Genomic DNA, 1,153,433 nt, shown 5'->3' with positions numbered 1-1,153,433 from the left:
GTTTTCATGCTACTGTACAATTAGTACTCAATTATGCATAGGTTGTGCTTTTACAAATTTTTTTCTTCTGTGAAATACAATACCTATATGCACAAAATAATAATATGGAGTTCAATGAAGCATCACAAAGGGAAGATCTATATAACTATAACCCAGGTCAATGGAGACTGTCAAGATAGGGGGATTATTCTGCAAGTCAACAGACATTGCCAGCACCTCAAAGCTTCCTACCCATCCACTTCTGAGCACTAACCCCAGTGTTCTAGAGATAACTACTATCCTGACCTATACAGCCATCACCACTCTGCCTGTTTTCAGATGACCACCTGAGATTGCATCCCCTAAACCCTAGGGTATAGCTTTGCCTCCTTTTTGAACTTTATATAAATGGAATTACACACCATGTGTTCTTTTGTGTCTGGCTTCCTTCACTTATCACTGTGCGATGCATCTATGATGAGTACGTAGATATAATTCATTCATTTTCATTGCTGTAAGGTATTCCATCATATGAAGTAACACAATTTATATATGCATTCTAGTGTGGATGGACATTTGAGCTGTTCACAGTTTGAGGCTGTGAAACACTGTAGGTGTTTGGAGCAATATATTTTTCAGCAAGTCAGAAATGTTGTACAACACTTCTCAAGGGCAAACCCTCAGTGTTGAGCTCTAATGAGGCTAGCACAAATGTGAGCATCATTACTAAGTATATAAGTAGACAGGCAGTCCTTGTACATAATTCTTGTCACAAACTTGCTAGCATTTCTGTTGAGTTATACCTGGACAAGGAATTTCTAAGTCATAGGGCGTGTGTGTCTTCAACCTCTCATCGTTTATGCCGTTGTATTAATATGTGTTTTCACCAGCATTAAATAAATGTTCCTGTTGCTCTTCATCCAGGTCTCAGCTCAGATTTTATCTCCTTTGAGCATCCATTCCTGGCCTTTCTAGTTAAAGTAGCTGTCTACTCCACACACCCCCATGCCACTTACTCTTTTGTCCATTACTCTAATCTATTTTCTTCCTGCCCCTTCCCACTATCTGAAATCATCTTATTTTTTCCGGCTCTCCTCCACTGGGAGGTAAGCTCCATGAAAGAGGGACTTTACCTTGCTAGTGTCTGGAACATAATGTTTGGAACATAATAGACTCTTGATAAATATTTGTTGAGTGAACAGTTGGGAACTTCTTGTATTTAGTAAATACGCACAGTAATGCCAGTAGAAAAGATTTTACAGAATATAAACTTCTCAATCCTTTTCTTTTTTTTTTGCGGTACGCGGGCCTCTCACTGTTGTGGCCTCTCCTGTTGCGGAGCACAGGCTCCGGACGCGCAGTCCCAGCGGCCATGGCTCACGCTCCAGCCGCTCCGCCGCATGTGGGATCTTCCCGGACCAGGGCACGAACCCGTGTCCCCTGCATCGGCAGGCGGACTCTCAACCACTGTGCCACCAGGGAAGCCCTCAATCCTTTTTGAATAAAAGTTTCACGCTCCATGTAATATGTTTAATAGCCAGTGTTCAGGAAAATAATTGTGCATTTAGATTTTCCCATAATATGACCATCGTGACATGTGTTGAATAATTTTTCTTTCCTCATGAACACAGTGGACACGAGTATTTCACATCCACTGTGAGAAAACAGATGCCTATAAATCAAGACTTCCTATTTTTTTGAAGTACAGTCCATAATAATCAATTGAGCCTGCTATAAATAATAATACATGGTTTCTCAAGGAACCTAGCATGTAATTGATTAAGAAGCTATAGGCCTGTGATTTTTTGATATCCATGGAATCATTCAACCAACTTTATTGTCTTGTTTTTAGCTAGCACTTGAAATAAAGGTTCATGAATCTTTAATGTGCATCCAGCCTCTATGGAATAGAGAAGTAGTAGTGTGTGATGTTTGGAATATGCTCAGCCCTATCTTTGCATTTCTACTGTAAAGCCATGGTGACAAATACCCAGGGAGGTAGCCAACCGTGAGCTTCTTCTGTGTCCAGAGCCATCCTCAAGTGAATCCAAATACTTGAGGCAGGCAATGATGTATTAGACTATATTTTCACAAATACAAAACACACACACACACACACACACACACACACACACACAATGGGCTATCCAAATCCCCAAATACTCAACTAATGCGGCTATGGATCAGAGAGGGATGTTTATGTTGTAAGTTCTTGACTGGTCCATTGTTTCTTTTTTTAAGGAAAGCTGACCTTGTGACCTAACTACTCTGGCTACAGTGAATTAGAACAAGGATGGGTACCAGATGCAAGGCTGGCATGGGACATGTGAAAGGCATGAGACCTCTGCTAACAGAGCCGCTATACCTGGGATAGTCACCAACTAAATAAATCAGGTTATCTCTATTGTAGAGTTTAAATGCAGGGCATGTGTAGCGTTCGAGGGAGATGGGGAAAACATGACAGACTATGTGATTTTAATTACATAACTTGGGAACTATAAATCACAGTTGTGTTTCCTCTATAATCCTGCAAATATTAAAATTATTCATGAGGATGGAAAATAAAAATGAATAAAAACTATGAGCATTATCTCATGCAGCCTAATCTCTGATTTAAGGCTTTGTGCAACTTTCTCCCGGACAATGACAAAAATATCAGTTGAGAGGAAAAGCAGAGCAGACAGAAATCGAGAGAAAAGGCAGGAAGCACAGGTAAGAGACAGTACAGGCTCTTAGGTAGTAGAAACCATAAGTAAGCACAAATCAGTAGGTAACAAGTAGGAGAAAAGAGAATACTAGCTGTAAGGGCTACAGAGGTTGTGACTGAGAATAAAAAAGCAGAGTCATAGTGGTGAAATATTAAGTAACAATACTGCTAAAGAGACAAAAACTATCATTAGAATCACAATGACTCACAAAAGTTCTTACCATTTCTGTAACGCCTAATCATGTGGCTGCAGTGTTTATTGGTCTTCCCTTCATTAAAAATTTCTTGTACTCAATAACCACCTGAGGTGGGAATTCAAAATCTACTACCACCAACCCCCAAAAGTTTCTGATCTAGCAGCCCGGGGGCATGACCTAGGAATCTTCATTTTATGTATCTGAGCCTGATATTTCAATAAATTGCCCCTTAAGAAACAATCTAAGATATCCTGAAGTTGTATATGTTCCTCGAAACTGGAAAGAAAAATCTACCTAAAATAGATCCCACGTGTGACTTTAATTTTGCAAAGATAACCCAGAGTTGGAGCATTTAAAACACATTGCTGTGTTAGTTTTGTGATTACTTTCACATTAAATCTTATTGCTAGAAATGTTACATTTCAAGTATTTCAAGTTAGGTCCCTCCCCATCTCAATCTCCATGGACAATATCGGACTTGTCTCCCTCTGTTCCCTCGAAGAACTCTGCTCCAGGCAAATTCACTGATTCCCAAACACAGATCAATATTTTTTATGTCTGAACCCACTCATATTCCCATCTACCCTATCTCCACTTAGGAGAATAGTGAGGAAGGAGCTGTAGGGTCGGCCTGTGTGGAATACGGGGTAAGGGGAGTGTTGGGTCCCACAAGACTGAGTTTGGGGGTTGGAATGGAAACTAGAACTTCCTGCTAGAGACAGACCAACAGGCCAACAACCAAGACAATAGTCAAGTCAATATCTACTGGTAAATACTGAGTTTGAAGACCGGAGAGAGTAAATCCAAAACCAGCGCAGAAGCTGGAGTCAGGAATCAAGGCAGAGTCTCAGAGCTAGATGGATAGAACGGGCAGAAATAGAGTCTAAGTACCGAGAAGTCTAGTCAGATGGCACAGGCACCACTGGGTGGTTGTGACTTAAATTTATGGGCTGATGAATACATGGTGAATGGATGATTCAGGCCAGAGTAATGACCCTTGTGTATTAAATCATCTCCTAACAACCTACTTAAAAGTCTCAGATCCTTGTAGGGCTAGATGTTTGCCAAGATAGTCTTTGCCCAGGTACTGGTACTGTTTGTGGGCAGAATTTCTTTATGCCATTTGACTTTTAGGTAACATCTGCGTGTGGATTGGTGTCTCAAAATCTTCTTCTGTAAAATGGGAATTATATTAGTACCTAATCTATAAATTAGTGAGGATTAGAAGAACTAATACAGGAAATTAGATCATGTATATGTGCCTGGCACTTAGCAAACACCTCAAAATTATTGATTACTGCTGCTGCCATTGTTGTTTAATTGTCATTGTTGCTATAATTAACTATTATCTATGTACAGTCAGTTATCTTGATATCTTCTTTATGCTAGATCTCTTGATACTGACTTCTTGCCAAGACTATGTCACATGTTATTGGCTGTTTCCCTCTAGATGCTATATTACAGACTGAACTCTCTCCCAGCAATTTCCATGTCTGATCCTGACGTTTGATCTACACTATGGTCTGAATGTTTGTGTCCCTCAAAATTCATATGTCGAAATCCTAAAGCCTAATGTGATGGTATTGGAGGTGGGGTCTTTGGGAGGTGATTAGGTCATGAGATGAATGAGATGAATACCCTTATACAAGAGGCCCAGGAGAGAGCTCCCTCACCCTTTCCAACATGTGAGGATATGATGAGAAGTCTGCAACCAGAAGAGGACCCTCACCTGACCATGCTGGCACCCCGATCTCAGAATTTTCAGCCTCGCAAACTGTAAGAAATAAATTTCAGTTGTTTATAAGCTACCCAGTATGTGGCATTTTGTTTTAACAGCACAACCTAAGACAACCCACTACCTACTACTTCCTGAGAGTGTTACCTGTCCTACCAGGTAATAGGCCATTCCTACTCAAGTCCCCAGATAATACAAATTCCTTCTCCCTTATGAGGCATTTTTGAAGCCCTAACTGAAATACGTCCTTCTTCGAAAAGCCTTACATAACCTAAAGGGTTCTCCCCACTCTCTGGAATGCCCGCTATATGTAGTCTGAATAATTAATCTGCCAATTAAGCACTTACTGCCTTGTGAAACCTTTTCAATGAGTCTCTCAAATTGTTATTTAAATCATGTATTATTATTTAATTTATCACACATCTGTCTTGTGTACCAAATAAGGTAGTACCCTCCTTAACGATAGCAACTATATCTTATTCATCTTTGTACGCCCTACAGCTAAGCACCATGCTTTGCACAGAGCTCAGTAAATATATGTGATTTGATTTGAAATGCTTAAATTAGAATACCATAAAAGACTACGCTGTTCCACACACTGAGGAAGACATTAAGATTTAAAGAGACCATTAAGGACTAATCCCATAACTGAGAAGAGAGTAAATTGCTTACTTTTAGGCAGATGTGCTAACTTTCTGGGTCACTAAGTTTCTATTTAAACAATTTACTAAAAGTAAGTTACTAAATGGATCCAGGTAGCTCAAAAAGGTTAATACCTGTTACTTCCTTCTAAGAAGTAAGCTATGCATCCCTTCTCTACTCTGAGCAACCTCAGCCAAGTCCATCTACTGATGATAAGATATTAAGAATTATATCTACACAAACTAACCATTTGGACTGAACTTACATAGCTGACCAGGGCAGTTGTATAAGCTGCCTGATCGCAGTGCACTGCTGCTACCCAGTTGCTACTGACTTGCCATGATACAATCATTCTTCCCTTCTTACCTTGTATTCTAAAAAGCTCATATGTAACATGGGAGAAAAGGAAAAAGAATCAAGTCAATTGATGCTGGAACTGCACTCAGGAGTAGGGATACAAAGAGATTTAAAACATGAAAATGTCATGCCTGCTTTGGGGAGCTGTCATCCTATTTGAGGGTGAAGAGTTGGGGAAGGATGTCGATAGGAAACACATAAGCAATTATGTACAACGTGGTGCATCCTATAAGAGTGATGCTTGCAGTGCATTCTGGGAAGAAGAGTGAGGAGTCCTGCCAGCTTTAGGGGAGAAGTGGGAGCAGCAGATATCTGAGCTCTCCCTTAAGGGGTTATTAGGAGGTCTCCAAGGGAGACAAGAGGAGAAAAAGCCTTCCAAACAGAGAGAGAGGTGCACAAACAAAGAAATGGTTTGATTAGGAAATGGTAAGAATCATGGAAATGCAGGATAGAAAAAGACCTTAGAAATACTTTAATCCAAGCTGGGAATTTTATAGACCAAAAAACAAAAACGAGGCCATAGGATGTTAGGTGATATGTAGTTATACAATTAAGAAGGCGGAAAAACTAATCTTGAACCTGCATCTGTCTGACCTATATTAACTCTAATGTTCAGTCTACCTCGATAAGCTGCATATTTCATGAAAGTTCAATGCAAAACCAAGGATTGGTAAGTGAACGCTAATCAATTGGACGGACGTTCCCCACCAGCTGTATTCATTCATTCACTTACTCATTCACTCAACAAATATTTATTGGCATCAACTAGGTGCCAGATCCTCTACTAGGAGATAGGAAGCTAGCACTGCCATAGCAACCAAGACAGACAAAAACCAGGATTTCTCAGAAGTAACAAATTCATGGAGGATTTCTACAAGAAAATGGACAGTTAGAATTGGGTTAAGGGTCATGGCAGGGGAAGTAGGGAGTGTTATGAAAGCACAATGCACTCAGGCTAAGACCAGCAGAGTTTGGGAATGAAGTGGCAAGGTGGTCCACAAAGAGGTAACAGCGTGCGTAAAGGCCCAAAGATGAACGAAGGTTCAAATATAAGAGAGTGCCGTGCACAGAAGGAGAACTAAACTATGCTGTACTTTAAAGGACATAGGAAGTATGGAAGCCTGACTGGCTTCCTTTCTCCCCGTGACACCCCTCAGCCAACGCCCATTTATCTTTCAAGTTGCAAATGACACACTACTGCCTCCCTTCCCTGACACCCTCAAACTCAGGTCCCTTTAGTGCCATGGGCTTCTCTTCATTGTAGACTTCAGTTGCTGGTTTATTATCTGGCTTTCTCACCCAACCGTAAGTTCCTTGAGGGCAGGTACCATGTCCCGGTTTACTGTAGCCACTCCCATGCCTTGTTCAATGTCTTGCACAAATATTTGTGGAGTTAATGCATGCACATTGTGATGGACAGGAAAATGCCCCCAAAGGTATCCTAGTCCTAATGACTGGAACTTGTAAATGTTACCTTATGGGGAAAAGGGGTTTTAGCAGATGTGACTAAGTAACAATCTGGAGGTAAAGAGATTTTTCTGGATTATCCAGGTGAGCCCTAACTGCAATCAGAAGTGTCTTTAGAGATGCAGAGGGGGATGTGACTACAGACAGAAAAGAAGAAAGCCATGTGACCACAGAGGTAGAGATTGGAGTGATGCAGCCACAAGCCAAGGAATACCAGATGCCACCAGAAGCTGGAAGAGGCAAGGAATGGATTTTCCCCTAGAGACTTTGGAGGGAGCACAGCCTTTCTGACTCCTTGATTTCGGCCAAGTGATAATGATTTTGGACTTCCAGTCTCCAAAACTGTGAGAGAATAAATTTCTGTTGTTTAAGCCACCAAGTTTGTGGTAATTTGTTAAAGCGGTCACATACACTAATACAAACACTGATATACATCTTTTCCCATAGGGATTGTTTTGATTTGGCTTCGGGCAATTAATTCCTTTGGACAGATTCCTAGAAATGGAATTATGGGTCAAAATATATGACCGTTTTTTCCCTCAATAAAGATTACTAAATTGATTTTAAAAAACAATTTATATAAACACCAATATAGTAGGAGAATGTCTATTCACCATACCCTCTCCATCACTATTTTCATCAATTCTGATGTATGCTATGTTGATATGCAGAAATAGCATTTCAATCTTGTTTTAATTTATATTTCTTTGGTTGCTAATGAAGTCAAATATTTTGCCATATTTGTTTATCATTTTTTTGCATATGTGAAGTTAGATTTTAGAGAGATTTGTATATATTCTTTCCTTAGTAAAGATACTAAACTTTTGTTTCTTAAAGGTGCTAAAAATATCTTACTCTATGGCTTGTCAGTTTATTTAGGTATTTGTTTTTTAAGGGGCTGTGCACTTTTAGCTACACGAATAAGACAAAGCTGTTGACCTTTTCCATGGTGCTTTCTTCTTTTGCTTCTAAGCTTACAAAATCCTCCCCTTTCTAGAAGCCCGATAAAAAGTAAATCCTGGGGCTTCCCTAGTGACGCAGTGGTTGAGAATCTGCCTGCTTGCTAATGCAGGGGACACGGGTTCGAGCCCAAGTCTGGGAAGATCCCACATGCCGCAGAGCAACTAGGCCCGTGAGCCACAACTACTGAGCCTGCGCATCTGGAGCCTGTGCTCTGCAACAAGAGAGGCCGCGATAGTGAGAGGCCCGTGCACCACGATGAAGAGTGGCCCCCGCTTGCCACAACTAGAGAAAGCCCTCGCACAGAAACGAAGACCCAACACAGCCTTAAATTAATTAATTAATTAATTAAGAAAAAAAAAGAGTAAATCCTATTTTCTTTTAGATTATCCATGAATTGACTTTATATTTAACCCTTCTGCCTGAAATTTACTTTTTTGTATGGTGCAGAGTGAGTAACTAAATTGACTGTTTTTCACAGTATAACAGTGCCAATTGTTGCATCATTTATTGACTAATCAGCTTGTTCTCCACTGCTTTGTTATGCCTCTTCTGTTACGTACTAAATTCTTATATATAATGGCATCTGTTTCTGGTCTGCCTATTGTGTTTCTCTGATCAGACCGTCTATCATTGCATCAGTATCATACAGTCTTAAACACTGCATTTTGAAATTTGTTTTCAAACATGATAGGTCTCATCCCTATCCATATTATTTCTGTTTTTGAAGTATTTCTCTGCATTTTTAATCTTTCAGTAACTTTTCAAAAAACATTCTAAAATAATTTTATATTCTTTTGAAACAAATTTACTCTCTAGTTTTCTCCACAACAAAAAATATAGTCACAAATCCATAATAATTGCTTAAACATACTAGCTGTTATTAATACCGCTAAACAACAACTTTCATAAAAACCCACTTTTTGTCTATCTGGTTTCCATGCTATGTAGAGTAGTTTTTCCTTTTGGCGCTTAAAAAACAACCAAGTCTACGAATTATAGCCAGTCTTCTCTTAGTGAACAAAATTATTGCTAGCATCCCTCACACACACACACGCACGCACGCACACACACACACACACACATACTTGCTAAGTGGTATCTGTTTTAAAGGACTTAAAATATATGATTAAGAGAGTGGTTCACCTCACAGTAGGCTGAACTGACCCAGAGTCTTTTACAGGACTCTTCTCAAGTTTCCAAAACTGCTGAGCTGTATTTGCCTCATAAGCCCTGAAACCACATGTGCACTTTAATAAAAATTAGGTTAATGGTGAAGTTTGTCTAGTGTGAGAAACCACTCACTTCTACATACTACTAAACATCTTGCAATAACTTTCAAACTCTAACTATGCAATATTGCTTATTAGAGATAGCTGATCTCCTGGACTTCTCCTTATCATCTCTTGCCATCCAGGAGCAAAGCTAATCCTTAGGGATCACCTATTTGTGCAGTTAAATGTTATTTCTTCTACATTTATTTTTGTCTCCTATGAGCTAAGTGCTGGAATACAAAAATTAATCAGCAAGAGAAGTAGACAAGTAAACAACTACAATGGAACTCTGAGATAAGAGCTCACTTCCTTTCAGTGGAGTCAGCAGAAGTTTTTTATCTTGAGAATAAGGCAGGGTGGAAACCACAGGGATCCCTCTCCTAACCGTATTTCGTTTTCTTTGAAATAACTACTGCCACTTCCTATAAGGACAATATAATAGGACGCAAAGTATGACAGTCGACTACAGATGAGATGATATTTAAGTTGGGCCTCAAAGAATAAGTAGGAGGTTTTTTGTTTTGTTTGTTTGTTTGTTTTTTTAATGTGGAAAAGCATGGGAGACATTTTGGGAAAATGGAACATGAGCATGAGAGAGAACATGGAATGTTCTGGGAAAAGAAACTACTCCAGGACAGCAAACATGTAAAATGTCAGTTATAAACACATATGGAGAAGATAAGATATATCATAGAGGATCAAGTCTTAAAAGATAAGTTGGAGATTGATTATGAAAATCCTTAAACGCATTTGGTCTCTATATTCTTGTCAATGAGAGTCATATTCAGCTCTAAAGTAAGAGAGTAAGACAAGTCATCAGCCCAGCCCTTCTAGCTTTCACTGCCCTCACGTCACTAAACTATCACCGTCAAGGCCACAAGCAGTTTCCATGTGGCAGATAAGTGTTTTTAAAAGTGTTAAAAAACATAATGCTGATGGACACATAGAAGGTTGATTAGAGAGGACTAAGACTTGTAGCAGCAGTACCATTTGGGAGACTGTTCCCACAATTAAAGCAAGAAATGCGGAAGGTCTGAAAGAAGGAATTGGCAATGGTTTACTGATTATAAAATTATTTACAAAAAGAGATAAATCTGTGATTTGGAAAGGAAGGAAGGGAGGGAGGGAGGGAGGAAGGAAGGAAAGCAGGAGGTAAGGAGAGCGAGAAAAGGAGCCAGAGGGAGGAAAGAAAGGAGAGACAGACTATAGGTAACCAGAAATGAAGGGTGTGATTGGGTTTGATTTTCAGGAAAACTTCACATAAAATTACATAAGGAGAGTAGCTTCTGCTTTTATAATTCTTAAAGACTATAACAGAAGAACTTCTGTAAGCAGACATTTGGGATTTGCCTTATGACACCAATGCTCACACAACTGAGAGAATTAAGGCTGATCATTAAGGCTGGCAATCAGGGTTTTTCAGCTCTTGTGGATTTAATAACACTTAATTTGCAAATGCTTGTGCCAGAAAGACTGCATCTTCACAAAAATCAAAAATCAAAAACATGAAATTATAGCGAATAAACAAGCACAAATATTTGATTAAATAGCTGAAGAAAAACAAAAACCTGAAGAAAACACTCCAATGATTCAGTATATCCAAATAAAACAATCAGGAAAATGCTGACTAGACTGCTTTGCAGGATGCTTTAAAGGATTCTTGGAAGAACTGTGGTTGTGCTTAATCTCACCTTCTCCCCCAAAGTCTCAAAGAAAGAAGCATCTTTCTTGGTTTGGGTTAACCTCTCTGCCTGGGTTCCTGAATCCATTTCCTCTCATCTCCAGTAACTTGCTGTGAAGGTATTTCCTCTTTCTCCTGTATTTCAACATCTTGTTCTCTCCATAGGTTCCTTTCAGAAGGCTAAACCAGCTCAAGTTTCCATTTGAAAATACTCACTCCTTGGCTTATTCACTCCACCAGTAATCTTTGTCCCTCCTCAGCAAGCTTCCCCAAAGAATAGTTTTTCTTCCTTTATTGATTCTTCAGTGAACTCTAGTCAAGATTTTGCCCTTCCTACTCTGCTGACTCTGCTCTGGCAGAGGTCATCTTTGACATCCTAACACACTGATGTCTTTTTATTGGAAACTTTGACCTCTGTGCATCACTTAACATCTTCCTGCATGGAACAACTCTTCCTTTGGGCAACTGGAAATAGCCTTCTTGAGTCCCACGCTACTAATCTTGCCACTCCCCTTCATTTATCTGCCATATCTCTTTCCTCTCTAGTCCTCTAATGGTGGTAATTGCCAGGGATGACTTCTCTATGGCTTTCCAATATTAACATCCTCCTATGTGATCTTATCAATTCCTGGAGCTACAAGAGCTTGACACCTACCTGCCAGTAACTCCCAAATCCAATGCCTCTATATCAGACCTCCCTCCTGTGGTCCAGAAATACCAATTTTACTGCCTAGATTACTCACAGACATCTCAAAATCATCTCAAAGCTATATTCTGTATTTGCTTTTCTTCTGAACTTTCCCCATTATTAGTGAATAGCTGACCTTCTATCAGGTCGTTCAAGCCAGGAATCTAGAAATTCGTTTCGATTCCTCCCTGTCCTTTATTCCAATCCACAGCCAAGTCCTGTTGATTCTACCTTTTCAAAATCATTTTTCCAATCTGTCTCCTTCTTTCCATCCTTGTGGCTACTGCCTTATTCAGTCCCTTAGAAACAGTTCTCTAAGTTTCTCCCCGCCTCCAGTCTAACGTCCCTTTTACCCCTCTACTGTGTTATGGTCAGAATGTTTTTTCTCAGACTGCAGTTCTCTAAGCCCTGCTTCTTTATACTTCTGTGTCTGCTCACCCGCATGCCTTGGCCTGGAGTGTCTTAGTCCTTGTTTACTCACAGAGCATTTACTCACTTTTCAGGCACATTTCAAGGATGACTTTTTCCGTGGAGATTTCTTTTCTATTTTTCTTTTTCTTTTTTTTTTGCAGTACACAGGCCTCTCACTGTTGTGGCCTCTCCCGTTGCAGAGCACAGGCTCCGGACGCGCAGGCTCAGCGGCCATGGCTCACGGGCCCAGCCGCTCTGCGGCACGTGGGATCTTCCCGGACCGGGGCACGAACCCGTATCCCCTGCATCGGCAGGCGGACTCTCAACCACTGCACCACCAGGGAAGCCCCTCACGGAGATTTCTTAACCCTCCCAAACCCGTAAAATTGATCACTCATCCCTAGGTCTCCATCGCATCCTTTGCCGACATCTGCCATACCACTCCAAATACTTCGTTGCACCGTAAAATAATTCTACAGGATGCTAAGTTCCTTGATGTCAGAACCTACTTTAGGTTCCTTGATGTCAGAACCAGAATGTATTCGTCCTTCTACTCCCAGCACAAACACACGGACAACAACATAAGCTTGCCGAATGAGTGAACAGCCCTTATAGTGTCAGGAGAATAAACCTCTCACCAAAGACAGTCCTTCTGGTCTAAAAATGGCAATAATGTAACACATTAAAAATACTCTACATCTACACACATACCTACCTCAAAATTTGGTTCTGCCTCTAAACTATAATACAAACCTAACTATAACAATAATGAAATATTAAATTCTCATTGAATAATGTTTTCCAAGGCAGATGGCAAGTGTGGATATTTAGGATTGCCTGGAGATTTGCTGTACAATCCCGTCAGGCCCTTCCAGTAACTGCAGCCCCTCTGCTGCTGCCCCACGTAGGAACACTGTGCCCTTGCCGACCTTCCAGAGCTTCCTCCGGCTACAGTTACACAACTGCAGGCCCTGAGCCGCCGAAGTGCTGCTGGCGGATAAAGTGCAGACAGCCAAGAGCAGGGGCAACATTATTTTACATGGGCACTCTGTGCTTTTCAAGGCATCCCTGGTCTGGAGTCAAGCTCACACCAGGATTCTACTGAAAAGGTTATCCAGCACTCATGACCTTGCCTTACTTAACTTTCTCTTCCTTCCTCAATCTAGTTTGACTACCTGAATCCAACCCATTTCTTGCTCTGACTTTTAGTGCATTCTCAGGGTTAATTCCAGGAGGACATGTACCACATTCTATAAGCAAAGGGAGAGAGCAGCTAAGTAAGAGAGAATTCATTGAAATTTGGCAAGAATATTAAAAAAAAAGAGAGCCAGAAATGTGGGTACCCAGTTGCAGAGATCAGAGACCAAGATTTACAAAGAGCTACTTGCAGTGGTGACCATTTTGCAATGTATAGAAATATCAAATCACAAGGCTGTGCACCAGGAACTAACATAGTGTGATAGGTCAATTATACTTCAACAAACAAACAAACTCATAGAAAAAGAGATCAGGATCATGGTTACCAGAGGCAGGGGCTGGGAAGAGGGGGAATTAGATGAAGGTGGTCAAAAGGTACAAACTTCCAGTCATAGGAGGAATCAGTACTAGGGATGTAATGTACAAATGATTAATATAATTAACACTTCTGTACGTTATATGTAAAAGTTACGAGAGTAAATCCTGAGTTCTCATCATAAGGAAAAGTTTTTTTTCTCTTTCTTTTATTTTGTATCTGTTTGAGATGATGGATGTTCACTAATCATATCGAGGTAATCATTTCATGATGCATGTAAGTCAAATCATTATACTGTACATCTTAAACGTACACAGTGCTGTATGTCAGTCACATCTCAATAAAACTGGAAGGAAAAAAAAACCAAGGAGCTACTTGCAGACACAGTCTAATCTCAGCTACAGTTCCTTGAAAAATCAAAGATAACATGATCCAAGGGGGAAATTCACTGGGAAGCGCTTCAGAAGTAGAAAAATGTAGAGTAGATCTATCAGAACCAGGCAGAACATTACAGGAACTGGCCTAACCCCCCAAGAACAGGCAGGTGTGGAGTCATTACAGGAGCCCCACTGCTGGACTCCCAAGCCTTTGCTCATGGGGCAAACACCCTGAAGCTGCAAGGGTGTTGGTGAAAATCAAAGCCAAGGTACATCAAACACCTTGCTTAGCATCCGGCACATATGATGTGGTTACTGTTCATACTGCTATTATTGTCTCACACTTGACGGCACAAGGTCATCAACCACTTTTTTCCCCGAGATTTACTTCAATTGGTTCAACATTTTGCCACCTGAAGAAGCGTTTCATACTCTTTAAACCCTAAAATTTCATCATTTTCACTTTCTTACAATTTTTTAAAGATGTTAATAGATTAGTCACTTTTTCCTAGGGAATTCCACTGTGAATCTTTCTCTGCGTAGAGAATTTTCTGGTATACTCAGCCTTTCTCCAATATATTTAAATAATGTCACTGTGATTTTAAAATATGGTCCTCATTCTTTGGTGACTCCATTTTGCTTTGTTTTGATGATAAGTTCCCAGACTCTCTCTGGATACACATTCTCAACCTCAATGGGCCTCTCTTCCTCCACTTTGAACTTTAACTTTGAACTTTAGAATTCCAACACTGATCCTCCTCACACTCTGAAGAGTTGGGATATATCTTGTTAGAGGCTTAGTAAAGTTTTTAAACATTATTTCTTAAATGGCTAAATATCCAGAATGGATCAATTCTAACACTTTTTCTACTAACATGCCAAAGAACTGTACCATGTTTGTTTCCTATAAACATACACCCAATATCACACACAAAATATATTTTATTAGCATATTTGATAAAACAAAGAGATGCATTTACAAGATGGATAATCTTACTAAAAATAATTGTCCTGTCATAAGTACGACATAAGGAACCAAATCAGCCTTTAGAATTTTGTTATACTGACACAAAGATGTACACACATTTCAAAGAAGCTTAGAAGAGATCAACAAGGGAAATTGTGTTCCGTTTTCTTATGTTTGTGTTTTGAACTTCACAAAATTGATTCTACTGACACACAGAAATGAAAAGATCAGCAATGTTAGCACACTCTGTGTCATATATATTGTCACTCAATAATACTCAATTATAAATTTAGCAACACAGAATCCTTCAGATGAGTAAGTGCATTAATATTTTACCAAACTGATAGTGCTTTTTAAAAAATTGTTTATAATATTTGGACATTCTGAAGATTGAAATCTGAACTCCTGTAAGAGTACACATTTCTTTGTTATTTTTGTTGTTGTTGTTGGTCTCAAATTTTGCTCTTGTTCAGTGTGACATGTGCATGAATGAGGGTAGAGTTTCTACCAGCCTGGACCACGGCTACTGGAAATAGCACATTACCCAAGTAACCAGGCCTCAAATCAAGCCTAAACAATAATTCTTTTATTGCTAAAACATACTGTTGATAGTAAATAGTTACGCTCACTCCTAAAAAGAAAAGAGCTAAGAAGAACTTGGAGTTCAGAAATGGACCCTTTTAGGTTCTTACAAACTTGCAGCTCTGGATTACAAACTTCATAGCATTATATTAATGAAGTCATGATGGCTTGCATGTCAAATGCTGAAAAAGCTGACCAAAATGTGTAGTCTATTGAACATGGAGAAAAGAGAACAAGAAAGATGTAGACTTAAAAGGTTATACTTCTTTCACAGATTAAAAAATATCTTTGCAATTGCTAGTGACATTTGTTTTCAAAGAGCAACCCAATTTCTGATTTCTACACGCTTGGTTGGACTGTCTTTTATTACTGTTTCTCAATGGTCCATAGTTATCCTTCAAGGTATGAAATGGTTCTTCAGTGCTCCTAATGGGTTTCCTCTGCATCCCTCACTTGCATTCACTTCCTTTAAGTTTTATATACAGTAAATACTTAGAGTTCTCACTACACAGGTCTCATATCTTTCAAGAGCCATTAAGAACTCTATTTTTTAAAAAATAATTTTTACTACTCTTGTTAAAACCATGAAACTTGAACCTACAAGACCCAATTTTGTCACTTACCAGCTTTGTAAACATGAACAAATCACTGCTCTCTCTGAATCTCAGTTTCTTCTTCTGTAAAATGTGAATCATAATGACATCTCCCTTACTTATGCAGCCTCCACCAGAAACTGGTTGTTTGATTTGGGTGCATTACCTAACCTCGCTGAGCTTCCATTTCCTCTTTTAAAAAAAATTAAGGGTAATAATATTACCTATCTCATAAAGCTGTTTAAGGATTAAATGAGATATTACATGCCAGATATATGAAATTGGTACACGGCAATTGTTTTTAAAAATGTCAGCTCTGATTATTGTTGAAAAGATAAAATGAATTAGTGTATGCAGCATGACAGAGTTGAAAGAGGAAGGGCTTCAGAGTTCAACAAACTTGGGTTCAAATCATGCTCTCCCATTTATTGGCTGTGACATCTTACATAAGTTACTCCACCACTCTAAGCCTTAGCTACCTTAATTGCAAGATTCAAAATTATAAATATTAACAGTAGTAGGCATAAAGGGCAGCATGGGTATCTAAGAAACAGTGGTTATTATGAGTATTATGAAAAACTAACTTGCAAAAAAAATCATTACTCAAATAGTACTTATAAGAGAATAGTATTCAGAGATACATGAAGAGCATATCTCAAGACTTAGCAGCAAGAGTAAGAAGAAAGCCTATTCTAAAGAAACAGGAAAAACAACAACAATGAAATGGAACAAATCTGTGACCATAACAAAATAAAGACTATGGCAGCAAAATTTACAAAATGAAGAGAAAAGTTCATTGGTCTCACAAGCACAATCTTCTGCTTGGTAGGTTTGCCAAATAGCAACTGGTAAGTTATATGTATATTTCTTTCTAAGAAAATCAGACTTAGTCAATGAGTGACCCTTACCGTAATCATAACAAACACATTTACTATCCAAAGCTAAAAAGGGAAGTATATATGTAGCATAATGTAATTCCAAAAAGTCAGGGTAGTAACGTCTTTTGGACTGGTCTGACATGCTAGGCTAGGGTAGGGGTTATATAGTGAGATATCCAGTCCTATTTGCTGTAGTAAAGTTGGTAGAAGTAGGATCTCACTTTAGCAATAACACATCTGTCTGTCCATGATGGAATTTATGGTGACATAGGAAAATTGTTCATAATCATTTCCATTGTTGTTATAATTAAACTCAAACACCCAGTATTCATTACCACATGACATTTTCCTAAAATTGTTTTTATATTTTAAAAACAGGAAGTAGGGAAAATACAAAAATATACATATTCAATGAAAAGAAGCATAGAGGATTCATTTGTTCTATTACATGTGATATACACCTTGTTTAATGTATATATGTAGTATAAGGAAAAATGAAGCAAACTGCTATAACTATTAGACAAATATATTCAACATAATGGCTAGAAGGTCAATGACCACATGCTCTAACAATTAAAGACCATGTTATACCTATCTGCTAGGCTACTTTTGTTCCTGATTCTAAACCCAGTCTTCATTCCTATATATCAGGACAATAAAACTCTCTAGTTAAGTAGCTAATTGACCCAGCATTAAGTGAAACTGAATATGGGGTGGGTGTCTTCCTCACTCCCCACTGTGGCTTCCACAACATTCTTCCTCTCTCTTTCATTTCATTTTCCTCTAACTTTGAGTCTCATTTCTTCAGACTATACCACTGTGATGGTTCCTTTGGTAAATATGGTTACTCAATGATGGTCAATTTGGTTAATTCAGACTATACCACTGTGATGTGTCAACTTGGCTAGGCTATGGTACCCAGAGATTTGCTCAACCAGTCTAGATGTTGCTGTGAAGGTATTTTTCAGATAAGATTAACATTTAAATCCGTAGATGTCAAGTAAAGCAGATTACCCTCCATAATGTGGGTGGGCTTCAACCAATAATTTGAAGGCCTTAAGAGAAATGATGAGGTTTCTCCAGGAAGAGGGAATTCTGCCTCTGGACTCCCTTTGGACTCAAGCTGCATTCCCACTCTTCCTGGGTGTCCAGGCTGCCCTGTGGATCTCAGACTTTCAGCCAGCCCCACAGTCACATGGGCACGAGACAATTCCTTAAAATATAATCTCTCCCCACCACCTTCTCTCTCTCTTCCTATTGGTAAAATTTCATAAATATTATCTGCTTCTCTGGAGAACTTGTGCCCAGCTTGGAGCACATGATTAAGTCACACTTAGTTTTGTTTGAAACCAACCAACCAATTCAGATACCTATTTGCATTTATCTCAATAATGCATTTCCTTCCTCAGTAGGTGGTCTCTCTCTCACTCTCCAGTCACAAGATAAGTTAGAAACTCCAACACATTGTGTTCTCCCCCATCTTCCCTCAGCTTCCCATTTCCCTGAGAACATGGAAGCAAATAGAAAAGAACTTTCTCAAGCTTCTACCACCAGAAACTATCCACCCAATAGTGTATGCTATTGTCCGTATATTCCTCCCTCCTCCCAGTGTACTCCTGCCTGAGATCAACCCATCCACTTATCCACTGAACCCATCCTCCTCACCCGCTCCAAAAATTCTCCCCCTCTCTCTTGCCTCATCATGTTCCCCCATCTCCTTTGGCTCAAGAGCGACAGCATAAACTACGCTGTCATTTCTCCCACTTTAAGAAATAAAAAGTTTTTTTAAAAAAACTCTTTAACGCTACATCCCCTTTCAGCTAAACATTTCAGTTCTTTGTTCTCCTTTACAACACAGCTCCTCAAAAGACTTGTCTGTACTTGGTGTCTCCAACGCCTTTCTTTCTATTCTTCTGTGATCACTCCCTTCTGGTTTTCACCACCACTCCACTGAATCTAATCCTTTCAAGGTCACTGAAGGCCTCCATGTTGCAAATCTAATGGTCAAGACTCAGTCCTCATTTTAATTGACTTACTAGAATCATTTGTCACAGTTAATTGTTCTCTCCAACTTGAAACACTTCCTCTTGGTTTCCAGGATACCGACGTTCTCCTGGGCTTCTTCAACTGGCTCCTCCTTTTCAGTTTTCTTTTGCTGATTCCTCTTCTTCTCCAAAATAAGAAGGCGCCAAGGACAAGGACCCCTCTTTTCCTTTCCGATCCTCACTTCCTTGGTGATGTCATTCAGTCTCCTGATCCACACATTTACAACTCCAGCCCTCTACACTCTGGCCTCGTATATACACATGGCTCATTCTCTCACTTCTTTTCATTTTAGCTGCCTATTCGGCAGGGCTTTTACTATATGAAATTGAACCTTCCCCTCTCCACCCTTCCTGGACTCTGACAATCCTTATCCCACCCTTCTTTCCTACTTTATTATTCTTCGTAACATTTATCATGATCTCATGTACCACATTTACTTGTTTTATTGTGTATCCTCGTCCACTAAAATCTACATTCTATAAGAACAGGGATCGAGTCCCCTGTGTCTATTGTTTTATGTCCAGACCCTAAAGTATTTGACCGATTATAAGTGCTCAGTATGTTTGCTGAATGAATGGTCTCGCCTAGTTTTGTTTCCCACTTTCCCCAAAATGGAGGAACAGAAATTCCTTGCTTAGTCTTCCTACAAATTAGGGTTTTCAAAATCTGTTGATAGACTTCTCTGATCCTGAACACTCTCCTGCCACCTCCACTACTTAGTGGCCTGCCATCTGGATTGCATCAGTTATGTATACCTTTTCTGCGTGAATGGGCTCTTCTGAACATTTTGTTAATGGTACTCATTTCTTTCCTGAGGTTGGAGAGTCACTGGCTTGTTCTGGGAACAACCAGGTGACCAGTGGGGCTGGCTGGAGCAGACTGAGCCAGGAAGACAATGGACGGAGATGAGGTCAAAGTGGTAACCAAGGGGCAGAGAGGGAAGATGCAGATCAAGAAGCAGGTTGTATAGCTTAAAGAACTTTAGCTTTTTCTTAGAGTGAGTTGGGAAGTCCTTGGACATTTTGGATGTAGGTGTAACATGATCTGACATGTTTTAAAAAATTCACTCTGGCTTCTGGTTGAAAATAAATCACTGTTCAAAGTCATTTAATTTTTCTGTACCTCATGCACAAAACCAGTAAGTTAGATCAGAGATCATTTTAGGTTGCATCAACTTTTTAAAATAATTAATTAATTAATTAACTTTTGGCTGCATTGGGTTTTCGTTGCTGCACGCGGGCTTTCTCTATTTGAGTCGAGCGGGAGCTACTCTTCTTTGCAGTGCACGGGTTTCTCACTGCAGATGCTTCTCTTGTTGTGGAGCACGGGCTCTAGGCACGGGGGCTTCAGTAGTTGTGGCTCGCGGACTCTAGAGAGCAAGCTCAGTAGTTGTGGCACACGGGTTTAGCTGCTCAATGGCATGTGGAATCTTCCTGGACCAGGGCTCGAACCCGTGTCCCCTGCCCTGGCAGGCAGATTCTTAACCACTGAGCCACCAGGGAAGTCCCTCAACTTTTAAGAAATCATAAAAATATGAGTGGAAAAGGATTTTTTTAATCCTTACTTGAATTAAACGTTTTGTGATCGACAACAAACAATAAATCAATTGCTTAACTTGACACTATTTTTAAATAAGTACTTGGCAACAGTTAATTCATGATGATCTAGGCTGCTCATCAAAGTGCCCTTCACATTCTCAGATTCTCCTATTTGCCAGGGCCTCACAGATATTTTCACATGTGCCCACTGAAACTTGGCTTGAAGAGCTCCTGAAAGGAAAAAATGGCAGAGATTCAGCAGATGCAAAATTTACTGTGACTCATATTTGGACGAAACTAATCAAGTCTTGGCATGAAAAACTGAAGTACAATGTTTTCAGATGTATTGTTTTCCTGATAACACTTTAAAAAATTCCAAATGCTACCTATCTAACCAGATCAAGCTACCTGAGATACTGAAGATTTTTCTGCATTTGATTCTCAGTGTGAGAATAAGCTATGTATATTAATTAGTCAGGGTTCTCCAGAGAAAAAAAACCAATAGGATGGATAGATAGGTAGATAGATAAATATTTTAAAGAATTGTCTCATATGATTATCGGGGGGTAGGGGGCTGATAAATCCAAAATGTGTAAAGTAGGCGGCCTGCAGGCTGGAAATTCAGGCAAGAGTTGATGTCGCAGTCCAAATTCCACAGGGTAGCAGGATGAAAACTCAGGCAGAATTTCTATGTTGCAGTCTTGAGGAGAATTCCTTCTTCAGGAAACCTCAGTCTTTGCTCTTAAGGCCTTTAACTGATTGGACAATGGCCACTCATATTAGGGAAGATAATCTGCTTTATGCAAAGTCTACTAATATAATTGTGCGTTACATACCGAAAATACCTTCACAGCAAAATCTGGGCTGGTGTTTGACCAAACAAACCCCAAATTTGGCACCATCACCCAACCAAGTTGACACGTAACATGAACCGTCATACCATGTTAACCTTCAGTTCAAAGACCCTTCTCATGGTAGGGTCTCAGTAAATGCTGACCTGAATAATATTCATTTTCAACAACACAGATTATCCCACTCATCTGAAATTTTGCAAGATATTCCAATTACTTTGTTCTTTACTTTTCTCTTTTTGCTGGAAACAAAAGCAAGAGCTACAATTCAAAGTTCTATTATTAGACTTATGTGTAAGAGTAATCAGTAGTATTAATGAGGAAGGAAAGGACACATTTTCTTCTACTTCTCCATCCCTATAATGACAATATAAGTTATATTTGAGAACTGCTCAAGTGAAATCTCTAGATTAGGTTCATTTACTAAATGTGAAAAGTTACCTGATAATGCAGAAAAGTGTTCTACATGACATTGGGTCTGCAATGTAAGAAGTGACTAAGTGTATTTTCATGGGACTTGAAGCCCTCTCTCCCTCACAGCTGGAACCACTGGATTTCCACAAAGTAGAGTTTCTTAGAAAAATCCTTTCTTAAGAGGAATTTAGGGAGTTGTATCCTAGCATCTTGGAGCACACCATTTGTCTATTTTGTTTCTATTAGGTCTCACCTTGTGCCCTGGTACTGAGAAACTCTCTTGCTCTAAAGCTGCAAATACACATCTTAAACATCCTGATAATTCAATGCTGATTATATATTTTAGCCTAATTGGCATCCCAGTTAGATATCTTTCTGGGATCGAAGCACTGTCTTGCTCTTGTGAAGCTTCTTTTCTTTCCAGGGATGGGACACCCGCCTCTGGACTGAAGATAAATAGCTAAGGTGCGAGTTACCTGCTCAGGATGCACTACCTCCTCAAATTTTTCAGTCCCAATGGCTGGCCTCCAGTACCAGCTATGTGCTATCCATCTATAGAAATGTTCTTTCTGCCTCAGCCCTTCCAGCTGAAGCTACTTTTCCAAGATACAACATTGTCTCTGTTGCTGTACCCTTCATATACCACGTCCTTCCCAGGAGATTGGGCTTCCTTTCCGGAAGCCAGTTCCTCTTTCCTCCCCCATCTCCACCCAAGTTTGTCGGTCTAGAGCTAGATCCTCATTATTCCCAGGTGGCCTGTCCTCTAGCAGAATTCACAGAGTATTATCACCCTTGTATAAATGAGCCTGGGTTTTCTCACCTGTAAAACTAGGAGATTATACTAGAGATGACCCTTTCAGCTCTGACAGTCTTATGATTCTATAAATGCCTCTTTGATTTTTTAAAAAATTTATTTATTTATTTGTTTTTATTTTTGGCTGTGTTGGGTCTTCGTTGCTGCACGCGGGCTTTCTCTAGCTGCAGCAAGCGGGGGTTACTCTTCGCTGCAGTGCACAGGCTTCTCATTGCGGTGTCTTCCCTTGTTGCAGAGCACAGGCTCTAGGTGCATGGGCTTCAGTAGTTGTGGCGCACGGGCTTAGTTGCTCCGTAGCATGTGGGATCTTCCTGGACCAGGGCTTGAACCCGTGTCCCCTGCATTGGCAGGTGGATCCTTAACCACTCCGCCACGAGGGAAGCCCCACTGCTTTGATTTAATGGTCGTTGACAGCACCTCAGAGAAAATAAAATCACACCAGGCTCTAAGTAGATTATTTCTATTCCTACATATCTATGTCTAGTTCTTTCTTTTTCACATGATCAATTTCTCACCATTTCTTTGGAGTAATGTTTCTATTTCTTAGAGAGTATTTTTCCTTAAATACTCTAGTTATTATCAGACCATTATGGGATGTGTTAAAGATCTTCCATCTGCGTTTCTTACAAAACATAACTTGAACTTAAATGGAAAGCACTGCTAACCTACTGCTTCCTGTCCCTCAGGAACTTGTTGGTAAGCTTTCTGGCTGGGACCCATATGTGCCTCTGGTACTGGGCCTTTGCTGGTGAGGAAATGTTTGGACTTGTCCACTTCCTCCTTTCTCTTTGTAAGAGAATATTTTTACACAGTGCATTTATTAGGAGCCTTGTTACCCAAGGCTTAAATATAAGTAGAGGATTAAAAGCTTTTAATTAATTGACATGAGATACAAACATATCCATGAAAGCATAACACATTTTAATGATATACTGAGCAAAAGTTAATATAGTTTTCCATTACCTATCAGAACAGGCAAATCCTCTTGTCACTTATCTTTACTTTTAGAAACGAAGTTCATAACAAAGTTTTCACTCACTGAGCTACTCTTTTTTTTTTTCTAATCAAAAAATTCAGCAAAGACACTTTCAGGAAACATGGTATCTATATCATATGCATAAACTGAATCTTAAAAAATGATTAATGGGGTTGTTTCCCTTTCCTAAACAACTGAATTAAATTAAAAGCATGATCAAGCTACTGGGCTGTACAGAAGTCAGTCATTAATATTGTTGTAAAAAAATCCAATAGGAAGCAGCTGATTCAGTGGACATGGAAATATGTCCTCTGTAGACTTGAACTTGTCTGTCCCAAACCACTTTTGAAGTTATTCCAATAGCTCCAAGCAAAATAGTGACAGAGTAATTGGCATTAAACAAGATGAAGGATACGTGTGCCTTGGCTATTATGTTAGCAACTAAGTACCTTGAAATACTATCAGCCAAAAATATAATTTCCAAAAAGAACATCACTGATATAATAAATGTTTGTGACCTTTCAATCTTCTAAAGGTTTAGTATGGTTCCAGGAGGAAAAATTAGGCATGCTTGCACTGCCGTATCTTCTACTTTATGCAGGGGTTGCTTCGCAGTAAGAGGTCACCTTAGAGGGGAATCAGGAAAACCTCACTGGCTCCAGATCTCTCCCTCATCCACTGACATTCCAGCCCAAAACATCCACCAAAGCTGTTTAACATTTTCCCCCTGTCCTCCTGGGAGAGATACCATATCTGGCTTCAAGACTTATTTGCTTAAAAAGTTCTTTCCTGGGCTTCCCTGGTGGCTCAGTGGTTGAGAGTCTGCCTGCCAATGCAGGGGACACGGGTTCAAGCCCTGGTCTGGGAAGATCCCACATGCCGCGGAGCAACTGGGCCCATGGGCCACAACTACTGAGCCTGCGCGTCTGGAGCTTGTGCTCCGCAAGAAGAGAGGCTGCGATAGTGAGAGGCCCGCGCACCGCGATGAAGAGTGGCCCCCGCTCGCCGCAACTCGAGAAAGCCCTTGCACAGAAACAAAGACCCAACACAGCAAAAATAAATTAATTAATTAATAAACTCCTACCCCCAACATCTTCTTAAAAAAAAAAAAAGTTCTTTTCTGAAAATCACTTTTGATGGAGGAAAGCTGAGGGTCAGAAAGCACGAACATGTCAGGAGTCTGAAGTCGGGAAAAGAGAATATAAACAAGGCTCAGGAGGGGAGAAGGGAAATGAAGAAAAGGAGTATTGGGTGGTGAAGACTAACTTTATAAACTTCAGTGTTTTGTGTCTAGGGTCCATGTGAACTCCGAAATTCTTAAGTTTAAATTCTAAGTGGATAATGATTGGATAGAACAGACTGAGGAAATAATGATACAATTCTTGAAGATACAGCAGCAGAATATATAGATCACCAACAATTCAGCTTTGATCCAAATTAAAGGTTAAACAGATGCCTGTAGAAATCTTTAGATAAGTACACTAGACTTTCTTGTAGCCAGTTATATTACTTCCTCTCCACATCCTGGCCCTTTGTTACTTGAGCTCTCCTCGGCACTGACAATTTTTACCTCTCCTTTCGATCTTTTACCTCTCCTTTCTTTGTAAAGTTCTCTGTGCTTGGTTTCTGTGACACCAGGCTTTTCTGCATTTCTTCCTACCCATTAGCCATTTCTTTTCATTCTCCTATTGCTGGTTCCTCTACCACCGCTACTCCATGAACTACTGATGCCTTTCATATTCTCTAAGGGAAAATTCATCCTCTCCAAAAGTAGTCTTATCAATACCAGTAGTTTTCTATCGTGAGCCCATTTTTCTCCTCTGGGATTATGTGGTATCGGACTTCTCTACCTGAATGTGCTCCTCGAAGTTACACACCTTTCCTCCCCACTTCACTCCCTTTCCCATATTCCAGATCATAAGGAAAGGTATTACCATCCAACTGCTCAACTGAAATCTGGGGGTCATGGATTCTTACCTTCTGATCAACTATCGATGGTGTTACCTACTCTCCATTCCTATTGCCACGAGGCACCCCTAAGTGCAGCCCATTCCTTGCTACTGCAAAATCTTCCTGACAGGACTTCAAATCCCTTCCCCTCCCATTCTAGGCTCCATCATAGATGGAACAGGACTCCACGCCTCACAATTCTTTCAAGGTTCCCATCTCCTGCAATCTTACAGAATAAATTCTACACACATTTATGCATGTCATTTATTATGTAATTTATGATTATATGTTTGTTTCCTCCCCACCTCAACACACACACATGACACACACTTTTTTTGTTTGTTTGTTTTTTTGCGGTACGCGGGCCTCTCACTGCTGTGAACTCTCCCGTTGTGGAGCACAGGCTCCGGACGCGCAGGCTCAGCAGCCATGGCTCATGGGCCCAGCCGCTCCGCGGCATGTGGGATCCTCCCGGACTGGGGCACGAACCTGTGTCTCCTGCACCGGCAGGCGGACTCTCAACTACTGCGCCACCAGGGAAGCCTGACACACACTACTTTTAAACCAGCAATACAAACTACTTTACGTTCCCAGAACACAACCTATTCTCCTTTCCTATTTCCACTTGATTTCTTTTGCCTGGAATGCTTTTCCATCACCCCTTGCCTGCCTCCTTTTTTATTGTCAATCTCCTACTTATGCTTTGTTTCTCAAATCAGATATTTTTCCTCTGTGAGGCCCTCTCTTATTCTCCCCTGTGGTTCTGGTGTGTCTTATGTGCATATACCTGTGCCATGGCAGTTGCCATGTTTGTTCACTGAGCAGCCCCAGCATCTGGAAAAATGACTGGCACATAGTAGGCACTCAATAAATATTTGCTGAATGAATGAATATTGCTTATACTTATTGGTATATCTGTTTCCCTACTAGATTATTAGCTCCCTTGTATCTGTAATAACTGGTCTGACAGAGTAAGACCTCCACCTTTAAGTGATTGAGTCAGGTTATGTGAATTTCTACACTTTACAATCTTTAGCATATTTCAAGTATTCAAAAACATAAAGTGAATTATTACTAAAATCCCAACAATATTCTAGTTAATTTATTTTATTTTGCTGAACAACCAACTTTAGCAAGTACATATAAATGGAGAGAAGACAATATTGATAATAGCAAATGATAAAAAATATAGATAATTTACTTTGGAATTTGGAAAGTACTCTTTGTACTTACATTATAATATGGGACTGACTGATGACCCAGAAATTCAAAATACATTAAACAAATCTCGAATTCATACTTCAATTCATACTGGCCACCTGGGTTTCCTTCTCTGCCCTCTGATCCTGACTTCATACTGGACACTGATTTCATCACCTCTTAGACTGATATTAAGGAACAGTTTAACTTCATAGACAATGGAACTGGAATTTCTCTGCACACCTGAAGCAAGGCATTAGTTCACAGCTCTCTGAAGAAGAACGTTTTAAAAAGTCTTCTTTTCTAAGGGTTTCTGCTAGGTTAGAGAACAAAGAACCTGTTTATTTTAATAGTCAATAAAATAAATAGTGCCCAACTTACAGATCATATAAGGCCAGCTGAGGCCATAAAAGTCCATTTAACCTATAGTATACTGGAAATATTAAACAGTGGCAATAAAATTATAGAAAACTGGCTTCAACACCAGAATATATTTTTTAACCTCCTCATTAAGGTTTTTTAAACCTCGTTAAGCAATATCTTGAGTCTCAGCACACAAGGTTATATGGGTCTCATCCTGCAAGTGAGGTTTATTGGCTCTTCCTAAAAGACCAAGAATTGATGGTTCACTCCATTTTTGCCTGAGCTCCAAAGCAAGCTGCCTTCTCTGCAGGCCACCTGGGCACTAATGACAGGACAAGCATGGGTCCTTTCTCCTCAACATGACACTGAACAACAGCTTTGCTTCTCCTTTTCACCCAGGGATCTATTTCATTTCTGAACTCCCTATACATTCACTCAACAAATGTTTCCTGAGCAGCTACTGGCAGACAGGCCCTCTTCGAGGTGCTGAAGATACAGTGAACACAACAGATAAATGACCCTGTCTCACTGGAGCTTTCTCTCATTTCCTTTATCCACCTCCCTCAGTGAAGATGGGAGAATCTGAATATGCTGGTTCTACTCTTCAGATTAGCAAATGTGCCAGTCCAGGGGCCATAGATGGGATTAGTAAATTCTCCCACCTTCAGAGGCTGTCCCAGGTCTCAATTCTGAGTTGAGGGGTACCCATTAAGTGGTTTGCCAGAACAGGTCTAAAACCTGTACTAGGGATCTCCTGAGGGAATAGGTCAATGGTTCTGATGAGGATGGATAACACTGAGAACAGACTTCCTGGAATACAGCATCGTCCCACATATCCTGGTCCCTGGAGTACTGAAGGTTATTACTGCTGGGAATCTGATGCAGAGAGAGAGCACAGTCAGCACAGCTGCTCTGGCACTGTGTCCTTTTTCTCATTCATGGGCCCGCTAAAGCAGCTGCCATATAACTTGGTCTCTACCTGCCAATTGCCATTAATTGCCCTTAAGTCATACATTTAAAGAGCTAAAGTATTTTATACAATTTTATATATGTGAGTATTTATAAATTGGGGTTTCCATCTCAGGAGTGTCTAGACTTAAGCAGAGCTAGTCATAATGTGGAAAAAAGGTGTGGTGACTAGAGTAAACTGCCCTGGTGACCAGAACCAACTGACATAATGTTCTGAAGTGTTTAACTTTTTTCTTCAGTCACTTAATTCATTTTATTGAGTATGAGAATAAAATTTTTATATTGAAATGCTTTTTGATACCATTTCTTTCACATCCCCTGCTGTGCAAGTGAAGCAGGAGACTACAGAAATCGAAAGGATTAGACTGTTCTTTTCCATCACAGCTGGTACATATTCAAAATGCAAACCTGCCTGGGTATTTCCAGGGAGAATATTCTTTTCATGATGACGCTGGAGTAATCTATTCTTTAGTAGAAATGACCTGTTTTCATGGCCTGATAACTGAGCAGTTTCATATGATTTGATGTATTCTTTGGGATCAGAAAAATCTGTCATAGATCTTCTCTGAAGATTAGGGCAATAAGCAACCTAAGATTCTCCGATCTTCAAAGGAAACTATACATAATGACTACAATGTCACTGAAAAAAAATTTTAGTACAAGCAGCAAAAAACCAGACTTATATTTCATCTGATGCTTGCTTCATGTTTTCCAAAACTCAAGGAAATAAAACTTTAAAGATTGACTTTTCTTTTTAAAAAGAAATCTAAAAGAGGCTTATGTCTAACTTAAACCAGAATCAGGGGAGTATCAGCTACTTCTAGGAAAAAGGAAGACAGAAAATTACTACTTACACTGCTTTTTAAATTGTATGAGATTAGAGAATAAGGACTCTTTTGCTTATGTTATTTATATGTTTAATAACAGTAGCTGCCATTTATTGAGCACCTACTAAGTGCCTGGCATTGTATTAAGTACTTTACACGAAACGTGGTAGAATGATTAAAAGTGCATGTTTGGAATCACACTGCCTGAGTTTAAATGCTGACTATTTACTATTTGTGTGTTTTTTTGGTTTTTTCTGTTTTTGTTTTTGTGTGTGTGTGTGTGTGGTACGAGGGCCTCTCACTGCCGTGGCCTCTTCTGTTGTGGAGCACAGGCTCCAGACGCACAGGCTCAGCAGCCATGTCTCACGGGCCCAGCGACTCTGCGGCATGTGGGATCTTCCCGGACCTGGGCACGAACCTGTGTCCCCTGCATTGGTAGGTGGACTCTCAACCACTGCGCCACCAGGGAAGCCCTATTTCTGTGTTCTTGAGAAACCTACTGAACCTCTCTCTGTCTGTTCAGTTTAAACATGGAGATAATAATTGTATCAACATCATAGGATTGTTTGAGAACTATAGGTGTAGCATACTGTAAGTACTCAATATATGTTAGCAATTATGATCTCATTTAAGGCATGCAGATAATTTAATGAGGCACCCATATTTTCCCATTTTTTGGTGGCAATATGAAGCACATAAGGTTAGGTTACTTGACCAGGGTTAACCACCTGGGTCAGGCTCAGCTCTGTTGAATTCTCAAGGCCTATACATTTAATAACTACAATATACTATATTGCCAAATAACACTGGGCACCTCAAATCCTTTTTGCACTTGGGCAGAGTACAAACAGTTAAGTTGTATATGTCTGAAATTAGCAATATAAGAGTCCTTGGGTTGCCATCACAGTTGCTAAATTCACTTCTGATGGACTCGTAAGGAATAAGATTCCATCCCACAAGCATTTCCAGTTCATAATCTCAATCAATCATTGGAAGAACTTAAAAAACACAGTTATGTACATTTTGAAACCTAGCAGTTAAACGACAAAACACTCAGTGTATCTCTTTATAAAAGCCAATGTCTGGGGCTTCCCTGGTGGCGCAGTGGTTGAGAGTCCGCCTGCCGATGCAGGGGACACGTGTTCGTGCCCCCGTCTGGGAAGATCCCACATGCCGCGGAGTGGCTAGGTCCGTGAGCCATGGCCGCTGAGCCTGCGCGTCCGGAGCCTGTGCTCCGCAACGGGAGAGGCCACAACAGTGAGAGGCCCGCGTACCGCAAAAAAAAAAAAAAAAAAAAAAAAAGCCAATGTCTGTAGTTAATTCCCCTTTCCCTCCTTTTTTCTTGGTAGGTGCAACTGATTCATATGGCTACAAGAGACAGATGTTGTTAGCCCTGTAAATTCATGCATGCTCTACCATCAGGTTTTGCAGTTAAGAGGTTGAGCCCATGAAGGTCGATCTGTGTGGACTGGGGATATTTAATTTATAGCCAGGATTATGTCTTTGATTACTTGGTACAATGCTGGGGTATGTTGTCAGAGCACAGAACATAATAAATAATAACCACAACAAATGTGCTAGGAAACTGGTATAGAAGTTGCCTAGATTGATGGATCTCATTTGCTACCCTCTATTATTCACCTCCAATGGAAATTACAATTTGCTTGTAAAGATCTCTCATTTATGTAACTTCAATCTTTAAAAAAAAATTTCTTTCCCTCTTAGTTATTTATATGTGTTTATCAAGCTTGTTTTTCTTTTTTAAAATAATATTCCTTTGAAGGGGAGTTAAAAGAGTCAGCTTTGCCTGGCAGCATGCCAAGTAGAAAAACCACTACCATCAATCTTCGTTCCAATAAAAGATGATGCTCAGTGGTAGACTTAAATTCCCAGTCTAACCTCACTGGGTGTGGACGAGGTTCTCAAAGGCTACTAAATGGAGCAGGGTCTACACCAGGAAGGAAGGAATTTTTATTGGTAACAAGAGTGAAAATTAAACCATCATATATGATGATAGCCAAATAGGGAGGAAAGAGAAGTGTAAAATCAAAACAAAAGGATTATTTAAGGGCACATCTCCATAAAGTGGAGGGGCGCGGGTGGCTCTTTTCAGAATATGTCAAGGGGAAAAGAAATAGCCCATGAACTTCTCCTCTCCCAAATGCACGTACCTGAGGAGTTTGAGAACCATTTGGAAAAGGATTAAGAAGCAACTCAAGTAGTTACCTCATTCAATTTTTCTTAAACCTTCTTTTCAAATGATTGACACAGCCCTTCAAGAATCTGCTGAAAATAACAAATCTTCTGCCTATAAAAATACGTGAGCACAAAATTTCATACAATTTCAGGATCCTTGAAACACATCGATAGATCCAGGGACCCCGAGATTAAGAACCACATGAGTCTCAGGAGAATGCTTTATGCTTTATAGGGTGTAGATCAGAACGTTGGCCGAGTTAAATCAGCACTCCAACTGCAATAGAACTGTTAAAAATACTGACCACTTTATGTAGTTTTATAAACTACTAAATGCTTTCTCATATATGAGTTATTTGATATATTAGCCTAATAGTAGACATCTAGGTACTCAGCTCAATAGATTAGGTAACAAAAAGGGTCTAATACTGAATACCTACTCTGTGCCCTGCTCCTTACCAATGTCTGATATTCTATTAGGATTAGATTTTGTATAAATAAAATGTTCCCTCGTGAAACATAAATACCCTTGGTTGGTGAACACTGAAGTGCTCAGCTTCTAATACCTTAGAATGAATATTTATCAGATTTTTTTCCAACAAGAAACAAAATACTTAGATTTTTGAAGGTGTTAAGATAGACACCTAGATGAACAGCTCTCAAAATTTTATCTGAGGACCCTGGGAAGGTGCATGACGTCCTCTCTTTGCCAGTTATCAATACATATATTTGTGAATCTGGATTTTCTTCATATACTTCAACCAACACAACATATTGTAACAGATTGGGTGCAGAAGCAGATATGAGAATCCAACTGTCTTCTATTAAGCCAGACATTAAGATTTACAAAGATGGAAACAATGCCACACATTTCACTAAATTTTTTTGTTTTAGAAAATAGAGATTATCTGTAATGCATTTTTTATTATAAGTAAATTTACACATATTTAAAAATTGTTTTAATTTCTAAATGATAATTATCAGTAGCTATGATTCACATAAACAAAAGCTCTTTGGAGTCCTCACCAAATTTTAAGTGTTTTTATTTATTTATTTTTTTTACATCTTTATTGGAGTATAACTGCTTTACGATGGTGTGTTAGTTTCTGCTTTATAACAAAGTCAATCAGTTATACATACACATATGTTCCCATATCTCTTCCCTCTTGTGTCTCCCTCCCACCCTCCTATCCCACCCCTCTAGGTGGTCACAAAGCACCGAGCTGATCTCCCTGTGCTATGCGGCTGCTTCCCACTAGCTATCTATTTTACGTTTGGTAGTGTATATATGTCCATGCCACTCTCTCGCTTTGTCACAGCTTACCCTTCCCCCTCCCCATATCCTCAAGTCCATTCTCTAGTAGGTCTGTGTCTTTATTGCTGTCTTACCCCTAGGTTCTTCATGACCTTTTTTTTTTCTTAAATTCCGCATATATGTGTTAGCATACGGTATTTGTCTTTCTCTTTCTGACTAAGTGTTTTTAAAGGGCCCCTGAGACCAAAAGGTGTGAGAACTCGATAAGTCTCAGAAGACAGGTCTGGGTGGATGAGCAAGTGCAAGGGTGAGAGGGGTGTGAATACAAGAGTCAAGGGACGGAGGACAGCAATGTTCCTCTTGTCTTTGGACTGGGGTTCCTTGACTGGTACTAAAAGTGGAGAGAGGAAGATGCCGTGCAGTCTCTCTTCATTTTGTTTGTGACCTGTTCTAAACACAGTGGTCATGGCAGCGCAATTTCTGGAAACAGATCTCAAGAATCAAGCAAGTAGAATCTCAAATCCTAAAATTAGGACAGACAACTGCTGATTGTTAAATGAAGTACATTGAAGCTCCTCCTTTTTCTCCAACGAGGGTACAAAACATTTTTGGAGCTCTCGATTTTGTTTGCTTGTTTTGCCAAATGATACAAGATTTGTTATTATTGGGTTTTGCATTGTTTGTTAATAATTTTTTCACCGTTTGTAATACCATTTCCTGGGGAAAAAAATCTAAAAGGGGACAAATTGGTAGCGGATAGAGGGAAAGACTGAATGTACCTTCAAAGAAATTCATCTTAAATTTTAATATTTACCTACTACGCACTAAGCATTGTGCTAGAGTACACTGCAGTAGAGAGGAAACAGCCTTGAATTTGGAATAAGAAAAATTGTTTCAAACCATTCATTTGTTACACTATTTTGGGTAATTTAACTTGTCTCCTTTTCTTATCTATAAAATATGGATAATAATATTTATCTCACAAGGTTGTTAGAGATTAAAAAGAGATAACCTATGTCAATTGGACAGCATAGTGCATTGTAGGTCTTCCTTGAATAGCCCGGAGAGTGCATGTAAAGGTCAATGATAATCTAGTAGGGGAGATGAGACGTGTCGACAAACACTTTACAAATACAAGGCGGAAGGTCTGACGTGCCAGTGTCACTACAACTGTATTTAGAAAGTGCTACGGAGAAGTAAGGGAAGGAGGAGTCACACTTCTTGGGATGGAGAAAGATGTTTAGAGAAATCACGGGTCTCTGAGTGAACCCCTCTCCCACTTCCCGACCCCCGAGGTGGCTCCAGCCGAACATCCCGGCCCAGCTCAACACCCCCGCGAGATGTCAGAGCCACCTCCACGCCAGACTGGAAGTGCTCCGCACTCCAACCTTGCCCGGCTCATCGCGGGCACCTTGAGCGTGGGCGTCCAGCCCCAGCTCCCCAGCAGGCATTCACCGCGACCAGCGGCCGGGGTCTCGGCTCTAACCTGAGCCCACCCACTCCGAGCTCCGCGCGGGCTAAGCGGAGGAAGGGAGGGAGGGGTAGGGGAGAGTAACTCCCAAGTTCCCAGCCTCCGAACACCCACTCTCCTCGCTCACGCAGCCACTCTCCGCCACCCAACACGTCCTCGTACAACCCGCAGGGGCAGCCCCGAGACCTCGGACTGCAGCGAAGCGCCGAAGCCGGCCCCCACTCCCCAGCCCGGGGGAACCCATCGACCCGCGTTTTCTAGCTCGCTCATCTATTGGCACTGCCTTGCTCCTCCGGCCTCAGTCACGGGGAAAGCGGCCCTGAGACTTAGAAAGTCCAGCGGAGCGTGGGGTGGGAACCGAGGCAGGCGGGCCAGGGGATTGCCGATCGCACGGATGGGCGCGGGTGCCGGCTAGCGCTGTCTGGCGGGTGGCGGCGCCGACTAGCCTATGCGGCGCGTGGCTGGAGCCGCGCGTCCGCCGCCCCCTCATCTCGTACCGGCGCTGGCTACCCCGGCTCCCGGGAGAGCCGTCCCGTGGAGGACTCTCGCGCCGCCCCGGGTGGGAGCCGGCGAGCTGCTGAGGGGGGTCCGGAGGGAGGCAGAAAGAGGGAGGGAGCGCGCGCGGGCAGCGGCGGAGGCGGTGGCGACGGCGGCCCCTCCCCCTCCCGCCGCCGCGGAGAGCGCAGGGAGCAGCCGGGGGCTCGGTGGCGGCGGCGTCTGGCCCCAGCTCCTCCTCTGCCTCCGCCTCCGCCTCCGCCTCCTCCATCTCCTTTTCGCTCGCTCCATCTGCCGTGGTTATGGCCCGTCGCTGGAGCACAAAAGAGTCTCCGCGGTGGAGGTCTGCGCTGGTCTTGCTTTTCTTCGCCGGGGTGTACGGTAAGTGTCCTGGTCCCCGCGCCCCGCTCACCGAACAAAGCTGGGGCGACCCCGGGCCCCGAGGCCTCCAGGACAGGGGGCTCCCCGAGGAACCGGCAGAGACCCCGGCCGCCGGCGGGACAAAGACCCGGCGAGGGATGGATGTAGCGGAGGGGGTGTCCACACACGAAGATGCTTTGGTCCATTCGTCTGTCTCCAGACCCTCGGGGTGTTGGCGGGTGTTAGGGCGTCCCGGACCCGGGGAGCCCCTTGGGAGCTAGAGGGTGGCGGACGAACTTCCCGACCTGGGCTGGAGGGCCACGGTGGCCGGCTGGTTCCTCGGGGACTCGTAGCCCCTTGACTAACACACACACACACAAAGATGTAGGGCTGTGGGAGAAAGAAAGGGAGGTCGCCCCCCGCCGCTGGCCGGGACCGTCCTGCCACCCCCGACCCTCCCGGGGCCAGGAAGTTCACTCCCCCGTGGAATTCACACCGCACCGATCCCTCACCTTCCCCACTCCCTGGCAAAGCAGCCCACTATTTTCTTCCCATCCCTGCACTTCGGGGGCTCTGCTGATCCCGGGCATGCAGGATCCTGCCCCTTGCTCTGGAGCAGCACGCGGGAGAAGGCCAGAAAATAGTTTCCAGCCCCACCTCAGTCTCTCCCTCTTAGGGCGTACATGTCTGCCCTGACTCCCAGTTCGTTTGGCATTTCATCCATCATTGTCCGCTAATGTTGTCACTGTTGCTTTATTCCAGTCTGTGGATTGCATTACATATATTCCTTTGAGGTTAAGAGAAGGCTGAGGCTATGAGTAAGGACCAAGCTTTACGTAGTACACAGGGGTCAGAACAAGAGCTAAATGTTATTAATTGGAAAGAACATTCATTGCTTGAGAGACTTGAGTTCTACTTCTGACTTGACTGTTTTTGGTCATCAGTTAAAAACATTGTATAGTTGTTTCAGAGAGCACAGTTAACCTTTACTTTTCGGAGTGGTGCTTTGATTTCTTCAGAAGAAAATAATTAGAAGTTATCATTCTTTGTTAAATTTTACTTCTGAAAAGTCTAAGTCATTTGCCACAAACACTTAATTCCACCAATGGTGGTGGAGATGGAGTTCAGTCAACATGTAATTTACAAGCAAGTATTATCTCTTTTGAAAGCATTTATCTATGGAATTGAATGTCACGGTAACTTTTAAAACCTGAGAAATTACACGAAATGAAGAATTTAATGAACTGAAATTGACATTTACGGCCAACCAAGAAATCGTAGTTTTTCTGTGTGGTTCAGAATGTATTGCTCCCTGACCTGATTAATATATTTTTATTTTTGTTTGGGAGGAGTTGGTCCACATTTGATGTGGTAATTGCCAGTGGTGTGCTTATTTGAACAGAAAACCCAGTGCATGACTTCTGATTGTTGCATCAAGTGGCTGTGATCCCTACTTGCTTGGTGACTTGTGGGTTTGGGTCTGCACCAGAGATCAATAAGCTATTATGTGTTTCTTCTAGCCTGAAGGTGGGTGTAGTTCTCCTCTAGTTTTGGTGTAATGGCCCAGGAGAGAGCCGAAAGCTAGAGGCATCTTTAATCTAGGGTGATTAAGAGTGTCCAGCTTTGTCCTCTGCTATAATCAGAATTGAGTCTTAGTGATGTCTGATCAGATTGGATAAATAGGTTCTTTTAGCTCTGCTTTCATTAAGAGCTATGTCATTAGTGTTTGAACTAAAATTCTTCTTGCCTCTAGGTATAAGAGGCTGTGAACCCGCGAATTTGTCTTGGTGCATCCTTTTGTACTTGTACACAAAATGACTTTCTGGTAGATGTTTATCAGATATTTATGTTTTGGGAATTTGTGTTTAGTGAGGAATTGTTAGTAGGCAAAGACTGAAGCTCCTTTTTCCAACAGTGTGGGGTCACATTATAAAACTAGCAAGTGATTATACTAAGGGTTGATATCTCAAGCCACACAGCAAGTTTCAAAGTATAAAGAAAAAGGAGGTAGTGAGCCAGGCGGGACACTAAACTGTGAGCAGAGATTAAAGGAACCCTTCACTCTGCATTTGGGGAAATTCTCTTTATTGCTGCACTTTTTGTCCTCTTCTGTCCTGTGTGGATTTATATTAGAGAAGAAGCAGCTATAATAACAGTGTGTGTGTGGCGGGGGGTGGGGGTGTGCTTTCATAACGATAGTGGGGTTGTTTTACTTGAATATGCAGTAGTTGTGATGAGGAGTGGATGCATCCTGAGAAGTACCCATCACCTGTTCTGAGCCTTTAGAACAAATATACACTGTAACTTATGAAACTGTCCCTTATACAGCAAAATGTGTGTTTTTTTCAAAGTGGCTTCAAAAATAATGAGAAACCTCTGTTAATGCAACTGAATATTCAGAGTAACCCTTAACTTAGACCCAGTGAAAAGAATGCAGGTTGATTGGCTGATATTTGGGCAATTCCAATACTAACTCTTCACAGAGTGACTCTTCCTTATCTGTTAAACTGTAATATTAAATGGCTCCAAGTTGTGCCTTGAATCTTTGAAACATTTCAAATACCTTAAAAGTAATCTTTTTATTTTGGTGCTTAGTTTCTTCACATGATCGTTTTAGTGGACTATGTGACTAATAAACGTGACTGTTTTAGTGGAATAGTATGACTGTTTTACTTCCAAGTTACTTTTCTGAATGCCAAAGCCTTATTTGAAACTCTAGATTATGATATGGAATACAGTTAATGTTTTCTAGGAGTAGTTGTTCAAAGACCAACAATTATCTTTCAGGAGCTGCTGTAGCTTAACTGCACCGAATGTTCCTGAGAGTTAGGAGAAGGTAAAGGTTGACCTCTGCCGTTGGAAGTTTGAAGGGGTAAGAACAGTTAGTGGGCGCAGCTGTGACCTTGCTGGGCATGTGTTAGTCCTGCTGTAAGAGGAGAAGGTGCTTCTTCATATCTCACATGGGGATATCTGGCTGTTAAAATGTGTGGAGGTTTTCCAAAATGTCTCCTAGTCAATAGAAGCTGTTAGTCTTGCTCACCTCCCAAGCCATAATTTGATAATTATGACAGTTCCATTGCTTTATCCTTTTCCACTCTCTTTGTCTCCCAAATCAGTGTTTTCTAATCTTTTTTAGAAGATTAAAATACCTAAAATGCATTTTATATTACTCCCAGTATACAGAACAAAACAAAATTCATGAAATAATACTTGCTGGTACTACCTGTGATGGATGTACTCTGATGTTTTCTAATCTGTTTCACCTCCCTTCTCTCCTGCTTCCTTTCTTCGTGTACTGGTTTGGACTCATTAAAGTAATTTTGGACCCACTTATAGAATACAGTTATTAGTTTGTAAAAGCACTGCCCTAGATGAAGCCTTAAAATGTAATTTTAAATGTTTGCTGTATTTGTATATCATTTTACAGTAGCCTTGAAGAGTTGTAGGTGGTAAAGTCTTAGGTTACTTGCTGCTAGAGCTTTTGGGAGCAGTAAGAACTCTCCCTGACATGTACTGACTGACTTATGACAAAAATGTATCTTTAAACTGGTTTTCAGCTTATTATAGTCAAAAGTTCTTTCTGTACACACTGCTGTTCTAGAGGTTGAGGGAGCATAGTGTATTCTTTTTACTCTTGCATCTTATGTCTAATGAGTGAGTCTTTCTCTGTGAATTTTATGGAACTTTCAGCAGGATTTTATAAACTTCCAGTTTAAGGATAGGCTAGAAGTTCCAATTTTAGAAAGGTTGTAGAAATAACCAGAACATGAGAGAAAAAAATCTAAACCAGATTCCAATTACTTCTAAAAAAGTCAGCCTTGATTACATAAAATATGTTGAATAAAACGGAATTAATTGCTTAATATAAACCCTTCCTTGGGTTTAGAATCCAAATTATATCCATATCGTAGGGAGAATATAAAGGTATGCAGCACATTCCACAAAATTCTAGGTGGTTACCAGGCAGAAAGTATTAAATGACCACTTTCAGAGGGGTACCTGTGTTCCAGGGAGAGTGTGGAGGAGATCTGAGTGATGTATGGTAAATGATTTAGAAGGTCCCTAGAAAGTAAAATCTCTGAAGAAAACATAAAAATGATGTCAGGCTGGAAAGTGAGCAGCAGTTTAAAAAAATGTTTGGGAAAAAAGGACTTAATTTTTGTGGTTAGAAAATTTAAAGCTTATCAAGAAATTAAGGCAACAATGAGAACTTTTTGTTTTTCTGATGTGAGGCATTTTTGTATTTGGAGGGGTTTTGTTTCTTTTTTTTACATCTTATCAATGAAATTACAGTTTAAAGAATGAAAGGTAAAAAGGAGGTAAATACCTTTAATATAAGTGAGATATATGTAGATTTAAGCAAATAGAAAATGTTTTATTTCAGAATTTAGGAATGAGTACTAATCCTGTTCCTGCTACAGGTCTTTATAGGTAAATGAAGGCTGTTCTAAACTTAGGAATTGAGGTTGAATTAATGATTTCTAATTTCTCAGCTTATCTTTCCCTCCTGTTTCTTGGTTTCTCTTCATTTTCTCCTCACTCCACCCCATCCTTTGTGGGAGGGGTGAGTAAGATGTATACTACTTATTCTCCATTTTCTAAGGTGTAGGATTGGATTAGATCCTACAAATACAAGTTACCAATTTGTCTGTTCAGATGCATGTCATTAGTCCTTTTAAGTAGATGCAACAGTAGATGTGTATATAGATAGATAGGTCTGTCTATCTGTCTGTCTGTCTATCTATCTCTAGTTTCAATATGAAATTAGCTTAGGGAATTCTCTAAACTGTAGAAGGAAGGGAAGGAAACTAACATTTACTCAATTAAGTTCAGATACTGTGGTTGGTCTTCATTCATAGTCTGTTAATATTCATTAGGTCTTATTTAGAAATCCTACAAGGTATTTATTCCTTTTTTTTTTTTTTTTTTTTGCGGTACGCGGGCCTCTCACTGTTGCGGCCTCTCCCGTTGCGGAGCACAGGCTCCGGACGCGCAGGCTCAGCGGCCATGGCTTACGGGCCCAGCCGCTCCGTGGCATGTGGGATCTTCCCGGACCGGGGCACGAACCCGTGTCCCGTGCATCGGCAGGCGGACTCTCAACCACTGCGCCACCAGGGAAGCCCTATTCCTTTTTTTATGGAAGAGAAAAATTGGAGCTCAGAGAACTTGTCACTTATCTAAGATCAAAGCACTAGGAAGTAGTACAGCCAGGACCGCAACCTAATCCTGTCTCTTCACTCTTTCATTCATTTAGCAAATACTTGTCGAGCGCTTGCTTACCTCTGGCACTATGTAAGGCACGACAGCCTGGCGGACGTGGTTTCTGCCCTCGTGGAGCTTCCAGTCTAGCGAATAACTTGTAGTAAGTGCTTTAACAAAAAACAAACAGGAGACAGCGATAGTGAATACCAGGCACAGAGTAGTTAGAGGAAGCCTTCCTTGTAGAGGAGAATGAAAGACCTGAAAGACAGCTAACCATGTCATGATTGGGATACGAGAACCTTGCACACGGGAGCAACATGTGAAAGACCCAGAATTAGGAGAAGGCTGATGTGGAAGAGCTGGTGTGTTGCAGGTAAACAAATAAAATCAGTAGCCGGAGCACAGTGGTCCTAAGAGTGACAAGGTGAGGCTGGAATCTTAGGCAGGGACTCAGGGCTTTGGAAACTCTTTGGTAAAGAGTTTGGGTTTAAGTGTAACTGTTGACACAGTTTAAATGCTGTAACGTGATCTTTGTTTTGAAACAGTCGCTTTTGCCCCTGTGTGGATTGTTGAGAAGTAGGCAAGAGCAGAGGTGGGATGATGGGTTTCGGCTGTAATGCAGGCAAGGGACCCTGAGGTGGCAGCAGCGGAGGTGGAGAGAAGAGTGTGGGTTGCCCCTTTGATAGGGAAGAAAGGGGTGCTTCCTCCCTCGGCCCAAGAGGTTAAGGAGGAAAATACTAGTTCAAGTGTACTTAGGTCTGTAGGTTTTGTAGTAGGATGATGGACATGAGATCATCGGGTGAGAGTGAAGAAAAGGGCTGAGAGGTTGCGGGTGATTTCTGTTTTCACAATTCAGTAAATCAGTTTACACTCTTAGGAAGTTACGTTTCTGTTTATTTTAATCTAGAAAAGAGAAGGTTAAGAACACTCAGTTCAAGAAGGGATATTGTGTGTGCATAGTTGTATAGCATATGACACTAAGCAGTGGGGATTTAAGTTACAAGGGGGGAGGCTTAAGAAGGGTTCTGTGGAGAACTCAGTTCTAAGGACTGTTCATTTTTGTGGATGAAATAAGTACAGAACAAAACTTTCTACAGTGTTTTAAGAGTATTTAAGGCAAAAAGGAAAGGGTGGAATAAAAGTTATATTTCAAGGACTTTTTGCCCAAGTTAAACGCTTTCTACTAAGTGATCAATTAAAGATTGCTCTGTATCTTAGAAGAGTCAAGAATGCATTGGCGGATTAGAGAACTTCAAACATTTTTGGAAAAATAAAGTGACCTTTTACCTTTCTTCCCTGGATTGAATAGTTTATTTACAGAATATATAACTTTAGAAGGTCCCCAAACTTCAAAATAAATGAAGCCAACTGAACAGTTTTCTAGTTCTCTCGAATACTTTATAACTCACTGCCCTGCCCTGCTAGTATCAGTTTGGTGAAGAAGTGAAATCATTTTACATTCATGTTTTTACCATTGAATGAGCGTAACTTCATACTTACCTTTAATTCACTTGAATTTTAGTCCTTAGAGATGGGATATGGTGTTAATCTTTTCATATCGAGGTTAAATGGAGCACAGTGGGATGTGTCGTAGTTGGAATTTACCGTTCAAACGTAATTATCTGACTTAATTTCATTGATTGTTAAAGTATCTTATAGGTTTTAATAAGTTGGAGAAGACATGAATCTTTTATCTGGCATATTCTGAAATAGAATTCAGTTTCTTGGAATTATTATTGCCTGTTCTAGTGATACTAAAACCTTTTACCAAGAGTTAGAATACAGAACTCCTTTACAAAAAGATGCTTTTCTTAAATCCTCAAAATAACTCTGAGGTAGATATTATTAGAAGAAACTGAAGCTTTGAGAGTAGTGATTTTGCCTAAGGTTTGCGTCTCTCTGCTGCTGTTCTCTTCATGTAAAGGCTCATTAGTTTTTAATCTATGTTATTGTAACAGCCCCAACTAGTCTTGACTCTAGTCTTATCCTGATTCAATCACATCACACAGAGGAGCAGCAGAGTGACTCTTCTAAAGTGAGGATATGATTATGTAACTTTCTTGCTTAAAACCAATAGTTCCCTATTCTTAAAATAGAAGCATCACTAGGCCCTTCACGATGTAGCTAGTTTTTCCCTTTCTTGTCTCTTGTCACTCCCTCCTCCATGCCCTTCCCCTCCACCGTGTTTGTGCCATACTGAACACGGTTCTCTTGTCTCCTGGCCTTTGCACACACTGTTCTCCCTGCCTGGTTTTACCTTCCTCCACCACTTTCTTCACTAGGCTAACTCCTGCCATCCTTCAGCTTTCCTTTACATATTACCTCCTTTGGGAAGTCTTTTCTGGTTCCTCAGAATTAGGTGCCTGTCTCCTAAGCATCTCAGACTGTTCTTAGTATGCACATTTGGTATTTTCCTGTTTTACCTTTCTATATTTCCCCCTGGAACATCACTGCCTAACAGATACATACTGTGAGCCTCAAATGTAAGTCATATACATAGTTTTAAATTTTGTAGTAGCCGCATTCAAAATTAAAAAAAAAACAGGTGAGGGCTTCCCTGGTGGCGCAGTGGTTGAGAGTCCGCCTGCCGATGCAGGGGACACGGGTTCGTGCCCCAGTCCGGGAGGATCCCACATGCCGCAGAGCGGCTGGGCCTGTGAGCCATGGCCGTTGAGCCTGTGCGTCTGGAGCCTGTGCGCCGCAACGGGAGAGGCCACAGCAGTGAGAGGCCCGCGTACTGAAAAAAAAAAAAAAAAGCAGGTGAGATTAATGTTAGTAATGTATTTAACCTGATATATCCAAAATATTATCATTTTGACATGTAACCAATACAAAATTATTAATGAAATATTCTGCATTATGTTTTTCATACTAAGTCTTCAAAATCCAGTGTAAATTTTTTTTTTTTTGGCTGCGTTGGGTCTTTGTTGCTGTACACGGGCTTTCTCTAGTTGCGGTGAGCGGGGGCTACTCTTCGTTGCGGTGCGCAGGCTTCTCACTGCGGTGGCTTCTTTTGTGGCAGAGCACGGGCTCTAGGCGCCCAGGCTTCAGGAATTGTGGCTGGCGGGCTCTGGAGCGCAGGCTCAGTAGTTGTGGCGCACGGGCTTAGCTGCTCTGCGGCATGTGGGATCTTCCCAGACCAGGGCTCGAACCCGTGTCCCCTGCATTGGCAGGTGGATTCCTAACCACTGCACCACTAGGGAAGCCCTCCAGTGTAAATTTTATTCTTACAGCTCATCTCAGATGCTTAATAGCCACTTTGAAAACAGTCAGTATCTATTAAGGCTGAATGTAAACATGCCCTGTGATCCAGCAGTTCTGCTCCTGGTATAAACTCAACAGAAGTGGGGACGTCACGTGCGTCAGAAGACACGTACAAGGATATTCATAGCATCCTTTCCTTGCTTGTTTTAATTCCAGATTAGAAAGAGCCCATATGTCCATCAGCAATAGAATAGATGAATAAATTATGGTATATGGTATATTCACATAAGGGAAAACTGTACAGCAGCAGTTCTCAAACTTTTGGGACGCAGGGCTCCACAGTTATTGAGGGATCCGAAGAATGTTTTTTGTATGACAGATATATATGTTTTTAAACATGGTAAATTAAAGTTGAGAGATTGTTAAAATATTTATTAACCCATTTAAAATGAGAAGAAACCAACCCCATTACGTGTGACCTTAAGTAGCATACGTTTTAAAAATATGTAAAATGACCACTAAAATTTCCAAAAAAAAAAGTTTAGTAAGAAGGATGGCGTTGCTATACATTTTTGCAAATCACTGTAATGTCTGGCTTAATAGAAGACAGCTGATTTCTCACATCTGCTTCTGCAGTCAGGCTGTTGTGACACGTTTTGCTTGAAGTATAGGAAAGAAATCTGGCTTCACATAGATAATTGTAAAGGGAGAAGAATTTTAGTAGCCCTTTCAGATAAATGTGAATATTCTTTGGTGCTACACCAGAACTTGACAAGTCGTTTTTTAAAGTTTAGTTGCAATGTGGAATCTGAAATCAAATCAGTGAGCTTTCTGTATTCTATTAAACTCTGAAAGGGTGTTGGGAATTCCCAAGAGTCCACTGACCATGTTTTGAGAACAAGGTGCTCTCATTACAAGGTAATGGAAAAGAACAAATTTTTAAAAAATAAGGAATAAACCCCAAAGTACCGCTGCAGGTAGGGTGGGTAGGTTTCACATATTGATCAAAAACTGTTAGGCACAGAATTATAGCTACCGTATGAATACAGTGTTAGAAGTTAGACTAATGTAGGAGAGCAGTTGCCTCTTGGGGTTGGGCGGGGGTGGGGATAGTGATTGAGATGGGTACCATGGAAGCTTCTGGGCTGCTGGTCAAATCTATATCTTGACCTAAGCGATGGTTTACACAGATATGGGTTTTGGGGGTGATAACTCATGGAACTATAAACTTGCAACTAGTACATTTTTATGTATGTATATTTCAAATAAAAGTTATTAAGTAATAACTTTTGAAAAAAAAGAATAATGTTGAATAATAGTATCCATAGAAGGTTTTCTGATAATGTAGATTCTCTCTAGTGTTTGCATTTAGTTTTTGTTCTTTTTTGCTTGATTTTTTGCCATTGTGTTTGATAATTAAAAACAATTTTAAAACTTTGTACTTTGGAAATTTCAAGCATATTCAAAAGTAGAGACACTAGTATAATTAACCTGATATACCCAACATCCAGCTTCAACAAGTGATCATTATATGGCCAGCCTTGTTTTATCCACTCCTCCACCCACTCCCTAAATGCAAATGATTTTGAAACAAATCCCAAGTACCTAATCTAATAATATTTCAGTATGTATCTCTAAGATGTGAAAGCTTCAGAAAACAAAAACAAAAAACAAACCTTAAGTCCAATACCACTATCACACTTAAAAAGTTAACAGTTCCTAATTATCATTACATGTCTAGCTGTATACACATTGCCCTGGTTGTCATATAAACATGAAGTTTTAGAAACTCTTTGGATCAGGATCCAGATAAGGTCCATACTCTGCAGTCCATATCTGTTAAGTCTTTAGTTTTAATGGTTCCCATCCCCTTTTTTTCAAAATTTTAAGTGTGATGTTTGCTATAGGTTTCTGATATTCTTAATGAAATTGGAGCTATTAATGAGTTCCTATATAAAATAAGTTTTTGAGAATAGATATTTAATTTTGACACAAAAGTGTTTTCATTTCCAAGATGATCGTAAGTTATTTATGAGGGCCAGAATTATGTGAGTGAATCATACCTAGCATCATGCCAGACAGTATTTGTTGAATAAATGAATTCATTTATCCACGAATGGAGTAAATTACATTCATGTGATTCCTTATGTTGAACTACTTTTGCATTTATGGGATAGACCACAACAAGTTGGTAACGAAATATTATCTTTTAATCTGCTGGAATACATTGACTAATTTTCTTAAGGCTTGTGTTTGTATCTATGAAATCAGTCTGTAGTTACTGCCAGCTTTCTAACTCCTTCCACCCCTTTTCTTTCTCTCTCCTGTGACCTGACTTCCTCTCTCATTTTCCCAGTTTTCATATCTGTTGATCTGTTCTTTTAGATACACTTATAATACATACACCTTTTTTTTTTTTTTTTTTTTGCGGTACGTGGGCCTCTCACTGTTGTGTCCTCTCTCATCGCGGAACATAGGCTCCGGACACGCAGGCTCAGCGGCCATGGCTCACGGGCCTAGCCGCTCCGTGGCATGTGGGATATTCCCGGACCGGGGCACAAACCCGTGTCCCCTGCATCGGCAGGCGGACTCTCAACCACTGCGCCACCAGGGAAGCCTTTTTTTTTTTTCCGAAGAACACGAGCCCTCTTTGTTATTTATTTATTTATTTATTTATTTATTTATTTATTTATTTATTTATTTATTTATTTATTTATTTATCTTAGTGGCAGCATGCAAACTCTTAGTTGAGGCATGCACGTGGGATCTAGTTCCCTGACCAGGGATCGAACCCGGGCCCCCTGCATTGGGAGCATGGAGTCCTATCCACTGCGCCATCAGGGAGGTCCCCATACACCTTTTAAAATTGATTTCAGTGGTCAAGAACAGTGTAAAAAAATTTACTGTTACAGTTGTGATTATTTTGCCTTTTCAGGTTAGGGGAAGGAGACCTGTATAGCTACAGTTACAATAAGAAAGCAAAAATGAACAGCCTTGTCCTGCTGACAGGAGAAATGTTTTCATTCCTAGTGAGGATAAACTTTGTTTCACTAGCAAGGTAATACAGATGAGCCTGTCAGAAGTAAATCCCTTCTTATGAATGGGCCTTATGACCAAAGAAGCAAATAAGATACCTTAGTGGAAATGGACTGGTTGTATGAGAAGTAGAATTCATGTTTGAAGGAGGCATCTGTGGAGTAAAATGGAGATGCTAAATGAAGACTGAGCTCAAGTCCAGGGGAAGGAGCACTGTGTTCTGCCAGATGGGTACTTCTAGTCTGTTGGGGATGATTATACTTTAAGACCACACTTATTTGCTCAAAAGGTAGCAGCCATAGCGTTAACCAAAATATGGCCCCAGTACTATGTAAGGTATGACCTTGTGTTTTCACTGACATGATTACTTGTACGTAAGACTATTCACGCTGGTAAGAGGGTAGGAGATGGAGGGGGAGCCTCCTATTTGTGCAGCTGGAGTGGAATCACTACACACAGTTTAGGTTCTGATGTCAGTGAGTAAGGCTTAAAGTATAGTTCTTTTAAAACTCTCAGAAATCATCTTCAAGTACAGTATACATGTTTTACAATATTCAGTGCTGAACAGCAAACTTTCATTAAGTACAAAACATCCAGTTTTCTCTCTAGCGTTGGTACGGAAGTTTTTTTGAGCACCAGATAAAATGGTTGTATTTAGGAGCCATATGAAAAATATGAGTGAACACAGATAAAATTGCATAAATTCAGTATGAATAGGATTCAGCTCCACATTACTTCTTCCACTGCATTACAATAAGGAACTGAGTGCTTGATTTGATTGAAGTATGTGGGTGTTACAGAGAATTCGAATTAGGATACATGATTTATCCCCGCTTTTTATTTATTTTGTGTATTTTTTAAAAAGTTATTCTTTTGTTCCCTGACCTAAGTAGGGGGCTCGCCACAACAAAATTTAAAATAATAGAAGTTACGGTTTTTTATAGGTTTTTTAGAACTCTACCCTGCAACTATAAGGGCATGGTACTTTTGGGGAATAACTTTATCTTTTCAATTTCTACCTCTTTAAGCCAATTTTGTTAAAAATACTAAGTCATATTTTCCTAGAATATTGTAATTTCATTTCTATTTCCACATTTGCTTTAAAGTTGTAAGTAATGTGCTCTCAAAAATATTTTCTACATGTGATTATATCACGTTTGTCATTCCTAATACCTGTCTGTCATTCTTTTCTTGAACACACTTATCACAGTTTTCTCTATTTTAGGTTTTCTTAAAGAATCAGCTCTTGGTTTTTTGGTCTACTGATTTTCTTGTTTTCTATTTTATTAATTTCTTCTTTGCACTTTTTTTTGGTTTATTTTGTTGTTTTTCTAGCTTTTAAGATGACTGTTAATTTTTTAATTTTTATTTTTAAAGATATACAGTAGAATTAATTCTTTTTCCTTTTGGTGTTCAGGTCTATGAATGTTAACACATTACAGATTTGTGTAGCTACCATACAAATCAGGATACATCACCCGAAAAAACTCCCTCCTGCTATCTTTTATAGTCCCATCCTCTCCCCACCCATAATCTCAGACAACCACCCATCTATTTTTCATTACTATAGTTCTGTCTTTTTCAAATAAATAGAAGTGTACAGTGTGTAACCTTTTGAGACTGGCTTCCCTTACTCAGCATAGTCTGCGATCATCCACACTGTTGCACAGGACAACAATTTATTATTGCTGATCAATATGCCATTTTGTATGGATGCACCACAGTCGGTCACTTCACCTGGTGAAGGACATTTGAGTTGTTAACACCTTTTGGCTATTTTATTAATTACCGGTGAACATTCCTATACAGGTTTTTGTGTAGATATGCTTTATTTCTCTAGGATAAATAATTAGGAGTAGGGTTGCTGGGTTATAAGTTATACATATATGCTTAACTTTATAAGAAACTGCCAAACCATTTTCCACAGTGGCTGTACCAGTTTGCATTCTCACTGGCAACGTGTGCAAGTTCCAGTGGCTCTGCATCCTTGCTAGCACTTAGTGTTGTCAGTATTTTCTGTTGTTGTCATTCTGTTAGGTAAATAGCAGTATCTCATCTGATGTGAATTTGCATTTTTTAAAATGACTAATGATGTTTAACATCTTTTCATATACTTTTTTTTTTGCCATCTTTGTATCCCCTTGGATGAAGTATTTAAGTCCATTGCCCATTTTTGGCTTGGTTGTTTATTTTTTAACTTTGAATTTTGAGAGTTTTTATATCTATATAGATATCAATACACACACACACACACACACACACACACAGCTGTATAGCTTGTCTTTTTATTCTCTTGACAGTGGCCTTGGCAAAACAGAAGTTTTTTAAATTGATAACATTCAATTTATCAATTTTTTATTTTATAAATTATATTTTTGGTATCAAAAAACCCACAACCCAATCAAAATATGGGCAGAGCACCTAAATAAACATTTCTCCAAAGAAGACATACAGGTGGCCAACAGGCACATGAAAAGATGCTCAGCATCACTAATTGTCAGAGAAATGCAAATCAAAACTACAATGAGGTATCTGTCACCTTACTCCACTCAGAATGGCCATCATCAAAAAGTCTACAAACAAATGCTGGAGAGGGTGTGAAGAAAAGGGAACCCTCCTGCACTGTTGGTGGGAATGTAAATTGGTGCAGCCACTGGAGGACAGCCTGGAGGTCCTTAAAAAACTAAAAACAGAGTTACCATATGATCCAGCAATCCTACTCCTGGACATATATCCAGAAAAGACAAAAACTCTAATTCGAAAAGATACATGCACCCCAGTATTCATAGCAGCACTATTTACAATAGACACGACATGGAAACAGCCTAAATGTCCATCAACAGATGAATGGATAAAGAAGATGTGGGGTGTGTGTGTGTGTATGTATTTATAATGGAGTATTACTCAGCCATAAAAAAGAATGAAATAATGCCTTTACAGCAACATGGAAGGACCTAGAGATTATCATACTAAGTGAAGCAAGTCAGGCAGAGAAAGACAAATATCATATGATATCACTTATATGTGGAACCTAAAAAAATGATACAAGTGAACTTATTTACAGAACATATATACACACAGACATAGAAAACAAAAAAGATGTTAAAATACTTCCCCAAATTAATTACATTAAAATTTGCATCCTCATTCTCAGCAATTATTTTGATTCCTTAAGTTTTATTCTCCCTCTCCCTTACCATTTTCTTTGTGCCATGACAGTTTTCTTGAAGTCTTTAATTAGATTGATATTTCTATTTTGCTGAAGTACATTCTTGTATATTATCCCCCCCTTAAGAAATACGTACTGGTTGTATATATTCTTAGGTGTGCACAGTTGAAATTGTTTCTTTATTTTGCCATCACACTTGAATAATGGTTTGGCTGGGTATAGAATTCCAGGTTCCAATATTTTCTGTTCAGAATTCTGTGTATGTTACTTTATCATCTTGTAACTTTAAGTTCCCATTTTGATTGTAATTCCTTTGTTCCTTTGGAAGCTTATCATAAATTTCTTTTTATCTTTGGAGTTTACCGTTTTCACCAGCGTGTGTTTAGTATGTATCTTCAGTCATTGTTACTGTTTGGTATTTGGTGGGCATTTTATCTGAACATATCTAGTTGTATGTTCTAAAGATATTTTTCTAAAATACATGTGCCTGTACATATATGTGTGTGAATATATGCACATAGGTATATATATATATATCATGTGTATGTGTGTATATGTATGTATACCTACGTATATGTGTTTTAAATGCCTTTTATCCCATGTTCTCTACTTTTAAAACTCCCGTTGAGTGAATGGTAGACATCCTGGCCGTATCTTTTTTCTCTCTTAGTTTTATATCCTTGTCTTTTTATTCTAGAATTTAAAGATTCTTCAATTTGGTCTTCTAAGTTGTAATTTTCTACAATATAATTGTCTATAATATAGAATTGTCTCATTCTTCAGCTTAATCTTATAAGTTATAATTGTTGTACATCTGTAAAATAGTTGCCTTTACAAATAATTTTTCCTTTTTATAATGACAATTTTTTTTCATTTAGCAGTGGAACTGGTTTGTGTCTTTGTCACCTCTCCCACAAATTCTCTTACTCTCTACCTGCCCTTTCCCTACTTGCTCCCCCGCTCATGAGAATATGGTAAGAACTGTACGTAGGTCCTTTCCTCAGAAACTAATCCACATATGCACAGTCACAGAAAATGTTGTACGTGATAATGTGTGATTACAGAACTCCTTAAAGCTCATTCATGAGCCCTCATAGTGCTGTTCTTGAACCAGCTGCATTGGTACTACCTAAGAAGCTTGTTAGAAATGCAGACTCTCAGACCCTGCCCCAGATACTGAATTAGACTCTCCATTTTAACAAGATCCCCAGGTGATGTATTTCATATTCAAGTTTGAGAAGGACTGCTGTGGGAGGTTAGAAACCTTTGTAGTTGTGGTGTATATGATCTATATTGATTGCTTTATTTTCTGTATCTGTGAGCTTGGAAATATATATACACACACGCATATATATATATATAGATTCCACATGTGAGAGATATCATATGGTATTTGTCTTTCTCTGTCTGACCTCTCTCACTTAGCATAATGCCCCCAGGTCCATCCATGTTGTCACAAAAGGCAAGATTTCATTTTTTATGGCTGAATAATATTCTATCATATATATGTAATATATATACCACAATTTCTTTATCCATTTATTCATTGATAGACATTTAGTTGTTTCCATATCTTGAATATTGTAAATGCTGCAGTGAACATGGGAGTGAGTGTATCTTTTAGTGTTAGTGTTTTCATTTTCTTCAGATAAATGCCCAGAAGTGGAATTGAATAGATCATCTGGTAGTTCTAATTTTAATTTTTTGAGGAACCTCCATACTGTTTTCCATAGTGGCTGCACCAATTTACATTCCCACCAGTAGCACACAAGGGTTCCCTTTCTCCACATTCTCACCAACACTTATTTCTAGTCTTTTTGATGAGAGCCATTCTGACAGGTTTGAGGTGATATCTCATTGTGGTTTTTAATTTGCATTTCCCTGATGATTAATGAGGTTGTCATGTACCTGTTGGCCATCTGTATGTCTTCTTTGAAAAAATGTCTATTCAGATGCTCTGCCCATTTTGTAATCTGAGTGTTTGGTTTGTTTTGCTATTGAGTTGTTTGAGTTTTTTGTATATTTTGGATATTGGCCCCTTATCAAATATATGATTTGCAAATATTTTCTCCCATTCAGTAGGCTGCCTTTTCATTCTATTGATGGTTTCCTTTGCTGTACAGAAACTTTTTAGTTTGATATAGTCCTGCTTCTTTATTTTTGCTTTTGTTGCTTTTGCTTTTGGTGCCAAATTCAAAAATTGTCACCAAGACCTGTGTCAGGGAGCTTACTGCCTGTGTTGTCTTTTAGGAGTTTTATGGTTTCAGGTCTTATGTTCAAGTCTTTAATTCATTTTGAGTTAATTTTCGTGTATGGTGTAAAGATAGCAGTCCATTTTCATTTTTTTGCTTGTGGCTATTCAGTTTTCCAAACACCATTTATTGAGGAGACTATCCTTTTCTCATTGTATATTCTTGGCTCCTTTGTTGTCAATTAATTGACTGTACATGTGTGGGTTTATTCCTGGCTATTTTGTTCCATTGATGTATGTGTCTGTTTTTATGCCAGTACCACACTGTTTTTTTTTTTTTTTTTTTTTTTTTTTTTTTTTTTTTGCGTTATGCGGGCCTCTCACTGTTGTGGCCTCTCCCCCTGCGGAGCGCAGGCTCCGGACGCACAGGCTCAGCGGCCATGGCCCACGGGCCCAGCCGCTCCGCGGCATGTGGGATCCTCCCAGACCGGGGCACGAACCCGCGTCCCCTGCATCGGCAGGCGGACTCTCAACCACTGCGCCACCAGGGAAGCCCTACCACACTGTTTTAATTACTATAGCTTTGTAGTATAGTTTGAAATCAAGGTGCATTATGCCTCCAGCTTTGTTGTTCTTTCTTGAGATTGCTTTATCGTTTGTTTGTTTGTTTTTAGGATATTATGTCTGGCATCAGAGGCACTTTAAAAAGAATCATGTCATCAGAGGCACTTTAAAAAGAAGTGTCATCAGAGGAACTTTAAAAAGAATCGTACCTTGATCACCCAAATTGTGCATAGCTAATTAAAATAGGAATATTTTGAAATAGTCACAAAACAATACAGTATTTGAATAGCAAACTATGCTATACAAAGTAGTAGGAGACAAGGAGGGATTGATTCATAAACTCATTTTTGTAACAATAGCAAACATACAGCAGTTACTATGTACTAGGCAGTGTTCTAATCACTGTGTGTTTGTGTATGTATATATACACACACACACTCATTTACTTCTCATAACAACCCTGTCAGCTTAGATACTATTATTATTTCCACTTTACATATAAGGAATCAGAGACACAGAGAGGCTAAGTATTTTAGCCAGGGTCACATAATTAGTAAGTGGAAGAGCTTGTATTTGAACCCACAAAGAATTGGTGCTCTTAACCATTATACCATGCTGCTTCGTAGTTTTACTCTGAGACTTCCCTAAACTCAATGCAGCTTATATGCAAACTGATTAATTCCTGATATATTTGCTTTTTTAAATTCATTACTAGAACTCATCTGCTTGTGATGCTGATAGATGAGCCACAGATACCAGATCATTAGTGTTTTCTGAATTAATTTTGGCTTGCTATTAATTGAGATTTCTAAATGGCAAGATGCTGGATTATTGGATTTTATGCTGTGTACTCTCAAGGTTTGTTGTGAGCATTTTAAATAACTTATGCAAATACTTTCTATATAAAATGTTAATTCTCTGTCTTCCTTAGTAGATGGACAAAAGATAATTTACAGAAATAGTAATTGGACAGCTAATAAAATTAGAAACAAAAATTAATTTCACAAAGAAATGCAAATAGATACCACATACTAATTTAGTAAATATGTAAAAGTCAAACTGTTCTGTTAAGTGTTCAAAATGTTCAATAAAGGCATACAGATCAAAATGTGGTTAGGGCGCAATGAAATAAGCGTTCATACTTGACTAGTAGAAATGGTATCTTTGGCTGATGGGTTTATTAGTATTACTTGACATATATCTTGGGCATTTTTCCATATCACTTTTTCTTCATGAGCTGTTTCCCTAATGGTGACCATTAGATGTTTACAGTTTTGTTCACATTTATAAATACTGTAATTGACATGCTTTTGTTAATTTTTATCTTAACTTTTAAATTATTTTCCTTATGGTTAAGTCATAAAAGTGGAGTTACTGGGTCAGGGATTGGAGTATTTTCAAAGCTCTCAATAAAAATAGTACCTGATTGTTATCGAGTGCTTACCGTATGCTAATCATTGCTTTTAATGCCATATATATGTAAATTCATTTAATCTTTATATTAAAACTGTGAGGTGGACCCTGTTTTAATTCCAGTTTACAGAAAACTCAACCATAGAGGAATTAAATAATTTCTTAAGGTCACACAGTTAGAGTTAGGGTTTGTTTTCCAGAAAGAGTATACTACTTTACTTCTGCCCATGAATTCAAGACTATATATATATATTTTTTAATTAATTAATTTATTTATTTATTTATTTATTTATTTGTGGCTGCTTTGGGTCTTCGTCACTGCACGCAGGCGTTCTCTAGTTGCGGCGAGCAGGGGCTACTCTTTGTTGCCGTGCTCTGGCTTCCCATTGCAGTGGCTTCTTTTGTTGTGGAGCGTGGGCTCGAGGTGCATGGGCTTCAGTAGTTGTGGCACGTGGGCTCAGTAGTTGTGGCTCACGGGCTCTAGAGCGCAGGCTCAGTAGTTGTGGAGCATGGACTTAGTTGCTCTGCGGCATGTGGGATCTTCCTGGACCAGGGCTCAATCCTGTGTCCCGTGCATTGGCAGGCGGATTCTTAACCACTGCGCCACCAGGAAAGTCCCAAGATTATATATTTTTTATACCCTCATCAGTGACATGTTGTAATAACAGCACAATAGCATTGAGCACAACTGGAACTCTGTCATCGTAAATACCATTCCTCATTGAAAGGATCCAAGGGTCATGGGTGAATGGCTGATTTCAGTCTGGGGCAGAAAATACCAAAAGATGAGCGTGGGACATTCTGTTGTATCAAAACGCAAGGAACTCTCAAAGACTAGTTAGTGGTTCATGCCAAAAGGACACAGGGACCAATATAAAGAGGCTCCCATTGGCCAAAGATGAGAGAACTTAAGTATCAGAAAGAGTAATAAAGATAGCTGGTTGAATATAGAAAACTCCTTGGTTCATAACAACAGACTTGTAATAAGGAACACACACACACACACATCACTTCAACAAGTTACCAGATAGCAGTGGTAACAAATAGGGCATTAACTCCTACTCTGAAAATAAACAATTATAAGGAAAGAATTAAGCATTTATCCTCCCTTTTTTCTGTATGAACTGTGTTTCAGGGTAAGTAAATAACATTTGTTGAGGGAAAGTTCTTTGCAGAAGTTTAGCTAATGAATGTATAAAGAATGGCAGGATTAGAAAATTATTTTTCCACCTGTAATGAGATAATTTATTCAGGCTATGATCATCAATAAGTGAAACTATTAGACAAATGGTTGTGTGGGAAGTTACAGTAGGGAGATCAGACTGCCCTATCTGGACCTATTGATTAATCTCAGACTTATAAAAAGTAGGGCAAGCAGATAGTGAGCCTGCAGGGATACACATAAAGCAAACAGCACCAGCTCTGAAGAAGAATTCCAGCCAAAAATGTTGAACCTGCATGAAATCAAGCTTCTGCAAGGAGCTGGCAAACTACGGCCTTTGAGCCAAATCCAGCCGACTGCATGTTTTTTGTTTTGTCTTTTTCATAATGTTTTGTTGAAACACAGCCACTCTGATGCATTTAAGTCTTTTTTAAAAATTTTATTTATTTAATTAATTTATTTTTGGCTGCGTTAGGTCTTCGTTGCTATGCACGGGCTTTCTCTAGTTGCAGTGAGCGAGGGCTACTCTTCTTTGCGGTGCCCAGGCTTCTCATTGCAGTGGCTTCTCTTGTTGCAGAGCACGAGCTCTAGGCTTGTGGACTAAAGTAGTTGTGGCATGCAGGCTCTAGAGCACAGGCTCAGTAGTTGTGGCGCACGGGCTTAGTTGCTCCGCGGCATGTGGGATCTTCCCAGACCAGGGCTCGAACCCGTGTCCCCTGCATTGGCAGGCGGATTCTTAACCACTGCGCCACCAGGGAAGCCCCTGCATTTAAGTCTTGTCTATGGCTCCTTTCACGCTACAGTGACAGAGCTGAGTAGTTGTGACAGAGACCATATGGCCCACAAAGCCTAAAATATTTATTATCTGGCCTTTTACAGAAAAAGTTTGCTGACCCTTGAGCTAGATGAACAAAGTTAAGTGACACCAAAAGGGAGTGACACCACAGAATATGGGCCTCTTACAGGACAACTGATCTGGTTTCTGTAACAAGTCAGTGGCATGGAAAATAAGGGAGTATCACTGTGGGTTAAGAGAGACTTAAATACACGCACCAAAGGAAATGTGGAGACGTTGGATCCTGCTTCAGATAAGCCGGTTGTAAAAAGTCATTTATGGGACAACCAGGGAAACCTGATTATGACCTGGCTATATTAAATGATATCAAGAATTACTATTAATTTTGTTAAAATAGGAGCATTGTAGTTGGTAAGAGAATGTTTATATTTTTAGAGATGCATATTGAAGTTTACAGAGGTGAAATGATATGTGGCATATACTTTAACATGCTTCACAAAAAGAAAAAAAGAAAGTAAGTAAATACCAAAAACAGGAGTCAAACTCAAGACTCTGATGTCAAGACTCATATACTTTCCACCATGTCATCATGCTGTCGTATACTGTCTATAATAGATTTTAGTATGGTCTTCTGGGTTGCTTTTAACAACTACTGACCTATCTTTTTAAACTTCCCTCATCTCTTGGAATCCTTGTCAATCTAAGTACAACTCTTGGTTTTCTTCTATTCCACTGCATCTAGACATCAGTAACAGAGGAGCATCTATTAAGGTTAGAGCTGCACCTTTTGGCCTTGGTAGCAGAAGATCTGGTATTCCGTACTTGACTGTAGTCTCAGTAACTGAGATTTAGTCCTATCGATTTAACTGCTGAGTCTCAACTTCCTGGGCCTTAATATAGGAATATCAATTACTCTTGGAATTGTTTTAAAATTAAAAGATACGTATTAGGAAGGTGTTTTGCAAATGATAAAATCATTATTCAAAATGTGACCCATTTATATTTTGGAAAGTACAGTGAAGGAATTAAATGCATGATCTGTGTAATAATACAGACCTAAGTTTGGATACTGTTTCTTAGACGTTTCACCTTGGGCAAGTAGTTTACTATTTCTAAAGTTTAGTTTTTTCATCTGTAAACTGGAGACAATACCTACCTCAAATATTTGTTCTGATGATGAAGTAAATTAAATTTTTGAAAGTTCATAGTATAGCAACAAATACACACTAGGTAAATAAATATTTTTCTCTTTTTTCACTTGAGGAAACATACCTATATAGCAAGGATAGGTACACTTACATTGAATAATTGTTTAAAGATATGTGAAAAGGATAATCCTCAACTTCATATATGATACTTCTATAGGAAAATGCTTAGTTGACAGGATAAACTGCAAGATACAGTTTTAAGATTCTGTGAAAGAATAGGTAGGTTATGAGATGAGCTTCAGTAGAGGTAGGTGAAAAGCTAGCTACTTGCTCAGAGAAAAAAAAGGGAATTCTTTAAATATATTTATTAGATTGATGGGCTATAAGCTATTAAGAACCCAGGAGTCATTGAAGATCAAAAATGGTAAAAGCATCTTGCCTTTGGCTTGGTGTCCTCTCTTGTCCACCAGCAAGTTGCTAAAGCTAATGCAGAGTAGAGTCCCTTACAGTATAAAGACTGAAGCTGCTCAAGAGCTTTGAGTAGTCATTTACCAATATTTTACATTTTGAAGGACAGTGATAAGAAATAGCTCTCTAAAGCCTGTTGTCCAAGTTGACAGTTGGATCCAAAGTCTCTCTTTCCCCTTGTGGCTTTTTAACTTCATTCACTAATGAAAGAATGCCTATCTTCCTCTTTATATTTCTTCATCCTTTTCCTTCTTCCCTCTTACCCTCTGAGCAAACTATACCATGAAAACCAAATGGCTAATTGTAAGGAGGATGTTCCATGCTTAATCTTAAAATCCGGTAATTTTGATTCTTTAACTCAACAGTTACTGAAGTTTCACTCTGTGTCAGAAACTGGGAGATGGTTGCTGGGGACTAGGAAGGCAGGGAGAAAGAGAGTGAAAAAGAAAGAAAAAGAGAAAAAAGGAAAGGAGGGGCAAGACTTTCTTTGCTCTTAGGACACTCAAAATTTGCTGTGGAAGATGGTCAGTTAAATTAATAACCCAAAACAGGACGATAAGGACTGTGGTAATGATATACTTATAGCTCAGTACCAGTGTGATGTCCTGTGGGACCATCAAGGAGGACTCCTAACTCATCCTGAGGTGGATGGAGGTCTGTTTCCTGAGCTGAGTTGAAGGAGTTCAGCGGGTAACTGGTGGCAGCGTGCTAGACTGTTCCAGGCAGAGACAACATCATGTTCAAAAACATCACAATTTCAGAAACTGTATATACTTTAGCTGTGTTGAAACCAGAATATACATGTATGAGGTAAAAGCAGACAAGGAGTATTAAATTTAGGGGCGAGGAGATACAGAAGAGCCAGATCATAGTGGGTCTCAGGGGCTCTTAATACATATAAGGAGTTGAACCAGTTACAGATTTATAAGCTGAAGATTCATATCAGATATACCTTTTACAAAGATCTCTAGTAGCGCTCTGAAGAATAGATCAGAGAGCTGCAAGACCAAAAGTACAAAGCTTGCAAGCTAATTCATTTATTCATTCATACATTCAGCAAATATTTATCAAATGTCTGCTGTGAACCAAACATTATTCTACACTTCTGTCCTCGTGGAACTTACGTTTAATGCAGTAAAACTGGAAGGAAATATCAGTGACATGAAGGAAGGAAATAGCAGGTTTGGAAGGAATCAAGAGAACTGACTATATAGTACAAAGGGGAAGATGGGGATGGTAAAGAATGACTTCCAGGTTTCTCTGTGGACCAGTGGGAGATTTTGGTGTCATTCACCCAGGTAAGGAATACCAGAGGAGGAGCAGATCGAGGGTAGATAAAAGGAGTTCCATCTCACACGTAGTGAGTTTGAGATAGCTAGGTAATGTTAAGGTAATACCGAATTCCTGTTCAGTAAGAAGTTAAAAGACAACTTTTCGGATGGAAATAATAATAGCAGCTCCTTCGTAGGGTGATTATGAAGATTAAATGTGCTGAAGCGTGGAAATTGCTTAGACCGTCATCTGGCACATATTCCAAACTCATTAGTTGCTGCTCTTGTTATTTTAAGAATAAGAGCTTTGAGCTAGACAAATTTGTCTAAATCCTGGCAATGCCACTTACCAGTTGTGTGGCTTTGAGCAAGTCTTTTAACTTTAACCTCTTTTGAGTAAATTTTTCTGCATGTAAAGTGGCGGTGGTATCTATTTTACAGTGATGCTGTAAAGGTCAGTAATAGTATATGAAAAGCACCAACCACAGTGACTGGCACAAGATAAGTGCCCAGTGAATGTTGGGGGAGGTGGGTGTCAAGTAAGAATCTGCACCTCAGGAGAAAGATTCTTATTATGGGTAAAAATTTGAGAGATATCAATGTGGAGGACTCGAGCCTTTCGAGTATATGCTGAAGAGTTTCTAGAAAGGGAGGGGATAATATGCCAGAAGATCTCTGAGTGGTTGGCAAGGGAGATAATTTACTAACTGTTGGTCAAGGAAGTGGTTTGGAGGCTCAAAGGACTAATGTAGTTTTTGAGGGAATTGGAGTTAGAGCTGAATAAGGCTGTATTAAAAGGTCATACTCCAGTAATAAATATCCAGACAAGATGAAACCATGAATTTATCGTGACACAGTTCCACATAGTTACATGATTTTCTCCTATATCAGGAAACTGGATTCAGAGTTGATGTTTTGGGGGACTGTGTTTGATAGGTAGGTCTTTGGTAATCTTTGCCCCATTAGTTTCAGAAATGCACTGGGGGTAAAAGTACAGGAACAAATGATAAGGAAGTAAGGAAGCTCCATTAGTGAGTGTAGATTCTTTCAAAGAGTTTTTGGCTGAGAAAGTAAAGACCAGGATCGGAAAGCAGAAACAGGGAGGTATACTGGCAAAAATGATTTTATTTCATGGATGAGAAAGGCCTTAATATGTCAAGAGAAAACAAAGGAACCAGAGAGAGGAAAGATCTTAAAGGGAAGGAAAGAGAGGGGCTAATGAGACTGCAGGATCCAAAGTGCTTTTAGACTTACAGTTTTTGGGTCCCATGATAGAGCCTCTGATAAACTTGAGAACAGTCTTCCCTACCAACAAAATACTTAACCATTCACAATGTCATGTTCTCTGGACATTACTAGAAGTAGAAACAAATCACTTATCTCATCCTTCATAAATAATAAAGGTAGGGAAAACACAACAGTGTGGACATTTAATTCAAGAAAAGAAAATGGGGTGAATGTCAAGAAAAACATAAGTCTACAAATGGTATTGACTATGATTTTAAGTTTAGTGATTTCTATCTTTTTTTTTTTTTTTTTTTTTGCGGTACATGGGCCTCTCACTGTTGTGGCCTCTCCCGTTGCGGAGCACAGGCTCCAGATGCGCAGGCTCAGCGGCCATGGCTAACGGCCCCAGCCGCTCCGTGGCATGTGGGATCTTCCCGGACCGGGGCACGAACCCATGTCCCCAGCATCGGCAGGCAGACTCTCAACCACTGCGCCACCAGGGAAGCCCTAGTGATTTCTTTTAAATGTTGTTAAAAGTATACTTTAAAAATTTCGATGTTTACTGGTTTTAAAATTATGCTTTCTTTATCATTTTACCTTTAAAAAGCTCTTTTCCTGCAGTCTAATACAAATACATTAAGAATCATTTATCTTTGTTATTATTGCAGAAGCAACACTGTTTCTATTTGTGTGCTTTGGTCTGTGCCTAAACGCCATGGTGTTATTAGTGACATCAGCAAGAATACGAAAGTTGCAGCCACAAATTGGTCTTCTCATCATTGGATCTCATGTATACGAACATTTTTTAAAGTGACTTGCTGCTATACAAGATGGCAATGAATGTTTTAGTATTTATATTAAGTGATAGTTCTTGTACCATTCTGTCAATAATATTAAGAAAAAAGATATCATCTGTAATCACTTTTAATTATAATTATAAAGAAAAACTTGAAACTGTAGCTATAGAATTTTATGTTGTGTTAATTTTTTTTCAGAAGGTAACATTTTAGTTCATAATATCAATCCACGTGAGCTAACTTACAAAAGTAATACATACTTTAATAAAGTCAAACACTATAGAAATGTATCAAGAATGAAAGCTAAGGGCTTCTCTGGTGGCGCAGTGGTTGAGAGTCCACCTGCCAATGCAGGGGACGCGGGTTCGTGCCCCGGTCCGGGAAGATCCCACATGCCGCGGAGCGGCTGGGCCCGTGAGCCATGGCCGCTGAGCCTGGGCGTCCGGAGCCTGTGCTCCGCAACGGGAGAGGCCGCAGCGGTGAGAGGCCCGCGTACCGCAAAAAAAAAAAAAAAAAAAAAGGAATGAAAGCTAATCATTTCTGTCTCCCCTTCTTCCTACCTTGGGGATGGGGTTAAGGGAGTAGGGTAAACATTTTTAGCAGGGTTTTTTTGTATCCTTTCATATAGTTTCCTACACATATAACTTGGACTCAAAAAGTACACCGCAGATCACAATTTCAAGTATTGACAAAGACCAGGAAAGTGACAGAAATAAGCTAAGAGGGCATTGGCTCAGTGCCAGAATGACCATAGAAGGTAATGGGGCTGTTGGGCACCTAAAAATATGCATACTTCTCCTAAAGGAAGCAAACTCAGTAGGCAGGGCAAATAGACAAGGAAAAAAGACATCTTAATTAGGAGGGAAGAAGTAAAACTGTCTCTGTTTATAAACATGACATACTTGTATATAAAAAATCCTAAGAAATTCATAAATACCTATGAGAGCTAATAAACAAATTCAGCAAGGTTGCAGAATACAAGAAAAAATGTATTCTTATATACTAGCAATGAACAACTGAAAATCAAGTTAAGAAAACAATTCCATTAACAATAGCTTCAAAAAGAATAAAATGAATAAATATAACAAACTGTGAAACTAATACTCAGAAACTACAAAATATTGTGAGAAAAAGTTAAAGAATACCTAATAAATGGAAAGACATTGCATCATATTTATATATCTGAAGAATTAATATTGTTAAGAATTAGTATTGTTTATACCCCCCAAGTTGATCTACAGATTCAGCACAATCCAAATCAGAATTTCAGCTGTTGGTGCAGAAATTGACAAGCTGATTTTAAAATTCATTTAGAGGGAATTCCCTGGCAGTCCAGTGGTTAGGACTCCGTGCTTTCACTGCTGAGGGCCTGGGTTCAGTTCCTGGTCAGGGAACTAAGATCCTGCAAGCCGTGTGGCATGGACAAAAAATAGATAAATAAAATAAAATAAAATTCGTTTAGAAATTTAAGTGATTCAGAATAGCCAAAATAATATCAAAAAAGAACAAAATTGGAGTACTCATACTTCCCAATTTCTGAAGCTACAATATCAATATCGGTACGATATTAAGCTCTAGTAATCAAGAGTGTGTGGTACTAGCATAAGGATACACATTATAGATCAATGGTATAGAATTGGAAGTCCAGAAATAATACATTTATGGTCAATTGATTTTCAGAAAAGTGTGAGGATAATTCAGTGGGAAAAATAACCTTTTCATCAAGTTGTGATGAGACAACTGGTTATCCACATGTTGAAGGAGTGAATTTGATCCTTATCTCACACTGTACACAGCAGTTAACTCAAAATGGCCAGAGACCAAATGTAAGTGCTAAAACTTAGAAGAAAACATAGAGGTAAATCTTTTTGACCTTGGATTAGGAAATGGATTCTTAGATATGACACCAGAGCATAAGCAACAAGAACAAAAATAGGTTAATTGGATTGTCTCAAAATCAAACAACACCTGTATCTCAAACACTTATTTCAACATCAGAAAACATCTTTACATCAAGAAAGTGAAAAATTAAACTACAGAATGGGAGAAAATATTTGTGAATCATATATCTGATAAGTTTTTACGATATGTAAAAACTCACAACTCAACAGCAACAAAAAGACAATTCAACCAATTAAGAAATAGGCAAAGGATTTGAATAGATATTTCTCCAAAGAATATACATAAGTTCCCAATAAACACACGAAAGGAACATCAACATCGTTACTTGTTAGGGAAATGTAAATAAAACCACAGTGAGATACTACTTCACACCCACTAGCTGTAATAAAAAGGTGGACAATAACATGTTGGTGAGGATATGGGGAAATTGGAACCCTTACACATGGCTGTTGGGAATGTAAAATTGTACAGCCATTTGGAAGACAGTTTGGCATTTGCTCAGAAAGATAAGCATAGCATTATTAAAAGACCCAGCAATTCCACTCTATGAGTATCCTCAAGAGAATTGAAAACATGTCCACACAAAAACCTGTATACACAGATATTCATAGCAGTGTTCACAAAAAAGTGGAAACAACCCAGATGTCTGTCAGCTGATGAATGGATAAACAAAAGGTGGTTTATCCATACAACGGAATACTATTTGGCCATGAAAAGGAGTGAAGTACTGATTCGTGGTACAACATGGATGAACCATGTAAACATTATGCAAGGTGAAAGAAGCCAGACACATAAGATCAGATATTGTATGATTCCATTTATATGAAATGTCCAGAATAGGAAAACCCCATAGAGACAGAAACTAGATTAGTTGTTGCTAGGGGCTGGAGGAGAACAAAAAGAGGAATAACTGCTAATAGGTACACTTTGTGGGGGCGGGTGATGAAAGCATTCAGGCACGAGATAGTGGCGATGGTTGCACAACTTTCTGAACATACTAAATAACTGGATTGCACACTTTAAAAGGTGCGTTTTATGTTGTGTGAAGTATATGTCAGTAAATCTCACTGGAAATATAGGAGTGTAATTCTGTTTTTTTTCTGGATTTCTGAACCCCTTCAAACCTTCATATTTACTCTTGTGAACCACCGAAGTCACAGGTAGGAACCATTGAACCCAAATAGTCTTTAGCGGAGCCCCTTTCTAGTTTTTTTTTTGTGGGTTCTTACATCAGTGATTCACGCTGTTTTAGAATAAAGAAAATTATTTCCATCTGCATGAACATTGTCACTGAGATACTCACCAGTGGGATTCATAACTGTCTTGCATGCGCTTTCAGGGATATGATTCATTCTCTGAATACTGGGAACTTGTGTTTGTTTAGTATTTGTACTTTGACTAATAGTTCATTGTCATCATGCCCTTATTTGAAGACATTTCCAATGTAAAATCTTACTAACATAATATAGGAAGCCTAAACATAAAAACATTGAACTCCCAAATGTCTTTTAAGAATGTGGTTTGAAAATTAGAATGTTTATTTCCATAAAAAGTAATGTTGTAAATGATCATTATTATTTTAATTGGCAGGTGGGTTCAGGCCAGTTCATAAAAGTCTATTAAATCCAAAATGAATACCTGCAATTAAAAAGCTGTAGAAGTAATACTTTTAGAATACCAGTAATTAAATAAAGTAGGAAAATAAACTCTGTCTCCAAGGGACTTCTTAACCTTTTTTTGCATGAAACGTCTCATTATAGGTATTTGTTAGACACTATGAAGCCTGTTTTCAGAAGAATGTACTGAATTTTTCGTATACTCTCAAGGCATTTGCAGACATCTTAGTTCAGCTATGACCTGGGAAAAGTGTGTATATTAGTCTGCTTGGACTGCCATAACAAACTACCACAGACTGGGTGGCTTAAACAACATAAATTTATTTTCTTGCAGTTCTGGAGGCTAGATAGAAGTCCAAGATCAAGGTGCTGTCAGGGTTGGTTTCTGATGAGGTTCCTCTTCCTGGCTTGCAGTGTCCTTCTCACTGTGTCCTCACATGGCCTATTCTCTGTGGGCAGATGGAGAGAGAGATATCTGATATCTCTTCTTAAGGAAACCAGTCTTATCAGATTAGGTCCTCACCCTTATGACTTCCTTTAATGTTAATTATCCCCTTGAAGGCCCTATCTCCAAGTATAGTCACATTGGGCATTTGGGCTTCAACATATTAATTTTGGGTGACACAATTCAGTCCCTTACAGTGTACTACTCTATACTTTATTTGACCAGGTAGATATAACTATATTATAATCACTTTAAAAAAATGAGATTGGGCACAATCAGAGCTTAAGGCCTATAGATTCTATGTAAGTTGATACAGCCACTACGGAGAACAGTATGGAGGTTCCTTAAAAAACTAAAAATAGAACTACCATACGACCCAGCAATCCCACTACTGGGCTTATACCCAGAGAAAACCATAATCAAAAAAAAAAAAAACATGTACCACAGTGTTCATTGCAGCATTATTTACAATAGCCAGGACATGGAAGCAACCTAAGTGTCCATCGACAGATGAATGGATAAAGAAGATGTGGCACATATATACAATGGAATATTACTCAGCCATGAAAAGAAACGAAAGTTATTTGTAGTGAGGTGTATGGACCTAGAGTCTGTCATACAGAGTGAAGTAAGTCAGAGAAAAACAAATACTGTATGCTAACACATATATATGGAATCTAATGGTTCTGATGAGCCTAGGGGCAGGACAGGAATAAAGATGCAGACATAGAGAATGGACTTGGGGACATGGGGAGGGTGAAGGGTAAGCTGGGACAAAGTGAGAGAGTAGCATTGACATATATACAACACCAAATGTAAAATAGATAGCTAGTGGGAAGCAGCTGCATAGCACAGGGAGATCAGCTTGGTGCTTTGTGTCCACCTAGAGGGGTGGGATAGGGAGGGTGGGAGGGAGACACAAGAGGGAGGGGATATGGGGATAGATGTATACATATAGCTGATTCACTTTGTTTTACAGCAGAAACTAACACACCATTGTAAAGCAATTATACTCCCATAAAGATATAAAAAAAACCCCTATAGATTCTAAAGTAATTTAGAAAAAAAATTAATATGCCTCCACAACATGAAAATCTGGAAAGTCCACGGATGTTATTAAGTTCTCAAAAATGATTTCTGGTTATTAAAATCACAAACCCAAAAAGGAATGAATGGCAAAAAAATCTAAGGAAATTAGTGGTTCCTCAATGACTTCAGACTAATTAAGAACATATCCCCAAGATAAAAAGGATATTTAACCAAGAATAAATTATAAGTATTACTAATATAGAGAAAATGCAAGATTGAGTTCAGCAAAAACACCAAGGACAACAAAATGGTCTTGTAGACATTTCTTTGTAAAATAAAGAATAACAGAAAGGTTTATAGGGCTGTTGCTTGGGCAAATGGTGTAACACTGGTGATGTTTATGTCCCCTCTGTCAAATATGCTCTTCAAACCGAAAGGGTAAGAGTAACTATATCTGAAAACCTTCTTGAAGGACATATGTGCAAAGATTATAGGAGTTCATTCAGGTATTCTAAATAACTTAAAGAGTTCTGACTTAGGTGCTAATACTTCCAAGGAATGAGAGAAGCAAAGAAAGATCAGATGACTGGAAACAGGAAATGCAATTTTGATTTTCCAGACTGGGGCAGGAGGGATGAGAATTCCGCAAACCAGCAATTAGTGATAATGGCTCTAGGGAAGATTATACAAAAGAGAAGAAGTGGTTTATGAATACCTAGGAAAGGAAATAAATGTACAAGCCATATGAATTTGGTTAGAGCAATGTTAGCAAACCTTATTTCCTTTACAGATTGATAGTAGAATTGTCAGAGGCAAATGCTTAGTAGCTTCTACAAGGGTCTAAGAAATTCTCATATACCCTTTGCACAATTTAGAAAAATTTGGTCTGCATACTAGAACAACATCTAATACAATAACCGTCCTAACCAGAAATGACTACTTTTTAAAATTCGTGTGGTCAGCATTTTGCATCCTTTAATGAATAACACACACACAAAAGGAATTTGAATGAAAAGGAATGAAGATCGTTTAAAGGACTTATGGGACAACATTAAGCAGACAGCTGTATGCATTATAATTAAATTATAAAAAGTTAAAGAGAGAATCTTAAAAGTGGCCAGAGAAAACTTGTTACATGCAAGGGAATCCCCATAAGACTATTAGCAGAAACTTTGTAGGCCAAAAGGGAGTTGAATGATACATTCAAAGTGCTGAAAGAAAAAAACTGCCAACCAAGAATAGTTTACCCAGCAAAATTGTCCTTCAGAATTGAAGGAGGGATAAAGAGTTTTCCAGACAAGCAAAAGCTGAAGGAGTTCACCACCATACTGCCTCACAAGAAATGTTAAAAGGACTTCAAGTTGAAATGAAAGGGTGCTAATTAGTAACAAGAAAACATAAAGTATAAATCTCACTGGAAAAAGTATATAGTTAAATTCAGAATACTCTAATGTGTTGGGGTGAGTAAATCACTTGTAAGTCTAGTATGAAGGTTAAAAGATAAAAGTATTAAAAGTAACTGTGACTACATTTGTTACAAATACTCAGGGTGAAAAGATATAAATTGTGACATCAAAAACATAAAATGGGGGGGGGCTTAAAAATGTAGAGCTTTAGTATGCATTCAACGTTAACAGCTTAAAATAGACTGTTATAAACATAAGATATTTAAGCCTCATGAGAACCACAAAGCAAAAATCTGTAGTAGATACACAAAAGAGAGAAAGAAATCTCATCAGACCACCACAGAAGATCATCAAATCACAAACGAAGAGAGCAATAGAAGAAAAAAGGAACAAAGGAATTATAAAAAAGCCAGAAAACAATGAACAAAATGGCAACAGTAAGTCCACTGTGGATTTCTTTCTATTCTTGTTGGTTAGGACTGCCTGTTGTCCTGTGTCTGAATTTTTTTTTTAACATGTTTTTTCCAACTTTTTCAGGCACAGGACAACAGGCAGTGTAAGACTGTGATCTCTGAGAAAACGGAAACAAATTAGAATGAGTTCTTTTATTGCACTAGCTTTCTACCTGGAGAAAGCTGGTCCATTACCCATTGTTCCACCATGACCATCAGCAGGAGTTCTGTGTTTGAGTTTTTAAAAATCTTTTTGTTGCTACTAAGAATTGTGTCTTCTGTGTCTTCTGACTGGCCATTGTTCGTATTTACAAAGGCTTTTGATTTTTTGTATGCTTATTTTATATCCTGCTACTTTACTAATTTTCATATTGTTTATAACTTTTTCTTTTGACCGTCTTGGGTTTTTTAAATAGATACACAATCATATCGTCTACAGATAGATGTAGTTTTACCTCTTCTTTTTCAATCCTTATGCCTATAATTGTGTTTTCTTATCTAATTGCCCTGGCTAATATCATGGTGGGCACTCCTATCTTCCATTCCCATTTTTGAGTAGAAAAGCCTCCCACTTGAGTAAGAAGCTTACTAATTTTAGTTTGGTTTTATATTGTTTGCTTCTGCTCCAGATGTTTTAAATTATTTTCTCAATAGATTATCAACTCTTTGGTGGCAGGGACTATGCCTCTTACTTACGTATCAACCTACCATTCATTCATGTGTTTGAGCAGATATGGAGTATCTTCTCTGCTAGTCCCTGGGTTACAAAACAAAACAAACCCAGCTATGTCCCAGCACCACATCACACTTCTCCACCCCACCTTCCCCCACCAAGATTAAGATCTGCTGGGGAATATAGACATTACACAGATAACAGAAGTGTGATAAATTTTCAAAAAGTGATAGTATTAGATATTCTAGGAACCTATAACAGGATGATGTAACCTAGGATGGGGGAATCAGGAGATGCCTTCCTAAAGAAAGAACATATTAAAGAAAGGTCCAAAGGCAGGAGAGACAGCTGACCCTTTTCTGAAAAAAATCTAATATTTCTGGAGAGGAAAATAGAGTGGGAAAGTGAATCACAAAAGATGAAGCTTTTGGAGTAGTTGGGAAGACTCGAAGGGTGGAGAGTTTGGTAAGCCTTATTAGGATTTTGGACTTTTTCTTTAAGTAAAGTAAAATAGGAACGATGTTGGGGGTGTATATATGTGTGTACATATTTTGATGTTCGACACCTGTTCTCATGGCACAGTGAAAACGAGATTGTAGGATGCTGAGCATATAAGTTACTTGTAACTGCTGCTCATGAACTTTTAAACCAGTGGTCTTCCCCCATAACAAATTGGAATAGCTGGTGGCAGGTGGGTTTTAACTCTGAAAGTTAAGTACTGTTTCTTTTACAAGCAAGAAGTATATTCATGTCTAAATTCTTTTTTTAAAAAAAGTAAGGAACACAAACTTATTAATGACTGTGAATTTGAATTTTTAATCCATCCAATTACTAGCTCTTTGAAAAACTTACTAAGTTGCTATAAGCTGGTTTCCTCACCTGTAAAGTGAACTGTTGTTTTAAGGATGAGCTGAGGAAAGCCTTGTGAGGCACTTAGGGTTTGGCTGGCACGTATCTATCACGTCTTAGCTGTATTTATCAGCTCTTCTTTAAGAACTTTAGTTCTTAAATAAAAAGAACAACAATAAACAGAAAGAAAGATACAAAGCAACAGGGACGCAGAGACCATAGATTTAGACATCCTGTTAATGATGATATTCTGATTATGCAGGTGAGCAAACTAAATCTTAGGAGAAATCATTCAGTTAAGGCTCATGACTGACTAAACAGTAGAGCTGAGGTTTGATTCCACAGAGTCTGGTTCCAGAGCTCAAACTCAATATCCTATGGCCTCTTTTCCTAAAACAGTACATATCTCTTTTAGAAGATTCTCTCTTGTATTGCAGTAAAAATCGACAAAACCATGTTTCAGCTTGGCAAGAAGAATAATAAATGGGGACAATTGCTTACCTTTGGTATTTGGTTAGTAGGACTAAAAAAGAGTTAAGTCGTAAAAAATTATTTCCTGATTTAGGTGATAATGAAACTTTTTCTTGTTTTCTAGGAGTTCCAGTTAATTAGCTGGTCTACTAACTAGTCAGCTGCTAATGCATAGTTATAGAAGTAATGTTTTATCAGACTGTATATTTTTCCAGTATATGGCACCTTTAAAGGGTGACTTCTATGAGAATGTCTAGCATGGCTGCAGTGTAGTTAAAGTCAGGAGATGGTGTGTGTACGTCCTCATATGTGTGGGGTTTCCTTCCCTCAGGAGTTGGGGGTGGGACATTAGGGAAAATATAATGAGCTTTATATCAACAAAGCAGTTTGGGGTGGTGCTCTCTGCTTATAACATAGAAATAATTGTATTTTGTAAGTGGCATTTTTGTAAAAATGGCAGAACACCTAAATTAAGTAGCCCACTTACTTCATGTGATACTTAGAATAAGAAATATCTAATAATGTAATCTCAAAGAAAGGAATAGTTATTTGATGTTATTAGAAATTATCATTGATTTTTTAACTTCTAAATCGGATTGTTTTTAAATTAGAGTAAATGTGTGGGAAATTAGCAATAGTATCATGTTTTATGTCTTAAAGTACTGTTATTTCAGTTTTTAAAATCGTTAATAATACTTCTGAAATTATAATATTTTATTTCACACAATATTTATCAGACCTCTTTATTTAGAATGACGGGGAATGAACTATAGTCTCTTCGCCTGTTTTTTTTGATAATATGAATAAATTTTTTAAAGAACTCTGTGCCTGTTGTAGCAAATTCGGTCAGTGCTGAAGTATACAAAGGAAGCCTTCCTCTCTGATTTCAGTTTGTATACACCGTTAGACTCTTCTGTGTGTGTGTGTGCAAATGCATGTACACACATATATCATATGCCTATGTAACATGTGCACAGTAACTATACAGACATCATTTAAAAGTTAAAGTTAGAGCATATGCTAATGTTACTCTGAAACATACTTAACTCAATGTGCATATCTTTCCAAGTGAGTACATATAGAATTACTTAATTCAGTTTTTTGAATATTTTATTGTAAGGCTGTTCTTAGTTTATTCATTTACATGCTGATGGAGATGTAGATTAAGTTCTATTTTTTTCTATTATAAAGAATTCTACTAAGCCCTATAAGATAGGTATTATCTGCTCTGTTTTTGAGATGAAAGTAAGACAAAGAGATTATGTAACTTGCCCTAAATTGCACAGCAAGTAAGAAGTGAAACTGGTGTTAGAATCCTAGCAATCTAGTCCAGAATCCAGTCTTAGATACTGCATTATGTTACTGTTTTCCTTCTGCCCATCTTTACTCTGTTTACTGAATTAGAATAAAAATTTAATGTATAAAATATATCTAATATTAAAACTCCTGAGGATAATTTAATATGCTGCCTTAAGGATATTGGAAACCTTAGGGTCACAAATTACACAGCTTTAATTTGGAGTTGTATCTACTATAGAAGTAGAAGGTTTAAGCCATTGGCTCTCAAATGTTAATGTGCATACAAATCACTGGGAGTGGGGGATGATCTTGTTAAAATGTAAATTCTGATTCAATAACCTGGGGTAAGGCCTGAGACTCTGCATTTCTAATAAGCTCCCGGTAATGCCAGTACTGCTGATATACTTGTAAGTAGCAAAGGTTTAGGCAACTTATACTGACCTTTGGCAAATCTTGTTAGTTGTTTTATTGAATCAGTTTCTTATACCATTTTGTTTAGGATACCAATTTTCACATTGGTACACATTAAAGAAATAATGTGGGAGCTTTCTAGTAGTTTCATTTCTATGTCTGTAACATTTAACATTGTTAGGAAAATTAAGTTGTGGCTTCTGTGGTACTAATGCACAGTGCTTAAATAAATAACTGTAATCAGATTTATTTGTGTAATAAATATAGCTTACACACCTTTGTCACCATTTCCACTGTATCATTTTTAATGGAGGGAAACATAACATTTCTTTTAATTTTGAAGGCTGTAGCTGTAGTTGAACTACGAAGGTTGTTTTATCACTATTATTTTATTCTTTAGTAATAGTAAAAATATATTTTACACAGTTACAAAAATGAATTCCTCTTCAGTGCTGTGTGTCAGGCACTATATCAAGTGCTTAATTGGCATGATTTCATTTAATCATCATGAACTCCCTCATTTATTCATCATTTGTTAGCTCTTTGAGCACCTGCTCTGTTCTAGGAACCGTGCATACAGTGATGTGGCAAGTTTACACAGATTCTGCTGTCCTAGAACTTAGCGCATTGGGGGATGCTCTACAGTAATCAAGCAACCATAGAAGTGTGATGGTTGTAAAAGATAAGTTGTTAATTATAATATTTGCTATTGTCTCTACTCTTTCAACCATCAGGAGAATTCTGCTTTTGCCATCTAAGTTTCTCCCACCTAGCTTCCTCCCCTGCCCCACTCCAGGGAGAATTCTTTCTCTGTCAGCTGGATTCCTGAACTGTTGTGTTGCCAAATTGACCTTATGCATAGAGAGAGAGAAAACTTCAGAAGTAAAGATGAGCAACTTGTAGAAAGAAAAGAAAGAACAGAGGTAGATGGAAATAATTTATAATAAAACTAAATTAAATTTTTAAAAAGAACAGCTGAGGGACACTTTACTGATTTAAAGGAGTAAATAATCTCTATTTTAAATGGGAGTCTTTTTAAAACCACTTTTATTTTACTAGGTAACACTTAGTAACTCATTTCAGTAAGTTACTTGAATGCTTCCATTTGCCCAGCTTTGTGGTAGGAAGTGTAGAAAATCAGGGGCTACCAAAATAGGATATAATCATGTCCCTACTCTAAAGACTGCTAGAGTTGTTGATGAGAAGATGTTGAAGGATTTAGAAGGTAATGCAAAACATAGGACATGGGACACACATGTGTGACCCCAGCAGTAAGCACATTCTGGTCTAATTAAGCATGCTTTTAGAGGAATGCTGTTTTTAAAAAGTATGTGATTGTCTCTTTTCTGGTAATAGTACTAAGTTATCTTTTGACTATTAACTTGATAGAAAATTCTTTCTGGTATTAATCAGATCTATATATTTGGCCTTTATATTACACTACATTGTTGTGATTTCCAAAACGTTTTGATTTCCCTACTACTATTATAATTTTGGGCTGCCTAGTACTGTTTTGAAGATTATTGTAAGAGACTTCAATTTCATTTCTGGATATTACAAGTAGCTCTATGCACCTGTTTTTCTATTAGAGGGAGAATCTGAAATTTTTTTTTAATTTTATCTTGGAAATTAGTTTATTCATTATGTTTAATTTTAGGAAATGGTGCTCTTGCAGAACATTCTGAAAATGTGCATATTTCAGGAGTGTCAACTGGTAAGTCATTTTTTGTAATGTTTAAATTTCATGCATGACTTCTGTGGTAAATATTGACAGCCACCTGGTATCTTATGAAGTGATATTTGGCTATAAAAATTATTACTGCTTTTTGCAGCATGTAATAAGGAATGAAGTAACTGGAATATGGAGAAATTCTCATAAGATAAAATTGATACTTGCATGCCCATGGATTGATTATATTTTCCCAAACGGACTGCATAATTATTTTTCCATACAAACACTGAGCCAAGAGAAAAAGTTAGCTCAAGTTGAATTAGTGTTTTCTTTACATACAAAGTTATATGAAATGAAATTTATTAAAATGTAATTTTGAATGCTATTCCTAGCATTAGAGCCTTAGAAATTAAGCATTTTGCTTGATTTTTTAGATTAAAAATACTACTATGCATAAAACTGTAGTACTTGAGCACAATTTATATGTTACTAAAAAGCAACCAAACAACATATTTGTGTGCATGAAATTCAGAAACTTGTTGAGGTAAATGCATTTTTTTCCACTCATCTAAGCTTTTGTAACTTGATAATTATTTAAGGGCCCATAACTATTAAAATGTTCATTCTTAAATATGTAAAATAAAAAACAAGGAACTACTGTATAGCATGGAGAAATATATTCAATATCTTGTAATAAACTGTAATGGAAAAGAATCTGAAAAAGAATATATATACATGTATATATATATACACACACACACACACACACACACACATAATTGAATCACTTTGCTGTGTACCTGAAACTAACAAAACATTTTAAATCAACTACATTTCAATAAAAAAAATTTTTTTTTCATTCTTGGGTGACTTCCACAACTTTGATACCATTTTTGCATTATCAACTACAATTACTAGGAGAGCAGAATCTTTAATTTTTTGCATATATGGAAATTGAGTTTCTTACTATTTTATTATTTCCCTATATTCTTGATAAGTTTTGTGTGATTAAAAAAATTGCACTTGGTATATTTATCAATTTATTGATTGATTTCTTCATGTCTTCTTGGAATTTTTTGGTTATTTTTTTCTCATGAAGGAAAACTGAATGTTTTTCTGTTTTGTTTTATGTCTCATTTTATATTCAGAAAGTGAATAGACTTAAGTACTCTAAGAGTTAGTCTGTGCTAGGCCAAGCAGATTGACAAGCCTGGTTTCCTGAAAATGAAAAGCAGGCGCTTTTGCAGCCTGCGTTAATTCTTTTACAGTGTGTTTCCCCATTTTCATATGCTTTCAAATGGCATACAGTTGTGTACATCAAGTTAAAAAAGGTTCGTTTAGAGTTGATCTTAATTTTCTCCCTTTTTCTACTTTGGATAGCTAATGAAAATTATGATTACTTTTCCAAGTTGTAATTATGAAGTAAGAAGTTGTGTAGAAACATTTAATTTAAACATCCGAATAGTTACTGTCTAATTCAGTGATTTTCAGATTTTTTGTTCTCAGGACCCCTTTTAAGCTTTTAACACTATCAGGGACTGCTCAGGCTGCCATAACAAAATACCAAAGTCTGAGTGGCTTAAATAATAGATATTTATTTTCTCACAGTTCTAGAGGCTAGAAGTCCAAGGTCAAGGCGCTGGTGGGATTGGTTTCTGGTCTGAAGACCTTTCTTCCTGACTCGCAGATGGTGCCTTCTCTCTGTGTCCTCACATGACCTTTCCTCTGTGTGTACTCAGAGAGAGAGGCCTGTGGTATCTCTTCCTCTTCTTATAAGGACCCCAGTCCTACAGGAGTAGGACCCCATCCTTATGAGTTACCTCCTTAAAGTCCCTAGCTTCCAAATACAGTCACATTGAGGGTTAGGCCTTCAACAAATGAGTGTGGGGAGGACACAATTCAGCCCCTAACAAGGACTTCAAAGAGTTTTTGTTTATGTAGGTTATAGCTACTGATAATTACTGTATTAGAAATTAAAACTGAGAAGTTGTTTAAAAACTTCTTAATTCATTTGCTAATGAAAGAGGTGTCTATTGCATGCTTACATCAATAACAATTTTATTAAAAATGTAAAAATTAAATACATCAATAAGAAGAATGGTATTGTTTTATAATTTTGCAAACCTTTTAAAGATTGGCTTAAAAGGAGATACCTGGATTCTCACATCTGTTTCTACGCTCAGACTTTTGTAACATATTGCTTTGTTTGACAATATGAAGACAATCCAGCCTCACACGGTTGTGTAATTTGAAAAGAGAGGAGTATTTCCATAGCCTTTTTCAGATAATTGTGAATATTCTTCTTTGATCCTATACCAAAGCTCAACAAGTGCTTGTTTCTTAAAGGTTAGTTGCAAGTAGGATCTGAAACCATATCAGTGAACATTTTGTTCTCTGTTTTGCAAAAATCCAGTGGCCTTTCTTGCCTTTTAAATGGGTTTTTTTTTCACCATGCATCATTTTGTAATATGAATTAGTTATTTGAAAATATTGGTTTGCTGAATTATGTGGATTTACAGGTTTATTTTCTCATAGTTCTGGAGGCTAGGAGTCCAAGATCAAGGTGTTAGCAGGGTTGGTTTCTTCTGAGGCACCTTTCTTTGGCTCATAGATGGCAGTCTTCTACCTGTTATCTTCACACGGTCTTCCCTCTGTGTGTGTCTGCGTCCTGATCTCTCCTTATTAGGACACCAGGCATATTGGATTAGGGCCCACCCATATGACCTCACTGTAATTTAGTTACCTCTTTAAAGATCCTGTCTCCAAATCCAGTCACATTCTGAGGTACTGGCAGTTAGGACTTTAACAGAGGAGTTTTGGGGTTGACACAGTTCTGCCCATAAAAAAATGAGTGTTTTAACTAAATGTATTTATGTGTCAATAAATTACTTAATTTCAGAGTTCATTGTTTATGCCTTATTGTTTTTCTGAAGGTTGGTCTTATAAAATCTTTCTTCTAGGGAAAGAGAAGAATAACATGAAGTCTATTCCAGTCGTACCATTAAAAATATAAATGAATGCTCTCTCAAAAGGTGCTTTTGGATATACAGATTCATTGCAATTTTTCTTTATTTAGTCAATATGGAACTGTAGAAGGTGTAATGCTTGATATAGTATAAGCCTTCTGAATTCCTTGCATCCCCAGTTGAAATGAGAGTCCTTTCAGTGCTGGTATAAATGGAAAATTAGCTTTTGGAAGAATCTCTAGACGTAGGACTTGCTTTCTCTTGAGACCAGCAAGCAACAGAAGTGGTGAGGTGACTCAGTGTTCTGTGGTGCTGCCTGCTTCTGCTCCGCACCTGCTCTTTTTGCCTCTGCTACTTTATTTGACAGTGCTCAGTGCCTTAGCTCATTCATTCTTTGCATTCTGGAAATTTTAATGACATTTTAGAAAGAATTTTAACTTACATGCAGTAGTATTTTCAGGTAATTTGTGGTCCAAATCAGGACACTTTGAAAGCAAAAGGGTATACTGTTTTTAATAATGCTGATACCACAGGCAAAACCAGAACTATCCTGGACAGTTTGGGAGGTAGAGCCACCCTATCTGTAGCGAATTAAATTCATTCAGCATGTATTAAACACCTGATGTGTACCTTGTGCCAAGAAGGGTGGGAGTTAGCAGTAAGTAAAATAGTACTGCCACAGGAACTTACCATTTAATGGAGAAAGTAGACATGTGAAAAATGCCCTTGTAATGTGGCCTTAATGTAGTAAATCCTATGGTAAATAATGACCACGTTAAGTTGGATCACGAATTTATTTAAAAGGCCTCGTTACAATGTCTGGTGTGTAGTAAATGACTCCGTATTTTTCTTACTTTATTTAATTGTGAGTAGTACTAAGTACTTAGTTTTGTTTATTCATATAATTTTTATGGGAATTAACAATTTTTGCTTGATAATATAGTTTGGGTTCTTACGCTTAGGGTAATTTGTTTCTATTTCTAACGTTCTAGTCATTTTCATCCTCCTCCTCAGATCTTTGCTTAGAGATATGTTTTTGTCCTTTTGCTGGTTCTTATGCTATAGGAATTGTCATAAGACAATGTAAATTATCAAGAAAGTATACATCTAGTGGTTGTATAATGGAAAAGAATGACTGGATAAAGTATTCTCTTTTACATATTTTTTTCTTTAGAACTTTTCATGGTTCGGAAATTTAAATCTGCTTTCATTTATAAAATAGAGAAAGGAGAAAAGACAAATGGTATTTTTGTAAATCTAATAGTATGTGAAAATCATTATGAAATTACATCATAGAAACTGCAAGTAATATAATTGTATATATGAGACAGTAGGAAGGCTATTTTAATGTTCTTTTTAAAAATGTAAATTAAATGACTCATGTTCTTTGTTAAATGTCTAAATTTGTAAAATAGCTAATGTATTGCTCATCTGCTACATAGAATGAAACTTTTTTAGATCAGATTGATTTATACAAATTGAACAAATATATTTGATTTTTAATATGTATCCACTTTAATTGAATTTTACTCTATAATCTATATTTATTTGAGTCAGAATAATTCTAGATATAATAACCTATAATGGAAAAGAATTTGAAAAAGAATAGATATATACATATATACACATGTATAACTGAATCACTTTGCTGGATACCTGAAACTAACACAACATTGTAAATCAACTATACTTCAATTTTTTAAAAAAAAGTAATTCTAGGGCTTCCCTGGTGGTGCGGTGGTTGAGAGTCCGCCTGCCGATGCAGGGGACACGGGTTTGTGCCCCGCTCTGGGAAGATCCCACATGCCGCGGAGTGGCTGGGCCCGTGAGCCATGGCCGCTGAGCCTGCGCGTCTGGAGCCTGTGCTCCGCAACGGGAGAGGCCACAACAGTGAGAGGCCCGCGTACCGCAAAAAAAAAAAAAAAAAAAAAAAAAGTGTAATTCTAGATATAATTTGATTATGTCCTCATTACTCTTGATTACTTCCAAATCAGTTTTTTACTTGTTTTCACAAATTCTGTTTATGCATTATACAAGTTTCATTAAATGCTTAGAAAAATTGGAAAAAGAGCAAAAAGATTACGAAAATCACCCATTAACCCTGCATTCTTAGTATAATTAATAATATTATAATTTACTTCATTTGTACTTTTTCTGTGCGTACCTTAAAGGTAAGTGTATATGCATTTGGATTGTAACTAATTTTATCTCCTGCCTTTTCTATTTAACATTTTATAGAATATATTTTTTACATAGTTATTTTAATGCCTGTATAAAATTTCCATCCTGTGGCTATATTGTAATGTTGTTAAACATATCAATGGATTCTTTTCCAATGGGTTCTCCCTAGTCTGTATCGTGTTGCAAGGAACATATTAATATACATTTAGCCCTTTTTTAATTTCTGAGATTATAGCCCTTTTTTAATTTCTGAGATTATTTCTTTAGCATAGATTTCTAGAATTGGAATTTCTGTATCAAACGTCATAAATAATGTAGTGACTCTAGAAACCTTTTGTCAGATTGCCTTCAAAAAGGATTGTATTGATCTACACAGCTATCTGCAAGGTATGAGAGCACTTACACTGCATATAATGCATGTTTTTCCGGTTTAACTGTTTTCTTACTATGTTTCTATTAAAGTCCCAACCTTTTATTTTCCCCAAACTGTTCAGAAATGTAACTGTTTATTTCTCCTCTTGATTCATGGCCTGGAGTTGTGACATTGCAAAGAATAAAAGAATAGGATTGGCTTTTATGGTTAGGCAAGAACTACTCTGAAATTTAAAAATGATTTTCTGGTGGCTAGTAGGAACAAATGTTGGGGCATGTGCTTTCTCGATTAGAAAGTTTTTATGTATGAAGTTTAACACGTTATTCCCAATTCACCAGTGATACAGCTGCTAAATGTTCGTACCTCATAACATCCGTAGCTAAAAGCTCTACCTGAGGTTAGCCTGATCTTGAGTCTACTTTACATTTGACTTCAAATCTTTTGTTAGGCAAGGCTGAAGTTTCTGGGTGTGGTGAAAGAGAGTTATCTGCTTGGGAAGTTTCTTTCTTAATCCTTGTTCATATTAACTGAATTAGCAGAGTATAGAAAATAGTAGTTGTTAGATGTTGTTCTTCCTATGTTCTGTCAGAATTTTTATTTCGTCAAAATCATCACCCTTTCTTGCTTTTGCGTTTTTTCATTTTATAGTTCCTATTCTAGTACTCAAAGGCCTAGCACACTGCTGGTCCTATAAGTCTTTTTAAACTAATAATTTAGTTGTGGCCTTTTAAGGTAGGAGATATTATTTTCTAAATTGCAGTAGTTTGCTTACAGATTGTTTAGCAACATTTTACAGAAGTGTGGAGCACTATAGTAAAATGGCTTTTGTTTTAACCACAGTTAAATAATAATACAGTAATTTGAACTTTCTATGGAAGAACATCTAGTCTGGTAATACTTTTATTATTCTAGAATTTTCAGATCTTCCAAACAAAAAGTCTGAAAGGAAATGAAGCTTAACCTATAATTATTTGATAGCAGTTTACAGCTTTTTTTTTTAATGTAGAAAAGTTGCATGAATTAAGCAGCAGGTGCCCCTTTGTACCTTTCCTGTTATTTTGTTATTTTCAGTTATTCAGTTAAATACCTGGACCTCTTGCTAAACTTATGAAAAAGAATTTCACCAATTCTTTTGTCCAATACAGTGTCTTTTATCCATGTTTCAAACGGAGAGAAAAAAGAAAGCTTATATATTTTAGGGTTTTTAGGATTTTAGAATATAAAAATAGAACTTAGTGTGAACCCAAGAAACTGTCCTTCAAATGAAGAAAGTGAGTGGAGAATACAAGACAGAGTACATTTTTTTAAAAAACCAACAACACATTAGTTTAGGAAAGTATTAACTTTTGAAGGCATTGCCTGCCTTCAGAGTTTATTTTTGAGACACTTCAGCTTTTGGAGTAGAGCATTCCCTGTAAGTTTTAGAAAAGAAAGTAATGGTAGTATTATATAGTACTATAGTATATAGTATTATATAGTACTGTAGTATATAGTATTAAAAAGTTTATATATTATAAATGTTTATTATATTATATATTATACTTTTATATGTAATATCATATGCTATGTAATTAAATATTGTTTATAACATTTTATTATACAATAATATATTTTATGTGAAGCATTTACATAGTCATAACATTTCATATGTTATCACATTTACTGAACAATGACATATTTATAGCAAGATTGTTATATCTTATAATTGTTTATTACTATAATAAACAATAAATAAACTCAACAGCAGAACATTAAATGTACCAGGACCATACACAGAACAGGTTGTAATGTGACAGAAGTGTGCGATGCTTAGATGGTAGAAGTGAAGTTTATCTGCTCAGGTGAGTGGGCCAGATCCATTGAAGGTAAAAAACAAGTTGCATTCAAACATTTGACATTTTCTTTTCCATTCTTTAACTTTGAGAATAAACCTTTTTTTACTTTGAGAATAATTCTTCAGTGTGAGATCATGTTAAATTTTTGTACTTTTGCTAAGGCATGGATTTAAAGATACTATGCATCTGTTGTGCAAAAGCCAGTCACTTAGCAGGTAGGCAAACTGACTTTTGGTTTTCAAGTTGACTAACAGACCAATCAATACAAGTTAGGGGGTGGTTTGATCTTAAGCTGCAGTGATAGAAATACAGTATCCAGAACAAAGTCCATCATAGTTCTGTACTCCTCCCTAACAGAGTCTGATATTAGTTTTGTTTCTGGGTATCACCCTTGACAGAAGACACCAAGACTGGAACACTCTCAGAAGAACATGTGAGTATACTAAAAACTATATCAAGGCTGATAGAAATGAATTAGAAAATTGTGAACTCCAAGGCCAATTTATCTTTGCTCATGTGCTGATTCTGCCTTACCTCTTCTATGTTTCCAGCAAGAATCACAGTAAACTTCAGAAATTAATAGTTTTTCCCATTCAGGAAATAGAAGTCGTAGTTTGCTTAGCATTTCATTCACCTGGAGTGCTTAAATTTAGAAAATGTAGTAACATATCAATCGTTTTTATGCTCTTCCAGGAAATAAATTGCCCTTTTATGTCCTTTTAAAAAAAGACAGGGCTTCCCTGGTGGCGCAGTGGTTGGGAGTCCGCCTGCCGATGCGGGGGACACGGGTTCGTGCCCCGGTCTGGGAGGATCCCACATGCCGCGGAGCGGTTGGGCCCGTGAGCCATGGCCGTTGGGCCTGCGCGTCCGGAGCCTGTGCTCCGCAGCGGGAGAGGCCACAACAGTGAGAGGCCCGCATACAGCAAAAAAAAAAAAAAAAAAAAAAAAAAAAAAGACAGAAAAGGTTGAATCTTCTGTATTCATTTTATCTTATGCTTTGGTAGCAAACTTCAAAATTACTCTTGCCCTTAGAAGTTTTAGGATAAAGCTAGATAGCTAGTTCCATTAAGAGTACTCTCCTGGGGCTTCCCTCGTGGCGCAGTGGTTGAGAGTCCGCCTGCCGATGCAGGGGACGCGGGTTCGTGCCCCGGTTCAGGAAGATCCCACATGCCGCGAAGCGGCTGGGCCCATGAGCCATGGCCACTGAGCCTGCGCGTCTGGAGCCTGTGCTCCGCAACGGGAGAGGCCACAACAGTGAGAGGCCCGCATACCGCAAAAAAAAAAAAAAAAAGAGTACTCTTCTGATCTTATTCATATTGTGCTGTGACGCTATTACAACTTAAAAAACTGTTTTTTCTATTTTTCCTTCTATCTTTTTCCATATTTTGTACCTACCTTGACTTTTTAAAATATATATTATTTTACTGCCATGTAGCCTCTGATTATTATTTGTTTGTTCTGGACATTAGTGAGCTTTAGGAAAGCAAGGAATTACCTGCCTTGAATAGAGTTGAGGACCAAGTGAATATTTTGGTCCTTAAAAAAACACTAAAAATAATAGGAATAAAGATATTGCAGTGTTCATTCTTAAGTATCTGTACTAATACAGAGGAATGAATATCCATTTAATATTCATTCTGGATATAGGATATCCTGCTTGCCATAGAAATGTATGATTTCTGGAAATAAGTCTGCAAGTAATGAAAGAGTATCCGGAGTGTGAGTGATAAATTAATATAAAGTTTTCTGCTTGCACTGATTTTTAACTTTATTTATTTATTTATTTTTAATTAAAAAAAAATTTTTAACCAGTTAAGTTTAATTTTATTTTTTTCTGCTTTATAACAAATTTAATCAGTTATACATATACATATGTTCCCATATCCCCTCCCTTTTGCGTCTCCCTCCCACCTTCACTATCCCACCCCTCCAGGCGGTTACAAAGCACCGAGCTGATCTCCCTGTGCTATGCGACTGCTTCCCACTAGCTATCTATTTTACGTTTGGTAGTGTATATATGTCCATGCCACTCTCTCACTTCGTCCCATCTTACCCTCCCCCCTCCCCATGCCCTCAAGTCCATTCTCTATGTCTGCATCTTTATTCCTGTCCTGCCCTTAGGTTCTTCAGAACCTTTTTTTTTTTTTTTAGATTCCATATATATGTGTTAGCATATAGTATTTGTTTTTCTCTTTCTGACTTATTTCACTATGTATGACAAATTCCATCCACCTCACTACAAATAACTCAATTTCGTTTCTTTTTATGGCTGTAATATTCCATTGTATATATGTGCCACATCTTCTTTATTCATTCATCTGTCGATGGACACTTAGGTTGCTTCCATGTCCTGGCTATTGTAACTAGAGCTTCAGTGAATATTGTGGTACATGACCCTTTTTGAACTATGGTTCTCTCAGGGTATATGCCCAGTAGTGGGATGGCTGGGTCGTATGGTAGTTCTATTTTTAGTTTTTTAAGGAACCTCCATACTGTTCTCCATAGTGGCTGTATCAATTTACATTCCCACCAACAGTGCAAGGGGGTTTCCTTTTCTCATGCTCTCCAGCATTTACTGTTTGTAGATTTTCTGATGATGGCCATTCTGACCGGTGTGAGGTGATACCTCATTGTAGTTTTGATTTGCATTTCTCTAATGATTACTGATGTTGAGCATCCTTTCATGTGTTTGTTGGCAATCTGTATATCTTCTTTGGAGAAATGTCTGTTTAGGTCTTCTACCCATTTTTGGATTGGGTTGTTTGTTTTTTTGATATTGAGCTGCATGAGCTGCTTGTATATTTTGGAGATTAATCTTTTGTCACTTGCTTCGTTTGCAAATATTTTCTCCCATTCTGAGTGTTGTCTTTTCGTTTCCCTGGTGGCGCAGCAGTTAAGAATCCGCCTGCCAATGCAGGGGACACGGGTTTGAGCCCTGGTCTGGAAAGATCCCACATGCTGTGGAGCAACTAAGCCTGGGTGCCACAGCTACTGAGGCTGTGCTCTAGAGACTGCAAGCCACAACTACTGAGCCCATGTGCCACAACTACTGAAGCCCGCGCACCTAGAACCCGTGCTCTGCAACAAAGAGAAGCCACTGCCATGAGAAGCCCAAACACCACAACGAAGAGTAAACCCCGCTCACCACAACTAGAGAAAGCCCAAGTGCAGCCAAAAATAAAAATAAATAAAATAAATAATTTAATTAAAAAATTCTGTTTATGCTTTCCTTTGCTGTGCAAAAGCTTTTAAGTTTCATTAGGTCCCATTTGTTTATTTTTGTTTTTATTTCCATTTCTATAGGAGGTGGGTCAAAAAGGATCTTGCTGTGATTTATGTCATAGAGTGTTCTCCGTATGTTTTCCTCTAAGAATTTTATAGTGTCTGGACTGACATTTAGGTCTTTAATCCATTTTGAGTTTATTTTTGTGTATGGTGTTAGGGAGTGTTCTAATTTCATTCTTTTACATGTAGCTGTCCAGTTTTCCCAGCACCACTTATTGAAGAGGCTGTCTTTTCTCCATTGTATATTCTTGCCTCCTTTATCAAAGATAAGGTGACCATATGTGCGTGGGTTTATCTCTAGGCTTTCTGTCCTGTTTCATTAATCTATATTTCTGTTTTTATGCCAGTACCATATTGTCTTGATTATTGTAGCTTTGTAGTAGTCTGAAGTCAGAGAGCCTGATTCCTCCAGCTCCATTTTTCTTCCTCAAGATTGCTTTGGCTATTCGGGATCTTTTGTGTTTCCATACAAAATATGAAATTTTTTGTTCTAGTTCTGTGAAGAATGCCATTGGTGGTTTGATAGGGATTGCATTGAATCTGTAGATTGTTTTTGGTAGTATAGTGATTTTCACAGTGTTGATTCTTCCAATCCAAGAACATGGATCTCTCCATCTGTTTGTATCATCTTTAATTTCTTTTATCAGTGTCTTTTAGCTTTCTGCATACAGGTCTTTTGTCTCCTTAGGTAGGTTTATACCTAGGTATTTTATTCTTTTTGTTACAGTGGTAAATGGGAGTGTTTCCTTAATTTCTCTTTCAGATTTTTCATCATTAGTGTATAGGAATGCAAGAGATTTCTGTGCATTAATTTTGTATCCTGCAACTTTACCAAATTCATTGATTAGCTCTAGTAATTTTCTGGTAGCATCTTTAGGATTCTCTATGTGTAGTATCATGTCATCTGCAAACAGTGACAGTTGTACTTCTTCTTTTCCCATTTGGATTCCTTTTATTTCTTTTTCTTTGCTGTGGCTAAAACTTCCAACACTATATTGAGTAATAGTGGTGAGAGTGGGCAACCTTGTCTTGTTCCTGGTCTTAGTGGAAATGGTTTCAGTTTTTCACCATTGGGAACGATGCTGGCTGTGGGTTTCTCATATATGGCCTTTATTATGTTGAGGTAAGTTCCCTCTGTGCCTACTTTCTGGAGGGTTTTTATCATAAATGGGTGTTGAATATTGTCTAAAGCTTTTTCTACATCTTTTGAGATGATCATATGGTTTTTCTCCTTCAATTTGTTAATATGGTCTATCACATTGATTGATTTGCATATATTGAAGAATCCTTGCATTCCTGGGATAAACCCCACTTGATCATTGTGTGTGATCCTTTTAATGTGTTGTTGAATTCTGTTTGCTAGTATTTTGTTGAGGATTTCTGCATCTATGTTCATCAGTGATATTGGCCTGTAGTTTTCTTTTTTTGTGGCATCTTTGTCTGGTTTTGGTATCAGGGTGATGATGGCCTCATAGAACGAGTTTAGGAGTGTTCCCCCCTCTGGTATATTTTGTAAGAGTTTGAGAAGGATGGGCGTTAGCTCTTCTCTAAATGTTTGATAGAACTGGCCTGTGAAGCCATCTGGTCCTGGGCTTTTGTTTGTTGGAAGAGTTTTAATCACAGTTTCAGTTTCAGTGCTTGTGATTGGTCTGTTTATATTTTCTGTTTCTTCCTGGTTCAGAACTGCTTTTGCTGTATCCCATAGTTTTTTGGGTCGTCGTGTTTTCATTGTCATTTGTTTCTAGTATTTTTTGATTTCCTCTTTGATTTCTTCAGTGATCTCTTGGTTATTTAGTAGTATATTGCTTAGCCTCCATGTGTTTGTATTTTTTACAGCGTTTTTCCTGTAATTGATATCTAATCTAATAACGTTGTGGTCAGAAAAGATACTTGATATGATTTCAGTTTTCTGAAATTTACCAAGGCTTGATTTGTGACCCAATATATGATCTATCCTGGAGAATGTTCCATGAGCGCTTGAGAAGAAAGTGTAATCTGCTGTTTTTGGATGGAATGTCCAATAAATATCAATTAAGTCCATCTTGTTTAATGTATCATTTAAAGCTTGTGATTCCTTATTTATTTTCATTTTGGATGATCTGTCCATTGGTGAAGGTGGGGTGTTAAAGTCCCCTACTATGATTGTGTTACTGTTGATTTCCCCTTTTATGGCTGTTAGCATTTGCCTTATGTATTGAGGTGCTCCTATGTTGGGTGCATAAATATTTACATTTGTTATATCTTCTTCTTGGATTGACCCCTTTATCGTTACATAGTGTCCTTCTTTGTCTCTTGTAATAGTCTTTATTTTAAAGTCTATTTTGTCTGATATGAGAATTGCTACTCCAGCATTCTTTTGATTTCCATTTGCATGGAATATCTTTTTCCATCCCCTCACTTTCAGTCCCTAGGTCTGAAGTGGGTCTCTTGTAGACAGCATATATATGGGTCTTATTTTTGTATCCATTCAGCCAGTCTGTGTCTTTTGGTGGGAGCATTTAATCCATTTACATTAAAGGTAGTTATCGATATGTATGTACCTATTACCATTTTCTTAATTGTTTTGGGTTTATTATTGTAAGTCTTTTCCTTCTCTTGTGTTTCCTGCCTAGAGAAGTTCCTTTAGCATTTGTTGTAGAGCTGGTTTGGTGGTGCCGAATTCTCTTAGCTTTTGCTTGTCTGTAAAGGTTTTAATTTCTCCATCAAATCTGAATGAGATCCTTGCTGGGTAGAGTAATCTTGGTTGTAAGTTTTTCCCTTTCATCACTTTAAGATATGTCCTGCCACTCCCTTCTGGCTTGCAGAGTTTCTGCTGAAAGATCAGCTGTTAACCTTATGGGGATTCCCTTGTATGTTAATTGTTGCTTTCCCTTGCTGCTTTTAATATTTTTTCTGTGTATTTAATTTTTGATAGTTTGATTAGTATGTGTCTTGGCGTGTTTCTCCTTGGGTTTATCCTGTATGGGCCTCTCTGTGTTTCCTGGAGTTGATTATTTCCTTTCCCATGTTAGGGAAGTTTTCAACTATAATCTCTTCACATATTTTCTCAGTCCCTTTTTTTTTCTCTTCTTCTTCTGGGACCCCTAGAATTCGAATGTTGGTGTGTTTAATGTTGTCCCAGAGGTCTCTGAGACTGTCCTCAATTCTTTTCATTCTTTTTTCTTTATTCTGCTCTGTGGTAGTTATTTCCACTATTTTATCTTCCAGGTCACTTATCTGTTCTTCTGCCTCAGCTTTTCTGCTATTGATTCCTTCTAGAGAATTTTAAATTTCATTTATTGTGTTGTTCATCATTGATTGTTTGCTCTTTAGTTCTTCTAGGTCCTTGTGAAACGTTTCTTGTATTTTCTCCATTCTGTTTCCAAGATTTTGGATCATCTTTACTATCATTACTCTGAGTTCTTTTTCAGCAGACTGCCTATTTCCTCTTCATTTGTTTGGTCTAGTTGGTTTTTACCTTGCTCCTTCATCTGCTGTGTATTTCTCTGACTTCTCATTTTGCTTAACTTACTGTGTTTGGGGTCTCCGTTTCACAGGCTGCAGGTTCATAATTCCTGTTGTTTTTAGTGTCTGCTCCCAGTGGGTAAGGTTGGTTCAGTGCATTGTGTAGGCTTCCTGGACGAGGGGACTGGTGCCTATGTTCTGGTGGATTAGGCTGGATCTTGTCTTTCTGGTGGGCAGGTCCACGTCTGGTGGTGTGTTTTTGGGTGTCTCTGACCTTATTATGATTTTAGGCATCCTCTCTGCTAAGGGTGGGGCTCTGTTCCTGTCTTGCTAGTTGTTTGGCATAGGGTCTCCAGCACTGTATCTTGCTGGTCGTTGAGTGGAGGTGGGTCTTAGCATTGAGATGGAGATCTCTGGGAGAGCTTTCGCCATTTGATATTATGTGGAGCCGGGAGATCTCTGGTGGACCAATGTCCAGCACTCAGCTCTCCCACCTCAGAGGCTCAGGCCTGACACCCGGCCGGAGCACCAAGCCCCTGTCAGCCACACAGCTCAGAAGAAAAGGGAGAAAAGAAAGAGAGAGGGAGGGAGGAAGGAAGGGAGAAAGAGAGAGAGAGAAAGAAAGTTATTAAAATATTAAAAAATTAGTAAAAATTAAAAAGTAATAAAAAAGAGAGAAAGAAGAGAGCAACGAAACCAAAAAGCAAATCCACCAGTGATAACAAGCACTAAAAACTATACTAAAAAAAAAAAAACGGACAGTCAGTAGTACCCTAGGACAAATGACAAAAGCAAAGCTGTACAGACAAAATCACACAAAGAAGTATACACATACACACTCACAAAAAGAGAAAAAGAACGAAAAAATATATATATATATAAAATTACAAGAAGAGAGCAACCAAATCAATAAACAAATCTACAAATGCTAATAAGCTCTAAATACTAAACTAAGATAAATGTAAAACAGAAACAAATTAGATGCAGAAAGGAAACCCCAAGTCTACAGTTGCTCCCAAAGTCCACCGCCTCAATTTTGGGACGATTTGTTGTCTATTCAGGTATTCCACAGATGCAGGGTACATCAAGTTGATTGTGGAGATTTAATCCGCTGCTCCTGAGGCTGCTGGGAGAGATTTCCCTTTCTCTTCTTTGTTCGCACAGCTCCTGGGGCTCAGCTTTGGATTTGGACCCGCCTCTGCGTGTAGGTCGCCTGAGGGCATCTGTTCTTCGCTCAGACAGGACGGGGTTAAAGGAGCAGCTGATTAGGGGGCTCTGGTTCACTCAGGCCCGGGGGGAGGAAGGGGTATGGAATGCGGGGCAGAGGCCGGTGTGATGGTGCAACAGGCTGAGTGCCATTAGTTCTTCCGGGGAAGTTGTTCCTGGATCACGGGACCTGGCAGTGGCGGACTGCACAGGCTCCAGGGAGGGGCGGTGTGGATAGTGACCTGTGCTCGCACACAGGCTTCTTGGTGGCGGCAGCAGCAGCCTTAGCGTCTCATGCCCGTCTCTGGGGTCCGCGCTGATAGCTGCGGCTTGCACCCGTCTCTGGAGCTCGTTTAGGCGGTGCTCTGAATCCCCTTTCCTCAAACACCCCAAAACAATGGTCTCTTGCCTCTTCAGCAGCTCCAGACTTTTCCCCAGACTCGCTCCCGGCCAGCCGTGGTGCACTAACCCCCTGCAGGCTGTGTTCACACAGCCAACCCCAGTCCTCTCCCTGGGATCCGACCGAAGCCCGAGCCTCAGCTCCCAGCCCCCGCCTGCCCCGGCAGGTTAGCAGACAAGCCTCTCGGGCTGGTGAGTGCCGGTCGGCACCGATCCTCTGTGCGGGAATCTCTCCGCTTTGCCCTCCGCACCCCTGTTGCTGCGCTCTCCTCCGCGGCTCCTAAGCTTTCCCCCTCTGCCACCCGCAGTCTCCACCCACGAAGGGGCTTCTAGTGTGTGGAAACCTTTCCTCCTTCATGGCTCCTTCCCACTGGTGCAGGTCCCGTCCCTATTCTTTTGTCTCTGTTTATTCTTTTTTCTTTTGTCCTACCCAGGTACGTGGGGAGTTTCTTGCCTTTTGGGAGGTCTGAGGTCTTCTGTCAGCATTCAGTAGGTGTTCTGTAGGAGTTGTTCCACATGTAGATGTAGTTTTGATGTGTTTGTGGGGAGGAAGGTGATCTCCGCGTCTTACTCCTCTGCCATCTTGAAGATGCCCCCTGATTCTTACCTTTTAAATGATAATTAAAAGCTTTCTCATCTTGGCCAGTAAATATTGCTATTAGAGTGCTACTACTTAGTTCCCTAAAAAGAAAAGTTCAGTTTGCTGACTTTTTGAAAAAATTGGAATGAAATTTGGAGTAATTCTCAGGGATAGTACCACGTCCAACCTCTGTCTCCTTCCGGCTCAGTCCATCCTTAGTATGTTGACTGTTCTGACATTTCCATTATGACAGCTCAGGTATTAAAGGAGTCAAAGAAATCAAGATGCTAAGTGTGAGCAACAAACCCAGTCAAGGGCTTCCCTGGTGGTGCAGTGGTTGAGAGTCCGCCTGCCGATGCAGGGGACACAGGCTCATGCCCCAGTCCGGGAAGATCCCACATGCCGCAGAGTGGCTGGGCCCGTGAGCCATGGCCGCTGAGCCTGCGCGTCCGGAGCCTGTGCTCCGCAACGGGAGAAGCCACAACAGTGAGAGGCCTGCGTACCGCAAAAAAAAAAAAAAAAAAAAAAAAAAAAAACCCAGTCAAGTTGCAAGAAGAGGATTTTCAAACTGAAGGAGTTTCTTCCTGGCCAGGACTTCTTTGGTTCCCTGTTGAGTAGCAGGGCTGAGCTGTGTCATACGGGGCACAGCCTGCCAAAGGACCACTCTTGTACTTCCACGTCATTCATCTTGCAGATTCTGATACTCACTTGGTACTTGCCCTGTGTTGTCAGTGACCCATGGCCTTCATACTAAGTATGCTTGCTTTGTAAACTGACCAATCTGTCCAGTATTAAGCATCTTTAAGAACACAACCACTTTTCATTAATCACCCAGGCTTCTCTACTTTCCTCTTCTCTGTTTCTCTTTCCTTTGAAATAGTTCCCTCAGCATTCACTGCATACCCTTATTGCTTCTATTCTGCCCCATTCCCTAATCAGCTAACCTATAGTTAATGTATATATGTATGTTTTATTATTAAAGAAAGTTCTAGAATCCTGTTTACTAAGTCATTTTTTTTAATTCCAAAGAGACTAAGAAGCAGTTTTCTCCTGCCTGCAGTCCCCATATAGATTTGTAGCAAATAGGAATCAGTCTTTAGAAGCTTTAAATCTAAGTATACCCTCTTTCTCTGTGTTATCATAGATCCTATACCTTTTCTCTCCACATTAATATAGGACCAAGACATTTTTTACCAAAACAGACCGTTTTTATCTTTATTGAAATTCTATTGAGGCAGCTTTCCATCCACTCCCTGATAATTATTCCAGGTGTCATAGGGAGCTCCCTTGTGGGCAGGAGGACTCAGAAATAGAGGACTCAGAAAGCCAGTTGGAAGATCGGGGCAGATGTATAGGAGATAAAGCAAGCCTTGATTTAAGAGGTGGTGAAGGCAGCCTCAGGTTCTGACTTTGAGATTTCTAGTTTTAGTTTCTGTGAGCTTTATTTCCTTGAGATTGCTTGTGGTATTCTTAAAGTAAGTGTCCTTTTTACTTGAATTAGGTGAAATGACCATTCCTGTTGCCAAATATGATGCCTAAGATAATAACAGTTCAGAATATAGAATAAAGAGAAGGATTTGAGAAACACACAGTTCTGATCATGTTGAATTTGAAGTTGCAATGTCCAGTGGGCCCTTGATTATGCAAAATCTCTGGGTTAAAGGTTTTTAAACTCATGAACTATAGATCATAGTGGAAATGTAGGAGTGAATGAGATCTTCCATAGAGAGTGAGAAGAGTAGAAGGCTTGGGCATGAACCATGAACACCAGTATATCAGGAGCTCTCTGAAGAAGAAGGATCTAGTGCTAGAGAACTAACACTGAATAATCTGAGTTAGAAGAACCAGAAGAGTGATGTCAGCAAAGTCAAGGTAGTACAGTATCAAGAGGAAAAAAATCACTGTCAGGTGCTCTGGAAAGATCAGGTACCATTGGGAGTGAGGGTACATTTGATTTGGTGGTGAGCTCAGTGATGGCCTTTGCTTGCTAACACAGTTCTTAAGGGGTAAAGGTAAGAATTGGAAGTGTGATCTCAGTGGGTCAAAGAGAAAATGCAAAGTGATGAAATGCGAAAAAAATGTATCAATGCATCCTGATAAGTATCAGAAATGTAGTGGAAATATATTATGATGATGAGGGGGGCCATAATTTAGGGCTGAAATAGACCTTAGAGATATCCAAACAGCAACTCCTTATTTTAACACATGAGGAAACCAAGTCTTAAAAAGGTTTAGTAGTTTATTCTGTGGCAAAGCTAATAGTGGCAGATAGAACAGATGGCATCTAGGTCTTCTGATTCCAAATCTGCCAGTATATATAGGCAAACTCTAAGCTCAAAAGGGAGGGAAATTTTTTTATGATTTTTAATGTTTATCACACTGAGCATTTGGATTTATTCTTTCTCATATATAAAAGGGAATAAGTTACGGTTCTGCTAGGGTATATGAATCTACATGCCCAATGTATTAATATTGTACGTATAAAAATGTTGATAAAAAGCCACTGGCTGGATCTAAAACAAAATGCCAAACTCAGTCATGTTGCAAAATTTAAGCAAAATATGTATTCATAACCCATTAAGAGAAAATAATTTTGTTTTTGATTGGGGAGACTCATTAATATTTTTAAATAATGTTATATAAGTACTAAGTGAATTAAAAATGTAAAATACTGAATCTTAAAATAACCACTCCTATTTACGAGTGGTATGTCTTATCCTTTGGCAATTGTGTGAAAATAAAGTATTCACAACAGTATTTTTGAGCATCCATACCAGATCATCATTTCTTTAGTCTTTGGTATAAGAGCACCACCTATGGGTTTCTCAGATGTTTGGGGAAAAAAAATTTAAGCAAAACCTAATAACATTATTTCTAGTTTTTCCCTATAATTAGTCTATCCATCTCCATTTATTTAAAGGTTAAGAGTTGTTTGCTTTGTCATAGATTATTCCCAGCCAGTTTTTGGATGTGTCTCACTGCTGTTAGATCAGCTAATAAGTATTTCAGTACTTATATGCCATTTACAGTGTTATACTTGTAAGTTAAACACAGTTTAACTCAAAATTGTATTATTCTCTTTAATGTAAATGAATCTTTTAATGAAAATGAACAGTTTTCTACATCCTGGGGGAGAGATGATAATAGTTTTTGCCAGTTTATTTGTATGTTTGTATCTTCATGAACTTAAGAATTTGTTCAGTATACTGCTACAAAATGCTTTGGCAAGAGGAGATAAAGAAAGAAAAAAGGTCTTATAAATGATTTAGGGCATCTTTTCATTAATTATTGTGATAATAACTCATTAGAACAAGGTTGGAGGCAAAACTCTGGCACTTCAGTGTTAATAAGCCCAAAATAGAATCACATTTGGATAAATTTAGTCTTTTTCTAAAGTATCAAATTACACTTTTTTGTAAGGGAAATTTTACTCTTAATGAAATTTAACCAAAAGAAAATTGGAAGCTTTGTGTGTGGGCAATAAGATGTGTGCTAGGCTCTTGATATATTATATCCTTGTGTTTTATGCCATGAATCTCTGTGTTTGAAAAGTGATTAAAATCAAGATCCCTTTGGTGGTATACCCTAATTCCAGACTAGACGCATTTTAGGCATGAACCTGCAGAGGTTTAAAACCTCCATTGCATGTTTTTTTCAGGGCATGGGTAATTCTATAGAAATAAGTATTGACTCTTTGAGCAATATAGCTTGCTTTTATTTTGATCATTATGGATACAAACTTTGTAAAATTACTTCCTAGCATAATTACCCTAAGTTGAGCAGACTATAACCTCTATTACACACACACACACACACACACACACAATGGTCGTTTTGGCAGCTGCTCTCCCCACTTCTAATTTGCTCCTTCTAATCCGCTCTCACTTTAAAAATAAGCTAATCCATTGTATCAGATAAGAGGTTCCAAGATTGTACATTTTCCTGAAGGTTTAAACATTCATTCCATTTTCTTGTAACCAGTGACTCTTTTATAAATTAAGGGAGAATAAATTGTCAGATTATCAGCTGAATTCTGGATTGGTAAAATGTGAACTGTGAGAGTTCAAGATAATGAAAGGAGAATAATACAGGGAAAGTGTTGGTAGTAGTTTGAATTTATTCTCTATTCTAAGATATTTAGATATCTAACCACATCATGCTACTTTAATCACTGACTATTTCAAACCTTTATTTTTAAAATAATTTAGGAATCATTTATGACCCTGTAATAAAGTTTCAAAGTATTCATGGAATGAATTAAAGAACTGCTTTGAAGTAATTTTGAAGTAATGTTTTGCTCTTTTTATCCAATCATCCACTAACTTCTTAACAACCCAGCATCTTACTGTTATGTTTATATGTGCTTTCCTTCAATTATTTTGTTCAGAAGACTATTTATCTGATTTTTTTTAATTTAAAGTGTCCAAAAAGTAGTTCAGTTGAACGTTAGCTGGTTTATAATAAAATAAATTTAAAAGTGAATTTTGAAAAAAGATAGATGGATCAACTGATCTCCCTGGCTAACGCTAGCAATCTTAACAATTTTAATGTTATTCAGAGATCCAATTTGAAAACTTCCACACCTCCCTAAGACGTATTTAATTAGAATAAGATACTTTGACTAAAAGGGAAGAAAATAAAATAATTTCATTAGAATAATAAAAGCTTTTTAAGGTCGGCAGTACTATATTTTATTGTATATGATTTGATGTCTGAAGTTTTTTTTTTTTAATAAATACTGATTTACTTAATGCTTTGTTTTAAAGTATAATAATTAGCTAAGATTGCTTTGACTATCTTCCAGCTTGTGGAGAAACTCCAGAACAAATTCAAGTACCAAGCGGTATAATCACGAGCCCAGGCTGGCCTTCTGAATATCCTGCTAAAATCAACTGTAGCTGGTTCATAAGGGCAAACCCAGGGGAAATTATTACTATAAGGTAATTCTGATACCTTCCTGAATTATTGTATGATATTTTATTACAAAGTATAAGTTCAGTTTCCAAGTATCATTGCTCAACATGCAGTAATATAAAAAAATGATTTTTCAGAAAATATAGTAAATTATATTTATCAGTACCATCTTGAGGGTAGGAATAGCAACCCGTTCTTCCTCTTTTATTAGGGCATGTGTTTTGAATATTTTCTAGTGGCGGTAATGAATTTGCACTGAGCCATCTGTATTCTTCTAGGCAATTTTTTAACAAAAGGTACACATTTGCAGAACAGCTTATTAGGATCAACAGTGTAATCTTTGGCCATGAGACAAATAAACAGGACTCCATAATCCACTTGGAGATCTAACCCATAATCTTGGTCTTGTTAGTAGAGTCCTCTACCTTAAGGAGTTAAAACATGATTGTAGGCTATGTCTGTGTATAAAACTTGAAATAAGCTGATGGTGGATAAATACTGTGTCTAGAAAAATCTCTTTCTTTCATAGCACTGAGACAATAGAACATTTGTTAAGAATACAAAACGAAAGATACTCCTAGGGGAAATAACCATAAATTTAAGATCTTAAGAATAAATATGATATAAATCAGGAAAATTAAGATTATTTTACAGACGTTTAAAATTGCAGAGAAAAACTGTGGGAGTAAGATGTTAAGGAGGAAACATTCAGTGGAACTAGATATTGCTTGCTTAAGGAAATTATATCAAAGCTATTAGGGGGCTTCCCTGGTGGTGCAGTGGTTGAGAGTCCACCTGCCGATGCTGGGGACACGGGTTCGTGCCCTGGTCCGGGAGGATCCCACATGCCGCGGAGCGGCTGGGCCCGTGAGCCATGGCCGCTGAGCCTGTGCGTCTGGAGCCTGTGCTCCGCAACGGGAGAGGCCACAACAGTGAGAGGCCCGCGTACCGCAAAAAAAAAAAAGCTATTAGGAAAAAAAAAATTTGCCTGAAGGGGAGAAAAAAAAATAGTGTACCTAAACAAACAACCATGACACAGTTAAGAATGCCACTCCTGTCACAGAGACAGCGCAAAGGCATCTTTGACATTCTTTCATTAATTACATTTTTATAGGTAAAGATCATGGAATTTTAGATTTGGAAGAGACCTTGCAGATCGTAGACATATATCCCTTAATTTTACGATTTTTTACAAATGAGATTGTAAATTTAGCCTATTTTTGAAGCTTTCCATGTTCCTTTTTTATATTAATTAACTAATGAGAAAACCAGTCTCTTGAGGAACACAATTGTAGTCTATCCCCTTTTTTCTGTGGCAGCCATAAAACAGGGACATATGGTATGTTTTCCTTTGGTTCTTCTCTGCCCCAGGCCACATCTTTTGGAACACTGGAGCTGAACTTCTGTGGAAGCTGTAACACTCCTCTGTGAGAAGTATGATCCCTTGCTTGATGGATTGGTAGGATGTATCATTAAGGTTATCCTTCTGCAGCAGTACCAGTGTTGGAATCTGAACAATATGCCTATTTTCTGTTACTTACAACATGACTAAGTACAAATGTGTTTACAAAGTAATATCTTACCATAGGGATTCCAAATATTTTTTAAACATAAAACTAAACTTTTTGGAGATTTTTTTTCTTGTAACCTAAAAATCAAACTTTAGGTCTTCCCTGGTGGCGCAGTGGTTGAGAGTCCGCCTGCCGATGCAGGGGACAAGGGTTTGTGCCCCGGTCCGGAAGGATCCCACATGCCGCGGAGCAGCTGGGCCCGTGAGCCATGGCCGCTGAGCCTGCGCGTCCAGAGCCTGTGCTCCACAGCAGGAGAGGCCACAACAGTGAGAGGCCCGCGTACCGCAAAAAAAAAAAAAAAAAAATCCAACCCCAAATTAAATTTGCAGCCTACCAGCTCAGTTATGTAAAACTTGGAAATTCTTGCCAGCACAAAGGAGGTGACATGGAGTACTGCCATCTGGTTCTGATCATGTGTTGGATCCCTGAGATTTCACAAAGCTACGCTAAAAACCAAGCAAAATAGTGAAATGCAGAACAATATTGGAGGTGAGCTCCACATCTAAGGGAAGATTTCCTAAATTCTGGATGGAGTTAACAAATTTGGATTTACACAGCCAGCCTCATAAAATCAGAAAGTAATTTTAGTAATCGTCCTAGTTCTTACTGAAACCATTAACATGGCAATACCAAACTTTAAAAAGATGACACACCCACATAATACACAAAGAAAGTCAAGTTTCACTTGTGAACATTGGTGTAATATCTTAAATATATTGTTCAAAAGAAATTTATACCATAATCAAATTCAGCTCATTTAGACACACAATTGAGTCAATATTAGGAAATATTAAATTAATTTACCATATTAACAAGTCAGAGAAAAGGTATATGATGATCTAGACTAGATAGATGTTTTAAAGCTTTTTGGTAAAAACAAAATCAGCATTCATTCCTGAGCTTAAAATAATTAAAATCTAGATAAAAGAAAGAAACTAAAATTACCGACTATAAACAAACAATATTTAGACCTCTCCTTATAAAACTGGTTAAAGATGGTGATATATAAACATTTTTATCCCTTCCCTTTAAATCTTCCCAAATCCACAAAGACCACCTTATCCACAGGAGATAGAGGATTGGATTCTTGTTCCCTGCTTGAAGCCAAGGAGTAGGGTCAGGATATTTTGCTCAAGAAAGGAGGCTGAAAAAAACTTCTACTAACCACTGCTTGAACTTTCATGGGACTGAGAGCTTAGAAAGGTAGGAGACATACCATAATAAATAGGAATTTAACTAAGTTCCCATTGACTCTGTGACGGGTCTATAATACTACTCTGAACCACCATCTTAGGACTGGTTTTGGGATGGAGACCTAAGTGGAGGTAGCTACAAAACAGATGCCGTGGAGGAACATAGGAGGAGATAAAATTTTAAAAACAAAACAAAAACAGCACCAAAAATCTTGCACAAAAGAAAAGGGTGCAAACCAAATTTCTAGAATGTTTGAAAAACTTTAATACTAACCAAAACAGCCAAGAAAATCAAGTTGGAACAGATTTACTACAGATGTTGTACACTTTAATATATTGGGGTTTTTTTCTTAACCTTTTTTATGCCACAAACACTTCGGTAGTTTGGTGAAACCTATAGATCCTTTCTCAGAATGTTTTTAAATTTATAAAACAAAACACATAGCATTACAAAGGGAACCAATTATTCCTGAAATATAGCTATCAGGTATTTTTACAAATTTATAATATGATAGTACATATATGCTTATTTATTAACGTATTAGTGAGCAAGCCATGCTTTTAACAATTACTATTTTCAAAGTGGTTTTGAGTGTAAATAGTTATTCTAGATCTCTATTAAAACTGAAATGTAAGATGAAATTATCTGTGATTTCTATTGGTGACAGTGTGAGAGGTACTATAAAAACTATTCATGGGACTTCCCTGGTGGTGCAGTGGTAAGAACCCGCCTGCCAATGCAGGGGACATGGGTTCGATCCCTGGTCCGGGAAGATCCCACGTACCGCGGAGCAACTAAGCCCGTGTGCCACAACTACTGAGCCTGCGCTCTAGAGCCTGAGAGCCACAACTACTGAGCCCGTGTGCCACAACTACTGAAGCCCGCGTGCCTAGAGCCCGTGCTCTGCAACGAGAAGCCACCGCAATAAGAAGCCCATGCACCACAACGAAGAGTAGCCCCCGCTCACCACAACTAGAGAAAGCCCACATGCAGCAACAAAGACCCAACGCAGCCAAAAATAAATAAATTTATTTAAAAAAAAAACTATTCATGGTTTGTTGTTTATATTCATAAGTGAAGGAAATGTTAAATTTCAGTTACAGATGGGTGAAAATAAAGTAAATTTTTCTACTGAATTTGAGAATTTGAGAGAATAGAAACACTGAATACTCTTACTTGGACTTTATTAGACCAAAGCAGAGGGAAAGAAACTTATAAAAAACCTTCAAAAACCTATTAATACAGAAGAATACAGGAAAGTAGGAAAATGAGAACCCCATTCCCCACCCCAAATAGAAAAGCTATTCGATCAAAAAAAACTCACGTAACCTTTAAAAGATAGACTATCCGATCAGGTTTATTGGTTGGTTGATTGATATGATTCCTCTCCAGTGGGCTTAATAAGAACATACCTAAAACGGCACCAACAGAAAGTCTAAAAAATGAGGATAGGTGGGCTTCCCTGGTGGCGTAGTGGTTGAGAGTCCACCTGCTGATGCAGGGGACGTGGGTTCGTGCCCCGGTCCGGGAGGATCCCACATGCCGCAGAGCGGCTGAGCCCATGAGCCATGGCCGCTGAGCCTGTGCATCTGGAGCCTGTGCTCCGCAACGGGAGAGGCCACAACGGTGAGAGGCCCGCGTACCGCAAAAAAAAAAAAAAAAAAAAAAAATGAGGATAGGAAAAGATAAGCTATGGAAGTACAGATCAGGAGAGAGCTAGTGCAGGAAGGTTAACATCAGTTGTAATTAACCTTAAGACACAAAGTATTAGTGACAAGTGGAATAATACACTAGGAAGATAAAATCCTGGTTCAACGTTGTGTACCTAATAACACAGCATAAAACACAAGCAAAGCAGACTGTGGGGGGAGTTACCAAGTTTGACCAGGTTTGACTAGTGCACAATTCAGTGGAAGTTTCTAAACATATATTTTAATCTGAATTTAATACATTAAACAGGAAAACAATTAGTAAAAATGGAGAAGATTTGATAAAACTAACAAGCTTGATTCAGTAGACGCATGTATTACATAGGTGTGTAATGTTTATACCTATTTCAGTGAATAGAGAATACACATTCCTTTCAAAGACATATGTGACGTTTATTTTTAAATTGATTATGTATTAAATAAAGGAATTCTGAATGTATTTCCAGACTTTACATCCTTCAGATTTTCTCTGATTATAATGCAGTTAAATTAGAAACCAACAATTTAAAAAACCACATATGTTCAGAAATGTATTCCTAAATAACTTCTGCATTAAAGATGGAAATCACAATGAAACTCAAAATATTTTTAAATAGCCATAATGAAAGTATTAGATATTATAACTGTTGGAATACATTGAAAGAGTACTTAGAAAATTTTACAGCTTTAATGCATTGATTTAAAAATTAGTAAGATGGAAAATAAATAAGCTCAGCATTTTCTCAAGAGTTTAGAAGAAAAACTACAGGACAAATCTTTAGTAGAAAAAATAAAGATCAGAAAATAATTAAATAGAAAAAATAACCAAAAGCTGGTTTTCTGAAAGAGTGAGGAAAATAGACAAAGACAGATCTCAAGGCAAGAGTGAAGAAAAAAGAGGAAAGGTACAAATAAAAATTAAAAAAAAAAAGTGTCTATAGTTATAAATACAATAATAGAGATTTTAGAAGTCGTAAAGGAATATCATGAATGGTTTATACTGATACTTTTATACAATTAGAAGAAATGAAGCATTTTCTACATGTGTGTTACCAAAATTGATTCAAGAAGAATTAGAAAACTAATGAATGCAATAGCTATTAAAGAAATTAAATCAACAGTCAAAATAAGATTCTACACCCAGATAGTTTAACAGGCAAGTTTTGCCAAATGAATAGAGAAGCAATGTCCTTAACCTGATAAAAGTTATCTGTTTAAGAAATTTAAAAATCAAACTTAATATTGAAGTTAATTTTAGCACTAAGGACCAAGACAAGGATACGTGCTTTCACTGCTTGTACTTGAACCTCAGTCAATACAACGTTCCAACAAATAGAGGTTAGTGGTATAAAAAAAATGAAAAGGAAGAGGTGAAACTTTCCTTATTTGCCAATACTACACTTACCTACATAGAAAATCCAAACAAATTTAAAGACCACAGATATGAAAATTTAACCAGTTGTATGAAAGTACTATGTAAAGCTTTGCAATGATACATTTTACTTTCAAGATAAAATGATAATTTCTAAGAAAATTTAAATTATCAAAACTGACTTAATGAGTTTAGGAAAAGCTGATTAAACCAAAAAGCATGAAGAAATTGAAAATCTCTACCCTAAATCATCTGTACTCTGAAGAGGCACAAGGCACAGGTTTGTAAACAGTGTCTTTGTTACATAAACTATTCTGAAGCATAAAAGAAAAACTGAAAACTACTTTCACTTGTAAATGTATTTTAAACATCCTAAATGAATATTAGCAAACCAAATCCCTAGTAGTGTATATGTGAAGAGGTATTTATTGATTATTTCTTTTGTTCTGGATCAGGTCCCTGATTTCATGAATCTTAGTTGATTAAAAGTTGGGAGTTCCCTGGTGGCCTAGTGGTTAGGATTCTGGGCTTTTACTGGCATGGCCCTGTTTCAGTCCCTGGTTGGGGAACTGTGATCCCACAAAGCCACAAGGTGCAGCAAAAAAAAAAAAAAAAAGTATATTAAAGGACACTTTGATTACTTCCATATTTTGGCTATTGTAAATAATGCTGCAATGAAATTTGGGGTGCATGTACCTTTTCTAATTAGTGTTTTTTTCTTCCAGTAAATACCTAGGAGTGGAATTGCTGGATCATATGGTAGTTCTATTTTTAATTTTTTGAGGAATCTCCGTACTGTTTTCCATAGTGGCTACACCAGTTTACGTCTCCACCAACAGTGCACAAAGGTTCCCTTTTCTCCACATCCTTGCCAACGTGGCTTTGACAATAACCATTCTGACAGATGTGAGGTGATATCTCATTGTGGTTTTGAGTTGTATTTCCCTGATGATTAGCAATGTTGAGCATCTTTTCATGTGCCTATTGGCATCTGTGTGTCTTCTTTGGAAAAATGTCTGTTCAGATCCTCTGTGCATATTTTAATTGGGATGTTTGTTTTTTTGATATTGAGTTGTATGAATTCTTTGTATATTTTGGATTATTAGCCCCTTATTGGACATATCATTTGCAAATATAGTCTCCCATTCAGCACAGCCACTATGGAAAACAGTATGCAAGTTCCTCAAAAAATTAAAAATAGAATTACCAGACAATCCAGCAGTTCCACTCTTCATATCCAAAGAATTTGAAAAGATATATGCATCCCAGTGTTCATAGCAGCATTACTTATAGTAGCCAAGACATGAAAGCAACCTAAGTATCCATCAACAGATAAGTGGGTAAAGAAGATGTGATATAATGGAATATTTCTCAGCTATAAAAAAGAGTGAAATTTTACCATTTGCAACAACATGGATGGACCTACAGGGTATTATGCTTAGTGAAATAAGTCAGACAGAGAAAGGCAAATACTGTATTTTTCAGTTTATATGGAATCTGAAAAATAAAACACATTAACGAATATAACAAAACAGAAACAGACTCACAGATACAGAGATCAAGGAGAGGGACAAGATAGGTGAGGGGTATTAAGAGGTACAGACTACTATGTATAAAATAAATAAGTTACAAGGATGTCATGTGCAGCACAGGGGAATATAGCCAATATGTAATAATAACTTTATATGGTGTATAAGCTGTAAAAATATCGAATCACTGTGTTGTACACCTGAAACTAATATAATAGTGTAAGTCAGCTATACTTCAAAAAAAAAAAAAAACTCCTCAGTAAAAGATACCATTAAGAAAAACTGACAGCACCAACTGTTGGAGAGAATGAGGGTTTGAGTGGTTCTACATATATCTTGCATAACATACATGCCCCAAATAGATACATGTTTATACTATATAAAGAGCTCTTAAATAAGAACAAATTGTAAGGTATGAAGGATATAACAAGGCGATTCACAGAATTAGAAATAGCTAATAAACATAGGAAAAAGTGTTTCAATTTCAGTAAATAAGGAAATGCAGACTAGAACAATGATCAATCTATTTTATCCACCTAACTGGCAACAAATCTTTAGAAATAAAATGTTTCATTTTGCCAGAGTTGTGAAGTATAAGGTGCTTTTTCATACACACTTGGTGGAATTGTGAGTTGGTATAAACATTTTTCTCAGTGTTGCTATCAAATTTAAAGTGGAATTGTGTCTTTTGACCTAGCAATTCTACTTCTAGAAAAATTTGTCCTAGAGAAATACTTACTCATGTGTGTGTGGAGAGAACATGTATAAGGATTCCAGCATTGTTCATAATAGTGAAAAACTGGAAGCAGTCAAATTGTCAGCCTTTGTTATAGTTACTCAGAATATTTAAAGAGGAAATATCCTGGTATAATAATCCTTGGATAATTAACTTTATTGTCACTTGGCTTAAGGCAGGAATCTCACTTTTCAGTGAGACATGTTAGTAGAAAATACTATTTTGTTTTTTCTTTTTTCATAGCAGTGGCTAATTTTGTATGTGGTTCTTATTTGACTTTTCTGCCCTTTATTCATGCCCATATTTTATGAACTACAAGATAACGTTTGGTTATAAACCATTTATGTAGAAAAGTATTCCCAAACTCAGGGACTTTTCACTGAGGAAGTTTTTTGTTTGTTCATTTTTAACTTTTTTACTTGGCTCAGGTTTGTGTGATTTGCTCTCCTGAAAATGTAAGCTGTAAACTCATTAAGCAAGCAGATGAACCAGTCTAATCTAGAGAAGGCAGACTTCCTCTGTGTCTTTCAGTTCATCGAATTATGGAGTAGTTCAAACAGAGAACAATTTAGGGTGCTAAGAATTAGAAGTGGTCCTTCCTAAACACACACAGGGAGAAGAAAAAGAAGAAAGGTGCCAACTGTCTCCTGTTTTTTAGCGTTATTTTGGAATTTCGTGTTACTTATGAAGAAGTATTGTTCTGGAATCTGGGAAAGAGATACAAATGTTAGGAACACAGAAGCAGTATTATTATTTGTTGATGATATAGTCGTGGGCCTAGAAGATCCAGGAGAATCAGTGAATATATGGAGGCTTATAATAAAGTCCTCAGTTACTTTGTATTATTAATGAAATTTTTTTCCAAAATTTCCTTTTCAGTAGGCTTTTCTGACTTTTTATTTGTAGTTTTCAGGATTTTGATATTCAAGGGTCCAGAAGATGCAGTTTGGACTGGTTGACGATAGAAACATACAAGAATATTGAAAGCTACAGAGCCTGTGGTTCTACAATCCCACCACCATATATTTCTTCACAAGACCACGTCTGGATCAGGTTCCATTCCGATGACAGTATCTCTAGGAAGGGTTTCAGACTGGCATACTTTTCAGGTGTGTTTTTAAATAAGAAGAAAAATATGGAACAGAATTCTATAGTATTTACTGCTCAGTCACTTCGGGACTCGCCTTCTAAACAATGTCCATTTAATTGTGACTCAGTCCTCAAGGCAGCTGAGATTGAGGAATTAGAGGCTAAAGGTTCAGGTACCGTAGATCCGGGTCTCCAAAAGGCATTTTGTATAATCCTAATAAAATGATTAATTTTACAAACTAAGGTCAGTTTTCTTTTTAAATATTTTGCATACGTTTATTTTAAAAGGAACTTTTTCCCCTCAAGTGTTTACCAGTATCCTGCAAGTTACTTCAGAATGTATTTTTGTGTGTGTGCATTACCCTCGTCTTTACACCTTCAAAGAAAAGACATAATCAATTTCCCCTTAGTAGTTTGTAGTATCAGAAGTCTTCTTTTGCTAATTATTAAACTTTATCCAAAAAGAGTGAGCAAATCATACAAATATGAAGAACTTAGAGCATTAGAGTTACATAAATTTTTGTTGAAAATCATTTTACATTTTCTGAGATTACATGATCTCCTTTAGCAACATATGCTGCCTTTTCTCTTTTTTATTAAAAGCACAGTCTTTGTAATATTTACTTAGGTTCTGAAGCACATTTTCTGTCACCTATTTGCCAGTAAATAAAAGTTGTTAATGGAGAGGTAGGCATTGGCCGTCATCATCAGTGTGGACTGTAGGAATCTAATGTTTGGTTTTCTTTCCCTACCTCATTATTGTTGTATATTTAAGATAGTCCACTAAGATAATCAGAATTCTATAAACATTTCCATTCTTTTCTCTCTTCTTCTCCCTACTGTTTTGTTGAGTAAATTTATACCTTTAGCTCAGATTCATAAAATATTTTGCAGTTGTATTAAAACAGTTATAAAATGGAAGTACCATGTTGTGGTTATATGAAATGTTAGAAATAGAATAAAGTTAACTTATGATAATCTTAGCAAAAATTTGAGTCTAAATAATGGGCTTGCAAAATATGCTATGATACACAGCAAAATATTGTGTGTATGTGTATATATATATATAATATATATAGACAACTCAAAAAGAATATTAAAACTGGATTTGAAAAGGTGATTATTATAGAGGAGTTTTTCTTCATTGCAAAATGTTTATACAATAGAGTATTTGAAATTCTTAGGCAATACATCCTACTGACTTACATATCTTACATCACTTTACTAAATGTTCTGCAGTAAAATAGCTTCTGTGAAAACAGGATTGGTCTTTTCTCTTTAGATCAGCTGTAGAGATCTTCATGGAACAAATCATAAGTGTTTAATAAGTTGTTGAGTAATCAGTAAGCCAATATTAATTTGCCATTAGAGTTTAACCTATTTTTTGATCAAGCCCAACTATCATTTGGGCTAATCAGCATTTATGATAAAAATGCCACTTGCTGTTATATACCCTTTAAAGAGTATGTTTTTTCCTCCTTATCTCTCCATCTCCCTCCTCCCAATGTCCTCCCAGGGAAATCTGAGGAACCAAACTGTGCTTGTGACCAGTTTCGTTGTGGTAATGGGAAGTGTATACCAGCAGCCTGGAAATGCAACAATATGGATGAATGTGGAGATAGTTCTGATGAAGAGATCTGTGCCAAAGAAGTGAATCCTCCAACATCTGCCTCTTTCCAACCCTGTGCTTACAACCAGTTCCAGTGTCTATCTCGGTTTACCAAAGTTTACACTTGCCTCCCCGAATCTTTAAAATGTGATGGGAACATTGACTGCCTTGACCTTGGAGATGAGATAGACTGTGATGTGCCAACTTGTGGGCAGTGGTTAAAATATTTTTATGGTACTTTTAATTCTCCCAATTATCCAGACTTTTATCCTCCCGGAAGCAATTGCACCTGGTTAATAGACACTGGTGATCATCGTAAAGTCATCTTACGCTTCACTGACTTTAAACTTGATGGTACTGGTTATGGTGATTATGTCAAAATATATGATGGCTTAGAGGAGAATCCACACAAGCTTTTGCGTGTGTTAACTGCTTTTGATTCTCATGCACCTCTCACTGTCGTGTCTTCTTCTGGACAGATAAGGGTACATTTCTGTGCCGATAAAGTCAACGCTGCCAGGGGATTTAATGCTACTTACCAAGTAGACGGCTTCTGTTTGCCATGGGAAATACCCTGCGGAGGGAACTGGGGGTGTTATACGGAGCAGCAGCGCTGTGATGGGTATTGGCATTGCCCAAACGGAAGGGATGAAATCAATTGTACCATGTGCCAAAAGGAAGAGTTCCCATGTTCCCGGAACGGCGTCTGTTACCCTCGTTCTGATCGCTGCAACTACCAGAATCATTGCCCAAATGGCTCCGATGAAAAAAACTGCTTTTTTTGCCAGCCAGGAAATTTTCATTGTAAAAACAATCGTTGTGTGTTTGAAAGCTGGGTGTGTGACTCTCAGGACGACTGTGGCGATGGCAGCGATGAGGAGAATTGCCCGGTAATCGTGCCTACCCGAGTCATAACTGCAGCCGTCATAGGGAGCCTTATCTGTGGCCTGTTACTGGTCATTGCCTTGGGATGTACTTGTAAGCTTTATTCTCTGAGAATGTTTGAACGAAGGTCAGTATCAAGACAAAACTATAGTGCTTATGCTCTCTACAGTAAAAGCATGGCCCAAATATTTACAACACATTTTTAATGAGATTAGCAATATATTTTTGTTATATTGTTGAGAAATAAATACTTCTTATGATTTATAAAATGACTATGAAAAGCCTATGACTCAAAAGCCTAATAAGAACATTAAAAAACACATAAACACTAAGAGTTATGAGGTGAGAAAAGCCACTCTGTATTTCAGGTTAATCTGTCTTACAGGAATTTTGCAAGCTGTAATTCTCGGTTGTTGCTCTTTAACCTCGGTTTTTATAAATATTCAACAATTCCAGATAATTTGAGAACCTTCTATGTTGAAAGCATTATATAGGTGAATAGAGAAATGAGTAGGAGTAATCTCATGGGCAGTTTACAGTTAGAAGGAAGGAAGTGGTGGGTAGAATTAGATGACAAAAAATATAAATGTTGTAAGAGCTATAAAATAAAGTGGTATAAAAGTCGAAGGGGGCTTCCCTGGTGGCGCAGTGGTTGAGAGTCCGCCTGCCGATGCAGGGGACACGGGTTCGTGACCCGGTCCGGGAAGATCCCACATGCCGCGGAGCGGCTGGGCCCGTGAGCCATGGCCGCTGAGCCTGTGCATCCGGAGCCTGTGCTCCGCAGTGGGAGAGGCCACAGCAGTGAGAGGCCCGCGTACCGCAAAAAAAAAAAAAAGTTGAAGGATCTCAGTTAAGTAAGCAGTGGTTCAGCGTTAAAGAGTGGCCTTCAGGGAGAGCTGTCTTTCGTGTGGTAGAGGAGAGACTGGACTTGGGAGAAGTTGATGGCAGAGAGGCCTTCTAGAAAGCTCCTGTGGAGACCATGACCGTCAGTCCCAGGAGAATTACAAATGATAGATACAACAAAGAAGTCACATAGCAGACAGCTAAGAATAGATGCACAGTATCACAATAACCAAGTGCATCTTATCTTTGGTTCAGTATAAATGGCCAGAAAATGTTTTACTACATTGCAACGTAGGAGTACAACGAAGACCAGAGGTCTTGAGTTTAAGAACAAGTTATTCCAGAAAGGGTTTTGGTGACTCATTTCACTCTTTTCCTTATCTGAAAAGTAAATGTGTTGGACTTGCTGAATAAAGTGTCTTCTAAGAATTTTCAAATACTTTCACCTGAAGTCTCAAGCCCCTATGTTCTTAGGGGTTTAAAGATCTAGTACTTTTATCTTTTACGGAGATTTCTAATTTATTAAAACTTAGTGATCCAGGCCCCTAGTGTAAAACCGCATGAGGCTAAACTGTCCGCTTCATCTTTGTGTTCTCAGTGTAGGGTAGTATAGATACTCATGAAATGTTGGCTAAGTAAGCTTTATACAAATGAACAAGTATATTAAAATTCAGATTGTTTTAATTGTTGATAATTTAAAAATTACTGTTTTGGCTTGCCTTTTTTTTTTTTTTTAACCCTTTTCATCCCCCTGTTTCTCTCAAAGATCATTTGAAACACAGTTGTCCAGAGTGGAAGCAGAATTGTTAAGAAGAGAAGCTCCTCCCTCTTATGGACAATTGATTGCTCAGGGTTTAATTCCACCAGTTGAAGATTTTCCTGTTTGTCCACCTAATCAGGTATGTTACAATTCATTATCTCTCTTTCCGTACCTCTTAAAATGAAATCTATGCTTGTATATAATGGTAAAGTATCCTTGACTGGGTCAGAATTTTTGCAGTCACATTAAGAATTAAATATATGGAGGATTTGAAATTATACAGTTGACCCCTGAACAACGAGGGGGCTAGGGACACCCACCCTCTGTGCAGGTGAAAATTCACATGTAACTTTGTAGTCGGACCTCTGTGTCTGGGGCTCTACATCCACAAATTTAACCAACCATGTATCATGTACTATAGTATTTGCTATTGAAAAAAATCCACGTATAAGTGGTCCCGTGCATTTCAAGCCCATGTTGTTCAAGGGTCAACTCTGATTGTTCCATTGTATTTTAACAAATTCAGAAGTATACTTTTCATTCTTTACTTCTGATTTGGTTAGGTGATTCTTAAGCATTTTACTGTTGAGGATAATTTAGTGTGTTAAAATTCAAAAGTAAAGTTTGACAACTTATTTTCTACTTGAACTATTTCAAAGATTTAAAAAGAAATACTAAAGTTGATATGCTTAGTAATAGATTAGTAACATGCTAGATTAAAATAAAAGTTGTTGAAATTAAGTTAACATTTCTACCTGACTTGAGAAAAAACTTCTTCACAGCTGGATTTTACAGTGCTTAAAAATTCATATCATTTTCTTTAAATAGTAACTCATTCTTTATTAATGTTTCTGAATTCTTTAAATTTTTGTGAGCAATTTTTTACTTCAGGTGTACAGTAAAGTGATCCAGTTATACGTATATATATATTCTTTTTCAGATTCTTTTCCATAATAGATTATTATAAGATACCGAATATAGTTCCCTGCAATTTCTTTTTTAATTTCTTTTTCAATGCTTACAATTGTGCCAGGGTTCTTAAGGCCATTAAGGTTTCTACATTTAAAATGTAAATTTATCCAGAAACATTTCTAAAAATTGTTCCCAGTATCAGAATTAAGAAAAATTGATGAACATTGTTTTCTCAGTAATTTAATTCTGTTCAAAATGAAAGACCATTTCCTTTTTTGGTAAATAGGTTTCCAATTACAGTCGGTCATCTTATTTGAGTCTTTTAGGAAATCTTTGTGAGAATTTGATGTAATTTGCTAAGTAAGTAATTAGAACTTCCACTGGTTGGAATTTTGTGTGCAACATAGGAAAAACCTACATTGTGGCTTTTATATATTGTTGTCCCTGCCATGGGGAAGGGTTCTTTTTAGGTAGGAATTCAGAGGATGGTTAATTCCATCCACCCACTTCACCATCTATCACTCCACCCCTATACCCTGAGGCTACCTTCAAGAGGTTGGTCAACTGTGAAGTTAGAGGGAGTACAGTCCACACAAGACAGCCCTTACTTCTAAAACCAATTTTAAGTACAGGGGCTCCCAAACCATCCTCAGGTTTGATAATTCACTAGAAGGACTGAGAACTCATTGAAAGCTGTTTACTTAATAGTATAATATGGTGTAACTATTATTGCTGGGAAAGGATCCAGATTAAATCAGCCAAAGGAAGAGACACATAGGACAGGGTTCAGGAGGGTACCAAACACGACCCTTCCAATTGTCTTTTCCCCATAAAGTCAGGACAGTGTCATTCTCTCGACACAGGTGTGTGACAATATGCACAAAACATTGCCAACTAGGGAAGCTCACCCAAACTCAGTGTCCAGGGTTTTTATTGGAGCTGCATCACATAGGCATGATTAATTGCACATGTGGCTGATCCCAGTCTCTAGCCTCTGCAGAGGTTGACTGATTCTGCTGACTCAACACTCCCACGCTACATCACATTGGTGTGGCTCAGAGCCTCCACCTAAAACGCAGTGCAACTCTCTGGCTGGCCCAAGTCTCCATGCAATGACACTCCTGTCAAAGATGACATTCCAAGGTCTGAGGTCTCATCCCAGAAGTAAAGGGCAAAGGTCAGACCTCACTTTGGGTAAGGTTTCAATTCTTTACTACCTACTACAGCGTTTTTGTAGGGTTATAATTTACCCTTGTGAGGGAATTCTGCTTCAACAAAGTTTTAAAGTAAAATATGTTTGCAAATGGGAAACTAGATTTTATTCAGTTAATGAGATTACACTCTTATGTTTGAAACTTTTGGTAATAAATTATCAAATTTCCTTATTTGTTTTTGAAAAGAACAATAGGACTTCCCTGGTGGCGCAGTGGTTGAGAGTCCGCCTGCCGATGCAGGGGACACGGGTTCTTGCCCCGATCCGGGAAGATCCCACATGCCACGGAGCGGCTGGGCCTGTGAGCCATGGCCGCTGAGCCTGCGCGTCCAGAGCCTGTGGTCCACAACGGGAGAGGCCACAACAGTGAGAGGCCCGCGTACTGCAAGAAAAAAAAAGAAAGAAAAAAAGAAAAAGAATCTTTTGATTACCAACTCATTCAAAATAGCAATCCTTTCTGAAGAATGCTTTTCTTCTGCTTCATAAATGGAAGAAGTATATAAAATGATTCCTAAAACAATCATGAGATCCCCTTGTAGAATCTAATGTTAAATTGGCAATCATTTAATTAAACAGACTTTGAAGCCAGTAGAGAGCTTCATCTCACTGACAGACTGTACTGTTAAAGACGGCTTTGAAGTGTGCTGAAGGCATTGTGGGTGGCAGCTGCATAAGAGGGGAGGATATCTGAAGAGCCTTGTATTCATTTCTGGATTTAGTGACAGTGCTCACACAAAGCCTTAGAACTAGAACGTGAATGCCAGATGAGGAGGACCAAATCTATGGAGCTCAAAGGGATGTGAGCCACTTTTTTTTTTTTTCAGTTAGTTTATAGTTACATTCCCAATTGGTGAAAAACCTTACTCATTCATATAGTAAATTTTATGTGCTGATATTCAGATTTCTTATTGACAATCTGTTATTTACTAAGGCTAGACTATGAAATATTCCTGTGATAGTAGCTTCTTAGCTTTCTGTGAATTATACTCCAGGGATTATGTTCAAAGGGTGTATATGGAAATCACAAATCTATATGGAAAACCTGAGGCTAGCTGTACGGTATCAGCTTGGATTTACTTCAATACCAGTCATAAACAGAGATGGAAAACATACGTTATCACATCTTCTTATTCTCTTCCCTTCTTTTTTTCTGTGGGGGGAAAGGCAAGAGCCATTCATTTGGCAGAGGGAAACTGTATCACCATTTGAAAGGGAGTATATCAATTCACCATTGTTTCTTGGAAATACTGTATTTTAAATACTAAATGCCAGATTGATGAAAGCTCTGTTTGTTCCAAGTTTGATTACTCCTTTTTATAACCACTAGATGGAGCTTAAAGACTGTTTTTGTAAATACTGTAGTGTTTTGTTTTGTTTAATTCCAATAGTCATTCCTAGAAAAAAGAAAATCTAGATGATTTTTCTTTCAGTTGGGCAATAAGGTCACCTCCCATATGCACTAATTAAAAATCACCAATTTTCAAAGAATAAGGTTATAATTTATGTTTAACATGAAGCTGTAGAAAATAAGACTTAACTCTTTAAGATTGAGAAGGAACCCAAATGTCTCAAATACCATTGAATAGTTCTATAAACAAATTAATTTCTTTGGCTTTTTGTTTCCTGTGCTGCATTACAAATACAGTAATTTCTTTGTTTATGACAATATAAATAAATCCTCAATATCCACTCATTCAACAAATCCTTGAGAACCAACTGTGAGATATAACTTTTACATGTTTTGGAAGGTTTCAACCTTGTAAATCAAGTCTAACTTGTTCTGTGTTAAAACAAAAAAACAAACAGCCTGGTTTTCACACTCCTTTAGGTCATTTAGAGAATTATTGTAGAGATTCTTCTATCTTCCTAGCTGAAGAAGTATCAAATTATTTTCCATCTTTGGTGCATTTCTAGGATTGGATTACTATGTGAAGTTTTGAAACAAAATTGCTGTTGTAATTGGCATTAAACATCATTTTAAAGTTCATATGTGAAATGAAGTATCAAGAAAATCTTAAACACAATGAACAGTGGTTCAAGTTATAGGTTAGATTCTGGAGTGAGGTGAGCCTGTATCCATGAGAGAATTTAATTCATCCTCCATAGACCGTGAAATGAGTAATAGAACTTTCATCCACAACACATGCTGAATAGAAGGGTGTTTTCCATCTTAATACCTTGTTGTTAGCTGTCTTAAGATCTTTTCTTTCTTTCTTTCTTTCTTTTATTATTATTATCTTTTTTTTGCAGGCTTCTGTTTTGGAAAACCTGAGGCTAGCTGTACGGTCTCAGCTCGGATTTACTTCAATCAGACTTCCTATGGCAGGCAGGTCCAGCAACATCTGGAATCGTATTTTTAATTTTGCAAGATCACGCCATTCAGGGTCATTGGCTCTGGTCTCAGCAGATGGGGATGAGGTTGCCCCTAGTCAGAGTACCAGCAGAGAACCTGAAAGAAATCATACTCACAGAAGTTTGTTTTCTGTGGAATCTGACGACACAGACACAGAAAATGAGAGAAGGGATACGGTAGGAGCATCTGGCGGGGTTGCAGCTCCTTTGCCTCAAAAAGTCCCTCCCACAACAGCTGTAGAAGCAACAGTGGGAGCAAGTGGAAGTTCCTCCACTCAGAATACCCGAGGTGGTCACACAGAGACCGGACGGGATGTGACAAGCGCGGAACCCCCAAGTGTGAGTCCGGCGCGTCACCAGCTCACAAGTGCGCTAAGTCGTATGACTCAGGGGCTACGTTGGGTACGTTTTACATTAGGGCGATCAAGCTCCGTAAGTCAGAACCAGAGCCCTTTGAGACAACTTGATAATGGGGTAAATGGAAGAGAAGAAGATGATGATGTCGAAATGCTAATTCCAGTTTCTGAAGGAGCTTCAGACTTTGATGTGAATGACTGCTCCAGACCTCTTCTTGATCTTGCCTCCGATCAAGGGCAGAGGTTCAGACAACCATATAGTGCAGCAAACCCTGGAGTAAGACCAAGTAATCGCGATGGCCCCTGTGAGCGCTGCGGTATTGTCCACACTGCCCAGATACCAGACTCTTGCTTAGAAGCAACGATGAAAAATGAAACGAGTGATGATGAAGCTTTGTTACTTTGTTAGGTACAAGAATCCCATCAGGGAGATTGGATACAAGTTGGAGCAATATCCATTCATTGTTTTGTAACTTTACAATTAAACTAGTTTTAATTTAAAAAGAGAAAAAATGCAGGGTGATTTCTTACTATCATATGTTAGCCTGCATGGTTAAATTAAACACCTGTAACTCTATAAACTTTAGAGTTTACTATTTTAGCAGCTAAAAATGCATTATGTATTCAGATTGTTCAATAATGTTCTTCCATTTGTTTCTAATTGTTTTCATCCCGGTACTGTAGTTCGCAGTAGAGATATGGCTGCTAAAACTCATTTGACTGTCAGTTTCTATCTATCCTATGTTAAAACGTTTCTTTGTTCAAAATAATACCTTCTTTTAATTGAACCCTTTATGCTTTTGCCAATACATCTTGTAACTTAATATACTAGATGTTAAGGTTGTTAATATAAAAAGAGAAAAAGTCCTTATTCTCACCTGTTTTTATTTGTATAACATCTGTCTAAACATTATTAGATTTCATAATAGGAGCTTGTCAAAGGGAAAAAAACTTTGTCTAAAATTTTTTCTCTTACGTTTAACATGCAATGATGTGAAATTTAGATAGATTAGATAAATTAATGGCAAAAACAAAACTCTTTTATAAATTTTCTAATGTTGACTTTAATACTCTAATATGGTACAAACCAAATGGTAAAAAGCCCAAGTCATTTCTTTTTTTATCTCTGTTTAAGGACAGAATTAAGCGGATGAAGATATTCTACTATGCATTAAATCTTGAACTTTATAAAATATGTACAAAGATTGTACAAGATAAGTTCCAACTGGTGATGTCTTTCCCTGATACAGGGTTATGCTTGTATTGGACCCTAGGGATTTGCACTAAAATCATATCAAGGTCTCAGATGAGTTTAGTGCAGAAGCACTATCACTTTAAATACTATTATTTGCTATCATAATGACTATATATTTCCATAGCTTACGGCGGGGAGCGTGAGGGGGCATTTTTATTACAACTTGAGGTTGCTTTGCTGGTTTCATATTTATTTGTTGTATTTAAAAACTGCATTATAGTAAGAAAGTGATTTTTTCAATATATTTTATTCACAAGGGGAGGATCATGCTACATGTTGAAAAGCAAATTAAGAAATCATTCAGATCACCTCCCTTTTTTAAGTAAAGTGAATTGCAAAACCCCGCATATTTTTTTATTGTCAATTCCCATTTATTTATTCTTTAGCTGTCTGTTTTAGTAGCTTAATGTGAGTATGAAAAATGTATTTGTGTGTGATTATTGCTATTTATTAAATTTTAAATACTTTGCTGAATGTCATTTTAAAGCATGTTTGAGGTCTTGTGTATTTGTCTTGTTATGCTGTCAGGAAGAACTGACTGAAATGTTTTAATATGTATCAAAAATTAAAATGACTTCTTTTTTTTTGTATTGCCTTGAGGTACTTTTTAAATCAAAGTTTCTCTTTATTTTTGTTCATTTGGTGCATATACAAATTCAGGCCATGAAGTATGCAGTGTGTCTAGAAGAAAAATTAAAGAGGGGATGTCTTCCTTAACTCCCTTATAGTAAAGTAGTAGCTTGCACCAGTTCTCAAGGGTAAAAAAATCCCTAAGGACCTGGACATTATTTTGCCTTTGAAAAACCTGCCTTTTAATTGATGTGTCTTATAAGAGTCAGTAACTCTATCAGTTCTCTTTTTATATTATTTTCAGATACATTTTAGACCCCTATACAATATTTTACTGGCAGAATTTGGGTTACCAAATTAACCTTGTTTAGCTCCTACTAATTATATACTATTATGTATAGGTTTTTTGTTTTTGTTTTCTGACATATATTTTAATTTCTTTGTTTAATTAACTAATACATCTTCTTGATTCAAACAGTAAAAAAATTAAGTCTCTCTCCTATCCCTGACAGCCATCTTCTAGTTCCCTTTCAAAGAAACAGGTACCAAGACCCAATTCTTGTATACCCTCCAGAAATACCATATAGATACATAAATGTATCTATATGTATAAATGCTATATGATGTAATACAAATTGTAACATACTATGCATTCTTTTTCTGTACTTTTTTTCAAGGGAAAAAGTGTATCTGCTACTGGTTGAATGTTAAAAGTACAGTTGGGTATTTCTGTTATTTGACTTTTCACATTTAAAAATTTGATCTATCCTGAATTTAAGGCTCCAGTTTTTCTTCCTAGGTAACTACCTAGTTCCTGCAAGGCTGTTTATTAAGTCTGTCCTTTCCTTGCTGTTGGAAATGGCCCTTTTATCACATTGCAGATTTTCATATTATGTGGATATATTTCTAGACTCTAATTCCATTCTCTTCAGTTGAGTTGCCTTTCTTTTTTTGTACCAGTCCTACACTGTTTTAATAACAGTAATTTTTAAATGTTCAAATATTCTTGCTTATTTTTCCATTTGAACTTTAGAATCAACCCTTTTTTTGTGTTCTACAAAACAAATCCATTGTACTTTTTTTTTTTTGGACAGTTTTACTTTTATAGGTCAACTTGGGGAAATTTGACATCATTATCATGTTAAAGCTTCTATCTAAACCATGGTGCCCTATCCAAAAATGGTTCCCAATTTGTTCAAGTCTTTTTTGTTGTTTCCTTCACAGATGCTTCGCATTTTACTTTACAGAGATCTTGTACATGTTTTTCAAGAGTTCTTAGAAATTTTATTATTTTTGTTACCATTATTAAGGAAGTCCTTTCTGTTTATAATTTAGTCTGATTTTAGTATATATGAAGGCTAATGACTTATTTATGTTAATTTTCTACCCAGCTACCAGACTCTCATGTTTGTAATGGTACTTCAGTTAATTCTTTTGTGTTTTCCAGTTATACAGTCGTGTCTTCCAATTTGCATACCTCTTTATGTCTTGATTGCATTGTCTAGTACTTCTAGAATAATGTTAAAATATATTGGCTATAATGAACTGGGTTGAGATATATACATTTAATCATGTTAAGGAGTATCCATTGATCCCTATTTTAAAATAAATTAGTCAAGAGTGCATGTTGAATTTTATCACATGCCTTTTCATTTTCTATGGAGATGATCATACGATTTTTCTCCTTTGACCTTTTAATATATTTTGTCACTTTGAACCATCCTTGCGTTCCTGAAATAAACTCTACTTGACCATATGTATTATTCTTTTAATATATTTCCAGATTATGTTTCATATTTTATTTAATATATTTGCATCTGTATTCATCAGTGCAGTTGTGTGTGTGTGTGTGTGTGTTCACGTGCACGCTATCTTTAAGAAGTTTTGTTATTAATTTTATGCTGGTAAATTGGAAATGTTTTTCCTTTTCCTGAGTTCTGGAACAGTTTGCACAGCATTGGAATTTTCTCTTCCTTAAAATTTCAGTGAAATTACCTGGTGTTGGTAGATGTTTGGCAATAGCTCTTTGACAGCTCTTTTAGTATCTGTTATGGTAATTGGTCTGTGTAGTTTTTATGTCTTAGCTAGGGTCATCAACCATCCATTTTGTCCATGTTTTCAAGTTCATTTGCCTAGAGGTGAGCAAAGTTACCCTCCTCTTTTCTGCATATGGCTCTTTCCCCCTTATTATGTATTATGCTTGCTCCCTTGTTTTCTTAATTAAGATAGCTAATGGTTGACCTATTTTGTTGTTGTTTTTGTTTGCTTGTTTCCCCCAAGTGGTATGCTTTGAACATCTCTTCTGTTATTTTTCTGTTTTCCAATTAATTGATTTCCTTAAATTTCCTACTTTTTGCTTTCCTTAGTCTATTCTGTTGTTTTTTTCTAACTCCTTGAGTTAGCATTCAGTATAATCATTTTTATTTTTTCTTAATTATTAATATGAGATTTAAGGTGTGGACTTGAGTACTGCTTAAGCTGAATCACTTAGGTGAACTAGTGTTGTCATTACTATTATATTCTAGGTGTTCTGAAGTTTCAGTTTTTATTTCCTCCTTAACCGACAAGTTGTATAAAAGAAGGCTTTTTCCCTTTTTCTTTGCTGTTTTTTTCCCCCCAGATAATGGCAGTTTGGTGTGGGTAGTGGTTTTGTTTTCTGATTATTTTATTAGTTGTTATGTTTTAGCATCAGGATCAGAGAATGTTATGTGTATTATATTTACTGTGGGGAGTTTATTGTCTTTTCTTAATTTTAAAATATTCCAGGATCACTTTAAAAAATCATATTCTCTGTTTACAGGGTATAGATTTTAATCGATATTACTCAGGTTTATCCTGTATCATTTAGATCTTCCCTCCCTCATTTAGATCTTCCCTTCCATCAAAGTACTTGATGAATGTTAACAAGTACTTTGTCTTGTCTTATCCGTCTGTCTGTCAGAGCTCCAGTGTTGGTATAAAGGAAGAGAGGGGGAACCAAGGGGCTGCGTCAGACGAGCTCTGGGGGCAACAGCCCTGCCTCAGCTCACGTCATTCACTAGGACTGAGAACATAAGCACGTGATGAGGGGAGTCTTCCAACAAGCTGTTGGGGGTTTGGCTGCTACTACTGCTTACCACCGGCATCCACCGTTAAGCTGGAAATAAATGCACACGACAGGTTAAAAGAATAAAGGAAGAACGAGCAGATTGAATTCACAAGGTGTTTATCGAGTCCCTACCACAGACCCAGTAATGCTGACAGCGGTGACCTGCCTGCTGCTCTCCATTCAAGCTGCTTGGCCATTCCCTCTCACCCTGCTGAATTCCAGGCAGAAGATGACAGCAACTTGCTAGGACTCATTTTATTCAAGTGGGCCCTTGTTTAAAAATTGATAGACATCTCTGCAGAAGCTTCTTATGAGCTAGTCTCCGAAGGACCAAAGTGTCACTTATGCCACATTCTGTTGTTCAAACGAATCACTAAGGCCAACCCAGATTCCACAGAAAGAGAAACTGACTCCACTCTCCATAGTAGATGTAGCAAAGAATTTGTGACTTCTGTAATCTACCCCAGGACAGTACCTGATACATAAGAAACACCAAGTTGCCAGAATTAATATTTTAAGCAGAAAAACAGTGCTACAGTCCCAGTAAGAAGCTCATTTGCTAAAAGGTTATCAAATTAGCTTCTCTGTCACGTCACGTCACGTACATTAATTGTGCATATCTTAGTTGATTAGAAATACAATAGTGTAACAATTTGCCTTTGCATATTTGAATGAGAAATCATAGCATTGATGCAAGTTTAGATAAGCATGTTTAGGCATTTGATGAATGTTAACAATTAGCAGTTATTTTTCAACTAAGTTTATTTCAACATGTTATCATAACCTGTAAATTTTTTTTTTTTTTCGGTACACGGGCCTCTCACTGTTGTGGCCTCTCCCATTGCAGAGCGCAGGCTCCGGATGCGCAGGCTCAGCGGCCATGGCTCACGGGCCTAGCCGCTCTGCGGCATGTGGAATCTTCCCAGACCGGGGCACGAACCCGTGTCCCCTGCATCGGCAGGCGGACTCTCAACCACTGCGCCACCAGGGAAGCCCACCTGTAAAATATTTTTAAATTTATTAGAGGCAACATCGTGGATAAAAACAATGGAGCCACATTGCCTGTCCTGCTTCTTCCTATCATGCAATCTTCAACAAGTCCCTTAATCACTTTGTACTTAAGTTCTTCATCTATAAATGGGGATAATAGGGCTGTTGGAAGATTAAATTAATGTATGTAAAGCTCTTGGAGCAGGGCCTGGCTCATTATTAAGGACTACATCTTTGCTATTATTGTCATTGTCTGAATGTTCAACAGAGAACATCTCTGAAGCTTGAATTAAATCAGATATTGTATGTGAAAAGTCCAAAATGATTCATGGTTTCCAAAGGTCGTGAAGATGTGCTTCCCAGGTGCTTCTGAATGCAGCCACTTCCCCTGGGATCATCATGGAAGTGAACAGGCAGCTCAAAGTCAAACGGGGAGCAAGAAAAGGGGGGGAAAAAACAGTAGCAGCCCACTTGTGATGAGTTGAAGGGAGCTCCAAGACCCAGGAAACAGGATCGTGCTGCCCTTGGGGCCTGAGGAAATTACCAACCACAGTGACTGAATCTGGAGAAAAGTCTTCACAGGTCTCCTAGAACCTAGTAATTTTTAGATCACTTAGTTCTTCCATTGTAGCAAATGTGCATCCTCAACATCCAGAGGGAGAGAAGCCTCATTTTAAGGGTTTGGAGAAAGGATAAAAGAAGCTTGATGTCTCTGAGCAACTGCACCAGCCTTGGCCTGGCTCCCTCAACTTCCCTGGTCCATGAAGCAAGGGTGGTAGGCTTCTTTGTCACCCACGGAGTAAGACATGCCTAACTCATGGGCAGGTTCTTAGGTTGGGAGTAAAAACGGTGGTTGGGAGGATTAAATGAGAGTTAATGAGGATTAGTGAGTTAAAATAATGACAGTTAAGGGCAGCATGAGTGCTCGGTAAACAATAAATGTGGCTACAGTTGATGATGGTCAGTTTATCAATGCACTGCTCACCCTTCTCTCTTCCAGCAGCAACTCTGTTTATGTCTTGGGCTTTCCTATAAGATTTCCTTTGAACAAAGGGTTTTGAGAGTTAATAAAATTTAGAAACCAGTGCTAGAACATGACAAGACTAAATTACCCTATGCTAATCGAGGGCACATATGGTTTACTGATCATGAAGTACCTTGAAAAGAATTTACGGAGTGATTTCAAGTAACGATACCGAGATGTCAATTGGAGTGGATTTTCCCACGTGCTGGAGGGAGGCTAAAGCCCAAAGAAGCTTAATATCCTCCAAAAAAAGGGATATGTAAGCTTTACTAAGGAGAAGTAATAGAGTGTGGTGGGAAAGCATGGACTTTGAAGTCAGACACATCACAGTTTGACTCCTGGCTTTGCTACTTTAGGAGTTTTATAACTGAATAAATCACTTGATCTCACTAAGCCTTGTTGTGTCATCTGAAAAATGGGCTAACGTCCAGGCTTAAGGGTTACTGCAAGGATTAAACTAAAGAAAGAAAGAAGAGGTTGAAATAAATTTTAATTGTGATTATTACAGACTCATTTTCAAATAAAAATGACCTTTTTTTCGAGCTCCCCACCACTGAGTGTTATGCATTTTGTATATTAGTAGAGCTTTCTTTAAGAGCATATTTCTTATAGTAATCATTGTCCTGTTTTCTTGATTACAGGGCAACTTATGGCTGTATCTCAATGAAAAGTAGATTCACTAAACAAAGGTAGAGTGGCATCTTGGCACAGACGTCTTTATTTTATTATAAAAAGGCCAAAATTGTGAACTTCCATAGAGCCCCAGACCAAGAAAGATGTGGCTACACACTATGGATTTCATAACATGTGTTGAGCGAGTATAAATAAAAGAAATACAGAGAAGTTATTTCTATTAAAAAAATTATAGTAACATAAACAATATTCAAAAACTTTCAATTTCACTACAGTATCTAATTTCACTTGAATATTTATATTTCTCTCATCTGCTGAGCTCTGATTTCAAGGAATATAGAAATTCCTTATCTACTTTGGCTTGGCTTTTTTTTTTTTTTTTTTTTGCGGTATGCAGGCCTCTCACTGTTGTGGCCTCTCCTGTTGCAGAGCACAGGCTCCGGACGCGCAGGCTCAGCGGCCATGGCTCACGGGCCCAGCCACTCCGCGGCATGTGGGATCTTCCCAGACCAGGGCACGAACGCGCATCCCCTGCGTCGGCAGGCGGACTCTCAACCACTGCTCCACCAGGGAAGCCCTCTAATTTGGCTTTTAGATTTAGTTTTTACTTTCCTTAAACATAGACTTTGTTATTGTGCATTGTGTGAATTTCAACTTCACTGGGTTCTTATTACTTTCCTTGGGTTGGAACTTACATTATTGCTGTTTTCCATGGAGATTTCACCATACAACATAATTTCCATTTCTCTAGCTCATGAGTTGCCATTAGAGATGTTAGCCAAGTGCACAAAGCAATTCTTTGTAACCTTTTCCTTGATTTGGAGTGAAAATAAGCATCCATGTTTTGAGTACTTCCTGAGAACCAACCACAGTACTAGATATATCCCACTGTGTTTACCCATTTATCAAATGATGTATGTTTGAGTTAGTTCTACTTTCTAACTATTAAGAATAATGCTACTACGAACATTCATGTACAAGTTTTTGGGTCTATACCTAGGAGTAGAATTTCTGGGTCATAGGGTAACTCTATTTAACTTTTGAGGCACTGCCAAACCACTTTCCACTGTAACTGCACCATTTCATTCCTACCAGCAATGTATGAGGGTTTCAATTTCTCCACATCCTTGCAATGTGAAAATATAATACAGCAAAGAGTCACGCTGCTTCCAATCCCAATGAGAAAGGCATTTCCTGAAGCTTCTGCTGATGTCTGAGAGGATAAGACCTACCCCACAGATTTGTTCTGAGGATTAGAAATGAAGTACATCAGGTACACAGTGAACTCTTCTTAACCGTCACCATGGTCTGTGATAGGTCTTTGAATACAAAAATAAATGCCATGCAGTTTTCATTTTCCAGAAGCTCATAGATTAGTGCCCTTAAGTACAGTTACACAACAGACGGGTAGTTGGTATTATCCTTGACCTTAAATCACATTTTCACTGTGCTTGCCTTGTCTAATACTAAATACCTCTCACAGCAAGCAGAACAGTAAGTTTCTCCCAAGACGTATTTGTTTAAGATGAACAAAAGTTTTAATAAAGAAGGAAGATATACAAATCTAGTCCCTTCCAGTTATATTAGAGAAATAAAGTGTAAAATGAGATGGCACAGACAGTGGCAGAGACAGAAAGTTTCTAATTCAGAGGGTGTGGGCCCGGGTGGGACAAGTGCAGGTAAAAGGGGCAGCACCTTGACTACTGTTTCTCTGTATCTTATGGTCTTCCTTTTACACTGATGCCTCCAACATCTGGGGCATCAGCCTCGACACTGTCCCGTCTACATAACTGTACACAGTGTCATGAGAGCTCCAGAACGGCACCTGCTGTCCCTGCTTCAGCCCCAACTGTGGTCACGCCCAGGACCTCCCAGGATTCCTGGAAAAATTGAGGTAAATCCTAGTAAGGTCCGCCTCTGAATCTTTTTAGCTTTAGACCTTGACAGCATCAACAGCAGGGCGTAGGAAGAGTTTTACTAAGTTGCAGAACTGAAGTTGAACTCTCCAGAAGATACCCTGCAACTTACTTTGTTTCCATGTCTCAAGTCAACAAAATAAAAAAGACTGAAAGTAGATCAGTGGTTGCCAGGGGCCAGGGCTGGGGGAAGAGGACTGACTGCAAAGGGGCACCTAGAAGCTTTTCGGAGTGATGGAAATATTTCCTATCTTGATTGTGGTGGTGGTTACATGACTGCATGTTTCTGTCAGAATTCATAGTACTGTACACTTGAAAAGATGGATTTTGCTCTATGTGCTTTACTTTTTTTTTTTTTAAAGAAGATGTTGGGGGTAGGAGTTTATTAGTTAATTTATTTATTTTTGCTGTGTTGCCATCAGGCATGGCTGGTTTCAGGAGCACCAATGGTGCCACGAGAACCCAGTCCCTCTCCATCTCTCCTTCCTGTTCTCTGTGTTGGCTCTGTTCACAGGACTATTCCCTTGTTGTCTTTTACTCCCTCCAGGATTCAAGTCCAGCAGGAAAGAGAAAGCTCTTCATCTGCTCAGCCGAACACAAGTTAGGATCCACTCTCACTGAGCACAGTTAGTCTTCTTGGGACCTGTGTCATCCCTGAACACATCACCGTGGCTGTGAGGACTTCCTGCTGTGACTGGCAGTGCTTAGATAAGCAGATCAGTCCCAGAGCCGGAGGTCCCATCAGTTCCACCGAGGCGAGTGTTCCGAGAATGCACGGGGAGGATTTCCTGCCACAGAAACTCCAGTGACTGTTGACAGAATGAGGATGAGACTAGACGATGGCACAGCACACGTGCACCACCCTCCCACCCTTCCCACGGCATTCGATCTTGGTGCTCTTGAAAGCCCGCTCTGCTGTCGTCCCTCACACAGGGCTCCCCGAGCTCCCTTCTCTCTCACTGCTCCTCCTCTGTCTACTCTTCATCCTTCTCCCCTGGGAGGAAGGGGGTGGCCCACAACTGTCCAACCCTATCCCCTCAGCTTAACCACGCGGAGGTCACACTCAACTTGCCACCACCTTCTCGGTGCCTTTATCCAGCCTGTTCCCCCACCCAGAACAGCATCCCTCTTCCCAGCCCTCATCTCTCCATGTCCATGTCCTCTGTGTCCTAGTTCAAATACTTCTTTGTGAATCTTCCATATCTAATTTCCTTCAAGGCAGAAATAAACTCCCCCTTTCCTCTAAACTCGTATTTTTAGCCTCTCTCGAAGGTAGAATTTTCTGGTTCATATATTGTTATCCATTGAAATATGTATGTGTGTCACTGTTGGCTCTTAGCTCCTTGAGGACAAGAATGTCATTTATCTTTGCTCCTCGCATAGTTAAGAATATTTAAAAGGAAACCCAGATCAAGTGGTTCTTCGGGGCGTGGGTATTTTCATTGTTGCTGGTGGTGTCTGTCTGTCTCCCTCCCTTCCTCTCTCTCTCTGCGTTTTGGTACAGACACACTCTTCATAAAGGGAAGAAATGAGGTGGATTTTTTCCCCAAAGTGCCTTTTCTTAGAAAGGAAAACAAACGTCCCTCGTCTTTAAAACTACCTCCAAGGGCTTCCCTGGAGGCACAGTGGTTGAGAGTCCGCCTGCCGATGCACGGGACACGGGTTCGTGCCCGGGTCTGGGAGGATCCCACATGCCGTGGAGCGGCTGGGCCCGCGAGCCATGGCCACTGAGCCTGCGCGTCCGGAGCCTGTGCTCCGCAACGGGAGAGGCCACAACAGTGAGAGGCCCGCGTGCCGCAAACAAAACAAAACAAAAAATACTACCTCCAAGATTCTTCCCTTCCAATGACTGGAAGGGAAAAATCTCGGTGTACATCCAGGGTCTGGAGGTACACCTGGATTCAGGGCGGCAGAACTTTCAGGTCTGAAGCCAGCTGACCTCCGGGTCCGCCCCAGCCTTTCGCGCAAGCCCAGACCCCGGCGGTGGAGCCGCTCCTCCCCCACCCCCTCGCAGCGGGTCCTTGTTAAACCCGGAGCCGGGCCCGGGCGTCCTCCCCGTGCTCCCGGAAGGAGGGCGGCCCGCAGCGCGTGCGCCCCTCGCCATGGCGGCGCCGTCGCGGCTCCTGATCCGCGGGGGGCGCGTGGTCAACGAAGACTCCTCGCAGGTGGCCGACGTGCTGGTGGAGGACGGCGTGGTGCGGGCGCTGGGGCGCGACCTGCTGCCGCCTGGGGACGCGCCGGCCGGGCTGCGGGTCCTAGACGCCGCCGGCAAGCTGGTCTTGCCCGGCGGCATCGACACGCACACGCACATGCAGTTCCCCTTCATGGGCTCGCGGTCCGTGGACGACTTCTACCAGGGCACCAAGGTACACGCCTCGCCGCATCCTGCACCCCGGGACGCCCGCCGAGCCCTCGGCCGCCTCTGAGGCTGCCCCCCCGGGGTCTGGCTGGGCCGGCTCGCGCCGCGCGGGGGGCTGAGGGGGCGGGAGCGAGCCGCGGAGACCCGAGCGGGGTCAAGGCGCCCACGCTGAGCTTCCTTCTTCTAGGTGGCCCTCCTCGGTGGCATCAGCCTGGCTTTGGCCAAGCCGGGCGCCCCCTACTCTCTTCGGAAAATTGGCAGGTTTCCGGCAGCCTATTCCCGCACCCTCGTTTCTCTGCACCCCTCCCCCCGAACCCCTCTTTTTCGCTGGGTGTTCTGTGGAAGTCCACAAGTCCTCCATAAAATCGATAGACTTTTTTTTTTTTTTTTTTTTTTTTGCGGTACGAAGGCCTCTCACTGCTGTGGCCTCTCCCGTTGCGGAGCACAGGCTCCGGACGCGCAGGCTCAGCGGCCATGGCTCACGGGCCTAGCCGCTCCGCGGCATGTGGGATCTTCCCGGACCGGGGCACGAACCCGTGTCCCCTGCATTGGCAGGCGGACTCTCAACCACTGCGCCACCAGGGAAGCCCCGATAGACTCTTTTAAGTCGACACTCCCAGCCGTTTGTCCCCATCATCCATCCCCAGCCCAAACCGAGTGAAAAATCCATTCACCTACAAGTTACTGCCGTCACTCAAACGTTGGCAGTGCGCTGAGGGTGATAGTGATGAGCCCACGCGTCCACAGTCTTTGCCTCCGCCCAGCACCGAAAAAGTGCGACGCGGACAAGGGTTTCCAAGAGAACTGTTGCAGAAATGGTCTCTCAGCGCTCGCACTTGACCTGTCCCCACCACTTCTCCGACGTGCTTGCCCCGGGGACATTAAACACAGACCCTGATTCTTGTCGTTTGAGCACCTGCATCTTTACTGATGGTGTAGGAGGATCAGATCACAGGTCCCCAGGTGAGGGAGGCTTGGGTTTCTCTAGACACAAAGGCCTAGAGGCTCAGTCTATGAAAAGAACCTTAAACGGATCTTCAGAGCTCCCGAAACCAAGATCAGGAGATGAACAGGGCAGCCTTACAGGGACATAAAGTTAAAACTGCCCGCAGCACTTTGGCTGGAGCCAAACCTACACCCTCCTTGAGGCTTGCGTTTGGGGATGTGGTGGGAGAAACGGCTCCTTGCAAAGTGAAAGTATCAATATCCTTAAGGTCTAAGCTGTCACTCACGGATGCGCGGGTTTTTCCTGGTGGGCCACGCCTTGGTGTGTGTGAAACAGATCGGGCTGTTTAGTGCAGATACAGGCTGCAAACACTTTCAGAGCAGTTTTGGGGATATATCCGTTACCCAACCAATTTCTAACAGTTTTACTCGCCCTACACCTCTCTCCCTCCACGTTCCCCAGTTCTCTAGGATAGACCAGAATGTTTCACAGAAAAAAGAACCATCTGACCCAGAGAGAGGGGTCCGGGGCAGGCTGCTGACGCCAGTATTTGCAAAGCGTCCTTCTAGTTACTAATTATCAACCGTTACCATCAGGACAATGGTCAAAGTCGTTTGTAGGAAGGATCGTTATCTGTTGTGAAGAGTATTCATTTTTCTCTCTTGCTAAAACGTGAAATTTGCTAAATTTCAATGAATTTATGTTGACATTTAAAATACGTTTTTTAGATATCCAAGCTATACACGATTATAGACAATTGGAAAAAAATAATAGGAAAGTAGAAAGAGGAAAAGTATTACCCATAATCTCCCAGTCAGTGACAACCAATGTTTTTTGGTGTATTGTCTTTATGGTTTTCATATGCTTTATTTTACATAATTGAGGCTGTATTGTGCATGTGTGTATGAATGTGTGTACCTGTATTATAAAAGTTTTGTAACCTGTTGTATTCAGTTATAGTACATGCACTTTCTGTTATCACAGACTCGTCATTCACTAAGTGCATTGCTGATGGCAGGGCATTCCATTGACACCCCCATTTGCCAAGTGGGGACCCGCTGCTATGGCTGACCATCAGTCACCAGGCCCACTAGCATTATTCCCCCTCATTATTTCCCCTTCTCTGATCAGGGTTCCAGATGAAGCAGCCAAGAAGAGGGGTTAGAATGTTGCCAGGGCAGGACATTCCTTCTCATTCTCAAGCTTATCTGTGCATGCCCCAAGACCCTGGGAGGTGGTTTTTAGTTTTCTATCTGTTCTTGGCCATTCTGGGATTCCAGTGTGGAGAGCTTTACGATTCCATACTTAGAAGGCACGTTTTTGTAGCATATTATGTATAGTCTGTTCTCACCATTTGAAAGAACTTACTCACCAGTTGATTCTCTAGGCGTTTCTGTACTTAAAGGTTGTCAAAACATTAAAGGAAAACATGTTTTTCATGAGCTTAGGGTCATAAGCAGAAAATGATATGGTCCGAGATAAGGTCAAAGATTTAGCAAAGACTAAATTCACGTGGAACATTAAACAGTACTCACAAAAGGGCAAAGTTGCAGAAGTCTACTGCAAAATTGGTTGGTTGAATCCCAGGACATCCCCATCCCACAAACAGATGAGGCTCCGTAAAATGGAACCAGCCAGGTAAATACAGATAAACATGAGCATTAAAGTATTGGCCTGAGTTCTGAAAGAAGGGCATTGTTGAGTTATTTTGTCCTCTTTTCTAGAGTCTTCACGATAATTCCCAAGGCAATGTTGATGGAGTTTCTGGTTTGGGGAAACAGGGGCAAAGAAGCCTTTTGTAAATGCTCCTCATATTATATACCAAACTTGAAAAACATCTTATGAATACTGTTAAGTAACATTTACCTTATCAAGTCTGTGCTATGTACTAGACACTGTGCTAAGCTGTGCATTGTCTTCCAACAATCCCAGGTGCCATTGTATACTCCTTGCAGTTGAAGAAACTGAAACTTAAGTCATTTGTCCAAGGTTGCACACCTGGTAAGTGGCAGAGTGGCTCTTCAAATTCAGGACTGCCTGCCATCCCTAGAGCTCTTACCTACTAGGTTCTCATCCTTTCTGAAATGATGATTGAAAAAAAGTCTAATGTTTAGATTCGTCAGAATGGCAGTAGGTAGATGAAAAAGCTGTAAATGTAAAGGTGTGTGTTACTGTGAGATGTCTTTTGTCAAAGACAGAGCAAAGTCATCTTTCAGAAATACACTAGCCCTTCTTTACCTTCCCGCCACTGGAGGCAGTTAAGGTTGTCAAAATAAATACACATCTCACGGTGTGGGTTTGTGAGACATTTATACATGCATTTATAGCCACATCATCCCTAAGGCTACAGAACTGGGTACCTTAAGTACAGAAAGCCATAAAGTAAGAACAATATATCATGCTTTCAGGAGATGGGCCCCAAAAGGTTAGACCAACAGCTGTGTGCTTCCTGCAAGCATAATGCTAATCATTTATAATATCTGACAAACAGAAGGGATACTATTTGTGGTGTTCTGTGTATTGATCACTAGATTGTGATGGACCCCAGTTTTAAAAATGAAATATAGGTCAACCAAAGGTTGCATATTTTGGAAATCTAATTCATGTCAGAGGTAGGTTTAAAGCTTATAATTGATTTACTTAATTACAGGTAAAAGCTTTCCATCTGATGTAAGTAATGGAAATAGTGTTCTGCCTTAAAGAAATCATATTTCATTTTGTTGGTCTAGACTAGATGTACAGTGGTCTTCCAGTAATTCAGTATCCATCGTGAAAGACAATGGGACTTTTTTATTCAAATGGGTATTGAAAGTTAGATAAACTTGAAGGAAATATGACTTTGCTTTTACTACATCCTGTGATAAGACAATGAATTAAAAGAACTTGGCCAGTCTTCAAATATATGTATTTGTATTCAGACATAGATACAGCTTGGAGTGGGTGGACTCACATTAAAAACCTGGCAGCATCAGTAGCTGGCAAAAGGATCTTTTTTTTTTTTAATTGAGAAAATGCAGAACACTTTTTTTGTAAAGGACAAAAAGTCCTCAAAATTATCAAGAGAGAAGATTATACTTTGCTCTGGAACATTTTGGTAAAATGCCATGGAGGTGATTACTTATAATAAGGCAGTGGAAGATATATGATTAAGCACATGTTTATGGTTGTATTTATAGAGCTTCCTCACCTGGTAGAAGAGCTGTGATTCAGAGAGCTTGGTTACAAACCGAATCCCTTTTTCCATTTCTTGCTGGAGCTCCAGGATGGTTTCAGAAGCTGTGCATGCTGACTGCATGACCTTGGTCAAGTCACTTCCTCTACTGGTGTTGTCAGCATTTCCATATCTGTAAAACAAGGCAATAGTTAGAACCTCTCGGATTAATTTTTTTTTAAGTAATGAAAAATACATATATTTATCATTCAGGAAAATGCTGGAGCATTATATTTGCTTATCATACATAGTTGAATGAAGACACTGCTTTTTTTTTAAAAAAAGGAAAATACAGAAGAGTATAAAGAAAAATAATATCTAAATCATCTATAATTTCAACATTTTGCTTTTAACATTTTCCTTTCAGATTTTTCTTTTTGGGGGCACATATAATCATTTTTCCTTCTACTAAATGGTGCATACACTTTGGAATCAGCCTTGTTCATTAAACCTTTTCCCCACGGCCTTCACTGTTGTCAGAGAACGTGATTTCTGTGGCCTGTTGACTTCTCTGAGGCTGAGTCCCAGATCTTTCTCTCTGGTCTAGTATCTCTTCTGCATCAAGCTTCCATTTCTGCCCATCTGACAATGAATGTCCCACAGGCGCCTCAAACTTCAAGTGCCCAAGTTTATCGTTCTCTTCAAGTGCTCAACCCATTTTTCATCCTCTGTTTCCCCAACTGTTAACAGATCCACTCTCATCTTGTTCGTGTTGGACATTTTGGTGGTTTCCAGCTTTTTTGGCTTGTGCATAACAATGTTGTGACGTAATTCATCACTCAGATTCCTGATGATTGACGTAGAAATCGCCCCTCAGGGTGAAATGCCTGGGCCAGTGAGTTTTAGATCCATCCTAAAGGAGTCTAACACATACATCCAGATTGCCCTTCCGTTTATGCCCCCCTCCCAGCAATACATCCTAATTCCCATCTCACTGCATCCTAGCTAATTATGGATATTGACTTTTTAAAAATCTATGCTAATTTAATAGGGAAAACATAGAATTTCTTAATTTTTTTAAACAAGTATTTCTTTAATTGCTTGTAAGGCTGAACTTTGAACATTCTTGTGTTAATAACTTCCATGTTCCAGCTGTAAGAGTGTATAATTCTGTGATTTCCTTCAGTGGCTATTTACTGATTACAAAGTTAATCTTTGCACTAATCAGAGGAAGAAAATAAAACCATCTCAAAGATTAATTTGAAGCCACTTGATATTAAATAGGGCTTTGGCCCTATTGAAGGTATTGTGTGTTAGGAATCCTTTCACTGAATTTTACAGAATCTGGGACTTGCCTTCTTTCAGTTTTCATACTTGAGTTTTGCATGCTTTTCACTTCCACTGCTTGTTTTCTCCCTCATTTATCTGGACTGCATGCCTTCAGTGTCTGACAGAGGTAGTCAGGATTCAAGGTTTCCTTGACGTTGCTGTCGGGAAAGAAAAATTTTTCCTCTAACCTCTTATGTTTAGTTTTTGGGGGCCCACAAATTAAACTGACAAAAGACAGATTCACAAGAGAAAAGATAGATTTTTAAAATTCATGTACATTCAGTGCAAGTTCACCGAAAAATGTGCTTCAAGGAGGCGGTTAGAATTTGGGGCTTCTGTATCACCTTAACAAGGGAAAGGGAGCGGAAGAAGGGCACTTATGGAAAAACAAATGACTTTTAGGAAAGACCAGTGGGTTCTTAGGGGAATAGCTGGAGATACGATAGTTCATGACGAGGTCTATTTAGGTGCAGTGCAGGTTTCTAGTCTCGGGGGTAAGAGTCATCTTCCTGGAAAGGCATTTATGACAATTCAGTTCTTTTGAAAAGCTCTGCTTTTAGGCAGGTAAGGGAGTTCAGGAAAAAAAATGCCTATTCTCAAATGCCTGCAGCTCAAAATGATTTTTATGCCACAGTGACACATTCTGGACCTTGTCACTGCCATCTAATATGGAATAACCTTAAGCTAAGGAATTTTCAAGTTGATAGTTATGTTCCATGAATTCAGTCGACAAATAGTTCTTGGAAACCCACTACGTGCCAGGCATTATGGTTGGGGTTATAGAGATGAAAACTGTGGTCTTTGCTCGCAATGGCAGACAGACTGGAGGTATATGGGGTTCTAATTTATCTTGGCTTTAATAATAAATTATGTACAGTGGACTTGTGGACTTGTAGACTTAACTTGGACAATTTGTGACTATTTTTTTTTTTTTTTTTTTTTCGGTAGGCGGGCCTCTCACTGTTGTGGCCTCTCCCCTTGCAGAGCACAGGCTCCGGATGCGCAGGCTCAGCAGCCATGGCTCACGGGCCCAGCCGCTCCGCGGCATGTGGGATCTTCCCAGACCGGGGCACGAACCCGCGTCCCCTGCATCGGCAGGCGGACTCTCAACCACTGCGCCACCAGGGAAGCCCTGTGACTATTTTTGAGTGAACAGGTTTTGACCTGGCGTTTTCCCTTGTGCTTGGTCACCATTCATAATTGCTGGCGTCGCTGGGCTGCCTTTCCAATAAGTGAGCCTCTGCCACTCCCCAGAGCCTTCTTTCTCCTCAACACCATCTTGTGCTTTTATTCAGATGTCACGTAACAGTTGAGGGAGGACACTGCAATTTTTCTGTTATGTTTCATTGCATCTAATAGAGGAATTTCCTGTTATAGTGATAGTCATGAGTTCCTGAGCCCTGAGGATCTGTTCACACGTAAAAGCTTAAAATAACACAAACCATAATCTTTTCTTAAAAACAGGAAATTATTGGAGGCACAGATACAGAAATAGACTATAATTCTGTTTTGTTAAAAGTCCTGGTTAACGCTGATTAGGTAATGGGCTTGGGACAAAACTGAGCATTCAGCTTTCAAGTGTGCTCAGAGTCTACATTCTACAGTAACGTTTTCATAGAAGGATTTCAGAAACCACACAGCCAGGGCTAGCAATATTTTCGAGAAACGAAATCTCACATGAATATGCAACTTGCACAGCTTTACCACTTTGCTGTTGGAAAAGTGAACCATCTTAATTCTTCCATCATAATTTCTGGGAGAAATTCATTGGTCTCTCTTCCTTTCTTCCTTAAACATTTAAAGAGTATTTATGTACCAGGCACTGTAACAGGCACAAGGCATATGGAGATGAAACTACATCAGCTAAATCAGCATCTCTGGGGGACAGGATAAAAGTTCCCTAGACCATGCCAGTGTGCAGCCAGGGTTAAGAGTCACTGGACTAGGTAGAGAGGGGACAGGGAGAGAAGAGTATGGGCGACTTGTCTCTCTGAGGTGGAAAGGAACTCAGATCGTGCAGGGCTTTATGGGCTGTGTAATAATTGTTTTCTTCATCCTGAGAGCAGAGGGAAGTCAATAACAGATTGGAAGTGGCCCAGACTAACTGGTCTAGTCTAGTCAGAAGATGAGGGTGGCACAGGGCAACGGAGGTGCAGATGCAGGAAGTATGGAGACTCATGGAGTATGTAGGGGAGGGGATAGGTTGCTGATGGATTGGATTTGGGGATGTAGGGAAGGGAACAGGTAGACGTCAAGGGTGCCTCTCGAGTCTGTGGTTTGCACAGTGGGATGGGTGATGGTGTGATTAATGTTTCACATTTGGGGAGGCAAGGAGTGTGGAGAGGCACTGTGGAGGACATCTTTACAAAGCTGGATATGCTTCTAGAGTTGGAACGTAAACTGGGATCATGAAGTTTGTTTTCATAAGTCTTAGTGACTATGAGAAATCTGAAAATTCAGCCACGTGTTTTTCTCCCTAAGGCTCAAATGTACTTTTGGATTTCTTTTTGTTTTATTTGGGTCGAGCTGGTCCTCTGATAAATTTTAGTGAAACAAAGTCACTTGTTCTAGGATGAGCTTAGAAATGAAAATTCAGTGACCCCATAAAAGGAAAGAAAATCCTTGGGATGCTTTCAATAATGATTTACAACCTAATACAGTCCTAAATAAAATCTCGTGTTCTGTCATATTATGACCCCATAAAAGGAAAGAAAATCCTTGGGATGCTTTCAGTAATGATTTACAACCTAATACAGTCCTAAATAGAATCTCGTGTTCTGTCATATTATGACCCCACTGTTGGGTAAGAGTTTATCCCAATTTATGTTCTATCACGTTTTCACCTAAGACAGCACACGCTCTTTTCCCCTCAAGAGAAGGTTTTAGACAAATTGGAAGGTTTTCAAGGGAGAACAGCCAAAGTAATTAGGAGCCGAAAGAACTGATTTATGAGCCAAGATTAGAAAAGGCAAACACATTTTGTTTGGCTAACTGACAAAGAAAGGAGAAGTCAATCAGCAATAAATACAAAGGAAACAATTAGGCTTTGTATAAAAACATGAAAGGAATTTCCACCCTTTACTGGTTCTCCTTCCCCTAAACTCTCTTCATTCTTCAAACGTTGATCCTGGTGAACATTTTGTGAAGTGAATCTAGAAGCATCTGATGTTAAAAGCAATTCAACGAATACTGAAAATATCCCAGGTGAGCTAGGAATGAGATGTTCTGATGAGTTGGTTTGCTGGATAAAGTTAATTATCCCATGGCTAACAAGTGTGTGGAGGCCAAGAAGCACTGATATGGGCCTTTCCTTGTAATAACTCTTTTAGGGGCGCATTATTTCCATGGCAGTTGTCGCAGTGATGAACATCACATGAGCTTAATAAAGTTGCGTCTCATTTGTGAATTTACAATTTATAATTTGATGGGACTTGTTTTGTTTTGGTATGGCTTTGGGTTTCTTAAATGCTTGATTCATTTTACCAACCTATGTCTTTCTCCAAGTAATGATTCACTGATGACTTGGGGCAACAGGCTGGAAGTCAGATCACACTAAATGGAAGGTCAGATAAGGGGGAGTGGCCTGCCTAGGGCTGAGGCCCAGAGTAGGCTAAATGTAAGACCTCCTGCTCAAAGCTGTATCCTCCTCCATGTTCCCAATGAGAATTTACCAGCTGTGAGAGCCTGGAGAGTCATTTGACCTCTCTGAGCCTCAGTATCCTCAACTGTAAAATAAGAAAAGCAGTTTCTACCTCTCAGGACTATAGCAAGGCTTCATTCAATGAGCTAATGTGTGTAAGATGCTTAACCCAGGACTGGGCATTTGAACAAGCTCTTATTCCAAGAGGCAGATACTTCCCGGGAGGGGCAGGTCTCCTTCACACCTCCTGGTGTCCCCTCTAATTGGGATTACAGAACTGCAGCTCTGGCACGTGGCTCCCTGGATCCAGTGGAAAGAAGGGAACATTTCAGATCTTGAAATAATAGTCAGGGATTTGAGATGACTTTGGGCAGCCCAGGGACCCTGGGTAACCAGAGAGAACCGAAGAGGCAGGAGGAAGAAAGAGGTTCAAAGGAGGCTGGGGCGCTGACAGTGCCCGGCCACTGTTTGCCAGGTCCCAGGGTAGTAGCCAGGATCCCTGCGGCAGGTGGATGGATAAAGCCCCAGGGGTTTGGAAAAAGACAGGTTCCGTTTTCAATCCATTGCCTAGGATTGGCCCAGGCTATCCTGTCCCAGGCACTATAGTTTTTCTAGATCTGGTCCCGTTTTGAGGGTGAGGAGAAGGAGGAAATTAGGGAGGAGAAACAGAACAAGAAGAAACCAAAGAAGACAAGTGGCTGCTCCTTTTCTGTTCATTAGGGAGATAGAGCATCTGTGATAAATCCTTATTTATGGGCTTTTAAATGATAGCCCCAGGAATTTCAATTTGCTGTAGTTTAAAAAAAAAAAAAAGTGTCCGTTTGACCATGACATCTTCAGCCTCATAAGAGGCCCATCAAAGTTGAGCTACTTAATTTATATGGCATATACATGCATACCTGGATTTGTATCACATATGTGTAAAATCCTTATTTTTTCTTCTTTTGAAAGTTAGGCTTTGTTATAGAAAATGTAGCAACTATTGAAAAGAAAATTTAACTAGAGGAAAATCAAAAGGATCTGTATTCGCTCCACCCAGAAACAGCCACTGGCTCAGACCTGCTTTGTTTTCTTGCTAAGGGCCGGTATGTTCTGGAGCATGTTGCCATGGCGTCTCTCTCTCTGGTTATTTCCGCTGACCTTGGCACCCCTCTGGCATCCCCTGCAAGGTGACTGCCACATCCTTCTCCTGCGTGTGAGTGCTCCTTTCAGCATCAGGGCTGCGCTTCTCTGTCTGCAAACACACGGAGTGGACGTGTGCCCGAGCACCTCACACTCAGGGTCCTCTGCACAGAATTCATGCTCCCTCCAAAGGCCAGACCGGCTGCCCTCCTCTGTCCCCTCGTCTGCCACCTCTCAGTCACTCCAGTCAGAATCAGCTCCTGGACTCCCGTCACCCCCGCAGCCAGCCACTGCCTTGCCTTCTTCTGGGAACCATTGCTTCACATATCCCAGTCATCTGCTTTTAAAGTACAGTTGGTTTACAGTAGTATGTTGGTTTCAGGTGTACAGCATAGTGAGTCAGTGTTTTTGCAGGTTATACTCCATTATAGGCTATTACAAGATAATGGGTATAATTCCCCATGCTGTACAGTGTATCCTTGTTGCTTATCTGTTCTATACATAGTTGTTTGTATCTCTTAATCCCATACTTGTTTTCTTTCTTTTTTTTTTTTTTTTTTGCGGTACGCGGGCCTCTCACTGTTGTGGCCTCTCCCGTTGCGGAGCACAGGCTCCGGACGCGCAGGCTCAGTGGCCATGGCTCACGGGCCCAGCCTCTCTGTGGCATGTGGCATCTTCCCGGACTGGGGCATGAACCCGTGTCCCCTGCATTGGCAGGCGGACTCTCAACCACTGCGCCACCAGGGAAGCCCTTAATCCCATACTTCTAATTTGTCCCTCCCCATCTTCCTTCTCTCCTTTGATAACCACAAGTGTGTGTTCTCTATCTGTGAGTCTGTTTCTCTTTTGCATGTACATTCTGCCCTTTACCACTTTTCTACTGATGCTTCCTCACGGACCCTTTTCTCAGAGTTTCCTTCCTGCTGTCAACTGTTACTGAAAGCACTGGCTCTGGAGCACAATGACCTGGGTCCAGTCTTGCCTTTGTTATTCTCTAGCTGTGAGATGTGGGGAGTTATTTCATGGTGCTATTCTCAGTTTCCTCAACTCTAAAAAGGGGTTAACAATACGACCTGCTGCAGAGCTCATGAGATGGTTAAAGCACTTAGAACATCAGAATAGTTCCTGGCACATAATAAGCACTCACTACAAGTTAGATACTATTATCCTTATTGGCAACTGCACATTTATGTCCTAATGCTAATTCACATCCCAGCTTCCTCTGATCTATTTCCTTCCTCTGAATTCCCAGGAGTCTTTTCCTCTTCTAGGGAGCTTAGCAATTTTAACTTCCCTTTAGCAATTCCTATAGCACACTTACTATGGAAGTGTACTTGCTACCTATTATTACCATCTGATTATTTTATTATAATTGTTTGTGCATGTTTCTGTCTCCCCCTCTAGACGGTCTGATTATTTGTGTGTGTCTGATTATTACTGTGTCACATGGTGCAGTGACCAGGTGAACCACTGGGGGGTCCAGTTTCTTCCATTTAGTCCCTTAGTCCTTGCTCTGTGCAAAGATCAAGAAATGGGCAGATCAAGAAATGGGCAATGTCAAAACACAAGAAACTGGTGATGTTGGTTGCTTCCTGGAAGTCAGAATTGGAGGGAAGACTTTTCATTGCATTGTGTGTAACAGCCCCCTCACTCCCTGTAATGGCTCACTTGGGTAGACATTTTTTTGGTAATAATTTTATTAAGATGTAATTGATATACAATACCAGTTAGCCATTTAGAGTGTACAGTTTAATGTTCTCTCGTATATTCACAGAGCTGTGCAGCCATCACCACAATCAATTTTGGAACATTTCTATCTCCCCAGAAAGAAGCCCATACCCTTTAGCTATCACCCCAACTTACCCCAAGCCCCCTGGCTCCAGGCAACCACTATTCTACTTACTGTCTCTATGGATTTATCTCTTCTGGACATTTCATATAAACGGAATCATATGATATGTGATCTTTTGTGACTGGATTCTTTCACTTAGCATCATGTTTTCAAGGTTCATCCAAGTTGTAGCAAGTCCATCAGAACCTCATTCCTTTTTATGGCCCAATAATACTCCATTGTATGAATATATCACATTTTGTTTATCCATTCATCAGTAGATGGGCATTTGGGTTGTTTCCACTTTTTGATTATTATGGATAATGCTGCTCTGAATATTTGTGTACAGGTTTTTGTGTGGACATGTTTTCATTTCTTTTGGGTATATACTTAGGAGTGGAATTGATGGGTCATTTGGTAACTCTATGAGGAACTGCCAAACTATTTTCCAAAGTGGTTGCATCATTTTATTTATATTTCTACCAGCACTGTATTTAGTTTCCCCACATCCTGCATGTGATAGACATTTAATATGGAAAGAATTGTTCTTTAAGCTTGATTTTCTAGTTCAGTAGACACTAAAAAAGTACTTTCTTCCAACACTTAAATTAACAGCACTTTCTATTAGAAAAATGCCCTTCAGCCTCAAGGGATATCTGTGAGAAGACATTTTAGAAGGAAGAAGGTGAGAAGGTTAATCTGCATTCAAATAAAAATATAGAGCCTAAGGAATTTTTTCTGGTATTGTCATTATACCAATAGGGATTTCTTAAGAAATGCAAGTATGTATTTTTTTGCCATGCATAAGGCAATTGTTATCTAAAGATAAAGTACAGGATCCTGTATAAATAGATTTTTGAGAGCAAAAAGATTTGGAGTGGGACCAAGTGACTTAAGGAAAAATAAAAACCCATTGAAGTAAGCAAGAACGAGGAGATAGAATGGAGCTAATGTAGCAGCTGGGACCTTGGGAGCACTCGGCATGGCTGGGGGGCTGTGAGTGAGGGGTAAGGTGACAGGGGTGCAGACCTGGGGGGAAAGCTGGCGGCACTCCCTTCTTTGTTGTAACATGACCATGTTTCTGGTAGTGAGATGAGTCAATGTATGAAAAGTGGGGAAATGCCTGATTCTAAAGCAGTGGTGCAAAGGCTCATCACTCATTGTGGGCTGAAGCTTATGAAGCACTTAACCATGAGTCAAACACGGTATTAAGCACTTTATATACGTCACCCCAATTTAATCCTCCCAACAACCCTATGGTTCAGGTACAATTATTGTCCTCACTTTACAGGTTAGGAATCAAAGGCACACAGAGGTTAAGAAATTGCTGTCTACACTCCCATGTTCATTGCAGGATTATTCACAATAGTCAAGATATAAGTAAATTAACGTGTCCATCTATGAATGAGTGGATGAAGGAAATATGGTGTATGTACACACTGGAATATTATCGAGAAAGAGGGACATCCTGCCATTTGTGACAAAGTGGATGGACCTTGAGGACATTGTGCTAAGTGAAATAAGTCAGACAGAGAAACACAAATATTATATGATCTCACTTATATGTGGAATCTAAAAAAGCAAAACTCAGAGAAACCAAGAGTAGAATGGTGGTTGCCAGGGGCTGGGGACGGGGCGCATGGGGGGAATGGGGAGCTGTTGATCAAAGGACACAGACTTCCAGTTATAAGATGAATACGTTCTGGGGATCAAATGTGCAGAATGTACAGAACAATACTGTACAAGGAAAGAAGGAAGGAACGATTTAAGGAAGGAAGGAGGGAGGGAAGGAAGCGGTTAAGGAATTGCTCCGAGTACCATACTGATAAGTGCTGAATCTGAGCTGTGCCCTGGAACCAATAAGCCTCTTTGGTCGGTGCCCTTAACCAGTGCACTAGTATATCCCTGCCTATGTTTTTTTTTTTCACCTCCATTTTCTGAACACAGCAGTTAAAAACACATTTAACCATCTTTTAATCTTAGTTTAAATAAAATCAAAGTCAGTAATTAGTCAAAGACGTGATTTAATAACTTAATAGTTTTTAATCCAGTTGTAATGTAACATAGTGTAATATGCCAGGGAAAATAGGAGCTTCGAGGCAGATCGTGCAAGGCCTTGTAGATCATGTTAAAAAGATTAAACGCTATTCCAGAGGCCGTGAGAAGCATTCAGTTTTAAGTCTTGGAGTCAAGGGGTCACATCTGTGCTTTGGAATTTCCCCCTAATTGCAAAAAGGGGTTTTCATTGGAGGAAGTAAGAGCAAAACTGGGGACATGAAGATCAAGCTGAGGGGTGACATTAGGACCAGAGCATTGGAGATGGATTAGAGGGGACAGTTGAGAATTAAGGAAAGATTAAGGAGTCACCAGTTGGTTGTGGGGAATGAAGGTGAGGTGGGAATCACGTGAGTCTCCCAGGAGTCTGTGTGCAACACAGTGTAGTTAGAGATACAATTCACCAAGATTGATTCTAATGAAGTGGATTGTACAATGATGTTTTCTTGAGAAGAAAAATGTTTGAATCTTCTCCGTTTTTCCATTTTGGTTTTACTTTACAGCCTTCACTGTTTTCTTTGGTCAAAGCCATTTTCATTTCATGAGACGTGTCATTCTTTTTGCAGAAGCAATTCCAGCTCTTTTAATACTTCAAACTTTAATTTATGGAACATCTATTCATGTCTCTCTAGATCTTTTAAACAGGCAGCATCTTTGTGCAATTTCCTGGACCCATCAAGTTTGCCCAAGTGCTTGCAAATGCATGTTGTTCAAGGAGATAAATGACTCAACTAGAAAGCTGATGGCTAACCTGTTGAAACTCTTTTGTGATTCCAGGCTGCCCTGGCAGGAGGCACCACCATGATCATTGATTTTGCTATTCCTCACAAAGGCCACTCCCTCATCGAGGCCTTCGAGACCTGGCGAAGCTGGGCTGATCCCAAAGTCTGCTGTGACTACAGCCTTCATGTGGCGGTGACATGGTGGAGTGAGCAGGTGAACCACTGGGGGGTCCAGTTTCTTCCATTTAGTCCTTTAGTCCTTGCTCTTTGCAAAGATCAAGGAACAGGCAATGTCAAAACATAAGAAACTGGTGATGTTGGTTGCTTCCTGGAAGTCAGAATTGGAGGGAAGACTTTTCACTGCATATTCTTTTGTACTGTTTGAATTTTGAATCTTGTGAGGTATTATCAATTTAGAAAACTAAAAAAAATTTTAAAGCGTAGGAAAGTGATAGGATAAATCCCTTATACTCATTCACAAAAGACTTTCCTAATATTTAATTCATGAATTGTAAATACTTTAAATGTAATTTTGAAAAGTACTGGACTTCTCAACTTAACAATACAGGACACTTTTAAGCAGTCTTTTCCCACAGATCAGAACTTTAGTTACAAATGTTTTTAATATCTGGGAAAAAATCAAGGAAGGGACGGACTGGGAATGTGTTCAAGGCCTTCTCCTCCCTGTGCACTAACCTGGCGCTCTGCTAACATCAACACCTGGTCAAAGCATTTCAAAGCAGAGCTTACACAACCTTCCGGATCTGCTAATTATTTAGGTCATGGCAGAAATGATCACATGATTCAGACAGAAAAGACAGTTTTGAGAGATGTTAAAATATGTTTATTTTTTTCCCCGTGAAAACGTGTATGTGTACCTTGGAAGAAACTTTTACTTGTGGTTTAAATCAGTAACATGTTTTTCCACATTGAACTTAATTCAGAACTCGTTTTGCCAGAAAGGGCTCACGGGATGACTTTATTTGAAGTTACCATGTAACTTATGTCCCTCCTTCCTCCCAAAATTTGGACTTTAGACACCAAGTTAATATAAAACAAGGAATCAGTCTTTAACAGATAGTTCAGCAAACGTAATAGCAAGGTTTATAGTCCAGAGAAGAAGTTAATTTTTCCCCAGAAACGCCATTCTAACTGAGGCATCTGATCTCTTTCGTGCTTTTAGGGTCTTCCTCCCTCCCTCCCTCCCTCCCTCCCTCCTTCCTCCCTCCCTCCCGTCCTTCCTCTCTGTCTCCCTTCCTTCTTTCCCTTCTCCCTTCCTCCTTTCCTCCCTCTCTCGTTTTATAAGATAGAGCAACGGTGAAGATGTTTGCCCTTACCAGTGTTTCTCACACTTTAATATGCAAATGATTACCTGCTGAATATTGTTAAAACACAGATTATGTGTAGTGAGTGTATTAGTCTGCTAGGGCTGCTGTAACAAAGAACTACAAACTGGGTGGCCGAAACAACAGAAGTGTATTGTCTCACAGTTCCGGAGGCTAAAAGTCTGAGATCAAGGCGTTGGCAGTGTTGGTTCCTTCTGAGCGCTGTGAGGAAGAATCTCTTTCATGCCTCTCACCAGCTTCTGGCGGTTTCCTGACAGTCTCTGGTATTCTCTGATTTGTAGGAGCATCACCCGAATTTCTGCCATCATCTTTACATGATGTTCTGTGTGTGTGTGTGTGTCTGTGTCTAAATTTCCCCTTTTAACAAGGACACCAGTCTTCTTGGATTATGGTCCACCCTGCTGACCTCATCTTCATTAATTGCATCTGCAATGCTCCTATTTCCAAATGTTGACCTGAAACAAATAGACTGTTGGGTATTTCTCCAGCAAAAATGGGTTTATTTGGGATCAGCAGAGAATTGCGGTTCAGGGTCTTCAAGCTTGGCGAGCCACGTGCAAGTCCCCGCGGGGCAAGGGAAGGAGCAGGCTTTCATCGAGGGGGAAAGGAAGCTGGGAGGGCTGTAGTAAACAACGAGTCCGTGACTTTTCATTGGCTAAGACCTTGCCAAGAAAGGAGTCTTTTTTTTTTCCCCCCTGTGGTGACATGCAGGTGTGAGAGCTCCCCCTTCTGGTCTCCCGACATACGCTTAATTGACGTTTCTATTTATTAATTTTTTACACAAGCGAGGTCACATTTGGTACTGGGGGTTAGGACTTCAACATATGAATCTGGGGGGGACACAGTCAACCCATTGCAGTAGGTCTGGGGCGGGGCCTGAGATTCTGCATTTCTAACAAGCTCCCAGGTGATGCTGATGGTGCGAGAACAATACAGTATAGTGAGACTTACCTGTGGATGAGGATGTGGATGACGAGGATGTGGATGACAGGGATGTGTAACGAGGTCACCTTCAGAAAGGCTCTTCTACTCAGGGAGGAATAGGTATTTCATCTGAGCAATGCGGATCATAACTCCCTTTGGGAACCCCATCGTGTGAATATTCCAACAATGTTTAAAGCATTTTTTTTCTGACTATAAAAATAATAGACTCATGGTAGAAAATATGAACTTATAAGGAAGCTTAAAAAAATGAGGCACACTATACCAAGTCCTGCCCTTGCTGTTGTCACTTAATGGATCTTGGAACCCATTCCATCATTTCAGTGATGACCATTCTCAACATTTTGGTGTTTGCCGTTCCTTTTCATGCATTTATTCATCCAACAAAAAGCTATTGAGGGGCCACTATGGACCAGGCACTATTCTAGGATATAGCAATGGACAGACTGTACAAAGGCCCTGCTCTTACGGGGTGGAAATTCTAGAGGAGGAGGAAGGCCATCAACAAGTAACTATATTATATGCCAGGTGATAAAGCGCCATGGAGGTAAGTAAGGGAAATTAGTAAAGGAATAAATAGTGATGGGAGTGAGTAACTTAACATGTGATATTGTCATTTTTAACACTTTGCTGATTCAGTAGGGAAAAATTGCATTGTTTTATTTTGTACTTAAAAAAAAATAAGTTTATTTATTTATTTATGGCTGCGTCGGGTCTTTGTTGCTGCACGCGGGCTTTCTCTACTTCTGGTGAGCGGGGGCTACTCTTCATTGCTCTGTGTGGGCTTCTCATTGCAGTGGCTTCTGTTGTGGAGCACGGACTCTAGGCATGTGGGCTTCGGTAGTTGTGGCTCGCAGGCTCAGTAGTTGTGGCTTGTGGGCTCTAGAGCACAAGCTCAGCAGTTGTGGCGCACGGGCTTAGTTGCTCCGTGGCATGTGGGATCTTCCCGGATCGAACCCATGTCCCCTGCATTGGCAGGCGGATTCCCAACCACTGTGCCACCAGGGAAGTCCCTATTTTATACTTTTTAGTCAGTAGGAAGGTTAACGTTTTCTCCATGTTTATTAGTCATTTGTATTTACTGTTTGAACTGTAACATTTTTTACCTAGAATGTTAGGGTTTTTCTTATCAAGTAGAAACAGCAATAACTCTTTTTAAATTTTTTATTAACTAAGAGCTATAATCCTATGCCTGTTTTATATTTTTATGTTTTGTCGTATATTTTTGTTTTATATTTTATATTATATATATATTTGTATGTGTGTGTGTGGTTTTTTTTTTTTTAGCATGTAGAAATTTAAGCAATTTTATTTGATCGTCCTCTGACTTTTCCTTTGAAGTTTTTAGTCTTTGTTGAGACTAGAATTGGACCTGCAAGGGCTATTACTAAGCTAGTTTTGATCTTAACTTGTCCCTTACCATTGGTGTGCTGTTACGATTTATAATAAGAAATGCATGTCTGCTCTTCATCCCCATTTCTGGCACACAGCTCCTAAAACCCTTGGAATTTCCTAAGTGATGAGAGCAACAAAGGTGCCTTTTATTATGTTAAAGAGGTGACTTTCAGACCCCACCTAAAGATGGGGGCTGATTGACCCAGGAGCCAACTGTATTATTAGAGGGTTGAAAATTTCAGTTCCACCCAGCTGACCTCCAGGGAGGGGAGAGGGGCAGGAGGCTGGATCAGTTGCCAATGGCCAATGCTTTAATCAATCATGCCTGTGTAATTGAGCCTCCACCACAACCTAAAAGGATAGGATTTGGAGAGCTTCCAGGATGGTGACCAAGTGGAGATTTGGGGAGAGTGGTGCTCTCAGAGAGGGCATTCAAGCCCCGTGCCCTTTCCCCATTCCTTGTCCTATGATGTACCTCTTCCATCCAGATGTTCATCTATATCCTTTATTGTATCCTTTTATCATAAGCTGGTGATCCAGTAAGTAAAATGCTTCTCTGAGTTCTGTGAACCACTTTAGCAAATTAATTGAACCCGAGGAGGGGGTTGTGGGAAGCTCTGATTTATAGCCAGTTGGTCAAAAGTGCAGGTGACAACCTGGACACCCCATAGCACTGAACCCTTAACTTGTGGAACCCAGTGCGGTCTACCTGGTGCAGGTAGATAGTGTGAAAATTGAGTTTAATTGTAGGATACCCCCCAGCTGGTGTCTGGAGAGCCACTTGGTGAGGGTGGGGAACCTCCCCACCTCCACACATTGGAATCGGTGATCAGAACCTTTTAGTTGGCAACCCAGAAGGCTCCTGAGGCTTCTGACAGGTCCAGAGTCACTCAACTCCCAGGAGCTGCCAGTGGCTCAGTCTGCATCTTCCACTACCTGCATCTCTGAACTCATCCTGTAGGTTCCAGATTTGACCCCAAACCCTTACTTCACATTAGCTCTGATTCCTTCTAGAGACACAATTGCTTCTGTTGCTGCCAGTGGCTTTGTTTTCATGTTCTAGAATAATTTCTTCTCATCAGGAGATAGATGCTGAGAATTTAATAAAGTATAACAATGAAGTATTTGGGGGAAGTGCTATTAACTCTTTCATGATTTAAAAGTATCGTAGGGACTTCCCTGGTGGTCCAATGGCTAAGACTCTGCACTCCCAATGCAGGGGGCCTGGGTTCGATCCCTGGTCAGGGAACTAGATCCCACATGCTGCAACTAAAGATCCTGCCTGCCGCAACTAAGACCCAGTGCAGCCTAAATAAATAAATAATTTTAAAAAATAAAAAAATAAAAGTATCGTAGCAACAGCAGTTCATCAGATGAAATGAGGTCTAACCTAGGGGAAAGATCAAGACCTTAATTACATTTTTCTGGAGTTCAACTGATGTCCTTATTTTACTTCATTTTCTTCTGAATGCAAGATTTTGGAGAATGCTGATATTATCTTTAAATTAAAGAGTGACATTCTGTTGTGGTTTTTGGGCCCTTTTAGGTTAAAGAAGAAATGAAAATCCTTACCCAAGATAAAGGTGTGAACTCCTTCAAGGTGTTTATGGCCTATAAAGATCTGTACATGCTGAGAGATGTGGAGCTGTACAAGGTCTTCTCTCAGTGCAAGGAAATTGGAGCAATTGCTCAAGTTCATGCAGAAAATGGAGACCTAATTGCAGAGGTAAGTAACTGCCTTCCAGAACTTCCACAGAAATGAAAATGGCCATAACTTAAGGTGAGGATGACTGGCCCCATGTAGGTTAATTCATTTAATGGATTGGAAGAAAGGAAATTCAGAAACTAATTTTATGTGGCTTGGAAACACTTGACTTGAATTACTTGCTGTCCGGCTCTGAGTTTTTTGCAGGTGGTATATGTATTGGAATGAGGAGTTCCCTTTTTCAAATCAGTTATTAGATCTCAGACAAGGTTTATTCTAAAAACACAAATATTTTTTTGTGTGTCCCCAGCATTTTTTTTTTTTTTTAAGTAGCTCAAGCTGCTGGTTCAAAATGCCAAAGTGTGGACATCAGTGAAATCTGATGACTAAAGCGGTGCATTAGGTAGCTGTTTAAAGCCCCATTCTTTTCAGAAACTGGGTATTAAAATCTGCTGTGGGGCTTCCCTGGTGGCGCAGTGGTTGAGAGTCCGCCTGCCGACGCAGGGGACACGGGTTCGTGCCCTGGTCCTGGAAGATCCCACATGCTGTGGAGTGGCTGGGCCCGTGAGCCATGGCCGCTGGGCCTGCGCGTCTGGAGCCTCTGCTCCACAATGGGAGAGGCCACAACAGTGAGAGGCCCGCGTACCGCAAAAAAAAAAAAAAAAAAAAAAAAAAAATTGTGCTGTGGAGGAATCTAGATGATATTTCTCATGTTAGTTCCATTATTAATGCCCGAAGGGTACACCATCTGCAAGATTTAAAGAGCTGTCTCTTACCCTTTATATTAGCTGATCTTTCTCTCTCCCTGGGCTCAGTTCCCATTAAAGTCAGTGAGATGGAGGCCCCGTGGCCAGGATGGGGGGGTGGCGGTGGGCAGGGGGGATGATAAGAGGAAAGCATGAGCTGTAAGCTCAAACACACCAGGTTTAAACTGGACTCTTCCGCGTCGTAGCTGTGTGACACCAGGCAAGTCATTTTGACACTCTGAGTCTCGACTTCTTGCCTTTTTTGTAAGGAAGGAATGACACTTTTGGAGAGAGGAAATATTGGTCTAATGTCACTCCGTGGATCGGGGGAGAAGGCAATGAAGAGAATGAATCAGTAAAACGTACAACTAACTACATAAATGAGTCGCTTCATCAAGGACATAATACTAGAATACTTTGTTTTATTATATTTTGTTCTGAACCAATAAAAAGTCTTAAATATGGACACTGCTTTTCAGATTGTGATTAGAACAGACCTCATATCTTTGTCACCTTTTCAATCAAAATAATTTGATTGTGAAATATGTATATGAAAAATTAACATATGCTTTGAGAGTAGTAGATTATTTTTACCCAAAACACACACTGTCTACGCACACATTCACACACACCTATACCTAATAGATCTAAAATAAAAGCCTGGCAGTGCATTCGTTTCACAACAAAATTATGGGAGTTGTCGTTAGTAAACCTTTCTCACCAGTGTGTATGTTCCTGCTGCCTTTTTTAGGGAGCAAAGAAGATGTTGGCTTTGGGGATAACGGGTCCCGAGGGCCATGAGCTGGGCCGCCCAGAAGCGGTGGAGGCAGAAGCCACGCTGAGAGCCATCACCATAGCCGGCGCTGTGAACTGCCCTCTGTGCGTCGTGCACGTGATGAGCAAGTCCGCAGCAAGGGTGATAGCAGATGCCAGGAGAGATGGTAAGTCCTGAACTGTAGCCTCGCTTACAACTAGTACTGTTAGCTAAAGAGTAAGGTAAAATAACGCCAACCCCTGCTTTTGCTTATCAGAAAGTTGCCCATGAATTTCCACAACTTTTCTTTCTTTTTTATTTTGAATTTTATTTTTTTATACAGCAGGTTCCTATTAGTTATCTGTTTTATACATATTGGTGTATATATGTCAATCCCAATCCCAACGTTTCTTCCTCCCTTTTTATTAGCATCCTTTCTGTGTTCTCGCAGTCTTACACGTCTGTCTGTTTCTGCCCTCTTCAGCCGCAAGCCCCGCCCCTCACACCACTAACTGCCAACTCTCCTTTACAGAAGCTTCCCTGGCTCTTAGGCACCTCCACTAGCCCTTCCAGTACCTGAATCAGGGTCAGGCAGGGCACACAGTAGGTGCTCCATAAATTTCTTTTGAATCGAATTGATTCGTCTTACAGCAACTTGTTGGCGCGATTGAAGCAATTATCCAAATAGTGTTTTTATGACAATTATTTTAAGATTTTTAAAGCAAATTTATGTTTAATCCAAACTGCTTAATTGCCTCACTTCTATAGTGTAATTTTATGTGTAAACAGTCATCTTAAAAGAAAGAGAAAATCTCCTATTTTTGATAAGAATTGAACATGGAAATAATTTTATTCATTGGCCAGTACTGGGAAAGGAAGAATGAAAAACAAATAAGGTGTGTTTTATTCAGTAGTTTAGACCCTCCTGGGATGTGGTAGTGGTTTCTATCTCTCACTTTTAGGAACCCGGGTAATCAGAAATAGTTGTGTAAATCATCCTGGCTTTTTGTTTTTTTAAACTGAAACTGGCTGCATTTTTACAGCGTGGATCTTAAAAACTATGAAAATAGATTTGGCATGTCTATAATTGACACTAAAAGAAATTTTTTCAAAATTGCTTCTTGTTGCTTGAGTTTCAATAAGGATTTTGTGCAAGCTAAATGCATTTTTAAATGTAATATATCAGTATCGTGTATTAAGAGTCACCTCAGTTTCACACAGGAGTTAATAAGGTCTTGCTACCAGCCATTTCTGGTTGCTGTTTTCCCCCACATATAGTATAATTTCAGTATAAAAGAGCACACCACTTCAAAAAGAATCTGTACTTCAATTTTAAGTTATAGCTTTAGGTGTTGCCACCAGATGGCGCTGTTGCTAGCTCTATGAAACTGGTTTTCTCTATTTGCTTTGCAAGAGGTGTACCGTGTCCCATAGCCTGTCAGTCAGGTCCGTAATGTCAGAATATGGTTTAACAAACAGCAAAATCAGCAGAAATGGTCAATCTTAACCCACCAGCAATCTGTGATTTTGCCAGTTCTGTCAGGAAAGAGTTTCTCGATTTGAGTATTTATTTGGCATTGGGATAGAATTCCATTAGCAGCGGAGTAAGTCTAAGGAAGGTTTTAGAATTTTAATCGTAGGCAGAAAACTATTAAAATTAAATATGAATATTTTAATTTTATTTTAAATTATTTTTAAATATAATTTTATATTTTAAATGTGGAAAAACATTTACCTGGCCCAAAAGTCAAAGTGATATATTAAAAGATATATTCTCAGAGATATCTTGCTTCCTTCCCTAGCTTCTTCATCACATACCCCATAAGTAATTATTTTTATTAATTTATTTCTGGCCTATCCTGTAGTATTTCTCTTTATGAAAAAGGAACATATGTATATTCTTATTTCTCTTTCTTTCCTACTTGAAAGGTAAAATCCATAGTGTTCTGTATCTTGTTTTTTCCTACTTGAAAATATGTCCTAAAGGTCAGCTCATATCAGGTATAGAGAGCTTCCTCATTCTTGTTTAGAGGTGCAGAGGCTGCCACTGTGTTTGTTCAACTAGTCTCTAATTATGGATATTTGGGTCGTTTCCAATCTTTAGCTGTTACAAATAAAACCACAGTGATGTCCTGTGCCTATGCTATTTCATATTTGTGAAATATGAAATTTTTCATAATTTCATAATTAGTCTCCTATTACTGCTGTAACAAATTACAGCAAACCTAGTGGCTTAAAGCAACACAAATTTATTACCTTATAGCTCTGGAGGTCGGAAGTCTGCAATCAGTCACACTGGGCTGAAACCAAGGTGTTAGCAGGGCTGTGTTCCTTCCGGAGGCTCTAGGGGGTATGCCCTTCCTTGCCTTCTCTAGCTTCTAGAGACCACCTACATTCCTTGCTTGCTGTCTCCCTTCCTCCATTTTCACAGCCAGCAATGGTGGGTGGAGAACATTGCATTATCCTGATCTCTCTTCTACTTTAAGGGTCCTTGGATGACATTGAACCCACCTAATTAATTCAGGATAATCTCCCTATCTCAAGATCCTTAATTTACTCACATCGGTGAAGTCCCTTCTGCCAAGTAGGGTTGACATACTCACAGGTTATGGGGATTAGGACCTGGACATCTTTGGGGCGCCATTATTCTGTCTCCCACAAAAGTGTAGCCTCAGGGTGGAGTCCTAGAAATGAGAACCTGGAAATGGTTCAAAGGGCAAGTGCATATCTACTTTTTGGACGTTGCTAAGTCCCTTTGCAAAGGGGTTGTAAACATGAAATACTTAAAACGTCAGCCCAAATGCTCTAGTTGAGTCAGATTTACTGTAATAACACTTGTGAAAATACTCTAACGTGCAATTGTCAGAGGCAGCAGAGGTCCAGAATAAATTAGCACGAGAGATTGTTCCATCGCTGGCATGTGACCTCTCACAGGTGGTCAAGCAGTGTCAATCCATTCACATGGTGACTGCATCAGCCAATCCAAGGGCAGATCCATGGGGAGTACAGAGTGATAAGAGCTGGTGGACACACTGAGCTTTTACAGAAGATTCCTCTACTCTGTATGCATTTATTATGTAACGTAATTTCTGAACATAAAAGAGCAAGATACATCGATTCATTGTTATCTTGTTTAAAGAAGAAAAAAATTCAGCCTTATAGATTTGTAATATGAACATCTGTAAATACCTTTGCCAGCTCATTCCATCATCTAGGGCCTTGCCACTCAGAGTGTGGTCCCTGGAACACAGTGCTGACATCCCGTGAGAGCTCGTTAGTGATGCAGCTCCTTAGACCCCATCCCAGATGCACTGAATCAGAATGTACCTTTATAACTAGAACCCCAGGTGATTCCTATGCGTATTGAATTTGAGACTCACTGCCCCAGGAGGCACAAAAGATACCCAATTAGTAATTGTCTCTATTGTAGTTGCCTAGCAATACAATGCTCTTATTACCTTGGATTTTATTGTTGAATTGCCAACTATATACCCTAAAGATGGTGATCTGAGGTGCGGGTTAATGATTATAACAACTAACTTTGTTGAGTGCCTAATATGTGCTTGGCACATATTTTAATATATCTTTTATCTCATTTCAAGTTTTATTATATAGTATCTCATCACTGCATTGTAATATACAATATTTTTTCAAATTGTCATAACAGTGCTTCAAGCTAAATTTTATCACTGTTTGGTAACTGATGAAATTGAGGCTTGGGAAAGTTTGGTAAATTAAGCCCAAGATCACTTTACTAGTGCGTGCTAAACCTGAAATTCAAGTCTATCCAACTCCAAAGCCCACATTTTTTATTACCCTCCACTCTGTTCCAGAAGAAATCAGTTTACAGAGTTGGGAAATGCAGATACCAAGTTTATATTTAATTGCTTTTGTTTATTGGCCTTACATTTTTAACAAATTTATTTAAAATATTGCCATCATTTTGTTATTTTTTTAATCATTGTTAAAAGAAGAAAACATTCCAGAAATGGAAATGGTCAAGAACGTATTAAGTGAAGAGTAAACATCTTCTATCTCTCTCAGCTCAGTCCTTGGAACTAGCAGTTTTTAACCATGTCTATTTTTTTGGTGGTTTCCTTCAAATTTCTAAACCATAAACTTGTAAGTAGTGACTTATAAATCTTTGACAGTATCACTTGACACTCTGAGTGATGAAAAAAGAACAGTCTAGCCTACATAAATCTTACCTCTCACCTGCTGAGTTTTGTTAGTAGTAAATGTTCACTTCTGGTAATATTACTTAAATTTATGTGTTTTGGCTATTTTTTGTGTGTGGTACCTCTTTATTCTCTACTAGGCTGAAAAGGAATTGAGAGGCCCAGAATCACCCTCTCTGCCCCCTCCTGACTTCTTTCAGCTGTATTATTGTCTTTACATGGACAGGAGTTACAGCATTTTCAGTTGGCTCTAGGACTAGAATCAGGTCTTCCAAGCTTTGTCTATAGGTTAGGTCTAAAATTTAGAACTGTTATAAAGTAAGACTGTGGAAATATTCTTGGTAGAAACAATTCAGGAGAAGAGAACCTCAGAGGAATTTATATGACTAACTTGAGAGTGAAAGCTAATGTCATTTAACTCTTGGAGAGGCCATCGCCAAGTGTCAAGGTGAAGTGGGTTTCCTTTCCTACACTCCCATAAGATTAACGGCATGCCTTATTTTAGTTTGCTACATATTTAGACCATAATTGTCCTGTCTTTTTTTTGGCTTGGAATTTTTCCAATTAGCTCTTTTTAATATAGGTTCAGAGAAGAAACATGTACACCTTCTTTACTATATCATGAAGATTTTCCAGCTTCTACCTCATACCTTCTATTGAATGGAATCAGCTTCTGTTGAAATGAATCAGCTCTTCTTGCAGAGATATTTTTTAGGAGAAGAATCTTTTGGCTTTCTGCTTTATTTTTATACTTTCCAAGCTGTAGAGATGCCATCCTTGGATTTCTTTTCACAAAATCCTGGTTGGATATACTGTTTCTTGGTTCCCATCTCTCCCCTTTTCTTGAATTACTGTGAAGATTCTCATGTGATTTTTTAAAAAAAATATTTATTTAGTTAGTTATTTCGCTGCATCGGGTCTTAGTTGCTGCGGCACATGGGCTCCAGGGTGCTCGGGCTTAGTTGCCCCGCAGCATGTGGGATCTTAGTTCCCTGTGTCCCCTGCGTTGGAAGGCAGATTCTCAAACACTGGACCACCAGGGAAGTCCCTCTCATGTGAGTTTTAATGGAAGAGTGTTAGAAGGTAAATTTTCTGATTCTTTGTCCTCAAGCTTGTTTGCAACTTGAACGGACATAGAATTCTAGGTTCAGAATTATTTCCTTGTGAATTATAAGGGTATCATTTGATTCTCTTCTGGCGTCTAGTGTTACTGATACATAGACAAATGCCAATAAAATTCATGTCCTTTTGTCACTTTTTTCACCATCTGGAAGATTTTTATATGTTCTCTTCATTTTAGACTTCCAGAAATTATATTAAGACTATGTTTAGCAGTAGGATTTTTAAAATTCACCTTCATGTTCAGATGTCTGTTTAACCTGAAGGCTGATCTTTGATTCTGAAAATTTTTCTTCTATTATTTCCTTCATATTAATTTTCTCTGTTCCTCTCTTGGAACTCCACTATAAGACCTCATGAACTAAGCCTCCATGTCACCGTTAAAAAACCCTGATTTTTGCTTTATATTTTAGGAAAAGATTTTGTTTACTTCTTCCTTCCTTCTAATAAACTTTCATTTTGGTAATCATATATTTATTTCCAAGAAAACACTTGTTCTCTGATAGCTCTTTTTTTTCCCTACAGTTACTTACTTTTTAATTTTTTTCCTTCAATGGATGAGATCTTTTTGACCTCATTAGAATACTAACAGAGATTTTTTTAAAAAATTCTGTTTTCTGGATTATCTTTGTTTCTTGCTGAGTCAATTTTTCATTTTTTTTAAACATCTTGGCCCTTTTGTTGTTGTTGTTGTTGTTGTTGTTGTTTTTGCGGTACGCGGGCCTCTCACTGTTGCGGCCTCTCCCGTTGCAGAGCACAGGCTCCGGACGCGCAGGCTCAGCGGCCATGGCTCACGGGCCCAGCCACTCCGCGGCATGTGGGATCCTCCCAGACCGGGGCACGAACCCGTGTCCCCTGCATCGGCAGGCGGACTCTCAACCACTGCGCCACCAGGGGAGCCCTTGGCCCTTCTTTTTATGTTGTTTGTTTTTTTCTTTAAGTGTCTGGTGATCTTGGGCTGTCTGTATTCATGACTGGACAGTTCAGATGATTAAGTAGGGAGCTGGTGTGGATTCCCTCTGCTGGTGAGTAGGCCCCACCCCCAAATGAGAGCACCAACAGTGAGACTATGAACTTTGTGAATGTAAATGGGGTGAGGTTACTGGTGAGCTTCGGTTTTCATGTGAGCTTCACTCTGTAGCATCAGCACCACCTTAGAAAGCTTTGTTCCCCAGGCAGAGGGCGGGATGAGGGCTAACTGCCCCAACTCATCCCCTTACCCACACCAGGAGGAATGTCTGTCATGACCCTTCTGCTCGTTTGAGTTCAAGCTGTAGCTGCCTCTACTTTCCTTAATAAGCATTGCCATCCCATCTGCTTTCTGTCTTCCTACAATCTGTCATAACCTCTGGTCGGCCATGGTTCCTCTTTTATTCTCAGCACAGTTTTGGATTTTGTTCATCTGTTGTACATCTTCACCAGGGTTTGATATGAACTGGGAAGCAAGAGACGGGAATGCATGTTCAGTCCATCAACTTTCTTTCAAAGCCTGCGGTTTTCCTACCATGATATTTCCTTTTAGCATTCAGCACCTGCAATAAAAAGTGAAAAGCAGGTTACAGGGAAAAGAAGAAAGCTTTCACATGCAAGCCATGGAAAGCTGAGTTGCCTTTGACCGTTTGCAAGGAATTTCAATTTCATGCTTATTTCAAGTCTCAGTTAATCTAACTTGAGTAACTAGGTTAGTTCCCATCTTTACTGTGAGAAGCCACTTTTGCAAAAATGAGGCAAGGGAATCAGCAGGCTGTCCCTAGAGTGTTATCCTTTTCTTCCAGAAGGAGAGTCCCCCCTCCCTTGCTCCATACCCCCAGTATAAAGTTGGACAAACCAGCTGAAATTTTATCTCATATAGAAGTTCCCACCTACCACTCTTAGACCTCTCTCACTCACTGTACTCTGGTCTTTGTCCAAATAGTATATGTGTCAGTATATGTCATTTGTTTCAGTGACAGAGGTACTTTTTACTTTGGTTTGAGTAGCTTTGGGTATCGATGTTCCTTTTCTGCCGTGTATTGACATATGGAATTATGTTCACCTCTCCTTCCCACCTCCCAGTAAAACTTGCATGCACATGGATTCATTGTTTTTCTGGTGCTTTGCTTAGAATGGTGGCGATTTCGCCCAGCAACTTACTTGATGCTCTCTTTGGTGTGTATCTGTTATAATAAATTTGTTTACCGATTAATGACTGAAATTTTCAATACTTTTTTTTTAGTTCCCCGTTTAACTTGTTTTAATTTACCTTAATAAAGCTAATTCTATTTTATATCCATATTCGTGTCTTTAGGGTATAAATATGACTCTCACTTGAACTTATTAATAAAATGTTTTCTTTATGCTTTTCGTAAAAAACCAAGTTATTGGACACCTGATATATGCTTGGCACTGTGCTTTTGGCATTGGATTTGCAAAAATGATTAAGATAACTTTGGTTCTCAGACACCAAAGTGAACTGGGCTACATGATGGTTGGGGGTTTTTTGTTTGCTTTGCTTTGGTTTTGGTTTTCCATGTTGTAGAAAGCTTTATTTTCCAGGCTTATTGCTGTAAAATATAACCTTCTCTTACAGGGAGGTTTAGATGTCCTATTTTCCATTTTATTTAAACTCTGCCCCCCGCCGGCCCCCAGCGTATTTCTGTTGTATTTGGGGACTAACAGGGAGAAAGGGCCACACAGAGGCCGCTCTCTGCCCATGTGGTCACACTACCCCCTGCTTGTTGGTGCTGAATAGAGAAAACCAAATCTCAACACAAGTACGATGAGCTGATGCTTGGTAACCAGTGCTTTTCCTAAGAAAGGGTTGATGTGTGCCGAGTTAAGGTGGATTTGAATCTCAGGCTTCCTTTTTTCTTCCTTGTACGTGAACATCCAAACATCCCTTGTCCTTTAAATTTAGAACGAGATGATTTACCTTATGTCCAACTGCAAAGCAGTTCAAGACTGCCCATTTTAAAAGATTAAAAAAAAAAACAAGAATTGTGTAACCATAAGGAAACTAACATTTGTAGAATGTATTTGTTTGCTGCTCTAACAAAGTACCACAGACTGAGTGGCTTAAAACAACAGAAATTAATTTTCTCACAGTCCTGGAGGCTAGAAGTTCAAGACCTAAGTGTTGGCAACATTGGTTTTCCTGTGGGCACTGACGGAAGGATGTGTGCGCTCCAGGCCTCTCTCCTTGGCTTGGAAGGGCTGTCTCCTCCCTGTGTCTTCACATTGTCTTCCCTCTGTGTGTGTGTGTGTCCAGATTTCCTCTCCTTATAAGGACACCAGCCATATTGAATGAGGGCTCACTTCTAATGACCTTATTTTAACCTAATTACCTCTTTTAAGGACCCCAGTCATATTGAATGAGGGCTCACTTCTAATGACCTCATTTTAACCTAATTACCTCTTTAAAGCGCCCTATCTCCAAATACAGTCACATTCTGAGATACTGGGGGTTAGGACTTTAACATGTGAATTTTGACAAGGGACACAATTCAGCTCATAACATGAAGTGACTCCAGGATCCCAGGAAGATGCTAGATATTTTCGTATATGTTAAGTTGTTTGATCCTCACAAAATTGCCACCCTAGAGGAACATTATGATCCCATTTCATAGATGGGGAAAACTGAGACCAAGAGCAATGACTCATCATGCACAAGGTCACCAACTAAAAGCAAAATCAGGATTTGAACCTAAATCTGTGTGATCTACTTTATTATGCTGCTTCTACATATTTTCCTTCTCAATTATTTTCTTTCTTTGTAAGTGTAATATTTTGAATCCAAACAAAGCCCAGGAAGGTTCTACCTTATCCTTCTAGCTGGAAGAAATTATTTTTATAAAAGCGTTTGGCCTTCTATTTGGCAGCCAGTGCCTCCACTCCTGGGCATCTATGCCAGCTTCTCTGCATCTTTCAACCTTTTCTAAAAGATCCCATGACTTGATTAAATGCTGCTCCCAAATTCAGACAAGATGTTAACATCTGCTCTATCACTTTCATCTAATAAACAATGGGCTGTCTGGTCAGGGATGGGGGGTAGTTTTGGTTGGTTTGACATGTTTCACTATTTGGAAATCGTAACAGTCTCTCAGAGAGCAGAACTCCTTTAACTGGGAGATTGCATCATAAGTGAAGATTCTTTTTTGGTTTTGAGCTAAAGGATGGAGAAAGAAGGAGAGAACACGTATGGGGAGACAGGATACAACATAATGTGAAACTTGCTGAGACAGTGGGAGGATATTAATGCTGGATATGTACTATCTGCCAAGAGTTGCTGAAATCATCTGGTCTCGAATGTAATCAGGAGAGTATCAGACTAGGACAGATCTAGGACTTTTCATTACTAACCTGTTAAATGTAGTAAAACCAAACCAGTAAGTGAAATTGGAAAATTGCTTAACTGCATCCACAGATCTTATGGTTGAGTTTTAAAAATACATGCTCTTTGCCAAGAAATGAAAAATGATACTTTTCCTACTGCATATGTATGGTATGTTATCAGTATACTAGGATTCTAATTCTGATGTACCACTCACCACCCCTGTGTCATAGACAAATTAGTCTTATTGAGTGTCAGTTTCTTTGTCTGTCAAACCAGTGTTCGGGTTGCCATGAAGGTCAAGTAAGATATATGATCTTCAAGCTGTATTTGCAAACTCTAGAGTGCTATACATACATTAGATATGTTTATTACTACTTTATTTCTGGCCCACATCTAACAGAACCCACCATTATGCTGAATTAATCTAGTTTGATTCTTCAATTTATGTATTATCCAGGCCCCTTGTTTTCTTTTTACAGCTTGCATCGCTGTTTAGTCCTGTGAAAAATGTCTTAGAACCATTGTGAAATACAGGGAAGAATAGTTAGGAATTTTTACTTTTTTATTTTTTCATTTTTTTAAGTACTTACAGATAATTAATGGGGAGACAGTTGAAAATAAGCCTGTTAACCAAGAGCTTGTTGTATATACCAAAGAAGTGGCACGTCATATTGTAAAGGTGCTAAGCCCTTCCAAGGAAATTACCTGTCATCTGGTTTCAAAACAGTCCTGGCAGACTCCTGGTAGATGCTGACACTTTTAATTTTTCCTGAGAGCTATTAAAATTGTAGAAATTTTGGAACTGTATCCCCATACCACCTTGATGGGCCAAATGCAATCAGAAGAAACAGAACATGGGATAAGACTCTTTCCTCTGTAATGAAATACCAGGAAAAATCCTGAGTTGGCAACTTGTAAAATGATTGCCGATCAAGAATCTGAGTTTTTCATTGTCCAAGCATCCGTAAGAAGTTCTCTTGGAATAGGAAGGTCTCTTTGTACCTGCAAATAAAATACCACGCCCATCCTGTTATCTCTCCAGTAAATAGTGCATTACCTCTTAGTTCATGTTAAAAGTGATTGCTTCTTTTTTTTTTTTTTCTGTGGTACGCGGGCCTCTCACCGCCGTGGCCTCTCCCGTTGTGGAGCACAGGCTCCGGACGCACAGGCTCAGCGGCCATGGCTCACGGGTCCAGGCGCTCCGCGGCATGTAGGATCCTCCCGGACCGGGGCACGAACCCGTGTCCCCTGCATCGGCAGGCGGACTCTCAACCACTGCACCACCAGGGAAGCCCGTGATTGCTTCTTGTTCGGTACACCAGAAGGAGATACTAATGGCATTTCCTATTTTCTGGGAATAGGACAGTAAGAAACGGGGTGGGATTCATCTAGTGTGTGTATATCGTGAAAGTGAAGGATATTAGCTGTGGCTAAGTTCTTGGAGGATAGCTTTTATTACCAATAGTTTGATGCTAGGTTACATAAGAGGCAAAGTTGGTTAGGCTTCAAGCAGCCTTGCTTTCAGGGATTTTCAAACCCCTAGGCTCACTGGAGGAAGATGGCTCATTTGGGGGAGAAATGATCTGTGAGGTAATAGGGTGCCACGTTCCAATTCAATATGACTCAGGCAGCTGGTGGCCATCCACTATCAGGACTGAGGAAATCAGTGCATTTCAGTTGTATATCAGGATTTTAACTAAAGTCTGTGGCATCTGGTTAACCAGAGTGAAGTAATTGAGATGCCAGCTTCTTTCTGTGCACTCTCCTTCATGACTGCTTGGATATGAGCAGGTTGATGCCAGAGAATCTATTATGCTGACAAATGCTAATCAGAGATAGGCTCCTGATTTTAAATTCAAATTCACTACAAGCTATTAACTTTTCTAACACTGTGTGCTTTTGATGGCCTCATTTGCATGATTTTATAAATATGCATTTCTGGCTACAATTTTATTATCTGAGTGTTATTTTATTTAACATAAGTTTTTAGAGGAGGTTTATACCTTAAGGGTGTGCAAAGATGATCAGTCTACTTGCAACAGAGATATAGTGTGGTTGGACTCCATATGACCATATGGTCATTGACATCAGGATAGTATAGTGTAGAGGTTAGGACCACTCAAGTCAAAATGCCTGGATTCAGACCCTACCTTCTCCACCCCGTCTATGCTGAGTGCATGTAATTTAACTGTACAAAAGTTACTTAATCCTATAAGCCTTAACCTCATCTTTTTTAAAAGTTTCATCTTTTATTTATTTATTTTATTGAAATATAGTTGATTTATAATGCTGTGTTAGTTTCAGGTGTACCGCAAAGTGTTTCAGTTATACATATATATACATATATATACTTTTTCAGATTCTTTTCCCTTATAGATTATTACAAAATATTAAATAGAGTTCCCTGTGCTCTACAGTAGGTCCTCGTTGTTTATCTGTTTTACATATAGTCGTGTGTATCTGTTAATCCCAAACTCCTAATTTATCCCTCCCTCCCTTCCCCTTTGGTAACCATAAGTTTGTTTTCTATGTCTGTGGGTTTATTTCTGTTTTGTAAAAAAGTTCATTTGTATCATTGTTTTTTAGATTCCACATATAAGTGATATCATATGATATTTCTCTTTCTCTGTCTGGCTTCACTTAGTATATGATAATCTCTAGGTCCATCCATGTTGCTGCAAATGGCATTATTCCATTCTTTTTTATGGCTGAGTAATATTCCATTGTATATATGTACCACATCCTCTTTATCCATTCACCTGTTGATGGACATTTAGGTTGCTTCCATGTCTTCCATTTAGGTTGCTATTGTAAATAGTGCTGCAGTGAGCATCAGGGTGCATGTATCTTTTTGAATTATAGTTTTCTCTAGATATATGCCCAGGACTCATACTTTAATGGAGATAATAATAGCTTTTCCCAGATAGGGTTTTTGAGAAGATTCCATTAGAATGGCACATATATCAGCCAGCTTTTGCTAGGTTATGCTCCAGTAACAAATTAACTGAAAATATCAATGGCTTACAATGGCAGAGATTTATTTCTTATTCGTACTCATATCCATCATCGGTTGGCTCTGCCTCTGCTCTGTAGTCTCTTCATTCTGAGACACACCTGAAGAAGCAGCTTCTACTGGTCTCATGACAGAGGGAGAACTCATTGTGGCTTTAACAGGTTCTGCTTGGAAGCAGCACACGTTACTTCTATTCATATATAATTGGCCAAAGGAAGCCATGAGGCCAAGCCTAATATCAGCGAGTGGGTACAATCGTCTACCACAACATGCAATGCACACTGACTGGAGCATAGTAAAGGCTCGGTAAACAGTAGATTTTACTTTTCAGTCCTGATCAGAGAGGTAAACTGTAGTTTAGGTAGGACAGAGAAGACTAATATTTATGTGTTTGTCAAATGCCTCTCTTAAGAGCAAATCGAGGTGCTGAACGCTTCCCTTTGAACTTCCCAGGGAAAGTGGTCTATGGAGAGCCCATCGCAGCAGGTCTCGGCACAGATGGCACTCACTACTGGAATAGAGAATGGCTCCATGCAGCCCATCACGTTATGGGGCCACCCCTACGACCGGACCCTTCAACGCCTGACTTCCTCATGAATCTGTTGGCTAAGTAATAGTTTAGTAGATGATTGTAAGGTGTTTTGCCAAAAGAAGATGTTTTGCTGGTCCCAAAACTTGAGTGTTTTGAGTGTAGGAGATCTTGTCCTACCATCTGGACCTTCCATTGACTTCCCAGTCTTCTGTTCTACTTGACCTCACAGGCCCTGGGGAATCCTTCATCTGGAGACCCCAAAGCATTGGCTTAATTGTGTTATGATGTGGTGTAAAATCTCTCCTGGCCACAGAGAAATCAGATCATTTTTACTGACATTTTCCTCTGCTCTGATTTTTTCGTTGTCTTTTCTATCTCTTGCTGCCTAGGACCAGGTCTCTTCAATATGCCCTATTTTTATCATACAGAATAGTCCTGAATATGTTTCTATGCTGATATAACCCAGGAACCAGATGTGCTTGTTGTATAGATAGAAGAGATGATGATCTAGGCCAGAGCCACTGGAGAGGTGAAAGGCAAAATCCTACCCTCTGAGCAGATTATCCCCATGAAAGGCCATCAGATGCTGTTTTGGGAGACATTTTGAACATTTTTTCTTGAGAAATACACCATTCATGGACATTCCCCATTCACGGACACTCAGATCCAAGTTAACAAAGAGCTTTTCACCACAGACTGTCCAAGAGTTCACTTGCCGTTTCCTTTCAGGCTCCTGCCTCCTTCAGCCTTCTACATCCCCGAGGTGACTCACAGGTCAAAGCACAATTCCTGTTGCTCGTGACCTCAACATCCTCAGCCAGTGCCCCACCTCTGCTCATCACAACATTGCCATGTGGCCAGGGGCTGCCTCTGTCCATGTGGATCACCCTGGTTCACCTTTGTGTGGTTCTGTACTCACAAGAAATTTTCACTTATGTTATTGCCAGTGACCCTGAATAATTGTCATCAAGTATATATAATTACCAATTTCTAGATGAGAAACTGAGCATTGGACAAACTCATAGTCATATAACCAGTAGGGGATGGAGCCTAGAACCCACTTTTTCTGACCCAAGCACGATCCTTCATCATGCTTCATGTAAGAGTATTATTCTCCAAAAGTGTTTCCTGGAATAGAGACAGGCATGGGTGAAATTCGTACTTGAAAAAGCTGCTCATTCTCCATTGCAGTTTTCTGACTATCAGTTGAGAATGGGGTCCAGAGACCAGGGAAGGTTATGGTCGCTTCCTCCTGACATATTCTGTCTACTCACCCCTATTGCTCTTGTGTGTTTCTCTTTTACAGTGGTGATCTAACCATAACAGGGTCTGACCACTGCACTTTCAACACCTGCCAGAAAGCTCTTGGGAAGGATGATTTTACTAAGATTCCCAATGGAGTGAATGGCGTTGAGGACCGGATGTCAGTATTATGGGAAAAAGGCGTGGTGAGTTTCACAGGATTCAGTCTGCTTTGCCTGATTTTTCAGCCAGAATCTGGCCCATTTTAGGACCAGAGTGTCAAAAGCCTTCATAGAGAAGTTTTTTGATTGTTTTCACTAGAGTGGAAACTGGGAATACAACCGTATCACCACCACCATGCCATCCCCCAAGATAATAATGAAAAACAATTTTCTTCTCTGCATGGTTTAGAGGATGCTTTGCACCGTGATGCAGACATTAGGGGATAAATTTAGATTGGGTACCTAGAGGATTATTCTTGAAATCTTTGAAATGTAATAGCACTTCTACTTGATTTCCATGTTTTTGAATCCTAGTTCCTCATGTGTCACTGATATAAATACTTGCAATGATTGAAAGGACATGAAGAATTTTTATTATGTTCATACCTCCTTTTCATATAAAAATGTAGATATCCCTTTTAAAGAACTTTTGGATATTATGTTTTAAAAACTGCTGTATGAGGTTACATAAATAATAATCCAAAATATAGAAAGATTTTTTCTTTAATTTCATGATTTAAAAATTTCTACCTGAGGATGAAGAAGAATCAAATGGCTAAATGTTCATATGTTAGCCTATCCAGCCAGCTGACAAGTGTAGTTGTAAAGATCAGCAGTGGAGACTTGCCTGGTAAGACCTGAGGTCCCCATTGTCATGCCATTCTCACCCATCTCTCAGAACCCCTCCCTTCAAAGGCACATTAATCACATCTCACACCTCAGAATCCCTTACACATACCCCTCACTTCTAGCTCTAATATTTTACCAGGTCTTGTCAATTTTTTTTTTTTTTTTCCGGTATGTGGGCCTCTCACTGTTGTGGCCTCTCCCGCTGTGGAGCACAGGCTCCGGACGTGCAGGCCCAGCGGCCATGGCTCACGAGCCCAGCCGCTCCGCGGCATGTGGGATCTTCCCGGACCGGGGCATGAACCCGTGTCCCCTGCATCGGCAGGTGGACTCTCAACCACTGCGCCACCAGGGAAGCCCCAGGTCTTGTCAATTTTATTTCCAAAATGCCTCCTTATTTCCACCATCATGTCCACCATTCTACTTTGAGGCCCATGTCTTGTTTAGACCATTGCAGTAGTCTCACAGCTGGTGCCCCTGCCTCCACTCTCTGGCTTGCTACAATCCATCCCATACTCTAAGACCAGAGTTGCCTTTCAAATACCAGGGTCTGTTCATGCTACTTTCATCTCTAAAATCCTTTAATTTTCAGCATTATTTATTGGATGATATTTGAACAGTTAATTTACATGCAAGGATCTTCAAAACATCTCTACAGCCCTATCTTCTACCAATTGTCCTCTCCACCCCCTGCTACCTCTACCCTAATTCTAAGCATCCCAGATGACTTTTCTTCTCTTTCTCTTTGCTTAGACTTTCTTGATAACAGCCCAACCTTTCACTTTGAACTTGCATGAATTAAAATGAGTACCTTCATTACAGCAGATTTTCATAATATATAAAGTATATAAATGGCTTTAAAGTGATCGGATACTTCTTCATAATATACAGGAGCCTATGTTATTTTCTGAAATATTCAGATGGTTTATTTAGGGGAAACTTACTTTCAGGACATGGTTCTTAATGTTCTTATGAGATGGGGACCCTTTGATAATTAAATAAACCTTAAGGAAGCTCTTGCCATGTAAACGTACATAGGGATAAATTCTCAACGTTTAAAAACAAATCATTTTAGAGGGATCACATCCCACTGGAGTTTGTCCATATTAAAATCTCTTATAGCAGACTGTCCATGACTGTTGGTTCATGGAAATTTCAGTAGCACAAAATTGAACCTCTTAGTTGATTTCTAAAAGCGTAGTCACCGGGCTTACCTGGTGGCGCGGTGGTTGAGAGTCCGCCTGCCGATGCAGGGGACATGGGTTCGTGCCCCGGTCCGGGAAGATCCCACATGCCGCGGAGCAGCTGGGCCCGTGAGCCATGGCCGCTGAGCCTGCGCGTCCAGAGCCTGTGCTCCGCAACGGGAGAGGCCACAACAGTGAGAGGCCCGTGTACCGTGGAAAAAAAAAAAAAAGCGTAGTCACCTGAATTATAGGTCTATCTTATTTTAACTCTATAATATTCCATATAATGTCTACATGATCATCTCATAAACCTTAGGCCCAGATTATAAATGTAGTAGGTGGTGGTAGGAAACTCTAAACAAGAATTGGAAATATTGTTACCAATATTTAGCTCTTGTCTGTGATTTTGGAAAGAATGGGAAAAATTAATGGGGCTGTTTTGTTAAGCTGATAGGCTTTGGAAAAATTATCTTCAGGCTTCCATATATAACCCCATTCATCCCCATCATTATCATTATGATTGTTTAAGATTTATCAGTATTCACAGGTGTGTTTGGCTTCACGATATAAGAAATTAGGTGCAATTTTATTTGGTTCTAAGAGATAAAATTCTTGTACTTTGATTGATGGGAGATTTTTAGTGTTTTATCATTTATCAGAAAAAGAAATGTATTTTCTTCCTTGAATTGTTTTACAGCACAATGGCAAAATGGATGAAAACTGGTTTGTGGCAGTTACCAGCACAAATGCAGCTAAACTCTTTAATCTGTATCCAAGAAAAGGAAGAATAGCTGTGGGCTCAGATGCTGACATAGTGATTTGGGACCCAAAAGCCACAAGGTAAGTCTAAGTTTTGTATTGGCTTCTCCATGGAGAAAAAGCACTAACTTGCAAAGAAATTTTCATTGGCCTTAATCAGCCATTTCTTATTAGGTGATTTATTTAGCCAGGCTCAGGTATTTTGAGCCTATGCACAAGATAAAGGTTTTGATGTACAAACATCCTTTTGTTTTCCTTGGCATAGAGAATGCAAAAGTTGTGTTGCTTCCCATTCCCTGGAAATGCATGTGTGTATAAAACCAGTATAAATTTCCCACTTCAGTGCTTGGCAAACGCCTGAGTTCATATGGAGGAAAAGTGCAGAGCCATGAAGAAAAGGAAAGGCTTAGTTTGAAAAGGGCTGCATTGAAAACTCGAAATAATTACAGCTTCCAGATAGAAAAATTCCAGCACAAAGGATGTCACTTTTAGCCAGATTTTCCAGCTGAGTTCATCTTGAGCCTGTCATTCCCAGCAGACTCCGGCTTTTTGTTTCCAATTTCCATAATTCTATGTGAGTATCGCAGGTTTGGCTGATTCCACCAATTCAGAAAAGTATTCAATAGTAGCTGAAGCGTTGTTAATTTCTCCTTATAGGATGTTGGCACAGACAACACCTGCATCCTGATTTCTGTTTTTCATAAACTCTGCAGCTGTAATGGAGAAAATCCCACATACTTTAACATGGCGTGTGTGTGTGCATGCACGCGTATGTGTGCAAACAGGGATACGATAAGACCTTCTACCTTTACTGAATAGGCATTTATTCAAAGTCTATTAAGGGTTATGTTGTAGTAAACAGACGTCTATGTAGGCATACCTTATTGCACTTCACAGATACCATGTTTTTAACTAACTCAGCGTTTGTGGCAAACCTGCTTGGAGCAAGTCTGTCAGCACCAGTTTTCCAATAGCATTTGCTCAGTTTGTGTCTCTGCATAATATTTTGGTAATTCTTGCAATACTTCAAGCTTTTTCATTATTAATACATTGGCTGTGGTGATCAGTGATCTTTGAAGTTTGGGGACAAACTGAGCCCCTGTAAGACAGTGAGCTTGTGTGTGTTCTCACTACTCCACCAAACGGCTGTTCCTCCGTCTCTCTCCCTCTTCTTGGGCCTCCCTGTTCTCTGAAACACAACAATATTGAAATTCGGCCAGTTAATAACCCTACAGTGGCCTCTAAGCGTTCAAGCAAAAGGAACAGTTTCATGTCTCTCACTTTAAATCAAAAGCTAGAAATGATTAAGGCAAGTTGAAAGCCGAGATAGGCTGAAAGCTAGGCCTCTTGCACCAAACAGTTAGCCAAGTTGTGAATGCAAAAGAAAAGTTATTGAAAGAAGTTAAAGGTGCTACTCCAGTGAACACACAAATGATGAGAAAGTGAAGCAGCCTTATTGCTGATAGGGAGAGAGTTGTAGTGGTCTGGATAGAGGATCCAACCAGCCACAGCATTCCCTTAAACCAAAGCCTAATCCAGAGCTTTAACTCTCTTCCATTCTGTGAAGGCTGAGAGAGGTGAGGAAACTGCAGAAGAAGAGTTTGAAGTTAGCAGAGGTTGGCTCATGAGGTTTCAGGAAAGAAGTCATCTCCGTAACATAAAAGCACAAGGTAACGCAGCAAGTGACCCAGAAGACCTAGCTAAGATCATTAATGAAGGTGGCTACACTGCACAACAGATTTTCAATGTAGGTGAAACAGCCTTATATCGGTAGAAGATGCCATCTAGGACTTCCACAGCTAAAGAGGAAAAGTCAATCAATGCCTGGCTTCAAAGCTTCAAAGGACAAGCTGACTCTCTTGTTACAGGCTAAAGCAGCTGGTGACTTTAAGTTGATGTCAATACTCATTTACCGTTCTGAAAATCCTAGGGCCCTTAAGAATTATGCTAAGTCTACTCTGACTGTGCTCTCTAAATGGAACAACAAAGCCTGGATGACAGCACATCCGAGGATATGGCTGAATATTTTAAGCCCCACTGCTGAGAGCAACTTCTCAGAAAAAAAGATTCCTTTTGAAATATGACTGCTCAGTGGCTATGCACTTGGTGACCCAAGAGCTCTGATGGAGATGCCAAGATTCATGTTGTTTTCATGCCCGCTGACCCAACACCCATTCTGCAGCTCATGAATCAGGAGTAATTGCAACTTTTAAGTGTTATTCTTTAAGAAATACATTTCATAAGGCTATAGCTGCCATAGATAGTGGTTCTTCTGAGAGATCGGGGCAAAGCCAATTAGAAATCTTCTGGAAAGGATTCACCATTCTAGATGCCATTAAGAACATTCGTGATTCATGGGAAGAGGTCAAAATATCAACATTCACAGGAGTTTGGAAGAAGTTGATTCCAGCCCTCATGGATGACTTTTGAGGAGTTCAAGACTTCAGTGGAGGAAGTAACTGCAGATGTGGTGGAAACAGTGAGAGAACTAGAAATAGAAGTGGGGCCTGAGGTTGTGAATGAACTGTTGCAATCTCATAATAAAACTTTCATGGATGAGAAGTTGCTTCTCATGTGTGAGCAAAGAAAGTAGTTTCTTGAGATGAAATCTACTCCTGATGAAGGTGCTGTGAAGGTGTTGAAATGACAACAAAGGATTTAGAATGTTCTGTAAACTTAGTTGCTAAAACAGAGGCAGAGTTTGAGAGGATTACCTCCGATTTTGAAAGAAGTTCTGCTGTAGGTAAAATGCTATCAAACAGTACTGCATGCTACAGAGAATTTTTTCATCAAAGGAAGAGTCAATCAATGCGGCAAGCTTTATTGTTGTCTTATTTTAAGAAATTGCCACTGCCACCTCAGTCTTCAGCAGTCACCACTCTGATCAGTCAGCAGCCATTAACATTCAGGCAAGACCCTCCACCAGCAAAAACATTAGGACTTGGCCGAAGGCTCAGATGATGGTTAGCATTTTTTAGCAATAAAATAATTTTTCATTAAGGTATGTGTATTGTTTCTTTAGACACAATGCTACTGCACACTTAACAGACACAATATAGTATAAACATAAGTTTTATATGCCCTGGGAAAACAAAAAATTCATGTGACTGGCTCTATTGTGATATTCAGTTTATTACAGTGCTCTGGAACCAAACCTGCACTGTCTCCGAGGTATGCCTGTGTTCTTCCATATTCATTATTCTATGGAGGCTCCTCTTAACCATCCCTCCTATCCCATTTCTCATATTCTGCAGTTTTCACACTGAAAAAGATGAAGAAGGATAGTGCAAAAAATTCTGACGGTGGCTTAGAGAAAATTCTTAAAGGGTTGCAGAAGCAAGATATAAGACAAAGAAATCCAAAGAGGGCTAGATCATTTCAACACATCCTCCCAAGTAAAGATAATATTTCTCCGTGTTTCAAAAGGACATTAAAACAAGAAAAGAAAAACAAAAAGGTCTCCAGTTTTTTAAAAGTCTCCGAGAGTCAGAGAAATAGAATCCTATGGTTCATCTGCCTCCAGCCAAACTAGATAAATATAAAATAACCTTAGTAATTTCTAAGGTTACAAAACGTTTTTGCATTTCTCATGAGATTCTAACAAAAACCTTCTGAAGTAGGCATAAAAATTATTAATATCTCATTTTACAGGTGAGAGAGTGGACGGACATTCAGAGACCTTAAATGACATGCCTGGGTTCTCCAGCTTGGCACTAATGAGCTGGGAACAGGATCTACACATCAGCCTCTTGGGCTGTGCTGGTTTTCTTTATGCTTAGCGCTTAGTTATACACAATAAGCAGACATCAATAGAGAAGACTCAGCACTAGTAATCACATGCCAATATGTATCATTTTCCTAAAAGACACATATAAAAATGTAAATATTTAATTTTCTGATATCATTACTGTTACAAAGTGAAGGACAGATATATAAGAAATACTAGAGAACCGATGAGCGAAAGTGATAGAAACTTAAAAGCACAGAGGCTTTTTTTTTTTTTTTTTTTTTTTTTTTTTTTTTTTTTTTTCTTTTTGCGGTACGCGGGCCTCTCACTGTTGTGGCCTCTCCCGTTGCGGAGCACAGGCTCCGGACGCGCAGGCTCAGCGGCCATGGCTCACGGGCCCAGCCGCTCCGCGGCACGTGGGATCCTCCCAGACCAGGGCACGAACCCGTATCCCCTGCATCGGCAGGCGGACTCTCAACCACTGCGCCACCAGGGAGGCCCCACAGAGGCTTTTTAGCTTGACCTTAAGTTAGTTATTCTTAGGCTAGAAATGAAGGAAATTAAGCAGGTAATATATAGATCTTAAAAAAGAGTAAGAACTAAACATCTGGATCATTAAGGGCTATTCTATAACAACTGACTAGGAAAAGGAGGACAAAGAATGTTATAGAAATCAGTAGCTAACACTGGTGAGAGAGCGGTCTAAATTTATATAGTCTGAAAACATGACTCAAAGAGACATGATCACAGCCTATAAATATCCTCCAAGCAACAATATATGTGGTAAGTAAAGGGAGTGAATTATTCACAACCTTGAGTTCAGGTCATTTTTCTTTGTCCAGTTATCTAAGGAAGACAGTGCTTTACACCTGAGCTGGTATTGTCCTCAGACTTTACAACAGCAGAGGAGACTAAGGCTGGTACCGCTGGAGATACCCAGGTGTAGGGTTAAAAAGAAGATCACGGGGAATGGCCTTCCCATGGCTCTCCACCTTGCTAGGAATTAGACTGGACAGCTTGAGTGTTTTCATTTCTCCCTCACATATAAAGGAATATTTGAACAAGGAATATTTGAACAAGGAGAAAGTGCATTTATCATAGTTCATACCCAAAGAGAGAATTTGACAGAAACTGAATGCTGATCCCTTATCCGGGTCGATCATAGCACCAGCCTGCTCTACTCTTGGCCTGCTTGTTAGGAGAAAGTTGCTCATCTGAGCTGGCTGTTCCTGACCGAAATTTATGCTGATGACCTCAAGGAGGATCTGTCTGGTGCGAGACAATATTTTAAGCCTTCGCTAACTGTCCGCACGTCACCCATAGCTTCCCCCTGTCTCCAGCTACTACCCCACCGCCGTGACGGTCTGCCTCTCCTCGCCTCGCAGGCTGCGTTCTCTGGAATGCCGCACGCCCACCGACCACGCTGCGTCACAGCCTTTATTCACTGTCTTTCTCCCTCGTTAACATTCTTGAAGTCTAATTCCATTTTTTAAAATAAACGTGTTGTTTCAGAATAGTTTTATATTTACAGAAAAGTTGCAGAGTTAGCACAGAGACTCCCAAATGCCCCACAGTGGGTTGCCGTTATGATTATCTTACATTACTCTGATACATTTGCCACAATGAATGAACCAGTTTTGATATGGTATTATTAACTAGAGTTCATACTTTGAGACTTTCTTAGTTTTCGCCTAATAGTCTTTTTCCATTCCAGGATCTCATCCAGGACACCACATGACATTTAGTCATCATGTTTCCTTAGGCTCCTTTGGTCTCTGAGAATTTTTCTGACTTTATTTTTATTGAAGTACAGTTGATGTACAATGTTGTGTTAATTTCTACTGTACAGCAAAGTGATTCAGTTATACACACACACACACACACACACACACACACACATATATATGTTCTTTTTTATATTCTTTTCCATTATGGTTTATCACGGGATACTGAATATAGTTTCCTGTGCTGCACAGTAGGACCTCGTTGTTTACCCGTTCTGTATATAACACTTGGCATCTGCTAATCCCAGCCTCCCACCCCATGCCTCCCTCTTGAAAACTATAAGTCTGTTCTGTATGTTTCTGACTTTATTTTTGATGACCTTGACAGTTTTGAGGAATTCTGGTTAGGTATTTTGCAGAATGTCTATTTCCTTTTTTTTTTTTTGGACGTTTCTCTCATTATTAGCCTGGGGTTATGGGTTTGGGGAGGAAGACCATAGAGGCAAAGTACTATTTTCATCACAGCCTTTCAAGGGTACCTACTATCAACGTGACTTCTCACTGTCGTTGACCTGGATCAGCTGTGTCTGTTTTCTCCACTGTACAATTAGTCGTTTCTTCCCCTTTCCATATTGTACTTTTTAGAAGGAAGTCACTATGCACAGCCCACACTTAAGGAGTGGGGAATTATGCTCTAGTTTTATGTTTTTATTGATTCTACAACCCCAGAGTCTGACCCAGTTCAGCACAGGCTAGAAACACAATAAATGTTGAAGGGGTGAGTGAGAAGGATAGGGGTTCCACACTGTATGGAAGATTGATGTGATTAAGACATGGCATAAGCTCTATTATATACTTGAAAGTTGCTAAGAGAGTAGATCCTAAATGTTCTAACCACAAAAAAGAAATGGTAATTATGTGACATGATGGAGGTGCTTTGGCAGTAATCATTTTGCAGTATGTAAGTGTGTATCAAATCAACATGTTAGGGACTTCCCTGGTGGTGCAGTGGTAAGAGTCCACCTGCCAATGCAGGGGACACGGGTTTGATCCCACATGCCGCGGAGCAGCTAAGCCCGTGCGCCACAACTACTGAAGCCTGCACGCCTAGAACCCGCAAGCCACAACTACTGAGCCTGCATGCTACAACTACTGAAGCCCGCACACCTAGAGCCCATGCTCCACAATGAGAGAAGCCACCGCAATGAGAAGCCTGCGCACCACAACCAAGAGTAGCCCCCACTCTCCGCAACTAGAGAAAAAGCCCGCGCACAGCAACGAAGATCCAACACAGCCATAAATAAATAAATAAATAAATATTTTAAAAAATCAACACATTAAGCCCACACAATGCTATATGTCAATTACAGTTCAATAAAGCTGAGGAAAAGTAAAGAAATGACATAAAGGAAAATTGGAAAGATTTTATTCAGCAACAATTACAGTGAGAGGAAAAGTAAGAAGAATTAGCATTTCCTCACTTTTTTTTTAGTTTTTTATCAATTAATTAATTTATTTTTGCTGTGTTGCATCTTCATTTCTATGCGAGGTCTTTCTCTAGTTGTGGCAAGCGGGGGCCACTCTTCATCGCGTTGCGCGGGCCTCTCACTATGGCGGCCTCTCTTGTTGTGGAGCACAGGCTCCAGACGCGCAGGCTCAGTAGTTGTGGCTCACGGGCCTAGTTGCTCCGCGGCATGTGGGATCTTCCCAGACCAGGGCTTGAACCCGTGTCCCCTGCATTAGCAGGCAGATTCTCAACCACTGCGCCACCAGGGAAGCCCTTCCTCACACTTTAACGTATTGCAAGTTATCAATAATTGTTGAAATGAATGAAGATGAATAAAGGAGAAAGGATTCTGTAAGGAAAGAAGAAAGAACTGCTTCACGGGTCTTCTTTTCCTTGTGTCCCCTTCATTTTTTTTTTTTTTTTTTTGCGGTACGCGGGCCTCTCACCGTCGTGGCCTCTCCCGCTGCGGAGCACAGGCTCCGGACACGCAGGCCCAGCGGCCATGGCCCACGGGCCCAGCCGCTCCACGGCACGCGGGATCCTCCCGGACCGAGGCACGAACCCGCATCCCCTGCATCGGCAGGCGGACTCCCAACCACTGCGCCACCAGGGAAGCCCCCTGTCCCCTTCATTTTTGAGGTTGGGGCACAATTAGCTTTTTAAGCAGCTCTTACAATAAATAAGAGAAGAAAATGAAGTTAACAGAGAGCTATCTTCCTGGTTCTTTCATTCAGTCAGCAAGGAGCATCACTGAGAGCCAGGCATGAGGGTCAAGGCTGTACAAGAGCCAGGCCCTGCCTTTGGGAAGCTGACAGTCTATGGAGAGGAGATAAGAGATAAAGTCAAAGAGTCTCAGCCTCAGGAGGAATGTGTTAAGGATATCACGTGGGAGGCAGAAACAAGGTGCCATGGAAGCCCAGGGAGGAAAGATCATTCTTGCGCTAGTGCAGTCATTGGCATAGGACCTAGGGTCACATCAGAGAGGAGAGGAAATGAGGCTTCTGATGCTGAGAGTCAAGGCTAAACATGGAGGTGAGGTAGACTGAGGCATTGGTAGCAGGGTCTGGGTGGAGGCAGTTTAGGCTGGGGATTACAAGCAGAAAGACCAGGTTCAGGCTGTGGAAAGGGACTGGAGGATGAAGAGGTCATGGGCTGCCTATCTCCAGCTTTAATCTTGTTCATTACAGACACAGGCTTTTTTTTTTTTTTTTTTTTTTTATGGTACGTGGGCCTCTCACTGTTGTGGCCTCTCCCATTGCGGAGCACAGGCTCCAGATGCGCAGGCTCAGCAGCCATGGCTCACGGGCCTAGCCCCTCCGCAGGATGTGGGATCCTCCCAGACCGGGGCACGAACCCTTGTCCCCTGCATCGGCAGGCGGACTCTCAACCACTGCGCCACCAGGGAAGACACAGGCAGTTTTAAAGAGAGCTCATCTAGTGAAGAAGCATCATTTAATCAAATGAACAAATAGATACATCTGTAGGGTTTTTTTTCTTGCAAGATACTCCTTTTGATTTTACCTATCTAATTTTAATATTAGCTAAAGGCTGGCGATGTGAAGGCTTTCTGTCTGATCACAACATTAGAGTTTGAACAGAATTTTCCTTCGAAATTTCCTGAAAGGTTTTTAGCAAAAGCAATTAATTGCCCTGCTGACTAGTTAGGATGTCAAATGACAGCAATGTGCATTTCACCCCAGAGCCTGAAGGGGGCGCCCACAGCCCACACTGAGCCAAAGGACCCAACCAGGCCATTCAAGCTTCTGGTTATGCAAGAAAAAGCCAGCCTCTGGAGGATGGATGCGTTTGCTAATGATATTTGGCTTCATGGAACATGGATGTTTTCCTTTTTTTTTTTTTATTCTCATTACTTATTAATGGCATGTAGAAGTATGCTTGCAACACAATCTGTAACCTTAAAAATGGACTGCATTAAAGTTGCTGAAGGAGATCAAGGGAAAGACAGGCAGTGCAGCCATGTTTCTTTTTCTTTTAAATTTATAAAAAGCTGATGATTCCAGGGTGAGGGATCTGACATGTGGTGCTGGATGCTGAGAGAGGACTGGGAGTGGGCATCTGTAGAGAAGGTTTGGACACCCTGTTGAAAGGTAACCTAAGACGTTACTAACCTGTAAAAAGTTCCTGCAAAAATCAACTGAAATAGCTCTTCTGTGTCATTGCACAATCAAAACAAACTGCATTTGGTGTATGTGGAGCATTCACCTTTTCTGGAAGTGAAAAGAGTCTGCTGTATTCAGTGTGATGGCCCATTGAGCCAGTGCCTATTGCTTGTGACAGAGGCATGTGCCCTAACACATCACTACTTGGGTCAGAGCTTGAAATTTAGGGACACATTGCCTATCTAAATGTTTGGCCCATTTCTGTAGGATATCTTGGAGCTTAGAGTCAGGAGGACGAAATCAGGATTATGATTTTCATGTAGTGTCAAGACAGAATCTTGTGGTATCATGTGGTAAATACAGAGACCAGTCAAATTGGCCAACTTGTTAAAAACCTTATTAGAGAAGATGGCATGTGAGTTACTTGCAAGCCTATAGCGTCAGCAATAACTCATGTTCTGGCAATTTAAGACTATCCTATGAGCTTCCGTTCTGTGTTCATTAAATAGCACTTAGTTACCATGGCAACTGTCCCTTTTCAGTATTTATGAGCGGTAGGGTATATCACAGAATCTCAAGCACACAAACACACAGCTAACACACTGTGTGCACTGGAACATTTAATGAAGACTTCTAGGCTGGACTGTATTTTGCAAAGCAGGCATATTTTGCTCACAGTTATTTTCGTTTATTATTTTTAACTCAATATGGCAGGCTTCGACCATGAATACACCATTCTTGAAGGCATTGTGCTGTCTTTCCTGCTTAATTTCCTTCCCTTTCTCATTGAAGATAGAGATAAATGAATTTTACTCTATTCAGAGAAGAGTAATGACTTGCAGCTTAATGAAAGTGCCCCTCTGAGTTCTAGAGAGGGTCTTGTGTGTGAAAAGGAGAAGAATGACTGTTTCATCCTTGGCTAGTGGGGAGTGTGGGACGTGGGGAAGAAGAAGAAATGGGGAGTAAGGTGCCCTTTGGTGAATAGTGATGACTGGGGCTGATTATTAACAGCTATGTTATCAGTGACTGTTTCACGGAAGCTACTAAGCATTTTCCCTTGAAGTTGCACATCGTGTATCATTTAACTAATTTGTACACTATCATCTTCCTTCTCAAAAGAAGCATTTGCACACACACATGCTAGCACACACACACACACACACAGGCACATAAACACAGCTACCGTGTCTCTGCTTGTAAATGTTGGTCAGCCTGAAAACTCTGCTTTTAATGCCTGTTTCTAAGACTGTTTATAACTCACTCCTCTCCCAGTCCCCAAACCCACACCGTCGCATCATGTGGGAGGAGGGGAGAGAGACCCAGGCCTTGTACCGTGTGCGTGGCTGGAAATGAAGACGATTTATGCCATGCTTTTTCACCGTGTTGTCTTGCAGACGTTCATGGGGGCAGCCTGGCGTCAGGTGAAGGTTGACCAAGGCTCTGCTTTTGCACAGCTATCTGAGGACCCGCCACAGAGTAGTTACCATAGATTTATAGAGTAATTTTGACAATTTTCTGGCAAATGATAGCAAAGTTTCTTGAGGAATAAATGACTTTTGCTAATCCACACAAGATCCAGCCCACCTTCTCAGCTGCTGGGGGCAGGAGCAGAACCAGAGTGTAAAGAGAAAGGCTTTGGGGTTCAATTCCTACTCTGTCTGCCACATACTAACTGGATGTGACCTTGGGAATGTTATTTAATTTTTCTGAATTTCAGTCTGTTTATTTGTAAAATAGGGATGATGATGATAATTGACGTTTATCTGATAACATTGTTGTGTTTAAGATAGTGTATGTAAAATACTTGATATAGGGCTTCCCTGGTGGCGCAGTGGTTGAGAGTCCGCCTGCCGATGCAGGGGACACGGGTTCGTGCCCCGGTCTGGGAGGATCCCACATGCCGTGGAGCGGCTTGGCCCATGAGCCATGGCTGTTGAGCCTGCGTGTCCGGAGACTGTGCTCCGCAACGGGAGAGGCCACAACAGTGAGAGGCCCACATACCGCAAAAAAAAATAAAAAATAAAAAAAATTTTTTAAAAAATAAAATAAAATACTTGATATAATAAATGAAATAAAAAACAAAATACCCGCAATGCGTAGTACATAATTAATGTTCAGTAGTGCCTGGCGTGCAGTAGGTGCTCAGTAGGTGGTCAGTAGGTGGTCAGTGGCAGCAGATGATCAATTGATCAAATAAGTGGGAGCTATTATTAACTATAATTGTGATTCAAAAGCAGTAATGACTTACTTCAGACCAAACAGGACTAAAATTATATTCCATGTAAAAGCTCCATCTCTTGTGTTTCTTACACACCTGCAACTTGCAGCAAGAATGACTAAAATTAAGGAGCTTAGTGGATTCTTTAGGCTAAGATAACGCGATTAAATCAGAACTCATGTGCCCCCAGAGCTGACCCCTTTGAAAAATTATTTGCAGTGAAACAGTTTCAACAAACCACCTAAGATCCATTTTGTGACCTTCAGAAGTCATTTGCTTTGGGCCTCCCTGGTGGCGCAGTGGTTGAGAGTCCGCCTGCCGATGCAGGGGATACGGGTTCGTGCCCCGGTCTGGGAGGATCCCATATGCCGCGGAGCGGCTGGGCCCGTGAGCCATGGCCGATGGGCCTGCGCATCCGGAGCCTGTGCTCCGCAACGGGAGAGGCCACAACAGTGAGAGGCCCGCATACCGCAAAAAGAAAAAAAAAAAAAAAAAAAAAAAAAGAAGTCATTTGCTTTAAAAAGAAGTTTTGGACTATGCATGAAAAAAGCTGGCTTGCTGATTACATACGGGTGAAATTTTAACCACTATTTATTCCAGGTTGTTTATTTAAACATGTTCTTATGCAGCTGAACCTTTCAAGTGAACTAGAAATGGTTTCCAAGGACTTCACTACTAATAGCTGCAATTTTCTTCAAATGATACAGGAAAAGTTGCTTAGGGACAGACCACAGTAACCCATATTCTATCACTGACGATTTGCCTTTGCCAGAGTAAGCATAGTTTATTTTAAGCATTAGGATTTGGGTAACAAATAAGCACCAAGGGGAGGTGGTTGTATGAAAGGCATAGGCTTTTCTAGCCTGCTATATTTTTCTTCCTACCTGACATATGTTGTACATTTTTCTGTCTTTGGCATTTGCCTGTCTTATTTACAGCTGTATCCCTAGGTACCAAAACAGTGCCAGGAATATATAGCAGCTCAATAATTATTTATTGAATGACTAAACCAGATATTAATTGTCTCGGGCCAGTGAACAAATGTGATTTTAAAATTTTGGTTGGGCTTTGTTTATCTGCTTCAGAAACACATTCAAGATCCAGGTTTTACATTTTTCCCTCTGAGTTGAAAAAAAAAAAGAATTCTTGGCACTTCTTCCTTCTCCTTCCCCAAAGCAGTACTTGACAAGGATACGTTCCAGAGTCAGTGGCCAGTAACATTGCCAGACCTGGCCTGGCCATGAATGTGGCTTAAGCCAGATTGGATCCTTTTGTGGGTTAAAGGACTCTGTGTTTTGGTCCCAGACTCATTTCTAATTCTGGCTAGTTATCTTAAAAACATGGGCCCTTGGTTATGGAGGGGTCAGAAGATGGAATGAAAATGGATGGAGGGAAATTTAGTATCAATACCTGAAAAGAATCCCAGTGTCCTTATATTCTTAAAGCACAGCAAAGAGCATGGCTTCCTACAAAGGCCTTTGGAGGAAGCATCAGTTACTAGGCATTGTCCTCTTTAGAAGAGGATCACAATTGGAAGTCTGTTGGAGGCAGTGAGTAATTTAGGGAAGCACAGTCTTTTCTAATAGCCGAACAAAGCTCAAAAAACAAAACAAAAACAAAAAACCTTAATGTAAGCTAATTTACCTTTTTTTTTTTTTTTTTAAGAACAGGGGTTCTTGGGACTTCCCTGGCAGTCTGGTGGTTAAGCGTCCTCACTCCCAATGCAGGGGGCAGGAGTTCAATCCTTCATCGGGGAACTAAGGTCCCGCATGCTGCACGGTGCGGCCAAAAAAAAAAAAAAGGAAAAGGGGGGTGGTACTCAAAGTGTGGTCCCAGGACCAGTAGCATCAGCATCAGCTGGGAATTGATTAGAAATGCGAATTCTCAGGCACATCCCGGAGCCTGCTGTTCCAGAAACTCTGAGGGCAGAGCCCAGCAACCTGCGTTTTCACCAGCCCCCCACGGGATTCTGTTCCTCACTCAGGTTTAAGAAGCACTGGTTCTCATAGTGTGAGAGAAGACTTTGGAACTCAAAGTCCAATTAACTCCCCAAACAGAGTTCTCTGTAGCCCTGCTTGATTAGTACTACTTTTAGGAAACGTACTACCTAACCAAACTGTTCAGTCCTTCCTGGGATGATTATAATTGTTAGGATGTTCTTACTTTGGTTGCATTAAAAATTTCCTCCTTCCAGCTGCTAATGTGTTTGGCCTCTGAAACTACGAGGAATGTATCTACATTCTCAGATAATAGGTCATTCATTCATTCAATCAAACATTTAAAGAAAGACACTGGCTCCAGTAAGTTATCCCATCACCAGATAAGCATCCTTGGGTCCCTCAGTGGATCCTTAGGTCCATGATTAGTAGAATCCCAATGTCCTGACCACACTTCTGCGCACCCTTCTCTTTTTTTTTTTTTTTTTTTTTTCACCCTTCTCTTGACACACACTTGTCCACATCCTACAAAGACGCAAGTCCCAGAACTGGATCCGATTCTGCTTGTAATACCACGAGAGCAGGAACATGTGAGGCTGATTGGTTTTATCACTAAATGCAGAACTTTGCATTTCCTTTATGACATTTTTTTCTGCGATGTACCTTATGAAATTGCCATTTGTAGGTTAAAAATGTGAAATGTGAGCAATTGCGTGGAGTTCTAATATCTTATCACATTTATTCAGTCAATAATATAAAAACTTATATCGGGCCTTCTCTGGTGTTTATGTTAAGATAACAGGATTATGCTAAATGGTTTTTGTCTGTTTGTTTGTTTCACACTTTTAAGTCCATTTGAGCAGATAGTAATTTACAGTGTCCGTAATTCTTCAAAGATGCAATATTTAATATAAACAAAAGTCACAAAGAATAATGCAGTTAACATTTGTGTATTAACCTTCCCAAGCCCATCTCCTCCCCTCCCCCCAGTAAATACCTTGGATCCTGGATTTGATGTTTATTACTCCCATGCATTTCTTCCTATTTGTATGATATATATATATATAGGTGCATTCCCAAGCACAATATATACACAATAAATACATTTTGTGTATTTTTGGCTTTATATGGATTGTATTGTACCATATATATTTTTGTGCAACTTTCTCAATATTATGTTTATTGGCACCTAACCATGTCGAAATGTGTGTAGGTGTTTCATTCCTTTCTACTGCTGTATCGTATTCTATTTTATGAATATAGGATGATTGATTATATATCTTCCTATGCTGGTGGACATTTAGGTTGTTTCCAGTCTTTCACTGTTTCAGACAGTGTGTACATCCTTGTATACATGTGTGAGAGTTTCTATAGGACATCTATCTAGTCCCTGATTTGTTTTACATCAAATGCTGTCAAATTTTTGCCAGTAGAAAGATATAAAATTGCTCAATTCTTTGTAAGTAAATGCAGAACTTTCTGTTCTGGAGTCGCGTTAAACCTATTGCCTAATTACCTCTTGTCCCACGTTCATTTATTCAGTTATTAAGAAGCATATATTGGACCCCTGCCATGTGTCAAAGACCACAGTAGGCAGCTGAAGACAAAAGTGAGGCATAATCTCACTCCTTACTTGGGTGGCAGGGGCAGGGTTAGTGGAGAGGTGGTGGCTTTTGCTTTTTGGCTGCAGTCATTATTTTGTGAGCTTCGAGTCTGACATTCCAGGGATTAGCTGTCACTAACAGAGTGGGATGGAATGTGGAGATGAGGTGTGGGTGGTAGGAAATGGGGTTAGACAACTTGGGCTTATGATCCCTTCCTGTCCCCTGAGGTGACACAGCAAATATCCACCTGTAGACCTGGCTTTGTACCTATTTTGTTATTCTAACTGCATCCCTAACCCCTGAAATACAGAGTATTAGCATCAAACAAAGACACATGAACACAGACATATAATGGTTTCCTATTCATCAGGGCCTCTGGTTACAGCCTCACATATTTTGCATAAACATACATGTTGGCCCTGATTTTCCCACTTTACCATGTATAAACTGAGATTAAGTTTATATGTACATATATACACATCTATATATGTGTATATATAGATAGGTTCATGCAGAGTGGTGAGCTGGGGGTGCTGAGCAGGGCACCCCTGAATCCAAGGTCAGAGCTTCCTCGCTGGGCTGCAGGGCAACAGACTGTGTGCTCTGTCCTTGGTGACAAGTGCGCACTCGGCATATAGGTCCCTGCAAATCTGCCAGTGCTCCTGGATCTCACTTCCCAGCACATCCTGCTGGCTGGGGGATTCTTTGGACACCAGAGGACAGTGGACATTTTCCACTTAAAAGATTTCCTGTGCCTGCAGAACACCTACTCGGTGCCCTCCCAGAAGAGCGGGCTGTGCACAGCAGAGAGCTGGGGAAGGAGAGTGAAGGTACATTAAGTTGATTTTGCAGCTGCAGCTGGAGTCGCGTTAAACCTATTGCCTAATTTCCTTTGTCTAACTTGATTTATTTTTGGCTGGAAGGGAAATGGATCAGCCTTGCTTTTTATGCCGAGATTATGTTGCCTGAAGGAAATTTTCCATCAGTTCCCTGTGCCTGCCTTCAGTCCTGTAATTGGGACTGGACAGCGACCTCCCCGGAGGCCTTCTGGAGGGGGTCACACAGGCTGCCCCTCTACACAGAGCTTGGCGTTTGTGCCAGGCCTTTCTGCAGGTTTCTCTGGCCATACTCTAACATAGACAGCTTCATTTTATTTATTTTTTTCTTTTCCGTGAAGCCCTTTTCTCCCTACCTTTTCTCTATCTCTTTTCCTATATTTGGAATGCTCTCTGTCTCTCCAAAATTTCTTAAAGGTGGTTCCTTTACATTTCTGATATAATATGTCCTTCCTGTCTCCCCTCCTCCCACCCCACTCCAATGTGATTCTGCCCTCCCTTTTTTTTTTTAATCACCAAGGAGGGACATGTTTATACTTTGCTCTTGGTTCTATTCTCCTACCCAGGCATTTAAGGAAAGCTAAGAGTCTGGAGGCAGAAAAAAGAAAAGGCAGTTTAGCCACACACAGAAAATAGGAGCATTTATCTGTGCAGAAGGGTTGCTGAGTTCCTCGCATGGTGGGGATGGGAGGAGAAAATATTAACCGGTTACCTACAAACACGTATTTATTGCGTGCTCACTCTGTATAAGAAATAGCGTTGCTAAGTGCTGTGAGGGACATAAATGTAAGATGTAACACCTGCTATCAAAGAGGCTGCATTCTGGTTGGACAGACAAGATATAAACATGGGAAAGGATAAGATAACTCTTGGAAGAGGAAAATTAGAAACGCTCAACACATCAGTTCAAGAAGTGGGGAGGGTCTCATGTGCTTGACTCCTACCAATGAGGGGTCCAAATAATTGTCCTGAGTTTTAGGTCATCAAGCCTTCACAGAAGACCGGGTTGGGCTTGGGAAAGGGCTTTGACCTAGCTGAATCCTTGGGGACGGTTCTGGATAAGTAGACAGGGGGCAGTAAAGCCCTCCAGATGGAGAAGTCAGGGATAAATGAGGGAAAATGGAAAAGATAATTCAGTGGGCAATCAAGAGACCCAGGAGGCTGGGCAGAGGGGTCAAGGTGGCAGGCAGCTGGAGACAAGATTAGTCCTGGCCAAACTGCCAAGGGCTTTGAATGGTAGTTTGAGTACACAAGATTTTCTCTTAGGCAGCAGGAGCTATTGAATGTCTTTGTGTGAGGATTTGAATTGATCTAAATCTGTACCTCCCTATTTTTACATGGCATAAGTAGAAAATAGTTATTTGTAGAGCACACGGCACTAAAGAGAAAGGGATTTGGAGACTGGGAGGAGAATATAGCAAAACCAACTTGTCCTGGTTTGCCTGGAACCTTCCCAGTTTTCCCATAGCACTGAAAGTCTCATGTCCAGACAAATCATCAACCTCAGCCTACACCAGGACTGCTTGTCACCTGGGAGAATACTTTTGGTCAAAGGTGACTAGCCTATGAGCTCTGCCCACACCTGGTCACTCTGGGATCTCAGAGTTTCAATCTTGCATCTGGGCTCATCAGTTGGGAAACCTTGATTAAATAGTATTTTAGGGTTATGAGTGGGCAGGATGGGTTGGAGTCTGGAAGAATGGTCAGGAGGCTATTGGTAGAGTCTGGCTTGAGGGGATAAGGCCTCAAACAAGATGATGGCAAGGGAAATGGGAAAAATTTGATTTAAGACATTTTTCCCCCCGGGAGGAAAAATTCTCCTGACAACCAGGAGAAAGATTGAAAATTGAATGAGGTAAAGGAGTCAGAAATGACTTCAAAACAACTGCAGTTTTGTTCATTTATGACCCAAGCATTTATTGAGTGCCAACTGGGTGCAAAATATCATACTCAAAGTTGAGTTTGAAATGTGTTCCCCTTATATAACTTAGGACCATATTGGACGGATTAAATTAAAAAAAAACTCTTCAAATAACTATAATATAAGGTAAAAGGTCAGGGTGTGTGGCACAGTAGTTAAGGGGCATGGGATTCAGAGCAGAAGTGGGTCACCAGACTCAAATCTCAAATACTAGCTGCATGACCTTGGACAAGTTACCTTTTCAATTCTCAGCTTCCTCTCAGACGCACAGTAATGTAGATATGCTAGTCATAGTGCCAAGCTCTGGGCCTTGTTGGAAGGAGATAATACCTTCAGCATGGTGCATGGCATATGGTAAAACTTTAAGCAACATTAATATTATCATTATCACATACAAAGTGGTAAGACACAGAGATTTACTACCTAGCAGGGAGGTGTCAAAGTAAACGACTTTTATAAAGTGAGGACCTATAGGAAAAAAAAAAAAAAGTTTACATGAATCAACAATAGTTCCAGAATTCCAGTTTGTTTTGTCAATCCTAGTTTCACTCCTGTTTATGCATATCCACTTCCTCACATTTAGTTTGTGATTGGCGTGTCAGTGGGGTGCAGTTGTACCTGCAGTTTAGGTAAAGTGCCCCTTAGATGTCACATTGCAAAGGGCCATTCATCAGTGTTGGATGTCTGACCCTGTGGGGCAGTGGTCTCCAGAGAAGGGTCTCTATATAATTTCTTTATTTTAGTTATAACTTGGATTACTTTTTACAGTTTAAAAAATTTTTTTTTCTTTTGCTATTTTAAATCCAAATTTTTGATTATTTCTATTGGATGAGTTACTAAGAGCAGAATTACTGTATCAAAGGGTATATGCATTTAGGGGTTCTCTGCATATGTGGTTACATCCTCATGGTTCCTCACCAACTCTGGGTACAATCTTTTTTTTTTTCCTTTGATTTTTGTTACTTTCACAGGTAAAAATTTTTACCTTTCAGCTACAAATTGCATATATTTGAGCACTAAGGAAGTTGAATATTTTTCCATGTTTATTAGTCATTGGGTTTTCTTCCTTATGAAGAAATATCTGTTCATGCCCTTTGTTCATTTTCATTTGGTAACGTGTTATTATTTGTCTCTTCATTTAAAGGGGTCTGTCTTATTTCTTGCAAACTCCCCAGGTTCTTTTGAGAAATAAATGCTATAGTTACATGAAAGTGTTTTGCATAAACTGTAAGGACCTATATGCATGTTATTATTATTGAAAAATTGACCTTGTTCGTATGTTAGAGTCATATTTATAACAAAGAGATCCTTGCAAATTCAGAAATAGGCTTGACTAGAGTGTGAGCTCCATTCCCCGTCGGGATTTTTGTCTGTTTTATTCACTGCTGCATCCCCAGTGCCTAGAACAATGTGTGGCATGGAGTAGTGATCAATAAATACATGTTAAATGAATGGAATATGAGATCAACACATAGATGGATACAGATTTTCTACAATGTTCCACCAAGTTGACTTCATTTCCTTTTCTTTTTTGCCTCAAGCTGGAAGCAAATAGAGTTGTGTATGGCTGGTAGGTCATAGCTGGAAGCAAATAGAGTTGTGTATGGCTGGTAGGTCACAGCTATGAAATAGTGTTCTTTTTTTTTTCTTTTTTTTTTTTTTTGCGGTACGCAGGCCTCTCACTGCTGCGGCCTCTCCCGTTGCAGAGCACAGGCTCCGGACACGCAGGCTCAGCGGCCATGGCTCACGGGCCTAGCCGCTCCGTGGCATGTGGGATCCTCCCGGACCGGGGCACGAACCCGTGTCCCCTGCATCGGCAGGCCGACTCTCAACCACTGCGCCACCAGGGAAGCCCCTGAAATAGTGTTCTTATCATTCTGCACTTAGGAAACTCATTTCTTTGAACCTAACTTTCTTTATGGTAACATTGTAAGCCTAATTAGTAATTCTACCTCATTTATTTAAGTGATAAACCAGAGACAAGGAGAGTTTAGTGACCCCAGCGTGGCTTTGAGCAGTGTGATAGAAGACCCAAGTTGTTCTATTTTTATATAAGAGCTTTTCTAATTCCTAAAGATATGACAAGCCTCCTAGTCTTTCCATGCCTCACTTGTGGTTTCTGGCAATTATGAGAATAAATTGTACACAAGGTCTAAAAGAAAACATGAGAGTATGCCTTAAAATTGATTCATTCTTTGGTTGCCTATTTTGCGGGAAAGGTTTTGCATACAGATTTATGCTAATGAGTTTAATCTCCTGTATAGACTTAAATTCAAATACCCACAGGTTCCTGGTACCAACTTCTTTTCTAGAGTTTCTCTGCTCTGTTTTTATCCCTAATTATCCTACCTCACATTATGTTTTCCTTTTAAGGTGCTTTAGTGTTTCTGGAAGAAGATGGGGTAAAATTTCATATAAATGTGCATTTTGCTCCAGACTTGTGTTCTGGATGGATCACTTACAGTGGAAGGCAATACATGGTGGTTAAGTGCTTTGTTTTTGAGGCACATAGACTCTTATTTATGACCTTAGGTGAGTTACTCAGCTTCCCTGAGCCTCAATTTCTTCATTTATAAAATAGGTATTTAAAAAACCCTGCTTCCATTGGATTGTAAGGATTAAATAAAATAATGTGTGAAAAGATGTTAGCATAGGGTTTGGCAAATAAGCAAGCAGGAAATAGAGGCTGCAACTGAATATTATTATTTATTATTGTCATGTTCATCATAGATGGTTTGGCCATGGCTCTTAGCCACTGAGGTGCTATTAGCAAATGTAAGAAAAGCAAGTGAAAATGTCAAAGCAAGAGACAAGGAGAGAGAGAGAGATGCCTGCAAGAAACAATCCCAGAAGCAACCCATCCAGGATATATCAGTCAGGGTTCAAACAGAGAAGTGGAACCACCTGGAGATACAGATATAGATACAGATACAGATGTATACACACATGCACCCATGCATATATACACGTGTGTGTGTGTGTAGATATATGTGCACATGTATATATATATAGATATACACATACATGTATGTATATATGATTTGACCTTTCACAACTGTAGGAGCTGGTTGATCAGTGTCTGAGAGGCTGCTGTCTTTGCATCTGATGCTGGAGCTTGAAGTCCAGCGGTTAGGCCATCGGGAGGGGAAGATGGAGGTCAAGTGGGAAGTGCAGAGACAAGGTGGAACCACAAGCGCAAGCTGGGCCCCACAGGGAGGACGGGGTGACACCAGTGCCTGCTCTTGTTGCCTCTGCCCTTGGGGGTGTGGCGTGGATGTCAAACTTTGGTCATGGGGCCAAACACACACTGGGCGCAGGGGTCAGAGCGGCTGATGGAGGATCCAGAGGAAGGAGAAGCAGGCTCAGTCCCGGTGGCTTCTCACACCAGATGAGCCCGCAGATAATCTGAGCTGCAAATTGGTCGCTGCTTCACTTCCACCCTCTGAGGCCTAGATGTCTTATCAATGTGGTTGTCTGTTTTAAGGTGAAGACACTGAGGGGTACAGAGAGGTTATTCATTTGCTTCAAATCACACAGCTGCAAAGGGCAGAGCTGGGCTTCACAGCAGGCCTGGTTGACTTGTGTCTAACCTCTTAAACACTGCAAAATTACAGCTGCCCAAAAAGGCAGGGAAGGAAGGCATACCTACCGCACAGAGGTTAACATGTGGTCTCTGGAGTTTGTAATCTGGCCTCTCCACTCCCTGACAGTGTAACCTGGGGCAAGTTACTGAACCTTGGCTTGCTTCCATTCGCTCATCTGTCAAATGGGCCTGATTATAATGCCCATGCCACAGGCTGTATGTAGAGCATTAATACATGTAGATTCTCTGCCACAGTGCCCAGGGCCGTAAGCACCCCATGAATGTTGGCAGTTACTACCCCAGTTTGCTCAAGTCAGCGGCTTTCTGCGTGTCTCTCTGCAGTGGCAGGTAGCTTGTTAGGCCTTCCTTGGGTGTCGCTCCCTTTCCGTGCTTCATTACGGATGAGCTGCCCTGAGGCTGGCTCAGTGGTGTAGCAAAGTCAGTTTCACTGGCTGCATTTCCGCATCAGCACCTTGGATTCTGAGCCTCATGCCCACTCAAGGCAGTCAGAGGTGATGTTGCAGTGACCCCGTTAACCCCGGCGCCTGCCTCTGTGACCCGCCAGTGCTTCCTCGAAGCAGCTGCCTTTTGGGTCCAGTCAAGTTTGAACTAGACAGCCGTATCGCTAATTGGGACTTTGGGGCTGTGCTAACTCTGGCAGAGCCTCCAAAATGCTCTGTTTTCCGAGGGTCGATGAAGCGCTTCAGTGCACCAGGATGGAAATAGATGATTAGGTGTCACCAGAGTTCTTGCCCCGATGGAAAGCAGATACTCACTGTTACAATTCCAAGTGTTCTAGTAACCTTCTTAATGAGTGAAGAATATAGTGCTTTCATCCTCGGAGCAGGGGGTGCTCACGGATGGTGGAGCGTGGCGAAGGAGGGTGGAACGGGGGTTCAGCCTGCCTGTGTTTATTTCCTCCCAACCGCGTACTTCCTGTGTAACTCGGACAATCTACTCACCCCTCTCAGCCTCCATTTCCTCCTCTGTTAAATGGAGGTAATGAGTTCTTGAGAGATTAGGTGAGGCAGTGCACATGGAAGAGCCTAGAATCTAGCTTAATGGACATTGACCACACCAGGAACTTGCTGGGCCCCTAATTGAAGTGACTTGGAAATAGAGTCATGTGATGTTCTGTTTGCCTTATCACTTTCTCGGGAATGCTGGAGGCCAGGGCTCTGTTCTTAGGGTTGCAGAGCCGGAACTTCTCTCTGACTTTTGAGGAGGTGCTGCAGCCTGTCCTGGTGGGTTTCACACAGTTCATTGGCCACCTGCGTCCACGGGTCTCTTTCCTGGCCACAGGTGTGTTCTTCACTAACACACCTCACTCCCAATTGTCACGAGGTTATTTTCCAGTGTCAAACTACATGTCATCTGCCAGCGTTTCTGCTTACTACCTCTTTTTATTTTCCTCAGCAGGGACGGAGGGAAAATAGGTCATCTTTTTCCTTTCAAAAAAAAAGAGTAAAGTTTAGAAGTGCCCCAGACATTTCTGTTATCCAGCGTTCTCTTTTCCATCCCTTTATTGAGAACCCTACTGACTTCCCTTTATATTCCAGTAAGTCTTCTTTCTTCCTAAAATATGGTATTAGAGTTGAATATAATCATAAATACCTGGCCAACTCTGGTCTGCAAGAAGGATATTGTGTGAATTTTACCCAGTGTATTCCTGTGTAGAAAACCCACATCTTTTTCTGCCCAAGTTGTGCCCCTAGATAGTCTGTCAAACAATGTAATCTTGCCAAGGGCAAGGCAGCCTCCCAGGAAGGGTGACAATGTAATTACAAGACCAAGTCCACACCCAACCCTGAAAGTTATTTCTACCTCTTACCAATATGTGAGGCCAACAGCCTCACCTTCCAAAAGCTAATAATCATACCTCACCTATAAGCACTTACCTGTTTAATATTCATAGGACATACATCCTAGTATCATGCTAGCTTTTGCTGATTCACATTCAGTTCCTCTTTTTTTTTTTTTTTTTTTGTGGTATGCGGGCCTCTCACTGCTGTGGCCTCTTCCGTTGCGGAGCACAGGCTCTGGATGCACAGGCTTAGTGGCCATGGCCCACGGGCCCAGCCGCTCTGCGGCATGTGGGATCCTCCCGGACCGAGGCACGAACCCACGTCCCCTGCATTGGCAGGCGGCCTCTCAACCACTGCGCCACCAGGGAAGCCCTCAGCTCCTCTTCCTTCAAGACACTAAATTATTTTTAATTCCCCACTTTCTGAAAACTAGTATATAGAACATGAAATATTTATGTTAAGTAGTAATGTCAAAATTTGCTAATAACTTATTTTTACATAAACAAATATGTATCTAAAATGCCTTCTATTTGCTCAGTGCTGTGCAGGGCACAGGGGGTGAAAGATGTGGGACCTACTTCCAAGGTCAACTTTCTAGAATCTAAATCCAGTTTATCTAACCATGGTCTGAACCACCATCCATGACCTGGATGACATAACTCCAAGGACAAAATAGTCGGCTTGCCTGATCAGTTTATTTCTTTAAGTCAATGTTTGGGCAGCATTATTGTGAACCTGTATTGTTTTGTCGTCCATGTAGCACCAATAGAGTTCCAAGTTACTGTCCAATTTAGATTTAATAATGTGACTGAAGCAATTCCCATTTTCTCTTCTGTGGGAGATGGTGCAGAAGTCTGCATAGAGGATGGAAGATTGATGGGTGCAGTGAGCAGCAACTTTGCTTAGTAATGAGAATGTACTTGAAGTAGCACCGATTAGCACTTCCAGAGATGTGGTTGCTTTGCTCCCCGTTTATATAACTTGTCACGTCCAAGAAATTGACAGAAGAACTAGTCTGAAATAGACACTTGGAACACACGTCAAAAAAATATTTTCCATCATGATCACATGGAGAGTGACCAATTTCAGTTTAAGGAATTTTTAATACAATCCTAAATCCCTTGCCACTAAACAGAAAACAGACTAAGAAACACTGGGAAGTAAGGAACGAGCTGCTTCCCATTTGTTTTCTGGTGGATAAAGAATGTTTTCACTGACTGCATGCTTTCCAAGTAGCTTCTCATAGAGCTTTCAAGGGGCAACACTGTCTAGTGGTTAAGAGCCCAACCTCTTATCTCACCTGAGCTGCATGAACTTACTAGCTGTGTAACATGGGGTGAGTTATTCACCTTTTTGTGTCTCATCATCCTTGTCTATTGCATGGTGCTATTGGGAAGCTTTAAATGGTTACTATTCCTTCATGGTGAATATACAAGATGTCATATAACACATGTAGAGAGATGAGAGAGATGAGGTATATTTTTAAAGAAACCACTAATAGACCTGATATGATTCTTTCAAACTTTTTTTTTGGTTCTCATGGCAACCTGGTAAGGATCCATCCATGCCATGGACAAAGTGGCTGAGTTGGAGGAAATATAACAAAATACCTAAACAAGTCATTTCTCTGGGGTCAGGAAGACCCACATTGTTTTAAGAAATTCTCTTCCTTTCCCCAGTGTTCCCTTTGAATGCACACGGGCAGTCTCCCGCAGGCTTTTTTGCTTCAGTGATTTTCTCATCTATAGGAGCGCGCAGCTCTTTGATAGGAAGCTATTTGCAAAGGGACAGAGTGTTTTTCTGCGGCTGTGATGTGAGTGGTATCCGAGTTATTGACAAAGTTGAAAAATAGCTTAATGTTACCTTCAAGGCTTCTGCTTTCCTGTCGGCTTGAGCCTTGGAGATGTGTATAATTGGGACTCAGTAAGACAACATTGACACCCCTCTGCAGAGAGATGTGCCCGTTTGATACAGGCTCAAAGCGAGCTTGACAAAGAGCAGCATTTCCCTTGGGGCAGGGTGACCACGGAGAATCTGCTAATGAAGAGTTAATGGCCCAGGAACTCCAGCTTCACTTATCAGATGGGAAGGCTTTAATCATTCCTATCCTTCCTGTCACCACCAGGACAGGCCAACAGCCTAGCCATCCAGTCAGTAATTAGAGAGAAGGTATTTCTCTACTCTCCTGAGCTGACTGTCATATTGTTAAATTTGAAAAATATTTGATGATGAATCTCACAGCTCTTTGGTTTTACTTATGAGTGGAATCAGAGCACCGCCCCACATTCGCATCTGTTCTGTGGACAGATTTGGAGGAAAATAGTTTCTGGTTTCTTTTTGAGTCACAGACCTTTTGAACTGTGCCTCAGAGACATCCATGGGCTCTTCATTACAGGAATTACTCTCCAAAGGACAAGGTCTTTATCAGTCAGGGTCTTTGGTTGCAAACCATAGCAAGTAACTTACACGCAGATGAGCAAAAACACACTCTGTGGGAAGGCCATGGGGTGCTCACAGACCAAAGGAATAGTCAGTGCTCCAGGCTTTGAAAGAACAGAGTCCAAGGCAGCCCTGGACAGCCTGCAGCAGGAATTGCTCTGTGTTCAGGGATGCACCCTCCAATCACTTAAAAAAAAATTTTTTTTTGTCATTCTACCAAAGATTCAAATTCCTGGGAAACAATGCAGTTCCCCCTCTCTTGGCAAGGGAAGAATACGGCACCATGCCTAACCATCTTGCCAGATATCTCCAATGGGGGAGAGATGTTTCTTAAAGAAAAACTGGGAGAGTGCCGAAACCAGAGGAAGGAAGAGTGTATGCCAAGGGATGGAACTACAGTGCTTGCTACACTGCATTTCTCAGACTAGGATCACGTGTGTGGCTGAAATGTACTGCAAAGCTCCATGTCACTTGCTCCAATTTATCTCACAGTGTTGCTGAACCTTAGGACGATAACATGTTAGCCCATTGACTGAATCCCTTTTAGTTAGAGCCCAGACGTGTGTTCCTGCTTTCTTCTAAGATGGTTGAAAGAAAAAGATGGATCAGGCAGGGCTCTTAGCTGCAACCAAGAGAAATCTACGCTAGGTGGTTAAACAAAAGAGGAATGTATTAAAAGAACTGGGTGGCTCAGAGAATCTCCAGGAGGCCCAGAAGACCAGGCTGAGAGGCTGTGTAGCCAGGACCAATGCCCCAGGCCTACCATAGGACAGTGGAGAGCCCCAGTGCTGCCCCTGGGCTCAGTTGCCAGGGATGGCTTCACTGAGGCAGGGCTTGGACCCTAGTGCTAAACCCCTGTCACAGCTGGCCTGAAAAATGGATGGATTGATCCATCTCTACCTTCACCAACATGGGTCCTGCGGCACCTGCTTCCTGAGTCACCAGCTTGCCATGCGAAGTATGGTGCTGGGGCACCAATTTGGAGGAGGCCAGGTCACATGACTGGGCCCCAGCTGCAAAGGGGCCTGGGAAGGCATGTTCTGGCTTCTGCCTTAGAACAGAAGGCCTCTGCCTTGGAGGAAGCATGTTCAAAGGAACAAGTATCCTTAGAAAGGCAATTGTGTGACTTTGAACTTGTGTTCATTCCACTAATGGACCACGTCTCCCATACCGCACTAGTAATGAATAGATTTTAAATACATTTTGTAATAATTTTATAAACGTTATGATGATATTGCATTCTATTTTTTGTTGAAAACAAATATTGAAAATGTACCACAATTTTTTTAATCTTCTCATGACAGGGTTACAGATATACCAGTATGCTCAAAAAGTGGCAGTGATTCCAACCTCTCAGAGGTTCCTTCAATATCAAGCTGTATGAACCTTGGGCAAACTCTTACACAGCTGTATTTCAGCACTACCATCTAGGACATGGTGTAATAGCACTTAGCTGCGGACTTAATTGTGTTGATAATATTGGTATTGCTAAGTATTTTTAGGTATCAGTAAACAAATGTTTCATCTAACTGGATAAGATACAACTAAAAATGATAATTATAACAATGTTCCTTTATTTATTTATTTATTTATTTATTTATTACTAATGAGCTTGTACAGTTCACCAGAAATGCTAAGTACACAACAGAACTTTAGGATTGGTTGTTTACATTCCATGGAAGTCAGTGTTCTATTATTTCTAAAACACTAATTATCAAGAGATCATTACAATTGATTCAGATAATGCTACAACACAGAGGAAAATGCAAGGTTTTGCCGTGGGTTGTCAGGGTCAGCTTCTAGGAACCAGAAGCTCGTCCTTCCCTTCCCTTCCCTTTCATTTTTGTTTCATTTCCTTTCTTTTCTTTTCTATTTTCTTCTTTTCTTTTCCAGCGTTATTGAGATATGATTGACATGGGACCAGGATATGATTGACATGGGACCAGGATATTTGAGCAGAGTCTTGGGGCAGGGAGAGGGCAGATCTGAGCAGTGAGAAGGGCCCCCAGGGAAAAGGAAGACCCAGAAGTGTGGAAGTTCCTAAAGAACGAGAGACTTGCAGCTCTGGCTGGAAGGAAAACGTTGGGTGAGGAATGACACCCTGTCACACACCTTCCAATGTGAAAATGGAAGCACATTCTTTTTGCTGCTGGTGATAATGTCGAGAATCTACATTTTGTGTTAATTTGACCTCATTGACATAATGCCTTATTATAGAGAATCACTTAGATGTTGCCTAATTGCCTTCCTTCTCTTGCTAACCCCAACGCTGAGAGTGTCAAAAAAATGACCTTTGTTTTGGCTGCGGCAGAGAAATCTGATTTGATATTTTGTTGTCACAGATCTTTTGCTTTCGTATTTATTTGTTTTTTCCTAGGCCACACAAGCACTTTAATTTGTATATTTCCTTTTGCATTTGTCCACATGCATATGTATTTTCTCACGCTTTCTGTAACTTTTTTCCATTTAAATTATATAATTATCATTTTCTTTGCTTCCCCAGTGTATTCTTATTTCTAGTCTTTCACAGGAGCCCACTATTCCATTGAGTAATCATTGGAAAATTGTTATGTTTCAGTTTTTCAATAGTTTAGATATCGTAATGGCAATTTTTGTGTATAGAACTTATTTCTTCTGTTAGATTATTTTCCTAACAGCATCTGTAACTCTTAACTTCCTGCTTGGAAAAATAAAGTTTTATGTCTTAGTGTTTTCCCTTTCTTGCCTCCCATTCTTGTATGTAAATAACCATTTTAGCATGAATTATGATGCATTTTACTTTCTCTGTATAGCAGCCTTACTAATACATCTGTCCAGACATGCTTATATAACATTGTACAGTATAAGCCCAAGAGCTTCTACCATCAGTGTAACTGTGATATGCAGGAAAGCAGTAGCCCAGACTATGGAAGTATCGTAGAGAGATTGTGATGGTCATAAAACAACACTCTAGTCTGAAGGTCTAAATCTCCTCTATGTTGTTTTCTAGATTTATTTTCTTTAAGTTTGTATCTTTCATCACCAACTCATAACTTATCATAACTCATTCTATACCTAGTAACCCTTTAACTATTTTCTTGATTTTCTTACTTTAATGACATTACTTACTATTTGATCAGTACTCTTCCCTCCTCCTTAGTGTTTGAAATTATTGCTGTTGTATTTGTATCTACCTCCTATTCATTAACCTTTTAAATGTTTCTCTCTACCAGTAAGTTGGTTCCTAAGGATACTGAAAGCTCTTTTTGTGCAGCGTACACTGGCCATATGAGCCAGTGATGCCACTCATGGGAATTTACACTAAGAAAAGCGTTCACACCAAACAAGTACATGAATCTTTGTAAGATCTGTATTCATAATCATCAAAAACTGGAAACAACCCAAATGTCCTTCAGTAGGTGAATGCATAAACACTCTGTGGTGTATTCATACATTGGAATACTACTCAGCAATTAAAAAGGAATGAACTATTGATAAACACAACAACTTGGATAAATCTCAAAATAGTTATGTCAAATGAAAGAAGTCAGCTTCAAAAGGCTACATACTCTATGATTCCATTTACATGACATTCTTGAAAAGAGACAGCTCAAGAGATAGAGAACAGATCAAGGATTTCCAGGAGTTATGCGTGGGGGGAGGTTGTGACTACACAGGGATGGTATGAGTTTTGGGGGGTGATGGAACTGTTCGTGTCCGGAATGTTGTGAGGATAACAAATCTATCCGGGTGTCAACACTCATAGAACTAACACTAAAAATGAAAATTTTATTGTATGTTAACTTAAAAAATATGAAAAGATTCCCGTTTCATCAAAGTAGTCATAGGTCCTTTGACAAGTTATTTAACCTCTGTAAATCTCAATTTATTTACTTGTCAAGTGTAGAAAATACTCTCTACCTGGAAGAGGTGTTATAAAGATGAAATAGAATGTCATGAAGTATCCACCTGCCATACAGGAAGATCTTCTTTTTCTTTTCCATGCTGATATTTCTCATTGGGAACAGATTCTTTTTCATGATTATTATTATCTGGGCTTTTTTACAGTTATTTGTCTCTTGGGGAACAGACTAGAGGGTTTCAAGCAGAAAAGTGACCTGATCTGATGTTCATTTTTAAAATATCATTTGAGCATCTTTGTGGGGGGGGGGGTGGTAAGGAGTGTAGGAGGGTAAGAACGGAAACATGGAGGCCAGTAAGAGGTGTTGGGGGTTGTCCAGATGAGAGATGATGGTGGCGTGGACTCAGTGGGAGCGATGGAGGGGGAGAGAAATGGGCAGGTTTGGGATTTATTTTTTTTTTGGAGGTAGAACCAACAGGCTTGATGATGGTTTGAGGAGTGAGGAAAGGTGGCTGGGGGTGCCATTTACTGGGATTAGAAACTCAAGGGAGGAGCAGACTCGAGTGTGTGGGCTGGAGTCGTCATGGAAAATCAAAAAGAGTTCTGTTTGGATGTGTTAAGGAGTGGAAACCAAACAGATAATTGGGTACAGGATTCTGGAACCCAGGACAGGGTCAGCGTCGTGTCGTTCATTTCCACTGGAGGTGGCGCTCTGAGTCTCCCAGCTCCACCCCTCCAGGTTAGGGTTGCAGGGGAGCTTTTAGCTGCTATTCCTCTGACCTAGCCTTGGGATTGTTAGCAAAGCACTTTGCTTTAATCCATTCCTGAGAGCAAGCACTTGTAGAAACTTCAGATTATGCTTGTATGATCCACTGCTGCCAGATTTTCTTTTTCCTTTTCCATTTAATGTGATTTAGGGAAGGGCAAACACCCAGTATTTCCACATATCCAGCTTAGAAGTCATTAGTCATATTGTGTAAGATTGAAAAGTATTAATAAACTACTGAGAATGCTGATGAATATGCAAATGCATGACAAAATGTGCTGAGATTATATTCAATATATTTTGTTATTTTTATTGTCCTCAAATTTCCAGTTTTGCCACAGACAAGGGAAAGAAATTCAAGATATAATTTTCCTTTTCAAGGTATAATTTTTTCTATGTTGAATTTTTTAAAGTTTTATTTATTTTTTTATACAGCAGGTTCTTATTAGTTATCTATTTTATACATATTAGTGTATATATGTCAATCCTAATCTCCCAATTCATCCCACCACCACCACCCCTCCCACCCCCACTTTCTCCCCTTGGTGTCCATACGTTTATTTTCTGCATCTGTGTCTCTATTTCTGCCTTGCAAACCGGTTCATCTGTACCATTTTTCTAGATTCCACATATATGCGTTAATATATGATATTTGTTTTTCTCTTTCTGACTTACTTCACTCTGTATAACAGTCTCTAGGTCCATCCACGTCTCTACAAATGACCCAATTTCATTCCTTTTTATGGATGAGTAATATTCCATTGTATATATGTAACACATCTTCTTTATCGTCTGTCAGTGGGCATTTAGGTTGCTTCCATGACCTGGCTATTGTAAATAGTGCTGCAGTGAACATTGGGGTGCATCTGTCTTTTGGAATTATGGTTTTCTCTGGGTATATGCCCAGTAGTGGGATAAGCGTCATAAGAGACTACTACAAGCAACTCTATGCCAATAAAATGGACAACCTGGAAGAAATGGACAAATTCTTAGAAATGCACAACCTGCCAAGACTGACTCAGGAAGAAATAGAAAATATGAATAGACCAATCACAAGTAACGAAATTGAAACTGATTAAAAATCTTCCAACAAACAAAAGTCCAGGACCAGATGACTTCACAGATGAATTCTATCAAACGTTTAGAGAAGAGCTAACACCCATCCTTATCAAACTCTTCCAAAAAATTGCAGAGGAAAGAACAAACTCCCAAACTCATTCTACAGGACCACCATCACCCTGATACCAAAACCAAACAAAGATACTACAAAAAAAGAAAATTACAGACCAATATCACTGATCAATATAGATGCAAAAATCCTCAACAAAATACTAGCAAACAGAATCCAACAACACATTAAAAGGATCATACACCATGATCAAGTGGGATTTATCCCAGGGATGCAAGGATTCTTCAATATACGCAAATCAATCAATGCGATACACCATATTAACAACTGAAGAAGAAAAACTATATGATCATCTCAATAGATGCAGAAAAAGCTTTTGACAAAATTCAACACCCATTTATGATAAAAACTCTCCAGAAAGTGGGCATAGAGGGAACCTACCTCAACATAATAAAGGCCATATATTACAACTACCAATTAACGATTGCCTCTGGGAAGGGAGGGCCAGGGATGGAATTTGAGGGACAGGGAGGTATTGAGGAAACCTCAACTGTGTCTACAAAAAGTTAAAATTCTGTAGAGTGGGGTATTGAGTCAGTGTGTTCATCATACTCATCTATGTTTGAAATATTTTATAATTAATATTTTGTTCTTTAAACATATACATAAAAATAACTTAAAATTATAAGCACGAGAGACAATGCCCTTCTTCCACTCACTCCATCCTCATTAATCACCATAAAGAGTGATCTACTGGATTTTTCTCTCAAAAAATATAATTACTTTGCAATAAAATGTTAATGCTATGTTCTATTCTTAAAGTCACTTGTTCCAGTGATAAAGCTATGGCTTAATAGAGTTGCTAAATTTTCTCCTAAGTCATTCTTTTAATATTTCATATTTGTCAAATGAGCTGGTAATGATCAAGAACATCTTTGTTTTTACATCAGGACCATTTCGGCAAAAACTCATCATCAGGCTGTTAACTTCAACATCTTCGAGGGCATGGTGTGCCATGGGGTGCCCCTGGTGACTATTTCAAGAGGCAAAGTGGTGTATGAAGCTGGAGTTTTCAATGTCACAGCAGGAGATGGGAAGTTTATTCCTCGTAAACCATTTGCTGAATATATTTACAAACGGATCAAGCAGCAGGACCAGGTGAGTTGGGGCTAAGTGGGCTGTTAACACGGGCTGGATTGTTACTTGCTCCTGGATGCTGGTAATGGCGTTGTCACATTGGTTAACATATTCACGTGGTGCTAGAAGAGGTTATGAACAAATACAGCTTTCAAAGAAAAAAGTCATTATTGGATGGATGCAGTTTCTTTTGAAGATTGGTGTCTATCGGGTTTCCTAATGGACCAAGTCAGGTTTTCCCAGACAAGTGTAGGGCCCCTGTGGGCCTTTTGACAATTGCTGTTAGTCAGGGTCCTCTGAGAAGCAGCCACCTAGATGGATAAAGGTGTAACTTTTTTAAATACCTGGGAGAGAAAGTGGGTGGGAGCCCGGGAAAGGCTGGGAGAGCCCTCAGCCTGCAATTCAAGCCTGGCCCCAGTGAAGGAGAGAGGGAGAAAAACAAGTGGTGGAAACATCCTAGACTACTATACAGACCAAGAAAGGTTGAGCAAGGCCTACAAGCAGCCCTTGAGCCATCTCCTGCACCTAGCCACGTGGCGTGCTGTCATTGGCTGAGAACAGCAGTGGGAGGCATGTCCTCTGACGAACAAAAGGATGGAGTTCAAACTCAACTACTGTCCCTTGAAACATCAAGCTCCTTGTAGTTGAAGGTCTGCAAGGTGTATTCTAATGACCACCAGAGCAATGGCAGAGTTTGAGGTCAAGGTAAATATGAATTCTACCTTGGCTTCCCTTTTCCTAGCTGTGTGGCCAAGAGCAAGTTTCTCTATCATCCTTGGTCTGTTTCCTCATCTGGAAAATGACAACAGTGTTTTCTCCCCAACAGATTGCAAGAGTCAAATGAGATTTTAAAATGTAAGGCACTCGTAGGAGGTCAATAAACATCAGTTCAGTCTCTTTGCTTTCCCCCTTTGATGACCAAATTTATAATAAAGGTCTCCAAGTCTTTGTTATAATCCAGTTGTTAAAAAAGAGGTGTTGGGCTTCCCTGGTGGCGTAGTGGTTGAGAGTCCGCCTGCCGATGCAGGAGACACGGGTTCGTGTCCCGGTCTGGGAGGATCCCACATGCCGCAGAGCGGCTGGGCCCATGAGCCGTGGCCGCTGAGCCTGTGCGTCTGGAGCCTGTGCTCCGCAACGGGAGAGGCCACAACAGTGAGAGGCCCGCGTACAGCAAAAACAAAAGTGTTTGTTCTTTTAGTGTGTCTTGGATTTTCCAGTGCTTGCTTGTTTAGCTCATGCAGTGTTTTAAACAGTTTTAAAAATTCACTTAACTACATACAGTAATATATCAGAATTTTCAGACTAAAACCATCTAAATTGCTGGGTTTGGAGTGAGGCGGGGCACTGTGTGCCCTCAATCCCACATGGTAAGAGGAGGCCGGAGCTGGATGGCCAAGCCACACAGAGGCAGCCTTTCTGATTTTCACCTACAAGCTTCACTCATTAATGTTCCCAGCTTGGCCGTGTAGCCATTAGAATTTGTAACCCTTGGGTTAGTTCTAAGGCTTCTGTGTTTTCTTTCCATTTTAAAATATACTTCTCTTTTTCCAAAGTTCTCTGGCTGTTTTCCGATTCATTTCGTTGGGGTCTTATAGTCTCTTTGATTTCTCCTCTAATGTCTTGTGAAAATTTTTTGCTTGTGGATTCTCAGAGTTTGTTAGATAAGATTCATCCTTTTTTTTTTTAACCACTTCCTAAAGCTTTGATTAAGTAAACAAGTGCTCTAGAATGCTTTAAATTCTCAGGATGCTACAATTCTTTATACGCTGTATTTCAGTCAAAATATTTAAGGTTGCAGTTTATTTTGCTGGGAGTTAATTTGTAAATATTGACACTGACAGGTTACAAGTAGGTAGAGACTATAAGGTTTCCATGCATTTCTAAACATCACATGGTAAATAACAGCAATACTAACATTTACTGAGCATTTACTGAAGGCAAGGCACAATGCTAGGGGCTCTGTCACTGTAACAACCCTGTGAGCGAGGGAGTATTATTTTCCCCACTTTAAATATTAGGAAACTGAAGCTTCAGGAAATTAAGAAACTTGGTCATGTCACACAGCTAGTATATGGCAGGACCAAAACATAAACTCCGGTTATCTGACTACAAAAGCTATATACTTAAGCAATAAACCATATAGCATAAACCATAAAGATTGAGTTAAATGAGTTAATGGGAGATAAATTATTCTGAGCTAGGTTTGGGGAAAAAATCTAAACGAGAGGCCTTGATGGCAGCCAGTTCATTCATGACACTTGTAGTAGTAATCCAAGGGATGAGCAGATAAGCGTTGACTTAGAAGAGACAGTACCGACAGAACTGGGTGATGAATCATGTGACGCTTGAAGTGGATCCAGGACGAGCCTGCTCCTGGCTGTCAGTACCAGTTGCCCACCAGCAGGGACACTAGACTAACTGGGAACCCCTGACAGACTATGTAAAGGACTGACTTTGCCCAAGTTTTCCTCTTGTAGGGAAAATATGCCGAGATCACTGAATGACTGGCTTCATCAGTTCTCCTTTTCAAATCATTGTTGGGTATTTTATTGGCAAAATTAATGCCAACATCATTTTTTAGGAGTTCACTATCAATTTTGTGAGTTATTTTAGTTTCTCAGTATTTTCTTCTGATACCAACTTTTTAGGTATTCTAGTGCATTATTGTTTTTACAATAGCAATAAGTAATAGTTGTATTATAAGATATTGTTCTGAGCACTTACTATCTGCCAGGCAATGTATTTGGTGTAATTTATATTTATTATTTTACCTAACCTGCACAACAAGCCATGTGGGAGATATTATCATCCCCATTTTACAGAACAGAAAACTGACTCTCAGCAAGATTAAGTAACTTTCCCTGGGCTGAGCAGTAAGTAAATGTAAGAGCCAGGGTGTGTGATACGGCCGTTCTGATTCCCGCTGTACATGAGACCTCTGTAGAGCAAGAAAAGAGAAGAAAATGGTTGTGAAACTCAAATCATGGGGAATGCATTATTTTAAAAAGTGTCGATGTGGAAAAAGTATCCAATGAAATGAATAAAATGAGGTTTGGGGACTGTGTGGAGATGTTTCAGACCGCTTTTCTCTCCATCAGGCGAAGATAATTTTATAGGAGAAAAATATTACGCTAAAGTTAAAAAGAAGTTGTTAGGAATCCTAGATTTTAAATTCACATGAGGTAATTAGAGCTCTTACTTTGGTTTTCATTTGAAATATTCAGATTTCTTTGTAAGTGAGGATAAGAGTTTGAAGGCAAGCAGGAAAGGCCCATACCATTTCTCCTGCTCTCCTGTTATCCTTCCCAAGAAAATTAATCACTTACCACTCTGGACTCCAAAGCACAGATTGTAGAGACACGCCAGTGTCTGTCAGTCCCAGAACTCAGCTGGTCTCCTGGCTAGAATGTTAGTTCTTTGAGGAACTTACTTTTTTATTCCCAGTACTTCCTATGTAGTAGGCGTTTGATAAATAAGCAAATTGCAAATGGAAGGAGCAAAGACTATAGTTTCATAGGTCATAGAAAGGACTTGAAATAAATTTACACAGAAGATTGCCTCTTGCCTCATCCCAAACAGTGGGGTTGTCTGTGAACTTGATTCTTATCCACGATTTTATTACTTAGTGAAACTTGGCATCATGCTGTGCAACTATCACTGTTAAAGGATATTGTGAGAAATTTCAAAGGAGAGAAATGACATTTTAATGCAATTTGACAGCTTCAGGGAATTGTTACTTTATTTTAACATTTAAACAGGGGATCCTTAAGGGGAAAAATTTAAATCAGAAGATGAAACATCAAAATTTATTTGATATATGTTACCTAATAAAATACATATTTCAATTCAATATAAAAAGTCACTTAAGGAAGAGTGTTGGGGGATTCAGGAAAGAAAAATAAAAGAGGAAGGAAAAAAAGTACATGGTCCCTCGGTATCCATAGGGTTTGGTGCTCAGTATCTGCAGATACCAAAATCCACAGCTGCTCAAGTCCCTTATACTGTTGGCCCTCTCTATCCGTGTATTCAACCAACTGTGCCCATGGAGGACCACTGTAACAGCAACTTGGGTGTTCAAGTACATTTTGAAAGAAGAAAATCAACTTACATACTATTCATTCTTTACCAAAAAAAACAAAAACAAAACCTTTTTAAACTCAAATGGTTTATTATTCCTAGAATTTTTGTGTGTTTAGAGTATTATAATTTTTACCAAAATTTGGAAGCATAGATATTCTTCAAGTCATCCCTTTTTCTCTTTTTTCAGTAATAAGCATCCCAATCTATTTTGGAAAATTAGGGTCACATTGCATTTTCTAGAGAAGCAGGGGTAACGTCATGGAGTAATGCATGGTTTCAGAATACTGCGCCAAAGCTTTTAAACTGGCTTGTGCCTTTGCAACCATAAGCATAATTTGCCTTTTAGATAAGATAAAATTAAATGGATGGCTGATCTAGTCCTTGAAATGGGTGTTCTCCATTTCCGAAGTAACAGTTTATGAATGTCTTTCTCAATGTGGTAGCTCAGAGAAAATAATTTCATATCATCAGCTGCCATGTAATTCTAACTTCCTCCGATTGATTGCTAGTAATTGCAAAAGGCGATACATATGTTGCAGCCAGCTCATTTTGGCTTATGAGAGACACTTGTATGTATCCCTTCCCAACTCCTCATTCAGTGATGTCAGTAGCTTGAAATCAGCCATGGTGAGAGCATTTACACAACAGAAATAGGCAAGTGCTATAAATCAGGGCTTTAGGAGTGGTGAGAAAAGGGGAAGGTGGGTTGTCAACATTTACCAGTACATCACTGTATACAGGGACTTTGTAAGTACTCTCTTTCCATGTTTTACCTAACCATTCAATGTTCATCCAGTAAATACTTATTGATGACCAATTATGTGCTCACATTGTTCTTGAGAAATAGCTCACAGGGTATTTTGAGGATTAAATGGAAACATTTGGTGGATTGTAAAACATTATCAAAATGCAAATTTTCATTGTCATAGATCACCTCTGTTGAATCTAGTGATTCATAGTCCCCTGGAGAGCTCAGTCCTGTGAGGACCTCTAAGAACCTTGAAGTTCACCAGGTACTGAATACCTACCTGTAAATTCACCAGCCAGGCATGGATTTCATTCTCAGGGAGTCGCTGCTCATTTGGACTGTTTGGTGTTACGTCAGTGTCTGCTGTTTGGTATTTGGAAGTTCTGTTGTCTTTATCGCTATTTTAGTATCTTAGCCTCCATGATCAACATTGTATTAGTGACTTCTTGGGGTTCAGGATTCTTGTCTATGGTCTTAAAAATCTCAGAAAAATCTAGCATCCTAGCGTTTTACTCTCTGCAGACAATACAGGTAAATTTTCTATCAATTTTAAGCTTCCTCTTTTCCCTGATCAGCTAACCAAAAACATTTCTGCAATCATGCGGGTATAGGGATTGCAATTAATATTTATTCAGAGCACTTCATATTGCGATATAATTCTCATTTTTGTCTACGAACTCATCACAGTGACAATCATCATTAAATACTATGAACTCAAATTGAACTCCCATCTACCTAAGTAAACCACCAGCACCCTGCTGGGTGAGGTCCCATCCATGTTTCCTGTATTACTTAGGATAGCCTCTCACAGTGTTTTACCCTCAAACCTTTCTATTTGATTGTGAACCCATCAAGATGGGAAGAACTGCTGGCGGGGTGTGATCATCTAATTTTGGCCAGCCTGTACTGGGGGAAAAAAATGTCACCACCCAGATCAGTCTTCCGAAGGTGTGCGCTCAGGATCCTAGTCCCTTTTAGGTGCTCCTTAAGAAAGCTTTCAAGAGATTTTAGATAATGCTACCCTCAGGTGATTCTACTGCCCAATATAATCTAAAAAGTTCTAAAAAGTCCTACAGTCAAGAAATCTTTCATTTAACAAATGTTTGTTAAACACCAGATACAATTCCATATTCCAGGTGCTGGGGGTACAGGTGTAACTAAGACAGCAGTCCCTGGGCTCAAAGAGCTTTAATCCTACTTCTCTTTCAACTCTAGTTTGTGGTGCTTAAGTTCTAGTTCTGTTTGAGATGCTAATTACACCTCCCTGTGAAGAGGTCAGTTAGCCACTTGGATAAAGGAGTCCGGAAATTGGGAGGCATTGGGGCTGGACATAAAATTTAGGAATCCTGGCATCTACATTTATTTAAAAACACAAGTCTGAGGCCACCGGAGAGACTGTAGACAGAGAAGAAAGGGGACTTGAGAAAGAGCTCTGGGGCTGCCAACCTTCAGAGGCTGAGGAGAGGTGGAGGGGAGGAGCCAGCAAAGGAGCCTGAGAAAAGCTGACCAGTGAGATCAGAAGAAAACTAGGAGAACACGAAGAAGAGAAGAGACCTGCTTACTTAGTTCAACCCAGAACCCTCTGATACCTCATCCTGGTCTTTCTGTGAGCTTTATGCTGCATTAATGTCCTCTAAGAAGTAGGTATGCAGGGACTTCCCTGGTGGCACAGTGGTTAGGAATCCACCTGCCAATGCAGGGGACACGGGTTCGAGCCCTGGTCTGGGAAGATCCCACATGCCGCGGAGCAACTAAGCCCGTGCGCCACAACTGCTGAGGCTGCGCTCTAGAGTCCACGAGCCACAACTACTGAGCCTGTGAGCCACAACTACTGAAGCCCCTGCGCCTAGAGCCCGTGCTCCTCAACAAGAGAAGCCACCGCAATGAGAAGCCCGCGCACTGCAACGAAGAGTAACCCCTTCTCGCCGCAACTAGAGAAAGTCTGTGCACAGCAACGAAGACCCAACGTAGCCAAAAATAAATAAATAAATAAATAAATAAGAAAGAAATAGGTATGCATTTAGTTGGGAGACTCAGGATGGTGTCCCTGTCATCACTGTACTCATCCTGGATACCTGGGAAAGAAGCCCGCTTTGGACCCAACCACTAGGATAACCTCTGAGCATTATGCACTGGTTGCACCAGATGCTGATGCCCATGTCAGGGCTGGGCACATCACACCTGAGATGGAGATTTGCCATTTGCCACTAGAGAGAAGCCACGTGACTACTTTTCCTGAGAGCTGCAGGGTAAGTCTGCTTAGAAAACATGGGCAGCCGAAGTCTGGAATAATGCAGGGAAGGCTTAACGTCCTGCAGAACGAGTGCCGTCACCTTTCCATTTCGTCACAGTCAACATCTATTGAGGTTCTAAAATGTATATAGAGTACAATGCCACGGGCAATAGACAGTACAAAGATGGACAAGACCTGGGTCTAGCATTAAAGAGCTTAGGTAACCACATCTAAGGATAAGAAAAGATTCAAAGGTTGAAAGTACTGCAAGGCTTGAGACCAGAACTTAGATTGTCTGATTCCTGTCAACTTGTCTATAAAGGGGAAGACTGTGAAGTGTGGAGCAGCAGAAGCCTCCCCAGAGAGGGCCAGTCTGTGTCTGAGGTTGCAGTGTGGGCAGGAGTGGTTGACAGCCCACAGCCATCCTGGCGGGAAATTGGTCCCTGCCCGTCCCGAGCCTCAGCAGCAGATGAAGAGGAAGGCTGTGTGCATGTGAGACCTGGCCAGTCAGGTCAGAGACATTTGACGGTCAGTGTGACCAGAGTGACCAGCCAGGCTAAGAGGGGCCTTGTGGCATTGCTAGTACAGTGACTGAGCAGCCGGAAAGGGATTCTTAGACAAGTGCAAAGGGCAAGTGCAACCTGGGGAGCAGATCATTGGTGAAGCAGAACAAAAGAGGATGAGGGAAACTGAGCTCTGGCCAGGATAACTGATACAGAGAGGAGAGGAGCTCAACCGGGGATCTCCTTCCCACCAACATTCTTCCCTTTACGCTCTCAGAAGTGTCCCAGTTTGGATGATAAATTATATGGTCACCTTAGGCTTAAGTACATACATATAGTTGGGCTTGAAAAATAAACCAGGAGAAGAAAAAACATGGAGACTAAAGACCTGAAATGGGGGATGTGGTCAGAGAGTGGGGTATTAAATTAATTGAAAGTTTCAGGTGTGGATTGGCTCCAGGTAACTACAGTGTCCAGGGGCTGGGTGGCAGCCACGGGAAGCTGGTGCTTCATTACCCCGTGTTGATGTTCAAGGTGATGGCAGGATCCAGGGTGAAGGGAAGGACTGAGTCGATAGCGATCCAACATGCAAGTCCAGCAAAGCATCCAACCAGACACAGGAAGTGGACAGAGGCTTGGACTTGTGCACAGAGGGCAGGGGTCTTCCTAGTCACTAAGTGATGAGTGTGCTTCAAATCCCACTGTAGGGACGTGGTCTCTGTCTTGTTCTCTGCTTTATCCTCTGTGCCTGGCAAAATATCTGGGGCTCCTGTATGCTCAGTAAATATCTACTGAATGAATGAAGGAAATGCTTTGTATCTGGGAAATCTCATGTGCCTGTGAGGTTTTATTCCTTGCATTTCATACATGAGTGAGTAGGCTCAAAGGAGCTTATTAACTCGCCAGTCTCCTACAGCCAGTAAATGGCAAAGCTAGAATTCAAACTTAGACCTATCTTTCTCCAAAGCCCACACAGTTGATTGCTACAATATATTAGTTTTGGTGGTCAAAATAAGACAGATGTACACAAACGTACACACACACACACATTTACTTTTTAAGAGCCTTTATATGCAAGGCATTATTCTAAATGCTTTACATATATTTAATCCTCACACCCCCCCTATAAATTAGGAGCTGTTATGATCCCCAGTTTACAGCTGAAGCACAGTTTTAAGTAACATGCCCAGGCAAGCTGGTTCCAGAGCCCATGCCCTTAATCACTGTCGTTTACAGTTACTTGACTTGCCAGTGAATTTGTGTCCACACTGACAAACAGTAGCATTTAGTTCTTATGACTCCCTTTGTTTAGAAAGTCCTGATTTGAAAAGTCTGCTCAAGCACTGAATTAACTCTAGCTGAATCCAGGGTTCTGCTACACAGTTGGCCACCAAAGAGGTATAGTCCCAGATGGGAGATTTCTGTGGAAGGCTTGTGACAAGTGGGGACTATCAGGAAAATGAGGAAACACACACAGATTGCTAGAATCTGAAACAAAAAGCTGAAAGTGTTAGGAGACATACAACAAAGCACTCTGGGAATATAGACACCTAGAATTGAAACTACAAGAAAAGGTAGAATGTTGGAAAAGCCTGTAAGGTGGTTATAGAACAGAATGTGTGAGGATATGGCAGAGGCCCCAGTGAAAGTTGCGGTGGAAGGAATGATTGTTAGGAAGTGTTCCCTGGGCCTTTGTCTGATGCAGGTCAACCCCAGTGAAAGAGTGGGGCAGTGCCGGTACCCGGGGTCGCCGGGAATTTCTGTGAAAGGGCAGGGCTTGGGAGGCACGTGATAAATCCACAAGGCTCATGTTTGGTCTCACAGTTCACTTAGGGAGCAGAACTTAACTTTGAATTCAAGAAGCCAATAAGCCACAAGAGAAAAATGAAATGTTCTGTTTCAGACTTGCACGCCTACCCCCGTGGAGCGTGAACCCTATAAGGGAGAAGTCATCACACTGAAATCCAGAGGGACAGAAGAAGACTCCACACATGGGACCAGGAAGCAGGCCCACTCCTGAACCAGGTGCTGTCAGCAAGGGATAGTGGGCAGAGAAAGTTCTCCTCCCTGACGGCATAGGAAATTAGCATATCTCTTTCTTCCTAAGTGCTTAAAGAGTCCATGGTCAAGGTCAAAGACTTCAAAGTGACCTAAGACTCAAAGACAGTTCAGCCAAAGGGCAGGCTGATAAAAGACCTCTTGACGAGGAACACTTGGATGAGCCCTCCAGGTTGAAGAAGGCCTTGGGCTAGCTGGAGGTTTATTCTCTGAGACGTTAGGAAACATCGCACAGAGGCCTAGAGAATCAAGTATGAGCAAGAGGCTGGTAACACAGAGGGAGGCTGTTATTGAGGAACGTTGACACTACTTAAAAGTGAGAGTGCAAGTTTATAGTCAAAATGTATAAACCGATTAGAGCTTTATCTGGAAGAAATGAATCTATGTATTGTAAAGGCAACCATATTCTAGAACTTAGAATGGAATGAAAAATGAATCGTTGCTTTGGGTATAATTTTTCAGGAAAATTATTTGATAGCTTATTTCACACAGTTTTAGAATAATATAGATATGATCATTTAAAAAACATTTGAGTGCTTCATCAGTTTTAGTCTTTTGACATTCAAATCTTTCTTTTTGAAGCACGTGTTATCATCATCCTTGTCAATTTTCTTTTTCTTTTTCTGTTTTTTTTTTTTTCTTCCCAATTGTTTTCTGGTCCTGCTCTGCCAGGTACCTATTTCACCATGGCTTTCCTGTGATTTAAACATTTCTCTAACATCATTCCCACTGACTTCATGAAATCTACATGTTTTGCCAGTTTTGCAATTTCACTAGCCTCTATGGCTTTGTTTTTTCTTTTTAATGTGTGATACATATTCAGATGTTTCAGCATGTAGCAATCAGCAAAAGATTACAGAGGAGGTTGACAAGATGGACAGGGAGAGATGTTTGTGTTAATTAGGGACACTGTCTGTCAAAGGACTCATTTTATACAAACCCAGTTAGGCATTGCAGGTTTTTACATTATGATAACCTATGCTTCCTCACATAAACCCTGAGACTTGTATAATGGGGCCCTGTGTACTCCCAGCTGTGTTCTCTTTCATTATTGAATGCTGTTAAGTTTTTAGTAATGCTATACAGCCAGCAGTTCCAGCTTTGTTGTCATTTCCTGACTATTGGAACTCTTTTTCCAATCCAGGAAGGTTGTGTTAAAAATCCAGAGGAAGATTAGCAAGAGGAAGAAATTTTATTGAATGCTGTAACATGCTATTACCAGCATTTGTAGGAGTGGGATTAATGTTTACTTTGATTATAGGGTTTCTTGGGGGTCAGGCTTGGGTTCTGCATCTCTTTGTGAGGGAGAATGTTACACTGGGTTCCTTTTATTCTGTTCAAAGGTAAAATCAGAGAAAAGGATGCTGCTGTTCCCATCCCAGTTAAACGTTGTCAGCCCGTGGAGAAGCAGGCCTTATTTCAACTCCCCGAGATCCTTTTGAAAAAATAATCGCTCTAGGCTTCTTTGATTTCCTTTCAGAGCAATTGCCGTCTTTCTTACTGTGACTTTGTTGCTGTGTAAGATTGAAGATATAAATGAATATTATTGTAATCGAAAGTCTGTGTGAAAATTCACTGATGATACTTTAAAATGTCATCTTTGCTTGCACCAGATTTCTTACTTTGAATTTTTAAAAATCACTTTCTTGTTTAAAGTTTTTTAATGGCTACATTTGGTTAAAAATAGTTAACTCTGTGATTTTACATTCTATTGTAATTTGTAAACATTTAGATCTTTATTGTAATTAATAAACATTTAGATCTTCATTTTATATCCTGTTATCTGAGTTATGTGTGTCTTCTTTTAACTAGTGGGATTGGGAGTCTGGGAGGCTGGTTTTGATTCAAAATTTCCTGAGAGACATCTGCTTCCGAACTCCTGGAAATCCGGTCCCTCAGCAAACCCCATGTAATCAAACTGGATACTCAACCTTAGAATAACTCCAAGGCAAATTATCCAGTTACACTGATGAATGCAGGATTTGAGGGAATTAAATGGAGTCAACGTGGCTGAAAGATGCTGCAGTGATACCTTCCGGCCCCTATGCTTCCTGGTCTGTGCTCTGATCCTCCTGTGTGTGCAGAGAAGCTGAGTTTATATTCCTTCTCTTGGGTAACTAGGCCAAGAGGGATTTTAAAAACATGCAGTAAAATCAGGGCAATTATGTTCTCACTGCAGACACATCTGCCCTGACTTACTCACTGAGATCTGGGGTGTAGTCACACTTGACAAAGGATGGTAGGAATCTAGTTTACTCAGTTGTGATTCGTTTTGAACACACAGTAAAAAGGATGATGAAATACATCTCAGAAGAATCACAGGTCTCTTTTCTCAGGTAAGAGATACCTTAAAATACGACTTTTCTCCTCCACTCTGGTTGATGAAAAAATTCAACGATAAGAAGACTGAATCCTCTGAAAAAATTCAACAATAAGATGACTGAATCCTCTGAAAAGAAAGAATGAAATTACTTTTTTAACTAGAAGCCAATTTTCACTCATCATTTGGAATTCAGCTTAAATATCACCCTCTCTCAGAGGCTTCCCCAGACCCAACACCATAGGGTTAAGTCCCACTTTCTGTTCCTCCATAGCAAGGCCACCACGTACCCCGTCACAGCACCACACCCCACCGTACTATATCTACCTGCTTTACTTGTTGGCCTCCCCCAGGAAACTGAAAGCTCATTCAGGGCAGGGCTGTCTGGTCCACTGTTACTTCCCCAGCATCTACCAGAGCACCAACTGATGGGCATTCAATGGATAATTATCAGAGGACATGAAGGAGTTCCTGCTAAGTTCCTGAATTGATACTGATGAACTAAGTGAGAACTTTCAACAAAATAAGGATAAATTTTGTGGAGTATTTTAGTGTAAAGGGGCTTTAAATGAAGAATACTGATTCATTATCTAGTATTTGATGGATCTCTTTGGGAGAATGAAATAGCCTCAGGATTCTACATGAACAAAATCATTTGAAATGAATGTGGGGATCCCTTTGTTGCTTTCCTTAGGCTTTGTCATGGAAATGTTTGTAGAAACATAGTTCTAAATAAGTGATGTAAGGCAATGGAAAAACATGATTCGAGCTATTAACATTTAATAGCTTGTTTTTCAGGATTGCCTCTGGTATACAAAGTAAGGGTCCCTTTGTCCCTAAACAATTGCATTCTCAAGGTCTGTCCAAAGACTAGATGGAATTAGTAGCTTTTTTTTTTTTTTTTTTTTTTTTGTAAATATTCACTCCTTCCTCTGATGGGCAGTATGATGTACTGGGAAAAAAAGTGTGGGATCTAAACTTCTATTTCCTATTTAACAATTCTTAAAATTAAAATACATTAAACAATTCTTAAAATTAAAAAACAATTCTTAAAATTAAAATACATTATGAATTTATCAAAACATACCAAAAGCAAAAAAATTAACATAATCACACTATATACCTATTATCCCGTTTAAGAAAGAAAACTTTACCAGTACAGCTGAAGAGCCCTGTGTGCTTCTCTATTCATTTCCCCTTCCTCCCCCAAGGTAACCAGTGTCTGGAATCTGGTGTTTTATTCCCATGTACAATACATCTTTTATATATTTGCTATATGTGTACATATCTCTAAGCATTGTTTCGTAGTGGTTAAATCTCATAAAAGCATTATATAGTATGTGTTGGTTTTTTCTTTGTTTGTTGGTATGTATTCTCTGGTTTCTGCTTTTATGCAGTCAACATGTTTGGGAGTTATTGTTTTGCTAGGTCTAGCTCTAGTTATCCATTTTATTGCTATACAGTATTTCCTCGTATGACCACACCATAATCTATTTACCCATGTTCCTGTTGATAGACATTTAGGTTGTTTCCATTATCATAAACAACACTGCCTTAAGTGTTTTTGCACCTATTTCCTTGTGCTCACCGAGTGCTTCCCTAACATATACGTCTTGAGTGAAGGAGGGTGGAACTGACGGGTCCGAAGGTGGGTGCATTCTCCCCTTAGATACTGGCAAATTCTTCTCCAAAGTGGAAACATACACCCTCCATAACAGAGTGTAAGAGTTTCTGTTGCTCCAGATTCTCACCAACATTAGATATTGTCCAACTTACTGACTTTGCTAATTTGATTCTTGTCAAAGTTATCGGAGTTTTAATTTGCATTTTCTTGAGCGCTAATGAAGTTGAGCTCCTTTTTATCATGCAGTTTAATTGATCTTACTAAGCATCAGTGTCTTCATTTATAAGATGAGAATAATAGTATCTTCCTAATGCACAAGGGTGCTGTGAGGGTTACAAAGCCCATACTGTGTGGTCAGCACAGGCTAGCTAGGATTACTGCTAATAGTGTCATGATGAAATAATAAACAGTGTGCTGCCCAGAGACTGCCGAAGTCTTGCCTGTTCTCCTTCTGTGGGAAAGCTCACCAGGCTTGGTAATGCCAGCTCCTTTGGCAACTGGAGGAGCATGGAAGCCAAGACCAGAAGGGTGGAGTGAGAGCAGGCACAGGGTGAGGGACTAGCACAGGCCTGGGGAGGGCTCAGTGGGCATGGTGGCCCTGGGTCCTGGCACATGTGAGCAGTCAGCAGGGGCACGAGCAGAAATATGGGGGATGAGCAGAGCCTGGCTCTCAAGTGACGCCTGTAGATCCAGCAGGTCCCAATGTCAGCATCTGCCAGCTACACCTGGGACCCTCTTCTCTCAGTGTTTTCTCTCCCCTCTGCCTGCCCACTGGAGAGGAGACAGCATCTTGTGGGGGAAAGAGTGTCGGCCTGTCGCTGCCTTTAAAGTCACAAAGCTGGATTTGAACCAGGTGATCTAGATGCTTGACCTTCCTGAGCCTGTTTCCCCATTGGTAAGGTTGGAACAATTAATAATACTTCCTTGGCAGGGAAGAGGCAAAAAGATTAACTGAGATGATATGGAAGGTCAGATTCATCCTTTTCTCGTGGCCCTCCCCTACACTTGCTTTTTTTCTGTGGCATGTGGGATCTTCCTGGACCGGGGCATGAACCTGTGTCCCCTGCATCGGCAGGCGGACTCCCAACCACTGCGCCACCAGGGAAGCCCTGCTTTTACTCTTTTTTTGCCTTCTTTCTCACTTACCTACTATCAAACCCCCTGAAGGCACCAGTAGATTCATTAGATTTCTTTGTGTCAAACCTACTCTCTCCCTCTCCTTCTTTTTTTTTTTTTTTAACTTGTTGACAGTTTGCTTTACTTATTTATTTATTTATTTATTTATTTATTTATTTATGGCTGTGTTGGCTCTTCATTTCTGTGCAAGGGCTTTCTCTAGTTGTGGCAAGCGGGGGCCACTCTTCATCGCGGTGCTTGGGCCTCTCACTATCGCGGACTCTCTTGTTGCGGAGCACAGGCTCCAGACACGCAGGCTCAGTAGTTGTGGCTCACGGGCTTAGTTGCTCAGTGGCATGTGGGATCCTCCCAGACCAGGGCTCGAACCCGTGTCCCCTGCATTAGCAGGCAGATTCTCAACCACTACGCCACCAGGGAAGCCCCCCTTTCCTTCTTTTTGGAGAATATCTGCGGACACGTTAAAAGGAAATAAAGGCAGTGGAGCTATCATTTATTAAACACCTACTGTTTATAGAACACAAACCAAACCCCTCAGTTTTGGCTGCCACTGTCCCTCAACACTACAGTGAGTAACACAAAGAAGTGCTCAACGAATTCATCTTGGGAAGAGAAGACAAAGAAGATTATGGTGATGGAGGAAGAAGAGAGAAATAATTCACGAATGAAAATCAGCACTACAGCAAACCATTATTTGTGTTCAGGGGTCAGGACGGCATTTATCTCAGGAGCTATCCATAGCGTGTCAGGGGAGTTTGTAAAAACCTAAATGGCCAGTTGTGAAATATATTTGCCCACATTTTAACTCGGCCTATACAATAATCTAACATGATAAAATAACTATGTTATATTTGTTATACAAAATATTTGCAACTGCATTATGATTGTAAGTTCCTTGAGGGCAGGGACAGCTTCTTAACAGCTTTTGCCCCAAACAACACCAGCACGATGATTTACACAGGGCAGACCTTCACGATGGGCTTGTGAATTGAAATTAATGTACTGTGGCTGAGGGGATTGAAAGGAAAGCGTCTGAATTTGGAAAGGCTCGCTGAAAGAAAAGGATTTAAAATCCTATTGATGAAGACAGTCACACCTGGCAGAGGAGAGAAGGAAGTATATTCTAGGAAAAGGAACAGTGCAGCAAAAGCAGAGGTTGGCTCAGCCAGGGCCATCAGCCAATGGAGGTTCACTGGGGACTGGCCATTGTGGCTCTATGGGCCAACGGAGTTTTCCATAACCAGCTGTTTGGGTAAGGAAGTATTAACAGGGCTTTTTCAAGCATTGCTTTTTGCCTTAGAGTAGGATGTAGTCTCCACAAGAACACAGAACCTTTGGCATTTTCTTTAATGATTTCTATAAATGTGCTCAATAGATCATTAATATAACATTTTTTAGGCCCTTATTGAAACAGAGCAGGACCCAGTGGGGCTCCTGGACACGGAAGCCTTTTAGTGTCCCCTGTTTCTTGTTTGTAGGGAATAGACTTCAGCCTCCATGACCTTCCAAAGGGCAGGTTTGAACAGTTGGAATCAGGGAAGGGAGGGGATGCAGAGACAAGGGAGGAGACCACCTGAGGCCAGATTAAAGGAGTGCAGGCCCTGCACACACCCTGATCCTTATCAGCAGCTCTGCCCCTGAATCATTGCTATAAAACTCCTCACCAAATCCTCCCAGGTTGGGACACATGGTTTTTGAGGCCTGAGCCTGCGATGTCCCCCTTTGCCTGGCAAAGCAGTAAAGCTATTCTTTTCTACTTCACCCAAAACTCTGTCTCCAGGACACGCTTAGGCGCCGGTGCACAGAGGCCGAGCTTTTGGCATCATTATTAGGTGCCCAGACCAGCGTCGCAACCTCCCCTGCACGCTGTGTTTGTGCCTGTCCTGTTCATCACCCAGCGAGACTCCAACGGGCATGTCACCGACCCTCATCCTGCGCAGGTGCGGCCGTCACGGGGCTGCGGGGCTGAGTGAGCGCTAGCCCCACCCATTCCGATGGCATCTCCTCCCATCCGCACACCAGGAGCCTGCTCACCCCTCTGTAGGCAGACATTTGGGAATTATTTATTCTCCACTTCCCCTCCTCCCAAGGCCTGCATTCTTTTCGTAAGTGGTTTACAGTACTCTGAGTTGCTTTACACCTTATATGCAACTCGCTCTAAAGACTTCTCTTGTCTGGGGAATTCTAGTAACAAGATGGCTTGCTTTCTCTCTTTTCTAAAAGGACACGGCACGCCCCCTCCAATCAATATTTACTGGCTCTAGGTCTGCTGAGAGGCAGAGAGGTTTACGTTAAGAAGATGTAGACACAGCCCTCAGGGAGCTTATAATAAAAATGTTACAGGGAGAGGAGTCAAAAAATTACTAAGATTCCTAGGAGTGGAACTATGCCGGCAGTGGTGGGATTTCAAGGGAGTTCCTGAAAAAAGGATTTTCTTGTTATGGTTTTTGTGTTGTTTTTTCCTTCTCCTCCTCCCCCTCCCCCCTGCTCCTCCTTCCTGTAGGCAAAGAAGGAAAAAATGAAGGTTTCTGAATCTTAGTTGTAGGATCCTAGAATCTACCTTTATGCCGTGGAGCTAATGAAAGAGGGGAAATTGAAGGCATGAGTTGGTATTCCTCTTTACCGAAATTCTTTGGAGGACAATGGTATAACACTAAGAAGGAAAGAGTCTTAGAATAAGATGGGAGGGGTGTGGGCAAAGACCCAGAGCCCCAAAAGTTATGCTTCATGCACCAGAGGACACAAGACATGGGCAAGGAGCCTGGGATTTGGAATGAGAAGGTGGTTTTCATCACTTCTCAACATGTCACTTAACCTCTCTGAACCTCTATTTCTTTTTTTTTTTTTTTTTTGCGGTACGCGGGCCTCTCACTGTTGTGGCCTCTCCCGTTGCGGAGCACAGGCTCCGGACACACAGGCTCAGCGGCCATGGCTCATGGGCCCAGCCACTCCGCGGCATGTGGGATCCTCCTGGACCGGGGCACGAACCCGCGTCCCCCGCATCGGCAGGCGGACTCCCAACCACTGCGCCACCAGGGAAGCCCTGAACCTCTATTTCTCGACCCATGAAATGGAAATGATAATACCTGCCCTGCTTACTTTACTGCTTTGAACTGAATGAAGTTTGTAGACAATAAAACATTATGAGTGTTATGAGTATAATCATATGATGGTAATATCAGTGCCAGGCTCAAAAAGTCAGTTACTCTGGAAAGCTGGTTTGTAGTAAAAAGAAGATTCAGAATGAGAGAGATTCTAAAGGCCATGGGAGATTTTAAAATAGCCTGGTGAGATCACTGTAATTACAGAAGGACACTTTTAAGGGGAGGGTGACAAGAAAAGGATTAAATAACTGAGACCTGAACAAGAAGTTTAACAGGGGCCACAGAGGAGGAGGAGGTGTTGCTGGGTCCCACTGGAGGAAGCTGGAAGTTTTGTTCACTGATATATAGAGGAATGGGGTTGGGGAAGAGCTTATAATGTGAGCATTTACTGTGAGTCACTGTACCATCCCTGTTGAGTGTCACATGTAAAAGCTAGAGCCAAGAACAGGCATGCCAAGTGAAGGCTAGGACTGCATTCAAGAACCCATGGAGAAGATGCACTGAGCTGGGAGGACCAGGATGGTGAAAGGAGTTGGACACTCCAGGCGAATTCTGAGAAAGCTCAGCAGAAGGCAGTGGGAGGAGCTCAGAACGAGCGCACGGATATCTGGGCAGAGAAGGCTGCCAGGAGGTGTAAGGACCTGCTGTGGGCATGGGTTGGAAGCCAAGAAGGTCAGTTCAGAAGGAGCTGAAATCCTAGGCAGGGTGGCAAGGATGCTACCTGGTCAGGAAGGAGACTTGGAAGACACCCTAGATTAGGACCAGAGCTACAGGACAGAGAGAAGCTTGATTCCCAAGAGCGGGACATGAGGACAGTGTTTTTAGGTCTTGCTCATCCAGAGAGCAGTCAGGGACATCAGGCTCCTGGTGACCTGGAACTATGTCTCATTGGTCTCCGTAGCCTCACTACCTAGCACAGTGCCTGGTGTTCAGAAAGCACTTGATCAATGTTCATTGGAACGAACCAACGAATGACAAAAGAATAAGGCCAAGTTCAAAATACCCAATAAGCTTTGAATTTTATTCCTCCCTCTGGTGGCTTTTGACAGCCTTTGGCTTTCTAGTGCCAGATAGTTCATGTGGAACCACCCTCACGGTCCCTCCTGAGAACTCTTGGCCACCCAGTGTGTCTCCTTCCCTTCTCTTTACGTGGTAGGTGTGCTCGATATGGCCACGTTCCACTTAGCGGCTTGTTTCCATGGCAACTTGCTTCTTCATTTTGCCACACTCACCCTGCCTCTCATTATGAGGCATTGCCGTATCTTATTCAGATTTCTAACCCTGTCAGTTCCCAGCCGTGTTTATATCCTGTCTGATATAAAATGTCTTACATTAAGGGAACATTGTCTTCTCAGAAAATTAACTTTAAAAATTGCATTTAAACACATTATGGCATGATTTTTTTTCCAACTAGAAATATAAATTTTCTCCACAACTTCCTTGCCAAGAAACAAGTTCCCTTGTCAGCCATTTTCCTGACTCTTTTCAAAACTTTTTTCTCCATGCATATTTTAAAGCCCTGGAAAGAGTCGCCAGAAGAAGCATCTGGCTCCTGAAGTAATGTATGGCTCTCAAACTTTCACCTACATCTGTGGACTCTACCCTCTGCTGGACACTGCCAGGGTCAGACCACCAGCAATCTCTCCCTTGGTACTGAAGAAGATCTGAACACCTTCCCAAGAAAATGTAGGTACAAGAGTCACAGTGCACATTTAATTTCATTTTATTGTGTCACTTTTATTAGACCAGTCCATTTGTGTTTTAAGGCTCCCGACATGTTTTTCATCACTTTAATGAAGAAAGATCTAGCTAATCTGTTCTTAGAATCCATCTTGGTCAACTTACAGAGTGTGTCTTGACCTTAGTCTCTTTCTCAGCTGTCAACTATTTTAAGAAACACTCAGATGGGACCCACTAATGCCGGTTCAGGATCACCTCGTCTTTTCTTTTCAAGGCGGATTTTCACATCTGCTGGACGAACTGTCTGCCACACACCTGCCACTTGTAGCCAGTGTGGATAGGCTTGTCCTTGGTCCAGCAGCTCATCCTATTCCTCACTTGAGGCCTTTCACCATTCCTTACCTTCCCATAAAGCACCAAATGGATTCCTACACTTGGTGTCTCTCACTTATAAGGTCCCTCATGGCTCAGCTCAGTGTATTGCTGGGATCCTTCATTTAGATCTTTTCCTCAATGTTCAGTGAGCCTCTATGTAGCAGAACATTTATTTATTGTGGGTAAGATATACTTCCAAGTTCCATAGAACAACTTTCCTCTGGCTGTGCAGAGGGAAAAAAATTCAGTTCTGAAGGACCTACTCTATAGCACAAGGAACTACACTCAATATTTTATAATAACCAATATGAGAAAAGAATCTGAAAAAGAATATATATATAACTGAATCACTTGCTGTGTACCGGAAACTAACACAACATTGTAAATCTACTATACTTCAATTTAAAAAAAGGAAAAAAAAATCAATTCTGATTTGTCCTGCCTTTTTCACACCTGCATTTAGAGTTAGAATGCATCAGAGGATGTGTAAAGATCATCCTAACCGTGCAGCTATGCTATAACCCAGTAGAAGATATTTTCTAAAAAGTTGGTTATGCATACCAGACATACCGTACAAGGGGTGATTCTTGTGGGGAAAGTCTTTGCTGATTGTTTACTGTATTGGGTTGAATTGTGTCCCCCACAAAAATACCTTCAGGTCCTAATCCCCATTACCCATGAATGTGACCTTATTTGGAGACACGGTCTTTGCAAATGTAGTCAAATTAAGATGAGGTTATACTGGATTAGGTTTGGCCCGAATACAACGACTGCTGTTTTTAAAAGAAGAGAGAATATTGGACACAGAAGGATGAAGGTCATGTGAAGACAGAGGCAGAAATTGGACTTGTGTTGCCATAAGCCAAAGGATGTGAAGAATTGCCAGTAACCACCAGAAGGCAGAAGAGACAAGGGAAGATTCTCTCCTAGAAACTTTGGAGGAAACATGGCCCTGCCAACACCTTGAATTCAGCTTCCAGGCTCCAGAACTATGAGAGCATATATTTCTGTTGTTTCAAGGCCTCCAATTTGTGGTCATTTGTTACAGCAGCCCTAGGAAACCCATACATTCACCACTGGAAAAATAAATAAAGGTAAGAAGTTTGAAACTTGGGAATTTTGTCCTGCCTCCAACGTTCAAATCCCCCAAGGATAAATGGGAATTTGCCCAGTTTGTTTCTTGGATATGAGAAAAGAACAGAGACATTTTTTTCCTCCCCTGACATTGGTATCATTGTTAGCCGTAATATATTAGACTATCATATTTGAGCTACTGCCTAAATATTTACAGCTCCTCCTGGAGTATGAATGCCTAACATACTGATAAGAGGCTGCTTGAGAGACACACCCCTGACCATGATGCACAGCTTTGCACCCTCCCTCCATGCCCAGCTAGTGAATTAAACATGACTGCTTGAGTTGACTCCTTAATCTGCAAGTGCAGCAGGCAACTTGGGGGTTGGATGTGATAAGTAATGGGGATGACTCATGACCGTTGTAAATTCTCATCCAAGGAAAAGCTCCGCACAAATTGCTTTTTAGATTATTTTTTTTTTGTTTGTTGTTTTGGGAGAAAGAGTTCTAGAGCTGAGGCTTGATGGAGAAGCCGGAGTAGGGATGGGAGCCAATGCAATGGTTTGGTAAGGAAATGATAGTGGCAGTTAACACTGGGGAAAAAAAGGAGATTCAAGAGATGTGCAGCAAGGGAATTGGTTGGGTGTTGGATAGAAACAGAGTTACAAATAAAACTGACTCCTAAGCTGAGAAAATCTGGAAAATATTTGGGTCACTGATGGTGATGGGGAACTGATCTTTGAGACTAAGAAGGGCAAGAAAGAGGGGTGATGAGGATGGGGATCTAGCAGCCTCGTGAGCTAATAGAGCTTGTAGGGCTCTCAAAGTCATTGACTTCAAGGGTCACCCTGAGACCCACAGAGGGGAAACTACTCAACCAAAATCCTACGGCCAGCGACAGACAGAGCCCAAGTCAGAATCCAGGACTCCTATCATCGTCCTGTATTCTTTCCAAATTAGAAGACTGGAAGAAAGCGGAAAGCTTTAGGCTGAAGCATGTAGATTCTGTAGAACCCTGCTTTATAGCTGGTAACAAACATGGTTCCCGAAAAAGAATGTATGAGCAGAGGCCGCAAACCACCAGCTCCTGGACTGACCTCGACTCTGTTTTTTTAAATTAATTTTTGAACTGATTATTGGGAATTCCCTGGCGGTCCAGCGGTTAGGATTTGGTGCTGCTGTGGCCTGGGAACTAAGATCCCACAAGCTACATGGTGCAGCCAAAACCAATTTTTTAAATTGATTATAACATTTAAAAAGTAAGCAGTATATGTGGAATCTAGAAAATGGTACAGATGAACTTAATGGCAAAGCAGAAATAAAGACACAGATGGAGAGAACAAACGTATGGATACCAAGGGGGGAAGGGAGGGTGGGATGAACTGGGAGATTGGGATTGATATATATACAATACTATGTATAAAATAGATAACTAATGAGAACCTACTGTATAGCACAGGGAACTCTACTCAATGCTCTGTGGTGACCTAAATGGGAAGGAAATCCAAAAAAGAGGGGATATATGTATACGTATAGCTGATTCACTTTGCTGTGCAGCAGAAACTAACACAACATTGTAAAGCAACTATACTCCAATAAAAATTAATAAAAAATTAAAATAAATAAATAAATTAAAAAATAATAAAAGGCCTTCAAAAAAAAAAAGAGTAAGCGAGCTCCTCTAAAATTCTGGCTGTCTAGCTGCTCTGGGAAAAGCCAGTGGATCTATGAGAAAGGAGGAAGAGCTGCCCTCTGTTTAAATTTTTTTTTTTTTTTTTTTGCAGTACGCGGGCCTCTCACTGCTGTGGCCTCTCCCGTTGCGGAGCACAGGCTCCGGACGCACAGGCCCAGTGGCCATGGCTCACGGGCCCAGTTGCTCTGCGGCATGTGGGATCTTCCCGGACCGGGGCACGAACCCGTGTCCCCTTCATTGGCGGGCGGACTCTCAACAACTGCGCCACCAGGGAAGCCCCTGCCCTCTGTTTAGATGAGGCAGGCACAGGCTGGTGTGCCCATCTACCTGGCCGGCTTTGCTAACTTATATTCTCTACCTGGCCCCTGCCGGCCCTGGAGTCTGCCAGCCCTGGGAGGGGAGGAAAGGCAGAGGCCCTGAGCCCGAGGCCGAGGCCAGAGTTGGGACTGTTAATGGCACGGGTGAAAAGAACCCGGCAAAAAACCCAGGGAGTAGAAGGACTAGAAGGACTAGAGAGCCTAGGTCACAGAAGCTAAGGTCTTGTCCAGAAAGTCAGGGACAGACTTTTCATCTATTTTTAGATAAAGCAACAGGATGTGGAAACCAAAAATGTGGTCAGTTCTCCCGTACTGCGCAATGGTGATGACTTATGCAAAACATCCTCTTTTCCTATTTTTAACCAGATCACAGAAGCTGCATCAAAGGACTGGCTGCTGACTAATCCTGTTGAGACGCCTTTCTCTGACTTGCATAAATGTCATCTACATGAGCTAGAGAACATTTGAGAAGGAAAAAAAAAAACCCTGTTAAGACTACTGCACATAGGGCATTCTTAAAAATAGTCTTCTGAGTGGTATCAAGGTGTTCTGGGCCACAGCTTTCTGGAACTTGTCTAGGATTTCATGGCTGAATGGGGCAGATATTCAAAGACAAATCATTCATTTATTAAAGCTGAATTAATGATCCATGACTTTTTTGGACTCCAAAGTACAGTGATGACAGTTTTTCAGTAGATTACCTGGAGAATTATGCTGATTTTTTCAGCAAAACTATTATTTAGTTGTATAAATATCCCTGCACCAGGAACAGGCATTTTATTGGAGAAAAGGAATCAGGAATGAAAGCAAAGCATTGTCAATGCGTTATGGACGAGAACCACATCGTGACAATGGCAGGCCTTGAACGTCGGCAGAGAGCTCAGCCATCATGGAAGGCAACCTTCTCACTTTACTGAGGGAGAGATGGAGCTATTACAGGTGGTGTGGAGGCCCTCCCCCCACCGCCCACCCAGGCCTCACCACTTCTGTGCACTCCCGCTGTCCAGTGGCCAGACTCTGAAATCTCTTTGCCTGGGGGCTTTTTTCATAACTGAGGAAAGCCAGATGAGCCAGGGAATAAATACCACCGAGAAGCAGCAGCGGCCCACAATCAGGGCCTGGTAGGACTTGGTGTCTAAATACCCCAGGCCCTCACCCTTCAGTGGGGCATGAGCTCTACAAGCTGCTAACACAGAGAAAGTAGGCCGCAGGCTTTAGCAGGCAAGTATCTTGCTAGAGTTAATGTAATAATGTTGTTTTTTTTCAATGCGTGTGTATGTCTGTGTGTGTGGTATGTATAGTTTGTACATGTATATTTAAGATGTATATATTGTGTATATTAATGTATGTATGTAAATATGGGTATATAATAAATAATGTATATATGATGTTTATATAAGTTACTTTCTATTTACGGAAAGTGATACTGTTTTTCTATTTACAGTGGTGTTATAAAGTTTCCTTTTATTTTTTTAAAAATTTATTTTATTGAAGAATAGGTGATTTACAATGTTGTGTTAATTTCTACTGTATAGCAAATGATTCAGTTATACATATATATACATTCTTTTTCATATTCTTTTCCACTATGGTTTATCACAGGATGTCGAATATAGTTCCCTGAGCTACACAGTAGGACCTTGTTGTTTATCCATTCTATATATACTAGTTGCCTCTGCTAGTCCCAAACTCCCAATCCTTCCCTTCCCCACGCCCTGTCAGGTCATCAGCCTCTGTTTCAAGCATGGCACCTCTGTCTTTGTTGGGTTAGGAACTGGTGATATAAAGAATGAATTAGAGATACAAACTACTAGACATAAAATAGATAAACAACAAGGATTTACTGTATAGCACAGGGAGTTATATTTAATATCTTGTAATAACCTATAATGAAATATAATCTGAAAACAAAAGCTGGATCACTTTGCTGTACACCTGAAACTAACACAACATGGAAAATCAACTATACTTCTATTTAAAAACTACATTGTAGGCTTTGAACTGTACATTTAAACATTGTTAAAATGGCAAATTTTGTTACATATATTTTACCATAATAAAAAATACAAACTAAAAATATATAGGTTTAAAAAAAGGTGACTTAGAGGAAGGGGGGTTTACTGCTTAGAAGAATAGTAGTTGATACGTTTGCAAATTTCGGATGGAGTCCAACACTCAATAGATCACGAAATTGAGGCCCAGAGAGATTAAATGTCATTTCCCAGTTCCCACACAGAGTCTGTGACAAAGCCAGGACAACGCCCCATTCCCTTAATTCCCATCCATGCTCTTCCCACAGTGCTCACTTCCTGAGGAGGCGGGACTTGAACAATGGGAGGAAGTGAATGGAGAGAGAAGATTGGAGCGTGCAATGAGGAGGTCCAAGACAGCAAAGACGTGAAGGGGGAATGCAGGCGACTCTTCCCAAGCCAGGTGGGCAGAGCTTTTTGACTAAAGGGAGGGTTGGGGCAGAAGCAGAGTGAGGAATAAGGTGGCAAAATAGGCTGGGATCAGATTGGAGGGGAGTTTGAAGGACCGATGGGGAGAATGTTAACTCCCCAGGACCTATGATGCAAATCTCTGAGCTGGGAAACCATAGGTCAACACCATGCTGAGGAGACAGCATGGTAGAAAGTAACTATGTTCTAATATTGTTTCCAGAACACAGTGCTGACAAGTTACTTAGCCTCTCTGTGACTGGGTTTCTTCACCTACAAAACAACAACAGCGTCAGAACTTCCCTCATGAAAATTTGGTGAGGATTAATGGAAATAATACACCAAAAACAATATCTAGTATCTAGTAAGGGCTCGATAAATCACACCTATTATGATTTCTAAGGGCTGAATTGACTCAAGAGACAGAAGTGCCTTGGCTGAGCTAGTTAATAGCAGAGCCAGAATTAGCAGTCAGTTCCTATAATTTCTAATTCAACGTTCTTTTTCTTTCATTGTATCATATTTTAAAACAACGGATTATTTATTTTCTGGTATGTATTAGCATTTCGACTTGCAAGACATAGCACTCATTCTTTGTGTACAATCACTACAATGGTTTCCTTTTGGAAAAAGAATTTTTTTTTTTTTTTTTTGCGGTACGTGGGCCTCCCACTGTTGTGGCCTCTCCCGTTGCGGAGCACAGGTTCCGGATGCGCAGGCTCAGTGGCCATGGCTCACGGGCCCAGCTGCTCCGTGGCATGTGGGATCTTCCCAGACCGGGGCACGAACCCGCGTCCCCTGCATCGGCAGGCGGACTCCCAACCACTGTGCCACCAGGGAAGCCCTGGAAAAATAATTTTGATCAATTTCTTTCACTCTCTAATTAATATATCACATTTAGAGTGAGTGCACTGTTTGCTTTGAAAAAGAAAGACTTTCAATTTTCAGGTCTTCAGGCAACTGACATTGCAGCCCGACTTTAAACCATAAGAAATTACATATGACATTTAGAATATAATAAATATTCTGATTGCTTCTTTGTGTCTGTGGAGAAAACATTTATTTTTACCACATGTTATCTTTTCCCGCTTTCATCAAATGAATCATACTTATGACCCAAGAGCGTCTGTTGTTCTTTATGATTCATTGATCAACCATGAAAGAACAAACAAATCAAATACTGAAACTTGGGTGGCAGTTTGATTGTCTCCAGGAGACTGTGGTCTCCCAAAGAATCATAGACCTTAAGAGATGGCAGCTTCCTCGGAGATCCCGTATCCCTGCTCCTTCATCTTTATAGACGAGAAAATTCGGTTCAGAAAGGTGAAGTGACCTTTGCAAAGTCATCCAGCTAGTTGGTGGAAAAGAGGGATTTTGATACCATTTTTTTTTCTAACTTTGAAAAAAAAGAGGGATTTTGATCCCCCGCCCCTTTTTTTTCTGACATTGCATCATGTCCTGCATCAATTCATGGATTTCTGAAAAGTCTTCCTGCATTTCAGGTAGGCCAGATCCAGTTTGCTGCTTCTGCATTGCATCATGTCCTACATTAACTCATGGATTTCTGAAAAGTCTTCCTACATTTCAGGTAGGCCAGATCCAGTTTGCTGCTTCTTTGTGCAAATAAAGTTTTATTGAAACACAGCCATGCTCATTCCTTTACTGATTGTCTATGGCTGCTTTCTCACTACAGTGGCAGAGGTGAGGGGGTTGTACCAGACCCACATGACTGCAAAGCCTGAAAGACTTACAATCAGTCCCTTCACAAAAAATGTGTGCCAATTTCCATTGTATATCAAGCCTAGTTGAAATTCTGTTTTTTGTTTTTATTCTTTTTGTATCAGACCCTAATGTCAATGTTGAATAAAGTGGGCTTGGGCAGGGAAGAATGGGAAAAAAGAGAAAGGAAAGAGCTAACATTTATTTGTCTCATTGGGGGAGACTTTTTATGTGTCACCCCATTTAATTCTCAAAAAGATGCTATCAGATTGCTCTTTTAAGCTCCATTTTATAGATAAGAAAACTGAGGCTAAGAAAGAGAAAAGCCAAGTTGCCTAAGTTCATGTCACTAATAATTAGCAGGACTAAGGTTTGAATCCAGCCTTCCCCATTCTAAAACTCTCTGTTCTTTCTTCTGTACCATGTGATTGTCATAGTCAAGGTTACCTTCTATTTCTTAAAATGTGATATATCGTCCCTTAAATTGAAAGAGTTGAATTAAAAAATAATATTAGATACCAAATCATACTTGATAAATAGTTAAATACTGGTTACAATTGTCTAATTCATGATGCCATCATGGGTTTTATTTTCCTTTGGGTGCTCATTTATACAAGTGGGGGAGTTGGACTGCAGAATATAATAGTACATATTTTGACAATTAGCATTTTGCATTATTGGCTAAACTTGATGGATTTAATAGCTCCTGCAGCAACTTGTAGAATGGAAGTCTTGTGTGTATGTCCACACAACTAATTACATAGATACCACATAGATGGGTTTTTATTTAATCAACAAATCCTCCTCTCCAAAGTTGGCTACACTTCTCTAAAGCAGTGTTTACCAATTTGCCTCATCATCTGAATTGCCCGTGAAGACCCTTAGAAGACAGATTCCCAGGACCCTTCCAGGACTCTCTAGTTAGTATATCTGGGTTTAGGTTTGGGAATCCATAATTTTACATTATTTTGTAACCTCGGAAGGTAATTCTGATGATTAATCAGCTCTGGGAACCACTACTCTGTAAGGTCATGAAGGCATGGATGTCCATATCTTTGTCTCAGTCCTTCCTGGTCTTCCCTTACATCCTCTAACCTGTCCTCTTCCTGAATGCCACTTGGTGATCAGTGGGTACATTGTTCCTTGTCTTTGCTGAAAGAGGCTGGGGGCGAGGGCACCTCACACCCGACACTATGTACTTCCTCAGTGTCCAGTAAAGCAGTGCAGACACTTTCTGCCTTAATTGTAGTTACTGTGTTTAGTTATGCTTTTATTTCTCTTGTTGCTTTTTTTGCTTTTCATTTGCATTTGCAAAATTTCCTCAAATACAAATCTGACTAACTTCTGCTTTTTGACTAAAAAGTGAGGTTCATAGACACCCAAAATTTAGATCATAAAAGTCTATTATCCCCTGTACCCTGTTATTCATCTCCCTGTCATTTTCAACTTTTAAAAATGTCACTACAACCATTAGCAATTAAAATCAAAAGGTACTTTGTACCCTGAAAGTTTGGTGGTCTCAGACACACATTAATTTAAATCTTTCCTCCCCACTGTACAGGGTTTACATTAACCTAATATAACAGGCTTTTAAATTTACATATATAACCACACTCAACCCACATTCATTTTATTAACCAGTTCCTCTACCATAGTATAAATTAAATAAAATAATTATATATAGTAGGGTGTATATGTTAATCCCAAACTCCTAATTTATCCCTCCCCCCCCCCAACATTTCCCCTTTGGTAACCATAGTTTCTTTTCTATGTCTGTGAGTCTGTTTCTGTTTTGTAAATAAATTCATTTGTACCAATTTTTAGATTCCACATATAAGCAATACTGTATGATATTTGTCTTTCTCTGTCTGATTTCCTTCACTTAATATTATAATCACTAGGTCCATCCATGTTACTGCAAATGGCATTATTTCATTCTTTTTTATGGCTGAGTAGTATTCCATTCTGTACCACATCTTCTTTCTCCATTCCTTTGTCAATGGACATTTATGTTGCTTCCATGTCTTGGCTATTACAAATAGTGCTGCAATGAACATTGGGGTGCATTCTTCTTTCGAATTTTGGTTTTCTCTAGATATATGCCCAGAAGTGGGATTGCTGGGTCATATGGTAGCTCTATTTTTAGTTTTTTAAGGAACCTCCAGACTGTTCTCTACAGTGGCTGTACCAATTTACATTCCCACCAACAGTGTAGGAGGGTTACCTTTTCTCCACACCCACTCCAGCATTTATTATATGTAGACCTTTTAATGATGGCCATTCTGACCAGTGTGAGGTGGTACCTCACTGTAGTTTTGATTTGCATTTCTCTGGTAGTTAGTGATGCTGAGCATCCTTTCATGTGCTTTTTGGCCATGTGTATGTCTTCTTTGGAGAAACGTCTATTTAGATCTTCTGTCCATTTTTTGATTGGGTTGTTTGCTTTTTTGATGTTGAGCTGAATGAGCTGTTTATATATTTATAAAATAAATAATCAACAAGGACCTACTGTATGGCACAGGGAACTCTACTCAATATTCTGTAATAACCTATGTGGAAAAAGAATGGACATATGTGTATACATAACTGAATCACTTTGCTGTACACCTGAAACTAATACAACATTGTAAATCAACTATACTCCAATATAAAAAAAAAAGTCAATCAGGACTGTTAAAAAAAGTAAAAGAGATTTACAAGCTTCCCATTCAAGATGGGGACCTAAAAAGACCCTAAATTCACCTCCTCCCGCAGACACACCAAGTCTACAACTACACATGGAACAATTTCCTCTGGAAAAAACCTAAAAACTGACTGAGCTGCTCCTAGCATCCAGCGAATGAGAGAAGGTCTACATGGAAGCCCCCGGTAGGAGAGGCTGGGACACAGTCTCGCCATAAACCCCACTTCCTCCTCCTTCTCCTCCTCCTCTTTGACCCCTTGACCCCTGAGAACCCACAGCTTCTCACTGAGGAGCAAAAGCTTTAAACCCCACATTGGGCACCTCCCACTTTTAAGATCTGCACCTGAGAGACGGGCCTCCAAAACATCTAGCTTTGAAAACTAACCGGGGCTCTGTCCACAAGCCCCACAAGGCTCTACGGACCTGGGCTCTTAAAGGGTTTGCACTGGGATGCACCAGCCCCAAAGCTCAGGGCAAAGCGTGGATGCAGGGTGCCAGGACTTGTAGGGGGAGAGGCCCACGTGCTGGTCTTGTAGTTGGCCTGGGCTCAGGCATCTGATCAGACAGGCATTTGCTGGCACTCTGGGGGGAAGGGGGGGAGCTGTCGGCTGCCATCTTGGCTCTCCTTCCACAGCCTCCAGGGTCCAGAGTCCCCTGAGCAGAGCTTTTTTGTGTGTCTGGCTGCCGCCCAGGAGCCACTCCTTGATTGCCTGGCTCTGTTGGCCAATGGGGCTTGCGTCCTTGGGTCCCCTGGGAGTATAGTAATCTGCAAGGTGGTTCTTGGTCTGCCACCTGGGGCAGTGCACAGACAGCCGTCTGAGGCACCCTCCCCAGGCTCTCTGCGAGTGCAGCCTCTTTGCTGGTCCTGGACCTCCAGTCCGAGGTGCAGGCCCACCTATAGGGCTCTATGGATGTGGATGTGCTCTCAGGGAAGGTAGGCTAGTGTAAGGCATCTTTGCGCTCTCCCTCTGCCTTGCTATAGCTCACAGACAGGAGTTTGTACATTCCTCTGGAGTCCCAATTTGGGGGACTGCTTCCCCGGGGGACACCTCGAGATGGTGGCCAGCAAGGCATACACTTGCAGTCCCATAGGATTGTATATACCTGCATACTTTAAAAGCTGCTGCCTGAAGGTCTGGCTTCTTAATCACATACCACAATATAGCACATTAGAAAGCTCTAAATATGAAAAATAACTTCCACAATCTCACCAGCAATCATTGACTTTTTCATTCATGCCACCTTCTAGTCGCTGTCCAGCTCACTTTCAGAATCTGTATTGACTTTTTTCTTCTTGTATTGTGATTTTAAAATACAATATTTGTTTAACCAAAAAACAAACACTCTTAAAGAGCTATGCATAAGTTCTTCCAAGCACAGCATTGATTTCTAATGTGTATGTGAGTAATAAATTTACGAATATCATGGGTTACCCTCCTTGTGTTTCTTGTGCTCTCCTGCAATAGTTCATGGACTGACTTTGCTAATCAGTGCTTGTCCAAATAGATATTTTATATTCATCTCTTCAATTCTTGCTTACTAAACTTCACAGATATAGTGGTTCCTATGATATATTATTAAGAACAAACGATTAACTTGTCATTTTATTTAAAAGAACAAAGTTCTCATTTCAAAAGCTCTGCATGCATTTACCATAATTATATGGGAATCTTTTCAAAGCTGTTTTTTCATCTATTGAGGTTCCCCCTCTAACTTTGCCAAATATACTTATTAATAAATCTCTACAATAATTAATTTTAAACAAATGTGCTTACAATTTAACACAAGTTCGGAATATTTTATTTATATAAGCACTTTTGTAAATGTAAAAAGATATTGGGCATCCTTGAAAGCAATATTGGGTTGCCCAAAAATTTCGTTTGGTTAATGAATACATTGTTCAATAAAGTTCTTGGTGAAAATGAAAAATGTCTTTTATTTTTACATAAAACTGAACGAACTTTTTGGCCAGCCCAATATTTTAAAAAACTGAGCTTATAAATTCTCTGATGTATGAACTTTGTATTAATACTTATATAAATGCATACCACCACCTCTTCCATTACCATAAGGCTTAATGATTATGGTCTTAGAGTAACGTTAAAGATTTCTTTTAAATAAGTAGTACCCAACATCTTTTTGAGAATATTTAACTTTTTTAACTTGGAGGCAGTGTGAGGGATTGATGAATCTAATCATTTATATCAGATTCAATCTAGTGTGTATCCTTCCTTAAAGTAAATGAGTTAACCTTATTAAACCTTATTTTGTTTTAAATGCAAGAATAATAATAATGATAACAATAATAATAATAAAATAATCGACCTCAATGGTCTTTGTCAGTATTAGTGACTTTTGGTGAAAAAGTTGGTTCTTACTCAGAAATAAGATATTTTGATCCACCAGAGGGCAGACAGAAGAAGCAAGGAGAACTACAATCCTGCACCCTGTGGAACAAAAACCACATTCACAGAAAGATAGACAGCATGAAAAGGCAGAGGGCTATATACCAGATGAAGGAACAAGATAAAACCCCAGAAAAACAACTAAATGAAGTGGAGATAGGCAACCTTCCAGAAAAAGAATTCACAATAATGATAGTGAAGGTGATCCAGGACCTCGGAAAAACAATGGAGGCAAAGATCAAGAAGATGCAAGAAATGTTTAACAAAGACCTAGAAGAACTAAAGAACAACCAAACAGAGATGAACAATACAATAACTGAAATGAAAACTAGACTAGAAGGAATCAATAGCAGAATAACTAACGCAGAAGAACGGATAAGTGACCTGTAAGACAGAATGGTGGAATTCACTGCTGTGGAACAGAATAAAGAAAAGAGAATGCAAAGAAATGAAGACAGCTTAAGAGACCTCTTGGACAACATTAAACGCAACAACATTCGCGTTATAGGGGTCCCAGAAGGAGAGGAGAGAGAGAAAGGACCAGAGAAAATATTTGAAGAGATTATAGTCGAAAACTTCACTAACATGGGAAAGGAAATAGCCACCCAAGTCCAGGAAGCTCAGGGAGTCCCATACAGGATAAACCCAAGGAGAATCACACCAAGACACATAGTAATCAAATTGGCAAAAATTAAAGACAAAGAAAAATTATTGAAAGCAGCAAGGGAAAAATGACAAATAATATACAAGGGAACTCCCATAAGGTTAACAGCTGACTTCTCAGCAGAAACTCTACAAGCCAGAAGGGAGTGGCGTGATATACTTAAAGTGATGAAAGGGAAGAACCTACAACCAAGATTACCCGGCAAGGATCTCATTCAGATTCGATGGAGAAATCAAAAGCTTTACAGACAAACAAAAGCTAAGAGAATTCAGCACCACCAAACCAGCTTTACAACAAATGCTAAAGGAGCTTCTCTAAGTGGGAAACACAAGAGAAGAAAAGCACCTACAAAAACAAACCCAAAACAATTAAGAAAATGGTCATAGGAACATACATATCGATAATTACCTTAAACGTTAATGGACTAAATGCTCCAACCAAAAGACACAGGCTTGGTGAATGGATACAAAAACAGGACCCATATATATGCTGTCTACAAGAGACCCACTTCAGTCCTAGGGACACATACAGACTGAAAGTGAGGAGATGGAAAAAGATATTCCATGTAAATGGAAATCAAAAGAAAGCTGGAGTAGCAATACTCATATCAGATAAAATAGACTTTAAAATAAAGAATGTTACAAGAGACAATGAAGAACACTACATAATGATAAAGGGATCAATCCAAGAAGAACATATAACAATTATAAATATATATGCACCCAACATAGGAGCACCTCAATACATAAGGCAACTGCTATAAAGGAGGAAATCTACAGTAACACAGTAATAGTGGGGGACTTTAACACCCCACTTACACCAATGGGCAGATCATCCAAAATGAAAATAAATAAGGAAACAGAAGCTTTAAATGACACAATAGACCAGATAGATTTAACTGATATTTATAGGACATTCCATCCCAAAACAGCAGATTACACTTTCTTCTCAAGTGTGCACAGAATATTCTCCAGGATAGATCACATCTTGGGTCACAAATCAAGCCTCAGTAAATTTAAGAAAATTGAAATCATATCAAGCATCTTTTCTGACCACAACGCTATGAGATTAGAAATGAATTACAGGGGAAAAAACGTAAAAAACACAAACACATGAAGGCTAAACAATACGTTACTAAATAACCAAGAGATCACTGAAGAAATTTAAGAGGAAATCAAAAATACCTAGAGACAAATAACAATGAAAACACGATGATCTAAAACCTATGGGATGCAGCAAAAGCAGTTCTAAGAGGGAAGTTTAGAGCTATACAAGCCTACCTCAAGGAACAAGAAAAATCGCAAATAAACAATCTAACCTTACACCTAAAGGAACTAGAGAAAGAAGAACAAACAAAACCCAAAGTTAGCAGAAGGAAAGAAATCATAAAGATCAGAGCAGAAATAAATGAAATAGAAACAAAACAATAGCAAATATCAATAAAACTAAAAGCTGGTTCTTTGAGAAGATAAACAAAATTGATAAACCATTAGGCAGACTCATCAAGAAAAAGAGGGAGAGGACTCAAATCAATAAAATTAGAAATGAAAAAGGAGAAGTTACAACAGACACCGCAGAAATACAAAGCATCCTAAGAGACTACTATAAGCAACTCTATGCCAAAAAAATGGACAACCTGGAAGAAATGGACAAATTCTTAGAAAGGTATAACCTTCCAAGACTGAACCAGGAAGAAATAGAAAATATGGAGAGACCAATCACAAGTAATGAAAAGGAAACTGTGATTAAAAATCTTTCAACAGTCAAAAGTCCAGGACCAGATGGCTACACAGGTGAATTCTATCAAACATTTAGAGAAGAGCTAACATCCATCCTTCTCAAACTCTTCCAAAAAACTGCAGAGAAGGAACACTCCCAAACTCATTTTATGAGGCCATCATCACCCTGATACCAAAACCAGACAAAGATACTACAAAAAAAGAAAATTACAGACCAATATCACTGATCAATATAGATGCAAAAATCCTCAACAAAATACTAGCAGACAGAATCCAACAACACATTAAAAGGATCATACACCATGATCAAGTGAGATTTATCCCAGGGATGCAAGGATTCTTCAATATATGCAGATCAATCAATGTGATACACCATATTAACAAATTAAAGAAGAGCAACCATATGATCATCTCAATAGATGCAGCAAAAGCTTTTGACAAAATTCAACACTCATTTATGATAAAAACTCTCCAGAAAGTGGGCATAGAGGGAACCTACCTCAACATAATAAAGGCCATATATGACAAACCCATAGCAAACATCATTCTCAATGGTGAAAAACTGAAAGTATTTCCTCTAAGATGAGGAATGAGACAAGGATGTCCACTCTCACTACTATTATTCAACATAGTTTTGGAAGTCCAAGCCACGGCAATCAGAGAAGAAAAAGAAATTAAAGGAATACAGATTGGAAAAGAAGAAGTAAAACTGTCACTGTTTGCAGATGACATGATACAATACATAGAGAATCCTAAAAATGCGACCAGAAAACTACTAGAGCTAATCAATGAATTTGGTAAAGTTGCAGGATACAAAATTAATGCACAGAAATCTCTTGCATTCCTGTACACTAATGATGAAAAATCTGAAAGAGAAATTAAGGAAACACTCCCATTTACCACTGCAACAAAAAGAATAAAATACCTAGGTATAAACCTACCTAGGGAGACAAAAGACCTGTATGCAGAAAACCGTAAGACTCTGATGAAAGAAATTAAAGATGATACCAACAGATGGAAAGATATACCATGTTCTTGGATTGGAAGAATCAATATTGTGAAAATGACTGCACTACCCAAAGCAATCTACAGATTCAATGCAATCCCTATCAAATTACCAATGGCATTTTGTACAGAATGAGAACAAAAAATCTTAAAATTTGTATGGAGACAGAAAAGACCTCGAATAGCCAAAGCAGTCTTGAGGCAAGAAAGTGGAGCTGGAGGAATCAGACTCCCTGACTTCAGACTATACTACAAAGCCACAGTAATCAAGATAATGTGGTACTGGCACAAAAACAGAAATATAGATCAATAGAACAGGATAGAAAGCCCAGAGATAGACCCACGCACCTATGGTCAACTAATCTATGACAAAGAAGGCAAGGATATACAATGGAGAAAAGACAGTCTCTTCAATAAGTGGTGTTGGGAAGACTGGACAGCTACATGTAAAAGAATGAAATTGGAATACTCCCTAACACCATACACAAAAATAAACTCAAAATGGATTCGAGACCTAAATGTAAGACCGGACACTATAAAACTCTTAGAGGGAAACATAGGAAGAACACTCTTTGACATAAATCACAGCAGATCTCTGTGGATCCACCTCCTAGAGAAATGGAAATAAAAACAAAAATAAAGAAATGGGACCTAATAAAACTTACAAGCTTTTGCACAACAAAGGAAACCATAAACAAGACAAAAAGACAACCCTCAGAATGGGAGAAAATATTTGCAAATGAATCAGTGGAGAAAGGATTAATCTCCAAAATATATAAACAGCTCATGCAGCTCAATGTTAAAGAAACAAACAACCCAATCCAAAAATGGGCAGAAGACCTAAATAGACATTTCTCCAAAGAAGACATATAGATGGCCAAGAAGCACATGAAAAGCTGCTCAACATCACTAATTATTAGAGAATGCAAGTCAAAACTACAATGAGGTATCACCTCACACCAGTTAGAATGGGCATCATCAGAAGATCTACAAACAACAAATGCTGGAGAGGGTGTGGAGAAAAGGGAACCCTCTTGTACTCTTGGTGGGAATGTAAATTGATACAGCACTTATGGAGAACAGTATGGAGGTTCCTTCAAAAACTAGAAATAGAATTACCATATGATCCAGCAATCCCACTACTGGGCATATACCCAGAGAAAACCATAATTCAAAAAGACACATGCACCCCAATGTTCATGGCAGCACTATTTACAATAGCCAGGTCAGAAGCAACCTAAATGCCCATCTACAGACGAATGGATAAAGAATATGTGGTACATATATATAATGGAATATTACTCAGCCAAAAAAGGAATGAAACTGAGTCATTTGTTGAGACGTGGATGGATCTAGAGACTGTCATACAGAGTGAAGTCAGAAAGAGAAGAACAAGTATCGTATATTAACGCATGTATGTGGAACCTAGAAAAATGGTACAGATGAACCGGTTTGCAGGGCAAAAGTTGAGACACAGATATAGAGAACAAACGTATGGCCACCAAGGGGGGAGAGCTGCGGAGGGGTGGGGATGGTGGTGTGATGAATTGGGCGATTGGGATTCACATGTATACACTGATGTATATAAAATTGATGACTAATAAGAACCTGCTGTATAAAAAAATAAAATAAAATTCAAAAATTCAAAAAAAAGAAATAAGATATTTTAATTTCTTTCTCTTAGGTGAATTAAGACAAAAATATATGATGTGTGAAGATGTCAACATATCCCGTATTATATTTAGGATTGATTAGGTTCTAGCAGAGAAAGCAGCAGATATAGGATCTATGAGGAAGGACAAGGTTTTACTTCCTGAGTAGAACAGTAAAAGAGATCTATTACTATGAAGGTGTTTAGAATTACTGTATCTTACTGTCAAAGAGAAACGTAACTGACAACAAATATGGAGTCAATGAGGAGGACATCAAAATGACGCTTATAACAAAATACAGCCACCAAGCTGAGATTCGTTAGATGAGAAATAGTGACTTAGACCATAATGTGATACTCTTTTATAAGCCATTAATATTAGAGGTGAAAAGGAAGTTCTATTAAATTACCTGGGGCAATATCTTTCTTCCTCTACAAGATTAACAAAGCACACTTGACAATAGATGTCTCAAGAAATTTAACTAACCATTTGTTTAAATCTAACATGGATAAGCTGCAATTAAATAAGCATTTTATGCCCTACGTTAGATTGGCCCTAATGAGCAAGTCTAAATCTTGTTTTCAAGATCAAAATTGCCTTTTGTGACAGCACCTCTTTGCCAGTCTGTCCTTCCAATAGGGACAAGTACTTCAGAGTAAGGGCAAGCATGCCTAACAGATAAAGACAGCAGGTCACTCTCCAGAAATCTCGAGAACTGTTCAAAGTCACGGTCCATTAGAAACAACAGAGACTATGCTACTTCAGAAAGGTAGTTTGGTTTCAAGGAAGTTAAGACCCTTTTCCCAACCCCTCCAGTGCCCTTGTCATAGAGAAGAGGGGTAAACTGGGCATTCGTAATAGACGAGGGCAGAGAAACTGGGCATGATTCCCTAAAGGCACTGCCTGCCTGGTGCCCTTGGCACTTACCAAAAGCTACCACATACTGTTATTTTTTGTCTAAGCATCTGTCTGTCTTCCTGACTAGATTGGAAGCATCCCAAAGGCAGGGACCAAGGAGAGCTGTCTGGGCATCACCAGCACCTTCTGTGTGCCCTGTTCAAATGTTTGCTGTAGATATTGGTGATATTTTTAGGTAAATAAGTAAGTTAGTTAATTAGTAGAATTTTGAAAGGCCAAAGGATCCAATTTTCTCTAAAACTTGAGCAGTTGATTTAAAAAATTTTTTTATTTAAGTATAGTTGATTTATAATGTATTTCTGCTTCACAGCAGAGTGCTTCACTTATACATATATATACACATTCGTTTTTTAAATATTCCTTTCTTTATGGTTCATCATAGGATATTGAATATACTTCTCTGTGCTATACAATAGGACCTTGTTGTTTATCCATTCTATACATAATAGCTTACATCTGCTAACCCCAACCTCTCACTCAATCCTCCCCCAGACTCCCTCTCCCTTGGCAGCCACCAGTCTGTTCTCTACGTCTGTGAGTCTGTTTCTGTTTCATAGATAGGTTCACTTGTGTCATATTTTAGATTCCACATATAAGTGATATCAAATGTTATTTGTCTTTCTCTTTCTGACTTACTTCACTTAGTATGATTACCTCTAGTTGCATCCATGTTGCTGCAAATGGCATTATTTCATTCTTTTTTATGGCTGAGTAGTATTCCATTGTATATATGTACCACATCTTTATCCATTCATCTGTTGATGGACATTTAGGTTGTTTCCATGTCTTGGCTATTGTAAATAGTGATACTATGAACACAGGGATGCATGTATCTTTTTGAATTATAGTTTTGTCTGGATCTATGCCCAGGAGTAGGATTGCTGGACGATATGGTAATTCTATTTTTAGTTTTCTGAGGAACTTCCATACTATTTTCCATAGCAGCTGCACCGACTTATATTCCCACAAACAGTGTAGGAGGGTTCCATTTTCTCCACACCCTCTCCAGCATTTGTTATTTGTAGACTTTTTAATGATGGCCATTCTGACCAGTGTGAGGTGGTACTTCATTGTAATTTTGATTTGAATTTCTCTAATAATTACCGATGTTGAGCATCTTTTCATGTGTCTATTGGCCATCCGTATTTCTTCTTTGGAGAAATGTCTATTTAGGTCTTCTGCCCATTTTTGGATTGGGTTGTTTGGTTTTTTGTTGTTGAGTTGTATGAGCTGTGTGTAAATCAAGCCCTTGTCATTTGCAAATATTTTCTCCCATTCTGTAGGTTGTGTTTTTGTTTTGTTTATGGTTTCCTTTGCTATGCAAAAGCTTGTAAGTTTGATTAGGTCCCATTTGTTTATTTTTGTTTTTATTTCTATTGCTTTGGGAGACTGACCTAAAAAAACATTTGTACAATTTATGTCAGAGGATGTTTTGCCTATGATCTCTTCTAGGAGTTTTATGGTGTCATGTCTTATGTTTAAGTCTTTAAGCCATTTAGAGTTTATTTTTGTATATGGTGAGAGTGTGCATTCTAACTTGAGCAGTTGATTCTTTGCCTAGTTAATGTGGGGCAGATCCTGTCTCTGTAGGAGGAATAATTGCAAAATGAGTAAAAAAAAATCACATATTGTATTAGTTTATTAATATATAATTTTAATAAACACAGTTTTGTTTTCTTTAGAAAACACAGTAAAGCATAAAATCATCAGAATATTTAAATAAACCAAAACTACAAATTCATCTTTACCTTCTCAGATCTTTTTTGGTTGAAAGTTATGCCAATTATATCAGTATTTACCAGAGTATGGGCTGTAGAACTGGTCCTATGTGCTGTTAACAGTCATTACAGGTAAAATTGTTCCATGTTTAATAGCTTGAGAAAATTTTGGGTGAAACAGGTTAAATGAGATTTCTTTCTTTTTTTTTTAAAGGAAGGATTCTTTTTATTTATTTATTTATTTATTTATTTATGGCTGTGTTGGGTCCTCTTTTCTGCACGAGGGCTCCCTCTAGTTGCGGTGAGCGGGCCTCTCACTATCGCGGCCTCTCTTGTTGCGGAGCACAGGCTCCAGACGCGCAGGCTCAGTAGTTGTGGCTCACGGACCCAGTTGCTTTGCGGCATGTGGGATCTTCCCAGACCAGGGCTCGAACCCATGTCCCCTGCATTGACAGGTAGACTCTCAACCACTGCGCCACCAGGGAAGCCCCAAGATTTCTTTATTATAGGGTTTCTCAAAGTTTTAAAATTATGCCAGCATGCATTATGAATCTTCAAGGTTGGAAGGCAGATTGTGTGGATTTATTGACATCATATAACTCTTTTATGGAACAACTAAGGGATTAGTGGTCTGAGGAACACACTTTGGGAAATGCTGACTCAGATTTCTAATGTAGGCTCCTTCTGCTAGAGAAATTTCACCATTGAAGACCTGTGTTGAAAGACCTGCAATTCAGTAAAACTTCCTGGAATGATGGTTCTCAGTACTGGCCAACTATTAGAATCACCTGGGAGCTTTAAACATGCCAGTGCCCAGGCCCCAGCCCAGGCCAGCTAAGTCAGGGTCTTTGAGGGTGAGTTTTCCCATCTATAAAATAGAAATAATACTACCTACCTCACAGGATTGTCATGAAACATAAATGAGACCTTATGTGTAAAATGCCTACTCTGGTGCCCAAAACAAAATTTGGTCTTCGAAAAAATGTTTCATTCTGGGGAGAGTGTAGAATTTCAATTTTAAAATGTAGAAGATATTATTAAAATAGAAAATCACTATTTGGCTGGCACAGTTTTGCATCCATGGATGCTAAAATTAGAGGGTAAATGTATGATGAGAAACAGGATGTTTGCATAGTCTGAAGGTATTTCCCACAATATACTTATTCATTCCAAAAGGAAAATAGTAACCTCAACAGTGGAAGAATCTGCGGACCCCATCTTAACTAAGTGAAGAAAGGTAACCTCATCAGTAACGAGACATATTAACATCACATACCCCTGCTCTCATGCATTGAGAAGAGCATGTCAGCGCTTCTGTAGTATTGTTGCCCAAAAATACATTACCTGGGTTTACTTATAAGGAAACATCAGACAAACCCAAAGCAAAGGACATTTTACAAAATAACTGGCAGCACTCCTCAGAACTGTCAAGGTCATGAAAGAAAAAGAAAGACAGACTGAGGAACTGTCCCTGACTGGACGAGACTAAGGAACCATGACAGCCAAATGCGATGCATGAGCCTGGATTGGATCAAGGACTAGTCCTTGGGACATTAGTGGGACAATTGGTGAAAATCCAAAGAGTTTTGTAGATTATGCATTTTTCAGTGTTATTTACCTGGTTTTGACAATTATGCTATGGTTATGTAAGATGTTAATGTTCTGGGATGAGGGGTGATAGGTAAATGGAACGCTGTACTTACTATTTTGCAACTTTTTTATAAGGCTGAAACATTTTCAAAATGAAAAGTTAAAAAATTGTTTTAAAATTTTAATGTTTCTTCATTTCTTCCCATTCGGGCACTTTAGAGATAATAGAATCAGTATTTTTCCCTCTTAGGTATTTTGAATATAGGGGAAATAGGCCCCTGTAGTGTAGAGTGTACATTGATTATAGTGGAAAAGAGGCCCAAGATGCACATTGTAGGAAGCCTCTCATAGGATTTTAATAAATGTGTTCTCTAAATAACTGTGGCTGGAGGATTTGGTAGAAGAGGAAAAACAAAAGAGATCCAGGAAAGTAGAGGACAGGAGCAGAGGAAGTGGTGAGAAGAAAGGAGGAGCTGCTGGAGGTGGGCTTTGGAAAGAGCTCTTGAATAAGGGGGCAGGGGGAGGCCAGACCGTTGTGGGTAGGAAATAGCTGTGAAGGATATTAAGAAGGGCAGAGAAGGGATAGAAGCGTTTAAAGATATTTTGCTGGCATCACACATGCATGTTCTCCTTGATATTTGTTTGTCAGCCTGCAGTAGAGATTTTGATTTTTTCCAATTTTTTTCTGTTTTTTTCTTTGAATATTACTCTATGCTGAGACTCTCCTCGAAGGGCCTGGTTATAGTCCTGTTACACTGAGATACAGTCCAGATCATGTGCCTTGTTTGCGAGACAGACAACACAACAATTTATCTGGTAGCCCTTTGGCCCTTATGGAAAAAAGTAGTTCGGCCCTGCAAACTCAAACCGCTGAAGGACCATGCAGTGTAGTTCTCTGTCGCTGGGCATGAGTACGGGTCACGATCAGTAGACTTAAGGAGAATTGCTGGAACAGTGTGGCTGAGGAGCTGCGTGGGGCCTCTCATGGGTTGTCTTCACTGGCAGTGTCCATTTGTTTCTTCCCAATCATTTTCAGGACTGGAAGCCAGAAATGAATCTGAAAAGACACGAAGCTGGATGAATGAGCATTAGAGTCATTTCAAATGCCACTGACACAAACTTTTCATGAGACTTGGAAATGGCCAGAAAAGCTGACCCTTAGGGATTATTTTGGTCTTTCATTGTCTATGAACTATTTTCCAGTTCTGTAAGCTGTAGATAGCTGATGGCAACAATGCAAATGATTCTTGTCCATGGACATGCAAATGAATTTCACCCTGCAGAGTACAATTGATCTTCCCATCCTCCCTTGTGGAAGAAGCCAGTTTTGTATCTATTAAACAAATTCATTTTGGTATTCAAGATGACCTGTATATATGTGTGATTTAAATTGTTCTTTGGGGCTTCCCTGGTGGCGCAGTGGTTGAGAGTCCGCCTGCCGATGCAGGGAACACGGGTTCGTGCCCCGGTCCGGGAAGATCCCACATGCTGCGGAAAGGCTGGGCCCATGAGCCATGGCTGCTGGGCCTGCGCGTCTGGAGCCTGCGCTCCACAATGGGAGAGGCCACAACAGTGAGAGGCCCGCGTACCGCAAAATAAATAAATAAATAAATAAATAGTTCTTTGAATTGGTTGGAGTTTCTTACTGTTCCGTCTGTAATACGTTGAATAAAATCTTAGACAAGTGCTCATTTTATATGTGTATGAAAGTCATTGTTATCATATATATGTATAAATATATACATATCATATATATATATCTCATCAGATATAATTTTTAATGCTGGAGAATGAGCAAATTCTTTGGAGTTTACCAAGCTGTAGTAGATACTTCCCTTCTGTTATTTATTTATCCCGGTAAAGTAACTCTGACTGGGTATTGTTCTTTTTTTTTTTCCTTTTTTGCGGTACGCGGGCCTCTCACTGCTGTGGCCTCTCCCATTGCGGAGCACAGGCTCCGGACGCGCAGGCTCAGCGGCCATGGCTCACGGGCCCAGCCGCTCCGCGGCACGTGGGATCTTCCTGGACTGGGGCACGAACCCGTGTCCCCTGCATCGGCAGGTGGACTCTCAACCACTGCGCCACCAGGGAAGCCCTGGGTATTGTTCTTTAACAGCCATTAGAGAGGGCCTTCCCAGTAGCTTTTCTACAATATGACTGAATGTACTCACTTGAAATCAGTGTTTTGAAGGCTATCTTGTAGAATCCTCTGGACCGGCATTGCTGCAGGGTCTTCTGGACTTAGCCATGTACATCTGTTCCCCGTCACTGTTCACCCACCACCACCACCACCCCCGCCCCGAAAGTGTCCTATCTGTTGCTGGGGATATAAGCCCTAATGTAAAGTTGAAGAGTTCTTTGAAATTCCATTTGCCTTTCAAAATCAAAATTTCCCTAATTACAGGTTATAACCCTATTTTGGCTTTACCTTTGTAAAGTACAGACTCAGTTTCCTTTTTACTTCTCCCACTGGCTGCTTTGATCTTTTCTTCAGTAGCTTTGCATGTAGGTATTGGATGCGCTCCCTCTGCACACTTGGGTAGAAGGATGCTGACACCAGGATTTTAAGTTGCATCAGGATGGAGGACAACAGTCCTAGCATCACTAGTATCACAAGAATAAAACTGAGAGGAATCCAGGTCTTAGACAGAAGTAGCTTTGGTTTAGGGAGGCAACTGGGTTCAAACAGAGATATATTAAATGAAGAATCATGGATGATGTCTTGAGCTTCTTGTTTCTAAAATGAAAGAATAAAATCATCAAGATCCATGCCATTTTCATACTCTGTGCTTGTCTGTCTCAATACTGCCCCGTAGCACGTAACATTTATCTTAAAATATGCAGGGAGCTTTGGCTGAAGGGCTATCCCAGCTCCTTTTATGTGCTATGATTGGAATAAAGGAGAAGGGATGAAGTTTAGTTGTAGCCATTGCAGAGTTTTCCAAAGTGGGATTGTGGAAATATAGATTTCCTTGAGAGAAGGATATCAGATAAGTTTGTTTGCTCTATCCTTTCTTTAGAGAGTCACAATGGCCATGAGACTGTTGAAGGTGCTGAGAAGAAAGCAGAGAAATTCCCTTAACTTCAGCCAACGAGTCTCCTATTAATTTTGACCACATAACCCATTTTTATGGAACACTGTTTCTACACTTCAGAGCATGTGGGATTAATGAAAGATGGTTTTTGCTCAACTGGGGGAGAAGTTTTTTTTGTAGCAGAGCCCCTCAAGACCCAGTCATAGCCTCTCCATCTCGACAAACACCTTGTCAGCAGACCACAAGGTCATAAAGATGTGGAGGCATTAAATTATGTTCTAAGTCATCCTTCTAGAGCTTGAGGTGGCGGGGAGGGGCGGGTGGTGGAATTATTCTTGATGCAAGAATACAAAGAAGAGTATATTTACTGAAAGTGTCTCTAAAATCCTATTTATAGAGGTCTCAAAATAGGACATTTTCACATCTCTCTTAGATGATAGGAGGAGTGCATTCCTCCCTGCTTGAAGGCAAGAGAATAAGCCAGTTGCCCTCAACAAACTGACCCAGAGGGCAGATGACATTGAGCCACCTAGCCAAGCCACCAGCAGGAGAAGTGTGTGCTGATTCAGCTCTTACTTTTCCCTGACCTGAGAAAGCCATATAGTCTCTTGGTTGATTTGTTTTCCAATTTGGTAAAACAGGAATTAATGGACCAGATCTTGCCCATGAATAAACTACTCCCAGTGTAAATTAAGCACCTTGGGGATGGAGCATTAACGTTACAGACTGGAGTACTTAGTAAGTTATTATCACCCCAACACCTTAGAGCCCTGGGGCCCAGAGGAGGAAAATGACTTCTGAGAAGAACCCAATCACACCCAGAGAACACCGCGCACCTTCGATTTATCCCAATACCTGTGAAAAATCTGGAAACCCCAAAACCTGGGACTTCTACACAAATGTCAAGTCAGATCTGCAATTTCCCCAGCACTGTGGCTAAGCAGTAGAAAGCATTTGTGTTGCCTCTCCTTTGCTCTTATTAAAAAGACAGTTCACCTACGATTAAATAGAGAGATTTCAGTCCCCAGAGCAGTGGCATGCATTCTTTTCAATACTGGTGAAGAAACAAACACATCGATTGAGTAAGTGATGAGAAATCCTGCAATAAGAAAGCAGCGGGTGTCCGGTCTGGGAAGAAGTTTTTAGTCTAGGAATCTAACCGGGGATTTTGCAGCTGGGAGTCAGGGCTTCAGAAAGGTTGTCAACACTTTTGTACGGGCTTGGTGGAGGGTTACAAACTCTCAAAATACCGAGCAATGTAGTAAATGGTACCCCAGTGTTTTAAAATGTGTTTGCCTCTCTCAAGTAAACAATTTGCCAAGATGGTATTGAGTAATGGATGGAAGATTCACTCTGGTATCAGACAGTCCTGAAAAGTTAATGCAGACCAGTGCTGGGCACATAGTAGGTGCTCAATAAGTAGCGACTGTAGCTGGTTTTTTTTTTTTTTTTTTTTTTTTTTTTGCGGTACGCGGGCCTCTAACTGTTGTGGTCTCTCCCATTGTGGAGCACAGGCTCCAGACGCACAGGCTCAGTGGCCATGGCTCATGGGCCCAGCCGCTCCGCGGCATGTGGGATCTTCCCAGACCGGGGCACGAACCCGTGTCCCCTGCGTCGGCAGGCGGACTCTCAACCACTGCGCCACCAGGGAAGCCCGACTGTAGCTATTTTTATTTACAGTGTCCACCTATCCATCCAGGTCTATTCACATCATTTCCCACTTTTCTTCTTTATTTAAAATTGTATAAAAGTGGGAGAAACCTTGAGCCAATGTTTCTTTTCTTGCTTGACTTCTCCTTTGCAAATCTGCTGCAATGGAGAGACCAGGAACCTCCAAGGTCATCGTGGGATAAGGGCTGGGCACTGCCAGTTATGTGGAAGCCAGCTGCCGGTGGCACAGCCTCCCAGGCTCGGCAGGAGAGAGTTTGAGACGAGCTCCCACAGCAGTCCTGTGCTCGCATCTGTTCTGCGCCCACCACCCTGCTGTCATTGTGAGTGTACATGGTGGCCTCCCCCGCCAGGACGTGAGCCCCTCGATGGCAGCCATCACGGTCTAGACAACTTTGCATCCCCAGGACCCAGCAACACCCCAAAATGTATTTGCCAGGACATTGTCATTGGAAAGCTTCTGGGCCTTCTTTGGAAGGCAGACTTGCTTTTCTTCCCCCGTGTATCTAAACCAGTGAGAATTCACAAAACAGGCATGGGTTTTGGCTCAGAGAGAAATAGATGAGAGAGGAGCAAAAAGATGAAGGAGAGGGAAGAACTGAGAGGGGAAGATCAAAGAAGGGACTACAGGAGGGGGATGGACTGTGGGGGAGAGGAGGAGAGAAGCCCTTCTACCGGCCGCCGCCCCGGATCAAGCCTGGCTGAAAATCTTGTTTGGCTTTCATCTGAAACACTGCTTCCATTAGCCACCTTGCTCCAGATATGTAGAGCAACGGGGCTCTTGTAATTAACTGAAGACTTCAGAGGAAACAGAGGGCTCAGAGTAATCAACTCCGAGAAGCAGCCCAGGATTAGGCGGGGCAGGGGCCAGACAGTGCCTGCTGAGCCAGGAGAAAAGGGGAGGGAGAGCGTGGATGCAGCAGGAGGCAATGGGCTTTCAAAGGAGGGTTTCCAGGCCCCTTTCTGCCCTTCCCCTCTGAGATTTCTACAGCAGAGGCACAATCTATTGTAGCTCGATAAAGAGGAGGGAAAATCAGACATATGGAAACAGTAGATGGCGTGTTTACCAGCCCGGGCTAGTGCTCACCACCCAGCATGCATGACATTCACACACACACGCACGCACACGTGCACATGTACACACATACAACTACATGCACTATGTGTGCACATGCACACAGAGGCACACACATGTGCACGTTCCACATAGCGCAGAACGCTAGGTTTAAAAACAAATAAGACAAGTATCTGACAGTATCCAGATCCTCTGAGATGTCTACATAATCGTAAATTTCCACATGGAAAAATGGAAAAGAGAAAAGATGGGATGAACAAAAACCATCGTCTCCTCTGTTGCAGTACGGCTGCCACAGGAAACTAATACAGTGGTCAAAAATGTTCAGAATGTTCTCATGCTCTAACATTGGGGTTTCAACTCAATCTAACCAACTTTTTGGGTGTTCTTCCCACAAGCCAGGCTCCGTGCCAGGCAGTGAGGATCCAGAGGGGAATAAGACACTGCCCTGCCTTGGGAAGTTCACGATCTTTTGCAAACACACAGCAAACAGCTGGGATACACAGTGCGACGGGCCTGTGAGCACCTACCTCTCTGTGCAGCTTCAAGTGAACCTCAAGCCCTGGCAAGCTTTGGAAATGTTTGCTGATGGAGAAAATGAGCCAATATAGCAGACAATCTATGGCTGCAAGCAACACCCAGATGTACAGATGGGTAAGTACCGGGAGGAAAAACAGCCCCAGGTTTTTCCTGTCTTTAGGAGTCAGCCAGAAAGATGGGATGATGACATACTTCTTCCTTTCCTGCTTATTCAGCGGGAGGACGCAGGGCCTCTGTTCAAGCCTCTCCCTCTCGTCAAACTGGACAAATTGTCTGGTGATGTAGATGTTCTCAAACTTCCAACCACAGGAGCCCAAAAATCGCCTCATGAAGAGGCCAGTGCCAAGTAGCACCAGCAGAAGCCCTGTGAGGGCAAATAGCTGCCGCCCCAGGGAAGACAACACCTCTGTCGCTGTCACCACCTGGTACAAGACACGCAGGGCTTTGTCTGTAGTGTCATTGAGCTGTGTCTCCAGGGCTTGGCTGGGACTAAAAAGAGAGACCTCCAGTGTTTGGTTCCAAGAAACAAGGTCATCAAATAGACTTAGGTGAGTGGCAAGGCCATATATCCACTGAATTGCTTCAATATATTTTTTCAAAAGTGGAAAATGGATGGAAAAGCTCTTTGCCCTTAGGTTGCAAGTCATACTGTCCAGGAGACCTTTAAAGTTGTGAAAAATATTTTCCACGTGTCCAAAGATTACTATCCCTGTGCCAGCGGTGATCAAAGCGTTCCTGCCTTCACGCAGGCCACATGAGAGGAAGAAGAGCAGAATGAAACACCGTGCGTGCTTGGAGCAGCACAGCAGAGCACACGTGACCATCCAGGAGGTGGTGAAGACTGTGAATGAGGACAGAAACCAGTAGAAGGCCCCAGAGAGGAGGCCAACGGAAATGAAAGCAACAAAACAGCAAGTGCCCAAATGTTGGGTCAAGTCCATCCATCCAAGGCTCCTTGGAGACACATACGTCCTCCAAAGACTGAGGAAGATATTGGTGCCTGAGGTCCAGACACCCATGCTCCCTGTGTCCCTGGAAATGAAAGAGAAACAGGGTCAGATGTTGCTTTTAAATGTCCTCTTTGTAAAGGGCACGATGATAGATTGATTGCAAGAAATGGCCGTAATTTTTTACCCTCCTCAGTCTCTACACTATTACTAAACCAAACTTGGGCCCACTCGCTGCCAATCCACTGACACTGGATTGTGGTGAAGGGAAGTGCAGAGTTTATTGCAAGGTGCCCAGTGCAGGACCAAGCAGGGAGAACGGGCAGCTTGTGTTCAAAAGACCCGAACTTGATATAAATGAGTTTATTTACAAAACAGAAGTAGACTCACAGACATAGAAAACAAACTTACGGTTACCAGAGGGGATAACGGGATGGGGAGGTGCGGGGGAGCTAAATTAAAACTTTGGGATTAACTGCTATGTATAAAATAGGTAAACAACAAGGACCTACTGTACAGCACAGTGTCTTGTAATAACCTATAATGGAAAAGAATCTGAAAAAGAATATATATACAAATTTATGCCTAACTGAATCACTTTACTGTACACCTGAAGCTAACACAACACTGTAAAATTAACTATACTTCAATTTAAAAAAACACAGTTTAAAAAAAAGAGACCTGAACTCCGCAGTGGCTTTCGGGGAAGGGTTGTTAAAGGCAAGGTGAGGGAGAGGGTTGCCTGATCAGCTTGGTACATCCTTCTAATTGTGGGTGGTGAGGTAACAGCGTGATGTTTCAGGAATTAACATCATCAACCTCTGGTTCCAACCCCTCTGGGGTCTACATGCTTATCATCACATGCAGTTAACTTCTTCCACCTGGTGGGGGCTTTTAATGTCTGCGAAACACCTCAAGGATATGATTCAGGTTATTATCTACAGCCTTGAGGAGGCACTAAAAGTCCTTGACTTTGTGTTATGGCTAAACTCTTACTATTTTGTCTTACTTGACTGTTTTCCTTTGTTTCTGCATTTTCTCACTTTTCTCATTAAATTTGCTCTTTGGACTTGGGGGGAGGCCTACGAGGCTAAAGCTTTTCTACAAACAAGAGGTGGGGGACACGGGGTCTGTCCCTGGGGAGGCCCTGCAGGGTCCTGCTCAGTTTCTACACCTCCTTGCAAAGTGACATTACAGCTCCTCCCATCAAGAAGTGAGAGAAATAAGGGCTTTCCTGGTGGTGCAGTGGTTGGGAGTCTGCCTGCCGATGCAGGGGACATGGGTTCGTGCCCTGGTCCGGGAAGATCCCACATGCCACGGAGCAGCTGGGCCCGTGAGCCATGGCCGCTGAGCCTGCGCGTCCGGAGCCTGTGCTCTGCAACGGGAGAGGCCACAACAGCGAGAAGCCTGCGTACCGCAAAAAAATAAATAAATAAATAAAGTGAGAGAAATAGAATCACATGGTGGGGTTTATTTCTCCAGCCCTTGAATTTGGGATGGCCTTGTGACACCATCGGCCAATGGAATGTGGCAGAAGTAATAGTATGCCTATCCCGAGTCTATGATTCCCTCCTGCCTCTCTTGGAACCCTACTACTAACTTGTTGACAAGTCCAGGTGTATTAGCTTCTATTGCTGCTGTAGCAAACTTCCACAGACTTAGTGGCTTATAGAAACACATATTTATTCTCTCACAGTTCTAGAGGTCAGAGGTCTTAAACTGGTCCAGAGGGCTGCAGAGGGCTGGAGACTCTAGGGGAAAATCCATTTGCTTGCCTTTTCCAGCTTCTAAAGGCCACCTATATTCCTTGGCTTGTGGACTCTCCTCCATCTCAAAGAGAGCCATGTTGCATCTTCTTTTCTTTCTGACCTCTGCTTCCATCCTTATATCTTCTCTCATGACTCTGATCCTCCTGCCTCCCTCTTCAAAGGACCCATGTGACTATACTGGGGCCACCCAAGTAATCCAGGATAATCTCTCCATCTCAAGGTCCTTAACTCAAGCACATATGTAGAGTTCCTTTTACCATGAAAGGTAACATAGTCATAGGTTCTGGGCATTAGGACATGGACATCTTTGGTTGGGGCTAGGGGGGTGGGGTCATTCATCCCGTCATACCAGGTTGGGCTGCTGAATGACAAGAGGAACATGACCAGTCTATTCCATCAACTCAGCCAATAGCCAGTCAACTGCCAGATATGTGAAATAGGGCATCCTAGACCAGCCAGTCCCCAGCCACCAGCTGATCACAGATACTTGAGCAATAAGAAATGCTTATTTACTTTGAGCCCCTGAATTCTGTGCTGCTTTTTTGCACAGTGATTTTTAACTGATAAAAGCAGCGATCCTGTGCCATGGGTCTTATTAATTGAAACAGACCTTAGGTTGATGGACAGGCTGAAATTTCAACAAACTGCATTACATAAGATCACTTTCTGACAGTCATCTATTTTCTTGTGCTCTAAGTTTACAGACAAGAAAGCAAACCAAAGGCGTCCAAACTTAAACGTGGCATTGGACTGAGGCCATTGTATTCAGCTCTGTAACCATTGTGCCTTCCCTTCCTTGCTTCTACCCTCTGAGTGCAGTTCTCTCCTGAGAATCTTACAAGGAAAATGAGAATAATTTGTCACCGACTTAATCATCTTTTCTTTTTTCCCAGATCTAAAATGAAGGTGCTATGGGGCTGCTACTGCTCTGTCAGTCATGCAGATTTAGGTGTGTGATGCACTCAGAGAGCCTTGGGCTCATTTGGGATGATACAAAATAAATTTGAGCTCTTTTAATTGACATGAAAATATCTAATGAGCATTATACCCTATGTATGGAATTTTAACGAAGACACTGATCAGTTTTTAAACACTCTCAAATAAATCCCTTCTCACATCAAATATTTTGGGGCTGGATTTATGGAGTAGCTTAATACTGTTTGAGCCAGTGAATTACACTGGTAATGTGAGAAAGGTATCCAGTCACTGGCAGGAGGGCATGAACTGAGCAACCTGAAGGGAAGAAATGGCTCTCTTTTTGGGTTCAGGCAGAATGGGGTTAATGTAGGACAGAAATGAGATGGGGAAATAGGCAGGTTAGGAACAAACCTGTGGAAATGTCTTCGGCAATAATATAGAGGGCTTGCAGCTCCTGCGCATAATCTGAACGGGAAAGTTCAGTGCAGAGAAGAGATATGGGGAGACATCGTGTCGAAGAAGGGTCATTACCACGTGGGACTGGCCTTATAGAAGATTCAAGGTCCTCCCTAAGATGGTGGTCTTACTCCATCCGGAGGAAAGGAAATTGGGAGAAATGGACCTTAGAATGGGGACCAGCAAAAGAACAGAGTTCTTTTTTTTCCTGCAAGCTTGCTTCCGTTCAGAACTGGAGGTTGATTTAGAGGTTCGCAGTACTCCGATGCACCAACTCCACTCCTATGCCTCCCTGAGCCCCAGAAATCGCTGATAGCCCCTGTGCTCCTGAGCTGTCCCCAGCCTTGCCAGTGCGAGTCAGCCCTGCTTCACTGCCTGGGTCGGAGGACTTGATCAGTCAGCAGAGAGCAGGCGGACACTGGGCAGGACACCCAGCACCACAGCAAATGGGGAGGTGCTGCCTTTCCTCTGTGTCCCCATTTGCTTTCTTCGGTATGGCTTTGGATTTGACCCCAAACCATTGTCTGAGTAATTGGTACACTAATAGATAAGAATTGTCTATTATGTCCTAGGAGCACTTTATATATAGCATCTCTCTGCATCCTCCCTAAAGCCTCTGGAGGTTGCTTTTCACACAGTGGACACTGAGGCTCAGAGCGCTTGCTGAAATGTGTCAGCGATCACTCGGACAGTAGGTGGCGTAGCAGAATTCAGACCAGGTCTCCCTGCCCCCCGAGCCACGCCCAGATTCCACGGCTCTGGGTTATGTGACAGGATGCTCAGCCCACTGTATCTGCTGGAAATGCATCACACTTTCTGCCAGTGACTGTTTAAGAGCTGATGTGTATATCACAAACCCATTTCTATCTGCTCATTTCTTTTGCATCAAAATAGTTTACCCTGTAAGAATGTTTCTCTAATCAGCAGATTTTTCTCTACAGCAAATCAAAAATCCCAGCTGTTTTATTTTTTTCTAATATCCTTTATGAGGTACCATGTTGCCTGCTTTCTAAAAAATTAATAATGCATATTTTAGATTCATTTTTCCCTCCTCTTGCCTTCATCCTTGTACAGTGTGTTCTTTATAAAGAGATTTCTCTGCAAGTGAGAAACAGATTTATGGATACATTAAAATTTTAGCCTTTGGCAATCAAGTCTAATAACAATTAAATAAGATCTATTACTGCAATTTTGTCTTGTAAGAGGCACATGTTTTCTTAACAAGCAACAGTTCTAATATTATTCCCCTTTGTTTTGGTGCTGAAAACAGCATGTCACCAAAGGACATCAAAACTTTCTGCAGCAAGAGGACCAAATGCCTTCTCTCCTATTTTATAGCTCAAGCCACAGAGGCGAGTTTGGACCACAAGCTCAGGGCTGGTGTTCCAGTCTGTTGAATGTGGCCTTGATTTCTTCACCAATCTCTGTTCCTCATTTTCCCTACTTGAATAAAAGACCTGCCTGAGCTCCTTCCTGGTGAGGGTTAAGGAGGGAAGCTTTGGCAAGCACAGTAAGATGCCCTGGAGATAAGGTGCCTAGGAAATGCAACCCATTTCTTCTTGTTTCTTTGCTGCCACAGCAAATTGAGAATGTCCCTTCTCTGAAGCTCTTTAGGCAAGGCTTCAATGTCCCAACGATGAGAGGCTCAGAGGCAGGAGGTGGATTGCACCGCCTTCCCAGCACTGATGTTTGACACGTTGCCTTTAGATGTCTGTTGATCTCTATCCTCTTGCTCCTGCAGAGGTGCAGTCATTCTAATCTTTCTTTCTTCCGATGGCCCCAGTTCTTTCCTTTTAGAAAAAGCAGGGAATCAGGATTTGGACAAGCTGGTTACTTATTCCTTTCTCAAAGACTTTTTCAGGCAGATACCCAGATTCTTTTTTTTTTTTTTTTTTTTTTTTGCGGTACGTGGGCCTCTCACTGTTGTGGCCTCTCCCGTTGCGGAGCACAGGCTCCGGATGCACAGGCCCAGCAGCCATGGCTCACGGGCCCAGCCGTTCCACGGCATGTGGGATCCTCCTGGACCGGGGCACAAACCCATGTCCCCTGCCTCGGCAGGCGGACTCTCAACCACTGTGCCACCAGGGAAGCCCCAGATTCTTAAATTTTACTTTTAGAGCTGGAAGAAATATTACAGGTCAGAGCTTCTTAAACTTGAGTATGTTATCACTGGGGGAGTCTTGTCAAAATGCAGATTTTGATTTCAAAGGTCTAGACTGGCCCCTGAGAGTTTGCATTCCTAACAAATCCCAGGTGGTACTGATGCTGCTCATCTGAGGACCAGGCACTGCATAGCCATCTCTAGAATTCAGGACTGTCTGAGAGCACTTTCACCAGTGGTGGAAACGTTCTGTATCTGTGCTGTCTAACATGGTCAGCACTAGCCTGATGTGACAATTGAGCACTTAGGGCTGGTGCAACTGAGGAGTTGAATTTTTAACTTTATTTAGTTTTAATTAATTTAAAGTTAAACAGTCACATGTGGCTGGTGTCTATCTACTGAACAGCACAGCTCTAGATGAGCAACACCTGGCCGGCTGGTTTCCACAGATGAGGAAACGAAAATCCAAAGAGGCTACTGGGCTGGCCGAGGCTGTCCTGGACTAGAGGCAGAAGTGGGAGGGAGACCCCAGTTTTCTCCCACAATGGGACACATTTCCCATCACATCAACATCTCATTTCTGACTTTTCATGAAACCTGTTTTAAAATTCCTACCAGAGTTCCTAAGCAATGGAGTTAAAGTTTCCCACATACCAAATTTGCCTTCAGGCATCACAAAATAAATAATTTGAAAAGTGGACAAGCAAAATAGTAATAATAATAGATAATAGTTACCAAGTTGTTACCAAGCGTCTGGCCACTGTTAACGGCATCCAAAATACGTTATTCCTAATTTTCACAGTAGCTCTGTATGATTATATAGATATATTTTAGATGAGGAAACTGAGGCTCAGAGAGGTTCAATAACTTGCCCAAAGTCACACAGCGAGTAAGTAGAAGAGACAGGATTCTAACTCGTGTTTACGTGGCACTGAGGGTTCAGGATAGGCAAGTTTCTCAGACTCTCTTTAACATGATCCTCAAAGAGTAGCTTCTAAATTTGGTTGAAATGTATTCCCAGGATCCCAATCATGCGCGAATCCTGAAATGCCATTCAACACTGTAGGTATAAACTCTCCTTGCGTTGTCGTCTTCATGGGGCGTCCTCCACCTCCCCTATCAGCACAGCCTAACTGAACCCTCCAGAGCTGACTACAGATCTCCATTGGGTGTCAGGCCCATCCTGGTCTGAGGTCTAGGCTGCAGGGCATTCGTTCTCAACTGAACCGTCTCTCCCAGCATCAGGGGATGAGAGCAGCATTCAGTGTTGGTCCCCACCTTCTCTGCTGAGCTGGGGGTTAGGGTCGGGGCTTTCCCTTTGCTGGTAAATTAGGGCAGTGTGGGCAGCACTGAGCCTTTACACGCCTGCAGGGGTCAGACAGGCACTGTAAAGAGTGAAGAAAATCAGGAGATACAGAGACTTCCTGGGGGGCAGGGGTGTGGGCAGTGGGTCCTGGGGGGCTGGGAGCCCATGTCCCAGCTGAAGTTGCAGGAGCAACAGCTCCAGCCCAGCAGATTATCTTCGAGGCTGTACACAGACCCAGTGTTGCCAGATTTTCTGAATTTTTTTTTTCTTAAGAGAAGCCAGAAATCTAATTATCTTTGGGTAGCATCTCCTGATTAAAAAAAAAAAAAAAGTCTGGCTCAAATTATTTTTAAAGAGTCTGACACTGGTTTTGGCTACTGGTTGTCAGTTTGCAACCCTTGGTGTTTGGGGAAATCCTCGCGTGACTTCCTCCTCTTGTCTCTGCCCGGCCTTCTCCTCCCCTTCTCCTCCTCCTCCTCCAGTCACCTGAGTTACCCTCTTTTTATTCCCTGGTACCTTTTAAAATCATGCTGTAGGCCAGATTCCAGTCTCATGCGTACAGGTTTTTCTCTATGCCTTGGGAATATTTTTTTCCCCAAAGATCTCTAGCTCTATTTTATTCCCTTCTCTTGCTCTCCTGGATTGAGCCCTTCCCTCTCTCGCCATCGCTTCTTCCAGCAGCAGCTAAAAGGCTAACCTGATCGCTTTAACCTGCAGTTTCTCTTTACGGTGCCTCCATTATCAATAATGTTTATCTCAACATCAGTGTCTCCCCAGGACCGTGTACCTGCTTTTTTGCTTTTACCAACGGCAATATCCCAAGAATAATTACCACTTTCCTCCCTTTATCCCTAAACTCTAGTTTGTGCCGCAACCCGGGGCCAGGAAACCACAGCTGCAGTTCACAGGAGAATATCACCAAGGCCCCATCTCTCTTTCACGGGACGAAAGGAATGTTTGTGTGGCTGGGTGGGAGGGAACAAGTTAAGGAACAGGGGCAGTGATGAGAAGCTCCTGGTCCAAGGCCGGAGCCATGCAGAGCTGTGCGGTCTGTGTATCCAGCCTGAGCCCACACTTATCTGCTTTCACGCAGAGCTGAGCTGTTGCCATGGGAAACAGAGGCAGCCAGGCTTCTCCATCAACCTGCGCACACCAGCAAACGCCGGCTGTGAGGTGCATACACAGTGCATTTGATTGTTTTCCCCGGGGGGCTATTAAACGTCAGTGGCAGCAGCAAAAGCCCTGCACGGAGGACACAGGCTCCCAGCCCCCAGCCCCAGCCCCAGAGCCCTGTTCGCCCACTTCGTTGGGGAGTCAGGGCGATGAACATTCCTGTGTTGTCCTGTGATTCCTCTGAGCACAGATTAACTCTCAAGGTGCAAAGAACGCAGCTTTGCTTCAGATACAAGGCCCAGTCAGCAGCTGTGACAGTAATAACTAGAGCCTCCAAAGTGGCCCACCCTGGGCGTCTTCAGGATTGGGGGGATATTGAAGAAGCACATCACCAGTGTCGCTCTGGCGCTGGCAGACAGAAACCCAGGATCACTGCTTTTGCAAGTGCAGGAAAAACCAATGCAGCCTTCTTTGGGGAAGGACCCAGAGGACGAGGAACTCAACGCGGTCCTATTGCCCACGCCCACCTTCCCCAAGTGGGGAGCACTCGCCTTGTCGGACATCCTGAGACTTCCAGTAAGTGAGACCGGATCCTTCTGGCCCTGCTCCCCATGCAGAAGCCAATGGCTTATGCGCAACAAGCCCAGGTACCGTCTGCAGACACCCCGGGGGAAAATAAACCTGACTGCGGACGTTCTTTCTCCGCTCCTCCAACCCGCTCTTCTAACCCCCTGTGGGAACCTAGTCTGGACACATCAGCCTCTCACTGACCTCAGGACTTGATGGGAATCTCATTTTAAAGGGAATCTGGAGAAAGGGCAGAGTGGGATAGGAAAAGACCACGGGGCAGGGAGACAGGAGACCTGGGGTCTGGCCTGCATGTGACCTTGGATAGGTTACTTCACCTCTGGGGACCGCAGCTCCCTTGGGTCCTGCCAGCCCCCAGTCTCGGAAATAAAGGCAAAGGAGAGCGGCCGAGCCCACTCTGGGCGCTGGCATTTTGCAGAAGCCCAGCACCCGGAAGGGGGACAAAAGGAGGACGGAACGTTTCTTGTCCTTTTCTCTTTTTCTTTCTTTCTTTTTTTAAAACTCCTGCAAACTTATAAATTGGTCGGGAACGCAGTGTTCTCCGGGCCTGCCAGAATAGCTCGAGCAGCGCCAAGAGGCGGAATGAATTCCTCATCATTTTGTTCTCGTTGTTCTCGCCTTGGGAAAGCCAGCGAACGCCTTCCTCTCTGAAAGCAGCCTTCACACAAGGAAGGAAAGATTAATGAAAGCTACTGGGTAAACAGAGGGGTGTCTACAGAACAATTCAGCCCGGCATGGCACTGTCTGTGAGGCCTGGCAGCCTTTCCGAGCCAGCCCTGATCCTCTCCGCGACCCGAGCCTTGGCTAACAGATCAGTTCTTCAAAAGCCAGGGATGGCCCACGTCCACACAGCTGTTCTGTTAAGAAGATGCTCAAGCTGCAGTCCTGCCTGAGATGAGGGATTCAGATCCCTCAGGCCAATGTTAACAAAGACTTTCTGATATTTCTGTACATAGGTAAACTGTCAGGGATAGAGGCAGAGGTTTCAAGTTTCCTCTAGTCTCAACTGTTTATTCCAATTTACTAATACTTAATTTTTTCTTATAAAAGAAAAGCAATTTCAAAATCAAGATTATTCTGAAAGTTTACTTACAGGCTCCTCTCAGGTTCTTCTCTGAGTGCAAAAATGCCCTTCCCTAGGGCTCTGAGTCTTGATATAGAACAAGGAAAAAGGAACCAGAAGTGACAAGAGGGTCACATAGCCATGAATCAACCTCTTTAACTCCCCAGAGAAGTGACTAAGTCGTTTAATATTGACAAAGGGGATAACTGATGCAAAGAAACTACATATTTCTTTCTAATATTTTTCTCGGAATAGATGTTGCAGAAACCAATCCTAGAAAATAATGAAATAGGGTATTTTCAAACGTCAGAGAGTGAGTTACGAAAACTCGGGTGGTCTCTTTCCCTCTTCCTCTTCCTCCTTCATTCATACTCCCCACCCCCATCCCTACCCCCAGAGGTGGAACCAAATGTTCACCGTCTCCCTCCCAACCTCAGCTGAAGAGACAAATTGCGTGAAGGAGCCACCTCTGCCCTGATGACTCAAGAGAGGTGTAGTAATCTGTGTCATGCATCTCAATCTTTTTTTTTTTTTTGTAATATGTATTTATTTATTTGGCTGTGCTGGGTCTTAGTTGACAGCACGTGGGATCTTTAGTTGCAGCATGCAGGCTCTTAGTTGCGGCATGTGGGAACCTAGTTCCCCAGCCAGGGATCAAACCCAGGCCCCCTGCATTGGGAGCATGGAGTCTTAACCACTGGACCACCAGGGAAGTCCCACACGTCTCAATCTTGCTGGGACCTTCCATCTTAGAAATTTAGCTTCAAGTCAAGAGGACCAGCTTGCGTGGTGGCAGGGAATTAGGAAAGCTCAAAACCCTTCCACAAAACTGCTCTCCACCTTTTGATTGGGACTGCAAGAGCTTTTATCTTAAAAATTCACACATTCCTGTAAATTGGTGCAGCCACTATGGAGAATAGTATGGAGGTTCCTTAAGAAACTAAAAATAGAGTTGCCACATGATCCTGCAATTCTACTCCTGGATAAATCTGGAGAAAAACATGGCCCGAAAGGATACTTGCACCCCAATATTCATCGCAGCACTATTTACAACAGACAAGACATGGAGGCAACCTAAATGTCCATCAACAGATGAATGGATAAAGAAGATGTGGTACATATATACAATGGAATATTACACCTCCATTAAAAAGAATGGAATAATGCCATTTGCAGCAACATGGATGGACCTAGAGATTGTCATACTGAGTGAAGTAAGTCAGACGGCAAAAGAGAAATATCATAATATATTGCTTATATGTGGAATTCTGAAAAAAAATGATGCAAGTGAACTTATTTACAAAACAGAATCAGACTCACAGACTTAGAGAACGATCTAAAGGTTACCAGGGGGGAGGGAAGGGGGAGGGTAGTTAGGGAGTTTGGGATTGACATGTACACACTGCTATATTTAAAATGGATAACAAACAAGGACCTACTGTATAGCACAGGGAACTCTGCTCAATAGTCTGTAACAACCTAATTGGGAAAAGAATTTGAAAAAGAATAGGTACATATATATGTATAACTAAATCACTTTGTTGTACACCTGAAACTAACACAATATTGTTAATCAACTATACTCCAATAAAAATAAAAAGTAAAAAAAAATTTCACACATTCCTGCCAAAATGCAAACATCCCTGAGAAGGGTCAGTGTAAAGAAAAATCTAAAACAAGTAACTGGGGCTTCCCTGGTGGCACAGTGGTTGAGAGTCCGCCTGCCAATGCAGGGGACACGGGTTCATGCCCCGGTCCGGGAGGATCCCAGATGCCACGGAGCGGCTGGGCCCGTGAGCCATGGCTGCTGAGCCTGTGTGTCTGGAGCCTGTGCTCCGCAACGGGAGAGGCCACAACGGTGAGAGGCCCGCGTACTGCAAATAAATAAATAAATAAATAAATAAATAAATAAATAAATAAATAAATAAAACAAGTAACTGTATAGATGAGACACTGAAAACTCATGTTAAATGTGGTGAAGATATGCAAACATCTGATGTTTGGGAAACACAGCCATTCATTGATAAACAGTAGGGATCCAGCAAATTTTGTGAGCAAATTAACATTACAAAAAAAATCAGCAAGCATCATTGGAGTGGGCTGGAGGGGAGTGAACGCAGGAAGAGGGAGCCAAGTTAGGAGGTAGAACAGTGTATTAGTCAGAGTTCTCCAGAAAAACAGAAGCAATAGGGTGTGTGTGTGGAGAGAGTGTGGTTTATTTTAAGGAATTGATTCACATGATTGATTGTAGAGGCAGCCCGTCTAAAATCTGCAGGGTGGGCTGGCAGCTGGAGACCCAGGGAAGAGTTCATGTTGCAGCTGGAGTCCAAAGGTGGATTGCACGTGGAATTCCCTCTTCCTCGGAGGACCTCAGTCTTTTTTCTCTTAAGGCCTTCAACTGATTAGACAGGGCCCACCCACATTTGAGAGGATAATCTGCTTTCCTCAAAGTCTGCTGACTTAAATGTTCATCTCATCTTAAACACATCTTCAGAGTAACGTCTAGATTCATGTTTGACCAAATGCGTTCTGTGGCCTAGCCAAACTGGCACAGAAAATGAACCGTCACAACCAGATTGAGTACTAGAAAGGAAAGACAAAGCATAGGGCTTTGTTTGTTTTTCTTCTTTGTCTCTTTAGGCTGTGAAGGGTGAATGGACAGAATTTGGCAGCTGGGGGAGAAAGAGGAAAGCAATCAGTGCTGATCAGAACTTTCCATCCTGTGAACAGGCAGGAACATGGGTCTGGCCTTAGGAGAGGACATGAGGTATAAAGGCGGAGAGCTGAGAATTAGCCAAACGTGTGCTTGCATGGTAGCATCCAAGCATTTCTGCTGAATTGAGCTGCAAGCCTAAACTGTGAGATGGAATGGATTTTCAGAGGGAACCAGTGTGGAAGCAGAAGACTGAGGATCTCTGTTTGTTGCGTTCTGGGCTACAGGGTACCTTCCTGGCACTCAAAGGGCTGAGGCTGCTGCCGAGTCATTAAGTGTATAGAACACATTCCAGAAAAGCATTAGGAGCACGGCTTCCTCCACTGAGGTGGAGAGGCGAGTGGTGGTGGGAAGAGAGGTATTCCAGACAGAGCAAACAGCACCTGCAAACTCATGGAAACCAATGAGAGGGCTACAAAAATCTGGATGTGACTGAAGTATAAGGGGCTAGGGACAAGTGGTCACAAATGATGCAGGCAAGCCTGCCGGGGCCACATCTGTGACAACGATCATGTCAGGGGGCTGACTTAGTCCAGTAGGTAGCGAGAGCCCTTGAAGCAAGATGTTTTCATTCAAACAAGAAGGTCAGAGTGCAGTGCAGATGGCTGATTGGGTCATCCGGAAGCAATGCTGGGGGTCCAAGACAGGGAAGAGTCAGGGAAGGAGAGTCGGAAGCAGGCTGGTGACCGTGAGGGCAGGAAAAAGAACAAAGTCCTGGAAATGGCCCTAGACTTTGGTGACCAGAAGGTCACTGGTGCTCTGGGAGAAGCCATTTCAGTAGAGGGGTGGGGGAAGGAACCAGAGGGGAGGAGGGGAGGCTCAAGCCAAAGGTTACTGTGTAGTTGTGTTGAGGATGGAAATGGAGAGGGGAAGGCAAGTCCTAGAGAGGCAGTGATTTTGGTTTTTGGAAGAACAGAGAAAACTTAACATATCAAGCTCACAAAGGAGATCAGATGAGGAGAAAAGGAAGAAAGCTGGTGAGGATGGTCTCAGCCCTCTTGGGGAAAGAGAAGAGGGGGCCTTCTGCTCAAAGAGAAGGGAAGGAGACAGAGGTTGCTGGGTTGAGGAGAGCAAATCTGGGAGCAGCTGCTGGAAGAAGTACTGGGAGCGGGGGAGGACCCCAGACCCCAGGGCCCATCGCGGGGAGCCAGGGAGCGTGGTTTGGGGAGCCGCCTGGCAATGCCCAAGCTGGGAGTGGGAGAAAACGGCCAATTGGGTTTAGACCTTAGAGACTCCTAGAACTGGGTGCAGCTTAAGGCTGGGGGACTGGGATGCAGGTGAATGAGATTCAGCTATTGCTGCAAGATTTCTTTCCAGTGCTTCCTGTGAACTTAGAGACTAGAAAAGCTATGCTCAGTGGAGAATCTCAACCTGATTCAGCTCAAATGTTCCTTAAAGACTCTGAGTCTGCAATTAGTGGGCTGGACTCTTTAGAGAGCATCTGTACTCTGCAGATAAATGGCTTCAGAACAGCAATGGTCCTGATATGCAGGAACCATCCTGATTCCAATGCTAGGGCCTGCTGGCCACCAGCCAGCTAAGACTGGGGCCCGAACTTCCAGGGTGTCTCTGGAATTCTTCCTGGGATGGCTGGCAAGGAACAGTCAGTCACTACTGAAATGACTGTACAATCCTGGGGTCAGGAGCAGCTCCTGTTCTTTCTACTGCTATCAGGAATCTGTGCCCCACAGAGGTGATTTTCGATCTGATGAGTCATGAAGCATGGCTAATCTGAGGCTCACTTCAGACGCACGTGATTCATCCAGCCCAAAGATACCTCTGGAGAACTGAGATCGGGAGAGGGTGTTTTGTGAGGCTGCGGGGGCCTGGCATTAACAAGTGTAGTCACTTTGTCCATTCAGTAGCTTTTAACCACTTAAAAATTGTTGTAGTCTTCCCTGAACGACCTCTTAGAGGTAATAAGTTCCATATGTTGAATGAACAGAGAATTCTGTCCCATGAGGCCAGCTGTGCCATCTCTGTTTTAAAACTCTCTCCTTTTAATTTCAGAGTGATATTCCCAGGTCTATTTTTTCTGAGCTCATCCAAGTGATGTCCTTTATCATTCTAGATCTTGATCATTTCTGCTGCTTCAGTACTGAAGTCTTCCAGTGTTTAGTACTCGCTTCTGTACTGACACGGCTCCTAGCCGACCACCTCCCACCTTTGCTTTGTGTCCTCTCCGGGACCTTTTCTAGCTCCATCGGCTTTTCTTCCTATTCAAGTTCACTTTTTCAAGCATAACTGGGCTAGGTCCCGGGACTCCCCTAATGAAAGAGGGGTGGTTCTAGAAGCTCATGTCTGGCCGTTAAGACATATGCCCGCATAAGGCAGTCTAGACAGAAGGACAATGAAGTTATATAGAAAGGCCTGTGGGAACCCCAGTGAGCATCACTGAACCCTCTGGGGTAGAGGGTGGAGGAAGGGAGCGCCAGAGAGAACAGAATGAGGCTGAGCACAGCGGTTGGAGAAAGCAGGAGGGAGGAGCACAGCCACATAGCCCTGGAAGTGCCAGTGGAGTGCTGGTGGACGCCCACGGGGAAACCCTCCCCCTTCCGTTTCCCAGACTTCCTTACAGTCAGACCACGGATATGCGACTCAACCTTGGCCAATGGGACCTGAGGGAAAGTCTCTGAAGAGCTCACAGGAGAGTTTTCCTCTCTCTTAAAAAAAGACGTCTAAAAGAAGAAATAAGTTCATCTTTGCTACACATGGCTGCGCCTGCATGTGGCTTCTTGAGAAGCTGCATCCATTTTCATAACACGAGGGGAGACACAGCCCAAAGATGGGAAGCATCTGTGTCCTCAGTAGCGTCTGTAGCACCTGAACAAACCCTTGACCCCCTCTGCCCCCAGAGCCCTGATATGAGAGACAAAACATATTCAATGGTTCAAGCCAGTTTTTAAAAATTAAACGTTACTTTTTAGAGCAGTTTTAGGTTCGCAGCAAAGTTGAGCAGCCAGTACAGCGATTTCTCCTGTACACCCCGTCCCACACATGCACAAGCCACCCTCACCGTCAACATCCCACACCAGAGCGGAACATGTGTCACCACTGATGAATCTACATTGACATGTCATAACCACCCGAAGTCCATAGGTTATATTACAAATCACTCTTGGTGTTGTAAATTCGATGGGTTTGGACAAATGTGTCCACCATTATAGTGGATACTCAGTCAGACAGAATAATTTCACTGCCTTAAAAATCCTCTGTGCTCTGCCTGTTGATCCTTCTTTCCCCACCAACCTTTGGCAACCACTGATCTTTTTATGGTCTCCATGGTTTTGCCTTTTCCAGAATGTCATATAGTTGGAATAATATAGTATGTAACCTTTTCAGATTGGCTTCTTTCACTTAGTGTTATGTGTTTAAGTTTCTTCCATCTCTTTCCAAGATCAAGCCATTTTTAAGTACCACTTTATTAAGGTATAATTGACATACAACAAACTGTACATAATTTGATGAGTTTCAGTGTATGTGTACACCTGTGAAACCATCATCACAAGCAAGATAGTAAACATACCCACCCGTTTTGAAGTTTCCCCGTGCACCACTGTGACCCTTCCCTCTCTCCCCTCCCCACTCCACCCTATCCGCAGGCCACCACTGATCTGCTTTCTGCCACTATAGATTAGTTTGTATTTTCTAGAATTTTATAGATGGAACCATACAGTATGTAGTCTTTTTTTATCTGTCTTTTTTCATGCAGTGTAATTATTCTGAGATCTCTCCATGTTGTTGCAGATATCAATGGTTCATTCTTTTTTATTGCTGAGTAGTATTCCATTGTATGGATATACTACAATTTGTTTATCCATAAACCTGTTGATGGACAGGTTGTTTCCACTTTGGGGCTATTAAGAATAAAACCGCTATGAACATTTGCATATAAGTCTTTGTATGGGCACATGCTTTCATTTCTTTTGGGAAAATACCTAGGAGTGGTATGGCTGCATCATATGGTAGGTGTATGCTTATCTTTCAAGTTTTCTAATGTGGTTGTACCATTTTACATCCTCTCCAGCAGTGTGAGAGCACCAGTGGCTTCATGTCTTCATTAGCACTTGATATGGTCCGTCTTTTTAATTTAACCCACTCTAATAGGTGTGCAGTGGTATATCAATGTAGTTTTAATTTGTATTTGTCTAGTGACCAATGATGTGGAGCATCTTTTCATACACTTATTTGCCATCCCTATATCTTCTTTGGTGAAGTGCCCATACTTGTCTCTAATTCATTTTTAATACAACTGCCACAGTAACAATTTCTTTCTGTTGAAATATGTATCTTCTTTACAAAAAAAAAAAAGCACATTCATTGTAGAAAATCACCCTTAACTTTACCATTCAAGATGATTCTCTGTTCATTTTATACATTTCAAATATTTTTCCAGTTTGTAACTTGCATGATAATTTCACTTATAGGTTTATTTTTAATATATAGAGGTTTTAAAAAATGCTTTCACTCTGTCTTTGAAGCCATAATTATAAGATCTACTCTCCCCACAAGTTTTGTTTGTTTGTTTGTATGGTATTCCTATTTAAATATTTAATCTAATATTTATTTGATAAGTTATAAACTGGGAACTCATATTAGTTTCCTATAGATGTTGTAACAAATGGTCACAAACTTAGTGGCTTAAAACAACACAGATTTATTCCCTTATTATCCTGGAGGTCAGAAGTCTGCAATGGGTCTTAAGGGATTAAAATCAAGGTGTCAGTAGGGCTGTTTCTCTTTCTGGAGGTCCCAGAGAAGAATCTGTGTCCTTGCTTTTTGCAGCTTCTAGAGGCTGCCTACATTCTTTGGCTAGTGGACCCCTGGATCTTTATCTATTCCGCTGTCTCTGAAAAGATACACAAGAAACGGATTAACTGTGTGCTCCTGAGGAGAGGAGGGACCTGGGCGGGCTGAAAGACAAAGGTTGAGGTGGGGGACTTTTCACTGCATTCCTCTGGTATATTTTGAATTTTGAATTGCATGCACTACTGCCTATTCGAAAAATAAATAAAACCTCAACAGTAATAGTAAAAATAGTTATTAACTATAAAATAATTTAATATATTGCATAATTTTACAAATATATTAAAGTTCTATATATAAAACAATATGTCAGTAACTTACTATAGTATTAATATTGGAAAAATAAGTAAACAATAAAGCAGATGGACTGCATTTGAAGCCAGTTACTAGCTGTGTGGTCTTGGACAAGTCACTTACCCTTTCTGAGCCTCTGTTTTGCTCTGAGCACAGTGACATCTGTTACTGGGCAAATTAGAGTCAGGTGGATAGTGGGAGCAAGGGCTGGCACCGCGCACGCGCGGGGAGCTGGTGCCTGGGGTGTGGATCGGCTCTGGGAAGTGGGAGGTGCTGGGCAGAGGACCGGAGGGTAACAGAGCACGGCCTTCGTGGGGAGGGTGAAGCCGCCTTGGGCCAGCAGTCCCTCCTCTGGGAAGCAGTCCCTCTGGCTCCAAAGGCAACTCTAGCCCAAAAGCTTGCAGCGCTGGTCCCGCAGTGAGACTTTCTTAGTCCCTGGCCTCTTCTTGGCCTCTTTCCTTTCAGCCACCAACAGGATAAACGCTTTGAGTTTATACGGCCCCAGACGCCTGCCCAGGCCGAGTCCCTGATGGCTTCCTGGCTGGGGCCGGAGGACAACTGAGAAGCCAGAAGGGCTGCCGGAGCCCCTTCCCCGCGGCCCAGTTACTGCTGAATTTCTCCTCCTTCCCGCAGTCGGGCGCCTCCTGCCGGCGCGCGGGCCGCCAGCACCTTCCCGGCAGTTCTTCATTCTCCAGAAGGAGAGGAGTCAGGAATCAACTAGAGGGTCATGAGTTAGGAAAGTGGCTTCTTCCTTACCTCGTTTTGGTCGTGGGTAAAACTGAAGCACCAAAAGTTTGAGTCACAAGAGCAGGGCAGGGAAGCTGGACTGCCGGGAAGTCCAGCCCCCGACCCACCCGGCTCAAGCTGTACTGTCCTTTCACCTCCTAACCCACTTTTAAAAAATCAAATTACGCTCACAGAGAGAACAAGCTAGTGGTTACCGGGGCGGGGGACAAACCGGGGTGGGGTAGAGAGGGTAAGATAGGCTCAAGGATGTATTGTACAACTCTGGGAATATAGCCAATATTCTGTAATAACTGTAAGTAGAAAGTAACATTTAAAACTATTAAAAAATTTTTTGATTAAAAATATAAAATTCTGTAAAGGGAAATCAAAGATGGCTTGTTTTCATCTGGTCTCTGTAGTCCCCTCCCCCCAGCCCCATACAGTTGTTCAATTTATTTGTTCATAAATAAGCAGTGGGAAAATTTGTTAACCAACAAATTTATTTGTTCATAAACAAGCAGTGGGAAAATGGAAATGTCTTAATTCTTCCTTCTCTGTAGCATCCCTGACTCACTCAGACTGGCCTCCCGTAGTGCCTCGAAGAGAGCTAGATTTAGAAGAAATATTACTTCAGCTCTCAGGATGGAGAAAGATCTAGCCAGGAGGCAGAGACTCTGGAAAAGTGCTAATAAATTGTTACTGCCTGCTATTAAAAGGATCGATAAGATAAGGCCAGAAATAACTGATGGAAGGGACTTGGGCTTTGAGAACTAAGCAGGGGAAGTGGTGCCTGGCGGCTCAGAACACCTCTGGCTGGGGCAGCACCCACCTTCTTCGGCAGAACCTTGGGCAGCTTCATTCGTTGCTTTGGAGTTAGTTACTGATGCTGGTTATGAAGAATTAAATCAAATGTCATGTGGGGCAGTTCAGGTATCAGGGAAATTGCCTAATTTATGTCTGTAGCATTGAAAATGCACCAACATACCTCTTCTGTGATTGTATTCGGGATACTCTCATGGGGCAGAATTGGGGCAGGGGGTGCTGTTTCCTTGTGAGGCTTCCCCAGGACAGGAAGGAGCCCAGGTGTGCTGCTGGCTCCTGCACGCCTGCCCAGCTCGTGCATCTTGTTCCTTGAGACTTCCCTGCCTTTCTGCATGCAGGCAGCCCCGGGGGAAGGCAGTATGGGCCCCACAGCCAGACGGACATGTGGTGGGCCAGGCTCTTCTGTGGGACTAACCTCTCTTCCAGCCAGCACACCTCCCAAGATCCAAGAGGACCAATGCATGCATCCAACAGCCTGATCTTTTTTTTTTTTTTTTTTTTTTTTTTGCGGTACGCGGGCCTCTCACTGTCGTGGCCTCTCCCGTTGCGGAGCACAGGCTCCAGACGCGCAGGCTCAGCGGCCATGGCTCACGGGCCCAGCCGCTCCGCGGCATGTGGGATCTTCCCGGACCGGGGCACGAACCCGTGTCCCCTGCATCGGCAGGTGGACTCTCAACCACTGCGCCACCAGGGAAGCCCTCTTCACTTTCTTTTGCACGTGCCCTTCAATGCCTAGCTCTTCTGCTCAGGGAAGCTCTGGATTTTGTTGCTACCTCTTTCCGGAAGCGGCCAGGTTCAAGGCCATTCCTTTCCCTTTCTCCCAGATTCAAACAAGCACAGCCTGCTTTCAGCAGGAGCCCAAGCTCACCAGCAGCCAGAGTGTCATGGGCTTAATGGGAAACCGTTTCACAGGCATCTGAGGAGCCCTGAGTGTGCACAGTGGCCTGGGCTGCCCACATAATGACAGAGAGTGGAGCTACCACTCTCCTTACTGTGTGGGGAGCGTTCTGAGTGATAGAATTATCCCCTGCCCAGAGCTACTCAGCATCCCAGTCCTGGAGCCCAGATGTGGCCCCAAAGCCAGGCTCTGTCCTTGACACTTCACCCCTCCTCTTCTGCAGGGGCCTCAGGAAGATGGATCTCTTAGCAGGGGCAGTGAAGGCTCTAGACTGACAAGGGAATGCCTTAGGGGCCCAGATCCTTGACCTTTGCTGATAATGGTACATAAAGATCACAGGAAAGCCAGGACCTAAGGAGGTTATGGCTGGGAAGTGACCAGCACCAAAGACACTTGGCAGCTCCTTAGCTCACCCTGGGGCTGCCTGGCCTGCTGGGAACAAAGCTGGAATACTCTTGATCTAGGGAAATACAGCCTAAAACAGCCGTTCCCCAGGTGATATAACCAGAGCCTGAGCAGGGAGAGAATCACAGGCAGGCAAAGGGCCTGGCCTCTTTGAAGGGGGCGTCCAGCACGGAAGGCCCTGGGCAGGGGGGGGACGAGAGGGGGGCAGGTTGCAGACATGGAGGTCTGACCACGCCAAGGCCGAGAACAGCCCTCAGGAGATCCTCACTCCTGGGGTTCGCTGGACCCTGCCTGGCTTGCTGGAGGCCCAGTGCAGCCTGGAGCTCTGATGTGCCCGCGGACTTCCAGTTGGCATTTCTACACTGTAGAGCCGCCAACTTGTGCAGCTGGCGGCGTGCCACAGAACAAGTTAGGAAATTGCAGAGGGGTGGCTGACAGAGACAGCTGCCCATTCTCCTGCCTGGAAGCTCGTTTGGTTGGAGCCAAGGGTTCATCCACACGTGCCCGGAAGGGAGGGCCTTTGGGCAGCAGGGAACAGGCCCTGGGTTGATACTGGCGGCCCTTGCCAGCGCGCAGGGGCCCAGATTGGTGAGGCTTTGGGTCCCATAAGGGTGGGACTGGTGGCCAGGCACTTCAGGCTCTGTCCTCCACTCTTGGCCTGAAGGTGGCAGCTCACCCCATGTCTGGAGAGGCTGGGCGCTTCTTTCAGTGAGGCCTTCAAAGTCGGCCAGTTTCTCCCTCCTGGAGAGTCTCGAACCAGAGCCTGTCTCCAGCCTTTGGAGGCTATGAAACAGCCTCACTTCTGTTTTCAGAGATTCGCTGCTGGAACCGTTCACACCACTCACCACTCCGCAGCCTGGAATGACACAGAGCGACCCCTGGACAAAGAGTCATCACCCCAAGGGGCCTCGTAGGCAAGTGTGTCCCTGGGAGTCAAGCCAGTGTGAGTGTGAGCTCCTGCAATGCCACTTACTGGTTGAGTGGCCTTGGCCTAGGGACTGAATCCCTCTGAGGGTGAGAATCAGAATTCCTGATTTCCTCCCTGCCTGCCTGTCCTCCTCAAAGAAGTCACATTCCAGGAGTCCCCAGGCCAGGGGGGTTGGAGGGATAAGGATGGAGCCTGTGAAGGGATGGAAGCACCCATTGGTCCAGGAGAATCCAGTGTGTGGGTACCAAGCAGTTAGCATCCGGTGGACCCAGCAGGGATGGCCATCCCTTCACACCCTGCCCCGCTGAGATGCAGGGCACATCCTGCTGGGCACTCAGCTCCTGCCTCTGCAGCCAGGGCAGCCCCAGGAGGAACCAATAACAGTAATAGTGATTATAGCCACCACCTGCTGGCCCTGGCTCTGTGCCCGACCCTCTTACAGGCAATTTATATCTATTATAAACTCATTTAATGCTAACAACAATGGTAGCTCTTTTAATGCCCTGTACTGTTGGTATCCAATTTATAGCTGGTGAAACTGAGAAGTTAAAGGACTTGTCCAAAGTCACGTAGTTGGTAAGTGGCAGTTCTTAGATTCAAACCAAAGCAATCCAGCTTGACTCAAGAGAGTGCTTTTAAGGAATAAGCTGAGGTGTCTCTTAAAGATATAGTCAGCACCGCTGTCAACAGAGGCCAAGTGCAGAATCATGGAGGAGCAGGTTTTGGGGACCCAAAACTGGTGGCACAGTGGTTGAGAGTCCGCCTGCTGCTGCAGGGGGTGCGGGTTCGTGCCCCGGTCCGGGAAGATCCCACATGCCGCGGAGTGGCTGGGCCCATGAGCCATGACCGTTGAGCCTGCGCGTCCGGAGCCTGTGCTCCGCAACGGGAGAGGCCACAACAGTGAGAGGCCCGCGTACCGCAAAAAAAAAGTGTAGAATGGATGCTCTGGAGCCAGGTGGCAGGCAGCAGAGCTAAAGGACAGCCTACCTCTGGGGCTGGGAAGAAAGAATCCATGGAGAGCTCCTTCCCTGGGTGTTGGGCCCCTCCTGAGACCCTCCATTGACCCTGAGTTCGGTAATTCTGCTCCAAACCCAGAAATGGAACAGCACAGGCCCCTGACAAAACAGCAAATCCTGGGGAGAATAGCAGCAGAATTAGAGTAACAAATGCCTAACTCTGCAGTGGGAGCTACATAAGCATTAGAATGGAAATTAACCTGGAGAAGAGAAAGCTCGAATGGACTTTAGGGACTGGTTTTTTTTTTTTTTTTCCATTCCATAGATTGCCTTTCAGAGAGAAAATTAAACACTAAACAGAAAGCAAATGTTCAAGGGAAGAGGGACTCTGCTTTCCCATTGGTAGCCCGAATGCTCAGGCTGGGCCTGCCTCTGAGGTCCCCATCAGACCCGAAGCCTGGTGCCATGGCCTACATGTCCTGGCCACCTTCTGCATATACTGTGGATGTCGGGGGTGATGAGGGCATATCTCTATATAACTAACCTCAGTAAAGGGAGTTGAGGCGGGACAGCCATAACGCATCAGCTGAAACTATTAGAGCCACTAATTGCTGCCTGGGATGATCCAAGCTCCAAGTGGAGCTTTTATGAAGCTGCAGAATTCCCAGGGAGTCTGCAAGACTGGGGCATCCCAGCAGAGAAGCAGCAGCCATTACACTAGTCACGATGTCCTCAGCCTGCCGTCCCTCCCCACTCCTCCACGACCTCCATTCAGTTCCCGGCCTCTCGCACCCTAATTATTCGTGGGCTGGGGGGTGGTACGTGCAGAGGCCTGACTCTCATAATTATATTAAGAGCTTTTGACAGGACCAAACTTTCTGGCTTCTATTTCTGTCTTGTTGAAATTCTACTGTGCTGAAATAAATGTGAGGGGAAGGATCCATCAACCCTTTCCGGAAAACAGGGGAGACAGCAGAGTCTATTGTGCACCCAGCGCTCCCGTCCACAGGGAGATTTATGGCTTGTTCTCTTGACTGACAGGAAGATTGCCCAGACTGAGGTCAGGTGGGAGGTGGGAATGTCTCAGAGTTAAATGTGTTGCATTCAGTTTTATGCCAATATCAAATCATAGGGTTGAAAGTGACCTCCAGGGGGTCTCTGGACTACCCCTATCTCATGGGCTGGCTCTCTCCTTGCACCCCTGTTCTTGTCTTGACCTGACACGTGGTAGTTTGCCTTGTCAGGTATAAAAAAGGTTAGCGCTGGCAAAGTCAAGGCCCTTGGCCAGGACCTTCAACTGGCATGTTGACCAAGGTCCTGACTGCCTTCCATCCCCAGCCACCTGCTTCTCTGACCTCAAGGGGGGGGGAGTTAGCAGTGTAAGAGCATAATGGCTGACACTGCAGGACTCCTGCAGGGAGCAGTGGAGGTGGAGGCCTGAGTGTAAAAGGTCAAGAAAAGCCCCCTGGACAAATAGTCACCTGCTCTCCCTGAAGACCCGCACAATAACCAACATTATCAATTACATACCATATGCCAAGTCCTGAGTTCAGCACATAACATGGTGTATCTAATTTAAGCCTCATGGCAATGCTATGAACTAAGCATTATTAGCCCATTTTGGAGATGAAGAAGTAGAGGCTCAGAGAGTTTAAGTGACTTATCCAGCGTCGTATGGAGAGTTTCATGATTGGAATTGTATTTATAACTCAGTTTTGAACCCAGACAATCCCAGGTCCTCAGACCAGCTCCTTTTATTATTATTTTGCTTTATTCATTAGCAAGTTTGGCACCCGTGCATGAGTAAGTCACATCATGAGAATCTGTGTCTCATTTTCTGCACCTGGGGCCACATGGGCACAGACTCTGGACTCGGACCTGCGTCTCTGCCACTACTTGCTCTGTGACCTTGGTGCCTCACAGGGTCTGCTTTCTGTCATCCAAATAGAGATAGTACCTCCCACATGATAATGTTGCCAAGCACATAATAGATGCTCAATAAATGGTGTCGTTTACCATTATTATCAATAATAATATCTCTAATTCAGTCTTATTTAACCATCCGGCTCCAACAAGAGGGATGACGCTCTTGTACTTTATGCATTTATTTAAATGGATCTATTTAAACATTAGATGGTGGCTTCATTTGAATGGAAGCCTCTAAAGTCAGGGGCTCTCACAATTTTCTGTGAAGCCCACTCTCTCCCATTTCCTCATCTTCACAGCACCCGCCTTGTAATATTTATCATTTGGGCCCAGATTAGGTCACAGAAGGGCTGAAACTACTGAGAAGCATGTGTATGAATGCAGTCAGTCCAAACAAATATCCACAGGAAAACCCACCAAAAACAAGGTGAATTCATTCTAACAACTTTTGAGTAGGAAAAAAAAAAAAAAAAAGAAAGGGCTGGAAAGACTAGGCCCACTGGCTTTGACTAAATGCTTCACTTTGGTCTGGATGTTTTGTCCTCAGGCAAAGCCCGCAAACATTTCTGGCTGAATCTCTGCACCTCCTGGGTTCTGCAGCTATGTCCTACGAAAAGGAAATGGTTTCTCTGAAAACCCAATAACCTGCCTCCCGCTGTCCTGCCTGTAGAGTATCAGGCAAGCGCCTATTTGGGCAGAAAGGGAGACAGCAAGCAGAAATGAAGACGTTCCTCTTTAAACGTATGAGGTCAGGTGTAGCTCCTAGAAAATCAAAATCAGGTCTTTGGAAGAAACCTCATTCCAGCACAGATGGTCCTGACTGACAAGCCCAGCCAGCCTTTAGAGTGAGAGTTGAGACAAAGCTAAAGTAAGAGGACTTTCCACCAAGGTAAGAGGTTGTATTTCAAGGGGAAAAGATGTTTTAAACCTGAATATTCATACTCAAATCACTGGGCTCCCTTTGCCTTTCTTTTTTTCTTCTATTAGATTCATTTTTCTAAGGTCTACAGCAATTATCTTGAAAGGGAAATTTTAAAACTGCACCTTGCTCATGGTCGGGGGCAATGATTTTTTTTTTTCTAAATTGGATCACCCATTTTGTATTTATTCATCCCTCCTGCCTCCACGTCTCTCTCTCCCCAGCTCTGGGACAGGCCCAGAGACAATCACCCCCACGAGGAGCCATCTTTTTTTTATTTTTTGCGGTACACGGGCCTCTCACTGTCGTGGCCTCTCTCGTTGCGGAGCACAGGCTCCGGACGCGCAGGCCCAGCGGCCATGGCTCACGGGCCCAGCCGCTCCGAGGCATGCGGGATCCTCCCGGACTGGGGCACGAACCCACGTCCCCTGCATCGGCAGGCGGACTCCCAACCACTGCACCACCAGGGAAGCCCAAGGAGCCATCTTTGAGTCAGCATCACTCTCTAGCTCCGTCCCATTCTCATCCCTCTATGTCAGTGCCGGTGGGGAGATCTCAGGGCTGATACCCAAAGGCTAGAAGGCATAGGGTGCACTCACATGCCTGGGTTTGTATCCTGGCTCCCCGCTTAGAGCTGTTTGAGCTTGGGCAAGTTACTTAACGTCTCTGGGCTTCAGTTTCCTCTTTGGTAAAATGAGGAATGAGAACTAGGACAATTAAGACAAACAAAGCATGCTTCCAACAGTGCCCAGCACGTGAGAAGTACTGGGTGAGTGGCATCTATTATTAATAACCGTTATTAGCCATAGATTCATAATGTAATCTCATAGATCTGTCTACTCACATCATCCCAAAGACTCTCTGTGGTCATCTGGGATGATACCCTTTGGCACAAGAGCTGGGCATTGCACACCACACCATGTGTACACACCACAGAGTGTGTGCACACCACACAGTGTGTGCACACCACACTGTGAGATCTCAGAGAGGGGTTTCCTGAGGCCCAGAGAGGCACCTTTGCTCAACCAAGTGAGGGCCAGGACTGGAGATCAGGTGGCCTCATCCTCAGGCTGAAATTTATTAGTCAGCCTAAGATTTAAAAACTTTGGCAGAAGAAGAATCACTCTCGAGACTCAAATCACATGAAGCTGAGCCTGGGTACGTGTGTTGTGCTTAAATGAAGCAGCTTATGATGTGGGTATTCAATTGCTATAATCTGTTCTAAATTTAAGCATGCAAAACGTCAAGTTATCTCACTATTTTGCTTCAGTTAAAAAAAAAAGATTTAGATTTATGACTGGATGTTACAAGAACTGCTGCTTCATTTCAAATCCTGGCAGGTCCCTCACAAGCAGCAATTGACCAAGAAGTCACTTCCTGAGCTGAAGGTCAGTGTGTTGGCCCTGGAATGAGCATCAGTGCATCATCGATAAGAGCCAAGTGCTCTCTCCTGCCATTTTGGGATGAGGTTGGTGGGAGGCCTTGAGACTCCAGCTGCTCCTGGCACCACCTATGCTCCCCATATGGCCCCCAGCCCCCTCCCCTGCACCCCTCCCACAGAGTGCTGCCACAGAGCTCCACAGGGCATGTCTGTAAGACCTGATCCTGCATGCCCTTGCCCTCAGACCCTTGGCAAAAGTATACCCATCTGAAAGGGCTCCCCTGGACTTAGTGCTGGAGCCTAAGGGGCAGTGCCTGGCTTTGGGATCACGAGTCACTTTTAAATGTCCTTTCAATGCCTGGGAATTCAAGAAGGTACCAGGGTAGGTTAAATATGTTTCTCCTGGTTTATGTGTTCTTGGGTAACAACTTTCAAAACATCCCTTTTCCTTATCAAATGTCTGGTAAGAAAACTTCCAGATGGCTAAAAATCCCCTTTAAATAGACAAAGGAGATGAGACCTGGAAGCACTTTTTATTCACTTTCTAACCAGGTCTGGTTACCCCCTCTGTCTGGTATAGATAAGCAAACATTTACTTTTTTGTAACTTAGAGCCAAGAGGGCAGAACTCTGTTGTGTATCTGGTGCTTTCACAGCTTGAGTAAGTGTACTGTCGATCCTAAACTGTGAACTGCTCCCCAACCCCAAGAGCTGCACCAAAGGCCACCTGATCTAAAGCCATCCCTGATCAATTGCCATCTCATCTCCCCATCTTAATTCTCAGCACATGAGTCCCCGAAAGTTTTCTTGTTTGTTTGTTTATCTACGGTCTCCAGAGCACAAGAATATAAACTCCTGACATCAACCTTGACCACAGCTGTGTCCACGGAGCCCAGAACAGTGAGTTGTTCAACACTCAAGGCTCTTTACTGTGTTAACCCTTGTTATGCAGGAGAGGCCAGGAAACAAGTGGAGAACCAGCAGAGGAAGGAAAGACCCATGGGGTAGGGGAACATCTGGATATCCACCAAGTAAAGGAAGCTGTTTCCAGGAGAAATCCAAGGAAGGAAAAATCCAGAGCCTGGTGACAATGTGGAGGTAGAAGAGGCTAGAAGGGCTGGCTTCCTTCCTTCTGCATTGCTGGACCTACAGGAATAAACAAGAGTTTCAAGTCTCAACGGAGCTTTTCAGTCACGCTTCTCCTTCAGCAAGCTGCCTGATGTTCACGTGATCGTCTTTCACATCCTCTGAGCCCATAAATAGTCTCAAACCAGCTGCTGGAATCCATCCTTCCATCCGCTCCCATCGCCCCTCATCATAGCCACAGGTGCTGTGGCATCAAAGGTCACACTGGACAGTGTTGGGAGCGTAACAAACCCTGTGGGTGGCCATGCCACCTACCTAAACTGTGAAGACGGCTCCATGGACTTCACACACTTAGATGTAAGTCAAGGAAGAGCCCACAGAGGGGACGAGGGAGTTAGGCCTGGGGACAGTGCTCAGGAGCACTGCCAGATGCAGCCAGGAGGGGCTTTGAGCAGTGGATTGGTCAGCTCAGGCTGCAGAACAAAATACCATAGACTCGGTGGCTTAAACAACAGAAATTGATTTCTCAGTTCTGGAGGAAGGAAGTCCAAGATCAGGTGCCAACAGGTTTGGTTTCTTCTGAGACCTCTGTCCTTGGCTCACAGATGGCCACCTTCTCACTGTGTCCTCACAAGGTCTTTCCTCCGTGCATGCACCTCTCTGGTGTTCCTCTGTGTGTCCAAGTTTCCTCATTTTATAAGGACATCAGTCATATTGGATTATAGCCCATCCTATTGGCCTCATATTAGCTTAGTCACCTCTCTAAAGGCTCTATCTCCAATCACATTCAGAAGTACTGAGGGTTAGGATTCAACATATGAATTAGGGAGGACACAATTTAGCCCATAGTAAGCAGTGTAGGAGCATGGAACCATGGGCACCACTGGCTTTGGAGGTTTGAAAGGATGGGAGGTGGAAAAGAAAGAGGGACTAGCAATTAGAACCAAGGGTGAAGTCGGGAGTTTCAAACCACCAGTTAGAACTGGGAGTGTGTTGACTTGTTCCCCCTCCCTCCCCAAATATCTTGAAATCCTATCCTCTAGAACCCCAGAATGTGGCCTTATTTGGACGTAGAGTCTTTACACAGGTAATCAAGTTAAAATGAGGTTATTAGGGTGGGTCCTAATCAAATGTGACCGATGTCCTTATAAAAAGGGGAAATTTGGACACAGAGAGACACACAGAGAAGGAAGATGATGTGAACATGGAGGACTAGAAGGAGCAATCTACGAGCCAAGGAACGCCAAAAATTGCCAGCAAACTACCAGAAGCTGTGTAGACAAGTAAGGATTCCCCTACAGTTTTCAAAGGGAGCATTGTTTTTTGACCTCATAATCTAGATATTATTTTTTATAACATCAATGTAAGATTTTTCCAAATTCAGAATTTTTTAAAAATTTTACTTACCCTTCTTTCTTGTATCTCAGACCTATTGAGGATTCTTTTTTTTTTTCCCTCTCTTTCTGTCTCCCTTTATAGTGTAGACTTTAGAATTTCAATTAGTAAGTGTTTGGAGGTCAACGTCCTCAGTGTTTATCTGAAAATGTCTTTATTTTGCCTTTGTTCTTGAGAAGTAGTTCTGCTAAGTATATCTATCTAGCTTGACAACTATCTTATCTGAGCATACTGAAGATATTGTCTTACTATTTTCTGACTTCCATTGTTGCTGCTAAGTCAGCTGTCAGTCTAATTATCACTTGTTTGTGGTTATCTTTCCTTGCTCACTGGCTGTCTTAAAGATGTCATGGCCTCTGATTTCTGCAGTTTTGCTATGATGTGTCTAAGTACGTTCTTTTGTCTACCTTCTTCTTAGTTATTCTGCTTGGAAGTCATAGGGCTTCCTGACTGAAGATTTGTGTCTTTCATAGTATTTGGAAAATTTCTCTCTCTCTCTCTCTCTCTCTCTCTCTCTCTCTCTCTCTCTCTCTGGGAGAGGAGATATGCTAATCAACTTTTTATTTTAAAACAATTTTAGGTTTACAGAAGCACAAAGATAGTGTAAAGATAGAAGGTAGTACATATACCCCACACCCAATTTCCCCTATTATTAACATTTTACAGTAGTAAGGGGCAGTCTCATTTGCTTTAAAATTCTGCTTCTTACCAGTTCTCTTTGTCCTCTCCTTCTATAACTCTCATTAGATGTATATTCGCATTTTTACTCTATCTTAAATGTTTGTTAACCATTCTTTCATATTTTCTATCTCTTTTGACACCTCTTCTTCCATGTAATTTATTTAGACCTATCTTCCAGTTCACCAATTCTCTCTTCAGCTGTGTCCAAACTGCTGTTTAACCCATTGATTAGTATTTTATATTTCATTTATGATAGTCTTTACTTCTATAAGTTCTACTTGGATATTTTTCAAATTTCATCTGAACATTATCACTTTGATACCTGCTGCTCCTTACTAGTATCTTTAATTCCTACTTTGTTTCTTTAAACAGGTTGTATTCTGTATTTCATAATCCCAATATCTGAAGTCTTTGTAGTTCTGGTCTTTATTTTTTATTCTGACTCTGTTGTTTCATTTTCTCTTTTGTGATTTTTTTTTTTTTTGTAAATGCATATTTGTTGCAATTCTATCAGTGAAAATTAAGGCCTGGGTTGAGAGCATAACTAGTGTTTGTTTATGCCAACTTGGGGAACAACAGCCAAGAGTCACCTAAATGACAGTTCTTGGGTTGGGAGAGGGAGTTACTTGTCTAAGTTCAAGACAGACAGTTGTCCCTGATGTTTGTCTCTGAGTGCCATAATGGTTCTTGCGTTTCTAATTTCCCTTTCCTCTGTGGATGTAACTCTTTTTAAAACCTATAAATACTTGTGGTGGCCTTTGATCTGCCTCCTCCCTTTGAATCCATCCCCCTGGGCACTAATGTTCTAGACCAGTGGGATGCACACAATGCCCCCAGGGTTTACTTGCTTCTGTATTGTGCTGACTTACCTTCCTGGATTCCTGTAGCTGTTCTGCACCTGGTCACCACCACAAAGCTCTCTAAACCACACATAATGTGTATACTTTATATTTATTAAAAAAAACCCTAAAATATATAATCATGTACATATTTAAATAACATATATTATATATACATGTTTATGAATATATACAATTGAGCAGTTATTATTATGCTGAAGAAGATATGGAAGGAGAAGGAAAGAAGGATGAGTTCATTCATACTAGGGAAGCAACAGCAAAATAAGACAATGATTTGCCCAATATATTTACACTCATGAGGTAGGAGCATGAGTGGGATACCTGTTTTAGCATTGACACCTTGTTAAGGTAAATAAGAAAAGTTTCATTAAGAATTCCAAACATGCCAGCAATAATTTTTGGATGCCATGGTTTCCACACAAGGGACGGAAGAGGAAGGCTGGGAGGATGACAGGGCAGCTTCCCTATGCTCCTGACTTTGCCAGCACTTGAGCCCTGGCAGGGAGTTAGAAAAAGCTGATGTTAGCAACCTCAGGCATATGACTAACAAACATTCCCAACACTTCTTTATCCACTTCTTAGTTCTCTTTCCAATCACACTCAGCAAAGTTGCACTTTTACCTTCACAGCTCATTATCTGAGTTACCTTTGTTCCTGTCTCTCTCAAAGTAGGTTTCCAATTCTCAGAATCTCTCTTCTCAGCTCTCCTGACAGCCCTTTTCATAGATATATAAATGTATTTCTCCTAGTTCTTCTTTGGCTCTGTGTGCCCGGGTGACCAAGGCAGCACGTGCCTATAGAAGTGACTCTCCGTGAAATGGGGTCAGATGATGAGAAAGTGAGTGTGTTTAGGCCTCTAATGCCTGGGGATACAATGGCATCCTATCTTTATGTGTGATTTGAAGTCAGCTTGCCTTTGAATGAGACAGGTCTGAACCATCACTGGTGCTGAAATAAACTCTTTGTTTACTCCAAGCCACTAAGGAACACACATTTAGCTCATCTCTGCTGAGAATGCTGGATCCCTGTGACAGTCAAAGAGGCTTCACTTTTGGCAATGAATAGGAGGCTCTGCCATGGTGGTGATGCTCCATGACTTTTATCTTCCATTTGTGGCTTCTCAAACCTGAAGCCCTGGTGAACTTGTCCTCTCTTTTCTAGGTCATGAAGAGGAAACCTGGATTCTAGATGACTGCAAAGAGGTAAAATATCTCCAAAAGATAAAATTCTTTACTTCTTTCCAAAAGATTTTAATAATAGAATGGTGCTATATTTTGTGAAATCATATTACAAAATGAAGTTTGCTATGATGGAGACAAAAACAGACTAACAGCAATAAAAGCATAGCTTACCTTAAGAGACAAAAATAAAGGTATCCTGTATTGGCCATTTGTAAACTTTTATAAATTCTCTGTTTATGTCATTTTAAAATCCTTTTTTTCTTTTAGATTATCTTTTTTAAAAAATTCACCTGTCTTACTGATCTCCATCTATGAGGATAATATTCTCCAACTTGGTGGCTTTAAAAAAAAAAGACTTTTTTCTTTCTTTACTAGAGAAGTTTTAAATTTTATAAGCTCAAATCTGTCAATCTTTCTTTTTATGCCTCCTGAATTTTGGGGGTTTTGTTTTGTCTTATTTAGGAAGGCCTTTCTTATCTCAAGATTACAAAGAGATATTCTAATTATCTAGATTTTCTTTTTACATCTTGATCTTTAATCTACCTGGAATTTATTTTGTGTATGGTATGGGATAAGGATCCAACTTAATTTTTTTCCCTTTATGAGTATCCCTCATTGCTCCTTACTGGCCTGTTTGGCTGTCTTGAAAAGATAAGCCTGGAAATAATCAGCCTGCAAGGTATTCCTGAGGTCAGCAGCAGGATTCTGTTCTGTTCTAACTACATAAGTGGTAGGGTTATTTTCAAGCGGAAAAAGTGCAAGTGAAACCAACCATGAATGCTTAGTTGTAACAAACATGAATAACTTGCTGGTTTTCTTCCAGAAGATGCTCTGACTATAGGGCTCTACCACCTCAAATTCACTTCCTTTCAATTTTAAAAGGAATTATTATACATTTGCTTTATACCCTGAACACTGGGAATGATCATACAACATACATCCCCTATGCTCAAAATGCTTAGTCTTATGGGAAAACCAATTATATATCAATGTCTATCTATATCTATGTAATATAAATAGATACACATGCAGCTGAGTTGAATAAACACTCTAAGGCAGTATATATTAATGCACTATGATGTGCTAATGAATTCCTATCTGCCCTCCAAGTCCCCAAGAGGGTAGGATGGTGTCACTGTCGTCTTCATTTGCCCGGAACAAAGTAGGAGATTGGTAAACGTAGGTTGAATGGAATTGAAATAGCAGGTAGCATCGGAACTGTGAGAAGAGAGAACTCTTCATAGTTAATAAAGGTCAGAGGATGTTTCCTAGAGGCGATACTGTGCTGGCCCTAAGGATCTGGAGAGATAGAAAAGAGGAGGGAGGGGCTGCCAGGGTCATCTGACCCTGAGTATTGTCTCCCTTGGAACCAATTTTCTCTGTTCTCACATACTAGTTCAGGTTGTCTGGGGGGGAATCGAAAAGGTGCAAACATGGTGTTGATCTGTTTCAATCATCAAATGCTCCCAGAGCCCCGTAGCTTTCCAAACCCGTGGAAATAGGTTCTCTGGGACCAACGTCCCTACTGACGCTCCTCTCTGCAGGAGCGACCAGCCGAGCGTGAGTCGCACGCGGGAATCCATTTGACACGGGGCTTTAGCGCTGTGAGTACACACCGTGCTCACAGAGCAGAAGATACAAAACACCCTTGGCCGTCTCGTCAGAAGCCCGAGTCTGACGTCTCCTCCCAGAGCCAGTGCTAGTGTCAGTCACCAAACAGCAGCGGGTTTTCTTCCCAAGTACAGGAGCGACACAGCTGGCCCTGGAGATGCTGAGCCTTCAGGTCAGCCCTGAGGAGGACAAGGAAAAGAGGCTGAAGACAAAAGAATGGACCCAAGCCCACACCCTAAGTCAGAGCCCCCTGAATTTGCCTGGCACATTTCCTGGGACCTCAGGACACTGGGACAAGGAGGCACGTGGCTGTGACCTAGGCCAGGAGAATACAGGTTCATGCAGACCAAGCTCTTCTGCACACTTCTCTGCAAATGAGGACCCTGTGCCCAGCCTGTTGGAGCAGAAAGGTGGAAAATCAGACACCCTCCTGGCCTCCCACGGGCGGGAGGATGCTTCATGGAAGGCCCGGGGAATGATGAGCTTTTCTCTCTCTTGAAGGGTACTGTTGACCCCGCCCAACTCTGCAGGGAAAGGGTCTCATTTCCAAAATGACCATTGGTGATTTTTCTGTGTTAAATTAGATTTAGCAGAGTGGCTTTTGGCATTCACTTACCCTCTTCTGTTTTCCTTCTCTCCTACTGGAAATGTGGGACTGAACCGGGATTGTGAACACGGCATGGCTACACAGGGGCTGGGGTTCTCCGACTCGCTCCTTTGCTGCCCTTGATGAGCTCTGCTTGAAGCCAACTTCCCGCCATCAACGCATGTACTGAAAGCAGAATTTGTCTTCTGAAACCTCCTGGGCCAAGATTTCCCCAAATTGCTGGCATATTAAAACGAAGCCACCATGTGAAATACCGAGCGGGGATCCAAGGCCACAGTCAAGTTCACCTGCCCCGCCTGTCTCTAAGCCATGCCCCTGGCCTCCACACTCATCACTGGGGGCGACCTCCCTGTTCTGGGTGAGTCTCCACTGCTCCGAGGTCGTGCTCACGACCCTTCTGTGAGTCCTTGACTACAGTGGCTCTAGTCCTTCCTCTCCAGGCCACATTAGCCACCACCAGCTCCAGGTTCAACCACCCTCCAAACTTCAGTCCCCTTGCCTACAAAATGGAGATTGCACGTATACCTGCCTCCAGGGTGGTCTTGAGACTGGGGTGACAAAATGACTGGAAAGCCCTTACACTCGCCCCATACACACAGCACGTGAGGAAAAAGTACATGTGGACTGTGGCCGCGTTCCCCACCCTCTCATCCCATTTTGGCCTTTAAGATCTCTTTTGGAAGTTTTGAATTTATGTAAATCAGAAGAATACATTCTAGCCCTCTCCCCTCAGAATGCAGTAGGGGGGCCTCCTTCTCCTTGGCAATCTGCAAGAGACACCCTCTATCCCTGGTGCTCAAAGACTCAGGGAAGGTCTGATCCTGTCCCCATGACCCTGTCCTCACACCTCTATCCCCCTTGATCTCCAGCCTGCTGTTCTGAGCACAGGCTTTTCTCTGCATGTCGGGAGGAGGGCTTTCGAGGTGGACAGAACACCTCACTCAGGAACTTGGCTACCTTCTGGCACTAGGGTCCCACAACAGGGTCCCACAACAAAGAGAAGAAACACGAATTCACCCAGTACTTACTGAGTATCTCCCCTGTGTCCGGCACTGTCTCGGAACTGAGGAAACATCAGTGCACAAAGCACACAGATATTCCTGCCCTTGTAGAGCTTATGTTATAGCAGGGGAGGGCAGTGGGGACAATAAACAAATATTATGAATAAACAGAAAAAAGTTAACACATATTAATCTTTTAGCAGATCATCCCACCACACTGGCATACCCCAATTTAAAATATAGGTACTTTTTTCCAGTGGTGGTTTAATTCAGATCATAATGGCCGTGATGACTGCCCTCCTAGGACCAGTGGGGCTGGTCATAGAGTTCAGCAGAGATTTGTTTAAGCTTCTCTTTTTAAAAGATCCATGAGCAGGCCCAGGAAAACCTTCGGTCACATGTGAGAAAGGTCGACCTTATACAAACGTTTGACTAAAATTTTCAAGACTGAAACTGGAGAGAATGCGAGAATGCAAGTACCAATATAAAAGGCATTTTCATGAGAAGCCTGGTTCAAAAGCTTTAAAAAGAAACATTCTGCACAATATAATACACCAAGAAAAAGAATCTGCCTCAGCAGATCTCTACCCTGCAGCAATTTTCCCCAAGCAACTGAAGCAGGTTCTGTGGTAGGTTGCCTGAAGGAGAAGGCGTGTCCTTCTAAACCAATGAATCCTGTGCATTGAGAGGCACATTTCTTCTAGACCTTCATTTACTGTAAGTATTTACACCCAAACACACACACATACACACACACACAACCAGCTAGGTAAAATGTTTCTTCTCCTTTTTTAATTTTTTTTAACAGGTTTTTTTGATGTAGACCATTTTTAAAGTCTTTATTGAATTTGTTACAATATTGCTTCTGTTTTCTGTTTTGGTTTTTTGGCCAGGGGGCATGTGGGATCTTAGCTGCCTGACCAGGGATTGAATCCACACCCCCTGCATTGGAAGGCGACGTTTCTTCTAATCCCCATTTTTTTTTTTTTTTTTTTTTGCAGTACGCGGGCCTCTCACTGTTGTGGCCTCTCCCGTTGCGGAGCACAGGCTCCGGACGCGCAGGCTCAGCTGCCATGGCTCACGGACCCAGCCGCTCCGCGGCATGTGGGATCTTCCCAGACCGGGGCATGAATCCGCGTCCCCTGCATCGGCAGGCGGACTCTCAACCACTGTGCCACCAGGGAAGCCCTAATCCCCATTTTTTATGAGAACTTGATCTTTCCTTCAGAGATTCTGCTTGCTGTGGAACACTGTTTCCAAATCTGTCCTTAGCTGATGTTTCTTGTCCTTTAGGAGGCAACATACTAAAGGATGCTATCCTTTAGCATCCCCTCCTGAGATGCCTCTCCTGACTAGTCTAGGACATACCCTTCAGGCCATACTCCCCACCCACCCTGTGACTCCCTTTTAGAAGGGAAGGCAGAGCTAAGTATAATTTATTTAGTTTTATCAGAACTAAATATAATTGGAAATGATCTCTTTCACTCATTGATTCCTTTGCTCACTTGTTTATTGTATGTCTGCTTCCACTAGAAGATAAGCTTCATGGGAACAGAAAGCTTATCTTGCTCGCTCCCCAGCTCCTAAAACGGTGTTTGGCAAGAGTACGTGTTCAATAAACATGTGCTGAATGAACCCATGAAAACCTGCCAGGCTTCACGTAGCAAAGCAGCTTTGAGTTTGCTGCTACCTCAAGCGGACCTCTTATTTCCCTTCCTTTTTCCAGCAGCCCAGTGTTCTGTCTCCACTTTCGATCACTCCTTCCTCAGTCTGGCTTCGTATCTGACCCCATCGCCTCCATAAAGCAGATCTCTTGAAGGTCAGCCATGTCTCCTTCAAGGTCAGACTCAGTGGTCTTTCCTTGGCCTCGGATGTTTTTGACTCATCTCCAGATTTGGTAGTGAGGAACCTTCCTGAGATGCGTCTCATGAATGTGGCCCTAGTAAACTGAGCCCTTTGCTTTTCTATGTGTTTTTATTTTGCCTCTGTAAGTATGTGTTCTTCCTATGGATTCCTCAAGTGTCTGTCCTTAGAGTTTTGCTTTCCACTGTCTCTCCTCTTTACATCAAAGATGGTATCTACTGCTCTGTCTTCATCAAGGGTCTCAGTCTTAGATGATACATATGGGAGTCAGAACAGCAGTTGCACAGATGGCAGTTCTTTTGCCCTAGGCACATGTAGGATTATTTATCCACATTCTCCGATCTCAAGGATGATCACAGGACTTGCTTTTACCAGTGAAATGTGAGGGGGGAAAAAAGGCACATGACACTTCTGGGCAGCAGTTTTTTTTTTTTTTTTTTGGTGATATTTGTATATGAAAGTTCTCCATTGATACATGAGGTCTGGATTACAACTTATATACAATAAGTGATTTCCAAAAAAGTAAAGAGAGAGAAGGGAAGGGAGGGAAGGAGGGAAGGAAGGAGGGAGGGAGGGTAGAAAAGGAAACCTATATTCATAGACATCATAATATGAGATGTTTATTTCCAAGAGAGATACTACTGCTGCTATCGTGCACAAGAAGCAGCACAAATTAACACTAGATTAAAATTTGCTCAACTTTCTAACTGGCTCCTGGTGGTCCATGTTCCCCTTGCCCAGTCTCCATGATCACTGAGAATACACTGAAATGGAACCTCCATGAAACTGCATCCCTGATGAACAGAGTCTCCTTGCTGAATTGCAGTGGCCATGGTGTGTGAGTTATAAATAAGCACGATTGTTTCAAGTCACTAGGATTTTTAGTGCTGCTTATTATGGCAGCATAAGCTGGCCTATTCTGACTTTCTTCTGAAGCTCAGTCCCCACTTCTCCAGCTGCTTTTAAGATTTCCATCTGGTTTTACTTACAGAAGTATAAGCCTAACATATCTATACTTATATTTATCATTTTCTTCCCCAACTCTGCAACATACCACTCCCCCTGACTTTTCTATTTTGGTTAATTGTACCAACACTCTTCTCAAAACCTAAACTTTATACAATCGGTTACCATATTTTGTCTCTCCTTTATTTATACCCCACTTTTTTGTTCCGATGGGTGCCTCCTGGGTCTTGCCTTGATTAGTACACTTCTGGGTCAGTCTATACTAGTACACCTCTTGAGTCATCTCACTGCTTCCATTAACTCTTCTTCCTTTGTCATTGGCCATTCATGAATGTGATAAAGGTACATTCCAGATCATATTATTCCTTTGTTCAAAAATGTCAGTGTGCCGCCGTCGTCTACCGAATCAACTCTCAATCCTTGGTCTAGCATTTACACCCCCTTCTTTCTCACCTCTAATCTCCTCTCCCACTACTCCTTTGCATGAATCTTACATGAGCAATGAACTACTTAACTCACTACAAATGGGATATACTCTGAGCTAGTTTGCCTCTGGTGCACTTAGAATTAATTCCCTGTCCTTGCTTTTCTTCCCATATGCCTGTCAAAATCCAAGTCCACCCTTGAAATCCTGCTGAGATACCACTTTCTTCACAGAACCTTCTCTGATCATTCCAACCAAACAGTGACTCCACTCTCTTGAGTCCTCAGCTACTTGGTCTGCTCCACTTCTTGCTGTCACAGTAATTTCTGCAGAGGTCTCATCTCCTCTAGAGTAACCCTTTCTCCTTGAAGTCACCATATCCTGAACACCTTTGGCTTCGCCACAGAGCACAGGTCCTAACTTTTGCTGTTTTTCCATGAACATTAGTTGAGTGAAGAAGCACCAGGACATGGACTCAATTCACAGAAAAGTTGTGTGACTAAGCAAAGTGAATGCATGTGGGAAGTTCACAATTTGACAAATTGGAGAGCTCTATCAAGTCGAGGCAAAAATTAGTGTTATTGTTGTTTTTTGGTTTTGCATCTATTAAAAAATGGGCCATCACTGGGCTATGAAATTTCATTTGATGTGAATTAGAGATGTACTGCTGGTGATAATGACCACCTAAATATTAGAAACACCTGTGGCTCACCATCATTAGCTTCTCCCAGTGTAGTTTATTAAAGAAATACTGTGAGATCCCAACTGTATACTTAAGGCTGTTTATTTACAGCACAGTAAGTCCTGGAGAAGTAACTAGAAACCCTCAAATCTCCCTACTATCATTTGTTTTTCCAGGAAAAATCCTTATTACTGAAATGTCTCCTTTATAACCTTCTCCTTGATCTTGGCTATCAGCTTCTCACCATCTAACTCTGGGAATACAGATGACATAGTGTTGTAAAGTAATGAGTGACCACAGAGCTGATGACTCTCTAAAGATGAGAAACGTAAATACAGACCAACATAAACATGAACTTGCTCTGAGAACTTTCCACATCAGTAGTTCTTAGAAGTGTAGTCCACAGACCAGCAGCACCAGTAGCACCTGGACCCTTTTTGGAAATGCAAGTTCTTGAGCCCTTTCTCAGACCTACCAAATCAGAAACTCTGGCAATGGGGCCTAGACATTTGCATTTTAACAAGGTCTTCTTGGTGATTCTGTTGGGCACTGAAGTTTGAGAACCACTGCTCAATATCATCTGTTAAGACATAAGGTCAAGAGAACTGAGTGAATTCTATTGGGTGGGCCAAAAATTGCCTTCATTTTTAAAGTAAAAAAGCAAAAGACACATTTTTCATTTTCACCAAGAACTTTATTGAACAATGTATTCACTGTTTTGTTCCACTACTTTCTGCCATTTTTCAGGCAACTTCATAATTCCATCTTCCCGAAACTTTTTATCTTTTTCAGCAAAGAACTGTTCCAGGTGCCTTATACAGTCTTCCAGGGAATTGACATTTTTTCCATTAAGAGAATTTTGTAAAGACCAAAATAAATGGAAATCCGAAGGTGCAATGTCTGGTGAATACGGCAGATTAATCAGAACTTCCCAGCCAAGCTGTAACAGTTTTTGCCTGGTCATCAAAGAAACATGTGGTCTTGCGTTATCCTGATGGAAGATTATGCGTTTTCCGATGACTAATTTGGGATGCTTTCCGTCGAGTGCTGCTTTCAGTTGGGCTAATTGGGAGCAGTACTTATTGGAATTAATCGTTTGGTTTTCCAGAAGGAGCTCATAATAGAGGACTCCCTTCCAATCCCACCATATACACAACATCAGCTTCTTTGGATGAAGACCGGCCTTTGGTGTGGTAGGTGGTTGTTCATTTCGCTTGCCCCACGATCTCTTCTGTTCCACATTATTGTACACTATCCACTTTTCATCACCTCTCACAATTTGTTTTAAAAATGGAACATATTCATTATGTTTAAGTAGAAAATTGCATGCGGAAATACAGTCAAGAGGGTGTTTTTCACTTAACTTAGGTGGAACCCAAACATCAAAGTAATTAACATAACCAAGCTGGTGCAAATGATTTTCAACACTTGATTTGGATATTTTGAGTATGTCAGCTATCTCCTGCATAGTATAACGTTGATTGCTCTCAATTAATGTCTCGATTTGATTGCTATCAACTTCAGCTGGTCTACCCGACCGTGGAGCATCGTCCAGTGAGAAATCTCCAGTACGAAACTTCGCACACCACTTTTGACACGTTCAATCAGCCACAGCACCTTCTCCATACACTGAACAAATTTTTTTTTGCATTTCTGTTGCATTTTTACCTTTTTTGAAATCATAAAGCATAATATGCCAAAAATGTTGGTTTTTCCTTCCATCTTCAATATTAAAATGGCTACACAAAAATTCACCAATTTTTATAAGTTTTTTAAAAATGCACGTGGATACGACAGCTGTCACATACAATCTAACAAAATTGTCTTGAATGAAGTTAAAGATAATTAAGTGCTACTAAAGCCATCTTATGGAAAAAACCGTGTCTCTAGCTTTTAGATTGCTCATCTGTTCTTAATATATTAGGCCTATTCCTGCACTGACAGAGTGTGTGTGTGTATTTAATGAAAATATTGGTATGAACATTTTTGATAAAATATTGATGTCATGGCTTGACAAATATTCTGAATTATACATTATGTTACAGTTTTAGCTTGTCTCTTAGGTTAAATAGAGACTCATTCAAAGCAGCTTAAGTTGGGGGAAGGGGGTTAATGTGAGGAATCAGGTGAAGTGATTAGGAGACCCCTTGGATATCTAAGAAGAGGAGATCTCAAATAGGGTGGAGGCTCACACAGTCTGTAGCTGACAGATGGTTCTGAATTCAAGACTGGTCAAAGCATCCTGGCAGAGCTGTAATGTTACACCATGATTGTGATGCAATTACAGTCTTATATGTCTGCTTTTTAAAAAATCCTACTATCAATTAGCTTCCTCTATTTAATCATGTTTTTTGTGATCCACAATTTTGGGTTGTAGGGCTAATTCTTTCAGTGTTTTTCTTTTGAGAGAAAGAGTATGATAAGTTCAACTTATCTTTTGGGTGCCACATTACTGGTTATTTTTGGTGAGAGTCAAATACTTAATAACTAATACAAGGCAGACCTCAACCAATCAGAATGGAGAATCAACCTACTAGAAGAGGGTGCCAACCAATTAGAATGGACACTGACTGAACATACTGGCATGGCCTTATGAATGCATACCTGCTGAATAACAGGCTGAAAAATAGCTGTTTAGATTTGTCCCTTTTGAATGGACTTTGGGCCGAGCAAAAGGATCCATATAAGCAGAAACTATGGGGTTTTTTTGCTCAGTATCATCTCCACAGAACTCAGCACAGTGCTTGGTACATAGTGGACACTCATTAAATGTTTAACAGGATATAACTTGGAAAACTATATTTCTAAATATTTAAATAATACCAATAAATAGACTTAAAGTTCAAGCTCTAAGTCAAATTAAATATGTTGTTCCTTCCGTGTAACTGGCCTTTGAGTCTCCTTATCTATTCCTCTTGCCCTAACCCCTGCTTCACCAAAGTGCACATGGACCATTTCACCAACTTTCTAATTCATCTTCCTACCTCTAGAATCTTTCTCTCTGATACAGCTTCTATACTCTCTCCAAAGCACCTCTCCATTCCATGTTTAAGTATTCCAGTTACTTATCCATTTTCCTGTTGGAGGATATGTTCATGAATGGAAACAGTATAAAGATATACGTAAAGGTGATACACATTAATGCAGGATAGTAGTTGCCTCTAGAGGTATAAGGAGGAGTTAGAGAAAGGGTCAACCTGGTAATATAACTCTTTATATGCTTTATATTTAAAAATTAAAGTATTTTAAACATTTTTGTAAAACACAAAAGAGTTGATGGTATCATGTTACTTCTAGTAGGGCTACCAATAAAATAATAAATAGATAACATTTTTGGCAGTAGGTTTCTGCTTCTAGCCATATAAGTAAGTGAAGTGCTGGACTTCCCAAAACAACTATAAAACTGAACAATGTATATGAAGCATCTGTTTTCAGGCATGAGACAACACTCAGGGTAGGACTGTGAACTCGAGGGGAGCAAACACAGGAAGTGAGCCCGTGGGCATGCTGGCTTTCTATCTGGGGACACTTTTCTGGGTCAGCGTAAGGAGGAACAAGCCAAGCCAAGCTGTCATCCTGGTGAGCTAAGGAATCAAGGAGACAAGTTCTGGGCTGCTGAAGCAGCTGGAAGTTTTGGACAGAGTACGTGAGAAAAGGTAGCTGTACAGAGAGGTGACCTCAGAAGTCAGCATAATAATTCACCTCAATTTCTGGGCTGAGGACCAGACTATGTAGGAAAGGGCTAGACTTTAGAGATCAAATACTTTGAGGAGATTATCTGAAAAGTGATGCTGGGAGATGTTGGGATTTTAGACCAGCCAGAGTGGAGACACCTCCCCGAGTAATGCACACATTCAGTTATTACTCCAGAAAGACCATAACTTAGGGATGAGGGCCATGCTCTAAGACTAAGTTCAAAACTGAAACAGGCCTGCCCTAACATAGAATGAAAAAAGTTTGACAGGACCCACCAATGACTTAATAGTAATTTAAATACAAAGAAAAGCACATCTAGGTACAATGTAATCAAACTGCTGAAAACCAAAGATGAAGAGAAAATCTTAAAAACAGTCATATTTTTTAAAATATACTAAAAAAAGGGAAGGAAGAGTATGAATAATGGCTGACTTCTCATCACGAATAATGGAGGCCATTATGATGAGAAGACAATGGAATGACACGTTAAAGTTCTACAAGAAAGAAGAAACGAAACAAAACAAAACACAGGATTCCTATAGTGCGGTTGTGATGGCAGGAGCTGCAGCTACCATCTTCAAGGATGTAACCTTGAGGAAAAAATAAGCCTCTATATTTTAAGGCTATTTTTACTGGGGACTCTGTTACCTATGACTGAATGCAATCTCTAACTAATTCAAGAAATAACTTTGGTTGAGCACTTATTATATACTAAGCTGTGTTGGATGTGGTCAATTCTTTTGTCATTTAAACTCCCAAAGCCCTATGAAGTGGGCATTCTGCCCCTCAGTTTACAGATGAGTAAACTGAAACAGAAAAGTAAACAGAAAATTTCACCTCCTTCAAGTGAGCATTTCTGCCTAAAGAAAACTAACCAGTTCTTCCTCTATATGTGCCTGTCTACTATACATCTTATCTAGCAACTGACACAGATTTTAGGCATAAAAACATACACTTTGGACATATCCAGAGAATCCTTTTGCAGCCTGGAATGGCTGCGATGGCATTGCTAGTGCTTGAACAGAATTTAATATATACTTTTAAAAAGTAAAATCCAGAGAATACACTGTCTTACAGTAGTATATTCTCCAGAGTTGTCATTATTAAGAACACCAGCTGTGTAGTAGAGACAAGGGCCAAGTGGCAATTAGTGGAGAGTTTTACCACTAGGAAGCCAAAAACTAAAAAGTTCTTACAATCTGCGGTCTCCCTCCGGGACCGCTGCTTGCTGGTGCCTACCCTCCAGTTCCTTGGACCCTTGAGCTATGGTCTATGTTTCTACCAATGTAATTCTCCGTATTAACAGAGCGCAGGAGAAAAACCATATAAACATCTCAATAAAAGGAAAAAAGGCATTTGACAAAATTTAATATCCATTCATGTCAAAACCCCTCAGCAAATTAAGAGTAAAAGGGAACTTCCTCAATATGATAAAGAGCATCTGTAATAATCCTACAGCTAACATAATACTTAATAGTTAAATATTGAACACTTCCCCCCAAGACCGGAAGTCGGGCAGAACTTCCAGGAAAGATTTCAAGATACAGGTTTCCCTCGCCATCACAAAGTAGATCATTCCTATGAAACTTTCACAATCTGAAATGACTTAAAGCAAAGAAGCAATTACTTTAGGACACGTCTTACTAACGGGTGCACAAAATAAATGGAGGTAAGGCAAGATGCTCACAGATACAGTTCAAAGCGATGGCAGGTGGATGCTGAGATGCTGAGTGTAGTTTCTGGGGAAGGAGCTTGGCAGGGCCACTCTCACTGCTTTGGGGTGCGCGCTGCCTCTGTAAGGGCTCACTGCAGAACAAACGCTGGACACTACTTTTGCTTTCACCTTTTCTCATAAAAGTGAAAATCCTCTTCAGATTTCTTTCGGTTAGTGAAAACAATACTAATGTAGGTCTTTCCTAAAGGTGAAGGGGTGCAAAGTGGAGGGTGCCTGTAGTTCCCCACCTGACTGTGCCATTTGCTCCTCCTGAAGAACTAGATCTTTGATTTTGTGAGTTTGGGATTATTTCTCTAACAGTCTGGAAGCACCATGTACCTAAAGGTTGATTGGATGGTCAACCTTGAGGGCTCAGCACCTGTCACAACTCAGAACATTCAGGATCAGTCAGCCCTCTGTCTGCTCCCCATACCACCAAAGCACTGGGGGTTTGGGGGACTATTTTGATTTTTGTTTGGTTAGTTTCATTTACTGTATTACAAGCAACTTACATAAGCTTCATGGCTGTTAGCACACAAATCAAGAATGAACTAGGCAACATGCACCTTTCCCCACATTTTTCAATAGTTCTCCAGCAAGAGCTTGAGATTTGCTCGGAAAAGCTTCTGATGGCCTAACAGACAGTTTCTTGTTACCATGCTGTTCATCTTTCCCAGGTAGGACCCGAGTCATCCATCAGTGGTTCAGGGTTTGTGTACCCCAGCATATTGTCAGGGCCGGGCCCTGCTGTCCTTGAGTGGAAACCCAAGAAGTCTGTTGTCCCTGGCAGCCTACCAGCCAGACCTATGACAGAGGGGAGCCCAGACTCTGGAGGTGAGACCCAGAAAAGAGCCTGACCTATTTCTTGCTTAGGAAACATCCAGAGAAGCTGGATCCTGAGGATTCTGAGGTCGCCCTGCTCCCATCCCGTGTTAGCTTCCAGGAGACGGGACTTCCCCTCCCATTCCCAAGGCTCCAGGACACACAGAGCCAGCCCATATGGAGTGAACTCTCCCAGGGTATTTTTAAAGTCCTAGCTTTTGGATAACTGCTCAGCTCTGTCTGCCCAGCTGCTCCCTTCTGAGAAGGCCCTGAGCTGCCTTCCTTCTTGAGATTCCTCACTGGGGTCTTTCTTGTATGCAGCTCTGACTGTGGGCTGCTGAATCCATTCGGGGTACCTTCATCTCCAAGGGAGATTCGGCAAAGTCTGCTCTTAGGGAACTCAGCAGACCCACCTCCAAATCCAGCAGCTGGTGCCCTGAATGTACAGAGGAAACTATTTGTTTCCTTAGCAGTGCTTGTACCTTCGATGAGACGGACCAACAAAGAATGAAACCGTTCTCAGGACATTCTAATTAATTGCTTATGCTCATAATAGTTGGCATTTGCAAGCACTTATTTTATACCTTCATGTTGCTGTGGGTTCTACATAATCTCATTTAATCCTCCTGAGAACCCAATGCATTGGATAGTTTTACTATTCCTATTTTGCCACTGTGGGTAGTGAGACTCAGAATATAAATGATATTGTCAAGGCTGAACCCTAAGTGGCAGCGCCAGGGACCAGCCAATAGAGTGTAATTCTAAAACAAACAAACAAACAAAAACCCCCAAACTGGTTTGTTAAGTAGAAGTTAGTCATTTACTCTCTTGGGAGTAAGTCACTATTTCATTTTATATTTATCACAGTGAGGAAAGAAGATACTGGTCATCATCAGACATGTGTCCTAGAGCTTTTACTGGCGTGTTGAGAAATTCAGAGGATATAAGGATGATTCCCTGGCAGGAGTGGTCATGGCCAAAGAGGCATGCAACAATCTAGGGAAAACAAATCATCCTAATGTTCCAACAAGAAAAAGGGAAAGGAAGACAAAACAGAAATACATGAAGCAAACATATAAATGAAAAGTCTAATTACAGAGAGACTCCACTGCTGAGCTCTGATGAGAAAAAGAGGATATCCTCACTTTATCCCATAAGTGAGGATAAATAGCACCTACGCATGTACCTGTCGGAAGAGTGGTCTGATGGGGAAGATTTTCCATGATAAAAGAACTGCCATTGGTGAGTACCCACTTTATGCCAAGTCCTTATCCATGTTCTAGTCAAATCCAAATAATAACTGAGAGAAGTAGGTATGATTATAACCAGCAACTGCTTCCTCCCTCCCCAGCTCCCCCTCCCCCCCTGTGCTTTGTTGGCACCTTGCAGTAGGAGGAAAATATAATAAAGGTAGTAAATCTGTATTTCAGTAAGTCATTTGAGAAAGGTCCCATGGATTGCCTAAGGATAAGGAGGGAAAATGCATGGTGGATGACGTAAGGTGAAGTGGTCTCATAATTGATCCAACCACTCAGTTTGTTGTCAGAGGACCCTGGTTTGCATCTGGATATACCACTTCTCAGATGGGAGACGTTGCTCACATTATGTAAACTCTCTGAACTACAGATTTCTTATGTGCAAAATAAAGATAATAACACTATTTACTTCATAAGGATTAAGTTAGATTATGTAGATTAAAGGCATCTTATAAACTATAATGGTATTACATGACCATAACTATTAATATCCAGGAATATTACCAGTAGAGGATTACAAAGCTTTGATCTTGACCCTATTTCAGTCAACATTTTATCAAAGACATGGATGAAGACAGGAAACACCTGAGCTGGCAATGAAAGCTGATACATTTGATGTCTTAATAATTCAGAGTTGATGCTAGAGTTCGGACAGTCATAGTGATTTTAGCAGGCTGGAATATTCAACAAACCCAATAAGAAAAAAATCTATCAAGAATGAACTTTTATATCTGTGCTTGGCCAGAAACAAAATTCCACAAGGACAAAATGAGGAAGCAGTTCACTGAAGGGGGTTCTGGGAGGTTGGGTTAACCTCGATCCCAGTGTGAAAGGGCCATGTGAGGTGACTGCAGAAAAAAGCAACAGAATTTTAGGCTGTGTTTATAGTAGTAGGGGCCATAGTCTAGTACTCTTCTTGGGCCAGTACCCATCTGGGGTCCTTTGTTTAATACTGGAGACGATATTAATGTACAAGCAAGATGACCAGGTTTCTAGTAAATGACAAATGGTTGAAGGGATTAGAAGTGCTGGGGTGAGAGAAGAGTCAATAGTGGTAGTAATAATTATAATCACCACCACTACAGCAATGCTTAATACTTACTGAGTACTTACGTGTCTAGAATTCATATCTGTTAGTCCTCTCAATAACCTTGGGAGGTAGGTACCATTGTTATCCCTGCTTCCCCATTTTACAGATGATAAAGCCGACTTAGAGAGACTAGCGGCTCACTCAAGTTTCTACAGCTCGTAAATGAAGGAGCATATTTTTGAACTCAAGTATTCTTATGTAGAACTGGTGCTTTTAGCCAACTTGCTCTGCTGCTTTCTTAGAGCTGGGGAAAGTACAACAGCTAACAAAATATTTGAAGGACTGTCCCGTGGAATAGAGATCAGCCCTTTTTTATACAGTTCTAGAAGGTAGTGCTATTGTAATAGGGGAGAACTTTTGTATTCCATTCCAAGTTCATCGCTAAAGGGATGTTGCCTAGCAGCTTAAATTATACAAAAGGGCCCATCTCTGGGAACCCTGCCTCCTAGGTAATGAGCATTAAGCTAAAACACCTTTGTTTAGCTCTTAGGCAACATCCTGACCAGGCCCACCTGGTGAATGACTGCAGGCAGGAAGAAATTAACACATCCCCTCTGGAGGCGGACCGGAACCAGGAAGTGTTTGACTTTACTCCCTCCCCTTTTAGCATAAAAGAAGCCTAAGTTCTGACTCAAGCAAGATGGTCCTTTGGGGAAGTGAGTTCGCCATCTTCTCAGTCAGCTGGCTTTCTGAGTAAAGCCGGTATTTTTTCCCCCAACTAGTTGGTCTGTGGTGTGGTGAGCAGAATGAGCTTGGACTCGGTAACACGGAGTCTAGGAAATGTAAAATTCCAGAAGAGATTTAGGCTAGGCTTTAGCAAGGAGAGTCTAACTGTTAGAGACCATGGAATGGACTGCATTGCCGAGTTTCTCTCTCCAGCCTCCTGCCAAGCAGAGGTTGGATGGCCGGCATCTGTTGGAAAATTTTCAGGTAAGGCCTTAGCTTCTGCCAGGACCACTTGTCCTGAGGATCTTCCCTTCAGAATTCTCTGAAGTAACAGTGCCTACCCCAGCACTTGGCGGCTGGAACAAGGAATCGGCCTTCGGGAGCTGGCCCATACAGCAGGGTAAGTCACTCCAGTGTGTGCAGCTGGGAACTTTAGTTTCTCTCCATTTGGGGCTTTTTCTCTGGAATAAGCCAATTTGTTTTGCATTTGAGTGGGGCACACTGTTGGAGAGAGGAAAGAGTTGTTGGACTTCTCCGCGATTTGTGAACTGCTTCATTTGTTTGTTTGGATGCTGGCATTTGTGTGTGAAGTTTGTGTTTTGTTTGTCTTGAATTTCTGTCTTTAAAAATGGGGAACGTGGGCTTCCCTGGTGGCGCAGTGGTTGAGAGTCCGCCTGCCGATGCAGGGGACACGGGTTCGTGCCCCGGTCTGGGAAGATCCCACATGCCGCGGAGCAGCTGGGCCCGTGAGCCATGGCCGCTGAGCCTGCGCGTCCAGAGCCTGTGCTCCACGACGGGAGAGGCCACAACAGTGAGAGGCCCGCGTACTGCAAAAAAAAAAAAAAAAAAAAAAAAAAAAAAATGGGGAACGTTTCAACAATCCCTGTAGTCCTCTGAGGTGCATTTTGGATAAGTGATCTGATTACAACTATGAACACATGGGTGAGAGGAAGATGATATTTTATTGTAAAAATGTGTGGCCAGAGTACCTGTTAGGATCTCCACAAGGTGTTTAGGCAGGGCTGTGTTGGGACTCTGTGCACCATGTACTGCTATCCTTGCTGTGTTAATTATGCTGTTTATGATCTCCTGTGTCATTGGTATATGTAAAATCCCAAGAGCAAACTTGAGGGTTTATTTAGGTTTTTCTGTTTGTCCTTTGGGTTTTTCATTTTGTTTTGTTCGGTACTGTTTCTCCATTTGCAGCCAATTCAGTTGTGATATTTAATACTTTTACTGATTTCAAATGTAGGGAAGGAACAGGAAAAATCAATCAATCAATCAATCAGTCAATCTGCCTGTTCTTCTCCAAGAGTGGGACGTTCCCCGGAAGAAGAGAAAGGTTCCACTTGGTTCCTACAGTCACCAAAAGCTACGAATACAAGTAGAAGTGCCTTTTCCATAAATATTAGTAAAAAGGGTTTAGTCATCTAGACAGGTGACCTTGATTTGTCCCATCTGCCAGAAACCCAGTTTGAATCCAACCTCTTTTGTAACTGATAGGTATTACATCGTTGTACCAGATTCATGGCTGAAACTTTGGAATGGGAACTATGAGGTTCCTGTGCTTTTTTGTTTTTATTTGTTACTATACTTCTTATGGTTCATAACCTATAAACACAGACTAGTTCGTTGGCGAAAATAGATTAATAAAACTCTTTGCGTCAATGTATCATGCCTTGCATTTCCCTTGACATTCAATTTCAAATCATAAATGAACTTCAAAAAAAAATACTTTGCCCCCTTATATAACAAAATAACTTTTAAAATGTTTATATCTATTATGAAAATAACAATATATAGATGGCAAACAATAAAATATAGAAAAATAACAGACATGAATATGTATTGATATGATATAAAATATTATCTTCCATCTGGTATAAAGTTAGTTGTGCTGTATTAAAAAATTGCTATTAATTTATATCAGTCATATCTCACTTCTTACAGTTTGAACTTTTCTTGAACTCCAATTTTTTTTCCAGTAGAAATGGGAAAAATATTTTTCCTAACTAATGGACTGTTCTTTAAAACATTGAAGTAATCTTTATATGTTCTTAATTATGAAAGCATATTTAGTATTTCCCCTTTGACGTCCTTCCCCAGCATATTGACTAAAGCATCGTCAGAATAGTAGTTTCCTATGGTGCATTTTGTACACTGACGTTCCCCCAAGAGATTGCATTTCTGACCTCCTCATTCTAAGTCTCTCTTCACATCTAGAGGATACATTTTCTCAATGCAAACATGTTTAAAAAGAAAATAGTCAACATTAGCCCATTTTATGAAGTCCAGACCCATCTGCTTTCATATTCATACGGAAATATTATGAGAACTGTCCAATACACAAGTAACAAAAAGAGTAATCATAATGTCAGTGATCCTAGAGCACCAACAGAGCAGAAAACCTGAATTTCATCGATAGTCCTTGTCTCCATTTTGTCATCTGTAAAATGAGAGGTTATAGATCTTTCTGTCTCTCTGCTTGTCTCTCTCCCTCTAATTCTTTCTCTCTCTCTGCAGCCAACATCTTTAGAGAAACCCTTCTCACATTAACAGGTGAGCATGCTCAAAGAGGATTCCATAAACTCACTCCAGACTCCTTTGCTGCTAGGAAAAGGCATGTCTCATAGGCTCTGTCAAGTACACATATGCATAAAAGAAAAATACGGGGAAGAACCGAATAAAATTTAAAAACTTGTTTTGTAGTACAACACTTGTGGCAATCAACTCAGGTTTATATATTTACTACTGGTCTTATCACATTTCCAAAATGCTCAAATTTTGGTACCTTCTGGGAGGCAACCTGAAGGGCTTGGAATAAATGATCTACATCAATAAAAAGTCTAGAGTGACATTTTTTCAAGAGTTAAAATGTGTGCATTTGGAAAAGAAAGTGAAGAAGTATAAATTATACCTCTATTACAACTTTGATCCATTCATAGAATTTTTTTTTTCTTCATTGCAACAGTGTGGGCTCTACTTTTTTTTTTTTTTTTTTTTTGCTGTACGCGGGGCTCTCACTGTTGTGGCCTCTCCCATTGCGGAGCACAGGCTCCGGACGTGCAGGCCCAGCGGCCATGGCTCACGGGCCCAACTGCTCCGTGACACGTGGGATCTTCCTGGACCGGGGCACAAACCCGTGTCCCCTGCATCGGCAAGCGGACTCTCAACCACTGAGCCACGAGGGAAGCCCCTGGGCTCTACTTTTTGTAGGATTTTTGTTGTTGTTGTTTTTTGTTTGTTTGTTTCTTTCCTTTTTTGCCTTGGCAGTAATTGCTGTTAGCTTTTTTTTAAATTTTTATTTTATATTGGAGTATATTTGATTTACAATATTGTGTTAGTTTCAGGTGTACAGCAAAGTGATTTAGTTATACATATATGTATTTTTCAGATTCTTTTCCCATATAAGTTATTACAGAGTATTGAGTAGAGTTCCCTGTGCTATATGGTAGGTCCTTGTTGATTATGTATTTTATATATAGTAGTGTGAATATGTTAATCCCAAATTCCCAATTTATCCTTCCCCCCACCTTTCCCCTTTGGTAACCAAAAGTTTGTATTCTAAGTCTGTGAGTCTGTTTCTGTCTTGTAAATAAGTTCATCTGTATCTTTATTAGATTCCACATATAAGTGATAATCATACAATATTTGTCTTTGTCTGACTTACTTCACTTAGTATGATAATCTCTAGGTCCATCCATGTTGCTGCAAATGGCACTATTTCATTCTTTTTTATGGCTGAGTAGTATTCCATTGTGTATATGTCCCACATCTACTTTCTCCATTCCTCTGTCGATGGACATTTAGTTTGCTTCCATGTCTTGGCTATTGTAAACAGTGCTGCAATGAACATTGGGGTGCATGTATGTTTTCAAATTATGATTTTCTCTGGGCATATGCCCAGGAGTGGGATTGCTGAATCATATGGTAGCTCTATTTTTCGTTTTTTAAGGAACCTTCATACTATTCTCCATAGTGGCTGTATCAATTTACATTCTCACATATATACATTACCACATATATTGAGGGGCTATCAGTAAAGGATGTGTCAGAGTGTTCCCTTTTCTCCACACCCGCTCCAGCATTTGTTATTTGTATTCTTTTTAATGATGGCCATTCTGAGCGGTGTGAGGTGTTATGTCATCCTAGTTTTTTTTAATATTAATTATTTAATTTATTTATTTGGCTGCACTGGGTCTCAATTGTGGCACATGGGACCTTTTAGTTGTGGCATGTGGGATCTAGGTACCTGACCAGGGATCTAAACCCAGGCCCCCTGCATTGGGAGTGCAGAGTCTTAGCTACTAGACCCCCAGGGAAGTCCCCGTCATTGTAGTTTTGATTTGCATTTTTAAAATAATTAGTAGAGCATCTTTTCATGTGCCTATTGGCCATCTGTATGTCTTCTTTGGAGAAATGTCTATTTAGGTCTTCTGCCCATTTTTTTTATTGGATTATTTGGTTTTTTGTTGTTGAGTTGTATGAGATGTTTGTATATTTTAGAAATTAAGCCCTGGTCTGTTGCATCATTTGCAAATATTTTTCCCATTCGGTAGGTCTTTTCATTTGTCTAAATGGTTTCCTTTGCTGTGCAAAAGCTTGTAAGTTTGATTAGGCCCCATTTGTTTATTTTTGCTTTTATTTCTATTGCCTTGGGAGATTGACCTAAGAAACAATTGGTACGACTTATGACAGAGAATGTTTTCCTTATGATCTCTTCTAGCTTTATGGTGTCTTGTCTTATATTGAAGTCTTTTAGCCATTTTGAGTTTATTTTTGTGCATGGTGTGAAGGCATGTTCTTCACTGATTTACATGCAGCTGTCCAACTTCCCCAGCACCACTTGCAAAACAGACTGTCTTTTTCCATTTTATATTCTTGAGTCCTTTGTCTAATTTTAATTGACCATAGTTGTATGGCTTTATTTCTGGGCTCTCTGTTCTGTTGCATTGATGCATATGTCTTTTTTTTGTGTGCCAATACCACACTGCTTTGATTACTGTAGCTTTGTAGTAGTGTCTGAAGTCTGGGAGCATTATGCCGCCTGCTTTGTTCTTTTTCCTCAGGATTGCTTTGGCAATTCTGGGTCTTTTATGATTCCATATAAATTTTAGGATTATTTGTTTTAGTTCTGTGAAAAATGTCATGGGTATTTTGATAGGGATTGCATTAAATCTGTATATTGCTTTGGGTAGCATGGTCACTTTAACAATTTTATTTCTTCTAATCCAAGAGCATGGGATATCTTTCCATTTGCTTAAATCATCTTTAGTTTCTTTAGTTAATGTTTTGTAGTTCTCAGCATATAAGTCTTTCACTTTCTTGATCAGTTTTATTCGTAATTTTTATTTTTTGGGGTGCTTTATTAAAAGAGAGTTTTGGTTTTTTTTTTTTTTACTTTCTGCTATTGCATTGTTAGAGTAAAGAAATGCAACCAATTTCTGTATGTTCATCTTGTATTCTGCTACCTTGCTAAATTCATTTTTCAGTTCTAGTAGATTTTGTGTGCCAGTCTTTAGGATTTTCTGTATACAGTATCATGTCATCTGTATATAGTGACAGTTTTACCTCTTCCCTTCCAATTTGGATACACTTTATTTCTTTTTCTTGCCCGTTTGCTGTGGCTAGGACTTCCAATACTATGTTGAATAGAAGTGGTGAGAGTGGACATCCTTGTCTTGTGCCAGATTTAAGTGGGAAGGCTTTCAGCTTTTCACTGTTGAGTATTATATTGGCTGTGGGTTGTCATAAATAGCTTTTACTATGTTGAGATGTGTTTCCTCTATACCCACTTTGGTAAGAGTTTTTATCATGAATCGCTGTTGAATTTTGTTAAATGCTTTTTCTGCATCTATTGAGATGATCATGTGAGTTTTTTCCTTTGTTGATACGGTGTATCATATTGATTGATTTGCATATGTTGAACCATCCTTGTGAACTTGGGATGAATCCCAGTTGGTTGTGGTGTATGATGTTTTTTGTGTGATGCTGGATTCCATTTGCTAGTATTTTGTTAAGAATTTTTGCATCTATATTAATCAAAGATATTGGCCTCTAATTTTCTTTTTTGGTGGTATCTTTATCTGGTTTTGGTATCAAAGTGATGGCAGCTTCATAGAACGTCTTTTTAAATTTTTTTTAATTAGTTTCTGCTTTGTAACAAAGTGAATCAGTCATACATATACATCTGTTCCCACATCCCTTCCCTCTTGTGTCTCCCTCCCTCCCACCCTCCCTCTCCCACCCCTCCAGGCAGTCACAAAGCACCGAGCTGATCTCCCTGTGCATAGAACGTCTTTGGGAGTGTTCCCTCCTCTTCAAACTTTTGGAAGAGTTTGAGAAGGATCAGTAAAATTCTTCTTTGTATGTTGGTAGAAGTTGCCTCTGAAGCCATCTGGTACTAGACATTTTTTATAGGGAGTTGTTTTTTTGTTGTTGTTTGTTTGTTTTATTACAGATTCTATTTCACTTCTAGTGATCAGTCTGTTCAAATTATCTATTTCTTCTTGATGCAGTTTTGGTGCACTGTATGTTTCTAGAAAGTTGTCCATTTCTTCTAGGTTGTTGAATTGGTTGGCATATAATTGTTCATAGTATTCTTTTATGTTTTTTTGTATTTCTGTGGTATCAGTTGATATTTCTCCTTTTTCATTTCTTATTTTGTTTATTTGGGTTCATTCTCTTTTCTTCTTGGTGAACCAGGCCTGAGGTTTCTCAGTTTAGTTTATCTTTTCAAAGAACCAGCCCTTGTTTTTTTTGTTTGTTTGTTTGTTTTTTTATACTGCAGGTTCTTATTAGTCATCAATTTTATACACATCAGTGTATACATGTCAATCCCAATCGCCCAGTTCAGCACACCACCATCCCCACCCTCCACAGTTTTCCCCCTTAGGTGTCCATATGTTTGTTCTCTACATCTGAGTCTCAACTTCTGCCCTGCAAACCAGTCATCTGTACCATTTTTCTAGGTTCCACATACATGCGTTAATATATGATATTTGTTCTTCTCTTTCTGACTTACTTCACTCTGTATGACAGTGTCTAGATCCATCCACCTCTCAAAAAATGACTCAATTTCATTCCTTTTCATGGCTGAGTAATAATTCCTTTGTATATATGTACCACATCTTCTTTATGCATTCGTCTGTCGATGGGCATTGAGGTTGCTTCCATGACCTGAGTATTGTAAATAGTGCTGCCATGAACATTGGGGTGCATGTGTCTTTTTGAATTATGGTTTTCTCTCGGTGTGTGCCCAGTCGCGGGATTGCTGGATCATATGGTAATTCTATTTTTAGTTTTTTAAGGAACCTCCATACTGTTCTCCATAGTGGCTGTATCAATTTATGTTCCCACCAACAGTGCAAAAGGGTTCCCTTTTCTCCGCACCCTCTCCAGCATTTGTTGTTTGTAGATTTTCTGATGATGCCCATTCTAACTGGTGTGAGGTGATACCTCATTGTAGTTTTGATTTGCATTTCTCTAATAATTAGTGATGTTGAGCAGCTTTTCATGTGCTTCCTGGCCATCTGTATGTCTTCTTGGAGAAATGTCTATTTAGGTCTTCTGCCCATTTTTGGATTAGGTTGTTTGTTTCTTTAATATTGAGCTGCATGAGCTGTTTATATATTTTGGAGATTAATCCTTTGTCCATTGATTCATTTGCAAATATTTTCTCCCATTCTGAGGGTTGTCTTTTCGTCTTGTTTATGGTTTCCTTTGCTGTGCAAAAGCTTTGAAGTTTCATTAGTTCCCATTTGTTTATTTTTGTTTTTATTTCCATTACTCTAGAAGGTGGATCAAAAAAGATCTTGCTGTGATTTATGTCAAAGAGTGTTCTTCCTATGTTTACCTCTATGAGTTTTATAGTGTCTGGTCTTACATTTAGGTCTCCAATCCATTTTGAGTTTATTTTTGTGTATGGTGTTAGGGAGTGTTCTAATTTCATTCTTTTACATGTAGCTATCCAGTTTTCCCAGCACCACTTATTGAAGAGACTGTCTTTTCTCCATTGTATATCTTTGCCTCCATTATCATAGATAAGTTGACCATAGGTGCGTGAGTTTATCTCTGGGCTTTCTATCTAGAGGCATTCTATCTTGTTTCATTGATCTATGTTTCTGTTTTTGTGCCAGTACCATATTGTCTTGATTACTATCGCTTTGTAGTATAGTCTGAAGTCAGGGAGTCTGATTCCTCCAGCTCCATTTTTTTCAAGACTGCTTTGGCTACTCAGGGTCCTTTTTGTCTCCATACAAATTTTAAGTTGATGTGTTCAAGTTCTGTAGCAAATGCCATTGGTATATTTGATAGGAATTGCACTGAATCTGTAGATTGCTTTGGGTAGTATAGTCATTTTCACAATATTGATTCTTCCAATCGAAGAACATGGTATATCTCTCCATCTGTTGGTATCATCTTTAATTTCTTTTTTTTTAAATTTAAATTTATTTATTTATTATGGCTGTGTTGGGGCTTCGTTTCTGTGCGAGGGCTTTCTCTAGTTGCGGCAAGCGGGGGCCACTCTTCATCACGGTGCGCGGGCCTCTCACTGTCACGGTCTCTCCTGTTGCAGAGCACAGGCTCCAGACGCGCAGGCTCAGTAGTTGTGGCTCACGGGCCCAGTTGCTCCGTGGCATGTGGGATATTCCCAGACCAGGGCTCTAACCTGTGTCCCCTGCATTGGCAGGCAGATTCTCAACCACCGCACCACCAGGGAAGCCCATCTTTAATTTCTTTCATCAGTGTCTTAGTAGTTTTCTGCATATAGGTCTTTTGTCTCCTTAGGTAGGGTTATTCCTAGGTATTTTTTTTTAATTTTATTTATTTATTTATGGCTGTGTTGGGTCTTTGTTTCTGTGCGAGGGCTTTCTCTAGTTGCAGCAAGTGGGGGCCACTCCTCATCACGGTGCGCGGGCCTCTCATTATCGCGGCCTCTCTTGTTGCAGAGCACAGGCTCCAGACGCGCAGTCTCAGTAATTGTGGCTCACGGGGCTAGCTGCCCCGCGGCATGTGGGATCTTCCCAGACCAGGGCTCGAACCCATGTCCCCTGTATTGGCAGGCAGATTCTCAACCACTGCACCACCAGGGAAGCCCTGTTCTTCTTTCTCTAATTGCTTTAGGTGCAAGGTTAGGTTGTTTATTCGAGATGTTTCCTGTTTCTTAAGGTAGGATTGTATTGCTATAAACTTCCCTCTTAGCACTGCTTTTGCTGCATCCCATAGGTTTTGGGTCGTCGTGTCTCCATTGTCATTTGTTTCTAGGTATTTTTTGATTTCCTCTTTGACTTCTTCAGTGATCACTTTGTTGTTATGTAGTGTATTGTTTAGCCTCCATGTGTTTGTATTTTTTACAGATCTTTTCCTGTAATTGATATCCTGTCTCATAGTGTTGTGGTCAGAAAAGATACTTGATACAATTTCAATTTTCTTAAATTTACCAAAGCTTGATTTGTGACCCAAGATACGATCTATCCTAGAGAATGTTCCACGCTCACTTGAGAAAAATATGTATTCTGTTGTTTTTGGATGGAATGTCCTATAAATATCAATTAAATCCATCTTGTTTAATGTATCATTTAAAGCTTGTGTTTCCTTATTTTCATTTTGGATGATCTGTCCATTGGTGAAAGTGGGGTGTTAAAGTCCCCTACTATGAATGTGTTACTGTCGATTTCCCTTTTTATGACTGTTAGTATTTGTCTTATGTATTGAGGTGCTCCTATGTTGGGTGAATAAATATTTACAATTATTATGTCTTCTTGGATTGATCCCTTGATCACTATGTAGTGTCCTTCTTTGTCTCTTGTAATAGTCTTTATTTTAAAGTCTATTTTGTCTGATATGAGAATTGCTACTCCAGCTTTCTTTTGATTTCCATTTGCATGGAATATTGTTTTCCATCCCCTCACCTTCAGTCTGTATGTGTCCCTAGGTGTGAAGTGGGTCTCTTGTAGACAACATATATATGGGTCTTGTTTTTGTATCCATTCAGCCAGTCTGTGTCTTTTGGTGGGAGCATTTAATCCATTTACATTTAAGGTAATTATTGATATGTATGTTCCTATTCCCATTTCCTTAATTGTTTTGGGTTTGTTATTGTAGGTCTTTTCCTTCTCTTGTAGGTCTTTTCCTTCTCTTGTGTTTCTTGCCTAGAGAAGTTCCTTTAGCATTTGTTGTAAAGCTGGTTTGGTGGTGCTGAACTCTCTCAGCTTTTGCTTGTCTGTAAAGGTTTTAATTTCTCCATCAAATCTGAATGAGATCCTTGCTGGATAGACTAAACTTGTTTGTAGGTTTTTCTCCTTCATCACTTTAAATATGTCCTGCCACTCCCTTCTGGCTTGCAGAGTTTCTGCTGAAAGATCAGCTGTTAACCTTATGGGGATTCCCTTGTGTGTTATTTGTTGTTTTTCCCTTGCTGCTTTTATATGTTTTCTTTGTATTTAATTTTTGATAGTTTGATTAATATGTGTCTTGGTGTGTCTCCTTAGATTTATCCTGTATGGGACTCTGTGTGCTTCCTGGACTTGATTACCTATTTCCTTTCCCATATTAGGGAAGTTTTCAACTATAATCTCTTCAAACATTTTCTCAGTCCCTTTCTTTTTCTCTTCTTCTTCTGGGACCCCTATAGTTTGAATGTTGGTGCATTTAATGTTGTCCCAGAGGTCTCTGAGACTGTCCTCAGTTCTTTTCATTTTTTTTTCTTTATTCTGCTCTGCAGTAGTTATTTCCACTATTTTATCTTCCAGGTCACTTATCCGTTCTTCTGCCTCAGTTATTCTGCTATTGATCCCTTCTAGAGTATTTTTAATTTCATTTATTGTGTTGTTCATCGTTGCTGGTTTCCTCTTTAGTTCTAGGTCCTTGTTAAATGTTACTTGCATTTTCTCTATTCTATTTCCAAGATTTTGGGTCATCTTTACTATCATTATTCTGAATTCTTTTTCAAGTAGACTGCCTATTTCCTCTTCATTTGTTAGGTCTGGTGGGTTTTTATCTTGCTCCTTCATCTGCTGTGTGTTTTTTTTTTGTCTTCTCATTTTGCTTATCTTACTGTGTTTGGGGTCTCCTTTTTGCATGCTGCAGGTTTGTAGGTCCTGTCTTTTTGTGTGTGTGTGTGTGTCCCCAGTGGCTAAATTTGGTTCAGTGGGTTGTGTAGGCTTCCTGGTGGAGGGGACTAGTGCCTATGGTCTGGTGGATGAGGCTGGATCTTGTCTTTCTGTTGGGCAGGTCCACGTCTGGTGGTGTGTTTTGGGGTGTCTGTGACCTTATTATGATTTTAGGCAGCCTCTCTGGTAATTGGTGGGGCTGTGTTCCTGTCTTGCTAGTTGTTTGCCATAGGGTGTCCAGCAGTGTATCTTGCTGGTCGTTGAGTGAAGCTGGGTGTTGGTGTTGAGATGGAGATCTCTGGGAGATTTTTGCTATTTGATATTACATGGAGCTGGGAGGTCTCTTGTGGACCAGTGTACTGACGGTGGCTCTCCCACCTCAGAGGCACAGCACTGACTCCTGGCTGCAGCACCAAGAGCCTTTCATCCACACGGGCTCAGAATAAAATGGAGAAAAAGAAGGAAGGAAGGAAGGAAAATAAAGTAAGATAAAATAAAATAAAGTTATTAAAATAAAAAATAATTATTAAGAAAAAAACGGATGGACAGAACCCTAGGACAAATGGTGAATGCAAAGCTATACAGACAAAATCTCACACAGAAGCATACACATACACACTCACAAAAAGAGGAAAAGGGGAAAAAATAATATATCTTACTCTCAATGTCCACCTCCTCTATTTGGGATGATTCGTTGTCTATTCAGGTATTCCACAGATGCAGGGTACATCAAGTTGATTGTGGAGCTTTAATCCGCTGCTCCTGAGGCTGCTGGGAGAAGTTTCCCTTTCTCTTCTTTGTTCGCACGGCTCCCGGGGTTCAGCTTTGGATTTGGCCACACCTCTGCGTGTAGGTCACCTGAGGGCGTCTATTCTTTGCTCAGACAGGACGGGGTTAACAGAGCAGCTGATTAGGGGGTTCTGGCTCAGGCCGGGGGGAGGGAGGGGTACGTAGTGCAGGGCGAGCCTGCGGTGGCAGAGGCCAGCGTGACGTTGCACCAGCCTGAGGCGCGCCGTGCATTCTCCCGGGGAAGTTGTCCCTGGATCCCGGGACCCTGGTAGTGGCGGGCTGCACAGGCTCCCCGGAAGGGAGGTGTGGATAGTGACCTGCGCTTGCACACAGGCTTCTTGGTGGCGGCAGCAGCAGCCCTAGCGTGTAATGCCCGTCTCTGTGGTCTGCTCTGTTAGCTGTGGCTCATGCCCGTCTCTGGAGCTTCTTTAAGCAGCTCTCTTAATTCCCTCTCCTCGCGCACCAGGAAACAAAGAGGGAAGAAAAAGTCTCTTGCCTCTTCAGCAGGTTCAGACTTTTCCCCGGACTCCCTCCCGGCTAGCTGTGGCACACTAGCTACTTCAGGCTGTGTTCACGCCGCCAGTCCTCTCCCTGCGATCCGGCCCGAACCTCAGCTCCTGGCCCCACCCACCCCGGCGGGTGAGCACACAAGCCTCTCGGGCTGGTGAGTGCTGGTCGGCACCGATCCTCTCTGCCGTGATCTCTCCGCTTTGCCCTCTGCACCCCTGTTGCTGCGCTCTCCTCCATGGCTCCGAAGCTTCCCCCCTCCGCCACCCGCAGTCTCCACCCACGAGGGGCTTCCTAGTGTTTGGAAACCTTTCCTCCTTCACAGCTCCCTCCCACTGGTGCAGGTCCCATCCCTATTCCTTTGTCTTTGTTTTTTCTTTTTTCTTTTCCCTACCCAGTACGTGGGGAGTTTCTTGCCTTTTAGGAGGTCTGAGGTCTTCTGCCAGCATTCAGTGTGTGTTCTGTAGGAGCTGTTCCACGTGTAGATGTATTTCTGATGTATAAAAGATTCTGGAGCCTTCCGGGAAGAAAGTCGTTGACACCCCAGTCATGATGCCCAGGATTCAGAATAAATGAGATCTGCTTTTACAGTCAGTCCTCTAGAATCAAACATGGTATATTCCTTGACAAACCTGTCTCCTACATGAAGACCATCCTAATCAGTATACATTGGCTCACAGTTTGTTCAAGAAATGCTGAATGCACAGCTTTATAATCACAGCCAGGTACAACTTCTATAAGGTGACAGCTCTCTGGTTCAACCAGTAATTTTTCCATTTTCCGATGCTCGCCCCGGGGCCGTCCCACATGGATTTTTACAACCTCTTGTCACCTTGGCCCCGGGTGGCCGGGAGGAGCTGGAGCTGGCACCAGAGCCGAAGCCCGAAGCCTGAGAGAGCAGGAGCAGGAGGAGGAGGAGGAGGTGTTGGAAGATTTTTAATCACAGTTTCAATTTCATTACTTGTGATTGGTCTGTTCATATTTGCTGTTTCTTCCTGGTTCAGCCTTGGAAGGTTATACTTTTCTAAGAAATGTCCATTTCTCCCACCTTGTCCATTTTATTTGCATAGAGTTGCTTGTGTCTCTTAGGATGCTTTGTAATTCTGCGGTGTCTGTTGTAACTTCTCCTTTTCCATTTCTAATTCTATTGATTTTAGTCTTCTCCCTTTTTTTCTTGATGAGTCTGGCTAATGGTTTATCAATTTTATTTTCTCAAAGAACCAGCTTTTAGTTTTATTGATCTTTGTTATCGTTTCCTTCATTTCTTTTTCATTTATTTCTGCTCTGATCTTTATGATTTCTTTCCTTCTGCTAACTTTGGGTTTTGTTTGTTCTTCTTTCTCTAATTGCTTTAGGTGCAAGGTTAGGTTGTTTATTCGAGATGTTTCCTGTTTCTTAAGGTAGGATTGTATTGCTATAAACTTCCCCTCTTAGCACTGCTTTTGCTGCATCCCATAGGTTTTGGGTTGTCATGTCTCCATTGTCATTTGTTTCTAGGTATTTTTTGATTTCCTCTTTGATTTCTTCAGTGATCACTTCGTTGTTATATAGTGTATTGTTTAGCCTCCATGTATTTGTGTTTTTTACTTTTTTTCCCCTGTAATTCATTTCTAATCTCATAGCATTGTGGTCAGAAAAGATGCTTGATATGATTTCAGTTTTCTTAAACTTACTGAGGCTTGATTTGTGACCCAGAATGTGATCTATCTTGGAGAATGTTCTGTGTGCACCTGAGATGAAAGTGTAATCTGTTGTTTTTGGATGGAATGTCCTATAAATATCAATTAAGTCTATCTGGTATTGTGTCATTTAAAGCTTCTCTTTCCTTATTTATTTTCATTTTGGATGATCTGTCCATTTGTGTAACTGAGGTATTAAAGTGCCCCACTATTATTGTGTTAGTGTCGATTTCCTCTTTTACAGCTGTTAGCAGTTGCCTTATGTATTGAGGTGCTCCCATGTTGGGTGCATATATATTTATAATTGTTACATCTTCTTCTTGGATTGATCCCTTAATCATTATGTAGTGTCCTTCCTTGTCTCTTGTAACATTCTTTATTTTAAAGTTTGTTTTATCTGATATGAGTATAGCTACTCCAGCTTTCTTTTGATTTCCATTTGCATGGAATATCTTTTTCCATCCCCTCACTTTCAGTCTGTATGTGTCCCTAGATCTGAAGTGGGTCTCTTGTAGACAGCATATATATGGGTCTTGTTTTTGTATCCATTCAGGAAGCCTGTGTCTTTTGGTTGGAGCATTTAATCCATTCACATTTAAGGTAATTATTGATATGTATGTTCCTATGACCATTTTCTTAATTGTTTGGGTTTGGTTTTGTAGGTCCTTTTCTTGTGTTTCCCACTTAGAGAAGTTCCTTTAGCATTGTTGTAGAGCTGGTTTGGTGGTGCTGAATTCTGTTAGCTTTTGCTTGTCGGTAAAGCTTTTGATTTCTCCATCGAATCTGAATGAGATCCTTGCCGGGTAGAATAATCTTGGTTGTAGGTTCTTCCCTTTCATCACTTTAAGTATATCATGCCACTCCCTTCTGGCTTGTAGAGTTTCTGCTGAGAAATCAGCTGTTAACCTTATGGGAGTTCCCTTGTATGTTATTTGTCATCTTTCCCTTGCTGCTTTCAATAATTTTTCTTTGTCTTTAATTTTTGTCAATTTGATTACTGTGTGTCTTGGCATGTTTCTCCTTGGGTTTATCTTGTATGGGATTCACTGCGCTTCCAGGACTTGGGTGTCTATTTCCTTTCCCATGTTAGGGAAGTTTTCAACTTTAAACTCTTCAGATATTTTCTCTGGTCCTTTCTGTCTCTCTTCTCCTTCTGGGACCCCTATAATGCAAATGTTGTTGCATTTAATGTTGTCCCAGAAGTCTCTTAGGCTGTCTTCATTTCTTTTCCTTCTTTTTTCTTTTTTCTGTTCCGCAGCAGTGAATTCCACCATTGTGTCTTCCAGCTCACTTACCCGTTTTTCTACCTCAGTTATTCTGCTATTGATTCCTTCTATTGTACTTTTCATTTCAGTTATTGTATTGTTCATCTCTGTTTGTTTGTTCTTTATTTCTTCTATTCATTTTTTCTTTAATTCTTCTAGGTCTTTGTTTAACATTTCTTGCATCTTTTTGATCTTTTTATCTTTGCCTCCATTGCTTTTCCGAGGTCCTGGATCACCTTCACTATCATTATTCTGAATTCTTTTTCTGGAAGGTTGCCTATCTCCACTTCATTTAGTTGTTTTTCTGGGATTTTATCTTGTTCCTTCATCTGGTATATAGCCCCCTGCCTTTTCATCTTGTCTATGTTTCTGTGAGTGTGGTTTTTTTCCCACAAGCTGCAGTATTGTAGTTCTTCTTGCTTCTGCTGTCTGCCCTCTGGTGGGTGAGGCTATCTTAAGAGGCTTGATGGGAGGGACTGGTTGTGGGTAGAGCCAACTGTTGCTCTGGTGGGCAGAGCTCAGTAAAACTTTAATCCACTTGACTGTTGATGGGTGGGGCTGGGTTCCCTCCCTGTTGGTTGTATGGCCTGAGGCAACCCAACACTGGTGCCTACCTGGGCTCTTTTGTGGGGCTAATGAGAGACTCTGGTAGGGCTCATGTCAAGGAGTACTTCCCAGAACATCTACTGCCAGTGTCCTTTTCCACATGGTGAAACAGAGCCACCCTTCACCTCTGCAGGAGACCCTCCAACACTAGCAGGTAGGTCTGGTTCAGTCTCCCCCGGGGTCACTGCTCCTTCTCCTGGGTCCCGATGTGCACACTACTTTGTGTGTGCCCTCCAAGAGTGGAGTCTCTGTTTCCCCCAGTCCTGTCGAATCCTGCAGTCAATTCCCACTAGGCTTCAAAGGCTGATCCTTTAGGAATTCCTCCTCTCGTTGCCAGACCCCCAGGTTGGGAAGCCTGACATGGGGCTGAGAACCTTCACTCCAGTGGGTGGACTTCTGTGGTATAAGTGTTCGCCAGTCTGTGAGTCACCCACCCACCAGTTATGGGCTTTGATTTTACTGTGATTGTGCCCCTCCTACCATCTCATTGTGGCTTCTCCTTTGTCTTTGGATGTGGGGTATCTTTTTTGGTGAGTTCCAGTATCTTCCTTTCGATGATTGTCCAGCAGCTAGTTGTGATTCTGGTGTTCTCACAAGAGGGAGTGAGAGCACGTCCTTCTATTCTGCCATCTTGGTTCCTCCTCCCCAGTTCTTGGTTTTATTGATTTTTTTCCATTTTTTTAAACCTCTGTTTTATTTATTTCCTTCCTTCAGCTGACTTTAGGTTTTGTTTGTTCTTGTTTTTGTAATTCTATTAGGTGGTAGGTTAAGATGTTAATTGGAGATTTTTCTTGTTTTTTTGAGGAGGGCCTGTATCATTATGAACTTCCCTTTAAGAACTGCTTTTGCTGCATCCCATAGATTTTATATGGTTGCATTTTCATTGTCATTTGTCTCAAGGTATTTTAAAATTTCTTCTTTGATTTCATTGTTGATCTATTTGTTTTTTAGTAGCATGTTGTTTAGTCTCCATGTGAGTGGGGTTTTTTTCTTGTTTCTTTTTTAGTGGTTGATTTCTTGTTTAATACCATCGTGATTAGAAAAGATGCTTGAAATAATTTCTACACTCTTAAATTTTTAGAGGCTTGTTTTGTGGCCTAGTATGTGGTCGATCCTAGAGAATGTTCCATGTGTACTTGAAAAGAATGTGTATTCTGCTTTTTTTGGATGTACTGTCCTGAAAATATAAAGTCTAACTGTTCTATTGTATCATTTAGGATCTCTGTTGCCTTACTGATTTTCTGTCTCAAAGATCTGTCCATTGATGTGAGTGGGGTGTTAAAGTCTCCTACTATTATTGTTTTCCCATCAGTTTCTCCCTTTATGTCTGTTAGTATTTGTTTTATGTATTTCAGTGCTCCTATATTAAGTGCATATATGTTGACGAGTGTAAAATTCTCTTCTTGTATTGATCCTTTTAGCATTATATAGTGTCCTTTATCTTTCTTTATGCCCTTTGTTTTAAAGTCTATTTTGTCTGATATGAGTATTGCAACCCCTGCTTTCTCCTCATTTCTGTTTGCATGAAATACCTTTTTCTATCCCCTCACTTTCAATCTATGCATGTCCTTTGCCCTAAACTGGGTCTCTTGGAGCAGCATATTGTCGGCTCTTGTTTTTTTAACCAATCTGTCACTGTGTGTCTTTTGATTGGAGCATTTAGTCCATTAACATTTAAGGTAATTATTGATAGATATGTATTTATTGCCGTTTTAAACCTTGTTTGCCCATTGATTTTGTATTTCTTCTTTTTTCCTTCTTTCTCCTTTTGTGGTTTGATGATTTTCTTTTGTATTATGCTTATGTTCTTTTTGTTTTTTTGGAATCTATTATATGTTTTTGATTTATGGTTGCCTTGTTTTCTCAAGTATATTAACCCCTTTCTGTATCTACTTGCTTTAGACTGATAGTCATATAGGCTCAAACACATTATAGAAAAAAAATTCTACAATTTTTTTTTTTTACTCTTCTTCCCCACATTTTATGACTTTGTCCTCTTTATATCTTCTGTTCATCCTTTTGCTGTTTATTGTGGTTATCATCTCTTTCACAGATTTTTTTTTTAAATCTCTCTACTGGCTTATTTAAGTGATTTACTTTCCAATTGTGATTTTCTCTTTCCTATAGATTCTTTTTTTTTTAACAAATTTAATCAGTTATACATATACATATGTTCCCATATCCCCTCCCTTTTGCGTCTCCCTCCCACCCTCCCTATCCCACCCCTCCAGGCGGTCACAAAGCACCGAGCTGATCTCCCTGTGCTATGTGGCTGCTTCCCACTAGCTATCTACCTTACGTTTGGTAGTGTAGATATGTCCATGCCGCTCTTTCACTTTGTCACAGCTTACCCTTCCCCCTCCCCATATCCTCAAGTCCATTCTCTAGTAGGTCTGTGTCTTTATTCCTGTCTTACCCCTATGTTCTTCATGACATATTTTTTCTTAAATTCCATATATATGTGTCAGCTACAGTATTTGTCTTTCTCTTTCTGACTTACTTCACTCTGTATGACAGACTCTAGGTCCATCCACCTCATTACAAATAGCTCAATTTCATTTCTTTTTATGGCTGAGTAATATTCCATTGTATATATCCTATAGATTCTTACTTCTTTCCTTTTTAGAGAAGACCTTTAATATTTCCTTTAGGATATGTTTTTTATTGCTGTATTCTTTTAATTTTTGCTTGTCTGAGAAATTCTTTCTGTCTCCTTCTAAATGAAGATCTTGCTGGGTAGAATATTCTAGGTTGCAGATTTTTCCCTCAGGACTTTGAATACCTCTTGCTACTCCCTTCAGGCCTGCAACATTTCTATAGAGAAATCAGCTGATTGCCTTATGGGGGTTCCCTTGTAATTAACTCTTTGTTTTTCTCTTGCTGCCTTTAGAATCCTCTAATTTTTGCCAACTTAATTTTAATATGTCTTGGTGTAGGTCTGTTTGAGTTTATCTTATTTGGAACCTTCTGTGCTTCCTGTACCTGGATATCTGTTTCTTTCTTTAGGTTTGGGATGTTTTAGCCATAATTTCTTCAAATACATTTTCAATCCCCTTTTGTCTTCTCCTTCTGGGATTCCTATTATGCATAGATTGGCATGCTTCATATTATCCCATAGGTCTCTTATGTTCTTTCATTTTTTTTTTTCATTTGGGTATCTGTCTACTGTTCTAATTGGGTGATTTTCATTATGCTATCTTCCAGATGATTTATTCATTCTTCTGCATTATTCATCATGCTATTCATTGCCTTTAGGTCAGCTTTTGTCTCTGCGAATGAATTTTCTAATTTTTCTTGGCTCCTCTTTATAGTTTCTAGTTTGTTTGTTTGTTTGTTTTTACAGTAATCTGCATTCCTGTCAATAGCCTTTCTTAATTCCTTCAGTATTTTCATTACCTCCTTTGTGAACTCGGTGTCTATTAGACTGAAGAGGTTTGTTTCATTGTTTGTTCCTTCGTGGGAATTCTCTTGATCTTTTAATTGAGAGTGGTTCATCTGCTTCTTCATTTTTTCCCCTTATATTTCTCCTACTCTGTGAGTTTAGAAGAAATAATTAACTACTGTGGTCTTGGAGGGTTATTTTTATGTGGGAGCATCCCTGTGTAGCCTGCGTGAGTTTAATACTTTTTGGTGCGAGGGCTGTTTTTAGTATGGATGCTTGCTGCCTCTTTCCTCAGTGTATGCTGGCCATTATCCCCTTAATAGGAGGTGTGACTGGTATTTTGGTGACCAGAGCCTGCACTGCATATTGAGTGGGGCCTCCTCTTTGCTCTGTGGTTGTCACTGCCCTGCCACTGTCACTGCCCTGTCAGGGGCAGGGTCTGCTCCTTAGTTGTTGGAGTAGAAGCCCCCAATCCATTTCTGAGCCGAGTTTCTGAGCTGCAGTATGAGATAGGCAGGACTGGAGTGTACCCACTGGGAAAGGAGCCCCTGGGTATTCCTCCGCTGGAGTTGTTCACCAGTGAGTGTGCACTGTTGTGTCACCTTTTTATCTGTTGTGTGGGCTCACAAAGTACATTGTTGTCTGCACTGCCCTTGGCCCCACCTCAATTGGGAATGCCAGCACTCGGCCCTAGTGTCCCTCAGGCATCGTTTTCACAAGGCCACCAGCACAGATCCACTGAAGTCAGGTTTTAGGACCACAGCAGTTGCACACCTGGACCCAACGTGGAAGGCTATGGAGGCAGCCCAGACCCTCACCAAGCCCCCACATGCACGTGCCTGCAAAGCCCACAGCTGCTAAGGCCAGACCTGTCCCAGTGGCAGAAGCACTGGGTGTCCTACAGGCGCTGAATTTACAAAGCTGGTGGCACAGGGGTAAAACTGTGGCTCACTCAGTCACTGGAAGAGATTTCAGCCCTGCTTCCTAAGTCACGTGGCCCCTGGCACTCAGCTGTGGATGCTGCTTTTAAAGTGTTCAACAGGGAAATACAAGAAAGATGATGCAAAATGAAATACCATTTTTGGCAGTGGCATTGGATTCCAGGAAAGCAAGCAACCTGAAGAGAGGTAAGCCACGACAGTAAGGAACAATGCACTTACTGTAAGGAGGAAGAACATTGGAAAACAGACTGCCCTAGGCTGAATCATGAGAAGAAACACAATAAGACGAGAGCCTCTCACATGGTAGAAAGAGAGGAACACTCTGATGAATGAAGAGGCCTGGGGCTCCCTTGGACTTGGTACCTAATTCCCCACACCCGGAGCCCTGGGTAAAATTGACAGTGGGGAATGAGCTGCAAGTTTGCTGGGATGAAGGAGAAGATTGATTATCATTCTGGGAAAAAGCTGGAAGATGGCCCCAAATTCTTGTGATGTTGATATGGTTCCTGGCAAGCCCACTGTGTTGAGACGTTCTCTGACTAACTACTCTGCTCTGGACCACTTTGCTGGTGGTGACATGAGACAGACGGTTGCTATAGGTGTTATTAAAGCAGTGGACAAGAAGGCAGTTGAAGCTGGCAAGGTCACCAAGTCTGCCCAGAAAGCTCAGAAGGTTAAATGAATATTATACCCGCCACCCCGGTCTTAATCAGTGGTCAAAGATGGTCTCAGAACAGTTCTTCTCAATTGGCCATTTAAGTTTCATAGTAAAAGACTGGTTAATAACAATTCATCGTAAAACCTTCAGAAAAAGGAGAATTTTTTGTGGACCATTTGTTTTGTGTGTGGCAGTTTTAAGTTATTAGTTTTAAAAATCAGTATCTTTTAATTGGTTAAAGCCCTTCTTAAGGAAATTATCCCCTGATTTGGATAAAGGCATTGGAATTACATTCATCCTGGAGACCACAATCAATAGGAAAAACTGAGAAAATGGTTACTAATTTAATTTGAGATAAGCCCTTGCCAGTTGCCCTGCTAGGGATCAGTGGCTCCCAGTAGCAGGCTTAAATTAAGTCCCTTCGAAACACTGAATGGTAGGCCATTCCAGGCGTCTGCCCAGGTGAGAGAATCTATAGATGCTTTAAAAGACCTAGCAGTTGCCAGTGATGTTGAAACTTTGGGCACTATACTAATCTCTGTTCATGAGTTTGCCTCCAACAGGTCTGCCTATCTAACTGAAGTAGATGTGAATTTCATTGTAGCTGGAGAAGGGTCAACCAAGTTGTTTAATTTTGTCTAAATAAATAGCACAGGAATTTAGTATATGTACTGGGAACTGGAACCAAAACACCCAAGTTCAGTTACAAATTAGACAACAAAGTGCTAATGGGCTTCATCAGGTTCAGATGGTTGTAGATATAAAAAAGGACAGACTAAATATTCTAAGGAATGTTTGTCACCTCCGGAAGTAGCCAGAGCGGTCTTCGTCCTTTTCCCACAAGTTGGTGGAGTGGACATTGTCAGTCAGGAATTGTAATAGGAAAGAACCTTTGTATTCTATTACAAGTTAATCACTAAAAGTATGTTGCCTATAAGCTTAAATTATACATAGTGGCCCATCTCTGGGAACCCTGCCTCCCAGGTAATGAGCATTAAGCTAAAAAAACCTTTGTTTAGCTCACAGGAAGCATTCTGACCAGGCCCACCTGTGAATGACTGCAGGCAGGAAGAAATTAACACATCCCCTATGGAGGTAGACCGGAACCAGGAAGTGTTTGACTTTACTCCCTCCTCTTTTAGTATAAAAGAAGCCTGAGTTCTAACTCAGGCATGATGGTTCTTTGGGGCACAAGTTCACCATCTTCTTGGTCTGCCAGCTTTCCAAATAAAGTCGCTATTCCTTGCCCCAACAACTCATCTCTTGATTTATCGGCCTGTTGTGTGGTGAGCAGTATGAGCTTGGACTTGGTGACACTGAGCCCAGGAAGTGCAAAATTCCAGAAGGGAGATTTAGGTTAGGTGCTAGAAAGGAGAGTCTGTTAGAGACCATGGAATGAGTGATATTCCTGAATTTATCTCTCCAGCCACTTGCAAGCAGAGGTTTGATGGCCACCTTTCAGGGTTTCTCTTAATGCTATGAGATTGTCCTAGGTAACCTCAAAGGCTCCTTCAAGGTTCTATGATTCCATCAGCCTTGTCCTTGGCCAAATGTATTAATTAGGACTTGTGACTTCATATAGCAGGCACCCAACTAACCAGAGCTTGAATGTATGGGCTCTCTTGGAAGAGCAAAGATGCAGCTGATCCTCAGTGGTAACAGAACCAGGAACATGAAACCTGCAGGACTCTCTTCAATTCATGCCTCCACTTTGGCTTTGCTGACATTCTTCTCTTCCTTAATCCAATTTCCATCATATATCAGAAAATACAGCCACTGACAGCTCCTGGCCTTTTTTTCCCCCCCATCTAATAGTTTCTGTCACTGGAGATGAACTGCCTCTTTGGTATCAAGGCAAAAAATAACACATCTTCACAGGCAAGGGTACAGACTGACCCATTTTAGGAGTCTGCACCACCTATACCACCATCAGTTGAAGCCAGAAGAATGGGACTAGTTAGAAAATGGCAGGTCTCTTGGGAACACTATAGATAGATCAGAAAAGGAAGCATACTAAACAAAATAGTCCCCTACCTCAAAGCAAAATGACAGGAAGCTGGTGCTTCTAACTCCACCGTATACAAACTATGAACATAAATTTTAGGACTCGGGAATCTTCCAAGTTGATAACCACAATCTTTCCGAGAATATCTGAAAGGGATATTCACTGTTAAGTCTGTGTATTCGGCAACTGTAATGTGCTTTAGTGCTGAGCTAGGTGCTATGCTGGGTACAGAGCTCTAGACCATGGTTCCTATGTTCAAAGATCTAACAATTGAATGGGATTAAGGACTGAGGAGCATTCTGAGAACCATTTTAAATATAATTAAATAGAGGATTATCCCTTACTGATGACTATTGATGAATAGTCCTCACATCAAGTTTAAGTTAAAACTATCTTCTCAAGAAACCCTCAATGGTTCAGAAATAGCTTAGGCTGCAGAAATCTGTATTGTTTATTCATTTGTTCACTCATAAGCACTTCATATGAACTCACCTTTGCTTTAGACACAGTACTAAGTGGTGGAGTTACAGTTCCCTACCCTCAAATTTCTCAGCTGCTGTTCTCTCTGCCTGGAATATTCTTCACCTAACTCCCCTCTCCCATTGCCACCATCACCATATATTTAACTCCTGTTCATTTTTATAGATATTAGCCTTCCTCGACTCTCTTGACTGGGTTAAAACACTGCTGTATATTCCCATAGCTTTTATCCCCTTTGGAAAGTTACCTTACTTGTAATTTTTTACCCAATGTGTGTCTTTCTCAGTAGAATTAAAGTCCCATGGGGATAGGGCCATGCTTTTTCTGTTCACTACAATGCCTTAAATAGTGTCTCAAAATAGCAAGGACTAAATATTCATTAATTTGGCAGATATTTATGGAACATCTATGTGTCCAGCATTGTTCTTATCACTGAGGATACAAAAGAGGGGGTAAAAAACCCATATATGGTCCCTTCCTTGAAGGAGCTTATAAGTTAGTCAAAGTGTTGATTTAATGATGGAAGAGTGTTTAACTCAAACTCCTTATTTCCCAGGTGAAAGAAATGATTGCCAGAGAGACTAAGTGACTTAAGTCATATGAAGAATTTGAGTGCCGTAGATTGTTTTTGTGTTTTTTATTCCCTCTTACACACTGCTTCTCAATACACATTTCACAAACCAAAGGTGGATGTGTGAACTTCTGTTCAGTCCATAGATGCTAGAGGATATTGAGGCATCATGAGCTGTGTGAGTGGAGACAAACATGCAGAGAATGTGATTTTTATGCCAAGAATGTTAAAGGTTAAGTCAGTACAGACAGACAGCTTTGGTGATTTCTTGGCCAATTCTCCCACAGCCCCCATGATAGTGACCATCATGTCCTTCATCTTTGCTTGTGGACCCTCGGTGTCTGGAGTTCCTGGGAAAGTGAAGGTGTTGGCGTCGATGCAGCCACGTGGTTAGGGTTTAGTCAGGAACTGCTATAGGAGAGCTCAGTCCTGAGCCAGGAATTGCAGGAAGGGACTAACATGGATTACTTCTGAGAAAGTAGAAGGGCTTTTCAGGAGAGGGCATATAAAAAAGGCAAGGAGATTTTTAGGAGTGTATGAACAGCAAAGAAATAGCTTGCTAGAGCAGAGAGTATATATTAAATAGTGAAAATAGGGGATAGATATGGGGGACTGGGCTGGAATCGAGTCCTTGGAAATGAAAGAAACGGCTGGTTCAAGGCATGGAGAGAGAACTAGGTTTGGATTTCAATTGGATTTCTAATGAATCAAACTCGCTCTTAAATTTAGAGCCGGGGAGGACTTCCACTGGAACTCTGCTGGGGTTCTTTCTCGCAGTTTGAGGAACCACCCTAGAAGGGTATGGAGTCTCCTCCACTCATACTCACGTGACAGAAGCCAGTCTCTGGACAGGTTGTTATATATCAGTTGCTCCATGTCAGGTTACCACGTGTGTGTCCCCAACTGAAAATGCACCCCACCCCAGTCTCCCCCAAAGTTGAGCTGACACATCAGTGGAAACACATAGTGTAGTGTCCACTGTCACCCTCGCCATCTCCAACCAGGGAATGGCAGAGCCTGTGCGTGATTCTCTTTGACTGCTGTCCGTGGAGGCCACACTGACTCAGAAATCTCACTCATTTAAATCTGTGAGTTGCTGAGTCATTTCATCAGAAAGCACCTCAATCTGCAATAATCTTTTTAAAAAGCAACCACTTTCAATGATGTGAGCCGAAATCCTTTGGCATTTTAAAGAAGTGCTCTACTGAGGGCTATCTGCTAAGACCAGCGGTTTGCTTCTGTCATGGAGAGGCAGAAAAGATGATTTCATTGTCTTTAAATCATGTGCGGGCTCAGGGGATGGGCTGTAGCAGGCTTGGGAATGTGTGGGAAGAAGTCAGAAGGCCATGCATACAACGTCTGCAAAGAAAATGTTTTATTTAAAGTGTTAAATACCATCACGAGAATGAATTTGAGTTTTACATTAGTTGGTGTTCATTACAGGACTAATCTGCCCTTTTTTTTTTCCAACTGGAATTCCCTTTGCTTTTAAAACATACTATGTACAGGGCAGCAATGGTCACTGGAATAGTGCTATTTACATGACTAAACCACAAGTCGAGGTGCAGACATGTGAAAATTAAAAAAAAATACACCAACATTAAAATAAATACTGCATAATGACAGGTATGTACAAATATTCCATACAGTCATGTCCTTCTTATTAAAATTAGAAATAATTTATATAGGAATATGCACAAAAGATTATGTGACTGCATCTTAGTATCAGGAAAATGGTAAACGTTTATTCTAAGGGAGAGTATAGACACTATAGGTCTATTAAGTCAATTGTTGCTGGTACACAAGTGTCTAAATTATTTCAGTAGAGTTTTATTCATTCTTTTCAACTATACCTGGGTCCATCGTAGGTCTCAGAATGTCAAGACACAGTCTTGGTGTATTTCGTATTGCACCACATAAAGAGAAGGCATTTTTAGTGATACTCATTTTTAACTTTTGCACCATATCAAGCATGATAGTTTTGAATGGTCAACATTGAATTTAAAAAGGAACACAAGAGAGCAATTTTTGTGTGTGGCCTTAAACAAATGGTATGTACGTGGATTTCAAAAGTTGTTGCAAGAAGTTAAAATCCATCTATAAGAATGTGTTATCAAAGTGCACAGAAAGAAACAAAGAAGTATGGGTGGTTTATTACATTACTCGGTGACTTTTCTCCTAAGTCAGGGAACTTAAGAGAAATTTGACCTTGCAGCACCACCCAATGGTAATAACTGTCTGTAAAACCAAAGGCAGGGGTTTGATTTTGGGGATTTGTGTGCAGACTTTCGGTGATGGCATCAAAGAACTGTTAATAGGCAGACTGACTTTTTTGAGTCACCTAAAAATTGGAGCTTTAAAATTATCTGTTGCAAATTTATGTTTGCTATATTTCTTTAGAAATATAATTTGTGAAAAATTGAATTTTACTACAGAAAAATGAATTAATAAACAGCCTTGTGTTTCAGGGCTCCAAATTGTTAGCAGCGTTTCTATTCACATAGTAAATGGAAATTGGCTAAAGGAATTGCTTTATGCTTTAATTAATTAGAAAACAAAACACAAAACCTAAGACCTTCTAGAAATAATACTTTAACCCCTGTATGAATAATGCTGGTGCTAAAAACAAATTTATTAGACATTACAATGGCCACATGATTTTAGGATTTTCCTGTAAACTGAACTTTGAAGATGAAAATAAAATTACCATGCACTGTACAATAAATTGCAAAAGTTCAAATATCTTCTTTATCAAATACATGCTGACTTACTCTAATGTACTCCCAAGTCATGTTGCAAAATCCTTTTCAACATGCTTGAAATAAAGAAAGCTCTTAGTTTTTTCCCCCTTTGAGAAATTCAGAGATTCAGAAGCATCTACAGCTCTGAATCAAACATGGGGTATAAGAGAGTATCAGGTCAGAAACTTGTAATTTTTAGCATAATGTTCACTCTGGTAGGGAGAAAGAAAATAAAAGCTTAAAAGAGAGAGAAGAAGAAAAGTGAGATAGAGGAAGAAAGATGTGAACACTTTGCACATATTGAACTTTAAGATTTGTATATTTAACATGGAAATAAATTGAATATGTTATACTTATTTGTCACATGAAGAGAATTTTAAGTATTTTCTAGAAAGTATTTTCTTCTGTAATGTCTGCCAAAACACAGACTATGATTACTTTAAAGAATAAACATGGTGTGTCTTTGTATCACCCTGTTGCATTCTCTCCCTTTTTTAAAACCATGCACTAGTGAAATTTATTTTTAAAAATAATATAAATTGTTGAAAATGGCTGATTTTTATTTTTATTTTTTGCAAGTTGCAGCCCCAAGAAAATAATTTAAGTATTCAGCTAATCTGTGTCCATGCAAAAAAAAGTTTCTTTAATTTCATTCAGTACAGTGTAGCCACAGAATTTTGTCTTTCAGAGTCCAACTCATCTTGGCATTAGTGAGTGCCATGCCTGCTGGAGCTCTGAAGTCTGCCACTGTTCACGCTGTCACGTTGGACTGGCTGCTCCCGTCCCCGTCCAGAGGAGGGCTGACATTTTTGTCCTGGACCAAGTCTTTGGTCTCTTGCTTTTCACCTGATGCTTCCTAGGACTTCATGCCTTGACTTGTAACATGGCTTAATGGCTGGATAGCTCCATTTCTGTGGTATCACAGGACTTTGGGGTCAGAGAAATGAAGAAAAAGGAACGATAAAAATATAAAGGTGCCATTGAAAAGGGCTTTTGTTGCATGAAACTGATTCTTTAAGATTAATCCATGGCTTCAGATTGGACCAAAACGTGAGTGTTATTGAACTCCAAACCTGATAGTTCGTCATAGCTCCGCTCTTTCACCTGAGGGCCTTCTTTAGGGCACAATGTGTGCAACTTCCTCTGAGAACACAGGATCGCTTTGTATCCCTAGAAACAGGCTCAGAAGACACAACATTAAGCATGCAGTGTTACCAGGGTTTGCGACCTGTGGGTTTTTTTTTTTTTGTAACGCTGGTTGCTATGACAACAGTTTTACAGCTGCTACGAACGAGAGTAAGAAGGTCCAGTTGAACTTTCCAGAGATGATTGGGAAGCTCTTCTTGTCAGAGGGGCCAAGGTTGGATCTACTAGGGAGGAAGGGGGGAAAAGTTTGAACCAGCCAATCACCATATTGGATAGCTCCAGTTCATCTAAAAGTATCTGGGCCACTCCCATAAAGGATTTGTGATCCATGCGGCCATAGTCTCCCCAGACTATGATCTGTTGGCAAAATTAAAAGAGCAATGTCAGTATAATCATGTATGTAAAAGCTTGTAAACTAAAATACATTCAGTTAATGTGCTGACATCAAACATCAAGTTATGTAGTTGTATTTAATTACTGGGATAGTTGTCTTTACTAGAATCTGAAGGTACGTTAGGAAAACTTTACAGGAGTGTTAAGATCATAAGCAATCAAGGAAGATGGGAGCTTATGTGTGATGGGGGTTTACAAGTCTATAGTCACTTTAAAGGAAACAACAGTGTACAGCTTTTTTTTTCTTTCTCACATTCATTTCCATTATGGTTTATTACAGGATATTGAATATATCGATAGTTCCCTAGTGTGTATAGCTTTATAGCACTGGCCACTACTTTGAAGTTTCCCAAGAATTTCAGCTGTGAGGAATGGAAAAGGATGCGATAAGAAAAGATGTTGGATACAGAGTTTGACTCCATGAAGACACTTTCTTAGGTAAGGAATATATAATTCAGTAAATACCTGTAAAACCTTTCCTTGGGGACTTTCTTCAAAAGATAACAGTTGCTGGTAGAGGGGTTCCAGCGTCTTTCTTGCCACTTTTGTTTTCTTTTTGGCTACGCAGACTCCATTATCTAATAGATACACCTTTACATATGGTGCTTGGGAAAGAAAACACAGAGGAGAGTTAAGTGATGAGCTATGGTTACGGAACACCCAGCTTACGGGTGACATCTGCCACAGCTTAATCTTAGGCTGGAAGAGCCAGCGGTCAAAAATCACTGGCCTTTCCACATTACGTCAAAATCATTAGCTAAACAATAGATAACTATCAGCCATTCAGGTAGTTTTAGGTAATGTTAACACAGCCTCTGAGTTGATTACTATTTTGCCATCAACTGGTTATATGGATTTGAACAACCGCATTAAGAAAAGGAGAAATGCTTCCACTCCCTAACAATTTCAAGAAAGATGTCTCGCTCAGTTTTTCATGTGTCAATACTTAAATCTAATTAAACGTGCTCGAAATTATATTGTTTTACTCACCCATCCCCACAAATCATTGATCACTCAAAAGGGTTTATTTATTGATGGTGTGGGTACACAACAGGGGTGGGGTTTGATGTAATATGTTCAAATTAGCCAGGAAGAGGCAACTAATTATGAATACCATGGGTTGAAGTTTTTCTGACAGACTCTTCATAAAAACATTTTCATGCACGTACAAACTGCAGGATTCTTTCTAGCAGAGTCAGCTGACTAAGCGCCAAGATGTTTATGAACACAACTGTCTTAATCACCACTGCAAGGTTGTACAATAGGTAACATACATTACAATTTGGAATTTCTGCAGGGACAGGGAAGCTAGAGATTCAAAATTACAGTTCAGTCAGTGGAGGTGCTGAGGTAAGAAACCAAGTTTCCGACTTGTTCTGTACATCAGATCCAATGTTCTCTCCATCTCTGCATCAGACATCTGGAATCTGTGGCATTCCCCATGGCTCTAAGCACCTTAGATTATGACATTTCGGTATGAAATATGTGACATCACAATAAAAACTTATAATGGTGCCTCTCTATACATTACAGGAAGTAAGAATCTTAGAATGTCCTTCACATATGGGCTTATGCTACTTTGGGAGCCTGTAGCTATTTTTATTCTAATTCCAGGACTCTAAGGATTCTTAAGGAGAATTTAGAAGCTCCAGATAAACTGAAGAATAACACCAAACACTAGCTAACAAGAACTTCTTATGTACACGTCATATAAAATGAATGTGATAGGTTTTATTTTGCAGTGGTTTCTACCACATATGTGCTTATCTAACGACTTGTCTTATCCCCATCTGGCCACCCTCACTGGGTGCTCACTCAGGACAGACACACAAACTACCACTTAACTGTCTCATTTATTAGTATCCTTGATCATTTAAGAGAGAAGTTTCCATTATCTAATCAAAAACAAAGTCTCTGAATTGAAAAGTGTGGCTTATGAACAATAATAGAAGAATCTCTTCTGTTCTTACCTGGCAGTGTCTTGGAACCTGGTTTTACAACAAGGCCACGGGCCCGAATGATTTCCACCTCCAGCTGTCCCTTTCTGTCCATCATTCCTACCTGAATGTCACCTGATGGCGTGTGAGGAAGAAACAAACAGTAAGAGAAATATTTGTGCCAAAGACCTTGGTTTAACATTGTTTTATCATTTCCTACATCTTTTCCCAAATTCAAATATATTTAAAAATTTATCAATGATACCTTACTTTAAAAAGCATATAAATTAAAATGGAAAAATTTAGTCAAAGTTTTTTGTTTAAATCTAAGATACTCATTCCTGATAATACTGTTAAAGATCCTATGAAATTAAAGAATGTGGTTTTCAATAATCTAAAAGAAAAACAATGAATCACATGACAGAAATTCTTACCCATGGCAGGTGTGGCCAGAGTCTGGCGCCCCACTAGCTGGGCAGGGCCAAGGCCATCCAGAAAATCACTGAATTGGCTATCAGAGGCCAAGCGGACACCAGGGAAAATCAGACTAAAAGTAAAATAACACACAGGATTAAACCCTCGACTCCTGTTTCCGTCTAGCCCCCTTTCCGTGGCAGGAGCAGTTGGTACCTCTATTTTGCTACTTACATTAATTGGATCCCAGCCACCCCACTGCACCTGCACCGCGCTCTCCCTCCTTATCCTCTAGCAGCCCTCGTCCTGTATTGCAAGCCTCTGTTTATGTGCCTTTCTCTTCCTTGTCTGGAGGGCATGAACTGTGATGTCTATGTATAGCACTCAGTACACTTTGAGCACTTATTCCATGACAGGCATTAGCATACTGAATCTCTCAGCTGCACTATGAGAGAGGTTCTATTATTTAACCCATTTTATCGATGAAGAAAGTCTTCAGATCAGATCATTCCCATCAACACCCAAACACACTGCTATTTCTTCCACCTTAAAAAAAATCCCTTTCCTAACCTCCTTCCCTCCCCAGCTACCACCCCGTTTCTCTCCTTGAAACTTCGTAGAGCTGTCTCTAAGTACCACCTTCAATTTCTTTCCTCTCATTCTCCTTTGAAAATCGAATCAGTTTTTCCTTGCTCTCTTCCTCAATTTTTCTCCACTCCACCAAAATTTCTCTGATCAAGGTTACCTAACAGCCACAGTGGTAAATCTGACCGTTAATACTCCAGACTTATCCAATTGAACATATTAGCCTCATTTGACCCAATTGATCCCTCCCTCTTCCTTGAAACACTTTCTCCAGTTTGCTTCCTGGACTCTCTCTAGCCTCCTGGTTTTCCTCTTTGGCTATTCTTCCTCAGTCTCCTTTGCTAATTTTACCACTAAATATAGGAGGCTCCATCTTTTGACTTCTTCTCTGTAAGTCCTGATTCCCTTGGCAGTCTCATCTAGTTTCAAGGTTTTAAACACCATCTATGTTCATATCGCCTAGACTGACATCTCCAGCTTGGGCCTCTCACTTGGGCCCCAGACCTGTATTCTAACGCTCTGTCTCCTTACCTGCTTGAATGTCTAATAGGCAATTGAAACTCAACTTGTCCCAAGCTGACTCTCAACCCCCAAACAAACAAAACATCAAACTCTGCTCTTCTCAGAGGATTCCTATCTTAAATGGCAACTTCATTCTTTCAATTGCTCAACCCTGGAGTTTTCTTTCCTCTGGACTGAATATTAAAGCCGTAATCCTCAGTATGACTGTATTTGGATGTAGAACCTTTAAAGGGATATTTAAAGTTAAATGGGTCATAAAGGTGGGGCCCTAAGCTAATATGACTGGTGTCCTTATAAGAAGAAGAAACACCGGGGGTATCCATGAAGAGAGAAAAGACCATGTGAGGACACGAGAAGGTGGCCACTTGGGAGCCCAGGAGAGAGGTCTCAGGAGAAACCAAACTTGCTGACACCTTGATCTTAGATTCCTAGCCTCCAGAACTATGAGAAAATAAATTTCTGCTGTTGAAGTGGTACTGTTTCTGTGTATTTTGTTACGGCAGCCCTAGCAAACTAATACACTCTTTCTCTCACATTCATATCAAATGCATTATTGAAGCTTATTATCTCTACTGTCAAAATACATCCAGAATCCGACCTCACTAATGCTACCACTCAGGTCCAAGCCATCATTTTCTCTTTCTGTATTGCTGCAACAGCCTTCTGAATGATCTCCCCATTGCCACCTTCCTCTCCACTCCCACAGCAATCAGAGTGATCTGTTAAAACTGAAGCCAGATAATGTCAGGCGTCTGCTCACAATCCTCCATTGGTTTCTCATCTCGATCTGGGTAAAAGCAAAGTCCTTGCAATGATGTATAAAGACAACACAACCTGTCCACCCCTGCCCCCCATATCTTAATTCCTAGTTTTTTACTACTCCTGCCCTCATTCCCCAGTGCCACCATTCCCACTACTGATGCCAGGTAAGCTCCAGCCTCAGCGTTGCTTCAGCCTGAAATGTTCTTCCTTCAGACATTCATGTGTTCACTAACTTCCTTCAGATTTTTAATCAAATGTTCCCTTTTCCCTGTCTAACCTACATAAAACCCTACCCTTAACCTCTGCCATCTCTCTCACCTTTTTCTCCTTAGCACTTATACCACCTCATCTATTATATAGTAAATATATATATTTTTTTTTTTCTTTTTGTGGTATGCGGGCCTCTCACTGTTGTGGCCTCTCCCGTTGCGGAGCACAGGCTCCGGACGCGCAGGCCCAGCGGCCACGGCTCACGGGCCCAGCCGCTCCGCGGCATATGGGATCCTCCCAGACCGGGGCACGAACCCGTATCCCCTGCATCGGCAGGCGGACTCTCAACCACTGCGCCACCAGGGAGGCCCTATATAGTAAATATTATATATTTTCCTTTTATTTGAACAATCTTTCAAGTTTATTGTCCATCTTATCTGTTAGACTGTAAGTTTGATGAGGGTAGGGTTTTTTTTTCTTATTTGTTCACTGATATATATCCAGCACTAGAACCATGCCTGAAATACTGTAAGTACTTGTTAAACTCAATCAATTAATTAAAATGAATCTTAAAAAAATTAGATAACTTGCCCAAATTTCTACAGCACCAAAAAACAGATGAGAATTTAAGCCTATATGATTCTAAAGCCTATGGTCTAACCACCAACTGATTTTTGCTTCCTCGTATGACATATATCCCCAACTCATAGCAAAGTGCCTAGAACACTAGAAGGTATGGAAATACCTGTTGAATGAATTTATGAGTATTCATCCCATTTCTCCAATAAGACTATAAACACCTGGAGCACAGGGGTCATAGTTTAAACATTTTTATATCCCTAACAGTGTCTAACGCAGTGCTTTGCAGTGATGAGTGCTCACTGCACATTTCTTTTTTACTTGATTCTCCATCTCTTTTAAGACTTCCTTGATTAACATCAAATCTGTTTCATCCCCCAAGCTTAATTCCCAAATATACAGTTAATCTGAACATTTTTAATGCTTCCATAAATATCCCATATAACCTTATTTATAAATGTATGGAAACCATATAAATCTCTTGTATAATCTCTTGTAATAATTGTGCTAGACAAATGATCCCTAGGGCAAATCATCAACACTCTGCCAGCTGCTTCTATGGCCTCACGTCTGTGAACTGACTACACATATTTGCCTAAGCACCTGATGCTTCCATGGTGATGACAGATGAGGTCAGTAAACCTCACTTTCCTCTACTAATGTCCTTTACGCACCCATCTACGATCTGCAGTCGCTAATTATTGTTAATTTGTTGGTGACAGGGCTGTACAATCTTGACAAATGCTTTAAAAATATCTCAGACACAGTGGCGTCAAGGGAAAGCTACATGATAACTACATAAAGGAAAGGCTCACCAACTTTGTGGCATTTCATTTTGGCTGTTAGATTTATCCAAACTGTTTGTTACTGGATGGAACTAAGTATGTGTCGATAGTCTATATTTTCTAGTAATAACTCTTAGAGCAAAGATTTTAAAAATTAGCATCGTACATGTGGCATGGGCACAAGTGCTTATTATTTCTGTGCTTTTATGTATTATTTCAAGGTAGAGCAAACTTCTATTTGTGACAGTCACATTTTAGCATCTTGCCCTTAAATTGAAACACTTTATCCCCAAACCTATTTCCATTGATATAAAAAGCCAGATATGTCACATTTCTCAGTGGCAGGTAAGCAGAAGTTTTCTTCACAGCAAATCAGCCAGTGAAAGTTAAAATGGTGCTCTAGGGCATGTGAGTTAGCTTTGGTGAAAGCACAGAGAGTGAGGTAGAGAAGGTCTCCAGCAAGGCATGGAGACCACGGCACAGCCAGCATCACTCACTTTCCTTCTGAGCTATAGCTGTTCATGCTGCCATCTGTAGATTCTCGGCTTGCCTGTCGAGTCATCCAGTTCCTCATTTCCACAGCCAAGCCTGTTTCTGTACTTCTCTGCACGGTGCTCCGTAGCTTTTTACCACTGGCTTCTGCACGGACAGAAAACAAAAGGGGTGATAGTTTTGTCATCATCATCTGGTAACAAAAAATGGCAGCCAATGCTTTGAGGTCCTCAGATGAAAAACCTGCATAAATACAAAATGCTTTTATGAAGGAGACAGAGAGAAAAGGTATTTCAAATCATGTCTTGTTCAGTGGGATAAAAACTTTCTAAAAAATCTTCAAGAAGCACAGAATACCATTGTTTTATTTTCATTTAAAACAGTGTTCAAATTGGTAACAAAAGGAACAAAAAGGTTCAAGCTATGTAAAATAAGCTTTGTTTTCATTGTAATATTTAAATCAAGATTAATTTATGCCTCTCTGTTTCTTTTTTCTTTCTTTTTGTCATAGTCAAAGAAGTAGGCCTTCACATTATTTCCAAAGAATAAGTGGTGAGTAATCCTCAATTCTAGCTTTAACTTTCACATAAAAACCTGTTTTTGCAGGGTGATCAGTATTAGACAATAAAGAAAGCTACACTAAGGAGATAGCCTTGCCTGATAACACTTTCACATCTGTTCGTAACTTTCAGAGAGATTCTCATAAGGAATGCAAAACCCAGCAATGCCATGTGAAAAAAGAGCTTTTAAATTTTTGGTCATGGAAAGTCATGTTCTTAAGGATCTTCAACAGTTTGAATAGGAGGTTTGCTCATGGAAGCCAATTAGAAGACCAAACAGGAAACTGAGTCAAGTACCACAGATGTAACAGAGGTACGAAGTGCCATCTGCAGAGGACAGGGAGGAAGGAGCATCACAGAGGGAGCTGGGATTTGAGCTGGGCTTGAAAAATGGGCAGATTGGGATCCAAGAAACAGCCCCAGGTATCAAAGGCCTTGCATGTTGGAATGTGGAGCTGAGAGATGACTAAAGCTGGAGCAACAGGGGGATGGTTCAAATTACTTGTATTAATTTACTTCCTGTCAGGTCTAAATATTTATCCACATTGACTATTCATATCATTAGTATTTGGGGATATGGTAAGCTCTTTTAGTGCCTGGTATTAATAATTTTATTTTAGATCAATAAATATTTGGTGGTATTGACAGTGACTTGTGGAAATCCTTTCCATCAAACCTCTTATAATATCTGCTCACCATTTTGAAACACTGCTTTAAATTTCATGTCTTCTCCACTTCCAACTTTAATGTACATCAAAATGCTTTAAAAAGTATATATAAAATATGTTATCACTGATCTACAACTCAGTTCCATAATCTAAGCCTATTTTAGATAATTGATAGTAAAACATGTTGTACTGATATGAACTACTGAGAGGAGCTAAAGCATCCCCCATTGATGAGGGAAGGCTCTTCCTTCCAGAGAAATGGTTAGTTAATACATGTAAAAAGTGAGAAAATTTTAAAATTACCAATTGGCAACCTCCAATGGAATAAATGATTCAAATAAGGCACATCAATGGATGCTAATGTCATTAGATAAAAGGATATTCATATGAGCCAAAAAAATCATCCCACAAATTAGTTCTAATTGTTAAAGGAAAACAGGTACTTTACTACTGGAAAACCTGGCTATTATCATCTTAATCAAGTGAGCAAACTTAGCACTAATAGTGGGGCAATCACTGTAGTACCTATCAAGTTGTTCTAGACAAAAGTACACAACCTGTTTCTAATCAGGTCTTTGCAACCAACTTCTAAGTTTTCAAAAATAGAGAGGATAGAATAACAAGATAAAGGATACACACACACAAAATCAGACAAACCCAGAGCATGGGATTTTGTTCAAGAGAATTGACCTAGTCTCTTAAAGTTAATATCATGAAAACAAACTAACAAGGTGGGGGAATTGTTCCAGCTTTAAAAATATCACAGGGATGTAACTATTAAATGCTATAAGTATACTTTGACTGGTTTCTTTTCAAGAAAAAAAAAAACAACAAAAAAAGAAACCCTAAAAGCAAAACACTAAAAGCAATAGTAGGACAAGTAGGGAAAATATGAATATGAATTGGGTATTAGATGGGATAAGAAAATTGTTAATTTCCCTAGGTAGATAGTGGCATGTATTATAAAAAATTTCCTTATCATTAGGAAATACATACGCTGAAGTGTTTAGACATGAAATGTTATATTGTTTGCAACTTACTTTCAAACAGTATAGCAAAAAATACACATATACATAAAACAAAGAGGATGAAAGAACAACAACAATAACAAAAAGGACAGGGAGGAAGAGTAGACCTTGATAGCCATACATTCAATATTTATGATTTCATTTGAGAGTGATCCCCAAATGGCCACATTAAACTGAATGAAGTAAGTCAGACAGAGAAAAACAAATATCATATGATACCGCTTATATGTGGAATCTAAAAAAATGGTACAAATAAACTTAGTTACAAAACAGAAATAGAGTCACTGATGTAGAAAACAAACTTATGGTTACCAGGGAAGAAAGGGTGGGGGAGGGATAAATTGGGAGATTGGGAATGACATATAGACACTACTGTGTATAAAATGGATAACTAATAACCTACTGTATAGCACAGGGTACTCTACTCAGTACTCTGTAATGACCTATATGGGAAAAGAAATCTAAAAAAGAGTGGATACATGTATATGTATAACTGATTCACTTTGCTGTATAGCAGAAACTAACACAACATTGTAAATCAACTATACTCCAAAAAAATTAATTAAAAAAAAGTAGTAAAATTTTGTCCAGGTGTGAACTGGAATCATGAAAGGTGCTGGGCTGATGTGAGGGAGCCAGGCCAATGGCTGAGTCCTGGCCTTTCCGTGTAGCTTTACCGTTCACTTCCTGTGAAGAATGCCTATGAAGAATGAAAAACCACCACCAAGTGAGATATACAACTTCAGTGACGTTTGAAAATGCAGAATGAGGATAAGTACAGAAAACATGACTTCCTAAAGGTCTCAGGACATGGCCTTTGCAGTGTCAAAAATCTATTCGTTTTCATTTAATGCCTGACTCTTATCACAGCAAAAGTGACTTGAAAATCCGCTATTACAGGGTGATGAGAACTAGTCACCATTTGGCAAAGAATAACAATACAATGAGCATGTAATCCTTTTGTTTACAGATTGCTTTTTACATGTGTCCTCTTTAGAACAACTCTCATAATCCCCATTTTACAGATCCAGTATCCAAGGGTCCCAGCGGGTTACACAATTCCCTGAAGCCAAACAGAAAATGACAGAACCAGAGTTTATACACAGTTCCCTGACTCCAAGTTCTCTGCTATTCACTATTTTGTTGTCAGAATATAACCAGTGGGTAGCTTGGACAGCTGTCCATGGAGATGATACTAAGCTAACTCTATGAGTACATGTGGAAGGCCCTGCTAGAAGCAGCTGGTGGGGTGGAAAGAGCAGAGAATAGTGAAGAGGTCAGGCCCTGGTGTCCAACTGTTTCTCTTAGAATCCCTACTCTATCATGTACTAGCTGGGTGACATGAAGCAAGTTACTTTCTCTGTGACTCAGCTTTCTCAAACTGCGAAATGGCAATGATAATTGTAATGCCTACCTGATATAATTTTTGTGACGGTTAAGGAAAATAATATATAAGTGCTTAGGATAGTGCCTGCTATATAGAAAATCTTCAATTAATGGTACTGTTACTATTATTTCTACCAGAAAGGAAATCAGAAAACATGTATTCTAGGCCAGTCTTTACCACTGACTAGCTGGCTCTATGGCCTTCTCTGAGTCATATCCCTCTCCGAGTTTCAGGTTCCTCATTTATGGAAAAAAAAAAAAAAAAAAAAGGAGAGGGCTTCCCTGGTGGCTCAGTGGTTGAGAGTCCACCTGCCAATGCAGGGCACACGGGTTCGTGCCCTGGTCCAGGAAGATCCCACGTGCTGCAGAGCGGCTGGGCCCGTGAGCCATGGCCGCTGAGCCTGCGCGTCCAGAGCCTGTGCTCCGCAACGGGAGAGGCCACAACAGTGAGAGGCCCGCGTACCGCAAAAAAAACCCAAACGAACAAACAAACAAAACAAAGGAGGGGGAGGGTGCCAGATGATCTCTGATCTCTTTTAGCTCTAAAGTCTATGAGTTTGTGTCAGTAATGAATGACCAAGACCATGATTAATAGCATATATTGAGGAGATAAGGCTACTCCCTGTCATCTTATGGAATCAAAGAATTCTAGGCATATGCTGAGCATTTATAATAGCTTTTTTTTTTTTTTTTTTGCGGTACGCAGGCCTCTCACTGTTGTGGCCTCTCCCGTTGCGGAGCACAGGCTCTGGATGCGCAGGCTCAGCGGCCATGGCTCACGGGCCCAACCACTCCGCGGCATGGGGGATCTTCCCGGACCGGGGCACGAACCTGTATCCCCTGCATCGGCAGGTGGACTCTCAACCACTGCGCCACCAGGGAAGCCCTATAATAGCTTTTTAAAATATGTCTTTTAAATGTACTTTTATCTGATATATTTATAGACTTATTTAAAAAGTATGTTTCTTTTTTTTTAACATCTTTTTTGGAGTACAGTTGCTTTACAATGGTGTGTTAGTTTCTGCTTTATAACAAAGTGAATCAGCTCTACATATACATACATCCCCGTATCTCCTCCCTCTTGCATCTCCTTCCCACCCTCTCTATCCCACCCCTCTAGGTGAACACAAAGCACGGAGCTGATCTCCCTATGCTATGCGGCTGCTTCCCAGTAGCTATCTATTTTAAAGTATGTATTTTTCAATACCACAAATCCTTTGCATCACGTTCACAATAAAAGTAATTTAACCTAAATATAGTTCATTATGGTGATTCACATTCAATGTTTTGAATGCTGTCATGTTATTCAACCTAAAAACTGAATCTATATAACAGAGAATGCCTATATAAAGTATAGTAGGCAGAATTCTAAGATGGCCCCCATGACTGTGTTACTTTACATGGCAAGAGGGATTTTGCAAACATAATTAAGGTTACTAACCAGTTGACGTAAAGATAGAAAGATTATCTCGGTGGGCCTAACACATCCACATGAAAACTTTAAAAGCAGAGGGCTTTCTCTGGCTGGTTCCAGAAAAGTCAATCAGGGAGATCCGAAACACAAGAAGGATTTGCTGTACCTTTCCTGGCTTGAAGATGGAGGGGACCATGTGGGAAGAACCTGAGAGCAGCCGTCAGCAATGCCTTAGCTGACAGGCAGCAAAAAACTGGATTCTTCCAACAGCCTGAATGATCCTGGAAGCTGACTTTCCCCCAGAGCCTCCGGACAAGAACTCAGCCCAGCCTACACCCTGATTTCAGCCATGCAATACCCTAAGCAGGATCCCAGTCATGTCATGCCAGACATGTGTCCTACAGAACTGTGAACTAATAAATGGGTGTCGTTTTAAGCTGGTAAAAATTTGTGATAATTATCAAGCAATGACAGGTAATTCTTTAGGTTTTTTTAATGGGAGATCTATAAAAATAACCGTTGTGGGCTTCCCTGGTGGCGCAGTGGTTAAGAGTCCGCCTGCTGATGCAGGGGACACGGGTTCGTGCCCTGGTCCGGGAAGATCCCACATGCCGCGGAGCGGCTGGGCCCGTGAGCCATGGCCGCTGAGCCTGCGCGTCCAGAGCCTGTGCTCCGCAACGGGAGAGGCCACAACAGTGAGAGGCCCGCGTACCGCAAAAAAAAAAAAAAAAAAATAACCGTTGTGACCACAGGAGTAGAACAACTGAAATTATCTGTAAGAACTCAAGTATATATACATATATACACTACATACATATCATATATTTATATATATGATATGTGTGTGTGTATAAAGATGTTTAAAAATACTCAGGTAGCAAACTACAAAACTAAGGCCCAGATTATGTTGTTGCAGAGTTCTTAAACCACTCATTCTGGTGTGGTATTTTAAGCCGAAGTATATTTGGAGAAGGTGCCTGTAGGTAAAAATCAAGTTCTTGACTTATAAAAGATCACAAGCATAAAGCAACACAGGAGGTGTCCTTGTTATTCTGCTCTACTTAGTCTGATGACTCCTTTGCTTGGCACCCTCTAAATTCAAAGAAAGCCACTTGAGTAAATAAACAACCAAAGTGTCAGTTTCCCCTAACAATGCTGAAAACCACGAAACCCTTTGAGTGACTTGACAACAAAAATCAAAAAGTCCTCCAAACATAAAACAGATAGCTAGTGGGAAGCAGCCGCATAGCACAGGGAGATCAGCTCGGTGCTTTGTGACCACCTAGAGGGGTGGGATAGGGAGGGTGGGAGGGAGGGAGATGCAAGAGGGAAGAGATATGGGAACAGATGTATATGTATAACTGATTCACTTTGTTATAAAGCAGAAACTAACACACCATTGTAAAGCAATTATACTCCAATAAAGATGTTTAAAAAAAAAAAAAAGGTCCTCTCTGCTACTGATTGGAAAACTCTCCTAAGCCCCAAGATGAGACTCACAATTAAATGCCTAACTTAATGTCAGCGCAACCTCTTTCCAAATCTTGGGTCCACAGAACCCATTCCCACTTGCTCTCACCTGGAAAGTCTCATCCCCTTTTGCAGACAGAATCACTTTAGAGTCAATATTTTCTTGATGTTAATATGGGAAGTGATTTATGGAAACAGGCTGAAGACAGGTTGGTAGATTCTGAAAAATGACTTCCCATCAGCAGATATTACATCTGGACATAAAGAGGTTGATTTATTTACCTATTTGGTCCTGCAAGACCTCAATATGGGGACACTCATGAGTAGATTACTGTAGTTGTGTATAAAAGCTTGTGCACTTATATTTATGTTTGTCAGGGCTCCTTACTATAATAAACATAATTCAATCTCAGAAAGTCTAAACAAAATACGGACAAATATCTGACAATTTCTTTTGGGCTAATCCAGGATTGGCATTAACAATTAAATAGAAATTAACAGTTGATTTCCAAAATTGTTTCAGAGTTTAACACAAATCCATTCATTCCAACAGCTTTGTCACAGCTATTATGAAGTAGTAAGTGAGCTACAAGTAGAGGTCACAATTACGGTAGACATTAGGGCTGTCTAAATATATTCACATTTCCCTCACTTATGAAGTTCAGTGTGGTCATGTAACTTGCTTGGCCAATGAAATGTGAGCAAAACTGGTCTGTGTAACTTTAGGGTAGAAGCTTCAAATCCAACAATGTATAAAAAGAATTACACACCATGATGAAATGGGATTTATCCCAGCTATGCAGCGCTGTTTCAACTTTCAAAAGTCAACTAATGTAATGCATCACATCAACAGGCTAGAAAAGAAGAATCAAATGATCATATCAACAGGTGCAGAAAAAGCATTCAACAAAATCCAACGCCTATTCATCATATAAACTCTCAGTAAAGTAAGAATAGAGGAGGGCTTCCTCAACTTGATAAAGAATATCTACAAAAAACTTACAGCTAACATCATACTTAATACAAGCTTGAAGCTTTCCCACCAAGATCAGATACAAAGCAAGAATATTCCTTCTTACCACTCCTTTTAACATCATACCGAAAGTTCTAGCTAATGCAATAAAACAATAAAAGGAAATAAAAGGTATAGACATTGAGAAGAAAGAAAGAAAACTGTCTTTGTTCACAGACAGCATGATTGTCTATGTAGAAAATCTGAAAGAATCGACATAAAACTCCTGGAACTAGTATGTGATTACAGCAAGGTTGCCGAATACAAGGTTAATATACAAAAGTCAATTGCTTTCCTATATACCAGCATGAACAGGTGGAATTTGAAATTGAAAACACAATACCATTTACATTAGCATCCAAAATATGAACTACTTAGGTATAAATCTAACAAAATATGTACAAGACCTATATGAGGAAAACTACAAAACTCTGATGAATAAAATCAAAGAAGAACTACATAAATGGAGAGATATTTCATATTCATGGATAGGAAGACTCAATACTGTTGATATGTCAGGTCTTCCCAACTTGATCTATAAATTCAATGCAATCCCGATCAAAATGCCAGCAAGTTATTTTGTAGATACTGACAAACTGATTATAAAGTTTAAATGGAGAGTCAAAAGACCCAGAATCACCAACACAATATTGAAGGAGAAGAATAAAATTGGAAGATTGATACTACCCAACTTCAAGAGTTACTATAAAGCTACAGTAATCAGGACAGTGGTACTGGTGAAAGAACAGACAAGTAGATCAATGGAACAGAAATATAGAACCCAGAAATAGACCCACATAAAAATAGTCAACTGATATTTGACAAAGGAGCAAAGGCAATACAATGGAGCAGAGACAGTCTCTTCAACAAATGGTGCTAGAACTGGATATTCACATGCAAAAAAAAAAATGAAAAAAAATAATCTAGATACAGACCTTAAACCCTTCACAAAAATTAACTCAAAATGAATCACAGACCTAAATGTAAAATGTAGAACTATAAAACTTCTGGAAAATCTAGATGACCTTGAGTATGGTGATGACTTTTTAGATACAACAGCAACAGCATGATCCATGAAATACAGAATCGATAAGCTGGACTTCATTAAAATTTAAAAGTTCTGCCCTGCAAAAAATCCTGCCAGGAGAATGAGAAGATAAGCCACAGGCTGGAAGAAAATATTTGCAAATGACATATCCAATAATAGACTGTTACCCAAAATATACAAAGAACTCTTAAAACTCAACAATAAGAAAACAGACAACCTGATTATAAGATGGGCCAAACCCCCTAACAGATACCTCACCAAATAAGATAGTATATAGGTGGCAAATAATCATATGAAAAGGTGCTCTACATCATATGTCATCAGGGAAATGCAAATTAAAACAATGGGATACCAGTACACATCTATGAGAATGGTCAAAATTTAGAACACTGACAACACCAAATGCCAGTGAGGATGTGGAACAACACGAACTCTCATTCAGTGCAAATTGGTACAGCCACTCTGGAAAACAATTTGGTGGTTCCTTACAAGAGAAAGAGACTACCCCAGAGAATCAGAACACTCTGCTCCTGTTGTTATTACTTGTTAATATTGTTAATAATTATTAATCCTTATTTTAGCAAGAAATAAAACCAAGCTTATGACTCTTTTGCAGTAAGATCATTCTAGTATTTTTCCATAAAAGTTGAGGCTTATCATTTTGGTGTTTTTGTTTTTTAAATAACAAACCACCCCAAACTTAGTGACTTTATTTATTTATTTTTGGCCACACTGCATGGCATGTGGGATCCTAGTTCCCCGACCAGGGATTGAACCTACACCCCCTGCAGTGGAAGTGTGGAGTCTTAACCACTGGACCACCAGGGAAGTCCCTCATCTTGGTATTCTTAACACATTTAAATATAAGAAATTATAGCTCTCACTGTACTCTTTTGGGGGTTGTCTTTTTTTGGTACTTTTTTGTTCCTACTATCTGACATTGCTATTATGGCAAATGAAATTATTTAGAAAATTGTTCCCCCTGCTTTTTTTTTTTAACTGACATCTGTCCTTGGTCACGCATCAGCCCACTGATATTTGTGCCTGCTTCTCTCTCAAAAATGGACATGAAATATCACGAACCTCTTCTTAACTCTCAAGTTTGCTATTTTGAGGCAGCATTTTTGTGGTGAGAAGAGCATGCCATTTTAGGATCAGATGATATGAGTTCAAGTCTTTATTCGATCATTAGCAAACTCTGGGCAGGTAACCTCCTTTCCAAAGCTCAGAGTTCTTTTGTGCAAACTTGAGGTCAGACTTAGCCTATGTCATAGAATATATGAAATGCAGTGGTATTTAATGAGTAGTGATAAATAAGGACCAGATACTGTAAGCTCTGTGAAAAAGTTTTGAAAACTGTAAAATGCTATACAAATCCTTCTTTGAAAAATGACTGGAATAATGTGAAATTATCCTAAACTTGCAGGAAGAAAACTATATATAAAGAAGTGGGAGGCGCTTCCCTGGTGGTGCAGTGGTTGAGAATCTGCCTGCTAATGCAGGGGACACGGGTTCGAGCCCTGGTCTGGGAGGATCCCACCTGCTGTGGAGCAACTAGGCCCGTGAGCCACAACTACTGAGACTGAGCGTCTGGAGCCTGAGCTCCGCAACAAGAAAGGCCGCGATAGTGAGAGGCCCGCGCACCGCGATGAAGAGTGGCCCCCGCTTGCCACAACTAGAGAAAGCCCTCGCACAGAAATGAAGATGCAACACAGCAAAAATAAATTAATTAATTAATAAACTTACCCCAACATCTAAAAAAAAAAAAAAAAAAGTGGGGCCTTGCCATAGAAATGGGGAGAGCCTGCTGGCCAAACTGGATTAAGGGGTTGCTTTCCCACACAAACCCACAGATTTCAGATGATATCAAGGTGGTTGCCATTGAGAACAATGAAGTAGGCAGGGCACAGAGGGTGGAAACTAAAAGAACAGAATCTCAAGGCTTAAAATCTTTGTCCAATGAGATGTTTGGTTGGAGTCACTCACACTCGAAACTGGCTAGAATCAAACAGCCTCCTGAATTTTTGAAGGATCTGTATAGAAAAAAATAATTACTAGCCCATTTACAAAAGCCTGTTCAGGAATTCCCTGGCTGTCCAGTGGTTAGGACTCCATGCTTGCATTGCTGTGGGCCTGGGTTCGATCCCTGGTTGGGGAGCTGTGCAGCATGGCCAAAAAATAAAAAAAATAAATATTAAAAAAAAGCCTGTTCAACCCCTAAGGTAACTCCTACTTTTTTCCTAATCTGCACTAGGAAGAAGTGGGCTATGAAAGCTATGAAACCCCCTCTTCAATGCAAACCTTTGTGGCCATAACAAATAAAGGACAAAGAAACACTTTCCAGAAAACAGAACCCAGGGTCCCAGATGAGTAAACCAAGAAATGTATTCTACTCTCAATCTTCGCCATTCCCTCCAAGTGGGAAAATTCCTGTGGATGACTGATTGTTTTGTGCTTCCTATTCTCTCCTTCAGAAATGAAACTTTTTATTTTGGTTATCCTGCTACTGCTTTACCATTTAAATTGGATGTACTGGAGGCAGATAATGTATCTTTAGGTTTACAGGTCACTATAACCTGAAAAGCCACATGTGGATATGAAGGAGAGGACTATACATCACTCAAAGATCCTAGATTTCAATCTGCATGGTATATGGATGACATTTTAAGGTTGTCTTTCTGGGGGAGGGATTGACTATGTTCTATATGCAAAATAAAAATGTCCATAGATATTTTGGGTGGCCAAATCTGCAGGAAAAGTTAAAATTAAGAGAGCCATATACTTTACCTTATTGAGCAAAGACCAAATAGCAAGCCAGTATTTTTAAAGACTTAAAAATAGGTAATTAGGCTGAGCTTAATGTTTCTCCCCGCCCCACTGGTAATTATATAATTAGATGGATATTTGTTAGGGTTTTTGGCTCACCAGCATTTGAACCCTCTTCCTATGTATGAGAAATAACCCATCCTTTAACTGTAGAAGCTAAAATTGTCAGCTGTCATTTTTCCAATCTGCCTGGCAATTACAACATGAGTAAATGGCTGAGGTTCTGCTGATCAGACACCACCGCCCCAAACTTTGAATCTGAAGCTACTGAATTTGGAGATAAAGAGCACAAAAGCTTAGTTCTACTGATTCACTGGGCTCCTAAAGGGCTTTGGAAGGTAGGGAAGCTAAACTGAATGTAAGAACCAGATTGTGAAAGACTTTGAATGTTAGGCTAAAGGTTTTATTTAGTAGGAGATAGGAATCTACTGAAGTTTTTGGAGAGACAGTAGTGTCAAGATCAAGATGATGGGGACTTCCCTGGTGGCGCAGTGGTTAAGAATCTGCGTGCCAATGCAGCGGACACAGGTTTGATCCCTGGCCCGGGAAGATCCCACATGCTGTGGAGCAACTAAGCCCGTGCGGTACAACTACGGAGCCTGCGCTCTAGAGCCCACAAGCCACAACTACTGAGCCTGTGTGTTGCAACTACTGAAGCCCGCACGCCTAGGTCCCATGTTCCTCAACAAGAGAAGCCACAGCAATAAGAAGCCCACGAACTGCAACGAAGAGTAGCCACCGCTCGCCACAACTGCATAAAGCCCACGCACAGCAATGAAGACCCAACGCAGCCAAAAATAAATAAATTCATTTAAAAAAATGATACTTTAAAAGTAGAACTGATATTATCTTTTTTTTTTTTTTTTTTTTTTGAGGTACGCGGGCCTCTCACTGTTGTGGCCTCTCCCATTGCGGAGCACAGGCTCCGGACGTGCAGGCTCAGTGGCCATGGCTGACGGGCCCAGCCGCTCCGTGGCATGTGGGATCTTCCCGGACCGGGGCACGAACCTGTGTCCCCTGCATCGGCAGGCAGTCTCTCAACCACTGCGCCACCAGGGAAGCCCTGCTATTATCATTTTTGTGCTAGCTTTTTCTTCAACTGAAAATGATTTCAAAGATGGACTAATTCAGTCCTAAATTATCAAGGACTAATGATATCAAGGTGATAATGAGAATGGGAAGGAAGAAAAAGGACTGAAAAAAGCTGGGAAGGAAGCATTTCCTTGGCAGAAGGTGCCAACTGGTGGCACACATTTAAGCCACACTTGGTCAATAAGTATGTGGGTTCAATCAATAATGTTTAAATTTTTTCACTTAGGCACTAACATTTTAAAATTTAAAGGCTTTAAGTAAACATTCAGATTTATAGTTTCTCTTAGGGAAAAGAGAAGAATAAATTTGCCAACCCTGGGCTGATATTCAATTTGGCATCAATTAGCTAGAACTGAGTATTCACCATTCCTTTTTGGATGGATAAGCTTTCTCCAGATTTTCAGAGTTCTGCATTTTCCCTTTTGTATTATATCTGGCCTACTTCACCAATGTATGTTATTTTCCTGGCCCTCGACTTACAGGAATAATAAGAGAACAACTGCTCACTGGAATAGCTAAAATAAATGACCCTTTCATTTTAGTCTCATTAGGCAAAATCTAAACCTTAGGAAGTGATACTGCAGGGACTTCCATGGTGGTGCAGTGGTTAAGAATCCGCCTGCCAATTCAGGGGACACGGATTTGAGCCCTGGTCCGGGAAGATCCCACATGCTGCGGAGCAACTAAGCCCGTGCGCCACAACTACTGAGCCTGCGCTCTAGAGCCCATGAGCCACAACTACTGAGCTCATGTGCTGCAACTGCTGAAGCCGGCATGCCTGGAGCCCGTGCTCCACAACAAAAGAAGCCACCACAACGAGAAGCCCATGCACAGCAACAAAGAGTAGCCCCCGCTCACTGAAACTAGAGAAAGCCTGCGCGCAGCAACAAAGACCTAACGCAGCCAAAAATAAATAAATTAATTAATTTAAAAAAAAAGAAATGATACTTTAAAAGTAGAACTTATATTATCATTTTTGTGTTAGCTTTTTCTTCAAGTGGTCAAATAGTATTATATATACATGGCATTAGGTAAATCCCCTCCTCTCCAATCAAATACCATTACAATATGAGATAGAACAAATATACAGAACGATCTTTTCTGGTCAATAATAATGGTCTATGAAGACCAGCAGAGAGCACTTAACCATAGTCCTTGGCAGCAACTGGAAGCTGCCATTAGAGCTAGTGAAACTTACTAGTGGGTTTCTTTTATAAGTCATTATACACAAGATGTCTCCATAGGAAAGTCTGTCCCCATTTCTAGTTTTTTGAATTTAGTGAACCTGCTGAAGGATGATAGCAAATTGGGGTTTAACTTGACTTTTGTATTAAATTTAAATTACTTTAAGGGTATTATTTGGACACTTGGCAGTGAAAGATTCTGAATCTTAGATTAAAAATGAAATATCTGATAAGCCTTCTGAGTGGAACTGTTCTTTGAGTTATCCTTTTAAATTCCAAAATCTTTTGCTTCACTTTATCGACCTAGAATGTAAATCTAATATAAAAATTGTGCTATTGTTGAACATGATGTGGACTCGTATAAGAAATGATTTATTATACATAACCAATCATAATCTAGGAAAAATAATATCCCCTAAGAAAAGACACATATTTGGACTATTATTGTCTATCCATGTCCTGTCCCCAATATTGGCATTGTGAAAATGTACAAAAACTATGATCACTGAATTTTAGTAAGTCTAGATCACATGTTATAATTTTAAAATAGTATAAATATGATGGCTAGCAGTCAGTTACATTGATATTCAGCTTGAAAAGAATGGTAGAACTATACACAGTTATTCTTTTACTGTTATTATTAATAGACACTTACTGAATACCTACTGTGCTAGACATGATGTCTGTACTTAGGAGGATTATATTTAAGTGTATGGAGAATTTTTTATTCTAGTGGAGCATGAGCAAAGTGTTAAGCTCCATTTTAATCAAATGGGACTGCTTATTAGGAATTAAGTGCACAGGGAACTATATCCAATATCCTGTGATAAACCATAATGGGAAAGAATATAAAAAAGAATGTATATATGTATAACTGAATCACTTTGCTGTACAGCAGAAATTAACACAACATTGTAAATCAACTATACTTCAATAAAAAATAAAAAATTAAATTAAAAAAGAATTAAGTGGGCTTCCCTGGTGGCGCAGTGGTTGAGAGTCCGCCTGCTGATGCAGGGGACACGGGTTCGTGCCCCGGTCTGGGAAGATCCCACATGCCGCGGAGCGGCTGGGCCCGTGAGCCATGGCCACTGAGCCTGCGCGTCCGGAGCCTGTGCTCTGCAACGGGAGAGGCCACGGCAGTGAGAAGCCCGCGTACCGCAAAAAAAAAAAAAAAAAAAAAAAAAAAAGAATTAAGTGTATTATTTACAAAAGGATTAGAATAAGATAACGTAGCCTCTTAAAGAGTGGGGGATAGTTAACTAGGTCTTCCGGTAACAGTCTGTTTAGTTCCTTTTATATTAATTCCTCATAGCTTCACTATCACCTGTAAAGATACTTTCCTCAGTTTTTCTGGCGATTTTTAAACAATTCTTGTTTCTTAGATGATTTTCCTGTAACTTAATTTTCAAGATAGTGGCATGTAAAAGAAATTAAATAAGTTAATTTATTCAGTTAAATAACCTTAAGATGATAGGATCTCTTCTTCTGTATAATTGCCAAGCATTATTTTAAACAAAGAAGGAAGGCCATAAAATCAAGCAAATCGGAAATAAAAACAAAGATAAACAAATGGGACCTAATGAAACTTCAAAGCTTTTGCACAGCAAAGGAAACCATAAACAAGACCAAAAGACAACCCTCAGAGTGGGAGAAAATATTTGCAAATGAAGCAACTGACAAAGGATTAATCTCCAAAATTTATAAACAGCTCATGCAGCTCAATAGCAAAAAAACAAACAACCCAATCCAAAAATGGGCAGAAGACTTAAATAGGCATTTCTCCAAAGAAGATATACAGACTGCCAACAAACACATGAAAGAATGCTCAACATCATTAATCATTAGAGAAATGCAAATCAAAACTACAATGAGATATCATCTCACACCAGTCAGAATGGCCATCATCAAGAAATCTAGAAACAATAAATGCTGGAGAGGGTGTGGAAAAAAGGGAACACTCTTGCACTGCTGGTGGGAATGTGAATTGGTACAGCCACTATGGAGAACAGTATGGAGGTTCCTTAAAAAACTAAAAATAGAACTACCATATGACCCAGCAATCCCACTACTAGGCATATACCCTGAGAAAACCATAATTCCAAAAGAGACATGTACCAAAATGTTCATAGCAGCTCTATTCACAATAGCCCAGAGCTGGAAACAACCTAAGTGTCCATCATCGGATGAATGGATAAAGCAGATGTGGCACATATATACAATGGAATATTACTCAGCCATAAAAAGAAACGAAACTGAGCTATTTGTAATGAGGTGGATAGACCTAGAGTCTGTCATACAGAGTGAAGTAAGTCAGAAAGAGAAAGACAAATACCGTATGCTAACACATATATACGGAATTTAAAAAAAAAAAAATAAGTCATGAAGGACCTAGGGGCAAAACGGGAATAAAGACACAGACCTACTTGAGAATGGACTTGAGGATATGGGGAGGGGGAAGGGTAAGCTGTGACAAAGCGAAAGAGAGGCATGGACATATATACACTACCAAACGTAAGGTAGATAGATAGTGGGAAGCAGCCACAGAGCACAGGGAGATCAGCTCGGTACTCTGTGACCGCCTGGAGGGGTGGGATGGGGAGGGTGGGAGGGAGGGAGATGCATGAGGGAAGGGATGTGGGAACAGATGTATATGTATGACTGATTCACTTTGTTATAAAGCAGAAACTAATTAAAAAAATTAAAAAAAAAAAGCAAAAAAATTAATTGAAAAATACATTACTCAAAATTCAAATATATGTAAAGAGAGAGAAAAATAAGCTTTAAACTGATTTTTGTAATTTTGTGGCATTTGTATGAAATTAATAAAAAAAAAATCAAGCAAATCAAATTCATCACATATTATATGTACATTACTGAACAAGAATCACTAGCCCAGAAACACAAGTCACTTTAAGATAGCTTGAGCGGATTCAATGTTGGGGCCAAGGACTTTATATAGTGAAGCTAATACTTATCCCAGAGGGCTCAATGATAAATAAAAATAATTTATAAACAGTTAAAGAACATGTAGGTGCTATTATCCTTACTTTTACTTGAAAAAAAAATTACCCGGAGATTTGGAGAACAGTTATCTGGAATATATCCCGAGACAAAGAACAAAAAGTAAAGTAAAATAAAAAAGAACTGCAAGCAAACAAAAGAGATGCTACAAAGACCAGTCAACAATCTTAACTTATTTTGCTTGTACGAATGTCCCTTTCCTCCTCACTTAAGTCAGCCCCACTGAGATTATAATCTGTGGCCAAGTTGTTTAATTTCTCTAAATCTCAGTTTTCGCATATATAAAATGAAAATGATAATCTCCTTGAAGAATCATCATGAAATCAAAGGTATACGGCACAGAGAAGGTGCTCAATAAATGGTAACTATTATTGTACTTGATTTTCAAAACACAGCATATTACAAGAAAATGCAGTATAATAACGAAGAAACAATACACAGAGTAGTTGGGATTTTAAACTTCAGAGCCAGATTATGGGTTTTGATCTCAGCTCCCCCACTTACTGGTCGTGGACTCCGGGCCAATTGCTTTCAAAGGTGTGCAGGAGGCAATGAGAGCTATCACTGTGTAACCCTCACTGTCTCAGGGTACCTACCCTTCTCTAACTCCTCAACTAGGTTTTTGTATCATCTCTTATTGCGCTCTGTACTTCACCCTCCTAAGCCCTGTCACAGTTTTAATTACATAGTTATGTCTATTAATATCTATCTCCATTAGACTGTGAGCTCTAAGAAGGTAGGGAGCATATTCAGCTAATTCAGGGACTAGCATAGCGACTAACACATCTCAGAGCCTCAATAAGTATTTCTGAATGAGTGAAAAGAATATGGTCTCTCAATAAATTTCTCAGCACTTCTTGTGTAGAATGGTAATGCCTGGATGTGCTGCCCAAGAATAAAATGAGAATATGGAACTGGGAGGCAGAGTACATTTGAGATTAGTTAGCTATTGCACTATATCTGAAAAGAGAAAAAAATAAAAATAAAAAAGAGAGAGTGTGAGAGTGAGAGAGAGAAGCTGTAAAATGAGACTGACTTACTGATCAGGTACTTCAGTCAAATCACACTGGTTGGTAGACCACTGCTCTCTTTAGAAAAGCTGTTCTCAACCAGTGTGAAAATCATCTGTTATGATGGATTTTCTTTATAAATTAGGATGGGTTTCACAGTTATGACTATAATAACATAGTCCTGAGTAAGCTTATGACAGTATGTTATCCACATGAACTTTATGTGTCCTGTGTGGGTGTCTCAAGAGAAAATAATTGCAGAGAAGCACTGCTCCAGGCCAGTGATTTCTAACTTTTATAACTCTGCAGGGTATGTTGAAATACCCTCAAAAATCTCAGGATTTTCAAGGGTGGTAGGAGTATAGCAAAATCAAAGAAGAAAGTTAGGATTTCTTCTCTTGGCTGTAAAATGACTACACCCCAGTGGAAAGACCTCTATTTTATGGGGAATGCCTCCTCTCCAGTTACTTACTTTGGCTTCATTTTGTCTTGGCGACTCAAGAAACCATATTATAGGACAGAAATCTGTTCCAATTTCCCATGTGTAGATGTAGGAATTTCCTTTGGGATTAGTCTGTATGAGCCAAGGTTAAGTCAATGTACTTTAAATTTTGAAAAAATTTCACATTTACATAAATTTTTCTTGTCTCAAAAAGGCTTTTAAGGGGCCTCCCTGGTGGCGCAGTGGTTGAGAGTCCACCTGCCGATGCAGGGGATACGGGTTCGTGCCCCGGTCTGGGAGGATCCCATATGCCGCGGAGCGGCTGGGCCCGTGAGCCATGGCCGCTGAGCCTGCGCGTCCGGAGCCTGTGCTCTGCAACGGGAGAGGCCACAACAGTGAGAGGCCCGCATACCGCAAAAAAAAAAAAAAAAAAAAAAAGGCTTTTAAGATGGCATTTTGTAAATCCAATTAACTCTAGCTACAACTTAAGAAAGAATGATGATAGTTCAACTGAAGCAAAGTCGAGGCTGAAGACTTGGTGTAAAAATTAAAAATTGAGAAATGAGTGTATAATAATGTGTTTTATCTAAATATGTATTTTTAGGCACACCTGGCTTTGAGTTCTAGTTTCACCACTTACTAGGTAGGTGACTGTGGCCAAGTATATGCAAATAATAAACTAATATAGCTTGGGTTGGGTGCACAGATTGTGTTGTTGACTGCCTGGGTTCATATGCTAACTCTATTACCTACTATCTTGGGGAACTTGAGCAAGTTTCTGAATTTCTCTGCCTCAGTTTCCTCCTTTGTTAACTGGAGATAATAAAAGCACTGTCTCGTAAGGTTGTTATGGGCCTAAAAGACTAAGTGCATGTCAGCTTCTTAGAATAGTGCCTGGATAATAGCTGATACTGAAAGTTTTAGCTACAATTATGATCATTCATTTACCCAATTTGATTTTCTAATATCTTGACTTGCTTACATTTCCTGAAATGTTAAACATTTAATAGTAGAAAATGAGCAAACCGTAAATGTACAAACAAGAACAGCAAAAGATTAGTATGAAAATTAAAAGTCACATTTACATAGAGAAGTACCCTACTATTAAACCTGTACTGATCTAGTACAAACTGATATTGCAACAATAAGCTAGAAGAAACCTGGATAGCTCTAACTAGTGAATTATCTTAAAGAACACTTTTCAGACATATTATTAATCAGCCATCTTCCTCCTCCCTGCCCTCCACTGGGAAAAATAGGGGAAAAAAATATTTCTACCTGTTCTCAGAGCAGGTAGTTAGTTTCTTCTAAATCAGGGGTCACTACAGATTTCCTAGTAAGAGGTCATTGACTGTCACAGAATAAAAGCAAAATAAATCGTATTCTATACAATGATATATACAATAATAGAGGTAACATAATGATGACAACCAACCCACTCTGGATATATGTGCGAGCAAAGATGAACACAGTTTGCAACTAGCTTATCAATAAATTAATAAACAGCATTTCAAATGTTGGGATGCTATTATTTAGCAGTCAATTCCTACTCTGATTTACAAATTATGTTTTTAGCATTAGTTGTTAAATCTTATAGGAAAGTTCTTCACAAAGAAAACGTATGTTTTGAAAACTTTATAAAGGACTTGAAGTGTCTTGGTGAAAAGTCTGAGTCCCCTTCGCCGTTTTTCTCATTAGCTTAATTGTAATGACATCACTCAAACACCAGAGACAAACAACCAATGGTGAGATTCAAAGCTTGCCGGCCAACGAAGTTCCAAAGGCCCACAGCACAAACCAGCCTCCTTTAGTGCTATCAACCTTTGACCTGTCCATTGTATTACCCTTTCCCCTCATTTGGATCCTAAGCGTTCACAGGCTGGAATTCCCGTTTCAAAGTTTGGCTGCTGCTTTTCCCTTTAAGTTTTGATTATTTCTGTCCTCGAAATCAAATGCGGATACCAAGACTGCGCGAGTAAACGAAAACAAAACAGAGTTGGGTGCACCCAGCGGGGCCGCCTTGCCTCCCACCTGTCTCCATCCTCGTCCAACTGCCAAGCACTGTTTAACTCAACTTCATTAGGAAAGCCTCTTCCCAAGCCAGCGCCTGTGGAGCTCCCCAAATAACCAATCAACAGAACTTCTCCTCGGCTCAGCTGGCGCTCTGGGGGGGTCTCCCGCTCCACAGTTCCCCAGAGAGGAGGGGGTAGGGACACTGCTACTCGGAGTTCTCCAACCCTGTCAACCCTCCAACCACCGACTTTCCGAGATGCGAGATGTACACAGACAGACACAATAACTACAGGCTCACCTCCTTCTTCCTCTTCCAGGGAGTTCATGCAGGGAAAGTAGCCGGCCAGCGCCTCGAAGGAGGCGGAGAGGCTGCTCCGGCTCTGGGAGCGCTGCATGGAGCGCCCCGCGGCGCCGGCGCCCCCCAAGCCCTGCCGGCCCATCTTGGACGAAGACCCGCTTTTCCCGCGGTACAAGATACGAGGCGTCTTGGCGGCTGGGGCGCGGCGACCGCAGCGCTTCGGGGGCCGGGATGCTGCCGCGGGACCCTGGGGTACTGGCCCCTGCCTCCCTGACCCGGTCCGGACCAGACGTGGCCTTCCTGGCTGCCGGGGCCTCCACTCTTCTGGGGAGGGGTACGAGGTGGGGATCCAGGCGGGGGCGAGCGGGGACGCGGCTGCTCTCTGTGGAAGTCCGAGGTCTCGCCAGGAGGGAGCTGAGGTGCCCGGAGGCTGCGGCTGCGAGTCGGTCTGGCCGCCCTCCCCTCGCAGGGAGATGTTGCTGATGCTGAGGTCCCCACCAATCAGGAGCCGGACGGGGAGGCTGGCTGGCGGCTCCGGAGCGCGCTCCTCGGGCTCGGGGCAACGCTGAGCCCCGAGGAGCTCCTGCTGTTTCCGTTTCTTCCCTTTCCTCGCGTGATTAACACCAGGGAATGGTCGTTAATGAGACTCAACACGTTAGGCATCGCAGATGGGAACTATCTCAGGCAAATTTTGGTAGTCACTTTCCTCAGTCTCGCTTAAAATTTGTTAACGTTCCTCAAGCATAGATAGGAAACACTGAAATGTTCTCCAAATCATAAAACAAAGGCTCCCCAACTTTTAACAGGTCCCATGAAAGCCTAGAATTAAGGCTTTCTCGTTTACCTTCTTTCTTAAAAAGATTAAAAAGTCAACGGAAGGTAAAAAAGGTTAAAAAAAATACCAAGAGCCTGAAAAAGAACCAACACTAAAAAAGTACTGTGATGTTTATCAATTTTGCTTTAATTTGGGGAATTTTTAATGCTTTTTTTTTTCTCCAGATTAGATAATCTGCTACCTATTGTTACTAAGAATGACAATGAACACTGTAAGGCTTTAGCATCTAAATAACAGGTAACATCCTCTTAACATAAATGTGGAAGCAACACAGACATACCAGAAACAAAAGTTTATAAATGAAATAACATCACATTCTGCAAACTGCAAATCTCTATCCCAGAACATAAAACAACCGTAATTCCATTTTAGCGTAAGTCAGAAGACTGTCCTACTTTTTGTAACTTTAGACAAGTCACTAGACCTCTCAATTTCCCTGTCTAGGCAGGTGGGAAGGTAGGGCACAATGATTCCAGTCCTAACCATGTCATAGCTTGATTGTTGGCTGTGTTTTAGGGGATTTCAAAAGTGTTTTGTAAAATGTAAATTATACAATCTAAAATGGTTCTTTCATACAATAAATATTTCCTGAGTACTATATATGAACAAGTTCTTTGCTTGATGTACTGGGAAATACAAATACTCATTCAATTAATAGTAATTGAGCTCCCAGTGTATGTCAGGTACCTTTGTAAACACCTAGGACATATAGTGATCAAAGCAGATAAAAATCTCTGCTCTCATGGAACTTATATTCTAGTAGGGGGAGAAAGACACAGTAAATCAGTAAATTATATAGTGTTAAAAGGGAGATACATGAAAATGGCAAAAAATAAAGTTAAGGGGTATGGGACAGTCTGCAATTTAAAAAAGAGCTGTCAGGGTAGGTATCATTGACAAGGCAACATCTGAATAGATGTATGAAGAAGTTGAGGAAGTAAGCCATTCGGATATGTGAGGAAGAGAGTTAGTTTGAGGCAAAGAGAGCCTGCAGTGCAAAGGCCCTAAGATATGATGTCCTGGTGTGTCCCTGGAACAGCAAAGAGGCCAGGGTAGCTGGAGTGGAGTGAGTAGGAAGGAAAGGAGGTCAGAGAGATAAGAGGCAGCGAAGGGGATGGATCACACAGGGCCTTCTAGGTATGTTAACAGCTTTGGCCAAAGCACATCACAATTTAGAAAGTACAAAACAACACGCTCAAGTAATAATCCACCCAAATCTTTCTAAAAATTAGGAAACTTTCAAATAAGAGTGCTCTTACATAATAACAACTTCTGGTTGCTTAGACTTAGGATCATCCAGGTTTCTTGCTTCTGTTTTTCTGAAAGGCTTTTGTCGTTTCTCATTAATATTCCTACAATTCTCTCTTAGTTCAATTTCCTAGTCATTATTCACCTTCCTAAAATACCAGCATTTCAATAGACACTGATAAAACCAGGAACTCTGTGAGTATTCTTTCATACCATATTGCTTTTATTCAGAGAATAGAAATGTTTTTATTAAATGAAACTTTCATTATAAGAATAAAGAGAATCATAGAATTTTGGAAACTGAAAGGACTATTGTAAGTCATCTAAGTCATCTAATGTGTTTTTTATAACTGTGGGTCACAAATTTTTAGTGAGTCACAGAAATAACTTATCATTAGAATGATCAGCATTCTAAAAAATAAAATGAAATAAAATATGAGAGTGTAGCCCATGTAGTTATTGTATCAATTGCAGTATTGTTTCATGAATATGTATGCACCCCTGTGTGTTTGTGTGTGTTCACATATGTGTACTAAGTTGTTTCATGGAAGAGGGACTAAGTGGGAAAATCCTAGAAAAATAAATTGGCCAAGGGTGGAAAAGTTTTATTTTGGCACCCAGGGACATCATAATGATAGTTGAAAGTCACTTAGGAAGGGAATTATCTTGGGTTTCTACTAGTGACTGCATGGGGATAGGTAATCTAAGAACTCAATCAGTGGTCACACTCAAGTTGCTTGGGCCCTGCCTTCTCTATGTTAATAACCTGACTTTATGCACCAAGAAGAGGTTAGTCTGGAATAGCCCAGATGCATCTGTTTCTTCATGAGCATCATTTCTCTCTTGCAGTTTCAAAACAAAGTTGTCCTGGGAAGCTTTTTGATATTTTTTCCTATAGCTGGGATTTGAGAGATATAGATAAGTGATAAAAGAATGACACAAAGAGAAACAGGAAGTACTAAAGAAGAAAATCACCTTATTTCAGGGAAGAAAGCTTCAAAGAAAAAGAAGACTATTGGCACACAGGTATCAGAGAGACAAACCACAATAATGGCCGAGAGACTTCTAGTCTTGAATGATAACTTGTGGAATATACTGAACTTACTGAGAAAACTTACAATTCCACTTTTTTTGGTCCTATGCTCAATTGTTTTCCTATATAATAAATATTATATAAATAATATATATTATTTATATAAATAATATTTCTGGTTTACATATATTTTAAAAGTTGATTTACTATTCCTTATCCCATTCTGATATATGAACTACCAACCCTAAAGGAATTTAAAAATTTATATAAAAAAGAAACTACTGATAAAAGATAGGAAATGTCATTTCCATACCAGGAAGTACATTCAAATGGCTTTGGATGTAGTTTTCAAATGATGGGCCACTATACAGTTTCATTATATAAAACAAAGTGTAATTCCAGAACAATTATAGTCTAGTATTCAAATTATTTATAATACATTTATAACTTTCTTACTCATCCAAAATTATCAGAGAAAAAGTGACTCACAAATATACATATTAATTGCTTTCTAAATGCAAAGTCTGGCCTTGAAAAAAGATTCCACTGCTGTATAAGAAAATCATATTTTTGAAGAAAAGATATATAGATTGATATAACTTGCATAAAAAATCATAGCATTCTATTTGATGAATATGAAACATATCACACCAATTACGCCACTTAATTCTTACATCAATCCTGAGAATGTCATCATTATTTCTTCTTTATAGGTGAGCTAATAAAGACTCAATAATATTAAATGACTTGTTTAATTAGAAAGTGGCAGAGCCACTGATTTTCTGATTTCAGGTTCAGTGCCCTATACACTGTATCACAGGTGTCTCATACCATATACATAGCACAGATGAAACACATGCAAAACACAGATGATAGATATAACATGAACTATGTAGTAAATTATTTGGTTCAAAATAAAATAAATATTGAAAACATATATTTAAAAGTCATAATGTTTACTCTAACTATATACCAATGTTAAATCCATATTTGCCCTTTTAATCAAAACATATTAATATTACATAACCATATATGTATTTCAGTTCATCAATTCTTAACAGGGCTAGAAAGTTACATGTCATTTATGTATCAGTTTTTATAATAGATTCCTCGCCAAAGTAAATCACCAAAATTTTAAAGTATGTTAAATTAGTTTATTCTTGAAACAGAGGCTTGGTCACTGATGTGAATGCATAAAAAGGTTATTTTGTGAAGTAGTTACGTAGTGTCTAGACCATGGATTAGTTCAGCTGGGAACACACTCATGCCTTTGGCAGCCTTGCCCTTTTCTATGCTAGAAATGATGTAGGTGATGATGATGAGAATGCAAACTACTACTAATAAAGAGAAGGAAAGATGAAGTAAGTCCTTTTGGGAAGCATTGGAACAAACAAATAATAAGGTCTGGAAGTGGATATGCTAAAAAGAGATAGAAAAAGGACTCTTATTGCTACTCCGTCATCACTATTTAGTGTATCCAGTCAACCCAGAAATGGCTGGTTGCTAAAAGAGATAGGAATTGCTTAGGATAGTCTATAAAGCCACACTGCAGACTGAATTAACCTCTTTCTTCTTGATACACATTTGCTCTTGATAATATAGGAATTCATCTCTACCTCAGTCTTCACAATTGATGTCAATTACCTTTGCCACTTTGGGCTATTCTGCTCTACAGCAAATAATTCTATACTAAATAGAAATATTTGTGGATATATTTTGGTTTGTTTTATTCAAAACCAACTCTCAAAATACTTGCAAACGATGTGACCAACAAAGGATTAATCTCCAAAATATACAAACAGCTCATGCAGTTCAATATCAAAAAACCAAACAACACAATCAAAAAATGGGCAGAAGGGTTTCCCTGGTGGCTCAGTGGTTGAGAGTCCGCCTGCCGATGCAGGGGACACGGGTTCGTGCCCCGGTCTGGGAAGATCCCACATGCCGCGGAGCGGCTGGGCCCGTGAGCCATGGCCACTGAGCCTGCGCGTCTGGAGCCTGTGCTCTGCAACGGGAGAGGCCAAAACAGTGAGAGGCCCGCGTACCGAAAAAGAAAAAAAAAAAAAAATGGGCAGAAGATCTAAATAGACACTTCTCTAAAGAAGACATACAGATGGCCAAAAAGCACATGAAAAGATGATCAACATTGCTAAGTATTAGAGAAATGCAAATCAAAACTACAGTGAGGTATCACTACCTCACACCAGTCAGAATGGCCATCGTCAAAAAGTCTACAAGTAATAAATGCTGGAGAGAGTGTGGAGAAAGGGAACCCTCCAACACTGTTGGTGGGAATGTAAATTGGTGCAGCCACTATGGAGAACAGTCTGGAGGTTCCTTAAAAAACTAAAAATAGAGCTACCATATGACCCAGCAATCCCACTCCTGGGCATATATTTGGAGAAAACCATAATTCAAAAAGATATATGCACCCCAATGTTCATTGCAGCACTATTTACAATAGCCAAGACATGGGAGCAACCTAAATGTCCATTGACAGAGGAATAGATAGATGTGGTATGTATACACAATGGAATATTGCTCAGCCAAAAAAAAGAATGAAATAATGCCATTTGCAGCAGCATGGATGGACCTAGAGATTATCATACTAAGTGAAGTAAGTCAGACAGAGGAAGACAAATATCATATGATATCAGTTATATGTGGAATCTAAAAAGTGATACAAATGAACTTATTTACAAAACAGAAACAGACTCATGGACTTAGAAAACAAATTCAGTGTTACCAAAGGGGAAAGGTCAGGGGAGGAATAAATTAGGAGGTTAGGATTAACATATACATACTATTATATAAAATAGATATTCAACAAGGACCTACTGTATAGCTCAGCGAACTCTACTCAATACTCTGAAATAACCTATATGGGACAAGAATTTGAAAAGAATAGATATATATGTATATGTATAACTGAATCACTTTGCTGTACACCTGAAACTAACACAACATTGTAAATCAACTAGGCTCCAATATAAAATTAAAAAACCCAACTCTCAGAGTCCATATATATACACACAGAGTCCTTTAGGACAGTGATCATGGCAAGGATGGTTTCCAGGTTTGAGAAACTTCCTGCTCCAATACTCTCTTCCACTATTCCAGCCAGTGCTCTGGCTTTGTGATAAATTTACACAGTCTTCATAGTTACATTCTCAAACATTTGAGAGAAAAGAAGAAACACTTCTTCTATTATAAATGCCTTGGGATTCTATATGAACATCACCTAGCAACTTCTCATATCATTATGAGATCAATAGCATCACCATTTTGTGAGTGTAAACATTCTGCCCAAATACACAGCAAGGTTTAAAAATTAGATATACATTTCAGGTACCGATGCCAGTAACTATACAATAGTTATAAAAAGTGTGTTCATTTAAACTGCTTTATTCATTCATTATTAATTTATTCATTCACTATTCATTTACTCATTACTCATTTATTCCTTACACCACAGTGTGATGAGCATAATATTAGGTTTGCATGGAAAATAGAGGGATTCTCTTAATTACAATTAAGTCTAATTCCTACTTGTCACTGTTCCTTCTTTTTCTTTACTGGTTAAAGCTTCATGTATTCACTTCAACATACATAGCATAAAAGACTTCTGATTACCATTTAGTTTAACTGAATCATATGTTTGTTGTATATAAATGGTTATACACTCTTTAAACTGCTTGATACCATGCTGATATAAAAATAGAAAACAACATTTTTCACAGAAATTTGGCTTAATTGTCTGGTTGACTTTTAAATTGCAGGCACCTTAATTATTTTTCATTATATATCAAGGCATAAAATTTATAACAAAGTTATTTAAAGTTGTTAAAAATCAAAGGCAGTAAAAAAGAATGAGGATTCTCTCAAAGCATTAAAAATTGCAGGACTTTAAATCGTATATTGCAAAAATAAAAAGCCCAGGAAAAACATTCATGGTATACAGATCCAGGTCAAACATCACCTAGATTGGGCATAAGTGAATTGCTGCCTGAAGGAACTTCTATTCAGAGCTCAGTACCTTTGGTAAACAGTTAAGATTGTGTGCAAAGTGGCCAACTTAGGAACCAAACTAAGCAACTCATTATCAGCTGACACACACTTAAGGTACTCTGTGTTAAAGATGCCTTTAAAGTAACAGTTCATCTGTCGTGTTGATATGAAACTTCATAATAGGAAACAGCAATACAGATTAAATATGTTTCCCTCCTAAAATTCAATTCAAAATGGTTCCATCTAATATGCTTTCTTTATCCTCCCACAATAAGATGAGAAGCTCAGGTCTAAGAAGACAGAGGTTTATTTCCCAGAGAAAACAGTCTCAGTAGGAGGTAAATTTGTGGTGTCATACAAAAAATCTCTAAGAAACGCAAGTAATTATAAAAAGGCAAATCAGTATGTGTTCTAGTTATGGGGATATTCTGTAATGCTTCTCCCTGACCACTGCTTTATAACTTGGATTCTTCTGCTTGGCAACTCCTTCTGCAACTCAGCCTAACAGAGTAGTGTTTCAAATCCCAACCTCCTTTCCCATACTTGACACCAAACTGGGAAAAGACATTTAGGGAGGAGCCGGAAGTCTCGATTCACAGCCTAAAAAATAACTAAATATGCAACTGTATATCTATATCTATATCTATATCTATCTATATCTATATATACTTAAATTTGGCCACACCATTCAAAAAGCTTTTCCAGAAATGTTTATTTGTAGTGTAGCCACCATTTATCAGCATTTGGACAGAGAAAAACTGTGGTGTAGAATTTCTGAGTTCCTTTATTTTCTGTTCTGTTACTTATTTTTTGGTGATTATCTGGCATTTGATCTAACATCTAGAAGAAAGTCATTGCTTCACAACTCACTGTTATAAACTATTAATTTCATTTCAAATAATAGTGTATTTCACACTATGAAGGCAGCATTTTAGGGGTTCTCTGGGTGAGGCAAAAATACAAATTTTATATCTTAATAAATCTTGTATCACAAATGAATAAACACTGAAAGACACTTTTCAAGGACAGTGATCTTAAAAACTGTAATTGTTACATATTTTATCACAATTCAAGGTGACTGCAATTTTAAACCAATAGAACATTTTTGGTTCTATTTCTAATTTCATTTATTAAAATGATTCATTTTTATTCTCAACTTCAGATTATACGCTAAGATCAGCTAACAAAGGGTACGTTTTCTGGTTTCTACAGCCACTTAGAAGGTGCTTGTCAGAGAGCCCTAGAGTTCAGGAGTCAATGAGAAGTCATAGCGTGAGTGAACAAGCCCCTTGTCTACCTTGTAAGACACAGTTTGCCCCCATCCTTGCAGAACCAGAGCTCCACTCACCTCCTTACTCTTAGATCTGAGTCCCACCTCCATCCACAGTCTTATCCCAACTTTAACTCTCAACCTCGTTCATTATTACTCGGATCCCGTGATTACCCCGGATTTACCAAACCACCATGTCTCCTTTGCTTACACCACTCTGTGGATGAACTTTTGACATAGATGATGGGATGGAAATGTCCCCCTATAACTGAAGTTCCTCTTTGTGTCCATACATTACAGTACTCCTTTTAATACAAGTTTTTGTGAGAAAGATCATAGTTTTTTTCCATAGTGGAGTCCATTAAGAAAAATGTAAAATGGCACTGGAGACTAAATAACTCTATGAGAATCTATTATCAACATGTATTTCTCACTATAATGATCACAATAACGATAAGAAAAATTCTCCAAATTTGTGTGTGCCGGTTTAAAAAAAATAATGCCAACGAAACAGTTATTGACAGTTGTGTCAACAATATTATAAGAATCCCTATAAAAACTTTTCCTGGGCTTTCCTGGTGGCGCAGTGGTAGAGAGTCCACCTACCGATGCAGGGGACACAGGTTCGTGCCCTGGTCCGGGAAGATCCCACATGCTGCGGAGCGGCTGGGCCCGTGAGCCATGGCCGTTGAGCCTGTGCGTCCGGAGCCTGTGCTCCACAACGGGAGAGGCCACAGCGGTGACAGGCCCGCGTACCACACACACACACACACACACACAAAAAGAATCTGGGTATCTGCCTGAAAAAGTCTTTGAGAAAGGAATAAGTAACCAGCTTAAAACACTGTTAACCAGCTTAAAACAATGGTGGTAGGCTCAGAACCTCAGGACCATGATACAGGTTGTCAAATATTGTATATTATTATTAGTTAACATTTCATAATTTAATAATATTATTATATTATTTGATCCCATCTACATAACTATTTGCACAGTGGTTAATGGTGTGAACTCTGGAATTAGACAAGCTTGGATATATATCCTAGCTCTTCCACTTCCTAGCTGTATGACCTTGGGCAATTACTTAAACACTCTGTGCCTCAGTTTTCTCATCTATAAATGGGACATAATAATAGTAATGACCTTGTAGGTTGTTGTGAGAATGATCTCATTTAACAGTGAGCGTGAAGTTCAGAAATTCCAAATCATCAGCTCCATATTTCTCCTCTTCCAATTAAGACTTCTACTCTTGAAGCACTTCTACCTTCAGGCCGGTTTTAAGATTAACATGAACTGGTGAAATGGATTCATCTTTCAGACATATTTTCATTTTCAAACAATATCCTTAACTAATTGGTGAAATTTCAGGCAGTGCTAAGTGATTTTAAAATACCTAGGCAAATTCAGGGAAGAACTGGTATATTTTCTCACATATAAACAAGCTCTCCTGAGATTTTTCTCTGAGCTCAGTTCTACTGAGTAGCAGCTCTGTTACAGCTTTTCTCTGTTTTCTAAAAATGAACAAAGGCCAAATAATTTCTTTTAAAAATCAGGTGTTCTAGAGGTGTTCTACAGGTGGAGGTTGAGGGGTTAGGGCCTGCTTTTCAGATAGGCATTTGTATGTTAAAGAATTATCTGTGTATATATTTTTAACATATTCAAATTTCATTAATACTATATAAGAAATTTAACACCAGCCTCTGTGAAACACTCCTTTGAGGCAGAGGGAGAACACCACACACAAATATTACACATTAACCTAACAGCATTATGTTGGACAAGACAGGTTCTTGATTAAACCAAGCCTGACAAAGCAGCCATCTCAAGGTGATTCATTCCACTTTCAGGACATAAGTTTATCACGTAGTTTGCATTACTTCATGACTATGATGTGAACATCACAAAGATTATTAAAGTGTCACACGCATTTATAGAAGTTCAGAATTTACCCCTAACATTGTATACGTACATAAACTGGTCCCCAATGTGGAATACTGTACAGTACATTTATTTATATTTTAATGTAGGTCCATATGTGAATAACTGCTCACAGATTTTATTTTATTCAAGTGGCCAGATGGATTCAGGATAAATTTATGTCCCCAAATGATTTTGCTATGTTTTATCTAGCATTTTCATGTGGGTGGAGTGGAAGGCGGAGGGTCTTGCTGCATCGACTACTCGTGCCACATTGACGGTGGAACAACTTTGAAGACGTGGAAAGTGTCAATTTAAAATATTCAAACTATTGGTTTTGCCTCTTCCCTTACCAGTGAGAAGTAGCTATAGCCATTCTCTACATAAATCACCAAAGCAAAAAGGCAAAGTTTGAACTGAATGCTTCAGAAGTAGTTCCTAGTGGATGAATTCTTTCAATCATTTCATTTAGTGTAATTTTTTAAACTGTAGCTTCTAGTTGCATGAAAAATAACTTTTAAAACTTGTGTGGAAAATTCAATTGGTTTTATATGGTCCTAAGTTGCTCTCTTAACTTAGAGCCCATCTGATCATTTATTTATTTATTTTATTATTATTTTTTTGACCACGCCTTGTGGCATGGTATCTTAGATCCTGGACCAGGGATTGAACCCGTGCCCCCTGCATTGGAAGTGCAGAGTCTTAACCACTGGGCTGCCAGGGAAGTGCTGAGCCCACCTGATCATTTAAATAGGTTTCTGCATTTGGGTCATAATATATTTATGAGACATGATAACAGTTTAAGAAACTTACTTTTTAAAAAAACCCTCTCACACATCTTTTCTAATATAATTCTTTTTTGAATATAATAATAGACATACATTACATAATGAAATTTTGTGGTATTAAAACTTGTATGTAACTTTCTATTCTCAAAATTAATTTGTTTCTGGTAAAAGAACTGGATAATTATATTGTGTGTTACTACCACAAATTTTTTGTAGTTTCTAGGCCTGATAAATCATTTTGTATTTGGGGGATTGGGAAGAATGACAATAACTTTAAGATCTGAAAATGTCTTGAGAATGTACTAGTATAATTTCTGTCTATAAGTACAACTTTACATGAAGTCAATCAATTATACTTCTCTTCTAAATATTTGGAAAGATGCTTCCTAACCTCCTGTACTTCCAGGGTCATGACTTTTAAAACTTGTGTTTAAAACATGACTTTTAAAACTTTTAAAACTTATTTCTCCTAGACATCTTAGAGACACAGCCCTTTACATTTCATTCCATCCTTGGTCCTAGTAAATTGAAGAAAATTTATCGTGATTCATATCTCTTATATATAATGCCACTTCACAGATGTTATGGCTGAATTGTGTTCTCTCAAAATTCATATGTCAGAGTCCCAACCCCTAGTATGTCAGCATGTAATTGCATTTGGAGATAAGGTATTTAAAGAGGTGATTAAGTTAAAATGAAGCTGTATGAAGCATTCAAACCTAAACCAATATGACTGGTGTTCTCATAAGAAGAAATATGGGCACACAAATTGACACTAGGGATGTGTGTGCACCAAGAAAAAACCATATGAACAGGCAGCAAGAGGGTGCCCTCTACAAGTCAAGGAGAAAGGACTTCCAGCCTCCAGTACTGCGAGAAAATAAATGTCTGTTGTTTAAGCCATGCAGTCGGTAGTATTTTATTATGGCAGCCCTAGCTCCCTATCCTTTGAGATAGATTAAGTCCCCTTAATCTTTATCTTTACAGTGTTTTCAAAAGCTTTCATTTTTTTTTCTAAAAATTTAAGAAGTTTACTTAGCATATTTAGATCTATTCTAATTTTTTTAAACACCCTGTACAATTTTGATGTCCCAATAAACCAGGTCTTTTTGTATCATAAAAGTTGAGCTGTAAAGTGAATTTCCATAAATCAAATGGTATTTTCTAATTACTTCTGCTGTTTTAACGGCTGGTGTTTCTAGGCCAATGGTGGATACTATGCTTCCAGTTTATAAAAAGGTGAATTATTTACACAGTCTCTTAAAAAAACACACTTGCCAAAAACCCCCACACTTTTCACTACATTTTTATATACATAAGACTAAGTTTCTTAAGCGCAGAAATTGTACTTTATTGATGATATTATTTGCATTCCCAGAGCCTACCACCATGATCGGGGCCAAGTTCACTGATTTGCTTCTAAGGACACTATTTTACCTAAATAAATTCTGAAAAAGGGGCTGTTCGTTACCAACAGGCATACTCAAATTCTTATTTCATTATTCTGTTAAAGAAAAGGGTTAAAGTGAAAACTGCTAACACCAGCTTCTGTGGTGAATGTGAATGAATCATCTGACTACTGTTATTGTGGATGTGGCTCTTGAAATTGATTTTTCTTCATTAGCATTCCAAATCATTACTTACAAATTACAGTTTTTTGATATTTAAAAGGCTCTACCGAATGCAGTTCTAACTTACCCAATTCAGCAAAGTAAATGGATGCCCTGAACACATCTTTTATTACCTCCACTTATCAGGAAGCAAATCAAAAGTAAACATATGTTTCTTACTTTCATCATATGAAGTGTTCAATACTAGAAGCCAAGCTAATTTTTTAAACACTGAATACATTAAAAATTAACTGTGTCATGTTCTACCTCATTAATTAAATATAATAGAAATGTAAAATCTTGTCTTAATCTTGTCTTAAGATGTCTTAATCCAATATCATCATTTAAACCTGTGATGTTGAATTCTTTATACCCCTCAAATTGTTCATTTGCTTTCATGACCATCTCCTTCTCCTAGACATCATTAATGACACATATCAAACTGAAGTGAGTTAAAGTTTATTTTGTGAATATTTTGAAAATTTTGTGATAGTTCTGAAAGAATATAGAATATAGAAACCCGAAGTGTTGTTACTAAATTAGTGTTGGAATGCACTGATCCACCTAGCAATTTTAAATTCCCATAAATTTAAGTATGTATTTATGATCCTAAACCTATGTCATTCACACACACACACACACACACACACACACACACACATGGACAAAGCAAATATATCTAATTATGTTCTTGAAATTATTTCAAAAATCAATTCTTATGCTAGGATTAAAACTTCGTTTCAGTGCACATTGGCATAGTTTTAAGATAAAAATAACTATTGATGCTGGTACTAACCCAGATTTACAAATTGATATGATAAATATTTCTTCTTTTCAGCTTCCAGTCCCCATGCCCTGGCCCCAGACTTCTTTATTTGTGTCTGGATTCTTTCACAACCCACTCATTGGCATTCCTGCCTCCAGTCCCTCCCTTTTAATCCATTCTGGACATTTTTGCCAGGTACATTTTCGTAGAATAGATTTATTATCAAGCCTCTTTCTAAGAAAAATAACAAACAAACCTTCAGCAAGTTGATAGCACAAAATCTATTCCACCAATCTGGGAATTCAGGGCTTCTGACAAAAAGAACTTTCCAATATCACTCCTACTTTTCAAACACATACAGCTTTAATCAAACTTTGCTACTCTATTCACTGCCCCCCACACACCTTTTTACTTCTCATTTCTTATTTTCTTTCATCTGAGCCCATTATTAGGGTGGGGAATTCGTCTTCTTGTCCAAAGCCTCCTGTCTGCTGTGCCAGAGCTAAGTGCAACCCTGACTCTTCCTTTATCCTGGAGCTGGAAGCTATTGGATTCCTCATACCCTCACCCTCTAGACCTTCAGCATCACTGATAGAGCTTCTAGTCTGACTCTGAATATTGCCATTTCTAGGCAGTTTCTCTTGTCACCTCGCCCCTCCCCACTTCCTTTCATCAAGTGGGTCCCAGTTTCATCACATCTCTCTTTGCAGCACACTTTAGACTGTGAGTCAGGGTGCTAAGGAAGAGGGTCCTGCTCTACAGCATCTCCATCACCATCCAGTTCAAGTTTCCTTCCTCTCAATCCTAGGCTTATGAATTCAAGGTCCCAGCGGCCTTGTAAATACAGAGTCTGTTAGAGACACGAATGTGTGCTGGTCAGAATGCTCTCCTGCATCTCTGCTTATATACAGTGCCTGTCCTTCAGAATTCAGTTTCATTTCACCAGCTCTCTGAATCCCCTGGTCCATAGTGATGCCTTCCTACTCTGAAATCCCTTTATCTCATTTGCTCTTTGGGTACTTATCATAGTCTACCTGCATTATTACTGAACTTTTCTTTTTCAACTGCCTACTGTACATCTTTAGTTGAAAGTTCTAGAGATATAAACCCCTCAAAGTATCCCCAAATGCCTCATCCTCTGCCAAATTTGCTCCTAATTCTGTACTCCCTCTCTTAGCAGGTGACAGTACCATTCACTCACTCAGTCCCTCAGGCAGAAAACTGGGGTCATTTTTGACTTCTCCCTCTTCTTCACACCCCCATCCATATCTAATCAATCATCAAGTCCTAATTCACACCTTCTAAATATCTACGAAACTGATTCTTCTTCATCCCAAGTTCAAGGCCCCACAATCTCTCACTTCTGTTATATAAGACTCCTAATTTGTTGCTCTATCTTTAATCCGAGTACTTTTCAATCTATTTTTCATGAAGCCAGATGATTTTTTTTTTCTTTTTTTTTTTTTTTGTGGTACGCGGGCCTCTCACTGTTGTGGCCTCTCCCGTTGCGGAGCACAGGCTCCGGATGCGCAGGCTCAGTGGCCATGGCTCACGGGTCCAGCCGCTCCGTGGCATGTGGGATCCTCCCGGACTGGGGCATGAACCCGTGTTCCCTGAATCGGCAGGCAGACTCTCAACCACTGTGCCACCAGGGAAGCCCCAGATGATCTATTTAAATAGCAAGTTAGCCCATGTCACATTGCTTTGCTTAAAAACTTTGCAGTGGTATTCCTTCTCTTGGCCTAAAAGGCATGCCTACTATCCTTCTTTCTCTCTTGCTTCTTCCTGCCTCTCACTCCCAGCTCTAGCAATACTGGATTGTGTGAGTTGCCATGCACCTTCCAGGCTACTACTTACCTCCCACATGTATTTGAAGGTGGGATACCTCGAACGCCTTCCTCCCTCCTTTTCTCTTTACCTAGACATTTTCTACTTATATGTTCAGGTATCTTCCAGGGAACAAGTTCTAATCTCCTGAGGAAGTAAATGCTCCTTCTCTGAGATTCCACAGTATCTGGAGTCTGTCTCTACTACACAGTATTAAAAGCTATGTTATAATTATGTTCATTCATTCATTCAAGTACTTATTGAATACCTATGGCAGGAAATTTTTGTGCCATGTAATAGACATTCAATAAATGATTTTTGCTAATGAATGAGTGAATATGCCCAACTGAACTTTTATTTATTTGAATTTATTTCCATTCACCCTCATGTCCTTACTCTATGTCTAACATAGTATTTTATATGTAGTAATAGCTCAAAACACACTTTGTTTGATTTATTTTTATATTTAGTCTTGACATTAAGATGTTTTTGAGAAAAAAATTATCATTGATTACAAAACACTATGAAGATTTAAAAAATTATATGATCATACAGTATAAATAATGCACAATAATATTTGTAAACTCTGAAATCTTAAATGCTCATTATTCTGGTAAAGTATTGGCAGAAAGCTTGCTTTCTCCAAAATATGAATTTTGGAGTCACAGTATCTGAAGGTTAGAGAGTAATCATATGCAACAAAGAATCAAATATAAAAGTGAATATAGGAGTATTTTGATAATATGAAAAAAAGAAAACTCTCATAATATTGACGTTTTCTATGGGAATTTATTCTAAGCAGTCTGGAAAATATTGCAGCTACTGTAAAAAAAGACCATTTAAAGATCCTCACAGGGTCTAGGCACTATGCCTATACTGCTTAATGGTTAACAGTCTAGTTTGGGGATTCTGGATTCTTCCAGATTTTACCCCGCCACTTTCATAATGAAAAAAAATATCTTCCAGATGATAGATTTGGAAAAATTTTCTGTAATATCTCAAACCAAAGAATGAATTAATATCAGAAACTGTTGAAAACCAAAATGATAAAGATAGCAGTCCCAACAAAAAAAATGAGCAAGAGTTAGAAACAGGCAATTCACGTAAGAGCAAACAAAAAGATTGATGGGTATAAAAAGATTTTCAAACTCATTAGTTATTAGAGAAAAGCAAGTTAATACAACAATGAGAAATCACTCATTGCTAATATCACTCATGCTAATCATCACACATATGATCAGAAATACTTGTATTAGATATTAAAAATTAGGAAGTAATGCCAATTGCTGGCATGGATGTTGGGATATAGAGACTCTTATGCACTGCTGTTTGGATAGTAGACTAGAGCAGGAGATCTGGTGAAAGGCTGACAGAACTTGGCCAAATTAACTAAACACACACTGAACAACTCGATAAATCTAGTTCTGGGTATACATAGATATATGTAAAAGAAATTCTCACCCAGGCTCATAAGGAGACATAAATGAGGATATTCATCTCAGTGTTATTTGTGGTGGCAGGAGTTGGAGTCTATCTGGATGTCCAGCATTGGAAGAACAGAGAGGAAAAATGTGGTAAATGCATACCATGGAGCATACTATACAGCAGTTAGAAATACAGGAATAAATGTACACACAGATGCTCTGAAAACATAATGCTCAATGAGGAAAATAAAAAGGGAATGTAACCTAAAAATGCATAAACACATATATGTATACATAAAACAATAATGCACATTTTATGAGAGCACATAGATATACTGAAGGTACACATTAAACATATTAAAATAACCATCCTAACAGATGGAGGGAGGAAAACAGGGATTAAAGGGGATTCAGTAAAGAGGGAGACAGAGGCAGAGAGAAAGGAAGAGAGAGATGGAGAGAGAAACTCTTCTCTCAGTGTGGACCTGTGTGACCCCTCTTCACCCTGTTTCCCTAAGTGTTTCCTTGTGCTAACTCCTTTCAACCACTCCACAGTGTGATTATAGGTTAAATGTCTCTACAGCCAGGTCTTAATTCACATGACGATGGGCACCATGTGTCTGTCTCATTCACTGCTGTATCCTCAGTACCTGGTACTATGCTTGTACACAGTAGGCATTCAAGGAATATTTGTTGAAGGAATGAATGAATGCACAATTTTACATTGGCTGACCCATGCTAACAGACAGAAAACCAAAAGCTGAACTTAAGATCTTGAAAAAAAATTTCACATGGATCTTTTCAGTGTTAAATTCCAGGTTTCGTCTCAAGAAAGGTAAGTTCTTAGGTTTCATTCAAGTGAAGCAGATAGAGCAGCAATTCTGTTTTCAATGATACTCACATGTGGCACTGGCTGAACCACTTTTGTATTAGGTTCTACGTTTAAAACGGAGAGAATAAAGATTTTTATCTTCAGCTTTTTTTGTTAGCAAGATAAAGAGATACTACTGCTCAAATGGCAAGAAATGCTTTTCTCTTTTAAAAGTTAAAGTGTGCACACTATAATTTTCCTATCGAAATAGGATTATTATGCTCTCTTATATTGGAATTTCTGAGTCACAAAAGCTCTCAGTGAGTTTTCCTTCAGCATGTAATGTAACATTACAACATGAGTCAGAATAGCATTTGACCTACAGTTTCACAAAGTATGCCTTTACAACGTATTTCACTTAGAACCAAATAATGTACTGCCAAAGAGATATATACAGTATGGAACAAATGACCCTATCCTTTCAGTGCAGATACTGTTGATCCTTGATTTTTCCACCAGAATTCATAAATGCCCATTCACTACTGCCTGCAATTTAAAGAACTCTCTATGAATAAACTTGCCAAACAAAGAATCTTTTAACTGCTTTAGCATCCTAGCTTCTCTTTTACAGTAAAACTACATTTTTTGTTCATACATATTGTAGTGAAAATTTTCATTAGACTTAATTCTTCTGGGAATGAACATTTTTCTAGCATAACTGCTCTTCTTGGGAAATGAACTTATTTTTCAGGACATAAGATAATTTACTTAAATAGAATTCTGCCATAGGGCTATGCTGATCAGCTCTAAACTAACAAGTCTGCATTGCATCATTTGATTGCTTATTATTAACAGATTAGAAATAGTCAAATATTTTAGGGTTAAATACTAATTAATGCAAGATAATTTGCAGTTAGACAACAGTTTCTTTGGAACTGCTAAAGCTTCTAAATAATCTCTTCTGGCTTTTAATCATGTGTTACTTTCAATACATTTTCTTCCAAACCTCTTTCTATATTGGTCTTGAGCTCAATTATTTCTTGGAAAAGCACAGAAGTCACTCTAGTATGCATAGTGCCTCACTTTACTGAATCAGATCTTTACTGATCTGAAAAACCAGGGTCCTGAGACATATATATATATATATATATATATATATATATATATATAATAGGTAAGTAGAAGAAGTTTATTTCACCACAAAATACCTATTAGGTAGAGTGTGCTGATTCATAAAAATGGAAATTTACAAACAGCTATATTCTTTGCAGGAGCCTATTCATTTCCTAGGCAGAAGCCATGGCACAATCTTTGCAAAAATAAGGCTTGAAATGATAGGCTTGATTATCACTGTCTTGAGAAACCCACCATAAATCCCACAGGAATATAGACTACGTTTCACTTCACAGATTAATTTTTTTTTAGTAGCCAATAGTGAAAATTAGACCCTGCTAATAGAGAGACTCCAAAAAAGCAGAACACTTTAGGTAACAAACTCTTTGTCTCTTCTGGTTTTTAGAAATGATCATTAAGAACTGACTGGATATTTCTGCTTGATTCTATGTATTACCAAATTTCCCTACTCTTTCCCACCCCAGAAAAGAAAGAGGTTAAAACACACTCACAAACAGAAAAGAGAAAGAATAGATGTAACATTCCTCAAATGTTTGAGAAAGCATTAAAAGCATAGGCTTTTAAAATAGTTGCAACCCTCTACAACAATGCAAAACCTGACAGCAGTTAACTGCATCTTTCTTATTTTTGATGGTTTGAAATTACCTGTGAAGTGGCAGTGCTGTTAACTAGTTTTCCCAAAAGTCAGGGTGCTCTTAGGCTGCCAGAATAGATGCATACTCTCAAATCTATAGGAAAGGAGGTGACAGTCCACTTTGTGTCAACGTAGTCACTGCACACTCAGAACCTTACTCACTTTTCAGTGCCAAACTTAAGGATAAATACAAACTTGAATACATTTGGAGGAGTAGAATCAAAGCATTTGGAGACTTGGATAGTAAAGACAAGAAGGGTAAATACTAAAAAGGAAACTCAGGCAGGACATCAGAACTGTCTTTGAAAATATGGAAAAATGTCATATAAGAGTTACACAAGTCCAACAAGTAGAACTAGACCAATGATTGGAAGTCATAGCAAGTTAGATACAAATCATAATCAAAGCTCTTGGAAAGATGAAGTAAGTATCCTTATCTTTAAGTAGTGAGTTCCCTGTCACTGGAGGTGGTTAGCATAGGACAATGACCCTGGAAGGTGATATGACAAGATTCAAGCAACAAATGGGTAGTTGGATTAGATGGTCCCTTCCAGTTCTGGCATTCTATGATCTCCGAAGCAAAGTGATGAATGAGTTTTTATTTGCCTTCAGAGATTCATATTAAAATTGTCTTTTTTCATCAGTTAATAATTAATAAAAATATACCACCTCAAATTATAATTTTGCAGCCATTATTCAGCATTAATTGCATATATATATATATATATATTTGAAATATATATACATGTGGAGCATATATTTCTTGCTTTCCATATTGACATTTAGCCAGGACTTTCCAGAGTTTATGCTAGATATCAAATAATGCTACTATTTCATTCTTTTGGACCTCTAGAGAAATAATAGGTTCAGTTCAACAGTAAGAGGGTATCAGAGGTAAAGGGAGCACCTAAGGGAGTTCACAGTTCTGTGCCATCCCCAGGTCTGGAAGATGGACCAATGACCTCGTGACAAAAGCCTAACGATTTGTCCTCCATCAGAGACCTAAGCATGTACGTTCTGGAATGCTTCTCTAATGCCAAGAGCTTTATAAGTCTTAAGGAGAGAGAAGATGTTCTTTTCCAGTTCCTTCTCATTTCTTCTTTTGGAAACACACTGGAGGCTTCCTTTTCTTTCTTTGATTTTCATAGAAACAGCTATATTGTAGGATAACTTATGGAAAATTCTGGCTATTTACTGCTCTTAAAATAACTATTAAGAAGTTGACTCACAATTTACTTTTTAAAACACAAAATATAATTTTATTTACAAAGCAATTAAAGTTAAGGAAGATTGAGCAACTTGGAGACATGGGCAAACCAATAGAGGAATACTTAGGAAAGGTCAATATTTGTAATTCTCAAGACTAGTCATGCTCACTAGCAGTGCTATACAACTGCTGTTTTTTTTTTCTTTTAAGAATATAAAAGAATGTATAATTTTAAAATATGATTGGTTTATTGTAGAAAACCTGGAAAATACTGAAAAGTCTAATGAAAAAAATAAACTTTATACTTTCACTACCTGAATGAAGGAAACTATATTTTGGTGTATTTATTATCTGTAATTAAATTTAATGAAAACTGAATCATACCCTATAATTTTGTGTCCTTTTAAAAAAATTTACTCATTGTGAGCCTTTTCCCATGCAAACATTGCAGACGCTCATTTGGATACCACATTTCTCTACAATATCCACTAAAATGTTAATTATTTCACACCTCTCAGATGGGGCACACATTATATCTGACTTATTTGATAGATTTTGAGTGTTTCATGCATAGGAAATATATAAATTTTATTTATACTTGACTATCTAGGAGTTCTATAATGCCTCGCACATAATGGACCCTAGATATGTTTATTATTTACTCCTTGTGAATTGAATACAAGATTATCCTGAAGTGAATACTGGGAATCTTGAGGAGTTTTTAGTTCAGGATAGCTCTAGGTAAAAAATTAGATAGATCAACTATATACTTTGATGATTTTATACATACACACAGACATATACCCTCTCTATTTAAACAACGCAAAGTCCTACTTCTTTCATAAAACCTTACCTGACAAACGGTACCCAAGCTGAACTCCCCTTTCTGTAACTTTCATTACCAACCAGTAAGCACTGTCCTATTGAACAGATGTGTTAGGCTCCATCAATTCCCATCCTATAAACTATCATTTTTTGATGACTCTTAGATTTTCTATTCTGTCTATGCAGCCCAACCCAATCCCCCAATTGGTGTATCAGCTGCCTCCTAGCTTTTTCCATAGGAATGTCAAAACTCATCATTCCCAAGATGGAAATAGTATTTCTCTCCTTGCCTTCATTCATTTTTTGATAAATGCTTCTACCATCACTATGGACTAAATTGTGTCCCTCTCTTGGATTCGTATGTTGAAGCACCAACCCTCCAATGTGAAGGTATTTAGAGATGGGGACTTTGGGAGGTAATTAGGTTTAGATGAGAGTGGGGCCCTCATGATGGAATTAGTGCCCTCATAAGAAGAGGCACCAGAAAGCTTGCTTTCTCTCTCTCCCAGGCATTAGAGGACATAGTGAGAAGGTAGCTGTCTGCAAGCCTGGAAGTGAGCCCTCACTGGAGAACCAAATTAGCTGGCACCTTGATCTTGGACTTCTCAGCCTCCAGAACTGTGAGAAACAAAGTCCTCTTGTTTAAGCCACCCAGTCTATGGTATTCTGTTATAGCAGCCTGAGCAAACTACAATAGCTACTAAATCAATCATATATCTCAAGTATGGAAAAATTTCTAGATTCCCTCTCACATTCATTTATCACATCTAATGTCTGTAGTTTCATCAACATTATTGTACCGATTTAGATTTCCTGGTTTTGATATTATACTATATCTATTGAAGATATTACCACTAGGGGAAGCTGGCTGAAGGATACACGAGACACTATGCATTATTTTTGCAACTTCCATAATTATTTCACAATAAAAAAGTTATTAAAAACCCCTTTCGTATTATTTCAACCTCTAGTAATAAGAATTTATGACAAAGAAGTGTGTGTGATGTTGGAAGATATTCACTGTTAAGAGAAGCATGTTGGATTCAAGCCTGATAAATTTTATCAAAACGAAGACTTAAAGGGTCTGGCTGGTCTTACCCTCTACAGAATATCACGATTTCTAAGTAGTAAATAATATACTTGAAATATGATTACGTTTTACTTCCTTAATTATTCATAAAATCATTTAAAATAATTCAATAAAAATACAAGAATAAAAGAAAAACCTTCAGCCAAACAAAATGGATTTCATGCCTCCAAACAGAACTTTAAGAAGCACACAATGTTTCGCTTTTCATGTTGAAAGCAAGAGATTTAGTTTTCAAGTAGGTACATAGCTAAATAAAAATAAAGTTACATTCCTGTGGTAGATCTAAACGTAGTGATAGAACAAAAGACTCTTGCTTTGAAATGTTTCAGTTTCACCTACAGATTTATTTTCTAAGGTTATTTTAACTCTGCGTTGATATTTCACTAGCAGCAGGAAACTATTTGCCTGTCACATCACTATGTTCCTTGAGATTTATTCTTACACACTATAGATTATCATCATTATATTGTTCACATTAGAATCACTGAATAGAAATTCTCACAGTGAAGAGGAACAACAAACCACAGAACCATGTGCCTACATTTTGAATTCTTTTGGAATTTACAAGAACATATATTTTCCACACTTAAATTTCTGCAGAGTGGGCCTCATGAAATCTATGGAGGAAAAGCAAGAGTCATATAACGACTTTTGCATGGATTACCTTTGCTCCAAAGGCCACCATTTGACTTCTTGTAAGAGAAAGCATATTAAAATCACATAACTTGAGACTTGAGACTAATTGTGTCTTTGTTCTACTACTCAGTCTGTCAGTGCTGTCTTCTCATCCTTTCTTTCTTTTTCTCAGACCTCCCTGTGGAAATAGGTTCTTCCCTCTATTTACCTTTGAATCATATTCTTTCCCGCACTTTGGAAAAACCAGTTGATTGCTAGAGTCAAGCAAGGGGTATGGCCTTTTTTAGGCCAGAAGAGCTTTTTTTTTTTTTTGGATCCTGAGTTGGTCCTTGAATAAGTAAAAGGACAAGGAGATGGAATATCAAATATTCTCTAATACAGATGCTGGAAACGATCTGGCTTTATGTGGAGAAGCTTTCTACACTGCAGCTCAGCAATCTATGAGCAGGTGAGGCCTAAAAGAACAAAAGGATGTAGCTGGTGGAAGGCATTAACACAGAAGGCCAGAGGCCTGGCTATTAACATGAAGGGCCATTCTCAGCTCTTGGAGTTCTGAGAATGTAGTAACATTGGTAGTCAGCCCTATAGACAAAGAGAATTATTAATTCCCCAATTTTTTCTGCCTCCCCACTCTCTACCCTGGCAATGCTAGAAGTCAGAGCTCTGAGAGTAAAGAGTGGTAGAGATCTTTAGTGAGGGAGAAAACCATGAACTTATGTTTAACCTTTAGATGTTGATTACATTTGGAGTTTTAATGACGAATCTCTTTAATGTCTATTTATATCTCAGCTGAAGTCTCTCTTTAAATATAATTTTACTATTTGCATTAGTGAATTTGGTCAGGATTTTGGGCTACAGATAACACTGATCAGGCAAACCTAGAAAGAATGAATGGCCTTAGGCCTTTTGGAAATAACACCTATATATTATTTAGACATGTCGAATGACACTTCATTCTAATCAGAAAATAAAAGAACACTTAAAATGACAGCTTTGAAAGGTTACAGAGATCAGGGATACTTAAAAATTTATGTATAACCTGCTATCACCAGGAAGGAAAAACATAAAAGTTTAATAAATCATTTTTGTTTGCAATGAAATATAATTAATTACTGGCTTAAGCAAGATTTTATGCTTTATTCTCAGGGGTTACTGAGCTGAAATTAAGTTACTGGGATTAAATGTAAATGTTAACTGTAGAAATTTAAACACATTTTCATTTATTCATATGCATAAAAATAAATAAATAAATCTTCATTTATTCATATGCATAAAAATAAATATTTAAGGCAATTATACTTCACACAAACCAGGGTTAACACTGAAAATATTTTACAACTTACCAGTCGGAACAGATGCTAACTAGTACTATTGTATATGCAAAACAGCAGAAGTGAAGCAAAAAACGATTCCATAGTCCATGAATTTTCTTTTTTTTTCTTCTCTATTATTTGCTAGAATCTTACTTTCTTACCATGGTACGTATGTACATATATCTAAACTAAAAGGTTTCCTAAACACAGTACTTTTCAAAGGAGGTAGATGAGTCTTAAATGACTTGTTCTTGATTACTTAAAATCAATCTTTGTTTTACTAAGAATTTCTAGGAAGTACATCACTTTATTTTATCTTAATTTTTTACTGAATATTTTAAGATTAACCAAAATAAAATAAAATAAAAAGTCATTCAATAGCAACTACAAGAACACTGAAAACTTCTTTGATCTATTTGGAAACAGTTCCAAACCTAGACGTTGAAGAGAAATCACTTAGGACCATAGTCAGTGAGTGCTTTTATCTTGATACTATAAGAAAGAGTATTTATGACCAATCAAGAAAGACATACCTGTCACACTATCCAATAAAAATACTGGTTTAGATATCACAAGATAGGTAAAAGAGTTATAGTAAATGGCGTTTTCTCTCTAGTAGTTTTTTAATCTAGCTGGGTGACTAGTAACTCAAATTACATAAAAAATAAAACACATAAGGTTGAATGTAGACGCTTTAAGAATAATAGTTTCTAAAGAAGATAAAATCTTTGTGTTTGAGAAGCATATAATCTAACTCAGTATGAGCAATCTAAGGAGAGTATAGACATGATAACCTTGAGAAAATAAATACAGGGCATCAGAAATAGCGTCTGTCTAAATTTCATGTCATAGGATTGCTACCTTTTTTGTCTCTGGTGCATAGATGACCTGTTTTTTAAAAAATCACGTTATATACCGTCTTCTACATAATGAGGTAGAGTACAAGTTATGACATAGACAACTCACAGTTTCCTTATTTCTCTTTTTCCTTTCTCCCTCCTTTCCTTCCTTCCTTCCTTCCTTCCCTCCTTCCCTCCTTCCTCCCTTCCTTCCTTCTTCCCTCCCTTCCTTCCTTCCCTCCTTCCTCCCTTCCTTCCTCCCTCCCTCCCTTCCTTCCCTCCTTCTGGGAACCTTTCCATGTTTTCATAATCTTTATAGATGAGCCCATACTAAAAGCAAGATTCTTCAATGTTAACTGAAAAAACAATAGTTTTCTCCTTGTAGATCCCCAAAACGTAAGACTACTATTGAGTGTTATAGGAAGTTTTACCAAAAGTATGTTGCTTTCATAGTTTTTAACTCTAGCCCAGAATTCAGAAGTTATCTATATCTGCAGAACTTAGACTACTTACTGCTTTCCCCAGAAGTCCTCTAATGATAAAAATATATATAATTAATGGGACTATCAAATATAGACTACAGATTTAATTCTATTACACATCATTAAACTTAGTTATGGTAAAAGCAGTGGCTCTCACCTCCAACAAAATCATATTCTTTTATATTCTGATGACTGTCCAGAATTTAATTTTTTAAAGGATTATCTGTAGCATTTCCTAAATTTCAGTTCTATATTTTTTGATAACTTAGCTTTTTCTCTTTGTAAAAAAGTCAAAGTTTATTTTCAAAATAATGTTCTTTTTTTTTCATGGTATTCTGGAACTTCTGCATTCTGGTGTGAATAATATTTTAGTATTCAGAATTGTCTAATTAATATCTATCCTATTAACTTTAAAAATCTGTAAAATTTGTATTTATTTACATTTCTGGCTTTACAAAATATATGAGTTTACTTAAGAAGGATAAGTGGAAAAAATAATGGTAAAATAAAGTAGAAAAAAAGAATGAAAAATAACAAAATGTAAATAAGTAGAAATATACTGCTATAAAGTTCCACTTAATTGTTATAATTAAACTTCAAATTTAACTTTGAACTTCTTGGTAGACAAAGTAATAAGGAGTACAGAATTAAATATTTAGACAGAAAAAAAATCCAATTCTTCCATAGAAAACAATCTTTTTCCTAATTTAATTCTTTGGAAGACTAGTACATGAAAGGGTTTATCTTGTTTAGCTGTACTCCATTAGAAAGAATAGAACACAGAACAGCAATACAACTTTCAATATGGGGTGAAAGTTGTAGTAGCTTCTATATTTTCATGGATTCATTTTCAACACCTTTATTTATTTCATTTTTTCTGAGACTTAAAGGAAGAATGTGCTTTTAGTTGCATCTCTGGAACAACTGCAACTGCAACATGACATACTATAAAAATCATCAATATTAGTAAACAACTGACAAAATATCTTCACATACATTTTATAATTTGATTCTTATAGTAACCCATTGAAATGGATATTATTTCCATTATACAGATGAGGAAGCCAAAGCTCAAGAATATGCACATCTACAAAGTGGAGGAGTCTGAACCTGCGCTGTCCAAGATAGCAGGCACAAGCCACACATGGCATATGAGCATTTGAAATGTGTCTGGTCTGAATTGAGATGTGCTATAAATATAAAATGCATACCACGTTTCAAATACATGGTACCAAAAATTGAATGTAAAATATCTCACTAATAATTTTTATTTATTACACAATGAAACTAAAGTGGGTTAAATAAAATATATTAAAATTAATTTCACCTGTTTCCTTTTACTTTTTCAATAGTGTTACTCAAAAATTTAAATTTATAGATGTAGCTGACATTCTATTTCTTTTGGACACACTTGTCTAAACTAAATCTCAGAGCCCTATTTGACACTTTCCCAATATACTTTGCCCTTAATATTCACATTAATAATACTATTTTATAAATAAATAATCCTTTTTGTAAAAATTTCTCAATTGTTGCCTTTGGTAGTTGTAGCTTTCATCATTTGTGGTATAAATCTTACTCTATGTCCCTCAAAGTTATCCCCAGATTCTACATACACAACATTAAGGACATTTTAAAATAATTACAATATTCATACTATGTTTATCACCACAATGTATTCAAATCTACATGTCCCATTAATGCCATAGGTACCACTTTAGATTAGACCAAATCATTTCCAGCTAGATCACTGTACCTTTATTTCACCTGATTCCTTTTCTCTATCATTGCATTTTTCTTCTTCCTACTACACCTCTCATCTCACTTATTACCAATGCTGCTCGTTCTGAGTGGTCTCCTTATGATTCAGTGAAAGAATGGAGCAGAGACACATAAATCAGCTAAGAAGGGCATTTTAGTCCTTAGTCAATCCATTTAATGTAAAATGTAACTAGAGATATGCAACTAGATAATCAAAGAAAAGTTTGTCATCTACTTCTAACTCTATGTTTTCTTAAAAACATATGCTGCAGGGCTTCCCTGGTGGCGCAGTGGTTGAGAGTCTGCCTGCCGATGCAGGGGACACAGGTTCGTGCCCCGGTCTGGGAAGATCCCACATGCCGTGGAGCGGCTAGGCCCGTGAGCCATGGCCGCTGAGCCTGTGCTTCCGGAGCCTGTGCTCCGCAACGGGAGAGGCCACAGGAGTGGGAGGCCCATGTACCGCAAAAAACAAAACAAAACAAAACAAAACGTATGCTGCAATTTAAATTTAAGGATGTTTAGGTGTTTTCCAAGGATATTAATTCCAAGATATGCTTCACAAAGGGTTGGCCAAAGTGAGTTAGAGAGAAGTTACATATTCTAACTTTCTTTTGAAAAGTCAAAAAGTACATAAATATAGCAAAGGACTTTATGAAGTCCTGCAATTACAGAAAACACATGTTAAAACTGTTTAACCCACATTTTCTATACTTATTTGACCATGAGCCCTATTTTTCTGCTTAACATCTGTTGGCATCCAGAGACCTATCGCTCTGAGGTATACTTTTCAAGAAATGATACTTTAGGTGAAAACGTTTCCCATTTTCATGCCTGATATTGTCCATTTTTAACGAATAACACATTTAAACGAGGAAAGTTAGAATGCCACAGGCATAGAAGCCTTTATTAAACATGCTTCTTTCTGATTACTTTTGCCCTTGCTCCTGTCACTTTGTTAATTCATTTTTAAAATTTACTTTTTCATGCCTTTGAAAACATTGATAGCTGGAAATAGATCTTATATTGGCAAAAGGCCCAATGTCATATCAATACATTAAATAGTGCAATGACTTTAAAAAGCAATAAATCACAGATAAAAGTTTATGCTTCAAAGAACTACACAGGATACATTACAAAGGAAAACAATTTTGCTTTCTTTTTTGACAACATGACATATAATGCAGATTTGGGGTTGGGAAGGAAAAAATATTGCTTTTTCTACTCCCTCCCTTTTTTAAAAAGCAGCGAGTCATATTGATCCATTTTCTAGAGTAGCAGGGAACAAATGCAAAATAATTTCTGAACATATCTCAAGTCAATGCTCCAATTAATCTGTGATAGACCTGGGCGGATGCACCTTGAAAGTACACTTGGAGGAAGAGAGAAAATTATTTTCAGAAGATCTGAGGTTGTATTTAGGAAATCTAAAGAAAAAACTAGTAGAATTAAATATTAACTAAGAATTAAGTATATGAGAAAAAAGTATTAGAACTAATCAGAGTTCAGTTAGGTGGTACAAGATTTAAAGCACTATTTAAATCAATAATTTTAACAGATGAATACCAAAAATAACCAGTTAGAAAATGTAATAGAAAAAAAAACATGGTATTTACAATAGTAATATATATTACAAAATACCTGGGAACAATATTAACAAGTTATGTTTAGAAAATATATGATGAAAATTATGTAATGTTACTGAAGGACTTAAAAGAAGGCCTAGATCAATGGAAAGACATACTATGAGTCTAAATAGAAAGAATCAACATTATAAATATGCCAATTGTCCCCAAATTAGTCTAAATTTTAATGCAACTTTAACTCTACAGTTTACCAAGTAAAGAAAACATGGGAGTTTAGACGAGAGAATTTTGAAGATGAGTAATAATGGTAGTCTTGCCCGTAAGTTGTAAACTGAATTATAAAGATAGATTAGTATTTAAAACATTATGGTACTGCTTTAACTCCTAAAACTGATAGAACAGAATAGAAAATAACGCAGGAAAAATAAAAAATAAGGACAATTTGATACAGATAAAGGATGGGATTTTATGGAAATAAAGTTTGGGTTATTAAATGAATTACCTAGGGCCAGCTATCTATATGGAAAAAATAAACTTAGATTTCTAATTTTCACCATCTATAAAAGAAATTCCAGTTGCATCAAAGATCTAAACTCATAAAAACTTTATAGACACATCTGAGAATAAAATATAATAATATTTTTATAGCACTGGAGAGGAAAAGTGTTTACTAAATATGATGGCACAGAACTAGGAAAATGGGCAAAAACTGTGAACTAGTATTTCACAGGAATAAAGAAATAAAAATGGTTAATAAACCAATAAGTACATTGAAATATTTGTTACCCCACCAATAATCAAAGAACACATTCAGTAAGTGTTTGTTGAATACTGAATTAAATGAAAATTTGTGCTAAACTAGCAAAACCAGAAAAAATAAACACTAGTATGGCCAAGAGTGGGCAAAAATGAGCTCTCTCATATTCTCTTGGAGAGGACGTAAATAGTACAATGCTTCTGGAGAGGAATTTGCAATATTTTTCAAAATTTAAAATAAGCACATCCTTTTAGCTATTCTACTCACAGGAATTACTCTACAAATAAGTCAGACATACACTAGGATCAGTATAAGGATGTTCACTGTAGCATTAAATAGGAAAGCCTAAATGTCCTTCAATAGAGCATTATGTTAAATTTATGAGGTAAAAGAGTAGTCAATAGAATTCCCTGAAAGATGAGATAAATCTACACATACTGACATATGAAGATGCCAAAATACATTTTGAAGTGAAAAACCCAAAGCAAATTGCAACAGAACATGTGGAGAGTGTATACTGAAAGATGCATAGATGAAAGTTTGGATGATTAGCTTCTGCAACAAAATGTTAACAGTGGTTATCTCTGGGAGATGAGATCAAAGGGGAGGAGGTGGGTAAGTGAGGAAGCAACTTTTATTTTCTATTATAGGTGTTTGTATTATCTCGTTTCTTAAAAGAGAAAGGCAAATATTGTTTTTTTAAAATAGAAACACAGAAAAGCAAATACTTCTGATGCATGTTTTCCTGTACAGACAAGGTGATGATTACACTTAGTAGATGCATATTCATAGGAGATTTACAATTTGAAAATAATGTGCTATTATTTTATTACATTTTCCTTAGTCAATCCACTTACTTCAGTGGCTCAGTTTACTTAACAACAAAATAGATATACAAATTCTAAAGGAGAAATTTTGGTGTAGTAAGTAATTAGTAGTTACATAAAATTCTGAATAAAATACCATATTTTATTTTATGAAGCAAAAATTGACTCTCCTGTGCGTTATTATTTTTTTTTTTTTTTTTTTTTTTTTTTTTTTTTGCTGTACGCGGGCCTCTCACTGCTGTGGCCTCTCCCGTTGCGGAGCACAGGCTCCGGACACACAGGCTCCGCGGCCATGGCTCGCGGGCCCAGCCGCTGCGCGGCATGTGGGATCTTCCGGGACAGGGGCACGAACCCGTGTCCCCTGCATCGGCAGGCGGACTCTCAACCACTGCGCCACCAGGGAAGCCCCTGTGCGTTATTATTAATAAAGCTAGTCAGAGTATAGGAGAAATCAAAAATTTCAGTACAAATCGAGAAAAGATCTTCTTAGAATCCAATTCAATAAAATAATAAACATGAGCATGAAGAACTGAGTGATTACCAGAAGCTTATCATTATAAAAATCCAATTATCCCATTGCACTGGTATTTCATACATAGTCACTATTACCAAACTATTACAATGTATGTTTGTTGTCCTTGAAATAAGAAGATAACCAAAAAGATTCTGATTCTTAATTAGTAGGAGACATCTACTTTGGGTTTTTATAGATTAACCTGAGCTATTCTTATTATTATACCCAGTCTTCCTATGTCTAATGACACAACAGCAAAAACCTGAAGGCCACTAGTCATACCAGGACTATGGTTCAACAATCAAGAAACTCAATTCAAACAACAAATAAACCAATTAAATGGAGACTATTAAAGATTGTATTTTAAATTTAAAAAAATCAATTCAGGTAAACATCTAATAATTACTATTTATCATGGTATTCCCTAGCTACTGCAAAGACACTTATGTCCTTAATAAAATAAAATCCCAGTTTTCTCAAGCCAGCAATATTGTAAGAATTTCCACATGGAGAAACATTTTGAGCACAGTTTCTCTTACTATTCAAGAAAGTCTTTGAGGTTTTCCTGCTAACTGCTGTTGCCACCACCACACTGATCCTCCTCCAACTCTGTTTTAAGTATGTGTGGTTGAGTGTCCAACTTTTTTCTTAATTTCCCTGAGACATAGTAGAGAGATGATTGGAACAGTTAAATATGACTTCACAAATGCTTGTAATATCAACAACAAATAAATGTAAAATTTTAACCTGAAACTAGACAATCTCATTTATAAAGTATAGCTTACTGTTTCTAGGGTCCTGTGGTAGGCAGAATTCCAAAGATGTCCCACTAAGATTCCTATCCTGAGGTTACTTAATCAAATACTAATCTAGGTGCTGATGTTACAATTAGGAGATTGTCCTGGATTATCCACATGAGCCCATTGTAATTAAATGAGCCCTTGAAAGCAGAAGAGGAAGGCAGAAGAGTCATTTACAGAGTTGTATTAAAAGAGGAAACTGGATCCACCAGAGGGCAGACAGCAGAAGCAAGAACTACAGTCCTACAGCCTGTGGAATGAAAACCACATTCACAGGAAGACAGAAAAAATGAAAAGGCAGAGGGCTATGTACCAGATGAAGGAACAAGAGAAAACCACAGAAAAACAATTAAATGAAGTGGAGATAGGCAACCTTCCAGAAAAAGAATTCACAATAATGATAGTAAAGATGAGCCAGGACTTCAGAAACAGAATGGAGGCAAAGATCCATGCAATGTTGAACAAAGACCTAGAAGAATTAAAGGACAAACACCTAGAAGAATTAAAGAACAAATAAACAGAGATGAACAATACAATAACTGAAATGAAAAATACACTTGAAGGAATCAATAGCAGAATAACTGAGGCAGAAGAACGGAGAAGTGACCTGGAAGACAGAATGGTGGAATTCACTGCTGTGGAACAGAATAAAGAAAAAAGAATGAAAAGAAATGAAGACAGACTAGGAGACCTCTGGGACAACATTAAATGTAACAACATTCACATTATAGGGGCCCCAGAAGGAGAAGAGAGAGAGGAAGGACAAGAGAAAATATTTGAGGAGATTATAGTCGAAAACTTCCCTAACATGGGAAAGGAAATAGCCACCCAAGTCCAGGAAGTGCAGAGAGTCCCAGGCAGGATAAACCCAAAGAGAAACACAACGAGACACATAGTAATCAAATTGACAAAATTTAAAGACAAAGAAAAATTATTAAAAGCAACAAGGGAAAAATGACAAATAACATACAAGGGAACTCCCATAAGGTTAACAGCTGATTTCTCAGCAGAAACTCTGCAAACCAGAAGGGAGTGGCACAATATATTTAAAAGTGATGAAAGGGAAGAACCTACAACCAAGATTACTCTACCTGGCAAGGATCTCATTCAGATTTGATGGAGAAATCAAAAGCTTTACAGACAAGCAAAAGCTAAGAGAATTCAGCACCACCAAACCAGCTCTACAACAAATGCTAAAGGAACTTCTCCAAGAGGGAAACACAAGAGGAGAAAGGAGCTACAAAAAAACCCCCCAATAAACATGTTAAAAAAACAAACAAAAACAAAAACCCAAAACAATTAAGAAAATGGTCATAGGAACATACATATCGATAATTACCTTAAATGTAAATGGATTAAATGCTCCAACCAAAAGACACAGGCTTGGTGAATGGATACAAAAACAAGACCCATATATATGCTGTCTACAAGAGACCCACTTCAGACCTAGGGACACATACAGGCTGAAAGTGAGGGGATGGAAAAAGATATTCCATGCAAATGGAAATCAAAAGAAAGCTGGAGTAGCAATACTCATTTCAGATAAAATAGACTTTAAAATAAAGAATGTTACAAGAGACAAGGAAGGATACTACATAATGATCAAGGGATCAATCCAAGAAGAAAATGTAACAATTATAAATATATATTCACCCAACATAGGAGCACCTCAATACATAAGGCAAATGCTAACAGCTATAAAAGAGGAATCTGACAGTAACACAATAATAGTGGGGGACTTTAACACCTCACTTACATCAAAGAACAGATCATCCAGACAGAAAATTAATAAGGAAACACAAACTTTAAATGACACAATAGACCAGATAGATTTAATTGATATTTATAGGACATTCCATAGGAAAACAGCAGATTACACTTTCTTCTCAAGTGCACATGGAACATTCTCCAGGATATATCACATCTTTGGTCACAAATCAAGCCTTGGTAAATTTAAGAAAATTGAAATCATATCAAGCTACTCTTGCGACCACAATGCTGAGATTAGAAATAAATTACAAGGAAAAAACCGTAAAAAACACAAACACATGGAGGCTAAACAATATGTTACTAAATAACCAAGAGATCACTGAAGAAATCAAAGAGGAAATCAAAAAATACCTAGAGACACATGACAATGAAAACATGATGATCCAAAACCTATGGGATGCAGCAAAAGCAGTTCTAAGAGGGAAATTTATAGCAATACAATCCTACCTCAAGAAACAAGAAAAATCTCAAATAAACAATCTAACCTTATACCTAAAGGAACAAGAGAAAGAAGAACAAACAAAGCCCGAAGTTAGTAGAAGGAAAGAAATCATAAAGATCAGAGCAGAAATAAATGACAGAAACAAAGAAAACAATAGCAAAGATCAATAAAACTAAAAGCTGGTTCTTTGAGGAGATAAACAAAATTGATAAACCTTTAGCCCGACTCATCAAGAAAAATAGGGAGGACTTCCCAGGTGGTGCAGTGGTTAAGACGCCAACTGCCAATGCAGGGGAAATGGGTTCGAGCCCTGGTCTGGGAAGATCCCACATGCAGCGGAGCAGCTAAGCCCATGTGCCACAACTACTGAGACTGTATTCTACAGCCTGCAAGCCACAACTACTGAAGCCCATGCACCTAGCACCAGTGCTCCACACAAGAAGCCACTGCAATGAGAACCCTGTGCAATGCAACAAAGAATAGCCCCCAACTAGAGGAAGCCTGGGCACAGCAATGAAGACCCAACACAGCCACAAATAAATAAATAAATAAATAAATAAATAAATAAATAAATAAATAAATAAAAGAAAAAGAGGGAGAGGACTCAAATCAATAAAATTAGAAAGGAAAAAGCAGTTACAACGGACACCACAGAAATACAAAGCGTCATACGAGACTACTACAAGCAATTCTTGCCAATAAAATGGACAACCTGGAAGAAATGGACAAATTCTCAGAAAGGTATAACCTTCCAAGACTGAACCAGGAAGAAATAGAAAACATGAACAGACCAATCACAAGTAATGAAATTGAAACTGTGATTAAAAATCTTCCAACAAACAAAAGTCCAGGACCAGATGGCTTCACAGGTGTATTCTATCAAACATTTAGAGAAGAGCGAACATCCATCCTTCTCAAACTCTTGCAAAAAATTGCACAGGAAGGAATACTCCCAACTCATTCTACGAGTTCACCATCACCCTGATACCAAAACCAGACAAAGATACTACAAAAATGAAAATTACAGACCAATATCACTGATGAATATAGATGCAAAAATCCTCGACAAAATACTAGCAAACAGAATCCAACAACACATTAAAAGGATCATACACTATGATCAAGTGGGAGTTATCCCAGGATGCAAGGATTCTTCAATATACACAAATCAATCAATGTGATACATACACCATATTAACAAATTAGAGAATAAAAACCATATGATCATCTCAATAGATGCAGAAAAAGCTTTTGACAAAATTCAATACCCACTTATGATAAAAAACACTCCAGCAAGTGGGCATAGAGGGAAACTACCTCAACATAATAAAGGCCATATATGACAAACCCACAGCAAACATCATTCTCAATGGTGTAACACTGAAAGCATTTCCTCTAAGATCAGGAACAAGACAAGGATGTCCACTCTTGCCACCATCATTCTACATAGTTTTGGAAGTTTTAGCCATGGGAATCAGAGAAGAAAAAGAAATAAAGTGAATGCAAATTGGAAAAGAAGTAAAACTGTCACTGTTTGCAGATGATATGATACTATACATAGAAAATCCTAAAGATGCCACCAGAAAGCTATTAGAGCTAATCAATGAATTTGGTAGAGTTGCAGGATACAAAATTAATGAACAGAAATCTCTTGCATTCCTATACACTAACAACGAAAGATCAGGAAGAGAAATGAAGGAAACAATCCCATTCACCACTGAAACAGAAAGAATAAAATACCTAGGAATAAACCTACCTAAGCAGGTAAAGAGCTGTACTCAGAAAACTATAAGACACTGATGAAAGAAATCAAAGATGATACAAACAGATGGAGAGATATACCATGTTCTTGGGTTGGAAGAATCAATATTGTGAAAATGACTATACTACCTAAAGCAATCTACAGATTCAATGCAATCCCTATCAAAATACCAATGGCATTTTTCACAGAACTAGAACAAAAAATCTTAAAATTTGTATGGAGACACAAAAGACCCCGAATAGCCAAAGCAATCTTGAGGAAAAGAAACAGAGCTGGAGGAATCACACTCCCTGGCTTCAGACTATAATACAGAGCTACAATAATCAAGACAGTATGGTACTGGCACAAAAACAAAAATATAGATCAGTAGAACAGGATAGTAAGCCCAGAGATAAACCCACACACCTACAGTCAACTAATCTATGACAAAGGAGGCAACGATATACAATGGAGAAAAAACAGTCTCTTCAATAAGTGGTGCTAGGCCACATGTAAAAGAATGAAATTAGACCATTCCCTAACACCATACACAAAAATAAACTCAAAATGGATTAGAGACCTAAATGCAAGACTGGACATTATAAAACTGTTAGAGGAAACATAGGAAGAACACTCTTTGACATAAATCACAGCAAGATCTTTTCTGACCCACCTCCTAGAGTAATGGAAAGAAAAACAAAAATAAACAAATGGGACCAAATGAAACTTAAAAGCTTTTGCAAAGCAAAGGAAACTACAAACAAGATGAAAAGACAACCCTCAGAATGGGAGAAAATATTTGCAAATGAATCAATGGACAAAGGATTAATCTCCAAAATATATGAACAACTCATGCAGCTCAATATTAAAAAACCAAAAAACCCAATCCAAAAATGGGCAGAAGACCTAAATAGACATTTCTCCAAAGAAGACATACAGGTGGCCAAGAAGCACATGGAAAGGTACTCAACATCACTAATTATTAGAGAAATGCAAATCAAAACTACAGTGAAGTATCACCTCACACCAGTTAGAATGGGCATCATCAGAAAATCTACAAACAACAAATGCTGGAGAGTATGTGGAGAAAAGGGAACCCTCTTGCACTGTTGATGGGAATGTAAATTGATACAGCCACTATGGAGAACAGTATGGAGGTTCCTTAAAAAACTACAAATAGAACTACCATATGACCCAGCAATCCCACTACTGGGCATATACCCAGAGAAAACCATAATTCAAAAAGTTACATGCACCCCAATGTTCATGGCAGTACTATTTACAAAAACCAGGTCATGGAAACAACCTAAATGCCCATCGACAGACGAATGGATAAAGAAGATGTCGTACATACATACAATGGAATATTACTCAGCCATAAAACGGAATGAAATTGGGTCATTTGCAGAGATGTGGATGGACCCAGAGACTGTCATACAGAGTGAAGTAAGTCAGAAAGAGAAAAACAGATACTGTATATTAATGCATATATGTGGAATATAGAAAAATGGTACAGATGAACTGGTTTGCAAGGCAGAAATAGAGACACAGATGTAGAGAACAAACATATGGACCCCAAGGGGGGAAAGCCGGGGGTGGGTGGTGGTGGTGGTTTTGGTGGTGTGATGAATTGGGAGATTGGGATTGACATGTATACACTAATATGTATAAAATAGATAACTAATAAGAACCTAGTATATAAAAAAATAAAATAAAATACAAAAAATAAAAAAATTTAAAAAAATAAGAGGAAAGTGAAGGAGAGATGAGGCAGAAGGAGAGGTCAAATGGATTGGGAGGCTGAGATGGACCTGACCAGCTGATGCTGGCTTTGACAATGAAAGAAGGTACCCACCAACAAAGGAATGCTGGCTGCCTCTAGAAGCTGAGAATGATCCCCATCTGACAGCTAGTAAAGAAATGGGGACTTCGGTCCCACAACTGCATGGAATGAAATTCTGCCAACAACTAAATAAGCTTGAAAGAAATGAGGTTGAAAGAGGATTCATTCCCCAGAGCCACCAGAAAGGAACACAATCCTGCCAACACCTTGATTTTGGTCTTGAGAGAGTCTAAGCAGGGAATCAGCTGAGCCACACTGGACTTCTAGCTAAAGAAAGTGTTAAATAATAAATTTGTGTTGTTTTAAGCCTCTGAATTCATGGTAATTTGTTACAGTAGCAACAAAAAACTAATATAATCTCCCAGACTCTAGCTCATCTTAGTTTCTTGCCTGCTTGCATGTGGTAGACCCAGTCCATCATTAGTATTCCTTATCTGCAGCTTTAGTATCTCCCTTTAAGTCTAGAACCAAGAAAGCAAGGGCCAGAGAGAAATGCATTGTGGAGACACTATTAGCAAACACCACTTTGCCTCAGTCTGTTACAGCCTTACATATGTATTCAATGTGTGGTTCTTCCTTCTTTGCTTGTGTAACTAATTTGAAGAAATCTCCTTTAAGCATTGTTATTTTACCTTTATAATCATTTATTATATGTTAGGAAAATTTTTCAGAAGCAGTTCATCTTGACTGACATGTAAAAGCTATAAATTGGGCATAAATTTGTGATATCTTATTAAGCAAGGGGTCAATTTAGTTCTGAAAAAAGTAAAGATAGTACATATGTTATATAAATTTGCCATCCAGATACTCCTTCTGAAAATAGCTACTATATAGACAATAGCTATGAATTTACATAGCAACTTTCCTAGTACAAAGGCGGCACAATCACATTATTAAACAAAGAACTAGCTTTGATCTTTGCTTTGTTATTAATATTATTATGAGAACTCAAGAAAGTCACAACATTTTTTGCTTTAGTTTCACATTCACAAATAATCTCACCAATATTTAAACATATTATAGTTGACTAACTCGTATTATAAAACTGTTCTATACACATGTGTATATTGGCCTTTCATATTTCAATATATACTCAGTTGTTGAATTTGTGACATTTCTCACGTATGTCAAATAACCATACTGCTTGCAGTTAAGTAAGTATTTGTAAAGGTTGCTAATGATAAAATAAGAGTAATACGTAAGTAAAACCATGTGCTTTCTCCCCTTCAGTTATAAGTTCAAAAGTATACATAACTTCTATATAGTTCAGAAATATTGATAAAGCCTGGTGGAAGAAATACAACTATCATTTAATAATATCTGATAAATTTATTTGTTTAAAAAGAACACTATCATATAATGTTTATGCATCTCTTCTTCATTATGCCTCACCTTTCCTCTCCACAGCTATGGTGATACTATTACTTTTACTATGGAAATAGTTTCTATAATTTAACATCAAACAGGAGAGAATAAATAAACCAGTAGCTTAAAGCAGCAGAATTAAAGCCAGAATTAAATGCCCATTATGTTACGAAGCCGGGCCAGGACTGGTGTAATGGAATAGACTGGCAAGAATGATGATGGTGGTGGTGGTACTAATGGTGGTGGTAGGTGGTCAATGTTATAGTCCAATCAGAGAAAGTTTCTAGATTGTTCCTGATTCAGCATGCTATTACAATCAGAAGAAAAATGCTTAAGAAATTTACCTATTACCTTAGTTCTTTAGATGAGTTTAGAATGGAAGACAGGAAAAGAAGCCAGAGCTGGAGAGCTGGAGATACAGGCAAAGCCATGAATCAGAACCAGCCAAGAAGCTAGAAGGGAGGGAGCACGTGTTGCCAGGGGGTCAATGCAAGACAGCACAGCTGTAAGCAAGTCAGAGTAACAGATATGAAACTGTAGGGCCAAGGGCTCCTGATATGGAGATATTTCCTGCCTTAGATAGAACTGTAGATAGAACAACAGGAGAGAGAGAATGAATTTGCCATCCTGAGAAGCTGAACTGGTTTTGGAACATAGCTACGGACTTTATGGCTTTCCCAAGATAGAGAGGAATATGCAGCTTGGCTCAGTTCTTTTTCCTCTTTAGAGGAAAGAAGAGTGAAAGAAGAGAACATACATTCGTGACTGGTCACCTCTAGAAACTGTGCCACAACCTGGATCTATAGAGATTACTGGGTCTGCTCAATGATGCTTCAGATGTTGGTACTTCTGCAAGCTTTATGGAAAGAACTCCTCCAAGGTGTGAAAGCCATACATGACTAATGATGGTACACTTTTCTCTACTTGTTCTTTGTCCTTGTATCTCTGTTCTTCAAAATCCATATTGAGAAAGAGTAAGTTTATTGCACCTAGGAGGGATTTAACTTCCAATAATGTGAATAGGGAAGTCTCTGTGCTTGTTAGTGCAACTTAAAAGTTCCTGAAAAGTCGTTATGCTAAAACCATAATATTTTAGCAGGTAACACATCACTTGGCTTAACAAAAATGGCAGCTCTTCAAAAGTGGACTTGGGTATGGAAAAGAAAGATTATATAATCATCATAGGGGTGATTTTGGAGATACAGGGAGACTCTTTGCCTCTCCAAACTTTCCTCTCCATTTGTTGATGCCTGAAATCTCAATAATACAGCTTCACTATTTTGGTTTAAGACTTTCCAATTCTGAATATACAAATATTTGCAGAGGGCTTTTAAGCATTCCCAACTATTATTCTATATCTTAATGGGAATGAGTAGTCAATTATTTCCTGAAAAAAGAAAAAGGTGAAAGAGTCTGGAAATATTTAAGGGGGATCAGCTATAGAAAGGAAGGGAGTCCATTCAAAGAGAACAGAAAGTAGAGACCATCAGAGAAAATTCTCCTGCTTCACAATTTTGAATAGGACTTGCTCAAGGCATTGTTCCTCTCCTTCCCCCACTATCCCCACCATCATTCTTTCTATTGCTTCTTTAAGTTTCCTCATATAAAAATGAAAGGTAGGGATTATAATCCCCACTTTGAAGAGCAAATATGGAGATCAAAAGAGTTAATAAATTAGAACATAGCTGGAGCTCCAGTAAATGTCCATTACTCTCTTTCTGTGGCTCTTGGCTGTTTCATTTGGCTCAAGAGGAAAAGCATTTCCTCAATGAATTTGACAGTAAATAAACAGATATCAAGAAGATGATATATTAACATTATTCCTAAACTTTTTTTTTTTAGCCCTATGTGCCTTTTTAAGTTCAAATTTTTTGAACTTGCCATTTAACCTTCATCCCCAAGAAAAGATTTCAGGAACCTATTAACAACTATCACAAGCCCCTGCTTTAAATTTCACTTATTTGATTCCTTTTTGTCAAACATTTTTAGCAATGGCTAAAATGTTCCCTTTGATGTTACCCATTATCTGTAACAGATAATGCATAACTTAAGAGTCCTAGAATCAGATTCAATTACAAAAAGTCACAAAAGCTACAGCAGTAAATATTTTAAGAAAGCAATAGCCTACACTTTTTTCTTCTGTATAAAACAGACTTTTGTTTCATAACAATATAGAAGCTCATGACTAAATTCATAGTAAAACACACTGACTATTACTTCAGTAACATAATCTGATGTTTATTAAAATAAATAGCATTCAATGTTAACCTACAATTATCCACAAAGAACAGAACTTGCTAAACTACACACATCTGGAAGAAGCATGGCTTAACTGTTATGATCGTGTCATTTTTCTCAAAGACTGCCAAAATCCAGAGATAAAAATTCTAGGTTACAGGGTAAGAAACAAGGATCTTCCAATAGCATTCTGGACAAAGTGGAGAAATGATAAGGAACACGGCAAAGAATTTTTTCTTTTAACGTGTATTGAGTTTGTTATACTTGTTTTACAATCTTAAATGCTTACGCTATATTAATCCGAAAAACAAAATGAGAAGATCAAAAGTGAGAGGAAGCATTGTTCAGTGAACCAAAGGCAGAGGTGGTAAGCAGGACAGCTGTTGTTTTATGCAGAGCGTATGACAAATGTGCTAGATGGCAAATGTATGGACAGTGATAAAATTTCGAGGTTATTTTAGTGGAAAACCCCACTCTCTCACAGCAAGGGAGCAACACTTCTTGACTGGATACTCCTGGAGTGATCAGCTTTGCCAGGGTAGAGAACTCCTTTTAGAGTTTGAAAGAACTAAAAATTAAGCAGGAGACAGAAAGCTGGCTGGATTAAGTGACATTTAAAGTCTTTTTATATTTGAGATTTTTAAATTATCCAATAAAAATGTTTGGGAGTCTCTTTCTACACTTAGTCATTTCCTCTCTTATCTTCAATTAATCCCTTCCCTGTAAGTGCAATCATAAAAAGATTTTCTCATCTTGGAGGATAAAATCATGTTTGGATCCCCACCTGCAACAAACTAGACAAGGGCTTGGCCAACATTCCCTGTAAAGAGCCATATGATAAATACTACAGGCTTTTTGGATCACATTATTTTCTCTGGCAACCACTCAGCTGAGCTGCTATAGCACAAAAGTAACCATGGACAACATGTAAATAAATGAACTTGGTTGTGTTCCAATAAAACTTTATCAAATGAAAAAATTATTTATCGAGAAAAAAAGCATCATGGCCAAATTTGACCTTTGATCCATAGGTTGCCAGCGCCTGAACTAGAGCTTCTCTATAGCAGGAACCTCCAGATTCTACCACCCATTTCCTCCTTAAAGCCCTGATGATCTGGCTTTCTTCCATCTTAAAAGCTAATATTTATTCAGGATTAAATTAGGTAATGCATTAAAGATAATTAATAGATAATGCATTGAAGACAGCGTATATGAAACTCTTAGCACAGTGCCTGGCAAATAGTAGGTACTAATACAGATTTATATTCATCAAAGTAACCTCAATGGTTCTCATTGCCTATCTCAATAAATAGCAAAACAACTGTCTACCCAGTTGCTCAAGCCAGACTTTCAGAAATCGGCTTTGATTCCTCTCACTGCCTCACCTCTAACTACCATCTACTCCTATTAATTCTCTCTAATCACGCCCATTCACATCCTCCCTCCCCCCATTATTACCTGGTGGTCCAGGCCATTACCTCCCTTGAAAAATCACTGCAAAGCTCTCCAGCAGCTTCTCCCTACCTCTAGTTTCCCTTTAGCAAAACTGTCAATAGTTTTAGGTTAAAATTCAATTTCCTGAACATGACTTTTAAGATATTCCATGATCTGTCCTCTGCCCAACTCTCCATCCTCACATCTCAACCCTATCTCTTGTACTCTATGCTTTGGGCACCCTGAACATAGCTTAGTTCCTTGAGCATGCCATACTCCTCTCTGAACACCCTTACAGATTATATTGTGTGGCTCTTCCAAATATTAAAAGGGCTCCAACTGCTTAGAAAAAAGTTTGAAAACCAACACTTGAGTCAAATTAGATCACTGATATTTCTCTGATGCATACTCTATGTTTTCCTACACTTATACTACTAAAGTTTTCTATGCTTGACATGCACTCCTATATCATTTCATTAATCTTAAAATTCTGGCTACTTAATCTTCAAATTCTAGCTCAAATCGTAAACCTCCCAAGAAGTCATCCAAAATTTAATTCCAGTAAGAAGTGATCTTTCTGAAATCTTACAGTATTTTCTGCTACTGAAATGCTATCTAACACATCTTCCCTAATAGATTTTAAGCTTTTTGAAGATGTGTCTGTGATTTGTATAATTTTTGTATAATTTGTATAATTTTTTAGTAGTCTATAGTACCTGCACAGCACTCTTACTTTATTAGAAACACAGTGAATCATATTGACTGAATATTTTAAATGTGTAATACTTTTAAAAAGTCAAAGTTCAGTGCTAGTTTAATAGTCTATTTAAAATTTTAAGCAATAGTTAAATGCAATGGAATTTTAACTGACCTTAGTATATTAAAATGTCTCATTGGAAACAAAATGAAACTAAATGGGGACTCTTACAAGAACAAAAATCAAATTACACCAAGAATAGATAAAGAATTATCAACCATAAAAGACCAAAAAGTTAAAGCAGATTAAAACTAAATGAACTCACACAGTTCTTTTATTCAAAATGAAGCAAAGAAGGCTTCCCTGGTGGCGCAGTGGTTGAGCGTCCACCTGCCGATGCAGGGGATACGGGTTCGTGCCCCAGTCCGGGAAGATCCCACATGCCGCGGAGCGGCTGGGCCCGTGAGCCATGGCTGCTGAGCCTGTGTGTCCAGAGCCTGTGCTCCACAACGGGAGAGGCCACAACAGTGAGAGGCCCACGTACCACAAAAAAAAAAAAAAAGAAGCAAAGAGACATCATAAGATTTTACTGACACACAAATATTCCATGAAAAAATCAGTATGTTTATATAACATTTGTATAATATTTTCCAGTTCAAGTTTCTACTCATTAAGATAAATGCAGAATAAATACACATCCAGGGAATACTGAATATGATTGAAAGGATTAAAAAGAGGAATAGTCCATTATGCAGTCAGTGAGGAAATTTTATTGAAGTTGAGATTATGTAACTCAGAATAAGGAGGCTAATTCATATCTAAATATGTGAAATATTATTCAACTATACAGAGAATGTGAACCACTTGGTCTTCATCACTTAAAATATAAAACAAAAAACGATTTGATTGTAAGATGGATTAAATTCTAGCACATGATTCAAAGAGAGGACCCTAAGTAGGCTTAAAATTGTGCATGTGCTGTATGATTTGGAAGAAGAAATATTATACTTCCTTGAGGAAGGAAATAAACTTCAGTTTTCCATTTCAGTTGGAAATAAGAAATGGACTTTCAAACAGAGAGTTATAGGTATTTAGTTATATGGTATGCCATATCTCTCATTGTTCAGTACATTTACTATTTTGTTTCTAAAACACAGGTATTTTCATTTGTGCAAAATAATTTTTAATGTCCTTATTTTGGGGGGAAAACTTTCAAAATGAAAGAAGTCAAATGAACACAGATTCTGAAATAGCATTTGTATTTTTTAAAGGAATCTATTTTAACGTATTGAAGTAGAACTAACAAATCGTCGTTTCCTGAAAGATAATTTTACAACTGACTGGTTAAGAGAAGAATTCAGCCTGGTTGAGAGGAAGTAAGAAACCTCTGGTCGCACATCTTCCCTTTGACACAGATAGCTCTAATTCAGGATAAATTAGCTCTGGCAGAGGAAGGAGGAAGACACAAGCGGAGGCTGGTGGCCATTGTTCTCCTACATTTTGTTACTATCTTTCCCTTAGAAAGGAGGGTTTGGATGAAAGGTGCTGAAGTAGAAATGACTCAGTTATGAGCACGTCCCACTGCAGGTTCTCTGTGGTTTTCTGCAATTATTTCCCTGCCTCTACACACTTCTATTTTTTCTTACTTCTGCATTCCATGCTGCCTCACCATCAATTGCCTCATCAGTATATTCCCCCACCTCATCTCATACTTCACTATTAGCTATTGTCCCAATCTCATTTTGTAAGCCATCATGAAGCTTCAAGTATAAAGCAATGGATTCCTCACATACTAGAACAAAATAAAAACCCAAACCCAAACCAAACCAAACCATTCTTTGGACTAAAAGGTACAGAAATTACATTCTCATGTCAGTACCAAACTTTAATGTGTAAGAGAATTATACTGGATCCACTTTCTCACTGTTTCAACCAAGCATATACCTAGGTTAAACTAGTATCTATTGCCTCTCTCCCTCAGAATATACATAGTATACAAATGCAGATCCTATACAGTTGAATTTAAATCCCTTTTCAAAAGGTCATTTGGCTTTCAACTGTTTTTAACAGAAACACACACAGATGGCACAGGGAGATTATTTGTGGACCGTATTCATAAATGTGGAGATTGCTGAATAAACCATACACAAAGACAGAAGGGCACTGTACATATGTGTATATCATTCAATAGGCATTTGTTGAAACCCGACTATGTGCAAGATGTAAAGATGTAAAGATGAGCCAGACTAAGTTAGCATCTCCTGTGATATGCTTTCATGCTACGTGGTACATTTCCATCAAGGCAAACTTTGTAATTTTGACTAATTATTACTTTATTTATTTGTTAAGGCCTGTCTTTCCCACTGGAACATAAATACCATATGAAGAGGATCCCACTTAATATATACCATGGTGTCTGCCACAGAGTAGAATTTCAATAAATATTTATTAAATAACAATATGGGGACTTCCCTGGTGGCCAAATGGTTAAGAGTCCACCTGCCAACCCGTGAAGTGGACACAGGTTCGAGCCCTGGTCTGGAAAGATCCCACATGCCGCGGAGCAACTAAGCCCGTGCGCCACAACTACTGAGCCGGCGCTCTAGAGCCTGCCAGCCACAGTTACTGAGCCTGTGTGCCATGGCTACTGAAGCCCACATGCCTAGAGCCCATGCTCCTCAACAAAGAGAAGCCACCACAATGAGAAGCCCGCACACCACAACGAAGAGTAGTCCCTGCTCGCCACAACTAGAGAAAGTCCACACGCAGCTACAAAGATTTAATACAACCAAAAATAAATAAATAAATAAATAAATTTTAAAAAGCAATATGTTAAGATGTTATAAGGTAGTGAATAGTAATGTCAGTTTTTTTAAAAAGTCATACAATAAAAAGGTAGAAGGATTTGTCTACTTAGAGCAGCATCAGAGAGGAAAGATAGATTCTGTCTTAGTGTTTTTCATTCTATAAAGTCTGTGATACCAAAGAGGTTTCAAAGCCCAAGGGGACAATGAGCCAACACTCCTACCTTCTTCCATATGTTGAAAAAACAAGTTATGATTACTCCTAGTAGAATTTTACACTGCTTAGCTAGGGCTTTATTACATTTCCAACAAATACCTGCAACTGTCTCTTTGGAAGTCTTCCTAGTGGGTAACAGAAAAAGGACCCATCAAATAAAAAGTATCTAGTAGCTCCATATACCTATTCAGAGTATATGGGAATTTCATTAAAAATGGCCTTTAACTTAAAATTGGGTTTTTATACTCTGTTTATACTCTGTGCTCAAAAACCTTAAAGCACTTAATTTTAATAAAATTAAAAGACTTCTTTTCTTTAATATGTGCTGCTTAGCTTACAATTAAACTCATTATGGTTTAGTTATTTATTGGGCCTTTACTGATAACTAGGATATACAATCTAATCCTCTGGCTATTTACGTCTTAAAATTATGTCCAATTACATTAAATAAAACCAACATTAAATTAAAAGTAGTTCCCTGAGAAACTTTTATTTTGAAGAGAACATTTTTTTCCTCTTAATGATATGAAAAGAACTAATTATTAAAACATTCTGTTAGCAGCAGTGGGGTCACATAGAGTATCAGTTTTGAGTTTATCTGTCCATACAAATTCTAAGTCTCAGTTTTCTAATATGTGAAATGAGGATGATAAATTATATATCTCAGTTTGTGAAAATTCAAATGAACAAACTCATGCTATTGCTAATTATGTCTTTTTAATGATTACAAGTTATTTTCTTAATTTTATATTAGAAAAAAAGCTTATATCTTACTAACTGGTATGTGTTCTTTGGTCAGATAGTGTAAATTGTGAAAGTTAACTTTTATTTCCATTTTGCATTGACTCCCAGGAAGCATACAGGATGTAAATAATAAATAAAAAAATATATCTACAATATTTCTTGAATCTCCCCACTTTTCCATCTCTATCCACTATCATCATTTGTGATAGGCAGAATTGTCCCTAAAGATGTCCATGCACTATTCTCTGGAATCTATAAATATGTTACATTATATTGCAAAAGGCACTTTGCAGCTGTAATTAAGGTTAAGAAGCTTAAAACAGAGAGATATCCTGGATCATCTGAGTGGGCCCAATCTAATTACATGAGCCCTTAAAAGCAGAGAGCTTCCTCTGTCTGGAGAGATGCAGCAGAATGGGTACTCAGAGAGACTAGAAGCACAAGAAAGATTCAATGTAACATTGTTGGCTTGAAGATGAAGGGGGTCATGTGTCAAAGAAAATGGAAACCTTAGTCCTTGAAGGAAAGGAACAGAATTCTGCCAACAACCTGAATGAACTCAGAGAAAGAGTCTTCTCTTGAGCCTTCAAATAAAAGCCCAATACTGATGACACCTTGATTTTGGTCTTGTAAGACACAGAGAAGAGAAACCAGCCAAGATCACCTAGACTTCCAACAGAGTGGTAGATTTCCACTGTTTTAGGAAACTAAATTTGTTTTTGGTAATTTCTTACAGCAGCAACAGAAAACTAATACAACATTGATTAGGCCTGCATCATCTCTGCTCTAAACTAATAAAACTGTCTCTTATTTTTGATCTCAAGTCTTTAATGACAAAATCTTTCCAGCTCTGATTGTCATGACCCTGTTCCAAATACTGCAATAGCTCCCTACTGCCAACTCTATGGTTTGAACTATTTGGCCTGACATTAAGTTTTTTGTCATCTTGCCCCAACCTATATTGCTCGTGTCATCTCCCACTAAGTGTCAACTACTCTTTGCTCTGCTCATACAAAAACTGCATTTCCATGTCTCTGGGTCTAATATTGCCCATGTCTGAAATATCCATGCCTATTCCCAGCATCTTCACAAGTTTAAACAACATTTAAAATTCAAGGCTCAGATCAACTGTTACTTTGGCATCAGTGTTGAAAGTAATCATTTCCACTGCTACACTAATGATAATATAATAATAATAATAATATTAACATTAACAGCTAAACTGTAAATAATATTAACAGTTGCAGCCACCATTTATTGAGAACTTGTTGGACAATGTTTTATGTGCTTTCATAAGTCTGCATAACAACCTCATGAGGTAGGAAGACAGATTCCATTATTTATACAGCTGAGAATGGAGGTTTAGAGAGGGTAAGTAACATGCCCATGTAGCAGAGATGGGATCTAGTATCTAAAACTCTAAAGTCTCTTTTCTCCATTCTGTTACACTCCCTTATAGAATATTCTTTGTACCTCTTGCTTGTCTTCATCATGTTCCAACTTGCTTTATATTTACTCAAGCCTACAACTCATTTCCTCTAGTAGATTTTAAGATTGAGTATAACAGCTATGAGAGAGTGGGGACTCCATTTTGTTAAGTTTTGTCTTCCATAGCACCCACTAAGATGCCTTCCTTGCAAAGAGTGATAAAAATGTTTACTTAATGAGATGAATAAATGCATGGTAATGTCTGTGCTTTAGGGAAATTATTAAAATACTGTAAGAATTCATTAGCAAATTTTTAATAATTTAAGAATGTAATATTTAGGCTTGAGAAGGGATAATGAAAGATAATTTGTAGATGTAAGTGGATACTTCCTTAACAATATCTTTCAAGAGCTCTGTTATTCTTTCCATAAAAAATAATAACAAAACACTAGAATATGAGATGAGAAATAAGAAATATTTGATATATTTATATAATCATTTATAGCCTTTAAAACTTCAATGTAGCAGTTTAACATCTGGAGGAATATAGTTTTAAATTTTCTTGTCTATAACAAAGATGCACTGAATTGTTCATTCATTCATTCAAAAACATATTGAGTATTTAGTAGATATCAACTATCATCTTAGGTACCATAGATATAAAAATGAATGAGATATAGTTCTTTCCATCAAGGATTTGAAGTCCAATGGAATTCAGACAAATTCAAATAAGTTATATATAAAATGTTATTAATACACAGATGACCCTTAAGAATCTAAAAAACAGGCTTATATTTTTTTGCCATTAAAAATATTTTTCAACTCAACAACAACAACAAAATAAACAGTCCAATTAGAAATTGGGTTTCTATACACTAATAATGAACTATCCGGAAGGAAAAATTAAGAAAGCAATCCCATTTACAATTGCATCAAAAAGAATAAATTACCTAGGAATAAATTTAACAAAAGAGGTTAAAGGCCTGTGCATTGAAAACTATTAGACATTGGTGAAAGAAACTGAGGAAGACACAAATAGATGGAAAGATATTCTGTGCTCATTGATTGGAAGAATTAATATTGTTAAGATGTCCATACTACCCAAAGCAATCTACAGATTCAATACAATCTCTATCAAAATTCCAATGGCATTTTTCACAGAAACAGAATAAACAATCCTAAAATTTGTATGGAACCACAAAAGGCCCTTCAAATAGCCAAAGCAAACTTGAGAAAGAAGAACAAAGTTGGAGGCATCACACTCTCTGACTTCAAATTATATTACAAAGCAATAGTAATCAAAATAGTATAATACTGGCATAAAGACAGACACATTGATCAATGGCACAGAATAGAGAGCCAAGGAACAAACCCATGCATTTTTGTCAATTAATTTACAACAAAGGAGCCAAGAATATACAATGGGTAAAGGACAGTCTCTTCAATAAATAGTGTTGGGAAAACTGGACAGCCACATGCAAAAGAACGAAACTGACCACTGTCTTACACCATACACAAAAATTAACTCAAAATGGATCAAAGACTTGAAGCTAAGACTTGAAACCATAAAACTCTTAGAAGAAAACATAGTAAACCCCTTGACATCCATATTGGCAATGATTTTTTGAATTTGACACCAAAAGCAAAGGCAATAAAAGCAAAAATAAACAAGTGGGACTACATAAAACTAAAAAGCTTCTGCACAGCAGAGGAACCCTCAACAAAATGAAAAAGCAACCTACTGAATGGGAGAAAATATTTGCAAATAATATATCTGATAAGGGGTTAATATCCAAAATACATAAAGAACTCAGAGAACTAGTAGTAAAAAACCCAAATAATTCAATTTAAAAACGGGTAAAGGATCCGAATAGACATTTTTTCAAAAGGACATACAGATGGGCAACAGGTACATTAAAACATGCTCAACATCACTAATTATCAGGGAAATGCAAATCAAACCCACAATGAGAATATCACCTCACACCTGGTAGAATGGCTATTATCAAAAAGACAAGAAATAACAAGTGTTGGTGAGGATGTGGAGGAAAGGAAACCTTTGTACACTGTTGGTGGGAATGTAAATTGGTGCAGCACCTAAAGAAAACAGTATGGAGGTTGCTAAAAAAATTAAAAAGTAGAGCTACCATATAATCCAGCAATTCTACCTCTGGGTATTTATCTGAAGGAAATGAAAACCCTAACTTGAAAAGATATTTGTACTCCATGTTCACTGCAACATTATTTATAATAGCCAAGTTAGGGAAACAACCTAAGTATCAACTGATGGATGAATGGATAAAGAAAATATGATACACACACATGCACACACACTACTCAACCATAGAAAAGAATGAAATCTTGTCATCTGTGAGAACATGGATGGACCTTCAGGCTTATGCCAAGTAAAATAAGTCAGACAAAGAAAGACAAATATCATTCTGTTTGATATATATATGGAATCTTAAAAAAACCCAAAAAGCACTAAGCTCATAGATACAGGGAACAGATTGGTGGTTGCTAGAGGCCAGGTGGGGGTATTGGTAAAATGGGTGAAGGGAGTCAAAAGGTACAAACTCCCAGTTGTAAAATAAACAAGTCATGGGGATGTAATGTACAGCATGGTGACTAATAAAAATGTTGTAATAATAATACTGTATTGCATATTTGAAAATTATTAAGAGATTAGATCTTAAAAGTTCTCATCCCCCCCAAAAAATTCTGTAACTATATAAGGTGATAGGTGTTAACTAGACTTATTGTAGTGATCATCTCACAACATATACAAATACTGAATCATCATGTTGTGCACCTGAAACTAATATAATGTTGTATGTCAGTTATACCTCAATTAAAAAAAAAAGAAAATGGGCAAAGGACTCAAATATACATTTCTACAAAGAAGATACACAAACAGCCAATAAGCTCATGAAAAGATGCTCAGTATCACTAATCATTAGGGAAATACAAATCTGAACTACAATGAGAGACCACCTCCATTTCAGTAAAAAGAAAATTATAAATTATGTATTTACTTTTAGAAAACATAAAATACATACAAATATTTTAAAAGATTAAAATGCAATAAATATTTGCAAATCATTATTTCAAATGGTAAAATAAGACTTTATGCTCTCAAGAAAAATGTTTGAAGTAATGTACATTATAGTTTTTAAAAAGATTGGTTTGCTTACAAAACTGCTTCCTCTTTTTCCTGAGCACTCCCTAGACTACATTTCCCAACCTCCCATTTTCTAGCATCAGCCTTGTGACTGAGTTGTAGCCAATGAAATAAAAGCAGAAGTGACTTCATTATTTCCAAATCTTGCCCATAAAAACTTCCCATGTGCTGGCTGAATACAGAGGGCCCCAAGGCCCTAGAAGACGGTAGAGCCACGAGATGAAAAGAGCCTCAAACTCTGAATGACCATAGGGCAGGCCACTGGCCCACTGGGAATAACTGCATTGGACTGATATTTGCTCAGTGAATGAACTTCTTTTGTACTAAATTTTCAAGGTTTATATTTTATTGCAGCTGGTATTATCTTAGCTACTAAATAGAGCAACTCGAAGGTGTGCTTCCAAATTCAGTTTTCTCATACTTAGTTTTAATAATGTCATAGTTGAAAAAGAAACTTCATAACAAAACACCATAGATCATATAAAGTATAAATGTAGAGTAAAGTTCATTGTTAATAATAGTGGATATAAATCTGTATTTTATTAATTTTCCTGAGAACTTAGGAATTTTTAGTGACTTCTTGTCAGATCTTAGGGTGTCACTTTGTTTATTTCATCAGTGGCTAACGAAAAGCCTGACTAGGAGTAGAAGTTTCAGGACTACCTTTTTTGTGTAGTTGCAGTATTAGTATCACACTTAATCCAGTTTCATTGCAGGAATCTCTGTAAGCCTCTTGCCCATTTTCTTGTGGTTAAGGAAACTAACATCTCCAGAAAGGAATGCAACACCTGACTGACATCCAGACCAACTGAGAAAACTAGGGTGAAGCCATATGTTAAATACGGTAGTGCTTAATTTCTTTTTTGTCTTTTAGATTAAAAGGAAAAATAAGTTCTACCATTTTTGTTCCATCCTCCAGAGAACTTCATCATGAACCCCAAAGGAGTACATGGGCCTTTCATCGGAGATCACTATATTTGATACTATACCAGACACTGAGAAGGATGTACAAAATAAGAAAAAAGTCTAGCCAAGAGATAGACAAATACATAAATGATTACAGTTATTAAGTATTATAATTAGAGGAAATATAAAGTACTGGGTGAGCTTAGAAATTACTACAAGATGAAAAGAGCAGAGATTCCTGAGTGGCCACAGGTTATAACAGCTGATTTCTACTTAAGCTCTGGATCCGAAGCTCTCTCACCTACTCAGTTGTTCCCACAAGTATCCCCTCTCATTAAAAAACCAAAACTCTTCTTTGATCTATTTCTTCCAAGCTATAGTCCTATTTTTTTATTTCCCTTTTTATCAAAAATCCTAGAAATTGTTTTTATTTGCACACAGTAGTCACTAATCATATGTGCCTACTTAAAATTATATAAATTAAAAATGTAAAAAAATTAAAAATTCAGTTACTTAGTCACACAAGCCACATTTCAAGTGCTCAATAGCCACATGTTGGTTGTATGGTAGCCACATGTTGTCTACCATATTGTATTGGATAATGCAGATATAGAACAATGCCAACATTGCTAAAGGTTCTATTGGACAGTGCTGGTCTAGACTATAACAGAATAATTAAGAATGAAGTCTCCAGGTCTATACTGCCTGGATTTAAATCCCAACTTTGACCCTTAACTAGTTAAGTAAACTTGGGGAAGTTACTCCCCTTCTGCCTACTTTGATTCCCTCATCTATAAAATGAGGGTAATAGTAATTAATTCTTGCTCCATAACATTGTAAGATTTAAATGATTTACATGTAAAGTGCTTAAAACAGTGCCTAGCACATGAAAGTGCTCAATAAGTATTAGGTGTTCTAATTTTTATTCTTGAAATTATTCTCACGGACTCTACTTCACCTCCCATTTTTGTTAACCTGCTCCAATCAGGCTTTGTCCACCATTGCAAGGTTTGTCAAGGTTTACCAAATTCCTCCATCTTGTGAAATCCAATGGTCAAGTCCCAATCTTCATCTTATTTGAACTACCAGAAGCACTTGACAGAGATGATCAGCTTTCTTAAAATATTTTCTTCCTTTGGTTTCCAAGATACCATATTCTTCTTTTTCATTTTCTTTAATGGCTGCTCTCTCTTAAGTTTCCTTTAATGGATTCTCTTCCTGATATCTAAATGTTGGCATATACCAGGGCTCTGTCTTTAGTTTTCTTCTTGATTCAAGTTACACAAAGTAATATTATCTAGTGCCATGGCTTTAAATATTACCCGCTGATTACTCCCAAATTACATGCTTAGCCTTGACCTACTATGGATGCATACCCAACTAACCATATAATGACTGTACTTAGATGTCTCATGGGCATCTCAAAATCGACATGTCTAAAATAGAATTCCTGATTCCCCATGAAGCTGAATTTGCTATTGATAGCTTACATCTATAAAATGATTTTTAAATTCTAAAAGCATTTTCTTATACATTTAAAGTATTATCTTTATAAAAACTCTGTTAGGACAGCAGGTGTTAAACCCAACTGTCAGATGAACATTCTATGACTCAGATATGTTGGGCAGGTTTTCTTAAGTGGCCATATTTGATATCTTATATAACCCAGAGTAAGCAATAGCATCCAATTCTCCTTATTCACCCTATGTGCTTTCTACAAGGCTGTGATGTTTAGCAAGATATACTTAAGCTTTAAAAATGGTGAGTTTCCACTTAACAGTCAAAGAAGGATACAAAATAGCCTGGGAAAAGAAGGGAGATATGACTTAGCTACTATGTGTATTAACCAACATATCTTTATAAGTGGTTTCCCCTTCACCAATTATTGTTTATGTATGATTACTGATCCTACATAATCATACATAATCATAATCCAGAATAATTTCGGCATTCTTTAGAAAGATATCATTTTGCTGAGTTTTCTACTCTTCAGAAGTCAAGTAAGCAGTCTTTATCTGGTCTTGAAATCCACACTGGTAAAATGATATTTACTTTTACAATGATGAGTATCATTTTAAGAAGTTGAAGATATTATGGTATATCATTAATTAAATGATAACTAGAAATTAATTACATGCAGATCTCCATGCAAAGGCCAGAAAAATCAAAACAAAGGATCTATTGTAAGATCCAACATCATAAATCCATTCATTGTTTTAGATAATGTTATCATATGACCAAAGAGTTTAGGTATTAAATTGGAAGATTTCAGTTTTAAACACTGCTAGAGCTTGTTACTGCATTTTTAAGAAAACATAAAAACCTTACTTGAGACATATACACAGAAATACAGAATTTAGAAACCCACTGAAAGTTTGGAGTCCAGTAATTACAAAACAATCTCTGTTGGCTATTGTACAGTTAATCTCTGGCTTTAAAATGAGAGATATTCTGAATTCTATTGTCAATGTAGGTCGAAGCTATACGGTGTGTACGTAGGAATGCAACTGCACATTTTAAGAATGATCAAAAATTTAACAATTATAATGTTACTGAATATAAATGTAGACAACAACAAAAAGGAACACGTTATTTTCTGCTATGCTATATACATAAGAAGGGGCTATATGGTATAACAAAGAACTAAACTACACTTCTTAAATCTACTAACATCACAGTGTTTTTGACAATAAAAATCAAATCAGTGTATGGTCAACAGATCTCTATTTTTAAATAAAAATATTGTCAAAGAAAGATATATGGGATATTAATGCCAAAACTATGAAGACATGAAATTGATCATTGAGAAATATTGACCACCTTCTTCAAACGTTCTATACTCTTAGCTTCTGTGACACTACTCTCTCATAGTGTTTGTCCTTTCTTCATGATAATTTCTTCTTGGTCTTCATTGGCTCCTGTTCCTCTGTCCAATTCTAAAAGGTTAATCTTCCACAGAGTACTGCCTTCACCTACTGCTCTTTTATCTGTAGTGTTCTTCTTGGGCAGTCTCACTCTTGTTCATGGTTTCAAGCAACCTCTAAACGTTATAACTCCCAGATTTATGTCTCTGGTTCTGACACGAGCTTTAGAAGAGTTTATTTAAATATGTTCTAGACATTTCTACTTGGATGCTCCATAGATATCTCAGATTCAAAGTGTCCTAAATTGACACCTCTCCTTCTCCCAACCTACTCCTTCTTTTATACTTCCAATATCCATTAATAGCACCACAACCATCCATCCAGGGATGCAAGCCAGAAATATGGGGATTACCTTAAAATCCTCTCTCTTTCACCTCCCCACATCCGACCCATCAATAAATCGGGTGACTGACTACTCATTTTGCTTGTTAACAATCCCCTGAATTTATCAACCCCTCTCTATCTTTATTATAACTGACAACTCACTTAGTTCAGGATCTTATCTCTTATCTGAAATATTGTACTACTCTGCTAATTCATCCTAAAATCCTCTTTACCAGATGCTGACTTAGGTTTACTTCTTTATTGCAGCTCCACTAGATATAAGCTCCAAGAGAAGGATCTCGTCCTGTCCATGTTTTCTTTAGAATACAGCATATGGTAGATGCTCAAAAAATATGTTAGATAAGTAATGGCAGCCTGAATGGCCTACAAAATATATATTATGCAAATCTAACCATATCAATTCTCTACTGAAAACTCTTTAAAACTTCCTATCACCTACAAATTAATATGATCTATAAGACTCTCCATGACCTATCGACCTTGCCTCTAGCCACATTCAGTCCAAAATTTTTTGTTAAAATCACACCTATTTCCTATCATTCCCATATATGTAGTACTTCCATTACTTTGTCATTATGGTTTCTATCTGGAACACCTTTCTAATTGTCCTTAACCTGGTTATCAATCACTCTTTTTTCAGGCCTTGGATCAGGCAACATCTCCTCCAGGTATTCACTCCTGGAATGCTAGGTTGGTTCAAACAATCCTCCTCTGAGCACTCAGCATACTTTCTATGTAATTCTAGTTTTACCACTGACATAGGATCTTGAAGCAATCTGTTTAAGTATCTATCTTCTACTAGAGTATAAGCAACTCAGGTTATAAATGATTTCTTATTCATCTGTGTTCTCCATGTGCCTGGCACATAGTAAGTGCTCAAACCCCTGAATGAATAGAATTATTTATTTCATTTAACACCACATATTCTGAAACTAATATAATTTTGTAAATCAACTATACATCAGTAAAAATCTATTGAAGAAATAATTTATAGATTGACTCTTGTCCTCTTTATTTGGCCTCATCATCCCTTAACCATATACTCTTTGCTCTATAGAAGACTTGCATTGCTCTGAAGAAGACATTTATTTCTACCTCTGCATGCTTACCCTTTCTTGTGTTTGGAATACTTGTTTCTTTTTATGCATCAGATGAACTTCTGCTCATCTTTCTTTTTTTTAGTTTTTTTAAAAAATAATTTTGAATCACTATGTTGTACATCTGTACACCACATATTCTCTAACTTGTAGTCTTATCAGTGTCTATTTTAGGATCTACATTTTTTAGATTAATAGACTATTTTTTAGAGCAGTTTTGGCTTTACAAATGTTTGTAAGTTTTAAAGAGAAAAATGCAATAAATAAAATTCTAACTGCGAGAAAAAAAACCTCTCAATTTCAAAAGGCCAACATCTATCATTTTAGCACAACACAGTTAATTATGTATAAATGTTAGCAATTTTAAAAATCCTTTAAATATGATCTCTATGTCCATAAATTAAATTTCTAATTCTATATTAAAATGCAAAGTAACATTTTAAAACACCATACAAAATTACTTTAACATAATCACATTAAATATAGTAAGTTACAACCAGGATATAAGGAATGCCATCAAATAATTATCTCAAAATAATACTATTATATAAGGATCAAATTCCAGAATCACTGTTACAGTTTGTAAAACCAAGGTTAGCCGGGTCCAGGAATTAACATATCCTTAAATTCTTTTGTGCTGTAGATTTATGCCCTGGCTTCTCTGTACCAGAACCCTAGTATTCAGACATAAATGAGATTTAATCCATTTGCTTATAATTTATTTGCTGTAAAAGAAACACCGTATTATATGCTTTTGTTTGTGTGTTAAGTAGAAGATATGCTATTATTTCCAAGATATCAGGGACTTAATGCTTAATTATCAACACCCATTTGAAAAAAGGCATTGCTTTGACTCACAAATTTCTTAATTACTAACAGTGGGTTTTCTGAGTAGGAGTGTGGTATCTAATTTATTTTTGCAGATGTGATTACACGAGACTGAATTTTAAAGTAGCAAAGCTTTGAGTATCTTCCCTGTCAGCAGAAAATTCCTCCATCCCTGCTGCTGGAGAATATTGCTGCTTGAAGTGTTAACAGGGAAATAAAAACTGCAGTGAGAAAATTGATACAACTGGTAAATGCTGCTTACAAACTGAAAAAGAAGTTAGGTTGTCAGCAATAAATGAAGTATATTATTCACACAAAATATGTGGTGTCACCTTCATCACGGTAACTTGCTGGGAGTGGAAATTAACTTGGCTGGTTCCAACTTGAGGAACCTAAAGAAAAGTAAATATCTCACAGATCAGAGTACCTTTACAAAGGACCAGCAACTGACAATCAGGAGGACCACAGCTTAACTTCTCTCTGAGGACAAAAGACGTTAAGTGCATTTCAAGAACAGTAACCAAGGTTCACTGAGAAGCAGGTTCACTGATCACTGAAAAATCAAGTCATTGTTATATTTTCGGAAAAGTTAACTAGTTTAAAATATGCCCCTTTACTTCTGGAACATGTCATCATCTACACATTACTGAGACAGAATAAGAGAAAAGAATATGTATTTTAATTAATTACAACTCAGTTAGGAAGTGAAAAGAGTAACATAAAAATGCCTACCCGTTTGGCTGAGCTGAGAAGCACTGCGGCTTTTCCGGGAGAGACCAACAATAGCTACCATTTTGGCCCCAATGCTAGAGCGCCGCTTTTTGCTGCTGGTGCCCAAGGCGCCCACTGCAGTGTCAGACTGGCTGCCATCATTCTTCTCCAGCGAGCACATGTCTCCGCTGATGCTGCTGCTTTTAGTCATGTTCTTCCCTGAGATGCCCATTTGTCTGCTTTGCATTTTGGATGTAAAGACACTGTAGGCCGATGGATCATTAAAAGTGAGGACAAGAGTAAAAAGGAAAAGACAGAAAAGGTATTTTAGATGAAATATCTGGAGTATAATTCAATTATATCATTAGTGGGACATATTTTTAGGACTCAAAAATTTTCAAATACCATGGTCTTGAATGGGTTTTACTATTCAGGGCCAACCTTAACGTAACTATCCAAAATCAGACATGATTTCCCTTCTGCTTTCAAAGAAGGCACTGGTTTGCACGGCCACAGGAAAAAAATATTTGCGAAAAATCAGTGGGCTCATTTAAGAGAATATGCTGTCCTGCAAGTGCAATAAACTTTGAGGCAGTCTTATAACATATGAAAGAAGTTTCCAAAGCATTCTTCTCGAATTTGCTTTACTATCGCTTTCAAAGAGAAATTCGATGAGTGGGGAAATTTTACAAAAAATGGCAAGAATTACAGCATCTATTGCTAAGAGTGGCTCTTTAAGTTTCTCATTTTATTAATGAGATTTTTCTAATAGTTGTTAAATTTTCTAACAGGGATTGATGTTTTCATTAGTTTTGAATTAAAAATAATTTATTTCACTTTACACTTTCATATATTGATATGTTTATATTCCAAAAATGAAGAAAAGATTTTCCTCTTGCATTCATTTGAAAGAAAGAAACATTCAGTTTTCTAGACCATATGGTCAGAAGGCAATAATTTTTAAAACATTTTAAAAATTTTTAAATATTTTTTCCCCTCTATCCTAGAGTAAAACCTACTGAAAGGTTAGGACCAGGGATCAAACCTGGGCCCCCGGCAGTGGAAGCATGGAGTCCTAACCACTGGACCACCAGGGAATTCCCAACACATTACCTTTATTAAAATATGTTCGTTTCCTCCAAGTATTTAAGAGGGAAAAGACTCAGTATGAAATTTTTTAAAAAGACAGTAAATTGTACTATTCACATTACTTCACATTAGTTTTAAGAAGAAATGAGGCATAAATAAACAAGAGAGAAAGAGAGGAGACAGTGTATAACACTTCTACAATGCCCCAAATCAATCATTTCCAAGCTTGTTTAATTTTGCTATTCTTCAATAAGCAACTATAGAGTAAAGTAGAAAGAGTTTTGGAGGCAACAGATGGGGGCTTAAATCCCAGATTTGCTGCTACTTAACTGACTTCCTTTAGAAACATTAATTGCTCTACTTGACCCTCAGGTTCCTCATTTATAAGAGAATATCTTATTGTACTTTCTTATATTAAAGAATAGAGATAATATATCTAAAGTAAAAATTCAGTAAATAAAAATTAATATTAGGGAATATAGACAATGGATAAAATAAGGTTAAAGCCCTTCAACATGTATTATATATGTAAATACTTAACAGCATCAATAGAAGTGATATTTATAATTATAAATTTTAAAACTTCTGAGATTCAAACGTCTAAACTGGTTTTTCATATAGCCAGCACTATGTAATGGAGAGTGGACTATACTGGGAGCCAGGAAATCTGGGTTTGATCTTTGGCTTTACTGACTGATCTTGGGAGAGTTGTTTCCCTTTCTGGAACTTAACTTTCTCATTTAATAAATGAGAAAACCTAAGTAAAGCACTAAGAAGAATGGGAAACACATAAGAGCTCCCGAAATTACTCTCTTCCTCCTTCTCCTTATTATTATCACCACCACCAGCACCATCATCATCCATTAAGCATCCATTAAACATGCTGAACTGGAATATCTATAAGGTCCCCTTTAACTACGAAACACTTTGCTCTCCAAGTATCTCTTGTTTCATGGATTCTGGGCAAATGAACATAAAAATGCAACGTATGACTTTTATGGTATGCTATCGTCAGAAAAGGCATGGCATAGTCTAGGAAAGTCAAAGTTTAGTTGAGACTAAGACTTTCAAAATAATATGTTCCATAGTCACAATAACTAGTACTCCTGTTATGTAGGAATTTTTACCCCAAACATGTTTTTCTAAAAGAACCTCCTAATCTACTACCTACCAGAGAAGTCAAAGATAGACTCTCAAAATATTGTACCTTGTGATTTTTGCATTTTAATTCTCATGGTTGGATATAAGGCATAAAGAACTTGTCCAAAATTAAGCAGGATATAATAAAATACTAACTGAACGGATAAATCAGATTACAGATAAGTATTTTAATGACCATTTGGTTTTAAAGAAGTATACTTCTCTTCAACCTAACAACTTTGATAATGCATTATCTACAAAAAGCGTTACTAAAAGTTTTGTAAAATGGTTCTACTTCTCATCTCCTTGAAACTTAGAGATCACCAGGGATGAGTTTACGAGTAGTTGCTCTCCAGTGCTGTGTTTTGAAGAGAGGGAGACTGAGGCTAGGGTATCACTACTGGTTTCCTTTACTTTCCTCACTTGGACATCACCTAAAACTATAAGCAAACAATACTGCAAGCAAACAAGCTATCAACCAACATTTTAAAAGTTTTGTGACTCTTTATTTAAGGACTACTTTGTAGTAAAGAATCTGTAAACATGGGCGATCATTTGGAATGCTTAGTGTGGTTAAGAAAGCACAGACCCATTCGTTACATTATCAATTACTTTAAAAGAAAATTTTGTAAGGGTCTGGTAATATGTTAACTTTCCAATACTGCTGGTGGTAGTACCAATGACAGATTTCTGAAGGGCAATATGGCAATATGTATCAAAAGCATTTAAAAAACATGCCTACCCTTTAACCTATCAATACTACTTTTAGGACTTATCCTAAGGGAAAACAGCAATGTTCATAGATTTAGCAAGAATGATATTTACTGCAGAATTTATTATAATAGTAAAACACATACACACACATGGTAAAACCCCATAAATGTCCAACAGTAGAGGGCGTTTAAATAAGTTATGTTCATCAATAAAATAGAATGTACCTTTGAAAATGCTGTTGTAAATAAATATTTATTGACATAAAATATGTTCTTGATATGGGAGAAATGGTAAGAGGAGGCAGGTATCTACAACTTAGCTTTGGCTGGCACACATACCAAATAGGAATTTACCCTACTACTAGGGGACACAGGTAAATTCAAATCCCAGAGTGACACACTGTCACAAACAAACAAACGAAAAGAAATTCATATAAAAAGAAATAAACATCTCTTGATAAACTGGGTAGTTCAGGAAACCAGGATTCATAGATGATCTACTAGTTATCTGCACAAGAGGGGAATTAAGGGAATATAAAGAAAAATAAAATATGTTCAGGATGTTTATGTTTTTTGGGAAAAAAAGTGTCATAGCAAGAAATCTAAAGGATGTACTGTGAACAGCATGCTAAAAGTAAATAATTTTTATTTTCTCTGGTTGGTAGTCATGCTTTTTAAAAATGTCCTTTTTTTTCTATTTTGTTTTTTCCAAAATGAACATAAAAGGTATTGGTAACAAGAAAAAAATTAAACAATCAGACAAATGAAAAGAGCAATCAAGGACAAAAACAGGCCAAATAATTCAATTTGCATAGTTCATTCCATGGGCTAAAGGTGTACCATGGCTTTCAAGCTAATTCTAAGAGATTACTACACAATAATACTGGGCATTGATATAGGATGCTCAATTCCAGAAAGAAACACAGTGTTTCCACATTTCTAAATATTGTTTTATGCATGTTTTCTAATTTTTGGCATTAGAAAAATAATGAAGAACTTTATATATTTAGTATTCTTGAAATGTGTAAAATTGCCAATACAAGTGATTTATTTTATGACATGATTGTAGTTGTTGAAAGTTGTATCCCAAAAGATTTTTTAAAGGGCAAATCTAGTATCACCTATCATTGGGAGAAAGGTAATGAAAGGCAGGTAAAATATTTGTAAATATTCTCCAAAGACTTAAATAGCATATTTACGGGATTATAGGAGCTATGTGATTAAACTAAATGAAGTTTATAGGCCAAAAGTATTTTTAATAGGTTTGAATGAATAGAACTGAGTAGTCTAGCTGTTAAGATAAACAGCAAACACAGGACAAATTCTGAGTTTGTGAGGGTATGAGCATAAGAGTAACATTGTAAATAAAATATACAGTCATGAAAAAAATATTTCATCTTATTGAGAGCTGGGAAGGTGGTTAGGAGAGAACCCTAACTAGAGCCCTGGGACCCAGCCAATATTTTACCTCTAAATATATCATTAATGGACAATTTGGAGACAACATAATTACCTTCTTTAAACAGTGACAAATTTATAAAGGCTAGATCATTAAAGGAATAGGAAGATTGCTTTATGAATTGAGCATTCATAAATCCATTTAAACTCTTAGGTCTACCTATCTATCTATCTATCTATCTACCTATCTATCTATCCATCTATCTACCTACCTACCTACCTACCTATCTATCTTTACTATCTCTTGAATTTATAAGTTCTCCATCAAATCATTGAATAACAGATCCCCTCCCTGCCATGAGTTTGAAGAAACTTACTTTAAGGAAAAATTTTAAACTTTATAAATCAAAAGTGTATGTTTCTCTCTCTGCCTATCACACAGTGATTGGGTTTTTGACTTTGTTGAGACAAATGAAATGTTAGTGGAAGTGAGTCCTAGCACTTCTGCGGAGAAGCATTTAATCGGTGGTGTTCAACTCCAACTTCTCTTTCCCTCTGCCCCTGGGACTGTGAAAGACAGGGCCTCTATCAGACTGAGCCCCTGCGTGACTATAATGGACAGAAATGAACTTTTGTTGATTATGCATCTAAGAATCCAGGGCTGTTTATCACAGCAGCACAATTTAATATGTCTTGAGTAACAAAGTCAGGAGACACTGGCTATGGAAAAATCAATTAGGAGTTTATAGCAATAATACTGGGAAAGTAAATAAGAACTTAGGCTACTGTACTGCTATTACTAATAGAAAGCAAAGATTAGTGTAAAAGTTATCTGGAAGGAACCTTCTATACAGCTTAGTATCTGGACCTGGGAATAAGATATAATCATAGTTCAAATTAGTTAGCATTTACCATATTCCAGAGGCTATCTCAAGTGCTTTATATGAATTAACTCATGTAATCCTCACAACAACTCTTAAAGAAAACTGAGACCCTTAGAGAGTATAGTGTTTGTCCAGGTGGTACTGATTTAGGAAACGATCAACACCGGAACCAGGAACGAGTGGAATTTCTTGATGGAAAGGCTGAGTAAGAGGAGGCTATACACTCAGGCCAAGTGTTCAAGGGAATAGTCAGGGCTCAACAGATGGAGTCAATAAGTATTTGTTGAACAGGAGAGGACAGATGAAGCTAGGATGGCCTAAGTAGGCAAGCCAAGAGGGTAAAGAGAAATGAAAAAGGTTGAGAAGACAGTCCAAGGAATACTTATATTTTAAGATTAGGAAAAAGAAGAGTGACTGAGGTGAATAGGGATGCATTCTCAGAAATAAGAAAAATAGAATAGGGTTAAATTCCACAGAAGACAAGAGAAGAACGAGGTTCAAGAAAGTTGTGGTGGTCAAATGATCCAGAGTTAATTAGCAGGAACATTTAAGAAAAGCTATGGATTTAGAGGTTTAGAGGGCACAATTTACCTTTAAGAAAGCAGCTACTGAAATAGAGAAATTCCTATTGAAATAGAGAAATTCCTTCAAGATGGAGAAAACTTTTAAAAAAACTCAAGTGAAAGAGTTTGATTTAAAACATTAAATTTTTATGCTGTGAGGAATTTTATTAAAGGGGAATAGAAGGAACCCATCTGTATATCTGTTCAATAAAACTGTCTTATCACAATTTCTAGATCCAAAACTACACGGGTAATGGTTTACCAGAAAAGTTTCTTTTACTCATTGGTCCTCCTTTTCCTAACTTAGTGAATGAGGAGGTTCAAGATCATTGTTAAGGTACTTTTAACCTCCAAATTTTTATGACTATAATGCCTCCGTTAATGTGGTTTTTAAAATTAATCCCTTTGAAGATTTCACGGTTCTTTTTTTTTCCGGACGCACAGGCTCAGCGGCCATGGCTCACGGGCCCAGCCATTCCACAGCATGTGGGATCCTCCCGGACCGGGGCACGAACCCATGTCCCCGCATCGGCAGGCGGACTCTCAACCGCTGCACCACCAGGGAAGCCCTCTTTTTCTTTTTAATTCAGCTTTGCCTACTGTTCCCCACGATTTCCCTTGATATATGTATTTTAAGCAATAACATGTCTCCCTTCACAAATTTCCAGAATAAATTCCATAATTCTAACTCATCAATTCAATGTGTGTATAATCTCCTTAAATTTTTCTATTGTTTCACCTGTACTTTTCAACTAACCTCATTATTTCTATATGTAAATATTTTAGGCAGAAATAGACTTCCCTCTAATTCATTTTCAGGTCAGCTTTTCTGATTTTACCACATGAATACATAGTACTTTCAATAACATGAAAAAGTCCTTGACAAATTATCAGAAGGTATGTTCACTGGCCTATTACTTCAAGGATCAGTTTACACTTTTCACCATTCTTACTAATATCAAAGGAAAACTAATAGTTAAAATTTTGTGGGAAAAAAACCAAAAAAAACCCTGAGAACTTGATTTATTCTTGCTAATCATCCAGCTCTATAATCAGAGTACCAAGTTTTGTAGAGTATTTAACAAATGATGAATATTCTGCACTATTGAAATGATTACACTACATAAAAATTCACATTATGCTGCTAAAAATAACACTGAAAGCTAAACTATAGTACGAAAATATTCTTGGACTGTAACTTTAACCTAAATAAAATCACTACATGTTGAGTTTCAAAATGTATAAAAATGTATAAATGGCTATAGATTAAAGATATTAATTCCTCTAAAGACTCTAAAGTACAAAGTACATTAGTTCCATATTTTGAAAAATAGTGGATACTCAGATTTTTTTTCAAAAACTTGATTACAAATCAAATCAAAGTTAAAAAAAATCTCTACTTTGTGTAATCACATTGCATCATTTGTAATCTCATTGCATCAAACATACTTTAAACTTATAAATCTTGATTAAATTTAATTACTATCTATAAAACTCCCATATCTAATTAAAATCAATTTTTCAAATTCATATAGAAGAATCTACCAGAATTTCTGGAGTCCCAAAGGATTAACAAAACCAAAAACTCATTCTAGAATTTTTTTCAAGAGGCCAAATATATATTATCCATACATTATTATTTTATATTTAGAAACAAGGTTGTTTTATTGAAGTTGTCTATGTGTTCCTTATACTTGGCTGACAATAACTGAGCAAAAAGAAGTTGTTTCTTGCCCTTTCATCTTTCTTAGCATATGTGGGAGTCAGGTAAAATAATTTGTAGAGAACCAGAAATAACTTCCACTGTTCCAAGTTCTTAGAATTTGTGGCATCATGTCACCTGGCACATTATTCTTTTAGTGAGCTTTGCATTATTGCTATAGTAAAGCCTTTGTTATCAGAAAAGATAGCAATTTTTTTTTTTTTTTTTTTTTTTTTTTTTTTTTTGCGGTAGGCAGGCCTCTCACTGTTGTGGCCTCTCCCCTTGCAGAGCACAGGCTCCGGACGCACAGGCTCAGCAGCCATGGCTCACGGGCCCAGCCGCTCCGCGGCATGTGGGATCCTCCCAGACCGGGGCACGAACCCGTGTCCCCTGCATCGGCAGGCGGACCCCCAACCACTGCGCCACCAGGGAAGCCCAAGATAGCAATTTTTACCATCTATCCTCTTTAACAGATAGCAGGGCTCAGGAGACTGGGCCATAGGATGTGGAACTGTCAGTGAAGAAGAGCACATTGTGCTTTCTGAGACATGTTGTTATCAGTTACCAGGTCCTTGCTTGCTCGGGAGAAAATGAGGGTTCTGGGCTTAGAGATAAAAAGCCAAGAAGGAGCTCTTTCATCAATAGCACATAGTGACAGGCCAATGATTACAGATATTTAAAAATACCTAAACAACAAAGCTCCAAGTGAAAATTTTTTGTATTTCTTAATTCAATTTTAGTGGGTATTAAAAAATTAAGGTCTAAAGAGTGTGTGTGTCAAAAATAAACTCAAAATGGATTAAAGACCTAAATGTAAGGCCAGACACTATCAAACTCTTAGAGGAAAACATAGGCAGAACACTCTATGACATAAATCACAGCAAGATCTTTTTTGACCCACCCCTAGAGAAATGGAAATAAAAACAAAAATAAACAAATGGGACCTAATGAAACTCCAAAGCTTTTGCACAGCAAAGGAAACCATAAACAAGACGAAAAGACAACCCTCAGAATGGGAGAAAATATTTGCAAATGAAGCAACTGACAAAGGATTAATCTCCAAAATTTACAAGCAGCCCATGCAGCTCAATATCAAAAAAACAAAGAACCCAATCCAAAAATGGGCAGAAGACCTAAAGAGACATTTCTCCACAGAAGATATACAGATTGCCAACAAACACATGAAAGAATGCTCAACATCATTAATCATTAGAGAAATGCAAACCAAAACTACAATGAGATATCATCTCACAACGGTCAGATGGCCATCATCAAAAAATCTACAAACAATAAATGCTGGAGAGGGTGTGGAGAAAAGGGAACCCTCATACACTGTTGGTGGGAATGTAAATTGATACAGCTAATATGGAGAACAGTATGGAGGTTCCTTAAAAAACTAAAAATAGAACTACCATACCACCGAGCAATCCCACTACTGGGCATATACCCTGAGAAAACCATAATTCAAAAAGAGTCAGGTACCACAATGTTCACTGCAGCTCTATTTACAATAGCCAGGACATGGAAGCAACCTAAATGTCCATCGACAGATGAATGGATAAAGAAGATGTGGCACATATATACAATGGAATATTACTCAGCCATAAAAGGGAACGAAATTGAGTTATGTGTAGTGAGGTGGATGGACCCAGAGTCTGTCATAGAGAATGAAGTAAGTCAGAAAGAGAAAAACAAATACCGTATGCTAACACATATATATGGAATCTAAAAAAAAAAAAAGATCATGAAGAACCTAGGGGCAAGACGCAGACCTACTAGAAAATGGATTTGAGGACACGGGGAGGGGAAGGGTAAGCTGGGACGAAGTGAGACAGTGGCATGGACATATATACACTACCAAATGTAAAATAGATAGCTAGTGGGAAGCATTCGCATAGCACAGGGAGATCAGCTCGGTGCTTTGTGACCAGCTAGAAGGGTGCGATAAGGAGGGTGGGAGGAAGGGAGACGCAAGAGGGAAGAGATATGGGGATATATGTATATGTATAACTGATTCACTTCGTTATAAAGCAAAAAGTAACACACCATTGTAAAGCAATTATACTCCAATAAAAATGTTTTAAAAAAGTGTGTGTGTGTGCGCGCACGCGTGTGCATGCATGCGTATGTGTACTGATTATATTTTTTATTTTCAAGATATTATGATGTTTTGCCAATTTAAAAACCTTCCTGGCTGGGGAGAGATCGCCCCTTCAGGTGCAAGCCAATCCTTAGAGACAGTAAAGGGCTCAGCCTGGGGCATGCCTTTGATATGCAAATTAGCCAAATCCAGAGACAAACCTCTTCTATCTGGCCCATTTACACCAAAACAATATTTCCCTGCCCTAAATCATTCCAGGGCCTGGTACAAAGCAACTAGAGACCACCCCTATAACCCAAAGCCCATCCTGCAGAAATTATTCAAACTAGCTAATCTTCAACTGTTTACTCTGCCTTAGCTTGTCTTTTTTTGCCCCCCCAATAAAGGTTCTGTCCTTGACTTTTCTCTCACTCCTGCCCCTTCTGCCTCCTGACCTACCCTGCTGCTTTCCCACATGGCTTTGCGTGTAGTGGCATGCCTCCTGTTTCTTGGGACAAAGCTTATTATAAACTTTGTTTTCCTGAGCCCCTTCCGTGTCTCCTCTGTGGCCATATCTGTCCGACCATTACATAGAACAAAGAATACTATGTATGTATGTGTGTATAAAATAACAATACTTCTTGTCAAGAACTACGGTTACTGGTATTCAGTATTACTGAGTACTGGTAATTTCTCTTTGATTAAATGCAGTGTTGATAAACCCAATGTCTTCAAATTCCCGACATTATCTCTTTGTTCACCCTAAGGAAAATGGTATTATTCTTTCATGTAAAAATGTGCAAATACATGATTTAATTTAGTATATTTGCTTAGCTTGTACTTATGCATGTAGATAATGTTCCAGTCATCATTAACCAAGTATAAGCTTGCTTTACATGTCACTCAGAAATCACCAAGAACAGAAAGATTATAATCTCCTTCAGTGATTACAATGACAGTAATATTTTGACAAGATGTCCTTGGTCATATATACTAAATTTTCCTTGGAACCATTTAGAGGAAAGCCTTCAGCTTCTTAGAAATCTAAATTTATTTTTTCTTTTTAGATTCCAAAGTCAATCAGTTCTACAAAGATTGTGAATTTCTGTTCTGGAACCATGTCTCGGTACACACAATGCTAGTCTTTTAAGGTTAGAAAATCCACTGGAATTGGGGCTAACATAGGGAAGATAGGTGGACATTTTTTAGTTTAGTGCATGGTTTTTGAAGTTTTCCTACAATTATTATCAAACTGAAAGACAAAGAATAACATGGTAAAACCATGCAGTGTAAAAAAAAAAAAGAAGCATCGCTAAATTTTTCTGAGCTAAAGTATGCTTTCTTTAATATTTAGAATTTCTGACATAAATGTGAGGTATTAAATATTGCATCTTTGGCCTCATTAAACAAACAAAGCAAAATATACAGTGAGAATGTCAAGAATAAATCTATGCTTCTCTAAGTGTCAGTATTTTATACACTTTCTTCGGTTGGAGTAATCAACAAAATGATTTTTTAGGTGTTTTACATTTTGCTTGCCAAAAAATAAGGTATTTTAAGAGAGTTACTGTTCAACATGCTTCAAAGAAAAGCAAATTAGATTTGCAATGGGCCTAATTCTTCATATTGGGGTAAGGAGGTAGTTCTACTTTTCAGATTCTCTTAAGCTTAGGTCATGGTCTCTCAAAGGAAAAGTTTTATATTTGACTCTTAGGTAGATATGTACTTCAATAATATCAGTGATTTATTCAAGGCAACAAAATCTGGCAATTTCATTAAGAGGTGAAATGTAAGTTTAGGTTCAAAGTCAGTCAGACATGGGTTTCTATCCTATTTCTATCATTTAATAGTTCATGACTTTGAGCATACTTCTTAACCTGTTCTGAACTTTAGTTTTCTCATCTTTTTATTATATACCTTTCCACTTGAAGCTGTATGGGGCAAGACCTTTATCTCTTTTGTCCACTGCTAGAGTCCAGGTTTTAAAATAATGCCCGGGGTCTCCACTGTAACCTGGGCATATTTGTGGCAAAAGTGCTCACATGAAACACTAAAGTATTACTTTCTCAAGTTTGTGTTGAAAACTAACAACAAAAATTAATTCAAGGATATTATTACCTCCACTGCAGTTAGCTACTTTATGAAACTAATACAGTTTCATTTTCAAACGAATTTTGAGAAGCCAAAGCCTAGAAAATAACGTAGATAATATCTATTCACCATAATGAAATAATAAAGATAAATAGAATTTAAGCAATTTGTAAATGTCGTGTTTCAAACATACTTCTGCAGTTTATTTATTGGCTACTTCTGCTTTCATGGATATTTATCTAGTATTAAGTTCTTTTCTTTAATGAACATAACCTGCCACTTCTCTTAAACTCATGTTTGAATGAGTGAATAATGAATTGCACACACAAATGAGAATACAAAGTATTTTTTTCACCTTGGCATTTCTTACAGTATTCAGTTATAAGCATATAAAAAACAGATGTGTTTATATATTTCAAGTTACACTGAATATTTATTTTATAATAGGATTTTGACTTTATATGTTGAAAGCAATAATGTTGCTAACTGTCATTAAGTGGAAACCCTAAATTTTAAATGTAAAAATGTAACATTTTTTACATTCTACAGGATAAATCCTTATACTTAAAAATTCTTATGTTCCATAAATGGAAATTATAAATCCTCAGAACTTTTGAATGATTACATTATAGATTAATACACTATGAAACTATTAAATTGCCCAAGATTTATCATTAGTCATTTAGAGTCAAATTTATCTAAATAAACACAATTATGCCATATATACATATTTTTGCAAGTAGGCATATATAAAAAGTTTAATGAAAAAAATTATGGTAAAGAGGATTTACCAATAAAGTTGTACTAAAAGGGACCAGAAATCTGTAGCAATTTGAAAGTCTATTTATTTAAAACAAAACTATTTTTTCTTTCTTCTTTCTAACAAATATGTATCTTTCCTTACCAAGATTTCTTAAACCATGCTTTTCTCCAGAGAAATAGACACAGAGCTTGACTTTGTATTACTTTGTTCAATTATACCTTTTGAAGGCTCTAGATCTCACTGCCCAGTACTATGGGCACTAGCAACATGTGGCTTATGAACACCTGAAATGTGCCTCCTCCAAATTGAGGTGCACTGTGTCCTATACACACTGTTTAGATATATTATACACTGTAATATACACAAGGCTTAGAAGTGTTAGTACACCCCCCAAGAGAAAAAAATGTGTTAATATTTTTATATAAATTAAAATTTGAAATGAGAATATTTTGGATATATTCGATTAAATAAAATATATTATTAAATTAATTTCACCTGCTTGTTTTAATTTTTTTAATGTGCCTACTCAAATATCTGAACTTACAAGTTTGGCTCACATTATATTTTCATTGGATGCTGCTGCTCTAGATAACTGGTTTAGAATGGCATAGATAGATTTCAGCAAAAATATTTGATATGAAGTGTAGTTTCCTATGTAAATTATCATTTCCCTTTGATATTAATTATGAAATTACTGTTGTGTTGTGAATAAAACAGACTAATGCAAAAACCTTATAAAGGCAATCAAATGCTATCACTGACAAAATATTAAGCTTAATACTAAAAATAACAACTATAATACAACATTCAAAAGGTAAAATAAATACATTGAAAGTGAAAATATAAAGCAGTAAAAGAATATTCAGCAAATAGTTATTACAAAGATGAGGTTAAGGGCTTCCCTGGTGGCATAGTGGTTGAAAATCTGCCTGCTAATGCAGGGGACACAGGTTCGAGCCCTGGTCTGGGAAGATTCCACATGCCGCAGAGCAACTAGGCCCGTGAGCCACAACTACTGAGCCTGCGCGTCTGGAGCCTGTGCTCCACAACAAGAGAGGCCACGATAGTGAAGAGGCCCGCGCACTGCGATGAAGAGTGGCCCCCACTTGCCGCAACTAGAGAAAGCCCTCGCACAGAAACGAAGACCCAACACAGCCAAAAATAAATATAAAAATAAATAAATAAAAAAAGATTACTACAAAAAGATGAGGCCGAAACATGCTCTAAAATGAACAATCTATTTTTCTATTTTGATACTTATTTAGACATATGTATTTCAACTCTATTAAGGGCAAAGATTCCTAGTCTTGAACAAAGAATATCTCTGATTTGCATATCTAGTAAGAAAAATAATTATCTACTGGGAAGCCAGTTGAGTTTAACCAGGAGACTCACATTTAAGATGTAGTGTGCTACTCACGCTATAACTGAGTAATCAAAGTAGTTTGCGTCTCAGCTGCCCTATTATGTAAAATGGGGAAAATACTATCCCAACCTTATTCAGAAAGTTGCTACGAGGCTTTTCTATCTCCTTTCTTTCTAGCTCATTTCATCAGGTATTCTCACTTTTCAGTATTACGAGAGCTTTAATTTCTTCACTTTTTCGCCAATTATCAGCCCCCTCATCTTTACTTACATTTAACTAGCTTAGACTCTATAGCCTATCATTTCAATCACTCTTTTGCAAATTCCCTCAACTTTCTCAGTATCCCTCTTTACATGGCATCCAACTGGCAGAACCTTTTGATGAAGGCTACGATGTATTTCTTCTATGCCTACATCTCAATGCTTGAGCATTGCTGAGAAAACAAAATTCAGTAGGACACATTGGTTCCATTATAATTCACTGTCATCAGCCACAAAGGTTCCTCTTCACACCTGCTCCCCACTCTCCACAATAACCACCGCACTCCTTCCTGCTACTCAAACCCTTTTGCTTTGCTCTTAGCAGAAAACTTTTCCTTACACTTCATAGAGAAAATGAAACTATCAGAAGAAATTATCTTACCTTAAAAATAATATATATACACAAAGTTTACACCTATATATATAAACACACATACATACACAAACATATATATGTATATATGCCAAACATCTCTAAGTTTAAGTTAGCTAACTAAGCTACTTTTCTGAACTCCAGCAATATCTACCCAATCACCTACTTGTCACACAGGATATCACAAATTTGATGTGTCCCAAACTGAACTTAATCTTTTTAATCAAATATATTCCTCCTTCAGTCTTCCCTGTTTCAGTAAAGAGTATAACTATTCACCAAGTTGCTTAAGTTGGAAAGTCAAGGGTGCATATCATTTCATGAACCAACATTACATTTGACATCATGGACTTTCGGACGCCAATTATAGTGTTTTCTCAGGGTTTTATTATATCTCCATTATATAAATTATATTGAAATTGTTTGCTCTAATGGAATTCAGATAGTTCATTTTTCAGTGTATTTCAGCAGCCCAGTACCTGATACTTGGCACTAAATAGATCTAAAGAAAGAATTCATTGAATAAGTGAATTCAATAAATTCATTATATGAATGAATGCTCCTTGTAATGTAGGGATAATTAAATCCTAATGTTTAAGTAGCATCTAGTAAGTTCCATAAATCATTTTGGTGCACAGTAAATATTCGCTGGTGATAAAGAAAACAAAACTTCCTAATAAATGTTTTAGAAATAGATGTCAATTAATTTATTTTTATAGACACTATGTACAAGACACAGGAGTCAATACTATGCCAATTATAAAGAAATATAAGACATGGCATTTGTTCTAAAACCACTTATAACTCAGTTTGCTAAATGAAGCATAAAGACAACATATAACCCTGGGCAAAACATGGTAAGTGTCAAGTAAATGCTAAAGACACCAAATAATAAAGAATTTCAGATAATAAATTAAGAATGCTACTAATCTCCTCTGTCCATCTGTACACTTCACAACAGTCCTCCATCCAATGCAGGCCATGCTGTTACCGGACGCTGCACTCATTTTTGCTTCTATGCTGATACTGAAAGCATTTCACTAATTTGGAGCAGCTTCCTTCTTTCTTCCACTTAAACTACTCCTTTTATCTTCCATTATATTTAGCTTACATCTTCAACGATGTGAGGATAGTTAAGCATACAGTGAGATGTCGGCAAATATTTTTATTTACTTGTTATACAATCTTGTTCTTAAGTCTCAGTTCTGTCTCTACATAAAAACAGCCTAGTCTAGAATGTATCACTTTGTTGTCCAGTTGCTTTTTAAAGTAGGGATGTAAGACATAACTTAAGGAAGAAATTGTATTTGGATCTAGAATGGAGTAACATTCAGGAATTGCTACATCAGATCACATTTTAGCCCATGTAGCCTAAGATTTTATAAAAAAAAAAATACATTTTTTTCTTTTACAAATTGAAGACATTTAGCCATGCTATTTAAAACAGGTGAAAACACTCTATTTTAAGATGTTTAGCCACTCTATTTAAATTTAGCCTAGCATATCAAATAAACAAAAATTTTAATGAAATAGGGCACAGCTGACTAAATAGTACCACTTATTCTGTTATGTCAGAGAAAGATTATTTTTATATCTTAATTCCTCAAAGATTAGAAGATAAAATGACCTATTACTTGACTATTTAAAATGTAGCATTTTGGTAACATTTCGAAAAGCGATTTACCCTTGGAAATGCCCTTGGAAATTGTTTGATACTCAAATATCCAACTCACCAGCACAGAGGAACTTCTAAATACCCTCCTCAAAACTGGATAAACACATTCTTGCCCGGGTTAGCTGTATGATCTTCTGATCAGATGGTAACTGGGGGGAATGTAAGTTTCGTGCTAGGTCCTTCCCACTCTTAAAACTGGCACATCTGGGCATCTTCCCAGGTACAACCAATGAGCTGTCATTTCATTAGACTCAGAAGACCCTCCCTGTTTCACCTGTTTTAACTAAGCTAAATACCTTTTCAATTTGTAAGAGAGAATATTTACTGTTGCTTATGGAATCTTGGGCTAGGTGGGCTAAGATGTGATCTGATGTAGCAACGTGTGAGTGTTACTATAGACTGTATTCAGACACCCTCCCCCTTTTCCTAGGTCACCAACCTGTGAAGGAAAGGCCTGCATATGAGATATATGGGCAGAGTCAGTATCAGCTGGCTACAATTGAGTTACCAAGCTAGTCTTCATTCCTAGAAATTTTAAATTAGCAGTACATGACTTTAAAGTGTTGGCATTTCATGTATAAGTTTTACCTTCAAAGTTATAGTTAATATTTCTTTTTTATTCTATTTTAGCAAATAATTACCAGTGCTTACTATGTGTCACTGTTATAAATGGTTTGTTAATTTTCATTTACCTAATCCTCTAACAATCCAGTGAGGAAACCATTAATATCATCACAATTTTACCGATGAGAAAACTGGGCACTTAGAGGCTAAGTAACTTGTCCAAGGTCTGTGCACAGACAAGATAGTACGTAGAAGAGCCAGGATTCATACCCAACTGTCTGGTTCCAGAGCCTTCACTCTTAAAATAATGCTATATCCTACACACATTACTCTTTCATTCATTTACTCATTCATCCATTCTTTCTAACATTTAGTGAGCACTTACTATATATACCAGCATTGGGGACTGAGTAAGATACTCAGAAGATTTTTGTTGAATTAATGGTTTTACTTCAACTTTATTCCATTTTTGTAAATCCTTTGGTCACTTCTGAAGTAATTATAATTTAAATTAAAGCAAGTACAACCTTAAGAGGCAATATTTTAGAATAGCCAACAGTAGACATATTTATGGAAATAATTAGCCTGAAAGAAGTGAATGTTCTAGAGAGTTAACAGAACTAAAATTTAACATATATATGGTATTATATATTTTCCTACTTTTTACAAAAGCTACTGAAATCATTTAACTTTTTCTTGATGACTAGTATAATTATAAATATCATTTATTATTCTGAGTTTCAGATAATTTGGAACTTAGGGCTGAATGGGCACTAGCTTCACAGTGGCCATGATGGAAATAGGCTTGAAAACTTGTACTTTCTCTTTGGCCCCTTATCTCTGGAGGCAAGTGTTGCTATATAAAATCAAAGACCAAAGCAACTTTATCAAAGGATATTTCTTGCCTTAAAAAAAAATCTTATTTTCACTAATGTCATCAATGTGCTTTGGATTTTCAGTTGCATTCAAAATATCTTTCTCATACTGCTTCAAAAACAACAGCTTCTAACGTTGTCAAACATACTGAATGCTCACTGCATGCTAGCCATTGTGTTAAGCACCTCACATATATTTTATCTCGTTTCACATTCATAACAAACTCTAAGGTGGGTAATTATCTCCATTTTGCTGATAAAGAAACTTGACTATTAGGGCAGTAACTTGTTCACTCTGACAAGCTGACGAGTAGTTTTGATTTAAACCCAGGTTTACCTGGTTCTAGAGACCATTTGTTGAAGCACTGTACTCTGCTGCACGTCTGATGCACCCACTAATAAAACCTCATATGTTCTTTCTAAAATCAGTTTATACCCATCACTTGACTTCACCGGCACTATTTGATATCTAGCCATCGAAGAGTTTTGATACCCTCAAGTGAGTTTGGAAATTATGTTTCACTGAAGTTGCAAAAAGGTAGAAGAACCAGTAAAAAATTATTTTCCATTTATGCATTAGCTTACCTTTTTTTGGTTGGGTCAATCTTTTATTTTGCTTTTTTTTTTTAAGACTTTTTTGATGTGAACCATTTTTCAAGTCTTTATTGAGTTTGTTACAATACTGCTTCTGTTTTATGTTTTGGTTTTTTGGTCCCAAGGCATGTGGGATCTTACCTCCCCAACCAGGGATCAAACACGCACCCCCTGCATTGGAAGGCGAAGTCTTAACCACTGGAGTGCCAGGGAAGTCCCTTATTTTGCATTTTGACAGTAATTTCTCAACTTCCATACTTCTATTACTTTTCAGTAAGTAAAGTTAGAGTGGACTTGCTTTTTACCAGTCATAGTTAAGACATAAGGAAAATAGTAAAAAAATTGACCAAAATTCTGATTTCTCCCTACTAGGGAGGAAGGAGTCTCTGGATTTGGGGGGTTAGGAGGATACAGAATTTTTTTTTTTTTTTTTTGGTTGCGCCACATGGCTTGCAGGATCTTAGTTCCCCAACCAGGGATTGAACCTGGGCCACGGCAGTGAATGCACCGAGTCCTAACCACTGGACCACCAGGGAACACCCCACAAGTTGGTTTTTATTAGGAAAATACTAGTGTTACAGCACTGAAATAAATTTCACTAGTCTACTCCCTAATTTCAAGCACAGGAGCACTAAACCTTGCTTCTGAGGAGAAAATTTTCAATACAAAGAAAGACCAGCAAAGATGAGCCTATTACAACTTAATTTCTCACAAATTTTGAAGAGACCCTCAAGATCAACAGCCATTCATTTATTCATCAAATATTTTGGAGTTGTGAATGCTTTTCCCCACAGAAAAGATTTACCTTGCATTTTTAAGTGGTTAAATATGTGACCTTTTGAAAGGTCTAGGATAATAATTTTCTGACACCAAGATTAACATACATTTAAGAAAAGATGGTCAATTCTTATTTGTCTTCAAACTGGAGACACCCGATTTACTGACGTGTGCCATGGTGGAAGCGGGCCGTCATTATAAATGTTATTAGCTCACTAAGATTGTTCAGGAGACTCCTGTGTCAATGGATGCCTTATTTGCAATGCCACGACATCCTTCCAGAGCTTTAGGATTGCTGACATTTTACTCAAGTTACGTAATTTTGTCTCTTAGTTTGAATAATAATATTGATAACAGCAACCACTTATGTGCTAGGCACTGTTCTGTTTTATGTATATCAACTAATTTAAACGTCTTAAAGAATCTATGATGTAAGTACTATTTTTATCTCAATTAAAGACAAGAAAACTTGAGGAAGGTGTAGAATCAGGGCTCAAACAAAGTCAGTGTGACCCTAGAGCTCGTGCTGCCTCTCTTGAAGTGATGAAGCGTACCCTCTTAAAATACACATCTCTCAGTCAATTGGCATTTAGAAGTATTTAGACTTTCAACTTGACCAGAAGTAGAGACCCTTACTTTCTTTTCAACTTCAGTCACTCAGAGGTGATTGGTCGAGATGTCTTGATTTATATGTGTTCATAACACGGTCCCATATCACGGGGAGCACAACTCAGTTATATGGATGGTTTGGCTTTCAGTCTTTCCTCTGCTGCCCATGCTCTCCTCTGGGTGTCTGCTGACCCCCTCCACTGCCTCTGCACTGCTCCTGCAACTGCTCACCACTAGCTATCTTTTAATACAATCTCTTTTCCTGTCACTTCTTGTTTTTCATATTCAGCGGCAAAACCTTTATAGACATGACCAGTAAGTCAAAGTGTTCCTTGTTCTCCATGGGGCAAACTGACAAATCACAGAATGCTGACTGTAATCTTTGTAATCTTTTCAGCTTCTCTTACTGCGGGTTGAACAAATCTGCTTCTCTTTCGGCAAAGCTTTTAGGGATAATTCCAGAAACCTGAAGATTCCTCAAGTGAGCTGGGCAATGAGCCAAGCAGTAAATTTTGTTCTTGAATTATAAATATTATTCAGTTGGAAGAATATATGAAGTACACAGTTTCCAGATGAATTAGAAGAGTAGTTCTTAAGTTTTAGTGTTTGCCAGAATCACCCAAAGAGCTTTTCAAGCTTACAGTCTGCAGCCTAGTCTTGGGGATTCTAATATGCTATTTCTGGCATGAGAGCCAGAAATTTGCATTTTAAAGTTTCTCTGGTGATTCTAATGCAAGTGACCATACAAAAACCACTAAGAAACTCTGGTGTAGGAGAATAAGGAGTGACCTTATTAAAATATCTTACTTAGTTTTGCCTTTTACTTAGATAGAATTTTATGGTTAAATTCCTAAGTCTATCAGCAAGCAGATATTACTGGATTTCTTCAGCCCCAGTTACACATATTTTTGGAACTATCTAACAAAAGGATGATCTGCATTATCTTTAATTAGTTCTTCATACACCTGGAGTCATGTTAGATGCTTCTTCGTGTTATTCTAATTCGCATACACTTAAGAATGATTTTGATAAAAAGTGTTTGTTTTTCCCTCATGTATGGATATGATTGTATATCATTAAATATTTTTACACTGGTTGATTTTAAATTTTGAGAAAAATAAAGTAGTATTTTTGGTACAGCAGTTGGTATGATTTTACAGGTCCACTTTGGTTGATAATTCCACACTTAAGAAAATCAACTCTGTGATTTTTTTCATGTATTTATATATAAAAATTTTATTTGGAAATTAGCTAATTTTACTTTATGTATTCTGTGTCTTATTAAATTTTTGACCTTACTAGTCTCTTATTTTCCTGGAGTTGAAAAAATTTTTGACCACAGAAGGCTTTAAACATTTGACCATTTGTATTTTGAGCTTTGAAAATAATTTTAAATCACTATGAAGCAACCTTAGACTTATATATTAAAATTGGTTAAAAAATACAAGTTAACCATCATTTGCAATTGTTTTTTGTAATCTACCGATGTTTTACATTTGGCTATATCCTATTCCTACATGGAATGTATTTAAGAAATAACAGAAAGATCTAGTTTGCATATCAAATATGTTATTTTTTAAAAATCATCTACTATTATGCCTCAGCTTACTGTCCTCCTTTCATTCCCATAATAAGAAATTTAGTGTAAATAATACTTGTCATACTCTTCAATTCTTAAGTACTATTTTTATAACTAGTGTAAAACTTTATTCTTAGAGGTTTTTATTTTTTAAATGGGAGAAATGTTGCCTAAGTAGAATGATCTGGGGCATTCCATACTAAACTGAAGGATACAAATGATTTTTCTGTGACTCAGACTTTCCAGAATTATTGCTTATAATAATTAGAATAAAACCTTTTTAGAGTTATTGAAACATCATAAGGCCCCTTCATTTCCTATGATCCTAGATTAAGTAAAATTAAGAAATATACAAATCGAATGAAGGTTAGCGTTATAAAATAAACGTATTCTATAAAAGGTAATTAAATATATTTTTTTCAGATGGCAAAAATCTAGTTAGTCCCATATTCAAATGCAATATTTTCTTTGCTTAAAAATGTCATTCCACTTCACTCTCTAATTTATTGAACGTTTTTTGTGAGATTACATTATACAAAAATAACATGACAACAATGCAAAGACCTTAGCAAACTGAAAATTAAGATATCAAAATATAGTGTCATTTGGTAAATCATATATTCTTTCCTTTATTCCGCAGTACAAGAAACTTTCTTTAGATGCATGTTTCTTGGCATTCTGAAAGGAAAAGAGTAATTTTTTGATAGTTAAGTACTCTATTTAGGAAGTATATAGGGTAATAGGAAATTTAAATGTCTGCAGAGGAAACAGTTTAAAATAGTCTGAAAGTGGTATAATTAATGACTTATTTTTATTACCATAGCTTTAAAAACTAAAGTTAAACATGAAGTTAATATCTATTTCAGTAACAATAACATGGATGGTTTCTTGTTTCCTTTTAACAGATTATACATGTGAATCTAAACAGAAATAATGCAAATCCACTCTCCAATTAGCTTCAGGCCAATTTCATGCCTTACTTTTAAAAATTCAAAAATTTGAAAATCTTTTACTCTTCATCTGCTCCAAATTACTAACCCTTTACACTTCCCAACTTTTCTTTCAACAGTCATAGTTACCAAATATAGGAATACTGAGGTTTTCCACCTCTTCCTTTCCCTTTTCTTCCTACATTGAGGACAAGAGGGAACACCAAGCATCAATGGCTATGTGTAAGATCACCCCTCCAACACCACAGGCTTGAGGGAAGTGGGCCCTGGAACTCTGTGTGCTCCTCCTGAGAAACCCCAACTCCAGCAAACAGCCGCACCCCTGCTATCAGGACTAATCTCACTATATATTCCCTTCATCCCTGTTAATTTCAGTCACCACACAAAGCTCAGAATCCTTAAATCTGCACTAACTTTCTGGATTCAGATCTTCCCCCGTTCTCTGGGCAGTGAGGCAACGTTTCCATCTCCTTTACTCTAGCGCACTACTGTCCTCCTTGCCTCTCATCATCTCACATCCAGTATATTTACTTCTTTGTCAGTCTCCTCCATCAGAATACAAGCTCCATGATGGTGGGAATTTTGTCTGTTAGTTCATTACTGTATCCCAAGCATATAGCGCCTGGCACTTAATAAGCACTCAATAAATATTTGTTGAATAAATGAATGAAGTAATTCAATCAATCATCAAACCCTACTGACTAATTTTTTGCAATAGTCTTGGATTTTTCCCTTTTTTGGCCCTTCTTGCTATCTCTCCAATCCAGCACCTTATTAAAACCAAACTAACTCCATTTTCAGATTAATTGGAATAGTACTACTCTGAGGTAATAAAGCAAATGCTGAAATATGGTAAAACTGGGAATAGGCATTTGCTCTTTAAAACTTGACTGGTGTGTCTTCCCTTTACACTTCCTTACATAAGGAAAAGGAGGAATCACTGATTATTTAATATGTGTAACTTTATAATATTTAATATATGTAACTATGAACTATTCAATTATTGAATATATCTTTATAATAGCAGTTATAATAGTGTGTTGCAATTATTTAAGTGTCCACGTCCTCCACTAGCTTTGACTTCCTCAAATTAAGAACTGTTTTCATACATCTCAGTAGCTCTCCAGGAATTATCACAACTGCCAAAATGTAGCAACTGAAAAAATGGCTGGAGAAACAAACGGATGGAAAGAGAGAAAGAGAGGAGAGGATGTGGGAAGAAAGAAGGCAAGAAAGAAGGAAGTTTATTAGTCCATTCACCTGTCAAATACTGCTAAGAAGAGGGGACACTTATTTAATCTACATGTTCATTTCTTTCTACATGGTGACTAGAGGGAAAGGACTGGATCCTTCATGTACCTATATGCAGCGATATTTCCCCCAAAATGCAATGGAATTCATTATGTCTGGACACTTTAAAATGTGATATTTCTAAGGTCTTTTCCTTTTTGCCTCCTCCTCCTTTCTGTATTTTAGTTTTACAGTACTGTTGCTGCTTATTGTAAGATTACTATCCCAGTGTTTTTCCCTAGAAAACTTGTTTAAAAAGTTTTAAATAAAAATCAGTGCTTAATTTGATTATACATTCTGTGTTATAAAATGAACCAAAAGAGTGAATAAGAATAGCCTTTAACGTTTTTAGTTAATAAGTTATTTATTTAATCTAATGCAATACACAGTTCTCAATGTGAATGAATTACTATTTTTGGTTGATGGATACAGTGATGACTAATACACTGTCTTCACACTCATGAACAGCACAGCTAGAAACACATCTCAAAATTATAAAATGGGGAAGAAAACACAGATGAAAAAGTTACTAGATACTTTTTCAAGAAATTATCAACAACTAACTTGAGTTATTAAATGGCTCATTCAAATTAAAATATAATATGCTTTATATTGTTGGGTAAAAGCAAAAAATATTAAGCATTCATTTTTCAAAGTTATAAATTATGATCTAGCTCATATTCTTTGGAGTTTAGATTGTTAAATGCTTATATTAAATGTTACTTAAAAGTTAAAATTATGATAAAAATCTGAGTTCAGTAGGTGAAAGAGACTTGAAGATCATCTGGTTGGCTCTCTATATGACTGCAAAAACTGAGAAATGAAAATACTTGCCCCAGGTCTCACAGAGTACCAATAGCCAGATGGAATTAGAATCTATCCAATTGAATGCTGTTTCTACTACAACATATGGAAATGTGCTAGGAAAATTATTGGACATTAACTCTGCTTATCACAATGTGCTCCACATTTGTTAAAAATACAAGAGCTTTACTATGCTTAAGTAAAAACAGAGTTCCAAAATAATCTTTTATTAAACATGACAGAATATTAATCTCAATCAAAATTTCTGTCCATATATGCACTTGCTTTTGCTGTTCAATCAAAAGATAAGGGTGTGCCACTTTTGCAGGCTCTAGGTCACTGCAATTTTTCAGTCACCATTGGTTTTATTTTGAGCAAGACTGCAGCAATATGACAGGCAAGAATGATTAAATTGCCTTTATTCAGCTTCAACCTGGGAGCACTTGATTCAGACACCAATCAAGTAGAAGCTGACGGCCAGAACAGACACGCTTTATTTGTGTTGTAAATTTTGTTTCAGAGAGAACACTGAGAAATCGAATTTAGAAGTAAGCAAAAATGAATAACATACCATAATTTTTAAATTTAAAAATATTTTTTTAAATTAACATTTAGACAATCTTACCCTAATGAATAAGTGAACACTGGGGCATTTTGAACTTATTTGAAAATTTTACTCTTCAAACTTATGGGTAAAGTATATTTTGCCAAGCATTTTTCTTTAACTGCTATATATTTATATATATATGTATGTGTATATATATCTATATATATATCTATATATAGATATATATATACATACATATACACACACATAGCATGCCTAAAATACTATAAGCACATACAAAGTTCTGGTTCTATACAATAATTTTTAAAACTATGTTTTATGTACATTAACCATGAAACTTTAACCTAGGAATTTATAGTTATCAACTGGAAATAGAGTGACTCTTCTTATCAAGTTTTTTCCTATGACATTCTCATAAACTTCTTCCTTATAAAGTTCTTTCTTCACAGTAACACGTATCTCTCATACTACATAAAGAATTCTAAAATTTTAAAATTTCTTATCTATCATACTAAACAGATAAAATAGAGTTAAGAAAAGGAAACTCCTCTATCATTGGGATAGCTTTCTTAGTCACTGGAAGTATTTTTCCTTTCTTCTCATAATTCATTTCTTCTACTGAAATCTTCAGTAGTCAATGCCAATAGAAGTTCATAGCATATTCTGTCCAGAACTGCAATCCATTTCTACTGTGCTCTTCACATGATTCTAAACAATCTGCGTAATCATAATATAAATGTTCCAGTAGGAAATCAATTCAAAAACTTAAGAATTCCCTGAAATTATACATTTAGATATTTAAATGTGCATAGATATTGAGCAGCCTGAGTGGAACCAGAAATTTGATAAGGCTATGTAGAGACCTCAGAATTCAGTATAAGAGAGAAGACAAAATTTCCCAAATACTTATCTTAAGATATTGGGTTTTGTTGATTAAAGCAGAAGATAATACTCTGCATAACCAATCAATAGAAAATGTAAATATTATTTTGTGCATAGTTACATTCTCTGGAAATTCTCAAAGATAAGTTTTCTTTCAAAGGTATATATTCCTACAAAAATTTAAAGTTCCATTACCCTAAAACTGTAAACCTGTTTGAATGCATTAGATTATATCCATGAAATAAAGAAAATATGCCAATATACACACTGTATGCTCATATATATCATTTATATAATTTAAATATTAACATATACAGTGTGATGAATTTTGGACAAAGCTGTATTAAACTTGCATAAATAAATTTCTGAGTTACCAAATCAAAAAAAAAAAAAAGACGGCAAAGCTGTGAGCAGATTACCAAAGCACAGTTATTGATGTTATTCAGTTATTGAATTACTCCAAATTCATGCAATACTTTATTATACTTAGAGTGATTAAGAAAAGGTCTTTATCATTTAAAAAATAAATCTGAGAAGTATGAGAGATATACTGTTTATACTTGTTAGGCCAATAGAAAAATTGGTCTTTTTTTAAAAAGGAATCTTATTTATCTTTACAAATAATAATAATTACTACGTTGTAATATGCCATGCCTATTTGGTTTTAGACACACATTTGATCAGAGTTAAAAACAAAATGGAAACCATTCTCTTTCATGGTAAATTAAATAGTATTTCCTAAATTCCAAAATTACTAGCTAAAAGTATCAAATTCAGTTTATCTCACTGTATACCATATGAACTCTAAATCAATCAAGAATAGTTATTTAATTTTGCATTTTAAAGAGATGCTTTTATTAAAACCATTTTTAGTATTTAGCTGTTTTCATTTTCTAACAATCTCAATAAAGCTTAATGTAATTTCCCCTTAATCTAGGTAGTCATATTATAAAATATAGAAAACAGTTTTTCACATGGGCAGCATCATTTATTTATACTTATTTAGCATTTCTATAATTAGCTCCACTCCTACACACTTAAAATCCATTACAGAGCTTCCTTTTGTATCTCTTAAGGACTTTACAGTATTATACACAACAATTCCATATAACATCCTATTATTTTGCTTGTTATCAGAGACAAATGAGGCAGAGCCAAAGCTTAATTTGTTTATAACATCTCTCTCTCTACCTACTTACCTACCTACCTATCAACTTATATTTTAGAAATGCAATATTCTGATTAATCTGTATATACATTACTAAAGAATGTTCTAAAACACATGAGCAGTTTTCTTAGAACAATATGAAGAATATAATTTATTCCTTTTTTGACCATTTGGAACTTTTAGTAACTCATGGTCATTATTTTAACAATAATTACTATTTCAGCTGCAAACTCGTGGCCCATCCAGCAGATCTGGCCCACTGATGTACACCTTCTTTGTCCAGAAGAGTGGTCTACAAAGTTAATATAAGAATTAGGGGTCTTGGTTTCCTGAAACATGAGATCTGGCAATATCGCCTGCACGCCTGTGTGGCAACAACTGGCTGAAGCCGAGCAGCAATTTCCCCCTTCAAAGGGAGCACGCGCTTTCCAGTTGGCCAGAGTACCAACACTACCTCATCCTTAAATCTGATTTTAATCACTCATATTACCTACTTGGTCCTGTTAAGCCTTTTGACTTTAAGATCCCCAGACTAGTATTAGAACACTATAACTGTAGGAGTCACAGAAATTACACTTAATAAGTCTGCAGAAAATTCTGTGGAGGTTGCCTTTAGAAGAAATCGCAGTTAGCCTGGTGTAGGTAGTTTTTATGGTACTTTACTGTTTCTGGTAAAGCATGAGAGTAAATTGTAACTAATTACAATTTTAGATAGTTTGTTTCTAGTTTGTCAATACCAGAAACACTGAGCAATTGTTTCTACATTGTCAGGAGGAAAAGTGAAAGATTTTGTCCTAATAAAAGTAATCTAAATTGGAAAGGAAGATGTAAAACTTGTCACTGTTTGCAGATGACATAATATTTTACATAGAAAATCCTAAAAATGCCACCAGAAAACTACTGGAGCTCATCAATGAATTTGGTAAAGTTGTAGGATAAAAAATTAATATACAGAAATCTGTTGCATTTCTATACACTAACAACGAACTATCAGAAAGAGAAATAAAGAAAACAATCCCATTTACCACTGTATCAAAAGAATAAAATACCTAGGAATAAATCTACCTAAGGAAGTAAAAGACCTGTACTTGGAAAACTATGACACTGATGAAAGAAACTGAAGATGACACAAATAGATGAAAAGATATATCATGTTCTTGGATTGGAAGAATTAATATTGTTAAAATGACCATAATACCCAAGGCAATCTACAAATTCAATGCAATCCTTATCAAAATACCAATGGCATTTTTCATAGAACTAGAACAAATAATTTTTAAATTTGTATGGCAACACAAAAGACCTCAAATAGCCAAAACAATCTTGAGAAGAAAAACAGAGCTGGAGAAATCATGCTCCCTGACTTCAGACTATACTAAAAAGCTATAGTAATCAACACAATGGTACTGGCACAAAAACAGACACATAGATTAATGGGGCTGAATAGAGAGCCCAGAAGTAAACCCACACATTTATGATTAATTAATCTGTGACAAAGGAGGCAAGAATGTACAATGGAGAAAAGATAGTCTCTTCAATAGGTGGTGCTGGGAAAACTGGACAGCTACATGTAAACTAATGAAATTAGAACATTCTCTAACACCATATACAAAAATAAACTCAAAATGGATTAAAGACCTAAATGTAAGACTGGAAACCATAAAACTCCTAGAGGAAGACAAAGAACACTCTTTGACAAAAATTGTAGCAATATATTTTTGGATCCATCTCTTAAGCAACTAAAAGCAAAAATAAATAAATGGGACCTAACTAAACTTAAAAGCTTTTGCACAGCAAAGGAAACCATTGACAAAATGAAAAGACAACCTATGGAATATGGGAGAAGATATTTGCAAATGATGTGACTGATAAGGGATTCATAGCCAATATACATAAACAGCTCATACAACTCAACACACACAAAAAAAACCTTGATTAAAAAATGGGCAGAAGACCTGAACAGACATTTTTACAAAGAGAAAATGCAGATGCCCAACAGGCATATGAAAAGATGTTCAAAATAGCTAATCATCAGGGAAATGTGAATCAAAACCACAATGAGATATCTCCTCACACGTGTTAGAATGGCTATCGTCAAAAAGAACACAAGGGCTTCCCTGGTGGTGCAGTGGTTGAGAGTCCGCCTGCCGATGCAGGGGACACGGGTTCGTGCCCCGGTCCGGGAAGATCCCACATGCCGCAGAGCGGCTAGGCCCGTAAGCCATGGCCGCTGAGCCTGCGCGTCCGGAGCCTGTGCTCCGCATCGGGAGAGGCCACAACAGTGAGAGGCCTGCGTACCGAGAAAAAAAAAAACAAAAAAAGAACACAAGTAACAAATGTTGGCAAGGATGTGGAGATAAGGGAACCCTTGTACATTGTTGCTGGGAATATAAATTGGTGCAGCCACTGTGGAAAACAGTATAAAGGTTTCTCAAAAAACTAAGAATAGAACTATCATATGACCCAGCACTTCCACAACTGGGTATATAGCCGAAAAAACCCAAAACAATAATTCACAAAGATACATGCACCCCATATTCACAGCAGCACTATTTACAATTGGCAAGATATGGAAGCAACCTAAGTGTCCATCGACAGATGAATGGATAAAGAAGTTGTGGTATATATATAATACATATATATATGTAAATGGAATAAATGGAATATTACTCAGAAAAAAGAATGAAATAATGCCATTTGCAGCAATATGGATGGACTTGGAGGGTATTCTGCTAAGTGAAATAAGTCAGACAGAGAAAGGTAAATACTACATGATGTCACTTATATGTGGAAGCTAAAAAATATAAGAAACTAGTGATTATAACAAAAAAAGCAGAGTCACAGATATAGAGAACAAACTAGTGATCACCAGTGGTAGAGGAAAGGGGGAGGGGCAATATAGAGGTAGGAGATTAAGAGGTACACACTATTATGTATAAAATAAGCTACAAAGATATATTGTACAAAAGGGGAGTATAGCCAATATTTTATAATAACTACAAATGGACTATAACCTTTAAAATTGTGAATCACTACATTGTACACCTATAACTTCTATAATATTGTACATCAACTATAATTCAATAAAAATTTTTTAAGTAAGTAGAAAAACAGATAAATTTAAAAAAAGAAACAAGAAAAAAAGAAACAGCTGTTATTCCTATGCAATTTATTTCATTAAAAGTTTAAGAAATTTAATCATTATTTATTAAGATTATATTTTACGATTTATAATTAATTGAATGCAAATTTAAATACATTTATACTCTCAGCTTCAGAGTGCTACTATTATATTTTGTCATTTCAGAATAATTATTATAAACTATTATGTAGTAATATTCTGAGATAATACATCTAGTTATTTTCAGTTCATAAACAATATTGACTCACAGGTGTTCTCATAGTTAATAGAGTTTAAAACTATTCAATCCTGGGCTTCCCTGGTGGCGCAGTGGTTGAGAGGCCGCCTGCCGATGCAGGGGACACGGGTTCATGCCCCGGTCCGGGAAGATCCCACATGCCGTGAAGCGGCTGGGCCTGTGAGCCATGGCCGCTGAGCCTGCATGTCCGGAGCCTGTGCTCTGCAACGGGAGAGGCCACAGCAGTGAGAGGGCCCGTGTACCGCAAAAAAAAAAAAAAAAAAAAAAATGCAATCCTTCAATACAAACTTAAAAAGCTATCAGGGTATAAATATTTTTCTTAGAAATTTATGTAAATGAAAAATTTAAATAATTAAAAAAAGAAAAAAACAAAATTGAACAATAACAGCATTGTAGGAATATTGAATTTTTAGTCTATTATTCTCCAAAGCAACTCTCCTGATGATTAAGGAAGGCATGGATATCTAATCCATCACTTCAGAAAAATGGAACTCTCAGAGTTTTCAAAGTAAAGGAGTTGGTTCTGAAGTCTTACTTTGACTAACAGAAATATTAGATATTAACATTTATGAGCAGATTTCTAAAGGCTTAAATACTACTAATGACTAGACTTGACTTTACACAAAAGACTAGCTAAAACGTTTTATAGCACAATTTATATATTTCTTAAATAAAATATATTAACTAATTCTTTCAATGTCTTTCATATCAAAGATGAATACCTGTGAGTCCTCTTTCATCTTCATATTCCTGTTTTTTTTAAAAAAAACATTGTTACACTTATAATGTTTTAAAATTGTGCTAAAGAGGTAAATTTTCACATTTTTAAGTTATTTTCAACCTTTCAATACAAGATGTATGATGTATTTATTTAATATTAAATTGTGCAATAATCTCAAGTGGAGAAACAATTTGTACATAGAGAGTGAAATGCAGATATAAATGTACTAGAGATAAAGGGAACATGGCAACATTTATCCTGGGAAAAAACACCATTTAAAATGCCCAAACAGAATTTCACTTAGGTGAAATCTCGAAGATAAGGATAGCATGTGTAGTACAAATTTATTGACCTTAAAACCATTTATTTTTAATCATCAGTTCATGGGAATTTCTGGAAATACACTTGGAAAGCATTGATTCAAAAGATTTGTTTTTATATTTCTAAGTATTCACACTTCATATTCTTACATTGCTGACTGATTTTAGCTAGAGACAGACCCTTTCAGATTTACATCGAAGGAAGATTAAAAAACAAACAACTAAGTAGGAGAACCTAGGAGACTGAAGTGAAAAATAATATATAATGTTTTAATTATTGTATTTTTAAAAAGATTTTTAAAAAGCCTTATGCTTTGTTTGCCTCAGAGCTAAAACAACTATTTGACAAACTTCAAATATGTTCTTAAGCTATTAATTCAGAAAGACTTTAAATGGTTAGTGGCTTATAAGAAATTGTGGATTTTCTTCTGACATTGTTTTCCTATCCTGGATAATGCTGAAAGAATCACTTGTCTCTTCCTGCCTCAGTTCACTTATTCTAAATGTTTTACTAAAGGTAAGCATTATCAAATCACATATTAAAATTACTTTTTACACTTTTACTCTATATTGTAATCATTTATTTACTTCTTTATCTCCCCTCTGGACTTTAAGCTCTTTGAGGGAAGGAATTAGGTCTTGTTAACCAGTATTTTAGCACAGAATCTGGCATATAGAAGATGTTCAAAAATATTGGCTGAATAAACGAAGGCAATTTAGGAATAAAATCATTTTAACTCCAAGACCATTAAAGGTCCATCACTTTAAACTATGAAACACATCCCATAAAAATTTTCCAGAATCTCTACTATATTTATTACTTTGTGAAATGATCTTATAATAAAATTTTTTTTGCATTTCAGAAATTATTTTTTCTTGTACAAAACATAAGAAGGATCGGTCTTATTCTGAATTGTCATCTGGCAAAGTGTTATAGGAAAGTTTCTATGAAATATGCAGATCTAAAAGCTTTAAAAAGTGAGAATTTCATAAATGTATTTTCCATCTCCTCTCCTTTTCTTTCTTTATCAACCCCTATTATATATCAAATGCTTGTCATGTGCCAGGAATGATGTTAGAAGCTTCCAGGATATAAGCTTATTAAATTTTGATGGCAATCCTGCAAGAATATTATTATTATTGCCCCCAATATATAGGTGAAGAAAGTGGTTTTTATTTGCCCAAACTTATATTGTTAGGAACGGGCAGAACTAGGATTCAACCCAGTTTTGTCTGAATCCAGAGCTAAGTTTTAGCCATCATGCTGTATTATCTCTCATGTATATTTTTGGAGGACTTAGGTATTACTTAGTATTACTTAGTAATACTTAGGTATTACTTTAGTATTACTTTAGTGACACTAAAAATAAATTCTGGATGAGGATAAGTGATATTATGCTTACTATGAGTCAGTGTAACATGGCACCAAGTTCTTATTCACAACTTTGCAAAGCAAGCCAGCTGAATCCCTAACGTGCCAGACTGGAAGGCTAAGTCTCTGCACATGACAGGTGCATCATGGAAGGTAGTAATTCATCCTCCATGATAAACAGAAATAGTAAAATTAAGTTGGTTAATTCTTAGTGTCCTGAAAATATGCAGTTGTCTTCAGATAACTTCAGTATTAAATGCTACATATCATTTATTCAAAATATTTTGATAGAAAGTCTCAGAAGACTAATTTGCAAAGTTTCTTATTTTTGCCATCCCCAAATGATAGTCATTTCTCTCATCTTTGCACCTTTCAATAGGATTTTAGAATTCATTTTACACCATTCTTTTGGGACACATTAGATTGGTATGAGTTTGTCTAATCTTCAAATACTGTCTAATGAACCCTTTGCTATCTTTTCTTGTCTGTTTTTCTCCCATTCTTGTTAGACTTTATACAGGATTTTTATCTATAAAATAATAATTATCATTCATCACATATCAAATCAGTAAACCAACCAACTAAATCTTTTCTAACTGGAATACATATGTGTCATAAAACAAACTCCTCTGAAGTAAATTCCACTGACTTCTAAAATAAATAGTTTTCTTTTCACTGGGGAAAAAGGTGACCTCTTGGTCATTGTTGTCAGAGAAGATTGAGATGAGCATGTGGGTACTGCGCTATGTCAGAAGCTCTTCACACCTCTAAACTTCCACTGCTTTATTATGATCTCACTGATTCATACACTCATGCACAAACTTTTATTGAGTGCCTACTATGTGTGAGGTATTGTAGATATTGAGAGGTAAGACAACAAAAAGATAAAAATGATAAATACATATCCTCAAAAGGCTAACTAATGGTCAACAATGGTAGATTAAATGTATACATAATTAACTATATCACAGGGGAGGAAAATGAGCACTACAGGAGCAACTGTTACTGTAAAAGAATATTAGATAAATTATGGAGGAAGAGCAGAGGAGGTTTCTCTTGGATGAATTTGTATTTGACTTGACTTTTTTTTTTTTTTTTTTTTTTTCCGGTACGCGGGCCTCTCACTATCGTGGCCTCTCCCGTTGCGGAGTCCAGGCTCCGGACGCCCAGGCTCAGCGGCCATGGCTCACAGGCCCAGCCACTCTGCGGCATGTGGGATCTTCCAGACCGGGGCATGAACCCGTGTCCCCTGCATCGGCAGGCGGACTCTCAACCACTGCGCCACCAGGGAAGACCTGACTTGAATATTGAAGGATGGGCAGATACTTTACTCATAAAGAGAAAGAAAGAAGCTATACTTTAGACACCAGAAGCAACATGAGCATATACACAAAGGAATAAAAGCAAGAGCCTGTGAGGAAAAGGGCCAGTAAATGTGAAAGACTGAAGTCAAGATAAGGTTAAAAATTAAAGATTGGAATTGTGTCATTAAGGTTCTAAAGTCTCAGGCTGGGTGTCTGTGGATTTTCTTTTTTTGAATTTTGATCACTTAAAATTAGACTCCCCCTTTCTATATGGAGAATCAGCATTTGAAAAAGATGTCACACCATATAGTACCACACTGTACTGATATACTGGCATCTAACACAATAATACTCATGCACGGGAATCCTTTCACTTCAAACTTGATATTATTTTTATTATTTCTATAAAAATCAAACTTCTATATGTTAAATTTGTTCATCCTGAGGGATACCTGTACTTCTATTAGGAGTCACTGTCAGAATATTGCAGGTAGTCTAGAATAACAGTTGTGAATTAATCGTCCTCTTTGGCTTGTAAAAATAAATACTGAATATGATGGAACTACTGCAGCAGTTTTTTCTACTGCTATTATTTTGTATGGTGGAAGTCATTCCAATTTAATTATTTCTCTACTTTCACACTAAATTTATTTTACTCTCTAACATACAGCCAGTGGGGAAAATGTTAGAAATAAATGTTAACAATGTTATAAATAAAAATGAATTGTATCCATTATAGCAGATAGGTAAATAGAAATATTATTTACCTATAGGTTAATCAATAGTGGTAATGCTAGAAAACAAAAGTTTAATATGTAAATGAATATTAATGGACATTTTAAATGTATATAATCCTAGATTGCTATTCTAACCAGAATGCAATTAATTCATCAGTAAAAATGAATCTGGGTAGGCATCTCTGAATAAGATTTCCTGTTGTGATAACAGGATAGAATAACCAGTCACCACAGAAATACAAATTAACAGAAATTGCTAATAACGATTACACTACAAAGTCAATTCAATTGAATAGGTCTCTTTCAATTACTCTTTGAATAAGTCTATTAATTTATGTAATATGTAGGAGTAAATTTTAATTAACACCGATCTCCGATTTCATATCAAAGAATAGAGATGTGGTATTGAAGTATAAATATTATGAGTTAGCTGTAAAGACCGCTCTGAAACTGTGGTGACACCAGCAACAAAGCAACGCCAGGTGGCGCTATTACAAAGCTATCCCCTGACCACTCATTCCTAACCCTTTTTACTACCATCTTAACTAAAACCTGGTGCTTTCTTGAACACACTGCTTCCCCTGAAATCATCTCTAGTGCCAAATACTTATCCTTTTTCATAGGTTGTCATATTTCTAACTACTGGCTACTTTATAAAAATATATTTCTCTTCTAGTTTATTTAAAAGTTAGAATTTCTTTGCAGCTTAGGACTTCTGGCTATGCTGACATATACCAATCATTTTTTCCCTTTCATCCTGTCATCTGATGAGCTCATGGTCACTGACTCATTCGTTGAAGTCTTTAGGAGCTGGCTTAGTCTTCTTTTCAATTCCCAAATTCTCATAACAGTATGAAATATAAGTATTCATTAAGAAGACCTAACCAAATGCCTCATAATTCTGAAACTCACATATCTCCAGTTACCTTCATTTTTATTCTTTTCCTCCACTCTTCTACTCACTCCAATGCTATGTCTTAGAATTTGTCAACTAACAAAAATAGCTTCATCACAAAATCTTGTTTCAATGACATACTATAACTAAAACAGCTTATCCTCCCAACACCCTAAACTTACTTTTTGACTACAAGATCTAGTTTTCCAATTCTTGGATTTTCTCTATATTGTCCTAGTCTATCAGTTCCCATCTGGACTTTTCCTCCTTCTTGTCTATAACACTGACATTTACACAAGCACCCTCAATTGCTTTCCACTGCTATTTTTCCAACAACCCCATCCATCAAAACTCCCACTTCTCCACAAATGCTACAATCTGAGTTCTGTTTCTACACTTGGATGGGCTCAGTGCTGCTAGAAAAGATCACACTACTCTCCCACATTGGTGTCTCTTGAAATTGCTGGTCTCCAACCCTCAGCTAGATCTGCAGAACTATTCATCAACTTTTAAATTTGCCTTTGGTAAGCGACTTTCCCCTATTTTCTTCAGTGACTACTCCAAATCTTCAAATTAAATCTCAAATTCAACTTCCAGACTCTTATACTCTTGCCTCTTATGTGTTTGAGAACATCAGGGCCATTAGGCAGTGACAACCAACTTCCCAGCTCCCTGTCTAATAAATCATCTCTTTTATTATCTGTCTTTTTCATCTGGTTTGAGCCCAAAGAGAGTCTACCTATGCTTCTGACCCTAACCCCTCCTCCATCTCCAGGTTCTTACTCTAGTACCCGTGCCTTCCGCATCTTCAAATGCCCTTTCTCTTAAGACCATATATATGATCAAATCTCAAATTTCTCACTTTCAATGATCCAATATGGAGACTGTGAAGTCACGCGCACTCAGATTTCCCACACATGGAAATTCCCTAAATTTTTATGAGAATAGCTTATTTACTTATTAACTGAGGAATCTATCTATCTATCTATCTAGAGAGACAGAGACAGAGAGACAGAGACAGAGACACATAGAAAGGGAGAATTATTTCAGAGTTTTAGGCCAACAATTATATTTATGTGAAAAGGATAAATCTGGGGCTGCAAAAAAAAAAAAGGAAAAGTAAATCATCACCTTTTCTTGAGAATAAGGTCTGTGTTTTATTCATCTTCAGCACCCTGGTGATGTTAAAAATGTATGCAAGAATTTAAAAAAAAAAGAGAGAGATGAACATTTTAAGGAAAGGTGTCTCTTAAGAAGTATTGGAATAGAAAAAAAGACATGCTTGACAAACTTAACCCTAAACAAAATATCATCTGCATTTTATCACCACTACACTCATAATAGTTACTGAAGAAGCAACACCAATTACAGATTTTTTTTTTTGCAGAGACCTTTTGAGCATTTTAAAAGATATATTCACATCCCATAAAATTCATCTTTTAAAAGTATACAGTTCACAAAGGAACAACTTCAGAAAAACTGACTACTCATGTTTTTATGCTATTAGCATAACGAGTTCAGATTTAAGGGCTATTATTTTTAAAAGACAAGATTTTCCTACTAAACTAATCTATGAAACTAAACTACTAAACTAATCTCCATAAGAGATAATAGCTTAAATTATAGAAGTAGATATAGGGTTAGGGAGAAATGGAATACTTCAGAGATAATTAAGCATTAAGATTAATAAGACTTGATTGGAGGGAGGGAATCGTGCTCAGTGGAAAAGGACTAGTCGAGTGATACTTAGGTTCCTGGTTTGGGCAAGTGGGAGGATGCCGGTGCCACCCACTGAGAAACAGAGCACAGAAGGAGGAGTGGGTTATTAAATGTAGTTGCCTCTTCTGTGACAGTATGATGAATTTAATTTTACATGCTGAGTTTGGTACGTCCCCAAGACAGACAAGAAGATGGCAAGGACAGGACTGGATAGATCTGGCAGATGGTTAAGGAAGAAACCTGGGCTGGAAATACAGTTTGGAAGCCATCAATACACAGATGCTACTGGAACCCACGGAATAGAAGGCAGCATCAAGATAGAACACGTAAAGAAAAGAAGGCCTAGTATGGGATTCTGGAAAATGTCAACATGAAAGGGGCAGAGAGAATGCTCCCAGAGAAGACAGAGGTGATAGGAGAGAGATGGTTAGAGAACTAAAGGAATGTACAATCACAAGAGCTCAGAGAAAAGAGCATTTCAAGAAGAGAATGTAAAGGTGTTGAATTCTAAAGGTTGGCATGATACTATATGAAAACTGTTACAAGTTAGCAGCATATACAATTTGAGGCAGTTTTTAAAAAAAGTTACATAACACAACTGTAATAAAATAGAGGTAAAGGAGCAAAGCCTCAAAAAAGAGGCAAAAATAAAAATATCAATTATTATATATAATATAATGATTATAATATAATGTAGTTCAAGAAGTTGAATGGAATTATCATGTCTTTGGCTATGAACTTGAACTTCCTGATAGACTAAAGAGAACATACAATGGATTACATTGTTTTGTTTTCAGTGAAGTAGATACATCTATTCTTTAAGAGAGCTGCTCACAAAATTTTAAAAGAAAGTTTCATATAGACTATTCTAAAATGGATGAGTGGCACAGGAGACATCCTCAGAAATGCTTTTAGAGCTAATGCAAAGTAATTCTACTAGGCTGTTTCTTTTAAGAACTTTCCATGAGCATTTCTTTTTAACATTGTAGTGATGGTTTTAGCCAGGTCAATTAGACAAGACAAAGAAATAAAAAGGCATTCAGATCAGAAAGGAGGAAGTAATCAAGTAATCTTGATTCACAGATGACATGATCTCATATAGAATATCCTAAAGAATTAACTAAAAACTTTTTGAGCCAATAAATGAATACAGCACAGTTGCAGGTTTCAAGATCAATTTATAAAAATAAATTGTGTTTCTATATACTAGCAATGATCAGTCTCAAAATGAAATTAATAAAAGAATTCCACTTACAATAGCACCAAAAATAAAATACTTGGAATAAATTTTTAAAAAAGAAGCATATGTTCCCTGAAAACTGTGAAACATCATCTAGAGAAAGTAAACATAAATAAATGGAACACCTTGTGCTCATGATTAGAAGACAACATTTTTTAAGACGGCAATAATCCCCAATTGATCTAATTAAACACAATCCCAGTCAAAAAGCGCAGCTGCCTTTTTCCCCCCAAATTGACAAGCTGACCATAGTATTCATTAGGAAATATAAGCAACCCAAAAGAGAGGAAGGACAGCATCATAACCACTTGGAGGGTGTTTGTTTTAAAAATGCAAATTCCTGGGTCCTTACATGATCAAAATTCTAAGAGTGATATTCGGTGTTTTTTTAAAAAGTCCCCTTTTTATGCACAATCATAAAACAGAGGAGGTCTATAACATAGGAGTAAATATGCAGTACACGTCGTTATATTACATAGTCAGGAAAATGTATTATCACATTTTAACTCTGATCTGTAACTCTGATCTGTAAGTTAGCAGTAATAAATATTTCATTAACAATTATTCTGCTTGCCCTTTTAAAGACTATAAGAACTTTCTGCTAGATAATTTATATGGCTTAAGCCTTAAAAACAGCTATTCATGAATATTTGAACTGATGCCATCTTTTTCCTTTAAAAAATTTTCCTATCTCAAGAATGTTTTCTTTAAAAAGAGAAAACATAATTCCATACCGTTTATAGACATGCCTGAGAACTAAAATTTTTTTGACTTTTGAAACTTTTAATTTATATTTTGGTCTTACAAATAATCATTTTTAAATTGACTCTTCTGTAAGAATGTAAAGCACAAAAATTTGCTAAATATCAGATCCACACAAATCCTCAAAAGGTTTTCTGTGTACTCTTCATTAATGCAGATCTTTTTGTGAATATTTCACTCTTACCATAGATCTTGAACCTGTTTTACAATAATGAAGCCATAAAGTTTTTAGGCAGTGCATTCATTATAAACTGTAACATTTCTATTAAAAGGAAAGCTGGGTAATACAAAAATATGAGAGGATCTGAGAAGCAGGCAATCTTTTGAGGCTTGGTATATCTTATTTTGTTATCTATGAAAATTTATAGATAACGAGTTTCTTGAATTATTTTTTCTTGTGTCTTACATGCCCAGGACAGAACCTGGGGGAATGGATGAGTAATCTGATCACAAAGCTACCAAATATTGTTGGTTTTGACAATACTATACTGTTCAATATTTGTTTTTCTATCTTCCACTGCAGATTTACTTAAGATCTCCACTTCTTGTGCCAAATTCTTCCATCAAATATCCTTGTGAATTAGTTTAGGTTTCTTGATGAAATTTTCTGGATATGGAGCTATCCTTAAACATCCATCCACACAAGTCTAAGAAACTGCTTCACCCTCAGGCTTAGAAGTTTAGAAATGCTTAATTTCACCTCTATCCCCCAGTTCATAGTATATATTGCCTGACAAATTTTCTGAATAAATATTGGTTGAACGAATGATTTCTCCTTACATCTGAACACTTTTTTTCTGGGCCAGCCTACCACATATATATGGTATGTAATCAGCAAATGTAGATAGATATAAAATTTAAAGCATACCTATGTACACAGAGTGAGAAACATATTTTAAATGGTAAATATAATTTTGGATTTTCTAGAAATGATTACCAAATAATCATTAATGGTAGGGGGGCATTTAACCAGGCTAATATACATGTGTGGAAATATAAATAGCTAAATGTGAATGTATTATTTATTAATCAACTTTGAAAAAATATTATATTCAAATATTTAATGGACCTTTTTTTGAATTTACCTTTTTGCTATTCATTTCCTACTAGTACATTCAGAAGACTTACTTTAATAGACTTACTATAACACAAACAACATAATTCTGTATCACACAATGAGATACAATTACTGTAATGAAAATAGCAACTAAAATGGATTTGGTTCTTTGTAGTCACTGTGTTAATTTTAAGTATACCAGCATTGCTATAGATACTTAAACCCTGAAGTCAGAAAAAGTTTTTTCCTTTACAAAATTTGGATAACAAGTAAACGTCAATGATGCATTATAGAATAAGATTATTTCCAATAACGTTGTATGAGCACATAAGTTGTTTTTGGCATTTAAACAATCTATGATTCTGTTCATCAACTACCAAAACAAAATGTTACTGGCAGTAGTACTCAGACATAGCTTCTCTTGGAATAAAGACTGTTCATTTTATTCTGAGAAATGAAAGCAAATTCAAGATCCTATGCTGCAATAATTAATGAGCAACACCAGCATTTTCTCACAAATAATTGCAGTTGACACTTTTTGCCATCATATGGAATATATGTTCCCTAGAGACATCAGCCTGGCCCCCTAAAGTTTACAGTTGTGAAAGTATTATATAGTTACTTAAGCGGAGTACAATGCCTTGATGACTCATCGCTAGGAATATACCATCTTTCCCTTTCCTGTGTAAAAAATAATGTGGTCTTTTCAAGAAGAAAATGGTGAAGAAAGTAATATTAAAAAATCGAGAACTCAAGGTTATGATCTTCAAACTTTTCCCCACCAAGCCAGATATGCTAACATAGGCTTTTGGCTCCAGGCAGACACCAAGGGGCTCATGTGTTCTCCTTTACAGTTTATAGAATGGAAAACACATTAGAGGCTCACATTTTGCTCTGCTTTTGGAAGAAAGGAAACTCTGTGTCTCTTTCCAAGGAAATCTTGGAAAGCTTTTCTCTGTGAATTAATGATGAAATGACCCTATGCCAAACAAACCAGAAAAATGGTCTTCATTAATAAGGTAATGTAATTATCAAAAGTTAGATAAACAACGAAATAGACTTGAAATTCCTAGTTTAGACTCGAATCACAAAATATGCCTAATTTGATTTACTTTCAGGTTTCGTGTCTGTTACACAGAAACCTTCATAGATCACAGATATAGTTAAATATACCAATCTGAGACAGAAAGTGAAGTGTCACAGAATTAGACCACTGAATTGTATACCCAGGGGGTAAACATTTATTCCAATTATCTTTCTCATTAACTCTGAGTAAAGCACAAACTGAGATTGGATTTAGATACAATAAAGCAAAATTTGGCTTACAATCGGGGTGAGTATTATGCCAAGTGCATACTAGCACAAAATCAAGGTCTGGATGGATTACTAGAAAACCAAATTCCTCCAAAATGCACATGATTTGCAATTCTCATTCTCAGAGAAATGTAACTAGACAGATCTCATCTCCTCAGGCAGAAGGATGGAGTCTACTGCGGACTTGTGCTGACATGACTTTCAGTACAGCACTGTAAAGATGGCTTCATACTTACTTAGTGCATTGTGTTATGAAAATGAAAACATAGTTGTTGTTATGCCTTGCTGATTATGTTTCTCCCCTTTTTCCCCTGTTCAAAGCTCCTTCTCTGGCAGTTTCTCTAGCTGAATGAATTTCTAGAGAGGGCTACGCCAACATGTCTGCCTTCTAATAAGCCCTAAGGCCTCTATCTTCTCAGAGTATCAAAGAGCACTGTTCCTACTCCACAATCTTCCCCAGGAATCAAAACTGCACTAGACCCCACCAGATAACTATGACGAGGCAAGGGACTTGCTTTTTTCTTTATTCAGAGACAGAATAAAGCTTACTTTTTGCTACCTATTTTGCCATTCATTTTAAAAGTTCTAGTATATAATATTTCTTATAGTACAGGCTACATTTTTTCAGCCCCTTAAGAACCTCATTTTAAAGGTTTGACTCCACAAATGAGGAAGATATACAGTAATTCATGCTAAAAAAAACTAAAGGGAAATTTACCTTTGATCCACCGAGTCAAAAAGAACTTGAAAACCCAATTAAATCAGACTCTCAGAGCTATGGTATACAAATTAAAGACTGTTTAATAAATCAATCTGTTAGGTAATAATTTGCTAACATTAATTAGTTGCATTAGAAGCTAAATAGATAAAACACAAGAAAATAAACTAAATGTAAATGGCAAAATAGTTTTTAAGGGTAGGAGAAAGGACATTACTAATAGGAAATGTCTACGAAAATGAGCAAATTTTACCTGTCATCATCTTGCGAGAATTGCTTTTGCAAATCCTCTTTATTCCACTGTTCTTTTTCTTTCCCTTGTTCAGGTATATCTTGTGTTTTTTCCTCGTCTCCTGATTCTCTGTTTTTCTCCTTATTACATATTTTTGTAATCTCTTTCCCTTTCTCATTCTCATTAATTCTTTCTTCCTTTACCTCTTCCTCCTCATGAACTATCTCTTCATGCTTATCCCCTTCTTTCCCTCCCTCTTCTATTCCCTTTGGCCTTTTGAAAGCAACATAAATTGAAGGCATGCAAATAAACACAAAAAAGAAAGAAAAAGTCAAGAAAAAATGCATACAAAATTAAATAGAAAAGTAATGATAACTACTAAAACATAAATAAAATGACATCTTTTAAGCATTGAAACCTTTTTCTCCAGTGTACACCAGAGAAGCACCATGTAAGCAACACTTAAATCATAATTGTTTTTAAGTCATGTTTTCCTGTTACAAAGTTGTATGGAAAAAAGTTGTGGTCTCTCCATTATTGTTTTTTCTGATCCAGTAGGAGTAAAAAAAGACTAATTTAGCTCAGGTGTCCATAAAGTCTATAGGTTGGGTGATAAATGAAAATTATACTAACAAACATACATTACGTTTATAAATTTTCTTGAGAAACTGAGAACCTTTTCCATGCATTTATAAAAAGTTTCAAGAGGATGGGAGAGCACCTTACTAAAAAAGTAATGTTCTTGTGTTTTCTGAATTACTAAAATGTATTCAGCTAGGAAAAATCCCCTCTAAAATATGATTTTTCATATTCCTTAGAATATTAAAAAATTCAGGTCTTCACTTAACCAGCACTTTAATTTCAGTAAAGATATAATAACAGAATTACTTTTTAAATAAGAAACATGAAAAAATAGCTAATGATACTATTTCAAATAATCTAGTAAGAAAATAGTTATAAGTTCTGTAAAACTTTTCTGTGCAAGAAATTTGAAATGGAGACCAAAATATAATTAAAAGTAATCTGTACAGAAGTTCTTATTGTCTTAATGATATATATTAACCTTTTAGAAGTAAAAGATTTTACATTTATCCAAAGAAAAATAAAGACCTTCTAAAATATATTTAGAGGAACTTCCTGCTTAAAGTCCCCTTACTCACCTGATTTTCTTATTTCCTCTTGGCCGTTCCGATTGGACAGACATGTAGCTTGTGCTGCTGAAACGAGAAGCACTACTAGTCCTTGAAACCGCAGATATATCACTTACATCACTGTCCGAAGATTTAGTGGAAATATTATCTGCCCCTCTATGAGGATCCCATCCTGATCGATACTGTTAACACAGATTGACAAATACGCAGAAGTTGTCAGTATTACCACACAAAGCAATTATTCACTTCTCCTATTTCAGCACTTTAATTGTCCACAGAGGATACTGCAAAACCCCACTCAGTTGCATATAAAACAAAAGTGAATGGCAATTATCCTAAAAGAAAAATTCAGTTTATATGAAACTCTTGTTTTTAGCAATGACAATTAGAGAATTTTTACCACACCCAGATGAAGACCATTAAAACAGTTTCACAACAGGAATGGCCTCAGGGAAGAACATTTAGGTAAAATCTGGGAAATAAACATTTGGCTTAATATTAGGAAGAAAAAGTTTTTTTATTTCTGAATTTGAAAAAAAAAGTATGATGAAGTTGCCATTGTAACTTATAAAAACCAATTTTAGTAGCATCAATTTTCTCTTTAATCCATTATGCTTCACTGAAAACCTAGAGATAATACAAAATCTAATTATTAAAACACTAACTTTTTAAAGAAAAGCCAAGAGAAAAGAGAAAGTTTAATTTCTGAATGGTTGCTGGAATTTTGATGAATCCTAGAAGTACTAGAAAAAATCGTTATTATTTACAATAGTTCAAACTTTCTGGAACTGAAATAATCAGATGGTCATCTGGCACAGCCAGGGTGCAGGGTGTTCTGGGTGTTCAAATATTCTGATAAATTGAAAACCTTCATAAATGCTTTATGTTAATGACATGTGGAATGTAAAAAAGAACAGGTTTTGAAGTCTGAAAAATGTGGAGTAAGGAAAACTTGCTAGCTGGGTAAACTTGAGCAAATTATTTCACCTTTAAAACACTGTTTATAAAATAATAGGGAAAATAATATCTTCCTTGCAGGGCTGTTTTGAAAATAAGAAATAATACATGTGTGGTGTCTGGTATAATATAAAATAATGCAGCCAGTATTATTACTGTATGATTACCACCTGATGGCTATTACTAGGTTAACAGACTATCTGCTAATAGATTTTTTTTGTAAATATGCTCTTAAACATAATGGTGAAAAATCCTTACTTCTTCAATTTCACAATGGAGATCTTTTAAATCATAGATACTGGCAAATTTCATAAAGCATTAGAAAGATGATTATCTTATATAAACCATTTACTGTGACTTGAATAATCATTACCCCAATAAATAGTTCTGTATGAACAACAATTCACTGAAAATATTAGCTAGATATAAACATTTTGGTAAGACAAGTTGAATGGCAGTAGGGTGTAGCGTAAACATTAGATCAGATTCAAATGAGATGTTTTCTTCCCCCCAGTATCTTGTTGTATATTTTTGAGTTAATAACTGATCATTTTCTTTAAATGTAAAATATAAGAATTATTTTGAAGGCTACACAAAATTTTAATAATCAAATCCTTAATCTAGAAATATATATTTATATTAGGTGAGATATGGCCTTTCTTAATCCACTGTAACTTTTGACTTTGTTGGAATTCTCAATTATCAAAAAAAAATACAGTTAAATTCTTCAAAAAGTTATTGCCTTTTTTCCAGGAAATATCTATGTAAATAGAACTGTTATGTTTGATTTTAAAAGGAAGACTATTTATTTACAGTGGATTTATTTGGAGAACATTTAGTCCATGGTATACTTTTTCAAACTAAGGTCATCTTAAAATATCAAAAACAATTTACTTTAAATGACAATGTCTTCAGCCATTGCCTAGAATAGCATTTCAGTGGTTGGATCCAATATTATCTATGTTAACCATTATATTTAAAAATATATATATATAATATATATATACATATATAGCCAGTATACACTGGCTAGCATAGATAACGTTGGATATATGTATATATGTATTTTTTCCATGCTATTTATTAAAAGTAAATTTGATCTCAAGTTGAGACACAAATGGAAGTAATTTCCATTTTTGGATATTTCATATATATATGAAAAATGGATGTTTCAAGAAATTTTTCAAAATTATTAAATTGTTCCCAATACTACACTGTATTGGGAGAACTCTATCTTACTCATTCTTAGAATTTATAATAAAAAGGAGAGGCATATTGCTATTTATGTCTTTAAAAATAATTTATCATTGAATAGAAAAGCAGTTTTGGTATTATATTTTTTTCTTTGCTTTTGCTCATGGGATTACTATATCATCTAAATGCAAATGAAAAGCCACAACTTTTAACTTCAGGAAGTATTAAGGGTAAATGTAATCATGAAAAGCACATGCTCTGGAGTGAGACTGAATCATTAGTATGAATCTTGGCTACATAAATTATTAGGTTTGTGATCCTGAGTTCCAGTTTTTATCTGTTAAAATGTGGACAACAATCATACCCATCTCCTAGGTTTGCTGCAAGAATTAAATAAAATAATGTACATAAAGCACTTAGCACAATATTGGACACATAAGAAGTGTTTAATAAATGACAAATGATGACAATGATGATCATGATGATTAGATCGTAGCTGAATACTGGCTTAGTATCAATTCCAGGAATATATTTACCAAAAGAAATATTAGGTAAAATACCCAAGAGTAAATTTATTATTTTAAGACTGCTCTAAGCTATAATAAAAATGTAACTATTTCTATATATATCTAAGAGACATATTTCAGAAAATATATTTATAAAGCAAAATAAATATTATTTTTTTAGCAAAAAATAGCAAAATATTAAATCAAACTTTCCCCCTAGTATGTTCTCAGGCCTCACCTTCCCGTTTGGACAGGTTCATTCATATCTCATCGCCTCATAGGGAACTACTAATTCTCAACTGCAGGATAAGGAATAGCTTTATCTCAGCAGGAAATAAATGACACTTCTTGGCTGACATAGAAGATGCCTCATTTTTAATATTTGTTTCTGGTACTTTATCCTAATATCCAAAGCCACCTGGTACCTGTGTATCCCATGTCTTCCTGACTGCTTCTTTTCTGATTTTCTTTGCCTTCATTTCTGAATCCTAACTGCTTGTTGACTTTTGTATTTCAGTAGTTAGGATTCTGACTTTGCATATTCTAGCCTTTTTCTTTTCAGGTCATCATGACTTTTGATCCTGTTGCTATGATTCATAAGTACATACAGGCTAGCCTAAGGCTTAAGAATTTTTTTTGAAACACACATGGTATATACACATTGCACATATCTTTGGCTAAGACCTCTCAAATAATCTAGTTTGCTGAGCTAAAATTTTGGATATGCAAAATTTAAGGAAAGATAAGATTCCACATACTATAGTTTTAAGCCTTTATATAATTCATCACATGCTACCTCTTGTTATAGGTGTGTGTGTCTGTCTGTGTGTGTGTGTGTGTGTGAGTATATTCATATTTATTGGTAGTTTTCAAACCTTCTATTAGAATAAAAGCTCCAAAAAGCCAGAACAATATCTTCTTTATCTTTGTAAGTCTCTTAGCACCTAAGAGTCAAAGATTTAATTTAATTTAAACTTGGAGGTTTAGCTTTTGTACCAGTAAGATAAGGATAAATTTCATTTTAAGGATTCTTGTGGGGAGTAAGAGAAATAATATATGCAAAATACCCAATCGTGTGCTTAGCGCATAGCAGCTGCTCATTTCCAACACCGAAAGCAGCGGGTCATAAATAAAAAGACACTGAATGGAATAGTTTAAATAAAGAAAAACTACAAATTAGCTAAAAGCTCTAGTTTGATGATTTTGTTGTCTACCTAAGGCTTGTACCAAATGCATTTTTCTGTCTATTTCTAACATGTTTACCTTCGGGATATAGCTCAGGCTTCAGCTGAAAACTGTGCTGACTGGAGATCATTAAAGTCTTGGACGACAGTGAGGGAGCTTTTCCCGACAACATTTTGATGTTTTGTACATTACTATTAAGCAGATCATGAAGCAGAAAAATCTACGGGAAATTATTATTCTCCGGGATGTTCCAGACTCTAAAGTTCTTAAGTGGCCTGGAAAAGTTAATGTTCTCCCTATTTATCTAACATTAGTGGAAAATAACAGTACATCAGCACAGCTCTATTGCAAGGAAAGTTATTATCAAAATTTTATAATAATATTCCTGAGCAAAAAGTAAACTCAGATTTCTAAAATAAAATTTTCATTTTCTCCTGTATACTCATTTCAAGTTCTTAGATTAAGTAATTTCCTAGTTTGAGTTCTCTACAGCATCTCAGCAACTCAGGTCATTTGAGCTTTGTACATGAACCTCTATGAGACGTCCTTAAGCATTGCTTGTCTTCAATTTATTGAATCTCACCATAAAACTGCAAATTATTGTCTAAAGCTCTAGTCCAAGAATTGGTTATGGCAAAATACTGGGAAGCAAGAAAGCCCATGTTTGAAGAAAAAAATTTTAGGCTATCAAGAAGTACTTGGAGGAATAGTTACATCATATTCAGAGAGAAAACATGAGTAGATCGAAAAGTAGGAAAAAACTGGGGCAAACGTAATCTTTGGAAGATAAGAGAGAGGCTGAATTTCTGGCCAGGGCTCTTGATATCAGTCTGGCGGGTCTAGACGAGAAAAGAACAGAGCAGAGGGGGTCCTGGCACTGTGGTAAATGAAACAATCATATGAGCAAGAAGACGCTCTCACTTGCATCATCTTATTTTTATTCCATATAATAATTCAAAGAGAGTAGAAGTTGTGTTTTGTTAGTAGCACAACTGTAGGTACTTGTTTTTTGAGGAGCTATTTCCAGATGAGTTTTTCTCTGTCTTAGCCAAAGTTCTTATCATGGTCTGATTTGAATGCTGACTGTGTAAAACTCTGCTTGTCAACAGATAATTTTCTTTAGATTGGACTCCTAAAGAAGGTATTTTGTGTTAAGTTCTCTACTTTGGAGGGAGAAGACAGTGAGGAAAGGCCACAGAAAACTGAGGGTTAATTTAAGATTTAGTTTTGTAAACAGTATCCTGCAAATGAAATCCCAGCTAGAAAACTCTTTAATTCCTTCAAAGAGAATTAATCACTGCCTTGAGTATTCCTAAACTACTTTATTTATGCCTTTCTTATACTTTTTATCATGTCTCTCTTTCTCAGTCTCTGTCTCTCTCCTATCTATCTATCATCTGTCATCTATCTATCTATCATCTATTTATCTACCATCTATCTATCCTGCTATATTATAAATTCCTTGAGGATAATTACTGTCATATTTATTTTAGTATTCCCGTTATCTAGATCAGTAGTGCCTGACTAGAAACTCAATGAATGTTTAATGAATAGAAATGAGTGGAATGGTTGTTTTATCTGGGCTATATACTGAGGTATTATCTCCAGTATGAAGTACTAAATCAGAGTATAAACTACTGTAATGATAGCTGAATAGAGTTGAGTCACTTAATCCTTTCATTCTCTGTGATGGGTATAGATAGGAAGTGGTGTGTTTATATGTATTTAACAACCAGCTATCCAAAAGGAAAAAGTTCTGATTTACAGAGTTGGCTCATTTCTGAAGGCTAAATACTCCCACTGTGGCTGATTTCAAGTTACCAAATGGTCACTGAATGCAGAGTTGGTGCATACCACCAGGGGCGGGGGCTTAGACATAAATGCATTATTTGTAGGACTCACAAAGACTTGTTAGGAGAAAAGATGTACAGGACAACAAGATATCATACCTGCAAACTACTCATCTTGTGAAAGATGGAACAATAACAGCTTAAGATAAAGAAACACAATTGCAGACAGAGTAGCCATTAGCTTGGAGGCAAAGATTTACTAAAGAGCCACTGTCTCTTGGTCTGAAGGAAATCTGTAAGTTTCCTGGAGAATTTGTAGAAGAGGAATTAATGCTAGTAGTCAATGCTGACTTTCTCAAAGGTTTGGCTCTGTGGGAACTCTGTGTCTCTTAGTAATTAGCTGTTCAAGGAACCTCATCCTTTATTTACTTCCATTGATTCCTCACAATTTTCAGAGATGGAAAGGCCAGTTCTGCGATGAAATCCCAGGTTTAGAAATCTCAGGTAGCTGCAGAGCTTGTGCTTTTGCCTTTAACAAATGCATTTACTATTTTCCTTCTCAGGATCCTTAACTCTTCCCCCATTCTAATCTATCATTTACTAGAACTGTTCTCAAAAAACAAACAAATACTAAAAATGTCCTAATTTATCAGCCAGTAGTGTCTTCTTTCTTGATTTTGCTATTACATCTAATATTGTTGAAGTCCTCTCTTTTCCTGAAACTTTTCCATAATGGCTTCTCAGATAATGTCACTCATGGTTTCTCCCCTATCTCTCTAACTATTTATTCTTTTTTAAAATTTTTATTTATTTATTTATTTTTGGCTGCATTGGGTCTTTGTTGCTGCGTGTGCAGGCTTTCTCCAGTTGCGGCGAGCGGGGGCTACTCTTCGTTGCAGTGCTCAGGCTTCTCATCGCGGTGGCTTCTCTTATTGTGGAGCACGGGCTCTAGGCGCGTGGGCTTCAGTAGTTGTGGCACGCAAGCTCAGTAGTTGTGGCTCGTGGGCTCTAGAGTGCAGACTCAGTAGCTGTGGCACACGGGTTTAGTTGCTCCGCGGCCTGTGGGATCTTCCCAGACCAGGGCTCGAAACCGTGTCCCCTGCATTGGCAGGCGGATTCTTAACCACTGCGCCACCAGGGAAGGCCTCTAACTATTTATTCTTAATCTCCTTTGCTGGCGTCACTTTCTCTAACCTGATTTTAAATTATATTCTCCCCAAATTTCAATCTTTAGCCTTCTTTTCTTTTCACTATATGTATTCCCACAGAATGATCGAATCCATTATCTACCCATGTAATGACTAAAAAATCCTTATCTTTCCCCCTCACTTCTCTCCCAAGCTTCAGACCTGTATTTCCAGGGCATCTAACAGGACATCTACCATATGTTGTTTTGTAGATACATCGATTTCAATGTGGCCAAAATCAAATTTATTCTCTTTCACTCCAAACCAGCTGTTCTTGTATCTCTTATATTTCCTCCATTATTTAATAACCAACTAAAACCTAGAAAACTTGTGAGTTATCTTTGACTTCTCTCTCTCCAATATTCTCCATTCTAAACAGTTAAGAAGTATCACTCATTTTATGCAAACAAATATCTTGATAAGCTACTTGGGACTTATGAATGGGTCCTTGGTCTTTCATATTCATAGTTAGAGTCTGTTATACCTACTTATTTGTCTCACTTGCTGTTGAATGTCTACCAATATTCTTTCTTCCCCTTTGTTCTTTACTAAAAGAATCAGATTTATTTTGGTGGTCTAACAGCAACAACAAAAAAAGAAAAGAACTTCATTTTTTAGGATCCCTTGTACCTAGGGTGATCCTTTCACTTGAGTCTGGCCTCTGAGGTATAAGCAGGAATTTAGGGGAAACAGTTTGGAGAGAACTATTACTTTTCTGATTACAGTGGGCTGGCTTAGCTGTTATGGTCTTTGCCTTTCCCTCTTGGCTTTTCTTTCTGATTGGAGTTTACATATGAGCCTATGTTAGTAGTCATTTTGTGACAATGGGGGTGAATGCCTTCCTGTAAGAAGAGGGAGCAGAAAGACAAGTTCTAAGAACAGAGAGTTTGGCTTTTGAAACAGTAGTACCAGCCCTGAACTGCTGCTTGAATTTCTTGCTTATGGGAAAAAAAAAAATCCTTATTTACTCAGATGACTTTGTCTGTTTATTTGTTATGAACATCTGAATGCTAACCCAAATGGTATATCACTCATCCTGTTCTGTGCCTGTTCTGACCTCATGGTAAAAAGGTACACTCTTTAACCATAATGTAGTCATCTAATTTTAATGATAAGAGCCAGTATAGCGTAATGACCGCAGGGTATAGAGTTAGAAGATATGAATGTGTAACTGCTCTCCCACTTACTGGTAGCTATGTGATTCTGGGCAAATCTCTTAACTTCTGTGAGCCTGATGTGAGCTTTGAATAAGATCACAGGTGTTGACACATAATAAATATTCATCATGATAATAATTAGGAATGTAACTGTAAGTTTTTATTATATGTAATAAGAAGTTTCCATGATGAAACTCCAGAAGCTCTAGATTTTGATACTCAATTTTCATCATCATTTGGCTATGATCTCAAATGTTTTATCTTGAATTGAAAAAACTTGAAAATAGCTATGAAAACTTTACAAGTCCCTATTCCATATCTCATTAAAAAAAATAAGGCATTGTCCTTTGACACCAGATTGGCTTATTTACTTAGGGTAGGATAACATTAAACCTGACTTGGAAATTCATGTTTTTTCATTCTTGAAACAGTTAACCTGTTTTTTTTTTTTTTTTTTTTTTTTTTTTTGAGGTACACGGGCCTCTCACTGTTGTGGCCTCTCCTGTTGCGGAGCACAGGCTCCAGACGCGCAGGCTCAGCGGCCATGGCTCACGGGCCCAGCCACTCCACGGCATGTGGGATCTTCCCGGACCGGGGCACGAACCCGTGTCCCCTGAATCGGCAGGCGGACTCTCAACCACTGCGCCACCAGGGAAGCCCCCTGGGTTGGTTTTTATAATTATGCTTATACTTGGCGTCAAGGAAAGTTAAACCAAAGAACATAACAATCCATGACCATAACACTAATAATTACTAAAATGTGAATAATTTTAATGGTTTAGAAACAACTTTCAAATATTTTATATATTATTTTCTTTTCCCCAACATCTAAGACAGCTATTACTTTTTAAATTTACAGATAATATGTATTAATACTTAGCCATTTATTATTTTAGATGTATCCACATAAGGTAAATAATTGGTTTCTTTTTCCACAGCTTTACTGAGTCTTAGATTTATTTTTATGCCATTTATTTTTCAGTAATATCCCAAACAAATGTCATCTGAAATTTCTACCTCAATCAAGAAGTCTGTTCTTCCCAGACCCTTAAATGTATTAATAACAATATCTCATTCCGATATACGTAACATTTCATTTACATCCAAGCTCAGAGAGAGTAGAACAGAATGCCTGCTGCTAGTGCAAAAACCAGTGAGTCCATTATTCTTCCACAAAAGGAGTTACTATTAAAGCAATTATACCATTATTATGATTAAATGCTTCTCCAAGCCCTCGGATTATAAACTTGTAAGATCCAGCTAGAATTAAGAAATATCATAAATAAACTCTCCTTAGTCATAAAATTCCTGACATTTAGTTCTTTGTAAACATCTTTATTTTGTGGCTTATTATGTAACTTTATAGAGAATATTTATATCTTTTATTAGGACATAGGGTGGTGATATTATAGATATTAAGTAGCAGGCTAGCATCCCAAAAGTTGTAACGGAAATAAGACATGAGAACATAGCAGTAGGATCATGGTCCTGGGAATCTATAACAGGCAAAAATACAAGAAAAATTAATGGATTGAGGACATGAAGTGGTGTTCCCTTTCAAATATTAGTACCTTAGAAAGTAATAAAGTAACTCAAGGTACTTGCATCTAAGAGAATCAGAGCTAAATAATAGCCTGAAAAACAACATATTATTGAAGAAACTAAAAGGGCCTGAGAATTGCCCTGATGGATCAAATTCAAGCACAGGGCAGATATAATTACATTCTGTTGAAAATCTGGAAGAGGCCCACTACCCTTACTCCTTGTGTGAGAAGGTAGGGTAGGATCAGCTGGATTTGCATGAAGACCATTTGGGGTGGAGTCAACAGTCAAGCATGGCAAGGAATGACAATTATGTCTTGCTCAAACTCTAGCAGTAGCATCTGAATAGGACTTCTTGTCTTTAACATCCTTTTCAAATTCATCTGAAGTATACCATTAGAGTTTCTTCTAAAAGCACAGATTTGTAGATCTTGGTGACTTAAAAAATCTTCAAAGCTTATGATTTTAAAGAAGAACATTCTGGATTTTTAACTGAGTGATTTAAAGCCCTCCACAATCTGGTCCCAGACAACTTTTCCATTCTCACCTCTTAATATGTACCCCGATTTGTTAAATGTTTCTATCCTAAAGAACTACTAGCTGTTCCTTAAAACATGGCTTGTGCTCATATGCTTTTATAACTCTGCTTAAGCTCTCCCTCTGCCTGATATGTCCTTCATGTCATGTCATATTCTACAATGTATTCCCAGATTTCTTGAAGCCAAAAGAATATTTCTCATTTTATTTTTCCTTTGCATGACTTACTTGTATTGTACTACCTAACACGGCCTACTTTGTACGAGCACTACTTTTTGTGCACGTGTTTCCCTAATTCAATTATGAACTCTTAGACTGGAAGGATTATGCCTTCCTGCTTCCTCCTTTCCTCCCTCCCTCCTCTTTCTTTTTTCCATTTCTTCCTGACTTTATGCCTTTCTTCCTTTATCCCTTCCTCATTCACTTAGTCCTCCATTTTATTATTATTTATTTGATTGTTTTTCTGGTAATTTTTCTTCTTTTAATGTTGCAGAACCAGAATCCAGACTTAAAGCTGATCAGCTTCAGAGGTACCTGCGGTATGCAGTTCTGAGTAGCAGAAAAGAGAACATTACTAAATGTTCCCCGAGATAACAAAATACGTTCAGATATTTTAAAAAAGAGGACTCATATAACCATCCTTTAAGAAAAAATGCCCAGGAAAATTATTTGGCACTGAAACATACTTTTAGTTATTCACTTGTCACTGAGTCATTCAAAAAAATCACAGTATTTTAAAGCTGAAAGTGACTTCAGAGAGGATGTAATCTACCTTCCTCATTTTATGGATGAGAAAATTGAGAGAAGTTAAATGAATTAACTAAGCTTATACAACTAACTTGTTAATATTAAAGTCATTCTATTTCTTTTCATCAAAATAAATTGTGAACCATAAATTCATGTTTAAGGGGATACTAGGCAGCATATTTAGAACCTAAGCCATTTCTTTTTAAAATATTCACATATAGTTTTCTTCTTTAAAATAAAGATTTGCTTCCTTTTCTGAAATTTGAAAACTATATAAAATGACATGTATAATCAGAATACAAAACCAGCATGGAAATAACACTACTATACTGCTTATAACTATTTGTGGATGATTTTTTTTTTTTTTTTTTTTTTTTTTTTTTTGCGGTACGCGGGCCTCTCACTGTCATGGCCTCTCCCACTGCGGAGCATAGGCTCCGGACGCGCAGGCTCAGCGGCCATAGCTCACGGGCCCAGCCGCTCAGCGGCCATGGCTCACGGGCCCAGCCACTCCGTGGCATGTGGGATCTTCCCGGACCGGGGCACAAACCCGTGTCCCCTGCATCGGCAGGCGGACTCTCAAACAATGCGCCACTAGGGAAGCCCATAAGTGGATGAATTTTAAACAAGTAAGATATTTAAATAATAAAAAAATACAAACTAACCTGAATAAAAAGACATTTTATGTCATTTTTAATTAACACCTTCATATTCCATCTAAAATTCCGATGATTTTTCTTTTTGGCAGAAAGTGAAAATGGGCTTGAGAAGTAACATGTTCTTACATGACTGACCCTGAAGACTGTTAGCCTTGAAGTGAGTATTCCTAGTCATGAAAATGACCTAAGAAGGGTCAATCATAAAATCATAGCCATTTTCTTTGTTAGTCATAAAGTTATATTGAATGGTGGGTTTTGGTTCATCTATCAGAATCGAGTTCAACTGTAAAGTTTTTGTTATTACTCCTACCTCACTTGTTATAATAAATAATAAAAACAGCTACCATTACTGGGCTTTCCCATGTACCAAGCTGAGTTCTGTACTCTTTTACATACAATATTTCTACCTCCTGAAATTATCACCAGCCAAAAGTTCCTTCCTCATAAGAGATATATTCCAAGGTTAGCTATATTATTTCCAGTCTGGAGTATTATTTTATAATTTTCAAAATTGATGATGTAGAAATAATCAAAATTCCATGTTTAGGAAGATATTAGTAAATTAATTTTGCTAATAAATAATATCTGTAATCCTTCCAACTGAAGAAAAGTTACAACTAATTTTTGTGCTCATGAGCAAAGCTATTACATAATAAAATTGTAGATATGTTCAAATTATCATTAGCCAAATTAAATTGAAATTATAGATGTGGAAGACTCCATGCTGCCCTCCTAGTTGACTGATTGCCTTAATTGACTAAAGGTTTTGACTTAAGTCTCAATTCAAACTTAGTTATCAATTATTTCATGTGAAGTATGAAGCAAAAACATTATACACATACATTTATTCTATAAATCATAATTATTATGCCATAAGTTAATTATAAAATCTGTAGATTCAATCATCTGTGAGAATACATTGAGTAGAGAGCCTGACACTGATCAGAGATTACTGAATCAATAATGAGACAACACTAGATAAAGGAAATGAAATATAGAAGATCTAGTTCAAACCTAATTTTAAAGATTAAGCTACAAGATTAAATGATTTGCTTAATTAATGATGAGGCTGCCTAAAACCCAAGTGTTAATACATAATGATGTTTTTCAACGTGGCCTCCAAACTACCATATATTTGTGTAGCACTTTATAGATAACACAGAATTTGTACAGAGAAAAAAGCTGGGTTGTGAAGAACTATTGGGCAATGTATCCAAAGTCCTAGCACATAAGTGGCAGAATCAAAATTAGAACCTAAGTCTTCCAATTCTTTCTGAGTATTCTTTCTATTATGATTAACTCTAGACAGAAACCAATAATCATATGTCCATTAGAAAATTTGTTTTAGACTCTTGGGTAATAACCTACCCATACCCTCTCCAGAAGTTCCTATCTTGTCCTTACTTGCCCCTGGAGAGACTACATAGATGAATAAACTATATCCCCATTCTCAAGAAGTGTGAAGTTTAATAAGAAGGTAAGAAACAAGCAAATAAGCACCACATAAGACAGAATATATGTATTTTAGGAAGTGATAAATGTCATGATTGGTTCAGAGGGTTTATATGTTATCATATCTCTGTTGTCTTGAATATTCTTGTATTTGCAATTTTTTATATGGCTATACTTAATCCTTTTCAATTACATGAAATTTGAGCTGGAAGGAATGTTTCTGCATTATTTACCACATTTTCTTCCTTCCTTATTCCTCTTATCGTCCTTGATTCTATAAAGCAAGATCTCTCACCCTTTGGTGACCCATATCATTCATTCCTTGTATCCCCCAAAGGGCGCTCTAGTTGTTAGCAAACCAGCAACCCTGGAGGCTTGATGAAAGCAAAGGTGAATGCATAAATTTCTATTTTTGCTGGAGGTAAAAGAAAAATGTTTCCTTTGTGTGTTCTTAGGAAATATATAGGAAGAAATTATGCTCTTGGCAATAGCAGCTATTGTCCATAGACTGACCCTTTTACCAGAGAGTAGCTAGATGCAATTTATTTAAAGATCTTTCTTTTGTTAGTTTTTAGCAACATTATAGTTACTAAAAAGAGAGAAATTACAATTTCTTCTGTAATTTTATAGTGTTCTACAACATGTAAGTTGCTGTCCCAGTCATCTCAAATGACTTCTTCATAATTAAAAATATCTATTTTATATTTCCTGACCTGACATGTGGTCTTCCTGGCCTGATAGGTGATTGTATAGTATGAGGTAGCAATTCACAAATATAATGTAAAGAAAGAAGACACATGCTTGAATGTCTGTCTAAGAAAAACATATTTAAATTTAAATGTGGTTTTATAACTATGAAAAATAATTTTTAAAATGAACTTGCAGACACAAAAATATTTCATCTCCTAGGATGTGAGAAGGTAGTTGGAGAAACAGAGAAAGTAAACACAATTTTAAAAAATCAAAAAGTTTGAAACAAAATAGCTATAGTTAGTTGCCTAAAAATACATATTTACATTATAATCAAATATGCTTTCATAATGCATTAAGGTGATAAACTAAAAGACCATTAACTACTTTGTATAGATATGTTATAGCTGAACTGTATATCCCCCAAATTCATATGTTGTAGTGCTAACTTCTACTACCTCAGAATGTGACTGTTTTGGAGATAAGGCCTTTAAAGAAGTAATTAAGGTAAAATGAGGTCACACTGATGGACCTTAATCTAATATGACTGGTGTCCTTACAAGAAGAGGAAATTGGAACATAGATACACACAGACGGATGACCCTTTGAGGCCATAGCAAGAGGGTGGCCAACTCCAAGCCAAGGAGAGAGGTCTCAGAAGAAACCAAACCTGCCAACAATTGATCTTGGAATTCTAGCCTCCAGACTGTGAGAAAATTAATTTCTGTTGTTTAAGCAACCTAATCTGTGGCATTTTGTTATGACAGCCCTAGCAAATGTTAAGAAAAAAGAAACCTAAAGTTAGAAACTTTTATATTCAAAGATTAGTCACAGATAAAACTATAAAATTTCTAAAATTCCATTAAAATTATCTACTATTAAGTTTGTAACTGTGGGTCTGTTACATAAAGTGAGGTATGTTTGTACATGTGAGACAAGGAAGAAATAAATAGTTGTTGCTTCCATCAGCTAAAATATGGAGGAGAGGAATTGTCCTTTGGCTCAGAGCTTTAGGATATGTGTGTGTGCATATCATAGATTTAGATAAATTATGTGTAAATTTATCTCTATGTTTAAGTTAAATTTGAAGTACATTCCAGCTGGCTAAAGAGTAGAAATGGCAAGAATGATAATTTGTGGTAGATAAAAATTTGACTAACCTGATAAAAATGAGACAACCCAAATCACTTTTTAACTTTTTAGATTATCATTAGTTTTTACACTTTTCCTCCCTTTCCACCCACCTATTTTTTAGGATTACCTTAAAGATATACTAATCTGTATCTAGTAGACTGTTGCTGGCAACAGAAATAGACCTGGTAAGAGCAGGGTATCTGTTGAAAATAATTTCTCTTTTTCTCTTTCTTCCCCATCATCATCATCATATCATCATCACCATCCCACCATCATCATATGACGGCTCACATTTACTTATTCCTTACTATATTCCAAACTCTGTTTGAGTTATACATAACATATAAATAGACTTAATCTTGAAAACAATCCTATGAGGTAGGTACTATTATTAGCACACTGTGCTAATTTTGCTAAAGAACGTGAAGCTATCTTATTGCAGGGTTATACAGAAATGAACACAACATCAGAGAAAATTGACAAAGTAGAATAGACGTTTAGAGAAATGGCAGGTTTCAGTGAAGAAATCCAGGTGCAGCCACTGGCATTCTCCCTGGCATCTTCATCAGTAAGTGATTAGATTTCTTGACTAGTTTGGGATGGAAACTATGAGGAGGTGATCTTAATTCTGATTTTTTAAAAATGAAACCATTCTGCTGGATATCTGGCTAGACCAAGCCTAGCAGGAATTTTTTTGAAAATCTGAATCCTACTTCTGTTCATAAAACAGTTGAACTGCTTATTCCAAGAAAGGATGCTTCATTACTTCCCACAGGACTTCTTTACCTACTCCTTGAGGACCTTGCAGGGTAAAGATTGGGTTACTAAGATCACTCCTATTAGAATTCTCTTGCTCTATATATCACATGATTCCATCTAACACTGGCACAGTGGTATCTGTTTCATGAGAATACCAGGTTCTCTGGGTAACTTGAGAGTCAATGATGGAGCAGCTCTTCCTCCAGCGGGCACCAGGCCCAGCTCAACTCTACTATTATTGGGCTGTGTTATATGTTACCAGAAACTCAACTTTTCTGCTTATCCAAAAAGAAAATCCCCTAGCATTTTATATCAATCACTGCAATAAAATTATATTTTTCATTTCTTCACTTTCAATAAATACATGTATTTCCACATATCATCTTAGTGATTTGCATAAGGCCACCTAATGTAATTTTAAAATGCACTTTTTATAAATTTAGTTTTTCAGTTTTCAGATCCATTTATGTCACTGCTGTTAAAGAGTATTTCTTTTTAAAGACCCATACCCATAGCCATATGCCTACCTGTTAATCATCTTTCCAAGAGCCAGGCTCATTGAATGTCAACCTTGATAACATCATTTCTTTTTTTTTTTTTTTTTTTGCGGTACGCAGGCCTCTCACTGTTGTGGCCTCTCCCGTTGTGGAGCACAGGCTCCGGACGCGCAGGCTCAGCAGCCATGGTTCACATGCCCAGCCGCTCTGCGGCATGTGGGATCTTCCCCGACCGACCGGGGCACGAACCCTTGTCCCCCTGCATCGGCAGGCGGACTCTCAACCACTGCACCACCAGGGAAGCCCAACATCATTTCTTAATTTCAGTAATTTAGCTTGTAATTCTCATGATATGTTATGTTCCAGGCTCTTTTTATTTTTTTATCTCCATATTCTTTGAAGATTCATAAATTCTTTCCCCCTAAATTTGATCTCTGCTGCTTCAGTCTCTTTATTTGAGAATAAAGGGAACATTCAATGATAGCTGAGTTACACTAAAATCCTTTTCATCAGCTTAGTAATTTCTTTACCATTTCTTTTCAACCTTGTCGTATTCATTTCTGGTGCCTATGGCACATTTGCTGTTATTATAAAAAATAATAACAAATATCTGCACCATTTATTAAGCATTTTACTAAATGCTAAACCATGTATATACATTATCTCAGTTCTGCCTAATCATCGCTGTATGAAATAGATCTCAAAGCCCTTTTTAATAAAGAAATTGAGAGTAAGAGGTTAACCTACTGAAAGTCACCCAGGTGGAGTTTGCTTGTCTCCAGGCTGTGTTCTCATCTCCTACACTGTACTCAAGTGCTGCTGCCATATTTTGGTGATATTAGAGTCTTAAAGTACTCCTGACTCACAAACATCAAACTTATAAGTAGCCCATAGGTGCCACTCCTCACCAGCCCCAACCTGTCTCCCCTCTTCTGGTCCTTACTGCTTGTGTTTTGAAAGTCAATTTAAAACACTTAAGGCTGGCCTTAAATGTGTATTCTCAGTGTTGAGAAGAGAGTAAGCTCTAATTAAGGGAACAGCTTAGTTAACAATGGTGATCTACCCGCCAAAAATACTTTGCCTTTAAAAGTCTGAATTTTTTTATATTGATACTGCCTACAGCTCCATCGTGTGAGGTTTATTTGTATTTACAGACCTTTTTTTAAAAACTATCTCTGTGTTGTGTAGTTCATGTTATAATGTAAGTTACTTTAGTGGGATTGCTTTCTTTCTAATATGTCTCTTTGAAATCAGTGAGTGGATACTTACAAGACAAGAAGCCTGGAAGAAAAGGTGACAAGTGCCCAGGATCAGGTATGTACAAAGAATGGAGAAAAAAATTTTTTTCCTTTCTTTTGCAGTGTTGTGCTCCACTCCCAGAATACTGATCAGTCTATTAGACTGCAGGTTAAATGGATTAATATGAACTTCTGGTCCACATTTGAAAAGTTCTGCAAAATTTATGAGCTATCTTGCTTAATTCTAGAGTGATAAATAAGAAAACAGAAGATTATAAGTGCTACAATAGGGGTAAAATATTTTTGTGATAATTTTGTGGGAACATTACCACCAAAAAGGAACATTTTTTTTTTCTACAGAGAAATAAGCTTTGAGTTCCAAATAAACATGGTATCAATAAACTGTGTAGCTTCTCTGTTGAAATCTGATGGACTACTCTTTTAAAAAATATCCTCCAAGGGCTTCCCTGGTGGCGCAGTTGTTGAGAGTCCGCCTGCCAATGCAGGGGACACGGGTTCGTGCCCCAATCCGGGAAGATCCCACATGCTGCGGAGCTGCTGGGCCCGTGAGCTGTGGCCACTGAGCCTGCGCGTCCAGAGACTGTGCTCTGCAACGGGAGAGGCCGCAACAGTGAGAGGCCCACGTACCGCAAAAAAAAGAAAAAAAAAATCCTCCAAGTTCATTTAAAAACATTAAATATGGCTAATTTAAAAAGCAAACATCATATAGTTATATAAATATTATCAAATTCTCCATATTAATTTTCAGATATACCTACATTGTTTATCAATTATTACTAATTATTGTAATTATGTAACTCATGGAAGGGTAGTTGGTCTATGCTGAATTATAATTCACATTGTTAAATGTAATAAACAAATCATGTTTTTCTGAACCAATGAAGAGCAGAGAACATTGGTTTTAAGTTGATCCTTAAATTATGTTGAGAGTAGAATAGATGAATCACATGTAAAGTGGGATACAGACAATGCAGTAGGCATGAAAGGGTGCATTGGCTACATAGTTAAATTCTGTTGAGGGAAAAGCCCTGAGAAATCATCCACTGGTTAAATAGGAATCATGTCTGCATGTGGTTTTGATGCTTTTATTAAATATAGGCTGTCTGCTTACAAATTTCCTCATATACTTAAAATATGTTTAGAAAGACAGTAACTTAATAGGCATTGCTCTGCAGGTACTTTCAAAGTGAATTACTGAGGAGATATTTTATAAATTAGTAAGAATTGTTTACAACTGTCATGTAGAATGCTTGAAAAATTCAGGGAAGCAAAGCCATTTAAAATGTGGAATGTGTAGTTTAAAAAACACTTCGCTAACAATTATATTCCATGAAAGCTTCTTAATAGCTTCACTAGAATTTCAGGAATATAGCTCATAAGTATAGCATATGCTCTGTAGGCTTTGGATTTAATCTCAGTTATCTCAAAATTGAAAACCAGATTAGCTACAAATAATACTTTCCATGATTTAATGTGAACTTGGGTAGATTACTTAACCTTTCTATGGCTTAGTTCCCTTACCAATTAAATGATTTTTTCACGAATTAGAGTTAATGTATTAAAGTGCATAGCTCAATAGCAAGTATTTAATTGGCACTTGTTCTCAAACAAGGAAGGAAAGAATGGAAATATAAGGTGAATATCCCTAGTTAAAAAGAGAGGGGATGGGGCTTCCCTGGTGGCACAGTGGTTGACAGTCTGCCTGCCGATGCAGGGGACACGGGTTCGTGCCCCGGTCCGGGAAGATCCCACATGCCGCGGAGCGGCTGGGCCCGTGAGCCATGGCCGCTGAGCCTTGGGCGTCCGGAGCCTGTGCTCCGCAACGGGAGAGGCCACAACAGTGAGAGGCCCACGTACCGCAAAAAAAAAAAAAAAAAAAAAAAAAAAAAAGAGAGGGGATGCAGTTGAAAATTTGAATCTAAATAATTGTTAGTATAGAAATGAATAATAAATAAATCTATACATGCGCTTGACTGAAAAGAATCCTCTGTAATTTTCTCTTTGATCCATGAGAGAGTTAGATCAAGGTAGGGATGATAGGCAGATAGATGACCCAGCAAAGACAGTACCACATCAGGAAATTTGTAGTGGAACAAAACAGAGTCGTTCTTTGGATCCTTTTCAAAAGTTGTACCTTAATGACTTGATTGCATTTTTGGTTAGGCTGAGTGCACAACTCCAGCAATAGTAAACAGAATTCTATGTACTTGACATTCAACAGATAGGATTTGTTAGATACTAGGAGAGGCCTTGTAAAGGAGTCAGATCACTTATTCTCAGAAGAAAGTCTTCATTTTTAAATGACCTCATCCATCACTGGCTTCTGGCTAAAACCCTAAAAAGAGGAAGTCAACTCATTCAGTTACCTGGAAGTAAATTTTACATGCAGCCCACCTTAGAGCAGTGGTTCTCAAACTGTAGTCCACATCTCAATCACCTGGGAGGCTTTTTAAAACCAGGAACATCACCCCTAGAGTTTTGATTAAGTAGGTCTGGAGCGGGTCAGAGAATTGCATTTCCAAAAGTCCTTGGGTGATGTTGAGGTTATTGGTCTGGGTCTACACTTTGAAAACCACTGCCTTAGAGAATACCTAGGAAATTATATTGCTTAGCATAATAAGTCCTTTGCCAAGACTTAAATTTTTTCTAACCTAAAATAATTCATGTCAAAGTTATAAAACTTCGAAGCCTCAGGCATTCTTTAGTATTCCTTTGGTCCATCCCCTTGTAATGAACTTCTGTCAGGTATCCATAACAAGAATCATTGGCATTGCTTCTAAGGAACTTGTTTTTATTGTATGAACAATGTAAATCATATGAGTGACCCAGTTTCCTTTTCTGCCTTTGCTGCTTGTGAGGAAGCTCACAGTCAAAATATAAGCCCCACATGTAGCAGGTGTATAGGATCTCACACTATGCATTTTGTTCACAAGCTTTACTTCTGGCATTACCTTGTTTTTTCTTGACCTCATTTTCCCTTGATACTCATTTCTTCATTGATGATATTATTGAGAGTATTTTATGTATTTTTAAGAATCATCTACATTCCTTCATGAAGTATAGTGGGATATAAACAAACAGAACAAATATGTGTTATCTTATGTTTATGGAAGCTTTAATATCCTATTTTATCAGGACTTCATGCCTTGGTCTTTGGATTACATAATATGTATAAATGAGAGATTAGAGCATAGCAGATGCCACAAAAGATCAGGTCTTTCTTCCTATTTAGCCCTAGGCAGAAATATTTTTAAAAGTACCTGGAAAGGCACAGGTATCATTTCTGATACCAAGCTCAAAAGGTTAGAGATGTATCTGAAATATTCTATCACTGAAAATCTGTTTTCTATGAAATTCACTGAACCTATTTGAAGTTATTCGTATTTTCATTTTAGAATGAAATTTCTAGAAGTTAAAACCTGCTAAGTAAAGGCAAGGCTATTTTTTGTTTGTCTTAAATTTACCTTTCTCTTGGCATTAGGCCTGTGCCATTTCCAGGACAGCAGAACAATTCTGTATTCACCACATCAGTCAATATTCATGTACTCTGGGGAAGAGATTGGTGGCTTGGAAGGTGATGCTGAGGTAAGAATATCTGCCTCCTCTAGGTTGTATAATGGAGAAACTGAAACCTATGCTACCTCCCACATATGCACATCCCACATAGCCAGTTGTGCTTTACTTCATAAGTCTTATCTTTACTGAAGAATGGGCTATAATTGAGAGAAACTGAAGGTAAGGATAAAATAGACCTAACTGTATAAAAATCCAAATTGCTTTTCTCTAATACACAGATAACAGACCACAAATATTACATGACTACAATGATTAGACCACATAACAATGAAATGTTAGGAATAAGTTTTGCTATTTTCATTCTTTTGTTAAATCTTAAATAGGTACCTCAGAGCAAAGTCTTTGAATGAATAATATGATGAGCCTAAAAATGTTTTGAAAATATAAAGGCAATGAAGGGCAAGAGCAATGAAATAATATTTTTTTCCTACATTGGTAGACTTCGCACCTCAATTTATTACCAAAAAGTGGTTCAAAAAGATTCTCACTAAAAAACTTTTTGAATTCTTTACAACACCTCATGAGTATGTATTTTGTTCCAATAACTTATTAATAAATCAGATTGAATTAAAACGCTATAAAGTAAAAAAATTCTATATGTAGGAAAACCATAAGATGATAATAGAAGTTCTTCCTAAACATTTTTGAGGGTGTTAGGGCCTTTATAAGTTTTATAAAATGAAAAATTCTAAAAGCTTTGTTCTTCAGATCATTTATGAGTTTCATTTCCTTAATCTCCTATATTATATAATGGTTTTTCTAAATAGTAAGGCAAGTCTATACCTAAAAGTTGGTATACAAACACATCATAAATTTTAGCATTTAATAATATCATGGGGCCATTGCATTATATGTTTGTGTCTGACTAATCTGCATTCAGCAGTTTGAGAATCTAACAGTTTCATATGATTAACTGATTATTTTACAACTTTTAAAAAGAAAAATGTCTTGCCTTTGATTGGTAATCTTGTTCCAGTCTGGGATCTGATCCGGCTACCTGTTTGTATTTGTTAATTTTCATTTGGCGATTTCTCTCCTCTATATCCATAGCACCTATCGAGTAGAAAGAAACCCATAAAATTAATGTTCAGTTCTTATTTCTGAGCCCAACTTACAGGACGTATAAAAGAAGAAATGCTAGGATGATATATTACTTTCATTCAAGGTAGTATGTACAAATTAAATGTCATTTTTTAGATTTATTTAAGTATGCAATTTGGTGAATAAAAGCATGATTATTAAATATGTAAAATAATTTAAATCTGAATAAAATGTAAACAAATGTAAATAGAAGACAACAAATCTTCATTAGATAGAAAACACCTTCTGGTACATATATGTCCAGGAGAATATATTTGACAGCACGTAAATATGACAATAGTAATATTATAAGAATTTTGGCTTGTAATGAATTCATCAAGGTTTGAATTATTTACTGGAAAGAGGTTGTCTCATTGGTTTCAAATACAATTTTACAATTGCATTTAGAATTATCATAAAATCGTCCCATGTATTAAAGCAGGTTGCTCCAACATACGTGTGGATGCAGTTATCAAGATCTTTTGAACTTGAATTTTCTAGAACTAGGATCAAGAAAGAGGCACTTGGAATAATACTCCTGAAAACATACCATGCCTGTAAAGGCACAAAGTATTACTGAAATCATTTTAGGGGAAAACAAGAATGTAAGGAGGTGAGAAACTGAGATAGTAAGCCTATAATAAGATGAGATTAATGCTGTCTATAACAGGTGCTTCCCCAAAACACATCAACTATAGATATCAAGAGGGTCTTTAAGAACTTTGGTTAGAATAAGAACTAAATTCAGTAAGCAAACCTTAGCAAACATGAAAAAGTGCTTTAAAATTATATTTATGATTTTTATTAAAGAGATTTTATAGAGAAATTCCATTTCTCATTAATAGGCATAATGGAAAAACAAAATCTCAATTGTATGCTACAAACCTACAAACTGGGAAAAATAATCATAGCTTAGTAGGTTCAGTGGGTTTCTACAATAAAATGTTGTCATGTAAATCCACAAACACTGGGTCTAGGTAAGAATGTAAACATACATACACATACCCCTGGCTTAAGATCATAACTTTAAAACTGCAGTAAAGACATATAGACAAAAGTGTGCCCATTCAAAAATAGGTATTTTAATACTCATCCTGGGAAAAACCTCACTGTATATTTGATAACTGCTAGTAAAAAAATTTTAAGTAAAATTTGATAATTAAAATAAGATACAAAGGGCAGAAAAAGTTTCAAAAAGGATTAAGAAAATCTTGACTAAAAGAATGTATAAAGAGTTTAGATTATATGACATCTAAGTAAAAGAGCAAATTTAAATCAACTAAACAGTTTGAGTCAAATTTTAATAATGATTTGATTAATTGATTCTGTGCCAAATTATAAAATGGGGAATAGAAATATATGTTAATATCAGTTGAATGATACACAAAACCAAGTGAGTGCTTCCATGATATAAGTGTGAAATATGGTCAATTATAAATGTCTATTACTCTATTAAAATACAATATTGGAATTGTTTGTACCTCAAGAGATATTCTCAGATAAATATGTTTATTTTCTCCAAGGGCAAGGGAACAAAAAAGCCATCCCAGCTTCAAAAAATTATGTGTGCTGAAAAAAATATTAGCTAAATTAAGTGTTTGGGAAGTTTCTTTTAAAAAGTTTAATTTTGATATTATAGTAGCAAAACAGTATTTTAAATATAAATAGCACCAATAGACAAAGTTTAAACACATTTTACATATACATAAATATACATATACATATTGACATATACACATACATACGTACATACATATATACATTTTCTAATATTGAGACTATTTCCTGGACATCGACCTCCTATGACACTACATTAAATTCTTCCTGATTATTAGATAATAATGTGTAATATTCAAATTGTCTCAAATTCTTTTTGGTATAAGGTAAATTATTAATCAAGTAAACTAAGAAAATATGATTTCTTATTTCATTAATATCTTAATATGATTTCTTATTTCATTAATATCTTAATAACATAAGCCATTTAAGAGGTTTACTTGTTTTTAAACCAATAAACTAATTGTGGTTATTCTGAACTTGAAAAAGACTACTTAATGTATCCAAAAAGTTAAAAAGTCATATTTATTGTGTTGGTATGGCAATCAAGTAAAAAAAAAAAGTTAAGTTATAGGTAGATTTTGTAATCAGAGATGCAATTGAAAATGGCCATATTAACCAACAGTAAGACAGTGCTTGCTTAGGTTTCTACATTTACACTACGAAGATCATCAGGTTCACCTTCAGTGATTTCTGTAGTGCACTTCAAGCAATAGTTTTAAGTTTGCTTTTCCAAACACACACACACACACACACACACACACACTCTTGGGGTCCCAAAGCAGCTTCACACACCACACTTCTTTGAAATAGGGATATAGGTCTGGCAATAATGCAATTCATAATGAAGCTAAACAGTGATCAGAATATTGTAGGACTGCTGACTCAGTGACCCCATCTTGTGATCTTAAGCAAAATGCTCAAATCTGGGGATCTTAAGAGGGAAAAATCTCAAGTCCAACAGCAAAGCTCAAAGAAAGAACACCAAAATTCAGAAAACAAATTAGAGAACCTATGATTACAACATCAGGGAAGTTTAAGACTATTATTAATCTTATCTAAATCCAGAAACTGCATTGGTTAGTATCCCAAATTTTTGTGGCTAATTTAATGATTTTTCTCTTTTCCGCACCCTATCCTTTTCTTCTATTGATATATAAATATTTGGCTTCAGGTTTAAAAAAGTCTTCCTTTAACTGAGATTAAAAAGTTTCACTTCACTAAGTGGCTATCTGTTTCATGAGGGTTTCTGATGAAAATAATCACATCTGTAATTCCTTTTTTCTTTGATTATTATATGTCTTCACAAAACTTAAGATGTGCCTTTAAATAATCTGAGATTAGAAAACAAATTACATTGTTCATATATATATATATATATATATATATATATATATATATATATATATATATATATATTTTTTTTTTTTTTTCGGTACGCGGGCCTTTCACTGTTGTAGTCTCTCCCGCCGCGGAGCACAGGCTCCGGACGCGCAGGCCCAGCGGCCATGGCTCACGGGCCCAGCCGCTCCGCGGCATGTGGGATCCTCCCGGGCCGGGGCACGAACCCGCGTCCCCTGAATCGGTAGGCGGACTCTCAACCACTGCACCACCAGGGAAGCCCCATTGTTCATATTTTTAACAAAATAATACATCAAGAATTTGTGGAGTGATCATTAAAAATTTACATTTTATCATTGGATTTCTTCTAAAGTTTATCCTTGTAAAGGTACATGTTAAATTTGCTTTCCAGTTAAATTTAAGAATTAAAGACATTTGTGCAATGTCTTAATCAAATTTTTATTAATAGTGAAAGATTTCCAACAAAAACTATTCCTTGTTGAAACTATCTAAATAATTGATGACAATATAAATAAAATGTATTTGCACAAAATACATACAGAGATATCATAAATGTAGTCTGAATATAAATCAAAATATTATGAGGCCTTTTTCTGATTGAAGCTAAAAAAGTATATTACTTACCTATTAGAAATCTATTTACAAAATTAACTATATTTTGCCAAATCATCAAAGAAAGGAAAAAAATTTTTGATAACTATCCTATTGAATCCTAGTTTACAAACTTTTCTTCTAAAAAAATACAAACAATGTGGAAGAGGCACAACAAAACAAATGATGATTATGGACAATAATGATGACACTGACAGAAATAACATATTCCAAATGGACAAAGTTTAAAAGGCCAAATTCATGTACTCTTTAAATGCCACAGTCACCAGTTAGGCATGTGCCAAATTAAGTATAATAAAAAAAGGTATAATCAGTGTATGCAGCTGTTTTCTCACTTTGAAGTAACAGTTACACAAGAAAAAGCATAGCTATTTGTGTGTTTATTTTGTAGATTCAGTAGGATAGAGTATAAAACAGTTTACTGATGTCTTTCAAAAGTCAAAGGAATAGGAATAGAAATTGTTAAAATGCATTGAGATAAGAATATGTAATACTGGGCTTCCCTGGTGGCGCAGTGGTTGAGGGTCCGCCTGCCGATGCAGGGGACACGGGTTTGTGCCCCGGTCTGGGAGGATCCCGCGTGCCGCGGAGCGGCTGGGTCCGTGCGCCATGGCCACTGGGCCTGCGCGTCCGGAGCCTGTGCTCCACAACAGGAGAGGCCACAGCAGTGAGAAGCCCGCGTACCGCAAAAAAAAAAAAAAAGAATATGTAATACTTAGTTATAATATTATTTTCAAAGGCAGTACAATTTAAAAACAAAATACTGTCTTTGGTTTTATTTTACCTGCTCTTTCAAGAGTCTAATAACTGCAGAAACACTTTTCAGAGTGACAGTAATAAACTAGCTGTTGACAAAAAAATTAATGGTCATTTATATGAAAGTTTTCCAAAGTACCTGATGTACAAATATTAAAAGCAAATTACTTAAAAATAAAACATATTTGGTACTGTGTATTAAAAGGCTTTACAATGGTCATATTTTTGACCCTGAAATTTCACTTCCCAGGATCTTTCCTAAAGAAATAAATCAATGTGCAAAGATGTACATACATATTCATTACACCATTGTTTGATAATTGCAAAGGCCAGGGAAAAGAAACTCCAAATGTCCAAAATAGGGGATTAGTTAACTGCATTTATGGTATATCTACAGAATATTATATACTCACAAAAAATGATGAGAACAGTGTGCATGTGCATTCACACATATAAATTATATAAAATAAAGATACTACAATTAGTAATTATAAAACACTAAATGGTGGATATGGTACTATAGTTTGTATTGTAAAAAACCATATATATTCATAAAAACATATATGCACAAAATTGACAAAAAAGACAAAGACATGGAGTGAAAAAGATTTAAGATTTACATACCAGAGTACTTATCAGTTATCACTGGTTATTAGAAGTTAGTATAAGTGCTTTTGGTTTTTTATTTGGGTTAATATATAGTTTATAAAGTATCCACAATGATTATATACTACACAGAAAAGATATTTTAAAAACACACAAAATATAATGTTTATGTGAACAAGGACAAATTTTCCAGTTTGAAAACCTTATTTTTTTGTCATGATTTGATAGAATGCTTTGGAAATAAATGTTAAATAATTTTTAAGGTGCAAATATGCAATCATTCATTATTTAATTTATCTTAGGGACATATATTTGTTAAATAAAAGCTGTGGGTGTATTAAAAGTGGTACAAAATAAGAAATACTTCCAAATGCAATAAAGCGCAGATCTTTCCAATTTTTATGAATGTTAATTCAAAAAATGATCTGACATGTTTTAAAATTTTCCATATTAGTTTTTTCAAGTGTAGGACTTAAGAAACTATGCAACAAAAATTAAAGTTACTTTAAAATGATTTCTTCACAATCACTTGCCTGTAATGAATTTTCTCATATTTTTAGACAAAAACTTTATCATATACTAGAACCACATAAAAAGTACACTTTTGTTAGCTAAATTATTTGTTAAAAGAGATGTAATGCAGGGAATAACAAATATTGGAACACATTAAATTGAGAAAAAGTATGGAAATAAATATTGTGAAAAAATTAAAAATTATGCACCAGATTATTTTGTTTTACTACTAGGGCAAATAGAAGCATTTTCTTTTAAAGTGTAAATAAACTTAGTCTTAACTGTGCAACTAAGATACACGAATTTTGAGGAATAATTATTTCCAAATCAATCAATTTTGAGGATTTTTCTACTGTTGTCACTAGGAAATAACACATTTGGAATGAAAGAAAATATAATTTATTTTTCTTATAATGTGTTTACTTATTTGCTCCTAGGAATGCAGGAAAACTGAACTTCATAGTTGCCTAAGTAAAATGTGGAATTAAATGAAACATAAGAGTTCTAGAAACTTATAAACTGTGTCCTACTGTGAGGTTCATAGTTATGGGCTATAGTCTTTTGAATTATGTTCTAAACCTTTATGATCTGTTTTAGATACTTAGCTTACCTGTGTATCTGTATTCTGTTTCTCTATTAACTCTCTGCCATATTCATTAAATAATACTTCAAAGGAGACGTTATAGATAAATTTCAGACTCCTTTCACTATAGTCAAAAGAAACTAATATGCAAACTACTTTAGGACATAAGTTATAAGGAGTGATCTAGTGATCTCAGGAAACAGAGTATGTCTACTTTTGATATCTACATTCAGTGAACAGACTTACTGAGACTTTATTATTCAGAGGACTTGGATTTTAGCATCATTTTATGTTTCAACATGTAAAATCAGGATGTACTTGGGATCACGGTGGAAGATCAGGGTTTTGTCCATGGAGAGTGCAGAGAAGGTAATCATCACAGAGTTGATAGGGCTTTGGAATTGCCCAGATTTAGGGTAATGAGTATATTTATGATACATAGGATTGAAGAAAATCTTAAAAACAGCACTGGTTTAGAAGGTGAGAGTCAAGACTTGGGTTCGAGTCTTAATTTCAGGAGCCCTATAACTGCAAGCACTTCATTTCACCCTTCTGAGCATAAAGTTCATCATCTGTAAAATGAATAATTTGGACCAGATACTCATTATGATTCCTTCTGCTCTACAACTCTCTGGTTAGTTAATTCTGAAGGCAAATGATGTTTGTTTGTTCTTTTATATTGTAATACCTACTTCATCACTATAGATAATGTAAAGTGTACTAGAAATTCTTGCTCTATTTGCCCTGGTATTGCATTCATTAAAATTTCCTTTATAGAATGTGTGTATGCGTGTGTGTGTGTGTGTGTGTGTGTGTACAGAGGCAGGGAGAGGAATGGGATGAAGGAAAAAGGGAGGGAAGGAGAAAGGCAAAGAAAGAGGAAGGGAGGGAAAGAGAAAATTGAAAAGCTCATTAAACCAGGAAATTTGCCCGAGAAAAAAAATCACAAAGGTGATCTAATCTAAAAGCATCTTTTAGACTAGCTAAAGTGTAACTGTTTCACCTACATATTGATACATTTGTCGCAGGGTGTACAGTGACATCTTTAGGAGAAAATGTTTAGCAACCTTCTAATAACTTAATTATTTTAAACTTGTTAGTCACAATTCCTATATCTTTTTTTTTTTTTTTTTTTTTTTTTTTTTTTCTTTTTGCTGTATGCGGGCCTCTCACTGTCGTGGCCTCTCCCGTTGCGGAGCACAGGCTCCGGACGCGCAGGCCCAGCGGCCATGGCTCACGGGCCCAGCCGCTCCGCGGCATATGGGATCCTCCCAGACCGGGGCACGAACCCGTATCCCCTGCATCCGCAGGCGGACTCTCAACCACTGCGCCACCAGGGAGGCCCCCTATATCTTTAAAATAACCTTTAGTTCAGAGGATAAACTAAATCTTAAAATGAAAGGCCTTAAGGAAGGAATGCAGTGATTATCACTAAAATTGCTTCTAAGAAAAAATGCAATAACCATTGATAAAAGATAAAAACATGAGTCAGATTCATCAGGTTAATAAACTATTTCTCATATGTGTTCAGCACTTAGGAATGTTCTGACTTTTCCCTGATAGCTAAAATCTACATTAAGGAAGAGATAATCCACAGAGTAGCACATATTATTACCATGAGTATGACTTGTCTCCTATTGTGTTTTGGTATGACACAATTATCATAGACCACTGTGTCCCACATCTGGGGCCTAATTAACATATCCTTAAGATATATTTCAACTACATCCACTCTTTACACACATCAAAAGATTGCACAGAAGATATGAAAGGAGCATAATAAAGAAATTTAAATGCATCTTTACATTTGTTTGTTTAGAAACAAATAGAAATTTAAATATACTTAGAAATACTGACAGTTAATTTAAAAATCATGAAAAAATAAAAATATCCATCATATGAAAACTGGGATAAGACCTATGCTGGAAAAGAGACCCATATAATTTTTCTTATGTATATTAGTGTGGTAATTAATAATAAATCGATATATGCCCTTGAATGAAGTATTTAGAAATATGGCTTTCAAGTAGTACTTCTGCTTGGACATCAAGCTGTATTTCTTTCTCCAAGGATGCTAATATTGATTACTATTGGTCAATGGTACAAGAATCAGTATACGGAGCAACTAATGTCACACAGTATACAACTCCCTCAGAATTCAAAGAAATGCATCCTAAATATTTCATGAATAGGGACATTTTACAAAACATTCCTGTTCAATACTGAGAAGAAAGAGGAATAACATTTAGATGAGATCACTCAGAGAAAGAAGGATGAGGATTAGATGAAGAGGCATCAGGAGAGACTAACCTAAGTTAGAGACTGAAATGAATTTCATTCAACTTTCCAAATACCCACATGGTAATATCAGTTGCACGGAGGCTCCTTAAATAAAACTGCAAATTGGATTGAGTTGGTCTCCACTGACATTAGTGCTCCCTTTCTGAATTCCTCTCTTCCTGCTCTCCTCTCTCTAGACCTCTAGTATTGTTCTTTCATGTTGTGTGCCGTAAAATGTCCCCTCTTGCATTCTCCACCTTGTCACAGATAAAGTGCCCATTTCCTGAGGTTAAGGGCATGGATTCTGGCACCAAATCTGATTCCTTCAGTTTAAATTCCAGCTTTAAATGACTGGAGTTAAGTTATTTAAGTGATCCGTATCTGAATTTTTCAATTTATAAACTAGAATTAAAAATAGTATTTACAAAGGATGGGAAACTCAGTTATGGATTAAAATAATTTATACTACAGTGACTTAAAATTATCCAAAATGTTGACAGCATTTCTGAAATCTGTGATTGAGGAAATGCAAAGTTCAAGTTGGTTTTGATCACTGAGTCCTAGTTTTGCAACTACTCCAAGCCCAAACCCTCCCAATCCCCTTGTCTGAGCTAGTTCTTACACTGGGTCTCCCAAGAGTAAAATCTATAGTATGTGGAATTAACTTCCAAGTCACCAATTATTCATCACCATTCCAAGTTTGGTAAGTGGGGCCCACCGTATCTCGTATAAAAACAATGGATTTTTACATGATGTGAGCATTTGTGCCTGTATAAGTGAGCCTTATGTATTTGCACTATAAAGTTAGAATACCCAAATGTAGAGAGCCTCTTACTGTATCTCCAATACTGGGTCAAGTGCAATATGTTATCTGGTTACTGCTGGTTCCCTCTTATTTCATGGTGACTTTACTCAAAGAAAAACTTTATCACTGAGTACTGTAGTTAAGTCTGATATTATGAAACTTATGTCTCAAAGGTACCCCCAAATGTCATATTTGCCAAACCCAGTGATCATTCCTCAGAACCATTCTACTGGCCCTCACTGCAGCATTTGATATAATTACTACACTATCCTTGACACTCTCTCCTTCAACTGTTTGGCCATGCACTTTAATGCCACTCCTTTAGTTCACTCTTAACTAGACATTGTGTTGGCTCATCTTTCTCAGTCCATCGTTCAAATACATGCATTTCCTAAAGTTTTATTCTATCCCTGAGTGATTCTGTCTAAATCCACAGCTTCAACTGTCACTTCAATGATGAGGGTTCCTACCTTCACCTTTCCTGTAACCCTAAGATTCACATTTCTGCTTATCTCCTAAATGCACCTAAAATCCGTATCAGCACCTAAAACTCAGCTTGTCCCAAACAAGTTAAAGTTACTTCTCATGTCTGCTCTTCCTTTAGGTATCAGTAAATGTCTAAAATATCCAGAATCTACTTCTTTGTTAATTGCCTTGCTTGTTCTTGATCTTTCTTGGTTAACTGACCACTGCTTTAGACTCAAAGCTTTAGTCCTTTCTTGGTTTCCCAGCTCATCCGCTGTAGTCATCTCTTCTCTCTGAAGCTGTAGGTCAACCCTATCCATTACCATGCTCTGTTTGGGGGTGGGATTTGGCTCTAAATTGCTTGAGTTGTGTTAGATTAAGTTTTTCTATTAGCATATATTTAGTACTGTTTGAGTAATATATTAAAATTCATTTTAACTTTGTATATTTTCAATAGTTTTTAAAGTCAGATTTATTAAGGCATAATTTATAAAAATTAATATTCACACTACTTAGGTACAAAGGTCTATGACATTTGATAAATATATATAGTCATGCAGCCTCACTGCAAGCTACAGAGTATTTCTGTCACCCTAAAATGTTCCCTGGTGTAGCTTTGCTGTCAGTCCTCTCTCTGCCAGCTCAGATAACCACTGATCAGATTTTGATCTAGCTTTTAATTTTCCTTCAATAAGTTTTTAGACTAAAATTTTATTTGATCAAGGCATAGCAAATGAAATGTAACAATGCTTTTAAAAATACACAGTTAAAATCTTGCATTCTAGAACTTGATACTAATGTTCTGGCACAATTAAGTTCTTAACAATGATAGTAATACTCTGTATATGCCAGGAATTGTGCTAAGAGCTTTGCATGTGTTATAATTATGTTACTCACTCAGCACAGCTGTTTGTGGTAGGACTTATTATTTTTTCAATTTTACTCATTAGAAAATTTGTAAGGTGGCTGACATTGGTCTGTTCTCCAAAACTTATAATCTGAAATATTTAGTCATGAAATGACTCTCTCTCTCTCTCTCTCTCTCAACACACCACTCTCAACTCTTGTTTAATTCGTTTTTCTTCCCAATGTTCTCCCTTTTAAAACTTCCCTTTTTCGTTTCTAGTTGCATCTCCTCTTTGGCTAATTTTCTTTTTTGGTAATCCTTCTTCAACTTATTTCCCTATAAGCCCAATCTTAACCTGTGATATAGTCATTTTTAATCTGTAATCTTCCTTTTAGAGATTCCTTCTGATTCTCATCCCTTACTTTGAATTGGTCTATCAACTTCCTTCACACTCTGCATGACCTTATAATCTATGACTAGGTTCTTCCCATCAGTTGCATCATGTAATTAATTAATGCAATACTTCTATTTATTGTCTTTCATTTTCCATTAAACTTTGCCTTTCCCATTGTTAGTTCCCTTCTTCATCCCTACCCACACATCACACACCCCATCCCCTCAAGCCTTTAAGCAGGTTGATAAAAGAAACCACCATCTGTCAAGTCACATCTTTCTCTTCAGCTAAATTATAACCTAATTTACATTCCCTTGGCAATTATCTCCAATATATTCATGCCAACTTACCCCTTTTTATATTAAACCTATTTACTGCTCATGCCAACCCATTTATATTACAATATTTTTATAGATATTAAAATATAGACCTTTAAACAAGCAAAGAGGAAGAAGGTGATCTGAAAACAATCATAATGTGCTTTTACCATGATTTATGAATATTCAGCAAGTACTGTGTATAAGTTAATACTTATTAAATAACTTGCTTACTAACTTGGCTTAACAATATGTACACTTTCCTTTCAACTGAAATAATTTTAAAAATATATTTTAACCATAACTACCATCCAGAGCTATACTTTTTTTTTTTTTTTTTTTGTGGTACGCGGGCCTCTCACTGTTGTGGCGTCTCCCGTTGCGGAGCACAGGCTCTGGACGTGCAGGCTCAGCGGCCATGGCTCACGGGCCCAGCCGCTCCGCGGCATGTGGGATCTTCCCGGACCGGGGCACGAACCTGTGTCCCCTGCATCGGCAGGCGGACTCTCAACCAGTGCGCCACCAGGGAAGCCCCAGAGCTATACTTTCTTCATTCATCTGTCTGGAAATCTGAAATATTTAAAACTCATCTGCCACTGACACTTAAATGCCTTTTCAGAAAAATATTTTACAGCAAAAATAACTCTTCTCTTCTGAAATTTAAATGCCCTTATTTTACCTTTTGTTTATTGATCTTAATTACATATGTATCTCCTAGCTCCTTTACATAGTTGGGTTCTTCTTATTCTTCTGGTTTAGTTCAGATATTACTTCTTCAGACAAGACTTCCTGGATCACTCCATTTAAAATAACGTCTTCCTCATTCTAGTTGCACTAGGTTACATAAGTGTTTTTAATAGCACTTATAACTATCTAAACTTACCGAATTTAGTGGCCATTAACCCTCCCAAAAATATAATTTTCACAACGGGAGAGACCTTGTCTGCTGTTGTCATTGTTATATCCCTAGCACCTAGAATAACACCTGACATATAATAAATATTCAGTAGATATTTGTTGAACAATGAATTTTCAGGCTGTGAAGTACCTTTATATCACTGGAATAAGAATTTCAGAAATACCTCTCTTTTAATTCAGCCAATTGTGATATATGATAGTTTAATATGCCATTATGATACCTATAGAAGTATGTGTCTGGCATAGTCAAACTTGCAGATTGTGTATTTTATAAAGGTATCTTAATAACCTCTGCTTTGGATTTTTCTTCCTCTCTTATTTACACAGCAAACCTAGAATTAACTATAATTCTGAGTAGAAAAAATATATATATATTGGTGTTCAAAAAACATTGAGAAGGAATTTGAATAGTTTGAACAATTCATGACATATGTATTAAAAATAACTTTTTAGCTACCTGCCAGACACTTTATGAAAAATTTATCTAATCTTTAAAACAATCTTTCAATCCTCTATGAGAAAAGTGGTAGCTCACAGTTTTTTTGTTTATTTTTCCTTTTTTCGCATTTATTTGCTTACTCTTGAAATAGAAATTTTTTCATTTTGGCTCGTCATTTGTTTTTATTCTTTTGAGGATTGAAAGTATATGCATACACACACACACACATTATCAACTCTCTTTTACTAAAGACGAAGCTGGAACTTGGCGAGATTATGATACCTAAAATCACAGAGGCCTTCAAATCTCACACTCTACTGCTACATCAACATTCATGCTTCCTTAATAGGACAATAGAGGATAAAACATTACTTGTTTGACTGTCCTTAAAGTAAAGCATATTTGTTTTTTAAAAATATCTAGAATTAAGTTGTTTGTCTTGTTTCTCGTGCTACAGATGGACAACCAAACTGGTCAATAAGCACAGTCCAATGCCCAGCTCTACTATTAAAATATTTTTCTCTCCATTTTTAAACAATCCTAGACGTGGGTATATTATCTGAACTCCTTACTCATTTACGTAGATTACTGATATATTAAATTTAGATTCAAAACGCTATTGCAAAACCCATGATTTAGCTAATAACAAACATAAATCATAAGTGAAGAGCTAAATAAGTATATCTTTCTGAAAAAATAACCTTTGGTATAATTTGTTTTAGTAGTAATGATTAAAAAGAACTACCATTTTTTGATTATCTAGTATGGACAAAACTCCATGACAAGTTCTTTACAAGTATTACTACTTTCAATTTTTTTCAAATTACAAAAAATATAGAAATAATTGTTTCTCATTTCTATGTCAATAAAATTATTCAGCTAGATGGTTGGATATATATCATAATTTATTTACCCCTTCCTCCATTACTTAACATTCATGGTAGCATCCTTTTTGTTGTTACAAATAATGCTTTAGTGAAACTAGTACATACATTTTTATCTGAATCTCTATTTGTACCATATCAGAATCTGCAAATATTTTTAAGGCCCTTGGCATATATTAAAAAAATTGCTTTTTAGAAATCTTAAATTACGCTGCCACTATTTTACCATACTCTCTCCAGCATTAAAATGCTGTTTTTTAAAGTAGGTAAAACATAGTATCTTTAAAAAAAAAAGTCACCTATGTGGTTATGAAAAAAATAAAGTATTTTTTATGTATTTACTGACCACTGAATTTCTTGTTTAGTGAAATGTCTGTATATGTCTTTTGCCCATTTTTCTATTAGAGTTTTATAGAATATATAATTTGGTCAACAAAGTGATTCAGGTGTTAAGGCTTTTAATACTCTGAGTTGCTGCAAATAATGTTTCACAATTTGTTGTTTGCCTTTTAACTTGTTTATGCTGATTTTGATATTTTGAAGTTTATACCTGAGACACTGTAGTCAGATCTCTCTTTTTAAATTTACTTCACTGCTTTTATTCTTAGAAAGGCATTCTCCCTCCAGAGAAAAGCTCTTTTATGCTTTCATTAAACATAATTAACTCTATCTCACCGCAGTTCACTTTTGTTTAATAGGAAGTATAAGCAAGCAGTCCAAAGTCTCATCCCTAGTGGGTGACAAAACTTGGTTTAGAATTCAGACCTAAATGGGTTCAATGTTCTTGCTGTTTCTATCCAACTCTCTTGCCTCAGAAATGATAAAGTGCATTTCTGGTGTAGCAGTCCTGATGCACAAGTTTGTATGAAAACTAGCTCCTAAACTGGTAGCCACAAACTAGTATAAGATATGTGTAATGCATAAAACAAAATAAATTAATTTTATCTTTCCATCATATCATGGAAAGAATGCTTACACATCAAAATGCATTGGCTTCAATACAGCGGATTCAAAATAAAAATTGTTTTTTAATATGTTTTATACAATAATAAAATAATAGCTTCACTTGTATAGAGCTTACTATGTACCAGACACTGTTTTTAGGTGCTTTACACATTAAATATTAACTGATTTCATCATTACAAAAGCACTTTGACGTAGCAGTATTCAGTTGGCCAAAAAGTTCGTTTGGTTTTTTCCATAAGATGGCTCTAGTAGCACTTAGTTGTCTTTAACTTCATTCGAAACAATTTTGTTAGATTTTATTGTGACAGCTGTCATATCAGCGTGCATTTTAAAAAAACTTATCAAACTTGGTGAATTTTTGTGTAGCCATTTTAATATTGAAGATGGAAGAAAAAGAGCAACATTTTCCGCATATTATGCTTTATGATTTCAAGAAAGGTAAAAACACAACAGAAACACAAAAAACGATTTGTGCACTGTCCAGAATTAGTCAACAGAAAATGCATAATCTTCCATCAGTATAATGCAAGACCGCATGTTTCTTTGATGACCAGGCAAAAACTGTTACAGCTTGGCTGGGAAGTTCTGATCCATCCACTGTATTCACCAGACATTGCATCTTCAGATTTCCATTCATTTAGGTCTTTACAAAATTCTCTTAATGGAAAAAATGTCAATTCCCTGGAAGACTATAAAAGGCACCTGTAACAGTTCTTTGCTCAAAAAGATTAAAAGTTTTGGGAAGATGGAAATATAAAGTTGCCTGAAAAATGGCAGAAGGTAGTGGAACAAAACGGTGAATACGTTGTTCAATAAAGTTCTTGGTGAAAATGAAAAATGTGTCTTTTATATTTACTTAAAAACAGAAGGAACTGTTTGGCCAACCCAATATTATTATCTCCGTTTTACAGGTGAGGAATCTGAGGCAGAGAGAGCAACTTTCTCAGGATCACACAGCAAATAAGTGGTGAGACCGACCAGGCGGTCTAGCTGTATAGTCTGTGCTCTAATACTGCTTCTCAGACTGTTTCTTACCAGAACAATACTTCCTCCAACACAGATATTCTTATGAAAGAGAGTTAAACCGGACAATTGGCCTGGGTAAAATTGAATGTCATAGTATTAACAGGGCATGAATAATATTTTGAGAATTTAGCAGTAACATCTTACAATCAGGATTAAGTTCTTAACGCAGATGCAATTTTATTTCCATAAAAAACGTAAAAACAATGTTTTCTAAACCCCCATTTTAAATATGAGACAGCTGAAACCTGAAGACATTAAATTACGTGTCTGGAATCATAGTTCACTAGCAAGATTAGGGCTAAAACTAGATCTCCTGACTTCTAATAATCTTTCCAATTTCCTCCACACCACCCCACACAAGGAAGAAATGCTCAAAACCATGTTTATTCCATGTTTGGGCATTCCTATTATTTCAAGATCCATGAACTTTCTTAACTCTCTTCTATTTGAGTATCTATAGGCTTTAAAAAATTAAGTATTACACTTTATCAATAGTAGCTTTCATATATGATGTGATGTTTTTATATATATGTACATACACATATTTCATTTGAGACTTTTTGGTTAAAATATCACATTACTTAATAAAATGTTAAGCTTAAACTTATATAAAAATTTCTCAAATCTACTGTGTCTCTCATAACATCTAAGCTATTTAACACAGTATTGAACATAGAGTTGACATTATGTGCCTCCTTATAAACTGAATGATTTTCATTTTCTGATAAGATTTCAGTGTAGTAGGGTTATGGTTTTCATGACTGAGCAATCTTGCACTTTTTTTTTTTTTTTTGGCCATGCCGTGTGTCTTGCGGGATCTTAGGTCTCTGACCAGGGATGGAACCCGCATCCTCGGCAGTGAAAGAGCGGAGTCCTAACCACTGGACTGCCAGGGAACTCCCCATGACTGAGCAATCTTGAGTACCTGTGTCTTAGACTTTTGTTAATAATATTAAGTCCATTAAATATAGGAAGTAATGAAGAACAGAGAATATCTATAAAATAAATAGAATATGTAATGAGAAGTTTGGTAGTAAATCAATAATTGAAAATTTGGAGAAATTTCAGTAACAGTTTATATGTGCATTTATATGTATACACATATACACTTATGTTAAACTTCCCCTACAATGAATGTTACTTCTCTTTACCTTTTAGAACATAATGCAAGTAGAACAAAGTGGCAAATGAAAGCTCACAGCACTGAAAATATGGTATAGATGCCAAGCAAATATAATAAGAATTGAAGTGAAAATTCGAAATACATACCAATGGACAATATTCAGAACAATCAAAGAAACAAAGCAAAAAAGGGAATCATTTTCATGCTAAAAAGAATACTGTGATTGCAATAATTTAGCCCAGACTTCTCTCCAGAGTTCCAGCCCCATACACCCAATGAATGCTGTTAGATATTTACACTTAAGTGTTCCAAAGGAACCTCAAACTAACCCATCCCCAAACTGAAGTCTTTATTTTGCACTTAAATATTTGTTCAACCCATATTCCCTGTAAGATAAAATATACCACCATATATCCAAACATTTCAGTCACGCAAGATTATCTTATTCTTCCTTTTCCTTGCATCAGTAATATCCAATCGATAACTGTCTTATAGATTCTACATCTTTAAATAACTTCTCATGTATCAACTGCCTCTATTGATTCAACCCATTATGATCTCTTAACTGATTTATGCAATATCCTTATAAATGATCTTTCTGCTTATATAGCTCCGTTCCATTTTTTACCTGGTCTCCAAAGTAGTCTTTCTAGAAACAAATATCTGATCATGTCTCTCGCTTGCTTTACACACCTCAATAACTTACACAATCTTCAGAAACCCTCCCCTGCCTTCTTTTGCCTAAACTTGTTTGAAGCCATTTTACCACATTGTTTCCTCTGCCTGTCATACTCTCTACACACAAGGCCAACATATTTCTGGTTTTTAACGTTCAACTCAAGGATTATTGCTTCTGTGAAGTCTTTCTTGAACTAATTAATATCCATACTGCTTAGGTGGAAATAATAACACCATCCTTTGTGATTCCATTGTAGTCTATATATACATAAATCATGTATATATAGATTTCTCATAGCACCTATAATATTATTCAGTTTACTTGTTAAACTCACACTAGAAAAAGCCCGGGAGGATGGGGGCAATTTTGTGTGTCCTGTTATTTCCAGCACCTAGAACAGTACCACACAGTATGTGTTTAATAAATGTGTTGAATGAATGTTCAAGTTTTAGTCCAAGTGTTATTTCTCTCATGAAGCTTTGTCTGGCCATCTATGTGAAGCAAATTTTATTTGACTTTATACCTTCGTAGAATATATTGTTAGAGTCATCTACATTAGCACATAAACACAGCATGTTACCCACATATTTTAACTCCTCTGTGATACTGATAGCTTGTTTAGGGCATGTATTAGGTCTTTAGTATTTTCCATAATCTAGCACATTGCTGAACTCAAGATAAAAATAAAATACTTTTAGAATTATGTATTAAAAAGCTGAAAATAAGTCTAAAACTTAAGTACAAGTTATGATTAATTTGTTAATTTAATCTACCTGACTATATATAAATATACATATATGTGAATCTGGAGTTAGTTACCCAGTTATGGAAAAAATGCATATATACCTATGACATAAATTTAATCATTTTATTTTTATCCATCTAATTGGAGCAGTTGCTGTTAAAAGTTGAATATACAACTACCTAAAATAAAAATGCCTGCAGATTTAACATTTTGTTAATATAGGAAGAGAATGAAAAATTATAAAATAAGTAAAAAACAGTAAAAGATTTCTAAGGCAAGTTAGATAAATGAAAAATAACAAAGAAAAGCAGTAGAAGAGACAGACCTGCATGTCTTCTCCTTGTGGAGTCCACTTCTTCTGTGATCACATCGTGTAATGGACAGACATAGACAAAGGAGATGGATGTGAGTGGATGTACTCAAAAGGTAAAAAGTGACACTGAAGGAAAGGGCCTCAAATCATTTTGAGAAAAGATCCTGTGCACAGTTGTAGGGAAGATATAATCATATACATACCATATTAAAAGAAAAAATATGGAAGAACTGATGGTGAACTATGGGTTAGCAGGATCAGAAAAACAAAGTTAGTGTAGAAATAAAGAGGATTCAAAAGTTTACAATTATTTATGGACAGCCACTCCTGAACAGTGATGCTGAAGAAAGATACCATTAGTAAAAACATTACTTGTATGACCATATTGTTTAAGACGTTACTGAGTCCATTTAAGATCTGTGAAAATGCTTTTAGAATTTTTACTTATCATTGAAAGGAAAGAACTTAATTGAATCATCTTAAAAAGAGCAATAAAAATAGCTTGATCAGACTTCTGTGCCTTTTAAGTTTCCTAAATTGATGAGTACATACATGAAAATAAGTATGACCATAAAGACCAGTAATTCAGTGAGTTACTTCAGTACAGCAAAATATTATTATAAAAATATTCTAGAGAGTAACAAATATAATAGAACTCATAAAAAAGAGTAGCTGAAATATATGGCTTTAGTTAAATATTAAAGATTCAAGTTAATCTTCAATTTAGACAAATTTTCTTTGATCATATTACCTTATGAGGCTTACTTATTCAGAAAATTCTTACAGACACCACATAACAGATCATTGATGTTTCCATTTAAATTTGCCCATCCAAGTCCAACATCTACTATAATAGATACAGCACATATTTTGGAAACACTTCTTTACCCATTGGTAGTGGAGAAGTTCAGAAGACATTTTATACAGTGATTAAGCAGGAAATGTCTGCTAAACTGAGCATTCTAAGAAAATTTTTTTCCAAAAGATTAATGAGTTAGTATTAGTATGATTGATAAGGATGAACAATATAACACAAAACCAAAATGTCCTATTTTAATTACCTTCTTAGCTTCAAATTAGGTATTACAAAGTTCTTAATTCAAAACACCACATCATTTCTGCAATACTTGTATCATAGTTTCTGAGCGATTTATAGAAAAGCCTGTTATACCAAAATATATTTGGAATATTGATATATTGAAATGATAACTCTTGAGAGAAATCTTTCCAATAACAAACTTATCTCTTTCTCTGAATAGTGAGAAAATGAAAATTTTCCACTAGGAAAGAAGGGCTGAGATATCCACAACTTTTTTTCTAAGAGAAAAGAGAAAACCTATTATAGAGAACTGAAAAAAAATGACCATTTTGAAACTTAACAATGTCATTTTGATTATTATGTGAGCACACCTTTGACCTGTTCAAAATTAGACAGTAAATCTCATCACGATTATATTACAAACTAGACTTTGCCAATAGGATTGACCACTAGAAAAGTATTATCCTCCTGAAATGTACTCCTAAATTAACATGTTATATGCCATATTTTCTTTTGCACCCCCAGTCCACCCATTTCTCAAAGAAGATAAAATAGAAAAATCTGAGCTATATTAATATCATAGGTTAATGCTGAATTGTATCATATTTTGCAGTATTTTTTATAGGCAAAACTTCCCTATATACACATTTACCACACTACTAATGAAGTTTCCACACATGCTAAATAGAAATTGGTATGAATTGGATGAAATAACTGCTTAAGTATATTCTACCTCTAAGAAAACATTTTATTTTTTTGCAGAAAACATAAAAACAACATAAATAAATATCCTTTCACTACGTAGTATTTTCCTGTATCTTGACTATTTTATAATGGCATTGAGGCAATATTTTTCATGTTGTATGGATTCAAAACATTCAAATTTCTTTCCAACCCATGTATTAATTTATTATAGAGAATAACTGAAGCACATAGAGTTCAAGTGACTTACCCAAGGTCATAAAACAAGTTCAATGGCAGAACCAGAAATAGAACAGAGGTCTCCTGATTACCGGGTCAAATTTCTTTCTACTAGATGCTATATGACCCAATAAAAACATGTGAAATAAAAAGTCTAGTAAGGGAAAAGAATCTTTTTATGTTGATACCTGAACTAGACATTTTATTACATAGTATTAATTAGAACGTTTTTAAAAAGAGGTACATGGTACAACTATGCAAGTAATTCACCAATACTTTTTACTCTTGTGAGGAATATGTAATTTAGCACCAACAATTTAATTGTTTTTAGAAAATAATACAAAATTTATGTTTTAGAAAAGGATGAAAATGAAACATTTTGACCAGGATCTCACTATTAACTAAAAGTGCCCATTAAATCATTTTTCCATCACTTATGTGAATATGATCCATTAATAAATAGATCATAATTAATCTTACATTAAAAAAATCACTTAACTTTAATTAGCAGATAGAATACTAATTTAAATCATAAAATTTCAATGTATAACTTTCAATTATACCAAATATATTTAAAAAATTTTTAACTTTCTTTTCTTCTTCGTGGTTACAGTTTTTAATATATATTATTTGTATTAAACCAGCCACATTTAAAAAGAGAAACTATATCCTTTAAATAGCTAGGTCTTATTTAAATGGCAATAAACTATAAAAACTTATTTCATATATATTATTGTAATGAATTGCAGACTTCAGTGAACCTTGAAGGAGGTAAGAGTACCCCCCTCACTCTTCCTATCTCCCTAATTTTCCTTTGTTACTTTGCCACAGTCAAACATTCTACTTTCAGTGCTGTTAATGGCTGTTCTAATGAGAAATCTTTCCAACACTTCATTTAACCAATAACCAGTTAGAGTGATTAAAGATAGTAAAAGTATACCCTCTCTTAGGTGTCTATTACTGTCACAACTATGGCTGGATCTTAGTTTCAGAAATAGAAAATATAAAAACTTTGTAATAAGAGCATACAGTATTTGGGGGAGGTTCATTACATCACATGAGCTAACAAAAGAGAAATAAAATATTTTCATATACTATACTGAAAGACATTAATAAAATATAATGAATAACTCATAAATATCATTTATGGTAATTATTTTGGAAAAATATATTTAAATTTAAAGATGTGCAATGTGCAAACTGTAAAAAGAATGGTCCTTAATCAAACAAAGTAGTAATTTTATATATATATATATATATACACACACACACACACACACACACACACACACACACACACACACACACACACAATAAGCCTGTCTGTATTGGTCCTTAAAGTTATAAAAATCTACTGAAGATAAACAGATATATAATAAAATACTCATTTTCATTAAGTTATATGGTGTAAAAGTAAGTTTATGAGGATGAATATAATAGCAGCTTTTATGTAAAATTTTGTGCAAACCAAAATTTTCCTTGCCAATATAGTGTATTAACTACCATTGTATTTCAAATGAACACATCTCAAGTTCAAACAGAAATAATAATCTGTAATCAACTTAATTTACAAAGGCATAGACATGAGGCCTGTTTATGTATAAATGCAGTGTTTAACAAGGGTATATGATATCTATTTGAAAATCTGTTGACTAACAGCAGGCATAATATTGGTTCTATTATCAGATTTAATTGTACTTGAGTAAATATCAATATATATTGTATAGAAGGAAGTATTCTCTTAGAAAGATTCCAGACAATGAAACAGAAGCCTCAAGACTTTAAGTGTATATTAGAACTTGCACGTAATTAAAAGTTAATCATAATTATGAGGGCTTTTTAAAGGTCATAGGAGCCTTAGAATGTTTCCTTTGAGAGAAGGCAAGATACCTTACAAAATAAAGCCTAAAAAAGCATCTACTTAGTAGGCGTCTCAATGATACAAAGATCAGGACAGACCTAGAACATAAAAACAAAATATTTACCAAAGTTTACAGATTTCAAACTAAAGCTTCTCCACTGTGACAAAAATCTTGTCGAAAAATTCCTCAATCTTAGTTATTTGAATTTATTTTCTAAACTAATTATTACTTTCCATAATTTTGCCAACAACCATAAAATTATTGAATAATTACAAAAGCATCTACCTACCTATTGAAATGAGCAAAGCACAATCTTTTAAAATATTAAGCTATTTTTAAAGCTAACAAAAATATTTCTTTTTAAAAGTTTTGTTTCCTAGTTCTAGCTGTGCCAGTTTTTTTTCTGATTCTATCCTTAGAGTCTGACATGTAATGCAATTTTAAATGAAGAAGAAAGACATAATTAGAGTATTTATTGAGGGTGTTTAAAATAATTGATTTTCAAACTATAGGATGCTATATCATAAAAAAGAAAGTCACTTAAGTACAGGCTTGGCCTTATAAACTTATCTGTATGTTTAGAGGAAACTGAACTAACTTTAAATGAGCAACTAAATTCATAAATCATGAAATCTCACTTTATTCCAGGAGAACATCCTTGTTAACAAACAATGCTGTATTTACATCTGAGGGTGTTAGTAGTACTTAATTCCAAAATTCCATCAGTTGATTTGTGTTCTATAAGATATTTACTTGGCTTGTTTTACATCACTTTCTCTGCCAAAAATAAAGTACATTCATTCTACAACAATCCAGAAGTAATCAGAAATTACCAACCTGCTAATATTGACCAAGAACACAACCTCGATTTTTTTTTACCAGATTAGATGAATTAGACTAGCATCTAATTTGAAGACTAAATTAGAATATTGAGTTAGACCGAAATAAATTGCTTCTACTTTTTAAAAATGTCAAATTATTCAATAATGAAAGGAAGCAAAAGTTCATAACACCAAAATAGTCAAGAAAAAATTGAAATATAAAATTCACCCACAAAATACACCTTTGAATATTTACTTTTCCTGATGATAAATTTTATAAAGCATAATTCCAAAGGTTGAACTAAGTAAAAGAAAATCCCTACCTTCACCATAATTACAAATCCATAAAGAATACAATACGGAAATGTCCATGTTGGAAAAAATTAAAGGTTAATATATTAAATCATAACAATGCTGAAACTAGGGGCTTATGCACACAAAAGCAAGTAGCAAAACACAACTTGTTACTTTGAATATTTTCAATTTCCAAAATACTGTATAATCATACAGTAACCCAGCAAAGTGTTTCATTGCCCTCACTTTTCCAGAAAAACACAAGGATTTATTTTCCAGATAAGATACAGCAAGGTAAGTAGCATTGTCATGATTCAGGATAATGAGAGAAAAAGTAGCTAAGTCAATTCTAGGTTTTCCTAGATATAGCATACCTTCTACTTAGAAAATGACAAATCAAGGTGGGCAATCTTTTTATGAATAGTATCAGGTAATCATCAAACATATCAGAAATCATTTATAATTACATCTCAAAGTAGATTCTGAACTATTTAAGTCCAAGACTTTTTTATTTTGGAGAAACTAAGAAACTATATCAGTTCCAAAACATTCATTTAGTCTAACTGAAGTTAGCTTTGTCACCACACTACTTTTGAGTTTAAGTAAAATATGAGATAAAATATTTTATGTAAAAATATGCTCTTTTCCCAGTTACTGTCCTAATTACTAGAAGAACAGATAAACTCACAAAGCGAAAATAATAAATTTCAACAGATTAAACTTTGTTTTCAATGTTTAATAACACTGCATTACTGTAGGCCATAGTATTCTCATCCAGAATCAGATTGCTCATTGAGAAAATAAACAACAGATTTTCCATGCTCATATGTCCTTGATTTGCATTAAGAATGTTTTGTTAGCTTTACAGCCTAAACAAAATCTAATCCACATTCTAAATGAGGAAGACATTTAGTGATTTACTCTGAACATCATCCATAACATCTGGGTTTTAAAATCATTTGTAGAATTCTTATATTGTATGATCACATCAAAAATACTAACATGATAAACATCATTCTCTTTCCCAGGGATTTTCATCTACATTGTTGTCAGTTAAGTTAGAAATACTGAAAAAAAAATCACCCATTTTGCTCATAATTCTCTCAGAACAGCCTAATTCAGAGATGTATTTTTCTTAAAAGAAGCAGATACTAATGCATATTACTTAAAGTTCATCTAAATATTTGTTAACCCATTTTTCTAGTCTATATAGTGCCATTTAGTCCCCCAGTTCCATAGTCTTATATTTAAAATAAAAATTTCAAGTGATGCTTTAATTGTTAGTATACATCCTTAAAATGGCAAAATTCCTAGGTATTGTTCTTGCATAGGTTTTCATAAAACAGCAAAAGGAAAAGATAACGATATATGCTATTGATACATAGCTAACTTTACATCTTGGGTTTGGGTTCGAGTCCTTACGAACTTTTTCTAATGCCACAAGTTTCCTACAATAATCCTCTGATGAAGAATCCTTGACTATTAATGGAAGATGATCTCTTAGATTTTAGTGAATAAAACTTATGTTTTAAACCCTGATTACAATTACTAAATTATTAATATGGTAGACGTATCTAAATACAAAACAAAGAATGAATCCAAACATGTCTTCTGTAAAGCCCAGGCTCATAAACATGTTATTGAAATGCAATTAGCCCCACCTGATATCCCACTATTTTCCTCCCATTCTATCACTCCAAAGTTTCAATAATTAAAAATATTCTCAACATATCCTACCTCGCTTTTAGAAACAAACAAATAAAAATATTTATGAACACTAAAATTTAACACAGCATATGGCCTTAGCATATTGCATACTTACTCACGACATTTAGGATTTGAATTTCCAGGAATTTCCCAGTATATAGGAAAATGCATAACTGCCAAGATTGAAAATCTATAAGCAATTTAAACCATGACATTAAGGCACTCTAATTACATTAATTTTCCTCTACTGTGCACATAGTTTATACTCAGTTAGAAGGCTTAAGTGATAAAAAAAAAATACATGCAATATATGAGAATACACAAATTAATAATATCTAAAGAAAATTTTTAAAAAATTTTGTTTGTGAGATTTAAAAATATGTTTAGCCAAATATTGCATTCTTTCATGATTTTAATAGTCAATATAATTTATTTACTATAGATATATATGGCCACAAACATATTCATGTAATCAGAAATGATGGCAAACAAGACAAATAAATAATAATTTATGACCAAGGATAACCTACATCACACAGCACAGCAAGGAGACACTTTGTGAGTAATAGTTTTTGTTGTATAAATCATAACATAAAACCCCTTTTATACTTTGTTTACTTTTTTAAATCCTCTGAAATATATTAAGCTAATTATTATTTGCCAAATAAGCTAAGTGATTCTTAATTGAAGATTTGAAAAAACATGTAAGATATTTTTCTTACAACTGCATGAATATATTTAAATTTGCAATGTGAATTCCAGTTTATTTTTTTATTTTTTTATTTTCAGTATGTAACTGTTTCACTAAAAGAGAATTCACAGATTAAGCCATTTGCACTATGGCATTTTTCCTTGCTCTCCAGACTTACGTAACATAATACCTTTTCTCAAAACATCCTATTCTCCTTAATAGCACTATCACAATTATAATAACTAAATCTTTAGTTATAATTATTTTTAACTTACATATTTTTGCCAGAATGTAAGCTCTATGAGGGCAATTGCGGCATCGTTCTTATCTACCGCAGTAACTCAGTGCCTACCATAATGCCTGGCATACTACAGGATAGCAATGAATACTTGTTAATAAATCAGTTTAATTTATATATTGACATATTTTAAACTATATGTTTCAGAGATTTAACATGCACCAAGTTACCACATAAAAATACATTAACCCTATTACTATAAACTCAGCCATTTAATGATAGTGTTATAAAAAAATCCATCTGTATTCTAAAATTTTTAATGAAATTTTCATTGTACTCTCATCCAATTACTGATTAAAAGTAGTACTGATTATTCAGTTGATTGGTTATCTCTGCATTTTGCTTCTCTTCCTTTTACTCCTGGTTTAAGTTTTTGTCCTCTGCTTAATTAATCTTATCTCCCCAAAAAAAAGAGAAGAAAGAGAGAGAAAATAAAATCACTTCATTTCAATTTATTCGTGGAATTAATGGTTTGAAGAGGCTCTTTATTGAATTAGAATACTATGCTATCATTCCATCTTGGTTTTGTTGTAATATTTTTAGCTCCAGAATTATAAATAAATTGTTACCAACTGGTAAAATATCTCGATAGCATTTGCAATTAAAAAATAAGGAAGAGCCTATGAAGACAAACATTAAAAAAATATATATTGAGCTTTCTATAGTACTTTTTTAGGGACGTAAGCACCTCTCATGAGGGTAGTTTAATTTGGATCAAAATAACCAAATATATAAGTTAAGTTATCATTTGTGCTTAAGTGAGTCATTTTTTTCCTAAAGAAATAACCTTAATAATAAAATAATTGTTATTTTCCCAAAAATACGTGTAATTAGTTTTCTAAACAAATCTTGAAATACAGTTTTCACCACTCTAATCTAAACAGACTCTACACAGTCTAAAGTTCACACCAAAATGAGAAAAATGAGGTACAACAAGCACACACATATTTAAAAAGCATGAAATGCAATGCTTATCGCCTCATGCTTTCAGGGGCTTTCCAAATCCTGACAAACCTGGCTCAGATTGGTGTTTCTCTTTCGGCAATGGTTTGTCATCACTTAATGTACCATTCACCTTTTTCTGCTGGTCTTCCCATGTAACTTCTAGTATAAATCAAAAAAAATAATCAGAGTTTGTCAGAAACATTAGATAATTTGTGTTATAAGAACCTAAAATTACTTCAGGGATCTAATTATTTTTTAATTTTTTCCCCTAAATTCTCCCATAAGCTTTCAGTAGTACGTAGCTAATGTTTTAAATATAGAAATGTGACACTTAAAATTGTTTTATAGATTTCAAATCCAAAGCATTTAAGTTTACTTCCAGGAAATTCTAAAATCTATTTTCAATAAAAGAATTTTTGAAGGTATGAAGAAAATGATGATTTAAATGATTTGTCAAATAAAGTTTTCTTCTTAGTTGATATTAAATAATTTTATTTTAGAAATAAACATTTTGCTAAACATTATTTTAATGTGGTGAAATGAAATGTTTATATGGAACTAAAATGCAGAGATTTTCATATATATCAAGAGAAAATCCATAAGATTTTAACATATGATAAGATGGCTATTTATTTTACTACCATATTTAGTACTTTCATTAAACAACAGAAAAATGTATGTGCTATGGGATATTATTTCAGTAAAAATTAGTAACAGTTTGGTATCACTGAATATGAGTTACCTGGCTTATCTAAAATCATTTGGAGTTATCTGTAGCATAATATAATATTTATTCATTCAACAAATATATATTCAGCACCTACTATAACCTAGGCATGTCTAGGCACTGGGGATACAACAGAAAAAAAAAAAGACAAAAACCTATGCTCTCATAAAGTTTATATTCTAGTGGGAGAAATAAATTATAAACAAGATAAATGAGTAAAATATTTTGTGACAGATATTGATAAGTACTAAGAAGACAAACATGAACTAGGTAAGAAGTAAATAAAATGTGCAGGGTGTGATGAAAATTTGAATAGACTAGTCATGGAAATCCTCATTAAGAAGGAAGGTTTTGAGTGAAAAACTTAAGGAAGTAAGGGAGTTACCCTATGGTTATTTAGGGAGGTCATTACAGGTAGAAAAACAGCACATGCAAATGTCCTGAGGTGGGAGCATGTCTGACATGTTCTAGGAAAGCACGAAGGTCTCTGTGGCTGGAGCAGAGTGAACAAAAGGAAAAGTCACAGAAGACGAGGTTAAAGAGGTAATGGAATGGAAAGTGGAGGGAGTACAGATCATGTAGGTTCTTGTAGGTCATGTATCAAAAGATTCACTGGTCACCATTTGATCTTAATCTCATAGTAGCATTCATAAACACTTAAGTATACACTTGCTTTTCTTTTTACTCACATATTTCTAAAGCAGTAAGTCAAGTAGACAGTTACTGTCTATGTACATTTTAATCCCCAGGAAGTTTCACTATGCCATAAACAATTTTCTGGTACTTATTCACCTCTGGCCATAAATAGTGAAATACTAACCTATTTTATAATATTAAGCTAAGCAAAACATAAATATGAAGATAAAAATCACTATGAAAAAATATGCTATACTGCAACATCAAATATGGATGATTTTGGATACACCACTTTGATTACTTATACTGCTAGAAATGACGGCATTAAGTGTAAGGGTTTTCCAGTTCCTAGACCTGAAATAAATGTTATTAATAAAGGACATTTGTTCTGGTCCAACATAAATCAGTTACTGCAAGGAAGCAAACTTCTTGCTTTGGGAGTTAAATTTACACTTTGGTGTGTAGTTGACCCCCTGATTTCCTAATTGGTAAATAATCTGATAAAGATGCAATATAGTTTTCCCAAGTGGTAAACAATCTGGATAAAGATGCTATATTTGAATCAACTGCTAGTGGAAAGAAAAATCTTAAAACCTTTAAAGAATATACAAATCTGGCAAATTCCAAGACTAGTTTAGCCCTCTTTAGCTAAAAGAACAAAGGAATCATCTGCTCCTTAACCAAAGTTAACCTGTTGTAACACAAAAACAACAGACTAATTTCCCCATGTTGAGGAAAATAATAAACTCATTTATAATACAGTATTTCTTGATTTTGAATAACCTGCACTTTGGGTTATCTATCAATACATAATATTTAAGATTTCACAAGCAATAAAGGGTTGTTCCTAAAATAAATTTTCTAAAATCCTATACACTTGTCATTTAAAAAGTTGTTTCACCTATCACCATTTGATAAAGTTTGTGATGTTCCAAAAAAGAAGGACACGCTACCTTCTGAAGTAAAATTGAGTATACAGAAGTAGAAATGGCTTGTTTTGAAAATGGTTCAGCCTTTCTATATACCGGTAGAAAGCATCTTCGGAAGTGTGGAGGAAAATACCTTAACATATAACAGGGTTAATTTTTAAACACTTTCTCTGAACTGACAAACATTTTAGTTGAAGAAAATCTATTATATGGCAGTAACAACAACAACAAAAACCTCATAACCATCCATTTATAAATAGCAGGCAATATAACAATGAAAGAAGACCTAGATCAAGGCTATCAGTGACATAAGGGAGGTAACAGATACATTACTGGGCTCAGGAGGCTTTTAGGAACATTTCTGCCATTAACTAGCGGTATAAACTTAGACAAATGCCACAGCCCCTCTGCCTCTAATTTGTTACATTTGAGGTAAGAAAGCTGGTCTTGAAATTTCTAAGGTTATTTCCAGCTCTAAAATTAGAGTTGCTCCGGCTTCTTAGCACTGATTAGTCAAGTTTTATGGGAGAGAATCTGTATCAGAGATAGTAAAATTAAGACACTGAGTCTAGAAGATGTTCCAGAAGTTCTAAATGTGTCTATTATCAAATCCTATGTTGAAACCCAAGTGTCTATTTTAAAACAGAATTAAAGTCGTAAAAAGAACAGAACTACCAACTCATTAATTCATCACCCAAAAAACAATGCTAAGAACAGCTCATACCTAGCCCTATTTGAATTTATAGGTCATATAATTAAAATGAAATATTTAATGTAATTAAAAGCAAACTAGTTTTATGTCAGGAAAATGCTCAAATTGTTTGAAAAGTGTTTTAGTTACATTAAAGAAAAAATAGCAAAAAAGCTCTAAGTATGCAGCACCTTAAAGATAAAGATAGTCTTTTCTATTAAAGGACTATTACGGTAATTTAAAAAATAAAAGTTTTCTTAACGTTAAATAATAAAGATCTTAAAATTAAAATTTAAGTGGTAGCCCATGATATTGTACATCGACTACCAAAGAGTAAAAGTGAAAAATGCATAATGTAATTTAATTGTAAGTATGACTTTGAAAGAATATGTCACATTGCTCAGATGCAAACTAGAAATCCATTCAAGTACAGAAAACATTTTGTTCTAGGGGGATAACTGCATCAAGTAAATAGTTGTGAATTTAATTTGTAGATAGGGAAGCTTAAAAATTGATTTAATAACTATTAGATAATTTGAAGAAACAATTTACTCATGAAGACTTAACTATGAGGTTAAATGATATTTTAAAAATCCACATTTCTACAAACTAACTATATTCCAGCTAGTTTTCATCACACCATGTAGCCAATCCTATATCAAGACAACAATTTAAAGAGCACAAATTCCTATATTAGAAGATTATACTTCCATAACACTATGTGTTTCAATGTGCTTTCACATACAGCATCATATTTGATCCTATAAAACACAGAAAGGACCTTCTATCAGGTGGTTTCTACGGGTAAGAAAACAAAGAGCTGATTAATAAGGATAAGAACTAAATAGGTATCTTGGTTCACAAACAATTTCACATGCATTATCTTATTTGATTCTCAAAAAAGCATATTGGGAATAAAAGGGATATGCTAAGATTTCCTTTTCTCAGATGAACTAACTTGGGTTAAGGGCCTAGAGTTGCAAAGTTGTTCCCTAGAAAAGGCAGGCCCTGAGCCACGGTTCCAAAACCTGTGCTCTTTCTGTAGTACCATATCACCTTCCTAAGATTATGTTATTTTCAACAAACAGAAGATGGCCTTAGGTTTGTATTTAGGAAGCCACAATGACATGTTTTGAAAGATGGCTGAAGTTTGCAGAAATGTATGAGGTGGAAGGGGTTCTCTCCTAAATCTGATTAGTCAATTGAGGCTTCGGAAGTCTAGAAGAAATAAAATGAGCAAAAGGGGAAGAAAAGAAAAATAAGGAGGAATGGTCTCCAGGAAGGAAAGGAAAGATTAGGAAAAGAAATTAGAAAATACTTGTTTACAATTTAAGTGATAGAGTCCATCATATAATTGACTACTGAAATAACCTAAATAGTCATATGTCCTCAGTCTCTTCTCTTTCAACTCCATCGTGTTCATTGTCACCAAGTTATTATTCCATAAGAGAGATGTAATTGAATAAAATATATGATAAATTCCTTGCTATTTTAAAGTATCCCTGAATCTCTCCCATTTTAATTTTTGTCAAATTGTCATTTATCTAAGTTGGCAGGGAATGCTGTACTTAGGAAATATCTACCAATGCCACTATAAAATCCGTTCCTATCTAGATATCAAATTTGGATGTCAAATTTGGAAATTAAGACATGGTATTGGTATTCTCCTCACTCTAGAAGCATTCATGAGAATACAGAGAGGCAGCAAAACAAAACCTGTCCACACCCTGTTACCCTAAATGCTATCCAATTCCTTGAATGCTTACAGAAGCAGGCATCCATTATAAAGACTGTCAAAATTATTTTATTATTTTTGGTTCCTTTGTAACCTGTATTTTTCCCCCTCTTCTTCCCATCCTTCCTTCCTCTCTTCCTTTCTTTCCTATTTATAAGGTTATCTATATATGAAATAATGTAGGTAACTATACACTGAGACTCAAAGGAACAAAATATTTTTCCTTTCATCTCACTGTATATCTTTAGGGACTTGACTTGTGAAGGCAGTATATTAGGGTTTAGTTTATAATCCCACAGCAAATGGCTCACTAACAGACAATAGTAGGTTATATCTGTTAAGTTTCCAAAACCAAACCAAACAAACAACAATAACAACATAAGCAATAAATTAAAAACAAAATGATTTGAGACTTTACAATTTATTAGCCAGGTCTCCAAAATACTTAGCTTCTGTTAAAAATCATTACAGGATAGTTTATTATACAGAAGAGATAACTGAAGTTCAGGGAAATTAAAAGCTTTGCCAGAGAACATATGCTCAGTTGTAAAACTGAGTTTAAGATGCAATTTATTAACTTCCAATGGAGTTCTCTAAACATTATGAAAAGTCCAAATGGTTTAAACAATTTTGACTTATGCTAAATATTTGCATGTTGGGTTTTACATGTGGATTGAAATGTACAAATGTTGGGCAATATGCAACAATTCATGCTGCAATCCAGTTGATTTCTTTCCTCCTTGTACTGTTTCTTATGCAAGCCATGTGATCAAGAATAGCATCAAGGTTACTATTTTCCTCAAAACCACTAAGTAATATGTATTGAATAATTGGTTCAGAGTGATGATCATAATCAGGTTTAGTTTCACTTAAAATCCAAAGTTTTCAGATTCTGTGCTGAAAATACAAAATTATAGCAAGAAATAATAGTACTTATTATGTGACAAGTATTGTTATAAACAATTTAAATATACCAAATTATTTAAGAAAGTTAATTTATAGCATATCTACATAGCAAGGAATGTTATTTAGAGTAGACAGGGGCTAGTTCAAGGCAGATTTTATCATTATCACCGTCCCAAGGTACCCAGTGCTCTTGCACATTTTCCAGCATCTCTCTCCCTACACCTGCCTTTCTCCATTCACAGGCTCTAACTTGCTTCCTATGAAATTTGTGTGTAATAATAACTCGGGTCAGTCCCTAAGGAATATTTACATTTCAGTGTTCTGGAAGGCCTATGCTTTATATTATTAAAATAATTAAGCCATTAAAGAATATCAGAATACTAAGTACTATCACAAGTAGTGGGAGAAATATTTGGGGCTGAAAAAAATGCCCGTAACACCTCAAAACTTACCTCCTCTATAAGTATCACAATCTTAAGAGACTATGTAATTGACATGTTATAAAATAATTTTACCAACTATGTTTCATTTGTTATCATTATATTATTACTGTTTTATTTTTCCCTTGGGAGCTCCCCAAAGCATATCTTATTGATCATTGCATCCTCAATGACTACCTAGTACAACAAACTAAAAATAGCAGCTATCGGTTGAATTGAGCTAAACTGTTAACTAATATCTAAAATAAAACAAATGGTTGAAACACATGCAAGGAGAATGCCATTCATCTGAGAAGGCATGGTATATAAATGCACAAGATTGGGAGTCAAGACTAGAGGTCTGCTCCTATGTGGACTGAAGAAAGCTAATTGTCCTCTAGAATTCTACTCTTTTATCAGTAAAGAAAAGCTGTTTTATTAAAAGATTTATAAGGTTCTTTCCAAATCTAAGTCTTGATTCTAAATCTAGGAGCAAAGCTACAGAACACTGATAAATGTCTTGGCGAACTATAGGCAGATGGCTTGGGGCCAGATGGCTCTATAGAACAAATTGGCAGATCTCAATTTAGAAGTCAGAGAATGAACATAAAGTTTCCCATATATCTTTCATGTATTCTTGTTCCCCTGACCTCTCCTCTTAGTCTAGATTTCTATTTCCTTTCTTCCCTTTACAGCCAAACTCTTTAAAAGGTGCCTATAACATCTCCATTTCTCTCGTCTTCCCAAGCCACTGTAATTGGCCTTTCACCCCCTACAATTCCACCAAAACTACTCTTAATAAAGGTTAACACAATGACTTCCTATTTGCTAAATCTAGTGATCATTTCACAGTCTTGATAATTCTCTTCTGCTTCAAGCACTTTATTTCTTTTTTTTTTTTTTTTTTTTTTTTTTTTGCTGTACGCGGGCCTCTCACTGTTGTGGCCTCTCCCATTGCAGAGCACAGGCTCTGGACACGCAGGCTCAGCGGCCATGGCTCACAGGCCCAGCCGCTCCGTGGCATGTGGGATCTTCCCAGGCTGGGGCACGAACCCGTGTCCCCTGCATTGGCAGGTGGACTCTCAACCACTGTGCCACCAGGGAAGCCCACTTTCTTTCTTTCTATTCAGAGACACTACAATCCATGGTTTCCCCACTACCTCTCCTTCTACTCTTGATGCTCCTCAGTCTTTCCTGCTTCATTGTTTCAACTTCTAAATGTTAGAATAGTTCAGTTCATAGTCCTTGGACCTCTTCTTTTAGCTACCTACGCTTGTTCTCTCAGTGATACCAATGGGGCTCATGGTTTTAAGTCTCTCTTTGTAAGGATGAATCCTAAACCTATAACTACAGTCCAAATCTCTAACCTGATATCCAGAACATATTTCAAACTGCCTGTTTGACATCCTATCCTACATGTCTAACAGCATCTCTAACTTATATCGAAACCTGAGCACCTGATATTCCCACCAAATCTATTAATAGAAACTCCATATTTTCCCAATTACTTGAGGCCCAAAACATGGATTTTATCATGGGATCTCTCTTACCCTGTCAGTTAATTCTGTTGGTTCTACCTTTAATATCTATCCAGAATCCAACTACTCCTATCATTCTGGTCTAAGTCACCATCACCTCTTTCCTGGGTTATTGGGAATGCCTCCTAATAGTTCTTCTTGTTTCTAATCTTAATTCTTTCAGGTTATTCTCAATGTAACAATCAAACTGATCTTTTAAAAAAAGAAATGGTATTGTGTCACCTTAATCAAAATCTTCCTATTTCACTCATGGAGGTCAAGAAATAGATAAAAATGACAAATGTAAATAGACATTGGAAGCTCAGTTAAATTTTTGTGTTTTTTAATGGAGAATATTGATTAATTACAATACTTGATATAATTTTATTTATTTTACTATACTATTTCACCTTTTCATAATAACCTAGCATATTTTAAGAATTTTATGCTTGGAGAGGTATTAGTGAATAATTAACACTCCAAAGTAAGAATTATAAAATTATTTTAGTGCTAAATCAATCTTAAATGTGACATTGTAGACATTATTTATAAAAGATGAAGACAGGGAAGAAAGAGTATATTGAAAACTAAAGGACATTTCAACTAAATTACTGAAGCACAACACTATGCATTTCTTAATTTGGCTCAATAACAAGGGAGGTTGTTAGGATAAAAAGATATTTTAGGAGGCTGATTTTTTTGATGTAACCATTTTAAAATGCTGACATTCTAAATCAACATGTAGCTACATTTGATTATCAATTACTGCAAAACATATACAGTCCTACTGTTTTTTTTTTCTTGTTTTATAAAGAGCTTTAATCTTTTTGAAAAAAAATGTTAGGTCAAAATGCATACAATAGGCATTTTATGTAATGTTACTTTAGCTGGCTTTAAAATCAGTCCTAATGTTTTTGACAGAACTTAGTTGTGGGGGATGACAGAATTGTCACTTAAATTATAGGAAAAACTAAATATAAGTATTAAAATCAATCATCTTTTTACCTGCCTAGGCAATATAATAATGTATAAAATTGCAAATATTAGTTTAGTACTGTGAAAAATCTACAAATATCACAAATGTTGTTTAATACTGTTGAACTCAGAATTAAGTTGATTTCTACTTTAAAATATTCTTAAAATAATTTCTGGGTTGAAAAATATGCATGTTGTGTTTTTCTAAATGCATAATATCATGACCGTAACTATCTTCCTCAGAATCTTACTCCTTACGACCAATAAAGCAAAACTTTTTAATGCCATATATTTCAATAGAATAGGGTTGTAACAGGATCCAATAGTAAGGTAAGTACTTCAGAAACAAATTTTGTATTTAGAAATGTATTTAAAAAAGAGCATACACTTTAAATATTGGATAACTTATATTGGGACGATACTTGTATTTATACTTATTTAAGAAAGCATATTCATGCACATTACAAATGTCAAAACAGAGTGTCTAATATAGAGAAAGGCACTCTTAACTTCATATTAGACTTGCCTTTTTTCCCGTTATTAGGTGGGCTTGGTGTTTCTCCCTCATTGTCTTTACAACATTGAAAACAGACAACAGTGATTAATAATTAAGGTCATTAACAACCCAAATAAAAAACCAAGCACACCACAAAAGATGACATCACACACCAGAGAAACAAATCCATGCACTAATAATTTCTGGGTTGAAAAATATGCATGTTGTGTTTTTCTAAATGCATAATATCATGACCGTAACTATCTTCCTCAGAATCTTACTCCTTATGACCAACAAAGCAAAACTTTTTAATGCCATACATTTCAATAGAATAGGGTTGTAACAGGATCCAATAATAAGGTAAGTACTTCAGAAACAAATTTTGTATTCAGAAATGTATTTAAAAAAGAGCATACACTTTAAATATTGGATAACTTAAATTGGGACTATACTTGTATTTATACTTATTTAAGAAAGCATATTCATGCACATTACAAATGTCAAAACAGAGTGTCTAATATAGAGAAAGGCACTCTTAACTTCATATTAGACTTGCCTTTTTTCCCATTATTAGGTGGGCTTGGTGTTTCTCCCTCATTGTCTTTATAACATTGAAAACAGACAACAGTGATTAATAATTAAGGTCATTAACAACCCAAATAAAAAACCAAGCACGCCACAAAAGATGACATCACATACCAGAGAAACAAATCCATGCACTAATAATTTCTGGGTTGAAAAATATGCATGTTGTGTTTTTCTAAATGCATAATATTATGACCGTAACTATCTTCCTCAGAATCTTACTCCTTATGGCCAATAAAGCAAAACTTTTTAATGCCATATATTTCAATAGAATAGGGTTGTAACAGGATCCAATAATAAGGTAAGTACTTCAGAAACAAATTTTGTATTCAGAAATGTATTTTAAAAAGAGCATACACTTTAAATGTTGGATAACTTAAATTGGGACTATACTTGTATTTATACTTATTTAAGAAAGCATATTCATGCACATTACAAATGTCAAAACAGAGTGTCTAATATAGAGAAAGGCACTCTTAACTTCATATTAGACTTGCCTTTTTTCCCGTTATTAGGAGGGCTTGGTGTTTCTCCCTCATTGTCTTTATAACATTGAAAACAGACAACAATGATTAATAATTAAGGTCATTAACAACCCAAATAAAAAACCAAGCACGCCACAAAAGATGACATCACACACCAGAGAAACAAATCCATGCACTAACATGACACCTCACATTAATGAACAGAAGAGTAAAGTATACACTTCCTAGCCCATAAGAAAAGTAATAAAAACAAAAATAAAATGAGGAATAACGAGTCATTTTATAATAAGTTAGGAAGATTGTAGTTATGGTTTTATTCTAAGAACTAATGTAATTTACCAATTTCATTTTGAGAATTAAGCATAGGCGACAAACTGGCTCAATAAATGAGCTTCTTTACTTTAATGAAGTTAAAAATAAATAAAAGTGATATTAATTACTGCTGAAGTCCCCAAACTAATGATATACTAAACAATGACTTTACTGCAAAAGCCAATTCATGAACAGTATGAAAGCCTTTCGGTATTCGTATGGACTAGTTTCAGATACACAGGAATGGGCAAGCAGGGAAACATTAACTACACAGCTAAATTAAAATGAAATTCATTCTTACAGTATTCCCTAAAAATGTTATTCCTATAGCACTTCAGGAAAATGGAAGATGTGTGACATTCTAGTAGTTAGTACACGATATGTTCAGAAGAGAGATAGTTATACTTTCTTATTGATATAAATATGCGTCTAAACTTGCCTTTGTTTTCATTACCAGATGTACTCTGATGACTTTTCTCACCTTTATGACTTTAAAAATAGCTACTAAAAAATTTGCAATTGCAGTTTAAGAGGTTCTCTGTCTTAAACTACAAACACTACTGCAAGAATGCATCCATGAAAGTACATCTTATGCACAATATACATAACATTACTTTCACACAATGGTAAAGGAGAGAACAAAAGGCACATAAAGTACATGCTACCATTCATGAATACAATATTTTCAGAAATATTCTGACAAAGAAAGTGGCAAAAATTATGGTATGTAAACATAATAGGGGCTTAAAAACATCAAAATGAAGTGTCTTCATTCCATTTAGAAGGAGGACGCTTTGGGGAGAAATCAGGATGTCAATAAATAGCGCAATACTGAGCTGGGTTGAAGATGAAGCTACAGTTAATTGTTCTTAATTTAGAAAAAAGTTTATGGATAAATTATAATAGTTTCTAAAAGTTTCAAGAACTAAAATTTTGTAATTTATATTCTGCTCTATATTTACTTGTAATTTACCTCTAAAAAATCAAAATTGTTGAGAGAAGAGACTAGGACTTCAATGAACCTACACTCAGTGAAATACAGTGTTTTAGTAGGTACCCAAAAAACATTTTTGAGTAAATATATGAACTGAATGTAAGGCTGGGATAAAGGATAAGTATAAATCTTCATGAGAGGCATTGTCTATAATTTCAGTTTGATTTAAAAAATAAGGAGAATGTTCAAACAGGTAAATTAAATACCCTGATAAGTTACGTAGCTAGCTCATGTAATATTTTTCCACTAATAAATTTAAGTAATTATTTTAAAATTAGTACTGAACAATCTGTTCTTTACTCTGTATTTATAAATTTGGAGCCTAAAGTGTTACGTGAAATAGAAAAGTCATACTTCTAAAACATTTGATTATTTATTTTGGACACACAGTCAGACAGACCTGCCTTGACCTCTTCACCCTGCTTTTCTCCCCCCTGCTCTTCCACATGCCCAGTTACTTCATTAACTTCTGTATATGCAAAAGTAAAAGTAAAGAAAAGGATGAGACCAGATATGTACATCTGTTACTCTTAAGTAAAACAAAACAACAAATTTCAAATTATTCATGATATGAGTGATAATAAGGAGACAAATAGATTATTTTTAATGAGTTTCTGACATGTTATGGAGGCACATAAGTATACTGTTAATAAATTATCTTACTGTCTCCTTTTATGATAACTTTGAATTATAAAAGAAATTGTGGCCCATAAGTATTTGTAATGTGTAATAACTGTAAGACAGGCAAAATACTTCATCTATAAACTTGATATACTCTTAGAAAAATGATACTATATAACTTTTCTTCTAGAGAAACAAAAAATAATATTATAAACTCATTTTTATTTTTATAAAATGCCAGTACATCAAAGTTAGGGGTAAATTAAAAATAATAATGCCTTACGGTTGTTTAGTACATTGTACTTTCATTATATTGTTTCTATTTTCTCTGACTCTCAGACAAAAAGAAGATGACTAATACTGTACCACTGTCAAGACCAACATATATACGATTTTAACAGACTAAAATATATCCCAGGTCAAAAGGAATTAAATTAGGACTTGCTCATTTTTCAGCTATTGAACAGGATCAGAAAATAAACATGTCATTTCTTTGATTCTAAAACAGTGTCACTAAATTATAAAGTCTGACAACTTTTTAAGAGATAATCCAAACATAATTCGATTTAGACCATTAATCCATAGTCAATTTTGGGTTATACCTTTAACTTCAGTTAGAAGTTGAAGACTTTAAGAAAGATATTATATATTGCCTTTAAAGCTAAAGAAAAGATACAGTCATGTATCTGCTGGAGTCTTCATATCAACATTTATGAAAACACTGCTAAAATCATTCACACTTTTAAGCAAAACAAAACAACCAAAACTCCCCAAATCCTTTTATTTCATACTGGAAAGAATAAGAGAGGTTTTTGACTCTCCTCTCTTTTATTTATAAAAATGGAAAAGTCACAATTAGAGACATAGGAAAACTGTGGTTTTTATAGATTCTATAGGGCAAAACCAGATAGAAAATAGAATGTTTATTGACAAGCCCATGAAAAACTTCCCTGACCTTCAATATCAGCTTTAATGTCAGTTTTTTTGGTATATTTATTATTACAAAGAATGGAACAACTCATATCTCAATGGACTATTGCTACAGAAGATATTAAAACTGAATTTAGAAAAAATTATGGCATGAATTATGTTTCTGACTTCATATGCCAACAAATGATGCCAAAACTCTATCTTTAAAAATTGTGGGGAAAGGAGACAAAAGATTCTGTATATATTACAGAACTTTCCTTACGGAAACTACTTTTAAAATTATACACTCCCATTTTTATGTAAATAATTGACAACTATAGAAATGCTAATATCTTTTTATCAGGCTGTATAACAGACCACTAGTCATGATAGCACTGAGTTGTTTACAATTATAGTTCACAGTACATAGTAAATAAAAAGGACCACAAAATAGGAGTTGATAAATCATTCAGCTACAACTAACAAGATCACAACTTGTTCTAAGTTATGTAAGGCAATAAAAGTACTGCTGCTCAAATGAAATGCACTTAAAAATGTGTTACAAATATGAATTTTACTATAAACATATATAGAATTACAAGATTATTTTAATGGTACTTTTTACACTATTTGAAGTAGCTTTTCAATTTGTAAATAAATATTTCATGCATTCATTCAACAAATATTTATTGAGGGCCTATAATGTGCCAGGCATTATTCTATGTGCTGGAGATTCATCAGTAAATAAAACAGTTAACAATTCTTCAAAGTTACAAAGTCAATTGCAGAATTCTATAATCAGCAGAGGAATTTTTATTGTCCTGGTAAATGTATGACACTCCATATATCATGACTCAATATTTTCTCTTGAGTCATAATGTAGCATTGACGATCAAACTGTACATATTTAACTTTGTTACTCTATAAATAGTCTTGCTACAACATGAAAAATGATGCAGGAAATACAAAGCACAATCACTATCTAATGCAATAATTTTCTTTTCTAGAAAGCCAAATTTAATAATTGAAAGATCATCATAAATACAAAATGAAATATATGATGATAAATATAACTAGACTAGGTGTACATCCTCAATGACATAAACACAGACTGCAATTGATATCTTTGGTTAAAGTCTTACACAACACATCAAATTCTATTTAAAAAGCAAATTTTTTAAAAAAGAAAATTTTACCTTGTGATTTAAAAGAAGTTAAATTCTTTGCATTCTTACTTGATTGAATCAAAAAATTTAACTCCTTTGTATATTTTCCAAGTAAGACAAAAGTCAAATATGTTCACGGAGTCATAAAACAAAGTAATTTTACTGTAATAAAGGTCTATACAGTGGAGGGACATCAATTGCAGTTGGGTTTATTTTTGCTCACATAACCCCTAAAAAGGCTGTCAGCACAAAACAAACCCTCCTTTATGTACAGACCTTCATAAGGTTCTATCTCCTTGACTCCATTGTCTAGGAAAAACAAAATAACAAAACAAAAAAGGGAACCAAAGCACAGGGGTTAAAAACAACAGAAATTTCCAAAGGCACAGAATGTATCATCTATTAAAGAAAAGTTAAATGGTGACTTAAATGTGTTTGTTGGTTTGTTTGTTTTGGTAAAGCACATCCAGTTACCAAATAAAGGGACCATTTTTTAAAATGACATTAAAAATTATTATATTTTATCATCCATGCTTTCAGAGGTCCTTTATCCAAGAATTTACAGATGTTTGGGGAGTACGTTCATCTGTGTGTAAGCAAATAGTGCTTCTTACGCAAAAATTTGAAAGCATTAAAAATATCAGTACAACATGCATCTTTCTTGTATATTCATGATTACCTTTTTCTGGTACTCCAGTTTTGAGAAGGATCACCATTGCTGTGCATCAGCTAACCAGCCCTTTGCAGTGTGTGAAGATTAATTTGGCTAGTTACTAATAAACTTTATGTAACTATCAACATTACATAAACTTAACTGTAGCAAAGAAACATCACCCAACTGCTTATTTAAGAGCACTAAGTTTACTTCTTAAAACGCATTTATTAAAGTTTGAAAAATGTGCAAGAGCAATAATGACAGGTTATTTTTGCCTGCAAAGATTATAAAATTTAAATGCAAAATATATAATATTTATAAATATATTTATAAATATAACTACTAGCAAATGCAGCTAAGACATTCCACTGACAAAAAAAGAAAGCTAACACAAAGGTAGTAAAAAAGAATCTTGATTCACCTTAGCTTCCATGGGTATTTCCTATATGACACAATTAGAAATAAAACTTACTTCTCTCCAATGTTCCCTTTGGTGGGAGTTGTGGGAGTTGACGGCCCCTTCGTCCTGCCACTGGAGTACTTGATGGGCTTGTTTGGACAGACCCAGTACGAGGGTGAGACCTACAAGATACATCATTAATATTCATTTTTCAATAGAATGAGTTAAAACACTTTTAATACATTTGGTTCATATGACAGCTGTATGGTGCAATTTTAAAGAGGTTTAGCTGCTGATTAAAAGGTTAGGAAAGTAGGACAAAATATGGATATTTGAATGATTATCTAAATAGCAAAAGATGTTTATACTTTTATGTAATATGCATACATACACAGATACATGCACACAAAACCCTACAGTAAGATCCATGGAATTATTAATGTAGATCAGTATTCTATCCACATGAAAGCAAGAAGAGAATTCTGCAGCTCAAAAGAATGAAAGATAATGCTTACATTTCTTTCTACCAGATTTCAAACTCTTAACACTAACCTCCCTCCCTTGATCCTAAGAGATTTTTGCTCAGGCTTATATTAGATATCCCTTTATTAGAAATTATCTCACAAGACTACAAATAAAACCCTGAACAATTCAAAATTCAGCTAAAGAAGATACTGGTTAATACATGATATTAGTATTGATAGAAAGAAACTAAAAATCTAGTTTTATTTATTGTCATTATGATGATTATTCCAAAAGTGATGTCTAATGGACACAAACAATTTCTCATTCTGTAGGAGAACATGCTAGTCATGAGGTGCATTATGTGGGGATTTACCCAGGACTCCTGATAAATGAGAAATCACAAAACAAATGAGGTCAGGACAGTTAATAAACAAATTACAATGGCAGTCACACACTATTATATCCGCTGAATATAAATAGTGTGCTTACACTGAAAAGGTTAGTGTCGATTGTTATTAGTGATCAGCCAAGGATGACAGAAGAGACCACTTCGCTGCTGGGAAAGTAAAATGGTGTGCTGGTGGGGCAAAGGGGAAGTTAGTCTGATTGATTTATCTTTCACCTCGATAAGGCAGGTGAAGGAGGGGCAGATCTTCCAGTCATTAATGAAGGCATCGACCTCATGAGGTTTGTATCAGGACGTTCAGTGGATCGGGAGCGGGCGGCTGTCCGCTCTAGGAGAGGCCGTTGTCCTGTTGATCTGGATCTGTGATATGGCTGTCTATCTGCTGCTTCACAATCCCTGAAACGTTAGTCAAAAAGCAGCTCAGTTGATCTTTAGTGCCCTTCTGCTATTTTGTTATGATGCATCAAACTGATTTTGAAAAAGGTAATTGTTTAAAATTATTGAGTATGGAAAAAATGTTCTCTTCCCCAACATATTCTGAGTAAATTCTCACTGAACTTCGTAAGAACTTTTAAGGAACCAACATCTGCCTTTAATAGCAATTCCCAGTGAAGACAATAGGAGTTGCTCAGTTATAATCAAAACAAAACTGTTTTCCAAAATGAATTCTCTAAATGGAACATGTGAAATATGTTGAAGTATTCTACTGTTTGAAAAGAATTCTTTGACTTTTCCTAACATTTTCAAAAGAGAAAAGAAAACCATAAAAGCACTAATTCTCAAGTCCTTAAGGCTGTTTATTAGTATACCAAGATATAAAATGGCTTTCAGCACAATCATCGTGTATTGATACACCTAAACATTCAAACGGCAGAATCAAAATGTTACGAGAAAACTGTGCAACTTTGCAGTCTGTAGCCATATTTAAACATGGTCCACAAGAAAAATCTCTGTATAGAAAAGGAGTTAATCAACCAATCTATGCTATGTATCTCAGTGCAGTTTAGTGATGCCAACCAACACAATTCAGAACGGGTATTAATTGACTGAAATAATAATGGTTCTGAAACAATGTGATTTCACACAATTTGACCACAAATAAATTTAACATCAAAACCTAATCCTTCTTGAAAGAAGCAGACTTAAATGAATAACCTATCAATACTAATTTTTGTATCCCTGGAGTCTAGCATAATGCTTTTACATCTAACATGTAATCAGTAAATGTCTCCTAACACCAGCACCACTATCTATGGAACAACCCAAAAAACACTAGCTTTGGCTCTAGAACTCCAAAGTAACACATACTCCAAAGTATACTTCAAATGAAGCTACTACCCCCGCACGTAGTCGTAACCACAGCAATGGAAATGTTTATGTATTATAGACAGTAAAGAAAGCAGTAGTCTCCCTCAAGACTATTGTATTAAGGACTTCCACTTTACCTATAAATTCTCTCAATCTTATTTTTGATAATGAAAAATGCAAGAAATTAAAGAAAATTAAGAAAAGAAATGACACAATTTCCCAAATATAAGTAATTATGTGGCATATTGGACCAGTAGGCATTAGAATAGATGACTTTAGGAACTGGATACTGGATTTACTCTACAACGTTACCTTGTGATTATCTGACACTTTCAAATTATAGGGTAACATATAAGGCAAATAATTTTTAAACTATTTTTAAGTCCATGTACTATAATATGATTGATTTCTTAAGAATTTAGTTTTTTTGTGTATCCAGAATATGTGAAAATAAGCTGAGATTAAATGTAAATACATATACAATATTCAATTACTAGTCAAAGAGAGAAATGAAAAGGCAACCTGATAGTGTAAGAAATCATAATTCCATTTTTGTTCCTGAAAAACTATTTTAGAGAGAACACTCCTCTTTAGGAATAAATATGCTCAGGACTTCCCTCATGGCACAGTGGTTAAGAATCTGCCTGCCAATGTAGGGGATACAGGTTTGATCCCTGGGCCGGGAAGATCCCACGGAAGATGCCGCAGCGCAAATAAGCCCATGCACCACAACTACTGAGCCTGAGCTCTAGAGCTCGTGAGCCACAACTATTGAGCCCGCGTGCCACAACTACTGAAGCCCATGTGCCTAGAGTCCGCACACTGCAACGAAGAGTAGCCCCTGCTCACTGCAACTAGAGAAAGCCCATGCAGAGCAACAAAGACCCAATGCAGCCCAAAATAAATAAAGAAATAAATTTATTAAAAAAAAAAAAAAAGAGGGCTTCCCTGGTGGCTCAGTGGTTGACAGTCCGCCTGCCGATGCAGGGGACGCGGGTTTGTGCCCCGGTCCGGGAAGATCCCACATGCTGTGGAGCGGCTAGGCCCGTGAGCCATGGCCGCTGAGCCTGCGCGTCTGGAGCCTGTGCTCCGCAACGGGAGAGGCCACAGCAGTGAGAGGACCGCGTACCGCAAAAAAAAAAAAAAAAAAAAAAAAAAAGAAGAAAGAAAAAAAAAGAGAAAGAAATATGCTCAATATTTGTTAAATGTTGTTGGTGTACATATCTTTGTATATATTCAACACAATAGGTAACCAGAATCAAAGGGATGTGTATACCTTATTCCTTAAAACCTATTTTTGGAAAGTACCAATCTTTACATTATTTTCATATTTCCTATTATCTTAAATTAGTAATAACCTTATTTCATTATATAACATGTAGTAACACAACTTTCTGGAATATCTATGACTATCCCAACAGAAAATTAAGCTAATATTTCACTTATTTATGCAAAATTTGATTTATTCTGATTCCATCGAGTAATTTTTCCGAGTGGAACGTGAAATATCAGGATATATACACTTACACTTCTTCGACACTATATTTTAATAATTGAAATATATAATCGTGAGTGAAATCCAGAGAATTATTTCAAATGTGTTGCTAAGTTCTATGTCCTTGAAAGGATACTATTATTTTTAAAGCAAACAGGTCACTCCTTAGGAAATATCCCTTTAAAAAAATCTCTTTAGTGAAAACGTTGTTTGAAGATTATAATCAATGTTTTAAATTTTACTTACATTTTTCTTTCCATATTCATCAATAATATTAATTATATGATTTCCATAGTGTGAAATGAAAATTGTTTAATAAATGAAACATGACAAGAACCACAGTAGAAGGTAGAAATTTACTGAAATGTTCCACCACAGTTAAGGGGAGGGGAAAGCTATCATATTTCAAACTTTGATAACACAGTAGAAGGTCAAGATAGGCTCCTGCTCCCACAGTTGGGTAAGAAAAGGTCTTACTAGGTGACAACTAAGATTATTGCTGAGAAAATTGAAAGCAGCAATGCCTAAGTCTCCTATATAATATCCAGCTTCATAGCAGGTTCCTTGCCAACTTCCACCTAAATTCTTAGTGAGTTTTAATTTTAAGGTAAGAACTTATAAATAATTAATTTTGAATAGTAGCAACTGAGGCATGGGAAATAATAGATAACCATTTGCAAGGCATAAAATATTTAAGTGTTTACCTGGGTTTCTGAACTTGGGGTCCATAATTCAATGTAAATAGTTTCCTTTGTGATCCTACTTATTTACTTTATTTTACCTTATGTATTTCAAAATATTATTCTAAAAAGGGTAAACACAGATTTTACAAGACTGACAAAATCAAGCCATATAAAAGTTAGGAAACACTGACCTGTATATTTAAATCTTTCTTAGGTAAATAATTTGGTTGTCTTTTAAAAGTGATTTAATATCTGTCAGAATTCTATTCTTAGTTTACATTTTCTGATATATATGTTTAAAATAGTTCAGAGTTTGTATGTGCCATTTACCTGGATAGATACAGATTATAGCTCTGTTTATTTAGTGGCTGCTATTCCAAACTGCAAGCATTTGCAGAGGCTCCAAAAATAGAGCTAATTCATATTTTTTTAAACCACAGAATTTATTTTCTTCCAGCTCTGGAGCCTGGAAGTTCAAGATCAAGTAGTTGGCAGGGTTGGTTTCTCCTGAAACTTCTCTTCTTGGCTTGTACATGGCTGTCTTCTCCCTGTGTCTTCACAACATCTTTTTTTTTTTTTTTTTTTACATCTTTACTGGAGTATAATTGCTTTACAATGGTGTGTTAGCTTCTGCTTTATAACAAAGTGAATCAGCTATACATATACATATATCTCCATATCTCCTCCCTCTTGTGTCTCCCTCCCACCCTCCGAATCCCACCCCTCTAGGTGGTCACAAAGCACTGAGCTGATCTCCCTGTGCTATGCAGCTGCTTCCCACTAGCTATCTATTTTACATTTGGTAGTGTATATATGTCCATGCCACGCTCTCACTTTGTCCCAGCTTACCCTTCCCCCTCCTCATGTCCTCAAGTCCATTCTCTATGTCTGTGTCTTTATTCCTGTCCTGCCCCTAGGTTCTTCAGAACCATTTTTTTTTCTTTTTAGATTCCATATATATATGTTAGCATATGGTATTTGTTTTTCTCTTTCTGACTTACTTCACTCTGTATGACAGACTCTAAGTCCATCCACCTCACTACAAATAACTCAGTTTAGTTTCTTTTTATGGCTGAGTAATATTCCATTGTATATATGTGCCACATCTTCTTTATCCATTCACCTGTCGATGGACACTTAGGTTGCTTCCATGTCCTGGCTATTGTAAATAGAGCTGCAATAAACATTGTGGTACATGACTCTTTTTGAATTATATTGACTGACACTATCGAAACAAGACCCAGTATTGTAACAACCCAGCTTTAAAAGCATATGATAGTACATGCAGAATTGATGAGGATTTCTAAGGGAAAAATCATTTTATAATCATCAAGTGAAGTTGTATGTTTTCAATCATTTTTCCTCTCGTATAGTTGCCTTTGAAAGATTTTTTAATTTCCAGGTATCTGGCACAGCTTCCTACTTATTTCATCACCTTTGCTACTTACTTCTCCTAGTCTCAAAGTACATGGGAGTTACGCAGTGTAACAGAAAAGAATAGGTCAGTGAGCATTTTCTTTCACTTATATACAACCATTGCAATGATACAACTCCAGATTAACATAGGCTCAATGTAGACTATCTCTCTAAATACAATAGAAGAATACTAAGAATACTAAAAAAATGAAAAACAAACATCACAATGCTTCAAAGTATTATTCAGATATCAATGAAAATTGTCCTACAATGTAACTCAGACTTTAGAGTCTATGTTAAATCAGACAGACTTATTTTGGATTTATACTGTAAAGATGAGATAAGTAAATGTAATAGGGCTTTTTAAAAAATAGACTTGTAAAAAGTAAAGCTACTTAGGAATTACTATTTTTTCTTTTTTATAAAGAAATTATTTCTTTATAAAGCTGAAATATTAAAAATAAATTTGGATGTACCTCTGAAGGACAAGAAGTATAATCTCATGTTTGGGGCAAGAAATGACTTCCTTATATCTATATTATGTAATATAGTAAGCTGATTAACAGCAGCAGCATTATACTTTTGATAAAACACCTTCAGTGTTTATAGAGATTTTCTGAGCATTAGCTGCATAATTGAAGAAATAAATATATTACAGAATTTTTAAATGAGATATTTTAGGGTAATTAATATAAAATGTTATAGATTTGTATAACATATCAAGTAATTTAAAGCAATTATATGATTCAACTCTATAATTTTCATACTCATCATATTGTGCAAGGTACAGTTTAACTTTTTAAAAACTCTATATTATTTTAGCATTGCTTCCAAAGTTAAGAGAATTGCAAGTACACAAAATACCATGGTAATAAGTACATATTCAGAAATACTTAGTTAACATGTGTATGAAGAGTAATATTTTATTATTTTGGAGGAAGATAGATTAATTTTCCTTGGGCACAACGGCATTTTTTTTTACAGAACATTTCTGTTCAGTTAAACATTAATTTCTGTATGTTAGTTAAAAGTAAATGATACTATTCAAAAATAACAGCAATATCTAGGGTCAGCCAAGTTAATAACAATCTACCATGTGACAATGGTAATAATACACATATTGATGAGAGAAACCAAACACTTTTAATGTAGAAAAACATGTTACTATTTCTCATAACCCTATTTTATCAACAGAAAGAGAAGTAAAGTGTTCCCTTATCTATAGAAGTATTTTCTAAAAAATAGTCAATGTTAGAAACAGCAAGAAGAAAAGATTCCCCCAATTTTCTCCAGAACAATAAAGATATATTGTACACACAGAAACATGTAAAATATAAATATCTTGAGGATATTTTGAGTATTTTATTAGTAGTTATAGCAGTTATAGTAGTTATAATTCTCAATGTTATTTCATTTTTACTTCAAAAATAACAGAAACAAAACAACAAATAAGCAAGATTATTTACTCAGCAACAATGAACATACTGCAAATTAATACATCTTTAAAATGTTTTTTCAAAATCCTGAGAGATGATATAATTATCACCTTCTATCTATAAAATTCTTATTTTACTAAATAGTTTCCATTTTCAGTGGATGTTGAAGTATTAATACCATTTTGTTAACTGTAAGAAATTCAAGTTATCTCACTAAAGTATTGATAGTATGTTTTCCCTTCCCAGGTCCTCAAAGATTCCATAAAATAACAAACATCTTAAAGATGTATCTTAAAGATGTATCTCGAAAGAACCAAATTATGCATTGCTATTGTATGACATGAGTAAATGTGATTAGGCATATTCCTCACTCTAGAATATCTGAGTGCCATGTTCAAAAGTTTCATTGGTCAACTTTGAACAATTCACTAGCATTTCTTTTGTTTGCTAGTTTTACATGGATAGTGGAAATTCCTCATATACACTGCTGCCTGCTGCCCCTAGCTGTTACTTCATAATGTCAGTTCAAATCACATAGAGATAGTAGTCAGAGGACTGATTAATCCCCTCCTAAATACACATACATACACACAGAACAAAAGGTATGCACATTTTCAGGCACAAATACTATCTGCCTCAGTCACTAATGATGACATGATGTCTAACAGTCAAAATTACTAGAAACACTAAAAAGCAAGAAAGATAAGGCCCACTGTCAAGAGACAAAGCAATCAACAGAGTCAGACTCAGCTAGGACACATGTTGGGACTATCAGGCAGGGAATTTAAAATATTATATGATTGGCATGTTAAAGACTATCTTAGAAAGGACAGACAATATCTTCTGCATGAAAAGCTGAAGAAATATCAGCAGATAGACAGCGACCATAAAAAAGAGTCAAATGGGAGGCCGGTGGTGAAGAAGGACGCCATGTGCTGTGCGGTCCTGGGCCTGGCACACAGTGGGTGGGATGGAGGCGACTTCTGAGTAGCACTTGGAGGACACAGTGAAGAATCCATCCATTGATGGAGTCCTGGTCACAGATTCACAGGGACTTAACCTGGGCTGCCGTGGGACCCGGTCAGATGAGCAGGCTCGGGTTCTATCTGTTCTAGCCCAGCAAGCAGTTAAGCTAACCTCTGACCCCACTGATATTCCTGTGTTGTGTCTAGAATCAGACAATGGGAACGTCATGATCCAGAAACACAAAGGCGTCACAGTGGCATTGCACAAAATGGCCTTCTGACGTCTCATGTCAGTGCTCCAGAAGCCTGTGATAGGAACTACAGTCTACCTATGTTAATTATCTTAAAGAGTTATTAAAGTTTCAATAGTTAGGTCATTCATTTAATATGCATTGGACATTTTTCTACTAATTTTAGAGTAAGCACTTTTTGACATTGTATGGACTGACCTATCAAAATGTTAGTAAGAAAAGATCTTGTTTTGAAGCAACAGGTCTAGGTCACTTTGTATATAGAATTTTCTTATGGTCAATAAATCTGGTTGGACGGGAGAAAAAGAGTCAAATGGAAATACTAGAAATAACAGAAAGTAGAATGTGGTAAAATGTTAGAAAATTAGCTTGGAGTCAGTTTATAGAGATCTTAAACATCTAGTTAAGAGGTAAGGACAGGGTTTAATTTTCAATGAGAGTGACCAAAAAGTTCTGAACAAAGGTACTTTTTAAGTAATGAATTAAGAAGATGACTTCAGCAGTAGTGTATGGAATGAATTAGAGTAGGAAAAGGCTGACTTGTAGTAAAAGTCTGGAAACAGAAGAAGGTATGGATGACAAACATAAATACAATGTACAAAATATACAATATACAGAATTATACAAACAGAATTTTAAGGTGAGAAGGAATCTCATAAATTGTATAATTCAATCTCTCTCATTTTAGAAATAAGCAAACTAAGGCTCACAGAAACTTGGTCAAAGTCACACAATTAGATATTTTTTGAGCTGGAATTTGAATTGTGCTTTCTTGGTTCTAAAGCCTGTTAACTTCTTTGACCAGGGATTTTTTTTTTTTTTCTCTATATAATGTTTGGCAAATCACCATATGAATTAAATGAAAGACATGAATAAACCAAGGAAAGAGTCTGAAATTCCCAGCCTCCAAAATGAAAGGATGATCTATTAACAGAAATAGAAGAATTCTTGGGAAGAACGAGAGTAACTTCAGGTTTGGACTTAAATTTGTGAAGCGTTGCAAGAATATTCTTGTACAGATGTCAGTCAGATAATCAGACAGTTTGAGAAGTCACTGTATTATATTAATATTTCACTATTCATTAGAGAGGCTAAAAAGAGAAGTGGTTAATAATGGCAGATGCAAGGACATAACAAGGATAAATATGTGTAAAAAGATACAGCAAATAAGAACCATGGAGAAAATCATTTAAAATAAAGTGCTGGAAGCAGAGGTCAGACTGTAGAGGGTTAAAGCTTAGGAGCCGATGAAGGAGTGGAGAAAGCATATGTAAAAATACATAGTCAAGAAACATGACCTAAGTAAGAGAGAGAAATTGCTCATTCTCAAGGGAGCTTGAAGGTGTGGCAGAATAGAAAGAAGGTATTATTAAGGAGATTTCAACAGTCCTCCGTAACAACAATTTGAGGAAAAACAAATTAGTAAAGTAAGAGAGATTGAAATGTAAGAGAAACAAGAAATAATGAATGGAGGAAAATTCCAGAGAAATTAAGAAAGTGTACAGTCAGAAACACAAATAGATTACTTGTGATGGAGAAGAAAATGCTTCTAAGAGGAAAGGAGAAGGTTTGTAACAATGCAAAGAAATTAAGGCAAAAAGGGGAGGGGTAGCTCAGGAAGTGTGAATTACTTAGATTTGATCCCATTCACTAAGGGCTTTCAGTATACTTCTCAGATAGGGCATCTACAGGAAAACATTCTACATTCCACACAGGAATCTCATCCTCCTGTGACTCCACTAGTTTTGTCAGAAACCTTTCTCTAATTAGGGTCCTAGTCATGGCCCCAAATACCTTAAGAAAAGACCATTCACTGCCTCTCTTCAAACGCGATGGCATCCCTCAGCACTACTCTAGCCTCAAGTCAGACCCTTCCCAGAACCTAACTCAGTTCTGGCACCAAAACAACTTCCAATTCTGGCACCAAAACAACTTAGGATAAATTTAGGATAGTTGAGGTACATCACTTCTATTTAAGCATCTTATCTCTGTAATTCTTAGTATCAAGTAAAGGGCAAGCCCAATTGCCCCCTGATATCTTCTCTCTAAATTCTTCATTTCTTGTACTCTCTTCTGTACCATTTTAATCTTCTCTGATTCTCTTAGCTATATTTTCAAGAATCCTTATCCACTGTTAACTAACTTCCTTACATCATCAACCATTCTGCAGAATGGTTTCTGCATATTCCTACCTTAAATAACATTTAGCTCAACTCTGCAGACTCTCCTTCCAGTGTAACTCTCACCTGCAGAAGCTACTTATTCTTTCACATTTCAAAGCCCATGGATTCAGGAGAGATTGGTTCCCTAGAGACACCCTGGCCATTACTCTCCCACTGTAATGTACACGTCCTTATTTCTATTAAGCATGCCCCTTGGCTATAAGATCCATTATTAATTCACGTTGCTAATATCTATCCAACTTCCAATCACTATCCCTTAGTCATTGATAATTTGAGGAATTGGGTGTCAGCCGTCTTCTTTACCGTAATTCCTATGGTAATGCTAGGCGATTTCAATGCACATGCAGAAAATTGTTCAATAATCTGAACCACAACTCTTGGATCTTCAAAACTTCAATAATTGTCACTTTTTTCCTGCCTCAGCGCTCCCTCCTGGGGAAATACTGTGGATCTTAGAATCCAATGAAACTATTTAATATAATAATTGAACTCCAATATCTCAAATATTAAACTCCAATATCTCAAACTGATGACAATCATTATTTCTGTCAGGTGTTTTATAATCTCACTCCCAATTTACTTGATCTCCATTTGATACTTTTTGTTCCTTGGTCCAACCAATTCCTGCCAGTATATAGCACCCTCTTTGCTTTTCTTCCATCCTTCTCATCCTAGACTCTATGACTGATCATCTGAACTCCTCCTATAAAAACACTCAGCTTCCCTTTTATACCAAATCTTCCAAACATTCATCAAAACCCTAAAATTGGTTCAATGCCATAATCTGATTCTTCAACATCTAGGCAACTGGGTATTGCTTAAGCAAAGCATACATTCATACAGGTTGGCACATTACAAATTCATGGTTTCCAACATTTGCCGTGGTGGCATCACCAAAAATCTTTTTACCTATATTTAATCAGTTCCCATCAGTTTTTACCCAACAACTATTTAAACTTTCTCATTTTCAATCAAACATCGTATTCAACCTCTGGGAACCCTCAGGAATTTGTCTCAAAAACAATCATGTAATCTCAATTACAGCAACAACAAAATTGAGGTTATCAAACAAAATTACCTTCAATTTAACATCCTTTAAAAACTTAGTTCCAACTCTCTCATCTATTTTCCTCCTGCCTCAATGGTAAATAAGAGCTTCTTTATGTTTACAAACTCCACCTGTGTGGTTAGCTCTACCTACTGCTCTAAGACCTTTCTTCCAGTCATCCTCTTTTTTTCCTGTGTTTTCAACCTATCTTTTTTTCCTAAAGCATTCTTTCCTCCAAGCCTATCAACACAGGGTATATTTCTTATTCTAAAAGAAAGAAACCTACTCTGGTATCACATACCCCTATCTAATACTTCTCCTCCACACTCTTTTGGTGTATTTATTTTCTTATCTCCCAGTCATGCCTCAGGCCACTGAATTCTGCCTTTCTTCCCTCACTACCCTTCCAAAATCATCAGTGGAAGTCACCAATGACTTCTCCCTTGACAAATCAATGGGCATTTTTCATTTATTATTTTTATTGCTGACATTATTTCTTCCTTCTTAAAACTCTCTAATTTTTTAGCTCTATTCTTCTTACTTTTCTCATTCTTCCTTCACTATGTCCTTCAGAAATTTCTCTTCCTTCGACTACCACTTAAATGTTAATGTTTCCCATGGCAGAGGAAAACTCCTTGGCTCTCATTTCATGGGTAGTCTTTCTGGTTGATTTCACTTTCATTTTGTGGCTACTTCCCATTACTAGTAAATTTACTCGCAAATTGCTCTACGTAGACTAAACTACTTCTTTAAGCTTGAAAATTATTTACTTTACTCCTTGCTAGAGGTTTCCTCTTAGCCCTCTCAATAATTCCAAAACTGAACTCGTCTCTCACTTAAACTGATCCCTCTCCTAACAATTCCCCCCATCTTTGTTAAGGTACCACAAGCACCCAGTTACCCAAGCTGTAAGACTAGGAGCGTTTCTTGACTCTTGGTTCCCCCTCAACATCCAAATCCCATTGTTTACCAAGTATTATTGATTTTAATTGGTTAACTCTCATCTTCTATCTCTCCATCCACTACCTTACTTAGTTCAGGCCCTCAAAGAGTTTCTGCTGTCCTAGAACAAGGCAAATACCTCAGTATGTGCTTTTCTTTTCCAAACTCTTTTCTCTCAAATCAACCACCCACAGAGTCTCTAGAGTAATTATTCTAGAGTGAATAAATGTATTATAGCCATCCCCAAACTAAAACTCTTCAAAGTACCTCTATCACGTACCGTCTTAGACCTAAGTTCCTTAACAGAGTATACAAGGTTATTCATATTCGGGACCATCTCTATCATTCCAGATTCATTTCTTGCTATTCCCTGCCTTGTGGCTAATGCTCCAACAGCACTAAAACACGGTGTTTATTACTTTAGTAACTTTGCTCATATATTTCTTGAAAATTCCACCAACATCCTACCTTACCTCCCCCTAAATAATTCTAATTCTTCCTTTAAGATATAGCCTAGTTGTCATCTCCTCCATCACATTTTTATGTAAAAGTTGCCACGCTGTCCACCAGCAGTGTCAGTGATTCCTTAATATGCTATGTATAGCTTTAAGTAAAGATAATTACTAGGAGGAAAAGTAGGGTTGGGGGTAAATTTTAAAATATAAAAGATATATTTATTGAAATAAAGGATATATCTTAAAGGGAAATCAATAAAAGGTAACCTGATATCCATTCTAAATATGTTTGTTTAAATGTTGAATGTGTTTTAAAATACACAATGATCAGAGATAATTTTGCACTGGTCAGCATAACCTGTTCAGAAGAAAAAAAAGTTTTGATTCTTAATATTAGTTAAATATTTGTTTCCTGAAGTAATATAAAAGAAGTTTAGCAAACATTATTTAAGCTTCTCTTCATCTGTTCCAAAGAGAAAGCACTCATAATATTTCATTTTACAAACATGAAACAGAGAGACCAATTGTTCTGATTCTTCACCTATTGGAGATGTCATGTTGAGTTTACTACATTTATTCCATTCAGAAAATTCCAGATTTCATACAGCCAAACTATGGTCTACTTGGAACTATTAACACATATTTATTCACAGAAAGGGAATTCCCGGACCATGATAGTTAATGCCACGTTGAAATCTAGACCAGGAAACTGGATACTTAGAAAGTTGGTGCCAACTTCTTTTTATTCTTTCCACAATCCTCAATAAAGAGGTCACTTTTCCTTTAAATGTTCAGGTTTTTTTCTCAAGTAGGTAGTTAGGGAGAACTTGGGTAATTTAGATCAAAAACGATTTGGCAAGAGACAGAAATTGATCCACATTTGGACTTTGTCAAATAGGTAAAAGCAGAACAATGTAGCAAGGGAACTGATGATATTTCTGAGAATGGATTCAACCTCTGGATATGTAAGTAAGTAAAGAAAAGTGGAGACTAATTGGGAAAGGTAAATGGGTAAAGAGAGTGGAGTTGTCTATTGAGATAAAAGAACCAGTGAGTTAAAAGTAATTCAATGAAAGAATAAGAAGGAACCATGTGTAGTTCTTGTCCAAGAGTGAAGTATTTTGTAATAATTGTAAATGGAAAGTAAACTTTAAAAATTATATAAAATATTAAAATTTTTTAAAAAATTTAAAAGATTTCAAAGGTAGAACAATTTCAAGTGACGATAATATTCAGAGCATGGCCATGGGAGTGACTGAGTGAAGTAGAACTGGGGGTAAAGTTCACTACCTCCAATTTGAGATGGTCAAGGAAGTGAGTGGGTGCTGAACAGATCATTCAGGTGAATGCTAACAGCACTCAGGCTCATGGCAGAAATTGTGATAAAGAGGAAGACTAAAGCCACATGCATAAAATAGCATAACCAAGAGGTCAGCAGATGATATCAACGTGTAAGGGAAATGGGTGATTGTGTTCAGTTGCATTACCTACAAAGGTTCAGGGGTTAAACAAGAAGCATGGAATATTATGGTAATAAATAAAGAAGAAGGGATAGGTGACTAGATGAGTTTTTATATTTTCAACAATCCCCAGAATCTCATAGTGGACTGAAGTGGGAGTCAGAGGGACTCAGTAACTCAGAAAGTTAGCAGAGTGAAATAAATGATCAAAGTCACTTCAAAAAAAAAACAAAGGAAGGAAATATTAAGCTGAATATTCAGTACAGCACTTACTACTTCTTTGGAAGAGGCATACGAATGCAATAGGCAAGGAGCCTACAGGTAGATGCAAGGAGTATAACCAACTATATATTCTGGTTCTTGGTTCGGGTAGTAGATTCATAAATGCTTATTTTATTACTATGCTTTGAAACATGCACACATTCTTTTGTATGTGTCAAAGTAATAACGATAAAAGATAATATTTTTAAAAGCAACTAAAGAGTGCATTCTCACAAAATCTATCCAACTTTTCTGGAGTAGGTATACACTAGACTCACAAATTTGAATCATTTAAGTGACAGTAAATCTTATAGTAAGTTATTTGATAACTTGTTTTCTAAAAGTGATTTTTCTAACCTTGTTTTACTTTAATATAAACATCAATGATATTGTGTTTCCTGAATATAAACTAAATTATGGCACAAAAGACAATTCAGAAATCTCTCTTTCAAAATAGGCCAGCTAGGCTGAGATTGAGAATTTGAGTAAGTATATGAAATTGATAACCAACCTAGAGCTGATAAAGAACTGGTTCTATCTATGTTGGGTTACTGAAAGAATAAATGATATGAAGCAGACAAGCTACTTATTGATAATTAAGAAAAATACAGAGTATAAAAAACTAATGTGGTTCATGATCTTAATTTACATTTAAATGGAAAGATACCAGTGTAAGAAGAATAAGTCTATAATCAGTAATGTCTCATTCATGCCACCCACTTTAAGAAAGGTCTTGCCCAATTATAAGGATTATAAAACTGTTTTTTGCCCAATTATAAATTATAAAACTGCTTTTCACATTTCTGTAAGATAAATGTATGATCATTGCAACCAAAAAATAGTCTGAATGTAATATACAGCAATAATAAAAATAAAAGACAACAACAAAGTAAAAATTATTTAGTATTGAGGCAAAATAACAGAAAAAGAGACTGAGATGTAAAAGAAAATAAAATATAGCAATAACCACTATCATATAAAAAAAACTGGAAGGCACTAAATTTCAATTACATTTACTGAAAGACATCACAAAATTTGAATTATTAGGAATTTGTTATTGATGATATCTCTATGTTTCCTTCCACATTTGTCTAAATGAATTCAATCCTTAGGAATTTACCCATTAGTTTCAATTATTTTTTTCTAAGCTCTTTCATTATCAACTCTTTTTTTTTTTTTTCATTATCAACTCTTAATTAACTAAACTAATAGGATAAAAGTGATCACACATAACCCAAATCACTTTGAAACCATAGTCAGAGTGAGTACAGCACATAATTCCTTATCTATACAGCTGAATCCACAACCACATTATCATTGCCGTTCTTTTCTCTGCCTACCGGGCCTAAAAATGTTGTCACTGAACTGGCTCAAATCCCTAAAGCTATGTTTAGCCTTGAGAAACTGCAAGCTTTACAGACCTTCTTTCCCCACTCGATTTCCTTCTAGGATTAACTAGAAAGCTAATTCTCCTTTCTGTTAAATGCCAGCTAATTTATATTTCCCTTCAGTACAAGGAGAATGGTGGTAGACTAGAAATACTGGGTCTGGGTAGACAGACCCAGTATTCTCCAGCGATCTGGGTTCATCTACTATGACCAACGAGTAGATCACAGCCACCTTTGACAAGGTAACGATAAACCTGAGTTTACCCTCATAAACCTCAGTCCAACCTAAGCACTTTCAAGGACTGACTGCGGAGGGAGGTGGGGGAAGGGGGCTGTTAAGATATGTACCAATCAACTAGTGCTGCCTAAATATCTAATCAACTAGTGCTGCAGAGGAAGGTGAGCCGTCAAATGCAATTAATTTTTAATAATACTGTTATTCTACTTTTGTACATAATAAGAGTCAAATGTAATTTCTGGTGAGTTAAACTTTTAGAATCATCAAAGAGATGATCCTAGCCCATTAAGGGAAGCTATATTTTTGACATTCTAACACAATTAAAGTGTTTATATATGCTTTATTTTCTACTATTTTATAAGGATAATACTTCTATGTTTCATCAGTAACCATATATGTATATATAAAAAACAAAAATAGAAGTGAGTTATATCATATCAATAGACAGGCACATGCAATTCTACGAACAGACTCAATTGTAAGAAAAATATACCTGCCGTCCCTGTGATGATGTTCAATGGTCTGACTGTATCTGGAGCGAGGTAGAGTAAGAAAATGACTGCAAGCATGGTAGAAACAAGAATATAAATGAGACTCAGGAAAGAAATGAGAAAGTACATTTTAATTTTTAAAGTGAGATTCAAAAAATATAAGCAGATAGTAAGCAAAGCAAATGAAAACTGTTACTGGAAAGCTTGCTCCTTCCTCCCAATGTCCAGTGTAATATGGCAGTGCTAAAGGTTAAAATATGCTAAATATTCTAAAATGAAACACAAGAAAATGTAACAAATTGAGATTAAACAAATAATATTTCAAAATAAAATCTTATCAATTATCACTCAAACATCTTTAGCACCATCTATAAAATGTTATACAATACAGATGCTTTCTCATTTTTTAGGAGGAAAGGTAGAAAGAGAAAAATAATAAAAATAACCAGAAAGCTTAAGAAGAAATAATAAAAGAGGTAATTTCTAATATTTATCACACTTAGGAGATTTTATGAGGTAGCTATTTCTTTTTCAATCATTACTAATTAAAAGTAACTAAAAGATTTTATAAAATTCCATTTAGTAAGGAGCTAACTGATTCAAATTCCTTTAATTGAATACTAATTTTATTTTGTAAATGTATCAGATGCTATCCATTTTCCATGCACTATGTTTATTATATGTTTATTACATGCTATTGGCTCTGCTACACTTCATGCCTCATGACTACCATAAGCCATCAAAGTAGCACATTGACCTTTTTACCCTTCTGTAGCTGATTCTCTTCTTTCTATAGCACTGATTTTAAATTTTTCTATTTTTTAAGTCTTTCATGTCAAAACACTTAATTTTGGCAGATGATCATGTTTCAGTAAAAAATGGAAACCAATCTTGGTCTCTCTCAACACCTCTAAATATAGAGTACATATATATTTATATCTCCACTTGTCCTCTTTTGCAACAAACGAAGAGGCAATTCCTCTACTTGTAATCCTACTTCCCACATGACCTTGTTTCATTCATTTTTGTCTCATGCCTTCCCTTCCACAACTGCACTTAATCCTAAAAATAAAACTTCACTAACCTTGCCTTCCTCTGACTTTTTTTCATCATAAAACATCTTAGACATATCTACAATTCTTGCTACCACTTTCTCACTTCTCATGCTTAAAGCTTACTGTGATTTGATTTCTGTCTCTACCATTCTCTTGAAGCTGTGAATATTATCTGTGAAATTCTAAAAAGTCCTTTAATTTCCTCTTGATCTTCATCACACTCCACTTATCTATGGTTTTAGACAATGATTTTCAACCTCTATTTCTTGACACTCTCTTGGTTTCTGAAACACTATTCTCTCTGGCTATTAGAAATTTAGAATGGCTTACGAACAAGGTCCTATTGTATAGCCCAGGGGACTATATTCAATATCCTGTGATAAACCACAATGGAAAAGAATATTTAAAAATGTCTATAGGTGTATAACTGAGTCATTTTGCTGCACAGCAGAGATTGGCACGACATTGTAAATCAACTATACTTCAATGAAAAAAATAGTGTTTATATAACAACTTAACTATGTGCCACATACTCCATTAAAGCTTTGTCTATATCTCATTTACTTCCCGTAGCAACTCTTTGAGATAGGGTCTAGTATTCCTACAGACAGAGAAACTAGGCTGAGTGCTTGCGCACAGCCGTAAAGTAAGTAGCAGGACTGGTTTCAAACTCAGGGCTTTCTTGAGCCAAAATTCAGGCTCTTAACATGTACACATTGGTCTGGTCTCTGCCTATTAAGTGCTTCTTTATCCATTTCACTTACTGATTCCCTTTCTTTTTATTCCTCAGAGACAGTGGTTTCCCAAGATTTGTTCCTCGACCTTCTTTATACTCCAACACCTTCTTTCTGGATAATGTTATTTGTTTTTATAGTGTAAATTCTCACTTTGGTTTAGCCTTGATTTGTCTTTGGGTTTCACATTTCCAGCAGCTTCCTGGGATCTCCACATGGCTGCTTGAGTGTCATGTAGGCATTTTAGAAAAACACATGTTAATTGTGAGACGAGCAAGACATTGGCCTATTTGGACATCTGGTGCTACATTTGTAAAATAAGGGAGCTGGAGCAGTAGTTTTCCAACTTTCTTTTTGAGCGGAAGCCCAGTTGTTTTTTCAAACAAAATTTTATGTAAAACCAATATTTAGGAATTCAATAAAATCAAAATGGCGCTGCTACAGAGGGAGTAAGAAGCCTAGACCCTACCCATTTGGCTTCATCCTTACCTACAACAGCAATCCTTCACGTACCTCTTAAGAACATAGAAGCCTATAACCTCTAAAGGCCCTTCTAGTTTCATATATAACTCTTTAATCCCCCTTTGGAATTTAATATAATACTTGAGCTATTCCTTTTCTTTTAATTCCACTTTCAACTAAGGATTTAAATATTTACTTAATAAACTAAGCTTTAAAATATCAAAATATAACTCCTCCATTTTCTTTATTTTCCACATTCAATTGATTTACAAACATTGCTCATTCTAATGCCTAAATAACTCAGATTTATTCCTTCTTTTCCTTTTCTTCTGCCACTACCTTAAATCAGGCTTACCATGTCCACTGAAATAACCTTTTATTAGGTCTCCTTTCCTTCAGAATCCAACCCTCTCCTGGTCCACTCTGTCTATGGAAGTATATTTACAAAGTATGCTTCTGGTCATGTAGGCACATTGCTCCAAATCCTTCAATGGCTTCCCATATCAAAAAACAAGTATATATTCTTTAAAATGGTACACAAATTAAGTTGTAAGCTACATTCAATCTTCATCTCCTATTACTTCCCTTTTCCCATACCACAACTTTTTATCTAGGTACAACAGACTACCTAAGATTCTCTAAATATATCCCATACTCTCCTGACTTCCAGACTCTGTTCATGCTCATCACTCATCCAAGAATGTCCATCATACTCCCTGTCTCCACTTCATTGCCTTTCAAAATTCTTCTCATTTTTAAAGTCCAACTTCTCTTTGAAGGTCTTCCCAATAGATCGAAGCAAGTAATTTTCTCTCCAATCTGTTCCAACACTACTATGCTTAGGCCTCCCAGTCTTCTACATTTTATAACTAGTTGGTATATTATATAATTAGTTGGTATGAATTACTTAGTATAATCAGTTGGATCATCTGTTTATCTAGACCAGGAGGAAGCCTATTTTAAATCTTTGTGCATAATGCCTGACCCACTCAATAAATATATTTTGGGTTGAACTAAAATGTATAACACAATTACGCTGTTTTCATGGTCAACCTACTGTCCAAAGAGAGTAGTCATTCACATAATCATAGAAACATTCTAGAACTGTAAATAAAAAATTACAAACCTATGTAGTATAAGAAAATAGGGAAAACGGTATCAAAAAGAGACTTTCCTGGCTTTACAAAGAGGAGAAAGAAAATCCAGCAGTAGTGATGTTGGGATTTATTGCATTAAAAAGGAATCAACTGTCTCTTAGAATTACTTAAGAGTAACAAAAATGTGTAAAATTCAAAGCTTGTTAAAATTTTCATATTCATAGAACATATATATCATCATCCAATTTCTAATATTTTCCTTGGGGAGGTTTATAATTAATTTTGTCTCTATAACGTAAAAGAAAACATTATACAGGAATCACCTTCATCAAGTAACAGTTTGTTTTATTTCCCTTTTTGTGATGGTTAATTTTATGTGTCAACTTAATTGGCCAAGGGGTATCCACATTAAACATTATTTCTGGGTATGTATGTAAAGGTGTCTCAGGATGAGATTCCCATTTGAATCAGTAGAATCAGTAGATTTCCCTCTTCATTGTGGGTGGACATCAGGCAATCTGGTGAGAGCTTGAGTAGAACAAAAGTAAGAAGAAGGAGGAATTTTTCCCTTTTTTCCTGCCTCATTTTTGAGCTAGACATCTCATAACTCTCTGGCCCTCTGACTGAGATTTATACCATCAGCTCTCAGGTTCTCTGGCTTTTGGACTTGGACTGAATTATACCACCATTTCATGGGTCTCCACCTTGCAGACAGCAGATGGTAGAACTTTTCAGCCTCCATATTCATGTGAGCCAATTCCTCATAATAAATCCCTCTCTCTCTCTCTATCCAACCTACTAGTTCTGTTTCTCTGGAGAACCCTGACTATATACTTTTCTATAGATATGTTATACCTCTTAACCTAATCTGGTCATGATCCCCCTTGAGATGGAGTGAAAAGTATAAAGACGCATCTATGAATATTACACAAATTAACCATACTGTTTTAGTAAGCCTCCTAAAATCCACTTAAGATACAGAAGTCCTTTGCTGCTTCCAATTAGTACAACTTAAAAACATTTTATTTACACTTCTCTATTAAAGCATGCTTACTTTTCTCCCCAAATTAACAGATATTATAAAGTCTAAGCAATAAAGTGATGAATATACATAATGAGTTAAACAAAGTTGTTATATTACAAAATGCATTTAATCCAATTTGTTTGAAATTTTAAAAAAATTGAGCAGAGCTGTAATTCACTGTAAAAGAATAAAATAGAAAACTAAAAAAGTGACTAAATTTTAAAAAGAGAAAAAAATGAGGTAACAGATTCTCAAATCACAAGAAAAAAAATCACTATTCAAAGAACTGAACAAGATTACTGATCCAATTTCCTGACACACTCTGATTCTTACTAAGAAATATAATCTTTGAAGACAAAACAAAATTGTATTTATAATGAATTATCCTTCCATATATTTCATTAGCCTGAATGTTACCTTTTAGGACTAGCAGATACATAAAAAGGACTATAAAAGGAGATAAAAATCTTATTCTTAAGTAACCTGTAGATTTTGAAAGCTAAGTTTCTAACAATCTCAAGCTAATACCAAACTTTCTGCTCTGTCTTTGATATTGTTACTGTTTTGCTACCTTAGTTCCTAAAATATAATATGATTTAAATAAGCTAAAATATACTCCTGAAATATAATGAATAAAAAGTTGTATTATTTTTGTATGATGAATTCTCTTTTTCCATTTACTTTCTCTATATTTTCAAACTTTCAGAGATGTATTTCTCTCATAGTTTATAACTGAAAGGATCACAAAAAGACTACAAATAGTTATAGGTATCTTTGGCAGTTTCTGGTAGCTGGTTGCCTGATAAAAAGAGTAGAGAAATAGCGTGTGTGTGAGGTATTTCAGAGATTCATATAACGGGGCATTTTTCTTTTTAGAATATAACTGCATTCATTGAATGCACAGAAGAAAAAAGTTTATGAAGTAATATATCTTCTGCCAGTGTTATGTTTTTTTTCTTATTATGCTAAAAGTATACTCTATGGAATTAAATGCAACCGATATATTTTAGTCTCTAGGATAGACATAAAAATGTGTATTGTAGGGCTTCCCTGGTGGCGCAGTGGTTGAGAGTCTGCCTGCCGATGCACGGGACACGGATTCGTGCCCCGGTCCAGGAAGATCCCACATGCCGCGGAGCGGCTAGGCCCGTGAGCTATGGCCGCTGAGCCTGCGTGTCCGGAGCCTGTGCTCCACCACGGGAGAGGCCACAACAGTGAGAGGCCCGCGTACCACAAAAACAAAACAAAACAAAACAAAACAAAAATGTGTACTGTAAGATATCTCTGACATGTTACAGAAATAGTATCTAGTACTCTACACTTATTCTAATAGTAAATTAACTCCTGTAAACAAATAAACTCTTGAAATATTTCTAATACTAAAGTCACATGGTTTGCCCCAGAAAAATGATGTTCCTTGTAGTAGTTACCAGGATTTACCAGAGAAACAATGATACAAAAAGTATGGGCGATGAAAAGGAAGATGAAAGATATCCATTACGATTAATCGTTTTTATCCTTGTATCCAAGTTTCTGAATTACTTGTAATGAACCTACTTTCTTTTCAAAATATAATAGGAATTTGACTCATGAAATAAAGTGAGATGTGCAGAGAAAGATCCAATCGAAATTTTATATATAAGTCTTTTTTATGTTACCTATAAGAAAAGGATATTGTTACACCCTTAAGTTTAACCAGGTACTACAAATTAATGTCAAATAGCATCATTTCTCACCCAATATAGCCAATGTAAAAGCCATTATCTTCATTCACAACTTTCCAATATGTTCCCGAGTCCTTCATCCTTCATACTGGGTCTTTCTGATGTACATGTGTATTCTGTCTCTGTGCCTTTGCTTTTGTTCTTGCCTGAATAAACATGCCCATTTTTTCAAGGTCAAACTCATGTCCTACATTCTCTACAAATGTCTTTAAAAAACACCTGAATTGACTGATTTCTCTTTTCTCTGCTTAATTGATAAGCACATTAAAATGTAAATTATTTGTAAGCCAAAAATCCTTTTAAAATGTTAAGAGTAAGGCACCTTTTTTGAGTACCATGCAATTCGAGGCACTATGTCACTTAATCTACCCAACAACCCTATAAAGTTGGTACTAATATTCTAATTTTATAGATAAGGAAATCAAGTGTTAAAGAGATTAGTTTTCACAAAGATACACAGCTAGCAAGTGGCAAAAAGCTTAAATTCAAACCCAATGCCATTTGGTTCCAAATCCTATGAAAAAAGTAAATTCCATGAAATACTATTAAGGTCAGTGTGTCAATTCTTACTGACAAAGGTTAATGCACCACTCAAAATACCTAAATTTTACCTACTCTCTCAAAGGAAATTCTCTTTTAGGCTTTTTAATCAACAGTATTATTGACTGACTCTATAAAATGCTGTTCATGAAAGTTCACTGTAAGAGGTCTAAAGTATTCTTACCTTCTAAATAGTACATAAAAATTACAATGCTTTCACATGCATTCTATTATAGAAAACCTTTTAGAATATTAGGATAAAACAGAAATTAAGAACCCATTGTTTAATAATGTGATAGACTACCTACATGAATAACACTGTATTTTTATTTTTGATTCTTCATGTTAATGAATAATGATTACAAAAATAACTCAAAATTAATATATTAGAAATGGTTTTACAGTCCTATTTAAATGAAATTGTATTTTACTTATTTCAAAAAGGATTTGAAACAGCTCACAATTAAGAGTAATTATGACCTGGTAATGTACAACACAAAAGTAATGAAACCACATGGATCATCTTTCCCCAAAACTTCTGAATTACTTGAACATTTTTGCTAAACTAAAAGATACATAAAGTTATAAAGTAAACAAGAAAATATGACATTTCAATTGTGACTAATTCAAATATTAACTAATACCAAGGATTTAATAGCATTTTTCTGGTCATTAACCTTAGGGCTATATGTCTTAAAATACTGATAAAATATTATGCATTTGATAGGATAGTGACTATTTTTGTTTGTAAGTATAATTCTAGAGGTTAATTTTATTCTATTCTTCTCTGCAAGATTTAGACCATACCGTATTATCTTCAGAGAAAATATCAAGTCCATTTTATATAAACTTGGAAGATTTAAAGCCATTTCAGACTTTTCTCCCTCATCATTTGCTTAACAAACCTTCAATGAACAAGGAGTTTATGAATCATTACATAAATAATTTCCAAAAATTACTGAAGTTCTGTTAGGTAACAAAAAACTCATTTATCCACCCTATGACTCCTTCCTAATCACACTAACATATTCACTATTATTATACTTGATAAGCATCAATTTCTATAGGTAGCATGCCTATAATTACCCCTAAAGACACAGACCACTATGAAAAAGTCAAATAAATGAAAAAGAAATAAAACACTACATAAACTTTCATTCAACACTAACAAAGATATTAATTTAATAATTTCCTATTTCTTCTTAGATCTCAGACACAAAAGCCAACACTTGTTTGACACTATTAAAGACTAAGATATTCCCTATCTTTTATTTTGGAAAAGTGTACTCCAACACAATGAAATTATAAGCATGAACTGAGTATAACCCTAGATTTAGATAAAACAATTAAATATATAAATATTGACAGCAAATTTTCACATCAATTGATTGAAAACCCCCAAGTGTTTTTACTAAATTTTACTAAACTAATGTTACTAAAATTAGTTTCGTATGCATACAAAGAGACTTCTGAGTTCCCGTGTTATTTCATCATAATATTCTCTGAATAGTAATTTAAGCTTTCTATCCTAATCCTTATCTTAAATCCTTTTAATAGTTTTGGGGAAATATCATAGCATTTTCTATTTTATATGTAACCAAAACATGAATTAGAGGGTTAACCAATTTGCTTAACTTAAAAAAATAAGTAGTAATTAACGTATGTACTGAAACGTACCATATTACTTCTAAGTATATCACATTTAATAGAGCAAATTCAGAGAAGTCTCTCAAGTACAGCAGCTGACAAGCATGATTCTTTAAGTTGCTTAAAAGGTTTACTGAAAGCCATGAGGAAAAACCTCCTCGTGAATCAGTTTTTGTGTCTGTTTCCTAAACAAACCAAACTTGTCTTAACACTTCTATATAAAAAAAGTCACACTTATTTCCCTGATGAATGTAAAAGACTTTACATCTGTTGTCTCATGAAAGTATTTTTCTATATGATAATTGGTTATGATAAGGTAAAAATAATAAAACATCTTATTTTCCTTTTGATTATCATTATAACCTCATGTGCAAATTCACTAACTTAACTGGTTTGATTTAACAAAGTACCAAAATTGAAAGAGCAAAATGAATTTTTTTCTTACCAAACAAAAGTTTATTTTTGTTTCTTTAATTTTTTTTAATGATGTGGCAATCACAAGAATCAATGTAGGTATTGTAAAGGAAGCATATGGTTTTAGAAACTAGGATAAGAAATACCCAAGTTCAGGATGAAAATATTTTATGGTAATACCTTCTTCCTGAAGGCAGCAATTATAATAAGCTCTAATAGTATTTGATCATATTTACCTGTCTCTATCTGGAGAATAATGGTCATCCATGACACGATGTCTATCCATTCGGCTAATTGTATTATAATGTCCCATAGCAGAGCGTGTCCCTCGAAGTCCCTGTTCCACATTCCGACTGAAATAGCAAGATCCACTAAATATCTTAATAGACCATAGTCACATATTATACTAAGAAACAAAGTTTATTTATAAAGACAGTAGAAAAAGACAAAAATCACTGTAATGTCAAGTCCAAGGTTTTTGTTTTGTTTTAACTAATAGGAGATTGCTGCTATAACAGAGGTATAACATAAAAGTAAGATAATATCAATGGAGATGGAGATAAGGATTATCAAAACTATTAATGGATGACTCCCAGGTGTATAGTAGTGATAATGATATATGTAACACAGGAGGAGGAATAGATTTGTATGGAGAAAATGAGTTCAGCATGTTGCTTATAGACAATATATCAGTGGATCAATATATCAGTGGATCTTATCTTAGGGATATTAATTGTAATTTCTTTTAAAATCTAAACTGATGTCTTTAGAATTGATTAATGACTATTTTTTTAAGCTGCCATTCTTGGCCTGGATTTTCTACTTATATACTTCTTTTTCATGATGGAATAAACCTTTTACATAAGCTCCTGTTATTACGGGCTTCCTATTACATGCAGGTGAATCTAATCTAAAACCCATGCCAATTTTCTATTGGCATGTTCAAATATTTTTTCCCTGGTAAAAGTCAAGTTTTTTTTTTTTTAACAAGGAAGGACTTAATTTATTAAAGCTACGAATTCAAAATCTCTCTCTCTGGCACTTTAAATTTCAGATTACAAATCTTATTACCCTACTGATAGGCCTACCACATTTAAACAATTACTTTTCAGAAGACTTTTAATAATTTTAGTCCCATTTACAAATTTAGTTAATTCAACATCTTCAAACACTTTAAACTATGTTTGTTAGCTTAACATATTAGATTTTTCTCTTCAATTAATTGTCTAAATTAACACTTTTAAAGTCCTTAATATTCTTATAAATTGTTAAATTTATAAATATAATATACCTTTTCTCTTAAATAGTCCAATACCATGTACAAAATTAAGATTACAATTTAAAATTCTAAGTCTAAATGCCTAAAACTAACTCAATTACTCATTTAAACTAAGCGTTATAAGGCTGTCGTTCTAAGAGTTCAAATTTCCTTAAACATTGCAAGTATATAAAATGTGAAATTATGCACATATTTCCTGTTAGGAAACACATTACTTCCATGGTTCTTACTCCATTAAGCCTTTCTGTACTTAACTGGATTGATCAGAGTTTTCCACTAAGCATAAGACCTGGAGTTGCAGATTTTCCAAGTAATTCTTCCCACTGCCCGTGCATTCCTTTTTAGTCTTCTCATGATTGTTCTTAATTGTATATAGCTCCATCAAATGTTTTTTTTCCAATTTCTTAAATTATCAATATCTATATAATTCATGAGTATAATTAGTTGGGTCTAACTAGATCTGCTCAATATACATATGAGACTGGAAGTTGGATCTTCTTTATAACTATAACTATAAAATTATATATAGGTCATCTAAAGTTACAAAGTAGCCCATATTTCATCTTACTCTCATTATATAGGCTATTGATAGCAGGTATGTTTTTCCCTAAGTAACTTTTTTTTACAACAATTTATTATCTTTGAAAATTTCCAATAATACTTTATGATAAATAGGCTTATATCATCTTACAAATAAAATGTTATGCTGTCTTACCTCTGTGGAGGAGGGACACTGGGTGACCAAGATCTAGTCCTTCCTATAACATCTGCTCGGTGAGGAGACCCTGATGGTGAACAATAGTTTGATGACATTACTTGTTCTGGCACTGACAATGTTGAGCTTTGAAGATCTCGACCATTGTGTCGATAATCTAAAGGTGGAAATATTAAGATTATAGTTATCTATACACTAAGATCTTTTCTATTTTGTATTTCACTGAAAAAACATAAAATGTTAGTGAAGTTGAAAAGCTCTGAATATACTAAATATAAAGCATAATGAATAAAGCATAACACTAAGATAAAATAATATTTTATAAACACTTAAATTGAAAATTAAAGACAAATATTCAAACACTTAGAGAGCTACTATGTCCAAGGCCCTATGCTAGGTAGAGTAAAACTTTTTTACACAGTTAATAATCTTCAGTAAAAGATTCAAGTTTATTCTAAAAACATTTTCATCTCTTCACTGACCTAGAAGACCTTCAAATAGTTCTCAACAATTATAAAGGAGGGAGGCTCCAATAAAGATGTTAAAAAAAAAAAAAACTGGGAGGGGATATATGTATGCATATGGCTGATTCACTTTGTTGTACAACAGAATCTAACACAGTATTGTGAAGCAATTATACTCCAATAAAGATCTATTTTTTAAAATTAAATAAATAAATAAATAAAATGATTAACTTGACAAAAAGTTTCTAATTTCTATAGTCTAGTTATTTCTTTAAGAAATAAACAATATTAGAAAGCACTCTGAATACCATTTGAAGTAAATATGTAAATTCCGATAGATTCCAAGTATTTGAAGTTATCTCCATATCCTTTTTATAAACATCAAAATCAGGACTATGGTATTGTAGTTTTTGAAATGTTATCTTTCAAATGCATTATTAAAGTATGGTATATGATGAAAAAACCATGTCTCAAAAATTACACTGGATTTCAAAATAGCAACATATAGGATATTACAGCAGTCTTTTTTCCTCAATGGATTATTAAATGATTCACTATATAGTAAAAAAATTAATAACAACATTGAGACAAGAAACCATGATGTTTCATGGTAGTAAAAAGTAATGAACCCAGGGTAAACACTTTGAATTGTGTAGGTTTGCGAAATACTATTCTGTAACAACAAAAATTTTTCCAGAGAGTATTAACCAAAATAATGAATGATTCCTGAAAAGTTTTTTTTCAAAAGATACAGTTCCAGGCTTCCCTGGTGGCACAGTGGTTGAGAGTCCGCCTGCCGATGCAGGGGACACGTGTTCGTGCCCCGCTCCGGGAAGATCCCACATGCCACGGAGCAGCTGGGCCCGTGAGCCATGGCCGCTGAGCCTGCGCGTCCGGAGCCTGTGCTCCGCAACGGGAGAGGCCACAACAGTGAGAGGCCCGCGTACTGCAAAAAAAAAAAAAAAAAAAAAAAAGATACAGTTCCTTTAACAGAACGGAAAAATAATAACATGATCATTTTTTCGTCATCCTGGAAATAGAAAATAAAAGAATTGAAATATGCCAAAAATGGCATCAAGATAAAGAGCTTTAATGACCTGAAGGAAAATATTTTGGGTGAAAAAAATCTGATGTGGCTAGATATTTAATAAAGAGAAGAAGTTGAAAAGTCAATTAAAGGACTAGAACACAAGCAGGAAAAAACTGCTAATGATCTCCAAGCAAGAGATCATGAAAAGTATGACTTTATTAAGGTTTAATTCACAAACCATAAAACACGAAAAATATTTTTTCAGTCTTAGTGAATTAATATATTGTTAACCCTTAGTGTAAAAAATAAAGGCTAAAAGATAGTCATTGGGTTTTTTAAAAGTAGTACACTGGTAGCATGCAAACTGACTCATATTCTATCAAAAACTGTCCAACAAAAACTATCAGTCACTGATGCAACTGCAGCATGTCTTACATACAATAAAACATATTTTGTTCATGATAAAATTGGTTATGCTTATGAAATTTGCTAAGCTAACCTTCAAGAAGAGAATCAAACATTTTTATATTTTGAGTATAATATATATAAAAATTTTGCCAGAATTTATTAAAAAATAGCTACTTACCTAAAATATTAAATCATCAGATAAATTTCTAACCATAAATGAGGCAATATTTTAAACCACAATACCATAATTTCAAAATGTAGCTGTACCTGATACTAATCCACATAACAACAATGAAAAAATTTCAAAAAAGTGGATTCAAATATTTGACATACTTGGGTATGTTAGTGATATTAAAAGATTTTTTTCACACTATTAGTGAAGTAGAAGGAAGTTTCATTTATATAACTTCTCAAATTTATAGTGAAATCCTTATTACTTAGTAGTTTAAAAACAGAAAATTGGTAAGTATTACTTATGAGACATCTTTCAATAGAATGTTCAATCTAAGAACTGGTACAGGTATTCCAGCAACTAGAATTATTCAGTTTAAACTGCCATAGGCTGTTTCGGGGGAGGGGGCATAAAGAGGCAAGTCCTTTGTACCTCATTATATTTACCTATCTATTTACATATTTACTGGTAAATAATGATGAGTCACACTTCCTTATTATCACTATAAAATAATTCTGAAATTCTTACCTGATACTACACCAATTCCATCATCGCAGTCATAGTCAGAGACTTCACTATCACTTATTCTCTTTGACCCTATGAAGCAAACAATAGCAATAATTAAAATTGCTGATCATTTAAGGAAAAAACCCCTCACCAACCTGAAAAACAAATGAAAGGATTTTGAATGGAATACCTGAGAATAAAAAAAAGAGAGAAAAGAAAAGTCATTATGACCACACAAACACCTGTTTTTACATATATTTCATTATGTGAGGATATTATTTTTGAAATGTATATGATAAAGTTCCTAAAAGGATTAAAGCTTGAAGTAATATTAAATATTAAATAATACATGTTAGTGATTTGATGCTGATTGATAAAATCTATTGGGCAAAAAGCCGAGTCAAAAATAGCTCAATCAGGTCAGTTTTAGATGCTTTTAGACAAAGGCATTTAAATCTAGTAAACTTCAAAATACAAACAATGTTATATTCAAAGACATTCATGTGTCTTTTTCTAATATGCATGACCCATGAATTAAATATACCCAATTCTTTAATCTTTATTTTTCACACTCATGGAGAGGAAGCATAATTTAAGACATCTTAAATGTCCTTCCCTTATTATTACTTTAGTTGTTTTCTGTTGCTCTGAAATAAGTCATCCACAAACTGACTTACACATTGTGAACTGTGTTATGCTTTCTAAGAAACAACATAAGACAGAACAATAATAATTACTATAATTCAAGAGCCCTGTGTGTGTTTTCCTTACAACACAGATCTATAACAAAACTTTAAAACGTTAATCATGCTATGGCAAAAATAACATTAAATTGAATTAAGTAGAGCTTTGATGGCTAAAGCAGACTGTCTTCACACTTAGTGATGACATATATCACATATATAAATAAACATGTTATAATTTGTTTTATAATCTATCTTTTCTCCTACATGTGTCTCAGGAATAGGCATACCTTACATAAGAGAATCTTTTATTTAAAGCATTTTCCACTTCTTTGGTATCAGAAAATATTTAATGATAAATGAAGACAGTGTTGCTATTTCAAAAGAGAACTTGTTTTGTCTGTCTACTTACATAATTCATTACTCATTACATAGACTAAACTCTGTTATCAGAAAATAAATACTTTCCTGTAAGGTTTATAAAACACTGAAAGCTCATGTTGTGTAAAATAGCAATAATTAAAACGTTCTAGGAATGCCCTCCAACATTTGCAACCTCCCCTTAGAAATAATCTCTCTATATTTTGTTGTAATCCCTGCCCTCTTGGGAGAGGGAGAGTCTTTCTTTTTTGCCAGGAACTGCAGTTCTTGTTTTTCTCCTTTTAATGTTTAGGTAGAAGATACCTACCTTTTTTGGTCATGTCATCCCACTGAGTGTACTCACTACTATTTTCCTTCCAAATCCTTATGTCATAAAGTTTTGGACCCAATTGAATCTGAGGCTCTTACAGCACCAGTTAATATGGAAACTACAGTTATCTGACAACATCCCAACAGAATGCTCACAAAAGGATTTATAGAATTAGGACATACATTCTAAATGAACTTTGGAGAAAGGAGGGATAACACAGATGGGGCTATTGAGGAGAGACTTAAGAAGAATTGCTCAGCTTGTAACGAGATTTCACCTTGTAAATGATCAAGGACAAAGCAATGATTAGCTTAATGTGCCAGTACAAAGCATAAAGATTACATGCTTTTCATATTGGTCAAGGATCAGATCTGCTTTTTTTTTTTTTTTTTAATTTTATTTATTTATTTTTCCTGTGTTGGGTCTTCGTTTCTGTGCGAGGGCTTTCTCTAGTTGTGGCAAGCGGGGGCCACTCTTCATCGCGGTGCGCGGGCCTCTCACCATCGCGGCCTCTCGTTGCGGAGCACAGGCTCCAGACGCGCAGGCTCAGCAGTTGTGGCTCACGGGCCTAGTTGCTCCGTGGCATGTGGGATCCTCCCAGACCAGGGCTCGAACCCGTGTCCCCTGCATTAGCAGGCAGACTCTCAACCACTGCGCCACCAGGGAAGCCCCAGATCTGCTTTTAATGTAAAATAAGAATGACACCAGCAAAAGATGAAGTTCATTTTATCAGCCTTTACGAGCCATCTTGTGTGTGAGGGTGCCGGTGAGAGTGGGAGGCGAGGTATTATATGTGGTTTGTAAATGCTACTTCCTTTCAGAATCTTGATTACTTTCCTGATGGAAGTCTTGACCTATTTTGATATTAATCCTCTAGAGGTTAAATATATTTCAGTTATGTTCTATGTGGATCTTGTCACATTCTGATGAAATCAAGTACTTAAGTTTAATGTCACTGAATGGATCAATCTTCTCTTTTAAAGAGAAGAAATTTTAAAATTTCTTTAAGAAATTTCCTGAGCTTGTATACAAGCACAGAGATACCCTTATTTTCTTCTGAAAGTTTAAAAATTTTGCTCTGTGCATTTATATCCTATCCATCTTGAACTAAGTTTCTGTACGGCATGAGATAAGGATGCAACTTCACTTTCTATATGGATAACACGTATCTCAGCATTGTTTATTTAATCATCCTATCTTTCCACAATGATCTGCAATGTCACTTCTGTTACAAATAAACGTATTCTACCTGCTAGAATTTGTTTGGTGCTCTCCTTCTTTTTCCTTGTACAGGCTGTCTATCTATAAACCAGTAACTCACTGTCTTTGTTATTACAATGTTATATATTGAAAAGCAAATACTTTACCTAATTATTCATATATTTGATATTTCTCCTTTGCTCTTCCATTTAAATTTTAGATTCAGGTTATAAAACTGCACAAAAACATCCTATAGGGATTTTGATTTGAAATGCATTGAATCAATACATCAATTCAGGGAGAAATGGCATATTTTACAGCATTGTTTTACTAGCCATGAACATGCCATTCTCTTCATTAAAGTTTTCTTTAAGATCTCTCTATGAAATTTTTAACTTTGGTCACTCAAATTTTCTGCATTTGTTGGATTTATCCTTTGTATCTTATCATTTCTATTGCTATTAGAAATACTGTTAAAATTATGTTTTCTAACCTAATTGCTCATAAACAGAAATGCAATTTTATTGTAAAATAATGTAAATCAACCATCTTGTTAAAGTCTATTTTTTCTTTACTTCTAATAAATTTATTATGGTTTAATTGGAATTTTTCTATGGAGACAATATACTTCCCAGTCCTAATGCCTTTTTTCTTTCTTTTTCCTGTCTTTCTATGCTAGTAAGCATAATACTGGAAAGAAACAGAGAAATTTTACATTTCTTTCTAAATTCTGATTTTAAATAGAATTTTTCTAATATTTATCCATTTAAAGTGATATCTGCTGAATTTACATTCTATCAGATTGAGGGAAGTCTCTTATAAGTTCAGTGATATTTCATAAAGGATTTTCAATTTTTATTTACAATTAATTCTGGCCTGTTTCCTTCCTGTACTAACCTTTTGGTTTAGAATCAAGGTTACACTAGCCCAACTAAATATTGAGAATTAGTCCTTTTTTATTCTCTGGGAGAATTTGTGTAGATTAAAAAAAAAATCTGTTCTTTGAAATTTTGAGAGAATTAATCTATAAAATTACCATGGTCTGGTGTTTCCATTGTGGGTATATTTTAAATTGCTAATTCCACTTTTTGGTAGATGTAGAATGACTTATTAATTCACGATTTAGTAAATTATATATTTTACAGGAATTTGTTCACTTTGTCTAAGTTTTCAAAGTGCTTGCTACAATGTTTAAATTTTATTTTATAATTTATTTTCTGATATATCAATTATACATCCATTTGAATACTAACCATACCTTCTTTTTATTTCTTCACTACAGGTTTATTTTATTTTATTTTATTTTTTTGCAGTACGCGGGCCTCTCACTGTTGTGGCCTCTCCCGTGGCGGAGCACAGGCTCCGGACGCGCAGGCTCAGCGGCCATGGCTCATGGGCCTAGCCGCTCCGTGGTATGTGGGATCTTCCTGGACCGGGGCACGCACCCGTGTCCCCTGCATCGACAGGTGGACTCTCAACCACTGCGCCACCAGGGAAGCCCACTACAGGTTTATTTTGTAATTGACTTAAAGGATTAAATTTGGAGGTCCATAATCCTAACCAGAAATTTGTTTCTTGTTTTATTTGGGTTTTTGCTCTTATTGTTAGGATTTCTTTCCTTCTATTTTTAATTTATTTCATTATTCTTTTCCTAAAAAACTGAATGAGTACATCGTAATTTTTAACCTTCGAACACTTTGTTAACATAAGCATTCTCCCCCAAGTACTTCTTTGCATTACACAAATATTTGTATGTAGTATATTCATTAAAGTTCAGTTCTAGGTATTTTCTTCTTGGGTCTATAAGATATTTACCATACTTCATTAAATTTAAGACACTATTAACTGAATAATCCATGACAGTTGCAGAGATAATAGATCTTGAAAAAAATGTTCTTTAGAGTACAAGTTTATTTTTTAAATTTATCAAATGTATGGGTATAATTTATCTCTTTTTTTTTTTTTTTTTTTTTTTTTTTTCTTTTTGTGGTATGCGGGCCTCTCACTGTTGTGGCCTCTCCCGTTGCGGAGCACAGGCTCCAGACGCGCAGGCCCAGCGGCCACGGCTCACGGGCCCAGCCGCTCCGCGGCATATGGGATCCTCCCAGACCGGGGCACGAACCCGTATCCCCTGCATCGGCAGGCGGACTCTCAACCACTGCGCCACCAGGGAGGCCCTAATTTATCTCTTTTTAAAAAAATTTACATAGTAACACTCTAGTTGAAGAAAATAGCCTACAGCATAACAATTCTTTGAAATTTGTCAAAAAATGAATTATTGAATAGTATATTAATAATTCTTACAAGTGTTTCATGGACATAACAGATGAATATGAATTCATCAAATGTTAGGTTCAGAGTTCTTTGACCATGAGATTAAATTTGTTAATTCTGTGGTTTGATTCTCTTCTATCTTCCCTAAATTTTTGTTTGCTTGACCAATAAATGATTGAGAGAGAATTATATTAAACTCTTCTTTAATGGTGGTACATTTGTTGATTTTTCTCTCTAGTTCTAACTTAATGCTTATTGAAGTTATTTCATTTATACATGCAAGTTTAAAATTATTTTAATAGACGTAAAAAAATCATGTGAAAAAGTTTAACCCCCATTCATGATAAAATGTATCAGCAAACTACTGAGAAGGAAACTTCCTCAAACTGATAAAGGGCATCTACAAAAAACCTACAGCTAACATAACAATTATTAAATATAGAATGTATTCCCCCTAAGAGAAAGAATAAGCCAGTGATGTCCACTACAACCCCTTCTATTCAATACTGTACTTGCATGACAGTAAAATACAGCAAGGGAAATAAATGGAAGGTATACAGATTAAAACGTGTATCTCAAAATAGAGAAATTTATCCCAGGAGAAAGGGATGAAAAAAAGGAGAGCAAAGGGAGCCATAAAAATACAGATAAATATAAACATAAACAAACTCTGAAGGAACAAAATGACAGTAATTATAATAATTACTAATTTGGAAGTAGAGGTAAAATTCTGGCAGTAATATGTTAAATGGTAGGGGTGAGGTTGTGAATCAGATTCTAACTTTTTTATATGGTTTGGGAAAAATGGTAGCGATGTTAGTATTACTTTGTTAAGGGTACATGTTATAATTTCAATAGTAACTACTAAAAGAATAGAGATTAAAAATAAAAAACAGAGGGCACAGAATATGTTAGAAAAAAAGAATTATCTATATATATTTGTTTGTGTATGCATAGATTATCTCTGCAAAAATATAGACACTGGTAAGAGTGGTTCATTCAGGGAAGGAGAACTAGATGTTTAAAAAATAGGGATGATAGTTTTTTTTCACTACATACACTTTTGAATTTATACCCTATGAATGTATTACTTAATTAAAAATCAGTAGCAAAATTTTACACGTTTCATTTGTAGGTGAAAAGCATTTATGTTCTCTATTGGGAATATGTTCTATTAATTCAAGTTGGTTAACTGTGTAGTTCAAATTTCTGGGAGACCGTTACTATGACTGTGGTTTTTCAACTTCTCTTTTCAATTCTTTCTCACTTTTATAATAGGTGTGATATAACCAAGTCTAGGATTTTAGATGCTCGTCTGGCTCCTGCTGGTTCTCCTACAGCTTCCTCCAGGCCTGTGCCACGCACATCTGCAGTTGCACACAAAGGACACCGGCTGCTTCTGATGGTCACCCACAAAATCAGGGTTAGAGACAGACACCGGTTCTAGTTTGTCCTCGTGGGTTCTGGTTTTCCTTGATTTTCCTGGTTTTCATGCATTTTTCCTTTCCAACCTGACCTATGACTTACAGTAACTTTAGGACCTCCTAGTGGATGGACAGCCTTCCATACTTTTCACTAGCTCCCCTTTGTGGTTTCTGGCAAGTGACTTTACTCAGATTCTTCAATTATACTTTTAAAAACCTTCTTACAAAGAAGTCCCAGCTTATCCTATAATTTTGTAAAATTTAATCTTTATAATAAATTTCTTATTCCATATCTCTAATAGTGCTTTAGCTTCCTGACTGAAGCTTAACTTATATAGTATTTAAGTTCTTAATCCAGCTAGAGTTAAGTTTTTTGTACATATTGCAAGACAGGAGATTTAATTTAACCTATTTTCTTTTCTTTATGGATAATAATTTTTTTCCAGCTCTTTAATTAAATTGCCTATTTCCCCCCTCTTGATCTGACATATTACTTCAGATCCTTATATAAGACAGTGTTATATAAGAGATTCTGCTTCTGGGCTCTCTACTTATTTTACTGATTGATTTATTCTCATACCAGTTCCACACCATGTCAAGTACATTAAATGCTGATATCTGATCAAACAATTAGCTCCTCCCTGCCCTCACAAGAAGCTTTCTAACTATTTTTTGGCCCTTTAGTTCTCTGTACACTTAAAATCTGGCCATCAGTTTCGATAAAGATATCTGATAAGATTGGAACTGAATTGAATCGTTAGGTCAAACAGGGGAAATTGACAATAATGTTGAGTCTTCTTATGGATGGCTATGGCATATATCCATTTATTTAAGTGTTCTTTAATATTTCTTAATAAAAGTTTTAAATTTTGTCCTATGGTAGTTTTACACAACTTCTGCTAGATTTATTCCTAGATATTTGATATTCTCTGTTACTATTATAAGTTACATCTTTTAAAATTTATTTATTCTATTTGATACTAGGGTATAGAAATGCAATTAACTTTTATATATTAATCTTATATACAGCTTTCCTGATAAATCATAATTTGTCTATAGATTCTTTTCAAAGTTTGAGTTAAACAATCATGTCAACTGCAAATATCTTTTTTCTTCCTTTGAATCCTTAATGTTTCTAGATTCTTTTGTCTCATGTACTAAGACCTCCATTACAATCATTTTCTTGTGTGGGTTTAAAAAAGAATAATTCTATCATTGGCAATTTAAGAAGAAATTTCCTGTAGATATTTAATAGATATTCCATCAAATTGAAGAAGTTCTTTTCTAACTACTAATTTGCTAACAGATATATATGAATTTATGTTGAATTCTACAAAATGCTTTTTATTCATTATTGAAAATGACCATAGTTTTTCTCCCTGAATCTGTAAACATGCTTAACCACAATAATAGATTTTTATAAATTTTGGAATTGATTTATTTTCAATAGCTTTTTGGTCATCTATATTTAGGAGTGAAATGGACTTATAAATTTCCCTTCTTGGAATGGCTTTGTAGAATTTGGGTATTAAAGTTATGTTAACTTTGTAAATCAGCTTAGAAACATTTTTACTTTATTTATATTACATTCCAGAGTCTTATTAGATTAAGATAACCTGTTAAAAGTTAGTATAAATCACCCACAAAAAATGACTTGTTCTAGTGGGTTTTTTATTTTCAAAGTTTTACAACTTTCAACATATTAATAATATTTGTGGTTAAAGGAATGTTTAAAGTTTTTATTTCTTATTGAGTCAGTTTTCATAAATACTATTTTTCCAGGAATTTGTCCATAATATGTCCATGTTTTTGAAGTTATTTTTGTATACTTGTAGACAGAGTTCCAATAGCCTAACTGTACTTATGATAATATCAACTTTATCTGAAATTATCTCTTCCTTTTACGCTGTTATTTTTTTGTGCCAAATCTGTTCCTGATAATGTCAGAGTTTTCAGAATTTTATATATTTAGTTATTTCTTCTTTTGTTAGTTTTCTATTTCATACATTAATTTGCATTTATTAGAGCTGTATATAAATAGAATCATACAGTCTATATTCCTTTTGTCTGTCTTCTTTCACTCAGTACAACTGTTCTGAGATCCATCCATGCTGTAGTGTATATCAACAGTTCCTTCTTTTTTATTGGTGAGTAATATTCCATTTTATGTCTATACCACAGATCGTTTGTCCATTCCCCAGTTGAGGGGCTTTTGGGTTGTTTGGCTATTACAAATCAAACTACAATAAACATTCATGTACAAGTTATTGTTTGGATATATGCTTTCACTTTGGTAAATACCTAGGAGTGGAATGGTTGCGTTATATAGTAGGTGTAGAAACTGCCGAAGTATTTTCCAAAGAGGCTGTAACATTTTACATTTCCACAAGCAACGTATGAGAGTTTTAGTCACTCCCCATTGTCCCCAATATATAGCACAGACAGGCTTTTCCATTTTAGCTATTTAAGTAAGTGTGCAATAGTATCTCATTTGCATTTCTCTGACTAATGTTGAACATCTTCTCATATATTTATTTTTCATCCCTATATCTTCTTTAATGGTCTTTCATATTTTATGTCCACTTTTTATTGGTTGTTTTTCTTATTGATGAGTTTTGACAGTTCTCTATATATTTTAAATATAAGTGCTTTATCAGATATATGGTTTGCAAATATGTCTCCCAGCCTGTGGCTCGGCTTTTCATTATCTTAACAGTTTCCTTTAAAGAAAAAAAAAGATAATTTTATTTTATTTTATTTTATTTATTTATTTTATTTTTATTTTTTTTTTTGCGTTACATGGGCCTCTCACTGTTGCGGCCTCTCCCGTTGCGGAGCACAGGCTCCGGACGCACAGGCTCAACAGCCATGGCTCACGGGCCCAGCTGCTCCGCGGCATGTGGGATCCTCCCAGACCGGGGCACGAACCCGTGTCCCCTGCATCGGCAGGCGGACTCTCAACCACTGCGCCACCAGGGAAGCCCGATAATTTTATTTTGAGGAAGACCAATTTATCAGTTTGTTACATAATGGAACACAATTTTGGTACCCTAAGAAATCTCTGCCTAACCCAAGGTGACAAAGTTTTCTCCTAGGAGTTTTATAATTTTAAGGTTTACATTGATTTTGAGTTAATTTTTTAATGGTGTGAAATGTGGATAGAAGTTCACTTTTTAAATCACTTGACCTTTTGTACCTGGCATTTTATTTAGCATAACATTTTTTTTGTTCAACCACACTGTTGTCTGTATTAGCACTTTGTTCCCTGTTATTTATAGTAATCCACTGTATGGATACCACATTCCACTTTTTGACCATTATGAATAATGCTGTACATTCATGTACAAGTCTGAGTGGATATCCACTTTCATTTCACCTGCCTGCCAGTGAATTGCTGGGTCATATGGTAAATTTATTTTTAATTTTTTAACAAACCACCAAACTGTTTTCCAAAGAACGATACCATTTCACATTTCTAGCAGTAAACAAATTATGGTTCTAACCTCTATCCTTGCCAGAATTTGTTATTATTCGTCTTTTGTATCATACTGATTCCAGTGGATATGAACTGATAATCTTAATGTGGTTATAATTTGCATTTCACTAACAAATAATGATTTGAGGCATCTTTTCATGTGCTTATTTGTCATCTGTACGTCTTCTTCCATGAAATCACAATTCTAATTTTTTTCCCAACTTTTGATTGCATTATTTGTCTTCTTATTATTGAATTTTATTTATTTATTTATTTTTTTGCAGTACGCGGGCCTCTCACTGTTGTGGCCTCTCCTGCTGTGGAGCACAGGCTCGGGATGCGCAGGCCCAGCGGCCATGGCTCACAGGCCCAGCCGCTCCGCAGCACGTGGGATCCTCCTGGACCGGGGCATGAACCCGTGTCCCCCGCATCGGCAGGCAGACTCTCAACGACTGCGCCACCAGGGAAGCCCCTTATTATTGAATTTTAAGGTTTCTTTATATATTGTGGGTGCAAGTATTTGTCAAATATATGATTTGCAAGTATTTTCTCCCAGTCAGTGGCTCATCTTTTTACCTTCTTAATGGTGTCTTGAAGCCAAACATTTTAATTTTTTATGAAGTCTAATTTATTTCTTCAGTCTTCTATTAATTTTCCCTTTGGTGTTGTATTAAAGAAACCTTTGCCTAACCCAAGGTAATACAAATTCTCTCCTATGTTTTTTTCTAAGAGTTTTATAGTCTTAGCTTACATTCAGGTCTATGATTCATTTTTAAGTTAACTTTTATGGATGGTGTGAGATAGGCTCTAAAATAATCTTTTAACATGTGGATATTTGATTGTTCTTGCACTATTAGTTAAAAAGGTAATTCTTTTCCCACTGGATTGCCTTGGCACCTCTGTTGAAAATCAACTGACCATAAATATAAGGGCTTATTTTTAAATTCTGAATTAGGTTCCATCTATTGGTACGTTTATCATTATGCCAGCACCACAATATTGTGATTACTGTAGCTTTATAAGTTTTGAAATCAGGAAATGTAGGACTTCCAAATTTGCTTTTGTTTTTGTTTTGGCTGCTTAGGATCCTAGGCATGTCCAAATAAATTTTAAGATCAGCTTATTAATTTCAGCAAAAAATCCTGCTTAGATTTTGATATGCATTATATTGACTCTATAAACCAATTTGGGGAAATATCACCATCTTAATAATATTGAGTCTTCCAATCCATGAATGTGAAATACCTCTCAATTTATGTAAATTGTCCATTAATGGTTTTCAGCAATTTTTGTGATTTCTTTAGTATGCAAGTTTGCACTTATTTTTGAAATTTATTCACAAGTATTTAAAATATTTTTATTCTATTATGAATGAAAATATCAATATTTTAAATTTCCTTTTCAAAACGTTAGTGGCTAGTATATAAAATACAATTGATTTCACATATTGTTCAATTATCTTTGTACCTTGCTGACACTGTTTATTAGCTTTGGTAGTTTTCTGTGGATTCTTTACAATTTTCTACATATAGAATTATGTCATCTGTGAATAAAAAGTTTCACTTCTTCCATTCCATTTTGAATGCCTTTTATTTATTTTTTCTTGCCTGACTACTTTAATTAGAGTCTCCAGTGCACTGCTGAATAGAAGTGGTAAGAACAGACATCCTTACCTAGTTCCCAATTAAAGGGAAAGTATTCAGTCTTTTACAATTAAAAATGGTGACAGCTGTAGGTTTTTGTACATTCTCTTTATCAGGTTGAGGATGTTCCCTCCTATTCCAACTTTATTGATAGTTTTCTTTGTGAATGGATGTTGGATTTTGTCATAGCTTTTTCATCTCATGTGAATGATCACATGGTTTTTGTCCTTTTTTCTATTAATATATTGAATTGATTTTTAGTTAGTAAACCAACTTTACATTACTGGGATAAATCCTTCTCAGTTATAGTATATAACATATTGCTGGATTTGATTTACTAATATTTTGTTGAGGATTTCTTTATATTCATGGATATTGATCTATAGTTCTCCTGTGATATGTTTGTCTGACTTTGGTATCAGGATAATATTGGCCTTAGGAAATTAATTGGAAACTATTTCCTTCTCTTTTTTTCTCAAAGAATTTGAGAAGTATTGTTATTTCCATTTCCATTTACCATAGAATTCATCAGATTCATCACTGGTGAAGCCACTGGGCCTAGGCTTTTCTTTGTGGAAAAATCTTCATTACTGATTCAGCTTTTTTACGTGTTACAGGTTTATTCAGATTTTTTGGATCAGTTTCTGTAATTTATGACTCTCTAGAAATTTGCCCATTTCATCTGTTGTTTAATTTCATAGCATAAAGGTGTTCATTATATTCCTATGTGATTCTCCAAAGAATTCCCATAGGAATCCCTTTAATTTCTGTTAAATTGGTAGTGAATTCCAATGCATTTCAGTAGTTTGTGTCTTTTTTCTTGGTCAATTTTGTTGAGCTCTTCAAAAACCATAGTTAATTCCTTTTTTGTTTTTGTTTTTGTTTTAATTTAATTTAATTTTATTTATTTTTGGCTGTGTTGGGTCTTCGTTTCTGTGCGAGGGCTTTCTCTAGTTGCGGCGAGCGGGGGCCACTCTTCGTTGCGATGCACGGGCCTCTCACTGTCGCTGCCTCTCTTGCTGCGGAGCACAAGCTCCAGATGCGTAGGCTCAGTAGTTGTGGCTCACGGGCCTCGTTGCTCCGCGGCATGTGGGATCTTCCCAGACCAGAGCTCAAACCCGTGTCCCCTGCATTGGCAGGCAGATTCTCAACCACTGCGCCACCAGGGAAGCCCTGTTTCGTTTTTTAAAAATTAATACAATCTAACAATCTCTATAGATTTTCTCTGTGTAATTTGAAGCTGCATTATTACATGTTTAAATGTTGAGGATTGGTATGTTCTCTTGATTAATTTACCATTTTATTATTATAAAATGACATTTATCCCTGGTAATATTCTTTGCTCTAAAATCTAATTTGTCTAATATTAATATAGGGTAATCCATATTTCTTTTAATTGTTATTAATGTGTTATCTTTTCCATACTTTTCATTAAACCTCTTTGTGTTTTTAAATTTAAAATGGGTTTCTTGTAGCCAGCATACAGCTGGGTTTTGCCTTTTAAAAAAAACCCAAAATGCCTTTTAATTGGGGCATTTTTACTATTTACATTTAATATGATCATTGACTTGTTTGGTTTACATCTTTCAACTTGCTACTTATTTTCTATTGTCCCATCTGTTCTTTGTTCCATTTTCCCTCTTTTTCTGTATTCTTTTGGATGAAATGGCTCTTTTTCTGGTCCCATTTTCTCTCTTCTGTTGGCTTATTAGCTATAACCTTTTGTTTTGTGGTTTTAGGGCTTACAGTATACATACTTATTACAATCTCCTTTCAATTCATATACTACTATTCATATAGTATACTATAAAAACACTACAGTCATACACTTCTATTTTTCCTCTCCTAACCTTTGTGCTGCTGTTGTCACATATTTCACTTTAACATATATTGCAAACCCTATACTGTATTGCTATTGTTTCAATGGTCAATTATATTTAAAGGTATTTAAACAACAAGAAAATATCTTATATATTTATCCACGAAGTTACCATTTCTGGTGTTCCTCATTCCTTTATATACATTTCTATTATATATCTCTGTCTCGTATCCTTATTCTTCTGTTTGAAGGACTTCCTTTAATATTTGTTATAGTGCAAGGCTTCTAGTGAAGAGATCTTTTAGTAGTTGTATGCTTGAAAACTCTTTATTTTGCCTTCATTTTTGAAAGAAATATGAATGGGTATAAATTCCAGATTGATATTTTTTCTTATGTACTTGCACTGTTTCCAATGAAAAATCTGTGGTCATCTTTACCTTTACTCCTCAGTTATGTGCTGAGCTTGTTTTCTCTGGACGCTGTAAGATTTTCTATTTGTTATTAGTTTGAAAGAACTTAATTTTAACGTGCCTTGGTATATTATTCATGTTTCTTGTGCTTGGAAGTTCAGTGAGATTCCTCGATATGTGGGTTTATGGTTTTCAACAAATTTGGACAATTGATCAACCATTATTTCTTCAAATATGTTTGTGCTTTCCCCCTCTCCTCTCCTGCAGGGACTTAAATTACCTGTGTATTAGGAAGCTTCAAGCTGTCCACAGTTCACTTTGATCCTTTCAGTTTTTGCTCTAAACTTTTTTTAATGTAATAAAGTGTTCACTTCTAGGGCTAACTGTTCTCCACTACTGAGGTCAGACATTTCTGCATACTCAACACAATGTCCCATGAAACTTGATGTTTTCAGACTCACTGAAAAAAACAGACACTATTCTCAGGTACTATTACCTCTAATCCTTTTGGGTGGTTCTTTTCCCAGCGTTGGGTAGATTCCTCCATTCATTCACTGATCAAATTCAGCTGAACACTTGAGAGGGCCCCTCTGTGGATCTTTGAGTTCTCTCTTTGCACAGTTCTCTCCTTTCCTGTATTCTGTTCTGTGAACTCTAGCCTTCTGTCTCCCTGAATTCAGCTCCATCTCCCTAACTCTGGAAGTCTGTAGGTTCCATCTGTGTTTCTTCCACTATGCTGTGGGCAGGAAATTCTCTTAAAGAGAGGTAGGCAAGGGCAATTTTAGGGTTCAACTCATTTGTTTACCTTATTTTAGTAATTACTGTCCTCAGTTGCCTAATATCCAGTGTTATTCAAACAGTTATATCATGTATTTGTCCACTTTTGTTGTTTTGTTGGGAATTGAGGTGGGAAAGAAAGTGCAACCCCTTTTACTCAATCCTGGTTGTAAATGGTAAATCCTTCCTCATTTACCTCATTTTCATTTAGGGACTGAAACTTCAGTTTGCTATTCCTAAGTTTTAAAAACAAATTTTACCTAATCTTATTCAAGAAGAAAAATTTTTTAAATATAAAAGTTCATTAGACTAAATATATTTTAAAATATTAACCTTACTAAAATTGTTAAAACCAAGAGAAATCCCAGTAACCAGTTAAAAAACTTAACATCAGTTTAAATATCTTGACATATACTCTGTGCATGTGTGAATTTAAAAGTCATAATACATTGGAGTAAAAAAACCTAAATCTATTCAGTTTCCTTTAGAAGATATGAAAAAATGGTTAAAATGATAGAAACTACAGCAAACATTGCAGTTTTAATTCAACATACTTAGAATTTTTAACACTATCCCTCCATAAGTCAAAAATATAGCAAATTACATCCATATAAATTCAAAAGTTCTGAAACAGTGTACATGATAACACAATACACACTAAAACATACTTCATTGATGAAATAATACCATACTGAAAGAGACAAGATTAGACACACTGAAATCATAAATCACTATATTTCAACAAATGGTTTTTAATACCAAAATAATAAAGATGTCAACATGGAGATACTGGAAAAGTTCTATAGGTAGAAAAAGGAAGCTAGTGATATTTTGTTTAGGAATTTAACATATGCACAATAGCCAGACAAAGCACAAAACAACAAACTAATTAAACTGTGCATATGAATACATGCATTAAGCATTGTACATGTTAAAATTTACCTGAATTATATGAACATAAGGCTTTATCTGGAAAAAAAAATGTTAAAGTGTCAAAAATATACTTAAAAATATTTATATGCAAAAGGGATATTAAAATCTAATTTCTGCTCTACATTACAGACTGTCGTTTAACATATTCATTTAAAAGTTTAAAAGGCCATACTAATTCAGAATAAAATAACGAAGGAAGATACATCATATCTAAATTAGTAAAAATTCAAATTATAAATATGTTAGTAGAGACTTTGATTAAATGAAACAATTAGAGGCTAACAGAGAAGTACAAATTAGAGAGGGTACATAAAATCAAACAATAATAGGCCTGCCCTGCATACTAATGGTTATCAATATCAATTCTATTTTATACTATGTGGCCACATAACATACCATGAAATGTGAGAGATAATTGTTACACACAGAAATTTGGTATACAAGAAGCAACTAATGAACTTAAATTGAAGGGATCTTAGAAAAACATTATTAATTTTGGAATTCCTGATTTTGGAAAGAGTATATTTTAAATTTGATTTCTTTCTGGAAGAGGAAAACTTTGAAAATTCATAAAGAACAAGTTATTTTGATGTTCTCACTCAGTAAAAAATATAAATGTAGAAATCATCACAGGTAAGTTAGCAGAATACAAATTAGATTCTTCTATTTCTAAATATTGACTAAGTTTCAAAAGGTAGCACAATATTAACAAATTGTTTTTACATTTAAAGATAAGTAAATTATCATCTGAATATACATTAGAAATTTAAAGGAATGTATGAACTATCAGGCCACAATAATACTAAGTAGTGAAAAGATGCCATAATACCTGGAAAAAAAGTAAATATTTACCCTGACACATATAAGTTGTTAGCCAAAAGCTAATAAATCACAGGAAAATGAAACAACAGGTTCACTGGTTATTATAGAAGCTTAGTTTCTAATGTTTAATTAAATTTTTTTTAAGTTTGAATGACTTGATTCTAAACTTTACTTAACAAACAGAAAAGTAGTACATTAGGCCTTATTATTTATGATTGATCTGTCCCATTGGTAATCTATACATTGCTGGAATTATATAGACTATTTTGGGGAAAAAAAACTTTATTCTGGCCACTATATAGGAACTTCATAAGGCCATAAGTATAAAATTGTAGAAATTAGAAAATAGTAGAGTTAAATAGTTTGCGTTGTAACATTTTATCAAGGGCATGTTTTCATAAATTAACAATACACTGAATCAACTAGATTAAACTAGGATTTTTTAAAAATCAACATAAATTCTAATTCATTTGAGCAACACTTACTATTACTCTAATTACCAGGTTTCAAACTTACTTTACGACATTTTCATTTAAAATAGATTGACTATATTCATCACAAAATTTTAAAATCTATTGATAATCTTCTCCGAGTTTCCTTCCATTACTTTCATATGGAACTTGGTTAAATACTCACTCATGTTTTTCTAGTCCTTTAACATTTTAACTTTTTAAATTTTGTTAATTCTGAAATTAATTTTGGTATATGGTATATAAAGGCAGTGGTGTGCTGGTAGAGGTTTAACAACTGTCTCTCTGGGGGGAAAAAAAGCCTTGACTTGTAACACTTGCCTATTTCCGTAATGTAATTACTCCCATATAGCCAATTTCAAGCTACCAAAGTCACTGTATGGGAAGGGAAGAGATACATATACAATTGGCTCTATCTCCAGCATACCATCGGAAAAGAACTGTTTACCATACTGAAATTAAAATATAATAGGAAGAAATGATCTTAGAGGAAGCTACTAAGGTAAACTGAAAGTAAAAAGACTGATGATGCTTCAAGATGTCAAAATCTCTTCTTATACCACAAAGTAAAAGAAAAGTCTGAGAGTAACAATAATTAAGAGCCTCATCATCCAAAAATAAAGACAATGAAAATAAGAAGAGATAAAGCTACAACAACCTTTCTAAACAAGAAAAAAAAGCAGAAGATAAAGTAATATTTTAAAAATTACACAATGAACAGATCACATGTAAATAACTGATACTGCAAAATTGTCATACAAAGAGGTAATCACGAGCATGCAGCAAAAAATTGTAGAAAAAAGCATGATAGTTGTGTGTTATATAGTTAATAAATAAAAATAACGTTACTTTAAAAAAGATTCAGTTTCTATAATGTATATAATTTTAAATTGTAGTATCAATTGTTATATAATATTTCCTTAAAAACACTCAACATAATTGTAAATCTAAGTAAATATATCGAAGAAGTATTTTACATGCTGATACAATTAACATTTTTAGTAGTTTTAAAATTCTCTGTAGACATCTTTGTATCATGTCAAATAATTTTTATTAAATATTTAGAATAATAATATTCATAATCATAATGATTTATTCATATATGAAAATTCATATTAATATAACATATTCAAACCCTGGAATTTAGAATGGGTATATATTTAGTAAAGAAAATATTTTTGTAGTGTTCTCCCTTCTTCATGTCATTCTGCTGTTTGTGTTCATCAAAGATAACTCTGGATCATGCATCTTTTTTCTTGGGAACAGTGTCTACATATAACAATGTGTCCTCAGTAAAACTCAGAGTATGCTCCACATTAATAATATATAATGTTTCTTTTGCCAAGAACACTATGGTAAAAGTATAATCTCATATCCTTCTTACATCTTGAATGATCTGGACACTATGGTTTAATGACGTATTTAACTGATCCAAGTTTACTATGCCCTTCTCTATTTCAAAGGTATTATCTGAGGATTTTCTGTAAAGTACTCTGTTGTTAATTTCAATAAGATTCATCAGATAAAAACAAATAAATTTGAGCTGTAGGAGCATCGAACCAACAATGCCACTTTTCAGTGTGGAAAACATTTCTGAGTTTCCTTTAAGATTCTCTGGATTGATCTGTTTTATAGTTTGAACTGTGCATAATTCAGAGTAAAATGCAAACACTGATAATAATAATAATAACAACAACAACAATAATAACATCAGTTTACATTCCAGAGATTAACTCTTAGAACCACTCTGTGATGTAGGTACTATTATTTCCTTTTCCTAAATGAGGAAAGTCCAACAGAGAGAGATGACCTACCTCAAGTCATACAACTCTTTTTTTTTTTTTTTTTTTTTTGCGGTACGCGGGCCTCTCACTGTTGTGGCCTCTCCCGTCGCGGAGCACAGGCTCCGGACGCGCAGGCTCAGCGGCCATGGCTCACGGGCCTAGCCGCTCCACGGCATGTGGGATCTTCCCGGAGCGGGGCACGAACCCGTGTCCCCTGCATCGGCAGGCGGACTCTCAACCACTGCGCCACCAGGGAAGCCCCCATACAACTCTTAAGTGAGAGGATTAATATTTACACTCAGGTTTGTTTGAGTAATGTTCATGGTCATGGTTTCAACCACTATGCTATACTTGTTATCCTACATATTCATAAAATACTTGGCTTAATGACAGTGGATATCATAATTTCAGATATCTACAGGTACATCACCAAATTCTACTACATTAGCTATCTCATTCCTATATTTTCGATTCTAAGAGGTAAAATTAAAACATAACTATGCTTCATTGTGTGTCATACTGTGATGAGTGAATACTACATGTATACAGTTGAGTGTATCAAACAATTTAAAAGCTTCAATAGTAGCTATGAAAATACTAACAGATGACTGTTAATACCCATAATGGTATCTTCAAATTCAATGTCCTATATATCATTCAAGATAAGTCAATAAAGGTACAATAAATTTTACTGAAAACTTACTTTGCAACCTCCGTGTTGGGCTCTCTCCATGTAGTTGTCTTCGTGGCATATATGGAGAAGGGTGGGGAAGTGGCAATGAAGAAACATCGTGGGTCTGAAGTTTGTACCAATGTGGTTCATCATCTAATAAGGCTGTTTCTAATTCAATTAAAATCTACAAAGCCAAGAGACAAAGGACTGTCTTATGACAATAATACAGAAATTCTCTTAAATGGTTTTATTATAATAATGATAATTATAATAGTAATGCTATTTTAGGTCAAAAGCAAGGTTATGCTGCAGAATTGTCCATATGTTTGACAATAACTAAATAAGAGATAAGTATATACAACTTCTTATTAAGTTAATGGCTTTGAATATCTAAGACATTTATTTTGTAGACCCTTGAACACCTATCTGCTAGAGGCTGTTAAATATGCCATTACATAAATAGCACTTACTACTAAAAGTCTGTAATAATAACTGGTATATATATATATGCCATTTTACAGTTTAAAAAACATTTTCATTTACATTCATTAATTTAACCTTTACAAACTCTGAAATGGAGAGATTAAAAACAAATTAGAAGTGCTTACTGTGTGTTAAGAACCATGTCATATGTTATCTTAATTCTCAGGAAAAAACTACTAGGTTGGTCTTATTATTCAACTTTTACAAATAAGGATACCAAGGCTGAAAAAGGTTAAAAAATTTGTTTAAGCCCACATCACTGGTTAGTGAAAGAGCCGTAATAAGTCAAAGGCTGTCTTACTTAAAATTCTGTTTAACATATCATGCTGCTAAGGATTCAAAACAGGAAAGAAAAAAAAAAGAATGGATTTTCAATATGAACCATGTTATAATATGAATATCTAATAAATTTATAAAGGAAATCAGTCCATAGAAATAAATGATTCTTTTTATTTTCTTTTAAAGTCATGTGCAAATATGACAGTGCCTGGTTTAAGTATATGAGAACTGCTATATAATGATAAATCACTATTTAGCTATGGGAGGTAAAAATGTAAAACAACTAAGGTACTCTTCATTCTTCCTAAATTTTCCCTAGTCATTTTCAAAATTATAAGCACTGTATTCCAAATGGTCTCACACACACACACACACACACACACACACATTTAATTCTCACTCTAACCCTGAATTGCGTACTACTATCATTCTCACTTGATTGAAGAGGAAACTAAAGCACAAATATATTAAATAACTTGCTCAAGGACCAAGGCCAGGAAGTAGTAGTGTCAGGAATGCAGAACCAGGCAGCTGGCGCTAATCTCTGCTCCTAGCCATTATGTTACCCTTCTTTCCAACTGGTTTACCACTCTTTGATTCCTTAGCTAACAACATTCAGTTCAATATTTCTATAGATTGTTGCTTTTCCCATGGTATTACATTTAATCTACTCAGGAAAACTAACCACACTGAAAAAACTGAAAGCAGTTCTCTTATATGTTAATAGCGGGAAAACTGCCTCTCATCCGCCCGTCTCCAATTCATTCTCTACATTACAGCTAGAAATATTTTTCTCAAGTACAAATGCAATCAAGCCAGTCTCTTTAAAACCTGTCATTTGTTCCCATTATCTACAGGATAAAATCCAAACTCTTGATATATGAAGGGACATGATCAGGTGTCAGTTTAACCCTCAAGACTAATTTCTTACCACATTCCTTTCCCATTTCAATGCAGTTGTCCAAGACCCCTGCAACTCTAGTATTTTGTTATACCCTCTGCAGGAACTTTACTTCCCCTGACTATGCTAAATTCCAGTTTCTCTGTGGATCCTTCCATGGACCACTTCCCCTTCCCTGCACAGCAATTATGTATTCCTACTGCACTTTCCCTGAAAGAGCATCTGCCATACTATGTTATAATTGTTCACTCACTTGTGTGTATCCCAGTGGATTATAAATTCCTTGAAGAAAGTAATATACCTTATTGACCTTTGACACCTCAGTCCCTAGCACATTACAGATACAGTACAGGGCTGAAAAAATGATCTATAAATAAATGATTTAATTACTAGTTGTACAATTGGTTCAGTAAACTGAAAGGAAATACATGTACTATAGAGGCATCAATAAGTTTTTTCTTAAAACAGCAGGTAAATTCATTCTGTTAAATTATGTCTAGGTGTTTCAGTTATTCAAAATATAATATTTTACTGATAGTCATATAAACAAAAGTATTCAGGATGACATGAATAGTCTAAGCTTTAAAATAGTTCCAGATACCTCTCCTAAGAATTCACTTTCTTCCTCTCGAACTCGAGCTTGATCCCAAAGGGTAATCTCCAGCATTCGTTCCCGAAATTCTCTTCGGTGGACTGGAGAATAAATGAATGTTTGGTTCCATTTAGGTTCCAATGTTTTCTTTACTGTTTTAGTTCTTCTTTTGTTTTTATCACTATGAAAAAAATAAGAATATATGAACTTACATAAATCTTCATTTTAACTTTTGCCCTAAAATTTACTAATTTAAAATTTCTCAGGAAAGAAGTGAAGTTTTCCCACAAATTTATCATACCTTAAATATACTGTAATCTTTAAAATTACTATTAAAATTTATAAGGTATATAATTATATCACCTTATAAGTATGACTTAATAATAGAAATATTTCAATAAATCTGAAAATTTTCCATGATAGAGAATTAAAAACTTAACCTTTCTCAAATTCTAAATAAAACCAGACTGAAGAATCTTAACTCTAATTTTTTTTAACACATTGCCCTATTGGAAACCTTTAAATTGGAAATTAACCTGTTAGTTACATATAGTATTACTTTTAGTATTTGTACATATGCAAATGCAAACACTGTACTTAGTATTTGTAACCAATATACTATTCACTTAAACTAACAGAAGTCCCTTGTACAATAAGTCTAATGAATTGTGATGTTCACAACTTTACATCCATATAGTTTAGCTAATAAGCAATTGTAATTACATCTTATCAAGTTACTCACTTATGTATAATTAATACATACTTGCTCATTTGACATCTATCAAGTCTTTAGAAACATGGTAAAATTATTTCTGTGTGAGGTAGCTGCTATAATCTGGGCTGGAAATGCAAGCTGGCCATCCTGATAGAACTTCCAACTCAGAAGCTTTCATACATTTTTTTGACTTCATATTTCTATCAAGTGAATGCTTTTGATTATGCATTCCATTGTATACACATATATTTATAAATATATTTATAAATTATATGTATGTATTACTATATTGTTGTATTAATATATTGTATTCATTGGTAAATATACAAAAATAGGAATTAAAGATAGGTGAAAATGAAAATTCAAATATTTCTTTATGAACTCCAATGAATTGTTTCATACATCTCCTGGGTACATCCGTTCTTTTTGGAGATCACTACTCTAGCTTATTAGAGAGGATCAGTGTCTGAATAGGAATGAAGAAAATCATCTAGGACGGCAATGTTAAGCTATTAGAAGAGCCTATTTGAAGTGAGAAGTGCCAGTGAACTCCAAGTGGAACCATATTAACTTCTACAAATGCTCTCTAAGAGTGTTGGGAAATAGGAAGCAGGGAGAACTAAGAAGGGACAGAGTGCCTCCAAATTAGGGAGGGTATGCAACTTCTCCCAGGTGAATACAGAGCTTAATGTTTAATACAGATTTGACTTAATCAAGAACATGTATGTTTCCAAAGCATATATATTTAATGTAGCAGAAAGCCATTTTAAAGCAATGTATCTTTATTAATTTCTAAGGCCTCCATAGGAAAATAACTTTGGAAACCCCTGTAGGAAATTTTATCTCCATTCAAATTTATGAAAAAGAAGTGGTACTGTAAATAAAAATACCTAAATAAGAGAAATAATGACAAGGACTATGACTTATGACTCTTGTCACTTCCTCCTTCTAAAATTTTAACAAATATTTATAAAGCATCTACTTATATTCTATCCACTAAAGAATGAATTATGAAACCCTGTCAGAGATAAAATTCCTTCCATCAAGGCCAGGAAGAAAGCATTTAGGGGGAACCGTGCCATCTAATCCAAGAATGGTTTATACTGCAACGTGAAAGGAAACAGAAGAATAAGCTTTGACTTTCTCTTAAGGAGTGAAAAAAGTTCTCAAAGAATGACTATTTTAGGGGGGATTTCTAATGCTGGATAGGAGGGAGACGAGATTATCTCTGAAGTTCCTCACTAACCTACCTTATATGATTACAATTTAATAAGGCAATTTTGTGTGTACTGAAGCATCAATCCATGAAAATAACCATGGAAAGTTACCTTATCTTCAGCAAGTTACAAAAAAAAGTAAATGAGTTATTCTTTTCAAGAAGTATAACTAAAGCCTTCAAAATATGATCATTCTATGTAAGTCAAATACTGAAAAGTTGCTAAAATTATTTAAAAACTAAGATCAGTAAGCTTGCTATAGAGATATTTTTAAATAGCAGCCTAAGGATAATAAAATAGATAACTGATCTCTACAACATCATTAAAATGTTGAGAAAGTATTTTAAAAATATCTAACTAAAGTTTTTTCTATTTATTTTCATGTTACCAGTACTTTTGTTTTCCATTTGATTTAACAGCATGCAAAGACTTGATATTTTTACTCAAAATGAAGGGGAAAATATATTTTGACTGGCAACCAATATAAAAAAGATATAAAAAAGTGTTAGAGCATACCTAGCTATTTTTTAGAGTACCTAGCATATTATATAGAAAATAAATGTTCTGAATGGCTTAACTGACATACTGACATTCTAGACTAAATTCCTTCTATGTAGCCTCACTTGTCCCTCCAGGAATTCTTATCAATAAAAAGGCATCAACTGTTTTTTCTGTTTACTTAGTCAAGTACAGTTGGCCCTCAGTATCCACAGATGCAGAGCTATGTCATTTTATATAAGCAACTTAAGCATTGCAGATTTTGGTATCCATGGGCTTCCTGGGACCTGCAGTTTTTCTCACAAGAAATTTCTCACATTCTTTGCTATTGAGAAAAGATAAAAACCCTACATCTGGAATATAAAGGAGTCTTTAAAGGGACTTTCCCTTCCATTTGACCTCTATCTGCTTAGAAAGTGAGGGGAGGTATAAAAAATAAAACTAAACACAAGTAGTCAACCAAAATCCAAAAATTTGAGAGACTTTTATCATCTTGAAAAGCAAGCATTTTTCTTCAAAGGTCTGAATAAGTAGAAACTTAAGTTATGTGTGTGCATAAAAGCACAGATGGAAATACAGCACTTTCTGCGAGTTTTTATGATGGCATTCTAAGGATGTTTAGACTAATAAACTGTGCTCTGAGAAGCCAAGTGACTTGGCCTCCATCCAGGATGGTAGGTAATATGGCTGTGACATCTGTCATCCTACTGAAGTTTATGCTGGAGTCAAGTTATTGCATATCCTCTTCTTCCCTTGCAGTTCAAAGTGTACCCCTCTCCAAAAGACAACCTAAGTTGTTAGAGAACAACCTCCTTCGAGTCAACTTTGTAAGATAAAATTATATGGCACAGCTTCTAATAGCTTAAGAGGCTATGGCACCCCTGCATATTTTCTAATTCATTTTACAAATTTTATTTCAAAATATATATCAAATAAAGTGTAAGACCTTTGCTAATTGCCTACTTCCTTTCTTTTGTTATTTTCTTTGTTGAAATCGTTCTTCAGATGATACCTTGGCACTCAACACTGATGACTTTTAACTTGAACTGAGTAATAGAGGGTCCAAACGTGTATAAATGTTTAAGATCACATCTGTGCCCAGCTGCTTCCAACCTGAGAAAAATGACCAGCCCAGCCCTGAAAACCAGTGTTGCAGAACAGCTGGGGAAAGGGAAATTGGTGCATTACTTCTTTCTTTTTTCATGATGCTTATTGAATAATCTCTTCTATTTTGTATGTGTCTGAAATTAAAAATGATTATATGATTTTTGATAAGCTATTTCTCCTATCCTGATTCCTGTATTTAAATCAGGATAGATCAATATCACGTATGTTGATTAGCATGGACACAAAGCAAAGGACACTTTAGGTAGCTGATTCTAGGCCCAGTGGTAAAGATTCCTTGGTGATATGGGTGGTGAAATATAAAGCACATTCACTAATTTTACATAATATGGAGAAATAATATCTTAGTAAAAGGAGGTAAAAATTGTAGAGGAACATGATGAGTATCCTTTAGTATCATTTCCAGCTTTCTGCCTCTGTAGTTTATGTTAAAAATGTATTGACTTAAAGGAGCATGATTTTTAAAAAATACATTATTTAAGAAGTAAGCCACACAATCTAAAATAAATATTTAATAAAATAATCTATATTATAAACATTTGACATAGGTTTTAAAACAATCTCAAAGTATTTACTGCCACTATTTTGATTCTTAAGAATCATTATGCTTATATTAAACTTCATAAGTATCTAACTGGCATGATATTTTAAAATAAATGATACAGAATCAAAACACCTCCTGATATTAACGTTTCTCATTTATTTTCAAGAATATTTATTTTTGTTTCATACCCCTACCTTCTGTCTGGAAGAAAGTAAATTTTAACATAAGGATTCCTTGGCCTCCCATCTTCCCTGGAATGGAGATCCTTTGCTCCCAAAATTGTAACTATTAATTGGTGACCAACCTTGTCAAACCATAGTTTTATCTGAAAAGCAAAAATATTCATTTATCAGTTTAAACATTTACTAATATAACGTAATGTTTACATTCCCAATCTTTGCCCCATTCTCGTACACTAATATTAGCACAGAATGTAAACTTCACTTCGTAAATTGCAGTTAAGGTAAAAGGATATGCTATAATAACTTCAGTGAACAGAGAAATTATTTCAGATATTTTAGTCTGATTGATAAATCACTTGAACTTTTTATAATCTAATTTGATAGCTTATTAACATGCACATAATAATTACACTACCATAACTAAGGACTTTATATAGGATTGCTTTGTGTCTACCTTTATGCAGGAATCACGGTAGTTCATTTTGGTTCCCCTACAATAGTGAGTTCAGAATAAGTGCTCAAAATGAATTGAATAGGTAAGTTCCTTATATGGCATTCATAGGGAATTTTTTTTTTTTTGCTTTATAACAAATTTAATCAGTTATACATATACATATGTTCCCATATCCATAGGGAATTTTTAAGCAAATGTTTTATGTTATACCACAGCAAAGACCTTTCAAAAATTATAAGTAACTGGGAATTACTAGAAGCTTTAGTAAATCTACTCCTTAAGTTTGTATTTAAAACTGTAAAAAATTTGTCTTTTAAAATTTCTTACGCAGACATAAAGTCTTTTTTTGTGTGTGAAGCAAATGTATTTATCCTCAGAATAATAAAGGTATATTTTATAATTCGAGATGAGAAAATTAGAATAATTTGCCTATGCCATAATTAAGGATCAGAACTTCACATTCAGCTGCTGAATTCATTTGACTTAACAATTGTCACCTCCCACACACATACCTCACACTCCCACACCTAGCTAGTTGATTTTACCATATCAGGATCTATGATGACTATGGCTCTGATCCACATTCGGTTCAGAATTCAGCACATCTCTGACCACTATCTTGAAACTGAAATTGAATCGGAAATTTGGAATTTGGGAAAAAGTTCTATTTAGGTAATATATATTTTTCATTTTATATGTGTATATATGTGTGTGTGTGTGAGTGTGTGTGTATCCAATGGTTTGATTTTTTTCTTTTAACTTGGATTTACAATGTTTGTGGTAGTTTAAAAACTTAAATATACATCTCATGTCAGTCCCTTCCTCTCTTCTCCAAAGCAGACAGTCAGTTCTAGGCCAGGCTCCAGGATATATAAATAAATATAGACCATCTACATAAAAATCATACAAATAAATATATGTATATATGATATATCAGTAGTTCAGTTCCAATTCTAACATGGCTTTGTTGAGTCCCTCACTTCATATCTTAGAGAATGAGAGGCCGAGCAAGATTTTTAAGTCAGAAGACTAATGGCCCAGAAGAGTATATAAAATTATTTATACGCTTTTCTTTTTGGTCAAATGGAATTAGTCCTCAAACATTTAAATTTTAAAAATGATTATTGCTTCTCTTTATGTTAAGTCCTTATGTTTAACGCAGGTATTATCCTGAGTCTGTGTAACAAAAAGTTCTCTGAATCGAGTTGATAAGTACAGACTCTAGACAAGTGTTTCTTAAACTGTGGTTCACAAAACTCCTGCAACAGTATTATCTGGAAAGTTACAAATTCCTGTGGCCCACCTTTCACTTACTGAATCAGAATGGGGCCCAGGGAATTTGCATTTTAACAAGTGCTCCCAGTGATTCTCATTGCCATTAAAGCTTGAGAACCACTGCCTTAGACTAGGGGACCAATAATCTGAAAAAAAAGCCTCTGACATTTAAACAGGAAAAAAAGTTCAACACCTGAAACTAACACAACATTGTAAACTATACTCCAATATAAAAATTTTTTAATTACTATAAAAAAAGAAAAAAAGTTCAAATATTTGCTTGCCTGACAATAGTAGAACAAAGATACAGATGAGGATAAATGGAAAAAAGAGACCATTCTTGCAAAAGATATGGGGGGGGGGGGAAAGTAAGAAATACTAAAGTGTCTCATGTATGAGATCAAACAGGTGTTGTCAGAGAGCACCATGGTTCCTCTACATTTGTGAGCAAAACCACATTAAATTCTAATATTCTTTATTTTTTATATCAATAAAAAACCTTATGGCTTTATTTTCCATGATATTAAAAAACTTCTGAAAGGTTAAAAAATTGTTTTCCAATAAACAGTACATTTAAAAAACAAAGAAAAAAGTATTATTAGACTAAGCTCATAGTTATTGGAGCAAATTATTGATTTCTGTGAGGTTTTTTTTTTTTCAGGGATTGAGACTACCTTTGCCGTCATTTCCACGGGCAATATTTTTGCTTCTTTAAAATCATTACAGGTAAACATTTAAGATATATGTTTCAACTGCCTGGTAAATAGTATTATTTTTAGATTTTCTTATGCCATGGAAAACCAAAAAGATCACTAATGAATAATATTCATTTCTCACACAAACAGATATTAGGCATATGGCTTTCATATTTTCATATTAATACTTTATGTTTTATTAAATAATACTTTACAAATATATAAATATTAAAATAATATAGATATGAAACAGGCACACTTTAATTTTACTGAGTTTTTTACCAAAATTATACCTTTTAATAAACTGTCAAACGGGGCATTTGATCAATAGCCTTAATTTTCATTTTATATTACAGGACTTGCATTGAAGTTTTTAATAGATATCCACTTCAAACTATCAAAAAAGAATTATTTTATTTGCTAGATTCTTTATCACATTCCTAAATATCTTCTCTGTGTTTTTTAAATGAATGATTAGAATATATCTGTTGATTCTTCAAAATAAAACAAGTGTGTTTCCACAATTCTAGATATGATATACTTCTTATTTTACCTCATTTTCATTAATAAAAATCTTGATATCATTTTAATTACTTTAATACAATTTCCATGTAACCACTTTTAAATTTCCCAAGCAGAACATAAGTCTAAGTAAATATTTTACACTACATAGTGTTAACTAGAACAACTCCAATTTTTTAAAATTTAAACTAAATTAGTATTAAAAACCAACAACAGCAACAACCAAAAAAAACCATGCAGCAAAGTAAGGAAAGCATAATACTACTTTAAAAAAAAAAAAACTTTGTTGACATTACTTTACCATATAAGGGTTTCCTAATGAAAAGAGGCAAACAACTTGTACCCAAGTATTACAGTAAAATTAAATGGAATTACAATTATGAAATGTAAACAAAATAAACCCAACATATTTTATTTGGATTGTGAATTTTGTTCTTTCAAAATAATATACTTTCCAAAAGTTGAACCTTGTATATAATATGCATAAAATTCATATTTTAGATAAGGTACAAATTTATTTGCCTATCTCCTCAAGGAGTCATTGCTTGGAAAATGCAAGAGAATGTAGATGTTAAGTGATATAATGAATGATTTAAAGAGACAGCAACCTTAGTGTAATAAAGGAAAATATCAACAGTATCAAATCAGCTATTTCTGTCAATATTACCAATGTAAGTGGAATCTACATTAAATGCCAACCAGAAACCTATGAGTTTCAGTATTCAGTCCATCATATAAAACCACTAACAAATATTGTCTCTTTAAATTTTTATTGTATTTTAATCCCCATGCAGAATTTTACAAGCTGGCTCATAAAATGATTTGAAAGTCAATAATATGGTTTGGAGAAACACACCAAAAAAAGTTTTCCTACTACGCATTTTCCAAAAACATACAAATAAGGGTTAAAACACAACTTTAGTTTCTATCAGGCAGACAAGGCCTTTACCTGAACCCTAGGAACAAAAGGCGTTGTTCTTCTACTAAGGCTTTGGCTCTGGTAAGCAAAATTAAAGAAAAAAGCAATAAAACAAAACCAAAAAGGACAACACGCTGGAACTAAAAGACCAAAAGTAAAAAACACATACAACTATCCTTTAAGTACATTTTTCCATGACAATATATATCTAAATTAAGTAGTTCAATGTAATGAATAAATTAATTTTCCCAAAATGCTTAAATAGATAAAAACTATATAAAATCTTAGAAGATTTAAATCAGATTTTTAAATGTAATCAACATAACAGGAATTAAGACTGAACGTAAAATAACAGATTCAGGCTAATATATTCTGAAAGAATGAGTGTAAACATAATACAAAGTCAACATATTTCAGGTTTCACCCTTGAACACACAACATAGAAAAAAATCATAGTCCAAGATGAAGTCAGATGAAAATACATTATAGAATTATTAGTGAAAAGTCATCTGTAGAAGTGATGTTTCCAAAGGAACATATATGTAACTTTCCAAAGGGATAATATGGCTAATAAAAGTCTAAAAAACATTAGCCAAGTTGGCTTTAGCATTTCTTAAAAGAATAAATACAGAAAGATAAAGAGTGTGCTGGAACACACTGGAATAATTAGTTGATTCATACTTTAAGAATCTATAACAGGCTCTAGTATTTAAACATCATTTTCAGACATTTATTGTGTACCACCTGAGATAACACTGTTTAGAGCTAATCATACTTATTAATGACAATAATATCACATTTCTTTTTATTTATACAGTTCTTCATATTTTTTTAAACCTTTACTGACAGTTACTGCAAGTTTATTCCCTCTAACAATGCTGGGAGGTAGTTGCTGTTATCTCCAATATGCAGATGAGGAAACAGAGACATTTTAAAAAGACTAGATAGACTTGCTCACACCCAATCAAAAAGTAAGATATTGTAAAGGTAAAAAATAAAACCCTGGGACTTCTCTGGTGGTCCAGTGGTTAAGAATTTGCCTTCCAATGCAGGGGACGCGGGTTTGATCCTTGGTCCGGGAACTAAGATCCCACATGCCGCTGGGCAACTAAGCCCCTGCACTGCAGCTACTGATCCTGCATGCTCTAGAGCCCACGCGCTGCAACTAGAGAAGCCTGCACATCACAACTAGAGAAGCCCATGCACCGCAACAGAGCCCGCACACTGCAACAAAGACCCAGCGCAGCCAAAATTTTTTTAAAAAGAAAGAAAATAAAGCTCAGTTCTGACTAAATCATTCTATTTCAAATTCTTAGAATAAAATCAGATTTCTTTTTTTTTTCATCTTCTAACTTATTTTGTTTTCATTTTGAAACAGTTTCCAAAGATACCACAATCATCTGAATGTTGTGCCTTTATTAAGGCATGTTAACAGTTAAAAGAGGAACAAAATCAGATGCAAGTCTCTGTGTTTGGGAATGGATTTCAGGGCATTTAATCTTTATTCTTTCACCAAGATTCCATCCCATTCCTCGCATTTCTCATGTATGTCTCTCTTGTTTAATTAACAGCTGTAAATAGTTAAAAGGCTTCAGACTTTTCCACTGCTACTAGGAGGACTGTTGTCGAATTCAACGATCATCAGACAGACCCTGAAGATAGTTTAAGACATAAATCTAAAACCCAAAAGAAAGCAAACCTTAAAAGCAGACTATCATTCAATCATGAGTCATCTTTCTCTGCAAAAACCAAGACGGTCTCAAGTCTAAGATGTCTTCCTTTTTGTGTGGAGACATTTCCAAAGGAAGAAAGGAATGTTTAGATATGGAGTGTTACTGATATCTGTCTGTATAACCCTAGATGGATAATTCTCTAGCCAATGGGTAAGGGATATATGAAATTCATAGAGATTAACTAGGCATGCTGAAGAAAAGGACAAACAAGTCACTCAATTTAGAAAAAGATCTTATTTTTCTTGCCTTCTCACCTGTCCTACCTGTTTTAGACCAAAAATAACAAGGTAATGAAAGGTTTTTGCCAGTAAATATTACTTTATAACTAGAAGATTTACTTTGAAAGAAATAGTACTTTGAAAGAAAGTAATCCTTTAAGGTAAACATTTTTGCATCTTCTAAAATGACCTCAAATGAGCGACTCACAGATTTTTTGAAATCAATTGTCTAAAATCTATGCCAGTTTAAACCTAACCTTCACCCGTAAGCTTATACATTAAACTTGGCTACGTAAACACAATTTGTTTTTTCAGCTTATTTTAAATTGAGGTGACGCTAAAATAACACGCAATTAACCATTTTAAAGTGTACAATTCAGTGGCATTTAGTGCATCCACAATGCTGTGTCACCACCACCTCCCTCTAGTTTCAAAACTTTTTTATCATAGCAGAAGAATATCCTGTACCTATTAAGTAATCAGTCACTCCCCATTTCCCCATTGCCCCAATTTCTGGCAACTACTAAGCTGCTTTCTATCTCTTCAGATTCTAGATATTTCATAAAGAAATGGTGAAGTATTATGTATCTCACTGCAATTTGTAATTAATATTAATTCATTTATTTTAAGCATGAAATATCTGATAATATCTATAACAATTCAGCCTCACACAAATGAAGAATTTGAATTTGTACACCACAATTTATTTTGTATTTTTAATGTCCTTCCTAGTTTATACAGCACTACTAACTTCAGGGCATTCCTTTTATGCAATGCTTCTAAAATAACAAGGTTGTAACAATGACATATAAAAGATAAAAGCTCAAAGAAAAACCTTTCATTTACAGAAAGTTTTAAAAAGACTATCGAGTTTCTAAGTAGATATAAAGGACACATGCCTATTCTTCAGTGACTTATTCCCTTTAAATGGGAATATAAAATGGATATGTACAATATTTACAAGCTCATCACTAAAAGTGGAGTCAGAAAAATATTAAAACCATGTAACTTAGGGAAACATTTCAACCAGAAGTCAGCCATAGACCCTGAAGTAAAATAAAATATGTTTGTCAATAAGAATTAATGTGTTCCTATAGAAAGAAAGAATTCTGAGCCATTCCTCACTTTGAAAATAGTTAAAGGCTATATCTTATTTTAGCACTCTATCAAAAAATTAGTCAAAGGCTGTAAATTAATTTTAAAATATTGAGAGAATTACAAAAGTAATCCTCCAAACAAGAAAACTGCTAAATTATGTTAGAACACAAATTTTAAAAAGAATCGAAATAAGGGAGTGCTGACACTGAAAGGCTAATATACAGTCCAGGTGTCATAAACCTGAACTCATACTAATTTTCTCACCAAATACATTAATGGCACTTTCATAGTTATGCCCTAGAATAATAACAAGTAGCAGCACAATTCAAGCATGGAAAAGAAATAAATGGAATAATTTTTTTAAGTCATCAACAGCCTTGTGCATGAAAATTTAAATAACAATTTGCATTATATGTATATTATATATTTGAGAAAATATCAGTCCGTGAACTGACATAAATATATTAGGAATGTCGGCTCACATAATATACAAATTATCTTTGTTGTCAGGCATTAGTAACGTCATGATTTTGTAAGTGAGCTGAATGGGCCCAGGTAAAATCTCACCAAAAGCAAAAATACCCAAAGGTAGAATAGAAGGATAAAGGAATCATAATGTTGCCTTGTGACTTCCTACAAGTTTCCTCAAAGGATGATATTTGTGGACAAATATTTTCTCAACCTCTACAACATTAGAGCAAACCAAAATTGTCTCCAGTTGGCAGAAATGGGGTTAAATATAAAGGAAAATACTATATCCAAAAGGGTATCTTGCTTATGTCTTGCTGCATGCAAAGAATGAACATAAAATTAAGTTTCATGAAGGTAAAATCCATGGCTATCTGTTCACTGTTGTATTCTCAGCTACTAGGATTATGACTGACCTGGGGATAGATCTTAAAATACATTACTTGAATTGATAATTGTAGCTTAGTTTGGTAAAAATATTTTGGAGAAAAATTTTGGTAAAAGATTTCAAGAATCTTAAAACTTTTTTTTCTTCCATATTGTTACATCTGGAAAAGTTATCCTGACAAAGGAATTTTGTCCTAACAAAATATGCAAGATTTATATTCAAGGATTTCCATGGTATCATTATTTAAAATACTATAAATTAGAAACAAGCAAGATATCCTATGATAGCAAATTAAGTTAAAATGGAGTATTAGATATCTATTAAAATCATTTTAGGAGGAATTTTTAAAGAAAAATGTTTAAAGGAAAAGTATACAATATATTACTAGTGAAAAAGCAAGTTTCAAAATAGTATACACAGATTTATTACAGTTTTGTTTAAAACTTTATATGTATGTTTATGTTTTAGTGGCAAGATTACAGGTGATTTTTATTTTTTATTTATTTATATGTGTTTTCTAGATTTACCAAAACAAATATGTATTATATTTATAAACATTATCTTGCTGGAACATACTCCTTCTGAGTCATAAAAATTGATAAAATGGTACTCATTTTAAATTACAGTTATATGGATTTTAAACCAACATCACTTATAAATACAAATATCACATACTTTTAAGTTTATATTTCCCCCAAATATTTAACAGTCTTACCTTTCTACCATATTCACTTTGAACCATGAGGAAAAGTAGTTGAATTTGAAATCTGTCTAAATGCCTGCACTATCCTCCTCAATCTCCCCTCCTAGTCCAATTTCTAATACAGCCTTGGGATTTCAAAAGAAGCAACAAAGTGGTACTTACTTATTATGGAAGTCTAACTTCTGCTCCCTCATCCACCAACTGAAGCCAATTACACACACATACACACACACACACACACAGATTTATTTATATACTGGCATCATCAGCCACCCAGAGCATTATTTATAGGTGGAATATTTAAAGGGAGCCACAATTAAAAATAAAGAAGCTAACATTTATTAGCACTTTCTAAAATGGTGGAAGAAAATACACATATATTCGTAACCATAAATGACAACATCTGTGCTGTCAATATATGTAAGAGAATAAGTAAAAGGATGCTACTTATTGTGGAAAATGGAAAAAACACCACTGTCCTCAAATGAAAAAGTTCACTCTGTTTATGAAAGAGAAAGGAAAAGAAAATAATAAAGAGAAGAAATTCATTTTAGTAAGACATTTACAATCTCCTAATAGTATCTCATCTTCTTTCTTACATAGCTTTTCTGTTATTACCACTTTTGTGATCAAAGTAGTCCCAGAACAGATGTGTCTAACGACTTTTACTATGTTAATTCAGCTTATACTTCCTGTATCTCCATTTAATTAATGAAAATTCTTCAGAAAAATCAAACACTTCTCCTTCCTCCAGAAAATAAAAGGAGAAATTTTGTACCTGATTTAACAAAAAGCTAGAAATTCGTCTTAAAATATCAGCCCAAGAATAGTTGAGTTTTTAACTATAACATTAACAATTATCCAAAATTCAATGTCTGAATTTTGAGAATCTAAACAGTTTTTAATACTTATAAAATTTTGTTTAGTAACTTAACAGAATTAGTGTCAATATTAACCTGTTTGTTTCTAAAATATAGCTAGATAAATTTTAATATTTCAAATTTTAGAAATTAATAAGATGTGAGAGCCTGAATTTGCAAAGCTCTTCTAATATGGGTATATGACGGTTAACTGAATTTTTAACTTTTATTATAAAATGTTCAAATTAGGGATCACTTAATATGAAATCTACCTGATATGCTCAGTAATCTATTATATATTTCCCCATTTACTTAGTTGAGCAAAAATAATGACCTTGAATTTTGGAATAATATTACTAAGGTGAAAAAGGTTTTAGATAGCATCACAAATTCTAATTCTCATTAAATTCCAGAAAATCTAACTCTAATAAAGAAAGCACTCTGCTAGATAATTATAATTAAATTTAAATTAATTAAAATTACTAAGATGAGAAAGTTGATGGTTAAAAGCACAATTATATTCTAAATAGAACTTAGTTTACAAAAAAAATACCATCATATAGTAAAAACACTACTTGATATTCCAAAAAGAGAAATTAATCTAGTGATTACATACTGAAAGTTGTCCAGATAAGAACTGTGGAACATCCCTCAACGTGCCAGGACTCATGGGAGACGTAACAGAAATAGAAGGACGATCCATTTTTTGAGATTCAAATGAGCTAGAACCTGAAATGGTAATTATACATAAAGAATAACAACAATGGCTCTTCATTAGTATTTAATAATCTTTACCATGTATCTTTTATTTTTAATGCACACAAAATGCCATTATATACATCATTTTCTTAGCCACAATGTTCCAGATATACTTAGAGGGGTTTTTTAAAGCATAAGTGCAGCTTAGGGGTTCTCTCAAGGCCAAGGGTAAACCATTTTCTGTGCCAATTATAGTAGAGACAGACCTCAGAACTTAGTTACTTCATCTGTTGTGGGTACTAAACTCATATCTTACAATAACACACCAGGAAAAATTTAAATTAGAAACTTAGGGAGGAAAAACCAAAACCTAAAGCAACTCAAAGATGGTCTAAACTTGTAATGTTAAAACCATAAATACTAGAATGCTAACTGTGAAAAGTTTTCAGGAAGTGATTTTTAACCATATCTGGAATAATATAATAAATTAGATGGGCAAAAAGGAAGTGAGGGGCTATGAAAAAAAAGATACAGAAGAGCAGAAAAAGCAGAACTTCAATACCCAGAAGTTATATGTACGAATTTATTTGTATGGAGGGGAAGGAATAAATTGGAAAGTGAATAAAAATGGGGCGAATGAGATACTGACAGAATTAAATGCCTGGAATTCTGGGCTACAAATTTTGGCACTAAAAAAATATCCATGCTAAATTTTTATGAGTAAGGTAATAAAAACTGCATTTGAGGAAGATGTCTTTACCATTTTTTAAAGTGTAGACTGAATTGAGTGAGATGGAAAACAGTTAAGAACAAGTGGAATTCAATAAAATAATAACAGGAATGACTAGAAAATGGAATGGAAAGAAAGAATTGAGGCAATATTACAAAATTAGAAAATAAGGACTCAGAAACTAATTAGATATGAGAGATAAACGAAAAGCAGGGGAAAACATGAAGATTTCAAGTCCTGTAACCAGATATGGAGACAAGAAAGTCCCCTATATTTCTGTCTTGTTCTCTGCACAGGACAGTGCTGATATTCCCTGGGCTGTAGAACACTGGAGAAGTCCTGTGTGTTAGGGAATGGCTGGAGAAGTTAATTTGGAACCTGTCACAGTGACCCTGTGACACCTCAGAGACCTCCGAGGGGAAATGCAAAGCAGGTAACAGGATATGTGGATGGGACCAAATGTTGAGTAGATAATTAGTGTTAGAAATTAAACTGTAAAGTGTCTCCCTAACTGGAGGCCCAAATGGATAAAATTCACTTCTAGAGAGAGTATAGTGTAAAATGAAAGGGGAAACTGCAAGCCTTGGGATCAGAAGTAATGGTGAAACCTTAAATAGTATTTAGAACTGAAAAGAATGCTGCCTTTATACTAAGAAATAAGCCAAGTTTTCTATATGCTAAGCTTCAAGTAACAGGAAGACACTTAGAACATATTCTTTAAACATCCAGGGATGAAGGGACAATGATAGATCATTTTGATAATGTAAACTTAGGAGTCATATGGCAATTAAAACCATATGAAGAGAAAAATTTACTGAGGAACTAAAAACAGAAGGTTAAGAATTGGGCCTTGGAGAAAGCTATTCTTCAACTTTTAAAGCATAAATAATTGAATCTAATTTGAGAAAGGACCCCTGTCCTTACAGGAACAATTTTGGAAATGTAGCCTAGAGGTTTTTCAAATCGCTATAAGTAAGATAAAGGATTCCACACTGCTCACACAATATCTGAGTGATATAACGTAAGTGAATGAAAATTTTACCTACTTCATAGGTTGCTGTGAAAACTAAGTGGGATAGTGTAGGTACAACATCTAGCACAGTTCCAGGCACTTATGATGATAATATTATTATATATAATAATTATTATCATTATGTTAGTACTTATAGTTTTATGTGATCACGATATTATTTTGGATAAAATGATTTAGCAACTAGCCAAAAGTACAAAATCAAATAGGTCATACAATCATATTTTAAAGTTTAGAGCTATGCCATTCTAAAAGGATTTCACCTCTCTGGTAAAGATTTTTTTTAAATGTATACTCATAATTGTAATACAAATGTAAAAAAAAATAACATCTATTTTAACAGTACATTCTCAATTGTTGTGTGTATAGAGAATCCAACCACTTCTCACCACCTTCACTGCACCCACCATGGTCTAAATTACCACAATCTCACCAAATACTGAAACAGTCTTCTCACTGGTATCTCTGCTCCATTTAATCTATTTTCAACATAGTAGCCTGATTTTAAAACATAAGTTTCTCCTCAAAAACATCCTATGTAGCTCTTGATTTCCCCTAGAGTAAAAGCCAAAGTCTTTACAGTGCCTTATAAAACCTATGCAGTTTGGCTTCCCATTACTTCCCTGTCCTCCTTCCTGCCATTCTTCTCCTTGTTCACTCTTGCAGCCACAACAGCCTTTTTGCTTTTTCTTAAATGCAGCGTGATCTTTCCTGCCTTAGAGTTGAACCTCTGGTCCCTGTTCCCGGAGAGCTCTTCCCTCAGATCGCCACTCTTTCAAATCTGGCTCCAATCCTTCCTTCTCAATGTCTATCCTGATCAATGTATTTCAAACTGCAACCCTCCTCCTCCTCTCTTCTTTCACAACATGCCTTACTCTCAATCAATCAACAAACTTAATTCACTAGAAAAAATTCATTTGCTTAGTATCTGAAATAGTACTCAAACACAAGTAATAAAAAGTGTCTATATACTTAATGTTATTTTAACTTATATGTCTATTGCTCCATTACTACTCTGTCAAATCAGAACTATTACCCCATTTTCTCAAAATATAAATTAGAATATGTAATTATTCACTAGATTGTCCCAAGCATTCCCTTCATTTACTGAGGATTAGTTTACAAAGTAGTAAATTTTAAAATTAGGTGAAATTTGGGGAGGGAGTGAAATTTTGGGGAGTGATGATATGTTCATTATTTTTTATGATGATAATGGATTCACATGTATATCAAAGCTTACTTAACTGTGCACTTTAAATACGTTCAGTTTATAGTAGTATATCTTAATAAGGCTATCTAAAAATACATAGTAGTTAAGACAGCGTGGTTTAAAAAAAATCTTTAAAGTATTATAGACTTTTATACTTTTTTCCACAATAACATGAAATAATACTAAATTTTCCATCTTTATATGACTGCATACTTGATAACAACACTATTATATTTCTTACTTTGTATTAATAGATTAAAGACTTCATTTGACCCCTGATGATGAATGATTTTATTAATAACATTTTCTTCTAAAATAAATGAAACTTACTGGACTCCAGTTGTGCATGTGTGCTATCAGGTATTCTAGGTATATCTCTGAAATGACAGAAAAAGAAAAAAACAAGAAATTGTTTCAACAAATAGTAGCAACTGCTATTTTGATCATTATCAAACTATATTATAACAGGACAATGTAAAATGGACAAAATTGTGTATTATAGCAGCACTATATAAATAAGGAAAAAAATAAGTCGTAGTACTTTTTGCTAATAAAAGTGTTCTGGGCTAACCCTACTACTTAAAAGGAATTAAAACTCATATGCATTTAGAGCAGATTTGTAAAAATATATACTTTATTTCCTATGTGCTTCACTACACAATTATCCATTCTAAAAAATTTCTATATTCAACAGGGTAAGTTTTATAGATATATTTTAATTATATTCTACTCTTTTACCTGCTGTTGTTCAAATCAAAACATTGAAATTCAAATAAAATATCACCAAAACAAAAGTTAAAATATTCAGATTGTCACTGAAATTTTTTAAACATAATAATTCTACTGAGAAAAATGCAAACATGTTTCTTATTGGACTTAACATAACTACCTTGTAACTGTATTTACACCAAAAGTATGTATATTTTTGTTTGAGATTTGCCAGGAGGGGTATATATTAATGGTTAAGCTCATTCAGAAAACTGTATCAAAAATATTTAAGACATTAAACAAAAATATGATTAGAGCATCCTTTAACACCAAGAAATATATTTGATTAATACCCTAAGCTGATACAGTACAGTTTTACCACGTTACAAAACTATGAAAAGACAAAATAAAAAATAGATATAATTTCATGGGACAGATTCATTACTTTTAAAAGGAACATAGTACAAAGGATTATATTTATCTGCAACTTAAAAAGTCAAAGAGTAATTGACATTTGCTTATTTTTTATGTTACCTTAAAGATGTTGTTTTTCTTCAAACAGTTGCCACCATCTAGTAATAGAATGTCCTTAAGCCCTCTCTTTTTTATATGAAATCTCCATTTTGGAAAAAAAATGTAAAATTCATAGAATATAGTTGATTCTCATATTTACAATGTAGAGAACCATAGCTTATGAAACTTCTCTTGAAAGTAATTGTTACTACAGTCCCCTTCCACTAATCCTTTTATCCATTTCCTGAGCAACTAAGATAATAAAAATAATACACCTAAATATCCCTTCTTCTTTTGTAATTAACTGTATATTCTAGCATGATCAATAAAGAGATGTCATGATTTTTGGTGAGGTATTTTTAGTAAAGGAGAAAAAAGCATTGTCCTCAAAATAATTTAGTTTTATAAAGCAATCAGACATTATTGGATTGCACATTACAAATTATTTAATAGTAGTCAACTTTATACATGTATAAAATATTCAAACCAACTCACCCAATAGGCCTTGAAACAACAAGCTCCACTTGTGGTTCAGGTTTGGATTCCAGGATGATGTTATATACTTCTTCAAATGTGGCTCCTTGCAATAGTCTTCCATTCCATTCTAATACTTCATCACCTACAGTGTGTGTCAGTAATGATAATCTTAGAAAGAAAAACCAATCCCATAAAATGCACTCGAAACAAAAGCAGTCTCAAACTGTGATTAATTTTGTAGAACAAAATTCCTTTATGGAATAAGAAACATACTGAGAACAGCTCCAGTGGCATAAAATTTGATGACCAGGATAATTAGTGTATTTCACACAAAAGGACAAGGAAGGGTCAGAGGAAAAGATTACATAAAAGTTGTATCTGTGATTTCTAGAATTTTCTCAATGGTGTCTTGTCCCTGAATAGTTAGCTGTTTTTCTTGCAAGGGGAAGCAAGTTGGGAACAACCTATGTCTCCAACTTGGTGACATCACCCTTGTCTCTGTGATTTCTCAATAGAAATTCCAATTCTAGAAACTATTAAGATAAGTTGCCTCTTTGAAAATTTTATAACTCTGTATTCTAGGATTCTCAATATACATGCAGCTGAGCACCTTGTCTAAACTTTTGTAAAAAGCTTAATACTAAGCATCTTACTGAATCCTCTCCAAGGCATTCAAGGATCTCTTCAATAGTATCTATTATCAAAGAGATAAGGAGTGACACATTTCAGGAAATATGTATTTATCCATGAAGTTTATTTCCTAAATTATATTGGAAGTTCTTCAAAAGAAATAGGAAGGGTTATGGGAAACAAATTAGGTTAATCTAATCCTAGATACAGACTAGGAATATCCATCAGCAAAAAAATAAGATCAGTAAATATAAAAATATTTTTATCTAATGTGACTCAAGAACTAGTAGTTACAACTTTCCATTAATGAATAAAGATTAATATAAGTTAAATGAACTTTTTATTTTCAGTGAAGTCACTTCTAAATGAGGATAACTTTTTCAAACTACTAAGTTTAACAGTTTAAATGTAAATAATCAAAGATTGAAAACTACCTGGTCTAAGATGTCCTACAGTATCAGCTAAACTTCCTTTTTTAACTTTGGTAATAAATGCACAGAGCCGACCTGATTCAGTCATCTTTCCTCCTACAACCTGTTTAAAAGAAGAAAATGTTAAAACAAGCATATTGTTCAAATGAACACAGCTGAAGATTCAAGTAAAAACTAACTAGACAATTGCAGGTTTTGAAACTATAGTTTAATATGCTAAGAATAATTTTTAAATAATATAGTGTTACTAATAGGAACTGAGTACATGTCCCAAGTGTAGACTCTACATATTCCAAATGTTTAACATGTAATAAATTATTTGTTGAAAATGATTCATACCTTAGAAACAACTTAACGATTTATAATTTTTGCCTTTATTACAGAATTCTTACTTTTGTCATTTCTAAAAACTTATTACAGTACTACATAATTATATTAACATTTCTAGTTATAGATGTCAAATGTCATAATATATATTTTGTTACTTTTATTATATTATCATGGTAATATTTGGGCATATTGATAACGTGCATGATGATCATGATGATGCATTTTTCCTGAGAAAGTTACAAAATATACTTAATCTCATCAGAATTAATGTAAACTTTAGATCATCTGCATCCCAATTTTTCTGCTTTTACATTTCTATTAATACATATCTTTCAGAAAAAGAAAAAAACAAAGGTTAGCAATAATGCTGTGAAGTCATATGTGTAGCTATAAGACTGGCCTCTTAAAAATTAATGCTCTGATTCTCATTAACTGCCATTCAATCAATATATCAACGTTATAGCAAGTTAAGCAAATAATAGTAACCAACTTCATTGACTAGAATAGTATTTTTCCTCTTCTAAATTGACTGAATACAGAATTCAAAAATCATGGATTTATCTTATTCCGTGTATTTAGTCCCCAGTTGCAGTGAATTACACTCAGTTGCATTTCAGTTAATATTAACTCATTATGCCTATGTTTGGTTCTGAAAATTATATATATAGATATTATGGGCTGAAATACCCATTAATATTTCTTTTTGTTTGTTTGTTTTTTTGTTTTGTTTTTGTTTTTGTTTTTGCGGTACGCTGGCCTCTCACTGTTGTGGCCTCTCCCGTTGCGGAGCACAGGCTCCGGACGCGCAGGCCCGGCGGCCATGGCTCACGGGCCCAGCCGCTTCGTGGCATGTGGGATCCTCCCGACCGGGGCACGAACCCGTGTCCCCTGCATCGGCAGGCGGACTCCCAACCACTGTGCCACCAGGGAAGCCCCCTGTGTTAATATTTTTAAAGTTTCTTGGCTTGATAAACTTTAATAATAATAATTATACTGATTATATTATTATTGAAATCTCAGAGTGCTAGGCACTGTACTAAATGTTTGTATACTGCTTTATTTAGTCTTTTTAGATAATAATTCAGTAAGTATTATTATCTCCATTGTACAGATGAGGAGTCTGAGGCTGAGAGGTTTAGTTGCCTAATGTCATGTAGCTAGTAATGCTATAACTAGAAATCAAGCCAAGACTTTTCAACTTCCATACTACACTGCTCTAACAGTATACTGGGCAGATCTGGATTTAATTCTCACCTTCATCACCATCTTTAAGACCATGGGCAAGTTATGACACCTCTCTAAGCTTATTTCTTATCTGTTGTGAATGTTAATAATATGATAGACATAAAGTGCTCAGATGAGTGCCAACTGCATGGCAACCAGCCAATAAGTGATGCTCAATTTTATTTACAACCAAAGTTTTCAAATATCTCTCACTTACTGGAATCTACACAACTACTTCTGTAGCAATGGCTTAAATCTAAAACATTTACTCTCTTCGCATTTCAGTTTTTAATTCACCTTATAGATTCACAAAAAATAAACAGAGCTTTCTTTGGTGTACTTACCAAATAATTATCTGGTATTTTACAGTAAAATATAAATCAATATTTATATTAAATCTCCTAACATAAGTATTTTTGAGTTTCCAGACTTCAAACAGTATTCTCTCTCTCTCTCTCTCACACACACACACAAATACACACAAACGCACACACATTTTGCTACTCTAATACAAAAATTATATTCCTATGTAATATGTAATACATACATGTATTTCCCAAGTATGTACATTTAATAATTGAACAAAGCTATCATTTTAAAAGAATATAAACACATATATAGACTTAAAGGACAAACTATAGGTAAAATAAATTTGAAGAACTCAAGTACGTAACTCAAGTTCTATTTTCCAAAATTATATAAATAAGTATTATTGTAGAATAATGGCAACTTCTTAAATAATACTTGGAAAATGAAAAGGTTTTGGATAATGAGTGCAAATATTTAGGAATTCTTGAAAGTAGGAAAAAACCCCACTAAATTGGTATAGGGTTATTATGTCTTTTGCTTTTCTGATAAATCTATAAATGAGTATAGAGCAACATCTCATATATTTCATCACATACCTTCAAGCCAAGCATTGCTCCTGAATCTCGAGGTACACTTCCATCTTTTAAACGCTTATTTAATAAAATGCGACCAATTAAACGATCTCCATCTTTAGATGGCTGCCACGTCACAGGGTGCTGACATATTGCATCAATAAACACAAAATTAATGTTATTTTATGATAAATGACCCCTTAGTGTGCAATCTCTCTAAACTTCCAACTTCCAAAGTGTTATGATTACACAAACCAGTTTTTACTCAAAACATTGATCAAAAGGGTTTACTAGATTACGTTTATAACCTCATTTTAATAATCTCATGTTTTTTCAAAATCCAGTTACTGCAAAATCTAACAGTGTTCTGACACAATATGGAAGTTCTATAGTTCTACAAAATCTGAGAAATCTTGAAAATACATGCAAACTCTAATTATCTACACACTGAAGATTAAAAATTCACAAGCAGAAAAGAGACTGCAATTCTATGCAATCGAACTCATTTAAAAATGAGAATTTAATCTTCAAACAATTTTGGAAGACTTTGAAAGACTTTTTACAGTAAAAGTTAAAAGGTCACACTATATTAAAACATGAATTTGAACCTGTGATGAGGGCTTTCTTGAAGTAGGTTTCTAGATTAAAATTATTAAAAATACACAAGCTCCAGTAACTTTCCAAATGAACGTGCATGGGAGAAACAGGCCTAATTCAAAGGTGATGATAGATTATATTTCTCACTTTTTGGAGGGTCCTTGATTCTTTCAGGTCTCTGATCTATTTAGCAAATTAATTTTATTTGATAATTCAATGGTATCCATTGTTAAACAACGTTGAAAATATTACTAGTTTATCTCAGGGCAGAACCAAGCCTTTTATAAATCATGATACCATTCCATTATGAATCATATATCAAATAACAAAGTAAATGATTTGTGTAATCACAGTTATCTGAAAGTAACATGCACACCTTCATGCAAAATTTAGCAGGCAAAAGACAAGTTCCAGTAAATCACATCTATATGGTAAAAAGATTTCAAAAGTCTCACTATAGTAAAAGCAAAATAATAAATACCAAAGCAGATGGCAATGGTTCTAATACTAATTAATACTACACTAAAATGCTATGACAATAAAACAAAAGAGCAAAATGACAGTGAAAGGGAAAAAAGAAAAACAACTTTTTCTGTGCAAACAGACCCAATCATCTCCCTTTTGCCTGGGATTCAAACTGTTAATAATTTAATTTTCATCCCAAGGAAAATATATGCAAGCAATCAAATAAGCCAATCCAAAAAAATTCTTTATATTTGTGGTATATAATAACATTACAAAGTTCTTTCATGCGACCATAAACAAAACATTCCTTTGTTCCTAATTTTTATTTTCAATTACTTATTTTTTGGTATGCCGTCAAAAAACAAAAACAGCAAAGCAAGCAAGAAGTATTTTGGTTGGTTAGTTTGTTTTGGTTTTGTTTTTCTTTTCTGCACCTTAAGAAATGCTACATTGACCCTTGAAATGCCCTGTCCTTTTATTATGTTCTGTTTGAATGAGTGACAGAGAGCAAACGAAGACCAAATGAGCAGGTTAAAAGGCAGGCTCCACAATCTCAGTACCTTATCACTATGGCTATGCTCCTCGTTAAGGGTTGTGCTACTACACGTATCTACCCCAGAGTCCTTAATCTGAGGCTCAGACCATTCCAAATCCTCTTCCAAAGAGTGGCCACCAAAGTACATCATTTTCTTTTGTCTCTCAGACCTGGTGTTAGAGTCCGACAAAACTGCCTGCTCACTAGTTTTTCTTTTTCCCTTTTGACTGTCCCCTACAGGTGTGGGATAAAAAAAAAAATACAAAAAAGAAAACATGCAAAGGTGTAAATCAAAAAGGAAAAGTGAAATGATAACGGAAATTAAATAGTAAGGCTCCACATGTCTCACCAAAGACATTGGGGATGCCTCACTGCTATGCCAAGACGTATGGTCCAACCAGTTGTAATCCATGTCTCCTGTGAGAGTCAGACAGACAAAAGAGGGAAGTAAAGGAGACGGCGAAAGAAAGGACAGACAAAGACATAATAAACATTTTAAACTGTGTGATCCTCTCCGGTTTTAAGAAATTTGTCTGTAGCACTCACTGCATTTACCAAGAGAAAGCTAAGATTTCAAATGACTAAAATTTATAGAATACAGAATATATAGTTTATGTACTCTAGACGGACCCTACAGGACAAAAGTGCTGCAAGAAGAGAAAAGGCTAATAATAAACAGGAATAGAAATGAAAAAAATTATATATTCTGAAAAAGAAAAAGACTTTCAGCTAGGTCTGTTACTCGTGCTATTTTTTTCATGCTGGCCTATAGACAAGAGTTTTTTCTCCAAAGATTAAGGAACATTTTAAAAATTAAACAGTGGTTTGCTAATAACCACTACAATGAAAAGTGAAGTACTTAAAGGTTGTTTCTGGAAGGTAGTATGATATATATAATGCTGAAACCACCTAAAAATATTGAGTGATTAAAAAAAAAGAATTGGTTACACAAAAGATTATATAAAAATGACAAAACAGGTTCACTCAATTTCTATTAGTAGAAATAAACTTTCCTTAAATGTCTTGAATTACTTAATATTACTTTGAAACAATTTTTCAAGTTTTTTTTTCAGAAATTGCATTCTCCTAAAAAATAAATTTTCTTTAAAATTAATTTTTTCAGACAATTTATGAAATTGGCAACTAAGAATGAATATCCAGGGCTTCCCTGGTGGTGCAGTGGTTAAGAATCCGCCTGCCAATGCAGGGGACACGGGTTCGAGCCCTGGTCCGGGAAGATCCCACATGCTGCAGAGCAACTAAGCCCGTGTGCCACAACTACTGAGCCTGCATGCCTAGAGCCCATGCTCTGCAACAAGGGAAGCCACCGCCATGAGAAGCCCACGCACCGCAATGAAGAGTAGCCCCTGCTCCCTGCAACTAAAGAAAGGCCACGCACAGCAATGAAGACCCAACACAGCCAAAAATAAAATAAAAAAACCAAAAAATAAATAAATTAAACAAAAAAACCCCAGCAAACCATTAAAAAAAAAAAAAAGAATGAATATCCATTTCCCAAACTTATGTGCTCCTTATTTGCCTTACCTTTGCAAAAGAATTTTTTCATCTATATGTGCACATGTCCTTTTAAGCTCTAGTCATACTTTCATTTATTTAAAAATATTTAGTAAACACCTTCCATTTGCTATGCATTGTGCTAAGTCTAGCATAAGGGGTAAAACAATGAGACATGAAGCAGAATGGAGATAAATGCAATATACAAATCATCAGTGTCATATAGGAGAGTACAAAACACTGAAAGAGTATAATAACATCTAATTTAGATTTGGGGGTCAGTAAACACCTCTAAAAAAAGTGATGTTTAAGATGAGAACTGAAATATGTGACTTAAAGTACAGGTAAAGATAAAGGCAGATGAAAAGCATAGGAAAGAGCATTTCAGGAAGAAGTAACAAGATGGTACTGTAAAAAGACTGATGGAACACCAAAGTGTCTGAACCAAAAAGACTGAGGGAGAATATGGTGCTAAATGAGACTGGGGAGGCAACATAGACCAGTTTAGAGAGGGCTTCTTATACCATCTTAAATATTATGAATTTCATTCACTGAAGGATTTTAAGCAAGATACATGAACTGATTTACATTTTTAAAAGATGAATCTAAATACTAAAGACAGGTTGGGTTGGAAGACACCATGAGTTAAAAGACAGTTGTGGGACTTTCCTGGTGGTGCAGTGGTTAAGAATCTGCCTGTGAATTCAGGGGACATGGGTGCGAGCCCTGGTCCGGGAAGATCCCACATGTTGCGAGGCAACTAAGCCCATGCACCACAACTACTGAGCCCGCACACCTAGAGCCCGTGCTCTGCGACAAGAGAAGCCACCGCAATGAGAAGCCCACGCACAATGAAGAGTAGCCCCCGCTTGCTGCAACTAGAGAAAGCCCGCGCACAGCAACAAAGACCCAATGCAGCCAAAAATAAATAAATAAATCTTTTTTTTTTTTTAAGACAGTTGCACTAACTCATGCAACAGGTGATTATGGCTTGAACATAGGTGATGGTAATAGACATGGTAAGAAAGGGAACTGAGAGATGTTTTGGAGGTAGAAATAAGAGTGTTAAGGACAAGCATCAAGGATAACTCCCAGGTTTCTGGCATTAACAACTGAACAGAATTAAAGACCATTTATGAGAGTAAGAAGCACTTTTTATTAGGTAAGGGAGAGGAAACAGTTGCTTTATTTCATGGAATCTGTAAGATTCATAGATATTAAAATGATAAAAATATGCATCTTAGAATTTATTAAACATGGTGATTGATTTTGGATATATTATTCCAAATACCTGTAATTCATTCAGGAAATCAATTGGTTAAACTATAATAGAGCGTAGAAGGAAGGTCTGAGCTGAAGACAAAAATTGGCCATTATTAGCATACAGCCATGAGTAACTAGATCACTGAGGAACAGAGAGTATGGTAAGATATGAAGAAGACCCAGATTGAATTCTAACAGAGTTTGATTTGAGATGAGAGAGACTGAGAGCATGCAGAGATAGAAAAGAAGAAAGGAGGGAGAAAGATGGAGGTCTCCAGACCAAAGAGAAAGAGAGTTTCTTAAACTGGAGGGGAAATCAACTACAGAATGATTTCTACACATCACCTAAGATAAGGAACTGAAAATTATGCATTTGATTTGGCAACATTAATATCAGGAAGGATGTTAGAAAAAGCACTCTGGGTAGAATGATGAAATTAAAATCATACTGAAGTAACTGAAGAGTCAAAGGAAGATGAGGAAGTAGGAAAATTTTGTGTAAATGAAAGGTTCACAAAATCCCTAAAATAGCATAATCAATAGCACCTGGGAACTTGTTAGAAATGCAGATTCTTGAGAGATCACCTTCCTCCCCACGAATACACCAGAAATACAGCTACACGTGGAACAACTCCTACAGAACACCTACTGAACGCTGGCAGAAGACCCCAGACCTCCCAAAAGGCAAGAAACTCCCCACATACCTGGGTAGGGCAAAGCGGAGAGATCCCCGCAGAGAGGATCGGTGCCGAGCGGCACTCACCAGCCCGAGAGGCTTGTCTGCTCGCCCGCCAGGGCGGGCGGCGCTGGAAGCTAAGGCTCGGGCTTCGGTCAGAGCGCAGGGAGAGGACTGGGGCTGGCGGCGAGAACTCAGCCTGAAGGGGGCTAATGTGCCATAGCTAGCCGGCAGGGAGTCCGGGAAAACTCTGGAGCTGCCGAAGAGGCAAGAGACTTTTTCTTCCCTCTTGGTTTCCTGGTGCGCGAGGAGAGGGGATTAAGAGCGCTGCTTAAAGGGGCTCCACAGACGGGCGCGAGTCGCGACTGAAAGTGCGGAGCCCCGTGACGGGCGTGGGACGCTGTGGCTGCTGCTGCCGCCGCCAAGAAGCCTGTGTGCGAGCGCTGGTCACTGTCCACACCGCCCTTCTGGGAGCCTGTGCAGCCCGCCACTGCCGGGGTCCCGGGATCCAGGGGCGGCTTCCCTGGGAGAACGCACGGCGCGCCTCGGGCTGGTGCAACGTCACGCCGACCTCTGCCGCTGCAGGCTCGCCCCGCACTCCGTGCCCCTCCCTCCCGCCCGGCCTGAGTGAGCCAGAGTCCCCGAAGAGGCTGCTCCTTTAACCCTGTCCTGTCTGAGCAAAGAACAGACGCCCTCCGGCGACCTACATGCAGAGGCGGGGCCAAATCCAAAGCTGAGACCCAGGAGCTGTGAGAACAAAGAAGAGAAAGGGAAACCTCTCCCAGCAGCCTCAGAAGCAGCGGATTAAAGCTCCACAATCAACTTGATGTACCCTGCATCTGTGGAATACATGAATAGACAACAAATCATCCCAAATTGAGGAGCCAGGAGTCAGTGCTGGGCCTCTGAGGTGGGAGAGCCAACTTCAGGACACTGGTCCACAAGAGACCTCCCAGCTCCACATAATATCAAACGGCGAAAATCTTCCAGAGATCTCCATCTCAACACCAGCACCCAGCTTCACTCAACGACCAGCAAGCTACAGTGCTGGACACCCTATGCCAAACAACTAGCAAGACAGGAACACAACGCCACCCATTAGCAGAGAGGTGGCCTAAAGTCATAAAAAGTCCGCAGACACCCCAAAACACACCACCAGACATGGACCTGCCCACCAGAAAGACAAGATCCAGCCTCATCCACCAGAACACAGGCACTAGTCCCCTCCACCAGGAAGCCTACACAACCCACTAAACCAACCTTAGCCACTGGGGACAGACACCAAAAACAACGGGAACTACGAACCTGCAGCCTGCAAAAAGGAGACCCCAAACACAGTAACATAAGCAAAATGAGAAGACAGAAAAACACACAGCAGGAGAAGGAGCAAGATAAAAACCCACCAGATCTAACAAATGAAGAGGTAATAGGCAGTCTACCTGAAAAAGAATTCAGAATAATGATGGTAAAGATGATCCAAGATTCTATTTCCCAGATCCAAAATCTTGGAAATAGAATAGACAAAATGCAAGAAACAGTTAACAAGGACCTAGAAGAACTAAAGATGAATCAAGCATCGATTAAAAACACAATACATGAAATAAAAAATACTCTAGATGGGATCAATAGCAGAATAACTGAGGCAGAAGAACGGATAAGTGAGGTGGAAGATAAAACAGTGGAAATAACTGCTGCAGAGCAAAATAAAGAAAAAAGAATGAAACGAACAGAGGACAGTCTCAGAGACCTCTGGGACAACATTAAACGCACCAACATTCGAATTATAGGGGTTCCAGAAGAAGAAGAGAAAAAGAAAGGGACTGAGAAAATATTTGAAGAGATTATAGTTGAAAACTTCCCTAATATGGGAAAGGAAATAGTTAATCAAGTCCAGGAGGCACAGAGAGTCCCATACAGAATAAATCCAAGGAGAAATATGCCAAGACACATATTAATCAAACTGTCAAAAATTAAACACAAAGAAATCATATTAAAAGCAGCAAGGCAAAAACAACAAATAACACACAAGGGAATCCCCATCAGGATAACAGATGATCTCTCAGCAGAAACTCTACAAGCCAGAAGGGAGTGGCAGGACATAATTAAAGTGATGAAGGAGAAAAACCTGCAACCAAGATTACTCTACCCAGCAAGGATCTCATTCAGATTTGATGGAGAAATTAAAACGTTTACAGACAAGCAAAAGCTGAGAGAGTTCAGCACCACCAAACCAGCTTTACAACAAATGCTAAAGGAATTTCTCTAGGCAAGAAACACAACAGAAGGAAAAGACCTACAATAACGAACCCAAAACAATTAAGAAAAGGGGAATAGGAACATACATATTGATAATTACCTTAAATGTAAATGGACTAAATGCTCCTACCAAAAGACACAGATTGGCTGAATGGATACAAAAACAAGACCCATATATATGCTGTCTACAAGAGACCCACTTCAGACCTAGAGACACATACAGACTGAAAGTAAGGGGATGGAAAAAGATATTCCATGCAAATGGAAACCAAAAGAAAGCTGGAGTAGCAATTCTCATATCAGACAAAATAGACTTTAAAATAAAGACTACTAGAAGAGACAAAGAAGGACACTACATAATGATCAAGGGATCGATCCAAGAAGAAGATATAACAATTGTAAATATTTATGCAACAAACATAGGAGCACCTCAATACATAAGGCAAATACTAACAGCCATGAAAGGAGAAATCGACAGTAACACAATCATAGTAGGGGACTTTAACACCCCACTTTCACCAATGGACAGATCATCCAACATGAAAATAAATAAGGAAACACAAGCTTTAAATGATACATTAAAAAAGATGGACTTAATTGATATTTATAGGACATTCCATCCAAAAACAACAGAATACACATTTTTCTCAAGTGCTCATGGAACATTCTCCAGGATAGATCATATCTTGGGTCACAAATCAAGCCTTGGTAAATTTAAGAAAATTGAAATTGTATCAAGTATCTTTTCCGACCACAATGCTATGAGACTAGATATCAATTACAGGAAAAGAGCTGTAAAAAATACAAACACATGGAGGCTAAACAATACACTACTTAATAACGAAGTGATCACTGAAGAAATCAAAGAGGAAATCAAAAAATACCTAGAAACAAATGACAATGCAGACACGATGACCCAAAACCTATGGGATGCAGCAAAAGCAGTTCTAAGAGGGAAGTTTATAGCAATACAATCCCACCTTAAGAAACAGGAAACATCTCGAATAAACAACCTAACCTTGCACCTAAAGCAATTAGAGAAAGAACAAAAAAACCCCTAAAGTTAGCAGAAGGAAAGAAATCATAAAGATCAGATCAGAAATTAATTAAAGAGAAATGAAGGAAACGATAGCAAAGATCAATAAAACTAAAAGCTGGTTCTTTGAGAAGATAAACAAAATTAATAAACCATTAGCCAGACTCATCAAGAAAAAAAGGGAGAAGACTCAAATCAATAGAATTAGAAATGAAAAAGGAGAAGTAACAACAGACACTGCAGAAATACAAAGGATATTGAGAGATTACTATAAGCAACTCTATGCCAATAAAATGGACAACCTGGAAGAAATGGACAAATTCTTAGAAATGCACAACCTGCCAAGACTGAATCAGGAAGAAATAGAAAATATGAACAGACCAATCACAAGCACTGAAATTGAGACTGTGATAAAAAATCTTCCAACAAACAAAAGCCCAGGACCAGATGGCTTCACAGGCGAATTCTATCAAGCATTTAGAGAAGAGCTAACACCTATCCTTCTCAAACTCTTCCAAAATATAGCAGAGGGAGGAACACTCCCAAACTCATTCTACGAGGCCACCATCACCTTGATACCAAAACCAGACAAGGATGTCACAAAGAAAGAAAACTACAGGCCAATATCACTGATGAACATAGATGCAAAAATCCTCAATAAAATACTAGCAAACAGAATCCAACAGCACATTAGAAGGATCATACACCATGATCAAGTGGGGTTTACTCCAGGAATGCAAGGATTCTTCAATATACGCAAATCAATCAACGTGATACACCATATTAACAAATTGAAGGAGAAAAACCATATGATCATCTCAATAGATGCAGAGAAAACTTTCGACAAAATTCAACATCCATTTATGATAAAAACCCTGCAGAAAGTAGGCATAGAGGGAACTTTCCTCAACATAATAAAGGCCATATATGACAAACCCACAGCCAGCATCGTCCTCAATGGTGAAAAACTGAAACCACTTCCACTAAGATCAGGAACAAGACAAGGTTGCCCACTCTCACCACTCTTATTCAACCTAGTTTTGGAAGTTTTAGCCACAGCAATCAGAGAAGAAAAGGAAATAAAAGGAATCCAAATCGGAAAAGAAGAAGTAAAGCTGTCACTGTTTGCAGATTACATGATACTATACATAGAGAATCCTAAAGATGCTACCAGAAAACCACTAGAGCTAATCAATGAATTTGGTAAAGTTGCAGGATACAAAATTAATGCACAGAAATCTCTGGCATTCCTATATACTAATGATGAAAAATCTGAAAATGAAATCAAGGAAACACTCCCATTTACCACTGCAACAAAAAGAATAAAATATCTAGGAATAAACCTACCTAAGGAGACAAAAGACCTGTATGCAGAAAATTATAAGACACTGTTGAAAGAAATTAAAGATGATACAAATAGATGGAGAGATGTACCATGTTCTTGGATTGGAAGAATCAACATTGTGAAAATGACTCTACTACCCAAAGCAATCTACAGATTCAATGCAATCCCTATCAAACTACCACTGGCATTTTTCACAGAACTAGAACAAAAAATTTCACAATTTGTATGGAAACACAAAAGACCCCGAATAGCCAAAGCAATCTTGAGAACGAAAAATGGAGCTGGAGGAATCAGGCTCCCTGACTTCACACTATACTACAAAGCTACAGTAATCAAGACAGTATGGTACTGGCACAAAAACAGAAAGATAGATCAATGGAACAGGATAGAAAGCCCAGAGATAAACCCACGGACATATGGTCACCTTATCTTTGATAAAGGAGGCAGGAATGTACAGTGGAGAAAGGACAGCCTCTTCAATAAGTGGTGCTGGGAAAACTGGATAGGGACATGTAAAAGTATGAGATTAGATCACTCCCTAACACCATACACAAAAATAAGCTCAAAATGGATTAAAGACCTAAATGTAGGGCCAGAAACTATCAAACTCTTAGAGGAAAACATAGGCAGAACACTCTATGACATAAATCACAGCAAGATCCTTTTGGACCCACCTCCTAGAGAAATGGAAATAAAGACAAAAATAAACACATGGGACCTAATGAAACTTAAAAGCTTTTGCACAGCAAAGGAAACCATAAACAAGACCAAAAGACAACCCTCAGAATGGGAGAAAATGTTTGCAAATGAAGCAACTGACAAAGGATTAATCTCCAAAATTTATAAGCAGCTCATGCAGCTCAATAACAAAAAAACAAACAACCCAATCCAAAAATGGGCAGAAGACCTAAATAGACATTTCTCCACAGAAGATATACAGACTGCCAACAAACACATGAAAAGATGCTCAACATCTTTACTCATTAGAGAAATGCAAATCAAAACTACAATGAGATATCATCTCACACCAGTCAGAATGGCCATCATCAAAAAATCTAGAAACAATAAATGCTGGAGAGGGTGTGGAAAAAAGGGAACACTCTTGCACTGCTGGTGGGAATGTCAATTGGTACAGCCACCTTGGAGAACGGTATGGAGGTTCCTTAAAAAACTACAAATAGAACTACCATATGACCCAGCAATCCCACTACTGGGCATATACCCTGAGAAAACCATAATTCAAAAAGAGACATGTACCAAAATGTTCATAGCAGCCTTATTTATAATAGCCTGGAGATGGAAACAACCTAAGTGTCCATCATCGGATGAATGGGTAAAGAAGATGTGGCACATATATACAATGGAATATTACTCAGCCATAAAATGAAATGAAATTGAGCTATTTGTAATGAGGTGGATGGACCTAGAGTCTGTCATACAGAGTGAAGTAAGTCAGAAAGAGAAAGACAAATACTGTATGCTGACACATATATATGGAATTTAAGAAAAAAAATGTCATGAAGAACATAGGGGTAAGACGGGAATAAAGACACAGACCTACTAGAGAATGGACTTGAGGATATGGGGAGGGGGAAGGGTAAGCTGTGACAAAGTGAAAGAGTGGCATGGACATATATACACTACCAAACGTAAGATAGATAGCTAGTGGGAAGTAGCCGCATAGCACAGGGAGATCAGCTCAGTGCTTTGTGACCGCCTGGAGGGGTGGGATGGGGAGGGTGGGAGGGAGGGAGATGCATGAGGGAAGGGATGTGGGAACAGATGTATATGTATAACTGATTAAATTTGTTATAAAGCAAAAAATAAAAAATAAAAAATAAATTAAAAAAATAAAAAAGAAAATGAAAGAATATTTTAAATCCAAATCAAACAAAAGAATGAAATACTAAAGATCCCTACAAAATAAAATATAAAGCAAAATAATGAGAGAAATCAAAGCTGGTTCTTTGAAATCAGTAAAAATCAGTTAATCTCTAGCCAGTCTGATCAGAAAGGGGAAAGTCACAAATGAGAATAGTGACACCTCTACATATTGTACAGATATTAAAAGATTCTAAGGGAATATATGAGAAACTTTATGCCAATAAAGTAGTTGCCATGGGCTGAGTGTTTTCGGGAAAAGTTTGGCTGGGTGTTTTAAGGGACTGAGTGACTACAAAGTAGAGAATAAAGAAATTTTTGTGGATGATGAAACTGTTCTATATTCTGATTGTGGTGGTTGCACGACTATATGTGTTTGTTAAAATTCACAGGACTGTGCATTATAAAAAAATTATATTTAATGTAAATTCATTAGTTTCTTTAGATTAAGGATCTCAATTGTTATTGTTTCTCAATCATCCTTGACATATGTAATAGCTATCCTTAACTTCTGGGCTTTTTTAACCTCTTGTTTTTAATTTATGTAGATTAAAAAGCTTAGATATCAAAAAAAAAAAAAGGAAATGCAGATTCTTGGGTACCACCTAGACTTAATCAGGAATTCTGTAGGTGAGGCCTAGAAATTTGGTTTAACAAGCCCACCAGGTGATTATGATCTCACTGTTTGAGAAGAACAGGAGACAATTCTTCTTTAACTTTAATAACTTTATTGAGATATAATTCACATACCATAAAACTCACCCATTTAAAGAGTACAATTCAATAGTTTTTAGTATACTCACAGAAGTTTATTTGAGAAGGATGATGAAGCTGTGCTATTAACATACACAAAGTTCAATTTGTAGGCGAAAAAAAACATTCTTCAACCTGTTAACTAGAGAAGTGCTTCCCAATCCTTTTCACTGCACAAACTAACAAACTAATTGCACTGACAATTAAGATTTTATGGCTACCCAAAACCCTGAGCGTATCTGTATCTCAGAAAACCTGTAACTCTTTTGAAATACACCACTGTTCCACAACAAAGTATTGATAAATCTCTGAATTGGATTAAATATAATATGGACACTATAAATAAAAGTTTTTGGCTGGTTTATGTAAAGATGTGAGACTTCAGCTTGCAATCTCTCTTCTCCCGTATGCCTACAAACTACCAAAATTGCGGAAATGTAGTTTTTCCCTCTGTACATAAATAAGAAATCAGCTGTTTGACAATTTGAAGCTAAAGCGAAAATATCAAACAAACAAAAAAAGTCACATATGGTAGGCCCTCAGTAAACATTTTTTACATGAGTAAATATAGTAGCAGTCAAAAATGTACTGCTGAACTTTCCAGTTCTAGAACAAGAAATAGAAGACAAAAAGAACAAAATCGAAATTTTAGAACTTTCTGAAAAATGACTGAAATTTAAAAAGCAAATGGATGGGTTCAAGAGCAGAATGGAAAGGACAGAGGAACAACAATGTACTTGAAAATAGAACAGAAATTACCCAATCTGAAAAACAGAGAGAAAATAGACTAAATAATAAAATAAACAGAGCCTCAGGGACTTCTGGGATTATAAAATATAATTAAAATAATAAAAGATTCATGTCATTGTAGTTCCAGGAGAGGAGAAAGATGGGGTCAGAAAAAGTATTTGAAGAAATAATGACTGAAAATTTCCCACATTTGCAAAACATGTAAGCCTACTGATTCAAGAAACTACATAAGCCCCCAAATAAGAAATACACAAAGAAATCTGTGCCAAGACACATCATAATCAACCTAAAAACTAAAGACAAACTGTTTTCAAATAGGCAAGAAAGAAACAACAACTTATCTAAACGGGAAAGATAATTCCAATGACAGTGATAAAATTTCTCATCAGAAACCTTGGAGGCCAGAAAGAAATGGCACAATATTTTTCAATTGCTGAAATAAAAGAAATGTCAACCCTGAATTGAAAGAAAAAAAGAGGGAACCTGAAAATATCAAGAAGGAATAAAGAACATGGTAAATAAAAATATGGGTAAATACAATAGGCTTTCCTCCCCCTCTTCAGTTTTCTAAACTATGTTGATGTTTGAAGCAAAAAGTATACATTGTCTGATACGCCTTTCAACATACATAGAAGAAATGTTTAAGATAATTACCTTATAAACAGGGAAAGACAAAAGAACTTAAAGTATGTAAGGTTTCTACATCTGTCTAACTAGTAAAATATCAACACCAGCAGGATGTGATAAGTTATACATATGTAATATAGTACCTAGAGCAACCACTAGAAAAACATCTTTGCAAAGAAATATACTCAAAAACACTACAGATGCTTCAAAATGCAATTTTTTTTAAAAAGTTCAAATAACCTATAGAAAGGCAAGAAAAAGAAAGCAAAAATAAAAAACAGAACAAACAGAAAACAAAAAAGAAAATGGCAAACAAGAAAAATGCAGACCAATTCCCTCATAAATACAGACACATAAATCCTTAACAGAATATTAGCAAATATAATTCAGCAATATATAAAAAGAATTATATACTCTGACCAAATGGGGTTTATTGCTAGAATGCAAGGCTGGTTGAATATTAAAAATCAATGTAGGGCTTCCCTGGTGGCGCAGTGGTTGAGAGTCTGCCTGCCGATGCAGGGGACACGGGTTCATGCCCTGGTCCGGGAAGATCCCACATGCCACGGAATGGCTGGGCCCATGAGCCATGGCCACTGAGCCTGCAGGTTCGGAGCCTGTGCTCCGCAACGGGAGTGGCCACAACAGTGAGAAGCCCGCGTACGGAAAAAAAAAAAAAAGAAAAAAAAATCAATGTAAACTATCACATTCACAAGTTACAAAAGAAAAAATATCATGATCCTATTCATTGATGCAGAAAAAATTCATGATTTAAAAAAAAAAGCAACTCATAGAAAGCAAGAAATGAGGAGAATTTGCTCAAATAAATAAAGGACATCAACCAAAAACCTAGTTAAGATCATACTTAAGGCAAAAGGCAAAATGCTTTATGTGACGAGAAATTTCACGAAAAAGGATATCTTTATTTGTAACAGCCAAAAAGTGGAAATAAACAAAATGTCCTTTAATAGGCAAATGGCTAAACAAACTGTGTTATATCCATACCATGGAATAATACTCACTAATAAAAAGGAAAAAACTATTGATACATACAACATAGATACACCTCAAGGGTAATATGCTAAATGAAAAAGAAAATAACAAAATATCACATACCACATGATTTCATTTATATAGTATAAATAATAAAATTATAGAAATGGAGAATAAATCAGTGGTTAGCAGAGATTAGGGATAGGGTGGGGAGGGAGGAAGGTGTTACTAAACATAAAGTGGCAGCATAAGGAAGATCTCTGTGATGGTATAGCTCTGTATCTTTGTAACAGTGGTACTTATATGAATCCATATATGTGATGTCACAAACCTATACAAACACATAGTTCCAATGTCAATTTCCTGGTTTTGATATTGTTCTATAGTTAAACAAGATGTAACCATTGGGGGAAACTAGGTAAAGGGCACATGGGATCTCTATGTACTATCTTTGCAATTTCCTGCAAATTTATAATTATTTTGAAATTAAAAGTTAAAAATAATGTGTTGCTGCCTTCATAGGTATTGATAATCCCATCACTGGAAGTGTTCAAAGAAAAGCTGGAGTACCACTTGTTAGCATGATATAGAGAACAATCAGTGTAATAAAGTTACATTAAAGGAGCACTAAATCCTACCGAACTCTGATATTCAGTGATTCTATTAGTTTGAATTAAACACATTTAAATATAAAACCTGGTTAAAAATAATCAAAAGATTCACATCTTAGGCTAAGATTTTCTCCTTCACTTATCTCTACTGCAAAATATAAACTAACCCAATAGTACGTGTGTCTGTGTCACATTGTGTTTGATGCACAGAGGAAAAAAAGTTGAGATATTCTATTTATAACATTTTCCCTACAGTCATTAAATGAATGCAAGAGTTTATAAACTGTTTTAGGTCACAGTTTTTCATTTGTTTAGGTTAACAAATGTTTTCAATTAAATCACATACTATATAAAGGTATTCTTCAACATCTTTATTTTTAACTTAATCATGTTTATAAAGTCACAGCATGTTGCAACAGAAAGAGTTTTATAGCTGAAGCCACAAAACCTATGTTAAAGTATTGGCTCCACTCCTTACTAATTTTATGACTTGGGCAAATCACATAATACATTAGGCCTCATTTACTCATTTGTATAAAAAGAGATTAATCGTGATATCTCAGATTGTTGAGAGGCTTAAGTAAGATTATGGTCATGAAAGTGTTTGGCAAATTATAGAGTCATACCAATGTTGATGGTATCATGACCATCTTCATCATTATTAAGGTAAAATAATCGTAACTTTCATTCTAAATAGATAGGAAAAATTTATCTATGGCCCTTTTATTTTTCCTCTCATTTTTCTTCTTGGTATTTTACTTTCTTCCTCAGCTTGTCAGGCTATTTGTGTTGGCATTTTCCAACAAGAAACACTGCTTCTGCAAAATGTTAATAGGGTTGAGTGATATAAATGTCCTCTAGTCAAATAAGCTTAGAAAACTCTGGATTAAATGTAATTAAATAGATTTCTTGAGTGAAGAATTTTTCCTATAGTAATGACAATATGCTTCTTTACAAGAATTATGTAACCTACAGTTTCCACAAATGTATTTGGAAGTCTAACCTTTCCCATAGGACAAGTGTTCCAGGAACTATATTTTGATACATAATGCTGAAACCTTCCTGGAGGGTCATTTTTCCTAAGAAAGCCATTAAAACTGATCATAAGGCTTAAGTCCTTCAAGGAAAATATTCAGTATTAAGGGAGACTAATAGCCCAAGTTAAAAAAAGAAAAAAAATTATACATTGGGAATATTATCAAAGGCAATGTTTTTCAAACTATGTTCCATGGAGTTGCTTCAGAGACAACTACTGGGGTGAGTGTGGAGAACTGAGTCTAAAATGGTGCCCATAATCCCCACCTCATAGTGTTCATGCCTTTGTAAAGGATCTGTGACTTGCTCCTAATCAAAGTGGTGGAATGGCATAGTGAAGGAATGTCACTCTCATGATACTGTTAAAATATCCACCCTAGCTAGTCAACTTGCTCTAAGCCTCCTTTGCCTGCTTGATGAAGTAAGCAGCCCACGTGGCAAGGAACAGCAGGCAGTCTTTAGGAACGATGGGCACCATCTAGGAACTTCAAGTTGCATCCAATCAAAAAGATACGTATTCTGCCAACAATCTGATTGAACCTGAAATTAGACTCTTTCCCCATCAAGCCTCCAGAAACATAGCCCAGGCAACAACCTGATTGTAGCTTGAGATCCTAAGCAGAATACCCAGTGAAGCCATGCTGAGACTCCTGAACAACAGAAATTGTAAGGTGGTAAACATGTGTTGTTTTAAGCCACTAAGTTTGTGGTAACGTGCTCCTAATGCATTGCCAGCTCTGAAAGCAGCAGATTTTAAAGATAGGGACCAAACCTTAAAAGTCAGTAGATCTAAAGGGCCAGATACGCTTCAACCAACTCTCAAGTTCCAAAACAAAACCAAGGCTAGCTAAAATACAATATTTGAAATAGGAAGGTAAATTATTCTCCATAATTAGCTTGTTTTTTAAACATCTTGCTCCTTTGGTATTACCAATGTATTCTTCATTAATAACAAGTGACTGATTAAATGATTGTATAGATTACACACATCAGAATTCATTTTAATGATTACACAGTGTGAAACTGTTTTAGGATCTGTGGGTGCAAATAGGACCTCAAGAAACTTATATTCAAGAAAGGTAGACAGACAGGTAAAATATACGACAGCACAGCTTAGTGTAACATATCTTAATATATATCCATGCTATCCTATTTCATTACAGCTAAGTTGCTATCAATTAAAATACGCACAATTATTATATATATCACTAGAAAGGAAAAAATGCTACCATTAAACGATGCCAAGCATTTGATGGCAAAAAGAATTTATATTTTCAAAATGTTATAATGTGAAAAAATTTGCTTCTTAGTATGAAAAACCTATGGCATTTCATGAAAAATGTTGATTATTCAGAAAGGGGAGAGATTTTTTAAAACTTAAGAAATGCTTCACTATAGAGGTGATATTTAAACTGTACCTTGAGATATGCAGTAAGATTTTACTTATTGGAGGATTTTACTTTCTTAGAGGAAAACAACTGGACAATCCTGGCAGAGAAAAGAGAATATATCAAACTACTGCTGCCAGTATGAATATATATAATACATTTGGAAATGGCAGGTAGTAGATTATTAACAAGTAACCTTTTCCTAGATCTGTAATTGGATATTGTTTCATGATCTGGATCAGTAGTTCTCAACCACTATGTTGTAACACAGCTGTAAAGTGTGTCACAAGTAATGCTACTACTGATAAAGTAACATAGTTTACAAACCAATTTTTAAAATAGAGTACATTTTAAATTAGAATAATTCCAACTTTGCATCTATATTAATGTAAATCTCAGTTAATGTCTTAAGTGAGAGGGAAAGGAAAGGAGTAAAAGTACCAAAAGAAATTAGAAGTTGCCCATCAGTAGGAAAGCATTAAGGCCTGAGTATGAATTATGTTTCATACTGTAAAAAATGTTTGGGAATTGTTGATCTTTATTATCAATTCACATAACTAATTACATCAGATGTAAGACAACATTGATTGCTTTCTGTATTACCAAGGGAAAAAAATAAAATGCTGCAATTCTGTCCTAATTTCAGAGATGATAAAACTGTGGGGAAAATATGTAGATTTGATGAAATACTATACTTAATCCTGGGAGCTACTCAAAGAGAATTATGAATCAGAAGACAAGAATCAAAACCCAGGCCATGGGCTTCCCTGGTGGCGCAGTGGTTGAGGGTCCGCCTGCCGATGCGGGGGACACGGGTTCAAGCCCCGGTCCGGGAGGATCCCAAATGCCACAGAGCGGCTGGGCCTGTGAGCCATGGCCGCTGGGCCTGCGCGTCCGGGGCCTGTGCTCCGCAACGGGAGAGGTCGCAGCAGTGAGGCCCGCGTACCGCAAAAAAAAAAAAAGAAAAATCCAGGCCGTGAACTGGATTATGACCTGAAGCCAATCATTTTACAAAGCAAACCATTTTGCAAAGATCCTTTCCCTTCTAATACAGTGTGATTAGTGAATAAAAGACTGATTGAATAACTATACATGATAACCTGCTATGGTATCACTGCCACCCTAAGGTACTTATCCAGAATTGAGGCCTCATTTCAGGTTTTATTTAATAATAATAATGACACTTATTGAGTACTTACTTTGTGCCAGGAATTGGGGTAAACAGTTGAGTGGATTGTATTTTCCAAAGGTGGCTACACCATTACATACCCCATTCCACATATTCTTCTTAAAAGGTGACAATGACATCCCTCTACTTAGAGGGCAATGTCTATATTCCCTCCCCTTGAACCCAGGACGATCAAGGACCAACAGAATGTGGTAGAAGTAACATTTCTGTCTTCTGAGGCTAGGTTTAAAAGGACAGCATGGTTTCTTCCTCAGTCTCTCTCTGGACACATACCCTGGGAGCTGTGAATCCATGTGTAAGAAATACACATATCTAGAGAAAAACACAAAACCACACTAACTAGTTGCCATAAAAATTTATAACCACTAATTCCAGGTCAGTTCTTATTGCTTCCAGGTAATTGGACTACATTTCCTTAATTCATTATCATCTCCATTCTCCTAGAAAAGGATTTCACATTTTTTCTATCCACAGAACTTTAACCTCCTCCCCTGATCCTGATTCTCAGATAATGGTCCTGCTACCTTTTCCATTTCCAGAAAAAAAGAAAAAAATTAGATGAGACATTCCACGCTAAATATGGTTTAGAACCAACCATATTTATCAACCAACATGCATCTGTTTTCATATTTTCTGCCTTCCTTCCTATTATTATAAACACGCTGCTCCTGTCCCTTTAGCAAGTCATCCCACCTACTAATGCACTGAATCCTATCATCTGTCATTACTTAAGGATAAAAACAATTGTCCTCTCTCTCTCCAGCATCAACAAATTTCCCCTTGCTATCACTGCTATGAGAACACAGACATGCTGTCTTATCTCCTATCTTTTAAAAATCCCTCTCTCTAGCCACCAATTCCTTTTTTGTTGTTGTTCCTCTCTACAGCAAAACTCCCCAAAAGAGCTGTCTGTACTATTTCCAATTCCTTCCTTTCCTTTTTTTCTTGAGCCCACTTTAGACTTGCAACTCCACCACTGCACTAAAAGTGCTCCTGTCAAGGTCACCAACACCAGCAATCTGTTCCTGCATTGCTAAATCTAGTGGTTAATGATCAATCAATCCTCATCGAATGTGACTCCTAAGCAACAACCGACACAATCAATACTTTTTTTTAACATCTTTATTGGCGTATAATTGCTTTACAATGGTGTGTTAGTTCCTGCTGTATAACAAAGTGAATCAGCTATATGTATACATATATCCCCATATCCCCTCCCTCTTGCGTCTCCCTCCCACCCTCCCTATCCCACCCCTCTAGGTGGTCACAAAGCACCGAGCTGATCTCCCCTTGAAATCCTTTCTTTAGTTGGATTCTGGGATATCACTTTCCTCCTGGTTTTCCCCCTACTTCACTGGCCAGTTAGTCTCAATTTCTTTGGCTGGCTTTTTCTCATCCTCTTCTAATTGTGGGAGTATTCCCCAGGTTAATCCTGCAATCTCTTCTTTTTCTTAGAAACATACTCCCCTAGTAGTCTCTTCCAGCTGCCTGGCTTCAAATATCATACATATATTGATGACTTCCAAATGTATGTATCCAAACCTAACCATGCCAGTGAACTCCAGATTAATATATCTGCTAGGTTACGCACCACCTCCACTAGATATCTAACAGGAAAATTGAACAATATGTACGAAACTGAATGGCTGATCCTCCCTGCACTCCCAAAAATCTGTCTGCCACAATTTCCTTATGTTAATTAATGGCAACTCTTTGCTTCAATTTGCTTAGGCAAAAATCTTTGCAGTAATCCTTAACTTACTCCTCTCTTACTGTCACACCCATCTCTAAACCATCAGAAAATTCTGCTGCCTGTACTTCCAAAATATATCCAAAATCTGACTACCTCTCTTCACTTCCACTACTACCAAGTTGGTACAAACAACCATCATCTCTCATTAGGTATTGGATTAGCCACCTAACTGGTCTCCCTGAATTCATCTTTGCCCCCCTCAAATCTGTTTTCAACACAGCATCAAGACTACTCCTCAAAAGGTAAATCAGATGAAGTCATCTGGCTTGTCATCTCACTTAGAATGAAAGACAAAGTTCTTGCAATGACTTACAAAGCCCTACATGATCTGGTGTCTTACTACTTCTTTGACCTCAGGAAATTTGCCTATTTTTTGTTTGTTTGTTTGTTTAACTGTTGTAGCCTCTGGCACACATAGAAGTGCCTGGAACACAAAAATTAATTGAATAAATTAGTTGATGAACTAAAATATCAAGTCGTCACTTTCACACTTCTTTATGCAGTGGAGTCTCTTTGCTAACAGAACTCCCTAATATAAAAGTGATTAAGAGCAAAATTTGGTTGAAACAAAGTGGAAGATCCCTGATAGTCACCCATGCTCTCTGAGCTTCTTCAGCAGTTCCTGAAACAATACCACAGAAATCTGGTGTTCTGATTTTTGTATCAGGGTGATGGTGGCCTCATAGAATGAGTTTGGGAGTGTTCCTTCCTCTGCAATTGTTTGAAAGAGTTTGAGAAGGATGGGTGTTAGCTCTTCTGTAAATGTTTGATAGATTTCACCTGTGAAGCCATGTGGTCCTGGACTTTTGTTTGTTGGAATATTTTTAATCACAATTTCAATTTCATTACTTGTGATTCATTTATTCACATTTCCTATTTCTTCCTGGTTCAGTCTTGGAAGGTTACACCTTTCTAAGAATTTATCCGTTTCTTCCAGGTTGTCCATTTTATTGGCATAGAGTTGCCTGTAGTAGTATCTTATGATGCTTTGTATTTCTGCGGTGTCCATTGTAAGTTACAGACCAATATCACCGATGAATATAGGTGCAAAAATCCCCAACAAAATACTTGCAAACAGAATCCAACAACACATTAAAAGGATCACACACCACGATCAAGTGGGACTTACCCCAGGGATGCAAGGATTCTTCAATATACCTAAATCAATCATTGTGATACACCATATTAACAAATTGAAGAAGAAAGACCATATGATCATCTCAATAGATTCAGAAAAAGCTTTTGACAAAATTCAACAGCCATTTATGATAAAAACTCTCCAGAAAGTGGGCACAGAGGGAACCTACCTCAACATAATAAAGGCCATATATGACAAACCCACAGCAAACATCATTCTCAATGGTGAAAAACTGAAAGCATTTCCTCTAAGATCAGGAAAAGGACAAGGATGTCCACTCTCACCACTATTATTCAACAAAGTTTTGGAAGTCCTAGCCACAGCAATCAGTGAAGAAAAAGAAATAAAAGGAATATAAGTTGGAAAAGAAGTTAAAGAGTCACTGTTTGCAGATGACATGATACTATACATAGAGAATCCTAAAGATGCCACCAGAAAACTACTAGAGCTAATCAATGAATTTGGTAAAGTTGCAGGATACAAAATTAATGCACAGAAATCTCTTGCATTCCTATACACTAACAACAAAAGATCAGAAAGAGAAATTAAGGAAACAATCCCATTCACTATTGCAACAAAAAGAATAAAATACCTAGGAATAAACCTACCTAAGGAGGTAAAAGACCTGTACTCAGAAACCTATAAGACACTGATGAAAGAAATTAAAGATGATACAAATGGAGAGATATACCATGCTGTTGGATTGGAAGAATCAATATTGTGAAAATGTCGATACTACCCAAAGCAATCTACAGATTCAATGCAATCCCTATCAAATTACCAGTGGCATTTTTTACAGAACAAGAACAAAAAATCTTAAAATTTGTACAGAGACACAGAAGACCCTGAATAGCCAAAGCAGTCTGAGGGAAAAAAACTGAGCTGGAGAAGTCAGACTCCCTGACTTCAGACTATACTACAAAGCTATGGTAATCAAGACAATATGGTACTGGCACAAAAACAGAAATATAGAACAATGAAACAGGATAGAAAGCCCAAAGATAAACCCACGCACCTATGATCAAAACTAATCTATGACAAAGGAGGTAAGGATATACAATGGAGAGGAGACAGTCTCTGCAATAATTGGTGCTGGGAAAATTGGACAGCTACATATAAAAGAATGAAATTAGAACACTCCCTAACACCATACACAAAAATAAACTCAAAATGGATTAAAGACCTAAATGTAAGACCAGACACTATAAAACTCTTAGAGGAAAAAATAGGAAGAACACTCTTTGACGTAAATCACAGCAAGTTCTTTTTTTTGATCCACCTCCTAGAGGAATAGAAATAAAAACAAAAATAAACAAATGGGACTTAATGAAACTTAAAAGCTTTGCACAGCAATGGAAACTACAAACAAGACAAAAAGACATCCCTCAGAATGGGAGAAAACATTTGCAAATGAATCAACGGACAAAGGATTAATCTCCAAAATATATAAACAGCTCATGCAGCTCAATATTAAATAAACAAACAACCCAATCAAAAAATGGGCAGAAGACCTAAATAGACATTTCTCCAAAGAAGACATACAGGTGGCCAAGAAGCACATGAAAAGCTGCTCAACATCACTAATTATTAGAGAAATGCAAATCAAAACTACAATGAGGGGGCTTCCCTGGTGGCACAGTGGTTCAGAGTCCACCTGCCGATGCAGGGGACATGGGTTTGTGCCCCAGTTCAGGAAGATCCCACATGCCGTGGAGCGGCTGGGCCCGTGGGCCATGGCTGCTGGGCCTGCGCATCCGGAGCCTGTGCTCCGCAACGGGAGAGGCCACAACAGTGAGAGGCCTGCGTACAGCAAAAAAAAAAACTATAATGAGGTATCACCTCACACCAGTTAGAATGAGCATCATCAGAAAATCTACAAACAACAAATGCTGGAGAGGGTGTGGAGAAAAGGGAACCCTCTTGCACTGTTGGTGAGAATGTAAATTGATACAGACACTATGGAGAACAGTATGGAGATTCCTTAAAAAACTAAAAATAGAATTATCATATGACCCAGCAATCCCACTACTCGGCATATACCCAGAGAAAACCATAATTCCAAAAGACACATGCACCCCAATGTTCATTGCAGCACTATTTACAATAGTCAGGTCATGGAAGCAACCTAAATGCCCATCGACAGACAAATGGATAAAGAAGATGTGGTACATATATATAATGGGATATTACTCAGCCATAAAAGGGAACAAAATTGAGTTATTTGTAGTGAGGTGGATGGATCTAGAGATTGTCATACAGAGTGAAGTAAGTCAGAAAGAGAAAAACAAATATCGTATATTAACGCATATATATGGAACCTAGAAAAATGGTACAGATGAACCAGTTTGCAGGGCAGAAATAGAGACACAGATGTAGAGAACAAATGTATGGACACCAAGGGGGGAAAGCTGGAGGCGGGTGGTGGTGGTGGTGGTGGTGGTGGTGGTGGTGGGATGAATTGGGAGATTGAGATTGGCATGTATACACTAATATGTATAAAAGATAACTAATAAGAAACTGCTGTGTAAAAAATAAATAAAATAAAATTCAAAACAAAGAAAAAGAAATCTGGTGCTCCATTGCCATAGTTTTTAACACATTGAGTCTATTTTCTTTATTTTTGAGAGGAAATTAAAGACCAGATAGTTAAATAACCTTCCTAAGATTACAATGATATCACTGGCAAAGCCTTGAAAAGAACCTGGTTTGTGTATTTTCAACCCATCGGTCTAATATACCACATTGCTTCTCTCTAGAAAAGGATAATTAATAAACCTATCAACCACATTAGCTCCTTAAAGGCTTATTAATTTCTTAAGGAAAGGAAATGTCTTTCTTCATCTTTGCCCCCCTCAAATGTCAAGCAGTGTCTGGCAAACAGTCAGTACTCCATAAAAACTGTTCTTACTGACATAATTGTTATACTCCAATGTGTAGAATGACCACCTATCCCCATCCAATACCTGCTTTGTTCTCCTGGAAAATTCTATTCAACCTTCAAAACTCAATACACATAGCAACTCCTCTGTAAAGTCCTTCCTGATAAGTCAAGGTAGAATTATCAATACCTTCTCTAAATTACAACTCTGTCTCGTATTAAATTATTTCATATCTAACATATTGTATTCCTCTTGTTTGCTTACATGCTTCTCTCAAGCAGAGATCACGCTGTACTCATCTTACACATAACACTTAGCACAGCATCAGGCACACAATAGGCATGAAATACATTTTTTCCTACTGAATTAAACTGTATTAAACAGAATTTGAGAGTGAGGTTTGAGAAAATATTGGTATTATAATCTGTATTTTATGGAAGTTCAAGCAGAAATATGCTTTCTTTCACATCACCATATGTTTCATCAGTTAAGCTAGATTCTTATCAAACTCATCATATCTGAAACCTAACAGTTATTTCTCTTTAATGACTTTGCATTATTAATTAATTCTAATTTCCATTTCTCTTCTGCTAATCTTTACTTGGCATTTATAATTTGAATATCAATCATTTGATTTGGGTCTTCACTGTTACAAATATTTTAAAAATCATGTTTATACAATTTTTAACTACTGGAAACCACTACAAAATAGAATAAAAACAGGAAAAAATATTAGCAAATGTTAAGCATGCTTTCCTAAATCAATATATTTTCATAATAAGACAATGAGTTTTAATGGGCTCTATCAGTTATAATTCATAAAACTAAATAGCTATGTTATACTTTTTTTCTGAACAAATTTAAAAGCTTTCCAACACCTAAAGCAGTCAAGGCTATTATTAATAAATAACATATAAATTCAAACACAGAATGGTGGCATTATGTACTTCTAATACTAGTTACTTAATATAATTAAAATTGTGTGCTGTAATCAAGCTGATATTAAAAGTCTTGTGTCATGAGGAAATTCACACTTAAATACAATCTTAATTTCATATAAAGTCTACCAAAAGGGAATCTGCAGGGGAGGGGGTGAAGGGAATGGGCATCTGGTTGTACAACATATTTTCCTTTTCTGTGAGTTCTCAAGGTAGCCTACTATTAAACGAAAAGTACCTACACTAGCCCTTCTAATTTTCTAGCATTAGAAGTATTTAATTAATAGAATCTGTTCCTCGATGTGTGATTTAAACAAAATAGATTTATATTATAAAGGTGGGTTGGATTAAAAGAAAAGGACACACAATTTATGAGACTACCTGAAATATAACAAATCTTGACTGAAGGCACCACACAAAAGTGTCAAGTGCATGAAGTGAGGGTACACAATAGAGGAGCAAAAGAGAAAGAGATGGGGAACAGGAAAGCCTCAGTGGGAAGCAGAGAGATACAGAGAAAAAGAGGGAGACAGAGCATGTGGTGGGGGCATATGAACCAGCTCAGCAAAAGGGTAATAAAAGAAGCAAAGTGCAATGACAAGTAATTTTTCCAAATATAGCTAAGTATAATTGGATCACAGAAACAACTGCAGTTGTCTCAAAATAAATTAGATGAAGACTATTTAGCCAGCATTTAGTTTACTTTTGTTTACTACTTCATTGAAATAAATCTGTCAAAGTGAATGTCAAACTTCTCAATCAACAGAAGTTAACCAATGGTCAGAATACGCTATTGATACCTACATTTGAATATACTTGCCTGGCCTGTAATTCAAAATCAAAGTTGTCTTATTTAAAGATGGTACACATTTTCACTACAAATAAATGTATTCCAATATAGCAGTTTGGTAATATCAACACCACAAACGCATTCATTTCAGTTTTTAATAAATAAGCAGAAAAGGGAAAAATTTTATACAGCATACCTTAAAAACATTTATTATTTTATATAATATTTGCAAATAAATATTTGAATGAGAGATCTTAATTCATTATTGTTACTGACATTTTGGAGATGAAGTTTTCTTTTGAAATTTTTATTTTGTGCTAGTGGCCATTCTACACTATAATGGAATCCCTCTTCTGTGCAAAGTAGCATTGCATATGACAGAAAATAAAGATAAATCAACTAGGAGACTGCTTGCTATATTTTGATATCAACATTTTAAAAAAATGTTTTGCATCTATTGGATATAGTAATCACTTAAGTAGCCTGTCAAAAGTTTTCTCAAGTAATGAATTGTCCTATTAGACTCCATTAAAATGTTAGTCTTGAGAAATTTCCTGAAAGGACTGTTACATGTTAAATGCTTATTTCCAGCTTGTAAAGATTCTGGAAGGCTATGTGATCTGGGTAAGGCATGCATATCAAAAGGAGATAGTTAATGAATGACTAGTTTAATTTTATTTGAATTTTAATGCAAATATAAAGATGAAGCATAAAGCATAAAAAAAGTCAGCACCCTAGAAAATTTGATGGTGTTGTGAGGAAAATGTTATGGGGAAATGAATGTTGTTATAAAGTAAATAAAGGGTTTTTTTCACATTTTTTAGGCATTAAGCATGACCTACCTAATGCATAAGATTATATTCACAATATTTTTTGATTTGTACTCTGAGAGTGCATGGTGGATGATCACTAAAGATGGAATACAGTAAGACAACTTAGTTAACAGTTTCTTTTTTCATTTTTATTACATAAACATTATAGCCATACTAATGAAATTCTACTTTAAAATTTTTTTTACAAACTGTTGCCCCCCAAACTTCTAATTTATCCTTATTTCTTTCTAGTTCTATATGCATATCTCATTTTAACATAGCAGATACAACTTTTAATTCAGCTTCTAAAATAAGTTTACATTATAGCCTGGATAATTTTCCTTGCTACCATAGCCTCCATAATTATCAAAACTTCAAATATATTTTAGTGATATGGTAACTAATTTTTAACAACCTGTTTTGTAACATTTGCCTACTTCCATAGTGCAAATACTCTCACTTACGCCAATTTTGAACTACCAACAGTATGTCACTGAATGCAGAATTGGGAAGAGATGCACACAACTGGTTCTCACAAGTTGCTATCAACCAGCTCCAGCCCATTATTTTTGTACAGTTAAGTTTTCTCCAGTTTTGCACTATTATAACCCTTACAATGAATACTTTGGGCAGGCATAATTGGTTCTCTACCCAACAATTACTTCCTATCCCCTTAGAACTGTGAACTCTTAGCCAATCTTGATAATTCTAACTCCATTGCCAGTGATTAGTTAGGAACCGGCATGAGTAACAATTATGGCCCAAAAAACCCATGAAGAAGTATACAGAGGAGGCTTCTAGAAAAGTTTCTCTCAGTTTCAAAAGGGTATTTGAGTACAGGATGCTTAAAATTGTTATATCCCTCTTGTAAACACAAGGGGACAATACTCAGAACAAAATCTTAGTGGATGTTGTTGTATACCACCCGTATGAACCCCTCAGAACTGCACTCATTCCTCAAGCTGCCCCCAAGTGTTGCATGCTCAGTGCTCATAGCTGAGTCCTTTACCAAAGAAGTTATACTCCCTCCCCAGGGGGCAGCCATATGGAGCCCTCCTGGCCCCTGCCTCAGTTAGGTCATCTCTGAAGATCTACACCAGCTTCAAACTCCTGTGGGATTGGTTGAGGTATCTGTTCACAATTTAACTTCCTCTTCAAAGTCTTTCCGCCCTTATTCCCTCACAGGTGTTGTTACTAATTTATCAAGTTCTAACAGTGGTAATTACAGCAGTCCCCAAACAGACAGATTTGGCATTTGGAAGAACTAGTATTCCTTGGCCTGTGGGATTAAGGACTATCATAATGTGGACTTCCCTGGTGGTCCAGTGGTTAGGACTCCACACTTCCACTGCTGGGAGCACGGGTTCGATCCCTGGTCAGGGAACTAAGATCCTGCATGCCGCATGGTGCGGCCTAAAAAACAAACAAACAAACAAAAACTATTGTAATGGGCCAACTGGAAACATCTGAAAATACCCTCCCCAACTGGTAAAGATTAAATAAAAAATAAGGATGCATCATCCTGCATCCTTATTTTTTACTTAACACATTACATCCCTGTTTTATTTCATTTTATATTTTATTCATTTTATATTTCATTTTATATTTTTACTTGCAATATTGTATTAGTGTCAGGTGTACAACATAGTGATTCAATATTTTTATATATTATAAAATGATCAACACAGTAAGCCTCATTACCATCTGTCACCATACAAAATTATTACAGTATTTTTTACTATATTCCACATAACACTCTATGAAGAAGAAAATTACGCAACTGAACCCTGCCTGAGTTCCAGACTCAAAAAATCATGATAAAGGAAGAACTTATGGCTCAGTGGCTTGAAGTGTCAACTAGTTCTCGGTACAAAAAAACAAGTAGAAGCCTGGATGAAACTGACAAAAACAACAATTGCATGGCTGTGGAAATCAAACAAAGCCACATTAAAAAATTGAGAAAAATGCTAGAGTTTCAGAAAATAACAACAGAAGTCTGTTACCTTCTTACCTGGAGCTGCTCCCACAGCCCCCTTCTGGTATACATACATAAAGGATCAATAGTTTCAGCAGCACAAGCCTGGTTGGGAAAACCAGCAGCTTTGCTACTTGCCTTGGGGTGGGGTGAAAACCCATGGCTCTGTCAGCTAGAAGAAGCAAACCCAGTAGGAAACAAAGAGAGAACCAGCAGCTTAGCTAGCCTCAGATTGCAGTCGCACATACGGTGAATAGCAAACCAGCCAGAATTTGACAGGGAAGCCCTGGAAATGAGAGATCCACAGAAAGAAAACCTGATAAACTCTCCACACATATCATACTGACTAGGAAATTATACCATGTTCCGGGTAGATCCTGAGATATTCCGGTAGAAAGTAAAATCCAAGCAAGTGACTTGAAAACTGGCTGAACTCCGAATGTGTCCCCAACAGTATACACAGATTGATTAGCAGAGGGTGAAAGCCTTAAAAGCTGAGAATATTTGAGCACAATTTCTGTCCAAATCTCTAGCTGGCAATTAGACTATGCAGACACAGCAGCGACCCATAGGAAGGTAAGCCTCTTATCACCAGAAAAAACTGCAATGACGTATGCAAAGTACTGAGAGAGGGGGAAAAACTCTTTCAACCAAGAATTCTATATCCAAAGAAATTATTCTCCAAAAATAAAGGTGAAATTTTAAAACTTTCCCAGATTAAAGCAAAACAAAAATAGGCACATGTCTTTTATACCACAGGATCCAAGTACCTAGCTTAGTGGCTGGAACTGGCTCCTTAAATTTGCTGAATCAAATACATAAAAATATATAATTTATTGTCACTTATTATTTCTTTGAAAAAATACATAAAGTTTAAAATTAGAAACACATATTTCCTGTTTCCTCAGTAAAATTTGGAGACTTGCCCCCTCTACTATCTCAAGAATAGGATATGAAGCCCAAATTCTAGGTTAATCAAAACCTAGGTATCCTTAATAACAAAGCAAAGGGCAATGGTCCCATGGGAAATAAATTTTTTCTTTAAAAAATTCTCAACATGTATAGAGTAGGATATGCTGATATAAAGTGGCTTTTACAGTCATCTGTAAGAAAGAAATTTAAACTCGATTGAACTGCTGACTCTGAACATTGTGTGCACATTCATGCATGCACACACACACTTCTGAATATGTGTACTACTGTGTAAGATATAATCATATCTATTTTTTTAATTTTTGAATTTTATTTTATTTATTTTTTATACAGCAGGTTCTTATTAGTTATCCATTTTATACACATCAGTGTATACATGTCAATCCCAGTCTCCCAATGCATACCACCACCACCACCACCACCCTGCCACTTTCCCCCCTTGGTGTCCATACGTTTGTTCTCTACATCAGTGTCTCTATTTCTGCCCTGCAAACCGGTTCATCTGTACCATTTTTCTAGGTTCTACATATATAATCATATCTAAAATGCATTTGGTTTGAAGAGACTGAAATGTATTCCATTTATACTCATTTATTCTAAACCTAGAATTTTAGCACCCTTTTATTCTCTTTTAGTTTCCTTTTTTTGATGTCCTTCATCTTACATACAGTCTAACTTTTCTTATCATCTTGATCATTCATTAAAGTTCACAGTTTTCATGATCTTACTATTTTATTCAACAATCCATTCCACGAATTAAGGTAATTATATATTTCAAGATTTGGACAAAAGTATCAGGAGCATCTTAGATCCCTATGAAATGAAACATTCACTTATATTTCATTAGATCCTCTGTTGAAAGAGTTAACAACATTCTTGCACTCTAGGATTCCATGCTTATTTTGTCAGGCTGACTTTATTTGCTCCTGAAAGAGATCTTTACCAACCTAAACCCTACAAAAAGAGGCAGATAAGCAGTACCAGGGAGAATGGGGTTAAGGACGGCAATAATTTGAGCTGCCCTTTTGCTTTGAAACACATCTCCCCATATCTCCCCCAAGTAATTCCTCAAGAAGCCCTTCTCATGGATACATCCTAGAAAGGAAAACAGACAGACAGCTCCAAGTTCAAGCTAACAAAAACAAAAGTCCATCCTACGTACAATTTTCTTGGATGAGTCAGCTAGCATAAATGCAGTCAAATTTTCAGCACAGTTCTTACTCCTGTTCCACAAAGCTGCAATTCTAGGGTGATAGGAAATGCTTTCATAGTTCACGTTTCATACTCTGGTACTATAATTATTGATACTTAATATATTTTAGTTGAATGATATAAAGAATGAATGAATGAATGAATGAATCCACTGTATACTTCTCAAAATACTGAAATAGACCCAACTTTTTTGCTATTTCAATGCTTTTATAAGTCAAATAAAATTGGTTTGTAAAACATTTGTAACACCATTAGGGTATTAATTGCCTCTTACCAATTAATAGCAATATGTCCTTCACAAAGCTTTGTATTTTTCTATCCATTGAACCAATTTCATCATTAAAATTTTAAGGCTATTCTAAATAGCAATATCTAGGCATCATCTACTATATTCTAGTTCAATTTAACAGAGACTTCAACGTAAGTTAAAGGTTAACGTTTCCTATTTACCAAACTAACTTCAACAACTAATCTATAATTTAACTCTGCTTTTAATTTTTCATCCAGCTAGCTAAACACCCTCTCAAATATCCCACAAACTGAAATCTGGAAGATTTTTCCCTTGATATATACTAGATATGTTTCTTGGATATTAAGTTATCCATTAAAAACAATCCTTGGGCTTCCCTGGTGGCGCAGTGGTTGAGAGTCCGCCTGCCGATGCAGGGGACACGGGTTCGTGCCCCGGTCTGGGAAGATCCCACATGCCGCAGAGCGGCTAGGCCCGTGAGCCATGGCTGCTGAGCCTGCGCATCCGGAGCCTGTGCTCTGCAAGGGGAGAGGCCACAACAGTGAGAGGCCCGCCTACCGCAAAAAAAAAAAAAAAAAAAAAAAAAAAAAACAATCCTTTTTCTCTAGGTAAATGCTTAACATAGTGTTTTATCCATAATTAACAAGGAAATATTTTTGCAACTAGAAGGAATTACTATCTTAAACATTTTACATGTTGCAATTTATCAAGAAACAGAAAACTCTCCTCTATTCCCATTTGTAAATCTACCTTCTGGCTATGCACTTACAAATTAACTTTGAGTTAGTTTAGCTTCTTAATCTTCTTAGATATCTATCAGGTGTATTGTGGTGTTCACCAAAATAAATTACAGAAAGATTAAAAAGTTCAAGTTTAAAAAAATAAATAATAAAAACATGAGAAAGTATACAGTTAAATATTCAACTGATTTGGGGATGAATAAAGAGTTTCTAGGGTTAAAAGGAATGGGAAAGAATCACCAAATATGCAAAGACTTAGCTATACTAAATTCAGTATTTCCAAATGACCAAAGAAAATTAGTAGCTAAACATCAAAATGGGAAATACATTTGGAACAGATGACAGTTAAATGGGTTAAATTCTAACCATAAAAAAAATCTTATAAACCAATAAGAGCAAAACTAATTAATACCCAACAGGACCATGGGCAGAAGAAATAAAAGCAATGAACAAGACAATTCATTGAAGAATATATCAAACACCAATAAACATACAAAACATTCATCTTCACAATCAAATTCAAATACAAATGACAGATGTTATTTTTTGTGGTCTATTCAAATGGCAAAAATTTGGTGTATCAAGAATGAAAACTCAAGCACATCTGACAGGAGAATGGAGTGTTATAATCTTTCTAGAGAGCAGGTTGGTAATCTGAATTAAAAGCTTAAAAGAATCAAAGCACAAATATGTATTTGTGAAATACTCAGAAAACAGGCAAAAAATTATGTATAAAGATAGCCATTATAATATTATTTATACCAGCCACTGGAAGCAACTGCAATGACCCCAGATAGATGAATAGTTTGTGGTACAGCCTTATGACAGAACATCAGTGCAGCCATTTAAAACATTTCTGAAGAACATCTAAAGGCTTGGAGAAAAGTTAATGGTATGATATCAACTGAAAAAAATCAGAATACAAAATTATATAGTATGATACCAATTTTGTAGATATGTAAAATACACATGCATTGGAAAAAGGGAAGAAAATACAACAAAATGTTAGCAATAGCTACATATGGGGGAAAGGATTGTGGATAGCTTGTATTTCATTCTTTACACTGAGCAATTTTTCAGATGTTCTATAGTAAACATATTGTTCCTTTTAAAAGGAAACACACAAAAAATGTTATTTTTACAACTATAGCTAATAGGTATTTTTAAATATGCCATCAAGTGATGCAAGAACATTTTCAGAAACAAAGCAAAAATCAATTCTTAAAAATGTCAATAGACTTTTCTACTACATGAATTACCGAAGATATTCACTTTTTATAACTTAAAATTTTCTTCACATAACCAGCATCATTAAAGAACTTAAAAGTAAAAGTAGAAATGTCTAACAAATGTCTACTCAGAAATACAACCTAAAAAGAAAACCCTTATCTAATCAATTACAGGAAAATGTGTGATTAGAATATAGTGCTTACCTTTTTCACTTACACTCTCACTTTCAATCTCAACATCATCGCAACTTGTATATTCGGGTGTAGAAGCTAATTCCTCCTCTGAACTGCTCAATGAAACCTGGCGCATTTTACCTCCTTTCTTTGATTTATGAGGCTTTGGTGGTGGAGGTCTCACTGACTCTGACTGGTCAGAACTGAGAGAATCGTTCCTTAACATTGTTTCCATTTTTTCACGTTTTGTTTTCCTTACAGCAGAGCTAGGATCTAAGTGCTGTTGTCTCCTTAGCGAGTCAGTACGCCTCATGTCTGGTCTATCAATGGGTAATGGACTCCTCCGGGGGGTAGGAGGACTATGGTTTGTGGTCCTTTGTGGATAAGAACTTGGTCCCTGAGCCTCTCGAGTTCTTTCTATTGAATAAGATCGCTGATTTTCCATGGCAGCTCTACGTTCAGATACAGATCTTTGCCTTGATGGTCGTTCCATCCTTAGCATAGAAATCCTGGAGTCTTCCAGTTCAGCATTTGCTAAAGAAACATCACTGTGCCTTCTCTCATGCCTGGCTCGTGACACTTCAGCATGGATACGCATTTGTTCTTCATAGGGCTGTGGCTTTACTGGATAACGGGCCAAATTCGGATCACTTCGATAGCGTGCCTGGTATTCTTCCTCTCTCCTTTGTCTTTCATATTCATCTCTGCTCTCCGCATCCTCATCATCTACAATATATTCTTTGGAATGTCTATGATTTCTCCTGTTGGAGTCCCTATAATTTATATGATCAGACTCTTCATAAAACTGAGGTTCACGTTGAGACCTCCTATCGGCATAATCTGATGGAGATCTAGGCATCGCGCTGTCCGAAGTAGCATACTGTGAATATTCTTCTCTTTCTTCCCTTTGGTCGTATCTTCTATTCTGATCTCTGGACACTGATGGACTTCGTTTCCTAAGTAACCAAAGAAAAAGAATGAGGAAAAGAGCAGAATTTAGGCAATTTCACATTTTACTGATTCACTGGCAGGCTGATGGATAAATTCAAATACTTCTTTTGCTCCTTTTTTTAAAAATTTCATTTTAAAATCAGACCAAAACAAAAGTTTTACTAATATTCATTTTATTCAGTTCAACTAGGAAATTTAAAAGGTACTTTTAACATGCTTCTTAAATGACTGGCACGCCCATATGGAATATACATTGGCCCTGAAATTAGATAATCAAAATCATACTTTACTGCAGCAAAAGAACTTTTATTCTAATTTCTTTGCTTGGCTCAATACACTGAAGCTATCTCCCAACTGTTATTCAGAAGCTTAGAAAAATTCCACCTTCCTTTCTCTCTATTTCTGACACCTTGATTTCATAGTCACTTGAAAACGTGATGAAGCCAAACTGATACAGCTCAAGAGTTGAATGCTTTCAACTGAAACTAAGGACTGGCTCTTAAAAATCGTTTTTCATTCAACATCTACCTAGATCACTCCTAGTATCGGTTCATCTAAATCTTCATCTTATCATTATATCTCCAATCCTTTACTGCTCTATCTTGAGATAATCAATTTAAATAAATACCAACTATAATGATTTGTTCATTTAAAAAAGAAGTCAGAAAGATCTGCTATTTTTATTCCATCTTCATTAAATTAAGGCCAGCTCCATGACACTTCTCTGTCTTCAAAGCTGACTCCTAATACGTCCTTACAGACTCAAAAGAAGAGAGTGTTTGTTAAGTTTTCAACCTGCCCCTCTAACACCAGTACAATCTGGTAGAACTTGCGATCACACATCATACTCTTTGTCAACAAAATATTCACGCTGTCCTCTTCTCTGGCACAAACTCAGATAATGGCAATCACTAGCCATGAGAAGCAATGGAACTGGAATCCTGAAGATGACAGAAAAGGTTTAGAATAACTGTTACAGAGATTTTGCCAGGACACATGAAATAGTGGGGTCAGTTGAGGTTAAAGATGACCAAGATTAGATAGCTCAGTTGAAAATTTCTTAGACAATATTTTCTTGATTCCAAAAGAAAGAGCAGAGAAAGGATCCACATGGAGTGACCCAACCCAGCAGCAGCAGCATTCTCCTCTCAATCCTCTTTTGTATTACCTAGTCCCTTTCCCCCATATCTGGAATTCAGTCTGCTAATGCATCAGTTAGGGTTCCTTAACAGAAACAAAAGTCACTCTAGGTTTTCCAGGGAGTCGGGGTTTCAATATAGAAATCAAAACCACACAACTGTTGAACCTGCTAAGGAATGAACGTCAGAGAAGATAATGCTGTTCTTAGTCTGGAGAACCAAAGACAGGGTTCTCAAAATGGTCATTAGGAAACTGCTGTGAATTCGAAAAGTCTTGAGGAATTTGCCACCAATTACCTCAGCTGCCTACAGCATTAGGGTGGTCAATTAAAAGGAGTTTCATCTAGGAGCCACTAAGACTTTCACATCTGCCTATCTGCCTGCCAACAACTCCCCTTGACAATCATGGTTTCTATAACTCTTCTACCTTTCAAACTTCACACATGTGCATTGCTAGGGTTGACTCTAACTAACCTAGAGCCATAAAGGGAAAAGTATTGCAGTAAATGAAGGAGCTGGCCTGTTCCCTTAAATGTTTTATGATTAAGCAAGTGTATGCGCTTTATTTTTTACATTTACATATAAAACATTTAGGACTTAATTACAAATCTTTTAGGTTCCAATTGTTACATAACACCATAGATTCCTACAGCTTAAAATATACAATCAAAACACAACACTCAAAATAAATTAGACAGTATTAATCTACATAATATCCTATTTATGTGTCTGTTATGCATAATTCATTTTACTTTTTGTCATTATTTTTATACATATGAATAAAGAAAAAATACTCTAGTATGGTAGCAATGTATCATGAAAAGAACACTAGAGTTAAGGGATCTGGGTTTCTTAGTCCTAGTTCTGCTATTAACCAGTTACTTGAACCTATAAAGCCATTTAATCTTTGAGAGTCTGTGCATTAAAGTGAGAGACATAGATTATACACATTAATTCAAATATTACTTTAACAGATATGTATTAGGTAAGAACTAAATGCCACACACTATAATATAGATTAGGAATACAGGAATGATTAAGAGATGACCCTTACAAGAAGCTGAATGATTCTAAAGCCCTCTTTCATTTCTTAGAGATTATGATCTTATAATATTGATACCACAACTTCATCAAGTTAATATGCCTAAATGAAAGCTTAAAGCATTGCAAAAAATAAGGATGCTCTTATCAAGATGTAATTAACTGACTAGTGCCAATTTTCAATATACTCACATCTCATTAACTAGCTAATTAGTACTAACTATACTAAAAATATATATACTAACTGAGATAAGTGAGAATTTCTCTAGGGAACTCTAAAGAATAAGCAATTGAATTAGTTCCTTCTCAAACTGACCATCTAACATCCATTAGATTAGATGTAGAACTTATGTTAGGAATTCAAATTCATTTCAGTATGTTTAAAATAATATAACAAGTTTTTCCAATCTAAGTTAATAAATATATTTTCTCTAAAAATGTGTTATTCATAAATCTAATTTAATATAAAGAAATTGATACTGTTTCAAGAGTAAGGCTAGTGTTTCTCAGATTTATATGGTACATAAGAAAAGAATTTTTAAAATTTCATTTAGCGATTGCTTAATTAAATAAATTTTAATTTCCTTAAAATTCAGTGTGGACTGAATAGGAAACTTTATAGCTATATATAAGCATATGAATTTTGGAAACATAAGTAAAATGTGATTTGCTAAATGAAAGCAGTTTTACTTCATGACAATAGGCCAGTAAGAGCAGCTCATCAGCTAGAGCTCACTTTTGTGCCTTTGTGTTTCCCCAGCATATTACTACTCATCCTACAGACAATCACCTAACTAGTGTTCTGTACTGTCCACTAGACTTCAAATTTTGAAACAGAAAGGGCTATGTCTAACACACCTTTGTACCTCCAGTATTTATTCAGTCACTCAACGAATATTTTATTAGTGCTTACTATGGGCCAGGTATGATTCTGGTTGCTGGAAATGCAACAGAGAAAAGACACATAAGGTCTCAGCCCTCAAGAAGTTCTTTCTAGTAGGGAAGACAGACAGTAAGCATATAAACAAATTAAGGTAATTTCATACAGTAATAAGTCCTATAGAAGAAAACTGAAACAGGGTAAAATTACAAAAAGTGACTGAGTGAAGCTACTTTCAATAAGGAAATTCTTTCTAAAAAAGTACATTTGAACTGAGACCTGAAGAGCATAGTTACATGATATGTAGCCCATTTATGTAAAACATACAGCTTTGCTGGAGATGTTTTGGGTATTCTCATTAAGTTGCTATTCTTTTCTTTTCTTTCCCTTATTATTATTTTACTCAAAGCTGTTTTATAAAATATAAATTTACTGAATTCTTAATTGTTATTTTATTGAATCTAGGATTTTCCAGGGTAGTTCATCTCTAGAACCCATCTAAAAGCAGTCCATAAGCCTTTTTCACATGCTCCTCCCTTTCAAAAGATTTCATGCTCCCAAATGAGTAAACTGTAATTTACCATATTTGGTAAATACTTCATTATATTTTATCTCAGTTGAAAGTCAAAAGAAAAACAAGCAGACCAAATCAGAATGAATGGACACTGGTTTTACAATATTATCAAAAATACTTACATGCCTAAGATTGTTAATACAAATTAATCTCTAAAATGTGGAACTTAAACCCATACAAGAAAGTGAAGTAAAAAATTTCAGAAAATGTTCAGGGAAAAATTGGATATTTTGAAGGACAGTCAACTTAATGATGGCCTTCTTCCTCACTGCACTTCTTCCCTAGGTAATCTTACCCATTTCTATCCAGAAATGTCTATAATACTCCTCAAATGTTAAGTTTCAAGAGAACAGGCAACCCGGGTCTAAGGAGGATGGCAGATAGTAGGTGCTCAATCTTCTGAATTAAAGAACCGATTGATTAATTCTCCCTTAGATTATCTCTACTTTTCATGGCTTGCTCTCTTCTTCTGTATTCAAACCCACTGATGTGCTAAAATAGTCTAGATCTTCTCTTTCCCCTACTACTCCCATGGCAGTAATAGGGCCTTAAGTGCAATGAAGAAACTACTTTTATTAGTAGTGTAATTTAGCTCTATTGTATGTTAATTTGGCTTTTGTTGAACTTCAGACTATTGTTTATAAAATGACTTCTTTGGCAAAAATGTATTTTGAGTGTCAATCCCTTTAGAGCTAAACATTTAGAAAAAAAATCTCTTTGTAAATTAGGGATTTCTAGTAATACATTTAACATCATGCTGGGTATGGACAGAAATGGGGAGAAAAAAAGCAACATTTCATCCCTGAGGAATTAACATAAATTTTTGAAAGTAGGGTAAAAGTGAATATAGTGAACCTTTATAACACAGGAAATATATATTCCATTGTCTTGATAAATAAAAATATTTATTCATTATACAGTTCAATTCTAAAAGAAATTCTATTATTAATTAGACCTTAACAAGCTATTTAAGTGCTTTTTAAAGATCATACCTTAGGAAAACTGAATCCAATATTAAATCCAGCAATCACTTTGTTCTAGAGATTATATAATTTGCCTGAAGCATGTGAATCAGACTGTAGATGCTGATTTGTACTGGATTTAAGTAAAAATAGATCACTGGTCATGATTTCCGAAATTGGGATGACTATTGTCACTGTTCCTTAACATAATTTCTGAAATTGGGATGACTATTGTCACTGTTACTTAACTCTATGCTTTTAGGTAGAATACCTGATAGTATATTTATTAAGGTCATGTTAGAAGCAAGGCAAGATTTTATTCTAAGAATACTCTTACCAAACAATGATGACTCTGCTATCAGTTATTCCAAAATATTCAAATACTCATCAAAACAATTTTTACCAGTCATATCATTAATTATTTCATATATACTTTCTTAAACTTAAAATTGCTATATATCTTAGGCACTACATTGTTTCAGAAATTGAAGAAAATCCATGAAAATGTAAGTACTATATCTCTAACCTTTATTTTCCCTACTGGCCTTTATAAGCAGGCCCCAGCATTTATTATTATCAAATGGAAAACATTTAATAGGAAAAAGAATATAAAGATAATCTGTACACTTCTCTGATCATAAAGCATTTAACAGTATTTAACCCATAAATTTTAATTCAGAAGAACATAGCAATTCATCTAAGATGTTATATTTCACTTAATCCTTCAAAGACCCTTAGAAATTAAAAGGCAGAATCCAGAATTATGACTTTTTTAGAATAAAATGTATTTGTGACATTATGTAGTGCCTTAATTTTCACTCCTATTCATCAATCAATCTCTAGTTCTAATATATAACAGTATCAGTATTATATTCACTTTGTATTTACCTAATATCTGTTCATCTTACTTCTCTTTATTAAAACCTAGGTTGCTACAATTATTTTCTCTTTCACCATATTATAGTGGTCTTAACTGGAACTAGCTTATAGAAAAATCACATAAAGAAATGTCCTAGGGGCTTCCCTGGTGGCGCAGTGGTTGAGGGTCCGCCTGCCGATACAGGGGAAACGGGTTCTTGCCCCGGTCCGGGAGGATCCCACATGCCGCAGAGCAGCTGGGTCCGTGAGCCATGGCCACTGAGCCTGCGCATCTGGACCCTGTGCTCCGCAACGGGAGAGGCCACAACAGTGAGAGGCCCGGGTACCACAAAAAAAAAAAAAAAAAAAAAAAAGAAATGTCCTAAATATATATATATATATATATATATATATATATATATATATATATATATTTTTTTTTTTTTTTTTTTTTTTTTTTTTTTACTTCTGGCTGCATTGGGTCTTCGTGGCTGTCCGCGGGCTTTCTTTAGTTGCAGTGAGCGGGCTTCTCACTGCGGTGGCTTCTCTTCTTGCAGAGCACAGGCTCCAGTAGTTGTGGTTCGCTGGCTCTAGAGCGCAGGCTCAGTAGTTGTGGCGCACGGGCTTAGTGGCTCTGTGGCATGTGGGATCTTCCCCGACCAGGGCTTGAACCCGTGTCCCCTGCGTTGGCAAGCAGATTCTTAACCACTGCCCCACCAGGGAAGCCCCTAAACCTACTTTAATCAGTAGCATTTCTTGTTCACTGCTTATACATTTTTTGTCATCTGGACTAATTATTCAATCTATTTCTAAATATTCTAGCTGTATATTCACACCCACTCCATTATAAATGTCTGATTAGGCATAATAGGTTGAGCAAGAAACTCTACCAATTAGTCTCTTTAAAATTCCATGTGTAAAAATCATATTGACTGATAGAGAAACTCCAAATAAAAAGATTCTTTCCCAATTAAAGCCACTTTTGACAATTTCCCAAAGGCAGTCTCAATTTATATACTGTATACTAATTCATGATGTTTTTAATATTAGTTTCTATTTTAATATTTACAACCTTTAACATCCTATGTGGTTTGTATTATTATACTACCTAGAATTCTGACCATATATACTATAAAATAATCATCAAGTTTCTGAAAATATAATCCAGTAAACATTTGAAAACATTTACAAGGACAGCGAAAGGTTACATGGAAACTTAAGTTTTAATATTCATATACTTTTAACTCTTAAGACTTATGCAATTTTTAAGAATCATAATGACATTGAGAGAAGAGTGAAGAATTGGAAGATTAAGAATTTCTGTAAATTCAAATCTATGTTATTACAATTAAGCATTACCTATATGAAAATCTCTTACTCATAATGTTTAATTAGTAGAGATTATTAAATAATTGTCATTTTATATATAAAAGAATAGAGATGACATTTGAAGAGTCAATAATTTGAAAAAACCTCCAACTTTTTAAAAGCTTAATAAGGCATGATGTTGCTAAATAAATTGAAAGACTTCATTAATTCAATTACACAATGCTAGCCATACAGTTTAAACATAATATTGCAATCAAATTCTGAAATTTGAAGCTATTAAGACACATTAAATCAAGGATTTAACAGAAGCATACAATCCTGTAAAACATAAAATATGTATGTTCTATTCCTATAATTCCTACAAAAAGGAATTTTTACAAATCAAACAATTTATATTCATCATAAAACATAATAAAAACAATCTTTTTTTACATTTCACAGTATTCAACACATTTTTATATTTTTACCTTTCGCTCAACCAATGCACATCTGTCGAGCATGAAGCATCATGTTGACAAAAATACATCGGCACTATGCCGGGCAATGCTTTCATTTAATCCTTCTAGCTCTAGCAAAATCATAGGAGCCATCCTTAATCAGATGATTTGAAAGTCTCTACTTGCTCACAGTCATTTTATTTCAAAACTCAATTACCAAAAAAGTTACACATAAAACAAAACTCATTCACGGATGGAGTCATAAAATCCTCTAGTGATGGGACTGTTAAGAAAAAGGTTATTCCTTAATGCCATTACTATGTGGCTGTATATAGCTCAGGTCAAGTAAGAATGTACCCTGTAAGAAGGATTATGGTACTTAGCTGATTAGAGCCTCACAATACTGAACACCAGATGCATCCTACATCCAAGGCATTTCTGGGCACTATACTTAAAACGGACAGATTCAAAAATTGTAAACCACATTCTCCTATATGAATTACAGCATTTCTAAAATAACAGGATTTGTTGTGTTTGCTATTGATGTCTACCACACTGCTTTCACTATAAAATGAAGAGTGATAGTAAAAGATGGTGATGGTTTTACAGGTCTACTCTATCATTTCTTTTCAATTATTCAGTAAGAAGTTTCTTAATCTTTACTAAAAAGAGAATGCTCCCCTAAAGGCGTAACGAAACAGGAAGTAGCAGTTTCTGTAAAAATTTAATCAAAAATGTGTTCCGTAAGCTAAGAATTTGGTTAGACACTGAGTTTCAATCAAGCTTTGCTCACTTTTGCTCTATTCAGTCATTCAAAAAACTAAAAAATAGAAAAAAAAATAACACCATGGATTCCTTTCTACCAAAAGCCAATTACCTAGATGTTAATGTTATACTTCTGAGAATTATGTTTAAGTGATTCCAAATAAACTTATATATAACTGAGAAAAAGTCAGTGTTTGAAGAGTAGGGAGAGATGCGAAAGTAGTGTGCTGTGTTTTGGTCTCCCAAATTTCAAGTTTAAATGAGGGTTTAGGAATATGTTGTAGCACCATTCAACTACTTATGCAGTATTCATCTACAGAATTCTCTCCGAATTCCCTCCTAAAATGTAGACCTTGGAGACATTGGACACAAGGGGTGGGCGGGGGGAGGCAGGGCATGGGGAACAGGGACAGATAAAGCCATTTTTACCCTCTGAGATTCCTAATACAGACTTGTAGACTATTCAAACAGAAATGCAATAAAAATTAGAAATGCAAGTTAATTCATTTTTTACAGAAATATTAACCAATAATAAAATTCAACCACTTAGACCCCACAGTTCATTTCAAACTGAAAAAAAAAAAATCCACATAGTATTTTGATTCTTCCAAGTTCGTAAGTCCAGAAGATTTCAGAAACAACATTACAGGTGATGCTATGATAGCAAACTGTCTTCTTTAATTTTCCTTCCATTCACTTTTACCCCTTCAGTGAGCTCTTGGCAATGTGTTCCCAACGGTAATGCACGCTCTGTGGCCCTTCCTCTCCTCTCCCATTAACCTCGTTTCTAGCTCCTCTTATTTGTCCACCTCAGACTGTCATTCGTATCGTTTCTAGCACCACTGCTGCTTTCTCTTTACTCTCCACAGATTGTTCTGTGTCTCCAATTTCTTCTCCCCCACCCTTTGAGAGTTACTGGGTTGGCCAAAAACTTCGGGTTTTTCATAACATCGTATGGAAAAACCCAAACGAACTTTTTGGCCAACCCGATATCTTGTCCTTTTTCAAATTCTTTACTTTTACTTTTTTTTTTGGTTGTTCAGTTATTCCCTAGATAAGTACTTCTTATGCATTCAAATTTATGAAGGTCCAATTTGGGGTTTAAAAAGTTTCCATGAAAATATTACAATTTTAGTATCCATTGACCACTTCAGAAATACAAATTAACAAAAAGATTCTGTGAATCAGATACAAGCTTAATTTTATTTTATTTGTGACAATATTTTCAACTTATATTTGAAAGATGAAGACCTAGTACATGCAAATCTCTAGAAAATGGTACACAAATGATGCTCCCTTATAGTAACACATTGGGCCACTCCCCTTTCCCCACTATCCCTCCCAAAATTGCCATGTCAAAAAGAGACACAAAGACTAGGAACCATTCTATACTAGAAGGTGATCTGAACCTGTAGTAATTTTATTTCCCTTCTTTAAGGTGCTCTATCGAAGTCTATGGCAGCCTTAGAAACAATCCTACAATAAAGATTCACTGGAATCAATACAAAGAAGTACAATGAGCAACATAGAAGAAATAAAAGAGGGAAAAAAGAATAAATAAGTTTATCTAAACTTCCATAATCATCAGAGAAAGGCCCTAGAAAGAGTTATTTTGTTCTATTTTCCACTGAAAACTTTATATTCTTTTAATATTACTGCCCCTCTACTGAACTTCAATTATTGGTTTCGTACACTTGTTCCATTCTCTCCTCCTATTTCTATTTGCTCCAAAGAGGCAGCAGATTTTTGGTTAGGGCCTGCAATTATAGTTATTCAGAGAAGAGAAATATTTTCCTGTAAAATGAAACAAACATATCTTGAAGTGTATATCGAATTTAAAAAGAGATGCTGTTTATCTGCAAATCAATCATGCATATAATTAATTTTCATCTTAAGGGTTTATTTCCTTATTGAGAAAAAGAATCATACAGTGTTTTAAAATATAGAAAATACAGGTAAGTGGTTTTAAGGAGAAGTGGCATTTTCTGTCTCAATTAATGATTATTCTTTCCTTCTAGTTATTCATCCAATCCATGAGGAAATTCTGCTGGGTCTACCTTCAGAATGTATCCAGAACCCAAACACTTCTCACCAACTCCACCAGTACAAGCCTGATTTAACCAGTATTTCTGGTGTGAATTATTGAAAAACTTCCTAACTGGCCTCCCTGCTTCTATTCTATCCCCCTTCAGATCGGTCTCAACACAGCAGCAATAATGTACGTCAGACCATATCATTAACATGCTTGAAACACTTCAGCAACTCCCCATTTTGCTTACAAGGCCTATAGGATCCGGCACCCATTGCTCCCTGTACTCCTCCCCAGCTGCTCACTCAGATCCAGCCACGCTGGCTTCCCTGCATGTTTTCACTTAAGACCATTGCTCTAGCAGCTCCCTCTGCCTGGAATGCTGTTCCTACAGATATAACTAGAGATATCTAGTCGGCTAGTCAGTAGAGAGCTTCTTCAATTCTTCCCTCATATCTCACTTTCTCAAAGTGAAACGTGGTCTCAAGGAGGCCTACCCTGGCCACCCTACTGAATACTTCAATCTCTGCCTCCACTGCCACCCTCCAAATCCCAGTCCCATTAACCTGTTTTACTTTTTAATCTTTTTCATAACATTTATCACCTTCTAATTATGATACATTTTTTATCCTACTTTTTATTCCCTGGGTTTTTTTGAAATTTTGAATTTTATTTTACTTGTATTTTTATACACCAGGTTCTTATTAGTTATCCACTTTATACATCTTAGTGTATACATGTCAATCCCAATCTCCCAATTCATCACACCACCACCACACCCCTACCACTTTTCCCCTTTGGTGTCCATATATTTGTTCTCTACATCTGTGTCTCTATTGCTGCCCTGCAAACTGGTTCATCTGTTCCATTTTTCTAGGTTCCACATATATGTATTAATATACGATATTTGTTTTTCTCTTTCACTTACTTCACTCTGTATGACAGTCTCTAGATCCATCCACCTCAATACAAATAACTCAATTTCATTCCTTTTTTATGGCTGAGTAATATTCCACTGTATATATGTACCACATCTTCTTTATCCATTCGTCTGTTGATGGGCATTTAGGTTGCTTCCATGACCTGGCTATTGTAAATAGTGCTGCAATGAACATTGGGGTAAATGTAATTTTTTGAATTATGGTTTTCTCTGGGTATATGACCAGAAATGGGATTGCTGGGTTATATGATAATTCTATTTTTAGTTTTCTAAGGAATCTCCATACTGTTCTCCATAATGGCTGTATCAGTTTACATTCCCACCAACAGTGCAGAAGGGTTCCCTTTTCTCCACACCCTCTCCAGCATTTGTTGTTTGTAGATTTTCTGATGATGCCCACTCTAACTGGTGTGACATGATACCTCATTGTAGTCTTGATTTGCATTTCTCTAATAATTAGTGATGTTGAGCAGCTTTTCATGTGCTTCTTGGTCACCTGTATGTCTTCTGTGGAGAAATGTCTATTTAGGTCATCTACCCATTTTTGGATTGGGTTGTTTGTTTCTTTACTATTGAGCTGCATGAGCTGCTTATAAATTTTGGAGATTAATCCTTTGTCCATTGATTCATTTGCAAATATTTTCTCCCATTCTGAGGGTTGTCTTTTCGTCTTGTTTGTAGTTTCCTTTGCTTGGCAAAAGCTTTTAAGTTTCATTAGGTCCCATTTGTTTATTTTTGTTTTTATTTCTATTACTCTAGGAGGTGGATCAAAAAGATCTTGCTGTGATTTACATCAAAGAGTGTTCTCCCTATGCTTTCCTCTAAGAGTTTTATAGTCTCCAGTCTTACATTTAGATCTCTAATCCATTTTGAGTTTCTTTTTGTGTATGGTGTTAGGGAGCGTTCTAATTTCATTCTTTTACATGTAGCTGTCCAGTTTTCCCAGCAGCACTTATTGAAGAGACTGTCTTTTCTCCATTGTATATCCTTGCCTCCTTTGTCATAGATAAGTTGACCATAGGTGAGTGGGTTTATCTCTGGGCTTTCTATCCTGTTCCATTGATCTACATTTCTGTTTTTGTGCCACTACCATATTGTGTTGATTACTGTAGCTTTGTAGTATAGTCTGAAGTCAGGAAGTCTGATTCCTCCAGCTCCACTTTTTCCCTCAAGACTGCTTTAGCTATTCGGGGTCTTTTGTGTCTCCATACAGATTTTAAGATTTTGTTCCAGGTCTGTGAAAAATGCCATTGGTAGTTTGATAGGGATTGCATTGAATCTGTAGATTGCTTTGGGTAGTATAGTCATTTTCACAATAGTGATTCTTCCAATCCAAGAACATGGTATGTCTCTCATCTTAATTTCTTTCATCAGTGTATTATAGTTTTCTGAGTACAGGTCTTTCGTCTCCCTAGGTAGGTTTATTCCTAGGTAATTCTTTTTGTTGCAATGGTAAATGGGATTGTATCCTTAATTTCCCTTTCAGATTTTTCATCATTAGTGTATAGGAATGCAAGAGATTTCTGTGCATTAATTTTGTATCCTGCAACTTTACCAAATTCATTGATTAGCTCTAGTAGTTTTCTGGTGGCATCTTTAGGATTCTCTATGTATAGCGTCATGTCATTTGCAAACAGTGAGTTTTACTTCTTCTTTTCTAATTTGTATTCCTTCTTTTTCTTTTTTTTCTCTGATTGCTGTGGCTTGGACTTCCAAAACTATGTTGAATAATAGTGGCAAGAGTGGACATCCTTGTCCTTTTCCTGACCTTAGAGGAAATGCTTTCAGTTTTAGAACATTGAGAATGATGTTTGCTGTGGTTTTGTCATATATGGCCTTTCTTATGTTGAGGTAGGTTCCCTCCATCCCACTTTCTGGAGAGTTTTTATCATAAATGGCTGTTGAATTTTGTCAAAAGCTTTTTCTGAATCTATTGAGATGATCATATGGTTTTTCTTCTTCAATTTGTTAATATGGTGTATCACCTTGATTGATTTGCATATACTGAAGAATACTTGCATACCTGGGATAAATCCCATTTGATCATGGTGTATGATCCTTTTAATGTGTTCTTGGATTCTGTGTGCTAGTAGTTTATTGAGGATTTTTGCATCTATATTCATCAGTGATACTGGTCTGTAATTTTCTTTTCTTGTAGTATCTTTGTCTGGTTTTGGTATCAGGGTGATGGTGGCCTCATAGAATGAGTTTGAGAGTGTTCCTTCCTCTGCAATTGGTTGGAAGAGTTTGAGAAGGATGGGTGTTAGCTCTTCTCTAAATGTTTGAAAGAATTTATCTGTGAAGCCAGCTGGTCCTGGACTTTTGTTTGTTGGAAGATATTTAATCACAGTTTCAATTTCATTACTTGTGATTGGTCTGTTCATATTTTCTCTTTCTTCCTGGTTCAGTCTTGTAAGGTTATACCTTTCTAAGAATTTGTCCATTTCTTCCAGGTTGTCCATTTTATTGGCATACAGTTGCTTGTAGTAGTCTCTTAGGATGCTTTATATTTCTGCAGTGTTTGTTGTAACTTCTCCTTTTTCATTTCTAATTTTATCAATTTGAGTCCCCTCCCTCTTTTTCTTGATGAGTGTGGCTAATGGTTTATCAATTTTGTTAATCTTCTCAAAGAACCAGCTTTTAGTTTTATTGATCTTTGCTATTGTTTTCTTTGTTCCTATTTATTTCTGCTCTGATCTTTATGATTTCTTCTGCTAACTTTGGGTTTTGTTTGTTCTTCTTTCTCTAGTTCCTTTAGGTGTAAGATTAGATTGTTTATTTGAGATTTTTCTTGTTTCTTGAGGTAGGCTTGTATTGATATAAACTTCCCTCTTAGAACTGCTTTTGCTGCATCCCATAGGTTTTGGATCGTCGTGTTTTCAATGTAATTTGTCTCTAGGTATTTTTTTTATTTCTTCAGTGATCTCTTGGGTATTTAGTAATGTATTGTTTAGCCTCCATGTGTTTGTGTTTTTTACTTTTTTTCCCATAATTGATTTCTAATCTCATAGCCTTGTGGTCAGAAAAGATGCTTGATATGATTTCAATTTTCTTAAATTTACTGAGGCTTGATTTGTGACCCAAGATGTGATCTATCCTGGAGAATGTTCCATGTGCACTTGAGAAGAAAGTGTAATCTGATGTTTTTGGATGAAATGTCCTATAAATATCAATTAAATCTATCTGATCTATTGTGTTATTTAAAGCTTGTGTTTCCTTATTAAGTTTCTGTTTGGATGATCTGTCCATTGGTGTAAGTGAGGTGTTAAAGTCCCCCACTATTATTGTGTTACTGTCGATTTCCTCTTTTATAGCTGTTAGCAGTTGCCTTATATATTGAGGTGCTCCTATGTAGGTTGCATATATATTTATAATTGTTATATCTTCTTCTTGGATTGATCCCTTGATCATTATATAGTGTCCTTCCTTGTCTCTTGTAACATTCTTTATTTTAAAGTCTATTTTATCTGATATAAGTATTGCTACTCCAGCTTTCTTTTGATTTCCATTTGCATGGAATATCTTTTTCTATCCCCTCACTTTCAGTCTGTATGTGTCCCTAGGTCTGAAGTGGGTCTCTTATAGACAGCATATAGATGGGTCTTGTTTTTGTATCCATTCAGCGAGCCTGTGTCTTTTGTTTGGAACATTTAATCCATTCACGTTTAAGGTAATTATTGATATATATGTTCTTATTACCATTTTCTTAATTGTTTGGGTTTGGTTTTGTAGATCCTTTTATTCTCTTGTGTTTCCCACTTAGAGAAGTTCCTTTAGCATTTGTTGTAGAGCTGGTTTGGTGGTGTTGAATTCTCTTGGCTTTTGGTTGTCTGTAAAGCTTTTGATTTCTCCATCAAATACGAATGAGATCCTTGCCAGGTAATCTTGGTTGTAGGTTCTTCCCTTTCATCACTTTAAATATATCATGCCACTCACTTCTGGCTTATAGAGTTTCTGAGAAATCAGCTGTTAACCTTATGGGAGTTCCCTTGTACGTTATTATTGATTTTAATAATTTTTCTTTGTCTTTAAGTTTTGTCGATTTGATTACTGTATCTCGGTGTGTTTCTCCTTGGGTTTATCCTTCCTGGGACTCTCTGCACTTCCTGGACCTGGGTGGCTATTTCCTTTTCCCATTTTAGGGAAGTTTATGACTATAATCTCTTCAAATATTTTCTCAGGTCCTTTCTCTCTCTCTTCTCCTTCTGGGGCCCCTATAATGCGAATGTTGTTGCGTTTAATATTTTCCCAGAGGTCTCCTAGGCTGTCTACATTTCTTTTCATTCTTTTTTCCTTATTCTGTTCTGCAGCAGTGAATTCCACCATTCTGTCTTCCAGGTCACTTATCCGTTCTTCTGCCTCAGTTATTCTGCTATTGATTCCTTCAAGTGTATTTTTCATTTCAGTTACTGTATTGTTCATCTCTGTTTGTTTGTTCTTTAATTCTTCTAGGTCTTTGTTAAATATTTCTTGCATCTTTTTTGTTGTTGTTCTCTCCGCTCTGGGTCTGGGTTTTCAGCCTGCCATTTTACACTATAGTGAGTATCCTAGTAAACGATCAATGTTTAGTGCTTAGAACCACTGAAACCTAAGTACAGAGATTACCACTGAAATACAGATACTGATCACCACTGTGCACCCAGCACCTTGTATAGGACTTGGCATTCAGTCAGCACTCATTCTATATGGAATGAATGGTATTATAATAGTAATGCTTCAATTATTCTGTAGTATTACAGCATGAACTATACAGGTAACTCAATTCTAGCAGAAATCATTTGTAGACATTTTAATGAAAATACCCACTCTGTTTCAATTTTATGCTTAAAAGCTGTATATATATTTTTTAATTGTCTATTTTCTCATGTGATAATTATAATCCTTTGGAGGCTGGCGGTATAGTGAACACCAACTCATAAGTTCAGATCTAAGGCCATGTTCTCCCTCTAAAAAGGAATGTCTGTGACTTAACATCCCTAAACTTTTTTTTTTAAAACATCTTTACTGGAGTATAATTGCTTTACAATGGTGTGTTAGTTTCTGCTTTATAACAAAGTGAATCAGTTATACATATACATATGTTCCCATATCTCTTCCCTCTTGCGTCTCCCTCCCTTCCACCCTCCCTATCCCACCCCTCTAGGTGGTCACAAACCACCAAACTGATCTCCCTGTACTATGCAGCTGCTTCCCACTAGCTATCTATTTTACGTTTGGTAGTGTATATATGTCCATTCTTGCATCTTCTAGATCATTGCCTCCATTCTTTTCCTGAGGTCCTGTATCATCTTCACTATCATTATTCTGAATTCTTTTTCTGGAAAGTTGCCTATCTCCACTTCATTTAGTTGTTTTTCTGGGGTTTTATCCTGTTCTTTCACCTAGTACATAGCACTCTGCCTTTTCATCTTGTCTATCTTTCTGTGAGTGTGGTTTTTGTTCCACAAAATTGGAACTGCAGGATTGTAGTTCTTCTTGCTTCTGCTGTCTGCCCTCTCTATGATATATATTTTTATTTGTCATATTTTCTGTCTGCTTCTTCATGTGTAAGTTTTACAGGCAGGGATCACTGTTTTGGTCACTTTATCCCAAATACATGGCATACAGTAGGTACTTGATAAATATTTATTGAATAAGTAAATAAAGCTACCCAAGCAAGGTATTTTTTGCACTATGATGAAAATAAATGTCATCCACCCAATTTCCCAACCTATCTACAATATAAACTTAATAGGATTAGTCAAAACTCACAATATTTGTTTTCTTTTTTGCATTTTACCTTGAAAAATATACTGACAAATTACTCAAAATAGTACTCTCAGGTGAACAAGCAAAAGATGTGCCTTTGATGCATGAGTTTTGAGAATACTGACCTCTTCACTTTCCCAGCTATTGAATCTTTTTGTCCAATTTTGTTGATTTTTAAGAGTGATTTAAAAATTCAAGTGACTTTTTCAGAAATGTGGAGAAAACTGCATTGCTGAGATAGGGAGAGGTGAGGAGTTAAAGAAAAGCTGCTTCTTGATAGCAGAAAGAAAAAATATTTGAAAACAGAGCTAGTTCTGTCAATTAGCCTGCCACTAATCTGCATGAGAATACCACACAATCAACTTATTTTAGAATGTGGCAGGTACATAGAAAGCATTTTCTGAACAAGATTTTTCCTGGAAGAGAATTCATGATAAGATAACCAAATCAATACTGTACTGTTTGGAGTAACTGCCATGACAAAACAAAAACAAATAAACAAAATAATAATATATTGTACTTAAATGTGGGAAACTTCATTATACCAGCATTTGTGGAAATCGAATTTTTTGTGAATTATTCCTGTATTTTTAATGTACCAATAAATACTCACATAGCATGTTATATATCTTGATACAAAGCTGAAGGAACTGACAAAAAATATTTCTAAATGATCTGCACATTCAGATCTGACTCAATTAGATTTATTAAAGAAACCAGATTTATCTTCCAGTTAACAGAATGTTCTTTCTCAAACAGAGAAAACAGCACCTAACATCGGCATTCTAGCATGGTATGTTGGAGTTCCTTAGTTATGGTTATCAAATATTGCATTGCTTCAAATTATGCATCAATCAGCACTACTGTTTACATATGCAGTATATTCTCTGGAAATAGATACTCTTGATTCCTTAATTCTTTAAGACCAGTAAAAGACCATCAAATGGAATCTTTAGCAGATTGTCTTCAAAAGTGGTTGAAAGTAGTATATAATTTTATCCTGGGGCAGCATTCTTTTCACTCCATTCCCAGTCTCAGAAAGTCTACCCAAAACACACATATCTACATGGGTTTAATATTAAAACATGACGGAAATTTTAAGGAAGGTTTACTGAGGAGGTGAAGAAGATAGTATTGCACCCAATAGAGCAAACTTCCATAAAACATCCTCTTTTTAATAATTCTGCTCTTTTCTTGAAGTAATTTTCCCTTCAATAACGCTCTCTTAGCTTCTTATCAGCTTGTCCCCCACACTCTTCTACAAATTCCCTATGTCAATGATGTATTACAGCCAGGGGAAAAAAAAGTATGATGCTTGCTGGAGCTAGGCCCCAGAGGAGATGAAACAGAATGCAATGGAAGCCACTGGTAGGGCTGAGCTTTGTGAAAAGAGGCTGTTAAATTTCAAGTGTTTTTCTGTTGTTTTATAATATTTGAAACATGTGATGTCCTCTTTTAAACACCACATTAAAAGAGGGATAAACCCATGAGGATGATGAGTCACCAGATTAGACACTGGAGTTAGGACTTCCTTTCGAATGCAGACATGTTTTGTAATACAAATTCCTCCAGATAAATCATGTATTTTATCATCCCACCTAAGCTGGCCCAATCACAATGATTCTTAAGGACATTTGCCTGTCAGCGGTGACACAGATTTCCTGTTTTATGATTGAGAAGTCATATAACTCTCAGAGCTACTGAAGTCAATTTTGGGTCATGAGTTGGGGGAGTCTTCCCAAAATGGAGTCAGTATCCACTTAGTGAAAATTAAAAATGGAAAGAAAGAACTAACACAGAGTTGTAGGCCAACTATACTTCAAAAACAAACAAACTCAGAGGAAAAAGAGATCAGATTTGTGGTGGGGAATGGGGAATCGGGAATTGGATGAAGGCAGTCAAAAATTACAAACTTCCATGATTAAAGAATATGTCAGGCAATTATTTAAAATATTGTGTTATTTTTTCTGGATTTTATGATGTGTGTGGTATTTGCCAGGCTTCCAAATTTGTGATTTCTGTGATTTATTTTCCCTTTCTAAATACATATTCACTTTTGTACTTAATTTTGAATTTATGAGTTTGATTTCTTTTCTTCAAGAGGGTCACACAAATTTGGTTAGCTTCAGGGCCCACAAATCTGGACCTGCTTCTGGTAGGTTTAATATTACATTTCATTTGGTAATTATGATAGTAGACTGATTCTACTTAAGCCCAGAAAGCAATAAAAACAAATCACACCCCAACAAGTCTCAAGCAACGGCAACAAGCTGCTTTTTTTTTTTTTTTTTTTTTTGCGGTATGCGGGCCTGTCACTGTTGTGGCCTCTCCCATTGCGGAGCACAGGCTCCGGATGCGCAGGCTCAGCAGCCATGACTCACGGGCCTAGCCACTCCGTGGCATGTGGGATCTTCCCGGACCGGGACACGAACCCATGTCCCCTGCATCGGCAGGCGGACTCTCAACCACTAAGCCACCAGGGAAGCCCCAAGCTGCTTTTTTTAAGTAAGTCACATTGAACTATCCCCCACCCAACTTCTAAGCTAATTCAGAAATACAGAAAAGAGGTAGGAGACAGCAAATGAAATATTACTTTTATTACTGATAAAACTGAAATTGGAAAATTGACCTATATCTATGTAAAAGTGAGTTTCCTAATACCAAGCCTCGGAATCGTAGGAGCACACCTATTCATGCTCAGACAACCTGGTCTAAGACTATTTATTTATATTTTGTGGTACGCGGGCCTCTCACTGTTGTGGCCTGTCACTGTTGTGGCCTCTCCCGTTGCGGAGCACAGGCTCAGGTCACGCAGGCCCAGCGGCCATGGCTCACGGGCCCAGCCGGATCTTCCCGGACCGGGACACGAACCCGTGTCCCCTGCATCGGCAGGCAGACTCTCAACCACTGCGCCACCAAGGGAACCCATGTCCCCTGCATCGGCAGGCAGACTCTCAACCACTGCGCCACCAGGGAAGCCCCTAAGACCATTTATTTTATAGCCTGTCCCTATAAAACTCAAGGCAGGAACAGAAGAGAATGCATGCTGTGAGCAGCTTGTTCCCAAGAGAAGCAGGAAAGAAACAAAGTGCTACTTACACTCAATCAATTCCTTATCCCCAAGGGCAAAGTAGAATAGCAAGTGGAGGGAAGCCAGGAGTAGTATTCTAGAGCAGCATTCTCCATGTAGAAGGAACCATAGGAATAAGGAAGGAGGGTATCCTATCTACTAAAACCCTGGAACATTTAAGTCTAGAATTGTGTTAAGTTAAAGCAGCTCTACTGAACATAGGACTTCATAATTTAGAGTTCCAAATACACTTTGCTTAAACTGTTAGTTGATGAGACAATAGTAGGGAATTAGCTTTATAAAGTTCATAGGGGAGAACCAGGACAAAAGGCAAAAGAGAATGTGGCAGACACAGTTGGTTGTGTCTTTTCTTTCTTACAAATAGAATCATAATCTTATTCAGATCAACAGTGTGCTTAGTCTAAAAAAACTATTTTCCGGGCACTCTTGTGGCTAGGGGTGGTTATGTGACATACTTCAGGCAAATAATATTTAGATAGACGTTTACTAAGTACAGCTACTACAAAGCTAATTATTTCTAAGTAAGAGATAGACCCAACTGGCATATACCTTTCATACTTTGCCCTTCCTCCTTTATGACTGGAATGTTGTCCTACTTCCTATAACTCAGCCCTCTTTTAATCATAAGTTTGAAAGCCACACACTGTGGGTAGCAGGGAAAAAGAAAGAAAAGAAAAAAACAGAGTATAGGTCTCTGTTGATTTCCTTGAGCAGTCTGTCTCCAGTCTTGTTTTTACATGAGAAAAACATAAACTCCTCCTTTACTTAAGCATTGTAGTTATGATATTTGTGTTACGTATAGCTAAACACAATGCTAACTGAGGCCAGAGAGAGACTTGTCTCTAGGAAGAAGTGTAAGGCATCTGGAGTCACTACCTGGCTCTATTTCAGTAGAAAATAAACAAGTAAATAAGAGGCTACCATAGGTGAAAAGGTCTAGGAACAGAAAATAGGTGTAGGTTATCTAATGAATATAAGCCAAGGGGAGAGTGATTTCAAATGACAGAGGCAGAATAGTATAGTGCAGATTTTAATTCCTTATCCAGTGGTGCACTGGAGCCAAGAGCCCATTGTAAACATTTCCTCCCAACTCTGTGTTCAGTGAAGTCACAATGGCAGCTTAAAATCAGGCATGCTGGCAATATTTACATCACGAAAATCGGCAAATGCTACAAACCGGGGTTTTTATTTTTCCCTTTGGAAAGCTGATTGTCAAATATTTACCAGCACACCACTAGTTATACTCCACTGCTCAGCTAAACAAGAACCTAGAAAAAAGTGCAATGGTTAGCCAAAGAGCTACCACTATTCATCTGAGCCTTCATTAGTGAAAAGAATATATAATAGAGAGCCTGACATTCAGCAGTTCAGTCACTGTTTGAGAAAGGAAGAGAAGGGAGAATAAAAGAATTCTTTCTCAGTCATTGATAACTATAGAGTTAATTTGACTTTCCAAAAGAACTAAAAATAGGAAAACAAACTGCTCAGGTTTTAATTTAATGATACCTGAAAATTCTTTGAATATGGCATTCCACTCCCAATACTACACTCTTTTGTTTGAATTGCACGTTGTGACAGAGTTTAAGTATATTTATAAAATCAAAACATATTAGAGGGCTTCCCTGGTGGCGCAGTGGTTGAGAGTCCGCCTGCCGATGCAGGGGACACGGGTTTCTGCCCCGGTCCGGGAAGATCCCACATACCGCGGAGCGGCTGGGCCCATGAGCCATGGCTGCTGAGCCTGCGCGTCCGGAGCCTATGCTCCGCAACGGGAGAGGCCACAACAGTGAGAGGCCCGCGTACCGCAAAAAAAAAAGAAAAGAAAAAAAGAAAAGAAAAAGAAATATATTAGAGCTTAAAAAAATCTTAGTAAGCATGATGTCCAAAGATCCAGTGGTCAGTGTAATGACAGCTGACAGGGAAAGAGGGTGTCAAAGAGCATTTAAAGTTCCCCTGAGTTATACAGAGAAAACTGAAAGTAGTTACCACTAGATGGCACTACATTATACAACCGAATCTACATCTTGAGATACCCACACTAAAGAACTGTTCTCATTTTTTCATTATTCTAGATTTTTACATTATGCAAAATCCCTTTACATGGTTTTATTTATTGGAGTTATTTATGTGTAATTCTTGGCACAAAAATTTTTAAATGGCACAAAAAGTAAAATACAGAAAAAAGTTAAGTAGAAACAGAAAACCAGAAACAAACTCAGGAGTGGCACAAGAGGCCAGAAATGAAAGCTGGGTGAAGATTTAGAAGGCTCGTGTACCATGCTAAGCATTTTGAGGCTTTTATCCTGTAGGCAAAGGGGAGGTCATCAGATGTTTTGTATTAGCAAGTTAACTCAAGCAATAATCTGGTTAAACCAAGGGACAGAAGCAAGTCTAATGGCAGGGAGATCAACTGGATTATTCCAATGATTCTGGTAAGAAATTATGAGGTCCTTAGCTAAGGCAGTGGAAGGAGGAATGAAACAAAACATATTTAAGAGGCTAAATCTGTGAAAGTTTTTGACAGATTTGATGCAGGAGGTAAGAAAAAAGAAACAAAAGCTGTCTATGAATTTTATTTCTTGAGGGACTGAATAAATAAGACTTAGAGCAGAAGAAAAGGAAAAAGTTTGTAAGAAAAATACATATTTGATTGTCCAATGAATAAATGTATTTCATAAATGACATTGCACAGTAAGAATCTGGCAGTGTTCCTCCATCACTGAACAGAAGAGAAGATATTCTAACTAGCCAACATGAGCATTTTTGTCTATTTGGTAGATTATATTTTATAATCATTCAAATTATTGATTTTATCATTATGTGGTAGTGGTGGTTGTTTAGCCAAACTGAGCACTGACTGTGTACCAGGTAATTTTATATGTATCCACTTTCAAGATAATCCTGTGAAGAAGGTACCATTAACATCATCCCCATTTTTCTGATGTGTAAACGGAGCACACAGCAATTTACCTTGCCTAAAATCACACAGCTGGAAAATGGTACAGGAAGAATTTGAAACTAGTAAAAGAAAAAGTTGCCCTTACAGCCATCAGCTTGTAGCCGGCCTAGTTGCTATTGGTTAGGCTTGTATGCCCCCAGTAAATGTAAACAATTTCATAGAATATCACCATCAGACAAGAGCTTTCTGTGACTATTATGGAACAAGGCAAAAGCAATACCACTCCACAATCAGATCTGAACAGAGATAAAACCAAAGACACTGTGCAATCAAAATGAGCAAACATTCCCCTCCCTTAGCTGCAAAGTGACTACTGCTTCTTCTCCAGTAGTAGTGCTAGCACTGTTCTGTTCCTCCCACCTCCTAAATAAAAATTAAGATATGCAAACTGCCCCTGTTTTCTAACAAGCATCCAATTCAACATAGATCCCCATTTCTTTGAATGCTCTCGCAAACCACCTAATACAAACCCAAATCCTGTAACAAGCTTCCATTGACCCCTTCTGGCAAAGATACCCCACAATTTCACAAGGTGTGTGGTCTTCCTTGATGCAGCGAATAGTAAGACACTCAACTTTACTTTGACTAGAGATCTGTTCCTGGTTGTCTTTGGTTAGTGGACAACACTAGCTCTTCAGGCTCTAGGGCTTCTGCCTTAAACACTATGCTGTATGTGAACACCCCTCACACATGAAAGATACATGGTATCAGGGAAACTGTCACTCTTAAAGCCAATTGAATAGCTGGCAAAACTAACAAATAAGATGAAAACTAAAAACTAATGGATTTGATTTAAAAAAATAAGCACTTGCAGTTAAATGTTTAACCTATATGCCTAATTAATAATGATGCATGGGATGTTATATGTTTCATTAGATTTTTTTCTGTCTTATTCCACAAGGGAACTATATACTACAATCACATTTCATTGCTTAGGCAGAGTCAGTTTTAAACCTAGCTCTTTTAAAAAAGTTAAATGAGATAATATATATTCAGTGCTTAACACAATGCTTAGCATACAGTAAGTACTCAGTGATGAAAGGCATTGTTTTTGGAAGTTTCTGCTCACTGAGAATGCAGAGATTACATAGTATAAAAAGCAAATTTTCTATCTTTACTTGAACCTAAAAGAAATGTTGAATTTTTTTAAATTTGTGAAACATATTTTCTCACATCTTTTACTCTACCCCTAGTTTACCCTTTCCTTAAGCTCCCAATGGCCTAACAACGATGGCCATTAACATTTATTGAATACTTATCTGCTAAATACTACGCATAGCAATTCACTATACCATCTCATTTACTTCTACCAAACAACCTATGAAGAAAGTTCTATTATAATACCCTTTGTGCAGATAAGGAAAGTAAAGCTCAGAGAGATTAAGTAAAAGAAAACAATGAGGGAGTGACAGAGCCTGAATTTGAGCCCAGTTTGTTTTACTCCAGAACCTGTACTCTTAAGACACTCCATTCCTTTATGTGTGCAGTTTAGTGAGTTGTCTCAGCTTGCCAGGGAATAAATATGAAAATGTTATTATTTTTCTCCAATCAGTGCAATCAACTATGTTCTGTTGAATCTACCTTTCTCATGCCATAATGACATCTAGAATAGCTCAATATAGCCACCTTCAATGATGTTGATCTGACCTACAGGAAATTCACTGTCGTAGATACTACTAGAGTTCTGTGATAGCAAAGTATCCTCCCCTTCTGAGCACACAGATGACTGTACTTATCTCCCTTTCCCAATGGGAGAGGCCAAGTGATTGATCCCGTCCAATGAGCTTTGACGGAAAGTGTATCATTTCTGGGCTGAGGTGGTTAAAAAAAAAAAAAAAAAAGCCCATGCCCAATTCTCCAATGTCTCTCCTTCTGCCCAGATACTAGATAGTACAGCTGCAAGATGACGGAGTTGGTATGGCTGAACCACATGTGAAGAAATTCCTCTGGAAAGTCACCCTTATTCAGAGTACCACACTATACCATACTACACAAGACCAAGAAGTAAACATTTTTCTGTGTTAAGCATTGATATTTTAGAGTTGCTTGTTACTGCTACATAACCTTGCCCATCATGAATAATACTCTTATACATTCCCTTCTACCTCACTTGGAAATACAGGCTGTTCTCTGACCATGACCCCTACTCCCACTCCCTTTCCAATTCCCTTTTCCTCTGTTGAAATAAGCACAGGTTAGATAGATCAATAACTCAACTACCTAAGTACTTAGCTAACCAGAGAATAGAATGCTATCTATCCCCTTCCTGATTAGAACCTCTAATCGCTACAAGTAACTCAGAGATTCCCTTCACTTGGTTTTTGGTAGAGAGGGATAGTATATTCCTTCCCAAAGTGGTAGAAAGGGGAGGAGAAGGTCACTGCACTCCCCAACTAGGCTCCAGATTCATTATTTGAGTTGCTTTCTTCCTACTTCCCTCTTCCTGGTCTCTTTCTTATTATGCAAAGTGAAGATTCCCCTGGGGGTGATGGCTCAAGGTAGCTGCCAGTTTATCTAATATTGGAAAACCCTGAGAGAAGTATTGGGTCCCAATTAACTGGCGGGACTGTTGTTTAATGATGGAGTATTTAATGCTTTTTTGTTCAACATTAGGTTCAGTCTCTAATTCCAAAGCAGCAGGAAAAGACCCACTTTAGTGTCTTGTGTTATCGCAAGCTAGCATTTTTAGTACTTATTTAAGCTTATTTAATACTGAAAATTTCTTCAAGCCACAATTATCTATTTCAACTGTATGTTGTAAAGAACCACTCAGATTGAATCCATTTATACCCATGTATAAATGACAAAAATATCCATCTAAGGGGCCTCTACTTTCCCTTCTCTGTAAGATGCATGATTCAAACTAGAAAATGAAGATCCCCTCTAGTTCTACCTTACTGCAGTCCTGTAATACTGTATACTCTGTTGTTGTAAGTTATGATCCTACAATACTAACTACACTGTTATATAATTTTTACTACCCATCCAGGAGAAATACACCACGATAACTTTAGGTAATTAGGTTCTGAGTTAAGGTTAGCCCAGCTAATCTCCATGCTAATTTAATTCTCTTAATGTTACATGATAATCCAATGTTTTTCTATATACCAACATGAAAACAAATTGGAAAGTTCACTTTTTTACTTTAATATTTAAAATTGAAGGAGCATTTTCCTTTATGATTGAATAAAGGCACAGAGGATCCAATGACTACTACCAAAATGAATATCAAATTTTTAAATATATAACACAATCTAAAGAAAGTTAGTTAATTAACATTAACTAATACTTGGTAAATAATAATGTCAGCAGCAATTTTCATTTGTTCGAGGGCTTTTGTACTTCCTATTATGGGTAGGAGGTTGGCATTTTTATAAACTAATATTCTCCTGGCTATGTTAAAGCTGGTAAATCAAACAAACTATTAATGGAAATATTTAATTAACATCTATCATAGCTAGTATTAGATATATGCTGTTTTTATCATAAGTAGAATCAGTGTTTTGGTTATTTAAAAATGAATGTTTTTATTTATTTTTTTTTTGCAGTACGTGGGCCTCTCACTGTTGTGGCCTGTCCCGTAGCGGAGCACAGGCTCCGGACGTGGAGGCCCAGCAGCCAGGGCCCAGGGCCCAGCTGCTCCGCGGCATATGGGATCTTCCCAGACCGGGGCACGAACCCAAGAACCCAAGTCCCCTGCATCGGCAGGCAGACTCTCAACCACTGCGCCACCAGGAAGCCCTAAAAATGAATGTTTTTAGACATAGCCTGAAAACTGTAAAAGGTCTTCAACTTTCTCCTTTTCTTGTGCCCAATTTTATCCCTCTTTTCAAATTGCCAGGTGAATATTTGTTCCTAACAAATTACTCAGTAACAACTGAAAATTATCATGAAGCAGACATGACAACATCTGAATAAAAGATGTTTTGGAATGCCCTCCCAATGCAAAAGTCACCGATGAGATGCAGTTTTATATTACTATGTGCCACGTTAGTCAGTTAAAACTTGTATGTAAAAATGCTTTGTAAACTGCAAAATTTATATTTTACTATTGTAATACTACCTTGACCTTCCTTCAAAATTCAAATAAAGAAAAACATTTTGGTGTACTTAATTCATTGATAAACTGCTAAAATTAGTTCCAATTCCCTACATGAGTCTATTGCTATTACACCCATACTATACATATTCTGTTTGTCACTAGCTGTGTCTCTTAGTTCTATTAGTGCTGTTTCCCCTCATGAAAACCAGCTGCTGTGTCATAAGAAAAAAAACAGGATCCTGGTCTTGCTGGAAGTTGCAACCATAGTTTTACCATCAAAGTAGCCTCTTCATTCTCTAATATAATGTTTCGGGGAGAAAAAGTCGTTAGTATCCGTCCTATCTTAGAGTAAGGGAAAGGATACAGAAACTGCAGTAGAAGACTAAATATCCATCTGCCTGAATATCACTTGCAGCATCTACACAGGAGAGGATAGGGAGCTACAATTCACATGTCTTTGCTCTTTTCTTGGCTCTTTACAGTGTTCAATCATAAAATAATTAACAATTTTTCTAAAAGTACAATTACATTTTCATGTTTTATTTACCCTTACAAGAATATAAACAGAAAATGAAGTCATAATATATGTTCTGTCCCATTTTTTACATCACTGTAAATAATTTCTTTGGCTTTATTTATTTAAGACCAAACTATGTCATCTTTCTAATCTTCAGCTTTTGGGCTGGACATGTGTGTATGTGTGTACATATACATCATATACACACAGGTATACACACATACGTACACAATCAGCCTGCAGCTAGCAATTGTAAGAATATTGAAGTCAAACTATTTTCTGAGCATGAAGAAAATGAAAAAAATATACACAACTGTTAGTCACATATTTGAAAGCTAATTGTTCTACCTATGTAGAATACAACTTTTTTATTTACATTCTTTTTCTTAGATTTCTTATTCCACTCATTTCAAGGACTCCTCCCCATAACATTATCAGATTTTTTCAAATTTTATGGACATTACAAATATTTTTAAATTATCAAAATTATAGGGCAACTTTACAGATAACTAGCAAAACATAATAACAAATAGCCCAAAATTCTTATCAAAAGTATACCAATAGAAAATTCACAACCATTTAAACAATTTTCCTGGCTCTAAAAAATATCAGTAAGAAAAATGATAAATAACTATTTGACTATAACTCTGAACTTTTTATTTCCCTTTTGATCTACCATATTACTTCATAAAGAAGAAAACTTTAAATGAATGTTAAAAGAGTTGTTCACTATGCAATGCCGTTCATGCCTGAATGCAAAAATTCACATCAGGTATGCCAGTAAACAATTTATAATATGAAACTATAAAGTATAATGAAAGTTAAAATTAATTTTCCAAAACTCTGACAAAGTGAATAAATGCCTAGGATGTTCTTTAACATTTATATAAAAGTTACCAGAAGCTTGCCCCACTCAAAGACATGGCAGATTTAATATAGAAAATAATATAGTTAATACACTTTATACTCAAGAATTAGCTGTCTTATCCAGTAGTAGGTACTGGATAAGAAAGAATGCAGGATTCTAAATATACTTCCAAATAAGAAGATCATGCGCAACAGGGCAGATCCAATATATTTTAATCATTCGTATTAAAAATACATGACTTACCTACTAAACCCCAAGTCTACTTTCTTAGCTCTGCTCCCTTAGAGCTGTTAACAGGAAATACAAGTGCAAAGTAAAATTAGAAAGTCATAGTCATGCAGAAAGAATAGGCAGCTACAAAAGATTAAAAAGATCAGAATGACGGTGCCTCCAGTTTCTTCACCCTCCACCAAAAACCAGAGCATTTGGTCTTTGGCATTCATTGGAGAACTAAAGAGGCACCAAGGAGCTACAAAGGAAGATGATCCTTCCTCCAAGATAGCAGCCTCTGTAACAGGACTCCAAGTGGCACACGCACCAGAGGAAGTTACTGAGCCATCAATGACTTAGGGACCTCGAGTGTCAGGGAATGAGAATTTGATTGACAATTTGTTATCACTACGAAGTTTATACTACATTTTAAAATTAAATACCCATTTCATTAAAATGTTTTCTTAAAATGGGATAGTATTTTATTCTCTTCCTCTGCAAACAAGTTACAGATGCATATCTTGGAGATTTTTCATATGTAATCATGTGATTAAATAACTACATTTAAACAGTGAGTATTCCATCAGTAATGTTATCTTCAAGTACAAAGAAAAATTTCTGGAAAAGTGAGTGAAAAACAATGTTAATACCTTATTAGATAAGATATTGAAAAATATCCCAATTTCAAACTATTGTTATCTTTGCAGTATAAAATCCATTCAATATTTGAGGTTTTCTACATTCATCCTCTTTAACCAAGTTATATGTAAACACATATTTAGATCATTTTTCCTCTCAACACTTTTTCTCACTAATTACCCTATGAAATATATAGATTCCTCCTTCTCTAGCCAAAATAGCCAATTCTATATGAAAGGGTAAAACACTGAAATCAGTCCTTAAGTCACTTTATTCCAAGAAGTGCACGTAATTTTTCTTTCTCCTTAAGGCAGACACTGTTAGTGTCCTTCCCAGCTCCCCTTCGCCAGGCTGATGAATCCTCCCCCCAGCTGCTGTGTTGGCTCCTATAATGACATGTACTCCCCCCCTTCAGAAAACTGCCCTCCTCAACTAACACGAGTCACCTCCTCTGGAAAGTAGCATGGCCATTTCCTCCCCAGGTATAGCCCAGAGCCAATCCCCTACTGAGATGGAGATACCAAAGTCTGCCACTCTTGCCTCAAAGGAGAAAACACTGTCTTGTGATTAACTCAAGATCCAAGCCCCCAAACATACACCTTCCCATGCATACCCATAACCAGGCTAAGCTAGGCTAGGCCAAGACAAGGCTTTACCTGAGACCACATCCCTCTTCAGCTCTTTCCCCTTCCCTAGCCTGCTTCTATCACCTCCTTAAAGGTTTTTCTGGAAGAACAGCTCCTTAATAAATCATACACACAGAAATCCGTGTCTCAGTCTCTGCTTCTAATGGACTTGACCTAAGACAGTTAATACCAGGAGTGAACCTAGGAGACAGACTCTAAGAAAGATTCTGGATTTGGCTCACTCGCTGGCTGATGGGAAATGAGTAACCTATTATTGGTGTAAGTGCAATACTGATGGTCCCTGACATGCAATGGTGATGAAGTTGTAAAGATTTTCACCTGTAGTGAATTGGAATGGATTATAGGTAGAAAGGGATACATTGGATCGTGCAATATCTCTGTCATTTGAGGAGTATGAGAGAAAGAGTAATTGTAAGGAATGAGATTGGATGGCTACTGCTGAATGCCAGTCAGATGCATTGAAAATAAAAAATGACAAGCTCAGGGCAGCCAGTCACCAATATAAAGCAAAGTGTGAGAGTCAAAGGGCCTCTCCAGCCTCATTTAAAGGGTCCCCTTCCATTAAAGCCAGAAGAAAGACAGAACTGAAGACCAGTTCAGAATTTAATTACAAGAGTGCAAGAATTTCAGAAAAGTCTAAATTCTCAGCCTAGGCAAATTGTCTATGTCAAAGTGAGGGCCCTGACAGGACAGCAATGGGAACATGAGACTTCAGATGGGACTCCCTAAGTAGTTACACAAGAGGCCCCTGAAACTCAGATTCCCTGAATCCTTTAGGCTTATGGAAGTGACCTACCCTCCCCACCTCCACTTATTGGAAGATGGAGCACCCCCTTGACTGAAGAATATGCAGAAGCTTCAAGTGACGTAGGGGCCTTCCAGCACTGTGCTGGCTTCCCTCGGGATCTGCCATCTGATCAGAAAGGGTCAAATCTTAATATAACCCAACTGAGAAAGTGTTGGCCTTGCTAAGGATAAAAAGAGATTATACCTCAAAACCAAACCTAGCTAACACATTCCAATAGGAACTGGGAGAGTATGACTGGCAGTGAATCCTAAAAGTGTGGAGTCAAAGAGGGTAAAATAGAAAGCTAGATAAGAGAATTTAGATAAGACAGGATTTTAACTCTGGCAATGGCCACAGCAGATGGTATTGATATGCAACTAGATTGCTCCTGAAAGCTTAAAAGTGATGATTTACATTAAATGAAACAGAGATGCCAGTACTGCCCTGGAAAATTGTTGAGGGAGGGAGCAAAAAACTTAGTGAAGTGTGTATGATGGAATAGTTCTGCTCTATAAGACTGGAAAATGTACTGGCTGACTATGTTCCTCAGGAGAACTTGGAGAACATTCCACTTACCAACTTGGTACAAAAATACACTGGTGAGGGGGACATGAACATAGGTGATGAGCTAGTGGTGGCCATCCTCTACAGGCCCAGGCTAAGAGCAGAAGATGCTATTAGAAAACTGGGCTCCCCAGTATCAGTGGGGATGATGTGAAAGGGGAATATCCAGACCTTTTGAGGGGTGGATACATGATCCACGTGGACACGAATATCCAGGGACCTAAAGCACCATCGTAACCCACCCCCCACGAATTAGAGAAGGGGTATGTAGTGTCAGATAATAAATGAAGTCCCAGCCCATGTCTGCCTCACAGTGGACCCAGCCAGGAGTTATTTACCTGATTCCCAAATGTATCATCAGAATGGACATACTCAGCAATTGGCAGAAACATAAGATTGTTTTTTTAACCCGGAGAGCACCTGACCTCACCACCACCGTCAAAATAGTAAGTGAAAAACAATTTGCATTCTGAGGGAAATGTCAGTGACTAGGGCCACGCTCAAAGACGTAAATGGTGACTCATTGGTGGTCCCCATAATTTGCCCATTTAACTTACCAGTCTGGCCTTTGCTAATCCAAATGGACCATGGAAGATGATGATATACTACTGTAAACATCACCAAGCAGTAGCCCCAGATGCAACCGTGCTGTGCCAACCATGGTATCTTTACCAGAATTGATGAACACAATATTGAATAAGTGATGTGTTGTTATTCATTTGGTGAAACTATTTTTCCACCATCAGAAAGAAGAATTAGATGCAATTTACATTCACATAGGCCAAACAACTGTATATATACAGACTTACCCCAAGGTTATGTTAATTCTCCTTCTCTCTGATATAATATAGTCAGAAGGAAACTTACTAACTAAATAAATACTCCACAGAAATCACTTTGGCCAACTACTTTGATAACAGCATGTTAACTGGACCAGAACCGCAACCTCAGGGTAATGTACATGCATTCCAGAAGAGGAAGTGAGAGAGAAACCTCAAAAGTTTAAGTTTTTAGGATTTCAAGGGTATGGAACATTCCAGAACATCTCCAACATAAAGGAATGTTGATTGCACCTTGCACCTCCAAACACTAAGGAAAAAGTCTAAAATTTGTTAGAACCCTTTGAGTTTTGAAGGTGGCATTTTCTGTTCTTGAGAATACTGCTCTGGCCCTTTCTGGCAGAGAAAAAAAAGGGCTGCTTAGTGTGAGTAGGGCCCAGAGCAAAAAAAAAAAAAGATCTGCAGTGGATCCAGGCCGCTATAAAATCCCATAGAACCCATGGTACTAGAGATATCTGTGGTAGTAAAAGAAGCCATGTGGAGTCTCTGGAAGTCCCGATAGGAGAACTGCAACACAAACACACAGGATTCTAGAACAAGGCCATGCTATCAAAGCAGAGAACCACTCAAAAAACTGCTTCTGTCATGCTACTGGGTCCCAGAGGGGATGGAACATCTGACCTTGGGGTATCAAGTGACCGTACATCCAGAAGAGCCCATCATGAGACCAAACCATAAAGTCGGACAGGCTCAGCAGCATCCCATAAAAAAATGAAAGCAATTCAACTGGGATTAGGGTTGAGCAGGTCCAGAGGGAACAAATAAGTTGCCCAAACTGGTGGCCCAGGCTACCAAGCGTTAATGCTTCCCCCGAAGTTCATATCCACTTAAAATCAGCTGAAGATGAAAGAAAAAGGCTGAGCTTGGATAACGAATGGGCCAGCTCTGTATGTGAGTATAAGCTAAAAATGGAGTGCTGCTGGACCTCAGATTCAAGGTTGCCCCTGAAGAGCAGTGATGAGGGGCAATCCTCTCAACAGGCAGAGCTTATCCACTTTGTGTGATGAGAAGAAAACAGATGGACTGATGGATAGTGGTGAATAGCTTAGCTGATGGATCAGGGGTCAGAACAGAAGCAAGACTGAAAGATGTGAGACAAGGAGTTCCAATAAAGAGATATGTAGATGGAACTGTGAGAGTGAGCTAAAGGTATCTGGACCTTTGTACTGCACATTACATGTACCAGAGAAAAACTGCTACAAAAGAGGCATTAAATAACCAAGTAGACCAATGAATTGGCCAGCCTCTGTCCTCACCAACCCCACCCAACTCCATAAGTGAAATAAAGCCATGGTGGCAGATATGTAAGCTATGCATGTACCCAACAGCATATTCCATTCTTACCATGATTGATAAAACTCCTTCACTTGCTGAATGTCTGACCTGTCAAGGACAGAATGCCTGCAATATGATTGCATTCTTCAAAGAGAACAACTGGATGTTTGGTAATAAATTGGCCGCACTGGACACTTTACACCCTATAAGGGCCTATAATTCATTCAAACAGGCATCCAGGTATGGGTTTGCCTTTCCTGCCCAAAGTGCCTCAGCAAGTACCACTGTACTATGAGAGTCAGTCTATGTAGCAGGCGAGTCACTTAGACCAAAAGAAGTGGGGGGGGGAAGGGGAGTTGATAAGTATCAATTATGGCCATAGGGTCAACTGCAGTGGTAGGAGAGAGCCCTCCTATAAATTTTTACAGAAACTATGAATACAGAATCCTGGAGGACTTGTGCCTGAATGGACTAAACTTAATTGTCAGAGGCAACTGTCTCCAAATGGTGAAAGGGATACAATAAAGTACACATTGTTGGTGGCTTGCCCAAATCCCCTTTGTCAGGTCAGTGCACCCATCTTCCAGCTGCTGTTGAGTGTTGGCAGCTAATTGCTCACAACTACCCTTGCTCACCAAAGAAATGCCCCCAAATGATGACAGCCATCTCACCCAGGAGGGAACCCTCATCCAAGAGATAGCACTCAACCAATGAGGGACTGAGAGAGGAGTACATAGATAGGAGGAACAACTCTGAGGAATGATTCATGCTCAAGAGACCCCCACCCCAATGGCTAGACTTAACCTGAGACCACATCCTTGACTAGTTCTGCCCCATCCCACTTCACTCATTCCCTTAGAGTTTTTTCTTAAAGAACCTCACTCAATAAAGTCTATGTACCTGCATTCCTGTCAGGCTCTGTTTCTAGACAACTTGCACCAAGATATCCTCTTTTTCTTTTTCTAACTCTTAGCATAAATTCTACTGAACTGGACTTTTTACATGCAAGACAGCAAGAAGAAAGTAGACTTCAATATTAATATTAATTAAATACCAATATTCTGACTTCTAGTCCTCAAGCCCCAGATTCCATACAAACTAAAAAAGGAAGTGAGAGAGTCAGTCATCTGCAAGTGACTTTTCAGTTAGAGCAGAATCAAGGTGGAACCAAAAGCCTAGATTAAGAATGGTTCTTTTAAACATACGTTTTCCTTGTAGTGAGTTAACAGGTCACAGTATAAGTTCTCCAAGGATAGAGGCCTTGGATACTGTCTTTTTCACCAACTTACCCCCAGTGCCTGTAGGGCACTTGGCAAATTGTAGGTACTTAAGAAATATTAGTAAAATAAAGTACTTGATAGCTGCCTTTGTTTAAAACAGATGATTTTTACCTCGTTGCAGGGAGAAAATTATGAATACCTGGTGCCCCAGAAAAGGACTTAGCAAAAGTTAATACCGATAGCAGGGTCAAGGTTCCAGATTAAAATTAAAGGACATGTCTAAGTTTTGTCTAAAGTTGTGCAAATCTCCACAAAGGTGAAAAAGCAGAGAAAAAAGAATCTGCACAGAAAAGGTTGTGGAAGAAAAAAGCCAGGTAACATTTCAAACAGTGCATAAGACACAAAATTAGGAAAAACAGGAAAAGAAGCAAATCAGTAGATGATAAACTACTGAGAAAGCATCGAAAACATAAAAACTTTGAGATGAAGTGCAGGTAACATTTATCTCACTTGATTTGATCAAATCCTTCTACTACTCCTGCTACAATGGAACCATATTTGGAGCCCAGGGATGTCTCAATCCAGTTAAAACCTGGAAAATGATGATCAAACATCCTTGCAAAGGCTATGAATTCCTTTCTATGACCTCTCTTGCTCTTTCTTGCATTTGTTTTATCCTGCAGTCTGTATATTCAGATCGGAATTATCTACCTATTCCTCTTTTACTTAACTAACCATTATGTTTCCTTCTGGCCAGACTTATTCCACTGATAACAACATGCTAGCAGCATATGAGTGCATGCCATAGTAGAAATGTCTGACTTAGGAACAGTGTCTTAATCCAATCCTACTGGAGTCCTTTTAAAAGAAATCTGGACACACCAAGAGACACCAGGAATGCATGTTCATATAGGAAAGAAGTGTGAGGTCACAGCAAGAAAGTGGCCATCTGCAAGCCCAGGAAGGAGGCCTCAGGAGAAACCAAACCTACAGACACCTTGATCTTGGACTTCTAGCCTCCAAACTGTGAGAAAAAAATGTCTGTTGTTGAAGCCACTCAGTCTGTGGCACTTTGTTATGGCAGCCCTAGCAAACTAATATAGATGTGTACACAGGTTTTTTTTAGTTTTTTAAAAATCTATTTAATAACCAATGAAATTAAAAGTAGGACAATATAAAAGCAACCAGTGCCAGTTACGAAAAGCAATTTTATGTGTTCATTTGGAAATGTAATTAGCTTAACCTTTTAGGAAAGCAATTCGGCAGTAAGAGGAGTCTTAAGAAAAGTTGATAGCTTTTGACCTAGTAATTGGACTTCAGGGAATCTTTCAGAGTGAAAGCCTGAATAGAGAAAAAGGTGTAATTAATAATAATAATTAATATGGGCTTCCCTGGTGGCACAGTGGTTAGGAATCCGCCTGCCAATGCAGGGGACACGAGTTCGAACCCTGGTCCAGGAAGATCCCACCTGCCGCAAAGTAACTAAACCCAAGCGCCACAACTACTGAGCCTGTGCTCTAGAGCCCACGAGCCACAACTACTGAGCCTGCTCGCCACAACTACTGAAGCCCATGCACCTAGAGCCCGTGCTCTGCAACAAGAGAAGCCAGCGCACTAAGAAGCCCGTGCACCACAACAAAGAATAGCCCCTGCTCACTGTAACTAGAGAAAGCCCACACGCAGCAATGAAGACCCAACGCAGCCAAAAATAAATAAATAAAATAAATTTTAAAATAATAATAATAATTGCCATTACTATTATTATTTACTTAGTGTTTATTATTTGCCAGGCCATGTTCTAAATGCTTTACATATTTTAGCTCATTTAATTTTCAAAAAATTTGTCATCTTGTTTATTTTTTAGTTATATTTTAAATTATAAAACCCAAAGCATTTGCTGTTAATATTCTGGTATATTTTCATTTGTTTTTTCTATGCTTTTTTCTTATTTGTAAAACAAAAACAAAAACCACATCTATGTTCTTTTTTCATTTGACATGGGTGAAGTCAAAAAGTCAAATTCTGTTACTAAATCACTGAAAGTATAAAGGAAGTCAACAGAAAACTTGGAGTTTGCTTTTTGTACAAGATTTTACGAACCCACACAAAATGAAGTTAAGCTTTATTTCTTTGAATACCCTAATTTCATACATTTTTAGCTTTGTTTTTGTTTATTTTTCACTTCAATTATAGCTGCACTAGAAGTAATGCTAGTATCGGATAAGTATCAGACGTAAAGTTATTTCTTAATGCCAATCCTCAAATGTCTACAGATGTATAATCAAGTGTAACCACAAATAGGATTCAAACAAATTTGGTGAAAGCAGTTTGAGAATTTTAAACAGATGCTAAGAAACATCTGAACCATCTGTAAGATTCAATGGAGGAAGATGTCCAGCTGACTAGCTTAACAAGGCTCACCTGCGTTTCTGCACTAGAGACAATGAGATAGGGCACTGACAGGCTGTGAGGACTGAAAATCTTACTCTGATTCACTTGCTTGCATCTTATTGCTGATAATGGACATGCACACTGACAGAAAACTGACAAGTCTAGTTTTTTCAGTGTTTTACAATAAACATCCAAGTAAAACAAGATAATTCATAAAGTAACATCAGGTAGGAGAGAAAGAAGTTTTAAAATAAAACCTATTCTTCAGAGGTAATAAGAAAGAAGGCAACAATTTCAGATGTGGAAACAAGTTTTACAGATTTAGTATTTATTGTTTCAGATAAAAATAAGATAAAAATCCAGAAGAAATCCATTTCCCAATACAGGTGTGTGTAGAGGAGAGGGAAATTGTGATAACTAATTAATTGAGAATAAATAACTTAAATAATTCATAAGCGACAGCATTAAGGACCTAGATGAGCCTCATTTAATAATGCTACTGACAACACAGTTTTTCTCAGCAATCTGGAGACTTTATCCATAAAAATGCTAGACCTTTTTTTTCTTTAAAGCCTGCTCTACACCCACTGCTGATGCCAATTTCAAAGGTCTTTCCTTATTGATGTAAGAAAGTTTTATACCTTGCTTTGGTAGAAAAAAAGAAAGAAGGAAGGGGAAGGAAGAAAGGGGGGGGGAAGAAATGGACGGGGGGAGGGAGAAAACTTCTGGTATGAGCACACTCATTTAAAATACATTTATTCTATGACTGTTTTCCTCAAATTAACAAGTGCACCTCCTGGAGATAGCTATGTTTAAAATTGTTCAACTTTTTCTATTAAAGTTTTACTCTTGAATTGTTTTGTTCCCACTTATGAATGCATTGAACTATCATTGTTTAAAAAAACTTGTAAGAAAACACTTTGCTATTATCTCAAAGTTGAACATAAAAATGGAATATATCTAAGAGAAACTCCTGAGGGAGAGGGGGAAGATGGCGGAAGAGTAAGACGCGGAGATCACCTTCCTCCCCACAGATACACCAGAAATACATCTACACGTGGAACAACTCCTACAGAACACCTACTGAACGCTGGCAGAAGACCTCAGACCCCCCCAAAAGGCAAGAAACTCCCCACGTACCTGGGTAGGGCAAAAGAGAAAAGGAAAAAGACAAAAGAATAGGGACGGGACCTGCACCAGTGGGAGGGAGCCATGAAGGAGGAAAGGTTTCCACACACTAGAAGCCCCTTCGTGGGCGGAGACTGCGGGTGGCAGAGGGGGGAAGAAGCTTCGGAACCGCGGAAGAGAGCACAGCAACAGGGGTGCAGAGGGCAAAGCGGAGAGATTCCCGCACAGAGTATCGGTGCCGACCAGTACTCACCAGCCCAAGAGGCTTGTCTGCTCACCCGCCGGGGCGGGCGGGGCTGGGAGCTGAGGCTTGGGCTTCGGTCGGATCCCAGGGAGAGGACTGGGGTTGGCGGCGTGAACACAGCCTGCAGGGGGTTAGTGCGCCACGGCTGGCCAGGAGGGAGTCCGGGGAAAAGTCCGGACCTGCCGAAGAGGCAAGAGACTTTTTCTTCCCTCTTTGTTTCCTGTTGCGCGAGGAGAGGGGATTAAGAGCGCGGCTGAAAGGAGCTCCAGAGACGGGCGCGAAGAGACGGGCATGAGACGCTAAGGCTGCTGCTGCCGCCACCAAGAAGCCCGTGTGCAAGCGCAGGTCACTATCCACACCTCCCTTCCGGGGAGCCTGTGCAGCCCGCCACTGCCAGGGTCCCAGGATCCAGGGACAACTTCCCTGGGAGAACGCACGGCGCGCCTCAGGTTGGTGCAACGTCATGCCGGCCTCTGCCGCCGCAGGCTCGCCCCGCATCTCCGCCCTTCCCTCCTCCAGGCCTGAGTGAGCTAGAGCCCCCAAGGCAGCTGATCTTTTAACCCCGTCCTGTCTGAGCAAAGAACAGATGCCCTCCAGCGAGCTACACGCAGACACGGGGCCAAATCCAAAGCTGAGCCCCAGGAGCTGTGCGAACAAAAAAGAGAAAGGGAAATCTTTCCCAGCAGCCTCAGGAGCAGCAGATTAAATCTCCACAATCAACTTGATGTACCCTGCATCTGTGGAATACATGAATAGACAACGAATCATCCCAAATTGAGGAGGTGGACTTTGAGAGCAAGATTATTTTTTCCCCTTTTCCTCTTTTTGTGAGTGTGTATATGTATGCTTCTGTGTGAGATTTTGTCTATATAGCTTTGCTTTCAACATCTGTCCTAGGGTCCTATCAGTCCTTTTTTTTTTTTTAACTTAAAAAATTTTTTTTCTTAAAAATTACTTTTTAATAATTTTATTTTATTCCTCTTTATTTTATTTTATCCTCTTTCTTTCTTTCTTTCTTTCTACGTTTTCTCTTTTATTCTGAGCCGTGTGGATGAAAGGCTCTTGGTGCTGCAGCCAGAAGTCAGTGCTGTGCCTCTGAGGTGGGAGAGCCAACTTCAGGACACTGGTCAACAAGAGACCTCCCAGCTCCACATAGTATCAAACGGCGAAAATCTCCCAGAGATCTCCATCTCAACACCAGCACCCAGCTTCACTCAACGACCAGCAAGCTACAGTGCTTGACACGCTATGCCAAACAACTAGCACGACAGGAATACAACCCCACCCATCAGCAGAGAGGCTGCCTAAAATCATAATAAGTCCACAGACACACCACCAGACGTGCACCTGACCACCAGAAAGACAAAATCCAGCCTCATCCACCAAAACACAGGCACTAGTCCCCTCCACCACGAAGCCTACACAACCCATTGAACCAACTTGAGCAACTGGGGACAGACACCAAAAACAACAGGAACTACAAACCTGCAGCCTGCAAAAAGGAGACCCCAAACACAGTAAGATAGCAAAATGAGAAGACAGAAAAACACACAGCAGATGAAGGAGCAAGATAAAAACTCAGCAGATCTAACAAATGAAGAGGAAACAGGCAGTCTACCTGAAAAAGAATTCAGAATGATAGTAAACATGATCCAAAATCTTGGAAATAGAATAGAGAAAATGCAAGAAACATTTAACAAGGACCTAGAAGAACTACAGATGAAACAAGCAACGATGAACAACACAATAAATGAAATTTTAAAAAATAATAAAATGAAATAAATAAATAAATAAATAAATGAAATTAAAAATGCTCTAGATGGGATCAATAGCAGAATAACTGAGGCAGAAGAACGGAAAAGTGACCTGGAAGATAAAATAGTGGAAATAACTACTGCAGAGCAGAATAAAGAAAAAAGAATGAAAAGAACAGAGGACAGTCTCAGAGACCTCTGGGACAAGATTAAACGCACCAACATTCAAATTATAGGGGTTCCAGAAGAAGAAGAGAAAAAGAAAGGGACTGAGAAAATATTTGAAGAGATTATAGTTGAAAACTTCCCTAATATGGGAAAGGAAATAGCCACCCAGGTCCAGGAAGAGCAGAGAGTCCCAGGCAGGATAAATCCAAGGAGAAATATGCCAAGACACATATTAATCAAACTGTCAAAAATTAAAGACAAAGAAAACATATTAAAAGCAGCAAGGGAAAAACAACAAATAACACACAAGGGAATCCCCATAAGGTTAACAGCTGATCTTTCAGCAGAAACTCTGCAAGCCACAAGGGACTGGCAGGACATATCTAAAGTGATGATTGAGAAAAACCTACAACCAAGATTACTCTATCCAGCAAGGATCTCATTCAGATTTGATGGAGAAATTAAAACCTTTACAGACAAGCCAAAGCTGAGAGAGTTCAGAACCACCAAACCAGCTTTACAACAAATGCTAAAGGAACTTCCCTAGGCAGGAAACACAAGAGAAGGAAAAGACCTACAATAACATACCCAAAACAATTAAGAAAATGGGAGTAGGAACATACATATTGATAATTACCTTAAATGTAAATGGATTATATGCTCCCACCAAAAGACACAGACTGGCTGAATGGATACAAAAACAAGACCCATATATATGCTGTCTACAAGAGACCCACTTCAGACCTAGAGACACATACAGACTGAAAGTAAGGGGATGGAAAAAGATATTCCATGCAAATGGAAACCAAAAGAAAGCTGGAGTAGCAATACTCATATCAGACAAAATAGACTTTAAAATAAAGACTATTACAAGAAACAAAGAAGGAAACTACATAATGATCAAGGGATCGATCCAAGAAGAAGATATAACAATTGTAAATATTTATGCACCCAACATAGGAGCACCTCAATACATAAGGCAAATACTAACAGCCATAAAAGGGGAAATCGACAGTAACACACTCATAGTACGGGACTTTAACACCCCACTTTCACCAATGGACAGATCATCCAACATGAAAATAAATAAGGAAACACAAGCTTTAAATGATGCATTAAACAAGATGGACTTAATTGATATTTATAGGACATTCCATCCAAAAACAACAGAATACACATTTTTCTCGAGTGCTCATGGAACATTCTCCAGGATAGATCATATCTTGGGTCACAAATCAAGCCTTGGTAAATTTAAGAAAATTGAAATTGTATCAAGTATCTTTTCCGACCACAATGCTATGAGACTAGATATCAATTACAGGAAAAGAGCTGTAAAAAATATTAAAAAAAAGGAGGCTAAACAATACACTACTTAATAACGAAGTGATCACTGAAGAAATCAAAGAGGAAATCAAAAAATACCTAGAAACAAATGACAATGGAGACACGACGACCCAAAACCTATGGGATGCAGCAAAAGCAGTTCTAAGAGGGAAGTTTATAGCAATAAAATCCTACCTTAAGAAACAGGAAACATCTTGAATAAACAACCTAACCTTGCACCTAAAGCAATTAGAGAAAGAACAAAAAAACCCCTAAAGTTAGCAGAAGGAAAGAAATCATAAAGATCAGATCAGAAATTAATTAAAGAGAAATGAAGGAAACGATAGCAAAGATCAATAAAACTAAAAGCTGGTTCTTTGAGAAGATAAACAAAATTAATAAACCATTAGCCAGACTCATCAAGAAAAAAAGGGAGAAGACTCAAATCAATAGAATTAGAAATGAAAAAGGAGAAGTAACAACTGACACTGCAGAAATACAAAAGATCATGAGAGATTACTACAAGCAATTGTATGCCAATAAAATGGACAACCTGGAAGAAATGGACAAATTCTTAGAAATGCACAACCTGCCAAGACTGAATCAGGAAGAAATAGAAAATATGAACAGACCAATCACAAGCACTGAAATTGAGACTGTGATAAAAAATCTTCCAACAAACAAAAGCCCAGGACCAGATGGCTTCACAGGCGAATTCTATCAAGCATTTAGAGAAGAGCTAACACCTATCCTTCTCAAACTCTTCCAAAATATAGCAGAGGGAGGAACACTCCCAAACTCATTCTACGAGGCCACCATCACCTTGATACCAAAACCAGACAAGGATGTCACAAAGAAAGAAAACTACAGGCCAATATCACTGATGAACATAGATGCAAAAATCCTCAATAAAATACTAGCAAACAGAATCCAACAGCACATTAGAAGGATCATACACCATGATCAAGTGGGGTTTACTCCAGGAATGCAAGGATTCTTCAATATACGCAAATCAATCAACGTGATACACCATATTAACAAATTGAAGGAGAAAAACCATATGATCATCTCAATAGATGCAGAGAAAGCTTTTGACAAAATTCAACATCCATTTATGATAAAAACCCTGCAGAAAGTAGGCATAGAGGGAACTTTCCTCAACATAATACAGGCCATATATGACAAACCCACAGCCAGCATCGCCCTCAATGGTGAAAAACTGAAACCATTTCCACTAAGATCAGGAACAAGACAAGGTTGCCAACTCTCACCACTCTTATTCAACATAGTTTTGGAAGTTTTAGCCACAGCAATCAGAGAAGAAAAGGAAATAAATGGAATCCAAATTGGAAAAGAAGAAGTAAAGCTGTCACTGTTTGCAGATGACATGATACTATACATAGAGAATCCTAAAGATGCTACCAGAAAACCACTAGAGCTAATCAATGAATTTGGTAAAGTAGCAGGATACAAAATTAATGCACAGAAATCTCTGGCATTCCTATACACTAATGATGAAAAATGTGAAAGTTAAATCAAGAAAACACTCCCATTTACCATTGCAACAAAAAGAATAAAATATCTAGGAATAAACCTACCTAAGGAGACAAAAGACCTGTATGCAGAAAATTATAAGACACTGATGAAAGAAATTAAAGATGATACAAATAGATGGAGAGATATACCATGTTCTTGGATTGGAAGAATCAACATTGTGAAAATGACTCTGCTACCCAAAGCAATCTACAGATTCAACGCAATCCCAATCAAACTACCAGTGGCATTTTTTCACAGAACTAGAACAAAAAATTTCACAATCTGTATGGAAACACAAAAGACCCCGAATAGCCAAAGCAATCTTGAGAACGAAAAACAGAGCTGGAGGAATCAGGCTCCCTGACTTCAGACTATACTACAAAGCTACAGTAATCAAGACAGTATGGTACTGGCACAAAAACAGAAAGATAGATCAATGGAACAGGATAGAAAGCCCAGAGATAAACCCACGGACATATGGTCACCTTATCTTTGATAAAGGAGGCAGGAATGTACAGTGGAGAAAGGACAGCCTCTTCAATAAGTGGTGCTGGGAAAACTGGAGAGCTACATGTAAAAGTATGAGATTAAGATGACTCCCTAACACCATACACAAAAATAAGCTCAAAATGGATTAAAGACCTAAATGTAAGGCCAGAAACTATCAAACTCTTAGAGGAAAACAGGCAGAACACTCTATGACATAAATCACAGCAAGATCCTTTTGGACCCACCTCCTAGAGAAATGGAAATAAAAACAAAAATAAACACATGGGACCTAATGAAACTTCAAAGCTTTTGCACAGCAAAGGAAACCATAAACAAGACCAAAACACAACCCTCAGAATGGGAGAAGATATTTGCAAATGAAGCAACTGACAAAGGATTAATCTACAAAATTTACAAGCAGCTCATGCAGCTCAATAACAAAAAAAGAATCAACCCAATCCAAAAATGGGCAGAAGACCTAAATAGACATTTCTCCAAAGAAGATATACAGACTGCCAACAAACACATGAAAGAATGCTCAACATTATTAATCATTAGAGAAATGCAAATCAAAACTACAATGAGATATCATCTCACAACAGTCAGAATGGTGATCATCAAAAAATCTAGAAACAATAAATGCTGGAAAGGGTGTGGAGAAAAGGGAACACTCTTGCACTGCTGGTGGGAATGTGAATTGGTACAGCCACTATGGAGAATAGTATGGAGGTTCCTTAAAAAACTAAAAATAGAACTACCATATGACCCAGCAATCCCACTACTGGGCATATACCCTGAGAAAACCATAATTCAAAAAGAGTCATGTACCAAGATGTTCATTGCAGTTCTATTTACAATAGCCAGGAGATGGAAACAACCTAAGTGTCCATCATCGGATGAATGGATAAAGAAGATGTGGCACATATATACAATGGAATATTACTTAGCCATAAAAAGAAACGAAACTGAGCTATTTGTAATGAGGTGGATAGACCTAGAGTCTGTCATACAGAGTGAAGTATGTCAGATAGAGAAAGACAAATACCGTATGCTAACACATATATATGGAATTTAAGAAAAAAATGTCATGAAGAACATAGGGGTAAGACAGGAATAAAGACACAGACCTACTTGAGAATGGACTTGAGGATATGGGGAATGGCAAGGGTAAGCTGTGACAAAGTGAGAGAGTGGCATGGACATATATACACTACCAAACGTAGAATAGATAGCTAGTGGGAGGCAGCCGCATAGCGCAGACAGATCAGCTCGGTGGTTTGTGACCACCTATAGGGGTGGGATGGGGAGGGTGGGAGGGAGGGAGACGCAAGAGGGAAGAGATATGGGAACATATGTATATGTATAGCTGATTCACTTTGTTGTAAATCAGAAACTGACACACCATTGTAAAGCAATTATACTCCAATAAAGATGTAAAAAAAAAAATAATAAAATAACCAAATGGAAATTTGAGAACAAAATATAAAATATCTGAAATTAAAAATTCACTAGATGAGCTTTTCATCTGATAGAGATTATGAAAGGATCTTGAAAATTACAAAATCTGAAAAAGAGAGAAAAAATTTTTAATTATGGCATATCTGGGATGATTTCTAAATGGTATAAAATACCAAAATTGGAAAATCAGAATGAAAAGAAATTTAAGATAAAAACACTGATCAGCAAAGTAGTAGACAAACAAGAGAGAAAATCAACAAAGCTAAAATAAAAAATAAACCGGTCAAGCAAAAAGCCGAATTTCATGAATTACAAAATACCAATACCAAAAATAAAAGAAGGGTTATCACTATCAATTCCATAGCCATTAAAAAGATAATAAAGGAAAATTACAAAATTTGTAACTTTTTTAAACTGTTCATAAACTAATGGACTATCACAACTTCTATTTAACATTGTACTATTTGTCCTAATAAGACAAGAAAAATAAACAAAAAGCATAAATACTGGAAAAAAAGTAGAACTGTATTTATTTGCAGATGACATGAATGTTTACATAGTGTATCATAACAAATCTACAAAACAATTATTAAACTAATAAGTAAATTTGGCAAGGTCAAAAGATACAATGTTAATTTTGAAAATAAATTATTTACATAAAAGCAGAAAACAACTAGAAACTGAAATTTTTAAAATAATTCCATTTATAGTATGATCAAATACTTTATATACTTATGAAAAAAATAGTCATTCAAGACCTCTACCCTTAAAACTACAAAACATTCTTAGATAAATTAAAGAAGACCTAAATAAATGAAGAAATATCCAAAGAGAAAAAAATCAATATTTTTAGATGTTAACTCTCCCTAAATCAATGTACAGAAATACAACACAATCCTAGACTCAATCCTAGCAAACTTTTAAATCAAAATTAACAAATTGATTTTAAAATATATATGAAAATGCAAAGGACCTAGAATATCCAGCCTATCTTGAAAAAGAATGAAGGTGGAGAATTTACACTACCTGACTTCAAGATTACTATAAAGGTAAGACATTAGGATACTGCAGAAAGATAGACAAATAGATCAATGGAACAAAATAGATAGCCCTGAAATTGAATCATACTTATACAATTATTTAATCCTCTACAGAGGTGACAAAGCAATCCAGTAGAGAGTAGAAAGTCTTTAAGTCTTTTCAGCAAATGGTGGTAAAACACTGGATATCAACCAGGAAAAATATGAATCTTGACCCCTACTTCACACCATACACACAAAAATTAATGTGATGCATTGTATATCTAAATTAAAAAGCTAAAACTCTATAAAGTTTCTGAAAGGTATATAGGAGGATAGTTTGATGACTTAGGGATTGGCAAAGAATTGCTTGACAGCACACAGAGAACAAAAACTCTAAAAGAAAAAAGTTGATAAATTAGATTTTATCAAAATTAAAATTTCTGCTCATCTAAAAGAATTACTAAGAAAATAAACAGGCAAACAACAGACTGCAAGATATATTCACAGAGCATGTATCTGACAAATGACTGATATCTCGAATAAAGAACTTTTGCAACTCATTAATAAAAAACAAAAACCTAAATTAAAAAAAATTGAATAGACACTTCACAAAGGAAGATATTTTCTAAAATTTTGAACAGACACTTCAGAAAGGAAGATATACAAATGGCCAATGAGCATATGAAAAAGTGCCTGACATTGTTAGTCATTAGGCAAATACTATCAAAGGGAGTTGCTATTATAAACTCACCAGAATGACAAAAAATTAAAAAGATGTATATCATCAAATGTTGGAAAGTGTGTGAAACCACCAAAACTCTCAAACATATTTGGTGAGAGTTTAATTATTTTTAAAAAACGATCTGGCCTTATAAAACTAAATATAGACCTATCCTATCACCCAAGGATTCCTCTTCTAGGTATTCATCAAGAGAAATAAAAATATATGTCCACAAGCAGATTAATATGAGTGTAGAATATTCATAAAATAGAATACTACTCTCCTAGGGAAAGGAAAAACTACTCAATATGCAAGAACATGGATGAAGTTTTTTAAATTATGCTGATTAAAAGTCTTTTATAAAAGAGTATCACCTACATGGTTTCAATTACATGAACTTCTAGAAGAGACAAAACAATCTATACTAAGAAAAAAAAATCAGAACAATATATGGTTCTGGAGGCTGAAGGGAGCCAGTATTGACTGTAAAGAATCATGAGGGATATAAGTGTGGGAATTCAGAGTTAATAAATATATAGCCCCTAATTCAAGAGGCTCACAGTATAGTGACTTCACCAATATCACATAGCCAGCAAGTAGCAGACCCAAGATATGAACACAATTCCTGTGTTCACTATACAATGTAAAGCTACCACAATATATGTAGAAAAGTCAGGCACAAATCAACTGCTGACTAAACATGGCAGCTCTCCTTGAGGTTTTCCTTTACCTCTATATCTGACATTTCAAAGGTCATGCAATGAAATGGAAAGTTTAAAGGAACTCAGCTAAGAAGTCCTGAGTTTAAGTAAGCAGCTGAAAATCGTGTTCCTTATAGCCTAATCTGGGCCCCATGTCTCACTTTCTAAACCAGAACTGCTCCACTTTTAACTGCTTTACATATTGAGTTAGATTTTAAAGGAAGTGTTCTCTGCTAAAATCAAAAGACAAACAAAAACCATTGCTTGAAAAACACTAGACAAAATAAAGATCCCTCATTAGTTTAAGATGCCACAATTTTAACGTGCAATGGCTTTTTTTCATTTTGCCCCCAAAAAAGTGCTCACAAACATTTCTGAGATCCTTAAAACTTCTCAAATTCAGAATCTAAATTCCTAGATCAGCCCTAGGAATTCTTTTCCTGGGTACATGAATCTTTGTCAGTAATTCATAAATGGATATGAAGACAGCTCATAGCATATATGAAGTGAATTCACTTTACTATTCAGTGAATAGTGCCAGAATTAAACAAATTAAGTTTACCAGTAATTATCTTCTTTGAGTTTTCTCAGACTCCTTACAATCATATAGAAGCTGATAATAAAAAAGTATAGCTAACTTTTACATGTCAGTCATCAACAAAAGCAGTAACTTTATAAAAAGTTCTTTGAAAAGAGAATATAGTACTTAGAGACTGTACATCAGTATCAGATTAAGTATCTATACTAATAATTGTGGTATATGGTTAAGATTCACAGTAAACATTCTGGTAAAAATATTAATGGTACACATCTAGGAATCAAAAGTCACTCTGATTAGAAATATAAAGAGATAATTGTTAAGATAAACTTTTATGTCTATAATATAACTATTATCATAATAATTATATATTTAACAAGGTTTATACATGTACATATATGTGTGTGTAGGTATGTGCATGCACATGTGCACATGCATATCAGACTCTTGGGTGCTTTGTCTTTCAGAATACAGACTGTTCATGAAATATGTTCCTATAATGAAAAACCGATTGTGCTGTGATCATAACAACTCCAAACAATGCACACTGTGCAGACTGCACTCACAGAACTATAAAAAGTAAGCATGCTGTTCTTTCAATGTCAAAGTAGTCGTTAATATGCCATGATGAATAACAGGTGTCTGTGCCAAAAATCCTAAGCATAAATTGATGGCTTCATTATAAACCAAAGCAATAGAAAATGCTACGTAAAGGACTAAATACTTCTGACCAAAAACACTACCAGATGAAATAATTAAATATTTACTTTGCAAAATCAAATTTTATTTAAAATAATATTAATGCTTTAGAACTGTGGGAATGTTTCAGAGGAAAAGAGCCCATTTACACTAGGTGAATTCAAGCTTTACATTTCAGTTTTATAATTAGAGTGGCTCTGTAATTTATTGTCAAATAACAACACTTTTGAGAGAGAAAAGCAGTACTAATAATAATAAGTGGGGGACAGCAGGCATAAACTGGGACCAGTCCAGGCAAATCAGATAACATGGTTACCTTACTTGTAATTGAAAACACCAACAAATCCAAATCTTCTTTGATCTAGTAAGTTTTTTAAATCTTACTTTTAAATATTAAAGCCTGCATAACTCATTATATGTAGATGGAAAGGAGAGAAAGACTGTCTCTATTTTATTATCTATTTTGAATAAATTCCAGTCCTGTTATGCCCCTGTGTGGCCAGCCATCACAGCAAATTCACTGTCACACATTTAGCGACAGAGAAATAATTACAGGCTTGTAGGAAAATACAAGAAATGTTACTAAAAATCCGAAAATTGAAAAACTTATTAAGTACATTTTTTCCACAAATATTATCACAAAAGATAGTCATCATTATTATGTTATTTGAATACTGCTCAAAGCAACTGATTACTCAAGGCCCTGAACACTTAAAAATATACCTTCTAGAATCCCAACATTTTTGTTTGCTTCCAAAGACAAGATCACGAAATTTAGATTTCATAATGAATTTAGTACTTGAGAACTTTTTGCTGGTAACAAAAGCAATTATCTTTGTATACTGATTAAATAATTTAATTTGGGGAAAAAATGAGTTTACAGTAAGAAAATTTGATAATAAGAATTTAAAGTGTCATTTTATCAAAACCTATCAAGTGGATTTACATTGGATGCCAACACTAATTTTTTTTTCTTGTTGGACCTTCGGTTGTTTTATTATAGCTGTAAAAGAAGATAATATCCTTCCACTTCCTTTATGCACAAAAATGGTACTCAAGAACCACAATGATAAGAGAATCAGCTAAGAACTTTCAGTTTGAAACATAAGGGTCATGCTATATGGTTTCCAACAAAAAGCCCATCTAAAATATTTCGATTTTTTTCACTCATAAATAAATTTCAATTATTCATTAGATAGCAAAATATTTTAACAATCTATAGTTACCTCCAGATTAGTGACTTATGATGCATAATATTATTGTGTATTGAAAATCTTTGCTTCTTTGACAAGTTGAACCTGGAAATGCTTTTGGAATAATTATTATGGGAGATTTTCATTTTTAACTTTTTATTGCTTATATGTCATAGAAGTAAACTGCCCTACCACCTGAAAATCTGATGAAAGTTGAGCTGCAAATTTAGGGACAAGATTAGTTACCTAGAAAAAGTCTCAAGAAAACTATTTGACAGAGTTCCCTTTCAATAATAGATTGTCTACTATTAACGCATAGTACTATTCTAGTAATTTCTCCTAGAAAGCAATTCAGAATAAAATATAATGCAATTGTCCATATCTATGATGTTATGTTTCTGTCACTTTAAAGATCATACTTAATGTCACAATACAATGACTGAATATTCCATTTCAACTAATCCAATTAAACAACTGTTATTAATGTAATAACAACCAACACTGTTCTTTCCAGAGTGACAGTTATAGAATTGATGCTTCAACTTTAAGACCTTTATTATGTCCAGTCCACAAAGTTGAAAGGCCTGTTATTTAGAAACATTTTTAAAGTTGTTTTAAGAGCACATCATCTGATGACATACTCAGATCATCTTTGTTCCATAATTTTTTCTTCAAGAATGATTTTTTAGTCTACATCTTACTTTTCTAATTCAGTGTCTAAGCAAAATAAGAATTTTAAAAGTCCACTGTATCTGATCTGAACCCAAAGTAACCAAAACATTAGAATATGTGGCAATATTAATTATAAGTTCATATAAACTTATTTTCACCTTTGATACTTCTAAAATAATAACTATTTGTATAACTGGTTTTGCTTGATTAAAAGTAAATCAAGTAGTTTGCATTTATGAAGATCAGTAGAGCTACATGTGAAAAAATGTCATGTTTTCTGAAGACTAAGAAGTCAAAAATATATAAAGGCAGGGGATTTATTCCTCCTAAAACAGAATAAATCTTTATTGATTAACTGGTAGTTTCAGATAATTTTAGATTAAAAAATCAAAAAAGTTAAATAAGACTGGCCTCACAGAAGCATTAGAAACTTCACAATTTAATGTTTAACTGCAGCAACATAAAATTCCAGGTTTTTTAATAATGAGAGCATTGCAATTATAAGCATGCCAACAATAATAGAAACTTGAGGCCAAGGAAAAGAATAGTAATAGGGATGCATACAATTCCCTCAAAAAATAGATATTCTCATATTTTAAAACTACTAACATATACTATAAAACTAATTCCATACCATGCTGTTAATAGCACCACTTTTAAAGTGAATGTACACCCAGCCCAAATATTAATATTTTTAACACATAAATTCTTGGCATAAAAAAAAACAAATAGAAATCAAACAAGGAATAGATGTATAAAGGATGAGTACCAATCCTAAAAGTCTGATAGCTTCAGATCATGGAAATTTTAAGAAAGCCATACTGCCTCTTTTATGTAAATGTAAAATGCAATACAGATTATTTTTATCATTACAGATACTCAAGCAATGTATTACTAAACTAAAAAAAAATCTTAAAATATAGATAGCCTATTTTAGAATCACAGAATTTCATAACTCACATATTTTAAATTAGTCCAAAAACTAAACGTAAAAAACAATCAAATTAGTTAATTGAACAGAACTGTATGGGGAAAGAAGTGAAATTTTATAAAAAACCGATACATTATTCTATATTCCATGAAAAGGTCATAGATATATTTATCATCAGTAAACATTTTAAATGTCAACAAATTCTAAAAGCCTCCTTTTCATTTGCTAAATCAAAACATATACTGTGTAATAGGTATTTTTTAAATCTCTAAAATAGGCTGCCTCACATTGTTCAGAGATCCTAAAAGGAAGAGACCAGCAAAAACCATTCAATATTCTATGCACTCTTAGTTCTCCCTCAATTTCCAGAAGGTTTCAGTGCATTATCATGTTCACAGAATTTCCTTCTCAGTCTTTCACCACATATATTTAGTTGAAATGGGGTCTCTTCTACACTAAGTATATAACATTAGAAATTCTCAAAATGCAAACAACTTAAATGAGGGGAGAACTGGGTGATAAAACAGCATTTTAAAAGCATTCTTTAATAGGCTATCTCTTTTAGTGTAAGCCAGAGAAACCATCTAAAACATATGTCCATAATTTAACAACCTTCACCACACACACACACACACACACACACACACACACACACACACCCACACCAAAAAAAGATCAGGTTGAAAAAGCAATAGGAATTTATAACAAAGCATCCTTCCAAACTAGCTGACCTAATACAAAGCATTATTAGCAGTTCCATAATATAGCTTGTTTTAAAGTGATTGTTGATCTACCCTGCATAGAGAAATGTCTTAGACCTAGAAAACATCTTCTGCATGTTTTATAAAGAGCATGCATGATTGCTAATTCAGATTTTCCAACAAATCACATATGATTATATATCCCCATCCTTATATATGCAATGTAATCACTGGCGTGATCACAAAGGAAAAATATCAGACATTTTAAGTTAATCATTTTATTAGAAAATGAAATCATGAAACAGCCTGTATTATGTTTCAGAGGTCAAGCTAGTTAAATTTAAGATGCTGTTTGTGCTTTGAGGTAAGCTTATTTTCCTTCTTAAAATCAATTAAGAACTACATAAAATTTTATATTTATGATTAAAAAGACAACACCCTTATAATACTAATATTTCAATAGTGAACAATTTTACAGACATATAAGATTATTATTCTGAAAATATCAGTACTAGAAGAATATATAGTTTAGCTTTACCCACCTTGTATTGTTCAGTGTTTGTCCAAAAAGCTCATTTTGTAAAATATTTGGTGGGGATGAAAAAACCCCATGAAAATGAGACAAAACAGAATTGCAGACCTGGCGCAATGTCTCAAATTGCATTTTCCTTCCTTTTTTCTTCCTTCTCTTATTTTTCCTTACCACCTGTCTCTAAAGTCATCTATTTGCAGACACCATCAAATAAAAACATGCCAATCAAGTTCCATATTTCTCCTGAGCTCTGTAAAAACTGCGCTTAAATGAGCAGAGGTTGATAGTTAATTGTACAGTCATTATTCTTCTAATTCAGTCGTAGAAGATTCAGTACCCGTGCGGCTTTCGGCTTTCTCCTGACTGTAGCAAGAATTCTAAACAGCAGTAAGCTTTTGGGCATTCCCAGCTGAAGTGCGAAGCTGAGCTGCTTTCATGTACTCTACTCATATTTCTCTCAGCCTATTAAAAACACGCAATGAATAGATGCTGTCATCAGGAGTTTCAGCACATCTGGCTACCAGCAATAAAATCTCAGAAGTAATAAAAATGGGGCAAGGTATCTTCTCAATGTTACTACTGAGTAAGAGGGAGAGAAATTGTACATTTCCCAACCCTTTTCTCTTTCCCTGAAAAATGAATAACTCCAGCAACAGAGTATATAGGTCTCATCAATGTACAGGTTGCTGCATAGGACCAGAACACTCAAAAAATAAGTAGTAGGCTTCCCTGGTGGCACAGTGACTAGGAATCCGCCTGCCAACGCAGCGGACACGGATTCGAGCCCTGGTCCGGGAAGATCCCACATGCCGCGGAGCAACTAAGCCCGTGTGCCATAACTACTGAGCCTGCGCTCTGGAGCCCCCGAACCACAACTACTGAAGCCTGTGCGCCTAGAGCCCATGCTCTACAACAAGAGAAGCCACCGCAATGAGAAGCCCATGCACCGCAAGGAAGAGTAGCCCCCGCTCGCCACAACTAGAGAAAGCCCGCACACAGCAACAAAGACCCAACGCAGCCAAAAATAAATAAATTAGATAAATTTTTTTAAAATACTTAAAAAAAAGTAGTATATCCTTCTTTTGATATCATGAAGCAATAAAAATATAACAGACAATAGGGCTTTTATTGACTGCATTTATAATGACATAATTCTCAAGAGACATTTGGAAAACATGTACTTAGTTGTCTTAAGTCTTATTTAATTTTAAAACGTCTTCATCTATTTATTTTTAAAGGAAAGTGAACAATGTTCAATCTGGCCCTTTCTAAAGGCCATACATAGTGACTACATGATATTTATGTAATGTCAGAAAAAAATTATACCTTATCAATTAAAACTCACTTAAACAGCACACATAAAATATGAACTTTCTCACAAATCAAAAAAACACAACGAAGGGCAGAGAGACTTTATCAACTATTATTAATTTATTTCAACAATGGTGGTCACAGTATTTTTCAGAAGGATATTTCCTGACGGCCCCAGTGGTCTTAGAGTACCCCAGATCACCATCCATTCTTAATGAGTAATTCTGGTTTAGATAAAATCTTAGGTTACTCTATATCCAGAATCATCCATCTTTCTACAACAGATGCTCTGGTGTAGCTCTGGTGAACTTAAAACCAAATTTTAAAAATCAACTCACTTATAGAGATGATTAGTATATTTACTGATCTCTAATTGTTCCTAAATCATGATATTTCTTTAACAGATACATCCCTTTTAGCTCTTTTTCCCTCAACTTTTAGCCTTAACCTCCTCTATCCCCTTCCACACACATACCACTATCAATAAATACGCACTTAAATACACTAAGAAATTTTTTTAGAAGTGCTGAATTCTTTTTTGACATGAATAAACATGTCACAAAATAACAACACAAAATAAACAATAATATAAATTTTTAAATGATACAAAGTAAACATGTAATAATATAAACTTTTAAACAAATCATTTACTTCTTTTATAAACTAAGGTCTTCAATTATGGATTTGTCCTCAACTAAGAGGGCTCCTATTTTGCTTATTATTTTAGATTTTTATAGGTGCACACTAATCTATTTATGAAATATACACATACACGTAATAGTCATAAAGTATTTTTTGGCTTATAAAGTACTTCTAAATTATTTTGATATCTAGAAAACATTATGAGTAAGTGATAATGTTGCTACCGTTTTATAGATGAAAATAAACTTAGGTGTTAAGGGATTAAAGATCACACAGCTTGTAAAAGATAGAGTATTTGAATGAAGGTCTTTGCTTCGGACTCCACTTCACATGCTCCTTCCCTGTTATTCTGTCTTCTATATACGTGCACACGTGGGCGCACACACATACACATATACACACACATACGCACATCTATTTGTAAATAGATCAGTCTCCATAGATGAACAGAAAACCTACCTGCCAGTGACCCAGTCAAGTATTTTTCAGTTAGAGCAAACATCTCAAGTTTTTCAACTCACAAGTAACTTTAAATGGGTTTCTTCCATTTAACTCAAACAGAAGCAACCTGATGTGCTTCAAATTTTTAAGCCTCTGATTACAAGGTTGATTTTCACATCCATGAAAGGTCAGTTTCCATAAGTGGAAACATGCATTTTTAAATTCTTACTTTCAAAGCTTATAGTATCTGTGATATATATATATATTTATTTTCCCCCTTGTGGGTAGATTCAATTTTTATAAATAATCAAAAGCCATTTTAAAGCAACTCTATTAAATAAGAAGGTGATTACACTGCAAAACACTCTCTGTAGTTAAAAAAAAAGTTTCTTTGAAGGCAAGCTCACAGCAAGAGTTTCAAAAATGGTCTAAGCAATAGAAAGACTACTGGAATGAGCCTCAAAATGGTTTCTTTGAAGTAAACAATATAGCAACGACCTTCCTCAGAGCCTTATTTTCCAGCTGTCATTGTACAACACACATTTCTGGTTGGCTTTCTCACAGTTCCTTCAATATCTCAGAGGAGATTTCTTCCACTTTCCCACCTCATTATCACCTTCCACCTTCTACTCATCCTTAAGGGCTCAAATGTCACTTTCTCAAAAAGACTCTCTTTGACCTGGATTAGGTCTCCCATTATGCACTCTCATTGTACGCTATACGTTTTCTTCATAGCATTTGATAAAAGTATAACTATATATTTACTTGAAAAGAATGTTTAATGTCTTTCACCCTCAGTTCCATGAGATTAAGGCCCACATTTATTTGTTTACCACAGTGCCTAGTATAGAGTAGGTGCTTAATAAATAAGAAGCCTAAATTTTATGGAAAACTTAATTATTTTTTATTCACATCCCATAAGTAGGATAGGAAACTGCTCAGGGCTTAATTTGGTTCTTAGTTTCTGTGTTTGTTTGTTTGTTTGTTTTAGCCTACCACATCATGTTATAAGGCTCAAGAAATAGAAGAAAGACCAATATTTGCAACGAAAAACATTGTTCATTGGATGGACTTTGTAATTTGTTATAAATATCCTAAATATTATAAAGAACGTTTATAGCTAATATTTGTTTTAAATTTTCTACGTACTGAAGGCTCACAAGCAACTTAAATATCAGAGGTTTCTATAAGGACAGAAAGAACATGGCACTTGAGGTCAAATGGCCTGGATTTAAGTACTGACTCCTAATACTATCTAGCCCTAATACTTCAGGATGTTCACTTTATATATCCGAGCTATGGTTTCTTCAAATGTAAAATAAGCTACATCACTTATTTCATAAAGTTATTATTATATTAAAACATGTAATATATATAAATGTATTTTATAAACTATAACGTATATAGTACTTGGAAGTAACCTCACTATGAACTATCTAAGGAATCAAATTATTGGAACCAGGATTCTAACAATAATATTAGGTATCTTTTACTTACCATATTTATTCATGCAAAAAATATTTATAAAATTTCTTTGGGTAAGTTTCTATATCCCTGTTCGTTAGATGCTGAATGAAGGGATGCAATGCTTATGCTTACACCTTTCTTCAAAAATGAGATAAATTCAGAATGTCCTTCAAGTAAGGTCAGCTCCATACTTACATCTAGTCCTGCAGAGAGGCATTAACTCTCACAAATGGTGTAGCGGGTGGCAATTGTTTTCTCTATGACTGTTCTATTAGAATCTTTAGCTCCTCAATGGAAATGACAATGCTAACTAGAGTTCCCAAGGAAGAAGAGATGTTAAGAAACTTTAAGCAGTAGAGGCAATTTCATTAAAGATGATAGCAAAAAAGTCAATCAATGCTTTAAAAAGTTCAACCTAAAAGTAATCCCCAAATTTCATATAAAAATAAAAACATAATTTATTTTGCCTATTAAATTGGCAAAGTATTGCCCAGAAGGTCAGAGAAGGGGCACTCTTAAACCATATTTACTGGCAGCAGTGTGTACTGATAGAGCCTTTTTGAGAAATATTTAGTAGTATGTAGTAAAAACTTTTAAAATGTTCAAATTCTGAGAGAACACTAGGAGCATAAACACCAAAATGTTAATATTGATTATCTCTGGGTGAAAACATCACAGAATTTTTTTTCCATTATACTGTAGTTTTTGGTACAGTACCCACAAGAAAAGCCAAAATTTAACCTACGTAATGTGGAGACTTCTACAATTACAATGAAATTCATTAACCATCATATATTAAATATGATGTTAGCCCATAAACTTTTGCTTAGCAATGCTCAAGTAAATCAAATACTAGATTATTAGTTTTCCCATGATTGGCTATATCCATTAGCAATGTTATGGTATCTATTCTCTTCTTTATCGATAGGTTCCTAAAATTCTGCAATAGGTCAAATTATTTAATTGGTACTATGAAACAACCAAATGAGATGAGAAAACAAAACTTAACTTCTTTACATCATCCTCAAAAATATTTGAAGTATGTCTTAAATTAAAATTATTTAAGAATCTTGTGTCGCAACTAGAGAGCCCGTACACCGAAACTACTGAGCCCGTGCGCTCTGGAGCCCACGCACCACAGCTAGAGAGAAGACTGCATGCCACAACGAAGATCCCGCGTGCTGCAACTAAGACCCAACGCAGCCAAATAAATAAATAAATAAAAATTTTAAAAAAGAAAAAGAATCTTGGTTTACAAATACCTAGAGGCAATAAGCTAGACGTCTCAAGAAATTTAATGAAAACTCAAAAATTAAACGAAAGGATAAAAATTGGGAAATTATACTCTTCTTAACAATACAAGTGTCTTACTTAAGGCACAATCACTCATGGCATATTTAAATTTTACAGTTTTAAAGATGTCTGGGTTTATTTTTAATTTTTAAGAGTACCAAAGTGTTTCTATTAAAATGTTCCACACATGCAAACACCTAAACATTGCTAATCAATTAGTGAAACCATATGTTATATAATATGTATAATCCATAATAAAAAATCTCTGAAACACTAAAGGAATTTTTTCATTTTCTTAAAATATAGATCTGTAGTTCTATCTATATAATTAAAACAACTGCACTATCTCTTCTATTGGATTATTCATTATTCTTGTTCCATTGACTTTCTGAAGCATCTGATAAAAATCTAAGGCTTATAAGAAAGATGGTCCAGAAAACAAGGTGTCTTCATATGTTTTGCAAATTAAAGCCTTGCATTGTAAATACGTCTCTGAGGCAAGACCATGAAACCATTCACCTCAGGGATAACAAATAAACAAAGAAATAAAAGGCAGATTAAATTTCCCACAAAAGAAGGAAAGAAAAGACATTCAATAAGCAGAAATTGGCCTGTGCTTCAAATTAGGGTGGACCATACAGTACATCCAGGGATGAAATAGAGGAGGAATAGCCCAGACCTAAATAATTACATGACAAATCTAAAAATTTCAGATAAAAATCAGAAAACAGTTTAGTTCAAGATACCTACAGCAGTTCTCATAGTAAGTTTTTTTAAATGTGTTAATCCTCAGTTATTTTCTGATGTACCAAAAAAATTCTGTAGCATTTCCCAGGGCTTGAACTCTGCATCTATCTCCCTAGTTTTGACCAGTGAGGCAGAACAGCCTCCACAGTTTCTACCATCTAATTCAGAAAGGAAAGGGAAAACAGTGAAAGCCTCCACAAATGTATGAAGTGCCACAATCATTATCATCTCCCCAACTCCTCTTTCTAGGCCAGATATATGAGGGCTAATCCTACTGTGCTTTGAATCAAGCTGCATTATTAGAAGTATTACAGAGCTGCTTCAACAGTCCAGAGCAGCTCTGACCAGAGCAGTCCCCACACCTACAAGCTGGCAGCAGGAATGCCTTTCCTATCAGACTCAAGAATCAGGCTGTAGAGTGCTAATCCTAGATTTAAACTCTAGAATGAAAATATCCAGAGTGATTATCTGCTCTGACACCTAGAGGTTCTATCTGTTAGAGGAAAGAGAACCAAGACCTCTGAAAATACATTCTGGTAAGTCCCTCTAGTATTAGGACTGCTAGTTCCAAGTAAATATTCCCTTGAAAATTATCAAGAGAATGACTGGAAGCAACACTACAATTTCGGGGAGCAACAGCCATAGGAATAAGATCCAACTCCATCTCTAATAGCGCCACTGTCCAGGAACGACAGTATAGAAATATTTATAGCCTTGGGACTCCAAGCACTCAACTAAAGCTTGCAAACTGCCTCCAGAAGGCACCTCTACTACCTAGTAAATTCCAAGTATCCCTGGATTCTTCAAGAAAGAAATACTGACTGCACATTGTCATTATATGAAAATGAAAAATGATAATCATTGGCACAACTATAAATGTGTTTTAGCAAAATATGAGAACAAATGAAATGCTGTGCAATAATAGTGGCCTCCAAGAGTTCCCATCCACAGTCCCTTTCTTTCTTTCTTCTTTCTTTCTTTTTTTATCCTTTTCCATTATGGTTTATTATGGGATATTGATATTGAATATACACAATACACACAATTCCTTTCTTTCACGCAATTTCCTTCTACTCATTACGTCATGAAAAAAGGGAGGAGTGGAGACATCATAAATAGACCAAAAAATTATCTCACCACATGTGGATAAAAGGACATCAATTAGAAAGTTGATACGACAGTCAAACCAAGATATTAGTTGGCTTGAATTAAAATGATCACAGTAGGGCTTCCCTGGTGGCGCAGTGGTTGAGAGTCCGCCTGCCGATGCAGGGAACACGGGTTCGTGCCCTGGTCCGGGAAGATCCCACATGCCGCAGAGCGGCTGGGCCCGTGAGCCATGGCTGCTGAGCCTGCGCGTCCGGAGCCTGTGCTCCGCAACGGGAGAGGCCACAACGGTGAGAAGCCCGCGTACCGCAAAAAAAAAAAAAAAAAGATCACAGTAAAATGGAGACAAAATAAGACTAAAAAGGTAGATGTTGAATCAACCAAGACACAATGATTGATTTGCCACAGGGGTGGTAGGTAGTATATGAAGGTCAAGAGAGGAATAAAAAATGACTCTCAGATTTCTTTCTTAAGTAATCAAGCAGATAATCTTAAAATTTGCTGAGAAAGAGAACACTAAAGGAGGAGCAGATTGAGGGAAAAGGAAGAGGAAGATGATGAGTTGTTGAATTTAAGGAGCATGTAAGATAGCTAGAAAGCCAGATAAGTAAGCAATTGGATGTCATTATGGAGTTCAGAAAAGAGTTCTCAGCTAAAGATATAAATTCAGGAAGCATCAGCATGTTAGTAATGATTAGATGAGATCACCCAGAGTGAAAGTTCAAAGTGGAAAAAAAAAGTCTAAGACAGTGTACCAGGGAACTAAGTTCCACATTATCTTCAGGTAAAGAAGAAGCATAAAGAAGAAAGAAGAGAAGAAGCCACAGAGGTAGGAGGAAATCAGGGAAGTGTGGTGGTCTCTAAGCCTTAATAAAAGACAATGTTTTAAGAAGAATGGTATGATTGGACTTCCCTGGTGGTCCAGTGGTTAAGAATCTGCCTTCCAAGGCAGGGGACACGGGTTCGAGCCATGTTCTGGGAAGACCCACATGCCACAGAGCAGCTAAGCCCGTGCACCACAACTACAGAGCTTGTACTCTAGAGTCCACGAGCCACAACTACTGAGGCTGCGTACCACAACTACTGAAGCCCGCACGTCTAGAGCCCGTGCTCCGCAACAAGAGAAGCCACCGCAATGAGAAGCCCGTACATCGCAACAAAGAGTATCCCTTGCCCGCCTCAACTAAAGAAAGCCCGCGGGCAGCAAGGAAGACCCAATGCAGCCATAAATAAATAAATAAATAAATAAATAAATAAATAAATAAAGTAAAATGTAAGCTACTTTTACAGTTTATAAGTGTTCCCAGAATGTAAAAAATAAAGGATTATGTGAAAATATAAATAAAAAGACCAATGTAGGTCTTGGACATAAACATAACCCCCAAATCTCACATTTTTTGAGAGAATAAAACACAAAGATGCACTGAAGCACTGGATCAAAATATATTTAGGCAGAAGGGGGAAATACTGCAATGAAAAAATCAAATTTTCATAATTCTCCCCATTCACATGACTTCTTATTAAGCAAACTCAACCAGAAGAAATGGGTTTCTTACCACTTTCCAGACAGAAGTATTAAATCAACCTCAAAACTTTCAACCATGTCAAATATTTATACAAATGAATTTCAGATATATACCACTGAAGTGAAAAAGTTATTTTTACATCACAACAATTTTGAGTTCATATATTCTGTAGTCTTACAGTCTTGGCTGTTTGAAAAAATATAAACTTTTTCTGAGAGATGTAACTAAAATTTGTCAATCCTGCTCTATGAACATAAATCAACTCCTACACAGAGAAAAGGAAGACTAAAATAGTTTTAAAGATTGGATAAACGGAAAACTCAATACAAATTTGAAAATATTACTGAGAAAAAATAAGTTGAGAACTAACACATAAGAATAGACAAACAAAAAAATGCTCGGGTGGAAATGTAATAAAAGAAAGAACTGAAAAGAAAAAAATGGCTGGGGGTTGCATCAGTAGAGAGGGGAGGTCACCCTTAAGTTTAATTTTCCAGTTCAAGCACTGTGTAATTAGGTAAGCACAGTGTGAACTGTTTCACCAATAACCTTCAAACAAACCTTGAAAGACCTTTCCAGACAAAGAGCTCCAAATCATATCTCAGAACTTCCAACTCTGTCAAATAACATATACAAGCATCTCTCAGGTATATATCACGGACATAGAAATAGTTGATTATAGGTAATAACAATTTTGATTCTCTACACTATTTATTTTTGTTGCATTATTTGCTTGAAAAAACTAGAGTAGCCATAGATTACTAAAGAAGAAATCCGGAAGATTCTATATTAATATTCCTAACAGCAAACTGAATCCCAAATCTTAGGACAACAGCAATTTATCATGTATTGAGCTATCTTGAGATGCATGAGACTAATTCATTCTTTAGGATTCCTAGGGATAAAAGAGATCACACAAAATTAAAACAAAAACACTTAAGAGAAATACACACTAGTACCATTATTAAATACTGTACACACACACAAGAATGGACATACATAATTAAAAGTAAAAATGACAATTTCTGTAAACTGCTTACAAATTAAAAAATACATTTTGAAAACTGCTCCTGAGTTTTAAACCAAATTTCTCAATGGCTGCAGCAACTTTGCAGGTAGAGGCTACAGTCAAAAGATGCCAGGATCACTTCAAGAAAAACCCCTGTCCCAATCCACTACATATTAAACATATTCCTACCACTCCTGCTAGAAACTAAAGTCAGCAAAGATCTTTTGCACTTACTTATCAGGAGGAGCAGAGCATAAACAAACTCAAGGACAAAACCAGAGAGGTTCATATACTTTAGGTTATCTTTTATAATCCTGTCTGTATATATTTAAATACTCTATTGGTGATGAAGCAGGAGACTACTAAAAATTGAATCTCCAGTCTAGCAAATCTTGAAAGTGTAGTCTAGTGACCTTAGTGGGGTCCCCAAGACTCTTTCAGAGAATCTGCAGGGTCAAACTATATTCATAATAGTACTAAAATGTTATTTGCCTTTTGGACTTTCATTTTCTCATGGGTGTACAGTGGAGTTTTCCAGAGGCTACCTTATGTGTGACATCTCAAGATAATAAATACAAAAGGAGATAAAAGAGTCCAGCTGTCTTCCACTAAATCAGACATTAAAGGGATATGCAAAAATGTAAAAATAATGCCAATTTTCTCACTAAAATTTTCTTTTTTTTTGAAATACTTGAAATGTTAGTTTTTATATACATTTTCATTTAAAATATTGAAATATTTGTTTTATATTACTGCAAAACACATCATCACACACTTGGTGGTGGCTTAACAAAACATGTATTTATTATCTTACAGTTTCTATAGGTCAGGAACTTAAGCATGGTTTAAAGGGTGTAATCAAGGTGTTGGTCAGGCCACATTTCTTTCTGATGCTCAGGGTCCTTTTCCAAGCTCATATGATTGTTGGCAGAATTCAGTTCCTTGTGGCTCTAAGACTGAGGCCCCATTTTCTTGCCGTCTGTCAGCCAGGGGATGCTCTCAGCTCCTAGAGACTCCATCACATATGCCTGCCATGTGATCCTCTCATAGCCCTTTCACAACATGGTAGCTTACTTCTTCAAAGCAAGCAGAAGAATCTCTTACTTCAGTCTAAGACATAGTCTTGCATAATGTAATATAAGCACAGAAGTGACTATCCCATCATTTTTGCCATACTCTATTAGATAGAAACAAGTCACAAGTTCCATACGTACCCAAAGGAAGGGTAAACTCTTCACAGCTCAACTTAGAATTCTATCTACTCCATATGCAGTGGGTTTACTGTTATTTTTAAATTAGTTAATAAAGATATATTTTAATTTTTTCTCAGTTTTTATTGCTAATATGATAAACATCAATAAATATAATCCATATAAACAAACACTCTTTGAGGTCCTCAATCTTTTTTTTTTTTTTTTTTTTTTTTTTTGCGGTATGCGGGCCTCTCACTGTTGTGGCCTGTCCCGTTGCGGAGCACAGGCTCCAGACGCGCAGGCTCAGCGGCCATGGCTCACGGGCCCAGCCGCTCCGCGGCATGTGGGATCCTCCTGAACCGGGGCACGAACCCGCGCCCCCTGCATCGGCAGGCGGACTCCCAACCACTGCGCCACCAGGGAAGCCCTTTTTTTTTTTTTTTTTCTCAATCATTTTTAAGATTGTAAAGAGATCTCAAGACCAAAATGTTTGAGAATCATTGCTCTAATCTAAGCTGCCTCTTATATTTGCTGCCTCTTATATTTGACACATGATAAAAGATAAGAAAACAAGGGAATTCCCTGATGGTCCAGTGGTTAAGACTCTGTGCTTTCACTGCCATGGGCACAGGTTCAATCCCTGGTAGAGGAACTAAGATGCCACAAGCTGTGAGGCGCAGCCAAAAAAAAAAGATATGAAAACTTACTTTCTGCAAATAGTGTTTCTATTTTAAAACAAACAAGCAGTAGTCATGCTCCCAATATAAAATGAAATTTTAAATTGAGGAAATGACTCAAGTTATTTAGCTTTCCATATCATATTTAGCTTGAAAATTTGAACTATAATCATTTATTTTTACAAATGTTTAAATATTCCCCATCCAATCCCATACTTTCACAATTTCAGGGAATTGTAGGAGCAATCTTCTTGAGTAGATAAAAACATGTAGGTTCTAGGCATAACTGGAACAGGGATTGTTTATCTATAGTAAAATGCAATAAGTTAGAGAATATGAGCACAGATATTTCAGTGTAAATGAGTACAAAAGAATTCAAAGACCCCACCATGATGCTGACTACTATTATTCATGTTATTATGGATTGATGAATTTAGATGCCTGAATCCTTGAACAATTAAAGATATCAAATAGGGCTTCCCTGGTGGCGCAGTGGTTGAGAGTCCGCCTGCTGATGCAGGGGACACGGGTTTGTGCCCCGGTCCGGGAAGATCCCACATGCCGCAGAGCGGCTGGGCCCATAAGCCATGGCCGCTGAGCCTGCGCGTCCGGAGCCTGTGCTCCGCAACGGGAGAGGCCACAACAGTGAGAGGCCCACATACCGCAAAAAAAAAAAAAAAAAAAAAAAAAAAAGATATCAAATAGGAAAATGTATCTTTATTTTTATTTAAAGCTTGGACTCCAAATCCCTATTTTTTAACTCTAGTGAGATATGCTAGCCTTTATATGAGCCTTGAAAAGACTATTCTTGCTCCTTAAGTTTCAGTACCAGATAAGACAAATATAGTGGCCAGCTCCTTAGTCTCACTCTTCTTCCCCTTTGATCTTCCAAAGGGTACTTCCCAATTGTTTCATCTCAGTTCTGTCTTATCACATCAGCTATAAGAGATGAAAATATACAGTGCAAAAAATGGAAGCAGGCATTTACCTCAAAGCACTTTCATTGATTACCACTTTACTCACTTTACTAAAAGATCTGAGAAACACTTCTACACTCACCAACACTCACCCTTGCCCACCTCAATATGGCAGTCCAATTTCATAGCCCTTATCTATCACATCCTTGACCAACATGAGAACTGCTTTACTTGATGTATATCAGGAGAGCCAAAGAGTAAAGGGAGAGGTGGTGAAATCCCCTAGAAGTAAGTACATGACATTAATATTGTCATAAAAGCCAAACTAGAAGCAATATACTCCCACAGCTCACTGTGCAGATTCACACATACATTTCTACTGCCAATATATCTGTAAAAAAAATCTGTGTAAAAGGATTATATGAAAATGTATGCTAATATTAGTTTAAAAATTGTTACAATTTATGAAATTTTATATGTTTAATGCATGAGTGACCCAAGTAATTCAAAATACTTATTTTATTGGAATGAAAAAAGAGTCTCAAAAATGGTCATTTTGGTGTTAACCAATCATTTTCTCAGCAACAGCTTAAAAAAAAGTGCTGCTGTTAACAAAACCACCACCAATACCTAATAAATTACCCCCATCTTAATGTCTTACTAGCTATTCTCTCCTTCTAACTTTACTACTAAAGCATTTTCCTTGATATCATTATCAAAACCAATATAGAGCTATATTTTGGAAGTGAATAAAAGGCACTCAAAAGAAACTTGTTAAAAATGAATTTATAGACACTTTCAAGAAAGAGTAAGTAATAAGTAGAGTCTCAGTCAATTAAATGTCACTGATTAGGAGAATGGATATTGGCTTATAATATTTCAAGTATGACTGAAAAGCAACTACTTCAAAAGTGAACAGTATAGTCAAGTCATACTCTAAAGAAAGTAACAACCTCCCTAGACTTCAAATAAGAAGAACAAAACAAGTAGACAGTAGACTAAAAGGCAAAACTTCTATAAGGCAAAGTAATTATGACTGAATGTCATTACACATAAAGTAAAAAGTCACCAAAAGCAGCCAGAGACACAGAGGAGTGGTCACTGAAATTATCCCAAGGATACCAGCAGATATAAAGGTGAGTTGAAATTGGAAAAAATATAGTTCTAAGATGTAGATCAGTAGGGAACATGGAAAAGGTTAAAATGGAAAGAAGTATCCTACCAAAAGGTCTTATTCTGTCTACAATATTTTATTTTTTCCTTTTTTTTTTTTTTGCGGTACGCGGGCCTCTCACTGTTGTTGCCTCTCTCGTTGCGGAGCACAGGCTCTGGACGCGCAGGCTCAGCGGCCATGGCGCACGGTCCCAGCCACTCCGCGGCATGTGGGATCCTCCCGGACCGGGGCACGAACCCGTGTCCCCTACATCGGCAGGCAGACTCTCAACCACTGCGCCACCAGGGAAGCCCTGTCTACAATATTTTAAAAGGAAGATGATAGAATGATTTTCAAATGATTAGTGAGACATTCCCAAAATGAATACAGCTGCCATAGCTTATAAAACTAGACTGTAAAAATATCCATATGCTCAAGAATAAATAAGTAATCTGAACAGTTCTATACCTATTGAAGAAACTGAATTCATAGTTTTAAAAACCTAGCCACACAAAAACCCCAGGCCCCTGGCATCAGAGACAAATTCTACCAAACATTTAGAGAAGAAATAATGACAGTTCTACACAAACTCTACGCAAAGTTCTTTCTACACAAATTTGCAGAAAATTGAAGACAGAAAAGCACTTCCTAACTGCTGAGGCCAGCATTCCCTTGATACCAAAACCAATGACATTGCAAGGAAAAGGCACTACACACCAATATCTTTCACGAACATAAACTGAAAAATCTCTAACAAAATATTAGTAAGTCAAATCCAGCAATAAAAAAATAGAATAACACCATCATGACCAAAAGGAGTATCCCAGGAACGCAAGATTGGTACAACATTTGAAAACAATCAGTGTCATTTCATTCTACAAACAAACCAAAGAAGAAAAATCATATTATCATCTCAATAGAGGCTGAAAAAAAGCAATTGACAAAATTCCACAGCCATTCATAATAAAAAAAATTCTCAGCTAATAATAGAATAGAATTTCCTCAACTTCATAAAAGACATCTATGAAAAACCTACAATTAACATCATATTTGACTGTGAAAGACTCAAAGTATTCACCCTAACACTGGGAATAAGACAAAGATGTCATTCTGACCACATCTATTTAACATTGAAGTGGAAGCACTAGCCAAACAGTAAAAAAGATGGAAAGATACAGCTTACAAATTGAAAAGTAAGAAATAAAGCTATCTTTTTTACAGGTAACATAATCATCTATGTAAAAAACACAAAAGAATGTTTTTAAAAAAATAGTGTGGTACTGTCACGGGATAGGTAATTAGACTAACAGGACAGAAGAGAGAACTCAAAAATGGCCCAACTGTATTCAGGAACATGTTATAAACAGAAGTGGTACCAAAAACCAGTGGTATGCAAATGAACTGCTGCTGCTGGGAACACTGACTCACTATATGGGAAGAATAAACTTGAATTCATACTTTACTATATCCTCACGTGAACTCCAGATTGATTAAAGACATATATGAGAAAGGTAGAACTAAAAGCTAACAGTATATTTAGAGGGTCTTGGGTGAGGTCTGACTTCTTAATCATGACTAAGATGACAAACTGTAAAGTTAAAAAGTAATACATTTTACGACATCAAAATATGAATGTCTGTTCAACAAAGAGACCATAGACAAAAATGATGGGGAGCTAATTTTTTTCAAATGGGCAAATAAAAAAACAAGTCACAGTCATGTCAACCCAAATAGCTAACAAGTATATGAAGAAATGCTTGGCTCTATGTAACCAGGAGATTGCAAATTAAAACCAAAGTATCCTTTAATATCCACCAGACTGGCAAAAAGCAGAAGTCTGAATAATATTAAATATTAGTAATGATATGGGGAATCACAAACCTTCAAGCACTGCAGGTAGAAGTATGGACAGAGCCATTCTTGAGAACAGAATCAGTGAAATAAATTTATATACACCCTCTATCATGTAATTCCCCATCTAGTTATACAGACTACAGAGAAAGTCTTGCATAGGTCCACGAGGAGACATGTTACAAGGATGTTTGTTCACTGGTTCACTGTTTGTAGTGATAAGGAGTTTTCACATAGCCTAGATTGCCCATCATTAATAGAATGTCAAATAAAAGATGGTAGATTCACACTAGGGAATATGGATCAGTTTTCTATTGCTGCCATAACAAACTACCACAAATTTAGCAGTTTAAAACAACACCAGTTTATTTTCTTATAGTTCTGTAAGTCAGAAGTCTTCTAGAGGCTTCAAAGGGCTAAAATCAAGGTGCTGGCTGAGTTCCTTTTTGGAGGCTCTAGAAAATCCATTTTTTGCTCATTCAGGTTGTTGGCAGAATTCAGTTGCTTCGGTCACCATTTTCTTGCTGGCTATAAACTGAGGGTGGTTCCCAGCTTCTAGAGGTGGCTGCATTAACTCATGGCCCCTTTCTTCCATCTCCAACATTCAACAATGGCCAATCAAGTCTGTCTTGTGCTTTGAATCTCTACTCCTCCTTCTTCCATCTCTTCTCTTTCACCTAGTCAGGAGAGGTTCTCCATGTGATTAGACTGGACCCACCTAGACAATCCAGGATAATCTCCCCATTTTAAGGTCCATAACCTTAATCACATCTGCAAAGTTCCTTTTGCCACACAGACTAACATATTCACAGGTTCCCAGGGATCAGGACGTGGACATCTTCAGAGACCACCATTCTGTCTACCACAGAATATAATGCAGCAGTCTGGAGCAATGAATTAATATTCCTACATGTATCGATATTTTAAAATGCAAGATCTAAAGCACCATATCATTTATGTAATTTAAACACATACATACACAATGCAACATTTTTTATTATTCAAAGATACATATTTAGGTGAAGAAACACAACAGAAGCCTTACACAGATCACTGAAGTGCCATAAACTGATAAATAGGATTAACAAAACTCACTACGTCTGAGAACCAAAATAAAACAAAGAGTGGCAGAACTGACACTGATGATCTAGGAATAACTACACTACACAAATTTGCTTTCCTACTATTTTTATATCATGCTGTTATCTTCTTCTGTCTTTAAAATTCCTTCATTAAAATTCTGTTGCAGTTCTAACAAATTTACAAAACTTCCCCTAAACTGCCCTATTTTGTTCCATCATTTAGATTTGTTCATTTAATTCTCTGACTACTTCCATATATTTCTAAGTTATATTTTGTTACATGTTTTTACCAGTTTCAAATAGTTATGTTTATACAACTACATCATTAATCCTGACTTTCTTATTAGATAATAAATTCTTATGGCACAGTGCATCTTTTACTGTCTTTGTATTTCTCCATATAAACTAGTGTTATAAATAAAGTATACACTCAATAAATATTGTAGGCTAAGTACCTGAAGTAATATTTGTTACAATATAGTTCCATGGGGAACTTTCCATAAGTCTAAGTACTATGCAGTGTTTTCATTAGATATCACCTGGAAATCCTCCAAGAAGAATAGGGAGATCATGTAATTTATCCTCCACACAAGGAGACTTTTGAGAGTGAAATGGGTGCTCTTAATAATTATGCTTGAAAAAAGGTATAAGTGGACCCACCTCCTAGAGAAATGGAAATAAAAACAAAGATAAACAAATGGGACCTAATGAAACTTCAAAGCTTTTGCACAGCAAAGGAAACCATAAAGAAGACCAAAAGACAACCCTCAGAATGGGAGAAAATATTTGCAAATGAAGCAACTGACAAAGGATTAATCTCCAAAATTTATAAACAGCTCATGCAGCTCAATAGCAAAAAAACAAACAACCCAATCCAAAAATGGGCAGAAGACTTAAATAGGCATTTCTCCAAAGAAGATATACAGACTGCCAACAAACACATGAAAGAATGCTCAACATCATTAATCATTAGAGAAATGCAAATCAAAACTACAATGAGATATCATCTCACACCAGTCAAAATGGCCATCATCAAGAAATCTAGAAACAATAAATGCTGGAGAGGGTGTGGAGAAAAGGGAACACTCTTGCACTGCTGGTGGGAATGTGAATTGGTACAGCCACTATGGAGAACGGTATGGAGGTTCCTTAAAAAACTACAAATAGAACTACCATATGACCCAGCAATCCCACTACTGGGCATATACCCTGAGAAAACCATAATTCAAAAAGAGACATGTACCAAAATGTTCATTGCAGCTCTATTCACAATAGCCCGGAGCTGGAAACAACCTAAGTGTCCATCATCGGATGAATGGATAAAGAAGATGTGGCACATATATACAATGGAATATTACTCAGCCATAAAAAGAAACGAAACTGAGCTATTTGTAATGAGGTGGATAGACCTAGAGTCTGTCATACAGAGTGAAGTTAGTCAGAAAGAGAAAGACAAATACCGTATGCTAACACATATATACGGAATTAAAAAAAAAAAATGTCATGAAGAACCTAGGGGCAAAACGGGAATGAAGACGCAGACCTACTTGAGAATGGACTTGAGGATATGGGGAGGGGGAAGGGTGGGCTGTGACAAGGCGAAAGAGAGGCATGGACGTGTATACACTACCAAACGTAAGGTAGATAGATAGTGGGAAGCAGCTGCAGAGCACAGGGAGATCAGCTCGGTGCTTTGTGACCGCCTGGAGGGGTGGGATGGGGAGGGTGGGAGGGAGGGAGATGCATGAGGGAAGGGATGTGGGAACAGATGTATATGTATGACTGATTCACTTTGTTATAAAGCAGAAACTAATTAAAAAAATAAATAAATAAACTTTAGAAAAAAAAATATATATTGAATAACATGGAAAACAGCAATACATTAAATCAAATTCTTTAAGGTGAAGCTAAAATGTGACCGGTCAAAGCAAACAGACATAGAATTTCTTTCAAAATATATTAAAGCACTTAAAATTCCCCATCATCATTGCAGGCATCTAAGAAACAATAGAATTCTAGAGAGCAATCTTACATGTAACAACCAATAGTTGGTTGTCTTATACAGGTTAACACGTTTTTACAAAGTTATTACCAAAAAAAAAAAAAAAGAGTCTAAGAGACAGAAAAAATACAGTACTTGATTCCATAAGTAAATTTAATGTTTTTAAACACAGGATAATTGCATCAGGTAAAAGTTATGGGAAAGATAGCTATCTGCTTGTCTTTTCAATGATTCAATTTATTTCACTTCATTCCAATTCAACTAATATTCAATGAGTGCCTACAATTTCTAGAACCTAAACTAGACATGCATGGATGCAAAGATATAAAAGAAAGTATGCCCTCAAGTTGTTCAAAACAAAGTAAGAGGGGAAAAAAACATTGATAACAAGTACACTAAAGGTCAGACAGTGGTAAGTGCTAAAATATACAAATATAAAGTATAGGGCTTCCCTGGTGGCGCAGTGGTTGAGATTCCACCTGCCGATGCAGGGGGCACGGGTTCGTGCTCCGGTCTGGGAAGATCCCACATGCCGTGGAGCGGCTAGGCCCGTGAGCCATGGCTGCTGAGCCTGCGCGTCTGGAGCCTGTGCTCCGCAACGGGAGAGGCCACAACAAGGAGAGGCCCGCGTACCGAAAAAAAAAAAAAAAAAAAAAAAAAGTATTAAAGTATATATATATATATATATGTGCATATACATGTGTCTATGTATACGCACACGTATATAAAGGTACCATATATACCATATATATAAAGGTATAAACAAAAAATATAATTCTTACTGGGAAAAAAACAAAAGAAAGCTTCATGTAAGTAGAGACGGGGCCTTGACTTTGAAGAAAAAGTAAGATTTAGGCAGACACACCAAGACACACCCTTACTTAAGGATCTTGGTCTTTGCAATTTTTCTGCTTGGAGTGTTCCTCCCCCAGATATCTACATGACTTACTCCTTCACCTGCCGCAAGTCTTAACTCAATGTTAAGGCCTTCCCTCACCTCTAATTAAAAATTGTTAATCATCCCCCTCAGAAATCCCCATCCCTCCTCCCCCTGTATTATTTTCCTCCGTAGCAGGGCCTGGGAGGTGCCAGCGACAGGGTGTGCCACTCACATCTACGTAAATGGCTCCCTCTAGCGTTCTTCTCTGCACAGCCCGTGAAGTCGAATGCACAGGCCTCAAGCTGTGCTGCTATCCAGTATACTAGCTACTTCCTATTCTTTTGTCTTCCCCAACTGAAAAGCAATCTCTGTGAGATATTTTGTCTATTTTGTTCATTGCTATACCCTCAGCACCTAGAAATCCGTCTCTCACACAATCAACACTCAATAAATATTTGTTGAATTAGTGTAAACCTAGAGAGAACAGCATTCTAAATAAGAGGAATAGCAGGAGCAAATACTTAAAATTTTAAGAATGAAGGATTTTTTAAATTCATTAGTTATCTGCTGTAGCTGTAGGTTAGTGGGGGGAGAGAAAAGAAGTGGTGAGTGATGAGGTTAGAAAGGACAGATGATAGTGAGCCTCAAAAAGTAGAATGATAGGGTTTTGAGTCAGAAAAACCAATGTTTCAATTGAAATTCTACTTCTAATTTTGGAATCTTGAGAAATCACTGCAGTATAAAAAGGGGTCTCTTAAACCCCACCTTACAACATCATTATGGAAATTAAAATTCAATGCCTTAAATTTTTTCACAGAGCCTAGAACAGAGTAGGTACTCAATAAATGTTAATTTCCCTTAGAAAACTAAGGATTGGAACTTTAAGTACAAAATGGGAAGCCATCAAAAGTGAGCAAATAAATGAGTTCATCCCATCTATACTTAAAAAGCACAATTCTGGAAACAAAGTAGAATATGTAGAAAAGCAAATAAACTGAGAAGCAGGAAGTCAGAAAGAAAGCAAGACACAATTAATGCCTAAACAGAGCAGTAACAAAAGTGGAATTGCCCAAAAACTTTATATGAAAATCAAGAGGAAGAGGATTAGGAAATAATACCTAGGTATCTTAACTTGGGCAGCAGGATGACTGGTGGTGCAACCAGCAGGGCTAGAGAATGACAAGAAAGCTGCTACTTTGGAAGGAAACAGACACAAGTTTCAGAACACTTTGATTCTGACATATTTGTGGAACGAAAGGGAAGACTGCACAACCTGCAGTTGAAAATACAAGTCTGGTAAATGAAGACCTCAGAACTAGAGATAAACATTTTGGGGATAAATATATTTGAATATGAAAGGCAATGATACACAAGAAGTACTGTATCTCAGAATCTCAAATGCCAACTTAATCCACGTATTAATCTATAACCGACTCTGTATCTAGTTCAGGTGGAATAATCACAGAATTAACTTGTCTTGCTTTTGAGAAGTACGTTCACCATCTGGTGGCAAAAATTATAAATACAGGTTAATTTTTAATCATTCAAAAGCTGAGATGATCCCTTACTTGTCATTTGGCTTATCAATAGCATTTCCAGCAATATATTACACGGAAAGGATCTTTCATTCTTCATTTCTATCATAACTGCTATTTCTCTTCTCATTTTTACTCTGGCCACTAACACATTCAAATTACATAACTGGAAGAAGTATTGGTAAAAACATAACCTTTCAGCTCTCCAGGACTTTAACACTTCTTCATAATTCACTCATTGCCTAGTCCAATATACACCACAAGACAGTTAAATAACTATGAAATTAAGGGTATTACTAAAGCTCATGTTGCCAAGTTTCTTGCTTTCAACAACTAATAGTTTGGATTGTTTAAGGAATAAAATGGTTTTTGAAACTAGATACATGCTTTGAACAAACTGATCAATAGAACAGTACAGAACACCTATAAATATAACTCTAGCATATAATTCAATATGTGATAAAATGGCATCTCAAATCAGTGGGAAGAACAGATTGACCATTCAATAAATATAGTAGCCAAAGAGGTAATCATGTGCAAAATAAAGCAAGGTTGGATCTGCATCTCATACCATACTTTAGTAAATTTCAGACAGCTCACTCTTTTACAATGTAAAAGTAAAATCATAACAGTATTAGAAGAAATCATAGCAATATTTTTTAATCTTAGTGAGGAGAGGGCCACAACAAAGGATTAGACACTTCTCCATTGAAGATATATAAATGATCAATAAGCACAAGAAAAGATGATAAACATCATGAATCATTAGGGAAATGCAAATTAAAACCACAATGAGATAAAACTTCACACTGAATAGGATGACTATAATCAAAAAGACAAGACAGAAGAATCTAAAACATATGTCCACACAAAAACCTGCATAACAGCATTATTCATAATAGACAAAAAAAAGTGGAAACAACTCAAGTGTCCATGAATTGATGAATGGATAGGCAAAATGTGGTATATCCGTACAATTAAATATTACTCAGCCATGGGCTTCCCTGGTGGCGTAGTGGTTGAGAGTCTGCCTGCCGATGCAGGGGACACGGGTTCATGGCCCAGTCCGGGAAGATCCCACATGCCGTGGAGCGGCTAGGCCCGTGAGCCATGGCTGCTGAGCCTGTGCGTCCAGAGCCTGTGCTCCGCAACGGGAGAGGCCACAACAGTGAGAGGCCCGCGTACCGCAAAAAAAAAAAAAAGAAAGAAAAATCTTCATATGTTTGGGCCTCCCTGGTGGCGCAGTGGTTGAGAGTCCGCCTGCCGATGCAGGGGATACGGGTTCGTGCCCCGGTCTGGGAGGATCCCATATGCCGCGGAGCGGCTGGGCCCGTGAGCCATGGCCGCTGGGCCTGCGCATCCGGAGCCTGTGCTCCGCAACGGGAGAGGCCACAACAGTGAGAGGCCCGCATACCGCAAAAAGAAAAAAAAAAAAAAAAAAAAAATATTACTCAGCCATAAAATGAACAAACTACTGATGTATGCTACAACATGCATGAACCTTGAAAACACTGTGCTAGGTGAAAGAAGCCAGACACAAAAGGCCACATATTGTATGATTCTATTTTTATGAAATGTCCAGAACAGGCAAAACCATAGAGATATAAAGTAGATCAGTGGTGTCAGGGAGCTGATGGCAGGGGAGGATGGGAAGTAACTGTTAATGGGTATAGAGTTTCTTTTGGGGGTGATGGAAATGTTCTGGAATTAGATAGTTGTAACGGTTGCACAAATTCACCCCTTTAAAGTATAAAATCCACTGAATTTCATACTTTAAGGGGGTGAATTTTTTTGCAAATGAATTATATCTCCATTTTTTAAAAATATGGAGAGTCGTATAAGAAAAAATATTCTACTACAGTAAAAGGTGTACTTATGTTTATACATTGGAAAAAGAACAATATAAGCAAAGTCAAAAGATAATAGCAAACTGGGAAAAAGTGTTTGCAATCTGAGGTAAGCAGACTTCTAAAATAACCCCTAAGATTCCCACCACCCAATGTACACACCTTGTGTTATCCCCTTCCCTGGAGTGTGGGCAGAACCTGTGGATATGATGGGATTTAACTTCCATGATCAGGTTACATTATATGACAAAAGTAAGGTGATTTTTGGATATAATTAAGATACCTACTCCACTGACTTTAAATTAATCAAAAGGTAAATTATGGAACGTGAGCCTGATCAAGTAAGTTAAAAGATCGTTTATAGAGGTCAGAGAGAGAAGTCAGAGAGACTCAGAGCAGCACAGGGATTCTCTTGTTGGTTTTAAAGAATAACTGTCATGCTGCGGGGAGGGACACTTGGCAGGGAACTGTGGGTGGACTTTAAGAGCTGAGGCCCTTAACTGCAAGGCACTGAATTCTGCCAACGATCAGTGAGATTGGAAAAGGACCCTAAGCATCAGATGAGATCGCAGCCCCAGCCAACTCCTTGATTTCAGCCTAGTGAGACTCTGAGCCGAGGATCCAGAATAACCGGTAGCCTGATCTTGACCCACAGAAACTGAGATAATAAATTTATGTTGTTTTAAGCCACCAGGTTTGTGGTAATTTGTTACACAGCATTAGAAAATTAATATACAATCCATTCCACAAGGGTCATTTTCCATAATACAAATGGAGATGCTAAAAATCCATTTAGATAAAGACTAACAACTCAATAGAAAAATGGGCAAGATATATGAAGAGAGAGTTTAAAGAGAAAAAAGAAATCTAAACGTTCTTAAACATATACATAAATGCTCAACTTGACTTATTTATGATATAAGAAAGAAAGATTAAGAGTATAATGCAGACTGGTAAAGATTAAGTTTTATAACATTGCATTGGCTAAAGAATTAGAAAACAGGATTCCTAATAATTGTGGATAGAAGTATAAATTGGTACATTCCCTATAGTAAACAATTGGCAATGCCAACAAAAAAATTAAACTGCACATAATTTTTGACCAAGTGATTCCACTTCCGGAAATTTTAGTTTATCTTATAGATTTACTCTTATGCAAAATTTTTTAGTATAAACATATATATGTATCCATATATATGTGAGATTATTTATTACAACAGTGTTTGCAAAAGCAAAAAATTTGGCAATAACCTAAGTGTCAATCATTAGGGACTAAATAATTTTGATGCATCCATTAAAAATAATGAAGAACAATCATTATGTACTGGTAAACATATGTTATTAAATGAAAAAAAATAACAGGATACTATATATATGCTATCATTTTAAAGGAACACATATGTACATATATTTTATATATAAAATATTTATATATTTACATATGTAAATATTTATATATGTAAAAATATATTCTCATATTTGCCGAGAATAACTATAAAAATACACACTAACAAAAATAGTAACAGTGTTTGTAGAAGAAAAAGAAACTGAGTGGCTAGGGTATGGAGTAGGTATATAGAACAGGGAGATAATACATAGAAGAAGAAATACACTTTGAAGCATAAGACAATCCTTTCATATGATCTTGAAAGTCTTAACATTTACTCCAAAAACAAGAATTCAAAAGAAGATGTGAATCAAAAATGTGGGTAATTATGGAATAAGATCTTAAACCATATTTCAAATTACCATAGTTATTTTTCAAGTAGCTATCAAAGCTATCTCTATAGAATAATACTAAGAATATAGAATAATACTAAGTCATTTAGGAGAAAATAACTCCTAACACTTGCTGATAAAGAAAAAATAAATTAATCTAATTTTACTAAAAATTATATGCTATGAATGAATTCAGAAGTTGCTGCTCTTGACTTTGTACCCAGTTTAAGAGGCATGAAACATAAAATTCTATTTATATCCTTTTTTAGGCCACGTAATTTTTTATGGTCCACTGGCAAGATCAATTTTGATATTGAATGTCACACCAAAATGCACACAGCCCATCCTAAAATACTCTTATACAGTAAAATGGTGAGACATTTTAATAGGTTTCAAATAGCAAGAGTTTATACTCATGCTCTATCTCAACCCTAAGTAGCATAAATTCTAGTTCAACTATGTGTTATCTCAGACTTTAACTGCATTTTCATAGCAAAGTTTTGTTTCTTAACTAATCAGTCTATATCGCTTTTCTTTAAGTTAACTTATCATATAAATTCCCAAGCATTATGTACAATACATATGCCAATAATATACTGATTTTCAATATGAAGGCTACTACAATACTCCTTTCATTCATTTATTCAACAAATTTCTACTGGTGGTCATCTTTCCCACCATGTAGAACAGCTGAATAGTGAAAACCATTTTGGAAAGACCAAAGAATAGAATAGATAGGCTGAGAAATAGAAAAAAAGATGCTGAGATAGAGTTTGTAGTATTTGAATCCATAACTCTAATTGTTCATAGAGTCTATCCTCATTCTTTTCCTGGGGTTCTTTCTGTCAGACACCACAATATCCTTATAATTCATCCCCCCTTTTCCTTAAGCTATTTTATTATTCCATTCATTCAGTTTTTCAACAACTGTTCACTGAACACACTACGTATCAATTTCTATGTGAGGTGCTAGGAATACATTGATGAAGAAGATACACATGACTCTTGCATCATGAAGTTTGTTTAATTTGTTCAATTCCTCCCTTACTTTTGTAGAGAAAATTTTCAATGTCTTATAGTTGTTAACCACCACTTTTAAAATGCTTTTTAAAAGGTCAACACTTATCAGTGCAATGGAGTTCTTCTGTTAATGAAGCCAATAATTTACTTTTTAAATGCACACAGAAACTTGGAATTCAAATGACTAAAATTAATTTTAAAGCACAGTCATTTCATATAAAAGAAAAGTCATGCTTCACAGAATGACATATAAAATATACCTCCGTATCTGTATTATTCTGTCATTTTTGGTTCTTCTTAAAATAACTATACTAACTTTTGAAATAGATGTTGCTTTTTTACCAGATATTATTTTCTTTTTTGAATTCACATATTCAGTGACTATGAGCCCCCTAGTAGATGGTAAATGAAACAAAAATTTTGTACAGGTTACACATAATCAGTTAAAACACAGTTTCATTTTAGAACACCTTGCTGATGAAATATTTACTGCAAAAGTTTTTTAAATTACTGAATAATAAAATACATAAATAGTTGTATGTTTACACTATGCAATAAATGACAATACCACTGTAGAAAAAACATCCAGACTACTTTCCATACATTGTACAAGATTATTCAGCCTCTATTTCTTGCACATATTTCATATGCACCTATCTAAATTTTCCAAAGTCTCACACAAACCTTGATTCCTGCATCTCAAATGCTAAAGAATGAGCCATGACAAAGCTGGCCTATACACCAAAGGGTAAGTGGGGCAGCAATGTCAAATACCTCTCAAACCACCACCAGAGACCTTTCAATCACACTTCATTTTGTCAGCAAGCACTGTGCGTCCTGTCCTTAAAAGAGAAATGTTCGTTACCTTGTGTCCGAAAACTTGGGGAAAAGATAGATTATTGCTGGCTGTATTTCAGATGAGAACTCTGTTCACTGCACATGAATCTCACACAGAATGAAGTCATGTCAGAAGCTGTAAGTACCAGGTGGAGACCTACCAAACTCAACCCAGCTTATAATGCAACGCTTAATAAAATATTTCATATAAAAAAATCCAGGACAAATGCCAACCTATGCAGGCTGCCAGGAGAGCAGGTGTAAACTGGACTGTCCTGGGCAAACTGGCATGCATTGCAATTCTACTTACAGGTCACTTAAATGAAAGAAACTTGACAATGGTTCAAGCTTAATTCAATTGAAAATAGGAATACTCTCTTTTTTCACCTAAATATTGACACTAAAACTATTAAAATTACTTATTCCGAGTGAACAGCCTATCTGACTTCTACACAGTCAAACCAATTCTCATAATATGTTAAACATCCTTTTAAAAAAAAAGCCATAGTTTGTCTTCAGGTACTCATATCATATTCTTAAAAATAAAGATATCTCTTCAGTGTTCGCTATATGAGAACATGCCATTATATATCTTCACGTCTACTGATTGATCGTTCTGCCAATAAAAGACAAAGATGCTACAGAAATGACACTGGTCATGTCAAAGGCATTAGTATTACAGTTTGCACTCATTCAGCATCTGCACCAACCATTTATTGAATGTGCATAAATTACTGGAAGTGCCACCCAATATCTAGTCATCTTTGTTGCCTTGTTGTTTCATCTGATATTCTAAAAATTATAGAAGAAATATCTAGGAATAAAGGTTATAAGGCCACTTGCTTCCATGTTATTACGATTCTTTTTCTCCTAAGGCAACCATCGGAGTTTTACCTTTTCTAGTTCCTTGGCTCTTTACAGTCTAATCTCTTTCTTAACTATACGTTGTTTCCCTTTAAAAATTATTTCCCTTTACATCTCTTTATCTACCTCCTCTCATCTTCATGTTAGTTTTCCCTCACCACATACCCCATATAACCACTTTGAATAAGATTCATAAGAATTATGTCACAGTTTCATCGGACAGCTCATAGAAACAATCCACATAGTCTGTACATCATATGTAATCCACACTTAGTAAACTCTAAATATAATTGGTTTGATTCTAGGTCTACTATCAGCATTCTATAAATATGGACATCTATGAATCTATTAAAAAGAGCCGTTGTTGAAAGATTATGAAGAAAAATTATCCACTTCTGATGCAATTTCACAATAAATCTTAAGTATTTAATACCAGTAAAATTTCAATGAAACTAGCAATCTTAAAATGTAGGAAACATAAGAGAGAAGATCTTAAAGGTTCTCATCACACAAAAAAAATGTATAACCAAGTGAGGTGATGGATGTTAACCAAACTTATTGTGGAAATCATTTTGCAGTATATACATATATCAAATCATGTTGCACACAAATTAATGCAATGTTGTATGTCAATTATATTTCAATAAAACTGGGAAAAAAAATTTAAACAATTTAATGTAGCAATTATGCACATAATTCCCTTTTAATTTTTTATTGAAATATAATTTACATTCAGTAAAAAGTATACAAATCTTAAGTGTAACACTACAATAGCTATTGACAAATATATACAACTACTAATCCATATCCCTCTCAAGACACAGAACATTTCCATCACTCCAGGTAGTTTCCCCAACAAAAGCATTGTTATGATTTCTTATGCTAAAGATTTGTTTTGTCTCTTATTGACCTTAATATACATGGAATCATATATTATATACTCTTTAATGTCTAAATTCTCTCACTCAGCACAATGGTTTTGAGATATCCATGTTTCTGTGCATGTAAATAGTTCTCTAGTTTTATTAATGAACAATACATTTGAATTTACCAAAATTTGTTTATCCATTCACCTTATTGGTGGACATGTGGGAAGTTTCCATTTGGGGGCTACTAAGAACAAAGCTGCGATAAACCTTAATACACAAGTATTTTTGTACACATATGATTCTATTTTTCTTAGGTAAATACCTAAAAGTAGAATTACTGGGGCACAAGACAAGTGTATATTTAATTTTATAAGAAACTGTCAAACACTTTTCCAAAATGCCTGTACCATTTTACATGTTTTAAACTCTCACCAGCAAAGTATTAGAGATCCAGTTGCTCCAAATCTTCACAGGTGTTAAGTGATATCAGGTTTTTCACTGTTGTTTTTTTTTAATTGTAGCTTTCCAAGTGAGTGCATCAAAGTATCTCATGGTCATCATGCTTTAAATCTCCCAAAGGACTAAAGACATAGGACATTTTTCTTTTGTTTATTAGCCATTTGTGTATTTCTGTTGTGAAGAAAATACTTTTGCACTTTTTAGGGTTATTTTTATTTCTATTATTTAAATGTAAGTGCTCTTTATATTCCTTTTAAGCTACATGTATTGCAAATATTTTCTCCTGAAATTTCTTGAAGTATAATTTGGTTATACGTTTTCTTAGTATCTTTGATGAACAAAGTTTTAATTTTGATGATGTCTATTTTGTCATTTTTTTTTTTTTGCCTTTTATAATTAGCACTTCTTGTGTTTATCTCAAAATCCTTGCCTACATCATGAAGACAGCCTCCTCTGGTTCCTCCTTAGAAGCTTTATAGTTTTAGCCCAAAGCAAGGTCACAACAATTTTCTTCTATATTTTCTTCTAGAAGTTTTATACTTTTAATTTTTATATTTATAGCTATGATCCATTTTGGGTTTTTTTAAATGGTAAAAAAGCAAGCTTCAAATTTCACTTTTTAAATGGATATTCATTGTTACAGTACAACCTGCTTTCAGTCTTCTTCTCCTTTCTGTCCTTTCTCTGTTTAATTGCCTTTGTACCTTTGTTGAAAATTAGTTGTCAGTATGAGTGGGTACATATTACAGACTCTCCATTCTGTTTCCTTGATCCATTTTTCTTTATGCCAATACCATACTGTTTTAATTACTGTAGACTTATAATGTTTTCAAATCAGGTAGTGTTTGGACCTCTAACCAAGATCAATGCTTTAGGAACTTTCTTATTTTCTAATACCAGTGTTAGTGCTATAAATTGTGCCTTAAGTACTGCTTTAGTGGCATCCTACAAATTCTGGTGTTGTGTTTTCGTTTTAATGAAAGTTTAAAACGTTTTCTACGTTCTCTTTTGATGTCTTCTTTGATCTGCAGGTTATTTAAAAGTGTGCTATTCAGCTTCCAAATATTGGGGGATTTTCCAAAGGTCTTTCTGTTACTGATTTCTAATGTAATTTCATTGTGATCAGAGAACATATTTTTATTACTTGAATTCCTTTCAATTTAATGAGACTTATTTAAAGGCCAGAACATGGTCTACCTTGGTACTATTCTATGTACCCCTAATGAATATTCTATTGTTGTTTGCTGGATTGTTCTGTAAATATCAATTAGGTCAGGTTGGTTGATACTGTTGTTCAAGTCTACTATATCTTTGATGAGTTTCTGCCTACTTATTCTATCAGTTATTGAGAGAAGAGTATTGATATCTCCAATCATAATTGTGGATTTGTTGATTTCTCCTTGTAGTTTTATCAGTTTTTCCTTCATGTATTTTGAAGCTCTATTAATATAGACATAGATATTTAGGATTTTTATGTCCTATTGATTAGCTGACTTCTTTATTACTGTGAAGAAACATTCTTCACTCCTAATAAGATTGTTTGCACTGAAATCTACTTTGATCTGAATATAGCTAGCTTATGAGTAGGCTTAGCACGCTATATCTTTTCCATTCTCTTACTTTTTTAGCTATGTCTGTCTTTATATTTAAAGTCTGTTTCTTTTTCTTTTTTTTTAATTTATTTTTGGCTGCATTGGGGCTTCATTGCTACACGCAGGCTTCCTCTAGTTGTGGTGAGTGGGGGCTACTCTTTGTTGCGGTGCACGGGCTTCTCACTGTGGTGGCTTGTCTTGTGGAGCACGGGCTCTAGGCATGCGGGCTTCAGTAGCTGTGGCATGTGGGCTCAGTAGTTGTGGCTTGCAGGCTCTAGAGCACAGGCTCAGTAGTTGTGGCACACAGTCTTAGTTGCTCCGCGGCACGTGGGATCCTCCTGGACCAGGGCTTGAACCCATGTCCCCTGCATTGGCAGGCGGATTCTTAACTACTGTGCCACCAGGGAAGCCCATAAAGTCTGTGTCTTGTAGATAGTGTATTGTTCGGTTTTCAATTACTACCAATCTGAAAATCTGTGCCTTGAGGTGTTTAGACAAATTATATTTTACACGATTATCAATATGGTTAGGTTTGTCCATCAGTCTTGCTCTTTGTTTTCTACTTGTCTGATGTGTTTGTTTCTTTTCTCCCCTTTTTCTGTCTTTTGATTGAGTATATTTTGTATCCTACTTTATCTCCTTTGTTGATCTATTAGCTATAATTCTTTGTTTTGTCATTGTAGGGTTTATAATACACATCTTTAACCTATCATAGTCCCTCTTCAAACAGTACTACACCATTTCAAATATAATGAAAGAGCTTTGCAATAGTGTACTTCTATGTCTCCCATCCCAAATGTTATGTCATTGTTGTCATATATTTTATTTCACATATGGTATGAACCCCAAAATACATTATTATTGTTTTTATTTAAACAATTATCTTCTAATGATTTTTAAGTAACAAGAAAAAAGGATTATATATTTACCCATGTATTTATCACTGCCATTGTTCTTCATTTCTTGTGTAGATACATATATCTATCTGGTATAATTTTCCTTCTGCCTAGAGGACCCTGCTTATCATTTCCTACAATGCAGTTATGCTGGTGATGAATTTTTTCAACATTTGTATATCTGAAAAGGTATTTTTGCCTTCATTTTTAAAAGATTTTCACAGGCTATAAAATACTGGTTGATGGCTTATTTATGTTTTTAAATCTCTTAGTACTTTAAAGACATTTGTTTCATTCTCATCTCTCTTACATTGTATCCAACAAGAAATCTGCTGTCATCTTTAACTTTGTAAGCATGTCTATATATAAACATGTCTTTTTTCTCTGGCTGATTTTAAGATTGCTTCTCTATTACTTATTTTATGAAGCTGGATTGTGATATGCCTTAGTGTAGCTTTCTTCATGTTTCTTGTGTTTGGAGTTTATAGACCTTCTCAGAGCTAATAAAGATTTGTAGTTTTATGAAATCTGAAAAAATTCTGGCAATCATTTCTTTACATTTTTCTTTGTACTCTGCATGCTCTCCTCCCCCTTCAAGTACGTGTATATTAACTGCTTGATATTGTCCCTTAGTTCATGATTCTCTTTCCCTTTTTAAATTATTTTATTCATTTTTTTATTCTGTGTTTCAATTTGGATCATTTCTATTGGTTTGTCTTCAAATCCACTAATCTTTTCTTCTTCAATACCTAAACTTCCATTATCCCCATCAAGTGCATTTTTCATTTCCAATATTATAATTCTCATCTCATTTTAGCATTAGATCATTTTAGCATTTATTTTCATATATTACATATTTCTACTTAACTTTTAAAATTATATGGAATACAATTATAGTAACTTTTTTAATGTTCTTGCCTGCTCATTCTAATATCTGTGTCACTTCTGGAATGATGTCCAGTGTCTGATTACTTTCTCACTATTGATTGTGCTTTCCTGCTGTTTTGCCTGGTTATTTTTGACTGAATGCCAAACATTGTGACTTTTATCTTGTTGGGTGCTGGGTATTTTTGTATTCCTATAAATCTTCTTGAACTTTGTTCTGGGAGGCAATTAAGTTACTTGCAAACAGGCTGATCCTTTCAGGTCTTGTTTTTATGATTTGTTATTCTGTCTGAGAGCAGTACCCAGTTTAGTATTGATTATTCCCCACTGCTGAGGCAAGACTTTCCAAAATACTCTACCCAGAGTTCCAGGAATCTTGAGGTTTTCTAGTCTGGCTGCTGGGAACAGACACTATTCTTGGTCCTGTGTGAAGGCAGGCCGGTGTTTCTCTAATCATTTTGGATGATTCTTTCCCTGGCCTCGAGTAGTTTCTTCGCATGCATGTCCCAATTATTCCTCCACTGAATACACAAGAATTACCATCTGTAGATCTCCAGGATATCTTGCTGTTCAGCTCTCTCCTCTCTGGTACTCTTTCTAGAAAAATCCAGCTGCCTTGGTCTCCCCATACCCTCAGAACTGTCTCCTCAATTCAGGAAGACCTCTGGGCTCTGCCTATACTTCTCTCCCTTGCAAAATACTGGAAACTCTCAAAGGAGTATGCTAAGGCAATCATAAGGCTCGCTTTATTTCCCATTTCTCAGGTATTATTCTCCTCTGTTGCCTGATGCTCAGTTTCTTAAAAACCATTGTTTCAAATAGTTTGTCTATCTTTACAGATGTTCTGGGCAAAAAGGTACATCGAGGCCCTATTATTCCATCTATACATATAGCAGAAGTCTTAAACATATATTTTAATCATTAATTTTACTTTAAAATAATCAAATGCTCACAAAGATACTTGGAAGGTCAACAGTAACGGAGAATAAAGAAATGATGGTTATTAACAAACTGTTAACTATTCATTATACAAGTTTTAACTTGCTTTAAAGCTTTACACTTTAGATCTAAGATAATCGGTTTATATTGTATTACTCTCTTGTCATCACTTACACCTGGTAGCATTTTTCACCATCTAACAAAATGCACTGAGATGTAATTTAGTCATATGACTTTTTTGTTTTCCACTCTTGTCTAATTAAAATTCCAGACAAAATCATAATGTAGTCTCTCAGTACTCTCATTGTGTCATTATTTAAGCAGTAAAATGCAGAAATAAATACTTAAGAATCTGTAATGCCTATAAAATATTGTTTCTTTGTAGTGATGCTCCTTAAAAATGCTTCATAGTCCATTAACAGCAGATAACTGTTACTTTTTCCTATCACTTTTATTTTATTTTTTTTTATTTTTTTTTTTTGCGGTAGGCAGGCCTCTCACTGTTGTGGCCTCTCCCCTTGCAGAGCACAGGCTCCGGACGCGCAGGCTCAGCAGCCATGGCTCACGGGCCTAGCCGCTCTGCGGCATGTGGGATCTTCCCAGACCGGGGCACGAACCCGTGTCCCCTGCATCGGCAGGCGGACTCTCAACCACTGCGCCACCAGGGAAGCCCTCCTATCACTTTTAAACTTTTGTTTCACAATAGAATAAGGAAGTAGGGAAAATAGAGTAAGAAATATTACATAGTAATACAATTACAAGATGTTCTTAGTGTAGATTTAACCTAATATTGCCAATATATTCAATTTTCAATATGAATCATGGTGAAATTATTTGGCCATGTGGTAACAAGTAATATCTGTACTGAAATTCAATAAATATTTGTTGAATAAACTAATTATAATAATGAGTTTAATATGAATGAATACAATCCTCTACTAATTGAACACAAGACTATCAATTATAGGAGAGGAAGAAAAAATGGAAGAGAATGCTTCCAAGTTTATACCATGGCAGAAGACCTTAAAATACAACATAAATAATTTTAGACCTGGAGGTCTTTTCAAGATCTTGGAGAATACCTTTCCTATTTCAGAGATCGAAAAGTGAACACAAAGAAAAGATATACATCTACAAATGCTAACAGTAAAGGGAAGAAGTTAGAACAGGACCTTTATCTTCTAACTTCCAGTTTTTGTATCTCTTCCACCATACAAATTAGCCATAATATTTCTTACTTTTTAACTTCTCCCAACATTCCAGGAAGTGCTAAATAAATAAACAGTAAAATGTTACATGAAAGAAAAAAACAATTAGCTGTTTCCTAAATTTCACTAATTTTCAACTATGGAAAATATGAGCATCCAACTTTTAAATAATTCCAAATGTATAAAACATCCACTCAATGTTGTAAAACAGTTTTACTTTGGTTTTTCTGTAATTTTTCTACAAAATAATATTGTTTTAAAAATGGCTACTTCACCCACCCTCCTCTAAATCCCATCTTAGATCCTCTAACCCAGTGGTTCACAACCCTCTTCCAGGCCAAAGCCTTTTTGTAAAACAAATTCTTTGTAACATCCCCTTTACTACCCTGAAAAGGAAATCCAGAGGAAAAAATGTCCTGAGAATTTACATAATTTTTAAGACATATATATATTCCTAACTCTATAATAAAAGGAAAAATAAATAATTTATAAAAAATAAAATATATTTAAATAAGTAAATGCTCAGGCACAACAACTCAAGATGTCATAATAAAGGAGTCAGATACTTACACCTACATGAATGTGGTCAACCTGTGCCCCACTCAGTAAATGTGTCAAAACAGTATACTCAAATGTGGAACGATGTTGCCTCTAAGAACCACAAAGGTCCACCAAGTGTTATGCCTCTTAGTGACGGAGCTACAAAGGACAACTGCCACTGAGCTATTAAAGGACACTGGTGTTTCCCTCCCTAATATATCTCTAGATGCCTTTGTGCTTTGCTACTGGTCTCCACTAGTAAGTAGTATTGGCATCACTTGGGAGCTTGTTAAAAACACAGATTCTCGGGTACTACCTCAGACCTATCAAATTCAAATCTATATTTAAATAAGATCGTCAGGTTATATGGATGTAAATTAAAGGCTGAGAAACCACTGGGCACTCCTGGGGGACATAGTAAGGGAGAGGGTAAACAAACTACACATAACAAAAAAAGCGGTTATTTCAATACGCATTTTGAAATTAAAAAAGACATATTTGAAAATCTCTAACAATATTTTGTAGCTAAATTGATAATAAACATTTGTCATTTTTATGAATAAATGAATTAAGTAAATACTCATTAACTCAAAGCTAAGGACTAGAGCCAACTTGGTATTCATTCACTCAGTAAATACTAAAGGTCTATGTGTAAAGCACTGTGCTAAGATCTGTGAGAGAAGTAAAAAGTCATAAAACAGGTCAAAACCACTGCAGTATATAGTTAAAGATTAAACTAAAGCTCCGAAAAAGAAGGAAATGTAACACACTCTTCTCTCAAACATACTTCTAGGTTCATAGATTTAAATTTAATTAAACCAAAGTTTCTCTTTTTGAGGCCACTGGTTTCTGAGTGGTATTGAAGAACAAATTACTAATAATACTTTAAACTGGAGTTATATTTTTTATGAGATGCTCCATTTTACTGTCCAAGTCAAATACTGCTGAAAGACCCATTGTGGTAAGAAAGGAGAAAAACATGGGGAGAGAGAGACAGACAGAGAGACAGAGAGAAAGAAAGAGAGAGAGATGAGCGGGAGGTAAGGCTAACAAGAAAACAGGCTTAACTGAAGTAATTTAAATAGTAACAAAAGAAAATGAGCAAAGAAAGGAGAAATTTCAACACCACTAAGGGAACTAACTACTTACTCTCTTGGGCAAGAAAAGGCAAATTTTTTTGTAAAGGGTCATAAAGTAAATATTTTAGGCTACGAAGGCCATATAACATGGTCTCTTGCAGCTACTCAACTCTTATAACTACAGTGGTAGCTGAAAGCAGCCATAGATAATAAGTAAACTAATAGATGTGACTGTGTTCCAATAAAACTTTATTTACAAAAGACAGATGGCACAGATTTGGTGCCAGGGATGTAGTTTGCTGATCCCTTGCTCTAGGGGAAAGAATTCAAAAGGTTCAAAGATACAGGCCTAATAAATTAAAATAGAATCTGCATTTAAAAAATAATAAACCATAGGCTCTTTCTTGCTGATGATAAGGGGAATTAAATTACTCTTGAAGAGAAAGTACTTTCCAAATAAAACTTTTTACAATTATAACCAATTCCATTTTCTAGGCGTAACTACTAAATCTGATATTAAACCCTAACTTCTTCCCTGACTAAAAGTCATTCTTATTAACAAAAGAAGCTATTGGTCTGACTTGTATTAGGTTCAGAAAGCAAGGAGTCATGAAAGTGTGCATTTACTAGTTATAGCTGTCAAAGGCACCAGGCAAAAGAAAAAAAGGAACTACTACACCTTGCTTCCCCATAATGGGTCAGATTCTACTGTTTATTCAGGTTAGTAGTTTGTCATTGAAAGAAGCATTAAGAGATAATATTGAAAGAAATATATTTGTTCTCATTACCACCTTCTTCAAACATTAGAGATATGCTTCTAGCTTCCCTTCAGTGATGAATTAATTACTCGAAAATTTGTTGTATTTATTTTTAACATCCGTAACCTCCTGACAATATGCACTCCAAAACTTACTAATTGATTATGTGACCCAGTGTTTAAGTATTTCCTTTCTTCTTCCCAAACCTACCTCTCTAAAGTCCAAAGGAAACTATCTCACGCAGCTATCTAGTTTTTGAAGGAGTCTGTTCCCATTATCCATGCTATTGTCATTCATTCATTTAAAATCCTATCTCCATTGGTTATCATCTATTTTTTTTCACCCAAGCTCATATACCTTGACCATTTCACTTGCCATTTTACAAGTTTTCTTGATTTCTAAAGTCCTTGTGTAGCAGACATTGCTACTGTCTCAACCCACACTGCCGTATCCTTCACTGTTCCCCACATAGCAATGTTTTCTTACTGTATTTTTAATATTCTGCCTGAGTGCTTTCTCTGGCACAGCAGCATGCTAGAGCAATGAGTTCTAGAGAGTTAACCCCAGGAACAGCCCTAGACCAATAGCAAAGGGAAGTTATGGATAAATATCCCCAGCCTCCTTGCCCATTATATGGGATAACTGAGGTCATGATACCGGGTCTCCCAAAAGTCCCAGTAAGATTAAGACACAGCGGCTAAAAGAGATTACCTGCTCTTGAATGCATCCAATATTGTATTCTTTCTCTTAACTGGATCATTTCCCACTTCCCTACAGGTAGTGCCTGGGATTGCCTTCCATATAGACTACTCACTCTCAAATCTTTGTGTGCTTAAGGCGGTCCTCAATCTAAGATGGTCCTCTAACCTTAAAATTCCTGGGTTCCTGAGATTTTGCATTGAGACGAGTTCATAGCACACCAGCCATGAAATCACCAACTGTTTTGCCCAAAGGTAGGATTACATTGTTTCACTTTTGCTAGTTTTCAAAAGATCTGGCACAGCCATCATTTTATTACTCTCCCAAGACATAGCAACACACCAGAGTGATGGCTTTAGCCACCCTCTAAAATGACGCCCAGTTACCTTACCTGTTATAACTGAGTGCTCACGTAATAGAAGCGGGTATGCCTCGCACCAAGCCGCACACAGGAGAGGCTGGGATGCTGGTGTGGGGTGGGGCACGGACACAAGGGCGCGGTCCAGTCGGTAGCTGGCCTCGCTCGGGTTCTTCGGGCTCAGCTGAGCCCCTCCCCCAACCCTGCATACCTGAAGGCTCACAGCCCTCCAGTTCTTGGCCAACACTCCCCTCATTCGGGTTTGGGGCTTGAGCTTTTCCATCCCCAGCATCTGGCAGGGTGTTGGGCCAGGGAAGCCTGATCAAGTGGCCAACAGCGGCTGGAGGGCAGCACCACCCCACCCAGCACCAGACCTCAGGCCAGCAGCCAGAGTCCAGGCTCCGCAGAAAAGCAGGTAAGGGCTGTCGCTGTGTAAATGGGCGGGGGTCACTTGCCCTCAAGTTGGAGGAGAGTCTACATCACAAAACCTAACTCAACTTTTGTTACTAAGGGACTCGTGTTGAGCAAAATCTGATGTTAACTTTTTTTTTTTTTTTGCCGTACGCGGGCCTCTCACTGTTGTGGCCTCTCCCGTTGCAGAGCACAGGCTCCGGATGCGCAGGCTCAGCGGCCATGGCTCACCGGCCCAGCCGCTCCGCGGCATGTGGGATCTTCCCAGACCGGGGCACGAACCCGTGTCCCCTGCATCGGCAGGTCGACTCTCAACCACTGCGCCACCAGGGAAGCCCTGATGTTAACTTTAAAGGAGAGATTTGTTCTTCGCCTTCAAATTGTAATTGGGGCGGGGCGGGCGGGCAGCCCTTAGCATTCCACCCTTAATACCTGGCCAGTGCGTGGCCGTTAGCACGAGGCCCTTAGAACAGCGGTTAGAGGTCCCGCTCTGCCAGCAGTCAGCCTCGCAGTGATCCTCTGGGCAGAAAGTGCCGTGAGCGGTGGATCGTGGCCTTCTCCCCAGGGCTCGAGGTCCTCCAGCCTCCATGCTGGTGGGTGAGCTGGGGGGCCCAGGACAGGCTAAGGGCTGTGTCCTGCAAAGCTCCAGAGCCCTTGCCATGGCCGCCCACTGGCTGGGCCCAGGTCTTGACCTAATGGCGGCAGCAGTCTCCATGGGTCCCAGTCAATGGAGGCCTCAGCACCTGGATTGTATGGACACTGCCACTAAGGTAACAGCTTCAATCAGCTTCAGTCTGTCCATTCAAGTTTTGAAAATTGGTACAGCTTAGATCAGTTGTCTACCCCCCTAAGAGGTGGCCGGAGGTCAGGGGTAAGTTGCAAGAACACTGCACATCATTAGTTCAGGTCCACCTCTGTGGCCGGGGCTCTTCTCAAAGAAGGACAATTCTTGTGAGCTGGGAATTCACCTAACGGGTATTTGCTACAAGTGATTCGCTCCAGTTTAAGTGAAAAGCCTGAGGGCCAGCTGGGTCCTGGGCACTTGGCTCCCTCAGTGATGATGGCTGGGCAGGGTCTGACAACCCGGCCCTGAGGGCACCACCAGCCGAGATCTGCCTCTTCAGCCAAGCCTGGGCACTGGCAGGAGGACCCAGACTGGGTGCTGGATGAACGCTCCCAGGCAGGGTAACGGCCCGCGCAGGGACCCCCTCCTCTTAGCCAGGGCCTGGACCCTGGAGGGAGAAACTTGAGCCTTGGGACCTTGCCCTTTCTTGTCAGAACAGGGAAGAACATTCATTCTGGTGGAGGTTTACAGGAACATCGTTACCTGACCATGACCTGACCTCAAGAACAAAGGTTCTGACACCAAGAAGTTTGACAACTAACTACACCCCTCCCTCACATTTCCTATAAAAGGGTTTTGCTAAAAGCTTATGGGGAGTTCAGGGTTTGGGGGGGCCTGAGCCACCTGTCTCCTTGCATGGCCCTGCAATATACCTTTCTCTGCTCCAAACTCTGATGTTTTGGTATTTTTTGGCCTCACTGTGCGTCGGGCACACAGACTTGCATTCGATAACGCTCAGGACCCACCAGCCTATAAGTACAGTTTAGATTTGTTTTTCCACAAAATGCATGACTTTCTACTTATTCACATGTAAATGTATCTGCCAATTCTAGATAACAAACATAGTGTAAACCAGATTTTGTTTTTAATTTTCAATTTAAACAGAGGAACGTGGTATAGAAAAATAATCTCCCCAAGAAAACTTTTCATTCTCCTCCTTCCAAAAGTAGGAACTCTAAGAACCATAAACACTGTTTTAAAAAGTCTAACCCTTTGAACATGGAGAAGCCCATAGAACTGAGCCAAAAGAGTACATAACAGAGTTAGCCCATGGAAAAATCAAACTCACGAAACCCTTTCATCAATATTTACCTGCTTGGAAGACCACTTCATCTGTCAACCCAAGGTAGAACCTTTGGAGACATCCTTAATCTTCCCCATTCTCTTAATTCCTCTTCCAGTTAGTCCCATCAATCGAACCTCTCCAAAGTGTCTTAAAAAAAAAAATCTCTTCTTCATTCCCCTTGCTCTTATGCCAGTTTGTCTTTCCTGTGACCATAACCTATCTAGGTTCCCTGTTTCATTTCACTTTATTCTGGAAAAACCTGACACTCCCACATCAAACTTAAGACTGTTCAAACCTATAATAGCTCAAGTCCTGAACATCACTTTCAGCATTTCTATAAAACATATGGACATTTACATTATATTTAGACAACACAGTTGTTGCCTAAACATTTCATGTATTTTTATTTCTGTTTGGAATGAAGATTAAAAATAATGTTTACCTAAAGATTAAGCAAAATGTTTACCTGTCTGAAGCTACGTCACTGGCAATTTGGTGCTTCACTCCTGACCCATTTTTAATAGAATCCTGTCTTGTGAGCCCATGAGATCGACTTTTCTCCACTGCAGGTACAGATAAGTCACCTGAGGGTCCTTGGAACGGGGCCTGCTCATGCAGTTTTGCTTTCTTCTCCTGAGGTGCCTCCTCATTCCGCAGTCCTCGGAGAACCTTTTGATCAGGTTGCTGTGGTGTATTAGATCCACTATTATAAAACCATGCTCCTGATTTAGTGAGGATTTCTTGTTGTTTTCGGCACAAATTACATACCCACATAACCTGCACACGAATATACAGGGAAAAGAAATTAGTGTTTCCAAAAGTTAAAAGCAAATAAAAATACAGACAACTCAAGGTAACAAAAAAAGTACATGGTTATCCTTTCTGAAGTTAAAATGTAATCCTGATCAACTGCTATTGTTAATTAAATCACATATCTTAATATTGTCAACAGACAAAACTGACAATATTTACTGGCAGTAGAAACACCAAACTAGAATGTGAAATTACTAGTTGTTTATTTATATTCTTTAATTGCTTTGTATTTAAATTAGGGGCATAGTATAATACAAAGAAAATGGATTTGAGGTTAGAAAAACTTGGGTTTAAATACCAACTGCAAGACTGGAAACTTGGCAACCTTCAACAAGGTACTGAACCTTCATAGCTATAAAACTTAGTTTCCTTAATGATAAAATAAAGAAATAAGTATAATAATATTCATTCCCCTATATTGTTTTGAGGATTGAAATAATTTATATAAAATGTCTGGCACAATGCCTGGTATATGTTGGACTTCAATAGATTACCTACTATTAGGTTAATCTTCTATCATCAACTATATTACAGTTTCTTGAAGGGGCTTTTATTTCTTTTGAGTAGCTCCTAATGACTAAAATAAAGCTAGGAACATTGCTGATCCTCAATAGAAACCTATTAATTGCTCATAACTTTAGTAGGACACTTAACATAAATTGTACCATTTTAACCATTTTTAAGTGCACAGTTCAGTAGTATTAAGTATATTCACATTGCTGTGAAACAGATCTACAAAATGTTCATCTTGCAAAATTCAAAGTCTATATCCATTAAACAGCAAATCCCCTTTTCTCCCTCCCCCCACCCCCTGGTAACCACCATTCTACACTTGATTTTTTAATAGATATGTTTTTCAGACTCCAGGAATCTAAGAATATTAAAACTAACATCTGTTTGACCAGAAAACCTTCGCCTTCTTCTGAAAAATATTTTTCGATTAGAAAAAAAATCATACATTCATGAAATAAAAGGTAAGTTAATATTTCAAGTGTTTTTTATGTTTTATGTCAAATATTGAATCTTACACAGCTCTCCAGATTGCTAAACATTTCCTCATAGTTTAAATAAATTATAATATAGATAATCGCAGTAAAAGAAAACTTCAACATGGTATTTTCAACTGATACAAGAATGCTTTTGTAAAATACCATTTAAAATTTTTGCTTAACTTCTCATTACTCCCAGTTCACATTGTTTGTATAGTTTATATCATACAACACTGTACTTGATCATTTTGTTATTTTGTTCTCTCTTCAAATTGTATATACATTTCTCTTTTCTCCAACTAAATTGAAAGCTCACTGGGGGCAAGGTCTATATCTTCTATTTGCATAATAAGACCTTATAAATTATAGAACAGTAAGACCTTCTAAATGTTTGCTAACTTGAATTCTTTTGAAGTCTTTCTGGGGGATGTATTATAATAAAATTTTTTATACTATTACACTAAGATTTATGTTTCATCCATTTCCAAAAGAATCAGTCAGCAATAACATCAATTTTTGTGACTATCTTATTTTTAAAAGTAAATAAAGTATTTTTGATACTAAAATACCAACATCTCACTCAAATTTTAAAAAATACATCATAGTCCAAATTCCTTTTGCTTTGAATACATACAAAATATTAATATATCTAACTCATCAATCATCTCAAAAATCAAATTTCAACCAAGATCTTCAGCCTTTCAATGCCATCTTGTGGCAATTATAGGTATTGCAGATATCTTTTAAAAGTGAAAGGCGCACTAAATATAGAACCAGAAAATAATGTTAAAATAAATTAAATTTGAACTTCAACTTTTCTGCTTTATTTTAAACAAATTACTCATTGTACAAATAGCATCATTTCCATATAGTGAAAAATGAAAAAAAGACTTGGAAGCACTATGGGCTTAGTCTTCCTCATCTGTTAACACCTAATAGATATTAATATAAGATAAATGACTGTAAGTGTGAAGGATGATGTCTGACTCTCTATGTATTAATACCCTTCCCATACTCTCTGGGCTATCCACATTGGTTGCTCTTTTTCGGACTAGATCCTATGTGTCCTCCTAAACTGCTGGCTTCTAGTAATCCTTATATCCTAACAACAAATTACCCTTCTCTTACTATCTCCTCCTACTCTTGGATTAAGAGCTTACTAATCTTTAAAGCTTAGGAAGCCTAAATTCATTCACTTAAATTAGTACAGGGACTGACACTTTCAACTGAAACCCTTTACACACATTGCAACTTGTAAATTGATGGTACTGCAGGATGCCTTACAAACACATACACATGCTATGAGATGACTTTTCATTAATTGGCTGTGAAATAATTAACATCTATTAGAGGTAAAGTCTGTGTCCGTGGAAAATAATTTAACTAATTTGGGAACAGAATAGCAGGACTTTTGTTAATGGAACCCTTTAACCAATTAAGTTAACCAGCAAATGTATCTTATGATGAATGCTGTTAAAAATATCTTAGAAATATACATGCCTGTAAATCACCATGGTTAGAGCCTATTAGTGTGGCTGGTCATCATTTATCAAAAAACATCTAGGCCCTAAGAATACAAAGACATCGAGGATTCAAAATTATAAGGTATTATTACTTTCAGTTCTAAATATGCCAATATTTGGGACTTCCCTGCTGGTCCAGTGGTTAGGACTTCGCCTTCCAATGCAGGGGGTGCGGGTTCGATCCCTGGTCAGGGAGCTAAGATCCCACATGTCTCGTGGCCAAAAAACCAAAACATAAAACAAGCAATATTGTAACAAATTCAATAAGGACTTGAAAAAAATTGGTCCACAGGGCTTCCCTGGTGGCACAGTGGTTAAGAATCCACCTGCCAATGCAGGGGACACGGGTTCAAGCCCTGGTCCGGGAAGATCCCACATGCGTGGAGCAACTAAGCCTGCGCGCCACAACTACTGAGCCTATGCTCTAGAGCCTGCTAGCCACAACTACTGAAGCCCACGCGCCTAGAGCTTGTGCTCCGCAACAAGAGAAACCACCGCAATGAGAAGCCTGCACACCACAACGAAGAGTAGCCCCCACTCTCTGCAACTAGAGAAAGCCCGCGCACAACAAAGACCCAACACAGCCATAAATAAATAAATAAATAAATTATTTTTTTTAATGGTCCACAAAAAAAAAAAAATACCAATATTTTCAAAGTAATACAGCAATATAAGAGATGGAACACTAGTGACCCAAATTTGTCACTTATTATCGTATGTTCCATTCCACAGACATCCTTGTTGGGGTTAAAAAGGAAAAAAAAACACTAAGGAAAATAGGAATATCTCTTTAAAACCATAAAAACGATAAATGTAATAGCTAAACTGCATAGTCAAAAACAAAATTATGTTAAGTGCATACAATAACTAAAAGGAGTTTAATGCTCTGAAAACTCTGATTTTCATCTAAATAGGGATAATAAATAATAGAATAATTCAGAGAAGGGAAGGATTTACTGGTTAGAGACTGGTGCTAATGAGACCACAGGCAAAGCTCATAAGACCAGCTAACTCTGCACAAAATAAAAGGATTTACTAGACTCCAGTCTAATCAGACTACACTCTATTGCTAATCAACAATGCTTATAAATGTATGCATTTGTCAGAGAAGAGTGTAAATTGATCAGTTTAACCCTATCACATGACTAGAAAACTGTGGAAGATGCTAGTTAGCTACTAAACTTACTTCCTTTTTCTCTTAGAAAACTACATTTCCCAATCTCCCTTGTTGTTAGAGATGGCCGTGATCATATGACTGTGTTCTGGCCAATGGATTATAAGTGCAATGATGTGTGCCATTTCCATGACCATTAAAAACTCTCATATGCTACTGTCATGCTCTTCATTCAAGACCCTGGGGGGTAAAGGAACCACAAAAAAAAAAAAAAAGGAACCTGGGAATCTGCATGAGTACTTGGAAAGGAGCCCTCTGATAATCAGCCACACCAGTGTGGACTTCACATTGGTGAGAAATAAACTTCTATTATGTTGAGCTACAGAAACTTTTTAAGTTTTATCGTTTGCAGTTGATATCATTTCCTTAACTAATTCAAATATTTTTAAAGTACATGTTCTACTGAATGTGTCACCAGGAGAATCTTTGTATGTGGAGAACAATGCATTACTAAAACTGGCATATAAATGTGCTTCAGTGTTGTTCTGGACCCAGCTTTCACTGAGTCCTAAGAACTGGTTATGCACACTTCTTCTCAGCTCTGCATTCGATGAAGTAACCTGGATTACTTGAAAGTAGCCACGGTGAATGTTTTTAGAATATGAAAGTTGGAAAATGCCACAAATCAGGGCTTTTTCTTACAGAGAACCTGTTGTTAACATTTATCAGCACACCACTGAATATAATGTATCTCGTATAGTCTACTAAGTGATTAATACTACATTTAGTATTGGAAGATAAACTTGGATGAAGCTGTAATTTACCATAAAATTAATTCAGACCATAAAATTCCCATTTATTTACAGATGGGCAAATAACTATTAACACTAATTCATTAATTATTTATTCATTCATACAATATTCACTAAATGCCTAGTGTATGCCAGACACTATGCTAAGAGCTGGTGAATACAGCTCAGCAGACAGATTTTGCTGTGGAGTTTACAGTATAGTGGGGGAGACAATAAGCAAATAATTGCACAAATACTGTTTAATTACAATTGTGATAAATGCTACAAAAGGAATACAGTCACACCATAAATCCCTGGTGCTTCCTCTCCCCTGGCCCAGGCTGTGTTTGGAAAAAAAGAAGAATGCAGAGATCTGCAAAAGGTCAACTACAGTATTCCTTAGTGTTCCCATCATCAGATCTATGGTGTTTCTGTCCCTCAAAAGGCAGAATTCAGCAGCACTGTGGGCTACTAACCTACAAGCCCTTCTCCAGCGCTATCATGGTGGATCTGGAAAGTTGAAGTACCGGCCCATATCCTAGAGCAGTGATCCCCTTTTTGGCACCAGGGACCGGTTTATGGAAGACAATTTTTCACTGACAGGGCGGGGGTTGGGGGGTGGATGGTTCAGGCAGTAATGCGAGTGATGGGGAGCGATGGGGAGCAGCGGATGAAGCTTCACTCACTCGCCCATCGCTCACCTCCTGCTGTGCGGCCTGATTCCTAACAGGCCACGGACCTGGGGGTTGGGACCCCTGGCTTAGGGAACACATTTGAAAAACCTTAACCCTCTATAGAATAGGGGTCCCCAAGCCGTCCTCGGCCTGTTAGGAACCGGGCCACACAGCAGGAGGTGAGCGGCGGGCAAGTGAGCAAAGCTTCATCTGCCGCTCCCCATCGCTCGCATTACCGCCTGAAACATTCCCCCTGCCCCCATGCATGGAAAATTTTCCTTCCACGAAAATGGTCCCTGGTACCAAAGAGGTTGGGGACCGCTGCCCTAAGCAATTAAGGAATCAATGTAATTTCTATATAATAGGCTTCTAGATTACAAAACAGATATCAGAAAATTTCCTTCGTCTGATACCCCAAGACAAGCAGCAAGACTTTCCCAGATTCCCCATGAAGCACAAGCATGGCATCTCTAGCTACAGTCATATTTGTAAGTTGATACAAGAAGGTTCGATGGTGTCATCCCTAAGTCCCTCAGGAGACAGCAGCAGTACAGAAGGAACTTTAACTTGGAACATCTCCAAGTCTTAGGTGGCTATTGTTGTGGCCTCGAAAAATTACTCACAGAGAAACTTGTTTATTTCTCTATTTTTGATCTGATTTTTCCTCAACAGCATACTAGCCAGATTTCTTTTAAAGCCACCTACTAAATTTCTGTCTGCTAAATAGCTCCTTTGGATAAATTCTCTGTATCTGATATTACCTCACCTTCCCTTTCTGTTTTCCAAGAAGGTATCTGGGTGTCCCGTGGGGCTTCTGCTGCTGAAATCTGCAGCTCATCTAACTCACAGTCTGGTACTGCTCGTTCTATTTAGACAGGACTGTGCTCCACTGTTGACTTGATCTCACTTCAGCTCCCAGGGCACTGCTGGCTCCTCTTAGTCTCAGAACAATCCTCCATTCAGCCGTGGCCCCAGCTACCTGTACTGCAGTCTCTTCTGCAAAGTGACCTCATCCCTCATCCCCCACCATCAGGGGAGTGTCACGACAGGGACATGCAGCTACTTTTGTGTCCTCCATGCTTTCCAGAACTATCCTGGTACTAAGGATAGTTCTGGAAAGCTAATGCTGGCAGGGCATCCAGAAAGATGATCTCTTCCAAGAACCTCAAATAATAAGAAGGGTAAGAGCTGCCCTTTGACTGAACCAATATGTATCCTCAGCCTGAGCAAAGCCTAGAAAAAATAGACTAGAACTAGATCACCTACTAGCCTTACCTCTGTCTTTCTCCTTCCTCATAATATACGGAAATAGAAGGGGCAGGCTCTTCCTAGACTTCCCTTTTCTGTATACCTGACACTTTCCCCAAGAACCCTCAGTCTTGGACTAATGATCTCCAGGCTTCCCTTAACCCATCCGTTACTTTCATGGCAAAAATGAAAAAAGAAGCCAGCTTACTGATAAAATAATCTAAACCAGGAGGCACTTCAAATATACTATACCTATTACACTGTGATCTGAATATTGTCAGCTATGTTCAGAGATTAATATTTGCCTAAGTACAAAGAATGAACCAGATCCACAGAGAGCTTCAAGTTTCTGATAAAATGGCTGATTCCTCTGCTCTGGGCAGGAGTTGTGGGGTGGGAGGCTGCACAGCACAGAAAAGGAACCTAGTCTTTTAAAAGACAGAAAATGAAATGAAATGAAAGACAATTAAGTTGAAAATATAATCATTTATTGTTTTACCATGCAGTCAATATTACTGAAAATTTGGGGTATCTGCACTGTTTATCAAAACAAAACACACAATTGCCAAAAAATGCAATTTTAATTTATACTTAAAACCTCAGAGAAATTATAGAGAATTAAAAATTATAGTGATCTCTACCACGCTGCTAAACTTAAACCTTTACACCTCTTTCCTTAAACTCTACTTTTATTTCTATATATTGGTTTGTCTTATGTCATGATATAAATCTTACTTTTAACATTTTTCAGCGAAAATAGACATTGCTTGTACAGAAAGATTTTTGTTTCTGTGTCCAGAATTTTAGCTTATAAAAAAAATAGAAATAGGGCTTCCCTGGTGGCACAGTGGTTGAGGGTCCGCCTGCCGATGCAGGGGACACGGGTTCGTGCCCCGGCCCGGGAAGATCCCACATGCCGCAGAGTGGCTGGGCCCGTGAGCCATGGCCGCTGAGCCTGCGCATCTGGAGCCTGTGCTCCACAACGGGAGAGGCCACAACAGTGAGAGGCCCGCGTACCACAAAAAAATAATAATAATAAAATTAATTAATTAATTAATTAAGTTAAATTAAAACAAAAGAGAAATGAAGGCAGATAAGCAGAGCTGCAGCCTTGGGGCCACTGTGCCCCCAGCCAAAAAGCAGGCACCAATAGCTGAGAGCATAGCTCTTTTGGGATAACAGAACTAAATGCGCCCCATATAAAATGAAAACCTGGAGTCAGGTTCACTTCTTGATGCCCAGGTCCTTCTTCACTAATAAAAGGAGCTGGAAAATGCTATAGAAAGCTGCCTCAACCTACAGATTACACATAGCTGTGCGTTCAGAAAAGTGGGACACAGTCTTGTAACAAGATGCTGAACAAAGCCAACCATGACCTTGGTTTGTATATATGAATTTGCAAGATCATTAATTTAAAATACCACTAATATATTAATTTGCAAGATGACTAAATATCATGATGGAAACAAGATCCCAGCTCACTCCTAAAGACCTGGTTCTGGATTGGAGAGCCCAGATACTTCATGAAGGCAATCACAAAATTGTTAATAAGGATGGGATAAGCTCAGGGGAGGCAGAAGGGAGGGTAAGAGGAGGATAAAGAGAAAAGGAAGAAACTACAGTGAAAACTTTTTAAAAAATCATCTCACAAAAAAGAAAAAAAAAATGAGGTCTAAATGGTTTTACATTTGACTCCTACCAAACACTGAAAAAGCAAATAACCCCAAACTTTTTCAAACTACTATAGAAATGGGGAAAAAAAAAAAAGGTAAGGTCCCCAATGTAATTTATAAGACTAGAAAGATTTTAATGGCAAAATCAGAAAAGGGCAGTAATTAGTTTCCTATGGCTGCTGTAACAAATTACCACAAACTGGTGGTCTAAAACAACAGAAATATATTCTCTCACAGTGCTGAAGAGCAGAAGTCTGAATTCAAATTCAGTATCAATGGGCCAAAATCAAGGTATCAACAGGGTCATGCTCATTCAAGAGGCTCTAGGGGAAATCAGTTCTTTGCCTCTTCTGGCAGTCAGCTTCTGATGGCTACCAGCATTCTTTGGCTTGTGGCCACATCAATCCAGTCTTCAGGGACAGCATCTTCAGATCTCTCTCTGCTACATCCTCACATCACCTTCTGTGTGTGTGTGTAATCCTCCTCTTATAAGGATACAAATGATTATATTAAGGGCCCAGGCAGATAATCTCCCCATCTCAAGATTCTTACATAATGACATCTGCAAAGATTGTTTGTTTGTTTTGCTATATAAGGTTATTCACAGGCTCAGGGATTAGGGAATGGATTTTTTTTGAGGGGCCATTTTCAGCCTACCACAGACAATATAAAAGTAGAATTATAGGCCAATAGCACAAATAAAAATGGATGCATTGATCTTAAAATCAAATGTTAAATTTCATACAGCAAATATATATGATAAAGAACAAAAAGAACCTATCATGACAAAGGGAAGATTATAACAAGAATAGTTTAATATTAGAAAATATACCAATGTAATTCACCACATTAATAGATTAAAATAGAAAAAAAGTTATCATATTGATACGGAAAAACCATTCAGCATTCATAAAATGTAAGACTCATTCATGTGAAAATAAAATCTAGCAAACAAAAAATAGAAAAGCAATGCTTAAGCCTGATAAAGGGTATCTACAAAAACTTAAATCCTATTTTATACTTAAAGATGAAAAGTAAGAGCGTTTCCCTTAAAGTTAGGAATGAGCTAAAGATCCCAATAATCATCACTTCTATTCAACACTGTCCTGGAGGCACTAGCTTATTAGTAAATCTCACACACACAAGACAAGAAGAAGGATGAAATAAAACTGTCCTTATCTAAATACTATATGATTGTGAAAACCATTTGATTATGACAGAAAAATCCAAGAAAATCTACAGACAACATATTAGAAGTAATAAGAGAGCTCCATAAGTTTCCTAGATCAAAGATGGACAAAGATAAACAGCATTTCAGTACACCACTAATAACCAACCATAAACATTTAATAAAAAAATTTTAAAGATACCTGTTTCAAAGAAAATTAGTATATAAGAGTCTAAAAGAAGACTTACATAAATGGAAAGATATACTCTGTTGCAATGAGAAGACCAAACACCACCAGGATGTCAGTCTCCCGAATTAAATCTACAATGTTCAGTGCAATTTTAATCAGACTCCGACCATGTTTCTCATAGAATTTATCAAGCTAATTCTGAAATCAATATGGAAGAGCCAAAGATAAGAAAATCTAGATAATTCTGAAGATAAGTAACAATTTAAGGAGGACTTGCTCTACCTATAAAGTGACAGAAATTAAGACAGTGTGGTATTGTAGAGAAGTGGTAAATAGAACATGGAGCGTACTAGAGGCTCTAGAAACAGACTCTCACATATGCCAGTGATCACATTACAAATCAGTGGAGAAAGGACACACTATTAAATTAATATAGCTAAGACAACTGGTTGTCCATAATGGGGGAAAAAATAGATTCACACCTCACACCATATACAAAAATCTGTTCCAAATGGATTAAACACTGAAACATGAAAGACAAAACTTCCAAACTTTTAGAACAAATGTCAAGAAGCAAAATATTTTTAACTCAAATACAAAAAGCACAAACTAAAATTTACTATATTAAAATGTTTAAACATTTTTGAATAGTAATATAATATGATAAAGTAAAAGAAGAAACCACAATCTGAGAGAGGTTTTACTGCAATGTATACAGTTTATACAGGATATGCACTCAGAATATATGAGGAACTTCCATAGTTCAATAAGAAAAAGACAAACATCACAGCAGAATAATAGGTCAAGAAATGAATATACAACTCCACAGAGAACCCCAACTAGACAATAAACAAATAAAAAGGAGCTTAATCTCATCAGTGAAAAATTACAAATTTTAAAAAATTAGTTACTATTTCACTCCCATTAGTTTGACAACATTTAAAAGTCTGACAATACCAAGCATTTCAGAGGAAGTAGAGGAGCCAGTACTCAGAAGCATTCCTCCCAGGACTGCAAAACAGTTTGGAGATCCATTGTGCAATATCTAGTGAAACTGAAAATGGCTACTTATATACTGTAGGATCCCGAAATGTTACTTCTACCCTAGAGAAATTACAAGAAGACATGAACAGGGATGTTCATTGAGCACTACCTCTACTAGGAAAAAATATTAGATAACCTAAATCAGCAGATAAACTAGCATATTCATGCAGAAGAATTATATTCAGCAGTCAAATGAGTGAATTAGATTTAGATGAATCTAAATTTCGAGATAAGTTTCAAAATACAGAGTTAAAGAAAGCAAGTTTCAGAAAAATATATACAGTATGATCCATAATATAAAGTTTAAAACCTTGTAAAATAATACTACATATGGTTTAGTAGTGTTTAGATATTAAGTTAAACTATACAAATAAAAACATGTAGAATGATAAGTATTCGAAATAACTGCTCTATCTCTAAAAAAAAAAACAAAGAAAAATACCAAAAACATGGCAAAATGTTAAGATTTGTATAACTGCTCGGTAGTCTCTAAACTTCCCAACATGTTTGAAATATTTCAAAATAAAAAAGAGAGAACCAGTTAAGGTTAATTGGACTAGTGAAAACATTTACTGATACTCATAATCATGCTAAAAGGAAATGTGAATTTACCATAAATATATTAGTTAACTGAGAACTAATTACTGAATTTTCATACAAATATAATTTTTAAAATACAATACAGCTTACTTCCAGGGTTTTGTTTTGTTTTGTTTTTTATGGAGAGGTGTGAGTGAAGGAGTCAGATTACGTAAAAGGTAACCAATTAGCTGTACATGTTTTGTAGTGTTGTTTCTAGTTTTTCTTTTCATCAAAGCACTTGATTCATTTTATAAACTCCCTGTTCTAAATTAAATTTTATCCAAAAAACTAGGGAAGTGTTTGTCAAAGTAAATTAGTCATTGAGGAGAATTTAATTGTACATTGATTATTATCAGAATAAGTAGCTGTTGCCTTCATAATAAATACTTGACTTTTAAATCTTATTTTAATTAGAATTGCATTTTAAATTTAAATTTCTCTAAGTGTTTTTAAAAGAAAAGACAATTCTTAAAACAGTAGGTATATCCAGCAATTCTAAGGCAAGTAAACATTTCTGCAGTTATTAAGTTTTCCCACTAGTCTGTGCTATAGCACTTTGTTCAATCTGGACTACTGGCTTCTTTGCATATTAGCACTACATTGTTAACCTACTTTTTTCCCTAAAAATAAATTTCAGTTAAAAATATAGTAACTTTAATAAAATTAAAAAGTGAGTTGAAAGAGTATCATTATTCTACATTATAAAATGTGATGGTATGAATTAGAATAATTATTTTCCATTGCATGTTAACTTACTAAAAAATTCAACAGAGTACAAACGTACTATCAGTTGAGTTTTCTTTTCCAACATATATAACTTAAAAGTTCTGCTTATAAATTATAGAACTATAAAATCATTTCAACAAATTTAAAGTAAAATAATGGCTTAAATTGGAGGAAAGCAAGTCTAATTTTTCGTAAAATATAAAGCATATTCACCTAGGTTTCATTTAAAATGGAGAACAGAACATAATTCTGAAGAGGACATCTTATAAAGGGAGAGGCCAGAACATAATTACATTCAGGTTAGAAAATGATGCTTTATCCAAAATGAAAAGAATCAGAGGTGTAAAACTAGAGGAAATAGTAACAAATCACTAACAAAACATGGTAGCATGGAAATCACTAGAACACTCCTGAGAAAGAGAAATTTTTAAGGAAGAGGCATTAATTCAGAGAAGAAAAGTTCTTTAAAACTTTAAGATTAATGGATAAAACTATATGAGATCCTTGCAAGTAAATTTCCAGAAGCCATGCACTACTATATGGACTTCCTTTTGCAAATTGTGCTTCTTGCTCCTGTAACTGCTAAAAGGCAATAACATCACTAATCATACAGTCATCTGATCTACTTCAAAGCACAGTGCCATGTAAGGGAAGTCCAACTTGGCCCACCCAAGGGAGATTTACTATTCTATGAAAGATAAACTGTATCATAACCCTATCACAGCACAAAATTAAAAGCACTGACTTTTATCTAGTTTCAGTGCATTTGTATTTTGATTCATCTCAAACTTAACGAAGCCAAAACTGAATTCCAGACCTTCACCCCCAAACTGGTCCATCCACAGTCTTACTCATAGCAGTTAATGGCAATTCCCCATCCTCCCATTTTGCCTCGGGCCAAAAATCTTGGAATAATCTTTTTCTCTCATACCCCACATACATTCAACTAGAAAATCATTTTGATTCTACTTTTAAAATATATCTACAGAGATGACATCTCACCACCTTCAGCACAACCACCCTAATCTAAGTCACCACCATTGCCTGCCTAAATTATTGCAATATCCTCATAACTGGTCTCCTAGATGCCACTCTTTTCTCACTCTCATTAATCTATCCCAACAAAACCATCAAAGTAGACTCTTCAAAATGTTTTAAAATGTAAGTCACATCATGTCACTTTTTTGGTCAGAATCTTTTCATACTACCCATTTTGCTCAGAATAAATGCCAAAGTCCTTACAGAAGGTCCTCTGCAATCCATAGATCCAGAAGGTCCTCTACAATCTCACTGTCTAACTTTGTGTCTCACTATTCTCACCCACTTGTTCTGCTCCAGCCACACTGATTTCCTTGCTATTCTTCCAACAAGTCAAGCATGCCCCTACCACAGGACCTTTGTATTCGCTATTACGTCAGTCTAAACTGCTTTTCCCCTAAATATCAGCAATGCTAGCTCCCTCACCTTTTTCAAGTTTGTCAAGTTGCTGCTCAACTGTCATTTTCCAAGACCATCCAAATTAAAATTCCAACATCACCCAAAATAAAGTATCTAGATTTTCATTTTCTCCAGGGCACTTACACCTTCTAATATTTATTTATCTCACTTGTGTGCATCTCCTAATTAGAATATACTCCCCAGAAAGATAAGAGGTGTTTGTCTATTTTAGTTCACTGCTATATCCCAAGTACCTAGAAAACACCAAGACATGTTCAATGAATGAGTGAATTAATATATTAACAATAAGTATGTAATAGTTATACATTACTTTCTTTAAAATCTGTTTGCCTATGGGCTTCCCTGGTGGTGCAGTGGTTGAGAGTCTGCCTGCCGATGCAGGGGACACGGGTTCGTGCCCCGGTCCGGGAAGACCCCACATGCCGCGGAGCGGCTGGGCCCGTGAGCCATGGTCGCTGAGCTTGCGCATCCGGAGCCTGTGCTCCGCAACGGGAGAGGCCACAACAGTGAGAGGCCCGCATACGGCAAAAAAAAAAAAAAAAAAAATCTGTTTGCCTAGCAAACTTCTATAATCCAAATACCATGGACCTCATGAAATTGTCTTTAAGGAAAAAATAAAATAACATTTAAGAATTTAGGAAACAACCTAAGTGTCCATCATCGGATGAATGGATAAAGAAGATGTGGCACATATATACAATGGAATATTACTCAGCCATAAAAAGAAACGAAATTGAGCTATTTGTAATGAGGTGGATGGACCTAGAGTCTGTCATACAGAGTGAAGTAAGTCAAAAAGAGAAAGACAAATACTGTATGCTGACACACATATATGGAATTTAAGAAAAAAAATGTCATGAAGAACATAGTGGTAAGACAGGAATAAAGACACAGACCTACTAGGAGAATGGACTTGAGGATATGGGGAGGGGGAAGGGTAAGCTGTGACAAAGCAAAAGAGTGGCATGGACATATATACACTACCAAACGTAAAATAGATAGCTAGTGGGAAGCAGCCGCATAGCACAGGGAGATCAGCTCGGTGCTTTGTGACCGCCTGGAGGGGTGGGATAGGGAGGGTGGGAGGGAGACGCAAAAGGGAGGGGATATGGGAACATATGTATAACTGATTAAATTTGTTATAAGGCAGAAAAAAAAAGGATTTCCCAAATACAAGTATTATTATGAAAAATATTTTTTCTGATCAAAAGTCAAAATGCACGAAGTATTTTTTTTTTTTTTTTGCGGTACGCGGGCCTCTCACTGTTGCGGCCTCTCCCGTTGCGGAGCACAGGCTCCGGACGTGCAGGCTCAGCAGCCATGGCTCACGGGCCCAGCCACTCCACGGCATGTGGGATCTTCCTGGACCGGGGCATGAACCCGTGTCCCCTGCGTCAGCAGGCGGACTCTCAACCACTGCCCCACCAGGGAAGCCCCGCACGAAGTATTTTAAGATTATTTTACATGTATTAAAATTGCTTAAATATTTAAATGAAAGTAAAATATGTATAGCTTACCTTAGAGGTTTCCAGACTTGTTTGATCAATGTCCTACTTTTGATCTAACCCAACTGATTTCAGAATACTACTTGGTTTTTTATTGTGGGTGAGGGAGAATCACATTTAATTATGTGTGTGTGTTTGTTTGTTTTGGAGGTGATGGATATGTTTATCACCTCAATTGAGGTGATGATTTCACAGGTGTATGCATATGTTCAAAGCCATCAAATTGTATACATTAAATATGTGCAGTTTTTTTGTATAACAATTGTCCTGCAAAAAACGTGTTACAAAAATTAAAAACAAAATTGTGGGAACTGCATTGGATAAGTTGAGAATAGCAAAATGATGTACTAGACCCATGCTTCTCAAACTGTAATGTGCATTCCAATCGCCAGGGGAACTTGTAAAATGCAGATCCTGATTCCTAAGTCTGGGGCCAGAGAGGCAAGGATTCTGAATTTTTAACAACATCCCAGGTGATGCTCTTTCTCCTGGTTTGCAGACCACACTTTGCACAGACTGGACTGTGAGTCAAACTCTAGGCTGTAGCCACAACCCTGGTACTACTACTAATAACACCACGACCACAACCACTACCACTGCCATTGCTACGCTACTAACAACAATAACAAAGAACAGAACTTTCTGAGTTCTCACTATGTTCTAGACACTCGTCCAATTCTTGCATATTTGTTATCTCATTTAATCTACACCTTAGTTATGGATGAAGAAACTGAAGATTGAAAAGGTTAAGTCACACAGAAAAGGTCTTCCAGCCGATAAGTAATACAGCCAGAATTCAAACCCCAGCCGCTTATGACCTAGGACATTAGATTTTTTTGCATGAAGTCCATCCTAAGTCTCATGTTGCAGATTATTTTGGCACTCCTTGGTTCACATCTGATTTCAGCCATGTCTACAGTGGACAGTGGTGGCAGCAAATGAACTCAAAAGAACTTCACACACCCTGTGATAGATATAATGTTTTTTTAAAACAGAAAATAATAAGTGCTGGTGAAGATCTAGAGATATTGTAACCTTTGTACATTCATGGTACACATAAAAAATGGTACAGTCTCTGTGGAAAAGTTTGGCAGTTCTTTAAAAATTAAAAAATAGAATTACCTTATGACCTAGCAATTTCTTTACCAGGTAATACCCAAGATAACTGAAAATATATGTTCACATAATTTGCAAGTATATGGTCCTAACAGCATTATTCATAATACCCAAAAAGTATAAACAACCTAGATGTCCATCAGTTGGTGAGCAAATGTACAACATATGATAAATCCATGCAGTGGGATATTATTAAAGCATAAAGAGGAATGAAGTACTAATTCTTGCTACAGCACAGATACCTTAAAAGGATCATACTAAGTGAAAGAAGCCAGACACAAAAGGCCACATATTGCATAAATCCATTTATATACAATGTCCAGAATAGGCAAATCTATAGAGGAAAAAAAGTGGATTACTGGTTTCCTGGGTGTTGGGTGAGATGGGAGTGATTGCTAATGGACACAGGGTTTCTTTTCAGGGTTATGAAAATGTTCTGGAATTAGGTAGTGGTGATAGTTGCACAACGTGTGAATATACTAAAAGCCACTTGAAAATGGTGAATGTTATGTTATATGAATTATAGCTCAATTTAAAAATTTTTAATACTTCTGCAGAAAATCTCAGGCCAAAATGGTTTTTCCTGTTTTGGGTTTCTCCACAATCAGATCCTGAACCAAAGATTTGAATGCAAAGTAGTTTGTTTACTTGAAAAATGATACCAAGAAGTACAGTGAAAGAGTGGGGAAGTAAAACATGGAAGGAAAAAAAACCAATAAACAGTCAATTAAAGAGTACATTATTTCTGGAGGCAAATGGAGCTTAATCTTGATGGAACCCTCTTAGAATCATCCCACTAAGAGGCAAGGAGGCTGGGTATTATCTACTAGCTCATTGGCACTTCTGTGCCTCTCCTTCATGTTAAGCCTATTCCTTTGGCCATAAAATGCCCTTAGGCAGAGAGATGCAGGAAGCTACTGGTATGTTCAGGAACAATTTGTAGTTGTCATCTGGGGTGGGCTGAAGGCTTATCAGAAGGTTACCTAGAGCAATTGCTACAATTTTCAGGTGAATTCTACCACACTTTTAAAGGACCATTAATTCATATCCTATATAAACTGTTTCATAAAACTAAATTTAAAAAAGAACAAAACTCATATAACTCATTTTACGAAGCAAATGTAATTATGACATAAGACAAGAAAAGCACAGACCAATTTCATTCACATATAGGTAGAGTCAAAACATAAACTAAAACTTAAATGACAAAATCCAAGACAAAAAAAACACAAAAAACATGTTATATCACTATCAACCACAATTTAACCCCAGCAGTGTAAGGACAGTGCAAAAGCAGAAAATCTAGTTAAGCAATCAATATAACAGATTAAAGAAGAAAAATCATATGATTATCTCAATCAATGAAGAAAAGCATTTAATAAAATTCAATACCATTTTACGGTTTAAAGTAACTTAGAAAACTAGGAATACTAAATTAACTCCTAGGAAAACTAGTATCTCTTTACCTTGAAAATCAAAGTAGGAATAAAATGGCATTTCCTTAGGTTAGTAAAAATTATACATCAAAAACCCTCAGCAAAGGTTACACTTAATGGAGAAGTTTTAGATCCCTCTGACCAAATAAAACTTCGTTTTCTCTCGTACTTCCTTAGAGCATAAAGTAGTCTATGTTTGCAAGATAATAGTAGGCAGAAGAATCTGAAATATCAACAAAACCATAAGACAAATAATCCAGAAATATAGATCCTTATTGTTTACAGGAGATGACAGAAATGAGGCTCCAGTTGTGTCATATTGTTAATGACCTTGCTAACTGGATAAGTTGTAAATAAACTATAGTGTAATGTGTTTTTTTGTCATGTCAATAATCTGGAGTTATCAATTCTAAGAGAAGATTTTCTAATCAACACTAGCATCACCTCAATGGAATAGAAACTGCAGATGAGCAAATTCACCTAGCAGTCTTATTATACATGAAATCATGATTTTCTTAACTTAGTTTCTCAATATAGCAGTTAAGTATTTATTATAGATAACTGACAAATAGCTTGAGAAGAAAGAAATATGTGGCTACTTCCTGTCATATATTCATAATACAAACAATATACTTGTAGATGAGATATTGATATAAATGGAGTTGTGTCAACAGCTAATGCCAACACTTGCATATATGTGCAGAGTTTTCTTCTGTGTTCAGAGAAGATTAGGGATGCTACAGTTATACATCCATGACTAATGACGGTACTGGCTGAACAAACTTTGAAAAAATCCACAGCAAGAATCTAATTCTGATTGCAATAATACTAAAAAATATAATTTAAGGGTAAGAAGCAACTGACATTATCATTTTTAATTGGCACTGTTCTTTATAAAAATATTTTAATTGCTAATAAAGTAGATCATACCTTATAAAGCCTGTTTGTGATATGCTACCCAAAAATAAACTAATGCCATTTAATAACCTGTAGTTTGTTAAAATCCATTCAGAGTTAAGAAGGGAGTTATGAGAATATATAAGAAAATGCCCTCGGATATATACCCATTCTGGGAAAGTGACTCCAAACTGTGAAAGAATGCACTGCTCCAGAAAGACCGTAAGAGAGACTGCTTTTGATACACTATTGTAAAACAACAGCATGAAACCATCTATCTTGCTACACATCCTTTATTTGCAAAACATTCAAACCTTAAAGAAAGCTGTTAATGTTAGAAGAAGAATACTCAAGGTATTAGAAATTTACAAGTAGAAATCAAGACTGACTTTGGAAAACTTTTACAAATTAATATTGCTCCCAGTTAAAACTAGAAGGTCCTATATGACAAAAAAAAAAGTTATTATTCTGCTCCACAAGTGAATAGGTAAAAAGATGATAGCTAGTAAGTCCATCAGCACAATTTTATTAAACCTTTATAGATACCGCCATACTTTGTAGAGGTCATAAAATTTCAGGAGGCATTTTTCAGCAAGCAGATTGTGACAATAACTGTGGTAGACAGAAGATGTTACTTACACATTGATTAATCTATAGATGTTTCCAATCATTCCCAGGTTTACTAAGAACAACATAACTGATGAAATTATAACACACAGTGACTTGCCCAGGAACCAAATGGTGACGAGATTTCAAAACTGTGAATACCAATATTCAGGTTGTTTGGGGCTTAGTTGGCAATGTAGGATCTCTGTGAATGGAGGTGATTCAGTGAGTAATCCCAAGAAATAGCATTATGGATAATACCTGTAACTTTAAACCCTTCACTGAGAACATTTCTATTCATAAAGAAACTGTCTGCCAAAAGTTGAGTCCCTATTTCAGTATCAGATGCTATTATTAAAATGGGAAATATTATTACTGTAATATTAATATATAACATTCAATTTTTTTCAAGTGACACGAGTAAATGTGGTCTACTCATAAACAGCTTTTGTCACATTTAAGAAATCACATTAAGATTATTCAAGAATATTAACTTTTTTTAATTGAAAAATAAAGTGAGATTTTTCAGAAAATTTCATTTGCCTAATTGGTTTGACGACAAGGACTAGCTTTACCTAGTAGCTCATATGTTACATATTTTCCATAAACTAAGCTAAATATGCAGTTCTAAGATATTTATAAAAATAATTTAAAGCAAAGGCAAAATAAATTTATCACTGTAAATTGTAATTGGTAGGTACTAAAATTAACATTTTCCAAATCATTTTTAGTATACTGGTTTAAACAAGATGTCTCTAAGTGAAAAAGTAATAAGAATAAATAGTCATTAATAAGTTTTGGTAAAGTCTTTTTGGTATAACTCCCAGAAACTGACAGACTGAATCACTAACTGGGTAACAAATCATTTTGCAAGCCTGGTGTTTTCAACTCCTTGCTTTGAACAAACTGAAGAAAAACCTAAATGAATGGTCAGCTCATATAACTCAAAATAACTTTTGATGGTTGATAGCTAGATCTTTTGTCACATAATTTGGAAAGAGTTCCAAGAATTGAATGAATCATTATAACTAAACCTCTATTCACATTAATGTGAACAAATTTCTAGTCACGTACTCTAGTTGTCAATATGAACAAATTTCTTCAGTACTTGCATCTATAAAAATAAAAGAAATAAAAATTGAATTGATGCTGCATTCTGTCTCAGTCTATAATAAGTAATATTCACATATGGATTTATGAACAAAGTTTAAAAGAAAACCAGTTCCATCCATTTCATTAAGTAATAAATTTCTAGTAAATTGTTTCTTATATTTAATAATTTTTAATCAAACTTTATATTAATGTTATTTTAACCAATTGTGAACTAATAATAGACTAAATAAGTGGTCAGCTGATACATAACTTAAAATAATTTTTATGACAGTTTATTATTATATTTACTATTGGTAATTATCATAAACTCAATCCATTAGAAATTTTTCAAAACTTTAAGCCTTCTGGTCACTGAAATGTTTTAAATATTTAATTTAATATATATTTTTATTGGAACAAAGTACAAAAAGGTGATTTTTTTTAAGGTTTCTAGTGAAAAATATATGGGGATAAAATATTGTGAGGGAAGTGGAATGTAAATACATTTTCAAGAAAAACAAGGAAGGAAAGCCTTCAATTGTTAAAAATGACTTTGTTCATTGTTTGATTTTTTAAGAATAATGGAAGCTGTCAAACTGATACATGATTTTGAAAATATTTTTAAAGAAGCTATAACTGTTTTACTATGATGTGTCAGTATTAGTAAAATGCTAGAAATTATACTCTGCAACCATTTAAACATACAATGAAAATGTTAGATGTCATCTTAAAAAATATGTGCTGAGGTAAAAAGTTTTAAAAAATTAAGTTGGGGACTTGATATAAACACATTTCAAGATCAATGTCTGAACTACAGTCTCAGCTACTGCTTATAATATTCAACCTCCTCCACTCCCAAACTTCAGACTAATCAAGTTCTCCAATTCATAGTTATCTTCTATTGAGCTAAAGTGCACAATATTTTCTGAGCAGAGTCCTGTAGACTGTAGGTAACCATCCTCTACAACAAGTCCTATAACCCAGGCCTTGCCTATTGAGGTCTTCCTTCCCTCCCCCACCAGCTGACTGCTAAGAAGCCAGCAGGAATCTAGGTTAAGTCAGCATGGCTTATGCAATAATACCCACTAAGATTCCATTTAATCACCACTTACAAAATTGTTTCTACGAGAAAATATCAATACATTTTGAGTCCCAACTTGGTATGTAAAGAATATATATTCTTCCCCTCCTTCCCTTTACTGCCCCACAATCCAAATAGTAGTGATTATTATGAAAAGAGATGAAAAGCTACATATTCCTGAACATGTAAACTGCTCATGTAAACATATTCCTGAACATGTAAAGAGAATGTAAACTTGACATTTTTGATCAAAAAAAACAAAAAACAAACAGTATCTAACTCAATCATTTCCCAGCCATTCTGAGTTAAGGTACACAGAGCAAATAGGCTCTCCAGGCCAGGAACAAAGTTCATATTTATGAATCCTTTCTTGCTTAAAGGTTTCATCCACAGGCTCTCTGTATACAATTTTATTCTTCACACATATTCTATCTTCGGAAATCTAGGATTCATGACATACTGATTTCTGATTGTATTAATACTAAAAGAAAGGCAGTGCTTCAAGTTTTAAAAGGTATGATCTTTAGAGTCAGATAAATCAGTGGTGTCTAATCTTGACTATGCATTAGAATCATCTGAGAAATATCATAAAAATAAACATCCTGGTGATCACCCTTAGCTAGTCTAATTTGGTCAGTCCAGTGTGTGTGGAAATGTGTAATTTTTTAAAAAAGCTTCCCAAGATAATTCTGATAAAACCAATCAAAGGATAAGCATTAGGGAACTCCTGAGATAAATCATCCTAGATCTGACACTTGTCTTAGTTGGGGAACTCTGGGCAAATTACTTAATCCATTTGAGGCTCTGTCTTCTAGATTTTTTTTAAAATGCAGATAATTGAGCTCATGAAAAAGAAAGACTGTGTCTTATCCAGTTGTATAATCCCTGGGCACAGTATCTGGTCATTAGTAGCTTCTAAATAAGTGTTGTTGATATACTGCATATTTAGGAATCCTTAAATGCAAGAAAATTCAATCTACTCTTTCTATTAAGGAATATCTGCATACTGTTTGGGAATTTTAAATTCATGGAATATATTTTAAATACATAGCAAAAAGTTCTCAATTAAAAAATTTGTTTCTCTGATGCTCCCCTGTCAATGCTTATCAACTGGCACATGAGTACAGCAACCATGTGTGTATTAATATAAGCAAGAAGGCTGTGGTAGTATTGACTACAACAGCTACAGTATTTAGGAACTCTAAGAATGGAAATACATGTTTCATTTTTAATGAAAACCACTCGAAAATGATTCAAGATATGTAATTTTGCTTTAGAGATAGTTTTTCAAGACAATCCTTTTTTATCTTTTCAGAGGTACATGTGGTATGCAATTTGAAAAAGTAGATTTGGTATTAATACTATTTTTAATATAATATAGAATACACTTAAATTTTCATTTTTTATCAATAATTCTAAGTTGCCTCTACTAAGAAAGAATTTGTTGCCATAAAAAGACATAAAAAATCAAATTACAGAAAAAAAAAACAAAAAAATCAAATTACATCCATATGAAATGAATTTTGGTGGTAATGTTTAATGCAGAGATGAAGTCATAAGTTTATGGATAAACCAGAAAACAACATAGCTTCCTCACATCTCCTTTCATTCTTGACATATACCAATCCTAAGAAAAGTCTCAAGCTCAAGTGAGGCCTGGCTTTCACCCCAAGAGTTGGCTATCTATTGGGCATAATGAGTCAGTTATGTATTTATTCTGTTTCTTAATTGTATGAGATGACTTTAATTATGTTTGAGTTAAAATAAGGATGAAAACATTAAACCTCTTTCCCTCACAGCTCCTACAGAGCACAATAATTTATTAAAAAATAAGTATATACAAAGAAAAATAAGAAATTGAGAAATTAAAATGTTTTCCATAGAAGTAAAGAAAATTCTTTCTCTCAGCTTCTTCCTTTCTATTAATCTTAAAACAGTATTAGGGAAGAGTAAGAATATCTTTTAATTACACAGGAGGAACAACAATCATACACAATCACTACCTAAAAAGGGGGGAAAAAGGAAAAAGCTCTTGCCCATTTCATTCACTCTAGAGGCACTGACTAAGTACCCAGGACTAATACCCAGCCAGTATATGAAAGTATGGAATAATAGCCATTGTCTATTCTGACTAGTCAGTTATATATTCTGATTGGTTCGTGTCAAAGGACCTGCTGATTTTAAAATAATTTGAATATCAACTGTGTAAGTATCTCCTATCTCTTAGTAATTGTATTAAATGCTTAGGATAAAGAAATTAACAAAATTCAATCTTTGCCCTCAGGAAAACAACAGGCGAGATATATAGGTAAATCAATAAATTAGAGTACAACTTTATAAGGATGGTAATAACATTCAGAAGATACTGAGCAAGGACTGATAAATCCTATTAGGGTTTAAGAAAGAAGAAATATCTAGGCTGGATTTGGAAGAATCTGTGTGAGTCTGTTAAATGGACAAAATAGAGAAGGAGACTCTAGACAGAGAAAATAATGTGTAAAAAGGAACAGAAACATTAAAGAGATTCGTGTCTCTTTAAAAAGAGAAAACTCAAATTATTAAAATCATAAATGAAAGAAGGGATGTGACTGATTCTACAGAAATAAATATGATTATGAGAGAGTAAAATGAATAATTGTATGCCAAAAAATTGGACGACCTAGATAAAATAAACAAATCCCGAAAAATATACCTAACAAAACAAAGAAATCACAAAGAAACGGAAAATCTTGGGATTCCCTGGTGGCGCAGTGGTTGAGAGTCTGCCTGCCGATGCAGGGGACATGGGTTCGCACCCCGGTCCGGGAAGATCCCACATGCCGCAGAGCGGCTGGGCCCGTGAGCCATGGCCACTGAGCCTGCACGTCCGGAGTCTGTGTTCCGCAGCGGGAGAGGCCACAACAGTGAGAGGCCCGCGTACTGCAAAAAAAAAAAAAAAAAAAAAAAAAAAAAAAAAAACGGAGCTGGAGGAATCAGGCTCCCAGACTTCAGACTATACAACAAAGGCACAGCAATCAAGACAGTATGGCACAAAAACATAAATATAGATCAATGGAACAGGATAGAAAGCCCAAGATAAACCCCCACATATGGTCACCTTGTCTTTGACAAAGGAGTCAAGAATATACAATGGAGAAAAGACAGCCTCTTCAATAAGTGATGCTGGGAAAACTGGACAGCTACATGTAAGAGAATGAAATAAGAACACTTTCTAAAACCATACACAAAAATAAACTCAAAATGGATTAAAGACCTAAATGTAAGGCCAGACACTATAAAACTCTTAGAGGAAAATGTAGGCAGAACACTCTATGACATAAATCACAACAAGATCCTTTTTGACCCACCTCCTAAAGAAATGGAAATAAAAACAAAAATAAACAAACGGGACCTAATGAAACTTAAAAGCTTTTGCACAGCAAAGGAAACCATAAACAAGATGAAACAACAACCTGCAGTATGGGAGAAAATATTTGCCAGTGAAGCAACTGACAAAGGATTAATCTCCAAACTACACAAGCAGCTCATGCAGCTCAATTTCAAAAGAACAAACACCCAACCTAAAAATGGGCAGAAGACCTACATAAACATTTCTCCAAAGAAGATATATAGATTGCCAACAAACACATGAAAGGATGGTCAACATCACTAATCATTAGAGAAATGCAAATCAAAACTACAATGAGGTATCACCTTACACGGGTCAGAATAGCCATCATCAAAAAATCGACAAACAATACCAGAGAGGATGTGGAGTAAAGGGAACCCTCTTGCACTGTTGGTGGGAATGTAAATTGATACAGCCACTATGAAGAACACTATGGAGGTTCCTTTAAAAACTAAAAATAGAATTACCATATGACCCAGCAATCCCACTACTGGGCATATACCCTGAGAAAACCATAATTCAAAAAGAGAGGTGTACCACAAAGTTCATTGCAGCACTATTTACAAAAGCCAGGACATGGAAGCAACCTAAGTGTCCATCGACAGATGAATAGATAAAGAAGATGTGGCACATATATACAATGGAATATTATTGAGCCATAAAAAAGAAACGAAATTGAGTTATTTTAGTGAGGTGGATGGACCTAGAGTCTGTCATACAGAGTGAAGTAAGTCAGAAAGAGAAAAACAAATACCATATGCTAACACATATATATGGAATCTAAAAAAAAAAAAAGTCTGATGAACCTAGGGGCAGGATAGGAATAAAGATGCAGATGTAGAGAATGGACTTGAGGACACAGGTGAGGGGGGGAAAGGAAGCAGGGACGAAGTGAGAGCGTGGCATGGACATATATACACTACCAAATGTAAAATAGAGAGCTAGTGGGAAGCAGCTGCATAACACAGGGAGATCAGCTTGGTGCTTTGTGACCACCTAGAGGGGTGAGATAGGGAGGGTGGGAGCGAGGCACAAGAGGGAGGGGATATGGGGATATATGTATACATATAGCTGATTCACTTTATTATACAGCAGAAACTAACACAACATTGTAAAGCAATTATACTCCAATAAAGATGTTAATTTTAAAAATCCCAACACTACCCAAAGAGATCTACAGAGTCAATGCAATTCCTAACAATACCCTGATGACATTTTTTGCAGAAATACAAAAACCCTTCCTAAAATTTATATGGAACCTCAAGGGACCCTAAATAGCCAGAACAATCTTGAAAAAAAAACTAAATTGGAGGACTCATACTTCCTGATTTCAAAAATTACGACAAAGAACAATATGTAGTCAAACAGTACAATACTGGCATAAAGACAGACATGGACAAATGGAATAGAATAGAGAGCCCAGAAATAATACTTTACATATATAGTCAAATGGTTCTGGACAAGGGTGCCAAGACCATTCCATGGGGGAAGTACAATGTTTTCAACAAATAGTTCTGAGAATATTAGATATCCATATGCAAAGAATGAAGTTGGATACTTACTTAATACCACTTGCAAAAATTTACTAAAAATCAAAGACCTAAATGTTAGACCTAAAACTATAAAATTCTTGGAAGATAACATAGGACAAACCTGTACAGCATTGGATTTGACAATGATTTTTGGATATGACATCAAAAGACAAGCTATGAAAGAAAAAAAACACAAGTGCGACTTCATTAAAATTTAAAATTCTGTCCATCAAAAAACAGAGTAAAAAGGGAGCCCACAGAATGGGAGAAAATGTTTGCAAATCATATATCTGATAAGTGATTAACATCCAGAATATGTAGAGAACTCCTAAAACTCAACAACAACAAAAAAAAAACTACTCAAAACGGGGAAAGGACTTGAATAGACATTTCTCCAAAGAAGATATATAAATATCCAAGAAGCACATGAAAACATGCTCAACCTCATTAATCATTGGGAAATGAAAATCATAACTATTGTATGATACCATTCACACTCATTAGGATGGTTACTATCAACAAAACAGAAAATGACAAGTGTTGACAAGGATGTGGAGGAACTGGAAACTTTGTACGCTGTTGGTAGAAATGTAAAATGGTACAGTCACTGTGAAAAACAGTATGACATTTCCTACAAAAATTAAAAATAGAATTATCAGATGATTCAGCAATTCCACTTCTGGGTATATACCCAAAAGAACTGAAAGCAAGGCCTTGAGGAGATATTTGTACACTCATGTTCATAGCAGCCTTACTCACAATAGCTAAAATGTGGACACAACTCAAGGGTCCATTAACAAATGAGTGGATAAGCAGAATGTGGTATATACATACAAGTGAATATTATTCGGCCTTAAAAAGGAAGGAAATTCTGACATATTCTATAACATGGATGAACCTTGATGACACTATGCTAAGTGAAATAAGCCAGTCACAAAAAGACAAATACTGTATGATTCCACTTACATGAGTTACTTAGAGAAGTCAAAATCAGAGACAGAAAGTAGAATTGTGGTTTCCAAGGGCTGGGGTTGGGGGTGGAGGGTAGTTATTGTTTAATACACACAGCATTACAGTTTTAAAAGGTAAAAGAAGTTATAGAGATGAATGATGCCTATGGTTGTACAACATTATGAGTGTGTTTAATACCACTGAACTGTACATTTTGAAATGGTTGTATTTTACCACATTAAAAAAAAATGTTTTGTTAAAAAGAGGGACAGAACCGGGAAAAAAAATCCTATTGATGAAAGGTCTTATTCACCATTACAGCTAAATCCCATTAGCAATTATTAGCTTCCTCTTGACCCTGTCCTCTCCTCAAACTAAATATATTTAATCAAATCAGTGGTTCTTGGACTCTGTCTGGCTCTTGTATGGGCTACTTTTGGTGCATTCCTAGTGAACGTTATCTAACTTTTAATTGGCCACTTCCCTGCTTTTTCAACATCACACTAAATTCTGTATACTATTAGGTTAACACTAGCCTCACTTGGTGCCATCTTCAACTAAATAAGTGTACCCTCAGTTCCAAGAACCATAAGGTGCTGGCATTTTTAAAAGGCACACACAAACAACTCAGCAAATTCTCTTCTGATAAATACCTAAAAATAAATTCTGGACAAAATGTTAAGCCAGCTACCAATGCACGTCCTGCCTAGCAGACACAAGTCCCTGAGGGATCACTACCTATTCACTGAAAGCCCAGTTCAGTTACTCTGTGGCTGGCTAGAGCTAATGCAGAGCTATTCTTAGAGTTCGAATTTGGTCAGCTCCCAAGCTGATTACACTCTGGTGGGCTTGCAGGAAGTCTGGATCCAGAGTCTCTTGCAATGAAGTACTCGAGGGCTGCAGACCAGAACATACCTTTCTCATCTATGACTGTTTCAGTTCAGTTCCTCCATGCAATATAAAAAGTACAACCCTCAAAAGTGGAACAGACTCTAAGATACATGACTATAGCACTTAAAGACTTAATCTATGATTAGACTTAAGGAAAGTAGTATATTTTGTTCCTAGAAACTACCAGTCCCCGAGACACAGATTTTTAAAATTGCTTGGAACGATGACTGAACCAAAAATTAGAAAACTGGTATTAACAGAAGAAGAATCACCAGGCCTCATGCAGCCAGTTTCATCTAGGCTCACTTGTTATGCCTGACCACTTTTTAAAATTTGAAATAATACTGGAGCTTAAATCAAAGTAATTGAAATTTAAAATCTTTCCACTTCAATTGGCTTTATGATGCTGTTATTTCTTTTTTTTTTTTTTTTTTTTTACGGTACGCGGGCCTCTCACTGCTGCGGCCTCCTCCGCTGCGGAGCACAGGCTCCGGACGCGCAGGCTCAGCGGCCATGGCCCACGGGCCCAGCCGCTCCGCGGCATGCGGGATCCTCCCAGACCGAGGCACGAGCCCGCGTCCCCTGCATCGGCAGGCGGACCCTCAACCACCGCGCCACCAGGGAAGCCCGATACTGTTATTTCTTAAGAATAATAAAATAATTATCTAATTTTATGTCTTTTTTATTATTTCATCTGCTCATTTTGGGTTGAGGGCAGGGAAAATTTAGAGATATCAGGAAATATCTCTTTCATTCAATCACTTAATAATTCATAGATTCACAAAGTTATTGAATACTCCCTACTATGTGCCAAGCCCTATGCTGCTTACTAGAGATACAGTGATAAAGAAACAGACAAGTTCTTTTTTCATGGGGCTTACAGTCTAGCGGGGGAGACAGACAAGTAAATGAACATATAAGCAAGGTAACTTAAAAAACTAAAAATAGAACTACCATACGACCCAGCAATCCCACTACTGGGCATATACCCTGAGAAAACCAGAATTCAAAAAGAGTCATGTACCACAATGCTCATTGCAGCTCTATTTACAACAGTCAGGACATGGAAGCAACCTAAGTGTCCATCGACAGATGAATGGATAAAGAAGATGTGGCACATATATACAATGGAATATTGCATAGCCATAAAAAGAAATGAAATTGAGTTATTTGTAGTGAGGTGGATGGACTTAGAGTCTGTCATACAGAGTGAACTAAGTCAGAAAGAGAAAAACAAACACCCATGCTAACACATATGTATGGGATCTAAAAATGGTTCTGAAGAACCTAGGGGCAGGACAGGAATAAAGACGCAGACGTAGAGAATGGACTTGAGGACATGGGGAGGGGGAAGGGTAAGCTGGGACGAAGTGAGAAAGTGGCATAGACATATATACACTGCCAAATGTAAAATAGATAGCTAGTGGGAAGCAGCCGCATAGCACAGGGAGATCAGCTCGCTGCTTTGTGACCACCTAGAGGGGTGGGATAGGGAGGGAGGGAGGGAGACACAAGAAGGAGATATGGGGATATATGTATATGTGCAGCTGATTCACTTTGTTATAAAGCAGAAACTAGCACATCATTGTAAAGCAATTATACTCCAATAAAGATGTTAATAAATACATAAATAAAAAAAATAAAGTAGGAAAAAAATAAAATAAACAAGGTAACTATACATGTGTGCTTTGGAGAAAATTAATAGAGTGATATGATAGACAGAAGGTGGTATTGAATGGGAATAATACCCTACAAAGCATAGGTCAGAGAAGGCCTCTCTGAACTGATGACAGGTGAACTGATACCAAAGATGAGATGAGCCTTCCATGTGAAAAGCTGGTGAAATGCATTCCAGGTAGAAGAAACAACATATGTAAATGTCTATAGGTAGGAAAGAGCTTTGTGGCTTCAGGGACAGAAATGCCTGGGATAAAAAGCAATGAGGGGGAGAACAGTAGGAGATGATGTTAAAGAGACAGAAGCCAGATCACGAATCACCTTCCCTGTATGCCCCAGAAAGAAGCTGTGTGAGAAAGCACTTAAGCAGAAGAATGACATAATCTGGTTGCATTTTTGAAAAAGATCACCCAAGCAGATGTATGGAGACTGGGTTGGAGAAAGGAAGCAGAGACTAATTAGGAAGCTATTGCACAAGGAAATGTATCTCTGCTTATACTATGGACTAACAAGAAAGTCTCCCTTGAGAATTGAAAAAGTTGTCCTGCACTTCACATAGCTTTGTAATTTGTAGCATGATCCAGGAACCCACAAACCCGGAACTTATCAAGAAAATTGATGCCAGGACAGAAATTTTACAAAAAAACTTGGAAGAAAAAAAAAATTTAATTGCTTGAGAGCTACACAATCAACAATGGCTACAAGGTGCCCATAGATTGAGGTCCTCTGAAATCACATTCTTCTCTGGTACACATGGAGCATTCACCAAGAAACAACACATGTTGTCTCAGTAAATCCTAAAGGATCAGAACCTCACAGAGGTGTTCTCTGACTGCAATGGCACTAAACTAGAACTCAATAAGATACCTAAAAAGTACCCAAATACTTGGAAATAAAGCAACATATTTTAAAATAACCTACAGATCAAATTAAAAAATCAATAAGGAAAGAAATTTTAATATTTTACCTGATGACAAAATGTAAGTACACATATCAAAATGTATGTGCTAAAGCAGTTCTTAGTAAGAAATTTATAGTTTTAAATGCCTGTGTTAGAAAAGAACAGAATAAAATTAATAAGGTATGCTTCTACTTTAAAATCCTAGAAAAAGAAACAAAATAAACCCAAAGCAAGTAGGAGAAAGGAAATAATGAAGATAAGAATAGAAAAGAACTGAATAAAAAGTAAACAAAACAACACAAAAAATAAATAAGTAAAACCAAAATTGATTCACCACTACATGGCTGATTGTGGAGACAGACAGAAACAGAGAGAGAGAAAGAAAACACCAATTATCACTACCAAGCATGAAAAAGGGATATCTCTACAGACCATATCAACATTAATGGTTAACAAGTGGTTATAACAAACAGCTTAAAGGCAATAAATTCAACAACTTAGATAAAATGGACAAATTCCCTCAAAAACAAAACTTAACAGAAACATACAACAAGAAATAATCTGAATGACTTTATATGTCTTTTAAAAAATAGAACACATAATTTTAGAACTTCTGCACAGAGAACTCTATACTCAGTCAGCCTCATTGGTGAATTCTATCATACACTTAAGGAAGAAATAATACAAACTCTTTCAGAAAAATAGAGTAGAAATAAAACCATTCATTTTATGAAATCATCATAACCTTAAAACCAAAACCAGAAAAGAACAGAGAAGAACAGAAAATTACATACCAATATCCTTCACGAACATAAACAGAGAAATCCTTAACAAACTACTAGCAAATAAAAATCAAATATTTTTTTAAAATATTGTATCATAACCAAGTGAATTTTACCCTAAGGATGCAAAGCTGCTTATGAAAATCAAGAATTTTAATTTACCACATAACAGACTCAAGGGGAAAAATCATGTGAAGATATCAATAGATGAAGAAAAAAATCCTAAATAAAGACAAAATCAATAACAAAAATATTTTATGATTTCTTTTCAATGTCCTCCTTGGCCTTTGTACAAATTTTACATCAGGTTAAAAACAAAAATCTGCCTTTTTATCCCCATACACCCACCCCATCTTAACCACTTCCTCATTAAGTGGCCCAAAATTCTTACAACTAATATGTCTCAGTGACTGTCCTTAGAATTGGAGCTGACCAAAACTTAGCAAAAGACAAGAAAGAGAGTTGGATGGTTTATAACCCTTAAAAGACCATGAAGTAGGAAACTGGTACATCAAGAAACTTCTAAACAAAACTGGAAAAACTCTGCACTGGAAATGGAAAACACGTTTGCACAGGGGCAGTGAGTGCAGGGGGAGAACTTGAAAGTAATTATACAATTGTAAATTTTAAAAACAACAAAATGACAACTTACATAGATTATTCTAATTACATATGTGAATATATTTTGATTTCAAATTGTTTTGAAGGTTCTGGTTAATACAATTAAAAAAGAAATAAATGAGAAAGGAGGAGGTAAGTTATTATTTTCAAGTCATATGGCTTTGTACTGTTAAAACTCAAAAGAAACAACTGAAAAACTCTAATAAACAATATAATTTAGAAAGGTGGCTGTGAACGTACAAAGATCAATATATTCCTATGTAAAAATAAGTTTAAAAAAGGACTATTTCGGGCTTCCCTGATGGCGCAGTGGTTGAGAGTCCACCTGCCGATGCAGGGGACACGGGTTCGTGCCCTGGTCCAGGAAGATCCCACATGCCGTGGAGTGGCTGGGCCCATGAGCCATGGCCACTGAGCCTGTGCGTCCGGAGCCTGTGCTCCGCAACGGGAGAGGCCACAACAGTGACAGGCCTGCGTACCGCAAAAAAAAAAAAAAAAAAAAAAGGACTATTTCACTTATAATTCTAAAATAAACTATTGAGAAATATGCAAAATTAATATAAGTAATGCTACTGAGAGATATATGGGAAAGTGAACAAATCAAAAATCATATTCTAATTTTGAATATGAAGACTTAACACCATAAAAATGACAATTCTTTCCTAATTTTTTCAATATTAAATGTGGTCTCAGTAAAAAAATATACCTATATGATTTATTTAGGACTAAACAAATTAATTCTAACATATAGAAGGAAAAATAAATAAGCAAGTATAGCCAAGGGCATACCTTTGCAACTTTGGGATAGGCAAAGATACCTTAGGCCGCAAAAAGCACTAACCATGAAAGAAAAGGTTAGTAAATTGGACTTCATAAAAGTTAAAATTTTCTATTCTCTGAAATAATGTCATTTGCAGCAACATCAATGGACCTAGAGATTATTACACTAAGTGAAGTAAATCAGACAAATATATCACTTATACATGAGATCTTAAAAACTGATACAAATGAAATTAATTACAAAACAGAAACGGACTCCCAGACATAGAAAACAAACTTATGGTTTCCAAAGGGGAAGGTGGGGGAGGGGATAAATTAGGAATTTGGGATTAACAGATGCACACTACAATATATAAAAGAGATAAACAACAAGGACCTACTATATAGCACAGGGAACTATATTCAATATCTTGTAATAACCTTTAATGGAAAAGAATGTGAAAAAGTATATAAAACTGAAATCACTTTGCTGTACACCTGAAACTAACACAACATTGTAAATCAACTATACTTCAATTAAAAAAATTTTTCTATTCTCAAAAATATGCCATTAAGAAATGAAAAGACAAGCCACAGACTGGTAGAAATATTCTCAATACATATATCTGATACTTGTATTCAGAACATATATAGGGAGAACGCCTGCAAATCTATAATAAATAGAAAAATGAACTTTTCAAACAGGCAAACAGTTAGGCGGACATTTCACAAGCAAAGTAATATGAATGGCCAATAGACACTAATAATGCTCAAATCATTAGTCACTAGGGAAATGGAAATAAGAGCCAAACCACTTCATACTCACTAGAATAAATTAAATGAAAAGACTGACAACACCAAATGCTGGCAAGGTTGTAGAAAAACTAGAACTTTCGGGCTTCCCTGGTGGCACAGTGGTTGGGAGTCCGCCTGTGGGTTTGTGCCCCAGTCCAGGAAGATCCCACATGCCGCGGAGCGGCTGGGCCTGTGAGCCATGGCCGCTGAGCCTGCGCGTCCGGAGCCTGTGCTCCACAATGGGAGAGGCCACAACAGTGAGAGGCCCGCGTACCGCAAAAAAAAATTTTTTTTAAATAAAGAAACTAGAACTTTCTTATATTGCTGATAGAAGTGTAAAATTGCACATGAACTCTGGAAAACTGTCTGTAATAAAAGTTAAACATACATCTAACTTCTTGTCCCAGCAATTCTACTTCTAGGTGTTTATCAAAGAGAAATAAAAATACATGCCCACAAAAAGACCCGTAACACAAAAATTTATAGCAGCTTTATTAATTATAGCCAAAAAAGGCAGGGAGAAACAATCCACATGTCCTCAGCAGGAGAGTGGCTAGACATATTGTGGTATATCCACACAATTCACACAATAAAAAGGAACAAACTATTGCTACAGGCAATGACATGCGTCTCTAGACTTTGAATTGAGAGAAAGAAGAGAGTACATACCATATGATTCTATTTATATTAAGTTCAGGAACAAGCAAAGCTATCTATGGTAATAGAAGTCAGAAAGGTGATTGCCTATTGGGAGAGGGGGGTGAACTTCCTAGGAGGATGGGAATAATGTACATCTTGGTGAGGGCAATGGTTACAGAGGAATATACATACTTTTCATAACTCATCAAACTGTACTTAAATCCTGTGCATTTGATTGTAAGTTACACTTCATTTTCTTTAAAAAGAAAAAAATAATAGAGAATAGCCAAGAAATTTTTGAAAAGCAAAGAAGAGCATTGTGAGGAAACTAGCTCCAGTGGAAGGGGGTTAAGGATTTGAAGTAATCTGCCCCAGAGGGAAGGAGTATTTTATTACTAAATGGTTTAGAATTGCCTGAATATGGAGATAATAATAAGCAGGCCCATTATTATTAGCTTTCTTATTTTGTTTTTAATATTCTCTACAGACAACACCTCCCCCATCTCATACTGCCTGTGGCCAGGGTGGCCCACTCCCACCACTCCCTACATGCCACTGGACAAGGGCTACAAGGTATTAGTAACACATATTGAAAAGGTACAGTCATTAAACCATGTTGTACTTGGTACTGGCTCAAGAACAGAAAAATCAATGTGCAGATTAAAGAGACTAGAAATGGACCATAATCATATGGGAATTCCATATGTGAAAAAGGTGGCTATGTATATTAAGGGATAAAAAATGAATCACTCAATAAATAACATTATGACAAATGGGTCACAATATGAAATAAAGTTGATCTATACCATATAACCTACACCAAAATGAATTCTGAGTAAACTGAAGTCCTCAATATTTAAAAAAATTGAATACCTCCCCCTGACAAAAAACAAGCCACGATAGAATATGGGAGAATTTGTTTTTGGAATCTTGGCATAGAGAAGGTTTTACTATGTGTGATATAAAATCCATATTTAAAAAAATAAATAAATAAACTTGACTACAAGGCAATTAAACATTCTTACATATAAACAAATAAAAGAAAAAGAAAAAGGAACAACTGGGATATTTGCAGCATATGTCATAAAGAATTACGTTATTTAACATAAAAAGGACTCATTCAAAAAAAAACTAATACAAATGAGCAAAGAATAGTAAAGAATAAGAAAAATGCAAGCCCCTACATGATAAGGAAAAATATGAAATCAGAAGTAGTCTCCCTCTACTAAAGGAATAGGATTTTGATTAAAGGGACTTATTAGTAAATGCCTCCTTAGTTACAAAAACCCATTATTTGAACTCCTTAGACTAAAATCAAATGTGTCCGTTCAAGTGGGATTTTACTATAACCTACCTCCCATCATGGGTTTTATCTCCCTTATGTTTCCTGACACTTAGTATCAACGAAGAAAACAGCTTTCAGATGTACTACAGAACCTGTCTTTCATCTTTTTTTTTTTTTTTTTTTTTGCGGTACGCGGGCCTCTCACTGTTGTGGCCTCTCCCGTTGCGGAGCACAGGCTCCGGACGCGCAGGCTCAGCAGCCATGGCTCACAGGCCCAGCCACTCTGGGGCATGTGGGCTCTTCCCCGGACCGGGGCACAAACCCGTGTCCCCTGCATCGGCAGGCAGGCGGACTCTCAACCACTGCGCCACCAGGGAAGCCCCCTGTCTTTAATCTTTAAAAATATAAATCCCATCTCTACATTTATATATATTTTAAGTTTTTCGAAATATTTGAAACATTTTAAAAATAAATGCAGGAAGTCATAAAACACAGTTAAAATGGCTAACAGTAATAGTTCATAAATTGCACTTATTTAAGACATAAATTACTTTTGCAATGAGCTTGCTAGACAAATTGTTTCTCAATGGTCATGAGGAAAAATAACATGAAAATTATCATAAAATTTTTGAAAACAGAGTGGAACTGTATTTTTTTTCTACCTTATTCTAGCCCCTTTGTTCTTCAACCCTATATTTAAAAACAGGGCTTCCCTTGTGGCGCAGTGGTTGAGAGTCCGCCTGCCGATGCAGGGGACACGGGATCGTGCCCCGGTCCGGGAGGATCCCACATGCCGCGGAGCGGCTGGGCCCGTGAGCCATGGCCACTGAGCCTGCTCGTCCGGAGTCTGTTTTCCACAACGGGAGAAGCCACAACAGTGAGAGGCCCGCATACCGCAAAAAAAAAAAAAAAAAAAAAAAAAAAAAACATAGTGAAACATTTAGTGTTTGATAAAGCATCTTCGGGCTTCCCTGGTCGCACAGTGGTTAAGAATCCGCCTGCCAATGCAGGGGACATGGGTTCAAGCCCTGGTCAAGGAAGATCCCACATGCCACGGAGCAACTAATTCCGTGCGCCACAATACTGAGCCTGCGCTCTAGATCCCACAAGCCACAACTACTGAGCCTGTGAGCCACAACCACTGAAGCCTGCGCCTAGAGCCTGTGCTCTGCAATAAGAGAAGCCACCGCAATGAGAAGCCCGCGTACCGCAACGAAGAGTAGTCCCCACTCTCTGCAACTAGAGAAAGCCCGCGCCCAGCAATGAAGACCCAGTGCAGCCTAAAATAAATAAATAAAATAAGTAAATTTTTTTTAAAAAGCATCTTCATCCAATATGAGTACACAGTAATAATAAAGGTACTTTTGATGATTTCAAAACCTAAACACATTGCAGAGCCTTGCTCTTCTTTGAAAGCATGAACAGACAGTACAAAGAAAAGAAAACACAAGTGGCTTCTAAACATGAAAAGATGCTCAATATCACTCATAGTAAAATAAATGCAAAGTAAAATTACAATAAAATTGGTGAAGATTAAAAAGCTGGATACATTGTGTTGTCAACGATGTGGGAACGAGCATTCTCATATGCTGTTAGTGGAAAGAGAAATTAATACAACTTTAGAGAGTGCAATTTGGAATACTGAACAAAACTTGGAATGTTCTACAATTCCACTTCAAGGAACTTATCCTACAGGTATACTTGCATGTATGTAATGTGACATGTACAAAAATATGTTTATAATAGAAAAGATTAGCTATAATCCAGTTAAATAAATTGTGGCATAGCCATACAAAGTAATAATGAATTCATTTACATAAATGTGATAATTCTATATGCACCAATATAGAAAAAATCCAAGATATACAAGTAAGAGATAAAATTAAGGTGCAGAACAGTTGTGTAAAAGCCATATGTCTATATAATATCTGTCAGAATATACAGAAGACAATGATAACTGGTTGCCTATGGGGAAAAGAACTGAGGGACTGAGAAACTGGGGAATTGAGGGCCAGGGATGGAAAAGAAACTTAGTTTTCACTATATATACTTTTGTATCTTTTGAATTTTGTACCATATCCCAATATTACTTATCCAAATACATAATAATTTTCTTTAAAATAAGCATAAATATTTTGTATATACTCTAACATGGCAGTGGTGAAGAACCAGATTCTAGAGAGACATAGGAAATGGAGGATAGGATGGGACCAGAGGAAAGAATTAAGGGACTGAAAGTTTCATTCAGGTGGAGGGGCATTTGAGAGCAGAGACTGCTAAAAAGGAAGAAGAAAATGGAGAAGATCATGAAAATAAGAAATGAGTTTATTCTGCCAGGAAGTGGACTCACAGCAGCTCCATACTAAGAAGAACTAGCCCATAACAAGTTTTCTCCTGGTTCTGTCCTGGTCAGATGAATTAAATCAAAGCCTTGGAGAAACCAAGCAGAGCCAATAGGGGAAGAATACCTCCCGGACCTGGTAGATCACCATTGGACCCAATGACTAAGAATACCACAGGACAATCACCAAGCCAATACCATATATTTGTCCTATTTCATCTTTTCTGTTAAAATATAATAAATCCTCCTATTTATTTTTGGGACATGATGGAGGGTTTTACTTTCCTTTTTGCACTTAGGAAAGAGGGTACTCAGAGTCTTGGGGAAGAAAATAATGATCAAACACAATATCCCTACAAGTTAGGCACTGTTAATTGTTAAATTACCTCCATTTTAGATACGAGGAAAATGAGGCTTAAAGTGATAAAGTGATTGGCCCAAATACTATAGTTAGCAAAGTGATAGAACCTGGTTTTAAACTCAGGAATTCTAAGACTAGAGTCTGTGTTCTTTACTATGTTGCATCGCACCTCAGCCCCTATTAGGCCTTCTCCTACAGCTCACTGTTAGATGAAAATTGTCATGAGAATTAAATGAACTCATACATGTTAAAAAGTTTACTATAGTACTCTTTACACATAATGATTGTTTAATAAATGTTAGCTGTCATTATTAATAAACATCTCTTGCTTGGTTTTGTAAAAGCTCTTCAAACTCACTATTTCCATAATTAAACTCATTGTGCCTTCCCTCCCTGCCTCAAATATGCCCTCCATCCTTTATATACTTACTGGCTTCAGCACAAATATCCTCATTCAATGCAAAAAAACCTGGTTGTCATCCTGGCTCTTTATTCAACCACCAATTCTCAGTTTTAACTCTCAGCTCTCAAATCCATCACATCATACAGCCACTGGCACTCTTCTATTTCGGGAGCTCAAAAACCCTCATTCACAGCACTTAGTAGTGATGGGACTCCCACAAAGGATAAAGAAATAGGTCTCATTTTCAGTTATAGATTGGATGGAATGGTATACATGATTGGAATAACATGATCAGAGCAAAAGTTATCCAAGAGATGGAAAAGTAACACAATACATAATCAAAACGTAGGATCTATATCCCTTGTCTCGAGAAGTTATCTATGCTGCAACTGTAAATATACTTTGTAGTCTTCCAACATCCTCTGAACTCTATCAGAGCCAAACTGTCACTTTACATCAGTTCTTATTAGTAACATCAACTTCTATAAGACTTCAGCATGTTATCTGTACCAGTATTTTAACTTGTCATATGTTTTTTATAATTTGCTTGTGGGATATTTTATTTCACAGGATTTTCACAGTGTAAGTTTTTAATCCCTTTTTATAAGAGACTTAGATTTTCAAAGTTCACTTACACATGTAAGAATTCTGGTCTTTGTCAGGCTAACAGTAAAAGAGGCAGAACAGTAGTAGGAGTATTTAAACCTGTAATTTTATTATAAGAGTTGGCCCTGACAGAGCTATTATATTCAATTTCTAGAACAATTTTATTAAGGTCATATACATGTTATATTGTAATTAAATAGAAATGCAGAAGCAAATAAATTAATCTACCACTGTTAAGGCAGTATTTACTGGAATGCAGCTCCCTAGCTATTGCCCAGATTGAAATGGAATAATCAAACATACTATAACTTGAAAGTACTTTTAAGTATATGCTAAATTGCAACTCCATATGAGAATAACAATGGGCAGCTACATAAACACATAGGGTATGGAAGCCTGAAAATGTGCTTAAATCAGAAAAAGTATCAGGTTGCAGTAAAAACAAAGAGCAACTTGCTCTGAATATCATAGTTGCAGCTGCAGCCGAACAGATAACCTTTATACTTCTGAAATGTGAGAGATACTATAGATCATATATCATCCTTTCACACCCTTCATTTCAATAACAATATAATTAATAACATTATTTTTTATAGTAAAGCTCAATAACCTGTCAATAATGTTGTCTCAAGAGATACTGGTATCTTAGAACTAATAACTTGTAAAAAGAGAAAGAGGAATTATTTAAGGTCCTCATTAAAATGGTCTCTATATAAACAGATAATATTGTCTCTAGACAGTGAAATGAGCACCATTTTGTTCCCAAAACTATAATTTCACTATATGCTCTTGCTAGACATGAGTAGATCAGTATTTATTTAAAGATGAACAGTTAGGTATATGTCCTAACTTATGGAAAATAGTTCACCATGAAAGTTTATTTCCACACATCCTAAAAAATCTGAGAAACATCTAAATTATATATTTTTTTAAATTCAACGCCCTTTACTTTGATTCTATATATGAAATAGAATAAATTCATATTAATGAAATATTCAATATCTAAGACCAAAATATTCATACTAATTTACTGTTTGCATCCTGAGGTAAGTTCTGTGTTACATATGAGCAGATGTGTTAAGTGATCCTGCTTCTTCAAACATTTATAGAGGCAAAAGTAGATAGATCTGGGCAATGATCAATACGTACTTCTTTATTCTACTTCTGTATTTCTGAAGCACAACTCTAAATGCTCATACGGTTTCCCTGCTGTATACTGCATCTCCAGTAATGTTTCCTTAGAAATGCTTTTGGCTATAAGTAACAGAAAATCTGACTATTGATGGCGGAAACAAATTGGGGATGGGTATTTTTCTCACATTCGGGAAAAGTGTCTGATGGTGTTGGATCAGTCGCTCAACAATGTCATAACTAATGACTCAAATACTCTTGGCTTTTCCCTCATCTTCACAAGTTGCTGGTGAAGCTCAGAACACCACTTTTTCATTAAACAGTAGCGCCACCTATATCTTTTTTTTTCATGACTTCCTAGAAGCCCTCATAAATTTTCTTACAACTCATTTGCTAGAACTATGTCACACAGCCATTCCCAGTTGCAAGGAAAGCCAAACGATTTTGTATTGTTCAAGTCCCTCTATTGGGGACTTCAAGAGAGAAGGAAGTTGAAAATGTCTGTTAGGATAGTGATTGAACAGGGTCTAGAACATTCTGCTTTCAACTACTCACAATTTCCATACATATGGTTTACATGTAACACATTCCCCCCTCCCTAAGTTGGGAGGTAATTCCCAACTCTCATTTAGTTATAAAACCTAGCTCTAAATCTAAGATCTGTGAAAGAGAACAAATCTTTCCATCATGGTTAAGTGCAGATTACTATAAACAACTGATATTGTAAATCACTGTAATTTACAAGTTATCTGTTCTCAACACACCCAATACAACATGATATAAATGCAACGAAACCTCTCATTCAAAAACAGGAAGAATGAGAAATATACCATGGTCAATTGTCCATAGCACACAGCAATCCCTACACATACAACACCTAAATTTCCTTGGTTATTCTATCTGGCAAGTCCTGATTTAGCCATCTAGGAGGTTCTCCCTTGACTGCTGTCATTCAGATTCCCTTGTTCTGCCCTTTGAAAGGGTGTCCCTTGTCCATTATCCTCCTTGACTATATATGAGGTTGGCATTGACAGTGTACCCTTCTTGTGTTCTGTCCAGTTTTATCTCCACTGATAGTATACACATCATACTGCGACTATGTGTGCAGGGAATTGCCTTAGAGATTGAATAGTCGTAGAATGTTTGCTATCCGGACTTGGGCTTTCTTTAGCCACTAGCCACTTATGACAATTTAAATTTGATTAAAATTAAATTGAAAGTTCAATTCTCAGTCACACTGGCCACATTTCAAGTGTTCAATAGCTGCATGTGACTAGAGCCTACAGTATTATGGTGAAGATATAAAACATCTTCATCATTGGTGAACAGTGCTACAGAAAGAGTATCATTGAAAGGCCTGTTAAATTTTAACCGCAATGTTCCAAATCCACATAAAATTAGTATTATCTGTTAGTTAATCCATGGCTTAAAATATAGATGGTTACATTATGAAATTGTGTCAGTACATGGAAGTCATTTCTATAGCTTAGCTATCACTATATGTCTCATTGCTGGGATAGGTGTCAGAATTGATTGTGAAAACTACAGACAATAATCAAACCATTATATATCCTGCGTTAACTCTGGACACAAAATTCGCACCAGAGATTTTAAAAGGCTCTGAATTGCCTAAATTGTACTACTTGAGAGTCAGCTAATAAAGTTGACTGGTAGAAAGCTGGCAGGTCTTCTAGAGGACCCGCTCCGGGTTGAAGATGATGCACAGTATCTTTTCTTCTGCTCAGAGAGTTCATTCTAAACTCACATCAATATTTGCCAATGTCTACATTATCTCCAACCTAGTAACTGAAGACTGAAGAGAATGAAAAGGCTCCAACTGACAAAAAAGAAGGCACTGTTTAGAAGACCTCAGCTAAAGGATGTTTTCTTTGGGTTTTATGCCAGTTTGAATTTGCAAAGTTTGAAAAGACCTCAAGTCTTAGTCTGATTCATCGTAAAGAATCAGAATAGAAAGATTTTATCTTTGTTCGCAGGAAGTCACCAGGCTCCAGAGCAGATCCAAATTCAAATCAGACTTCTAAAGGCAGACATTAGCAAATTATTATAATCTAGTGTATTGTCAAATTTTATATTCCTATATTTAAATTTTAATTATATCTAATATTCAACATGAGGATATAAGATTTTACCAATCTTTTTACCATTTTTACCATTTTACCAATCTCTAAAACATATTGTTAAGAAAAATTAAGATATACAAAATACTTAAATCAACTATAAATATAAACTTCAGAAAACCCATGTTCAATGTTATTGTGACTCATTACAAAAATTGAATCTTTATACTAACTCAGAACTTTATTTTAAAAACTCTGGCCAGTACAACGATTAGTTTAGGGAACATAATAAGATTAAAGGAATTCTTATCACAATGAGGAATGTTATAAGACCTCTTTTAAAAAAATATTAAATTTTAAAAAGGCAAGCCTTTTTTTTTTGAGTAGCTATTTATTTATTTATTTATTTATTTTTATTTTTTATTTTTTTAATTTTTTTTATTAGTTTCTGCTTTATAACAAAGTGAATCAGTCATACATATACAAGGCAAGCCTTTTTAAGAAATAAGTAAAATAATCTAAATTTCATCTATAATAAAATGTGTTTTTCAGTAAATTCAGATAGCATGCTTAAAATATATCTTAATGTCTAGCAATTATCATGCACTACAACTGTAACAAAACACTTAAAAGTATATATAAATTAAATGTAACTACAAAATTAAAATTAGTAATAATAACAATAAGAAAAAAAATAATATCAGACAGAAAAAAGACTCTAACCACTTTGTCCTCCTGGTGTGAATATCCACGAAAGCAAGTTAGAAAGGACAGAAAAGACAAAACAAAAAAGAAATAATTAATCCCATTCTTAAAACGAGTAAGACTTTTTAAGAGTTCATTTCACAGTGAAATTAAACTTCTGAAAAAGTCTAAATTACATTTTGACTGAAATATAAACATTATAAGAGAAAAATTTTTCCATACATTTCAAGCAAGAACATGCTATATACTAGAATATATTAAGATATATAAACAGAATAATTTATATAAAAGCAAGTAAATACCCAAACATCAGAAAAAGGAGAATGCTCTTTCAACAAATAAAATCCTAATTAAACACTCAATTAACTCAAAGAAAGAAACTGAAAAACGTTAAGGAATAAAGCTTTTATGTACAAAGACAATAAAACACAGTATCACTGTTTATCTTTAATTTCATCATATACTATCAAAAGCAGACAAAATGTAATTCTATATGAATTATGCATATTGCTTCTAAAAGTTTTTTTGTCCCATTAATTTAGGCCCTCTAAACTTTATAACTTGAAAGAATAAATAAGTAGAAACGGTCATTAAAGATAAAATATTATTGATTACAATTGGTAATTTGGGGTCATAGTTCCCCAACATCATAAATGTAGAAAATAAAATAATACATAAGATACATGACTTCTGAGAAAATAATCTAAAAAATAATGAATATATGGGGGCTTCCCTGGTGGCACAGTGGTTGAGAGTCCGCCTGCCGATGCAGGGGACATGGGTTCGTGCCCCGGTCCGGGAGGATCCCACATGCTGCGGAGCGGCTGGGCCCGTGAGCCATGGCCACTGAGCCTGCATGTCCAGAGCCTGTGTTCTGCAACCGGAGAGGCCACAACTGTGAGAGGCCCACGTACCGCAAAAAAAAAAAAAAAAAATAGAATATATGTATATGTATAACTGAATCACTTTGTATAACTGAATCACTTTGCTGTACACCTGAAACTAACACAACATTGTAAATCAACTATACTCCAATTAAAAAAAAAAAAGACATGGTACATACATACAATGGAATACTACTCAGTCATAAAAAGGCATGAAATAATGCCATTTGCAGCAACATGGATGGACCTAGAGATTATTACACTAAGTGAAGTAAGCCAGAAAGCGATATATACCATATGATATCACTTATATGTGGAATATAAAATATGACAGCAATGAACTTATCTACGAAACAGAAACAGACTCACAGACATACAGAACAGACTTGTGGTTGCCAAGGGAGAGGGGAGGTGAAGGAGAGATGGAGTGAGAGTTTGGTATTAGCAGATGAAAACTATTATATATAGAATGGATAAACAACAAGGTCCTACTGTATAGCACAAGGGACTATATTCAGTATCCTGTAATAAACCATAATGGGAAAGAATATTAAATAAATAAATCAATAAGATACATGATTTGGTCAAGCGAACATATTTAAATATGGTAAAGTTTAAAAATGTTGCATTCCTCTTTATTTAAATATAAAATAATGATAATAATAGTAAAATTAATAATGTAGTAATGACCTGATATATTATAAGAACTTATATAAATTACAAATTAAAATCGTGTTCTTAGGCATCACTGTCTGAAACATTTCTAGCTGTATATCTTATGCAATTTTCTCAAGCTTTCTAGGCCTTTACTTCCTTATCTGCACAACAGGAAATTAGTATTTACTTTATATGGTTTTCTCAGAGTTAAACAACATGAAAAGCTCTCAATACAGTGTCTGACAAACAGTTCTATATCTGATATTCTAGCTGATTAAAACATAGGATATTGTGTAGAAGGGATAGGATTGCATTCATTACAATACTGTGTTCTTGACCGATTCATTTGTTACAAAAGATCATATAAAAGCTATTGTACACAGTCAAGGAAAATTTTTGCTAACCATTTAGTCCAACAAAAATCATTTATGGAGCACTCATATATATGTATCAGGCACTACACTAGATTTATGAAACATTAAAAATGCGTAAGACAGTTTCTGCCATCAAGGAATTAAATGTAGTGAGAGGGAAATGAACAAGTTACTGCAGAACAGAGAGATGTCTGAAAGCAAGGGAATAACAAAGCACTGTGGAAACACAAATGATTGAGGAGATAGCAAGACTTGGAAAAAGAAATAAGAGAAAGTTTATGAGATGTAAGCAGGCCTTTAAAGTAATAAAGAGACACAGATGTAGAGAATAAATGTATGGACACCAAGGGGGGAAAGTGGAAGGGGGGGGGTTGGTGGTGGGATGAATCGGGAGATTGGGATTGACATGTATACACTAATATGTATAAAATGGATAACTAATAAGAAGATGCTGTATAAAAAATAATAAAAGAAAATTTTTTTAAAAAAGTAATAAAAAGAATGTCAGCAAGACTAGTGAGGGAGAACATTTTATGCAAAGAACATGGAATGTGCAAGAAGCACAGAAGCACAAACATGCTTGGCATATTTGGACACAAGTAGCTGGAAATGACTGAATTATAATTGACATGTTTGAACTAAAGTCTCCATGGTTAACTATATTAATATCTGGAAAAAGCTTAGAAGCAGAATACTTTCACAAAATAACTCACATTGCAGAAATTTTTTTAAAAAGAAGGAAAAAAATGAAGTCATAACTAATGAATTTGCTAATAGTTAATCCCTCTTAACAGATAATACAGGTTCAATTTTAGTTATACACATGAAAAACTTAGCTATAATATACACATGAATATTACTCTGCCATTATACCTTTACTATCTTTCAATAAGGATAAAAAATAAATACAAATCTACTATATGATTTATAAATAAGGCATAACATTATTTGCTACTACTTATAAAGTGTTTACTTCGCTAAAATGTGCAGACAGACTGGAAGAAGATAAGTCTGGAAGCAGAGAGACCAGTTAGGAAGTTGTTGCAATATTTGGGGTAAGAAACAAATGTGATAGTGGTATAAACTATAGTAGTAGCAAGAGGAAAGGAGAGAAGTAAACTGATTTAGGAGATACTAAGAAGTAAGGCCCCTTAAGACTTGATGGAGGAAGAGGAAGAAGTAGAGAAGGACTCCCAGAGTCCGGTTTAAGCAACCAGGAGGATAAGAGGACCATTCCTTGAAAGAAAAAAACACATGGAGAAGCAAATTTGGGGGAAAATAATGACTTCGAGTATAGACAAGGTGAATCTGAGGTGCCCATTAATATATCCAAGCAGAGACTTTTCAGTAGGCAGCTACAGAGGTGGATCTGAGCTCAAAAGAATAATCCGGCTAGTGAAATCATATCTGTAAATCATCAGCATATATACAGAATCTGAAGCTATGAAAGTGAATAAAATCTCCCAAGGAAATTGTTAAAGGAAAAAAGAAAAATGAGGAAGATGACCCATAATCAAAATGGTTCTTCTCTTGGAACTGGCAAGACTCCAAAGAAAAGAAATTCAAAGCAAAAGGACTAGTAATCTCTCCTAATCAGATTTTAATATACAATTTAAGTCAGAAGTTTCACTGTATTTGTCAAAAGTGATTTTAATCTCATCAATAATCAAACTGGAATTGAGTTGCTTGAAAAACAAAGGTAATGTATAAATATAAAATATTATCAAGGTCCTTAAGACAAAGACTGATTAAAATCTCCTGGGAAATATGAAAAATAACTTGCTGTGGAGGAGTAGTTTAATTTTAAACATATGGAAAACCTGGATATTTTTAAATGGGTAAAAGTGAATCTTCAATCGAATCATTTGGATATTTACTTCAGCTTACGCTTAGTCTGTGTTTAAAAAAAGAAAAGACTAAATGGTCAATTCAAAGATTAAAGATTAAAATAAGGTATATATATTTACATACATGTTCATAATGACAGACTCAGTTTAGGTATACAGTAAGGAATATACTAATCCAATCTACAAATATGATTATCTAATTGAATAAGAAAACATATGTGAAAGCATCTTGCATGGTACCTGATATATATGTTAGGTAAGGAGAAATCTAATAGCATAGAAATTATTGCAAAACACTTTAAAGCGCTCACTGTGTGCCAACTACATGTTTAAGTGCTTCACAAATATTAATTCATTTTATTCTCACAATAGCCTTGTAAGATATGTACTATTATTACTTCTATTACTTATAGATGAAGAAACTGAGGCAGAGAGACAAAGCATCTTGTACAAGGTCACATAGCTAATAAATGATAAAGCTGGAATTTAAGTTTAGTCTCACTTCAGAACTTGAGCTGAAGCCACCACACAGTGTTGCCTCTATATAATGCCAGTGTCCTCTGTTGGCTTTATGTATCTTTTCTATAATTTAATTGATGAATTAATGATTTTAGGTCATAATTACTAGACATGAAAACTCTAATAATAACTTACGGTATGTCCAAAAGCATTTATTAAAATTTTAATAGTACAAATTATATTTATTAATTTCCTTTAAATAGTTATTAAAAATTCATTGTATTTTATATTCTAAAAGAATTTTATACTTAGCATTTTTTCTTCATAATCAACTCTCCCTATGGCCATCCTTACTGTCTTACCACTTCTGCTGATAAGTAATCACATTGTCTCTTCCCAAGATCAATGTACTTTAAGTATTAATCTACCTTCTATCACTGGCTCTATTGTTCTCTTTCCTCTCTGATATTTCCTCTTGATAGTCATAGCACCATTTCAGACTAAATATGGCAATTTCATCTGCCAACAACTATTCTTTGTGCAACTTTTCATTAGTTCCCCAGTCACCTAGGAAACTAATGTCAGCTTCCCTCAGATTCCTTCTCTAGATATTCAGTCTTTCTCGTACTACTTGCTCATCTGTATTGCCAAAAAGATATATCCCTCTCTATATATCAATGTTGTACATTCTCCAGAGTTATACCACCATCACCTGTCTCTCTCTTCTTGCCTACTTTCTATAATCAATCCAAAACCACCTCTTTTTCACATCACTACAGTAATACTCCATCTTCTCTCTCAAGCCTGGACTCTTTTTTTCAAGAACTGCAAGAATTACACACTGCTGTATAGGCAGTATAAGTTTATCTTTTTATTCATCCACAAGTTTGGACTGCCATCTTCAAGAAAACATCATCACAGTGCTGAGCTGCAGCAAGAAGCTGGATCAAAAGACAAAGCTTAGGGCTTCCCTGGTGGCGCAGTGGTTGAGAGTCTGCCTGCCGATGCAGGGGACGTGGGTTCATGCCCCAGTCCGGGAGGATCCCACATGCCGCAAAGCGGCTGGGCCCGTGAGCCATGGCCGCTGAGCCTGCACGTCTGGAGCCTGTGCTCCGCAACGGGAGAGGCCACAACACAGTGAGAGGCCCGTGTACCGCAAAAAAAAAAAAAAAAAGACAAAGCTTATCCCAAAATAACATGCCCATTTATAAGTACACCCAATTTCTTTCCTCCATTCATTCACTCAACAAGTATTTAATCACTCAATAATAATAAAATGTTAAGAGTAATACATTAGAAGTCTGTAGAATTCATTGAGGCACAAAAGAGTGAGTGGTTAATTCACAAGGGATACCCAAAGAAAGCATCATGGAGATGATGCTTAAATTCAGAAAGATGAGTAATTGTTCATGAAGTGGGTAAGGGTCATGGGTGGAATGGGGTCCAGGGGGAAGCAGAGAGATGTATTTCAGATTACAGTAGCAGGGTAAGCAAAAGCAAAAGACATAAAAGACAGTGGTAATTTAAGAGAAGTACAAGTATATCCATGGTTTCTGCTTCCTTGGATTCAAGCAACCATGTATAGAAAAGATTTTGGGAAAAACAATTTCAGAAAGCTCTGATAGACGAAATTTTCACATACTGAGGTATGGGTAAGTCATTCTGGCTTATACATGATTTGGCTTGAACTTTATGCTAACTAGAACAGTCTGTCTTATGGCCTGTCAAACATGCATTGTACATCTGCTTTAACCATTAAAGGAAAGAATGTGTTTAAAAATCAAGACGAAGTGACGGGTTCAGGCATTCAAATCAGAGCTGGGTGACTATTGTGGATGTGGTTTCAGACACGTTCTTGCATCACTGAGACCCTGAATTTTCTGAATTGTATCAAACTCAAGGAGACCACCAGCCATTCTCAAAGCAATATCTTCCAGCAGTTACCAGCTTCAACGTTATGGTCTCAAGGTCTCCCCTTGTAACCATGCAACCATTTCAGACCCCAATCAATCCTTGCTTAGTAAGCACTCTTACTTCTTGTCAGATCCAATCCTAATTCTTGACAAGCAGTTTATGTAACTTTCTAGTTTTTCCATATATAAGCCTCCCCCATTTTTTAGTCTGACTGAACACAATTCAAGTCCTTCTTGAATCTGTGTCTCCCAGGCTATAGTCCTCAGTGTGTCTCAAAGAAGACTCTTTCCTATTCCTATTAGAGACCGTTTATTGCTTATTTGTGTCAATAGTTCCAAAAAACAAAACTTGAATATGAGACACTGGTAACTATTTATATAACATTTACACTCTATTTACCACTATTTATATAGCATTTATATTGTATTAGGAATTATAAGCAATCTAGAGATGGTTTAAAGTATATGGGAGGATGTGCATAGGTTATATGCAAATACTATGCCATTTTACATAAGGAACTTGAGCATCCATGTATTTTGCTATGCGTGGGGGGGGGGCAGTCCTGGAACCAATCCCCAAAGGACATGGGACACCAAGGGAGGACTGCAGTGTAGTTTAGTCGGGGTATACTGAATGCAGTGAAGCTTATTCTTTGAGTTAGGAAGGGAATAAACCATAGAGAGAGGGCTCTTTATGCCATTAGAAACTTCACTGAAGAGATGAGGAGTCACTAAATAGTTTTTAAGCAGAAGGTAAAATAATCAGATCTGCATTTTACAGATATCAGCATAGCAGCATGTGAAGGATGTGTTTGAGGAATCCAGATGGGAGCAAAGAGACCAGTTAGGAAACTAGCATTAGTCCAAGTGATGGAGGATGACAGCCCAAATAAGAGAGCAGTTAGTAGTTTATGTAGACAGAGAGGAAAGAATAAAATGCAAAATTTGTGGGGAAAGAATGGTGAAGGACAGAAATCTGAGATGATTCCTGGCTTTCTAGTTTAGGTGATATAGCATATAGTGGTGCCATTCAAAAAGTTGAAAATTATAGGAGATGTAGATCTGGGCATTGTTCCAGCAATAGGAAATACATAGTCTGTTCTGGCCTAAGTGAGAGTCAGTGGTATTTTAATATATTTATTGAAAGGGAGTTTAAAAGACAAGACTTCAAAAGAAGAAGCTTATGTCCTTTTTTTTTAATTGAACCATTTATTTATTTATATAGATATATTAAAACTGCATATATTTTTGTATACAATTTGATGAGTTTGAACTTACGAATATATCCATGAAACCATCCCCACAATCAAGTAACACACATATCTGTCACCTCCAAAATTTTCCTTGAGTCCCCTCATGTCCTTTTCATGGATCAGAATTATTTTTAACTTAAAAAAAATTGCTTCAGATAGGACTTCATTTGTTTTTGCTTATGTTTGAAGTTAAGTATTTTTGTTGGGGATCCTTTAAAAGAAATTAGATGAGATTTATTGGGTGAAGAAAGAGAAATTCATGACTATGTCTAACTGTCCTCTCACAATTACCTGCAATTCTATTTCCACTGTGCTCCACTATCTAGTGTCTGCTTTACCATCCTAAAGTTCTGGTTATATCCTGAAGTACCTTAATTTATTAAACTCTATATAGTCTCCTATTATGATCAGAACTCATTTCAGATGCTAATACTAATCTTCTCCATATATACTAAGTAAAATCTATTTAACCTGGTGCTCATCTTTTCTAATGATAAGGAGCTCACTTTATCTATTGATGAGGACATTAGGTACTGAGCAGTATCCTTTCCACCAAGAGGTTAGGAGCAAAGAGATACCAAAGACAACTCTCAAAAGCACGTCTGCCAATAACCAAGAATACCTTGCACCTGTTATACATCAGTAGTCTACAAATATTTTTTCTCTTCTCTCAAATCTCTAAAACCACGTACCCCTAGCACATTTTTAAGATAGCATTTAAATTTTAAGTTTAAATAGCTGCAAAGATACATTTTCAGATACATTGTGTATTGTAGGTGTGACTTAATTATATTTTTATCAAAGCTTGGAGCTGTAGATTTACCTCGTTCAATATACAGAAAATATCTACTTTATAACCTATTTGGCAAACTAGTCCACATTGTCAAACCATCACACAAATCTGACTTTATATCAAAAAGAGTCCAACTTCATTTTTAAATTCATATAAATGCGTTATTATGGGTCACCATGATAATCATCTCAAAATTCCAATTCTGAAAAAGAGAGATGAAGCACCAGAGTCTCGCCAAAAGTCTGTTGCCTGAATGAAATAACATGCTGCCTCATTCTATGTTTCTTACAAAACTTCTCACTGCTTTGCCCTCATGAATCTCTCCTTCAGGACAACTCTCCTTCAGCGGCAACTCTCCTTGTCACTTTGCCTGGTGCCCCAGAGATTTTTACATCCTGAGGCAATATATTATATAAAGACCAAAATTCAGATTAGGTATGGTTGAGGAGCATGCTTTTCTTTTGAAGAGTAGAAGCCACCCACTTAAAAAAGTGAGTTGGAAAGAAAAATTTATAAAACAGAAAAGTGTTCTCAGGTAGATCAATTTTAAGAAAAAATGAAAGGATACATATGGAAATCTGTGCCCTTGAAGTTATTCGCACCTGTCTCCTCTCCAAAAAACCTTCCTTCCACAACAGGGTACACTTTCAAGACCACTGCCAAAGCTTAACAATATACTAGACATACTGACATAACAGAATTAATGAAGCTTCTCAATTCCTTTTATAAATTCTTTAAGCAGTAGAAATATCTGACTATATTCCTTTTCAAGGATTACATGAATAATCTAGTATTAATTTAAAAATCATAAAATGTTAAGCCCACCTTAGAAATCATTTAAATTGATGCTACCATTTTACAGATTTTAAAACAGAAGCACTAAGACATGAAGTGATATGTCAACAAGAGTCATGTAACACCAGGGCAGGAACAAAACTTGGTTCTCCTAGTTGTCTCAACTTAAGTCACCCTGTTCCTAGACAATGTCAAAGTTTTACCAATATACTGGAATGTAGTGATTTCATAAAACTCTAACAGAAAATCCATACATGATATGTTTGATTTGGGGTATGGGAACTGATTATATATTACACAAGCACACTAACTACAGACTTGCAGGTAATTACAGTGACTTGAATTTTTTTTTAAAAGACTTACCATCTGATATACTGAACACACATATATCAATATATTTTAAGGGACTTTCTTAAGAATCACTTTCTTTTACAACCATACTAAAGGTATCATTCATTCTGTTTCAAATCTGCTAATATATAGTAAAAGAATCTATATCTGTTACATTTGCAAATTAAACACTATAATTCTAAAAAAATATATTCTTTATTTTTTCAAAATTAGATTATCCATTGAGAGATGGTAATCTATTTTTCCCAAAAAGTAAAAGAAACAAAAAATTAATGTTGCCACACTCTGAAGCTTAAAATAATCCTGACTGTAAATTACTTTTAATGTCTTTACCACTAGAGTCTCTATTCCATGATTATAAAATAATATCTCCCTTAGGAAGTCGTTATTTTTCAATTTAACTAAATATATAGTTTTAATTTATTAAGGAGTATCATCTTAAGAAAATAAATGAAAGCAATATTTCATAAAATCTTATTATACTGGTATGCCATAGTCCTGTACTTCATTTATTCTCTCTGTATCCTAAATGCACCTCAGAAGAGTTAATTAATTGTTAAGGATGGCTGCACATGAAAGACCCTTAAAATTAAAACAAAAGATTATTTTATCTTGTTCTTTTAGGAGATTACTAAAATAATTTTTAAATTGCTTTATAATTAAATTTTAAGCTATAAAATATTTATATTGTCATTATTCTACTTCATAAAAATAATCTTATCAAAATGCACTGAGCTTAATCCTTTGGAGCTATGATAAATCAAAAAATGTGTTCAGCAAACATATGGACACCAAGGGGGGAAAGCGGGGGTGGGGGGGTGGGATGAACTGGGAGATTGGGATTGACATATATACACTAATATGTATAAAATAGATAACAAATAAGGACCTGCTGTATAAAAAAATAAAATAAAAGTAAAGTAAAAAAAAATGTGTTCAGTATCTATTGTGAGCAAAAGCTTTCTTCTAGTACATAAGGCAACTGAGTATACGTAGGAAGATCCAATTTGAAAAGAGGAATTAAACTCATTATTCTTTTCATTTAGAATACAGGCCATATATATATAGATAGATAGATAGATAGATAGATAGATATATGGAATGCTTTCCCAAGTAAATTATGAATGAAAATTATTTTTTATGTTTAGTCCCTAACATTTCCCTCAGATCTAAGGAAAAATATGAGAAACATGGAGGTTACTCTCTGCTTCCTTTCTTCTTCCATAAATCATCCACATCAAGCTAATCCACAATATATAGAGTTTTATAGTTGATTACAATACAAAAAATGTTCAAGGGGTGTTCCAGTTTTTCACTGTACTTAACTTATTGACTAGAACCTTGCTCAGCATAAAGAGACCATATGTTAGAAACCAGAAAATATATTTTTAAGCAAACTATATTCAGATGTCATTACAGACTTCTGCTTGTGGCCTAAATGGGGTAGCAAGGGCTAGATTCCTTCAGCTGCCTGAAACAAGCAAACAAACAAAAAATAGGCAAAATGTATGAAGAATGGTATTCAAGATAATGGACATCAGGCAAAAAAGCCCAGCTGAAATATGGGAAACAAACAAGATAAGCTCTACAATTGCCCCAAGTTACTGTTTTGAGAGGCTTTCCATGCAGCAGAGTAATACAGAGCAGCTGAAACTCACTTGGCAGACATCCTAAGTTGAAGAGAACAAACTAAGCCTGAGGAGGCCAACACAGCTAGCTTTTGTTGAACAAGTTATCAGAGAAGAGAAAGGTAAACAGAGAAAGAAAACTCCAGAGATCTACAGAGAGACCCTTCAAGTGTTCAACTTAGTAATGATCAGTGAGTATGAATGTGATTAAATACCCAGGAGTGGGGAAAAAAATCATCTGAAAGGATTAGAGAAAGCAGTAGATGTTCCTACCAGCTAGACAAGAAAAACTCATAATCATGGGGTATTGGTTAAAGCACTCAGGAAAGCCTTGCCTCTGTAGAGGAGAATAATTAGTGCTAAACTGAGCACTGTTCCAGTTCCACCTAACAAATCACAAAAGCAAGATACAAAAGTCAAATTGTTTCCATGTAACAACTGCATTCCAGAACAAAGTTCAAGGAGAGTTATAGGAATGAAAAAATATCTAGCACCCAACAAAGTAAAATTTTCAATGCCTGATATTCAACGTAAGATACTGGGCATGTAAAGAGTCAGGAAAACACATACCATAATGAGAATAATCAATCAAAACCAACCCAACACTGACAAACATGTTAAAATTAGCATAGGAGAACTTCAAAACAATTATTACAGAGTGTGTATTCTACACGTTCAAAAAGTTAACTAGACTGTGGAAGATAAAAAAATGTCTAAAATTGAAATTCTAGACGTGAAAACTATAATGTCTGAGGTGAAAAAATACACTGAATGGTATTAACAGCAGATTTGACACTGTAGAAGAAAAGATTAGTAAACCTGGGGCATAGAAATAAGACATAAACAAAATGAAAATGGAGAAAATTAAAATTTTATTTAATAAAAAGAACATAAGTGAGCTGTAGGACAACTTCAAGCAGCCTAGTGTATGGGTAACAAGACTCCCTGAAGGAGAAGAGAGAGAGGATGGGCCAGTAAAAATATATGAAGAAAAAACTGACAACATGCTATACAGCCTATGAAAACTATAAACACATAGATCCAAAAAGCTCAAAAAACCTCCAAACACAACAAACATGAAGAAAATTAACCAAGAAACATCATAATTAAATTGCACAAAACCAGTGATCAAAAGGATATCTTAAAAGCAATCAGACAAAAAAGACACATTATATACAGAGAGATAAAGATGAGAATGGTATTACAATTCTAATTGGAAATACTGAAAGGGAGAAGGCAGTGAAGCAAAAATATTTAAAATATTGAAAGAAAATAACTGTTAAGCTAGAATTCTATACCAAGCAAAAATATTTTTAAAAAAAAACAAGGGCAAAAATTTTAGCATAAAAAGTTGAAAGCATTCATCACTAGCAGACTCGTACTATAGCAAATATTGAAGGAAATCTTTCAGGCAGATGAAATATGATACCAGACAGAAATACAGATCTACAAAAAGAAATGAACACTACCAGAAATGGTAACAACACAAGTAAATACATAGTATTTCTTTATTATTTAAAACTCCTTAAAACATAAGCCTTTTAAACAAAAAACAAACAAACAAACAGTGTATTGTGAGATTTATAAAACAGGTAAAAGTAAGCTATATGATAATAATAATATAAGTCCAAAAGGGTAGAAATGGAAGTACACTATTATATATTCTTATACTATACTATACACCAAATGGTATAATATCAGTTCAGGTTGACTGTGATCATTTAAAGATGTATATTACAAATCCTTAAGCAATTAATAAAATAACAAAACAAAGAGCCAACAAAGCTACAAAACAAAGAGTCAACAAAGCTAATGAGCTAACAAAGCAGATAAAACTGAATCAAAAAAGTATTTGATTAATCCAAAAGGAGACTAAAAAAGAAATAAAGATCAGATGGTAAAAGTAGAAAAAGAGCAAAATGATATAATCAAACTTAACCACATCAGTAATCACATTAAATATAAATTATCTAAACACCCAACTGAAAGGCAGGGATTGTCAGATTGGCTAACAAAGCAATACCCAATTATATGCTGCCTATAAGAAAAGTACTTCAAATATGAAGACACAAATTAGTTTAAAGTAAAAGAACAGGAAACATAAACAATGTTACTACTACCCAATAGAAAGTTGGAATGATTATAGTAAGATTAGACAAAACAGATTTCAGAGCAAAGAATATTACCAGGAATAAAGTCACTTAATAATTATAAAGAGGCCAATTATTTAATAGGATGTAATAATGCTAAATGTTTATGCACCTAAAAACAGAACTTTAAAATACATAAAGCAAAAGCCAATAAAACTGTAAAAAGAAATGGACAAATCCAAGTTTAGTTATATATTTCAATACCCCTCTCTTAATAATTGATAGAATAAATAGGTAGGAAATCAACAAGGATATAGTAGACTTGAACAACTCTATTAAACAACTTGACCTATTGGACATTTAAAAACACTGTCAAAAAATAGCAGAATATACACCCTCTTCAAGAACACACAGAACGTTTGTCAAAATAAACCATATTCTGGGCCATAAAATAAGTTTCAGTACACTTCAAAGGATTCAAGGCATACAAAGTATATCTAGGACCACAAGCGAATTAAATTAAAAATCATTAACAGAAAGATCTCTGGAATCCACCCCCAATATTTAAAAAATAAATAACACACTTCTAAGTTATTCATAGGTCAAAGATGAAAAGTAAAATTAGGAAGTATTTCAACTGAATGAAAATGAAAAGACAGCATATCAGAATTTGGGGGATGTCACTGAAGCAGTACTTAGGGGAAATTGATGGCACATGATGCCTATATCAGAAAAGAAGGAACACCTCAAAGCAATGACCTCAGCTTCCACCTTAAGAAACCAGAAAAAGAAGAGACAATTAATTACAGTTAGCAAAAGAAAAGAAATAATAAAGATCAAAGATGAAATCAACAATTTAAAAAATCAATAAAACAAAAAGCTGGTTCTTTGATAAGATCAATAAAATTGATAAATATCTATCAGACTAAGCAGGGAAAAAGACAGAAGATGTAAATTACCAATATCAGGAATGAAAGAGCTAGCATCACTACAGATTATACAGATATTAAAAGAATGAGAATGGAATACTGTGAACAAGATGCTAATAAATTCAATAACTTATGAGGAACTGAACAAATTCCTTGAAAGATACAAATTACCAAACCTCATTCAAGAAAAAAATAATCTGAACAACTCTATATCTATTAAAGAAATTAAAACTGTACTTAAAAACTTTCCCCCCAAAATAAAACTGTATGCCCAGATGGCTTCAAAACATTAAAGGATAAATTATACTAATTCTGTAGAAACTCTACTAAAACATTGGAGAGGAGGAAATACTGCCCAACACATTCTATCCGGCCAGCATTACTCTAACACCAAAATTAAAGAAAGACACTGCAAGAACAGAAAACTACAGATATCAACCCTCATGAACACAGAAGCAAAAATTGTAAACAAAATTTTATCTAATCAAATCCATTAATTTGTAAAATATATAATCCATCATAACCAAATGGGTTTTATTCCAGGAATAGAGTTGGTTTAACATTTCAAAATCAATCAATGTAGTTCACCATATTAACAAAAAACATATAATCAATCTCAATAGATGGAGAACAAACAAAATCCAACATCTATTCCTGAGGTAAACAAGCAAACAAACAAAAACTCTCAGCAAATTAATAATAGACAACATCTATGAAGAGATGATAGCTAACATAATACTTAATAGTGAAAGACTGAATGCTTTCTCTCCAAGATAAGAATACAATAGGGATAGCTTCTCTCATCACTTCCAATCAGAATTACACTGGAGTTTCTAGCCAATGCAACTAGTCAAGGAAAAGAAAAATAAGCAGGTAAACCAGGGAGAAAGATAAGGAAAAATAAAGAAAAGTTATTAGTTCTGGGCAAAACAAAACAATGAGAAAAGGGAAACAATGAGAAAATGGAGAAGTGAAATCACAAAGGGGAACAAATTCCCATAATTATGTCTAGGTAATGTATGTAAAGACATCAGCTTCATATTTTTGAGCTATCTAGGAACTGAGTGATAAAATACTATGAAGGAGATAAATACAAATTATAAAAAACTTAGTGAGAGAACAATTTAAAATACTGCTTTTACTAATTTCAACATAGCATTCTTTGGGAAATATTAATATATTCCCTGAAGTGGATGGATAAACTACAAAAATCTAGTACAGGTGTAAAATACAGCCTTAACATTTCTTCTTTAAATTCCATAGTCTAATGTTTATTTCATTAATGTTAAAACAAAAATAAAGAGTAAAGTAGCCTCAAAAGCTATAAAATTATGAAACACAGAATCTCAAAGCCGGAAAGAGCCTCTTTCAAAAAGAAAGAAAACGGAGGCCAAAGGAAGAGCAGATCTACCAAGTTTATAAAATTATGTGAAGTAATCGAAAAAGCTGTGACACAACCCAAACATTAATCAGTTGTATGACTTCAAGATGAATTTTACTGTCTCTGGATCTGAGTTTTCTATACCTTTAAAATAAGGAGTTAGGCCAATTGATCTCTAAATTCTCTTCATTTTTGAAAGTCTAAGACCCTATGAGTCTAAACAAAATCATAAGCTAAAGAACATAAACAATGAGACAAATACCTTTTTAATTCAGAGGAAAATTTTTTTAATTATTTTATCTGAACTGAAGACACTAAGGAAGGTTCTTATTCATTGATTAACCTGAATATTAATTTCAGTTGTCTATTTTATTTAAGATAAGCTTAAGTATAAGACAATTATGAAGTGTAATTTTCATTCTGTACCTTGTTTGAGCGTAATGACACTCGACCTCCACAACGCGCACAGAACTTTGTTTGGCAATATGAACAGTTATGGCCACATCCATCAGCAAACTTTGTTTTGTGGCAGATACCACAGGTTGGAGCATCACCTTTCTGTTCTTGCTGCTGCTGTGATTCTTCTCCCATCTTCTTTACCTGCTCCTTATACATTTCAAACTGCTGATGAAGTTTTCTGCAGAGAACACAGATAAGAAAAATTTGGTTTCCTGATGTCTCAAAAATAATAATAATAATTACCACAATCTATGGACACAATTTTATATCCAAAAAAAATCCATAGGAGAATACAGAATAAACATTTAATTTTCTGTTTATAGAATAACATCATTTATGGCACATCACATCATAAAAGTGTTGTAACTAGTTCTGCCTTCTGATATACATGCTAATTTAAGAAACAATACAATTAAGATACTTATTTGAACTGTAATTGTAAAATTTCTACCAACGATTTGCAATATATTTTCAATCATATACCGTAAAATATTTACAATGTTATTTTTCAACCGTCTAGCTTCACAAAAAGACTGATTTGACTTACACAGTGAAACCAAAACCTAAGAACTTCAAATCATTGAGACAGAAGCTCAACTGGAATGATCTTAAGAATCCAAACAGATGGGAAAACATTGGATGAGTGGTCTCACTAACTGTTTAAATCTATTCAATAGTCTTGACATTAGTTGGCTGCAAAGACACTATGAAAGGATAAACACACATACAATAGAACAGAACAGAGTCCAGAATAGTCCAACACTTAAATGGTCATTACTTTTTTAAAAAGATGCCAAGGTAAATCAATGATAAAGAATAGCCCTTTAAAGCAACAGAAAATTCATGTGTAAAAAAAGTAACTGGACATCCATGTGTAAAAAAATGAACCTCACTCAACTCATACCTCACACCTATACAAAAATTAACTAAATGTATTACAGAACTGTAAACAGTAGATTACAGAACTAAATAAAATGACTAAAACTATAAAACTTCTAGATAAAACATTGACAGAAAGTGAGGCCTTGGGTTAAACAAAGACTACTTAGCTAGATTAGGCAAGCATACCTTCAATAGAATCTAAAAGGCATGAACCAGAAAGCAACCAACGGCAGTATATAAATGAATGAGCATAGCTGTGTTCCAATAAAATATTATTTATGGGCACTGAAAACAGGCAGTGGGCCAGATTTGGCCTATGGGTCGCAGATTGCCCACTTTTAAATGATATGATTTCATTTATATAACATTCTGAAAGTGGCAAAATTATTAGGGCAGAAATCAGAACAATGGTTGCTAGGGGCGGGAGTAGAGCAAGAGGATTAACTACAAATGGACACAAGGAACGTTTGGAGGTGAAGGAAATAGTCTGTCTTGATTATGGCGGTAGATATTTAACTGTATGTTTTCCAGAATTCAATGCAGTGTATGTCTTAAAGGTGAATTTTACTGCAAATAAACTATACCTCAAATAAGCCTGACTTTTAAAAAAGTTAGTTTCAAAGTGCTAACCTAAAGTCAGTAGGTAGATTAAAAATAGATCTATGTAAGTCCTTTTACCTACTTACCCACAAAAGCAGACTTCCTTTTTCACACCTAATATTAGTAAATTCAAATAGCCGTGCCAGTTTTCTCAATTTTTTTCTATAACTTCAGACAACATACTGTTTTTCCCTGATGATCTCCCACCAGGTTTAAGTGAATCTCTGTTAACACAAAATAAGCACCACTACAGGAAACTCAAGCTCATAAACATGTACCAGAGCAAGCATGATTTTAAGTGGACCACTGAATGAACTCTGCATCATAGCTTCTCCCAACCATTTAGGGGAACTATCTTTCTATGTGTGAGGTATATTATACATTTCTACTGTATACCTGTGTACACACTTATGATCTCTGGCATATCTTTCAGCACATGGCTGAACCCCACTGGGAAACAGAGAAAGAAGAAGAAAATTAGAGTAATGCTTTGTTTTAGTTCTAGAGGCACTGGAGTACTAGGCAAGTTACCAAGTCACACTGGAACAAAAAGCAGAAATCTAGTTAAGTCAATTGTTCTACGATATAGTGCCTCAAGGGAAGTAGAAACCCCATTTCACAAACAGGGAGAAGGCCAATCACATTAGCAGAAAAATTAGTAATTATGTATCCCAAAGTGCTAGATTAGAGCTATTTAAAACTCTTTTACATAACAACTGTAGTAATCCCAGAGAATACAGCAGTAGGATAGGATCAAATCTTCCCAGCTGTAGGGAGCAAAGAGAGAGAGAGAAGCCGAAATTCAGATAGGACTAGACTACAACAGCTTGAGGCGATAAGAGAGGACTTACAGAGAGATTTTGTGTATTCATCCTTCCAGTCCTATAATATGAGAAACTACCATATGTAGAAGTGGTGGTGTACAGGTAGATTCGGGAGCTAAATTATACTCCTTGCCAAAAAGAGCATTTCTTCCCTTCCCATTTATAAATAGGCCAAATTCTATCTCTGCTTCCTCACCCCAGTCACTCTTCAATCAATCTAATCTAATTTCCAGTCTACTTCTTAATTCTCACAAAGTTTACCAAGGATCTCCCTTGGTATCTAAAACTAGTATCTAAAACTAATGGACAAATTTTTTTAGTCTCCATCTTACTGAGTTCTCAACAATACTTGAAATTATGTCCACATGCCCACTGGGCTTTCATTACACTCTCTTGGTTTTCCTCCTGTATCTGCCTTTCATTTTCTTTCTCCTTTGAAGGTCAAGACTCAGGCCCCTCTTCTCTTTCCATTCTATGTCTTCTTAGGCAATCATACCCACACCTAAGACTTCAATTTCCACCTATATATAAATTACTTATAAATGTAAATCCTCAGCTCAAACTTCTCCTCTGAGCTTCAATATTCAATTGCCTACTTGACATCTCTATTTGGAAGTCTCAATGCCAGTTGGAATTCAGTGCGTATCAAAGCAAACTCCTAATTTTCCTATTAAACTAAATTCCCTTCCAGTGTTCCTTCCAGTGCACAATTTCATTGAATTGTGCCACCATTTAATTATGCAGGCCTGAAATCTAGAATTATTCTAGAAATATCTCCCTCCTTCAAATACATAATTAATCTAAGCCCTTTCAATTTTACTTCTTAAATGTGTCTTGAATCCTTCCGCTTGTCTCTGAATCCATTGTCGATACCATAGGCCTTGTTACCATCAATGCCCACCTAGCCTCCTGGCTAGGCTACTCACATCCACACTTCTCCCCTTCTGCGTACTACAGAAAAATTATCTTGTCATCTCACTGCTTAAAATACGCTAATGGCTTCTGATTGCTTTTAAGAAGAAGACAAGTCTTCTTATGAAGACAAACAAAGCCTTGAATGTTCTCGCACACATTCACCCCTTCAACCTCATTTTTTGCACTGCTTCTTTCCCCTCTTTCTGCTGAAGCCACTCATCCTTTAGACTCACTATGGTGCATCCATTATAGGGCATTTATATTTTATACATGCTCTCACCTCCTCCTAGGATAGATTACAATGCACACCTTTCTTTTAATTTTCTTTCTCTTTTTTTAAACCGGAGGTATCCAAAATAGAGTTGATCATGAGCTTGGTTGCACTGATCCATGCTTGGCTCCCTTTTTAATTAACTATTTTCCCTTCCCCAATGTGACTTCCCTTCCCTCAGGAACCAGTCTTTACATTTTTGTATTAAAATCTAAATAGAATAAACAATAGCTAATGCATATGGTGCTTATTGTGTATCAGGTAGATAGGTACTATTATAAATATTCTACTATTATTCTATCCTACAGAGAAGCTACTTTTACTTACAGTCACACTGCTAGTAAGTAAAGCCAGATCCAAATTCAGTGTTGCTGCAGAATCCAAGCTCCAATAACTATAAGTTTACACATTTTAATGGCTGTATAATGTTCCCTATTTACATTTTATTCATCCCTTTATTTTTTAAAAGTTGGCACTTTATTCTAAAAAAGAATAGATTTATATATATAACTGAATCACTGTGCTGTACATCTGAAACTAACACGATATTGTAAATCAACTATACTTCAATTTAAAAAAAGAATTAGTAAATAAATAAGTTGGCCCTTTATAATTCATTACTGTATATTTCCAATAAATTGTAATATTTCTGTAATGAGATATTTATAAACACATATATGTTTTCCTCTGAGATATGTATACAGAAATATAATAGACATACTCAAGTTCACTAAATATTTCTGAACTTCCCTCCAAATGGCTTAACCCAGTTAGCACACCTGCAAGCAGGGTATGAAGGCTCCAGTTTTCTCTTATCCTTGCCTATACATGATATTATTCAATTTTTAAAATTTTGCAGCTTGGGTAGATATGAACTGATGTTTTATTTTTTTAAGTTCACATTTTTCTGACTCCTAATGAAGTTCAGCCAGTTGAACTGCCCTACCTATGAACTACCTATTCAGGCTGTCCTTTACCAAAACTCTATTGGTTTTCCTGGTGGGGCGGGGGTGGGGTGGGGAGTTATGGGGTTGTTTATTTGTTTTTGCTGATTTGCAGAAGAACCCTGTAAAGCCTATATGTTAATTCTTTATAAGCTGAGCATAGCAAATGTCCTAGTCGGACAAATAACGGCTAATTCTGTTCTTTGTTAAGCAGAATTCTTTAATTTTGTTGCATTCTAATACATCAGTTTCTCCCTGCATGGTTCCTGGTTTTGGTGGCTGGCTATAATAAAAATCCTTACTTACCCCTGAGTCAGTCACAAAAAATTCTACAGTTTCTTCTATAGCTTTATAATTTTGCCTCTCACATTTAGGCTTTTAATCGATCTAAAGTTTATTTTTATATGTGATGTGATGCAAGAACTTAATTTTAATCTTTTCCGTATAGAGACTATTTTCCCAGCACCATTATCTATCATATACTTAGTTCTCACATGTGCAAATGTCTATTTATGGACTCTGCATTCTATTTCATTGGGTTTTTTGTTTGTTCCACTCCAAAACAACACTGTCAGAACCAAACTCCAAATACAATGAAAGGTCTAAACAATCTTAAATATATAAGCTTATATATTTAAGTTTATAAATATAAAGGTAAATACATAAGTTTCCAGTGATATAAATCAGAGGTAAGCAAACTTTTTCTGCAAAGGTCCAGATAGTAGATATTATAAGCCTTGTGGACCATAGGGTCTCTGTCACAGCTACTCAATTTTGCCAAAGGGATGTGAGAGTAGCCATAGATAAACAAATAAATGAGCCTGACTGTGTTCCAATAAAAGTTTATTTACAAAAACAGGCAGCAGGCAGGATTTGACCCATAGGTCATATTTTGCAGATCCCTGATACAGATAAAAGAGTCAAAGATGTACTCATATTTAATTTAAAACTTTTATGACAAATAAATATTTAAAAGACATATACAACAATATATCAATTTAGAAATATTGCTTTTTCCACTTTCTTATTTCAAAAAGCTGTTTTATCCCAATTTTTCATGTCTATTTTCTCCATCCTCACCAAAGCAACTCATTGAACTGTTTTCCAAAGTAAAATTTCTTCACTTCTGAGTTCTTTAAGAAAACAGAAATTTTTCAATCTGTTAGCTCCTAGTAATCCTGCTGTGCCTGGTAATTTTATGCCCAGCCACATAGGTTTTTGTTGCTGTTGGTGTTTTCCCATTCATCTTAGAAGTGTACTTTCATGATTTCCATAACACTAACTTTCATTAGATAATGAGTTTGAAGTTGTGCTTTCTACAAGTTCATGGCATGCAGTTATAAAATGTGATCATTAAATGCAGTCACACACGTTATAGAGTGCTTTTCAACCTGCAGAGTGCAACCCAATATAAGGACATAAACTCAATTTAGCAGGCCAAGACTCATGATTATTAATGAAATAGAATAGATCACAGCATTGGAAAGAGTACAAGTAAGATTTCATATAAATCTTGTTTCTATTACACATATATATGTATATTTCTATGTAGGTATGTGTATACTGGGTTATAGTGCAAAATATATTTCTTTTTATGGATGGAAGTTTTTTTTAAAAGTATAAAAGCCACTGCTTTACTAATCCGCTGACAGAACGGACTAATGTCCTTTTATTAAAAAAAAGAATAAACATATGTCACATAGATGGCCATCCCAGTCACAGAGCAGGTCTCTCCTCTGAACTTCTAAATGGCTGCCTAAGTGACTATTACAACTCTACTGTTTTTCTAAAATACAAATCTGATCATATCATCCTGTTCCTCTCCCTGGAATGCCTTTTCTCCCTTTCTTGGCCAGATGCAGAGGCACCAAAACATCAAACAGTAGTGCATGCTCAAGAAACGGTATCTATAGCATTATCAAATAAATAAGTAGGAAGCTAGAGACATAGACACGCTGACATAGTAACTAGATTTAACATTTGAAAATATTTTTAAATAGCTGAAGTACTTCACTTTCACAAATAACTACAAAATTTTCCAAAGTAATAAGAAAAAATAATGGCATCAGAATGTATATCACAGCACTATTCATAGCCAAAAACTGGAAACAACTGCAATGTACAGAAATAGTAAAACATAAATGAACTGTAGTATATTCAGATACTAGAGTACCATACAATCAAGAGAATGAATGAAATACAACTATATGCAATCATATGAATGGATCTCACAAACACGTTAAGCAAAATAATATAGACATAATATACCATATGATTCTATTTGTATGAAGTCTAAATATAAGTAGGCAAAAATAATATGTGGTGCTAGAAAAAATTCAAGATAAAAGCCACCCCTTGGGTTGGTAGACAGTCCTCCCTGGAAGGGAGCATAAGGAAGAGATCCTGGAGGGCTGGTAATGTTCTGCTTCTTGCTTTCAGTGGTGATTTTCAGATATATTCACTGTCTGACAATTCAATGAGCTGTATATTTTCAAATTGTGCACTTTTCACTACATATGTTATGTTTTAATAAAAACTTTACTTGGCAATAAACACTTTGGTACTTTTATTAATTTTTATAAATGCATTTTCTGAACAAGCTATCTATCATCATAATTTTTCTTTATTTATTGATCCCTTTTCTGAGCCAAAAGGAATTTAAGGTGGTTCTAAGATACATGACAAATGCAGTCAATTTTAGACCACTCAGGTTGAAGACTATCTATGTTGGACCTGGAAACATATTCATGTGCAGGAACTGCCTTCACTATTTCACAAGTCCATATCAACTGCTTTGACCAGTCAAGCGCCAATAAGAAGTACGTAGCTTACAAGAAAACATCTTTGTCCATATCATCCTCAAGCTTCAGAAAAAGTAGAAAAAAAACAAGTGGAATTTTTTAAGTAAAAGTAAATTAACAATATTCTCAATGACCCTGCAATTTCCATTGTCATTAGCCTTCAAAACAATAAAATCAACTTTTGGGGAGATCTATCAGCTTTCCCTTATAAGTTAATAATAGGCTGCCCAGGCATTTAGTATTTCACTTCTGACCCTAGAGTCAGCGTTATTGCAAGTTAACATGATTAAGCACAGCAAAGGAATCATGTGATACACTTAGTCTTAACATCAACAGGTACAAGCAGGATTTCCAAAACATCCTTCTAAGGAACACTCTATGACCTGAAACCTACAGATTTAGTCTTCTGGAAGAGATAGGACAGAAAAACTACCTCAGAGTTATGATGGAAAAGACTGTTAATAAGTCATGTTAACAATTAGCACTTCAACAAAAGCCTCAAAATGTTGATCTTTGGACTTATGTTTCACAATTAAAAAGACACAAACAATTTTGCATGGACTGTTGGAAATCTGCTCCATCAGCAGACCTTAAATAAGAGGAGTCTACAAACAAATGGTCTTTGGAGAGAAAGAGCTAACCAATGACTCTTGGATCAAACAGATGACAAACCAAAGTAGACAGCTTCCATCCAAGAACAGAAGAATGATTTTCTGATATCTCGCTCCTCCCTTTAAAAATTATCCTATTTATTATGTACTTTGTAATCTCTAATGTTCAACTAAGGGTTTCTCAGTATGCTTTCACATATTTTCACTGTTAACCCATTTTTAATCTCCTTTCACTGCCACCTAAGAGAATACAAAAAAATCTCCCTGTAATCCCACTGACAAAATTGAATTGGTATTCCTTGAAACACTACATACAGCAAATTTCTTTCCTTTGAGAGGATACTTCTGTATTTGAATTTTCTTCATATTATTAACCTTACCCTTCAGTATTGTAAAAACTAGATCTTGATCTCAAGTCATTACTTACAGCAGTTTCAGAAGAACCAACAGTACCAAGAACGGGGACTAATACTGGAGTTATCTTTGCTACTACAGCATTCTTTTGGCACGTCTTTATCTTTTGGCATCCTGCAATATCCATCTCATTGCAATAAGTAAAAATCAAATGTAAACTAACTGTACTAGATGTTACTAGTGCTCACTATATAGAGTTGCCTCTCTTCATGAGGACATGGAGTTTCTAGACTTCCTTGCAGTTAGTTAAGAGCCTTGTGACAAGTTCTGGGCAATGAGCTATGAATAAAAGTGACCTATGTCACTTCCTATCTTACACAATTAAGAATAAATGTGTGAGGGCTTCCCTGGTAGCGCAGTGGTTGAGAGTCTGCCTGCCGATGCAGGGGACACAGGTTCGTGCCCCAGTCCGGGAAGATCCCACATGCCACGGAGCAGCTGGGTCAGTGAGCCATGGCCACTGAGCCTGCGCGTCCGGAGCCTGTGCTCCACAACGGGAGAGGCCACAACAGTGAGAGGCCCGCGTACCACAAAAAAAAAAAAAAAAAGAATAAATGAGTGTAAATCTTTCATCATATAAATTTCCCTATAAGTATTGCCTCAGCTTCATCTCCCAAATATTAATATGCTGTATTTTCATTTATTTCTGTTCAAAATATATATGAATTTCCTTTTCTTTTCCTTTGACTCATGGATTATATAATAGTTTCCAAATATTTGGGGAGTTTTAAGATATCTTTCTGTTATTAATAACTAATATAATTTTGGTCATAGCACATAGTTTTATGATTGAGTTCTTTTAAATTTATTCAGACGTTTTTATGGCTCATAGAATATGTTCTATTTTGTAAAATTTCTGTGTGTACTTTAAAAGAATGAGTATTCTGCTGCTGTTGAGTAGAATTGTTCTAAAAAAATTCATTACATTCAGTTGGTTGATAGTATTGTTCAGGTCTTCTGTATACTTACTGATTTTTCTGTCTACTTGTTCTATCAATTATTGAGAGATAGATTTTGTAATCACTGACAATAATTTTAAATGTCTCTATTTCCTCAAAAAAAAAAAAGAATAAATGTGAGTTTTCCATTTTCTCTCTCTTCCTCTGATGCAGCAATCCTGGTAGCTATGTGTTCTAATTGGCTTGCCAACAAGATGGAAGCAGCCTAGATCCGTAAACTGACACTTGGAAGAGAAGCATTCTATAATCCTATAAATAAGTCTTAGCCTTTTCATGGGCTAGTGCCCCTGGGCTGTGACTGTCACAAGTGCTTCTCAGCTTCTTTTCCTGTTTTGGAGAGACAGGAAGGTTAGGGGGACAATAATTGGGTATTTCTCTACTCATGCTGGTTAGGCTCTGGCAAAGTAGTTTCCTTTGAGAATGAAAATCTCTGGGAGTATGTCAAAATGGTTACTTTTTCCATCTCCCTGGTGAAAGTATGAGGGTATTTTTCACTGATCTTTACCTTGAGAACTTGGTAGAGTTCATGGAGGTAAAACTCACAAAACTGGGGTGGGGGATCCCCTAAAGGTGGATTTCCAAGAATTTTTAACTCTTAAGTTAGTCCACACTCAGCCTTCAGTATTTCCTCAATTTCCTACCAGCTCCTAGCTCCGGTGGTTTCTGCTCCCAGGAAGCTGTGATTCTCTTTATTCACCTCTTCTTTCAGTTGTCAGGGCATTGATTTGTCCTGTGTCCTCAATTTTCTGGGATCTAAGAAGAGTTGTTGATTTTCAGTTTGTTCAGCATTTTTCTCATTGTAAGGATGGGAGTGACAGCTTCCAAACTCTTTATATGTCAAAGAGGAAACCAGAAGTCTCCACAATATTGTTTTTAATTACTTATCAGCATGTTTTCCCTCTTGAATATGAAATATTTAAGAGCAGGAACCATAGTCCTTTTATCTCTGGATGCCTAGTACCATGCACAGTGTGAGAATTTTCGGGGCTAAGTCTTGGACCTTCTTTTTTTTTTTTTTTTAAGGCTATTTATTCTTTTTTTTTTTTTAAGACCATACTTCATTCAGATTTCTTTTGCTTTTTTTTTTCCTTAATTTTATTTATTTATTTATGGCTGTGTTGGCTCTTCGTTTCTGTGCGAGGGCTTTCTCTAGTTGCGGCAAGTGGGGGCCACTCCTCATCGCAGTGCACGGGCCTCTCATTATCGCGGCCTCTCTTGTTGCGGAGCACAGGCTCCAGACGCGCAGGCTCAGTAATTGTGGCTCACGGGGCTAGCTGCTCCGCGGCATGTGGGATCTTCCCAGACCAGGGTTTGAACCCATGTCCCCTGCACTGGCAGGCAGATTCTCAACCACTGCACCACCAGGGAAGCCCAGTCTTGGACCTTCTTATCTGCTCTTCATCACATACTCTCTCTCTACGTCATCTTGTCTCCTCTTCTAGTTTTATGCATCATACTGACAACTCTGAAAGTTATATCTACAGCTAATCCACATCTCTCCTTCAAAGCTGGTTAACTTATTAGCATCTTAAACTTTAAAAATTTTAAACTTCAGTTTTAGTTTCTACCTCTAACCTGTTCATCCTTTCCACTTCTTGATCATAGTTAATGGTATCACCACCCAATGAGCTCTTCCAATCAGAAATCTGGCAGTCCTCTTTGGTTCTCTCATCTTCCTTACTAACTTCTTCTAAATCTACTCCACTAATAAATCATGTCATTTCAACCTCCAAATATATCCCCAATCCACTTCCCTCCATCTTCAGTATCATCAACCTGGTCCAAGTCATCATAATCTCTAGCCAAGTTCTTCACAAAAGCCTCCTCATTACTCTCTCGACCTCCAACCTCACTCACTCTACTCATAGAACAGCCAGATTGATTTTTATACATAAATTAAATTATGTGACTCCCATGTTTAAAACTTTTCAGTATCTTCCCTTTATACTGACATTCAGATTCAAACTCCTTCTCACTCTCTAGAGAAACAATGCCCTGTCAGAGTCCTACCTCCAGAACCTCACTTCCTGCCACACTCCCTCTTGTCCACTACATTACAGCCACACTAGTCTTCTTTGTGTCTCTCAAACCCTTTGCTACCTAAAAACTTTCACCTATGATTTCTCTATGCTTAAAATCCCCTTAGCATATTTTTCCTATTAAAATACCTCATTATCAAAGAGGATTACTATACTAGTGGCCATCTCATTCCAATATTTCAAATTTTAGATTTTCCTAGTATTTCAAAAGTACATTTTTTTTTTTTTTTTTTTTTTTTTTTTTTTTTGCGGTATGACGGCCTCTCACTGTTGTGGCCTCTCCCGTTGTGGAGCACAGGCTCCGGACACGCAGGCTCAGCGGCCATGGCTCACGGGCCCAGCCACTCCATGGCATGTGGGATCTTCCCGGACCGGGGCAAGAACCCGTGTCTCCTGCATCAGGAGGTGGACTCTCAACCACTGCGCCACCAGGGAAGCCCTCAAAAGTACATTTATTATTTAACATGTCACAACATGAATAAAACTGTTATTACATGAAAATTCAAAATCAAACTAATCCAATTGATTGGTTTAATTAATCTGTATTAAAAAACTTACCTTTGATGTTATGCTACATATTGGCAACACCAAGTTAAAATAACAGTTGCATTAAATAGCATTTATCATTTTTTCCTAGTATGCCCATTTTAATTATCCAAAGACTCGTTTACACCCTACATATAACCTATATTATATTATCTTTACAGACAATTTTCCCTCCTTTTAATATTAGTGTGAAAAAATAGTGAAAGAAAGAAAAGAATTTAAAATTATTTCATTTGTATATTAAGCAATTTCTGCAAAGACTGAATGAACTGACAACTGAAAATCGGCTCAATCCATTTTCTATGCCTCAGTACTTATGGAAAGTCAAAATTGCATACATTGTTCTACTTATACCTATATTTTCACATGAATTGCCCAAATCAAAATTACATTACATTCAAAGTTCAAAATTACATTCCTGTTACATTAAAAAAAAAAACTATGAAATAAACAAATTCCAAAAATACAGACCTCAAAGAACCTATATTATTAAAGCTTTGAAAATCACAACATGGAATTTATAGAAATTCATTAAAATGAAATTACTGTTCAGGAAATATTAGATTTTTAAATACTATCTGATAGAATATTTACTTAGTTATTCTACTGTGAAAATGTTCATACAGAATATGAAAAGCATAAGTCCTACTTTTTAACATTTATAAATTAAAATGAATACCTAGAATTCAACTCTCCAAAATAATTTAATAGGTGAGTGAATAGAAAGTAAGCATATAGGATGTTATCTTTCTCAAATGGTAGTCAAAGAGAGAAACAAATGAGGTGATTCAGAAATAAGAAGTCCTAGACTCTGATCAAAGAGAAGATGAATTAAAGGAGAAGATTCAGAAGTACCCCGATCTGTGAATCAGAAGGATAAAAGGAAAGCTCCTAGAAAATTATATATCAGAAATCTTCAGCACAATAAGATTGTAAGATGAAGAAAGTAGCTATTAAGAGACCTTATTAGTTCTGATTTTTTAAATTGTATAAATCACAGAACAAGAAGAATGAATTAGCTGTCCAAGAAACATTAATGGAAATAATAGTTATTAATTTGGAATTAATTTTTAAATTATCGGAAAGTACTAGTCTTTTCTCCTACAATCTTCCTAGCCAAAAATCAAAGCAAACTATATTATATTTATTATTGAAATAAAGCTATTTCTTTTCAAATTTGCCTTGATCTTTGTTTATCCCAATCAAATGTCATTTTGTTTCAATAATTAGTGATCACTTTTTAAAGTTACTAACAAAACATCTATTTTATTTAATGTCCACTGTAATCTACTAAATAACATAACAATCTTGATTATTTTCTAAAACCTACAAACAAGATACATAACTGACATCATTTAAAATTGAGACAAAGTCGCATCTAATTATATTTTGCTATTGATTTTACTACCTTATTATGTTTCAGTGCCTTAGAGAAAAATCAGCAAAACAATGACATTGTGTGCAATTTTAATACAATATTTGCTGATTAGAGAAAGATTATTGAATTTATTTCTATTCCTTGGGACACAGTATTCTTACATCATAAAAGGGTAAAACATGTAAAATCAGTTGTGAAGACGCATTTACTGAGTTCCTACCATGGATCAGTCACTCTGCTAGATGTCAAGGATAGAATGTAGACAAGACAAATTCAGGCCTTGACTTCAACTGGCTTAAATACAGCAACAATTCCAACCGTAGAACTACATTATCAGCTATTAGGAGAAGCATATCACAATACAGTTTTACTTCAGTTGAAAATGAAACACTGACCAAATTTAAAATAAAATGCATACAAGGTAACATAAAATGGATGAGGGATTACCCTCAATAATAACAAAACAAAAAGACATCTTCTAATTTTCATTAAAGGCAAAATGTGAATGTTTTTCTGAATGTTTCATCTTAAGGCTCCTGGTAGTTATTCTTGTTCTCTCCTAGAGCTCATGTCACTTTTCAGTCTACCCATTCCTACAACCAAACCATCTACTCCATAGACATAATTCCTACTTTTATGAAGTGCAGAGGCTGACTGGTAAGAGCATTTCTGAGTAAGATGGCAGTTATCATGGGGAGTGTGGAATTTAAATCTATGCAATCTATCTCACATTCTCAAAGAAGCTTGCACTTTACAATATAAATAATATTTCTTGCACAAAGTTAAAAAGATACAAGTATGAACAACTTCTTAAAGAGTGTATTTTAATCTACTAATAACTGAAATAAATGGAATTGACATTTTTTAATGTTTCAGACCAATGTGATAATAAATTGCTGGATTTCCCAAATTATGTTTCATAACCTAATGAAATATTCAGTGAAAACAGGATTCAATAGTCACATAAATTTAGTTAATATTGTATGTTCTAATACCTTGGAGCATATTTAGACACTCAGAAGTATAACAATAAAGAAACCTTCTTAACCTTCTTTAAAAGAACCCTTCCAAAACTACTTGACCAAAGATTGAATTGGGGGGTAAATACCTCTTAATGTCTTCTGGAATTATTTTTGAAAGAAATATACTTTGGAATACACTGCATTATTGGAGAAAGATATTTTACTGGATAAGTACAGTTTATATAATTTATACTTAAGTTGGGGGGAGAATTACCTCTTCGTTCTTACTACCCTATAAATTATCCTTGTTTTCTTTTAATATTTCCATGGGATATGAAGTATCAAAGGTGAAAATATCAAACTCATAACCTAACAATTTTCATTTCTGAGGAATGTCATTCCAAGGGCAGTATTTTAATACATACTCTTCAGTATGTTATGCTATTAGAGATAATACTTAGTCTGTACAGATCAGCTTACTTACGTCTGGGGCTCCTTTTCATTTTGTTGTTTTTGCTGGGGCTGGAGAACGTTATTTACCAGTTCAGTGATCCCACTAAAGGGAAACCACCTGTTTAAATAAGCAAATAATGTGACTGAATAACCAAATGAATAAAACAATTGTAGGTCAAATGTTTTCTTATCCATACTAATAAAAATACACAGGCACAAAAGCTACAGCCAATGGAAATATGAGCTCCAATTATCATCCAGGCAGTCAGAATATAGGGAAATTAAGTTTGAATACTTAACCAGTCCACAAGCAGGCAGCAAAAAACTACATCTAGTCAGTATGTAGATGAAGTAAGAAGCTGCAGGCAGCTCTCTTACAAGCCAGAGAGTCAAAAAGCAGAAGACACACTAGCTGCAGCCTATCCAGTATTAGTGTAAGCTAATACCATCCAAGGTGCAGAAAGCAGAATGTGGCAAAGGTACAGAAGTCAAGCCTACTGAACTCTTAATAAATTTACTTACTGTGTCAGTTGTGGTTTGTGCTCTTCTTTGACCCTAAAAAGATAAGTTTGCACAACTGAGTGCACTGTACTAGGAAGAAATTTCTATCTACAGATCTGTGGTCATATAAAAATGAAAAATGAAGTTTGTTACATAGAAAAGCTTATTAATGCTTTGCTATAAATTGGAATTATACATTTGAATTAATTTGACACAAAAAGGAAAAGTTGAATTATTTGTTCTTAATAGAGGGCTGATGTTAAAATTCTACTCCTGTCCTAATGATTCCATGATTTGGTCCTCAAGTTTTCTGCATATTTGCATTAATACTGATATTGAAGCATTTAAAATAATTATTTTAAAGTATTATATTAAACACAGTTACATTTGGCCTACAGAAGATAAACAGATTTCCTCTTTATTTTTAAAATTTCTTCCTTAATATAAATTGAAGTAAAGGCATAAATATTTTAAATAAAATGTAGGGTTTTATAAATGTATTTTAAAAGCCTTACAAATGGATTCATTTACTTCACAAAGGAACAGATAAAGGAATTGGGGGATTATGCATCTAATACCTAAAAATAGCTACTAAAATAATTATGTATGTTAAATTTAAAATATTCATAAGCTAAAGTAAATCATTCATATAACTATAACAGACTAAAAATGCATTTAACCTATAATCAACTCGGTGCTTCACTGAAATAGCACTGGATATTTAAAAGGTGCAGAAAGATAAAACACAAGGATAGTGATGCCTCCGAAATGTGGCTTCCCACACTTTGCCTGGGACTGGTCCTGAGAGATAAACCTATGACTCAGTGATCAGTTGATTAGCTTTTACTTTCCCAAAGAAAGACTAAGAATTGGTAACTAAAATGGGTCACCAAAATCTAGGACTTTCATTAGGAAATTATATTAACATTGTAAATTAAATTCTCTTTAGATTAAATTGATCTTTTCAGTGTGTTCTTATTTTAAATGATATAAGCAATAAGTGAAAAGGTATACCCTTATACATTTTTGTGTCCCAATGAATATAATTGGTATTTATATTTCTCTATATTAACTAAAAAAGGATATCCCATGTTCTCTGCATAAACTTCAAAAAGTACAATAGTTTTGACCTAGAGCTAAAGTTACATCATTTAGTATTTAAGTAGAGATATAATGGATTAATAGTAAAAGATTATATTTAGCACCCAATATAGAAACACACAAATACAAGCAAACTATAGTGACAATGGATTCTACCTAGAAAACTTATCATGGTGTTTCTTTGAGAATAAGATACAAAAATCTCTTAACGTTTTAGAACAAAACAGTACCCATATAGATAATGACAAAGAAAAATTACCATACCAGCTCATCAAAATGGAGAACAATTCAAGAGTATCCTTCACCAAATAATATGCATGATAAACAAAAATAATTAAATGAATACATAAAAGAGGAGAAGATATTTGTTAAAGAAGTCCTGGGTGATTCTCTACAAGGAATCATATTCGCTCTTAATTAGTGACAAAAGTTTTTACCATAAACAAATTTATATTAATCATAAATCAGTTTTTAATTTCAAAATCTGTACTTGAAAATATTAATAGACATAAAAATTTAAATTACCAATTCAGAAATTATTCCTGGGCTTTGTAAAATAGCTATATGTGAAATATACAAACATTTACATCAGCTTCCCAAATAAAATGTCATAAATACGGTGGTAAAAATATTTATCTTGTCTTTAAATCAAGAGTATAAAAATTTTCTTCTTTTGTCCAATATGTTAGATAAAATCAAACCTCAAAGTATCAGACCATAATTAAAATTCATGTTGAGATAATAATTTAAGAACTGGTAATATTAAGAAGTAATTATATATTTCTTTGACAATACATTAACATTATTGACAATGAACTCCTACATTCCTGCATTCCAGAAAGTGTATGAGGGGCTTCCAGTTTCCAATAAGATACATAAAACGCTTGGAAATCATCACTCCCACCCTTACAAGAAAAAAAGCTGAACAAACGGAAATCAATAGCTCTTCTTAGAGTCATCAAAGAATTTAGGTCATAGAGCAGGCAAAATGTTGCCACGAAAACTAGAAAAACAAACAAGTGGATCCAGACTATCACAGTTTACCAAGAGTAAAGCCCAGGAGCAGAAGCCCACACCTGGGGCCAGTGTCTTTTGGAACACTTTTAACTATAATTGGCCAGCTGCTGGAGACTCACTGTGGACTAGATTGAGAGTTTAAAATTCCAAGGAGTCCCAGTTTGGGGCATACAACCACACTTCCATAAATTTTATCTCGCTCACTGTGAAGATCGGAGAAAAATTTCCTCCTGCATCAAGCAGGAGGAAGGGAAAGAAACCATTTTGAAATACTCCCAGAGCCCTCTGCTCTCTTTAACAATCCTAAACTCAAGGGAAAATATTTTACCAGAGCCTAACCAACTGGCATTTTACCAAAACCAAACAAGCCTGTAGAAGGTAATTACCTATTATATCACCCTCTAGCCTTTTATGTGGGAGAAGGACAATACCAAACTACAGCTTCCTTCAGCCTTCAACATGGGGGAAGGCAAATACGTAACTCAGGCACACTAGAAGAATAAGACCTAATTATAGGACTGGTGAATGCTTGTCCTGTAGCAACACCTTACCACCAAATCATTAGAGTTCCTGAATAATAACAGGATTACAACTATAACAACTGCAAGCTTTAAACACTATTTAGTAAGAAGTCTCTAGGGAAACACAAAACAGAAAGGAAGACAAAAATAAAGACAATAGAAGAGAGGATTCTGGAAGATGACAAAGTAGAAAGCAACAGAAATCTGCCCCCCGCAACCTAGACAATCTGTCTGACATAACTAATTTGGAAATCTGGAGTCTACTGAAGGCTTTCAACTTCAGAAGAAGGCTTGGACTGTACCTTGCTGTTAATTTCAGTCAATTTGTGCTCTTAGCATAGTAGCAGCTACCCATCCCCTACCACCCTGCTCCATGGAAGGTAGCTGCTTACCTGTTCTTGGAGCAACCTATACACAGTTTGCAGGAGCAAGAGTGGGTAAAAAGGACACTGTCCTCCAAATATCGGATTTGTGCTCTGATCCCTGATTACTGCTTCTCATCTCAGAGGTCCATACAAAGAGGTAAGTGGCCATTGTTGTTGCAATCCCCCCATTTTGCAAGCCCCTCCCCCTTTGGCTAAGGTGACTTCCAGGATATTTTTAAAGAGCCTGGGCAGTTCCCCCCCCTCCACAACCTTTGTTTTTCTATTTTTCTCCTTTTGGAAGCCAGACGTTAAAGACTGAAACATTCAAAAGCAACTGCGTATATGAGAGAAAACAGAAAATCACATTTGCCCAGGGAAAGGAACAGATTCAGAAAAGACCTTAAGTTTATAACACAACCTGATCCTCAACACAGAGACAGCCTACAACAAAAAAGAATAAAATAAAATAAAAACAATAACAGAAAATAATAAAACTTAGTGAAAGGTGAGAATCTGATCTCCAGAGTTACCACATATTTAGATTCAAATGTCCAGTTTCCAACAAAAAAGTCACAAGGCACACCGAGAAACAGAAAGTATGGGCCACTAAAAGGAAAAAAAGGAACAACAAAAACTGGCCCTGAAAAACACCTGGCATATCTATTAGACAAAGACTTTAAAACAACATTGGTGGGGTTGGGGGGAGGAATTGGGAGATTGGAATTGACACATATACACTATTGATACTATATATAAAATAGGTAATTAATGAGAACATACTGTATAGCACAAGGAACTCTACTTAATGTACTATGGTGACCTAAATGGGAAGGAAACCCAAAAAAGAAGGGATATATGTATATGTACAGCTGATTCATTTTGCTGTACAGTGGAAACTAACACAACATTGTAAAGCAACTATACTCCAATAAAAATTAATTTTTAAAAATTTTAAAAATTTAAAATAAAAAATAAAACTATCATCTTCAAAATGCTCAAAGAACTGACGATGTAGAGAAAGTCAAGAAAACAATGTGTGAACAAAATGGAAATACCAATAAAGAGACAGAAAACCTAAAAAGAACCCAAAAAGGATTCTGGACTGAAAGTTGTTGGGACTGAGAGCAGGCTACCCCAAGACATGCCACAATGGCATATAGATTATTTTGAATTAAAGTTACTTGAGAATCAGTCAGTGAGAAAAATAAAAACAATACTTAAAAGAAAACAACACTCTGATCCTTCTTTTTCCCCCTGAAAGCAAGAAAGAAATCTCCAATGTGAAAGTATCCCCCTAAACCCAAAGTATAGAAAGCATCCTTATCAACAGAATTAAGAAATTCAAGGCTAAGAAAGCTGTATAAAAAAATCTGTATGACTTCTTCATTAGTCTGTTACCACAAGTACAAGCCCCTTTGTTAAATCTTCACAAATGATTGTTTCTTTGTCTAAAATTATTTTTTTTTATAAACAGCCTGCCTTGGTCACTTCAGGTGTTCCATTTCTATGAGACCTCTGTGCATACAAATTAAAAATTTTTTTCTGTTAATCTTCCTTGTGTCAATTATTAGACCAGACAAATTTCCCCCTTCCCAAAAAAGTACAAAAACGTACAGGAAAAATTCACTAGAAGGATGCAGAGGCAGATTTGAGAAGGGAAAAGAAATAATCAGTGAACTTGAAGATGAAACAATGAAAAGTACTGAATCTGAAGAACAGGAAGAAAACAGATTGAAGAAAAGACAGTCTAAGGGACTTGTGGGATACCACTAAGCAGACATAGGTTTGATGTGGGAATTCCAGAGGAGGAGAGAGAAAGAATATTTGAAGAAACAATGGCTGAAATTTTCTCAAATTTGATGAAATACATTAATATAAACATTAAAGACAATGAACAAATTCCACAAAAGATGAAATCAAAGAGACCCATACCAAGACACAATAAACCAACTAAGTCAAACAAACATATAGAATACAATACTCAACAAGAACAGGAAACACATTCTTCTTGAGTGGAAATGGGACATCTTCCAGGAGAGACCATATGTCTAATTAAGTCTCAGTAGACTTTAAAAGATAGAGATCACATAAGGTACTGGGGTGGCCAAAAAGTTCATTCGGGTGTTTCCATATGATGTTATGGAAAAACCTGAACGAAATTTTTGGCCACCCTAATATCTTCTTCAAACACAACAGGATAAAGTGAGAAATGGAAAACCAGAGAAATCACATATTTGTAGAAATTAAACAACATACACTTTAAAAACCATGGGTAAAAGAAAATACAAGGGAAATTAGAAAATACTCAGAGAAAAATGAAAACAAAACAAAACAAAAAATGTACCAAAATTTATGGGATATGGTTAAGCAGTGCAAAGCAAGAAATTTATAGCTATAAACAATTATTGGCTTGGCCAAAAGGTTCATTTGGGGTTTTCCGTAAGGTGATACAAAAAAAACCTGAACAAACTCTTTGGCCAATCCATACATTAAAAAGCAAGAAAGACCTCAAAGCAAGAGCCTAATTTTGCACTTATGAAACTAGAAAAAGAAACACAAATTAACCCAAAGCCACCAGAAGGAAGGAAATAATAAAAATTACAGCAGAGATAAATGAAATAGAAAAAATATATAATAGAGAAACTCAATGAAACTAAAAGTTAGTTCTTTGAAAAGATTAACAAAATGAAAAATTCTGTTAGATGGCCTAAGAAAAAAGGAGAAAAGAACCAAATTACTAAAATCATAAATGGAAGTGATAACACTACTACTGTTCTACAGAAATAAAAAGGAATATGAGACTATAACAACTTTATGCCAACAAATTGGACAGCCTAGATGAAATGAACAAATTCCTACAAACACAAAACATACCAAGAAATCACAAAGAAATAGAAAATCTGAATAGGCCTCTAACTAGTAAAAAGATTGAACCATTAATCAAAAATCTCAACAAAGAAAAGCTCTAGACCTGATGCCTTCACTGGTGAATTCTACCAAACATTTAAAAATGAACTAATACCAATCCTTCTCTAACTTTCCCAAAAATTCAAGAGGAAGGAACACTCCCTAACACATTGTTTGAGATCACCAATACCACAATACCAAAGCCACACAAAGATGCTACATGAAAAGAAAACCACAGATCAATATCTAAATACTACACAAAGCAATCTATAGATTCAATGCAGTCCTTATCAAAATCCCAATGATGTTTTTGCCAAAATACAAAAAGTCATCCTTAATTCATATGGAATCTCAAGTCAGCCCAAATAGCCAAAATAATCTTGAAAAGTAAGAACTAAGATACAGGAATCACACTTCCTGATTCCAAAACTTACAACAAAGGTACAGTAATCAGTGTGGTACTGGCATTAAGACAGACATAGACCAACGGAATACAATAGAGAGCCCAGAAATAAATGCCATATATACATAAAGTCAACTGGATTTTGACAAGTGTGCCAAGACCATTCCATGAGGAAAGGACAGGCTTTTCAACAATGGTGCTGGAAAATTTAGTTATCCACATGAAAAAGAATGAAGTTAGATCCTTGCTTAATATCATATGCAAATATTAACTCAAAATCAACCAAAGACCTAAATTTAATACTTAAAACTATAAAATTCTTAGAAGAAATCAGGGACTGTGATATCTCCAGCTTTGTTCTTCTTTCTCAACATTGTTTTGACTATTTGGAGTTTTTGGTGTTTCCATCCAAATATTAGAATTATTTGTTCTAGTTCTGTGAAAAATGTCATTGGTATTTTGATGAGTACTGTACTGAATCTGTAGATTGCCTTGAGTAGTATGGTCATTTTAACAATATTCTTCCAATCCATGAGCAAGTATGTCTTTCCATTTGTTTGTGTCATCTTCAATTTTTTTCATCAATGTCATAGTTTTCTTAGTACAGGTCTTTTATGTCCTTGGTTAGACTTATTCCTAGCTATTTTATTCATTTTGATACAATTGTAAATGGGATTGTTTTCTTAATTTCTCTTTCTGATAGTTCTTTGTTAGTGTATAGAAACGTGACAGATTTCTATATATTAATTTTGTAACCTGTAACTTTACTGAATTCAAAGATGAGTTCTAATAGCTTTCTGGTGACATCTTTAGGATTTTCTATATATAGTATCATGTCATTTGCAGTGATAGTTTTACTTCTTCCTTTCCAATCTGGATTTTCTTTTATTTCTTTTTCTTGTCTGATTGCAGTGGCTAGGACTTCCAATACTATGTTGAATAAAGTGGTGAGAGTAGGCATCCTTGTCTTGTTCTTGATCTTAGAGGAAAATGATTTCAACTTTTCATCACTGAGTATGATGTGTTAGCTGTGGGTTTGTCATATACGGCAGCTATTATCTTGAAGTATCTTCCCTCTATACCCACATGGTTGAGAGTTTTTATCATAAACGGATGTTGAATTTTGTTGAAAGCTTTTTCTGCATCTAGTAAAATTATCATATGATTTTTATTCTTCAATTTGTTAACGTGGTGTATCACATTGATTTATGTGATCACACTGATTCACAGATAATTGAGCCATCCTTGTATCACTGGGATAATTCCCACTTGGTCATGGTGTATGACACATTTACAACATGAAAGCATTCTTGAGATGGTTGGTAGTAATGCATTCATGCATAAATACATTAAGAATGTATTTAGTGAAACTGAACTATACACTTAAAAGTGGTTAAGATGGAATATTTTATGTTTGTATACCTTACCACAAAAAAAAATTGGAAAAAAGTTAAGGACAATAGAGGAAATTTTTAGCCTCTGGCACCACAGTTACACCAATTAGTAAACACTGCCAGATAAATATAAAATCTGCCAAACTAAAGGACTACCTACTGGGCTATCTACCTACATTCCTTTTACCCAACAAACCTTGTCTAGCTTTCAACAAAAAATACAAGGCATTCTAAAGGCAAGAAAAAACAGTCTGAATAGACAAAGCACACATCAGAAACAGACTCAGATAAGGCAGAGAACTGGAATTGGGCAAAATAAATACAGTTAATATGTTAAAGGTGCTAATGGAAAAAGTGTACAATGTGCAAGAACAGATGGGTACTGTGAACAGAGAAATAAATTGTTTAAGAAAGAATGAAAAGGAAGCTCTAGAGATAAGTAACACTGTTACAAAAATGAAGAATGCCTGTGATGGACTCATCAGTAGACTACACTCAGCTGAGAAAAAATAAATGAACTTGAAGATATGTCAATAAAAACTTCTAAAACTGAAAGGCACAGAGAGAAAAGAAAGAAAAAGATGGAACAGAATGTCCAAGAACTGTGGGATAATTACAAAAAGGTATAATATACATGCAATGGGAATGCTGGAAGGAGAAGAAAGAAAGGAACAGAAGAAACTTGAAGTAATAACGACTGAGAACTTTCCAAAATTAATGACAGACTCCAAGCCACAGATCTAGGAAGCATGAGGAACACCAAGCAGAAGAATCTTGAAGTAATAACGACTGAGAACTTTCCAAAATTAATGACAGACTCCAAGCCACAGATCTAGGAAGCATGAGGAACAGCAAGCAGAATTAATATAAAAAAACTTTTTTACACCTAGGCAAATCCTATTCAAACTGCAGAAAACCAAAGAGGAAATTCTGAAAGAAGCCAAAAAGAAGACAAACACCTTACCTACAGAGAAACAAACATAAGAATTACTTTGGACTTCTCTTCAGAAACCATGCAAGCAAAAAGAAAGTGGAATACAATATCTGAATTGTTGAAAGAAAAAAACCCCACTAACCTAGAATTCTGTGTCCAGTGAAATTATTCACTTCAAAAGTGAAGGAGAAATATACCTACTCAGACAAAGAAAAATTGAGGGAATTTGTCATCAATAGACCAGCCTTGCAAAGAGTGTAAAAAAAGGGAGAAGAAAATGATATAAGTTGGAAACATCTATATAAAAAATAGGAAGAGCATTAGTGAAGGAATAAATGAGAGCAAAATAAAATATTTTCTTTTTCTTATTCTTAATTGATCTAAGTTTGTTCAAAATAATAGTAGTAACATTGTATTTAATGATTATAGCTTAGGGATAAGTGAAATGAATGATACCAACTTTCAAGGTACAAGAGGGGAAAATTAGGAATACTCTTTTATAAAGTACTTATACTACCCCTGAGGTGATATAGTGTTATCTGAAAGTAGGCATGGATTAGTTGTAAATTATTGAATCAGTTTCAAACTCTTCAGCAACCACTAAAAAACATTATTTTTAAAAAAGGAAGTATAATTCATATGCAAAGTGAGGAAAGAAAATGGAATCAAATCATATAAAATGCTGAACTCTAAAGTAAATAAAGAACAAAGGCAATGATTGGAACAGTTACAAATATGATAGCTATTAATCCAATTATATCAATCATCATTTTAAATGTGAATGATCTAAATTCACCAATTAAAAGGTAGAAACTGTCAAAGTACACAAAAAAATAGAGAGAGCACCAACAATGTATTTTCTACAAGAAACCACTTTAAATAGAAAGACACAGTAAAGTCATGAAGAAAGGTATACCATGCTAACACTAATAAAAAGAAAGCTGGAGAATCTATATTAATTTCAGACAGTGACCTTCAGAGCAAGGAAAATTATCAAAGATAAAGAGGGGCACTCCATAATGATAAAGGGGAGAATTTCCCAAGAACACATAATAATCCTTAATTTGCAGAGCCTAACAATAGAATATCAAACTACAAGAGGAAAAAAATGTCAAAATACAAGAGGAAAAAAACGTCAAAATACAAGAGGCACAAGAAATATACAAATCCTTTATTAGAGTTAAAGACATCGCACTTCTATCAGTAACTGACAAATCCAGTAGGCAGAAAATCAGCAAGGATATAGCTGAACTGAATAGCATCATCAATAAAACAGATCTAACTGACATTCTATAGTACTTCATCCAATAATAGCAGAATACACATTATTCTTAAACTCATATGGAATATTCACCAAGACAGACCACATCCTAAGCCATAATACACTCTTCAACAAACTTAAAAGAATACAAATTATACAAAGTACGCTTTGAGTTCACAGTCAAATTAAACTAGAAATCAATTATGGAACAGTAGTAGGAAATCCAAAAATATCTGGAGATTAAACCATACATTTCTAAATAACACAAGGGTCAAAGAATTCTCAAAAGAAATTTGAAATATTATGAATATATTTCACCTGAAGTGAAAATAAAAATGTATCAAAATTTGCAAGACGCAGCTAAATATGTGCTTAGATGGAAATTTCTAGCATTGGGTGCATACGTTAGGGAAAAAAGAAAGATCTAAAATCCATAAAATAAACTTCCACCTTAGGAAACTGGGGGGGGGGAGAAAGAGTAAATTAAATCTAAAACAAGCAGAAGAAAAGAAATAATAAAAATTAGAGCAATACGGTAATAGACAGTGGAGACTGTCACCCATGTCATCCCTGTGGCTGAAGGGTATATGTAATTGGCAGCTGTATTAAGCACAGCTGTAATATAACAGCTGTGTATATAACACAGGATGTAATATAACATATTTTACATGTATGTAATATAACATTTTATTCAGCAATTGCTGAGAGATGGAAAAGTAAGAATCCATCAGAGAAATCCTTGGGAACGTTAAAGGAACACTATAGTTATGCTTGCCCAGATTTGGTCAAAGAATTTAACAAGTATGACACAGATGGAGCAAAGTGGATTAAACAGTATACTGGAATCAATGTTATCTCAAAGAAAGAATTCTCCATTGGTGTTGGTTATTGAGAGATTCTTGGGACGTGACTTTTTTTTATCTAGAGTTTGCTAATCCAGGCTTTACTCAAACTATCTCAGAAGTTGTAGATGAAGTAAATAATCACAATTGTCCTACTGATGTCATAGATCCTCTCAACAAGAATATTGTCCTCTCTGGAGATTCAACCATGTTCAGGGACTCTGGACATCATTTGCAAAGAGATTTGAAAAGAACTGGAGATGCCAGGCTGAAATTAAGTGAGGAACTGAGTGGTGGTAGACTGACACGAAAACCTATCGATGTACAAGTCATCACACCCAAAATGCAGTCAAATGCAATGTGGTTTGGAGGATCCATGCTGGCTTCTACACCTGAATTCTACCATGTATGCCACACCAAAAAGGATTATGAAGAAATTGGGCCTAGCATTTGTCATCACTATCCAGTGTTTGGAGTTAAGTCATAAAATTAACTTCGTAGTCACTGGGGTTAGGGAAGTGAGGAAGAAATAATCTTTCTGATTGCCTTTTTTGTCTGGATGGCTGGTTTTGACTTGAAATAATAACCCTGACTTGAAATAATAAGACCAAACTAAATTACACAGGAATATTTTAGTAAGTTTATCAACATGGGAATGTAGAGGAGAGACAAAATGATTAAATGTTTTTCTTCAGATTCAATATTTGAATTGTATGTGTAACAAAAAGAAGCAGGTGTTAGTTCTTTCTGTGTCCTGATAGGTTCTATACTATTGAATTAGCCAAGATTTGAGGGTATGTAGATAGCTCTGTAATGCTTGAATTGTACACTTCTAAGCGTACAATGCAAGACCTTGTTTGTATTTCATACTTTTTACACTTTCAGGGAAAAGTCACAGGAAAACTAGTATTTGAGGAAAAAAAGTGACCAAGTAAAGGACAAATTCAAAAAGTAGCCTATGACACTTGGTGAAGACACACACTCAAGGGATTCCAGTTATTATGAATTGCTTTCATACCTTGTGTCCCACCATGGTTTTCTTTGCAAGTGCTTTTGGAACTAAGAAACTATTACCTTGGATTAACTGATGCCTGCCAGTGCTTTCTGTTTAATTCTCATTCTGTTTCTTGCTGTAAAGGAAAAGTAAAAATAAGACTGTTGGACCAGTATTGCAGTTCTAGTGTCATTTCTTATTCAAAAAAATGAATCATTTGATTACCAAAATTGGTCATTTTTAAAGCCTAACACCATTCTAATAAAGGCACAAATTTCTTTTGATCATTTGTTTCAAGTTCTTTTAAGTTAATAAGTCTATTTTCTTCAAAAAAACAATTAGAGCAGACGTCAGTGAAATTTAAAATATGAAATCAACAGATAAAAATCAACAAAACCAAAAGCTGCCTCTTTGTAAAGACCAATAAAATGATAAACCCTTATCTAGATTAGTCAAGTAAAAGAGAGAAGCCACAAATTACTAATAACAGAAATAAAAGACAGTCCATCACTACTGATTCCATGACATTAAAAATGATTTTTAAAATGTTAAGAAGAATTCTATGCCAATAAATTTAATAACTTTGATGAAATGGACCATTTTCTTGGAAGATACAATCTACAAAAGTTCACACAAGGAGAAACAGATAATCTGAATAGGTCTACATCTACTAAAGAAATTGAATCGATAGCTAATAACCTTGCAAAGCAGAAATCACCAAGTTCCAGACGGTTCCATCTGTGAATTCTACCAAACATTTAAAGAGGAAATGATACCAATACTCTACAATTTCCCAGAAAGGGAAGCCAAGGGAACACTTTTAAAACTCATTCTCGGGCTTCCCTGGTGGCGCAGTGGTTGAGAGTCCACCTGCCGATGCAGGGGACACGCGTTCGTGCCCCGGTCCGGGAAGATCCCACATGCCGTGGAGAGGCTGGGCCCGTGAGCCATGGCCGCTGAGCCTGCGCGCCCCCAACGGGGGCCACGACAGTGAGAGGCCCACGTACCGCAAAAAAAAAAAAAAAAGAAAAGAGAACTACTGACTAACATCCCCTATAAGCACAGATGCAAAAATCCTTAATCGATCAGCAAACTGAATCCAGCAAAATATAAAAAGGATAATATATCATGACTGTGGCAGGCTGAATCTACTATGGCCTACAACCTAAAAAGCAGAACAACAAACTAGAAAACATGTATCGTCTGATCGGAGTTCTGAAACAGATAAGATGTGCCAGTTATTGAGTTATTTTTTCTCAGCTCCAAACCCACCCTCTACACTTGACTCTGATTCTGATGCTGTGATATCACCCACCACCCACTTCTGCTTTGTCAGCTGGACCTATAGTAGGCTCTGCCATTAGGAGGTGCTAGTGGGAGACTACAAGACTGGAAGAGAAAGAACGTGTACTTTCCTGTTTTTTCAAAATGTGTGCTTTCTGTTTGCTTTCCTCCTGCTTCGTGTTCTTGTTAGCAACATTTTCTTCTGTATATTCTGACAGATATTATATAGACATATGATTTTTACACAAATGGTCTGTACCTTAATTTTATCTTACTTGTATATCTTGGATTTTTTTCTATATTGGTGTATATAGAATTATCACATTTATATTAATGAATTCATTATTACTTTGTATGGATATGCCACAACTTATTTAACCAGATTATAGCTAAACTTCTGCTATTATAAACATATTTTTGTACATGTCACATTGCATATGTGCAAGTATACCTCTAGGATAATTTCCTTGTGGTAGAATTGAGGAACATTTCAAATTTTGTTCAATATTCCAAATTGCCCTCTCTAAAGTTGTATTAATTTCTATTTCCACTAACAGTGTATGAAAATGTCGTTCCCACAACCTCAACAAGACAATGTATCCAACTTTTTAATCTTTATCAATTTTATTGAAATTTTAATTTTCACTTATTTTACTATGTGTTTCCTTTTCTTTGTACTGTCTGTTCATGCTTTCAAAGAAGAGCAAAGCTCTGCACTATATTTGGGTGTGTAAGTAAGCATGACTATGGGTCTCAAGATAATGGCAAACACTCTAAGAACAAAACTAGAGGTCAGCAGCACTGCATGGGCAGCTTCCCAATAAGGTCCATGGGAATCCCAACTGGCTTCTCAGTGGTGAGTTCAGCAGAGACCCCCAAGAGTGGATATCCAGTGAGCTCTGAGGGTGTTCATCCAGTTTCTCATGGAATTCAACAGCACATTAAACAGGTGAATTGCTAGCAGCTTTCTAGGAAGTCAGCCAGTACCCCAGCCCACTTCCCAGAAAGGTCAACCGTACTCCCCCAAAGCAGATTTTTGGTGAACTTCATCAATACCCCAGCAAGCAGTTTCACTCCCAATAGCCTCCAGTTGAGGGCTTCCTACCTACAAATGTGCTGGCCCTTGGTAACCTGCCCACCACCCTCATCCTGCCAAGCACCCAAGTGGAAAGGCTTTCAACCTGCCAGCCACAGATTGTGGTTCTCCTCCCACCATCCTTGCTACTGACAATGGCCAGCTCTGGCCCAGGGCAATAACAAACCTCTCTCCACTATCCAATGGGCTACAACTCCATCCTCTCCAACAAGTTCTGAATCCAGCCTTGAGGAGGGACCCTGGCTTCCAAGTTTATTCTTTCCTTGAGTACTCCTTCAGTCCTAGGGCATTCTCTTTTATCTCTGTTTAGTACTTAATTCCCTATAAATAGTTCACTTGTTATATGAAAACTTCCCTTTTGAAATTTTTGTATCTCCTGACTGGACCCTGACTGATAGCTGACCAAACAGTTAAGGGGACAAAGAATTACTTATCTGTATCTGTAAAAGAAACAACAAAATAAAATATATCCATCATACTCATATATGTACCCAAATACATCAAGCAATAAACAAATCTACAGGAATAAACAGAAAAATCAGCAATTATAACTGAAAATGTAAACACAGCCATCTCAGAAACTGCTATAAAACAAGTAGACAAAACTAGATGATAGATAAATAGAAGGAAAGAGGGAGGGAGAGAAGAATAAAGACGATGATGATAATAGGTAGATAGATAGAATATAATTAATAAACCAGAGCTATTATGCTCAAATTATTAGATTAACCAAGACTGGAATTATGAACACAAGCATTTGGTTTCATTCTCTCCCAAAAACTATCCCAAAGAAACAATAATAGCGTTTTGTTTGTTTATCAATGGAATGGGTTAGGATCTGTCAGGGAGGAGGAAATTTCCTCCCTACTCCTCTTGAGTTCTTTTGTCTGGTCTAATAATTAAATTGACATAAGACAGATTAACAGGAGGAAAAAAAACTATTTAATTCATATGCATGAAGGTCCCATAGAAATGGTTCCTCTGAAGTAACGAAAGCAGGCTGTGTATTTATCATTTTTAGACAAAGAAACAATTATTTGCGAAGATTTAATAAAACAAAAGGACTTGTGCTTGGGGTTGCAGGCTCATGAAGACGTAATAAAATTTGTTTATACAGGTCTCTTAGCCTTGAATTCCCTAACTGTTGATAAGGATGCTTTCTTTCTACCCTCCTGGTATAGGGAGGATACCTTCACATGGGAGGTTTATTTCCATGCTTTTAGGGGGAAAGAGGCAGCTCATAGTATTTTTTTAAACATCATTTTTTTTCTCACCAGCTGTTTCTCAAGTCACTTTAATTCAAAATAATCAATATGCATTGAGGCATATTTTGGGGCAGCCTGCCATGGACCCTAACAGATCCAATGGTAGCAAAATTTACTGAGCTGCAAAGCAGACAGAGAAGTGTAACTGACTTCAGCAGGCCCAACAAAGCTGAATCTTGAAGTAGCAGTGAAGAAAGCAAAGAAGCAAATTAACATCCTGGAACCCCATTAGTCACACAAATTGGCTACACCAGGTATCTCTAGAAGTGAAGAGTAAAAATGGGACTAAAATCAAGTTGAAAGTCTCTTTAAGAACAAGATTAGGACCCAAATTCCTGCACTCACTCCATGCCTCTCCCCAGCCTCAGCAGAAGCTTAACAGCATCTTCTCTGGAGAGGGTAAAACAGAGAGGGATTAACTAGGGGATACCAGCAGAGATGAGGGCAAAAGCAATATGCTAAACACAGAGAAAATAAGTAAAATCTTATATAATGAATGTTAAGACTCTAGCTTAACAACATGGCACTAGCAGCCAAGCATATGTCCTCTAGCGTAAAGTCTGGAAGATCCTACTCTGGGAAAGTTAATTCAAGGAAGCAGCCCAGCTATATCACAGACCTTAGAAGGGAACCAATGTCTAAAGAAAGAGGAGGCTAAGGATATTATGAAACGATATTAAAATAAAACTTAAGCCACCAAATATTTATAATATCAGAATTACAAAAAAGGGAGAAGGGGCAAAGAAAAGAGACCACATAGTGAAAGACTTCTACTCTCTAATATAAATGTAAACAAAATGAAATAAGGCAGAATAGAGACCAAAAACTTTCTTGCTGCCTCTGCCCCTACCTCTGCATCAGCACTTAAAGCTGCTACACCACCTGCCCACATCTCTTCATGATCCCCATTTAATCTGTACGTCAGTCACTCTGGCTTTCTTTCAGTTCCTAAAATGGGCCAGGCACTTTCTGCCACAAGATCTATGAAAATATCTGGACATATTCAGGGGAAAAATATGAACATTTCCATTAATAACCACATAACTTCCTATATAATGCCAAACATTTTAACATTTGTATACGCCTATAAATGGGCCAATTTTTTTGCATGTTACTCACAGCAAACAAATTAGTGTTTTAGAAATGATGGTTCCAGAACCTTAGCTATTGCTACCTTTGTCTGTAAAAATGAGCCACTATGCTTATGAATAATGGAAGAGACCATTTGTCAAGCTGTTAGTCAATGAAGTGATTGCCAATGAATGCTGAAGTCCTTTCCATATTAAATTTAGTGGACAAAAGTTACATAATTAATCTGGATTATATATGTGACAACTTTTCAATGCCAAATTGTTCTCCCCCTAACACCAGAAGATGTTCCCCCACTGCCACATAGTATTTACTCAGGGAATGCAAACGTAAATTTTTTTGTAAGTTAAATATATAGATGACAGTAAATCTATAATGGAATGTAAATTCAAGACAAGATGATTTTTATTTATTCTTTTATATTAACACAAGCTATGAAATATTGACTGTATCATTTAAAAACTATAATCTTTTCTTCATACATCTTTTCCCAAATTTCTTTCACTAGTTACTCAAGTTTATCATTATCAGTTTAGTGTAAAAATCTATTTCCTAACCATTTTCTGAGGGAAAAACAACAACATTTTAATGTAAACTCAATTGAAATTCCAAAGCATTAATTTGTGTAAGATAGCTGATGAACCAAGAGAATGGGCTCAGGAGAATTTAGACAGAACTAGTTCCTATTTCTTAGCTATGTTACTTGATATTCATGGAATCATGAGCAACTTACTTTATTTCATTGAACCTCCATTTGTAATTAATAAAATTGTGACAAGACTAGATAGATTAAGATATTTGGAAAGTGCCTGGCACATAGTGGTTACTCAATAAACAAAAGTACACTTTTCAAAACTGAATTTCCTTTTCAAAACTAAATTCAAACTTTTTCAGGTATTCCTGCCTTTAAATTATTTACATTTCATTTCTATGAATATATTCTCCTTAGCAAAGAACAACAGATAAATGGGGAAACGTTTTGGAAAAGAAACTTTTCACAACATATTTTTATAACTTTTGTATTATATTGCATTGTATTATATTATGTATCTGTACTGAAAATAAATCAATAAAATAGTAAACCAATATATCCAAAACATTTATATTAAATAAATGTAGCGCATAAAGACCTAATAATTTTATGTAAGTGAGCCCCCTGAAAGCAGAGATTATGTCTTATTCATCTTTGGGACAAGAATTTTAAACAACACTAGGCACACAGTAAACATTCAAAAATATCAGGAGGAGTGGATGAATGGTTGAGACCTCTATGTACATTTTGGTCATATATATATGGTAGCAAAAATAAGACTGAAAATGGCTCTCTACAGTTTCTAGCTACCTAAATTACATAATAAAATATGAGTATGACTTAATTAACTGTGCTATCAAGGAAACCAAAAATAATTGATTCCACAAATGATACATTTAGTGTCTGTATATAGAGAAACAATCCAAAATACATGGTAATTTGCCATAGCATCAAACATTTTTTTAAAACTATCATTAATTTTTAGAGATTTGTAGAGAAAAACACATTTCTCAAAAATTTAAAAATTGCTTACAATAAGGTCATTACTTTTTATAACTGAGAAAACCAAATAAATCATGAAGAATGAAAAATTGTTTTTCCATAGTAAATTATAAGAATTAATAATTCAGAGTGGACAAGGCAACAAATTAGTCCATGACACAAACATACACATTTTGAAAATCCTTGCCATCATCATTATAAATCAAACAACCTTGGGTCCAAAAGAGACGTTAAGATATTATCTGCAAGATTAGCTCTAAGTTTTTTGGGTTTTTAATGCATAAGATTTTTTTAAAGACAAGCACGAAATACATCAAAATATTATTATTGTTTTTATTAGAGTAGCAAGATTGTGGGTAGATTCCTGCCTCTATTTTCCAAATCTCCTCTAACGTAATTCTATTTTCTCATAATAAAATATATATAATATTTTTAAGATATCACCTGGTTTAAAAAAGAAGAAACCATCCAGTGTATCCTATGCTTATAGGCAGTTTAAAGATTAATCTTACACATAGATATGTAAAATCCATTTTCAAAGTACCCAAGAAAAGGGATTTACAATTAGCAACACCTGTTCAGCAAGGGAACCTGCTCTTTCTGTCCTCATCACGGTGACTTAGATTGCTCGAAGAATCATATGTATATGTGCTCTGATCCTTTGAAACCCGTAAATTCTCTGTGGAGGTCGTTAGAGGAGAAATGGTGATAGGATTCAGTATACTGGTCCTGTTTAAAAATCCTAATTTGTTCTCCTACCGTCTCTGCTATCAAATGAAGCACTGTCCACAGGCAGGTAGCCAAGCAGCCAGGTGAACTGCTCTAGTCACTCAGGCATTTGCACATGTCTAAAACACTTCATATCCTTTTATGATAAAATTACTCAAAACATAAAGAAAGGAAGTAGCAGCAATAAATCATGCTGGCATAGCACAGGTTATTCATTCTGAACAGGATATGGCTGACAAAGGAACCTGCTGTCACAACATATGAGAGCACTTAACATAATGAGGTTTTTCAGAAAAAAAACTTAAAAGGAATAAAGAAAGACACTAAGTGTCTGCCCCTATCCACAAGACACTCTCAAAGACAATGAGGATGATGAGGATTTTGTTCTGACATACTGGAGGTTGATAACATGATCTCCCAATTTAATTTTTCAGTTTTTATATGGAAGAGTATGGGCTTTGGAGTCAAGCAGACTGAGGTTTGAATATTGGCTCCAATGTTCACTACCTGGCAAGTTACTTAACCATTTTATAATCCACTTGTAGAAATGGGAACTAAAATAGCTAGCTACCTCATAGAGTGATAGTTAGAATTAAATAAAATAATGGATGAAAATACATGGCACATGTTTCTATATGTTTGGAATATTATAAAAACATGTGGTACATTGAGTGGCACATAATGGACTCTCAATAAATGTTGACTCACTTCCTTGTTACACACATAAGAATTAAACCAGAGTGGTCTTTAGTTTAAAAAAAAAAAAGAAATGGGGGGCTTCCCTGGTGGCACAGTGGTTGAGAGTCCGCCTGCCGATGCAGGGGACACGGGTTCGTGCCCCGGTCCGGGAAGATCCCACATGCCGCGGAGCGGCTGGGCCCGTGAGCCATGGCCGCTGAGCCTGGGCGTCCGGAGCCTGTGCTCTGCAACGGGAGAGGCCACAACAGTGAGAGGCCCGCGTACCACCAAAAAAAAAAAAAAAAAGAAAGAAATGAAAAAAAGGAAGGGACTAAAGGAGGTCACCAACTTCAGACCTCTACCTCTAGGCAGATTTATCACATTAAATAAACATCATCTGATGACTTTCAGCACAAGGGTGTAAGAGGGACTGTTCTTAATGCCTAAGAGAAAAGGACCACAAATAGGAAAATATTGATCAATTAAATCCAGAAAAGAAAAAGTTGATGCTGATTGTAAAAAGGAACCCGCTTTTAAGGACCCCTACAGTTTAAATGGCTAAAACACAAAGTCATAGTGATTAAAGAAAACAAAATCTGTAAAATAGGCAGTATCACAAATGAATGGAAGAAAAAAATGCAATGTCTTGGTTGATAATATCATAGAAACTCACTATAAGAGGAAAAGTGAAATTATGTTTATCTTTATACCAGAGGTCAGCAAATTATTCTATAGGGCCAGAGTGTAAACATTTTATGCTTTGCAGGCTTTACAGTCCTTGTTGCAACTATACTCAACACTGCCATTTTAGCAGAAAAGCAGCCATAGACAATACATAAATGAAAGAACATGGCTGTGTTCCAATAAAGCTTTATTTATGAAATACCAAAAACTGAATTTCATATAATTTTCACATATCACAAAGTATTATTATTCTTTGATTTTTTAAACATTTAAAAATATAAAACCATTCTTTACTCATGGGCTGTACAAAAATTCAGCCAGATTTGAACTAGACTTGGACTGGGGGCTGTAGTTTGACAAGCCCTGCTTCACACCATTAAAAGAAAAAAAAAATCCAAATTGATTATAAAGTACTAAATGAAAAAGATAAAACTTTAAAACTAACATAAGAAAATAGAGAAAACATCTTAACATCTTGTAGTGAATAAAGATTTCTTAATATGACAATGAAGTAAAAAATTACACAGTTGACTACATAAAAATTAAAGATGTCTGTTTAATGAAGGACACATGGGATGCCTATCATAACAGGAAGGTAACACACTGGGAGAAAATATCTGCAACATTAAAAAGGCATTAATGTCTAGAATATTCAAAGAATTCTTACAAATCAATAAGAAAAACAAAGGAAACCCAATTATATTTAAATACTGATTGATGCCATTTACTCTCAGAAAAACAAGGGGAAGATTATGTTTCTGCTTTGCTGTCTAACGAGGTTCATTATCAGAATTTCTCTTCCTTACTGTCACTGTGAAAATTCTTAAAGAAATAATCTAACCTCTGGCGTATATGTGTATGTGCATAATCTGAATAGTGGAAGTCATTCACTTGTGGGATTTTATTCTATTTTAGTACACAAACAACTACATAGTGATTCACTATGTACCAGGCATTGTTCTAAGTAATTTACTAACATTAACTCATTTAACCCTCTTAACTCTAAAAGAGGTACTATTATTATCCTCATTTTAAAGATGAGTCTTATGAGTGGTTTTCATCTTTATACTTATCTTTATTTTCTAATTTTTAAGCAATGCATATTTATACCTACATATCCACACAAAAATTAATAAAATAGTGTACAGAAAAACACTGTTCCCTTTTTAGGGGGAGGAATGTGAAGGGGTCAAGGAAAGTACAGGATTCAAATGCAATACCTACAGAACTCGAGTTTATGTTTTGTCACACTTTTTTATATAATTAATGTTTCCTGCTTCCACTGGCTACCTTTCCTGTTCATTCTTCTATTAACATATACAATTGTTTTTTTTTGGTTGGGGGGAAGGGATAGGTATGTAAAGGGCTGAGGGGTTTTGTTTTTTTCAGAGCATAATGAAACCTTCTAACTACAAAGCAAAGCTGTCCATCAACAAATATTTTTTACGCACCTACTATACCAGGCATAGTTCTAGGCAGTAAGGATAAAGTAGTAACCAAGACAGATGAAGACTCAGAATATGTCATTATCTGTCTTGGTTACTACTCTATCCTTACTGCCTTGAACTACTTACTGCCTAGAACTACTTACAGTCTAGAACTAGAGTAGGTGCTACTCAAAGAACTCAAATTCTAGTTTGAGAGCTATATTCTAGGCCAGAGTACTGCAAAGGCAGAAATGAGAAAATGGATTTTAAATAGAACACTTTGCTTTTGTTTGGCTTTGTATTCATATACAAAGTCAAGTATAGGATTCTTTATATTAACTAACATAGTACCTTAGAGTTTATAAAATGCTCTCCCATGCATTAATTTAATTCTTACAACAACATACAGAGGCAGAATTATTTCTAACAAAGCCTAACTTAACATATTGATAACTAAAGATCATATAGTTTAAATGATATCTTCAAGATCACAGTTTTAATAATGAGTATAGTGATTTTTAAGAAAAAGCAAAATGAGTAAATATCATCTATGTTAATTCAGTTAACATTTCAAATATTTATTGAGTGTACACAGGTCTGACATTAACACTTATAGTTGTACATTGATAAAATACATAGACTGCAAACCTGCTGGCCTTCTACAATGATTCTATTCATATATATATGTATGTATATATGTACATACTTTTTTATATATTATATATTATTACTATTTTATAAATATATATACATTTAAATATACACATATACACACACATACATACACACATGGATACACGCTACCAGGAATATAAATATTTCATAATATTTATATTCCTCAATAGAGTATGAACTCCTTAAGAACAGGAACCATGTCTTACTCTTTTTTGTGACTCCAAAACCTAACACAATGTCTGTCATATAATAAGTGTAAAATAAATGTTAAATGAATGAGTGAATTATGAATTTCCCTATATTTTAATACTTCAGGTGGTACATTATCAGAAACATAGGGGATAGATTTAAATTTATGATTAACTCTCATGAGGATGTCTCTTTCAGATATTTCTATTAAGATAATTGTTAAAGTTTAATACTTGAATTTTGATTCATTGATTGAGGATAATCAATGCATAATAAAGAATGATTATTAAGCTGTCACCCTCTTCTATTACCAACTGATTACAATCATTTGCTCCTGCCAATTTTTCTTTGATCTGTATAGAAACTTAATAGGGCAGTCACTGAAGAAGTACTACACTAGCAGAAGCCAAGAAAGAAAATAACAATAATAATAGTAATAATAACAAAGAAGTCCATAAGTAAAGGCAAATAAAGGACAGCAACCGCAAAAATGTGGACATCAGCTAAAAATTATAACAATTAAGCAGTTCATAAAAAAATAAAAAGTTCTCAATTTTACAATGGAGAACAACTGAGTTCTCTCACTGTAAGATAATGATAGTCAAATCCAAATAGAAAATAATAATGAGTTGAGATCATTTTATTCAGAGTAGAAAGTAATTATTTTTTATGCTTTACGTTTAGACAAAGCATACTTCAGTTGCTTCAAATTTATGCTAATCTAGTGCCTTTGAAAAACCTAAATGCACCTGCTTCTTTATATAACTGGGTACCTAATTTGCAACTCTTTTCATGGCTACTGGTGCTCCAAAGTTACAGAGAGCCTGGATACATATTAACTAGACCCATCTAACAATTTCATAATCCAGTATTATCTGTAACTTCTTTGTAATTAATGTAATATTATTGCCAAATTATATAAGGAATGGAAATGCACTGGGGTAAACAAATATAGTGAGAAAACAAAAGATTAGGAGAACGAAAAGTAGCTGTCTAATTCCAGACAAGATGGAGTAAACACACACCGTCCGATTTCTCTTACTAATTACAATCTTTAAACTCCCAATAAAATTCAAAAGGCAACCGACAGAAGACACTAGAAGACAAAGAAAAGAACGTGGACTGGATAAGAACCTTGAGACTCAAGGAAAAACCTCTGGGAATGAGATACCTGAAGCCTTTTTTTTTCCCCCCATGTCCTATATATCCTAACATAAGCACTAAAGAGATCCACAACCCAGAAACACCAGCAGGCACAACAACAACAAAAGTCCCAAGAAAAGCCTGATATCTCTAGCCAAAGGATCAGGAAAAAAGCAGTCCAGCAGAACATTTACAGTGCCTGCCCTACTCCAGGCAAACAGCATGAAAAAAGATAGATTACTTCTCTCCACTCTCCACTAAGCCCTACAACTGCAGAGATTATGAGAAGAGCCCTGTCTAGCATCTCCACAGTAACCCCTCCCCAGCTGTGGGGACTATGAGAAGAGCCCAGTCTTCTATCCTCATCCTGTAATAAGGAAATAGGTCCCTCTCCCAGCTACAGACTCTGAGCAGAGCCTGTCTTGCATCCTTGCTCTGCAATAATGAAATGGTACCCTTTTCTCCCCACTCTGGGTGCTGCAGCAAGATAAGTGCCCTGTCCTCCATCTCCATGATGTAATCATGAGGCAGAATACCATTTCCTCCCAACTGGAGAGTGGAAGGAAGATTATCAAGAAGAAGGGATTAGAGGAAAGGATTTTCTAAACCTGCATAGGAAGTCTTCAGCAGATTTATGTGCAGCCAGTGCATAAAGCTAACCAAAATTAACACAGCAAAAGGTTTGAGAACTACAGTGTGAAATACCACCCAGGTTCCACATTGGCCTCTGGATAACACATAAGTAAGGCAAACCAGAAGAACACTGGAAAGGTTTCAAAAACTAAACTGCCATTTTAATCATAACCCAAAAAAGTGGGCCAGAATGTGCATATTTAACCTAAACAGGTTGAATACACACTAAAATAAAAAACAGGAAGAAGGGCAGAATAGGGCTGGAGGGCCTTCAAAGCCTCCTTCCCAGAGAAGTGTCGTTATTTGACCTGTCTGGTGGTACCCTGGAAGAGCCCCATTTGCAAGGCTGTCCTTATTTTACCTGACTTGGAGCCCGCCCAATACAAAAAAAAGCCTTTTCCCTGGAGGAGTTTGTCAAAAACAATTAGAAGCAGTGGATAACAACTGGAGCAAATAATAGACTAACCAAAAAGTTTAAAAGGAATGACATGTTCATAGGGGCTTTGAAAGCTCTAACATATTCCTGGGATTCTAGAAGGCCACACACGTGCATAGGACTGTGCCTCTGCTCAGGAAAACAGGAGAAGGCTCTAAGCTCTCACCTCTGGCTGACCTTTGGGACAATGCAAGCAGGAAGTGAAGGCAAAGGCAGAGTTGTCAACCTGCTTGGCTGAATGTTGAAGGCATGCCTCAACACCCACACAGAGACCCTCGGCAAAAATTGTTGCCGGCATTTAAGGAAATCTCTGTCCAATCATTAGCTGACCACCAAGCTAACCAAGTAGAGATTTCAGTGATCATCCATGACAAAGAAAACAGACTTTACAGAATTAGTTCAGAAAAGTCATCAAACAAACAACAGTAAACAGCAAAAACAAACCCTGGGGAAGGGGGAGAATCTTATTCCAAAACTATCACAATATATTATGTCCAGTTTTCATCAAAAAACTAGGAGATAGGCAAAGAAACAAGGAAGTATGGCCCACACACAGGAAAGAAAGCAATCTATAGCAACTGTGCCTAAGGAAATATAAAATCTAGAAAAATCACTCAACTGGAATATGAGATATATTATTACATATACATATAACTATCATATGTAATATAATACTAGATGGATTAATTTAAATCTCTCCACATCTAAGGTCTCTATCATTCAGAAAAGCTCAGTGTTCTATTACAGCCAGAATCAGCACGAGAAGACGATATCATAAATGCACTTGAACAAAAGGAATTACGGTATCTTTTTTTTTCTAAACTGAAACCAACATTTTATATTACGTTCTTTAAGTCATTCTATCCCAAGAAAGACATTATATGTAGTTACAAAAGATCCAAGGCAAGATCAATTGATATCTATGAGGGAATGGGGCTGAAATCAGGTCAGATTTTTAAAATTCAGTCTGAAAAAAATGAGGCTGAAGGGAGATAGAACTAAAACCTAAATAAAGAATGAACATAGTAAATAGAGGACAAGGCACTTCTATTCAAATTTAAGGAGATAAATTGAGAATAGGCACGAAGAAGTATTACTGCCTTATATCAGAAGGTTTAAAAATAACAAATAATAGGCACTGACTGGCCCTGTCACAGCATGATGATTTTTAGCAGGATTCTCCATATTACAGACAGATTTGGGGTTTTCAAGTGAGAATAAGTTTCTCAAGACAAAACACAGGTACTCTGCCTTCTAAATACGATGAAAATATAAAAACAAGGAATGCCTTGTAAGAAATGTTAGTGATGGGGTACTGGGGAGTGGGGTTGGGTAACATCCCGTATATTTTGAGACTGGCATTCCGAAGGATAAGTCTGAGTTCCAATGAATCATCCAAGGATATCACTGTTAAAAACAATGTTTTAGGCTCAAAAGAGATGGAACTGACTCAACACGGCAAGTCTGTTTTTCTTAAGTACTAACCAACTGAGGAACGCACACACAAATGAGTATTTCCATGGTGCTTCATGTAAATTGAAAGAAATGAAGAAATTATAACACATGAGCAAGTGTGTCTAGTAACCACTCATTCTGTAATTCTATTCTTCTAACACCGGTTAAAAAGCAGGAAGACTCTTGGGGCTTCCCTGGTGGCGCAGTGGTTGAGAGTCCGCCTGCCGATGCAGGGGACACGGGTTCGTGCCCCGGTCTGGGAAGATCTCACATGCCGTGGAGCGGCTGGGCCCGTGAGCCATGGCCGCTGAGCCTGCGCATCCGGAGCCTGTGCTCCGCAACAGGAGAGGCAACAACAGTGAGAGGCCCGTATACCGCAAAAAAAAAAAAAAAAAAAAAGCAGTAAGACTCTTGGCTACCACATGACCAAGCCTAATAGATACAGCTAAGCAGTAAGTTGTCTCCCTAACTGAAGCTTATTTTACCAGTGAGGTCTGATTCACAGACATCTGGGTAATAGTGGAAAATTAGATTAGAGCTCCCTAGACCTCTAAATCATTGTAAGCTAATTTAAAGAACAGATATAAGCCTAGGTTTATAATATCAGCTGTATTAGGACCATCAAAGTGCCACAGTAATATTTTAAATTATTACTTTAAAAAACATAATAAATCTAATGATGCCTACACTCAGGGAGAAAGCACCTTAATGGAGGCAGATTGAAATGTCTAGTACCGCATGGCCACATTTTATGCTTTTCTATACTTTCCAAAAGAAAAAACCAATATTACCTTTTCCAATTAATCAAACAAGCATTCTTTAGGCACACATGAAAGTGTTTCCACATATACCTCATTTGTCTGCTCTATATATATTAATTTACTTATGCCTCCACCTGTTTCAAAAAGGTATTGAACTGGCTTAAAATAAAAGTACTCTGAAGTGGTTTATAATCAATTTAATGGAAAGAGTACAGGATTTGGGGTCGCTTAGTTCTAAGAAGCCTAGCTCCAACACTTTCTAGCTGTGTGAAAAATTTCAACTTTTTTACCTTTGAAATACAGGTAAATAATATTGTCCTTGTGAGGTGGTTGCAAAGAATAAAACATGGTTAAGTATTCCAGCATTGTGTCAAAAACATAGGATTCAGAGTCAAAAGGAGCTGAATTCTAAGCCAGCCTCTGCTATTTCTAGGTCACTGGGGCAAGTCACTTAACGTCTCTAAGACTCAGGGATCTTACCATCTTAAAAAAAGGGATAATATCTGAGGTTGTTGTGAGAATTAAGTTAAATAATGCATGAAAAGTATTTAGCACAGTACCTAGGATATAATAAGCCAGAGTTTTGTTACGATAGCTATTATCCAGGAAGATATAAACAAAACAAAAGATAAAAACATAAAAGAGCTAATTAGTAATTGGAAATGAAAGAGAAATGTAATGAGATACATAGTTCTAAAAAAAAAAAAAAATGCCAGTTCTCCAGTAAAGTCAAAAGTTCCCAATCTCTGTTAAGAATTTGTCACAAGTGTCTTCATATAAAGAGCAGTGAACAAAATATTAAACAACATCCTCAATAACATTATTCCAAAACATGTAGAAATGACACAGTTGTTAATTCTGGGGGACTTCGGTAATTTTCAAAAACATAATATTGAATCAGTTTTGTAGGCAATACAGAGATATACTTAGATATTTATATAGCTTTCTGCTGATCTTTCACATAGAGAACAATTATGGAAGCTTGAGAAGAAAAGGGAGTGGCTGTAATCACCATAATTTTAAGAATATAAACTCTGGAGTCAGGCACACTAGGTTTGTATCTTGATTTCACTGCAACCTGTGATACTTTGAACAATTCCCTTCTCTCTCTGAGCCTGAGTTTCCTCATTTGTAAAAATGGGGATTAAAAACAATATCTACTTCACAATTTGACATTTGAATAAAATACAGACGAAACATATAGAAAAGTCCTAGTCCACATATTAAGTGCTCAACAATTGGTAGTAGTAGTACTTGTTGTTGTTGAGAAGAAAATAAAGAGGAGGAGAAGGAGAAGAAAACTTTTAATATGCTTTTTAGACAACTCTTTCCTATCAGCTGTCTCTCCCTAGCCCTTGGCAAAAACTGAGAGAACAAAATATTCAAGGCTATGGTGGCTAAGCGTAGGTCTTCAAGTTAACTGAAAGAGCAATACATTTTAACTAGAAGATACACAGATGGTAAAGACAGTAACTTATTGTAAAAAAAAAAAAAAAAAAAAAAAAAGATCCTACCTTGGACATGCTATTTCTGCATAGAAGCAGACTATAGACTACATGTGGTCAAAGCCAGGATTTTTTTGTTGCTGTTTTTATTTTGTTTTATTTTTTTAACATCTTTATTGGAGTATAATTGCTTTACCTTGTTGTGTTAGTTGCTGCTGTATAACAAAGTGAATCAGCTATACATATACATATATCCCCATATCGCCTCCCTCTTGCGTCACTGCTTCCCACTAGCTAACTATTTTACATTTGGTAGTGTATATATGTCAATGCTACTCTCTCACTTCGTCCCAGCTTACCCTTCCCCCATCCCTGTGTCCTCAAGTCCATTCTCTATGTCTGCATCTTTATTCCTGTTCTGCTCCTAGGTTCTTCAGAACCATTTTTTTTAGATTCCATATATATGTGTTAGCATACGGCATTTGTTTTTCTCTTTCTGACTTACCTCACTCTGTACAATAGACTCTAGGTCCATCCACCTCACTACAAATAACTCAATTTCGTTTCTTTTTATGGCTGAGTAATATTCCATTGTATATATGTGCCACATCTTCATCCATTCATCTGTCGATGGACACTTAGGTTGCTTCCATGCAAAGCCAAAAAAAGAGCAGCAGCAGCTCTATCTCAAGTGTTTTTTTTTTTGGTTTTTTTTGTTGTTGTTGCATTGGGTCTTCATTGCTGCACTCGGGCTTCCTCTAGTTGCGGCGAGCGGGGGGGTCTACTCTTCATTGAGGTGTGTGGGCTTCTCATTGCAGTAGCTTCTCTTGTTGCAGAGTACGGGCTCTAGGCATGCAGGCTTCAGTAGTTGTGGTGCGTGGGCTCAGTAGTTGTGGCTCGTGGGCTCAGTAGTTGTGGCTCGCAGGCTCCAGAGCGCAGGCTCAGTAGTTGTGGTGCACAGGCTTAGTTGCTCTGCAGCATGTGGTATCTTCCCAGACCAGGGCTTGAACCTGTGTCCCCTGCATTGGCAGGTGGATTCTTAACTTTTGTGTCACCAGGGAAGTCACTATCTCAAGTTTTTGCTCAAGTATTTAGCTGAAACTTCAGATTTCTGTACCTTAAACTATGGAAGAGATGCTCTTGGTCTGAAATATTTTGAAAATAGGACTTACTGCTGAAAACCATGTTCATATGATAGCATAAGGTTCGAAGAACACTCCCCATTCAGGCAAGTGACAAATAATGTCCTGGTACCAGGACAGAGCATAGGGATAAGGATTTGCTTCTAACACTATTTGTTCTTTTTTTTTTTTAACATCTTTATTGGAGTATAATTGCTTACAATGGTGTGTTAGTTTCTGCTTTATAACAAAGTGAATCAGTTATACATATACATATGTCCCCATATGTCTTCCCTCTTGCATCTCCCTCCCTCCCACCCTACCTATCCCACCCCTCTAGGTGGTCACAAAGCACCGAGCTGATCTCCCTGTGCTATGTTCTTATTTGTTGGAAATTTGCTACCACTTAAGTCAGCCAAATTTCTGGTCCTAACACAGTACACAATCCCCCTACTGCATATTTTTCTGACAAAAAAATCATTATCTCAATGAATTTAATTTTGTAAGCTATGAATAGGAAGATGAATAAGGATTTCAATATCTGCACATCTTTCAGCCCACCTTTATTAACCTAGTCACTTCTAAATGTAGCACAGAATGAAAGGAGCTGCAACAGAGCTTCAGATGCCACATGCTGCTGAATTACTTTGCAATCCCAGTTTCCATGGTGGCTTCACCAAATTAAATGCTGAGTCAGGCATCTCAGATACAGTAATGTTGTTCTGGGGCTCATGTAAAGCTTTGTGATAGAATTCAAGGGCTTCTACTGTAAATCTAGTTCAAACTCACTCTTTCAATATGGATTGATCTCTTTGAATAAGTATCATCTGAAAGCAGCCAGACCAAAAGTAAATTTTCTACTCAATGACATTCAAACCTTTTTTAACATGACCCACAGTAAGAAGTACATTTTACACATAGTATATACATTTATATAAGTGCATATAATAAAATTCCATGACAAAATACTTAACTAAGTGTAATACACAATGATATTGTCTGTTCTTTTCAATTTACTGTTTCTTTTAATTGCTAGTTGTACTTCCGCTAAGTTGATTTCATGAACCACAGTTTGAAAAACACTCCTCTACAGTAACTACATGTAGATTATACCTTATAACCTCAGGTCAAATCCATATCTTCTGAGTTCCTCATGACCTTCAGAATATTCCTAGAGTTTAGGAGAGCAGGTTAAGACTCAAAAATAGCCAAATAACACGAGGTGCCTTTATAATCACCTATTATACATGCAGATATGATAGGCTGTTGGGTCCCCCAATAGGTTTAAATCATTGTAATTCTCCATGTAAAGGAGTGCAGAGGAGGGTAAGTCACAAGAGGAGGGTTTACTAGGGCCATAAGGTAGGCATAAGCACTGAGCGGAGAAAAGGAAATAAAAATTAAGTAGGCAGAGAGGCAGGAGGTGTAGGACCCACTGGGCTGACAAAGGAAGCAGAGAATGGAAGATAAACAGAGCCAGGAAAAAAAAAGTAGAACCTGAAGCAGGAGGCTAAATGCAGCCAGAGCCAAAAGGGAAAGCAAAAACAGGCACACAAGCGGAAAACAAGGCCAACAGAAAATAATGTGCTATGTCAGAAAGGAAAAAAGGCTGATGGCATTTGGCTGCCTCATGCATGAGAGCAGAAAGGCATGGAACTGTGCTATTATGTGTGTTCTCTCAGGCTATCAGAGAACTAGAACTTTATATGCAGCTAACACTCAGTATAGTTAAAAAAAATACGGTCTTGGTTTATTATGCTCTATTAATTAGCATCTCTTACCTGTCAATAATTTTGACCCATTTTAATTGAAATGCTCGACTGACTAAATAAACATACGTTCTTCCTCTACTTGATAATTTTTGACTGCCAGAATTTAGAATCAAATTTAATTTCTGCCACATTGTTTTACATTCTTTACAGATCCAGTTTCCCAGTTTCTTTAATACTTCATGCATATAATTATGCTATAAAAATACCTATGCTCTTTTACTGGAAAAATACTTTAAGATTTATATGACAAGGAACTAATTTTTTTATTTATCTTTTTCTTAGTCTTTACTAATAAAAAACTATTTGCAAGAGAATTCAATAAATTACTGATGCAGTTGCTACAAAGTGATCACCATTTGGCAATATTTAAGCTGTGTCTTTGAAAAATAACTGGATAGGTTTTTTGTTTTGTTTTGTTTTGTTTTTGCTTTTTGCTTTTTTTTTTATTTCTTAGAAAAGAACAAGAATCAGCAATTATGTAACAAATTAAGGGAAAGTTCAAACTGAGGTCAGATTTAAATTTATCAGAATCAGACATTTACATTTATGAGAAGAACTAATTCACCACCTAGTAAAATTCACCAAAACCTATTCAATCAAGTTCATCATTAGGCAAATGTGCCACAAATAAATTTTTTATAAGGCCTATGTGGTATTAGCTATCATATTAATTGATGAACACCTAAATTAATTGGCAAAGAATTATTCACAGCTAAATTTCAGTAACAAGCTAATAGAATAAAAACAAATACCAATTTTAGATAATTAAATATTATATAAAATAAAATGTATATAGCACTAGTAATATCAACAATTTTAAAATTTAGAAATTGTCCCTAATCAATTGACTTATTAAGTAGGAAATTACAAAAACTTTTACCAAAACAATGTTTTTGTAAAGAAAAATTTCAGAAGAGCAGTTTAGAAAAATTTAAAGGAGCAAAAGTGCAAATACCCTACAATCCAAGAATGTACAAGCATGTGCACTGCCACATGGTTTGTAAGAAAGAAATATTAAAAATAACCTAGTAGTAGGAGATAGGTTACCAAAAATAACCATTTCACTATTTTTATTCATTTATTTGTTTTGGTTTGGGTTTTTTATTGAGATATATTTAACATATAACATGGTGAAAGTTTAAGATGTACATGTTGATTTTATACATTTATATACTGCAATATGAGTGCAACCTTAACATTAGCTAACACCTCTATCACATCACATAATTATCTTTTATGTGTGTGTGTGCATGTGTGTGTGTGGTGAGAAAATTAAGATCCAGTCTCTTAGCAACTTTGAAGTATATGATATTGTTGACCATAATCACTATATTGTGCATTAGATCTCCAGAACTTATTCATCTTCTAGCTGTAAGTTTGTACCCTTTAACACGTCCCCAATACCCACACCCACAGGTAATTACCATTCTATTTGAGCTTGGCTTTTTTAGATTCCACATATAAGTGATATCATATATGTCTTTATCTGTCTGACTTATCTTACTTAGCATAATGCCCTCAAGGTCCATCCATGTTGTCACAAAAGGGAGGATTTCCTACTCCATTGTGTGCGTGTGTGTCTGTGTCTGTGTGTCTGTGTCTGTGTCTGTGTATGTGTCTGTCTGTGTCTGTGTGTGTGTAATCCCATCCTCTTTATCCATCCATCCATTGATGGAGACATAGGATGTTTCCATATCTTGGTTGTTGTGAATAATGGTGCAATAAAATTGGGAGTGCAGACCCCAGTGTTCATTGCAGCACTATTTACTATAGCCAAGACATGGAAGCAACCTAAATGTCCATCAACAGAGGAATGGATAAAGAAGATGTGGTACATACATACAATGGACTATTACTCAGACATAAAAAAGAATGAAAAACTCCCGTTTGCAGCAACATGGGTGGACCTAGAGATTACCGTACTAAATGAAGTAAGTCAGACGGAGAAAGACAAATATCATATGATATCACTCATGTGTGGAATCTAATTTTTTTTAAAAAATGAAACAAATGAACTTATTTACAAGACAGAATCAGACTTACAGACATCAAAAACAAACTAATGGTTACCAAAGGAGAAACGTTGTGGGGGGAGGGATAAATCAGAAGCTTGGGATGAATATACACACACTACTATATATAAGATAGATAACCAACAAGGACCTACTGTAAAGCACAGGAAACTCTACTCAGTATTCTGGGATAACCTACATAAGAAAAGAATCTTACAAAGAATGAGTATATGTATAAGAGAATCACTTTGTTGTACACCTGAAACTGACACAATATTGCAAATCAACTATATTCCAATAATTTTTTTTTTTTTTTTTTTTTTTTGCGGTACGCGGGCCTCTCACTGTTGTGGCCTCTCCCATTGCGGAGCACAGGCTCCGGACGCGCAGGCTCAGTGGCCATGGCTCACGGGCCCAGCTGCTCTGCGGCATGTGGGATCTTCCCTGATCGGGGCACGAACCCGTGTCCCCTGCATCGGCAGGTGGACTCTCAACCACTGCGCCACCAGGGAAGCCCCAATAAAACTAATTTTTTTTTAAAAATTGGGAGTGCACATATCTCTCTGATATCCTGTTTTCATGTCCTTTGGCTATTTATCCAGAAGTAGAATTGCTGAATCATATAGTAGTTCTACTTTTAGTTTTTTTGAGGAACCTCCATACTGTTTTCCATAGTGGCTGTACCAAGTTACATTCCCACTAACAGTGCACAAGGGTTCCCTTTTCTACACATCCATGCCAACGCTTGTTATCTCTTGTCTTTTTGATGATAGCTATTTTAACAGATGTGAGGTAATATCTCATTGTGGTTTTGATTTGTATTTCCCTGATGATTAGTGATGTTGAGCATCTTTTCATCGACCTGTTGGCCATTTGTATGTCTTCTTTGGAAAAATGTCTATTCAATTCCTCTGCCCATTTTTCACTGGATTGTTTGTACTTTTGTTATTGACTTGTATCAGTTCTTTAATATTTTGGATATTAATATCTTATCCAATATATCATGTGCAAATATTTTCTTCCATTCCATAGGTTGCCTTTTCCTCTTGTTGACTGTTTCTTTTGCTGCGCAGCTTTTTAGTTTGATACAGTGCCAACTTGTTTATTTTTGCATTGGTTGCTTGTGCTTTTGATGTCATATCCAAAAAAATCATTGCCAAGACCAATGTCAAGGAGCTTACCCCCTATGTTTTCTTCTAGGAGTTTTATGGCTTCAGGTCTTATGCTCAAGTATTTAAGCCATTTTGAGTTGGTTTTTGTATACAGTATGAGAGTAGATTAATTTCATTCTTTTGCATGTGGCTGTCCAGCTTTTCTAACACCATTTATTGAACAGACTATCCTTTCGCCATTGCACATTTTTGGCTCCTCCGTCATAAATTAATTGACAATATATATGCATGGGTTTATTCTGGGCTCTCTCTTCTGTTCCACTGATCTATGTGTCTGTTTTTATGCCAATACCATACTCTTTTGATTACTATAGCTTTATAATATAGTTTGAAATCAGGAAATGTGATGCCTCCAATTTTGTTCTTTCTCACAATTACTTGGTTATTTTTATGGTTCCATACAAATTTTAGGTTTGTTCTATTTCTGTGAAAAAGGTCATTGGAATTTTGATAAGGATTGCTGTGACTCTATAGATGACTCTGGGTACTATAGACATTTAACAATATTAATGTTTCCAACACATGAGCACAGACTATCTTCCCATTATATGTGTTGCCTTCAATTTCTTTCATCAATGTCTTATAGTTTTCAGTGTACAGATATTTCACCAGTTTGGTTAAATTTAATCCTAGGTATTTTATTATTTTTGATGCAATTGTAAGTGGGGTTGTTTTCTTAATTTCTCTTTCTAGTTCATTATTAGTGTACAGAAACACAAGTGATTTTTGTGTATTGATCATGTATCCAGCAACTTCACTGAATTTGTTAATTAATTCTAACAGTTTTTTGGTGGATTTTCAGGGTTTTCTGTATATAGTATCATGTCATCTTCAATAGTAATAGTTTTACTTCTTTCTTACTTTCTGATGTGGATGCCTTTTATTTCTTTTCTTTGCCTAACTGCTCTGGCTAGGACTTCTAGTACTGTGTTGAATAAAAGTGTGAGAGTTAACATCCATGTCTTATTCCTGATATTAGAGGAAAAGCTTTCAGCTTTTCAACAACAGTATGATGTTAGCTATGGGCTTGTCAAATATGACCTTTATTATGTTGAGGTATGTTCCTTCTCTACATAGTTTGTTGAGAGCTCTTTTTTTTTTTTTTTTTTTTTTGCGGTATGCGGGCCTCTCACTGTTGTGGCCTCTCCCGTTGCAGAGCACAGGCTCCGGACACACAGGCTCAGTGGCCATGGCTCACGGGCCCAGCTGCTCCGCGGCATGTGGGATCTTCCCAGACCGGGGCATGAACCCGTGTCCCCTGCATCGGCAGGCGGACTCTCAACCACTGCGCCACCAGGGAAGCCCTGTTGAGAGTTCTTATCATGAATGGATGTTAAATTTCATCAAATGCTTTTTTCTGCATAAATTGAGATGATAATATGATTTTTATCCTTCATTTTTTTAAGGTGGTGAATCATATTTATTGATTTGCATATGTTGAACCATCCTTGCATCCCTTGAATAAGTCCCACTTCACCATGGGATATGATCCTTTTAATGTACTGTTGAATCTGGTGTGCTAATATATTGTTAAGGGTTTTTTCATCTATGTTCATCAGTGATATTGACCTGTAACTTTCTTTTCCTGTAGTATCCTTGTCTGGTTTGGTACCAAGGTAATGCTGGCCACATACAATGAGTTCGGAAGGATTTTCAATTTGGAAGTCTCTTCAATTTTTAAAAGAATTTGTGAAGGACTGGTATTGTTCTTTAAATTTTGGTAGAATTCACCAGTGAAGCCATCTGGTCCTGGACTTTTGTTTGCTGGGAGGTTTTAGACTATTGATTCAATCTCCTTATTAGTAATCAGTCTATTCAAGTTTTCTATGTCTTCATGATTCAGACTTGGAAAGTTGTACTTTTCTAGAAATTTCTTTCATTTCTTTTTTTTTTTTTTTTTTTTTTTTTTTGCGGTACGCGGGCCTCTCACTGTTGTGGCCTCTCCCGTTGCGGAGCACAGGCTCCGGATGCGCAGGCTCTGGATGCGCAGGCTCAGTGGCCATGGCTCAAAGGCCCAGCCGCTCCGCGGCATATGGGATCCTCCCGGACCGGGGCACGAACCCGCATCCCCCGCATCGGCAGGCGGACTCTCAACCACTGCGCCACCAGGGAGGCCCCTCTTTCATTTCTTGTAGGTTGTCCAATATAATTGTTCATAGCAGCTCTTATGATGTTTTGTATTTCTGTGGTATCAGTTGTAACATCTTTGCTTTCGTTTCTAATTTTACTTCTTTGAGTCCTTCCTCTTTTTTAATTGGTGAATCCAGCTAAACATTTGTCTATTTTTTATCTAAAAAAATATATTATCCTTTTCTATTGTCTTTTAGTCTCTATTTTATTTGTTTCTTCTCTGATCTTTGTTATTTCCTTCCTTCTACTAATTTTGGTCTTCATTTGTTCTCCTTTTTCTAAAATTCCTTGAGGGGTAATGTTAGGTTATTTACTTGAGACTTTTCTTGTTTCTTGAGATAGGCTTTTATCACTATGAACTTCCCTCTTAGAACTGCTTTTGCTGCATCCTATAAATTTTTGTATGTTGTATTTCTATTTTTGTTCCTCTCAAGATATTTTTCAATTTCCCTTTTGATTTCTTCTTTGACCTATTGGTTGTTCAGTAGCATATTTTTTAGTCACCATATTTTATAAGTTTTCCAGTTTTCTTCTTGTAACTGATTATACTTTCATACTATCGTGGTTGGAAAAGATGCTTGATATGATTTCAATCTTCTGAAATTTATTAAGACTTATTTTGTGGCCTAACATATGATCTATCCTGGAGAATATTCTATGTGCACTTGAGAACAATGTGTATTCTGCCACTACTGGATGGAATGTTCTGTAAATGTTTGTTAGGTTCATCTGGTCTAATGTGTAGTTTAAGTCCAGTGTTTCCTTATTAATTTTCTGTCTGGATGATATGTTTATTATTGAAAGTGGGGAACTGAAGTCCCCTACCATTGTTGTATTGCTGTCTATTTCTCCCTTCAGGTCTATTTAAGTTTGCTTTAGATACTGAGGTTTTCCTTTCACAACTTTAGGATTCTAATTCTCCCTTTCCTTCCCAAACCACAATAGAGGATATCAATATACACCCAACTTCTTCACTATACCTGACTTCTGAAATTTAGTCAGTTCCAGATCTGATATTTCCATTACATAATTTCCCTAATTTATCCCCTTATTGTTATATGATTCTCTTAATGCTTGTATTTCACCAGAACTGTCAAACATGCCTGTTAATCAAGCAGACCTGTACCTTTTTGTGGTGGATGCTGTGGTGCACTGTTCAGATACCCTTTCAGGATAACGTCATGTGATATGTCAGTGCTTTCAAGAGTATTGCCTGCTGACAGCTTACAATGGAATACCTCCCCAGAAACTTCCCTCAGGTGAAAGGAACTTCCTCATCCAAGTTTATTAGCTTCCCAAGGGCAGCTCACAACCAATGACCCAGGGATAAGGACATGCAAATGCCCAGCAACTTTGCCTCAAGTCAAGGCAACCCTGAAGGGCCATTCCACCTCCAGAACTCCCCCTGGACTCAGTTAAGGGCCTTGTTACAACTGCATCACAGTTCAAATTCTCCTTCTCCTTAGTTGTGCTTCCTTCACTCCCTCCCTGGTATTACCAAGGGCACTCTCCAATAAACTTCTGGAGGCAAATCTCTATCTCAGAATCTATTTCCTTGGTAACCCAACCTAAGATATTCTTTCACTGCTCTTCTCTAGTTATTCTGTGACTATTGCACCAAAATTGGTTTTTCTACTTGAATCATATCTATGTTTTCTTCCTGAACATCATTTTCACCTAATTTCATTTCTCTACTCTGTATAACACACTTCCCTTGCCCCCTCATCAGTGGCATTTAACTCCATAAAATTGACTGGAAAAGAGTTGGTAATTCCCCTAATCAAACACTTATAAACTGAAGTCAGAGTTACTCAGAGTTCCTTTACTGGAGTATAATATAAAAGTGCACAAATCATATGTGTACAGATCAATTAAGTTTTACAAACTGATTACACCTATGTAATCAGAACCAAAATCATTAGATGATTACCAGCACTCCAAAAGGTCTCTTTGTGCTCTCAGTCATTAAGACTTCCCAAAGTCAACCACTTTGTTGACTTCAATAGCTATAGGTTCTTTCTACCTGTTTTTGAAATTTATAGAAAGAGAATCACAAAGTATATATTCTTTTTATATCTGGCTTCTTTTGTAAACGTTATGTTTGTGAAAGATTTATCCACATTTCTGGGTTTAGTATTAGTTCTTTCATCTGCATTACTGTTCAGCATTCAATTATACGAATATACCACTGTGCATTTATCCATTCTATTCTCAATGAATTTTTAAGTTGTTTCCAGTTTGGGGATTGCGGTAGGCCAAATAATGACCCTTCAAAGATGTCCACATCCTAATCCTCAGACCCTGTGAATATATAATCTTATGTGGGAAAAGGAACCTTACTGATATGATTAAGTTAAGGATCTTTAGATGAGAACATAATCCTAGACTATCTGTGTGGGCCAAATGTAATCTTTATAAGAGGGATGCAAGAAAGTAGAGAAGAAGGCAATGTGACAACAGGAGCAAAAAGAGAAAAGGCAGTGAAATATGGGATTACAAACCAAGGTATAAGGACAGCCTGTAGAAGCTAGAAAGGGAGTCTTCTCTAGAGACTCCAAAAAGAAGAAACCTGACAACACTTTGATTTTAGCTCTGTGAGACCCATTCTGAACTTCTGACATCAAGAACTCTAAAAGAAATGTGTGTTGCTTTAAAAAGTCACTAAGTTAGTGGTAATTTGTTACAGCAACAATGGGACACTAACATAGGAACATTACAAATAATGCTGCTATGGACATTCTTGCCTTTTCTTTTAGTGTATTCATGCACTCATTTCTGTTCCATATATACCTGGGAATGAAACTGCTGCGTCATGGGGTATCACATGTCCAGTTTTAGTCGGGGATTTTTTTTCATTTTTCAAAAGCATTTGAATTCATTTAGACTTCCAAAAGCACTGTATCTGAATTACTATTATTCAATATCCTTGCAACACTTGGTATTGTCATTTTTTTATTATTATTTCAGCCACTCTGATGGGTACGCAGTAGATTTTGTTGTGGTTTTAATCTGTATTTCCATTGTGACTAATGATGTTAAACACCTTTCACAAGTTTATTAGCCACTTGTATAACCTCTTTTATCCATTACTTTCACAAGTACCTTACCCATATTTGAATTGGGTGGTTTGTTGTTTTGTTGATTTGTGTGAGTTGTTTATACATTCTGGATGAGTCCAATGTCACATAAATTAGAACCTTTTTGGAGTAAAAAAGGAAGCATTCTCATGGCTCTACTGGGGATTTTTCCTTATAAAAAACTTTGAAAGCTACAATGCTGACATTGTGCTTTTTTTATCATAAACATTAAAAGTAATACGGCTAAAAGTCTAGATTAAAAGGTACTTCAGAGGAGGGGCTAAAAATATCTCCTATCTCCTTTGTATCCTCTGAAGATCCTAGGCACTAAGTATACATTTAGTGTACATTAAGTATGCATATAAATAAAAGAGTCCCCTAAGGTAAACAATTCATTTATCTTCCAAAGTAAGGGCTTCCAGGTAACTAGCCAATTACTAAAGCTCAAGCAAGTGTATACACCAGGCGAAGTACTAGGAAGTCCCAGGAAGCAGGCAGGACCAAAAAACATATTTTTACAGGGTAATCAAAGACATCTTATAAAGAGAGAATGAAATTGCAGTGAATGCAAACATTAACAATGTTATCAAAGTACAATAGTTATCAGAGGAGTAAAGTAAAGTAAAGAAATAAAAAGGAAAATGAATCTCTGGAAATAGGAACAAGTCAATCATAATAAACTGGGCCAAGGAGTTCAGGATAAGGCTATGAACAATATTACATTGAGAGATATCTGTTCTTATGTGACAAAGTATTACTGAAAAATGTACAAGGAAAGACTGGTGTAGGGAATTATGGACTGAAGATTCACTCCTGTAAGAAAAATAACAAAAGCATTCCACACCAGGATTATTGTGGTTTTCAGAAATACCTTTGGTCCAAATATCTTTATATTTAATAAACTGGGGAAGCTTAGGACAAATATAATCTCTAATTTTTCTGTGAATAGCATCCAATAAGTGCTGTCTCTTCAATAGTTTCAAATAGATTACAATAAAAGTGAGCAGTTGACCTCACAAAAGAATGAAGTCTACATATACTAGCCAGAGGAAAGACTTTAATAAGAAAAAAAAAAAAAAAGCTTACTGGAATCAATGGCCAATTGAGGAAAATCATGGGAAAGATGCAGAAACCTGAAACAAGTAAACACAATATTGACATACCAGTTGAAAGTAATATAAATATCTAAAAGAAATCTGTATAGAGGTAAAAGACAAATTCTGTGTGAATCACAGGTTATTCTAGTCACTTGCTTTAACAAGCTTTGTTTTATCTACACTGGATTTCAATATTTTTTAAAGAAGTATAAATAATATTTTTTAAAGTATCTTTTGTCATTATTTTATCTGCTTCATTTTCCTTTTTTCCATCTAAAACTTAAGGTTATCATAAATCAAATATCTTGTAAAATACAGATAGTTTTAAAGCATTTTGAAACTGTGAAAAGTGATTTGTTTTAAATTTTTCATTAGTCTAAGATTTTCATAATTTAACCACTCAAATAATGTACTACTATCAAATGGCCTCACTTAAAAAAACACAACACATTTAAGAAGTTTATAATCAAAATTGATAATACTGTTGGCCTCTGACAGCTGTAACTGATCATTCAATGTTTAATATGGAACTCTGTTGCTAAGCAGCATGGTAAATAAAATGTTTGTTTAGTGGACATATGTGTTTTTTCTTATGTGTCCCAGATCACTTTTTTTAGGGAATGACCCTACCCCACACTACGGGGTTTTAATAAGGCTGTCAGTGGGACCAGGAAGATAACTCAGCTCTGAGTAAATATGGGACCATTATTTCTTTACACAGAGAAACTGGGCTGAGAATGGGCATGTTACAAAAGCAAAGACAGTGAGCTCTTCCCTGAGCTGACATGGGGCAGAGAGTATAGCATAGTGGTAAGCACATAGAGTCTGCCTGGATTTCATGGCTCTATCACTGACTAGCTGAATGATTACACTGGTCTATCTCTTAATTTCCTAATCTTTAAAATGTAGCTACTAATAACACTTTCCTCACAGAGCTATGATGAAGATAAACACTGTAAAACACATAGAGAACTTAGCATAGTAACTGGCATATAAAAAGAATTAAATAAATTTTATTATTAACTACTAATACCATTACTATTACTATTGTTATTGCTTGTGTTATTGGTGTTATAAACACATGGTAAGATTGCTAAGTTTGGAAAATGTGGCCTAAATATGCCAGAAGTCTCTCACTGTCAGTTGCAGAGCAGATAGAAAAAAAATTTTTTGAAGCCAACAAATAAAAGGAAGCAGAACCAAAAGAATAGAGGAGAAGAGAGTCCTAAAGACATTCTTTGAAGCCCCAGATCCGATCACTTACAGGACTTGCAATAATTTTTTTTCTTTAAGCTAACTTAAGTTTTTAATTCAAAGAAAAAAGTACTATTACAACATCTTATGTCTAGAAGTCACAAAATGAATGAAAATGTACACAAACACACATATCAAATAATTGGGTTTTAATTATTTGTTGCTGCAATATATATATACACACACATACAAACACACACACACAAAAGGAAAGCAGCTTTATTCCATATACACAGATGATAAAGAGCTGAATACAATTGGGTGGTAATGTCTTGTTATCATAGAATCTTGGCCAAATCTTCTAATAACCAGTTTCCATTAATATCCTCTTACAGTATTTTCAAGAAACCCCAAGCAGATTGGTGTGCATAAGGTGAGAAAAGGGGAATAATGCAGATAAGACTGGAAAGGTAAATTGATCAGGTTATCACAGATGTCATATGTCATGTTAAGGTATTTAAATTTTATTCTGTCAAAAATAGGGATCCATGAAGTTTTTAAGAAGATAAGTGACATTCACTTACTCATTCAGTAAATACTTACTGAGTACCTACTATGTGCCAGGAGCTATATCAGAGAATAAATATACATGAGAGCTGCTTTAGTGGAATTTATAATAGTGTGATCACATCTATGTTCTTTAAAGGTAACACTGAAAAGGATGGATAAGAAAATGGGTGAGAATAGATACAGATAGATTAAAAAAGAAAAAAAAGGAAAAATTAGAAGTAGACATTAGTCACTAGGATAGTATGAGAGTAGTCAAAAATGACTCCAAAATACCTATTTTGAGTAACTAGCTTCAGAAAAACAGAAAAAGCAATAGGTTTTGTCAACAAATACAATGAACTTGATCTTAAAATTCTGAATCTAAGTTCTTCCCACCAGAACATAACTTCCATGAAAGTTCCAATCACTATTGAAACCCAGGATCTACAATAGCATCTGGCCTTTAGTAGGTGCTCAATTAAATGTGTTATTCTTGAAGAAAACTATCTAAGATTTTCAGATAGAAGCACTGATTTAATTATGAATTTATTGATAAATATTATGTGTCAGGTACTGTGCTAACAATAAATAAAACACAATTCCTTTCCCTTAAAAAACTCAGTCTGCTGGAGTATTCTTAACCTTTTCCATCTCTAAACACATCTTCACTCCCGTCAAAATTTTTTCCTGGAAAAAAAATGTCCACAGAATTAAAGCATCAGAAAATGAATGGAGTAGGAGAGACTTTTTCATAAAAACATTTGATATGCATGTGTATGCAGTAAACTCATTTAAAGAACAAAACTTGTCATTTTACCAGGGATAGATAAGCAATGACAAAAAGGAAATAAGACTGATAATTTTTAAAATCCTGAACTCTATTTTTTCAAAGCTGGTCTTTTTTTCCCCAAAACTCCATTCTATAGGTATTATAAATAAGATGAGGGAATAAGTGCCATTGAAAGATAGAAAAGTGAACCTTATTTTGTTGTTACAGTTAGAATTCACAGAGTTTCAACATTAGCTATGATTAAGTAGTAAGTAAAGCATTCACAAATTTCAGTATTTCAAACTACTGTTAGTAAGAAATATTTGAGACAAACCTTCTCACTAACGGTGGCGCACAGGTATGTTACAATAGCAGGACAGAAAGCCAATCTAATGGTTTACCTGAGAGGTCTAGAAATAAAGCTACAATAACAAAATATTATAGGTGTGTATTGTATAACGAGAGGATAGGTAGGGATTAATAGCAACATAAAGAAGAGTTATGGACTAATTCACTCCAGAAGGGACTATGAAAATTTCCCAGAGATGACATTTGCAAAGAATATTAAGAACTGAGTAAATTAGAACTAATTGCAAGATACAAGACCAATAGGCAAAAATCAATTGAACTTCTATATACCAGCAATGAACATTCCAAAAATGGAAACTAGGAAAACAACGGCATTTAAAAATACCATCAAGAAGAGTAAAATATTTAGGTATAAATTTACCAAAAGAAGTATAAGACTTGGAGACCTTCAAGACGGCGGAGGAGTAAGACGTGGAGATCACCTTCCTCCCCACAAATACATCAAAAATACATCTACATGTGGAACAACTCCTACAGAACATCTACTGAATGCTGGCAGAAGACCTCAGACTTCCCAAAAGGCAAGAAACTCCCCATGTACCTGGGTAGGGCAAAAGAAGAAACAGAGACAAAAGAATAGGGACAGGACCTGCACCTCTGGGAGGGAGCTGTGAAGGAGGAAAAGTTTCCACACACTAGGAAGCCCCTTCACTGGCAGAGACGGCGGAAGTGGGCAGCGGGAAGCTACAGAGTCACGAGGAGAGCGCAGCAACAGGGGTGCAGAGGTCAAAGCGGAGAGATTCTAGCACAGAGGATTAGTGTCAACCAGCACTCACTAGCCTGAGAGGTTTCTTTGCTCACCCGCCAGGGAGGGCGGGGGCTGAGAGCTGAGGCTCGGGCTTCAGATGTCAGATCCCAGGGAGAAGGCTGGGGTTGGGTGCGTGAACACAGCCTGAAGGGGGCTAGTGCACCACAGCTAGCCAGGAGGGAGTCAGGGAAAAAGGCTAGAACTGCCTAAAAGGCAAGAGACCATTGTTTCATGGTGCGTAAGGAGAGAAGACTCAGAGCACAGCCTAAAAGAGCTCCAGAGATGGGCGCAAGCGGCGGCTATCAGTGTTGACACCAGACATGGACATGAAATGCTAAGGCTGCTGCTGCAGCCAACAAGAAGCCTGTGTACAAGCACAGGTCACTATCCACACCTCCCCTCCCGGGAGCCTGTGCAGCCCACCACTGCCAGGGTCCCGTGATCCAGGGACAACTTCCCCAGGAGAAAACACAGCGCACCTCCGTCTATTGCAACGACACACTGCCCTCTGCCACCAGAGGCTTTCCCCGCATTCCGTAGCCCTCCCACCCCCTGGCCTGAGTGAGCCAGAGGCCCCTAATCAGCTGCTCCTTTAACCACGCCCTGTCTGAGCGAAGAACAGACGCCAGAGGGTGACCTACACAGAGAGGCGGGGCCAAATCCAAAGCTGAAATGCAAGGGCTGTGTGAACAAAGAAGAGAAAGGGAAATTTCTCCCAGCAGCCTCAGGAGCAGTGGATTAAATTTCCACAATCAACCTGATGTACCCTGTATCTCTGGAATACCTGAAGAGACAACGAATCAACCCAAAATTCAGATGGTGGACTTTGGGAGCAACTGTAGACTTGGGGTTTGCTTTCTGCATCTAATTTCTTTCTGGTTTTATGCTTATCTTAGTTTAGTATTTAGTTTATTATCATTGGTAGATTTGGTTGCGCTCATTTTTTTTTCCTTTTTCTCTTTGGTTGATTTGGTTGCTCTCATTTTTTTTTCCTTTTTCTCTTTTTTTGTGAGTGTGTATGTGTATGCTTCTTTGTGTGATTTTTTTCTGTATAGCTTTGCTTTTAACATTTGTCCTAGGGTTCCGTCTGTCCGTTTTTTCTTTTTCCTTTTTTTTAGTATACTTTTTAGCGTTTGTTATCATTGGTGGATTTGGTTATGGTCTGGATGCTCCTTTCTTTCTTGCTTGCTTGCTTGCTTCCTTACTTGCTTGCTTGCTTTTTTTTCTTTTTAAAATTACTTTTTAATTTTTCTGTTTTTAATAATTTTTTAATTTTTTATTTTAATAACTTTATTTTCTTTTTTTATTTCTTTTTTTTTTCTCCCTTTTCTTCTGAGCCGTATTGCTGACAGGGTCTTGGTGCTCCGGGTCGGTGTCAGGACTGTGTCTCTAAGATGGGAGAGCCAAGTTCAGGACATTGGTCCACCAGAGACCTCCCGGCTCCATGTAATATCAAACAGCGAAAGCTCTCCCAGAGATCTCCATCTCAACGCCAAGACCCAGCTGCACTCAACGACCAACAAGCTACAGTGCTGGACACCCTATGCCAAACAACTAGCAAGACAGGAACACAACCCCACCCATTAGCAGAGAGGCTGCCAAAAATCATAATAAGATCACAGACACCCCAAAACACACAACCATACATGGTCCTGCTAACCACAACGACAATATCCAGCCTCACCCACCAAAACACAGGCACTAGTTCCCTTCACCAGTAAGTCTACACAAAACATTGAACCAACCTTAGCCACTGGGGGCAGACACCAAAAACAACGGGAACTACGAACCTACAGCCTGCAAAAAGGAGACGCCAAACACAGTAAGTTAACCAAAATTCGAAGACACAGAAATACACAGCAGATGAAGGAGCAAGGTAAAAACCCACCAGACCAAACAAATGAAGAGGAAATAGTCAGTCTACCAGAAAAAGAATTCAGAGTAATCATAGTAAAGATATGCCAAAATCTTGGAAATAGAATGGAGAAAATACAAGAAATGTTTAACAAGGACCTAGAAGAACTAAACAGCAAACAAACAGTGATGAACAAAACAATAACTGAAATTAAAAACTCTCTAGAAGGAATCAATAGCAGAATAACTGAGGAAGAAGAATGGATAAGTGACCTGGAAGATAAAATAGCGGAAATAACTACTGAAGAGCAGAAAAAAGAAAAAAGAATGAAAAGAATAGAGGACACTCTTAGAGACTTCTGGGAGAACATTAAAAGCACCAACTTTCGAATTATAGGGGTCCCAGAAGAAGAAGAGAAAAACAAAGGGACTGAGAAAATATTTGAAGAGACTATAGTTGACAACTTCCCTAATATGGGAAAGGAAATAGTCAATCAAGTCCAGGAAGTGCAGAGAGTCCCATACAGGATAAACCCAAGGAGAAACACACCAAGACACATAGTAATCAAATTGACAAAACTTAAAGACAAAGAAAAATTATTAAAAGCAGCAAGGGAAAAATGACAAATAACATACAAGGGAACTCCCATAAGGTTAACAGCTGATATTTCAGCAGAAACTCTGCAAGACAGAAGGAAGTGGCAGGACATATTTAAAGTGATGAAAGGGGAAAATTTACAACCAAGGTTACTCTACCCAACAAGGATCCCATTCAGATTCAACAGAGAAATTAAAACCTTTATAGACAAGAGAAAGCTAAGGGAATTCGGCACCACCAAACCAGCTCTACAACAAATGCTAAAGTAACTTCTCTAGGCAGGAAACACAAGAGAAGGAAAAGACCTACAATAACAAATGCGAAACAATTAAGAAAAGGGCAAGAGAAACATACATATCGATACTTAACCTTAAATGTAAAAGGATTAAATGCTCCAACCAAAACACACGGACTGGATAAATGGATACAAAAACAAGACCCATACGTATGCTGTCTACAAGAGACCCACTTCACACCTAGGGACACATACAGACTGAAAGTGAAGGGATGGAAAAAGATATTGCATGCAAATGGAAATCAAAAGAAAGCTGGAGTAGCAATTCTCATATCAGAAAAAATAGACTTTCAAATAAAGACTATGACAAGAGACAAAGAAGAACACTACATAATGATCAAGGAATCAATACAGGAATAAAATATAATAATTGTAAATGTTTATGCACCCATGATAGGAGCACCTCAATACTAAAGGCAAATGCTAACAGCCATAAAATGGGAAGTTGACAGTAACATAGTCATAGTAGGGGACTTCAACACCCCACTTTCACCAATGGACAGATCATCGAAAATGAAAATAAACAAGGAAACACAAGCTTTAAATGATACATTAAACAAGATGGACTTAATTGACATTTAGAGAACATTCCATCCAAAAGCAACAGAATACACATTGTTCTCAAGTACTCATGAAACATTCTCCAGGATAGATCATATCTTGGGTCACAAATCAAGCCTTGGTAAATTTAAGAAAACCGAAATCATATCAAGTATTTTTTCTGACCACAATGCTATGAGACTAGATATCAATTACAGGAAAAAATCTGTAAGAAATACAAACACATGGAGGCTAAACAACACACTACTCAATAACCAAGAGATCACTGAAGAAATCAAAGAAGAAATCAAAAAATACCTAGAAACAAATGACAATGAAAGCACAACAAACCAAAACCTATGGGATGCAGCAAAAGCACTTCTAAGAGGGAAGTTAATAGCTATACAAGTCTACCTTAAGAAACAGGAAACATCTCAAATAAATGACCTAACCGTACACCTAAAGCAATTAGAGAAAGAAGAACAAAAAAATCCCAAAGTTAGCAGAAGGAAAGAAACCATAAATATCAGATCAGAAATAAATAAAAAAGAAATGAAGGAAACAATAGCAAAGATCAATAAAACTAAAAGCTGGTTCTTTGAAAAGTTAAACAAAATTGATAAACCATTAGCCAGACTCATCAAGAAAAAAAGGAAGAAGACTCAAATCAATAGAATTAGTAATGAAAAAGCAGAAGTAACAGCTGACACTGCAGAAATACAAACCATCCTAAGAGACTACTACAAGCAACTCTATGCCAATAAAATGGACAACCTGGAAGAAATGGACAAATTCTTAGAAAGGTATAACCTTCTAAGACTGAACCAGGAAGAAACAGAAAATATGAACAGACCAATCACAAGTAATGAAATTGAAACTGTGATTAAAAATCTTCCAACAAACAAAAGCCCAGGACCAGATGGCTTCACAAGTGAATTCTATCAAACGTTTAGAGAAGAGCTACCACCCATCCTTCTCAAACTCTTCCAAAACATTGCAGAGGAAGGAACACTCACAAACTCATTCTATGAGGCCACCATCACCCTGATACCAAAACCAGACAAAGATACTACAAAAAAAGAAAATTACAGACCAATATCATTGATGAATATAGATGCAAAAATCCTCAACAAAATACTAGCAAACAGAATCCAACAGCACATTAAAAGTATCATACACTATGATCAAGTGGGATTTATCCCAGGGATGCAAGGATTCTTCAATATATGCAAATCAATCAATATGATACACCATATTAACAAACTAAAGAAGAAAAACCATATGATCGTCTCAATAGATGCAGAGAAAGCTTTCAACAAAATTCAACACCCATTTATCATAAAGACTCTCCAGAAAGTGGGAATAGAGGGAACCTACCTCAACATAATAAAGGCCATATACCACAAACCCACAGCAAACATTATTCTCAATGGTGAAAAACTGAAACTATTTCCACTAAGATCAGGAACAAGAAAAGGTTGTCCACTCTCACCACTATTATTCAAAATAGTTTTGGAGGTCCTAGCCACAGCAATCAGAGAAGAAAAATAAATAAAAAGAATACAAATTGGAAAATAAGAAGTAAAACTGTCACTGTTTGCACAAGATATGATACTGAGAATCCTAAAGATGCCACCAGAAAACTACTAGAGCTAATCAATGTATTTGGTAAAGTTGCAGGATACAAAATTAATACACAGAAATCTCTTGCATTCCTATACACTAATGATGAAAAATCTGAAAGGGAAATTATGGAAACACTCCCATTTACCACTGCAACAAAAAGAATAAAATACCTAGGAATAAACCTACCTAGGGAGACAAAAGACCTGTAAGGAGAAAACTAGAAGACACTGATGAAAGAAATTAAAGATGATACCAACAGATGGAGAAATATACCATGCTCTTGGATTGGAAGAATCAATATTCTGAAAATGACTATACTACCCACAGCAATCTACAGATTCAATGCAATCCCTATCAAATTACCAATGGCATTTTTTACAGAACTAGAACAAATCATCTTAAAATTTATATGGAGACACAAAAGACCCTGAATATCCAAAGCAGTCTTGAGGAAAAAAAACGAGCTGGAGCAATCAGACTCCCTGACTTCAGACTATACTACAAAGCTACAGTAATCAAGACAAGATGGTACTGGCACATAAATAGAAACATAGATCAATGGAACAAGATAGAAAGCCCACAGATAAACCCATGCACCTATGGTCAACTAATCTATGACAAAGGAGGCAAGGATATACAATGGAGAAAAGACAGTCTCTTCAATAAGTGGTGCTGGGAAAACTGGACAGCTACATGTAAAAGAATGAAATTAGAACACTCCCTAACACCATACACAAAAATAAACTCAAAATGGATTCAAGACCTAAATGTAAGACCAGACACTATAAAACTCTTAGAGGAAAACATAGGAAGAACACTCTTTGACACAAATCACAGCAAGATCTTTTTTTGATCCACCTCCTAGAGTAATGGAAATAAAAACAAAAATAAACAAATGGGACCGAATGAAACTTCAAAGCTTTTGCACAGCAAAGGAAACCATACACAAGACCAAAATACAACCCTGAGAATGGCAGAAAATATTTGCAAATGAATCAATGGACAAAAGATTAATCTCCAAAATATATAAACAGCTCATGCAGCTCAATATTAAAGAAACAAACAACCCAATTCAAAAATGGGCAGAAGACCTAAATAGACATGTCTCCAAAGTAGACATACAGATGGCCAAGAAGCACATGAAGAGCTGCTCAACATCACTAATTATTAGAGAAATGCAAATCAAAACTACAACGAGGTATCACCTCACACCAGTTAGAATGGGCATCATCAGAAAATCTACAAACAACAAATGCTGGAGAGGGTGTGGAGAAAAGGGAACCCTCTTGCACTGTTGGTGGGAATGTAAATTGATACAGCCACTATGGAGAACAATATGGAAGTTCCTTAAAAAACTAAAAATAGAATTACCATATGATCCAGCAATCCTACTACTGGGCATATACCCAGAGAAAACCATAATTCAAAAAGACACATGCGGGCTTCCCTGGTGGCGCAGTGGTTGAGAGTCCGCCTGCCGATGCAGGGGACACGGGTTCGTGCCCCGGTCTGGGAAGATCCCACATGCCGCAGAGCGGCTAGGCCCGTGAGCCATGGCCGCTGAGCCTGTGCGTCCGGAGCCTGCGCTCCGCAAGGGGAGAGGCCACAACAGTGAGAGGCCCGCATAACGCAAAAAAAAAAAAAAAAAAAAAAAAAGACACATGCACCCCAATGTTCATTGCAGCAGTATTTACAATAGCCAGGTCATGGAAGCCACCTAAATGTCCACAGACAGATGAATGGATAAAGAAGTTGTGGTACATATATACAATGGAATATTACTCAGCCTTAAAAAGGAACAAAACTGAGTCATTTGTTGAGACATGGATGGATCTAAAGACTGTCATACAGAGTGAAGTAAGTCAGAAAGAGAAAAATAAATATCATATATTAATGCATGTATGTAGAACCTAGAAAAATGGTACAGATGAACCGGTTTGCAGGGCAGAAGTTGAGACAGATGTAGAGAACAAACGTATGGACACCAAGGGGGGAAAACTGTGGTGGGGTGGGGATGGTGATGCGCTAAATTGAGCGATTGGGATTGACGTGTATACACTGATGCGTATTAAATTGATGACTAATAAGAGTCTGCAGTATAAAAAAACAAACAGAAAGAACAACTAATACTAAAAGAAAAAAAAAACAGTATGGTACTGGCACAAAAACAGACACGTAGATCAATGAAGCAGAATAGAGATCCTAAAAATAAACCCACACTTGTATGGGCAACCAATCTATGACAAAGGAGGCAAGAATATACAATGGGGAAAAAATAGCCTCTTCAGTAAATGGTGTTGGAAAATCTGGGAAGCTAAATGCAAGAGAATCAAACTGGAGTACTTTCATACTTTTTCACACAGTGTACAAAAATGAGCTTAATGTAGATTCTGGACTTAAATCTAAGACATGAAAGCATAACACTCTTAGAAGAAAACACAGTATGCTCTTTGACATCAGTCTTAGCAATTTTTTTGGATATGTCTTCTCAAGCAAGTTAAACAAAAGAAAAAATAAACAAATGGGTCTACATCAAGCTGAAAAGCTTTTGCAGAGCCAAGAAAACTACCAACAACATATATACACTACCAAATGTAAAATAGATAGCTAGTGGGAAGCAGCCACATAGCACAGGGAGATCAGCTCGGTGCTTTGTGACCACCTAGAGGGGTGGGATAGGGAGGGTTGGAGGGAGGGAGACGCAAGAGGGAAGAGATATGGGAACATATGTATATGTATAATTGATTCACTTTGTTATAAAGCAGAAACTAACACACCATTGTAAAGCAATTATACTCCAATAAAGATGTTAAAAAAAAACTACCAACAAATGAAAAGGTAGCCTAGTGAATGTGAGAAGATATTTGCAAACAATATACCAGATAAGGGGTTAATATCAAAAATATACAAAAAACTCATACAACTCAACATTAAAAAAAACATACAACCTGATTTAAAAATGAGCAGAGGACGTGACTAGACATTTTCCCAAAGAAGACACACAGATGGTCAACAGGTACATGAAAAGATGCTCAACATCACTAATCATCAGGGAAATGCAAATCAAAACCACAATGAGATATCAACTCACACCTGTCAGAATTGCTATTATCAAAAAGACAACAAGTAACTAGAGTTATTGAGGATGTGCAGAAAAGGGAACCCTAGTTCACTGTTGGTAGGAATGTAAATAGGTGCATCCACTAAAGAAACAGTATGGAGATTTCTCAAAAAAAATTAAAAATAGAACTATCATATAAGCAAGCAATTCCACTTCTGGTTATTTTTCCCAAAAAAACAAAGAAAAAATCAATTTGAAAAGATATATGCACCCCTATGTTCATTAGAACATTATTTACAATAGCCAAGATATGGAAGCAATCTAAATGCTCATCAATAGATGAATGGATAAAGATGTGATATATGTATACAATGGAATATTACTCTGCCATAAAAAAGAATAAAATCTTGCCATTTGCACCAACATGGATGAACCTAGAGAGTATTATGCTAAGTGAAATAAGCCCAACAGAGAAAGACAAATACCATATGATTTCACTTATACATGAAAAATAAAAATTGAAACAATAGAACAAATATAACAAAACAGAAACAGACTCATAGATAATGAGATCAAACCTGTGGTTGCCAGAGGGGAGGGAGGGTGGAAGGGACGAATGAAATAGGTGAGGGAGATTAAGAGGTACAAACTTCTAGTTACTAAATAAATAAGTCACATGGATGTAATGTACAGCATAGGGAATATAGTCAATAATATTGTAATAATTTTGTATGGTGACAGATAGCAACTAGACTTATCATGGTGATCATTTTGTAATGTATAAAAATACTGAATCACCATGTTATACACCTGAAACTAATATATAATACTATAAGTCAATCATACATCAATTTTTTTAATGTTAATAATAAAAACTGATTAATGGATAAATAAAATTTAGTCTATCCATTAACTGGACTATTCTCCTGTCACTTAAGAAAAATGAAATAATATAAATGTTATGACATGGGTGAACCTTGAAAACATTATGCTAAATAAAAGCAGCCAGACACATTTTGTACAGCAAAGGAAACAATAAACAAAATGAGAAGACAACCTATGGACTGGGAGAAAGTATTTGCAAATGATGCAACCAACAAGAGCTTAATTTCCAAAATATACAAACAGCTCACACAACTCAATAACAACAGAAAAAAATCGAAAAAATAGGCAGAAGATCTAAATAGATATTTCTCTAGAGAAGACATACAGAGTGCCAACAGGCCTATGAAAAGATGCTCAAGATTGTTAATTATTTGAGAAGTGGAAATCAAAACTACAATGAGGTACCACCTTACACACACAGAATAGCCATCATTAAAAAGTCTATAAATAATAAATTCTGCAGAGGATGTGGGGAAAAGGGAACCCTCCTAAACTACTGGTGGGAATGTAAGTTGGTTCAGCCACTGTGGAAAACAGTATGAAAGTTCCTCAAAAAACTAAAAGTAGAGTTGCCATATGATCCTGAAATTTCCTCAAAAAACTAAAAGTAGAGTTGCCATATGATCCTGAAATTCCACTGCTGGGCATATATCCAGAGAAAAACATAATTCGAAAAGATACACGCACCCAATGTTCATTGCAACACTATTTACAATAGCTAAGACATGGAAACAACCTAAATGTCCATCGACAGATGAATGGATAAAGAAGATGTGGTATATATATATACATACACTGGAATACTAATTAGCCATAAAGAGGAATGTAATAATACCATTTGCAGCAACTTGGATAGACCTAGAGATTATCATACGCAGTGAAGTAAATCAGAAAGAGAAAGACAAATACCATATGATATTACTTGTATGTGGAATCTAAAATATGACAAATGAATTTATCTATGAAACAGAAACAGACTCATAGACATAGAGAATAGACTTGTGATTGTCAAGGGGGGTTGGGGAAGGGATGGATTAGGAGTTTTGGATTAGCAGATACAAACTATTATACATAGAATGGATAAACAACAACATCCTACTGTATAAAGCACAGGGAACTATATTCAATATCCTATGGTAAACCATAATGGAAAAAATATGAAAAAGAATGTGTACATATATATAACTGAATCAATTTGCTATACAGCAGAAATTAACACAACACTGTAAATCAGCTATAATTCAATAAAATAAATTTAAGAAAATAAGAAACCAGACACAAAAGACTTCACCTTACATGATTTAATTTATATGAAATATCCAGAATAAGCAAATCCAAAAGCAGATTAGTGGTTGCCAAATTAGTGGCTGCCAAATTAGAGGCTGGGGGAGGGGGTGATGGGGAGTGGCTTTAATAGGTACAGGGTTTCTTTTTTAGGTGATGAAAATGTTCTGGAACTAGGTAGTTGTGACAGTTACACAACATCGTGAATATACTACATGTCACTGAATTGTACATTTTTAAATGATTAAAATGATAGATTTTGTTATGTGTATTTTATCCCAATCAGAAAAAAAAAAAGAAATGATGTACTGACACATGTTACAGCATGGATGACCCTTGAAAAAGTTATACTGAGTGAAAGAAACCAGTCACAAAGACAACATATTGTATGATCCTATTTATACAAAATGTCCAGAATAGGCAAATCCACAGAGATAAAAAGTAGGTTATGGTTGCTTAGGATGGGGAAAGGGGTTAATGAGTGCTAATGGGTACAGGGACTTTTTTAGGGAGAGAAAACCGTTCTACAATTAGATCATGGTGATGGCTCAACACTGTGAATATACCAAAAAATATTAAATTGTACACTTTGTAAGAGTGATTTGTATACATGAATTATATTTCAATAAAGCTGGAGAAAGAGAGAGTGGCAGAGAGAGAGAACCAATTAAGAATTTAGCCAAGAAAATGAAGGGTTAGTATAAGATAGGAATAATTAAAACAACATATAGAACAAGGATATGGGAAAGGATATAGAACAAGATCACCACTGCTCTTGAACATTCCCTACATCTTGTTCCAGAGTAGCTACCACCTAAACTGTAAGACTAGGAGACCGGATACTGTTAGGAGGAATAGGAAAATATCCTGGAGGAAATAACCAACAAATGTTCACCACAAAACATAAATACAAGTAAATCAATATATACAAGCAAATATTAAGTAGAATGTATAAAAATGAGAGAGTTCGTGTGTTATGGACTCCATTTTCCCAATGAAGTAGGAAGTCAGGTCACCAATTGAGAGTGAAGAGTATGGGAAAGGAGGTGAAAATTCAAAGAGAATGATAAAGTTTGGGAGTATCCCTGAAAGAACTGGGAAAGAGAGCCCTCTTCTTGCTTTCTGGCACTCTAAGACTACAGCACTAGTCTTGACCTCTTTCACCCTTAGTAAAATTCTATCTTTCAGTCTTCTCAATTTTCTATTTTTTAGATTGAAGTAATCATATTAATACAATTCTATAGGAGGCAAAAATACTGGGTTGGCCAAAAAGTTCGTTCGGGTTTTCCGTAACATTGCCAACATTTGCTGAAAAACTAAATAATATCACAAAATCAGAACCAAGATTTCCCCTCTCTCCCTCCTTCACTTTAGCACCTCTACATCTTAACAAAAACCACTGGAACTAAAGAGAGCTGCTGGAAGGTAGCTTTGTGAAAATGTACCTGGAATTTTCTGTCCCTAATCAACGCACTAATGCTATGCATTCCAATGCTAGGTGTAAATCTTAATCAGAGATAATCAACTTCTATACACATACATGTCTTTAGCCCATATGTCCATCAAGTCTCAGTTGAGAATCTAAATAGGATCCAGCCAGAGTCCCCAGTACGAGGCTTCTCTAAATGTTTGGCTGAAAATATGAAGATGGAACTATGTCACACAACAGTGGGACTCTCCTGCTGATGCTCTTGCTCTTTCTGTTCTTTTACTCTCTCTTTCGTGCTTTCACTCTTACAAAAGATGCCCATGCCTAATCCCTAAAAAATGTAAACAGTAATGACAGAATAGTTGGAATAAACCTATAGTCTCCCAAGATGACTACTTTAAAGGAATAAATATCCGTTCAAAGGTATAGAATCTGATGTTTATTAAAAACCAGTTCATTTTTCCCTATAATCATATTTCAAATAAATACATGAGTTAAGAGTTGAACAGAGAAATTAACTTCAGTGCATGTGTTACAAATGTTATGTTCCTCTTCTATACAGGAGAATTAGGACCAAAACTGTGCAACAGACTTAAACATTGCAGTGCCACAGTATAAACTGTGCTTTGAGGACACGAAAACAGTCCGAGGGAAAACACCTGCCTATATAAACATCTTGAGTCACCCAGTCAGGTAGGTGCTAACTCATCCTTATGGTTGTCAAGTAGCTAATGTTTATTAAGTTAAATTAGGGGCTTCCCTGGTGGCGCAGTGGTTGAGAGTCTGCCTGCCGATGCAGGGGACACGGGTTCGTGCCCAGTCCGGGAAGATCCCACATGCCGCGGAGCGGCTGGGCCCGTGAGACATGGCCGCTGAGCCTGCGCGTCCGGAGCCTGTGCTCCGCAACTGGAGAGGCCACAACAGTGAGAGGCCTGCGTACCGCAAAAAAAAAAAAAAAAAAAAAAAAAAAGATATATTAGGAGCACACCTTTTTGTTTTGTTGCTGTGGTTGTACTGTTGTTGCTAATGTGAGTAAGGAAGTATATCTTTTTTTTTTAAAGGAAATGGTTCTCACTGAATCATGACTGGTGATTTGTTTATGTATGTATTGACTTCCACCACAATAATATATAAATAGTTTTAATCATTGCAAAACTAGTAAATCAGATGTCAAGACGTAGTTATTGGGTCATATGCCAAATGTTCAAGTAGCTGTCTCTAAGTGTAAGGATTACTTCTTTATATGCCTGAGTTTTCTAAATTCATACAATGAGCACAGGTTTCTTATTTTAAAAATACATTGCAGGGCTTCCCTGGTGGCTCAGTGGTTGAGAGTCCGCCTGCCGATGCAGGGGACACGGGTTCGTGCCCCGATCTGGGAAGATCCCCCATGCCGCGGAGCGGCTGGGCCCGGGAGCCATGGCCGCTGAGCCTGCGCGTCCGGAGCCTGTGCTCCGCAACGGGAGAGGCCACAACAGTGAGAAGCCCGCGTACTGCAAAAATAAATAAATAAATAAATCAATAAAATAAAAATACATTGCAATTCCTATTATTTTTTGTCTATCCAGATGAAAGTATCTAAAATAAAAAGTATATAAAAACTGCTCTTCGTAAAGCCTATGCTAGATTGTTATTCTTAAATATGAACAATTGATATAATCCCTTAAGAAGTGTATATTTCAGATTCTGGATCACAGACAAGAAAAAATGGCAGGAAGCTGTACTCTGTTAAATTAAGCCAGATAGTATAAAAAGCTCATGACCAATTATTTGGAACAGCTGCAACTGAGTCACTGCGCTAAATTTTAAAACCAACTTAACTTTGTCAAACAAATTCCAAAACACATATAAGAATTTAAAGATACAGGCAGTAATTTTAGTTGCTGGTTCATTTTCATTGGTCTTTGGTTTGCGGGGTTTTATGTTGTTGTTGTTGTTTGTTTACTGGTTTGTTTGCAAGCAATACTAGTCAAGTGGCTAACCAATTCCAACTTAACATAAGGGGTACATCTATATTCATTAACAGAACCTCAGAAGAACATAAACATAGTATCTGGGGTGTTGAATTTTGTCAAAAGCTTTTTTCTCCACCTATTGAGATGATGATATGGTTTTTCTTCTTCAATTTATTAATATGGTGTATCACATTGATTGATTTGAATATATTGAAGAATCCTTGCATCCCTGGGATAAATCCCACTTGATCATGGTGTATGATCCTTTTAATGTGTTCTTGGATTCTGTTTGCTAGCATTTTTTTGAGGATTTTTGCATCTATATTCATCAGTGATATTGGTCTGTAATTTTCTTTTTTTGTAGTATCTTTGTCTGGTTTTGGTATCAGGGTGATGGTGGCCTCATAGAATGAGTTTGGGAGTGTTCCTTCCTCTGGAATTTTTTGGAAGAGTTTGAGAAGGATGGGTGTTAGTTCTTCTCTAAATGTTTGGTAGAATTCACCTGTGAAGCCATCTGGTACTGGACTTTTGTTGGAAGATTTTTTTTTTTTAAACGTTTAGGATAGCATTTGGTATACGGTAAGCATTTGTCTTTAGCCTTCCTCCTTAGGATGATATACATGTTCTTTTTTTCTTTATAAATGTATTTATTTATTATTTATTTTTGACTGTGTTGGGTCTTCATTGCTGCGCATGGGCTTTTCTCTAGTTGTGGTAAGCAGGGGCTACTCTTTATTGCAGTGTGCAGGCTTCTCATTATGGTGGCTTCTCTTGTTGTGGAGAATAGGCTCTAGGGGCCTGAAGGCTTCAGTAGTTATGGCACACGGGCTCAGGAGTTGTGGCTCGAGGGCTCGAGAGCACAAGCTCAGTAGTTGTGGCACACAGGCTTAGTTGCTCCCCGGCATGCAGAATCTTCCCGGACCAGGGCTCAAACCCGTGTCCCCTGCATTGGCAGGTGGATTCTTAACTACTGGGCCACCAGGGAAGTCCCAGTTGGAAGATTTTTAATCACAGTTTCAACTTCATTACTTGTGATTGGTCTGTTCATATTTTCTATTTCTTCCTGATTCAGTCTTGGAAGGTTATACCTTTCTAAGAATTTGTGTTTCTTCCAGGTTGTCCATTTTATTGGCATAGAGTTGCTTGTAGTAGTCTCTTAGGATGTTTTGTGTTTCTGCCGTGTCTGCTGTAACTTCTCCTTTTTCATTTCTAATTTTATTGATTTGAGTCCTCTCCGTCTTTTTCTTGATGATTCTGGCTAATGGTTTATAAATTTTGTTTATCTTCTCAAACAACCAGCTTTTAGTTTTGTTGATCTTTGCTATTGCTTTCTTTGTTTCTATTTCATTTATTTCTACTCTGATCTTTATGATTTCTCTCCTTCTGCTAACTTTGGGTTTTGTTTGTTCTTCTTTCTCTAGTTCCTTTAGGTGTAAGCTTAGATTGTTTATTTGCGATTTTTCTTGTTTCTTGAGGTAGGCTTGTATAGCTATAAACTTCCCTCTTAGAACTGCTTTTGCTGCATCCCCTAGGTTTTGGATCGTCGTGTTTTCATTGTCATTTGTCTCTAGGTATTTTTTGATTTCCTCTTTGATTTCTTCAGTGATCTCTTGGTTATTTAGTAACGTATTGTTTAGCCTCCATGTGTTTCTCTTTTTTACATTTTTTTCCCTATAATTGATTGCTAATCTCATAGCATTGTGGTCAGAAAAGATGCTTCATATGATTTCAATTTTCTTAAATTTACTGAGGCTTGATTTGTGATGCAAGATGTGATCTATCCTGGAGAATGTTCCGTGCACACTTGAGAAGAAAGTGTAATCTGATTTTGGATGGAATGTCCTATAAATATCAATTAAATCAATTGGTCTATTGTGTCATTTAAATCTTCTGTTTCCTTATTAATTTTCTGTTTGGATGATCTGTCCATTGGTGTAAGTGAGGTGTTAAAGTCCCCAACTATTATTGTGTTACTGTCGATTTCCTCTTTTAGAGCTGTTAGCAGTTGCCTTATGTATTGAGGTGCTCCTATATTGGGTGCATATATATTTATAATTGTTATATCTTCTTCTTGGATGGATCCCTTGATCATTATGTAGCGTCCTTCCTTGTCTCTTGTAACATTCTTTCTTTTAAAATCTATTTTATCTGATATGAGTATTGCTACTCCAGCTTTGATTTCCATTTGCATGGAATATCTTTTTCCATCTCCTCACTTTCAGTCTTTATGTGTCCCTAGGTCTGAAGTGGGTCTCTTGTAGATAGCATATAGATGGGTCCTGGTTTTGTATCCATTCAGCAAGCCTGTGTCTTTTGGTTGGAGCATTTAATCCTTTCACGTTTAAGGTAATTATTGATATTTTTGTCCCTATGACCCTTTTCTTAATTGTTTTGGATTTGTTTTTGTAGGTCCTTTTCTTCTCTTGTGTTTCCCACTTAGAGAAGTTCCTTTAGCATTTGTTGTAGAGCTGGTTTGGTGGTGCTGAATTCTTAGCTTTTGCTTGTCTGTAAAGCTTTTGATTTCTCCATCAAATCTGAATGAGATCCTTGCTGGGTAGAGTAATCTTGGTTGTAGGTTCTTTCCTTTCATCACTTTAAGTATATCATGCTACTCCCTTCTGGCTTGTAGAGTTTCTGCTGAGAACTCTGCTGTTAACCTTATGGAAGTTCCCTTGTATGTTATTTGTCATTTTTCCCTTGCTGCTTTCAATAATTTTTCTTTGTCTTTAATTTTTGCTAATTTGATTGCTATGTGTCTTGGCGTGTTTCTCCTTGGGTTTACCCTGTATGGGACTCTCTGTGCTTCCTGGACTTGGGTGGCTATTTCCTTTCCCATGTTAGGGAAGTTTTCGACTACAATCTCTTCAAATATTTTCTCAGGTCCTTTCTCTCTCTCTTCTCCTTCTGAGACCCTATAATGCAAATGTTGTTGCATTTAATATTGTCCCAGAGGTCTCCTAGGCTGTCTTCATTTCTCTTCATTCTTTTTTCTTTATTGTTCTGCAGCAGTGAATTCCAAAATTCTTTCTTCCAGGTCACTTATCCATTCTTCTGCCTCAGTTATTCTGCTATTGATTCCTTCTAGTGTAGTTTTCATTTCAGTTATTGTATTGTTCATCTCTGTTTGTTTGTTCCTTAATTCTCCTAGATCTTTGTTAAACATTTCTTGCATCGTCTCAATCTTTGCCTCCATTCTTTTTCCAAGGTCCTGGATCATCTTCACTATCATTACTCTGAATTCTTTTTCTGGAAGGTGACTTATCTCCATTTCATTTAGCTGTTTTTCTTGGGTTTTCTCTTGTTCCTTCATCTGGTACATAGCCCTCTGCCTTTTCATCTTGTCTATCTTTCTGTGAATGTGGTTTTTGTTCCACAGGGTGCAGGGTTGTAGTTCTTCTTGCTTCTGCTGTCTGCCCTCTGATGGATGAGGCAATCTAAGAGGCTTATGCAAGTTTCCTGATGGGAGGGACTGGTGGTGGGTAGAGCTGGCTGTTGCTCTGGTGGGCAGAGCTCAGTAAAACTTTAATCCGCTTGTCTGCTGATGGGTGGGACTGGGTTCCCTCCCTGTTGGTTGTTTGGTCTGAGGCGACCCAACACTGGAGCCTACCTGCACTCTTTGGTGGGGCTATTGGAGGATTCTGAGAGGGCTCACGCCAAGTAGTACTTCCCAGAACTTCTGCTGCCAGTGTCCCTGTCCTCATGGTGAGAAAGAGCCACCCCCCGCCTCTCCCAGCGACCCTCCAACACTAGCAGGTAGGTCTGGTTTAGTATCCTATGGGGTCACTGCTCCTTCCCGTGGGTCCTGATGCACACACTACTTTGTGTGTGCCCTCCAAGAGTGGAGTCTCTGTTTCCCCCAGTCCTGTCAAAGTCCTGCAGTCAAATCCCGCTAGCCTCAAAGTCTGATTCTCTAGGAATTCCTCCTCCCATTGCCAGACTCCCAGGTTGGGAAGCCTGACATGGGGCTCAGAAACTTCACTCCAGTGGGTGGACTTCTGTGGTATAAGTGTTCTCCAGTTTGTGAGTCACCTTAATATTTATTTATTTACTTCTTTAGGCTGCACCGGGTCTTAGTTGCAGCACTCGGGATCTTCGTTGTGGCATGTGGGATCTTTAGTTTTTGTATGCGGGATCTTTTGTTGTGGCATGCAGGATCTTTTTAGTTGCAGCATGAGGGCTTTTAGTTGCGGTATGCGGACTCTTAGTTGTGACGTGCAGACTCTTAGTTGCAGCATGTGAACTCTTAGTTGCGGCATGCATGCAGGATCTAGTTCCCCGAACAGGGATTGAACCCAGGTCCCCTGCATTGGGAGCACAGAGTCTTACCCACTGGACCACCAAGGAAGTACCTTGTGAGACACCTTTTGAGCTGTTATAAGTTTTCATTTCCAAAACTCAGTTTCCCAATTGTGTTCAGCCTTCTTCAGAATTCATTGCCATCTGCTCTGAGGAGTTATACCCATACCATTTGTACATATCTCAATTACAATTACAATCACTGTTCACTTCTTGATCTCCTTTACTAGACTATTGTATTAACTGAATCTCTATTATGTGGCCAAATGCTTTATAAGAATTTTAATATATTCTCTTATATAAAACTCACAGAAGGGCTTCCCTGGTGGCGCAGTGGTTGAGAGTCCGCCTGCCGATGCAGGGGACACGGGTTCGTGCCCCGGTTCGGGAAGATCCCACATGCTGTGGAGCAGCTGGGCCCGTGAGCCATGGCCGCTGAGCCTGGCGTCCGGAGCCTGTGCTCCACAAGGGGAGAGGCCACAACAGTGAGAGGCCCACATACAGCCAAAAAAAAAAAAAAAAAAAAAAAACTCACAGAAAAATCCTTTAAAGTTAAGTATTATAAACTAATTTAATGAAAGAGAAAACCATAACTTAGAGAGATTACGACAAAGACCATGTCTTGTTCATTTTTATATTCCCCAGCACCTAGCAAAGATGCTATTGCATGGTGGAGATAAAAGTTAGATGAATAGATCAGTGAATTAATCAATTGTTAGTTTGTTTTTGTTTTACAGACTATTGACAACATCTGAGGCTTTCCGTCGGTAGATATCTTCTTATCTTTTCTAAACTTTACAATTCAAAAATAGACATTACTCAGTCAGTCTGACCAGTGTATATCTTGAGATTTTTTTCACAATTTCTACACACCATATTAATACTTTCTCATTAATTCATTCTTATTGCTTTTTCATAGGTCCATGGAAACTCTTTAAGCCTCCTCTACACATGTAGCACATCTACAAAAATATATGAATAAACTTAAAAGTTTTTTCTTATGTAAAATCTGTCTTCAATCCCATACCCACAGAAGTGCCCTTATGTGTTTCTACTAAGGCAAAGTCAAAAGAGTTTCCTCCTAAAGTTTAACAACAAAAATAGAGATCAGAATATTCTCTGCAGTTCCACTCCCAGGAAAAAAGTTTGGATCAAACACAATTGGACTTCCCAATAAAACAAAATATGATGGGGCATCCCTGGTGGCACAGTGGTTGGGAGTCCACTTGCGATGCGGGGGACACGGGTTTGTGCCCTGGTCCAGGAGGATCCCACGTGCTGCGGAACAGCTGGGCCCATGAGCCGTGGCCACTGAGCCTGCGCATCTGGGGCCTGTGCTCCACAAAGGGAGAGGCCGCAGCAGTGGGAGGCCCGCGTACCGCAAAGAAAAAAACAAAAAACAAAACAACAACAACAAAAAATATGATGAAGCTAAGGTCAGAGGTGTCCCAAACTATTGTTTTATGTTTGGCTATTTCTCCTGCTATAGTATCTACCTGTGTCAACTGTATCATTGGAGTCAAGTACTAAAGACAGATGGACTGAGCTCTAATCTACTACTTACTATTTTAAATTACTTGATCTCTGAGTTTCATCTATAAAATAAGCATGGTAGTGCCTCACTCTCAGATTTTTTGCTGTAATTTAATAAAATGATACATGTAGAGCACCTAGCACAGTGTCTGCCACTCTAAATTTTAGCCCCTTCCTTAACTTTGCTCCTTATGCCTTTTCACCTTCTCTCCTTCACTCTAAGCTTATTCAGAAGATTATCAAAGTTGAGCTCTACTCATCTTGTCACATTTAGCTACCTGAAAGCCTAACTCATCACCCTTTGCTAAGCCTATCATCAACCCAATTTTTTGCCTCACCTTTTGACAAGAATTAAAAGTGCAGAAGCAGACCATATGGCCAAGGTTCACTAATGGCTCTTGGAAGCTAGTCAAAAGCTAACGTAGAACTCTGACAAAGCTCTGCAGGTATTCTAAGCAGTTCTTTTCGCTATGATCACCTCAATGATGGGGTTAAACATTATAATATTAAAATCCTGGAGATATATTTGAGGCTGATATGCCACTTATGGAATGAATAATCACATTTATGAACAAGGCTCTTGGTAGTTTCTAATATCAGAGTCAAAAGCTTAGAATATGGGTGTAGATAAGGCTTTTCTAGCAGTATAGCTCATTGCTAGACTATTTAGAAGTAATTAAGGGTGAACTGATAGGCTGCATAGCAAGGGAGGAAGAAGGACTTATACTAACCCTCCATACCTACTCTACTCCTACTAGCCTAATCTCTACTAGTGCTAATTCTGACAATGCTAGGATATAATTTCATTGGAAGAAAGGAGCTCTGACTTTCAGAGCTGATGATGAAGATAGTTGTTCTAGTTCTGTACACAGTTTACAGTTGTTTCTGGTTAGTCCACACTTTGTAAAGGATGCAAAAAAGGACATGATAATGTTGAGAGCAACCATATATAATTATATTCTGAAGTTGTAAATAACAATTTATATTCAAAGGTTCCTCAAAAAAATTTTCTTTTAGCAAGAAAGAGGCAACAGTAAACTGGACATTTCAAGCTTAAGATTCCTCTTGATTACTCAGAAGAAAGCCAACACAATGTACAGACTTCAGATTAGTATCTACTAGTATTTATTGGCCTAAATCAAAGGTCAACAAACTTTTTCTTTAAAGGCCCAGATAGTAAATATTTTAGGCTTTGGGGTCAAAAGACAAAATTGGGGATAATATGTACTACTAATATAACAAGAGAATAAACACATTTCCACAGAATTCCTATTGACAAAATTCAAACAACCGAGTGCAATAATATAGGTCTATTAATGAGAATATACAGAATTCTTTTGTGGGGAGAATAACACTTTACTCAGTTGGGATTCAAAGTTAGTCCTCCAAATCATCCAAATCAATTGCAAATGTTCTTCTGTTAATGCTGATCTAGAATATAATTTTACATATTTCATCTTATAAACGTCTTTGGACACAGATAACAAATATCAAGTACTGATATCCATATCCATGAGAATATGATTTAATTGACTATATTCTTCACTAAGAGGATGCAGGGAATTGAATTAGATTCTTCTCTTGATATTTGCCATTTAGCACATCATTACATTGCAGATTAAGTTTGAGTGGTAGCTCTTCAACTGCATAGTTAAATGAAGCTTTAAATATGTAAATTTTTTGCACTTGCATCAAAGTCTGAAAAATGCTGTTGGAATCAAAGTTTGAGCTGAGAAAATAGATCCACCGGAAACTTGTGTGGGAATGGAGAGCTTCCTACTTGTTTTAACTTTTGGCAACATGGGAAGCATATAAAGCAATTGAAATTCTTTGTGATAAATATTAGTTGTCACTGAAATGACTTTACAACAGTATACGTTCCACATATAAGCACAGTTCTGCCTTGTAATTATAGTTTGAACTCAGAAACTTTATCAATTCTGCAACAAAAGCTAATTTCCAGAGCCATTCAGTGTTCAATAACAGTGGATAAGGGTGTTTTTCTCATGCAGAAACAATTCAAATGTGAGCCCTAAGCTCAAAAACTGGTAATAAAATTTTAGCACTTCTAAGCCATTAAAATTCTATGTGATAGAGCAAGTCATGATAGTCAATTTCTATTTCTGACAAAAATGCACAGAACTAATGGTTCAAGAGGGAATGAAGTTTTACCGTTGGCACTACTGCTTCAGTAATCCATGATGATTCAAATATTTTCTGCAAAGTACCTACTTATAAATAACACAGTAAATAACCACGGGCTTTAAACAGCTTATATTTTCACAGTCTTTGTAAATCTGTCCAACTTAGCCTTTTTCTACCTATACTTATTTTTATCACCACCATTTTTAACACATCTTAGCAGATTTCACTTCAGGTCATACTGAATCAGTGTTTTCTCAAATTCTTTGAAAATGTTTTTGCCTCTTGTTGTTCCACATTGACTGTTCATATAGGCTTATTCTTCAGTCACTTCAAACAGTACTGACTTTCCAAATAAACAGAGCGGTATCGGTAAAACCTGTCAACTTGGCAAGAGCCAAGAAAAAGCACTCAAAATCATTTGTCTTGTTTATCAATTCACCATAAGATGTTGCTCCTAATGCCCTCAACTCTTTGAGAATCTGTTCTCATTGAAAGCATTAACAGTCTTAAACAAGTTTATTTTCTCTGGGTACATTTTTTTCAGTTGCTGCAATCAAATGTGATTTAATTAACTCACCATGGTAAACGGATTGGCTAATAAATTAGCCATTCAGAAACTTTTTGATTCAAGACTCAGACTCATTTTCATTCTTTAAATTTTCTAATTCTCCCTAGATGGGAATATTGTGATAGGTGCTTAGTAACGTAATATCTACATATACTGTATTCCCTTAGCACAACTATAGCATCAATACATAATAAACACAATGTTTTGTCAACTAACTTGATAACAAAATAATCCACCCACTCTACTATGCTTTAAAAGTACAACATTGGAAGTCCCTTTTTTCTTCTCTTATTGTATTGACATGATGGGTATGCACTGGTCAGTAAAAAATAAATAGAACTAAATATCACAGTACAGCAGTACACATAGCACTCAAAATACTGTTGAGTTTTAACTGCAACACTGCAATTTGGAATGGAACAACCAGGAATGCAAAGTGAAGAGAGCGCCACATACAGTCACTGTCTCAACTACTCAACTTTGACGTACAAGTGCAAAACAGCCATAAACAAGACAAACAAATGAGCATGATTGTGTTCCAATGGAACTTTATTTATAAACAGTGGAATTTGAATTCCATACAGTTTTCAGGAGTCATAAAATATTCTTTTGATTTTTTTAAACACTTAAAAATGTAAAAATCATTCTCACACGTCATACAAAATGAGAGTGAATTAGATTTGGCTCATAGGCACTAAATTGCTAACCCCTAGCCAAAACCCATCAATGGAGTAAGAGATTTAAAAATCAGAACGTCCTAGAGAAGATTTTCCTTCACTCTTAGGACCACATTTTAGATATAATGAATCATAATTCTGTGATGTAATTTGAATGAAACAGAGGATCATATTTGTGGAAAATAAAGACCCAAACTATGAAAGAAGACGATCTGATAGGGACCATAACAAAGCAATTTCCTTCAGCCTCACCTAGCTGAGTATTTCTCCGTAACTTAATGGGGAATAATCGGAAATTAACACTAGAAGCACACAATAGTTATTATCTGCATATTATTGTACTTTACTGTACATATTTATACCTAAATTAATTTTAGTTACTTATTGAACATTGCATAGTGTGTCATTTCTAAATATTTCTCTGGTCTTTATGTAGCCTCAGGTAGAGAGCCCCTGGGGCATTGAGACTAGAACAGAAGAGAATCATTAACTGTAAATACTATGGCTACGTACTGTATTTGGTACTTCATATGTTTCATCACTTCTCCCAGCCCTGGGTAGATACTATTACCTTAAATTACAGTCCCTCCGGGTAAATAACTTATTAAAGGCCAAACTAATAGATGGCAGAAGAAATATTCCATACCAGCTTTGTCTGCTTCCAAAACCTATGCTGTTTCCTGAATCCAATAAAGCCAGTCAACATTATAGTAAATGTTCTGTTGTTCAAACCATGACCAATTTATTTCTTAGAGTTTTAAAATAATTTTAAATAACATTAAGTATTAATACTAAATGTATCTTCTGTATCAGATACAATTTTAAAGTCATAACCATAGAACAGTGAATGTTACAAGAATTAGCAGAAATTGGATATGTACTGTTCAAACTCTTAAAATTTCTATATTTCAATAATCATAAAAAAACCTAAAGTAAAATTCATTAGCTTCATAATACAATAACTGGGTAAAAAATTAAATATTTTTCTATTAATAGAATTATAGCACATTAAAAGTGGGGAAAACATCATAGAGATAATCTAACCCAGCCTCTTAAATTTACAAATGAAAGTATGAAAGGCCACAGAACTAATGGATGGAAGAGGTAAGACTAGAGCCCAGATGACCTGATTCCTAGCACAATGCTCACTTCTATTCTTTATTTACAATCATAATTCTCAGAGGAGATTGTGTGAACTCTTCACTATTTTCTACATAAAGGTATAAAAACTGACTTTCCAGTATGTGAGTAAATTGAGTTTGGCTAACCAGAAATGGCCCTGAGTTGTGACTTTACAATAATCATGTTTATAGTTTGCCACTAGTGGTATCATTGCCAACCTAAATCAGTATTATTCATTTATGTATCAAACAATAATGAATTCAAACTAAGTAATAAATAAAACAGAGCAAATATCTTAAGTAGCTCAGGGTCTAGTGAAGAGACAGACACATACAGATCATTTTATTATAGCGTCATAAGTAGAAAATAGAAAAAGGCACAGTCCCTTTGGACTAAATATATTGTTATTTAATACAATGCTTAAATAAAGTAGGTCCTTTACCAGCAAAAAAGAACTTCATAAGATCCCATCTGAGCAACTGTACTAATGAATATAAGAAATAGGTCAGTAGACAAAATATCTAACATAATGTGTACTATATCTATATTTAAGAGATACTGTGACTATTTCCAGTCATGTTATGATTTTCACCCAAATTTTCAAATACCTTTTACTCTCTGACTTGCTTTGTACTCTTTAGGAGGTATTTTCTGATGAACACAAGTTCTTATCAATATAATACAATTTACCGATCATTTGCTATATGGTTACTGTTTTCTCCTATTAAGAATTCTTTTCACATTCCAAGTCATGAAGATTATTTTCCCAAATTATCTTTTAGAAACTTTATTTTTATGCTTTCACCTTTAGATCTGGTATTGATACCTGGGAATAGTGTACGGTATGAGGAAAATATAAATTTTTTTCCACCAGCATATCACAATTGACCTTGTACCATTTATTGAAAAGACAGTCTCTCCCCACTGCTTTTCTGGGCCTTTCTAAATCCAAGTGTCCACACATCTATGGTTTTGTTTCTGGATTCTCTATTCTGTTACATTGATATATTTGTCAACCTTTGCACCATTAACTCAAAATCTTAATTATGGTAGCATAAGCATTCTTAATATCTAGTATAGCAATTGCTTTCACTTTATTCTTCTAAAAGAGTGTCTTTGACTGTTCTTGGTTCTTTGCATTTCCACATAAATTTTAGAATTAGCCTATCAGTTTACTTAAAAAATAAACTGCTGTAATTTTCATTGGGATTACACTGAGATGAATTTGGGGAGAATTAACATTTTAATAACATTGAGCTTTCCAACTTAATCAACATTATTTAATCCTATTTAATTTATCTAAAGAATGTTTCATAGTTTTCAGCATGAGGGCCTTGCATTATCTTTTCTTGGATTTATTTCTAGTTATTTGATGTAAATCATATTTTAGATTTATTTTCTGGTGCTGTGTTTATACAGAAATACATGTGATTCCTGTATATGAACTTTGTATCCAGAAATCTTACTAAAATCCTTATTAATTCTAAAAGTATATTTTTCGTTGTTTTTTTTTAATTCTCTCCATACCAACAACTGCAAATAATAAAGGCTTTTTTTTCTTCCCAATCCCTATACAATGTATTTCTTTTTCTTACCTTATTGTACTCGTTAGGACTCAATAGAAATGGTGAGAGTGGGCATCCTTTTCTCATTCCCTATCTCAAAGAGAATATTCCAACATGTTAACATAAGTACGGTATCTACTACAGAGTCTTGTAATATTTTTATCAGATTAATAATGTTCCTAACAATTCCTAATTTGCTGACTTTTTATCAAAAATGGATAATGTGTCTTATCAAATACATCTTCTACATCTAATGACATTATCACAATTTTTTTCTCCTTTATTCTGCTAATGTTGTGAATCACATTGATTTTCAACCTTACATTCCCAGAATATACACAATTTAATCATGTTCTATTATCTTTTTTATTTCCTGATAGATTTCTATTTTTTATGCTTTTTACATCTACATTACTGAGAAAAATTTGACCTGTACTATTCCTTTATAGTAATGTCAGGTTTGGGTATCAAAGTTTTGCTGACCTCATAAAATGAATTTTTAATTATTCTCATTTTTCCTATTCTCTGAGTTTAAGATAAGTATTCTGAGTTTAAGATAAGTATTATTTCCTTCTTATATATCTAGTAAGCCATCTGGTCTTAAAGTTTTCCTTGTGAGAAAGTCCCTAAATTACAGATTCAATTTCATTAAGAGTTATAGGATAGTTCAAGTTTTCTGTTTCTTCTTGTAGTAATTTTAGTAAGCTTTTGGTAAGTTGCTTTTTCTAGGAATTTATCCATATCGATGAATTTTAACTGTACCATCATAAGATAGATCATAATAGCCTTTAATTACTTTTCTTAATGTCTATAGGGTCTACAGTGATGTACTCTTCTTCATTCCGGGTATTGGTTAGTTCCGTATTTTCTCTCTCTACTTTTTTTTAACAGTGTTATCAGTGATACTTTTTTTTAACTTTTATTAACCTTTTCTTTGTTGATCTTCTCTCTTTTAGGTTTGCTTTTCCTTTCAATAATTTCTCTCTTTCTTTATTATCTACTTCATTCTGCTTTCTTTGGGTTTAACTTGCTGGAGATTCTGTTCTTACTCTCTTGAGATAAATGCTTAGATCATAAATATTCGCCCATTCTTATTTCATGATATATGCCCTTAAAGCTATTAATTACCTTCAAAGGACCCTCACTGCATCATACAAATTTTGACAAGTTGTGGTTTCAATATCATTCATGTAAAAATATCTTTAAATGTTTCTTTTGCTTTCTTCTTTAATCCTTGGATTTTTTGGAAGTGGATTTCTTGATTTCTAAATACATGCAAATTTTCTAATTATCAATTTTTTATTGATTTCCAGCACTGTGGTCAGAGAACATACTCTGTATATTTCAATTGTCTGATTTTTGTTGGGAATTGCTTTGTGATCCAGGATATAGTCAATTTTGGTATTCCATGTGCATTTGAAAAGAGTATGTATGTATTCTGCAGTTGTTGGGTGCAGTGCTCCAATATGTCATAAGGTACAGCACATTAATCATTTTGTTCACATATTCTATGTTACTATTAATTTTTTGTCTGCTTGATCTATTGAGTATCTGAGAACTCCATTATTTGAATCCCTTGTGAGCCCGTTGCTATGGTCTTTGTTTCTCTTAGTTGCAGTCATATGATCTTGTCTCCTGCTGACTGGTTATTTTTGGTGTACATGCAAAACACTTTATGTAAAAACTATAGAAATTATCTGAGGTCTAGGATGATGTTATCTTCCTCCAGAGAGGATTTATATTTGTTTTAACAATTGGTTAGAGTCACTTATAATCCTGGAAAATCATTAATCTAATCAATGATATGGATGATTCTAAACTGGGTTTTATTTTATAAGTAGATCATTCTACTTCTAATTCAACTTTACTCCTAAGGCATCCAGAAAAGCAGATAGAATCAAAGTCAATCATATCTTTTTTAGGCAAATAATAGATGGCAAGTAAGTTGATGCTCAATCCAAAACTGAAGGTGGAAGTTTGGCAGGAAATGAAGGGGTACGGTGACAGGGAATTTTATAGTAGTATTAGAAATACTCTGTACAGTTTGGCAGGAAATCCATTAACACAGAATAGATACTGAAGATTCAAGACCTTCACACTTACTCCTCTATGGTGAAGAGTAAACCATTTCTCATGTGCTTCCCCCATATGTATTTATGTATGTGTGTATGTCTCTGCATCTGTCCCTCTCTCTCTCTCTCTCTCTCTCTCTCTCTCTCTCTCTCTCTCACACACACACACACACACACACACACACACACCCCACATCCTCATTAATGGCTATACCAAAATGATTAATTCAGGTTTACCTTCAGGGTCAGCTTTTAGAGTATTTCTAATGCTACTCTAAAGTTGCCTGTCACCATACCCCTTCATATCTTCTATCAGTACCTTGAAACTCTTTAAACAAGGTGTCTTTAGTTCCTTCATTAACTTATTACTGAACACCTACTATGTGTCAGGCATTATGCTAACTAACCTCGAAAAGGAATAGAGTGATACATCATACACAATTCTTGCCCTCTCTTCTCATACACATAACTTACTAATAACTGGCTGAACCTATAAATACATATCTGTTTTAAGGTTATAACTTTATTATTAGCCACTTGGAAATTTTACTTTTTTTAATTATTTTCCATTTGAGAAAATATAAATGATTGATCACTCTTTTTCTAAGTGGTAGAGATTGAGAAGATTAAAGAATAGGATGGCAGTAAATGCCCAAAGAAGTCATTTCCAAATAGAGAAAAAGTATCAAATGGGAAAACTAGGAAGAATGCAAGATAGGTTCTGAGGCAGGAGATAGATGGGCCCCAGGCTGAGCATCTGGAGTTTGTCCCCTGTGGACAGATTCTCCAAAATAGCAGGAGCAAGAGACAAGCTGAGCCCTGCCCAGATAACAGACAGAGACCATATATTTCTCATTCTCGAGGTCAAGGAGACCTTCCCAACTATACAAGTGCAGAGAGGCTCTTTGGAGGTCAAAAACGGAGTGATGTCAACCTACCCATAGGCCTCTTTGCTGGAATCCATCTTGGCTACGAGATGCGCACACACATGGGAGGACCCTGAGATAAACCAAATACAGACTCAGAACCAGGCAAAGCAAGATGATTGGCCAAAGGAAACCTGGAAGAAATGCCCCATATAAGTGATTCAAACTACCACAAGGGCACAGCTCTCTCTCTGAGCCCGCCCATGTGTGCCTATTCACACGTATTCTTTTTCCTCCTAATAAACACTTTACTTGTTTCACTGTTTTCCGTCTCTTTGTGGAAATTTATTTCTACAAAGCTGACAGGCCAGGGCCTTGTCACTGGCCACTGGTCCCTGGTGGTCTAATGGTAGGATTCAGTGCTCTCACTGCCTCAGCCTGACTTCAATCACTGGCCAGGAACCGAAATCCTGCTTCAAGCCGCTGCAGGCCGAGGCCACCCGAGATCAGGTTCCAACAAGTTCTCTACTGTACCATGGCCCAGTCCTCTTTATCATCAAACTTGGGCAGATAAACAGAAACTGCACTGTCATTAGAAACATGGTCTTTGGGCCACAAGAATCACAACAATCCCGTTTCACAAAACTAATGATTTTTTTTCTATTTTACTAAGAGCTAGGTCCTCAGAGGATTTATTAATCACGGTTATCACTCTACTCCATATAAACCTAAGGAAAATATTGGTGAAATTTAATTATAATTCATCTAGTGTTCCTTAACCTTTCTCTTAAGTAGATGCTGTAAAACTCTTACCCACCTTTTAATATTATTCAGGTCCAAGTGAACATATAGTCTGAAGGAATCTCCTAAAAACCAACCAAGAGCAACTAAACGGCAATTTACAGAAAAATGTTTGCAGCAGAATAGAGAAAAAATAGGAAAATATCTGGATATGCTACTTCACAGTGGAAGGGGAACTTCAAGGGAATAGACTGAAAGAAAAAAACAAAAACATAGCTAACCTGGGAATTCCCTGGCAGTCCAGTGGTTAAGACTCGGCGCTTTCACTGCCCAGGGCCCAGGTTAAATCCCTGGTGGGGAAATAAGATCCCACAAACGACGTGGCATGACCAAAAACAAAAACAAAAAAACATAGCTAACCTGATATATATATAAATTATCAGTAATAAAAATTGGAGAGTGGGGAGGAAGTGAGTGGGCAGGAAATGGAGGAGAAAAGAAAGGGAAAGCAAAAAGAAGGAAGGGCTAACAATATGCCATAAACTGGAACCCAAATAGGCAGAAAAAGGCTCAGAGACTTTTTAAGAATGGGAGAGTCTAATTCAACTTTGAATTAGCCACTATGTGGAAACCCCATCATCATTATCCCTAAATCTCCAGAGAAATTCTATGAACACGGCTGTCTGATATGAGTAAAATTTTAAAATCCAGGAAATAAAGCTGTGTTCCACATTTGGCTTGACTCCAGGGCAGAGATAAAGGCAAAACATACAGCAAAAATGAATACTGGAATGCTGAACTTTTTTTGCTGTAATTGCAATTAAATGTTCTGCAGGTATTAAAAACAAGAATGGAGGAGAATCCATTCTCCCAAAGAGAATTAATATAAATTTAGAAGTACACTATCTGGTCAATTTGAAAAAGTTATGAACATCTTTGAAATACACACTTGTCAAACTACAGATTAAGTCCATAGCAGGGCTTACATTTGGATGAGTTATTTGCAGAATTTTAAAAAACAACTATTTTAATACTATTACTTTTTAATTAGTTATAAAAAGACTTTAAGATACAATTGTCAGGTTACTAATGACAAGAATAGAGCAAAGCTGAGATTCTGATTAACTATTTTCAGCATGTTGTTTATTTAAAAAAATTTTTTAAGCTACCTTTTGGACTCAAGAGGGCCATTTGCTACACTCAATCTAAAGAATCTTTTAGTGAAGAAAATGTTCAAGGACAAATACCCTGATGAATTTCACTGATGTTCTTCTCACTTCCTGTAACTCTACTCTCATCTTCTAATCTCAAGATTGACCTTCATATAAACAAATGAATCTAACTTCATATAGGGATGGCAAGCACAAGATTGGTAGCAGAAAAAGTAACCTAAAATGCATAGTGCTTATCTTTTCCTATTAATGTTTATCATAAATCTTCTGTGTACCTGGTACATTATACTTGCATCTCACCACAACCCTATGAAACAGGTGTTATTGTCCTCAATTTATAGTTAAAGCAACAGAGAAACCAAGAGATTAAGTGACTTGCCCAAGGTCACACAACTAGGCAAACTAGGATATGACCCAGAGTTGACTAATGCCAAAGCCTTCCCCTTACGCTGCTTACACACTGCATTGCTTTAACTCTTTGAAACCAGCTAAGGAAACATAGAATAAGGAGGAAACTAAGAAGAAAAGTCAATATTTGCAATCATAAAAATCCAGCTACTTATATAAGCTATCTGAATTGACTTATACTATATAAATGCCCCTAAATTCTAACCAGACAAAAACAGGATCCATAACAGGGAAATTTTTACTAGAACTCCATCTTATATTGTTAAAGGAACCAGCCAGCTCTAAATCATAATGTTTCTGACTCTAATTACTTTAAACAGAGGTAAAAGACAAGTAGCAAAGCCATAAAGGACTGAGATTAGACTGCTGAACCTAGAGCAGGAATCAAGAGTGCTAACTGAGGATAAAGCACTGCTTATGTTAATAGCCTAGAAAAGGGTCCAGGAAAAGAGAAACACTAGAGAACTGACTCTCAACGGGAAGGCTATAACAGAGATTACTCATGAATCACAGAAATGAATGAGAATTATAGGGTAAAAGCCGGGACAGAGCTGAGAAATGTGAACTGGAAAGGGTGGGAAAGAGGAGAGTGTTTGAAAACATTGGAAATATTGAAACATATGGTAAACTGTCTCACGACAGTTTGAGCTATGGCATGGTTATATAAATTCCTGCTGCAAAATCTGGTGGCAGATTGGAAGCATGTGTTCCAAAACAATTCCATAAGATTTCCTATTGAAGCTGAAGAAAATGAGTAATGAGAGTTTTATGTCCTTAGTGGTATGTGAGTCTCTTCAAAAGATGGTTTTAGGGACTTCCCTGGTGGTCCGACGGCTAAGACTCTGCGCTCCCACTGCAGGGGACCCAGGTTCAATCCCCGGTCAGGGAACTAGATCCCGCATGCCGCAACTAAAGATCATGCACGCTGCAACTAAACATCCTGCGTGCCGCAACTAAAGATCCCACATGCCTCAACTAAAAATCCCACACTCCGCAAGTGAAGATCCCGCACACAACAAAAAGATACCTCAACTAAGGCCCAGCGTAGCCAAATAATTAATTAAAAAAAGAAAAAGATAGTTTTAACATAACTTTTTAAATGAAAGCACCACTGATTTGTTCCCAATCTCAAATATTTAAGATACATAGTATATATGATATATTAATTCACTAAATCATATATTCCATATATGCTCCCCTTATAAGAGGGTCCCCCTTTCCCTACTTCAGTGCTCCAGGAACAGTGAAAATCTTATGGCTAAAAGAAAAGATCTATAAAAGGGAAAGTTGGATGATGAGCTGGAAAGATAGTTTGGGGAGAGACTGTAAAGGAACTTGTGTACAAAAGTAAGGAGTCTGAATTTTATCCAAAGCAAGAGGAAGGCTAAAGAGGTCTTTAAACTAGGGAGTGAATGATTTAAATTTGATTTTTAAGACGGTACTCTGAAACTATACAGAGGACAAATCTAGGATAGAAACACAAGATCTCAGAATACGAGACAGTGGCAATACTGGTGGAAACATACTGTGAGAATTCTCACACTAGCTAGATTTTCTGACACTAAATCAATGGAATTTATGAATATACAGGCCCTAACATGCTCTTACTTCAAAATCTTTCACGGCAATCAAACATGCCAGTGATATAAACTCAAATTTCTTAACATGGCATACAAGCATAGATGGTTCTAAATATTTAACAACTGATACAACCATATAAAATTAATATACAAATAAATATATAAATTAACATTAAAAGTAAATTTCTATTGGGTGTAAGATAGGATCAAGGATGTGTTGTACAACATGGGGAATATAGTCAATATTTTGAAATGACTATAAATGGAAAGTAACTTTTAAAAATTGTATAAAGTTTTTTAAAAATTATAAATAAATTTTTTTAAAAAATATTTTTTTTCCAAATAAGCTATAGATGCTTACTGTGTACTGTAGTCCCTCCTTATCTGCGGTTTTGCTTACTGCAGCTTCAGTGATCCGCAGTCAACAGCAGTCAAAAAATATTAAATGGAAAATGTTTATTTCAGAAATAAACAATTCATAAGTTTTAAATTGCACGTCATTCTGAACTGCGTGATGAAATCTTAAGCTGTCCTGCTCTGTCCCACCCAGGATGTGAATCATCCCTTTGTCCAGCTCATCCTGCCTCTTTGTCACCTAGTAGCCTTCTTGGTTATCAGATCAACTCTCACAGTATCACAGTGCTTCTGTTCAAATAACCCATATTTTACTTAATAATGGTCCCAGAGCACAAGACTAGCGATGCTGGCAATTTGTAAATGCCAAAGAGAAGCCATAATATGTTTCCTTTAAGTGAAAAGGTGAAAGTTCTCAACTTAATAATGAAAGAAAAAAATTGTATGCTGAGGTTGCTAAGATTTACTGTAAGATCAAATTCTCTGTGAAATTGTGAAGAAGGAAAAAGAAATTTGCACTTGTTTTGCTGTCGCACCTCAAACTTCAAAAGTTATGGCCTTAAATTGAATGATAAGTTAAGATGGAAAAAGCATTAAATTTGTACAATATTTTGAGAGAGCACATTCACATAACCTTTATTATAGTATATTGTTATAATTGTTCTATGTTATTTTTAGTTATTGTTGTTAAGCTCTTACTGTGCCTAATTTATAAATTAAACTTTATCATAGGTACTTACATACAGGAAAAAACAGCACATATGGGGTTCAGTACTATCCGCAGTTTCAAGCACCCCCTGGGGGCTGTGGAACGTATCCCCAGCTGATTAAGGGGCACTACTGTAATAAGAGTTGTACCATAAATTATACACATAGTCATTTTAACAATTTCCAAATCAATTGTTAAGTTTTATAAGTGTTGATTTAATCTCTTTAAAGGGGCCATGATTTGATATTTAGAACCACACCAAGCTTTTCCCAACATCTTTCTCATTAAAATGACAGTCATTAGTCCCTGGTACCCAGCAGCACTTTGCTGCAGCTGTAAGGCAACTGGGCATGCTGCCTGCATGTCACTGTCACATACAATATGGATGCTAGTGTTTCCCATGAAACCCCTGTGCCTCAGGACATTCCCCAAAAAAATGGTGCCACAGAAACTACGTGCACTGCAGCCTGTTCCATTACCTCCAACAACAGGAAATGCTGAAGTATTAGGCAGGCACTAAAGCTCCAGCTCCAGTCACTATGTGCCTTCCAAGGACCACATTAATCCACACCAGCAACGTTACTAGGACATGTCATTCACCCCTACAGATTGCACTGGACAACATCATTAGGTAACATTCTCCAATAAAAGTTACCAATCTGCGTGTAAGTGATTCAATATCTTAATAACTAGTATCTCTGTACTGGTACACATCAGTTGAATACCAGTCCTTCATACAAGGCCCTGTACAACTGACCCCTGCCAACTAGCTTCTCCCACTCCATCCCTTCCTCCCATCTTTCAGGCACCTAGCAATATAGGAATATTTTAAATGGCTGGTGACAGTTATAACATCAATGGCCACTGTGATTATGATAATTAACATGTTATAGCAATTTATAGCTCACAGGCACTTTCATTTACAGTGTCACCTTAACCCTATAAGAAAGATACTACAGACTCTAATTCCTTACCCATGATTCCAAAATCCAAAAGCTCTGAAAACAGAACTTTTTTGTGAGTCTGTGCCAAAATTCGTGATCTGAATGAATTAGCATGAGGCTTTATATAGTCTTTATTTAACCTACTTGTAAATATTCATGTTTCACTAGAGAAATATAAATGTGTTCGCTTAGGGGCTGCTGTCCTGACCCGCTGAGAGTTACACATTTCCATGGTATATGCACTTTACATTTCTAAAATCCCAAATAGCTGCATTATAAAATACAGCTGGCAAAACAAGTTTCAGTTAAGGAATTTTGGACCTGTGTTTTCTATCTCCATTTACAGAGTTTAGGGAGTTGAAGTGACTTCTTCAAGGTAACATAGCTTGTAAATGATGGTGCCAGGACTCTAATCCAGATACCCAAATCTTGTTTTTTATTCCTTATCCAAGACTGACCATAAATGAAAAAACTTTTTCTGCATAAAGACATTTCATATTTCATGTAATATCATGTAAGCATAAGCTAATATAAAAATTCTAAATGCAAAATTTTAAAGTAAAGTCTGTATCTAACCTTCAAAAAATATATTTCCTGCTGCTTAAATATGTTTCACCCTCACTATTTTACACAAATGAGTAAGGTCACTGTCAGATTTGAGGTCACTGAAGTTAAGAGCATCATCAATTTTTATGTTGATCCTATTTTTCACTAAAATTCCTAAAAACTACAAAGCAAATTAAGCAATTTTTAAAGGCAGAATTATAAATAATTATCCTAGGGATTGACAAACTTTCTAATACCAATCCTGTCAATCCTGTGGTAGTTATATTTTTCAACAAATATTTCCGATTCTGCTTCTATCCATGGTAGGATTACACTTTTCTACCCTGAGTTAGGCATGATCACGTAACTTGCTATGTATGGCCTATGAAATGTGAGCAGAAGTTATATACATATTTCTGATAGGAAACTTTAAGAGACAACTTGCAATTCACCAGTCTCTCTCTTCATCTGCTCTCCGAGTTGACAATGGAGTGAAGACTCCAATTGAGCCAGAAAAAACATATAGCATGAAAAAGAAATAAACCTATATTGTTTTAAGCTACTGATATTTGAGGACAGCATAGCCTACCGTAAATTTATACATGTATTGCCTCTCAGCTCCTAATCCATCCTTCTTTGTCCTACTTGGTGATACTGGATCTGGACTCTATGACCATTTCTCCTTTACCAGTCGGCACAATGTTAAGTTTTGTCAGTAGAGGGAGCCAGAGCAAAAGGAAGAAGGGGCTTTTCTCTTTGGTTCTGGGAGTTCTGTAGTGTTTCCTTCGATGCTTGGCTGCCAGGAGCTTACAGGATACCCAGTGGCACTCACTCTCCTAGCACTTTTCAACAGCACTCCAACAGGCATCGTTCCAGAAATTTCAGCAACATCCCAGCAGGCAGTATCCCAACAAGTTTCATGGACACCCATGGGTGGCTCCCCAGTGAGGGACTTTCCTGAGCACTCCAGCCATCTTCTCAGCAGCCAACATCCCCACAGATGATTTCCTGCCTGCTTGCCTCAGCTGGTGGCAGCTCAATGGGACACTGCCACGACCTCCAAAAAGGGCTGAATTTCAGCCTTAGTCATGGGGGAAGGGACCTCTTCCAAGTTTGTTCCTTCCTTGAGTACTCAGCCTCAGCCCTAAAGGAGGTGGCTGCTCTCTGCTACAATAAACCTTTATATTAAAATTTCCCTGTTCAAATTACTACTGTAGTTTCTGTCTCCTGATTGGACTCTGTTATCTAGTCTACTCCAACATATAAAACTATATGTTGGACTTCCCTGGTGGCGCAGTGGTTAAGAATCTGCCTGCCAATGCAGGGGACACGGGTTCAATCCCTGGTCCAGGAAGATCCTACATGCTGTGGAGCAACTAAGCCCGTGCGCCACAACTACTGAGCCTGCACTCTACAGCCCATGAGCCGCAACCACAGAGCCCACGCACCACAACTACTGAAGCCCATGCACTCTAGGGCCCACATGCCGCAACCTCTGAGCATGTGTGCTGCAACTACTGAAGCCCACGTGCCTAGAGCCCGTGCTCTGCAACAAGAGAAGCCACCACAATGAGAAGCCCGTGCACCGCAACGAAGAGTAGCCCCTGCTCCCTGCAACTAGAGAAAGCCCGCACGCAGCAATGAACACCAAACACAGCCAAAAAAAAAAAAGAATGGCAATTACTAACATATATATAAAAAATATATATATGCTGAAACATGAATTTGTGTTAGTAGTTTTGAAGGACAGCCTTGGTTATTTTCTTTTTCTAGCTATATCATAGCTACTTTTAATCTTTTATGTACTAAAGTGAAAACAATAGATTATATTTTAACCAGACATAAAATTTAAGTCATACTACATACTATATCTTTTCATTAAATCAGACTTCTTGGCTAAAAATTATAAGAAAGAAAAATAATATATGAAAGCACATTTATTGTGGGGTAAGAAATGGCTCTTCAACCAAACATGCCAAGAGAAACTACATTCTCGTCAAAAGATTAAACCCCAATCTTTATTTACTCTTATATAATATAAAGTTTATACTGAGTCTTTTAAAATGGCCATCAGATAATGAAAATGCTGCATTTGGAAAGGTTTCAATAACTCTTCACTATGTTAGTCATATGGCAAATTTATTTATTCCTCAATCTATAAAAATAAATCCAATTATTAACAGAAAAGACTACTCAGGAAGAGTACTTAAGTGTTCTTTATGTGCAGAGCTAAGAACAATTCTCACTGCTTGCCCCCAACCCCCCAACCCCACTTCCCATTTGACCAGTATTTTAATTCAAGAGGAAACAAATAAATGAAAAGTGAAGAGCAGATTGGCAGTAATTTGAGGGCAGTAAAGTATAATAAACCTATGGAAAAGTACCTATTGTAAAATAGGTAAAAAAATAGGTTAAAAAACCTATTGTAAAATATTATTTCAGAGATACCATTCTAGGATTTGTGTCTCTGAATACAAAGTACATTTTTAAAAATAAGAGTAGTTCAATGTCTCCTTTATAAAAACATATATCCAAACTTATATCTAGTGGCACTTACTATAGAAATGTAAGGAGAATAATGGTTGCCCAAATGTTCACGTTCTAATCCCAGGAACGTGAATATGTGTATCCTTACATGGTAAAAGAGATTTTAGAGATGTGATTAAGATGGGAAGATTATTCTGTAATATCTGGGTGTGCCCAATCTAATCATATGAATCCTTAAAAGAGAAAAACCTTTCGCAGCTGTGGACAGAGAGGGAGGCAGTGACAGAAGAACGGTCAAGGAGACGGCATCTTGAGAAGAACTGAATGCCCCATTGATGGTTCTGAGATGTAGGAGACTATGTGCAAGACTGGAGAGAGGTCTCTAGGAGGTCAAAACAGCATTCAGCTGATAGCCAAGAAGGAAATGGGGATCTCAGTCTTATAACATCAAGGAACTGAATTCTTTCAACAACCCAAATGAGCAAGGAAACACCCCCTGCTAGCTTCCAGAAAGAAACACAGCCAGTTCTTTTGATTTTGTCCAGTAAGACCCATGTCAGACTTCTGACTTAACAGAACTGTATAATACATTTTTATTGTTTTAAGCCACTAAGTTTGTTAGTAGTAGAAAACTAATTAATACAAGGGATACTACTTATAACCTTGGAAGATCTAGGTCATACTTTATTAAAGGAAGTAGCAATGTCTTTTCAACAGGTATTAAAATATTGGGGATTCGTAAAAGTATATATTGAAGATAAACTGGATTGATATTCTCCTCTTTCAGCTAATTAATTTATTTAACAAACACATGATGTTTATCATGTGCTAGGAACTCTTCTAAGAGCTTTATAAATGTAAACTCAATCCTCATAACAGCTTATGAAGTAGGTATTATTATCCCCGTTTTACAGATAAAGACACTGAGGTGCACAACTACCAAGTAACAGAGCTGGGATTCAAACCCAAGCTTGTCTGACTCCAGAGTCCAAGTGCTTCAGCACCAGGCTCTTAACTATTTTCCATAAGACTAAACAGCAATGTGATGGAAAGAGACTGGGTTGTGGAGTTAGAAAGATCTAGGTACAGATCTGTGTTCTGTTACTCATAAGCTTTGTAACCTGGATCCTAGTACATAGTAGACACTGAAGAAATATTAATTCCCTCCTTCAATTCCTGCTACAAGTCCAGAGATATATTCAAATTCAAAGAAAACCCTATATGGAAGAGGCTTAAGATAAAAAGTGAACACTAGTCTCATACTCTTGGATTTCCACTTCTCTTTCCTCAATTTTACACATTCCTCCTCAGATCTCAGCTAAGACGACCAATGGTACCACAACAACACATCTCTAGGAGTACTCTATGCTCTATCATATCAACAAAAAATATACTGGAATTTTACCATTAAGAACATAATTACAAAGTAAGGGGGAAATTTTTTAAGAAATTAAACATGAGGTATAGGTAAGGTAAAGCCTCTTTAAGGAAATCTTAGCCATAGATTACCTCAAATGAAGCAGCTCTTACACACACCTTCTGGTTCATTTCTTTGGCTCAAGTTTGTTACCACGTTACCTTATTCTTGTTAACATATTTGAAGAGTGGTCACTGACCATATGCTAATATTCTTTATATTCTTTATCATCTAGAAATCAACTTCATCACCTCATATTCTAGACATTGAACCTGGTCTTAACAAAGATGTTTTGTCCTCAAAGCTTCCTACCCCTGTAATCTAATCATATTATTATTGTCTAATATTATTATTGTCTAATATCATATTATTATTATCTAATTATTATTGTCCAGAGAATTTTTTTTGTTGGTGGAATTCTCTAAAATGCTAACTACTATTTCAAATAGAAAAATACTCAACACTATAGCAAAAAAACAGTGTCTACTGGTGCACCAGCAAAAGGTGGCTTAATCTCTCACATCCTTGAATAAATGTTTATTAAATGAAAAGTTTTTTAAATGTAAAAAAAAATAATTATTAAATGTATTTTGTTCTCAACTGTTTTCATCTGCTGCCCACTACCTGATTGTTAGTTTAATACCATGCACCATAACCAATAGCTCTCATGTCCAAGAGAAGTAACAATAAACTTCTTACAAATGTGACCACTAAATCCTAAAGATAATCATTTCTTGAGGTATTAGCAGCTATCCACTCTGTCAGTTAGGTAGTGCCAGATTTAATCATTCATTCAAAAAAAAATTATATCCACTTACAATGGACTACCCACTGGGAACACTGTCCTTTTTCTACAATCTATCAGAAAAGAGGAAGAAGTTAACAACTATAACATAATAAGGTGTGGTTATTAAGAGTATAAATTCTGGAATATGACTGCTTGGGCTTAAATCCTCACTCCCTACTGAAAACTCTGAGCATATAACTGAAGTCTTCATTTTTTTTAATCTGTAAAACTGGGGAAAATAATAACTATCTCATAAGATTGTTGTAGCGGCTGAATCAGATAATGCATATATAATAGAGCATAGCAACAGCACAGTAAGCATTCAATAAATGTTGGCTCGAGCATTAATGTAGTATTAATGTATATAATAGAAGTATATAACAAGAGTTTGTAAGAGCACAAACGAGAGTCATCTAACCCAGTTTCCAAAAGGTTGGAAACCTGAGATTAATCTCAGTTAAGACCTAGGAGGACTTAGTCAGAGAAAAGTGGCTAGGGCTTTCTAGTCATAGAGAACAGTATATGCTAAACTACAACAGAAGATGGAAAAAAAAAAATAGGGAACTCACTTCAAATATTTTGATACAGTCAAAACAGGCAGTGCTCATGAAAGACTGCCAGGATATAAAGGTTGATAAAACATCACAAAGGGACTTCTATGATATACCTAGAAGTTTGGACTATATCATAAATGCAATGGGGAGGTACTGAAGAATATTAACAACATTAAATTTGTATGTTAGAGTGTTGTACTATTACAGAGGTTGGATTATAGGAAGTGAGCCTGAAGAAAAGATCGATGTTTAGAAATGAATAATTAAGGAAAACATAGTAAAGGAATGAAACAATGCAGTGACAATGAAGATGGAGAGAAAGAGACAGATTTCAAAGATATTTGGGAGATAATAATGACAGGATTTGGTAACTGATTATATTTGAGGGCTGAGGAAGAGGGAGGAAATTAGAATGACTCCCATGACCTCCAGGTTTTATTAACAAATGTTTATTGACTCACAACTACGTGCCTGGTACTACCCTGGGCATAAAAAGATGATCAAAACTTGGTCCATGACATCAAAGAAACCTGTTATACTAAGAAGAACATAGAGATTAGTAACTGATATTGAAAATCTGAAACATTATAAAATAATTATTTACAAAGTGCTATGGAAATTGAAAGGAGAGACACCCAACTGGCAGAAATACATCAGAGAGATGTATCTTTTCACAGCAATGGAGCTAGGCACAAAACAGCATATCAGGTAAAGTAAGAGGATGTGCATAATCAAAGAGTTAAAGAACATGACACAGAGAGGGATTCGTAAAAAGATTACTGTGATTACGTAGAAGTGGACTGTGAATACCTAAAGTCATGGTCCATTCACATTCATAATCCCAATAAATTTTTACTGAACTCCGGTGTGTCAGTCTGGGTCCTGGCAGGAAACAGATGGCATATTCAAACAGAGTAACTAAAGAGAGTTTAATAAAGGGACTGTTTTACAAAGGTGTGGGCAGGGTTTAAGGAAACCAACAAGGGACAGTGCAGTATGGGGGCTAGCAACAGTGGGAAACAATTTCCAGAACCAGAAGAAAAACAGCTATACTAAGAGGGCCACCAGACTAGAATGGAGGAAACTTGGGAACAAATAACCTGACCTCATTCTCCTTCCATCCAATCTGTCAACATCTCACATCAACAGAACCCACCTGGAGGTCAGAGAACAAGGGAGCCTCCTGGTGCAATCCACAGAGGTCAGCCTCCTATAGTACAAAGCAAAGTGGGGAAAAAAAAATGGAGTAGACCTGGAGCAGTGAATGGAAAAATACGTAAAATGCAGTGTGGTAAAGTTCAACAGCATTCAACTATATCTCCGTCTGGTCGTATAAAATTCACCTCCCAGGGCTTCCCTGGTGGCGCAGTGGTTGGGAGTCCGCCTGCCGATGCAGGGGACACGGGCTCGTGCCCCGGTCCGGGAGGATCCCGCGTGCCGCGGAGCGGCTGGGCCCGTGAGCCATGGCCGCTGGGCCTGCACGTCTGGAACCTGTGCTCCGCAGCGGGAGAGGCCGCAGCAGTGAGAGGCCCGCGTACCGCAAAAAAAAAAAAAATTCACCTCCCAGTTTTGTAAATCTTCCTAACCTTAAGAGTTTGGAGATGGAGTTTAACCATTAGCCTTCAACCTGCAAAACTTTTAACACGAAGCTTCAATTTGTTCTAAAATGGATCCTTAGCGTTGTGAATTTTTCTTTCTCATCATTAAGTCTATATGCTATGTTAGCTTCCAGAGCAAGTATCTCTGTTAAGATATAGTATAAGTACTTTCCCGAAACTTCAATAACAAATCCTCAGTTGGGATACAGCCCAATTGTCACCAAACAGGTGGAAAAGACATTTCCTGATAAATTCTGCATTCAAGAATCAATGACTGAGTTAAGACTTAGGTTAGGTTAGACCAGACAATCGTTGAAGAGAGATCAGCCTGTGATGGTAAAATTCAATACCGTGGAAGTACTTCTGGATTCGACCAATGCAGATGTGAACTTTAAAGCTTTTCCAAAGTTAAATAAATAACAAGCAGTAATCATAAGAGAATTTGTATTAGATTAGGTGATATTGGCCACAGTAAAAGATATGCTTCCAAAATCACAATGACTTAACACAGAAGTATATCTCTTATTCATGTAAAATCTAATGCGGGGTTGGGGGGCAGAGGGAGAGGATAATCATCAGCCGGAGCTCTATTACATGGACCCACCTAAATACAAGAGGAGCTGGAAAAGGTAGTCCAGGGCTAGACAGCTACTGCATAGCAACAACTCTATGAAAGAGGAATATAAATCTTTGATGAACACCTAGCTACCTCCACCACAAAATTCATTTTCGACAAAAAAAAATTTTGTGCCAATAAAAGCATTAATTAATTATTTCAGCTTTCGGTCAAAAGGAATTATGTGTGATGTGATATGTGATTAAACAGATTTTTCATGTATGTGCCTGAGAAGCAAACCATTACAACAATTGTAATAGACACCTCATACGCCAACAAAACAAGACAGATGTGAGCATCATCTCCATCTGTCAGCTGAACAATACCAAAGCATCAAATACCAATAAACACCATTGTGGTTATTCTGCTATCTAGGTATATTATTTAGTGTATCCTTTTTTCCCAGTTTTTTTTTTTTAATTTATTTATTTATTTATTTTTGGCTGCGCTGGGTCCTCGTTTCTGTGCGAGGGCTTTCTCCAGTTGCGGCGAGCGGGGGCCACTCTTCATCACGGTGCGCGGGCCTCTCACTATCGCGGCCTCTCTTGTTGCGGAGGGCAGGCTCCAGACGCGCAGGCTCAGTAGTTGTGGCTCACGGGCCTAGTTGCTCCATGGCATGTGGGATCTTCCCAGACCAGGGCTCGAACCCGTGTCCCCTGCATTGGCAGGCGGATTCTTAACCACTGCGCCACCAGGGAAGCCCTTTTCCCAGTTTTAGCGTCCCAGAAGCCTAGTTGCAGGATGTTGTATGGAAAATATAAATTAGAGCTTTTTGACATGCATATATATAATATAGATTTAATACATGTTCATAATATATAAACTATATAAAAGTTGTTAATTCTTAGCTTAATTTATACTATGTAGTTGTCCACCAGTTTTTTGGTAACAATTATAGAGAGAGAGTAGGTGAAACAATATTATATCACTCCTAGGTCTAAACCTGTTCTCAACTTTTCCCTTTCTATAATCCTAGCTCTAATCCTATTTCTAGAACTTCCCATCACAAAATCCAACAAAACTTATAAATTCTGCAATAATTCAGTAAGATCATATAAAGAGCAAAAGAATCTTCATCATCTGCAACATGTAATTTCCACAGCTAATCTCCTCTCTATATTTTCCTAAAATACACTCGCATTTCCAAAATTTCCTCAGAAGTGATATAGGAAGATATACAAAAAAAGGAAGTTTGTCCTAATTAAATCTAACATATACAACAAAGACTGCATAATAGTTTTAAACACCCAAAGAATGAAACAAAACCAGTTGGTGAGAAATTCACTGAGATTAAATTGTCAATGGGAGCAAGGAATGTTCAAAAAAAGGAAGAGAGACCTGGAAAAGATTACATGGCGTTAATATATCCAGCAGGAAAAAGTATTATAAGCAAAGATATTTATTAGGGTTCCTTCCTATTAGGAATGGATTCAAATAGTCCTGACCTTGTTCTCCCCTTTTTCTTTGCCTTCTTTCCTTTCTCCCTTTTTATTACTGCTCTATTATTTCCCATCCTACCCCCACTACATCCCAAGTTGTAGTCACTTCTAGTACTCATATTCATGTTATAAACTCTTTAAAATAACTAAAACAATAAAAGAAGCCACTTCCCCACCACCCTCTCAAGAGAACACTGGTCCTGAAACTAGACGGGTTCAGAGAGCTGACCATCAGTGACATAAGCAGACAAAGACAAATAGGTATTATGTATACAGCAGTCAGTTGAGCAAGTCAGGCATCCTAAGAGCTTACTTCACCCTTTACACACAGTTGTCAAATCATGGCCATTTGGCTTCTAAATTTTTCAAAATCTGTCCTGCCTCTCCACCTCGACCATGACTGCCTTATTTCATATCTTCATCATTTATCAGCCAAAATACTGTAAGAGTCTCCCAACTACTGTCCTTGTCTCTAGCATTACGTATTCTCATCAACCCATTGTACTTGAAAAAGTGGTACGGGGAGGTAGTTTGACAACAAAAGTCTGATTATATTGCGCCAGTGCTTAAAATCGTTCCTGGACTCCCTACTGCCTTCAGGATTAAATCCAAATCCAAAGAATAGCATGTAAAATCTTTTCTAGTCTGAACCTTGCCATCTCTCCAGTCTCTTCTACTAACTCACCTCCATTTAAACCCTGTGCTCCAGACCTTCTGAACCACTTCAAGTGAGTTTCTCCACCATTCCCTGCCTCTCTTTTACAAATGAAAGGTAAAGTTTTGGGGGAGAGAGATGTGGGAGTTTTAGTATTTTTGTTCGCAACATCTTCCTCTGCCCAGTTAACATCTACTCATCCTTTGAGACTCAGCCTAGATACTATCTCCCCAAGACTGGATCAGGCACTCCTCTTGTATGAATATAGCCAAGATATACTGTGCTCAGTGGTCTCCTAGCACTTATTATGCAATAGTTTAATTGTGGTTTATCATGGTTCTTACAGTGAGTTCCTCAAGGATTAGCTGATAATGGTTAAAAGTGTTTTTAACACCCAGAGATGTCTGCATTTCCTTACATGACTAGAGAATACAAAAGTATTGATATCTCTAGTCTCTACTATCTTTAATATCTAGGAGTGAAATTTCTAGAGATTTTAAAAGAAAAAACTGTCTGACACCCTCAAACAATACCAAAGAGACAACAAACTACTCACTGGATTATCTAACATATTTTTTGCTATGGTTATAATGTGCTAAAAACAACTTTACAGTGTTTTTTCATGGCACTTTACATCATTATGTGCTCATATGATTATGCCTGGCCTTGGACTGCCCGCTCCTGGAGGAAATGAATTATTTCTAACCAACACATTCTGTATGTTTCTTACCATTCAGCTCTGTTAAACGTACTGGAAATTTGCAAATGCTTTAAAAGTAAGGTAATCATTTTTAAAGTAAAATATTCCTTAATTTGCAATATTCCTTAAATGGAAAATGATATATCACAATATTCTTCTGGTTTCTAGTCAAAACAGATATGCTCTTAGTCCAAAAGAAAGATGAGCTGCAATCATACAAAAATACTGTGTTTGCTTCCAGTAAAATAAGCAAAACTGGACGTATGTTTAAAACTTACATTTCATTTCAAAAACAAGGGCACTACTACCTAAGCAAATCTTTTTCTTTCAGATTACTGAATTTTACCTTGAAAGCAAGCACTATCTAAATGAACATTTAATTTCTAAATGAACATTTAATTTCTAAGTGAGCATTTAATTCCCAATGTTTCATTCATTCCCCCAACTAATTTTTTTTTTTTCGGTACGCGGGCCTCTCACCGTTGTGGAGCACAGGCTCCAGACGCGCAGGCTCAGTAGCCATGGCTCACGGGCCCAGCCGCTCCACCGCATGTGGGATCTTCCCGGACCGGGGCATGAACCCGTGTCCCCTGCATCAGCAGGCGGACTCTCAACCACTGCGCCACCAGGGAAGCCCCTCAACTAATATTTTTGAGTGCTACAATGTGTAAGGCATTGTGTTAGATTAGAAGCTGAGGCTGAAATGATAAACGAGACAGACATGGTGCCTGTTCTCTGGGAGTTTATAATCCAGCAGGGTACACAGATTATAAACAAAGATTCCAATGTAAATTTTGATAAAAATAATTGGGGAAATACTAAAGATGTGATGAATAAAAGAAAGCACTCTCTAAGGAGACAAATTTGAAGCTAAGGCCAGAAGGATGAGAAAGAGGCAGGCATACAAAAATTGTGTGTATTTAAAGGGCAAAGGAAAGGAGATGAGCATTCTAAACTCTAAAAACCATGCTTCAGAATTAGATTAACCTGATAAGATTCTGAGTCCTCATATATAATATGAATAAGACAAATAAGTAAATACATATTTTTGATTTACTAATAGAGTGAAAAATTGATCCAGGCAAATCTAAGAACAATCACAATGTAATTTCCACAAATTAGTTCCCTCACATTCACCTAGGACAATCAGTATCTTGCCAATAACCAATAACATGGTGTCAGTATTATTTTCACTGCTACAACTTAGTTATCAGACTCCTTATTAATGTTTTTTGCTGAGGAAACTGCTTCCAATTCATCACCTCCCCTCTCCTCATTCTTAGCCTTCTAGACAAATAATGAAGTCACCTAAAAGTCCTCCAGGCATATTTTGACTTCCCAGTAGACAAGGAAAAGAATTTCTCAAAAAAAGGGGAGGGGGGACAAATTTCACCCAGGAATGCTATAATATTAAGGTTTAGAGACTCCTGTCTATAATCAGTTAATAACAACTATTTATTTCACACCTATTTGTGCCAGGACACTTAACTAGTCTATATTGATTACAACAATCCTTCAAGGTAGATGTTATTACTCAGATAATACAGATGAGGAAACACGGGCTCAGAGAGTTTAATAATGTAAGCAAGAACTTACAGTTATCAATTAGTAAAATAAAGTTTCAAGTCGAAATCCATCTAGTCCAGCACACTTGCCTCCACTACCTCTCTCTTCATCACACTGTACAATCAATTTTTTATCAATATATATTGTCAACAAGATATTATTTAATTATCCTAGTTACTTTGAAATATAGAATATATATAAAGAATTTATTAGGTACTCTCTCATAAAATGCCAATCAATATTTTAGAATGCATTTTGAATCCTTAAAAACTATAGAGTTTCAAGTTTTGGCAATGACCATGGTTATTTACATGTACAATAACGATTTTTATTTAAGTCTTCATGACTGTTACATCATTTATTTGACTCAAAATTTCATTTAGCTATAAGAAAAAATATGGTAGTATTTTAAATATTAGAATGAGGAAGATCATTCTAAGCATATCACAAAACCGGAAAGCCATAAAATAAAAAGTAATAAATTTAAATACATTTTTAAAAACCCTGACTTGTAAAAAAAAAAAAAGGTATAAACAAGGTCATAAAACAGGTGACAAATAAAGAGATTCAACAAATCACTAAAAATGACAAACAGAAAAAGAAATACAAAAGGCTCTAAACAAATGTAAATGGTTCTCAACCTCCCTGATAGTAAGAAAACTGCAATTAAATCTAGAATGGCATATTTTTCACCAAAACATTGGCATGGACTATCACATACTGAGTTAACAAGGATGTGTGAAAATCTCCCTAGTATATGTCACTTATGCATACTTCCTTTGTGAAATTTAATATTTTTTTAATATTTATTAAAATTTAAATTTTTTATTTTATGTAAGTTATAAAAAATATAAAAGTTATATTTTATGACCTTTTGACCAAACAATCCCATTTCTAGAAATTTATTCCAGAGACATATTCACACATGTGGGAAATGGCACATGTACAAAGACATTTATCACAGCATTATTTCTAATGGCAAAATAATTAGAAACAACGTAAATACCTAAGAATATGACACTAGTTAAAGAAGTTACAGAACATTCATAAAATGGGATACTACACAGCCATTAAAATGAATTAGGCACATATATTCACAGGTATGGAATTGATCTCCTAAAAAGTAAACTACAAGACACATTTGTGTTTCTTTATGTTTACAAATATAAACCCATACGTGTGTGCACACACATACATACATATACAGACACACAGTATTTGATATACACACATATCTACTCCCATGCATAGAATATTTCTGAAAGAGTATACAATATGCTGGCAACAGCAGTTGCCTCTGGCTAGGGGAAACAGGTAGCTAAGAAATTTTGTACATTATGTATGTGTTACCTATTAAATAAAGGAGTTTATAAATTGACTTTGGAAAGTACTTTTAAAATTGAATTATTAAAAAAAAATTAGAACTGCTTACCTATGTTTTAAATATAAGTTAAATTATTACTTTGATCTATCATGGAAATTTTTACTTATCATCTTCTTTTATTGGGGGAGCAAATTATCCCTTTGACATTAACAGAAAATCTAAACTGAGAATGAAAAGATAATTTACACGTCAAGAAACACATAATTTCTAATTTGTTGCAAAAACACCTCATCTGAAAGACTATGATATGCAGAGAGTAGAAACTCAATAAGTATTTACTGAATGAATACTTTTCTGTTGATTTCAGTAGGTTTGCTTTCCTCATACATTTTTTTCACAATATCACACCAAAAACAAACAAAAAACAACAATATACACTCACTGGAAAATATAAACTTTTAATAAATTATGTACTTTTGTCCCAAAAATTTCATTTTCCCAACAAGTTTGGTAAACTACTTGTTAATGAACATTACTACAATTTAAATCAACATTGCTTACTAGGTACCTACCACGTGCAGGTGTTAAGGATGCTGCAAAACACAAACTCCAAAGAAAAGAAGGGTAAGTTTTTATTCTTGCCCTCAAGCGTTTAGTCTTGAAAGACAAGGTTTAAAAACTTTAATCAGAGGAAAACATAGGCAGAACACTCTATGACATAAATCACAGCAAGATCCTTTTTAACCCACCTCCTAGAGAAATGGAAATAAAAACAAAAATAAATAAATGGGACCTAATGAAACTTCAAAGCTTTTGCACAGCAAAGGAAACCATACACAAGACCAAAAGACAACCCTCAGAATGGGAGAAAATATTTGCAAATGAAGCAACTGACAAAGGATTAATCTCCAAATTTTATAAGCAGCTCATGCAGCTCAATAACAAAAAAACAAACAACCCAATCCAAAAATGGGCAGAAGACCTACATAGACATTTCTCCAAAGAAGATATACAGATTGCCAACAAACACATGAAAGAATGCTCAACATCATTAATCATTAGAGAAATGCAAATCAAAACTACAATGAGATATCATCTCACCCCAGTCAGAATGGCCATCATCAAAAAATCTAGAAACAATAAATGCCAAAGAGGGTGTGGAGAAAAGGGAACACTCTTGCACTGCTGGTGGGAATGTGAATTGGTACAGCCACTATGGAGAACAGTATGGAGGTTCCTTAAAAAACTAAAAATAGAACTACCATATGACCCAGCAATCCCACTACTGGGCATATACCCTGAGAAAACCATAATTCAAAAAGAGTCATGTACTAAAATGTTCATTGCAGCTCTATTTACAATAGCTCAGAGATGGAAACAACCTAAGTGTCCATCATCGGATGAATGGATAAAGAAGATGTGGCACACATATACAATGGAATATTACTCAGCCATAAAAAGAAACGAAATTGAGCTATCTGTAATGAGGTGGATAGACCTAGAGTCTGTCATACAGAGTGAAGTAAGTCAGAAAGAGAAAGACAAATACCGTATGCTAACACATATATATGGAATTTAAGAAAAAAAAATGTCATGAAGAACCTAGGGGTAAGACAGGAATAAAGACACAGACCTAGTAGAGAATGGACCTGAGGATATGGGGAGGGGGAAGGGTAAGCTGTGACAAAGCAAGAGAGAGGCATGGACATATATACACTACCAAAAGTAAAATAGATAGCTAGTGGGAAGCAGCCGCATAGCACAGGGAGATCAGCTCAGTGCTTTGTGACCACCTAGAGGGGTGGGACAGGGAGGGTGGGAGGGAGGGAGACGCAAGAGGGAAGAGATATGAGAACATATGTATATGTATAACTGATTCACTGTTATAAAGCAGAAACTAACACACCATTGTAAAGCAATTATACTCCAATAAAGATGTAAAAAAAAAATAATAAAAACTTTAATCAATAAAAGGACATAACAGATATTACTGATAGATTGCGTTATCCAAACTAAAACTGTTAAAGGAATTTACATAAGGACAAAAAAGTAATTATTGATCTACTGAGGGATATACTGAGATATAAAAATGCTTCCAAAGGCCTAATATCTCACTCACACGTAAAATGGTATTATTTGATGGTGACCAAAGACTTCCAGAGTATGTGGATATTCAGCTAGACTTTGAAGAAATTGCTAATGATTAAATAAATATAAATAGTTTTTAATTATTCAGGCTCCTTAGAAGAGAGATTACTGTAGTGGTCTCAATCAGTTTTGATTGCTCACCTCTCTCACCAAAAATATCTCAGGCATGAACTTCTTAAAATATGTATACTTATTTATAAATTATATGCATCTTCACACTGTCAATCTATATATTAAGTATTAGTAAAGCTTAATTTCTTTCTTTTTCAAATAGAAATGTAAATATGTTTTATTACTTTCTTCCTGTAATCCAATACATCATCTTATGATGCCCTTGGGTATGCACACTCCACTTTGTATGAATACTTAACATGAATATTGAAACTCACAGATCATGCAAAAATATTTTCATGCAACAGTTTCAATTTTTCACACAGCAAACTTATTTTTTAATATAGTTGTTAAAAGGCAGCAGACATGAATTTGAATTTCAGTTTATTTCTCTCTGCCCATGACCTTCTCTCAGAATAAATGTTAACATGCAATTAAATGCACATCACTAAAGAGAACAAAGTGTAGTCATGACCAGATAAATGGCCCCTAAAACTTAATGGGAAATAGTAATCATTGAAGAATATTAGTATTATTTTTTCTTATAAATAGCATTTGTAACTTAATAAACAACATTGAAAATATATTACTTAGTAAATTATCAAATTCTTCAAAACAATGTCTTGCATTATTATCATTCTATTATAAAGTCTATTCTTTTCTCATTTTCTTTGCCTACTCTTACCTTATTACAAAAGCCAAAAGTATTTTTAAAGAACATTAACAATTAAAGTTTCAAATATATTATGCTTTAACCTCCAAATAGCTTCTTGTTAAAATGAATACAAAAATAATTCCAAAACCACGTAGATCATTTTGAGGTATGACTCCTTCCAAGTCTCAGGTAAAAATTCAAATAGATATTTTAAATAAATATGAGCAGATTTTTCATCAATGTAATTTCATATACTGTATAACTATATGTGTAGAGAATGCTTGTTTCTACCTAAACTATACAAATATGAATGCACAAACTTTATATGATTTGTACAGTATGTAAGTTTTACATAGAAATGTAGTATATTCACATGTACCTACCTGGAAAACCCTTTCACACTATATAACATATAGTTCATTTTGAGTAATTCTTAATTCAGTACTCAAAACTTCATTTTAATTTCTATATATTAGAACAATAAATAGATTTGGAACTATAGTGAACTAGCCAGTAAGTACCATGATTTAGCATACCATAAAAAAATAAAAACACATTCTACATCTAAATATGTGAGTCAAAGAAATAAAATCACATTTAATTTGAGTATCATTTTGAAAATACTTATTTTGTAGCAATTATAGTGAAAAATACAGATTCATATATCTAAACATCAAATCTAAGTCATCAAAAAGCTTGGCATTGTTAGTATATATAGTAAAGTTGAGCAAAATTAGAAGTATGCTCAAAAAACTTTTAAAAATAATGTTTTATTCTTTATTAGTTGAAATAAGCTACTCAAATCTCTTAACCTTTTTCATTTCCCGAGCCTACTAATAAATGACACTCCCAAACAAGTATTCAAACCCAGAAATCAGTTTCGAAGAAGCAATTCTTTCTTTCAGTTAATATGTTAGGAGCACATTTGCTCTCTTAGTGCTTCAATATTTTTGAGAACTAGTATTTTTCTTGGACATGTAAATATACTTGATACATTTGTTATTATATTATTTAAAGGAGTATTTTTCATTAAAATATGCAAATATGTATGTATAGACAGAATTGTTTCTTTGTAAGTGCTAAAGAATACTGAATGCAACAACCTGTTTTTAAAAGTTAATGATCAGAGGTCAGTGTGTTAGTTCCCTCCTAGAGGAACTCTTACACTTTCAACTATGTGTTTCTGTGGAGAATATGGGAAAAGTATATTTGATAACACAGAAAATAACTGTCGCACCTTTGGCATATAAACTGTACAAATTAATCTCTTAATGAATAATGCATTTCAAGCAAAAATGAAAGAGTTGAGTTGGAAAAATATCAGAAGGGTTACACATCTTCTGCGCACTCTCTTTCACGTAGTAACTGAGAAATCAAATAACCGTAAAACATTTAAAAGCAAACCTGCAGAAACCAATCTCTTTGCCAGACTGACAAGAAAAGGAGTCTCAAAGCTACAGATATCTGTCCGGACAGTTCCCTGGTGCTGAAGTTAAACAGCCGCTAAACTGCGCGGGTGCCTGGGTGCTGCTTTCACCGTCCCACCCTCGGCAAGATCCCGGCTGCCTAGCCTATCAGCACGAATAGTAGAACTTCACAAGGTAGGAAGCATCCCAAAGTGCAGTAATGGGAGGAACTGGAGTCTCTTCAGAGTCCCTTCAGGATTAAACAGATTTACTAGTTGCAAACAGGAAGAGCAGCAGAGTGCAGGGTGTTAGAACCCGCCGAGGGGGAGGGGGTGGAAGATGGCGGCGGCCGCAAACCCACCCGAAACGCGACAGAGCTTAGGCCCCTCGCCCGCATAGCCTCCCTCCTGCCCGCGACGACAGTGGGCAGCTCTGCTCTCCGAGCCGCCCTGCGGAGGCGGCGACGAGGCGCCCCCGGCGGCGCCCTCATCCCCGGCCGGCGCGCCTTTGCCCGGGTCCCGGCCGGGGAGCACCTGTGCACGGCCATATTGGATTCCTTGCCCCAGTCACTGCCTCCGCGCGGGGGCGGCGGGAAGGGAGAAGGGACGCGCGGAGCCTGGGTTCAGCCCCAGCCCCGCCGGGGCCACGGAGCCGAACTGGCCCGCGGGGAAAGCCAGAAGGACGCCCGGGAAAATTACAATGCCCAAAGGCTCGCGACCCTCACCTCAGCCGGCCTCGGCGCCCTCCCTCCCCGACACACACCCCCGCGCTCTGACACCCAGAAAGCAGCCCCGGCGGCCGCCGCCGGCCGCAACCCTCGTGGCCCGGGCGCCGCCGGCGGGAGGGAGGGCGGCGATCCGGGGCGCGCAAGCGGCCGCAGGGCAGCGACCGAGGGGGCGGAGGGCAGGGAGGGAGGCGGGAAGATGGAGCCAGGTCCTTACTTGAGCACCGACTGCTCCTTCTCCTCTTCTTTCTTCTGCCGATCCATGACGGCCAGGATGATTTTCCTCTCCTCCTCCGTGAGGTGGCTGAGGTCGGGCATCTCGGGCTGCAGAGGCGGCTGAGAGGCCGCCGGGGTGGGAGCCGGGCGGCCCCGCGGCCCGACAGGAGCCGACATATTTGGTGGAGTCTAACCACCCTAGGGAAGCAGGGAGGCAACTCCACTGGCGGCGGCGGCGGCGGCACCCGCGCGGGCGGCTGGGGCAGCCTCCGGCGCTGGGACAAATACATACAAATCAATGGCCTTCAATCCCAGGCGACAGCCCCCCTCCTCCAAGATAGAAAGAGCGGGGGGAGGGGAGGGCGAGCGAGGGGGAAGGGAGAGCTGAAGAGTGCGCTCCGAGAAATGTTTCTTCTTCCCGGGGGCGAAGGACTGGCAAGTGAGCGGTTTGAGGGAGCGAGGAGCAGGAGGCCGGGCCGGGACGCGGAGTGAGCGGAGCGGCGGGGGAGGGTGGTGGAGTAAGGTGGCGGGGACGACTAAGGGTGGGGTGACTGGAGGGAGCGGGCAGGAGGGCGGCGCGCCGGCCGGGGCGCGAGTGTGTACGGCCGCGGCGGGGGCGGGGGGTGCGCGCACCGCCTGAGAGAAGAAAGAGGAGGCTGCGACCCAGCCCCCCCCGGGGGAGTCCGGGGAACTCGCTCCGAGCGCCCAGAGGCAGCGTCCCGCGAGCCGGAGGGGCGCAGAGGGGGGAGGGAGGAAGCAGGGGCTAATTTCCCAGAGAAGCCGCTGAGCCGTCCAGCCGGCTGACGCGTCACAGGGCTCCCGGCGCCGCGGAGGGAAGACCCCCCTCTAGCCACGACGAGGAGAGGGCCGCGGGGCAGGGGACGGCCGCCAGAGACCCCTCTGGGCTAGAGCGGGGAAGCGAAAGCGGAGAAGGGATGACAAGGGCTAGCGGTGGAGAGTCCCGGGGCCAGGGGCTACGCGGCTGGCAACGCCCGCATCCAAGCGAGCTCCGACGCACAGCAGGGTCGGGCGCCGGTCCTTCCTCATCACGCGCCCGCCCAGGGTCCCTCAGCCGCCGCCGCCGCCGCCCTTGGGTCCGTAGAGTGGGTGCGGTGGGCCCGCTCCCTACGCCGCTGCTGCCGCCGCCGCCGCTCGGTGCCGCCGCCGCGCCTCGTCCGCCCCTCCGCCTCCCGGGCTCCTCCCGCGGGGCCGCGTCACCTCCCGGCCGCTGAGGCCCGGGCACCGCGGACGCCCAGCGGGCGGCGGCCACCCCTCCCGAACGCGATCTGTGGACTGGGGCCGGGCGGGGAGATGTGAGGCTAAGAGTGTGAGCCGGGCGGAGGCGGGGAGCGGGAGTTTCAAGGGCGGGGGTGTGGCGAATGTGAGCGTGCGAGCCGGCGTCGGGAGAGAGGAAAGAGAGAGAGCCGAGGTGGATGGGGGCGCCCTGTGGGCCAGCTGGAGAGGCTGAAGACTAGGAGTGTGGGCACTGGCGGCGGGGCGTGTCGCGTCCGGAGAGCGGGTGTGATCGGGAGTGAGGGCTCCCAGGGTTTTGGAACGGGAGGGCGGGGGGTGCGGGCATGGTGTCTGGCTGCAGGTGGAAGAGTGTGAGCGCGTGGAGGGACTCTCGAGATGTCGTGGGAGGGGTCCTGGAAGGAGGGAGAGTATAAGCGTGGCGTGGGGTCCCCATGGCAAAGAATGGTCGGAGAGCTACTGAGCCGAGGGAGTAGGAGAGCCTGGAGAAGCGGGGAGGTGAGATAGGGGAAGATAGGGTTTGTCTGGGACAGGTGTGAGGATGAGGAAGAGACAAGAGGCTGCGAGTGGGAGCACGAAAGGACTAAGGATCAACCGGAGGGTGAGGATGAGCCGCTGCTGGGCCAAGGGCTTCGTTTGTATTTGGTCCTTTTTGGAGGGCCTAGTCTATGGAGACCGGCAGGGAAGCCAGGGGATGGGGTTAAAGTCAGAGTACGGTTTTCCGAGCACAGGGACGGTTTTCCGAGCACAGGGACGGGTAAGATCAAAGAGGTTGAGAGTGGACAGAAAACCCGCTCCTGGAGGATGGCCGTGGCTGCCGCTGCCTTCTGTTATTGGTGGGGCTGGGCCCGGCCCACAACCCTCTGGGTGCGGGCGGGACAGGGAGCTGGTGGAGAGGGGTGGGGTTGAGGTCTGGGGGCGGGTTGCCAGGGATCAGCCCTTCTGCCTGCTCTCGGCAAACACTGTGGGTGACAGAGTTGGGGTGTGTGTGTGCGCGTGCGCGGGTGTGTGTCTACGTATATGTACACACCCCTACCCCACGTTCCACGCTAGCTCTGTTTAGTACCAGGCCAGATTATGCTCTGATGAGTAGTGTAAGCCCTTTGGGGTTTGTATATATGTATCTTCTTGGTGTGTAGCAAACTCTCTCCTCGCTGTCCCCCAGGTACCACCTGACTAGCTCCCAACTTAAGAGAGCTGGGGATAGACACAGCAGCCCCAGAAGTCTCTTGTGATTTCTAAGCATTAATGTCTTATGTTTCTTTTCTCCCACCCCTTGTAATTGGGAAGAGGGAAAAGTTTACTTAAGTGCTTTTATTTATGTATGTATGTATGTATATTACCTACTTCAAATCAAACTCTCACACTCTAAATAATTCCGTTTTCATCTCTTTGGAGCTAGTTTGATGAGATCATATGAATCCCAATTTATGTAATTTTGTTGTAGAGTTAGAGAATTTTTATATACCTCTAATCCAACCTCATCCTATGGGAAATAGAAGGCTAAGATCAGCCAGCTAGTAAATGGCAGCACTGCAACTAGAACCTAGATACTTTTACTGCTGTTTGAAACCGTAGTGGTTTTAAACGCTGGCTGCACATTAAAATTATCTGGGTCACTTTTTTCAAATATCACCTGAGTGTAACCCTAGAGCAAATGAATCAGGTTCTGGGGTTAGGACCCTGGTCATGGGTATATTTTGAAAATTCCCCAGGTGACTAATATATAGTAAAGGTTGGGAATTACACTATGTGCATTACAATAAAAGATAATGGAGGAGAAACTGGGAAGCAGAAAACAAAGAGAACACGTCTAGAGAGACTGATTTTTCTTTTTACCTAAAATTTAAATGTTGAGTTTTTAAATAACATCCACACTTTCCTTTCCACTCATATGCAATGACAGGTACCAGTAAATACATGTATCTGTGACCTTTGCCTTGGAAACCCTCACTGCCACTGAAATACACTAAAAGCTCCTTTAAAAGAAAGGAGAACAGAACTAAAAACAAAAAGGATGGGTGGAACACTCTACCTTACTCAACTGTTTCTGAGCCAGGTTTGAAGTAACACCACCTCCACTCCCCAGCCAGCTATCAACCCAAGCAGAAACAGACTACCCTGAGGCTAAAATAGCATACTTATTTTGAGTACATAAACTGTGAACCTAAAAGAGGTTGTCCAAATTGGACGATTTGGGCTTCCTTTACACCCTGGGTCACACCCTGGGCCAGGGACTGTTTTCTACCAGACACAAAGTGCGCTGGATGCCTGCAGCTGTCTCTCAGAACCCCCGCTGCCTCTTACCTGCCTGGAGACAGTGCCAGCATATAAAACTCAGTGTGCATGAGCTGGTACCACCGGGACACCTGACTTCTTACGGGACTGAATAAAGCAGAAGTGTGTTTCCTTTTTACATTTCTTTACTACAAACAATTACATGTGTTTTCCTATTAAAGGGAATCCTTAGGGCTTCCCTGGTAGCGCAGTGGTTGGGAGCCTGCCTGACAATGCAGGGGGCGCGGGTTCGAGCCCTGGTCTAGGAGAATCCCACATGCCATGGAGCAACTAGGCCTATGAGCCACAACTACTGAGCCTGCGCGTCTGGAGCTTGTGCTCCGCAACAAGAGAGGCCGCGACAGTGAGAGGCCCGCGCACCGCGATGAAGAGTGGCCCCAGCTTGCCACAACTAGAGAAAGCCCAGGAACAGAAACAAAGACCCAACACAGCCAAAAATAATTAATTAATTAATTAATTAATTAATTATTTAAAAAGGGAATCCTTAGCAGTGGAAGCATCTTAAAATCATCTTCCACCCTGACTCGTACACCTTTTCAAAATAAAAATTTGTCACAGTATTTATATAACATATAGATAGAATCCCATAGAATTTCAAATGGGCTACTTTTCAAAGTAGTAGGCCCAATTTAAAGTAAGATTGCTCTGCTGAAAACTGAAATACCTTCCAAAGGTCTCTCGATTTTACTACAATATGGATCTTAGAAGTGTTTTGTTTTCTCTGTTCCGGTTTAGTATTTTACCTAAAATGTTTTATCACATCTCATTATATCTTGTATGGCATTATGTTTTACTTGGGCATGTCCCTCAAATATATGAACACATTTGAAGTTGAGTTGAAAGTGCATTGTTCTTATTTACCTTTAGAAGTAACTATCCATCTTCATCTTCCTCCTTCACTGAGTTCTCAAGGTCTTCTTGACAGGCCACAAACTAACTCCAAAATGTAAGTCCTTTCTTCAGTTCCTATAGAAGCATAAGTTTGTGAAGACTGTAAGCATGTGGACTTTCATTTTTACATGTGAGTAAGGGCTAATTACTTGTAATCTACTAAATAATTTATAGGAGGCATATCTAAACTAAAATCATAAACTGAAATAATCACTAGAATTTACTGAGGACTCAGTACTCTGCTAAGAGATCTGGCTGCCTCACAATGCTTGGAATCATCTCAGTTTCTCCTAGTAGATCTCCCTGCTTCTATCCTTGTGGCTTTACAGTCTGTTTTCAACACAGCATAAAGAGAAAGCCTCCTAAAACATTAGTCAGACCACATCACTACACTGATCATAATCGTGTGGTGGCTCCCCACTTGACTGGGTCAGAACTAAACTCCTTAAATGGCCTGCAAGTCCCACATAACCTCTCTGACCTCATCTGCTACTCCCTTGTAGACTTTCCTCTGGCTGTTCCTTCTGCCCAAAACACTATGCACCAAGGTATCCACTCGGCTGACTCCTCCTCTCCTGCATATTTCTGCTCAGTTATCCACCCTATTTAATACTCTAGCCTGCCCCACCTGCTCCCCGGTCACTCCAGTCTCCTTTACCTTACCCTACTTTTTCCTTTTTTCCATAACACTCGCCACTCTCCAACTTTACTTTTACTCTAAGTTGAATAATATCCCAGCTTATCACGTTTATCATTAACCTTTCACTTCCCCCACTAGAATATAAGCACAGGGCCAGAGTAGGATTTTTACTCATGTATCCCAAGCACCTAGAACGATACATGGCATATAGTAAGTATTCCAACAAATACTTGTTGAATGAATTTCTGGGGAGAGAATTTGCCATGACTGGTTTAAGTTGGGTGGGCGAAAAGGAAAAAGCAGCCTCGAAAGAGGGAAACACAGGTGCAGAGAAGTAAGATCTAAACTCTTTGTCAAGGCAAATAGAGGTTCCTTTAGGATTCAGCTACTGCCTACCTCTGTAGCCTTACCTCCTACCTCTGTAGCCTTACCTCCAACCCAGCCTACGAACACGCACCCCTCTTCAGCCGTGACAACTGACTTGCACTTTACTGAATATGTAGTTTCTCGTCTTTGGGACTTTCTATTCCCTCAACTTGGACCACCCTTTCTACTCCCTCTCCCATAACCTCCCTCTCTGTCAGTTAACTTCTTTGTCTTCTCCACCATGTGCTCATGCCTCCCTTTTTTCCTCCTTCCTCCTGTTTGCCCCAGGATCTCTTAGCACTGCACATACCCTGCTCACAGATAGCACTTGTCACACACTGTTGGAGCCATTTATTTCCCTGTCTGCCTCCTCAACTAGACCATGAATTCTTTAAGGACAAGGAATATGACTTTCACTCCAGTTTCCCTAGGGCCTATCAAACTGTCTCATATATTACAAAGACTCGATAAATATATGCACAATTACATGAGCAGTCACAAAACAATGAGAAAAATCACTGTTACTGGAGTATGAAGAGAGGGAAGCAGGGAGTTGCAGCAAGAGATAAAGCTAGGAAAATAGGCTGTGGCAAGATTATGCTACAACCTTATATGCACTGCTGAAGAATTTGAACTTGTCCTATAGGCATTAGGCAGGCAGTGGTGGTTTCTTTAGCCAGAGAACTGACATGATCAGCTTTGATTTTCAGGAGAATATCCTGCCTTCAATTCCTCATCCATTTCCAAAACACCTGCTAAGAGAATTGCTGAAAGGACACAGATGTGCAGTGGTTTAGGTTTGGGGATACAAATAGCAGAATTTTTTACTTCCTGTCTTCAGAATTTATTTTTCTGGCTATTTTGCTCAGTAGATTATAACAGCATGATAATGAGGCCAAGGTCATGGTTTAAATCCCTGGGTGAGTCAGTCAGTGCAGTGGCCACAGCTGACTGTTAATCTTTGCCAGTTGTCAGATGACAACATGTTATTTCTTGACAAGGAGCTGGGTGGAAGGATATGACTGGTTCATCAAAAATTAATCAGCATTATTGGAAAAGTAACTCAAAGTGCTTAACTGTGACTATAGGACCACACTGTAATTTTAAATAAAAATAAGAATATTAAATTGGTGATTAACAAAAGAGCACAGCATCAGAGAAAGAATACATTGTTTGTTCCTAGAAAAGAAGCTACAGATTAGTACAGTTTAATTATTGGTATTTGAAGCCAAGAAGTAATGAAAAATTTTGAGGATGTTAGTGTAGATAAGTTTTATTAATTACTTTTTGTGTATCTAGCAATATAGGAGGTTATTACTTAATTATTATGTCATAAAACCCATAGAGCCATTTATATTTAAAAGGTCTGGGAAAATCATATTCTAATCATCTTTCACTAATAGCATTATAAAGTTATTTCTATTTTTATTCCCTCCTAGCAATCAATGAGCACATCTTTAAAGTGAAATAGGACAGTATTGGAGGTTGGGACATATAGGCGTAACTGATGTAACTATTTTCTTAATTATATCTTCATCTTAATGACAACTCTGACCATTTTCAGAAGTAAAAAAAACAAGTGAATTTTATAAGATCAGAAATAAATATAAAACCCTTAATGAAAAAATACATCTAGGCATTAAATATCAATTAAATAGCAACAGCTGCTGACATCATAAAAGATAATCAACCAGGCATTATGTGCTTCCTGATGGAAAAACTACAACCTGTGAAGTTGTCTGGCCAAAAAAAAAAAAAAAAAAATCAAACCTGAATTTACAGCATCTTCTAGATCCACCTACCAATTTACAGGAAATACTGAGAACAGAGGAACATATTAAACTACACCATGGTCCCCCACTAACTGGTGACCTGGAACAAGACAGTGACCTCCTGGAGCCTCAGACTTCTCACGCATGACCTGGTAAGAAATGTTCCCTCCTAGTGTGGGTGTGAGGACTGAACAACTGGGCTTACAGCATCATGCAGAGTAGCAGGTATATAATAAAACTCTCTTCTCAGAACTATTCCTCCATCAAGTTCTATTTTAAGTCTCAGTTCCCATGACCACTTTGACTATATTTATTTATATTTATTTAATTTTTGTATCTGTTCCATCTCCCCAACTTCATTGTAAATTCAAGGCCAAATTTTACTATCCTCATTGTAAAAAATATTTATAACACTTAAGAGCCATCCTGGGCTTCCCTGGTGGCGCAGTGATTGAGAGTCCACCTGCCGATGCAGGGGACACGGGTTCGGGCCCTGGTCCGGGAAGATCCCACATGCAGCGGAGCGGCTAGGCCCGTGAGCCATGGCCACTGAGCCTGCGCGTCCGGAACCTGTGCTCCGCAACGGGAGAGGCCACAACAGTGAGAGGCCCGCGTACCGCGAAAAAAAAAAGAGCATCCTGTGTGTCAGATAACATGCTAAGCGCTTCACTTACCTAATCCTAACAATGACCCACTGAGATATTAACCCCATTTTAGAAACCTAAAAAGGGAGGCTTACTTCAGACAACTAGTGAGTGGTGGAACCAGAATTCACAATGAAGTGTCTCAATTCTAGTCTCTGCTCTCTTAAACACAGTGCTTCTATCCCACTCAGGCACATTGTAGGACAACCACAGGAATCTTTGAAAATTGCAAGTAGACCCAATATATGAGATACCATACAAGACATACAAATGTGCATGTTAATGACAGAGCTTACTTGAACAAGACTTGTATTAATATCAAATAAAATTTATTACATGATTAAACTGCACCATGGGATTGCAATCTGTGGAACACTCTATAGAATATTTTACAGGGCAAAACCCAACTGTTGTTTTTTTCCTTTTTTTTTTTTGGCCATTCTGCACAACCTGTGGGATCCTAGTTCCCTGACCAGGGAATCAAACCTGGGCCCCCAGCAGCGGAAGTGCAGAGTCCTAACCACTGGACCACCAGGGATTTCCCTAAAACCCAGCGTTTTCAGCAAATATATTGCAAGGAAAAAAAATTAAGAGATGGAGGGGGGATCTATATTTTAAATGGAACTTAAAAGACATCAACAAAGTGCAAGGATTTGTGGACCTCATTTAGACCTTGATTTTAAAAAAGAGTAAAAAATCTTTTATAAGAGAACTGAAAATTTGGACAGTAACTAGGTACCTGATGATAATGTGGAGTTATTTTTGCTTTCTTTGGTTAATAATGATATTGTGATGATGTTTTAAAAAAGTAAAGACTCCTTAGTGGTACATACTAAAATACCTATAGATGAAATTATGTGATATCTGAGTTTGCTTCAAAATAATATGGATCGGGGTGTGCATGGGGCGAAATTGGCCGTGGAAGATGATAGTAAAAAATTCTTTGTAATAAAAGTTTTTGGAAAGAAAATAAGAGTCTCTAACTTCCACTCTAGCTGCCTTTCATTAAACTAGAAAATCAACAAAGTCGACATTCATTGTCAAGCATTCATTATTTGTTGGATAGATGGTATGTTAGCTGCTTTCACATGTTTTATCACTTTCACACACCATCCTACAAAGAATAAGTATCATTCCATTTTATAAGTAAGAAGACAGCCTGAGAGGTTTAGTGATTCGACCAAAGGAAGAGATTGAATTTCAAGGCAAATTTTCATTCTAGGTATCCTGACTTTCTATCCAGTATTCATGCCACTATACACAATTGTTTAATATAGCTATATGTATATATTCTGTTTTCCTGACTAAAATCTGAGTATACTTTACTGTAGTGTCTGGCATGTAATAGGCATCATAAAATAGTTATATTTAACCCAACCTGCTCCCTAATAACTATAATACTTAAAATGCAAAAAAAATACTATAACAGAAACAAATGTTTTGTTAATGTTCCAGTTTGCCTGACATTATCCCAGTTTGCCCAACATTATCCCAGTTTGCCCAGGACAGTCCTTGTTTAATCTGTTGATCAGGTGTAATTATTAGTTGCAACTCCTTTCAAAGTATCCCAGTTTGCACCTCAAATTTTACAGTCATGCTATACTTAGTGTAATATGAATTAGGCTCAGGTGTACAATACATAATGGGTATAGAAATTTCTATACAATTCAAACAGTATTTCCCAGAGGAAAGGTCTATGTCATAACCATCCTGTAATTACCACACTATATGGTAGACATTTAATAAATTTGGTTGAAATAGAGTTAGTGAGTTCTCCATTACAAAAGAGTAAATTTTTAAAAAATAAATCACTCTAATTAAATCATATTCTCCCCTAGGACAAGATTTTTACCCCAGCTGGAATCCAGAAATAGCTAAAAGGAATACCAGGAAAACAGAGCCCAACTTTTAACAAAGAAACATGGCAAAATGAATCAAACTGCCTAGGATTTGTAAGCCAAGTATAATAAATAATTGATATAGAAGTCATCAACATAGGCTGAAATACAGTGCAAGAAGATAAAGTCAAAGGAGGCTTCCCAACTAGAAGAAAATATAATGGTTTTTATTTGATAGCATGTAGGAAGGGATTGTAGAAATCTGACCAAAATCTAATCATGTAGGAATAGCCTGCAATCCAAGATTTCCCACAGTACTGTGGCTTTCAGAGACAAGGGGTGGGTTGATCTTTTGCAATGTAAACTGACTGCTGTATACTTCAAATGTCTCCCTCTGCCTATGAGGATTGCTTTGGTCTTATCAAGATGGTGCCTGATCCAACTGCTTTCGTCCATGTCCTTTACTCTGCCAGACACTGTGAAATTCAAGAAACCGCATCTTAGATCTGATGAAAGGAGATGCAAAGCTTACTATCAGCTGTGTACTGATGGTACTGTATCCCTAATTACTTCACTATCTTTCTGATTAGCGTCATATAACACTAAGGTGAAGAGGAGATAGAAAAGAGTCCTGTCATTTCCCACAAGGGAAAGGTGAGGAAAAGATAAGCAGAAGAGATAGAGAATAATCCAAGTTTATTAGAGTCTTTACCTTACTTAGTCAAGGGAAATTTAGTTCATCCAAAAACCAGAGAGAGAAAAATAGTTTATCATATTTATTGGCTGGATACTTTGTGGAGTGCCTAGTATATGCAGAGAAGAATGTCACCATGCCAATAACTTGGAGAAAGTCATTCAACTTTGGGGGCTTCAGTTTTCCTCTTGTAAAATAAAAATCCTGTATAAGGATTCTTTCTACATTTTGAATGCAGCCATTGTATGAAATACTGCCATTATCTAATACTCTCTTCTAAAACATATCATTCAAACAGCAAGCATGGATTGGGAACTATTGAGAACAGCATGACTATATGAAAAATAATGTCTATATCAAAAAGTTCACAGTGTAGTATGAGAGACACACAAGTACTTAGAACCCATTTGATACATGCTGTAAGAGAAGTATCTATAAAATTCTGTAGAGTACAAAGAAGATAACACCTAACTCTTATGAGAAACCATAGAAAGAGAAATTTCAAATGGGTATTGAAGATCAGAGCAAAAAAGTTTTTTAGGCAGCGGAACAAAGGTGAATACTCAGAATTACAAATTATTTTGTACAACATTGAATATTGGTTTTAAGAGATTGGAAAGGGGTAGTTGCCGGAGATGATGCCAGAAACTGAGCTAGACCAGAACCTCTATGATATGTTAAAGAGTTTGGACTTCATCCTATAACTGCTTCTCAGAGATTCTGCATTTCCAATGAGCTCCAGGCAATGCCTCCTATACTGCTGATCCATGGACCACATTTTAAGTGTGAAGTGTATTCTAAAGAATGGAAGTGATATGGTAAGATTGTTTTTAGGAAAGGTTACTCTATAAAAAGGTAGGAAGTGAAATGGAGAGAAGCATGGTAGTAAAAAGAAAAATTGAGAAGCTGTTAAAATAATAAAGGTCAGATAGGACCTGAACAGTGGTAATGCAGATGGAAAGGAGGTAATATCTTTAAGATATTCTGAAGATGTAGGAAGAATAGGACTTAGTGACCAATCAGCTGGGACAGGTGAGGGAGAGAGAAGAGTCCACAAAAGAATCCAGTAAACTCACTTAATTTGGTGTTTGGGGTTTTTGTTTTTGTTTTTGTTTTTGTTTTGTCTGTTTTGTTTTGTTTTGTCGCACTGCATGGCTTACGGGATCTTAATTTCCTAACCAGGGATCAAACTGGAGCCCATGGCAGTGAAAGCGCCGAGTCCTAACCACTGGACCGACAGGGAATTCCTATCACTTAATTTGATTTAAACGAATAAAATCTCTTTAAATCAATGTTGAACTTCATCCCAAAGATAAGAAAAGACTGTAAAAGTACACCTGTTTTGGGAATTCCCTGGCGGTCCAGTGGGTAGGACTCTGTGCTTTCATTGCAGGGGGCATGGGTTTGATCCCTGGTCAGGGAACTAAGATCCCACAAGCCATGCAGTGCAGCCAAAAAAAGTACACTTGTTTGGCTACAACAATCTTTTGCCATTTTTTCTATTTAACTCTGTAATAGTCTAAGGTTGATCTAGAGCTGTGTTGTCTGATATGGTAGCCACTAGCCAGAACCACACTAGCCACAGGTGGCTAGTAAATTTAAATTTATATTAATTTATTACTAAATTACTTAAAATTAAGTAACATTAAAAATTCAATTCTTGGGGACTTCCCTGGCAGTCCAGTGGTTAAGACTCCATGCTCCCAATGCAGAGGGCATGGGTTCAATCCCTGGTTGGGGAACTAAGACCCTGCATGCCACATGGCACAACCAAAAAAGAAAAAATCAGTTCTTCATATGAGCCAGTGATCCCACTCCTGGGCATATATCTGGAGAAAACTAAAATTCAAAAAGATACATGCACCCTTATGTTCATAGCAGCACTGTTTACAACAGCCAAGACATGGAAGCAACCTAAATGTCCATCAACAGATGAATGGATAAAGAATATGTAGTATATATACACAATGCAATATTATTTGGCCATAAAAAAAGAATGAAATAATGCCATCTGCAGCAACATGGATGGACCTAGAGATTAGCATACTAAGTGAAGTAAGTCAGACAAAGAAAGACAAATATCATATCTGCTTACACATGGAATCTAAAAAGAATAATACAAATTAACTTATTTATAAAACAGAAATAGACTTACTGACACTGAAAACAAACTTATGGTTACCAGAGGGGAAAGGGGGGAAGGGATAAATTAGTTTAGGATTAAAATATACACACTACTATATATAAAATAGATAACCAACAAGGACCTACTATGGCACAGGGAACTATACTCAATATCTTGTAATAACCTATAATGAGAAAGAATCAAAAAAAGAATATCTATATCTACTGTATATATATATATATATATATATATAAAACGGAATCACTTTGCTATACACCTGAAACTAACACATTGCAAATCAACTATATTTCAATAAAAAAAATTTTAATTAAATTATTCAGTTACGCTAGTCAAATTTCAAGTGCTCAATAACTGTATGTGGCTAATTGCTACCATTTTGCACAGCATCAATATAGAACATTTTCATCTCAGAAGAAATTTCTATTGGACAGCACCAATAGAGGCTCATCTAGGCATCTGTATTGCAAGGAGTCAACATTAGGAAAAATATTCCATTATCTTTATTCTTTGTTTATTTGTAAGATAGTTTAGTATTTTTTTAAAGTGTGACAATGAATTAAGAAAAGGGAACAGGACTTCCCTAGTGGCACAGTGGTTAAGAATCCGCCTGCCAATACAAGGGACACGGGTTTGATCCCTGGTCCGGGAAGATCCCACATGCCACAGATCAACAAAGCCCCTGTGCCATAACTACTGAGCCTGTGCTCTAGAGCCCACGAGCCACAACTACTGAGCCCATGTGCCACAACTACTGAAGCCCACGTGCCTAGAGAAGAGAAGCCACCGCAATGAGAAGCCCACACACCACAACAGAATAGCCCCTGCTCGCCACAACTAGAGAAAGACTGCGTGCAGCAACGAAGACCCAACACAGCCAAAAATAAAATATTAATTTTTTTTAAAAAAGAAATTCAAATTGAAAAAAAGTAATAAAAATGGGCAGAAGACCTGAAAAGACATTTAAAAAGAAAGAAAGAAAGGAACGGGAATGTTTGAAAACCATATTGAAGGTGAAGAGATCTTGGCAGACTCAACAACATTGTTTTCTTTTGAGAAACAACACCAAGGTCTGAAAATCCCAGAAGACGTCTCAAGATCATAACACCCTTGAGAAAATGAGCTCATTTTTAAGTAAGTCTGTGAGACTGATAAAAGATACATTATTCCCCATATGTAAGCAATAAGTAAATAAGGTTCAATTTTAAAGCCTTGTGCAACTGTCATGAGTAGTTTAGCCAAGAATAAAAAACTGAGTATAGAGGTTTAAAGAAAGAGTCTATTCCAGGACTTTTCCCCGTAACAACAGTAAGCTTACCAACAGAGAAAGAATGCTTTACCTCATGGGATGCTTTCAGTGATGTATACAGAAAAATTCGACACAAACTGACAAATAAGGAAAGTTATTGGCTCATTTAACTAGAAAATCCAGAAGTGGATAAGGTTTCAGAATTGATTGGTCTAGCAGTCTAGCTATGTTTTATCAAGGACTCAGTTTCATTCTAAATCTGTACATGGTGTTGACTTTATTTTAACAATGATTACTTCCACTGACATAATATGGCTGACAAAAATAATCAGGGCCTCTTCATACCTAAGCTAGTCTGCTCCAATATCCCTTCAACAGAAGTTCTAAACTGTGCACTGATTAGAGCACTTCTCATTCATCCCTGGGGCCAGGGCAGTCCACGCTCTGCTAACTTAGCTGTGACTAACCTGAATCCATCATCCTAGCAAGAGGCTTCGCCTACCCAACCCACGTGGTTCCCACATAAAAGGGGAAGACTGAAATAGATGTTGGGGAAATAACCATAATATTTACAATGTCAGCAGAAAAAGAAGACAACTTTTTAGTTCTCATTTATATCAACTTATTTTTTAAAATCCTTACATTCCAAGCCATTTTTTCTTGATAAGAAAAAACACTGAAATGTGAAAATGAGCAAATGATGTTTCAGATTCACAGATAAAAATCACATTAGAGCAAGCATAAGGAAGAAAATGGTGGCATGAAGGTAAATTTTACTTTTTACCGCAGCCACAAAAAGTGGGGGAAATAGGTTCAAAAAGAATTGATGGTATAAGGATAATTGGGATATATTCATATTTTACTCTAAAGCTATAGATGAGAATCTTTCATAAAATGCAAGCAGTACCAAAAGTAAAGTGGAAGGACTTTGGCCACCCTACTGTTAAAATATACACACATAGGAATTAATTACCTTATAAATAGAGTTTCTAATATACAAATACATATTGAATTCATGACCATGATAAGGTACAACCTTAAGCAAGTTATTGCTTACCTTTCTCCATTGTTGATTGGAAGATTTTTATTCAAATCCAGTAGAAACATTTCAAAAGTTTTTTCAAAATAACTGAAAGTTTATTCCCCTAATGTTTTTTCAAGTAAAAGGACCCCAGGTGGATGCAGGAGATTCAAAATAATAATAATAGTAATAATAATGCCCACACTTTGTTTTACTCTCACTTGATGTTTAATGACAAAATTTTGGTTTCAACGTCTACCTCAATGAAACTAATATCTAAAACTCTCATTTCACTTCTTCATTCTCAGCTGTCTATGAAGTATTTATACTTGAGGATTCCACTACCACCTCAAACTTAGTATGCCTAAGACAGAATTTATCCACTATCCCTTCCCCAGCAACAACAAAAAGTTCCTTTTCCAACTTCTATTTTTCTGTCATTGGAATCATTATTCCCACTCCCACCCCCCAGCCCCAAATCTTCTGTGGCAGGAATGTCGAAAACATCTGTGATCACTCCTTATGTTTTTTCTTATATGTAATCAGCCCCTGCATACTATTAATTATTTCTTTATCATATCTCAGAGATACCCCATAAACTATTCTCATTACCACCACTCTAACCTAGGTTATTATCACATCCCACTCAAATAATTGCAATATCCTAGTCGGAGAAAGATCACTGGACTTGGACTCCGTATACCACCAATTAGTTATGTCCTTTTAGGTATCACAATCTTTGAGCCCCAAACTCCTCTATAAAATGAATAGAGCTAGGACTTCCCTGGCGGCCCAGTGGTTAAGACTCTGCTCTTCCAATGCAGGGGTGCAGGTTCCATCCCTGGTCCGGGAAATAAGATCCTGCATGGCATGTGTGTGGCACAGCCAAAAATTAAAAAGATACAATGGACAGGACAAGGTTGTCACTATGTTCTCTTCAGTTCTAAACTTCTGTGCCAGAAGTGTCTCCCCTTGCTTCAGTCTATTCCACTTTTCCCCTCCAAGTCATTCAGTACCCTGCTATCAGAACAACCTTTAAAAACACCCCTTTTACTATGACACGTAGGAGGCAGACTAAAGCAACAGTTCAGAGTGCCAGCTCTAAGGTCAGAATGCAAGGACGCTAACCTCAGCTCTGCCACTTATCAGCCACGTTACAAAGCATGTTCCTCATCTGTTGAACAGGGAAACAGATAGCACCTCATTAAAGAGCTCAAAATTAAATGAGGTAATACATGTGTATGCCTGGTACATTGTTACGTGCTCAATAAATGTTTATTATTCTTACATTACCCAATCAAAATCCAACAACTGATCCTGCCTACAAAACAAGTCCAAAATCTGTAGCCAGAGTTTTAACTTTTTCTGCATGTACCTCTGAACCACTTTTTTTACACTTGTCTTTACTGTTACATTCTATAGACCCTCCTTCCCGAACATGCTGGTCTACTCTTTATCTTCAAGGGCTTTCTGACTTATTTGCACCTCTTCAATGCCACTTATGCCTGGAACATGTCAGCCTCTTTTGTCTACTTATTTGAAATCAAAAGGCTTTCAGCTACATGTAAAACAAACGGACAAACAAAAACCTTAAACTAGGTTAAACAATAAGGAAATGTTTGGCCTGGTGGCAAGGCAGGTTTTATTTTATTTTTTTAATATTTATTTATTTATTTATTTCACTGTGCTGGGTCTTAGTTGCAGCATGCAGGATCTTCATTGCAGCATGCTGCAGCATGCGGGATCTTTAGTTGCAGCATGCAGGATCTAGTTCCCTGACCAGGGACCAAACCCAGGCCCCCTGCATTGGGATTGCGGAGCCTTAACCACTGGACCACCAGGGAAGTCCCAAGGCAGGTTTTAGGTTGGCTGGATCCAGTGGCTCCACCTCTGTTTCTCTGCAGTTCTCCTGGCAGTGCCCTTGTCTGTATATTTCCTTGACCCTCTGGCTGACTTACTACCTGGAAAACAATGGCTCTAGTTGTTCCAGGCTTCATATTCATGCACCCTGTTGTTTGAGGGAGAAATTCTTCCCAGTATTCCAAATAAGAGTCCTGAAATTCACCTTGATTGGGTCATAGTCTCCTCTTCCCATCCCCCACCCTCAGCCCCAACCAATGATGTGACCAGGGGAAATGGAATGTGCCAGTGATGAAATTAAACCAACCACAAATCCCCCTGAAACTTGAGGTGGGATCAGGTTCCCTCCAAATACTTGAGCTTATGGTAGAAGATATTATCCAAGCTAAAGTCTGAATGCTGTTAATAGTGAGAAAGCAAATAACGAATATTGGTTATGGAGCCAAGAATGTCCACTCCACCATCCCTAAGGCCCAATTAAAGACTATCTCTTTGACGATGTTAGTTTCTATAAACACTGCTTTGACTTGCTTTATACTATGTATATGTCTTGCCTCTCTCAGTAGATTAAAAATTCCTGAAGTCAGGGACATTATATTCCTACTCAGCACTAAGCACATATAGAGAGCACTCCCTGAAGGATAAAATAGTTGAATGGTGGATTCAGTGCTTTGGAAAGTGGAACTAGGTGGTTGAAAGAAGTGGGGTGGGAACAGTTCTGGGGGAGAGGAACAACCTAGGTAATGGATCACTGGGTAAATTAATTCAGGAAGTGTCACTCCCCAAAATAGGATTAGGGGAGTGATAGGAATCCCATTTTTACTTTCAGATTTGAGGCCAATATGATTTTCTAATAGCTCTGTTTGATGATGATATTTATGCCTCCACAAGTGGCTTTCTTAGCCTTGATCATCTCAGTTTAAGTTTCTTATTTCCTTTGGATCTCGCGAAGTGTTTCTCCTCACGTGGTATCACGGAAAACATATTCCGTTCATTTACTTCATAACTGCTCCCTTGACCTCTTTATTGCTCCCCTAACCATTAGAACCCAAGATGCTCTTGCAGACAGGACTAATTATTGACAGTCTTCATCTTTTGCAAATGGATGTGATGACAGACCCACTGCTTTGTATGAAAATGTTTTGCTATTTCTATACAAAATATTTTATTAATGGAAACCACACAGTATGTTATATTGAAATGTTATGACTTGAAATTTGTGTATCTAATGTCTCTAATAATAAAGGCTTCACAGTACAACTGTTGCTTGTAGATTTGCAGCTGGATGGCATTTTAACTTTTAATTTACATTTTTAATTTAGATATGACTGATCTGAAATAATTAGAAAAATTCTCCTTGAATCATTGCATTTCAAAAGAAGAAAGCAAATCCAGCTAATTGTGAGGCAACCTTTTATTTATAAATTGAGATCATTAGCACTCACTTAATGCTTTCTTTCTCTCTATTAAGTATTCTCCTAATAATGCTAAATCAAATGAAGTTTCTTTGTATAAAGTCAGATTCACCAGAACAACATAGCAAAGTATAGAGGTGAGAATTACTAACATGTTATGAAAAAAACCTCATTTCTAAAAACAGTTTCAATAAACAATAAGTATGCAAATAACTACTGCAGTTTCTCTTTCTCAAACCTTAAAAAATGCATTTTTAGGTAATAGTTTCAATAATTGTTCTGTCTTCCCCACTGAATTTTGAACTCCTGAAGGTATGTGAAATGCCTTATTCTTATTATTCACTTATTCACTAGCATAGTGCTTTCTATACCACTGAATATTTATTAAAGCTAATTAAAAATCAATAAGCCCTGCTAATAAACCAGGAATTAATAGGAAATATTTTGACTCTAAAATCCTGACACTTGAAAGAAAAACATCTAAGCATAGGAATGTGATTTTCCTCATTTAAAATGTTGAGGTTTGGGCTTCCCTGGTGGCACAGTGGTTGAGAATCTGCCTGCCAATGCAGGGGACACGGGTTCGAGCCCTGGTCTGGGAGGATCCCACATGCCGCGGAGCAACTAGGCCCGTGAGCCACAACTACTGAGCCTGCACGTCTGGAGCCTGTGCTCCGCAACAAGAGAGGAGGCGATAGTGAGAGGCCCGCGCACCGCAATGAAGAGTGGCCCCCACTTGCCACAACTAGAGAAAGCCCTCGCACAGAAACGAAGACCCAACACTGCAAAAATAAATTAATTAATTAATAAACTCCTATCCCCAACATCTTCTTAAAAAAAAAATACTGAGGTTTTTTTTTTCCTTTTGCTTTTAGCCTTTATTGTTAACCTAAGTAGTGAAAAAAATTAAATATATCTGGTTAGTGATAAAACATCACATTTTCAAATCCTAGATCATCTTCATTTTAGTTTTAATTTATCTTTTAATTTAATTTTACTTTTTTAGAAAAAGAAGAAAAATGACTAAACCCTTTTTTAATGCTGAGTGTAGGAGGTCATAATTTTCTGCTACAGGATTGCTGATGTTTTTTCCTTCTTCATTCCCATGTGTTTCTATGAAAGGACTATTCTTTTGTTATTGTGTATGTGTTATAGGGATATGATTTAAGTCACTTTGTGATGATGATGATAATGACCCTTTAGATCACTTCCTCACAGAATGCTCAAGAAGTTGGCAGATTTGTTAACCTCAGCCAGAAAGGTTTAGATATTGTGTGAATTCCAATAATTCCGATAATCCACTATGGATAAGGTATATACCTCAGGCTAGAAACCTGAACTGCATAAGAAGACCCCAATTAATCTGAGACATTTAAGCCAGTCTCCTGTACCTTAGTCCAAGAATGAGTCAGTATGTGATGAAAACACCTCTCTTGTGATGGTACTGAGATGCCTTGTCATATAGAAGGAGGGAGATGAAAGGCAAGGAAACCATGCTTGCAAAATTGATCGAATCCTTTAAGGTTTCTGTATGGTTATAATTATTTCATAATCAAAAACACATCTTTTATGCTTGAGGTGGGGTGGGGTTTTTTTTGCTATTTCCTTTAATTTTTTGTTCTATCTTAATATTTAGTGAAGTTTTCAAAATGACCACTTATTTATTCTGTCCTAAGGAGAACCAAGGAAGGAAATATTGTTCACATTTGGACCAGAGTTTGGTACCCAGCATAATTCAAATTGGGACAGCACAAATCTTCCCAGGGGAAGATGAAAATGGAGGTGAAATAATTAGGGTCATTTGCTTGGCTTCTCCTCCTAGAGATTTTCCTTCCAGAATTTTCACTGACAAAACTTCAGAAGGTTTTGTGTTTTAGCTTTTATAAGAAAAGGGTTGTGACACAGCATCGTGACACATATTTTCACAAAGTTTATAAGATCGTTCTTAAGCATGAGTTAAGCACTCTTAACTCATGTAATTTCCCTAAGAGAAGGAGGTAGAAAAATAGTGAGGAAAATCTCAGTAAAACAAGACTAAAGACATGGGGACATCTTTGGCTAGTACCATCACCATCAATTTAATTATAGAGCCCCATGGTGCCTGATGATTATCTTCTACTGCACTTGATGCTGTGCTAGGCTGGTACAAAGATAAGTCCCTAATGGCTTCAAATATGTAGTAATAATTGGGAGTAGGAGATTTAATAGAGTTGAAACAATATTGAGAGATAGTAAAAGAAGATATAAAATTCAGTTAGAGGAAAGTTTAGAGGAGTTAAAATAAAAGAGAAATAGCATTGAAATCAGGGGGAATTGTGGGTTGGGTCTTTACAAATATAACTGAGAAAAAAATGGCAGAAGAAATGACTGGGGAAAAAAATCTTTATCTATATATATTCCTGAATTTGAAGGGAAGAAATTATACCCAGGAGGTACATAAAGGATGGAGAAATATGGTCCTCATTAGCTTCAATAAACCAATTAACAGTGTCTAGAGCCTTGAGTATTTTAATCAATTTTTCTAGGCTTGTAGACCAGAAGAAATGAGAACTACCTTTGACTCCTCCACTGAGTCCCCTATATCTATACTGTCACTAAATTCTTTCTACTTTCACCATTTTCTCTACTCTTTTTTCTTTCCCTCTCAACTGCCACTTCACCAGACTTCAATCTGTCTTGTATTAAGGCCAGCAGATTAATATTCCTAATAATTATTTCCATCATGTCACCATTCATCCTCTCAAGAATCTACATTGCCTAGAGTATCAAGGCCAAGCTTCTCTTTCGGAGAAATAGGAGCCCTCCACCATCCAAATCCACTCTCCTTGTATAAATTTTACTTTCCAATACCGCCTAAAACATATACTCATTTCAGACAGGGACATCTATCTAAGCACTTCTCCCACAATCCCAAGCCCATTCTTGCCTTACTGACTGTGCAAGTGCCAGTGTCTTGCTGAAAGGACCTTGCTGCTGCCCTGTTCACTAAATTGTCTCATTTTCAAAGTTCAGTTCAAATCCCACTGCCAGAAAGAGGCCTTTTTCAGTTACTCTGGCTGTAACAACACGGATGCGTCCTATTTCTGAAATCGTTCTCTCCTTATAGTTAGCGCAAGTAAGAAATATTTCTTTCTTTAAAGCTTTACTAGGAAGGTTATAAGCTACTTGGGGCCATGTTTTTAACTCCTTTTTTCCTCCAGTGTTGTATAAAATGAGTTGGGCCTTTGTTTATTCTTAATGCTTTGACTCACAGAAAAACTGAAATTTAAATATTATGATTTAGGAAAAATTTTCAGGAATTTGTACAAATTTAGAAATGTATACAGTATTGGTGTGGTGTAAGTTTTTACTATTTATATTAAGTAGCTTCTTAAAAATAAACTATACTCATGGCAAAAGAAAATTCAAAAGTTTTCCTCTTTATCCCCAGTCACACTATCCCCAGTTTCACTCTACAGAGGTAGCCGGTATCAATGGATTCTGCCAAAATCATTCAGAATATGTCTATGCATATACAATATGTACTTAAGGCAAATGAGATCATAATTTACATACTGTTCTACCAATTTGCTTTTTTTTTTTTTTTTTTGCCATACACAGGCCTCTCACTGTTGTGGCGTCTCCCGCTGTGGAGCACAGGCTCAGCGGCCATGGCTCACGGGCCCAGCCGCTCCATGGCACGTGGGACCTTCCCAGACCAGGGTACGAACCCATGTCCCCTGCATCGGCAGGCGGACTCTCAACCACTGCGCCACCAGGGAAGCCCCTCTTGTATCTTTTCATATAATTTGAACATCTGCCTAACCATGGGGAAGGATGAAGAAGTGGCAACAGACTTTGCAGAGTGGATTAGGCCAAAACCTAAGTGCTTGCTGGGGGTGAAATTGGTGGGGGCAGGAGGAGCTTCAGGAAGGGAGGATATTAAAGAGAATGAAGGAGATTTAACCTTAGAACCATGGGAAGGCTTCAACTTGAAGGTCCAAGATACAGCAAATGGCAGAGGTAAGGTTTGGGGCTGAAAGAAGGATTGGTTGAAAAATCTGGACAGAAAATGATTAGACTCCCTAGGTTCTCTTTTCAACCCCATGTAATTTATGACTCCATATCCACCACCACCACCCATCCTCCACCCCTACCATATTCCCAAACACTTTCACCACGATACCATAGATATATGGGGACGCTGAACCAAAGAGCCTCTGACTTTTGTCAGGCTTGGGGGTAAAGTAGGAAGACAAAGAGCTAACAGAAGAGATTAAGCCAATCTAATGGACCCCCCTCTCCTGCCCTGGTTCCAGGACAATAGGCACCAATACCTATTGTAGTCGACTGACAAGTGTCCTCCAAAAATTTATGTACACCCAGAACCTTAGAAGGTGAACTTATTTGGAAATAGGATCTTTGCAGATGTAATTAGGTTAAGAAGACACCATGCTGGATTAAGGTAGGCTCTAAATCCAATGATTGGTGTCCTTATAGGAGGAGAGAATACACAGGGACACGTGGGCAGAAGACCAAGTGAAGATGGAGGCAGAGATTGGAGTGATACAGCTACAAACCAAGGAATTCCAAAGATTGCCAGGAGCTATCAATCACGGATTGCTGGGAGCCATCAAATACAATGGCTAATCCTCCAGCCTTGTATTTGGGGGTATCTTTGTGAAAATTGTTTAGACTCTCACCTACTTATTCAGTGCTATTTAGCTTTTTAAATTACTTTGATGGGGAAAAAAAGTTTATTCTAAAGACAAGGTAAGGAAGGAGTCTTCCCTAGAGCCTTCAGAGCATGGCCCTGATGACATTTTGACTTCCGACTTCCAACTTCCAGAACTGTGAGAGAACAGATTTCCATTGTTTTAAGCCACCCAGTTTGTGGTAGTTTGTTACCGTAGCCCTAAGGGAACTAATACATCTGTCCTTAGGCAGAATTGGAAGACTATTTTCTGGAAAAACTGAAAAGTCCCAGAGAAAAGCCCTACAAATATTGACATTTAGGAGTTTCACACATACAAGGAAAAAACTGTCTAACTGTCAAATGAACCAACAGTGAAGCCTAATTCCCACCTGCTCACTACCGCAAATCAATCTTCAAATCAGGTCCTTAGTGCCTCACTCTTAAATAAGAATGGATAGCCAAGAATCATCGTCATTCAAGGAAATTCTCCAGTACCTAAGCCAGAGACTACAACTGTCCCCAATATTCATTCTTCTCCTTTTTCTTTTGGTAATAGAACCTCTTGAATTTTTGCTGGACATGTGACTGTTCAGTTAAAGACTGCTTCCTAGCTCCCCTTTGTGCTAAAGCGGTCAGCGGGATATGAAAAGAGAGGCATCGCTCCTTCCAATTTATGTCCTTAAAAGAAAGCTGCTTGGTGTTCCTCTCTTCTTTTCCTCTTCCTTCAGGCTGGAACATGGACTTACTGGCGGTGAGCCAGTTTCGACCACGCAGAAAAGAAAACTACCTTAGAGGATTTGGGAGTAACATGGTAGAAGGGTCCCTGGATGACCCTTTGGAGCAGAGCTACCCACCCTCCTGGACTGTTAAACGAGAGAAAAATAAATTTCTAGTTTGTTTCAGCCTTTGTATTCATGGTTATTTTTGTTACAATAATTTAGCCTCTCACCTAAGAATTCGTTATTATTTAGCTCATAAAAATTACTTTGATAGAAGTAAAATTTCATTTTTAAAAACAGATTTGATTTTTTAAAAATTTTTAAGTAAAAGATGAGCCTGGTCTCTCCTACCTTCAAATACTAGTGTGTCCCTTCAGTTTCTAGATAATAATACCTGAGTCTTCAACCTGCTTGAAGTCTTACCTTCCAACAGATTATTTCGCAGGTGTTTCTAAAAGTCCCTAAAGATGCTTGTATCTTCTGCCATAATTGGAACATAGTAGGAGAGCAATAAGTATTTGTTAAATGAATGAAAAATATTATTTGATTCACAAAAATTGACTTGACACTATGCACAACTTTTTTAAAAAATAGAAATTCTTTCTTAGAGTTGTTTTAAGTTCACAGCAACATAAAAGAGAGTACAGAAGTTTCTCATATTATACCCCTGCTCCCACACATGTATAGCCTCCCCCATTATCCACATCCCACAGAGTGGTACAACTGATGACCCTCCACTGACACATCATTATCACCCGAAGTCCACAGTTTAGAGTGGGATCCTCTCTTGGTGTTGTACATTGTATGGGTTTTGACAAATGTATAATGACAAGTATCCACCATTATAAGGATAGTTTCACTGTCCTAAAAATCCTGTACTCTATTTATTCCTCTCTTTCCTCTATCCACTGTGCCTATCTTTTTAATATCATGAGTTTTGGGAAAATGAAATTCACTTGATTTTTTTTCTATTCAGTTTGCAACACATTTTATTTCTCAAGCAATTTCAGTGTTAAACAAATGAGACAAAGTTATAATTTGGTAACTTTGGATTGTATTCTGGGGAAAATTTTTTTACTGTACTTTTTAAAATAAACTATTATTTTGTATTTTCATTTAAATATTGCTTGGAGGGAAGACAGTTTTATAATAAAAGGCATGGTTAGGGTTATTCTTGTATATTAGAAGAAAATTAATGTAATGGTGAAAATGTGTTCACCAAGTAGTTTTTCCATTCTAAGCAAATTATTTTCTATAGTTGCGTGACATCATACATGAAAGTTAAGTTTTTAAATTATCATGGAAAACAAAAACTTTTAATTAATTGAATTTTTAATTGAAATGACTTTGAAGGTGCCAGTTTGAAGACTGGGCTTGTAACTAAGCAGTACCCCATGGGGCCTTCCTGGGACAGACCCCTCCCCCATGCCCTCTGCTTTTGCACCTCTCTGAAGTACCTAGATAACAGTATATGATGCACATTTCCTGAGTTGTTTTACAGACGAGAAAACTCCCACCAAATGGAAGATGCTAACTACTTGATGACCATGAGCATGTAGCCCCCAGGCCTCGGAGCCTAAGGATTGATAATGTTAATCCCTGTGACACTGCACAATTGACCAGTCATATAACTGTGCACAAGCTGATCGCATACCCTGCAACCCCCTTCCCTCACCTGGCCTTTAAAAATGGTTTCCTGGGGGCCTCCCTGGTGGCGCAGTGGTTGAGAGTCCGCCTGCCGATGCAGGGGATACGGGTTCGTGCCCCGGTCTGGGAGGATCCCATATGCCGCGAAGCGGCTGGGCCCGTGAGCCATGGCCGCTGGGCCTGCGCATCCGGAGCCTGCGCATCCGGAGCCTGTGCTCCGCAACGGGAGAGGCCACAAGAGTGAGAGGCCCGCATACCGCAAAAAGAAAAAAAAAAAAAAAAAAAAAAATGGTTTCCTGGGCTTCCCTGGTGGCGCAGTGGTTGAGAGTCCGCCTGCCGATGCAGGGGACACGGGTTCGTGCCCCGGTCTGGGAAGATCCCACATGCCGTGGAGCGGCTGGGTCCGTGAGCCATGGCCGCTGAGCCTGCGTGTCCGGAACCTGTGCTCTGCAACGGGAGAGGCCACAACAGTGAGAAGCCCGCATACTGAAAAAAAAAAAAAAAAAAAAAAAAAAAGTGGTTTCCGGAACCCATCGGAGAGTTTGGGCTTTTTGAGCACTAGCAGTCCTGAACTCCTTGCTTGGCGTCCTGCAATAAACGCTGCACTGTCCTTCACCACAACCCAGTGTCAGTAGATTGGCTTTACCACACGCAGGCAAGTGGACCTAAGTTTGGTTTTGTAACGGGAGAATGCTAGGTGTCCCCAATATCCATTTTCCTTGCTTACTTGGTATTAGAACATTCAGCTGGCAGGTAGCCACCCAGGATAAAGAGAACATTTTCCAGCCGTGTTCATGTGGCCTGTGTGGCTAGGCTCTGGCTAATGGAATGTAAGAGTGAATGTCCTGTGGCAGCTTCTGGGAACCTCTCAAAAGAGACCTGGAGCTTGCTCTTGGATCTTCTTCCTACGGGCCTTCCTGCATCCTGCTTTCGAAATACGGATGCCACACTGGACCCTGAGGATGAGGGTCTGTATCAGTCAGCGTTCTCCAGAGAAACAGAACCAACACGATGTATCCATCTATCCATACTTATATTTATATTTATACTTACTTAATCATCCACATGTTCAACAAATATTAATGAAGTATCTAGTACATCCAAGTTACTATGTTAGGCTCACTATGGGCTACAAAATAAAAACCTTACCTTCAAAGAATTTACTATTAGCATCAGAGTAGTATCAACAAATTCACATTAGTAATAGCCAGAGCTATCCAAAGAGAAAGTTTTAGCATTATACTGCCTCTTAATTTTTCAAGTCCTTCACTAATATCTCTTAAAATACTACAAAATAGTATTACATTTACATTTATAGATTATATTATAAGATCTAATCTATAGAAATATAGCTGGCCATGAGTTTGGAAAATGCATTAATCAATGTGTTACATATCAGCATAGATTGTTCAATCCAGTACCACCAAGGAGTCAACAAGCAAAACACGTGATTATGTAAAACCCTCAGGAAAACCTCTTACAGAAGGGGGCAAATGCCTCACAGATCTTTCTTCTTCTCATTAGAAGCAGATGGGATTAGCAGACCATGACTATTGTATACTGTTACTTACAGTAAGTTTTTCGTTGTCCCTTCCAAAAAAAAGAATAAGCTGTGTATCTGCACCGAGGAAGAAAAACATGTAAGACCTACAAATTCCCTAAATCTCCTTTGTTTACAAATCCTGTTTGCTTGTCTTTTGAGATATATACACATATTTTTATATTATATACAATTTACATAATATATATAGAATAATATATGCATTATATATTATGTATTGATATTTATATTATGTTACTATATAAATACAATATATATGTATTATAAATATTTCTTCATAAATAAATTAGGAGAAATTGATCTCTTAGGATCCCAAATAAGGTGAAATGAGGTTGTCATTGGTTGCTAGTATGTGCCAACAATTTCTACCCTAGGCAAAGTAATAAAAGGCAGGGGGGGGCCTCCCTGGTGGCGCAGTGGTTGAGAGTCCGCCTGCCGATGCAGGGGATACGGGTTCGTGCCCCGGTCTGGGAGGATCCCATATGCCGCGGAGCGGCTGGGCCCGTGAGCCATGGCCGCTGGGCCTGCGCATCCGGAGCCTGTGCTCCGCAACGGGAGAGGCCACAACAGTGAGAGGCCCGCATACCGCAAAAAGAAAAAAAAAAAAAAAAAAAAGGCAGGGGGGTGGGAATTCCCTGGCAGTCCAGTGGTTAGGACTCAGCGCTTTCACTGCTGTGGAACTAAGATCCCACAAGCCGAGTGGCGAGTCCCCCCCAAAAAAAAGCAGAGGAGGACAACATCCCAGCACCTCCCATCTGATTATCTCCACAGGCTTGGCTATGGATGAAAGAAGATACCTCTATCCATTCCATAGCCAAGCAAGCCCTCCCAAATGGATCCAGAACAAATCAAGAATCTCACCTTTGGTGAAAGGTTGAAAGCATTATAGGTAAAAGAATCAAAATGCAATTTAGTGGAGAGAGATGGGAGGCATCCTTAATTTGGGAGGACCCCGAAACAACTTCATAAAAAATGCCTACTTTGTATTTTAAATTATATATTTAATCTTTTGTTTCCTTTATAAGATATGTCAGTAGTCAGTAATATGCGAAGAGTGTTAAATCTAGTACCAGTGTAAGAGGGACATAAGAGCCTGGATTCTGGAGCCAAACTGGGTTCAAATTCCAGCTCTACCACTTAACGACTGTATGGTCTTGGGAACCTCTTCCATAAAATGGACAGAATAATAGCACTCACCGCATAAGGCTCTTCTGAGGAATATGTAAATTAACATATATGCACTTAGAAAAGTATTTGGCACAGAGTAAAGATTATACAGAACCTCTTGCTGTTATAAATGCCTTGGCATCATTTGGGAAGTGGGATGTGGTATTCTGTGTTAGCTTGCTGTCAGTTAAGATAGATTGGAATTCTATCAAATTTTAAAAACTCCCAGCAAAAGATTTATGACCCTTTCTCTTTTCCTACAATTTTTCTGGTACCCAGTCGCCTGCTATATTGCAGTTAGGTCTTGGAGGTAAATGAAGAGGGATACAAAGATTCTCCAGCAAAGACCCTCTTCTTAGGAAGAGAAAGCAAGAGAGCAAGGGTGTCATATCAGGTACGGTCTTATACATTCATGCTATTCCTGCCTCACTGCAATTGCTCCTCGCACCACAAGCCATCAGAGGGTAACCAGTAACAGTAGTAGTAGTGGTAGTAGTAGGCATACCATCTGAGTGTGTGCCAGGCAATGGGCTAAGTGCTTTAAATACTTAATTTAATTCTCACAAGAACAAGAACGCTATGATGTAGGTACTGTTACTGAGAGGGGATACTGCATGATGATTTTGACGGTGGGCTTTAGAGGTAGATTTGCCTGGGATTGTATCCTGGCCCCATCATTAGCTGGCTGTGTCATCTTGGGCAAATTACCTAACCTCTCTCACCCAGAGAATGAGGATAATGGTAGTACTTACCTTACAGGGCTTTTGGGTGAGCATTTCATGAGTTAATACATATAATGTCCTCAGGTTTGGACTGGTTTAGAATGTGGGCTGTGAAAACAGACTGCTTGGGTTTACATCTCAGCTCCATTACTTAGGAGCTAAGTGGCCCTGGGCAAGTTACCTAACTTATCAATGCCTCGGATTTCTCCTCCGTAAAATGAGTGTGGCCAGAAGAGTACCTACCTCATAGAGGTTTTATGAGGATTAAATTGGTTATATCTGTAAAGTGCTTAGAGAAGGGTCTGGCAATATAAACTTCTCCCCCCTTCTCTCTCATCTCCTGGGACTCCAGCTACATGTGTTAAACCTATTCACTGTGTCCCATTTATCTTTTCCTCTCTTTTCTGTCTTTTTTATCCCTTTCGGAGCTTAAGTCAGAAAACTTTTTTCTGACCCTTCTTCCAGTTTGTTAAATCAAAAATAAATATTTACATATACTTTGTTGTCTAAATAAAGAATTCTATGCACTCTCAAAATAAAAAAATAAGTGAATAAGTGAGTAGACACTGTACATAGCATATATTTGATGCATGTTTGTTATGCTTATTAACCCCTATATAACACGAGAGGAAACTGAAACCTGGGGAGGTCAAAATAACTTTTCAAGGTTACACAGCTAGCAGGTGATGCAACCGGTATTTAGACTCAGAGTCCAGAGCCTTAATTACTTTAATTATCATACTATGCTGCTATCTCCAGAAAACTAGTAGGACATTGCAGATGTTTGGTGATTTACCTTGTTCTTGAGGGTGGATAGTGGCTTTGTTATCTAGTATGTGTGTATATTTTAAGGGCTTTGTTGGGGGGTTGTCATTTCAACCAAATCCACCCTACCTACATCATCCCTAATTTTGCTCAAAATACCTACCTCCCAATTAGAAAGCTAACTATCATTCTGCATATGCAATCAGTGTGAACTCCCCACCCAGAAGAGAAGAGCAGTAAAACTAACAATTCTCAGGCAAGCAGCCTGTGATTCCGGAATTAACCTCAGGCTGCTGCCATCAGGAGCCCTTGGGCTGAGACGTGGCTCTGGCAGAGGAAATGAGTGAATCACCGTTAGGTTTTTTTGTTAGTCTTTAGCTATTTGGAGCAGCACCGCTTTAAATAATTAATGAAATTTGAAGGAAAAAAATATAAAAGAATTAGCGATTTCTTTCTTTGCTGATAAAGCCAGGATGTATCAATATTAACTAGCTGAGAAAGAAGAGAGGAAAAACTTTCAGATGATTTTCTAGGAACAGTTCTGCTTAACTAAAAGGCTCAGATAGCAGGAAACCAGATATAAAACTGGAATGGCAGACTGTAAAGTATAATTATTATTTTGTTCCACCATCCACTTGCCATCAAATACACACATATACACAAACATTATTCTTTTAACAGTGAGTTCAATGATTTCATTCTGTCTCTCCAACCATGAGCTTTTTTTTCCAGTTTATTCTTCCCCTAAAATATCATCTATTCTAGGGCTTCCCTGGTGGCACAGTGGCTGGGAATCCACCTGCCAATGCAGGGGACGCAGGTTCAAGCCCTGGTCCCAGAAGATCCCACATGCTGTGGAGCTACTGAGCCTGCAAGCCGCAACTACTGAGACTGCGAGCCACCGCTACTGAGCCCATGAGCCACAGCTACTGAGGCCCACGCGCCTGGAGCCCATGCTCCGCAACAAGAGAAGCCACCGCGATGAGAAGCCCACGCACTGCAACGAAGAGTAGCCCCCGCTCGCCACGGCTGGAGAGGGCCCACGTGCAGCAACGAGGACCAAACATAGCCACAAATGAATAAATAAAATAAATAAATTTTTAAAAAAATATCTATTCTATCAGTTTTGATGACCACATCTACAGGTGACACCTGAATTTTCATGTCTTACGTCTCACGTTTGTAACTACTTCTTAGAAATATCTGCATGCTTATCTTGCCACCAGCCCAAATCAAATCCACTTCTATCTAGGATGGAGAGAGCTGAAAAGAATATTGTTTCCACCTTAATAAAAAGAAAAAGCAGGTCAATCAACATATTCATACCTTTTCTTAAGTCCATCAAAAAGCTGATATCACAGGGCAAAAAAAGTACATTGAAATCCAAAGAAAGACAGAAACTTCCAAGGAGAGAGAGGTCAAGAACACAGGCTCACTCGTGGCAGAGCACAAAAGGGAGAAACTCCAGGTGCAGCACAAGCAGGTAAGAAGGCTACAACTAATTTTTTAATGAATTGCTAAAGGCTGAGTGTGGGCTAGTGAGAGAGTTTAGAACCCCTGGGAGCTGCAGACACAGGGGGAGATCACACCCACCTGCAGGTTCTTCTCCATGAATATCCACTGACTGTATCAATATATGCGTAGTGGAGAGTACATGGTGTCTGAACAGGGCCATTCTACAGGGACAGGAAACATTTACAGATGAACATCAGTGAAACCATGGTGGGGGAAAAAGTCACAGAGGACTACAAACAGCTTGAATATCATGCGCACACATGTGCTTATGTTTGGGAAGGAAATTGGAGGAGGCAGGAGGGGTACAGGAGCTCTCAATTTGCCTTGGAGATCAAAGGTTTTAGGTATCAACTATAGTGTGGCTTTTTTCCAACAATTTCCTATCATGAGGTTTGGCAGTTGTTAGTACCATGATGGGAAGATGTAGAAGAAGCAGTGTGAAATCAAGACTGAGAAAAGGGGGGACTTCTCTGGTGGTGCAGTGGTTAAGACTCCGCGCTCCCAATGCAGGGGGCCCGGGTTCCATCCCTGGTCAGGAAACTAGATCCCACATGCATGCTGCAACTAAGAGTTCACATGCTGGAACTAAAGAGCCTGAGAGCCTCAAATAAGGAGCCCACTTGCAGCAGCAACTAAGACCCGACACAACCAAATAAATAAATAAACAAATAAAATCATTTAAAAAAAGACTGAGAAACGGTTGAGATGAAAGACAAAGTGTAGCAGCTTTCCTATGTGGCTGTTCCCTTCTCAAAAAAAGCCTTATCCATCACCCCTACCCACTCCACTTGCTTCCTTAGGCTTACAGGTCAATTTCTGCCTGCACTTCTGCTGCCAAGGGTATATTTATGAAGTTCTTGTCTTATTACCTGCAATATGGACCATCTCTTTTTCCCTTGTCTGACTGCCCTTGGGTTTTTCTCCCACCACAGTGAGTGAGGGCAGGGCACTAAATAAGAGCCCAGGAGAGTATCCCCAGGTTTGCCTTATCTGGCTGATGGCTGTCTCTGAACCAGATGCCATCTTTTACTGACACTGGACACGGGTACGGGTCTCCCATTTCTGAGATAGCACAGTGTCATATGCCCTGTTTTCTTTTGTTCACTTAGAGAGCTGTTTCTACCACCCAAGTCACTTCGTTTTAATAACTTCCAAACCTTTTCCACATTCTAAAGTCAAAATTTTGTGTTGCCTGCGTTATCCACTGGATTCAATTAGCAGCTTTGTTTTAAAAACAAGGCTACAAAAATCCTCTATGTTAAAATAGAATTGGTCTTTGGGGAAAATGAGCTCTAAGAAAAATGTGTTTGGAGTTTAATCACACTGCCAGCAAAATAATTTAAAAGTCATTTGAATTACAAGTAATCAAAAACATACCATTGCTCACCAAACCTAAATGGCTACATGAACCTCTACCTGTAGGGAAGAATGGAGCAATTGTGGTAGAAAGAGAATAAAGAATTGGAACATATGTTTCTTTGGTTTAACCTCAGACATAGGGAAAATTTGATTTGAAGGAAAATGTATGTAAAAGTTTTTCACTATGCTGCAGTCACACATTGGATTTCAGTGCGTACTGGGGAAAAAGGTACATTTTGACCCGTTTCAGTTCATTCTCAGGGCTAGACACGGCATGATTTGGAGGTAACTAGAAAGATCTCATACCCTAAAATAATCTTTTTTATACCTTGGGACAAAAATATATCAGAATATCCCCCAGAGAGTATCTTCCTAGAATTCCCTGACTGGTAAGTTTTGACATCATCACCTGTCATATGGACTGTGGCTTTTCTTTTAATTAATTAACTAATTAATTTTGTCTCTGATTTCCCCTCCTTTCTGAGTCTTGTTATCTCATCTCAGGCAGTCAGTCACTTATATTTCAGCATGGCTTTGTTCTGCAGTGCAAAAATTTCAGGATATAAATTATCCAGAGTGATAGGAGTACCGTCTGGCTACTTAAACCAGTTTGCTGCTTCTTAACTCATTAAACCCAAGTTTAACAGACTGTTACTCAAAATTCACTGCCAGGTCAGCTGGTGATTCAGCTCAGTTCTAGCCACTACGCACTGCCCTTGGTCTCAAATGAAAACAGCTTTCTCTCTGCAACTTCCGGATACTGCTTGAACAGTTCTCTTTGGAGTCTATCTTAAACCTCTTTATCAAATTTCTAATCTCAGGAGCCCTAGGCCTATTCAGGTGAAGTGATTTAAGCTGCTTCTTCCTCATTCTAAGCCTTTTCTAGATAACTTATCTGTATAAAGCTAATGTACTTCTCCCACTGGACTCTCCTAGTGTCCTTCCTGCTCTGGCTCCTCATGCCTCTGGAACTTTCCCCAAGTGTCTCTTTAAGTAACTTCTACCTTTCATTTTATCCATCTTTTCCTCTCATAGTTTTACCTCCAGGACTTCCAGAACCTTCATCCTATCCCTCTTGATAAAACATAAAGCCCATTTACATTTCAGTTACTCTTGCTTCCATATGAACAAGAGCACTATATCCTTAAATCCACACATTCACTGGGGAAGGGTTATCTTTTTTTAGTCACAAGTTTAATCATCAAAAATCTTGTTAGCCAAGACTGCTTTACATTTGGCACCTGATTAAGACGGGAAGACCCTATCATAGGGCATAGCCTAGGACCTGGATGCAGAGATGGTTAGGAACCACATGGGAGATTACAGTCATTCATTAAGGCTCCAGACAGAATATAGCTCCAAAATTTGGGGATGAGGTCAAGGGAAGGTTAGCTTCTGATATTCAAACTAAAAAAATTGGATAGGACTGCATCCGCAAAAATGACTCACTTGCAGTTATTTAAAAACATGTCCCGAATGGAGCCATTGTCTCTTAGTCCAATTAAGAAAGTCACTGGGTTTCTCAAAACACTAGTCCACTCAGGGATATTGTCAAATGCCTCAGATTCTTGTTGTGCTGTCATAACAGGAGGATTGGAAGCTGGCCTCAGACCTAAGAAAAGGAAGGCAAGAGAGCAAGCTGATATTAGACTTACCCACCGTCCCCATCCCCAGATGGCAGGACACTTTGGCTTCAGAGGACCAATGTCCATTATTTAGTTAGACTATACCTAGAATAGAGCAGGGGCAAGGTACACTTAATTTTTAAAAAATAGCCAGTAATTACATCTAACTATTTTTGTTGTTATTGTTCTCGCCAAGTGTTGCAGTAGGCAGAGAGAACTAGGAAGAGGAGCGGATATGAATGTCACGGATGAGGAAAATAATGTACATTTAGCGCCAGATAGGAAAATAAATTGCTAAATGGAAGTTTCACAAGAGATGCAGCTCAGGAGTGGGTGAACAGAAAGAGAGACTCAGAGAAAGGCAAGGCTGACCTACTGATAAGAGAAAGTTAGGATGAGGCATAATCACAAGGGAGTGCATTTATAGATAACACCTGAATCTAAATGCCTGCATGAAGAGGAAAATTGGGAGAAGACGTCCCATGTGAAGCTTGCCATAGTAAGCATTTTTTTCCCAATGAAGTTGATACTTTATAATGTCAAGCAATTGAGGGGTAAGCATTTAGAACCAAAGTAGAAGATAGGGAATAGCATTTGATTAGTTGGATGTATTAAATCAGCTATCAAGACAGATGGCATAAATGCTGCTAGAACTGTGTTACTTAGTATAAGATATAAGTTCAGGGTTTCCCCAATTTTAGTCTTTGGGAACTACCTTTATCGTCTTGGCCACATCCTCATACCACTTATACTCTGTTTAATGTAATTCTTTAAAACAATTTTTTTCACACTTTAGCTTCATCCTAAACAATAGTATCTATGACCCCATGAGTTTGATAAGCTAGTTACATCTTTTTCTAACATATATTAACGTAAATGTATAACCTTAAAATTTCTTCATCTGTATGACAGAATAAATCGACCTGTGTATTGTACAACTGGTGATACACAGATCCCATTCTGAGAAACCCTAAGGTATATCAATATATTGTTTGTCTACAGTAATGTTGTGGTTTGGTGTGTAAGAAAGCAAGTACTAAATGCACTTAGAACTCACTTTTTCTTCAGGTTCCTTCCCTTTTGAGAGGAAAAAGGAGTGAAAATATAGCATCATTAATTCCCTCCTACTTGGGTGGCTCAGGGACTTATTTTTAAGTTATTGAAACCACTGATTACTCAAAGTGTAAGCCAGGGGGGCAGCCATTTGTAAGAGGGCTTTAGATTAATAGAAGAGCAAGCTCTCCCCCGGTATGGAAGGAAGTGTACGTAGAGAGGCAGATGGAGTGACTGATTGCTCCTGGATACACTGAATATGCTTTTATTCAGGCTACAACACACCATAAAGAAAAGCTGTGGATGGGAATGAACAGTGTACCTGTTGAAAGACAGACCCTCTTTGGAGAAAATCAACTAACATTTATATTCAAGTACCCACATACTATGAAGAACAGGTAAAGATCCAGCCTACTTGGACCCACTGCACACATCCTTATTGAGTTTCTACCAAAATGTAGCACCAACATTTTGTCTCCCAATTGGATTTACCACTAAGAGAGAGAAGTTGAAGCAAATAGCCAATGTTGGCATCTGGATAGATATAAATTCTGTAAATTCTGAAACTGGCATCCTAACTTATAAATCAGCCTCTTCCAAGTTAGAATGAATGAGTTGCCCCTAAACTTGAACAATTTTGTAAGAAGAAATAATTTTTCAACCTGCAAGGCTAAACATCTGTGGAGGCTCTACTAAGAAAATCATTAATAGCTGGGGCCCAGGTTGATCAGAAGGCTAGCTTATCTTTCTTTGAAACCTCAATAGGTAAACGGGTACTAAAGACAAACTTAATCTCTGGTCCAGTTTTCCACAGGCTGGCTCTGCTCATTGGATAGCATTCGAGGGGTTCCTATTGCTCATCTCAAAGCTACATCTAACATCTTACTAATGGAGGCTCTGCCTTGATAGTCAATGAAAGATATTCACTAATGGAGTATTTTAAGAAATGAAATGAGTTTATGTGGTGGGTAGAGTATTTTGAAACAAAGATTGGTTTGTGCTAGAAGCCTTCATTTGGTGAGAAGACTGGCTTCTTCTCACCAAACCATCTGCCTGTCTTCCAAGGGCTATGCTGACCTTCTTGTTAAGCTGTCTTTTGCCCACTTAGCTCATCAGTTAACAAACTCTGTTAATTAGATGCTAAGAGAACAAGGTGATGTCTAGGTAGCTAGGTAGCAAAATCCAGAACCTAATTATACAGTACTGAAAACAAAGTCTTTATCACTAAATAAGCTCTGTCTGGAGCAGGTTAGTACATAAACTTTATTTCTTTTCACTTTTCTTTTAAGTGGTCACGCTGTGCTAACTTCTAAAAAGTAGTTAGTGCTATAAAAGTCTTAGAAGAAAACACAGTGGTAAATCTTCATGACCTTGGGTTTGTCAATGGCTTCTTAGCTATGACACCAAAAGCATGAGCAATAGAGGAAAAAAACAGGTAAGTTGAACTTCATCAAAATTTAAAACTTTTGGGGCTTCCCTGGTGGCGCAGTGGTTGAGAGTCTGCCTGCCAGTGCAGGGGACGCAGGTTCGAGCCCTGGTCTGGGAGGATCCCATGTGCCGTGGAGTGGCTGGGCCCGTGAGCCACAACTACTGAGCCTGCGTGTCTGGAGCCTGTGCTCCACAGCAGGAGAGGCCGCAGCAGTGAGAGGCCCACGCACCACGGTGAGGGGTGGCCCCCGCTTGCCACAACTGGAGAAAGCCCTTGCGCAGAAACAAAGACCCAACACAGACAAAAATAAATAAATAAATAAATTTATTTATTTAAAAAAATTTTTTTTAACTTTTGTGCATCAAAGGACATTGTCAAAAACTGAAAAAACTCACATAACTGGAGAGAAAATTTGCAAATCACATATCCAAGAGGGGACTTGTACCCAGAAAATATAAAGAACTCTTACAACTCAATAACAGAAAAATAAATAGCCCAATTAAAAAATGGGCAAAGAGATGTACAGATGATCCCTAACTTGTGATTTTTTGACTTTATGATACACATTCAATAGAAACCGTACTTTGATTTTTGAATTTTATTCTTTTCCTGGGGCTAGCTAGCGATATGCAATAGGATACTTTCACGATGCTGGGCACTGGCAGTGAGGTACAGTTCCCAGTCAGCCACGATATCATGGGGGTAAACAACCGATACACTTCCAACCATTTTGTACCCATACAACCATTCTGTTTTTCATCTTCAGTAGAGTATTCAATAAGTCACATGAGATATTCAGCAGTTTATTATAAGACAGGCTTTTTGTTAGATGATTTTGCCTAACTGTAAGCCAAGGTAATTGTTCTGAGTATGTTTAAGGTAAGCTAGGCTGAATCTTGTTCAGTAGGTTAGGTATATTAAGTGCATTTTTATTTTTTTTTTTTTTTTTGCTGTACGCGGGCCTCTCACTGCTGTGGCCTCTCCCGTTGCGGAGCACAGGCTCCGGACACACAGGCTCCGCGGCCATGGCTCGCGGGCCCAGCCGCTGCGCGGCATGTGGGATCTTCCGGGATAGGGGCACGAACCCGTGTCCCCTGCATCGGCAGGCGGACTCTCAACCACTGCGCCACCAGGGAAGCCCTTAAGTGCATTTTTGACTTATGATATTTTCACTTTACAATGGGTTTATTGGGACATAGCCCCACCAGAAGTCGAGGAAGGTCTATATAGACTTTTCTCCAAAGAAGACATGCAAACAGCCTACAAGCACATGAAAAGATGCTCAAAAAGATGCCCAATTAATCATTAGGGAAATGCAAGTCAAAACCACAATGAGATGCCACTTTACATCCACTAGGATGGATATAATTTTTTTATATACATTTATTTATTTACTTTTGGCTGTGTTGGGTCTTCGCTGCTGCATGCGGGCTTTTCTCTAGTTGCAGCGAGCGGGGGCTACTTTTCTTTGCTGTGCACGGGCTTCTCATTGCGGAGGCTTCTCTTGTTGGGAGCATGGGCTCTAGGAGCGCGGGCTTCAGTAGTTGTGGCACGCAGACTCAGTAGTTGTGGCACATAGGCTTAGTTGCTCAGCAGCATGTGGGATCTTCCCAGACCCGGGCTCAAACCCGTGTCCCCTGCATTGGCAGGCGGATTCTTAACCACTGTGCCATCAGGGAAGTCCGTAGGATGGATATAATTTTTAAAAAGGAAAACAAGTGTCGGTAAGCATGTGAACAAATTGGAACTCCTGTACCTTGTTGATGGATAACTAAAATGGTGCAACTGCTGTGGAAAATCGTGTGGTGGTTCCTCAAAAAGCTAAACATAAAATTATCATGTGACTAGCAGATCTACTTCAAGGTATGTAGCCAAAATAATTTAAAACAGGTACTCAAACAAACACTCTCACATAAATGTCTATGGCAGTACTATTCATAATAGCCCAAAGGTGAAAACAACCCAAATGTTCATCAATGAATAAGTGGATAAACAAAATATAGTATATGAATACAGTGAAATACTATTCAGCCATAAAAGATATAAAGTATCAATACCTGCTATGATGTAGATAAACCTCAAAAACATGAGGCTAGTTGAAGGAAGCCAGATATAAAAGGTCACATATTGAATGATTCCATTTATGTTAAATATCCAGAATAGGTAAATCCATAAAGACAAAAAGCATATTGGTGCTTGCTCCAGACTGAATGGGGGTAATGGCGAGTGACTGCCTAATGGGTATGGGTTTTCTTTTGGGGTGATGAAAATGTTTTGGAACTTGATAGAGGTGGTGGTTGCACAACACTGTGAATATACTAAATGCCAATGAATTGTACACTTTAAACTGGTCGACTTTATGTTATGTGACTTTAACCTCAGTTTAAAACCAAAAGCAGTTGATAATTGTTACTTAATGATCTGACATGCAAAATTGAAGCCAGAATCAACAGAATGCCCCATTGTTATAGCCATGACTTTTGATGGCGTATACAGCCCATTGAATTGAAATAATTTTCTAAAGAACCATAAAAGGCTATCTTTTCAGGGGAATCCTTTTTATGAGTGTGTATGCTCAAAGTTTAGCTGATATCTGTTAAATAGCAGTATAAATTATTTAGCACTGTTTCCCCATAACTGATGGAGAATTGGTTCAGAACAAGTGACATTAATTTGAACACGACTGGCTATCCGAAGTGACTAGGAGATCCTGGGGAACTTGATAGTGCCAGGTGATGAAGCTGATAGATACATGGCACTGCAGCTGACAGCTTAGAAACTAAAGAAGTACATCTACTATTCTGAGGAGTACTAATTAGGACCACGGGAAATCAATAGGAGAAGTGCTTTAGAAGAGTTGTACATCACTCTACTAAAAGCAGGTGAATCTGCCAGGAGAGCAGGTTCTATTCCCAGAGATGCAGATTTGGGGTAGAAAAATGAAGACTCCTTACAGGGAAGATGTGCTTTCTATTGTATGGAAGTCAGTTTTATTAACTTACACACAAAGAAATGCTTTGATATGAGCCACCTGAACCTCTGATTAAAAGGGATTAACTTTAAATTTGCCCTTTTCTGTAACTGGCCTCATTTCCCAAACTGGTTAAAAATGATCCCCCTACGGATGATTCTTGAACTGTGTTACACGCACAGCTTGATAACGTGCAAACGTTTCCGTAACACTAAACTATCACCTCTCTTCCACCCTTCGGAAAAGTCGAGTTTACTTATCGAATTGAAAAAAGCTTATAATGATCACTACAGATGGAACAATCTCACCTAAAATAGCCAAGAAATAAAATGAAAACTTATGTTTATCCTTTGGGGTAGGCTGGGGGGTGGTTAGACGGAAACTCAAACCAAGGCTGGTATCAGTTAAGATGTTTTCTCGGCTCTAAGTATTCAGAAAATCAAACAGTGGCTTAAACCAGTAGGGATTTATTTGTCTCACAGAATTAGAAGACAGGAGGTCAGATTTCCTGCTGAATGATGCCATCAATGACCCTGGCCTTTTCTATCTTTCTATTCCATCCTACTTAGCCTCATACTTTAGACTCATGGTCACAAGATGGCTACCACCGTACCAGATATCACGTTCACATTTAAGACATAATGAAAGATGGATGAGTGCTGGGAGGATGAAGGTGGCATCAGCCACATCTGCCCCTTTTTAGGAAAAAAAAAAAAATCTTTCCCGGAAGGCTCACAGTAGATCTCTGCTTATGCCATATTGGCCAGAACAGGTCACATGGCCAGACCTAACTGTAAGCCTGGTAGAAAGAAAATATTTAGCATTTCTAGCCTCCCTAGTGGAGGGTTGGGAATGGGGAAGAGGGCGGGGAATGGGTTTAGGCTGGTCTTATTTCATTGTTTGCCACACTTTTCCTTGTACAAACATTAAAAAGATTCTGAGATGGAGAAGTAAAATAACCAATTTTATGGATAATAACAACAACATGGACAATGTATGACTCCTTTTCCAACTCTCTTAATCTAGGAAGTGTGAAGATGCTTGTTTCCACTTCATTTCAGAAAAAAGGAAAACTGATCTTCTATTTTAAATGGTTTGTGGCCTTCCTTTTCAGGTCCTAAAATATCTTCATGCATATTGACTCGTTTGGTTTTCCTACATTTAAGAGAAAGACAGTGGAGACTGGGGATGAGGGGAAGATGAGAAACGAGCCACACAATCATTTACTCACCCAAATTTAGAAATTTAAGGGGTCCTGGTTTGGAGTTCAGGATATTTTAGCCAAGTATTTTGTCCCTACTATTCTTCCTCCCTGTAAATGCCCAATTAAACACATACACTTACAAACACACACACACACAGATTATAAATAGTCACCACCAGCATAAGCGAAGGAAGAAATTACCTAAACCTTGCCCTGGGCAATGCAAGGCTGTGACTGAATACCCAATGCCAGGAAAGGAGGGAAATTATTTTTTCCCTAGGGAATACAAATCTCTTTTAAGTTATCACACCTGAGAAATGGATTTATGCAGCAATATTTTAGGGAATAGTGGTCAGATTTATGATGACATAAAATACATTCAGTTTCCCAAAAAAATCCAGCTTCCTCTTTGTTATCCACAGAACCTATCTTACCCAACCAGGCAAAGTTAAGCTTAACCTTGACAAATTGCCTCCCTGCAGGAAATGCTTGCATCAGCTGGCAGATTTTCCCAGCTACGGATTTGTAATGACTTTCTTAATTTTGAAGAACAGACTAAACGACTACATAAGGATCCGAATATGACCACCCACAAATCTCTCTGCTAACTGATTGGTATGAGTTATTATTAAGTGGGTTTTCCATGTTTCATAAGCATTTCCTGTGCTGGTGCATCCTTTGTGATACTACATATTGCCTCGGACAAATGATTCAAAAATAAAATACGAGCTTCAAAGGAAATGAAGCCAACTGTGTAGTAGAATAGATTTCAAGGAAGAGTTTAATAACATCTTAGGGGGAAGAACTTTAAAAATACATTTTCTGAGAAAAAAAGATAGTAGCTTTAAGGTTTGCACATTAATGGAAAAATAAGTTTTAGCCAAAGAACAAAAGTCATCATAAAGTGCAATGTTTATAGGTATAGCATTTGAGCTTTAATAACTTGGTTGCAACTGTGATAGGAATAATCTGTAAGTATCACTGGAAAGGCAAAATACATTCTCTTCTCCCAGGTTGAAATGGACTTCTAATCTGCTAGCCAAAGGGCACAGTTTAACTATCTCTATGGCAACCATTTTTTTTCATTTATCTCAGCGTCTGAGGAAAGAACATGCTGTGTACAGCTGGGTAATGCAGTTGTCCCAGACTTTAATAAATTTGCTTTTACATGCTGTTTACAGACTATCGTATCTACAATCTTAGATATTAAGGTTGAGAGATACACAGGGTCTTCATAAAGTTCTTCTACAGATATCTGGTTATATTAATTCCCTTTGGCAAACTCTTATAGTACAGTGTTTTATATTTTGGAAAGTACATTTAATCATTTCCATTTATCTTCCCAATACCCGTAAGGACGGAGTAAGCTCCAGACGCAGAAAGTGTTGGCTAATATTGAAGGCAGAAGAGTCTGCTGACCTTTCATAGACATTTTACAACAACGATCAGAGGCTGAGAAGACAGAAAATCATCTTGTCACAAATGCTATAATGAAGAAGGACAGCCAAAGTTGCAGACATGAGAATCTAATATTGGAACCGAGAGAAAGAAAGAGTTAAACCTACTAGCTTCCAAACTTGGAGAATAGTAATAGCTATCCCATAAGTGGTGAGCTAAGAGTGCTAGGCACTGGAATAAGTAGTTTACATACTTAATTGTCACTGAAATCTCACAAGTTTCCTGTGAAGAAGATATTACCACCATTTTCAGATATGGAGAGGAGGCTTAGGAAAATTGCTCAGTAAAAGTTAGATCCCTTCTCTGCTATTCTCCACTATGATGATGTATAACAAATGACAATCATTCACTTGGTCATACTTGATTTCATGCTGTAAGTATTTAATGGACAACTGCTTAGTGCTAGGTACTGTGCAAGTGATTGGGAAAACCAAACTAAACAAGACCAGCATAAGCCCTCTCCTCACAGGCCTAACGTTGTTAGTCTAATGTGGTGCAGAGTCCATGTTTAAGAAGTGATAATAGCTAATACTTGCATAGCATGTGTTTTTATGCCAGGCACTAAGTGTTTGACATATGTTATTTCACTTAATTCTCCCAACATCCCTACCACTTTACAGATGAAGAAACTCAGTCAAGGCTAGAGGTTGAGTAATTTACCCAGGGTTATACTCCTTGTGATTGGCAAAGTCAGGATTTGAACCCAAGCAGTCTAACTTGAGGGACCACGATCTTACTACTGTACTATTTTCTCTCTAAAATTACTTATTGAAATAGGTTGATTAGAGACCTCTCTCATTAACTGCCAGGCCTGTCGGTTAACTGTTGGATACCTTTCGCTTAGAGAGAGTCCGAATGAGAAAAGAATGAAAGAAATAACATCTACTCAGGATATAGGGAAGAGGGATTTTTTCAGGGATGTGACAAAGCAGGTCAGGGAGCTGAGAATACAACTGAGGATAAGACAAGCATGGTCTGTGTCCCCTTTGAGCTCTCAGAGAAGCGCTCAGAGATTTCGGAATGAGGGAACTTCCTGCCCTATGGGATCCAGAAAGTTTTCTCTGAGGAAATGGTGCTTGAGAAAATCTGAAGAATTTGGGACAAGTCCTGGGGGCAGGAGGAACACACTGTGGAAGTTTTGAGGCAGGAGAAAGCACAATGTGATCAAAGAACTGAGAGAAGTTCAGTTAGGGGAAAGCAGAGGTGGAGGAGTGTAGCACAAGGCGGAGGTGTGATGCTGATTGAGAGAGCAGACCGTGTTGAGAACCCTGGACTTTATTCTAATGGCAACAGTCAGCTATGGAAAAGCTTTTCAACACAGGAGAGTCATGGTGAAATTTGCTTTTTTAAGAAGATTACTGGGCTTCCCTGGTGGCGCAGTGGTTGAGAGTCTGCCTGCCGATGCAGGGGACGTGGGTTCGTGCCCCGGTCCGGGAAGATCCCACATGCCGTGGAGCGGCTGGGCCTGTGAGCCATGGCCGCTGAGCCTGCGCATCCGGAGCCTGTGCTCTGCAACGGGAGAGGCCACAACAGTGAGAGGCCCGCGTACCACAAAAAACAACAACAACAACAACAACAAAAAAAGAAGATTACTTTGGCCAAACGGTAGAGAACAAATTAGAAGAGGGAGAAATTTATGTAAAAAGACCTATTAGGAAGTCTTTGCGTCCTAATTGTACTTTGAGTGAAGGTTGGTGGAGGGCTAGATTGGGGTGTTGACAGTGGGGATGGAGAAGGAGAGGGAAGACTCGAAGATAATTAGAAGGTACTTAGGACTTAATTACTAATGGAAAGACAGGGAAGAGCCCGGGACATCCAAAGGTAGAAATCTAGCGTCTGGGTAATTATCAAACTAGTTAGTGGAGCAATGCTAGCAAGTTGCAGGGCAGATAGAAGCCGGAGGTTGCGTGTAGGATGCTGGTATGGCAGCGGGAGGAGAAGGCAGGGATTGATGCCTAGGATGACAGTAGGAAGAGGAATGTGGGTGGTTGTGGGGAGGGAGGCTCCTGAGGTTTCTTTGCCACTTTCAAAAACACTTCTTAAATATTTTACTAAAATTCACTTTAGCTCTCTGGTGCAGATTTACTGATGAAGGTAGAATTTGAGCAGATAATTTTAAAATGGAGAAAAGTTATTAGCCAATTCATATATTAAGATCCTGTTAATATTTTCTTCATCAACACAAATCAACTTTTGAGCTGAAGTCTCCTTTGCCTACTAAATCATCACTGGCAACATTAGTACTGGAAGGGCAGTGTCTAGTCTACCTGAACTTGCCTTATAGAAGTCTACTTGTAAGACTACTATTTGACTCTTGGAATATAATTTCTAATAGAATAAGTTACAAATCATGAGTTCCCAAACCAGTTCATAAAAATTTATTTTAAGCCTTAATATAGCTAGAATAAGAATCTATATAAATCATGGTGAAGAGATCCATCACATTTACTCAACAAGCTCAGTCTAGCATCTGTTAGATTCTGTTTATGTGCTGAGAAATCAACAATAAACAATACAAAGGTCTTTGCAGCCTAGTTGGAAATAAGGGGTTGAGGATAGGAGTTATGGCAACAAGGTTTTCTTTCCTCTTCTACCTTTACCCCTTCCTCATTTCTCTACCCCAAGAGTGGAAAGCAGAAACTGCCCAGGGAATGTAGGAAAGTGAAGTTTACTAAAGTAGAAATGTGATAGGCTTTCCTTCCTGCCCCTTCTCCCCTTCCCAGACGCTGCCGCAGATTCCCTTCCTTTGTGCTCCTTCTCTCTATGGAATCTCTCTTCCTTGACCAACTGGGGCTAATCTGTGGATCAGTGGCAGGAATGTGGAGTAGGGCAGGGATTGAACAATGAGAAAAAACAGTTTTTAAAAATTAATTAATTTCTTTTTGGCTGCACTGGGTCTTCGTTGGTGCCCGCAGGCTTTCTCTAGCTGTGGTGAGCGGGGGCTACTCTTCCTTGCGGTGTGTGGGCTTCTCATTGCAGTGGCTTCTCTTGTTGCAGAGCATGGGCTCTAGGCATGTGGGCTTCAGTAGTTGTGGCACATAGGCTCAGTAGTTGTGGCACAGGGGCTTAGTTGCTCTGTGGCATGTGGGATCTTCCCAGACCAGGGCTCGAACCTGTGTCTCCTGTATTGGCAGGCGGATTCTTAACCACTGCACCACCAGGAAGTCCCAAAAAAATAGTCTTGAGAAAAGCAAGACAGACTTACAAATGGAAAGAGAAAGGGAAAGATACATTCCCAACAGGCACAAAAAAGAGTCCCCATTGAAATCAGAAGAGGAGGCAGTTCATATGCAAGATACCCAAATCAATACAGGGCTTACCATTCTTTGTAGGATTCTCACTCAACTGTTTTTTTTTTTTTTTAAAGAAAATTAATTCTCTGAAAGGCAAGATTTACTTAAGAAAAAGTAACAGAGTTATTTCTAATGTAACTACCAAATGGTAATTTCCTAATGAATTAATTGGCTCAGAGCTATATGCTTGTCTTAAAAAAACAGAAACTGACTATTGCTAACTTCAGCAGAAAAGGAATTTGTTGGAAAGGTAGAGGATAGGTCATAGATTGGATGGGAAGGCTAGACCCCAAGGCTGGAAATTTGAGAGGAGCCAGGGAAAGTTAGGGAGCAGGCCAAATTCCCACTGCAAGAATCGTCTGTTTGTGATGTCTCAATGGACATGACAGCCATTTTTGCCTTCCACTGCTGCTGGATGCACCTCCATGTGTGAATTCAAAACTGTCCCTGTATAATAGTTTCACTAGCCCCACATTCAAAGCACTGGGCAGAAACATCCAATTGGGTTTTCCCATAAGGGAATGGGGAGAGGGAACATCTGGCTCCGTCACTTCCAATAATCACACAGAATGGATTCCATCAGAGTAGATACTGGACAGCCACAAAGAGGACAAATGCCCACTGCACCCTGCTTCTGATAATTTACTAAAGTGTTATTTTAATGAAATGGTAGAATTTCAGCCAAGGATTTCAAAAGCATTTGCAAGGGCAGCAAAGAAATTCTGCCTAACGGTTACTTTCACTGGCTGACTCAAATAATAAACACCACCCAGGTCTACATTTGACTTTGATTCTTAGATCTTGAAGCACACATCTTTGTCAAGATTGCCATTTGTCTACTTGTGGCATTGTCTCATTAGAAACCCTTAGCTCTCTGAAGGTGTAGGTATATCCATTTTATATACCCATTTACATGACATGACTGAGTCTCAGAGAGGATAGTGTTTTGCCTATAATCATGTACTATAGGCCTAATTGGTTATTATGGAATATAAACAGATTTGGAGTAATTAATTTCTTCTACCTTATTTACTCCAATTTAAGTAAAACGACTAGTAAAATTATTATTTTTTAAAATTATTTTTATTAATTAATTTATTTACTTTTGGCTGCATTGGGTCTTCGTCGCTGCACGTGGGCCTTCTCTAGTTGCAGCAAGTGGGGGTTACCCTTCGTTGTGGTATGCGGGCTTCTCATTGCGGTGGCTTCTCTTGTTGCGGAGCACAGGCTCTAGGCGTGCGGGCTTCAAGTAGTTGTGGTGCATAGGCTTAGTTGCTCCACAGCATGTGGGATTTTCCCGCACCAGGGCTCGAACCTACGGCCCCTGCATTGGCAGGCGGATTCTTAACCACTGCACCACCAGGGAAGCCCCTCTAAAGTTATTTTTTAAATATATATTTCATCTAGGATTATTTCACATATTTTCTTCATAAAATGAATGATAGTGATTTGAAAGTCCCTGATGGATGAATAGGAAATTTCTTCGTTACAATAGAAATTGAGTCCATTAATTATAAATCAGAATAGATAATGCTATTCAAAGCTTCACATTTCACCTGGAAAGAATCTAATTAACAAGACTGCTTTTTATAAATTCATTTCTGACCTATTTCCTTAAAGAATTGAAACTAGACTCAAATATATTTGTTCTAGTTAGTTGTTGTGTTTGAGTTTGAAACTTTTATATTTGGGATTCTGTGTACAGTGATTACACAAGTTCAAATGAATTTAATTAAAATTATGGATGTTGAGAACAATAGCTTTGAGGAATGTGTATTACCATCATGCCAAACTCTATATTTGGGCTTAAATTCCCTACAAATTCTAATTGTTGAAGGGAACTTTTTCACAAGTCTAACGTTGTGACGTTTTGATTAAGGAATACCTGGGGAAACGTTTCTTCATGAGGAAGTTCAAGGTGTTAAAGCCAACAAAAAGCTTCATAAATCATGCAAAGCAAGGCTTCCTGAACGTGTTAGCAGGACAATAACACTTCTGTACAGAGTTTCTATTTTATCCCTGCTAAGGTGAAGATAAAATTCCCTTTGAGGTAACTATGAAGTCTGCAAAGTTTGTTCTCAGGTGCAAGGCATGCTGGGACCTCAGCAGCAAGAATAAGGTCTGGCCTGGCAACACAGGGGCGGTGGATGCTGGTAATTCTGCAGTGCTCTCAGAGGTGCTGTGGTTTAGCAAGCTCGAGCAGCATTCAGGGGCTTATTAGTGGTTGGTCAGAGCATGGAGGGAGGGTTCCTGAGTGGTGGTTCAGTGTAGGAACCAGACAAGACACATACCAAAGCATCCATTACGCCAGAAAGTAGGGCCTGGCCAGCAGGATCCAGCCACGGGGGAGGCCAATTTAGTAGGAACTAGTTAGAGTTCCGTGGCATTACTCACCACCAGGGCTCAGGGTGACCATAGAGAGAAAGGAGGATTGGGATCTACAACCAGACACAGGGAGACATTGAGGGTCTAGGGAGTCTAACTGAATTCAAAGCCTCCCCTGTACTTCCTACCTCAGTTAGATACAGCAGAGGCCAGACTGGGATGTGTCTGGGGCGAGCATCAGGAGACCCGGAGTAGAGGACCTAGGAAAGCAGAGGCAGTCAACGTGAGTGAAGGCTGACCTCCATCTCCTCTCTCTGTGCCCTTCTGTCAGCTCAGGAGTGACCTGTCCCATACTGTGGACTCCCAACTCCTTCCTATTTTCCTCACCTCCTTGCCCATATCAAATACTGATGTGGTTTATTTTGATATGATTGCTGATATGATTGCAAAATACTGAGTGCTGTTTGTTTTGATGGTTAAATGAACTGTATTAAGCATTTGGGGGACTTGCATCCCCAGAGCTCATTCTGAAGACATCCCACCTCTAGCCCACGCTATGTGAGTGGTCAAGGGCAGATCTGCTGGCCAGGGCCTCTGACGTGACTCTGCTACAAAGGACTCTGCCCCCAAGTAAGTGATTCCCAACTAAGGGATTTCCCTCTCTCAGGAATTGAAGTTGAAAGACATAGAGGTAAGGAGCCAACTGATGGGTCAAGAAAGCCATGCTGAATCAGGCTGGGGCAGCCATTTGTGGACTTGAAGAGTTGAAGTTACAAAAAAGCAGCAATGACAAGCAAGGAGAAGAAGCCAGTTGGTAGAGAACAGGCAGAGCAGATGCAGGAGTCTCGTGTCCTTGTGGCTCTCCAACACCCAGCTCCAGAGTCCTGGCCATCTGGCTCAGCTGTACTGGGGGTCCTGTCCTTGGGTTTCTGTGAGATTCCTCCCCACAAATTTCTTGAACTGCCTTGGGGAAAATACTGTTCCTTGTGACAAAATGACCCTCAATCTATACACAACAAAACAAACAAAAAAATCAATGTATTAACCAATCCCTGTATTTTCAATCTTTGTGTTTAGTTGCAATAATGAGATGGTTTATTTAGTGGGGGCAGGACAGAGGGAACCACAAAAGCATTCAGGCCTATTTTTGAAGCTGGCCCTAAAAGTTAACCTGACTCCCTCCTTTGTTTGGATGAGTTACGGCCATAAAGATCAGAAGACGGCTTCCCTTTCACTGCGGCCAGCCTTCTCCCCGCTCCTTCACACACATGGGCACGTGTGTGGGCACCTGCCGGCGGCTGAGCTTGCCATGGGTCACCCACCGGGACCTGCAGCGCACCCTACTCTGGCTCAGCACCTCTGCTACTCACAGCCACCTTTATATTTACCTACCACTTACCCTAAGACGCCTCGATATAATTTTTGTGCTTTCTGATCCCTTAATCTTCAGTGCCTAGTGAAATGCCTATCCTCAACTCTCTTATCTCCCTAGAGAGTATTAGCCTAAACCTTATATATTATTTGACCTATGTAATAGGTTTCTGATAAGCATTGCTGTAACAGTTTCTTTCATTCATAGTGATACATCTGAATGAGGGATCACAGATTTATTTTGAAAACAGTCCTGCTGTGTTTCTACTCACCCAGGCAACATGCCAGAACCAGCAGCTTCGGGTGGTCACCATTCAGCTCTGGAGGCTTCTTCCTCCCCAACAGGAAGCTAGGACCTTTCTCTTGGGAGAGGCTGTAGTATCCTCTCAGGCATCAAAATGTACTGCAATGTCTTGTTTTCACAAGTCCATCTCTTTTAAGATTGTGCTCCTGGGCTTCCCTGGTGGCGCAGTGGTTAAGAATCCACCTGCCAGTGCAGGACACGGGTTCGAGCCCTGGTCTGGGAAGATCCCTCATGCCATGGAGCAACTAAGCCCGTGAGCCACAACTACTGAGCCTGTGCTCTAGAGCCCGCGAGCCACAACTACTGAGCCCACACGCCACAACGACTGAAGCCCGCGCCTAGAGCCCATGCTCCCGCAACAAGAGAAGCCCCTACAATGAGAAGCCCACACACCGCAACTGAAGAGTAGCCCTCGCTCACCACAACTAGAGAAAGTCCACGTGCAGCAATGAAGACCCAACGCAGCCAAAAAAAAAAAAAGACTGCGCTCCTTTCAGAATCTTTTATACATTGAGCACAGAGTACAGAGACTAAATATGGATTATAAAGGGCCTTCTTTTGGGGGTTCTTAGGAGAATTGAAAGTAAATGAATTTAAATTAAGTGCATGCAAAGCATTTGCAGTGTTGTGAGAGTTCCATAAACATTAGCAGCTATTGTTACTATTACGATTATCATTAATAAAATTTGCTTCCTTCCACCTAGCTTTCTGTCTGGGTATCCCTGTGAGTGATGTGCCATTAAGAAATAGGGAACTGGGCTTCCCTGGTGGCGCAGTGGTTGAGAGTCCGCCTGCCGATGCAGGGGACACGGGTTCGTGCCCCGGTCTGGGAAGATCCCACATGCCGCAGAGCGGCTGGGCCCGTGAGCCATGGCTGCTGAGCCTGCGCGTCCGGAGCCTGTGCTCTGCAAGGGGAGAGGCCACAACAGTGAGAGGCCCGCCTACCGCAAAAAAAAAAAAAAAAAAAAAAAAAAAAAAAAAAGAAATAGGGAACTAAAAAGGAGATAAAATTTGGGAGTTGGAGCAAAATAATGAGTTCATTTGGGGACATTAGCTTCAATGCTTATGTAGAGACCCAAGCATGAGGCTAACTTAAAAACACACACTCCCATTGTCGAGACTCAGTAAATGTTGACTAAATGAGAGAATGCTCATTCATTCATTCATTTGTTCGTTCAATAAACGAGTTCTTGGCCCTGATTTAACCCTAGCTGTTCAATAGCTTTAAGGAACGGGATCAAAGTAAACGTAGTGCTTATTTTAAATTGTATATACCATTAGCACTATTATGAATGTTATAATGTCAAAAAACTGAAGAACACTGATCTATGTTTTTAAATTTCTTTCACCAAATAATCAAATATTTATTTAGTACCTTCTAATATGGGGCTTTAAGGCCCTGTATAAATAATCAATGTTCACTGGGCAGCAACCAATTTTGGATTCATTGTTCAAACATCCAAACTGACCACGAATGTTCTCTAAGGACTTAAGATGCCTGATTTCTTGATTATCCCTCCTTACCTATAACTAGTCCTCAAGTCTCCCTGGTATGTACATGTCACACCATCTACATACTAGGGAGAATGAAAAATTCTCCCTCATCTGTCCTGTAACTGTAAAACATAGAAGCAAATGAAGAAGGAGGAGGAGGAAGGGGAGGAGGTGGAAAAGAGGATGGAGGAAGAAGGAAGGAAAGAAGAAAAAGACAAAAAGACTGTTCTGTGTTCACATCGCTAAGTGGGTGGCAGGTGAGGGGAATCTTTTCCCTTTCTTTTTTCCAAAAATAAGATGAGTGGAGATTATTTTTTAAAATAGGTTGAATAACAATCTGCTTCCTCTGGTTCTCTCAGGTAAGTGTGCTGGCAGTGACTAAGTGGCAAGACTTAATAACAAGGTATTTGGGGCAACTTTTCTTTCCTGAGGAGCTACTGGAAACCCTCTGTATTTACTAACATTTCTCTATCTCCTTAAGCAACACTTTCATGTCACCACTGTTCTTATCTTCTCCCTCAGCGTTCTACCTTAATAACCTCACTTCTTCAAACATCTCTGTGTATTTTATTCCAAAAGATTTTGACTGGAAAATTTACTCTTCAGAATGGTGAAAGCATGTTTCCATTTCAAGATTAGTAAAAGGCTCAAATTACAGGAAATTGCTCATCTTTAACCAGTCAGGTTCTGTTGAGAGCAATTCACTGAGACGTCACTATGGAAACCACAGGTGGTAGCAGGAGGTCAATCCAGTGACTCAGCAGGTGGTACTTCCCTTCAAGTCAATAGTAGCCAGTGCCCCAACAAGATGCCGAGCAAACAGCACACTATGGGTGTTGCATTTTTTAGGTGGTATACACTGACGTTCACTGGGCTCAGGTATAACCAAATTTTAGATCAGCCAAAACACGAGCAGGAAAAACAGCAAGAGAGAAAGATCAGAGTCAAGTGGTGAAAGAGAGAGAAAAAAAAGAGTAAACTTCCATTCTACTCAGCTTTGCAAATCACTTGAAAGTTGGCCTCAGTGACTGGAACTGATTACTCAGGGGAAGCTGTAAGGGAAGGATGCGCTTTCCTGTTAGGCGCATTCTTATGACCTGTAAGGATAAGGTATTGCTAGATGATGATCAGCTTTGTTGCCTGGAATCTTTTTTTTTTTTCTTAATGAAATACAAACTGTTAAAAATTTGCAGTTTTGCATTTTGATTTTAAAAAAAAGGATTGGGGGCTCCCCTGGTGGCGCAGTGGTTGAGAATCTGCCTGCTAATGCAGGGGACACGGGTTTGAGCCTTGGTCTGGGAAGATCCCACATGCCGTGGAGCAACTGGGCCCGTGAGCCACAACTACTGAGCCTGCGCATCTGGAGCCTGTGCTCCACAACAGGAGAGGCCGCGATAGTGAGAGGCCCGCGCACCGCGATGAAGAGTGGCCCCCGCTTGCCACAACTAGAGAAAGCCCTCGCACAGAAACGAAGACCCAACACAGCCAAAAATAAATAAATTAATTAATTAATTTAAAAAAAAAAAAAAAGAAGGATCCCTGGTGGAATTTTGGTAGCAGCTTGGCTAAATTTGACTAAAGCAGGCTCTCTTGACGATGGCACTATTGACATTTTGGACCGGATAATTCTTCCTTGTGAGGGTTCTGTCTTGTGCCTTGCAGGATGTTAGCAGCATCCATCTCTGGCTTCTACTTATCAGATGCCAGTGACAGTATTACCCAGCCCAAGCTCACTCTGCTCACCACATTATAGGCCAATAAATCTGGAGACGAGTTGTTGGGGGCAAGGAATAACTACTTGAATCGGAAAGCCAGCAGACAGAGAAAATGGCAGACTTCCAAACACCATCTTGCCTCAGTCCGAATTCGGGCTCCTTTTATACAGAGGAAGGGGAGGGGGAGGGGCCCACCGCGGTGCCAACCAATGGCTGAGCAGGACCACTATCAGTGGCACCTGCCCCACCCCTATTACAACAAACTTCTACCCTTACCCAGTTGGTTGTAACAATAAAAAATGTCTCTAGACATTGTCAGATGTCCCCAGGGCAACACAACTGCCCCCAGTTGAGAACCACAGGTCCAAAGGTAAAAAACCTTGCTCCCAGGTGTCTGGGAGCTGTGAATCCAGACTCTTCTTTAACATTTTTGAGGAAAAAAGTTTTTTACATTGAACTTTAAGCTTCAGTGCCAGAGGAATAAAACTCATTTCAGAAGTTTTCCCCCTCCCTAGACATCTGCAATACATGTGCCGAGTATAATATATATATACTATATATAATTACTTTATATGTTGTTTAGAAAATGCTTCTGTCCATTCATTTTATCGACCTCTCTGACTTCAAGTTGAGAACTCCGTCATCATACTTGAGAGTAAGCTCTGTGACCATTCACCCTCCATCATTTCCCTCTACACTGCCCTCAAGTAAACATGAGAAAGAATGATGGCAAACATGGAAATTTTCAAAAGTGATCAAATGGCTTGTGGGTCGGCCAGAACACTGTACTGGTACTAGGGTTTCCACCACTTGAATACCCTTGCCCATCACCTTCAATAAGCAAAAAAATCTGCGGTCCTCCTTTACGCTTTGTAAAATTTAAGAAAAAATATAGCATGGTTAAAAAGAAATCAAGCAAAAGGGAAAACTGGGGCTTTGTTTTTTAACTACATGACCGGATATATGCACTCTCATCCTCTGTCCCTTAAGAGTCACGGTTGGGTCCTGTTTCAGTTACCGTGATTACTCTTCAACAGAACAATAACATCAGAAGGGTATCTTGTAAACATCTATTTGGCCTAACTTTAAATATTTGATTGAATTTTGGTATATGGATATATTTTCAATTATTTTAATCAATTATTTCAATTAATTTATTCAAATTGAGGTGTGGTATGGGTGACAAAAAATACCTTGAATATTTTCATCAAAATGAGTTTAACCAGGGACTTCCCTGGTGGTCCAGTGGTAAAGAATCCACCTTCCAATGCAGGGGACACGGGTTCGATCCCTGGTCGGGGAACTAAGATCCCACATGCCACGTGGCAACTAAGCCCGTGCGCCACAACTACTGAGCTTGTGCGCCACACTAGAGAGAAGCCCACGTGCCGCAACGAAAGATCCTGCGTGCCGCAACTAACACACGGTGCAGCCAAAAAATAAAATAAAGAAAGAAATAAATGTTAAAAAAAAACTTACATTGATTAAAAAAAAAGAATGTAACCAGCTATAATGTATAGTTCAATGAATTTAATCAATTTTTTGTTGTATCAAATACAATTTTTATTATTAGAACCATCAAAAAATTGAGCCACATGTTTTTTATTCATGCATGTGGACGATTTTTTTTTTTTTACTATTTCAGGACAAAATATATTTTAAGGCAGCATTCTCCTTACATAGGGACATTCTGCATTCCTCGGCTTATGGAGGACAAAGCCATTAAGGAAAAAGAGCTAAGTCATGAAAATACGTAACTAAAATCATAAGCAAATATTCTACCAGGAACCCAAGTCTGGGTTTTATTTTATGTCAACAAACACTTACTGAGCACCCACTATGTGCCAAATGCTAAGTGCTGAGCTTGGCTGCTTCCTCTCCCACGGTCACTCCCAATCACGTCACACTTACTTTCACTTAAGACCAATATTAAATTAATATCACTTAAGTGAATATCACTTAAGACAAATATTTAAATAGCACCTTACAAATGAATTGCACTTTCACTTACATTAATTTCAGGATAAGTAAAAAAATTACTGTGCACTTAACAGTGATCTGAGATCTCCTATACAGAAATACGAATCGGTATCAAATCATAATGACAATGCGAATGAAAGTGGGTGGCTGTAGCAGCCACAGGAATGTGCCACTCAGATCTCCTTCAAGAGAACTGGCAACGGGGAGCATTGTTTCCTAAGAACCCCAGCTGCAAACCGTCTGGATCCACCACCAGGCTCCTGTCAAGCTACACTTTCCTGGGCTGTTCCCAGCCAGTGTCTGAGCACAGCAGGGGTCTTAGTGCTGGCCTGTCATCAAGGGACTCAGGGCTTCTCTGACAGGCAGCTCTGTCCCAAGGACTCCCCATTGGCTTGGCTAAAGGCTTCCTAGAGCTGCACTGCAGTCTGAGGCTCTTCCTACTCAGACCTGCATTCCATCTCCTGTCACAGGTGTCAAGCCTTCAATACAGGTGGAAGGCTCTTGCCGCCTACTCCTGTTCCCTCCCCTTTATCCCTCACACACAGTTCCCTCCGGTAAATCTCTTGCTTGTCTAACCCTGATTGGTGTCTGTTCCTCAGAGAACCTGAACTGACCCAGGTGATACTGGGAGTGATTCAAGAAAACACATAGACTGTAAGATGGAGTTTGGAAATAGGCTCACTCACTGCCTGGCTGATAAAAACTATCCTGAGTGGCCCAATTGCTGAAGATTTCAGTGGTGATGACCTAGAAAAATATCCTGATGAAGGAAACTACCATTGCAGGTGTGATGATTCAAGCATCTGAAAGATACGAGGGGCAAAAAGTCTGTAAGGATTGCAGAGTCACTGGTAATTAAATTGTATTGGTGCCCTGCAGAGCAACAAAGAGGGCCATTAACAATTAAATGTAAGTGTGAGAGCCAGAGACTGGAGGCTTTGCTAGCTTCCAAAGAGGCCCTCAGCTGCTGCAGTAAAAGTGCAGACAAAGATGAGAAGCAGACAAAGGATTTGATAATGAGAGTTGTAGAGCTCCTGAGACATTTAAATGCTCAGCCAATGTAGGTCTGTTATGCTGAGGACAGGGCTCTGGTAGAGAAAACATAGGATTTTGAAATATGGGGTGGGAGATCTCTAAGGATGTCCCAAGGATTGGGGCACTGCAAAGCTCCCTGAATCCCTAGAACTTGGAGAGGTGGTCCACCCAAGGGCTAGCACTTCCCCATATGGGAAGATACTGCAGAGGCTTCCCCCTTGCAACACAGCAGGTATGGAGCTCTCCCCATCTACACTGCATGCTGCCAGCCCAATAACTAAAGTTAAATTCCAGCATTTCTTGTCTGGGGATATGTTGGCCTTGACAAGAGAGGAAAGAGTTTACACATCAAAGGAGCCATGTGTACACTGGCAGGAGCCAGAGGAGTGCTGCTGGGATTGGATTCTAAGGGGGCTTGATCAAGGGGGCAGGAACATAACACTGAAAAAGGAAGAACGCATTGAACTGGGGGCACTTTCTTACTTCATGGGATTTACCACCCTGGCAAGGACTCAGGAGATGGGGCAAACAAGTGTGGCTCTTAGAAGCCTAGAGAAAGTGATAGCCGATGTTGAGCAAAGTGGAAACACCTGTGTTGCTTTGGTAGCCTATAAAGGAAGAAATGAAGAGCTGAAGGAAGTTGGCATGCTGGATGGATATATTATTATGTTAGGCTAAAACCGATTATGTTCCATGGGAAGGCCTAGAAGACACACCATTCACCAAGGTCAACAGGAATGTGCTGGTGAGAGGAGCACTAACATCACCAAAATGTTCATTGCTGGCTCTCCTCTGCAGGCCAGAGCTGGGCTCATTAAAATCTATGGTGACCATACGTTTGCCCCCAAATATATACCAGTAATAGAGGTCATGGGGTGGTGCTTCACCATTAGAAGCCAGGAGGCTGTAATGATCAGCAAGGCTGAGGGACAGCCAAATAATCTTAATCTGCAGGGAACTGTGAAAACAAAGCATGGTGTCCTTTAGGCAAAACGGATGGGCATCCAGTGAGGGTATTCCTTGATGCCTACAACCAGAAAAAGGCAAGACTGTAGGAGTAGGGGGGCCAAGTGTAGTCACAGTAAAAAGCACAAGCTCTTGCTCGGTTACCAGACCTGAGCCAGCTTTCATATCTGGAACCACTGACTAGAGAGGTGGCTGGGTCCCTAGGAGGAAGGACCTTGCAAAACCACAGCAAGTATGCGCAACAGTGGTTCCTCAAAAGGACCTATGACCATTTACTCAGGGAACTGTGAGAAAGGGGGAATAGCTAGATATTGGCAAGGACTCTTGGACCCAGAGTTTGATTCCCAAAGACCTAAAGAGTCATCATGACCCTGTTAGAATGGAAGCTCATGAGGGCCATTTAATAAATGAAGATCTATCTAAAGTCTAACTTATAGACTGGGTAAGTTATAAGTCCAAGGACTTACCCAGTTGTCGTTTCCTCAGTTCCCAAATGCATAAATGGGAATGATGTAGTTGGAGTAAACACCATATTGAATCCTTGCCCTGTAAGGTAAGAGGGTAAGGAAAAACAAGTAAAAAACTTAAATTTCACCCCATCCTCCCAACCAAGGTAAATCTAGCAAATAAAAAACAATACAGCATTGGGGGTGGGTAGGATAGGGAAGATTAGTGTCATCATTAAGGACTTAAAATATGGGGGCGGGGGGGCAGGGAGAGGAGCAGGTGTGGTTTCTTTCATATCTCTGTTTAATTTGTCAGTCTGACCTCTGCACAAACCAGATGGATTCTGGAGAATGACTGTAATGTCAATGCAAGCAGGCCCAATCACAACTGCTGTGATGGACATAGTACCGTTGCTAGAGCAGATGTGTTGCTAGGCCTCAGGTACATGGTATGCAGTTATTGATCTGGCAAATGCATTTTCTATTTCAGTTTAAAAAGAGGACCAGCAACAGTTCACATTCACATGGAATGAATACTATTCATTTAATTTTGCCCTTGGGCTGTTAACTGTCCTGCACTCTCTCATAATCCAGAGAGATCTGGACTGACTGGACATCCCACAGAACATTACATGTATCCATTACATTGATGACATTCTGCTGATTGGACAGGACAAGCCAGAGGTAACTAGTACCCTTGAAGCCTTGGTAAAGACATATGCAGTCAAGAGGGTGAAAAATTAATCCTATGAAAGTTCAGCGATCTGCCACTTTAGTGACTTTTTAGAGGTCTAGTGATCAGGGGCATGCCATGATATCTCTTCCAAAATATTGCATTGAAAGGAAGCACTGTGCCTGGCAGGTCCCTTTGAGTTGTGCAGGTAACATATTCCACACCTAGGAATATTTATGCTCTGGCTCGTATGTCGGGTAACATGGAAGCCTACCAGCTTTGCATGGGGCCCAGGGCAGGAAATAGTGCTGCAGGAGGCTGTGGTGCAAGCAACCCTGAAACTTGGGCCATAAGATCCAGCAGACCTTCCGGTATAGGAAGCATCACTGATGGGAGAGATGCAGTGTGGAGTTTATGACAAGCCCCAGTAGCAGAATCACAACACAAGACTCTAGGATTCCAGAGCAAAGCCGTGTCATCTGCAGCTGATTAAACCATTTGAGAAACAGTTCCTAAAAGGTTGCTGAGCTCTGGTAGACACAGCATGCTTGACCATGAACACCAAGTAACCACGTGTCCAGAACTGCCCGTTACAAGTTTAGTCAGACCCACCAAGATATATAAAGTTGTATAAACTCAGCAGCAGTCCCTCAGAAGACAAAAATGGTACGTATGTGATTGAGCCCAAGCAAGACCAGAGGGTACAAGTAAGATGAATGAGCAGGTAGCCCAGACCTACACGTCAATCACAGTTGCATTAATGCTGTTTTCCCCATTTGTACCTACAGCCATATGGGGAGGTGGGGTACAACCAGCTGAAGGAGGACGATGCCCAAAACCAGTGGGTTGGCTTGGCTCAAATTGTGGGTGCGAGACACAAATGGACCATGGCTGCATTAGAGACATATAAAGGGGTGGGCCTTGAAAGACAGTAGTGAAAGAAAATCTGGGAGCAAGGTACCTGCTCATAGTTTTATGTAGAAGTGGCCTTAGGTGAGATTCCTGGGCAGTGGTCAATAGCTGGCCCTCTGGTGAGGGTATGGGCATCCACCATAGAAGAGGCACTTTCATCTACAACCAAGTAGATAAAATGATCCCATCATTTGACACTGGCCACCCTGGAAGAGGCAAAATGGGCACATGGATAGAACTGCTTGTGGCAAAGATAGAGGCTATGATTGAGCCCAACAGATGAACTCTCACTTACCAAAGCTGATCTAGCTGTTGTGTTTCTGACTGTCTGATCTGTCAGCAACAGAGACTAATGCTATGCCAATATGGTGCTATTCCTTTAGGAGAACAACAGACCACTTGGTGTCATCGTGACTACAATGGATCCTTTTGATTCTAGAAAGGCCAGCAATTCAACTTCACAGGGATACCTATTCTGATATCCCCAGATACCAGAGCTACAAAGTCTCAGCCAGCACCACTATTTGGATGTTAATGGAATGCCTAATTCACAGGCATGAATCCCACCCCAAAACAGTTTTCATTCAGGGGATCTATTTCAGCAAAGGAGTGAGAGTGGGCCCAACCACAGAACCCACTGATCATATCACATAAACACAATTTGCAGTCTCACAGATCACTGGAGTGGCCTACTGAAGACACAATGTAAGCACCAGCTCAGAGGCAACATGCTGAAAGGATGGGGTACCATCCTTCAGGATGCAGTATATGCATCAAATCACAAGATGAGAGGATACAAGTGATGGCTCCAATTACCATCACTTCCAGTGAACCACTGGAGGACTCTGCTTACCATTCCTAAAACTCTGGGCTCTTCAGGGTTGCAAGAAGTGGTCACCAAAGGGGATCCACTCTTACTAGGGTACACAGTAAAAGTCCTACTGAACTACATGCCATTACTGTCACCAAGGTACTTTAGACTTCCTATGTCCAGGGACCAGCAAGCTAGACGAGCAGTCACCCTTCTGGCAGGGGTCACTGACGTTGCCCAGCGGGAGTCGGGGGGCTGGGAGAACTCTGTGCAGAACGCAGGTGACCCATTTGGTGCCTACTGGTATTCCCTTGCTCCACTGCAGCTGTAAATGGATATGTGTAACAACCCCAGCCTGATAAGGGTGTGATTAGCAAAGGTCGGAACACCTCAGGAAAGAAGGTTTGGGTCACACCATTAGATAAGCCACAAAAACCTGCTAAGGTGATAGCTGTGGATGAGGAACATTTAAAATCAATGATGGAAGACAGGATGAATACTAGATGTGGGCCTTCAGTGACAGGGGATACTGATGATCCAACTCAACTCCTCCTTAAGCAAAGTACATAGAAATCACAGAGTTGCTCCCCAATCCTGCAAGAAGTGGGTCTCTGGGGTGCAAGGGGTGCAGCTTTAGGAATGCTCCGTTCAGAATTCCTTCGAGAATTGGCTGCAGGAAGCATAGCTGACTGAGTCCCCGCTGAGGGGTCCTGGCTGCCACCGCTCTGGATTCACCACCGCATTTGCTGCAAGGCCAGGCTTCCCTGGGGCTGCTCCCTGCCACTGACTGAGCACAGAGAGGGTACCAGCGCTGGCCGGGTCTTGCACAACATGGGACTCTTCTGACAAACAGCGTGAGCTCGAGGACACCCCAACAGCCTGGCCCAACCTTTTTCAGAACTGCACTGCAGTCTGAGGCTCTTCCCAGCCGGTGCTCCTTCCTTCCTGCTCTCCTGCCCCAGGAGTCAAGCCTACAGTACAGATGGAAGGCTCCGCCTGCCTCCTCCCGCACCTCCTCTTTATGCTTCAAAGACACTTCCCTCCAATGAATCTCTCGCGACATGTCTTCCATAGGCATCTGCTTCTTGATGGAATCAAACTGATACAGAAGCTCAGATTTACAGACCAGTAGTTGCATTATTTTCTTTGAAACCACACCCAAACTAAGAGCAGTACAGATGCCCCAGAGAACTTTGTTCACCTTGTCAATCAAGTAATTCGAGGCCTACAATAGCTCCTAAGGATTAAAAGGGAAATGGGTGATATTATCAGCCTTGAGAAAAACATGATGAAATATTTAAGATATCCAAGAAAGCATAAAAAATAACAGAATGAACACACAGCTTAAGAAAGAAACCTTATTGGGACTTCCCTGGTGGAACAGTGGTTAAGAATCCACCTGTCAATGTAGGGGCACGGGTTCGAGCCCTGGTCCGGGAAGATCCCACATGCCGTGGAGCAACTAAGCCCGTGTGCCACAACTACTGAGCCTGTGCTCTAGAGCCCGTGTGCCACAACCACTGAAGCCTGCGCATCTAGAGCCTGTGCTCCGCAACAAGAGAAGCCACCCCAGGGAGAAGCCAGCGCACCACAACGAAGAGCAGCCCCTGCTCGATGCCAACTAGAGAAAGCCCGCGCGCAGCCATGAAGACCCAAAACAACCAAAAATAAATAAATAAATTCATGTATATAAAAAGAAACCTTATCAAAAGAGTTGAAATCTCCTGTGTATCCCACTCTGACTGTACCCTTCCCCCACTCTCCAGATTTTGATCTTTATCATCGTTGTGCATGTTATAATATTTTTACTACAAATATATGTTGTTTTTTGGGGGGCTGCGCTATGCAGCATGCAGGATCTTAGCTCCCCAACCAGGGATTGAACCCTTGCCCCCTGTATTGGGAGCACAGAGTCTTAACCACTGGACCGCCAGGATTGTCCCTAAATATATGAATTCTTAAACAACATATTTTTGCTTTGGATTTTTAATTTCTTTTTAACTTATAATTTCCTAAAAATTAGACTTATATGTATTTATAATACAGTTTACTAAACTGATGACTTAAAAAAAAAACCAACCTTTGTCACACAGAACTATTTACAATTTAGTGAGATTAAAGTGAAATTATTTAGCAGAATTGGATCAAAGTCACAATGCTGAGAAAATGGATGTTTTATTATCTTGACTTGACCATATGTTATAAATTACTGTTTATAAAAGTTATATAAATGTAGGCTGATCATCTTTTTTTTTTTTTTTTTTGTGGTACGTGGGCCTCTCACTGTTGTGGCCTCTTCTGTTGCGGAGCACAGCCTCCGGACGCACAGGCTCAGCAGCCATGGCTCACGGGCCCAGCCGCTCCGCGGCACGTGGGAATCTTCCCGGACTGGGGCACGAACGCATGTCCCCTGCATCAGCAGGCGGACTCTCAACCACTGCGCCACCAGGGAAGCCCCGGCTGATCATCTTTAACATCTCAAAAAGCCAAATATAAATAAACCACAGAAAATAAATTCAAATGAAAAAAGTTCTGACATAATTCTTCTATGTGTTTATGGAATCCTAGGAAGAATCACTGCAATAATTATCTAAAGTAATATTAAAAGGTAACAAAAGAGATGTTTGGTCTTAAATGTAAATTCAGACGTAGAGTGTCTAAAATAACAAATCAAAGCGAAAGTATATCTGTAATTTCTAACAGCAAAAAATAAGTTAGTTTGTAAATACTGTATTCTTTAATGCAGTAAGAAAGAAGATCAGGAATAAAATGCTGGATAGTCTTATCGACCAGGTCACATTTAAAGATAATTTTTCAGGATAGCAAAAATGTGCAACGATTAAGCTCTACACATACAACTATAACATTCGTTGTTATACTAGAGCCAGTACTTTTATTTGTAGAGTTCACAAATCAAAACATAACAAATACTTATACATCAGTATTGGTAGGAATACCAAATATTATTTCACAACTGCCACTACGCGTTTCTTCTTCTCTGACACCCTCTGCACAGATCCAGGCTTGCTATGTTTGATACGATTCAGTTCCCTAGAAATAAAACAAAATACACAAAATATAAGCAAGTTTATGAGAAATCATCTTAACCAAAGAAAACTTCCTCAGAAAAATCACAAGGCATTTTCTTTCACTGGAAAACCATCTATTAAAAAAAAAAAGTTTTCACAATGAGATTAGGTAAAAAGCAGCTAGAAATCAAGTTTTGTTAACTTATTTATTAGCTTCTTCTCTTACTACCTATCGGTGTCCTTTACTAACTTTAAAAACCTGCTGCAGTTGTTAAAATATTTAAAAGTGACTCAACCCCAACATCTACCCAAAGATAACAAAATAATCATTTGAATAGTCTAATTAAAAGAAAAAAAGAACTCTGTCTTAGAATTTCTACAACACTTCACATGAATTCAAAGACTGCAAGGAGAAGAATATTCCACAGGGGAAATGGTGGTGATGGTAGAACGCTACGCTTTAGAGCCAAAATGTTAGATTCCAAATGCTATGATGAAGCATAGTAGACATATTTTTATCTAACAAATGTTCTTGGCAGTCTTTAAGCTGGAAAATACACAATACGTCTTAATTCCAGCTACGTTAGAAATTATTATTATTTATTTATTTTTAATTAAGGGTACTTTAATTTATTTATTTATTTTTGGCTGTGTTGGGTCTTCGTTTCTGTGCAAGGGTTTTCTCTAGTTGTGGCAAGCGGGGGCCACTCTTCATTGCAGTGCGTGGGCTTCTCACTGTCGTGGCCTCTCTTATTGCGGAGCACAGGCTCCAGACGTGCAGGCTCAGTAGTTGTGGCTCACGGGCCTAGTTGCTCCGCGGCATGTGGGATCTTCCCAGACCAGGGCTCGAACCCATGTCCCCTGCATTAGCAGGCAGATTCTCAACCACTGTGCCACCACGGAAGCCCTAGAAATTATTTTTTACAAACATTCTCCATTTATAATAGTTTTTTAGCATGAGCAAAAGTATTTTCTTATTTTGATATAAGTCACTGACATTGTTTGCCCTTTAAACATATGCTGAAAGATAGGTAATGAAAATTCTCACCATGTGAGATGACCATTGCCCCCACTTTTATCAGGAAAAGGAAAAAGGCCCAGAGAAGTATTCAAAAACACCTCTGACAACCCAATCAAAAAATGGGCAGAAGATCTAACTAGGCATTTCTCTAAAGAGGACATATAGATGGTTAAAAAGCACATGAAAAGATGCTCAACAACACTAATTATTAGAGAAATGGAAATCAAAACTACAATGAGATACCTCCTCACACGGTCAGAATGGCCATCATCAAAAAATCTACAAACAATGCATGCTGGAGAGGGTGTGGAGAAAAGAAAACCCTCCTACACTGTTGGTGGGAATGCAAACTGGTATATCCACTTTGGAGAACAATATGGAGGTTCCTTTAAAAAACTGAAAATAGAGCAATCCCACTCCTGGACATATACCCTGAGAAAACCATAATTCAAAAAGATACATGAGCCCCAATGTTCACTGCTGCTCTACTTACCATAGCCAGGACATGGAAACAACCTAAATGTCCATCGACAGAGGAATGGATAAAGATGTGGTACACATATATAATGGAATGTTGCTCAGCCATAAAAGAACAAAATAATGGCATTTGCAGCAACATGGATGGACCTAGAGATTCTCATACTGAGTGAAATAAGTCAGAGAAAGACAAATATCATGATATTGCTTATATGTGGAATCTAAAAAAAGGCTACAAATGAACTTCTACAAATCAGAAATAGAGTTACAGATGTAAAAAATAAACTTATGGTTACCAGGGGCGTATGGGGGGTAGGGATAAATTGGAAGATTGGGATTGACACATACACACTACTATATAAAACAAATAACTAATAAGGACCTATTGTATAGCACAGGGAACTCTACTCAATACTCTGTAATGGCCTACATGGAAAAAGAAGCTAAAAAAGAGTGGATGTGTGTGTGTGTGTGTGTGTGTGAGTGTGTAACAGATTCACTTTGCTGTACACCTGAAACTAACACAACATTGTAAATCAATTATACCCCAATTAAAAACAAAAAAACACCTCTGATGCACAACAGCACATAAACTATTCCCTTGAAAGGCACTTTTTTTTTTTTTTTTTTTTTTTTGGTGAGACGCAAGGCAGGGAGTTAGAAAAGGGTACTGAGAGAGAGTCAAATGCTCCAAAACATACTTTCGTCGACGAGCTTCTTTCATGATGCGCTGTTCCTGAATCTGGCTGTAGATAGATTTTGGTAGATGTCGGTGACGAGAAATACGTTTTATGTGAGGATGATGTTGAAATTTCTCCTTTAACCTCTGGTTATAATCTGTGGCTGCTTTTTCTCGTGACGTAAGCTGAAAAAATGCATTTTGATATTTTAATGAATGGTGTGTTTGTTTTGCTTCAGTACAACAAAGTTAGGAGCAATGTTTCCCTAAAAAACTAAATTTTCATGATGTGCGACCAAAACTGCTAATGTAACTATACCCTTTACAAGGTTATGTTAGTGATACCAGGTTTGCGAGCACTGAATCTTTTAGGTAGCATGCCTACAATGTAGATGGATGCCACCAAGTGAAAAAGAGCAGTGCCAAGGGAGCTGGGCTCTGTGAACCACTCTAGGCATAGTAAAAGCACTTAAATGAATCACTCAAAAAAAATTTTTTTCTGTAAAAATAACTTCTGAAACAGAAAAGAAAGCGTCTGATGCCGTAATAACTAGCCTTCGTCTAACAACTGTTAAGGATGATATGATTTAGAGGAACATTTAATGATGAACTGAAACCTAGGCATAGTGTAGTACTTAGTAATCATTAAACCTAAAATAAAACTATCTTTAATTACTACTTATCATATCTTGATTTTCCTTCCATAACCCACACTTAACCTTTCCTTCTTAAACTTAATATTTGTTTCAGTTATAAATACCCTGTATGAAAACATGAGACATTGAGAAAAACATTAAGAACAAACAAAAATCAACCATAACTCACAACCCAGAGGTAACTAGCCAATGGTAATATTTGTTATATTTTCACTGAGTCTTTTTTTAAAGTCTGAAGCTGTGTATTTTTTTAAGTGTTTCACTGTCTTTTTGATATTAAAATACCTCACAGAGACTTGCAGCCTTTGACTTGCCTGATTATTATTCCTTTAACAGAAGAAATGGGCGTTCTAAGTTCTAAGCCTCTAGTCCCTACATCTTTTCTCCCCACCTCAAGGAGAAAACAAAAAAACAAGAAGGCTCAAATATGATCAAACATTTTAATTAACAAAAGCCTCTGGGGGAATTCCCTGGTGGTCCAGTGGTTAGGACTCAGTGCTTTCACTACCAAGGGCCCAGGTTCAATCCCTGGTCGGAGAACTAAGACCCCAGAAGCCATGCAGCATGGCCAACAAAAACAAACAAACAAACAAAAAACAAAGGCCTCTGAAGGTGCCTTTGACATGAAAAAAGTAAACCTCATACAACCCTGTTTTGTTGCTAGCCTTTTTTATCACAACTAACACATTTCAAATAAATTCTCTTTATAATATAATGATATTCAATAAATCTAGAAACTAGCTTTATGACAATGAAAGAAAATGGGGTCCCTTACCACACCCAACTTTTCAGAAGCATTAGCTTTCCATAGACGAATGTTCATTTCATCAGATCCACACATAATGTACTTGCTGTCAGAAGTCCATTTTACACAGATAACATGTTGCATTCTCTTTGTGTGATAGACTTCCCTATAGAAGAGGAATTAAGTTAAAACTCTTAGGATTTTGGTACAGATTTTCTTTAACCACGCCTATCAAGTATCAGGATAACATTTTTGAGTCCTAAAAGAGTATAAAAGAGAGATTAAAATTCATTTAAATGTATTTTTATGGGACCAATCTAACAAGATTCTATTCTAAGTGTTGGGGAATTAAAAATTCCTGCCCTCAGAGATGTTATAATCCAATAAGAAAAATAAGTATAAACAAACTAAGCAAAACTAGATGACCAGAAAAGATCACAAAATAACTGAGGGCATATAACACAAATAAAATATGTTGAAGCTAGAGTAATTTTGTAACAATAAGGTCAACCACCACACTTTTTTGGGGGTTTCTTTTAATTGAAAAATAAATGCAGTGGCACTCTAAGAGCACATCCTGATATGTTGATACTACTGTCTGATTTCTGTTTTGGTCAAATTGTTTAAAAAGCTCAATTAATTGAAGTGAGAGCTGATGATTTACATATGTGAAAAGAAATGGAGGGCTATAGAAGTGATGAGGTAAGGATCATTTAATAAATGGAGATGTCAAATATCATACCTATTTGGAAAGCTGTGAAACATACTACGTGAATTCACAGAATATACTATATTAGGAAGTGTTAAGCAGAGAATTAAAAAGCAAGTAAAAGACAAGGTCAGAAAAAATAAAAGGATGAGAGTTATAGAGAAGTAAAGTTTCCATATTGGATTAAGTGATTCAAAATGCAGACTACTTGAGGGAAAGGAAACTCGCTCAGTAAATTCTGTACAGTAAAAGAAAACCCGTATGTGATGATGAAATCAAACAGATTTCATATCTATAAAAACATCTCTGAAGTACACTCACAAAACTAGTCTATTACACTGTTTCCAACAGATACATTTTGAGCTCTTGAATGAACATGTAGCTAGACCATAAGAAATTTATTTCTAAAAGAGAGTATGGTTAGAAAGAGCATCCTATTAAAAGAAAAAGTAGATGAGACAGACTGCTTTTTCTTCTCTCAATGCTCTGCTTTTACAAGACTCAATTCTTATAACCTCTACCTATTTAAGATGTCTTTTTTCCCAAAGCAATGTATTGAATTTAAATATTAGGAAATTCGATTAGGCTTTGGTAACCATTAAAAATAACCTATTCATGTATTAGATCAGTTCATGTATTAGACCAGACAAATCCAATGGTTAGTCACTTAACCAACTTAGAATCCTCCTTAATGGTAAACTACACAGGGTTCTTAACTTCTAGATAAAGTTTATGCTTGTACTTAAAATAGATACATAAAGTTCATTATAAGTTATACTATTTGGGGATAAATACATTTAAAAACTTAAACTCTTTATATATGTAGTCAAGATAAACGAATTGTTCCGTGTGAATGCAACTGAATTTACTTGTTTGCTAAGTAAATACTGAATGAAATCCCAACAGAAGCTTACCTTCAAATATTCATTTAACTGTACTTTTTGAAAACCTACTCAAAATTTACTTTTAAAATACACTTTAACTACTTTAAGATCTTTCAAAGGAAAACATTTTAAAAATACGTATCATTCAAAGCGTTGCCTGTGTTATTTGATGTTTGTAATGATAGGAAACTAGAGCAGACCACAGAAACAAACCAGAAGCAGCTTTCAAGCAGACGAAGGTCAGAGGGAATACCATTTATAACTAAACCCAACAGGAAGTAACACATATTAAATTGTGATTACAAAATCTCGAATGACATCAGGAGACAATTCCCTGGAAACAGGGTATAAGAACTCCTCACTTCATACAGTTTTGGAATAATTTGAGCTTTTAACTAGACTTGCATTTAACTGCCCACACTGGCTGCAGAACAATTCAGCTGGAGCTCAGCTGCAGGGCTCTTGGGATCATAGGTGCCTAAACATTCCCATTTCTCATACTCTTCCTTTGTTCTTTATGTCTGCTTACACATCATGTTAGAAAAGTATTGTCCTACTTACTACCTTTGGAGGTCCTGGTGCCAAGAAATGATGGAGGGCCACACTCTCTTGATTCTTAATATTTTCCAGAGAGGTGAGAAGAATGGAAACTCTCAGCCTTGCCTTGGGCTTGACTGAACAATTCCCAACAAACCATTCATGACAGTTTGGAGAATATCAAGTTAGTTGTAACAGCCATATAAGAACCAACCCCAGGAGGAGTTCCACAGCAGAGATGATGGAATGAAGATCAAAGTCACCAGAACACCCACTCAGTATGCTTTTGATTCCAATTCAAGCACTTTTTTAATCATACACATGACGATGCTGACAATTATTTGCTAGCAATTCATGATTATACAAAAAGGTTTAGGAATTAATATGGTTTCCTCAAATTAGAGGGGAGAAAGATGCAATTATCACAAGTAAAAATACCAAAGAGTTAGACAAGCAGATTGGCTATGACCAAAAAAAGAGCTGTGTGACTCTAAAGGAGAGGCTCTGTGTGAACACAGGGCTGGGACTAGGGTGAGGCAAATGCGGTGCCTACAGTTTAAACTTTAAGGAAGCATCTCTTTCAGGGTGGTGCAGATGCAGGGCTGGCACTTGCATGACCCTCAGAATGGGTAACTCCTTGAATTCTGAACCATAGGCAGCTCACTAAGATGTACTCTAGTCCTGGCCCTGCTGGAACAGAAAGACGGTGAGTCAGGAGGATATGTCTTTTTTTTTTTTTTAACATCTTTATTGGAGTATAATTGCTTTACAATGGTGTGTTAGTTTTACTAGGCATATACCCTGAGAAAACCATAATTCAAAAAGAGTCATGTACCACAATGTTCATCACAGCACTATTTACAATAGCCAGGACATGGAAGCAACCTAAATGTCCATCGACAGATGAATGGATAAGGAAGATATGGCATATATATACAATGGAATATTACTCAGCCATAAAAAGGAGGATATGTCTTTGAAAATGAACATCATTTTTTCAGAAAGTTCAGACACCTTCAGCACTGTAGAAGCTAGCTAGTTATCATTAAAAGTAATAATCAAAATTCTTATCATTGCACTAAAATGGTGAGATTTCTATACCCTGTTATAGTTACAACACTAAATTGAATGTTCTTTAGGTTTGCTTTTTTTTGAAGTGAAGGAAGGGACCCAGAAAACTTCTCTGCTAATCGATCTTTATGTAGCTGGGGAAACGGCTTCACCAGCTCCACACTGCTGTCCTCTAGAACAGATCATCACCTCCCACCCTCAGTATACAGGTTTTCTGTTCTTTCTTTTCCCTGATTCTGCTTATTTTTCTCCTTTCCTTTTCTATGACTTCCAATCATTCCCCTTTGTCTTCTACCACGTCCATCTTCTCCCACACGAAAGCAAGACTAGGTCACCCAAACAAGTATTATATATATGCATGCATGTATTGTGTATGTATGTATGTGTGTGTGTGTGTGTGTATATACATATATACACATATACATGTATATATATATTATCTTAGAGAGAATGTTTATATTTTCTTTTTACATTTTACTGTTACTATTACTGCTGTGTTAAAATGGAGGTGGTGATATCTTCAAGTGTGAGCAACACCACCATAATCCTTTACCTATCATTTTTTATGGGAAAATTTCTTCTAGTTTGCTTGGATTTGCTTTGAATATGCATGAAAGTGCTCTGTAAATCATAGCACACTATACAAGGGGCTGTATCTTACATAGGAGTTAAGTTTTAAAGTTGGCCTATAAAGCAAAAGATCAAATTCAGTCAAAATTATCCTTGAAAACCTTAAAATGCCACAGTTTACTGTAAACTACCTCAATACAATAACATACGACATAATAATAATATGGATGTATAAATATATACTACATTCAGTAACATATAACATGTAGAGGGCCAAGCTGTACAAAACAACACACCTCTTAAATACTAGAATTACATTCAATGTGCTAATACAATGACACACAAACTGAGCGCACGACAGCTGAGCATTCAGATCTCCCACCTCCTGATCATTCCAGAGCGTATACCTACTAGAGTGGGAGGGAGGAAAAATGGTCCTGACAATTTAAACTGTTATTTTTCTCTTTTTTATTTTTGCCTCAGTGTGTAAGAGCTGAATTTAAATAAGTAAGAAATAACAAATGTAAGGTATTATTGTTATTAACTGCTCTTAAACTGTATTAGGGAAAACCTTATCTAAGTTCTTCATTATCAAATTAAAAAAATTTTTAAGTTTACTACATTTTAGGGCAGTGAAAATACTATGATAGTATCATGATGGACATATGTCATTATACATTTATTCAAACCCATAAAATATATAATACCAAGAGTGAACCCTAGGTAAACTATGGATTTGGGGTGATTATGATGTAGGCTCATCTTACATTCTGGTGAGGTAACAAAAGTACCACCCCATAAGGAATGTTGATAATGGGATAGGCTCTGCATGTGTAGGGGCTGGGAATATATGAAAAATCTCTCTACCTTCCTCTCAATTTTGTTGTAAACCTAAAACTCCTCTAAAAAAAATTGTCTTTATTTTAAAAAATTACTATAAAACACTTAAAAATAATACTAAAATAAAAGGTTTTGCTCTAAGGCAAACACTAAGATTTCATATAAACAAATTATATAAAGATAATATCCTGTTCAATGAAGAAACTGCCCAGTAGGCTGATATTTTACCCATAGATGATGCAGTGTAAGTTGGTAACCCAAGTCACAACACCTGGGTGTGAGCTCCATCATATACACACGACCAAATAACCTTTCAAAAAAGATAAATGATCAAGACAAGGAAAAACATCAAACAAAAAACAAATGTTTATCGGTAGTAACATACCTGCTTCTACTTTTGTCCACAGGAAAGATTCGAATAGATTTATCAAAACTAGCAGACACAAAGTCTTTCCCAGTAGGAGAGTAATCTACATCAAGCACTGCAGATACGTGATCCATATGTACCATTACAGGAGTGTCCAGTGCACGCATATCAAAAGTATATAAGCTGTAAAAGAATTTTTAATTATTTGATACAAATTTCTATTAAAAAAAGCATATGTAGTACTAAGAGACACTAGTGAAAATAAGACTGCTGGCTAAATAATGCACATCTAAATAAATAGCTCAATTCTTTACACAGTAGGTAAGGGATAGGGAAAAATATCAACAGTTTTTATTATTCCTTAAGATTACACTTACACACTTTCAACCTTATAAACATAAATCTCATTGTAGAAAATATGCAAACTTCAGAAGAGTACGAAGAGTACAAAATTACCTTTAATTCCACCACTCAGAGAAAGTCAGTTAGCACAGTGTAATTATTTCTAATCTTTTCACCATACTATTTAATTATGTACCTTTTAATAAAATTAAGATAATACTGTATAAAGCTCTATATTCTGATATTTCATGTAGCATATTATGAACATTTATCCATTAAATAATCTGAGAATATTTTTAATGTTTTCATATGTAAATATGAGTTAAAATAATTATTTGTTTAAATAAATCTATTAATAAAGTTTCCAACATTTTACTATAAATAATTCTTAAATGAAATTTTAATTTTACATATTTAATTTTTAATTGAATGGGACAGATTCAATTAGATCTGAATAGATTCCTACAAGTAGAAAAGACATGAGCATATTTAAGTCTTTTGAGTTGACAAATCATTTCCAACAAAGTTGCACTAATTTATACTCCATCAGTGATATATGAGTGAGCACAGCTTTTCAAAGGGTATACTAAAATTAGAAAACTATACTTTGCGCACAATTGGCAAAAACAATGACTTCATGATTTTCGAGGTTTAAAAATTCTTAATCAACAGCTAAAAAAACAGTGCTTCAAATGAGCCAACATGGATGATGGACAGTAGTAATATAGCATTACTGTGACCAAGTTCCCAACATCAAAATACTTCCACATATGAAGATTAAGTTTGAGGAGAAACAAGATATCCACATAATTTCAAAGTATCTCCCCAAAGACATGTATTAATTACAAAAGGAAAAAATAGTAACTTTATAGTGGAGAAAACTGGCAGACAGTACATTAACTAAGTGATCAAGGTTAACATCACCAGTAATATAATAAGATACACTGACATTATGTACCCCTGATTCAATGCACCAAGAAGGCCATATCAATTTTGTGGTATTCTTGCTAAAGATGCATAATCTCAATGAAATAATGAGAAAACACCAGTTAAGCCCAAATTAAGGGCAGTCTACAATATAATTGACAAGAAAGTCCTTCTCAAAAGTACTAAGGTCATGAAAGAAAAGGGAAGACTGAGAAAGTCACAGAGTGAGCAGGCTAAGGAGACATGGCAATCAAATGCAGTGTGGGATCCTGCACTGGATCCTAGAACAGTCAAAGAACATGAGTGGAAAGACTGGTGATGGGATAAAGTCTGTAGTTTATAGTAGTGTACCAATGTTAATTTCTTGGTTTTGCTAATTAAACTGTGGGGATGTAAGACATTAACATTTGGGGAAATTGGCTGACTGGTACTATTTGTGTAACTTTTCAGTAAGCCTAAAATTATTTCAAAACAAAAATTAAAAAAAAAAGACCTAACACTTCAAAAAGAATATTTTTAAATACAATTATTATGAAAAGTCACTGATGCTAATGATACAAATTTCCAAATACCATGAAATTCTCATCAAGAGACAAGTCATTGTTCTCTTTCATAATCTTCAAACATACCACAGGATTGTCAGCCAAGGTCATACTGATCTTTGAGGTTAAATTTCTGAGTTGACAACTGCCTTACAGTCCCTATCTAAGGCAGTGGTTCTCAATCAGGTTTGTTTTGTTTTAGAAAATTTTGATTTTTAGTAAATTCTGTTTTAATTTCTACATGAGAGAAAGGCTAAAAGGGCTTCAATTAATGTGGTTTGGTATTGCTAGTTAATGAGAATCCAACTGAGCTTCTTTTTAGTACAGGAAAGTCATAAGAGATGTTTTTAGTTGGTACCACTAAAACATCATGTAATAAGTCCTATTTCTGAGCTAACTTATGCTTTCATAAATAACAGTAGTGGAAAGAACAAAGAACTTAAATACAGACGATCTAAAGTTCAATCTAACGACAAACTTCCACCTTCCCCAAAAAACATGTATTAAGAGTCCATCATATGCACAGCACTACAATAAATGCTTGGATAAAAAACGATGAATAAGACACTCTTTCCTCATCAGGAGATTAAACTTCCTACATCAATAGCCTCATCTGTAAAAAGGGAATAACATACATGTCCTATCCACCTTACAGGGATACTGCAAAGATAAAATAAGTTAGCTGATGACAAATGCTTCAACAAGTTTTAAAGCAGTATATAAGAAATCATAAAATTCCATCTAGGTCAAGAACATAAGGCTTCTATGTCACCTTTACATGAAGTCACAGAACAATATATCTGCAAATATTAACGTAAAGCTTGAAACTTTATTTTTCCTTTTGTCTTACTGAATTAATAGTGGTAGTTGATAACATGACCACATGAGTATCAACTACCTGAAGAGCTACACACTTTGTAGGCAGATATTTTTAGTTTCTCAAAACATGTGTGATTCAGCCATTATTTATATGGTCTATGTCAGGGATCAGCTAATTTTTTCTGTAAAGGGCCAAATAATAAACATTTTTAGCTTTGTGGGTCATATAGTCTCTGTTGCAACTACTCAACTCAGGCATTATAGCACAAAAGCAGCCATATTCCATACAGAAATAAATGTAGCTATACTCCAATAAAACTTTACAGAAACAAGCAGCAGACAGGATTTGGTCCACAGATCACAGTTTATCATCCATGGTCTGTATCATTTTGAAAACTGAGAATACTTTTTAAGAAGCACTTCTCTAATTTGAGAAATATTTTTTTTAGCAAAACAAATAGCAATTTTCTAGAGTATAGGAAGGAATACTACCTAGGAAAACATATTTCATTAGTAAGACATACAACTGAGTTATTTCTGATAGAAATTAAGTAAGTTTTAAAGAGGGAAACTTACTTGTAATCTTCGTTTGCTGCAGTAAAAATGAAAGCTTCCATAGGGTTCCAGCAAATTGTATTTGTTCTCATATCTAAGATGACCTAAGAAAAGAAGCATACACTAACCCATTACTATGAAGTCCCTCTAAAATGGATAAGTTCCCACTTCATTTCCTTTCCTTCTTTTATCACTGATTTAAGCAAGTACTTTAGTAAACACCTATTATGTGCACAGTACTTGGCTCAATGCAATAGGAAAAGAAAATCAATAATTGTTTACTGAACACACAGGCAGAGTGCTAAATACTGAAAAATATAAAAATGCTTAATAAATGGTCCCTTGACCTCAAAAAGCTTATAGTTTAGTCAGGAAAAATGAGATACATATAAGAAGAGTTAAAATATAAACAGTGAAGCAGCAAATAATCAAGTATCAAATCAGGGGCAAAATTAATGGTGAGCTTAGGTTAAAGTCGAGAAGAAAGGTTTCAAAAGATAAGCATGATTTGAGCTGATCTGTGAAGGTCCAGAAATATTATCGTGTTTCTCAACAGGAACATTCTGGGCAGGATAATCTTTTGGTGTGTGTGACTGTCCACTGGAGGATATTTAGCCTCTCAGGAGCCGGCCCATTAAATGCGAGTAACAGTCTCTTAAATGTCCCTCTCACACTTCCGAAAATATACTTGGTTGGGTGGTACAACCCCTGAATGAGAACAGCTACATTAAGGAGAGAAAAGATAGAAGAAACATTGATTGTCTAGTAGGTAGAACAGAGAAATAATAGAAAGTAGAATGTCTGCATCCATCAACGTGACATACATGTAACAAACCCTTACTGACTAAAGCAAATAAATAAATGGAATACAATTTGGGACCAGATTTTGGAGGCCCTTGAGAGCTACAGTTCTTTTCTTCAACCTAAAAGTAATGAAGCACTATTATTAACAACTGAGAATGGAGGAGTGAAGGAGGTAGAAATTACTATTATTAAACTAGTACTTCATGTTAGCATTCTGCTAAATGCCTAAGTATCTTGTTTTATTCTTACCATTGGGCTGCAAGGTAGCTATTAATACCACCATTTCACAGGAGAAACACAGGTTAAGTTACCTGCTTAAAGTCTAACACCAAAGTTCATGCAGGATCTTCCCTCCATATCACATGAATGAGGGAAATGATTGGAGTGGTAGTATACTTTGGAAAGATTATCCTATTTATCTAGTTCAAACTTCAAGGAATATACTCTACTCCTAATATTTCTGAATTTATTACCTGTTAGGAACAACAAAAATATTCAAAACATTTCTGTTACCTGTGGACTATGACATCGGACTTGTGGCACATGAACAAGGTCTAGCTCTTCTTGCACTCTCTCAATTCTAGCACCCGAAATCAACTTTATACCTTTTTACTTATAATCGCACTCCCCTCTTTACCAACAATATTTCTCTCCCTCTCTAGAGTCAGCTTAAGGTTGTATTAACTTTGATATCTAAGTCCTGGAATGACTGCTTTAGAACTGTTGGGAAATCTGACACCTTGAACAGGACAGCGCTTGTCTAAATAAAACGTCAAACCCCTTGGCATGTAACTAAACAAATAAAGGTAGTTATGTAAATTTGTTATAAAACTTTCTGGAATAAAATACCATATGTGTCATATGATAATCACAGGGCCTGACGTAACGGGATGCAATACTTTTTTAAGAACTTCCAATTCAGTAAGTACAAACTAGATGCCTAAAATCTGCTGGCATTATGGAAGACACAAAGGCTAGGATACAGTACCTCACGGAAATTTAAGGGTCTCTAACAAGCAACAGGAAATTGAGAGAATGCCATTATGGTCATTTTGGGTTCTAAGGACACCTCTATTAAGGAGTTTTTTTTAATTCTGAAAAAACATTTGCTCCATATTTTCAGTCACTCCACTTACAGGGGGATGCATTAACAACTGTATAAAGCAGAAGACAAATTGAAACTCACCTTTTTCAGAGGAGTAGCTTGCCTCATATCATATAGTACTATATTCCTGTCAGAAGCACAACTTCCCAAGAGAAATGTCTAAAAATAAGTATAACAATCATCAGTTAAAAGCTAGGCTTGGCAGCAAACCATGTCCATTCAGTGAACAAATGATTTAATTACCCTCAATGTTTATGTTTAAGATACAAAGTTATAACATTAAAGTCAATTTTCAGAGGGTACAATGAATCACTCATAATCTCAGCAACCTAAGCCAAGTATTTTCATTGTTAAATCCCCACTTTAGATGCCTGTGATGATACTGTACAGATAATTCTGCATTCTATTTTAAAACAACATATTTTACTTATCCATGCTTCAACTTAGACCTGTTTCCTGTTCTTCAGTATTATAAATAACACTTCAAAAAACATTTGCATACATTTAGCTCTCCTTTTTCTAAGGGTAAGATTTTAGTAGTGGCATTACTCAATCAAAAAGTATGAACAATTTTATGGCTTTTGATATTTAGGAGTAATTGTTTTCCAAAGAGTTGTACCAATATACATTACAATGTGGAAATATATTAATTTTACTGCAACTGGGCAGCAATAGGTAGTGCCATTTAAAAATAATATCTGTATGGCAATATTTCCTATTTACTGTCATCCTTTGGCATCTGTGGGGGACTGGTTTCAGGACCACCCACAGATACCAAAATCCACAGATGCATGAGTCCCTTGCCCTCTGTAACCACAGACACAGAACCCGCGCATATGGAGGGCCTACTATATAAATTACTGCTTTATTAGCAGTTAAACATTTCCTCATGTTTATTAACTCTCCGTATAAACTAGGCGTGTCCTTTGTCCAACTGTTCCAAGATGTTTAAAATATTTACTTGTAAGTCAGTTATAAATGTGCTAAGTGCTTACATAATCCTTGGCATTAAGTGAAAATAAGCTGTCTACCCACCAGTGGAGTCCCAAATCCCACCCTCTGTAGTACCATTCCTCCTCACCCATGGTTCCTGATACAACTCTTGGCTTCTGCCTCTATTATTCCTACTGCAAGCGTTAAGAGGAACTAGAAGAGTTATTTAGTAAGCAGCTGTATGGCCTGCCAGCTCCTACTACATGGGTGTATATAGTTCAAATAAAACTCATAAAGCCAATGCTACCATCACGATCTCTTCTCAGTTCTTTCCAAAACCCTCCTTCTTAAACCACTTCTTCTCTAAGCCTTTCCCCTAGTGACTCCTCTCAACCTTTCTTAGTTTCTCATTATGTCACTCCAAAGTCTGACCAGGTTCTGTTTCTAAAAGTAAAGACTTTAATTTGAACAAAGCAAAAAATTCTACCTAGACGGAAAGCTGACTTTCATACTGTAAAATGTAGCACTGCTCAGCATAAACTTTCAGCTTTAGGAGAATTCTAGGCTTCAATATTTTAACAAAAAATTAATTATTAATGATTAGGAGACAAATACACTCCATTTGTTCATAGCAACATGCCCTTTCCATTAAGTTTAAAACAGGGTAACAGACATGCACACCATTTGCTTTTACCACTAAGGCAGTTCGTAGGTTAATAAAACACGCATTCACACACAGCTGAACAAATAGAGTTTTTATACATGCAAATTTGAAAAACATGGTTGCTAGGTCATCACTCATAATTAATTATGATTTTAGAATTGGCCATCAGCTCTTCTGACACAGGTGTTCACCAAAACAGAGAAACAAAAGATCTCATTCACCCTTTAGAGAACTAGGAATCAGTATCTGTCTGTTCCTCCTGTTTATTTTTTTTTTTAAATAGCAGTAACACCACCATCTTAAATTTGGGGAGCACCTTTTAAAAATATTCACATATATTATCACATTTTACGCTTACAACAAACCTAAGAAGCACAATGAAGATATAATTAATCTCATTTTAAAAATAAACAAATACAGGGCTTCCCTGGTGGCGCAGTAGTTAAGAATCCGCCTGCCAATGCAGGGGACACGGGTTCAAGCCCTGGTCTGGGAAGATCCCACACGCGCGGAGCAACTAAGCCCGTGTGCCACAACTACTGATCCTGCGCTCTAGAGCCCGTGAGCCACAACTACTGAGCCCACGTGACGCAACTACTGAAGCCTGCATGCCTAGAGCCCGTGCTCTGCAACAAGAGAGGCCACCGCAATGAGAAGCCCACACACCACAACGAAGAGTAGCCCCCGCTCACTGCAACTAGAGAAAGCCCGCGCGCAGCAAGGAAGACCAAACACAGCCAATAAATAAATCAATAAATTTATTTAAAAAATAAAATAAAATAAAAAATAAACAAATACAGAGAAAAATTGTGACTTGTATAAGGTCAATGCAAAGGCATGCTGGCAGGAAATACAGTTCCAGCCTAGGTCCACCGCAAGTAAGACATAAAATGTTCCCACAAGTTGCTTGTGTTTGTAACCTGCTTCTGCCTAGTGTCACCTCGGGCTGGCTCTGAAAAGCTGGCTTGCCCCTTCATGCCATATCTCACTTCTACAACCAAGGGGAACACAGGGAAGGTAGACAGAGGATGGAGTGAGGAAGATATAGTAGGGACAGATACCCTGTACCAGCGAGTAGCAAACATTTTCTGTAAAGGGCCAGAAAGGAAGTATTTTAGGCTTTGTGGGCCATATGGTTTCTGCAGTGCTTACTCTACTTTGTAGTGCAAATGCCGTTACAAACAATAAATGGGCAAAAGGGCACGGCACGGCTGTGTTTCAGTAAAACTTTTTTTTAAACAAAGACAGACAGTGGGCTCACAGACCATAGCTTGGCAACCCCTGCTCTACACCTGCAGCCTCTCCCAGAAGTGTATATGCAGGTGTGTGCTGGAGGCAGGAGCGCATCCTCTGACTGACTTCTCAGCAGCACCTCAAAGCCAAGTTCACATCACACCGCAGCACCTCAGGCTTAATACGCTGCTACTGTGACTTAACTTTTTTTCCTCATTTATCAGTTAGGGTCTCCAAGAGTGTAAAACTTGCAGATCAGGATTTTCTCTGATACCATCTAACAAGATAATCTCCTGATGATTTCTAAAATCAGCTTACGCATGCAGTGATTTCCTTTTCTTTCTGCAGGAAAAGCCATCTCTACTGAGTCTTCTGGAAAATGAGTTCATCATTTGTTATGTATTCAGGAAAAGCTCAGGGAAAAGTCTGGAGTCCAGGGGATAGCTTAGCCTTCAGGGAAGCCTCCTTTCCCAAACTCGGACCTGAATAAACAATAAGTAGGAACTTCCCTGGTGGAGCAGTGGTTAAAAATCTACCTGCTAATGCAGGGGACACGGGTTCGAGCCCTGGTCCAGGAAGATCCCACATGCCACGGAGCAACTAAGCCCGTGTGCCACAGCTTCTGAGCCTGTGTTCTAGAACCCGCGAGCCACAACTACTGAAGCCCGTGAGCCTAGAGCCCGTGCTCCGCAACAAGAGAAGCCACCACAATGAGAAGCCCGCACACCGCAACGAAGAGTAGCCCCCGCTCGCCGCAACTAGAGAAAGCCCGCACGCAGCGACAAAGACCCAATGCAGCCAAAAATAAAATAAATAAATTTATTTTTTAAAAAGTAGGCTAATCTCTAACTCTTCCCTTAGACCTGGAAGAAGTCAGGAATCACAGTTCAGACTTTTGAGCAAAGAAAAATATAATTATCATGTAGTACAAAAATAACCATGCATATTATTTTGAAGCACTGGTGCCCCTGCCACGTACAAATAATTAAAGACAACAATGCTCAACACTCCTTCTCCTGACCTCCAAGAGAGTTAAGAAAAATTCACATTTTCCTAAAGGTACAAAAATGTTAATCTGTGGAACATCGAGCGTTGAAGGCACAAATAAAACCAGAGTTTCACTGGACAGTATGTGCTTGGATTCTACCCCCACGAGCACATGCACACACTCGCCTCTTAACAGTGCTGAACGCTAGTATCTGGGACTATAACTGCGGGCAAACCTGTCGAGACCGGACCAAAGGTATCCGAACTCAGATGTAATCTGGAAAATGGACCGAATGCTAGGACACCACTAAAATTCAGAAAATTCTTGTATCATACATTCAGAAGTTTCCTACACAGAGCTGAAATGACTAGATAATAAGAAAACAATAAGCAGAACATGTTTCAAACAGGAACATTACCTCAACTGGGTTAAAGTTAACACTGCTTATGCTGTCAAATCCCCAGGTCATTGAACACATAGGACTGGTTCTTTGTTCATCCCAAATGTCTACTTGCTGTCCACATGTGGCGAAAACAGCTTCTTTCCAGTGATGATCAATTCCTGTATATACTGTCTTTTAAAGCAAAGATGTTGTTATAGATGAGTCTTTTCATTAGTACTTCAAATCTACAGAATATTTGAAATATATTTCTCTACACTCTCATTTGTTTAAGAAAATCCCAGCTCACAAAGAAGTTTCTTTGAAGCCCTCACTGAAAGGAGAAAACTCTACCATAAGAAATGATGTTTCTTATCACACCTTCTGGGAATAAAGAAAAAGTGTTAACATGGGATGTATTTAATTAAGTTTGGATACATATCACTGAAGTAATTTTTAAATCATCATTGGGTATTGAAGGATCTTGGAACCAACTAATGAAACACAAAGGTAATTTCTAAAAAACTTAATTCCACATTTAACATATGAAGTACTGATTCCCAGGACAGAAACACAGATACGGACAACTGCATTAAAATTTATGGGGAGAAATAAAATTGGCGAGCGTGGATGCTAAGACTGTTAAAAGCAATAAAATCTCATAAATTTGGTATGGTTTACTTAAAAATATGCGACTCATCTATTCAGGACCAGCTTAAAGTCTACCTTTGTACTGTATGGCAAAAAATATTTGCAAAGCAAATTAAAGGGAACTATTTAGCCAATACTCTAAGCTTTTAAGAACTCTTATCAGCATCCGCAGATTTAGAATTATTTTTTATTCATGAAGGCAAGTCCTACAAACTTTTCCATAATAAGAATTAACCCCCAATACCACAGAGAAGGGGTAACACTAAATGTTTCAAAAATCTTTGGAACTCCTAAAGAAAAGACATTTTACAAGAATGAAACCAATTTTGTTTTACGAATTACTATTTTTTACCATCTGCAAATTATTTCCATTTCATACTAATATCCCACCTCCATGTCCCTTCAAGAACACGCAGATTGACCATTAGAACACAGGAAGGCCCTGATCATGGGCTGGACCCCTCATTTAAAGAAAGAACATTTAGAACTTCTTGAAACCTGAAAAGCAGAACCTAAATATATACTAAATATAATACTGAAATGACAAAGAGATTTTAAAGATGTGATATTTAAAGATTAATTCTAATTTTAGAATTTCACTTAGTATCAAAACGTAAGCATTAAAAAACATGGGCAGGCCAAATTATCTGAACTATTAAGCTATAACTAAACTATATCATCTGATTTGCAGAATGTTAAGAAATGTAAGTAAGATTTATACAAAAACCACACTATTACATTTATTCATTTCCTAAAGAATTCTTTCAAGTAAGAAATTCTGAGCTTTGTGAAAGTTCCATGATGATATAAATCAGAAGCTGAAGCATTTTTTTCTGACCTTACAGATTTCCTCCCATGTTCTTGCTCTAGGAAATGGTTCACTGCATCCTCTAGCTAAAAACAGAAACTGAACCCTACTGGAATGAACTCCGAAGAACTGTTCAAATTCTTGAACTGCAAAGGACATTCACTGCATTAAATGTTGCTTAGAACAGGCCAATTATTGCAGCCTAAAGTCTCTGATTTCTTATTTATATCTTTTTTGAAATTAAAATTATGAAATAATTGTAGGTAAAAGAGAAGAATTCTAATAGCCCAAGTATGGGTCAATTTATTTTTGTACCTTTCCTAATATTGTATGCAATGGTTCCTCCTCTTCTCCATAGCTTGGTCCATCCATTTTCCACTGCTTCACAGTTTTGTCATCACCAACCTAGAAATATTTATGATGATGATGATAATGAACAAGTTATAAACTGTAAACTTGCCAACACATACATCAAATTATAAACCTCTCAGTTTAAAAAAGAACACAGGGGCTTCCCTGGTGGCACAGTGGTTGAGAGTCCGCCTGCCGATGCAGGGGACACGGGTTCGTGCCCCGGTCTGCGAGGATCCCACATGCCGCGGAGCGGCTGGGCCCTTGAGCCATGGCCACTGAGCCTGCGCGTCCGGAGCCTGTGCTCCGCAACGGGAGAGGCCACAATAGTGAGAGGCCCTAGTACCGCAAAATAAATAAATAAATAAATAAAAAAGAACACATACCATATTCTTCCAGTACTGTATTTATTGATGCATTTATGTCCCACCTTGTTATAGTAAAGATTTGTGACAAACACATGAAGTACACAAAATTTAAAACAGCATGAGCAGAGCAAAAGAAGAGTAGGGTAGAAACAAAGTTAGGTCATAAACATGGCAAAAACTGCATTATTGTAATAAAGATGACTTCAAATTAGGGAGAAAAATGAATTACAATAAAATGGTATTGCGAGATCAGATTGGTCATTTAAGAAGTATGAACCAATCTGATCTCTTATATAAAAATAAAATTCCAGGTAATTTTAAATGTAAAAAATGCAACAAAACCCATAAAAAATACTAGAGAGAAGGCATTTTTAAATCTTGGCATGGGTAAAGTCCTTCTTTGCATGACACAAAACTCCAGAAACTATTAAGTCAGAGGTTGTCAAACCGTGAAGTGTAGACTTCTGAAGGACCCTGAGAATTTTTCAGGGGTCCAGGAGGTTGAGACTATTTTCGTGTTAGTAAAGGCACTGCTTGTCTTTTCACTAAGCTGACAGCTGCACAGATGGTGAAAGAAATGGTGGGTAGAACTGTTGGCGCCTTAGCCCAAATGAAAGCAAGGCAACAAACTATGGTAATTTAGACTTTGGTATGTGGCAGATATGTTCAAGATATTAGGTAAACATCAATTTTACTAATTTTTTTTGGAAATGTTTCCTCAGGCAAGGGAAACAAATGGGACTCCATCAAACTTAAAAAACTTTTGCACAGCAAAGAAAACTATCAACAAAATGAAAAGGCAAATGATATTTGCAAACGATATATCCAATAATGGGTTAATATCCAAAGTATACAAAGAACTCATACAACTCAGTATCAAAAAAACAACTCAAATAAAAAATGGGCAGAGGCTCTGTATAGACATTTTTTCAAAGACAAACAGATGGCAAATTAGGCACAGGAAAAGATGCTCAACATTACTAACCATCAGGCAAATGCAAATCAAAACCACAATCAGATATCACCTTAGACCTGTCAGAATGGTTATTATCAAAGCCAACAAATAACAAGTGTTGGTGAGGATGCAGAGAAAAGGAAACCTTTGTGCACTGTTGGTGGGGATGGAAATCAGTGTAGCCACTATGGAAAACAGCATGGAGATTCCTCAAAAAATTAAAAATAGAACTACCGTATGACCCAGCAATTCAACTCCTAGGTATTTATTGGAAGATAACAAAAACACTAATTAGAAAAGATATAAGCACCCCTATGCTCAATGCAGCATTATTAACAATAGCCAAGACAGGGAAGCAACCTAAGTGCCCATCAACAGATGAATGGATAAAGAAAATGTGTTATATATATACAGTGGAATATAACTCAGCCATTAAAAAAAGAATGAAATCTTGCAATTTGCAAGAACATCGATGGACCTAGAGGGTATAATGCTAAGTGAAATAAGTCAGACAAAGATAAACACTGTATGATTTCACTTATATGTGAAATCTAAAAAACAAATGAACAAACATAACAAAATAGAAACAGAATTATCAATATAGAGAACAAAAAGGTGGATGCCAGAGGGGAGGGGGTAGGGGAATGAGAGAAATAGGTGAGAGAGATTAAGAGGTATGAACTTCCAGTTGCAAAATAAGTGTATATAGTCAATAACTATGGGTATCTATATATGGTGACATCATAACTAGACTTACTGTAGTGATCATTTTAAAATGCGTAGAAATATTGAATCACTATGTTGTACGCCAAGAACTAACATAGTGCTGTAGGTCAACTGTACTTCAAAAACAAAAAAACAAACTTACAGAAAAAGAGATGAGATTTGTGGTTACCATAGGTGGAAGGGGGAACTGGATGAAGGCAGTGAAAGGTACAAACTTATTTATAAGATAAATATTAGAGATGTAATGTACAACATGATAAATATAATTAACATGGCTGTATGTTATATATGAAAGTTGTTGAGACTAAATCCTAAGAGTTCTCATCACAAGAAAAAAAATCTTTTTTCTATTTCTTTAATTTTGTATCTATATGAAATGGTGGATGTTCACTAAACTTACTGTGATAATCATTTCATGATGCATGTAAGTCAAATCATTATTGCTGTACACCTTAAACTGACACAGTACTATATGTCAATTATACCTCCATAAAACTGTTTCTAATCCCCAAAATAAAAATGTTTCTAAACCTAACAACTACTTTCAACTGTTTTCACTCCCCAGGAGTGACTATTATTGCTTATGCAGACTATTAAAACAGCCTCCAAACTGATCACTTACTGCTGTCAAAATCTCAAAGCTCAGCTTAGATTCTGTCATTCCCCTATTAAAAAGCTTTCAATGAACTTGAACAGGTATTTGTACATGATAGCATTATTCACAAAAGCCAAAAGCTGGAAATAACCCAAACGTCCATTGATGGATGAATGGATAAACAAAATGTGGTATATACATATAATGGAATATTATTCAGCCTTAAAAGGGAAAGAAATTCTGATACATGCTACAACATGGATGAGCCTTAAGGACTTTATACTAAATGAAATAAATGCGACACACAGGGACACACAGAGACACAAAGTCCAACAGTGATTACCGGGAGCTCGGGGGTGGGAGGTAGGGGTGGGAGGTGTGGAGTTAAGTGTTTAATGGGTACAGAGTTTCAGTCTGGGAAGGTGATAGTGGTGATGGTGTACAATGATGTCAATGTACTTAATGCCACTGAAATGTACACTTAAAAATGGTTAGAATGGTAAATCTTACGTTATGTATATTTTATCATACACAAAAATCCTTCAATGATGTATTAATAACAGACAAAGGAGTACAAATTGTTCATCTTGTTTTGTTTCTTTTTTTAAAGTGGCTTGCTTTTTTTTTTTTTTTTTTTGGGGGGCTGCCTTGGGTCCCCGTTGCTGTGCACAGGCTTTCTCTAGTTGTGGCGAGCGGGGGCTACTCTTGGTGCATGGGATTCTCATTGCAGTGGCTTCTCTTGTTGCGGAGCACGGGCTCCAGAGCGCAGGCTCAGTAGTTGTGGCGCACGGGCTTAGTTGCTCCGCAGCATGTGGGATTTTTCCCAGACCAGGGATCAAACCCGTGTCTCCTACGTTGGCAGACGGATTCTTAACCAGTGCGCCACCAGGGAAGTCCCTACTCATCTTGTTTTAATCCCACTTCTGAGTGTCCTATAGAACATTAGTTGAGTAATATGTTAAGTAATTATGTATAAAAAGATTGAAAAGTATGGAAAAGGCTGTATTACATAAAGAAAACCAGGACTTTTCCAAGTTTTAATAAGTTATTTTGCACTGTGAAACTCTGAAAGGGCCTTGGTCCATGTAAATGAACTCAGAAAATATTCAATTACATCAGTCTTATACATGTTGAAAAGAGTTAATGATTTAACTGCATTATACTTACAGTAAAAAAGGAAGTCCCACAAAAGCGAGTACATATTCCTCGTACAAAACCTTCATGTGCTTGTATCATACGAATACATTTTCGTTTAGTTAAGTTCCAAATTCTAACCTACGATAAAGCATACTAGGAAATTTCAGTGAATTATAAATAAAAAACGTTCAGGCACAGGAGTACATTGCAAGAAAAATAAATTCAACACTGAAAAGGCTGTAAATCACTCTACCAGACAGCTAAAAACCAAATCCTCTATATTAAAATAATGCAATGTCTATGGAGAAGAATATCAACAAGCAGAAAACTGAATCTGTTAAATGCTCTGTTGATTCTAGTTTAAAGTGTTTCAAAGCTTTCTTTCTTTGCCAGAGTGGGGAAATTAAGTGTTGAATTGTTAATAACATCCTCTGTGGAAAAAAACTCAACAGTTAAATATCTGTACTGTAAACATGCCTTATTACTTACTGTCAAATAGCCTTAAGTTATACATTTTAAATATCTTAGGTTTAGATAAGAAACTACTGAAATTACCAATTCAAATAGAACTTACTCTTGAGAATTAGAAAACAGAACATAGAAAAATAAAATCAAAACAGTTAAAACCCACAGTAACACACAGCTAAAGGAAGAACATTTGTAATATAACTATTTTTAGTTTAAAATATCAACGATTAGAGTGACACTTGCCTCTCCATCACATGCCCCAGAAAGGACAGTAGCCAGACTCTTCGGATGTTTTGCCAAGCAACTGACTCCGTCTCGGTGACCATCCAGGGAAGCAAGGAACGGTTTCGCAAAAACCCGTTCCAGTTTGGTGGCATTTAAAGCTCTTACATATTCTCGTGGGACCTCAAAAGGATGTAAGGTAGGATCATAGTTTCTTGGAACTGAAATAAGAATGATTCCTCTTAATAAAATAATTCACATTTAATATTTCCTGTGGTCTTCCTCAGCTAATCATTCAATTTGTTCCTCAAAAAACCTTTATCAGGGACACTGTCTGTGCCTAGCACTGTGGAGAACACAAAAGTTGAAGACCCTTTGTCCAAAACCTTTCCGAAATTACCAGAAAATCATGGAATTGTCTTCCTTATTTTATGTTTCACAGAGCTCCAATACTTCAATCTTTCCATTTTGTTATCTATTAACACTTCCATCCAGAAACTATAAAGAAATAGGAAGATGTTATAAGAAATAAGACCCTTAATAACAAGATCAGGTAACTAATAACTTCCTAACCTCAAGATTCTGTGACCAGTCAGTCATTCACTCATTCCTTCATTCAGACATTAATAATGCAACTCCTAGGTACCAGGTGATGTCTAAATACAGGATATAGAACCAAATACGATTGTACCACTCTCTGCAAGCTCAGTCTGATGGGAAAGACTGATAGTCACAATAAGAACGAGGCAATGTAATAAAAACTCTGATATTAGTATAAAAATATGTGACAGAAGCATAGAAGGAGAGTGCTTAAGTGTGTACAGGATGGGGGGAAACGTGCAGGGGATAAGTTTGGAAAGATTATTGTTCAGAGAAAGCTTCCCAGAGCTAGGAGAGAAACTGGGTGAGGGCTTGTGACACAGGATGCCCCAAAGAAAATGACTGAAATGCACTCAGACTGGCAAGAGTAAACGTAAGCTAGTTGTGGGAAAAGTAATCACTGGTGAAACTGAAGAGGAAGATGGGACCAAGTTCAAGGAGTAGGGATGATGTCAAGTCCAAATGACACAACCTAATTTGCATTTTAGAAGCATTACTGTTTTGTTACTTAATATAACTTAATATATATTTACTTAGCATTGCTCATAATATACATATATAATCTCCACGACTCAATGACAGTGAAACAGCCTCACCTTGTACGGCTTAACCCCTTACTCAAACTCCGAAGACATGGCCCTTTTCTTATGCCTTACGTTTATTCCTGCCCTAAGGCATTGCACCTGCTATTCTCTTCGCTTAGAATAGTCTGTTCATACATGGATGGTCCCTTGTCATTTAGGTATCACGAGTTATAATTCATAAGCAGTCAGCATGTTAATGGGGAAACAAGACACCCAGTAACAGAAAAATAAAGCTCATTAATTTCATTTTAGCCATTCCCACATCAAACTTCTCCAGAAGTTTTTAAGAGAGAACTGATGGCTTTACGTTTCACCTTTATCTCTTTCCACATCCAGAAGGACGTAATTTTAAGTAGTAAATTAACCAAAAGTTAGAGCAAAAGGAAAGGTTTAAAGAAGTCTGCTCAATTGTTAAATCCGTCAATCCACGAGTTTGGCTCCCTCAAGTTCCACTTTTCTTCAACAGGAACCTGAGAACAATCAGGGAGCAGCAGCTGGAAAGGGGGAGGTGGAATCATTTCCCCATATAACTAACTTTCCCTCTTACCCCTAGAGAAAGTTATTAGAAAAAGTACTTGAAGACAAGGGTTCTGCTACCCAGTACCAGAGCGGCTTTATGCCCTGGCGAAAGGGAACAGGAAAAGAACGAGAGTGGAACACCAGGCTCCCCTCCAGCTTTATTCCGTGGAAGCCGAGGCCAAATCCAAGCCTGGCGGACTCCCGACTAACTTGTCTCACCTCTCTGTAAGTCCAGTTTGGTTTCGCGGACATAGCTGTCCGGGTTCCGGCTCAGCATCTTCACCTTCATCTTGTTCCTAGCTCTTCGCGACTCCACGAGCCTACCCCTTCAGGTTCCTGTTGCCGCCGCCTCCTCCTCTACCAACACACACCACTTCCGCTTCTTCTAGCCTACTTCCTGTCACGTGGCTTCTACGGAGCGGAAACCGGGTTCCGCTGGGCCCTGCGGTGCTCCGTAGTTTTGCGGACAAAGGTTGGCAGGGGGCGGTGTTTCAGAGGTGGTCTCCCATCCACGCCCTTCGGCCTAAGCCAGCCGCCGAGGTGGGCGAGGCGGGGCGGGGACTTGGCGGAGGCGCCCCGCCCCTTCTCAATCTCCTCCAGGTAGGCGTGGCGTGCGGCAGCACACTTCTCCTGTACCCCTGGCCCCTGGGTCTCTCGGCTTCATCCCGCGCCCAGGCGTGTGACTCCACGCGCGGGTCCCGGAAGTGGGCTCGTGCCCTGCGGTTTCTGCTCCAGCGTGGCGACCGTCGCCACGGTGGCGGCCACTGCATCTCTTCCCACTTCCACGGCATCACCGGGCCCTGAGCCCATGACGGGCCAGGGCCAGTCGGCGTCCGGGTCGTCGGCGTGGAGCACAGTATTCCGCCACGTCCGGTACGAGAATCTGGTGGCGGGCGTGAGCGGCGGGGTCCTTTCCAACCTCGCACTGCACCCGCTGGATCTCGTGAAGATCCGCTTCGCCGGTAAGAAACCGTTCAGACCCTGGACTTCTCCTTGCTGTCACCCCGAACTGAGTGATAAAAGACGCAGACGGAGGCATTGGCCTCTCCTGCCTCTTCCATACGGCAGGTGAGGCGAGCGTTGAAGAAGATGCTGTCAGGGCTCGCCTGGGGCCAGATATGAGGAAGGGGTGTTTGGTAAAGTGGTATGGCAGCCGTCGTCCCCTTTCCCTAATACTGAGGGATGAGGAACATGGATATAAAAGTCTGAGAAAAGTTCTCATTGGTATAGAACGTGGGACTCAAAGCCTGATTTATAAAATAAAGGGTTTATCACATTTTAGGGCTTAACCCTCACAGGTGTAAATCATTCACCCTTGGAGGTACAGGTTTCTCCCGCTTTTCGAAAGTTCGCTTTACAGCACCTCCCTTTTAGGAAAGGCTTACATTAGTACCTGTTTTCCGCTAACCCAAAAATCAGAAAGAAATCCGAAGTGGATTTTCGCCATTACAAATAAAAGGCGAAAAGCGAAAATAGCATTCAGCGTCTGTTTTGCAGCAAGCCCTTGTAGAGGCAGCATGCACCGCCAGCAGCGCGAGTGGCACCGCCAGCAGCGCGAGTGGCACCACCAGCTCCTTTCCTGGGAACTGCACTCAGCATCTCAGCATCAAGCCGCCATTAACTTTGAACTGTGTCTGTGAGCATCTGTGCTTTATCTGGATTTATTTTGTTCATCCATTAGCAAGGTGTGTGTTAAGGTAATAGCTTCTTCGCTTTATGCAATTTTGGCTTATTAAAGCTTTCATGCTTTGCTTTCGCATAGCCAGGGAAACCTGTACTTTGAAAGCTAAGGATAGTCACGTGTTTGGCCTCAGGGCTGAGAGGGAAATGCAAGTGCTTGGAGTAGGGAGTAATCCTTAGCAGACGGTTATGAATGAGGTTGGGATAGAATTCTCTTGAAAGTTTGTTTTTGGTGTTTACAGTGTCCTGTGAAGGAATGTCCTGTGAAGGAATAAGTAGCTAGAATTCAAATAGTATTGTTCTTTATTTAGCTTTATTGAATTAAGCTCATTGAGTTAAGTGAATTAAGTATATTGAAATTAACAAAGTACAGATAAACTGATAACATAAACTCAACATTAAATTCTGGAAAAGATAGCTTCAAAGAAGGTCTTTGATAACTTTATTTGGAAAGTATTTTCTGTCATTTCAGTTCTCTTATTACTGTTACTAAAAGTGGGGTCCGGCTGCTCGGCATTCAAAAGCCAATAAAGAGGCAAAGTTGGTGGAAGGGAGTTTGCTTTATTTCAGAGGCAGGCATCTGGGGGCGGGAGGGGGACCTCGTGTCCAAAGGCTGATTCCCACCCCCCCACTTCCCGGACAGTCAGTGAGTAAGACCTTTTATAGGCAGAGGGAGGGGACTACATGTAGAAACAACACAGGCAGCTCTGACAGTCATCTTGAAATTGGTCATGCAGCATTATCTTGATTGTTTTAAGTACAGTTAGTCTTCAGTTCCAGGGTCGGTTTGTTCCCATTTCTTTGAGGCCAGTTCTTGGAATTGTGGCAGCTTATGTCATGGCTAATCTGGTCATCATGTAGTTAACTTCTTCCACCTGGCGAGCATTTCAGTATCTACAAAACAGCTCAAAGGATATGGCTCAGAATATTATCTACAGCCCTTGAAGAGGAACTAAAGGTCCTTGACTTTGCTGAATGAGTAAATTATTATTATTTGGTCCTGTTTGACCGTTTTCCTTTGCTTCCATATTTTCTCACTTCTCTAATTAAACTTATTCTTTGACCAAAGTTTTTCTACAGGCAAAACCAGGCAGAGGATGTGGGGGGAAAGGACCATAGGGTCCTGCTCTATTTCATTACAAGTTAATTTCTACCATGAGAATTAGATCAGAAGTGGATTATCTTAAAGAGTAGGTAATTGTATTCTGTTCACCTGGTGTATATTGGTCTTTTAACATTTGTAGACTGCTGTATGGGATACAGAAGCATCTAAAGTTCTTGCCCTCAGGAAACTTACATTCTAATGGTAGGTTTGAGACTAAGTCAAATAAAAAGTAATTGTAGACAACATAAAATTAAGGGCAAAATGGAATAAATGCAAATACCAAAACATGAGTAGAGATAGACTGTTAAGAAAAGTATAGATTGGTGATGACCACAGATATATATCTGTATCTGTAAATGTTCCATTAGATCTTTTTTTTTTAATATAAATGTATTTATTTATTTATTTTTGGGTGTGTTGGATCTTCGTTTCTGTGCGAGGGCTTTCTCTAGTTGCGGGGAGCGGGGGCTACTCTTCATCGCAGCGCGCGGGCTTCTCACTGTCGCGGCCTCTCATTGCGGAGCACAGGCTCCAGGTGCGCAGGCTCAGTAGTTGTGGCTCACGGGCCTAGTTGCTCCGCGGCATGTGGGATCTTCCCAGACCAGGGCTCGAACCCATGTACCCTGCATTGGCAGGCAGATTCTCAACCACTGTGCCACCAGGGAAGCCCTCCATTAGATCTTGAGGTTCCCCAGAGAAGGACTAAAATTTTTGACAGCTGGAGGGGAGGCAAGAAGCCATTGAAAATCAGTGAAAATTATGGGGTGTTCTCCCTAGAAGAAAACCCACAGAGGCATATAATTTCCATAGTCTACCATGCACACACAAATAATAATTATGACAACAGGGAACATTCATTGAGCATTTACTTGCAGCAAGAGCAATGAACTAAGAACCTTACTTGCATTATATCATTTACTACTCTGAACAACCCTGTGAATTTATTATCCCCGTTATACAGGTGAGAATAATCGAAGCTGACTAACTTGCCCAAGTCACAAGTTTATAAAGGTAGATCTGGAATTTGAACCCAGGCAGGCTAACTCAAGTACCCTCTGGTACTTAACGACTTACCCCAGTACCTCTACGAATTCCTGGTATACTGTGGCTTGAACATGAAGGCAGGAATTCTGGACTTGGCTGCAGATGCAGACCTATATGACTTGGTATTTCTCTTCTGCAGCATTTTATGTAAGAGCAGAAGAGGTGATGGTTGAGATGATCACTGAGGAATAGTGTGGTTGGCCTGATGAGTTTAAGACGGTGCCGTGAAGCAAACTGTGCCTGAGAAAAGGGAATTCTTGGTACCTGAGAATATTGGTAGTCTTGGTGAAATGGAGAGAGTATTAGGAGACCAGTAGGGCTGAAGTGACTGAGATAGGATTGGGGGACAAAATTAAAGATCTAGGAGTTGAAGCAGAACTTTGTAATAACAAGCCCATAGTGTGGCTGTGAAATGGTGATAAGAAAGAAGAAAACTTAGGAGGATAAATAACTGAAATCAAAATAGTTGCCTGGCCACCAGCATTAGTACTAGAGTTTTTATGCTTTCATAAAATTAAGCCCTTATAATAAAATTATACCTAGTGATGGGGGTGTTAGTCTTGACCATTAAACCAAACCTGCAATATTTCAGTGAGTTCAGGTACAGATTGGAACTCAGACGTGTCCAGAGTAGTCGAAGGATTAGAAATCATTTCATACGAGAAATGACTGGAGGAACTAGTTTAACTTAGGGGGTGGGAGAGACTTAAGGTATTTAGAGAACTGCCATGTGGGAAGAGAAGCTGCCTTATTGCAGGTGATCTGAAGGGCAGACAGAGGTTGGGTGGAAATTACAGGGAAGCAGATTTTGGCCTGGCAAAGTGGTGGTGCTCAGAAGTGAAACTGGCAATGACTGGCAGTGGTTCAGCAGTTGGATGACAGAGGTTAGAAGATATTCTTGTGTTGGGTGGAAAGGTCACTTGAGGTGATTATTGAGGCCCCTTATAACTTCAAGACTTAAAGTATTCAAGATGACACTTTAAGTCATCAAGAATGATGAGAGGGAGCCCCAACAAAGAACGTGAATGAGGTATAAAAATAGTAATTTTCTAAAATAACCTGAAATCCTAATCTGTAGGTTAATCAAGGAACCAAAATGTAGAGCCCGTAACAAGAATAGCATACAGTCAAGTTTTGTATGTATATGGTATTGCAAGACCCAGTAGCATAAATAAAGTAATACTTACTGAATGTTTGCTATGTGCCAGGCATGCTTTTAAGAGCTTTATATGTATTAACCCACTTAATTCTCTGTAACTTTTAAAGTTAGGTTCTGTTATTTTCCCCATTTTGTGGATGAGAAAACTCAGGCACAGAGTAATCTAGTAACTTACTCAGGGTCACACAGTAAGTGTTGGAATTGGGGTTCAAACCCAGGAAGTCTGATTTCATAGCATATGCTGTGACTGAAACCATAAGTAGGTAGTTCGGTGTAACTAAAGGGTAAAATGCTAAAGGTTGAAACAAAAATTATTCCAGAAAGTTAAGCTTCTGGATTGACACATCTTTTATGCCATGTAAAAATGGAAGCCAGGTCTGGATGTTAGGAATGAGATCAGGACTAGAGATGTAGAAACCGTAGCGCAGGGATAGAAATTGAAGCTACTTAATGATTGAGAGACTACCCCTGTTGAGTGGAAAGACTGCCTAAAAATCAACATTTAAAGGATGGGCAGAAGAGAAGGAGGCTGCAAAGGAAATTTAGTGGCCAAAGAAGTAAGAGGAAAATCAGGAGAGAGTGAAACTAGCCCAAAGAAGTGTGTTTTAGGAGGTAAACGATGTCAGGTGCTGCTCAAGGGTTAAATAGAGAGGAATCCCAAAGTTCACTTGAAGGTCTTTAACCTGCAGTAGCAGGTGGAGGCCCAAACCAGCTTGCAGTGGATTGAGAAGCAATGGAGGTGAGAAAGTCCATGCTGAGATTGTAGTTATCTCTTCCAGAAGCTTAACTGACAGGGAGGCACTGGGATCTGAGAGGAGACACTCAGGAGATACTTTATTGTTTACATTTTAATGGGAAAAAAACTAAAAGTGAGAAAGAGATTGGAGATGGAGACAGGAAGATAATGAGTAAGAATTCTAAGGGGTTCTAAGCAGAATCTAGAGCAGTCTCTTTCAAACTTTTTTGGCCACAACCCTCAGTAGGAAATAAATTTTATCTTTGCTATCTGGTGCGAGCATGCATGTACACATATTACTGAAACAAGTTCCTTACAGTAATAGTTATCTGTACTACTTGTGATGTCATTTATATTGTCTTCTATTCCAGTCTGTTGTTGGTGCTGTTTTTTGTTGTTTTGTTTTGGTTTGGGTTTTTTTTGTTTTGTTTTAATGACCTCCTCAATCGATTTCTTGACCCATCTGCAGGTTTCAAAATGCTGACATAGAGTACAGGTAGAGGGGATTGGTTTGACCAACTCTTCAGTTTATAACAGAGAAAAGGAGGGGTAAAACTAATACCCAACAAATGAAACAGGTTGTAGTAGGGTAGTAAAAATTAGTGTACCCTGTCTTGGCTCCCTCTTGCACAGCAAACTTTTCTATCTTCCAATTGTGTCTGTTGACATCTTTTAGTACTATCGTAGGCCGTTGTAACAATTATGCAGGAGGTATTTAGATGTACCTACTAAATCTTCGGTGGCAAGTGCTTTTAAGACAATTATGAGGCCATTTGGGCCAAAAATATTCACTGTACAGTAAGTCCCCTACATACAAACCTTCAAGTCGTGAACTTTCAAAGATGCGAATGTGTGTTCAATGTCCAGTCATGTAAGTTCACGTGTCTGGCATACATTGTCACGTGCATGCATCCTCTACAAGTGGTTGTGCTTTTGTGTACTTTACAGTGCTGTGTAGAGTACTGCAGTACAGTATCTTTATTTCAAGCCCATGATGTCCAGAAGCAGGTGTAAAAGCAGTGGTGATGTAGCTGGTACTGCTAAGAAGCGCCAAGTAATAACAATGGAAACAGAAGTGAATAATTGAGAGAGTGGAGCGAGGCAAAAAGATGGTAGACGTTGCTCGTTCTTATAACATGAATTGTTCAACCATTGGCATGATTCTAAAGAACAAGGACAAGATCACGGAACTTGTGAAGTCTGCTGTGCGGATGATGTTGACAATAATATCAAAGAAGCGTCGAAAAGTGATGGAGGACATGGAGAAACTTCTCAGTGTGTAGATGCAGGATCAGCATCAGTGTCGCATCCTGCTCACCTTAATGCTGATTCAAGAGAAAACTAAAAGCCTTTATGAAGACTTGAAGAAGAAACAGCAGAGAATCAGAGGGCGCATCTTTTAATGCCAACCATGTCTGGGTTCGTCGGTTCAAGGCTAGCGCTAACCTTCACAACGTAAAAGTAAGTGGCGAGGCAGCGAGTGCAGATATGGTAGCTCCCTGGGAATTTCATGAAACGCTTTGAGAAATTATTGAAGGCATGTGTTTACCCGAGCAGGTTTTTAATGTGGATGAGACACGACTGTACTGGAAGCGGATGCCAGACTGACGTTACATCAGTAAGGAGGAAAAGTTGATGCCAGGCTATAAGGCACCAAAGGATAGGATAACCCTGTTTGGTGGCAGTGCTTCCAGTGATACGAAGCTGAAGCCTCTCTTAGTTTATCATTCAGAGAACCCAAGACCCTTAAAAACATAGCCAAGGGCTTCTCTTGTATGGAAGAATAACCCCAAAGCCTGGGTTACACAGGCCATTTTCCAGGACTGGTTTTTCCATCACTTTATCCCAGAGGTAGAGAAATACTGCTTGGAGAAGGATCTCCCATTTAACATTCTCTTGCTGCTTGACAGTGCTCTGGGCCACCCTCCATTCATGGACAACTTTCATCCCAAAGTCAAAGTAGTGCATCTGCTACCGAATAGTACATGGCTCATCCAACCTATGGACCAGGGAGTTATAGTGACTTTCAAAAAATATTTTTTACATCACACTTTTTGTTAGGCAGTAAAGGCGAGTGATGAATCAGGAACAACCTTGCAACAATTTTGGAAGGACTATAACATCTACAAGGCCATAAAAAACATTGACTTTTCTTGGCATGAGGTTACGGCTGTCACCATGAATGGGGTTTGGAAGAACCTTTGCCTGCAGTTTGTTGATGATTTTCATGGGTTTGAGAAGGTGGATGGAGTCCAAAGAGCAGCTTATTGACTCTCAGAGAAAAGCTGGACCTAGATCTGCAAGAGGACGACTTCACTGAACTCTTTGCTGTGTAAAACGAGGAGCTTACTAATAAAGACCTGATGGAATTGGAGGCGCAGAGAAAGGATGAAGAGACAAGAGGAAGAAAGAGTAACTGAAGAATCAAAGAGATTCACGATGCAGGAAATGGCAAGGGGATTTTCTTTTCTTTATTTGAGGAGGCACTCTTCCTTTTTGAGTCACGGAACCTGAATGTAGAACAGTACACGCAGGTTGCAGCAGGCATTCAGAATGCAATCCAGTGCTACCGTGTCATCTATGACAAGGAAAAAAGAGCTACTACCCAGACATCACTGGATCGCTTTTTCAAGAGGGTAGATAGAATTGAATCCAGCAAGGAAGCAGAACCTGTGCCATCAGCATCAGGCGTGAGTGAAATTGCAGCTTGCCCTCCGTCTCCTATTGCTGAGGGTCCTTCAGCTCTACCATCTTCCACCTCCTCTCCCTCCTTCAGTCAGTAACTCTCCTTGCCTGTTCACTTGATGCCAGCCCCTCTATGCCAGCTGTTGTACTGTACTACTGTACTTTTCAAGGTACTGTAAGATTAAAAATGTTTTCTTGATTTTTTGTGTTTGTTTTTATGTATCATTTGTGTGAAAAGTATTATAAACCTATTACAGTACAGTACTGTATAGCCGATTGTGTTAGTTGGGTACCTAGGCTAACAGTGTTGGACTTACGAATGTGCTCTCAGAATGGACCTTGTTCATATGTAGGGGATTTACTGTATATTATTTACATAGCAATTTTAATTCTACATTAGAGAGGCCCTAATTCAGATCCTCTTCATCTCAGTAACTTTGCAGTGGCCTCTTGTTTTCTTGCTTCCAGGTTTTCCACCTTCAAATTCATTCCCCCCAGGGTGCCTGGGTCTCCTTTCTAAACACATATTTGGTTATCTTAGGCACACTTGAACCCAAGTTTGAGAAATATGGGACTTTGAGATCATAGGCAGACTCTCTTTTGTGATTTTCAAGAACCTTTGCAATTAAGTCTATCTTAGTCTGCTAGGGCTACCATAACAAAATACCACAGAGGGCTTAAACAACAGTAAATGGTTTTCTCATAGCTCTGGGGGCTGGAAGTTCAAGATCAAGGGACCAGCAGGGTTGGTTTCTCGGTGAGGCCTTTCTCCTTGGCTTACAAATGACTTCCTTCTGGCTGTGTCCTCACATGACCTTTTCTCTGTGCATATGCACTCCTAGTGTGTCTTCCTCTTTATAAGGACCCACCAGTCCTATTGAATTAGGGCCCCACCCTTATGACCCCATTTAATCTTAGTTATCTCCTTAAAGGCCCTATCTCCAAATACAATTACATTGGGGGTTTGGACTTCAATATATGAACTGGAGGAAGGACACAATTCAGTCCTTAAACAGGCCCTTACCCTTCTTTAGAGGCTGATTTCCTACCAACCTTTCCCTCTACTTCAGCTGAACCATTCCCCCGGTATTCTCCCCAGCAGTGCCAGGGGCTGTGATACTTCATGTATTTGTACCAGCTGTTCCACGTGTCTAGAGATAAACTTTCTCTCCTTTTCCCAAAGACAAGTTTCTAATCAGTCTCCAGGGCTCTACCCAGTATCTGCTCTCCCACTTTCCCTGTCACCCTCCTACATCCCCCCAGTTCCTCCATACACAAGTGTTGATTGTGTTTCCTCTATATTCCTATAGCACTTCATAGGTTTACCATGGTGCTCATAACTTTGTAATGAGATTGCTTGTCCATTTTGCCTTGCAGATTATATCTTCCTCAGGGTCAGGGTTTGTGTCCTACTTATGTTTATATTCCTTCTTTGCCTGGCAGTGATAGTCAATAAATCATTTTCTTAATTTTTTAAAATAAATAATTATCTGTGAACAAGCAGACATCTTTCAAAATTAAAGATTGGATCCTAACTATGATAAAGTGATAAGATTATAGTATTAAGGAAGTATAGAGTACAGAATGTTGTTGCCTATTACTGAGATAGTTCATACTCTACACTTCTAGGATTGACTTCTTAAAACAAAGAAATCATTGGTTCATATCTGTGAAAAGCAAAGATGGTGTTTTGTGATTTGTATTTTTTTGTTTGCTTTTTTGTTTTTTTTAAACCTCAAGAGAGAACTTGTGTTGTGAGCTTATTATTGAAAGGAAAATTTACTTAGAGGACATTTATACAGGAGAATGAGAGCCATAAAATCCAAGGGAAGCATCAGAAAGATTATAAAGAACACAGCAAAACATTTCTTGAGAACCAGTAGCTCTGCTACTTGCTTTTAAACTTATCTTTTATAAACCTCACGAGAACCTGCAAGGTAGGTAATATTTATCCCCACTTAAAGAGGACACTAAAGCTCAGGAAGAAAAGACCAAGTAGCTAACTAGGGAAGTTAGATATCAAACCCAGGTCTTCTAACAGAGCCTGGTGTACTTTAATCTCATTTCATGGTGTAACATTGTCAGATTTATGATGAAAGAAATTGACTTTTCCCCCTTTGCCTGGCATTGGTAAACAGTCAATGGTTCTTTGCCAGGCTGCAGTATGCACAGTAAATTGGTGGCAAGGGGACAGTGAACTGGGCCTGTCTGAGTATGACTAGTGGACTGTAATTTGTGTAAACTTTCTGGGGTGCAGTTTCTATGTGTATTTGAACAAATTTATACTCTTTGACCCCTTCTAATTCCCATTCTAAGGATATAAGAAGAAAAATTGTTGAACAGAATTTTCTTTAGAGACCTTTTAATAATAGCAAAGAGAAAAAAACAATTCACATGTCAACTAGAGGGCTGTTTGTACAAATGATGGGATATCTGTGAGAGGCAAAACCATCATGTCAGTGTTGAAATCGTTTTTTGTTTTTTTTTTTGAGTCTTCTGGAAACCTTATTTTACGATATACCAATTTTATAAAAAACATAATTAAGATTATAAATTTGGCATTCTCTTTCATGCCATTTCCCTGTAGGAAACAGAAGGCACATTCAAAATAGTATAGCTCTGGGGCATGGGGGTGCCTAAAAGGATTGTTCACAAAGATGTAAGCAGATCATAGGAAACCCGAAAGGAATAATGTAGTATTTGGGGCTAGAAACCGTTTGGGCTGCTGTCAGCTGAAGGGCCAAAGGACAGGGAGAAAGAGTCGTTGAGAGAGGGCCACCTTGAGAGGAGCTGTGACCTTCAGTAGAGGAATGCAGCCTGCCCAAGCCAACCTCTGCAAGATTAAATATCTGCATCTGCTCTCTTCCATCCCTTTGATCTGCCAGGGCTCCCCACTAACCCAACTCAGCTAGAAGCTAGAAGGCAAGATAGGCTTCTGGAGCAGAACATGGTTGAGAGAGGTGGACCCTGGATCTGGAAAGGAAACGGAAGATATTCAGGCTATATTAATTGAGCACATATATATTGAGAGCCTGCAATGTACCAAGCACTATGATAGGAGTAGGCGTATTGCAATGAGGAAGTAGTAGTCTCTGCCCTCACAGAGCATCTTGCTACTGAGAAGCCAGGATCATTGAACAAAAAATCTAATAATTGCAATGAAGAGTGTTTTATTGTGGTAGGGAAAGTATCGTATGCCATGGGAACAGAGAAACTTGACCCCATCTAGAGGGTAGGAAATGATTGTTAAACTGAGACCTGAAAGAGGAATCAAAGTTAACTGTGTGAAGGAATAGGTAAGAAGAGAATGTTCATGGCAGCCAGAGTAGCCTGTGCCAAAGGGTTAAGGTCAGAGACTGTATAAGAGCTGAAAGTTGTTGAACATTCTAGCAATTCTCATCAAATACTTTGAAGTATATACTGCAATGAGCCAGGCGCTATGCAGTAAGTTCCGTAAGGCAGCGTCACTGAATGCAGGGAGAGAATAAAGAGGAGACTGGGGCTTGTTGCAGAAGAGTGATGGAGGGCCTTATGTACTATGTTAAGGAATATGTTCTTGGGCTTCCCTGGTGGCGCAGTGGTTGAGAGTCCGCCTGCCGATGCAGGGGACACGGGTTCGTGCCCCGGTCTGGGAGGATCCCACATGCCGCGGAGCGGCTGGGCCAGTGAGCCGTGGCCGCTGGGCCTGCACGTCTGGAGCTTGTGCTCCACAACGGGAGAGGCCACAACAGTGAGAGGCCCGTGTACTGTAAAAAAAAAAAAAAAAAAAAAAGTAATATGTTCTTTATTGTTTGGGGTGTAGAATAGTTTTAAGTGGATAAATGACTTATTGAAATGCATGTTTCTAGAAAGATTACCTAACCTACAGTGCAATTAATGGGGGCGGGGCAGCAAAACTGGATATAAGAAGGTTAAATTCTGTTGCTAGTTGAGAAATGGTGTCCTGAAGTAGGGTGATGGCAGTGTGAACCGAGAGATGTGAATGGGTCCAGGAGAGACTTGTGATACAGAATCAACAGGACATCTTAATTGGTAAGAGGTTGTAAGAGGAGGAGTGTTCATGGATGGTCCCCAGGTTTCTGTCTTGAGCATCTGTGTAGATGGTAGTTCGGTTTATTGACCAATACGCATCAGCAGGATAAGAATAGCTGCAATAGGGATAGGGAATACTAGTTCAATTTTGGATATGTTCAAACTGCAACTTTTGTTAGTTGCATTTATCTATGTAGATCTGAAGATAAGCAAAAAGGTCTGGTCTAGGGATAGAGAACTGGCATTTATATCCACAGACAAAAAAAGAAAGGGAGGAAATATACCACAATAAGGGTAGTCATCTTGGAGTGGTGGCATTGTGGGTGATTTTATTTTCTTTATTCCTTCTGTATTTTGTAAATGTTCTGCAGCATACACGTTTTGCTTTTCAAAAAGCCATTTTTAATGATTGTATGCTGGTTTAATATTTATTACATGGAAAAGGTTTTAAAATTACTCTATTTCAGTTGCAGATATAAAGCATCTGAAAATGTTCTTCGGTGAAGGATAACAGAAATAAAAATTTTTTAAATTTCCCTAGGACCGCTGTTTTATTTTATTACAAAAGGTGTATGTCATCTTTGTTTACTTTTTACATCATGAAATTTGTATTGTTGAATTCTCTTTATCATTCTCCTCCTACAACCACTCACAGCCAGTCTCATTCCCTGCAGATAGCTACTATTAACCATATGCAGTGTTTCAATCTATTACTTTCATAGCTCTCAATTTTTGTAAATATTCAGAGTAGTCCACAGTATACATGTATCATAATTTATTTAAACATTTCCCTATTGGTGGATGTTGAAATTACTGTCACTTTTGCTGTTGTAGAAGACGCTTCAGTGAACATTGTTCTATGTGTATCTTTGTAGATTTGGGGCTATATTTCTATAGGATATATTTTTAGAAATGGAAATGCTAAGTCAAAGAATAATTTGCATTTGAATTTTTATTAGTGTTAAACTGCTCTCAGAAAGGCCATGAAAGTGTCTATTTCCAAATACCCACACCAACACTGGGAATTAACAAACCTTAAAATTGTTTTCCATCTGGAGGAAAAAAAAAAAAAAGCCACCTTGTCTAATTTGTATCTTATTGGTGAGGTTGAAAACTTTTTCAGAGCTGCTTTTTTTTATTGAGTAGTTGATGTACAATATTACATGTTACGGTGTACAGTATAGGGATTCACAGTTTTTAGAGGTTATACTCCATTTATACTTATAAAATATTTGTTTTATTCCCCATGTTGTACAATATATTTTTTAATATTACTATTTCTTTTACAAATTATTTTATTTTATATTAGAGTATAGTTGATTTACAACGTTGTGTTAGTTTCAGGTGTACAGCAAAGCGATTCATTATACATATACATGTATCTATTCTTTTTCCATATATGTTATTACAGAGTATTGAGTAGAGTTCCCTGTGCTATACAGTAGGTCCTTGTTGATTATTTTATATATAATAGTGTATATATGTTAATCCCAACCTCCTAATTTATCCCTTGCCCCCCACCTTTCCTCTGTGGTAACCATAAGTTTGTTTTCTAAATCGCTGAGTCTATTTCTGTTTTGTAAATAAGTTCACTGGTATCATTTTTTAGATTCCACATATAAGCAATATCATATGATATTTGTCTGTCTGACTTCACTTAGTATGATAGGTCCATCCACATTGCTGCAAATGGTATTATTTCATTCTTTTTTATGGCTGAGTAGTAGTCCTTGTGTGTGTGTGTGTGTGTGTGTGTGTGTGTGTGTGTGTGTGTGTGTGTACCACATCTTCTTTATCCATTCATCTGTTAGTGGATATTTAGGTTGCTTCCATATCTTGGTATTGTAAATAGTGCTGCAGTGAACATTGGGGTGCATGTATCTTTTCAAATGAGAGTTTTCTCCGGATATATGCCCAGGAATGGGATTGCCGGAACATATGGTAGCTCTATTTTTATTTTTTTACAGACCCTCGATACTGTTCTCCATAGTGGCTGTACCAATTTACATTCCCCCCAACAGTGTAGGAGTTTACCCTTTTCTCTATACCCTTTCCAGCATTTATTGTTTGTAGACTTTTTGATGATGGCCTTTCGACCGCTTTGAAGTGGTACCTCATTGTAGATTTGATTTGCATTTCTCTGATAACTAGTGATGCTGAGCATCTTTTCATGTGCCTGCCGGCCATCTGGATGTCATCTTTGGAGAAATGTCTATTTAGATCTTCTGCCCCTTTTTTCATTGGGTTGTTTGTTTTTTAATATTGAGTTGCCTGAGCTGTTTGTATATTTTGGAGATTAATCCCTTGTTGGTTGCATCATTTGCAAATATTTTCTCCCATTCTGTGGGTTATCTTTTCATTTTATTTATGGTTTCCATTGCTATACAAAAGCTTTTAAGTGTAATAAGGTCCTCTTTGTTTATTTTCTTTTTATTTTTATTACTTTAGGAGGTTGATCCAAAAAGATATTGCTGCGATTTATGTCAGAGTGTTCTGCCTATGTTTCCTTCTAAGAGTTTTATAGTATCTGTTCTTACATTTAGGTCTTTAATCCATTTTGAGTTTAGTTTTGTGTGTGGTGTTAGAGAGTGTTCTAATTTCATTCTTTTACATGTAGCTGTCCAGTTTTCCCAGTACCACTTACTGAAGAGACTGTCTTTTCTCCATTGTATTTTCTTGCCTCCTTTGTCATACATAATTGACCATAAATGTGTCATTTTTTTGTGGACTTTCTATCCTGTTCCATTGATCTGTAAGTCTGTCTTTGTGCCAATACCATGGTGTTTTGTTTACTGAAGCTTTATAGTATACTCTGAAGTCAGGGAGTCTGAAGCCTCCAGCTCTGTTTTTCTTTCTCAAGACTTTGTGTTTCCATACAAATTTTAGAATTTTTTTTTTGTTCCACATCTGCAAAAAATGCCATTGGTAATTTGAGGGATTGCATTGAATCTGTAGATTGCTGTGGGTAGTATAGTTATTTTGACAATATTCTTCCAATCCAAGAACATCATATATATTTCCATCTGTTTTGTGTCATCTTTGATGTTTCATCAATGTCTTATAGTTTTTGGAGTACAGGTCTTTTGCCTCCTTAGGTTTATTTATTCCTAGACATTTTATTCTTGTTGATGTGATGGTAAATGGGATTGTTTCCTCAATTTCTGGTCTTTCATTGTTAGCGTAAAGAAATGCAACAGAATTCTGTGTATTAATTTTGTGTCCTGCAACTTTGCCAAATTCATCGATGAGCTCTAGTAGTTTTCTGGTGGCATCTTTAGGATTTTCTATGTATAGTATCATGGCATCTGCAAACAATGATAGTTTTACTTCTTTTCCCATTTGGATTCCTTTTATTTCTTTTTCTTCTCTGATTGCCATGGCTAGTACTTACAAAACTATGTTGAATAAAAGTGGCAAGAGTGGACATCCTTGTCTTGTGCATGATCATAGAGGAAATACTTTTAGCTTTTCACATGTTAGCTGTGGGATTGTCATATATGGCCTTTATTATGTTGAGATATGTTCCCTCTATGCCCACTTTCTGGAGAGTTTTTATAATTGAGTGTTGAATTTTGTCAAAAGCTTTTTCTGCATTTATTGAGATGATCATATGGTTTTTACTTTTCAGTTGGTTAATGTGGAGTATCACACTGATTAATTTGCAGATATTGAAAAATCCTTGCATCCCTGGGATAAATCCCACTTGATCATGGTGTAGATCCTTTTAATGTGCTGTTGGACTCAGATTGCTAGTATTTTGTTGAGGATTTTTGCATCTATGCTCATCAGTGATATTGGCCTGTAATTTTCTTTTTTTGTGGTATCTTTGGTTTTGGTATCAGGGTGATGGTGGCCTCATAGAATGAGTTTGCAAGTGTTCCTTCTGCTGCAATTTTTTAAAATAGTTTCAGAAGGATATGTGTTGACTCTTCTCTAAATGTTTGATAGAATTCACCTGTGAAGCCATCTGGTCCTGGATTTTGTTTGTTGGGAGGTTTTTGTTTGTTTGTTTTTAAATTTTAAATATTTATTTATTTATTTTTGGCTGCGTTGGGTCTTCATTGCTGCATGTGGGCTTTCTCTAGTTGCGGCGAGCGGGGGCTACTCTTCATTGTGGTCCTCGGGCTTCTCATTGCGATGGCTTCTCTTGTTGCAGAGCATGGGCTCTAGGTACGCGGGCTTCAGTAGTTGTGGCTCATGGGCTCTAGAGCACAGGCTCAGTAGTTGTGGCACAGGGGCTTAGTTGCTCCACGGCATGTGGGATATTCCCAGACCAGGGATCGAACCTGTGTCCCCTGCATTGGCAGGCAAATTCTTATCCACTGCGCCACCAGGGAAGCCCTGTTGGGAGTTTTTAAATCACAGTTTCAATTTCAGCACTTGTGATTTGGTCTGTTCATATTTTCTATTTCTTCCTGGTTCAGTCTTGGGAGATTGTACCTTTCTATGAATTTGTCCATTTCTTCTGGGTTGTCTATTTTTTTGGCATATAGTTGCTTGTAATAGTCTCTTATGATCCTTTGTATTTCTGTGGAGTCAGTTGTAACTTCTCCTTTTTCATTTCTAATTTTATTGATTTGAGCCCTCTCCCCTTTTTTCTTGATAACTCTGGCTAAAGGTTTATCAATTTTGTTTATATTTTCAAAGAACCAGCTTTAAGTTTCATTGATCTTTTGTATTCTTCATCTCTATTTCATTTATTTCTGCTCTGATCTTTATGATTTCTTTCCTTCTGCTAACTTTGGGTTTTGTTTGTTCTTTTCTCTATTTGCTTTAGGTATAAGGTTAGGTTGTTTATTTGGGATTTTTCTTGTTTCCTGAGGTAAGATTGTATTGCTATAAACTTCTTAGAAGTGCTTTTGCTGCATTTTATAGGTTTTAGATCATCGTGTTTTTGTTTTCACCTGTCTCTAGGTATTTTTTTACTTCCTCTTTGATTTCTTCAGTGATCCAGTGGTTGTTTAGTAGCATATTGTTTAGCCTCCACGTGTTCATGGGGTTTTTTTACCTTTTTTTTCTTGTAGTTGATTTCTAATCTCATAATGTTGTGAAATTCAGTAAAATTCAATAAATTTCAATTTTTTTTAATTTACCGAGGCTTGCTTTGTGGCCCAGCATGTGGTCAATCCTGGAAAATGTTCCATGTGCACTTGAGAAGAATGTGTATTCTGCTACTTTCAGATGGAATGCTCTATAAATATCAGTTAACTCCATCTGGCCTAATGTGTCATTTAAGCCTGTGTTTCCTTATTGATTTTATGTCTAAATGATGTGTACACTGATGTAAGTGGGGTGTTAAAATCCCCCACTATTATTGTGTTACTGTCAATTTCTCCTTTTATGGTTGTTAACATTTGTGTTATATATTGAGGTGCTCCTATGTTGGGTGTGTGGGTGTATATATATAAGTGTGTGTGTGCATGTGTGTGTATATATATATATGATATATGATATATATCTTCTTCTTGAATTGATTCTTGATCGTTATGTAGTGTCCTTCTTCGTCTCTTCTAACAGTCTTTATTATAAAGTTTATTTTGTCTCATATGAGTATTGCTACTCCAGCTTTCTTTTGATTTCCATTTGCATGGAGTACCTTTTTCTATCCTCTCGTGTTCATTCTGTATATGTCCCTAGATCTGAATTGGGTCTCTTGTGGACAGCATATACACGGATCTTCTTTTTATATCCTTTCAGCCAGTCTTTGTCTTTTGGTTGGAGCATTTAATCCATTGACATTTAAGGTAGTTACCAATATGTATATTCTTATTGCCATTTTGCTAATTGTTTTGGATTTGTTTTTGTAGGTATTTTTTTCTTCCTTTCCTTTTTGTTTCCTTCTCATGTGATTTTTTTTTTTTTTTTTTTTTTTTTGCGGTACGTGGGCCTCTCACTGCTGTGGCCTCTCCCGCCGCGGAGCACAGGCTCCGGACGCGCAGGCTCAGCGGCCACGGCTCACAGGCCCAGCCGCTCCGCGGCACGCGGGACCCTCCCAGACCGGGGCACGAACCCGCATCCCCCGCATCGGCAGGCGGACCCCCAACCACTGCGCCACCAGGGAAGCCCTCATGTGATTTGAAGACTATCTTTAGTGTTGTGTTTGGATTCCTTTTTCTTTTTTTGTGATCTATTGTAGATTTTTGGTTTGTGGTTACCATGAGGTTTTGCTATAGCAGTCTTTATATATACAATATTGTTTGAAGTTGCTGGTCTCTTAATTTCAAATGGATTTCCAGTATCCTTCATTTGTTCTCACAGTTGCTGATTTTGATATCATATTTGTGTGTGGGTGATTTCCTACCTTTACTGTATGTTTTCCTCTACCAGTAAGCTTTCCATTCGTAATTTTCTTGTTTCTAGTTTTGGCCTTTTCTCTTCTGCCTAGTCAAGTTCCTTTAGCATTTTTTTAACTTATTTATTGGAGTGTAGTTGCTTTACAATATTGTGTTAGTTTTTGCTGTATAACAAAGTGAATCAGCTATACATATATATATATATCCCCATATCTCCTCCCTCTTGCATCTCCCTCCCACCTTCCCTATCCCACCCCTCTAGGTGGACACAAAGCACTGAGCTGATCTCCCTGTGCTATGCAGCTGCTTCCCACTAGCTATCTGTTTTACATTTGGTAGTGTATATATGTCCATGCGACTCTCTCACTTCATCCCAGTTTACCCTTCCCCCTCCCCATGTCCTCAAGTCCATTCTCTATGTCTGCGTCTTTATTCCTGTCCTGCCCCTAGGTTCATTAGAACCTTTTTTTTTTTAGATTCCATATATATGTGTTAGCATATGGTATTTGTTTTTCTCTTTCTGACTTACTTCACTCTGTATGACAGTCTCTAGGTCCATCCACCTCACTACAAATAACTCCATTTCATTTCTCTTTATGGCTGAGTAATATTCCATTGTATATATGTGCCACATCTTCTTTATCCATTCATCTGTCCATGGACATTTAGGTTGTTTCCATGTCCTGGCTTTTGTAAATAGTGCTGCAATGAACATTGTGGTACATGTCTCTTTTTGAATTATGGTATTCTCGGGGTATATGCCCAGTAGTGGGATTGCTGGGTCGTATGGTAGTTCTATTTTTAGTTTTTTAAGGAACCTCCATACTGTTCTCTATAGTGGCTATATCAATTTACATTCCCACCAACAGTGTCCTTTAGCATTTGTTGTAAAGGTGGTTTGATGGTGCTCAATTCTCTTAGCTTTTGCTTGTCTGTAAAGCTTTTGATTTCTTTTTCAAATCTGAACGAGATTCTTGCTGAGCAGAGTATTCTTGGTTGTAGGTTTTTCCCTTTCATCACTTTAAATATATTGTGCCACTCCCTTCTGGCCTGCAGAGTTTTTGCTGAAAAATCTGCCGATAACCTTATGGGGATTTCCTTGTATGTTATTTGTTGCTTTTCCCTTGTTGCTTTTAATATTTTCTCTTTGTCTTTAATTTTTGTCAATTTGATTAATGTGTCTTGGTGTTTTCCTCCTTGGGTTTATCCTGTGTGGCGCTCTCTGTGCTTCTTGTAATAGGGTGACTGCTTCCTTTCCCATATTAGGGAAGTTTTTGTTTTTTGTTTTTTTTATTTTTTTATTTTTGGCTGCGTTGGCTCCACCAGCCGTGGCGAGCGAGAGCCACTCCCTGCCGCGGTGCGTGGGCCTCTCACTGTGGTGGCCTCTCCCGCCGCGGAGCACGGGCTCTAAGGCATGCGGGCCTCAGTAGTCACGGCATGTGGGCTTCAGCAGTTGTGGCTCTCGGGCTCCAGAGCGCAGGCTCAGCAGCAGCGGCACACGGGCCCCGTTGCTCCGTGGCACGCGGGATCCTCCCAGACGAGGGACCGAAGCCGCGTCCCCCCCACTGGCAGGCAGACTCCCAACCGCTGCGCCACCAGGGAAGCCCCTAGGGAAGTTTTCAGCTATTATCTCTTCAAATGTTTTCTCAGATCCTTTCTCTCTTTGTCTTCTGGGACCCCTATCATGTGAATATTGGTGCATTTAATGTTGTCCCAGAGGTCTTTTAAACTGTCTTCATACCTTTTCGTTCTTTTTTCTTTATTCACTTCTGTGGCAGTGATTTTTACCATTCTGTCTTCCAGGTCACTTATTCATTTTTCTGCCTCAATTTATTCTGCTATTGATTCTTTCTACTTTATTTTTCAATTCAGTTATTGTATTGTTCAACTCTGTTCTTTATCTCTTCTAGCTCTTTGTTAAACATTTGTTGTATCTTCTTGGTTTGTACCTCCATCCTTTTTCCGAGATCTTGGATCATCTTTACTATCATAACTCTGAATTCTTTTTCAGGTAGATTGCCTATCTCCACTTCACTTAGCTGTTCTTCTGGGATTTTGTCTTGTTCCTTCATCTGGAACATATTCCTTTGCCATCTCATTTTGTCTAACTTTCTGTGTTCTTCAGCCTGCAGGATTATAATTCTTCTTGCTTCTGGTGTCTGCCCCCTGGTGGGTGAAGCTGGTCTACGAGGCTTGTGCAGCCTTCCTGGTGGGAGGAACTGGAGCCTGCCCTCTGGTTGGTAGAGCTGAGTCTTGTCCCTCTGGGGGGCATGGCCATTTCTAGGGGTGTGTTTAGAGGTGCCTGTGGGCTCCAGAAGGCTTTAGGCAGCCTGTCTGCTGATGGGTGGGTCTGTGTTCCCACCATGCTGGTTGTTTGCCCTGAGACATCCCAGCACAGGAGCCTACAGGCTGTTGGGTGGGGTCGGGTCTTGGTGTCAAGATGGCTGCCTCCAGGAGAGCTCACATCAGTGAGTACTCCCCGGTACCTCCTCCACCAGTGTCCTTGTCCCCACAGTGAGCCACAGCTGCCCCCTGCTTCCCCTGGAGACCTTCCAAGACCAGCAGGTAGGTCTGGCCCAGGCTTCTGTGAAGTCACTTCTTTCTCCCTGGGTCCCAGTGCGCACGAGACCTCTGTGCCCTTCAAGAGTGGAGTTTATGTTTCTCCCAGTCCTGTGGAGTTCCTGTGATGAAACCCTGCTGGTCTTTAAAGCCAAATGCTCTGGGGGGCCTCTCCCAATGCCTGACCCCCCCCCCAAACTGGGGAGCCTGACGTGGGGCTCAAAACTTTCATTCCTGAGGGAGAAGCTCTGCAATACAGTTATTTTCTAGTTTGTGGGTCACCCACCCAGCAGGTATGGGATTTGATTGTATCGTGAATGCACCCTTCCTACTGTCTCGTCGTTTCTTTGTCTTTGGGTGTAGAACATCTTTTTTGGTAGGTTCCAGTCTTTTTTGTTGATGGATATTCAGCAGTTAATCGTTATTTTTATGTTTTTGTGAGAGGAGGTGAACTCAAGTCCTACTCTGCCATCTTCTATTAATATTTCTCTAACGTTCAGCGGGCTGCCTCAGAGCCCGTGATGCACTGCCTGCTGGCTGTGCCCTCAGCCCCTGCCCCCATGGTAGAGAGCAGACCTCAAGACTCTTTCGGCTAATTCTTTAAAGCTTCTATAACAAGGTCCCCTGCTTCAGGCTCTCCTTTGATAATGCTGAATAGTGTTAGGAGTTCCAGCTTGCTGAGGTTTTCCAGATTCATATTGAAAGCCTGATAATTGGCAGTCACACTTTAGTCCTTAAGCATAAATTCTTAAGGCTTTCTTCAGTTAAAATTTGGGAAAACTGACAAATATATTTAGAGTGCCATCAGCATGGTAGAAAAGTGTCCAGGCTTTTCCTGGCACTCTGGGCTCTGCCTCCTACTGCCTCCACCACCCACTCCATCCAGAGCCCCCAAGGCCCTGCCCCTCAACCTACAATATATTCTTACAACTTATACCTAATAGTTTGTACATTTTAATCCTCTACCCTTATATTGCTCCTCCCCCCTTCCCTCTCCTCACTGGTAACTGCTAGTTTGTTCTCTATATTTGTGAGTCTGCTGCTTTTTTTTTTTTTTTGCGGTACGCGGGCCTCTCACTGTTGTGGCCTCTCCCGTTGCAGAGCACAGGCTCCCAACGCGCAGGCTTAGCAGCCATGGCTCATGGGCCCAGCCGCTCTGCAGCATGTGGGATCCTCCCGAACCGGGGCACAAACCCGTGCCCCCTGCATCGGCAGGCGGACTCTCAACCACTGCGCCACCAGGGAAGCCCTGCAGCTTTTTTGTTATAGTCACTAGTTTGTTGTCTTTTTTAGATTCCACATATAAGTGATATCATACAGTATTTGTCTTTGACTTATTTCACTTAGCATGATGCCCTTCAAGTCCATCCATGTCGCTGCAAATAGCAAAATTTCATTTTTTTATAGCTGAGTACTATTCCATTTTGCAGGTATATTGTACTACAGCTTCTTTATCCATTCATCTGTTGATGGACACTTAGGTTGCTTGAATGTCTTGGCAATTGCAAATAATGTTGCTATGAACATTGGGATGACCGTATCTTTTCAAGTTAGTGAGTGTTTTTGTTCTTGTTTTGTTTTTTTTTTTCCCAGATATATACCCAGGAGTGGAATTCCTGGGTCATATGGTAGCTCTGTTTTTAGTTTAGTTTTTTTTTTTTTTTTTTTTGAGAAACCTCCATACTGTTTTCCACAGCGGCTGCACCAATTTGCTTTCTGATCGACAGTGTAAAAGGGTTCCCTTCTCTCCACAACTTTCCCAACATTTGTTGTTTGTGTTCTTTTTGATGCTAGCCATTCTGATGGGTATTAGGTAATCTCTCATTGTGACTTTGATTTGCATTTCCCTGACAATTAGCGATGCTGAGCATCTTTTCATGTGCCTGTTGGCCATCTGCATTTCCAATTTGGAAAAATGTCTATTCAGGTCTTCTGCCTATTTTTTTAATTGGGTGTTTGGTTTTTTTGTTGTTGAACTGTATGAGGTGTTTGTGTATTTTGGCAGTTGAGCCCCTGTTGGCTGCATCATTTGCAAATATTTTCTCCCAGTCCATAGGTTATCTTTTCGTTTTGTTTATGGTTTCCTTTGATGTGCAAAAAACATGTAAGTTTGATTAGGACCCATTTATTTATTTTTGCTTTTATTTCTGTTGCCTTGGAGACTGACCTAAGAAAATAGTGGTATGATTTTATGTCAGAGAATGTTTTGCCTACGTTATATTCTAGGAGTTTTATGGTGGCATGTTTTATATTTAAGACTTTAAGCCAGTTTGAGTTTATTATTGTATATGGTGTGAGTGAGTGTTTTAACTTCATTGATTTACATGCCGCTGTCCAGCTTTCCCAAAGCCACTTGCCAAAGAGACTGTCTTTTCTCCATTGTATATTTTTGCCTCCTTTGTCAAAGGTTAAGTGACTGTAGGTGTGTGGATTTATTTCTGGACTCTGTATTCTGTTCCGTTGACCCATATGTCTGTTTTTGTGCCCATACCACACTGTTTTGATTACTGTAGCTTTGTAGTAGTGTCTGAAGTCTCAGAGGGTTATGCTTCCAGCTTTGTTCTTTTTCCTTGGGATTGCTTTGACAATTCTGGTTCTTTTGTGGTTCCAGGTAAATTTTAGGGTTATTTTTTCTAGTTCTGTGAAAAATGTCATGGGTAATTTGATAGGGATCTCATTAAATTTGTAGATATGGCCATTTTAATAGTATTGATTCTTCTAACCCAAGAGCATGGGATATTTTTCCATTTCTCATCTTCAGTTTGCTTTATCAATATTTTATAGTTCTCAGTGTATAAGTCTTTCATCTCCTTGATCAGGTTTATTCCTAAGTATTTTATTTATTTAAAAAATGATTCAGATACATATATTTTTTTCATATACTTTTCCACTATACATTATTACAAGACACTAAATATAGTTACCTGAGCTCTACAGTAGGTCCTTGCTGTTTATCTCTTTTATACATAGTAGTGTGTATACATTAATCCCAAACTCCCAACTTATCTCCCCACCCCACCCCCCACTATCCCCTCTGGCAACCACAAGTTTGTTTCCATGTCTGTGATTCTATTTCTGTTCCGTACATAAGTTCGTTGATAGCATTTTTTGGATGCTACATATAAGTGATATCATATATTTGTCTTTCTCTGACTTATTTCACTTAATGTGATAATCTCTAGGTCCATCCATGTTGTTGCAAATGGCATTATTTCATTCTTTTTTTATGGCTAAGTAATATTCCATTGTATATATGTACCACATCTCCTTTTTCCATTCATCTGTTGATGGATACTTAGGTTGCTTCTATGTCTTGGCTATTATAAATACTGCTGTTATGACCATTGGGGTGCATGTATCTTTTCAAATGACAGTTTTCTCCGGGTATATGCCCAGGAGTGGGATTATAGTATCATAAGATAACTTTATTTTTTTAAGGAACGTCCATACAGCTCTCTGTAATGGCTGTACCAATTTACATTCCTCCCACAGTGTAGGAGGGCTCCCTTTTCTCCACACCCTCTCTAGCATTTATTATTTGTAGACTTTTTAATGATGGTCATTCTGACTGGTGTGAGGTGGTACCTCATCATAGTTTTGATTTGCATTTCTCTAATAATTAGGAGTGTTGAGCATCTTTTCATGCGCCTGTCAGCTATTTGGATGTCTTCTTTGGGGAAATGTCTATTTAGGTCTTCTGCCCATTTTTTGATTGGGTTGTTTATTCTTTTGATATTAGGCTGTATGAGCTGTTTGTATATTTTGGAAATTAATCCCTTGTTGGTTGCATCATCTGCAAATATTTTCTCCCATTCTGTGGGTTGTCTTTTCATTTTGTTTATGGTTTCCTTTGCTGTTTTATTAGGTTTAATTAGGTCCCATTAGTTTAATTAGGTCCCATTTGTTTATTTTCATCTTTATTTTCATTACTCTAAGAGATGGATCCAAAAAAATATTGCTGCAATTTATTTTAAAGAGTGTTCTGCCTATGTTTTCCTGTAAGAGGTCTTACATTTAGGTCTTTAATACATTTTGAGTTTATTTTTGTATGTTTTGTTAGAGAATGTTCTAATTTCATTCTTTTACATGTAGCTGTCCAATTTTCTCAGCACTACTTATTGAAGAGAATGTCTTTTCTCCATCATATATTCTTTCCTCCTTTGTCATAAATTAATTGATCGTAAGTGCATAGGTTTATTTCTGGGCTTTCTATCCTGTTCCATGGATCTATATGTTTGTTTTTGTACTAGTACCATACCGTTTTGATTACCATAGCTTTGTAATATAGTCTGAAGTCAGGAAGTGTGAATCCTCCAGCTCTGTTCTTCTTTCTCAATCGTTTTGGCTGTTTGGGGTCTTTTGTGTTTCCATACAAATTTACAAAATTTTTGTTCTAGTTCTGTGAAAAATGCCATTGGTAATTTGAGGGATTGTATTGAATCTGTAGATTGTCTTGGGTAGTATAGTTGTTTTGACAATATTGATTCTTCCAATCCAAGAAGAACATGGTATATCTTTCCATGTGTTTGTATCATCTTCAATTTCTTTCATCAACATCTTATAGTTTTCAAAAACAGTTCCTTTGCCTCCTTAGGTAGGTTTATTAGTAGGTATTTTGTTTTCTTTTTGATGCAGTGGTAAATGGGATTGTTTTCTTAATTTCTCTTTCTGATATTTCATTATTAGTGTATAGAAATGCAACAGATTTCTGTATATTAATTTTGTATCCAGCAACTTCACCATATTCATTGATGAGCTTTAGTAGTTTTCTGGCAGTGTCTTCAGGATTTTCTATGTGTAGTATTATGTCATCTGCAAACAGTGACAACTTTACTTCTTCTTTTCCAGTTTGAATTTCTTTTATTTCTTTTTCCTCTCTGATTGCCATGGCTAGGACTTCCAAAACTATGTTGGATAAAAGTGGCAAGAATGGACATCCTTGTCTTGTCTCTGATCTTAGAGGAAATGCTTTCACCTTTTCATTATTATGATGTTAGCTATCAGTTTGCCATATATGGCCTTTATTATGTTGAGCATGTCCCCTCTATGTTCACCTTCTGGAGAGTTTTTTTTTTTTTCTCATCATAAATGGGTGTTGAATTTTTTTAAAAGCTTTTTCTGCATCTATTGAGATGATCTTTTGGTTTTTACTCTTCAATTTATTCATGTTGTATATCACATTGATTTGCAGGTATTGAAAAATCCTTGTATCCCTGGGATAAATCCCAGTTGATCATGGTGTATGATCGTTTTAATGTATTGTTGCATTCGGTTTGCTAGTATTTTGTTGAGGGTTTTCATATCTATGTTCATCAGTGATACGTATAATTTTCCTTTTTTGTGATTTTTTTGTCTGGTTTTGGTATCAGGATGTTGATGGCCTCATTTAATGAATTTGGAACTGTTCCTTCCTCTGCAGTTTTTTGGAACAATTTCAGAATGAAAGGTGTTAACTCTCCTCTAAATGTTTGGTAGTATTCATCTGCGAAGCCATCAGGTCCTGGACTTTTGTTTATTAAGTGTATCTTTTCTTTTGGAAGAGTTTTGGAGGGATTGGTATAAGTTCTTAGTATGTTTGATAGAATTCCCCAGTGAAGCCACCAGTCCTGGACTTCTGTTTGCTGGGAGGTTTATGGGGGGGGGGGGTTGTTTTTGTTTTCCTATATAGTTTCTATTTCACTTTTAGTGATCATTCTGTTCAGAGTATTTATTTCTTCTTGATTCAGTTTTTGGTGAGCTGTATGTTTCTAGAAACTTGTCCATTTGTTCTAGGTTGTCCAGTTTGTTGGCATATAATTGTTCATAGTATTGTCTTACGGTCTTTTCATATTTCTGTAATGTCGGTTATTTCTCCTTTCATTTCTTAATTTGGTTATTTGTGTCCTCTCTCTTTTCTTCTTGGTGAGCCTGGCCAGAAGTTTGTCAATTTTGTTTATCCTTTCAAAAAAGCAGCTCTTGGTTTTATTGACTATTTCTATTGTTTTTTTAACCTCTGAATTTATTTCCTCTCTTATCTTTATTATTTCCTTCCTTTTGCCAGCTTTAGGTTTTGTTTGTCCTTTTTTCTTTTAGGTGGTAGGTTAGGTTATTTGAGATTTTTCTTGCTTTTTGAGGACCACGTCTATTGCTATGAGCTTCTCTCTTAGGACTGCTTTTCCTTCATCCCATAGATTTTGTATGGTTGTGTTTTCATTGTCATTTTTCTCAAGGTATTTTTTAATTTCCTCTTTGATTTCATCGTTGACCCATTGGGTTTTTAGTAGCATGTTATTTAATCTTTATATAATTGTGGGGGGTTTTTCTTTTTTTTTTTTTCTCATTACTCTTTCTGTGGTTGATTTCTAATTTCATACCATAGTGGTCAGAAAAGATGCTGGAAATAATTTTTTTCTTTACAAATATTAAAAATGTGATTTTTAATAATGTAAGTACAAAATTTTATTTCTTTATACAACTCTAATGGGATTTGGATCAAACTGCTAGAATTTATTTAAAAGACAAAATAAAACAATGATATAAAAACTGCAAGAAGGTTTGAATCCAAAGGTTTTCCTCTAACAGTACCAAATACCACAAGGAACAGATTATTATACAAATGTGTACAAATTTTAAATACAAATACAATAGGGTTGGATTTTAAAGGAAAACAAAAATCAGGTCCTCATCAGGACTTTATTAATGTGTACAAATGACAATGGTAGGATTGACTTCTTTCTGTACTAATCCATGTCTCTGAGGCCCTTCCTTGATACTCTGTGTCAAACAGGAAACTGACATGGGTACAGACGAGGCGTGGGACAGGTGCTAACACACAAACTCAAACCAGGATTTCTGCTCTTCGTGATTTTGGTTCCCAGACATTCCTGTTTCCTTCTGTTTCCCCAGTTAAATCTCAAAACTGCTCTGAGGTGAGAATGGCATTCAGCAGCCAGAATACCTTTAAGAAAAACAGCCCTGTGACCACACTGGTGGGAAGAAAGGAAGGAATTAAATAGGATGCAGGCTGGCGGCACTTTCCTCAAAGATCTACTTTGATACTGTGGTGCTCCATCCAGGCCAAGGGAAGAAAGCAGTCACCTCAGAGCCTGGTTTTGACGTGGACTCTCAAACCAAATTTAAAAACAACCCTGAAGCCCTCAACTGTTTTCTTTGGAGCTGGGAAGCAAAAATCTGGTTCTTTGGACATAAGGGCAGCTGGGAATGGTAACATTCCTTTTTATTTAGTTTCTTGACATTGTTCAGTTGTAAAGAACTAGAATCCCTATATGATTCCTTTTCGAGGCACAGTACCTGAAAGTAGATGATTTGGAGTTTGCAGAGGAGACCAGAGGAAGGAGGGGAGGAAGAAATGACAAATCTGTATCTTCCACATGCTGTTGCTGGTGGAGGCTCTTGTTTTTAACTTATATATACAGAAATTTACAGGATAAATTAAAATCTAAGAGAGTTTAAAGAGTTAAATACACATAATTAAAACACATCCACACACGCACATAAACAAACCTACATGAGAATAGAGTATTTTTTTCGCAATTTGCTTAAGTGTGGAATGCAGAACACTGTGTATCTGCCCAACAGGGGAGCCAATGAGATGAACCCAGGAATCAGGCTGGGCAAAGCTCACCTTCCACACCCACCAAGCAACTAAGCAGCAGAACTGTGAGCTAAGCTGACGCTGCCAATGGAAGATACCAGCTCTTAGCTCTGCAGACCAAATGCTGTGGGTCAGCTCACAATATAGTCCATTCAGCTGGTGGCACTGACGGCCTTACCCTCTCCAGGGCTCACAAATCTCCTTGGCTCCGACTGAGGCTGCCAGTGGTACCAATGATTACAATAAGTTTTGAGACATGGACACTGGTAGAGCAGGAATTGGAATGAACCCCCCTACTAAGTTCAGTTAAGCCATCGCAACAACTTTCAGATGGGAACGATGTTATCACCTCCCACCTAGGTCACTTCAAGTTGAAAAGCTTTGTACTTTTAGTTAATTGACGTCTTCCCATAATCTTTCCCATTGCATTTCAGACTATAAGACAGGCAAGGCAAATGGTCAGTGATGGGTCTGGAGGTACAATTGAGTTTGGAAAAAAATCACATTTTGGCTGACCTTAAAGCGATGCACTTGACATCCAGAACAAGCCCCCAGCCCCCAAGTTACATTGATTTCTAAGGCAGATTTATCCACCATAGGAAAATAAATAATCCCAAGCCCATATTCATGCCAAGGTTTCCTCTTGGCTAAACCTTTGCCATTTCATAAAATTATTAAAAGCAAAGTAGTTACAGTCCTATGTATATATTATACATTATATATACATATATATACACATTATGCATATATATAAAAATTTAAAACCTACACCCAGAGGCCAGTGAAGGGATCTGTAACAGTCACATATACACAAGCCAGCAACAGGCAAGATAAGGTTTCTGTCCCAGGAGTCTTTGCTATCATGGTCCAGGCATGATGTAAGCAATGTGGTCTAGTGTGTTTGACAAGACCTGTCTGGGACAGCCATTCAACTCAGGTAGTTGTGTGGTCACACACGCCAAGGGGCCAAGCACACAGATGATGAAATCCAGAAGCACTAACAAACTGCCAGACACAGCCACCATGCCCTCGGTTTCCTGCAGGTGGTGTCCAGTGAGGCTCAGGGACTCTCCCAACAGCTGGAGATGAGCGGCCACGTCGACAGGCTCTGTCTCGGGGGCTTTGTCTGGCGAGGCGGGTAATAATAGCATGTTGGTGGGTGGGGATTTCTTCGGGGGCGACAGTACTCCTGCAGAGGAAGCTTTCACTTTCATGGAACCTTCTGAGCTGGATGCTTTTCTTCTCACAGTTGTAGCTTCTGCTTTGTTCTGTTTGTGTTGCAGATGCTGAGGTTTTTGCTTCCAAATCAGTTTGTCCTTCTCTGGCAATTGCTTCCACACCTCAGCCAGTTTTTTACTCAGTTCCCCAAAATCTATGCCTGGATGGTCAGCCACAATGGTTACACGATACTCCTTAAAGAACACCTGGTAGGCTCACATGTTCTTTTTTGGCTTTTCTCCTCTGTCTCTCTCTTTGTCCTTCTCCTCTCTTTTTGTTCTCACTGTGCCTTCTGTGTGGAGGCCAGGAAATGGTGGGGGAGGTGCGGCTGCTCCAGTGTACGGGATGCTGGGCAGAGGGCCAGGCAGCGCTGGGACCTCTCCCACTGCTGCAGCAGGAAGTCCCAACCTTCTCTTGGACTTGGAGTGTCGCTTCTCTTTATGCTTCTCCTTGTCCTTTTTGCTCCTCTTTGATTTCTTTTTCTTCTTGATTTCCCGGTAAGAATCATCAATCACTAATTCCCCAGCCTCCAGCTCCCCGCCAGAGGAGGAGCCTGATTCTACTAGAATAGGTTCAAGCCCTGAAAGATCAAGGTTAGCACTGTGGGATTCTGGGAACTGGGAGGCATCAGACCCATAGCCTTCAGGGCCAGGAGACGAACGTGAATCTGAGAATGACTTGTGCTTCCTCCAGGCTGTTTTCAGAAAGCTCCGTAACTCGTGTCCTAGGAGTAAAGCACCTTGCTCATCTCAAGCTGACTTCTTAGAGGATTTTTTCACAGTCGCTTGTTGAGAGGGGTACTGAAAAGACTCCTCATCAACTGAGCTGCTTCCCTTCTCCTTTGGTGAGAGAATAAGTTTCATCTTTAACCCATCGGATTCCCAAAGGGTCTGTGTCTCAGTGTTCACATACAGCAGTTTCATTTTTTTGGATTTGTGGGAACCACCGTCCTCCAGGGGCAGCTCCCCACTGCTTCCGCTGACTTTCTTCCTGTGGTGTTCCTTTTTACTCTCTGAATGGCTTGAAGAACTGGAGGACTTTTCTCTTGTCTTTTTGGGGGGCTTGGTGCCTTTTGCCAGAGGGGAAGTGATCCCTTTCAACAGGTCCATAGTTGTATCAGCAGATCGCGGGCTGGACTTTTTCTTTTTCTTCTGTGACAATTCCAAAGACAAAATATCTAGTGTATCACAAATGAAGACTGTTCTTCTACGCTGAATCCTCCAAAATACCAGCTCTCCACCTCTCTCCTCCTTCACCCTGGTTTATCGGCACTCAGAACAAGAATCACTGCCCTCCATAGTAGTAATCATCAGAGGAGTGCTTCCTCTGCTTGTGTTGTCCATCCCCAAGAAGTAAAGTTCACTGTCCTTTAACCTCTTCTTGGAAGAATTCCTGACCTGAGCAGTGATTTCTTCCTCTTCCCTTAAAAAATCTTTGTAAGAACGTTTCTTTTCTCGTTGGCTTCGGCCAGCAGCTAGCCCTATGTCCTCAAAGCTGTGAAAAGCAATCTTCACTAGGCTCGCCCGGATCCTGCCTCAGTGCGCTGACTGCCGCCATCTTGGAGAAGGAGCGAAAAGCGCAAGCGGCCAGGGAGCCTCAGTCGAGCCCAGAGCGTAGACCTTGAAATAATTTCTATCCTCTTAAGTTTGTTGAGGCTTGTGTTGTGTCCTCGTATGTGGTGTATCCTAAGGAATGTTCCATGTGTATTCTGAAATACACATGCTTGAAAAGAATGTGTATTCTGGGTTGGTTTTTTTTTTTGCATATAATGTCCTGAAAATACCAATTAAGTCTACCTGTTCTATTGTATCATTTAGTATCTCTGTTGCCTTGTTGATTTTCTATTTGGAACATCTGTCCATTGACGTCAGTGGCGTGTTAAAGTTTCCTACTGTTATTGTATTCCCAGCAATTTCTCTCTTTGTTAGTATTTGTTTTATGTATTTAGGTGATCATATTGGTTGCATATATATTGAGTGTAATATCCTCTTCTTGTATTGATGCTTTTATCATTATATACTGTTCTTCTTTATCTTTCTTTGTGGCCTTTGTCTTAAAGTCTATTTTGTCTGATATGAGTATTCCTACCCCGTTCTTGTCATTTCCATTTGCATGAATATCTTTTTCTATCCCCTTTTTTTCTTCTTCTTTTTTTTTTTTTTTTTTTGGCTGTGTCGGGTCTTTGTTGCTGCATGCAGGCTTTCTCTAATTGTGGCAGGTGGAGGCTACTCTTTGTTGTGGTGCGTGGGCTTCTCATTACAGTGGCTTCTCTTGTTGCGGAGCATGGGCTCTAGGCGCGCGGGCTTCAGTAGTTGTGGTGCATGGGCTCAGTAGTTGTGGTTCACGGGCTTAGTTGCTCCGCGACATGCGGGATCTTCCCAGACTAGGGATTGAACCCATGTCCCCTGCATTGACAGGCAGATTCTTAACCACTGCCTCACCAGGGAAGTCCCTATCCCCTCACTTTCAATCTATGTGTGTCCTTCGCTCTAAAGTGGGCAGTATATTGGAGGTTCTTGTTTTTTTAATCCAATCTGCCACTCTGTCTTTTGATTTGAGCATTTAATTTTAGTTCATGGACATTTAAGGTAAATATTGATAGGGGTTTATTCCAATTTTAAACCTTGTTTTCCAGTTGATTTTGTATTTCTTCTCTGTTTTCTTTTTCTTTCTACTTTTTTGGTTTGATGGGTTTTTTAAAATTATGCACGAGTTCTTTTTGGTTTTTGTGAATCTGTTGTGTTTTTGATTTGTGGTTACCCTGGTTTTCAAGTACATTAACCCATTACTATATACCTGCTTTAGACTCATAGTCATATAAGTTCAAACACATTCTTAAAAAAAAAAGAAATCTATGTTTTCTTACTCCCCTTCCCCACATTTTATTATTTTGATGGCCTCTTTTACATCTTCATGTTTATCTGTTTATAGTTATAATTGCTTTCACAAAAAACATTTATCTTATTTAAATGATTTACTTTCCAATTGTGATTCTCTTTCCTATAGATTCTTGCTTTTTTTCTATTTAGAGAAGACCTTTCAATATTTCTTTTAGCATAGGTTTTGTATTGCTGTATTCTTTTAGTTTTTGCTTGTCTGGGAAATTGTTTATCTCTCCTTCTATTTTAAACAATAATCCCACTGGGTAGAGTATCCTAGATTGCATGTTTTTCCCTTTCAAGACTTTGAATATATCTTGCCATTCCCTTCTGGCCTGCAGCATTTCTGTAGAAAAATCAGCTGATAGCCTTACAGGAGTTCCCTTGTAATCAACTTTTTTTCCTCTTTCTACCTTTAGAATTCTCTCTTATCTTTAACTTTTGCTGTTTTAATTATAATATGTCTTGGTGTAGGTCTGTTTGGGTTCATCTTGTTTGGGACCATCTGTGCTTCCTGTACCTGGATATCTGTTTCCTTCTTTAGGTTTGGGAAGTTTTCAGCCATAATTTCTTCAAATACATTTTTGATCACCTTTTCTTTCTTCTTTCTGGGATCCCTATTATGCATAGATTGCCATGCTTTAAGTTATCCCATAGGTCTCATATATTGTTTTCATGTGTCTTTCTGTCTTTTGTTCTGATTGGGTGATTTTCATTATTCTGTCTTCCAGATCACTTATTTGTTTTTTGCATTATTCAGTTTGCTATTTATTGCCTTTAGTTCAGCTTTCTTCTTGGCAAATGAGTTTTCTAATTTTAATTGGCTCCTCTTTATAGTTTCTATGTCATTTTACAGTAATCTGCATTTCTGTTGGTATCCTTTCTTAATTCCTTCAGTATTTTTATTACCTCCTTTTTGAACTCAGGGTCTAGTAGACTGGCAAGGGCTATTTCATTGTTTGTTCTTTCAGGGGAAGTCTCTTGATCTTTTAGTTGCAAGTGGTTTCTCTGTTTCTTCATTTTATTTATATTTCTCTGACTATGAGTTTAGGAAAAACAGTTATCTACTGTGGTCTTGAAAGGCTTTTTATGTGGGAGCATCCCTGTGTAGCCTGCGTGAGTCTAATATTTCTGTACAAGGGCTGTTTTTAGTATGGATGTCTGCTGCTGCTTTTTCTCAGTGTGTGCTGGCTGTTATCCCCTTGAGAAGGGGTGTGATTGTTGTTGTGGTAACCAGAGCCTGCACTGGATCGTGAACGGGACCTCATGTTTGCTCTGTGGCTGTCACAGCCCTGCCAGGGGCAGGGTCTGCTCCCCAGTTGTTGGAGTAGAAGCCCCTATATTCAATTCTAAGCTACAGTGTGAGGTAGGTGGGACTGGATTGCTCCTGCTGGGATAGGAGCCGCTGAGTATTCCTCCTCAGGAGTTGTCCACCAGGAAATGCACTCTGTAGTGTCACCTGTGTGAGCTCACGAAGTACAGTGTTGTTGGCACTGCCCTCAGCCTTGGGAATGAAGGCAGTTGGCCAGGATGTCCCTCAGGTGCTGTGCTCACAAAGCCGCCAGCACAGAGCCACTGAAGTCCAGCATGGGGATCCACCCATGGGAGCTATGGAATCAGCCCAGACCCCAGCCCCACCTCCGCATGCAGGTGCCCACAAAGCCCACTAGTGCTAACACCAGACCTGCTCCAGTGTCAGTAATATGCTCCAATGTCCCACAGGCACTACACTTTCAGAGCCCCAGTGGCATAAATCCACACAGCTGCTGGGACATGGCTCAGATTTCAGCCCCGCTTCTGAAGTCTCTAGCACTGGGGATCTGCTCAGATTTTAGCCTCATCTCTGCGTGTGGGCACTTGCACACTCCCAGAGCTCCTAGAAGCGGAGCTGCACATGCTGTGAGCACACTGAGAATGAGGCTGCTACGGCGGGGCCCCACCCCTCACTTTGTGTGTGTGTGTGTGTTTGTGTGTGTATTAACAATGGGGCTTTTATGGCAGATCTGGGCTGCACCCTACACACACCCTGTTGCGGCCCAGACCACACTTCAGTCCCTTTGGGCAGTCTCTGCACAGCCAACCCCAGTCCTCTCCCCAAGTTTGTTCACTGCAGCCTGTGTTTCAGCACCCAGCCTCCGTGCCATGGGTTGTTTGTTTTTTTGATGTTGAGTTATAGGAGCTGTTTATACATGTTGGATATTAACCGCTTATCGGTCATATCATTTGCAAATATTTTCTCGCATTTGGTAGGTTGTCTTTTCGTTTCTTCGATGGTTTCCTTTGCTGTGCAAAAGCTTTTAAGGTTAATTAGGTTCCATTTGTTTGTTTTTGCTTTTATTTCCTTTGTTTTAGGAGACATTCAAAAAATGTTGCTACAGTTTATGTCAAAGAGTGTTCTGCCTATGTTTTCCTTTAGGAGTTTTATGGTATCTGGTATTACATTTAGTTCTTTAATCCGTTTTGAGTTTAGTTTTGTATATGGTGTTAGAGAATGTTCTAATTTCATTCTTTTACATGTAGCTGTCTGGTTTTCCCAGCACACTTACTGAAGGGACTGTCTTTTCTCCACTGTATATTCTTACCTCCTTTGTCATAGATTAATTGACCATAAGTGGGTGGGTTTATTTCTGGGCTCTTCATTCTGTTCCATTTCTGTTCCATCCACAGAAAATTACTGTGTGTAATTACACATAGTAATTTTCTGTGAATTGATAGTTCATGTAATTTGCCCATAAGTTTTTTAGAGGCTGTTTGTCATTTTCTTATTGATTTGTGAATCCTTTTTGTAAATTAGATATATTAACCCTATACTACAAAATTTTTTCAATCTCTTATTGGTTTGTGGAGTCTTTCATGAAATAGAAGTTATTTAAAATAAGCATTATCTTTTAAACTTCCAAAACAGATTTGAATTCTCCTTATTTAAGCAACACAGAGTGTGTGTAGCATCAGTTTATGTTTTACCCTATCATGTTTTATTAATTTAGAACTTTTGAGAGTAAGAAAACAATGGATGGGATTTTCTACTTTCTATTCTGATTTTTGTGTGTGTGTGTGTGTGTGTGTGTGTGTGTGTGTGTGTGTGTGTGTGTTGGTGGGGACTGTGGCAAGAGAATTTCCAGGAAAGTTTATCCCATTCTCTACATTTGCTTTATCACTCCTCACATCTTTATCCAAGTTTTTATTGAGGGTATACTACACACTTAAAACTTAGATAAATATATGAATTTATTAATTTAAAAATATCAAATCCTGGAAAATAATTTTATCTACCAAAAAATTTTTTCTTTTGAATTTACCTCCTTTCTGTGATTGATTGCGTGATATCTATATGTTTATATATAATTCAGAGATAGAACTTTGCTCCCACCTAACTCTGTGTATCTTTTACTGCAGTGAGTGATGGATTGGAACTGAGACCGAAATATAAAGGCGTTTTGCATTGCTTGACCACCATTTGGAAACTTGATGGACTACGGGGACTTTACCAAGGAGTAACCCCAAATGTGTGGGGTGCAGGCTTATCCTGGGGACTCTACTTTTTCTTGTGAGTAGCTCTGGGAGATTTTACAGTAGTAAATAAAAAGGAATTTATGTTTTTAATGATTTTTTTAAAAATCAGTTGGTGAAGCAAGGTGAGTCATTTAATCAGTTTCTCTGAATTGGAAGGGCTAGAAAGAGCAAAATGGCATATTGGTCTCATTCTCTGTAAGCTATTATCAGAGGCATTTAGTCTGGAAAAAAGTTATTAATAAGAAGAAGGTAAAAGGATGAGATGGAGAAACATTCTTCCAGAAGCCATTTCTGTGAGATGGATTCAGGAAGGTGGCTTCCCAAAATACATTGATTCATAATGAAGTTGGAAAAGCAGAAGAGGACAGATCTTGGAGTCCTCATAAGACCATGTATCACAGGATGGCCCTATGGGAACAGAAAGCCAAAGCCAGTGCATGACTGAAAGAGTCTGAGGCATGTTCTTTCTTACCTCCTATTTGACCTGCTCCTTCATCTTTGTAGCTCATTCATTTCCTCACTCCTTCACTGTCAGGTATCATCACCGTTTGTAATAACTGCTATTGGATGCTTACTGAAGAAGCCACAGAAAACACCTGTGGCAGCCATATTCAAGTTGTTGAGTGTACAAGGGCATGGAAACAAAGTATTATCACACCGCAGTGGAGGAGTGTGTACTGCTCTGAGCTTGCTTCTGATACCTGAAACTGAATCCATGAATGGGGAGGCTTTTGTTTTAATACATGGCATTTTTAGGAAAACATCAATACCTGGTATATTTGCCTTCTTCTCTTTTGTGCCTTACATTTTACTTGATCTCTCATAATCTTATGGCAGTATACAAACCAACCTTAAAATATTTCCTAAGTGAAATCAAAATAAAAATCAGCCTTAATATTGTTTAAACATTTTTCCTATTTCAGTTGTAAGACATTCCTAGATGGGTGAAACCATATGTATAAAATTTATTATGTTAATAATTTCAGAGCTGTGTGGGTTCTTTAAAGAGAGTTTCTAAGGGCAAGCCATGTAAGGTTTATGTGTTGAAATTATCATAAAGCAGTATACTTGTTTTATGATAGAATGGATTGGTCAAGTTTGGAAAGATTTAGTTGAAGTCTTCCTGGAGGAAAGTGGAAATTGGAGTTTGACAAAAAACGTGATTTAACTCCCTTACTCAGAAGCATTTTGTGGCTGTTTTCTGCCAAGTAAAGCGTAAGTGTCAGTGTGCCACTCAAGTGTAGCTCAGTTTGCCCTGCCTTCCCATCCACCCCTATAACTTTTGCTCATGCTTGTGTTTTCCTATTGAAACTGCACCTGTCTCTCCATACCTGGCTCAGTGTTGCCTCCTACACAAAGCCTTCTCTGATCTCAGTAATAGTTCCTGAATCTCTCATGATACTGTTTGTGTTATCTTTTGTTAGGATTTCTTGTGTGCCACTGTGGTCCTTGTTAATCTGTTAGATGGGATCCGTGGAGTGTTTTATTCATCAGAATTGCCAACCACAGTATCTGAACGTAATAGTTAGCTGCCCTTTTTTTGTCTGCCCAATTGCTGCACCAGTACACCCTCCCCCTTCCAGTTTTCCTGTTTGCTGTTTTTATTAATGGTTGAACATGTGATAAAAAATATTTTATATATGTATTGCCAGCCTACTACATATTTGGGGGGAGAGATGGTATAGTCTTACAGTAAACCATTTCCAGTAAATCCATTATTTGAAAAAGGTCTTGTTTTGTAGTTGGATTATGCATTGACTTCTACTTTTGAGGTACTTTTAAGTAACCCACACTTTAAAATAGAATTTACTGCTTTATGTCACTCATTCAAATATTTATACAACTGTTCATGTTTAATTCTTTTAGTTACAATGCCATCAAATCATATAAGACAGAAGGAAGAGCAGAAAGGTTAGAGGCAACAGAATATCTCATCTCAGCTGCTGAAGCTGGTAAGGTAGTGTGTGAAATATAAAACATCAACTTCCAACTTGATTTTCACTTTTGTTCTTTATTTGCCTTTTTTCCTATGAACACCTGAGTTTAAATATGCTCATCTAACTATACTAGTCAGTTATCACATGAAATTTCTTAGAAGGCAAGTATTGTGATGGATTACTCTGGATTTCAAGAATTTTACTTGTCACAAAGGGTATAATATTTAGAAAGGTTATGACTCTTCAATGATTTAAGATGATTTGGTATAGTGTTTCTTCCATTAAAATACGATTTCAGTTTTCAGATTAAACAATTTAATAGTCTTGTTTAATTGCCTCATGTATGTATAATATTCAGAAGGAAAAACAAAGTAGGACTCATAAGTCTTTTTTTTTTTTTTTTTTTGCTGTACGCGGGCCTCTCACTGCTGTGGCCTCCCCCATTGCGGAGCACAGGCTCCAGACGCACAGGCCCAGCGGCCATGGCTCACGGGCCCAGCCTCTCCGCAGCATGTGGGATCCTCCCAGACCAGGGCATGAACCTGTATCCCCTGCATCGGCAGGCGGACTCCCAACCACTGTGCCACCAGGGAAGCCCGACTCATAAGTCTTTTAACTCCTACTTTGATACCTTGTTACCTCGGTGTTTTTTTTTTTTTTTTTTTTTTACGTTTTGGCTGTGCTGCACGGCTTGTGGGATCTTAGTTTCCCAACCAGGGATTGAACCCAGGTCCTTGGCAGAGAAAGTGCCGAATCCACTGGACTGCCAGGGAATTCCCCACCTTGGTTTCTTAATGTTTACTGATTGTTTTTAAGGCAAGAATTATCTTGCTTATTTTGAATACCTAGCTGCTAGCAGAGACCTGACTCACAATAGGACTCCATAAATACTTGTTGAATAAAGGACTACTTAGGAAACTTGGCAAATGAGAAACTTAACCATTTGAATTTTTTTTTAACAAAATCATCACTCTCTGTAAGGAATGTAAATATTTCTTTTGATATTACATAGTTATTTAATTTTTGAGGTGTTGTGGCTACTTTGAATGGGTTTGAGGAAGAGTGTGATAAAGTTGGGGCAGATATGTGTGCACATGCACAGATGAGTGAGGTGCTGGATTGCTGGTCCTTTTCCCCTAATCTTCAGCCCCTCTGGGTTATACTGTGTCCTCCTCCTAAGTATATGTATCTCCTTATCAGCATCTGCTTCCCAGGACCTTGGTCTGTTCTCCACACTAGGCCACTTTGGTTAGGAGCCAGGACATCTTTGCTACCCTCACACCACAAAGGGAAAGTGTTTCACATTTTTATCACCTTTTAAATTTATTTCTCACTAACCACATGGGGAACTTTTTAAGACCACCAAAAACTATGTCTACCCATTAACCCTAGGTCTGTGCCTCAGGGACCACACCTTGCTGTTGCAGGTACAGCCCCATTCTTTATATAAATGGACTGTTCTTAATTCAGCTTGTCAGAAGTAAGAAAGTTCCTGTATGCTGAGTAATATTATTTAAATCTGATTTCAGGAGCCATGACCCTCTGCATTACCAACCCATTATGGGTAACAAAAACTCGCCTTATGTTACAGTACGATGGTGTTGTTAATGCTTCACAGCGGCAATATAAAGGAATGTTTGATACACTTTTGAAAATATATAAGTATGAAGGTGTGCGTGGATTGTATAAGGTAATGAATTATTATTAATATATTTTAATAGCTGACAATTGTAGTTTCCCTTGGCTCTATTGTCTGAGTTCGGAATGACCTGTACTCAGTCCTGAAAAGAAACCAGACTTAGGCAAGGAACAATTTAATGACAACCGGAATCTGTATTGAGATTGTACTTTAAACTGTTTATCCTCATTACCATAAGAAGTATCATCGTGACACTGGTGGGTGTGAGAAGGACTGTCTAAAATAAAACTTTGTTGAGTAACCATTTCTCTAAGTCACACATTGAGGTCACTCATTCCTTACTCCCCTCCCCGGAAGCTGTGGTCCCTTGGAAACTCGCTTAGTTTAGCTTTTTTTTTCCTTCACTTGTTCCTTTCTAGGGGTTTATTCCTGGGCTGTTTGGAACATCACATGGTGCCCTTCAGTTTATGGCATATGAATTGTTGAAATTGAAATACAACCAACATACCAATAGATTACCAGAAGCACAGTTGGTAAGGTGATACTTGAAAGAAACACTGGTATTTATTTTTATGGGCATTTAATAGATGGAAATTTTGTCACATTTACTTTGGTAGTATTGCTATGATGATAAGTACCGATTCTGCCACTAATTTAATTTATAGTTAAATGCTTTACAGAATAATGGCACACAACTGTAGAAAATAGGACCCCATTGCACAGACCTTGTTTCAAGAGGGGAAACAGTATTTTCACTTGTGGATCCACTTCACTGTTGGTTCCCCTATGTAAATTTTACTTCTATATTTTTAAAGAAACCCTACCTAAAGAAAAACAAATGTTTTCTGTTGTCATTTTAGAGCACAGTAGAATATATATCAGTTGCAGCATTATCCAAAATATTTGCTGTGGCAGCAACATACCCATACCAAGTTGTAAGAGCTCGTCTGCAGGATCAACACATATTTTACAATGGTGTATTGGATGTAATCACAAAGACATGGAGGTAAGAGTATGTGGTATATCAAAATGGCTCTTAGGAGGTACCTTGTAAATCTTAAACTGTCCAGTTGACATCATTAGTTTTATAGCAAAGACCAGTGTCTGTGGTGAAAACATGGCTGATGGACCCTTCCTCCCCATATCCCATTTACTCCATAGAAAACCATAAGCTTCAACTTCTTCATTTATAAAATTTGAATATCTAGGTTGACAGTTTTTTATAAAAATCAAATGAGATGTGTGAAAGTACCTTGACAAATTAATTAAAATTTAGGTGTTATAAAATATTTGAATGGCATTGAACAGAGGAAGTCATAAAAAAACCTAGTTAATAGAATTAAGAAGGCCCCAAGGTGGGGAGGAGTCAAGATGGCAGACCAGGAGGACGTGGAGTTCGTGACTCCTCACAACTAGGACCCCTACCAGGCACTGTTGGGGGACCACAGACACCTAAGGGGATGAGAGGAGCCCCCGAGCAACCGGACCCCAGGGAATATTAATCAGGGTGAGGTCTCCCGGAGGTCCTCAAGACCCAGCTCTACCTAACTGCCTGCAAACTCCAGTGCTAGACACCTCAGGCCAAACAACCAGTAAGGCAGGAACACAGCCCCACCCATCAGAAAAAGCGAGACAACAGAAAAATGTTACGAACGAGGGAGCAAAGTAAAAAACCTACAAGACCAAATAAATGAAGAGGAAAAAGGCAACCTACCTGAAAAAGAATTCAGAGTAATGATAGTAAAGATATCCAAAATCTCTGAAATAGAATGGAGAAAATACAAGAAATGTTTAACAAAAACCTAGAAGAACTAAAGAACAAGCAAACAGTGATGAACAACACAATAACTGAAATGAAAAATACACTAGAAGGAATCAATAGCAGAACAACTGAGACAGAAGAGCAAATAAGTGAGCTGGAAAGTAGAATGGTGGAAATAACTGCAAAGGAGCAGAATAAAGAAAAAAGAATGAAAAGAAATGAAGTCAACCTAAGAGACCTCTGGGACAACATTAAATGCACCAACATTCGCATTATAGAGGTCCCAGAAGGAGAAGAGAGAGAGAAAGGACCCGAGAAAATATTTGAAGAGATTATAGTAGAAAACTTCCCTAACGTGGGAAAGGAAATAGCCACCCAAGTCCAGGAAGTACAGAGAGTCCCAGGCAGGATAACCCAAGGAGAAACATACCAAGACACATAGTAATCAAACTAACAGAAATTAAATTCAAAGAAAAAATATTAAAAGCAGCAGAGGAAAAGCAACACATAACGTAGAAGGGAATCCCTGTAAGGTTATCAGCTGATTTTTCAGCAGAAGCTCTGCAGGCCAGAAGAGAGTGGCAGGATATATTTAAAGTGATGAAAGGGAAAAACCTACAACCCAGCAAGGATCTCATTCAGCTTCGATGGAGAAATGAAAAGCTTTACAGACAAGCAAAAGCTAAGAGAATTCACCACCACCAAACCAGCTTTACAACAAATGCTAAAGGAACTTCTCTAGGCAGGAAACACAAAAGAAGCAGCAGACCCACAAAAACAAACCCAAATCAATTAAGAAAATGGTAATAGGAACATATATATCGATAATCACCTTGAATGTAAATGGATTAAATGCTCCAACCAAAAGACACAAACTGGCTGAATGGATACAAAAACAAGACCCATATATATGCTGTTTACAAGAGACCCACTTCAGACCTAGGGACACATACAGACTGAAAGGAAGGGGATGGAAAAAATATTCCATGCAAATGAAAATCATGGAGTAGTAATACTAATTTCAGATGAAATAGACTTTAAAATAAAGACTCTTATAAGAGATAAGGAAGGGCACTATATAATGATCAAGGGATTAATCCAAGAAGAAGATATAACAATTATAAATATATATGCACCCAACATAGGAGCACCTCAGTACATAAGGCAAATACTAACAGCCATAAAATGAGAAATCGACAGTAACACAGTAATAGTGGGGGACTTTAACACCCCATTTACACTAATGGACAGATCATCCAGACTGAAAATAAATAAGAAAACACAAGCTTTAAATGACAGGATAGACCAGATAGACTTAATTGATATTTATAGGACATTCCATCTGAAAACGGACGAATACACTTTCTTCTCAAGTGCACATGGAACACTCTCCAGGATAGATCACATCTCGTGTCACAAATCAAGCCTCGGAAAACATAAGAAAATTGAAGTTGTATCAAGCATCTTTTCCAACCACAACGCTATGAGATTAGAAATCAATTATAGGAAAAGAACTGTAAAAAACACAAACACATGGAGGCTAAAGAGTGCACTGCTAAATAACCAAGAGATCACTGAAGAAATCAAAGAGGAAATTTAAAAATACCTAGAAACAAATGACAATGAAAACACGACGACCCAAAACCTGTGGGACACAGCAAAAGCAGTTCTAAGAGGGAAGTTTATAGCAATTCAGTCTCACCTCAAGAAACAAGAAAAATCTCAATCTAATCTTATGCCCAAAGCAACTAGAAAAAGAAGAACAAAGAAAACCCAGTTAGTAGAAGGAAAGAAATCATAAAGATCAGAGCAGAAACAAATGAAATAGGAATGTAGCAAACAATAGCAAAGATCAATAAAACTGAAAGTTGGTTCTTTGAGAAGATAAACATGCGCCATTAATTGGCCAGGTAAGAGGGTATCAGTGATATTGGTGGCAATGTTAGCTTGCATGGTGCTAGAGTTTTATTTGAAATAAAATTTCTAAGGACCATCCTTAAAAGAACCTGCTGTATAGCTCACGGAGCTCAGCTCCTTGCTCTGTGATGACGTAGATGGGTGGGATGGGGCGGGAGGTCCTAGAAGGAAGGGTATATGTATGCATACAGCTGATTCACTTCATTGTATAGCAGAAACTAACACAACATTGTAAAGCAATTATACTCCAATTTAAAAAAAGAAGAAAAAAGGCCCCACATCTGCTACTGGTAGCAGAACTTTTGCAAACACTTGTTTCCATGTATGGAAGACATGCATGTCTTCAGTGTGGGAATGTTTAAATTGTTATAGGTATACATCCCCATGTTTCTTTTTAATTCTAAAAGGCCAGAACAGAGTATTTAAACGTTCAAATTCAGTTCAGTTTAGTAAATATATATATTGAGAATGTAAGTGAAAAGTTTCAAGGCTTTATTCCAATTCTAGGCATTAAGAAAATAAAGTTTTATTGCTGGGTTTGTGGCCAATTACCAGTACTCCCAGGTTGCCTTGGTGGATTTCTCCTCTCTAAAGCTCTAACTGGATGGTCCTTAAAAAAGTTTTATTTTTGTGTGCTATATTTAGTGTTGTCTAGCATTTTTATTAGTTATGAGATGTTTAATGCCTACATTAGATCAGCTAATACTCCTACATGTTCATACATTTAAAGGCATTTGAAAGATGGTTATGATTATATCTTCAGGCTAGCTCTGTAGGAAATTAAGTATATGTGTATATATGTATATATATACTTTTTTTTCTCTCTCTAAAGGAAAGAAGGCATCGGTGGATTTTACAAAGGAATTGCCCCCAATTTGATTAGAGTGACTCCAGCCTGCTGTATTACCTTTGTGGTATATGAAAATACCTCACATTTTTTACTTGGCCTTAGAGAAAAGAAAAAGTAAACTAAAAGAAGATAATTCCAGTATATCTGCCCAAGGCAGCCATGTGCTCCTTTGTATTTGAGACATGAAACTCAGAAGAATGCTGCACAGCACCATGGCTCATAATTGAACTCAGTCTGTAATCATTAGAAGTCACAGAACTGCTAAGCCTTCACATTGTTTTTCTGCTTTTGCTTTCCCCATACATATGAGACTTGGCTTCCTCTACCTGAAATGGTTGCCAGCAAACACAACAGTAAAACTGACACCAAATGGAGAGTTTCACAGATTTTCTCCATTTCATTGTCTAAGTAGAAGCTGATTTGCAGCACTTGCTGAATGGATTTGAAGACTGCTCCTTTTTCTGAACTCATTTGTCTGTTTGGCTTTAAAATCAACCTCTGTGCAATAGCAAAAAAATGGCTTCTTAAAAGATGTCATTGCTTTTTCAAGAGTTTGCTGGGAAAGATGTTGCCCAAATCCTGACCATTTTTGAAACGGGAAAGTTTGGTGGAGAAAAAAATCCACTGTAAATGTGCTTTTGTTTTAATTCATTTGGAATGTAGTTATGTACTTCTCTTAATTTGAGAAGTACCTGACATCTGTTGTCATTCCATCACTAATTTTTTTCCCAGAAGCTCTTTCATAATTTAAAATGTAATCTTGGATCATATTATTATTTTTCAGCATAGGTGCTTAGTGTCTTTTTATAAAATCTGAACTAGGATCCAGCTGTGTCAGCCCTTACTTAGCATATTTGTCTATAAATCACTTACTGGTGTTGCTAATAGATCACCTTATATAGATACTAGAATGGCTGGGGTACGTTTGTTGACAAACTGTATGGAAGTGAGAAGCTTTAGCTTTCTACTTCAGATTTCAGATATATGGGTCCAGATCCCAAATAAGTTACCAATCTACATTGGTTGCTCAAATTCAGGTTTAAATACAAATTACACTAAAGGCCATTATTGATTTTACTTTTGAGTTACGGTAATTTTTCTATAAATATAAAGGCCTGCCCCAAAAGGGTGCCAGAATGATACTAACATTTTTATTTACGTAAACATCTACGAATGCTTTTTGCAGTACCATCTATTTGTTATAAATAAAATACTGTGGCTCTCAAAGCCATATTTAAATGGTTCTTTGAGAAGAGGTCTATTTTTTATATTTTGAAAATGGCTTTGTTTTAAAAATAAAGATAAGTACTTAATTGTATTTTCTGTATCTCGTTACATGCAGAGGAATGCATTATAAATTAAATGTGATGTATTTTCCTCCTTCTGAATAATACTATTATTCATATGAAATCCTGATAGTAGTCCCTGTATGGAAAGACAAGTTACAGTTGATATTTGGAGTTTTAGAGGTAGTGCCATTATTTGAATGCCTCCTGTGTACCCCTAAATTAATAAGCCATAATTCCTGTCCTCTGAGAGCATACAGGCTTGCGGGATGAATAAGCATTAAATAACTACAGTTCTAGATTAAGAACGTGCAAGAAGATTTCTACAAGCCCTGCACGAGTTCTGAGAAGAGAATTCATTCCACTCGATCAACAGTTACAGCACTCCTTCCTGCGCTGTGCCATGTATGTTACCAAGCATTGAGGATATAGCAGTAAATGAGCTACAAAACATTCCTGCCCTCAGGGAATTTTCATTTTAGTGTGAGTGACAAAACATAAATATGCATAATATAATTTCAAATATTAAATGCTAGAAGTAAAACTAAGGAGTTGGGAATAGTGTTGCTGTGCTAGGTAGGACAGTTGGGGTCAGGAAAGGTCTCTGAGGAGGTAGTATTTGAAACATTTTGACATAAGTGAGGAAGCAAGCCACTATGAGATGTTGACAAAATCAGTCAACCTAAGAAATGGAAACTGTTATTCGAGCCAAATTTGGATATTACAACCCAGGAAGAGCATCTCAGAAAGCTCTGAGAAGTGAAGTAAACGCACAGTTAGTTACAGAAGTTTGTTGAGACAGAAGGCTATACATTTAGATGACGTGTTATTGACAGTTTACACAATCCAAGGCTAAGCGTCATCGTGGCCCCTTACAAGATCAAGAAGGAATACTGTCTTTTAAGGAGTTGTCTTTTTGATGCTAGGAGAGTGTTGCTCTTTATGGTTGAGCAGGTATTTCTGCCAATGGGGAAGGTTTGGCCGATGCATAATGCAGATACACAATGCATAGTAGTGGCGAGAGAGGTCACCAAAGGGCAGAGAAAAGTTTAAGTTTTTCTAGTCTTGCCATAAAATACGAACTTTAATGATCAATGGGGGGAAATTGTGAAATAATCTTTCAGTAGAAAGTGTTAGGTGATCAAATATTTGGTCCCTCAAAACCAGGGTGGCTGCTTGCCTGTCCCTTGATGCCTGGTCTTAATGGCCCGATTCTCTCCTTTCAGGGGAGCTGTACTAGCAGGATGTTTGGCAAGGACTGACATTCAATTCTAAGTTGTCCAGTAAGACTTAAGCCAATTTTCCTCACGTGTGTGGGGTATGTCCATTATTTTATACAGAACTACAGATGTGATCTATAGTTTCAAGTCATTTAGACATTATCTTAGTATGAGTAGGTGACACAGCATGAAAGGCAGGAAAGTATCAACTTATAAGTTCCACAAACTAAATTGGTAGTAGTAGCAATATCATTAGCAAAGATTTAAGCCAAAATCCTCCTGCACAAAACCATTTTCCTAGTATTTCCCCTAAACTAGGAAGAGGATTGTTCAGAGCAGAAATCTGACACTTCATGGGTCATAAGATGAGTAAACAATTATCATGGCTAAATGGTCATGCCATTTGGAAAACTGATAGTAACCAGAGTACTCACATTACAGATTGACAGAGGCTGTTTCCACAGTAGCCATAGGTGACCTTGAGCCCAAGGGAAACCAGCTTTTTATCTTCTTAACCAACCTGGGGAGAGCCAAGGTCATAAACTTGTTCAGTAAATCCATTGGGTCCTGTTAGGAGCTACCCAGATGTTTATTCAACATCTAATAAAAAAGGACTATTATGGCCAGGTTCAGAACATGCACCATTAATTGGCCAGGTAAGAGGGTATCAGTGATATTGGTGGCAATGTTAGCTTGCATGGTGCTAGAGTTTCGTTTGAAATAAAATTTCTAAGGACCATCCAGTTAGAGCTCTGGAGAGGAGAAATCCACCAAGGCAACCTGGGGGTACTGGTAAATGGCCACAAACCCAGCAATTGGATTGATTTTTGAAACTTGCATGTGATTGAGCCCAAGAAATACATTTGGCTCATTAGCAAAAGTATGTGCAATTGTCAGAGTAATCAGTATACAGACCTGCTCTGGCATCTTGGGTCAGCTGTCTACTTCTGAAGTAATATTCTCATCCTGGTCTGGTAGTGCTGGTCTTATTCTAAGTCAGGTGTCAGAAATTGGAGTTGCAGTTCATTCAGTTGTAGAGGTCTGATAAGGTCCCTTCCGAAGTGGCCAAAAGGGGTCCTTTATCTGAAGTCTTTTCCAGTATGAGTAAGCTGGTTGCAGGTCATGATGCATCTTGATCTTCTTCCAAAGTTAGATTACTGTGATAAACTTCAGAAACAGTGTCTTTTTAATGACTAAACTTAACAAGGAGTTATCTGGGAAGCGAGTCTTTGCCAGTAAATACAGACATCAATTAACAAAACTAGAATTCTGTATTCACTGAAACAATCTTTTTCTCTCTAAAAGTACCCTCATTTCTACCAAATATAGCCAAATTAAGACTTATTTGTTTGCAAAATAAGTCGGGGTAATTGACCACATAGACTTTTAAATTGGCTGTGCTGGAACTTTTCATAAAGAATCTCAGATTGAACTTTAAAAACCTCAGGGCTAGGAAACCCATACCAAAGGTATGTCATAGATTCAACCTGTGGTATCTATAGATTTGGGTGATGGATTTAGGCAAATTCCTCTCTTCTCGAGGTCCCCCAAATACTGTGAGGTGCCCGTACCTTTTAGGAGGTGGCCTTCCTTATATGCCTGATAAAGCTGCTGGGAACCTAAGAGTTCCCAAATTCTGGAGGCATCTGGTAGAGAGAAAAGATAAGGTTTCAGTTCTACTTACAGAGGTATATTTTAAAGGTTTCCTTATATCTGGAAAACAGATTAAAACCCAGTAATATTTCAGACAAAAACCAAAAATTATAACCATAGTCTGTTCACCCACTCCTATGTGACTAGTCCTTGATCTTAATCTTCTGGTAACAGTTACATGAAGCCACCCAGTTTATTAGAATTCTAATTTCTTACCCAGTTCAGCAGTATGATGTGAAAATTATCAGAAATCTGTTCGTGTCAAAAAGTACTTTCTGTGGATCTTCTTGAAGATGAAGCATTTTGCAAAAAGAGTACAATAACTGCCTATAAATGTCAAAAGACTTAAAAAGTCAAGGTTAAAGACCTAATTATAATGCAATTGGAAAACTGGGTTACTGCTGTGACACACAACAATTTAAGATAATTACTAAAATTATGACTGATATAATTTTTACCAGGACCTACCAGAATTTTAGGAGTTCCATATAATTTCTAGAATATGTATGTTGGTAACATTTACCCATAGGATACAATCTAAGAAGTTTTATCACCACTTATTTGACAATGCTTCCCATGTAATTTAACATACCAAATAAGCCTAATTAGTTTAATATTCCTCTCTCTGAGATGGAGAGAAAACAAATATTTTGAGGTATTCTAGGGACCCTTTGGAAAACTTCAAAATTAGCTAGAGGTCAAGTGAGCTTCATTTAGGATTTTATCTTTAGGAAGTTTGTCAAAAATATCAAGAAGTTTTACAATGCTTGGTCAAATAGAATCACAGGTCACTGTGAAACAATACCCATTCACTTAACTAAAGTGACAATAAAAGATCTCACTGGCAAATACAGAACACTTAAAGAAACTCACAATCTATTATCAAAAACAGTTCAATATTTTAAGAAAACTTTGTCCTTTTAGAGAACCAAATTCAGGTTTTGTACCACTTTACTTTTAAAATTCACTTTCTTAATTAAGTTCAATCGTATCTAAGCCAATCCTGATGATGTACAAAACTCTCAGTGTTCCCTTTGCACAAACATTTGACAACTTTATGTATCCATTTAGAAACAACCAGCTCTAGGACAAAATGACCTTTTTTAACAATGCATTTTCATTCCTCTTTTTTTGCTGAAAACACACATCCTACTTTCTTTGCATACTGAAATGTTTCCCTTATAATTCTTTTTTTTTTTTTTTTTTTTTTTTTTTTTGCAGCACGTGGGCCTCTCACTGCTGTGGCCTCTCCCGTTGCAGAGCACAGGCTCCAGACGCACAGGCCCAGCGGCCATGGCTCATGGGCCCAGCTGCTCCACGGCATGTGGGATCCTCCCGGACCGGGTCACAAACCTGTGTCCCCTGCATTGGCAGGCGGACTCTAAACCACTGCGCCACCAGGGAAGCCCTCCCTTATAATTCTTAACCTTAGAATCTTAATCTCTAGCGAAAACCAAGAAGCAAGTAATTATAAACTGTCATACCAGCATTTCCTGATTGACAATTATGAACGTATTTTATAACCTCTAGAAACATACACCTTCTTATAGAATTTCTTTCCTCAATGTGATACAAGACATGTATCTAATAAACATCTTCAGTTTCTCATAGGACAAAAGTAGGGAAACTTAGGCCTGCCCAGCAATTAATGTTCTAGTATTTTATCCTACTTGTAATGACCCAGATAGTGAAGAAATTCTCGTAGTTTAACTTAGTTTTGTTTCAGGTTACCAAAATATGGAGATATTATCCTTAAAGTAGACATTCCCAAAACAGTTATTCCTAAAGAGTTTACCTAAAGCTCTTCTCATTTACCTCTATTTTATTTCCTTAAAAAGTTTTCATACCATTATTTTTCTTGCTGACAAACTTTAACAGTAATAAGGTCTTATTTGATTTCTAGTAAACCTAGGTACAGTAAAAGTATTATATTTAATATTGATGACTCAGGAAAGGGGCAGGGCACAACCTTTAAAAGAATGACATAGCCCAAGGACGCATCATAAACTGGTTAGAAACAACTAGGTCCAAGATGGCAGACTAGTCAACTGGAGCCTCAGTATACGCTCATTGTAACACATCAGCACACTAAGTGACACATCCGCAGGTGCCATGACAGCTCCAAGGCCAACCATAAAAGGTCAAAAAAGTGGGCAGTGGCCCAATTCCTGGAAGTCCCCACCTCTTCCCCAAAACAGCTGGAATACTCCTCCCATTCATTAGCCTATGAAATTACCCACCCCTATAAAAACTGACAGCCCTATATATACCCTGGGACCTCTCACCTTCCAAGAATGCCCACACTGTTTATGGAGTGTGTTTCTCCCATGGCCTCTTGCCTTCTGAGATGGCCCACACTGTGTCTATGGAATGTGTATCTCCCTGAATAAACCTTTCACTTTACCATGGCTCGCTCTTGAATTCTTTCCTGTGCAAAGCCAAGAACCCACACTTGGTGGCCATTCCAGGGACTCGCCCGAGACCTGGGACATGACCATCCTTTCGTGCCCCACTCTTGGCTGCAAAATCTTTTCTAAAGACGTGTCCGTATTAAACCAACAATCTTAGTCTAACTTTAATACCAGATATTAATTCAATACTGAATATTTTCCAGATCACATGAACCTGAAGTTCATTCTGGCCAGTTTCTTTTATATTTCCAAGTATTTTTGTAAACACTTAATTTCCTTTAAGCCAATTAAGTAGAGCTCTTTTACAAATTAATTTTGGCAATACCACACATCTGCAACACAGATCTACAACACACATATAGCTACGTACAAACACACAAACACAGAGACCTCATAGTTCCCATTCCAAAATTTCAGTCATGAATCAGGTACAACAATATAAAATCGATCAGTTACAAAAGAGGTTGGATTCACATTGGGTTTCCGGCAGATGGAACAAATCAAGGTCACCTGTCTATGGCTAAACACTTTTTACTAATATTTATGGAAAAGACACTTAAGATTTCTATTTGTCCTTGATAAGTTCCAAATTACCTACCCCCTTTCCTGGAATTTGCATTTTAAAAACATAGCAGAAATAAGCATTCCTGGAAAAGATAAGTAAAGCATTTGCATCTCAAAGGCATAGAAGGAGAAAGGCAAGTTCCTTCTAGGATGACTTTGTTCCCATAAAGCCAGAAAACAATTTTTTTCCCTCAATACTTAACAAGCCTCTTTTGATAAAATAGGGGAGGTTTGGGTAGTGGTAAAAGGATTGGTAGGCTTTGGATTATTTCTGGATCCACACCTCTGGTCCTGTAAAGACTAAACTTGTAAAACAAGGACAGTTTTTTTTCCTCAAAGAATTGGGTGGCCACCTCAATGATATCAAAGGACTGACACACCCATTCATCTATGTTAGAATATTTTACTTTCCCTCATTTAGCTTGGGGGAGAAGTGCCCCTCCCCCAAAAAACAATTCCTATCAGGCTCCAATTCCTGTCAGGCTCCACCAGTCAGACTGGTGGCCTCCCATTTTGGGAATCCACTTACAAACACTTTTGAGGATCCTCCCTGGGTTTAACTACGACCCTCAGTTTGGCCTTTGATATGAAGAGGCTTGCCTACAGCCTCATGTCCCATTTCTAAAGGTAACCATTTAATAGTGTCTTCAGAGTGGAAAGGCAATTCAGAAGATTACTAGAATGAGTACTCAAAGAAGGATGGAGGGAAACAGTAGTTAAAGTTTTAGGTACCTTTTATATCATTACTTTCATTAGCCTTCTACAACAAATCTTTCAATGAGGCTGTTTTGGAATTTTGAAACCTTTTGGGGCATCTACATACCAATTAAAATAGGTACGATAGCTTAAGAGCTCTCTAAAATTTTAACAACTTGGATGTTTCTCCAAAGGATCCATGGAGCTAGCCCTACAAATATTTTCCCCTAATCTAATTTTAGAAAAATATTACAACTGTTGTTTCCGGTAAACGTTGCAGGCACAGATCCAGAAGACTGCCGGCTTTAACTTCACACTCAAAATCATTTTGGAGTGTCAAAAGGACCCCAATTTGGCCATTTCAGGGCCTGATTTCCTTTAGTGCCCAACTGAGTACTTGCAAGCATACATAAACCCAGCTGGCATTCCCACAGGTGGCTGTTTGCATGGGCATAATTTCCCAGTATTAATTTCGTAGCCTAATTCAGATATGAGATATCTGAACAACTTTCTGAGGACAGTGTGGTAGATCACATGTGTGCTGCTTCTGAGTCTAGCTCCCCAAGGAGTTATCCTTGGATGGGTTCGACTTCTTTTATGTGGCTTGGTTTCTCCCTATGATGGCCTAAAACCGTCATGGGTGGTTGGGGGGCTAGGTTATCAGCCTCTGTTGTGCCCCCTGGTTGTGCATTACTTACTTTATGGTCATAGTGGGGTTCCCCTATAGGACTGCCTTGTGGCCAGAAGGAGCAATATGTCCCTTTACTCTTCAAAGGTGAATAATTCAGTCTCTTATTTCAGTAGTAAAAAGTTTTGTTCAAACCATATATCAACTCATTCTTTAAAACTTAAGCCAAATTTAACAAAAACCCAGCCACCTATGAAAGGAGGTGGCCAGAAAGGAGGTTGGAGAAGTAGTCATTACACTGGTGGGGAAGAGTGCAGGCTGGGAGCCAGACTGTCTGGCTTTAAACTTCAGCTTTTCCATTTTCTGTTTGACCTTAGGCAAAGGCTTTACCCTTCTCTGTCTCAAGTTTCATCATCTGTAAAATCAGTTCCTCTGGAGCCATGCCTGAGATGGGAATTCTTGGGCAAGTATTTATTGAGGAAGTGCCCTTAGAAGATATTTATAAGGGAGTAAAGAAAACAGCATTTGGCAGGGGGAAAAGAGTTTTCAGAAGTTCAGCCTCAGCCTGACCCAGCAGGGCACTATGCAGTATGGATGGACCACAGGGTTGTCCTGCCCAGAGTTGAGGGGCTAGGCTATTATGTTCCCATATCAGGCAGTCCTTGACTACCTGTGGTGTGGGAAGGAGGAGTTGGAGGGCTGGCTGGGTGCCTCTCCTCAGTCAAAGGCAATCCTCCAGGTAAGGTGGAAGTATGAGCTGTTAGCCAACACCTGCAGCAGCTGGGCTGCGGATGCACCAGTCCTGTAGAAGGGATCTGGGTGGGTGGTCAACAGTATCTACTGCAAGTGAGGATATTAAAAGTATGTAGCTCAGGAGAACTTCAAGATGGCAGAGGAGTAAGACGTGGAGATCACCTTCCTCCCCACAAACACATCAAAAATACATCTACATGTGGAACAGCTCCTATAGAACACCTACTGAATGCTGGCAGAAGACCTCAGACTTCCAAAAAGGCAAGAAAATCCCCAGGTACATAGGTAGGGCAAAAGAAAAAAGAAAAAGAGACAAAAGAATAGGGATGGGTCCTGCACCTCTGGGAGGGAGCTGTGAAGGAGGAAAAGTTTCCACGCACTAGGAAGCCCCCTTACTGGCGGGGATGGGGAGCTTCAGAGCTACAGAGGAGAGTGCAGCAACGGGTGCGGAGGGCAAAGTGGAGAGATTCCCACACAGAGGATCGGTGCCAACCAGCACTCACCAGTCTGAGACGCTTGTCTGCTCACCTGCTGGGGTGGGCGGGGGCTGGGAGCTGAGGCTCGGGCTTTGGAGGTCAGGCCCCAGGGAGAGGACCAGGGTTGGCTATGTGAAGACAGCCTGAAGGGAGCTAGTATGGAAACACAAAAGACCCCGATTAGCTAAAGCAATCTTGAGAAAGAAAAACGGAGCTGGAGGAATCAGGCTCCCTGACTTCAGACTATACTACAGTAATCAAGACAGTGTGGTACTGGCACAAAAACAGAAATATAGATCAATGGAACAGGATAGAAAGCCCAGAGATAAACCCACGCACCTATGGTCACCTTATCTTTGACAAAGGAGACAAGAATATACAATGGAGAAAAGACAGCCTCTTCAATAAATGGTGCTGGGAAAACTGGACAGCTACATGTAAAAGAATGAAATTAGAACACTTCCTAACACCATACACAAAAATAAACTCAAAATGAATTAAAGACCTAAATGTCAGGCCAGACACTATAGAACTCTTAGAGGAAAACATAGGCAGAACACTCTATGACATAAATGACAGCAAGATCCTTTTTGACCCACCTCCTAGAGAAATGGAAATAAAAACAAAAATAAACAAGTGGAACTTAAAGAAAAGCTTTTGCACAGCAAAGGAAACCATAAACAAGATGAAAAGACAACCCTCAGAATGGGAGAAAATATTTGCCAACGAGGCAACTGACAAAGGATTAATCTCCAAAATATACAAGCAGGGGGGGAGGGGAAGATGGCGGAAGAGTAAGACGTGGAGATCACCTTCCTCCCCACAGATACATCAGAAATACATCTACACGTGGAACAACTCCTACAGAACACCCACTGAACGCTGGCAGAAGACCTCAGACCTCCCAAAAGGGAAGACACTCCCCACGTACCTGGGTAGGGCAAAAGGAAAAAGAAAAAACAGAGACAAAAGAATAGGGACGGGACCTGCACCAGTGGGAGGGAGCCGTGAAGGAGGAGAGGTTTCCACACACTAGAAGCCCCTTCGCGGGCGGAGACTGCGGGTGGCGGAGGGGGGAAGCTTCGGAGCCACGGAGGAGAGCGCAGCAACAGGGGTGCCAAGGGCAAAGCAGAGAGATTCCCGCACAGAGGATCGGCGCCAACCAGCACTCACCAGCCCGAGAGGCTGGTCTGCTGACCCGCCGGGACGGGCGGGGCTGGGAGCTGAGGCTCAGGCTTCCGTCGGAGCGCAGGGAGAGGACTGGGGTTGGCGGCATGAACACAGCCTGCAAGGGGTTAGTGCGCCACGACTAGCCGGGAGGGAGTCTGGGAAAAAGTCTGGACCTGCCAAAGAGGCAAGAGAGTTTTTCTTCCCTCTTTGTTTCCTGGTGCACGAGGAGAGGGGATTAAGAGCGCGGTTTAAAGGAGCTCCAGAGACGGGCGCGAGCCACGGCTATCAGCGCAGACCCCACAGACGGGCATGAGACGCTAAGGCTGCTACTGCCGCCACCAAGAAGCCTGTGTGAGATCACAGGTCACTATCCGCATACTCCCTCCCGGGAGCCTGTGCAGCCCGCCACTGCCAGGGTCCCGGGATCCAGGGACAACTTCCCCGGCAGGACGCATGGCGCGCCTCACACCGGCCCCTGCCACCGCAGGCTCGCCTCACATCCATGCCCCTCCCTCTCCCTGGCCTGAGTGAGCCAGAGCCCCTGAATCAGAGGCTCCTTTAACCCCGTCCTGTCTGAGCGAAGAACAGATGCCCTCAGGCGACCTATACGCAGAGGCGGGGCCAAATCCAAAGCTGAACCCCAGGAGCTGTGCAAACAAAAAAAAGAAAGGGAAATCTCCCAGCAGCCTCAGGAGCAGCTGATTAAAGCTCCACAATCAACTTAATGTACCTGCATCTGTGGAATACCTGAATAGACAACGAATCATCCCAAATTGAGGAGGTGGACTTTGAGAGCAAGATATATTATTTTTTCCCCTTTTCCTCTTTTTGTGAGTGTCTGTGTGTATGCTTCAGTGTGAGATTTTGTCTGTATAGCGTTGCTTTCACCATTTGTCCTAGGGTTCTATCCGTCCACATTTTTTACTTAAAAAAATTTTTTTTTCTTACTAATAATTTTTTATTTTAATAACTTTATTTTATTTTATCTTTATTTTATCCTCTTTCGTTCTTTCTTTCTTTTCTACATTTTCTCCCTTTTATTCTGAGCCATGTGGATGGAAGGCTCTTGGTGCTGCAGCCAGGAGTCAGTGCTGTCCCTCTGATGTGGGAGAGCCAACTTCAGGACACTGGTCCACAAGAGACCTCCCAGCTCCACGTAATATCAAACAGCGAAAACCTCCCAGAGATCTCCATCTCAACACCAACACCCAGCTTCACTCAACAACCAGCAAGCTACAGTGCTGGACACCCTATGCCAAACAACTAGCAAGACAGGAACACAACCCCACCCATTAGCAGAGAGGCTGCCTAAAATCATAATAAGGCCACAAACACCCCAAAACACACCACCAGACGTGGACCTGCCCACCAGAAAGACAAGATCCAGCCTAATCCACCAGATCATAGGCACTAGTCCCCTCCACCAGGAAGCCCACACAACCCACTGAACCAACTTTAGCCACTGGGGACAGACACCAAAAACAACGGGTACTACGAACCTGCAGGCTGCAAAAAGGATACACCAAACACAGTAAGATAAGCAAAATGAGAAGGCAGAAAAACACACAGCAGATGAAGGAGCAAGATAAAAACCCACCAGACCTAACAAATGAAGAGGAAATAGGCAGTCTACCTGAAAAAGAATTCAGAATGATAGTAAAGATGATCCAAAATCTTGGAAATAGAATAGAGAAAATGCAAGAAAAATTTAACAAGGACCAAGAAGAACTAAAGAGGAAACAAGCAACGATGAACAACACAACAAATGAAATTTAAAATACCCTAGAAGGGATCAATAGCAGAATAACTGAAGTGGAAGAATGGATAAGTGACCTGGAAGATAAAATACTGGAAATAACTACTGCAGAGCAGAATAAAGAAAAAAAATGAAAAGGACAGAGGACAGTCTCAGAGACCTCTGGGACAACATTAAACACACCAACATTCGAATTATAGGGGTCCCAGAAGAAGAAGAGAAAAAGAAAGGGACTGAGAAAATATTCGAGGAGATTATAGTTGAAAACTTCCCTAATTTGGGAAAGGAAATAGTTAATCAAGTCCAGGTAGCACATAGAGTCCCATACAGGATAAATCCAAGGAGAAACACGCCAAGACACATATTAATCAAACTATCAAAAATTAAATACAAAGAAAACATATTAAAAGCAACAAGGGAAAAACAACAAATAACACACAAGGGAATCCCCATAAGGTTAACAGCTGATCTTTCAGCAGAAACTCTGCAAGCCAGAAGGGAGTGGCAGGACATATTAAAAGTGATGAAGGAGAAAAACCTACAACCAAGATTACTCTACCCAGCAAGGATTTCATTAAGATTTGATGGAGAAATTAAAACCTTTACAGACAAGCAAAAGCTGACAGAGTTCAGAACCACCAAACCAGCTTTACAACAAATGCTAAAGGAACTTCTCTAGGCAAGAAAAACAAGAGCAGGAAAAGACCTACAATAACAAACCCAAAACAATTAAGAAAATGGGAATAGGAACATACATATCGATAATTACCTTAAATGTAAATGGATTAAATGCTCCCACCAAAAGACACAGACTGACTGAATGAATACAAAAACAAGACCCATATATATGCTGTCTACAAGAGACCCACTTCAGACCTAGGGACACATACAGACTGAAAGTGAGGGAATGGAAAACAATATTCAATGCAAATGGAAATCAAAAGAAAGCTGGAGTAGCAATTCTCATATCAGACAAAATAGACTTTAAAATAAAGACTATTACAAGAGACAGAGAAGGACACTACATAATGATCAAGGGATTGATCCAAGAAGAAGATATAACAATTGTAAATATTTATGCACCCAACATAGGAGCACCTCAATACATAAGGCAAATACTAACAGCCATAAAAGGGGAAATCGACAGTAACACATGCATAGTAGAGGACTTTAACAGCCCACTTTCACCAATGGACAGACCATCCAAAATGAAAATAAATAAGGAAACACAAGCTTTAAATGATACATTAAACAAGATGGACTTAATTGATATTTATAGGACATTCCATCCAAAAACAACAGAATACACTTTCTTCTCAAGTGCTCATGGAACATTCTCCAGGATAGATCATATTTTGAGTCACAAATCAAGCCTTGGTAAATTTAAGAAAATTGAAATTGTATCAAGTATCTTTTCCGACCACAATGCTGTGAGACTAGATATCAATTACAGGAAAAGATCTGTAAAAAAATACAAACACATGGAGGCTAAACAATACACTACTTAATAACAAAGTGATCGCTGAAGAAATCAAAGAGGAAATCAAAAAATACCTAGAAACAAATGACAATGGAGACACGACGACCCAAAACCTATGGGATACAGCAAAAGCAGTTCTAAGAGGGAAGTTTATAGCAATACAATCCTACCTTAAGAAACAGGAAACATCTCGAATAAACAAACTAACCTTGCACCTAAAGCAATTAGAGAAAGAAGAACAAAAAACCCCCAAAGTTAGCAGAAGGAAAGAAATCATAAAGATCAGATCAAGAAATAAATGAAAAAGAAATGAAGGAAACGATAGCAAAGATCAATAAAACTAAAAGCTGGTTCTTTGAGAAGACAAACAAAATTGATAAACCATTAGCCAGACTCATCAAGAAAAAAAGGGAGAAGACTCAAATCAACAGAATTAGAAATGAAAAAGAAGGAACAACTGACACTACAGAAATACAAAATATCATGAGAGATTACTACAAGCAACTCTATGCCAATAAAATGGACAACCTGGAAGAAATGGACAAATTCTTAGAAATGCACAACCTGCCAAGACTGAATCAGGAAGAAATAGAAAATATGAACAGACCAATCACAAGCACTGAAATTGAAACTGTGATTAAAAATCTTCCAACAAAAAAAAGCCCAGGACCAGATGGCTTCACAGGCGAATTCTATCAAACATTTAGAGAAGAGCTAACACCTAGCCTTCTCAAACTCTTCCAAAATATAGCAAAGGGAGGAACACTCCCAAACTCATTCTACGAGGCCACCATCACCCTGATACCAAAACCAGACAAAGATGTCACAAAGAAAGAAAACTACAGGCCAATATCACTGATGAACATAGATACAAAAATCCTCAACAAAATAGTAGCAAACAGAATCCAACAGCACATTAAATGGATCATACACCATGATCAAGTGGGATTTATTCCAGGAATGCAAGGATTCTTAAATATACACAAATCAATCACCGTGATATACCATATTAACAAACTGAAGGAGAAAAACCATATGATCATCTCAATAGATGCAGAGAAAGCTTTTGGCAAAATTCAACACCCATTTATGATAAAAATTCTGCAGAAAGTAGGCATAGAGGGAACTTTCCTCAACATAATAAAGGCCATATATGACAAGCCCACAGCCAACATCGTCCTGAATGGTGAAAAACTGAAACCATTTCCTCTAAGATCAGGAACAAGAAAAGATTGCCCACTCACACCACTCTTATTCAACATGGTTTTGGAAGTTTTAGCCACAGCAAACAGAGAAGAAAAGGAGATAAAAGGAATCCAAATCGGAAAAGAAGAAGTAAAGCTGTCACTGTTTGCAGATGACATGATACTATACATAGAGAATCCTAAAGATGCTACCAGAAAACTACTAGAGCTAATCAATGAATTTAGTAAAGTAGCAGGATACAAAATTAATGCACAGAAATCTCCTATACACTAATGATGAAAAATCTGAAAGTGAAATTAAGAAAACACTCCCATTTACCACTGCAACAAAAAGAATAAAATATCTAGGAATAAACCTACCTAAGGAGACAAAAGACCTATATGCAGAAAATTATAAGACACTAGTGAAAGAAATGAAAAATGATACAAATAGATGGAGAGATACACCATGTTCTTGGATTGGAAGAATCAACATTGTGAAAATGACTCTACTACCCAAAGCAATCTACAGATTCAATGCAATCCCTATCAAACTACCACTGGCATTTTTCACAGAACTAGAAGAAAAATGTCACAATTTGTATGGAAACACAAAAGACCCCAAATAGCCAAAGCAATCTTGAGAGCGAAAAACGGAGCTGGAGGAATCAGGCTCCCTGACTTCAGACTATACTACAAAGCTACAGTTATCAAGACAGTATGGTACTGGCACAAAAACAGAAATATAGATCAGTGGAACAGGATAGAAAGCCCAGAGAAAAACCCTCACACATATGGTCACCTTAACTTTGATAAAGGAGGCAGGAATGTACAGTGGAGAAAGGACAGCCTCTTCAATAAGTGGTGCTGGGAAAACTGGACAGCTACATCTAAAACTATGAGATTAGAACACTCCGTAACGCCATACACAAAAATAAGCTCAAAATCGATTAAAGACCTAAATGTAAGGCCAGAAACTATCAAACTCTTAGAGGAAAACATAGGCAGAACACTCTATGACATAAATCACAGCAAGATCCTTTTTGACCCACCTCCTAGAAAAATGGAAATAAAAACAAAAATAAACAAATGGGATCTAATGAAACTTCAAAGCTTTTGCACAGCAAAGGAAACCATAAACAAGACCAAAAGACAACCCAAAGAATGGGAGAAACTACTTGCAAATGAAGCAACTGACAAAGGATTAATCTCCAAAATTTACAAGCAGCTCATACAGCTCAATAACAAAAAAAAAAAACCAACCTAATCCAAAAATGGGCAGAAAACCTAAATAGACATTTCTCCAAAGAAGATATACACATTGCCAACAAACACATGAAAGAATGCTCAACATCATTAATCATTAGAGAAATGCAAATCAAAACTACAATGAGATATCATGTCATACCGCTCAGAATGGCCATCATCAAAAAATCTAGAAACAATAAATGCTGGAGAGTGTGTGGAGAAAAGGGAACACTCATGCACTGTTGGTGGGAATGTACATTGATAGAGCCACTATGGTAAACAGTATGGAGGTTCCTTAAAAAACTACAAATAGAACTACCATATGACCCAGTAATCCCACTACTGGGCATAAACCCTGAGAAAACCATAATTCAAAAAGAGTCATGTACCAAAATGTTCATTGCAGCTCTATTTACAATAGCCAGGACATGGAAGCAACCTAAGTGTCCATCATCGGATGAATGCATAAAGATGATGTGGCACAGATATACCATGGAATATTACTCAGCCATAAAAAAGAAATGAAATTGAGTTATTTGTAGTGAGGTGGATGGACCTAGAGTCTGTCATACAGAGTGAAGTAAGTCAGAAAGAGAAAGACAAATACCGTATGCTAACACATATATATGGAATCTAAGAAAAAAATAAAACGTCATGAATAACCTAGGGGTAAGATGGGAATAAAGACAGACCTACTAGAGAATGGACTTGAGGATATGGGGAGGAGGAAGGATAAGCTGTGACAAAGTGAGAGAGTGGCATGGACATATATACACTACCAAACGTAAAATAGATAGCTAGTGTGAAGCAGCCGCATAGCACAGGGAGATCAGATCGGTGCTTTGTGACCACCTAGCGGGGTGGGATAGAGAGGGTGGGAGGGAGGGAGATGCAAGAGGGAAGAGATATGGGAACATATGTATATGTATAACTGATTGACTTTGTTATAAAGCAGAAACTAACACACCATTGTAAAGCAATTATACTCCAATAAAGATGCTAAAAAATATATATATACAAGCATCTCATGCAGCTCAATATCAGAAAAACAAACAACCCAATCCAAAAATGGGTGGAAGACCTAAACAGACATTTCACCAAAGAAGACATACAGATGGCCAACAAACACGTGAAAGGAAGCTCAACATCACTAATCACTAGAGAAAGGCAAATCGATATCACAATGAGGTATCACCTCACACGGGTCAGAATGGCCATCATCAAAAAATCTACAAACAGGAGCTTCCCAGGTGGCGCAGTGGTTGAGAGTCCGCCTGCCGATGCAGGGGACACGAGTTCGTGCCCCGGTCCGGGAAGATCCCACGTGCTGCGGAGCAGCTGGGCCCGTGAGCCATGGCTGCTGAGCCTGCACGTCCGGAGTCTGTGCTCCGCAATGGGAGAGGCCACAACAGTGAGAGGCCCGCATACCGCACACACACACAAAAAAATCTACAAACAATAAATGCTGGAGAGGGTGTGGAGAAAAGGGAACCCTCTTGCACTGTTGGTGGGAATGTGAACTGATACAGCCACTATGGAGAACAGTATGGAGGTTCCTTAAAAAACTAAAAATAGAACTATCATATGACCCAGCAATCCCACTACTGGGCATATACCCTAAGAAAACCATAATTCAAAAAGAAACATGTATCACATTGTTCACTGCTGCACTATTTACAATAGCCAGGACATGGAAGCAACCTAAGTGTCCATCAACAGATGAATGTGTAAAGAAAATGTAGCACATATATACAATGGAATATTACAGCCATAAAAGGAAACAAAATTGAGTTATTTGTAGTGATGTGGATGGGCCTAGAGTCTGTCATACAGAGTGAAGTAAGTCAGAAAAAGAAAAACAAATACCATATGCTAACACATATATATGGAATCTTAAAAAAAAAAAAGGTTCTGATGAACCTAGGGGCAGGACAGGAGTAAAGATGCAGAAGTAGAGAATGGACTTGAGGACATGGGGAGGGGGAAGGGTAAGCTGGGACGAAGTGAGAGAGTGGCATGGACATATATACACTACCAAATGTAAAATAGATAGCTAGTGGGAAGCAGCTGCATAGCACAGGGAGATCAGGTCTGTGCTTTGTGACCACCTATAGGGGTGGGATAGGGAGGGGAGGGAGGCTCAAGAGGGAGGGGATATTGGGATATATGTATATGTATAGCTGATTCACTTCGTTATACAGCAGAAACTAGAGGAACATTGTAAAGCAATTATACTCCAATAAAGATGTAAAAATTTTTTAAAGTATGTAGCTCATAGGATTAAATGGATTAATTCAAGTAAAATTCTTAGCACAGTTCCTGGACAAATAGACATTAGCAGGAGCCAGATCTTATAGGCCACAATGAGGGGTTAAGATTGTATGAGAGACACTTCTAGTGGTAGCATGGAGAAACAAGTAGAAGACAGGCAAGAAGCAGGGATACTAGCTAGAGAGCTTTCTCAAATATTCCATCAAGAGCTGGTGATAGAGCATGGACCTGGTTAACGGAGTTGGAGGTAGTTCAAGTTTGGAGGAAAGTAGAGCAGCGTTCATGGAGGGAAAATATTTAAGCTGAGCCTTGAAGGAAGATATTTCCAAGGGAACCTTGGAAAAAAGCACAGATGACATGTCTTGAGCAGTGAATAGTCAATGTGGTAATGGAACAAGAAATGGAAGAGGAAGTTGAAAGATTGAGACCAGAAAGATGAGGACTTTCAGAGCCTTACTAAACCTGTTTATTTGATGCATAAAAGAGCAATGAGAGAAATTAATAGAACAGAAAGACATGGCTATGTCTTAGGAGTGACAGAGGAAGACCACTCGGATAAGAGGATCAAAGAAAAAGGGGTTATCAACCATGTAAATATTTTCATAGGATGAAGATTAATGCTAGTGATAACTTGAGGCAGATTCAAATTGTAGTAGATTTAAGCAACTAAGCAAAGTAGTAGATTGCAAGCAACTAAGCAGGTGGGGAAAACTGCAAGTCTTCATTTCACTACAGACTCTTTCTTGGATTTCAGCAGATAAAGGTAAAGAACTTTAGCTTGAAAAAAGTACTTGGAGTCTAGGAGGGTGTGGAAGTGGCGGAGACTGACAAAGGGAAAACCAGAACATGACTGTAGGAGAATGCTTGAAGATTAAGATGCAGGGCAAGAGAAAAAGAAAAAAAAATCTGCTGGAGCTCTGTACCAGAGAATGAACATAAGGTACAGTGTGATCCAAGACAATGATGGAAACCATGCTTTGTGAAAAGAAGGTTATCAAGCTTCAATATGTGTTTTTGCCATGGCAATTTTAGAGACTCATGTTTTTATATAAACACCACACTAAAGAAGGAATATCACAAGTGACTTCATGAGTCATCAGAATGAGAATTTGCTCTTGAATGTGAACACTTTACTGAATATAAAATCCTCTAGATAAAGTTTATCACTTTTGTAGCAAGGTCTCTTTGATTATAAGATCACTTATAGAAATTAAATCATTTCACATTATTTTACCTTTTTATTTTCTAAAAATGTGTTAGGTAACATGCAGAAAATATGTGAATTTTGGGGTTACCTAAAGTCTTAAATTTCTTTGAGTAAATAGGAAATAGACTCTGGAAGTACCTATAATGAATACCTGTTATATGGCTGCCCAGTATCTATTTTTCTTCCTTCTTGGAGTAATAGCCTGAATTTCTTTTCAGTACCTACCCCATCCCTCCGTTCTCACATTTGTGATTTAGATGGAAAATGGACCTCACCTGCCCCAGAGAAAGGCCCTGATTCATAGAGCCAATCTGAATGTGCCATCTCTGAATGTTTTGGAATTGGCACGATTACCTAAGTTGGTCCAATCAGTGACTCTTAGACACTTTTGCTGAATATATGATATAGATTCTCTTTGTTTCACAAAAAGGATTCATGTAAGTCTTAGAGTTCCTCAAAGTCAGTTTAGGATTATGAACTGGGGTGGGGGAGGGGGGGAGGGAGTGAATTTGTTCAAAAACAGTCAACACCAGGGAAGTGACAGTTAAAAACTGAAAGAAACTAGGTTCTAAGTCACATTATGTGAGCTTCTAGTCTCACTCCTAGCAACATGTATCTCTGTAGTTTCAAAGGAAGCTAATTGGTTCACTCTATGTAAGCCATCCTCAGTTGGGTTTTTCTATTACTTGCTGTACTTGAAAGCTTCCTAGGTGACAGAATCTGTGATCTAGACCCTAAAGTCTATGTGTCACTTTTCCATCAGCTGTCAGGATGTTGGTGAACTCATCTATGGAAATAGATGTCATTTTTATGAAAAGTGAGCATTTGGGGACCCTTATGTATGTTGTATCGGTTCTTTAAAACGTTTAGTTTTACAGAGAAACTTTTTTTTATATAATAAAGATATTCAACTCACCGTGAAAAGCATAAGAGATTGACTAGTCGACTTAGAAAAATAACTAAAAGCTGCTTATAGTTGAAGGCCCAACTACACAAAAGTTGGATTTGAAGGTTGTCCCTTATATATTTTCTGACAGAAAATATTGCAGCATTGTTTGTTTATATTAATGTAAGTTTCAATATATGTTAATTATGAATAGAACAAGCCTAGAAAGTGATAAAACCAATTCACACTCAACTTGTCAAAAGAAATACCAATAAGCTTCTTCCCTTAAGTGAAGCATGTTAACCTCTTCCCCACCCAGGTTCTAAAGTAATTCATAAGTAGACAAGAGGTTTATGGAGCATGATGTATTATCTTTATTACTAATAACGCTCATTCTCTAATTTCAACCTTATATCTGTGTAAAAGAGGGCTTCCTTACACCGAGCCCCATAATGATACAGACATACGCATCCAGCCACAGACAGCACTGGACCCAGACTATTTTGCCGCCTGCCCTTGTAAGGCTTATGGAGAAACGGGGCCCAATGCATGCTTTCTGTGAGCAGCTTATTCCCAGAGAGAGGGGAGAAAGTGCTACTCATGCTCACTTCTTTGTCCCAAACTCAAGCAAGTCATCACATCTCTACAAATCTAGGTCCAACCAGGAGACAGAACACGGTAAATTTAACCAGAATTGTTAAGCTATAATAGAGTGAAATAAATACAATTGCCCCTCTGTATCCACGGGTTCTGCACCCCGGATTCAACCAACCGTAAATTGAATTGCAGTAGATTGAATCCTCGGATGCAGAATCCTCCAATGTGGAGCCCCGGAGTACTGAGGGTAGACTGTACTACTCCACTTTATATAAGAGACTTCAGCAATCGCAGGGGACTGAGGGGGTGCAGGGGGAGCCTTAGAACCAATTCCTTGCCCATGCTGAGGGATGACTGCGTGTTGAGAACTCTTAACAGTACCCTAGGGCAGAGGGAGAGTACCCAAGGAAAGGCAAGCTTGGAAGAGGATCCCCCTCTGGCATTCATACCTCTGATGGAATAAAATTTAAAGGCAGGACAAAAAAAATTAAACATAAAATTCTGTTTGGGTCTTCTCCCTCCCTAATGTCCAGTGGGCATCTGCATTACACATTAAGCAGAGCTCCTTAAAGGTGGGAGTGCCTGCTCAATTTTTTTTTCTTTCTTCTGATGCTAGCAATGTAACTTCTTAAAGGAATAGTGTTCTTTCCCAGCTCTGCAGGGGGTCACCATTGACTCCCTGCTCACTTTGTATGTGCTTACCTGGACTATGCATCTTTGGTGAACTTTGTATAAAATATCAGCATGTCATTTTGATGTATGATTCTTTGTCTCAAAAATGTGTAAGTTTATGCCTTCAACTTCTAACAGGTGGAAGAGTTCTCAGTGCTTTCTGAGAATCTGCTTCCCAGGTTATAATATTCAGTTTGGCTCCAACAGAATTCCCTTTTTCTTAACTTGATAGTTAATTGAATTTTGGAGAAGGTGCGGTTGCAGACGACCACTGGCTGGTGAGAATGTTTGCTGGGTTGCCTGTGCCAGAACTGGTTTAGGGTCATCTGATAAACAGGAAACAATCACCTAGGACACAGGCAAGCCAAGGCATGTAAGCAGGTTGCTGAGGAAGCTGGGATGTTTCTGCAGGTGCCAAGCCAGAGCAGACATTATCCACCTTGGAAAGGTCTCAGGAACAGCCCTGCAGGGGGCGGGGAAGTCGGGCCTGTTCATGCTTGGGAGTGTGCATGGTGAGGGCTGTGGGTTGCTACAGCATGAAGCCAGAAGCATGCAGTGTGCCTCTTAAGACCGCAGCAAGGTGATCACCAAGGCTCCTGGGCTGGGGCTACAAGACAGTCAAAGGACTGAGCACTCTGGGTGTGCAACTGGAGAATAAATTTGGAGCTGGGAAGCAGTAAGTTCATAACCAGCTCAGTCGACCCCTTTGACTTCTCAGCTTTCATATGCACCATTCTACACACATTTCAACACCTGCCCAGCAAAGAAACTACATTTTAGCAAGAAACAGCTAACCCTCTGATAAGTGAAGTTCTTGTCCTTCCCCCAGGTAAAACACAAAGCCCCAACGGTCATTGAATCCAGTGCTGCCTATATTAATTAGGCCTCAATTTCAGTCTTAGGTCCCACTAAAGACTACATTGTAAAGTTGACCTCCACCTAGTGTTATATAAAATTAAAATGGGAAGGAAAAGTTAGAATAAACACATATAACAGAAAATATGCAAAGCTACCAGTCCTGGTTTCTGTAGTTATTCACGAGGTCAGAATTGACATCTATAGCTTCCACCTTCACCCACTTATTCCCTATTTTCCTTGCCCACAGCCAGGGCCCACAGCTCCAGATTCTTTACTGGTAGAATGATTCAATCCTTCCCTTCTGAATGGTCTGAATCCTCAATTGTCCTGCCTTTTACCAGTTCCTGTAGGTTTCCATTGATCTTTACTGTTGGCATGGAAGTATTGAAAGGAACCTCAGAAAATCTCCTGGGTTCCAGAAAATATCTCCTGGGTTCCAGAAAAAGTCCTCCTTGCTTCCATTATAAAGGCAACCAATTTCCTGCAGTAACTGAGATCATAACACCAGTAGATTAACCTTTTTCACCTGTTGGTTCAGTGGTATAAGGAGTTTAAGATGGCCAGGGGGCAGTCTGTGGTAGGCAGAATTCTAAGATGGATCCCACAATTCCTGCCCCCTGGGGTAAACTCCAGTGTAATTTCCTTTGAGCATTGTAAGGACCTGTAAATACTACTGGATATCACCTTCATGATTATACAACAATATGGCAAAAGGAATTTTGCAGATGAAATTAGGGTCCCTAATCAGTTGACTATAATTCAAAGGGAGATTATCCTGGGTAGGTCCAACCTATCTAATCAGGCAAGTCTTTTAAAAGCAAAAGTTCTATTCTCCAGGATAGATCACATGCTAGGCCACAAGACAAGTCACAATAAATTGAAGATTAAAATCGTATGTTGGGCTGCACCCTACAGGCCTGCAAGGCTTGTAGTTGCCAGCCTCAAGACTGAAGAGCCTGGAGATAGCAACAGAGACATCATATTGGACAAGGGATCTTACACACCTGAAGCAAGGTCCTGGAGCAACATCTCACTGTTTGTGGCAGACAGCAAGCAGGACATGGCAGCAGTCTTTGTTACCTGGGGGAGAAGGAGGCTACCATTTATAGGGGGAATTAATGTCAGGTTGGCTCATAAATCACCAGAGAGACCAGCAGCTGGGGCAGGAAGCAAGCACATAGGCAGTTACTAATTAAGCCCTATAATTAAGCCCTATAATTAAGAAGATTGGATAGTCATGTGAGTGAAGTAGGTACTGGCTGAACAGGGGATATACAGAGCAAGAGGACAGTCATCTTGAATGGCGTGTTCAAACACTCCACCCTTACATACCCTGCACGACCTCTATAATCTTGGCCCATACTTCTTCTGCTATATCCCTGAGGACAGGTAAGTAGAAGTGCAACTGCAACCAAATACCACAAATGCAATACAGACAGTCCAACAGGTGGGCAAGCTTTGGAACCAGGAGCTTATCAAGTCAATTTTTCCATGGACTCTCAGAGGTTGACAATGGCATTTAGCTGTAGAGCCAGCAATCAAACTCATTTCTCAGTGAGGCCACCATTGTCACCCAGTCCACAAACAGATTCCCTTCACTCAGAGTAGGACAAGATGCAAGATGTCTAACAGGCACAATATAGGGAAGATCATGACCATTAAGCAAAATACGAGCAGTAACATCATTCTGAGGTAATGCCACCCCTGCCTAAGCGTTTTGTCCTGTCCTGCAATACCATACCACCTGCCCACCCCCAGTCTCCATAGCCAGTGCCGAATACTGGAGAGGTGGTGTAACAGTACACAGGGTTAGTATAATGGTGCCTTTCTACAGCAGAGGCCTGGATTAATTGCCTTAGTAATCTGAGGTGGGGCTGGGTAGAAGACAGGTGAAATCTGTAAATCCTTTTCTGATCCTATTCCCCAATGGGACAGCAAACCCAAATCACTGAGGACTTACCTGCCAGTCCTAAGGGCTATTTATAATATGTTCCCCTGGGGATAGATCCTGTGAGGGGCAAAAATGAGTTGCTGTCCTGACCTGTAGTTGGCAACAGTCCTTCAGTTGTCAACAGTTGAACTCGAACGGTGTTGACTAGTTACCTCCGCGTTAACATGGCCTCGGCACTGGGATAATTGCTCCTGGGATGTGTCTACATGTTGAGTGAGTTTCCCATCTCAATTGTTGTTTAAGTAGTCTCTTCATAGCCAGTAGCAGTGGGGTTGCAAGGCAGGTGGAAATGCCCCTGTATGTCCTTTGTATCGGCCCATTCCTGAACTTCATGGCCAATAAAGTAGATTCCTTGGTCACTATCGATGTCCACGGGGATCCTATATGTTGCATACAAATGAATAGTGGTTTTTTGCATGCTCAAAGAACCGGGTAGGTTTTTTGGAATGTCTTCCACCTGTTGTAATGTATCGTAGACTGCATATAGCTGTTGTTCCATCACACTCTATCATCGCTCTGCCCCCTTCCATAGTTGGGACCAGAAGCCCAAGGGCACTCCTATTATTTTGCTGTTGCCACAGACCTCAACCAAACACTCCTGGGTAACGGGCCATGTTAATTCACAAGTCTGTCTCTGAATTCATATCCCTTAAAGCCTGTGTCTGTAATTGTTTAGGGGTGGTAGGTCAGGGGTATGCTTTTATTTTGTAGATAATCCAGGTCCTTGAGTTTTGGCTCTATTCACCAGCCACCCCCGTGCAGTCAGATGAATGAGGAGCACTGGGCTGCTACTTTTAAACTGGGAAAAGACTGAGGTTAACAGGATATCATCAACATAATGGAAGAAAAAGACATCTCTCATGGTACACAGCTACCACAAGGCCCCACATGCTAGTAAATGGCCTCCTCCTGATCACCTCCACAACTTCTGTTTCCCATCCTTATGTCCTGACATCTCAGCTCCCAGGAATTTTCTCACCCAGAGACAGCAACAGAAACATCAGGGATTTATTGGACAAGAGAAACTTACACATGAAGCAAGGTCCTGGAGCAACACCTCACTATGCGTGGCAGACAGCAGGCAGGACATGGAAGCAGTCTTCACCACTCCGGGGAGAGGGCGGCTACCATTTATAGGGTGAATTGATGCCAGATTAGCTCATCAATTACCATGGAAACCAGCAGCTGGGGCAGGGGGCAAGTAGGTAGGCAGTTACTAATTAAGCCCTATAATTAAGAGGATTAGAGAGTCATGTGAGTAAAGCAGGGACTGGTTGATCAGGGGAGGTACAGAGAGCAAGAGAACAGCCATCTTGAGGGCCTGACCATACATCATAGCAAGCATCTTTTCTGACCACAGTGCTATGAGACTAGAAATCAACTACAAGGAAAAAACTACCAAAAACACAAACACGTGGAAGCTAAACAATATGCTACTAAACAACCAATCGGTCATTGAAGACATCAAAGAGGAAATAAGAAAATACCTGGAGACAAATGAAAATGAAAACACAATCCAAAATCTATGGAATGCAGCAAAAGCTGTTTTAAGAGAGAATTTTATAGTGATACAAGTCTACCTCAGAAAGCAAGAAAAATATCAAATCAACAATCTAACCTTACATCTAAAGGAACAACAAACAATACCCAAAGTTAGTAAAGGAAAAATATAAAGATCAGAGCAGAAATAAATGAAATAGTGACTAAAAAAAAGAAAAATAGAAAAGATCAATGAAATGAAGACCTGGTTCTTTGAAAAGATAAACAAAATTGATAATCCTTTAGCCAGACTCATCAAGAAAAAAAGAGAAGGCCCCCCAAAATAAAATCATAAACAAAAAGGGGAAGTTACAACAAATACCACAGAAGTACAAAGGATCATAAGAGATTACAATGAACAACTATATGTCAATAAAGTGGACAAACTAGGAGAAGAGGACAAATTCCAATAAAGGTACAATCTCCTGACTGAATCAGGAAGAAGTAGAAAATATGAACAGATGAATGACCAGGAATGAAATTGAGTCTTTAGTAAAACATCTCGCAACAAACAAAAAAATCCCAGGGCTTCCCTGGTGGTGCAGTGGTTGAGAGTCCACCTGCCGATGCAGGGCATATGGGTTCGTGCCCCAGTCCGGGAGGATCCCACATGCCACGGAGCGGCTGGGCCCGTGAGCCATGGCCGCTGAGCCTGTGCGTCCAGAGCCTGTGCTCCGCAACGGGAGAGGCCACAACAGTGAGAGGCCCGCATACCGCAAAAAAAAAAAAAAAAAAAAAAAAAAAATCCCAGACCAGATGGCTTCACAGGTGAATTCTACCAAACATTTAAAGAAGAGTTAACATCTATCCTTCTCAAACTAGTTCAAAAAACTGCAGAGGAAGGAACTCTTCCGAACTTATCCTACGAGGGCAGCATCACCCTGATACCAAAACTAGACAAAGAGAACACAAGAAAACAAAATTACAGGCCAATATCACTGATGAACACATATGCAAAAATCCTCAACAAAATATTAACAAACTGAATTCAACAACACATTAAGAGGATCATACACCATGATCAAGTGGGATTTATCCCAGGGATGAAAGAGTTTCAATAGCTACCAACCAATCAGTGTGACATACCACATTAACAAACTGAAGAATAGAAATCATATGATCAGCTCAATAGATGAAGAAAAATCTTTTGACATAGTTCAACATCTATTCACGAAAAAAAAAAGGTACCTACTGAATGAGAGAAGATATTTACAAAGACAAATATTGTTTGGTTTCACTTATATGTGGAATCTAAAAAACAAAACAGGAGGGACCCTGGGAAGATGGCGGAAGAGTAAGACGCAGAGATCACCTTCCTCCCCACAGATACATCAGAAATTCATCTACACGTGGAACAACTCCTACAGAACACCTACTGAACGCTGGCAGAAGACCTCAGACCCCCCAAAAGGCAAGAAACTCCCCACATACCTGGATAGGGCAAAAGAAAAAAGAATAAACAGAGACAAAAGGATAGGGACGGGACCTGCACCAGTGGGAGGGAGCCGTGAAGGAGGAAAGGTTTCCACACACTACAAGCCCCTTGGCGGGCGGAGACTGCAGGTGGCGGAGGGGGAAAGCTTCGGAGTAGCGGAGGAGAGCACAGCAACAGGGGTGTGGAGGGCAAAGCGGAGAGATTCCGGCACAGAGGATCGGTGCCCTCAGGCACACACCAGCCCGAGAGGCTTGTCTGCTCGGCCGCGGGGCGAGCGGGGCTGGGAGCTGAGGCTCGGGTATCGGCTTTCAGTCGGAGCGCAGGGAGAGGACTGGGGCTGGCGGCAGGAAGAGAGCCTGAGGCGGTTAGTGCACCACGGCTAGCCCGGAGGGAGTCCGGGGAAAGGGTCTGGAGCTGCAGAAGAGGCAAGAGGCTTTTTCTTCCCTTTTGTTTCCTGGTGCGCGAGGAGAGGGCATTAAGAGGGCTGCTTTGGGAAGCGCCGGAGACGGGCGCGAGCCGCGGCTAAAGGCGCGGACCCCGGAGACGGGCGTGGGATGCTGGGGCTGCTGCTGCTGCCGCCGCCGCGGGGCCTCTGTGCGAGCGTGGGTCACTGTCCGCCCCGCCTTCCGGGGGGCCTGTGCACCCTGCCACTGCCGGGGTCCCGGAACCCGGGAACGGCTTTCCCGGGAAAGCGCACGGAGCACCTCGGTCTGGTGCAACATCACGCCGGCCTCTGCCGCCGCAGGCCCGCCCCACTCTGCGCGCCCCTCCCTCCCCTCTGCCTGAGTGAGCCAGAGCCCCCACATCAGCGGCTCCTTTAAACCCGTCCTGTCTGAGCGAAGAACGGACGCCCTCCGGCGACCTACGCGCAGAGGCGGGGCCGGTCCAAGGCTGAGACCCGGGAGCTGTGAGAGCAGAGAAGAGACAGGGAAATCTCTCTGTGCAGCCTCGGAGGCAGCGGATTAAAGCTCCACGGTCCACTTGATGTGCCCTGCGTCTGTGGAGTGCATGAATAGACAGCGAATCATCCCAAATTGAGGAAGTGGACTTTGAGGACAAGATTTAAGACTTTCCCCCCTTTTCCTCTTTTTACAACGAATTATCCCAAATTAAGGAGGTGGACTTAGCAAGATTTCAGACTTCTCGCCCTTTTCCTCTTTTTACAACGAAGTAACCCAAATTGAGGAGGTGGACTTGGAGAGCAAGATTTTTGATTTTTCCCCCTGCTCTCTTTTTGTGAATGTGTATGTGTATTCTTCTGTGTAAGATTCTCTCTGTATAGCTTTGCTTCCACCATATGTCCCAGGGTTCTATCGGTCCGTTTTTTTTCAATAATTACTTTTAAATTTTAATAACGCTACTATATTTCATACTTTATTCTATTTTACTTTACCTGCTCTTTCTTTTTTTCCTACCTTCCCTTTCTCCCTCCCTCCCTCGCTCCGCCCCTCCTTTCCTTCTTTCTCTCTTTCTTTCCTTCCTCCCTCCCTCCCACCCCTCTTCCTTTCACTTTCTCTTTCCTTCCTCCCTCCCTCCCTGCTTCCTTTCACTCTTTCTTTTTCTTTCCTTCCTCCCTCCCTCACTCCCTCCTGTCTTTCTTTCCTTCCTCCCTCCCTCCCACCCGTCTTTCTTTCACTTTCTTTTTCTTTCCTTCCTCCCTCCCTCCCTCCCTGCTTCCTTTCACTCTTTCTTTTTCTTTCCTTCCTCCCTCCCTCCCTCCCTCCTGTCTTTCTTTCCTTCCTCCCTCCCTCCCACCCCTCTTCCTTTCACTTTTTCTTTCCTTCCTCCCTCCCTCCCGTCTTTCTTTCTTTCTTTCCTTCCTCCCTCCCTCCCTCCTTTCTTCCTTCCTTCCTTCCTTTCTTTCCTTCTTCCTTTCTTTCTCTCTCTCTTTCTTTCTTCTACTAATTCTTTCTTTCTACTTTTTCTCCCTTTTATTCTGATCCGGGTAGATGAAAGGCTCTTGGTGCTGCAGCCAGGAGTCAGTGCTGTGCCTCTGAAGTGGGAGAGCCAACTTCAGGACACGGGTCCACAAGAGACCTCCCAGCTCCACATAATATCAAGCAGCGAAAATCTCCCGGAGATCTCCATCTCAACACCAGCACCCAGCTTCAGTCAACGACCAGCAAACTACAGTGCTGGTCACCCTATGCCAAGCAATTAACATGGCAGGAACACAACCCCACCCATTAACAGAGAGGCTGCCTAAAATCATAATAAGGCCACAGGCACCCCAAAACACACCACCAGACGTGGACCTGTCCACCAGAAAGACAAGATCCAGCCTCAACCACCAGAACACAGGCTCTAGTCCCCCCCACCAGGAAGCCTACACAACCTACTGAAACAACCTTGGCCACTGGGGACAGACACCAAAAACAACGGGAACTACGAATCTGCAGCCTGCAAAAAGGAGACCCCAAACACAGTAACATAAGCCAAATGAGAAGACAGAAAAACACACAGCAGGTGAAGGAGCAAGATGAAAACCTACCAGACCTAACAAATGAAGAGGTAATAGGCAGTCTGCCTGAAAAGAATTCAGAATAATGATAGTAAAGATGATCCAAGATTCTATTTCCAAGATCCAAAATCTTGGAAATAGAATAGACAAAATGCAAGAAACAGTTAACAAGGACCTAGAAGAACTAAAGATGAATCAAGCATCGATTAAAAACACAATAAATGAAATGAAAAATACTCTAGATGGGATCAATAGCAGAATAACTGAGGCAGAAGAACGGATAAGTGACCTGGAAGATAAAATAGTGGAAATAACTGATGCAGAGCAAAATAAAGAAAAGAGAATGAAAAGAACAGAGGACAGTCTCAGAGACCTCTGGGACAACATTAAACGCACCAACATTCAAATTATAGGGGTTCCAGAAGAAGAAGAGAAAAAGAAAGGGACTGAGAAAATATTTGAAGAGATTATAGTTGAAAACTTCCCTAATATGGGAAAGGAAATAGTTAATCAAGTCCAGGAGGCACAGAGAGTCCCATACAGAATAAATCCAAGGAGAGATACGCCAAGACACATATTAATCAAACTGTCAAAAATTAAACACAAAGAAATCATATTAAAAGCAGCAAGGGAAAAAAAACAAATAACACACAAGGGAATCCCAATCAGGTTAACAGCTGATCTCTCAGCAGAAACTCTACAAGCCAGAAGGGAGTGGCAGGACATAATTAAAGTGATGAAGGAGAGAAACCTGCAACCAAGATTACTCTACCCAGCAAGGATCTCATTCAGATTTGATGGAGAAATTAAAACCTTTACAGACAAGCAAAAGCTGAGAGAGTTCAGCACCACCAAACCAGCTTTACAACAAATGCTAAAGGAACTTCTCTAGGCAAGAAACACAACAGAAGATATATACCTACAATAATGAACCCAAAGCAATTAAGGAAATGGGAATAGGAACATACATATCAATAATTACCTTAAATGTAAATGGACTAAATGCTCCCACCAAAAGACACAGATTGGCTGAATGGATACAAAAACAAGACCCATATATATGCTGTCTACAAGAGACCCACTTCAGACCTAGAGACACATACAGACTGAAAGTAAGGGGATGGAAAAAGATATTCCATGCAAATGGAAATCAAAAGAAAGCTGGAGTAGCAATTCTTATATCAGACAAAATAGACTTTAAAATAAAGACTATTAGAAGAGACAAAGAAGGACACTACATAATGATAAAGGGATCGATCCAAGAAGAAGATATAACAATTGTAAATATTTATGCACCCAACATAGGAGCACCTCAATACATAAGGCAAATACTAACAGCCATAAAAGGGGAACTTGACAGTAACACAATCATAGTAGGGGACTTTAACACCCCACTTTCACCAATGGACAGATCATCCAACATGAAAATAAATAAGGAAACACAAGCTTTAAATGATACATTAAACAAGATGGACTTAATTGATATTTATAGGACATTCCATCCAAAACCAACAGAATACACATTTTTCTCAAGTGCTCATGGAACATTCTCCAGGATAGATCATATCTTGGGTCACAAATCAAGCCTTGGTAAATTTAAGAAAATTGAAATTGTATCAAGTATCTTTTCCGACCACAATGCTATGAGACTAGACATCAATTACAGGAAAAGATCTGTAAAAAATACAAACACATGGAGGCTAAACAATACACTACTCAATAACGAAGTGATCACTGAAGAAATCAAAGAGGAAATTAAAAAATACCTAGAAACAAATGACAGTGGAGACATGACGACCCAAAACCTATGGGACGCAGCAAAAGCAGTTCTAAGGGGGAAGTTTATAGCAATACAATCCCACCTTAAGAAACAGGAAACATCTCGAGCAAACAACCTGACCCTGCACCTAAAGCAATTAGAGAAAGAAAAACAAAAAACCCCTAAAGCTAGCAGAAGGAAAGAAATCATAAAGATCAGTTCAGAAATAAATGAAAAAGAAATGAAGGAAATGATAGCAAAGATCAATAAAACTAAAAGCTGGTTCTTTGAGAAGATAAACAAAATAGACAAACCATTAGCCAGACTCATCAAGAAAAAAAGGGAGAAGACTCAAATCAATAGAATTAGAAATGAAAATGGAGAGGTAACAACTGACACTGCAGAAATACAAAAGATCATGAGAGATTACTACAAGCAACTCTATGCCAATAAAATGGACAACCTGGAAGAAATGGACAAATTCTTAGAAATGCACAACCTGCCAGGACTGAATCAGGAAGAAATAGAAAATATGAATAGACCAATCACAAGCACTGAAATTGAAACTGTGATTAAAAATCTTCCAACAAACAAAAGCCCAGGACCAGATGGCTTCACAGGCGAATTCTATCAAACATTTAGAGAAGAGCTAACACCCATCCTTCTCAAACTCTTCCAAACAATTTCAGAGGAAGGAACACTCCCAAACTCATTCTATGAGGCCACCATCACCTTGATACCAAAACCAGGCAAGGATGTCACAAAGAAAGAAAACTACAGGCCAATATCACTGATGAACATAGATGCAAAAATCCTCAACAAAATAGTAGCAAACAGAATCCAACAGCACAGTAAAAGGATCATACACCATGATCAAGTGGGGTTTATTCCAGGAATGCAAGGATTCTTCAATATACGCAAATCAATCAATGTGATACCCCATATTAACAAATTGAAGGAGAAAAACCATATGATCATCTCAATAGATGCAGAGAAAGCTTTTGGCAAAATTCAACACCCATTTATGATAAAAACCCTGCAGAAAGTAGGCATAGAGGGAACTTTCCTCAACATAATAAAGGCCATATATGACAAACCCACAGCCAACATCGTCCTGAATGGTGAAAAACTGAAACCATTTCCACTAAGATCAGGAACAAGACAAGGCTGCCCACTCTCACCACTCTTATTCAACTTAGTTTTGGAAGTTTTAGCCACAGCAATCAGAGAAGAAAAGGAAATAAAAGGAATCCAAATTGGAAAAGAAGAAGTAAAGCTGTCACTGTTTGCAGATGACATGATACTATACATAGAGAATCCTAAAGATGCTACCAGAAAACTACTAGAGCTAATCAATGAATTTGGTAAAGTAGCAGGATACAAAATTAATGCACAGAAATCTCTGGCATTCCTGTACACTAATGATGAAAAATCTGAAAATGAAATCAAGAAAACACTCCCATTTACCATTGCAACAAAAAGAATAAAATATCTAGGAATAAACCTACCTAAGGAGACAAAAGACCTGTATGCAGAAAATTATAAGACACTGATGAAAGAAATTAAAGATGATACAAATAGATGGAGAGATATACCATGCTCCTGGATTGGAAGAATCAATATTGTGAAAATGACTCTACTACCCAAAGCAATCTACAGATTCAATGCAATCCCTATCAAACTACCACTGGCATTTTTCACAGAACTAGAACAAAAAATTTCAAAATTTGTTTGGAGAAACAAAAGACCCCGAATAGCCAAAGCAATCTTGAGAACGAAAAACGGAGCTGGAGGAATCAGGCTCCCTGACTTCAGACTATACTACAAAGCTACAGTAATCAAGACAGTGTGGTACTGGCACAAAAACAGAAAGATAGATCAATGGAACAGGATAGAAAGCCCAGAGATAAACCCACACACATATGGTCAACTTATCTTTGATAAAGGAGGCAGGAATGTACAGTGGAGAAAGGACAGCCTCTTCAATAAGTGGTGCTGGGAAAACTGGACAGGGACATGTAAAAGTATGAGATTAGATCATTCCCTAACACCATACACAAAAATAAGCTCAAAATGGATTAAAGACCTAAATATAAGGCCAGAAACTATCAAACTCTTAGAGGAAAACATAGGCAGAACACTCTATGACATAAATCACAGCAAGATCCTTTTGGACCCACCTCCTAGAGAAATGGAAATAAAAACAAAGATAAACAAATGGGACCTAATGAAACTTCAAAGCTTTTGCACAGCAAAGGAAACCATAAACAAGACCAAAACACAACCCTCAGAATGGGAAAAAATATTTGCAAATGAAGCAACTGACAAAGGATTAATCTCCAAAATTTATAAACAGCTCATGCAGCTCAATAGCAAAAAAACAAACAACCCAATCCAAAAATGGGCAGAAGACTTAAATAGGCATTTCTCCAAAGAAGATATACAGACTGCCAACAAACACATGAAAGAATGCTCAACCTCATTAATCATTAGAGAAATGCAAATCAAAACTACAATGAGATATCATCTCACACCAGTCAGAATGGCCATCATCAAGAAATCTAGAAACAATAAATGCTGGAGAGGGTGTGGAGAAAAGGGAACACTCTTGCACTGCTGGTGGGAATGTGAATTGGTACAGCCACTATGGAGAACAGTATGGAGGTTCCTTAAAAAACTACGAATAGAACTACCATATGACCCAGTAATCCCACTACTGGGCATATACCCTGAGAAAACCATAATTCAAAAAGAGACATGTACCAAAATGTTCATTGCAGCTCTATTCACAATAGCCCGGAGCTGGAAACAACCTAAGTGTCCATCATCGGATGAATGGATAAAGCAGATGTGGCACATATATACAATGGAATATTACTCAGCCATAAAAAGAAACGAAACTGAACTATTTGTAATGAGGTGGATAGACCTAGAGTCTGTCATACAGAGTGAAGTAACTCAGAAAGAGAAAGACAAATACTGTATGCTAACACATATATATGGAATTTTTAAAAAAATGTCATGGGGGCTTCCCTGGTGGCGCGGTGGTTGGGAGTCCGCCTGCCGATGCAGGGGACACGGGTTCGTGCCCCGGTCCGGGAGGATCCCACATGCCGCGGAGCGGCTGGGCCCGTGAGCCATGGCCGCTGGGCCTGTGCGTCCGGAGCCTGTGCTCCGCAACGGGAGAGGCCACAACAGTGAGAGGCCCGCATACCGCAAAAAAAAAAAAAAAAAAAAAAAAAAAAAAATGTCATGAAGAACCTAGGGGTAAAATGGGAATAAAGACACAGACCTACTTGAGAATGGACCTGAGGATATGGGGAGGGGGAAGGGTAAGCTGTGACAAAGAGAAAGAGAGGCATGGACATATATACACTACCAAACGTAAGGTAGAGAGATAGTGGGAAGCAGCCGCATAGCACAGGGAGATCAGCTCGGTGCTTTGTGATCGCCTGGAGGGGTGGGATGGGGAGGGTGGGAGGGAGGGAGATGCATGAGGGAAGGGATGTGGGAAGAGATGTATATGTATGACTGATTCACTTTGTTATAAAGCAGAAACTTATAAAAATAAAAAAAATAAAATAAAAGAATGTTGAAAATAAATAAATAAATAAAAAACAAATGAACAAACACAACAAAACAGAAACAGAGTCGTAGATTCAGAAAACAAACAGCTGGTTGCCAACCAGACTTATCATGGCGATTATTTTGAAATGTATAGAAATATCAAATCACTATATTGTACAAAAGGAACTAACATAGTGTTGTAGGTCAATTAGGTTTCAAAAAGAAACAGACAAACTTATGGAAAAAGAGATCAGATTTGTGGTTACTAGAGGTGGGGATTGAGGGGAGGGGGAAGTGGATGAAAATAGTCAAAAGGTACAAACTTCCAGTTATAGAAATAAGTACTAGGGATGCAATGTACATGATAAATGTAATTAACACTGCTGTATGTTATCTGTGAAGGCTGTTAAGAAAGTAAATTCTAAGTTCTCATCAGAAGGAAAAAAATTTTTTTTCTATTTCTTTTATTTCGTATCTATATGAGATGACGGAGGTTCACTAAACTTATTGTGATAATCATTTCAAGATGTACTTAAGCCAAATCATTATGCCGTGCACCTTAAACTTATACAGTGCTGTATGTCAGTTATATCTCAAGGAAACTGGAAGGAAAAGAAAAGTTTCATAATATCCCATGCTGGCTACGGTAGGGAGAACAGAAATTCTCCAACACTATTGGCAGGAGTGAAAATTGTCATAATAATTGAGGGTAAGTCAGTAATATATCAAAATTTGAAACATGCTTCCTCTTGGACCCAGGGATAATTTGCCCCACAGGCACACTTGCAGAAATGCCCCAGGACATACTGTGTGTGCACGGAAATTTCACTGCAGCATTGTTTGGAACAGCGGGAATAGAAAGCGATGCTAACAGTCAGTCACTAGGGTCTAGCTAAATAAATGATGATCTATTACTACAATGGAATGCTGTGCAGCTGTTTACGAGGATGAGGTAAACATACATTTGTCTACATGAAAAGACATTCTTGGGACTTCCCTGGGGATCCAGTGGTTAAGATTCTGTGCTTCCACTGCAGGGGGGAACAGGTTCGATCCCCGGTCGGGGAACTAAGATCCTGCATGCTGCACTAGCGGCCAAAAAAAAAAAACCAAAAAAATCTCACCGAAACAACAACAACAACAAATATGTTCTTAACGTTAAATGAAAAATAAAAACATGTTTCAGAACAATAAAAAAGCAGAAGAGTTCTCTTGCTAGTCTGGAAGCAAAACAGCCATGTTGAGATGGGAGGGGCCGCATGGCAAGGCCCTGAGAACGACCTCCAGGTGCTGAGCCATCCCCAGATGACAGCAAGAGAACAGGGACGTTAATCATGCAGCTGCAAGACACTGAGTTCTGCTAACAACCACATGACCTGTGCAGAGGACACTGAGCCCCAGATGAGATTGCAGCCTCAGCCGATGCTTTGATTTCAGCACGGTGACACCCTGAGCAGAGGACTCAGCTAACCTGTGCCTAGATCCTTGACCCACAGAAACCACGGGATAAAGACATGTCTGTTATTTTAAACACATAGTCTCATCTTCCAATTCAGTGGAAACATTGTTGTATCCCCTGGCAGAAGCATTCCCTTATTGGATACTTAGATATCCAAACCAGCAGAGCTCAAAGTTGTCAGGACAGGAAGCAAAAATCTGCAAATGGGTTCTAAGATGTAATAGTGAGAGAAGCCACTTCCACTTCTGCCACTTGTATTCTGGCTATAGGAGTGAGAACACCATGTAATGCTTTCTGATCCAAAGCATATACTGCACCTGTAAGACAGAACCCCACTCTTTCAGGATGTTGTCTACCAACTGGTACCATCAATGAGTCCTCAGTAGCCATTTCCCCTTTCATTTAGGCCAGTCACTTCCAGGTGATGGGGGATGTGGAAAGACGAGTTAATTCCATGGGACAAGCCCTATCACTGCACTTCTTTGCTGTGACATGAAGTTTCTTGATCAGAAACAATGATGTTTAGAGACTTACCTGGTGGTCCAGCAGTTAAGACTCCGCACTCCCAATGCAGGGGGCCTGGGTTCAATCCCTGGTCAGGGAACTAGATCCTGCATGTCGCAACTGAAGATCCCGCACGCGGCAATGAAGATCCCACATGCTGCAACTAAGAACCAGCACAGCCAAATAAATAAATAAATAAATAAATAAATAAATAAATAAATAAAACAATCCTGTTTAGAATGTAAGGTGGTGGATAAGGCATTCTTGTGAGTCCATGAATGGTAGTGCTAGCAGGAGCATTAAGGGCAGGGAAGGCAAATCTGTATCCAGAATATATGTCATTTCCATGAGAACAAATCTCTGCCCCTCCATGATAGAAGTCCAGTGTAATCAGCCTGCCACTAGGTGACTGGCTTGTCCCCCTGGGACAAGTATTGTTGCAGTATATTTGTTGAAGAAACCCAGTTGTCTTTCAAGTTTTCCATAGTCCTGATTTGCTGATTATAATCCTGATATGTCAACTAACATATTCTTCTATCCCTTGTATTGCCTAAAATTTAACGATTGTATCTGGAGGCTAAATCAGATCCAGGTTTGATTCTTTCTTGCAAAACAACTTCTTGGGTGGTGTTATGTGCTTTCCTTAGGGGGCACAGAGTCTTCTTCTCATGTTGGAATGTTATCAATCATTGATGATCATTGCTAGAGCCCTAAAATCAGGCAGGGTTGAAAAGAGGGATATGCTATCACTTTCCTCATTTGTTATCTATACCAATATATATTGCTATAAAATACACGCACACACACACATTCTAGAGACAAATTTTCCTTCATCAACAATTTGGTTACCCAGAAATACAGTTCATGTAGAGAAAGCAGAACAAATGCTTTGCTTTTTTCCCCGAATTTCAAAGTAACAAGTTGATTTCCTGGCATCCTCTAAGTTGACCAATGAATTTTATTTTAATATCATTATGAACTCATGCGTTTAAACATATCTGATGTGTTTCAAACCATTCCAGTTGTTACCTTCATTGATGCTTAAATCGTATCATCTCTGCCAGTGAGAACCAATCCACATTGGCTCTTGGATCCTGTTGAGTTGTCTTTCATAGTTGCCAAGATGTTCCAGGCTCATCTTCTACATTTCCTGCCCCAGAACTGAAATCACCCATTTCTTCAAGGAGCCTTAGTTCCTTTTAGTAGGAAATGGTATATAGAGATCACAATCCAGGTATTACTAGTTTGGTCTTTATTTCTAGGTCTTTTCAGTAAACAAAGCTAGGAGATTCTGTTGTTAATTGTTTTATAGCTTTATTTAAGATAAAGTAACTTATGAGTTCATAAGTTACTTTATCCAAGTCAAGCCCAGGATTTACTTAACTTTATCAGTCTGTACTTCCTTCATCATGAATTCTTTCTGATGACCTCAGCCAGAAGTGATAGGTCTTTCTTTGAATTATACCACCTCTTCAACAACTTCTGTCACAATCAACATATTAATCTTTGATTTGTTATTTTTGTGTGTATCTTAGTTTCCCTACCAAATGGTAAGCAATTTGAGACCAGAGTCCCCGTCTTTTTACTCTGTTAAATTAAGATAAAATTTCTAAAGTGCTAGTGTATTTCCTGACACATAAATATCCCTTTCTCTTTGAATCCCTCAAAATATGGAACAGGACTATACATGTACTAAATATAAAACATGATTGTTAAATGGATAAATACAAAATCAGGTTTATCCTCAACTTTCCAGATATAAAGTACCAGAAACCCTCATTTTAGTGGCAATTATGTTAAAGATATTAAGGTTGTTTGAAATAAGTTTTATTTCACAGCTATTAAACAATTCTGAACATTTACAACTTATACAAAGACTGGTAGCTTTTATATTTTAAGAAGTGCTACACTAAGAGAACAGGAAAGAAACGGAGACCACAATAACATTTCAAATTGTAGGTTCAGGGAATGGATATATGAAGAAAGTATTTTAATCTTCTATAAAATCCCAAAACCAGTTTTGATGGAAGGAAAATGAATACTGGATCTAAACACAGTGTGAAATCACACTTTGGTCTGTAAACACATTTAATTTTGTTTTTTCATTCAGATGTACACATAAAAATTATATAAGGGGTCACTAAAATGAACCATTCAAAGGTATAATACAAGAGAGGTAGGGAACAAAAATGAAAGGATTTATTTTGGTAGCTCTTCAATAATGATACGAGACACTGAATTCCACCCTGTAGAGGCATCTCCTTTCGGGTAATCTGAGCAAGTTCCAACCCAGATAGCAATGTCCACTAGTCCAGCACCAATTCCTTCACAGAGTCCTTCCACTGCAAAACAAGGTGAGAATTACAAATCTCTATAGAACAAAGAGCAAAAACCTTTAGCTCAACTATATTACTTCAGCAAGCTAGGTTAAATCTACTTAATGTACAGGGAATTAAAAATGCTAATACTTAATAAAGGTCTCATAAAGATAAGTTCTCTTTTTCTTAGCACATTAAATATTTTTTAAAGATGTATACATATCCATTCTATGAAATAAGCTTCACGGGGAATTTTCTTAGAGGTTTTAATCATAAAGGGAGACTTTGTTTAGTTAGAGATGACCTAAAACAAAAAAAGCAATTTATTTGACTAAACAAAGGAAGCCTACACTTTTAAAAGCCAAGACTTTGATGTGATATGTAAGTCTTTTTTAAAGAAAGCCCTTTCCAACACTTACCTATATACACTTGATGGTATTCAACTAGAAAAAAAAGGACTTGTATAACATTAAAAGTAATTCTAGAGTAATCATTACATCAGTCCTTCAATCCGGAATTTCCTCACCATGAAAAAAAACAAAAAACTAAGTAAATCCTGTTTTTCCTCTGTGTTTTTATGCTTTATAAACACGTGCCTTTTCACAGGTCCTCTCGACTTTCACATACTAATATATATAAGCTGCATTCCTTCTTATCAAGGCTCTTCTCCAACATTAAAAAATATTCCCCCAGGGGCTTCCCTGGTGGTGCAGTGGTTGAGTCTGCCTGCCAATGCAGGGGACACGGGTTCGAGCCCTGGTCTGGGAGGATCCCACATGCCGCGGAGCAACTAGGCCCGCGAGCCACAACTACTGAGCCTGCGCTCCGGAACAACAGAGGCCGCGACAGTGAGAGGCCTGTGCATCGCGATGAAGAGTGGCCCCTGCTCACCGCAACTAGAGAAAGCCCTCGCACAGAAACGAAGACCCAACACAGCCAAAAATAAATATAAAAATAAATAAATAAAAAATTTTTAAAAAGACCTAAAGAAGAAATACATGGCTAATATCTTAAAAAAAAAAATCCCCCCAGTGTTGATTTTAATAGGCAAAAGGTACAACCCCTTTGACGTCTGTGTCAGGGGGAAAAGGTTGGCAGATTGGTACGTTCTTTAAGAAAACAGGTTCTTACATATAAGTAGGGTAGGGATGACAGCATGTGACTGGTTATTTTTCCTACCTGGTTAAGGTCAGTGCATTTGAACCGAGCCAGGGGTTGCAGGCCTAAAGCAATCTGCTTCCACCAGCTGTGACATCAGTGAATTGAAGGCAAGTCCCTCTGAATCCTGGGACCTGTGACTGGTTCAGGCCCCTTTCAAAGTTGGGAGAACTAAGCAGTGCGTGCCCACGAGCCCATTTAATCTAGAATTCTCAGTATCATGCCAGGTGAGAAAGCCTGGAAATCCTCATGTTCTCCCAAGGTCTTGACATCCACAGCCTAAAAATTTGTTCACTTCATCCCATAGGAGATCAGACAAGTTTGCGTTTGGTGTCAGCCTCACACGGGGAGAGTCAAGTGGTCACTTCATGGTCTTTAACAAATGAAATAATGTTTTTTGAATGAATGAACATTTTCGCTGTGATAAGGTAGTATTATTAAACACCTAAACTATGTTGGATTAGGGGTTCTCAACCTGTTTTCCTCCTAGATCCAGATAAGAAGATGACATCCTAATGTATGTCAAACTCCCATGGACATATCCAAGGCTTAACGTCATCCTCTGATGTGCAAACTGTAAGTGCATCCCTTTCCTTTCCCTCAAGAAAGAGTATCAGTGTGCAAGGCAAAGTGAATTTATTATAGAGGTAACCTTTAACTCATCTTAAGAAAAAACTGTTATGAATAACAAATTACTTCTGACATTCTACCCAACTGATCACACCAAATAAGTTTCCACAACATGGTTGGGAAATGCTATGTTAAATAATTTACAAAGTATATGTATGTATAGGTCACAGTTCCTAGGCCTGAGAGCTTACATTATAGCAAGATATTAACACACACATTTATAGCAAGATATTAACACACACATTTAAAGATACTACTATAGAAAGTAAGTTGCTTATATCAACTACTATTTAAACACATATCATTTCCTAGTCAAATTTTGTATTTTATATACCCAGATTTATTTAATTTTAGTGACTGCTTCTCAGATGGAAAGCACCTCTTCCTTTACAGCACAGAACTTAGTGAAGAGGCTTTTTCATCTGATCAAACCTTGTCTTGGGAGACAAGAGAGCAGGGCTCTGGTTTCTGCTCTCCAGGACACTGAGTCTACTATTCAGCGTAAGATACTTTATTTCCCTGGACCTCCTCCATGTGCAAAGAGAAGGGGTTAAAGTATCTTCTTTACGTCTTGAGGATATTGTGGGGATCTGAGGAAGAAAATGGAAGGGATGCCCTTGATTTCTTAGGGATAAATGTGCTCTATTAATTTGGGGGATCAGTATCTGACTTGGTCCCAAAGAATGCTGAAATATTTCTTCTGGTTAGCAGTGAGGGGATCTCTTCTCTTCCCTCTGACATTTTTAAGTACAAGATTTGTGAGAAATCCTTTCAAGAAATCAGGGAAATGAAGCTATCGCTATCGACACCTTGTGATTCTCTCGGCATGTGTTCTCATGGTGTGCCACACTCCCAGCTCCTGCCACACAGCAACTCAAGAAAGCAAAATAGCTGGCAGCCAAATACTCATAGTGGTGTGTCTGGGTGATGACATTAATAGGTAGTTTTTTCCCCTTCTACTTTTGGTAGCTTCTAAACTCTTTCAATGAACCTTAAAATACAGCAAAACAAACCCCAAAAAACTCAACAAAAACAAAACAAAACAAAAAAACCAATAGTTTTGGGGTTTTTTGGCCATGCACAGCATGCGGGATCTTCCCTGACCAGGGATGGAACCCGTGCCCACTGCAGTGTGAGCGTAGAGTTTTAACCACTGGACCACCAGGGAAGTCCAAGGTTTTTTTTTTAACAGCTTAAGTGACCACTGGTTTAATTGAATGTCGTTTCTTTTATAGGAGGTAGAAGCCAACAGAGAATGCAGGAACAATATAGAAATGTTCTCTTTTACAAATGCAGCAGACTGTACCTACCTTTTTAAAGAACAAGGCAGAGAAATCAGCTTTCTTATCAATCTAAGCTAGTGGTTCTCAAGCTTGGCTGAACATTGAGATAACCAGGAGAGACTTTGGAAGTTCCATTGCCTGGGGTGCAACCAGACCCATTAAGTCAGCCTTCATGGAGGAGTGTTACCCAGGCACGGTGATTTTTTAAAGTTCCTCAGTTGAACACAAGGTATAGCTAAGGTTGAAAACCACTGCTCTACGGCATTATTGGCTATTTCGCCATTTCATCTAACTCAGTGATTTTCAACCTTGTGATCTTTTAAAAAATACAGCTGCTGGGGTCTTACCCCAAGATTCTGATTCATTTGATCAGAGATGAGACCCAGGCATCCACATAGTTTTTAAAAGATCTATAAGAAATTCTGAAGTGCAACCAGGATTGAGAATTATGCACAGAAAGCTTGCTATGACCTACCATGATAGTGGACACAAAACTAATCTTTGGTCTCTAAGGACCTGAGGCACATTCTGCAATGTCCCCATTCTACGTACCAGAAGAAGTGCGATGAATATTAATTGTCGAATTCAGTTCAGGGCTTCCTTGGTCCAAATAAATTATGGCTTCAATAGGAAGAGGTCCTGAACATTCAGCTCCATTGAACGTGAAATACCAACGCTGACAGCATGCGCTTCTGCATTTTAACCGAAGCGAGCCACTGAACAAAACTCTTAGGGCGCTGTTTGAACGCATCTTTGTGAATGTACACTCCTGTCACAAACACAGAAATAGGGCTTAATTAGCATTTTCATTTTAACTAAAAAGATGCTTTTAAATTGTATTGTGCATTTTATTTAACGATCCTTTTGCCAAAACTGCATTTTAAAAGCTTAGCTTTTACAGAGGGAAAGCAGTTCTCTGCAAGATGGAAAAGAGACTCTGATATTAGAAACTCGAATTATGGCTTTCTTAGAGTTATTCACTCCATTGAGGGTATCTTTCAGTTTTTACCAAAAACAGCCAGTCTTCAGTATTTTAGACCAAAACAGTCTATGTATTTACTTTTCTTTTTATTCCAAAATTATTTCCTATGTTCTGGATACTACAGATACAACAGTAAACAACACAGAATCCCTGCCCTCATGGAACTTACATTCTAGGCTAGCACTGCCCAAATATATCACTTTGACCTGTTTCTTTTTTTTTTAATATTTATTTATTTATTTGACTGTGCTGGGTCTTAGTTGAGGCATGAGAGATCTTCATTGCCTTGTGCAGGATCTAGCTACCTGACCAGAGATCGAACCCAGACCCCCTGCATTGGCAGCACGGGGTCTTAACCACTGGACCACCAGGGAAGTCCCTGACCTGTTTCTTTTTAAGCAACAGAAAACAGTATCAGGAATAAAGCGTAGGTGGGGTTTTTAGTCTTTACCTATATGACACAATGATAAGACCCAGGTCTTTGCAAAATTTGTTTGTCTATTGGCTCATGGTCCTACTATCTTTTACCTGTAGAAGGCTCCCAAACTCATTCCGACCACTGCTAAAAGGAACTTGAAAACATATTGTATTAATAATCCAGAGTCCATAGGGTAAGTTTTTAGAGAGAACTCAGCCAGCAACTTTTGATGAACTATAAATAAGCAACCAGTCTATCAACGTCAGGTGTTTAAAGAAGTAGGCAACATTTTAACAAAATGCTTTCTAAGAAATCACATGTGAAAATATAACTGGTCACAGTCACCAAACTATGGAAGCTATATAGAAATTCTACCACACAGAGATCAAATCACGACAGTCTCAAACATTTTTATAGATAATAGAGCAGGCATTAAAGAGCTGAAAGAGGAGCAGGGATAATACACAGATTGCTACTTAGAACCTGAGAGTTTTATGAAAATAAAATCACTTCCATTTGCCTCGTGGTAGTAGTGGTTAATATCAAGGAATAATATACTGTGGATACAGAACCATGTACAGAGTTTGTCAACAAAAGAAGAAAGAGGCTTGAAATGGCACCAACTTCAACTCTGTGCCATCCCAGTGGACTTGCCAGTTACTTTGGAAGCAAACACTAATCAAAGTGACTGAGTCATTAATCCAAATGCATTGCCAGACAGGCTGTTTTGAGTAATTTTTCTCCCTAAACATTACAGAATAATTTTAAATGGTCATTGTAGTGTATCTCTGGTCCATTGTACTTCTCTTAAGCTTAGCAATTTTAAGCTGGGCCTGCTACCCAGAATAAGGACTAATACCAATGGAATCCCCCCCCTAGATAATTCCAATCATGTGTTAATTTCTTGGATATTTCTTTCCACCTTTATATCTGGAGCCACAGCAGAATTTCTTAGACTAATTTAAAATCACTTTAGGACAAGATTGGAAAGTTGCTTACTGTCCAACACAGACGCCTATGCTCTCCCTTTTTGTTTCCATTAAAAAAAAAAAAAAGAGTAAGTTATTTTAAGTATTGTTAGGGTTAAAATAATACGGTGATATATTTATCTCAGAAATAGCTTTATAAAATTAATTCTGAAATGTTATCAATGTTTTCCTAATTCTAAGTTAGAAGTCACACGGTACCCATTCCTTAATATTTTTTGTCTTTTAGTAAAAATAAAATAAAAGCACACTTAAAATTACCACTCAACTATGAAAACCTTTAAGTTTTACTTCAACTTTAAAATAATTCAGACTTTACTTACCGCAATTTTTCCAAGGTCTATGCCATAATTCAGTGAACTCCATGAACACTGCTTATAGTTAGGCGTCCAGGACTCCTCAAAGACTTCCCTCAGGCATTCCCCCTTTTCTCCTTTGAATCCATCTCGACCTGGGATCCCAGGGGTGCCAGGGATGCCATTGGCCCCAGGGCTCCCATCTCGCCCAGGCACCCCCGTGGGCCCTTGTAAGCACATGCCATTATACTGCATCAGAAAAAAGAAAGGGGGAAAAACTCCCTTCACTTAAGATTCAAAGACTCAGTCTGATCAGAACTGCATTTATTTTGAGACCTTGGAGTCAAGAATCCCTTCATACCACTTGCCCATGTTCCAGATGAGTTTTTATATATAAAGAACCGATTTTTAAAGTTATTTCTAAAATATTGGGATTTCTTTCCTATTCTTTTTTTTTTGTGCAGACTTTACACACACACACAAAGAAGAGAAAATGTTTTCATTTGCCTGCTTTCTTCTACTGCTCATTAAAAGCATACATAATTTTTTAAATGGCTGTATTCTAAGGTAGACATAATTTGATATACTGCTCTTTTCTTCTAACCCTACATATTGTAAAGAGACTTGGATTTCAGATTTATACTTTTACAATTTTATGCAAACATTGCACTATTTTGGGATTGTTATTTCTATTTTTTTCTATCGTTAACATTTTTTTTATTGTAATGAAAACCTTTATCCACATAGCTTTTTTCTTCTTTTCAATTATTTCCGTAAGATAAGTTCTCAGAGATATAATTATAAAATAAAATCTTAACTCAATAGTTATCTTACACTGGCAATATCTCTAAGTTGGATAAGCACACCTGCTTCTCCTCCCTATTTTCATGTGGAGGAAGTGCTGGAACACTTCTGGCCTCCAACCCCACTCAGCCCTCCCCATCAAGAAGGAATAAATAGGGCTTCCCTGGTGGCGCAGTGGTTGAGAATCTGCCTGCTAATGCAGGGGACACGGGTTCGAGCCCTGGTCTGGGAAGATCCCACATGCCGCGGAGCAACCAAGCCCGTGAGCCACAACTACTGAGCCTGCGCGTCTGGAGCCTGTGCTCCGCAACAAGAGAAGCCGCGATAGTGAGAGGCCCGCGCACCGCGATGAAGATTGGCCCCCGCTTGCCACAACTAGAGAAAGCCCTCGCACAGAAACCAAGACCCAACACAGCCAAAAATAAATAAATAAAAATTAATTAATTAAAAAAAAAAAAAAAAAAGAAGGAATAAATAATCTCATTGCAAGTGACCATTAGTCTTTAATAGGGTGGCAGTAATCTAACAAACTCTTAAGTGCTAGGATTATCTGTTTTCCTTGGGGGGTGGTGCAGTAGTATCACATAGAAGTTGAGTGATAGATTCTAGAGTCATATACTTTGGATTTTAATCCTGGCTCCACCACTTATTAGCTATGTGAGATAGAGCAAGTTATTCAACATTTCAATGCCTGTTTCCTTAACTGAAATATGGGGGAAATAATAAAGATTCTTACCTTGTAGGAGATTTAAGTGAGATAATACATAAAATGTACTAGAGCAGTACCTGGCACATAGTATAGTCAGCCATGATTATTCTTATTATTTCCTCAAGACCATGTGAGATAGTGGCCCAGGGCAAGTGTGTCCACTCCCTTGAGTGGACTAGGACTGGGGAAGAGAGCATTAGCAAACCTGCTGGCTAACACACATAGCCATAAGCCACACACAGCAATATAGATGCATCGGTGATAAAGCTGGATCTCCATCTGCCTAATTCTCGTGCCTATCCCTGAATTGGTCCATTATTAGACCCTTCAAACCGCACACCCAATTCATTTAAATTTTTACTTTAACAATCCCTATTTGTATAAATGATCTAATATTATCATTCTCTATAAATATACTGTCCAGTGAGAACCAAAAAAATCAAGATTCCTTATATATTAAAATAACTTCAAAGCTTTTTTTTTTTTTTTTTTTGCTATACGCGGGCCTCTCACTGTTGTGGCCCCTCCCGTTGCAGAGCACAGGCTCCGTATGCGCAGGCTCAGCGGCCATGGCTCACGGGCCCAGCCGCTCCATGGCATATGGGATCTTCCCGGACCGGGGCACGAACCCGTGTCCCCTGCATCGGCAGGCAGACTCTCAACCACTGCGCCACCAGGGAAGCCCAAAGCTTTTTTTTTTTTTAACATCTTTATTGGAGTATAATTGCTTTACAATGGTGTTAGTTTCTGCTGTATAACAAAGTGAATCAGGGCTTCCCTGGTGGCGCAGTGGTTGAGAGTCTGCCTGCCGATGCAGGGGACACGGGTTCGTGCCCCGGTCTGGGAGGATTCCACATGCCGCGGAGCGGCTGGGCCCGTGAGCCATGGCCGCTGAGCCTGTGCGTCCGGAGCCTGTGCTACCGCAAAAAAAAAAAAAAAAAAAAAGTGAATCAGCTATATGTATACATATATCCCCATATACCCTCGCTCTTGCATCTCCCTCCCACCCTCCCTATCCCACCCCTCTAAGTGGTCACAAAGCACAGAGCTGATCTCCCTATGCTATTCAGCTGCTTCTACTAGCTATCTATTTCACATGTGGTAGTGTATATATGTCAATGCCACTCTCTCACTTCGTCCCAGCTTACCCTTCCCCCTCCCCATGTCCTCAAGTCCATTCTCTACATCTGCGTCTTTATTCCTGTCCTGCCCCTCGGTTCTTCAGAACCTTTTTTTTTTAGATTCCATATATATGTGTTAGCATACGGTATTTGTTTTTCTCTTTCTGACTTACTTCACTCTGTATGACAGACTCTAGGTCCAACCACATCATTACAAATAACTCAATTTCATTTCTTTTTATGGCTGAGTAATATTCCATTGTATATATGTGCCACATCTTCTTTATCCATTCATCTGTCGATGGACACTTAGGTTGCTTCCATGTCCTGGCTATTGTAAATAGAGCTGCAATGAACATTTTGGTACATGACCCTTTTTGAATTATGGTTTTCTCAGGGTATATGCCCTTTGAATTATGGTTTTCTCAGGGTATATGCTCAGTAGTGGGATTGCTGGGTCGTATGGTAGCTCTATTTTTAGTTTTTTAAGGAACCTCCGTACTGTTCTCCATAGTGGCTCTATCAGTTTACATTCCCACCAACAGTGCAAGAGGGTTCCCTTTTCTCCACACCCTCTCCAGCATTTATTGTTTCTAGATTTTTTGATGATGACCATTCTGACCAGTGTGAGGTGATACCTCATTGTAATTTTGATTTGCATTTCTCTAACAAAGCTTATTTTTTAATTTCACCATCTAGGATCGGATATGGTCATATTATTAAATTCAGTAATGACACCACCTAGGGAAGATCCTTTTGTATCTAATGTTTGCCAATCAATCTTCTCACATCACCAATTTGATCTTTATTTTGCTAAATGATTTTTATGACTTTGACCAGTGCCATTTTCCTGACTTTAAGAAAAAAAAAAAAAAAAGACACTTCTATTTATTTGCTGCCAGAGAAATAATAAGAAACGTATGTAACAAAATTGCAAAAGTACTCAAAAACATGTTAAATTATAAAACATTCTAGTTGGCTTTATTTTATACTTAATTTTGATTTTGGTAGATATACTTTAATTTTATTTAGATTTAAATTTAAATTTAGTAGATATTCTTTAATTTTCATTTAGTAGATAGGTTACTTTCACTAGCAGATATATGCAATGTTTACACATAGATTTCAAGAGAGAAGGGAGAAACAATAAAACTTCTGGTATTCTTTGATTTTTTTTCACTGTTATTCCCCTCAGAGCAAAGTTTTATTTTTCTATAGATGAGCAGTTCTTAACGGGGACAATTTTGTCCCCCAGAGGATACCTGGCAATGTCTGGGGACATTTTTGGTTGTCACAGCTTGGGAGGGAGAGATTGCTAATTGCACCTAGTGGGTAGATGGCAGGGATGCTGCTAAGCATGCTAGATGTACAGCACAGTCCCCGCAACAAAGAATCATCTAGCCCCAAAAGTCAATTGTGCCATGGTTGAGAATTTTTATTCACCTTTTTATCTAAAAACTGCATTTCAGAGACCACAAAATTTTACTGAATTCAGTTCCACAGGTATTACATCTGCCTTCTTTCACTTCTTTCATTAACCCAGCACATGATTAGTATCAGGTAGGGGTTCCATAAATGTCTGGGGAAGGAACCCCTGTTTCTTTCACTGGCCACCAGGGGGCAGAGCTTGTTGCACGTTTGAAAGGAAGGCTTTGAAAGATCCTGTACAAAGAAGCTGCTTTATAGAATCTGTTGAAACCTTAATGACTGTGTGGATTCTTTTCCCCCAGCAAAACCAAATCCAATTACAGGATGCACCTGAGCCAGGCTGCACAATAAAGTTTTCCAAGTCGGGCTAGAGTTGTGGGAAACCGCAGGTACTGTAAATCCTTGGAGGGAAAGAAAAAAAGTTGCTAGCTTTATAGGGAAAGGGGGTATTTTATGTATCATAACGACAGATTCATAAAATGCAGACTGCACATGAACCACATTCATTTGGTACAGTTTTAAACAACTTAGGCACTAAAAATAGAACTGTAGCCCTGAACACACAGTCTGCTTTGTGGAGCAAAATTACATAGCACCACACCAAAAAGTGCAGTGTGGAACGGCAGGAATTTTTTTTACAGAGCTTTTGAATCTGGCATAGAACTAGCTGCCAGGGAGCTTGGCTAATTAGCTCAGTTTACAATGGCAGCTTAACAAATTCGAAACAGTTTTTTATCAAAAAAATGCCCCCTCTTATGTCCTGCAATGCCTGTAACCCATATTTGTCTGCTTAAAGACTGAAGTTTATTATATGCCAAGGAATATGGTGGTTTTGAAAGGATCACTCTTGCTCCAGGGTAGAGAACCTCTCTGCCCTTCACTGGGTTTGTTGACTTTTAGAAGAAAAGAGCTTTAAGTAAACAGACCTTCCCATAGATTACCCCTTCGGAAAGCACTTGGGCTATTTATTTGCTCTGCTGGTAACTGTCTTCTCCCCTTAGTTTGGCTGTGATGCTCCTACCTGGAGGTCACAGGCTGAAGACCCAGGGTGTCTGGAAGGGCTGCCCATCTGTCTCAACAGAACAATGAAATGGGTCCTTGGAGGGTTAGTGCTGGGCCCCTTCATTTCCCCTTCTGATCGTAAACCCTCTGAACAATTCCTGGCCCAGCTGTGGTCGTCCCACAAAGTAAACTGAAGCCCATACTCCCTAGGAAGATAACCCAACATGACTCACTGTCATCAAGTTACAAAGAGTTAGTTGGACGGATGTTGGGTGAGGATTGTTATTCTCTCCCGCTGGCAGACGTAGCCACCAGCCCCAACAAAGGACACGTTGCAAGTCCCTGGCCCAGGCCCACCCAGGATATCAGTTAGTCCAGGGTGTCCCAGGCAGCTCCCTGGCCCACGTTCTAACCTACCCAAGCTCCCCATTCTACTCTCATTGTAGCCCTAACCCTCTCCATCCCTGGGGGGGTGGGGGTCGGGAATCGATGGGGGCTCAGAGGTCAGAAATTACTGGGCGACTCCCTGTACTGTGGGGCGTCTCACACGACCCGCGGCTCATCTCTGGTTCACGATGGCCCTCTCATATCGGTCTCCCTCGCCAGTTCCAGGACTCCACTACCCGCAAAGCCCAGGTCCTTCCTTCCCCGGAGACTCAGACAAAGCGGGGCCCCCAGGCGCACGCTAGACATACACCCCCTCCCCCGTCCCCGCTCGGAGCTCTGTCCCCTCCACCGGACTCACCAGGTCCACCACCTCCCTCTGCCGGAGCAGAGCCTTTTGCTTCCCCTTGGGGGTCTCGGAGGCGCTCGACGGCGCCCGCAGCTGCAGCAGCAGGAGCAGCAGGAGGCCGAGGAGCCGCTGCGGGGAGGCGGTGGCGGGGCCCTGGAGGCGCATGGCGCGCGGCGGCCCCGGGACGCGCGGAGCAGGCGACGAGGAGGAGAAGTAGGAGGCGACGACCCGGGAGCCGGGACGTGATCCCAGTCCGGCCCCGCCGCGCTCCGAGGCCGGCTGCATCAAATGCGCCTTTCAGCCGCGCGCTTCCCTCCCGCCCCCCGGACACAGGAGTTTCCCTCCCGTCATAGGTCGGAGCCCTCAACCCGAGCCCGACGCGGGGCGGGCCGACAGCCGGGCCCGCCCCCTCCTGCGGCCGCTCTGCCCACGCGGACCCTCGGGGGCTGTGCAGGCCGCTGGGATCAGAACCCTGCAAAGGCGGGGGAGGGAATTGGTGTTGGGAGGGGTGGTGCGGGTGCGGATGCGGGTGGCCGTGTTTAGTGAACCACAGGTGGAGGCTTCGAGAACCGAGTGGAGACGGCACCGTTGAAATGAGCATTGAAGAGGCCCGTGCCTTCACCTGGGTCCAGGAACACCTGGGTCAAACCCTGGCACCGTGGGCGAGCTCTTTTGAGAGATGACGTTTTGGGGAGGCGTAGGAAGGGCGGGGAAGGAGTCATAGATAGCATCAGGTTCTCTCAGGGGCCCATGACCCACATAATTAAGAACCCCTGCTTCACAGAGTGCTAACACAAAGCTCTAGGAACCACATAGTCTTTAACCCATACTCTCTGTCCTCTTGGCAGTACTGTGGAAGTTGATACCTCCTCTGCTTGCCCCATTTACAGACGGGGAAACGGAGTCTCGGGAGGTTAGGCAACATTCAGTGGTAGAAGTCCACTTTTGAGCAGTCACTCTTGACCTCTGATTGATAATTAGCTTTTTCTAACCCCCTCTGTCCTCCTTTGTCCATTCTGGAAGAAAGCATCCTCAGAGACCCAGGCCACCCACCAGCTAGGGTCAGGCTAGAGCAGGAGCTCTTTATACACCACTAGCTGGAGTCAGGCAGGACAGGAGTCTTGCCACACCACAACCTCTTGGCAACCACAGAGGTTGCCAACAGAATGGCGATGATGCTGAGGTCAAATTCAGCACAGCAGGGTTCGCTTTACAGACCCAGCCAGGTTCTGGGAAGTTATGGTGGGCCCAACAGATGGATATGAAAAAGAAGGAACAGTCTGGCAGGGGAGCAGTTCAGGGCAGTTCTAGGAGTGTTCACTCCTGGGCTAGTGCCTAAATTCAGGTAAATTCCATTCCTGTTTGTCAGAAGAAACAAACATCCAAATGGGTTCTACAGCCAGGACTGGCTGCATAATATGTGGAGCCCAGTGCACATAAAAATTCAGGGTCCTTTGTTAAAAAATTATTAAGAATTTCAAGACAGTGTTAACAGAACCAAGCATGGGACCCGTCTTAGTGCAGCCACACGGGCTGCTCACCCATGAAACCGGCCCTGTGTAAAGCTGGACAGGGTCCCAGCTGATGCCCTTCTGTAGCCAAACCAGTCTACAGGCTGGAGAGGAGAAGAGGGCGCCACCAGCGTCTGTCTTCTATCCACAATTCTTGCTGCTGTGACTGCTGCCAATACTACCACCCAGTGACTTCAGATGGTCCCTTTCTGTGTGAATTTGGGGTCGAGATTAGCAATTAGCGAATCCTGTGTTAACATCCATGCATTTTAATCTACACCTCCACAGTTACTTAAATTACACTGTAAGATAAGTAAACGAGATATTGTTATCTATATTTCAAAGATAATATATAATAATGTATAAGTGTTTTACAGCATACAGAGGGCTTTCATATACCCTCTCAGATCCTAAAATTATCATAAAAGTACTCCCACTCTGGGTCTGATTAACTTCGCTCTCTCTATGCTTACTTCTGTACGTCTGTGGGTTTGCAAAGTCATTTTTCCTACTACCTCTGGAATTTGTTTTCTTGGTTTAAAATTTAGACCCATTCTACCATTACAGATTTTTAGTTTACATTGGGAATTATGGATTAAAGTCCTAGGTGCTATTTCCAGAGTGATCTTTCCTGAAGATTTCCAAATGTTCTACATATTTTCTGTTTAAATATTTAACTTTTTTTCCTAGCGAACTTTTTTTTTTTTTTTTTGCGGTACGTGGGCCTCTCACTGCCGTGGCCCCTCCCATTGCAGAGCACAGGCTCCGGACGCGCAGGCCCAGCAACCATAGCTCACGGGACCAGGCGCTCCGTGGCATGTGGGATTTTCCCGAACCGGGGCATGAACACGTGTCCCCTGCATCGGCAGCGGACGCTCAACCACTACGCCACCAGTGAAGCCCGAACTATATTTTTTAATTAAAAATTTTTTTTTAACTTTTTTGGTTGTCTCACGTGGCATGCAGGATCTTGGTTCCTCAACTGGGGATCGAGCCTGTGCCCCCTGCAGTGGAAACACAGAGTCTTAACCACTGGACCACCAGGGAAGTCCCACTAGTGAGCTATTAATGCATTTCTTATGTCATAAAAACGCCTTTTTTTATAGATTTTTTTTCATACAGTTAGTAACTTATTTTTCAATTTTATTTTTGGCTGCATTGGGTTTTTGTTGCTGCATGTGGGCTTTTTCTAGTTGTGGCGAGTGGGGGCTACTCTTTGTTGCGGTGTGTGAGCTTCTCATTGTGGTGGCTTCTCTTGTTTCAGAGCACGGGCTTTAGGCGCGCGGGCTTCAGTAGTTGTGGCTCGCGGGCTCTAGAGTGCAGGCTAAGTAGCTGTGGCACACGGGCTTAGTTGCTCCCCGGCATGTGGGGTCTTCCTGGACCAGGGCTGGAACCCATATCCCCTGCATTGGCAGGCGGATTCTTAATCACTGCGCCACCAGGGAAGTCCCATAAAAACTCCTTCAAGAATGACATATTTTAGGGCTTCCCTGGTGGCGCAGTGGTTGAGAGTCCGCCTGCCGATGCAGGGGACACGGGTTCGTGCCCCTATCCCGGAAGATCCCACATGCCGCGCAGCGGCTGGGCCCGCGAGCCATGGCCGCGGAGCCTGTGTGTCCGGAGCCTGTGCTCCGCAACGGGAGAGGCCACAGCAGTGAGAGGCCCGCGTACAGCAAAAAAAAAAAAAAAAAAAAAAAAAAAAAGAATGACATATTTTAAATATTTAATTTTCCCATTTAGATACATAATATAGCTCCCCATTTATCCAAATCCTATTTTATGCATAGGTAAAAATTTTCCTTATATAGGTCTTATATATTCTTTATCGTGGCTACTATGTATTTTGCTGGTGTCGCAAATGGAATCTACACCTCCCCACTGACTGTATTATTGTTATATTACCGTGTAACAAATTGCCACAATCTTAGTGACTTAACACAAATTTATTACCTCCCAGTTTTGTGAGTCATGAGTCCAGCACAGGTTAGGGTCATACAAAGCTGAAGTCAAGGTGTCAGCCAGGTGAGTCCTCATCTGGAAGCCTGACTGGGAAAAGATGCGCGTCCAAGCTTCCTTAGGTTGTTGGCAGAATTCATTTCCCTGTGGTTGTAGGACTGAGGCCCCTGCTTCCTTGCTGTCTGTTATCTGGGGACCATTCTCAGCTACTAGTGGCCACTGTCAGGTCTATGCCATATAGCCCCCTTCCATAGATCCTCTGCCACACTTTGAATCTCTGGCTTCAGGAAGGGTCCAGTTCCTTTTAAGGGCTCACACTATTAAGTTAGTCTCACCCAGGATAATCTCCCTTTTGAGTAAATCAGAGTAAACTGATTAGGAAACTTAATTTCGCCTGCAAAATCCCTTCTGCCATATAAAGTAACATAATCATGGAAGCAACATCCACCATATTCACAGTTTTGCTCGTTCTCAAACGGAGGTGATTATACAACACAGGGCAGAAATCTTAGCAGTCATCTCAGAGTTCTGTCTACAAAATGTATCAACTGGCTATAGCTGGAAGCTTCTGATTTTTAACAGTTGCCTTTTAACAGTTGACATAAAAGTAACCAGTCTGGTAGGTGGCAAGAAGATCAAGATGGCCAATAAAACTATTCTAATCACACTAGTGGTCAGAGTCAGCCAACAGAGTTCTATATTTCTTTTGTAGGAAAGCAAATACAGGAGAGTCTCAACTTTTATTTATTTTTTAAATTTATTTATTTATTTATTTGGCTGCGCCAGGTGTTAGTTGTGGTACGTGGGGTCTTTGTTGCAGCATGCAGAATCTTTAGTTGCTGTATGCAGACTTCTTAGTTGCAGCACGTGGACTCTTAGTTCAGGCACGTGGGCTTCTTAGTTGAGGCATGGGGACTCTTAATTGTGGCACGCACATGGGATCTAGTACCCCGACCAGGGATCGAACATGGGCCCCCTGCATTGGAAGCACAGAGTCCTATCCACTGGACCCCAGGGAAGTTCCTCAGCTTTTAAATTGTTAAGCATTCACATATCTCTCCATCACCCTTTGCATGCTAGGTGTACCTTTTTTTTTTTCTTTTGTTGAATATGGCATTTTCCCCAAATCTTAATTTTTATTTATTTTCTTAAGTCATTTATCTTCTTAATTCATTTTTAAAATTTATTTATTTATTTATTTATTTTTGGCTGTGTTGGGTCTTCGTTTCTGCGTGAGGGCTTTCTCTAGTTGTGGCGAGCGGGGGCCACTCATCGCTGTGGCCTCTCTTGTTGCGGAGCACAGGCTCCAGATGCGCAGGCTCAGTAGTTGTGGCGCACGGGCCCAGCTGCTCCGTGGCATGTGGGATCATCCCAGACCAGGGCTCGAACCCACGTCCGCTGCATTGGCAGGCAGATTCTCAACCACTGCGCCACCAGGGAAGCACCCTAGGTGTATCTTTGATGCATCAGTTGATGATAAACATTTCAAAGTATCACATAATCACTGCCTGTCAGTCCAAAATTTCATTTCAGCAGCATTTCTATCTTTGTAAACAGTATTTGTGCAATTATTTGATAATTTTTTCGTATTTTCTAAAAAAAGTAGTGATAGTAATGATAAGAACTCTTAAACTTAGTATAGTTGAGATACATATAGAAATAAATGGGCTGAAAGTGCCAACTGTTTAGAATCAATGGGACACTTACTAGAATTAAGGTGGAAGAACTTTTGTATTAGTCAAGGTCAAGGTCTAGTCACAGTAACATAAACCATGCTAGCTATTTCAACCAGAGGAGATTTAATACAGGATATTGTATTGTATTTCCAGATGTTGGAAAGCCAGGATGCTGAGGTAAATCAGACAGTTACTGAAGGAAGCAGCTACCACACCTAGGGCTGGAATCCAAAAGGGAAGAGTCTCTGGGGGAGGTCCTAGAAGCTAGAGCTTGGAGGAAGTCCCAACCCCAACTCTAGGGTGCATAGCTGGTCCTTAGACTTCTGGCTGGAGCACCAAGTGCATAGTATTTGGACCACCAAGGAGGTCATGGGCAGCTGGTGCTGGTACCTCCGAGGGAGTATAGCATGGCTGCTGCCAAGAGAAGCTGGAGGCTAAAGCTGTAGCTATCCTCTGCTGAGTTACTTACTCAGTACTTTTACCTGGTACTTACAAAGTGCTCAATATACATTAGCTATTATTATTTTTATTATAAAAGTAGGGGATTCTGTATAAAATTAAAGGAAGCCTTGATTTAATAGATGACACTTAACCTACAAAACAATTGTATCATTTAGGATCCAATTAGGACACAGAAACCACTTCGGGTATTTAAAACAGAAGGAATTTAATGTAGGAAATTGACCACAAAGGCTAGAAGCTCAACAGGGGACAGTGAAGCAACCCCAGATTGGTCATAGCTATAAGCTGCTACCACTCCTAAGCTGGAGAGACGTAGGTGACCAGTCAAAGCTGGGATCATACTGGGCCTGTCCATTGGAAGCTGGAGCCAAGGAAGAGATGAAGCCACTACAGGAGAGGGAAGATGATCAGTACTCTGGCTTCTCCCCTTTTGCCACCCTCCAATTTCTGATGGACCAAACCCAGCTAGAGGAAGAGAAAGGAAGGGAGGGAGGGAGGGAGGGAGGGAGAAGAAAGAAAAAGTAGTGGTATTAATGATAAGAGCCTGGGAAACAGACAAGCCTGGAAACAGCCTGCAGAGGTCAGCCTCCTGGGATACAGAGCAGGGCAGGAGAAGCACAAAGAATGGTACTGAGGGCAAACAACACTGATAAGTCCTGAAACGGGGGGCTGAATTCCTCCCTCCGCTGGCTCAAGTTCACACATACACACACTGTCAGCAATAAAATCCAACAGTGTAGTGGCTTCATCTGCATTCCTAAATCTCTAGATTACCAGACTGTTCAAATCGGTATTAAATAGTTAATCTACCCACATCCTGCACTGATAGACATTAAATATACATTTCCCTTACCAGCTCATGAGTGATTGGAATTTTTATAGTTCTAAAAGAATAAAATTTGATGGAAAATTATAGAACTGAAATCACTGATGAAAGATGAGTAAGAGTCCCTTGCCCACGATCATGGCAAGTACACTCTACATGTATCCTGTTTTACTTGTGCATATGTATACAACTGGAAACTGGCATCCTTTGCAGTGCTTGAGGGCAAGCCGCAGTCTGTGTTAGACCAGAAGAGTTACACACTACGAGTTACATTTCGTTTATTCTGAGTCATAGCATGCTACATGCTTTCTACTTGGGTAGTCTTGCACTTCCTGTCAAGTCTTCTTCCTTTTTCTTAAGTTACCCGAAGCTGTGCACTTTCTTTCTCTCTTCATTATGCCCTGTGTACAGAGGTTTTGAAATCAGAATCCTCTGAACAGACTCTGCATTGTAAGAATTCCTTAGAAAATTCTTCACCATGGAGATCTGTGTTTGAAAATGGTCAAGATTAAAGACGTTTCTGAACATTTCAGATGAGTCTTTGCAGCCTGTGTCTCTTTCCAGGCACAAAGCACTGTCTCTTTTATGACAAAAGAAAGCCAAAGTAAGCAGGATATTTGGAATTACATCTTAAAACATTTAGGTTTACAAAATACATCCAGGTCTCCTGTCCCCCTCCACAGATATCCAACCCCATCAGCTAAAATGTGGATTCTGGTTATTCTTTTTCTCCAGCTCCCCTGATATGATTGTTTTGTTGATATAAAGTCAGACCATTGCAATGGAAATTGAAATAAGCCAGTAATATTAATCCCCTCCCTCACCTATCAGAGTTTTTATCAAACGACAAAGCAAGCTGAATGCAGTTTTACATCTCCCAAATCTGTCCAATAGAGGATGCTAAACAGTGACAAAATGGGAATTGACTGGTGACAGGTGAGAGAAAGAGATCAAGAGGTTTGGATACAAAACACGAAATGGGTAAATGTCCAAAGAAAAAATAAAAGTTAATGGAATAGGGGACTTCCGTGGTGGCGCAATGGTTAAGAATCCACCTGCCAATGCAGGGGACACGGGTTCAAACCCTGGTCTGGGAAGATCCCACATGCCACGGAGCAACTAATCCCGTGCGCCACAACTACTGAGCCTGCGCTCTAGAGCCCGTGTTCCGCAACAAGAGAAGCCACCACAATGAGAAGCCCGCGCACCACAACACAAAGTAGCCCCCGCTCGCCGCAACTACAGAAAGCCGGTGCGCAGCAACAGACCCAACGCAGCCAAAAATTAATTAATTAATTAATTAATTAATTTTTTAAAAAGTTAATGGAATAATTCATTGTCAATTATGGCATAAAAGTTAGTGGTCATAGGACTTACTATCCACTGTGTAGAATTCAAGTCTAGGCAAACTCCCTTCCCATGTTCCTTACCATGACTTGAAAATAACCCTTTGGCAACATTAATAATACTTGGGCAGTATTATCAGAATCATCAGAATTACAGAATTTTCACTGTTATCAGAAACATCCTCTTACCACTTTCCCTTCTAACTCTTGGCTAGATTAATGATTCCTATTTTTATGGACACTGCCCACCCCCATTTATTTATGGATTCTATGGAAAGCATGTTTGAAATTTATAGATGACCCAAAGCTGGAAGAGATAGCTCAAGCTGTCTGCACTAAAGCCAGATGGGAAAGATCAGCTTTGCAGCAGTTTCTGAGAAAAAGATCAGGGAGGATAGATCTGGGGGTGAGGGGGGCAGGGCGGAATTAGCCACTTGCTAAGTGAAAACCAAAGAATTGTTATACAGAGGAAAGTCATCTGACACTGAATAATGAGAGAGAATAAAAAGTCTCACTTATTCATTAAACAGAGGTAAAAGTCTACTAACCCCATCCATACACAAATTTCCTTTGGATTTTAAATTCACAGATTAGATGCTGCCACTAGCTGTGTGTGACTCCCATACCAGGGGTGATAAGAAATACCCTGGAGCTTGACCTCCTCAGGGTTTCATTGTGAAATCTCTTCATTAGGTAACTGGAGTCTTTGGCATGGACCTTAATTTTTAAGTGATCGCTCCCTTGAGCATCACAGGAAATTTGTACTCGTGTCCTAGTCCTTTCTACCACTTTCGTTTAGGTAGAATCCTTCTGAGAGCCAGGTCACATCCTCAGCGTCTGCTTGATATGTCTCCAGGAGCTTCAGCTTCTTGGTAATCCTTTATTAAGTGTCCGATGACATGTCAAGGTTGTGTTTGGAATGTTAGATTCTTGGGCTATCTCCCAGTCCCCTTGCCTCCCCAGCCCATATTCATGCACGTAGACAAAGGCAAAGGCCTGAATTTCTGCTCTGATTATAATTATATGGCTCCATATTTCACAATTATCAAGGCCAGGATGATGTGGCTACTATAAACAAAGGTAATCTTAGTGGCATTATAACCACTATAAGAAACAAATCCACTGACAGACAAACACTGTCTTGCATGGTGAAGAACTTGCTGGAGTACTGTATTCTCTTCTAGGCAACATGTTTAAGAGGAACATTTGCAAATACAGCACAGGAATGTTTCTAAGTAGAGTGAGCATGAATGTAAGGGGGTTTAGAAACCAGCTCAAAGAAGGAACAGTTGAAAAAACCAGAGCATGGTGGCTTAAGAGGAGACAAGATGCAAAAATCTGAAGGGCTGTCACAAAAGGGAGAGAAGAGCCTTGGTCTATTGCACTAATAGGGTGGTGTAAACTTCTCTGAGAGTCACTGCTACGTTCCAGGAGGTGCGAAGAGTGGAAGTGATCATTGAGGATGTTGCTTGCGTTGCAACAGACATCCCCGTGTCCTGGCTGTGGGTAGGCAGGAACAGAGGTGCTGTCAGAATGTGTAGTGGGGGAATTCCCTGGTGGTCCAGTGGATGGGACTCCCAGCTTTCACTGGTGAGGGCCCGGGTTCAATCGTTGGTCAGGAACTAAGATCCCACAAGCCTCATAGTGTGGGAAAAAAAAAAAAAAAAGAGTACGTGCGGTGGTACCTCTGTGAGGCCTCTTATTTGGGGATGGTTTGCATAGGGCAATTTCAGTTGATTCTGGAAGACCAAGACTACATTCCGGAAATAGGCATGTGGACAAAGCATCCCCCTGCCCCCCAACCTCTCCACCAAATTAGGCTTTCAGAACTGTCTAGCTAGAGACCCAGCCCTTACTTCTTCTGGTCTGCTATTTCCTTTACCTTTCCACTCTATTTTTAAAGTATAGGACTTTATTAGACTGTGGTTTTGAAACTCACCTACATTTTAAAAGCCATTCCTTTCCAGTTCAAAGACAGATAGACTTTGGATTTCAGGACACATGCTGGGCAATACAGATTTATTAATTGAATAACTAAATATAGATTAGCATTCTTCCAGAGGCAGAAACATGAAATGACCCTGTTGTGTGTTCCCTTTCAAGGGTCAGAGCTTTCTTTCCTGAGTCCTCCCTGTAGACTTCCTTCCAGTCTCACTGGCCAGGACTGTCTCACATGCTTGTTGCCTAAAACAAATCCCTTTGGCAAGAGGAATTAGCTCTGTGGGGTTAAAAAGAGACTGTGCCTCCCCTGAAGAACATGGCTTCTTGGAGGACAATGAACAACATTTGGGTTCTACTAGCAAGGAGGAAGGGTGAGGGGCAGGCATAACCGGTTGACTACTGGGTAGGCACCTGAGTGTATCTGCCACAAGATAAGATAAAATGAAACCCTCAAAGTGATAATCTTGCCATTTCCCCCTTCCTGTCAACCTCAGGAAAGTCCTTGGTTTATTTATCCAACCAACCATCAGTCATTTCAGTTCTGGATATCTTTTGGAAATGGGAGATGCCTGGGTGACAGGCTTAGGGCAAAGCACCAGAGGAAGTAAACCCTTAAGTTCAAAGGATGTATCACCAAGTTCCATTCATAGATATTAACCCATGATACCTACTCTCTTCTTGTACTGGTACTTTTCCTAGTATACAAAGGCTAATCAGAGAACGAGCTCTAATTTTAGGGGAATAGCACCATCTCAGTGTGGTTGCAATGGAATGTTTCTGAGAAGATCCATTTTTATGAGTGTTTTACGCAAAGTCCAAGAAGCTTGCACACATTTTTCTGCTTATTCAGTGTCTTGTCTGTAATGTTTGCTTCCCCCCCTCCACAGTAATTCTAATCTCAAAGGAATGTGCCTTTTCCTTCTGGGGTGATCATCTGGGGGGCCCCACTTTCCACAGAGCCTGTGTAAGTCTGGGAAATGCCACTGACAAGCGAAGGTTTTCTGGTCAGTCATTCTTCCATGGGCATTTTACTGTCTCTTGATAATGCCTCAGATGAAACTTAGGCTCTCCCCTGATGCTCATATTCTTTCCTAGGCTCATTACAGTCTCCACGTTCCTGAAGGATTGGTCCATTGGTAGAAACTCAGTTGTTAGGCATTGGTTTCCAAATTACTATTAATGATTGCTATCATGCCTCTATTATAATAATCACTATTGTACTTTAGCTCGCTGGTTGGTTGTTTCCACACTAGTCTTTTTTCCCACTGATGTGGTCATTATTTCCACACCAAAGAAGAAAGTATGAGTCCTTGTGATGTTTTCTCCATTTACAGAGTTCTCCACCAATTTATCTATTTGAAAGAGGTATAAGATGATTGCTCCATTCCTTCTTCCACTCTGCTTGCTGTAGTTCAGTGCATCAGTAAAAATGATATGTATATGCAGTTTATAAGTTTACAAATTAATAGTTCTCAGTAAAACACCTGCCTAATTGATCATCACCTTTCATAAAATATCTTTTAAATGTATGTAGATAGAAACTTTGAGTTTTAATTAGATCCAAAACTTTCATGGTAAGTACTTAGAGGGGATAACACACATTTGGCAATTAACCTTTTATGTCCTTCAGTGCTGTCTAATTTTTTTATAGCCATATTTTTGGTTCCCCCAAAGATTGCCAAAATGGCAGGGATTGTATCTGACATGTCTTTGTATCTTTGACAATACTTAAAGCAATGTGTGGGGACACATAATAGATGTTAAATAATGTGCATTATATTGAACTGAAATTCTAGCCTTGCCTTCCTATGATTCCAGAGTAGCCAAAATAGATGGGATGAGGATCAATCTCTTTTGAAATCTGTCACCAAAATAAAGTTAAAAATTTGGCTCAACAATGAGAAAACAAATACCCCTATCAAAAAATGGGCAAAAGACCTGAGCAGATACCTCACCAAAGAAGATTTATAGATAACAAATGAGTGTATGAAGAGATGTTCACATCATATGTCATCAGAGAATTGCAAATTAAAACAACAGTAAGGTACCACTACATACCTATTAGAATGGTCAAAATCCAGAACACTGACAACACCGAATGTTGATGAGGATGTGGAGCAACAGGAACTCTCATTCATTGCTGATGGGAATGCAAAACAGAACAGTCACTTTGGAAGACAATGTGGTTGTTTCTTACAAAACTAAACATATTCTTACCATATGAGCCAGCAATTATGTTCTTTTGTGTTTACATGAGTTTAAATGAGTTGAAAACTTATGTCCACACAAAAACCTGCACATAGATATTTATAGCAGCTTTATTCATAATTTCCAAACCTTAGAAGCAGCCAAAATGCTCTTCAGTACATGATTCCAAGTAAATGACATTCTAGAAAAGGCGAAACTATGGAAACAGTAAAAAGATGGGTGGTTTCCAGGAGTGGCAGGGTCAGAGGAGGAGGGAAGGATGGATAGGCAGGGCACAGAGGATATGGTGGGCAGTGAAGTTATTCTGTGTGATACTATAATGATGGACACATGACATTATTTATTTGTCAAAACCCATAGAATATACAACACCAAGAGTGAACCCTAATATAAAGTGTGGATTTTGGGCGACAATGGTGTGACCATGTAGGTTCTTCTATTGTAACAGATGTACCGATCTGGTGAGTGATGGTGATAATGGCAAAGCCTACGCATGCGCTGGGCAGGCAGTATATGGGAAACCTCTATACCTTCTGTTCAACTTTGCCGTGAACTTAAAACTGCTCTAAAAAAAGTCTGTTGTTTTGTTTTGTTTTTAAATTGGGTATGATTGTGTAGAATAGTATCGTGTTGGATAAGGTCCCCATAAATTTATGGCTCTGGGTCATTTTTTGAACAAAGTCTTCCTAGAATTGCCATCTCCCCCTTTGCAAAAATCATTTTGAATGTGCAAAGCAGATCTGTATGGAGTGGCATTTCTCTAAGTATGTACAAAAGAGTACAGGAACTCAGGGCATAGCCAAAAGCTTTAAACCTGTCATCTAAAGGTTCTGTATCTGTTTCATTTTTGCTCACCAGACCTCAGATTGGGAAAAGCTTTCAGCTTACCAGTTATTATTCTGCTCTGCCATCATGTTTCTAGCAGAATTTTCAAGAATTTCACACCGAAGGTTGAAGTCCCTGAAGGCATAAACCACATTTCCTCAGCCAGCTGGTTACTGCTGCCTTCCCTGCTGACTCCTGACCATCAGTGATCCCCAGATGTGCTCACTCTGCGTAAACCCTACCATGTCCTCTTACTTTGCAACTCATTTTGCAGTATAAACGAGCTCAAATTCAGTGGTATTGGGTGGAATGATGTAACTCTAGTTGAGATCATCAGAGGCCTGATATATACATTCTTATAATATTTCAATAAACATTTATTGAGCATCATTTCTGTGATAGACACTTTGTGTTGGGGGCTATGTATCACCCCCAAGGAGCTGATTCTTATATCAGTTAAGATGCTTTCAGCAGCAGGTAACAGAAAATTGTGTGGTGTAAACAATAAGGAAATTTCTTTTCTCTATTAACATGAAGTTCAGAGGTAAGGCTGTTCCACGTGACTCAATACATGATCAAGGATTCGGATTTTTTCCATTTTTCTGTTCTGCTACTCTTAGAGTTTTGGCTTTGTCCTCAAGTCATCACCCACCCTGGGGAGAGAACCAGTCCAAGTGTCCCTGCTGCATGCAACTATGTCGAGAGGAATAAAAGGACCATCTCTCATGTCTCCTTTTTAGGAGGAAGAGAATCTTTCCCAGCAGCCCCCAGCCCTTTTACATCTCATTGGCCAGAAGGGGGTCACAAACTCATCCCTAAAATAATCCTTAACGAGGGAAAGGTGATAACCACAATAGACTTCAGCAAATCAAGAAGACTCTCCACGTAGAATAGAATTGCTATGTGAGTAAACTGGGGTAGTTGGTAATGAAAACAGATGGGGGAATGAACGTTGATTTGGTAACCAACAGCTTCTGGTTGAGGACACAGGTATATATAACAGGATGCTAAAGATGACTGTTCCCTTTTCCTCAGAACTTTGGATGAAGCCCGAGTAGAGGACACATCCCCGCACATTCTACGGGGAGATGCTAGAAATGCCTGTAGTACAACACTTGACCCCTCAGCAGGCCTAGGCTCATACTCACCCCCTTCAGACTATGTACCCTTTGTGTACTCATGGCTCTGGCTGCCTTTGCTCAGCATAATGTTTTTGAGATCCATCTATTATTATAAAATCAGTAGTTTGTTTCTTCTTATCACTGAGCAAAATTCCATGGTTTGTTTATCCATTTCTCAGAGATTATACCCCATCAGCATTTACAGTTTAGGATGAGTGAGTGAGTGCATCAGCTCCTTTCCAGAGAGCAGGATTTGGCCCCAGGGGCTAGAGCTCTGGGGTGTTCCCACTGCAGAGGGATGACCCCCAAGACCAGGAATGTGCTGAGAGCAGACGACACTGTGCCAGCAAGCTGCTTCCATCGGTGGAGGGGGACCAGATGCCAGTCCCAGGGAACTCCTGGGGATTCCCTAAGAAGGTGAGAAAGTACAGATTTCCCTCTCCTTATAACTTGTCACCAGGGCTCCTTTTGTTCTGAGATTTTTGGACTTTGAATCAGGAGCAAGAATCCAAGTTATACCATGGGCTGCTGCAATGGAATTTTCCCCCTCCTGCCTGGCAGAGTCCTGGAAAACAGAAGGCAGAGGGGGACTGTCTCAACCCAGCAAGAGACATTATTAGCAAACTCTTGGCCTTGAACTTAGGAGTCAAGTCCAGTACATCTATTTCAATTCCAATTTTCTGTTGGTGTTACAGTAATCCTAGACCTCAGCACATCCAGAGCTATGAGCTAAACATTTAATTCCATAGTATATTTAACTCATGTGGTTATGAGTCACTGTTAATACATTCAACAGATATGCCAATCTCCAAGCTGAATATCCAAAGTCAGGGTTTTAACTGTTTTTCTTAGTGATTTACTCATGTCTGCATACCATCTGTCTAGCTTGGCTGATCAAAGCCATCTTGAAATATTTAACTTAGAATTCGGTATAGGACTAAAACATGTCAACTATTTCTAAGATCTCTATCCAGAGACACAGATCACTCATCAAAGTCAAGTTCCAAACCAAGTTACAGTAGGAAGTAAAATCAACTATGTATTTTATACATTAATACTAAACATGGAATAAATGAAAATTTACATCATGTAGGAAATTTTCATGCATATAGTAACAAGCATATTGTGTCTTTTACAAAATTGAAAAAAAAAGGAATATTTATCTGGTGAGCAATAATTTTCTTTCTTTCTTTCCTTTTTTTGGCCACACCACGCAGCTTGTGGGATATCTTAGTTCCCTGACCAGGGATAGAACCCGGGTCCCCGGCAGTGGAAGCTCGGCGTCCTAACCACTGGTCTGCCGGGGAATTCCGGGACTGAAGCCTTAACCTGTTTCTGTCTCCAGACAGCCGGTGTCAGAATTGAATTAACTGCTTGGTGGTGTGGAAAATACATCCACGATGGAACAGATTTTCTATAACCTGCTTTTTTTTTTTCCACCAGTGATACTTCCTGGACTTCTTTCCCTATGAATATTTAGAGTTACTCCTTGTTCTTTTTTTTTTTTTTTAAGGGATATTACGGAACATAGTTTTTGTTTGTTTGTTTGTTTTTAACAAACTGTGTTGGGTCTTCGTTGCTTCGCCCAGTCTTTCTCTAGTTGCCACGAGCGGGAGCTACTGTTTGTTGCGGTGCGTGGGCTTCTCATTGCAGTGCCTTTGCTTGTTGCAGAGCATGGGCTCTAGGCGTGCAGGCTTCAGTAGTTGCGGCGCGTGGGCTCAGTAGTTGTGGCTCGTGGGCTCAGTAGTCGTGGCTCCTGGGCTCTAGAGCGCAGGCTCAGTAGTTGTGGCGCACAGGCTTAGTTGCTCCGCGGCATGTAGGATCTTCCCGGACGAGGGCTCGAACCCGTGTCCCCTGCATTGGCAGGCGGATTCTTAACCACTGCGCCACCAGGGAAGCCCCCTCCGTGTTCTTTATAATATTTTCACAGTATTCCATTCAATGAAGTGAATTATATAACTAGTTGCATATTTGTAGACACTTAAGTTTCTGTTATAAATGATGCATCAATTAATATCATTGAATAATATTCTAGTATAAAGCTTATCCCTATCTGAATTTACCTTGATGGTTTATTCAGTTACTTGCTTATAGTCTGACACCCCCTGGGATATGAGCCCCATGAAAGCAGGGGTTTGTCTCTTGTTCTTCATTATATTGCTAGCACCCAGGAGAGTTAATATTATTTGTTGTTATTACTGGGAGCACTTGGACATTTCTAGATCCCTTCCACGAGGCATGAAAGCCGAGGGGAACGTGGTGGGAGGTAGGCACTTCTGCTCTCTCCCTGCTTAGTTCCCTTACTTAGCCACTTAGAACTCTTTTCTGCCTAAGCAGTGCCCTTTTGGAGATTTGCTTCTCTGAAACCTTCAAAGTTTCCAGTCTGAAAATTAGGAACCAGTTCAGGTCTCTGGAATTCCACCCCCCACCCAGCTCCTTTCCTTTTTACAACTTACCTGGCTGCATGGGGTAGGTGGGGAGCCAGGACACGTTCAGTCACTCACATCCCTAGACCCCTTTGCTCTTGATGGAATCCGATGGATTATTTCCCATCTGTGTATCTTCTTTGATGACGTGTCTATTAAGGTCTTTTGCCCATTTTGTAAATTGGGTTGTTTGTTCTTTTATTTTGAGTTTTAAGGGTTCTTTATATATTTTGGATAACAGTCTTTTATCAGATGTATCCTTTGCAAATATTTTCTTCTAGTCTGTGGCTTGCCTTCTAATTCTCTTGACTGTCTTTCATGGGGCAGAAATTTTAAATTTTAATGAAATCCAGCTTATTAGTTATTTCTTTCATGGATCATGCCTTTAGTGTTATATCTAAGTCTTCTCCAAACCCAAGGTCATCTAGGTTTTCTCCTATGTTATCTTCTAGGACTTTTTTGTGTTTTACATTTAGGTCTATGATCCATTTTCATTTTTGTGAAGGGTGCAAGTTCTATGTCTAGGCTCTTTTTTTTTTTTTTTTTTTTTTTTGCATGTGGATATCCAGCTGTTCCAGCACCATTTGTTGAAGTATGTGAATTTTTTCAGTCTTTACTTTGACCTAGCCAACCCTGATTAGCAACACAGGGTTTCAAGAAAGCAAAACCTGTCTTTTTCCGTTTGATTTACCAAAATCTCTATGGCTTGTCTGAGTGGTTCCTCGTTTAGTTTTACCTCCTTAATTTTCAAGACTGCATGCTAAATTTTTGTCTTTGGAGGTCTCTAGTAAATGATACCTCCGTCTGAAAGCAATTGAGAGATTGATACAGAAGTCAGACAGATGAAGATAAATATCCTACTTTTGTTAACATTAAACACCTACTGGAGAATGTGGCTTATTGTGAGAGCCATGTGGGCTCACTTGTGCTCCTTGCCCCCTGATCCTCCAAAGTTTAGACCTCAGAACAGGTCACCCAAGGGAAAACTGGAGCTTCCAGAACAGACTCATCTGCCTGAGTGTGCATGATGGAGGCTTGATATGGGGTTTTCTTAGAGGTTCCAAAGCTTACACCCACTCCCATCACCCTCCAAACACGCCCCCACATTTAATATTTATCCTTTTTTTTTTTTTTTTTTTTTTTGCGGTATGCAGGCCTTTCACTGTTGTGGCCTCTCCCGTTGCGGAGCACAGGCTCCGGACGCACAGGCTCAGCGGCCATGGCTCACGGGCCCAGCCTCTCCACGGCATGTGGGATCTTCCCGGACCGGGGCACGAACCCGTGTCCCCTGCATCGGCAGGCGGACTCTCAACCACTGTGCCACCAGGGAAGCCCAATATTTATCCATTTTAAACTGGAATGCCAAGAGCACCCTTTGCTTTCCTTCATGAATAGGCTTTTACAACCAGGAAATGATCCTGTTTCCAAATCCAAAGTGATATGGAATAACTGTCTTAGCAAAATATTAAAAAAAACAAAGTTGTATTGTTGTCATGGACCCCTGTTCTTTGTATGAGACACATAATGTTAACTCCTTGGTGTATCTGGAGTCCCATTCCAGGAGGAGTTTGCCTGCAGCCTGGGGTCCGGACAATGGCTGCCTTTAGGACCTCACCTCCACCGCCTGGAAATGCTAAGGAGGGACTATAGCACCTGCCTCTTGGGAGGAACACAATCCAACTTGGACACCAGCCTCTAGTTTTGCAGAAACCATAAAACTGAACCAAAACATACAAACAAAATAGCTACTGGGAGTTCCTGAGTTCAGGTTTACAGTGTGTGCGTAATCTTGCCAAAACATAACTTACGTTTTTTTCTTGGCTTGTTCCTGGAGCTGAATGGCAGACCCAGCAGTGGGAGGCTCTCATGGCCCACAGCTGGGCCTTGTCTTCGGCTGATATATATAGTACTCCTATTGGCACATTTAGTGAATCTTTAAGTGTCAGGTGGTTAAGAAGGTTATTTTTGCTCCTGGCAAACATGTTAAGAGGAGAAGTTGACTCACCTGGTCTGGAGGGAAAAGACCATGTCAATTGCTAAAATCAAGACCTAATCCCTTAGCAGTTTAGGCAGCAGGAAGGTACAGACAAGAAACTTATTCCCCTCACAGTCCAGCCTAAATTTGGAACTACTGAGCCAGCTGGGAACGGTTGATCAAAACTAGGTGGTCCCAAGAGGACCTAGCCAGGCTGCTAGGACAGAGCCAGCCATAAACAGCCAACTTGTTTCTCAGATCCGTGGGCCCCAATCCCTCAGCCCAGGACTCAGGAGCCTGGGCCAACTGCATGGCCCTAAGGGGTGGGTGACTACACTAGGGGAGTCGCTAGAAAAAAGCAGGGGTCTGCCTTCTTCAGAAAGCCACAAACGCCTTAGACTCTCCCTGACTTTCAGATTCCAGACTCTGGCATTCACTTTTGACCAGCTTCTCAGCCTGAAATTCATGCACACAGAAACAAGTTGTATGTTGACTTACCCACTGCTGGAGCACTTGAGGTGGTGGTGGTCCGTGTGTGAGGGGGTGGGAGGGTGGAGGGGTGGTGGATAGGAAGGACTTGCTGTTGTGGTTGTTCAGCTGACTTCAGCCTACCGCAGCCTCTCTTCCTTCCCTCGTGTCCCCCCATATCACACTCTGTGGGGCTGGTCCTCTGGTCCTGTCTCCCAGCGCTGGGTCAAGTCAGCAGGCCTGAGCTTTATTTGTGGGGATGGGAGCAGAGTCTGGGGAAGGGACACTCTCAAAGCCCATATGCTCATTGCCACCTAAAGCTTGTTTCAGGGACAGAGAGAAGCACAGGAGGGAGGAAGCAAAGGGAGTTTGAACTGGATGAGCTGGTGGCCTTTCCAGATCTCACTGGTGTGGGCTGCTGCCCCTCCCTGGCCTGTAGGTGTGCACATCAGTGACGCAAGGACCCTTGCAGCCAGATGTGGGCGGACCCACTGTGTCGCCATTAGCTAGACAGGTGCTTAGTAGATCTTCTATTAAAAAATTAATTCTTAATCATACCATGTGATATATTAATAGATCTTCCTTATAAAAATTTAAACATTACAGATCAGGCTAAAGTCTGCTGTGATCATCACCTACGATGCTGGTCCCCTCCACAGAGATAACCCACGTTACCACATTTTCCAGAGTCCCTGCTTATGTAACTAGAGAAAACATACAGCATTTTTCTGTGGCCTGGGGGTTGGTCACATACGTGCTGTTACTCTGTAAGTATAGTTTTGCCACTTGCTTTTTTGTGCTGAGCAATATTTTGGAAGGCTTCCGTGTCAGTGCCTTTAGATTTCACGCTAATTCTTTAGATGTTCTTACCTCTTGCAGGTGTGAAGTCAGCCCCTTCCGTCACGCTCTATGCTTGCTGAACAGAAGGGACAGGATCTTAAACTGTCTTTGGTCTCTTCAGGGTGTCCAGGGTAGCCAGACTCTGCCCTGCCTCCAAAGTCCCCGAGGCACCCTGCCCCTGAGACAGGCTAAGGCCTGGGGCCCTTTGCTGAAGTGCTTGCGCTTGGAGAAACGTCTCTTTGAGCCACGGAATACAAAGAAACTAGAAGGCAGGGGTCCCCAACAATTTTGGCACCAGGGACCAGTTTTGCGGAAGACAACTTTTCCACGGGGGCGGTGGGGGGGATGGTTCAGGTGGTAATGCGAGCGATGGGGAGCCATGGGGAGCCATGACGAGCGATGGCGAGCCCCGGATGAAGCTTCGCTCACTCACCGCTCATCTCCTGCTGTGCGGCCCTGTTACTAACAGGCTGCGGACCGGTACCGGTCCACGGCCCGGGGGTTGGGGAGCCCTGCTATAAGGGACTGAATATAATTGCATGCCTGCACAGTTGGGGCAAATTACGAACAGTAAGGTACAAAAAGACCAAAACCCAGCTTCCGCTTCTGAGGTGCCAGGAGCAAAAGCAGGAGCTGCGCATGATCCCTGCACACGGCACCACCCGGGGGCAGGCAGACCACCTAAGCCGTCCCATCTGGCCCGACCCACCAGTCCTCCCCCACCCTCCCCCCATTTAAGGGACCAGCCCACCCCGCCTCGGGGAGCAAGCAAGGGCACCTGTTACTGGTTTTCCCTCGCTCATACTGCAGCGTGAGTCCCAGTAAAGCCTTGCCTGAATTTCTCGTCTGGCCTCTTAGCAATTTCTATTGATTAAGGACTCTGAGAACCCTGGTCGGTAACACCCCAGTTTTGGATGTGCTGCACGCCCCTCTCTTGGTTTTTGCTTTCATGAAGAAAACCTTTGGATCTCTCAGTGTCTGCAGGGCCAGCCTGGAAAGCCCTACCTGGAGTCTCAGAACAGTGACAAAGAGGCAGTGATGACTGTCAGTTGAGGAAACACAGTCCGCCTGTTTTGTTTTACTCTACTTTTTATTTGCACACAGCCTGCCAACAAGGTCAGCTCTAGAAACACAGTGTGTTATTCTTCTTCACTTGGACTCTGAACTAACAGAGGTGGCAGCTAAGAGGCTGAAAACGCCAGCAAGGGGTTTTGCCAGTGGTCAGCTTGGTTTACAGGCTCTGGAGGTTCCTGTTTTATAAAAGGCTGAAAATGCCAGCAAGGGGTTTTGCCAGTTGTCAGCTTGGTTTACAGGCTCTGGAGGTTCCTGTTTTATGAAAGTTTTCATAGGGGCACTGGAATGGCCATTCAGAAGGACTGAAACCACTAGGGAGCTTGTACTTTGCTGATGACTTTTCCCAGATAAAGTCTGGAGTCTATATATTCAGATTCATATATTTCCTGACCGTGAAACTAATTAGCTCCTAGAATAGGCCCCCAAGGAAATAAACTCACAACTAGACAGTTTTGCTTTGGTTTGCACTCTGGAAGATAAAATGGAGAAGATATTAAGATATTTTATTTCCTTCTGAGTTTAGGAAAAAGTTTTTCTTAACCTCTGTTGATTTCATACCTCTTTTCTCAACATATCCTAAATGTAATAGTATGCAATAGTGTATTTATAACATAGGTATTAAACGTAGGGTTTAATAAACGCTTTGCACTTAGGTATGTTAAAACCCAGTATAGGGACTTCCCTGGTGGCGCAGTGGTTAAGAATCCACCTGCCAACGCAGGGGACACGGGTTCAATCCCTGATCCGGGAGGATCCCACATGCTGCGGAGCAACTAAGCCTGTATGCCACAACTACTGAGCCTGCACTCTAGAGCCCGCGAGCCTCAACTACTGAGCCTGCACTCTAGAGCCCACGAGCCACAACTACTGAGCCTGCGCTCTAGAGCCCACGAGCCACAACTACAGAGCCCATGTGCCACAACTACTGAAGCCCGCGCGCCTAGAGCCCGTGTTCCACAAGAGAAGCCACCACAATGAGAAGCACGCGCACTGCAACGAAGAGTAGCCCCACTCGCCGCAACTAGAGAAATCCCGTGCACAGCAAAAAAGACCCAATGCAGCCAAAAATAAATAAAATTAATTAATTAGTTAATTTAAAAAAAACAACAGTATAAGTGAAACCAAATAAGCAGGAATTATTTAAAATAGGACCACTGTAAAGGAAAATGAACTATGGCAAGCATTTGGAAGATAGTTTATTTGAAAAAATTTCTCCAAGATGTTCCTATGAAAACTTAAGTAGCTTAACCCCCTCTCACCCCCACCTTTTGTGGTGGAGAATTAGAAAACCTACTTAGACCATTTTCCTGGTTTTCCCTTTTTTTGTTCTTGGGATAGAAAATAAAAACCTCCAATTTGCCTGCTAAAATGTATTCAACTAGCAATCATTTTTTCATTTGTTTTCATTTCTAACTAGTGTTTACAACTTCCAGTTCCACCTTCTTTTTCTTTTATCACCCTTCCTTCATACTGCTTCCTTTAGTTTCCACTCCTCCGGTTATGTTCACAGCAAACTTTACTATGCCACTTTCATTACTGTTTAGCTCTGGGTCCCAATGTCTTTTGATACTTTTGGATTAGCCTTTTAATCTTTTCTTCTCTTTTCTCTTTGTTGATTCATTGCTATTGTGAGTTAATGAAAGTGTGATTCTTCTGCACATGATAAATCCCAGTGGCTACTGTTAAAACCTTTAGCATCTGGAATTTTAAGTCTTTGACCTGTGGTGTGAACAGTGAGGTATTAAAGATTATGCTTTCCATGCAGCAAAGTAACACCAGGGCTCCTGTGGTTATTAAAAAATTATATCTTTCATTTCCTGAGAGTACCAGTGTTTAACTGCCTTAGCAGTGTAAAAACTTTCCAGCAGTAGTAACTGGAAACTCTCACCAGTGGTATAGCTCCGAGAAGTAAGGAAACACTAAAACTGTGATTTTGATGATGGGTGGCAATTACAAGCTGTTTTCGGTGCAGTTTTTCAAGGAGAGTGTAGAGCAAGGTTCCTTCAGTACCACGAATAGCCCAGCAGTGATGGATTCCAACGAGGTACTGAGTTTTTTTTTAAAGATGGCATTCCATAAAGTTCTGTTGAGAACTTGTGGCTGACTGTCATAAAAAGCAGTGAAATGCTGCTTTATCACATCTTTACTGCTGTTGAGCTCAGCTGCACATTGCTCATGCCAACCTTGTCATTGTAAATGTAAACATATTATGTAATTTAGGTTAAAACGTCCTTGGTTAAAAAATGCTATGTAAATTCTTATAAAAATTAATGTCACCAGCTCTGAAATAGCAGGCTCTTTTTGCATCAAAGACTCTCGTCCCACGAAAAAGAGAAACTGCCCTTTTCTTTTGAATTAGATGATGGTTTTGAAGTTTGTAATTAAAAATGAATACTTAGGGCTTCCCTGGTGGCGCAGTGGTTGAGAGTCTGCCTGCTAATGCAGGGGACACGGGTTCGAGCCTTGGTCTAGGAGGATCCCGCATGCCGCGGAGCGACTAGGCCCGTGAGCCACGACTACTGAGCCTGCGCGTCTGGAGTCTGTGCTTCGCAACAGGAGAGGCCGCGACAGTAAGAGGTCCGCGCACCGCGATGAAGAGTGGCCCCCGCTTGCCACAACTAGAGAAAGCCCTTGCACAGAAACGAAGACCCAACACAGCAAAAATAAATTAATTAATTAATAAACTCCTACCCCCAACATCTTCTTAAAAAAAAAAATGTCCTGGTGTAGGTAATGGCCAAAAGAATTCAGAACACGGCAAATTTAAAAAAAAAAATAGAGCATCTCTGGAAACAATAATAATGACAAAAACATTAATAATACGGGCTAATATTTAAAAAAAAAAGAATACTTAAAAAAATTCAAGCTTACTGATTACAAATATTATGCCCATGGTTGAGACATCATTTGGAATATAGGTGGATATAGATGAAAATTTTTATCCTAAACAAGTCACTAACAAATCAAATCCAGCAGTATATTAAATGATAAACCATGATCAATTACAGTTATTCAAGGAGTGAAAGGATGACATTATACATACTAGGAAAAGTACTGACTACGTCACATTTGTATATTAAAATATTGCTGTCCAGTTGCTCATTAAGCCTGTTTCTTCGCCCTCCCAGGCACGCACCTAGACCACATTTCTCAACCTCCCTTGCACTTAGGTATGGATCTGTGCCTGAGTTCTGTCAAATGGAATGTTAGCTGAAAATGATGTGAGCCAGTTCCCGCTCCACCCATATTTTTGTGCGTGTGCAGTCGGTTACTCTTTGTCTCTCTGCCTCCACCTGCTGGCTGGGTGCGGACAATCCTGCAGAAGAATCTGAAGCCCTAACGGATGGCAGCATCACAAGACCGAAGAGATGGGTCCTTGAATAAGCACTTGGAAGGCCACCTCAAGGACATTTGCATCTGTCATGTGAGTGGTAACAGTTTCTTAAGCTACTAAAAGTTTGAGGTTTGCTAGAGCAGTTAGCCCCCTTGACTAATACTGATAACAAAAAGGCATTTGATAAAAATTCAACACCTACTGCTAATTAAAAAAATTGTCAAATGGAACAGGATTCTTTATTAACTTGTTAAAAATATCTACCTTATATCAAATGCCAACATCGTTCTTAATGATGGAGTACTATAGGCATTTTCATTAAAATAAACAAGAGTGCCTGCTGCTACCACTATTAATGATTACTGGCTTCAACAGGTGAGAAATGAAATTATCATTATTTGAGATGAAAAGATCATCCACCTAGAAAATCCGGGAAAAATCAACTACAAAATTATTAGGGACTAAGGGACTTTAATAAAGTCATCTGTTACAAAATAAAAATTAAACATTAATATATTTTCTATGACCTTTAAAAAGTAAATTATATATCTTCCAATATATATAAAAGTCATAAAAACAGGAAGATACTACTTAAAAAGAGGAGATAAAATGTTCTGTGAAATTAAAAAAATGATAGCCAAAATAAAAATTCAATAGCAATTTAGAAAAGTTTGAGATATTTTCTTAGAAAGAGAAAATTCAGAGATGAACAAAAGGAGAGGAAAGATAAGAAAACTGGAGCATCAATCCAGCTGATGAAAAGGAAATCCAGAGACAAAGAGCAAGCAGAAGGGAGAAACTTATCACATACATAATTCAAGAATATTCCATTGAATTGAATGACAAAACTAAAGCCCATGCTTTACTCAGATTTTGTTAGTTTTTATCTAATGTACTTTTTCTTTTCTAGGATACATTACGTTTACATCATGTCTCCTGAGACCCTTCTTGGCTGTCACCGTTTCTCAGACTTTGATGATCTTGATAGTTTTGAGGAGTACTGATTTTGAGGAGTATTTTGTAAAATGTCCATCTGCCTAGATTTATGTGACTGGACAAGTCATGACTAGAATGAAGTTACAGATTTGGGGGAGGAAGATCACAGAGGTCAAGTGCCATTTTCAGCACACAGTGTGAAGGGTACATACTCTCAACATGACTTACTACTGTTGATACTGACCTTCACCTGGTGGAGGTAGTGTTTGTCAAGTTTCTCTACTGTAACAAATACTCTTCCCCCACCCTGTTCCCATACTGTATTCTTTGGGAGGAAGTCACTATGTGCTGTCCAGACTGAAGGAGTGGAGGGTCTTATACTGCACCTCAAGGGTGGCATATCTTTACAAATCAGTTGGATAAACACCTAGGAGTGTGATTGCTGGATCATATGGTAAGACCTTATTTAGTTGTGTGAGAAAACGCCCATTTTTAAAGTGACTATACCATTTTGCATTTCCATCAGCAACGAATGAGTGTTCCTGTTGCTCTGTAACCTCAGCAGAAATTGATGTTGTCAGTTTCTTGGATTTTAACCATTCTAATAGGTGTGTAGCAGTATCTCATTATTGTTTTCTTTGCTATCTTTTTAAGTTATATGAGTTTAATGAAACTATGCCTGGTAATTTAGGAGTATCTCTGCATCTTTTTCTCTTGTCTGATGCTTGTGCCAATTCTTGTTCATGTATTGTCTTTTTGCATACCTGACTATGTTTGATTATATAATGGACATTTGAAAAAGGATTCACAGTGTATGTAAAATGACATTTTCTTCCTCCAGAGAAGATTTTCATTTGTTTCTGCCTGGTGCCTGAGGGTACTAGTCATCCAGAAGTACAGTATTCTAATTCCAGGGTTAGAGATTTTTCTAGTCCACCCAGATAGCAAAGCAGGGTTGCTTTCCATATAGTTCATCTTACTGCTAGATGTATTTAATTTATTCTTACTCCTAGATGTATGTAATTTTGACCTTTGAGGTCAAAATTCTGACTCCCTTCTCCTTGTCCTCCAGACTTTGAGGCTGTTAATAGCACTGTTAATGTCTCAGCTAGTGACAAAGCAAAAGAGCGGCATGGACATATATACACTACCAAACGTAAGGTAGATAGCTAGTGGGAAGCAGCCGCATAGCACAGGGAGATCAGCTCGGTGCTTTGTGACCGCCTGGAGGGGTGGGATAGGGAGGGTGGGAGGGAGACGCAAAAGGGAGGGGATATGGGAACATATGTATAACTGATTAAATTTGTTATAAAGCAGAAAAAAAAATGTCTCAGCTAGCTTTTCCAAATCATCAAATGCTCCCTAGGCAAAAGAAGCACCAAATGTTGGGCTTGGCAGTATGAATTTCTCTTCTCCCAGATCTTAAACTGGCAATTATTTCACATGATCTTATTAGGTTTTTCTAATGTTTTCAGGATGATCTTGTTTTATTTCCCACTGTCAGGAGTGAAAGCAGGGTCCTGGGTTCCCTTTGCTTTACCCCATATCCCAGGTCTAAAACTGGCTTTAAAAAGTTACGACAGGGCTTCCCTGGTGGCGCAGTGGTTGAGAGTCCGCCTGCCGATGCAGGGGACACGGGTTCGTGCCCCAGTCCGGGAAGATCCCACATGCCGCGGAGCGGCTGGGCCCGTGAGCCATGGCTGCTGAGCCTGCGCGTCCGGAGCCTGTGCTTCGCAATGGGAGAGACCACAACAATGAGAGGCCCACATACCGCCAAAAAAAAAAAAAAAAAAAAAGTTACGACAAATATAGCTCTATAATTATATTTTGGGAAGAAACTGTGACAAAGAGAAAATAACACAAGTCCTGATTGTCTTCTCCTTCTCTAGTTAAAAAGCTACTGGTAGGGCTTCCCTGGTGGCGCAGTGGTTGAGAGTCCGCCTGCCGATGCAGGGGACACGGGTTCGTGCCCCGGTCCGGGAAGATCCCACATGCCGCGGAGTGGCTAGGCCCGTGAGCCACGGCCACTGAGCCTGCGCGTCCGGAGCCTGTGCTCCGCAATGGGAGAGGCCACAACAGTGAGAGGCCCGCGTACCGCAAAAAAAAAAAAAAAAGAAGAAGCTACTGGCTTATTAGTCATGGAGCCACTGATCGGAAAAATTATACCACTTCCTGGGCCAGAACCACTGTGCATAACCACAGAATACTCTACAATCTCATATACAGAGAAAATTTTATTACTGAAAAGGTCACACAAAGTTTTTGTATACAAAGTTAAAAAATGTGGAAAAGTTAATATTTACAAACTTTTTCATACAGTACATGATAATTTTCTTTTTAAGCTTTAACAGAATGTTAAATAGAGAAAAAAACCCAGAAGTATAAGAAAACCTTGTTCAAGGAATAATAGTCATTGGAAACAAAATTAAGAAAATTCTTTAATATTTCATAGTATGTTATATGAAATACATTTCATTCTGTTTATCAGGACTACATTTTTTTCCATTTGTTTGGCACTAACACTGCTAGTACATTTCTGAATGTTCAGCAAAATCCTATTTAGCTGCAGAGATGAATTCTACATGATGTCTGAGAAAGATACCGCACAAATGCAAAGGGTCTGTAGTATTCTAAATGTTAAAAAACAAAAGTTAAAACAAAAGTATAAGCAACTGTAAATGGTCATACAAACATAATCTTGGGTGGTCATGATATATTAAAGAAAGGAAATCAATTGCACTTGGCTTAACTTATAAAGGAGTAACATATCATCTACTAATCCTTCAGGACATTTTATTTTAAAGAATCAGAAGGATCAGCCAGCAGCATCATATTATCAACAGCGGACACTCAGTAAGCACCTTATTTCAGCTGCATAATAGATCTGTGAAATTCCTAAACCAACTAGACTTTATAAAATTCACACATTGAAGACGATAAGGTAGAGTAAATGGATGTTTTTAGTTGAATTCCCATTATAACATCTTTTGGTGTATCAACTATTTTTTATATTATAAAAGAACACTATTTCTCAATTTTCTTAGAAATTCAGTGTAAAAGCTACCAAAGCAGGGCTAAAATAAGGTATTGGAATAATGTAATAAAAATATTTGAAAAGACTTTCCAGGATTTCTAAAAACACCTCAAAACATATAAACTTGTTTTCAAATATATAAAAAAAAAGATACAGAGGTAAGTTTTAAATACTTCAGCAAAGAAAAATCTTGATTTTATACCATAAAAGTGAAATAGCATAGTACAACTTAAAATACTTTTAACAAGAGTAGAATCTTCATAAATAGAAAAGGAAGGTTCCTCTAATACTCCCTCCTCCCACACAACTTAAAAAACATCATTAACCTGCACATTTCCATTTTGGGGGTATACTGTTGTCAATTAACCTCTATGTGAAATGAATCATATTCTCAGAATCTACTGTTTCCAGTGTAACAGGAGGCAATGTAGCTTTAAGTGCAGAAGAAGACTATAACAGTGATTCTTATAAGACAGTGTACTGTCAACTCCAGTGTAACAGCAATTCACTTCTTAGTAACGCGATGATCTGGTTTTCAAGTATCTGAGTGACCACCAGTACCCTGCTCTTTTCCAACTCCTGACGCTGAGTGAACAAGCAGTGATGTGGAGCCTTTGAGGCTGCTTGGCTCTGAAGACCTGGGAACATGCAAGCTGTTGCTCTGCACTGGGCCAGTTTCAGTGACATCACTCTTTGGAGTTAGCCTAGGTAAAAGAACAAAAGCTGATGTACATACACACCAAAGCACAAATGTGATGCCAGTTGTCCTCATAATTGCTGTTTCTCTTTCCATGAGTTTTATTCCAACCAGTATCCACTTTTATCAGAAATAATTAACTCTTTATGTATACTCTTAACTCCTCAAAGTACAAATAATTTATTTTCAAATACAATTTTTGCTAACTTCAGAAACTTCATCAAGCACCACCCCTGTATGGGCTGAGCATGGTGTCTCGTGGGGAATAAGACAGCTTGATTCTTGCCTTCAGTTTAGCAAATTTTCTATCGATTTCCTACCATGGATCAGACACCGTGTAACAGGTTGGGAGCACAAAGATGAGCCCGACCTCAGCTCTGTCTTCGAGGAGTTTACAAATCTAGTGAAAGATAAAGGCATGTATCTAATCATAGATAATCCAGTATGCAAAAGCTGTTGGAGGTACATTTGGCCTATTTGGGAGGAGATAAGGTAAGACAACCTTGAGACCTTAAAGTAGTCAGCTGTCAGTATTTTGGCTAATTTGATATTTACCTGTGTTTGGATCACCTATGACCATTTGGAAAAATTAATTAAAGATAATGTCAATATCCTTTCATGTTCAGAAAATAAAAACATTTTATAATCATCTTCATATAAAATGACAAATACCTTTTATTTATTTTTTTCTGCATCTATTGAGGTGATCATATGGTATTTATTCTTCAGTTTGTTAATATGGTGTATCACATTGATTGATTTGCATATATTGAAGAATCCTTGCATCCATAGGATAAACCCCGCTTGATCATGGTGTATGATCCTTTTAATGTGTTGCTGGATTCTGTTTGCTAGTATTTTGATGAGGATTTTTGCATCTATATTCATCAGTGATATTGGTCTATAATTTTCTTTTTTTGTAGTATCTTTGTCTGGTTTTGGTATCAGGGTGATGGTGGCCTCACAGAATGAGTTTGGGAGTGTTCCTTCCTCTGCAATGTTTTGGAAGAGTTTGAGAAGGATGGGTGTTAGCTCTTCTCTAAATGTTTGATAGAATTCACCTGTGAAGCCATCTGGTCCTGGACTTTTGTCTGTTGGAAGATTTTTAATCACAGTTTCAATTTCATTCCTTGTGATTGGTCTGTTCATATTTTCTATTTCTTCCTGGTTCAGTCTTGGAAGGTTATACCTTTCTAAGAATTTGTCCATTTCTTCCAGGTTGTCCATTTTATTGGCATAGAGTTGCTTGTAGTAGTCTCTTAGGATGCTTTGTATTTCTGCAGTGTCTGTTGTAACTTCTCCTTTTTCATTTCTAATTTTATTGATTTGAGTCCTCTCCCTCTTTCTCTTGATGAGTCTGGCTAATGGTTTATCAATTTTGTTTATCTTCTCAAAGAACCAGCTTTTAGTTTTATTGATCTTTGCTACTGTTTCCTTTGTTTCTATTTCATTTATTTCTGCTCTGATCTTTATGATTTCTTTCCTTCTGCTAACTTTGGATTTTGTTTGTTCTTCTTTCTCTAGTTCCTTCAGGTGTAAGGTTAGATTGTTTATTTGCGATTTTTCTTGTTTCTTGAGGTAGGCTTGTATAGCTATAAACTTCCCTCTTAGAACTGCTTACACTGCATCCCATAGGTTTTGGATCGTCGTGTTTTCATTGCCATTTGTCTCTAGGTATGTTTTGATTTCCTCTTTGAGTTCTTCAGTGATCTCTTGGTTATTTAGTAATGTATTGTTTAGCCTCCATGTGTTTGTGTTTTTTACGTTTTTTTCCCTGTAATTCATTTCTAATCTGATAGCATTGTGGTCAGAAAAGATGCTTGATATGATTTCAATTTTCTTAAATTTACTGAGGCTTGATTTGTGACCCAAGAGGTGATCTATACTGGAAAATGTTCTGTGCGCACTTGAGAAGGAAGTGTAATCTGCTGTTTTTGGATGGAATGTCCTATAAATATCAATTATATCTATCTGGTTTATTATGTCATTTAAAGCTTCTGTTTCCTTATTTATTTTCATTTTGGATAATCTGTCCATTGGTGTAAGTGAGGTGTTAAAGTCCCCCACTATTATTGTGTTACTGTCGATTTCCTCTTTTAGAGCTGTTAGTAGTTGCCTTATGTATTGAGGTGCTCCTATGTTGGGTGCATATATATTTATAATTGTTATATCTTCTTCTTGGATGGATCCCTTGATCATTATGTAGTGTCCTTTCTTGTCTCTTGTAACATTCTTTATTTTAAAGTCTATTTTATCTGATACGAGTATTGCTACTCCAGCTTTCTTTTGATTTCCATTTGCATGGAATATCTTTTTCCATCCCCTCACTTTCAGTCTGTATGTGTCCCTAGGTCTGAAGTGGGTCTCTTGTAGACAGCATATATATGGGTCTTGGTTTTGTATCCATTCAGCAAGTCTGTGTCTTTTGGTTGGAGCATTAATCCATTCACATTTAAGGTAATTATCAATGTGTATGTCCCTATAACCATTTTCTTAATTGTTTTAGGTTTTTGTCGGTCCTTTTCCTCTCTTGTGTTTCCCACTTAGAGAAGTTCCTTTAGCATTTGTTGTAGAGCTGGTTTGGTGGTGCTGAATTCTCTTAGCTTTTGCTTGTCTGTAAAGCTTTTGATTTCTCCATCAAATCTGAATGAGATCCTTGCCAGGTAGAGTAATCTTGGTTGTAGGTTCTTCCCTTTCATCACTTTAAGTGTATCATGCCACTCCCTTCTGGCTTGTAGAGTTTCTGCTGAGAAATCAGCTGTTAACCCTATGGGAGTTCCCTTCTATGTTATTTGTCGTTTTTCCCTTGCTGCTTTCAAGAATTTTTGTCTTTAATTTTTGCCAATTTGACTACTATGTGTCTCGGTGTGTTTCTCCTTGGATTTATCCTGTATGGGACTCGCTGAGCTTCCTGGACTTGGGTGGCTATTTCCTTTCCCATATTAGGGAAGTTTTCAACTATTATCTCTTCACATATTTTCTCTGGTCCTTTCTCTCTCTCTTCTCCTTCTGGGACCCCTATAATGCGAATGTTGTTGCGTTTAATGTTGTTCAAGAGGTCTCTTAGGCCATCTTCATTTCTTTTCATTCTTTTTTCTTTATTCTGTTCCACAGCAGTGAATTCCACCATTCTGTCTTCTAGGTCACTTATCCGTTCTTCTGCCTCAGGTATTCTGCTATTGATTCCTTCTAGTCTAGTTTTCATTTCAGTTATTGTATTGTTCATCTCTGTTTGTTTGTTCTTTAATTCTTCTAGGTCTTTGTTAAACATTTCTTGCATCTTCTCGATCTTTGCCTCCATTCTTTTTCCGAGGTCCTGGATCATCTTCACTATCATTATTCTGAATTCTCTTTCTGGAAGGTTGCCTATCTCCACTTCATTTAGTTGTTTATCTGGGGTTTTATCTTGTTCCTTCATCTGGTACATAGCCCTCTGCCTTTTCATCTTGTCTATCTTTCTGTGAATGTGGGTTTTGTTCCACAGGCTGCAGGATTGTAGTTCTTCTTGCTTCTCTTTATTTTATATATATATATATTTTTTTTAATGTATTTATCATTTATTTTTGGCTGCGTTGGGTCTTCATTGCTACGCGCAGGCTTTTAATTGTGGTGAGCAGGGGCTACTCTTCATTGTGGTGTGCAGACTTCTCATTGCAGTGGCTTCTCTTGTTGCAAAGCACGGGCTCTAGGCAAGCGAGCTCAGTAGTTGTGGCTTGTGGGCTCTAGGGCGCCGGCTCAGTAGTTGTGGCACACTGGCTTAGTTGCTCTGCGGCATGTGGGATCTTCCCAGACCAGGGATCTAACCCATGTCCCCTGTGTTGGCAGGCGGATTGTTTACCACTGCACCACTAGGGAAGTCTGACAAATACCTTTTAGACAGTACTATAATGCAGTACTAATTGAAACTTAATGGCCTGTATTTTATATGAATCTTAAACATTTCCCTAAATATACAAGCAACTGTTAACAATTACCACAGAAATGAACATTACTTTTCTATTTGAACAATAAACATCAAAGGGTCTTCTCAATACTAAGAATTAAACTACGAAATAGCATTTATAGACAAAACCCAAACTTTCCTGGATTAAGTGTATAGACATGTCATCTCAAGAATGCTTTCTTTCCAGATATGTTATGCTTTAATGAAAAATGTGCAATGCAGTATTCAAAAAAGTCATGGTTTAAGATAGCAAAGTCCAAGCTCACCTTCCTTCACTCCGTGCACTTTCAGACACACTGCTCTTATCATTCACTTTGGCTGCCCGGCCTTTCCCGTCGGTCTGTTCCCCACAGAGTTTGGAGCTGGATGCTGCTGGGGAGGCAGGTTCCTCACAGTCCTGTTCTCGTAATTTGGAGGTGCTCGCTCCATCTGCTCTCACCTCTCTCACTGATGTTTCTGGTGAGGTTTGTATTTCTGTCAAAGTTTCTTGTCCTAAGTAATCATGGTTAGTGATCGCTACTGCAGAAGTGCCATGATTTGCTGTAGCTCCTGTGCTGGTTCCCATGGATTTGGAAATGACCTTCAGCTTATGTGAACTTGGTTTGTAGTGCTTCTTTTTGTGTTTAACTTTAGAATTGTGCTTTAAGAAAAACTCACACGACTCCTGTAGTACTCTTCGACTTTCACTGATTGGACTGTAAGAAAATCCAAGGAGAGAGTTTACTTGATAAATGTTAAGTGTTATAAAAGAAATCATAAAGCATATCACATATCTTGTGCCAAAAATCCTAATTCATTAAAGGTATGATCTATATGATTTACATTATTTATAAAATCTGGGATTATAAATACTATGAGATATAAGTAGATTGCCATGAAATGAAATCTTTTTGTGCATACACTGTTAGTTGCTTTTGTCAGCATAAAGAGTAGAAAGAAATTAAATAGACAAAATCAGAAGATGAGGGCAAGAAAACTCAAATCAGCATAAAGTAGGGGATTATCTGTATGTGTATCATATATAAATATATCAAATATGAAAGTAAACCAAGGAGAAAGAACACAGAATATTAGTGGTCTTTGTTTAAATGCAATTGTTTTCTTTCTAACATTCAAGTTATAGCAAGTTATTCTGAAGTTAGTGTGGGTATATAAATACAGGATAGAGATATAATAATAGTTCAAAAAAATTAAAGTCCAGTTAAATGCAATTCTTCAGACTTCAAAAACTTATTTGTGAAAAGGTTCTGAAATTTTTACCACAAAAAGAGTTCATTAATCAAACCAACTGGCAACAGTTTAAAAAACTCTATACTACATTGTTGATTGTACACAATGTATAACACATATAAATAACAAAATGAACTATTTACTCATAAATGTAAATCTACTATATTGTTACAGAATATTTCATAAGCTCAAATTTTTACCATCTTAAGCAAGGCAAATAAGTGACATGTTAAGTCAGTATTATGTGTAATAAAATTTAAAGGTAATGATTGTACATCACATTTGAATCGTACTCTATAGATTGCCTTACATATATTTGACCCATTTCATCTTTCATCATTGATAAAAAAGGATAAAATTATTTAAAATTCTAAACCCAAAGCAATGAACTTAATGATAGCAGTAATAATACTGGATATATTATAAGCCATGGAAAGAAAATGCACTTTTTACAAACTTTTCATTCATATTTCAATAGAATAGTACATGTCAAAGACTACTGTAACAAATGCTAAAATAAAGCATATCTCTCCATGAAAAAGATTTCAACTTGAAACAACAGATGACATAATGAAACTCCAGTACAATGATTTGGTATTTGATCTATTTATTTTAAAACAATGTCATATAATTCAATAGATTCTTACTCTTTCTTGCGACTTCGTTTAAAAAACCCAGCCCATTCTGTGCATGTCTTTTTGCTTCCAACCCAGAAGACAGCAGAGATGCCAACAATTAATGTCATCAGATATTTTATCATAAATAAAGCCAACTCTGGTCGAGTTTCTGTTTTTGCCTACAAAAAAGTAATTAATAAGAATTTTAGTGATACATTTAAAGTGGAGAAAAGTCTACACAGCCAATGCAAAACTTGAACAAAAAGTATAAATCAGTTTGTTTTATTATGAAATGTTTGATATAACATAATATGAAAAGTGCTTTAAGTGTAATATAGAAGTTCTGAACAAAGAACTTTTATCAAAATATATAGCTAGAAAGGGAAAATTACTTATTAAATATATTTAGGAAGGACGTCTTACATCTTGGCTTGATATCCGGCATTTTTTTCCCTATAAGTACAGCAGCTTCTTATAATTGCCAAAATATCTGCCTCTCAATATTTATCTTTTCCTTCACTATAATCTATAAAAAAATACATTTAAACTCATTATAATAACATACTATTTTAGAGTCTTTATGCGTTGTTGATGTTTTGTTACAAAAACTTAGAGCAAAATAAGTATCAGTAAAATGTAAAAATGTGGAAATTTTGTAAAAATTAAATCATACTTTTCTTTCAAGCATAAACTTTCAAATATTATTTTTTAAATGTTACAAGTATCAAAATACTATACCTTATGCATTATATCTTGCTTTTTGCACTTAGTAATATTTCTTGGAGACCATTCTAGAGTACTTCATTCTTTTTAAAGGCTGTTCCATTGTTTGGATGAACTATAATTTATTCAGCTCTCCCTACTAATAGATATTCAGGTTACTTCCAACCTATTGCCATTGCAAATAATGTTGCAGTGACTATCTTTGTATGTATATAATTTCTCACATTTGTGAACAGAGCTGTTGATAAATTCCCAGAAGGACAGGATCAAAGAGTATGAGCATTTTAAATGCCAGATATTATCAAAATGCTTTCCATAGAAGGTTGAACTAATTGAACAGCAAAGTCTAGAACGTGTATTTTGCCAGTTTCATCAATACAGTGGTTATAAAACCTGTCGTAAGCAGGAATATAATTTTATTATAACTTTAATTTGCATCTGTCATAACATTTTTCATATGTTTAAGAACAGCTTTTTTATTTTCCTTTTTTGTGACCCCTCTATACATTCTTTTCTCATTTTTATATCAGATTGTTGGCTTTTTTCTTATTGATCTATAGGAACTCTTTATAAATAAGGAAATTAGCCCTTCAATTATGATGTGATGAGTGAATAAATTTTCCCCGTTGGTCTCCTGACTTTGATTATGGTGGGTTTTTTTGCCATGCAGAATCTGAAAAAAGTTTTTTTCTTAGTCAAATTTAGCAATCTTTTCTTTTATAGCTCCTGCATTTTATATCATAAAGTCCTTCCACACTATAAGATTAGAATTTTCTCATTTTATCTTCTAATATCGTTTCTTTCTTTACATGAAACGTAATCTTAAAAAATCATGTATCTTGGGCTTCCCTGGTGGCGCAGTGGTTGAGAATCTGCCTGCCAATGCAGGGGACACGGGTTCAAGCCCTGGTCTGGGAAGATCCCACATGCCGCAGAGCAACTAGGCCTGTGAGCCACAACTACTGAGCCTGCACGTCTGGAGCCTGTGCTCTGCAACAAGAGAGGCCGCGATAGTGAGAGGCCTGTGCACCGCGATGAAGAGTGGCCCCCGCTTGCCACAACTAGAGAAAGCCCTCGCATAGAAATGAAGACCCAACACAGCCAAAAATAAAAATAAATTTTAAAAAATAATAATAATAAAAAATAAAAAATCATATATCTTAAACTTTTTAGTAGTATGTAACAGTTGCCTTCCCCCCCTAGTTTGCCAAAAATACTGAGGAATCTAGGAGACATTTAATACAGCAGTATCACTTTAAGAGAGCTCGCTTATTAATCATATAGTAAAAACAGACAATGGATAACACACTATGGACAGGATGTAAGGCAAGTAAAACCATTATCCCCACATATCAGTATGTAAAATAGATTTCACTGTGTTACAGTGAAGTAATTTTCTAGAATATAAATTATGTAAAATAATTCAGCCCACACATTGCTTGATCTGATACACTGTGATGACAGCACTCACACTCAATATAATTAGTTAATACCATATATAAATATTCAAGAAAATGTATAAATTCTATTAAAAACAAAGTTTCTATTTTAAAAAACTCAACTAAAATGCTTTAAGAGATTTTCTATTTTCAGATATTTATTTTTTTAATCCTAAAATCATCACTTTAATCCAACCAGAAACATCAGAAACATATGAAACATATTTTGTTTTAATTGTGCGTTTTGTCATAAGAAATGACATGGTGGTTTTGGCATAAATTCTGTTTTTATAAGCATATACAAGCAAAGTATAAGATGATATATACCATTTTATTATAAACCCAAATTAGGGTTTCCCCAACTAACTGAAGAATTAAAAACAACTACTTCTCTCTCTCTCTCTTTTTTTTTTTTTTGGCTGCTCCATTCGGCTTGCAGAATCTTAGTTCCCCAATCAGGGATTGAACCCTGGCCCCCTGCAGTGGAAGCGCCAAGTCCTAACCACTGTATGCCAGGGAAATCCTGCAAGTTACTTCTCTTTTTCTCCCTATGACAAGACCTGTTCTTCTGATTCTGTTCTGCAGTACTATTCATCTGCCTTTGCAATCCAATTTAATTTTTAAAAGAATAGCTAAAGGAGGCACTTTACTATTGTAACTGAAGCTAAAACTTCAGGAGAGAACTTTGGGACACTTACCCTAGTTTCAACTGAGGCGTAGGGAACAACTCCCTCTGTCTATTGGATTTTCTCACCTGAAATCTAATTTTATGGTCATGACTAATTCAAAGATATTTCCAGGGAACATTTGCCATGTTAAAATTAAATAGTGAAATAACACAAATGATAGGTTTTACCTGGTAAGGACATGGGATGTGGTACTGGCGACAATGGTCAGAGACCCAAGTTATCTCCCAGGTTATCCTGTTCACTTGCTCATAGACATAACATCCAAGAAGTGTCACTAATGGCACAAGATACAGGCCACTGAAGACTCCAATTCGAATCATAAATTTCTTTAGTTTCTCTTGGTTCCGGCCATCATGTTGTATAACTTGTCGAACATGATTTAAGGAAATAATGCCAGCTAAAAGAAGAGAGAGCCCGACAAACACACAAAGGCACAGTGGCAAGAGTACAAAGTAGCGAGAGGCATCCAGGTCATAAAGGCCGACAAAGCAAACTCCACTAATGTTGTCTCCTTCAACTTTGTTCATAGCAAGAAGCATAACGGTCAGAAAACCTGGTATTCCCCATGCAACAGCATGAAACCACACTGCTTTCTGTTCAATGGCTTCACAACTCCATTTTCTCCCAGCAGCTAAGAACCAAGTAATGGTAAGAATCACCCACCACACAGTGCCAGCCATTGTGAAAAAATACAAAAACATAAACAAAACGGTGCAAGCCTTATTTTGAGAGCCTAGAACAACTGTGTCACCAAGTTCTAGCTTCTCATCTGCCTTATTGCAGGCTGTGTTATTGCCTAGCAAGAATCCAATGAAGTACATAAGAGATACAATGCTGTAACAGACAGAGTAATATATAATTGGTCTCTCAGGGTATCTGAACCTTCTAACATCAATTAAAAAAGTAAGGAATGTAAACAGAGTTGCACAAAGACAAAATATTGAAACTATTCCAATAAAACTTTTTGCAAACTCTAGCTCATCACTTTTAAAATACATGTTGGGGCATGGAGGTGCACATTGGTCAATTCCCAGAAACTTATAGCCTTGTCCCCCAGAAGTCTTAAGATGCCTTGGACACCAAAATCCAATGTCTCTTTGGACTTGTTCTGTTTTCTCGTGAGGAATGAGAAACTCTGTGTGTTGATCAAAAGTTACAGGAACAGACTTGTCACAGTACTGTAATCTGTAAAGATTTAAAAAAATAATACATGAAGTTGACATTTTTGAGTCACTATTTTAATACTCTGCTTTACAACTATAAAATATTTCCTTATGCATTCATAACTGATGGGAAGACATACGAGCTTAAAGAGATTACAGCTTTAGAGCTGGGGAGAAAGTTTTGAAGTTGACTAAAAACTTGTAGGTGTTAATGAGGCCCCAACACACTAACAAATATATTAAGTATCAGGCAAGTGAACATGAAAACTCCCTTACTCAGAAAACAATCAATTAGTAATTGTTAGATAATTTCTGGTTTCAAGACTAAGTACTTAAGAAAGAATTTATCTTGACTGGTATTCTCTAGACAAAAAAATGCTGGCTTGTCTGTTTAAGCATTTGAAATATGTCTTGGGGAAATTAGTTTTTCTTTTCTAGCGTCCATGAGCAAAGTAGATCAGCCACATAGTAAGGTGATGACAACTAAAATGACTGAAATGAGATCATTTCCCGGATGGAGAGGACAGAGTTCAAGTGATATCTAAGTTCATAAAGAAGGGCAAGAAGAGGAAGGCCAAGGACCAGCTTAACTCACATCACCATTTTGTTGCAGTGTGGCTGTTTGCCTCCCTTGTTTATGGGCAGACCAGAGTGATAGAAAGGGATATGGCTGTTTTGTGCAGCACTTTATCACTGAGTTGTCTCCACACACCAGAATTATTTTGGAGGATCTACATAGTTTAGAAATTAGTGGAGGTTTTTAAGGAGAAAGCGTTTGAAATATGCTTTAGATAAGAATAGAAAATAATAAAACATATGCCCATAAAAACAACACAGATGTATCTACAAGCTTTTTCAAAAGGTGGTATATCAGTTTTGTTTTATATCTTTTTAAATAAAGCAATATAACATTACAGATACAGTTTGGACCCCTTTCTGGTCCTATTCTCTTTTCTGTCTCTTCCAAAATATTCATTACTACAAGTACAGTTTTTATTTCTCCTCATGCATTTTAAAATATTTTACTATGTTATTTTCCAACTACAATGTTATATAGTATTATTTTACAGGTTTTGAACTTTATATAAATGACATTGTGCTATATACATCATACTTTTTTTTTTACTTATGCCATAATTTTTAGATTTATCCATTTTGACAGATGTGGGTCAACTGCATTCATCTTATAACTGTATAGTAGCATTCTAGTGTGTAAGTACATCACAATTTAGTTATCATTCTTACAGTGGACTTTCAGACCTTTTCTCATTTAAAAAAATACGAATAATGCTACAATAAGTATTCTTGCATACGATTCCTTGTTTGTGAAAAAGTTTCTATAGAAGGGGATCTCCTAAGATGTATGGCATGAGCATCTTCACCTTTACTACGTACTACGTTGTTCTGGAAAGTGATTAGGTATCTACCAGAAATGTATGAGTTCCACAAGGGTCTGTAGTTTCTTCAGTCTACAGATAAAGAAACAAAAAGAGAGCCACCTTCCTTCCCACATTGATTATATGAGGTGTCATTATGTTAGTAGAATATTTCAAATTACAAGCTCCCAACGTCTAGAGAATAGGAGATGAAAGTAATCAATCAAGACAGATGCAAAAAGGTCCATGAATTGATAATAAGGCCCATTTCTCCCCAGTTTAGGGCAAAGGTACCATCACACATTCTCATAGAACTATGCACCTTCATTTGTTGTATTAACACAGTTGTAATTTTGCATTTATTTTTATGATTATTTGATTACTCTCTGTTCCTCCCACCCCACTGTGAGTTCCCTGAAAACAAGAACCAAGTCTGGTTTTGCTCACCATTGTTTACAGTGTTGATATATAGTAAGTGCCTAACATATATTAAGTGTGCAGTAAACAGCTGTTGACTTAAATAATGAAAGCCTGTCACTAATATTCTGGAAAATTAATACCAATATTGAAATATCATCAGTAGCTTTCAGATGAAAACATAATTTACCTGTCACATTCAAGTTCCTCAGGCCATCGGATCCCAAAAGTGTCCATTAATTTTTTGCAGTCAGAATACACTTTCTCACAAAATTTACGACAGGGTGGAACCACATCAATTTGCTCTGTGCAGGTTGGTACAAAAGCTTTGCAAAGGAAAGTTTCAACATTTGGTGAACATTCCAGATTTGCAAGAGGAAGAAAAAGCTATTAAGAAAAACAGTAAGATAAGGTTAGAAAATATTTTAATATAACAAATGAATTTTTTGGTATATACTTTTTCACTTAGTCTCCAAAAGAATCTTTAAATCTCACTCTCAATATAATCAAATTTGAGGAGATACTTTTGTTTAGTTAGACATAAGAACCCTTAATACACAGTGAAATATTATTTTATTCAACTATGCATTTTTCAAGAAGACATGCTAAATCAAAACAAATCAAAAGTATGAGTTGATTGCTAGATGAAATAGATCATACAAATATTTAATTTGTAAGTATATGCTGAAATACCTTAACACTTTACTGTGTATTCTAGAGAATAAAGGAATGTTTGGGGTGGAGGGAACAGCATGAAAAAGGCATGAGGATCACAAGAACATGGAGTATTCAGGGCAAGAAGTCCAGTATGACTACAAGATAAGGTCAAAGAGGTGAAGTCAAGGACAGAGTAGAGAGAGATGAGACTGGAGAGGTTCTCTGGACCTGATCATGGGGAGCATGGATGACATGCTAAATTGCTTGGATTTAAAAATAACGAGTGGGATACTATGGGAGAGTTGTAAGCAGGAGGTGTCTCTACAGTCTGACAGCTAAGTTTGAATGTTAGCTCCACATTTACTAGTTTTATAACTTTGGCGAGTTACTTAAATTCTCTGTGCCTTAGTTTCTTCAACTGTAAACTGGCAATAATAACAGTACCTGTCTCATAAGATCATTATGAATACTAAGTTAATAAATGTAAAGCATTTATAACAGTGTCTGGCATACAGGTAAGTACTCAACAAATATTAGTTATTGTGATTACCCTTTAGAGAGTGTGGATAGGTTCTGGAAAAACATGGTAGATTGAGCACATATGTTTATCTCCTTTCCCTCCTCCTTGCTTCCTCAGTAACTTGACGATAAAGAAAAAAAAAAAAGGTACTAATCTATTAGTAAGTGAACAAGAGAAACGACATTAGCATATGTGAGTTTTCCAAAGAACAAAAATGAAACAAAACAACAAATAAGAAAGTCCTAAACTTTGAGCGACAGAAAGCTATTAGAGGAGTGATAAGTCACTTAACGGGACAAAGCTGGAGTGGAGGGATTCACGTGAGAATGAGCTGATTTGCCCTAAAGAATCTGAGAGTCTCAGTTCTTTGAAGCACCAAGTAGCATAAAAGGCTAAAATTGGAGGAATGTTTACAAAATTACTTCCTCACTATGTCACCCCCCATCCCCACCCAGGCAGCCAGATGACCACCGCATTCTACCAGAGTTGTTTCCAGAAGAGATGGCACTAGAGACGTTCTGCACTTGGGTATCAGGCACAGAGCAGGGCAGAAGTACAATCTACAGTGACGAAAGGGGGACTGAGTAAGAGTCTACCTACAGAAACAGGAAGCCCTCACCTTCTTTTCCTGCTCTATTCCCAAAAGGCTGGCAAACAGGCATATACCTACCATCCCCAATCTTTGAAAAAACCCGACAGTCTTGGAGAAAAGACCTCTCTCTACACATTGACAATGAAAAAGCTAGTCAACCTCAAGCTCACCTTACCACGAAGCCCACCGGTGACCAGTCCCATTCATGCACACAGAGCTTTTCAGGGCCCCACAAACATGAACGGGCAGCCAAGGATCATCAGGCATTTGAAGAAAGCATCATGAAAGACAGAGACCAAAACAAGCAAGCAGATAAAAGGAAATTTGGAGGAAATAGAGACTATGCAGGGAACAGAAGAAAACAAATCACAAAACAAACAAAACCCTGAATAACTTAAGTGAGAAGCTATCACTTCCATTAAAAAAGAATAAGATGCTATGGAAAATTTAAAAATAGTAAGATAGCTGAAATTAAAAACTCTATAGAAGGATTAGAAGATAAAGCTGAAGGAAGAGATGGACAATAGGAGGATCACTCCAAGTGTCCAACTCCTGACTAAAGGACTTCCAGAAAGAAACAAGGAAAATGCGAGTTGGAGTGATAATCAAAGAAGAAATTAAGAACATTTCTCAGAACAGGATACCAGTTTCCACACTGAAAAGGTTGTCAGCACACTGCAATCCTGCTACTAAAACATTTCTGGGCTAAAACGTCAGTCAATGAACTCTCTTGTACAGAGGTCTCTCTCACATTCTCCTCTTTTTTCAAACCTCCAGTTCCACACCCCATCCTCTCAGTTGATGATTCTGTTCCTAGTTCACTGAGAAATCAGAAATAACCAGAAGACAACTTCCTTAGTCTCTCACAAAAGGTACCAAACCTAACTGCAGCTTATCCACATTCTCTGCCTTCACTATTTAAATGGTTGAACAGCTTGAACTCCTAACCAACCAAGTCTTCCATTTGTACACTGGATCTCTTCCCACTTGTCTAGTCAAGGACTTTGCTCTGGTAACTGTCCTGTCTCCTATTCTTGCAGTGATTTCCCCCTCTGTGTTACAGTGATTCCCCCATCATACAAACTTACTCTATTATCTCTCACCATAAAAAAAAATCTTTCCTTGGGCTTCCCTGGTGGCGCAGTGGTTAAGAATCTGCCTGCCAATGCAGGGGACACGGGTTCGATCCCTGGTCCGGGAAGATCCCACATGCCGCGGAGCAGCTAAGCCTGTGCACCACAACTACTGAGCCTGCGCTCTAGAGCCCATGAGCCACAACTACTGAGCCTGCGTGCCACAACTACCGAAGCCTGTGAGCCTAGAGCCCGTGCTCCACAACAAGAGAAACCACCGCAATGAGAAGCTCACACATCGCAAAGAACAGTAGCCCCCGCTCACCTCAACTAGAGAAAGCCCGCATGCAGCAACAAAGACCCAATGCAGCCAAAAATTTAAAAAAAAAAAAATCTTTCCTTGACTCCACATTCCCACCCCCACCCAGCTATTATTTCATTTTTCTCTTCCTCTTTATAGAAAAAACCCTGAAAACAGTTGTCTTTACCCACTTTCTCCAATTCTGCTCTTCCATTTCCTTTTGAGCCCACTCTCCAATCAGGTTTTATCCCCATACTTCAATGAAACAGCTTGTCAGAGCTACCAATAAACTTCAAATTGTCAAATCCAATGGTCAATTCTGAGTCCTCATCCTACTCAACTCTTTAACATTTGACACAGTGGGATCCTGTCCTCCTCCTGAGGCACTTTTTTCAATTGGCTTCTAGAATATGAATTTTCCTGAATTTCTACAGATCTCACTGTCTGTTCCTTTTCTGATTTCTTCCATTTCTCAAGTCTCAATATTGAAGAGCTCCAGGGCTCAATCCTCAGACCTCTACCCTATGTATACCCACTCCTCAGGAGAAACTAATCTAGAATCATGGTATTAAATACCAACTATACATGAAGGATTCACAAATTTATTTCTGGCCTCCATCTCTCCTGTGAACCCTAGACTTGAATGACCATCTGCCTTCTGGACAACTCCACTTGGCTGCCAACACATTATCTCACACCCACCATGTCCAAAACACAACTCAAACCCACTACACCCCACCCCCCAAACACTCCCTGTGTCTCCCCATCTCAGTAACGTGGTACCACCATCCACCAAGTTACTCAGGCCAAGAATCTAAACATTCACCCTCTACTCCTCTCTTTCTCTCACCCCATATCCAATCCATCAGCAAATCCTATTGGCTCTCCTTGCAAAACATATTTCAAATTTGACCATTTCTCACTGTTATTAAGTTACTACATCTCAGCCAGTATATATTTCACCTAGACTACTGAAATAGCCTCCTAACAGGTCTCACTACTTACCACTCTTGCTAATCTTACAATTTCTGTACCAATCCGTACTCCTACCGATGTGATTCTTTAAAATGCAAGTTTGTCCTTGTTCAAAAGACCCCAATAGAAAAAATTTCAAAGTCCTTACCAAGTCCTATAAGGCCCTAAATTTCCTGGCCCTTAGCTATGTCTCCAGTTTCATTTCATAACTCCTTTTCTTACTCTATTGCCACCAAACTGGCCTTTTGCCTCTCAACATTCCATGTTATGTCTGCTTCAAGGTTTGCATTTGTTGTTCCCTTCATCTAGAACACTCTTCCACCAGGTAGTCACATGGCTTGTGTCTCTGCTCAACTGGGTCTCTGCTCAACGGTTACCTCAGAGAGGCATCCCCTACCCACCCTACATAAAAAATTATACTGTCATTCTCAGTTCCATTATTATGTTTTGTATTTCTTTATAGTCCTTATCAGTATGTGACATTTCATTATGTTACTAGTTTATATGTTCACTAGTTTATTTCTTAATTTCTGCCCTCACCACTAGAATGTAAATTCCATGAGCGGAAGGGATTTTACCTATTTTTTTTTTTACTGCTGTATCCATAGTGCCTAGAACTGTGTGTGTGTGTAGAGTGATTTCTCTATAAATATTTACTGAATAAACAATAACTATCTAGAGCAATGAATGAACAATGACAAGGCATGTCCAAAAATTTCAGAGCATCAAGATAAAGAAAAGATCATAAATATTTCCAGATAGAAAAAAAACAGGTCACATGCAAAGGAATTAAATTCTGACTATTTGGTAATATCATGCTAGAAGGCAATGCAGAAATAATTTCTAAAATTCTGAAGCAATATTACTTTCAACCTAGAATGCTATACCCAACCAAACATTTAGGTGACAGTAAAATAATGACCTTTTTGGCCCTGTAAGGAAGCAAAATTTTTAACTTTCAAATATTCTTTTTTAGGAAGCAACTAGAGGATGTAGTATTCCTAAAACCAACTGAAGGAGTACATGAATAAACTAGGAAGGAAAATGACATGGGACTCGGGAATTAGTTGATCCAACACTAAGCATGGCAAGGGGAAGACACAGCACGACAGCTACGCATTTAGACCAAAAAGAAGTCAGAGCATATTGATAGGAGGACAGACAGCTGAAGGAGGAAGATCTCCAAGGGGATGGGAGTGGGGGATTCGAACTGACAGATTATATGATATTCTGAGCATCTGAGATAATTACTGCTATATGTCTAACAGGTCTGCTGGGATATCTAAAAAAAAAAAACCATAGGTACACAGAAAACAAAGCAAATGGGGAAAAATGCAATTGCTGTATTAACTGTGGGGGGGTTATGGAAATAAATGCAATCAAAGTATACTACTTGATTCAGCAGTGAAAAAAATTGTATTAAGAGGTTGAGAGGAGAAGTAAAAGTGGTAAAGTAAGAGAAATATATTATCAGCTACCATAATGAAGGAAAGACTAAAAGTCTACTGCCTGAAGTTCTAAATTGATGAATCCAAATAACACACTAAGCATATTAGGTAGAATATGGCCTATGTAGCAGAGGAACACCTAAAAGAGTTCAAAGTGGCTGCCACTGGGGAGGAGGACTGGGTGGGGATAGAGAACAGTGGACAGGGATTATTGTTTTTCTGTTAAAAGTCTTTAATAATGAGGGTTTTTTCCCCAGCTTTATTCAGGTACAATCGATGTACGATAAACTGAACATGTATAAAATCCACACATTGATGGGGTTTGAAACCATTACCATAATCAAGGTAACAAATTCATCCATCACTACCAGAAGTTTCCTCTTGCCTCTTGGTAATCCCTCCTCTTATCTCCCCTCTCATCAACACCCTCTTCCCCCACCTGTAACCTTCCCTGGCAACCACTGATCTGTTTTCTGTCACTAAAGAGTGGTATTTTCTAGAATTTTTCATAAATTTATACAGTATATTTTCTTTTTTGTCTGGCTTCTTTCACTCAGCATCATTTTGACATTCATCCTGTTGTTCTGTGTATCAATACTTCATTCTTTTTAATTGCCGAGTGGTACTCTATTGTATGGCTATACCATAATTTGTTTATCCATTCACCTGTTGATGGACAGTATGACGTACCTGTGGGACATTTGAGTGTGGATGTCTACTAACAGGAAGTTAAACAAATAGAGCTCTGCAGGTGAGAGACTTTAGGTTAAGGATATAGATGTGGAAGTCATCATTATAAAAACAGTAACTGAAATAATTGAATGTAATTATCCAAAGAGAACATGAAGAGTTAGACAAAAAATTGGATTCAAAAATCTGATTCAGGGGCTTCCCTGGTGGCGCAGTGATTGAGAGTCCGCCTTCCGATGCAGGGGACACAGGTTCATGCCCCGGTCCGGGAAGATCCCACATGCCGCGGAGTGGCTGGGCCTGTGAGCCATGGCCACTGAGCCTGTGCGTCCAGAGCCTGTGCTCCGCAGTGGGAGAGGCCACAACAGTGAGAGGCCCGCGTACCGCAAAAAAAAAAAAAAAAATCTGATTCAATGCACTGAACTTTTTTTTTTTTTTTTCTGCCGTACGCGGGCCTTTCACTGTTGTGGCCTCTCCTGTTGCGGAGCACAGGCTCTGGACGCGAAGGTTCAGCGGCCATGGCTCACGGGCCCAGCTTCTCTGCGGCATGTGGGATCTTCCCGGACCGGGGCACGAACCTGGGTCGCCTGCATCGGCAGGAGGACTCTCAACCACTGCGCCACCAGGGAAGCCCCAATGCACTGAACTTATATATTGTCTTCTTCCTTTCCAAATACCACTGAAATGTGAGAAAATGTTTAAAGATAAAAAAGAAAATCTATATCTGTACAAAAAAACAGGGGAAGGGTCTCATCAGTGAGCTATGAACACTGAGACATCTCTGAAAAATAAATAGAATGAGGACTTCTATTTTCAGCACTGTGACCAATTAAATATCTCTGGCCACAAAACATTCAGATTCTAGATAAAATGCAACAGATATACATTAAAATGCATTGCTGAGCGCTGCATACGCCTAATAAAATAGCATAAAATATGTAAAATGAAAAGCAACAAATCTACAAGGAGAGGTGGACAATTCCATGATCACAATCAGAAATCTCAATTCATATTTCTTAGTAAATGAAAGGCCAAGCAGACAAAAAAAGATTAATAAGTAAATATGAGATGTGATTACAATAGTACAATTAACAAGTCTCATTTAAAGGGCACATACAGAACCCACACCCAACAGTTAGAGGACAAGAGCTGTGGAGCACTTTGGACCAGTGGAGAACTCACCCTGCCCTGATGGGGCAAAGTGACTGAGCCAAGACAGGGCTGCCACGGTTGTACACTGTATCTCCCTTATCTGAATGGTGGTGAGGCCTAAACTTTTGCCACCTAATAAGAGCTTGTTGGAGAGCAAACAGTAGGGTACTTTTCTCAATTTTCTCTGTCTGAAAGGGGAGAAGGCCCAGCTTGTGTGAGTATCCTCCTCTCGGACTGAGGTGGAATAAAGGGAGGCATGGGCAACTGGTAGCATTTACCTCTTTGTTTCCTGTTCCAAGTAAGCCTAGTTCCTACAAATTTTGAGAGTCTGGTAATCAAATCTTTTGATGGAAATAATTAAAACACACTGTTTAATTCTTCTAACTCAGAAGCCATGCTATAAATAAATTGATGGTCAGCACTTAAGAACTATTATTGTCCAGGGCAGACAAAATGAAAGTAACACATGTACTTTTTGCTAAATTAGAACAATTTTCTTATGGGGCAAACATGGCAGTCACATGCTCTGTTTAATTCTTCTAGAGTGCCAACACTGGTTAATCCAATAACGTTGCTGTTCATGCAATCTGCAGGGATAAATCAGATGCTGAAAACTCAAATACCTTCAGTAGCCAGGAAGATAAATTCAGAAGGGTATAAGATAGCAGGAGTAGTTGGGGAGCAGCTGCTACGCAGTTCTAGTGGACTGTTATTGGAGAGTGGGAGCACAGAGCTGTTAGGTATTTCAATTTTTCATAAGAAAACAGAACCTGGATTTGTACGTGAAATCTCCAAATTAAAAAAAAATTTTAATGTGAACATTTAAAATAATGTACAGGACAAACATGTCTTCAGATCAGATCTAGTGTGGGTCGCTAATGTTCAAGTGCTGTTGCAAACTAATAGACATAAAGAAATTTTTTTAGACTTGGAAGGGACCTGAGTAGACTTTTAAGACTGTTGTTTTTAAAATGTGTGTGAGCATTCTGCCAAGGAATAGTTTCTTTAACTAAGAGGTTACAAAGAAGCTTAATATATTAAACAAATAAAAGCACAGCTGCTCCCGTTGAACAGGAAGCCCTCCCTCTGAGACACCTCTCACTGCTCCCCTTCCCCACCAGTGACCTCAAAGCACCTCCAGAGATCACAGTTTGAAAACTACTGAGCTAATCCATTTTCTCAGATTACAAGTGAGAAAATGAAATCCAATTTCTCATTGAAATTGGTACTGAAATCCCCAAATCTAGCCTAAATTAGAATTAAGTGCCCTTATTCCTGAGCTAATGCTACTGATAATAAATGAGATTTATTCAGCACCTACCATAAACTAGGCACCGTGTTTTCTCATATACCAGTTGTTTTTACAACAATCCTGTGAGAGGGATGTTCTTTTTGTTCGGGCTTCTCATTGCGGTGGCTTCTCTTGTGGAGCACAGTCTTCAGTAGTTGCAGCACATGGGCTCAGTAGTTGTGGCCCGCGGGCTTAGTTGCTCTGCAGCATGTGGGATCTTCCTGGACCAGGGATCGAACCCGCGTCCTCTGCATTGGCAGGCGGATTCTTAACCACTGTGCCACCAGGGAAGTCCCTGAGAGGGATGTTCTTATCTCCACTTTGCAGATAAGGAAACTGAGGCTCTTAGAGCACCTTTCATAGGGTCACATAAGTAGTAAGTGGCAACCAGGATAGGAACCTGGGTCCAAGTGACTCCAGATCTGTCCTCTGTAACCCTGATACTAAGTTGCCACCCAACTCTCCCTGAAAATTACCCTTCCCCAAAGCATGAGACAGGCAGGAATGCCAATAAGAATGAAGGAGAAGGAGGATATCAAAAGAGGACTGAGAATCTTCTAACATGAAACAAAACTCAACAAATGTTCACAGGACACATTAATCAAAGACAGTAAAACCTCAAACTATGTTTATCATATTCAGATGATACATGTACCTCCTGAAGCAGGTAATTCTGGAACAGGTAATTTTTAAAATCAATCAATCTATCTATCTAAAAAAAATTTTTTTTTGGCCACGCCACGCAGCTTGCAGTATCTTAGTTCCCCGACCAAGGATCGAACCCGTGCCCCCTGCAGTGCAAGCTTGGAGTCCTAACCACAGGACACCAGGGAATTCCCTGGAACAGGTAATTTTAGAACAAATAATAGCACTTTAAATAATGGATAGTCAGCCTGTTATTGAACTCATCCCAAACGGTTGAAAAAACAGAATGAGCATATTTAGCTAATTGTTTAAATAAAATTCTTGACAGCAATCTTTTATGTTCTTCCACAAAATGTCCTAGGTATCATTCACAGAAACCAAACCGTGACTGAGATGGAAAGACTACTAACCTGACACAGTGTGACATTTCTGTGTCCTTAATCTTATACTCAGAATATCATATTATTAAACTAGTATTTAGCATGGTAAGTGCTATGTAAACCCATGAACTGAGCAATGATTCAAACTTTCTAGGCTCTTCAGTCCGTTCCCTCTCTCCTCCCTGAACGACACACCTTCTTCAACTCTCTCAGTAACCCAGAGCCTTCATGGTCTCACGCAAGAATTTCTCCTTTTCAAATTTTATTCTCATAGAAGGCTCAGAAACTCACCCAATAACTAACCACAGCATTAAAAAAATCAATGCTGCTTTTGAAATTCTAGCATTAAGTAATAATTAAAATAGTCCTGTTGATTATACTTTTAACACTCAGAGAAAAGGTAGGAACCTTTAAGAAAATGGTCAGTTCCTGGTAGAAATCCTGTGGTAGTTACTATCAGTACTAGCAAGAACAAGGAAGAAGAGGGCAACTAAGAAGGCAAACTATGCCTCCATTCTGAAAATGAGCAGAGCCAAACTATGGTATAGAGACAATGAGAACCAAAAGACGTGGAGTATTTTACAGAATCCTTCGCTGGAAATAATGCCAGCATTGTAATTCTGGTTCCAGCTCTGTCATGAACTGCTGGTGTCACCTTTGGCAGATAATTTTCTGTCTTTGAGTCTCAGAGCATTCATCAGTAAAATGAACATGATGAACTACTGGATGGTCTCTAAGGACACTTTATGGCTCAGAAAGTTTATGAAGAGGGTAACAAAGACTTGAATAGCAGAGCTGGACATAAATTTCAAAGCAACTGTAGGCACCACAATGAAATTTTCTCCTTGTTAGTTAACTAACTCTGTCTTGCACTGAGGTTTACGGTGAACATTTCCATATCCATCTGCCCAGCAGTCCTATTTTGGGGAATCCCAAACCAGGTGGGATGCTACAGAAGCTTAAGGACAGATGCAGGGGTGCAACCTGACAACAAAAACATAGGCACACAATCTAAGCTTGGCCAGCTGGATGCTCCAGGTATTGAGATTCTTGTATAAAAGAACAGTCAGATTATTTGAGGTAGTTGCAGTGGCATCAATAATACCCACAGTGCCAAAATAAGTGTGCAGGGACAATGGTTCAGGAAGTGTCCACTGGCGTTGGCACTGGTGACAGACTGATCTTACGGCATGATCTTAGCTGTGTTCTGGTTCCCTGTGCTTCTCCCTGGTTCTCCAGCCTCTCCATTGATCCGACAAGCTACCCAACATCCACCCATTTTCTGCTTCAGTTAGTCGAAGTTGGTTTCTATTGTTTGCAACCAAGAAGACCAACTGGCATAAAAATTATATAAAGAACAAGTTGTAAGTGACCTCGGTGAAATGGGAAGAATTCTAGAACTGGTTTTCTGGACTAACTGGGGCCAAAAGCGAGCAAACATTCTGTCACTATTTAAAGATGGAAATCTGGCAGCCCATGGTATACAGCAGAAAAACAACTAATTGCATTATCCTTATAATCACTTAGATTCAAAGAACTTCTTAGAATTATGTGCCCAGTGAAGACAAGGCTGAGTGGCTGCTGCCAGACAAACAGAGAAAGGTATAAAGACCATCACATATTCAAGGACTACGGGCTGAAGTGAGTGCTTCTAGGGGCGTTGTTCAGCTTAGGAAGAGAGCGACATACTGGCATCCCTGAATTCTTGGCTCAAGGTGTGGAGTGAAACAGAAAGATTAAAACATGCAGACCACTCCAGATTGGTAGGTGGCAAATTTAATAAGCAAGAAAACTTAAATACGAGGCTTGTCTTGGGTGGTCACAAGATGAGCAGATCTCTGTACCCGCCCGCCAGAATCTTAAAAAGTTTATACAGAGGCCTTCACTGGGCTCAGTCACACATACCGTCCAGGTGGTCTCAGCACCACTTTACTATCTCAAGACTGAAGTTGAAAACCAAAGGCACAGTTTGATCCTGCAGGTTGCCAAATTATATCAGTTAAATTTGCTTCCCTTTCACATTGGAGATCCAGCGATACTGTGATAAGAAGGCAGTGGGACATCAAGATCTGAAGTGGGGATACATGACAAGGTTCAGAGTCCCCACACAGGACTCTGAACCCCCAGCCCTCAAAGCAAACCCTCATCCCTGGTCTGTTGAGGCACTCATCTGAAAGATTTACTTTGTAAGAAGCAAATAAATAGCCTCATACCCCATCCCCACCACACTTCAATGTCTCAATCTGTAAGAAGAGTTCTACCCCACCGTGCCCTGGGAGGCTCAAGTCAAAATTAAATCTGAAAAAAAGGATTATACATTATTTGTAAGATACTATACACTTATATTGGTTTGAGGGTGCTGGATTATGGAGGAAAGAACAAAATTTTAGACGGTGCGAATACTGATAGGAGTGTATCGATTCTAGATTCAACGTGCTAGCTTCAGAGACTGGGCTTTTGACAGGGGCTTGGTGGGACCCTGTTGGAGGAGATAATCGAGAGGACGTGACCCATGAGCTGGACCCTGGCAAATGGAAGTCCCTCATCCCCTCTCCTGCCCTTTGAAGGTATGTTCCACTGGCCTTCCCCGCACTACAAGCTGCCCAAGGCCTCAGCCTTGAGATAGTAAAGTGGTGCTGAGACCACCTGGACGGTATGTGTGACTGAGCCCAGTGAAGGCCTCTATATATAAACTTTTAAGATGCTGGCTGGGTGGGTGCAGAGATCTACCCTTCTTGTGGCCACCCAATACAAGCCTCGTATGTAAGTTTTCTTGTTATTAAACCTAACACCTCCCTATCTGGAGTGGTCTGCCTCTTCTTCAGTCGCTCCCTGCCCTCTGTGTATGGGGGCCAGTTTCAGATTACACAGGGGCAACTCCGGAGGAGGATGCAAACTAACAGATCCCAAACCCAACCCAGTGTAATTTCCCAAGCCCAGGTGTGTATACTTCAAATAGCTGTATTTCACAATAGCACAATCACCATGCTGGCTTCCTGGATAAACATTTTTATGGTCGAGGTGGCAAAACAAAAAACATTAGAGGTCTCCCCCTACCATGATAGAAAATCAAAAGCAATACTGTAGACAGGGCTTTCAGAGATGAGTGACACCATCAAAAACAGATTCAGGGGTAGTAATCGGTGGCACCTGTCCATTTTAACTGGCTGTGTTATTAATACATTGTCTTAAGCAACCTTAATCAAATGGCTAAGGTACTTTTCCAGATGTGATCTCTCTACTATAGCAAATCAGTACAGCCTTGGCAACACATATGCAGCTCTAATCTGGCCAATGCTTTTTCCTCCAAAAGGAATTTACTTTCACCTAACAAGGACAGCAACACATCTTCCCCAACTTGCCTTAGAGCAGTCATTCTCAAAGAGTGCATATTAACAGGTGGAAAGGAAAGGAGGTTTTTTTTTTTTGGCTCACTTCCCTTTAGACTGTTCAAAAGTAGAACAACCACATGCTGTTCCAAACACAATACATGACTTAGCTTTGTCTAGGACTTAATGAAGGCAATTCAAAAAGAAAAATACAAAATTCTGGTCTCCATTTTCCCTAGATCAGTCTCAGCTCTTTCTGGATGAAATCAGTCTCTCAAGGGACATCAACCTCACAATTTGAGAAACAATGCTCTAGATATGAAACAAAAAGCAACACAATGGAAAACCAGCAACCATTTGTTTTTCCACTTGGGAGAGTTGGACTGTACAACATCCTTTTCATTACAAAGCCAAGTTACTATTCAGAATTGTAAATTAACTCTTTGTAATAATACAAATGACTTCAGTCTCAGATAATAAAATAAGGAAAAAAATCAAAGTCCCTTATTTCAAGCAATCTCTGAAACAAAACTAAAGGACCAGGATAGCTCAGTCAGATCCTTTGGTTTGTGATAAATTTGACTTAAAATTATCTGGAAAGAAAATAACACATAAAACATATGGTAACATATTAATAAGAATGCACAATAATGATTTTTATTACATGCTTTATGTGTATAATCCTTAAGAACATTTTCAAGTACTTTAAACCAGGGTTCAGCAAACTACAGCCTGTGGGCCAAAAGTGATGCACTATCTGTTTTTATTTTTTTATTATTATTTTTTTTAGCGGTACACGGGCCTCTCACTGTTGTGGCCTCTCCCACTGTGGAGCACAGGCTCCGGACGCACAGGCTCAGCGGCCATGGCCCACGGGCCCAGCCGCTCCGCGGCATGCGGGATCCTCCCGGACCGGGGCACGAACCCGCGTCCCCTGCATCGGCAGGCGAACTCTCAACCACTGCGCCACCAGGGAAGCCCTATCTGTTTTTATAAGTAAAGTTTTATTGAAACATCCACACTCATTTGTATTGGCTACAATTGAAGAGTTGAATAGCTGTGACAGAAAGTGAAGTTTTGCAAAGCCAAAAATATTTATTATTTACCCCTTTACAGAAAATGTCTGCATTCCCTGCTCTAAACCACTGGGTCTCAAATTTTAACGCTCATAGGGAACACCTGGACAGCTTGTTAAATCAGTTTCCTGAGCTCTACTTTCACAGATCATGATTCAGTAGGTTGGGATGGGGTCCATGAATTTGCATTTCTAACAAGCTCACAACCTGCTGGTCTATGAACTGACAACCACTGCCCTAAACCATCTCATATAATCACAGATCAGCAATGACCACAAATGTTATAAATTCTATAAACCAGGATAACCATCACACATAATGAAAACTAAGGCATAAAAGAGGAGGGAAATAGATCTCTTGACTTACATGAAATTCTTGGTAGTTAAGAAGGCGCAACTGGTTGCCATAATCATCAGATAATTCTTCAGCCCCTCATCCTAACGTTAATTCATAGTAAACACTGGAAATTCAACCGGGACCAGCAGGAGCCAAAGGCAATTGGGTTGGAAGTGTAAAACACAATCAGTTCTTTAGAGAAACTATAAAACACTGTTTAAAAGTAAAAGCTGAGGTCTATTCAGTTATAATTTAGTATTTGACTGGACTATAGATTAAGTACTAAAGTACAATGTTTGAAAAGAAATCTGACACATATAGTTTATAATACAATGGTCCAATCAAAAGATTAATTCTTTCACTCCATATAAATAAATATAAATGGTTAAAAAATCTAATCTTTTGAATAAATTCAAAATAAACATGTGTCAAGCTAATAATGGCAAAGAACATAGACGATATCAACTGATGTATTTTATTAGAACTAGGCTCAGGCAGATCAAAGGTGGATGATATGTAAACCACATAAAAATATTAGGGCCTTTCAAAAACAGAAATATAGATCAATGGAACAGGATAGAAAGACCAGAGATAAACCCACGCACATATGGTCACCTTATCTTTGATAAAGGAGGCAAGAATATACAGTGGAGAAAAGACAGCCTCTTCAATAAGTGGTGCTGGGAAAACGGGACAGGTACATGTAAGAGTATGAAATTAGAACACTCCCTAACACCATACACAAAAATAAACTCAAAATGGATTAAAGACCTAAATGTAAGGCCAGACACTATCAAACTCTTAGAGGAAAACATAGGCAGAACACTCTATGACACAAATCACAGCAAGATCCTTTTTGACCCACCTCCTAGAGAAATGGAAATAAAAACAAAAATAAACAAATGGGACCTAATGAAACTTAAAAACTTTTGCACAGCAAAGGAAACCATAAACAAGACAAAAAGACAACCCTCAGAATGGGAGAAAATATTTGCAAATGAAGCAACTGACAAAGGATTAATCTCCAAAATTTACAAGCAGCTCATGCAGCTCAATATTAAACAAACAACCCAATCCAAAAATGGGCAGAAAACCTAAATAGACATTTCTCAAAAGAAGATATACAGATTGCCAACAAACACATGAAAGAATGCTCAACATCATTAATCATTAGAGAAATGCAAATCAAAACTACAATGAGATATCATCTCACACCGGTCAGAATGGCCATCATCAAACAATCTACAAACAATAAATGCTGGAGGGGGTGTGGAGAAAAGGGAACCCTCTTGCACTGTTGGTGAGAATGTAAATTGATACAGCCACTACGGAGAACAGTATGGAGTTTCCTTAAAAAACTAAAAATAGAACTACCATACAACCCAACAATCCCAATACTGGGCATATACCCTGAGAAAACCATAATTCAAAAAGAGTCATATACCAAAATGTTCATTGCAGCTCTATTTACAATAGCCAGGACATGGAAGCAACCTAAGTGTCCATCAATAGATGAATGGATAAAGAAGATGTGGCACATATATACAATGAAATATTACTCAGCCATAAAAAGAAACAAAATTGAGTTATTTGTAGTGAGGTGGATGGACCTAGAGTCTGTCATACAGAGTGAAGTAAGTCAGAAAGAGAAAAACAAATACCGTATGCTAACATATATATATGGAATCTAAAAAAAAAAGGTCATGAAGAACCTAGGGGCAAGATGGGAATAAAGACACAGACCTACTAGAGAATGGACTTGAGGATATGGGGAGGAGGAAGGGTAAACTGTGACAAAGTGAGAGAGTGGCATGGACATATACATACTACTAAACATAAAATAAGATAGCTAGTGCAAAGCAGCCGCATAGCACAGGGAGATCAGCTCGATGCTTTGTGACCACCTAGAGGGGTGGGATAGGGAGGGTGGGAGGGAGGGAGATGCAAGAGGGAAGAGATATGGGAACATATGTATATGTATAACTGATTCACTTTGTTATAAAGCAGAAACTAACACATGATTGCAAAGCAATTATACTCCAATAAAGATGTTAAAAAAATAAAAAAAATAAAAAATAAAAATATTAGTGCCTTTCACGTAGACTCTGCAGAAGATAAAGGTGGAAGGTAAAGATTTGGAGGGAAAATTCTCACTGATGATTTATTAGAATAAGAAACATCTCCTTTTCCTTTATTTAGCCTTCATTGAACATCTACCATGCTCAGAGGCACTGTACACTGTACTAGGCATTAGACACAGAAATGAATAAACATCCCTAATCTCAACAACCTCAAAAGCTAGGGAGAGAGCCATGTAAATAAGTGCAATACAGCACAGTAAATATAAGAACAGTTGTATGTATTATGTACTATCAGAGTGTAGAGAGTGAGCTGATTAAATACGCTTGGGAGAAAGGTGAAAGGAATGCTTCGCTAAAGACAGAGTTATTGCTTTAACTGAGATGTAAAGAAATTGAGCAGATGAAGAAGGGTAGGTAAGGAGCCCAGGAGGCAGTGGATACAATATGTGCAACTGTATGGAAGTGAGAGGGAGTAATATGGATCTGAGTTCTACATCTACAAACAGGTCAGCTTGGCCGAAGCAGAGTGTGTAACATAGGAAGCAACGAGATGGGAAGCTGGACAGGAAGGCAGGGTCTCATATAAAGAACCTTAGGTGCCGCGCTAGTCAGGTCTTTATTTTTCCAGCTTTAGGGAAATGGTGAAGAATTTTAACCCCAGAGTGGACTTGCATTTTACTGAAATCACTTTGGCACCACCAGAGGGGACAGGCTAAAGCCAAAGGATTTTATTTTTGATCTAAAAATTTTGACAAGACTTTGTATTCAAGGAATGGATGAGAAACAGAAAGGTAGAGCTGATTAGAGGTTAAAAAAAAAAAAAATCTCCCAGGGCTTCCCCGGTGGCGCAGTGGTTGACAGTCCGTCTGCCGATGCAGGAGACACGGGGTCGTGCCCTGGTCCAGGAAGATCCCACATGCCGCAGAGCGGCTAGGAGGCCCGTGAGCCATGGCCGCTGAGCCTGCGTGTCTGGAGCCTGTGCTCCACCACGGGAGAGGCCACAACAGTGAGAGGCCCGCGTACCGCAAAAAAAAAAAATCTCCCAGCTTAATTTTTATCAAAATGAAGTTTAGGAAGAAGCAGCAAAGATTGAAATTAACACAGGACATCCTAATCTTAGGAAATATTTTCTTTTTTATCTAATAAGGTCAAGGATAAAAAATACATCCACAAAAACCGTTAAAGATGACACTATGGTCCATGTTGACAGAGAAGACTGCATTAGATTATAGCGCTCAGATCTTGAACAAATCATAACTTTTCTGGGCTTCAGTTTCTTCACCTATATAATGACAGGTTCAAAGCTTCCTAACCTGGGCTATAAATAGATGTACATTTCAATATAATTCGTTTCCTTTGTAATCCTACTCATGTTATTTAAATTTTAAAATTCTGAGAATGGGTCAATGGCACAAAAGATGATAAGAAGCTCTGCATGATATTTAAGTCACAACTCTCGAATTATAGAATTTTGGACATTCAATACAGGAACTAAAAGAGAATGCCACTGGCTAAGGAAAAATAAGAACGGGGCAATAGGAAAAGCGTAATACACTGGACCAAACAGATAATTTATAGGGATTTAAAGTCTGATTTAGGTTGATATTATTTTGCCTTTCCATTTCCCTTTCTTCTTTTGTAAACTTAGGTTAATGCTGGTATTAAATGACTGCTTGATGGCTTTCTTTTATATCCTTAAACCAACTGAAATGTGATTTATGGAATAAAACTTAATAGTAAAGGCTAAGAGAAAGTGTAGATTATATAATGATTAGTAATGTCAGCAATCAAATAAAGGAGGGAAGAACAAAAATGCCTTCTTGATATCAAGTCCAGACACAAAACTACCTGGGAGAGAAGCTAGGTAAATGAAAAATAACCTTTTTATTCGGTCAGAAACAATTGGTTTTAAAAAGACATGTCTAGAACAAAAACTACTTCTTATCATCTTAAAATTACAGTATTTAATAGCAGGGATACATCTCTCCCTATCTTCATAATGGTACTCTATGATAAGGAATTCTAGATTATCTGAATTTATAAGGTCAATGTCAGCATTCAAAATGCATGTAGCTACTATACAAAAAGGAGACCAGATTTTAAAAATTTTTAAAGAACTCTATAAGATATGAGTTATAAAACACTTATCAGAAAAAATGTGAATGAAGGCTGTAATTATTCCTTGAAGTTACTCATACTACATACTTTATTTAATCAGATTAAACAATCACAATGGTTCTGATTAACCAATGGAAGTCTCACCACATCATCTGTTCAGCGTTCAACTGTTCAGTGTTCAAGACACCTTGCACTGGTTTGAAAAACCACTGAAAGATTATAGTAATATAATTTGCAATATCTTTTAAAAGTACTTCTACTTAGTATTCAAAAGCCTTCCTATTTTAGACATGAGTCTACAATGAGGTAGCTGGACAACTATTCAACTAACAACAACAATGGAAGACTTTAGAAGCTGCGAAATCAAGTCTGGTCAGTTTTTAAAGCTGTGTCTATATTAAAACTGCCGGGGTTTCAACTCTTCGAAACAATCTGAGGGGAAAAAGCCTTTACCATCCTCAGTTCTTCTGGAAAAAAACTACAGAAACATTTGTCTTCTTTCCTTCATGAAAGTTATCCACCTAACAGATCTGTAGGAGAGGACAGGTTTCTACAGGTAACTCTTTCTTCCCACACCTCCCTAGCAATCTGCATATCTCTAAACCAGAGGCAGGTAACTGAGGCACCTGAGGCAATCTTTAGTGTCACTCTGCTCCTCCCCTGACGTGTGTGTTGTTTTTTGTTTTTTTTAAACAGGTATCTTACAAAGAATACTGAAGCACTGCTTAAAGAAAAAGTCACTTTTTAGCAAAACACTTATCTACAGCCCCAAAATCTTCTAGTCATTGATTTGCTTCAGAAAAACAGGGCCAAGTGAACATAACAACTACTTATGAAAATATATGTAATCCAAGCACTTTTAGTCCAGGCAATATAGATTATACGTTCAATCAATTAGGAAAAATTCAGAATTCACATTTCTAGAGGAACTACCATAATTTACTCAGGAGAGCAAAATATTTGGCAGGTGCAAGACATTGCAAAATCATTCATAACTATACTTCATATAAAATGAACCCCATCTTAAGCAAATCCACTAAGCAGGGCCACAGCTGTACATGAGCGTAAGTTAGTAGGGAGGGTTAATTCTCAAAGGGATTTATTCAAAGTAGGACTTACATACAACTTGAAGAAATCCCTTACTGTGTCTGTATTTTTTTTTAAAAAAGGTCCTATTTATAGTTTATTCCAGAACAGAGCATAAACTAATTTTCCATAAAGATACGAAGAATCACTCACCTCCATTTCCACAGCCGCAATACTCTGGTCATAATGACCCATCAGATTAGGGAAAAATGTCATGTTGTAGGCCATTTTCATACATCTGGGAACAGTAATTGGTTCACAGGTGAAAAGACTGTGCCCTCGTACGAGGGGTAGAAAAATACATGTCCACAAAAATGTAAACGTTTCCATTCTCTTCAAATTCCTAATTTTACCACATGGCTTGGATTAATCGCTCTTTTCATTCTCAGATTTCCATCCAAAGATAAAATGCTCAAATTCCTCGTTTAATTATTTTACCATTTTGAAGGAAGCCCTTTTTCCTGAAAATGAGTTCTGGGTCAATTACTGTAAAAACAACCAAAAGGGTGTATCAGCAACGTTTGTCATAGACTCAAATGCGTACGTCAGAGTGCAGAGTTAAGATTTTCACCCTAGGTAACTAACACCGGAAAAACGACGGAAAATTTCGTCCCATCGAGATCCTCTTCCACCTGCCTTGGCACAGAATCTATCGCCTGCTGAGGAAGTCTCATCTCTAGGGAACGGATGATAGGAGGCTTGCGCTGTACGGAACACAGGGTAAAAGGGGGGCACTGGATGAGTGAGATGGAGAAAATGGTGGAGATAGGAATAAATTAAGAAGGGCTGATAGAATTGTAAAACCTAAAAGCCCCTGTTGGCTATCTTATTACGCACAAGAAAAACGAGTACCGGGGAAATTCCTTAAGATCTCATGAGTTCTTCAATTCTTTAAAGACTCTAAAGGGCCAGTTTTTGTGGCACTCTTCTGGAGACATACTTTTACGTTTTTAAAAATGCCAAGTAGAGGGAGACTTCCAGGATTTCTACTGCGGAGGAGCGAAACTAGTATTCAAGGGCTGGGGGGAGTAGCGATCTCACGGAAAAGGAAAATGTGCAAAGCTGTCCCGCGGCGGCGACGGAGTTTCGGTGGGAGGGAGGCTGTGGGCCCGGAGCCACGACTAATCGCACGCCCTCATCCCATCCCCCAACACACACTGGTGCCCGACTTCCAGCGCCAGGCAGGGCAACTCGCCCCACCCCCGGCACCTGCCCCGGGCCCAGCGCCGGGCACCTGCTCCTGGCCCCGCGGACACCGGCGTCGCCTTTCCCCAACTTCCGGGAAAACTTTGGCCGGTGAGGACCGTCCCGCCGCCGCCACCTTCCCCGCACCTGCGGCAACAAGCGAGCGCCCCCCGCCCGCCCCGCACCCCTCGAGGCCCGCCCCCGCTCACCCCGGCACCCGCCTGGCCGCGGCCGCCCGCCCAGTCGGGGCCCGGGGACCCTCACCTCGGGCAGCGGTCGAAGGCACCTTCCTCCCCGTCCCCGTCAAGCCCACCGTACCCCCGCGACCAGAGACGGCTCCGGGAGTGTCCGGGACTCCAGCCACCTCAGGAGCCGCACCGGGAGCGAGAGCTGAGGAATCCCGCGAGACTGCGCCGCCAGGTCTGGCGGGCAGGTCACGGCTCGCGGCGGCAGCGATGGGTCTGGCTCTCCGCCCGGGCCCCGCCCGCGCTGCGCCGGCCCGGCCTGGTTCTGGGCCGGCCCCGCCGGGCCGGGGTGAGCGGTGTCGCGGTGTCGGGGTTCAGCTCTTGGGCCGGGGAGCCCCCTTCACTTTGCCGTCTCTTACGTGCCGTCCAGAGGGGTTCAGCCTAGAATCCCAAATAAAGCTTCTTTTAGAAGAACCCAATTTATTCCGAATTTCAGGAGCCAAGAATTCTTAAACGGGGCCAATTTGCTCTGGAAAGTCAGTTGCCTAAGTGACCTTAGTTGGAGAGTGGGTAACTTGCTGGGTATCTGTCTTAAAAAAACAAAACAAGAAACCAAAAAACCCTTTTATTAATTCAGGGAGTCTGGTCACCAGCTGGAGGCACAGGTGGCAATGGGGTTTCAGCCCTGGCAGGTCCTATGGTTTACTGATTCAGAAGCGTAATAGAACGTTCAACTGCTTTAGGAGTCAACCCAGTTTTTAATACCAGCTGTGCCACGCGTCATCTCACAGTGCTTACCTATTCATCCCTTCCCTCTAACGTTTGAAAATCACCAGGTCTTCATACTGTCACCAAGTTTGGTCTTTTCCAGAATGTCATACATTCTCTTTTCCAGTGGAATCGTATGGTATGTAGCCTTTTCAGACTGGCCACTGTCGTTCAGTACTGTTCCTTCATGTCTTCTCATGACTTGATAGCTCATTTCTTTTTAGTGATAAATAATATTGCATTGTCTGGATGGACCACAGGTTATTTATCCATTCACCTACTAAAGGACATCTTGGTTGATTCCAAGTTTTGGCTCTTATGAATAAAGCTGTTACAAAAAACATCTGTGTGCAGGTTTTTGTGTGGAAGTAAGTTTTCAGTTCCTTTGGGTAAATAGCAAGGAACCAGATTGCTGGACCATGTGGTAAAAGTATATTCAGTTTGATAAAAGAAAAAAAAAAGTGCTAAACTGTCTTCCAAAGTGACTATACCATTTTGCATTCACACCAGCAATGCTTGAGAGTTCCTGGTGTTTAACCCCTCGCCAGGGTTTTATGTTGTTACTGTTCTGGATTTTGGCTATTCTGATAGGTGTTTAGTGATATCTCTATTTTAATTTGCATTTCCCTGATGAAATAAGATATGGGCATGTTTTCATGTGCTTATTTGTCTTTTGTATATCTTCTTTGATGAGGTGTCTGTTAAGGTCTTTGGCCTGTCTTTTAATTGGGTTGTTGGTTTTCTTATGGTTGAGTTTTAAGAGTCCTGTGTATATTTTGGATAATCCTTTATCAGGTGTATCTTTTGCAAATATTTTCTGCCAGTCTGTGGTTTAACACCTAATTCTCTAGACTTCATCTTTCACAGAGCAGAAGTTGTTAATTTTAATGAAGTCCAGTTTGTTAATTTTTTCTTTCATGGATCGTGCCTTTGGTGTTGTATCTAAAAAGTCATCACAAACCCAAGGACTTCTAGATTTTCTCCTATGTTATCTTCTAGGAGTTTTATAGTTTTGTGTTTAAATTTAGGTCTCTGGTTCATTTTGAGTTAATCTTTGTGAAAGGTGTAAGATTTGTGACCAGATTTATTTGTTTTTTTGCATATGCAGTTGTTACAGCACTGTTTGTTGAAAAGATGATCTTTGCTCCATTGTATTGCCTCTGCTACTTTGTCAAAGATAAGTTGACTGTATTTATATGGGTCTATTTCTGGACTCTCTATTCTGTTCCATTGATCTGTTTGTCTGTTCTTTCACCAATACCACACTGCCTTGATTACTGTAGTTTTTAGTGAGTCTTGAAGTCGGTAGTGTCAGTCTCCAACTTTGTTCTTCCTCAGTTCCTCAATATTGAGTTGGCTATTCTGGGTCTTTTTCTTCTCCGTATAAACTTTAGAGTCATTTTGTCAATATCCACAAAATAACTTGCTGGGATTTTGATTGGGATTTCATTAAATCTATAGATCAATAGATTTGGGAAGCACTAGTTGGGAAGCACTAGCATCTTGGCAATATTGAGTCTTTTTATCCCTGAGCATCAACTATCTCTATTTCTTCATTGATTTCTTCCATCAGAGTTTTGTGGGTTTCCTCATATTGATCTTATATATTTTTTTTTAGTTTAATGCTCAAGTATTTCATTTTTCGGGATGTTAATGTAAATGGTATTGGGGTTGTTTATTTGTTTGTTTTTAATTGGTATTGTATTTTTTATTTCAAATTCACTTGTTCATTGCTGGTATATAGGAAAGCGATGAGATTTATGTTAACCTTGTATCCTGCAAGCGTACTATAATCACTTATTAGTTACAGCAGTTTTTTAGTAGATCTTTCCAGATTTTCTACATAGACAATCGTGTCATCTATAAACAAAAACAATTTTATTTCTTCCCTCCCAATCTGTATACTTTTTCTTTCTTTCTTTCTTTGCTTTTTTTTTTTTTTTTTTTTTTGGTCTTATTGCATTAGCTAGGACTTCCAGTACAATGTTGAAAAGGAATACTGTAGTGAGAAGGAACATTCTTGCCTGTTCCTAATCTCAGCAGGAAAGCTTCTAGCTTTTTAGGATGATGTTAGCTGTAGGTTTTTTGTAGATGTTCTTTAGCAGGTTGAGGAACTTCCCCTCTATTCCTAGTTTGCTGAGAGTTTTTATCTTGAATGGGTGTTGGATTTCATCAAGTGTTTTTTTCTGCATATATTGATATGATTATATGATTTTTCTTCCTTAGCTTGTTGATGTGATGGATTACATGAATTTTCAAATGTTGAATCAGCCTTGTATACCTACGATAAATCTGAAGTCTGCTCTTCTGAAATTAATATAGCTACTCCAGCTTTCTTTTGATTAGTGTTAGTGTGGCATATCTTTCTCCATTCCTTTACTTTTAATCTATATGTGTCTTTATTTTTTAAATGGGTTTCTTGTGGACAACACATTGTTGGGGCTTGTGTTTTCATCCACTCTGATGATCTCTGCCTTTTAATTAGTGGATTTTTACCACTGATGTTTAAAGTGATTATTGATATAGTTGGATTATGATACTATTTTCTATTCATTGCCCTTGGTCTTGTTGCTATTTTTTCCTTCCATTCTTTTTCTGCTTTTTGTGGTTTTAATTGAGCATTTTGTATAATTCCATTTTCTCTCCTTTCTTAGCATATCAATTATACTTCTTTTTTTACATTTTTTTAAAAAATTGGTTGCCCTATTGTTTGCAATATATGTTTACAACTCATCCAAGTCCACTTTCAAATAACACTATACTGCTTCAGGAGTTGTGCAAGTGCCTTATAATAACAAAGCATTCTTAATTCCTCCCTCCCACCCTTTATATCATTGCTGTCATTTATTTCACGTATACATAAGCTATAATCATTGAATATGTAGTTGCTATTACTGTTTTGAAAGAACTCTTATCTCTTAAATCAATTAAGAATAAGAAAAATAAAAGTTTTAGTTTGCTTTCACTTATTCTTTCTCTAATGCTTTTTTTTTTTTTTTTTTTTTTTTTTTCTTTTTGCGGTATGCGGGCCTCTCACTGTTGTGGCCTCTCCCGTTGCGGAGCACAGGCTCCGGACGCGCAGGCCCAGCGGCCATGGCTCACGGGCCCAGCCGCTCCGCGGCATATGGGATCCTCCCAGACCGGGGCACGAACCCGTATCCCCTGCATCGGCAGGCGGACTCTCAACCACTGCGCCACCAGGGAGGCCCTCTCTAATGCTTTTTCTTCCTTTATTAGATCATGTTTCTGACCTATATAATTTTCATTTTCTCTGAGGAGCCTATTTTAACATTTCTTGCAAGGCAACAAATTCCCTCAATGTTAGACTGAGAAAGTCTTTATTTTTCCTTAACTTTTGAAGGATGATTTTGCAGGATACAGAATTCTAGGTTGGTGGGTTTTTTCTCTTAGCACTAAATATTTCAGTCCAGTCTATTCTTGCTTGCATGATTTCTGAGGAGAAGTTGGATATAATTCTTGTTTTTCCTCCTCCATAAGTAAGATTTTCCCCCCACTCTGGCTTCAAGATTTTTTCTTTATTTTTAATTATCTGCAGTATGCATTTGATATGCCTAGGTGTAATGTTTGTTTTCTGCATTTATCCTGCTTGGTGTTCTCTGAGCTTCCTATATCTGTGGTTTGGTGCCTGACATTAATTTGGGGTAGATTCTCAGTCATTATTTCTTCAAATATTTCTTCTGTTCCTTTCTCTCTTTCTTCTCCTCTGGTATTCCCATTACACATATGTTACACTTCTGTAGTTGTCCCAGAGTTCCTGGACATTCTATTCAACTTTTTTTTTCAATCTTTTGTCTCTCTTTGCTTTCCAGTTTTGGAAGTTTGTATCGACATATCCTCAAGCTCAGAAGTTCTTTCCTCAACTGTGTCCAGTCTACTAAGGAGCCCATTAAAGGCAGTCTTCATTTCCATTACACTGTTTTTGATCTCTAGCATTTCTTTGTGATTCTTTCTTAGAATTTCCATTTATCTGCTTACATTAACCATTTGCTCTTGCATGTTGTCTACTGTTTCACTCACGGCTCTTAGCATATTAATCATAGTTATTTTAAATTTCTGGTCTGATAATTTCAACATTACTGCCATATCTGAGTCTGGTTCTGATGCTTGCTCTGTTTCTTCAAATTGGGTTTTTTGCTTTATAGTATGCCATGTAACTTTTTGTTGAAAGTCAGACATGATGTACTGGGTAAAAGGAACTTGGATAAACAAGGCTTCAGTGCTGTGGTGTTAAGGTGGGGATAGTGTGGGACGCATTCTATAGACCTATGATTAGGTCTCAGTCTTTTAGTGAGCCTGTGTGGCCTTGGGCTATGAACTTCACAAGTGCTTCTCAGTTTATACCCCCATTAGGTGGGATAGTATGGCTAGAGTGGGCTGGGATTGGGTATTTCTCTTCCCCCTGGTCAGTTAGGCTCTGATAAAACCCCAATAGATTAGCCTCTGGTAAAATAATTTCTCTGAAGAGCAGGTCTGGTTAAGAACAGAATGCTCTGACATATTTCAAATTGTTTCCTTTTTTTTTCCTCCCTGCCAGAAATGTAAGGGGCTTTTTCTCCAATATTCACTGTGAGAATCTGGTAGAGCTTCAGAAAATAAAACTCACAAAAGTGTGGGTATCCCCCAAAGACTGGGTCCCTATGGAGTTTTTAACTCTAGCAGTCTTCTGCAATGAGTCTCCAGGAGTTCATCTATTACAGTTCAGGTTTTCATACCGCCTACTGGTTCCCCTGGAGGTTTCTGCCCAGTAAGTTGTGATTCTCTGTTTCTGCCTGTTTGTCTCTCCAGTTTTGGGAGCAGCAGTTTGCTTTGTGATCTCAATTCTCTAACAAATCTAAGAAGAGTTGTTGATTTTCAGTTTGTTCAGCTTTTTACTTATTAGGATGGAGTGATTGGCTTCTATACTCTTTACATGCCAGACCAGAAACCCCAATCCTTCATCTTCTAAAATAAGTATTGTTTTAAGAATTTGATTGACATTTCCAACTGCTACTGCCTTAGCAGAACAAAGTTTCTCCAAGAAATTAAATTTAAAAATTCCAAAGCTACAATATTATGTAATTTGGCATTATTATTAATAGAACACTGGTTATATCAATATGAAAATCATGGTTATAACAGCATCATTAAATGATTTGGCTGAAATGAAGGGGAGAAAATTAATTTCATAGAGTAAGTTGTGTGAATTTTTATTTTATTACTTATCCAAACATCTACAGCCTATCACCAGACTATGCAGACACACATGAAAATAATTAAATTTTTTCATCACTGATAGCTTGTCCATACTCATTAAAATATAGCTTTATACATTACAAAAATTTTTATCTTAGGATAAACGTAGGAAGACTGAACATATTTTATTTAACAGTTTGTTAGCTTGATTTATGACTTTTAACTAGGTAAACATAGAGGCGCAGCTACTATGGAAAACAGTATGGAGGTTCCAAAAAAACTAAAAATAGAGTTGCTATATGATCCAGCAATCCCACTCCTGGGTGTATATCTAGACAAAATTATAATTTGAAAAGATACATTCACCTCAATGTTTATAGCAGCACTATTTACAATAGGCAAGACATGGAAACAACCTAAATGTCTATTGACAGATGAATGGATAAAGAAGATGAGGTATATATACACAATGGAATACTACTACTCAGCCATAAAAAAGAATGAAATAATGCCATTGCAGCAACATGGATGGACCTAGGGATTATCATACTAAGTAAAGTAAGTCAGAAAGAGGACAAATACCATATGATATCCCATACACGTGGAATCTGAAATATGACACAAATAAACTTATTTACAAAACAGAAACAGATTCACAGACATAGAGAACAAATTTATGGCTACCAAAGGGGAAAGGGGGTGGGGGAGGGGTAAATTAGGAGTCTGGGATTGGTAGATACAAACTACTATATATAAAATAGATAAAAACAAAGTCCTACTGTATAGCATGGGAAACTATATTCAGTATCCTGAATGGAAAAACCGTAATGGAAAAGAGTATGAAAAAGAATATATATACATGTATAACTGAATCACTTTGCTGTACACCAGAAATTAACACAACATTGTAAATCAACTATACTTCCATTAAAAAAATAAATAAATAGAGCACGGTGCCCCCCTTTGTACTCTTGCCTGGGGCCTACAAACATGTGGGTAGGCCTGCTTGTGACCACTCACCTGATGCCCAGGCGTTAGGGGGCTGGGGAGCAAACAGCAGTAGGGGGACCTCCACTGGAGGAGTCTGAACTGAGCAGAGGCATAGAAAAGAACAGAGGGAAAGAGAGGAACTTGGGCTGCATGGGCTACTTCCCTCCTGAAGTTTCCTCCCAAACTCTTCTTGGTCTAACCCTTGAAAGCCCTCCCCATGGCTCCAGTCCCTCCGGGTGACACGTGTGAATTTGATGGCTTATTGACTTAATTTAGGGGAGTCTACGGGCACAACATCGAGGATAACCTTTATTTAAAAGCTTTCACTTGAAGTATGTTGCCTGTCGAGCCCTGCTTTAAAAGCTAATTACTGCCCTGCAACTAGGTTCACGGACATATGACCTAGAGGGGTGGAATAGGGAGGATGGGAGGGAGGCTCAAGAGGGAGGGGATATGGGGACATATGTATGCATATGGCTGATTCACTTTGGTGTACAATGGAAACTAACACAGTATTGTGAAGCAATTATACTCCAATAAAGATCTATTCAAAAAAAAAAAGCTAATTACTGCAGTGTTTGTAGCATAACAATTAACCTTTTGCTGTGGTTGTATCCATTATGGTTGGCCAGAAATAATACACCTTCTAATTACTACCTGCAGTATTACTGGAAAATAAAAATTTTGGTAGTAACATGACACTGCAGGAAAGAGCCACATATTTTCATAACAGTTTGATGTATAAGATTGCCTTGTTGGAGCTCTGGTATTGTCATTTGCAGATAAAGAGTTTCATAATGCGAACGAAAAACAGCTTCAGCTCTACTAATGCTTTGAGTTGCATTTTGTGCCTGTGATTTTACCCTACTTGGTTTTGTTTTTAGTGGCTTCACTACCTTCCATCTGGTTATCTTTAATATTTAATATTTTGTCCCTTTTTCTAGCCAATCAGCTATATTAAGTCAAACACTAGAAATTGTATTTCCCTAAATCTTTTTGCACCTAGAAAAGGGCTTCTGCCTCAAATGTAATGATAAAGATAATAACTAATGTCCTTTGATATGCAAAGCTAACTTTATACCTAATTGTGCATCATGGGCTGCTCATGACTACATGTCATTTTCTAAAATTGACTTAAAACAAATGGGATAAGTATGTGTTGTAGGGTGATAAGTGGAGGAAAATATGGAATTAAATTTTAGAGAAACTGGAATTAAAGAAATATCACTGTTTCTACTGTTCAGTAGAAAAGATTTTATAGAGGAGGTGGGCTTTCGGAAGCAACTGGAATGTAAAATTTTTGAGAGATTTGGTGTTCCAGACATGGTAAGTGGATTGGGAAACAGGATAGTTTAAAACAATAGGCCTTGTGTGTTTTCACTGGAAGGCAGAGGCAGATTTACCATGAAGCTAATGAAGCTCAAGCTTCAGAGCTCCATTTTATTTTACATTTGAAATCTGACCTTCTCTTAAAAAGAGTCCCTAAAATTTGTAAGCTTCAAGAAACTTACAATCAGAATTCGTTCCTCTTGAAAGGAGGAAAACAAGATAGTGGAGGCCGGAGAAATGGAGTAATTCAGGTGGACTTTGAGGCAGTTAATAACAATTAAAAGAGTCTAACTGATTTCCTCTAGGTAAGGGGAAATAACGGGAGGTGAGGTTACTGACCTATGTTCTTATTAATAATAAACTTTGTAGAACTAGTTAACTTTTGTTTGTATAACTTTGGCAAAGCTTAAAACTTTAATTAATTAATTTGAGGGGAAATGGAGTGCGGAGCAGGACACGTACATGCCCGTTCTTGCTGCAGAAATCTTCACGCCAGGGAAAGGCGCGCCAGTCTTTGGCCCTCCACCACTTCCTCCAATCTAGAGCCCTTGCTGCCAAAGGGAGAGTTCATGGGAAAAGGAAGTCCTTCTCCCACATTGCCTGGCCTGGCCCTTCACCTTCTCCGTTAATGATGAGACATTTCTTCCCATTGGGGTGGAGGTGGAGGGTGAGGATGGGGATAGGGAGGTGGTCTTTATCACCCTCTTCCATTGGGTGGATTTTCTTTCCCACACTGCCTTATCGGAAAGTAGAATCCACACTCAAGGTGGATTCAGCTTCCAAATAAACCTACTAATGAACAACTAAAACCGCAATAAAAACTTGGGTCAATTTCAATCTCTTTTTATGTATAATTTCATATGATCACTTTCATTTTTAATTTGAACATGCACTTTTTACTTAAATAACGATACTTCTGCTCAAATTGAATGGATTACAATCTTAAGGATAATATTTTATTTTAAAAAGAGAGGTGGTTTAACCAGGAATTTTATGAATAAAATATTTCCATTTTAGTAAAAACTCTGTATAAAATAAATATTGTATTTGAATTTGATGGATAAATCCACTGTAGCATAAATGACAGTAAGAGAATTACATGGGTAGTTCAACAACCAGAGACACCAGAGACTGTTAAATCGTTTCTCTGGGCTTACTGTAATTATAAAACAAATATGAAATTTACAGAAAGTTTTCCTAAATAAATTTAATTATTTAAAAACAAAAACACACTGACAGGTCTAGGCTTGAGTTGGGTGAGACCAGGACATGGTGAGAGGGATAGAGATGCAGAGGAGAGAGAAAAAGATATACTTCTAAGGAGGTATAAGAAACTGTTGATGTTGGGTCCCCTGTGGCTGGTTAGAATATTAGAGTCTAAGGCAGAGGCTGATGTGCAAAGGGGACTTTTATAGAGCATATATTACTCTTAAAAAAACATTTTGTAGGAAAATCTTACAATGTAGTATATATACAACAGAAAAGAAAAAAGAAAAGCACAGTACTAAAACCAACAATGAGATACCACTATACATCTATTAGAATGGCCAAAATCCAGAACACTGACAACACCAAATGCTGACAAGGATGTGGAACAACAGGAATTCTCATTCAGTTGCCAGTGGGAATGAAAAATAGTACAGCTACTTTGGAAGACTGTGTGGCACTTTCTTACAAAACTACATACTCTTACTGAGATAGGATGGGACCTGGGACCCTTTGCTGCAGTGCTTGCACCTGGACAAAGATCTCCTCAAGCAACAGAATACAAAGAAACTACAAGGGACTAAAAATAACTGTGTGCATGTGCAGTTGGGGTAAATCATGAACAACAAGATACAAAAAGGCCAAACCCAGCTGCCACTTCTGAGGTGCCAGGAGCAAAAGCAGGACACTGTGCACGATCCCTGCATGCAGTGTCACGAGGAGGTGGGCGGACCACCTAAGCCACCCCTCCAGCCTGACCCACCAATCCACTGCCACCCTCCCCCCATTTAAGGAACCAGCTCACCCCCTGCCACCCCTCGGGGAGCAAGCAAGGGCACCTCATACTTGTTTTCGCTCCCTCGTGCTGCAGCATGAGTCCCAGTAAAGTCTTGCCTGAATTCCTTGTCTGACCTCTTATCAACTTCTATTGATTAAAGCGTCCAGGGACCCTGGTCGGTAACTTTCCATACAACCATATGATCCAACAATCATACCCCCTTGTATTTACCGAAATAAGTTGAAAAATTATGCCCATGCAAAAACCTGCTCTCTGGTGTTTGCAGCAATTTTATTTGTGATAGCCAAAGCTTGGAATCAACCAAAATGTCCTTCAGTAGTGTTAGGGGCTGAATATTTGTGTCCCCTCCCCACTCCCAAATTCATATGTTGAAGCCCTAACCTCTAATGTGATGTTATTAGGAGGTGGGGTCTTTGGGAGGTAAGTAGATTTAGATGAGGACATGAGGGTGGAGCCCCCATGATGGGATTAGTTCCTTGCAAGAGGAAGAAAAGCACCAGAGCTTTCTTTTTCTACCATGTAAGGATACAGCCAGAAGGCAGCCATCTGTGAGCCAGGAAGAGCACAGAATCCACTGATGCCTTGATCTTGCACTTCCCAGGCTCCAGAATTGTGAGAAATAAATGTTTGCTGTTTAAGCCTCCAAGTTTATGGTGTTTTGCTATAGCAGCCCAAGCTGACTGAGACAGTGGGTGGATGGATAAATAAACTGTGGTACATCCAGACAATGGAATAGTATTCAGTACTAAAAAGAAATGAGGTATCAAGCCATGAGAAGACATGGAGGAATCTTAAATACATATTATGAGAGAAGACAATCTGAAAAAGCTACAACTCTATGACATTCTGAAAAAGGCAAATCTATGGAGACAGTAAAAGATGGGTGGTTGCCAGGGGTTAGTGGGGAAGGAGGGATGAATAGGAAGAGCACGGAGGATTTTTAGGGCAGTGAAACTATTCTACATGATACTATACTGGTGGATACATAGCATTAGACATCTGTTAAAACTCACTGAAGGTACAACACCAAGAGTGATCCCTAATGTAAAGTATGATCTCTGAGTGATGATGATGTCAACATAGGTTCATCAGTTGCAACAAATCGCACCACTCTGGCAGGGATGTTGATAGTGGGGCGGCTGTGTGTGTGAGGGCAGGGAGTGTATGGGGACTCTCTGTACTTACCCCTCTACTTTGCTGTGAACCTAAAGCCAGTCTGAAATATAAAGTCTATTAAAAAGAAGAAAAGAAAAAGAAAAAGAGAAAGGAAGAGGAAAAGAAAAAGAAAGCGTTCCAGGAAAACTTCCCAGAAGATTGGAATCTTGCTTTTGAGAGCTTGATGGTTAGTCTAAAGGGGTAGGTGAAGTTAGGAGTCCCTATCGGGGCCTTAAAAAGCCACAGGCAAGAAGGAGTTGAGATTACAGAATAATATAATTAGTTAGACAAATGGGTAAAATAAAAGGAAGGTCTGCATGCAGACACACAGGCATTCACACTGCTCTGCTAGGGTCAAATCCCTAGCACTAGGATGGAAGTGGAAAGAGATAGAGGATACACACTCTCCCACGAGAGGTTTCTAAACACACACAGAATGGGAGGGAAATGAGTCCTACCTCCTGCTCTAATGGAAAAATTAGATAAGGCAGAGGAAATTTCTAGAAAAGTGTGTATGTTTTGGTCATTTTTCATCCAGTTTGGCAATTGGAGTTCTCCCAAAGAGGTATATACTAGCAGACTGCAAAAAATGTTGGAATGGATATATTCCTTGGCTTTTTTCCTGTTGGACTGGTTTACCTATGGTTGAAGTGTTGGCAGTCCATTTTATTCAACAAGAAAAACAGTGATTTGAGACATTTTGTAAATATCATGAGCTGCAGGGAAACTGTATCATGGAGGAAAAAACCCTGACACATATTGGACACTAAGCATGATTATTAGATCTGCTTTTGTCATTTTATTTAGCATTTGATTCCCTGGTTAAGCCTTTTTGCATAAGCCCATCTCATATATTTTTCTAAACCTAATTTATGCACATTTTCATTCCTGGGTAGGATGGAAACTCTCATACTGGAAAATTGATTCTCTTTTGGAAAATGAGGTTTTTGTTTTTTGTTTTTTTTCTAATTGCTCCCATGCTTTGGGTAATGAGTCTTTTAAAACATTTCTCCTGATCATGGTTCTAAACTTTAAGTATAACAATGGAATTCCTTAGGAAATGGGAAGTAAGAAAAACAACTTTGAGATGGGAGAGGCCTGGAAAATGAATGAGGTATTCGGTGACATCCCAGGCTCTGTAAAGAGAGCCTGGTGAAAGGCATTGGTGGAGTATTTACAACTACCAGGTTTTGTGAAGATATATATAGTTCCTGCAGGCAATCTCCTCCTTTATGTCTGATAGCAAGAGGCAGAGTAGTGTGGCTAACACCTAGGGCTGTAGCCTTGGACTTCCTGAGTTCAAAACATAGGCTAGACGTTTACTAACTCTGTACCTTAGATAAGTGCCTTCAGTTCTCTGGTGTGGTTTCTATATCTGTCAAATCAGTTCAATAATAATACATTTCTCACTAGATCTTTTGGAGGCTTAAGAATTAATTTACATAAAGCATTAAAACTATGGCCTGGAGAGTAGTAAGATGCCCAATTAATGTTGACCACTAAGTCCATTGAAGAAAGTCCCTGGAGGCCTTCTGGAATACAGGTAGATGATGGTGGCCTGACCTATTCTGATTGGGACATCGGGCATTCCCTATCTCTTCCTTTCATCTCAGGAGGTGCTTTTGAGAAACACACAACAACCACTATTGCCCATGAATTTAAAGGTTAAGCTCTCTCATGTATCTGTGATCAGCTACAGGTCAGCTAGGCGACTCTGCTTCCAGAGGTAGGATGGCTATTTGCTGTGATACTTCTCCATATGGCCCGGCATTCTCCAGCAGACTATTCTAGCTAGGGTTTGTTCATATGGGTCTCAGAAATTTCTAGAAGGAGAGTGAAACTCTGCCAGGCCTTTTGAGATCTAGACTCAGAACTGGCATAGTATTGCTTCTGTTGTGTTCTGTTTGGTAAAGCAGTCCACAAGGCCAGCCCAGATTCAAGGGGTGGGGAAATGCCATCTCTCAATAGGCAGAGCTTCAATGTCATCTTGCAAAGGGGAGTGGAAAAAGGGAAGAAAATAATTGCGGCCATTTTTTGCAAACAATCTTCTACAGTGCCCAATTTAATAATTTCTTCTACAGATTTTCCGGCAGGTGGTCACGTAGCTGGAACACCCTCAAAAATGGGCAGGTCACTGTTTTACCAGGCAGCTGTCATTGTTAAAATGCTTTTCTTTATTATGCCTCTGTAGAGACACTGACTCTCATAGAATCTTTGAATCACAGAATTAAAGGTCATCCAGGCAATGAACTTTTTGTAGCCAGATTCCTGTACAGGAAGCCACATGAAGTCTGCAATTTCCACTGATTTGTCCCAGTTCTAACTTTTGGAGCAAAACAGTACATTATGTATGCATTACCTATTTGTTTTCAAAAGATTCTAATTAAGGCCTACTTGGGCATTACATAACAGGTACATACTCTACTCTAGTTCCCATTCATGCATTTTTTTCATTCACTTGTTCATGCATTTAATATTTATGAAACAGATTCCATGGGCCAGGCACTCATCTTAATATGAATAAGAGTGTGGTGTTACAAAGCACTCATTTAATGCAAAGTTTCATTCTACCACTTGCCAACTATGTGATTTGGAAAATTTATTTAATTTCTCTAATTCTCAGTTTCCTCATGTGAAAACTGGGTATATAATATCTCTACCTCACAAGGTGGTTGTGATAATTAAATGAAGTAACAAATATAAAGTGCCTGGCCTTTAGTAGGCCCTCCGTTAATGGCAACTATCACTATTATTATTATTATCAAGGGATAACTATAGCCCTGGATATGTTTCCTGGGATCTCACAGTCTCCTGGGGTCTCAAATTACTCCCACTTCTTGGCAATGCTTTCTTTAGAATGAGTTATACTGTACATAGACAATATAGTATGGTGTAGCAGTTTGAATAAATGGCCTTTCCAGTCAGACATAACTGGGTATGAATCCTGGCTCAGACATTTACTATTCTGTGACTTAAATCCTCAAAGCTTTAGTTTATAAATCTGCAGAATGAGAATAATAATAATTCATAGATTTAGTATGAGGAATATATGAGAGAATGTACATAAAACCCTTAGCATGGTGCCTGATGCTTAGTGAGTCCTTCCACGGCCCACTCTCTACTAGATGGACGCTGTGAATTTTACTTGATGCTTTTTCATGATGTGTAGCGTGGCATCCTGGAAAGAATCATAAGAAAACTTGGGTCAAGCCACTCTAGCTTTACCTTAATGTGTAAGGGAGGAGACGGATTCTGTGGTCCCCAGGATAGCTTGCATCTCTAATAGCCCACGATTCCCTTCCTCCAGGTTCTCTTACTCCTTTTATCAGAGGTAGAGTTATGTAGGAGTGTTGGGATGACCGTAGAGAGTGCAAGCAAATGGAAATTCAAAGCCCTTCCAAGATTAAATAATCTCATACTGTGAGTCTCAGTTCCCCACGAATGTGCCACGCCACGCTCTTGTTGATAATCAAGAATCGTGGTCTAGAAAGCCAAAGTTAGAGAGAAATTGCCCTCTTTTGTCCAGGCATCCTTCCAGGAGTTTCACACAGTGCTAAAGGGCGTCACAGCAGCTGTAACTCAGGGCACGGCAACTAGACGGAGTCTCTTTTGGAAAGCGGTAATAGCACTGTCAAATGTTACAGGTAAATGCTGAATAAGCTTTCTTCTGTTTTCCTTTCTGTGTCCTCTAAAGTGTAGGAAAAGAACTGTGTGACTGCCTCTTCATCTCATCTGCATTTTCTCACGTGCTTTCTTCTGATTTTCTTCAAGTGACAGTCTTGTATGCATAACCTATGTGGAAATAACTTAAAATTGAAAGACAACGCTAACTGATGACCTGCGGCTAATCTCCCGCCGTTGGTTTAAATGTTGTTCAGAGTTAGAAAGGAAGATTGTAGCAAATTACTGACTTCTATGTTCTAGTGCCTTAGACTGCTTTAAAAAAAAAAAATTGATCCTAGTCTTAGCAAACGCCGTCCTTAGGGATCAGTCTCCCAGATGTGAGGACTAGATTTAACATGAGAGGGACAGGATGGCAGACTGTGATTTTTTTTTTTTTTTTACTTAATGTAAAGCTCTCCCACTAGTGCTAATAGCATATACACAGGAAAAATTCAGAGCATACACGACTTTGACTGGCTTAAGTGCCATGGACATGTCATCAGGGAATACTAATCACAGCCCACTCTGGCTGCTTGCAGCCTCATCTTGTTACTGTTGTGTTAGGTTCCATTTAAAGCTCAACATTCCTTTTATGTTTACCCTTTCCTCATGGGGCTCCCTCATAAGTTATCTAAGAAATGTACCATGTTTAACAATGTAGTTGAGCAAATATAAATATATATATTTTTTCCACTCATGAGAGAATTATTTCACTCCTGGGTGTGTCTCATTAGCATTGTTTCTGACTTGAACCAAGATAAGATGCTCCTCCAACACCCTTGCAAGGATGGCTATGTCCTGTGAAATTCCTGTCATTTTCAACTGGAATATTGTTCTCTAAGCAGCTGACAACATATAGGCCATATCAATGTTATTTGTGTAAAAAATAAGTATCCAGGTGTTAGTCTGTTTGTCCAAACCATCAAAAAAGCAGAAAAGATTGTGGGAAAGATAGCTAGTTTGGGCACAAAATAATATATTTGGTAATAAATTAAGTATCATATTAGAACTATTATAAAACATTTACAAATCTTTCAGAATATGATAAGGAAAAGGTAAACATAAACATACAGTGTAATAAAGTGTGATTAAAGCCTCATAGCATGTCATAGTGGTGCCAGAGAAATCACCCCTGGGAACAAAACAGTAAAAAGCAAGAAAACTTCTATCACTGTGTCAAGTCCAACAAACGTTACTTTGGCATGATTGTGAGCTTCTATAACGTATGATAATCAAGTCAGTTTTCCATAATAGTATGGCTTTAATATTATCAGTAATTATCAGTCAAGTTAAAACAAAAAATAACCAAACAGTCTATATATATTATAAGAAGGATAGAAAGACTAAAATCTCTTGCTAGACAAAGAGACAAAGAATAACATAGGAAAGGAAAATGTTCAGCAAATATATGCACAGAATTATAGCTAAAAGAAACATTGGGAAACGAATTAGACTACCATCTCTCTAAAGACTTCCTGTATCTTACCCTCTCCCTCCCAATAAAAATTTTGGAAATATTTATTTTAGATGATAATTATAATGAACATTTATTTGGTACTTAACATGAGTCAGGCATTTGCTGAATGGTTGCATCATCTTATTTGGTTCTACTAATAACTCTCTAATCCTAGGAGGTAAGTACTATTATCATTGCCATTTTTACAGATGGCTTCTAAAGATCGGGTAACTTGCCCAGGGTTACACACTAGTAAGTAGAGAGCAAGATGGAACCCAGGTCTCTCTGACCTTTGACCCTCTACCAGTCATTTGCCTGTTTGCTCTTAGCTCCAATCTAGCCCTTCCATGATCTGCTCTGCATTGCAGGATGCTAAATCTTCACTGTCCAATACAGAAACCACTAGCCACATGTGATTCTTCAAGTTACATTAATTTAAAATTAAACACAGGGCTTCCCTGGTGGTGCAGTGGTTGAGAACCTGCCTGCCAATGCAGGGGACACGGGTTTGAGCCCTGGTTTGGGAAGATCCCACATGCTGCGGAGCAACTAGGCCCGTGAGCCACAACTACTGAGCCTGCGTGTCTGGAGCCTGTGCTCCGCAACAAGAGAGGCCACGATAGTGAGAGGCCCGCGCACCGCGATGAAGAGTGGCCCCCGCTTGCCCCAACTAGAGAAAGCCCTCGCACAGAAACGAAGACCCAGCACAGCCAAAAATAAATAAATTAATTAACAAAAATAAAAATAAAAAAATAAAATTAAACACTATTTAAAATTTGGTTCCTCAGTCATAGCAGCCACATTTCAAGCACTCGATAGTCCCCAAGTAGCTAGTGGATATTGTAGCAGACAGCAAAGATGATAGAACATTTCCATCACTGCAGAAAGTTCTACTGGACAGTGCTGAATTCTAGATCCTGAAAACTACATTTCCTTTCAATAAACTCCCAGTGCCAATGGAAGACACTGATGGGAGGTGGGAGAAAGGGAGAATGGCTACAAACTCCAGTGCCATTAGGCAGTTTTAGCGGCCCACAGCTGCTGCCGGTCAGTGGGTGGCAGCTGTGGCAGCACTGGGCCTCAGTGATGTATCAGTAGTTCTGGCAACAATAGTAAAAAGGCTCAGTTATTAGAGAAATGCAGACCAGTACTACACTGAGGTACTATTGCGTACTGGTCAGAATGAGCAGCAGCATCAGCATCACTGGGTAACTCCTTAGAAACTCAAATTAGCAGATCCACTCAGGACCTCCTGAATGAGATGCTCTGAGGGTGGGGCCCAGGAGATCTGTGTTTTCAGAAGCCCTCCAGGTAATTTTGCTACACACTGAAGTTTGATTACCACAGGTCTAAAGACAACTTTTATTATCCATACCTGTAAATCCTCCTAGAGTTCCATAAGTGGGGTCCAAAAATTTCAGTCATTTAAAATGCAGGTTGCATTATTGTGGGATTAATGAACTGATTGGCATGGGCTTTCTGACGAGAATGAAAGCTTATAGAGTTGTGCTTTGTCTGAATTCACTGCAGGGCAAATTATGCTGGGGTTTTATGATAAATATATGTCTTCAGAATATATACTGAAATCCATGGTGCATTTAATAGACAAAAGGCTAGATTAATTTAAATAGAACTCAAGTTCATGGAGACCACTTGACACCTGTGATGTTTCACAGAATTGGAGGAAGCTTGTTTTTTTTTATTCCTACCTCTGCTTCTCTGATGGCTTCACTTTCTCAAGTTTGATTTTTCTTCTATACTTCTTCCTTCTCTCCTCCACCTGTGCAAAGATAGTGGATTTCCATATTTTGTGAAAAAGGCCATCGCCTCCTGTATTGGAGAGGTTCCCTCCTCAGTTCCCCGCATGGAGTCTTTGCTTAGCCCAATGCGTTACATTTAGTTGCTTGTGGATCTGTCATCCCCCCACTAAATGGAGGACCTGACCCCTTGTGAGCAGAGACAGTTACTTACACCTCCCTGCATCCCTAGTTTTCATCACAAGGCCTGGCAGACAGTCAGAGTTCAAAATAATGGTTGAATGAATGAAGCAATGACTGAATGTTACAATTTATGAAATATATTCATCTATTCAACATCAAAATGTTTTGCATAGCAAATTTTAATACAAGAAATGCATGCCAGGAATTTTACCTACATGAATTTTAATGTGTGAGGAATGCATGTACTTAAAATGCTATGTACTGTGCTGTTTATCATTTGGTTCATCTTAACATCATCAATTTTTCAGGAACTTCCAGCAGATGGCACCAATAAATACTGTCATGGGACTGAATTGGAAATTGGTTGATATATTTCAACATGAACTTAAAAAAAAAAAAAAGGACGATACATAAAACTTTAATTCAACTGATAATAATAATTTGCACCTGTTTGGCATTTTCCAGTTAACAAAGTGCTTTTATATCCTTGTCTCAATTCTGTCTCAAATTATGTCAAGGTATTGAGAAAATTTTATTATGTACTTTAGATTTTTGTTGACATGTCATTAAGTCACAGTAGCAGGACAATTTATGCCAATTAATGACTCTATTATTAGTTTATATTTAGAATACACACCAATCTTTCAAAGATCAAAATTTTCTTTGGAACATTTAGGCATGATCCTATACATGAGAACTGAACAGTAACTCAGACCACTAATAATTTAGTGAACTGTTTCCCTGGCTTATTAAACAGTAATGATTCCTTTCATTTATATGGTGTACTGTGAATACAAAGCACTTGCTGAAATGTAGATCCTCTGATTCTTGCAACAGCCATATGATGTGGACCAAACAAATATTACTTTGTGGGTGAAGAGACAGTAGTTCTCCTCCTCTCCTTCTTTCCCGTTCCTCATGCCTCCTCCTGGGCCCCATTGCTGCCCTTCCCAGCTTGATTAGCTCAGGCTTAATATGTCATAAATCCAGCGATGCATGAATTGCAATTAACATTAGCTTCACTTAGAAAATTTCAAGGAAATACTTAGAAAGGTTAAAACTCAATATTTAAGGATATGCCACTATTTGGGAAAAAATAGGAAATAAAACAGGAGCCAAAGAGCCTTTAGCCTATGGGTAATCACTCTTATAACTTAAGATGTGTATTAGCTCAGGCTAAACTAAATACCATAGACTAGGTGGCTTAAACAACAGAAGTTCATATCTCACAGTCTGGAGGCTGGGAAGTCCAATATCAAGGTGCTGGCTGATTCAGTTTCTTGTTAGAACTGTCTTCCTGGCTTGCAGACAGCCACCTTCTCACTGTGTGTTCACATGGCCTTTTCTCAGTGCATGTGCTTGGAGAGGGAGAGGGAGAGGGAGAGGGAGGGGGAGAGGGAGGGGAGGGAGGAGGAGGGGGAGGGAGGAGGAGGGGGAGGGAGGAGGAGGGGGAGAAGGAGAGGAAGCAGGACCTCTCTCAGGTTTCCTTTTATAAGTCATAAGGGCACTAATCTCATCATGAAGGCCCCACCCTCATGAACTCATTTAACCTTATTTACTTCCCAAAGGCCACATCTCCAAATACCATCCCACTGGGGGTTAGGGCTTCAACATATGAATTTGGGGCTGATACAAACATTCAATCTATAACAAGATGTTACTCACTTTAAGACTGACAGTTGCTGATTTGGAATCAAAAGATTTTCCCCCATTATTTTCCCTTGTCCCTTTAATACTCAGTTGCTTTCTTCCCAGTGAGCATGTTTTGCAGAGGATGCCTCTGATTGTTTTGGAAATGGACCATTTTCCCTTTCACACCGATAACAAGCCCAGAGCCTAAAGGCACCTGACAGAAAACACAGCCCTCAGGGGAGCACTATCTGTTCAGTACTTTGAAGTCACACAATTAATACATAGTGCAAACCCAAGATCTGGAGAATTGCTGAGTATTTAGTGATTTAAGTATAAAGCACATACTCAAGGCAAAGCTCATCACAGTTCAGCAAATTGTCTCATTGGTGTTTCAAATTCCAAGAGAACTAAACCGCTCACTCAGATAGACTTTACGGTGCCATAAATGAGGTAGAACCAGCTGTTTATCATGTTGCGTAATCTTACACACCCTCTCCACCTTGTTACTCAAAGCAATTTGGAGCCAGACAGACCTCGGTTCAAATCCTAACTCTGAAACTTAGTCCTTATGTGGCTTTTATAAACTCTTTGAGTCCCACTTTCTACAAATGTAAAATGGAGGGAATTATCTACCTCATGGACATTCGAAAGATTAGATGAGCTAGCACATGCCAAGGGTTCAGCAGAATGCCTAGCCAAGGAGCAAAGCTTTAATAAATATTTCAAGTTCTTTTACACTGTTTTTCTTTTTCTCCTTCAATACTGAGTTTTCTCTATGTCCCAGATATTATATGCCAAGTGTAAGTGGTGAACAAAGCAGATGTCCCCTTTCCCAACAGAGTTTAAAGGCTAATGGGAGAGAGAGAGACACTAAAGATGTAAAACAAGTGTCAATTACAAATTGTGATTAGGATGCTGAGAGAAAAGAACCTGGTGCCCTGGGGGAATAGCACAGGGGCCAACTGAGAGCAAGCAGACAAAGAAGCTTTTCTGAGGAGGAGCCAGTGAAGCCTAAAAGACTAGGAGGAACCACCTGGAAGAAAGGGAGGGAGCAGTCTGGGGGAAGGTTCTGAAATGGGAAAAAGCTTGACATGCTCAAGTATCTGAAAGATGAGTAGTGTGGATGCAGCATATGAAGGAGGGAGGAGATGGCTGAGAGTGAAGAGTGAGGCCAGGGACAGAAGCAGGAAAGCCTTGTCGTGTAGGGGTGAGGAAGAAGAGGGTGAGGAGGGAAGGGAAGGATAGCTGAGACTTACTGGGTGCTTGCTAAGTGCCAGCACAGTTCCAAGAGTTTTACGTCTATGAACTTACAAAACACTGTAGACAGGAGGTCTGCTATTATGGGCCATGGAAAGGAGTTTGTTTTTATTTTGAGTGCAATGGGAAACCACTGAGAGCTTTTAAGCGGGAGAGATACGATCAGTTTTAAATTTTGCAAAGCCCCTGCTGCTGTGTTGAGGAAGGATCAGAGATGTGCAAGAGTAGAAACAAGTCATTACATATCCAGCCACCCTTTTGCTCTTCCCCCATAACTTGACGAGTTGTTGTACATAAAGTGCTTTCCAATGAATGTATAAATTTATTATGGGAAGTTTATTGCAAGTGCAGCAGGAGAGAAAAGCAGAAGTAAAAACATAACAACTGCAACATATGATTGTTTTATACCTTGTATACAGCCTTGTGGGTGAAAAGTTTCTATTGAGATAAGAAGTCACATTTTGAGAGGGTAAAAAAAGGATGCTGCTGATTCTTTGGTCTCCTAAGAATGGGACCTTACAGAATAGTAATCAGGTTTACATAAAGAGGGTCAATCGCACTTCTTCTGCAAGTCAGAATTTTTTAAATGAGTCAAAGCTGGCCATATAAGGTGCCTACAATGGCATGAGACTCAGTCTAGTGAAATGTACAGTACTTCCGGGATCTCATGTACAGCATGGTGCCTATGGTTGACAATATTGTATTATATACTTGAAAGTTGCTATGAGAATAGATAGATCTTAAATGTTTTCACCACACCCACACAAAACGGTAATTATGTGAAGTGATGGAGGTGTTAACTAACCTTATTGTGGTAATCATTTTGCAATATATATACGTGTATCAAATTACCACTGTTGTACACCTTAAATTTACACAATGTTATATGTCAATTATATCTCAATAAAGCTGG

General features: G+C 37.9%; 8 protein-coding genes and 3 pseudogenes across 23 annotated transcripts; 5 read left to right on the top strand and 6 right to left on the bottom strand.

Moving 5' to 3' along the window:
• The first annotated feature begins 34,476 nt into the window (after positions 1 to 34,476).
• Positions 34,477 to 113,743, top strand: LRP12 (LDL receptor related protein 12). Of its 2 annotated transcripts, XM_081258766.1 has the most exons (7): positions 34,477 to 34,754; positions 72,592 to 72,648; positions 93,680 to 93,815; positions 102,786 to 102,988; positions 104,485 to 105,589; positions 107,072 to 107,204; positions 111,441 to 113,743. In XM_081258766.1, exons 1-7 carry the CDS (start codon positions 34,676 to 34,678, stop codon positions 112,305 to 112,307), a joined length of 2,580 nt encoding a protein of 859 aa, XP_081114892.1. In that variant the 5' UTR covers positions 34,477 to 34,675; the 3' UTR covers positions 112,308 to 113,743. The 2 variants fall into 2 exon arrangements, with proteins under 2 accessions (XP_081114892.1, XP_081114891.1); XM_081258765.1 differs by lacking the exon at positions 72,592 to 72,648 and having other exon boundaries at positions 34,599 to 34,754.
• A 9,670-nt stretch (positions 113,744 to 123,413) lies between these two features.
• Positions 123,414 to 221,838, top strand: DPYS (dihydropyrimidinase). Of its 3 annotated transcripts, XM_081258184.1 has the most exons (10): positions 123,414 to 123,740; positions 138,585 to 138,743; positions 143,759 to 143,938; positions 145,415 to 145,604; positions 158,493 to 158,649; positions 159,878 to 160,019; positions 162,543 to 162,685; positions 194,712 to 194,919; positions 204,366 to 204,487; positions 205,864 to 205,980. In XM_081258184.1, exons 1-9 carry the CDS (start codon positions 123,477 to 123,479, stop codon positions 204,480 to 204,482), a joined length of 1,560 nt encoding a protein of 519 aa, XP_081114310.1. In that variant the 5' UTR covers positions 123,414 to 123,476; the 3' UTR covers positions 204,483 to 204,487; positions 205,864 to 205,980. The 3 variants fall into 3 exon arrangements, with proteins under 3 accessions (XP_081114310.1, XP_081114312.1, XP_081114311.1); XM_081258186.1 differs by lacking the exons at positions 204,366 to 204,487; positions 205,864 to 205,980 and adding an exon at positions 221,782 to 221,838; XM_081258185.1 differs by lacking the exon at positions 204,366 to 204,487 and having other exon boundaries at positions 205,864 to 206,286.
• Positions 221,839 to 237,354: 15,516 nt separating this feature from the next.
• On the bottom strand, positions 237,355 to 243,709 carry DCSTAMP (dendrocyte expressed seven transmembrane protein; the record flags this gene model as incomplete). Of its 2 annotated transcripts, XM_081258549.1 has the most annotated exons (3): positions 237,355 to 237,429; positions 238,801 to 239,109; positions 242,681 to 243,709. In XM_081258549.1, 3 exons carry the CDS (start codon positions 243,707 to 243,709, stop codon positions 237,355 to 237,357), a joined length of 1,413 nt encoding a protein of 470 aa, XP_081114675.1. The 2 variants fall into 2 exon arrangements, with proteins under 2 accessions (XP_081114675.1, XP_081114676.1); XM_081258550.1 differs by lacking the exon at positions 238,801 to 239,109 and having other exon boundaries at positions 237,405 to 237,429; positions 242,883 to 243,709.
• Positions 243,710 to 316,720: 73,011 nt separating this feature from the next.
• Positions 316,721 to 885,664, bottom strand: RIMS2 (regulating synaptic membrane exocytosis 2). 8 transcript variants are annotated; one of them, XM_081258182.1, is made up of 29 exons: positions 885,463 to 885,664; positions 787,983 to 788,015; positions 787,492 to 787,578; positions 772,829 to 773,039; positions 713,943 to 714,253; positions 620,272 to 621,197; positions 588,126 to 588,334; positions 586,528 to 586,647; positions 584,072 to 584,171; positions 583,026 to 583,149; positions 581,640 to 581,686; positions 578,257 to 578,369; positions 572,203 to 572,250; positions 568,320 to 568,450; positions 564,036 to 564,207; positions 561,802 to 561,955; positions 542,715 to 542,783; positions 540,113 to 540,269; positions 538,355 to 538,471; positions 513,618 to 513,797; positions 512,603 to 512,712; positions 470,477 to 470,577; positions 448,706 to 448,878; positions 405,039 to 405,280; positions 325,894 to 326,035; positions 321,974 to 322,086; positions 321,573 to 321,674; positions 320,068 to 320,207; positions 316,721 to 319,566 (listed from the first exon to the last, which is right to left on the bottom strand). In XM_081258182.1, exons 1-29 carry the CDS (start codon positions 885,636 to 885,638, stop codon positions 319,348 to 319,350), a joined length of 4,827 nt encoding a protein of 1,608 aa, XP_081114308.1. In that variant the 5' UTR covers positions 885,639 to 885,664; the 3' UTR covers positions 316,721 to 319,347. The 8 variants fall into 8 exon arrangements, with proteins under 8 accessions (XP_081114308.1, XP_081114303.1, XP_081114301.1 ...); XM_081258177.1 differs by lacking the exons at positions 572,203 to 572,250; positions 588,126 to 588,334 and adding an exon at positions 588,450 to 588,517; XM_081258175.1 differs by lacking the exon at positions 572,203 to 572,250.
• On the top strand, positions 520,710 to 520,985 carry LOC308604766 (ragulator complex protein LAMTOR5-like; annotated as a pseudogene). The gene has a single exon. The product of its transcript is annotated as a ragulator complex protein LAMTOR5-like (transcript).
• LOC308604765 (actin-related protein 3-like) lies at positions 796,197 to 799,422 on the top strand (annotated as a pseudogene). Its single transcript has 3 exons — positions 796,197 to 796,292; positions 798,391 to 798,510; positions 798,560 to 799,422. The product of its transcript is annotated as an actin-related protein 3-like (transcript).
• On the bottom strand, positions 848,348 to 1,131,297 carry FZD6 (frizzled class receptor 6). 2 transcript variants are annotated; one of them, XR_014017721.1, is made up of 7 exons: positions 1,131,212 to 1,131,297; positions 1,129,916 to 1,130,248; positions 1,110,203 to 1,110,399; positions 1,107,224 to 1,108,241; positions 1,104,236 to 1,104,384; positions 1,101,137 to 1,103,053; positions 848,348 to 848,371 (listed from the first exon to the last, which is right to left on the bottom strand). XR_014017721.1 is itself a non-coding variant. In XM_081258183.1 (7 exons), exons 2-7 carry the CDS (start codon positions 1,130,090 to 1,130,092, stop codon positions 1,098,254 to 1,098,256), a joined length of 2,139 nt encoding a protein of 712 aa, XP_081114309.1. In that variant the 5' UTR covers positions 1,130,093 to 1,130,248; positions 1,131,212 to 1,131,297; the 3' UTR covers positions 1,096,941 to 1,098,253. The 2 variants fall into 2 exon arrangements, 1 of the variants encoding a protein (XP_081114309.1); XM_081258183.1 differs by lacking the exon at positions 848,348 to 848,371 and adding an exon at positions 1,096,941 to 1,098,422 and having other exon boundaries at positions 1,102,625 to 1,103,053.
• Positions 947,605 to 973,970, bottom strand: DCAF13 (DDB1 and CUL4 associated factor 13). Its single transcript, XM_081214324.1, has 11 exons — positions 973,818 to 973,970; positions 971,917 to 972,116; positions 971,236 to 971,343; positions 967,389 to 967,478; positions 965,654 to 965,809; positions 961,499 to 961,576; positions 959,530 to 959,612; positions 956,342 to 956,506; positions 951,376 to 951,511; positions 949,967 to 950,130; positions 947,605 to 947,789 (listed from the first exon to the last, which is right to left on the bottom strand). Exons 1-11 carry the CDS (start codon positions 973,885 to 973,887, stop codon positions 947,702 to 947,704), a joined length of 1,338 nt encoding a protein of 445 aa, XP_081070450.1. The 5' UTR covers positions 973,888 to 973,970; the 3' UTR covers positions 947,605 to 947,701.
• On the top strand, positions 974,070 to 1,019,580 carry SLC25A32 (solute carrier family 25 member 32). The gene is made up of 7 exons (XM_081258243.1): positions 974,070 to 974,560; positions 1,009,979 to 1,010,129; positions 1,011,962 to 1,012,047; positions 1,013,562 to 1,013,722; positions 1,014,091 to 1,014,204; positions 1,014,532 to 1,014,677; positions 1,018,183 to 1,019,580. The coding sequence occupies exons 1-7, from the start codon at positions 974,407 to 974,409 to the stop codon at positions 1,018,316 to 1,018,318; spliced, it is 948 nt and encodes a 315-aa protein (XP_081114369.1). The 5' UTR covers positions 974,070 to 974,406; the 3' UTR covers positions 1,018,319 to 1,019,580.
• Positions 1,003,307 to 1,005,061, bottom strand: LOC308630249 (HMG domain-containing protein 4-like; annotated as a pseudogene). Its single transcript has 2 exons — positions 1,004,992 to 1,005,061; positions 1,003,307 to 1,004,880 (listed from the first exon to the last, which is right to left on the bottom strand). The product of its transcript is annotated as an HMG domain-containing protein 4-like (transcript).
• CTHRC1 (collagen triple helix repeat containing 1) lies at positions 1,057,703 to 1,070,101 on the bottom strand. Its single transcript, XM_081259038.1, has 4 exons — positions 1,069,772 to 1,070,101; positions 1,063,990 to 1,064,211; positions 1,061,833 to 1,062,049; positions 1,057,703 to 1,058,233 (listed from the first exon to the last, which is right to left on the bottom strand). The coding sequence occupies exons 1-4, from the start codon at positions 1,070,042 to 1,070,044 to the stop codon at positions 1,058,091 to 1,058,093; spliced, it is 855 nt and encodes a 284-aa protein (XP_081115164.1). The 5' UTR covers positions 1,070,045 to 1,070,101; the 3' UTR covers positions 1,057,703 to 1,058,090.
• Positions 1,131,298 to 1,153,433: the final 22,136 nt, after the last annotated feature.

Source organism: Mesoplodon bidens (genome assembly GCF_964165515.1).
Source record: "Mesoplodon bidens genome assembly, chromosome: 16".
Classification (NCBI taxonomy): Eukaryota; Metazoa; Chordata; class Mammalia; order Artiodactyla; family Ziphiidae; genus Mesoplodon; species Mesoplodon bidens.
This window is presented reverse-complemented; position numbering and strand designations above follow the sequence as displayed.

Bases quoted from the DNA above. Each gene is read 5' to 3' on its own strand.
- LRP12 (XM_081258766.1), top strand. From the start codon at position 34,676: ATGGCCCGTCGCTGGAGCACAAAAGAGTCTCCGCGGTGGAGGTCTGCG. The intron at 34,755-72,591 runs GTAAGTGTCCTG...GTTTAATTTTAG, and splicing joins TTTCTTCGCCGGGGTGTACG to GAAATGGTGCTCTTGCAGAA. The intron at 105,590-107,071 runs GTCAGTATCAAG...TTTCTCTCAAAG, and splicing joins CTGAGAATGTTTGAACGAAG to ATCATTTGAAACACAGTTGT.
- DPYS (XM_081258184.1), top strand. From the start codon at position 123,477: ATGGCGGCGCCGTCGCGGCTCCTGATCCGCGGGGGGCGCGTGGTCAAC. The intron at 162,686-194,711 runs GTAAGTCTAAGT...TTTTTACATCAG, and splicing joins TGGGACCCAAAAGCCACAAG to GACCATTTCGGCAAAAACTC. The intron at 194,920-204,365 runs GTGAGTTGGGGC...GTTCTGTTTCAG, and splicing joins GGATCAAGCAGCAGGACCAG to ACTTGCACGCCTACCCCCGT.
- RIMS2 (XM_081258182.1), bottom strand. From the start codon at position 885,638: ATGTCGGCTCCTGTCGGGCCGCGGGGCCGCCCGGCTCCCACCCCGGCG. The intron at 448,879-470,476 runs GCAAGACATTTT...CTGTGTTAACAG, and splicing joins AACAAGATTACCAATCAAAG to TATCGATCAGGATGGGATCC. The intron at 322,087-325,893 runs GTGAGTGATGCT...TTTTACTTTTAG, and splicing joins AGCTATAGCTCAGAAGGAAA to TCTGATTTTCCCTGGTGTCC.
- DCAF13 (XM_081214324.1), bottom strand. From the start codon at position 973,887: ATGAAGGTGAAGATGCTGAGCCGGAACCCGGACAGCTATGTCCGCGAA. The intron at 972,117-973,817 runs GTGAGACAAGTT...TTCTTATTTCAG, and splicing joins CAAACTGGACTTACAGAGAG to TTCCAAGAAACTATGATCCT. The intron at 947,790-949,966 runs GTATGTTTTGGA...TTTTATTTCTAG, and splicing joins AAAGAAGCTCGTCGACGAAA to GGAACTGAATCGTATCAAAC.
- SLC25A32 (XM_081258243.1), top strand. From the start codon at position 974,407: ATGACGGGCCAGGGCCAGTCGGCGTCCGGGTCGTCGGCGTGGAGCACA. The intron at 1,010,130-1,011,961 runs GTGAGTAGCTCT...TAATTCTTTTAG, and splicing joins TGGGGACTCTACTTTTTCTT to TTACAATGCCATCAAATCAT. The intron at 1,013,723-1,014,090 runs GTAATGAATTAT...GTTCCTTTCTAG, and splicing joins GTGTGCGTGGATTGTATAAG to GGGTTTATTCCTGGGCTGTT.
- CTHRC1 (XM_081259038.1), bottom strand. From the start codon at position 1,070,044: ATGCAGCCGGCCTCGGAGCGCGGCGGGGCCGGACTGGGATCACGTCCC. The intron at 1,064,212-1,069,771 runs GTGAGTCCGGTG...TTTCTGATGCAG, and splicing joins AGAGGGAGGTGGTGGACCTG to TATAATGGCATGTGCTTACA. The intron at 1,058,234-1,061,832 runs GTACGTAGAATG...CTTGTTTTGCAG, and splicing joins TATTCATCGCACTTCTTCTG to TGGAAGGACTCTGTGAAGGA.
- FZD6 (XM_081258183.1), bottom strand. From the start codon at position 1,130,092: ATGGAAACGTTTACATTTTTGTGGACATGTATTTTTCTACCCCTCGTA. The intron at 1,108,242-1,110,202 runs GTAAATTATGTT...AAATCTTTACAG, and splicing joins GAGGAACTTGAATGTGACAG to ATTACAGTACTGTGACAAGT. The intron at 1,098,423-1,102,624 runs GTGAGCTTGGAC...TCTTTTACCTAG, and splicing joins AGTGCACGGAGTGAAGGAAG to GCTAACTCCAAAGAGTGATG.